The sequence below is a fragment of the Scyliorhinus torazame genome, chromosome 10, assembly GCF_047496885.1.
Source record: "Scyliorhinus torazame isolate Kashiwa2021f chromosome 10, sScyTor2.1, whole genome shotgun sequence".
Taxonomy (NCBI): domain Eukaryota; kingdom Metazoa; phylum Chordata; class Chondrichthyes; order Carcharhiniformes; family Scyliorhinidae; genus Scyliorhinus; species Scyliorhinus torazame.
This window is the reverse complement of record NC_092716.1, coordinates 64,132,030-65,249,468: the sequence shown is the minus strand read 5'-3', so window position 1 is coordinate 65,249,468 and position 1,117,439 is coordinate 64,132,030. Positions and strand designations below refer to the sequence as shown.

Here is a 1,117,439-nt window from a genome sequence, read left to right as displayed (position 1 = left end):
AGATATCTGCAATAATGTTTAAGTTTGGGAGAAATTACTATAGTTCGGGAGACATTAATTGAAATAGTTGTGGAAATCGGTGGCTGCACCTCAGAGTTTGTGTAAAAGCCTTTAAGATAAAGGGAACTTGAAGGGGGAGGTGTTAAATTTCAAAGCAGAACCTTGATGGAAGCAGAGGGGGGGGAAAGCATAATTTAAAAGAAGATTTGAAGGTGTGCTTTTTTGAATGTGGAATTTGAAATCACTTGTGTGGAAGCTGGAGTTCAATAAGACAAAGTGGCTCAAGGGATAGGAATTGTCTGGGGGGATTCTGAGGAGAAATCCACAGACACTAACTTGAGTTCAGAGTGTATTTGACCACAGCCAGTTTAAAAGGACTTTGTATTAATGAGACCATTGTATTTAAAATGTACTTTGCAATCTGTGTTTATCTTAAAACCTGTATGTATTTGTTAGCTAAAGGGGGAGTGTAGCGCACAAAAACGCCGTGAGACGAATAGAATGAAGTCGATGAGGCTTTATTAAGCGTGTCTGTTCCCCCGCAGCTCGATAGTAGAATGGCCTGCGGGGGAGGACTCCGGCTTCTTATACTCCACCTTCAGGGCGGAGCTAGAGGTCAACGGCCAACCAGGACCCGGGATCTGTCAGCCAATGACAATAGGGCTTCCAATCCCACATGACCCCTAATACATACTACCACATTCACCCCTTGTCAAAAATGAACCCGGCGGGGTGATGCTTCGCATGGTGGTAAGGGTTTACAGGGCTGGTCCTGGGAGGAAAACATTCATATGGTAATACAGTATGTACAATTTTGTCCTGTTTCAACTATTTACAGAAGGTATCGGGAGAAAAGCAAAATGTTCTTGTGAAAAGTCCATATATTGATTTAGATGGACGCCACGAGTCGGTCGGGCGGTCTGGTCGTCCGTGTCGACCGCCTCGGCCCCGGTGGTGGTGGTGGTGCTTGTACCGGTGTTGTCGTCTCCGGGAGCCTTACGGTTTCAGCTTGGGCTTTATTCTTGGTCGGGCCTGAGGGGAGGGGAACCGATCCTCCTGGGAAGGGGGCGGTCGCGGGGTGCGGCGGTGGCAGGAAGGGGGGGGTTTGGGTGAATGGTGTCGGGGGGGTGTGTGTGTTGCCGGCGGGCGCCAGATCCCGCAGGGAGACCGTGTCCTGTCGGCCGTCGGGGTACTCCACGTAAGCGTACTGCGGGTTCGCATGGAGGAGGTGAACCCTTTCGACCAACGGGTCCGCCTTGTGTGCGCGCACATGCTTTCGGAGCAAGATGGGTCCTGGGGCCGCCAGCCAGGTCGGCAGCGACGTTCCAGAGGAGGACCTCCTAGGGAAGACAAGGAGACGCTCATGAGGCGTTTGATTAGTGCTCGTACATAATAGCGACCGGATGGAGTGGAGAGCGTCCGGGAGGACCTCCTGCCACCGTGAAACTGGGAGGTCCCTGGACCGTAGGGCCAGTAGGACGGTCTTCCAGACCGTGCCGTTCTCCCTCTCTACTTGCCCGTTCCCCCGGGGGTTGTAGCTGGTCGTCCTGCTTGAGGCTATGCCCTTGCTGAGCAGGAACTGGCACAGCTCGTCACTCATGAAAGAGGACCCCCTGTCGCTGTGGACGTATGCGGGGCAACCGAACAGTGTGATGATGGTGTTCAGGGCTTTAATGACTGTGGCCGCGGTCATGTCAGAGCAGGGAATGGCGAATGGGAAGCGGGAGTATTCGTCCACCACATTAAGAAAGTATGTGTTGCGGTCGGTGGAGGGGAGGGGCCCTTTGAAATCCAGACTAAGGCGTTCAAAGGGGCGGGAAGCCTTAATCAGGTGCGCACCATCCGGCCTGAAAAAATGTGGTTTGCATTCCGCGCAGATGTGGCAGTCCCTTGTGACTGTACGGACCTCCTCTAAAGAGTATGGGAGATTGCGGGACTTGATAAAGTGGAAAAACCGAGTGGCCCCCGGGTGGCAGAGGTCCTCGTGGAGGGTTTGGAGGCGGTTAATTTGTGCGTTGGCACATGTGCCGCGGGATAGGGCATCGGACGGCTCGTTCAGCTTTCCGGGACGATACAAAATCTCGTAGTTGAAGGTGGAGAGCTCGATCCTCCACCTTAAGATCTTGTCGTTTTTGATTTTGCCCCGCAGTGCATTATCGAACATGAAGGCTACCGACCGTTGGTCGGTGAGGAGAGTGAATCTCCTGCCGGCCAGGTAATGCCTCCAATGTCGCACAGCTTCCACTATGGCTTGGGCTTCCTTTTCCACTGAGGAGTGGCGGATTTCTGAAGCGTGGAGGGTTTGAGAGAAAAAGGCCACGGGTCTGCCCGCTTGGTTAAGGGTGGCCGCTAGGGCTACGTCGGAGGCGTCACTCTCGACCTGGAAGGGGAGGGACTCGTCGATGGCGCGCATCGTGGCCTTTGCGAAAGCCGCTTTGATGCGGCTGAAGGCCTGGCAAGCCTCTGTCGACAGAGGGAAGGTCGTGGTCTGTATTAGGGGGCGGGCCTTGTCTGCGTACTGGGGGACCCACTGGGCGTAGTATGAAAAAACCCCCTAGGCAGCGTTTCAGGGCTTTTGAGCAGTGCGGGAGGGGAAATTCCATGAGGGCGCGCATACGTTCGGGGTCGGGGCCTATTATCCCATTGCGCACTACGTAGCCCAGAATGGCTAGCCGGTTGGTGCTAAAAACGCACTTGTCCTCGTTGTACGTGAGGTTCAAGGCTTTGGCGGTCTGGAGGAATTTTTGGAGGTTGGCGTCGTGGTCCTGCTGGTCATGGCCGCAGATGGTTACATTGTCGCGATACGGGAACGTGGCCCGCAACCCATGTTGATCAACCATTCGGTCCATCTCCCGTTGGAAGACCGAGACCCCGTTTGTGACGCCAAATGGGACCCTTAGGAAATGGTATAATCGTCCGTCTGCCTCGAAGGCTGTGTACTTGCGGTCACTTGGGCGGATGGGGAGCTGATGGTAGGCGGACTTGAGGTCCACGGTAGAGAAGACTTTATATTGGGCAATCCGATTGACCATGTCGGATATGCGGGGGAGAGGGTACGCGTCTAGTTGTGTGTACCTGTTGATGGTCTGGCTATAGTCTATGACCATCCTTTGTTTCTCCCCTGTCTTCACTACTACCACCTGTGCTCTCCAGGACTATTGCTGGCCTGGATTATGCCTTCCTTTAGTAGCCGCTGGACTTCGGACCGAATGAAGGTCCGGTCCTGGGCGCTGTACCGTCTGCTCCTAGTGGCGACGGGTTTGCAATCCGGGGTGAGGTTCGCAAACAAGGATTAGGGGTTGCACCTTGAGGGTTGCGAGGCCGCAGATAGTGAGTGGGGGTATTGGGCCGCCGAATTTGAACGTAAGGCTCTGTAGATTGCACTGGAAATCTAATCCCAGTAAAGTGGGGGCGCAGAGTTGGGGAAGGACGTGTAGTTTGTAGTTTTTGAACTCCCTCCCCTGCACCGTTAGGGTAACTATGCAGAAACCTTGGATCTGTACGGAGTGGGATCCTGCAGCTAGGGAAATCTTTTGTGCGCTGGGATAGGTGGTCAAGGAACAGCGTCTTACCGTGTCGGGGTGGATAAAGCTCTCCGTGCTCCCGGAGTCGACTAGGCATGGTGTCTCGTGGCCGTTTATTAGCACCGTTGTCGTCGTCGTCTGGAGTGTCCGGGGCCGAGCTTGATCGAGCGTAATTGAAGCGAGACGTGGTTGTAGTAGTGGAGTGGGGTCCGTTGTTGCCGTCCAAGATGGCGTCGGGGATGAACAAAATGGCTGCCCCCATACATCGCACATGGCTGGGGGGTCACAAGATGGCGGCGGGGGTGGACAAAATGGCCGCCCCCACGCGTCGTACAGGTCTGGGGTGGTCCAAGATGGCGGCGCCCTTCCGCCCCTCGTGGTGGCCGGGACCCAAAATGGCGGCATCTGCGGTTCGCACATGGGGCGCTGGGGGGGTTGGGGAGCGTTAGGACTGCGCGGGGCTCCCTCATCTCTGGGGACAGCGGTGGTCGGGACCCAAGTTGGTAGCGCTGGCGGGTCATACATGGGGCGCGGGGGGGGTTGGGGAGCGTAAGCGGCGTGCAGGGCTCCCTGTTCTCCCGGGACCGCGGTGGTCGGGACCCAGAGCGGCTGCGCCTGCGGGTCGTGCATGGGGCGCTGGGGGGTTTGGGGAGCGTAAACGGCTTGCAGGGCTCCCTGTTCTCCCGGGACAGCGGCGACCTCGCGGGACCGGCACACAACCGCGAAATGGCCCTTTTTCCCGCAGCTCTTGCAGATTGCTGCGCGGGCCGGGCAGCGCTGCCGGGGGTGTTTCGCCTGGCCGCAGAAATAGCAGCGGGCGCCCCCGGTGCGACTTGGCGTTTGGACCGCGCAAGCCTGTGGGGTGTCCGGGGGGGGGGTGGGTTTGTCGCGACGGGTACGTACGGAGCCCAATGGGCTGCCGCGCGGTCGGGGCCGTAGGCGCGGGTATTACGCGCGGCCACGTCTAGGGAGGCTGCTAGGGCCCGGGCCTCTGAGAGTCCTAGCGACTCTCTTTCCAGAAGTCTTTGGCGGATTTGGGAGGAATTCATACCTGCCACAAAAGCATCGCGCATTAACATGTCCGTGTGTTCATTTGCGTTCACCGAAGGGCAGCTGCAGGCTCGTCCCAAAATCAGCAGCGCGGCGTAGAATTCGTCCATCGATTCTCCGGGACCTTGCCGTCTCGTCGCGAGTTGGTAGCGAGCGTAGATTTGGTTAACTGGGCGGACATAGAGACTTTTCAGTGCTGCGAACGCTGTCTGGAAATCCTCCGCGTCTTCGATGAGGGAGAAAATCTCCGTGCTTACCCTCGAGTGCAGGACCTGTAGTTTTTGGTCTTCTGTGACCCGGCCGGTGGCCGTTCTGAGGTAGGCCTCGAAACAAGTCTGCCAGTGCTTGAAGGCTGCTGCCGCGTTCACTGCGTGGGGGCTGATCCTCAGGCATTCCGGGATGATCCTGAGCTCCATAGTCCTTTTTAGGCACGCTTAATAAATTGTAGTGCACAAAGACTCCGTGAGACGAATAGAGTGAAGTCGATGAGGCTTTATTAAGCGTGTCTGTTCCCCCGCAGCTCGATAGTAGAATGGCCTGCGGGGGAGGACTCCGGCTTCTTATACTCCGCCTTCAGGGCGGAGCTAGAGGTCAACGGCCAACCAGGACCCGGGATCTGTCAGCCAATGACATTAGGGCTTCCAGTCCCACATGACCCCTAATACATACTACCACAGGGAGTAAAGGAATATTGGATAATAATCCAACTTTTCATCTTTAATAAATGTTTTTTTTCCTTGTTGGTAATCCTTCGCATTTTATAAAAACAAGTAAAAGTGTTTTGAGCCAGTGTTCCATTCTGGGACATCAAGCTGGATCATAACACTACTCACCTCAGCCATTCCCTGTGGTAGTGAGCTCTGCTGTCTCTGAGGAAGGTTCTGAATTCCCTATTTGATTTCTTAGTGACTACAGCTGTTAAGCTTGATCTTCCCCACAAGGAAGCATGGTAACACAATGGTTAGCACAATTGCCTCACAGCACCAGGGACCCGGGTTCAATTCTGTAACTGTCTGTGTGGAGTTTGCACGTTCTCCCCATGTCTGCATGGGTTTCATCCGGGTCCTCCAGTTTCCTCCCATGGTCCAAAGAAGTGCAGGTTAGGTGGATTTGCCATGCTAAATTGTTCTTTGATGTGCAGGTTAGGTTACGGGCATAGGGCAGGGTAATGGACCTGGAGGGGGGGGGAGCTTTTTTTGAAGGTTGTTCACACTCGATGGGCTGAATGGCCTCCTTCTGCACTGTGGGAGTCCTAAGTGGAAATACTTTCACTATGTGTATTCCTTCAAACTTTTCATAATTTATAAACCTCTATCAGGTCCCCCTGCAATAGAAAAAGATTTAACTTGTTCATCCTTTCCTGATAGGTATAGCCTCACATTCTGATATCACCTCTGTTAACCTTTTTTGCATCTTTCCAATGTCTATATGCCCTTTATAATCTGGCAATAAGAATGTGCTCCAGCGTTTGATCCAAGTAAGTTCTCTACTTTTCAATTTGATCCTCCTGGAAATAAAATCTTGTGCCTGGATTTCTTTTCCCATGGCCTTAGTAAGCTGTGTTCCTACTTTCATTGATTTGTGTATTGAGGGAATCCTGCGATAATCGTGATATATGACTCCGGTTATTTGAATCCACAGAGACTATCCTCCAGGAGTGAAAACTCCTTCTTTACCGGGCCTGTAACATATGCTCCTTTCCTAACATGGGACCAAGATATGAACTAAGAACTGTTCCTTTGTTTGTAATTGGCAAAAGTGCACTATGCTCTCTAACTATTTTTTCCCGAATGTATGTTTGTGTGAGTGAAGTGGTGTTAGACGTTTGGGGTAAATGTATGAATGACTAATCCCCTTTATTACAAATGATCCCCTGACCCATCCCTCAATCCCCTCAAAAAACACATCACCTACAGTGAGTAAGGAAAGGGAATTGGGGTTTCAGTTTTCTCCCATCCCTGTCCATAACACAATAGTCAGAACTGTCCTTGAAGCTGTACTTGTTGTTGCCTGAGGAATTTCCCAGACTATGTGGGAGAAAGACTCCAGAGTGAATGGATAAACTGCGGCAGGTAACCTCTTGTGGAGCTCACAGGCATATTTTCTTTTCCACCTTCGCTCACAGATCCATAGTGTACGCCAGGGTATTTGAAGACACTAGGCAATGTGAGTCGAACCATTATGCATTGGAAGAATATTGCATTGCAAAAGGTTTGGATATCTCATGGGGCTTGGGTGTCACAGTGCATCATCTCTCTGGTCAAAATGATGCTCAGTCTTTTAGACTCGGCCAGTCACCGTACTTATTGTACCAGATTGTCATCACTCAGACATCTATAGGTTGGAATTTCTCAGCCTTGCCTCAGTGACCGGACAATGCGGCAAGCCAGCCAAAAGCCCAATGATTTCAGCGGGACTTTCTGGTCCCACCCGTCAGAACTGTATGGAAAGGCCGAAAACCCACTGGCTCAATGTTGAAGAGTAGTCCACTCTCGACAATGTAGGCCCATAACTTCCTCTCCACTCAGCGACTTAAGTGGCTGGTGCGCTGCACATGCACGGTGTTACGACCCGGAAGTGATGGTGTATGGGCATGCGTACTGGAAGCGCCGCATTTAAACTCCCGGTCCTTCTTTTTCCCTGTATGAAGCCATGCGGTGCTGGAGCTGCTGAATGAAAAATGCAGGGACAGCACTAACTTGGACCACTTAGCCCGAAGTTAGGAGAGGTTTTACACCTTTTCATTTGCACTTTTATTTTTCAGTCTAGCAGAGGCAGGAGACATCGGGAAACATTTTCTTGGTAGATTAATGTTTTATATTATTAATGTTTACCATTTAGAAATCTGTTTAAAATGCAAACAAGATGAAAGGAAGATTGAATAAAAAACTTAGGTTTGTCATGAGGCTGTTAATTCCATTAAAGGGATGGAGTTGATCAGCCGCTGCTTGGCTGCCCTTTCTTTCCTGTCCCTCAGGGCCCTATAAGCTATGGTTTTGCCCCTGATCACTGCCTTCAGTGCCTCCCAGAACCTGGGGGGGCGAGACCTCCTTGTTCTGGTTGCAGGATACATAGCTGTTGTGGTTTGGGATATCTTTGTACAGACATCCTTATCGGTGAGGAAAGCTGCATCCAGCCTCCATTGGAGGCGTTGGGCCCGGCCCTTCTCCAACCTCACATCCATGTAATGTGGCGCGTGGTTGGAGATTACAATTGCGGAGTATTCCGCCTTTCCCTATGGCAAAAAAGTTTAGACGCGAATAGGCCCTGTGCACATGGGAGAAGGAGAATTCTTTTCCTCTCAGGTGATTGACCCTCCACGGGTCCACCCCGCCATCTGCTCCACAAAGGCGTTCAATTCTTGTGCCATACCTGACATGGCTTCTGTCCTGCGGTTGGAACTGCACATTGTTGGGTCCTGTGCACAGTTAAAGCTCCCCCCGTTATAAGTTGGTGGGTGTTGAGGTCTGGGATGTCAGCCATTGTTTTTTTTAAACAAATTCTGCATTGTTCCAGTTCGGGGTGTATATATTTATCAAGACTACCAGGGACCCTTCATGATGGATCCAGGATGTGAGTGCCTTTACATTAACCTCCTGGTTCCAGGCGCCTGTTTGAGGAACCCCTTGTGATCAGGTACTCTCCCTTTGAACTTCCACTTGAGGACTCCAGTCCTAAGCACCTACTTCCTTGGCCTCTGATCCATGCCACTCAGACTCCACACCCCCCAGGTATAATTCACGCCAACGCGCCCCTGCCTCTGATCTTCACTCAAGGCCCTCAAACCCACTTCAATTCCTAACCTCCCCCACCGCCAGTCTGTAATCTCCTTGCCAGATCTCTCTACCAGCAACTGCCCGCCTTTCCACTCTCCAATGTCCCCCCCTCCAGACCTCTGATTTCCTCCCTTCAAGGCCACCTATCCCCCTCTCCACCTATGGCTTTGATCAGCCCTCTCACCCGCTGACTACTCCCCGGGCCCCTAATCTCTCTCCAACTTGCTATTGGTTGTCACCCAGGCCCCAGATCGCCCCACTGAAAGCTCCGACCGTCAAATCCGTCGCCCTCTGAGGGCTTCAATATCCCCTCATCCTGGGACCTATTATCTGCAACCCATCCAATTGACTCACTCTCCCATGTCCTGCCAGAGAATCGGACTCCCTAACACACCCTAACCCATAATCGGCCTCCCTCCCTCTCCCTATTAAATCCCTCTGAGATCATCCACTCTGGCCATTTGGCCAGGGAACTAATCAGTGATGTCATATGCATGCTATGAGAGAATTATATTTTCTGGACTCCCCTCACCTGTTGGAGACCCCCTACCCTCCCAACTTTCAGTGGGTCAAAATCAGCCCTAAGAAGCAACTCAGTGAACGACACACAGTTAAAGTTATTAGCCCTGGTTGTAGTGTTGAAGATAAGTGCGACAGGACTAACCATTTCCCTATGGAAAGCTGTTGCAGTACAATGACACCAGTTTGGAAGTATTTGGAATGGGGAGAAGGTTTGCAATGCATCATTTAAAATGTAACCCAATTTGAAGATTTCTTTCCCCATTTGGCTTTATAAACTTCCCCTAAATACATCCAATTTCTCTCTGTGTCAGATGATCAAAAATTGTTTCTACCCAAATAAACACGGAGCGGATAAGACTGATGAAAATTTGGCCCAAATTAATTTATGGCCCCTGCCAGTTTGGAGAATGGATTGAGTTTTGCCTCCTGCTAGATTTTCCCTTCAGTGTCTATTAGTTAAGGTGTCTGTTTAATTCAAAGTATGACCATATTTCTCATTGTAAATGCAGGATATCCAACTATAGCAAATACCAGGCAGGTGATTATTTTAATATTTATAGGAGATGTTATTTACACTTACCGTTCTTTGAACTGAAGCATCTTGCTTCATCTGGTTTGAAATCTTACTTCATGAATTATGAACTACGGAAGCCGAGAAACACCAGCAAGGATTTATCTCCTCCAATAAGTTGTCTGATTTTGTACTTCAGAACAATAGGATCATTTTAAGCACATGAATATTTAAATAATATATGTAGGAGTAGCCATGTTTCTCAACTAGCAAACAGCTCCCACTTGCCAAATAAATTGTGATGCCTTAGGCCGCACTGGTTTTGTGTGAAGAAGAGTTTTTCTACTTACAACAGCTGCAATATTTCTATCTTTTAAAAAGTGACCAAATGATGAGATTTGCTTTACCTGTTCAATGTTTGCAGTGTCGAGTGTGTGTAGCCACTTGTAACTTGGTGAGGAAGGTTAGGGAGGAGTGATAAATAAATTACTACAGGTTATTAGATTTCATTCTAATTGAAGCCACTTTTATATTGGTGTCAGAACTCTAAGACAGCAGTACTTAAACTGTGACTCAAACTTCGGGGCATCACATTCTTCATTATTCTGCAACCGGATGACATCGGCATCTGTGTGAATTGGATCGGATTTGTTTTATTGTCACATATACCCAGGTATAGTGAAAGGTATTGGGCGGGATTCTCCACTCCCGCGCCGAAGTGGCCGCGCCGTCGTGAACGCCGTCGAGGTTCACGACGGTGCCAAACGGCCCCGATCCCGACCGATTCAGGCCCTGACAATGGGCTAGGATCGGGGCCGCGTCATCTACACGCGCCAGGCCTTGTCGCCCGCGTAAAGGCGGCGCCGCATAGATGACGCGACCGGCGCTGCATAACTGATGTCATCCGCGCATGCCCGGGTTGGCCGGCGCCAACCCGCGCATGCGTGGTTTCTGTGCTCTCTAAGTCTGCCCCGCAAGAAGGTGGCGGACGGATCTTGCGGGGCCGCGGAAGGAAGGAGGTCCTCCTTCAGAGAGGACGGCCCGACGATCGGTGGGCACCGATCGCGGGCCACCCCACATTTGAGGTACCCCCCGGTGCAGGATCCCCCCTCGCCCCCCTGCAGGCCGCCCCCCCAGCGTTCACGCACCGGAGAAGGATCTTATTATCATGGAGGGACTCGGAGACCCCGAAATCGGGGCTATGGGTTAGCGACCTGACTGGGTTTCTCAGGCTTGAGAAAATTAAGTTTGCCCTGAGAAGATCAATGCTAGGGTTCATCCGGAGGTGGCAGCCGTTTGTCTTCGGGGAAAACTAAACTGATAGCAGATACAGTAAGGGGGGTGGAGTAGGGGGAGTTAGTTTAGATCAGTTTAGGTGGGATCAGCGGGTGTTATGTACTGAATTATGTTTACATTTGTATTTGTATTTTTGTATTTTTGTGTTGTTATAAAATTATAAATGCCTTAATAAAATGTTTGATAAAAAAAATGAAATTAAAAAATTGGGAATTAGCTTTGACCTACAGGAGACCAAGCCTAATGACTGGTTCAATACCAACACCTGTACAAAGCACTGCCAGTGCATACTGATGCTGGCATAATTTATAGATGAACTAGCTGTTAAATTGTATTTGCAGAAGTTATTGTTTTAGTCTCTGTTAATAAGAATACTGGACTGCAGGACTTCTGGTGGCGGCCATAGATGAGTAGGTTGCACAAGCGCTAGTTCCCGCCTGAAATGGACTTTGGGACCTGTTTTTTCCGGATTTTTGTGGACTTTATGAAATAAATCGGTGGGGTGAGCAATAGTAAGGAGGATTCCCCCCCCCACGATGTATGGATAGCTGGACTAGAAGTGGCCGTGTGAAACGAATTAGTCCGATAGAGGGAAGCGAGGGGAGCTGGCAGTGCGGCGAAGCATGGCAGACGGCACGGATCAGGGAGCGGCGGCTCACTATCCGAAGGAGCAGCAGATGGAGTTCTTCAGGAGTTGCTCTGCCGAGCTATAAAGGGATACGCTGGACCCGATGAAAGTATTGATCGACCAAATGGTCGCGATTCAGGCGGCCCAGGGGAAAGCGATTCAGGAGATCGAATTAAAACTCTCCAACCAAGAGGACGAGATAACTGCACTGGAGCACAAGGTGGAGGTGCTAGATGACCACCACAAGAAGATGCAGGAGAAGCTGGAGGAGCTGGAGGGCAGGACCAGGAGGCAGAATTTAAGAATCGTTGGCCATCCTGAAGGTATTGAGGGACCAGATGCGGGAGCATATGTGGCGGGTATTCTGGAGTCGTTGATGAGAGCGGGGGCTTTCCCTCGATCCCTGGAGCTGGATGGAGCGCACAGAGCCCTCGCAAGGAAGCCCAAGGCGAACGACCTGCCGAGGGCCATGGTGGTTCGTTTTCACCGTTTTTCAGGCAAGGAGCGCGTCTTGCGATGGGCCAAGAAGGAACGGAGCAGCAAGTGGGAGAATAGTGAGTTGCGCATCTATCAGGACCTGGGAGCGGAGCTGGCCAAGAGACGTGCGGGGTTCAACCAGCACAGGAGAGGTATCAGCAGCGACGATCTGGGAAGCCCTGAAGGCAGTTGTTAGAGGGAAACTAATATCGATCCGGTCTCATAGAGAAAAGAGGGAAAGGGTGGAGAGGAAGAGATTGGCGGAGGAGATACTCTGGGTGGATAGGAAATATGCGGAGGCCCCGGACGCGGGACTCCTGAGGGAGCGGCGCAAGTTTCAGGCGGAGTTTGAATTGTTGACCACAGGGAAAGCGGTAGAACAGCTGAGGAAAGCTAAGGGGACGGTGTATGAGTATGGGGAGAAGGCGAGCAGGATGTTGGCGCACCAGCTTAGGAAGAGAGAGGTGGCCAGGGAGATTGGGGGAGTAAAGAATAAGGAGGGTAACTTGGTCTTAGACCTGGAGGGGGTGAATGAAGTTTTTAAGAAATTCTACAGCAAATTGTATGAGTCGGAACCCCCGGCGGGTGCGGAAGGGATGGGACAATTTCTGGAGCAGTTGAGGTTCCAGAGATGGGTTGAAGTGTGTATACTTCAACGCAAGAAGCATCAGGAATAAGGTGGGTGAACTTAAGGCATGGATCGGTACTTGGGACTACGATGTGGTGGCCATCACGGAAACTTGGATAGAAGAGGGGCAGAAATGGTTGTTGGAGGTCCCTGGTTATAGATGTTTCAATAAGATTAGGGAGGGTGGTAAAAGAGGTGGGGGGGTGGCATTATTAATTAGAGATAGTATAACAGCTGCAGAACGGCAGTTCGAGGAGTATCACCCTATTGAGGTAGTATGGGTTGAAGTCAGAAATAGGAAAGGAGCAGTCACCTTGTTAGGAGTTTTCTATAGGCCCCCCAATAGTAACAGAGATGTGGAGGAACAGATTGGGAAACAGATTTTGGAAAGGTGCAGAAGTCATAGGGTAGTAGTCATGGGTGACTTTAACTTCCCAAATATTGAGTGGAAACTCTTTAGATCAAATAGTTTGGATGGGGTGGTGTTTGTGCAGTGTGTCCAGGAAGCTTTTCTAACACAGTATGTAGATTGTCCGACCAGAGGAGGGGCAATATTGGATTTAGTACTGGGTAATGAACCAGGGCAAGTGATAGATTTGTTAGTGGGGGAGCATTTTGGAGATAGTGACCACAATTCTGTGACTTTCACTTTAGTAATGGAGAGGGATAGGTACGTGCAACAGGGCAAGGTTTACAATTGGGGGAAGGGTAAATATGATGTTGTCAGACAAGAATTGAAGTGCATAAGTTGGGAACATAGGCTGGCAGGGAAGGACACAAGTGAAATGTGGAACTTGTTCAAGGAACAGGTGCTACGTGTCCTTGATATGTATGCCCCTGTCAGGCAGGGAAGAGATGGTCGAGTGAGGGAACCATGGTTGACAAGAGAGGTTGAATGTCTTGTTAAGAGGAAAAAGGTGACTTATGTAAGGCTGAGGAAACAAGGTTCAGACAGGGCATTGGAGGGATACAAGATAGCCAGGAGGGAACTGAAGAAAGGGATTAGGAGAGCTAAGAGAGGGCATGAACAATCTTTGGCGGGTAGGATCAAGGAAAACCCCAAGGCCTTTTACACATATGTGAGAAATATGAGAATGACTAGAGCGAGGGTAGGTCCGATCAAGGACAGTAGCGGGAGATTGTGTATTGAGTCTGAAGAGATAGGAGAGGTCTTGAATGAGTATTTTTCTTCTGTATTTACAAATGAGAGGGGCGATATTGTTGGAGAGGACAGTGTGAAACAGATTGGTAAGCTCGAGGAAATACTTGTCAGGAAGGAAGATGTGTTGGGCATTTTGAAAAACTTGATGATAGAGAAGTCCCCCGGGCCTGACGGGATATATCCAAGGATTCTATGGGAAGCAAGAGATGAAATTGCAGAGCCGTTGGCAATGATCTTTTCGTCCTCACTGTCAACAGGGGTGGTACCAGGGGATTGGAGAGTGGCGAATGTCGTGCCCCTGTTCAAAAAAGGAACTAGGGATAACCCTGGGAATTACAGGCCAGTTAGTCTTACTTTGGTGGTAGGCAAAGTAATGGAAAGGGTACTGAAGGATAGGATTTCTGAGCATCTGGAAAGACACTGCTTGATTAGGGATAGTCAGCACGGATTTGTGAGGGGTAGGTCTTGCCTTACAAATCTTATTGAATTCTTTGAGGAGGTGACCAAGCATGTGGATGAAGGTAAAGCAGTGGATGTAGTCTACATGGATTTTAGTAAGGCATTTGATAAAGTTCCCCATGGTAGGCTTATGCAGAAAGTAAGGAGGCATGGGATAGTGGGAAATTTGGCCAGTTGGATAACGAACTGGCTAACCGATAGAAGTCAGAGAGTGGTGGTGGATGGCAAATATTCAGCCTGGATCCCAGTTACCAGTGGCGTACCGCAGGGATCAGTTCTGGGTCCTCTGCTGTTTGTGATTTTCATTAATGACTTGGATGAGGGAGTTGAAAGGTGGGTCAGTAAATTTTCAGACGATACGAAGATTGGTGGAGTTGTGGATAGTAAGGAGGGCTGTTGTCGGCTGCAAAGAGACATAGATAGGATGCAGAGCTGGGCTGAGAAGTGGCAGATGGAGTTTAACCCTGAAAAGTGTGAGGTTGTCCATTTTGGAAGGACAAATATGAATGCGGAATATAGGGTTAACGGTAGAGTTCTTGGCAATGTGGAGGAGCAGAGAGACCTTGGGGTCTATGTTCATACATCTTTGAAAGTTGCCACTCAAGTGGATAGAGCTGTGAAGAAGGCCTATGGTGTGCTCGCGTTCATTAACAGAGGGATTGAATTTAAGAGCCGTGAGGTGATGATGCAGCTGTACAAAACTTTGGTAAGGCCACATTTGGAGTACTGTGTACAGTTCTGGTCGCCTCATTTTAGGAAGGATGTGGAAGCTCTGGAAAAGGTGCAAAGAAGATTTACCAGGATGTTGCCTGGAATGGAGAGTAGGTCTTACGAGGAAAGGTTGAGGGTGCTAGGCCTTTTCTCATTCGAGCGGAGAAGGATGAGGGGCGACTTGATAGAGGTTTATAAGATGATCAGGGGAATAGATAGAGTAGACAGTCAGAGACTTTTTCCCCGGGTGGAACACACCATTACAAGGCGACATAAATTTAAGGTGAAAGGTGGAAGATATAGGAGGGATATCAGAGGTAGGTTCTTTACCCAGAGAGTAGTGGGGGCATGGAATGCACTGCCTGTGGAAGTAGTTGAGTCGGAAACATTAGGGACCTTCAAGTAGCTATTGGATAGGTACATGGATGACGGTAAAATGATATAGTGTAGATTTATTTGTTCTTAAGGGCAGCACGGTAGCATTGTGGATAGCACAATTGCTTCACAGCTCCATGGTCCCAGGTTCGATTCCGGCTTGGGTCATTGTCTGTGCGGAGTCTGCACGTCCTCCCCGTGTCTGCGTGGGTTTCCTCCAGGTGCTCCGGTTTCCTCCCACAGTCCAAAGATGTGCGGGTTAGGTGAATTGGCCAATGATAAATTGCCCTTAATGTCCAAATTGCCCTTGGTGTTGGGTGGAGGTGTTGAGTTTGGGTATGGTGCTCTTTCCAAGAGCCGGTGCAGACTCAAAGGGCCGAATGGCCTCCTTCTGCACTGTAAATTCAATGATAATCTATGATTAATCTAGGACAAAGGTTCGGCACAACATCGTGGGCCGAAGGGCCTGTTCTGTGCTGTATTTTCTATGTTCTATGTTCCCGAGGGTGGAGGAGGGCCTGGTGGAGGGGCTGAGGGCCCCATTCGAGATAGAAGAAATTATTAAGGGGCTAGAGGGCATGCAGTCGGGCAAAGCTCTGGTGCCGGATGGCTTTCCGGTGGAATTTAAAAAAAACATTTCAGACATATTCAGCCCACTGCTGATGAGGACCTTCAATGAGGCTAGAGAGAAGGGAATCCTCCCCCCTACAATGTTGCAGGCCTCGACCTCACTCATTCTTAAACGGGAGAAGGACCCTGAACAGTGTGGGTCTTACAGGCCAATCTCGTTGCTAAATGTGGATGCCAAGCTATTGGCTAAGATCTTGGCCACAAGGATAGGGGATTGTGTCCCGGGGGTGATAGGGGAAGACCAGACTGGATTCGTTAAGGGCAGGCAACTTAATGTCAATGTGCAGAGGCTTTTAAATATTGTTATGATGCCCTCGGAAGGAGAGGAAGCAGAGGCTGTGGCAGCGATGGATGCAGAGGAAGCAGAGGCTGTGGCAGCGATGGATGCAGAGAAAGCTTTCGATCTGGTGGAGTGGGAGTACCTGTGGGAGGCGCTGGGTAGGTTTGGGTTTGGTGAGGACTTTATTCGGTGGGTGCGATTGCTGTACCAGGCGCCGGTGGCAAGCGTGCGTACGAACCAGCTTAGGTCGGGGTATTTTAAATTGCACCGGGGGACGAGGCAAGGGTGTCCCCTCTCCCCGTTATTATTTGCTCCAGCCATTGAGCCGCTGGCCATGGCGTTGAGAGCTTCAAGAAACTGGCAGGGGCTGGTCCGGGGCGGGGGGTGGAGCATCGGGTCTCGCTCTATGCGGATGATCTCCTCCTGAATATTTCGGACCCACTGGAGGGGATGGGTGAGGTCATGCGGATCTTGAGGGAATTTGGCAGTTTTTCGGGGTATAAATTGAACGTGGGGACGAGCGAGTTGTTTGTGATCCAGGCTAAAGGGCAGGAGAAGAGACAGAGTGAGCTGCCGCTGAGGAATACAGGTGGCCTGGAAGTGGGATTTGTTGCATAAGCTTAATTTGACCCGGCTAGTGGAACAAATGGAAGGGGACTTTAAAAGATGGGACATGCTCCCACTGTCACTGGCAGGGAGGGTACAGACCGGGAAAATGGTGGTCCTCCCCAGGTTTCTATTTGTATTCCAGTGCCTTCCCATCTTCATCCCTAAGGCCTTCTTCAAGCGGGTGAATAAGATCATCTCGGGATTTGTGTGGGCGAATAAGACCCCACGAGTAAAGAGAGTGCTGCTGGAACGCAGTCGGGGGGAGGGTGGGCTGGCGCTGCAGAACCTTTGCAACTACTACTGGGCGGCCAACAGAGCCATGAACAGGAAGTGGGTTTTGGGGGAGGGGTCGGCATGGGCGTGGTTGGAGGCGGCGTCATGTAAAGGCGCCAGTTTGGGAGCGCTGGTAACGGCGCCTCTGCCGTTCTCGCCGTCCCGTTACTCCACAAGTCCGGTGGTGGCGGCGCTGAAGATCTGGGGGCAGTGGAGGAGACACAAGAGGGTGGAGGGAGCGTCGGTCTGGACCCCGATATGTAATAACCACAGGTTCCTACCGGGCAGGATGGATGGCGGGTTTCAGAGCTGGCAGAGGGCAGGCATCAAAAGGATGGGTGACCTGTTTATAGATGGGAGCTTTCCCAACCTGCCGTCGCTGGAGGACAAATTTAAACTGCCGCCAGGGAACGGCTTTAGGCATCTACAAGTGCAAACCTTCCTGAGGAAGCAGGTGGTGGCCTTCCCGCTCCTGCCGCCACGGGGGATACAGGATTGAGTAGTTTCCGGTACCTGGGCGGGGGAGGGGAAGGTGTCGGACATCTACCAGGAACTGCTGGAAGCGGAGGAAACCCTGGTGGAGGAGCTTAAGGGCAAATGGGAGGAGGAGTTAGGAGGAGAGTTAGAGCCGGGTCTGTGGGCGGAAGCCCTAAGTAGGGTCAATTCCTCCTCATCATGTGCCAGGCTCAGTTTAATCCAGTTCAAGGTGGCACACTGGGCACACATGACGGCGGCGAGGATGAGCAAGTTTTTTGGGGTGGAAGACAGATGTGCGTGGTGTGCGGGAAGCCCAGCAAACCATGTCCCTATGTTTTGGGCAAGCCCGAAGCTTGGAGGGTTCTGGCCGGAGTTTGCCAAGGCAATGCCCAAGGTGCTAGGTGGTGGAGTCCAGAGGTGGCGATCTTTGGCGTGTCAGAAGACCCGGGAGTTCAGGGAGTGAAAGAGGCCGACGTTCTGGCCTTTGCCTCCCAGGTAGCCCGGAGACGGATCCTTTTAATGTGGGGGGACTCGAAACCCACGAGTGGAGAGACCTGGGTCAGCGACATGGCTGGGTTTCTCAGCCTCGAGAAAATGAAGTTTGCCTTAAGAGGATCAATACTCGGGTTCTCCCGGAGGTGGCAGTCGTTCGTCGACTTTCTTGGGGAAATTTAAAATGCCGGCAGCAGCAGCTTTCCGAGGGGGGGTGGGCGGTTACGTGTTGTTTTATGTTATTTTAGGTGGTCTGCGAAGACAGTTTGGGGAAGTATCTATTTTTTCGCCATGTTAATGTTTACTGTTCTTTTTCTGTTTTTGTTATAAAATTTTACAAATACTTCAATAAAAATATATTTAAAAAAAATAATACTGGACTGCAATAATATTGTATACAATATCCACAAAGTGACATACTGTTTGGCACATTGGACCTTTTGAGACAGCTGCTACATTTTGCACAGAAGAATGCCCATTCAGTGTTTCGTCTCTGGAGATCTTTGTTAAATAGCTACTGCTCCATCACTATAACAGATGGATTTTGACATATTATTTACCTGTTTATTGTGTCCTTTATTTGTTTTGGCTGTGTATCTTAATATACCTGTGGATGCAAAGGCAGGGCTCCCTGCTTTGCAGCAAAATTCAGTTCAGCCTTTGTACCTATCGGTTATCGAATCATAGTTTGTTTCATAGAATTTACAGTGCAGAAGGAGGCCATTCGGCCCACCGAGTCTGCACCGGCTCTTGGAAAGAGCACCCTACCCAAGGTCAACACCTCCACCCTATCCCCACAACCCTGTAACCCCACCCAACACTAAGGGCAAATTTAGACACTAAGGGCAATCAAGTGCTTTGTACAATCCAGCCAATGAATAAACCACTATCTACTTGCACTCTCTTGTCCTTGTTGGTGGCTTTACTGGGAAATTCTAGTAGGCAGACAAACTATTTCAGGGACTGAAATCTGAATAAATGTGACAAAGTTTATAATATTACCTGTGTTTAATGTATGTCTTATCACTCTCCACCACATTGTACATTCCAGCCTGGTGCTTTTAACAAGTTAGCCTTAGATGTGCATATAAAACATTGAATCCCCTCCGCACCCAGCCTCAATGTACATTCTGAAGTTGGCTGCTTTGGACAGGTGGTACTGTGTATCTTTCTGTTTGAAGCATTGTACATCCGTCAGCACTACGCAGAACTGCTTATTTAGGCTTGAAGCCATTATTGCTCACCATTCCTGCCGCGCACTGCAAGATAAATCGAGTTCGTGCTCAACTGGCAATAACAGTACAGTAGCAATAGATACTGAGTTACTGGATGTATTATTGATTCTTGCATTTGTGGCATTTTGTAATTCATGTGTTTACACTGCCTTGTGTGAGTAAAGTGGCAGCAGGGTTTGAGGGATAAGTGAACACCAGAAAGCAGTCTGTAGAATTAATGGATGTTTCTCTGTTTCCTGAGATAGAAATAGTGGTGTGTTTCAAAGATCCGTGTTGGGACATCTCTTTTCCATACACATAACCGGGGCTGATTTAGCACAATGGGCTAAACAGCTGGCTTGTAATGCAGAACAAGGCCAGCAGCGCGGGTTCAATTTCCGTACTGGCCTCCCCGAACAGGCGCCGGAATGTGGCGACTAGGTGTTTTTCACAGTAACTTTATTGAAGCCTACTTGTGACAATAAGCGATTATTATAACCGATTTGAGGAAATCGTCTTAAAATTTGTCATTGATGCCGAATGAGTGGACATGGCAAACAGCGCCATGGAATGTGAGAGGCTGCAGGAGGGCATAGTGTGGTGACCTACCAGGGCCTAGCTTTGAGGCCGATTAAATTGGATATCCTAAATTAAAGAATTGGGCATTTTTAAATCATACTGCTGTCAAACCTCAGGCGGGCTGTTGTAATTCTGACTTGAACAAAGTCAAATACACAACCAATAGACAAGCTATCAGAACATGTCTGGGCCTGTCCCGTCAGTCAACCAATCATTGTACCCTATTGATATGCACAGGTCTATTGTCAGTAGCCCAGCGTTCTGTCACCCAGAGTTTCTGCTGTTACCTTATGTGGGAGCAGGTCATGCGCAGCCCACAGCACCAGAGTTGGGACACATGGGGTGGGCCCAGTTTTCCTGTCAAACGGTCATCAACCGGACCATTCGGTGCTAGGACCCCCCCCCCCCGAGGCATTATTGGCAGAAAGCCAGAGGGAATGGCAAAAGGGCACAAAGGGGGGGGGGGGGGGGATAAAAACAGGCACCCAAGGCACATCAACAGCGAAGATTTGACGTGGGAGGTGACCTCGACCAGACCAGCAAAGGAAGAGGGCAGGAAGGAAGATACTGCCAGTGAGAACCACCTTGGTAATGACAGACCAGAGGAACGCAGTGATCAGATCCACGGCCCCACTAAGCCATCTTTGCGGGTAGTATAAACTGATCTTGGGAACCTCTCGAAATATTTTGTGAGTAATTTATGGGTTAATTGTGTGTTAAATGTTGAACTTGAATTTGTGTTTGTGGTTTGTTCTCCTCGTTATTATAGACACCGAGGTAAAGCCTTTGAGCAAGTGAACTGGTCAAAAGTATCTGAATTGGACAGACACAACAATGGACAGGAAAGAGGAAGTGGGCAGATAGCTGACAAAGTTCAATGCAGATAAAAATGAAGCCACGCACTGCTAGAGAATGGAAATATACCCTTATTGGTAATGAATAGAGAAATAAGGATCAAAGGATGTGTGGTGAACCACTGTAATTGGAGATGTAAGGTAGGACCTGCACTACAGGTTTGCCGGTAGCTCCTGCCGGCTGGCTCCGCCCACGGAGAACTGTATAAATATGCATGACCTCCAGTGCCCTGCCATTTCGCCAGCTGCAGCAGGAGGCCACGCATCTGACTGTAATAAAGCCACAGTTGTACCCAACTTTAGTCTTTGTGCAATTGATCGTGCATCAATTTATTACAGTCAGATTTTCCACAGAATGGATATCCGAATTAAGCCCGATCGCCTGCAGCTGGATCCGCACTCGCCCGACGCCAGGAAAGACTTTGCTCACTAGCTAGCATGTTTTGAGGCCTACATCAACGCGGCGGAACCCGCGCCAACGGAGGCTCAGAAGATAAACATCCTGTACACCAGACTGAGCTTCAGCGTGTTCCCGTTGATCCAGGGAAGTAAAACCATGGCGGCCATTTCTCCAACCTGCCCGATGTCTGCTGGTCTCCCACATCGAACCACAGCTCAATCTTCAACTCTCAGCAAGTCCTGTAAACCCACAAATCCACTTCCTCCTCCCTCCCAAATCTCTCTGTGGTATCACCCACTCTCTCTCCCTGTTACTTCCTACACCCTCCACCCCACCCGGGGATCTCTGCCCATTCTGTCCGTCGTGAGCGTCTCCGAATATAATCATAGGATTTACAGTGCAGAAGGAGACCTTTCGGCCCATCAAGTCCGCCATTCGGCCCTTGGAAAGAGCACCCCGCTTAACCCCACACTTCCAACCTATCTCAGTAACTGTACCTAATCTTTTTGGACACTAAGGGCAATTTAGCATTACCAATTCTACTAACCTGCACATCTTTTGACTGTGGGAGGAAACCCACACAGGCACGGGGAGAACGTGCAGACTCCACACAGACAGTGACTCGAGCTGGGAATCGAACCTGGGACCCTGGAGCGGTGAAGCAACTCTGCTATCCACTGCTCTACCGTGCTGACCCATAATCGCTCCCTCATTGGTGGCCATGTCTTCAGTGGCCTGGGGCGTCCGCTCTTGAATTGCCCTCTCTGCCTGTCCATGTCTCTGAATCCCCTTTCTCTCTCTCGCCCCCATCTTGGTGCATCTTCCTGTTCCCCAGCCCACACTGCGACCATTAAAACATGCCATCGAACAAGCTTCTGGCCATCTCCTGTTTCACCCTACTGTGCCTCATTCTGTTGCTGCTACAGGAGCTGACAAACCATGTTGGATTGGGAGGGAGGCGGCGGTAGTGATTTGAATGGATGGAATTTATCCTAGGATTCTCTGGGAAGCGAGGGTGGAGATTGCTGAGCCTTTGGCTTTGATCTTTATGTCATCATTGTCTGCAGGAACAGTGCCAGAAGACCGGAGGATAGCAAATGTTGTCCCCTTGTTCAAGAAGGGGAGTGGAGACAACACTGGTAACTATAGACCAGTGAGCCTTACTTCTGTTGTGGGCAAAGTCTTGGAAAGGATTATAAGAGATTGGGTGTATAATCATCTGGAAAGGAATAATTTGATTAGAGATAGTCAGCACGGTTTTGTGAAGGGTAGGTCCTGCCTCACAAATCTTACTGAGTTCTTTGAGAAGGTGAATAAACAGGTGGACAAGGGTAAAGCAGTTGATGTGGTGTATATGGATTTCAGTAAAGCGTTTGATAAGGTTCCCCACGGTAGGCTATTGCAGAAAATACGGTGGCATGGGATTGAGGGTGATTTAGCAGTTTGGATCAGAAATTGGCTAGCTGGAAGAAGACAAAGGGTGGTGGTTGATGGGAAATGTTCAGCCTGGAGTCCAGTTACTAGTGATGTACCACAAGGATCTGTTTTGGGGCCACTGCTGTTTGTCATTTTTATAAAAGACCTGGAGGAGGGCGTAGAAGGATGGGTGAGTAAATTTGCAGATAACACTAAAGTCGGTGGAGTTGTGGACAGTGCGGAAGGATGTTACAAGTTACAGCGGGACATAGATACGCTGAGAGGTGGCAAAATGAGTTTATTGCAGAAAAGTGTGAGGTGATTCATTTTGGAAGGAATAACAGGAAGACAGAGTACTGGGCTAATGGTAAGATTCTTGGTAGTGTGGATGAGCAGAGAGATCTTGGTGTCCATGTACATAGATCCCTGAAAGTTGCCACCCAGGTTGAGAGGGTTGTTAAGAAGGCGTATGGTGTGTTAGCTTTTATTGGTAGAGGGATTGAGTTTTGGAGCCATGAGGTCATGTTACAGCTGTACAAAACTCTGGTGCTGCCGCATTTGGAGTATTGCATGCATTTCTGGTTGCCGCATTATAGGAAGGATGTGGAAGCATTGGAAAGGGTGCAGAGGAGATTTACCAGGATGTTGCCTGGTACGGAGGGAAGATCTTATGAGGAAAGGCTGAGGGACTTGAGGCTGTTTTCGTTGGAGAGAAGAAGGTTAAGAGGTGACTTAATTGAGGGATACAAGATGATCAGATGTCTAGCACGAGGGGACATAGCTTTAAATTGAGGGGAGATAGATATAGGGCAGGTGTCAGAGGTAGGTTCTTTACTCAGAGAGTAGTAAGGGCGTGGAATGCCCTTCCAGCAACAATAGTGGACTTACCAACATTAAGGGCATTTAAATGGTCATTGGATAACCATATGGATGATAAGGGAATAGTGTAGATGGGCTTTAGATTGGTTTCACAGGTCGGCGCAACATCGAGGGCCGAAGGGCCTGTACTGCGCTGTAATGTTCTATGTTAAGACGCTACGAATTACACAAAAGCAATGGAACTCCTTAAGGAACACTACGCACAGAAGGTGAACACGCTCTTCGCCAGGCATGTACTCGCCACCTGCTCGCAACTACCTGGTGAGTCCATCGAAGACCTCTGGCAGGCCCTAATTCCACTCATCTGGGATTGTGACTGTCAGGCCGTTACGGGCACTGAACATGCGAATCTCCTCATGCGCGATGCCTTCGTGACGGGGATTGCGTCGGACCGCATCCGAGAACGATTACTGGAAGGGGCCACGCTCGAACTGGCGGAGACGAAAACCTTGGCGCTCTCCATGACGGTCGCATCCCGTAACGTACAATCATACCCCTCCCGCCGTGCTGCCCACCCTTCTACTCCTTCCTACCCCTCCTGGACCCCATCGACGACCTCCTCAGCCGGGCCCTGCCTTCCCAATACGCCTGCACCGCACGCCGATCCGCGCACCCCGAGGGTCCCCGCTGCTACCTCTGTGGTCAGCAGAAGCACCCCCGCCAACACTGCCCGGCCCGCACTGCAGTTTGTAAAGCCTGCAGTAAAAAGGGCCACTTCGCGGCTGTGTGCCAGGCCCACGCAGCCGCTGTGATTGCGCCCGCTATCGCCCCCTCCCCCACGTCAGACGCACAAGGGGAGCCGCCATTGAATCCTCCTGGGTCCATGTGCGACCAATGGGCAGCGCCATCTTATCACCCTTCGGCCACGTGCGCACCATGGGCGCCGCCATCTTGTCCCACACAGGTCTCCGGACATCCCGACATTGGAACAGCACACGCTCGCCACCCGAAGCATCCGATGGCTACCCGCAGCTCACTTCGATGACGCTGGACCTATCTCACCCGCACAACCTGGCCACCGCTTCGACGACGGTTAAAATATACGGCCACGCGACCTCGTGCCTGCTGGACTCCGGGAGTACCGAAAGCTTCGTTCACCCAGATACGGTAAGGCGCTGCTCCCTCACGGTCCACCCTGCCAATCAAAGGATCTCCCTAGCTTCCGGATCCCACTCCGTCCCGATCCGAGACTTTTGTACAGTCACCCTCACGGTCCAGGGTGTAGAATTTAGTAACTGCCGCCTCTATGTCCTTCCTAATCTCTGCGCTGCACTCCTGTTGGGCCTAGACTTCCAGTGCAACCTCCAGAGCCTCACCCTCAAATTCGACGGGCCCTTACCCCCCCTTACCGTTTGCGGCCTCGTGACCCTCAATGTCGATTCCCCCCTCCCTTTTTGCCAATCTAATTGCGGATTGCAAGCCCGTTGCCATTTGGAGCAAACGGTTCAGCACCCGGGACAAGACCTTCATCAGGTCCGAAGTCCAGCGGTTGCTTAAGGAGGGTATTATCGAGGCCAGCAACAGCCCCAGGAGAGCCCAAGTGGTAGTGATTAAAACTGGGGAGAAACACAGGATGGTCGTGGACTCCAGCCAGACCATCAATCGGTACATGCAGCTCGACGCGTACCCCCTCCCACGCATCTCTGATATGGTCAATCAGATTGCGCAGTACCGGGTCTTCTCAACAATTGACCTGAAATCCGCCTATCACCAGCTCCCCATCTGGAAGTCGGACCGGCCATACACTGCCTTCGAGGCGGACGGTCACCTCTACCACTTCCTTGGGGTCCCTTTCGGTGTCACAAATGGGGTCTCGGTCTTCCAAAGAGAGATGGACCGAATGGTCGACCAGTACGGTTTGCGGGCCACCTTTCCATACTTAGATAATGCCATGATCTGCAGCCATGACCAGCAGGACCACGATGCCAACCTCGATAAATTCCTCCGCACTGCCACTGTTCTCAACCTGACCTACAACAAAGAGAAGTGTGTGTTCAGCACGACCCGGTTAGCCATTCTCGGCTATGTAGTCCAAAACGGACTTCTCGGGGCCGACCCTGACCGCATGCGCCTCCTCATGGAACTTCCCCTCCCCCAATGCCCCATGGCCCTCAAACGCTGCCTGGGGTTCTTTTCCTACTACGCTCAGTGCGTCCCAAACTATGCGGACAAGGCCCGCCCGCTCATTCAGTTCACCCAATTCCCCCTCACGGCCGAGGCACAACACACTTTCGCCCACAGCAGAGCAGACATCGCCAAGCCCGGGATGCACTCAGTGGACGAGTCACTGCCTTCCAAGTAAAAAGCGACGCTTCAGACGTCGCCCCTGCCGCCACTCTAAACCAGGCAGGCAGACCCGTGGCATTCTTTTCCCGCACCCTTCATGCCTCTGAAATTCGACACTCATCTGTCGAAAAGGAGGCCCAAGCTATCGTTGAAGCTGTGCGGCATTGGAGGCATTACCTGTCCGGTAAGAGATTCACTCTCCTTACGGACCAACGGTCGGTAACCTTCATGTTCAACAACACACAGCGGGGCAAGATCAAAAACGATAAAATCTTGCGGTGGAGAATCGAGCTCTCCACCTATAATTACGAGATCTTGTATCACCCCGGTAAACTCAACGAGCCCTCAGACGCCCTCTCCCGAGGTACCTGTGCCAGCACACAAGTGGACCAACTCCGGGCCCTACACGACAGCCTTTGTCACCTGGGGGTCACTCGATCAAAGCTCACAATCTGCCCTACTCCGTCGAGGAAGTAAGGACAGTCACCAGGGACTGCCAGGTCTGTGCGGAGTGCAAGCCGCACTTCTACCGGCCAGACCGTGTGCGCCTGGTGAAGGCTTCCCACCCCTTTGAACGCCTCAGCGTGGATTTCAAAGGGCCCCGCCCCTCCACCGACCGTAACACGTTCATTCTCAGTGTGGTCGATGAGTACTCCAGATTCCCCTTCGCCATCCCATGCTCCGATATGATGTCTGCCACCATCATCAAGGCCCTCAGCACCATCTTCGCTCTGTTAGGCTTCCCCGCCTACATCCACAGTGACAGGGAATCCTCATTCATGAGTGATCAGCTGCGTCAGTTCCTGCTCAGCAGGGGTATAGCCTCCAGCAGGACGACCAGCTACAACTCCTGGGGAAACGGGCAAATAGAACGGGAGGCTGGGACGGTTTGGAGGGCCGTCCAGCTGGCCCTACGGTCCAGGAACCTCACAGCCTCTCGCTGGCAGGAGGTCCTTCCTGACGCTCTGCACTCCATCCGGTCACTATTGTGCACCACCACTAATAACACGCCCCATGAACGTGTTTTTACCTTCCCCGGGAAGTCCACATCCGGGGTGTCGCTCCTGATTTGGCTCGCTGCTCTAGGACCGGTCCTTCTCCGTAGGCACGTCCGACTCCACAAGGCGGACCCCTTGGTGGACAGGGTTCACCTGCTCCATGCTACATCCTCAATATGCCTACGTTGAGTTCCCCGACGGCCTCCAAGATACTGTCTCACTCAGGAACCTGGTACCGTCAGGTTCCACCCCAACAGCCCCCCCCCACCAATGCGCCCCCCCCACCTCCCACCGCGCCGCCAATATTGACCCCACCAGACCCCCCCCCCCCCGTCAACACAAGAGGAGGAAGAGGACTTCGGCACGCTCCCGGAGTTCCCCGATGACTGGCCAGCATCAGCACCGCCACCACCGCCATCGTTGCCACCTCCACCACCGCAAGCACCGACTTCGCCGCCACCGTTACGCTGTTAACAACGAAGCACCAAAGCACCGGACTGGCTGAACCTTTGACGGACTCCGGACCGTCAACATGGACTTTTCTTTCCCTACCACTGTACATAATTGCACTAATTGTATATAGTTTCACGTCACCCCCGCCGGACTCATTTTTAACAGGGGGTGAATGTGGTAAACCACTGTAATAGGAGATGTCAGGTAGGACCTGCACTACAGATTCGCCGGTAGATTCTGCCGGCTGCCTCCACACACGGAGAATTGTATAGATATGCATGATCTCCAGTGCCCTGCCATTTCGCCAGCTGCAGCAGGAGGCCACGCATCTGACTGTAATAAAGCCACAGTTGTACCCAACTTTAGTCTTTGTGCAATTGATCATGCATCAGGATGTAAATACATGGGGTTCATTTTTATCTCCCTTAAGCCGAACTGGCTGATTGCAACTTCAAGAAGCAGGTTGAGCTCCGGGGGTGGGTTGACTAATGGGCCTAGTTTTAGACGTACCAGTAAGGGCAAAAGAGAGAAGATGGCGAACAGGGAAAAGGAAGTAATTGTTGGTAGTGAACCAAGAAATGGTCACCTCCCAAAGGGCAAGAAAAGGTAAGGCAGGGTTAAATTGTATGTATGTAAACGCATGGAGTAGAGTGAACAAAATATGGCAACTGGAAACAGAAATTGCTCTAGAGGAATATGACATAGTAGCATTGACAGAAACGCAGCTCAAACCAGACCAGGACTGGATACTTAACACCCCGAGTTTTCAGGCTTTTCGTAGAAACAGGGTGGGTACAAAGGGAGGAGGTGTAGCATTCTTGGTCAAAGATAGAATCATAGTCCTTGAACGAGATGCAGTTCCTGAATTCTAAATCATTGGAGATGAGAAACAGAATACCTTGTTTGGTATTTATTATAGACCACCAAATAGTGGGGAGGAAGTAGAAGAGAGTATTTCATAGAATTTACAGTGCAGAAGGGGGCCATTCGGCCCATCAAGTCTGCACCGGCTCTTGGAAAGAGCACCCTACCCAAGGTCCACACCGCCACCCTACCCCCCTAACTCAGTAACCCCACCCAACACTAAGGGCAATTTTGGACACTAAGGGCAATTTATCATGGCCAATCCACCTATTTGTAGGCAGATTGTGGAAAATGCAGGGCAAGTAGGGTTGTGATAGTTGGGGATTTCAGTTACCCGAAGGTAGACTGGGAGAAGGTATAGTGTGGGTCACGGAAGGGCAGAAGTTCCCGCAGTGTGTGCAGGAGAACTTTCTGGAACAGTACATTTCCAGCCTTACTAGGGAGCAAGCTGGATCTGGTCCTAGGAAATGAAGTAGGGCAGGTAGAGAATGACAGAGAGGGGAACATTTGGGAAATAGTGATCATAATATAATACGATCCAATATTAAATTGGAAAAGGATAAAAATCAGTCACGGAGTAGGATCGCAGACTGGAAAATTTTAGTAGTCCTAAAAGTAGGACTGGAGCAGGTTGATTGGAAATGCATTTTGGTGGATAAAACAGTGGATGAAAAAATGGGAGATTTTCAAAGGAGTGATGAACAGGCTGCAAGCTAGGTATGTACCCATGAGAAATAACTATGGGGGGCTGGATTCTCCTCACCCGATGCTGAAATCGCGTTCGGCGATGGGGTGGAGAATCCATTTTCCCGCACGAAATCGGGACTGGTTCTGGTTTCGCGATTCTCCGCCCCCCGAAAAGCAGTGTACTCGGGAGTATGCCGCGCCGAGTATCCACAACCTCAGGCCATTGTCTGAGGCCCACCCCACTATTCTCCATCTATGGCCGGCCGAATTCCCAACAGCATATTTCTAATATGGTCCTGCCATTCGGGAAACTCGCAAGGCAGCTGCGGACTCAGTCCTCGCCCACCACAGTCGGGGATGGGACGATTGGAGGGCAGGGGGGGGGCCTCATTCGGGACTGGGGGCTATGTGTGCGGGCGGTCCGGGTCGGGTGAGTGGCCAATCGGGGGCACTATTTCGGCGGTCCAGGTCCGCGGGCTGAGTCCACCATGGAGCATGGTACGGCCGCTGGAAGCCGCTGCCGTGCACAGACGCGGCCTCTGACCCGGAGGTGCAGCAGAACCATGTCGGCAGCTGGAGCTGCGAGTTCCACGACAGTTGCCTGCTAGCCCCCTGCAAGGTTGTGAATCTGTGGCCTTTTGACGCCAGTTTTCCTGCCGTAAAAGACCACAGTTTTTTCGCAGCCTTCAACACGTCAGCAATGAAGACGAACATTTTGCCAAGGCCATCCCACCCCCCCACTACTTTTCTTCAAACAACCGCGCAACCTCAAACAGACCATTGTTTGCAGCAAACTACCCAGCCTTCAGGAGAACAGCAACCACAACACCACACAACCCTGACATGGCAACCTCTGCAAGACGTGCCAGGTCATCGACATGGATACCACCATTACACATGACACCCACCAGGTACATGGTACATACTCGTGTGACTCGGCAATGTTGTCTACCTCATACGCTGCAGGAAAGGATGTCCCGAAGTGTGGTACATTGGCGAGACCATGCAGACGCTGCAACAACAGATGAATGGACATCGCGCGACAATCACCAGGCAGGAATGTTCACTTCCAGTCGGAGAACATTTCAGCAGTCAAGGGCATTCAGCCTCTAATCTTCAGGTAAGTGTTCTCCAAGGCGGTCTTTAGGACGTTCGACAACGCAGAATCGCTGAGCAGAAACTGAAATCCAAGTTCCGCACGCATGAGTACGGCCTCACCTAGAACCTTGGATTCATGTCTCATTACATTTACCCCCCACCATCTGGCCTGGTCTTGCAAAATCCTACCAATTGTCCTGGCTGAGACTATTCACACCTCTTTAACCTGGGGTTATCCCTCTCTCCAGTTGCACCATCTGGACCTGTAAAGACTTAATTACCTGCACAAAATCGCATTCAAGGTATTATCTTGCATTATTGATTTTGTCCATATATGTGTTTGCGGAACCCACCTCTTCACTCACCTGACGAAGGAGCTGCACTCCGAAATCTAATGATTCCAAACAAACATGTTGGACTTTAACCTGGTGTTGTAAGACTTCTTACTGTGCCCATCCCAGTCCAACACTGGCATCTCCACATCATGTTTAAGAAAGAGGCAGAGGTTAACGCAGGAACCTATAGACTTGCCAGCTTGACATCAATAATGGGAAAATTGATGGAGGCTATAATACAGGATGAGATAAATATATACATTTTTCTAAGTTAATACTAGACAGTCAACAGGCAGGTCATGTCTGACAAATTTTATTGAGGTCTTTGACGAGGTGACGAGGTGATGAAGGTCGTGCCGTGGATGTTGTATTTTTGGACTTTCAGAAAGCATTTGATACAGTGCCTCATGGCAGCTTGGTTAGCAAATTACAAATGTTTGGGATTGATGGATGCATGGCAGCATTGATTAGAAATTGGCTAAGAGATAGGAAATGGGGTAGGCACAGATGGGCATTTCTCAGGCCTGGAGACAAGTTGAAAGAGGTGGTCCCCAGGGCTCAGTGTTGGGACCCTTGTTCTTTCTGAATTATATAAATGATTTAGAGGTGGGTGTTGAAGGCAAAAGTTCTAAATTTGCAGATGATACTAAGCTCGGAAGAATAGTGAATTATGAGTTTGACACTGAGCGACCTCAGAGGGACATTGACAAGTTGGCCAAATGGACAGACACCCTGGCAAATGAACTTCAATGTAGAGAAATGTGAGGTAATGCATTTTGGTAAAAGAAATATGGGGAGATGCAGTTCACTGGTACAACATTTGAGGGGAGTACAGGAGCAGAGGGACCTCAGGGTTCAAGTGCATAATGCCCTGAAGGTGGCCAGGCAAGCTAAAACAGTTGTTAAGAAGGCTTATAGGATCATTAGAGTTATAAAAAAGGCACAGACTATGAAAGCAAGGAAGGGATGCAACAGCTCTACAAATCATTGGTCAGTCCACATTTGGAATATTGTGTTCGGTTCTGGGCACCTTATTTAAGAAAGGAAGGATAGCCCTAGAGAGAATGCAAAGGAGATTTACTAGAATGATACTAGGAATGAGGAATTTTTGATACAAGGGAAGATTGCAGAAATTGGGCTTGTTCTTCTTCGGGCAGAGACAATGAGGAGGTGACCTTATTGAGGTGCAAAATTATGAACAATTTTGACAGGATAAAGAAGTATATTCTGGGCACGATTCTCCTAAAAAGGAACAAAGTCCCTTATTGAGTGCATTTAGCTGTCTATTTCCCAGCATTCACGGTTGAATAAGGGGCCTGAACGGGGAAAGCGTGGCCGAGGCCACACATAGCCCCGTTTTGTACAGTGTGGAGCTCCTCTCGCCGGAACTCCCCACTGTAGCGAGAGATCAGGACGGCATTTAAAAATGGCGTCCCGATCTCTGAGGCCCCCGAAACAATCCCCGACATTTCCCTCAGCACGATCGCAATATGGGAAGGTTCACCAGTCCCAGGATCGGTGAGGGTTCAGCGTCAATTTTGGCGTCATAAAACGCCACAGTTCCCACTCCGGCGTTGTCATTTAGCCTCAAAATCGGAGAATTCAGTCCATTATCTTGCTTGCTCTTCCAAGGATGTGGAACTTTAATGCCTTTTTGGACTTGATATGTAAATAGTAATAAGCATGGCTCTCATTTCAATAATATGGTTTATCTTCCCAAAACGTATGATATTTTTCAGCGATTTTCTTAAGCTTCGTATTTCCACTTTTACAATTCTGCTAATTAAACACTGCAAACAAGAGCTGTTACCAGCACCTAGCCACGTGTTAAGAAACAAGTTCCTAATGTGCAAGCCTGCAAGTTAATATATTACATCCAAAAACACTAAAGGCTCCTCTGATACCAGTAAGTCGTTTTAACAGAGAAATCATTTCCAGCACTCCATTTCCTGTGCCGTCCTGTTAAGATTTACAGCAAAGTGAGAGTAATAAATACTAATTTTGCATTTCAGTTTTAGGTATGAATTTGCTTTAGACAAATTAGAGCCAATTTCTGTTGCATCCAGAGAATGCTCACTTCTCTGGTACAAAGCAGAGGAAGGCACCACCATCAGCAACCACTATCATGGCTGCAAGGCAAGGCTACTGCAACAGTTGGATTTCCACCCTGGATTTCAGGGTTAAGACACCACCAGAGGATCTGAATCTCCTGTCTGTTCTGGGTGGGTGCAAGTCTCAGGTTAGTCACCTGAACCTGGAAGTTTAGGCTGGGTCATATTGCCTGGGGCAGGATTGTTCATTGAGTGTGTGCAGGCAGACTAGCATGCAAGCAAGGTTGGAGGGGAAAAGGAAATTTGGTCCTAATGATTCTGTCATTCAGTAACAGTTAACATTGTGATATGGTTATCACCATAATTTACAGTAAATTAAAGTTTCATAGTTGGACCTGACTTTATGTAAACTGAAATGTGAGATCTAAAGTGCCCAGGGCTGGGTGAGCATTAATGTGAGTGGCAGAAATAAACCCCCAAGAAACCTCTGCTGCCCAATTGTTCCTTCGAACAGAAATCTTGGCTGAGATTCTCCCTCCTGATGGCTAAGTGCTCCTGCTGGTGGAGAATCAGGACTGGTCTCCGTTGGTGCTAGAATGAGTATCTCCCTTCACCATGCTAATTTATACATGTAGGTCATACATCACAGGATCCCATCAGAATCCCGGTAATGGGTCATCATTTTCCCCGAGCCTGAGGCCTGACAGCAGGCCCTGTTGCTCTTTTTAGCCTTAGTTTATTAGCTCTGATTACGTCACCTTTGCTCACGAGTCGCCAGGTATCTTTCTGATACCGCCACGTGGTTCAAGTTCAAGTTATGATTAATAAGTCAGCACACCGCTTAGTAAGATTGAAATCAATGGTCATTTATTATATACAACAAGTAATGTTTACACAATAATCCTACTATCTATATAATAAACCTATCACTACTGGCCAATACTTAACTTTAGGAAGAGCCCACCAGGTCAGGGAAACGAGTGGCTTATCCAATCGGATCTGGCCCGCGGGATTCAAAAGGCTGCTACAGGTCGATGGCTAGGAGTCTTTACCGGATAGCGATCGCTGGATTCAAAACTTACAGTTGCCGGTTGCTGTTCTTGCGAAGGTCTCGAGCAGGCGAAGAAGGGAGAGAGAGCGATCTGAACTTGGCCCCTCACTTTATAGGGCCCAGGGGCTTCCCGCCTCTCGGGGCGGCCCTTGACCCTGAGTCCCAAGTGATTGGACTTGTTCCCAATCACTGGGTTCGATATGTCAAATTGCGAGGCGATTCCCCGATCGGGGGGTGGTTGTTCACCTGCCTTTGTTTCGGCCACTGCAGGCGCCGACAGGTCTGGCCCGGTATTCAATTGGTAATATGTTGCAACTGTTCCCGGGGATAGCTGATTAAACTGCAGATGTCTGGGTGGATGGGCTGTTAATAGCCCTGAGTATCGATCTGGGCCAACTTCCCCAGAGCCGAATATGCTATTCTGTCTGCAGCTGTCCGTTTCTGTCTTGTTACCTGCTTTTCCCAGCAGCCTTTCCGGTTAGCCATTTTAAATCGGGTTTTGGCCAAATTAATCGGGACGCAGCCATTTTACCCCCATGATGCAAATCTTGCCTCCCTGGCATGGGTGGACCCTAAGGTGGGTCAAAGGGGTCAGTGCATAACTGAGGTGCCCCCAAAGTCCAACAGAAGGCCCCTGTCATCCACAATGCAAATCCTCCACCTCACCGCTGACAATTAGGGCATCCTCCCCGCCACCATGGGATCAATGGGTCATCCCCACCCCAGCACTTATGCATGAGGGTGACTTGATCCCTCCCTATCAGTCACCCCCATAAGGCACACACATCAGAGACCCCAATCAGAGACCCCAATCACTCATCCTTGCCTGACAGAGGAAGAGCAGTCCAGGCAGTGCAGTGAAGGATCACTGCATTTTCACTTACCTTTCCATGGCATCTGCTGTCTCAGATAAAAGTGTTAAAAGCAGCAACTTTTTCCAAGTATGAGAGGCTTCCTTGAAAGCCATTTACACTCAAATGGGCTTCAAATCTCTTGGTAGCCTTTGAAATGCAAATCTTCCATTCAATTTCACACAAAAATACATTTCACTAGCCAGTGATTGGCAGTTTTATTAGTCCAGAGACAGGTGCTTGGTGGATTTTTATCCTTCTTTCCCTTCATGCTTGAATGCATCTGAAGTAGCCTGCTTGAATTCTAACCATAATATTTATAAACACTCTTGCTATGATTGACAGCTCCTAACCACATCAAAAGGAGCTAAGTGCTTTCATTTCCTCTTATTCACAGCAGAAAGCACTTAGCTCCTTTTGATGTGGTCTGATGGGGGTGACTGATGGAGGACTGATGAGGGCGCTCAGGGGTAGGTGGGGGAAGGGCCAGGGTCACACGCAAGCATGTGTGCTGTGGGGCGGGTGACCTGTTATCCCCATGGTGGGGAGGGGGAGGAGGATGCCCCTGCTTGTCAGCAGTGGGGGACGGGTATAGGATTTGCATTTTGTGGGGAAGAGGGGGGCTTTCCAATGGACATTGGGGGACACCTCAGTTATGCACTGACCCATTTGACCCACTTGGGGGTCTACCGCTCCAGGGCCATTCTTGAGAAAACTTGCATCAATGCCCGCCCGGTGGATTTCCCGCTGTGGTGGTTGGTGCATAACGGTGGGGGCATTTGCGTCCTCCCACCAGACGTGGGCGAGTAGTGTGCTGAGGCCACGAGCGGGGGATCGGAGCATGGCAATCCCGATCCCGGCATCGGACAATGGAAAATCCATCCCCTTATCACGAGAGGTTTGTGTGGAGCCTCTTGGGTCAAATGGACTGTTTCTTTTTTGTACTCGTGAAAACTGATCACAATGATTGACAACGCCAATCTGAATCAACTAGGTAGTAGGATGTGAACATAAATGACCTATCAATATTTAAATACAGAGTTAGCAGGATCCTAGTTATTCACAAAGTTGCATTTGTCCCGAATGCGCAGCTCAATGTGGACCAAGGGAGTCAATAGTATCCTATGAGAAACCAACAATGATTGTACTCCTACATGAAGCTGCTCTGTGGTGCAAAGTTTTCCTTCAGGATCTTCCGAGCCATAATGGATAAGATTTTGCAAGGAGTGCTGCATCTTCCTGTGCAGTCAGGATGATGTGCTAATTATGACCACAGCAGAGGAAGAAATTCTTCAAATGTTCGATGAATGAAGTGTCAAGAAAACTCATTGATCACAATATGAAGTTGAACAGGGGGTATGTGTGCTTTCGTACAAGACCAGATAGTGTGCCTTGTTCTGGAAAATCACTAAAAAGCGGTTTCAGCCAGTCAATGTTCCTAAATCGATTCTAAGCACAGTCCAACACTATGCACGGGGGGGGGGGGGGGGGGATTTTCCACCCCAATTTTCAGAGGGCGGGAATAGCTGCGGGACTGGAGAATCAAGGGAGAATCGCAAAACGACTTTCACACCGGCGGGATTTCCGTGCTCGTAAATCTATTTTATTTGTTTTTTTTCAAAGCAGGGCACCTTCTAAAAGCGATGCCACAATCTCTCTGTCAGGAGCCGGGGGAGCCGGTCCCATCAGCGTGACTTTGTGGGTACCACCCCTAGGGCGGGAAAAGCCGGCAAGGCAGCTGGTGGGCTGCCATCAGCTTTTCCCACCCTAGATAACATTTTGAAAAAAACATAAAATTCCGCCCGCAGTTTCTGCCTGAGCTTGCAATGGCAACAGCTCCACTACATGGGTTTCGGAAGAAAGCTGTGAACTGGAAATGATGTCAGCCACAACAAGATGCATGTAAGCGAAGCTTGGCCAGGGATGCACTACTTGTTTGTGACATCACAGATCGCAACTTGAAACTAGTTTGTGACGCTTCAAACTATAGATTTGGAACAGCGATCAGTCATGTCATGGATGGCAGAAATGAGAAGTCCATAGCGTTTGCGTCACATACGCTGTCAAAGATGAGCACAACCATGCTCAGATAGAAAAGGAAGCGTTGGAGTCATCTTTGGAATCAAAACCAGTTGAAGGGTAGAAACTTTACACTCGTAATAGATCATCAAGCACTTGTAGGCATCCCTAGGCCTAAGTCTACAAATCACAATGGCAGAATCGTGGATGCAGTGCTGGGTTGTACTTCTCTCAGAGTTCGACCTCAAGATCACAGCACGTATTTAATGGCACTTTGTGTCAAAAATGAGCTCCCATGTGCATCTCGCCATGACTGGCTGTCTCGCCGTAGGATTCGCCAGACCCGTGCCTCAGCAGCTCACTGCTAACAAGGGGGAGCTGCGTTTAAACGCTCCCTCACCACTCACTCCCAGTCAACACACAATACGGGTGCCGTATTCTCCGCCGCCGGTTTTCGGGCGGGGGTGGGGTTTACGCCACGCCGGTCGGGGGCCATCAGTTCCTGGCCAGTCTCGCCGGCGTGAAATGAACATGGTCCCACACGGCGGGATCTGGCTGGTAGGCTGTCTATTGGAGTCCTCGAGGAGGCGCAGGGGGATCCAGCCCCGGGGGGAGGGTGGGGGGGGCACTGTGGCCTGGCCCGTAATCGGGGCCCACCGATCTGCGGGTGGGCCTGTAACGTGGGGGCACTCCTTCCTTCTGCGCCGGTCTCTGTAGAGCTCCACCGTGGCCGGCGCGGAGAAGCACCCCCCTGCACATGTGCAGGAACGCGGCGGCCGGTCTGCGCATGCGTGGAACCACGCCGACAGGGTTCTGCGCATGCACCACCATGCGCCGGCCTTTCTCTGCCAATTGGCATTGCGCCAATCCCTCCAGCGCCGGCCTAGCACCCGGAAGTGCGGAGGATTCCGCAACTTCCGGCTGGCCCGACGCCGGAGTGGTTTGCGCCGTTCTTGGCACCGGCGTCCAGCCATCCCGCCAATTGCAGGAGAATCCCAGCCATTGTGTTTAGGTCTCTTTTTCTTGCTGTAGAGGGAGTGCAGTGAAGATTTGCCAGGCTGATTCCTGACGTTTGAGAGACTGAGTTGATTAGGATCATATTCGATAGAGTTTAGAAGAATGAGGGGGATCTCACACAATCCTATCAAATTTTAACAAGACTAGACAAGGTAAATGCGAGAAGGATGTTCCCGATGGCGGGGACTCCAGAACCAGGAGTCCCAGTCTGAGGTAAACTACTTAGGTATAAGATAAGGAGAAATTTCCTCACCCAGAGAGTGGTGAGCCTGTGGAATTTTCTACCACAGAAAGCAGTTGAGGCCAAAACATGATTTAATGGAAGAATTTCAAAGCATCATTTTGGGGGCGATTGGCAGAGTGTTTCTCGACAGCTGGGTTGGCGAGATCACGGCGTGTATTTAATAGAACTTTGTGTCAGAAATGAGCTCCCATGAGCATCTCACCATGACTGGCTGTCTTGCCGTCAGATTCGCCAGACTCGCGCCTCAGCAGCTCACCGCCAACAAGGGGGGGCTGTGCTTAAATGCTCCCTCACCACGCACTCCAGTCAACATACAAGCATGGCAGTGCGGAGACCTGTTCCTCTCTTTAGCGATGCTGATCTGGCTAGGCTTCTGGATGCTGCGGGTGAGAGGTGGGACATTCTGTTCTCCAGAGGGTTTAAGAAGACCAGTCGCAGGGTCAGTAATGCTTGGGAGGCAGTGGCAGTGGTTGTCAGTGGGGGCAGCATGACCAGGAGGACTACCGCCCAATGTCGGAAGAAGACCAAGGACCTCCACCGAGCTGCAAGGGTAAGTTACCACCTCTCTCCTGGCATCGGTGGAATAGTGGAAGCTGTGTGACACTGGAGGCATTACCTGGCCGGTAGGAGATTCACTCTCCTCACTGACCAACGGTCGGTTGCCTTCATGTTCGATAATGCACAGCGAGGCAAGATCAAGAACGACAAGGGACGCGATTCTCCACTCCCACGCCAGTTGGGAGAATCGCCTGGGCTAACAAAATTTCCAGGGACACCGGCTGACGCCCTCCCACGATTCTCCCAAGCGGCGGGAACGGCCCGGTCGAGTTTCGCGGGCCGCAGGCCGGAGAATCGCCGGAGACACCGAAAATGACAATTCTCCGGCACCCCAGCGATTCTGAGGCCCGGATGGGCCGAGCGGCCAGGCCAAAACGGCGAGTTCCCCCTGGCGCCGTCCACACCTGGTCGCTGTAGTCGTGGGCGGTGCGTGAACGCTGGGGGGGCGGCCTGTGGGGGGGCGAGGGGGGATCCTGCACCGGGCTTCACCTGGAATGTGGGGTGGCCCGCGATCGGTGCCCACCGATCGTCGGGCCGTCCTCTCTGAAGGAGGACCTCCTTCCTTCCGCGGCCCCGCAGGATCCGTCCCCCATCTTCTTGCGGGGCGGACTTAGAGAGGACGGCAACCACGCATGCGCGGATGACGTCCGTTATGCGGTGCCGGCCGCGTCATCGATGCGGCGTCGCTTTTATGCGGGCGACAAGGCCTGGCGCGTGTAGGTGACGCGGCCCCGATACTGGCCCATTGTCAGGGCCTAAATTGGTCGGGACCGGGGCCGTTCCGCGCCGTCGTGAACCTCGACGGCGTTCATGACCGCGCGGCCACTTCGGTGTGGGAGTGGAGAATCCCGCCCCATATCTTGTGGTGGAGGATCGAACTCTCCACCTTCAATTATGAGATCTTGTACCGTCCCAGAAAGCTGAACGAGCCATCCGATGCCCTATCTCGCGGCACATGTGACAATGTACAAGTGGACCGCCTACAAGCCCTCCACGAGGACCTCTGCCACCCGGGGGTCACTCGTTTCTACCACTTCCTTAAGGCCCACAACCTCCCTTACTCCGTCGAGGACGTCCGAACAGTCACCAGAAACTGCCAGATCTGCGCTGAGTGCAAACCGCACTTTTTCAGGCCAGATAGAGCGCACCTGGTTAAGGCCTCTCGACCCTTTGAACGCCTCAGTTTGGATTTCAAAGGCCCCCTCCCCTCCACCGATCGCAACGCGTACTTCCTGAACGTCGTTGACGAATACTCCCGTTTCCCTTTCGCCATCCCCTGCCCCGACATGACAGCGTCCACGGTTATTAAAGCCCTCGGTATCATTTTTACACTGTTCGGTTTCCCCGACTATATCCATAGCGACAGGGGGTCCTCCTTTATGAGTGACGAACTGCGTCAATTCCTGCTCAGCAAGGGCATAGCCTTGAGCAGGACGACCAGTTACAACCCCCGGGGGAACGGGCAGGTAGAAAAGGAGAATGGAACGGTCTGGAAGGCCGTCCTGCTGGCCCTCCGGTCTAGGAGTCTCCCAATTTCCCGCTGGCAGGAAGTCCTCCCGGATGCCCTTCACTCTATCCGGTCCCTGCTGTGCACCACCACGAATCAAACGCCTCAAGAGCGCCTCCTCCTCTTTCCTAGGAAGTCCTCCTCTGGAACGTCACTTCCGACCTGGCTAGCAGCTCCGGGACCCATTCTGCTCCGGAAACATGTGCGGGCGCACAAGTCAGATCCGTTGGTAGAACGGGTGCATCTCCTTCACGGCAACCCACAATACGCCTATGTGGAGTACCCCGATGGCCGACAGGACATGGTCTCCCTGCGAGACCTGGCACCCGCCGGAGCTACCCACACCCCCCCCAACCAATCACCACCTCCTCACTCCCGCCGGTTCATCCTGCAGCCACCCCCTTCCCGGGGGGTTCGGTTCTCCTCCCAGACCCGCCCAGGAGTAAGGACACAGAGGACAGCGCTACGCTCCCAGAGTCGACGGGACTCGAGCCAGCACCATCACCACCACGCCCGAGACGATCGGAAAGGACGACCAGGGCGCCCATCCGGCTCATCGAATCACTTTAACTCTCAACGTTTTCAGTTATTGTGTCTTGTTATAGTTATGGCATCATGCGGACCCTGTTTGGCCCGTTGGCCCAGTTTTCAGTTGTTGTGTCTTGTTATAGTTATGGCATCATGCCGACCCTGTTTGGCCCGTTGGCCCAGTTTTCAGTTGTTGTGTCTTGTTATAGTTATGGCATCATGCCGACCCGGTTTGGCCCGTTGGCCCAGTTGAAGCGATAATTTTGTGTTTTGTTCAAAGTTACGGCACAGTACCAACTCTGTAAACCCCTACCACCATGCGAACCACCATCCTGCCGGGTTCCTTTTCAACAAGGGGTGAATGTGGTGGTATGTATTAGGGGTAATACAGTACACCACGTGCCGACAGGCTATTGGTGGAGGGATGCCAGGTCCTGATAGGATCTGCCACCTACTGGACTCGACCCACAAACGCCGGTATAAGAACCCAGCTTTTCCCTCCATTTCCCTCAGCAGCTGCATTCTGTAACCACGCTGCTGGGGATAAAGTTCTGCTTAATAAAGCCTTCAATTGACATTACCTCAACCTGCCTCGCGTCATATTGACAGTGCTACACTTGGTGACCATTTTCTCTGCTAGTGCCGCCCGATATATTACAGCGGGAGACTGACCAAAAGTTAACTCGCTCTTTGTGACCACCATTGCTAAATCCTAAAGTCTCAAAGCATTCTGATTTGCCATGCATGTTGCAGAGAACTGGCTGCAGAGCATTGGTTGCATTTCCTTTGAGGTCGCTGGGCTGCACAAAGTGGCTTGTTCAGAACATTTCACTAGCTGCAAACAAATAAAATGTTCTGCTGTTTTTTCGGAGAGATCAGGCACTTGCTGTGGTAATCCCAACTAGATCTGCTTCCTACAAGTAATTGAGCAGCGTGCTAATACATCAGCAAGCTTGCATTGTCTGAGTGAGCAGGTATAGTGGGTGGAATTCTCCGTCCTGCGATGCCAGAATTGCAAAAGGCGATTGGGTGGAGAATCGCGTGTGAAGTGAAAACCGTGGCCGGCGGCGGGCGCCTGACAGAATGCCATGCTCTGGCGTCTCGACAGCGGCATCAACACATTCTACTCCACACATACAGCAGACACCATTGGCATATCGTTAACGGGACTGACATGGTATTCGCCAGAATTACCGGCGGTGAGTTTCTCTTGCGGTTTTAAAAATCGGGAAACAGTTGCCGTGGCTGCTGAGGGAGAGCGAGAGGCATACGAAAAGTGTCTAACATCACTATAGTGTGTTGACAGTTGTGCTGCTGGCTGGGTGGGGGGGGTGTTGCACAGCCAGGAGGTGGGCAGTGGACGGGCACGGAACACCATTGCTGCAGCCGGCAAGGCAGCCATACGCCTGCGCACATCGCCGACTGCTCACTGTGAACTTAGTTCTATGGGTCATATGGTGTCCCCCTAGGCCACCCTCCTAGTCCTCTGGCCCCAGCCGACCCATCAATGGGATGGGCGTGCTCCAGCGCAACCAGTGCCATCTTATGGGTAGCACAGTGGCACAGTGGTTCGCACTGTTGCTTCACAGTGCCAGGGACCCGGGTTTGATTCCCAGTTTGGGTCACTGCCTGTGCGGAGTCTCCACGTTCTCCCCGTGTCTGCGTGGGTTTGCTCCGGGTGCTCCACTTTCCTCCCACAAATCCCGAATGACATGCTTGTTAGATGAACTGGACATTCTGAATTCTCCCTCAGTGTACCCGAACAGGCACTGGAGCGTGATGACAAGGGCATTTTCACAGTAACTTCATGGTAGTGTTGATGTCAGCCTACTGGTGACACTAATAAAGATTATTGTTTGCTGGGATGAGTGTGTGTGGGGAATGGAGTGCTACTATCCGGCTGCAGCTTGTCAGCCTCTCGAGTGCCAATTCCGACCCCATCGAATCTGACACCATTTTCCAATGGAATCTATCATGTTCCACATGGTGCCGGTGCTAGGCCATTAATGGTTGATGGATTTGTCCGGACCAACACCAATATTGTTGCCGTGAAAGTCCACCGATTCACTCCTGAAACGGAGAACCCCGTCCTGTATTCTTCAAAAAGTTTCATGTTTATTTAAAATAGCCTACATTAAATTTTTTGAGGATTAGTATGGCGATGCAGGAATATACTGAAGAAGATACTGTTACATTGAATCACTCATAGCATTGTAATTTTAGCCGTTTGTTAGAAATGGATAATGGTGGTTATCAAAGTATATGTTGTGAGTCGATTATGACAGGCACAAGGGGAATTGATCAATCCCGCTAAGTAATTGTAGCACGGAGGTCAGTGGAGAATTGGGTCTTTGTTAACACTAGCTACTAGTCATTGATGAACAACTGCAGAGTCAGTGATAGCAGTAATTAAAATTACAGTAAAAGTAGAGGAATAAACACGGTCAGAGCTGACATGTGGAAAGGTGAGAGTAATTTGGAAACTGGTTTTATATCTTGTGGCACAGAAGTGCTTCCATCAATTGAATTTATTTTAATCACATTTATACCCAAAAATAATCAGTGAATAATGATCATTGTAAAGGATAAATTCTGATTAGTTAATCATAACAATAGCATCTTTGACATTAACAGAGAGGTTCTGAATAAAATTCCTGAATGGAAATGTTTATGTCATAGAACATTCTGGTTATGATAAATATAATGCAGAGATATTTGATATTCATTTTAAAAATATTTCTGGGATAGTCTTTGTGATGCTCCTTGTAAAGTCCTTCAAGATGGCTTAAAGTCGTAATGCTGACAAAGAACATCAAGCTAATTATTTCAAGCAAAGCTAGTTTATTTACATTATTTTAATGCCATATCAGCACCTTCTTTTGTCCTCAACACTGCCATTGACACTTCCTTTGTCTTGTGCCCTGAACATCTTTTTCCAATCTCTCCTAGCTCACACCTATCCTATCCCAGACCTTCTGCTTTGCTCCACCTGCTCCACCCTCTCTTAGAAAGTATAAAATCCATCACACTTCTCCCGCTCTTTAGCTCTGAAGAAGAGTCATACGGACTCTTTATTTAGCACACCTTACTAAGTAATAGCTAAGAAAAGAACAGTATTAAATCTATGCTACAGAATTCTATAATAACTCAACTACTAATACTCTATCTCAACCTTCTCTCACCATCTCTCTCATTCTCTTTCTCAGACCTCTGGGAGGCACATATATATGACTACTCTATGGTGCCATCTAGTGTTGAGATACATGAACATCATCTTGTTAACTCTACACTCCTTACACTGTACATATCATTACAGTCTTGGCAACATGGGTCAGGGCAGGATTTCAGCCTTTGTTTGATTATGAAGTCAGGAGTGAAAAGGCTGGACTGAAGAAGCAGGCAGCAATGAAAGTAAAGGAGAGGACATTTTAAAATGGATGCATCCTCTCTCCAACTTCTTAAAATTGAAATTAAAATGTGGCTGAAACATTTTGGGACATTTTACTCTGTTAAAGGTGACGTATGAAGGCAAGTGTGGATGATGCGGGTGCTGGAAATCTGAAATATAAATGGAAAATGCTGGAAGAACTCGACAGATATGGCAGCATCTGTGGAGAGAAAAACAGAGTTAATGTTTTGAGTCCGTATGACTCTTCTTCAAAGCTAAAGAGCGGGAGAAGTGTGATGGATTTTATACTTTCTAAGAGAGGGTGGAGCAGGTAGAGCAAAGCAGAAGGTCTGGGATAGGATAGGTGTGAGCTAGGAGAGATTAGAAAAAGATGTTCAGTGCACAAGACAAAGGAAGTGTCAATGGCAGTGTTGAGGACGAAATAAGGTGCTGATATGTCAGAAATGTAAGATGTAAGTTGTTGAGTTAAACATTTTATTCTGAATTATACATCTTTATGTATTTGTTATGTTACAAACCTTAATTCCAGTACTAAATGCGCAAATTAATGATGAAACCAAACCCGTGAGGACATTCAAAGAATATTTAAATCAGTTTGAATGGTTCACTCACTTCTTTCTTTCATTGGGTGATTTTGTCAGCTGCCTCTGCTTGACTTATTTAATGGGCCTGAGCTTCTTTGGAGTGGCAATCAAAGTCAGATTGCCACTCCACTCCCAGTTTTTACCTGAAATATTTTCCCATCCTGTCTCACCTGACCTTCCGACTCAAGCTGGGTGAGATCTGGGCGGTGTAGTGCATCCCCAGGACCCAGGATTGTAGGGAAGGCTCTGCTGAAGGGCAGCACTAGCTGCCATAAACCAGGTAAGTTTGAAAAGGTCCAGTCGAGTTTAAATGTGGTTGACAGGCCGAGGAGAAGATAAGTGTATGAGGTAAGTGGGGATTTGGGGAAGCGGGAGGTGTCGGGTCAGGTTGGGCCACAGGGAGAGGGTGGGGTCAGGTCTTGGGGTTGGGTTTTTAGGCCTCAGAGAAAGGATTGGACCTTGTGGGGGATCAGGCCTGGGCTGGGTGCAGGGCGTCAGGCCTTGTGGGGCGCGGGGGTGGGGTGTGGGATGGGAGTGGTTGGGCCTCAAGGCTCAGAGGAGTAGGGTCAGGAGTCCCCTTGGGTTGCGTGTGGGTGGGGGAGTCCCATGGGAGGATGGGAGTGGTCGGTGTGGGTCTGTGCAATAGCTCCCCCGAAGTTAGAAGTGGTTTTAATTCTTCTAACTTTTTGGGGGTAACTATTGATGTAACACAGTCAGAACCATCCGAGGTTTGTGGTTTAAATTGCAATTACAGATGGTTCGCTGGGCAATTACCCAAGGATTTTTATACCTCAGGAGCCTTGCAAACATATGCCACCAGCTACAGATCCCTGGTAGAACTCACTTCCATGTCTCACCATGTCCTTTATGTGTCCACTAGGCCAAGGCAGCCCATAATAGGCGAGAGCACCAGAAAACTGGATGCGGCATTCCTGAGCTATGTGTCCAGATCCCTGCGTAGCAGAGGGTGATGGGGCTAGCAGCCAAGGCTGAGGAAAGGGCAGTATCAGAAGCAACCAAGTGAAAACCTAATACATAATGATGTCCCTATAGCAAGTGAGTCACCCCTCTCCCACAGACCACTCCTTCCCAATATTTCATGTCTCTTGTCTCGTAGGACCACCATCAGACGAGGCCTGGCTATCCGGGGTCGCTGCCCACCGGCCACATCCCCAGCACACCCCAGAGTATCAGTCTGGGGCCGACATCAACCTCACGTCGCTGCTGTCACTTGCACCCCCCACCATCGCAGAGACTATCATCTTGGTGGGGCATGTTAGTGAAGAGACTCCTGGCTCAACTTCTGGTATGCACTTCACACATACTGCAGCATGCCAGGTGGAGATAGGGACTCCTGAGGGAGTGGGTGGTCAGAGGGCTGCCTGATCTCTTGAAACAGCTATTGGCCAGACAGCTGTCGTGCTTTTGGAAGGTATGATCCCATCATTGGCAGAGATATAGACACAGAGCCAGGATTTACAGGAGGGGGTGTCAGTAACTTTCTCGCACCTGCAGATACAGCGAGAGGATGCCAACCACCTTCAGGCACAGGAGATGTTGCTGGCAATATGTGGTAAGCAGGCCAACACTGAATGGTGGCATGCTCAGTGGATGGTTTGGGGCAAGAAGTCAGAGTCATGTGTGGTCAATGGCTAAGGCTCTGGATAGGGGAGCTTCGTCACAGGCAGGCATGTATCAGACCCATATGGACATTTCTACGGCTCTCCAGAGCTTGGCCCAGTCACAAAGGGCTATGATTGAGGGCATTGAGACCATGGCTCAGACAAGAGCCGGCCTCCAGGACTGGCAGTGCCAAGTTATGGTGGAGCCTCCCGAGCTCACTTCGTACTCACCTCTGTCCCATGGAGTAGCCGGAGGCCATCGAGTGCCCTGAGGGAGGAGCAAATGAAGGGCCCCATCCTGGTGCCTCCCACAGGGAAATTACTAGAGTACCTGAGTGCTTCCTAATCCCCCCTCCCAACTGGAACATCTGGGGGGCAGTGGGCAGAACAGTGTGACACTTCGTCACCTGTGACACTTGAACATTGGCCTGACCAATCCCAGGTCCAAATCCTCTAGAGCACGACGGTCAAAGGATCTCAGGTCAGAGGGCAAAAACGGTGCAGGCCGCCTCCACGCCTGATGTGGTGTCTGGGGTCACACCTAGAAGGTGCATTAGTTGGCAATTTGGAAGGTGTTGAGGATATTCCTTACACGGCGGCCCTGGAGTGCACATTGAGCAGCCTGTCCTGCCAGCCCGGGCTCCACGCCCAGTTCTTGTTGGACACTCTCCTCATCAGATGAGGCCTGCGGTTCTCCCTCCTCCTCCTCCTCGAGCATGTTGCCGCTCTGCTGCGCAGTGTTGTGCCTGACGCAGTAGGCCAGCACAATGCGTGAGACCCTCTTGGGGGTGTATTGGAGAACCCTAACCAGAACAGTCCAGGAATCGGAAACTCATCTTCAGTTAACCGATGCATCGTTCAATGATGCTCCTAGTTGCTGTATGGCCGATGATTTCCACATCAGTTTGGGGCCGCAGGAAAGGTGTCATTAGCCATGACCTCAGCAGGTAACTCTTGTCGTCCAAGTGCCAACCCCTCACCCGAGTGGACGTCTGGAAGGTGCTTGGAACCTCAGAGTGCATTGTGCAAGCTGCCTAGATATCGGGCGCAGACGTGCATGATGTGCAGCTGGTGGCCACACACCAACTGCACATTCAACAAGTAGAAGCCCTTCCTATTGATGAACGGCACCCCCTGATGACTCGGTGCTCGTATGCGGACATGCGTGTCATCGATCACCCCTGGACCTGCAGCAGGCCAGCAAAAGTGGCAAATCCTGCTGCCTAGGCATCCTGCGTGTGCCTGGTCCAGACTGAAGGTTATATAATCCGCTGCCCGGACACGTAGGGCACCTTTGTGTGGGTGGTTGCGAGATCCCACACAGGGCCCTGCTTGACCCCTGGAAAGATCCAGAGGCATAAAAGCTCAGGGCAACCATCACCTTGACGGCCACCAGGAGTGGTTATCCTCCTCCAAGCCCCCGCGGTGCCAGGTGCGTCCCAGTCTGGCATAGGTGGCACACAGTCTCCCTGGTTAGTTGAAGTCTTCGGTGGAACAGGCGATCCAGCAGCTCCTCGAAGGACAGGCGCTGACAGTATACACGTGCCCTGGGGCATCATTCTCCGACCCCCCGCCGGGTCGGAGAATCGGCGGGGGCTGGCATGAGTCCAGCTCCCGCCGGTTGCCGAAGTCTCCGGCACCTGAGATTAGGCGGGGGCGGGAATCGTGCCGCGCCGGTTGGCGGGCCTCCCCGCTCGATTCTCCTGCCCGGATGGGCCGAAGTCCCGCCGATAAATTGCCTGTCCCGCCGGCGTGGATTAAACCACCTTTTGAACGGTGGGACAATGCGGCGCGGGCGGGCTCCGGGGTCCTGGGGGGGGGCGCGGGGCGATCTGACCCCGGGGGTTGGCCCCACGGTGGCCTGGCCCGCGATCGGGGCCCACCGATCCGCGGGCGGGCCTGTCCGCGGGGGGGCACTCTTTCCCTTCCGCCTCCGCCACGGTCTCCACCATGGCGGAGATGGAAGAGACTCCCTTCACTGCGCATGCGTGGGAAACTGTCAGCGGCCGCAGACGCTCCCGCGCATGCGCCGCCCGGGGATGTCATTTCCGCGCCAGCTGGCGGGGCAACAAAGGCCGTTTCCGCCAGCTGGCGGGGCGGAAATTCCTCCGGCGCCGGCCTAGCCCCTCAATGTTGGGGCTCGGCCCCCAAAGATGCGGAGCATTCCGCACCTTTGGGGCGGCGCGATGCCCGTCTGATTGGCGCCGTTTTGGGCGCCAGTCGGAGGACATCGCGCCGTTTCCGGAGAATTTCGCCCCTGATGCTTCGTACCTCCTCCTCAACCTGTTGAATGGCCGGCTGGCCTTTGCTCTTCTGGGGAAGGGTCCTCTTGTGCAGGGTCCTCTCTGAGCTGGCCCTGTAAGTGGCACCAGGCGTGTGATGTGGGTAGCCTCTAACCTCACCACCCGTCTCTGTCAATGGGGGTAGAGGTGGTCGCCACAACCCACATCAGCGATATGCACTGTGGCCCCTGGCCTTTTTCCCTCAGTGGGGTCGACTGTAGGTTTCCTCACTGGGTGGACCATGCGTTACCCCACCAGCAGGGCGGCAACTGGTTGTTTGGTGGAGAAGGTCACCGATCAACTCCATGCTTAGAGGCTTGTGTGTGGGCAGGCCCTACAGATGGGAGTGAGCGAAGGAATTGTGAGTCTGCTGGGAGGGAGCTGCAGTGCGAAGTAGGTGCTGGGTGTGACACACAGGTTGTGACAGCCTCACCGGGGGCAGGATGGATGGAAGCAGGGGCGCGGTGGGCAGGCACGGCTTGGAGACAGCTGGTGGTCCTGAGGGATGGGCGAGCTGATAGTGTGACTGTGAGGCCTCTGCCTTGAGAGGGGCAGTGTGGCAGGGAGGGTGCCAAAGGCCACGGTGCATGTATCCTCAGTTTGGGTTGAGCTCTGCTATTCCCCTGCTTCCTCTGCAGTGGGGCTGTGCTTCTGATGAGTTCACTGAGGTGTGGCAGCAGCTGGTGATTGAGCTTGACCACGCCCATCCCATTGATGGGTCAGCTGGGGTCTGTAGGTGTCCAGAGGGATGGCCTGGGTGGGCTGCCAAATTACCAGGGACTCTCTGAACACTTACAGGATACAGGAAGCACTCAGCACTGTGAGCAGCCAGGAGTCTGTAAGAAGCACCAAAGGGGCGCATTTAAAACACTGACTGCAGCAATGGTGGTCTGGGCCAGGCCACCTGATCCTGAGGGGGACACCCCGAGTCCACGGACTTGGCACTAAGTAGCTCTCAGCTACTGCCCCCAACCCAGGCAGCCAGCCCCAGCAATCCTGAAAATTTTGGAGGGTCTTTAAACGTTTTCTTACCTTCTCGCCCAGCCTCAGCAGCCATGGCGCCCAGGACCCGCTTGTAAATACTTGCACTAATTCACGCCTCTGTGACTTCTGCTTAGAGGGATGGAGCATTGCGGAAGGATGGAGCATACTGTGTCCAACCTGCTCATGATATTAAAAAGTTGCCATAGTCCCACATGACCAAAGGCTACTTTCCCCTTTGAGAGGAGAGCTGACTGGTGGTGATTTAACCTGAGGGTCACCACACCTCAGGCGAGGGGCAAGGTTGAGAAGGCGGGGCCTTCATGAATAATCTCAGCCGGTACGGGAATTGAACCCACGCTGTTGGCCTCGCTCTGCATCACGAACCAGCCGTCAAGCCAACTAAATTAAACCGGCCCCCATTTTCAAATCCATGCAAATTATAGTTTTGCACCGACCCCTATCCCCATTACCCCACCGAACCTGCACATCTTTGGACACCATGGGCAAATTTAGAATGGCCAATCCACCTAACCTGCACATCTTTGGACTGTGGGAGGAAACTGGAGCACCCAGAGGAAACCCACGCAGACACGGGGAGAACGTGCAAACTCCACACAGACGCAGGGATGGAATCGAACCCGGATCCTGGGTGCTGTAGGCAGCAGTGCTAACCACTGTGCCACCATGCCGATCTGTTTGCCTGGTGGTTGAAGAACAAATATCGGCCAGGACACTGGAAGATCCTCGCCTTCTCTCCTTTGAATAGTGCCACAATATCTTTTACGGTCAGCTAAGAGGACGATGGGACCAGGGTTTAACATCTTATCCGAGGCCCCTGACAGTGAGGCTTTCCCTCATTGATGCACTGTCATGTAATCCTTCTGACTCAGAGACTAGAGGGCAATGGGCTGAGCCATCAGTGTCACAGCTGGCAATGTTTATGGGATTTCTTTTCTTGCTTCTAATAACTAACTTGTCAGAAGCTGCAACGCATTTCAGTTTTATCTCCAGAATCCAAATTTGGACATTGTAATAGAGGACAGTAATCAGCTTGCTGGACATCTCCAAGAAAAAACAGGCAAAAGGAATCTGTCATGAGTCCCCGCTGATCCCACGGAAATTAGTTCCTCACTCCAAACATAATAATAAAAATCAAAGAGCTCCCTGGTGTTTCACTGTAATGGAACCAAGATACTACATTTCTATCTGAATGGATTTCCTCCACCATGTCCAGGGATATATTTTATAAAAACTAAAGAATCTGTCACCGTCCTGCACAATATAACAGAGTTGTGACAGATAGACCAGATTCTAATTGTAATTCTGCCTGTGCATCTTGTCTCTTGGCGAAATTCTATTCTGCAATCTTGGTTACCGCTCTCATTCAAAACCTGTGCTTAAATTAATGCTAAGAAAGTGTGAAACTGCAAACATTATACACAAGGAACATTAAATTACATCAGAAGGAATGGTAGGATATGATGTGGTGATGGATTTTTTTTTCATATTTCCTTCTTGAACAGAAAACATCTGCTGAGGTTTATGAAGTAGGATTTTGAATTATGATGCATTCCCCCCATTAGCATTTTCTATTATTTTAATATTCATCTAATTTTTAAAAAGCAATTTAACAAGAACTATTAAAGCCTCAGAAGTTTTGTAAAATGTTTCACATTAGTTTATGGGATTTGATCTTATTAGAAATGATTGATCGTCATCTCTTCTTTCTGTCTATGTTATAAATTCCCTTAAAATATATAAGAATAAGGATCACAGCCAGATAGAAATTTAACCAGGGCCAAAAAGCTAAATTTGCGCTCCATATCTCAATAAAGACAAATTAAAATCACTTTTTCAAAGAACAAAGAACAATACAGCACAGGAACAGGCCCTTTGGCCCTCCAAGCTTGTGCCACTCATGATCCCATCCTTGGCCAATACCCTCAGCACTTCCTAGTGCCGTATCCCTCTATACCCATCCAATCCATGTATTTGTCGAGATACCTTTTGAATGCTGTTAATGTATCTGCTTCCACAACTTCCCCTGGCAGCACCTTCCAGGCACTCACCACCCTCTTGTGTGAAAAACCTACCTCGCAAATCTCCTCTAAACTTTGCCCCACGGACCGTAGACCTATGCCCCCTAGTGACTAACTCCTCTACCCTGGGAAAGAGTGCTTGCCCACCCACTCTATCCATGCCCCTCACAATCTTGTAGACCTCTATCAAGTCACCCCTCAAAATCCGTTGTTCTAATGAAAACAGTCTGAGTCTATTCAGCCTCTCTGCTTGGCTAACACCCTCCAGACCAGGCAACATCCTGGTAAACTTCCTCTGCACCCTCTCCAAAGCCTCCACATCCTTCTGGTAGTGTGGCGACCAGAATTGTGCACAATATTCCAAGTGTGGCCTTACCAAGGTTCTATGTAACTGTTGCATGACTTGCCAGCTTTTATACTCGATGCCCCGTCCAATGAAGACAAGCATTCCGTATCCTTTCTTGACTCCCTTGTCCACTTGTGTTGCTACTTTCAAAGATCTGTGGACCTGCACGCCCAGTTCCCTCTGACTTTCTATATTCCTAAGAGTTTTGCCATTTATTGTATAATTCCCCTCGATGTTAGATGTACCAAAATGCATTACCTCACTTTTGTCCGGATTAAACTACATTTGTAATTTCTCTGCCCAAGTCTTCAACTTATCTATGTCCTGCTGTATCCTCTGACAATCCGCGACACTATCTACCACTCCACCAACCTTGGTGTCATCTGCAAATGTACTAATCAGACCAGCTACATATTCCTCCAAATCATTTATTTATTTTTTATTAACGTGCAAACTCCACATAGACAGTCACCAAAGCCGGAATTGAACCCGGGACCCTGGAGCTGTGAGGCAGCAGGGCTAACCACTGTGCCGACCATTAGATACCCAATGAGCCATTAGACTAATTTAATATGCACGGCCTATTTGTGGCCGCATTCTCCCAGTGCCCAGGAGTCACCTGCTGCACCGCGAGGCCTCAACCAGGCGTCGATTAGTATTGGTCTCCCAAAGCGGACAAGAGTTGATGGCCACTCCAGGGGTCTCAGAGGTCATTAGAGCCGCCCTGGTGATCGGGGACAGGGAAGTAACTTGGCACTCGCCAGGCACATTGGTAGTGCCAATGTGGAACCCTGGCAACACCAACATGGCATCAGGCTGCCTGGTTGGCACTGCCAGGGTGCCAGGGGCACAGCCCAGGTGCCAGGCTGGCAGTGCCAGGGCACCCAGGTACCAGGTTGGCACCGTCAAGGGTCGGGTCCTGAGTGGGGTCATGCCCATGAAAGGGGGGGATGAAGGGGTAGTATGGTGGGGGTTAAAGGTGGTATGTAGGGACTTCATACAAGTTAGTGGGGTGAAGGGCGGGTCCTGAAGGAGGAGTCCCCTCAGCACCCTATAGTGGGGTGTGCTCACTTGGAGGGGAGGAGCGGTACCACTCATGTTTCCGGGATTGGCATTGTCCATGGGTGGGGAATGTGAGGGGACCCACAAGCTCACTTAAAGTATGGGGCACCCTTTCAAAAGGGTGCCCCAATCTATGAGCAGCCGGTTTCGCCGGCGCGTTCAGCTCCCCACTAAAGAAAACATTTCTTAGTGTGGGCTAGGGCTAGACCAGGGAGAAATTCCCAAGGCCCAAAATAATGATGAAGGGACGGATTCTTCGTTCAGTGACGACGGAATCATGGGGCGAAATTCTCCCCCAACGGCGCGATGTCCGCCGACTGGCGCCAAAGACGGCGCCAATCAGACGGGCATCGCGCCGGCCCAAAGGTGCGGAATGCTCCGCATCTTTGGCGGCCTAGCCCCAACATTGAGGGGCTAGGCCGACGCCGGAGGGACTTCCGCCCCGCCAGCTGGCGGAAATGGCGTTTGTTGCCCCGCCAGCTGGCGCGGAAATGCGGCGCATGCGCGGGAGCGTCAGCGGCCGCTGAAAGTTTCCCGCGCATGCGCAGTGGGGAGAGTCTCTTCCGCCTCCGCCATGGTGGAGGCCGTGGCGGAGGCGGAAGGGAAAGAGTGCCCCCACGGCACAGGCCTGCCCGCGGATCGGTGGGCCCTGATCGCGGGCCAGGCCACCGTGGGGGCACCCCCCGGGGTCAGATCGCCCCGCGCCCCCCCCCCCCATGACCCCGAAGCCCGCCCACGCCGCCTGGTCCCGCCGGTAAATACCAGGTTTGATTTACGTCGGCGGGACAGGCAATTTCTGGGCGGGACTTCGGCCCATCCGGGCCGGAGAATTGAACGGGGGGTCCCGCCAACCGGCGCGGCCCCATTCCCGCCCCCGCCCAATCTCCGGTACCGGAGACTTCGGCGGGGGCGGGGGCGGGATTCACGGCGGCCAACGGCCATTCTCCGACCCGGCGGGGGGTCGGAGAATGACGCCCCTGAATTGCAATTGGGCGGAGAATAGAGCGGCAATTGTACATCGAGATCGACCCCAAACGCCCACTGAGCCACCATGCTCCAGTGACTTGCTGGTGATGTGAACGCGTTCCATGCCTCATCTCGGCGTGGGCATGCAAACGCACAGTAGCATGTGTTTACATATCATCAATGGGCTAGACCCAGTATTCTCCGGCCTCCCGCGATGCTCCACCCCCGCCATGCGGAAGTGACACTGGCACGGTTCACTTTCTAAAAGTTAATTTATGGGATGGGGGCATCACTGGTTAGGGCAGCATTATTGCCCATCCCTAGTTGCCCTTCAGAAGGTAGTGGCGAGTTGCCTTCTTGAACCACTGCAGTCCTTGAGGTGTAGGTACACCCACTGTGCTGTTATCATCCAGTTCCAGGATGTTGCCCAGCAACAGTGAAGGAACGGCGATATATTTCCAAGTCAGGGTGGTGAGTGACTTTGAGGGATATTTCCAAGTGGTGGACTTCCAGAAATCTGCTGCTCTTGTCCTTTTAGGTGGTAGTGTTTGTGGGTTTGGAAGGTGCTGTCTAAGGATCGGGGTCTGCACTGGGGGCTTTTGATCTTGGACCACTGTGCCTGGGTGTGGGGGAGCAGAAGGCAACAGGGGTGGGGTGGGCGTGCGCTCTGGCCCGCTGTGAAGATTAATGTGACTTCACATGTATGAGGGTGACATGTTTTAATAGGGAACATTTTACTGTGGTAGATTTCCATTCTCCTAGCTACAGAAAGTGACTCCCACCCCAGTGCCCACTCAGTGCTCCTCACTCTTCATTATCTTCCGTGGTCTAGTGCTATGCCCAGGTGTGTCCCCAGGATGCAGATCAGTGGTGAGGGAGCGTTGAAAAGCAGCTCTCTTTGTTAGTGGCGAACAGCTGAGGCACAAGTCAGGTGAATAAGATGGCGAAGGAGCCAATAATGTCAAGAAGCTCATGGGGGCTCATTTTTCGCACTAAGTGTCGTTGAATACAGGGCCGCGATCTCGCCAACGCAGCCATCGCGAACACCCCGACGAATGCGCCCAAAAAACTTTGGTCCTCAGAATCGTGCCTCGAGTCATGTTTTGGGAGAATTGTTCCATTGTGTATTTAATCTACTTTTCACTTCTCTACTCCACAAATTAAGGTAATTTTCTTTCCTATGGTACAAGTGATCAGTAATTTCTCATAACACTGCCGTAGCTCTACATTCACATATTGGGAAAATGCAGAGTAAATATTTGAAGAACAACCTGAATTAAATCAGGAAAGGAAAGAAAGGTTAAATTAAATTGCATAAATCCCCAGTTTAAAGATCCTAAAACATTTGTAGTTTTATAATGATAGCTTTATTGATATTGTAATTCCTCAACTATAAACTGGATTTAATCAAAAATTGTTCACAGGTATTTTACATTTTCTAAAGTTGTCACATCAACACTAGGTGAAAAGAGTAGTTTTCAGAATGAGGTTCTAGTGAATAGGATTACTGTTTAAAAAAAGATTGACACATGCAGATAAAATAAATGCTCAAATACAATCAGCAGCAACAAAAGTGTGACTTGAATAAATGCAGGAGTTTTCAGTCAAATGGAAACCAAAGGTTAATTTTAATTAAGTGCAGATCAGGTCCTACTGTGGTGTGCAAACCATTTTCAATAATACTTGGGCCAGTGGAGATCAACAATTGATTATTGCTAGGTTTTTATTCCTGCTTGTAGTGGTCATATGGAATTCCAAAAATATGTTCAGAATGTGCATCGAGGAGGTTAAACATTTGGAGGAGAGTCCACTGAAGGGAATATCATTTAATGGATTGGAGATGGGATTTCCATTCGTTAGGAACAGGGGGCGAAATTCTCCGTTATCGGCGGAAACTCCGCCGATCGGCGCAAAAAACGGCGCAAATCCCACTTGCGTCACGTCATAAAAATGGGCCGATAGTCTGCGGCCCGAAATGGGCTAGCAGCGACGTAACGGGATCCGCGCTTGCGCAGTGGTTCACGCCGTGCAGCGTCATACGCGCTGCACGGCGTGACGGCTCATAAGGCCGCGCAGCTCCCCCCCACCCGACCGGAACAGCCGACCGCAACACCCGACTTGATGGCTGGCCGTCGCTCAGCCCCGAGGTTCGAGTCACGCGATGTGGAGGCGCTCCTGGATGCGGTGGAGCAGAGGAGGGACGCCCTGTATCCCGGGCACGGCCGCAGAGTTGCCCCACGCCACAGCCGGCGTCTGTGGAGGGAGGTGGCAGAGGCCGTCACCGCTGTGGCCCTAACACCACGGACAGGCACCCAGTGCCACAAGAAGGTGAACGACCTCGTCAGAGCAGGCAGGGTGAGCGTCCCCCATATCCCCCCTCCCCCATATCCCCCCTCCCCCATATCCCCCATATCCCCCCTCCCCCATATCCCCCATATCCCCCCTCCCCCATATCCCCCCCTCCCCCATATCCCCCATATCCCCCCTCCCCCATATCCCCCATATCCCCCCTCCCCCATATCCCCCCCTCCCCCATATCCCCCATATCCCCCCTCCCCCATATCCCCCCTCCCCCATATCCCCCATATTCCCCCCTCCCCCATATCCCCCCTCCCCCATATCCCCCATATTCCCCCCTCCCCCATATCCCCCCTCCCCCATATCCCCCTCCACCATATCCCCCACATTCCCCCCTCCCCCATATCCCCCATATCCCCCCTCCCCCATATCCCCCATATCCCCAAGTGAATCCAGCCCTAACCTTAACCTCTGCAATGCACGCGCAACCGATGGCGTGCATTCATATACCTGCCTAACACTGTTGCCTTTTACCCCTGCCACCACCCCCCCCCCCCCCCCCCCCAGGAGAAGCGCGCACACAACAATAGGGAGCATGTGAGGACTGGAGGAGGGCCCGCTGATGAGAGGCCACTGACCGTACACGAGGAAAGGGCCCTGGAACTGGCTGGCGGACCTGAGGACCGGGAGGTTGCTGATGCAGAGGTCGGGGCCCCACGAGCAAGTGAGCCACCAACAGCCCGTCCCCATATCCCCCCTCCCCTATATCCCCCTCTCCCGTATCACCTGATCACTGCCTGATGTCTAACCATGCATGCTTCATTGTGTATCGCAGGACCAAACGTCCAGGCACCCATCCCCGCAGATGCAGACCGCCCGCAGGATGCCCCTCGGAGACCACGGGAGACGGAGAGACCCGCACCCTCCAGCATGCGACGCCCGCAGGATGCCCCTCGGAGACCACGGGAGACGGAGAGACCCGCACCCTCCAGCATGCGACGCCCGCAGGATGCCCCTCGGAGACCACGGGAGACGGAGAGACCCGAACCCTCCAGCATGCGACGCCCGCAGGATGCCCCTCGGAGACCACGGGAGACGGAGAGACCCGAACCCTCCAGCATGCGACGCCCGCAGGATGCCCCTCGGAAACCACGGGAGACGGAGAGACCCGAACCCTCCAGCATGCGACGCCCGCAGGATGCCCCTCGGAGACCACGGGAGACGGAGAGACCCGAACCCTTCAGCATGCGACGCCCGCAGGATGCCCCTCGGAGACCACGGGAGACGGAGAGACCCGAACCCTCCAGCATGCGACGCCCGCAGGATGCCCCTCGGAGACCACGGGAGACGGAGAGACCTGGAGCAACAGGGAGACGACACCCCCGTCACGTGCGGGAGCGACCACCCAGCGATGAGGGGGGCAGCCACAGGCCCCCGTCACATCCGAGCCAGGACACCACTACCCAGGACACCACTTTCCAGGACACCACTATCCAGGACACCACTACCCAGGACACCACTATCCAGGACACCCCTACCCGGGACACCACTACCCAGGACACCACTTTCCAGGACACCACTATCCAGGACACCACTACCCAGGACACCACTATCCAGGACACCCCTACCCGGGACACCACTACCCGGGACACCACTACCCGGGACAGCACTACCCAGGACACCCCTACCCGGGAAGACGAAATACCGGACAGTGACTCAGAGTGGATGGGTGGAGACGAACCCCCACCCCAAAGTGCCATGGACTCAGAGTGGGACGAAGAGCACGACACAACGCCACTGCTGTCACCAACACCCTCCACCATCGCAGAAACACTCACCACGGTTGGGCACTTTAGTGATGAGGCGTCTGGTACACTCACTGGTGCGCACAACACAGCCGTCCCGGTACAGCAGGTGGAGGTAGGAGCAGCAGAGGGACCGGGCGGTCGGAGGGCAGCCCAGGCCAAGCGAACATCTGCCGCCCAGATGGATCCCGGGTTCCTGCAGTTACCACACCCACACATAGATCCGATGCAACCACCGACACGGAGACGAGCGAATAGGGTGACGGGTGGCTTGCGGCGGCTGCGGTCGCAGGTGGAGGAGTCCACCCGCGTCCAGGAGCTGGGAGTGGTCCCGGTCATGCGTGCCACCCAGGCTGACACCGCACGGGTGGCGTCCGCGGTGGAGGCAATGGGTGCGACGGTGTCAGACATGGGGAACGGTTTGCGAGGCCTGGGGCCTTCCGTGCAGGCGGCGTCTGTGGCCCAGGAAATGGCTGCCCTCTCACAGGAGGCCATGAGCCAGTGCCAGCGCCAGATGGCAGAGGCGCTCAACGCCATAGCCCAGTCTCAGCAGGCCATGGCCCAGTCTCAGCAGGCCATAGCCCAGTCTCTGCAGGCCATGGCCCAGTCTCTGCAGGCCATGGCCCAGTCTCAGCAGGCCATCGCTGAGGGCATCGGCGCCAGTGGCCATGTGCGAGCTGGCGTCGCACTGTCGCAGACAGGGTTCGACAACCCCCTGGGCTCCATGGCTGCAAACCTGCAGACCCCTGTCGATACCAGCACGGGCCTCCAGGACTGGCAGCGCCAGATGTCGGGGGCGCGTCGGATGGCCAGTCCGTTCGCATCCCCCACCCATGTAGAGGCCTGGGGGCCATCGGGCACCCCGAGGGAGGAGGAGGTGGTGCGGTCCGTCCCGGCTCCCTCTGTAGGGGAGGTCCCGGTACACCGCGACACCTCGGACTCCCCCCCTTCCGTCCCAGGTGCATCGGGTGGGCAACGGGCAGGACAGGCTGGCAGCTCGCCATCCCAGTCGCCCGGGCCGCAGCCTGGCCCATCTAGGCCAGGACGCCCCAGGAAACGGCCGCCAAAGGGATCCAGTGTCAGAGGGCAGGAATCACAGGAGTCCACCTCCAGTTCTGCTGTACCGTCTGGGGAACCACGTAGACGTAGTCAAAGGGCCCGTAAGGCCAAACAATTAGACACTGAGTAAGTTGGCACGGGTGCAGGGCACAGATGAGTTTTAGGCGCTAGGGCACATGCATGAACTCCTTTGGTTATTAAAGTCAATGTTACACCTACCGAAGCTGCCTTTGTGCTCTGTCCAATGTGTGCGGGGGTGTCATGTACGTTGAGCGCAAGTGTGTGTGTGAGGGGTGGTCTTACCTCAGCCCCAGGTGAGTCTGCCCCCTTCCCCCTGGGCCGCCATCAACATCCCCCGGGCAGAGGACGGGACCGTGCGCTGCAGTGTCACAGCCGCATGCAGGGATGGTCCGGGTGGATGGTGGTACTGTGGCCATGGGTCAGACATAGTCCAACGATGTAGAGCCAGGAGCTCATCGGAGGCGGGTTGTCATCATTCTCCATGGCCTGCGATAGACACGCGTCCACCCGCAACTGGGTGAGCCCGGCCCGTTGTGCCGCCGGTGGATCGGCAATTGGGAGTGGGGGGGTGGTGTGCATGCGGGTGGGGTGTGTGGGGTTGGGGAGGGGGGTGAGGGTGCTGGGTGGGTGGATGGGTGGGGGGTGTGGGTGGTCGGCTGTTGTCATGGTGTGCGGTCTGTGGCCATACTACCCGATTCCCACGCCCATCTAGTCAGTGAAGCGGGCGGCTATCAGCCTGTCCCGTGCCCGCTGGGCCAGCCGGTAACGGTGGACAGCCACCCGTCTGTGTCTACCCCGTCTGCCCTGACCATTGCCCCCATCCCCCTCATCTGGGGAGGACTGGGCCTCTTCCTGCTGCTCCTCCACTCCGCCCTCCTCTGCCTGCGGCACATCGCCCCTCTGCTGGGCTATGTTGTGCAGGACGCAGCACACCACAATGATGCGGCCGACCCTATCTGACCGATACTGGAGGGCGCCCCCAGAGAGGTCCAGGCACCTGAAACGCATCTTCAGCATGCCAAAGCACCTCTCGATCACTCCCCTTGTCGCTACATGGGCATCATTGTAGCGGTTCTCCGCCTCATTGCGTGGCCTCCGTATAGGCGTCATCAGCCACGATCGCAATGGGTAGCCCCTGTCGCCCAGCAACCAGCCCCTCAGCCGGGGATGGCGTCCCTCGTACATGCCGGGGATGGATGACCGCGACAACACGAATGAGTCGTGTACATTGCCTGGGTGACGGGCGCAGACGTGCAGGATCATCATGCGGTGGTCGCAGACCACCTGTACGTTCATCGAATAGGTCCCCTTCCTATTAGTGAACACGGCCCTGTTATCTGCAGGTGGCCGCACGGCGACGTGCATCCCATCGATCGCGCCCTGGACCATGGGGAACCCGGCAATGGCAGAGAAGCCCACGGCCCGGGCATCTTGGCTGGCCCGGTCCACGGGGAAGCGGATGTAGCGGTGCGCCATGGCATAAAGGGCATCTGTCACTGCCCGGATGCACCGGTGCACCGATGTCTGCGATATGCCGGACAGGTCCCCACTCGGTGCCTGGAATGACCCCGTTGCATAAAAGTTCAGGGCCACCGTAACCTTGACGGACACGGGGAGAGGGTGTCCCCCGCCAGTGCCACGCGGTGACAGGTGTGCCAGCAGGTGGCAGATGTGTGCCACGGTTTCCCGGCTCATCCGGAGTCTCCTCCTGCATTCCCGGTCCGTGAGGTCCTGGTATGACTGCCGGGGCCGGTACACACGGGGCGCCCTCGGGTGCCTCTGTTGCCGTGGGGCCGCGACGTCCTCCTCCCCCTCCTCGTCCTGTCGGTCAGGTGTCCCTCCAGCCTGGGCGGCTGCCGCCTGCCCCTCTGCGGCAGCCTGCGCCGCCTCTCTGGCACGCTCCTCCTCCTCCTCCTCCTCCTCATCCAGGGCAACATAGACATGAGCGGCTGCCACCACGGCGGCCAACATCGCTGGATGATCTGAAAACATGACGACCTGGTGGGGGGGAGGGGAACGACGACATGTCATCATTGCCCATATCCCCTCCTTCCCCCAGCCAGGTGGCATGGACCGCATGGGTCCAACTGTTGGAGGCTGGCACCTGGCCAGGTGGACCAACTCATTTGCCCTCCCATCACCCACCCCGGCACGGACCCCCCCCCCCCCCCCCCAACCTCCACCCCGGCACGGACCCCCTCCCCAACCCCCAACCTCCACCCCGGCACGGACCCCCTCCCCAACCTCCACCCCGGCACGGACCCCCTCCCCAACCTCCACCCCGGGACGGACCCCCTCCCCAACCTCCACCCCGGCACGGACCCCCTCCCCAACCTCCACCCCGGCACGGACCCCCTCCCCAACCTCCACCCCGGCACGGACCCCCTCCCCAACCTCCACCCCGGCACGGACCCCCTCCCCAACCCCCAACCTCCACCCCGGCACGGACCCCCTCCCCAACCCCCAACCTCCACCCCGGCACGGACCCCCTCCCCAACCTCCACCCCGGCACGGACCCCCTCCCCAACCTCCACCCCGGCACGGACCCCCTCCCCAACCCCCAACCTCCACCCCGGCACGGACCCCCTCCCCAACTCCCAACCTCCACCCCGGCACGGACCCCCTCCCCAACCTCCACCCCAGCACGGACCCCCTCCTCAACCACCAACCTCCACCCCGGCACGGACCCCCCCCCCAACCCCCAACCTCCACCCCGGCACGGACCCCCTCCCCAACCTCCACCCCAGCACGGACCCCCTCCCCAACCCCCAACCTCCACCCCGGCACGGACCCCCTCCCCAACCCCCAACCTCCACCCCGGCACGGACCCCCTCCCCAACCTCCACCCCGGCACGGACCCCCTCCCCAACCTCCACCCCGGCACGGACCCCCTCCCCAACCTCCACCCCGGCACGGACCCCCTCCCCAACCTCCACCCCGGCACGGACCCCCTCCCCAACCCCCAACCTCCACCCCGGCACGGACCCCCTCCCCAACCCCCAACCTCCACCCCGGCACGGACCCCCTCCCCAACCTCCACCCCAGCACCGACCCCCTCCCCAACCCCCAACCTCCACCCCGGCACGGACCCCCCCCCCAACCTCCACCCCGGCACGGACGCCCTCCACAACCCCCAACCTCCACCCCGGCACGGACGCCCTCCACAACCCCCAACCTCCACCCCGGCACGGACCCCCTCCCGGCACTCCCCCGGAGCCCAGCCTACTCTAACCCCCCCCCCCCCCCCCCCGCCGCACACACACACAAGCCGAGACACACCTCTCCTCAGGCAATCAGTCTGCGGCCACGCCATTTCCTGCCCAGAGCCAACCCCCCAGGCCGTCACTCACCTCCTCGCTGGTCGGCGTGAGCCTGGAGCACCGGGTCACGCCGATGAAAAGGAGGTTTGATTCACGTCGACGTGAACGGTCATCACGTCGACGGGACTTCGGCCCATCCGGAAGGGAGAATATCGGCAGGCCGAAAATCGGCTGCCTTGCGCAGACCCGTGACATTCTCCGCGGCAGCGGCGCCATTAACGCCCCGCCGACTTTTCTCCCTTCGGAGACTTCGGCGGGGGCGGGGGCGGGATTCACGGCGGCCAACGGCCATTCTCCGACCCGGCGGGGGGGGTCGGAGAATGACGCCCAGGATGTCCTCCCTCAGAGAGCTGCAGGGCATTCAGAGGCCGACAGTCTCCAGCACTTTGGGACAGAGGCGGGAGGCACTGTATCACGATTTGGCTAAGTATGTGAGGTTTTGCCTTGGGGAGAGCTATAGGAGCCAAGCTAGTAGGCCACAGTGAGGTAGCTGGGTTAGAGAAGCCAATGGGGGGAGGGCAATGTGGGATGGAGGAGGTGGGGGGGGGCACGATAAAACTTTGGAGAGGTGCTCCAACAGGACCAAGGGGCCTATTAAGGATGGACCCTTCCTCTCCCCACCACCATCCTGAATGGGGAAACATGCCAGGCTGGCCACTTGGTATGGGCCTTTCTGCTGCCAGTTGAATCCCTGCAGCAGCAGGGTAATGCTCATATGGAAAAATAATTGCCACTTAAGAGCTTCAATTGGCCTACAAGTGGTGGGCTTTCTGATGCCACCTCATTGGGTGTAATATTAAACCTCTAACAATCTAATAAAGACCTGGGGCGAGATTCTCCGACCCCCCGCCAGGTCGGAGAATCGCCGGGGGCTGCCGTGAATCCCGCCCCCGCAGGTTGCCGAATTCTCCGGCACCGGATATTCGGCGGGGGCAGGAATCGCGCCGCGCCGGTTGGCGGGCCCCCCCCCCTGCGATTCTCCGGCCCGAATGGGCCGAAGTCCCGCTGCTAAAATGCCTGTCCCGCCGGCGTAGATTAAACCACCTACCTTACCGGCGGGACAAGGTGGCGCAGGCGGACTCCGGGGTCCTGGGGGCGGCGTGGGGAGATCTGACCCCGGGGGGTGCCCCCACGGCGGCCTGGCCCGTGATCGGGGCCCACCGATCCACGGGCGGGCCTGTGCCGTGGGGGCACTCTTTTCCTTCCGCCTTCGCCACGGTCTCCACCATGGCGGAGGCGGAAGAGATTCCCTCCACTGCGCATGCGCGGGAATGCCGTCAGCGGCCGCTAACGCTCACGCGCATGCGCCGCCCGGAGATGTCATTCCGGCGCCAGCTGGCGGGGCACCAAAGGCCTTTTCCGCCAGTTGGCGGGGCGGAAATTAGTCCGGCGCGGGCCTAGCCCCTTAAGGTTGGGGCTCGGCCCCCCAAGATGCGGAGCATTCCGCACCTTTGGGGCGGCGCGATGCCCGACTGATTTGCGCCGTTTTGGGCGCCAGTCGACGGACATCGCGCCGATACTGTAGAATTTCGCCCCTGAATTCAAACTCACTATCCTTGATACTAAAAATAATTACTCCAGTGCAAATAATGTAATCCTTTAAATGAATATTTGGCGGGATTCCCTGACCCCGGGCCGGGTCAAAGAATCGCCGAGGGGGGAGGGGGCGCGATTCACGCAACGCTATTCCAACGGCGGTCCGCCGATTCTCCGGTGACCACTGTCATAATGAAAGCTTCCAGCTACATTGCCTGAAACTGACAGAATAGAATGGTGTTACATTTCCATTTCAAAGCAGGGTGCCTGTCAATCAATGGAAGGGAGCAGATGTAAAGGTTTTTTTTAAACTTTCAGAAGCAGTGTTTTTTTTAACAGCCAGAGCTGTCAGTCAATTTAAACTACAGCACAAAACATGACAGCAGAGATTAACATGACATCCGTTTACAGATGGATATATTTCTGATAAAAGAAGGGGTTAAGGGATATGGGGAACAAGTGGGGAGGTGTATTTGAGACCAGGAAGAGATCAGCCATGATTTGATTGAATGGCACAGCAGGTTTGGAGGGCTGAATTCCCTATTTCTGCTCCTAATTCCTGTATTCTTAATGCATTATGGCAATTTTACCAATTGAAAAAGTACAGTAATATATGACAACACTTATGTGATGGTGGTTAATGTAAGAGTCAACTTGCTTTTGTAGGACAGATCCCTATGATGAATCACTGCATTAAAATCACAGCTATGTTACAATACAGCACTTAACAGTGCTATTTGAAGGTGTCAAAACGTGTTATACTGGCGTTTCAGAATGTTTCTGACTCCTTCAGGCTTCTCCCAGTGGTAATGAACTCCCCAAGGAGTTTCTAATTTTTTGGTTTCTAGTACTCTGCATCAGCAGACAAAAGTAGTGTAAGGAAAGAAATGCTATTTGCTTGTAGCCCACACAAAGGAAGAGGTACTTGTGTGTTTTGCACCCAAGGTCACCTGACCTGCCAAAAGGCCACACAAGAATGGGCCTGGAAGGCAGATGAAGATTGCTTTTCAATGTTTCGCGACCCAATGCAAACCTCCATTTGTAGACAAAAATTCAGCCCCATGTCTAAATCTTTGAAAAAGCAATCACCAACAGTTGCAATTTACTGTCATATGAAAAAAATAATAAAAAGCTGCAGGTGAATCTGGAAGAGGATTATATTGATGTTGAAGTGTTTGTATACCCAATACACACAGCCTGGCAGAACACTCAACTTGAGGCTAAGGAGCCCTGAATCAATAAACAGGAGATATCAATTACTGTCTCTTCCACCTCTCTCACCCCCAGAACCACCTAACCAAGGGAACACAGCAAACATCAGCACACACCAGGCTCACCTTCATGCCATCTAAAGTTATATACCAGGTAGTGAACTGTGTCATATAATGCACATCAGAAGTAAGACATGAGCTACATGTGATGTTCCAAACATGCTACGTGATGTATTTCCATTCCATTACAATACACGCAGCCATTTTTGGGGAGATACTAAAATTAAAAAGTGCAGAGGGTAGAGGGGAGCGCTTGAAAAATGTCCCATCGTATTTTGCAGAGACGCACTATGAAGCTGGCATAAATTGAAAGGGAAACTCTGTTCAGTGTGTCCGTTCTGAAGCACTGAGGTCTCAGGTTAAAAGTCTTAGGGCTGAGTTTCGTGTTTACAACACTTCACATAATATTGATTAAAGATCGAAGAAACCGAAAGGGAAAGTGTAGCAAAAATCAAAGAACAATACAGCACAGGAACAGGCCCTTCGACCCTCCAAGCCTGCGCCGACCATGGTACCTGCCTAAACTAAAACCATCTGCGCTTACGGAGTCCGTATCCTTCCATTCCCACGCTATTCATATATTTACCAGTCACAGCACATATGTCTAGGGACACCTTACCCATATAACTGGTCACTTATAATCCCGTACCATTTCTCATTGGAATTGATTGTGTTCCATGTGACGCCAGTGCTAGCCCCTTAACAGTAATGGAATCGGTCCAGGTGTGGCGGTAGTTTTGCTGTCGTGGAACTCCATGAATCCTGCGTCGGTGCCATCCCTTCATCTCAGAAACAGAGAATCCCGCCCATGGCATTTAGTTGAAGAATCTTCCTGCTCATCCAGTACTGGATTGAGTCATGGTCGAGATGGGCGTTGTTAGTGTCCATGTGAGTTGTACCCTCAATAACGACACAAGAGTGTAGAATGGTAAATAAAGGCTTTAATAAGCAGAGAACTAGTCAGTGACCGAGACGTGTGCTTACTGAGTGCCACCTACAGGGCGTCACCTTATATACGGCTCCCTGGTGGGCGGAGCCAGAGGCGGAGTCCCCCAGGGTTCCAAACCCGGTCTTGAAGGGGCATCACCTACATGGTGTTTTTAAAAATATATATATTTATTCAAATTTTTCAACAAATTTTCAACAAACCCCCCCCCCCCAACAAAAAGAAAGAAACAAGAACACAACAATCAGAAATTATACATTGGATTTCCCCCATATACAATAACCCCCCCAATAACATTTAACAACACAAAGAGGGAAATCCCCCCCCCCCCACATTCACCCAAATGCCACCCCAAAAGAACCCCCCCTCCCTCGCCCACTCCCCCACCCGCCCCTGGGCTGCTGCTGCTGCTGACCTCCTCCTAACGCTCCGCGAGATAGTCTAGGAACGGTTGCCACCGCCCGAGGAACCCTTGCACAGACCCTCGCAAGGCAAACTTTATCCTCTCCAGCTTGATGAACCCTGCCATGTCATTGATCCAAGCTTCCACACTAGGGGGCTTCGCATCTTTCCACAGTCGCAAAATCCTTCGCCGGGCTACCAGGGACGCAAAGGCCAGAATACCGGCCTCTTTCGCCTCCTGTACTCCCGGCTCGTCCGATACCCCAAATAATGCCAATCCCCAGCTTGGCTTGACCCGGGCGTTCACTACCTTGGACATAGTCCTCGCAAAACCCCTCCAAAACCCATCCTGCGCCGGGCACGACCAGATCATATGGAAGTGATTTGCCGGGCTCCCCGAGCACCTCCCACATCTGTCCTCCTCCCCAAAGAACCTACTCAACCTCGTCCCTGTCTTATGCGCTCTGTGAGTAACTTTGAACTGTATTAGGCTGAGCCTGGCGCAAGAGGAGGAAGAATTAACCCTACTCAGGGCATCAGCCCACAGGCCCTCATCTATCTCCTCCCCAAGCTCCTCCTCCCACTTGCCCTTTAACTCCTCCACCGAGGCCTCCTCCTCTTCCTTCAACTCCTGGTAAATCGCCGAAACCTTGCCTTCTCCAACCCATACACCCGAAATCACCCTGTCCTGAATCCTACGTGCCGGAAGCAGCGGAAATTCCCTCACCTGCCGCCTCACCTGCCGCCCTCACTTGCATGTACCTGAAAGCGATTCCCGGGGGTAGCCCAAACTTCTCCTCCAGCGCCCCATGGCTCGCAAACGTCCCATCGATGAACAGGTTCCCCATTCTTCAAATCCCTGCCCGATGCCAGCTCCGAAACCCCCATCCATCCTTCTCGGGACGAACCAATGATTCTCCCGAATCGGGGACCAAACCGAGGCTCCCACCTCGTCCCTGTGTCGCCTCCACTGCCCCCAGATCTTCAGCGTCGCCGCCACCACCGGACTCATGGTGTACCTTGTTGGCGAGAGCGGCAGTGGTGTCGTCACCAGCGCCCTCAGGCTCGTGCCCACACAGGACGCCATCTCTAGCCTCTTCCACACCGCCCCCTCTCCCTCCATTACCCACTTACGGATCATCGCCACATTGGCTTCACCCTCGGGGTCTTATTCGCCCACACAAATCCCATGATGCTCTTGCTTACCCGTTTGAAAAAGGCCTTGGGGATCATAATGGGAAGGCAAACTGGAACACAAAGAGAATCCTTGGGAGGACCGTCATTTTGACCGACTGCACCCTACCCGCTAGTGAGAGTGGCAGCAGATCGCATCTTTTAAAATCCTCCTCCATCTGCTCCACCAACCGCGTCAAATTGAGCTTGTGCAGGGCCCTCCAACTCCTAGCTACTTGGATCCCTAGGTACCGAAAGCTCCTTTCCGCCCTCTTCAGCGGTAGCTCGTCTATCCTCCTTCCCTGGTCCCCTGAATGCACCACAAAGAGCTCACTCTTCCCTACGTTGAGTTTATACCCCGAAAAATCCCCAAACTCCCTAAGGATCCGCATGACCTCCGCCATCCCCTCCACTGGATCCGCCACATACAACAACAGGTCGTCGGCATACAATGACACCCGGTGTTCCTCTCCCCTCCATTTCCTGAACTCCCTCAGTGCCATGGCCAGCGGCTCAATTGCCAGTGCAAACAATAAGGGGGATAAGGGGCACCCCTGCCTCGTCCCCCGGTACAGCCGAAAGTACTCCGACCTCCGCCGGTTCATAGCCACACTCGCCACTGGGGCTCTATATAGCAGCCTGACCCAACTGATGAACCCCTCCCCGAACCCAAACCTCCGCAACACTTCCCAAAGATACTCCCACTCCACCCGATCAAAGGCCTTCTCCGCGTCCATAGCTGCCACTACCTCCGCTTCCCCCTCCACCGAGGGCATCATAATCACATTGAGGAGCCTCCGCACATTTGTGTTTAGCTGCCTACCCTTCACAAATCCCGTCTGGTCCTCATGAATCACCCCCGGGTCACAGTCCTCAATTCTCGTAGCCAGCACTTTCGCCAGCAACTTAGCGTCAACATTGAGGAGCGAGATCGGCCTATATGACCCACGTTGCAATGGATCCATGTCCCGCTTCAAGATCAAAGAACTCAGCGCCCTGGACATGGCCAGCGGCTCAATTGCCAGTGCAAACAACAAGGGGGACAAGGGGCAAGGCCCCCCCCCCCCCTCCCTCGCCTTATTAAAAGTCCTCACTAGCAACGGGCCCAGCAGGTCCATGTATTTCCTGTAGAAATCAATCGGGAACCCATCCGGCCCCGGGGCCTTCCCCACCCGCATGCTCCCCAATCCTTTAACCAGCTCCTCCAGCCCAATCGGCACCCCCAAACCAGCCACCTCCTCCTCCTCCACCTTCGGGAACCTCAGCTGATCTTGGAATCGGTGCATCCCCTCCTCCCCCGCTGGGGACTCAGACCTGTACAGATCCCCATAGAAGTCCCTAAATACCTTGTTTATTCTCACCGCACTCCGCACTGTGTTCCCCCCTCTATCCTTAACTCCACCAATCTCCCTCACTGCCTCCCTCTTCCGAAGCTGATGTGCCAGCATCCGACTCGCCTTCTCCCCATACTCATACGTCGCCCCCTGCGCTTTCCTCCACTGTGCCTCTGCTTTCCCCCTGGTCATCAGATCGAATTCCATCTGGAGGCTCCGTCGCTCCCTAAGTAGCCTCTCCTCGGGTCCTTTGCATACCTCCTGTCTACCCTTAAAATCTCCCCCACCAACCTCTCCCTCTCCCTCCCCTCTCTCTTCTCCCTGTGGGTCCTAATAGAGATTAGCTCTCCCCTGACCACCGCCTTCAAGCCTCCCAGACTACCCCCACCTGCACCTCGTTGGCCTCCAAATATCTCTCAATGCACCCCCTCGCCCGTCCGCACCCCCCCTCATCTGCCAACAGTCCCACATCGAGGCGCCACAGCGGGCGCTGGTCCCTCTCCTCCCCCAACTCCAGCTCCACCCAATGTGGGGCGTGGTCCGAGATGGCTATGGCCGAATATTCCATTCCCTCCACTTTGGGGATTAGCGCCCTACTCAAAATGAAAAAATCTATCCGGGAGAAGGCTCTATGGACGTGGGAAAAGAAGGAAAATTCCCTGGCCAGCGGCCTGGCAAACCTCCATGGATCCACTCCCCCCAACTGGTCCATAAACCCCCTGAGCACCTTGGCCGCAGCCGGCCACTTACCCGTCTGGACCTAGAGCGGTCCAGTGACTTCACACCGTGTTGAAGCCCCCTCCCCTTTAAGTGCGCGAACACCCGGGCCCTCTTGACCGGCCCGTTCAGGCCCCTCACATTCCAAGTTACCAGCCGGATCAGGGGGCTACTCGCCCCTCCCCGCCAACTAGCCAGCCCCATTTCTAGGCCAGCCACGTGCCCGCGCCTCCCGCACCCTCCAGTCCCCCAGGCGGCGGACCCCCGCCCTGACTACCTCTCCTGCTTCCAGCTCCCTTTTGGCCAATGCAGCAGCAACCCAGGCCCCCCCCCCACCCCCCCACCCCCCGCCGTCCCCGCCGCTAGATCCTGATCTAGCCATTTTGCTCCCCCCATGACACTCCCGTAAGTCAGTTGCCTCCTGCTGACCCTGGCCTCTCCCGCCATTCCATCGACCCCCCAGTGTGAGAATCCCCCCTCCCCTTGGCAGTCAGTGTGCACTCCTCTCCAGCACCGCCCTTCCCCCCCGGCCCTGCCTCCATCCTTCCCTAACGCGGGAAAAAGCCCGCGCTTTCCTGAGCCGGCCCCGCCCCCTCTGGCGCAGCTCCTTTTTGCGGCCTTACCCCAACTCCCCATCCCTGGGACTCCACCCCCCCTCTTCCTCCGTGGGGCCCTGCCCCTCCAACACCGATGCCCACACTCTCCCACAGCCCCCACATCAAATCCATTCACCCATCCCCACCCAGCACTCAAACAAAAAGAACATTCCCCAAACGCGGTAAACACAGTGGACATCCCCCCACGACAAACCCTCAATTTGAGTCCAACTTTTCAGTCTGTATAAAGTTCCATGCCTCATCATGCGTTTCAAAATAGTGGTGCCGATCTTGGAACGTGACCAACAATCGCGCTGGCTGCAGCATCCCGAACTTCACCCCCTTCCGATGGAGCACCGCTTTAGCCCGGTTGAAACCAGCCCTCTTCTTAGCCACCTCCGCACTCCAGTCCTGATAAATTCGGATCTCCGTGTTCTCCCACTTGCTGCTCCGCTCTGTTTTGGTCCATCTCAGGACACACTCTCTGTCCATAAAGCGGTGGAACCTCACCACTACAGCCCTTGGCGGCTCGTTGGCTTTGGGTCCCCTTGCCAGGACCCGATGAGCCCCATCCAGCTCCAGGGGCCTCGGGAAAGCTCCCGCGCCCATCAGCGAATTGAGCATTCTGCTCATATATGCCCCGGCATCGGGCCCCTCAATTCCTTCAGGGTGACCCAGAATCCGAAGATTCTTCCTCCTCAACCTATTCTCCAGGTCCTCAAATTTCTCCGCCCACCTCTTGTGCAGTGCCTCGTGCGCCTCCACCTTCACCTCCAGGCCCAAGATCTCGTCCTCGTTCTCGAAGCTTTTTGCTGCACCTCCCGGATCGCCGCCCCTTGGGCCTTCTGGATCTCCACAAGCTTCTCAATCGCCGCCTTCATTCGCGCCAGCATTTCTGTCCTCAGCTCCTCAAAGCAGCATTTAAGGAACTCCTGCTGCTCCAGCGACCACTGCGCCCATGCTGCTATGTCTCCAACTGCCGCCATCTTGCTTTTCCTCCCTTGTACATTTCGCTGCGCCAGGATCACTTTTTTAACCGCTCCACTCCTGGTCCAATCCATATAATGTCAGGGGGGCCTTGCTGTCACCTTCCCACACTGGAAGCCGTTGAACAATTGCCGTTGGAGCCCCTCTGAAGAGCCCAAAAGTCCGTTCCCGGCGGGAGCTGCCGAACGTGTGACCTACCTAGATACAGCCGCAACCGAAAGTCACCTACATGGTGTTAAGGGTACAGTAACCATTCATCACATTCGCCCCCGTTTCAAAAAAAAGGCAAAGTCCGTCGGGGGTGAAGTGGAATCACATGTCTAGTCTTTGCGGTGGCCGGATCGTCCTCGTTGACCTTCTCAGCTCGGGCGGTGGTGCGGTGGACACGGACGTCTTTGGTGAGGGTTCAGCCGGGAGCATGGTGGTCGGAGCTTTGGTCCGGGTCGGGGTAAGGGGTCGGGGGGCAGGGGGAGTAGCTGGGCGAATAGCTGGGGCTGGGGGTAGCGGCGCCGGCGGGGAGTGTGGGGGGGGGGGGGGGCTCTGGGGGGGGGAGGGGGGTGCGGTCGGTGTCTACCGATGGGGCGGGTGTCCTGGGGAGGCATCAGTGGGGGAACCAGCGGGTGCCAGTCCTGCGCGAGGGGGGGGGCGTCAGTAGTGGGGAAACCAGCGGGTGCCAGATCCCTGGAGGGATACTGTGTCTTGCCTGCCGTCGGGGTGCTCGACGTAGGCGTATCAGGGGTTCGCATGTAGCAGTCAGATCCTCTCGACCAGGGGGTCCGGTTTATGGCTCCTCGCGTGCCTCCGGAGTAGAACAGATCCGGGGTCGTCAGCCAAGGTGGAAGCGAGACCCCGGAGGTGGACTTTCTGGGGAAGACAAACAAGCGGCTGTGAGGGGTCTAATTCGTGGCCGTGCAGAGGAGCGACCTAATGGAGTGGAGGGCATCGGGTAGGACCTCCTGCCAGCGGGTGGTTGGGAGACTTCTCGACCGTAGGGCCAGGAGGACAGCCTTCCAAACTGTCGCGTTCGCCCTCTCCACCTGCCCGTTTCCCCACGGGATATAACTGGTCGTTCTGCTCGAGGCGATGCCCTTGCTGAGCAGATACTGACGCAGCTCATCGCTCATGAACGATGTACCCGGTTGCTGTGGATATAAGCGGGGAAACCAAACAGGGTGAAGATGCTATGCAGTGCCTTTATCACGGTGGCCGAGGTCATGTCGGGACAGGGAACGGCGAATAGGAAGCGGGAGAACTCGTCGATGACGGTTAGGAAGTAGATATTGCTGTTGATGGACGGGAGCGAGCCTTTGAAATCCACGCTTAGTCGCTCAAAGGGCCCCAAGACCTTTACAAGGCAAGCCTTGTCTGGCCGGTAGATGTGCGGTTTACACTCCGCGCAGATCTGGCAAGCCCTGGTCATGGCCTTGACCTCCTTAGTGGAGGGACTTGATCAAGTGGGTGAGCCGGGTAACCCCCGGGTGGCAGAGGTCATCGTGGATAGCCCGCATGCGATCCTCCTGTGCGTTGGCGCATGTGCCGCGGGACAGGGCATCTGGGGGCTCATTGAGCAAACCAGGACGATACATGATATCGTACGTGTAGGTGGAGAGTTCGATCCTCCACCTCACGATTTTATCATTTTTAATTTTGCCCCGTTGTGCATTATCAAACATGAAGGCTACCAAAGGTAACAAGGGTGAACCTCCTACCAGCTAGGTAGTGCCTCCAGTGCCGCTCAGCCTCCACAATGGCTTGTGCCTCCTTTTCGACTGCAGAGTGTCGAATCTCGGAGGCGGTGAGTGTCTGGGAGAAGAATGCTACTGGCCTGCCTGCCTGGTTGAGGGTAGCAGCCAGGGCGATGTCTGATGCATCGCTCTCTACCTGGAAAGGGAATGGTTTCGTCCACCGCGTGCATAGCGGCCTTGATGATGTCGGCCTTGATGCGACTGAAGGCCGACCGGGCCTCAGCCGTCAGGGGAAATGTCATGGTCTTTATGAGTGGGCGGGCTTTATCCGCATATCTGGGGACCCACTGGGTGTAATAGGAGAAAAGCCCCAAGCACCGTTTGAGGGCCTTGAGGCTACGGGGAAGGGGAAGTTCTTTAAGGGGGTACATGCGGTCGGGGTCGGGATCTAGGACCCCGTTTTCCACAAGATAACCGAGGATGGCTAGTCGGGTTGTGTGGAAAACGCATTTTTCCTCGTTGGAGGTCAGGGCCCCGGCGGTCTGGAGGATCTTTGCACGGTTGGCGTCGTGATCCTGCTGATCATGGCTGCAGATGGTAACATTGTCCAAGTACGGGTAAGTAGCCCGCAGGCCGTACTGGTCCACCATTTGGTCCATCGCCCTTTGGAAGACGGAGACCCCATTTGTGATGCCGAAGGGGAACCTGAGGAAGTGGTAGAGCCGGTCAGCTGGTTCGAAAGCAGTATAGGGGCGGTCTTTCGGTCGGATAGGGAGCTGGTGGTTGGCGGATTTGAGGTCGACAGTGGAGAATACACGATATTGAGCGATCTGATTGACCATCTCTGCTATGCGGGGAAGGGGGTACTCATCGAGCTGCGTGAAGCAGTTTATGGTCTGGCTGTAGTCTACGACCATCCGTTTCTTTTCCCCGGACCGTACTACCACCACTTGTGCTCTCCAGGGGCTGTTGCTATCTCTGCCAGTAAACACTGGACCTCTGACTTGATAAAAGTCATGTCTTGGGCACTGTACCGCCGGCTCCTGGTGGCGACAGGCTTACAGTCGGGGGTGAGGTTCGCAAATAGTGAGGGGGGTGCAACTTTCAGTGTTGCAAGGCTGCATACCGTGAGGGGGGGGCAAGGGTCCACCGAACTTCAGGGTCAGGCTTCGGTGGCTGCATTGGAAATCCAGACCGAGCAGCAGGGGGGCGCAGAGGTGAGGGAAGATATAGAGCTTGAAACAATCGTATTCGGCGCCCTGAATCGCAAGATCCGCAATACAATACCCCTTGATTTGGACCGAGTGGGACCCGGAGGCGAGGGCTATGGTTTGGGAGGTGGGAATAGGTGCACAAGGGGCAGCGCCTTACTGTTTCTGGGTGGATAAAGCTCTCCGTGCTCCCGGAGTCGAAGAGGCAGGGAGTGTTGCACCCGTTGATCTGGGCCTGCATCATGGAATTCTGCAGGTGCTTTGGCCGCGATTGGTCGAGGGTGATCGCTCCCAGTTGCGGGTAGTCTGAGTCCTCAGCCGAGTCGGATTCACAAAATGGCCACCGCCGTAAGTCGCACGTGTCGGGTCTAGAAGATGACCGCCGCCAAAATGGCCGCCCTATGACTCGCACGAGGCAGATGACGCGTCAGAAAGGGGTGTGACCGGCCAGTGCGCAGCCGCGTTGCGGGGCCTGCGGGCCTGTGAGCTCGACTTTCGGGCCTGGTGAGCTTTTTGTTTCTGGGCCTTGGGCCTGGCCAGGCAGACCCTCGCGAAATGCCCCTTCTTCCCGCAGTCGCTGCAGATGGCGGAGCGGGCTGGGCAGCGTGGACGTGGTTGCTGGCCCTGCCCACAGAAATAGCATGGTGTGCCCCCGGTCTGGGCGGGTCGTCGCGCAGCGCAGACCCGTAGCGTGGCCGAGACTGGGGAAGACCGAGGGAGGCTCGCAGGGTCCGCGGGGTACGTGCCTAGGTTGTGGCAGGCCACTTCCAGTGAGGTGGCCAGCGTTACCGTGTCCTGAAGGTCTTTTGCTCCATTTTCGAAGAGTTGCTGCCTGATATAGGTGGAACAGATGCCGGACACGAACGCATCTCAGATGTGCAGGTTCATGTGGATTTCCGCCATCATGTCCTGATGATTACAGTTCCTGGCAAGCGTGGTAAGCTTTTCCACGTACTCGTCTAGCGTTTCCCCTGAGCGCTGCCGGCAGGTAGAGAGCAGGTGCCATGCGTGTACCTCGTTTATGGGTTTGATTAAGTGCTTTCGCAGGATCTCGATTGCCTCGTCGTATGTGGTCGCTTTCTCGATCATGGCGGAGATTCTATGGCTGACCCGGGCGTGGAGTAGGCGCAGCTTGTGAGGCCTTAGAACGTGAGTTTCCGAGGATTCCAGGTAGGCCTCGAAGCAGTACTTAAAAATTTCTTTGGCCTCCGGTGTCCGTGCTTCCAGGTTGAGCTTTTCGGGCTTGAGACCGACGTCTATCCTAACGTAATCTGCTTATTAAATTGTAGTACCCTCAATAGCGACACGAGAGTGTAGAATGGTAAATGAAGGCTTTAATAAGCAGAGAACGAGTCAGTGACCGAGACGTGTGCTTACTGAGTGCCACCAACAGGGCGTCACCTTATATATGACTCCTTGGTGGGTGGAGCCGGAGGCGGAGTCTCACAGGGTTCCAAAACCGGTCTTAAAGGGGCATCACCTACATGGTGTTAAGAGTACAGTAACCATTCATCACAATGTGGAAACTGATACTGTGTTTTCAGATGATGACACTGAGGGGCAACATGTAGCTGACAAATAGGAGGGAGTCAAGGATAGACCCTTGGGGGGCACCAGAGGCAATGGGGCAGGAGTGTGAGGAGAAGCCATTCTGGCTGATGCTCTGCTAATTACACCTATACTGAAGACTGGCCATTCAATTTGACAGAGTTGGTCTGTGTTGTATGATTACAAGATTACTTAGACGCATCTTATTTGAGTTTCATCTGTATGCAAACAGAGAATAATTTTAACTTCTGCCTCAAAGGTTACCCGGAAAAGAACAACTGTGACAACACTCTCAACTTTTGAGCTCTTCTTGACTTTCACCTTGAGTTCTAACAGCCTTGGTGGGTGGCATTTATACACCTGTCTCTGATGTTATTCCTTTCACACGGAACATTCCTTCTTTCATACTGTGCTTTACATCTGCCCAACATTTATTTAACTCAGACATCTCACGATTTTTTTGAGAGCAGACATTTATTTGCCTGTTTTCGATTTATTTCCCAAAATTAAAAGCCTCAGGTTTTAAAACCAGCTCTGCTGAGAGACACAAAGTAAAACAAAGCTAAAAAATTTAAATAAACGTTGTGGACGTGACAGGATTCTCACCTGCCAGTTGGAGGGCGGGCGAGACTCCTGCACTCCTTCCTTTGGGGAAGGCCCACCAATCAGACAATGAAGAGGCCAGTGGTGAGCCTTTCTCACGAACCAGGGCCCCAGGGGCAGAGGTCCCTCGATCTGGAACCGAGTGCCTTTCAAAGGAGAAGAAAGCCACCCCCACCCACCTCCCACTTCACCCAGCGACAGGGATGACAAGCAGCCGACACAGGTTTACTTGACATGGATGCCATATGGTGACAGGCCTGTCAGCAGCTGGGTTAATACCAGAAGTGGCAGGAAAAGACTCTCAAGTTGCAATTAATTAACAATTTAAGGACTTCAATTCCCACCTGTTCTTAATCGGGATGGAGGCGGGAAGGTGGGAGAGTATTCATCCTCAACCCTCCTGCGCAATTAAATTCACTGCCTGCCTCGAAACACACAATTATAATAATAATCTTTATTGTCACAAGTAGGCTTACATTAACACTGCAATGAAGTTACTGTGAAAAGCCCCGAGTCGCCACATTCTGGCGCCTGATGCCAACTCATTTAAGTATATTCAAACAGAGGTCAAATTATTTATGGGCACGGAGACAATTAAATAATATGGAGACAGTTCAGGAAAGTGTAGTTATGGACTTCCGGTGACGGGGATATGCTGAATGGATGCACATCAGGGGCGTCATTCTCCGACCCCCCAGAGGGTCGGAGAATGGCCGTTGGCCGCCGTGAATCCCGCCCCCGCCAGTTGCCGAAGTCTCCGAAGGGAGAAAAGTCGGCGGGGCGCTAATGTCGCTGCTGCCGTCGGAGAATGTCACGGGTCTGCGCAAGGCAGCCGATTTTCGGCCTGCCGATATTCTCCCTTCCGGATGGGCCGAAGTCCCGACGACGTGATGACCGTTCACGTCGACGTAAATTAAACCTCCTTTTCATTGGCGTGACCCTGTGCTCCAGGTTCACGCCGACCAGCATGGAGGTGAGTGACGGCCTGGGGGGTTGGCTCTGGGCAGGCGATGGCGTGGCCGCAGTCTGAATGCGTGAGGAGAGGTGTGTCTCGGGTTGTGTGTGTGTGCGGCGGGGGGGGGGAGGGGGTGGTTAGAGTAGGCTGGGCTCCGGGGAAGTGCCGGGAGGGGGTCCGTGCCGGGGAGGGGGATGGGGGGGGTCCGTGCCGGGGAGGGGGATGGGGGGGGGGGCCCGTGCCGGGGAGGAGGATGGGGGGTCCGTGCCGGGTTGGAGGTTGGGGGGGGTCCGTGCCGGGGTGGAGGTTGGGGGGGGGGGGTCCGTGCCGGGGAGGGGGTTGGGGGGTCCGTGCCGGGGTGGAGGTTGGGGGGGGGGTCCGTGCCGGGGAGGGGGATGGGGGGTCCGTGCCGGGGTGGAGGTTGGGGGGGGTCCGTGCCGGGGTGGAGGTTGGGGGGATCCGTGCCGGGGAGGGGGATGGGGGGTCTGTGCCGGGGAGGGGGATGGGGAGTCCGTGCCGGGGTGGAGGTTGGGGAGGGGTCCGTGCCGGGGAGGGGGATGGGGGGTCCATGCCGGGGTGGAGGTTGGGGGGGGCTCCGTGCCGGGGTGGAGGTTGGGGGGGGTCCGTGTCGGGGAGGGGGATGGGGGGTCCGTGCCGGGGACGGGGATGGGGAGTCCGTGCCGGGGTGGAGGTTGGGGGGGGGGTCCGTGCCGCGGAGGGGGATGGGGGGTCCGTGCCGGGGTGGAGGTTGGGGGGGGGTCCGTGCCGGGGAGGGGGATGGGGGTCCGTGCCGGGGTGGAGGTTGGGGGGGGGTCCGTGCCGGCGAGGGGGATGGGGGGTCCGTGCCGGGGTGGAGGCTGGGGGGGGGGGGGGGGGTCCGTGCCGGGGAGGGGGATGGGGGGTCCGTGCCGGGGAAGGGGATGCAAGGGCAAGTGAGTTGGTCCACCTGGCCAGGTGCCAGCCTCCAACAGTTGGACCCATGCGGTCCATGCCACCTGGCTGGGGGGAGGAGGGGATATGGGCAATGATGACATGTCGTCGTTCCCCTCCCCCCCACCAGGCCATCATGTTTTCCGATCATCCAGCGATGTTGGCCGCCGTGGTGGCAGCCGCTCATGTCTATGTTGCCCTGGATGAGGAGGAGGAGGAGGAGGAGGAGCATGCCAGAGAGGCGGCGCAGGCTGCCGCAGAGGGACAGGCGGCAGCCGCACAGCCTGGAGGGACACCTGACCGACAGGACGAGGAGGGGGAGGAGGACGTCGCGGCCCCACGGCAACGGAGGCACCCGAGGGCGCCCCGTGTGTACCGGCCCCGGCAGTCATACCAGGACCTCACGGACCGGGAATGCAGGAGGAGACTCCGGATGAGGCGGGAAACCGTGGCACACATCTGCCACCTGCTGGCACACCTGTCACCGCGTGGCACTGGCGGGGGACACCCTCTACCCATGTCCGTCAAGGTTACGGTGGACCTGAACTTTTAAGCAACGGGGTAATTCCAGGCACCGAGTGGGGACCTGTCCGGCATATCGCAGACATCGGTGCATCGGTGCATCCGGGCAGTGACAGATGCCCTATATGCCATGGCGCACCGCTACATCCGCTTCCCCGTGGACCGGGCCAGCCAAGATGCCCGGGCCGTGGGCTTCTCTGCCGTGGCCGGGTTCCCCATGGTCCAGGGCGCGATCGATGGGATGCACGTCACCGTGCGGCCACCTGCAGATAACAGGGCCGTGTTCACCAATAGGAAGGGGACCTATTCGATGAACATACAGGTGGTCTGCGACCACCGCATGATGATACTGCACGTCTGCGCCCGTTACCCAGGCAGTGTACACGACTCATACGTGTTGTCGTGGTCATCCATCCCCGGCATGTACGAGGGACGCCATCCCCGGCTGAGGGGCTGGTTGCTGGGCGACAGGGGCTACCCATTGCGATCGTGGCTGATAACGCCTATACGGAGGCCACGCAATGAGGCGGAGAACCGCTACAATGATGCCCATGTAGCGACAAGGGGAGTGATAGAGAGGTGCTTTGGCGTGCTGAAGATGCGTTTCAGGTGCCTGGACCTCTCTGGGGGAGCCCTCCAGTATCGGTCAGATAGGGACGGCCGCATCATTGTGGTGTGCTGCGTCCTGCACAACATAGCCCAGCAGAGGGGCGATGTGCCGCAGGCAGAGGAGGGCGGAGTGGAGGAGCAGCAGGAAGAGGCGCAGTCCTCCCCAGATGAGGGGGATGGGGGTAATGGTCAGGGCAGACGGGGTAGACACAGGCGGGTGGCTGTCCACCGTTACCGGCTGGCCCAGCGGGCACGGGACAGACTGATAGACGCCCGCTTCACTGACTATATGGGCGTGGGAATCGGGTAGTATGGCCACAGACCGCACACCATGGCAACAGCCGACCACCCACACCCCCCACCCATCCACCCACCCAGCACCCTCACCCCCCTCCCCAACCCCACCCACCCCACCCGCATGCACACCACCCCCCCCATTGCCGATCCACCTGCGGCACAACGGGCCGGGCTCACACAGTTGCGGGTGGACGCGTGTCTATTGCAGGCCATGGAGGATGATGACAACCCGCCCTGCGGTGAGCTCCTGGCTCTACATCGTTGGACTATGTCTGACCCATGGCCACAGTACCACCATCCACCCGGACCATCCCTGCATGCGGCTGTGACACTGCAGCGCACGGTCCCGTCCTCTGCCCGGGGGATGTTGATGGCGGCCCAGGGGGAAGGGGGCAGACTCACCTGGGGCTGAGGTATGACCACCCCTCACACACACACTTGTGCTCAACGTACATGACACTCCCGCACACTTTGGACAGAGCACAAAGGCAGCTTCTGTAGGTGTAACATTGACTTTAATAACCAAAGGAGTTCATGCACGTGCCCTAGCCCCTAAAACTCATCTGTGCCCTGCACCCGTGCCAACTTACTCAGTGTCTAATTGTTTGGCCTTACGGGCCCTTTGACTAAGTCTACGTGGTTCCCCAGACGGTACAGCAGAACTGGAGGTGGACTCCTGTGATTCCTGCCCTCTGACACTGGATCCCTTTGGCGGCCGTTTCCTGGGGCGTCCTGGCCTAGTTGGGCCAGGCTGTGGCCCGGGCGACTGGGATGGCGAGCTGCCAGCCTGTCCTGCCCGTTGCCCACCCGATGCACCTGGGACGGAAGGGGGGGGAGTCCAAGGTGTTGCGGTGTACCGGGACCTCCCCTACAGGGGGAGCCGGGACGGACCACACCACCTCCTCCTCCCTCGGGGTGCCCGATGGCCCCCAGGCCTCTACATGGGTGGGGGATGCGAACGGACTGGCCATCCAACGCCCCCCCGACATCTGGCGCTGCCAGTCCTGGAGGCCCGTGCTGGTATCGACAGGGGTCTGCAGGTTTGCAGCCATGGAGCCCAGGGGGTTGGCAAACCCTGTCTGTGACAGTGCGACGCCGGCTCGCACATGGCCACTGGCGCCGATGCCCTCAGCGATGGCCTGCAGAGACTGGGCCATGGCCTGCTGAGACTGGGCCATGGACTGCAGAGACTGGGCTATGGCGTTGAGCGCCTCTGCCATCTGGCGCTGGCACTGGCTCATGGCCTCCTGTGAGAGGGCAGCCATTTCCTGGGCCACAGACGCCGCCTGCACGGAAAGCCCCAGGCCTCGCAAACCGTTCCCCATGTCTGACACCGTCGCACCCATTGCCTCCACTGCGGACGCCACCCGTGCGGTGTCAGCTTGGGTGGCACGCATGACCGGCACCACTCCCAGCTCCTGGACGCGGGTGGACTCCTCCACCAGCGACTGCAGCCGCCGCAAGCCGCCCGTCACCCTCTTCGCTCATCTCCGGGTCGGTGGTTGCATCGGATCTATGTGTGGGTGTGGTAACTCCAGGAACCCGGGATCCATCTGGGCGGCAGATGTTCGCTTGGGCTGGGCTGCCCTCCGACCGCCCGGCCCCTCTGCTGCTCCTACCTCCACCTGCTGTACCGGGACGGCTGTGTTGTGCGCACCAGTGAGTGTACCAGACGCCTCATCACTAAAGTGCCCAACCGAGGAGAGTGTTTCTGCGATGGTGGAGGGTGTTGGTGACAGCAGTGGCGTTGTGTCGTGCTCTTCGTCCCACTCTGAGTCCATGGCACTTTGGGGTGGGGGTTCATCTCCACCCATCCACTCTGAGTCACTGTCCGGTATTTTGTCTTCCTGGGTAGTGCTGTCCCGCGTAGGGGTGTCCTGGGTAGTGCTGTCCCGGGTAGGGGTGTCCTGGGCAGTGCTGTCCCGGGTAGTGGTGTCCCGGGTAGTGGTGTCCCGGGTAGTAGTGTCCTGGGTAGTGGTGTCCTGGGTAGTGGTGTCCTGGGTACTGGTGTCCTGGGTAGTGGTGTCCTGGGTAGTGGTGTCCTGGGTAGTGGTGTCCTGGGTAGTGGTGTCCTGGGTAGTGGTGTCCTGGCTCGGATGTGACGGGGGCCTGTGGCTGCCCCCCTCGTCGCTGGGTGGTCGCTCCCGCACGTGATGGGGGTGTCGTCTCCCTGTTGCTCCAGGTCTCTCCGTCTCCCGTGGCCTCCGAGGGGCATCCTGCGGGAGTCGCATGCTGGAGGGTGTGGGTCTCTCCGTCTCCCGTGGTGTGCGAGGGGCATCCTGCGGGAGTCGCATGCTGGAGGGTGTGGGTCTCTCCGTCTCCCGTGGTGTGCGAGGGGCATCCTGCGGGCGTCGCATGCTTGAGGGTGCGGGTCTCTCCGTCTCCCGTGGTGTGCGAGGGGCATCCTGCAGGCGTCGCATGCTGGAGGGTCCGGGTCTCTCCGTCTCCCGTGGCCTCCGAGGGGCATCCTGCGGGCGTCGCATGCTGGAGGGTTCATGTCTCTCCGTCTCCCGTGGCCTCCGAGGGGCATCCTGCGGGCGTCGCATGCTGGAGGGTCCGGGTCTCTCCGTCTCCCGTGGTCTCCGAGGGGCATCCTGCAGGCGTCGCATGCTGGAGGGTCCGGGTCTCTCCGTCTCCCGTGGCCTCCGAGGGGCATCCTGCGGGCGTCGCATGCTGGAGGGTCCGGGTCTCTCCGTCTCCCGTGGTCTCCGAGGGGCATCCTGCGGGCGGTCTGCATCTGCGGGGATGGGTGCCTGGACGTTTGGTCCTGCGATACACAATGAAGCATGCATGGTTAGACATCAGTCAGTGATCAGGTGATACGGGGGAGGGGGATATAGGGGAGGGGGGATATGGGGACGGGCTGTCGGTGGCTCACTTGCTACTACGCCCCCGACCTCTGCATCAGCAACCTCCCGGTCGTCAGGTCCGCCATCCAGTTCCAGGGCCCTTTCCTCGTGTTCGGTCAGTGGCCTCTCATCAGCGGGGCCTCCTCCAGTCCTCACATGCTCCCTATTGTTGTGTGCGCGCTTATCTTGTGGGGGGGGGGGGGTGGCAGGGGTAAAAGGCAACACTGTTAGGCAGGTATATGAATGCACGCCATCGGTTGGGCGTGCATTGCAGAGGTTAAGGTTAGGGCTGGATTCACTTGGGGATATGGGGGAGGGGGGATATAGGGGAGGGGGATATGGGGGAGGGGGGGTAGGGGGATATTGGGGAGGGGGGATATGGGGGATATGGGGGAGGGGGGATATGGGGGAGGGGGGATATGGGGGAGGGGGATATGGGGGAGGGGGTATATGGGGAGGGGGTATATGGGGAGGGGAGATATGGGCGAGGGGAGATATGGGGGAGGGGGGATATGGGGGAGGGGGATATGGGGGAGGGGGGGATATGGGGGATATTGTGGAAGGGGGATATGGGAGAGGGGGGATATTGTGGAGGGGGGATATGGGAGAGGGGGGGTATGGGGGAGGGGGGATATGGGGGAGGGGGGATATGGGGAGGGGGGATATGGGGGAGGGGGGATATGGGGGATATTGTGGAGGGGGGTATGGGAGAGGGGGGATATGGGGGAGGGGGGATGTGGGGGAGGGGGGATATGGGGAGGGGGGATATGGGGGAGGGGGGATATGGGGGAGGGGGGATATGGGGTATATGGGGGAGGGGGGATTATGGGGGATATTGGGGAGGGGGGATATGGGGAGGCTCACCCTGCCTGCTCTGACGAGGTCGTTCACCTTCTTGTGGCACTGGGTGCCTGTCCGTGGTGTCAGGGCCGCAGCGGTGACAGCCTCTGCCACTTCCCTCCACAGACGCCGGCTGTGGCGTGGGGCAACTCTGCGGCCGTGCCCGGGATACAGGGCGTCCCTCCCCTGCTCCACCGCGTCCAGGAGCGCCTCCACATCCCGTGACTCGAACCTCGGGGCTGAGCGGCGGCCAGCCATCAAGTCGGGTGTTGCGGTCGGGTGTTCCGGTCGGGTGGGGGGGAGCAGCGCGGCCTTATGAGCCGTCACGCCGTGCGGCGCGTATGAAGCTGCACGGCATGAACCACTGCGCAAGCGCGGATCCCGTCACGTCGCTGCTAGCCCATTTCGGGCCGGAGACCTTCGACCCATTGTTCCGACGTGACGCAAGTCGGATTTGCGCCGATCGGCGGACTTTCCGCCGATAACGGAGAATTTCGCCCCAGGTGGCTCTCCTGCAGACCAGGACCAAATCGGCGCATTTAGGCGAATTGTGGCTGAAAATTCAAAGGTAAATTAACCTCAACAGTGAGAAGGATCAACACCAACATGCCAGCAAACGGGAGCTCGAGGGGTCAAACGGACGGCAGAAGTGGCGGAAAGGGCCACAAGCAGCAAGCGAATGAGCCGGTGGACACACGAGGCGAGGGAGCCCCGGCCACCCGAGAGAGGGGGAGACCGACGGCCCGAGCACCAACATCCCCCCACCACCTGGAGATGGATAGAGGACTTTCCTCATGAAGGAGCTGATCGCCATGAAAGAGGCGATCAGGATCGAAATCCATGTGGCGGTCAAGGTGGTGGTGACAGAGGCGGTAGTCATCATACAAAAGATGATCGAGAGGTTGGGGAAGAAGGTGGAAACACAGGCAAGGACAATCCATGACCTAGAGAAAGTCTCGACAGGCCACTTAAACAACTAAAACCGCAACAGAAAGGAGTGTAGCACAGTGTGTGACACCCAGGCCGAAGTCGGTACGAGGGAAGGGAGGGGGTATGGCAGAAGGAGGGGACACTTGTACAAAATCTCTGTAAATAAGAAGTTATAGTGATATTCAGATATCAATATACATGATCAATGTATGTGAATGTAGTACAGCCATTTCAACACTAGATGGCTCACAGTCCGATACTATAAGAACTGGGTCAGATGACATGATAATGTGATTCAGAACAGTGAACAAGCAAGACATAGAATAGCTAGAGTGAGAGAAGTTAGAACTAGTTTGTTCTAATAGTGTATAATTATATAGTTATCTGTATTGTACTTTAATTCTTTATTGTTAGTTTAGTATTGAGGAAACGGACTCACAGGTTATTATTTTATTACTCATTAAATAGTTCATCTTTCAACAAGAAGACTATTGGTCATTTTATCATCCTGGTGGATTCAAGAGTAATATATATATTTTAGATAAGTCATTATTTAAAATATAACAGAAATGACTTTATATGTAAATACCAGGTGCACCATAAATTGAGTTGTTACTCTGTAAAAACAGAAAAATGCCAATCAAAATATTTTTTTAAAAAAGGAAAGTGTAGCTGTGTTAGAAGATTGACCATGAATTATAGAGTGAGCTTGAAGGAAAAAAATGACTTCCTCTAGCTTTTATTTCTTATGTTAATTTGTTGAACATCCATCAGCAGGCTTGGAACTCAGGAAGCAACACACAAACGTCCTGTTTTGAATGGTTATCTTATCTTCCTGTTTTGCTTATCTTCCTGTTTCTTTAACTGCTGGGTCTGGAAGGGATGACATTCATTGAAGCCAGCATCCTTTATCTGATCCCCAGAAGACCATTCCAAACATCAGACACCCACAAAAACATCTCAACCCTCACCACAACTTCAACACACATCTACTGCATCATGCAATGAACTCTGGGAACGTGTTAATTATGCTAATGGGCTGCTTCTGAAGTCCATTTAGACATTGAGGCTGCCTTATTGATTCCTTTGTTTTGTGTGGGTTGGTTTTATAAGGCCCAACAACGAAATAGAAGAACGAAAATTAACTGATGGACAAATTAAAGGGGGGCGCTTCCCAAGAACAATCGGAGCACATCCCAAAAGGAATAAAGAGGAAACGGAAACTAAAAACCCATCAAACCAAAATGTGAAAATCAGGGTCTAAAATACAGTCCAACACATGCAGTGCCTATCGAGCACGGAAGACCTCGGGTGTGCCCATGGACACCACATGCCCGCACTCCAGGGACACCCGGCTGCGAATGAGGCCATGGAAGAGGGGCAGACAAGTCGGATGTCCCCCTCAATCGCCCGCTGTCTGGACTTATTAATGGCAAGTTTGGCCAGGCCCAGGAGCAGTTTCACGAGGAGGCCCTCCGCCTTCCCCGTCCCTCTCCGCACCGCATGCCCATAGATCAGGAGCGTGGGGCTGAACTGCAAACAAAACCTCAACAGCAATGTGGTCAATAAACCAAAAAGGGAGTGCAACCTAGGACATACAACATATACATGCTGCACAGTCTCCCCCAGGCCGCAAAAGGGGCTGGTTTAGCACAGGGCTAAATCGCAGACTTTTAAAGCAGACCAAGGCATTCCAGCAGCACGGTTCAATTCCCTTACCAGCCTCCCCGAACAGGCACCGGAATGTGGCGACTAGAGGCTTTCCCCAGTAAATTTGAAGCCGACTTGTGACAATAAGTGATTTTCATTTCATTTCATTTCAAAGAGGTCACAGGGGAGGCTGTTTTGTGTGGGTTAAAAATCACCAGAAAATGCTTTACTAATTGCCGCATCAATGTCCTCCAATTGTATGTTACTAGCTCACACCCTCTGCTCCTACAAATTTGACCAATATGTTTGCCGCTCTCCACTCCAGCAGCTGCTCTTTCCCTCTATGCTCAGAGCACCTGCTGTGCAACCTCATACCCTTCTCTTTGACTGTGCCTTCATTTGTTCCCGGCTCCACTTCCTTGATTCTTGTCTCAGTTCCCAAGACTCCTCAGTGATGTGTCATCTCAAGGTTTTCTTCCAAGAAAAATTTAAATGAAATTTTCCTGCGTTGCTCAATGAAATAAACTCAACAGAATGAAGATTACTTTTTCTGTGGATATTTTATTTCGAAAGAAAGTTCCAAGGGGGAAGGAAATAGTTTGTCTGGATGGTGTTTTCTTTTGGTATTGTAATATTAAAATGTCTGGTTTCAAGATGGATTAGAAAGTTGATCTTTCGTGAACTCTTTCAGTAAATAACTACAATCATTTTAAAATGTGATCACATCAGCAATTCTATACATTCCTTTGATGAATCAGTCCCTGGCTTACTTTGGAGGTGGAACATTACTGTGGTGCTTACAACTAACATCGGAGAAAATGCACTCTCAAAGTACTGGAACTGATGGGGTTAGTTTCATACTGATGAGGTTATTCCTGTGTTCACACAAGGGAGAAATGGCAGTGCTCAGAATTGAACTCCAGCCATGAACTGTCACTTAACTGTGTACATGGATAGTTGTCACAGTCTTTCACCCTGTCCTTGGGGCGGATGAGTGGTTGAATTAGCGGGATAAAACTTACCACTGTGTTTCCAACACATTCCTTACTGTCACAACCTAACCATACACCTTTCAGAGTCAACCACTGGCAGGCAGGGACTTTAGAATGCATGTTAATTAGGATCTATGACACAATTAGGGCACAACGCCATTCACCTGCAAATGGTGAAATCCCACTCCAGTGCCCAAGCTGCAGACCCTTGAAGGATTTGTCTCTCATAATATTATAGTCACAGGAGCCCCGAGAAGGATTTAAACTCAGTGGTTTATTTAGTAAATATATCCAAGGCGGCAAAGTGGTGGGTAGTACATCCAGTCCCATCCGGGACCATCCGAAGCTGCCTGACCAGTTCTTATCGGTCTGATTTAATGAGCCCCGCTAGTGGGCCTCCACCCCTCAGCGGCGGGGGGCGTGTAACACCATGGGGAGTGTCGCTTCTGCGTTGATCGTCTGGAGGTGCCATCGGCGATCGAACCTTGGTCAAACTGTCCTCCGAGACTGTGGATGCTTCTATTTCCATGTCTGACCTGAGTCTTCCACCTCGCGCATTTCTACTTCCTGGCCCTTGGTGAGTGTTTCCCATTGGCCCCTAGTTGATGGGCAGAAGTAATAGAGAGATGACTCATCTGGCAGGGCCAGTCTGTTACGGGCTCCCTGACTTTGAGCTGGTCCATGTGCTTTTTCACCGTTCGCTCCTTGGTTTTCACCGTATACGATACTTGTCCAGTCCTCTCCACTATGGTCTCTTGCACCCACCGGGCACCATCTCCGAAGTTCCGGGCATATACTGTGTCCCCGGCCAGAAACCACTGCCCTGTGTCCGTCTGCTATGGTATTGTTTTTTGAGACCCTGTCTTCTCTCCACTCTCCTGCCAATATTAGGGAATGTCAGGCGAAGGCAGGTCCTTAGCCTTTTGCGCATCAGCCATTCCGCTGGCGCGACCCCAGTGGTGGACGGCATCCGGTGGACATCCAACCATTTTGAGCGGGTGTCAATGATGAGCAGGAACATTGACCCTTGAAAAGATCCGGCAAAGACAGCGTGCAACCGTACCCAGGGTCAGCCTGGCGACTCCCAGGGGTGGAGAGATGCTGCTGCGGGAGATTTTTTTTTTTTTTAATTTAGAGTATCCAATCAATTTTTTCCAATTAAGGGGCAATTTAGCGTGGCCAATCCACCGAGCCTGCACATCTTTGGGTTGTGGGGGCGAAACCCACGCAAACACGGGGAGAATGTGCAAACTCCACACGGACAGTGACCCAGAGCCGCGATTGAACGCAGTATGTCGACAAAGGGACATTCGCCTGTGTGATTTGTGTGCCTGGGTGGTACTCGAATGCATACCAATTATGCCACCAATAATAGCACCCAACGCTGTATCTGGGCTGATGCTATCAGTGGAGTTACCTTGTCCTCCTGGAATGGGCGAGCAATGGTTTGTGGTCTGTTTTTCGATTTGAGCATATCGATGCTCTGAATTGACCAAAGTCCTTGATACATAGGCTATTGGCCTCTCTGTCCCGTTGTCCATCCAGTGGGACAACACCACCCAGTGCCATATGAGGAGGCATCACATGTGATCAAGTGTGGCCTGGATGGGTCGTTATGTATTAGCAGCCCAGAGGGTGGCAGCTGTTGCTTTACTTTGGCAAACGCCTCTTCTTGCAGCACCCTCCATGTCCAATCCTGATGTTTTTTTCGGAGTGCATGTAGCAGTGGCAGAATGGTTGCCAAGTTCAGGATGAATTTGCCGCAATAATTCATGACCATAGTTCAGTTGTATTCTCAGGCGTGGGGGCCTGTTTGATGGCTCACAACTTCCCCTCCATTGGGTGCAAGCCGTCCTTGTGAACCTTGAACCCCAGGTATGTGACCTCTTTTGCATGAAAAGCACACTTGCCCCTCTTGTGGTGGACGCCTGCCTCAGAGAACCGGCGGAGGACTTTCTCTAAATTGTTCAGCTGTTGCTTTTTGGTGACTCCGGTGTTCAGGACAGCATCCAAATAAACTGCCACCCTTGGGAACCCTTGGAGGATGCTTTCCATGAGTCTCTGAAAAATCGCACAGGCAGACGATCCCCCGAATGGAAGTCTGGTGTATTCGTAAAGGCCCCTATGGGCACGGGTGGTCACATACATCCTGGATGTTGTGCCCAGCTCCAACTGGAGGCATGCATGGCTCATGTCGAATTTTGAGAGGAGTGCCCCCTAGCCACCGTCGCATAGAGATCCTCCATGTGCGGCATCGGGTAACTATCCAACCGGGTGGCCTTGTTTAGCTCAGTGGGCTAAACAGCTGGTTTGTAATGCAAAACAAGGCCAGCAGCGTGGGTTCAATTCCCGTAAAGGCTGAGAATTCTAAATTCTCCCTCAGGTGCCGGAATATGGTGACTAGTGGATTTTCACAGTAACTTCATTGCAGTATTAATGTAAGCCTACTTGTGACAATATAAAAAAAAAAGGTTGTTCACCATCAACTTGTAATCGCCACGCAGGTGGACGGTTATCCGGCTTCAGCACTGGGACTACAGGCGCTGCCCACTCCATGAACTGCACAGGACAAATAATTCCCAGACTTTCCAGCCGGCTGAGCTCGTCATCCACCTTCGACAACAGGGCGTGGAGAACTGGCTGGGCTCAAAATACTTCGGTTGGGTTTTGGGGTCTACGTATATTTTGGCTCCCTTTATTTTTCCCAGGCCATCCTGGAAAACCTCCAGATATTTCCCTAGGGCCTCGTACAATCCTTCAGTGCCCGTCTTGAAAGATTGTTGCCAATCCAGGTGGACGCTGCCAGTTATGGCCTAACAGACTGAGTCCGGATCCTTGTCCTACTATCAGTAGCAAATGGACAGTTTACTGCATGGAGGCAACTACAGTCGTGCCTGCCAACGTTCTCCAGGCTGCTAAAGTAGACATCTTCCATATCTTCCATATCTATCAGTCTGTACAGCGTTAAGCAAGTTGCTTCCATTTTTCGGGGCTGACTAGTGCATCAACTGTCCATTCATTTCACTAGTCAACAGGAGACAGCGTGAAGGATTTACAACGTGACCAGTTTCCCTTGCAGTTAGGGAGATATTGCCAGGTTGCCAACAGGAGAGTGGAACACTCGCCAGCAGCCTTTGTGAATTGGGAGGGCGGCTGTTCAAATCTCATCCCGTTCAACTCCAGTCACAGAAATAGGCACTCAAGCAACTGTCACAATTCATTCTTCCTGTGACAGTCCGCCATCCATCCAATACTCAACTCTCCCAAGAATGTGACAGAGTGACTACGGGGGGTGGGGGGGTAACTCCTACAGATGTGGCCCATGACACCATTACAAAAGCAACCACGCCTGAGAAACACAGATGTAATTAAAGCTAGTGGATCACCAACATCACTATCGAGCACATCAGAGGGGTGCTGAAGTACAGGCTTAAGTCATAGAGGCATAGAATCATGACAGCCGTGAATGCTGCCATTCGGCCCGACAAGTTCATATCAGCTCTTTGTAGAGTAATTCAGTCAGTCCCATTCCCCCACAGCCTTGAAAGTGCCCTTTAGAAATCATTGATCATCTCTGCTTCCTCCACCCTGGAGGGCAGCACATTTCAGGTTATTATCATTACCTGGGGCTGGTTTAGCACAGTGGGCTAAACAGCTGGCTTGTAATGGATGATAATGGCATAGTGTAGGTTAGATGGCTTTTGTTTCGGTGCAACATCGTGGGCCGAAGGGCCTGTACTGCGCTGTATTGTTCTATGTTCTATGTAATGCAGAACATTGCCAGCAGCGCGGGTTCAATTCCCGTACCGGCCTCCCCCAACAGGCACCGGAATGTGGCGACTCGGGGCTCTTCACAGTAACTTCATTGTGGCAATAACCGATTATTATTATTATTATTATTACCATTCACTGGGCCGGTTTAGATCAGTTGGTTGGACAGCTGGTTCATGATGCAGGGCGAGGCCAATAGCACACGGGTTGCCAATTAACAGTGGGCAATTAATGTTGATTCTTTGGATGGTGGGGCACGAAATCTTGCCGCCCAAAATATCCTGCCTTTATTTCAATAGCCAAGTCATTTAAATAGATCAAAAAAAGCAGTGTCCTTGCACTGCACCTAAACCTAAAGGCAGTGTCCTTGCACCGTTCTCCCTTCTGAAAACTAAACTTTTTGATGAAGCTCTGTTTTCAGCCAATATTTTTACCCAAACGGAACTCTGACCCGCTTATTTGATGTCTCAACAGGTCCAGGCACTCTCCCTAACGTGTGCCACAAAAACTCTCATAGAGCTTGCTGCACACTGCACAACCTACCCCTACAGTGAGGAGTGCAATTTTAGGAGCTAAGGTCATTGGACATGAAAGACCAGGGTGAATTAAAGGAAGCAGAAAAATAATGACGGACATCTCAGCTACTGGTTTCTATGATCAGTTGTCTCCATGTTTAAAGTGCGACCTGACCCCATTCCTGCCAATCCTGAAAATGTAGGTGCCGTCTTCGGGGGGTGCAGCAAGAGATTTTTTCTTCATTAAGGCAAAGACTATTCGTTGATAATCCCGTGAGAATTATTAAATAACCTTATGTTTATTAATTCTAGTTTGATGGGGTTTAAATATAATCAAACCACGTCACTAACAATCTTGCTTACATTTTGAAATTGCAATTTACCATGAAGCTGGAACGGTATGAAGTCCTTTAAGTCTTAAGTATATGCTGTATTAGATGCATTTATAACTAAGATAAAGTGCTCCTGTATGAATATTCTACTAACACAATTCAATGGGAAATTCATCAATGCCAAAGACCTTCTCTACTCACTATACATTGTTGAGTAATAGGCAGTTACTTCCTTCTGAATTTATCTCAGTTCAAGGAAGGATTTGTCACTCTTATTAAGTTACAAGGTAACTCAACATGTGTGAAAAGCAATTTCCTTCAATGTTGATCTTCACTGTGACGTACACGGGCAGCTCACAAGGCCTCAGTAACCTCCTGAGGATTCAGAAACAACATTTTTAAAAGTACCTTATTTAACTTTATCAATTCATCTAACAAAGTAGTAGAATCATTTCTCAAAAGGACCCCGCATTTCACTGGTGTTGCTTGTCACTTTTAAAATGTATTTGTTATGGGAGAAAATATGAAAAAGGAGGAGAATAAAAAAATATTTTTTAAAAAATGTATTTGTTAATTGTTACAAGTTCTGAAGTTTCAGCTTTGAAGATTGTGGGCTGAATTTTCGCAATGATGGAGAGCATCTTTGTCTTTGCAAAAATAGCAGAAGTGGCCAAAAGTTTGGCGCCCCCCCCCCCCCAAAAAAAAACACGGCACCTACATTTTCATGATTGGTTGGAATGGGGTCAGGTTGCATTTTAAACACGGAGACAACTGATCATAGAAACCAGTAGCTGCCTCCACTCATCTGTGGTTTTGATGTGAGAGACGTCTGAAACCGACACATACAGATTAGATGTGCCAGGAGCAGGTCTAAACTTTGTGGGTTCATTTGGATAGCCAAGATATTCTTTTGGAGATGTAACGTACCCCTTTGGATATAGTCCAAGGGAAGTCAGGAGCCCTTTGGCAGAGGTAAGGTACACTTTGGATTTCTCAATGCAGGCATGAATATGCTTAAAAAGAGCATGGACTCATTTGAGTGTGAAGTTCATTGGAATAGTCCAAACCTACTGTAAAAAGTGTCAAGGTGAACTGTTGAGAGGAGCCGTCAAAAGTGTCAAATGAACTGTCAAAGGGAAGAACAACTAAAATGGCAGCAAATGGATCAGTCAAGCTGCCAAGACATTTAAAATCCTGCCCTTTAAATCTTTGAAAATACTGTCTGGAAAGTTTTTTTAAATGTTGACGACTACTAAAATTGTTATAATTTTTAGTCAGACCCCAAATTGTTGGTGAGAGCCGGTTAGGGACCAACAGGCTACGATTCTCTGGGGCTGCTAGTCACAGCTGGGATTCACGATGGCCCATTAAATTGGGTAAGAGGGTGAAATCAGGATTTTCTCCAGGTCCGATCAGATTCCCGTCCACCCTACAGCTGATCTACATGCATTTAAACATAATTAACGGGTTTGAGGTCAGATGCTTCTGGTATGCCCCCCGCTGAAGCTGGATGTCCTGTGGGCACAATCTCTCCTGGTCGTGACCAGGGAGACCAGGCACAGTGGACTCTGAGGGGGAGGGGAAGGGGGTGGTGGTACCCTCTCTACACTTACCTCCAGGGTGCCAAGGGAAGTCCTTCAGAAGAGGTGGGTCAGGGGTGTTCGGGCTGGGCTGTAGGAGATCATGTCCAGTGTCTTTCCCAGGATGGAGGTCATGTGACAGGTCTTCCCTCTGTGGCATGTCAAAATGTAGTTAAAAATCTTTCCCCCTTTGTACTGGAACCCTTTGATGGCTCTCCCATCATGTCAATATCAATATTCTGTCAGATGAATGTGACAATTGTCATGTGAGAGTACCTTTAAGAAATGGGTGTTTATAAATGGGTGTGTATATAAATATCTGTAGTAAGAGTACCTTTAAGAAAAGGGTGTTTACTACTGCAGTGATGTCAGAGAGTGGGTGGAGCTGGGCTATCTGTCAGCTTTTTACTTTTGTTTTAGGCTGTTTGCTGCAGGGTGTGTTTTAGTTTCGTGTTCAGTGTTGGAGCTGAAGCCAGACCAAGCATGTGTACTGCTGTTCTCTCTGCCATCAAAAGATTATCTCTTGATCATTTGGTGAATTCAGAATTATAAATGTTTTCAGAAGTGAATGTGAACCTAATGTGCTTCTGGTAAAAGGTGTATTAAGTCTTATGGATGTTAAAAGGAAAGCTTAAAGGATTACTTAGTGTTGTATTCTTTGGGGGTTGTATTTGAATTAATGGTTGCTAAGATGTTCACTGCATGTTTCAAAAAGGTTAACTTGAGTTCATAGAATAAACATTGTTTTGCTTTAAAAAATACTTTTCCATTTCTGCAGTACCACACCTGTAGGGGGGGGGGGCATGTGCTCCCCATACCACAATCTATTAAAAGTTGTGGGTCAGGTGAACTCCATGATACACTTTGGGGTTCTCTAAATCCTGGCCCATAACAAATTGGGGGCTCGTCCAGGGGGAACGTCTACCTATTGGATTGGCTTATTGAACTTAAAGACAGCGAGGGGTGAGCATCTTGTGGGCGCTTTTCAGGTGTGGTATTTTAGTTTAAGTGGGGAGTGTGTTGTGGACAATGGCTCTTTCAGAGGCTCGGAAGTTTTTGGGGCTGGAGACGGTCACACACAGTACCTTACGGACAGAGACTAAAAGCAGACTGTTAGATTTGGCAAAAACATTGCAGTTAACATTACTTGACAAAATGCAAAAAGAAAAGGTAATTATGTCAGGGGCTAAGCATTTAAAGTTGCCTGAGATACAGTTTGACTCATTGGAAATGGCAAAAGTTCAGTTACAAATTAAACAAATGGAACATGAGAAAGAATTAAAGCAGCTTGAATACGAAAGAGAGAGAGCGAGGAAAAAGAAAGAGAGAGACAAAGAGAGGGAGAGGAAAAAGAAAGAGAGAGAGAGGAAAAAGAAAGAGAGAGAGAGGAAAAAGAAAAGGGGAGGGAAGAAAGGAGAAAAGAAAGAATAGCCCTAGTAGAACAAAAAGAAAGAGAAAGGGAGATACAGATCAGGGAAAAAGATAAAGAGAGAGAGAGTTTGATCTTCAGAAAATGGCCATGAAACATGACAGTCAGTTAAAATTGGCAGACGTAAAGGGAAACGTACAGTTGGATGACAATGATGAGGATAGTGAGAAAGAGCGTCAAAGTTGAAGGCTTAGTGGGAATCTATTTAAATATGTCCAAGCATTGCCGAGGTTTGACGAGAAGGAAGTGGAAGCCTTTTTCATTTCATTTGAGAAGGTGGCTTAACAAATGAAATGGCCACAGGACATGTGGGTATTACTGATTCAAACAAAGCTGGTAGGTCGGGCTAGTGAAATGTTGCATCACTACCAGAGGAGGTATCTGGGACGTATGAGGAGGTGAAAAAAACCATCTAAGGTGCATATGAACTGGTGCCTGAAGCCTACAGACAAAGATTTAGAAATTTAAAGAAAGAATTTGGTCAAACATACATGGAGTTTGAAAGGATCAAACAGAGTAATTTTGATAGGTGGATAAGGGCTTTGAAAATAGACAAAACGTATGAAGCTCTCAGAGAAATTATACTTTTGAGGAGTTTAAAAATTCAATTCCTGATGTAGTGTGAACTCATGTGGTAGAGCAGAGGGTTAAAACTGTGAAGTCAGCAGCAGAAATGGCAGATGATTATGAATTAGTTCATAAATCAAAGCTTGGTTTCCGACATCGGTTTCAGGCTGTGGGGGATAGAAACTGGGGACATGAGAAATGCTCGTGGTAAAGGTAAAGGTGATCTGATGGGAGATAATAAGGAGAGTGTACCTAGACTAAAAAGGAAATCAGGAGAGTGGAAGAGATATGAACAGTTTCAAATGTTTTCACTGTAATAAACTAGGCCATGTAAAGTCACAGTGTTGGTGGTTGAAGAAAAGCACTGGGAAGGCTGATGTGGTAAAACAGGAAAAGACAGTAGGGTTTGTTAAAGTGGTAAAGGAAACCCCAAATGAAGCGAAGGAGGTGCAAACGATTGTACAGCCTGACCAAGAGGTGATTGATAAGAAGGTGCCAGATCTCTTTAAAGAATTTACTTGTGTGGATAAAGTTTACTCATGTGTATCAGGTGGAGCTGGTAAAGAAGTCACAATTTTAAGAAATATGGGAGCTAGTCAATCTTTAATGGTAAGAGATGAGGAGTTATGTAGTTTGGGAAGAATGTTGCCAGAAAAGATGGTAATATGTGCAATTCCAGGTGAGAGGAGTAGCGTTCCATTATATAAGGTAAGGTTGGAAAGTCCAGTGAAGAGTGGTGAAGTGGTAGTAGGAGTAATAGAGAAAGTATCTTGTCCAGGAATACAGGTTATCTTGGGTAATGATACAGCTGGATCGCAGGTGGGAGTGATGCCTACTGTGGTTGATAAGCCAGTGGAAAAACAGACAACTGAAGTGTTTGAGGACGAATATCCTGGGATTTTTCCGGATTGTGTAGTGACAAGGTCGCAAAGTCACAGGTTAAGACAAGAGGAGAAATGAAAGAGTGAAGATGACGTTGAAGTGCAATTGTCAGAAACGATTTTTGATCAAATGGTTGAAAAAGAACAAGAACAGGTGGAGGATGAGGTGGATATTTTTAGTTCAGGAAAATTGGCGGAGTTACAACAAAAAGATGTAGAAATAAAACGGATGTATCAGAATGCATACACGGAAGAGGAATCTGAGTGTATACCAGAGTGTTATTACTGTAAAAGTGATGTCTTGATGAGAAAATGGAGACCTTTACATATGCAGGCGGATGAAAAGTGGGCAGAGGTTCATCAGGGAGTTCTCCCAGTGAGCCAGAGAGGACACAGCCAGAGTGAGACAGCAAAGAGTGAGTTTGGGAATTTTAGTCTAGGTGGGAATTGAATCCAATCAAATCGGTAAGGCAACTCCTTTTAAATTTCAGGAGTTTAACTTAATTTAAATTAATCTAGAATTGTGCAGTGTAGGTTAACAAGGGCTGCCCCACCCACTCACATAACTGGTTGGCAGTTAAGTGTCAGTCTACTTTGATCTAAAAGCAGGTGGGGGAGGGGAGTCAACTCAGGCCAATTTAAAACGTACAGCTTGTAACTCACTCCCAGTGAGTTCTCCCAGTGAGCCAGGGAAGACACAGCCAGAGTGAGACAGCAAAGAGTGAGATAGGGAATTTTAATCTAGGTGGGAATTCGAAGCTGGGTGGGGAGGAGGTGCTTTTTATTCCTGGTAAGTGTCTGGTAAGTAATTTTTCTTTTCATTGTCTCATTTATTTATTTTTTCTTTCGTTTTTGGGAATTGTAGTTGTATAAGTTAACCTAAGGTTTAAGACATGGCAGGAGATCTCAGACCTGTGTTATGCTCCTCGTGTGTGATGTGGGAGCTCAGGGACACGTCCACTGTCCCTGGCTCCTTCACGTGCAAGACGTGTGTCCAGTTGCAACTCATGTTAGACCACTTGACGGCTCTGGAGCTGCGGCTGGACTCATTTTGGAGAATCCGGATGCTGAGGACGTCGTGGATAGCACGTTTAGCGAGTTGGTCAGACCGCAGGTGAAAGGTACTGAAGGAGATAGAAAATGGGTGACCAAAAGACAGAGCAAAAATAGGAAGGCAGTGCAGGTGTCCCCTGCGGTCATCTCCCTGCAAAACAGATATACCACTTTGGATACTGTTGAGGGAGATGGCTCACCAGGGGAAGGCAGCAGCAGCCGGGTTCATGGCACCGTGGCTGGCTCTGCTGCGCAGCTGGGCAGGAAGAAGAATGGCAGGGCAAAAGTGACAGGGGACTCAATCGTAAGGGGAATAGACAGGCGGTTCTGCGGACGCAATCGAGACTCCAGGCTGGTATGTTGCCTCCCTGGTGCAAGGGTCAAGGATGTCTCGGAGTGGCTGCAGGACATTCTGGGGGTGGGGGGAGGGTGAACAGCCAGCTGTCGTGGTGCACATAGGCACCAACGATATAGATAAAAAATGGGACGAGGTCCTACAAGCTGAATTCAGGGAGTTAGGAGTTAAACTAAAAAGTAGGACCTCAAAGGTAGTAATCTCAGGATTTCTACCAGTGCCAAGAGCTAGTCAGAGTAGGAATGTCAGGATAGATAGGATGAATGCGTGGCTCGAGAGATGGTGCAAGAGGGAGGGATTCAAATTCCTGGGGCATTGGAACCAGTTCTGGGGGAGGTGGGACCAGTACAAACCGGACGGTCTGCACCTGGGCAGGACTGGAACAGATGTCCGAGGGAGGGTGTTTGCTAGAGCGGTTGGGGAGGGTTTAAACTAATGTGGAGGGGGATGGGAACCGATGCAGGAGGTTGGAAGGTAGTAAAACAGGGACAGAAACAAAAGGCAGTAAGGGGGAAAGTGTAACGCAGAGAGCCACAGTCAAAAATCAAAAAGGGTGACAGTACAAGGTACAGTGACTGAGGGAGCTCAGTGAATAGGACCAGGAATACTGAAAGGAATAAAACGGGAAGTGAAAACATAAATGGTAAGCGACGTGGCAAGTTGTTACATGAAGATATGGGTTCAACGACAAGGAAAATTATGAGAAAGGTTAAGAGGATATATAACTTAGAGAGGTTACTGATCGAGATGTTAAGATTCAGAACAGAGATAAAAAAGCCAACATAAGTGTATTTTACCTGAATGCTCGTAGTATTCAGAATAAGGCAAATGAGTTGATGGCGCAAATCATCGTGAATGACTATGATTTAGTGGCTATTACTGAAACATGGTTAAAGGATGGTCACGACTGGGAGTTAAATATTCGAGGGTATCAAACTATTCGGAAGGACAGAGTGGATGGTAAGGGAGGTGGTGTAGCTCTGTTATTTAAGGATGACATCCGGGCAATAGCAAGGGATGACATTGGTGCCAAGGAGGATAAGGTTGAATCCATTTGGGTGGAAATCAGGAATAGTAAGGTGGAAAAGTCACTGATAGGAATAGTCAATATGCCACCAAATAGTAACATTATAGTGGGGCAGGCAATAAATAAAGAAATAACTGATGCATGTAGAAATGGTACATCAGTTATCATGGGGGATTTTAATCTACATGTCGATTGGTTTAACCAGGTCGGTCAAGGCAGCCTTGAGGAGGAGTTTATAGAATGTATCCACGATAGTTTCCTAGAACAGTATGTAATGGAACCTACGAGGGAACAAGTGGTCCTAGATCTGGTCCTGTGTAATGAGACAGGATTAATTCATGCTCTCATAGTTAGGGATCCTCTCGGAAGGAGCGATCACAATATGGTGGAATTTAAAATACAGATGGAGGGTGAGAAGGTAAAATCAAACACTAGTGTTTTGTGCTTAAACAAAGGAGATTACAATGGGATGAGAGAAGAACTAGCTAAGGTTGACTGGGAGCAAAGACTTTATGGTGAAACAGTTGAGGAACAGTGGAGGACCTTCCAAGCGATTTTTCACAGTGCTCAGCAAAGGTTCATACCAACAAAAAGGAAGGATGGTAGAAAGAGGCAAAATCGACCGTGGATATCTAAGGAAATAAGGGAGAGTATCAAATTGAAGGAAAAAGCATACAAAGTGGCAAAGTTTAGTGGGAGACTAGAGGACTGGGAAATCTTTAGGGGGCAACAGAAATCTACTAAAAAAGCTATAAAGAAGAGTAAGATAGATTATGAGAGTAAACTTGCTCAGAATATAAAAACAGATAGTAAAGTTTCTACAAATATATAAAACAAAAAAGAGTGGCTAAGGTCAATATTGGTCCTTTCGAGGATGAGAAGGGAGATTTAATAATGGGAGATGAGGAAATGGCTGAGGAACTGAACAGGCTTTTTGGGTCGGTCTTCACAGTGGAAGACACAAATAACATGCCAGTGACTGATAGAAATGAGGCTCTGACAGGTGGGGACCTTGAGAGGATTGTTATCACTAAGGAGGTAGTGATGGGCAAGCTAATGGGGCTAAAGGTAGACAAGTCTCCTGGCCCTGATGGAATGCAACCCAGAGTGCTAAAAGAGATGGCTAGGGAAATTGCAAATGCACTAGTGATAATTTACTAAAGTTCACTAGACTCTGGGGTGGTCCCGGCGGATTGGAAATTAGCAAATGTGACACCACTGTTTAAAAAAGGAGGTAGGCAGAAAGCGGGTAATTATAGGCCAGTGAGCTTAACTTTGGTAGTAGGGAAGATGCTGGAATCTATCATCAAGGAAGAAGTAGCGAGGCATCTGGATGGAAATTGTCCCATTGGGCAGACGCAGCATGGATTCATAAAGGGCAGGTCGTGCCTAACTAATTTAGTGGAATTTTTTGAGGACATTACCAGTGCGGTAGATGATGGGATCCAATGGATGTGGTATATCTGGATTTCCAGAAAGCCTTTGACAAGGTGCCACACAAAAGGTTGCTGCATAAGATAAAGATGCATAGCATTAAGGGGAAAGTAGTAGCATGGATAGAGCATTGGTTAATTTATAGAAAGCAGAGTGGGGATTAATGGTTGTTTCTCTGGTTCGCAATCAGTAACTAGTGGTGTCCCTCAGGGATCAGTGTTGGGCCCACAATTGTTCACAATTTACATAGATGATTTGGAGTTGGGGACCGAGGGCAATGTGTCCAAGTTTGCAGACGACAATAAGATGAGTGGTAAAGCAAAAAGTGCAGAGGATACTGGAAGTCTGCAGAGGGATTTGGATAGGCTAAGTGAATGGGCTAGGGTCTGGCAGATGGAATACAATGTTGACAAATGTGAGGTTATCCATTTTGGTAGGAATAGCAGCAAAAGGGATTATTATTTAAATGATAAAATATTAAAACATGCTGCTGTGCAGAGAGACCTGGGTGTGCTAGTGCATGAGTCGCAAAAAGTTGGTTTACAGGTGCAGCAGGTGATTAAAGCAAATGAAACGTTGTCCTTCATTGCTGGAGGGATGGAGTTTAAGACTAGGGAGGTTATGCTGCAATTGTATAAGATGCCAGTGAGGCCGCACCTGGAGTATTGTGTTCAGTTTTGGTCTCCTTACTTGAGAAAGGACGTACTGGCACTGGAGGGTGTGCGGAGGAGATTCACTAGGTTAATCCCAAAGCTGAAGGGGTTGGATTATGAGGAGAGGTTGAGTAGACTGGGACTGTACTTGTTAGAATTTAGAAGGATGAGGGGGGATCTTATAGAAGCATATAACATTATGAAGGGAATAGATACGATTGATGCGGGCCGGATGTTTCCACTGGCAGGTGAAAGCAGAACTAGGGGGCATAGCCTCAAAATAAGGGGAAGTAGATTTAGGACTGAGTTTAGGAGGAACTTCTTCACCCAAAGGGTTGTGAATCTATGGAATTCCTTGCCCAGTGAAGCAGTAGATCTTATTCAAGACCTGATCTTATTCAAAACATAACAACAAAATAAGCTGGAAGGTATACAATTTTGTTCACTGGCAACTGCTTTTAAAGTACGAAAGAAAATTCAGCATTCCGATTATAGGCATACATTTTCAATCAAATTGATTCCTTACATGTAGATTATTTTAATTTTTTTGTGAACTATGCACAAATGCATTTTGTAGCACAAGTCATTATATCATCTGTTTGTCTGAACTACTGCGAGAGAAATTCTTAACAACGTACTCACTTTCGCGATCCCAAAGAAAAAGTATCAATAGTCTGATGCTCTATAATGTGTTTGGCCCTAGCAGTTCTAATTCTTTGTTTTAAAGTTATATTGTGGGAAGCACAAATTGGTACTAACTTTGCACAAAACAACAAGGCAAGGCAGAGGATATAGCTGTAGTATTCCAGTAAGACTTTGTAATGAGCCTATATTAATATTGAATTGCATTCCTATTTTGCAATGCTGTCCTGTATGTTGCACAAAATTATCATATTTTCTACACTCTTTACTCTTTTTGAATGCACAGTGGTGCACATTGCACTGCATTTAATTAGCTTGTCATTCATATTCATGAGGCATACACTCTATTTTACACCATGAAATATTGAAAAGCTGTTACAGCAGGTTGGTGGTGGCCTGCGTTAAAGGTGATGTAACAGGAGTATCAAAATATTAATTGGTCAATTGTAACTGCCAGTGCATCTTACTGATTGAAGAAAAAGGGAAGATCAAGTTAAAACGTGCCGTGAGGAAACAATAAGCTATCAATGAGGACTTTGTTAGAGATTAAGATGGAGGAACAAGTAAGAGAATCCATTTTACATGAAAGAATCACTCACATTGCATCCGTTTTACATTCGTCCCAAAGCTAAAAACTTTGATTTTTTTTTTCTATCAGAATATGTCTGTGCAAAGGTTAACTACCGTCTTCTTTGATGCCAGCTGGTTTCTGGTTACATTTAGATTCAATTTACTCCAAACTGCAGTTATCACAGTTCTCCTTTTATATCTTGGTAACCTTGAACAGTGATATTTTCTGAGCAATTTCAGGACCAAGACTTTAGAATAGAGACATTTATTTAACTGGTTCACAGTGTGGTGATATGCATCACTGTAAATACACAAGGAGTGAATGTAGATACACTAGGACTGAGTAAACACTAGAGGGAGCACCAGAGACATCATGACATGCAGACATACAGCTAATGAACACATAGAATAGGACACGACCAATGGGCAGTCAAGACACCCAGAGGTGACACTACCACAAGGGGGCAACCCACATAAAAGGACAGCGCACACATGCTCTTTCTCTTTTCCCCAGGCGACACTTAATGAGAAGCACAGGGGCAGATCAGAAGCATCACACCCACTGCATGGATTAGAGCAGACTGGTTAGTTCGATTGAGTTACTATAGCAAGATCAGCAGGAGAGTCGAACTCAAGTAGGAGAATTGTTAACTGTTCAATAAATGTGTTAAACCTATCTCCAAGTCTGAAACTTCCTTTGTCAGAGCATACATCAAGTAAGCAGCTTATGTTACATGAAGAAGCATAACACATCACACAGCACCTTGATAGTGAAAAGTTAGTACCATGGAATATGTGTGGACGATCATGGATGCAGAAGGCTTTGGATTAGTACAGCTAGGAACAGTATAAATGAGCATAGACATGGGTGAGAAGAATGCAGAAGGAGAAAGTTGAGCTCAAGTGCCTGTACCATGCTGTTTTCAATGGCAGCATTTAATGTAATCCCAGTTTCGCCATAAAAATGCTGGTTAGTTTAACTCATAAATACACCTCCAATTGCTTCAAATTCAATATTGAGACATGGAGGGAATGACGAAGTTGCACGACACATTGAAATAAATGTACATTCCTAACAACTTCATGGGTCAATTTTTGTCGATATTAAATTAAATGTGCACAGATTTCTGGGACGTAACAGTGAGGAAGGAAAGGGAAACGTGTTTTGTGTCTGGCCTCCACTCTGTTCTACATATACACTGGCAGTAGTGCAATACATCGGGGTTGAGTCATAGCAATACGAAACAGGAGTTCCAATGTTGATACATTTTGAAAAAACTCTTAGGTTACAAAAGCAAGTCTGCACCACGAATTCCTCCATTTCGAATGTTCACTGGTCACCCGTATAAACTAAGCCATTGGCAGTAGTCTGAATGGCACCAACTTCAATAGAAAATTGAAGTATCGATTTTGGCCAATTAGGTGAGAAACTTTCAAAATTTACTATTCCAGTCTGGCTGGACCATGGGCAGAATTGCTAAAAAAAAAGAACAGGGCAAGTTCTATTTTTAATTATGCATTGTAGAGTCACAGGATGATATAGCACAGAAGAAAGCCATTCAGCCCAGACCTGGTCTTGAAAAGAGCTATCCAATTAGTCCCACATCTCTGCCCTTTCTCCATAGCCCTGTAGTTTTCTCCCTTCATTTATTCAATTCCCTTTTCAAAGTTACTGTTGAAGTTACTTGCTTCAGATTATAACTTGCTGTGCCAATTTTGTTTTTCCTATGTCACCTCTGGCGCTTTTGCAAATCTCCAGCGCCCTCTGTTTACCAACCCTTCTGGCATTGGAAACAGTTTTCTCCTTATTTGCTCCAGCAAAGCTGTTCCCAGTTTCACAAAATGGAATTAAATCTGAAAGGTAGGCTCAGGTGGTAGCAGGCCGACCTCTAAGTTGGATGTGTTTGTGTGATACTTCAGGACTTTGAGACGTGTGGGCTGGATTTTTGATCCATGATTTTTGATCCAAGGTTAGGAACCTGGCAGCTGGGATGCAACCTGGATCATTTCCAGGTTGCAACCCCATCTCGTGCCAGCACCAGTGACACAACATGATTTTTAAACGTTAAGGGCCTAATTGGCCAGAAGACAAGTTCAGTGTAAAATTAGGGAAGCCAGAAGTGGTCTGAAGGCAGAACCTTGGCGCAAGGGCAATTTTAATCATACAGCAGCCATGAATTGGTCTGCCATTGTCTGGAGGATTGGAGCAGCAGGATGTTCAGAAGGCCAGCGCTGGGCAGGTGTCAACATGCTGCCTTATATTTCTCTGATCCTTCCCTTGAGGCACTGATGGGTGCTGTCTTGTAAAGGAGAACTCTGCCTTGCTCTCCTTCTTGAAAAAGAAATCCTCCCAGTCGGGCCAAGAGGGGATGGATGGATAGAGGTGGCCATGGAGGCCAGCAACCAGGAAGTCATTCAGATGTCATGGATGGAGTGCTTTAATGATCTGGGGTCTGGATGGTGAGTGGAAAGAGACACCCGGGTGACAGGTCTCTAACTCGCTATACAGCAGCTCACACGTGAGCTGAGTGGACTGAGTACGCATTGTTCTCCTTAACAGATCAAGTGACTGGTTCCATCACTGAGGTGTCAGCAACACTCACATGGGGCACAATTGAATCTCATGTCAATGTTGTGTTGGAATAGGTGAGAGAGGCCAGGCTACTCATAAATATCTACTCATCCTGCACAAGATTATGCCATCTCCAAGGGTGGAGTCAGTGCATGGTCCATCTTTACCTGCCCTTAAGGCCCCAGCATCACAGATACCAATCTTCAGCCAATTGGATTCAATTCACATGATATCAAGAAATGGCTGAAGCCACTGAATACTGCAAGGTTTATGGGCCCTGGAAATATTTCATCATTAGTATTGAAGACTTGTACTCCAGAACTAGCTACCTTCCTAGCCAAGCTGTTTCAATACCGCTACCACAGTGGCATCCACCTGGCAATGTTCAAGGTGCCACCTTTCCGAAGGTATGTTAAATCTGGATGCCCTTTTTGCCTGTTTATGGGCAAGCGAATGATTTCAAAGCACTAGTCAAAGAAGAATCTCAAGAATGCCTCTTTGTTCTAGATATTGCTGACTGTATTATATAAATTACTCGCCTTACCTTTGTAAAGCAGGGACATTTGGAAAGATTGCAGTCATTCTAATTCCCTCCACAAACTTCGTGTTAAATAAAGGACCTTTCGCGAAAACTCGAAGTGCTGACTATTTTTTTTATTCAACAATTGGCGTAGTCGTTGCAGTTTTCCTAATTTAACGGGAAGCGAACCCTGAAAACGAATCTCTAAACAGGACTCTCTCAGTTGAAAGGGAGAGAGCCATAGCGTGACCCCAGCTGAAAGGGGGGTCTGCGGCTCGGCAGCCTTAATTACTGGTCAGTGACTCATGCTAGGAGAGTTATCTTAATTAATAAATTAATGATAGCTGCATGAGAAGAAAAAAGGTGCCTTAGAGAAAACAAAAATAAACTGAACAATCAGCAGGCTTCGAGATTCCCACAAGGACTAACACTGGTGAGAGCTCCTTGTAGTTTTTGTTAATAATTTACCGCGGCCCTCGTTATTATATGTGTATGCTCTAAAGTATTTTTCAGAAGCCACGATGGGCCAAAGACTCAGATGCCCCCTTACAGGTCACCCCGAGGCCACGGTACAGACGTCCGGGGCGATAAAGAAGGCGGACTCTGCAAACCAGACGGATAAGGGAGTGAAAATGAGTAAGATAACGGAACAGCGGATAAAAACAATCGTAAGGCAACGGAGAAAGGTAGGAGATCCCCTTGTCCTGCCGGGATCATCAGCTGACACCATGAAAAGAAAAACCAGAGAACTTCGATATGTGGTAACATATTCAGTAGCGATTTGTATGGGTGGTTCCACGGGGCTTGGCCGTACGGGAGTAGTTTTAAAATACCGCTGATTGAAACGTGGGAAGCTTTGACAAGAAATGGGAGTGGAGATCCTAATTGGGATTTTAATTATATGCTGTGGTGCTTTCAGACATGGAAGGAAGTGGCTAGAAGGCACCAGCCCCCAAAGATCAAATGTAAGAATGAGAACCCATAAATCGAATGTAAGAATAGCGGAGAGAGTAAAGATACAGAAAAGAATGAAAATGACAATAAACAGACAGAGACGGCAGCAGCAGGGTTATATCCGAAAGTTTTAACTGAGGCATCTGCACCGTCAGAAGAATCCAACGACCGTTTACTGATGTAAGCTGCAATAAGAGCACAGCAGCCAGTGGGGGTGCAGGCCCGGTAGCCGGTGATAAGGAGCAATGCACAGAGCTGTTTGCTACATAATCAGCTTGAGGTAGCCGCCGCACCTGCAGGGGAGGTAGAACCGGCGGCCGCCGAACCATCCTCTGATAGGGGTATGACTTTGCCGACAGTACAATGCCCAACAGACAGCTTTGGTCAGCAGGACCTGTTAGTCAGCACCCCAAGATAATGATAGGAGATGTACCTGTCCTAAAACCTTGGATCCCTGCTGAAGTAAGGGCTATGGTTCATGAGGCTCCGGACCCAATAAAGAAACCTCTTGCATTTCACAACTGGTTACAGCAAATGTGTGCTATTTATAGCCCCCTCCCAGGGGATGTTTTGCTGCTTTTAAAATACTCTTATGGTGCATCTTGGCCAGCTTTAAAAGATGGGATCGCAGTCCAACCTGGTATAAACAATGATGATCATTTAAATGAAGCAAATGAGTCCCTTGAACACTGGTTAGCAAATAGGGGGAAAGAGGCTATCATGCAAAAGGCCAAGAAGCATAGTGACATAGGCAAGGTGACACGGTGTTTGTAGAAGAAGGGTGAGAGGCTGCCCAAATTTGTGGCCAGATTTAACAACTGTTGGGAAGAACATGCTGGTGTTACATTAAAAGACAATGGCCCTTTAGCTGTGCAGACATTGCTGAATTGCATGCTACCAGACATGCATAAAGTTACAAATTGATTAATCTCACCTGGCAAACACAGCCATGGATGGCAGTGGTTACTTCCTTGGTAAACATGGACCGAGAAGGACTGTTCATGGCCCCCAAGGATCAAAAGCCTAGAATCACAGGGCACTTCTACCAAGGAAAGAAAGGGCAGGGTCGGGGTCAGCAGGCCAGCAGAGGGCAGAGAGGTAGGGGTAGAGGCAGAGGACATTGGCAAGGGAGGGATAAATCCCAGGATCAATGTAGAAGATGCGGGGGAAAGGGACATTGGGTTTGTGAATGTAACTTTAACCTACAGGAAGGATGCGCCCCACCTGGAGACATGCCCCCTCCCCCACCTCCCTTTACGTACTCTAACCCGAACCCTAATCAAAACCAATAGGGGTGTCACGGAGAAAAGGTGATACAGGTGGCCATGATCAGACTGTCCAACTCAGTGAGAGAAGAACCCATGACAGCGGTAAAAGTAGGAGATCATTATGAGGACCTTCTGGTCGATATCAGCGCTACTATGCCATCCGTGCCCCCTCCGTGGAAATAGCCCCCGATGAGTCCTCTATTGCCTCTGTGGGAGTAGCCGGTATTCCCAAGACGGAGCCAGTATCACACCCGACTAACCTGGAAATTGATGATATCCCCCTGGTCGATACTATGATTACTTCAAAAACTACGCCCCTCCCTCTGCTTGGCAGACAGACACTGCAAATTGGGGCAATAATACATTGCACTAACAGTGGCATGTTTATGGAACTACCTCAGATATGAGCTCATCAGTTGTTGAATTTAATAGCATCTGACCAAGAGCCAAATCGCTCTGTGTCTGTGTTATATTGCTGGCAGCTGGGCATTAACCCTTACAGCACCATTGTTAAACAACTGCAGGAAGTCTTACAAATGATTAATGAACCTTGGGCGAAGCTATTAAAACACCTGATAGATACCAGCCGAGAGAACATAGTGACCCACTGCGCGGCTTGGTATGCTCGTGAGGATGAGCCCGCATACAATTTACAAGCACAATGTCACCTAGGAAAGCAGACAACATTGCATGTCACCCCATTTGTATTTTTCGGTGTTGTGGGATTAGGAATGTTGGTACAGTTGACCCATAGTCAGAGGGACCTCTTTAGGATGGGTTTAACTTCAGAACCCCATTTAACATTGGCCGTAAGACACCCCGCTAAGGCAAAGCAAATGGGAGAACTGATGAAAGAGGCCAGAAAGAAAAAAGTAATACATCAGATTGATGTTGAATAGACGCACAAAATTGCCTGATAGAATTTTATGGCAAACAGGAGGGCAGAGTGACTTGGAAGGATGAACAATGGCCCGCTACATTTGAAAGACAACAACCGCCTTGAGACAGCCATCATTTACTCCCTTCAGTCCTGGCCCAGGTACCGGCACATCTATGGGCCCAGCATAAAAATCATGTTGGAAAGGTACATTCTGCCCTAGCACATAGGGTGCAGTTACAAAAGAATGCAGTTACTAACATGTGTTGATCATTGATGCTTGATCAATAACTCCAGAAGCGAGATTGGATGACAATTGAAGGCTTTATTGGACTAGATGTTTCCCCCAGCAGCGCAGGTACAGAATGCGGCTGCTAGGGAGACACAGCCTCTTATACTCCGCCTTACTGGGCGGAACCACCAGGCAGGCTTCACCAATGATCTTCATGCTTCAGGTACCTCCCACACCAATGGTCTTACAGCCTCAACCTAAGTACCGTAATACCCCTAATACAGACTACCACATTCACCCCCTGTTAAAAAAAAGAGTCCGGCAGGGGTGGTGGTCACGCTTCATACAGTGGTAGAGGTTATGGTGATACCCGTCGGTGGTACAGTGTTTTGTCTTATTACATTTCACAACTATTTGCAGTATTCATTTTACATGTACATGTCAGAATGAAGCAATTAGTCGATCGGGGGCCCTGGTCGTCCTCTGTGATCGTCGCAATTTCGGCGGTGATGCAGGCGCCGGCTCGGGCACCCGTGACTCCGGGAGCGTGACTTTGGCTTCTTCGGTAGCTTCATCACCCATGGATGGGACCAGTGGAAGAACCGATCCACCTGGAAAGGGGGCAGCCGTGGGGTGCACCGGTGGGAGGGAAGGTGGGGGTGGTGGGTCGGGATCCAGCGGGTGCCAGGTCCCGTAGGGAGACCATATCCTGCCGGCCATCGGGGTACGCCACGTAGGCGTATTGAGGGTTAGCGTGAAGGAAGTGGATCCTCTTTACCAATGGGTCCGACTTGTGCGCCGGCACGTGTTTGCGGAGCAGAATGGGTCCAGGAGCTGCCAGCCGTGTTGGGAGCGAGGTCCTGGAGGAGAACATCCTAGCGAAGACAAGGAAACGTTCATGAGGTGTTTCGTTTGTCGTGGTACACAGCAGTGATCGGATGGAGTGGAATACATCGGGAAGGACCTCCTTCCAGCGGGAGACTGGGAGATTCCTGGACTGTAGGGTCAGTAGGACGGTCTTCCAGACCGTTCCGTTCTCCCTCTCTATCTGTTCGTTTCCCCGGGGATTATAACTGGTCGTCCTGCTCGAGGCGATGCCATTGCTGAGCAGGAATTGACGCAGATCGTCGCTCATGAAGGAGGACCCCCTATCGCTGTGTATATAGGCGGGGAAACCGAACAGGGTAAAGATACTGTGGAGGGCTTTTTAAAAAAAAAATTTTTTATTAAGGTTTTTATAAAATATCAATAACAAAATGAAAAAAGAACCCAACAGGGTTAAGTATAAAACACAGTCTAGAAAAACAACCCTCCATACCCCCCTCCCCCTGTACATAAATAATAAATTAACATTAACACCCCGACTTAACACATCAGGTATACACACCCCCTCAGGCCCTTCAGTGTAAATAACAATAACAAAAATAATTATAAAGTAAACCCCCCCCCCGCCCCCCTCCCCCAAGTTGCTGCTGCCATTGACCAATGTCTACTGTTCTGCCAGGAAGTCTAAGAACGGTTGCTAACCCTCTCCAATTTAATGAACCCCGCCATATCGCTGATCCAGGATTCCACGCTTGGGGGCCTCGCATCCTTCCACTGAAGAAGAATCCTTCGCCGGGCTACCTGGGACGCAAAGGCCGGAATACCGGCCTCTTTCGCCTCCTGCACTCCCGGCTCCTCTGCCACCCCAAATATTGCAAGCCTCCAGCCCGGGTTTGATAGTGGATCCTACCACCCTCGACACTGACCTCACTATGCCCTTCCAAAATTCCTCCAGCGCTGGGCATGCCCAGAACATATGGGTGTGATTTGCTGGGCTCCCTGAGCACCTAACACACCTGTCCTCACCCCCAAAAAAACGGCTCATCCTTGTCCCGGTCATGTGTGCCCTGTGCAGCACCTTAAACTGTATGAGGCTGAGCCTCGCGCACGATGAGGAAGAGTTCACCCTCCCTAGGGCATCTGCCCACGTCCCTTCCTCAATCTCCTCTCCCAACTCCTCCTCCCACTTACCTTTCACCTCCACCACTGAGGCCTCCTCCTCCTCCTGCATCACCTGGTAAGTTTCCGAGATGTTCCCCACTCCCCCCCCCCCCCCCCCCCCCCCCCCCCCCGAGAGCACCCTGTCCTGTACTGTGTGTGGCAGTAGCCACGGGAATTCCACCACCTGCCGTCTGGCAAACGCCCTTACCTGGAAGTACCTGAAGGTGTTCCCCGGGGGGGAGCCCGTACTTCTCCTCCAGCTCACCCAGGCTCGCAAACTTCCCGTCCACAAACAGGTCTCCCAACTTTCGTATCCCTGCCCTGTGCCACCCCGAAAACCCTCCATCTGTTCTCCCTGGGGTGAACCGGTGGTTTCCCCATATTGGAGTCCACGCCGAGGCCCCAACTTCCCCCCTATGCCGCCTCCACTGCACCCAAATTTTGAGGGCAGCCGCCACCACCGGGCTCGTGTTATACCTCCTTGGAGGGAGCGGCAGTGGCACCGTTGCCAGCGCCCCCAGCCTCGTACCCACACAAGACGCCGTCTCCAGCCTCTTCCATGCAGCCCCCTCCCCCTCCATCACCCACTTGCGCACCATCGTCGCATTGGCGGCCCAGTAGTACCCACAGAGGTTGGGCAGCACCAGTCCCCCCCTATCTCTACTCCGCACCAGGAACACCCTTCTCACCCTCGGAGTCCCTCGCGCCCACACAAACCCCATTATACTCCTGTTAACCCGCCTAAAAAAAGCCTTCGGGATAAACACGGGGAGGCACTGGAACAGGAATAAAAACCTTGGGAGCACCGTCATTTTGATTGACTGCACCCTACCCGCCAAGGACAGCGGCAACGCGTCCCACCTCTTGAACTCCTCCTCCATTTGCTCCACAGCCTTGTAAAGTTAAGCCTCTGCAGGGCCCACCAGCTCCTGGCCACCTGGACCCCCAAATACCTGAAGCTCCTCTCCGCCCTTTTTAGTGGGAGTTCGCCAATCCCCTCTCCTGGTCCCCTGGGTGAACCACGAACAGCTCGCTCTTCCCCATGTTGAGCTTGTACCCCAAAAAGTCCCCGAATTCCCTCAGAATCCTCATTACCTCCGGCATTCCCCCCACCAGGTCCGCCACATACAGCAGCAAGTCGTCCGCATAGAGCGACACCCTATGCTCCTCCCCACCCCGCACCAACCCCCTCCAGTTCCTTGACTCCCTCAGTGCCATAGCCAGGGGTTCAATCGCCAGTGCGAAGAGCAGGGGGGACAGAGGACACCCATGCCTCGTCCCTCGGTGCAACCGAAAGTATTGGGACCTCCTCCTGTTTGTGGCCACACTCGCCATCGGGACCTCATACAACAGCCCAACCCATCTGACAAACCCCTCCCCAAACCCAAACCTCTTCAGCACCTCCCACAGGTACCCCCACTCTACCCTATCGAAGGCTTTCTCAGCGTCCAACGCCACCACTATCTCCGCCTCCTCCTCCCGCCCCGGCATCATGATAACGTTCAAAAGCCTCCGCACATTCGCGTTCAACTGTCTCCCCTTCACAAACCCCGTCTGGTCTTCATGGATGATCTGCGGCACACAATCCTCAATCCTCGTGGCTAAGACCTTCGCCAGCACCTTGGCATCTACATTTAGCAAGGAAATCGGTCTGTAAGTCCCACACTGCAGGGGATCCTTGTCCCGCTCCAGGATCAAGAAGATCAGTGCCCGGGACATCGTCGGGGGCAAAGCCCCCCCTCCCTTGCCTCATTGAAGGTCCTGACTAGCAACGGGCCCAACAGGTCCATATATTTTTGATAGAATTCGACCGGGAAACCGTCCGGCCCCGGTGCCTTCCCCACCTGCATGCTTCCTATACCTTTGATGAGCTCTTCCAGCCCAATCGGGGCCCCCAATCCCGCCACCGGTCCCTCGTCCACCTTTGGAAACTTCAATTGGTCCAGGAAACAGCCCATCCCTCCCTCCTCCCGTAGGTGCTCGGATCGGTACAATTCCTCGTAAAAGTCCCTGAAGACCCCATTGATACCAACCCCACTCCGCACCACACTCCCTCCCCTGTCCTTAACTCCCCTGATCTCCCTAGCTGCGTCCCGCTTCCGAAGCTGATGCGCAGCATCCGGCTTGCCTTTTCCCCATACTCGTAAATCGCCCCCTGGGCCTTCCTCCACTGCACCTCCACCTTCCTGGTGGTCACCAGGTCGAATTCGGCCTGGAGGCTGCGCCTCTTCCTCAACAATCCTTCCTCGGGCACCTCCGCATACCTCCTGGCTGATTTACTCCCCCCATTGCACTTTCGCAAGTCAGCTGACTCCTGCTGACCCCGGCCACTCCCGCCTCCTCCCACTGTGTGACACACCCTCCTCTCCCGTTCCCCATCCATAGGCTCTCCCCCTCCCCCTTCCATTCTAAGCGTGGGAAACAACCCTCGCTTCCCTGCCCCGGCCCTGTACCCTCTAGTCTTCAACGCGGGAAAAAGCCCGCGCTTTCCACCTACCCGTCCCCGCCACCTCTGATGCAGCTCCTTTTACAAGCCCAGTCCCCTCACCCCTGACTCGGGCCTCCCCCGCGGGGCCCCATCTCACCGCTATCCACCACCCCTGTTCCGTTTACCTACCCCCCTCCAAGAGCCCCCCTGACCAACCCAACCAAAACAGTGCCCAACCCGCCCCAACCACCCTCACTGACCCGAAAGAGAAAAACACAGAGAAAAAGAAACCAGGAGCAAAGCAAAGGCCCCCCCTCAAAAAAATTAATAAAAATAACATATCAACCGCAGTCCCCAATCGCCCATCCCGACCCTCAATCTGTGTCCAACTTCTCGGCCTGAACAAAGGCCCATGCCTCCTCCGGAGACTCAAAATAATGGTGCCGGTCCTTGTAGGTGACCCACAGTCACGCCGGCTGCAACATGCCAAACTTCACCCCCTTCCTATGCAGCAGCGCCTTCACTCAATTGTACCCGGCCCTCCTCTTCGCCACCTCCGCACTCCAGTCCTGGTATATTCGAACCTCCGCGTTCTCCCACCTGCTGCTCCTCTCCTTCTTGGCCCACCTGAGCACACACTCCCGATCAACGAACCGATGGAAGGTTGGGAGGCTCGTTAGCCTTGGGCCTCCTCGCCAGCACTCTATGGGCCCCTTTCAGCTCCAGGGGCCCCTGGAAGGACCCTGCTCCCATCAGCGAGTTCAACATGGTGACCATATAGGCCCCCACGTCCGGCCCCTCCAGCCCCTCCGGGAGCCCCAGAACCCGCAGATTCTTCCGCCTCGACCGATTCTCCATCTCCTCGAACCGCTCCTGCCATTTCTTGTGGAACGGCTTGTGCGCCTCCACCTTTACCGCCAGGCCTAAGATCTCATCCTCGTTGTCGGAGATCTTTTGTCGAGCCTCGCGGATCGCCACCCCCTGGGCCGTCTGTGCCTCCAGCAACTTATCAATAGAAGCCTTCATCGGCTCTAGCAGGTCCGCTTTAATTTCTCTGAAGCAGCGCTGGATACCCTCATCCATGCTGCATCCATGCACCCTGGTCTGCGCCCGCCGCCATTTTGTTCTTCTTCCTTCGCACCTTCTTCGGGTCCACCACCACCTTTTTAGTCGCCCCGCTCCTAGTAGAAGCCATATACTATTGGGAGCTGTTATAATCTCCTTCCCACACCGGGAAACGTCGAAAAAGTGCCGTTGGAGGCCCTAAAAAGACCCCAAAAGTCTGTTTTTGTGGGAGTCGCCGAATGTGCGACTTAGCTCCGCATAGCCGTAACCGGAAGTTCTGTGGAGGGCTTTTATGATGGTGGCTGCGGTCATGTCGGGGCAGGGGATGGCGAATGGGAACCAGGAGTATTCGTCAATCACGTTCAGGAAGCACGTGTTGTGGTCAGTGGAGGGGAGGGGCCCTTTGAAGTCCATACTGAGGCGTTCAAAGGGATGGGAAGTCTTTATCAGGTGCGCTTTCTCTGGCCTGTAGAAGTGCGACTTGCACTCCGCGCAGATTTGGCAGTTCCTGGTGGCGGTCCTGACCTCCTCGAGGGAGTAGGGCAGATTGTGGGTCTTGATAAAATGGAAGAATCGAGTGACCCCCGGGTGGCTGAGGTCCTGATGGAGAGCCCGGAGTCAGTCCACTTGTGCGTTGGCACATGTGCCGCGCGATAGGGCGTCAGGAGGCTCGTTTAGCTTCCTGGGACGATACAGGATCTCATAGTTGTAGGTGGAGAGCTCGATTCTCCGCCGTAAGATCTTATCATTCTTTATCTTACCCCGCTGTGCATTATCGAACATGAAATCTACCGACCGTTGGTCAGTGAGGAGCGTGCATCTCCTGCCAGCGAGGTAATGCCTCCAGTGCCGCACAGCTTCTACTATGGCCTGGGCCTCCTTTTCCATGGAGGAATGACGGATTTCTAAAGCTTGGAGGGTGCGTGAGAAGAAGGCCAGGGGCTTGCCCGCTTGGTTGAGGGTGGCCTCCAGAGCTACGTTGGGCGCATCGCTCTCGACTTGGAAGGGAAGGGATTCATCGATTGCGTGCATCGTGGCCTTTGCGATGTCCGCCTTTAAGCGGCTGAAGGCCTGGCAGGCCTTTGCCGACAGGGGGAAAACTAATGATTGGATTAGTGGGCGGGCCTTGTCTGCATAATTGGGGACCCACTGGGCGTAATATGAAAAGAATCCCAGGCAGCGTTTCAGGACCTTGGAACAGTGGGGGAGGGGAAACTCCATGAGGGGGCGCATGCGTTCAGGATCTGGGCCTGTGACTCCATCATGCACTACACATGCCGAGGATGGCTAGACGGTCGGTGCTGAACACGCATTTGTCCTTTTTGTAGGTCAAGTTAAGGGTTTTGCGGTATGGAGGAATTTGTGGAGGTTGGTGTCATGGTCCTGCTGGTCGTGGCCGTAGATGGTGACATTGTCGAGGTACGGAAACATGGCCCACAAACTGTACCGGTCAACCATTCGGTCCATCTCCTGTTGGAAGACCGAGTCTCCATTTGTGACACCGAAGGGAACACTTAGGAAGTGGTAGAGTCGCCCATCTGCTTCGAATGAAGTGTAATTGCGGTCGTCCGGGCGGATGGGGAGCTGGTGGTAGGTGGATTTGAGGTCCACTGTGGAAAAGACCTTGTATTGTGCAATCTGATTGACCAAATCAGATATGCGGGGGAGAGGGTACGCGTCGAGCTGCGTATACCTGTTGATGGTCTGACTATAATCGATGACCATCCTGCGCTTCTCCCCGGTCTTTACAACCACTACTTGAGCTCTCTAGGGGCTGTTGCTAGCCTCGATAGCACCTTCCTTCAGTAGCCGCTGGACTTCCAACCTAATGAAGGTCCGGTCCTGGGCACTGTACCGTCTGCTCCCGGTGGCGATGGTTTTGCAATCCGGGGTGAGGTTCGCAAACAGGGAAGGTGGGTCGACCTTGAGGGTCGCAAGGCTGCAGACAGTGAGGGGGGCGGGTATAGGGCCGCCGAATTTAAAAGTTAAGCTCTGGAGGTTGCATTGGAAGTCCAACCCCAGGAGCGTGGCAGCGCAGAGGTGAGGGAGGATGTAAAGTCGGAAATTTTTTAATTTTCTTCCCTGGACCGTGAGGTTCGCTACGCAGAACCCCTTGATCTCTACAGAGTGAGACCCAGAGGCCAGGGAGATTTTTTGGTTAATTGGGTGTATGGGAAGAGAACAGCGCCTTACTGTGTTGGGGCGTATGAAGCTCTCTGTGCTCCCGGAGTTGATCAGGCAGGATATTTTGCGCCCGTTGATGAGTACGGTTGTCATCGCGGTCGAGAGTGTTCGGGGCCGAGACTGGTCCAGGGTCACTGAGGCGGGTCGTGGTACAAATTGGAGATTTTCCTCGGGCGGTGTGTGGTGAGCCGAATCAGGGTCCTGAGACTCCAGCCAAGATGGCGGCGCCCACGGGTCGCACATGGCTGGGGATGGGCAAGATGTCAGCGCCCACGCATCGCACGTGGTCCCTGGTGTTGCTAACTTTTGGTTGGCTCTTAATTTGGCTCTATTTAATCACATTTGCTCAAGAGTCGCCAGGTATCTTTCGACACCGCCACAAGGTTCAGAACCGGATACTGATCAATGACTCGAGACACCAGTTAGTATGTTCAAAAGCAATGCTCATTTATTTACACAGTCAAATCTACTCATGCATAAACTCTACAAACTAAACTACCACTATTACTAAGGTCTATACTTAGCTTCGGGCGCCCACTCAGTCAGTTGCTTGGTTCTGGGGCTGCTGGGTTGTGCTGTTTACAGGGTAGCAACTAGGAGCGTCTATCTCGTAGCGTGCGTTGACTTGGAACCTACTTGGTCTGCTGCAGCTGCTAGGCAGGTCTCTCTCTTTGGTGAGAGCCAAAGCCAAAGGAGGACGATTCTCCCTTGGGGGATACCTTTTATACTCAAAAGGGCTTCGCGCTCTTTTGGACGGGCCTTGAACTTGGCCTCAACTAACTGGGTCTTTCCCAATCATCGGTATCGATTTTCCTACAATAGAGGGGTGGTTCCCTGATAGCTGGGCGTGTCCAGGTGACTGTCAGTCAGCTTTGTCTTAGCTTCTTCTGGCACCGGGGAGTCTGTCCTAACATTGTGTATCTAAATGTTTCCCTTTTGTCCCCGGAGATGGCTCATTAGTATGTAAATCATTTGGTAGTTTCTGTCCTGTCTGAGCGTTTAAGGTTCAAATCAACAGACAGAGCTTGCACCTGCTTGTTTCTTAGCATTGTCCAATTTTCCCTGCAGTCTTTGCAAGTGTCCATTTTGTAATCGGGACGTGGCCATCCCAGATGGCTACACTGGGGAAAAAGATGGCGGCGCCCGGGGTCCGCATGTGGCCCGTGGCGAGAGTTGTGGTGGCGGCCCTGGTTCGCCCCCAGAGACAGCGGCGACCGCTCAGGCCTGGCATACCGCCACAAAATGGCCCTTTTTGCCACAACCTTTGCAGGTGGAGCAGCGGGGGTGCTTGGCTTGCCCGCAAAAATAACAGTGGGGCTGCCCGGGATTGACTGGTAGTTGCACGGCACAAGCTTGTGGGGGGATGGGGGATGCATCGGGGTCAGCCGCGGGTGAGTTCCATGCTGCCCAAGGGGCTGCCGCGCGGTTGGGAACGTCCACGCGGGCGTTTCGGGAGGCCACATCAGGGAGCTAGCAAGGGCCCGTGCCTCCTTGAGGCCTAGTGTCTCTTTCTCCAGTAGCCGCTGACGGATTTGGGAGGGCGGCATACCTGCAACGAATGCGTCCCGGATTAAAAGTTCTGTGTGGTCGCTGGCTGAAACTTGCGGGCAGTCACAGTTCCTACCCAGTACCAGGAGCACACGGTAGAATTCATCCAGCAATTCCCCCGGGATTTGTCGCCTTGTTGCTAGCAGATGCCGGGTGTAAACCTGGTTTACAGGGCGAATGTAGTGTCCTGTCAATAGGGGCATCGCGGCCTCGAAATCGTCCACATCCTCGATGAGGGTGTAGATCTCAGGGCTCACCCTCGAGTGGAGAACTTGCAGTTTCTGGTCCTCTCTAGGTGCAGTCGTGACCGTCCTGAGGTATCCTCTGAAGCACACCAGCCAGTGTTTGAAGGTTGCCGCTGAGTTTGCCATGTGGGGGCTGAGTTGCAGACACTCCGGATGGATTCGGAGCTCCATTCTTTCAAATCTAGTCCAATAAATTGATGCTCAATCAATAACTCCAGAAGCGAGATTGGATGACAATTGAAGGCTTTATTGGACTAGATGTTTCCCCCAGCAGCACAGGTATAGAATGTGGCTGCTAGGGAGACACAGACTCTTATACTCTGCCTTACTGGGTGGAACCAGCAGGCAGGCTTCACCAATGGTCTTACAGCCTCAACCTAAGTACCGTAATACCCCTAATATAGACTACCACAATCATAAAATCAACAAGGAGGGAATTGTAGAAGGGACTTTAGTTGGCGGATTAGCTGCCTTAAATACCCTGTATTATTTTAATCATCTGCTTGGCTATATTTCATGGAAATCGGCACTTGGCAAAGCATGATGGATATATAGCCTTATTTTTAGTCAAAAAGTTCGAAGTTCTGTATGAAACAGTCAGAAGGTCATACCATGTAAACAGGCGTAGAGCTGCACATTGTTTTGCTGACAGCAGACAATTATTATTTTTCTTAGGCGAGGAACTCAAGGCCTGTTATTAAACTTTGCTCGCTTTTCTGTCTTCTTGGCTGATCTCAAGAATGCCTCTTTGTTCTAGATATTGCTTACTGTATTATATAAATTACTTGCCTTACCTTGTAAAGCAGAGACATTTGGAAAGACTGCGGTCATTCTAATTCCCTCCACGAACTTAGTGTTAAATAAAGGACCTTTCACGAAAACTCGAAGTGCTGACTATTTTTTTTCTTCAACAGGATTCAATTGTGTCGTTTCTGTGGCGGCATATGAGACTCCAGGATGGTATGTTGCTTCCTTGGTGCTCAGGTCAAGGGTGTCTCAGAGCAGCTACAGGACATTTTGGAGGGGGAGAGTGAAAAGCCAGCAGTCATGGTACACATCGATACCAATGACATAGAGGAAAAAAAAGGATGAGGTCCTAAAAGCTGAATATACGGAGTTAGGAAATTAGTTGAAAAGTAGGACCTCAAAGGTCGTAATCTCAGGATTACTACTAGTTCCACGTGCTAATCAGAGTAGAAAGAGCAGGATATAGCGGATGAATACGTGGCTGGAAAGATGGTGCAAGGGGAAGGGTTTCTGATTCCTGGGACATTGGGACCAGTCTGGGGGAGCTGAGACCAGTACAAACTGGGCGGGTTACACGGGCAGTACGGGGACTGATGTTCCAGGGTGATCATTTGCTAGTGTGGTTGGGAGGGTTTAAACTAGAATGGCAGGGGGATGGTAGCCTAAGCGGGGAGACAAGGGAAATAAGGACGTAATGAAAGAAAGAACAGTAAAATACAAAACAATAATCAGGGTAATCAAGGACAAGAGGCAAATAGGGCCACAGTACAAAGAAAAGTTAGGATGATTAAAAATAGCAAAAATGCAAGCCAAAAGGTTTTGTATCTTAATGTACAGAGCATACGGTATAAGGTAAATGCACTAACGTCACAAATTGAGGTAAATGGATATGATCTCATAGCTATTGCGGAAACTATATAGGTACATAACTTCCGTTCCTTTTTTGCGTTTACGGAGATTCTTCGCCGCACATGCACATCGGGATGATGCGGAAGTCTGACGCACGGATATGCGCGCTGAAAGCGCACCATGCTTAAACTTTTTTGAAACTGTTATTCTTCAAGCGCTGCGCTGTATCAGCTGAATGAAAATTAAAAGGACAGTGCTAACTTGGTCAGCTTACCCAGATGTTAGGTAAGTTTTTACACCATTTTATTTGCACTTTTCTTTTCTGTCCAGAATCATCAAGCAGAAGCAGAAGACATTTCTTTTTGGTGGGTTAATGTTTTATAATATTAGTGTTTATGCATAATCTTAAAATGCAAATAAAGTGAAAGAAAGATATATTTTTATTTTGTTTTAAGCTTCTTTGTCATGAGGCTGTTAGTTCCACTAAAACGTGCTTTAATGTGAGTCACAGAAAAATACAGATATTTAAAAGAAATTGTTTTGCCATGTTTGTCACAAGGTTATGGGTCAAGTGTGTTGGAAAATGGGATTAAAATACTTTGGTGTTTGTTCTTGAAGTCGCAGATAAGATGGGCTGAAGGGCATTTTCTGCGCTATGACTCTATGGCCACGATTCTCCAGCCTCGATACGCTCTCGCTCAAGCGTACTGAGGCTGGTGAATAGCAGAAGAGGCCAAAAACGACCTCTGCGCTAGGCGCCAAAGAGTTTGGGATGCAACTGGCCCGCTCCCGTAGGTGAAATCGGGATCTCGCCGTAGCATAGCAAGAAAACAATTATCACCACTTAAACCCGATTTCCATACAATTACTGAAAGCCATCCCATATCCAATGGCCTCCCGTCATCCAGCAGGTGCTCATGCTGGGGCCAATTAGTACTCTTTTTGAATAATGTGAACATGGTGGAAGGGCTTCTGTGGGGAGCCGAGGAGGTGAGTAGCCATCTTTGCTCACAGGCAACCAGCCCGAGGGTGCTGAGTTTGCCACACCAGTACTCCTTGGGGGTTGGGACCCCTCAGCTGGGGGCGGAGACCCTCCGCAGGGGTGGCCTGCCATGGGGGATGCACTGGAAGGGCAACCGGGGGGCAACCGCTCGCGGCACCACCATGCCAATACCTGGATCATGTGTACCCGTTCTGGGGTCAACTTCTGCCCCTGCCCGTCTGCCCCAACGACCACTCGTAACCCCCTCCGACTGCTGAGGCCTCGCTGCACGGCTGAAGGCGATTGCATTTGCGCCCTTCAAGACTATGGCGAATAAGGAATTAGAAATCACTGTTAAGTGAGTTCTTCACAGATCCCAAGTGGATTCCCGTGGGTGGACGGGCCATGTTACATGTGGGAGTCATTGCCTAGCATCTCAATCACACCTTGATCCTTGATGCCTGGACACTGTGCTTGAACACTGCGGGAGGCAACATCACACATGCAACATCCGAACACCCAGGGGATGGGACACAACTCTGGGGACATGTCTGTAGCTGGAGAGTGGGTGAGACCCCGGGGTGGCGGGGGGGGGGGGGGGGGGGGGGGTGGATACCTAGAGAAATGGGCAAAGGTTCCGGAGGTCAGCCCACATTGCGAAATGAAGTGACAGAGGCATCATAATGATTGTGCGGAAAGGTGTTTAATGTGTTGTACAATGAGTCTTCCGGTGGGTCAGATCATATCCAGGAATGTTGATAGTGATAACTGGGATCTTATCTGTAAGGTACAATTCTTTCAGTATAACTATGTCAGGCTGTTGCTTGACTAGTCTGTGAGACAGCTCTCCCAATTTTGGCACAAGCATTCAGATGTTAGAAGGAGGACTTTGCATGGTCAACAGGGCTTGGTTTGCCATTGATGTTTCTGGTACCTAGATCGATGCTGGGTGGTCAGTCTGGTTTCTACCCTTTTTATGTCAGAGGAGATGTGTACCGGAGACTTTTGCTTCAGCAAGGAAGCCTTTGTGAAATGCTGAAGGAAAAACCTGCAGCCGAACTCCACTTGCCACACTTCCTTAACAGAGAGGATGAAACTCAAGACAGTTATAGTGTGTTGGGCAGTGCATAATTTTGCCCTTCAACATGATCTTTGCATTCACCTGGAAGATGACTTGATACCAGAAGTGGTGAAGCTGGAGGAGGGCAACATGGAGCCTGATGCACTCATTCCTCCTGGTGCAATTTTGCAAATCCAGGCTCCAGGTGATGCAAGGGCAGTGCTGAAGTTAGCAGTGTGGCTTAGTTATAATACAGAATCAAAGGATCTACATTTACAGCTGTATGAGGTTTCGCTTCTGTTCGTGGATGATTAGTTTTGGAACTATCCAAACCTTTTAACTTTGATCACTGTGACTGGACCAACCAAAAATGAACGTGCAAGAATATTTTACCCAGCCCACCTTTTAAATCTTTATGATTGTAATCCACTTACGTTGCACGCATTTCGTACAGATTGTTAAATGTTACCCACTGTTTAATCCTCTGTATTAGGTTGATATTGTTTTGTTTACAATTGTAAATAGTTTTGCAATCTGTCCCAAAAGTAAAATAGCCACTTTAAACACAACAACCACAGTAAAATATATCACCCAACAAGAGACCGTCCAGAAAGCAGACAGACATTTAAAAACCGATTTAAGCAACAACACTTACTGACACTAATGTCTTATTAAATTACACAAAGTCTGAGAAAATTAGCTAATCATGCTTCCCATCCTGGAAGAATTGTCATCAGGAGATGACAGCACGGTAGCACAAGTGGCTAGCACTGTGGCTTCACAGTACCAGGGTCCCAGGTTCGATTCCCAGCTGGGTCACTGTGTGTGCGGAGTCTGCACATTCTCCCCGTGTGTGCATGGGTTTCCTCCAGGTGCTCCGGTTTCTGCCCACAGTCCAAAGATGTGCAGGTTAGGTGGATTGGCCATAATAAATTGCCCTTAGTGACCAAAAAGGTTAGGAGGGGTTATTGGGTTAAGGGGATAGGGTGGAAGTGAAGTCTTAAGTGGATCGGTGCAGACTCGATGGGCCGAACGGCCTCCTTCTGCACTGGAGGTTCTGTGAGATGACCGTGCCTCTCCTAGCCAACCAGTACTAATAATGATAATAATAATAATAGTCTTTATTGCCACAAGTAGGCTTACATTAACACTGCAATGAAGTTACTGTGAAAAGCCCCTAATTGCCATATTCTGGCGCCTGTCTAGACGCCACATTCCGCGCCTGTTCGGGTACACAGAGCGGAAATTCAGAATGTCCAATTCACCTAACAGCACGTCTTTCGGGACACGTGGGAGGAACCCGGAGCACCCGGCGAAAACCCAAGCAGACACAGGGCGAACGTGCAGACTCCGCACAGACAGTGACCCAAGCCGGAATCGAACCTGGGACCCTGGCGCTGAGAAGCTACAATGCTAACCACTGCGCTACCAAGGGGTGGCTCTCATTAATTGTACGGAAATAGGGCTTAAGTGGTGATAATTGGTTTCTCGGCACGCTGCGGCGAGATCCCGATTTCGCCTTCGGGAGTGGGCCGATTGCATCGCAGACTGTTTGCCGCCTGGCGCAGTTCTCGTTTTCAGTCTCTCCCGCTATTCACCGACCTCGTTTGGCTCCAGCGAGAGCGCAACGAGGCTGGACAATCGAGCCCAATTTCTCCTCCTGGAAGAGAATTGCAATTGATTTACCGTCCCCCTGGGAGTGCAGACAATGGTTGACTCATGCTAGGTGGGTGTTTTTAGAGAGCCCAAGAGAAATCTCCTGGATGCTGAGAGGAGAGGTTGTGTGTTGCTACAGGGACCAATCATCGTGCAGAAATATCACTGGTCAGATATGGCTGTGATTTGAAAAGGGTTAATAAGGACTAATTGTCAGTGAAACCAGAAGCAGAAAGTAGATAGAGGTTCGAAGAATTTTGGAGAGAGAGCACCTCAGATGACTGAGATTCAATATTCCACTGTGAAGCAGCTGCATCCACTATCTGGTTAAGTGTAATTTCTGCTGTCATTTTGATAACTCAATAAGTTGGTGAATCTTGTTTGAACACACTTTCACCCGGAGTTGTCTCGTAGCTTAAATTGGATTTCAGAATCCTACAGCAGTTTGGGTTCACCTGGCAGCTGCTACATTTGGACATTGAACCCTCCCATCTTCAGCCCCCGCCCCCCTCCCCTCCCTCCCCTATTTATAGAAATGCAACAGAATTGCTGTGTTCAGGTAAAATATTATTGCTCATTGTGTTAAAGTGGAAAGATACATATCATTGCAAAGAATTTGGAAATGTTGAGGTTATTATTAAATGAAATGTCATACAGCAGCTGCTAATGTTAAATGTTAAATCCAATGTTAACATGGTGTCAAAGTTTTGTATTTATAACATTATTTTTGGTAACAATTGTTTTCTATTAAACTTTACAAACTTCTACAAATGTCTTATTGAAACATCAAAACACAACATTTATTTCTGAGATAACTAGATATGATTAAGTTAATTGAAGTAAACAAGGCAGAAATAAAATAAGATGAACATAAATCAAAAAAAAATCAGATGTTACAAGGACAGTGACAGCTAAAAGCAAAATCGCTGGGGGGCACTTTTTAAATCTCATGACCGGATCAGAACCATCTTGGAACAGTCTTTTGTGACCCCTTCTGCAGGTCTGTAAGGAGATGGTGTTATTTACATTTTGCCCTGCTTCAAGAATGCACCATAGCCAAATTTGCAAAAGACACAAAAATAGGTGGAAAGCCAATTTGCGAGAAGGATACAAACAGTTTTCATAGAGATCATGGGCGAGATTCTCCGACCCCCCCGCCGGGTCGGAGAATCGCCGGGGGCTGGCGTGAATCCCGCCCCCGCCGGTTGCCAAAGTCTCCGGCACCTGAGATTCGGCGGGGGCGGGAACCGCGCCGCGCCGGTCGGCGGGCCCCCCCGCTCGATTCTCCGGCCCGGATGGGCCGAAGTCCCGCCGCTAAAATGCCTGTCCCACCAGCGTAAATTAAACCACCTATCTTACCGGCGGGACAAGGCGGCGCGGGCGGGCTCCAGGGTCCTGGGGGGGGGCGCGGGGCGATCTGGCTCCGGGGGGTGCCCCCAAGGTGGCCTGGCCCGCGATCGGGGCCCACCGATCCGCGGGCGGGCCTGTGCTGTGGGGCACTCTTTCCCTTCCGCCTTCGCCACGGTCTCCACCATGGCGGAGGCGGAAGAGACTCCCTCCACTGCGCATGCATGGGAAGCTGTCAGCGGCCGCACACGCTCCTGCGCATGCGCCGCCCGGAGATGTCATTTCCGCGCTTGCTGGCGGGGCACCAAAGGCCTTTTCCGCCAGCTGGCGGGGCGGAAATTCGTCCGGCGCCGACCTAGCCCCTCAAGGTTGGGGCTCGGCCCCCAAAGATGCGGAGCATTCCGTACCTTTGGAGCGGCGCGATGCCCGTCTGATTTGCGCCGTTTTGGGCGCCAGTCGGTGGACATTGCGCCGTTTCCGGAGAATTTCGCCCCTTGATAGATTAAGCAAGTGGGCAAACAGTTGGCAAATGGAGTATCATGTGGGAAAATGTGAAGTTGTTTATTTTGGAAGGGAAAACAAAAGAACAGAGCATTATTTAAACAGTGAAAACAGAAAGCTGCAATACAAAGGGATTTGGGGACACAGTTGCTCAAAACACAGAAATCTAGCACACAGGTGCAACAGGTAATGAAGTAGGCTAATGGAATCTTGGCCCTTACTTCAAAGGATACATGTATTGGTGACACCACATCTGGAGTACTGTGATGAGTTTGGTCGCCTTATTTAAGGAAAGTTTTGAAGGCCACAAATTAGTTTGACTCACGGGGAATCTGATTGCTCCAGGTAAGGGGCAGGAGGTTTACAGGCGGTTTTGTGAGGAAAAGGTTTTTACCCAGAGGGTGGTGGGAGTTTGGAATTCATTGCCTGAAAAAATGGTGGAGGCGGAGACCCTCATAACATTTAAGAAGTATTTAGATATTTATCCCAGTGCATACAAGGCTGTGGGTCAAGTGCTGGAAAATGGGATTAGAATGGTTATTAGCTGGTTGTTTTTGACCGGCACAGATGTATGGGCTGAAGGGCCTTTTCTGTGCTGTATGATACTAAGACTCAATGAACCCCATAGGTCTCATGTGGGTTGTAACAGAATGATATTATTCCATTGGAGGCAGTTCAGAGAAGGTTCACTAAGATGATCCTTGGCATGGGGGGATTGTCTTATGAGCAAAGGTTAAACAGGTTAGGACTCTACCCATTGGAATTTCGAAGAATGAGAGATGATCTCATTGAAACATATAGGATTCTTAAGGTTCTTGACAGGGTAAATGTTGAGAGGATGATTCCTGAATGGGAGAGCATAACACCAGGGGGGCTTAGAGTCAGAATAAAGGGGTGGCAATTTAAGACTGAGATGATGAGGAATTTTTTCTCACAGAGGGTTATGATTTTTTGGAACTCCTTGCCACAGAGAGCATGGATAGGCCATGATCCCATTGAATGGTGGAGCAGGCCAAACGGTCTACTCCTGTTCCTGATCCAACATTTGTCTCCTTAATATTCACAATTAAAACTTTCCAAGATATCCATCGGTTATATTTTGGAACAAATTGAAGACATAAAAGTTGTCATATAAATGAGACTTTCTTATTACTGTTTACACTAAATATTAGGCATTCTAATAACCCCATCTTCCCTTATCCAAGTATTTATATTTTTAACATTCAATTTGCACTGAGAAAATTCTTATCGCACCTTACAAAAATTTCCGGCATTTCCTCATGCCTCCAGACACGTTTTAAAATAACATTTTTACACCTTTATTCTTCAATTTAGGAAATCATTCCAAATGTTTTAAACCTCAGAATATGCATTTCTTGCTAGAAGAATACAATTTTTAGTCCAGGGAAACTATTACATCACTATCATAATAAAATACCATTTCAATATTGGAGATTATGAAACATAAATAAAACGTTACAATATTTAAAATGTAATTCTTTATATTGAATGACTTGAAGATAAAGTATGAGTGACTTACTGTACATTCATGAAAGCTTAATACCAGTGAAGTCACCCTGTACAGCACTGTGCCTGTCATAGCAACATATACCAGCAGGACAAATCCAATCCAGCCAATTACCACACAGTTTATTCTCAATCATCAGCTGAGTGGTGGAAGTGCCATCGCCTGTGGCAGCAGGTGCCACTTGCTCACTGAGCGGCCAGCGTTAGAGAGAGTCTCACTCTTTCTGTGTACTTCAGTGTGCAGTTTCTGCTGTCATTCAGAGTGTGCTGCACATGGCTCTCCAAGAGGGTGGTCACTCTTTCAACGGAGGAGCTCATACACTCAAAATCCTGTAACATTACAGGGTAGCCGTGCTACATGGACTCTTCTATTGTCTGCTGGTGGTGTGGACACTAAACAGGTCGAGGCTGCAGTGCTTTGTGAAAGTCACTGTTGCCCGTAGTCCTCTTTGGAAATGGGAACTATGTCAAGGTTACCGTTTAAGTTCTGCCGATGGGAGACAAGAGACACTGTGCAGACGTTCCTGCTGTGAAATGAAAATGAGTTGTCGGCAGTCCAGGGGCTCTATGGACCTCAGAGTGAAGTCAGAGAAAGGAGACAGTGCAGAAGAGCAGCGACCATGCAACAGGAGCAATCATTGGAAGCACGGTTTACCCCGGCTGCAGGAAGGGGCAAGGGCTGTCTGCTTCAAGAGGAAAATGCACAACTTGGTGTTTGGGCTGTCCTACAGTTGATGTTCTTTGGTGTTGTGGTCTCTGAATTGGGCTGCATAGGCAATGATGATGGTCATAGGAGACATCTGCAGTTTGTAGATAGGGAACACAATACAGGAAGGGTATGTGAATCTCTCATGGGGGGGGGGGAGAGTGAAGTGAGACTCTGCAAGTGACAATGCACACAGCCTCCAAATGGGGTAGGTACAGGTCCACCTGAGGCACGTGCGCCTCGCAGGTGATGGTCTCGGTGGGGGGAGGGGAGGGGGGTGGGTGTCAGTGTCCACCACCACAATGGCAGGATCCAGTATTAGTGCAGGAAGCTAAAGAATAACATGCAACATCTCTACCTGCAAACCTTGAGGCTCCAGGTAAATTGGAAACATGCGGATAATGAGGGAGGGAGGGTTGAACTCCATCCTGTAATAAAGGTACAGCACCACCATCTCGACACTCAAGTAAGTGGAATGTTCCAAAATGAAAAATAAAATTGGGTCTGTGTGGGAGGGGTATGGTGAAGTGTGGGAAGGATGTTAACCTGGGTTCTGGGGCTCCTCCATTCAATGTTTACTCGCTTGTTGGTGCGGTTACAGTGGACAGTGTCCAGGTCAATTACACAGAACTCCGGACCCGTAGCCCAGGAAGTGAGAGCAAGCCAGATTTCTAATTTTGCGATTTGAAAGGGATCGACACAATTCAAAGGCTCACATCAAATTTTGAAAAGCCACATCATGGCAGACAAGTAATGGAGCCTTGGGGAGTGAAGGCTAAAGTCAAGGCGGCATGGCTGCATCAATTCTGCCATCCCATCAGTGAAGGGGAGTCGCGGCTGACAATTGATTCCATTCATCAGTGGCCAAATGGATCCCATTCATTCGAACAAACGCTCATCGTTATACAAAGTCAATGAATGGAGGTCAGAGCCACATTGGTTCAATTAGGTTCTCACTCCCCATAGTGCTCCAGATGTAACACCTTTGGAATGGAATGCTGCTAGTGTTCCAGGGGTAAGGCAGCATGAAGAATAATGCGAATAATGTGATCTAAGTGCAAAAGCTTAGATGCCCAACTTCTCCCATAGCTCTCTCATTCACACCTCGTACTTCGTACCTTTCCCTAGTCTATCTTCAATATCTCTTTTCAGAGAGAAGGCAAAAGTGAGAATGGATCCAGAGGTCCAGGGAGCTTTTTTACAAATCCTCATTCAAGGCAGGAGGCAATGGAGGGAAAGGCGTCTGCGGGCACGGCACAGTAGGAGGCACTGTATGTGGGACGAGGCCAGGGGGAGCATGAGGATTAACAGGAGGCTGAGGAGCAGAGACACAAGCTGTGGAGATGGAGATGATTGACAACACCAAGAGTCTGTTGTCCACGAGTTTTCTTTCGACAAATTAGTGAGAGGCGGTGCAGGGCAAAGCTGTGATTGTCCTGAGATCTGGTCCATCTCTCTGGATGGCCACTTGCTCTGAGAAGACATGACATCACTGGGTTCAGAGGCTTCCGCCAGCCAATGACTCTTAACGTGACAGCAGCTCTCAATTTCTTTGCTGATGAGTCTTTCAATGGAGCAGTTGGGGACCTGTGGGCATTTCACTCAGCAACACATTGATGCATTCAGGAGATGACCAATGCCTTTTACAGGAGGGCCCATCATTATGTGAACTTTGCTGTAGATGAGGATAGCAAGGCTGAGATTCAGGGTTTTGCAACTATCTCTGGGTTCTCTAGGGTGCAGGGAGCAATAGACTGCACCCATGTGCCTATATGGGCTCTCTGGCAGCAGCCCTTGAGGTCCATCAACTGGAAGGGCTTACATTATGTCGATGTGTAGTCGGTTTGCGAACATTGAAAGCACATTCTGCACGTTTATGAATGATTCCCTGGGAGTTACTATGACTCCTATATCCTCAAATGCTCACAGGTGCCTGGGATCTTCGAGAGACCAGAACGTCTGCAGGTATGATTGCTGGAGGATAAGGGATACCCACTTAGACGAAGACTGATGAATCCAGTGCATCTCCCTCAGATCTGAGCCGAGGAAAGGTACAACTCTGCTCACGTTAGCATATGCTCCCTCACAGAGCAACCTATTGGACAGCTGAAAATGCGATTCAGCTGTCTGGACCGCTCAGGTGACTCTCTGCAATATGCACCGGAGAGTGTTTGCTGCATCATTGCAGTTTGCTGTTCTCTTTCCAATCTGGCATGCAGAGAGGTGAGGCCCTGCCAGAGAGTGAACCGGAACAGGAGGAGTACTTCTCGGAAGATGAGAAGGTGCATGGAGCCAAGGGGAATTCTGAGGAGCAACTTAACATCGCTGAAAGGACGGGTCCTGCATTCACAGTTGGGTCTTAAGAGCTCACGACTCACTAAGGTCAGATCTTAGCTGTGGTCAACAGTGACTGTGTAATGCATTCACTCTGTCAATTTAAAATCCAGCAAGGAAGAACAGCAATGTGAGTGGAGGCTGGACATTTCCCACGGCATGCAAGAATGAAAACACCACCGCAAAGGGCTCGCATCCTAAAGTTCATTATTAAAAATTGGAGAAAATTAAGATTAAAAAAATTAAATTGGGATAAAATAAAATAATTTTTGTTTTTAAAGGGGAATTGATAAGGGCAGCAGTCTGAAGGGGGGTTTGATATGTGAATTAGCATACCAGTGAGTAAAGCAAGTCTTTACCTATGTGATGAGGGGAAAACAATGGCATGTGGAAGCGGTAACTTCAAAGTTTTAAAGTGGAGAGATAAGGGAATTGGCACATATATGTTAAAAGCTGGGTCCGCAGAGTGGGTAACATCAAAGGGAAAGAAGATATATCCATAGCACAGTAACAGCAGCTACTATCACAGCCACACCCTGCTGCAGAAAACAGTCTCCCCTGAAAACAAGTTATTGCTAAAAGACCAGCCGGTTAAAATCCAAAACTCAAACCAAAAAAGTATGCCTTTGCTGAAACTGAGACAGTTTTCCCACATGTGGACAAATAACATGTGCATGGTAATTAACTGCTGGATTTAGCCTATAGAGTTATAGTACATGTGGATGTTGTATGGGAGCAAAGGGAATCTCAGAGTTCAGGAAAGATAGGTAGTTGGGAACAAAAGGGTAACTTCGGTGTGTGTGTGTGTGTGTGTGTGTGTTTGTGGCCATCAGTTCAGTTATAGTAAAGTGTACAGTTGTAGTGTATTATAGTCCTTCTTATTGTATGTTTTTCATTTAAGTTGATAAATATTCTTCATTAATTGAGCACAAAACGGCTTGATTGTTGCTCCCTGGAACAATCCCACAAGTTACTAAATTGAAAACTTGCATCACTAAGAACCTGTGCTCCACATTACCCTTCTGGGTTTTAGCACAGCCTGCATTTAACATCAGTGGGTTCTTAACAAAATTGGGGGCTTTTTGGCGGGATTTTGAAAAGCATAATTACTTAGGTGTGGGGTAATTTGTGACTTTTAAATGTAACTTGAGTGTCGAAAGTGTGGAACCAAGTGAGGTGGCGCGTAATTTAAAGGTGACTGCAATATGACTCTTGCAATGGTGAAGACTTTCCTAAAAATGGAAGAAGTAACTCTGACTGGTTTACAAAAAGAAACCAAAAGACAGTTAACTGAATTGGCAGATGAATTGGAACCAGGATGACCTGGAGAGGTAAGGAATGTTAACACCTGGTAGGCTTCTGATTGAGCTTGGCCCTTGATGATACAGCTGGGGTATGATGGTGTCCAGAGGGGTGGCCTGGGTGGGATCCCAGTTGACGTGAGACCTTCTGGGCATTCAAAGGACTCAGGCAGCACTCAACAGTCTGAGCAGCCAGCGGCCTGTAAGTCACACCAAAGGGCTGAGTTTAAAAGACAGACTACAGCAATGGCGGTCTCCAGGCCACCCCAATCCCGAGGAAGACTCCCCGGGTACACGCACCTGGCACCATATTGTGCCCCGCTACTGCCCCCTGCCTGGGCAGACACCCCCCAGCAAGTCCGACAATGTTTGAGGGGCTGTGAGTGTTTTTTTAGCCTCCCATCTCCCCCTCCACAGCCGAGGCCCCACTTGTCACTAACCCGTGCCTGTGAGGCTTCTGCCTAAGATGGGTGGAGCATAGTAGAAGGGTGGTGCATACTGTGTCCAAGCCGCTGATGATATTGAAATCCATGCAAATTACGGTTTTACATGATTTGCCAGTGCGGGGCACGAACATCGATATTGCCACCAGTGAGGGACACCACCATGGCATCGGAATCAGTGCCGGGCATAAAGCTTAATTTTTGATTGCCTGTGTTTCTCCACCCGATCGTGATTTGCGTTTCGGACATCTGTTGGCAGGTTACTGTGCATCACTTCAACAGGGTTGGGTTATGACTAGTTTACCTGTTTGCCTTCGCAGCAGATGGATGTCACAGGGGAATCCAAGATACTAATGCAGAAAGCGGTCATATGATCAAATGACCACTTTATCCACAGGAATTTATGTGCTGCACAAACAGATGTGAAGTACCAGGAATAATCTGTAAATTGTTCCTTGTGATGTTATTAAATAAGACTTCTTCCCTTTCAATTGTTTTAAAAATCAGATGTAGACAGAGCAACAAATAGACTTGAACTGTGCTTTGACAGACTCAATAACATAACACGTGAGAAACAGCAACACATTCATGTGAACATATGGTGCAGCATTTGAACAAACTTAACAATGTCAAATTATTTTACTGAAAATGTCAACACTCTACTCGGAGTAAACGGGAATAATCCTAACATACCAGTTTCAAATATCTCAATGTTTATATTGAGACTCATGCAAAACTTCACACTGACTGAATAAAATGTGAAGAATTTAAATGGGCTGAGAAAATCTGAAACATTAAGAATGTAAATGGCTGACAACATTTTGATATGCTCAGAATTTGGCTTTCCTGTATTTTGGTTGGACAGCTGTGGTACAAGAGTTTCCAATTTATTTAGTGCCTTGCCTGATGGACTTCACAAAAAATCGGTGTAACAGTGAGAAGCAGCCGTACGTTCACGATTCTCCTGATATTAGCAACCCTCACCTTCATGAGGAACTTGATGAATGTATTGTCTTAGTCAGTGGCCTAGCTTAGTTCAGTTGGCCCCCATGTTGTATCTTTACCTACAGGATGTGTCCTCTTTGATTGGTGGATCTCCTGCAGCAAGACTACCAATAACTTAGCATTCATGGAGTTATGTTGCTCGTTTATAAACTATCAATCTGCTTTTCTGCCTGCACTTTGTCTTTCATAACAAACTACTGCCTTTGGAGAGCAGCAGCTTCACTAGATTTTTACACCCAGTCAAATTTCATTTCATGCTGCAGGCAAGCTTTCTGATTCCCAATTACGGTCACTACTCTTGTTATAACCCACACGAGACCTACGGGGTTGGAGCAATCAAGCTCCCAGTGAGTCTCGCCGAATACAAGTTCCCCCGCAAAAGGGGTGGGGAACCCTAAATCATCCATAGTTAAAGTTTGTCTAAGGTCGGCTGGGTATGCTACCAACAGTTCAGACCTGGTTGGGATCTGTTGTATATTGTAAATACTCGTGTGTGTTAATGAACCAGGTTTTCTAAAACCTATTCGGGCCGGACTCGTTTGTGGTTTACAAAAACCCTGCACTACCTGCACTGTGCGGACTATCTATAAATCGGGTTCTCACTGCAATGGCTAACTGTAATCTGTGCTCCCGGGTGCAAATCTGACAATTGTACACATCAACTATACATTTGGATTTGTTTGTCACGTGTACCAAGGTGCAGTGAAAAGCATTGTTCTGCATACAGTCCAGACAGATCATTCCAATCATGAAAAAAACATAGGGCATACGTAAATACATAATGTAAATACATAGACACAGGCATCGGGTGAAGTATATGGAGTGCAGTACTACTAAGTTGAGAAGATGTGTGAAGAGATCAGTTCAGTCCATAAGAGGGTCATTTAGGAGTCTGGTAACAGCAGGGAATAAACTGTTTTTGTACCTGTTGTGTGTGTTCTTAGACTTCTGTATTTCCTGCCCGCTCTTGTGCTTTCTTGATCGTAGCGTCGACGAGGGTGGACCCGGCCAGATTGTTGGTGGTGTGCACACCTAGGAATTTGAAGCTGTCAATCATCTCCACCTCGTCACCATTGGGGTGTGTACAATACTTCATTTCCTGAAGTCAATGACCAGCTCCTTAGTTTTGCTGGCGTTGAGGGAAAGATTGTTGTCGTTACATCACGCCACTAAGTTCTTTATCTCCTTCCTGTACTCTGAATCATTGTTCTTTGAGATCCAATTCACTACATTCGTATCATCAGCAAACTTGTAGATGGAGTTGGATCCAAATTTTGCCACAGTCGTGTGTGTATAGGGAGTATAGTACTGGGTTAAGTACGCGGCCTTGCGGGGCCCTGGTACTGAGGATTATCATGGAGGAGGTGTTGTTGTTTATCCTTACTGATTGTGGTCCATGGGTCAGGAAGTTGAGGATCCAGTTGTAGAGGGAGGAGATAAGTCCTAGGTTTTGGAGTTTTGATATGAGTTGGCTGGGATTATAATGTTGAAGGCAGAGCTGTAGTCAGTGAATAGGAGTCTAATGTAGGAGTCCTTGTTGTCAAGCTGCTCCAGGGATGAGTGTAGGGTCAGGGAGACGGCATCTGCTGTGGACAGGTTGTGGCGGTATGCGAATTGCAGTGGATCAAGGCACCCTGGGAGTATGGAGTTGATGTAGCCCATGATCAACCTCTCGAAGCACTTCATTAGGATCGATGTCAAAGCCACCGAACAGTAGTCATTGAGGTCCTTTGCCTGGTTCTTCTTTGGCACCGGTATGATAGTGGTCTTCTTGAGCAGGTGGGAACCTTGAAATGGAGTAGGAAGAGGGTGAAGATGCCCACGAATATATTCGCCAGTTGGTCCACGCAGGATCTGAGTGCATGACCAGGGCCTCTGTCAGGACCCGTTGCTTTCCGAGGGTTCATTTTCAAGAAGACCGATCTGACTTTGGAAACTGACGGTAGGTATAGGTGTGTCTGAGGCTGTTGGGGCAGTTGCCCACGGTTTGATGGTTTCCTGCTCGAAACGAGCATAGAATGCATTGGGTTCATCATGGAGGGGTGCATTTCTGCCGAAAATTCTTGGTTTGGCCTCATTTGGAATATTGTGTACATTTCTGGTCGCCACACTACCAGAAGGATGTGGCTGCTTTGGAGAGGGTACAGAAGCGGTTTACTCGGATATTGCCTGGTATAGAGGGCATTAGAGGAGAGGATAGATAAACTCGGTCTGTTCTCACTGGAACGATGGAGGTTGAACATAGAATATAGAACATACAGTGCAGAAGGAGGCCATTCGGCCCATCAGGTCTGCACAGACCCACTTAAGCCCTCATTTCCACCTTATCCCCAGAATCCAATAACCCCTCCTAACCTGTTTGGTCATTAAGGGCAATTTATCATGGCCAATCCACCTAACCTGCACATCTTTGGATTGTGGGAGGAAACCGGAGCACCTGGAGGAAACCCACGCAGACACGGGGAGAACGTGCAGACTCTGCACAGACAGTGACCCAGCGGGGAATTGAACCTGGGACGCTGGTGCTGTGAAGCTGCAGTGCTATCTACCTGTGCTACCATGCTGCCCAAACGGTTGCGAGGCGACCTCATAGAGGTCTACAAGATTATGAGTGGCATGGACAGAGTGGATAGTCAGATGTTCTTTCCTAGGGTAGGAGATTCAAGTACTAGGGGACATAGGTTTAAAGTGCGAGGGGGAAAATTTAGAACTGATGTACAAGGCAAGTGTTTTACACAGAGGGTGGTAAATATATGGAATACGCTGCCTGGGGAGGTGGCGGGAGCAGGTACGATATCGGCATTTAAGGGACAGCTAGACAAATATATGAATAGGGTGAGAATGGAAGGATACGGACTCCGTAAGTGCATACGGTTTTTGTTTAGGCAGGTACCATGATCGGCACAAGCTTGGAAGGCCAAAAGGCCTGTTCCTGTGCTGTATTCTTTGTTCTTTGTTCGACTTTGCTTTGTAGCCCATTGTATTGTTTAAAACTTACCACAACTGCTGAGATTACGTGTCATTAGTCTGTGACTCTAGTTTAGTCTCTTGGCATCCCTGATGGCTTTGTGGAGGTAGTACCTAGATTTCTTGAATAGGTCAGGGTCGTCTGTCTTGAACACCTCAGACCTCAGGTGGGCGGCACAGTAGCACAGTGGTTAGCACTGTGGCTTCACAGCTCCAAGGTCCCAGGTTCGATTCCCGGCTTGGGTCACTGTCTGTGCAGAGTCTGAACGTTCTCCCCGTGGCTGCGTGGGATCCTCTGGGTGTTCCGGTTTCCTCCCACAGTCCAAAGATGTGCAGGGCAGGTGGATTGGCCATGCTAAATTGTCCTTAGTGTCCAAAAAGGTTAGGTGGGGTTACTGGGTTACGGGAATAGCGTGGAGTTTTGGGCTTGAGTAGGATGCTCTTTCCAAGGGCCGGTGCAGACTCGATGGACCAAATGGCCTCCTTCTGCACTGTAAATTCTATGATTCTATGACCGGGCCGTCAGTAGGAAGTTAATCTCCCAATTAAACCATGGTTTCCGGTTGGGGGCAATACATACTACCTTCTTTGGCATGCAATCTTCTATACACTTGCTGATGAAGTCTGTGATGGTGGTCACTGGTTTAGTTTTGCCGCTGAGTTCTTGAATATGGACCAGTCCACTGCCTCCAAGCAGTCTCGGAAGAGCTCTTCTGTTGCCTCGGGCCAGCATTGCATGACCTTCTTAACATGTGCCACTCACCTTCAAAGAATATGACCCAACTGATTATTTCTCAAGAAAATGTAGGTGATCTGATCATGCACCAATAAAGAACATAACATAAGAACTAGGAGCAGGAGTAGGCCGTCTAGCCCCTTGAACCTGCTCTGTCATTCAATAAGATCATGGCTGATCTTTTTGTGTACTCAGCTCCACTTACCCACCCACTCACCATAACCCTTAATCCTTTACTGTTCAAAAACCTATCTACGTTTGCCTTAAAAACATCCAAAGGAGGTAGCCTCAACTGCTTCACTGGGCAGGGAATTCCACAGACTTACAACCCTTTGGTTCCTCCTCAGCTCAATCCTAAATCTGCTCCCCTTTATTTTGAGGCTCTGCCCCCCCCCAGTTCTAGTTTTCTATATTCTTATGTTCTAAGGTTGTCTGCATCCTGAAAACAAGTTTATAAAACTCCTGCTAATCTGGATCATACTTGTTGGCCACATATGGCAAACTTTGCAGAGTCTTCTAATGTAGTGTTTTGCCTTCTAAATGAAAGAGAAGACAGATGTTTGATTTTATTTGTCATCACTGAAGTCACTGTTTTTTTATACAGTGGCATGGTAATTAATGCATCTTATGGGCAACGGTATTAATTGCAGGTGTTAGTTTATTTTTAGAAATAAATTTGTGTGTGAGCTAAACAATTATTTTTAACAAGATCTGCAAAAATAATTACATGCAACATTTCAGAATGAAAAGAAATCTTCAGGGCTAAATTATTTTAAATGAATGATTAGTCGCTTTTTTTGAAATATAATATATTTCCCACAGCAATACTCACAGAACATGAGAGGATATATTGGGCTGGATTCTCCACTGCCCGCCGCCAGTAACAGAGGTCCTGATGTGGCGGAGAATCCAGCGTCGGGGAAAAAAACGGATCGGCGCTCATTTCTGATGCTCCAGTCCCCCGCCAGTGGCAGCATCGAGGTTTGTGCCCTGCATCAGTGGGTGGATGCAAATGGGTCAAATCGATCCAGATTGGTTCCAGGGATGGCGAGACTGTCATATGAGGAGAAATTGACTAGGTTGGGATTGTTCTCATTGGAGTTCAGAAGAATATGGGGGGATCTCATAGAGAATTATACAATTCTAGCAGGACTAGACAGGGTAGATGCAGGGAAGATGTTACCAATGATGGGTGTGTCCAGGCCAGGGATCACAGCCTGAGGATTCAGGGTAAACCATTTCGGACAGAGATAAGGAGACACCACCTAAAGAGTGGTGAGCCTGTGGAATTCATTACCACAGGAAGTAGTTGATGCTAAAACTTTGAATATATTCAAGAGGCGGCTAGATATAGCACTTGGGGAGAATGGCATCAAAGGCTATGGGGAGAAAGCAGGATTAGGCTTTTGAGTTGGATGATCAGCCATGATCGTGATGAATGGCGGAGCAGGCTCGAAGGGCCAAAAGTCCGCCTCCTGCTCCTGTCTTCTATGTATCTATGTAATAGGCTGGACACCGGATTATCCACACTTCCATGATGCTCTGGCACTCTGGGCCGGGATTCACGCGGGCATGGATTGGTACAAGTATTTCCCAGCATGGCCTTGATGTGATGGACCTCACAGTGTGCCAAGGGCGTAGGTATTTAAGGTACGTGTCCCCCAAGACCATCGAAGGGCCCCCCTCCCCTCACAAAGCAGACCCAGAGACCCTCCCACTAAGACCCTCCCATGTCAGAGACCCCCCCCCACCCCCAATCCTGTCACCTCTGCTTGGAAGCTAAAGAGCAGTCCAGAGAGAGACAGTGAAAAAAGATCACTGTTTTAAAACAAATCTGTTCCCTACAGCAGAGAAAGCAGCAGCGGTAATTTCACAGACTGCAAACACCACATCACCAGCGTTTAAACCACGGCAGATGCTTTGATATGCAAGGATTCTATGCATTTCAAAGGGAAAGAGGCTGTAATTGACAGCTACCAGGCAGCTAGATGTCTGGATTGTTTAATTTCATTTCCCTTCGCGCTTGAATGGATCGAAAGTACCTGGCTTGGAACATAAGAACATGAGAACTAGGAGCAGGAGTAGGCCATCTGGCCCCTCGAGCCAGCTCCACCATTCAATTAGACCATGGCTGATCTTTTGTGGACTCAGCTCCACTTTCCGGCCCGAACACCATAACCCTTAATCCCTTTATTCTTCAAAAAACTATCTATCTTTATCTTAAAAACATTTACTGAAGGAGCCTCTACTGCTTCACTGGGCAAGGAATTCCATAGATTCACAACCCTTTGGGTGAAGAAGTTCCTCCTAAACTCAGTCCTAAATCTACTTCCCCTTATTTTGAGGCAATGCCCCCTAGTTCTGCTTTTCACCCGCCAGTGGAAACAACCTGCCCACATCCATCCTATCTATTCCCTTCATAATGTTATATGTTTCTCCAAGATCCCCCCTCATCCTTCTAAATTCCAACGAGTACAGTCCCAGTCTACTCAACCTCTCCTCGTAATCCAACCCCTTCAGCTCTGGGATTAACCTAGTGAATCTCCTCTGCACACACTCCAGTGCCAGTACGTCCTTTCTCAAGTAAGGAGACCAAAACTGAACACAATACTCCAGGTGTGGCCTCACTAACACCTTATACAATTGCAGCATAACCTCCCTAGTCTTAAACTCCATCCCTCTAGCAATGAAGGACAAAATTCCATTTGCCTTCTTAATCACCTGTTGCACCTGTAAACCAACTTTTTGCGACTCATGCACGAGCGCACCAAGGTCTCTCTGCACAGCAGCATGTTTTAATGTTTTATCATTTAAATAATAATCCCTTTTGCTGTTATTCCTACCAAAATGGATAACCTCACATTTGTCAACATTGTATTCCATCTGCCAGACCCTAGCCCATTCACTTAGCCTATCCAAATCCCTCTGCAGACTTCCAGTATCCTCTGCACTTTTTGCTTTACCACTCATCTTAGTGTCGTCTGCAAACTTGGACACATTGCCCTTGGTCCCCAACTCCAAATCATCTATGTAAATTGTGAACAATTGTGGGCCCAACACTGATCCCTGAGGGACACCACTAGCTACTGATTGCCAAGCAGAGAAACACCCATTAATCCCCACTCTTTGCTTTCTATTAATTAACCAATCCTCTATCCATGCTACTACATTCCCCTTAATGCCATGCATCTGTATCTTATGCAGCAACCTTTTGTGTGGCACCTTGTCAAAGGCTTTCTGGAAATCCAGATATACCACATCCATTGGCTCCCCGTTATCTACCGCACTGGTAATGTCCTCAAATAATTCCACTAAATTAGTTAGGCACGACCTGCCCTTTATGAACCCATGCTGCGTCTGCCCAATGGGACAATTTCCATCCAGATGCCTCGCTATTTTTTCCTTGATGATAGATTCCAGCATCTTCCCTACTACCGAAGTTAAGCTCACTGGCCTATAATTACCCGCTTTCTGCCTACTTCCTTTTTTAAACAGTGGTGTCACATTTGCTAATTTCCAATCCGCCGGGACCACCCCAGAGTCTAGGTAAATTATCACTAGTGCATTAGCAATTTCCCTAGCCATCTCTTTTAGCACTCTGGGATGCATTCCATCAAGGCCAGGAGACTTGTCTACCTTTAGCCCCATGAGCTTGCCCATCACTACCTCCTTAGTGATAACAATCCTCTCAAGGTCCTCACCTGTCATAGCCTCATTTCCATCAGTCACTGGCATGTTATTTGTGTCTTCCACTGTGAAGACCGACCCAAAAAACCTGTTCAGTTCCTCAGCCATTTCCTCATCTCCCATTATTAAATCTCCCTTCTCATCCTCTAAAGGACCAATATTGACCTTAGCCACTCTTTTTCATTTTATATATTTGTAGAAACTTTTACTATTTGTTTTTATATTCTGAGCAAGTTTACTCTCATAATCTATCTTACTCTTCTTTAAAGCTTTTTTAGTAGCTTTCTGTTGCCCCCTAAAGATTTCCCTGTCCTCTAATCTCCCACTAAACTTTGCTACTTTGTATGCTTTTTCCTTCAATTTGATACTCTCCCTTATTTCCTTAGATATCCACAGTCGATTTTCCCTCCTTCTGCCGTCCTTCCTTTTTGCTGGTATAAACCTTTGCTGAGCACTGTGAAAAATCGCTTGGAAGATTCTCCACTGTTCCTCAACTGTTTCACCATAAAGTCTTTGCTCCCAGTCTACCTTAGCTAGTTCTTCTCTCATCCCATTGTAATCTCCTTTGTTTAAGCACAAAACACTAGTGTTTGATTTTACCTTCTCACCCTCCATCTGTATTTTAAATTCCACCATATTGTGATTGCTCCTTCCGAGAGGATCCCTAACTATGAGATCCTGAATCAACCCTGTCTCATTGCACAGGACCAGATCTAGGACCGCTTGTTCCCTCGCAGGTTCCATTACATACTGTTCTAGGAGACTATCGTGGATACATTCTATAAACCCCTCCTCAAGGCTGCCTTGGCCGACCTGGTTAAACCAATCGACATGTAGATTAAAATCCTCCATTATAACTGCTGTACCATTTCTACATGCATCAGTTATTTCTTTGTTTATTGCCTGCCCCACCATTATGTTACTATTTGGTGGCCTTTAGACTACTCCTATCAGTGACTTTTTCGCCATACTATTCCTGATTTCCACCCAAATGGATTCAACCTTATCTTCCATAGCACCGATGTCATCCCTTACTATTGCCCGGATGTCATCCTTAATTAACAGAGCTACACCACCTCCCTTACCATCCACTCTGTCCTTCCGAATAGTTTGATACCCTCGGATATTTAACTCCCAGTCGTGACCATCCTTTAACCATGTTTCAGTAATGGCCACTAAATCATAGTCATTCACGATGATTTGCGCCATCAACTCATTTACCTTATTCCGAATACTACGAGCATTCAGGTAAAGTACACTTATGTTTTTTTTTTTACCTCTGTTCTGAATCTTAACACCTCGATCAGTAACCTCTCCTAAGTTACATTGCCTCTTAACTTTTCTCCTAATTTTCCTTGTCGTTGAACCCATATCTTCATGTACCTGCTGCATCGCCTACCATTAATGTTTTTACTTCCCGTTTTATTCCTTTTAGTATTACTGGTCCTATTCACTGAGCTCCCCTCAGTCTCTGTACCTTGTATTGTTGCCCTTTTTGATTTTTGACTATGGCTTCTCTGCCTGCCACTTTCCCCCTCACTGCCTTTTGTTTCTGTCCCTGTTTTACTCCCTTCCAACTTCCTGCATCGGTTCCCATCCCCCTGCCACATTAGTTTAAACTCTCCCCAACAGCTCTAGCAACCCCCCCCCCCCCAGGACATCGGTTCCAGTCCTGCCCAGGTGCAGACCGTCCGGTTTGTACTCGTCCCACCTCCCCCAGAACCGGTTCCAATGCCCCAGGAATTTGAATCCCTCCCTCTTGCACCATCTCTCGAGCCACGCATTCATCCTATCTATCCTGACATTCCTACTCTGACTAGCTCGTGGCACTGGTAGCAATCCTGAGATTACTTTTTAGTTTAAGTCCTAACTCCTACATTTTAATTTAACTCCTAACTCCCTGAATTCAGCTTGTAGGACCTCGTCCCGTTTTTTTACCTATATCATTGGTGCCCCTGTGCACCACGACAGCTGGCCGTTCACGCTCCCCCCCCCCCAAAACAAAATGTCCTGCAGCTGCTCTGAGACATCCTTGACCCTTGCACCAGGGAGGCAACATACCATCCTGGAGTCTCGATTGCGTCCGCAGAACCGCCTGTCTATTCCCCTTACGATTGAGTCCCCTATCACTATAGCCCTGCCATTCTTCTTCCTGCCCAGCTGCGCAGCAGAGCCAGCCACGGTGCCACTAAACTGGCTGCTGCTGCCTTCCCCTGGTGAGCCATCTCCCTCAACAGTATCCAAAGCGGTATATCTGTTTTGCAGGGAGATGACCGCAGGGGACACCTGCATGGCCTTCCTACTCTTGTTCTGTCTTTTGGTCACCCATTTTCTATCTCCCTCAGTAGCTTTCACCTGCGGTGTGACCAACTCGCTAAGCGTGCTATCCACGACGTCCTCAGCATCGCGGATGCTCCAAAGTGACTCCATCCGCAGCTCCAGAGCCGTCAAGCAGTCTAACAGGCGCTGCAACTGGACACACTTCTTGCACGTGAAGGAGCCAGGGACAGTGAACGTGTCCCTGAGCTCCCACATCGCACACGAGGAGCATGACACGGGTCTGAGATCTCCTGCCATGTCTTAAACCTTCGGTTAACTTCAACAACTACAATTTCCCCCCCCCAAAAAACAACGAAGAAAATATAAATAAATATACCAATGAAAAGAAAAAGAAAAGAGAAAAACTACTTACCAGTCACTTACCAGGGATAAAAAGCACTTCCTCCCCGCCCAGCTTCGAATTCCCACCTAGATACAAATTCCCAAACTCACTCTTTGCTGTCTCACTCTGGCTCTGTCTTCTCTGGCTCACTGGGAGAACTCACTGGGAGTGAGTTACAAGTTGCTCTTTTTAAATTGGCCTGAGTTGAGTCCCTTCCCCCACCTGCTTTAAGATCAACATAGGTCTAAAGTGACTGACACTTAACTGCCAACCAGTTATGTGAGTGGATGGGGCAGTCCTTGTTAACCTACACTGCACAATTCTAGATTAATTTAAATTAATTTAAACTCCTGAAATTTAAAAGGAACTGACTTACTGATTTGATTTGATTCAATTCCCACCTAGATTCAAATTCCCAAACTCTCTCTTTGCTGTCTCACTCTGGCTGTGTCTTCTCTGGCTCACTGGGAGAACTCACTGGGAGTGAGTTACAAGTTGCTCCCTGACTGTAATGTTTATAAACATCTCGAAGTTACGTGCTTTCACTTCTTCTTTTTCTCAGCAGAAAGCACTGAACTGTTTTTGATAAGGGTATGAGCTGTCAATCATAACTAGATGTTTATAAACATTGCAGTTAGATTCACAGCAGGGTACTGGAGCCATTTTGAGGGGGCAGCCCGATAGCGGGAATCGCAACGGAATCCATCCCGATCCCCACCATATATAAATTCACATGGCAAGTGACATTGAATCACCTCTGGGCACCTCTGCCAGCGCCAGCGCAAACCAGAGGCAATTCAGCTCCAGTGGGATTTGTGCCAGGTAAATTGGAATCAAAGATCGGCAAGTAAAATTGAAAAATTAAACTCTCCTCCAGATCCAGACCGGAGCAGGCAGACATCCTACACCTTTGAGATGGCAAAATGACAAAGACAAAGATAGGACCAGGCTTAACCAAACCTTAATACTCAGCTTAGGCTCTACTAGAAAAGTAGTAAAGAGAGCGCAAGAATAGAGCCAAGAGCAAGAATCCAGAGTTCCATAAGCCATCTCGCAGACCCAGATCAAAGGACAAAACAGATCACCGGACCACCAACACCAGTAAACCTCTCAGGGGAAAACAAGATATCGTGTGGCAAAGAACCAAAATGGTCGATCAAACAGGGCAAAACCCACTCCACCAATACTGGACTGTCAGAGTGACCACCAGACTGGAGAGTGCCCTGGGAGGGAGGGCAGACATGCCCCCACCCCCACCAGCTACCTGGAACCGCGGGTTGCCCACCACCCCGAACAACCAGGACCACTCGAGAAAAGGATTAGGCCATGCAAAAGCCAATGTAGATCCGTATCGGAGTGTCCCTGACATCAAGGCTCACCATCCAACACCTCCGCAATCAGTCCTCGCAGGCACCAATACTAAGAGAGAAGTTGAAGCAACACCTCAAAAACCTCTCAAAGTCAGAAAAAGAGTGAAGAAGAAAAATAACTAACCCCTTGGACTCACAAACCACCTACTAAAATTTTACAACTAGACGGGAACCAGCCAATCGACTGCCACGTGGGACCCGCCAACTATCAAAATGAAAAGAATAAGGATAACTACTGGAAACAACCTTTTAGGGTAAGGGGCACGGGATTAGGGTAATGTATTGAAATGGATAGAAAACTGGTTGGCAGACAGGAACAAACAGGTCTTTTTCCAAGTGGCAGGCAGTGACTAGTGGGGTACCCCAGATATCGGTGCTGGGACCCCAGCTATTCAAAATATATATTAATGACTTAGATGAGGGAACTAAATGTAATATCTCCAAATTTGAAGATGTCTTAAGGCTGGGTGGAAGGGTGAGCTGTGAGGAGGATGCAGAGATGCTTCAGTGTGATTTGGACAAGTCGGGTATGTCATAATATCCACTCATGTATATAATGAGATACAGACAGGCAGTGACTGACACACAGAATAACCAATAAACACACAGGACACAGAACAACCAATCACCAGACAGGACACTGCAGGGGACACCACCACTATAAAACACACGAGGCATCAAGACTCTGCCTCTTCTCACTGGATACAGCGACAGAGATAGTCAGAGTGCACAGTGCAGTGAGCACCGTCTCCAAATGACAGAGAGCCAGTCTGGTCAAGCCAGACAGAGGTTATCAGTTTCGATTAACAGAGTGTCAACCCACAGCAGATTATGTACAGCAATCAGCAGGTTCAATAAAACAGTGTTGAACCATCTACTGTGTTAGAAACAACAATGACTTTAGAAACACAATTCACAATCACTTGGATATGTATGGATTCATTAAGGAAGGTCGGCATAATTTGTTAAAGGCACGTTGTGTTCAACTTACTTGCTTGGGCTTTCTGATGAGGGGAATGCAGTTGATGCGGTGTACCTGGACTTCCAAAAGGCACTTGATAAATTACTACAGAAAAAGGCTTGCCAGGAAACAAAGAACAAAGAACAAAACAAAGAAATGTACAGCACAGGAACAGGCCCTTCGGCCCTCCAAGCCCGTGCCAACCATACTGCCCGACTAAACTACAATCTTCTACACTTCCTGGGTCCGTATCCTTCTATTCCCATCCTATTCATATATTTGTCAAGATGCCCCTTAAATGTCCCTATCGTCCCTGCTTCCACTACCTCCTCCGGTAGTGAGTTCCAGGCACCCACTACCCTCTGCGTAAAAAACTTGCCTCGTACATCTACTCTAAACCTTGCCCCTCTCACCTTAAACCTATGCCCCCTAGTAATTGACCCCTCTACCCTGGGGAAAAGCCTCTGACTATCCACTCTGTCTATGCCCCTCATAATTTTGTATACCTCTATCAGGTCGCCCCTCAACCTCCTTCGTTCCAGTGAGAACAAACCGAGTTTATTCAACCTCTCCTCATAGCTAATGCCCTCCATACCAGGCAACATTCTGGTAAATCTCTTCTGCACCCTCTCTAAAGCCTCCACATCCTTCTGGTAGTGTGGCGACCAGAATTGAACACTATACTCCAAGTGTGGCCTAACTAAGGTTCTATACAGCTGCAACATGACTTGCCAATTCTTATACTCAATGCCCCGGCCAATGAAGGCAAGCATGCCGTATGCCTTCTTGACTACCTTCTCCACCTGTGTTGCCCCTTTCAATGACCTGTGGACCTGTACTCCTAGATCTCTTTGACTTTCAATACTCTTGAGGGTTCTACCATTCACTGTATATTCCCTACCTGCATTAGCCCTTCCAAAATGCATTACCTCACATTTGTCCAGATTAAACTCCATCTGCCATCTCTCCGCCCAAGTCTCCAGACAATCTAAATCCTGCTGTATCCTCAGACAGTCCTCATCGCTATCCGCAATTCCACCAACCTTTGTGTCGTCTGCAAACTTACTAATCAGACCAGTTACATTTTCCTCCAAATCATTTATATATACTACAAAGAGCAAAGGTCCCAGCACTGATCCCTGTGGAACACCACTGCTCACAGCCCTCCAATTAGAAAAGCATCCCTCCATTGCTACCCTCTGCCTTCTATGGCCTAGCCAGTTCTGTATCCACCTTGCCAGTTCACCCCTGATCCCGTGTGACTTCACCTTTTGTACTAGTCTACCTGAAGCCCATGGAAGAACAGGAACAGTGGCTGCATGTATACAAACTTGGCAGTGACAGGAAACAGAGGTTAGTGGTGAACAGTTGTTTTTCAGAATGGAGGGAAGGCGTTGCTCCACAAGGGCCAGTGCAAGGACCATTGCTTTTCTAATCCAATGTTAATGACCTAGGCTCAAGTATACAAGGTACAATTTCAAAATTTACAGATGACACAACGTTTTGCAGAACTATGAGTATGGTGAGGAGGGCCTCTCTGATAGTGGTTCCCTCATGTCTACTTCACCTCCAGCTATCAATTTCTTGCTCTTTCATTTCATAAAGAGCACTTTGCTGACCTTTATCCTGTCTACTAAAATCTACAGATTTTGATTTGTAAATCTTGAACTTTCTTGAATTATACACACACCACAGCAAGATGGACGCACAATTTTTTATTTATATTGCTTTGACAAAGAGCCATCCAGACTCAAAATGTTCACTCCCTTCTCTCTCCACTGACACTGTCAGACCTGCTGAGATTGTCCAGTATTTTCTGTTTTTATTTCAGATTCCAGCATCCGCAGTAATTTGCTTTTATATATTATTTACGACAGTCAACTTGCAGTTGTTTTCTGATTCACCACAATGTTGCACATTACTTTTAGGGTATATTACGTGTTTCTTGGGTTCCAGAAAGTACACTGAGTAAAATTGTGTTTCTCTGAGCGTATACGGACAAAAATGTGAACTTGTATTGATGCAATGTCTGATATTTCACCCGTTCGCTGAGCCTGAGTGAAGCTATGTCCTGCACATCATATACAGTAAAATCATACACGTCTTCATAGAGAAATACAGAGAAATGTTCCCTCATTATGGATTTGCGCTCTATCATAAGCCAGTTAAAAGTAAGTCTTCAACTGAAGTATCCGGTTGCAGTTTTGGAAAATGTGGTGGAGAGTTATTGAAATATCCAGATTGAAATAATTCATGACTTAATCCATTACAATTTCTAGTTGTTTACAGTGGAAATGAGAGACCATCAAGCAAATATTGTACTGGTTAAGAAATAAAATTCATGCAAAACAAACATTCAGATTACAATGCCACAAGTTTCCCATGAGCTCGGGTACACTTCAGAATACAAATTAGGACTCAATTATTTCCAATGTGGTGCAAATATAAATGCTTGAGTTTTTTTCCATGATGCACTCATGTATTTCTCCATGCCTCCATTTTTTAAAGTGGTTTTGGTATACAGATGCCACAGTTCATTTCCTGTCAAAATAAGCCCCAAAAAAGCACTTGGCTGTCCATTAATGATGGTGAATGATAGAGGAGGCTTCAGCAGGTAGACGTACTCTGCATTTTACTCTGCAAATGGGCAGGAGATTCTGGTGAAAGTCAGTGTTCTGGCAGTGCAATGTCTATCATTCAAGCATATCAATAATTAACATCCCCTTCTTACAGAACATCATCAGTAGAAATAGAAACAGATTAATTTCTCATTTTTGATTAATCAGAAAAAGAAATGCAACTGGAGTTGTTTAAACCATCTAAATAAAGAATAGGAAAATCTATTTGTTAAAATTATTGCCATATGTAGCAATACTTCTTGCATTATTTTCCACATTATCAATGGTGTCCATATGCCAGAACACTATATTCAATTTTACACATTTCCAAACACAAGTAATATTCATGTCACACAAGTGCCAGGCAATGACCATCTCTCACAAAAGAGAATCTAATCATCGCCCATGACATTCAATGGCGTTACCAATGCTGAATCTCCCACTATCCACATCCTGGCGATTAGAAACTCCACTGGAATAGCCGTATAAATACTGTGGCTACAAGAGCTTATCAGAGGCTAGGAATCCTGCAGTGAGTAACTAATTCCCCAAAGACTGCCCAACATCTACAAACACAAGTCAGGAGTGTGGTGGAATACTCGACCCTTGCCTGGATGAGTGCAGCTCCAACACTCAAGAAGCTTGGCACCATCCAAGACAAAGCAGCCCACTTGATTGGCACTCTCATCTGCAAACATTCACTCCCTCCACCACAAGTGCACAGCAGCAGCAGTGTGTACCATCTACAAGATGCACTGCAGAAATACACCATGGTTCCTTGGACTGCGCCTTCCAATGCCATGGTGACTACCATCTAGAAGGACAAGGGCAGCAAATACATGGGAACATCGCTGTCATGTTGGGTGTTCCGATGCACAATTGATCCAACACAGCTGTAGATGGTACAACTCTGTTTTATTGTCTTAAACAATGACAACTACTAACTGCTGGCCTAGGTTCGTGCTTCACCAGCTAACCTGTGGACCCAGCCCTATCACTATCTTGGTGAGGCACTCAGCACATGGTCTATGTCTGAGTGGCACGCTGTGAGCTCTGTGCTCTGAGCTATCTCCTGGTAGAATGAGCGGGAACTGTGGTGTTCCCTGCTTTATAGTGCGTGTGCTCTCACTGGTGATTGGCTGCGATGTTGTGTGTGTGTTGGTTGGTCCATCTACCTGTCCATCAGTGTGTGTGTGATTGCACCATGATGTGCTGATGTGGATATCATGACATCCCCCCTTTTCACAAGGATATGTGCCTACATGCTAATAAATAGAAATGTGTACTGAGTGCATCTGAGTATGTGTGTGCAATATTTACAACATGTACATCAGGCTAAACTATATACAGAGGAAGGTGTCAGGTGCAACAGAGCAACGAGGTTGTACCAATAACAGAAGAAATGCAATCAGCAAACGACGAGAGAGAACTTCTGGAACGACAAGAAAGAAACACGTGAACAGTACTGTAAAACAATTCAGTGAGTCCAATGTGCTAACAGGCTCATCAGTCAAGTCTATCAGGTGGGCGGCGAATTCGGGTTGACCGCTAGGGTGGAACACCACTCATCGCCCGGAGCAATGCTGTGCACTGGCAGCGGCTGGTGCTTCCTACTTGGGGACATCCGGTTCTTGTGGATTACCGCAACGCGGAAGGGTTCCCTGTCTTCGGTATCATTGGTCTGCATGCTGTCAGGATATGACTCAGTGTATGGGGGCTGAATTGCCCGCACGTCCCTGCAAGGCTGGCGGAATTGTTGAGAATTGGCAGGTTGAGCTGCTCGACAGCAGGCAGCGTAGTGGCCCATCCTGCCACAGCGGAGGCATTGTCACGCTTTGGCCGGACATTGCCGCTTTAAGTGGGCAGAGCCACAGTTGCCGCATGTCATGACGTCATGGCGTTCGTTGCGCCACCGCGCATACGCGGTGCGGTCCTGCGTAGAGTGCGCCTGCGCATCACGTCCCTCTGCGTCAACATCGCCTCTTTTGGCGCGTACAAGCGTGGGAGGCCTCGGAAAGCGCGCGAAATGGCCGCCCTCCTCCGGGTCGTGGGCCGGGAGGAACTCGATCGACTGGACCCGCTCCGCCTCGTAGGACCCCTGCCGTGCCGTTTTGGCCGCCTGGATTTGGGAGTATCGGCTGGTCGCGTTCTCGTGGAGGACGCAGGTCTCGATGGCAGTAGCAAGGGTGAGGCGCTTAATTTTGAGGAGCTGCTGGCGCAGGGTGGCCGAGATAACCCCAAAAACGATCTGATCCCGTATCATGGAGTCGGAGGTGGCGTCATAGCCACAGGACTGCGCGAGGATACGGAGGTGTGTCAAATTAGATTGAAAAGGCTCATCCTTACCCTGCAGGCGCTGCTGGAAGAGGTACCTCGCGAAGCTCTCATTGACTTCCACGCTGAAGTGTTCCTCGAACTTTAGAAGCACCGTCTTGTATTTTGTCTTGTCCTCGCCTTCCGCGAATGCCAGGGAGTTGTAGATGTGGATGGCGTGTTGCCCCGCCGTGGACAGGAGGAGGGCAATCTTCCTGGTGTCCGATGCATTCTCCCTGTCTCTGGCTTCGAGGAAGAGTTGGAAGCGCTGTTTAAACAGCTTCCAGTTGACGCCAAGATTTCCAGCGATTCGGAGCGGCTGCGGCGGGCTGATGGTTTCCATGGCGCAGGATGGCGGATTTCTGAAAGAGTGCAGGTAGGTCTCACAGTCGCTGGTTAGCTTCCACTCTGATATCATGTCGTGTTGGGTGTTCCGATGCACAAATGATCCAACACAGCTGTAGATGGTACAACTCTTATTGTCTTAAACAATGACAACTACTAACTGCTGGCTTAGGTTTGTGCTTCACCAGCTAACCTGTGGACCCAGCCCTATCACTATCTTGGTGAGGGACTCAGCACATGGTCTATGTCTGAGTGGCACGCTGTGAGCTCTGTGCTCTGAGCTATCTCCTGGTAGAATGAGAGGGAACTGTGGCGTTCCCTGTTTTATAGTGCATGTGCTCTCACTGGTGACTGGCTACGATGTTCTGTGTGTGTTGGCTGGTCCAACTACCTGTCCATCAGTGTGTGTGTGATTGCACCATGATATGCTGATGTGGATATCATGACTATCACCACCTGGAAGATCCCCTCCAAGCCACCCAGCTGCCTAGCTGGAAATATATCGCCATTCCTTCTGGACTGTTTATAGCCTTTGTAACATGCATTTTTATCAATATAACTGAACTTCTCTCAATCCTCAGACTTGCTACTTTTTCTAGCAACTTTAAAAGACTCCTCTTTTGGATCCAACGGATCTAATATGAAACTTAAGTTCCTTTGTAAGCCATGGTTGGGCTGCTTTTTTTGTTTTGTTTTTGCTGCAGAAAGGAATGTATAACTGTTGCAATGCATACGTTTGTTCCTTAAATATTTACTATTGCCTACCCACCATCATGCCTTTGATGTTCCCCAATCTATCTTAGCCATCTCTCGCCTCATATCTTCATAGTTTTCTTTGTTTAGATTTAGCACCCTAGTTTCAGATTGGACTTTTTCACTTTCCAAACCCTCCCTGCATAAGACTTACCTTGCCTGGAAGGACTCTTATTTCATCTTCTAATAAGAATCGGTAGTCCGGTTGGTGGGAGGTGTCAAAAATACGACTTATTAGTGTTAATTACTCACTGGTATACACTTGAATAAGAACTGAATGAAAACTTAGAAACAAAATATCAAACAATACATAAAAAAGTCAAGCACATGGCAAAAGCATTAAGTACAAAAAGAAATCACTTTAAACACAAACAAACAGATAGATGATTCAGTAATTCAGGAACAAAGACCTCAACCACGAGGTCCTAGTTTTAATGTAATTCTTATCTCTCGTTTAACCTCTCATTTACTTTCATTGGCTTATAAATCTCAGCTGAGACCTCCTGGTTTGTTCAAATGAATGTCTGTTACTCAGAGGATGATTTGTTAATCAAACATTGGACATTACTTAAGATTAACTGGTGCCTATCAAAACTAGCTTAGCTCTGCATACGCAGTCTTAGGAGAAGGACTGCATTTGTTTTCCCACACTGTGCTCTGTGTTACAGCTTGGTGGAGACCTTACGAATTGATTAATTGATTAGACAGAGAACAATATGTTCTCAATGCTGAATACACTGGGATACAATGGATAATTCATTATATGAGACACTAACTGAGTTCCCAGAGTCAAGAAACTTTTAATATTTAGCACTCTTTAGCTATATTCATTCAACTAGCCCCTATATGAATAAAACTATGAATAGCACTAGACTCTACCATTTCCCTAGGATCCATGGGCCTTCATCCTGTGTCTGCTCACAGTCCTGGTAGCACCCACTAATGGTTGGCATGGAGCAGGTTGGCTTCTGGAAGAGGGTGCCACCCTGTAATATGCTGCCCATCAACTGGAAAACAATCCAACCCTCTTGGGGGTGGGTGACAGGTATAGTGGATGGCATGAATGCGATGGATGTGTATGTGGACCTTCACAAAGTCTCTGACTAGGTACCACACAGAAGACAATTGAAGTAGATTAAAGGAAATGAAATTTGAGGTAAATAGCAAATTAGATTTTAAATTACTCATAGGGAAGGAAATAGAAAGTAGGAGTTAAGGATAGCTATGATCCATGTATTTATGTTCTCGTTCTGCATCCATTCACTATGATTGTTGATAATTTTGATATGGGTGAGAGGGACTGGTCCAAACTTGCAGATATTTTTTTTAAATTCTGAGGATGACAGAAAGCTGCAAGGCATCATTGACAAGATGGTGTGTTATGGAACAGGGTTTAGAAAACTCCAAAGTATATTATGGAGTTCATCTGACCCACGACTTTTAATAGATTTTGGTTATGGGGAGCATAAGGGTCCACTCTCCAGGTGTTATGCAACAGAGAACTTAAGTATTTTTAAAACAAAACAATGTTTATTCTTTGAACCCAGTTAACATTTTATAAACACACAGTAAGCATCTTATCAACTACCAACACATGTAACCCCACAGATACAATACTCTACAGGTAACCCTTAATAACTTTCCTAGCAACATCCATAAATTAAACCCTTTTTACAAAGACAGCAGATATAAATTGTTGCTAATTTGCGTTCTCTTTATTTGGCTCTGAATATGGCGGCTAATATGGTCGCCTTCCTTAATTCTAATTACGTTTTGCTCTAGAGTCGCTAGGTACCTTTCGATGCTGCCACAAGGTTCAAACCGAACACTGATCAAAGACTCGATACACCAGTTAGTTAGTTCAAAGTCAGATGCTTATTTATGTACACACACAGTTAAATATACTCATGCACAAACACTCCAGACTAAACTATCACTACTGCTAAAGCCTATACTTAGCTTCGGGTGCCCACTCAGTCAGAGGAACAATGGCCGTTGTTCGGTTCTGAGGCTGCTGGGGTGGAACTGGTATGGGATAACAGCAAAGGTCGTCTGTCTGGTAGCGTGCGTTGACTTTGGACTTACTTGTTCTGGTGCAGCTGTTGGGCAGGTCTCTCCTCGGTGAGAGCCGGAGCCAAGAGAACGATTCTCTCTTGGGGGATCCTTCTTATACCTAAAGGCGTGCTTTTGGGTGGGCCTTGAACTTTGCCCCAATTGGGCCGTTTCTCAATCGTTCCTATCGATCTCCTCCAATAAAGGGGTGGGTGCCCTGATGGCTGGGCATGACCTAGGTGGCCGTTGGCCTACTTTGTTCTGGTCTCCTCTGGCGCCAGGGTGTCTGCCTTAGTATCGGTTACTCAAATGTTACTCTTTTGGCCCCGGAGATGGCCCATTAGTATGCTAATGGGTTTGCAGTTTTGGTCTTGTCTGGGAGCTACGTCTCTAATATGCAGACACACCCTGAACCTGCCTGTTTTCTCAGTAGTGTCCATTTTCCCTGCAACCTTTGCAAAATGTCCTTTTTGTAATTGGGATGTGGCCATCCCAGATGGCTACACTCCCTCTTGTGATCCTCAACGCGAAGCATGAAGGATCACATTACAGCGTCATCTTCGTCTCTCTGACCAAGCGGGGCACCCATAAGCACTTCATGGACTCTACACTGCCCTATCCTATGAGATGCAACTTTTACCGAAAATCATTTTACATACATACATCAGTGTAAAACTCTACGGGGTGCTATGACATTCAGGCATGCATTACAAAATAAAAAAACTGGAACCTCTAACTATCCTCAATAAACTATCCTCACTCAAACAATCAAAAATAATCTACAACACTTTAAACTGTACAAATAGCAGCAACACAAGTTTCTCTGGCTTGGCAGTCAAGCACAGAGGTTTACATTTCTTTATTGAACAAAACACGCATAAAGAAAAACGGATGCACTTTAATTCACTCAAGGGGTTGGGGGGGGTTGGGTGAAGTCCGAAAATAGGGGACGTAAACGTGTATACCGGGGTACGAGAGAGGTAGGCTCTCCTTTGCCATTTTCTGAGTCTAAGTGTCTGCACAACACTGCAGAGTATCGCCAGTACTAAGAGTGATTCTACTGTGTAGGATAGTGAATACCAGGTTATAAACTTGTCACACCAGGTCGGGGTGTCGGTAACTGTCTAAGGGTTAACTATCTCGGGGTACAATGTATGGTAGGGGTGGGAATCATTCACAGCCTGTGTGGTAGGGGTCAGGGGGGGTAGCGTCCAACTGAAGGGATCCCGCTAAGATCCAGGTGAAAAACATGAAGGTTGTCTTCATCTTTCCTTTCGGCGGTCTTATTTGTCTTCCTCTGGGGTTCCTGAGGTTCCGGAGTTCTATGGACACAAGAATAATATCTGTTATTATCTTGCTTAAGATCTCGTATGTCTGTCTGTCTGTCCTTTGTTGCCAATTACCCATTATAATTGGTCACCATCTGTGACACCCACAATTTTTTAAAAAACCGAATCTTTGGACAAGACATCCGAGAAAAATACTGACATATTGCGAGCCGTCTCGCAGCCTGTGCGATCTACCATCCTAGTGTTTGAGGATGTAAATAGCATACGGAAGGAACCTAAGGGTCGGCAGAAACAAACAAAATAATTTTGAACGTAACAAGCCAAAATGGGGTGCGTATGGGCGCGGCGGGTAAGAAATGGGTTGAATCCCCGGGTAGGATTGTGACCAGTGTTGTTTGTGCTCTCCCTGAGCATAGCTGACCAGAGGGGGGTCCTCAGGCAGGACGGGGACCAGTGCCATTTCTCCACTGCCTGAGCGACTGGCAAGAACGGGTAAGAATGTGACCGTCCTGGGGGCTGCCTCTCATGATCGAATCAGGAGAGTCGCTATGAGTGGTGTCTGCCGACAAACTAGTTCCTCTGAATGGTTGTCTGTTGTCAAACTTGTTCCATTAACAGCTATTGGGCGTCAAAAGGGTGATGGTGTGGGGCCATGAAAAACTTTCAAATTCACAAACAACATTTAACATGTGCATTAAACGAACAAACATACAACAAAGATGGTGCAGGTTCCATCAGATAGGACACCGTATCTCTTGTCATGGGAGAGGCGTTTTCAGAACCCCAAAATGTGTCATGGAGCTCAACCAACTTCCCCCTTTAATGCTATTGTTGCTTTTCCGAGCACACGGCTTATTCTCCAGGTGTGATACAACAATTATGGACAAATGGTTTTTAAACACAAAACAATGTTTATTACATGAACTCAACTTAGCCTCTTAAATACACATTGGATCTCTTAACACCCTTTACTTCAAAGATAACCCTGAAAATATTACAACACTAAATAATCCTTCAGTTATTCCTTTCAACATTCATGAGACTTAACACCTTTAAACAGAAACACATCAGGTTAAAGGCTTTACTATTATGAGTTTAAATCACCCAAATGATCCAGAGATAGTCTTTCATGGCAGAGATCACAGCAGATTCAGCTCACTGCAAACACAGACAAACACCCAAGCTCTTTTCAAACTGAAACTAAAGAACTTCAAAATGGCTGAGCTAAAAGCCCAGCTCCACCCACACTCTGACATCATTGCATTTCTTAAAGGTACATTGCTTAAACATCCATTTCTTCAAGGCACTCTCACATGACACTCTCCATCGGTTCCTTTTTGCCATCATGTGGACACCTCATTCCTCAGTAGCGAACAGGGTCACAAAGGGATTCATTTGGTGGGAGTCAGACTCTATGTCATCACCTTCTCCCGGCTTCCATACTTTTGACTGGAGAAGTTTGGCTAAAGCTGCTTGCGGTGAATTGGGGTCCATCTCATCATTCCGGATGAGCCTTAACAAATTGTCTCGGTGCCAGAATCGTGTGTCGAGGTTGGAGCTACTAGGTTGTAATCCGTAATCGTCAGGAGTTGGGTCTGGGTCAGGGGTTTTGATGTATGTGAGTTCGAAGGGGTCACTGGAATCATGCTCGGATTCGCTGGGAGTGGAGCCTGGTGCAGGGGTATAATCATAACGTGGTGTGCTGTGGCTGTCGTCATTGCTGTCGCTATCACTGTCGCTGTCGCTGCTGGTTGAAGGAAGGGAGAGGCGGAGTCGTGCCTCTGGAGGTGGAGTTGAAGATGTGTCTGAGGACGGGCTGGACTGGCTGGGGGAGGGTAGGAATGCGTCATCTGTGGGTGGGGTGTGCTCGTCTGCTGCTGCGAGCGAGATGTGGTGTGCATGGTTGTTCTGCGAGCCATAAGCCTCAAGCTGGTTTATGTGAAACCACGCAGACTTGCCATTGGGATATGTGATCTTGTATACAGAGGGGCTGACTTTGTCCAAAATGGAGTACGGTCTGGAAAATTTGGGGGAAAGGAATGAACTGGGGTTGTATAGGGAAAGCATCACTTGCTGCCCTACTACAAACTCGGTGGCGTGTACCGTTTTATCAAAACAAGCTTTGCTTTGTTTCCTCCTGATCCCAATTCTCACAGCTGCTGCGAGCTGGGCTGCCTTTATGTTCTCAATTAGCTGCTGTACAGCATTTTCATGCGTGAGGGCGGTGACTGCGGGGCTGGTTAAATCCAGTCCTAATAAATACTCTGTCCCTTTCATGGGGCATCCGGTCATGAGTGTGTGGGGGGTGTATCCTGTGGACGTGGATACCGTGTTTCTTAGGAACATTAAAGCAAATGGGAGAACTGAATCCCAGATGCTGTTGTTCTGTTGCACCATTTTCCTGAGAGTGGCTTTTAGAGTTCTGTTCATCCCCTCTACAATGCCGCTTGACTGGGGGTGGTAGGCTATGTGAAACTTCTGCCTAATTCCGAAAATTGTGAGGACGTTTTTCTTTACTCGTCCTGAAAAATGGGAGCCTTGATCGGACTCTATACTGCGTGGGAGGCCCCATCTTGTAAAGATGTGCTGTGTTAGGATTTTAGCTGTTGTTTTGGCCATGTTCGTTCTGGATGGGAAAGCTTCCACCCATTTTGTGAAGGTGTTGATGACCACCAACACATACTTATAACCATTTCTGCAGGGGGGTAGGGGTCCTATGAAGTCTATCTGCAAATTCATCCAGGGGCCATTAACGGGGCGGGTGTGACTAAGCTGAGCCTTTCGTGCATATCAGTCCGGATTGTTCTGGGCACAGATCAAGCAATTTTCAATGTAGTGAGTAACATCAGCTTTTAAACCAGGCCACCAGCAGAGAGGTCTGAGGTGGGTTAGGGTGGGTCCAATGCCTTGGTGTCCATGATTGTCATGGAACTGACAAATAATCTGGTTCCTGTCCTGGCTGGGAACTACATAAATACCTTCTTTCAAAATCACACCGTCATGTGTAGTGATTGTGTTCTTGAACTTATCGTACGGGGCTGGGAAGGTTCCTTTTAAAACTTCCCTGAGTTTTTCATCTTCCTTTGGCTTTCGCTAGATCCTGAATGTTGGTCTGTGAGACCTGAACCGCGTGTACTGGGGTGCTCTCGGTGGGGGGGTTCCAAAAGTAACCACGCCTGGAACCTGCCTTCACTCGGGAGTCTGCTTTAACGTTACCAGGCGGGAAGAACGGTGATGACTGCGCACCTTAATTATGCTGTATTTCCTATCTTTAGCTGCTCGAGGATATGTGGAGTAATGGGGCTGAGGGTTGGGGCTTTCTGTCTGCGGAAACAAATTCTCCAGGGGTAGGAATTCCGTTAAACTATTACAGACATATAAACTCTCCGTATAGATGTCTGCTGGGGTCGGAAACGAGTCAGGGTGGTCTACAATGTACGCTATGGCTGCCAGTTCTGCTGCCTGCGAGCCTAGATGGCCTGGCAACTTTAGTGAAATCTCATGCGTCCTCTACATAAATGCCGCAACCGGTGATTCTCTTTCCATTCAAAACTGTGGAGGAGCCATCCACATAAATTTTCAGGGGTTCGCACGTGTCTGTGGGCTGGGGTCTCTGGGGTGTATTACCTGCTTTCCAGGGAGCTGACTTAGGTATAAATGGGCCTGTGTTGTGTTTTGTGGTGATGATCTCACACTCATGTGGGGTACCTGCATATTGCAAATTGTCGGCTAGGAAAGTGTGGGTCTTGGTTCTTTTAACCGTAATGTCCCGTCCCTGTAAAAGAAGGGTCCAAAGGGCTGCGCGGATTTGGCTGACTGTGCCATCTTTAATTTGACCATCTAATAATAGCTGTGTTGGGGTGTGTTCAGTGAGAATGGTGATGGGGTTGAGTCCTGTAATGTAGGCGAAGTACTGTACTGCCCAAAAAGCTGCGAGCAGGTGCCTTTCACAGGCAGAAAATCCTTGCTCAACAGGATCTAACACGTGTGAGGCATATGCTACGGGGCGTAATTTGTCATGGCGTTCCTGGAGTAGTACGGCCGAAAGGGTTTGGTCGGTGCTTCCAACTTCGATTGCGTACGGGGAAAGTGGATCTGGGACGTGTAATGCGGGGGCTGTGCTGAGGGCTCTTTTTAAAGCATCCACAGTATCCGTGTGCTGTGGAAGCCATTCCCAAGGTGCCTGTTTCTTGAGAAGGTCGGATAGGGGCGCTGCTTTTGTGGCGAAACCGTCCATATGGTTTCGGCAGTAGCCAACCAGTTCTAAAAATGACCGGAGGGCTGAGACATTATGGGGAAGGGGCAATTTGACGATCGAGTCAATTCTCTTTTGCTCGATCTCGCGTTTACCATGAGTGATTACTGTACCCAAGTAAATCACTTTTTCCTGTAAAATCTGAGCCTTCTTGGGGTTGACTTTACATCCAATCTGTTTTAGGAGTCCTAGGAGTTCGGCGAGAAGCAAAATGTGCTCTCCCTTTGTGTCTGTCTGTAATAGCAAGTCATCTACATACTGGACCAGACAATCGGGTCGGGAAAACTTTGCTAGTCCATTTGCCAGCTGTCGGTAGAACATGGAGGGGGAGTTGTGGAAGCCTTGTGGAAGGCACGTCCACGTATATTGTTGTCCCTGGAATGGAAAGGCGAATTTGTACTGGCACGCTTTATCCAATGGAATGGACCAAAAGCCGTTGCGAATGTCCAAAACCGAAAAACAATTTGACTGGGGTCCCTGTTTGAGCATGGTCTCGGTACTCGTGGCTATGGTGGGGTGCTACTGGGATTACTTTGTTCAGTTCCCGGTAATCAATGGTCAGTCGCCATGATCCATCGGGTTTCCTGACAGGCCAAATTGGTGCATTGTTTGTGGAGGCTACTGATCTGAGTACGCCTTGATCAAGCAAACTCTCTATTACCTTTGAGATTTCTCCCTCTGCTTCTTGGGGAAAACTGTACTGCTTTTGGGGTCTGGGGTCGGGACCTGTAATGTTCACCAAGCCAGCTATCTTGTCACAGTCGTGCTTGTGCAGTGCAAATGTTGCTTTGTGTTGCTGCAGGACTTCCCTAACCTGTTTGTCCTGACTAATGGCTCGAGGGTCGAACTAGAAGTCTCCTACTGAGCTAATCCTGTTTTCATAGTCTCCAACTATGAGCGTGGCGGGGGCTCATGCTGCTTTTGCCATTCTCCATACACATTTATTAACTGGATCAAAAGAGAGGTTGTGGGAGCTCATAAAATCGATTTCTAGGATGTGTTCAGCTGTCTGGGGTAGATTGACCAAAACTACGGGGCGTTTACTCGTAATGTTCCCTATTTGTAACTCTACAGGGGCTGTGATGTGTCCTTGTTGTAAATGACCTGTAAAGCTGCTGAGGGTGATGGTGTCTGTTGTGGGCCACGTGTCACGCTGGAACATCGTGGAGGAATTGAGTGTGGTGCGGGACCCTCCTGTGTCCCAAAGAAATTCTACGGGGTGTCCCCGGACTTTGCCTGCTATGACCAGTCTACCGGACTTGTCCCAAAACGTGCTGCAGACCCAAGTTGGGGAGCCCGAACACCGTCAGTCGGTGCCGTTCATGCCTGCATTCTCTGAAGGGGCTAACGCTATGGATTGGCTTTGCCCTGTTATTATTTATGCTGCCTGTCTGTTGGTTTCTCTGCTGCTTTTGGGGCGCGTTGCACTCTCATGCGTAGTGTCCTTCATATCCACAATTGTAACATTCCTTGGATTTGGGTTGCGGTGGGCTGTTCCTGCCCTCATTTACCCATGCGGGGTTCTGGTGCGCTTTAACTGGATTAATGTCTGCCTGCTCTTCCTCCGGTTTTGCAAATGTGGTTTTGCCTTGGACGGATTGTTCCCAAGCACGGGACAATCCCTTCAAAACCCATTTCGCGTTGTGGGCCTTGTCTGAGGAGTCGTAACTTGCGCAAGCTCTCTGTCCTGCCTCTGTCGCATGAGAGACTAGGATTCAAGTCCATTTGACCATAATATCCGCGGACAAATGGGCGCGGGCTAACTTTCCGAAAACTGCTGTGAAATGTATCCACAAGCGTCCAGCAAACGCTGTGGGGTGCTCTGTCTTCTTTTGCCTACACTTGTTTAGGCCTTCTACGGGGTCTCCTCTGTTATAGCCGATCGCATCTGGGATCACTGTGTGCATCTCTTGGAGTGTGCCTCCTCCTACATTCTGTGGGTCGGGAAGGGCTGCCACGACTGAAGGGTCGAGGCTTAAAACTGTGAGCTTCACTTGCTCCTTTTCGTCCAGGCCGTACATGGTAGCCTGCTGTTTAACTCTAGAGAAAAACTGGTGGGGGTCTGATGTGGGAAGGAACGGTGTAATTTTTCCACACGCGTCCCGTAATTGGGTCACGGTTAACGGGGTTGAATATAGGAAATCTGTGTTTCCTTCTGCTGTGGCCCTGCGGTGTGTGGTTACAGGGTTCATGGGGGTGAGTTCTGCCTGTTCAGTCGGAGGTTGGGGTTCTTTTCTCTTTTGGGGTTTTTCTTGCGTACATGTCCCATGTTCGTATCTGTGGGCAGTTTCATTTAACTCCTGCCAATCGGGGCCGTTTTCCTGATCTAACTGGGGTCCAAACGTACTTTGAAACCCATTCTGGACAGAAAGTAGAGATTGTAATTCTGCAATTTGCTTCAGGCACTTTGTGTGATCTACGGAGCTCTGCCTTTGTTCCGTCGTGGATGTGTGGAGCGCTCATAGGGCTGCTTTTAAATCATTGCACTGTTTCTGCAATTGCTCTACCTGTTGCTCGGTTTCTTGTCTTACCCAGACCGCACGTTGCGGTGGGGGGTTGGGGGGATCAGACTCCGGGGCGCCTCCGTGATCAGGAGCTACCGATCGGCAGGCACGCGCGATCTGGGGGTGGCCCTACCTTCTTCCGCATGGGCCCGCTGTATGGCTCCGCCATGTTGCGTGGGCCCGGCGCTGAAGTGGCTGCCACACGAATGCACCGGCGCAGAGACAGCCACCACGTGCATGCGCCAGTGCGGAAACGGCCACCACGTGCATGCGCCAGTGCGGAAACGGCCACCACGCGCATGCGCCAGTGCGGAAACGGCCACCACGCACATGCGCCAGTGTGGAAACAGCTACCACGTGCATGTGCGGACCCGCGCCGGCAGTGCAGGGCCGCGTATCGGCGCCGGAGTTCCGTGCTGGCCCCCTGTGGGCCACTGAATCGCTGGACCAAGAGGCCCGGTATTTACACCGGTGTCTTCACTTAGCCGGGATTTTGGAGAATCTCGGCCAAGAGATCAGATAATGAATAGAATATAGAACCATAGAATAGAATGTTGATGACAGTGCGGAGGATAACAGGAATGAAAAGACAGATGCTCTTCTGTAGGTTAAGAGAAAGGATGTTATGAAGGATAAGTATGATTCAAGGGGACCAATGTGTAATTTTATCACTGGAGAGGGCATCTTGAGGCAAGGTTTGAAATTAGAAGGTAGAACTGTAGCATTTGTGTGCCTGTGTATCGTAACTGCAGGAAATGTGCCTGTAAATGGCTATGACAAATGAAATGAAATGAAAATGAAAATCGCTTATTGTCACAAGTAGGCTTCAAATGAAGTTACCGTGAAAAGCCCCTAGTCACCACATTCCGGCGCCTGTTCGGGGAGGCTGATACGGGAATTGAACCATGCTGCTGGCCTGCCTTGGTCTGCTTTCAAAGCCAGCGAATTAGATACCTTTGAATATATTTACTATCGCTGAAGATCAGTGGTTTGAGGATTGTGAGAGTTTTGTGTTCAAGGGGTGCTCTCTACATTTTTGTCTGGTAAAGCAGACAAATAAACTAACATTCAGAGAGATATGGGCTCAGCTTAACTGCTGATGGTGGCAGGTGAAAGGAAACTCCCTCTGATAGGTACACTATTTCAGAAAGTATTGATTAAGAGTATTAATGTAGCACAGTGGTTAGCACTGTTGCTTCAGAGTGCCAGGGTCCCATGTTCGATTCCCGGCTTGGGTCACTGTCTTGTGCGGAGTCTTCACATTCTCCCCCTGTCTGCATGGGTTTCCTCTGGGTGCTCCGGTTTCCTCCCACAAGCCCTGAAAGGCATTCTGAATTCTCCTTCTATGTACCTGAACAGGCTCCGGAATGTGGCGACTGGGGGATTTTCACAGTAACTTCATTGCAGTGTTAATGTAAGCCTACTTGTGACACTAATAAAGATTATTATTATTAGCTGTTTAACCATTCTTGCCTGAAGTCAATTTAAAATGTGGTTTAATTTCCGGTATTGTTGTTGCGGGAATCACTTCAAAGTTGCCTATTCACAGTGTAGATATCATGTTGGAAAATATTTCCAGAAAAGTGAAACTGAAAACAGACAAAAGTAATCAAATTATGCACAGAAGTCAGTGACTATCTGTAACCACTGCTGTGGAAATCACTGCTTCAACTAAAGACGTGTCCAAATAGACAAAAGCTCAAAATTCAGAGGTTAAAGAGGCACTGGAACATTAGAATGACAACAACGAGTTAATAGCGGCTGGAAAGTAATTAAAGCTGTTTGAATTAGACCTGCAGGCGGACCCTGGGTAAGAAGTGTCAAAGCAGAAAACAGCAGCACTCAAAACTGAAGGGGGAGAAAAAGAAGGCAGTGCCTTAAATCCGAATGACTCTGCTGCAACTAACACTGATACCACAGAGATTGAGGAAGGATTTGTGTTCTGGAGCATGAATTAAACCATTCCGAGTGATTAATCTGTAGGTCTAGCGAGAGAAGAATTGGAGCAAGTTTGTGCTGAGTGGGAAAACAAAAACAAAAGGAATTTAAAAGAATTTGTGAACTGACTGAAGAAAAAGACAGGGGATTTTCCGCAGTAATGGCGGAGGGGCCAAGAATTGAGCGGGAGACCCAAAAAGGCTTTCACGCTGACGGGATTTCCCCCTCCCCCCCCATTGTCCCTGCCCCCATCAATGACATAATAGGGACCCCAACTTGTGGTACATATCATTGACTACGCCTGATTGCCCTCCACATTAGATTGTCCTTTTAATTCAGCATGAGGACAAATATACATGAATCACGACAGGTCCCCGAAGACGTGCACTGGTGAATAGAACCCCCTGAAGATGCACAGGCGAGCAAGTCCACAGATAAGAGAGGGCCATGCTCGGCAGCACCCTAGCATTGCCTGGACACTTTCCTGGGGTAGTGCCAAGGTGCAGTGCTAGGGGGCCGTGTTTAGGGGGTTGGGAAAGGAGTTCCAGAGGGTGACGGGTGCTCCTGTTTTTTATTTCTGAAATAAGAACGGAGCCCCAATCTTTCAAAAACTGAAATTGTTTCTGGGGCGGGCTCGCCAGAATGACAAAGAGGGAACCGTCCCTTCCATTTTTTTGCCTCAAAGTGTTTAAAAATACGACAGGAAAAGCAGACAAGGCAGCGGGCGGGGCTGCCCTCTGCTTTTCCCACCTGAGACAACGCTTTTGAAAAACAAAATTGGAAATTTCACCCAATATCAGGATTTTTCGACTGATTATCTATGTGACCTGAACAAAGTTCTTAAAGCAACAATGGAGGCAATGCTGGAGACGAAAGAATGGGCTTCTGAATGACCAATTTCTGTGTTGTAGGGACATTACAGTCACTGAAATCTCACATTTCAGAGTCTTTGGGAAGAAAGGCCACATGTATAAATGAAGAAACGTGGCTATTTTTGGTGAAGTGAAACATATCTACTGTTTCTTCATAGATTTTTTTCATTACTCCAATCATTCAGAAAATATCCCTCATTTGTGTGCTTAAACCTGTATTCTCGAAACAGCCAGCAGATGTCGTCTGTGTATCTGACTGCTAATTGTGCTCAATTTAACTATTCACATGGCGTCACAGATGAACAGTAAAAATTATATTCTGACCTATTAACTGTAATTGATGATCAATATGTTTTGAGCCAGTAGACAAATAAATATTGCCTCGAGCCAAGTGGATCATATGTGAAACATTACATTTTGTAAGCTGATTTCCTTCCATCCAAGCATTTAATGCTGCAAAGGTTCTGAGGAAGCATTGAACATTAGCTCATGATGGGCTACTAAAACAGAAAAAGAACAAAAGATTTGAGACGATCAGAAGTATTAACTAACAAAAACAGTTAAACATCCATGCCTTGATGAGAGTAAAGGTCAGATCAAGAGTAACATTAAAAGATCAGGGAAACACTACAGTTATAAAATAGGAGTAGAAAAGAACTGTTAAAATAAACCGTATGATGAACAAAGATGATTAAACTGCCTGGCCAGCAATGTACACGGCATCCATTATAAAATAGAGGTACTGGAGGCAATGACCATAGGTTGTTTTCCCCTTTGATTTAACCTGAGGATCACCACACCTCAGGTGAGGGACAAGGTGAGAAGACAAGGCCGTCACAAATAACCTCAGCCAGTACAGGAATTGAACCTATGCTGCTCGCCCCGTTCTGCATCACGAACCAGCTGGTCAGCCAACTGAGCTAAACCGGCCCCCACAACAGACCAGCTAACAGCAGAAAGGAACCATAGAATCACTACAGTGCAGAAGAAGGCCATTCGGCCCATCGGGTCTGCACCGATCCTCTGAAATAGCATTTCACCCAAGCTCACTCCCCAGCCCTACCCCATTAACCCCTTAATCTAACCTACACAACTTGTAGGACACTAAGGGGCAATTTAACATCGCCACTCCACCTAACCTGTACATCTTTGGACTGTGGGAGGAAATCAGAGCACTCGGAGGAAACACACGCAGACACAGGGAGAATGTGCTCATTCCACACAGACTGTCACCCGAGGCTGGAATTGAAGCCGGGTACCTGACGCTGTGAGGCAGCAGTGCTAACCACTGTGTCGCCCAGGAGTTGGAGGAAGAAATAGACAAGCAAATTGAAACATGAAATTCTAACAGGGTTGTACAACTAGATGCAGGGAGGATGCTTTCCCTGGTTGGGGCACATAGTCTCAGGATATGGGGTAAACCATTTAGGACTGAGATGAGGAAAGATTTCTTCACTCAAAGGGTAGTGAACCTGTCGAGTTCTCTACCACTCAGAAGGAAGGCTGTGGAGGCCAAGTCACTGAGTGTATTCAAGAAAGAGATGGTTTCCTTTAGATTTTAATGGCATCAATGGGTAGGTGTGGGGAGAGAGCTTGAAAATGGCATTGAGATAGAGGATCAGCCATGATCATACTTAATGGCAGAACAAGCTCAAAGGGCTAAAATGCCTACATCTTCCTAGTTCCTATAGTCACGATTTACCGGTCGGGTCCTGCCAGAATCGGGATGGGGCACGGCTGGTAGATTCCGGTAGAGGCCTCTCCCAGGATTCCCAACGGTCGTTACATCTCATTAGATCGCATGAGACGTCAGGATCTGAATCCTGTCCACAATTGGCAAGACTCAGACTGGCACAGTTAAAAAAGCCTAAAATCTCACTTAGCTATGCTGCTACCAGATCTAACCGGCACCCAGCATCTATCGGCTTTGCCGAGGACAGCACAAGCAGGCGCCATTTAGCACTGGTCCCCACAAATGGAGGCCAGGCCAAAATGCACTTGTGGAGGCCCCTGGCTGGTCGGCCTCTGGCCAGGTTGGAACCCTGGCACTGCTGATGCCACCTGGGCAGCTTGACATGCCAGCCTGGCACCCTGGCTGTAGCCAGCCTCGCAATGCCAGGGTGCCCAGGTGGCACTGTCATGCTGGCAGGGCACTTCCAGTTTTGCCAGTATGGCAGTGTCAAATGCCAAGCTTGTATTTTGCCTGCACCGGGTATTGGGCCCAGGGGTTCCCTGCCAGCATGTGGTGGGGTGCTGGGGGTGGAGGTGGTCTCGAGGAATGGGGGTGTCCAGAGACTGCGTTTAAAAATGGTGCCCTGTTCTCTTCCTGCACTGAGGAATTCTGCTTGCTGGACCTCCTCAGTGTAAAAGTATTGCCTCGATAGCTGTTCGATAGCAGGGTCGTTCCCAGCGCTGATCCCACCCAGAAAATAATTTTTTTTTAGTTAAATCGTGCCCTATGTTTGTATATTTTTATGTGAAATTAGTGAAGGGCATAGAAATATAAGAATTATGGGAGATTTTAATTAACAAATAAACTAGCAGGAAGAGATCGTAAAAGAGTTACAGGAATGGGATTTTACATTGTGTGCAGGGCAACTTCCTTATGCAGTATGTAAAAAGACTAACAAGAGAGAACACAGCTACATGTAGTAATGGGAAATAAAACAGAATAGGCGATGCCAGTGTAGGGAACACTGAGGTAATAGTGATCATGATATAATAAGATTTAAGTTAAAGATTGAGGACTGAAGTAAGACAAAGCCCAAAATAATAAATTGCGGGGTGGTGGGGTCGGTGTGGGGGAGGGGGGGATGGGACTGATTTTACGGGATAAGAATGGAACTAGGGAAGTTAAACAAAACAAATTACTGGCAAGCAAAGAAAAAAACAGCAGTGAAAATATTTTAACATAGATATCAGCAGCAGGAAATATATATTCCATTAACCAGCAAGAACAACTAACTACTAATGACACATTATGGATGAAAAAAGAAATAAGGACAACATTGAAATTAAGGAAGAAGGCATACACAATGTTCATAGATAACAAGGGAAGGAAAATATGAAAAGATTAATAAAGAAATATACAAGAAACAATTAGGAAGGCAAGGAGAAACTACAGAACTTAATTGTCATGGAATATTTTTTTAAATGGTGAAACGTTCTACAGTCACATAATAACAAAGAAAAATCAGGATTAGGGATAGGACCAAGAAGGAAAATGTATGATATGTTTACAGCTATGGTCAGTGAAACACATCTATATATATTAAAAGAAGTTAAGGAAGACATGTAGAAAAACTCATTCGCAAAGGGTAAGTGTCAGAGAACTGGCAGACAGTTAATAGAATTTCTGTGTTTACAAAGGAAGATGGAATAAGTCCTGGGAACTGTAGGCCAATTAGCTTAACGTTGGTAGTGGGAAAAATAATGGAATACTTATTCAGAGATATTATAGGAAAACAACTGTCAAGTGAAAATCCAACAGCGAACAGTGATCAGGAATTTCAAACGGTAGGGCAATGCTTCACTAATCTTACTGAATTATTTGAAGATATAATGGAAAGGGTAGACAAGGTAACACGTAATACACCTAAACAGATTCATGACTAAGGTCAGAGCATACGGAGTCATGGGGCAAGAAGAATGAGTAACAAGCTGGCTACGAATGAGGGAAGTGGCTAGAGGTTAAGGATAGTTCCTCAGACTGACAAAAAGTAGAAAGTGATGTTCCATAAAGATCAGTGCTTGGACATCTTTTCTTCACCATTTACCGTATATACTCATGTAAAAGGCAATCTCAGGTAAAAATTGACCCTGTGATTTTTGGCCTGAAAAGCTGTACTTTTTCATATACCTCATGTAAAAGCAGACACTAGTTTTTCAGGGATCAAAGCCCAAAAGATTCAGAATCATAGGATAATCCTGGAGATTAGAGATGGATTATCCACTGCCCGCTGCTGATGTCTCCCGATCTGGAAAGAATGGAGTGTCAGCTGGAAAACGGGATGGATGGTTCTGATGTCCCGGTACCCTGTTGGTTGTGATCTCCAGGCCCCTGCTGGCAGCAGCATGCAAATCATTGCTTTGCACCTATTTGCATCCGGTAGACGGGCTGTAAACCCGACTCTCTAGCTCCGCTTGATGCTCCAACCCTCTCAGCCGGGATTCATGTGGACGTGAATTGGTTCAAGTATTTTTAATGTGATCCTGATGCGGTGGACCCAGTGTTGGGCCAAGGGGGTCAGTATATGATGGAGGTGCCCCCCCAAAGTCTATTAGAAGACCCCCAATAACTCAAATTGTGCCCCTCCCTCCTTGGCTGCCCCCCAAGACCCTCCCCAATAGACCCAAGCCCTATCGACCCTCCCACCAACAGAGACGCTATGCATGTCAGTGCAAAAGACAAGGCTGAAGCATTTGCAGCCATCTTCAGCCAGAAGAACCAAGAGGATTTATTTATCTTTATTGCCATACAGTGCAAAGCACATAGGGCACAGTATTAAAAACAAGAGCATCAACAACATTAGACAATGCATAGATAAAAATCACACTATGGGCGGGATTCTCCCATCCCCCAGCCGCATGTTTCTCGGCGACGGGCCAGTCGCTGGTGGTGGGATTCTTTATTCCCGCCGCTTGTCAATGGGATTTCCCATTGAAGCCACCCCATGCCACCAGGAAAGCCACAGGTGGGATGCACTGCCAGCGGGAAAAGAGAATCGCAACAGCCGGAAATTTTGGTCTATGTTTCTAACACGTCTTTGATATGTTTCTAACACATCTTCTAAAAGTCACTACATTTTCAGCATTCACAGCAAAATCAGGCAAAGCATTCCAAGTGTCAACAATTCTGTGTGAATTTTAAAAAAATGAATATCAAGACATGAACAAGAGGCAGATCCACCTGGACCTCTTGCTGAGTTCCTCAGCATTACAGATGGCAGCCTTCAGCCAATTTGATTCATTCCTCATGATATCAAGAAATGGCTCAAGGCACTGGATGCTGCAAAGGGTATGGGCCCTGACAACATTCTGGCAAACAAAGTGGAGATTTATGCTCCAGAACCAGTTGCACCCCTAGCCAAGTTCTTTAAGTACAGCTGCAACACTGGCATCTACCCAGCAATGTGGAAAATCTCCCAGGTATGTCCTGTCCACAAAAGGCAGAACAAATCCAACCCGCCAATTGCTGCCCCATCAGTCAACTCTCGGTCATCAGGAAAGTGATGAACTTGTCACCAAAGTGCTATCAAGCAGCATTTACCCAGCAACAACCTGCTCACTGATTCTCCTGTGGGTTCCACCCAGGACTACTCAGGTCCTGACCTCATTACAGCCTTTTGGCAATCATGGACAAAAGAGCTGAACTCCAGAGGTGACATGAGAGTGACTGCCCTTGACACCAAGGCAGCATTTGATCAAGCATGGCATTAAGGATCCCTAGAAAAACTGAAGTCAATGGGATTAGTGGGAAAATTCCCCACTGCTGGAGTCACACCTGGCACAAAGGAAGATGGTTGTGGTGATTAGAACCATAGAATCCTAACATGCAGAAAAAGGCCATTCAGCCCATCGGGTCTGCACAGGCCCTCTCAAAGAGCACCCTATCTAGGCCCATTCCATCCCTGTAATCCCACATAACCTACACATTTTTGGTCTGTGGGAGGAAACCGGAGCACCCGGAGGAAACCCATGCAGACACAGGGAGAACGTGCAAATTCCACGCAGTCACCCAAGCTAGAATTAAACCTTGGTCCCTGGCGCTGTGAGGCAACAGTGCTAGCCACTGTGCCACCATGCTGCCATTGAAGGTCAATATCTGATTGAGACATCACTGCAGGATTGAGTCCTGAGACATCACTACAGGAGTTCCTCAGGGTAGTGTACTCGGCCCAACCATATTCAGTTGCTTCATCAATGACCTTCGCTCCATTATAAGATCAGAATGGGGATGTTTGCTGATGATTTCACAATGTTCAGCACCATTCACAACTTCTCAAGTGCTGAAGCAGTCTGTGTCCAACAACACCTGTAAAATATTCAGAGTTGGGCTGATAAGTAGAAAATAACACCACACAATGGCCAGGCAATGACCATCTCCTATAAGAGAGAATCTAACCATTGCCCCATGAGATTCAATTACATTACCATCACTGAATCCCCCACTAACAAAATTCTGGAGGTTGCCATTGAGCAGAAACTGAACTGGATCTGCTATATAAATGCTGTGACTACAAGAGCAGGTCAAAGGTTGGGAATTCTGCAGAGAGCAACTCACCTGCTGACTCACCAAAACCTGTCCACTATCTACAAGGCACAAGTCAGGAGAGCAATGGAATAGTCCCCACTTGCCTGGATGAGTGCAGCTCCAACCACACTCAAGAAGCTGGACACCATGCAGGACAAAGCAGCCCACTTGATTGGCACCCCATCCACCACAATAAACATACAATCCCCATGATGCTTTGCAGTAACTCACAATGGCTCCTTCAACAGCACCTTTCAAACCTGTGACCTTGGCCACCTAGAAGGGCAAGAGCAGCTGACACATAGGAACCCCCACAAATTCCCCTTCAAGTCACCCACCCACCCTGACTTGGAGCTTATCATCGTTCCTTCACAGTTGCAGGATCAAAATCCTGGAACCCCTTTCTTAACAGTACTGTGGGTGTCCATACAACACACGGTTCAAGAAAGTGGCTCACCACCACCTCCTCAAGGGAAAATAAGCATGGGCAATAAACACTGGCCTAACCAGGGAGGCCCACATCACGTGAACAATTAAAAAAAAACTAAAAGCAGCAAAGCACATCAGTTAGGCCATAGGAAAGTAAACAAAGCATTTGGCTTTATTTCTAGAATTGAAAGTCAGAGAAGTTATGTTAAACTTATTTGGAACCTTTATTAGATCACACAGAGTACTGTGAATAGTTCTGGTCTCCGTATTGTAAAAAGGTTATAGAGATACTAGAGAAGGTGCAAAAATGATTTACTTGGAGGATAACAGAACTGAGAGATTATATCCATCAGGAAAGAGTGCACAGGATGGATCTCTTTTCTCTGGAAAAGAGAAGGTCAAGGAGTGATCCCGTGGAGGAATTTTAAAATTACAAATTTGTTTGATCGGGTAGGCATTGAGATGATGGCTCCAGTGGTGAGGGAGGTAAAAACTAAGAGTTAAAAATAGAAGACAGTCACCAATAAATATGATGCGGAATTCAAAAGAAACCTCTTTACCCAGCGTGTGATCTGAACGTGAAACTCATTACCACAAGGTGTAGTTGAGGCACAGGTGTATTTAAGAGGAAGCTAGATAAAGACGAGGGCGAAAGGGATGGCAGGATTTGCTGATATCTCCTGCAGCCCTACAACTTGTCGAGTAACCAGCACTCCTCTAATTCTGGTCTCCGACACATCTGATTTTAACCACTTCACAATTGGCATCTGTGCCCTCAGCTGCTAAGGCTTTAATCTCTGAAATTCCACTCCTTAAAACCTTCAACCGCTCTCCCTCCATTTCCTCCGTTAGTGCGCTCCTGCCATGATATCTCCTTCCGTGGTTTGATGTCAAATTCTGTTTGATAATGCTCCTACAAAGTAGTTTGAGATATTTGGGGTGGGATTCTCCGACCCTGCTGCGCCGGTCGGGCGCTGTTGGCAGCGGCCCGCCCGGCAATTCTCCAGGCCCCGATAGGCCGAGCGGCTGCCCGTTTTCGGCCGGTCCATGAAATACACAAGGTCCATACCGGCGGGACCTGGCTCTGAGGGCAGCCTGCGGAGTCCTCGGGGAGGGTGCGGGGGGCATCAGTCCCGGGTGGGGCCCCCACGGTGGCCTGACCCATCATCGGGGCCCACCGATCTGCGGGCGGGCCTGTCTCTTAGGGGCACTCTTTCCCTCTGCGCCGGCCTCTGTAAAGCTCCGCCATGGCTGGCGCGGAGAAGAACCCCCTGCGCATGCGCAGGGATCCTGCTAGCGGTTCTGTGCATGCGCCAGAACAAGCTGCTGCTCCCGCGGCGCCAACGACTCCAGCGCTGGCCTGGCCCCCGGAAGTGCGAGGATTCCGCAACTTCCGGGCGGCCCGATGCCGGAGTGTTTCACGCCACTCTTTCGCGACGATATGGCCCACCCGCTGGTTGAGGGAGAATCCCGGCCTTGTACTTTAAAAGTGCTATGTAAAGACAAGTTGCTGTTGAAGAGTTTTATAATAATCGAATAATAATCTTTATTAGTATCACAAGCAGGCTTACATTAACACTGCAATGAAGTTACTGTGAGAAGCCCCTAGTTACCAGGTTCCGACAAATGTTCGGGGAGACAGAGGGAGAATTCAGAATGTCAAAATTACCAAACCGCACTTCTTTTGGGACTTGTGGGAAGAAACCGAAGCACCCAGAGGAAACCCACGCAGATACAGGGAGAACGTGCAGACTCCGCACAGATAATGACCCAAGCCGGAAATCGAACCTGGGACCCTGGCACTGTGGAGCAACAGTGTTGTACGGAGTTAAACATTGGCATGGATCTGTTGGGCTGAATGGCCTCTTTCTCTGTGATAAATACTATGTGACAATTTGTAATATGTGACAATTAATGATATAATTAATGTGTATTTTATAGTAGTGTAAAATTCAAACAGTAATACAATTCTCCTGACAAGGGGCAAATTGGATCAGTAACTGCTATTCTCCTCATCGGGACTCAGCATTTGTATGAACAGTCAACTAAGATTCAGAAAACTAACATAAAACCCAGTCTTAAAGTGAACAGCAAAGAAGGACTTTGCAAGCTGATAACCTGAAATAATAAGATGAATAATGTTCCTTGGCAAAAAGAGGGCAAGTGGCAAGATTGAAATGGGCAGAGTCCATAAAATGAATAGTGTGGAAAAAACAAGTACAAGGATACAAAATAGTCCCGATCAGAGTAGAAAACCCACAGGTTAAAAGCAAAGGAAATTATTGTCACCTAGCTCCGCAGGCACAGACAGGAGATTGTAAGACACGTTGAAACATCCAGACTCTCAAACCAAGAACCAAATGAAAATCTCTCAAACATAAGTGTGTTCCAACAACTCAGTTTATAAATGGCAAATGCTGTCTAACTGCATTTGAACTTCTGTACAATAACAAGTGAGTTTAATAATAGTAATAAAAATAATCTTTATTAGTGTCACAAGTAGGCTTACATTAACACTGCAATGAAGTTACTGTGAAAATCCCCTAGTTGCCACACTCCGGCGCCTTTTCGGGAGAATTCAGAATGTCCAATTCACCTATCAAGCACATCTTTCGGGACTTGTGGGAGCACCCGGAGGAAACACGCGCAGACACAGGGAGAACGTGCAGACGCCACACAGACAGTGACCCAAGCCGGGAATTGAACCTAGGACCCTGGAGCTGTGAAGCAACAGTGCTAACCACTGTGCTACCCAACAGGCAATAATACCAACTTGGTAATATCCCACACATAGGAGAATAAATGTGTGACGGTTTTACTTCGATAATCGCTGACACAAATGTAGAAAATCTCAAATTTAGTTTTGACAGTGCAAACACAAAAGTTATATGTTCCACTGTTGCCTTTTTGAAAAAAATAATTCTTCCATATAAAGCTAATTAAATTCATCTGATCATCTTGTCTCCTTCCTTTCATCTTCTGAAGTGGATGTAAATAGCAGCAACTGTGCAAGTATTTTAATCCACAATTGTTTTACTGTTTGAATTTTACACTACTATAAAATACACATTAATTATATCATTCAGCTAATCTTACATACTTTTGGAGCATTTGACTGGTAGCAATGGATTTACATAATACATCTTGTGCAGAAGGAAAGGCAAATTGGAAAACAGCTCATTTATTATTTTCATTAGAAAGTAATTTTTAAATTAATACGTCCCTTATTTATAGTGTATGCATAATCACATTATATGTGATTATGAACATTAATTGGGGTATGGCATTTGTACCAGGGCTTGATGCAATTGTCTTTTCTCTATTTGTCATCTCAGTTTATGAGCAATAGGAAACTTTATGATTGGAGAAAAACTAATGGTCAGACTCAGTGGAATATATATTCCCGCTACTCCCACTAACAAGAGGTTTACAGAAGATAATTTGTATAATAAACTCGGTTTATTAGGCCAGACCAAAATCTACATACCGACTTTTCATTTTTAATTTCTAATCAATGTTACCAATGTATAATTTTATACTTGTTAACTGCACTTATTGTACTTTGATTATTCTATTATTGTGCTGTAATTACACCTCCAATACACACTTTCTAAATCTCTCTCATATTAATGTTTCTGCAACATTGAATATTAAACATCTAGCCTTTTATTTATTAGACATTTTAATTCTATATTATATGATTCAAAATATAATTTGAACTCATTTTATATGCCTTTCTAGTGTATAGCTAAAATATTGAATACCTCTGGTAAAAATAACTTAAAACTGCCATTATCCTACATGAGGCACATGAAAACCCACAATTCAGTGTGTGTAATTGTTGAAAAGACAAGTAGAATGGAGGTGATGATTTTCACAGAAGGCTTCAGTTGCGAAACAGCCCCTGAGGTGGCCAAGATGGGTCTCCAGATGAAATGCTGGCTTAACCCATGCTCAGTGCAGGGTGCTATCTTGGTCACGTTGTTGAAGTCAGAGCTATGAACGGCCACCCTGGCGACTTGTTATCAAGCCGATTTTCACTTCAAATGCCTGCTCGCATTTATTAAAGAGGCTGCCGGGCACTTAGATGGAAGCACTCGAACATAACCCCTCTCCTAACAGTGACCTCTCCCCACACTGCAAAACAGTCCCGACCCCCTCCCATCCCCGGATTGTCTGGGTGCCCCCCTACCCTGAGGTACGGGGGTGCCCCCCCCCCCACCCCCCCCCCCCCCCACAGGTTCCCTTCAAGGTTCAGTGGCCTAAGTGTGAAAGCCCCCCCCCCCCTCCCCCCCCACAGGTTCCCTTCAAGGTTCAGTGGCCTAAGTGTGAAAGCCCAATGTTTGTAAACATTGAGCAAATCAGAGAGTTAAGTGCAGTGCAATCACAAGCTTGAGTGTCACAGCAGGCCACAGCTGCTCTCCTTCAAGAGATAGACACGTGGAGCTGCAAGGTAAGTGTTACAGCTGTAGGGGGTCCCCCTATCACAGGGGTCCCTGTGGGGGCATCCCCCCATTACAGGGGTCCCTGTGGGGGTGGTCCCCTTATTACAGGAGTCCCTCTGGGGGAGTCCCCTTATTACAGGCGCCCCTTTGGGGGGGCGGGTCATCTGATAGAGGAGCCATGGACAGGCAACGTATTTTGGGTGGGTGACCCTCGGATGGGCTCGGATGGTCTCCACCACCATGGCCCTGGGGTTGGCCCACCGTGAGGTCCACCTGCCAGGGCCACACTGGCTGAGGCCTCAAGTGATCCGTGCCCACATGATTCCCGGACGCGGGGACTGGAGAATCATGGAAGGCCGGAGCATAGGGTGTCGGGCCCGCTAAATGGATGCAAATGGCTCATTAAGACTCATTTGCATTTATTTACATGTTCCCGCTAGCACGCAGCATGGACCTCCTTCCCACTGCCCGGAAGGGCTTCGGAGCGTCGCGCTGTGGTCAGTGCCCAGTGTTGATTCTGATTTTGCCCCAACGACCAATTCTCCTTCCCATCAGGGAACATGATCCGGGCATCCCAGGGCGGAGAATCCCACCGGATGATATTGTCATACCTAACCCAACTTCTTACATCCCACTATCTCTTCTGATTTACATGCTGCAGGTGTTATAATCTTGCAAGTTTTACTTAAACCCCTATTCCTCACCACAACCCTGTCACCACAACCCTGTCACTGTATCTTTCTCCTTTCAAATGCCCAATAACTCCAAATTGGCCAATCAATGCTGGAGGAACAACTACTTGAAAAGCAAGAAGGTGGTGTAAAGAAGAAACACCATCATTCAATCTCACACCAACAGCCATCAGCTCATATATTGCCACTGAAGGGCAGCACGGTGGTGCAGTGGTTAGCACTGCTGCCTCATGGCGCCGAGGTCCCAGGCTCGATCCCGGCTCTGGGTCACTGTCCGTGTGGAGATTGCACATTCTCCCTGTGTTTGCGTTGGTTTCGCCCCCACAACCCAAAGAAGTGCAGAGTAGGTGGATTGGCCACGCTAAACTGCCCCTTAATTGGAAAAAATGAATTGGGCACTCTACATTTATTTTTTTTTAAGTTTAAAAATATATTGTCAGTGAATATTTTTTCAGATAGGTTAAAGCATATGAGAAATTGGGCACAGTGACTGTAGGGTATCACAGGGCAATATCCTGGAAAATGTGCCAGAGGGAGAAACAATGGGCTTTCGTGAAGGGGGGGGGGGGGGGGGGGGGTCCTGAGATGAGACCCCTTAAAACCGGATAGCTAGGATAACAATAGAATAGCTCTATATAAGTTAGTTTATTGAGGATTGAAACTAATCATAGAAAGTATACCTATTAAATATATTAACCATTAAACATGTTTTCTTAGAACATAGCAGTAATGAGCATTTAAACTCTTGCTAATTGTAGTGGCTGCAATGTATGGTGATATTTAAGCTAGCTAACTTGACCACATTCTTAAGACAGTTTGAATCGGACAGAAATAGTACGGTCAACAAGAACACAGCCAGCTCAATAAGCAGTTCTCATCAGTAGCTCCAGCATCCTGCACCCAGACAGACAATGGTACAGGCAGGAACCAACTGAGATAAGAGAACTGGGAGTAGGGGAAAGCAAGAGATAGCAGATGCAAGGGTTTTGAAAAACAACAGATGGCCACGTAACAGGATGAAGCTAAATCATGAGCTGATCACGCAGTCACCATCCTGCCGAAAGTAAAATTCATTGATCAAGGTAAAATCAACAGCTACAAGGATTGGACCGAGTCCAATTGGGGTGGGCTACTGATTTTGGGAAATTATATAACTGTTGAATCTAAAGCAATGTAAAGCAGGGTGGTTTGGCGTTTATCCAAATCACTGTTGGCAGAGTTTGGAAAATAAAGCCATCTTAACCAGAGTTGATGTCTCCACGGGTCTTTTTGTTTAGCTGAGCCGTAACTAAGAGGGAGGATCCCCACGTAAAAGCCAGCTCAATATTCAGTCCCTGAAAATGCTCCTACACCTCGTATGTCTGCTGTTTCCAGGCCCCATATTCTCACTCCAACTCTTTCACCCTCTACAGCTCCTGTCAGGAGCCTCTATGATGTGTTTGAGTCCAGTGGATTGAATATTGCAGCAGAGAATGAGTCCATTCAGTCAATCAAATCAGTGCCAATTGTTTTGAAGAGAAAGCCAGTCAACCCGACCACACCATCTCCTCTGCCACCCACTCTTCCCTATTTATCCAATTTTGGTTCTGTATCCACACAATATCAAGGAGGGAGTGCATTCTAAATGCTAAGCACTCTTCGTGCAAAGGTTTTTCCCCTGCTTCTTTTACCAACCTCTGTTCACCTCTTCAGGCGCGTACCCTGAACTTACCTCAGCAGAGTTCATATGAAAGTGCAGGTTGGAAGCAGGTTGCCTTTCAGCCTGGATTTTCTTCCTCTCCTGGCAGAGATGATGGCACAGTGGTATTGTCACTGGACTGGTGATCCAGAGACCCAAGGCAATAGTAGGGGATCCGGGTTCCAGTCCTGCCATGGCAGATGATGGAAATTGAATCCAATAAATATCTGGAATAAATGGCCAATGATGACCATGAAAACCATTGTTGATTGTCGTAAAAGCTGGTTCACTAATGTCTTTAGAGAAGGAAATCTGCACTCCTCACCTGCATGTGACTCCAGATCCACAGCAATGTAGTTGACTCTGAAATGCCCTCAGAAATGGCCCAGCAAGCCACTCAATTGTATCAAAAGCGCGACAAAGCTGAAAGGGAAAGAAACCGTACAGACCATCCGCATCGGCTGAGGCACTGGAAATTACAACGGTAAACCCAGCCCTGCCGAGCCCGCGAAGTCCTCCTTACTAACATCTGCGAGCTTATGCCAAAATTGGGAGAGCAGTCTCACAGACTAGTTGAGCAACAGCCTGACATCATCATACTCACGGAATCATACCTTGTAGACAACATCCCAGACATCAGTATCACCATCTCTGGGTATGTCCTATCTCTCCGGCAGGACAGACCCAGTTGATGTGGCAGCACAGTGGTATACAGTTGGGAGGAAGTTGCACTGGGAATCCTCACCATTGACTCTGCACCCCATGAAGCCTCATGGCTCCAGGTCAAATGTGGTTAAGCCTCCTGCTGATTACCATCCACCATCAGCTAATGAATCAACACTCCTCCATGTTGAACCGCACTTGGAAGAAGCACTAAGGGTGGCAACGGCACAGAATATACTCTGGGTAGGGCCTTTAATGTCTATCACCAAGAGTGGCTCGGTAGCACCATTACTGACTGAGCTGGCTGAGTCCTAAAGGACGTAACCATTTGACTGGGTCTGCAACAGGTGGTGAGGGGACCAGCAAGAGGTAAAAACATCCTCACCAATTTGCCTACTACAGATGCATCTGTCCATGACTACATCGGTCGGAGTCACCGTCGCGTAGTCCTGGTGGAGACAAAGTCCCGTCTTCACATTGAGGATACCGTCCATTGTGTTGTGTGGCACAACCACCATGGGGTTAGATTCAGAGTAAATATAGCAACTCCATGAGATGCTGTGAGCCATCAGCGGCAGCAGAATTATACTCAGCCACAATCTGTAACCTCATGGTCCGGCATATCCCCCACTCTACTATTACCACCAAACCAAGGGATAAATCCTGATTCATTGAAGAGCGCAGGAGGCCATGCCAGGAGCAGCACCGGGCATATCGAAAAATGAGGTGTCAACCTGGTGAAGCTACAACACAAGACTACTTGCATGACAAACAACATAAGCAGCAAGTGATAGACAGAGCTAAGCGATCACACAACCAATGGATCAAATCTAAGCTCTGCAGTGCAGCCGCATCCAGTTGTGAATGGTGGTGGACAACTAAAGAATTCACTGTATGAGGAGGCTCTACAAATATTCCCATCCTCAATGATGGAGGGGCACAGCTCACCTGGGCAAAAGACAAGGCTGAAGCATTCGCAATAATCTTCAGCCAAAAGTGCAGAGTGGATGATCCATCTCGGTCTCCTCCGGAGGTCTCAAACATCACAGATCTCAATGTCCAGCCAATATGATTCACTCCACGTGATATCAAGAAACGGCTGAAGGCTGTGCGTCATGAAAATATTCCGGCAATAGTACCGCAGGCTTGTGCTCCAGAATTTTCCACGCCCCTAGCTAAACTGTTCCAATAAAGCTACAAGACTAGCATTTACCCGGCAATGTGGAAAATGGTCCATGTATGTCCTGTACAGAAAATGCAGGACAAATCCAATCCAACCAATTACTGCCCCCAGTTTCCTCTCAATTATCAGTAAAGTAATAGGAGGGATCATCAACAGTGCTATCATGTCACACTTACTTAGCAATAACCTACTCACTGACACTCAGTTTGAACTCTGCAAGGGTCCCTCAGCTTCTGACCTCATTACAGCCTTGATTCAAACATGGACAAAAGAGCTAAATTCCAAAGTGAGGTGAGAGAAACTGCCCTTGACATCAACGCAGCACTTGATTGAGTATGGCATCACGGAGCCCCAGGTAAACTGGATTAAATGGGAATCAGGGGAAGAACTCTCCACTGGTTGGAGTCATACCTGGCACAAAGGAAAATTGTTGTGGTTGTTGGAAGTCAGTCATCTCAGTCCTGGGACATCACTGCAAGAGATCTTTATGGTAGTGTCCTCGGCTCAACCATTTTCAGCTGCTTCATCAATGACCTCCCTTCTAACATAAAGTCAGATGTGGGTGTGTTCGCTAATGTTCAGCACCATTCGTAACCCCTCAGACACTGAAGCAGTTCACATTTAAATGCAGCAAGACCTGGTGCCAGGCAATGACCATCGCCAATAAGAGAGAATCAAACCATCAACCCTTGACATTCAATGGCATCACTAACATTGATTCCTCTACTTTCAATATCCTGGGGATACTGTTGACCAGAAACTAAACTGGACTAGTCATATAAATACTATGGCTACAAAGAGCAGGTGAGAGGCAAGGAATCCTGCAGTGAATAACTCACCTCCTGACTCCCCAAAGCTTGGCTATCACCTACAAATCAGAGTGTAATGGAATACTCCCCAGTAGCCTGGATGAGTCCAGTTCCAGCAACATCTCAAGAAGCTCAACGCCATCCAGGACAAAGCTGCCCGCTTGATTTGGCACCCCTTCCACAAACATTCATTCTCTCGATCTCCGATGCATAGTAACAGCAGTGTGCACCATCTACAAGATACACTTCAGGAACTCACCAAGGCTCCTTCGGCAACACCTTCCAAACCCACAACCATACCGGCTAGATCAGCCATTTTCAAACCCAGGATTGCGACCTGTGGGTGGACCGCGGGCGGGTGTCAGGGGGTCATGGTGCAATGCGTTGCGGTGTTCCCAATTGCCCAAGTAGCGCCCAACGGCTCAACGAACTTTCAGAATGCTGGCTGTTCCATGCATGCATGCTCCCTCAGCAGTGCGCAGGCCTGGAGCCCAACGGGGCAAAACTCCTCCTACTGACGTCAGTGCACTGACCCAGGAGCAGATTTTTTTTTTTCTGAATCGTTGGAGTCTTCCTGCCTAGAGCGGCAGCAGAGAGCGGATCACGCGCATCGTACGCTGACGTCACGTGTTCTGGGTGCTAGAGAAATTCCTCCATTTCAAAGCTGCCAGCAGTGCTGATATGAACTCTTGGGCCTCTGGTGAACAACCCATGAAGGAGAATCTGAAAACAAGCACAAAGCAGCATAAAGATGCTTACTTGAGGTGTGGGTTTATTAATTGTACCACTGCAAATCACGATTCAAAGTTCATGGGCGAAATTCTCCCGAAACGGCGCGATGTCCGCCGACTGGCGCCCAAAACAGCGCCAATCAGATGGGCATCGCGCCGCATCTTTGGGGGCCGAGCCCCAACATTGAGGGACTAGGCCGACGCCGGAGGAATTTCCGCCCCGCCAGCTGGCGGAAACGGCCTTTGTTGCCCCGCCAGCTGGCGCGGAAATGACATCCCCGGGCGGCGCATGCGCAGGAGAGTCAGCGGCCACTGACAGTTTCCCACGCATGCGCAGTGGAGGGAGTCTCTTCCGCCTCCGCCATGGTGGAGACCGTGGCGGAGGCGGAAGGGAAAGAGTGCCCCCACGGCACAGGCCCGCCCGCGGATCGGTGGGCCCCGATCGCGGGCCAGGCCACCGTGGGGGCACCCCCCGGGGGCCAGATCGCCCCGCGCCCCCCCCAGGACCCCAGAGCCCGCCCACGCCGCCTTGTCCCGCCGTTCAAACGGTGGTTTAATCCACGCCGGCGGGACAGGCAATTTATCGGCGGGACTTCGGCCCATTCGGGCCGGAGAATCCAGCGGGGGGGCCCGCCAACTGGCGCGGCCCGATTCCCGCCCCCGCCGAATATCCGGTACCGGAGACTTCGGCAACCGGCGGGGGCGGGATTCATGGCAGCCCCTGGCGATTCTCCAACCCGGCGGGGGGTCGGACAATGACGCCCATGTATGTTGTATGCAAAGAACCACTGGCAAACGAACGTTTAAATCCCTCAAAACTTCAAAAACATTTGAAGAGTAAGCATGGCGAGTTCAAGGAGAAACCTCTTGATGTTTTTCAAGAGATACAGTGAAAATGGTGGGTCGCGAAGGTCGGCCGGCATGGGCCGTGAAGGTCAGCCTGTGTGGGTTCCAAAGGATGGCCGGTTGATAAAAATTGTTCCCAGGCTATAAGGTTTGAAAAACGGTGAATAAGGGCAGAAGATACATGGTAAAACCACCACCTTAAAGTTCATATCCAAATCACTCACCAGCCTGACTTGGAAATACATCACTGTTCCTTCACAGTCACTGGGTCAAAATCCTAGAATTCCCTCCCTAACAGCTCTGTGAGTTTTCAAGAAGGCAATTTCTCAAGCGCAATTAGAAATGGGCAACAAATGCTGGCCTAACCAGCGAAGCCCACATTCCGTAAAAAATAGTTTTTGAAAAGCGAGCCTGGACAATTTCTGTGGCCTGATTCTGTTCAAGTCACTGGTAACTTGTAAACTATTCTACCTGAACTGTAACATTGAAAAGCTTTGAGAAGAATGTAGCTGATGTTTCTACCCCTCCTGTGGTTTGTGCAGTAACCTGCTCATGTTTTTTTATGTTTCCTAGTCTCAAGACACTTCCTTTCCCAGTACTTTGTCAATACTACTTACACAGGTATCAACTCTCAGAACTTTACAGCCGTATCACATATTAATATAATTACAATGTAATAAAAAATCATCCACTTTAAGAACTAAGTTAAATAATGAATAACATTTGTTGAAGCAATTCTTTACTTTCAATTTTTTCTCAACATTGGAGCCTAATTAATCTACACTTTTTTGGAAATTGGAGCTGATGTTTCTCCCTTTCAGCATTTTCAAACTAATCAATTATTTTCAATTTTGTTCCAGCAAATTGGGCTACAAATGTGTTCTTGCTTTTGTTTCCTTAGGTGGGGGGTGTGGCAGTGTAGGGGGCTATTTATGACTTACCTGCACCAATGTAGATCGAGGTGGCAGCCCTACAGTTTTCACGTACATACCCATTTAATCTGCATCATTGTGGAGTTGACCCAATGCAGCTCCTGTGCTGCATTCTCTTTATCTGAGCTGTCTGTGAGTCCTGTGTTCTGCTGCAGAGGACTCAAGCTCCCGGACATTCTTATTGAAGCACGCACATCTCACATTCAGCTCTGTGTGGAGGTTCAGGTTGAGAGAATTGCTCTATTAGAATCTTGGGTGGATGTAGTCTCCTGTGGAGCACCTCCTCGCCCTCTTTCTACTCACAATCTCCTTCTTATGATTTACTCGAAGGATAATATTACCTAATCTAAGGTTGTCTGGGAGGGAGCAACTGGTTGTGCAGAAGCCTTGAAGAGTGGACCAAGTCCTCGATCCATATTACTCCCTGCAGACTTTAACAACTTTAAAAAAAAACTCTTTGAAAGCACCATTGCCTTGCATAATTGTAGTGACAGCCCAGCAGAAATCAATCAACTATATTGAAAGTACTTGATCAACGCTTTTCATAGCGATGACGGGTGGTGCTTCTGAATGTAATGTGCATGATTAAGAAGCAGTGTTAGCTGGAGAGTTGGTTCCTAAATAACACTGATGTGACAAATCAGTGTGATTATTGATTGATGCCAGGATCTGCCTATTCTGGCTGATGCTCGCTTTGGGTCAGAGGACCTCCTTACGAACCTGCTCCTGGGCCAAGCGAAACTCGGTCATCCAGCCGATCTCTCTGTCCCTCTTCCGTGGCTATGTTCACAGCCGGGTGTCCCTGGAGAGGGAGCATGCGGTGTCCATGGGCACCATCGAGGCCTTCTGTGCCCGGTGGGCATCGGCAGAGGGTTAGATTGCTTTATAGACCCCCTTAATCACATTTTAATTTGATGTTTGGCAAGTTTTCATTGCTCTTTGGTTTGTTTGGGCATGCCCCTACCAGGAGCGGCCCCTTTTAATTTGTCCCCGAGTTTGTTTCTTTTTGTATAATTAGTTGATTGACCTTAAAAGACCTGCTCGCCATGGGTGCTAACACCCTCACCAAGATCGGCCTTTTAGCTAAGATGAGCGTGAGGTCAGGTGTAGTGCCTGGATCTGGTATGTGTCTCTTGTGGGGCCACAAATTGGTTTCAATTTGAATTGTTTTTTGGAGCAGGCAAGGACTTGGATTTGCCCCTGTCCACACTCTGAATTCTGGCTTTGTAACTTTGATAAAGTAATAAAAAAGATAATGCCTGGCACCACTCACACCTGAGATGTGCACACATCCCACCATTTTGGATATCTAAGGTCGCTTGTCAGTGCCAAGATGCAACACCTTACATCCGACTTCCAAACACATCAGCACTGCTCCAATCTTCACCTTTGGTTAAAGCTGGCCCCTGCCCCGTCCTGTCTGCTGACTGGGTGGGTATGAAAGCTGCCTCTGTTATGGGCCAGGGTTTAGAGAACCCCAAAGTGTATCATGGAGTTCACCTGACCCACAACTTTTAATAGATTGTGGTATGGGGAGCACATGGCCCACTCTACAGGTGTGGTACAGCAGAAATGGAAAAGTATTTTTTAAAGCAAAACAATGTTTATTCTATGAACTCATGTTAACCTTTTTAAAACATACAGTGAACATCTTAGCAACCATTAATTCAAATACAACCCCCAAAGAATACAACACTAAGTAATCCTTAATAACTTTCCAAACAACAACCAGAAGACAAAAGAAACACCTTTTAACAGAAGCACATTAGGTTTACATTCACTACTGAAAACATTTATAATTCTGACTTCACCAAATGATCAAGAGATAGTCTTTTCATGGCAGAGAGATCAACATTACACCGGCTCTGTCTGGCTTCAGCTCCAACACTGAAAACGAAACTAAAACACACCCTGCAGCAAACAGCCTGGAACGAAAGTAAAAAAGCTAACAGACAGCCCAGCTCAACCCACACTCTGACATCACTGATAAACACCCATTTCTTAAAGGTACATTTCTTTAGCACCCATTTCTTAAAGGTATTCTCACATGGCACCTCACAGTTTTTATTGGACTATAATTGAGGCCCCTCTCCCTCATTAAGTGTTAAAACTGCTAACATATTAAGTTAGCAATCCTATTGTTGAATTGTTTTGGCGATGCGGTCTTGTTTGTAAACATGTTACAATTATCGAGGGGGGACGGGACGTCTTTGAAATATGAAAACCTGTTGAGTTTTACCCGCAAGGGCATTGCTACACTGGCACGAAACAGGACCACAAATAAATAAACAAATAAACAATGCGCCCTTTGTTGTGTTTGTCGCAGGTTTGCCGAGTTCAGAAAACAAACAGAAACTGAAGAGTGCGGGCGGCCGGGAGAGGCTGGAGCTGCTGCGCTCAGAGCCCAATGGAAGTGGCGCGGGCTCCAACAGCAGAGAAAGGAGTTAAACTAGGCCGGGAGGCGGGGGGCAGTGCTGCTGGGGGGGGGGGGGGGGGAGGGATGGGGATGTGCTGCGGGGGGGATGTGCTGCGGGCGGGGGTAGAGAATTAGCGGGGGGAGAGAGACAAAGGTGTGTGTGTGTGGGGGTGAGGGGGGGGGGAGGGGGATGTGCTGCGTGGGTGAGTGGGGATGTGCTGCGAGGGGGAGGGATGTGCTGCGGGGGAGATGTGCTGCGGGGGGCGGGGGGCGGAGGTGCTATAGTTGAGACAAGGGGCGAGGAAGAGAGACAAAAAAGGAGTGGAGACAAGGGTTGGAAGGCAGAAAGGGGGGTTGAGAAAAGGGGGGAAGACACAAAGGGGGAGTGAGACAAGGGGGGTGAGACAAGAGGGGTGGAAGACACAAAGGGGGGAGTGAGACAAGGGGGGTGAGACAAGGGGGGGGCGGGACAAAGGGGGTGAGACAAGGGGGTGAGAAAAGGGGGGCGGAACAAAGGGGGTGAGACAAGGGGGGTGAGACAAGGGGGGTGGAAGACACAAAGGGGGGAGTGAGACAAGGGGGGGTGAGACAAAGGGGGTGAGACAAGGTGGGTGAGACAAGGGGGGTGGACGACACAAAGGGGGGTGAGACAAGGGGGGGTGAGACAAGGGGGGGTGAGACAAGGGGGGGCGAGACAAAGGGGGTGAGACAAGGGGGGTGAGACAAGGGGGTGAGACAAGGGGGGTGGAAGACACAAAGGGGGGTGAGACAAGGGGGGGGGTGAGACAAGGGGGGGTGAGACAAGGGGGGGCGAGACAAAGGGGGTGAGACAAGGGGGGTGAGACAAGAGGGGTGGAAGACACAAAGGGGGGTGAGACAAGGGGGGTGGAAAGCATAAAGGGGAGAGTGGGACAAGGCACCCCCTTGTCTCCCCCAAGGGAGTGAGACTAGGGGGGCTGAGACAAGGGGGGGGTGAGACAATGGGGGTGAGACAAGGGGGGTAAGACAAGGGGGGTGAGGCAAGGGGGGGTTGAGACAAGTGGGGGTGAGAGAAGGGGGGTGAGACAAGGGGGGGTGAGACAAGGGGGGGTGAGGCAAGGGGGGCTGGACTGGGGGTGGTGGAGACAAGGGGGACTGGAGACTAGGGGGAGACAAGGTGGGGTGAGACAAGGTGGTGTGAGACAAGGGGGGTGAGACAAGGGGGGGGGGTGAGACATGGGGGGTGAGGCAAGGGGGGGGTTGAGACAAGTGGGGGTGAGACAAGTGGGGGTGAGACAAGGGGGGGTTGAGACAAGTGGGGGTGAGACAAATGGGGGTGAGACAAGTGGGGGTGAGACAAGGGGGGTGAGACAAGGGGGGGTGAGGCAAGGGGGGGTTGAGACAAGTGGGGGTGAGACAAGGGGGGGTGGGGCAAGGGGGGCTGGACTGGGGGTGGTGGAGACAAGGGGGACTGGAGACTAGGGGGAGACAAGGTGGGGTGAGACAAGGTGGGTGAGACAAGGGGGGTTGAGACAAGGGGGGGTGGAGACACGGTGGGGTGGAGACAAGGGCGGCTGGAGACTAGGGGGGGAGACCGGGGAGGAGACGAAGGGGGTTGGTTCTGAGACAAGGCGGGTGGGGGGGGGGGGTTGGGGGCGGAGGGTTGCTGTAGTTGATGAAGGCGGGGGTGGGGGGCGGAGGGTTACTGTAGTTGATGAAGGCGGGGGGGCGGGCGGAGGGTTACTGTAGTTGATGAAGGCGGGGGGGGGGCGGAGGGTTACTGTAGTTGATGAAGGCGGGGGTGGGGGGGGCGGAGGGTTATTGTAGTTGATGAAGGCGGGGGGGGGGGGGCGGAGGGTTACTGTAGTTGATGAAGGCGGGGGGGGGGTGAATGGGCTCTAGCTGGTTGACTACAGCAGGCGAGTACATGCAGTTGCCACCTCCCCGGGAGTGAGGAGAGGCCACCGCTGATTGGTGCAGAGCGAGTTGATTGACAGGAGGGAGAGGTGCTGGAGCCAGTGAGGAGGGCGGCAGCGGCCGGGCTGGGCTGCACTCGCCTGTAATCTCCCCGCTCTCAATAATTTACACAGGCACTGGGCGCCGCGCTATGTATTCATTTGTGCGTCTTCTTGTCAGGGGCCCTTCTTACACTTCAGGGGTCATTTAATTCCTGCTATAAACGAAGAAAGGGAGCGGGAGAAGCCCGCACAGAGCCGGGGGGAAGAAGGTGAGCTTTCAGAGAGAAAAAATAATAATAATAAAGCAACGTTTTAAAAAAAAGACAGACAAAAAGGAGACGATAATTTAACCAAAAAAAAAACTCCCACGGAGAAGAGTGAAAAACTGGATTCGATCAGGAGATAAAGAGCAAAGCAGCACCTCAGACAGTGTGGAAGTCGGCGGTCGCTCGTCATGTTAGAGTTGCTGTTCGCTCTGGTTTGGTTTGCGGGACTCGTGTGCGGCCAGAATGAGACAGAGCCCATCGTACTGGAGGGCAAGTGCCTGGTGGTGTGTGACTCGAATCCCACCTCGGATCCTACGGGGACTGCGCTCGGGATTTCTGTGCGATCTGGCAGCGCCAAAGTGGCTTTCTCAGTGATCAGGAGCACGAACCACGAGCCCTCAGAGATGAGCAACAGGACCATGATCATATATTTTGACAATGTAAGTGCAGGGGGAAGGTGGGGAGGTGTGGGGAGCTGCTGCTGCTGCCTTTTGAGGGACTTTCTGATGTTTCCATTTAAGGGGGGGGGGGAGAGTGGAAAAGGGGACATGTTTGACAATGTCCAGTGCGAACTGCAGCAGTATCCCCAGGGTGGGTTATTAGATCATGTTTACATGCCTGCTCTCCGTCCAATGTAGGAGCCAGCATGGTTCACGCCAGGTGCGATGTTGCGGGCGCCCAGGTGAGGGGAATAAAGTGGGGGAGTGAGAACTCAAGAGTTGGAGGAAAGTTACGGAACACGTTTTCATTGGGGGGGAGGGGGGGAGACTGTGTCAAGAGGAAGGGAGGTGCGAGCGAAATGACTCATCAGAAAATATAGTAATTTAAGAAATGGTCGTGCAGAGGCGGCCAAATAGTGGAAGATGAAGCGGGTTAAGGGCCAGTGGCTAGAGCGAATACACAGAGCGACATAAGGGCAATGGAGGGAAGATGGGGAAGCAGCTCCTTTAAATTAGGGGCGGGGCGGGGTATAAATGTCAAAATGCTTTTGTGAATATAAAGTTGTTCAGGTAGATGGAATTAACTAACCGATGTCTCAGGGAATCGAAGACGCTGTTGATTTAGGATTCTGGCAACTCAGATGTCTGTCACCTGCTCTATTCTCCCCGTCTTCCTGTTCCTCTCGCCTTCGGCTCTCTAAATGGCCCCAGGTTGATGACATTGGCTCTGTCTGCTTTCAGATACTAGTGAATGTCGGCTCGAATTTTGACTCGGAGAGAAGCACCTTCATCGCGCCCAGGAAAGGGATTTACAGTTTTAACTTTCACGTGGTAAAAGTGTATAACCGGCAAACTATCCAGGTTAGTGGATTTTTTTGGATCGAATGCTTTGCGCTTTCGGTCTTGTACTCGGTAGAATGCGGCGTTTGCGTTTAAAATTACCCAGCACTTCCCTTCCCCATCTCATAATGACATTCTTCAGGCGCTCAGTCCCTTTCCGTAACTGGCCTAACGGCCCAACTACACAAAATCAGGAATTGAACTGAAGCCTTATAATCCACAGAACCACAGAATTCCTACAGTGGTCATTCGGCCCATCGTGTCTGCACCGACCGACCCTCCGAAAGAGCACCCTACCTAGACCCACTCCCCTGCCCTAGCCCAGTAACCCCACCTAACCTGCATATCCTTGGGAACCAAGGGGCAATTTAGCATGGCTAATTCACCTAACCTGATCGCCAAAGAAGGCCTGGCGATTCACGGGTTTCAGGAATCTGCAGTTGATACATAGGAAATTCTAGCGTTCATTGTTTTTCAACACTGTGACCCAAAAGATAAACCGACTTCACATGACTTGCAACGGACCATAGAAAATGCTGGTGAGCGAAAGGTTAATTAAAGGTCATAGACAGTTGTTAGTGATATAAAGGACGGGCATCAAATAATAGCTGACAACCAGAGGCTGTCCAAGTGATTATTTATTTATTAATTAGTGGGAGGTATGTTTTATTCTGAGGGTAGAGCGAAAAAACAAATATCAGTGAACATCCCCAGTGTCTGTAAGTCTGGATGATACTGGGCGGGTACGGGTAGTGGGAGGGGAGTTGGGGGGAGGGGGGGGGGGGCGGGGCGGTTACCCTACCCTCCACAACTCCATAAAACAGGGCTCCGCCTCCTGTTCACCCTCACTATTCCATATGTTATTATCAATCATTTACAGCATTACACTCTGCATGAGCTATTGGCAAAGGCACCCTCACACTAACACAGCGAAACACGGCCAATGTTGCAATAATTAAAGCGTTAATAAGAACATTGCACATACAAATTCCATCAGATCCAAATGTTACTTATGTCTAAACATTGGAGCTGCGCGGTAACGTATTGGAGTGACCTGCTGCACGGCCCCATCGCTCACCACAGCATAGTGGTGGCTCAACATCGGCTGTACAATCCCATCTTTACATGAAGCATCGCTCACAGCATTACAGAGCAGCCGGCGGCATCGAAAGCATAAGATGGAAACACCGTTTTCTTTTCTCATTCAAAGACAATGCACAAATACACCAATGCTGCATGCAAAACATTCGAGTTATTTTACAAATAGGCGAAGCCGGATCTCCTTTTAAATTATGTGTAATTGACACTAGCTTCCAGGTAAATAGGTATGTAACACCCCTATGGTCGGTAATTGGGGGATGTGGTCACCGTATTTGATAAATAATGCACAGGAAAATTAGAGAGCTAGATGCTGCACTTATTCGCTCCGTATTAAGGTATGTTTTCATGTTTATTATTTAGCTTCAAATGCGGAGTTGTGTCAGTAAACCATAACTTGCCATACGCTGAATGTGCTGTGTTTAAAATGTTGGAGTAAAATAAAATGTACAACAAGGGAGCCAGTCCATGACAAGTAAGGACTTCCATTTGCCTTGGTTCTTATTAAACAAATAGTATGGAACCGAGGAGAATGTCATTGGTACCTCGAACAAGTCGTGTTTTTAAAAAAAAGAACATCGCAGTTAAAATGCTCTGCTGGATATTTTATTCAATGGCGCAAGTTTATTTTGAGTAATGATAGAGAGAAGAACTGGCTATGTGAAATAGACACGGGACATGCTGGCGGTACACAGGTGGTCCAGCCACATCTCCAAGAGGCGAACCGTTCGTGGTGGCTTTTCCGATCTGAGAAAGGGGACACCGGAATAGTTCAGCTCTGATGCTCTTTCCGATGAACGAGGACCTGCTTGTGGGGTTCCTTCTTTTTCTGTTTAATTTCAGGTTTCCGGCACTGAGCTTTCCATATATATAGATATTAAACTATTATTGCCCGCAAACTGGTTATATGAGCAAACCATCTAGCACACTTTATTTAGAGGTTTCTTATTACTTTCCAGTATATTGCTTATTACCTGTACTTTCGTGTCGCTTTTAGAGCTCAGTTTGCTGGTGCCGTGGTCTATAGAGATACCGATGACAGAAAATGATGGCATGACTTTAAACATTACTATTTGGCTGCAGGTGAGTCTGATGCTGAATGGCTGGCCATTGATCTCAGCCTTTGCAGGAGATCAGGATGTGACAAGAGAGGCTGCCAGCAATGGAGTGCTGACTCAGATGGAGAAGGGAGACCGGGCCTATCTGAAACTGGAACGTGGGAACCTAATGGGAGGATGGAAATACTCAACTTTCTCCGGATTCCTGGTGTTTCCACTTTAAGTGAAAACCACGTTGTTGTTGTTTTCTCCCTGAACCCTATACTGTCACAAAGAGGGTTGATAACTTTTTGTTTCCCCCAACACGCGCAAGTGCGTCCCGGAGCTAGACAGAAAACTTATATTAAAAGGGACAGTATCCTATTTGGTAGCCTGCATTTGTGAGCACTAATTAAGTGTAACTTCAACCTTGACACACATTCATGATCTCTCATAGATTTAGTCTAAGAACTGGATCGACCGCCACTTCGGTTTTTAAATCAACATGTGAAAAAATATCTCTGCTACGTTAAATTGACTGCTGTCATTTTTAAAACGGAATAAAAATAAAGTTCTGGAAATGTTACTTTTTGCTGCTTTGAAATTACTGTTCGGATCGGCTGCCAAATCGGGAATATTGCCCGAAGCTGTTTGTTAGGGACAGTTCTGTCGGGTCTGGTTGCCAAAATGATACTGTCTCTTCAACAATGTAAGAACGCAGGAAACATGCTTCCCTATGCCTGTCTATGTCTGCTATGCGGAATTTTAGAGATGACTGCAGCTCAAATGCAGCACATATTACCTTTATTTTATTCGCCTTTGTATTTCTATACCCTATAGATACAGTATTGTCAATTCCGAGACAGAAGGTTAACGGTCTATATAACCAAGCATAAGCCTTCATTTAAAAAAAACGGAATTATGGTAAATTTTGACCTAGCCAAATGAGAACGGTTAGTTGTGTTTCAGTATTTCAGTGTATTCTGGGTTTATTCTGTAAGGCTGCTAAACGTTCTGATGCATATCTGTCGTTTTTGTTCCAGTATAATGTGGCCATATTGAACGGCAGAAATATTATGAAAAGTTTATCACTGTAATATATGTGTGAATATTTATAAAATTGAATTTTGCTTTATTTCAATAAATTTTAAATGTAACTTTTATTTTTGTTAACCAGAAATCATGGTTGGTATGCATACTTTCTTATCCCTATATGACTGGCAGTTCACACTGAAATGAGGCACAGAGGTCGGTGGGGTCGCTAACAGGTTGTTTCTAAGCTAACAGGTGAAGGGTTGGCCATTGCAACAACAACAAAATCGGTTTAGAATGACGTGTGGAGCGAAGCAGATATTAGCCGAGCCAAATTAGTCCTACAAAGGCTGCAGTTGAGGCTTTGTTGCAAAGTTGCATCTACATCAATATTCGTGTCCCACTATTCAGTAATTAATATGTTTGTTGAGTGACTGCATAATTCAAGTCACTGGCTCTGTGTATGCATCAGGAAAGTGGTTAGAGAATGACTGTTCCGTGTGCTCGCTAATCACCAACACAATTCTGCTCGGCGTAGTGATTGGAATATTTCAAAGCAAGATTTTTTATGGCATGGTTGGGAGAGGGATGTGGCCTGTTCTTCTGGTGAATAGGAACAGTTAGGTACAATGGTTGCTATTTAAATTTGCTATTTTGTCAGAATCTGGTGGAATGAACGCCTGTGTGGTTTAAACTGTCTCTTAATTTGTTTTTTGGTTCCACTCGTGAGATATTTTTTAAGAGCCCTCACCCCCTTCAGCTCATTTGTGCCTCATTCGACGACTCCCGTCTTTATTATTATTAACGTTTTTTAATTTTACAAGGACAGTGACTGCCCTGCACTCGACTGTGTAGAGGTATGTGGAACTGATTTCAATTTACAGAATATAACCCGCCCTTTGCTCTCGAGTCTATTCAGTTCCAACTTGATTTGATTTAGTTCCAACTTGATTTTATTTGAAAGAGGACAGAAATTTAACCACGCGTTTTGATTCAGCAATAATTTAGATTGTTTATTTTCTGCGCTGAGATCTTGTATTATTCGCGTACAAAAAACATCCCAGAATATGCCAAATAAAACAATCAGACACAATGGAACATTGTCATAAGACGCAGGATGTATTCATGCATCAACGAAACAAGGCTGTTTTTTAATGTTCTTTAAGATGAAAAGTCTGAGAGTCACATTATAATACTCAAAAAATACACAGAGATGGGGCTGGGAGCATCAGGCCCGATTTGCTGTTAATCTAACTAAGTCCCAACTTACTCTGCAGAGAACGGTTTAATTAGTTCCCGTGGGGAAAATTAACACTTACATAATCAAAGATGCACTATTTGCAGCTGTATTGTAGGAAATGGCCTGGTCTCCGCATAATCATCCACTCAAAGCACAGTTAATTTATTTTAGATTAACAGGATTGTGCTTTGATGGATTACATTATTCGGTTAAAAAAAATGGGTGACCTTTTCCCTATAAAGTTTTGATTCACTGGATTTGAGAGACATCTGTATTTGCCCAGAATACCAACTAATTAGTCTAGTGTCACGAGCAAGAGTGCATTGTGTGGGTCTCCACTTTGTACATTCCTCCATCTGGATTCTGCTACCAATTTGACAAAATCATTGGTGGGAGGGTGGTACTGTTTGTCAGACCCTCCTCAAGCTATGACTGGCCGATACAACGGTATCCATGTCCATTTCAACCCAGTACATGGCCTTGGAAAGGGTCCAGAGGAGGTTCACAAGAATGATCCCTGGAATGAACAGCTTGTCGTATGAGGAACGGTTGAGGACTCTGGGTCTGTACTCGTTGGAGTTTAGAAGAATGAGGGGGGATCTTATTGAAACTTACAGGATACTGCGAGGCCTGGATAGAGTGGACGTGGAGAGGATGTTTCCACTTGTAGGAAAAACTAGAACCAGAGGACACCATCTCAGACTAAAGGGACGATCCTTTAAAACAGAGATTAGGAGGAATTTCTTCAGCCAGAGGGTGGTGAATCTGTGGAAATCTTTGCCGCAGATGGCTGTGGAGGCCAAATCACTGAGTGTCTTTAAGACAGTGATAGATAGGTTTTTGATTAATCAGGGGATCAGGGATTATGGTGAGAAAGCAAGAGAATGGAGGATGAGAAAAATATCAGCCATAATTGAATGGCGGAGCAGACTCGACGGGCCGAGTGGCCTAATTCTGCTCCTATGTCTTATAGTCTAACATCCTCCTGAGAATAATACGCTGCGATTGAACCCGTCTAACAATCCAATGCAAGCTTCAGCAAGACTGCGAGAGCCAGGTTCTGTTTGTCCTTCACATTGCCTTGTCCCTGCTCATCAGCACTGGGCTGGATTAGCTGCTGCAGATATTCCACACTTACTTTATTTTAAACCATCAACAGCAGCAGGTGAATACCGTTCTATCAGCGCACCTTGCCCTGAAGTTAGGAATTTGACACAGACACTGACTCTATTTAGTTTAAACCACCGGCTTTCATTTCACACTGTGCGATGTGACTCCAGTGAACAACAGGCAGTTGCGCCGAATGTTAACATGCAATGCAAGGAAAACATTTCACTAAAAAAAAAAATCACATGTGGCTGTCTTCAGAAGTACTCGAGTATCGACTCTGTGTTTGAAAAGGGGAGCCACACTTTATTTTAATAACAGCAGATTCAGCCTTTTTTCTGAAATTTAATTGGCCGGATTGTATCCAGGCACATTCCAGTTTTTTTTACTGCGCTATTTAACCACGGTCTTTCGCTAATAGAGGTTATCACATTTCTGTGTTCACTTTCGAGGAGCTGGCAATCCCGGCTGAAATCACTTGGCTCCGGACTTTTACCTCAAACGGGTAAACATTGCGTTCATTTAGATCAAATGTACAACGTAATCGCAAACAGATTTTTCAAACTCACTGAAGAAACCCCACGCCATTAATCATCTAAATATTGCTTTTGCCGGAAATGTGACGAAATAACTTTTATGGTGCATTGAGAATGAGTAACATGCAATTTCAAAGATACAACGCAAATCGATTTATGTCCAGCAGTCACTTCAACCAAAATTACAGAGTTTGGTAAACCTTCCCGACCTTAATTAAACGCTGTACTGGTTAATGCCAGTATCCAGGGCTCGAAAGGTAAAAGTTTGAGGGACTCTGTGCAACTGAATTAATTTACTCTCACTATGTCAACGGATTTAATTCCATTAAGAATGCAGACTGGACTGGGCGGAATGTTTGTTTACGAATGTCCACAAACCCAACACACCTACGGGACATTACAAATATTCAAAGGTCAAACATAATTATTCTGTATCATTAAATAAAGTAAGCGAGAGTTTGATTCTATGTTCTTGGGCAAGTTATTTTGGAATGTTTATCTATCCCAAATAAAGCTGTAGTAACAACTAATTACTTTACCCGAATATAAACTGCCTCCTACGGTGCTCTTGAGATCCGGCATTGAAATTACTTCAGTAATTATTGTTTTTTATTGGTTTTCCTAGACAGAAACAATTTACTGATTGAACAGCGCACATTAGAGACATTTTGGGGATCTTAACAATTATTTCAGTGAATCACGAGCAAATACACTTTGGGTTCTGCAATTAGGCGATGTTTTTTTTCAATCCTGCATTGTGCAGTGTAAAACATGTCTTTGCCTTCAACACTGCTGCGTGTTTCGTGAGCGCACAAATACAAACATTGAATGGAAATCTATTTACCAACCAGTTTTCACATTGTGGCAAGCAGTTACTAGTTGCCAGCGCAACCTTATACCAGGTCCACCTGATTCATTCAGTTTGATAATACGGTGCTGGGGACAATGGGACAAATAATGAAGTTAGTTCTGGATTATTGAAGAATAATATAGGTGCTGGCAAAATGGGCGATGGGTGTGCGACAAGTTGGATTCCTAAAAGCCAGAGAGCATGGAGCAAGCCTTTCAGAAACTGGGGGGTGGCAATCAAAAGCATACCACTTTGTTAATTACACTAAATGGGAGTTAGCAGGTCCCCGAAACACAGTTATTGGTAGTTGTGAAATAATCGGTTCGTTACCAGTTACCAAACTCGCAATCTTCACATTCTTAAGAACTTCACTTTAGGAGTTTATCGTAGGATAGTGTGATTTCGCTGCCTCTCGATGGAAAAGTCGCGACTATATTCAAAAGTTGGATGCCAAACCTTGCAATTTGAAACAGTTTCACAAAATATCTAAATGATATAACACTTTTCACTTCAAATACACACGTCAAGCTCGTTCTGATAGTTTGGAACAACACTCTCGAAATGCTGTCTCCAGCTATTGAGGGACTAGAGAACACAAGGGAAACAGATCCAGGACTTTCCAGACTTAGTGAGTGTGGCAAGCAGGAATATGCCAACGTGCATGATTTGACTGGTTTGGCCAAACCCACGGCGTTTCCCGACCGTCACTAAATTACAATCAGCTCCGTACAACACGCCGCCAATATCAAAACGAAATGTGTCCATTCAAACCTAAAGCTGAACGCAAACGACAAAAGAGAAGCACAACCAAACTTCCCAGCTAAATTCTGATGTTAGCAAGACACTCAAAACCCAGTCTACATAGACTCCCGCAAGAGAACTGTAAAGGTAAAGTGATCAGGTACTCGTGTAGAGGAGGGTACACTATATGGACTGGTCCCAGCATCCGCAGTAATTTGATTTTAACCATATGGGCCGGTCTATTTCAGTATTATAACTTTTATGGACTTCCATGTAGTCTGCAGATAGATACCTAGAGGGAACAGGTCTGACGTGGCCACAGTGTCCTCACAACACACAGTGTATTAAGGGCCAATGCAAATACTTGGGTTATTTGGGTGGTGGGTTTCTGAGGTAGGTTATTGAGGTGAGATTTAACAAGGAGCTAAATTGAAGATAGAAAACACCAGCAGTAACAACAAACCAATAACTTCATCATCCACCCCCAAAGAATGGCAGTTTAATACACATTTCGAACACACAAGGTTGATTTATGTAACAGGAGGCTGACACTGAATTGAAATTGACCTGGAGATTGACACCATGGCGACCGCAGCGTCCCTGACAACAGCGGGCGGAGGCACACGCAAGCGCCAAGTTCCCATCGCAGGCCCTCAGATATAAAATGATGGGCTTTGAATTAGACTGAATTATTCTCAGGCGTGGAGAGGGGAGCGATCACCCGTCACAGGGTGAGGTGCAGAACGACAACAGAATAGCAGCAGGAGAGTGACATCCCTCCGGGAGCTGGAACTTTAGTGAATGTGCCCGCCTGGGAGGGGTGAGTAAAGTTTGCTCTGTCGACCTTGCTGGACTCGGGTTGCTGACACGTTTTGCTGCCCTTCGCGGCTTTCACCTTGTGTCAGTTCCGGGAGTCACCTCTCTCTCTCATCTCCACCAGACTGACTCGATCTGCCCGGCTTTGTTATTGTTGTTGTTCAGTCCTGAGGTGTGGGCGGCGCTGGCTGGCTCAGCATTTGTTGCCCATACCCAATTGCCCTTGAACCGAGTGCCTTGGGTCAATTTCAACGATGAAGTTGAATCTCCGGGTCAATTTCAATGATGACGTTATTGGTTTGTTGTTAATGCTGGTGTTTTCTGCCTTCAATTTAGCTCCTTGTTAAATCTAACCTCAATCATGTTTTGAACCAGTTTTAGTGACTTGAATTCCGCCACTTTTGGCAGAAGCGGCGCTTGGTTACGGCGCCTGTTTTGTGTGTTTTCTGATGTGGTGTGGCCAATGTTTACATCGCTCTCTCTCTGGTCATTGAAGGCTGTTGAAGTTTCTAGATGGCACGCCCTGTGATGCTCTCGGCTTGGAGTTGCTACACTCCTGTCTCTCACGATCTGAATGAATGAAACATGCATTAGACTGAATCCACGATCGACCATGTCGAAAACAGAAAATAGATACACTTACAAATCTAAAAACCCTCCCAGATTTGTTTTGCCTCTCAAGAAGTCTAAAGCAACTTATCCCAGGAAAGGTATTTTAATATTGTCTTGTGAGAGTACCTTTACGAAATGTGTGTTTGCTACTGCAGTGATGTCAGAGAGTGGGTGGGGCTGGACTGTCTGTCAGCTTTTTACTTTCGTTTTAGGCTGTTTGCTGCAGGTTGTGTTTTAGTTTCGTTTTCAGAGCTGGATAGCTGCAGGCACAGCCAGAAGGTGTATGAATCTCTCTCTGTAATCTAAAGACTGTAAATCGATCCTGGTGATTTAAAACTAATAACAGTAGTAACTTTAACCTGATGTGCTTCTGGTAAAAGGTGTTTGAAGTCGTATGGATGTTAAAAGGAAAGCTTAAAGGATTACTTAGTGTTGTATTCATTGGGGGTTGTATTGGAATTAATGGTCGCTAAGATGTTCACTATGTTTTAAAAAGGTTAACTTGAGTTCAGAGAATAAACATTGTTTTGCTTTAAAAAATACTTTTCCATTTCTGCTGTACCACACCTGTAGAGTGGGCCGTGTGCTCCCCATACCATAATCTATTAAAAGTTGTGGGACAGGTGAACTCCATGATACATTTTGGGGTTCTCTAAACTCTGGCCCATAACAAATTGAGGGCTCGAGGGGGATAAAAGTCTATCTATTGGATTGGCTTAGTGAACATAAAGACAGTGAGGGGTGAGCATATTGTGGTTGCTTTCAGGTGTGGCATTTTAGTTTAAGTGGGGAGTGTGTTGTGGACAATGGCTCTTTCAGAGGCTCAGCAGTTTCTGGGGGCGGAGACGGTCACACGCAGTACCTTACGGACAGAGACTAAAAGCAGACTGTTAGATTTGGCAAAAACATTGCAGTTAACATTACCTGACAAAATGCAAAAAGATGAGGTAATTATGGCGGTGGCTAAGCATTTAAAGTTGCGTGAGATACAGTCTGACTCATTGAAAATGGCAAAAATTCAGTTACAAATTTAAAAAATGGAGCATGCGAAAGAATGAAAGCAGCTTGAATACGAAAGGGATAGAGAGGAAAAAGAAAGAGTGAAGAAAGAAGTAAAGAAAGAATAGCCCTAGCAGAACAAAAAGAAAGAGAAAGGGAGATACAGATCAGGGAAAAAGATAAAGAAAGAGAGTTTGAACTTCAGAAAATGGCCACGAAACACGACAGTCAGTTAAAATTGGTAGATGTGAAGGGAAACGTACAGTTGGATGATTGTGATGAGGATAATGAGAAAAAGCGTCATCATTGAAGGCTTGGTGGGGATCTATTTAAATATGTCGAAGCATTGCCAATGTTTGATGAGAAGGAGGTAGAAGCCTTTTTCATTTCATTTGAGAAGGTGGCTAAACAAATGAAATGGCCACAGGACATGTGGGCATTACTGATTCAAACAAAGCTGGTAGGTCGGGCTAGTGAAGTGTTTGCATCACTACCGGAGGAGGTATCTGAGACGTATGAGGAGGTGAAAAAATCCATCTTAGGTGCATATGAACTAGTGCCTGAAGCCGACAGACAAAGGTTTAGAAATTTAAGGAAAGAGTTTGGTCAAACATACATGAGTTTGAAAGGCTCAAACAGAGTAATTTTGAAAGGTGACTAAGGGCTTTGTAAATAGACCAAACGTTTGAAGCTCTCAGAGAAATTATACTTTTCGAGGAGTTTAAAAAGTCAATTCCTGATGTAGTGAGAACTCATGTGGAAGAGCAGACGGTTAAAACTGTGAGATTAGCAGCAGAAATAGCAGATGATTATGAATTAGTTCATAAGCTTGGTTTCCGACTTCAGTTTCAGCCTGTGAGGGATAGAAACTGGGGACATGTGAAATACACAAGTGGTAAAGGTAAAGGTGATCTGATGTGAGATAATAAGGACAGTTACCTCAGATTAAAAAAGAATTCCAGGAGGGTGGAAAAGAAATGAAACGTTTCAAATGTTTTCACTGTAATAAACTAGGCCATATAAAGTCACAGTGTTGGTGGTTGAAGAAAAGCACTGGGAAGGCTGATGTGGTAAAACAGGATAAGACAGTGGGGTTTGTTAAAGTGGTAGAGGAAAGCCCACGTGAAGCGAAGGAGGTATTGTACAGCCTGATCAAGAGGTGATTGATAAGAAGGTGCCAGATCTCTTTAAAGAATTTTCTTGTGTGGATAAAGTTTACTCATGTGTATCTGGAGGAGCAGGTAAAGAAATCACAATTTTAAGAGATACGGGAGCTAGTCAATCTTTAATGGTAAGAGATGAGGAGTTATGTAGTTTGGGAAGAATGTTGCCAGAAAAGGTGGTAATATGTGGAATTCAGGGTGAGAGGAGTAGTGTTCAATTATATAAGGTAAGGTTGGAAAGTCCAGTGAAGAGTGGTGAAGTGGTAGTAGGAGTAATAGAGAAAGTATCTTGTCCAGGAATACAGTTTATCTTGGGTAATGATACAGCTGGATCGCAGGTGGGAGTGATGCCTACTGTGGTTGATGAGCCAGTGGAAAATCAGACAACTGAAGTGTTTGAGGACGAATATCCTGGGATTTCTCCGGATTGTGTAGTAACAAGGTAGCAAAGTCACAGGTTAAGACAAGAGGAGAAATCAAAGAGTGAAGACGAATTTGAAGTGCAATTATTAGAAACGATTTTTGATCAGATGGTGGAGGATGAGGCGGATATTTTTAGTTCAGAAAAATTGGCTGAGTTCCAACAGAAAGATTTAGAAATAAAACGGATGTATCAGAAAGCATATACAGAAGAGGAATCTGAGTGTATACCAGAGTGTTATTTCCGTAAAAGTGATGTCTTGCTGAGAAAATAGAGACCTTTACATCTGCAGGCGAATGAAAAGTGGGCAGAAGTTCATCAAGCAGTATTGCCGGTAGGGTATAGAAAAGAGGTGTTGCGAGTTGCACAATAGGTACCAGTGGGAGGTCATTTGGGAATAAGGAAAACTCAAGCTAAAATACAAAAACATTTTTATTGGACTGGACTACATAAAGATGTGGTTAAATTTTGTCAATCATGTCACACATGTCAAGTGATGGGGGAACCTCAAGCGGTGATAAAACCAGCACCCTTAATACCCATTCCAGCATTTGAGGAACCTTTTACAAGGGTCCTAATTGATTGCGTAGGACCGCTTCCTAAAACGAAAAGTGGGAATCAATAACTTTTGACGATAATGGATGTGTCTACTAGGTTTCTAGAGGCCATCCCAGTATGTAATATTACATCTAAAAAGATTGTGGAGGAGTTACTTAAATTCTGTACTAGATATGGACTACCCACAGAAATACAATCGGATCAAGGATTAAATTTAACCTCAAGGTTATTCAAATAAGTTATGGATAGCTTATTCAAAGAAGTTATGGATACCTTCGGAATAAAATAATTTAAATGAACTGCGTACCATCCAGAATCACAGGGAGCATTAGAAAGGTGGCATTAGAGATTAAAGACAATGTTGAGGGCTTTTTATCCAGATTATTGGGATAAAGGAATTCCATTTGTACTGTTTGCAATTAGGGATGCATCTAATGAGTCAACCAAATTCAGTCCTTTTGAACTAATTTTTAGTCATGAGGTAAGAGGACCGCTTAAATTGTTTAAGGAAAAATTGGTGACTGAGAAACCGGAAATTACATTATTGGATTACGTGTCAAATTTTAGGGAACGATTAAATAGAGCAGGTGAATTGGCTGGGCAACATTTAAAAGTTGCACAAAATGTGATGAAACGGGTAGCGGACAAGAAATCCAAAGTTCGTAGTTTTGCCAGTGGAGATAAAGTTTTAGTATTGTTACCAGTGGTAGGTGAACCTTTAAAAGCAAGGTTTTGTGGACCTTATCAGATTGAAAGGAAATTAAGTGAGGTGAATTATGTGGTAAAAACACCGGATAGAAGGAAGACTCACCGAGTGTGTCATGTGAATATGCTTAAAAGGCACTTTGAAAGGGAAGGAGAGAACAAGGAGGGGGGTTTAATGATTCAAAGTGACAAATCAAATCCAGATGACTGTGAATTTGACATACCTCAAATTAAATTGGAAAATGAGGATGTTCTTAGAAATTGGGATAAATTGTTGAGTTACCTTCCAGAGGAAAAATGGACTGACCTGAAAGAGTTATTGATATCACATGGGCAAGTTTGTAGAGATGAATTGGGAAGTACTAAAATGGCTATCGATGATGTAGATATGGGAAATGCTGTTCCAATCAAACAACATCCATAGAGACTTTACCCTTTAAAATTGGCACAAGTTAACAGAGATTGAGAGTATGCTTAAAAATGGCATAATTGAAGTGGGTTGCAGCCAATGGAGCTCACCCATAGTGATGGTACCTAAACCAGACGGTACCCAACGGTTGTTTGTGGACTATAGAAATGTTAATGCAATTCCAAGAACGGACTCTTATCCTATCCCACGTTTGGAGGATTGCATTGAGAAAGTGGCACAATCAGCTTTTATTTCCAAACTGGATTTACTTAAAGGTTACTGGCAGGTAACTTTATCCGAAAGGGCGAAGGGGATTTCAGCTTTTGTGACTCCAGATGGTATGTACCAATTCAAAGTTATGCCATTTGGCATGATAAACGCCCCAGCCACATTTCAACAGTTAACTAACACAGTCGTTTCAGAATTACCCAATTGTGCGGTATACATCGAAGATCTGGTAATTTTCAGCCAGACATGGAAAGAACATTTAAAACATCTGATGGAGTTATTTGATCGACTTAAGGAGGCGGGTTTGGTGATAAACTTAGTCAAAAGTGAATTTGGAAAAAGCCCAAGTCACTTTCCTTGGCCATACAATTGGACAGGGTCGAATGGTCATACGGGATGTGAAACTAACAGTTATTGAGGAGTTTTCAATACCCTCGAGACAAAGGGAAATAATGTGATTTCTTGGCATGAGTAGATTTGTTCGAACATTTGTGCAAAAGCTTTGTAGCGTGATTGCTCGACTGATGGACTTGCTGAAGAAACGTCAAATATTTCAGTGGACAGCGGACTTTCAACAGGAATTTGATGGGCTGAAAGCTGTGATAACCAGGTTTCCTGTGTTGGAGAATTACAAGGGACTCCGCGATCAGATTGAACTCAAATATCTGACGTTAAAGAGAAATGCCGAGGCATAGAGAGATGGACGGATCGTGCAGAGACCTTCTTGTTCAATGAGACTGTCAATCGAGACAAATTTCAGTTGGAGGAAGAAGAACAAAAATGGACTATATTATTGTACCTGTTTGCGTGTGTTCTTTTGAAACAAAAAAGTATATTTACTGTGTGCATTTCTTGAAGGATAGTGAAAAGGTGAAAATGAAACCCTCTTTAAGTTGATGGTTTATTTTTCTCTTCTGGGGGAGGTGTCATGTGAGAGTTCCTTTAAGAAATGGATGTTGATAAATGGGTGTGTATATAATTATCTGTAGTGAGAGTACCTTTTAAGAAATGGGTGTTTACTACTCCGAGAATGGGTGGATCTGGGCTGTCTGTCAGCTTTTTACTTTCGTTTTAGGCTGTTTGCTGCAGGGTGTGTTTTAGTTTTATTTTCAGAGCTGGATAGCTGCAGTCACAGCCAGAAGGTGTATGAATCTCTCTCTGTAATCTAAAGACTGTAAATGGATCCTGGTGATTTAAAACTAATAACAGTAGTGACTTTAACCTGATGTATTTAAGTCATATGGATGTTAAAAGGTAAGCTTAAAGGATTATTTAGTGTTGTATTCATTGGGGGTTGTATTGGAATTAATGGTTGTTAAGATGTTCAATGTATGTTTTAAAAAGGTTAACTTGAGTTCATAGAATAAACATTGTTTTGCTTTAAAAAATGCTTTTCCATTTCTGCTGTACCACACCTGTAGAGTGGACCGTGTGCTCCCCATACCACAAACTATTAAAAGTTGTGGGTCAGGTGAACTCCATGATACACTTTGGGGTTCTCTAAACTCTGGCCCATAACAATATTGAACAGCAATAAAGTAGAATTTAAATTAGTTCTAAACATTGGTCAAAGCAGTGAAACATATATTGTTGGGTTTCAAGGAGAGACATCTGCTCTGACCGTTCAACCTACTGATGTTTCATTCGATTTTTATCCCCCTGTAAAATGTCTGGACTTTATAAATTCTACTTTTTGTCAACTGGATGCAGTGACGTATGTAGAAATGAAAAAGGCTGTGTAATTTATCTCGCCATTTTCAGTACTGGGAGCTAAATGATATTTTAAAAAGTGGAGCACCTAAGTTTGCATCATTGCCTATTGGTTAAAGGCGTAAATGAGCATGTAGACCTCAGCTGCATCGAGCTTAGTCATTGGCAGGAGGCAACGTGCCTGACCTTGGCAAAGTGTGTTGCTAATGGGTGAAGACACAATCATGGAATCGTTACAGCACGGAAAGTAGCAATTTGAGTCATCATCTGGGTGTCTGCTCATTAAGAGCAACTTATCTACTTCTACCCTTTCCTCTCGCTGTTGTAAGGTGTTGGGCGAAGTTTTGTACGTCTTATTAAGGTAAGGTATTCGTAGTCTTGGGTCGTTCAGCAATAAGTATACAATAATGAAGATAAACTATATACATTAATACAGTGAAGGTCCAAGCTGGTAGATCTCCATGCTTGCTTCTACACAGGGCTTTGTGATAGGGTTGTTAAGAAGGTGCATTGTGTGTTGGCTTTCATTAACAGGGGGAATGAGTTTAAGAGCTGCGAGGTTTTGCTGCAGCTTTATAAAACACTAGTTAGACCACATTTGGAATATTGCATCCAGTTCTGGTCGCCTCATTATAGGAAGGATGTGGATGCTTTGGAGAGGGTACAGAGGAGATTTACCAGGATGCTGCCTGGACTGGAGGGCATGTCTTATGAAGAAAGGTTGAGGGAGCTAGGGCTTTTCTCACTGGAGCGAAGAAGGCAGAGAGTTGACTTGATAGAGGTGTAAAAGGTGATGAGATGCATGGATAGAGTGGATAACCAGAGATTTTTCCTAGGGTGGAAATGGCTGTCACGAGGGGACATCATTTTAAGGTGATTGGAGGAAGGTATAGTGGAGATGTCAGAGGTAGGTTCTTTACACAGAGAGTGGTGGGTGTGTGGAATGCACTGCCGGCAGAGCTGGTGGAGTCAGAGTCATTAGGGATATTTAAGTGACTCTTAGACAGGCACACGGGATAAATTGAAGGGGTGTAGGTTAGGTTGACCTTAGATTAGGATAAATGGTCGGCACAACATCGTGGGCTGAAGGGCCTGTACTGTGCTGTACTGTTCTATGTTCTATGTCTATTACACTGACCCCCTAGCTGTGGGTCTTACATCAGAGTGTAGGCAATACTGAGCTTAGTCTCATAGCGACCCTTTATGTGCCATACCTTTATACTACACCAGCTCTGCATTGGTGCCTTCTGAATTGGTGCCTTCCGGATCCTAATCACTCCCTACAAAAATAATAATAGTCATCTTTATTGTCACAAGTAGGTTTTCCTCATGTCGCCATTGCTTCTTGAGGCAATTACCTTACATCTGTGTGTTCTGGTTCTCGATCCTTCCACCAATGGGAACACTTTTTTGTCTACCTGCTCTGTCCAGACTCCCTGTGATTTTGAATATCTCAACCAAATCTCACCCTAGAGACATTCTCACGAATCTGCACTCTCTCTAATGCCCTCACATACTTTCTAAAGTGTGTTGTCCAGAACTGAACGCAATACTGCATTTCAGGTCAAATCAGTGTTTTCTGCAAGTTTATCACAACATCCTTGTACTCTGTACCCCTATTTATAAAGCTCAGGATCCCATATGTTTCTTAACCACACTTCCCGCCTACCCGGCAACCTTCAATAATTTGTGCACATATATACCTCAGGTCCCTCTGCATCTGCAACGCGCCCCCCTTAGAATTGCACCCTCTATTTTGTCTCTCCCTGTTTTTCCTACTAAAATGAATCACCTTACGATTCCCTGAATTAAATTTCATCTGCCACTTATCCACCCATTCCACCAACCTATTTCCTTTTTTAAACTTCACACTATCTTCCTCATGTATCACAATATGTCCAAGTTTTTGTGTCATCTGCAAATTTTGAAATTGTGTATAGGACATAAATGGAGAGAGATTGCAGAACCTTGTGGTACAGAGGGATCTGGTACATCAAATACAAAAGGTCAATTGTCAATATGCAGGTACAGCAAGTGATTAGGAAGACAAATGGAATGTAAGCATTTATTGCAAGGGGAATGGAATATAAAAGTGGGAGAGTTTTACTGCAGCTGTACAGGGCATTTGTGAGACCACATCTGGAATATTATAGACAGTTTACGTCTCCTTATTTGAAATATATATATAACTGCTGAGAAGCAGTTCAGAGAAGGTTCAATTGACTCATTCCTGGGGTGAGGGATTTCTCTTGTGGAGAAATATTGGACAGCTTGGGCCTTTACCCATTGGAGTTTAGAAGAACGAGAGGTGATCTTATTGAAACATAGGAGCTGGATTGGGAGGATACCGGGAGATGGCTGCTCTTGTGGGTGAGTCTAGAGCTAGCAGACATAGTTTAAAAATAAGAGATCTCCTGTTTAAGATGATGAGTGGAATTTTATTTTCCTCAAGCGGTATGTAGAATTAATTTGTATGTGGAAATCTCTTCCCCAGAAAGCAGTGGAGTCTGGATAATTAAATTTATGCAAGGCAGAGATGGACAGATTTTCCATAGACAAGGGAGTCATGGGTTATGGGGAGGTAAAGTGAAATTGAGACACAACCAGATAAACCATGATCTTTTTGACTGGTGGTACCAGTGCAAAGGGTTAAATAGCCTTCTCCTGCTCTTTGTCCTAAGTCATTAAGAACAGTGGTCTTAACACTGACCCCTGTGGAACCCACTATAAGCTTTCTTCCAGTCCAAAAAACAACCATTGACCACTATTCACTGTTTCCTGTCACTTGACCAATTTTATATCCATGTTACAATAATCCCTTTTATTCCCTGAGCTCTAACCTTGCTCAAGTAGGTAGTGAGACACTTTATCAAATATCTTTTGGAAGTCCATATACTCCATATTAATTACCCTCATTTACCCTCTCTGTCTCTCCATCAAAAAACTGCAACAAGTTAGTTAAAAGGTGGTTTGTCCTTAACAATTGATTATAATGAACATCAGAATGTGTATATTCGCAGGGTGCTTTAGATCCATGAAACAATACCCACCATGAGTCAATACTAGAGGATAGGAAGGGAAACAAACTGAAATTAAAAGATAGGTCGAAACCGAATTAATTGGCTAATCTAATGTATGGCGAGGAGGGCTAAAAGAAACACAGTGACATAGAAAATAGGAGCAGGGGTAGGCAATTTGGCCCGTTCGGACCTTCTCCTCCATTCATTACGATCATGACTGACCATCCAAATCAGCAACCTGTTCCTACTTTCCTCCCATAGAAGACCAACTGCTTCATTTGAATTTGGCATGGTATAATGCACATTCTCGACATTTGAGGCAATCAAAACTGGACACTATTCCAGATGTGGCCTGCTCAATTCTTTGCACAATAAAGGATAGCACTTGATAAAAGCAAATTACTGCAGATGCTGGAATCTGAAACCAAAAGAGAAAATGCTGGAAAATCTCAGCAGGTCTGGCAGCATCTGTAGGGAGAGAAAAGAGCTAACGCTTTGAGTCCAGATGACCCTTTGCAAAGCTAAAAGACATAGAAAGTGGGAGATATTTATACTGTCGTGTGGGGGAATGAATAGCCACAGAAACCAAGGGAAAAAATACTAATGGCAGTCCCCAGAGAGAACAAAAGGTGTGAAAGGCCAGACAGCAGAGAAACTAAGATCAGAGGGTAAGCTGTGACAGATGTAGATGTGGAGGGAAGGGGAAAGCAAAGGGGAGAAAGGACAGACAAAAACTGCTCCCATTCGCTGCTCCCAATGTGGTCTCCAAAAGATCGGAAAGACCAAATTCAGACTGGGTGATTGCTTTGTTGAGCACCTTCGGTCTGTATGCATTCAGGACCCTGACCTTCCCATTGCTTACCATTCTAACACAAGACCCTGCTCCCATTCCCACATGTCTGTCCTTGGCCTGCTGCAATGTTCCAGTGAAGCTCAATGCAAACTGGAGGAACAGCATCTCATCTTCCGGTTAGGCATGCTACAGCCTTCCGGTCTCAATATCGAATTCAACAACTTCAGATGATTAGCTCTACCCCACCTCGACCCCTTTGATTTCATTCCACTTCACTTTAACTGTCTTTTGCCATTTATTTCTATTTTGTCTTTCTTCATATATATATTTCCCCCCCTATCTTATCGCTTTCCCTTTCCCCTCTCTCCCACCCATGTCCCCCCTCCTCCACATCTAAATCTGTCGCAGTTTACCCTCTGATCTTAGTTTCTCTCATGCCTGGCCTTTCACACCTTTTGTTCTCTCTGGAGACTGCCTTTCGCACTATGTTCTGTTGGTTTCTATGGCTATTACCACTCTTTTCCATTGGTTTCTGTGGCTATGACTCATCTTTCATTCCCCACGCTACAGTATAAATATCTCCCACTTACTCTGTCTTTTAGCTTTGACAAAGGGACAGTCAAGCAGGCAAGTCTCAAGTATACCTCAGGCAGATCGGGTAACAAATCCACACAATTCAAAACCACATGCTAGTCATCTAGCCAACTAAGCTAACTGGCCCCAACATGCTGGTAACAAACATTTTAATAACTCATTCACTATGGCCCGTCTCTTATTCATTGCCCTTGAACATGCAATCTTGATTGTTATGTACACTTTTGAAGTTGCCGCTGCCTATATTCAGAAACATCCACCAAATGTGAACTCATTCTCACCCCCCTCACCCCACCCCATTCTCTTACAATTGAATCTGGATCCATCTGCAATTTTTTTAAATCCAAGGGATTTATCTTCATATAACGCCTACAGTAAGTGAATTTTGAAACTAAATACTGACAATTAAATTTGACTAATCACTGAGCAATTATTATGATTCAAGATCTATTTGGACGATCTCATTGCAGAACTGAATCAAATGTTGTCCATGGTGCTTATTTCAGTGATATAAGTACTCCATACCAGGTTACAATTATTCTTTGATTGGGACTATCACTGTCGGAGCCGATTAAGTGTTTAGGACTGATTGGAATGGCTATAATCTTATTTCAGATTAATTGAGATTTTTAAATGATAGATTGTATATGAATCCACCAGATAGACATTTTGTTTTTATCGTTATTGTCAGCGGACTAAAACCACACTCTTGCGGAATTATAAATTTAAAAAAATGACAAAGGTTTTTAAATAACTGAAGCCATGACTCAAACAAAAGGAATGTTCTGGCATTCAGAGAAGCTGACATCTCATTATCTTTAAAGAGACACGAATGATCCCATGCCTGCAGAGATCAAATCCAAGCCACCCTGGGTAAGTCTGTGGTCAATTCCAGATCTATGTGCCCTGGAGTCACAATGCAAGCGAATTAACCAATAATTCTACTAAACATTCCCAAAGACTTTGGCCCTTAGCAGCCCAATAATTACAGTCACCAGGTTTGTAAGTAGAAACACAGTTACCATTTATTTCTAACAAGAATAATGATGAAATATTCAGCAAATATAACTGGATAACAACAAACTAACCTACTACCCCCTTTTAACTGCCCCACCCTCTACCCACACATAAGACGTACAAACACAGAAGAGTGGAAATGGGTAAAAACAATAAGGGTGAAAGTCAAAAGATAAGATGCTTTGCTTCAAATAGTGGTTCTGTAGAACACTTGCTGATTATAATCTCTAGCTTATAGCTAGTAATAATCTTTTTTGCAAAGTCATTCATTTGGGCCCCCCGCAGGCCAGTAAAATCAGAACTCACAGGCTGCAGGCCTTCTAGGGAGTCACTTTAGTTCTTATCAAACTGGGCCTTCAGCTCCAGGCTCACATTCAGGCCTATATCTTTCTGTATAGACACTTTATTGCACATCAAACCTTTAAGCTCATTCTTTGACTTAAAGCCTTTGCAGTTTCAAAAGAATGGCACACAGACATAAGCGGAGAGATGGCCAGCCCTTATAGTGGCCTTCTGAAAAGAGTTTAGCTGGATCTTTTGGAAGAGAGTTAGCAACAGCTTTCTGGAGAGGATTTGGCTGGAACTCTTACCTCCCTACTTCCCAAAATGAAACTTAAAACTCCTTAAGCCTCTGAACCATTTCAATGGGATAAGATCCAATCACCACCCATTACCAGGCAGAGCACAGCATTTCAGGCCCATTCATTGGCCACCAGCCAAATCGATCAAACCGCGTCATCATTAAAACAGCTCAGCCTTCTGGATCCTTCTGTTTGAATTAAAGGCACAGACTGCCTTAAAGACACATGTCCACAAATCATCCATGGAACAAAAATGTAAAAGCAAAAATAAAAGTAAGGGGAATAAACAGGGAATAAACAGGAAGGACCCTTGCACAAGGTGATCGTACAAAGGCCTACACTTAAATGCCAGGCTCAGCCAATGGAGATGACCAGTCTGATAGGACAAATGACCCTGAGACCTATTGTAGTCAATGAGCAGTCATGAAAAGGAGAGTCAAAAATTAATTTAGTTCTTACTCTACTTGGAAATACAATAACAAAGCAACAGTCCAAGTCCCAGCTGGGACCATCCTGAGCTGCTGATTCCTTCCCTGGCGGGCTTTTATCTCTGGGAAATAACAAGCCCGTTACTGGGCCCCTGCCCCTCAGCGGGGGAGCTCGTACTCCATGAGCCCAACGGGAAGATCTATCGGGTCATTCTTGTGGGGGTTATACCAAACCTCTTTAAAAAAATTTCATGTTTGAAATAATGCCAATCTCAAGAATTAAAATTAAAGAATATAGACTCCAAAGGGATATAGATCCCTTGTCAAAACCAAAGGAAGAGGCAGGAGTCACATGATCCCCCCCCCACCCCCCCGCAACCCACCAACCTCATGCGCACACACGCACGTGCACAAGCTACTGGAAGCTGTAAGACGATTACCTTGTGGAACTGCAAAGCTCAGACTGCCATTTTCCATCTAACAAGCTGCAGCACAGAAAACAGGCTCTGCCCAGGTTCAATAACAAGGGGCGAAATTCTCCCGAAACGGTGCGATGTCCGCCGACTGGCGCCCAAAACGGCGCCAATCAGACGGGCATCGCGCCGCCCCAAAGGTGCTGAATGCTCCACATCTTTGGGGGCCGAGCCCCAACATTGAGGGGTTAGGCCGACGGCGGAGGAATTTCCGCCACGCCAGCTGGCGGAAATGGCCTTTGTTGCCCCGCCAGCTGGCGTGGAAATGACATGTCGGGGCGGCGCATGCGCGGGAGCGTCAGTGGCCGCTGACAGTTTCCCGCGCATGCGCAGTGGAGGGAGTTTCTTCCGCCTCCGCCATGGTGGAGACCGTGGCGGAGGTGGAAGGGAAAGAGTACCCCCACGGCACAGGCCCGCCCGCGGATCGGTGGGCCCCGATCGCGGTCCAGGCCACTGTGGGGGCACCCCCCGGGGTCAGATCACCCGCGCCCCCCCCAGGACCTCGGAGCCCGCCCGTGCCGCCTTGTCCCGCCGGTAAATAGGTGCTTTAATTTACGCCGGCGGGACAGGCAATTTATCGGCGGGACTTTGGCCCATCCGGGCCGGAGAATCGAACGGGGGGGGGGGGGCCCGCCAACCGGCGCGGCGCGATTCCCGTCCCCGCCGAATCTCCGGTGCCGGAGACTTCGGCAACCGGCGGGGGCGGGATTCACGGCAGCCCCCGGCGATTCTCCGACCTGGCAGGGGGTCGGAGAATGACGCCCCTGGTTCCCCATCTACACTATTTCTAGTGGAACCTCTGCACCAGCACCTACAAGAATAATTCACCTCGATGTGCCTATCCCATCGTGTAAGTAATCTCTTCTGGAAGAGTGAATTATTCGGCATTAGTCTTCAGCCTTCCGATTCTGTGAAGGAGTACACCATTGGATTTTGACTCTGGACTCACTTTGTCTGTGGTCTTTTCCCTGTACCTCTTTATTTTCTCTATCCCCACCTTTATCATATGAATGAAGAGGAATCCATATTGCTACCCTCCTTTCATGTTTGAGTGTGTGCAAATAAACAAACTCACTAATTTCATCCGAACCCAAGTTTGCTGTGGGTTATTAATAGAGAATTAGATCACTTGTTTAGTTTATTGCCTTACTTCAAAAACTCAATCATCCCCATTTTGATGGCTGCAGTTAAGACTTTTCTTTCTCTTTACTTCTGGCACAGAGGTGAGCTATAAAGGTTTTAACTGGTCATATAACTGAAAAGAAGCCAGGTTGCAAATGGATGCATCGGCCAAATTCACAAGTGAAATAATAGTGCTTTCATCCTTTGTTGTTTATTAAGCATTTCTAATGAATTAACTTGTTCATGGATGTGAGCATTACGAACAAGCATTTACTGCCCATCCATGATTGTCTTTGAGAAGGTGGTGGTGAGCCACCTTCTGGAACTGCTGCAGTTTGTTAAAGGTATACCCTCAGTACTGTTCAGTAGAGGGTTCCAGGATTTTGGGTGACGATGAAGGAATGATAATATTTCCTGATGGTGCACAATTTGGAAGGGAACTTGGAGGTGGTAGTGTTCCCATGCACATGTTACCATTGTTCCAGGCCAGTGTTCTTCAAACTTTTTTACCGGGGACCCATTTTTACCAACCGGCCAACCTTCGGGACCCAACCCGGCCGACCTTCGCGACCCAAGCCGGCCGACCTTCCCGACTCCCGCCGGCCGATCTACGCGACCCACCATTTTCTCTTACCTTGTTTGCTGCTGACAAAAATGGAGGAAATGGTTTTGGGTCCCTTTGGCCCTTGTACACACTCCTCCAATGGGACCTGTTGGATGAAGGTGAAGCCTTCCGGTGTCAGAAAGTATGGAGTCTCCAACTGTCCAAAGTTCTGCATTTTTTTCCTGTAAAATTTTATCAAATAAAACCCCCCCCAGAACTTGTAAAAATAAAGAAAAATAAAATGAATAAAATAAATGAAAAAAATAAATGAATAAAATGACTTAACTCCCCTGAACTTGTAAAACAAAAAGCTGCGACTGTTTAAAAAAAGTGGCCGCACTGCGCATGTGTGCCCGACCATCAGTGCGCACGTGCGTAGTTTTGTGCATGCGCGCCGATGATCTGGCACACATGCGCAGTGTGGGCGCATTTTTTTAACATGTTCGCAGACATTTTGAAGGCCGCTTGCAGCCGCGTTCTTAACAGCCGGCTGCTGCGGCTGTTGCGCGCAGATTTGCGCGATCGGGATCACCGTGACGGACGGCTCCGCGACCCTCCCGACACCCGCCAGCGACCCACCCATGGGTCGCACCCCCGAGTTTGACAATGTATGCCATAGCATGCTGATTCATGAGTTTCAGACAACTTGAATCATTTGTTAACAGTGTGGACAGCAATTGATTGGAATATAAAATATCTGACCATACACCATCTTTTTAATTGGTATAACTGATATAAAAACAATAATTAAAGGTTTCCCTTGATAGCAAAGGAACAAGACCGAAAGTTCAAGCTAACAGAAAAAAAACTAATTAAGGAAAGTTAAAGTTATTAACAGACATTGTCGTTTAAGTTTCACTTTTATGGAGTTGTGTTAAGTTTTTAAAAAATAATTTATGTAATGTAGAATTATCACAGAGTAAGGGTAATGTATAAAAACTGGTGGTTTGTAATGAGTATTTGATATCACAAAGGACTAGGATACTGAGCTCAGAATTGTAACATGTTTGAATTCATAACCAACCATAATTAAGTGTAGTTGCAAATATTTGGGAGAGGGTATGGAGGAGGGGTTCTGGGTATTATTTGCAACTGGTCCACGATCGGGGCACACCGATCGGCTGGCCGGACTCTCCCCCCCACCCGGGCCTACTTTCTGGCGCGGCCGACCCCATGTTGAGTCGGGGCCGGTGCGCGTAAGATGTCCCCCACGCATGCACAGTTTGGCACCGCGTAAGGAGGCTGGAGCAGCATGAAACACTCCAGCGCCGTGCTGGCCCCAGAATCTGTCGTGCCCGGGCCCGGTTCGCGCCGTCGCGAAACGCGACGGCGTTCACGACCGCGCAAACATTTGGGCCCAATATTGGAGAATCGCCCCCTATGTTCGTACGTATCCGACTCAAAATGTCAGTTTTATGAATTTTATTAATCCCTGATTGTCCACTCACTTTTGGAAAATAATACCAAACTTTGTTTAAAATTCTGCTCATTTTGTGCATGTATTTCTCTCGCTATGTAACCTGATTTTGTTTGCAATGCTACCCACTTTCATACTTGGGTCTATCAGAAAGATATATTGAGGAAGGGGACCAGATTCATGGATGTAGGCAACATTTTGTGTGATACTGCCTCAAAGTTAGCACAGAAGAGGTGATAAATCTGGATCATTTGCACAGATGGACATCAAATCCCATCTTATTCTCAGAGCACACTACATTTCCAAGGGGAATTGTAACAGGGAGATTTTTCACATTTTTATGTGATTGATCCGGGCTCTAAGCCTGAAATAACAGTAGCATATGAATGGAATAAAGCAAGAAAAATCTAGCTGTGAGTTGGTACAGACATCAAACTGATTAATAAATAACAGTAGTAGTATTATTGTAGAGTTAGTCTGAAACCACAGGGATGCAAAACAAATTTACTTCCATGTTCCAATCCTTTGTATGTACCGCAAGCAGCTGTTGCCAAAAAGATCATGGAGTTTTGATTGAAGCTTTATTTACAAATGAATCACCAGTCCTGAAAATAACCCATTCCAAATAGAGTACAAGAACACATTGCACCATAGTTCTTGGAGCCAAAGGTTGACCCCCCTGTTATGGAGGAGCAATGCAAGTGGTCACTAACTACAAACAATTGTCCGGTAGTGAGTAATTATGCTTCATTACAACATCAGAGAAGACTGCTGAATTCCGTCTTTGTTTTCATTCTCCTATTTTATAAGTTCTTCTATCCCAATATGCGATCGATCCCCGAACAGGCGCTGGAATGTGGCGACGAGGGGCTTTTCACAGTAATTTCATTGAAGCCTACTTGTGACAATAAGCAATTATTATTATTATTATTATCTATTCTTGCCTAAAACGTTGTTCTCTCCTCTTTCTGCTGCTTTGGCTCTTGAACCAGCCACTAGTAAATGTTGAAGAATGTTCCTAATGATGATTGAAATCAGGAAGTTGTTATATAGAGAATTGCAAACCAGAATCCATTGTATTGGAAGACAAAATGCTGTGTCTTCATGTGACCATTTTGGATTGGTAGTATATGAATATCAGGGGAGTAGTGTCACAATTATTGAAGCATATCAGAATTTTTTTTAAGAATGAGATAATTATTCAGAACTTATGTCACACATCACTGAATAAAATACTTTTATTAATGCTGGTACTGAGATGAATCATAGAATCCCTAAAGTACAGAAACAGCCCATCGAGTCTGCCTGACCCTTTGAAAGACGACCCTACCTAGGCCTTATCCCCCGCCCTGTAATCTCACCAGAAGGGGCAATTTAGCATGTCCAATTCACCTAACCTGCACATCTTTGGACTGTGGGATGAAACCGGAGCACCCAGAGGAAACCCATGCAGACACGGGGAGAACATGCAAACTCCACACAGTCACCCAACCTGCAATTAATAAAATCTCTGTGAAATATATAATGGATAGCATATTGTCATCTACTATTCTTAATTTACATTTGCATAATGGCTTGATTGAAAAAAATATCTTTCTATAATTTGTACTACTGTGCCTTACAACACAAACAAGTTAGCATCTTATCTTAATTTTACCAAAAAATCCCAGCTCTGAAATGAGGTTGGCATGGAAACTCTGTTCCAACAAATAAATCATTCTTCTGAAAATTATACTTTTGAAACATGCAAATTAAAACAAAACCAGAAGTGGATCTCTGTCCACTGTTAGAGAACAGGAATGTGTGTGAAACACATCAGACTACAGCTTGGATTTTCAGCCTTATTTCTGGGCACCGGGGGTCCCTCATGTATAGCAATTAATGTCATGACTATCTGGTTTAACAGCGCCGTATTGGCAAATGTATGAAAGTACAGCGATATGGGCAGTAAGCTAAATTTTACATTTATACCAATCTTCCTCCTTCTAATTGAAGTCTTCCACCAATCGATATTGTCCGTTCCATTGGGACAAACTTGGCCAATGTCATGATGACTACTGAGTGGCTCTGTGGGATATTTATTATAAACAGCAAAACCAAAATACTCAAAGATGCTGAAAGTATGAACTTCAAATAGAAAATGCTAGATATACTCAGCAGGTCAGGCTGTATCATGGGGCGAGAAACAGAAGTTAATGTTTAAAGTTGATAAATTATGTCAGTTCTGGAAAAAATGTCATCGACCTGAAATATTAATTCCGTTTCTCTCTCCACTGATGTTGCCGAACTTGTGTTTAAATGAAGTATTTTGTGTTTAAATTTCACTGTAATGGCATCCTCTCTAATGCTGAATACTTACCCGGAGAAGATAGTACTTAAAAGATTTGTTCCATGTTTTGTGCTGCAGACATAAATTTATGAAGTCAGTGTATATATTTTTTAGTTAAATTTACAAAAAGGGCAGCAAATTGGGGTTTCATTTAAGCAGGAAATTAAAAAAAACCTTCCTTCTATTCACTCTAGCCTGGATCCATTTAATTGTAATATCTATAAAAGAAAATGGAAAAGGTTGTTTCTAATTGACATCTCCATGACTAATCTAATCCATACTTTATGCTTTTCTCTGTACCTAATACCAATCTGACCACTATGTTTTCTGCGGCTGTGGCTCATATAGTCATAATTTACTTGAGCAAAGTATCTCATCGCTGTTATGACACAATAATGGTGATTGTGCATATTAATTCAAACTATGCTTAACAATCAAAAATGTTAATTTCTTACTGATCCTACAACAAGAGTTTTTGAAAATCACAGCAATGTGTTGGTGATTCAGTGTTTCGAATTAAACATATTTGTTAAGTAGGTTGGGCATTTTATTAATCCTTGTACAATTAATTATTACTTGACCTAGAGATAGACATTGATTTCAATAAAAGTGCAGCAAACTGGATGGAATTGGTGGCTGGCAGCTGCAATACATTTAATTGTAATTAAAGGTAAATTATGTCCCTAATTCTATGGGAAATGTTACTTGCCTGCTGGGTAGATACCTTCAGAATTATTGCACAAATGAACATAGAAATATTTGAGAAAAGGTTATTTTTTTCTGAACCTTATTTTCTGTCCATCAATATGAAAATTTCCTTTTTAACACTATTCTCTTCAAATTAAAAAGCACTCAACAAATATGGAAGTAGAATTCTAAAATGTTCACATGATTGGGACAGTTTGAAAGGGAAGTTATTATGAATTAAAAAATAAGTTACCAATGTTCATTACTGAATCACCAAATCTTGGGGATCGATTATTTTTAAATGGAAATAACACATTAATCTGCAAAATACATTTCAGATTGGTACATATTTATTTTTATAACCTTTATCAATCAAATGGGAATCACACCCGTGATTTTGACCAGAGAGAGAATTTTCCAAAAAATCAGCAACATATAATGCATTATGCAGTAAAACTTCAGAAAGCTATTCTGTAACCTGGGCGAAGTAAATGGAGCACAATGTTAGCGACATACATTATGATTTAGATGCACAAGGGCACTGCCGTAAATCATTTCCTGCTGGAAGAACGAAGTGACCAATAATAAATCCCTGAGGAACTCCTAACCTTCATGGGAGGGATTTTCGATCCAACAATTATTTGGCACTGTCCCATAAAGTATGGAAGATGTCAATTAATATTTAGTGAAAGATTATTACTAAGGAATTTATAAGAAACTGAAACATGGTTAAGTGGTTTTGACCAAGTTTGAAATAATAATATGCTTATCGATTTTTGCTCACACTATATACACCATATGCACCATTGCAATTTCATTTGTATGGTTTTACAGAAGGCAGACAGACAGTGTGAGATCAATGAACAGTCCTTTAGTTTTGAAGGAATGTATCCATTGGGCCAATTGAAAATTTCCTTTGCACTACAGAAGTTATGAGAAGGGTAGATATTGGACAGTAGTCAGTGACTTCTGTTGTGCCTCCCGAGTGTCTCGATATACTGCCCAAGTTAATTTTGTTTTTGTGTCATGACATGCTAGTCTGGACATTGTAGTTAATTTGATATTTTGAACACTAGGTTCAGTTGCTGAAATACAAAAAACAAGCCTTTCTTTGCCTTTTCACTTCTTTCCTCTTTGGTGTGTTCATTATGTCCAGCTAGGGTGCATGGCCTTCCAGTAGGCCTCCACTAATACATTTTTGTTTGAATCATCTGTTGTTTTGAGAATAGCTGAGAGGGTGACACCCTTTTGATATTTTGTTTGTTCCAATGTATTTTGAAATTTCATAACAGTTCATGGCTGAGATTTGAACTCATTATATACCAGAAATTGAGACATGGATTTGTGTCTTTTATTACTAAGGTGGAGGCCTCAGTAAAAGTGGCAAACCAGTGATTGTTGTGTGTATGAGATAAGAATTTAATCAATGTGCACTGTATGTTAAGGGTTAAATAGCAGTCACTAGTTCATTGCTGTCCCTAAGGGAAGGATGCTTGCTACTCTATCTAATTTGGTCTGTATATGACCCCAGTGTCATGTTATGTATTTTTCTCCTAATACCCACGAAATTCCTCAAAGAGTCAGTCATTTGTGAACAATTTCTACCAAGCATTTAAAAAAAACCGGATGGCGCTATGAGCCACAGGATAAACTAGGGCAGAGAGGGCTTGACAACAAAGACCTCCACAAGTCAGCAAAGGTCCTAGCTCCGAGCACTTGCCGTTTCCAAGCTCCTATATTGCAGTGAGACCTGGATTGTCAATCAAAGAAACATAAGAGGGCTGGAGAAATTCCATCAGCAATGCCTCTGCTGCATCCTCCAAATTTAATGGGAGGGAGCACCATTGAGCAAATGCCAGTGTCATTCTTGAAGCCAGCTCCACATGCATTCAGAGAAAATTCCTGCAAAATCAACTTGGTTAGGGTAGACACTATGACTGGATGACCGAAAACCATCTCCCCAGCCAGGTCCTGTTTTCTGAACTCAAATTGCCATTGTTCCAGGGAAGGATGAGGAAAACGCTGAAGCTCTCCATGAAGTGCAGCAGAATTGACATTGGAGACTGGGAGGAGCTTGCTACCAATTGTTCAGAATGGTGGTAGTTTGTCCACCTAGCTGCATTATGCTTTAGGTCACAATGTCTTAATAATGAGGCAGAGTGCAGTAGAGATGGAAAGAAAATAAAGCACATCCTGTGTTTTGGATCCCACTACCCAGTGGGATAACCTTCCCCATGTGACCAAAGCTCTGCAGGTCGCGAATCAGCTTTTGCAGGCACATCAAGATCCATGGTAGAAACTGGTGACCTCGAGTAGATGTTACCCTCGAATTGAGGGACAGATGACAACCATGACAACGATGCTTGGGTTAAAACTTGGGCGATCTCGATCTGGTCAATCTTGCAAAGTCCTCCTCACTGGAACTTGGGCTCCAGTGTCCAAGTTGGGAAATATGCCCCGCAGACTAATCAGAAAGAGCCTGACATAATTGTACTCCTCAGAAACTGAAGCAGTCTGTGTCTATATACAGCAAGACCTGGACAATACTCAGGCTTGGGCTGATAAATTGCAAGTAACGGTCATGCCACACAAGTGCCAGGCAATGGTCATCTCCAACAAGAGACAATATAACCAACTTCCCTTGAGATTCAATTGTATTACGTCTACTACCCTCTACTATCAACATCCTGGCATTATCTTGACTGAACTAGATCAGCCATATAAGTATTATGGCTAGAAAAGATCATCAGAGGCTTGGTATTCTTTAACGAGTATCTCATCTCCTGACTCCCCAAAACCTGTCTATTATCTACAAGGTACAAGTCAGGAGAACGATGGAATACTCCCATCAGCCTCGGGTTACTGTCTGTGTGGAGTATGTACATTCTCCCTGTGTCTGCGTGGGTTTCCTCCGTGTGCTCTGGTTTCCTCCCACAGTCCAAAGATGTGTGGGTTAGGTGGATTGGCCATGCTAAATTACCCTTAGTTCCAGGGATGGGCAGGTTAGGTTATGGGATTACAGTGATAGGTACGGGTGGACACTTGCAAATGGGCAAAATGCTCATTCGAAGGGTCGGTACAGACTCGATGGGCCGAATGGCTTCCTTCTGCATTGTAGGGATTCTGTGATTCTGAGTGCAGCTCCAACAACACACAAGAAGCTTGACACCATCCAGAACAAAGCAACCCATTTGATCGACACCCTAGCCACTATCTTAAACATTCATCCCCTCCACCACTGACGCACAGTAGCAGTAATGTTACTATCTACAAGATTCACTGTAGCATCTCACCAAGGCTATTTTGACAATACCTTCCAAACCCGCAATCTCTACCACCTGGAAGGACAAGGGCAGCGGATACATGGGAAAACCACCACCTGCAAGTTCTCCTCCAAGCCACACACCAACCTGACTTGGAAATATATAGCCATTCCTTCACTGTCACTAGATCAAAATCCTGGTACTCTCTCCTCAACAGCACCTACAACACATGGACTGCAGCAGCTCAAGAAGGCAGCTCACCTCTACCTTCTCAAGGAGCAATTATGGATGGGCAAAACAGCGCAGACCCCATGCGAGGACCCGGATGCGCCGAAAGGTAGACCCGTACTTGCGGATCCCCGGGATTGCAAACAAGCCCCCCCCACCCCCCCCGGCAACCCCAAAATCGAAACCAATGCCCGGGACCCTGCCAGACCGGACCCTGAAATCGAAACCAGCGCCCCAGCCCCCACCAGATGCAACCACTTACCTTCCACAAGGTCAGACTTCTCCCATCGGATCCTGGGACCATCCAGAAGCCGCCGCTGACCAAGGAAGTGAGGGAAACGCAGCCTGCAGGTGAGACTAAAACAACGCAAATTCAAGACTCCTGTTCCCAGCAAACTCCTGGCAAATGTCGAAGCAATTGAAAATAAGCTGGACAAGCTTACACTAGACTTGCCTCTCAGAAGGAAGTAAAAGACTGCGGTGTGCTCTGTTTCATGGAGACATGGCTCACCCCTGCCTCACCGTACTGTACCATACAACTTGAAGGCTTCTCAATACACCGGATAGACTGCACGGCACCATTGGGCAATGCAAATGGTGGAGAGGTTTGCCTCCTTATCACATCCTCCTGGTGCTCGGACATGGCGACCCTGGTGACCTACTGCTCCCTGGACCTCGAATACCTGACCGTGAAGTGCCGCCCGTACTACCTTCCATGTGAGTTCACTTCTGCCATTATCACAGTGGTCCACATCCCACCCCAAGCAGAAGTGGATGAATTGTACACCGCTATAAATAACAATGAAACAAAACACCCGGAGGCCTTGTTCATCATGGCCGGGGACTTCAACAAGGCCAATCTCAAGAGTGTACTGCCAAAATTCCACCAGCACATCTCCTGTCCCACCAGGGATGCCAACACTCTCGACTACTGCTGCACAAAAATCAAGGGCGCCTACCGAACCATCCCCCGACCGCACTTCAGAAAATCGGACCATATGACGGTGCTCCTTTTCCTGGCATAAAAACAGAAACTTAAGCGGGAGAATTCGGTTAAGAAGGTTGTGCAATGCTGGTGTGAGGCAACAGAAGAGCTCCTACGTGACTGCTTTGAGTCAATGAACTGGTCTATATTTAAGAACTCAGTGACCAACCAAAACGAGTATGTCACTACCGTCACAGACTTCATCAGCATGTGTGTAGAAGATTGCGTGCCAAAGAAGGTAGTGCGTACGTTCCCGAACGGGAAACCACGGTTTAATCGGGAGATTGACTCCCTATTGAAGGCCAGATCTGAGGCGTTCAAGACAGGCGACCCTGACCTACACAAGAAATCCGCAAAGTCATGAGGGATGCCAAGAGCTAATATCAGACTAAGTTAGAGTCAGAGCTTAACATCATGGACTCTCGTCCATTGTGGCAAGGCTTAAACAACATAACGGGCTACATAGCAAAGCCGAGTAGAATCTCTGGCAGCAGCGCATCCCTCCTCAATGAACTCAAAGCATTCTATGCTTGGTTCGAGCAGGAAACCTTCAAATTGCTGTCAACTGCCCCAGCAGCCTCGGACATACTCATACCCACTGTCACAGCTTCCAAAGTCAGATAAGCTTTCTTGAAAGTTAAACCTCGGAAAGCGATGGGTCCTGATGGGGTCCCTGGTCATGTACTCAGATCCTCGCAGACCAGCTGGCAGATGTGTTCGCGGACATCTTCAACCTGTCCCTACTCCGTTCCGAGATTCCCACATGCTTCAAGAAGCCAACTGCCAAAGAAGTTTCCGGCAACGTGGCCTTGACATCGATTATTATGAAGTGCTTTGAGAGGTTGGTCATGATATACATCAACTCCATACTCCCAGAATGCCTTGATCCACTGCAATTCACATACACCACAACCGACCCACAGCAGATGCCACCTCCCTGGCCCTACACTCATCTCCAAAGCAACTGAACAAGGACTCCTAATGTCAGACTCCTATTAATTGACCACAGCTCCATCTTCAACACCATAATCCGAGCCAAGATCATATCAGAGCTCCAAAACCCAGGACTTGACTCCTCCCTCTGCACTGGATCCTTGACTTCCAGATCTATAGACCATAATCAGTGAGGATAAACAACCTCACCTCATCCATGATCGTCCTCAATACCGGGGCCCCACAAGGCTGTGCACTTAGTCCCCTATACACACACGACTGCGTGGCAAAATCTGGCTCCAAATCCATCCACAAGTGTGCTGATGACACGGCCATAGTGTGTTGGATCTCAAAGAATGATGAGTCAGAGTACAGGAAGGAGATAGAGACACTAGTGGAGTGGTGTAATGGCAGCAATCTCTCCCTCAATGTCAGCAAAACTAAAGAGCTGGTCATTGACTTCAGGAAGCAAGGTATCATACACACCTCTGTCTGCATTAATGGTTCCGAGGTGGAGATGGTTGACAGCTTCAACTTCCTAGGTATGCATATCACCAACAATCTGTCCTGGTCCACCCACGTTGATGCTACGGCCAAGAAAGCATAACGGAGCCTATACTTTCTCAGGAAACTAAAGGAATTCGGCATGTTCACATTGACTCTTACCAATTTTTACAGATGCACCATGGAAAGTATCCTATCTGGCTGCATCACAGCCTGGTATGGCAACTGCTTGGCCCAAGACTGTAAGAAACCACAGAGCGTCGGGAACACTGCCCAGTCCATCACGCGAACCCGCCTCCCATCCATTGACTCTGTCTACACTTCCCGCTGCCTTGGGAAAGTGGGCAGCATATTCAAAGGCCCCTCCCACCCCGGTTATTCTCTCTTCCAACCTCTTCCATCGGGCAGGAGATACAAAAGTCTGAGAACACGCCCGAGCAGACTCAAAAACAACTTCTTCCCCGCTGTTACCAGACTGCTGAATGTCCCTCTTATGGTCTGATCTGATCTCTTCACACATCTTCTCCACTGAGTAGTACTGTTCTCCCAATGCCTGTGTCTATGTATTTACATTGTGTATCTATGTATGCTCTATGCCTTTTTATGCATGGAATGATTTGTCTGGACTGTACAAGAACAGTACTTTTCACTGTACCTCGGTACACATGACAATAAACAAATCCAATCCAATAAATAGTGGCCTAGCCACCCACATCCCATGAATGAATTAAAAAAAAAATGCAGAGTAATACTTATCAGCTGCTATTACAGACTTTTCCATCAGCCTTCCTGGGTATGTCATCCTCTGGTAAATAGATGCACAAGAGTTAATCTAAAGATGAGGGAAGCAATCTGAGTAGCGTCATAAAGGTCTACAGCACAGAAAAGTCCCTTCAGCCCATCACATCTACACCGGTCAAAAAAACCACCTATGTAATCCAATCCTACTTCCAGCACTTGGCCCACAGCCTTGTATGCCTTGTAATTACAAGTGCACATATAAACACTACCTAAACGTCATGAGGATCTCTGCCTCCACCACCCTTTCAGGCAGTGAGTTCCAGACTCCCAACACCATCTTAGTGAAAAAGCTTTTCCTCACATCCCCTCTAAACCTCCTGCCCCTTATCTAAATCTCTGCCCCCTGGTCAGTGATCCCTGCACCAAGAGGAAATGTTTCTTTCTGTCTCCCCTATCTGTGCCCCTCCTAATTTTATACATCTCAATCATGTCTCCCCACAGTCTCCTCTGCTCCAAGGAAAACAACCCAAGTCTACCAATCTCCCTTCATAACTAAAACTCTCCAAACCAGGCAAAATCCTGGTAAATCTTCTCTGCACCCTCTCCAGTGCTATCACGTTCTTCCTATCATGTGGATTCCAGAACTGCACACAGTTCTGTGGCCTAACCAATGTTTTATACAGTTCCAGCATAACCTCCCTGCTCTTAAACTCTATGCCTCAGCTAATAAAGGCAAGTATACCATATGCTGCCTCAACCACTTTATCCACCTGTTCTGCTACCTTAAGGGACAGCTGTACATGCACACCATAAAACCATAGAAAGGTTACAGCACAGAAGTAGGCAATTCAGCCCATCTTGTCCATGCCAGCTCGATGACACCCAGGTGTCCTTTCTAATCCCACCTTCCTGCACCCAGTCCATAGCCCTGTAGCTTACAGCTCTTAAGAGTTTAGGATCTCTGCCTCCACCACCAACTCAGATAATGAATTCCAGACACCCACCACCCTCTGCATTAAAAAGCCCTTCCTCATGTCCCCTCCACACCTTCTGCCACTTCATCTTGAATCTATGTCCCCTGGTTCTAGAATTCTCCAACAAGGGAAACAATTTTATTCTGTCCACTCTATCACCTCCCCTCATAATTTTGTACAGCTCAATCAAGTCACTCCTCAGCCTTCTTTGTTCCAAGGAAAATAACCCCGACCTATCCAATCTCTCCTCATAGCTACACTTTTCTTACCCTGGCAACATTCTTGTAAACCTCTTCTGCACTCTCTCCAAAACAATTACGTCCCTTCCAGTAATGTGGTGATCAGAATTGCACACAATACTTGTGGCCTCACCAATGTTTCCAACATTATATCTTTACTTTTATATTCTACACCCCTACCAACGAAGGAGAGCATTTCATATGCTTCCTTTACAACCTTGTCTACTTGAACTGCTGCCTTTAGGCACCTCTGTACTTGTACACCAAGATCTCTTCCTTCATCTACCCCTCTTACTATATTCCAATTTATTGTGTACTCCCTATAACTGCTTGACCTCCCTAAATGCATGACCTTGCACCCCTGTGTTAAAATCCATTTGCCACTTTATCGGCCACTCCAAGAACCCATCTGTATCATTTTAGAGATTATTCCTATCCTCTAGCCTATCCACCACTCAGCCAATCTTTGTGTCGTTTGCAAATTTCCCACTCGTGCCCCCCATGTTCACATTCAAATCATTAATATATAACACAAAATGTCAGGGCCCCAACACCCTGTTGAACATCACTTGAAACAACTTTCCATTTGCAAGGGCAGTGATCATCCATTACCCTTTGTTTCCTGTTACTAAGCCAAATGTTTTATCTAGTTTGCCACATTGCCTTGTATCCCATGGTATTGATGCACGATCAATTGCACAAAGACTAAAGTTGGGTACAACTGTGGCTTTATTACAGTCAGATGTGTGGCCTCCTGCTGCAGCTGGTGAAATGGCAGGGCACTGGAGGTCATACATATTTATACAGTTCTCCGTGGACGGAGCCAGCCGGCAGGAGCTACTGGCGAACCTGTAGTGCAGGTCCTACCTTACATCTCCTATTACAGTGGCTCACCACATTCACCCCCTGTTAAAAATAAGTCCGGTGGGGGTGACGTGAAACTATATACAATTAGTGCAATTATGTACAGTGGTAGGAAAAGAAAAGTCCATGTTGACGGCCCGGAGTCCGTCAAAGGTTCAGCCGGTCCGGTGCTTTGGTGCTTCGTTGGGAACGGCGTAACGGTGGCGGCGAAGTCGGTGCTGGCGGTGGTGGAGGTGGCACCGATGGCGGTGGTGGCAGTGCTGATACTGGCCAGTCATCGGGGAACTCCGGGAGCGTGCCGAAGTCCTCTTCGTCCTCTTGTGCGGAAAAGGGGAGGGGGGGGTGGTCTGGTGGGGTCAATATTGGTGGCACGGTGGGGGGGACGCGCATTGGTGTGGGGGTGTGTTGGGGCAGAACCTGACGGTGCCAGGTCCCTGAGTGAGACAGTATCTTGGCGGCCGTCGGGGAAGTCAACGTAGGCATATTGAGGGTCGGCGTGGAGCAGGTGAACCCTGTCCATCAAGGGGTCCGCCTTGTGGAGTCGGACGTGCCTATGGAGATCTTTTGATTGGCAGTGTGGACCACGAGGGAGCAGCGCCTTACCGTATCTGGGTGAACCAAGCTTCCGGTGCTCCCAGAGTCCAGCAGGCACGAGGTCACGTGGCCGTTGATTTTAACCATCGTCGACGCGGTGGCCAGGTTGTGCAGGCGAGATTGGCCCAGCGTCATTGAAGTGAGCTGCAGGTAGCCATTGGATGCTTCGGGTGGTGAGCGTGTGCGGTTCCGATGTCGGGATGTCCGGAGACCCTGTGGGGGACAAGATGGTGGCGCCCATGGTGCACACATTGCGGGGTCGGGACAAGATGGCGGCGCCCATGGTGCACACATTGCGGGGTCGGGACAAGATGGCGGCGCCCATTGGTCGCACATGGACCCGGGAGGAGGAGATGGCGGCTCCCATTGTGCGTCTGGCATGGGGGAGGGGACGATAGAGGGCGCGATCGCAGCGACTGCGCGGGCCTGGCACACAGCCGCGAAGTGGCCCCTATTACTGCAGGCTTTACAAACGGCAGTGCGGGCCGGGCAGTGTTGGCGGGGGTGCTTCTGCTGACCACAGAAGTAGCAGCGGAGACCCCCGGGGTGCGTGGATCGGTGTGCGGCGCAGGCGTATTTCGAAGGCAAGGCCCCGGCTGAGGAGGTCGTCCGCAGAGTCCAGGAGGGGTAGGAAGGAGTAGAAGGGTGGGCAGCGTGGCGGGAGAGGTACGATTGTATGTTACGGGATGCGACTGTCATGGAGTGCGCCAAGGTTTTCGTCTCCGCCAGTTCGAGCGTGGCCCCTTCCAGCAATCGTTATCGGATGCGGTCCGACGCAATTCCCGTCACGAAGGCATCGCGCATGAGGAGATTCGAGTGTTCGGCGGCCGTGACGGCCTGACAGTCACAGTCCCGGACGAGTGGAATTAGGGCACGCCAGAAGTCTTCGATGGACTCACCAGGTAGTTGCGAGCGGGTGGCAAGTACATGCCTGGCGAAGAGCGTGTTCGTCTTCTGCGCGTAGTGTTCTTTGAGGAGTTCCATTGCTTTTGTGTAATTCGTGGCGTCTTGGATCAATGGGAACACGCTGGAGCTCAGTCTGGAGTACAGGACATTTATCTTCTGAGCCTCCATTGGTGCGGGGTCCGCCGCGTTGATGTATGCCTCGAAACATGCTAGCCAGTGAGTAAAGTCTTTCCTGGCGTCGGGCGCCTGTGGATCCAGCTGCAGGCGATCGGGCTTAATTCGGATATCCATTCTGTGGAAAATCTGACTGTAATAAATTGATGCACGATTAATTGCACAAAGACTAAAGTTGGATACAACTGTGGCTTTATATTACAGTCAGATGTGTGGCCTCCTGCTGCAGCTGGCGAAATGGCAGGGCACTGGAGGTCATGCATATTTATACAGTTCTCCGTGGGTGGAGCCAGCCGGCAGTAGGTACCGGCGAACCTGTAGTGCAGGTCCTACCTTACATCTCCTATTACAGTGGTTCACCACAGGTATTTTACTTTTTTTTTTAACCAATCTGCCATGTGGGACCTTGCCAAACACCTTGCTAAAATCCATGTCCACAACATCCACTGAACAACTCTTCTTGTCATTTCCTCAAAGAATTCAATCAAATTTGTGATGCAAGACCTTCCTTTAACAAATCCCTGCTGACCATCACTGACTAGTCCATGACTTTCTACATGATAGTTAATCTTATCTCTCAGGATTGATTCTACTAATTTGATCACCGCCGTAAGACTAACTGTTTGGCATTTCCTTTGATTCCTTTTTAAACAATGGAACCATTTTTGCATTTTTCCAGTCCTCCGGTACCTCCCTTTTATCTCGTGAGAATTAAACAATCATTCTTTGAGCATCTGCTATCTCCTCCCTGATATCCTTCAGTAGCCTCGGAAACAATCCATCTGGCCCTGGTGACATATCAATTTTCATGGTTTCTCAACCCGTAGAGTACTTTCTCTCTCTTTATGATTATCCTGTCCAATGTCTCAATTTTTCTCCTGGATAGCTATGCTGGATGATAGATTTCCTTTAATAAACACAGAGACAAAATATTCATTTAAAACCCTTCCCATAGCTACACACAAGTTCCCTTATTCATCTCTGATAGGTTTTACTTTTTCCTTAACTAATCTTTTGCCATTAATATATTGGTAAAACTTCTTTGGGTGTCTTTATTAACATTTCAATTTGGCTATAAATACATCTCATGGAATAGAAGGGTAAAAGGCTGCATAGATACAAAGTTGGTTGAGTGACAAGAAACAGAGGGTAGTGGTGAACAGTTATTTATCAGACAGGCAGCAGTGGCACAGTGGGGTTTGCCAGAAGTTGGTGCCATGACCATTGCTTCACTTGATATGTATTGGTGACCCAGACGGGTGTTCAGGGCACAATTTCAAAATTTGCTGGTGACTGAAAACAGAAGTGTTGTGAACTGACTGGAAAGTACTGATAACCCTCTGGAGGGCATTGGCTGATGCAATGGATGAACACATGACAAAGAACAAAACAGCGCAGGAACAGGCCCTTTGGCCCTCCAAGCCTGTACTGATCATGATCCCATCCTTGGCCAAAATCCTCAGCACTTCCTAGTGCTGTATCCCTCTATACCAATCCTATTCATGTATTTGTCAAAATGCTTTTTGAACGCCGTCAATGTATCTGCTTCCACAAACTTCCCTGGCAATGAGTTCCAGGCACTCACCACCCTCGTGTAAAAAAAAAACTGCCTCGCACATCTTCTCTAAACCTTGCCCCACGGACTTCAAACCTATGCCCCCTAGTGACTGACCCCTCTACCCTCGGAAAGAGTGCCTGCCCATCCACACTATCCATGCCTCTCATAATCTTGCCATTTACTGTATATTTTGCCTACCAAATACATTACCTCACATTTGTCCGGATTAAACTTCATTTGCCATTTCTCTGCCCAAGTCTCCAACCTATGTCCTGCTGTATTCTCTGACAATCCTGAACACTATCTGCCACTTCACCAACCTTGGTGTCATCCGTGAACTTACTAATCAAACCAACTACATTTTCCTCCAAATCGTTTATGTATACTCCAAACAACAGAGGCCCCAGCACCGATCCCTGTGGAACACCACTAGCGATAACCTTCCATTCAGAACAACACCCTTCTACTGCCACCCTCTGCCTTCTGTGACTGAGCAGTTCTGTATTCATCTTGCCACCTCGGCTCTGATCCCGTGTGACTTCACCAGTCTGCCATGAGGCACCTTGTCAAAGGCTTTCCTGAAATCCGTGTAAACAACATATACTCCCCCCCCATCAATCGTCTTTGTCAACTCCTCAAAAAACTTGATCAGGTTAGTGAGGCATGACCTCTCCTTCACAAAACCATGCTGTCTATCGCTGATGAGTCAATTTATTTCCAAATGGGTATAAATCCTGTCCCTGAGAATTCTCTCCAATAATTTACCTACTACCGATGTGAGGCTCACTGGCCTATAATTTCTTGGATCATCCCTGCTATCTTTCTTAAACAGCGGCACCACATTAGCCATTCTCCAGTCCTCACCTGTAACCAATTTACTATTCCAGTGGCATTTGCACAACGCCACATAAGACCTGACACTGGTCAGAAGAGCTGAATCTTTTCTTTTGTTCTGTTACATTTTAGAATTCTATGACACAAGGGTAAATTGTTCCCCCTGTGGTAGGCTGTCTCCTATACATTGTGCATAAAGCTGCTTAGATATTGCAGTATAATTTGAACATTTGGAGCCTCACAATTTCTCCAAAAATGGGAGTTGACAGATGCGGCAAGTATAAAAGTGAAATGTCGGTGTGGGTGGCCACCATTTTGAAATGTCACCTGCTTCTGACTCAAACATTGGGTATGTCTTAAACTCCTGCGCACCTTCACAGCTCAACCTGTTTGATCTTTTAGGTCCAGTTATGAGGGACTGGTAAATTGAGGCTGGCTACTAATGAGAGTATAGCATGTTGTGGGAGAAAAGGGGGTTATTTATTTATTGCAATTCATGGTACTTTTTAGTTCATATGAATTGCAGGTCCATGTACAGAAGCTGACTTTGGTATTGAGTGTGAGCATTAGCAAGAAATCATATTAACTTACAAATAGGATTTTTTAAAAATGGCAGTTTTAAGTTTAAGGTGCAACTTAATACAAGTTATTTTTCTTGTGGAGGGAATTTGTCATGCAGGTGTCAACGTGGTACCTTTTTGTGAAGGAAATGGATTTTCAAAATGTTGCCTGGGTGTAAAAAAAAGGCCATGCGGATTACTCTGCCATTACAGGCAGTGTACAGTTTGCACTTCTATTGATTTATTTTTCCAATGGATAAAATGGGGTGGTTTCTATGTGAATGGCTGATCAGCAAGACTAGTTTAACACCCAGGCAGAAAGTTGAAAATCTATCACATCACGTTATCTCAATGAATTACTTCATAAGCACACGGTGCAGTTCCTGGCTGTAGAGTGATATAACGTCAATTATTATTTTAGCTTGTGACAAGTGTGGTATCTAAACCCTATGAACAGTTGAGCCCGTAAAATTTAAAAAAAAATCAAAGTTGTTGCTGTAAAATCCTGACTGCATTAGATGTGTTTAATGCACTAAGGCTAAAAATTGCTTTTGGATTTGGAGGACAGCATGTTAATGGGCACTTCAACTGCCATGCTTGAATGAGCTAAAATAACGTTTAATATGTTTGCAGCTTAAATGGGTGTTTGCATGGTGGATGTTCTGAAAGTGAAAAGGAAGAGTGGATGTCGTTCTTTCAGTCAAGGCTGATAGATGACTGTTCACAGAAGGACCACTAACAGGTTGTCAGAGATATTTTGTGGCATCATGCATTATTCATCACTCCTCCAGCTTTTGGTACTTTTTGTGCTTCAAGGATCTTTTTAAAAAAAACTAAAATGTCCTGATGGTGCAGCTTAGCAGAACAAGAAGAATGCTGAGATATCTGAAATGCACTTTCTACTGATTATCTAATGTAAAGAATCCATTTTCTTTTCTTTTAACTGTGAGGCGCTGTCTTTATTGGTCCCTTTTTAAAAAAAAAAGTCTTGAATTAAATTCAAGTTTTTCTAAGAGTCTGTCTCAGCAAGGTTGGCCAAATGTGCTTGGGAATCATTTTGTTTATTTTGAGTTAAATGATTTATTAAAAAAAATTACGTGATTACTGGTGTAACTGTAGAATATCACAGATGGCACCATAACATTATTATTCCGCAGGGATTACTTTCCATCACACATAGTAATGTTTTAATTGTGCTGAGACTAGTAAGGCAGTTAATTCTACGTTTCAAGACATTTAATACCATTACAAATGGGTTGTTGCCCAAAAATAATTTTGCAACATGAAATTGATTACCTGGATTTGAAACTCATAAGAACTACTTTTTGCATAAAGATGAGACATCTATCATACAATAATTGAATGCATTAAAAAAAAAGCAGCACTCTGGGCGAATGATTTGAGTCTGTTGTGACTGATGGCCTTTGGAGGTGTTACCGCTTGAAAGTAGTTCAGAAATTGTGCCCGATAACTTATTAATAGTACAATCATTCCAAAATTTATTAATGCAGCATCCCACATTATTTTTGAGTACTCCGATCTGATGATGTTAATCTTTGTTGAAAGCAGAAAAGCTTCATTCTGGTCTTTTAAAATATTGAGCAATTTAGATTTCTTGGTCGGGGTTTTAGCTCCAGCTCTTACCAATCCATGATTGTCCTGTCCATTAAAATTAACGGGGGGAGTTATGGGATGTTGAATGCTCAAGAAGCTTGCACATAATTTAATCGACAAACGGTGGCGACTGTGTTTGATTCTGAATGAGAATACTTTCACTTTGGGACTTTGATTCTCATCCAGCCCAAACCGATGGGATCGAAGTTTCCTTTTCTGCAATGGCCATAATGTTGGGTGTTTGTTTGGTGCCCTCTTTCTTTGTTTTTAGCTTTGCTCCAAAATGACTGTCATGGTTGGGAATGCCAACTCTGAGCATGTTCTTGGAGGTTCCATAAAATAATCTCCTCCCTTTTTGAATGTCCTTGCTGTGACTTACTTGGTAGAGCTCGTGCTTTGAGTGAGAATGTTGTGGGTTTGAGTCCCAATCCAGGACTTGAGCACAGTGCTGGAATGATGGAGTGCTGCACTGCTGAAAGTACAGTCTTTTAGATGAGATATCACATTGAGGGCCTATCTGTGTTTTCAGGTGATTGTAAAACATCCCATGGAACTATTTTAAAGATGACCAAGGGAGATGTGCCTGGTGTGCATATCTCTCAACGGTCTGGTTATTGTCACACTGCTGTTTGTGGGAGCTTAGTGTACAAATTGATGACCATGTTTCCTACATTGGTACAGTGACTACACTTAATTGACTGTAAATTACTTTGAGATGTCCTGTAGTTGTGAAAAGCGGTATGTAAATGCCAATTATTTTGTCCAAATGCCTTCTGTCAAACAACTTTTTCTTCATCTTCTGTAATTTTATAAATGATAAATGATGAAAGAGATTGTTGACAGTGCTATCAAGCAGTACTTTGCAATAATCTGCTTACTGATGCTCAGTTTGGGTTCCTCCAGGGCCATTCAGCTCCTGATCTCATTAAAGCCGTAGTACAAACATGAGCTTGAGATGAGGTGAGAGAGCCTACCACTGACATAAAAGCAGCATTTGGGCAAGTATGGCACCAAGGTGTCCTACCAAAAGTCAATGGAAACCGGTGGGGGGAGGGAGGGGGGGGGGTGAGTTCTCTACTGTTGAGTTAAGCACAGCACTAAGGAAGATTGTAGGGGTGCCCCTACACCACTTCCAACATCCACTCCCTCCACTACCAAAGTAAAGTGGCAGCAGAGTGCACCCTCTACAAACTGCACAGCAGCAACTCTTCAAGGCTTCTTCGACAGCACCTTCCAAACCCATGCCCACTGCCATCTAGAGGGAAAAGTGCAGCAGATACAGGGCAAAGCCATCATCTTCACGTTTCCCTGGAAGCCACTCACCATCCAGACTTGGAAATGTTTTGCCGTTCCTTCACTGTAACTGGGTCAAAGTCCTGGACACCCCACACCACATGGAGGTTCAAGAAGGCAGTTCACTACTATCTTTTCAAGGGTAATTAGGGATGGGCAATAAATACTGACCTAGCCAATGTTACCCACATCCAACAATATAATAAAACTATCTTTCTTTATAAATGCCCCTATCAACTTTCTGTCTGATTTACTTTCAGCAATGTCAGGGAGCTTCGAGGACAACCCTGGAGAACTGACAACCCTAGTCACACTTGCTGTAATCAGTAGGGATCAAATGGATCTCCAGAGTAAACTGCCCAAATCTGACACCTGGTGGTTTGAGGCCCATACTACAGATCATAAAGAGCAGTGTAACATTTTGCCATTTGGGAAAGCAAGATAAAAAAAATAACTTCAAAAGTATTTCTTCTTTTTTCTCATTTTGTCTGCTAGCTTTGCTAACTGAAGTTCAGCTTCCTTCGATTTGCACGTCTTCAATCTTTATAAACTTAGACTGAGTAAAAAAAGTTGATAAGACAAGGCCAGATGGAAATTATTAAGCTCCTTTATTTCACAGTAAGTGAACACACAGAACAACAGTTACCACAGACTCAGTTAGTTAAATCAGCACCATATGTCTTCATATGGCAATGCAATAATAATACATAAATCTTTGCAGCACCAGCGCACCCCCCCCCCCCCCCCCCGGCCACTGCTACAACCACCTCCTGCCTTTAATGGAATGTCTTTTTTGCCTGAAAAGTAACACCTAGCTACTCTCCTACAGAGCCTGATGAAAGCTTGCCCTTGTGACCGTCTCTATCCAAGACATGATTTGATTTCTCTGTTTTTATCACACTTTGATTGCAACCAGAAGGGAAGGCCTGTCATTCCACCCTTGCTCAGCGTCTGACTCCATCCCAATGGATCAGAATTATTTTTCAGTGTTGAGGTAAGCTGATGAATTGACTGCTTTTCCCAAGTTACTGCTTTCTTTGGAAAAGTTTTTATTTTTTCCTCTGTGAATTCTTTACCACTGAGAAACATACTGGAAATGAAATTGATCCCCTCCATGATTTCCTGATTTCTCTGACTGATGGTGGAATACAAATGAACACACCTTGGCTACAGACTCAAATCCGGATTTATTAAGACATATGTTTATACAGAAATAGGAGAACACAGTCGATAGCTCTAGATTACAGACTTCCTTCAAAAACTAGAAGTCGAGCAGCCTTTTCTGGTTCTTCACACAACATTAAATAACTTGCATTGTCGCTTCCATAAAAAAGACAAAATTTAAAAGACATTTTGTTTATTCCAAATTAAGTTGGTAACATAGTGGATAGGGACTGGAGAACAGGACTAAGGCTCCAGTGGTTACATTTCTATCAGGACCACAGGATTTTCAACATTAACACCAGAGCTGACTGAATATCTATTGCTTCAGATTAATTTCTTTTTTCTTACAGGCCAAAAAATCTAATAATTTGATGATATCCTTCCGATGATAACTATTTTGGATGCTAGACTACATCCTCTTAATGCTGAATTACACAGAGGGAGCTTCCAATATTCAATTAAAAAAATATATAGTTTTTATTAGGTATTTTCCCATTTTGTTTAAACAATAAATGCAACAGGTGCAGACCGAACAAGAGTTATTGCCAGCATAAATACAACAAAAACGGTACAGAATTCTGAACAGGTCAGTTGAGGAACCAGAGCCCTAGATAATATGCCAGACCAATCCAACAATGAGATATCACAGTGCACGGGAAAAAGAGAACCAGATCATAACAATACAGAAAGATAACAATACAGGTCGCACACCCCAAAGTATTGTGATGTGATTCAGACTAACAACTTGATGAATTAAATTGAGTTGAAATAAGATGAATTCGCTCATGGAAAGCTCAGCAGAAGCAAGTCAGCCAAGATTGAGCCTATAAATTTGAGATAGGTTAGAACAGATAACAGTGCCGGGATTCTCCCGCAATCGGCGGGGCGGGCTGTACCGGCGCCAAAGAGTGGCGTGAACCACTCCGGTGTCGGGCCGCCCAGATGGTGCGGAATCCTCCGCACTTCCGGGGGCTGGGCCGGTGCTGGAGGGGTTGGCACCGCGCCAACCGGCGCCGAAGGGCCTCCGCCGGCCGGCGTGAGTTGGCGCATGCGCAGGACCGCCAGCGTGTTCTGGCGCATGCGCAGAACCGCTGCCGTGGTTCCTGCGCATGCGCAGGGTGTTTCTTCTCCGCGCCAGCCATCGCGGAGCCTTACAGAGGCCGGCGCGGAGGGAAAGACTGGCCCCACGGCACAGGCCGGCCGCAGATCGGTGGGCCCCAATCACGGGCCAGGCCACCGTGGGGGCCCCCGCACCCCCCCCCCCACCCCCCACCCCCCGAGGACTCTGCAAGCCGCCCTCCAAGCCAGGTCCCGCCGGTATGGACCTTGTCTAATCCACGCCGGCGTGACTGGTCGAAAAAGGACGGCCACTCGGCCCATCAGGGCCCGGAGAATCGCCGGGGGGGGGGGGGGGGCTGCCATCGGCCCCCGACTGGCATGGCGCGATCCCCGCCCCCGCCCAAAAAACGGCGCCGGAGAATTCGGCAGCCAGCGTCGGAGTGCCGTGGCGGCATTCACGCCGCCCCCCGGCGATTTTCCGACTCGGCGGGTGTTGAAGAATCCCGCCCCAGATGCCAAAACTTCCATGGGGATGGCATTCCATGATCAGCCTATGCCAGTTTTGGATAGAAGGATTTTTGTCCCTAATCCAGGGGCATAGATATTCTTACGAATGGCAAATGTCAGAATGTCAAATAGCCTTTTTTCATTAGAATCCACGATGCTTCTGTCCGGGAGACCCAGAATCAGATAAACAGGATTCGACTCGAAGGCTCTCCAGTTCCTTGACCAATAGGATTGAATCTTGACACAGGCCACAGAGAAGTATATAGTCACCCTCGCCGATCTGGGGTTTTAGTCACATCAGGGATAAGACAGGATCAAACTTGTGTCTCAGAGTAGGCGTAATATGAATATGGTGCAGTATCTTGAACTGCGTCTCCTTCATCTCATTGCAGACTGAAATTTTACTGGCATTGTCTCATATGTTACCCCATGTTTCCTCATCAATCTTGATAGCTAAGTCTTTTCTCCATGTCTGCAGGGCTCTCAGCATGGTAATGCAGGCCCTGGAGTTCAAAACATCATAGAACTTACTAATCAATTGTTGAGGCACCACAGAACTCAGGATTCCTTCCACCGGGGAAATTGAGAAGTCAAGGCGCAAAGAAATCTTGTCAAGAAATTTCTGAGCTGTAAATACTTGAAAAAAAATAGTCTTGGGATGCCAAATTGTTGATATTGCTGCATAAAGAATGATAAGAGATATCTCTGAACATGTCTCCCAGCCTACAAATGCCTCTATCTCTCCAGGTATCGAATCCAAAGCTGATTAGACCGAGTGGAAAGTCCAGACTGCCCAGGATAGGAGAGAGAGTGGAAGTCAGTTTAGACCTCCCTTCGAGTTGGTGGATCAACCTTTTTGCTCTAAGATTATTAATAATAATGGGATTATCACACTTAGCAGAGCCCACCTTAGTATTACCATTTAAAAAACAACAAGACCTGTAGAGGAAAAATTGACTGCTCTGTTCCAATGTAGAGCCAAATGTATGCCGGATCCATCCTAACCCCAGTCTCTGTGACTCTTAGATGAGAGGCCAACTGATATAGCCTAATATTCAAGAGATCCAAACCCCCAACTCCAGGTACCTTGGGCTTAGCCAACAAAGGAGAGGTTTATATTTGTTCCAAATAAAAGTACTGATCATTCCATTAATTTCTTTAACGACTCTAGCCAACAACAGAATAGTCAGCATTTGTGAAGGATATAACAATCTGGACGATACATTCATTTTAGTTTGGGTTGTAGTGATCTCTGTATGTGTTAATACATGTTTAGTTAATGTGAAGTCAGTACAGACAGATTCTCACTTGATGGCAACACTAACAAGAGCTATATAAGGAGTTTCCCGCTCTTTCTTTAGTGAGTGTGTGTATAGGACAGCAAGAGTAAAGATGCGGCCAGATCAGAGTGTAGTGTATTATCATAATTGTTAGTTTAATCTAATCTTACTTATTTGTTTTACGAGTCAAAGTATTAAAATGAAAGAACTCACAAGTATATTATTTTATTACTCAATAAATAATTTGTCATCTCGAAGACTTCAACTATTTATCATCAGAATTCAATACAACTCGGCAAGACAAATGAGTAATATTTATATTACAATTCAGTAATATAACATGGTACCAGGTAAAAACAAGCTTTAAGAACAACTAGTAATAAGATTAGGAAAGAAAATAAAAGGTTCCGATACTGACTTTTGACTGTGGAAGTCATCGCAGCAATGGATCTGTTTTGTTATACTCTTGTCGTAGCGTAAGCTGCTTCCTTGATGTGCACTCTGACAAAAGAAGGTTCAGACTTGGCGATAGCTTTAACACGTTTATTAAACTATTAACAATTCTCCTACTTGGATTCAACGCTACTGTTAATCCTTCGATAGCTACTCAGACTAACTAACCAGTTTGCTACAATCCACATGGTGGGAGTGATGTTCAATTAACCCTGTGTCTGTACTCACTGAGAGTCTCCACTGGAAAGAGACTGAGCATGTGTGATGTGTACTTTTATATGGGTTGGTGTAATGCCCTCCTGTGGTAGTGTCACATCTGTGTGTATCGTGAATGCCCATTGGTCGTGTCCTATCTTACTGGCCTATTGGTTGACTATCTGTGTGTCATGTCTCTGGTGTTCCCTCTAGTGTCTAGCTAGGTGTAGTGTATGTACATTAACCCTTTGTGTACTTACAGTGATGTATATCACCACAGGATCCTTAACAGCAAATCAATTCGATGGACCAAGTGCAGGCTCCAAGACATCCAAAGACTACCAGTAACTTAAATCTTAATTGGAAGTTATTTAAACAGCAATTCCAGCTCTATTCAGAAGCTCATGACTTAAATACAGCCTCTGATGCCAGACGCATAGCTTTGCTACTGTCCACGGCAGGTCAGCAAGCTACCGAAATTTATAATTTGTTCATATATGCCGAAGGTGAAGATAAAAGTAAATTAGGAGTGATTGTCGCAAAATTTGATGATCATCGCAAAATGCAAACCAATGGAATTCTGGGGCGATTCAGGTTTCACAAGCGTTTACAGAGAAACGGAGAATCCATCACTAGCTTTGTCACTAATCTTAAACTTCTAGCTTAGACTTGTAATTTTGCTGATTTACACAACTCTTTAATCAGAGATCAGGTCGTTTATGGAATAAAGGAGAAAAATATAAGAGAAGATCTATTACGACAAAATGATTTAACTCTAAAAATTGCTATAGAAAAGTGTATTTCACAAGAGCAGAGTAAAAACCAGTACTTGGAATTTTAACCACGAGAAAAAGGTGGGAAAGTGCACCACGAGGTTGAGAATGTTAAAATTGTGTCGCAGGCAGCAATGAAGCATCTTCGAGACGGCAGCTATCTTGTGCATGCACATTCCAACTCGGGACATGCGCAGTTCGTTTAGAAATGCGAGACTCAACAGAAGAAGTCTGCGCATGTGCGAACATCACTCATGATTCATAGAGACGACGTCATGACGTGCTACAGATGTGATAACGCCCACTTAAAGGGGAATTGTCCTGTTCAGGGAAAATGTTGTTTATAGTGCTCAAAATTAAACCACTTCGCTTCTCAATGTAAATCAATAGCAATTTGTCTCACTACTACACAGAAAAAGCATTTCAATGTTATAACCATCGAGAAAATTGAAAATAAAAATTCACAAAAGAAGTTTTCAGATGAAGATGACATTTTTTTCTCTGTAAAACACATTATTTGTTGGAATCATTGAAACACCAACAGATCTTCAAGCAACAACAAAAGATCTCCATGCAACAAAGAAGGTTCCTCATCAAATAAACATCACTAGTAATGACAATGAATGGACAACGACAGTACATGTGAAGAAAAGCACAATATTATTCAAGGTTGACACTGGTGCTTCCGCCAATTTGCTCAACTGCCAGGATTTATCATCTATCCAAGGAGATTACAAGATTTTACCTGCGGCATGCAAATTAAAAGATTATAATGGTAATCAGATTGTGTCACATGGCTCGGGCAATATAAAAGTTGTCAATCGAGAAGTACAGAAGACACTGCGTTTTGAGATTGTGGATGATCACAGATCTTCTTCATTAGGTGCTCAGTCATGGAAGGAGTTGCAGTTAATTCAAAGAATCTTCATGCACACAAATGAGACATCAAGAATAGAAGGTGGCATTCAACAGTTACTCAGTGAATACTCTGATGTATTTCATGTTATGGGCACATTGCCATATCAGTATAAAATTCTGTTAAAAAGGGATGCAAAGCCTGGCATCCATCCACCCAGAGGAGTTCCAGCCCTCGAAGAGAGAGATTGAAAGCTGAACGACTGAGATTACAATCTCAAGGTATCATATCCAAGATCACGCAACGTTTAGTTAATGTGAAGTCAGTAGACAGACGCTCACTAGATGGCAACACTAACAAGAGCTATATAATGAGTTTCCCGCTCTTTCTTTAGTGAGTGTGTGTATAGGACAGCTAGAGTGAAGACGTGGCCAGATCAGAGTGTAGTGTATTATCATAATTGTTAGTTTAATCTAATCTTACTTATTTGTTTTAGTAGTCAAAGTATTAAAGTGAAAGAACTCACAAGTATATTATTTTATTACTCAATAAATAATTTGTCATCTGGAAGACTTGACTATTTATCATCAGAATTCAATACAACTCGGCAAGACAAATGAGTAATATTTATGTTACAATTCAGTAATATAACAAGGGTGACCCTCCTAAGCCATGAAATCAGGAGCGCTGAATACTGAGTGAGGTCTCATCTATTAGCTGCAGTCAATTGGAGGAAGTTGCCCCATATAGCTGCGTAAATGAAGGGGTGGTGGAAACTTCACAATATTTAAATCCACAGGGGATCATCTAAAGTGGAAATTAGCAAGGGGCAGTGGTTTATCCCTCAACCCCCTCCTCAGCATAGCCTCAGTTAATATTCAATTTAATTACATTCAGTTATTTTTGTCCTTTCATCTTCTTCATTGGTCCCGTGTTATTTATGGCATAGCTAACATTTCGACTTCACATATAAGAAGCATGGGATAAAGAAGTTGGATAATGATGCAAAAATTGATGATATGGTTGATAGTGAAGAAGAAAGCTGTAGACTGTAAGATGATATCTGTAGTATAATAACTATTATGCTAATAGCTAATATACATCATGCAGTGATGTCACATCACATCTGACCAGAACCCAGAGAGAGATGCTTCTGGCAAGAGTCTCATACTCATCTATTCCTGTAAATAGTGAACAAATGTTTATAGGTACCTGGAGGTCTTCTTTCCAGCAACCAATGTTTAACACACCCTGGGACTGTTTGTGATTACAATTTGGTGTCAGCGGACTGGTCAGGTGACTACACATACCCCCTTTTAATGGCACTAGCTGCTGTAAGGCAGGTTTAAAAGGTCAATGTGAATTTTAGTAGGCTGATGATGTGAGTCGGGGGATAGTCAAATCGATTAATAATAATAATCTTTATTGTCACAAGTCGGCTGACATTAACACTGCAATGAAGTTACTGTGAAAAGCTCCTAGTCGCCACATTCCGGTGCCTGTTCGGCTACACAGAGGGAGAATTCAGAATGTCCAAATTACCTAATAGCACGTTTTTCGGGACTTGTGGGAGGAAACCGGAGCACCCGGAGAAAACCCACGCAAATGATGATTTGATTTATTGTCACATGTACCGAAGAACAGTGAAAAGTATTTTTCTGCAGCCAAGGAAACATATACAGTACGTACATAGTAGACAAAAAAGAATAATCGACAAGAGTACATTAACAAATGGTACATTGACAAAACAGTGATTGGTTACAGTGCGGAACAAGGGGCCAAACAAAGCAAATACATGAGACACGGGGAGAATGTGCAGACTCCGCACAGACAGTGACCCAGGCCGGGAATCGAATCTGGGGCCCTGGCACTGTAAGCCATAGTGCTAACCACTATGCTACCATGCTGCCCAGATGGTCGGGGGGGGGGGGGGGGGCAGCAGTCACACCAGGTTGGGCGATGGGGATAACAGAGCCATGACATTGGACTGAATGTGGAATAATCCTCCATCCTTTGTTGCAGTCTTGTGATGGCCTCTGACAACTCTGCATGATATTCCGCTGCCTGTCTTTGCATCTCCATCATTTCTCTCAGGGCTGATTGCAGAGGTTCATCACTGGACTCTGACTTTGCAGGGGCCTGCTCTCCAGCAATCTCCCAAATGTCAGGGACCGTTGTGGACACGTGTCTGTGAGGTGATCACCAGATTGTAAACCAAGACCTAGTCTTGGCCTAGGACCCACGGGTGTGGATGTATCGGTGTTGGTAGCGGTTGCAGGTGAACACAGTGATGGGTCTTCATTGGATGTCTCCTCTGCCACCTCAATGGAGGTGCTCTGGGGCTGTGGATGAAATGTTTGCTGGTGGTGTTCCTCTGCCTTTTCTTGCTGACAGGTGGAATTAAGAGAAGAGAGCATTAGTGATTGACCAGGCAGGCTCCAGCATTATAGGTCACTCACAGTCATTATCCACATGTTGTTGATGTTCACTGGATGAACCCTCTTAAACTAGCTCCTTGTGGGAGGAGAGTGTCCTCAGCTCAGGGGCCTCCTCCAGTTTTCACTGTGGTCCCGTTTGTTTTGGAGACCTTGTCCTGTATAAAGACAGATGGATAGTCTGTGAGCACAATGGATGAGCTAACCTACTGGATAAGCAGGAAACTGTTCAAACTCTGATGCCTCCAGGCCAAAACCAAAACCACCCCAATCCTCGTCGAGGGGATAATGGCTGAGGCCGAGCTACAAACCATCATCGATGCATTCACTGAGGCATATGAGAGAATGGGCCTCAGACTAAACATGCGGAAAACAAAAGCTCTCTAAAAGCCTGCTCCTGCGACACAAAACTGCCCCCAACCATCAAGAACACGGTGAGCCCTTGAACAATGTGATTCGTTTCCCATACCTTGGGAGCATCCTCTCGGTGTGAGCAGACATTGATGATGAAATCCAACATCGACCTCAATACACCAGTACAGTCTTTGGACGCTTGATGGATAGATTCAAAGACCGAGATCTCAAACGCAGAACCAAGCTCATGGTTTACAGAGCTGCCGTGGTCCCTGCCCTCTTGTATGCATCAGAAACATGGACAATGTACAGCAGACACCTCAAATCCCTGGAGAGATATCACCAATGTTGCTTCCACAAAATCCTGCAAATCCAGTGGCAGGATAGGCGTACCAATGTGAGCGACCTCTCCCAGGCCAATACCCCAGTATCGAGGCACTGCTGATGCCCGACCAACTGTGCTGGGTGGGCCACATTGCCCGGCACAAGACTCCTGAAACAAGTGCTCTACTCCAGGCTCCTCAATGACAAGCGATCACTAGGAAGGCAGAGGAAATGCTGCAAGAACACTCTGAAAGTCTCCCGAAATAAATGCATCATCCCCACCGACACGTGGGAATTGCTTAGAATGTGCAAACTGGAGACAAAGCATTCACAAAGACACCAATCACCTTGAGCGTCACAGGGTGGAGCATGTGGAAGCCAAGTGTAAACAGCAGAAGGAAAGCGCAGAATCCATGAGCCTCCCAACCACACAGCCACCTCATCAAACCTATGGCAGAGTCTGCGGATGCAGGATTGGATCATTCAGCTACGGAAAGCAAGTTATCCACAATGCTGAGGGACTGTCCAAGAAAGAGGATGAAAGGGCATTTCAGAAGCATGCACGCCTGCTGTGTCGTGCTGATGAGTCCACCTTGATAAGGATTAAGATACTGGTGGCGATTTCCACACACATTTTCAGGGATCGCAATGGGCAGCAGGAATGGGAGTCCAAATACACTGTATGCTGGCTGGATTTTCCAAGCTTATGTTAATGATGGCCGGTCTCCCAGGGCATGCAACCGGTGAGCAGAACCTGCCGGCGGAGTTCAGGTGAGCGCACCACTCCGCGTGGGGAGCTGTGGGGGGCGGGGGGGGGGGGGGGGGGTTGCAGCGGGGAGCTGTTCAGAGGAATCCCAAGGAATGAGGACCACCTGCCTTTTCTGGACAACTTGAGGAGAATCTTTAGTTAGTCTCGCTGACCGTGGACCCAAAGATTTATTTCACTTGGTCGCCATGGTAACACAGAAGCTTACACCACACCTGGCCTGCTGTGAGTGAATGTCTGTCTGGTTGTTGTTTAGATATGGTACCTGGATCATCAGCCCTATGAGGTAACGGCAGGAAGACAAATTTGTGTCTGCCCCACCATGAGATTCTATGAGCTCCGAATTGAGTATAATTAACTTACTGAAAAGCGGAGGGGCGGGCAGATAAATTCAACTTGCCACCCAATGGGAATCGTGTTGAATCCCCCCCCCCCCCCCCCCCCAACGGTCATTGCACTTAGTTTTCAGAATGGGAAATTTCGGCCAAAGAAGAGTGCATAAAATTGAGGGATCCAGATGAAATGGATAAGAAACGCCTATTTTTCTTAGCAAAAAGGTCAGTAACCAGGGGACAATAGATGTAATGGGCTGGATTTTGTTGAGGTGGGATTGGTGAGAGGAGGGAGGTTGATGCTGTGGGTGACCACCGGGTCCCTTGAGTGGATCAGAGTGCCTGATCAGGAGGTTGCCCTGAACCTGCAGAGAGGTTGCCAGGGTACACATGGCAGTCCAACCACATGGTGGAGGGCCACCTGCTGGTCAAGTGCCAGCAACTGTGGGAAGAGGCCGTTGATTGGCTATTTAAATGGCACACAGTCTCTGGGGGTGGGGGGCAGTGCCCCCTTCCACTTTCCCCATCACTGGCAGAATGTAATGGCAATGTGTGGGGTGAAATGGACACACTACCCGGCTCATCCATCTCCTATTGTACGCTTGAAGTCCCTATTAAAAGCAGTCTGATGTAATTGATAGGAGGTTAAGAGGGGAGTTGAGAATTTTCAATTTCACTCTTTCTGGAGCGGTGGAGCTGGAACTAACTACATGAAAAGGTGGTAGAGGCAGAAACCCCCTTTGTAAAGTACTTGACATGCACTTGAAGTGCTGTAACCTACAAGACTATGGACCAAGAGCTGGAAAATGGGATTAGGCTGGATGGTTCTTTTTTGGTTAGAACTGATAAATTGGGCTGAATGGCCTCCTTCTGTAAATTTCAATTAAAAGCTGGTTTGGATATCTACTCTGAATCTAACATTTATAAGATGCCAATTGAGCTATCAGCAAACAGTCTCGCACACCTGAAGCAGAGTAATTTGACTGAGCCAATATATGCAAAAATCTATATAAAATAAAGTAATGCCATGTTGTCAGAAGGATCAAAACATTGTGACTTTTATTAACTTCCGTTGTAACCCACGGGGACGTCCCGATTAATCTCCCGTGAGCCTCGTGGAATATTGAGGGGCAGAGGCTCCCCTTAGTGGGCTGTTTAATTTATAACCATAAAAGCCGGCCCAGGGAGGAGCCAAGTTGCAGAGCAGTCCCGTTTGGGACTGGGACTTGTAAACACTTCCCTTTTTGAAATAAACCATTTTTTGACTCTTCTTTCCGGACTCTCTTGTGACTACTAAACTTAATCAAATTTCCAAGGTAATACAATTACATTTCTCATAAGATCAACCTTTATTATGGCACTAATTTCAGCTAGCCATTGCTTGCATCCTCTAACCTTTTATTATTTATTTCTTATGGAGACCAATTTACCTAGAACTCTAAAGCTAACTCTTCGTGTTTATTTTGAATTCACTAATATGGTTCAATACAGTTAGCTAGCCCAACACACTACAGCACAGAGCATGAAAGGTTGACCTTTTTCTCTAACTGGTTCTGTTGGATCGGTCTGGTTTGCAATGACCCCCGACCTCCCAAACCTTCCTGCCTCTCCCTCTCTCTCTCTCCTTTAAAATGCCGAAGAAGCTCTTCAAAGCCCACCACCTTGAAATGGCTGTATTGAATTTTATTTCCCTTCCTGTGATGGGCCTTAGGGCTTTTCACTACGTTAAAGGTGCTATATAAATGCAATTTGTTGTTGTTCGGGTACAATGTGACTGATGGCAATTTATGAACATAGTTGAGAAAGCTTCTACCACCCATATAGTGTCTCTGGCCTTGGAGCATTCTCGCAAAGATAATCAAAGACACTGGTGAAGAAAGTAATTTTATTTACCTAGCAGTCTGATAGCAGTCTTGGTCAAGATTGCGAGATTATCACTGGGGTGAAGATAGACTCGTAGGGCTTCTCCTGTCCATCATTTCTTGGACGTTTCTTCTAGCTATAGAATAAACAATTGACAGTAATTAACAAGCTTGAATTGAGAACTATGATATAAAGGATCTAGAGTTGCGTATGATTTAAAACATAACCAAGCTCTGATCTGTCTCAGTGCCAAATTTGGAGGTTGTAAATGAGCAAATTTGATTGAATAAAAAAAGCTGACTAGAAGCAAAGAAATAGCATAGGAGTTGAGGGTAATTTGAGTGGTTGAAACTGGGTATCGGGTGCCCCGCAATTTCTCTGATGATGGCCCGCCTGTGGAGGCAGCTTGCCATTGGCTGTCAAAGTCAGTGGCCATTTGCGTTGCTCTCTGGCCCCGCCGCCCAGGAACCCGCCGCAGGGGGGGAGCGGGGGAGGGGAGTGGGGGAGGGGAGTGGGGGGGGGGGGGGTGGGGGGGTTGGGGTGGGGGGGGGGGTTGCCTTGCCTTGCCTTGCCTTGCCTTCGGCGGCACTGGAAGATCCCACCTGTGAGAAGGGCACCCCATGTCTGTTCAATGTTTCTAATAGTGCTGGAGCGACTGGAGTCCAAATGCTCAGACAATTCTAAAATAGGCATATAATAAATAATCCTGTTCACCGAAGAAAGATGCAAGTTCATTGATTCGAAACAGTGGTATTTGGAATTCTGTGTCTGTGAAAGGATTGGATTTTACAAAACTGTGCAAATTATGCTCTGGCGAAAGGCTGTATGATGTAGAAGAGCAGAAGCATTTGGGGGTTCTGGTTCAATAAACAGCATCAAATGAAAATGGTCATGACAAAAAGAATGAATGCAATATTGAGTGTACCACTGTTTAAAAAATAAGTTAAGAAACAATGGTAAAATCAGAAAGCACTGTACTGTTCCAAGATCTGTGAACTTACTATATTTCAGTTTTGTCATGGGGAGGATATTGACAGGGGTGTTGGAAAGGTTAAGAGCAGATTTATTAGGATGCTGCCTGGTATGAAGAAATACAAATATGAAGACAGAAATAGAAAATTGGGGCTGTTTTCCTCAGAAAAAATGAGATAAAGCAGTAATTTGATAAGAGGTTTTAAAATGATGAAGTGCTGTTGCAGTACATATAGAAATGGACTCAATTTCCATTGATCTCCGGGGTTTAGGACGAAGCACATCAAAATAAGATTAATTGAAATAGATTTAGGTAGGATAAATGTTTTTATATTTGAGATTTGTGAAGCTATATAATGCATTACTGGAGTTAATGATTGAAGCAGAGACCACATTGATGTTTAAGAATACGTTAGAGGAGCGATTGATGAAAGGGGCTTTAAGGGATATGAAAAAAGGCAGTCATATGGCGTGAGGATAACTCTTGTGTGGAGTTAAACACCAATGTGGACATGATGGACTGAATGGCCTGTTTCTATTTGATAACTTCTATGTAATTGTTTGCTAGAATTATATACCTGCAAAGCCAATACCTTCTGGGCACATGTTCAGAGGCAGTAGCCTCTTGTGCCAATATGCTTTACCAATGAGAAAAGGTGTTATTTGCATATTTATATTCTTTACACATCCAAGTTAGTGTAAAAGTTGAATCAGGTTTTCTGGTAATGTGCAGTGGACTTAGGCCCTGCTCCGTAAATGTTACTTGAAGCTGCAGCGTTTGTGTGATTTTATTAGCTGCATATATTTGGAGTTCATCATGTGCTGCTAAGTGAAACATGTGGAATTGTTCGAACTGCAGAGACCAAAAGTGGAATCCATTCGCAGATGTCTTTAATAACCATGTTGTTCGATATATGCTTTGTGCATTGCTGAGATGCTTAAAATCTGTCATCACTGCACCATATTACATTGTACATCTGTGATTTATGGATAATAGACTTTAGCTTGTAATGATGGCAATACATGCACATGTGTCTATATATAAATTACATTTATGCTGACTTTCATGTGTAATATGCACTTAAATGACCATTTTCAATGTGCTGTTGGTACTGAAAACAAAATAATAATTTTACTACCAGATAAACACCATTCTTGACTGACTGAAGTGTGAATCTTAATATATAAACTTGCGTTTTGCAAGGATAAAAACCACAGTTACTAATTTTGATACAGACCTTTGTAGGATATGTTCTCTTTTATGGAACAAATAGTGTATTATTTTACAATTTACATTTCAATTTAATTATATTTAATCAAAGCCTATTGTACTTCCAGTGAAATCCTGTTGTTGCCAAATAGTTTATCATATCAAATGTAATCATTAGATTAGAGTGGTTAAAATGGTTTGACTCTAGTTCTTTTTCACCTTGTTCAATAAAGATGTATTGGTTAATTTGAAGTCCTGCGCTTTTGACTCGGGTGACTCTCCTGATGAAAGGAATCCAATTGCCTTAGGGAAAATGCCATCATAATTCAATAATTGTCCTTGTAATTTGAGTTAATCAATTCAAAAGCATTTAAGAGGCCAAATTAAATAATATTGTTGAAACAGAAACCATTAATCATTGTAGGATGGAACATTAGATTTGCTATTTTTGCTAACTTAATTAATTTAATAAGGTTGTTTTTATTGCACAGAAATCTTTGGTGCAGTGTACAGTTCTCTAATTGAAATGTAGGAGTACCAAAGTTAACAGAATTATCCTTGTACTTCCTCTATATTAATCATTAATGCAATTGTAACACCAATATTCAAAAATACATGAGGCCAAGTTCTGTTGTCGCAGGCTATCTCATCGTTCAAGTTCATGATAATTTTTGCGAACTTTGCTTATTGCAAAGTATCTGGTGGTATTCTGGAGCCTTGTAGATGGTGCACAGGGTTTGGGGAGTTAGGCAGTGAGTTACGCACTGCAGAATTCCCAGCCGCTGACATAATATTTCAGCCAAAGTACTCAAATGTCTAATCCAGTTAAGGTTTTGATCAATCGCAATCCCTGGAATATTAATTCTGGGGTATTCAGTGATCATAATACCATTAAATGTCAAGGGGGGATGGTTTGATTTTCTCATTGGGATGGTCATTGCCTGACACCTATATGGCAAAAATGTTATGGGGAGGCGGTGGCGTAGTAGTGGTATTGTCACTAGACTAGTAAACCGGAAACCCAGAGTAATGCTCTGGGGATGCAGGTTCAAATCCCACCACTGCAGATGGTGAAATGTGAATTCAATGAAAAAATCTTGAATTAAAAGTCTAATGATGACCATGAAGCCACTGTCGATTGTTGTAAAAACTCATCTGGTACACTAATGTCTTTTAGGGAAGGAAATCTGCTGTCCTTACCTGGTCTGGCCTACATGTGATTCCAGAGCCACAGTAATGTGATTGACTCTTGACTGCCCTTTCAAGGGAAATTAGGGATAGGCAATAAATGCTGGTACAGCTGGCAATGCCCACATCATGTAAACAAATAAAAACAAAATGACCAATGTCTTGTTATCTTTCAAAATACATGAAAAGTCCTTTATTTCTCTCAAAGAACTCATCAAAAAGAATGAAGACCCATATCTGAATATAAATTATCCCAGTCTGAACTATTGATAAACTGATAATTAGCCTTGCGTTTAACCTAAAAGCAAATATTCTCTACAACAGATAACAGGAAACCTTCTGGAAGATTTAACAAGGGAGCATAATGTGTGAACATTCATCATTTACTTGAAAAATATAGTTCTGTAAGACTATTATTTGGGATGCACTTTGCAAGATAATAGAGCATCATATAAATAAAAATGTGTTTAATGTAATCTGTTTTTACCTATGACTGGTTTAGTGTACATCAATGGAAGTATCATCCAAAACCTTTTAAATAATCTACCCTTTCATCTACAATCTTTTGCACAATACTTCTCGTCAGTGTCATTATCCTGCTACAGCTTTTATGACATTACACTGGCTGTAGAAATTCATTTATAGCTTCAAACACAAAAGTGTAACTCATACTAAAAAATATAGTTCCATTATATATGTTTGGTGTCTCCTGCTTACTGCACCCAGCTATGTTCTCTGGTATAGAGTGTAGGAGATCGCTATGAACCTAAGTATTAATAGTGCTTTTGAGCATTTTAACAAATTTTGGAATGTAGCAAAAAGTTCCAAACCATGAACAATATTTGGAGAGGGAGAAATATTTTATGGATTTTGTTTTCAGTTTATCCTACAGCATCAATTAATAACACTTGTTGTTAACCATTAGTTCTGATAAACAGATTGACCTATTGTAATTGTTTATCCTGATACTCTGAAATCCCTTATGTCTTGGGCAAGCTGTAATTGCATAATAAAACTCCTCAGGGTGACTTGCTCTTTTAAATAAATTGCTCTTCAGTGGAGGATTCTACATCTCCGATTTTAGCTTGCAAATGATTTATTAATAAACTATTTGTTGCTTAGCTATCATTTAAATGTTCATTTGGAATAATGGAATGTTTTTCTATGCACGATATACGTGCCTGCAGTTTGAAACCTAAGACTGCGCCTTCAACAGACATTGTATAATAGTGAGGATTCTGTATTGACTTTGATGAAAGTGAATATTAAATAAAGATTCCTCTGGTATCATTTAGTGGCACACAATTAGATAGTTCTGCATTTGTCCAACCTTCATGAGGAAGGAACGACTTAACCTTCATTTATTATGTCAAATGTGACCAATCGGATTGTTAATAATTTGTTCAGACAGACCCACATTAACTCGATTCAGTTTGTTATGGGCTAGGGTTTAGAAAACTCCAAAGTATATCATGGAGTTCACCTGACCTACAACTGTTTATTGAATGTGACTGGAATGAGCACAAGAGCCTGCCTTTCAGGTGTTATTCAACAGAGCTCTTAGGCACTTTTAATCAAAAAAACAAACTTTATTCTACGAATTTATAAACACACACATGCAAGAGTTTTATCAACTACAAACATAAATACCCCACACAGCTATAGTAATCTATGTATAACCCTTAATTAATCCCCCCTTTACTGTTCCAATTTAATAACAAGATCCAAATAAAAACAGAACCCCTTTTCAAAGGTCTGGCCCAGCACACACCACTCTTACTGGTATACGACTTGGTATTGATACTCTAGTTTTCTTTCCAAACAGCAGGTTTGAATTCCTTCTAGAAAGCAGTTATCTCTTTTAAGTTATCAAGCAGTCTGGAAACAGCTTTTAAAATGAAGAAAGAGAAACCCTTCTTTCAACTTGTGCAGTCCAAGCCAGTCCAAACTCAAAAGCGAAAGTAAAACTCAGAGCCACAGCCAGCTACAAACTCAAAGTGAAAGTAAAAACTCACAGAGCCACAGCGCAGCTCCACCCACACAATGACATCACTGAAGCCATGTGATAAGACAAAAACATTTCTTAAAGGGACACTCGCATGACAGGTTGAATATTGAATCCAAATAGCGGTTGGATGTTTGTATGTTGACAAACCAGTCTAACAAAATGCATATAAAAGCAGCTAAAAGATACCAAGGACATTTTCTTTGTACAATCCTGGTCTTCTTTCATAGTTAGAAGGTTAAGTATATAATGATTATCGTACTGACATAGTAACTCAATTCTTTTTGGAAGTCCAAATTCCACCATTGCAATGAATGAGACTAAACCCAATCAAACCACTAATTGTCTGGGTTAGCAACAGAGAAATTGATGATGAAAGTTGCTGTTCTGCTATGAAAATCTAATTAGTTAACTATTTTCCTGCACCAAAGAAACATTATAATCCCAGTTCAGTCTAACACAACATGTGACTCTAGTACACACCAGAGGGGTGAACCTTATGTAGGGACCATGGTCCGGCACCTTGTTAAAAGCTGGAAGTGAGCCCACCTCTACTTGGTCAGGTCACCCTACAGCAATTTAACCCCTGTTTAGGCTCAGGTTGAGACTTCTGCTTCCCATTTGGGGAGAAGTCTCACCTCTGCTCCAATGAAATGGCTGACAGCTCTCCAGCCTCAGCAACATCACCAGGAGATGCTACTGCTGAGACGGCAACACCGAGGAGCCATGGAGCCAAACAACTAGTTAAGTCTAGAGTTTTGCTGGAGCCAGTCTGGCAGGCCATGGTGAGTGACATGGGAGGGCTGAATTCTGTAGAGCAGGGCAGACACTAGTGTCCACGGGCTGCTCAAACCTGCCACCAGGGGGCCTGATTCCAAACACCACCTCCATCAGCTTATTCCTGGTAGTGAGGGTGGGGTAAACTTCCACACATGACATGGTTAACTTTTAAGTTGTTTGATCTAACTTAGCTAACCATAGGTTTGCTCAGTTGATCAAACAAGCACTATGCATGGAGGTAGCCCACCAACACTTTTGACAACAAGGGACCCCAAAAATTATGGTGTGCCGTATTATTTGGGACTTGGATATTTCTTCCTTATAATAATATTAAATTAATATTGAGCTTGGGAGTAATTTAAGTACAAAATCAGGATCTCGAATCTGAGCAAATCACATTATGTCGGCTCAAGGCAAAAATTAACAGATAGATTTGGAAACTACATTAAATGAGGTAATGTGATAAAAATGTAAAGAAATAATTCGCAATGACTATACATTTCTTTTTAAGAAATTAAAGCCCAACAGGAAACTTGATCCAATTTTGGCTATCACGAGAAACTAAAGATAATGGGCAGTATTCACCGCCCCCCCCCCCCCCCGCTGGGTGGGAGTATCTCCAGGGCGCCGCGCAAATTGCGCCACTCCACCCCGACCCCGCACGCGATTCTCCCACCCCCCCAAAATCAGCGCCGCGCGAATCACGGTGGGCCGCTCGGAGAATCGCCGCAAACGGCGGGCGGCAATTCTCCGGCCCGCATGGGCCCAGCAGCCGCGCGTAAATGGCCTAGTCCCGCCGGCGCCGTCCACACCTGGTCGCTGCCGGCAGGTGCTCATCGCGAAGGCTTGGGGGGGCGACCTTTGGAGGGGGGCTCCGTTCCCGGGGATGGGCCTCCGGAGTGGCCTAGTACACGATCGGGACCAACCAATCGGCGGGCCGGCCTCTCTGTCGGCGGGCCTCCTTTCTTCCGCCGGCGAGCCTGGATCCATCTGCCATGTTTATGCGGGGCGGCCTGGGGGAGGACGGCCGCCGCGCATGCGCTAGTTGGCTCCGGCCCAACTGCGCATGCGTGGGACCCAAGGTGCGCCGCGCCGGGTCTCTGACGCCGCGCTGAGGCCCCTCCCCATAAATCGCGCGACACCCCTGCTAGCCCCACGGAGGGGGGAGAATAGGGGTCTGGGAACGGGCGCTGATGCCGGAGTAAAACACTCCGGTTTTTAGTCCGGCGCCGGCACTTAGACTCCTGTTGGGAGAATCCCGCCCAATATTAGATTACTATAAAAGAGTTAGTTAAAGATTGTGAGAACTCAACATAGGATACTCAAGAAATTAATACAGGAGACTAAACTTGAAGAGGCAAAAATAAAGATTGCAAAAACTTCCACAGCCAAACAAAACAGAATTGCTTAGGGCGGCATGGTGGATTAGTGGTTAGCACTACTGCCTCACAGCGCCAGGGTCCAGGGTTCGATTCCAAACTCGGGTGAGTGGAGTTTGCACATTCTCCCCTTGCTCACGTAGCTTTCCTCTGGGTGCTTCTGTTTCGTCCCACAGTCTAAAGACATGAAGGTTAGGTGGATTGGCCAAGCTAAATTGCCCCTTAGGGTGGGGTTGGACAAATAGGGCGAGGGATTGGATCTAGATATGGTGGTCTTTTGAAGAGTCGGTGCAGACTCGATGGGCTAAATGGCCTTCTTCTGCACTGTCGGGATTCTAGGATTCTATTCTATGATTCTCTGAAAGTAAATGTGGTTCCTCACCAGCAAGGTAAGGAGAAATTATCACGATGATTAAGGAAATAGCAGAGACACTTTTTGCTAAATTATCCCATCTTAGCTATCTTTGGACTGGGACAATTATCATGTCAGGAACTTGATCTCGACCGCAGCAAGTCTCCTGGTTTCTCTTTCCCAGAACAAGCTGATTAAGAGCCCCTCTCCAGTTTCCTCGACCAATTAGACGGGTGGAATGACACAGCCATTTTGTCAGTGGAAAGGTGTTTAATTAAAGGTGCCATGGTATGTTTGAGAGAAGCTGACCAGCATTTTGATTTTTCAGGCCGCAGCAACCACAGGAAGGAGGAGGAGACCTAGAAAAGCTTGCTCCCTGGTTTTTCACTCTACCCTGGAGATGTAGCTGTGGTGTGGTGAGCTCTTCTAAGGGCAGGAGATGAAGATAGTTTCCTCAGTCAGGGAGGCATTGATGGAAGTGGTTGAGGAAGGAAGCAGCAGAAGTGTATCCCCTCGAGCATGGGGACCATGAGGATGTAGGACCTGAGAAAGTCATGACAGGTGAATGGAGAAACACAGACAGGTGTCGAACCCCACACTCTGACTTTCCCACTAAATACAAATGTTATCCTTCATACCTCTGAATAAAATCCATTCTTAAAACTCCCGCCCCGAGGTGAAGTACCTTCCAGGTAGTTGGCATTCAGCTATTGGACACTGCTAGAACTCCCTGGCAAAATGAGTGCTGTGTGAGGTAGCGGGCACGATTCTCCCAGAAAATGACTAAGTGTAATTTTGGGCGGGTTTTGTGGGGTGTTTCCTGCCAGCTTGTTGGATGAGGTCCACCCCTGTATTTACTCACACTTCATAATTTTTGGGGGGTGTTTGGGGAGTTTCTCACCGGTCTAGCCAACAGTGGGGAATGAAACTGACCAGTCAGACCCACTCTTCCGGGATTGGGCACCATTTTCGTTGGGCACTGACGGGCTTCGTGGCAGGCAGGACAGGAAAACTTGGAAAGCAGTTAAAAGTCAATGCCAGGAAGGAAGAACAGGAAGACAGAGTACTGGGCTAATGGTAAGATTCTTGGTAGTGTGGATGAGCAGAGAGATCTCGGTGTCCATGTACATCGATCCCTGAAAGTTGCCACCCAGGTTGAGAGGGTTATTAAGAAGGCGTACGGTGTGTTAGCTTTTATTGGTAGAGGGATTGAGTTTCGGAGCCATGAGGTCATGTTGCAGCTGTACAAAACTCTGTTGCGGCCGCATTTGGAGTATTGTGTGCAATTCTGGTCGCCGCATTAGAGGAAGGATGTGGAAGCATTGGAAAGGGTGCAGAGGAGATTTACCGGCATGTTGCCTGGTATGGAGGGAAGATCTTATGAGGGAAGGCTGAGGGACTTGAGACTTTTTTTGTTAGAGAGAAGAAGGTTAAGAGGTGACTTAATTGAGGCATACAAAATGATCAGAGGATTAGATAGGGTGGACAGTGAGAGCCTTTTTCCTCGGATGGTGATGTCGAGCACGAGGGGACAAAGCTTTAAATTGAGGATAGATAGATATAAGACAGATGTCAGAGGTAGGTTCTTTACTTAGAGAGTAGTAAGGGCGTGGAATGCCCTGCCTGCAACAGTAGTGGACTCGCCAACACTAAGAGCATTCAAATGGTCATTGGATAGACATATGGTTGATAAGGGAATAGTGTAGATGGGCTTTAGAGTGGTTTCACAGGTTGGCGCAACATCGAGGGCCTAAGGGCCTGTACTGCGCTGTAATGTTCTATGTTCTATGTTCAATGGCTCTCCAAATTTTCCTGCCCCGCCGACAATGTTGTCCACCAGTGTCAGTGCATGAAAATCCCCACAAGTAATAACACGCTGGTAAGAAATTTGCAACATGATTAGGCAGGGTGGACATGGATTTACAATAGGGAAATTGCGCTTGTCGAGCAGGGTAACTAAGACAGAACCAGTGGATGTACTGTATTTGAGTTTTCAAAAAAGCATTTGATCAGGTGTGACATGAGGCTATTGTTCAAAATTAGGGCCACAAGCGATTGGGGGTAATAGCATAGACTGAGGGTTGGTTAACAAAGGAAAAACAGAACCCAGGAATAAATAGGATGTTTGTGGCTTGGCAGCCTAAGGAGTGGAGTGCTACAAGGACTAGAGCTTGGGCCTCAGCTACTTACAATCTACATCAGTGACATAAATGAGGGGATTGAGTGTAGTGTCTGAAAGTCTGTTGGAGGGAAGTAAGCTATAAGGAGGATACATTGAGGCTGCCGTCAGGTTAAGTGAGTGGCAATGGCGTGGCTGATAGTATAATGTAGACAAGTGTAAAATTGTCCACTTCAGCAGGAAAAATAGAGAAGCAGAATAGTTTCTAAATGGTGGGAGACTGGGAAATGTTGCATTCCGAGGAACCTAGGCAACCTTGTACACAAATCAGAAAAGTTATCATGGAAGCATGTATCAATTAAGAACATGAATTGTAGGTTAGCCTTTATTACAAAGGGATTGACGTATAAGAAGTAAATGTCTTAACGCAATCATATGGACCTTGGTGAGACCACACCTGAGTTCTGTGTACAGCTTTCTTCTCAAGGAAGGAAATACTTCCTTGGAGGAGATGCAAGACATGTTCACTGGAATGATTCTGAGATAAAGGGATTGTCTGATGAGTAGAGATCAAGGAGACATTTAAAATAATAAAAAAATATTGAAATATATTTTGAAAATTTTCAGGAGTTTGACATGGTATATATATCGGGAACATGTTTCCTCTACCCGAAGAGTCACAGTATCAGAATAAAGGATCAACTTTAGAGAAGTAGGAGCAGGAGTAGGCAACTCAGCCCATCGAGCATGCTCAGCAATTCAATACGATCACACCTGATCTGATTGTGGTCTTATCCATTTAGGACTTTGAGGACTATCTAAGATCTGGCCTGCTTTTTGAATAATCAGAGGTGAAGGAAATGAGTTGGGTGGGATGGTGGTGAAGGGATTTCCAATCCCTAAAACCTTGTTTAGTTTCTGGTAAAATTTAGTTTCAAAGAAGGAAATTATGCTTCTCATGATAGAATGAATGTCACCATTAGTACTCTTCCAAATATTTAGAATTTATTTCTTTTTAAGAAGAAAAGTAGTTATTTCATCTTAAAACCCATCCCCACCTTCAACCCCACCAAATCTTCTTTCGAGAGGAAAGAGGAAATAATTTGCCTCCTTTCAGTCAAGCAATTTTGTTTTACCAATTTCCCTGAAGAACTGTCATTTAAGACTCAAACATATTCAGCTGACCTTGCATTCGGCAATGAACAGCTACTTGAGTTGCTATTCTTAGTACCTCTCTTGGATGTGAATGGCCAGAGGTGTCAGTGCCTTAAAAATTATTCCTGCTTCTTACTCATCTGGTCCTGAATAATTAACTGGCATCTCCATTGGCTTCAGAGACAATGAAGATGCTGATTAATTGCGACTGTTGAACCAATTCACTGCATACAAGCCGGCGTTGCTATTCCACTCAAGCCTTCGAACCCCTGATTATTTTCTCCCTCATATGATTGTCTAACGTATGCTTAAATGCTATTTCTTCACTTCAACCACTCCCTGTGGTAGCAGGTTCCACATTCTCATCACTCTTGCGTCATCCCCTTGACCAACTTTTTTCAAGAGAAAAGAGACCTAGCCTGTTCATCCTTTTCTGATGTGTATCTAATTTACAATTGATCTGACATCAACTTCTGTTTGCAAAAGAGAATTCCAAACTTTTTTATTCTTTTCCAGGATGTGGGTGTCATTGGCTATAGGCCCGCACTTATATTACCCATCCCTAATTGCCTTTGGGAATCTGGTGACAGGCCACCTGGTTGAACCACTGCATTCCATGTGATGTAGGCACAAGTACAATGCTGTTAGAGAGGGTGTTCCAGGATTGTGACCCAGTGACAGTGAAGGAACGCTGATATAGTTCCAAGTTAGGATGATGAGTGACTTAGAACGGAATTTCCAGGCATGGTGTTCCCATGTGTCTGCTGCCCTTGGCCGTCTGGTAGTAGAACTTGCAGGTTTGGAAGTTACTGTTGAAGGAGCCTTTCGAGAGTGGCTGCAGTGCATCTTGTAGGAGTGAGGGGTCACTCGCAGGCCTTACCTTCCATTCATGTCAGGGCACCCCAGGCTTTAAGGGTCCCTGAAGGCCGGTGTACGGGTATCGCTTCCTGTGTTCTCATTGCTGGTCCTGTGCCCAAATTGCCACGGGGGCGAGTGCCCTTCCTAAGTGGATGGGAAGAGGACGTTACAGACCACTGGGCGAATGTAAGGTTCTTGATTGCGGTTTCATGAGAGGCCAGGCAATAGCAGAGTGGATGACTCTGGAATGGGTTGCATTCCTGCCTCATGACATTTGAAGACCTTCTCACTTGGGGGAGGACGACTGCAGTGTGAGTAGAACCCGACACTCAGGCAGGACTAAGGGGTTAAGATATATGGAAGTTAAAATCCACTTGTCAGGGAAGTTTTCCTGATATGCTGCCTCACCCTTCTTTGTGCCATTGAAATCTGCAGTGCTAAAAATCAGTGCCACTAATTGGAGCCAAGTTCTTAACCCTTTGGCAGCGTTGGTTCCAAGCATTGCACTCCAATGCTCATACAATCGTTAACATTGGTGTGTACCCCTATGTAAGGCATGACGGCAATGTCTATCATTACTCACCCTGTTCAAGGTCCCCCAAGAAGACTCAGACGCTTGTCCTAAGCATCAACTCAACTGCTTTTACACCTAACGCCAGGGTTGGGGTGAGGGAGTCGGTAATGTTTGGAGGTAAGGTGCTACTGAGACTCTTGTGCCTCATCCTGGTGGGGTTGAGAGGTACAACTGTGGGGAAGTGGCTATAGTGTGAGAGGGGATGATGTGAGGCTCAGTAGAGAGGAACTTTTTAAGGGGGAAGCATATGGGTGGAAGTCCCAAGAGGTGTGGAAGACTGAGGGTAAGGGCTCTCTCGGGATACCTCATTGCTCACATTGATGTTCTCTTCTTTTCAATGTCTGATTCTGGAAAACTGGAGTCAGTCGAGTTGGTTTTTCTGCTCATCAAGCAGAGATAGTGACATTGACGTGCCACCGCACGTAGCCAGGACCAGCGCCCTGGAGAGGAGGGGAAGGCTGGGCCAGTAGCTGTTCCGGAAGCAGCACATCAGAGGGTGAAGCCCCGTTGGAGACCCTACCGGCAGATGTCGGAGCCTCAGTATAGGAGAAGATTGCATCTGTCCCGGGGGATGGTGGATCACCTTTGTCATATCCTGCAAGAGCTGGCACCACATGGAATGGGAGGACACCCACTGCTCATGGCCCAGTTACTGCCACTCTGAACCTCTATGTGAGCGGGTCATTTTAGGGCAGCACCAATGATATGTGTGGCATCTCCCCGTCAGCCACACACAAATGCATTAAGAAGGTTACAGATGTCCTTTATGCGAAGGCCCACATTTATATCAAATTGAACTGGGACCAGCAGGGCCAAGACTCCAGTGCCATGGGCTTCCCTCGTTTAGCTGGCATGCTCCAGGTGCAGGGTGTGATAGACTGCACCCGAGAAACCCTACAGTTTCCATAGAATCGTGCAGCACCATTCAGAACCGCAAGGGAGTTCACTCTCTCCCACATGATGCGCATAATGCTGGTTTAGCACACTGGGCTAAATCGCTGGCTTTTAAAGCAGACCAAGGCAGGCCAGCAGCATGGTTCAATTCCCATACCAGCTTCCCCGAACAGGTGCCGGAATGTGGCGACTAGGGGCTTTTCACAGTAACTTCATTGAAGCCTACTTGTGACAATAAGCGATTTTAATTTCATTTCATTAAAGCAACCGTGTGACTGTCTCCCAGGGAGCGTCCATGACAGTTATATCTTGGGATGCTCGCTGATTCCTGATGTTTTTGAGGGAGAGCAGCAGCTGGAGGATTGGCTCCTCGGGGACAGGAGGTACCCACTCAGGAGGTGGCTGATGATATCAGTGCGGAGGCCACAAACACATGCAGAGACCTTGAAGCAGACTCATGCTTCAGCGCGCACGCCAGCGATAGGACTGCTCAAGATGCAGTTCCATTGCCTGGACCAGTCAGGGGAGGGGGGGGCTACAATACAGCCCTAATGACGGTGACTGCTGCGCTCTCCACAACCTGGCACTGCAGAGGGGAGACCACTGGACCAGGTGGTGATGGGGGAGCATCACATCTCCTTGGATGAGGGGCAGGTCGAGGAGGGTGGTGAAGGGCACTCACGGAGGAGGAGGAAGAACCTCTGGCCGTGACCAGGGTTCGCATGGGCCAAAGTTCTAGGGACGCTCTCATAGCCTCTCATGTTTGGCACTAGGGAGTGAGGAGCTCTCCCACTGTGGGGTGTGACATCCCATCATGACTGTGGTGCCAGTGGTAGATTCTCGTGATGGTGCCCAAGCTCATGATCAGGACACTAAAGCCATTAACTAGACTTTCTGGGAGAATGATGATGACTTGCATTGAGGACCGAGTGATGCTCCTCTCTTCATCGGCGATACGTCTGAATCCTGTCTGATAGAGAGATGAGCGCATCCTGCCAATGAACGGGCTTATCATGGGGTTCAGAGACACTGGATGACTTCTCATCTACTACAGCCCCTACAAGGTGAGGGGTCCTATTGCTTTCCTCTAACAACATCCCAGGGCGGTTCAGCTTCTCTACACTTTGGCAGCCCATGGCCTCCCCATCACTAGAGAAGAGGGTCAGAAATGAGAGGCCTAATAGTTGATGCTGGGGACAGGGCCTGTGCCTGCTGCAGCATGTCTTTACTGAATTATCAGTGAGTGCAACGGCAGAGACATAGAGCTGCCATTTTCACACTCCAGAGGGATGAAATGTTGCGTGTACGTGGGGGTTTACAAAGCATGGTACCATGAAATAGCAGTGTGGAGGCTATGATGTTTATTACAAGTGCTAGATTCCAGTGGTCACCTATCTCAACTAATGCCTATGGTCTCCCGTGTCCAATAGGTGCCTACAGTTTCTTACTCCTCCTTACCCTCCCCTACGTATAGGTGTATCCCCAGTATCCAAGCTGAGGTTGAGGTGGCCTGCTGACTTCCACGCCCTGTTGCTTGAGATGACCCTGGCAGGCATTCCATGGGGGGACTGGGACTTTGAGGGTCCGGGCCTACTTTCGGGAGGCGTGGTGTTGCAGTGCTACCTGCCTCAGAGTGCTGGGTTGGAAGTGTGTCACTTTCAGGGAGGGCAGTGTCAGATGAGCTGGATACCTCCAGGATTATCTGGGTGAAGGACCCTGGGCTGAGCTCCTGACGATCCTCTTCCCTTCAGGTGCCCGGGGGCTCATGCGGTCCTCTATGGGATAGAGGGGATGCTGGAGTGAGTTCCAGAAGCCCCACCATCCTCTGGTGATCTCAACATCGTGAATTCCCAGCAGCACCTGAATCGTGCAGTTTAAGCCCTCAGCCATGGAGTTTATGCTCTCAGCCATGGAGATCATGAACTGAGCCATGGAATGCACCTCCTGCATCAAGGTCTCCACTGCAGCAGCTACGCTCGCAGTGTTGGCCTCGTTGCATTATAGTGATTACACCATCTCTTCGGCAGAAGGCGATGGGGCTTCTCCAATCGACTCTTTCTGATGCTTGTGACTTTGCCTTTGCAGTTTCATCAGCTCTGGGATGATCGGGTCCAGGGGCACTTCATCAGCCTGGGACTCAGCAGTGTCCTGGGCTCCAGTGTTGGATCCCTGGGATGCCCCTGCCTCCAGTTGCTGCGAGGTACTAACCACTGAGTGACACACAAGCCTGTCTACTAATTATTCCCACCAAGGTGTGAGTATCTGCACTGGTGGAGGATGAGGGTGACAACTGTGACATCTCATCAATGCTGGTATCCGCGAAATATCTCTTGGAGCTGCTGGGGATTATGATTTCCAAGAGGATTGTCTGGCCTGCTCGTCTGATTCCTCCGCAAGAGAAGGGAGATGACATTAGTACATCACTGGGGATAATTGGTGTGAGATGTTTACTCACATGAGGCTTGAGGAATGACTGAGTGTCCTGAGAGTTCTCACTTTTGTTTGCAGCCAGCAATGCGCCCTCCACACAGTCTTGCTCCTCCCTGACCAGCTCAAAGGCTCTTTCCTCAAATCGGGTGAGGCATTGGAGCTTGTGCATCACTTGTGCCCGCTCAAGTCTGCTTTGTTTGGGTTTTTCCTGCGGAGAGACAGAGGGGGAGAATGTACGTGGGGATCCTGCCAGTACAGATGGTTGAGGAGCGGCGTACATGGGAGTTGAATGGGAGCACAGTATCTACTGAGGAAGACCATAGGGATTGGCAGGGTGGAAAGAGGGCCTTGTGACAGGTCTTGACAACCCATGAGGTGGCTGGGTGAGCGACCTCCGTGGAGCTGAGAGGGATATGTGAAGGGGTGCAGCCAGAGACTGACGGTGACAGATTTACTCTGGCCATGCAAAGAAGGTCATTCATCTTCTTGCAGTGCTGCTGCCCTGACCTCTTCTGCAGGGAGCTGCCACTGCTTCCCAGGCGGGGGGGGGGGGGGGGGGGGGGGGGGGGGGGGGGGGGCGGGGGGCATCTTCCTGGATGGACGCTGGCGGGAACGCGGGTATAGGAGGTCCCACCTCTGCAGTACTCCTTCCAGGAGTCTGGTCAGGCTCCCTCTGAGAATTGTGGCGCAGGTTTCCTGGCTGCCATCCCCTTGATTGGACCTGAACCTGGAACAGGTGCTGGGGCGGGGGTAGGGGCGCGATAATATGGAGCTCCCCACTGATTGCAGAGATTAAGTTGCCTCGGGCGAGCGAATCAGCGGGAGGCCGCACAAGTGTGGCGTGATTCATGTGGTGAAAAGAACTTTTGTTTAAGAGGCTCGATGTTCCGTGAGCTTTCCCGCCATTGACGCCAGTGGAATTTGCACAGTGTTTGTCACCTGATCTGACACTTTGCCATTTTCTGGTAAGATTCCGCTCGTGGTAAATAGACTGAAGCTATCAATTCCCATGAATACCTTGAAAACTTGAATGCAAACTTGACTTTTCCATTCTACTCCTCACTCAGTCTCGAGGTCACTTTCGGAAAGGTAGGGATGATGTTTTACTTGTGATCAGTAGTATCTATAATCCGACATTTCTTTTTTTTTGTAAAACATTTTATTAAGGTATTTATAATTTTATAATAATAACAGTACAAATACAAATATAAACATAGTGCATGAACCATCTCTATCGCTAACAAATCCCACCTACCCTAAACAGAAAATATATTAACTCCACCCGCCCCCCCCTTTTCTTCCTGCCTCTGCTGACAGTTTTCCCTGAAGAAGTCGACAAACGGCTGCCACCTCCGGATGAACCCTAGCAATGACCCTCTTAAGGCAAACTTAATTTTTCCAGTCTCAGAAACCCGGCCATGTCGCTAACCCAGATCTCTGATTTTGGGGGCTTTGAGTCCCTCTATGCTAGCAATATCCGTCTCCAGGCTACCAAGGAGGCAAAGGTAAAGACGTCGGCCTCTCTCGGCCCCTGGACTACCAGATCTTCCGACGCTCCAAAAATTGCCACCTCTAGACTCGGCACCACCCTTGTTTTTAGCACCGTAGTCATGATTCTACAAATCCCTGCCCGAATCCCCTAAGCTTCGAACATGTCCAAGACATATGGACATGGTTTGCTGGCCCTCCCGCATACCTTGCACACCTGTCCTCTATCCCAAAAAAACGTTCTCATCCGAGCCACCGTCACGTGTGCCCGGTGTACCATCTTGAATTGTATCAGGCTGAGCCTGGCACATGATGAGGACCTGTTGACTCTGCTCAAAGCATCCGCCCACAGACCCGCCTCTATCCCCCCCTTAGTTCATCTTCCCATTTGGACTTTAGCTCCTCTATCTGAGTTACCTCCGACTCCATGAGTTTAATCCGACATTTCTTGTACATAAACAAAATGGTATTCCTGTTGTAAGTGAGAATTTACCTTGTTGTAACCCTCATGAGGATCACTGGATGTGGACCATCAGGTTCCCCCGTGATCTTGGAAGAATACGAACTGCCCTGGTAAAGGGGCAGATCTTTCCTTAACAAGGGAAGCCGATCGGACATAAAAACCCCAACCTGGATGTGGGTCAGGGCGGGAGATCCTTCGGGGAGCGGAGTTGTATATTGGAGTTTCGTGTGATTGAACCTTTTGTTAACCTTTACCATCGCTTCTGTGCGGTTGCTCTATTGGGATCTAACATTCCTGCACCGTTGGAGATGTTTCATTGTGTTTTAATGCAATTACTAATTTTGCTGCTTTTAGGCCTGCACTGGTAATGTGGGTAAAACTAACAGACTGGAATCCCAATCTTTTTGGTTTACCAGTGTGTTAATAAAGACACAACATGCTGTTTGTTTGATGATTATTATTATTTTGTTGCCTTTATGCTACCTGTTTACTAAGCAGTCCAACTCCAAACAGCAGCTATCAGCATGTGGAATAAGATCCATTAATAAACAGAAGATTGATGAGATTTTGTTCGATGTACGGAAGCATAAAGCTCAGAGAGGTGCTTTGCTCTATCTTGCATTGCTAATGTGATGATATATTGTACACCAGGGTATCCTCGAGCTTTTTCTTTCCCTTTACCACCCATTGTTACTAATTTTATTTTTGTTGTTGAATTCCAGATTCATGTCCCACAACCCAGGCAGCAGTTCCCGTTAAGCAGCACCGCCTCTTGTGTTTGGCATCAGTTCAGAATGTAGATCTTAAGATTTTGTTTTTTGCTTTTTGGGTATGTGACAAGAATTCTCAACTTAATAAACACGGAGAAAGTGAAAGAAAGTGGGGAGGGAACTTTTGCTGATGAACATGCATTTACTGACTACAGTACCAACACATTGAAAGGAACATAGAACATACAGAACATAGAACATACAGTGCAGAAGGAGGCCATTCGGCCCATCAAGTCTGCACCGACCCAATTAAGCCCTTACTTCCACCCTATCTCCCTAACCCAATAACCCCTCCTAACCTTTTTGGACACTAAGGGCAATTTAGGAAGAATCAGCTTTAAAACAGACAAACACATGGTAGAATATTTGTGAATGATAATATAACTGAATGCACTAGGACGGCTTAATCAGTACAAAAGGCAGCTAGTCATTTCATCCTGTTCACCCCATTCATCACATTCTTCCCCTTGCATTGTCTTGCTTGATTGCAGAAGCCTCTGTAATCCCAAGTACCCTACAAGGCTCCAATTACATCATTTGCAAAGTAAGAAGTCTTACAACACCAGGTTAAAGTCCAACAGATTTTTTTCGAATCACTAGCTTTCGGAGCACTGCTCCTTCCTCAGGTGAATGAAGCGGTGGGTTCCAGAAACATAAATATAGACAAAGTCAATGATGCAAGACGATACTTTGAATGCGAGTCTTTGCAGGTAATTAAGTCTACAGGTCCAGACGGAGCAACTGGAGAGAGGGATAATCACAGGTTAAAGAGGTGAGAATTGTCTGAAGCCAGGACAGTTGATAGGATTTCACAAGCCCAGGCCAGATTGGGGGGAGTGAATGTAATGCGACATGAATCCAAGGTCCCGGTTGAGGCCGTACTCACGTGTGCGGAACTTGGCTATAAGTTTCTGCTCGGCGATTCTGCGTTGTCACGCATCCTGAAGGTCACCTTGGAGAACAGCACTTCGCTTTACCGCAAGCCCACGGATAGTACCCTGCTCAAATTCCAGTTCCTGTTTTCCTTTTTACTTCAATCTTCCCGGGAACTACTCTTCATTCTCTTGTTTCGAGAACCAACTGTCCTTTAGTTTATGGGATTTTCTGTCTTGCCCATTACTCCATTGTTCAATTTCTGGCAGAGCTGAGAGAGCTGTTCTCTCTCTAGCTGCTAAGCTCTTTCTGCTATATCATCAGCTAAAACTAAACTCAAAAAGCCTTCCTACCCTGAAGGTGTCCCTGGTTGATAAGCAACAGCTCATTCTTTCTTCAGGCTCTTGTTTACCTTTCCCACTGTAAACTCTCTAAGCACAATGCAGGCGCAGATTAAAATAAAACCAAAACCCCGATAGTACCTTTGTTCAACATGGATCTTATCCAGACAGTAAATTAAACTCACTTCAATCTATACCTTATTTCTAATATCTGTTATGGGCCTTCCTGTTTATTCCCTTTTATTTTTATGTTGCATTTTTGATCTATAGATGATTAATGGACATGCCACTTTAAGACAAGAAGCCTGCACCTTTAATTCAAACAGAAGTAACCAGAAGGCTGTGCTGATTTAAACTGGTAACTGCTGACTGGCCGTATTGGTGAGGACTCAGTTTGATAGATTGGTCGGGGGACAATTGGCACAAAAGGCTGTGCTCTGCCCAGTAACAGGTGGTGATTGGACCCAATCCCACTGATAAGTTTTTCAGAGTCCCGAGGCTTGAGTTTGGTTTCAGTTTTTATTCTGGCAGCCTGATGAAGATATCTAACTAACTCGCTCCAAAAAAAGATCCAGCTAATTCTCTTCAGAAGGCCACTGTGAGGGCCGACTCTCTCTCCAGCATGTCTGTGGGTGCCATTCTCTCAGGACTGCAGAGACCTGCGGCGAAATTCTCCGGAAATGGCGTGATGTCCGCCGACTGGCACCCAAAACGGCGCAAATCAGTCCGGCATCGCGCCGCCCCAAAGGTGCGGAATGCTCCGCATCTTTGGGGGCTGAGCCCCAACCTTAAGGGACTAGGCCGGCGCCGGACGAATTTCCGCCCCGCCAGCTCGCGGAAAATGCCTTTGGTGCCCCGCCAGCTGGCGCGGAAATGACATCTCCGGGCGGCGCATGCGCGGGAGCGTCAGCGGCCGCTGATGGCATTCCCGCGCATGCGCAGTGGAGGGAGTCTCTTCCGCCTCCGCCATGGTGGAGACCGTGGCGAAGGCGGAAGGAAAAGAGCGCCCCCACGGCACAGGCCCGCCCGCCGATCGGTGGGCCCCGATTGTGGGCCAGGCCACCGTGGGGGCACCTCCCAGGGCCAGATCGCCCCGCGCCCCCCCCCCCAGGACCCCGGAGCCCGCCCGCGCCGCCTTGTCCCGCCGGTAAGGTAGGTGGTTTAATCTACGCCGGCGGGACAGGCATTTTAGCGGCGGGACTTCGGCCCATTCGGGCCGGAGAATCGCGGGGGGGGTGCCCGCCAACCGGGAAATATCCGGTGGTGGAGAATTCGGCAACCGGCGGGGGCGGGATTCACGCCAGCCCCCCGCGATTCTCCGACCCGGCGGGGGGTCGGAAATCTCGCCCCTGAAGTCAAACCGCGAGCTGGAAGCAAGGTTTGATGTGAAATGAAGTGTTTCTCTAGAAAGATGGAGGCCTGAATGTGAACAGAGAGCTGAAGGCCCAATTTGCTGAGACCCTGAAAGAATGACTCTACAAAGAAAACCATTGCTGGCTGTAAACCAGAGACTTTAATCAGCAAGCTTTCTGTAAAGAAAGTGTGCTAAAGAACCAACATCTGAGGCAAAGACACCTTTTGAAATTATCCTTCTTCTTATTTTTCACCCTTTTCCTCCCTCTCTGTTTGTCTGTGTTGTGTGTGTGGGTTAAGGGTGGGACAGGTAAAATGAGTAGTAGGTATTAGCTTGTCGTTACTCAGTTATATTTAATGCATTTTGCATGATAGTCCTTATTAAAAATAAACAGTAATTGATTTTAAGCTTACAAACCTGGTGACTGCAGCCAAGGGCCAAAGACCATGGGTGGGATTCTCCATTGCCCAACACTGAAATCGTGATCGGCGATCGGGCAGACGGCGCCATGCGCAGTCGAAAGAATGTTGGTGCCTCATTGGCTGGCCCACCCGTAATGCTCCACCCACAATGGGCCGAGTTCCCGACGGCACGGGACATGTGTGGTCTGAGTCAGCGTGCCGGCTGCGGACTGTGTCCAGCACCGCCACACTCAGCCGGGATCAATGCCGCTGGCCGGTAGGGCGTCTGCTAGAGCTGGGGAGACTGGTGGGGGGAGGCCAGTGGGTGGGCTGTGGGGTCGCGGTTTGGGGGTTAGGTTACGTGCATGGCCAGCACCATGTTGTATGGCGCAACCAGTGCAGGTCATCAGCCGTGCCCATGTGTGGCCCAGGACCCAGCCATTTTCCGGCCATTTTTGGCATGATCCGCGACGTTTCATGCGGCGCCAGTGCTAGCTCTTCATCAGTACCAGAATCGGTGAGGGATTTGCACCGGTTTTCCGGCCATGGAACATCATAAGTCCTATGCCAGCATTGGCATTTAGCAGTAGAAATGGAGGATTCCGCCTTTTGTGTATTTTTATAGCAATTATTGGTTAATTTACTTGGGTGTTGTGATTCAGGGGCATGTGGGGCTGGAATTGATTGTGCACTAACCCAGGGTGTCATAGCACATCCAACAATACAAATATAGATCGCAAAGTATCTTTGCTTTCTGACAGCAGGGACAGGAGAGCTTCCTGACAACAGAGATAGGAAAACTTATTATGGGGAATGAAGAAATGGCAGAGACGATGAGCAAATATTTTGTGTTTGTCTTCACAGTAGGAGATACAAATTACTTACCAGAAATAAAAGGAAACCAAGGGAATAATACAAGTGTGGACATAGCAGAGAAGAATTATTGGAGAAACTCAAGAGACTAAAATATGACAAATCCCCAAGATCTGATGACTTATATCATCGGGTTCTGGAGCTGGTAGCTGCAGAAATAATGGATGTGCTGCATTTGATTTTCCCAAATTCTCTTGCTTCAACGGATTGAAAGTTAGCAAATTGAGCTCCATTGCTCAGCAAAGGAGGGAGAGAGAAAACGTGGAACGACAGACCAATTAACCGGACATCAGTCTTCGGGGAAAATGCTGGAATTTGGCGAGCATGTGGGAAAGTGTAGTTGAGATAGAAGACCAACCATAATCACATTGAATGGTGGAGCAGGCTCAAGGAGCTGTAAGGTCTAATACTACTCTCATTTCCTCTGTTCAAATGTAACAATAAAATAAAATGTAATGAAAACGTATGCAATACTGATGGAAAGTGACAATGATATTTTCAGTTGTGTTTAGCACTGCTTTAAGCATTATTCCTGTCTAAAATTAGATTTGGAGAAAATCGATTGCATCTATAAAATTAAAAAAATAAGACTGCTTTTTGGTCTTTTAGATTTTATCAAATGGAGAGTGACCCTTGCAGAATTACATAAATGAGAATGGGGTGGGGGAGGGGAATATAAATAGTTAAACCTGGTTTTAACCATTTGAGTGAAGGTTAACATTTTGGTGCATCATCATTGAAGGTGTTCTTGACCAGTTAGTAATCCGCCACCCCTGTGATGAGTCTCCAAACCAACCAGCGAGAAATCTATATGCAAGATGAATATCCATGTTGATGATTAAGAATGTACAAAAATTCTCCATTGGTATACAATTCATTTGCTGAAGATAACTGACCTTGGCTGCCGAACAGCAAACTGTTCAAATAGAACTGAGAGAAGTGAATAATACAGAGGAGCTTTCAACCCACAGCATGCATATCAAGGTCCTTTCCTGTTTCCTTTCAATGCAGAGGGGATGAAACCTAAGGAAATCAGTGGGCACTGTAGCACATAAGTAAAGAAACTATTAACAGTGGAAGATCAACTAAATAAACTATTATTGATGGCAGATCAAACACAAAGAAAGCTATTTATCTGAAGGTGATGGAGAAATGGTGTATGACGTCGTTCAGGGTCAACCGAGAGTCTCGTGGCTGACGTGTAAACTGGTACATTAAGACCTGTAGAGAGTCAATCATTTGCTCCACACTCTTATTCACCAGGAAGGTCACCACCGCTCGCCTGCTATGCCACAAAATGCTTCTGGATGGATATCTTGAGTCACCTTTTTTAAAATCCATCCATCCATCCAGTGTGAAGTACATAGGCGCAATATTAAGAACAAGAACAACATCAGACAATAAAAATTACATTAAAATTGCACTGTTTCTAAAAGTCACCATATATTCAGCATTCACAAGAAAATCAGGCAAAAGCATTCTAAATATCAACAACTCTATGTGGAAATTGTTTTTTTTACGAATATCAACCAAATATCTGTTGTTTATGCTGATGACCACGCAAAATATTGTAAACGCAGGTAAAGAACTTTTCAGGCATAGAGATAGTAAGGTCATGCATCAATTTATAAACATCAAATAAATGGTAGAACATAGAACATTACAGCGCAGTACTGGCCCTTCAGCCCTCGATGTTGCGCCGACCTGTGTAACCACTCTGAAGCCCATCCACACTATTCCCTTATTATCCATATGTTTATCCAATGACCATTTAAATGCCCTTAATGTTGGCGAGTCCATTACTGTTGCAGGCAGGGCATTCCACGCCCTTACTATTCTCTGAGTAAAGAACCTACCTCTGACATCTGTCCTATAACTGTCTCTCCTCAATTTAAAGCTATGTCCCCTCGTGCTAGACATCACCATCCGAGGAAACAGGCTCTCACTGTCCACCCCATCTAATCCTCTGATCATCTTGTATGCCTCAATTAAGTCACCTCTTAACCTTCTTCTCTCTAACGAAAACAGCCTCAAGCCCCTCAGCCTTCCCTCATAAGATCTTCCCTCCATACCAGGCAACATCCTGGTAAATCTCCCCTGCACCCTTTCCAATGCTTCCACATCTGTTTAGCACGCTAGGCTAAATCGCTGGCTTTGAAAACAGACCAAGGCAGGCCAGCAGCACGGTTCAATTCCCGTAACAGCCTCCCCGAACAGGCACCGGAATGTGGCGACTAGGGGCTTTTCACAGTAACTTCATTGAAGCCTACTTGTGACAATAAGCGATTTTCATTTCATTAATTTCATCTTTCCTATAATGCGGCGACCAGAATTGCACGTAATACTCCAAATGCGGCTGCACCAGAGTTTTGTACAGCTGCAACATGACCTCATGGCTCCGAAACTCAATCCCTCTACCAATAAAAGCTAACACACCGTACGCCTTCTTAACAACCCTCTCAACCTGGGTGGCAACTTTGAGGGATCTATGTACATGTACCGAGATCTCTCTGCTCATCCACACTACCAAGAATCTTACCATTAGCCCAGTACTCTGTCTTCCTGTTATTCCTTCCAAAATGAATCACCTCACACTTTTCTGCATTAAACGCCATTTGCCACCTCTCAGCCCAGCTCTGCAACTTATCTATGTCCCTCTGTAACTTGTAACATCCTTCCGCATTGTCCACAACTCCACCGACTTTAGTGTCATCTGCACATTTACTCACCCATCCTTCTATGCCCTCCTCCAGGTCATTTATAAAAATGACAAACAGCAGTGGCCCCAAAACAGATCCTTGTGGTACACCACTAGTAACTGGACTCCAGGCTGAACATTTCCCATCAACCACCACCCTTTGACTTCTTCCAGCTAGCCAATTTCTGATCCAAACTGCTAAATCACCCTGAATCCCATGCCTCCGTATTTTGTGCAATAGCCTACCGTGGGGAACATTATCAAACGCTTTACTGAAATCCATGTACACCACATCAACTGCTTTACCCTCGTCCACCTGTTTGGTCACCTTCTCAAAGAATTCAATAAGGTTTGTGAGGCACGACCTACCCTTCACAAAACAGTGTTGACTATCTCTAATCAAATTATTCCTTTCCAGATGATTATACATCCTATCTCAGATAAACCTTACCAAGACTTTGCCCACAACAGAAGTAAGGCCCCCAGGTCTATAGTTACCGGGGTTGTCTCTACTCCCATTCTTGAACAAGGGGACAACATTTGCTATCCTCCAGTCTTCTGGCACTATTCCTGTAGACAATGATGACATAAAGATCAAAGCCAAAGGCTCAGCAATCTCCTCCCTAGCTTCCAAGAGAATCCTAGGATAAATCCCATCTGGCCCAGGGGACTTATCTATTTTCACACTTTCCAGAATTGCTAACACCTCCTCCTTATGAATCTCCAGCCCTTCTAGTCTAGTAGCTTGTATCTCTGTATTCTCCTCGACAACATTGTCTTTTGCCTGTGTGAATACTGATGAAAAATATGCATTTAGCACCTCTCCTATCTCCTCGGACTCCAAGCACAACTTCCCACTACTGTCCTTGACTGGCCCTACTCTTACCCTAGTCATTATTTTATTCCTGACATATCTATAGAAAGCTTTAGGGTTATCCTTGATCCTACCTGCCAAAGACTTCACATGTCCCCTCCTGGCCCTTCTTAGCTCTCTGTTTAGGTCCTTCCTAGCTAACTTGTAACTCTCGAGCGTCCTAACTGAACGTCTCATCTTTACATAAGCCTCCTTCTTCCTCTTGATTCAACTACTTTAGTAAACCACGATTTCCTCGCTCGACCACTTCCTCCCTGCCTGACAGATACATACTTATCAAGGACACGCAGTAGCTGTTCCTTGAACAAGCTCCACATTTCAATTGTGCCCATCCCCTGCAGTTTCCCTCCCCATCCGATGCATCCTAAGTCTTGCCTCATCGCATTGTAATTGCCTTTCCCACAGATATAACTCTTGCCCTGCGGTATATGCCTATCCCTTTCCATCGCTAAAGTAAACGTAATCGAATTGTGGTCACTATCACCGAAGTGCTCACCTACCTCCAAATCTAACACCTGTCCTGGTTCATTACCCAGTACCAAATCCAATATGGCCTCGCCTCTTGTTGGCCTATCTACATACTGTGTCAGGAAACCCTCCTGCACACATTGGACAAAAATGAACCCTTCTAAAGTACTCGAACTGTAGTGTTTCCAGTCAATATTTGGAAAGTTAAAGTCCCCCATAACAACTACCCTGTTACTTTCACTCCTATCCAGAATCATCTTTGCAATCCTTTCCTCTACATCTCTGGAACTTTTCGGAGGCCAATAGAAAACTCCTAACAGGGTGACCTCTCCTTTCCTGTTTCTAACCTCAGCCCATACTACCTCAGTAGATGAGTCCTTATCAAATGTCCTTTCTGCCACCGTAATACTGTCCTTGACTAACAATGCTACCCCTCCCTCTCTTTTACCACCTTCCCTGAGCTCACTGAAATATCTAATCCCCGGCACCTGTAACAACCATTCCTGTCCCTGCTCTATCCATGTCTCCAAAATGGCCACAACATCTCAGTCCCAGGTACCAACCCATGCCGCAAGTTCACCCACCTTATTCCGGATGCTCCTATCATTGAAGTACACCCATTTTAAACCACCTTCCTGCCTGCCCGTACACTCCTGCAACTTTGAAACCTTACTCATGACCTCACTACTCTCAACCTCCTGTATACTGGAGCTGCAATTCAGGTTCCCAACCCCCTGCTGAACTGGTTTAAACCTTCCCGAAGAGCATTAGCAAATTTACCCCTCCAGGATATTGGTATCCCTCTGGTCCAGGTGTTGACCATCCCATTTGTATAGGTCCCACCTACCCCAGAATGTGCCCCAATTATCCAGGTATCTGAAACCCTCCCTCCTGCACCAACCCTGTAGCCACGTGTTCGACTGCTCTCTCCCTATTCCTTGTCTTGCTAGCACATGGCACGGGTAACAACCCAGAGATAATAACTCTGTTCTAGATCTGAGTTTCCACCCTAGCTCCCTGAATTCCTGCCTGACATCCCTATCCCTTTTCCTACCAATGACGTTGGTGCCTATGTGGACCACGACTTGGGGCTGCTCCCCCTCCCACTTAAGGATCCCGCAAACACGATCCGAGACATCGCGGACCCTGGCACCTGGGAGGCAACACACCAATTGCGAGTCTCTCTCCTCCCCACAGAATCTCCTATCTATCCCCTAACTATGGAGTCTCCAATGACTAATGCTCTACTCCTCTCCCCCTTCCCTTCTGAGCAACAGGGACAGACTCTGTGCCAGAGACATGTACCCCATGGCTTACCCCTGATAAGCCCCCCCCCCTCCCCAACAGTATCCAAAGCGGTATACTTGTTACTAAGGGGAATGACCACAGGGGATCCCTGTACTGACTGCTTCCTCCCAGCCCCTCTCACCGTCACCCATCTATCTTTAGTCTTCGGAGTAACTACATCCCTGAAGCTTCTATCTATGACCACCTCTGCCTCCCGAATGATCCGAAGTTCATCCAGCTCCAGCTCCAGTTCCCTAACATGGTTTCTGAGGAGCTGGAGATGGGTGCACTTCCCACAGGTGAAATCAGCAGGGACACTGACAGTGTCCTTCACCTCAAACATCCTGCAGGAGGAACATTGCACTGCCTTCCCTGCCATCCCCTCTAGATAAATCAAGAAAAAGAAAGGAAGAGTTTACCTGATATTCACTCAACCCCTTAGGTTAGAGGAGGTGGAAGGGTGGGGACACTACAAGTGTAGTGTCTCGGGTTTAGCAACCGCCCAACTTATAATCAGATATTAACAAATCTTCCCAGAATCTTCCCAGAAATCCCCACGGCCGACTTCCTGCAGCTCTGAAGGTAAGTTTTTAACATCAATCTTCTCTTCTCTAAGGATTGTAATCCAAGAATTCTTAAATGCTCCTCATAAGATCTTCCCTTCATGCCTTCCATTTTCCTGGCAACACGTCTTTGCACTCTCCCTATAAGGTGTATATTTCTCTGAAAGTGTGGCTTGCTAACTATGAATTCCTACTCCAGATGTGGGCATACCAGCTGCTTATAGAGTTTAAGACGATGTCTAACATCCTGAATCAAAAAGAATGCGTTCAGCGCTCGTAGAACATTTTGTTCCCGCTATACACCTTGAGCCACATGATTTGTAATTACTTGTAACAATCACACCCAAATCCTTTTCAATGGTTGAATGTGTTAAAGGCCAATATGATACGGTGAATTAGGATTATTGTGGCCAAAATGGAAAATTGAACACTTGCCACATTAAAGGTAAGTTGCCACTCATTGGACCACTGCACCATAGTAGAGAGTCCACTCTGGAGAAGTGCGTTTGAGAACCCTGGATTATTTTTCCTAACTTTCAAATACATTTTGATGTCATCCGCATATTTCGACTATACTACTCTACTATACTGAACCTGGCCATCAATGTCATTATTATAAGCAAAAAATAAAAGAGCCCTTAGACACCACCTTGAGGGACTCCAGAAATCATGAGCGGGATTCTCCGTCCCGCTGCACCAGATTTCTGGTGCGGCACGCCTCCTGGATCCTCTGTCTCACCAGCCAGCCAATGGCGTTTCCCATTGTGGTTAGCCCCACGCCATCGGGAAATCCCTGGGTTGATGGTGCAACAGAGAATCCCGACAGCAGAGAATCCAGCCCCATATGTGTTGGATTTGATAATTGCCTATTAACATTGGCCATTTCCACTCAGTCCAACAAAAATGATTTTATCCAAGGGTAAAATTTGCCTTTAAGCCCCAATGCAGATAATTTGTTCAATAGCCACATATGTGGCAGTGAATTAAATGTTTTTGAAAAATCCAAATAGCTTACAATACGCCATTGGCCTATGTCAACGGTGGCAGTCACATCTTCTAAAAATGCAAGTAACTGTGAGGCACACAAACACCCAGGGGTGAAGCCAAAGTGGTTGCTCCCAGTAAGGCCACGCTTCTTCCAAAATGTCCAGATGGTCTCGAAAACATAAGATCCCATAAGATTTCCAATGTGGCAAGTCAAACTGACCAGTGCACTTTCTGCTCCCTTTTTAAAAAATAGGTACAACAAGACTAGTTTTCCATTCTTTAGATGTTTCTCCATTTTCCAAATTATGTTTAAAGAGCAGACCAAGCTGTGCTGTATGATTCTATAACTCTATAACGCTATGACTAAATATCTGAGCACATTGTTGGTGACTTTCAATGACTCTCCCAGTTACTGGATTAAATAGTCGACTAGTAAATGCTATGTTCTTGTACAGAGTCAATTACTGAGTCTGCGTACTAAAGAACATCTAGTTCAAGACTAGTAAATTTTATTATAGTATAATAAACTGGGTAGGAAACTCATGCGATAAAACTGGAACTAATACAAACCCAACGGGCCACAATGGTTTCTCCTCAAGACTCTCCCAGGCTACAGTGTCCCGTGCTACAACTTGCCTGACACCTACTGGTCGGAGCCTATACATATTTACACATACACTTGTTAATGCATATCATTACAGTCAGGTTTTTCACTTATTGCTTGGACTTCATATGGTTCCAGAATGATTTACTGTCCCCACTTTCTGTAACTGTACGTTCAAAATTCAGCATCGCTTATCACACTACACGGCTCCAGTAAAGAAATAACTAAAGCCCTGATTCAGCACATATCTACTTACCGGCACTGCAGCTACCAGCAGTAGCTGCAGGCAAAGCTTTTCTAAAGTGCTAATTTTCACTAAGATTTCACTAACTTTGGTACTTCAGAATTTGTGTGTGTAATCAATAATTTCTAGTATAGCCAATGGGAGGGGCTGTTACTTCCTCCAGAATGGAGGTGATACCCCTTGAGGAAATGACCGTCATCCAATGTGGCTCTGGAGCACATTTTCTCTAACCCTGGCATGAGTGTACCAAAAAGATGCATTTGGGTCATTGCCTCAAAGAATGTCACTTCTGCACTTTTGAGGTGAAATTGCCATGGATAGTCACTTAAAAATCAGTGCTCCCATTAAATCTCTATCTTTTGCAAGCACCTGTGTCATCATCGTTTTAACGATACAGTTTCAATGCACAAATGACCAACAGCATCCGCCAAAAAATAACCCAGATCAGCATACGTTTCCTGGACAATGCTTTCATTCTGAGAGATTGGAAGCCATGTTGTCCATGTTGTCTTGTAAGAGTAAAGGAAGAATGGATGTTTGGGCTGTGTACAATTATCTCTCCCATTTTACCCGTAAGTATCTGGTTGACTGATAGAGAACTCTGTAAATGTTTACACCTCATTTGCTTTCAGCTGCCAGGAGTTGCAAAGGTATGCACAGTTGTCACAGAGTTTACAATTGGCCTTAATTTGCTAAGCTTGCCAGCAGTAGCAGCAGTACCCTTTAATCAATATACAGTATTGGTACAAAAATATCTTCCAGGAAATGGATCAATAAAAGAAATGGATTGAGAATGAAACAGTATGAGGCATTCTTCCCTGCTTTCTAAGCCAATAATGATCTTGGAATGAAATTGGTAAGATGCTGGATGGAAGTCAATAAAGTAAGATGCAGAGGGATAATCATACTGCATCACTGAACAGTAAACATGCGGACATTGGATGAGGATGTGTAGGTTCATATCGTTTTTTGTAGAACGATGGGCGGGTTTCTCCGTCCCGCCACACCAGCAGCGGGATTCTCCCTTCCGGGGACTAAGTCCGCACTCCGGCGGAAAACTGGCACCAACGACTCCGGCGTCAACAGGCCCCCAAGGTGAGGAATTCTCACCTGTCTCGGTGGCTAGTCTGACGGCGGAGGGGTTGGCGCCGCTCCAGCCGGCGCCGAAGGGATGGTGCAAGTTCGCGCATACGCCGAAGGGCCGGCGTGATCTCGCACATGTGCAGAACCGCCGGCGTGGGTCTGACCGGCTGGCGTATTTTGGCGCATGTGCAGGGGTTCTCTTCTCCGTGCCACAGCGGAGACGTACAGGGGCCGGCGCGGAAGGAAGAAGTGCCCCCATGGAACAGGCCCGCCCGCAGTTCGGTGGGTCCCGATCATGGACCAGGCCGGCCCCCTCAACCCCCCCCCCCTGGGGTTGGATCCCCTCGTGCCCCCACGCGGACCGCCCCCGCTGACTTACCTGCCAGTCCCGCTGGGTGGGACCATACGTAACCCACGCCAGCGGGACCGGCCAAAAACGGCTGGCCGCCTGGCCCATCAGGGCCCAGAGAATTGCAGGGGGGGCCGTTGCGGGCGACGGGAGAATACGGCAGCCGGCATCGGGGTGGAATTCGCACCGCCCCCGGGAATTCTCCGACCTGGCGGGGTGTCGGCGAATCCCGCCCCAGATTTCTGGTGCGGCACGCCGTCGGGATTCTCTGTTTCGCCGTCTGGTCAATGGTAGCCGTCTGGGCTGCCGGCAAAACGGAGAATCCCGATGGGGGAGAATGCAGCCCCATGTCTCACAAACCGGTTTGAATAAGAGTAGGGTGGAGGAATGTCGTCTGGGCTGGACAAGACTTCTATTAAGTAACCCAAAACAGGCCTTAAAAATACCAGGACTCCTGTCACTCCCTGTCTGCACTTGTACAAACAACCAGGTGTTGAAAATGAGAGAATGACATTAAAAAAAGCAAAATAAAGAAAAGTAGTAAGCAAGTAGGGAGGTGAGAAAGGAGGAGAGACAGTGGGCACAATTCTCTGGAAAAGTTTCTAAGTGTGGTAGCGAGTCGGAATTGCCGCGAGTTTCCCGGCGCTCAGCTCACCAAGGCCGGGTTGTAATTCGTCCTCTTAATGATGCCTCACAGGCTTCTCGCCGCAAACGATGGCTCACCAGCTGATTCGCCAGTCCCCTGCTAACAAGATCAAGCAGCACTTAAGATGCACTTGCTCAGTCAACCCCAGCCAGCTCGCAACACAGGCACCCAGGAGACGGGCCCCAAGATTCGAAGGTGCTGACCTGGTGAGGCAGCGGAGGTGAGGTGGGTTGTCCTGTTCCCCTGAGGGTCCTGAAGGGCGAGCCGCAAAGTAGCCAGTGCCGCCTGGGCTCAGGTGGCTGCAGCTGTCAGCTCGAGGCGTGTGACCAGGAAGACTGGCCTTCAGTGCCGAAAAAGTCAACAACCTACACCGGGCAGCACGAGTGAGTAGACACCAACACCACCCGCCCCCCGCCCTCCCCCAGCCCCCCATCCGCTGCCAAGGAAGCATCCAGCCCCAACTCCTCAGGCACCCCCCAGCCCTGCCTCCACTCCCCCCTCAAATCTCCTTCACATCTCCTTTCCCACTATTGTGAATCACACGTGTGGCTAACGATGCCCTCTCTGTGTCTCCTCAGGAAATGCTCTCCCATAACCGTCGGGAGAGGGCGCAGACTGGTCGAGGGGTGCCGGACATAAGAATCCTCACCTCCTTCGAGGTGCGAGCCCTCGAGGTAACAGGTGTGGCCGAGGACAGATCGGTCACCCACCCGGAGGCTGGCTGATGCCGCAGAGATGAGGAACCACCGGGCTCCACCTGGAAGCCCTGTCAAACGTGAGTAGTGATTGCCTTACTGACTGACCCATCCCTCCCACTGACCACATGTCCATTTTCCTGCTGGTCTTCCAGCCGACAGCACCGGCCCACCCTGCTGACCCCGAGGAGAACACCTCGGAGGAGAGCCTCAAGGATGCAACTGCGACATGGCACAGCTGTCATCCCCCCCCCCCCCACCCCCCACCAGCGCAGATACATACACCTCGGTGGGAGATGTTAGTGGACAGGTTTCTGGGGCAGAATCTGGTGAGCACCACACTGCTGATGATGCACATCAGGTGGAGGTAGGAATCCCCAGGCAAGACAGCAGTCGGAGGGCTGCTGGATCCCAGGACCCAGCTGGGTCTCAGCCTGATGCTGAGCCTGTGGAACTGAGTTACCAGGAGCTGATGGAGATGTTAGGGACCAACCTGGGCAATCAGAGGGCGATGTCAGCATCACTCCAGCAGATTCATAGCCACTTGGAGGAGTCCCAGAGGCTAGGAGCTCAGGAGATGTTGCGGGCAATGCGTGGCACCAAGGTCAACATTGCTAGGTTGGCGACTGCAGTGGAGAGCCTGGTGCACGACGGTGGCACCATGAGTGAAGGTGTCCAAGGCATTGAGCAGTCGGTGCCGGCCATGACCGAGGGTCTCGGCAGAATGTCCAACACGCTGGAGGATGTCACCCAGAACCAGGACAACCTTGAGGTTCTGCGGGACAAGTCCGCTCTCAGATGGACATGGCTGAGCCGCTGCTGAGCATGGCCCAGTCATTGAGGAGCATCGCTGAGGGCATTGACACTATGGTACAGACCATGGGGAGATGCCAGGGCTGGCAGAGCCAGATGATGCAGGGGCAGCAGTGGCTCGAACCAGCTGCCCCTCCATCCCAAGGTGAACCCCAGGGCTCTAAGGACACCAATTGGGAGGAGGGGGTGCTAGGAGCCAAGCCGGACCCATCCTATGGAGTGGCGACGGTGGGCACCAGCTCTCCTGAGTTCCACCCCTCTGATGAAGGGTTGGGGGGTGTGACACCATCGGCAGTGGGGCTTGTACAACACATTAAACACCTTTTTGAAAACCATTATGATGCCTCTGTCACTTTCTTCCGCAATGCTCGCTGACTCCCTTTTCTCAGCTCTCCAGGAATTACCCCCCCCCCCCCCCTCCCCCCCAGCCCTCCCTGTGTTGCTCACCCACCCTTCAGCCATGGACATGTCCACAGAGCTGTGCCCATCCCCTGGGTGTTCGGATGTTGTGTGTGTGGTGTTACCTCCCACAGCATTCAAGCACAGTGTCCAGGCATCAAGGTGTGATTGGGATGCTAGGCAATGACTCCCACATGCTACATGGCCCGCCCACCCACGGGAATCCACTTGGCATCTGTGAAAAGCTCACTAAACCATGATTGGTAATTCTCTATTAGCAATAGCCTTCAGCCGTGCAACCAGAGGCCTTAGCAGTCGGTGGCGGTTATGGGTGGTCATTGGGGTAGCCGGGCAGGGACAAGGGTTGCCCCTGGAACGGGTAAACGATTAAATGGTTGGCATGGTGTAGCCGCAAGAAATTGTCTCTCCAGCACATCCCCACATAGCAACCCACCCCCGCGGTGGATCCCCCAGCCCCCACTGAGCACTGGGGTGGAAAGCCCAGCACACTCGGGCTCTTTGCCTGTGAACAAAGATGGCTACTCACCTCCCCACAGGAGCCCTTCTGCCAGGTTCAGGTTTTTCAGAAGGAGTACTAATCGGCGCCAGCATGACCACTTGCTGGGGAGGCCGCTGAATGACAGGAGGCTGTTGGATATGGAGTGGCTCCCGTTAATTGTATGGAAATGGGGCTTAAGTGGTTATAATTGGTTTCTCACCATGCTACAGCCAGATTTTGATTTTGTTTAGGGATTGAGTTGGTTGTATCACAAACTGTTTGGCACCTGGCGCGGTTCCCGTTTTTGGCCTCTCCCGCTATTCACCTGCCTTGTTACACTTGAGCTAGAGCGTATCGAGCTCAGAGAATCGCGCCCAGTGAGACTGGAAAAAGCTGAGGAGTTGGAAATTGCATGGATTAATGACTCCAGACAGATTGGGGAGTTTGGCATTGGGGGACTATTCCCAGGCACGGGGGGATAAGTTTATGTGCATGCAGGCAATTAAATCCCCTGAAATTGATGTTGGCTTAGGATCCCACCCACTTCTGGATTTCAGTGGGGAGGGATTGAAGACAAGCCGGAAATACTTCTGGGATATGTTCAGAAACGTAGGTAAATCAACTTCCTGAATTTTGGATTTCACAGCCACCTGTTTCCCAAGCTGTCAGCAACTCCCCAGGGTGAACGAGGCGAGGGCACACACAGGGAGGGGATCTTCAATGTGACTGACAAGCTGTTCAAAGTGCTTTTTCTCTCAGGAAGTGCTGTCACAGTTTTACAGGTGATTGCCAATTTCTGGGAAGGTACTTCATTTGTTTAGCATTCACTCACCTTCAGCTACACTTCCCTGTTGTTTGCCTTCACCACAGTTTGGGAGCTGCTTAAGTAGCTGCACCTTCCATTGCTGATGAAGGACAAGAGCAGGAGCAGCACCATCACTAAATCCATCAGCAGCAGTGGGCACAACACCATCAGCAGCACCAGCTGCTTTTTCCTCAGCCACATGCCCCACCACAGGGCACAGAGATCCAGCTGGAATGAGGTGAGATTCCCAACACAGTGTCTATGGGCAAAGGATGAGCTCTCTTGCCGTGACTGAACACCAGTGCCTCAGGAGGCTCATTCACTCGTTGCTGATATCTGCAGCACCCTGTAACAAGATGACTTTCCTAGGGGAGCATTGCTGGTAGCCATCAAGGTGGCCTGTTGCTAGAGAGCTACCCAGCAAACCCCTCCAAACCCACACCCACCCCTCCACTGGCTGGTCTGTCTCTTGGCATGTTGTGTCCCCTTTCCTGTAAAGAGAGCAAGTGGAGAGAAGAATATATTTATGATAGTTTGCCTGGATGGAGGGGGAGGGTGATTGTGAGGCCTGTCAGCAAGAGGGCAATAGGATGTGATAGATATGTATGAGTGCTGGCTATCCAGATGTGAGGTGCCTGCAGAGGTGGGAATGTATGGTGCTCTGGCTGTCCAAGGGGACCTCTGGGACGGTGACTGTGGGTTTTGACACCCAAAACTGTTAACTCAAATTTCCCACCCTCTTGAGGCCCTGGATCCTCTTGGCATGTCTAGGTTAGAAGAAGTTCACTCCTGCTGCTAAGTTCTGTCGTGTTGGGTGTTCCGATACACAAATGGCGGGTTTCTGATGAGGTGCAGGTAGGTCTCACAGTCACTTGCGAGTTTCCAGTCCTGGTATCATGTCGTGTTGGGTGTTCCGATACACAAACGAACCGACACGGTTGTAGATGGTACAACTCTGTTTTATTATTCTGTACAATAATAACTATTAACTTCTGGCCGTGGTTCGTACTTCACCAGTTAACCTGTGGATCCAGCCCTAGCACTATCTTAGTGGGGTACTCAGCACATGGTGTATGTCTGAGTGACACGCTGTGAGCTCTGTGCTCTGAGCTATCTCCTGGTAGAATGAGCGGGAACTGTGCTGTTCCCTGTTTTATGGTGCGTGTGCTCTCACTGGTGATTGGTTGCGATGTTGTGTGTGTGTTGGTTGGTCCATCTACCTGTCCATCAGTGTGTGTGTGATTGCACCATGATATGTTAATATGGATATCATGACAAGTTCCTCGACCACTTCCATCCATTTCTGCTTGGTTATGAGGCTGTTGTCTTCCCCCTATCCTTGGGCTGCAATGAGGTGAGCTCTCCCTTCAGTAGACCTCTAGGTGACTGTGAGGGACCTGCAATCCAGCCTCCTCAACCCCCCCCCCCCACCACCATTCCAGAGATCCAGTAATTTCTGCAGCCTCAAATCCCAATTTGGTGAGCCATTGTAACCCATGGGGCAGTCCCTTTGATTAGAAACCATTGCATTTACAGAATAAACTCACCATGTCACCTGTTCTCTTCGAGTGTTCAGGAAACTAGAGATGGGGTGGTAATGCCACGACTCTGAAAAATCCCATTCTTTTGCCACTCGGTTTCCCACCCCGCAAATACGTCCCGCCGTTCTGGCAGGTACTAAAGTCAGAAGATTCTGCCCATTGTGATGAATCAAAATTCTTTGTGACTCAAAAGCAAAGAAACATGTGCCCATTCTCTAATGGTTGCCCACAGATCCAGCCCATTTCTGCAATAGGTTGGAGGGCAATGGAAGCCTCCCCTTCTCATGGTCTTAAACTTAGTTCTTCTCATTCTTTACAACTTCCAGACATTCCTTGGGTTGTCTGTTTGGTCGACCTCAAGGTTTGTTTGTGTGGAGGGTGATTGCCACACATAGGATATTGTTTTCTCTGTACATGTGTGTGAGTTGTCAACATCATCCCACATGTGCAACCTGAGGCTAAGCTTCCCAGCTGCATTTAGGCCCCGTGCATGCAACCAAAGCATTCTTGGTTTGCACTCTTCTGGCTCCACTTCTACAAATGTGTGTAACCTGATGAGGTGGAGTTTTCCACTCCTACCTGTAATGATATGTATAGTGCCAGTATAGTAAAGGGTTAACATCTGAAACTATGTGTAAATCAAACACTGGATGGCGTTATTAATTCACTGTATATAAGACAGCATCTCTAGGAATTCTGGGAGAAGCTGAAGAGAACATGATGAGAGCAGAGTGAGAAATGAATGTAGAAATATAGCATGAGGTCAAGTCAGAGTGTAGTTTAATAATTAGATAGAATATTGATTGCTGTACTATAGATTCAGTATCATTAGTTTCTTATCTGTAACTCAGTAGAGTGTGCGACCTTCATTTAGTTTAGTAGTGTAAAATAAATTTGTTTTGATTCAAACTTCTTATTTTTATATTCTTTGTTAACATCTGGCTATCTTGGAGGAAAAGGCAAGGGGTATAACACTACCCAGGGTGCATTTTCTGGTGGCAGAGGTGGCCCACCATTGGCCGACAAGGGATCTTCCAGTTCCGCCGTTGTCCATGGACTTTGCATGCCCCATATCCTCCACTGCTGGGGAACACACTGTGAAGGATGGGGGAAAGAGGGACCGTGGAGAGGGGGGAGGGGGGAGGGGGGGGGGGGGGGCCCATCAGCGGGACCAGAGGATCCCTCCAGGAGGAAGGGCTGGATAATATCGGCCCTGGTGTGACTATCGTAAAGGGGGATGGAGAAGCACTAAGCCCCAAGGTGGAGAGGCCAAAGTCTCCCGCTGCTGATCACAAAGAAACAATTTCTTAATAACTCAGTATTGGCTTTCCTTCTTGGGCCTCTTAGATGACGTGCATCTTAATTTGATGTTGGCAGAGTGAGTTTAATTGGCATGCTGTAATTGCTCAACTGACATGTCTAATGTTTGAACTATACTTTGACAAACAGACACACCACTGCTGATTGGTAGCAATCTGACTTGCCGTGGCAACATGTATCTTTCTGCAAGGTTAGAAAATATGGATCACAAAATACCTGGGTGCAAAACATGCAACATTTTGTGATATATCTGCACAATTACTGATGTACTTGGGGGGAGGGGGGGGTGGAAATGTGTTTTATATTCATAGTGATAAGAGCAAAAAATCTATGCTGAACGGTGAGACAAGAGGTTTGTTATAGTTAAATCCTTTGGTCATAAAATCATTTGAACAATGTTGAACAAAGTTATACTGTATTGAGTGTAATATTAAAATGTCAAAATTTTTTATGCATGAACACATACATATAAATATACAGACAAATACACAAAAATATCCATGAAGCGTTCACTTTCAGCCTCTAAACATTAAATCTACTACATTTTTGAAATTAAGGACAGGCTTCTCCGTTTGGGAGACTAAGGGCTCGATTCAGCAGACAGATGTCAAAGTTTGCTGACGAGCGTCTTTAGTAGGGTGATCTCGGCAGCTGAGGCACTAAGAAACATCCCACTATCCAATGGCACTTGGTTGTTTTTTTGGCCTCGGGGACAATTCTCTCCGCTGAGGCCACACTTGGAGGGATTTCACCAGCAGGAAGGCCTTGTCGCAGATCAGGGTGCCATTTTGTCCAGCAGCCCCAATATTTCCCTCCACACCCCCCTTTTCAGGACCCCCCTTGCTTTTTTGACCCCCATCAACCTTCCAACCTTGGGGAGGACTTCAGGAATACCCCCTCACACCTTCTGCAAGTGACAAGGCCACCCCCAGGCCTGACCCCTGGCAGTGCCAACATGGCACCTGGATACCCTGGCATTGCCAGACTGGCACTACCAGGGTGCCAGGCTGGTGGTGTGCAGGTGTCAGGGGTGTACCAGGGTGCCATCCTACCCTGTCTCCGACCACCTGGGGTCTCCAATGGCCTGGGAGACCCCCCCCCCACAAAGTGCCATTATGCCTGGTCCACATTTGTGTGGGCCAGTACTAAATGGCATCCTGGCGAGGTCTCCCAGGTACGACCATTAAGTCTTGGGCGCCGGGTGAATCTGGTGTTGGGGTATTTAAATGAACTGGTAGACTCAATTAAATATTCAGATCTGGATCTCACCTTGCGAGGGCAAGATCCAGATCCCACCAGGTAGAGCGTGTCGGGTGACTGACGACCGGACTGGCACCCGGCACGGAGCCCGATTTGTGGCTCATAAGGAGTTTACCCATTGTGCCCGGATCCGCACCAGGCGCAATGAATGGGGTCAGTGAATTATGCCCTAAGTGCTGCCACCGGGACTGAATTGCATACAGTTTGTGTTCCCATTGCGGTGGCTATTTGGTAAGCGGGTCAGGACATGTAAATAGACCAGCACTCTGCCAACACGAATTCAGAGAAATTCCTGGTCCAGCGGGCGTTCTCACCGCTGGGGCCGGAGATAGCGCCAAAGACCCCGACAGCTGGAGCTGTTTTTAAGCGCTCCAGTAACCACACACTCATTGCAGCCACCAAGATGGCTCAGAGAACATCTGCCCCTCAAGTAGGGAGTTTGAGGTAGACCCACAGCTCCATGCCAGTGAGGAATGGATGGACACCCTCTTTCCCAGTGTGGGCCGCAGACTCAAGCCTGCCCTCCTGAACACCACCTGGGAGATGGTGGCAGAGGCAGTCAGCACTTCCGGCCTCACCAGGAGGACACAGCTGGTAATCCGGAGAAGTGGGCCCACTGTTGAGGCCTCTTCACTGAGAGGGGCAGAGAATCAGAGAGGGCTCCAAAGGCCACAGTGAGGTGCCCTCTGATTGGGGTGAACTCCCCTTATTCCTTTGCAGTGGGGCAGTGTTTCTGAGGAGTGCCAACACCTGGTGGGCCCCTGATTGAGTCTGGCCGCGCCCATCCCTTGATGATACAGCTGGGGTATGAGGGTGTCCAGAGGGGTGGCCTTGGTGAGCTCTCAGATGACTCAAAGTCTTCTGAGCATTCAAAAGACACAGACAGCATTCGGCAGTGTGCAGCCAAGATCCGACAAGTGGCACCAAAGGGGTGCATTTAAAAGACAGACTGCAGCAATGGTGGTCTGAGTCAGGCCACCCTGATTCCCAGGGGGACTGCCCAAGTCTACGGACTTGGGACCGAGTCACTGCCGGCTACTTCCTTCCTGGCCTGGGCAGCCACCCCCCAGCAAACACAATGGATGTAGGTGTTTTTTCAGCCTCTTGCTTCCCCTCAGCGTCCATGGTGCCCAGTCCCCAAGTGTAAACACTTAAAAGACATAGAAACCTAGGGCGGGATTCTCCACCGGCGGGATTCTCCCTTTTGCCGGAGCCCAGGGCTTTCCCGACAGCGTGGGGCAGCCCCACTATGGGAAACCCCATTGACCAGCTGGCGTGACGGAGAATCCCGCCAGCGGGTCGGGGCAGGAATGTGGCGCAGCGGGGCGGAGAATCCAGCCCCTTAATTATATTAGATTAGCTTTAAAAAAACAAGGTGACAGAAATGTTGTTGAAAAGTTGTGCTGCGATGGAGGTCAAAACATTTCATGGAGGACTTGTTGCAGGTTTAAACTTGGAAAGGTTTTTGAAGTAGGTATGAAAGCCAGTCAACATCTGAATGGTGTTTCTTGTAAATCAAGAAAAATGGGAAATTAGGGGCTGTATTCTCTGTTTTTGGGACTATGTCCCCACGCCGTCATAAAAACTGGACTTTCACGTCAGAAACACTGGCATGAAAGGGCCACATATTCATAGCTCTGCAGGGGGCCTAGCAGTGAACCACCGTAAAACTAGCAGCTTTTGCTGCAGATACGGGCCCCCGCACTTCCGGGTCAGAGGCCGCGCATGCGCAATGCGGCAGCCTTCAGTGGCCGCGCCGTGCTCCATGGCGGACTCAGACCACAGAGCTGGATCTTAAACATACTGCCCGACCCGGACTGCCCGCCCAAAAATTGCCCGGTCCCGTATAAGCTCCCCCTGCCCTCCGATCGCCCCGCCCCCGACCAGGGCGGTGGACAAAGTCCGCAGCCACCACACCAGTATCCCGACCAGCAGGGCCATGTTAGATCCACGCCATTGGAATTTTGGCTGTTGGGGGCAGAGAATGGTGGGCCAGGCCTTCAGCAATGGCTGCAGGTAGGCGATATGTGGCGCTCTTTTTGGGGATCCCGGAGAATCGAGGGACCAGCGCCGGTCCTCATTCCATACTGGGAAATGGATTCTCCGCCCCAGTGCCGGCCGCGATCTTGGCGTGGGGGTGCGGAGTATCCAGCCCATGGACACCAATTAAGGATAGCATTCGGTTTAGTTGTTATTTCTCCATAATTAAATTGCTTGTTAATAATGTCTTGAAGAAGAATGATTTCTTGAGCTGGTTACTGGAGGGAAGGATCAGTGTTTGGAGCTACACCTCAACAGAAACACTCAGGACAGCAGTAAGGAAAGTTACAGAGCGATAATTGTCAAGATGCGGCCACTATAAAAGTTAGAGTTCAAACTGATTGGGAGGAATAGAGCTGCATTTATTAGTGCCAACATGGGTGGAAAATGGGTTTGTTTAGTTTTGTGAGCATCTACTGAGCATTATTGAAAATAATGAAACATTACAAGTCTATGAGCTGACATTCATGTGCACTGCTGTGCTAACTCCAATCTTTCAGGGTAGTACTAGAGTGCCTAAATTATTGATGCAATTTTGACTGTCATTTTTGTAAAGATTATGGTTATAACCACAGTAGGGTCGATGTCAGTGTCATGGAGAGAGTTTGTGACTCATGTCAACAATGTTGACTCTTCTTGCTTCAGCTGTGATGTGATTTGAATAATTTGCAGCTTTGTTTTTTTGTCTGGTTCACTTCAGGGGCAGTCATAAAAATCTGCTCCACCCTTATTGGTGAACCATTTGGTCAGTAAAATTGCATTTTTACTGCTCCTAAATCCCTTCGTATCTAGAGCAAGCAGGAGCTCTGTTTTGAAGAAAAAGATCTGATTTTGTTGATGGAAAATTTAATTGTTGCCTTTGTTATTGCCTGCATTTCCCCAGCCTTTTAATTAATTCTGGAACATATCATCACAATTAAGTATGCCACAGGCTTCTTACTACACTATGGAAAGAAAATAACAAGAGATTTTCTTGAGGGTTACTACTTTTGACGTCCTTTATCAGGCTGTGACTAATTGCTTTGCTGAAATTAAGTGGCCCTGTGTGGGCTGAGGTAGTAAAACCTGTTGCTACAGTATTTCAAGGCAGAATATTTCCTGGTGAAACTTAAAAATTAAATTCTCAGTGGCACCTATACAGTCTTTCCAGAGTCGAGCTAATTTAAGGTTACTGCCACAGTAACTTCTGTCGACAAGGACTGTACAGGGTCATGGCATCAAGGTTTGAAAGCCACTTACTTCCTTTACGAATGCTTTGGGGCTAATAAATGATGCCAAAGACTGTGGACAATAATTAATGAGCATAATTGCTGGTACAAACTGAAGCAAGTGTAGTTTTTAGCAATACAGTGTACTGTAATCTCAACAATCCCAAGTTTCATTACAACCTAACTTATTTTTAAGCACAGCATTCCTGGACCGTTAGAAACATATTTGTACTGAAATGAGGAATGACAGGAACCATGCATAAATGACTCACAGGGAGTCTCGCTTGTCTTATGTGCTTTGCTGCATTGTCAGTATAATGCATTAGCTTCGTTTGCAGAGTGCAGAGGTCATTTGGCAAGCTGTATAGATGCAAGGCTACTGTCTAATGTATTATTGACAAAGTCAGCTTGCAGTTTATGTCAATGTGTTTCCACATCTGAATAGGGGTATTGTACGACTGGCTTAGACATTTGGATATAGCCTTGAGTTGCCTGGCAACTGATGCACCTTATGGTATGGTATGCATATATTTAAAGGTTATTGGTATTTTTATTCTTCAAAATGTGATTTTTCTTTGCAGGATCATTACATCCACAAAATTGAATATTGTAATATTCAGACTCACTTTTATTTTTTTCCTTTTTTGTGCTACGAATTTTGGTGACAAAAAGTAAACTGTTCAAATATTCTGTGTGTGTATATACAAAATAGTGTGGATTTTGGAAATGTGTCATACACTAGAAGGTCTTAACTATGCTCATGATATGCTATTATTTTGTAAATATCTATAAATTATGTTGATATACAATTCTAAACTGCAGTGATGTTTAATCAGATTTTAAAGTCACAGTTAAATTGCTGTAAATAGGTACATCATAAGGTTAATTGATATTCCTGAGGCAAGTTTGCAATTTGACAGCTGCTGGAAGTTTCTCGCTTCAGGTATGAAGAAACCAGCAGGAAATAACTTCCAACATTTTTCATTTAAAATAATATTTTTGACACTTGAAGCTTAATTTCTGAAGTGTGAGGGAGGCAAAATGTGTGTGTGTGCGCGTGGGTACATCTTTTGCACATGTGAAGTCAAGACCAAATGTAATCTTCAAGTAAAGGAGTGTTAGAGGGCAGCATTAAGTGAACTATGCTATACAGATGTAGTTTAGTTTCCATTTTAAATTCAGACCATTATTGTTATTTTATACTTAAATTGGTATTTAGAACTGAATAGAAAACTGATTGGAAGTTTGGAAAGCAGAAAGGTTGAATTGATCGGAGCATAATACCAGCAGTACCAGCTGAGAAGGTGGGGCAGTGAAAAGATGAGGTCCTAGAGCACCACCAGAGGAGTGGAGGTGTAATTATAATTATTATTAATACTTTAGTCTAAAGTGGAAACTACTCATAGTGTTCAAGTTGACAATTCCTTAAATGTTAAAACGTTAAAATTTATATTGTATACCTATTTGCGTGGCTCACGAGCAGTTAGTTATACTATTCAAACTGATTCTTTTCCTTCTCAAGTTATCTTACAGTGTGGCTAATCCTGCTTTGGACACCATGAAGTAGACTTTGTAGTCTCGAGTATGTTGACAGTAAGCCTTTGATAACTCATAACTATGTACATATTTACAATAGGGGTACAGGTATGGAGCTGACTACAGTCAAGGTCTTCATCCATCTCTAGGCTGACCCTGGCTCTGGGTCATGAGTCTTCTTGCATCACTATGTGGGTGGGACTTGTAGACATCTGGGATGGTCACTTACACAGGAAACATGGACACTTGCAAAGACTCAAGGGAAATATGGCCAATACAGGATTCAGGCAAACTCAGAGCCTAAATGTATATTTGCTAACAGAGAACCAGACAGTATCGAAACCCCTAGCCGATTTGCATTCTAATGGCCCATTTCCCCAGGACAAAAGACTGGTACTCAGGTATCAGATACAATTCCAGACACATCGGCGCCACTCCCTTCACCCAGGAAGCCCAAACAGCCAAGGTCAATGACCGCTCAGGACACGCTGAGCCATCAAGGCTCCCGCCCCTTTATTGGCTCAAATCAAATGCAGTAATCAAAGCCTGTTGAATTATTGGGTCCAAAGCTAAGGATAGCAAAACCCCCAAAGGATAACGAGAGACACTGCCATGTGTTCAATCTCTTTTGGCCCTGGCACACGGGCACTCTTCGGCCCAGCCTATACCTGAAGCCAACTGCAGCACCACGACCAGAAGCAAGTTCAAGATCAACGATCGCTACCAGACGAATGAGCCCAGCAGAACTGAAGTGACTTCTCCAGACCCAGCCGCTCCAGGTCCGAACAAGGCCTTGCTCCTCTGCCAAAGCCGGGTGCCTGAAGTTAAGTACAGGTTGTTGTGGTGTTAGGTATAATTTAGCTTGTCGTGTTTTAATGTTGCATGTGTGAGTTAATCTTGTGTGTAAATAAACTATTATTGAACTTGAGCTAACTGGCTGGTTGTTGGGTCTTTGATCGCTATCCGGTTGAACCTTGTGGTGGTATCATTTGATATCTGGCGACTCTGAAAGCAATATCCTCATTAATAACGGCCAGATTAATATCTGACTAAAGTAGATACCCCAGACTTGGCAACATTATTGGTGATGCTGGTGAGATAGTATTCCACTCATTAAAAGAGCAACATTATTGGCGTCTCCGGTGCGAATTGGCGAACTGTCCTACATAAACCTTGTATGATCCAGACCCTATGATCCAGATCCTACTACTGCACAGTACACTTTTTTAAAATCAGAAACCATCTTCACTGCATCTTTGCCTGCATTACTGCATCAGCAATGAAGACACACTTGATATTATTTTTGCATTTGACAAGAGTGGCTATACACAGAGCAAACCACGGGTTTTGATTTGTAAACTCTGTCTGTTATAGACTTAAAGAAAGAAATAAGTTATCATATCAGCAGAAGGCATATTGACCTTGCATTCTGAAATTTGCCACTTGGCATGGTCCTCTTCATTTCATAGATTATCATAGAATTTACAGTGCAGCAGGAGGCCATTCGGCCCATCGAGTCTGCACCGGCTCTTGGAAAGAGCACCCTACCCAAGGTTAACACCTCCACCCTATCCCCATAACCCAGTAACCCCACCCAACACTAAGGGCAATTTTGGACACTAAGGGCAATTTATCATGGCCAATCCACCTAACCTGCACATCTTTGGGCTGTGGGAGGAAACCGGAGCACCCTGAGGAAACCCACGCACACACGGGGAGGATGTGCAGACTCCACACAGACAGTGAACCAAGTCGGGATCGAACTTTGAGACCCTGGAGCTGTGAAGCAATTGTGCTATCCACAATGCTACCGTGCTAGAGAGCTAGAAATTAGAAATAAACCTAGTCTTCAAACACAACAGCGTGCCTTCAAATCGAAATATCTACAAAGACATTCAAACGCCGTAACAGATGCACAGGTAGGATTATTAATGTTTATGTAGGATTAATAATTTTTTTCATGCATTTTCTTGATTAGAAACTTTGACTATTAGACAGTGATTAACAAAACCCGAGCTATTTTTAAATAATTTGGCACAACTTCACTGGTTTCCCCTCTTGCTCCTTACTATTGGCAGCTACTTGTTCATTTTGATTTTGTACTTTTTGAACTTTAAAATTTTTAATTTCCTTTCCTACAAATATATGTGTTGCATGAGTGACTGTGTTTGCTTACCCCAAAACATTGAGTTGTGATTTGTTGGTAGTTTCTGCAATTGGCGTGGGATTTAAGGAGGCCAATTTGTCTGGAGCCTTTGCTAACAATGGTGTAAAAGGAGTGGGGAATGGGGTTTCCAGAAGGTCAGAGAGCATCAGAGGAATTGTTAGGCCAGAGAAGGTTGCAGCGATGGGGTAAGATGGGTCAATCCATCGACTTGTAAACACAGATTTAAATGTGATGTGCTGGAGATGAGAGATCTGTGCAGGGTCGCGATGTAGGATGGAATGGATGTGAGCGGCAAAGATTTGAACAAGTTGGAGTTTGGGGAGGTTAGGAAACCAGCAAGTAGGATGCTGCAGAACTAGAGGCCAGAAATGATGAAGCATGGCAGGAGTAACAAGTAATGTAAGTTATGTTGTGAAAATGGATGTTATAATTTTTGATGATGGATAGCCTATGGGCATTTGAGCATCAAGTCTTGGCCAGTCAGGATATAGGGAATGTGAACATGGGGCGTGATTCTCCTTTCCGGGGACTAAGTCTCCACGCCGGCGGGAGAACCGGCGCTAACCACTCAAAATTCTCTGCACTTCCAAGGGCTAGGTGGACGCCACTCTAGACAGGTATGTCCACTCTAACAGGCGCCGAAGGGACTGCGCGAGTTCGTGCATGCGCCGATGGGCCGGCGTGATCTCGCGCATGCGCGGAACAGCCGGCGTATTCTGGCGCACGCGCAGGGGGTTGTCTTCTGCACGCCGGCCATGGCAGAGTCCTACAGGGGCCGGCGCGGAAGAAAGGAGTGCCCCCACGGCACAGGCCCGCCCGCAGATCAGTGGGCCCTGATCGCGGGCCAGGCCACCGTGGGGGCCCCGTGGGGGCACCCCCCCGTGTCGGATCCCCCCGTGCCCTCCCAAGGACCGCTCCAGCCAACATACCTGCCAGGTCCCGCTATGTGAGGGATAGAAATGGCAAGATTAGGGAACCATGGATGACGGGTGGAATTGTGAGACTAACTAAGATGAAAAAGGAAGCATACAAAGGATCTAGGCGATTTAAATCTGATGAAGCTTTGGAGGAATATTGGGAAAGTAGGACAAATCTCAAACGCGCAATAAAGTGGGCTGAAAGGAATCATGAAATATCTTTGGCTAACAGGGTTAAGGAAAATCCCAAAGCCTTTTATCCTTTTTAAGGAGCAAGAGGGTAACTCGAGAAAGGATTGGCCCACTCAAAGACAAAAAGGGAATTTATGCATGGGGTTAGAGGAAATGGGTGAGATTCTTAATGAGTACTTTGCATCGGTATTCACCAAGGAGAGGGACATGACGGATGTTGAGGCTAGGGATGGATGTTTAAATACTCTAGGTCAAGTCGGCATAAGGAAGGGGGAAGTTTTGGGTATTCTAAAAGGCATTAAGGTGGACAAGTCCCCAGGTCCGGATGGGATCTATCCCAGGTTACTGAGGGAAGCGAGGGAAGAAATAGCTGGGGCCTTAACAGATATCTTTGCAGCATCCTTGAGCACGGGTGAGGTCTCGGAGGACTGGAGAATTGCTAATGTTGTCCCTTTGTTTAAGAAGGGTAGCAGAGATACTCCAGGGAATTATAGACCTGTGAGCTTGACGTCAGTGGTAGGCAAACGGTTGGAGAAGATACTGAGGGATAGGATCTACTCACATTTGGAAGAAAATAGACTTATCAGTGATAGGCAGCATGGTTTTGTGCAGGGAAGGTCATGTCTTACAAACCTAATAGAATTATTTAAGGAAGGGACAACATTAATTGATGAGGGAAGGGCTGTAGGTGTCATATACATGGACTTCAGTAAGGCGTTTGATAAAGTTTCCCATGGCAGGTTGATGGAAAAAGTGAAGTTGTATGGGGTTCAGGGTGTACTAGCTAGATGGATAAAGAACTGGCTGGGCAACAGGAGACAGAGAGTAGTGGTGGAAGGGAGTGTCTCAAAATGGAGAAAGGTGACGAGTGGTGTTCCACAGGGATCCGTGCTCGGACCACTGTTGTTTGTGATATACATAAATGATCTGGAGGACGGTATAGGTGGCCTGATTAGCAAGTTTGCAGATGATACTAAGATTGGTGGAGTTGCAGATAGCGAGGAGGACTGTCAGAGAATACAGCAAAATATAAATAGATTGGAGAGTTGGGCAGAGAAATGGCAGATGGAGTTCAATCCAAGCAAATGCGAGGTGATGCATTTTGGAAGATCTAATTCAAGAGCGGACTATATGGTCAATGGGAGAGTCCTGGGGAAAATTGATGTACAGAGAGATCTGGGAGTTCAGGTGCATTGAACCCAGAAAGTGGCAACGCAGGTCGATAGAGTGGTCAAGAAGGCAGACAGCATGCTTGCCTTCATCGGACGGGGTATTGAGTACAAGAGTCGGCAGGTCATGTTACAGTTGTATAGGACTTTGGTTAGGCCACATTTGGAATACTGCGTGCAGTTCTGGTCGCCACATTACCAGAAGGATGTGGATGCTCTGGAGAGGGTGCAGAGGAGGTTCACCAGGATGTTGCCTGGTATGGAGGGTGCTAGCTATGAAGAAAGGTTGAGTAGATTAGGATTGTTTTTGTTGGAAAGACGGAGGTTGAGTGGGGACCTGATTGCGGTCTACAAAATTATGAGAGGTATGGACAGGGTGGATAGCAACAAGCCTTTTCCAAGAGTGAGGGTGTCAATTACAAGGGGGTCACGATTTCAAGGTGAGAGGGGGAAAGTTTAAGGGAGATGTGCATGGCAAGTTTTTTACGCAGAGTGTGGTGGGTGCCTGGACCGCTTTGCCAGCGGAGGTGGTAGAGGCGGGCACAATAGCATCATTTAAGATGTATCTAGACAGATATATGAACGGGCAGGGAACAGAGGGAAGTAGATCCTTGGAAAATAGGTGACAGGTTTCGATAAAAGATCTGGATCGGCACAGGCTGGGAGGGCCGAAGGGCCTGTTCCTGTGCTGTAATTTTCTTCGTTCTTTGTTCTTTGTGTGGGCTCATGCTTAACCCACGCCGGCAGGACTGGCCAAAAATGGACGGCCGCTCGGTTCATCGGGGTCTGGAGAATTGCTGGGGGGGGGGGCCGCTGCCAATGGCCCCCGAAAACCGGCGGCGGAGAATACAGCAGCCGGCTCATGGGCGGGATTTGCGCTGCCCCCCCGGGGATTCTCTGACCTGGCGGGGGGTCGGAGAATCCTGCTGCAGAACTATAAAAAAATGGAAACTGGCATATCAGGTTTCCCATCCATACTGCATTGCACTTAACTACTTTCCTTTGAAGTTATTGCCTTAACATTTGAGGCCATGAGCCAAGTGCTGGCAAATGGGATTGGCAGATCAGGTGCCTTTCATGCGGCAGTGCAGACTCGATGTGTTGAAGGGCCTTTTCTGCACTGTATTTTTTCTGTGAATCTGTGATATTGAAGTTAGGCAGGGTATAAAATGTACAGCTAGTACAATCCATCAGTTTCCTGCCGGCCGCGCTAAGGTTATAATTACTCTCAGCAGATCATCCAAGTGAAACAAAAAAATTGTATAGGTGTGAGGAAACTATTTCTATTGGAATTACTCCTATAAGCAATATTGACTGTCCTTTGAAAAATAATTCTTAACTTTCGAAGTAAAGTGTAGAAGGGCTCGAGACTGGCCATGCTACTAATGTATATGATGAGGACAGCATTGATGATTTTGAACAGGTATTTATTTACCTGAAGATTACATTTGGTCTTGTCTGCATATGTGATGCTTTGCACAATTAACTAATCAGTATACGCACACATGTTTTGTCTCTCACACACTTCGGAAATTAAGCTTTATGGTAGCAAAAATATTTGTTTTAAATGATAAATATCGGAAGTCTTTTCCTGTTGGTTTCTTCAAAGCTGAAGTGAGAAATTGCCTTCTGCTGTCAAACTGCAAACTTTACCTTTGTACAGCATGTCGAACTGAATGTCGAATTTGGTACCCCTTGCAATTTTAACAGTGCTTGTATCATAGGCAGCTTGCGAGAAGATTTTAATCGTTGCTTCCTACAGTAATGGCAACTGCTGGAAGAAGATTTTGCAACTACGCTTAAGTTTTCTTAGGATAGGCCCAGAGCTGGAAATTGAGGACTTGGGCGGTTCAAATGGAAAGGTGGCAGGTTGCGGATGTGCGGTGCGGGTGCGGGATGGCAATAATGGTCCATTGAATCTGGAAACAACCGTATTCTTCTGTCACTCATCTTGAATTGCTTTGTGACATACCACAGATTCTCTCGTGTTTAAAAAACCACTTGATCAATTTATACCAATCTGCTTCGGGGTACTCCTCACTCAGTTCCTGGAAAGGAGAAACTGTTTTCATGTCGCTAAAATTCAAATTACTGGAGGGCACAATTGTGATGCTGCTCAAGATTTCACTCAATCTGGAAAAAACTTTCTTTACCAGTCGGCGAACAAAAATAAAGCAGCCGATTTGATACACCTGCTGCAGAATTGAAGACCTTGCATGCAGTCGGAAATTATGTAGAACTGCTAAAGAATATCAACTGGACAGGTTAACCTGTGAGAAGCAAAATTTGAATAGTTTTCAACAAGGAATAATTTCTGTGACAGGGATGAAGCCAAGAACCCTTCAGCTTATCAAAAATCCTGCTCATTACATGTTTCGGCACAATGAGGGGAAAGGTGAATGCTGAATATAAGGCATGTTTGATTAGACAAACACATGTATGTCTGAGGTAAGAAGACTTCAACTCTTCTCTCACAGGCATCCTCTCAAGTCATTTGTGGAAGGGTACAGTAAATTATGAGAGCATCCAATAAGTTTGGAAGAGGAAGGAAAAGCTATTACTTTATTTTGTAGCTGCCCTTCACCATCAGGGAAAGTCAGTACAAGGACACATGGGGGGAAAGTACAAATACTTTAATGTTTACCAAACCATCTCAAGTTAGAATACAATTAAGTGTATTCTACCCATTCGTCCATAAACATTTGTATTTTCTCAGCGATCTTTTTTATGATAATGAGAACTGGCCTACCCACTCATTTTTTACCATGCAAATTACTTGTCACAATTCCTCTACCTATTATCTAATTATTAGTAACAGGAAGAACAAAATTCAACTTTATTTTCCAGCAGGTTCCATACGAATTTATGGAAGAGAAACAGGAGTAGGCAAATTTTCATACACTATCATGTGTAACTATGAGTTACCCATTATACCACAACTGTTCATTGTTCTCACCAGTTGCTGCACATGCATTGCACACATTGTTATTAAATACTGTAGCTCTCTTAATGGTACATGGGCACATTGTCTTTTGCTGTTCATCTGGATGATGTTCCCTCCCCAGGGAGTGCCGTTCCCATGGCATTTGTCATTGCCATTAGTAACTGTGGCTATTGTTTCATTTCCATTGTTGGGGACTGGTGGACCTCTGGGAGTGATGGTCATTGCCTTGTATACCTCTGGCTGGATTTGTCCAATTTCTTGATGAACCCTTTGGCGATATTCACTGCCACCTCAGCCTTTCAAATGGGAATAGTGCGGAGGTGATGTGTGGTGTTGAAATTCCCAATCCTTTGGCTGAATCAGCTGAATTCTTCACTCGTGGGCCATTGTCACTCAGCACAATGCTTGAAATGCCATAATGAATGAAATGTTCAATAAAGCATTCAACTATCTCTCCTGTCATCGTTGAAGTCAGTTGGTCTAATTCCCAGGAATCAGAATAATAGTCTACAGTGACAAGACAATCAGTTCCTGCTTTAGTGAAGAGGTTTACTTCCAGTTTCATCCATGATCTGTCTCGGATGTCATTTGTCATCATCTGCTCTTAAGCTTTTTTGGCTTAGTACTAAGTACAAACAACGCACTGGCCAATATGGTCTTTAATTTCATTGCTCATTGGCAAGTCAACACCTATTTTGCCTTTCTCAGATTCTAGTCAGTTAGTTGATGGCTTGCATGGATGCACTTCAGCATCTCTCCTCTCATCTCCTGAGGGGTGATGACTGTATTTCCTTTGTTCAAGGTTCCTCATTGGTTGTCAATTCATCTTAATATGCCCAATATGGTCTTGTGACTACAGGTCCATCCTTGATGCTCTTAGGTTATCTTTTTGCTATACTCCTTGCAGCACTTGGAGAGTTGCATCATGTTGGGTTGTTTGCTTGATTTAAGCAGGGTGCTGGTCTGTCAGATTCTGTCTCTGCTGGGTTGATGACTTCCAGATCACGCCTAGCTGCTGCTTCACATTGAATCTGAAAGATTTCACTTTCTGCTGCATTATCCTCAGCTTTCTTCATGGAGGGAGTTGCTCTCGACAGCATGTCTCTAATGTACACCTGTTTCCCTGGCTTGATTGTCACATCCAGACGATATCTCTGTAAACAAAGTAACGTTCATTGCAGGGGCTTTGGAGCAGAGCGTAGTGGTTTGAGAAAAATGCTTTTGAGTGACTTGTAGTCGGACTCAAATATTACTATGCAAGGGATTACAGCCACCCCCCCTCCTCCTCCTCACCCCTCGGTGGCAGAGGCAGCTTGCCATTAACTGGTGGTGGCACCTTCTGGTCCTGCGGATGTCTACCTAGTTTGGTGTGCTCTGCACCCTCTATCGCCAGGTAACACACTGCAGGCATCGCCATCGATACGGCCGAAGATCGTGTCGGAGAGAAGGGCTGGAAAATTTTGGCCTTTGTCTCTCCCAAGCAGGTATTGATGAAGATGTTCAGAAGCAAAAACAACAGCCATGCACTCTTTCTCAATCTGAACATAGCATTGTTTAGTTTGCATTAATGCCTTGGATACAAATGCGACTGGTTGTATTGCTGCGTTAGGGTTGCTCTCAGAACTGTCATCCTGCAAGGTGACCTCATCATTGATGCCATTGTAGTTCAGCACTGGCATTGTCGTCATTAGTTGTTTGATTTCAGTGAATGCTGCTTCTTGTTCTGTGCCCCATTATCCACATCAACTCTTTGGCAGTGAGCTTGGATAATGGTTCACACTCCGATGACAAATTAGGCAAAAGTTTGCTTAATAGCTAATGAATCCAATAAATTGTTGCAGCGGTTTCACATCTGTTGGTTGTACATCACTGCTACAGCTCTCACCTTGTCAGGTTTGTAGCCATCTGGAATGGCCACGTCCAACTAGGTGCAGAGGAACTCGCAAAGACTGGCGGGTAAAATGGGCAAGCCAAGAATCAGGCAGGCTCAGAGCCTGAAATGCATATCTGTCAGCAAAAGTCCAGACAGTATCGAAACTCTGTCCCATTAGCGTGTTAACCAGGCCGGTTAGCATTTGATGGCCCATCTTCCCCAAAACAAAGGACTGGTACTCAAGCAACCGGGACAGTCCCAGACATTTTGGCACCACTCCCTGTTCAAGGGAAACGCAAACAACGGGGTCAGTGACTGCTTGGGTCACGCCCAGCCATCCAGATCCCCGCCCACTTATTGGCTAAGGAATCGAACGGAGTGATCAGGGATCACCCAATTAGTAAGGCCCAAATCGAAGGACCGCCCAAAAGAGCACGAAAACCCCTTGAGTGTAAGAAGAAGAGTTCGCCATATGTTCGTTCTCTCTTGGCCTTGGTACCCCGGTCACGGCCATCGCCAATTGCAGCAACACCAGAAGCGAGTCCAAGTTCAACGCCCGCTACCAGACGGATGAGCCCAGCTGAGCAGCAGTTACTCCTTCGAACCCGAGAGATCCAGAATTGAAAAGCGGCCACTGTTTCCTGACCTAAGCTGGGTGCCCGAAGTTAAGTACAGGTTGTCTCAGTTGATAGGTGTAGTTAACTAGTAGTGTTTATGTTGCATGACTAATTGTGTGTAAATAAAGTACCCTTGACCTTGAACTAACTAACTGGTGATCTTTGATCGATAGCCGGTTGAAACTTGTGGTGGTATTATTCGATACCTGGCGACTCTAAGCATTTGGACGTAGATAGCATAGAAAGAAAGACAAATTCACTGATTGCCCTAATTGGAACAGAGCCACAGAAAAGACCAAGTAGAAAAAGAATCGGCAATAGGATCAGGCGAAGACCTTCTTCTAACAGTGAATGACCTATGTACTTGACTTCAGGCATCTTCAATTGCAATTTTCTCTTGGTCAGCTTCAGGTTCATCAGGCTTTCTATCTCAAGCAGTCATATTAAATTCTGATCATGGTCAGCTATGGCTTCTTCCATTGTATTGTCTCATCCATAATCTAGTAGGCTATCCACTATGCTTCCATTTCAGGAAGATCATTGACTATCTCATGCTGTGTCTGTTGATACTCTTCTGGAGCCATGGAAATGTCAAATGGCGTGCGCAACCATCTATATCCCACAAACAGTATCCAGAATGTATTTAGAAAGCTGCTGTTCTCATTCATCTTTGCTGGCTAGTAACCATCCTTCACATCAAGGGTAGTAAAGATGTTTGCATTTGTAAGTTGTGGCAACATTTCTTCGATGGTTGGCATGGGGTAGTGAGATCTCTTTTATACTTTATTTAGACCCACTGGGTCTAAGCACACTCACAGCTTTCCAGATTGTTTCAGTGCTACCATGCTACGATTCCAGTCTGTAGGAGTTGTCACTTGATTACTCTTCTATTCCAGCTCTTCTATCTTGTTTTTTGGCTTGACTTGAGGGCAGCTGAAACTCAGCAGATGCTGAAATAGCCTTACTCTCTCATCTACTTCCAGATGATATTCTCCTGCTACATGTCCCAACCCTGTAAACACGCCTTTGAACTCCTCAAGGATCTGTTCAGCAATCAATGGTTTTGTGTGTGGCGACACGTTGTAAATCTCTGTTGGCACATCCAGGGTTACCAGTCCAAGCTTTAGACCTGCTCCAGCCGCCATTGCTTCCTATCAATGATCTGGAACTCCAAATCTTCATTCTTGCCATTGTGTTGGGCTCGCAGACTAATTTGTCCTCTCCATATGAGTATTGTGCCATCTTATTGTCTCAACCTTACTTTTGATGCTTTCATTTCTGGATCGCCACATTGAACAGGGTTGTAAAGGTCATGATGTTGCATGATGAACAGTATCTATCTGATTCTTTCCCTTCACTTCATGCTCTCCTTCTGCGGCCATTATTCATCCAGTCACAAACCATTTCTCATCCCTTGACTTGATGGAACCAATGGGTTGTATGATGGATAGTACTTCAAACTCTGTCTGATATTTCTCCAGTGGCCATCTGAATAAGCTTATTTTACTTCTTTCTAGCAAACAGTTGTGTGCAAAACGATTCAGCTTCTTGAAGTTAAAACATTGCTTTCTTCGTGCTGGTCAAGCCTTATTTTCTTTTTGTGTGATGTCGCCTGCAGTATTTGCATCGTATACTTCATCTGCGCTTGTTCTGCCCTTTCGACCTGGAATGTGTTTCAGTATAATGTATCTCCTAGTCTACTCTGCCATACATGTGCTCTAGTTGATGTTTTATAACCTCTACATTTCTGCATATGCCTGTCACTTTCTTGTAAGTTTCGACTCGCTCAGTAGATATGTTCTCATTGTCAGACCTCTTATGCCTAAGGCAATTCTATATTTCATGAGATAATCTTTTAGTTGCCCACATATACATGCTTCTGCAAGGTGTGTTACTATCATCGCAGACTGATAAATTGACTCTTTCACCTTGAGTCCTCGGTTTGAACACATACCGTTCATAAGCTACATTCACTTGTGGTTCAAAGTGTGTCTTCAAAGCTTTCAAAAACCTTGTTGTTTTTAATGTTCTTCAGATAGATTTAAGGTGGAATACAATTTGTAGCAGTCCCTCCCCAGCAGTGTTAAAAGTGTTGTTTATTGTGACAGCTCCAGCTTGTTAATTAAATCTGTTGCAATCTCATAATTTTGCTATTGCAAGTGGTAAAATTGCCAGTTCTTCTGCATATCACCTTTTATTTCAATAGGAGCTGGGAAATGAAAATTTTACAGCCATTCTTGCCTCACCCAGTTCTTTATTTGCAGCCTTTAACTAGTCTTAGCTTTTCTTTGTCTGTGTTTTCTTTTCAGCAACTTTCAGCAGGTTAGAAGTTTCAGTGTTCCTCTTTCAGTAGCTGTGACTTATCTTCCAGCTTATTTGAGGAAGGATGTTCTTGCTATCGAGGGACTGAAGTGAATGTTTATCAGGCTGATCCTGGGGTGACGGAACTATGGTATGAGGTGTCATGTGAGAGTACATTTAAGAAACGGGTCTTTAAGAAATGGGTGTTTATCAGTGATGTCAGAGTGCGGGTGGAGCTGGGCTGTCTGTCTGCTTTACTTTTGTTTTTGAGCAGGCTGCTACAGAGTGAGGTTTTAGTTTCCTTTTCAGAGAGAAGAGCTGCAGTGAAAGCCAGCAGATGTGCATGGATCTCTCTACAAGCTAAAGAGTGTTCATTTGGGTGATTTCAAAGGAATGATTGCTCTCATTAGAGAATTTGAACCTGATCTCTGTGTTAAAAAGGGTATTTTGTCTTCCGGATGTTGTTTGGGAATTTATTAAGGGTTATCTGTAGAGTACTGTATTCTTTGGGGATTTATTGGTGTTGATAGTTGTTAAGATGTTTACTGTGGGTTTATAAAGTGTTAAATAACCATTGTTTTAATTTAAAAGTACTGTTACTCTCTGTTGAATAACACCTGTAAGGCAGGCCCGTGTGTTCCCCATAACCATAAAAAATTCAAAGTTAAAGGTCAGGTGAACTCCATGATACACTTTGGGGTTCGCTAAACCCTGAACCTTAACAGAGAAGAAATTGAGTTGGTTAGGGTTATATTCACTGGAGTTTAGAAGAATGAGGAGGGATCTCACAGAAAATTAGAAAATTCTAACAAGACTAGACAGGGTAGATGCAGGAAGGATGTTCCTGATGGTGGGAAGTCAAGAACCAGGGTCACAGACTGAGGTAGATCAGTTAGGACTGAGATTAGGAAACATTTCTTCACCCAGAGAGTGGTAAACCTGTGGAATTATCTACCACAGAAAGTAGTTAAGGCCAAAACATTGTGGGCAGGATTTACCGGCTGTTCTTGCCGACGGGAAATTCCGGTCCCATGCCGGTGCTCGGGTTTCCCGGTGAAGAGGGGTGCTGTCAACGGGAAATCCCAATGGCGGGACCGGTAGATCCTACAGGCAGGCCGCCTTCACCACTAAAAAAAACATGCGGTGGCGGGCTGGCGGGATAAATCCTGTATGTTTTCAAGAGGGAGTTAGATATAGCACTTGGGGCTAAAGGGATCAAAGTATAAAAATGGGAACAGGTTACTGAGTTGGAGGATTAACCACGATCATAATAAGTGGCAGAGCAGGTTCGAAGGGCTAAGTGGCCTACTCCAGCTCCAATTTTCTATGTTTCTATGATTTTTCAAAACTTAACCTCAGCTCTACTTCTTACACCATGTTATGAGTTTGCAGACTAATGAGCGTTTAGCGTAGTGTCTTTATTGAGCTGAATATATCAAGGATTCCCCCAGATATCCCTTCATGGTAGATGTCACATGGCTATGGCAAGCCATATAGGACGCTCGGTAATGATTGCATTTCAAAATCCAAATTGCATTGTGGGTGTACCGACACCACATGGACTGAAGTGGTTCAAGGAGATGGCTCGCCAACACCTTCTCGATGGGCAATAAATGTTGGCCTAGCTCGCAGCCCCACATTCTGTGGAAGAATAAAAAATAGCAAGATCATGGCTGACCTGATATGGCCTCAACTCTGCTTTTCTCCCTTCTCCCATAACCCTTGACTCCCTTGTCTGTCAAACTCAGCCTCCACTGCTCACTGGGGACAGAATTCCAAACAATAACAACACTCTGAGAGAAGAAATTCCTCCTCATTTAATAACTTGACACTTTAAAGAACGGCAAATACCTATAGTCTGAGTATGCAATTTAGCTATTTTACAGAGCGTACTGGGTGTGTCAGATTTTGGAAGGCTGGGGACTGGAAATCTGGCAAAAACATGTCAAATGAAAGAACAGAAGAATCAATTAATTGGATGCCATTTAAAGGTTCACTTAGTTGGGTTTGAAATACCCAAAGCTACTGAATTTCTAGCATAAACTGGAACCATCTCAAGGCTACTGAATTTATAACATTAATTGCAATCTCTCCATGGTTCTCTTTCTTTCTCCTCCCCCTCTCTCTTATTGTAACCTACCCACTCTCTCATTGTAAAATACCTGCCTTTTAGACACTTAACTCAAACTGTACTGTATGTGACACATTGAATTATCTGAAGTACACTGCCGCTTCTCCATTAGCAGAGTTGTCAATCAGTGCAGCTCCTGAGGTTCAGCTTCTTTCAGTTATAAGGAACAATTTTTCATCACCCCTGAATCAAGTCATGTCAGTGCCAGGCAATGCAGAAGCATGCAAACGTAAAAAAAAAGGTGAGAGTCATTACTGCACGGGTATCTTTTGATCTAAATGTGCTTGCTGACAAATATATCACTCATTTATCTGCTGACTTTCATAATTTAGAAATCTGGAGGAGACTTGATTTTTACTAATGGATGCATTAGTGATTCATTCTGATAAAATACAACTTTATTGACATATTTGTTATTTGCCATTTAATTAAATTAACTGCTCTCAATAACAGTGTTTTCAAATTTGAAACCTTTGAGAGCAGCATAGTTAATAACGTTAAAAGTATTACAAATGACAGTACTTTAATATTGAATATGCAGCAGAATAATTGCAACAAATCTGGAACTGAACGTTTTTGCACTAAATATTTCATTATTTGCATATTCATACATTCAGTGATCAATTAAAAGCACAGTATATGATAGCGTGATAATTTTGCCTAAGTAAATATTAATGCCAAAATAACTACCCTATTATAAAGGCGATAATTGTCCAGACTTAAAGCAAAGACAAAAATGCAGCATGTCTTGATCAGAGAATTTATTTGCGCTGATGAAACCCTGCTAGTCACTCAGCTGTAAAGACTCATTATTGTCTCTCCCTTGCTGAAAACTTATTCTCCCGACTATAACTGTCAAGAAAACCATGATTATGGGACAGGGTGTCACATCTCCTCCGTTGATCACACTAAACAACACCCCCCCCACTGGAAATGCTGAGCAAATTCTGCTACCTTGGGTCCACAGTGACAGACCATTTGTCTCTCGTGTACAGGAAATAGAGAAAGCAGATACCACATTTGGTTGACTCTCAAAGCCTACAAGGAAAAGCATGAAGCTGACTATTGGAACAAGGGTGCACCTTGTTGTACAGCTGAGAAGCAGCCATCAAGTTAGGAATTTATAAATCTTTGTTAGCAGCACATTCTTGGGATTTCATGGAAGGACAAAGTCACAAATGTGACAGCCCTGTTGTAGCCACCTAAAATGGCTGATTCCCGATTAATTTGGCCAAAACCTGATGTAAAATGGCTAACCAAAAAGGCTGATGGGAAAAGCAGCCAACAGGGCACAAACGGACAGCTGCAGACAGAATAGCGTATTCGGCTCTGGGGAAGTCGGCCCAGATCGATACCTGCGACCATTAGCAGCACATCAACATAGACATCTGTAGTTTAATCGGCTATCCCCGGGAACAATTGCAACATATTAGCAATTGAATGCCGATCCAGACCTCTCGGCGCCAGCAGTGGCCGAGACAAAGAAAGGTGAACGACCACCCCCCCGATCAAGGAATCGCCCCATTATTGGAGCATATTGAACCCAGTGATTGGGAACAAGTCCAATCACTTGGGACCAGGGTCAAGGTCTGCCCCGAGAGGCGGGAAGCCCCCGGGAACTATAAGAATAGGGGCCAAGTTCAGATTGACCCTTCTCTCCCTTCTTCTCCTGCTCGCAACCTTCGCAAGAACCATCGACCAGAAACCGTAAGTTTGACTCCAGCGATCGCTACCCGATAGAGACTCCTAGCCATCGACCTGTATCAGCCTTTGAATCCCGCAGGCCAGACCCAATTCAATAAGCCATTCGTTTCCCTGACCTGGTGGTCCATTCCTAAAAGTTATGTATTGGCCAGTAGTGGTAGGTAGTAGTCTAGAAAGTAGGATTATTGTATAAGCATTTATTGCTGTACATAATAAATGACCGTTGATTTTAATCTTACTAAGCGGTGTGCTGTCTTATTAATCATAACTAGAGCTTGAACCACGTGGCGGTATCAGAAAGATACCTGGCGACTCGTGAGCAAAGGTGACAGAATTAGAGCTAATAAAACTAAGGCTAATAAGAGCAACAAATTGGCGACTCCGCCGGGACCCGACATATAAGTGGAAAACCACTCCAGGAGAACCCAAGAAATTTGAATAGAATCCAATTGGAAACAAAAAAACCCCCACAAGTGTTCAAGCGGTTCTGGTTAATAATTCACAATTCAGAAGTGTGTGTATGCATGCGTAACTAACAGGGCTATAATGTAAAATTGATAGATTTTGTTGCGTCAAAACTGTCGGAAGTCGGTATTTTCGGAAATTAGCGCAAGCCGTACCAGCGTCTACGACACCACCTTAGCCCCCTGTTCCAAATTCGACCAAAGCAAGCAGATAGGAGAGACGGCCATGCAGGCAATGCAACGCCTCATGAATCCTGGAGAATTTGTGGTCGCAGCAACCAGCAGCAGTAGAGTGGGACAGTGTCTCATTTGGGAGGAGGAGATTCGGAAATGTCTCAAGGGCAAAGGATGGCCCATGTGGGATGATTTCTGCAGTAATGACGACTCAGGTCCCGGAAGTATAGGGCATACTTGGTGGGAGAACATGAGTGAAATCCATAAGAAGAGCTTAGCAAAAGCGCGCAAGCCGATGGCAATTATGTCCTGTCTGGCACAATTGCGAGGCACAGAGGAGGTCGTCAGGACGCTCCGCAAAGAGGTAGAGGGCATACATCGTATGAGTAAAGTCGATGTATGCGAGGTGGAGAAAGAGAATCTGGAGTTAAGGTGGAAATTAGTGGCAAAGGACGAAGAGGTGGCTGACGCCAAACGGGGTCACCAGTCTTGTCTGGCGCATTTGAGTAGTTTCCAGTCCCAGTATGAGAAGGCTTATCAGGATACGCAGCGTGCAGTCCTGGTGAAGAAAGAGACAGAGAAGCAGGTGGAGACGCTACAGAAGCAATGTAGTGATCTCAAGGCAGCTTGAGAGCACGGAACAAAGGCAGAGCACCATAGACCACGCGAAGTGCCGAAAGCAAAAGCGAAATCACTGCTTTCTGTCCAAAAGGGATTCCAAGAAACCTTTGGGGAAAGTTTAGAACAGGAAGACGGCCCTGATTGGGAAGAGTTGCAGGAGACAGCACAGAGATATGTTCAGGGAACATGTGCGCAGGGAAAGCCCCAAAGGAGGAAGGCACCCCCACCCAGCAGGTAGTTCAGGCTCCGATGAACCCTGTAACAACCCACCGCACAGCCACATCTGACGAGGCGGAATTCCTATATTCCACCCCCTCACAGTGACCCAATTACGGGACGCGTGTGCGAAAATCACACCGTTTCTCCCCGCTTCAGACCCACACCATTTCTTTGCCACCGTCAAACACCAGGCGACCTTGTACGGCCTGGATGAGAAAGAGCAGGTAAAGCTCATGGTCCTAAGCTTAGACCCATCGGTAGCAGCAGCCCTTCCCGACCCACAGAACGTAGGACGAGGCACCCTTGCAGAAATGCATACCGCGATCCTGGATGCGATCGGGTATAATCGAGGTGACCCCATAGATGGCCTAAATAAGTGCAGACAGAAGAAGTCTGAACACCCCACAGCGTTCGCAGGACGCTTGTGGATTCACTTTGAAGCCGTTTTCGGAAACGTAGACCATGCCCATTTGTCCCCAGATAATATGGCCAAATGGACCCGCACCCTTATCTCCCATGCCACAGAGGCAGGACAGAATGCCTGTAGTAATTATGACCCCTCGGAGGAGGCTCATAATGAGAAGTGGGTGGTAAAAAGATTGTCCCGTGTTTGGGAACTGTCTGCTCACAATAAACCTGCCGCTAAAACCCCCGAGGAAAAGCAAGCCGCCGCAGACGTGCAGGCAGTAAGAACCACTCTTCACAACCCCGCCTGGGTAAACGAGGGAAAGAGCAGCCCCCCAGCAAAACCGCAAGAATGTTACAACTGCGGACAGTTGGGACATTTTGCCAAAGAGTGCAATGCCCCGAAAAAGCCACAGAGAGCCCAACAGACAGGCACTCTCAGTAAGAAAAAGGCAGAGCCCATACATAGCGTTAGCGCCCGGTCGGATCAGACAGACTTGACCGGAACGGACTGACGGTGTACAGGCTCCCCCAGTTGGGTCTGCGATACCATTTGGGATATGTCTGGACGACCCGTAGTCGCAGCAAAAATTCGGGGACAGCCTATCGAGCTTCTCTGGGACACAGGAGGGTCCCGCACCACCTTAAATTCCTCCACCCTTGGTCAGGATACGTGGCCCACTACAGCCACTATCACCCTCAGCGACTTCACAGGCCACTCACAGCAGGGACACATCACAGCCCCTGTACCCATCCAAATCGGAACCATTAGCACAAAACACCCCGTAGTTTTAGTCGACCTGCCCCAAACAGCAGAACACATTTTGGGAATCGACTTCATGAATTCCCACCACCTATCTTTCGATCCAGTCAACCAATGTGCCTGGAAGATGGCGAAATCCGCTAGAGCCCCCGCAACGCTCACCATAGGGGACTACATGAACAAAATTAGTGCAGTAGGCGAGTTTTGGTTCAACCCCACCACACTCAGTACGGACCGACAGGTTAGGGCAGTCCTGCAAAAAAACAGGGCAGCATTCGCGACCCACAAGCAGGACTGTGGATGGATGACTGGCTCCGTACAAATAACAGGACCGGACCCTAGACCCCAAAAGCAGTACGGATTCCCCCTAGAAGCAGAGGGAGAAATCCTAAAGGTTATAGAGAGCTTATTAGAGCAGGGCGTCCTAAGATCGGTCGCCTCAACTAATAACGCCCCGATTTGACCAGTAAGAAAGCCCGACGGATCATGGCGCTTGACCATTGATTATCGGGAACTCAATAAAGTCACCCCCGCAGCAGCCCCCACCGTAGCAACAAGTCCCGAGGCCATGCTCAAACAGGGACTCCATGCCCGATATTTCACGATTTTGGACGTCAGTAATGGATTCTGGTCCATTCCATTGGCAAAGGCGTGCCAGTATAAATTTGCCTTCACTTTCAGAGCGCAGCAGTACACGTGGACGTGCCTGCCACAAGGCTTCCACAACTCCCCCTCCATTTTCCACCGACAGCTGGCAAATGGACTAGCAAAATTTTCTCGCCCCGAATGTCTGGTACAGTATGTAGACGACCTACTACTGCAGACAGACACTAAGGAAGAGCACATTGAGCTTCTGTCCGAACTCCTGGAATTGTTACATTCCATTGGATGTAAAGTCAACCCCAAAAATGCCCAGAAATTGGAAGAGAAAGTGGTATATTTGGGTACTATTATCACACACGGCAAACGCGAGATCGAGCACAAAAGAATTGACTCAATCGCTAAATTGCCCCTTCCCCAGAACGTTTCAGCCCTCCGGTCGTTTTTAGGACTGGTTGGCTACTGCCGAAACCACATTGACGGTTTCGCCAGCAAGGCAGCGCCCCTCTCAGACCTCCTAAAGAAAGGAGCCCCCTGGGAGTGGCTTCCGCAGCATACGGATGCTGTGGAATCATTAAAACAGGCACTCATAGCCGCCCCCGCACTACAGGTTCCAGACCTGCTTTCCCCTTACGCCATAGAGGTAGCAACCACAGACCGCACCCTTTCAGCCATTCTCCTGCAGGAACGGCACGACCAGTTAAGACCCGTGGCTTATGCCTCCCGAATTTTAGATGCTGTGGAGCAGGGATTTTCAGCCTGTGAGAGGCACCTGCTCGCAGTTTTCTGGGCAGTCCAGTACTTTTCATACATTACCGGACTGAACCCCATCACCATTTTGACCGAGCACACCCCCACCCAACGTTTACTAGACGGACGACTTAAAGACGGTACCGTCAGCCAAATCCGCGCTGCTAGGTGGACCCTTCTCTTGCAGGGACGGGACATCACAGTAAAACGGACAAAGACCCACACATACTTAGCGGACAATTTACAGTACCCCGGAACCCCCCATGAGTGTGAAATCATCTCTCCACAGCATAATACAGGCCCCTTTATAGCTAAAACACCCCCCAGAAAACTAGCCATTCCATCTCAGAGCCCCCCTCACCCGGACACGTGTGATCCCATTAGGATCTATGTGGATGGATCTTCCACAGTCCTGGATGGGCAACGCATAACAGGTTGTGGGATTTATGTTGAGGACGCGCAGGGACGCGCCCTCGAGGAAATCACATTAAAATTACCCGGACACTTAGGCGCGCAGGCGGCAGAGCTTGCGGCCATCGCCTACATTGTAGAGCACCCAGATTCCTTCCCCAGCCCAGCAGACATATATTCAGACAGCCTATATGTCTGCAACAGCCTCACAGAATTTCTGCCCCTCTGGGAAACAAGAGGATTTGTTTCCGCGGATGGGAAACCCCTCCCCTCAGCCCCATTACTCCGCCATATTTTGCAAAAAGCCAAGGACAGGACTTTTGGCATTATAAATGTCCGCAGCCACCATCGTTCCTCCCCCCCTGGAAATGTAAAAGCCGACCACTGGCTAAGGCAGGATCCAGACATGGGTACTTTTGGAAGCCCCCCGAAAGTGCGCCAGTGAGTGCAGTTCGGGTCACGCAGATTAGGATCGAGGATCTAGTAGAGGCCCAGAAGCAGGATAGCGCTCTTACTGAGATCGTGAAAGGGAAGTTTCCAGCCTCATACGAGAGGTACAGAAATACGATAACCACACATGACGGTGTGGTGTTAAAGGACACCCTTTATGTAGTTCCTGCGCAGGATAGGAACCAATTAATCTGTTTATTCCATGATGGCCATGGACACCAGGGAATCGATCCCACCACAGCCCACCTCAAACAGCTTTGCTGGTGGCCAAATCTCAAGGAAGATGTATCCCATTACATTGAGAATTGCCTCATCTGCGCACAGAACAACCCAGATAGATATGCCAAAAAGGCACAACTCAGCCACACCCGACCCGTTAACGGCCCCTGGACTAACCTCCAGATCGATTTTATAGGTCCATTGCCCCCTTGCAGGAATGGCTAGAAATATGTACTGGTCGTCATAGACACTTTTACAAAGTGGGTGGAAGCATTTCCAGCCCGCACCAACACCGCGAAAACCACAGCCAAGATCCTAACCCACCACATATTTACAAGATGGGGACGCCCCCGCAGTATTGAATCGGACCAAGGTTCTCACTTTACGGGACGGGTCATGCAGAATGTCCTCACGATATTTGGCATAACCCAAAAATTTCACATTGCGTACCATCCACAGTCGAGTGGTATAGTGGAGCGCATGAATCGGACCCTAAAAACTACCCTCAGAAAAATGGTCCAGCAGAACAACACCACTTGGGATTCAGTCCTCCCCTTTGCGCTGATGTTTTTGCGTAACACTGTTTCCACCTCCACAGGTTACACCCCACACACCCTCATGACCGGACGCCCCATGAAAGGGACAGAATACTTGTTAGGTTTAGACCTGACCAGCCCTGAAGTTACGGCCCTCACACACAAGAAAACCGTTGATCAATTAGTTGCGAATGTAAAAACGGCTCAGTTAGCAGCTGCAGTTAAATTGGGCACCAAAATGAAACAGAGCAACGCCTGTGTTGATAAGGCAGTACATGCAACGGAGTATGATATAGGACAACAAGTGATGTTGTCTGTACATAACCCCAGCACATTCCTGTCTCCAAAATACTCGGGTCCGTACTCCATTACGGATAAAGTAAGCCCATCGGTATATAAAATCAAATACCCAAATGGTAAGACTGCATGGTTTCACATAAACCAGTTAAAGGCTTATGGAGCCCAGTCAAACCACGCCCACCACGTCATGCTTGACGCAGCAGACCACAACCTGCCCACAGCTAACGTAACCAGACCAACCCCCACCACGTCCAGCCCAGACTCGGACTCGCCCTCGACTCCACCCCCAAAATCTACACTCCGCCCCGGAACGCCCACAGACTGCAGCAGCAGAGACAGCGACTGTGACTCGGACGATAGCCACAGCACGCCTCCCTACTATCCCCATACAACCGGACCCACACCCAGCGACTCCGATTTTGACTCCAGTGATCCCTTCATGATCACTTTTCTAAACAAACCCCACCACCGACCACCGAACCACATGGACGACCCCGACTTTGTCCCCACACAACTCAACGAAACTCATTGGCACCGTGACAACTCCTGCAGACTCGTCCGAAACGACGAGAGCAACCCCAACTCACACCACGCAGCCCTCTCAGCATTAATTCACTCCAGAGTTTGGCACCCGGGAGAAGGGGATGACCTCGAGTCGGACCCCCAATCTGCCAACACCTTTGCGACCCTGTTCGCAACAGAGAACTGAGGTGTCCACATCATGATTTAAAGGAGACACTTGGGAGAAGTGTTGTCCTTCCTGATGGAACCTGCAGGATGTTTTATGTTGTTCGTACGTTTGTTTAAGTGTTGTTCGCCCAATAGGAGAATTTTTTTCCACCAGCTTGTTCAGCAGTACCAACTTGTCAACAGATCAGACACTTGTTCAGCAGAACTAGCTTATCTGCAGATACCTGGTCAGCAGACCACACGCTCGTTCAGAGGAACTAGCCTTTCAGCTGATACTGTTTCGGGTATCAGACGCCCGTTCTGATTCGAGGGTAGAATCACAGCAGCAACCCCACAACGATGACTACATTTTTGCTCATTCTTGTCGGTTGCTCAGGCAGTGGAGAAACGGCGTGAGACCCGCCCTGCCTGGGGACCTTCCCCATTGGTCAAACACGCTCGGTAGGGGAGATACGGCATTGGTAGCCGTCCTACCTGGGGACTCCATCCAAATCTTACCCGTCGCGGCCCATACGCACCTTATTTTATTTTTTTTGGCGACCTTTAGGTTGCTGCCATATGCCATTTACATCCTGGAACATTGGGATGGTAAACCAGCACTGGCCCTCACTGGAAAGTGTGCCGTGATCGCAAAATTTATGTGATCCTTCACGCTTCGCGTTAGGATCACAAGTAGGGAATGTAGCCACCTAAAATGGCTGATTCCCGATTAATTTGGCCAAAACCTGATGTAAAATGGCTAACCGAAAAGGCTGATGGGAAAAGCAGCCAACAGGGCACAAACGGACAGCTGCAGACAGAACAACGTATTCGGCTCTGGGGAAGTCGGCCCAGATCGATACCTGTGACAATTAGCAGCACATCAACACAGACATCTGCAGTTTAATCGGCTATCCCCGGGAACAATTGCAACATATTAGCAATTGAATGCCGATCCAGACCTCTTGGCGCCAGCAGTGGCCGAGACAAAGAAAGGTGAACGACCACCCCCCGATCAAGGAATCGCCCCATTATTGGAGCATATCGAACCCAGTGATTGGGAACAAGTCCAGTCACTTGGGACAAGGGTCAAGGTCCGCCCCGAGAGGCGGGAAGCCCCCGGGAACTATAAAAATAGGGGCCAAGTTCAGATCGACCCTTCTCTCCCTTCTTCTCCTGCTCACAACCTTCGCAAGAACCATCAACCAGAAACCGTAAGTTTGACTCCAGCGATTGCTACCCGATAGAGACTCCTAGCCATCGACCTGTATCAGCCTTTGAATCCCGCAGGCCAGACCCAATTCAATAAGCTATTTGTTTCCCTGACCTGGTGGTCCATTCCTAAAAGTTAAGTATTGGCTGGTAATGGTCGGTAGTAGTCTAGAAAGTAGGATTATTGTATAAGTATTTATTGCTGTATATAATAAATGACCGTTGATTTTACTCTTACTAAGCGGTGTGCTGTCTTATTAATCATAACTAGAGCTTGAACCACGTGGCGGTATCAGAAAGATACCTGGCGACTCGTGAGCAAAGGTGACAGAATTAGAGCTAATAAAACTAAGGCTAATAAGAGCAACACTGTCAAAGGTAAATCTCCAGGCGTGTTAACACTCATCTATCTGTGGTGACTTCACTGGCTTTGGCACGTTCACAAGTTGGAAGACGGATGCATTACCAAGGATTTTCCGTGTGGCGAGATAATCGGAGCTAGACCAGTAGGATACCAAAGCTCCTCTTCAAGGACGCTTGCATGTGTAGTTGGAAGGCTGTGTACATTGATTTCTGTACATGGGTGACATGAGTCAACACAAGATGGGAATGGCCTGTGGGTTGGATGCACCACTGTGACAATCAATGATTACACGGGGTGTGTGAACATGTATCAATAGCGAAAACATCAACCCACACATCTGGTAATCGTCTCATTTGTGGCAGAACCTGCCTCTCCTGGATTGGTCTCATCAGCCATCAGCAAATGTACACCCATCTGCAACAGGTTTGCTGCCTGTCCACCATCTTATGTAGATGGAAGGGTGCCAAGGATGATTGTAAAAGCTAAATTTCCATTAAAAGTCATTGCATTCCATGCAGGCAAAATCCAAACAGGAAACAATTCAACTTGCATCAGTTTGCTTCAGTGGTAACCTTCCTGGCCTGAGCCACAAGGCCATGTCACACTCCAGGAATATAATCTCAACTGGCATTTCAGTACACAAAGTGCTGCATTGCCAGAATTGCAGTTTATTGGATGGGAGATTAACCTAAAACTGTTTCTGCTTTCGCAAGTGGATATAAAAGATCCCATGGCGCTACTTAGAGAAAAGCTAAATGTTTTTTGGAGTTTCGGTCAGCATTTATCCCTCAGCTGACATCGCCAAAAAACAAATTGACTAGTCACACATCTTGTTTTTGTTTATGGAATCCTGTCTGTAAATTGGCTGACATGTATACCTATAAAACAGCAGGGACAATACTTCAAAAATAATTAATTGGTTGCTAAGCGCTTTAGAATGTCTTGAGGATGTGAAGTATATGGTCTAAGTGCAAGTTTTTGCATTCAGTTATTGTGATTACGGAAGATAATTACTATAACAACATTCCTTGATTGCACTCAAGTAAAACATCTGAAACAAATACTTAAATGCATGGGCTGCTGACATCCAGAGAAACCATTTCCCTAATACCATGAGCCTATCGCTTGCAGCAGCCAAACTACATCACCAGGTCAATCTTGAGATTTTGTAAGATTCCGACTTTTTAAACTGTATGGAATTTTTGGAATTTATAAAAATAGAAACAAAAAAAATTGAAAATAGGAGCAGATGTAGGCCATTCAGCCCTTCACGTCTGCTCCGCCTTTCAACATGATCTTCTATCTCAACACCACACTCCAGTGCTCTCCCCATACCCTTTGACACCTTTAGAACCTTAATGAGTTGCACAAGGTATGTAAGTGGGCACAATAATAGCAGATGAAGTTTGATGCAGACAAATGTAAAACACCTTGGAAGACATTCCACGAAAGATGGTGAACAGTTAATGATAATATTCAGAGACCTAGGGCGGGATTCTCCAGCCATGTTCACCCGGCGCCCGGGTAATCCCACCCGAGGTCAATGGAGTTTTCCATTGTTGGTGTCTCGTCCATGGCGTTCTTGTGGCGGGTGGGAGAATCCAGCCCCTAGGCATGTACCTAGACTCAACGTTAAAAATATCCAACCAAGGAAGACTAGTAATAAATATACATAGCCAGAATAGTATGAGTAAGACTTTATACAGTGAACAGCCGCAAGTTGGAGATCTTATAGTTTTGTTTGCAGCTAATATTTAACTAAAAATTACCGTTTAAGTTTAAGTTTGCATTTCTTCCAATCTTAAGCAGGGATAAACAAACTCTCTACTCAAGGGTGGCTATGTTTAGTTAATGAGGTAGCCAGCTTAATCTGGTTTCTAGTAGAGCTGACTCATCTGAATCTCAGCGAGTGTGATACAGGGCTCTCGGTGCGACTAGTACTAAGTGTGACTTTGCAGTGAGCAACGGGGATTTTGGTGAGTGAGGGAGTTCAGTGAAGAAGGCAAGAAGGTGCTGTTTTCTTTTTCCACATTTTTCAACTTCTAATATTTGGTTCTTTCTTCAGTACAGAGGAAGAAGCTGATTGGGGAGTAACTGGTGAGTTAGCTTGTAAATGTTAAAGTATGACTTGGTTGAGTGGAATGTGCATCCAGTGGAATGTAGGAAATTATGGATGCATCTTGTGTCCTAGATGAACACACCTTCAACAAGTGTCACCGGTTGCAGAAGCCTTAGCTCTGGGTTTCAGAACTCAAATGGAACTGGTGTCAGTGTGCTGCATCTGCCAGTCAGAGAACTACATGTAGCACGCTTAGGGAGGTGGTCAAACCACAGGTTAGGAGCATGCAGGCAGGGAAGGAATGAGTCACCACCAGACAGTCTAAAGAGAACCAGTGAGGTAGAGCTGGAGTTCGGTCCGTCAATCCTGCTCACGAATTGGGTTTCCATTTTGGATACTGTTTAGGGCGATGGTTCCTCAGAGAGCCTGTGCAGCAAGAGCCAAGCCCATGGTACCACCAGTGGCTCAGCTGCACAGGAGGGACAAAAGGATAGTGGAAGGGCAATAGTGACAGGGCATTTGTTAGGGGAACAGACACGGGTTTCTTTTTAATTCGTTTGTGGGGTGTGGAGCATCTCTGACTAGGCTAGGATTTGTTGCCCATCTCTAGTTGCCCTTGAGAAGGTGGTGGTGAGCTGTCTTTTTGAACTGTCTCAGTTCCTGAGGTGTAGTAGACCCACAGTACTGTTCGGGAGGGACTTCCAAGATCTTGATCCAGTGGCAGTGAAGGAACGGTAGCATACTTCCAAGACAAGATGATGAATGACTTGGAGGGAAACCTCCACCTGATGGTGTTCCCAGGTATCTCCTTCCCTTGTCCTTCTAGTTGGTAATGATTGTGGATTTGGAAGGTACTGGCTAAGGAACCCTATGGCCACAGACGTGACTCAAGGATAGTATGTTGCCTCCCAGGTGCCAAGGTCAAGGATGTCACATAGCGATGGCTGGACATTCTTTTGGGGGAGAGTGAACAACCAAAGGTCGTGATCCACATTGATACCAACGACATTGGTAGGAAGAAGGATGAGGTCCTGAAAGCAGAGTTTAGGGAGTTAGGAAAGAAATGAAAAAGCAGGAACTCAAAAGCAGTCATCTCAAATTACTCCCAGTGCCACGTGTTAGTGAGCATAGGAATGGGAGGATTGAGCGGTTGAACATGTGGTTGGAGAATTGATGTAGGAGGGAGGGCGTCAGATTTTTGGGGTTCGGCATTCAGTTCTGGGGCAGGTGGGACATGTACAAGCTGGATGGGTTGCACCTTAGCAAGACGGAGACCAACATCATCGCAGTGAGATGTTCTGGTGCTGTTGTCGAGTGTTTAAAATACATTGTCAGGGAGAAGGGAACCAGAGAGCAGCTCAGATTGGAGAGAAGAAAAACTGATAACGGGAAAATAGTAAGTGAAATTAGAAGGCAGATGAAGTGAAGACAAGCAACAACTAGGATCAGGGGCGGGAGTCTCCGATATTGGCGTGATGTCCGCTGACCGGCGCCAAAAACGGCGCGAATCAGTCTGGCATCGCGCCACCCCAAGGTGCGGAAGTCTCCGCATCTTGAGCGGCCGAGCCCTCACCTTGAGGGGCTAGGCCTGAGCCGGACTGATTTCTGCACCGCCAGCTGGCGGGAAAGGCCTTTGGTGCCCGGCCAGCTAGCGCAAAACTCACTTTGCCGGGCTGCGCATGCGCGGGAGCGTCAGCGGCCGCTCACGGCATCCATGCGCATGCAGTGGAGGGGGTCTCTTCCGCCTCCGCCATGGTGGAGACCATGGCGAAGGTGGAAGGAGAAGAGTGCCCCCACGGTGGGACCCGATCGCGGGCCAGGCCACTGTGGGGGCACCCCCGGGGCCAGATCTCCCCGCGCCCCCCCCCCAGGACCCCGGAGCCCGCCCGCGCTGCCGTGTCCCGCTGTCCCAAAGGTGGTTCAATCCACGCCGGCTGCCGTGGGTTGACAGTGGCGGGACTTCGGCCCATCGCGGACCGGAGAATCGCCGGGGGATTCCCGCCGACCGGCGCGGCGTGGCGCGATTCCCGCCCCCACCGAATCCCCGGTGGCGGAGAATTTGCGACACGGCGGGGGCGGGATTCACGCCGGCCCCCGGCGATTCTCCGACCCGGTGGGGGGTCGGAGAATCACGTCCCTGATGTGCAATAATGTTAAAAAGACGAAGTTAAGAGCGCTCGATTTGAATGCACGCAGAATTCTTAACATAATAGATGATTTGAAGGGACAAATGGAGAAAATTGAATATGACTTAGTTGCCATTATGGAGATGTGGTGACCAAAATTGGGATCTGAATTTTCAAAGATATTCATCATTCAGAAGGATAGGCAAAAAGGGAAAAAGAGGTGGGTTTCAGGCGTCAAATCGGGATGAGATCAGTACACAAAAGACAGAGGATCTTTAGATTGAAGGATCAGAATGTAAATATGGGTGGCAGTAGTTTATAGGCCACCAAGCTGTAATGTTAACATTGGGTACAATATACATCAGGAAATTGGAACTGCTCGTAACATGGTAATACAGTAATCATGGGTGACTTCAATTTCCATACAGGCTGAGTAAACCTAATTAGCACTGATGCTGTGGAGGATGAATTCCTGTAGTGTGAGATGGGGGGTGGGATTCTCTGATCCTGAGGCTAAGTGTTGACACCGTCGAGAAACTCCGCCGCGTTTCTTAATGGCGTCAACACGGCCCCAGGATCAGCAATTCTGGCCCCCACAGGGGGCCAGCACGGTGCTGGAGTGGTTCACACCACTCATGCTGCTGATCCGGCCGTGGAATGGGCACCGGGGGATGTGCGCATGCGCAGTGGGTCCGACCAGTCCCACCGGCGAGATTTCCGCACATGCGCGGTGTCTCCCTTGTCCATGCTGGCTCCGACGCAACATGCCGCAGGAATACAGGGGCCGGCGTAGAAGAAAGGAGGCCGGGAGACAGAGAGGCCCGCCCGCCAATCGGTGAGCCCCCGATCGCGGGCCATGCGATTTAGTATTATATAATCAGAAAGGGAAAATTAATAACCTTTCTGTGAAGGAACATTTAGGAAATAGTGATCACAATATGCTGGAATTTTATGTTAGGTTTGAAAGTAATATGTGAATTATGAAACTAGTGCCTTGGATCCGAACAAAGCAAACTATGAATATATGACGGGCAAGTTGGCCATGATGGTTTGGGGAAATGTACAAAAACATTTGACGGTAGACTGGCACTGACTAGTACTTAAAGAAGTATTACATGGTCGACAACAAATATTCATTCCTCTAAGAGACAAAAACTCAATAGAATAAATGAATCAACCATGGCTAACAAAAGAAGTTAATGATTGTATTAGATCAAAGGAAATGGCATGCAAGGTTGCCAGAAAAAGTGGTTAGCACGAGGATTTTGAATCCAACAGACGAGGATCAAGAAACTTATAAACAAAGAGTAAAGGAAATGTGAATGCAAGATCGTGAAAAGAATAAGGCGGAATCTGACCAAAAAATAGCAAAGTGTCAGGTCTGGTGAGAAACTTGGCATGAATCCCTAATCATTTTGAGTCTCTTAAAGAAAAGTTTTTTTCTCCACCTGAACCACGCTGTGCTCTTGGCAGCCTCCAATTGATTCATTCACCCTGGGGAAACATAATCACTGCAATCACTGCAATGCTCCATATAAACACCTCCCCAGCATTCACTGCAGGTACATTGGAGGGATGGCAGACAAGAAGCCTGCAGCAAGATTCTCAGAGGGAGCCCTGACCATACTTTTGGATTGAGTGCAGTAGAGGCGGGATGTCCTGTACCTGTGTAGCAGGAAGCGGTCCACCAACAAGGTGACCAACCCCACCTGGGAAGCTATATCTGCATTAGTGAGTGTCAGCTCGCTCCAGAAGAGGAAGGGGCATCAATGCTGGAAGAAGTTGAATGACCTTCTATGCGTGGCCAGGGTAAGTCTGCCACCTCCAGTCTCTCACTACAACCCCTCACCCACCCCTTGCACCTCCAAGGTGATCACTCACCCAGCCACCTCGCGGGTTGCCCAACTGTCAAAAGACCCTCTTTTACCCCCTCCCTTGCCCCAAATTCTTGTGTTAGGTGACAATGCAGTTGATTGGGAACCACCTCTGCATTTTCACGTGGCGCCCCTGTCATGGGGTGAGTGATGAGAGACTTTATCATGAAGCCTTGCATTGGGGTTCACATCAGTGTATCCTGTGTGATGTGAACACTAGTATAAGCATTGGAGTTCAATGCTTGAGGCAGTTAACTTTAGCACTTTTGATTTCATAGGCACAATTGACTTGTCAATGAAGGGTGAGGTAGCATATCACACAAACGACTGCCTCTTGTGACATGTGAGGCACAGCTGATCAGAGTGAAGTCTGCAATTAGCATGACAAGTACTGATCTGGAGGCCACCCTCTTTCTCCCACTTCACAGCCCTACATACGAATTACTCACAGTCAAACATTTCACAGAAGTGGAATTGAAATTCCATAGAGCTAAATCCCTTGGTTCTCAGAGTGCTGCCTGAGTGTGGGATTCTATTCAGTTGTGCTTTCCCAAGTGAGAGGGTCTTCAATCCTTATGAGGCTGAGATACAACCCATTCCTGAGTCACCCAGTCTGCCCTTGCAGTCTGGCCTCTCATTGGACCACACCCAGGAACCTCGCAGTTGCCCCAGTGCTGACCCTTTGTATTCACCTCTTCCCACCTACTGTCCACCTCCCACTAAGGACGGGCACTTCCTCAAGGGTGATTTGAGCACAAGCCTAGCAAGGAGGACACAGGAAGCGATGCTTGCCACCAGCACCCTGACCCCCTGAAAGCACGGGTGCCCTGAAATTAATGGAAGGTAAGACCAACTAGTGACCCCGCGCCACGAGATAAACTTATCAGTGTCCCCCCTGATTCCTCTCTGGTGCACCCTGGAGATTCATTGCTGCCTGAACGCTCACTTACGATATTCCCCTTGGAGGTGAGGTCACCAGGTTCACGTTTATGTAGAGCCTCTGTAAATTATGCTGGATGGTGTGATTTTACACCAATGCCCGATGAATATTCCATGAGGGGGAAGGTCTGGAGTGAGTGTTCACTAATGACATGCAAGTGCATTAAAATGAGGCTCCCGGACTCCTGCTGCATCGTTTGCACTACTCCACCGGTGAAAATTGTAAATCCTAATCACGCCTGAGAGAATCACGTTTTTCAAAACTCTCCGGATTCTGAGCCCCGGCTGTGTTTCTCACGGACGGAGAGTGTGGGCTCAAAATCGCCCCCATTGAGGCAGACTTTAAAAGTTTCTTAAGCTTTGTGAAAAGGAAAAGATTCACAAGGACAAGTGTGGGTCCATTACAGGCAGAGACAGGAGAATTTATAATGGCGAATAGGGAAATGGTGGAGAAACTAAAAAATTATTTGTCCGTCTTCACGGAGAGAGGCACAGAAAATTTTCCAGAAATACGAGGGAACCACGGGACTTGTGAAAATGAGGGACCTGAAAGAAATCAGCATTAATACTAGTAGCGCTCAAAAAGAATTAATTGGATTGAAAGTTGATAAATCCCCTGGACCTAATGAGCTACATTCCAGAGTATTGAAGGAGGCGACTAGAGAGACAATGGATGCATTGGTGGCGATCTTTCAAATTTTATAGACTGAAAAGCAGCAAATATAATGCCATTATATAAGAAGGAAGGGAGAAAGAAACCTGAGAACTACAGATCTGTTAGTTAGCCAACAATAATACAGAAAATGTCAGAATCTATTATAAAGTATGTGATAACTGGACATTTGGGAAAATAATAAAATGATTGGTCAAGTCACCATGGAATGATGAAAGGATATCTTTGACAAACCTTTTGGGGAGTTTTTGACAACGTTGCTTGTAGCATAGATCATGGAAAACCAGTGAACATGTTGTATTTGGATTCTCAGAAGTCTTTAGTTAAGGTCCCACACAGGAGGTTAGTAAGCAGAATTAGAGCACATGGTATTGGGGGTAATATATTGGTATGGATTGCGAATTGGTTAACGGACAGAAAACGAAGAATCGGAATAAATGGCTCATTCTCAGGATGGCAGGCTGAGACTAGTCGAGTACCGGCAGGGTCAGTGTTAGCACCTCCCAGTTCACAATCTATATCAATGATTTGGATGTGGGGACCATATGTAATATTTCTAATTATGCTGATGTCATAAAACTCGGTGGGGATTTGGACAGATTAAGTGAATGGGCAAGAGCAAGAACATGGCAAATGGAATATGATGTGAGTTTGTGTGAGGTTATCCACTTTGGTAGAAAAAAAAGAAAGGCAGAGTGTATCTTAAATGGTGTGAGGATGTCCAAAGGGACCTGGGTGTCCTTGTTCATGAGTCACGTCAGGATTGCCTGCAAGTGCAGCAAGCAATTAGGCAGGCAAATGGTATGTTGGCCTTCATTGCAAGGGGATTTGAGTACAGGAGTAAATGGGTGCAATCTAACGGAAAGGTTTCTAGGTGTCATTTGTGGCTGGTTTTGTTGGGAGTTTCCCGCTGGCTCCACCGGCAGGTTCCCAACTGCTATCTATTGACACTTAGAGCGGGATTCTCCGGCCACGCCCGCCCGGAGACTGCAGAATCCCACCCGAGGTCAGTGGACTTTTCCATGGTCCGCGTCCCGCCCATGGCAATCTTGCGGCGGGCGGAGCATAATCCAGCCCTCAGTCACTCTTTTGGGTCCTGAGGAGCTTCTCACCAGTTTAACCCGGAGCTGAATTCAGGGGTTGGGCTGCCATTTTGAAAGGCTGCCCTGATCGCTAAGTGAGCTTGTGGATCCCCCGCACATCCCACCCATGGGCAATGTCACCCTCCACACACATGGACATTAGCACCCCCTCTCCCCCAAGTGAAGACCTTCCGCTATGGGTTCCCTGAGGGCCTCCCTCTACATGTTGCCTGTCCAGAACCCCACCTGTCACCCCCTCACCTCCCAGAGACCCATTCTTACCTGCCTTGCACATCCTCACATCTTCATAACCCCCTACACCCTCCTTTCATGGGCATGGTCTCCCTCGGGCTCTGCCCCTTGGCAGTGCCATCCTGGCACCTGGGTACCCTTGCACTGCTATCCTATAGTGCTCCTGCCAGATTGGCAGTGCCAACTGGGCACCTTCATGCCAGCTGGACAGTGCCAGCTGGGCAGTGCCAACGTGCCTACTTTCCAGGGGAACGGCCACCCTGCACTGTCCATGACCATCCAAGGGCCTCCAATGACCTGGGAGACCCCAGGTGCTTTTCCATCTGGTCCATGTTTGTGTGGACCAGTGCTGAACGCTGTCTGGCTGAGGACTCCCTGGGAAGGTTGTTAAATGCCGTGAGGCCGGTAGATCCTCGGTGAGTAGGCATTAGTAGGTTTGAGGCTTACATAAGCGAGTGGGCCTGGCCCCCCCCCCAGATTGTGGATGAAATTCTGGTCACGCCCTCTCATGGGAATTGGGTAGATCCCGTGAGGCGTAGTGGCTGCCGAGAAGCCCCAGGGTAGGTTTCATCCGGCATGTACCGGCCATGCCGTGCTCCTGGTTGGGTGTGCCGTGACTGGTAGATCGTTACCTCGGAGTGCCATTTGTGACGGGTTTTGCTGGGAGTTTCCCGCTCTGTCAGCGAGTTCCCCATTGCTATCGAACAATACTTAGGGCGGAATTGTCCGGCTGTTCACGTCGGCAGGATAATCCGGTCCCACCGGCGCATCCCACTTTGGGTTTCCTGTTGACGAGGGGTGCATTCAACGTGAAATCCAGTTGCCTATGGCGGGACCAGAAGATCCTGCTGCTGTGCTGCCTCCGCCGCCGAAAAACAAGCGGCCAGTTACGCCGAAAATCACTCTTTTGGGTCCTGGGGAGTTTCTCAGCGGTTTAGCCCACATTGTATTCATCACTGGGGAGCTGACCTCACTGGCCAGACCGGCTCCTCAGAGGTTGGGCCACCATTTTGAGCTTGTGGGTCCCCCTGAGGATTCTTTTTCAGCCAGTCCGGATGAAATGATCAGTCGAACACCTCGTTACTATAACATATGTTTATTTCTCGGCCGGGGCTAAGACCACTGTATCTCTTGAGAGTTACAACAGCAAGCCAAAGTCAATACATCTAACAGCAGTTTTTATACAGTTTTTGGTTCATTTCTGAGGGCAGCTCCCTCGCATTCCATTTGTGCCTTTTATCTTAATTATGATTATTTTCAAGCACAGCGCAACCCTTCCCAAGGCCGCTACTGCAATTTGTCTGGTACAAAAACAAGTGATACAGCTTGCTACCAAAAGCCTGTAAAAGCCTGTCTTGACATTTCTTCACACAAAGCTTTATCTAACATTTTGTTTTTCCCATAAATTTCCAATCCATCTTGAGCCAAACGCTCATTTCCCCCGTTTTTATCATTTCATGATAACTTCTAATCCATAGTCAATCGTCTCAATCTCTCCCATTCTATTTGCATTTCTAGAATTTCCTCATATTCCTCTGCACTTTCTTTCACATCCATTAACTCTTCAAGGCGCACTTCATGGTGCTGCATTAACTGCTGAGAAATTACTGCTGCACTGACACTTTTACACAAGCATTTCATTAGGAAGCTAAGCATAATTATTACAAGTATTACAACTACCAGGATTATCAATCCATGCACCAGGTAAGACCCCCATGATCCGGCAAATAACCAATCTAACCACCCATCCCTTGATATTTCATGCAGTTTCTTAACCTCTTTACGGATATGATCCACGAGGTGGGTGATGTTCTCCGAACTATCGGGGATGTAGGTGCAACATTCCGAACCGATCATGGCACAAGTCCCACCTTTGTTTGCAAGGAGGTAATCGAGGGCCATTCGGTTTTGTAGGGCTACGGTTCTTATTGCCACCATTTCATTATTTATCTCAGTCAATACTTCAGTGGTGTCATTTGCTACCTCTTCCAGGATTTTTGCTGTCTTCCTTATTTCCTTCATTGCAAGAGCTACCCCGATAGGGGGAAGCAGGATCCCAAAGAATCGCTGCGTTTTGGTTATTTCTCTCTTTTGTCGCTTCATCATTTGGTAATGGTCGCCTAAATTGGCGAGGTGGTGTATAAAGGGTACTACATACCCCAGATAACAGGATCCCGTCCAATTCTCTGGCAGCCAGGGATATGCCTTGTGGCCACAAATAAAGTACATCCCATTGTATGAAGTGAGTTTGTCCACATCAAACCCTTCAGCCATCAAGGAGTACTTGAAGGTACCTGTCCCGTTAGCGTAGGGGACGTCCAGTGTACACCCATAAAACTGAGGAGACGTATATACGGGATAGACCTCGGATATGTTGGCCACCACAAATCTGTGCTCGCATTGACTAGCACCTACAAATATCCCTTTAACCACATTCCTTACTAAACATATTATTCCCAGTGGTCTTCCCATGTTGGTGGTATTAGTGAGGGTAAGAAACGGAGACTGGTGGGATTTGTTATAACTTGGTTGGTACCACATCTCAAAGGTGTTCATTGGATAGCCCCGCTCTTTCCAAGGTCTTGGGGATATGGGGAGAAACGATAAACTAGAAGCTGCCCCGCCGTCTGGGTGTTTTACCATAGATGCAATTCTTATAGTCCTGGGGGATTGACGAGTACCATTCTGGTAAATATACCATTCTACTGTTTCTGACAGGTTAAGGGGAACAGGTCTGAGGGGGATCCCTCCCTTAGCATGGGTCGGGATATGTGTACATACCCAGCAACCAGAAACATTCATATCCTTTGCGTACACATATGACATAAACAGATATGTGTTTACATGTAATTCCCTTTTTTCCCGCAGCCTTACCCTCCCTTGGTCAACGCATCCCAAGGGTAAAGTCTTTTTTTCTTTTTTTTTTCTGCAGCTATAGTCCCATTTACAGTTGACCTGATGACAGGGTAGGTTACCCTTTGTCACTCCACTGATGAGTATGATCCGATTGCATCGTTGTACGTAGGCCGAACATCCGTCCGCAGGGGTCGCGTTCCAAGGTCCTTCTCCTGGGCCTTGACTGGTGCATTGTAAGGTGTCTCCTCGACAGAGGTGATGAGTCCGTCTTCCCTTGGGGCCACAAGTTCTTCGCTTGGCCTCTCCTCCAGTTTCCAAAAGTCCCAGCAGGGTTACGATAATAAGGCTGTCCTTCATCCTGTGAATGATGCTGAAGTTATTACCTAGGGCTCGAAACAGAGGGTTATTCTCTATTGCATTTTCACAACCTTACAATGGTGGATGTGGATCCAGGCATTTCTGCCTTCCACTTATACAGCAGTGGGAGTAGTGAGTAGGACCTGGTGTGGTCCTTCCCATCGGGGTTCTAATCCTTTCCTAACCCAATTACGAATCAGAACATACTCCCCCGGATTAATAGTGACAGAACTGGACAAGGGAGGTATCTCCTCATAAGCAGCTCATACCAGTGAATGGAGGCCTTTTAGTACTTTAGTCAAGGCTATCACATAGTTGGCCATTTCAGTGGTCATATGGTGAAACTGTACTTCCTTATGTTTCCCTTGATCCCAAGGAGTACGCAATGGTCTTCCGTATAAAATTTCGGTGGGACTCAGTCGTGTCTTTCCAGCTGGGGTTGCATGTATTTGGAAGAGGGCAATAGGCAATAATTTGAGCCAAGTGGGTCCAGTCTCTGCCTGTAGTTTTGCCAGTTTTGTTTTTAATGTCTGATTAGCCCTTCCTACCATTCCCGCTGCTTGGGGTCGGTATGCGCAATGTAATTGTTGTTTTATTCCCAGCGGAGTACAAAATTCCTCATTGATCTGTCCCACAAAATGAGGTCCATTATCAGAGCTTAATCGATATGGAATCCCAAATCTAGGAACAATTTCTCGCATCAAAACTTTTACTACCGTGGAAGCTTTGTTATCTACAGTGGGGTAAGCTTCTATCCATTTGCTAAATACATCAACAATGACCAATACATGTTTATAACATTGGCATCTTTCCAACTCAATGTAATCCATCTGGAGTGTCTCAAAGGGACCTTCCGGTAGCGGGGTTTTACCCTTTTCTCAGGGTATTGCTTTACTAGGATTATACTGCTGACAGACGAGGCAACGACTGCAAATGTTTTGCGCTATATCTTGCAGTCTTGGGTGCCACCAAGTTTTGAGCAATTCATCACCCGTAGCTCGCGCACCACAATGAGTTGCAAAGTGAACACATTCAGTGACCCAGGCTGCTAATGCATCGGGCATACAAGTTTGCCCTGCCGGGGTGACCCACAATTTATTTACAGGATCATAACAACATCCCAATTCTTTCCATAGTCTTTTTACACAGGCAGGAGCATCCTCCTGTAACTGAATGACGTCAGTGATGGTCGGCATTGGCTTTTCAGAGGGAGACTGACCCTGAGAGCTTTTAGCCTGGCTCATCATTTTTGGTACCACCATGTCTTTTAAGCGAGAAGCCTCTTTGGCTTGGTGATCCGCTTGCCGATTACCCGCGTCCACCAGTGTTTTGCCTGTCGTATGGGCAGCGCACTTTATTACGGCTATTTGTTTAGGGAGCATTAAAGCCTGTAGTAATTGTGTAACTAACTGTTTGTGGGATATCTGAGTGCCTGCAGATGTAAGAAATACCCTGTTCTTACATAATTGGCCAAAATCGTGTGTGACCCCAAAGGCATATCGGGAATCAGTGTAGATATTTACAATTTTATCTTTCCCTAATACACAGGCTCGAATAAGTGCAAAAAGTTCAGCCTGTTGGGCGGAAAAGGGAGTTTTGAATGCTGCTGCTTCAAGTGTTTCTCCTTGTTGGTTAACAATTGCCTACCCTGATAATCTATCCCCCCTTTCACCGATGGATGAACTACCATCGGTGAATAGGTTCAGATCAGCATTTGGTATTGGAGAATCAGTGAGATCATCGCGTAATGGCGCATCGTCTTGTAAGAGAGAAAGACAGTCATGAGTCGGGGACTCAGTGGCGTTAGGCGGGTCGGAAAGGAAACTAGCGGGGTTAATAGTAGTGCAGTGCCGGAACTGAAGTTTCGGGTTATTGAGGAGATAAATCTCATATTTATTTTGACGCGCCATAGTTAGGTGCTGAGTCTGAAGTTGACCGAGCAGGGCCGTGACTGAACAAAGAACAAAGAACAAAGAAATGTACAGCACCGGAACAGGCCCTTCGGCCCTCCAAGCCTGTGCCGACCATACTGCCCGACTAAACTACAATCACTACTCACAATGAATGTGAACGAGAAATAACAATATCCTGCTGAAGAGTGAGATTAGCCGCTGACTGGAGACTGTTGTAAATAGAGGCTAAAATCTGAGTACATCCAGGATAGCCGAGTGCAACTGGATCAAGTTTAGACGCGTAATAAGCGATAGGACGGTGGCGATCCCCATGTTTCTGGGTAAGTACCGCGGTGGCACAACCGGCTAAAAGAGTACAATAAAGTTGGAAAGGTCGATCATAAAGGGGGCGTCCTAGTGCTGGCGCCCTCATTAAGGCGTCTTTTAGCCGATGGAAGGCCTCTTGGGCTTCCGTACTTAACTGGAACTCTCCAGCGTTATTGGTGTATGGGGTCAATAGCCGGGTATCTAGGGCGATATTCGGAATCCATTGCTGACAATAATTAACCATTCCGAGCCATTTACGGACATCCTTAGCCGTTGTGGGTTCAGGGTACTGACAAATGGGCTGAACCCGACTTGGTGATAGCGCCCGTGCATCGGCGGATAAAAGGATACCCAGAAACCGGACTGTTGGTTGGGCTACTACTGCTTTGGCGGGTGACACAACGTATCCTAAAATTGAAAGGTAATTTAATAATTGAGCCGTATCTTCTTTACAACTTTGTTCTGACGGGCTTGCGATCAGTAAATCGTCAACATACTGTACGAGGGTGGATCCCCCTTTTAATTACAGGGGCTGTAATTGTTGTTGGAGACAGCGGGAGAAAAGAGTAGGCAAATGTCTAAATCCTTGAGGCAACCTAGTCCATGTGTATTGTTGATTTTGATATGTAAAGGCAAAGAGATACTGTGAATCCGGGTGCAAGGGGAGGGCGAAAAAGGCATGCTGGAGATCCACCAGGGAAAATGTTGTCGCGTCTGCTGGGACTTGGGCTAAAATGTGGGCTGGATTTGGGACCAATGCGTGAAGGGGTTGCACAATGGCATTAATTGAGCGCAGATCTTGGACAAGGCGATATTGATCTGGCTTGCCGGGCTTCGGGACTGCTAGTATTGGAGTGTTACAAGGAGAGTGACACGGAACCAAAACTTGTTGCCGAATAAGATTCTGTATAAGTGCCTCTAGTGAATTCTACAGGGATAGTCAAGGGGCAAAATTCTCCCGAAACTGCGCGATGTCCGCCGACTGGCGCCCAAAACAGCGCCAATCAGACAGGCATCGCGCCACCCCAAAGGTGCGGAATGCTCCGCATCTTTGGGGGCCAAGCCCCAACATTGAGGGGCTAGGCCGACGCCGGAGGAATTTCCGCCCCGCCAGCTGGTGGAAACGGCCTTTGTTGCCCCGCCAGCTGGCGCGGAAATGACATCCCCGGGCGGCGCATGCGCGGGAGCGTCAGTGGCCGCTGATAGTTTCCCATGCATGCGCAGTGGAGGGAGTCTCTTCCGCCTCCGCCATGGTGGAGACCGTGGCGGAGGCGGAAGGGAAAGAGTGCCCCCACGGCACAGGCCCGCTCGCGGATCGGTGGGCCCCAATCACGGGCCAGGCCTCCGTGGGGGCACCCCCCGGGGCCAGACGCCCCGCGCCCCCCCCCCCCAGGACCCCGGAGCCCGACCACGCCGCCTTTTGCCGCCGTTCAAAAGGTGTTTCATCCACGCCGGCGGGACAGGCAATTTATTGGCGGGACTTCGGCCCATTCGGGCCGGAGAATCGAGCGGGGGGGCCCGCCAACCGGCGCGGCCCGATTCCCGCCCCCGCCGAATATCCGGTACCGGAGACTTCGGCAACCAGCGGGGTCGGGATTCACGGCAGCCCCCGGCGATTCTCCGACCCGGCGGGGGGTTGGAGAATGACTCCCAAGAACTGTCAACTTAAGAGAACTGTCATTATTCTGAATATTGCTTTATTAATTTTAAGAAACCAACATATCTTGCTAGTAGTGCCTTCTTTAATAGAATCGACGAATTAATCTACAGAAAACCTATATGTTTAATAAGTTATTGTGTTTGATATTTTAAAATACATGTTTAGAATTAGCCTGGAAATTAAAACTTCAAACAATGTGGAAGCTGGTTTTAAAAAAAACAAAACAACTCTAATTAAAAAGAACAGATCGTTCAAGGACATTTGATAACGGGAATTTGGCAGCAATCCAACTTTTACTCCCAGTCCATTTGAGTGACAAATATAAATTTTTAAAAAAAGTTTGGAGATGCGAATGGCATCATTCCAAGCTATATGCCTCTTTTTGTCTCTGCAAGAAAATTAACCCTTTCAACAAGCTTAAGGGTATAATCCAGAAGATGTCAAAGTGCAGAATGTTGTACTTTCATTCCCAATAACTCTAAAGAAGTTAAAGATTTGGCATTACATATCCAAAAAGAAATCAAAAACTTGATCCACCCCAATTTACCTTCCAACTGTACACCCAATCGATGAATTTGAGCTGAAATACTATTATTGAAATGTTACTGATCAATCAACTGTTTGACTGTATTATATTGTAAAATTTATTAATACTGAATCAGTCGTATCAAATTTGATTAATTTATTAATTATAATAATTATTTTGAAATGCCTGGTTGTTGGGCCCCGGGGGTTGGCAGGGTTGTATGCTATATTGGGAACTTGCCGGACGGGAAACTGACACTGCGGTTGATAATCCTCTGGGTAATCAGGGAAATCCACCTCTAGTGCCCCCTCTTTTCCCAGGACTAACTCATGATTCATCTGTGGGAATTGATTAGCATGGGTTTTAGAACGATTGCGAGTCACCGGACCTCCTTGCGACGGTGGAGGTGGTGATAGTGGCGTTGGGAGCGGTGGATAAAGGGCTTGAATGTACACATCTTTAATGTAATTTCTAACATGGTCACACCAGAGGAATAAAGAGTTTTTTTTTTCTGAAACATCATTTGTTTTAGAACAGTTTAAACTACACCAGAACCCTGGGAATGTAAGGTGGAGGCGGTCGTAGTGGCGGTGTAACGGTCGGTTGTCCCCTATATAGCCAATTTTCAGGGTCATCCTCATCGTCTCCCTCGGTCAAGGCAAGGCCGGCCATTTGACCGTACGGTCCTGATTTAGAAATGGGGGGTTTTACAGACTTGGGTCTTTTTCTATGGTGGGCACATTCCTTTTTCAAAACCCCCACAGTCTTAACAATTCCCCCTTCTGTTAATTCAATACCCAATTTTAAAGCGTTAGCCTGCAAATTAGCCAATAAAGATGTATTTTTAAAAAATTTTGGTAGTACTCCCGCCATAACTCAATTTCTTAGCCGTGGAGCTACGGTTATGTTGCCAAATAATCTGCTGTGCCTCTATAACCGTAGGCAAATCTTTTGATCCTCCCAGGGGCCATTTCCCCTTTCCCAATTTCTTATGCAATTCTCCCGATAACTGCCGCAGCTGCTGAGAATGTTCCGAATACTGTTCACAAAGAGTCTGAAGCGTGCTTCCACTATCAGAGGTGCTATCCAGAGTATTACCCATTGTCTCCTATCCTCGGATGATCCTTGTGGTTTCCTATTTAATTTTGGTAGCGATCCTAAATCGCCTATTCAATCAAGAATTTAAACGGGGTTATCCTGCCCCGTTGCCCAATCAAAAGGCTAAATCAAATTGTTCGAAAGTGACTTTTAGAAGGTCAAAGTCTGGAAATGAAACATGAAAAGAGAGATAGAGGACTGATTTAAACAGACTGACAGACTCAGGGAATCAAAGACAGAACAACAGATTTAAGAAATTGTTCGAGTGTTCCGACAGGGCACGCAACGGTCAAGCCCTGTTTATTATGTTTCCTTTAGGTGTTATCCGCACCACCATTTAAATTTTATAATATATAATTTGGACAGAGTTATCCGTTCTCCGTAATATTCAACCTGATCAACCCGAAGTGTCGAACAAGTCTAGACACCGGTTGATATACTTATTTATCGAAAACCACCTTTTATCGCGAAGGTATTAGGCAACCCTAAGGATCATCATCACTCATCTACCCAGAGATTTAAGGAGGACTCTAACCTCCCAAGGTTTCCAACCCGGGACTTTAGGAAGGTCCAACCTTCCTGGGACTCCAACCCTTTCAACCGTTATTCGTAACGGGTTCGCCGGACTGCTTTGATTTCGTCAGAGTCTCCACCGAAACTGAACAGCAGGGCGTGGCCACACTCGGGACAGCAGAGGGGGAAACCAACGTGGTAACAAGGGTACTCACGTTTGGTGGCCAATTCCCTCCTCAGCGTCCGAATGCGATCAGTCTGTTACGCCGTCAGGTTCCAGGGAGGCTCCTTGAAATCCCACTTCTGACACCAAATGAGGATTCTTTTGCAGCCAGTCCAGATGAAATGATCAGTTGAACACCTCGTTACTTTAACATATGTTTATTTCTCGGCCGGGGCTAAGACCACTGTATCTCTTGAGAGTTACAACAGTAAGCCAAAATCAATACATCTAACAGCAGTTCTTATACAGTTTTTGGTTCATTTCTGAGGGCAGCTCCCTCGCATTCCATTTGTGCCTTTTATCTTAATTATGATTATTTTCAAGCACAGCGCAACCCTTCCCAAGGCCGCTACTGCAATTTGTCTGGTACAAAAACAAGTGATACAGTTTGCTACCAAAAGCCTGTAAAAGCCTGTCTTGACATTTCTTCACACAAAGCTTTATCTAACATTTTGTTTTTCCCATAAAGTTCCAATCCACCTTGAGCCAAACTCTCACCCCCACCCGTGGGTAGTGTCACCCCTCATGTGCATGGGCAATGCCTCATCCCCCCCCTCCCGCACAATGAGGACACCCCGCTATGGGGTCACTGAGTGCCCCCCCCCTTTTCAGGTCTTCTCACGCACCCTTTTTGGGGCACCCCCCTTCCAAGACACCGCTCCTGTTCGGGTGTAATGCAGCTGGTACATCGCACCAATCGGTTAAACTTCACGATGCTGTACTCCGATAACGCCTTAAACACTGCATCCGGTTCTAGTCACCAAAACAATGAGAAACATTCAAATGCTGCAGGCAGTGGCGAGATGAGCTGTAAGGTTGATCGAGTGTCAAGCTGTGATGATAAGGAAAGACCTGGAGAAATTAGGGCTTTTCAGCTTGCAAAGGTGACTGCCAAATTGTCTTCATGATTAAGGATCTAAAAATGTGATTCTACAGTATTACTTTAACTTAAATTGTAGGAGTAGAACTAGAGGACAGAGATTTTAACTAGAGAATGATACATACCATGGATTTTTCTGTTTGTTAGGTCTTGCTGAGTGTAAATTGGCTGTCATGTGTACCTACAAAACCGGGACTGCAGCATTAAAGCATTTTTTTGGCTTTGGGATTTCCTGAGATTATTGAACACAATATATTCATGCAAGTCTTTTAAGATGTTCTTGGTGTGCACTGCAATAATTTTCCAGGGTTCCACTGGATCATTATCATATGACAGCTTTGATGTCCCCTATATCACATATTATTGTTATCAAGATGCACAAATCTAGTTCACAAAGCCATAAAAGCATCTGTGTTGACTTTTAAAGTAGAGTAGTTGATATTTTCAAGTGCAGCTGTTGGTGGGGATACAGCCTTTTTGCTGTCACCTGCAATCTTGAATTGTGCACATTCTTGTGGGGCATTTTCCAGACACGAACATTAATGGAATATGCAGGATGATTTTCATTGCTTGCCTTATCCTTTCCCCTGCATACTCTCTTCACCACGTAGCATTTGACAGAATGCAAAAGAACCGTGCTGCTTATTGCCAATTGGAAATTAGTCTGGGAATTAAGCCCAGTGCCAGCAATAATAATGTGGGGAGCCGCTAACACTGGGAGTGCTGGCGAACATGCACTCGGATCCCATTCTTTACACTGTAGGACATTTTTAATGACTGATTTCATTCTGAATTATAGTGCATTGAACATTTATTGAAGTAATTTGTGATCTTCCGGCAGACAAAAATAGTCATGTTAACTTGAGACATATGCTATGATTCTATATTCAAATCAAGGTAATTCGTCATGAAGACATTGCTAACCCTATATAGAACTGGTGTTTCTGCAGGCTATGATCTGGAGCACCTTTGTTAATGCTGAATAGCTGTATATTTTACTAGACACTTCCAATAATTACACACTATAGAGATTGCTATCAATGCTCCAATAACTCTAAATTTGACAAGAGGACTAGCAAAAAGGCTTGCTAGGTGGCAAGCTCTGAAATTCCATTGAACACAGTCCAAGTGATTATACTGTGGTGATATCAAATGGTGCTTTCCAATGCTGACAGTGCTAGAGTTACTGAAGAATACTTACTTAGCATGGGGAAGGCAGCAACAAGCACCGTTACAATTGCATCTCCGGTGTCTGTATCCCAATACGGCAGGATGTTTTCATAGAGAAAGAAGGCAGCGACACAGACTGTTCCCACCCCTGGTTTGGTCCATGGCTTCTTAGCCCACTAATTTAGGAATCAAATGATATTTTTAAAAATTGTTTCTTTCTGTGGAGATCAAGTACAGTTCAGTAGTCTGGACCACACTGGCAGAACTTACATTTGTTAATCTGGAGGCCCTTGGATTCAACTTCCTCAACATCCTCCACTGATATGCCAAATCTCTATTTGGCTATTGTTATTTATTCTGTGTTCAGAATCTAGGGCGAAATTCTCCATAATCGGCGCGATGTCCGCCGACCAGCGCCAACAACGGCGCAAATCAGTCCGGCATCGCGCCGCCCCAAAGGTGCGGAATCCTCTGCATCTTAAGCGGCCGAGCCCTAACTTTGAGGGGCTAGGCCTGCGCCGGACTGATTTCCGGCCCGCCAGCTGGCGGGAAAGGCCTTTGGTGCCCCACCAGCTGGCGCGGAAATGACATCCCCGGGCGGCGCATGCGCGGGAGCGTCAGCGGCCGCTCACAGCACCACCGCACATGCGCAGTGGTGGGGGTCTCTTCCGCTTCCGCCGTGGTGGAGACCATGGTGAAGGCGGAAGGAAAAGAGTGCCCCCACGGCACAGGCCCGCCTGCGGATCGGTGGGCCCCGATCGCGGGCCAGGCGACCGTGGGGGCTACCCCCGGGGCCAGATCGGCCCGCGACCCCCCCAGGACCCCGGAGCCCGCCCGCGCCGCCTTGTCCCACCGGTAAGAGAGGTGGGACTTCGGCCCATTCGGGCCGGAGAATCGCCGGGGATGGAGGCCCACCAACCGGCGTGGCGCGAGTCCCGCCACCGCCGAATCTCCGGTGCCGGAGAATTCGGCAACCGGCGGTTGCGGGATTCACGCCAGCCCCCGGCGATTCTCCGACCCGGCGGGGGGTCGGAGAATCCCGCCCCTCGATAGAGCCCTTTGCAGCTTATCTATTCTCCCAAAGTGAGCTGCTTGAGATGGTAGTTTGTTACTACCATTAGTCTGTATTAACAGCTATGAGGTTATTCATGAAGGCCCACCTTCTCAACCTTGCCTGAGGTGTGGTGATCCTCAGGTTAAATCACCACCAGTCAGCTCTCCCCATCAAAGGGGAAAGCAGCCTGTGGTCATCTGGGACTATGGCGACTTTACCTTTACCTATTAACAGCTATTTTACATATTGGGACTTCTGCATGTGCTTGGAACTTCTTCTCCCTCCAGATCTCAGTTACCCAATCACATGGTGTTCTGTCATCATTACATCAGCATCATGAGCTTCTGATAACCCGTTACTCCACAATCATTGAGGCAGGTAATGTGTTGAGATTCTTTGTGATTGGGTGACATTTTCCCTGTGAGGAATGGGTAATATTTCTGACCCTTAAGGCAAAACAGAACCGTACTCTCCTTGCTGGAATTTGTGGGATCCTTAGGGTAGCAGATAATTTGAATGGGATGCTTAATAGGCATAGATTTCCTTCTCGATTGACCGTGTTTTCTTGTTTGTTGTCCATAAACATATCAAGACTATCACAGCTGCTTTATTGATCAAGGCCAATGATTGTCTTAGTTACGCTACCGGTCAACAGCTGCATGAATGTCCAACACAATTCTATGCATCTGAAACCATTCCTGGAGTCTGGTTTGTTGGGATGGAGTCGTGAGGGTGTTGTGGGGTGAGGGGAGGAGAATTCGGTCATCGCTCAAGGCGATATTGTCATCCATCCAGTTTGCACAATCTCATGTTGTATTTGAGCTGAAAAGGATATTTTAAATATTTCAACATAAGTATAACATGCAACCATCAAAACAGAATAATGCATAGGCTTCACGGGCAAAATTCTCCCCCAATGGCGCGATGTCCGGCGACTGGCGCCAAAAACGGCGCCAATCAGACGGGCATTGCGCCAGCCCAAAGGTGCGGCCGAGCCCCAACATTGAGGGGCTAGGCCGGCGCCGGAGGTATTTCCGCCCCGCCAGCTGGCGGAAATGGCGTTTGTTGCCCCGCCAGCTGGCGGAAATGGCGTTTGTTGCCCCGCCAGCTGGCGCGGAAATGCGGCGCATGCGCGGGAGCGTCAGCGGCAGCCGACAGTTTCCCGCGCATGCGCAGTGGGGAGAGTCTCTTCCGCCTCCGCCATGGTGGAGACCGTTGCGGAGGCGGAAGGGAAAGAGTGCCCCCACGGCACAGGCCCGCCCGCGGATCGGTGGGCCCCGATCGCGGGCCAGGCCACCGTGGGGGCACCCCCCGGGGTCAGATCGCCCCGCGCCCCCCCCAGGACCCCGGAGCCCGTCCACGCCGCCTGGTCCCGCCGGTAAATACCAGCTTTGATTTACGCCGGCGGGACAGGCAATTTCTGGGCGGGACTTCGGCTCATCCGGGCCGGAGAATTGAGCGGGGGGTCCCGCCAACCGGCGCGGCCCGATTCCCGCCCCCGCCCAATCTCCGGTACGGGACACTTCGGCGGGGGCGGGATTCACGGCGGCCAACGGCCATTCTCCGACCCGGCGGGGGGTCGGAGAATGATGCCCCACATGTCTGGACCATCCAGGAACAGCTTTATAATGCAGGTCCTGGGACTTAAGAATAGTTGCCAAGTTACATGCTCAAGAATTTTGTCCTGGAGGACACAGCATTCATCTCAATGATCAAAATGGCAATGCTATAATAGAGCAAATAGTAAAACTACCAATGTGAAAGTACTGGTTGCTGGGATGGGGTACTAGTTCTGGATGCCTTCTAAGAATTGCTGCATTTATGCCAACCAAACGACTGATCTGGGGCGAAATTCTCCGTTATCGGCGGAAAGTCCGCCGATCGGTGCAAAAAACAGCGCCACGTCGGAAAAATGGGTCGATAGTCTCCGGCCCGAAATGGGCTAGCAGCGACGTAACGGGATCCGCGCTTGCGCAGTGGTTCACGCCGTGCAGTGTCATACGCGCCGCACGGCGTGACGGCACATAAGGCCGCGCTGCTCCCCCCCACCCGACCGGAACACCCGACCGCAACACCCGACAGGACACCACTACCCAGGACACCACTACCCGGGACACCACTACCCGGGACACCACTACCCGGGACACCACTACCCGGGACACCACTACCCGGGACAGCACTACCCAGGAAGACGAAATACCGGACAGTGACTCAGAGTGGATGGGTGGAGACGAACCCCCACCCCAAAGTGCCATGGAGTCAGAGTGGGACGAAGAGCACGACACAACGCCACTGCTGTCACCAACACCCTCCACCATCGCAGAAACACTCACCTCGGTTGGGCACTTTAGTGATGAGGCGTCTGGTACACTCACTGGTGCGCACAACACAGCCGTCCCGGTACAGCAGGTGGAGGTAGGAGCAGCAGAGGGGCCGGGCGGTCGGAGGGCAGCCCAGCCCAAGCGAACATCTGCCGCCCAGATGGATCCCGGGTTCCTGGAGTTACCACACCCACACATAGATCCGATGCAACCACCGACCTGGAGATAAGCGAAGAGGGTGACGGGCGGCTTGCGGCGGCTGCGGTCGCAGGTGGAGGAGTCCACCTGCGTCCAGGAGCTGGAAGTGGTGCCGGTCATGCGTGCCACCCAAGCCGACACCGCACGGGTGGCGTCCGCGGTGGAGGCAATGGGTGCGACAGTGTCAGACATGGGGAACGGTTTGCGAGGCCTGGGGCTTTCCGTGCAGGCGGCGTCTGTGGCCCAGGAAATGGCTGCCCTCTCACAGGAGGCCATGAGCCAGTGCCAGCGCCAGATGGCAGAGGCGCTCAACGCCATAGCCCAGTCTCAGCAGGCCATGGCCCAGTCTCTGCAGGCCATGGCCCAGTCTCAGCAGCCCATGGCCCAGTCTCTGCAGGCCATCGCTGAGGGCATCGGCGCCAGTGGCCATGTGCGAGCCGGCGTCGCATTGTCACAGACAGGGTTTGACAACCCCCTGGGCTCCATGGCTGCAAACCTGCAGACCCCTGTTGATACCAGCACGGGCCTCCAGGACTGGCAGCGCCAGATGTCGGGGGGGCGTCGGATGGCCAGTCCGTTCGCATCCCCCACCCATGTAGAGGCCTGGGGGCCATCGGGCACCCCGAGGGAGGAGGAGGTGGTGTGGTCCATCCCAGCTCCCTCTGTAGGGGAGGTCCCGGTACACCGCGACACCTCGGACTCCCCCCCCCCCCTTCCGTCCCAGGTGCATCGGGTGGGCAACGGGCAGGACAGGCTGGCAGCTCGCCATCCCAGTCGCCCGGGCCGCAGCCTGGCCCATCTAGGCCAGGACGCCCCAGGAAACGGCCGCCAAAGGGATCCAGTGTCAGGGGGCAGGATTCACAGGAGTCCACCTCCAGTTCTGCTGTACCGTCTGGGGAACCACGTAGACGTAGTCAAAGGGCCCGTAAGGCCAAACAATTAGACACTGAGTAAGTTGGCACGGTTGCAGGGCACAGATGTGTTTTAGGGGCTAGGGCACGTGCATGAACTCCTTTGGTTATTAAAGTCAATGTTACACCTACCGAAGCTGCCTTTGTGCTCTGTCCAAAGTGTGCGGGGGTGTCATGTACGTTGAGCGCAAGTGTGTGTGTGAGGGGTGGTCTTACTTCAGCCCCAGGTGAGTCTGCCCCCTTCCCCCTGGGCCGCCATCAACATCCCCCGGGCAGAGGACGGGACCGTGCGCTGCAGTGTCACAGCCGCATGCAGGGATGGTCCGGGTGGATGGTGGTACTGTGGCCATGGGGCAGACATAGTCCAACAATGTAGAGCCAGGAGCTCACCGCAGGGCGGGTTGTCATCATCCTCCATGGCCTGCGATAGACACGCGTCCACCCACAACTGTGTGAGCCCGGCCCATTGTGCCGCAGGTGGATCGGCAATGGGAGGGGGGGGGGTGGTGTGCATGCGGGTGGGGTGGGTGGGTTTGGGGAGGGGGGTGAGGGTGCTGGGTGGGTGGATGGGTGGGGGTGTGGGTGGTCGGCTGTTGCCATGGTGTGCGGTCTGTGGCCACCATACTACCCGATTCCCACGCCCATCTAGTCAGTGAAGCGGGCGTCTATCAGTCTGTCCCGTGCCCGCTGGGCCAGCCGGTAACGGTGGACAGCCACCTGCCTGTGTCTACCCCGTCTGCCCTGACCATTACCCCCATCCCCCTCATCTGGGGAGGACTGGGCCTCTTCCTGCTGCTCCTCCACTCCGCCCTCCTCTGCGTGCGGCACATCGCCCCTCTGTTGGGCTATGTTGTGCAGGACGCAGCACACCACAATGATGCGGCCGACCCTATCTGACCGATACTGGAGGGCGCCCCCAGAGAGGTCCAGGCACCTGAAACGCATCTTCAGCACGCCAAAGCACCTCTCTATCACTCCCCTTGTCGCTACATGGGCATCATTGTAGCGGTTCTCCGCCTCATTGCGTGGCCTCCGTACAGGCGTCATCAGCCACGATCGCAATGGGTAGCCCCTGTCGCCCAGCAACAAGCCCCTCAGCCGGGGATGGCGTCCCTCGTACATGCCGGGGATGGATGACCGCGACGACACGAATGAGTCGTGTACACTGCCTGGGTGACGGGCGCAGACGTGCAGGATCATCATGCGGTGGTCGCAGACCACCTGTACGTTCATTGAATAGGTCCCCTTCCTATTAGTGAACACGGCCCTGTTATCTGCAGGTGGCCGCACGGCGACGTGCATCCCATCGATCGCGCCCTGGACCATGGGGAACCCGGCAACGGCAGAGAAGCCCACGGCCCGGGCATCTTGGCTGGCCCGGTCCACAGGGAAGCGGATGTAGCGGTGCGCCATGGCATATAGGGCATCTGTCACTGCCCGGATGCACCGGTGCACCGATGTCTGCGATATGCCGGACAGGTCCCCACTCGGTGCCTGGAATGACCCCGTTGCATAAAAGTTCAGGGCCACCGTAACCTTGACGGACACGGGGAGAGGGTGTCCCCCGCCAGTGCCACGCGGTGACAGGTGTGCCAGCAGGTGGCAGATGTGTGCCACGGTTTCCCGGCTCATCCGGAGTCTCCTTCTGCATTCCCGGTCCGTGAGGTCCTGGTATGACTGCCTGGGCCGGTACACACGGGCGCCCTCGGGTGCCTCCGTTGCCGTGGGGCCGCGACGTCCTCCTCCCCCTCCTCGTCCTGTCGGTCAGGTGTCCCTCCAGCCTGGGCGGCTGCCGCCTGCCCCTCTGCAGCAGCCTGCGCCGCCTCTCTGGCACGCTCCTCCTCCTCCTCCTCCTCCTCCTCATCCAGGGCAACATAGACATGAGCGGCTGCCGCCACGGCGGCCAACATCGCTGGATGATCTGAAAGCATGACGGCCTGGTGGGCGGAGGGGAACGACGACATGTCATCATTGCCCATATCCCCTCCTCCCCCCAGCCAGGTGGCATGGACCGCATGGGTCCAACTGTTGGAGGCTGGCACCTGGCCAGGTGGACCAACTCACTTGCCCTCCCATCCCCCTCCCCAGCAGGGACCCCCCCCCCCCAACCTCCACCCCGGCACGGACACCCCCCCCAACCTCCACCCCGGCACGGACACCCCCATCCCCCTCCCCGGCACGGACCCCCCCCCCCCCCCCCCCCCAACCTCCACCCCGGCACGGACACCCCCATCCCCCTCCCCGGCACGGACCGCCCCCCCCACAACCTCCACCCCGGCACGGACCCCCCCCAACCTCCACCCCGGCACGGACACCCCCATCCCCGTCCCCGGCACGGACCCCCCCCCCAACCTCCACCCCGGCACGGACATCCCCATCCCCCTCCCCGGCACGGACCCCCTCCCGGCACTCCCCCGGAGCCCAGCCTACTCTAACCACCCCCCCCCCCGCCGCACACACACACACACAACCCGAGACACACCTCTCCTCACGCATTCAGATTGCGGCCACGCCATTGCCTGCCCAGAGCCAACCCCCCAGGCCGTCACTCACCTCCACGCTGGTCGGCGTGAACCTGGAGCACAGGGTCACGCCGATGAAAAGGAGGTTTAATTTACGTCGACGTGAACGGTCATCACGTCGACGGGACTTCGGCCCTTCCGGAAGGGAGAATATCGGCAGGCCGAAAATCGGCTGCCTTGCGCAGACCCGTGACATTCTCCGCGGCAGCGGCGCCATTAACGCCCCGCCGACTTTTCTCCCTTCGGAGACTTCGGCAACCGGCGGGGGCGGGATTCACGGCGGCCAACGGCCATTCTCCGACCCTCTGGGGGGTCGGAGAATGACCCCCCTGATCTCTTCACACATCTTGTCTACTGAGTAGTACTACTCTCCTGTATGCTTCACCCGATGTCTGTGTCTATGTATTTACATTGTGTATTTTATGTTTGCCCTATGTATTTTCTGTTCATGTGTGGAATAATCTATCTGAGCTTTATGCAGAACAATACTTTTGTCGGTACACGTGACAATAAACAAATCCAATCCACTGCCATTTCTTTGGAGAAAAGTCACAGCAGCACTATAACCATATCCAAAGTATATTATCATACGCATTTACGCTCAACCTTTTAAATACCATGACCTGCCATAGACTGTTGTAAAGTAACTGACAATTATCAGAGAAGCAGACTCAATGACTTGGAAGAACATCTCCACACCCCTATCCCACTAACACTACTGAAGGGGATAATCAACTACTTTCAGATTTGTTGCTGATTAATTTTTATTGCGTGTTACAATTCTTTAATTGTTTGATGGTTTATATTGCCACGTAAAGTTGGTGAAGTCTACAGGGAGTGGCGTGGAATGTGGTTCTAATTTTAGAAATTCTGCTCGACCATTTGCTCCAAGTCATGAGTACTGTAGATTCTAACTCCCTTGGCCCATAACACAACAGGGAGAAGGTGCAGAAGAAGACAAGCTGCTTCAAAAGGGAGAAGGAAGAGGAGGGGAAGAAGAGCTCTCTGCTGGGCACCATGTCAACCCAAGGTGTTCAGAGAGCTTTATCCCTATCCCAACATCAGTGAGAAATAGTGTGTGAGACATCACTGCTTCACCAGGTGAGGGTGCTCACTGAAATATGCCATCTCTCTGCTCCTTGACAATGACAACAGACTCTCTGCTGGTTCTTTACTGCATCAAACATGCCCATCCTCCTTTGTAAAAAATCTACTGTCTCATTAAAGTCCTCGCCTGAGTCTTCTGCATTAGAACTCATTTGCAACCTTGCCGTCCAGGATGCTGGCAGCTTTGCAAAGCTCTCTCCAAACCTGGCTGCAGACAACACATTCGCAGTATTTCACCACAAGTAGATCCCACTTCTAAACTATAGTATCAACGTGTGAGCAGATGGCTGCCAGACGAGATCAAGTGGCAGCACGGTAGCATTGTGGATAGCACAATTGCTTCACAGCTCCAGGGTCCCAGGTTCGATTCCGGCTTGGGTCACTGTCTGTGTGGAGTCTGCACATCCTCTCCGTGTGTGCGTGGATTGCCTCCGGGTGCTCCGGTTTCCTCCCACAGTCCAAAGACGTGCAGGTTAGGTGGATTGGCCATGATAAAATTGCCCTTCGTGTCCAAAATTGCCCTTAGTGTTGTATTGTGTGGGGTTACTGGGTTATGGGGATCGGGTGGAGGTGTTGACCTTGGGTAGGGTGCTCTTTCCAAGAGCCGGTGCAGACTCAATGGGCAGAATGGCCTCCTTCTGCACTGTAAATTCTATGATATCTATGATGAAGTGACGGCATTACTTGATCTTTGGTTTCTAGCTCCACTTCCTGTCCCTGCACTACTGCTGGTCAGGTTGAAGTTCTTTGGTCTTTGAAAGGAAAAAGACATAAGGGTACAGTTCTGATGAGGGGAGTGGATGGATTGCATGCTAAGCGAAAGCTAGAGGTGCAAGTCTAGATCATCTGCAGCCCCTAAATCAGAAAATATAGTGAGATAACTAGACAGTGGGATATGGGAAGAGTGGGGTATGAAGATACTCTCATCTGCAATGGCTTCATTCTCACCATTGGCTATAACCTCAGTCATGACTACCCCAATGATGGCAAACACTGTCTCCTCCATCAAGGTAAGGAGATACAATTATGTTTATCCTTTTCATTTACGTGTTGCTACTGTCATACACCACCTTTCTCTGCAAGATAGATGGAAATTTGTCAGTGAGTTTTGTACAATATGTTTGGGTAATATAGTTGTCATTAGTTAATTTGATTGTAGTTGGAGATCGGTAATGGGAGAGAAGGCAGCTTTCACAGCTCGGCTTGAAGCAATTAGTTTTGGAAGGCTAAAGATGGAATATCTCTCTCCACCCTGCTGGAAGAAAAGCCTTACTATGCATTAATGGTTACGAAAACAATTGCTGGAAATCTAAAGTCTAGCTAGTTAAGGCAGCTAGAGAAATTAAGAGAAGTTTCCAAGAAGCCTGGAGTTAAGGGAACAGAGGAATCTGGGAACCAGAACAGATTACCGTTCAGTAAAGTCACAAGAGTTGAAAAAGCATTGGATTGTGAGAGGCCAGAAATATATCTGCACTAGTGCTTGGTTTTGTGAGGAATTACAACAGTTTGGGAGACATTATTTGAAATAATTGTGGAAATCGGTGTCTGGAATTTGTGTAATAGCGTTTAAAACAAAAGGGGGATGTAAAACTTTGATGGAAACAGTGAAAGGAAAGCATAATTTTAAAAAAAGATTCAAATGTGTGACTTTTGAAAGCAGAATTTGAAATCATTTGTGTGGAAGCTAGCGTTCAGTGAAACAAGGTGGCTCAAGGTATAGGGGTCATCTGGGAGGATTTTGAGCAGAAATCCACAGACATTCACTTGTGTTCAGAGAGGAGTGTGTCTTCCCATAGTCATCTTGTGTGCTTAAAAGGGATCTTATGTGTTAATGAGACCATTGCAGCTTAAGATGTACATTGTAATCCATGTTAATCTTAAAACCTGTATGTAATTGTTAAGGTAAGAGTAAAGGAGTATTGCATCATAATCTAATTTTTTCATGTTTAATGTTAAAAAAATTGTTAAAACTAATTAGTTGTCCTATAACTCGGTTTCTCTACATTTAGTTAAAAAAAAGTTAAAGTATCTTTTGAACCAGGGTTCCATTCTGGGATTTCCCCAACCAGTTATAACACCAACAGAGATTGCCACAGCTAGACACTATACCAACCTCTTCACTTTAAAAAAATTTGTTCATGGGACGTGGCATCGCCGTCTGGGACAGCTTTTATTGCCCATCCCTAATTGCCCTTGAGGGGGCAGTTAAGAGTCAACCACACTGCTGTGGGTCCGGAGTCACATGTAGGCCAGGCCAGATAAGGATTGCAGATTTCCTTCCCTAAAGGATATTAGTGAACATGATGGGTTTTTACAACAATTCCACATTTTTATTGAATTCAAATTTCACCATCTGCAGTGGCGGGATTCGATGCTGGTCATGGAGTTGAAAGGAGCTTTTGAAGGAGGCAATTGAGAGCCTTAAAATATTTAATAGATTAAAAGCTTCCTAGTGGGCATTGATTTTATACATTAGCTGAGGCCAGAAGCATCATGGTGATAGGTGACTGTGTAAACTTTCTTATCATGACACGGATCCGTTTGGACATTTCTTTTTCCACGCTTTTCTCAAGTTACAATGCACATCTGTTTAATAGAGTGAAACTCAAATTGCCCTTGGGCTTAGGCAGTGAACTTTGGGCATTCAAACTTCAGTATGAGAGAAAATCTCATGCAAGTAGATAGCTGGTAAACTTTGTCAAGGAGCTTGCCCTTTTCAATTCGACAAACAATTGGTGGCCGCAGATTTGCAATTTACTTGCCCTTTGTTTCTCAGTATAATTTTTTTTTTCCCTGAATGCTTTCCTCCCTTTCATTCTTTATCTTGAAGATGTTGACTCCTCGCAGGAATACAGTTTCATAGGGATGGTCAACCTCCAGAACTTTGTAAGCACAGGCCATATCAATAGCTCATTGTAGCTGAGTTAAATGTGATCATCCACATGGGTGCACATGCATCACCAGAAAGCAATGGGGATTGGTGGCAGTGACCACTGTTCCTCCCCCCCTAACCCATGATCAATTAATGAGGGTCAATTGAAAATCCCTTACCATCATCCAGTTTGAGACAAGTTACTTACCTCCATAACCAACTGAACAATATAAACTTTCTTTGTAGGAAAGCTTGCCTAAGAGGATTGCATGTTTAGAAACCATACCAAAATAACTTTGCTGTAAAATCAGCTGTGGATATACTCTATATCTTGTAAATTTCTCTCATTTCCTTTATGGAATGAATTTGTTGAAAGCAACATTGTAAACTCTGATTGCAACCAATGTTGGTAGACTCAACGTGAGGCTGAGGTGAGACATGAGCCACTTCAATTTCCAGGCCTCATTAATGTAGATCAGGTCAAACCCCTGCCTGAGCCCAACATCAATGATGCAAGTCTGGTAGGTGGGACAGAGGCGGAAGTGGCAGTAGACTGTAGTCAGTGATCCACTTTGTAGCTCCCGTGGGTGTGGCAGGAGGGTTAAAACTAAATCGTAGTGTGGAGGGCTTCATCAGGCAGTACCTTTTTAATGATACTTTCACATTCCTGCATATTGGCCAAAACACGTCCGTTAAAATGGCACAGAGGGATAGTAAGCTAGGGACAATATGTCTGCCACACTGCCTGATTTGAACCCCTTGCACACGCTGTTCTCACTGGCATGAGGGTGTGGGGGAAAACTGTGGCTAACGTCTCCTTGACCTGATTGATTGTTTCACAATTTTGGTTCTGAATTTCTATCCGCCCTATTAACATGCAGTAAAGTGTAAATGAAACAGAAGACACGGTCTGGAAAGCATTTGTGACGGATTCTGGTTATGAAGTTTATTTTTTAAAACCAGAAATTCAGGTGTTCCAGTATAACTGCCTCGTGAGCTGCTGTTCAAATATATTTTTCTCTAAAGTCAGCATTATTTTAGCCCAATACGTCTGGCCGAAAGAATTTGATTAAAATAATTCCTTATTGAGATATTTCTGTGTTTTCTGACACTAATGCAGAGAAATATTTAAGAGCAAAATATTTCTGATATCTCTTCGTTCAACTGTATGTTGATAGTTGCAACTGATATTTTGTTTTTTGGTCACGAGGCAAGCACCAAGACATATTTTTTAAAATCCATTGCAATGTACAATTAAATCCGAATACGCAGCAAGTGATTAAAGTGATAAATAATTTAACTCAAGTTCTGTTGTAAATGCAGCCAGTGTAACCTTTTTGAAACACATTTAGGGATCACATCCAATGATGTTATACCTCAATCATTCAGCTCACTTAGAGGATAGAAAAATGTGTTGCATCTTTAGGGACCAGGCAGCAGATAAGACACAGTTTATCGTGGGAAGCCTCAAGAATTTGTATCACGAGGCTATAAGTAAATGAAGACCTATTGCCTCAGTCCGATAAAACAGTGTGATTTTTCTTTTTAGGCATTAGCTCTTTAGTGAATCTTCATCTTAGTTCTTTTTTGAAAAGGAACCATACGTTTGATGTGAAAGTTGTTTGTCAAATGGATATTTATAAATTTGCAATATTGTGCTGGTATTAAAGTTAAATCTCACTCATTAGACTGCACAGCACATTTTTTTATTCATGGTGCTTGACTTAACTGAAAATGTCAACCTTGTCAAAATTAATAACTTGAAGACTAAATGTAACTTTTGGCCTTCTTGGGCGTTTATAGTATTCCATGTTTAATGTATTCCATGCAGATTGGGAAATAATAGATAAACTGAATAAGAATAAATATGAGAACAATTAATACAAATACATGAACATCTAATAGTGGTCCTCATTTAAACTGTGTAACCTTTGAACTGAAGTCAGTAAGTAACATAGTTTGAAGTTAGTCTGAATTTAATATCAAATTTGCATGCTTTCTCATGGGGGCTAAGCCATATAAATTTGCATATAAAATAGCAAAATCACAACTCTTCAGGTATCCACTTGTTTAATGTCAGATATATTCTTTTGCCATTTTAGAAACACGGCTTGCATATATCCATAAGATGTCTTTCTTTGCCATGTTATTGCACATATAAAATTACAACGGTCAATTCTGGAATCTTTTTTCTGTAGATTTTGCTCTCCTTTATTTGCAACACAATTACTCCCTATCAACTGAAGTAGCAATAAATATTAAAAGATGGCAGATACGTTTAATATTTTATACTGGAATATAAGATAATGCATGAGAATGAAAGAGGATCAGCATGTGTCGCAACCATTTTTGAATCTTTTTGTTGATATACCTTAAATGATAGTTTTAGCATGACCATTAGGACATGATAGACTTAGCAACTGCAGTGATATATGTCATTATAATAGCCTTGTTTGACAGCAAGGAACAATTTCTTTGTGAAATAATGTTGGAGCAATAGATATTTATTATAAATGACATTGCAGGAAAGTTGGGTATTAAAGCTATGCTTCTTCTTAAGCAATACAACCTTTTGCCCTGCTCCTGATGTGTCCAGGATAATAAAGAACCATGCACTATTAATGTTGTTCAGCCAAGCTGCTACTGTATGTTACTGAGCTTCAAGGTCTTCTGAAAATGTCTCTTTATAATGTTTCATTTTAGGGCGGTTTGGAAGTGTAAAAACCACATCTCAAGGTGCTGAATGATGTCTTTGTGTAACTCCCATGAATAAAATCTTGAAAGGTTAATGCTAATCCAAGGTTGAACTGAACTTCCATTGTTGCAAATGTTGTCTATTGCTCAACAATTTGTCAAAGGAAGGAAAAATCCCTTTCTGACAATGTTGGCAGAATAAGGTAATTATAAACACTAAATTCTTGTCAGGATAAAGGCAAAGTGCTTGGAGTTTTATGTAAGGGGTCACGTTATGTATTCCATGTAAGGCTACAGGCACAATAGAATGGAAAGGTTTCTAAGTATGATAGTGAGCAGGAATTGCCGGATGCTTCCCGACTGTTGACCCGGTGAGACCGCCACCGATATCGAACAGCAACGAGGGCGGTAATGATGCCCCAGAGGCTTCGCGTCAGAAATGGCTGTCCAGCCAGCTGATTCGCCTTGACCACACCCAGACACTCTCCATTAACGAGAGGGAGCAGCTCTTAAACGGATCCCGCAGTGCAAACCCCAGATAGCACGTAGCCATGCCACCACGCAGAACCACTCTATGATTCGGAGATGCTGACCTGGCCAGACTGTTGGTCGTGGTGGAGTCCAGACTGGATGCCCTGTTCCCCAAGGAGGGGGTTGAAGGGTCAGTCACAGGGCAGCCATTGCTACCTGCGAGGCAGTGGCAGTAGCTGTCAGCATGGGGAGTGTCACCAGGAGGACCGCTGCCAAGTGCCGCAAGAAGCTCAATGAACTCCACTGGGCTGCATGGATGAGTTGGTAGAGGCCCCCTGCCACCAGCCCCGCCTGCAACACCTGGCCGCCCCGTCCCCACAACGACCCTGTACCGCATCCCCTCCCCTCCCCCACCCCAATCACTGTGCCTCAGCACACTCAGGCACCCACCAGAACTATGGGGTGCAGTGTGCCAAAGGAGGGGTAAAGCATATATGACCAGGCTGATGTTTTCTCTTCCTTGGCACAGAAGTACATTTCCCTTTTTGGCAGAAGCTTCCCAAAATGTGACTTTTGGCGCAGAAACTGGAGTGAATCCCATCGGCCCCGTCAGCATGACCTAGACTTGAATTGTTCGACACTTGGAATTTTTTATTTATTGGGAATAACGTGGCGCCCATGGTACGATGTGTTAAAATGGCCACCATTGGGTCAGCTGAGCAGTTCAATCGAGCGGCCATTGCATTTAAGTGGCTCCGCTGCACCTGCTCACAGTCCAGCCGTCAGGATGGCAACGAGAAAGCCAGCTCCAAGATTCACAGAGGGTGCTCTGACACAGATGTTGGATGCTATAGGAGGAGAGGAGGACAACCATTTACCCATAGGCAGGCAGGAGACCCTGGGAGTGTCCAGTTCATCTGACCCACCCCTTGCAGAGTCCAAGGCAACTCCAATTAAGCAGGCAAAACAGCGTGACACCGCAACACCTGTGCCACCCGCAAGTAGGTCGGGGCCCTCCAGGTCCCGGCCCTCCAGAGGACGCCTGCCAAGGTCAGCTCAGGCATTAGGGCTTGACAAACAGCAGGCTGCCTCTGCCTCAACCTCAGATGTGGATTCTGGGGAGACACCTAGATGTAGCGGTGTAGTCGCATAGTATGGGCACAGGTGACATTAGGCATTTTGGGATGTAGAGCACTGACATTTGTATATATCTAATCTCACTATGTATTTAAACTCATTGGTTAACTATTTCTAGGTTGCCTGATCTCCGCTGATTGGTGACACATTGATGGCACATCTAACATTAGGGATGCATTCGGACATACAGCCCCACCTCGATCCCCTCTATGCAATGACGTCATCTCAGTGCATGTGTTTCACTCACTAGGACAGGACTCATCAATGATACGGGGAATCTTGTGACCGAGACCCAGCCCTTCCAGGCAGCATCAGGAGAGAGTACAGAATCTGCGCATCATAGATCTGAAATGAGCCAAGGCACAGGAAGTCTACAAGCTGTCATCAGCCAAAAAGGAGTCAGATATTTGCGGTGTCTCTGAGGATCATCAGGTTAGCATTCGGGACTACCCATCACCAGCTGCCTGAGTGTAAGCCAATGCAAGCCCCCCCTGGGGCACATAGCCATGTCCAGAGGGTCACTCAAATGTCCCCCCCCAATCCAGGAACTGTGTTGCAATAATGGCATCTCCAGCCTTCCTGCCCATGCGCATGGGGCCAATGAAGGCTCTTTCAGGAGGGACTTGGGTTTCCTGTTCGCCCTGGATGCTCACATTGGAATGGTGAGGTGGGCATTGCGAAAAAGGGGGAACCAATGGAATCACTAATGCAGGAGCTAGGGACCCTGGGAAAATGTGAATCACTTCACCTTTATTTCTGAGGCACCAGGTCTGCCAGCCCTCTGACCGAAAGCTGAGGCTCAGCCTTGGATGTAGCGCTGTGGGGAACTGATGGTGCAAAGGGTTAACTCCCGAGGGATAATCAGTGTCACAAGCATAAATCCCCCCCCCCCCCAAGCTGGACAGGCTACATGGCCCAAAACAAGACACCCCTCAACCTTGCAGGCGCCTCGCCCCATCTCACAGCCGCCCCACTGACCTCCAGACCCGCAGCCTCCCCAACCTCACAGGCCTCTGCGAACAGACTTCCAAACCGCCGACTGACCTCCAGCAGCCACCCCCTCCTGATGTCTTAGACCCTCGTGAACAGACTAACCAATCTCTGTGTGGTCAGTCACAGACCCCCAAAAGCTGCCCTCTTCTTGGTTTCACACTGCACTCCCCCACTCCCCCACCGGAGCTGTTCAGTGTCCCCCTCTCCCCTTGGACTCAGTGATGGATAGTGGTGACATGCGTGATCACCTCCAACCTTCCTCTTGGAGGCCAAGTTGTCAGGTTTCCGTTTTTCAAGAGAAGTTGTGATTCACGTCAGCATGACATCATGCCGGCTGGGTAGGAAGATACAGTTAGGGCAGACGATGCATCATGATGCCTGCTAGTGATATGGTGATGCATGCTAATCAGGCGCGCTTGCTTCCTGGCTGTGAACCTGATCCCGTCATTGGGCGAGGCGGGCTGTGAAGATCGCAAACTGAAATCTCGCTGTCGAGATTCGCGTTTTTGCATCTCGTGAGATTTTGTCGCCATTATGGGAATTGCGCCCACGGCTAATGCCGCCGTTAAATTACGGCCCCTGTTTAACTGCTCGAGTAAACATTTAATACGGCTTTGCTTACCATCCTTGATACAATCCACGTCTTCAATCATAACACCTTTGTCGGCCTTGGGAGACCTGTCACATTTCAAATCCTAAAACTGAGATATGTTTATACTCCGAACAGTTGGAAAAAGCGTGAGCAACATTTAGCACAAACCTGCTTGCCAGTTTTACTTCAACAGCCTATTCACTGGCTCTGTTTAAAGTCAGGCTCCCCCAGTTCTGTTTACAAGAATTCTGCTCAGCTGGATTTATACACCTCATCTTTTCCATCTTACCCTTCACTCCCTGTTTATGTGGCAGCTCCAGGAACAGGGACTAATCAGGTGTGCAAAAGAAAGCAAGAGGGGGAAAAGCAAAGCAAATAAATAGTAAATAATTAAAGATTAACAATGAATGGTGCATGTTAAAACATACGAGTATCATGATCTCATCATTGAGACATCTAAAGGTACCAAAATGTAACAGTAGAGATACCAGAGCTGCGGGTGGGATTCTCCTTTCGCGGGACTAAGTCCCCACGACAACCACTCTGGCGTCAACAGCCCCCGAAAGTGAGGAATCATCGTTGATGCCGGAGTGGTTGGCGCCACTCCAGCCGGCGCCGAAGGGCCGGCACGAGTTTGTGCTTGCATGGAACAGCCGGCGTATTTCTACGCATGCGTGGGGTTCTCTTTTCTGCGCCGACCCCCGGGCAATATGGCGGACCCCTACAGGGGCCCAGCATGGAGGAAAGAAGGCCCCCCATGGAACCAGCCTGCCCGCAGATCGGTAAGCCCCGATCGCCGGCCAGGCCAACGCCACCCCCCCCCCCCCCCCCGGGGTCGGATCCCCCCTGCGTCCCCCCCAAGGACCGCCCCCGCACACTTACCTGCCAGGTCCCGCCGTGTGTGAGGTGAGTAATTCACGCCAGCGGGACTGGCCAAAACTTTACGGCCACTCGGCCCATCGGGGCCCGGAGAATCGTCGGGGGGGGGGGGGGGGGGGGGGGGGTGGTGGCGCTGTCAACGGCCCCCGACCGGTGTGTCGGAATCCTGCCGGCCCTCAAAAAACGGCGCCGGAGAATAGGGCAGCCGGCACCGGGACGGCGGGGTGGGAATCGAGCCTCCCCCCGGGGATTCTCCGACCCGGCGCAGGGTCGGAGAATCCCGGCCAATAAATTTGAACTTTACTCTCAGGGCCGATATTTATATCCATTGGGGGCAGGGCCGGAACATACGGTGAACCATTCGAAAGCCTATTGACTTCGATGGGACTGGAAAATCACACTGACGAGAGAGGCCATAAAATCCCACCCTCGGGTGGATTCTCTGTTTTTGGGATTATGGCCCCACGCTGTTTTAAAAACTGTGACCTTTCACGCCAGAAAAACTAGCATGGAAGTGCCACATATTCATATCCCTGCAGGGGGCTAGCAGTGAACCATCGTAAAACTAGCAGGTTTTGCTGCAGATACGGGCCCCCGCACTTCCAGGTCAGAGGCTGCACATGCGCACGGCGGGGGCCTCCAGCGGCTGCGCCGTGCTCCATGGCGGACTCAGATTGCAGAACTGGACCTTAAACATAGTGCCCCCGATCTGCCGCGCACCCGACCCGGACTGCCTGCCCAAAATTAGCGCGGTGCCGTATAAGGCCCCCCTGCCCTCCGATTGGCCCGTGTGGACTGAGTCCTCAGCTGCCATGCTAGTATCCCGACCGGTAGGACCATGTTAGATCCACGCCGTCGGGACTTCGGCCAGTCGGGGACGGAGAATGGCAGGGCGGGCCTCCAGCAATGACCATAGGTAGGGGCCAGAGAATACGCCGCTTTTCGGGCCCAGAGAATCGGGGAACCAGCGCCGGTCCTGATTCCTTGTGGGAAACTGGATTCTCCGCCCCAGCGCCGGCCGCGATTTCGGCGTCGGGGTGCGGAGAATCCAGCCCGGAGTTTCCCTCCAGCTAGGAATGCTGCTAATGGAAAGTCTGCAAATGTCCATTTCTGTTTCTCATTGTGTTCCTTCACTTCTGGTTCTCTCTCACTCTCTTCCTTCATGCTTCGCTTTCGATTCTATTTCCTGTTGTTTGGATCTCTGTTTGACACTTTTCTCTCTCTCTTCCTAATTTTACTTTTCCCTTCCTCTATTTCTCTTCCCCGCCTCCTGTATTTCCCTCCCTCCTTGTTAGTCTCTCTGCTATTCTCCAATTGCATGCACTCTCCTTCACTTTCATTGCTTTTTCCAAACTGGGAGTTTTAGTTCTTTTTGTCTCTATTCTACTTCTGTTTCTTATTTCGCTCAATTAGATCTTTCCTCCCTTGCTTTATTCCTAGCCTTTTCTTGATTTCATCTTTCCATCTCAATCTCCCACCTCTTCTTTTCATACAATTCTTGGTCTTTTTCTGCTCTCTTATTTTGAAATGAAATGAAATGAAAATCGCTTATTGTCACAAGTAGGCTTCAAATGAAGTTACTGCGAAAAGCCCCTAGTCGCCACATTCCGGCGCCTTTTCGGGGAGGCTGGTATGGGAATTGAACCGTGCTGCTGGACTGCTTTGGTCTGCTTTCAAAGCCAGTGATTTAGCTCTGTGCTAAACCTTGCTCCAACAGAGAATTACTATTTTCACTGTGAGACGTGATTTTCGGGAGGTTCAATGGGTGTGCAAATCCCGTTGTGGCTGCTAAATCTTGCGCCAGGCCAGAACGGGATTTGTGCCGTGGAATTCTTGGTTTGAGATGTTCCCCTCCCCCTGCTGATGACGTGAAGAAAATGAGTCAATAGGGGACAGCGCCAGGGGTTAATGCTGGGGCCCTGAGAGGGGGGAAAGCCCTTCTCCATTGGGGGAGGGGTGTTTCCCCTTATGTGTGAGGGGGGAGAAGTGCACATGCCAGGGAATCAAGGGGGGGGTTTGGAAAGGGGGGATACTTTTACGGTGATGGGGGTCACTCCATAGCTTGTGGGGTGGGGGGTCCTCCATGACTGTGGGGCAGCTGGGAGGGCGTTTAGTGTTCTTGCTGATCAGGGTGTCCTTTGAACCTGGCGCCACGATCAGCTGGGCTTGCTGGCTCTACCAGACCCCGTCCCACCAGAATGATGGCACTAAACATGGCCACTGATTTTTTTTCTGACAAAGGGCCGGATACTCCGTTGCCCGACGTTGATATGGTAATTGCCGATCAGGAAGAGAATCCCTTTTTATGATCGAATCGGTGGCGGCGTCTGTTTTTGGATGCTCCGCCTCCTCCAAAACGGCATCTTCAGAGAGTACGCCACACGCCGTTGTGACGGCCTCAGGACGTCACCTGAAGGCCCTCCCCCGATGCTCCACCCCCTATGGGTCGAGTTCACGGCTGAGCTGAACACTTGTGCTTTCAGAATTCATGAACCTGGCGTGGCAGCCGCGGACTGTGTCCAGCGCCGCCAAAGTCGGGGGGCTGGGAACCGTGCCACTGGCGGGTTAAAGTTCAAGAGCAGTCCAGGCAGAAAAAAATCAAAAATCACTGCTTTGTCACTTACCTGCCCCTTACACCTACTGCCTCAGGTCGATCTGTTGAAAGCAGCAACTGTTACTTCATAGAAAGTCAAAACATATCACCAGGCTTTAAACTTCCTCAGATCTTTCGATTTGTGAGGCTTCTATTCACTTTTAAAGAGGTGCGGAAGTGCCTGGAGGCCGCAGCTTTTAGTAAGCTGCAACAGACAGGGCAGTGGCTTCCAGACGGCTAGGTGTCTGGATTGTTTATTTTCATTTTGCGCTTTCATTTCCTCTTTTTCTCAGCAGTAAGCACCTACTGTTTTTGATGTGGTCAAGAGCTTTCAATCATATCTCGGTATTGATAAACATTGTGATTATTTTCACAGCAGGGTGTTTGATGTCCATTCAAATGTGAACAGAAATGAAATTAAACAACCCAGATAGCTGTCTGTGTGGAAATTGTCAATCACAGCCTAGTCCACACAATTTCTCATTGATGAAATTTGAATGAAAGTGTTGCAGATCAAAGATTTGAGAGATGTGGGCCGGGATTCTCTCATCCCGGTTGCCCTGCTGGAGAATCGCCTGGACCGGCACAAATCGCACCACGCCGCCCCGAAGCCGGTCCGCCTATTCTCCGGAGCGCGAGAATCGGCGTCATTGGCGCCGGTCGGGGGCTACTCTACGGGGACCCCCGGCGATTCCCGGCCCGGGATGGGCCAAGTGGCCACGCTGAAAAAGCTGAGTTGAGTCCCGCCGGCGCCGTCCACACCTGCTCTTACCCGGCAGGACCTCGGTGTGGATGCATCTGAGGGCGGCCTGGTGGAGGGGGAGGGGGGGTCCGATCCCGGGGGGGGGAAGCCTCTGCTGTGGCCTGGCCCGCGATTGGGGCCGAACGATCGGTGGGCCGGCCTCTCAGGCTGGGGACCACTTTTGTTTCGCTCCTGCTCCTGTAGTCCTACGCCATGTTGCGTCAGGGCCGGCGCGGAGAAGGGAGCCACTGCGCATGCGTGCGTTGGCGCTGGTGCCACTGCGCATGCGTGGACCCCGCGCCGCCCATCTGACCCCGGGATCGGCAGCTGGAGCGGCCTGGGTCGCTCCAGTGCCGTGCTGGCCCCCTGTAGGGGTCAGAATTTCTGCTCCTGAGGCCATGTTGGCACCATCAAGAAACGCAATGCCTTTACGAAAGCGTCAACACTTAGCCTCAGGATCAGAGAATCACGCCTGTGGTTTTCGCTTTCTAGGAGTGTACAGGTGCTGCTTTCTCTGCCTGAGGCAGCAGATGTAAGGTGCAGGGGAGTTTAAAGCAGTGATTTTCTTCATTGCCTCTGTTTGGACTGCTTTCTGGCATTTAGGGTCTCTGTTATGGGTTTCTTTGTTATAGGAAGGTCTCTGTTATGGGGTAGTTTCTGGTGGGGGACTCTGGGGGCCCTGTTATGGGGGGGCTCTGTTATGGGTGGAGTCTCTGATGGGGGGCTCTGTTATAAGGGGTCCCTGGTGAGGGGTTCTTTTATGGGGGTCTCTAGTGGAGCCTCTGTTATTGGTGAATCTCTGATGGGGGTCTCTGATGGGGAGGTCTGGTGGGAAGGTATGGTTGAACGGGCAGGATTTGCATTGTGCGGGAGGAAGGGGGCTCTCCCATGGTCTTTGAGATCACCCACCTTAAAGAGTGGGTGATCCCTGTACCAGTCTATGCCCGTGTGAATCCTGGCCTCGAGGACCAGAGAATCATTGAGATGTGGAGAATCCAGTATCCAATAATAACAATAATCTTTATTAGTGTCACAAGTAAGCTTACATTGACACTAATGAAGTTGCTGTGAAAAGCCCCTCGTTGCCCCATTCTGGTGCCTGTTCGGGTAGACAGCGGGAGAATTCAGAATGTCCAATGCACCTAACAAGCACATCTTTCGGGACTTGTGGGAGGAAACTGGAGCACCCGGAGGAATCTCACGCAGACACGGTGTGAACATGCAGACTCCGCACAGACAGTGACCCAAGCCGGGAATCGAACCTGGGACCCTGGCGCTGTGAAGCAACAGTGCTAACCACTGTGCTACCATACTGCCCTGCAAGCCCATTAATATGATGCAAATGGGTCAATTTAACATATTTGCATCCTCTCACTGACAAACCTTGGTACGGCCGTCAGCAGGGAATCGAAGCATTGGCGCCAATCCCATTTTTTGGACGACATTGGATTCCCCACCTGTTCATGGATTTCTCTGCTGGCATCAGGCAGTGGAGAATCCAGCCCATGACAATGAATTTAAGGGGAATGGTTCATTAACACATACAAATAGGTTTGATTTTAGGATCTGAATGGAGTTAGTAAACCGTCAATGGTTTAATAAACATTTCTTCAATCTTTTCATTTCAATATAGAACATGAGGGATATTGGGTAGCAGTAAAATAGAACCGAAACACCGAGTTTCATGAATTAAATCTGAACAAGTAGGGTGAGCGTTAGTTTACTCTCGTTCATAAGAATCTGCCCTAAGGCAGTAAACACACACACAGTATAAATCCCATTGGGAAACCCCTCCCCCACTTCTTCCCGGCCCCCACCAAATCTGAAGGTTCTCCCTCTAAAACCACCTGAGGAGGCCTTCCTCGCCGCTTTGCACACAGTGCTGCTTCTGCCAGCAGCGGGTCTGGATCAGGTGGCGTACAGCGATTTGTCAATCACCTTCTTCGAGATGACCTTCAGAGAGATCTTGCCCAGGGTCTGGCTCCGGACACAACATCGTCTGTGAGCGCGGATGCTTCTGTGTTCATCTCCCAATCTCAGTCGTCATCATCTTGATGGTCCAGGCCTGGACCACAGCGGGTTGCCTTCCTCGCCTATGGAGTTGTCCAATAGGTGGCGGAGGTTCCTGGCTGGACGTCCTCTGAGGCGGGCTCTCGTCTTTTGAGGTGGTCAATATGGTTATTGAAGGCCTTTCCTTGGGTCTTGACCTTGTAAGGTACGGGCCCTGTTTTCTCCAACACGATCCATGTGGAGAACTCCTTGCTCATGAACAGGGTCCCGTGATCTGTAACCAGCACCTCTGGTATCTGGTGTACACTAAACGAGCACCTTAATTTTCCAATAGTGGCGCTCGAGGTGGTGGCGTTCATCCTGTGTACATCTACCCACTTCAAATGGGTGTACACAAGGATCAAGAACATGGACCTCATGAAAGGTCCGGAGAAGTCAGTGTGCAACCTCAACCAGCGGTGCCCTGGCCATTCCCAGGGGTGAAGAGAGGTCAAAGGAGGGAGTTTGACAGGCCAGGCATCCTTTCACAACCCGTTCGATGTCACCATCGATCCCTGGCTACCAGACATAACTTCTCGTCAACATCTTCATTTTTTTCCCCGAAAATATTTCATTGAAGCATTTGTAATGTTCACAGTTTAACATATTAACATCTCTTAAACAACCGCGCGGCCAACACACGCAAAGAAAGAAAAAACAACCTATAGAACAACACCCCCTACTCCCCACGCTCTATTCCCTAGCTGCCCATAAACTATATTCTCTGTCCCATTGTAACATTGTCATGCCTCCTGTTTTCCTCCCCCACCCCCCTCCTTTTTACACCCACCCCCCCCCACTGCTGACGTTCAATTTTCCTTGAAGTAATCTATGAACGGCTGCCATCTCTTTCTGGGTGAACCCTTGAATTAATCCTCTCAAAGCGAATTTAAGTTTCTCCAGACAGAAACCCTGCCATATCACTGACCCACACTCCTGACTTCGGGGGCTCGGAGTCCCTCCATCCCAGCAAAACCCGTCTCTGGACCACCAGGGAGGAGAAGGCCAGTACATCGGCCTCCCTCCCCCCCTTGACCTCCGGATCTTCCGATACCCCAAATATTGCCAATTCTGGACTCTGAGTTAGCCTTCCTTCCAGGACCTCTGACATAATGCCTGCAAATCCCTGCCAGAATCCCCTCAATTTCGGACATACCCAAAACATATGTGCATGGTTAGCTGGGCTACCCCCACACCGCTCACATCTGTCCTCCACCTCCTCAAAGAACCTGCTTATCTGGGCTACCGTCACGTGGGCCCTGTGGACCACCTTGAACTGGATCAAGCTAAGTCTGGCACACGACGAGGATGAATTGGCTCTCTTCAGGGCTTTTTCCCACAGCTCGAATTCTATCTCTCCACCCAGCTCCTCTTCCCACTTCCACTTCACCTCCCTAATGGGGGCTCCTTCCGACTCCAGCAGCTCCTTGTATATGTCCGAGACCCTCCCCCCTCAGTCTCCTTTCCTGCCCCCGTGCCTGGATCACGAACATCTCTCTCGTTCCCATATTTAACTTGTAACCTGGAATTCGCCCAAATTTTCCTATTATCTTCATGTTTTCAGACATCCCCCCCCACCGGGACTGTGACATTGTGGTGATACACCACTGTACTTCCCTACCATTGTACATAGTATATAATAGTTGTGCGTAACGTGGCCCTGTAATACTGTGTATTGTACTGTAGCTCTGCTACAGTACAATACACAGTATTACAGGGCCACGTTACGCACAACTATTATATACTATGTACAATGGTGTAACCCGACCTGGCCACGGAGAGCTCCGCCTTAGCCACTCCCCCGGGTGTTAGTATAAGAACCCTCTTCTGGGACCGGCCTCATTCTGTCTGGGGTCGTCTGTGTCGGGTAAGCCTCCTATGTAGTATATTAAAGCTTGAGTTAAAGTCTCACATGTCTTTGTGGTTCTTGACGCTTAGCGCATCAGACATAGAGCAACAAATTGTCTGCATACAGACTCTGTGCTCCACTGCCCCCCCCTCACTATCCCCCGCCAGGCATTTGATGATCTCAGGGCCATTGCCAAGGGCTCTATGCCAGGGCAAACAGTAATGGAGAGAGCCGACATCCCTGCCTTGTCCCCCTACAGAGACTAAAATACTCTAACCGGACTCGGTTGGTTCTTACATTTGCCACTGGAGCCCAAAATGTCCCATAGGTACTTCCACTCCACCCGATCAAAAGCCTTCTCCGCGTCCATGGCTACTACAACCTCAACATCGCGCCCCTCCCCTGGCATCATTATAACATTAAGAAACCGTCTAATATTGGACGTCAGGTGCCTGCCCTCACAAATCCCGTCTGATCTTCCCCACTTACCTCTGGGCCACAATCCTCTATTCGAGTGGCCAAGATCTTTGCCAGCGATTTAGCATCAACGTTCAACAGGGAAATTGGCCTGTTCGATCCACAGTTCTCCGGGCCCTTATTTCGCTTCAGGATGAGGGAAATTGATGCCTGAGATAGCGTTGGGGAATATTCCCTGGTCAGGAAGACGACAGACTTCCAATAGCTTCCTGCCCATGAGCGCGAATGGAGAGAACTCAAAACCAAACTCACCACGGCCCCGGTCTTAGCTTTCTTTGATCCAGCGAAAGAGACAAAAATTTTGACCGACGCCAGCCAATCCGGCATTGGGGCAGTGCTCCTGCAACGTGATGAGGCCTCATCATGGGCCCCCGTTGCATATGCATCACGCGCCATGACCCCCACGGAACAGCGCTACGCGCAGATAGAAAAGGAGTGCCTGGGCCTTCTGACCGGTGTAGTTAAGTTTCACGATTATGTGTACAGACTTCCTCAATTCACCGTCGAGACCGACCATCACCCGCTGGTCAATATAATACAGAGAGACTTGAACGACATGACGCCTCGCCTCCAGCGTATTCTGCTCAAGCTCCGGCGATATGACTTCCAGCTGGTATACACCCCAGGCAAAGATCTCACCATTGCTGACGCTCTCTCCAGGGCAGTCAACACTCCATGTGACCCAGCGGGATTCGTCTGCCCCTTGCTACAGCGTGTCATGTACCACCTGACAGACGGGTGGCTCAAGGTCCAATGCCCTCAGTTCTATAATGTCAGAGATGATCTGGCGGTAGTAGACGGGGTTCTTCTGAAACTGGACCGCATTGTCATCCCGCATAGCATGCGCCAGCTCGTCCTGGAACAGCTATACGAGGGCCATCTTGGCGTGGAAAATTGCCGCTGACGGGCCCGAGAGGCGGTGTACTATCCCGGCATTAACGAGGACATCGCCAACACAGTGCTCAACTGCCCCACTTGTCAGCGCTTCCAGCCGGCCCAACCACGTGAGACCCTGCAGCCCCATGAGTTGGTCACGTCACCTTGGACCAAGGTGGGCATCAACCTGTTCCACACGCTGGGTAGAGACTATGTCCTGATCGTGGACTACTTTTCAAATTACCCGAAGGTGATACGGTTGCACGATATCACATCGTCTGCAGTCATCCGTGCCTGTAAGGACACCTTTTGCTCGACATGGCATCCCACTCACGGTTATGTCGGACAATGGCCCCTGCTTCGCAAGCCAGGAATGGTCCAACTTTGCCAGGTGGTACAATTTTGCACATGTGACATTCAGTCCCCTGTACCCCCAATCCAACGGCAAAGCGGAGAAGAGCGTCCACATAGTCAAACGTCTCCTCTGCAAGGCTGCCGATGCTGGGTCCGATTTCTACCTCATCTTGCTGGCCTATCGCTCCGCCCCACTGTCCACTGGCCTGTCGCCAGCCCAGTTGCTCATGGGTCGCACCCTGAGGACAACGGTGCCGTCCAATCATGTCCCAGACCTCGACCATGTTCCGGTCCTTCGACGGATGCAGCTGTCTCGTGCACAGCACAAGGCGGCTCATGACTCCCGTGCAGCTGATCTCCCTGCTCTGGCTCCAGATGACAACGTCTGTATCCATCTTCCGGATGGTGGCTGGTCTGCAACCGCTGTTGTCCTTCGGCAGGTGGCCCCCCTTTCATTCCTGGTTTGTCTACCGGATGGCTCCATTCTACGCCGCAATCGACGCGCCCTTCGTCTCGTTCCACGCTCGCTACATGATCCTCCACTGTCGCCTCACCCTCCTGCTGACCCTGCCATGGACAATGCAGAGATCCCGGTCACTCTGCATCCTCCTCACTCTGACGCAGTCCAGCCCGCTCCTCAGCCAGAGGTTCCCGACCCACCCTTGAGGCGGTCAACTAGAATTCGTCGCCCACCTCAGAGACTTAATTTGTGAACTTTGTGGACTTATGGACTTTCTGAATTGTTCTGTTCTTCCGTTTAATCGTTCAAGTGGTTTGTATATAGTGTTCATCTCGTTATTCTTGTGACACACTGTTTTTCTGCACCAGGCACCTTCCCATGTAAATAGCTTAGTTCTCGTGTACATAGTCCTGTAAATATTTCTTCGCACCCCACACATGGGGCGAAATTCTCCGGTATCGGCGCGATGTCCGCCGACTGGTGCCCAAAACGGCGCAAATCAGTTGGGCATCGCGCTGCCCCAAAGGTGCGGAATGCTCCGCATCTTGGGGGGCCGAGCCCCAACCTTAAGGGGCTAGTCCCGTGCCCGACTAATTTCCGCCCCGCCAGCTGGCTGAAAAGGCCTTTGGTGCCCTGCCAGCTGGCGCGGAAGTGACATCTCCGGGTGGCGCATGCGCGGGAGCGTTAGTGGCCGCTGACGGCATTCCCGCGCATGCGCAGTGGAGGGAGTCTCTTCCGCCTCTGCCATGGTGGAGATCGTGGCGAAGGCGGAAGAAAAAGAGTGCCCCCACAGCACAGGCCTGCCCGCGGATTGGTGGGCCCCGATCGCGGGCCAGGCCACGGGTCGCGGGTCGGAGAATCGCCGGGGGGGGTCGGAGAATCTCGCCCATGGTTAGGAACATTCTCACCGTACACTATTTATTGCCACGTATGTACATTCTTTTATAAAGGGGGGATATCATAATGTACACCAGTATATCATGGTGCAGACACACACTGATGGACACATAGTGGGACCAATCAACACACACAACACCGTAGCCAATCACCAGTTAGAGCACACGCACTATAAAGACAGAGGGCATCAGAGTTCACGCTCATTCTAACTGCAGCTAGCTAGGAGGACAGAGCTCACAGCCTGCAGCACAGACATTCACCATGTGCTGAGTGCATCGACTGGTTAGGACAAGGCAAAGGTCTTTTGTTAAAGCTAGTATTGTGTTAACCCACAGTCAGAGTATGTTAAACAGTTAATGATTCAATAAAATAGTGTTGCACTATTTCAAGTGTTGGTGACCTGTATGTGTTCCACAGATGCAGAGCACCCAACACAACAGTAGGAGAGAATCCCGGCCCTTGAGTTTCTACATCCAATCACTCGACATGTTTTTTGTAATAACCCCCACCGACAACAGTCTCTCCCTCAATGCCAGCAAAACTAAGGAGCTGGTCAACGACTTCAGGAAGCAAAGTATCATACACACCCCTGCCTGCATCTAAGGTGCTGAGGTGGAGGTGGTTGACAGCTTCAAATTCCTAGGTGTGCACACCACCAACAATCTGGTCCACCCACGTCGCTGTTACGACCAAGAAAGCACAACAGTGCCTATACCTCCTCAGGAAACTAATGAAATTCAGCATGTCCACACTGGCTCTTATCAATTTTTACAGATGCACCATAGAAAGCATCTTATCTGGCTGCATCACAGCCTGGTATGGCAACTGCTCGGCCCAAGACAGTAAGAAAATACAGAGAGTCGTGAACACAGCCCAGTCCATCATGCAAACCCACCTCCTATCCATTGACTCTGTCTACACCTCCTGCTGCCTTGGGAAAGCGGGCAGCATAATCAAATACCCCTCCCACCCGGGTTATTCTCTCTTCCAACCTCTCCCATCGGGCAGAAGATACAAAAGTCTGAAATACAAAAGTACTAACAGATTCAAAAACAGCTTCTTCCCAGCTGTTACCAGCTGAATGATCCTCTTATGGACTGAACTGATCACTCTACCCATCTTCTCTATTGTTGATGCACTATACTCCATATGCTCCACCCGATATCTATGTCCATGTGTTTACATTGTGTATTTATCATCTGTCCTATGTTTTCATGTATGGAATGATCTGCCTGGACTGTACGCAAAGCAATACTTTTCACTGTACCTCAGTACACGTGACAATAAATCTAAATCGAGCTCCCCATTAGCCAGGGAACTTTGTAAAAGAGGTGACAGCTCAGGAGCAGGTAAACTTTGGGCTGCTTGGAGCAGAGATTGCAAGGGCGGGTGAATACAGTGTGGATTGAAGGGACGGAGGTTGATCACAGGGGGTGCAGAAGATTGAACAGAGGCATGGATGGGGTGGTCGGGGAGAGATTGGAAGAGAGGTGGGGGGGGGGGTAGTTGGAGAATGATTGGAGGGAGGAATGGGAGTTAGGGAGATTTGGTGACTGCGGGGATAAGGTGTATAGAAACTCAGTTTAAAAAGAAGGCATGCATTCTCCTTAAAATATTTCAACAACCAATCTGTCTCCTGAGGGCAGGTTGGTCACATACCCCTCATCCTGCACAGGTTTGAGGTGGGTTAGATTCCTGTTTCAGATTTCTAATATTTTAACTTTCCACCTGACCCAAACACACCAGATCTAAGTTCAAATTATATCCTAATAATCACAAGTAAGCACACATTAACACTGCAATGAAGTTACTGTGAAAAGTCCCTAGTCGCCACATTTCGCCGCCTGTTCGGATACACAGAGGGAGAATTCATTCTATCCAATTCACCTAACAGCATGTCTTTCGGGTCTTGTGGGAGGAATCCGGAGCACCCGGAGTAAACCCAAGCAGACAGTCCCAGTTTCAATTCCTGGCTTGGGTCACTGTCTGTGCGGAGTCTGCACGTTCTCCCCGTGTGTGCGTGGGTTTCCTCCAGGTGCTCCGGTTTCCTCCCACAGTCCAAAGATGTGCAGGTTAGGTGGATTGGCCATGCTAAATTGCCCTTAGTGTCCAAAATTGCCCTTAGTGTTGGGTGGGGTTACTGGGTTATGGGGATAGAATAGAGGTGTGGGCTTGGGTAGGGTGCTCTTTCAAAGAGCCGGTGCAGACTCGATGGGCCGAATGGCCTCCTTCTGCACTGTAAATTCTATGATGGTTCTATGATGATTAGCAGTTACTCTCTCATGTTTTAAACAGAATTTATCATTCACCGTTTAAGATAATTTAAGCACAAATTGTATGTTCCCTGATAGCAGGTTTGCAGGCGGAGAGGGCAGCTTGTAAAATTTCTTAGATAGCCAAAGATGTGCAGGTTAGGTTGATTGGCCAAGATCAATGCGTGGAGTTACGGGGATAGGGCAGGGGAATGGGCTTAGGTAGAGTGCTCTTTCGGAGGGCCGAAGCAGACTTGATGGGCTGAATGACCACTGTAGGTATTCTATGGCATTTCTACAGCCTGCTTTGGTTTCTCCACAATTTTGCATTGAGACGGGTAAGCCCTCGGCTTGCCTGGCTGCCCTTGCTCCAATTGAGACCGAGTGAATTGGCCAATCACTTTAGGGTACATTTCCCACCCAGCCTCAATATTCAGTCTGATGAGAAGAGTTCAGCAGCGGGGACAAGCCCAGAAAGCTACAATGCTCAGGCCTTGGGCAGGTTATATGGGTTCGGCGCCTCCATAAACAGCCTCCTTTGAACATCGGCACCCTCCCAAAAGGTCTTCCCCTGGCAGGTGCTCCCTCTCTCACTGGCTTCTCCATGCACCAACTTCCCCACCCTCCCTCTGCTCCTGCTCCAACCTCCTGGGCCTCACTTCCTCTTCCCATCCTGACACCCCCACACTTATCTGGGGCGTCATTCTCCGACCCCCCAGCGGGTCGGAGAATGGCCGTTGGCCGCCGTGAATCCCGCCCCCGCCGGTTGCCGAAGTCTCTGGTACCGGAGATTGGGCAGGGGCGGGAATCGGACCGCGCCGGTTGGCGGGCCCCCCCGCTCAATTCTCCGGCCCGGATGGGCCGAAGTCCCGCTGATAAATTGCCTGTCCCGCCGGCGTAAATTAAAGTAGGTATTTACCGGCGGGACAAGGCGGCGTGGGCGGGCTCAGGGGTCCTGGGGGGGGGGTGCGGGGCGATCTGACCCCGGGGGTGCCCCCACGGTGGCCTGGCCCGCGATCGGGGCCCACCGATCCGCGGGCGGGCCTGTGCCGTGGGGGCACTCTTTCCCTTCTGCCTCCGCAACGGCCTCCACCATGGCGGAGGCGGAAGAGACTCTCCCCACTGCGCATGCGCGGGAAACTGTCAGCGGCCGCTGACACTCCCGCGCATGCGCTGCCCGGGGATGTCATTTCCGCGCCAGCTGGCGGGGCAACAAACGCCGTTTCCGCCAGCTGGCGGGGCGGAAATCCCTCCGGTGCCGGCCTAGTCCCTCAATGTCGGGGCTCGGCCCCAAAGAAGCGGAGCATTCCGCACCTTTGGGCCGGCGCAATGCCCGTCTGATTGGCCACGTTTTGGGCGCCAGTCGGCGGACATCGCGCCGTTGGGGGAGAATTTCGCCCCTGGTCCTGGGGATTAAGATTGGAAACTGCTTGTAGTCCCAGACCTGCCCACTGCAACGCCTGGTGCTGTTGGGACTCGATTAGATTGACCAACAACTCTTAATGAGGCAGGACTTCCTCCCAAGTGAAGGGCTGAATTTGAGCCAATTAAATGGCTAGGGGACAGCCAGTATCAGAGATGAGGCATTCTCTAGTGACACTGGCAACAATGGCGAGAAAACTCTGATATATGAAAAATCTTGGCCCATGTTACTGAATTCAGAGACTCCTTATTTTCTTAGGAAATATTAAGGAGTTTAAATTATGGAAAGCTAAATGTGTTATATCCTGGCTCACAACAGTAAGTTCCAAGTTGAATCTCCAAAGAATTGACAGTGTCAGATCAAATTTCCATCTTGGATATAGAGTGTACAAATGGGATTCAGCCAATCATCAGTTTTAAAGAGAGTAAACAGTCGCTGAGAATAAGACTTAGAGGGCAAGTCGACAACTGTTTGTATTTGAGTGTTGTTCGTACTGTTAAGATGCCAAGTCATGTCCGACTTGTCCAAACCATCACTGCAGCTGCTGGAAACCTTTTGTTTCGATTGACTGATTATTTGGGAGTGTAGTGTGCAGTTCAGAGAGCAGCCTGGAGTGTGCCAAAGGCAGGTAACATTTCATCTTATAATGCCTGCTGTCAACTGAGCTTTGCAGTTCACCAGAGGTATGTTCGCCTCATGTAACTTCCTTCGGGAAATAAAAACTAACCGAGTTTAAGAACACATCATCAAAATGTACAGCTTCTTGCAAAAAGCCCAGACTCTTACACATGTTAATCCATTTTTTTTGTACTGTACGTAATTATTCCACTGGAACTGTTGGCTTCTAGATATGCTGAGGATTCACTAACCTAAAATTGTGTGATGCAATCATTTAATTTTCTCTTCCTTGTGTTAGTGTAGGTCAGTGATGGGCAACCTAGGCTAGTGAGCAAGCTGCATGAGTGGTCCTCCTTCATCTCAGTGGGCTGCAAGTCTGAAATCTGGCGTCTTCACTACCCCTGACCCACGCCAGATAGTTCATAAATTAGCTTGAGAAAATGCTTAATCAATTACACATTACTAGAACTGTCATCAACTTCAAATGATAAAACAAAATAAATATCTACACTTTGGATGCAGTGGGAGCGCAGGGCTCTCACAGTCAATGTTGAGTGTAAACAGCACCCACCTCACTTCACTTGCCTTTGCTTTACGTGCATGTCACTTCAGTCATACCGGTAGGAAAAAAAGCTACCTGGATGGAATCAGTGGAATTTTGTAATCCAGCGCTTGGGCAACAGTCAACAAAATGTCTCCTGGGCCGCACTCAAAACCCGGATGGTTCGCATGTGGCCCTCGGGCTGCACATTGCCTGCACCCCCCCCCCCCCCCCCCCCCTCCACTGCTGATTGTTCTGCTCGATATTTGATTCTACTTCTGTGAGAAATAAAGGTGACAGGTGAATTAACCTCCCAGTCAAACAGACCTTCCCCAGTACAATGGGACCCTGCACTCTCAGCTAGTGATATGAGGCTCCAGTTTGCCAGACGTTTCAAAGAACAGAGATCACCTCACAATAACCATCTTCACACATTTGCCGGACAGACTGATAAAGCTTCCTTGCCGACATCATCAGTTCCCATAACGGTCAGCCCTGCCCCTTGCGACCCCGAAAATGCAGACTCACCAAGGGGCCCTGAAGCTTCTGCTTCATTGATAATAAAGAGCACACAGCAGCTGCGTTACAGCCTAGCTGTTAGCTGATTTCTGCCCTGAGCATTGTCTTTCCATCAAACTAATTATTACGGCATCAACACCATATGTAGCATCACTGAGCTTACTGAGTGTTGAGGGGAGGGGAGGCGAAGTAGTATGAATGGGCCAGCGCTGCATCCCTTTTTGACAATTGTCTTGTAGGCGCTTAGTAGACAATTCCACAATGGAAAATGGTTGAAGTTGAGGCTTTGAGCGCCAGGACAAAATTGTGCCCATGAGGGACAGAGCAGCATCAAATTGAGGTGCACACACTTATTGGTCAGCTTGACAGATGTACACTCACAGGGGCGACAACGAACAACGCTGGCAGGAGCGCACATGCACACAACATCAGAGTTTGGGCTTATAGATTGCAAATCATCACAGATGACAGAGAGTACATGGAATTCAAGGAACGGTTATCCTTCTCCATACACATCTACACCTCTCCTGCCACACAACACCTTCACCGTTCCAGAATGCAGATGAATTGGGGAACTACAGCAGCTACCACCTTGCACAGCCAAGAATGGACATCACGGGAACCTGCAAAGCATGTTGTGTGATGAGTGGAACAAGCACAGAGAGGGTGAGCCATCACTGATGTCAGTAATGAATTGAGAAGGGACACAGTGATGAGATGGCTGCACACAACATTGACCCCAGTCACGTGATGCAAAAATCAGCGATAAGTGGGAAGAGGGAACATGGTGTGACATTTGATCAAGCACAGCACAATTCAGCATACAGAGGAGGCATCCACAAGAGGAGATGTGGAAAGGGTGTCATACATAGAAACATACAGAAAAATAGAAGCAGGAGCAGGCCATTCGGCCCTTTGATCCTGCTCTGCCGTTTATTATCATCAAATTCAATACCCTGATCCTGCTGCCCCCCCGCCCCCCCCACCATATACCTTGGTCCCTTTAGCCCCAAGAGCTGTATCTAATTCCTCCTTGAAATCTCACAACATTTTGACCTCAATGACTTTTTGTGGTAGTGAATTCCACAGATTCACCATTCTATGGGTGAAGAAATTTCTCCTCATCTCAATCCTAAAAGGTTTATCCTGTATCCTAAACTATGACCCCTAATTCTAGACTCTCCCACCCTTGGGACCATTCTTTCTGAATCTACCCTGTCTAATCCTGTTAGAATTCTATACGTTTCTATGAGATCCCCTCTCACTCTTCTAAACTCCAATGAATATAATCCTAACCAATTTAGTCTCTCCTGATATGACAGTCCCTCCATCCCAGGAATCAGCCTGGTAAACCTTTGCTGCACTCCCTCCATAGGAAGAACATCCTTCCACAGATAAGGACACCAAAACTGTACACAATACTCTATACAATTGCAGTAAAACATCCCTAATCCTATCCTCAAATCCTCTCGCTATGAAGGTCAATACACCACTTGCCTTCTTTACTGCCTGCTGTACTTGGTGCTTATTTTCAGTGGCTGATGCATGAGGACACCAAGGTCTCGTTGAGTATCCACCTCTCTCAATTTACACCCATTCAAGTAATAATCTGCCTTCCTTTTTTTGCTACCAAAGTGGATAACCTGACATTTATCTACATTATACTGCATCTGCCATGCATATGCCCACTCACTCAGCCAGCCCATATCCCACTGAAGCATCTCTGCATCCTCCTCACAGCTCACCCTCCCACCCAACTTTGTATCATCTACAAATTTGGAGATAATGGGCGGGATTCTCTGACCCCCCACCGGGTCGGAGAATCACCGAGGGTCGGCGTGAATCCCACCCCCGCCGTCCTCCGAATTCTCAGGTCCCCCAAAAATCGCGCCGCCGTGAATCGCGCCACCTGCCTCGGAGAATGGCGGGGCGACACAATGGGCCCCGGGGCTGCCCGAAATCTCCGGGCCGCGATGGGCCGAAGTCCCGCCCGTTTAACGAAGGTCCCGCAGGCGTAAATCAAGGTTGGTCCCTACCGGCGGGACCCAGCTCCGTGGGCAGCCTCCGGGGACCTCGAGGGGGCGCGGGGCGATCTGGCCCCAGGGCGTGCCCACATGGTGGCCTGGCCCGCGATTGGGGCCCACCGATCCGCAGGCGGGCCTCTGCCGTGGGGGCACTCTATTCCTCTGCGCCAGCCTTGTACTGATCCGAGATGGCTGACGCGGAGATGAACCCCCTGCGTATGCGCGGGGATGACGCCAGCAGACGCTGGTGCTCCCGTGCATGCGGCAACTCGCGCCGGCCGGCGGAGGCCATTCAGCACCAGTTGGCGTGGCGCCAAGCCCCTTCCCGCCGGCTGGCGCGGCGCAAAGCACTCCGGCGCCGTCCTAGCCCCCGAAGGTGTGGAGGATTCCGCACCTTTGGGGCGGCTCGAAGCTGGAGTGGTTCCCGCCAGGGTTTGCGCCGTTCTTTCCTGCCCCGACGATTTGCGCAGAATCCCGCCCAATATATTTAGTTCCCTCGTTCAAATCATTAATATATAATGTGAACTGTTGGGGTTCTAGCACAGATCCATTAGTCACTTAGATCTATCAATCGGAAGAAGACCCATTTATTTTTGTCTGCTAACCAGCTTTCTATCCATCTTTACGCTACCTGCAATCACATGCACTTTAACTTTACATAGTAACCTACTCTGTGAGATCTTGTTGAAAGTTTTCTGAAAGTCTAAATAAACCACATTCACCGGTTCTCCCTGGTCAACTTCACTAATTACATCTTCAAAATCTTCCAGTAGATTTGTCAAGCATGATTTCCCCTTCATAAATTCATGTTGACTTTGTCCGATTATACCACTGCTTTCCAAATGATGTGCTATGAAATCCTTGATAATGGACTTGAGCAACTTTCCTACTACCGACATTAGGCTCACTGGTCTATAGTACCCTGTTTTCGCTCCACCTCTCTTTTTGAATAGCAGACTTACATTAACTAGCCTCCAGTCTGTAGGAGCTATTTCATAGTCCAAAGGATTTTGTAAAATGACCACCAATGGATCTACTATTTTTAGGACCACTTCCTTAAGTACTCTGGGATGAAGATTATCAAGATTTATCCACCTTCAATTCCGTTAATTTTCCTAAAACCATCTCTCTACTAATACTGATTTCCTTCAGTGTTTCTCTGAACGTCCTATACATTATTCCTGTCTTCCTTTGTGAAAACAGAGGCGAAGTACAAATTTATTTCCTCGGCTATTTCTTTGTTATGAATTTCCCCGTTTCAGACTGTAAGGGGCTTACATTCGTTTTTGTCAATCTTTTTCTCTTTACATACCTACAGAAACATTTACGGTCAGTTTTTATGATCCCTGCTAGCTTATTTTCATATTCTATTTACCCCTTCTTAATCAATCCCGTGGTCTGCCTTTGCTGAATTTTAAACTACTCCCAGCCCTCAGGCCTATTGTTTTTTCTTGCCAATAATTATGCTGTCTCTAATTTCCCTTGTAAGCCATGGTTTAGCCACAGTTCCCTTTCCATTTTTGCGCTAAAGATGAATAAACAACTTTTAGAGTTCACCTCTTAGTTCCTTAAATGCCTGCCATTGCCTGTTCATTGTTCTTCCTTTCAGTAATGTTTCCCAGTCCATCATAGCCAACTCGTGCGTTGTTTTAATAACATTGGCGGAAAGTATATACATGTGAAATGAAATGAAATGAAAATCGCTTATTGTCACAAGTAGGCTTCAAATGAAGTTACTGTGAAAAGCCTCTAGTCGCCACATTCCGGCGCCTGTTCGGGGAGGCTGTTACGGGAATTGAACCGTGCTACTGGCCTACCTTGGTCTGCTTTCAAAGCCAGCGATTTAGCCCAGTGCTGAACAGCCCCTGCTGCCATTGTGCTCCTAGAATTTCTCGATTTTCCTAACCCTGCCGCTATGTCTTGGTATATCCTGGCATCCATAATGGAGATGGAGGTAGCCTCCTAACTGCTATTCCCTGTCATCTGTTTCGACTTTGCTGAGCGACCACTGAAGGGCAGAGACTTGGAGAGCCCCGGCCTGCTTTGGCACTCCTGCTGTGGGGCAGGTTCACCCTCTTCAAATTGTGTAGCTGGAGGAGATGGGATCACAGGAATAGGGGATTGGATAGTGTAATTGGGGTCCTCATCTGAGGTGTCAAGGGGACTGGAGAGGAGGGGCTGACTCCTCGTGTCCCTGGTTAGCTTGGCGGAGGTGCCTATGAATGAAAGTAGAGATAAGTAGTGCATGGCAGTAGTCTCAAAAACATATGACAATGCACTCACATTGCCGTTACCTGAAGGATTAGCTGGTGCAGGGTCCGTTGAGTCCGCTCCGCCAACCTCATCATTGCCACAGGCACTGTCCTGGTCCTCTCCAGCTGGTTCAACAGCATGTTCTTCATAGCAAGTGAGGACCTTGAGCTCAGGCATCCTCCATCAGTCTCGGAATTCTTCCTTTTATTATGGGTGAGTTTAGCCTGCATAAAGACAGATGGAGAGAGTGTGAGCAGGATGCATGCCAAGGCAAATGATAAGGCTGGCTGCCTTAAGTGGGTACTGAGTGGAGTGATGCATGAGAGAACGTAAGGTACACAGGATATGAGCTCAGATGGAGATGTGAAGTTGCGAGTGAGATAGTGATATCTTTGAGTTGACAGTGTGTGAGATCCATGTGGATTGTCATCCTGCGAATGTGTCTTGTGAGAGTGAGTTGTGAATGATGAGATGGTTGACTTGTCCTGCTGGAACGGATGAGATCATTCATCCTCTTCCTGCACTGGATGACAAATCTCCCCTGTTTGGAGCTGGTGCGCAGTGCAGTGGCCACCTCTTTCCAAGTGGCAGGTGTGAGGTTTGTGGACCACCTACATTCATGGGGATAGAGCACCACCTGGTGATCCTCGATGGCAGCCAGAAGGTGGCCCAGCAAGGCATCACTAAACTTGGGCGCTACAGATGTCTTTCGTTTGGGGGCCATCGCTTGTGTTGAGCAGTCCGGGATTGGAGACATTGAGAAAACTGTGCATAAGTGCAGTTTAAATATGGCACCCAGAGCGATGATCCTCTGAGACCACTGCGGGGCGGGTGAATCAGAGGTCGCCCATCTGCCTGCCCGCAGTATAACGTGTTTCCTGTCGATGCACATTTAATGAGGTGCAAAACGAAAAGTCGTGTCTGAAAATCCGCCATTGCATCTGGCAGGGGAAACGCCGCATTTCCCACCTGCCATTGCACTTAACCCGCAGAGGGGCTTGGTCCGCAAGAGAGCTAGGAGTGAGATGAGAAGACATTTCTTTCTTCAGAGAGTTGTTGGGATTTGGAATGCACTGCCTGGGAAAATGGTGGAGGAGGATTCCATAGAAGGTTTCAAAAGAGATCCAGATACATATTTGAAAGTTTTGAATTTAGAGTTCTACTGAGATATGGCAGGGGAATGGGGCCAGCCAGGTACTCTTTTGGGAGCCGGTGCAGTAATGATGGACCATGGCCTCTTTCTGTGCTGTAAAATTCTACGATTCTATGATTCTATATAAATACAAGGCAATATTTTAATATTCTACTGAAATGGATATTCTTTAGTGATCATCTCATAATGGATTTTTGCATCTTAGATGAATGTTGTTTAGCATGGGTTTTCTCAGAGATAACCGTTTAAAGGATGCAATCTAACATTAGGGTATGGGTGACTTTGTAGTTTATTTGATGTTGCATTTTGAATTCACTCAATTTATTACTTGATGAAGTGTTGTGCTTGCTTGCTCACTCTCTTAGCTATTTATCTTTATTGACTGTAGATGTCGAGTGTGATGACACCATCTCGGTTTTCCTTTTGATGTCATGTAGCCAAGCATAAAACTACTGCCCTGGAGAGTTTGCAGTTGCCTTGGCATTGTGTGTCCACAACTGTGCCTTCTAAAACAAATTCAAGAATATGACCCAGCCATTATCTGTGCTACTTTTGAACTGTTGACAAGACCTTCTTGTCGTTTAAGCCTTGTGGCTATACTGGCAAAAGGCACATACTTGCAGCAGAAGATGTTTGGCAGCTTTCAATATAAGTTGTGCCAAAAGGTTTTGAATCATTTGCAATCCGTATTGAAGAGTAGCCCGTTGTTACGTGCAGGAGTGAAACTGAGGATGCGAGTATTTTAGCAGGACATTAATACATGAAGTTTTCCAGCAGTATTTAGGGCCTATGCAGTTCTTGCTATAATGTGAGAATTTCAGTTGTCCGTAGTCATAATGGAACATGAGTACTTAAAATGTTCTTTCCTTTAGGAGTGAGGAAATGGTGATATTTTTGCAAATCAGGAGGGTGTGAGACGAAGAAGGAACCTGCAAGTTTTGGTGCTCTCCTGCGACTGTAGTCCCTTATCATAGAATCATAGAATCCCCACAGTGCAGAAGGAGGCCATTCTGCCCAGTAAGTCTGCACCGATCCACTCTGCCCTACCCTGTAACCTACCTGCACATCCCTGAACACTAAGGGGCAATTTAGCATGGCCAATCCACCTAACCTGCACATCTTTGGATTGTGGGAGGAAACTGGAAACCCACGGGGAGAAGGTACAAAATCCGCACAGTCACCCAAGGACCGGAATTGAACCCAGGTCCCTGGCGCTCTGAGGCAGCAGCAGCAACCACTGTACCACCATGCCACCCCTTATAATCCTTTCCCACAGAGGCCATGGGTTTGAAAGCCAGTTTGTTAGAAAATATTGGGAGAATTTTGTTTCTTATTGCTGTAGTATCTTGTATACCACGTGAATGTGCCATTTCACTTCTAATACTATTACTGAGGTCTCACACAATTGTGCTAAATGGAATTTAGCAGCGGTCCCCCCGGCAATTCTCCGCCCTGCGATGGGCCGAGCGACTGCCCGTTTTCGGCCGGTCCCGCCGGCGTAAATCAAACCAGGTCTGTACTGGCGGGACCTTGCTCTATGGGCAGCCTGCAGAGTCCTCGGGGGGGGGGGGGGGGGGGGGCGTCATGGCCGGCGCGGAGAAGAACCCCCCTGGGATAACGCCAGCACACGCTGGTCTTCCACGCATGCGCCAACTCGCGCTGGCCGGCGGAGGCCGTTCGGCGCGACGCCAAGCCCTTCCACACCGGCTCGCGCGGCGCCAACCCAGCCGGCACCGGCCTAGCCCCTGAAGGTGCGGAGGATTCCGCACCTTCCGGGCGGCCTGACGCCGGAGTGCTTCACGCCACTCCTCGGCGCCGGTACAGCCCGCCCCACCGGGTAGAGGAGAATCCCACCCAATATATGGGGGATCACGTGATGTGGATGCGGGAACTGCAGCCTTTCCGCGGGCACTGGCACTGTTCATTTTTTAATCCTTTTTTTATCCTGCTTTTGCAGCACATGCTTGTCTAATCTGGGAGTTAATACTCCCTCGTATGTTCTTATAAAAGTGTCAGGTGAGTCTTGGAGAAAAAAATGCCGAGGAATTCTAAGAAAGCTGGCGATAAAAGGGAGCAGTCGGTTGCAACGGGAGTGGAGCCGCCTTCTCAATATGGCGACCTGATCCTCAAGCAGGCTTTCGGCCTGGCGTTTTCAAAGGCGCTGCAAATGATGACTGCAAACATTATCAACTATATCAGAATAATCGATGACAAACTCGGCTTGTTGACGCAGAATCTAAGTGCTCGTGATACCGAGCTGCAGAATACTAATAAAGGGCTCAATGAAATGGGGGAAAGAATCCTGAATGTTGAAAATGTTGCTTTCTCAGCTGAAGCTCGCATTCAATCCTTGGAAAACCAGCTACGCGGTATGCCAGAAACCTGGAGGAAGAATGTCCGGGTCGTTGGTCTGCCAGAAAAGGTGGAGGGTAAGACCTCTGTTAGCTTTTTGGGAGCCGGCCACCACATTTCCTTAAGCTGGTTGTGAAGGCTCGGCCTTAAACTGGGAAGGGCAAACCGTGTCCTGCCTTTGAGGCCTAGGGACAATCAACATCCTAGGCCAATAATCGTTTGCTTTCATAACTTCAAAGGTCAGCGGAGTGCTCTGGAAGCAGTGAGGCGCAGCAGGACCTGGTTCCATGAGGGGGCAAGGATTTCCTTTTTCCAGGACTTCTTGAAGGTGACACAGCTGAAGTGTGGAAGCTTAGATCAAGTTGGAAAACAGCTCAAGCCAGCTGGAGTGAATTATACCCAGCTTTATCCTGTGACCCTCAGGCTGATTTCTGATGACTCCGTTATGTCTTCCAATAACCTGGCTATTGCCTTGGCCTTCGTAAAGTCCATAGAGGTGAGGATTTGGACTGACTCTCTGCAGCTTCTTGAAATTTGGACTTTCTTCCTGTTATAATGTTTTTGTCTGATTTTATATTGTCACATATCCTGTTTATTGGGAGGTGTTAACATTTGAGCACTAGAGAATGGGCAGGTTTTCTTGGCCTCATTCTCAACTAGCAGTAGGGGAGTAGCAATTTTGGTCAATAAAGATGTTTCCTTCAGGGTGGAGAATTGTGCAAAGAATATCTGATTATTAAGGGGCTTGTATATGGAGAAAATGTTTCAGTAATGAATGAGTATGGCTTTCCAAATCATTCCCTAGAGTTTGTTACTAAAGTCTTTACATCCTTTCCAGAGCTTGGCTTCGGCTAATTCTTTTGTGGGCGGGGACTTTAATTGTCATTTGGATGGGTTTATGGATAAGCCCCCAGTAACTAGAAATCCTCCCCCCCCACTACAGGCAAAACCTTAGTATCCGTACGTGAAGAGGTGGGATACCTAAAAGTGTGGAGAACCTTACATCCTACAATTAAAGTGTTTACATTTTTATGGCTCCTCACCAATGTCATATTAGAATTGACTACTTCTTCATGCCTAGAACAATCCCACATTGGTATCCTCCTGTTTTATGAGTAACATTGTGATTTCTGACCATGCTCCTGTTTTTCTTGAGTTTTTATTCAAGGGATTACCCCTCCCGATCTTGGTCATGGCATTTTGACGCGTCTCTGCTTAGGGATGTATCCTTTACTCCGTATTTTAAGAAGGAGTTGGAGATTTTTTGCCTCAGTCCATTTCTGAGGTGATCCTCTGGGAGACCTGTGTGGCTTATGCTAGGGGCTAGTTATGTACTATACTGTCAACAAAAGGCATCCAATGCTGGAAAGCCTGCACTGTTCGGAGGCGAGATTGGCCGAAGTGAACGATGATTATAGGAGGAATCCAAAGCTGCAGTTGCTAAGAGAAGTTAATGCAGCTCGGCCGGCTCTTGATTTCTTGCTCACTCAGTGGTCCGATTGGAGTCTAAAGTTTACGAAGCAAAAATTGTATGAGTTAGGGAACAAGCCAAGTAAATATTGACATTTTTTACAAAGAAGGGGGCTAATTCTAGGGCTATTCCCTCTGCACGTGATTCTAGGGGTAGTAGACTAATCAAAACCAGGGAAATTAATAGGGCATTTAGGGATTTTAATGCTGAACTATAAGTTGGGCCAGTCTGGAGATGTACTGACACATATGAATGGTTTGACTTTAATGCTCCTACCTCTAAAAGAGAGGTGGCTATGGCAAGGACCTTGGGCCAGATGGTTTTGAGTGTGAGTTTTATGGGTAATTTAAGGACATGCTGACAGATCTTTCCTGGGATGTGCTGTCATTTATTTGAGGCAGGTCTGTTACCTCCGATGCTCCGGGAAGCGAATATATCCCTGATTTTGAAGGCAGGCAAGATCCCAATGGAGTGTGCTTCCTATAGGCCAATCTCACTTCTGAATATTGATTTGAAATTGCTGTCTAAATGTTAGAATCATAGAATCCCTAAAGTGCAGAAGGAGGCCATTTGGCACATTGAGTCTGCAACGACCCCATGAAAGAGCACCCTACCAAGGCCCAATCCCTCACCCTATCCCCGTAACCCCATAACCCCACCTAACTGCTGGACACTTAGGGGCAATTTAGCTGGAGAGGATATTTGGCAGAGCTCTAGGACTTGATCCTTTGTTACGAATTCTGGTAATCCAGATAAGAGAACTATTGATGCCAATGAAGATAGGCTTTATATCATCCCAACTTTTGCAGCTTGGAACAGTATCCTCTTCTCCTGGATCAGTGACAAGTACCCTTCGATTCAACACGGGCATAAAATAGTTATGGAATGTCTGTGCTCCATTCTAAGTGTGATGCCTTCTGTGAAGTGTGGGACTCCCTACCTCAAATTTATAGGCTTCGCTTTGTCTGACCTGCTCCTGCGAGGTTTTCTGTGAGCCGTTTTGCAAGTCTTGACTTCATTATACATAAAGATGTGCACCTTAATATGTAATCCTATCATGTTTGTGTGGCCTCATCCTCTTCTCTCCATTTTATGATTGGTCTGTTGCATAGATGGAGGCACCTGTTCTTAAGGACCGTGGTTCTGTATTTATCCTGTCTTTCTCTGTTCCTATGTTTGCAGAAAAAATTGTTCTGTGCTATACCCGTTTTGCTTTGAAGGTTTGTTGCATTATCTGTAAAAATTTACAAAACTCTAATAAAAATATATATTAAAAAAAGATACAATATGTGCTGGACCCTTGGGGGCTGAATTGTGTCAATGGATGGAAGGCAATACTAATTTAATTACCAATGCTTTAACATCCTCCTAAATCTTGATGATTGCACAATGTTCAGTTCCACCTATATATCCTCACATAGTGAAGCAGTCGAGTAAAACCTGGTTAACACTGGGCTGAGGTGTGATAAGTAGCATTCATACATTACCAGTGTATGACAATGATCGTTTCCAAACAAGAGAGAGGCCAACCAACCTCCCAATGACATTCAGTAGCTTCACCTTTCTCAAATATCCCATCAACATCCTGGGTGTACATTGACTTGGACAGCTGCATAAATGTTGTGGCTTCAAGGGTGACTCCAAGGATTGCTATTCTACAACAAGTGACTCCCCAAAGACTTTCCACTGCCACAAGGCACAAGTCAGGAGTGTGATGGAATAATTTTCACTTGCCTGGATAGGTGCAGCTGCAACAACAGTGCAGAAGCTCAGGACCATCCAGAACAAAGGAACCTGTTAGGTCAGCAGCCAACCCACCTTCTCAAACATCCATTCCACCACTGCTGGCTCTCCATAGCTACAGTGTGTGTGAACTCTAGGCTGCACTGTAGAAACTTGCTCAGTCTTCCAGACGGGAATCTGGAGGGGATGGTTTCCCTGTACCTGCTGCACCTGCACTTCTAGGTGGTGAATATCACTGATTTCTGAGGTGCTCTCAAAGAATCCAGCACTCAGAAACCTGTTATGTCCGCCACCCAAACATACAAGGGCCACATCCACGTTCTCCTCTGAGTCATGCACCATTCAGACTTGAACATCTATCACCTTTCCCTCATTGTTGCTGGGTCAACATTCTGGAACTTTCTCCCTGACATTCCACATCAATGTGATTCATTTTTAACTGCCCTCTGAAGTTGCAGCGATCAAATGCAGAGAGCAATGGGCAAAAAATGCTGGATTTGCAAACAATGCCTATATCCTGAGAATGAATTTAAATGATTCTTTAAAATCTGCTTGTGACTGACAGCTTTCTCCAGTCTCCGTATATTTACATAATCTGCTCTCTGTTCAAATTCAGATGGATGTAATAGTGACAGCATCGGTCAGGAAGGATTGCATGTATAAGCTCTATAAAACTCTCTATAACCTGTTCTAGCCCTGAACTTGCATCTGTATTTAGTTTCTGCCTTAACGCGCATCATATAGTCTCCAGGATCACCTCATCTTTGAGAAGCACTCCCTGTTCCTTTGACCCTATTCCCACCAAACTGCTGGCCACGCAACTTTCCGATAACTATCTCTACTCTGAAGGGAACTGTAGTAAAAGAGTGCGGCACATTGTGGAACTGAGAACAGATCTGCCCACACAATGATGTAAGATGATGGCCCGCACTAGTCCAATGTTGGTCCGAGCTGAGTGCACAAGCAAGCATGGATTCAGTTCTGACATTTAATCCTTTACGTACATGGTTCCTGTCGTTAACAGATACATACAGTTAACTTATTTAAGACTATGAAAGATTCATTAAGAACTACCGAACGGTATCCAACACCCTGCAACATAGTGGCAGAAAAAACAAAAACCTCGTGAAAAATGCAGAGGAAATGTAAAATCCTGCAAGACTTAAGAAAAGTTCGAAGCATCATTCTGATGTGAAGAAAAGGTCAAGAAGCAGGGGCGTCATTCTCTGAACCCCTGCCGGGTCGGAGAATGGCCGTTGGCCGCCGTGAATCCCGCCCCCGCCCCCGCCCCCGCCGAAGTCTCCCCTCCCGGAGATTGGGCGGGGGCGGGAATCCGGCCGCGCCGGTTGGCGGGACCCCCCGCTGGATTCTCCGGCCCGGACGGGCCGAAGTCCCGCCCAGGAATTGCCTGTCCCGCCGACGTAAATCAAACCTGGTATTTACCGGCGGGACCAGGCAGCGTGGGTGGGCTCCGGGGTCCTGGGGGGGGGCGCGGGGCGATCTGACCCCAGGGGGTGCCCCACGGTGGCCTGGCCCGCGATCGGGGCCCACCGATCCGCGGGCGGGCCTGTGCCGTGGGGGCACTCTTTCCCTTCCGCCTCCGCTACGGCCTCCACCATGGCGGAGGCGGAAGAGACTCTCCCCACTGCGCATGCGTGGGAAACTGACAGCGGCCACTGACGCTCCCGCGCATGCGCTGGGAAACTGACAGCGGCCGCTGACGCTCCCGCGCATGCGCCGCATTTCCGCGCCAGCTGGCGGGGCAACAAACGCCATTTCCGCCAGCTGGCGGGGCGGAAATCCCTCCGGCGTCGGCCTAGCCCCTCAATGTTGGGGCTAGGCCGCCAAAGATGCGGAGCCTTCCGCACCTTTGGGCCGGCGCGATGCCCGTCTGATTGGCGCCGGCTTTGGCGCCAGTCGGCGGGCATCCCGCCGTTGGGGGAGAATTTCGCCCCAGATGTGCAGTGGTAAATCGCCAGAGCAAATTTCCAAAGAAAGCCTTGGAAACTGAAGGCAGAAATTTTAAATTCCTCACTCCAGCAGAAGATTCTTTAGGATCCCAAGTTCAGTTTCAATTCCCAGAAAGCAGTCAACAGACCTAGTATGGGGGAGTTAAAGCTTTTAAATTCCAGGATGAAGCAAGTCCTGAGAACCTATTAAATAGCTCAATGGTCAGAAATTGCCGTTTAAAAATTCCATCAGAAAAACAGAGTTGGTGCATGAGCACGTGGCATCCAAAAAAGAAAAATATTATTAATTTAGAAGAATTGTGACTGAAGAATGAGCTTTAAAGGCTAGCGTGGGCTAGGATTTGATGCTTACATGACCCTAAAGCATAGCGCTGAAATGGACAAGTCTGCAGCTAGTTGATCCAAGCAGCCATTGTTTAAAATGGGCGACACGGTAGCACAGTGCGTAGCATTGTTGCTTCACAGTTCCAGGTTCCCCAGGTTTGATTCCCGGCTGGGTCACTGTCTGTGCGGAATCTGCACGTTCTCCCCGTTTGTGCGTGGGTTTCCACCCGGTACTCCGATCCGATTTCCTCCCACAGCCCAAAGATGTGCAGGTTAGGTGGATTGGCCATGCCAAATTGCCCTTAGTGTCCAAAAAATGTTGGGCGGGTTATTGGGTTATGGGGATAGGGTGGAGGTGTGGGCTTAAAGTAGGGTGCCCTTTCCAAGGGCCGGTGCAGACTCGATGGGCCGAATGGCCTCCTTCTGCACTGTAAATTCGATATGTAAAATGTTTTCAAAGCTGAGCATGATTGCAGTGGGAGTCCACCAAAACTGGCAAGAGCAGGAAAACACTTTGTGACGTAATGAATGGTGGCGCCATCTTGAATTTCAGTAGCTTCTTAAAGCTGAAACTACACTTTGAATTTTTTTAACAATGGATCAGAAATCTACTCCCCAGATCAATTTTGACTTATCCAAGGCCCAGATCAATCGTTTAGCTGGTGACTTTGGAGAAAAATATTCTTTATATGCAGGATTGCTTCAGTTTTGGATTAAAAAACCAGAAGCTGAACAAATTAACACACTGTTTTACTCAATGGGTCCAATAGCGGATGACATTATTGCTAGACAAGGAATCAATGAATCATATGTTAAATTTGAAGAAGTACTAAAACCATTCAATATTTATTTTAACCTGAGAAGCAACAGAATCCTCAAAAGGGCTAAATTTAATGAGAGAAACTAAAAGAACATGTCGATTCATTCATTAATGATCTGTACAGGATGGCTGAAAGTTGTGAATATGAAGAGTTAAAATCTGAACTTATCAGGGGTAGAATAGTTGTAGGAGTAGCGGCGACACATTCCCAGACCTGCTGCAAGCAAAGTAAGTTCTAACCCTCGAGAAAGCTATCCAGATTGTTAGCTAATCTGAACTCAGTATGCAACATGGGTCAATTTTTGGAGGAGAAAATAAACTGTGGTACAAAGGAAATTCCACAGTCCAGTTAATGAAACAGCACAGGAACAGGAACACTCCAAGCCAAGGGAAGCAAAATCCCACCTGACCAGTAAAGTGACTTTGCCAGAACTGTGGTGCAATGCACCCCCACAGGCAAGATCAATGTCCTGTAACTTCAGTCCAATGCTATCAGTGTAACATAATTAATCACTTTGACTAACTGAGCAAGTTCAAAACATTGAACTGCACAGAAGATCCAAAGATGATTCATGAGGTCAACCAAGAGGACACACACAGCCAGGCTTCTTGGGTGAAATCAAGATCCAGGACTTTTGTATTGGAAGGCTGACATTGCAGTTAACAGCCATCTCATAAACTTCAAACTGGATATGGGAGCCAGCATTACAGTCCTATTGGACAAAGAACTGTGGATGAGGCTGTGAGCTTCGAACAACAGACACACCACTATATGGGCCCGGAGGAATCCGATTTCCAGACATAGTCATAATTCTGGAACCTTTAAGGTATGGCGGCAAACAAATCTTCGATCCGATGTGTGTCATCAGTAACCAGTCCTTTTCAGTCTCTTGAGCAGAAATGCCTTTGTGGTCTTGAATCGCCTCAAACGATGTCAAGACAAGCACTGTCGTAAATTATACAGAACCGCAAGTTCCCGAGAGCTCAAACAAGAAAGTGTATCCTGACTGGGACTGTAGCTCCGAACTGGCTTCTCTTCTTGCAGAACAAATTTATCCATTTTCGTTACAGATGCCGGAAAGTCCTCACTCAGATGGTTACCATAACGCTCCAGTGGGAGATGGACAAGAGCAACCAACAACCAGAATCGCCTCAATCTCCGGTTCCAATGCCTGTTGATGAGGTCAACACTGCGGGCACAGAGCAAATGCTGCAGCTTTGGCCAGCATGACCGTGCCACAGATGATTCTGGAACCATTGCTGACAGCGCACCGCCACAGCCAAATGCAAAGGCGAGTTTATTTTTTTTAAAACACCGTCATAAGAGGAATCGCCGTCACAGAGGACGTCACAACAATCTGTGCGCCAAAGGAAGAAGAGGAAAAACGACATGGAGACGAGCACAACATATGCCTACCCCACAAGAAACAGGTTGGAAGATCAAACACCAATCACCACAACTGCCGAATCGACAAAGAACAGTTCAATGCTATGGAATGGAAAAAGAGGATGAGGAGACACCCAGACGTCAGAACAATCTCCAGATCAACAGAGTTTACCTGCAATGACAGAGCATATCACTCCTTTGACAGCAGGGTTTATAAGGCCTCTAGACCACCTGAACCAATGATTTCAGAGATTTAAAGAGAGAGATAGGGTATAAATAATGGTGTTAATATGAGGAGTAAACTAGAATAACTTGAAATATATTAGACAAAAACTTGGGATATGTGTAATATAAGGGTCGGGCAAATACAGGAGTAATGTGAGACAAGAGTGCAATACCGTCATGCAGTGATGTAAGAAAACACATTTTGTTTTATAAATTTAGAATAGTCAACTCTTTTTTTTCTAATTAAGGGGCAATTTAGCGTGGCCAATTCACCTACCCTGCACATCTTTGGGATGCGGGGGTGAGACCCACACAGACATGGGGAGTATGTGCAAACTCCACACGGACAGTGACCTGGGGCAGGATTGAACCTGGGTCCTTGGTGTCGTAAGGCAGCAGTGCTAACCACTATGTCACCTAGGGGCTGGGAATGTAAGAGAACACATGACCCACACCTCGGAGTCAGTCACGTGTTGGACAGAACTGTGTGCAAAGGTGAGCATGGAGACAGCTCCTAGCTTGAATCCTTTATTGTATATTAGTACATAGATCCTGTTGTAAATAAAGTAAATACGGTTAACCTACTTAAGACTACGAAGACTTCATTGAGACCTACTGAATGCTAACCAACAACTACAACAGGAACAATGCCAGTTTTTTCCAGTTGCTTCATGTCCAATATGTCTCTCATCCGTGATATCATTCTAGTAAATTTTCACAATTTTGACATGCTTCTTCAAGTGTTGTGTCCTGAATTGGACCCAATGCTCCAGCTGAGGCCTAACCAGTGATTCATAAATGTTTGTCGCGGCTTCTTTGTTTTTATTTTTTATGCCTCTATCTGTAAAGCCCTGGAGCAGTATTCCATTTTAACAGGCTTATCACGCTGTCCTGTCACCTTAAAGTAAATGATAATCTCTCCGAGATGTGATTGCAAGAAGCAACTCAAACTTTGCTTTCATGGTTTATGAGAAGAAATGTTCCTGTCCCTAAGGCTGTGGCGCAGGAGTAGAACAGATGCCGTGGGATTGAAAAATCAAGCTCAAATTCATGTAGTTGTATCCAAGTGATAGCATAACTACCACTAAACTTTCCTTTATGAGGCAGAGGTACCAAAGGGATGTCTTTGGAATGTTTGTGATGGTTGTAGAAACATTCGGCACAAAGTTGCACAATGCATGAAATTTAGTGTCCCCTCAGGAACTGCTCTTCCTCCCCAAAAACCATAAGAGTCCGCAAAGGAGTTGTCATCCTGTAACTTTGGTTGCTGCTGGCAAAATGGTAGCTGCAATCTTGGTTGTTACTTGAGACAGAAATCTTCAGTGCAAAATTAAATGTTTAAATAGCAAAGATAAAAGAATCCACTCATAATAATGTAGGTAAATAATATAATGATGTGGAGATGCCGCGTTGAACTGGGGTGAGCACAGTACGAAGTCTTACAACACCAGGTTAAAGTCCAACAGGTTTGTTTCGATGTCACTAGCTTTCGGAGCACTGCTCCTTCCTCAGGTGAATGAAGAGGTATGTTCCAGAAACACATATATAGCCAGATTCAAAGATGTCAAACAATGCTTGGAATGCGACCATTAGCAGGTGATTAAATCTTTACAGATCCAGAGATGGGGTAACCCCAGGTTAAAGAGGTGTGAATTGTGTCAAGCCAGGACAGTTGGTAGGATTTCGCAGGCCAGATGGTAGGGGATGAATGTAATGTGACATGAATCCCAGGTCCCGGTTGAGGCTGCACTCATGTGTGCGGGCCTGTGCCGTGGGGGCACTCTTTCCCTTCCGCCTCCGCAACGGTCTCCACCATGGCGGAGGCGGAAGAGACTCTCCCCACTGCGCATGCGCGGGAAAATTTCAGCGGCCGCTGACACTCCCGCGCATGCGCCGCCCGTGGTTGTCATTTCCGCGCCAGCTGGCGGGGCAACAAACGCCATTTCCGCCAGCTGGCGGGGCAGAAATCCCTCCGCCGCCGGCCTAGCCCCTCAATGTTGGGGCCCGGCCCCCAAAGATGCGGAGCATTCCGCACCTTTGGGGCGGCGTGATGCCCGTCTGATTGGCGCCGATTTGGGCGCCAGTCGGCGGACATCACGCCGTTGGGGGAGAATTTTGCCCATGATGTGGGGTGCAATTTAACATTAAAAAAAGTAGAGTCCTGCTTTGGGCAAGAATAGTGGGGTGTTCCTCGGCACCTGCAGCACTGAGAAGGACCCCCCTATCAAACGGGATTTTGTTTTTTAGGGGGCCTCCATGGGGAAAGCCCGGCCAGTCGCACCTACCTTACTTCCTGAACTGGCAAACTCAGCTTGTCAATGCAGGAAGAGATCGGGGCACCATTTTTAAATGCCACGTGATCTCACAATCCTTCCTACTGCAGCCTCCAGTTCCCCCCAACTAGGAGGTTCTCGAGCACCCCCTCACCCTACCTCATAAAGACAAGGCACCTCCAGGCCCAATCTGCAGCACAGCCAGCCTGGCATCCTGGAAACATGCATGCCAGAGTGCCCAGGTGGCAGTGCCAAGGTGGCATTAGGGTACCATCCAGCCCAGAGCCTGGCCACCTGAGGGTCTCCGATCACCTGGGAGACACCTCCAAGTGCTGTTACACATGGTTCATATTTGTGGAAACCAGTACTAAACAGCGCAACAGGAAGGTCTCACAGGCACAGACATTCAATCACATGTCTTGGGACACTCTAGTGTAGACATATTTAAGTGAAGGTAACTGCGTATTTAAATATGCAAATCCGGATCCTACCTAGTGAGGGCGAGATCCAGATCGCGAGGTGTCCCAAGCATCGTGATTTAATGGCCTCTTCGCTTCACCGGGTCCGGCGCGACGTGGTCTTACGATCGTGCCCGTGGTTGCAATTAATACATTAACATACCAACAGCAATTCTTTTCATCACAGCTGGTTTGAGTTTCTGGCTGATGCTTGATACTCAACCAAGCTTGCAATTTAAGTAGGAACTATTGAACTGACCAGCCATACATTATGAACAATTAAAAAAGAGACAAATATAATGAAACCCACTGTTCTTCATGGAGGGGTCACATTTTCCAGCCATGCAGCTATCCTGCCAGAAAGTGAGTGTGAATCATGCAGGTAATTCAGATTTAAAAAGATGTGAATATAGTAAGACATGCAAGTTGGAAGATGAGTATGCATGATGAGAAATGAATGAGTTGTGTGATTATCGGCCAGCATTCCCAGTGCCAAGTAGTGTTTTGTGGCACGTATAATTGGTTCAACGACCTGAAAAGTAGTGTTTTGAGGTAACTTATCATGGAAGCTCTCTGCTTCATCTTCTCTGTTCCCACATCATACATACACCACTACATTGACTAGGACTACCACCTCCTCCTGCCAGGAATGTTGCACTGCTGTCCTCTGAAGATGCCTTGAAATGCAAATTAGGGAACCCCCTCTTTGCCTTCACAAAAGTATTTTATTATACTAGCCTCCACCAGGCCACAAAAGGGCTAAAGAGCTGGCTTTGAAAGCAAACCAAGGCAGGCCAGCAGCACGGTTCAATTCCCGTACCAGCCTCCCCGAACAGACACCGGAATGTGGCGACTAGGGACTTTTCACAGTAACTTCATTTGAAGTCTACTTGTGACAATAAGCGATTTTCATTTCATTTAATTTCAATTATGACAAAGCTGTCAGTTCTCAGCTCACTGTCATTAAACTTCACAAAACTGACAGCAACCTCTGGCATCTGCACACGTGCAGTTAAACGCAGAACTCCAGAAGTCACTGTCAGTGATTGTCAACCCTTTTCCATAAGTGCACTGTTGAAGTCTGCTCAGAGGGAAATGAATTAAAATTTACTGAATTTATGTGAACGTTTAGCTTTTTTATGCTCTATACCAGACATCATTAAACCTTGTTGAATGAGGCATGATTGGGAGCATACTAAGTCTAATTACGCCTGAAATACAACGGGTGGGATTCTCCGCAGCCCCGCACCGAAATCTCGGACGGGATTCTCCGACCCCCCGGTGGGTCAGAGAATCGCCGGGGGGCGGCGTAAATCCCGCCCGGCCGCCCCGCGAGGGGAGCGGGGTTGGGGAGGGTGTATGCCGGGGAGGAGAGGGGGGCGGGGTTGGGGAGGGTGTGTGCTGGGAGGAGAGGGGGGTGGAGTTGGGGAGGGTGCGTGCCGGGGAGGAGAGGGGGGCGGGGTTGGCGAGGGTGTGTGCCGGGGAGAGGGGGCGGGGTTGGTTGGCGAGGGTGTGTGCTGGGGAGAGGGGGCGGGGTTGGTTGGCGAGGGTGTGTGCCGGGGAGAGGGGGCGGGGTTGGCTGGGGAGGGTGCGTGCCGGGGATGAGAGGGGGGCGGGGTTGGGGAGGGTGTGTGCTGGGGGCGAGAGGGGGTTGGGGATGGCGAGGGTGTGTGCCGGGGAGGGTGGGGGGGTGGTTGGGGAGGGTGCGTGCCGGGGACGAGAGGGGGGTGGGGTTGGCGAGGGTGTGTGCCGGGGAGGAGGGGGGTGGTTGGGGAGGGTGTGTGCCGGGGAGGAGAGGGTGGGGGGGGGGGGGGTGGGGGTTAGGGAGGGTACGTGCCGGGGTGGAGGGGGGGGGGTTGGGAAGGGTGCGTGCCGGAGAGGAGAGGGGGTGGGGTTGGGAAGGGTGCGTGCCGGGAAGGAGAGAGGGGGGGGTGGGGGGGGGGTTGGGGAGGGTGCGTGCCAGGGAGGACGGTGGTGAGGTTGGGGAGGGTGTGTGCCGGGGACGAGAGGGGGGTGGGGTTGGCGAGGGTGTATGCCGGGGAGGGGGGTGGGGTTGGGGAGGGTGTGTGCCGGGGAGGGGGGGCTGGGGTGGTTGGGGAGGGTGGGTGCCGGGGACGAGAGGGGGGTGGGGTTGGCGAGGGTGTGTGCCGGGGAGGGGGGGCGGGGGTGGTTGGGGAGGGTGCGGCCCGGGGACAAGAGGGGGGTGGGGTTGGCAAGGGTGTGTGCCGGGGAGGGTGGGGTGGGGGGTGGGTGGTTGGGGAGGGTGCGTGCCGGGGAGGAAGGGTGGAGGGGGGGGGTTAGGGAGGGTACGTGCCGGATGGATGGGGGGGGGTTGGGAAGGGTGCGTGCCGGGGAGGAGGGGGGGGGGGTTGGGAAGGGTGTGTGCTGGGGAGGAGAGGGGGTGGGGTTGGGGATGGTGCATGCCACAAGGAGAGGAGGGGGGAGTTGGGGAGGGTGCGTGCCGGGAAGGAAGGGGGGGGAGGGTTGGGGAGGGTGCGTGCCGGGAAGGAGAGGGTGGGGGTGGGGGGGGGGTGTTGGGGAGGGTGCGTGCCGGGGAGGAGGGGGTGAGGTTGGGGATGCTGTGTGCCGGGGAGGAGAGTGGGGGGGTAGGGGTGCGAGCCGGGGAGGAGGGGGTGACGTTGGGGATGGTGTGTGCCGGGGAGGAGAGGGGGGGAGATTTCGGGAGGTTGCGTGCCGGGGAGGAGAGGGGGGGTTGGGGAGGCTGCGTGCCAGGGAGGAGAGAGGGGGTGCTTGAGGACGGTGCGTAGCGGGGAGGGGAAGGGTGTACGTCTGGCCATGTGCCAGCTGGCAACAGTCGCGACCATCCATCCCATGGCACCTGGCTGCGGGCCGTTGTGTGTGGTCATCACCCAGCGATGTTGGCAGCCGTGGCGGGAGCCGCACTTCTACATGTTGCCCTGGGGGAGCTGGGGCAGAGCGTGCCAGGGAGCCGGCGGAGGCTGCCGCAGAGGAGCGTGCCGCAGGGAGGCAAGTGGCAGCCGCCCAAGGTGGAGTGCCGCCCGCACGACAGGACGAGGAGGACGAGGAGATGGTGGTGGTGCCACGGCGACGGAGATGCCCGATGAGGCCCCGTGTGTACCAGCCCCGCTCGTCGTACCAGGACCTTACGGACCGGGCTGCAGGAGGAGACTCCGGATGAGCCGGGAAACCGTGGCACACATCTGCCACCTGATGGCACACCTGGCACCGCATGGCACTGGGGGAGGACACCCTCTCCCCGTGGGCCCATATCCCCCCTTCCCCCATATCCCCCTTCCCCCATCCCCCCATATCCCCCTTCCCCCATGTCCCCCCTTCCCCATATCGCCCTTCCCCATATCGCCCTTCCCCATATCACCCCATAGCCCCCCTTCCCCCATATCCCCCCTTCCCCCACATCCCACCTTCCCACATATCTGCCCTTCCCCATATCTCCCTTCCCCCATATTGCCCTCATTTGGTGTGGAGGCGGAGAATCGATATTCACGTGTGAATCGTGCCCAGCACCACTCCCGCGTGAATTACGCGGTACGGCTAGGGGCCCATTGACAAAGGCCACCCCCCCCCTGACATTTTCCAGATAAAACTAGCCCAGTTCCCGACGGTGTGGTTCTAACCACGTCTAGCCGGTCGGGAACCTTGGGTGGTGGCAGAGGACCATGTCTGGGGCCGCCCTGGTGGGGGGCAGGTGGATCAAGTACCATGGGGGGCCTTGTGGGTGGCCAGGGTGACGATTGATCGTGTTATATGTAGCGGCGCCGGGCCGATCATTGGGACCTTCTTTCCTCGTCCAGGTTGCCGTCTGAGTTTGCCCTCGGGTTCGGCGCGGCTGCTTGAGGCCGCCGCCATGCACATGCATGGACTCGGAACCGGAGGTGCGGGGGCCTGTATCCACAGTTGAAGCTGCGAGAAGCACTTCGGGGCCCTGCCAGCACCCTACAGATAGGCGAATAGCTGCTAATATTTTAAAGGAATCTCCAGAGTAAAACTCCAGCGTTTTTACGCTGGGTGGGGACATTGCCCCATTTATGGAGAATCCCGCCCAACCTCTCTGATCCTGAAAAACAAACTTCTTATTTGCAGAATTTCAAATTTCTCCATTCCATGATTAAACATCCATAGATTTCTAGAAAAAGTATTTGCAATAGTTTGCTTTCTGTTAGATTATAATAAAACCTGCTTATTGCATTCTGTTTTGCAGTCTGTGAGAATTCTTCAATCTGATTGGATGTTTAGCCTGTTTGGCGACATCACTGCTGGATGCCAGGGATCCCTAATTGCTGGCACCAGAACTAAATTAACATTTGGGTAGGTGAAATTCAAACTAGAGGGATTGCTGGATCTCGTGGGCAGCTTCAGCGCCAAGCACTGCCACTTTGTCACTGACCACAAAATCCAAGACAACATTATGTAACTCCATATGGAGAATAAGGATTAAATTACTTCTGATGTTTATTGCCTAATGCTTTCATCTAACATTCCTTTGGGCTCTCTTGTAACACACTGATTAAGCCGTTTAACATTAAATAAAATAGACTACAATTAAATAGCTCACAAAGGAATTTTAGGCAAACATACTAAAGCACTTAGAATGTAGAGATGATATTTGAGCATTAAAATGTGTGACCTCAACTGTACGGGTGAGGTGTCGAAGGTGGTCGTCTGGGAGGCTCTAATGGCGATGTTGAGGGGGGAGGTGATTTTGTTTAAGGCCAGGGTGGACAAAGAGGAGAGGTTGGAGCGGCAGAGGGTAATAGATGAGATGTTGGAGGTAGATAGGAGTTATGAAGAGGATGGGAACCCAGCAAAGCTGGAAAAGAGGAAGGAACTGCAGGCGAGCTTTGACCGACTATCTACCAGGAAGGCGGTGCGCCAACTGAGACGAGCAAGGGGTGCAGTTTACGAACATGGCCCAGGTCAGCTCCGGAGGGAAGCAGCGGCAAGGGAAATTGTGCAGGTGAGGGATAGGGCAGGGAAGTTGGTGGTGGCTCCGGATCTGATTAACAAGGTTTTTGAGGAATTTTATGAGAGGTTGTACAGCTCAGCGCCACCTGGGGTAGACCATGAGATGCGGGAATTTCTAGATGGGTTGGAGTACCCGAGGCTAGGGGAGGGGGACAGGGCTACATTAGAAGGAGCGATAGTGGAGCAGGAGATAAAGGATGCGATTGGGAGGATGCAGTCGGGGAAGGTGGCAGGGCCGGATGGGTTTCCGGTGGAATATTATAAAAAATTCAAGGATAAGCTGGCACCCCTGATGATGGGGTGATAGGGAAGGGGGTGTTGCCACAAACTTTGGGGCAGGCATCGATTTCCCTGTTGCTAAAAAAAGATAAGGATCCGACGGAGTGTGGATTGTATAGGCCCGTATCACTTCTTAATGTGGACGCAAAAGTATTGAACATAAGAACATAAGAACTAGGAGCAGGAGTAGGCCATCTGGCCCCTCGAGCCTGCTCCACCATTCAATGAGATCATGGCTGATCTTTTGTGGACTTAGCTCCACTTTCCGGCCCGAACACCATAACCCTTAATCCCTTTATTCTTCAAAAAACTATCTATCTTTATCTTAAAAACATTTACTGAAGGAGCCTCTACTGCTTCACTGGGCAAGGAATTCATAGATTCACAACCCTTTGGGTGAAGAAGTTCCTCCTAAACTCAGTCCTAAATCTACTTCCCCTTATTTTGAGGCTATGCCCCCTAGTTCTGCTTTCACCCGCCAGTGGAAACAACCTGCCCACATCTATCCTATCTATTCCCTTCATAATCTTATATGTTTCTATAAGATCCCCCCTCATCCTTCTAAATTCCAATGAGTACAGTCCCAGTCTACTCACTCTCTCCTCGTAATCCAACCCCTTCAGCTCTGGGATTAACCTAGTGAATCTCCTCTGCACACCCTCCAGTGCCAGTACGTCCTTTCTCAAGTAAGGAGACCAAAACTGAACACAATACTCCAGGTGTGGCCTCACTAACACCTTATACAATTGCAGCATAACCTCCCTAGTCTTAAACTCCATCCCTCTAGCAATGAAGGACAAAATTCCATTTGCCTTCTTAATCACCTGTTGCACCTGTAAACCAACTTTTTGCGACTCATGCACTAGCACACCCAGGTCTCTCTGCACAGCAGCATGTTTTAATATTTTATCATTTAAATAATAATCCCTTTTGCTGTTATTCCTACCAAAATGGATAGCCTTACATTTGTCAACATTGTATTCCATCTGCCAGACCCTAGCCCATTCACTTAAACTATCCAAATCCCTCTGCAGACTTCCAGTATCCTCTGCACTTTTTGCTTTACCACTTATCTTAGTGTCGTCTGCAAACTTGGACACATTGCCCTTGGTCCCCAACTCCAAATTGGCGAAGGTACTGGCGGGTAGGCTGGAAGAGTGCCTCCCGAATGTGATAGGTGAAGATCAGACAGGGCTCATGAGAGGGAGGCAGCTCTTTTCAAACATTAGAAGGGTATTGAATGTCGTTATGGCACCGCCAGAGGGGAAAGAAACAGAGGTGATTGTGGCATTGGACGCTGAGAAGGCATTCGACTGGGTAGAATGGGGGTACTTGATGGCAGATCTGAAGTGGTTTGGGATTGGACCAAGATTTGTGAACTGGGTAAAGCTATTATATAAGGAGCCGAGGGCGAGTGGCTGCACAAACAACATCAGCTCGAGATACTTTTCTCTCCACCATGGGACCAGGCAGGGATGTCCTATGTCCCCTCTGCTGTTTGCACTCGCGATTGAGCAGTTGGCCATCGCATTAAGAAGTTCGGGGGTATGGAAAGGAATAGTGCGGGGGGGGTGGATAGAGCATAGGGTGTCCTTATATGCCGATGACTTGCTGTTATATGTGTCGGAACCGAGCGTGTCAATAGGGGAAATATTAGAGCTGCTTCGAGTGCTTGGGTCTTTCTCAGGATACAAACTAAATCTAGACAAGGGTGAGTATTTTGTGGTGTCTCGGCCGGGGTTGGGGTCCGGGGTGGGGGTGTCGCCATTCCGTAGGGCAGGTACAACATCTCTAGTTTGGTGGGGAGAGTGAAAGCTGATCTGGCAAGGTGGGATGGTCTCCCTCTCTCACTGGCGGGTTGGGTACAGGCGGTTAAAGTGAACGTGTTGCTGCGATTTCTGTTTATTTTTCAATGCCTGCCGATATTCCTGCCAAAGGCTTTTTTCAGAGAGATTGAGGAAAGGATTACATCGTTCATATGGGGCGGGAAGGTGGCCAGAGTTAGAAAGGTGCTACTACAGAGGGGAAGGCAGGCAGAGGGTTTGGGTCTTCCAAACCTGATGTATTACTACTGGGCGGCGAATATGGAGAAGGTGCGGAGCTGGGTAAGAGGGGTTGATTCCCAGTGGGTCAGAATGGAGGAGAGTTTGTGCAGGGTGTCGGGATAGAAAGCACTAGCAACAGCGCCACTCCCGATAGCCCCGGGGAAGTACTCAGGGAGTCCGGTAACAATAGCTTCATTGAGAATTTGGAGGCAGTTTCACCAACACTTCGGGTTGGGGGCAGGGTCAAGGGAAATGCCGATTCGGGGGAACCACAGATTTGAGCCAGGGAGGTGGGATGGAAATAGGAGGAGAAGGGGATTAAGACACTGAAAGATTTGTTTCTTAGGCGTCGGTTTGCAGGATTGAAGGAGCTGGAAGCGAAGTATGGGCTGGAGCAGGGGGAAATGTTTAGATACATGCAGGTTCGAGATTTTGCCAGAAAGGAGATACAGAACTTCCCGGTGGAGCCGGCCACCACATTGTTGGAGGAGTTGCTGACGACAGGGGGGCTCGAGAAGGGGGTAGTGTTAGCGGTTTATGGAGCTATTTTGGAAGAGGAGAAGGCACCACTGGAAGGGTTCAAAGCAAAGTGGGAGGAAGAGTTGGGAGAGGATATGGAGGAGGGGTTCTGGTGTGAGGAGCTCCGGAGAGTGAATGCCTCCACCTCGTGCGCGAGTTGGGGCTGATACAGCTGAAGATGGGATACAGAGCACACCTCACGAGGGCGAGGATGAGCCGATTCTTTGAAGGAGCAGAAGATGTGTGTGAACGTTGCAGGGGGCCCCCGCTAATCACGTTCATATGTTTTGTTCCTGTCCAAAGCTAGAGGAGTACTGGAAGGAGGTTTTTAGGGTAATTTCTAAAATGGTGCACGTGAAACTGGACTCGGGGCCCCTGGGAGGCCATATTCGGGGTGTCGGACCAGCCAGGGTTGGAAACGGGTGCGGAGGCAGATGTTGTAGCCTTCGCCTCGTTGATCTCCCGAAGGCGGATCCTGATGGGTTGGAGAGCAACCTGTCCACCCTGTGTCCTGGCATGGCGGGGGAATCTGTTGGAATTATTGACTCTTGAGAAGGTTAAGTTTGAACTGAGGGGAAGGATGGAGGGGCTCTACAATTCATGGGCATTATTCATTATGCACTTTCAAGAACTGGTTAACATCGAACATTAGTTAGGGGGGGTGGGTGGGAGGGTTGGGGGGAGGGGGAGGGGTGTGTGTTAATGGTGGCTGTGGGTGATTCCTGATTCCTTTTTGTCAGTTGTTTATGTGAACATGCGGGCGAATGTTTAGGGTTTGGTGGGAGGATGGGATCGTTGTTATTGATATGGGGATTGACATATTTGTTACTGATTATTGTTTATTGTTGGTGGGTGTAAATTTGGGAGAAAATGTGAAAAGGAGGAGAATAAAGAATTAAAAAAAATAAAAATAACTTGAAAAAAAATGTGACCTGTTGGAGAGAATGAGCTAGACGGGCTGAGCAGCCTTTTCTCACTCTGTGTTCCTCTTTTGTTAATTATATTTGTAAACTTAAGCATGTTAGGTGTCTCTTCTATCTATTTAGGATACTTCTATCTCGACATTTGCTATTGGTTTGGGGAAGGATTGTCTTTTGTTTAATGTATATACATTCATAACAATTCACACCACTTCTTATCAAAAGTATAATTCCATACATGCTTGTATCATTTCAGGAACTATTTTTCCTTTTTCATCGATAACATTGCTGCATATGTGAATTAGTGGGATGTTGTTTCTCCTCAAAAATTCACTTGAAAACATGTTCAAATTTATAAATGTTTGAAATGCACATTACACAACCATGGTCTAATTAGTACTCGCATTGCCTCCAGCTGCAAAGGAGACAAATCACAAAGGAATGCAGTGCAACATTAAAAGCAACTTTCACTTTCTTCTTTACTTAATTAAGTTTTAATATGAATATAATACATTACAAAGATTCATGAGATATCATTTATATCCCACAAGTAGCACGGACCATAACTCAGTCAAGACTTTATAGAAATTGGATCCAAAATACACCACAGAGTATTTTTCATGCACACATATATTGTTACTTTATTTAATGTTTCATCCACTTGTTTTTGCATTTTGGACCCTATTTTATTCTCTTTCGCTTGTATCCAGTTGCCACATAACCCAAATGACAGACTTTCCAGATGACCCGAATGTACTTCCTGCATCTCCCAATCCCTCCTCTCCCTCTCCATCTTCCCCCTCCCCCACTCCAACAATGTCTGCCTTCAGCTTTGCACACCAGATGTGATAATAAATAACTGAGTTAGCTATTAGCACTTAATGAGTAGTGATTTGATTCTGTGACCTGCCAATGCCTGTTGCTGCACAATCCACACGTTTAACCCTTACAAAGTGAAGAGGAAAGTTATTTTTGTGGGTATCACTGTGCAGCTTTTGGTGAATACTTAACGTCATAACCATCATATTTATATAACCATGTGAATTTAACTGACATTGGATTTATTTTAGAGTTAAGTGACCAAATGGCCATATGTCGTACTACCATCTTTTAGAGTTAGTACCAGATGTTTTTGAATATTAAAATTGGACATGCATTAACAAGTAGGAACAATTTAAATCCCCTATAATGACAATAACATTGGTCTTAAGACAGGATTATAATAATTTACATAATTTATGGAAATACATACAACATTCTTAGCCATTTTAAAATATTTACTTAACAAGTACAGCTGACTCTAATGGGGAATTATTTTCATCTTTGTGAAATTCTCCCCCCACCATGATTCAGAAATGAATTTGGCATATCTGACAACAAGTTGCTAGCTTTCTAATTTTGTGACATGGAGTAATTGGCAACTGATAAACTCAGGCCATTAAGTGTTTGGATATTTGAAGTTTGGGAGGCTGAGCTTTCTGTTCATTTTGGAGTTGGAGTAGAACTGTATCCTTGGCCACCTGTGTGCCCAGTGGAATATATCCTCATTAACGGTCACAGAACTGCACTGGGATAATGATGGGAGACATCTGGAATTAGGTAGGAAAGCACATTGATTTTTGATCATATTTGTTTCCTCTAAGGAATGAGGAAGAGGTTGTCCCAGCTGATCTGGTCTATAAACACACTAAAGAAGAAGGGATTTTTTAAAATTTAGGAATCACTGACATGCTTTGGTATCATCCAACTGCATTACACACTCTTTTCTCATTTCTTAAGAACAGGAAAATTGTACATGAGCAGCTATACTTTGCTATTTGCTTAAGCATTGATTTGGTTTTGCACAGCTGTTAAAATTTAGCTATGTTTGCACCCAACAAATTCAATAATTAGGGGTATAGTCAGAAAATTGCATTGCCATGTGAAATTTACCAACCCTAAATCCATATGAATGAACCAGACCTTTGTAGGTATAATAGCTAAACCAAGATCTACACCACAGTACAAAAACTGCAGTAATTATCTGTTTTGGAAGTGATTGAATGTCAGAGCTCAAAAAGACGGTGAGAGAACATAAGCTAACTTGGTGTGTGAATGCATTGGCTCCAATTATTTATCCTTTTTGTGACAAATAGGCAATATGCACAGAGGTTTGGATCGTCAAAGGAAACTGTTTATGACCTCAAGCCAGGAGCTGTGAACTGACTTAAAAATTAGGTTGCGTCATTAGCAGAGCCCAGCTGCTTACCCTGTGACAGTTGTTCTCACCTTCTATCTTTCTGATACAGGGGCCTGAGATGTAAGTGATGGTGGTGTTCTTATCCAGGCCGCTGTATTTCATTGTGCAAGCTAGGTCAGAGTTTTTTTGCTTTCAATGACAGATTGCCTTCTATGTTTTCCCAATACAAAGGAGCAGCAACAGAAAGCACAGATGGATGGATTTTCGGATTAAAACTGGCTTCTCCAGGGGCCTCAGAGTAAGAGGCGACATGCATATTGAAATATGTGCAACAGCAAAGTCTGAAACTGTAATGTTGGCCCGGGTGTTCGCAGAGTCGGGGGGACTTTGCAGAAACTCCAAAATGGCTGACAGATCCCAGATCCAGAAGTCCCGACTCCATTTCCATAGATCGCATTTTTTTCCAGTAGGGGGAAGGGGTTATGACATTAAATCCATCTTGCCTGTGCTGGCTCTCTGCAAAAGCAACTCGCCCTGGTCCCACTCCCCTGCCTTTTCCCTGTAACACTGTAAATGTTTTATTTCCAGATAAATATCCAATTCTCTTTTGAAAGTAGTTGAATCAGCCTCCACTATGTTCACAGGCATTGCATTCCAAATTGTAACCACTTGCTGCATTAACAGGTTTTTCCATGTGTCACTATTCCTTCTTTTGCCAATCACCTTAAACCTCTGCCCTCTTTTTCTCGGTCCTTCAGTCAACAGGAACACTTGCCCCGATCTGCGTTGTCCAGACTGATCTCACATGATTTTGAATAGACTATCAGATGTCCTCTTAATCTTGTCTTTTCAAAGGAGAACAGCCCCAGTTTCGCCAATCTATCCACATAGCTGAAGTTCCTCATCCCGGAAAACATTTTTGTGAATCTTTTCTGCATCCTCTCTGATGCCTTTGCATCACATCCTTCCTAAGTGGTGCTTAGAACTGTTTGTAATACTACAGTTGAGGTTGAAGCAGTGTTTTATGCCAGTTTATCATAATGTCCTTGCTCTGTACTCTGTTCTTATTTCTAAAATCTTTGTTTTAAAATTACATTAAGAACTAGCTCTAAGCCTAATAACTCTATCCTCAGCTTTTCAAATTAGCCTTATGCTTTTCAAATTGTTCTCTCAAACTGCCCTGCCAGCTTCAATGATTTGTCACATACCCCCCAGGACCCTCTGCTCAGAATTGTATTCTATATTTTATATTGCCTCTCCTTGTTCTTCCTACCTCTGTGTGAAACTTAATTCCACCAGCCTGTCAATGTCCTCTTGAACTTCATCACTCCTCAGAGCTCACAATACTTCCAAGTTTTATGTCATGCTCAGGTTTTGATATTGTGCCTTGTACATCCAAATCTAGGCCATTAATATCGATCAAAAAAAGCAGCGCTCATAATACTGATCTCTGGGGAAGCCCACTATATACATTCCACCAGTCCAAAAAAACCGTTACTGACCACTCTGTTCCCTGTCACTCAGCCATGTTTGTTTCAATACTGCTACGTTCCTTTTTATTCCATGGACTCCAACTTTTCCGACAAACCTTTCATGTGGTACTTTATTAAATGCCTTTGCAAGTCCGTGCACACAATATTGACCACATTACTCGCATCAAGCAGGTTAACCAAGCATGATTACCCTTAACAAATCAGTGTTAGATTTCCTTAATTGATCCACAATTGTCCAAGTGACTATTAATTTTCTCCTGAATGATCGTTTCTGAAAGCTTTGTCACCACTGAGGTTAAGCTGACTGACCTGTGATTTCTGGGTTTATTCTTTCATCCTTTTTGAACAATAGTGTCACATTTTTAAATCTCTAGTATCTGGCCCCATCCCTGTGTCTAAGGGTGACAGGACGATTCTGGTCAATGCCTTGAAAATTCCACCTATCCCTCATTATTCTTGAATGCATCTGGGTGCAGTATTATATTATGTGCAGAGATGGGCATTTTGTCCCGTGCGTCAGTGCATTCAAATTTCACAAGAAAAATCTGGGTTTTTTCACAGTTGAATTGGAAATTGTCCTTATCAATCAATTTGATCTGTTGGAGCTTGAAGCAGGTGCTGGAGCCCCCTCGATTTGGAGGGCAAGACCAGCGCATGATAGAATCAGTCAGTTAGTTTCATCCTTCTGTTCTTGGTTACGGATAGATTTGTGGTGATAAACTGTAGAATGTGCTAAAGATTCCCCAGATTCACAATTCCAGGTGCTCAAGTGTTTCTCCACAAGAAACAGGTAACAAACTGAAACTTTCCTCAAAAGGACATTTGTTTGTTGTCTGAGGTGAAAATTAATTTTGCTGTCATTTAAAGTGGTAAAATTATTCCTAGGTGTGAATTCATGAACTCTGGGCTGGATTCTCCCAAAATGGGGCTATGTTCCCAACCCGGCGTAAAAACGCTGGCCTTGCACTCCCCAGTTTCCTGAGAAAAATAAAAGTCGATCCGCTTACCTGCAGGGAGCTAGCAAGGACCTGGGGTGCTTCACAAAGCTTCGGCTGCGGATATGGGCCCCTGAACTTCCTGTTCCGCGTCCATGCATGTGCATGGCGGCGGCCTCCAGAAACCACGCCGAGCGCCATGGCGGACTCGGACCGCGGAGGCAGCTCCGTACTACAGTCCCCCCAATTGGCCGTCTGCCCTTGCATCGGACCGATCTGTGCTCCAGCTGCCCAGAAGGCCCCCCGTCCCCACCGGTGTCCAATCCCCCCGCCCCCTTGAGGGTGGCCCCGCGCTAGGTCTCCAGCCGCCATGTGAGAGTCCTGACCGGCCAGACCATGTTAGTTCCACTGCGTCGGGAACTCGGCCGGTCGGGAACGGAGGATCGCTGGGAGGGCCTCTGGCAATGGCCCCCAGCAGTGCGGCGTAATTTGTGGACGTGTGGTTATTCGGGGCCCGGAGAATCGCCGGAGCGGTGCCGGGTCCGATTCCGTCAGGAAAGTTGATTCTCCCTCCCATGTCAAACGCGATTTCGGTGTGGGGCTGCGGAGAATCCATCCCCCTTTCTTTCACTGCATTGCCAGGATTTGAAAACAAAGCAGGGAAGTAAGGTTGGAGTTTTCCTTAAAAAGAAAAGTTACACAGAGGTTCTCCTAATTATGATTTTACGACAATGTGTTAATGATGTGTGATTAGCCTGTTGTGGGTAAGTTGTAGTGACTGAGATTCTGTATCATCGAAAGCTTTCTCCAGTTCTGTTGTGTTCTTGCAGCGGAAGCCCTTTTGTTTCTGTGTGGTAATCGGGGACAGAATCCACACTATCTGAATTGGAGCAGGCAGTGGGAATGGGAAAAATGAGGAGTGATTATTAATAATCAATAATACTGTTATAAATAGGAGAAGCACAGTGGTTACTACTTGTGGTGAACGTATTATGGTAATCATTCGCCTGTAGGCGGCTCTCACTTGCAGAGCAGTCGCAGGCAGGCACTGTTCTAGTTGATTAAAGCCACTGTTCACTTCTATTCTCTGTCTCGAGTGAATTGATGGTCACATCACTACTGCTGCCTCACAGCGCCAGAGACCCGGGTTTGTTTCCGGCCTCGGGTGACCGTATGCAATTTGAACATTCTTCCAGTGTCTGCGTGGGTTTCCTCCGGATGCTCCAGTTTCCTCTCACAGTCCAAAGATGTGCAGGTTAGGTGGATTGGCCTTTCTAAATTGCCCCTAGATGGGGTTATGGGAACAGCTTGGGGGATTAGGCCTAGGTGCGGTGCTCTTTCAGAGGGTCGGTGCAGACCCGATGGGCCAATTGGCCTCCTTCTGCACTGTAGGGATTCTATGATTCCATGGAATGGAAAACTCCAGATTGGAGGCACAGTCACACCACTCAAGAACATACAAATCAGCTGCTTCTGTCTGGTCCTGCAAATCACATTTTGCATGCACTTCAGTTTATTTTTGTTAGCTGGTAATGACTTCTATACTTGTTTAAAACCCTTTTTATGTGGTCAGAAGAACAATGCAGACTAGAAATTGCTGTTGTTAACATCAACAGATGAAAGTCTAATGAATTTCTGACATTGCTCTGTGGTTATTAGGAGTCTTTACATCGTTTACTTTGAATGGTCTAAAACCTCCAATAAAACAGCAGACAGTGCCATTTGAGGAATTGGGAAGGTTCCGTGGAGCTTTAAAAATGGTAAGCTGGACCCATATTTGGCTGTTGCAAGAGTCTTAACCGGCAGTCTAGAGGTCACAAATCAATGGAGTAGACATCAACCCTCTTGAATGGTGGATAATGTCAGCTCTTTAAACATACAAGAAAACAGTCTGAAGCTGTCACCGAGTTTAAAAAGAAATCACTGCTGGATTGTGTTGATTGGCAGGCATAGGTTCGAAATAATAAATAGTAGCATGGTGTCGGGGTAAGAACTTTCTTAGATTTTTGGAAGTTTTTATTTCATCTCTACATGGCTCCTGACATCTGCCTATTTTGGATGCCGTGTGAGTGGCCATGCAGGTGGCATGCAGGGTTTGAGTAGCCATGAGGGTGAGTGGGGGAGGCATGAGTTGGCATGGGGAATATGAGAGGCCATGGAGCATGGGTATGCTGGTGAGGAGTGAGAGCTAAAAGTCCTAGCAACTTCTAAAAGAGCTGGGATGAAGTCCCAGACAAGCAAAGCAAACCTTCCATCCAACATTCCCTATGGCTGCCTACGCTCTGCCTCCAGGGTCAGCTGACCCAACTCAACTTGCCCCAAGTGAAAATTGGGCATTACGGGGTGCTGTTTACTGAAGTGGATCCAGAGAGTAGGGACATTTCCTGACTTGAGCTACCCACTTTGATAGCCATAACCTCACCCACAGAGTCATTCTGACACAGAAAAAAATCTTTCAGCTCATCAAGTCTATGCCAAATCTCTGTAGACTAATCTAGACAATCTCATTCCCCTGTTCTATCCCTGTAACTTTATTTCCCATATGTTCAGAACCAATTTTCTTTTCAAATCATGGATTGTCCCCTCTTCCAGCCCCTTTAAAGGCAGAATGTTCCAGGTCATTGTCACTTGCTGCATAAAATAAATTATTCCTCACATCCCCCTTAAATCTGAGTCGTGAGAACAGATTTACCGTTCTACCTTGTCTAAACCTGTCATAATCTTGTACTCCCCTATCAAATCACCCCTTCGATCTCCTTTGCTCCAAGGAGAACTATCCCAGTTTCTCCAACCTAACCCTGTGGCTGAATTCACTCATCCCTGAAACCATTCTGGTGAATCTCCTCTGTACCCTTCTCAAGGACCTAAATTGTGGCGGCCAGGACTGGACACAACACTTGAGCTGTGGCCGAACCAGAGCTTTGTTGTTGATAATAATTCTGGAATCGATTGTTTCACAGAGGGCAGACTTTTCAAGTGTGTTCTCCCTCCATCAGGATCATGGGCAGGCAAAAATGACATAGGAAGCAGCAAAGTCATGACTGGTGGGATTATGGACAGAAAACATTACCCCACCTCTTTCACTTAAATCCACAGAATGTGACAACGGACAACAAAAGGGTTGGATCCCAGTGTAACTGTCACATTTCAAGTGCCTCTCTATGTGCTCAGATTGTGCAAATCATCTGCCTGCAAATGGTGATGAATTTCAGGATGAGGTTCATTTCAGTAGGGATCTCATCAAACTGTGATTTTGTACAGTGATATTTATTTGGCCTCCACAAAAACAGATATATGTTTATTAAATCAATTAATAAATTAGCTTCAAACCACATTGGACTAGAGGAGAAGGATTGTGTGTGTGTGTATAAGGCACCGACATGAGCGAACAATTTAGCAGATACATGATTGAATCTGAAGTGTGCTAAAGGGCAAGAAATGAAGAAAGCATTGTGCCCAGCTCTTCTGCTGTCTCTAGGCTACTGGAGACCAGGGACTAGAGCAGGTGCAATGTGAGCAATTTTGCCTTGTGAATATAGAGTGTACTGCTGATTGGGTTTCAACCCTGAACTGAGCTCCTGACCACGCATCCTGTTCATTACTAAGACCTTCATAACGTTGCCTGTCTTGGCCTTTTGAAAAACCTTATCCATGCCTTTGCTTTGGCTAGACTCAACTCTCAATTCTCTTTTGCACAACCTTCCACATTCCACCTTTCATAAGTAAGTCCATCCAAAAGTCGGAAGTGGTGTTAAATATAATCTGAAACAATTTTCCCCTAAAACAAAATCATCTGACCCCTGTTGATAACCATCTTGAAGTCTGACATAGTTTATGTTAGAGTCATGCACTTGCATTTTGCGCTTCTTCCTGTCAGTGACAGTATTAAAAAAACTTTGCATGTTTAAATCCTAAATACAACTACAAGATTTGTTCTCTTGTTACACAGAATGGTTTCTATTATGTCACAAACTTTAAAAAACTACTTTGTAAAATGATCATGACAGGTATTATAAAAAAAGATGGGGAAATATAAAAGCACATAAATCTTTTGTTGGTTATTGTCTTTTTGTGAACAAGATGCAGAAATGCCTCAGTAATCTTTAGATTGTTAATCTGATGCTTTGCATGCCCAATACTTTGATAACCCAATTACTGCATCATGAAAATGTGAGATTTATTGCAGAATTTAACAGCTAGATATACAGTTGGGGGGAAAATTGTTTTTTTTTCTGTTAAATTACTTTTCAAAAAGGCTCCAGAATCTGCAAAGCAAGAAGTTTTTTATTTTGACAACGGTGAAATTTAAAGACAAATTGTCCCTCTGTGGAGTTTGATTTATCCCACAATGCTTTATTTGTTGCCCTTTAACCCATTTCAAATTCATTCATGGATCTGCTCCATTTTTCTCTCATGTCAGTGCCTTATACACGCGCACACACATTCCTTCTCACCTATGGGTGTGTTCCCATGCTGGGAAGCAGGATCTGAATGTGCCTGTTCAATTGAGCCAATTTTCTGCCCTGGTAACTGAGATCCGTTTTTTTGCAAATGGAAACATTCAGCCATTTTCAAGCTTCAGGAACTTACCTGGACAAAATGCAATGATAATTTAAAGCAGTTTTGCCTGATTTTCCTAAGCTCTTCTGTAGTATTGCATTGCAGGGTTTTGGAGTTAAAAAAATGTTTTTTTTCCAATTAAGGGGCAATTTAGCGTGGCCAATCCACCTACCCTGCACATCTTTTGGGTTGTGGGGGCGAAACCCACGCAAACACGGGGAAGATGTGCAAACTCCACACGGACAGTGACCCAGGGCCGGGATCGAACCAGGGACCTCGGCGCCGTAAGGCCTCAGTGGTAACCACTGTGCCTCCATGCTGCCCCGGGCTTTGGAGGTTTTAGTGAAAAGTAGCACCTTGCCGAAAAGAAAATGAAGACAATTATTTGTCTTGCACGCTTATGTCGGTTTAAAACTCGCTTTGGCGTGCTGACCTGAGATCCATTGGGCTCGCGGCATCTACCGGCTTCCTCAGTGAGTCCCCAGCCGGGCGCTGTTCGGTATTGGTCAACACGAGCGTGGACCGGGTGGAACAGACCCCAGGGGGTCTCCGGGCCATTGGAGGCCTCTGAGTGGTAAGGGACAGTGCAGGGTGGCCCCCCGGCCCTCACCCTGGAACGTGGGTACCTTGACACTGCCACCCTGGCACTGCCAAGGTGTCCAGGTGGCACTGCAAGCTGGCAGGAGCAGTGGCAATGTGGCACTGCCAGGGTGCCTGGGAGCCAGGGTGGCACAGCAAAGGGTCAGGGGCAGTGGGAGTCCATGTCCATGATAGGAGGGTGGAGGGGGGGTATGAAGGGTGGGGGGTGTAGGGTGGGTATGAAGGGGCCTCCAGAAGGTTGGGAGGGGTGATGTGTGGGGGACCTGGAAGGGAGAGCTGAAAGGGGACATGGGAAGGCCTCAGCGACGCCATAGCAGGGTGCCATCATTTGGGTGAGAGGCGTGGGGTAATGCCCATATGTGTGGGGGTTGACATTGCCCATGGGTGGAGGGTGTGGGGGATCTACAAGCTCACTTAAAGATTGGGGCACCATTTCAAAATGGTGGCTCAAACTCTGAGGAGCCGGTCTGGCCAGTGAGTTCAGCTTCCCAGTTATGAAAATAATTCTAAGTGTGGGCTTGACTGGGAAAAATTCTCCACGGCTCAAAAGGTGACTTAAGTGTGGTTAGGTAGTGGTGGGGAATTCTCTGTCAGAGCTGTGGTGAAACCCCAGGCAAACTGGCCAAAAATGACTCTTAGAAACATTTCCATTAGACCGAGCCCATAATTCCGTTTGGTGGCTCCATTGCCACTTGCTCACCTCAGCAACCATTCCTTGTTTTACCTTTTTCCATGTCATCTTCCAGGTCCCGCAAGATCCTTTCTGCACTAACCTAAACTGGTCATTCATTTCATAGCAATTTGTGGAATGTTGCTATGCAAAACCTCTTCCTGTTTTTCCGATAAAAGTTCATTAGAACATAAGAAATAGAAGTAGGAATGGACCATATGGCCCCTCAAACATTTGATCAGCCCTGAAGATCGGTTTTAACTCTGTGTTCCCTCCCACACTCCACATCCCATGATTCCTCATGAGATCAAAGATCTGTCCAGACTATTTCAGAGGATGGATTAGCTTTATATTTATAGCTCTTCACAGTCCACTAACTCACTAACTATTGAGCAGGTGTCTTTTCTAATTGCAGTTTTTTGAGGCTTTTTCTTTGTTCTGAACAGAGTTTATCCCTCCTTTGAAATAGCCTGGACGTGTCAATCAAGAGTCTTGCAACAGGCAATCAACTGTGAAATTGAATGTAAACAATGCAGTTCAAAGCTTTTAGATTTTAAAGCATACCTAGAGGCTAGAAAAAGTTAAAGCGGAATGTAATTGACTGAAAAAAGCACTTTAAAGGTATCAAACATTTCAAATGGAACACTTTTACCTTCATCTGACAAATATTTGATATTGACATGCTCGGAGGGACATCAAAGTGTTCCAACACATCAGGGGGAAGACCTTTAACTACAACTTGACATGCTGAAAAAGTGTTTCTTGATTTTCAAAGTTACAGATGGAAACCTACCACATGACCCCATACTAGGAAAGACCCCCCTGACCTGCGTCCCTACAGCCCAGCTTGACCTCCCAAACCCCAACTCCCCTGAAGGACCCCTCTCGGCACCCTGGAGGTACATGCAGAGAGGTTACTCACCCTCTCGTCCCCCCCCTCGGAGTCCACAGCGCCAGGTCACCACTCGTCAGGACCTGCACTAATTCACGCTGGTGGGAATCCTGGCTGGAGGAACAGGAGTATCTCAGGAGGCGGGTGAATCAGGCTTTCTGCTCGATAATTACATTACAATGAATGTAAATTAGGAATTAGCATGTTCTCGCCCGCTCTGAGTGAGAACATGATTGAGGTCGGCGAGAACCTGATTGGGGCGGGTGGAGTGGGCCTGGAGACCTGCAAGGGTTCGACACGCAGTGAGTATCCCATTTCGGCCCTCATGCCCAATTCAACGAGCCATCACAATTCCCGCCTGGTGTTTTGCTAGATGCCCCAGTGGATTGCCCCCTATATTCCATCTTCCACTTGCTGCCCACTTAAGTAATCTATTCATACCTGTTTGCAGTCTCTTTGTGTCCTCCTTACAGCTCACATTCCCACTTATTTGTATTGTTGCTAACTTTGGTGTTTTGATCACTATCTCGAAATCATTAATATAGATTGTAAAACGCTGAGGCCCCAGCACTAATCCTTGCAGCAGTCTACTGGTCACAGCCTGACAACTGTCTTAATTGCCTTTATCCCTGCTTTCTTCTTCCTGCCTGTTAGCCAGTCCTTTATCCATATTACCCTTTTCCCAATAGAACGGAATCCAGGCTTGGATGAAATGTCATAGAAAGAGACAGGGGGGTAATTGTCTTTCTTTTTATTGTTATGATTCATTTATATGTTTTTTTTAACCCATGAGAAATGAATTTCTGAATGAACTCAGTATGGATAATAAAGTGGAATTGCAATTGAATTGTTTGATTGAGATGAGAACCCTGCTCGCTCTATCAGCCTGTGCGTTCTCTGCTTAGATCAATATTCCAGCACCCAATATATTTTTTAAAAAATATAAATTTAGAGTACCCAATTCTTTTTTCCAATTAAGGGGCAATTTAACGTGGCCAATCCACCTACCGTGCACATCTTTGGGTTGTGGGGGTAAAACCCACGCAAACATGGGGAGAATGTGCAAATTCCACACGGACAGTGACCCAGAGCCGGGATCGAACCTGGGACCTCGGCGCCGTGAGGCAGCAATGCTACTCCCTGCAGCAGCACCCAATATAAAGTGCAGAATGTTCTGATACTTTTACTAAGCGTCAGTCTCAGCGGAAAAACTGGAGAGAATCCCATTGGCGCTTCGAAAAGAAAACCAACTCGTCGCATATTCAGCCTCTTTAAGGAAAATAAATGCTTCTGCGACTCTCGCACCGTGCCCATGGTAGCCTGTCTCTGGTTTGCCCGCCTTGCCACAACCTAACTGCAGCAATCAGTGTGGCGTACCATTTAAATGCCTCCCCAGCCCCTGTTCCAAGTTCAATCGAGGTAGGAAACTCTCTATCTACAACCGGTCAGGTGTCCTGCCAGCAAAGTGACCAACCCCACTAGGGAGGCTGTGGCCGCGTTTGTGAGCACCAGCTCACTCCATCAGAGGATGATGTTGCATTGCCAGAAGAAGATGAATGATCTTCTTCGTGCAGCTAGGGTAAGTCTGCTTCCTCATGCTCCTTCAGCACCCCTTAACACAGACCTCACCCCCCCACAGTGATCTGACTCCCACCCACCTCACGGTGTCGCAGCACCTGTCATGCATCACCCCATCTCCCAGTAGCTCCTGTGCCCCTCACATAGTCACTCCCACTTAGCTCCCTTGCATGCCACATTTCATTCCCATCTGACGTGGCATGACACCCGCCTGCACTCTCCCCATCTGTCTCATTGCAGGACAAACACGAGCACAACAGTGGTTAGCGGCTGCACTCCCAACATTGAGGAAGTAAAATCCCTTGCAGTTCACAAATGGCGGCCCTTACTTCCATGGGGACCTCCCCATACACTTGTGTGTGGCAGACTGGGAGATGTCACACAGGTTACCTTTGCAGCCCTGAAACAAGCCACTGGCACAAATGTTCAGAGTGGCAGTGACTTTCAGGGCCACGGGCAAAGGGTGACCTTCCAGTCTATGTGGTGCGAACTCTTGCAGCACTTGGCACAAGTGGTCCCCTGGGACAGATGCAGCCATCTCTGGCACTGGTACTCTGACATCTAGAACCATAGAACAGAATTCGTACTGTGCAGAGGAGGCCATTCGGCCCATCAAGTCTGCACCGACCTTCCGATAGAGGACCCCGACGAGGCCCACTCCCCATCCCTATCCCTGTAATCCTGTAACTGCATTTTACCTGCACCTCTTTGGACACTACGGGCAATTTTAGTCTGGTCAATCCAACTAACCTTTGGAGTGAAGTAACCTAGAGATAGAGGTAGGAAGTTCTCCAGCGGTACCGTGGCTGGTATTGTGTCCACCATTTGTGGTCGTGCTCCTGAGTGATCAATGGGCCATGCCCCCTGCCCCCCACCCCAGGTTCGATTCCCGGCTAGATCACTCTCTGTGCAGAGTCTGCCCGTTCTCCCCGTGTCTGCGTGGGTTTCCTCCGGGTGCTCCGGTTTCCTCCCACAGTCCAAAGACGTGCAGGTTAGGTGGATTGGCCATGTTACATTGCCCTTAGGTTAGGTGGGGTTACTGGTTTACGGGGATAGGGTGGAGGTGTGGGCTTAAGCAGGGTGCTCTTTCCAAGGGCCGGTGCAGACCCAATGGGCCAAATGGCCTCCTTCTGCACTGTAAATTCTATGACCTATGATCTATGATATGGGACATCCAGTCCTGCACATCCCCCTATGTGAGCACCTTTCCAATGAGCCTCACTCCCTCCCCTCTCACACAGTCGGCAATCGCCCAGTTGCCCCTCTCAATTTCATCTGACCAAGGCACCTCAACCCTTCAGAGTCTCAGTGGGCCACTTTCCAACTCCCTCCCCTCCCCCACTACCACCCAACCAAGGGGGAGGACTAAGGGCAGTTGACTGTGTTCAATTGACCTGCATTCCAACCTCAAGGGTGAATGAGACACTGCCATCTGACATGTCCATAACAGGTTACTGATGAACACCTCTACTCTCCTGACATGCATTAGGGGCACTATGTGTGACACCTCTCCATCATAGAGAGGTTGGTGTAAGCCTTGGTGTTCAATGCTTGGTGGCTCAGCGCCCAAAGGGTTAACCATTGGGCGCCAATCAGTTGCACACTCAAGCATTGCAGGATTGATTAAATTGGCACAAATGATTCATCAAGGAAGGGTCAAGGGTCAGAGAGTAGATCAGGCAACTGGCTTTCCCATGCGCAGGTGAGGCACACCTGATTCATGTTGAGACAGCAGTTTGCAGTCACCTTCATCCTTCGATGATATCCCCTTTCCCACAGCTCTTATGGGCTGTGGATTAAACATGTCTCCCACCTTGAACAGCCAGCCACCCGGACTTTATTCTCTCATGGCCTGGCCTCCATAACCAGTGGTTTTTCCCTTCCATACAATGCCCTGAGGATGCACTTTAGCAGCCTGAGAAATGGGGTTTTGTTCTGACTACACTCGTTCACCCCATTGTGTGAGGTCTTCTGTCCTCATGTAGCTGCTCAACTTCTTCTCCCTTGTCGTAGAACATAGAACATACAGTGCAGAAGGAGGCCATTCGGCCCATCGAGTCTGCACCGACCCACTTAAGCCTTCACTTCCACTCTATCCCCGTAACCCAGTAACCCTTCCTAACCTTTGTTTTGGTCACTGAGGGCAATTTATCATGGCCAAACTACCTAACCTGCACGTCATTGGACTGTGGGAGGAAACTGGAGCACCTGGAGGAAACCAACGCAGACACTGGAAGAACGTGCAGACTCCGCACGGACAGTGACCCAGCGGGGAATCGAACCTGGGACCCTGGCGCTGTGAAGCCACATTGCTAGCCATGTGTGCTCCCATGCTGCCCTCATGGGTCTCTACTCTGCCCATGCAGCCTGGCACTTCACGGGACCCTACCTAGGGACTTCACAGTCAGCCCCCGTACTGACCCAATGATTATACCTGCTCCCACTCACCTCCAGCAACTACTCTAGAAAAGCAATCTCTCAGTGGAGAAATGGCCACAAGTCCAGTAAGGGAGACCTGAGAAGCTAAACCATGCCCACCATCTGTGAGACTCCTTGAAACCTGGAGGACCAAAACAGTGGAGGGCCGTTAAGGCCGGCGAACAATCTTCCCCCCCCCCCCCCCTAATAAAAATGCTGAGGCGCAATCCCCACCTCTGCTGGCTCTGGATTTGACTTATGTGGGCCCACTGCATCCTCTCTGGTCCCCTTCTCTCTAATTTACACCGTGGAGGGGAATGGCGACCTGAGCGCCCGTCTAAGATATTCCTTTCCGAGCTGAGGGTTCCAGCTTCTTGTTTTTATATAAGCTGCTGTAAATCGTGCCGACATGATGGTGGCACAGTAGCACAATGGTTAGCACTGTTGCCTCACAGCTCCAGGATCCCAGGTTCGATTCCCGGCTTGGTTCACCGCCTGAGCGGAATCTGCACGTTCTCCCCGTATCTGCGGGGGTTTCCTCCAAACGCTCTGGTTTCCTCCCACAAGTCCCGAAAGATGTGCTGTTAGGTGAATTGGACATTCTGAATCCTCCTTCAGTGTACCCGAACACGCGCCGTAATGTGGCGATTAGGGGATTTTCACAGTAACTTCATTGCAGTTTTAATGTAAGCCTACTTGTGACAATAAAGATTATAACATTCAGTAAGGAGGGAAGTCCCGAGAGGAGGACTTGCTAATGACATTTAAATTAGGTTCTCCACCTTGCGGGGTGGGAACCTTGCTACATCATCAATGAGGGGCATGGAAAATCGGGAAACGCCATCTCGCTGGTGAGAATCTCGTTTCCCGGCTCTCGCAGTGTGTTGTGCCCACGTCGCTGTTCTCGCTGTCGGCTAATGCGGGCTGAAAATCCCACCCAAATGGTCTCACAACCTTGCTTCATATCAGTTGGCTAATTAGACCAGCTCATGACTCGCACTGCTTCCCTTCAGCCATTGTTTCATAACTGAGGTGATTTATTATTTTAATGTTCCAGCCATTGACTCCTGAATGATCCATCCTCCATCTTGGCGAGACAGGAAGGAGCAGTTCACACTTTCATGGTGAACAATTAGCTCTGTTGTGAACTCGACAGACTTTACGTTTCCATGGAGTGGAATGGAACTTCACAAGTGTAAATTAGCAGCTACTTCAAGTCTGTGCCCTTCTGTTTAGCAAAAGTATGTATTTTTTCTTTAAAAAGTCTCTCTCTCTTATGATCAGCTGGTGAAATTATATATTAATACTTCACATTTCTCCCAGGATATACTCGCATTGGAAAGAGTTCAGAGGTAGGGGTTGTTTTACAAGGAAAGTATTGTAACCACCCCCCCCCCCCCCCCCCCCCAAGGTTGCAGGATAAACAGAAGGTTTATTGAAGATTTCTTACAGAGCCTTTAGTCAAAGCTACTCCTCCGAGTGAGTGCCGGCCAGTTCTGAGTGGGCCGACCAGCTTTATACCGGAATTCTCAGACGCTCCGCCCCTTCAGCGGGGGCACACGTATACTCCGAGGGCTTCTGGGAAAACCAGATCGCTGACTTCGTAGGCTTCAGTCAGGACCAGGATATGACAGAAAGATTGGGCCTAAACTCATTGGAATTTAGAAGAATGAGAGGTCATCTTGATTTTGAGGGGGCTTGTCAGGATAGATGCTGAGAGGATGGTTCTCCTCATGGGGGAATCTAGAAGTAGGGAGCACAACACAAAATAAGGGGTGTTCTATTTAAGATAGAGACGAAGAAGTTATTTTTTTCTCCGAGGCTCATTAGTCTTTTGAATTCTCTTCCACAGAGAGCAGTGGAGGCTGGGTCATTGAATTTACTCACAGCGGAGCTTGACAGATTTTTGATCTACAAGGAAGTCAAGGGTTATGAGAAGCAGACAGAAAATTGGAGTTAAGGCCACAGTCAGATCAGCCTTGATCTCATTGAATGGCGGAGCTGGCTCGAAAGGCCTATTGCTGCTCCTATTTCTTATGATCTTATATTATATATTGTTTGATCCTTGTTCAAAATGTCTGTGTGTTCTTTCAATGATAAACTGCAGCTGGAAATTTTACTGTGCTACAGGAAGGGTCAACATTGTTAGCATTCAAAGGGCTATAGCTAGTCTGACTGTTTTGCCTGAAGCAAGGTTTGAGGAGCCAGATTTTTATGATATAAATGCTTGAACCGTAAACTTGCCCTTATACTATTGGTTTACCCTTTTGGGCTGATTTTCTTTAGATCCACAAATGTCTTCCTAATTTGCCATTATCAACTTTGGATAATGGAGCTTGTACCTACCTGTTAGGGAGCTGTGGCACCTATAGACAGTTTCTTCGCCAAATCACTTCAAAGAAGATGCACCATAAGATGTTTCAAAAAATGTGACGGACCTTCCATCCTAAAACAGCAAACATTTGGTGATTGACAATTACATGCTGCATGAATAACTCATTAGGACCAAGACAGTTAGTTTGGGTTGGACATCCATTATTTTAGAGAGTATTCTTTGTGGTATTATCATAACTGTAAGAACTGAAAGGGTTAATGAAGTGTCTAGAGTAGCCACTAGAGGGAGCTACAGTTACAACTATATAAGGCAGTGATGCTAAGCCTTGTGGGAGAGTGTGTGCAAGAGTTAGCTAGAGAGAATCAGAAGTACAGGTAGTGTAAGATCATAGTTTATATCAGTATTAAGATTAGCTGTGGATTAGTGTAGTTTAAATGTTAATAATGAACTGTGTATTCTTTAGGAGTACATATCAAATCCAAATTAGTAGTGTTAATAAATTTATAGCTTTGTTTAAGTTCAATCTAGTTTGTGGTATTTATGAACACTACGCTAACCATCCTGAAACAGTAGGAAGTCTTCCAACACCAGGTGAAAGTCCAACAGGTTTGTTCCAAATCACTAGCTTTTGGAGCACAGTTTCTTCATCAGGTGAGTCTCAAATCTTCAATGAGCCAGAACAATTGGCCATTACAGTAGATTTATTTTTTTCTTTATAGCGAGAAGTATTACTAGACGTAATTAGAATTGGTAACCTGGTGTTTCTTTAATACAACTGGAAATGGATTTACCACCAAAATAAGCCTTATTAATAAGAGCTGGGAAGAAACTGATTTAAATCACTGAAAATGGCACAAGAAACTATTTAATAGTTTCATTGGTGTCTGCTAATTAGTTTCTTACTCGTTTTTAATCTGAAAAATCTTTGAAAGGTGTTGACTGGTATCTGTACACCCAAGACAATCGGTACATTTAAAGAGCCTTCGCTAACCAGGGGCGTCATTCTACGACCCCCCGCCGGGTCGGAGAATGGCTGTTGGCCGCCGCGAATCCCGCCCCCGCCCCCGCCGAAGCCTCCGCTCCCGGAGATTGGGCGGGGGTGGAAATCGGGCCGCGCCGGTTGGCGGGACCCCCCGCTGGATTCTCCGGCCCGGATGGGCCGAAGTCCCGCCCAGGAATTGCCTGTCCCGCCGACGTAAATCAAACCTGGTATTTACCGGCGGGACCAGGCGGCGTGGGCGGGCTCCGGGGTCCTGGGGGGGGGGCGCGGGGCGATCTGACCCCGGGGGGTGCCCCCACGGTGGCCTGGCCCGCGATCGGGGCCCACCGATCCGCGGGCGGGCCTGTGTCGTGGGGGCACTCTTTCCCTTCCGCCTCCGCCACGGCCTCCACCATGGCGGAGGCGGAAGAGACTCTCCCCACTGCGCATGCGCGGGAAACTGACAGCGGCCGCTGACGCTTCTGCGCATGCGCTGGGAAACTGACAGCGGCCGCTGACGCTCCCGCGCATGCGCCGCATTTCCGCGCCAGCTGGCGGGGCAACAAACGCCATTTCCGCCAGCTGGCGGGGCGGAAATCCCTCCGGCGTCGGCCTAGCCCCTCAATGTTGGGGCTAGGCCGCCAAAGGTGCGGAGACTTCCGCACCTTTTTGCCGGCGCGATGCCCGTCTGATTGGCGCCGGCTTTGGCGCCAGTCAGCGGGCATCCCGCCGTTGGGGGAGAATTTCGCCCCCTGAGTCTAGCAGATATGACCCATGTTTTGTGGGCGAGGCCCACTTCTTGAATCTTGAACCAGTGGGAAAGATTGCAGAAAATACCAGCACAAGTGAAATTGGCCGTAACTCAGACAATTTAAAATTCCCTCATCTTTTGCGCTAGTTCAGCTGATTCTCCCCATTTGTGCTGATACAACTAGTGTATATAAATTTATGCTTCAGGGAAGCTCTGCAGAAATGTTGTTCGTAAACCTACAAACCTAAAACAAATCATTACTGATTTCTTATAATCTCTAGGCTCACAAAAGGCTTTCTGCAAGTTTTTGTGGTTCAACACTTGTACTGTCCTACATGTGGTTTAGTATCAGTAATGGATTCTTCTATTGATTTATGAATACTGTGCAAATTAATGTTTGTTGATACAGTACTGAATGCTGAGTCTGCACTTGCATTTAAAATGTTCACCCGTTCATCTGAGTTTCCTCTTTCCAGCTGCTGACTCGCCAGCTGTGTATTTGCAGCATTTTGCTATGAAAACAAATATCAGAATTGCAATATTTGCAGTTTTCTCTTTTATTGCGAATATTTTACAGAGATTAGTGGGTTGAAACTTGCATTGCCAAGGCTTTCTGAATGAACGTTTCCCAGGGTAAACCATCAAGTTATAGATCACTCCTGAACAGACGACTGGGTGTAAATAATTAAACTAGTAGCACCTGTTTTGGTGTTTGGTATTTTTGAATTTCCTCGGAAGCAAACTCTTTCAAATGCGCTTTGTTTTTGTTTAGAAATTCGAGCCAGAAGTTATTTAATTGGGCAGTTGGTGAAGTCATCCTGTGGTAAGTAAATAGCATTAATTAAATGTTGTTGTGCTGCTATTATGAAGCTTGTGGTTTGAAATCTTCATCCTTGCATTGGAAACCCTGTCAGTGTAGCCTAGCCATGATTTCCAATTCTTCCAATTTGTTTACTGAATCAACCTGGGTCAGAATTCTCCGTCCATTGGGATTCACTTTTCCTGCTGGCAGCGCACCTCTGCCCCTGGGCTTCCCGGCAGTGGTTACAATGGGAAATCCTATTGACATGCGGTGGAAAAATGGAATCATGCCGCCAGCCAATGGCGCGCCGCCGAGAAACACGGGCGCTGGGGAACCGGAGAATCCCGCCCCTGATTTTTGTCCTGCTTCATGATTAACCTTGTGTGATACACCTCTAACGTTTCCAGAAAAAAAGTGAATATTCTACAGATGCTGCAATGCTCAAATAAAAGTGCTGTTAACACACTGCAGGTAGGGCAGAATCTGTGGTGAGATAATGACAATTAATATTTTGGGCTGATGATCCTTCAGCAGAAATTTAAGATGTTAGAAGTGAACAGTTTTTAAAATTCCTTTCCTTCAACCACCATCCGGTCCTCCTCCCCATCACTTTTCCCTCTCGCTTTGTACTCGCTTAAAAACTATCCAACTCTTTAAAATATCTCCCAGATTTGATGAAAGGTCATGGATTTGAAATGTTAACTTTGCTCTCTCCACAGATACTGCCAGACCTGTTAAGTGTTTCCAGCATTTTCTGTTTTTATTTCTATACATTTTATTAAGGGTTTTGCAAGGTTGGATGCCCTATCTTTTCGGAACTATAGCAATAGAATCACTTGGTTAATAAAGCAATTACATTGAAGGAGCTGGGAGCGAAGTATGGGCTGGAGCAGGGGGAAATGTTTAGATACATGCAGATTCGAGACTTTGCCAGAAAGGAGATACAGACCTTCCCGGTAGAGCCGGCCTTCACATGGCTGGAGGAGGTGCTGACGACAGGGGGACTGGACAAGGGGGTAGTGTCGACAGTTTACGAGGCTATTTTGGAAGATGAGAAGGCACCGCTGGATGGGATCAAGGCAAAGTGGGAGGAAGAGTTGGGAGAAAGTAGAGAGGAGGGGTTCTGGTGTGAGGTGCTTCGGAGGGTGAACGCCTCCACCTCGTGCGCGAGGTTGGGGCTGATACAGCTGAAGGTGGTATACAGAGCACACCTCACAAGGGCTAGGATGAGCCAGCTCTTTGAGGAGGTAGAGGATATGTGTGAACGTTGCGGAGGGGGGTCGGGGGCGGAGCTCGAACCACGTTCATATGTTTTGGTCCTGTCCAAAGCTGGAGGATTACTGGAAGAAGGTTTTTTGGGTAATATCTAAAGTGGTGCACGAGAAACTGGACCCAGGCCCTTGGGAGGCCATGGGCAGGATTCTCTCAACCCAGGGCAGGGCCGGAGAATCCCCGCAACCGGCGCAAATCGCACCACGCCGCACCGACGCCGGCATGCGATTCTCCGCAGAGCGGAGAATTGGCGCCATTGGTGCCGGTGTGGTTGGCGTGGCGCCGGTCGCAGGCTGCTCTACGTGGCCGGCCCGCCAATTCTCGGCCCGGGTGGGCCGAGCGGCCGTCGTGAAAACGCCAAGTCCCGCCGGCGCCTTTCACACCTGCTCTCAACCGGCGGGACCTCGGCTTGGAAGCGTCGGGGGGTGGCCTGTGGGGGGGCAGAGGGGGGGTCCGACCCCGGGGGGGGCCTCCGATGAGGCCTGGCCCGTGATCGGGGCCCACCGATCGGCGGGCCAGCCTCTCTGGCTGGGGGCCTCCTTTCCTACGCGCCGGCCACTGTACTCCTGCGCCATGTCGCGTCGGGGCCGGCGCGTTGATGGAAGCCACTGCGCATGCGCGGATCCTGCGGCGCTGCGTTCGCGCCGGGATCAGCAGCTGGAGCGCCGTTAACCGCTCCAGTGCCGTGCTGGCCCCCTGTAGGGGCCGGAATTAATCATGGGGTCGGCCCGTTCATGCTGTCGTAAAACACAACGGCGTTTACAACGCCGTGGACACTGCCGCGGGATTAGAGAATCCCGCCCCATATTCGGGGTGTCGGACCAGCCGGGGTTGGAACCGGGTGCAGAGGTAGATATTGTTGCCTTTGCCTCATTGATCGCCCAAAGGTGGATCCTGTTGGGATGGAGATCAACCTCTCCACCCTGTGCCCTGGCATGGCGGGGGGACCTGTTGGAATTATTGACTCTTGAGAAGGTCAAATTTGAACTGAGGGGAAGGATGGAGGGGCTCTACAATTCATGGGCGCTATCCATTATGCACTTTTGAGAATTGGATTACATCGAACATTCGGGGGCTGGAGGTTGAGGGGGGACAGTATGTGTTAATGGTGACTATGGGTGATGCCTGATTCCTTTTTGTTGTTTGTTTGTGTCAACATGCGGGCTGATGTTTGGGGCTTTGGTGGGAGGATGGGATTGTTGTTGTTGATATGGGGATTGACATTGCATTCGTTACTGATTATTGTTTAGTTTTGGTGGGTGTAAATTTGGCAGAAAATCTGGCAAAGGAGGAGAATAAAAATATTTTTAAAAAAAAAAAGAAATAAATAAAACAATTACTTTTAATCAGTAAGACTTTAAAGTATCTGCAAAGGACACTCAATCCCTGCTATAGGTCAGTTGAAAGGAACAGATGAGATACAGAGTTTTTGTCTGTCTGTCGGTCTGGTCTGTCAGTCTGTCTCACTAGTAACCAAACACAGTGTCATGTGAGAGTACCTTTAAGACATGGATGTTTAAGCAATGTAACTTTTTAGAAAACAGTGATGTCAGAGAGTGGATGGGGCTGAGCTCAGTTCAGCCATTTTGAAGTTTGGTTTTTGTTTCAACATCGATGTCGTCTCTCACATGACAACAGAAATGAGAAAGTTAAAGTTTGTACAGAACCTGGGGCGAAATTCTCCGTTATCGGCGGAAACTCCGCCGATCGGCGCAAAAAACGGCGCAAATCCCACTTGCGTCACGTCATAAAAATGGGCCGATAGTCTGCGGCCCGAAATGGGCTAGCAGCGACGTAACGGGATCCGCGCTTGCGCAGTGGTTCACGCCGTGCAGCGTCATACGCGCTGCACGGCGTGACGGCTCATAAGGCCGCGCAGCTCCCCCCCACCCGACCGGAACAGCCGACCGCAACACCCGACTTGATGGCTGGCCGTCGCTCAGCCCCGAGGTTCGAGTCACGCGATGTGGAGGCGCTCCTGGATGCGGTGGAGCAGAGGAGGGACGCTCTGTATCCCGGGCACGGCCGCAGAGTTGCCCCACGCCACAGCCGGCGTCTGTGGAGGGAGGTGGCAGAGGCCGTCACCGCTGTGGCCCTAACACCACGGACAGGCACCCAGTGCCACAAGAAGGTGAACGACCTCGTCAGAGCAGGCAGGGTGAGCGTCCCCCATATCCCCCATATCCCCTCTCCCCCAAATCCCCCCTCCCCCATATCCCCCCCTCCCCCATATCCCCCATATCCCACATATCCCCCATATCTCCCCTCCCCCATATCCCCCCCTCCCCCATATCCCCCCTCCCCCATATCCCCCCTCCCCCATATCCCCCATATCCCCCCTCCCCCATATCCCCCATATCTCCCCTCCCCCATATCCCCCCCTCCCCCATATCCCCCCCCTCCCCCATATCCCCCCTCCCCCATATCCCCCCTCCCCCATATCCCCCATATCCCCCCTCCCCATATCCCCCCCTCCCCCATATCCCCCATATCCCCCATATCCCCCCTCCCCCATATCCCCCATATTCCCCCTCCCCCATATCCCCCCTCCCCATATCCCTCATCCCCCATATCCCCCATATCCCCCCTCCCCCATATCCCCCCTCCCCCATATCCCCCATATCCCCCCTCCCCCATATCCCCCATATTCCCCCCTCCCCCATATCCCCCCTCCCCCATATCCCCCATATCCCCCCTCCCCATATCCCCCCCTCCCCCATATCCCCCCTCCCCCATATCCCCCATATTCCCCCCTCCCCCATATCCCCCCTCCCCATATCCCCCATATTCCCCCCTCCCCCATATCCCCCCTCCCCCATATCCCCCCTCCCCCATATCCCCCATATTCCCCCTCCCCCATATCCCCCCTCCCCCATATTCCCCATATCCCCCCCTCCCCATATCCCCCCTCCCACATATCCCCCCTCCCCATATCCCCCATATCCCCCCTCCCCCATATCCCCCCTCCCCCATATCCCCCATATCCCCCCTCCCCCATATCCCCCATATCCCCCCTCCACCATATCCCCCATATTCCCCCCTCCCCCATATCCCCCATATCCCCCCTCCCCCATATCCCCCATATCCCCCCTCCCCCATATCCCCCCTCCCCCATATCCCCCATATCCCCAAGTGAATCCAGCCCTAACCTTAACCTCTGCAATGCACGCGCAACCGATGGCATGCATTCATATACCTGCCTAACACTGTTGCCTTTTACCCCTGCCACCACCCCCCCCCCCCCCCAGGAGAAGCGCGCACACAACAATAGGGAGCATGTGAGGACTGGAGGAGGGCCCGCTGATGAGAGGCCACTGACCGTACACGAGGAAAGGGCCCTGGAACTGGCTGGCGGACCTGAGGACCGGGAGGTTGCTGATGCAGAGGTCGGGGCCCCACGAGCAAGTGAGCCACCAACAGCCCGTCCCCATATCCCCCCTCCCCTATATCCCCCTCTCCCGTATCACCTGATCACTGCCTGATGTCTAACCATGCATGCTTCATTGTGTATCGCAGGACCAAACGTCCAGGCACCCATCCCCGCAGATGCAGACCGCCCGCAGGATGCCCCTCGGAGACCACGGAAGACGGAGAGACCCGCACCCTCCAGCATGCGACGCCCGCAGGATGCCCCTCGGAGACCACGGGAGACGGAGAGACCCGAACCCTCCAGCATGCGACGCCCGCAGGATGCCCCTCGGAGACCACGGGAGACGGAGAGACCCGAATCCTCCAGCATGCGACGCCCGCAGGATGCCCCTCGGAGACCACGGGAGACGGAGAGACCCGAACCCTCCAGCATGCGACGCCCGCAGGATGCCCCTCGGAGACCACGGGAGACGGAGAGACCCGAACCCTCCAGCATGCGACGCCCGCAGGATGCCCCTCGGAGACCACGGGAGACGGAGAGACCCGAACCCTCCAGCATGCGACGCCCGCAGGATGCCCCTCGGAGACCACGGGAGACGGAGAGACCCGAACCCTCCAGCATGCGACGCCCGCAGGATGCCCCTCGGAGACCACGGGAGACTGAGAGACCCGAACCCTCCAGCATGCGACGCCCGCAGGATGCCCCTCGGAGACCACGGGAGACGGAGAGACCCGAACCCTCCAGCATGCGACGCCCGCAGGATGCCCCTCGGAGACCACGGGAGACGGAGAGACCCGAACCCTCCAGCATGCGACGCCCGCAGGATGCCCCTCGGAGACCACGGGAGACGGAGAGACCCGAACCCTCCAGCATGCGACGCCCGCAGGATGCCCCTCGGAGACCACGGGAGACGGAGAGACCCGAACCCTCCAGCATGCGACGCCCGCAGGATGCCCCTCGGAGACCACGGGAGACGGAGAGACCTGGAGCAACAGGGAGACGACACCCCCATCACGTGCGGGAGCGACCACCCAGCGATGAGGGGGGCAGCCACAGGCCCCCGTCACATCCGAGCCAGGACACCACTACCCAGGACACCACTATCTAGGACACCCCTACCCGGGACACCACTACCCAGGACACCCCTACCCGGGAAGACGAAATACCGGACAGTGACTCAGAGTGGATGGGTGGAGACGAACCCCCACCCCAAAGTGCCATGGACTCAGAGTGGGACGAAGAGCACGACACAACGCCACTGCTGTCACCAACCCCCTCCACCATCGCAGAAACACTCACCACGGTTGGGCACTTTAGTGATGAGGCGTCTGGTACACTCACTGGTGCGCACAACACAGCCGTCCCGGTACAGCAGGTGGAGGTAGGAGCAGCAGAGGGACCGGGCGGTCGGAGGGCAGCAAAGGCCAAGCGAACATCTGCCGCCCAGATGGATCCCGGGTTCCTGCAGTTACCACACCCACACATAGATCCGAAGCAACCACCGACACGGAGACGAGCGAATAGGGTGACGGGTGGCTTGCGGCGGCTGCGGTCGCAGGTGGAGGAGTCCACCCGCGTCCAGGAGCTGGGAGTGGTCCCGGTCATGCGTGCCACCCAGGCTGACACCGCACGGGTGGCGTCCGCGGTGGAGGCAATGGGTGCGACGGTGTCAGACATGGGGAACGGTTTGCGAGGCCTGGGGCCTTCCGTGCAGGCGGCGTCTGTGGCCCAGGAAATGGCTGCCCTCTCACAGGAGGCCATGAGCCAGTGCCAGCGCCAGATGGCAGAGGCGCTCAACGCCATAGCCCAGTCTCAGCAGGCCATGGCCCAGTCTCAGCAGGCCATAGCCCAGTCTCTGCAGGCCATGGCCCAGTCTCTGCAGGCCATGGCCCAGTCTCAGCAGGCCATCGCTGAGGGCATCGGCGCCAGTGGCCATGTGCGAGCTGGCGTCGCACTGTCGCAGACAGGGTTCGACAACCCCCTGGGCTCCATGGCTGCAAACCTGCAGACCCCTGTCGATACCCCCACGGGCCTCCAGGACTGGCAGCGCCAGATGTCGGGGGCGCGTCGGATGGCCAGTCCGTTCGCATCCCCCACCCATGTAGAGGCCTGGGGGCCATCGGGCACCCCGAGGGAGGAGGAGGTGGTGTGGTCCGTCCCGGCTCCCTCTGTAGGGGAGGTCCCGGTACACCGCGACACCTCGGACTCCCCCCCTTCCGTCCCAGGTGCATCGGGTGGGCAACGGGCAGGACAGGCTGGCAGCTCGCCATCCCAGTCGCCCGGGCCGCAGCCTGGCCCATCTAGGCCAGGACGCCCCAGGAAACGGCCGCCAAAGGGATCCAGTGTCAGAGGGCAGGAATCACAGGAGTCCACCTCCAGTTCTGCTGTACCGTCTGGGGAACCACGTAGACATAGTCAAAGGGCCCGTAAGGCCAAACAATTAGACACTGAGTAAGTTGGCACGGGTGCAGGGCACAGATGAGTTTTAGGCGCTAGGGCACGTGCATGAACTCCTTTGGTTATTAAAGTCAATGTTACACCTACCGAAGCTGCCTTTGTGCTCTGTCCAAAGTGTGCGGGGGTGTCATGTACGTTGAGCGCAAGTGTGTGTGTGAGGGGTGGTCTTACCTCAGCCCCAGGTGAGTCTGCCCCCTTCCCCCTGGGCCGCCATCAACATCCCCCGGGCAGAGGACGGGACCGTGCGCTGCAGTGTCACAGCCGCATGCAGGGATGGTCCGGGTGGATGGTGGTACTGTGGCCATGGGTCAGACATAGTCCAACGATGTAGAGCCAGGAGCTCATCGGAGGCGGGTTGTCATCATTCTCCATGGCCTGCGATAGACACGCGTCCACCCGCAACTGGGTGAGCCCGGCCCGTTGTGCCGCCGGTGGATCGGCAATTGGGAGTGGGGGGGTGGTGTGCATGCGGGTGGGGTGTGTGGGGTTGGGGAAGGGGGTGAGGGTGCTGGGTGGGTGGATGGGTGGGGGGTGTGGGTGGTCGGCTGTTGTCATGGTGTGCGGTCTGTGGCCATACTACCCGATTCCCACGCCCATCTAGTCAGTGAAGCGGGCGTCTATCAGTCTGTCCCGTGCCCGCTGGGCCAGCCGGTAACGGTGGACAGCCATCCGTCTGTGTCTACCCCGTCTGCCCTGACCATTGCCCCCATCCCCCTCATCTGGGGAGGACTGGGCCTCTTCCTGCTGCTCCTCCACTCCGCCCTCCTCTGCCTGCGGCACATCGCCCCTCTGCTGGGCTATGTTGTGCAGGACGCAGCACACCACAATGATGCGGCCGACCCTATCTGACCGATACTGGAGGGCGCCCCCAGAGAGGTCCAGGCACCTGAAACGCATCTTCAGCACGCCAAAGCACCTCTCGATCACTCCCCTTGTCGCTACATGGGCATCATTGTAGCGGTTCTCCGCCTCATTGCGTGGCCTCCATATAGGCGTCATCAGCCACGATCGCAATGGGTAGCCCCTGTCGCCCAGCAACCAGCCCCTCAGCCGGGGATGGCGTCCCTCGTACATGCCGGGGATGGATGACCGCGACAACACGAATGAGTCGTGTACACTGCCTGGGTGACGGGCGCAGACGTGCAGGATCATCATGCGGTGGTCGCAGACCACCTGTACGTTCATCGAATAGGTCCCCTTCCTATTAGTGAACACGGCCCTGTTATCTGCAGGTGGCCGCACGGCGACGTGCATCCCATCGATCGCGCCCTGGACCATGGGGAACCCGGCAACGGCAGAGAAGCCCACGGCCCGGGCATCTTGGCTGGCCCGGTCCACGGGGAAGCGGATGTAGCGGTGCGCCATGGCATAAAGGGCATCTGTCACTGCCCGGATGCACCGATGCACCGATGTCTGCGATATGCCGGACAGGTCCCCACTCGGTGCCTGGAATGACCCCGTTGCATAAAAGTTCAGGGCCACCGTAACCTTGACGGACACGGGGAGAGGGTGTCCCCCGCCAGTGCCACGCGGTGACAGGTGTGCCAGCAGGTGGCAGATGTGTGCCACGGTTTCCCGGCTCATCCGGAGTCTCCTCCTGCATTCCCGGTCCGTGAGGTCCTGGTATGACTGCCGGGGCCGGTACACACGGGGCGCCCTCGGGTGCCTCCGTTGCCGTGGGGCCGCGACGTCCTCCTCCCCCTCCTCGTCCTGTCGGTCAGGTGTCCCTCCAGCCTGGGCGGCTGCCGCCTGCCCCTCTGCGGCAGCCTGCGCCGCCTCTCTGGCACGCTCCTCCTCCTCCTCCTCATCCAGGGCAACATAGACATGAGCGGCTGCCACCACGGCGGCCAACATCGCTGGATGGTCTGAAAACATGACGGCCTGGTGGGGGGGGAGGGGAACGACGACATGTCATCATTGCCCATATCCCCTCCTCCCCCCAGCCATGTGGCATGTACCGCAGGGGTCCAACTGTTGGAGGCTGGCACCTGGCCAGGTGGACCAACTCCCATCACCCACCCCGGCACGGACCCCCCCCCCCCCCAACCTCCACCCCGGCACGGACCCCCTCCCCAACCTCCACCCCGGCACGGACCCCCTCCCCAACCCCCAACCTCCACCCCAGGACGGACCCCCCCAACCTCCACCCCGGCACGGACCCCCTCCCCAACCCCCAACCTCCACCCCGGCACGGACCCCCTCCACAACCCCCAACCTCCACCCCGGCACGGACCCCCTCCCCAACCTCCACCCCGGCACGGACCCCCTCCCCAACCTCCACCCCGGCACGGACCCCCTCCCCAACCTCCACCCCGGCACGGACCCCCTCCCCAACCCCCAACCTCCACCCCAGCACGGACCCCACCCCCAACCTCCACCCCGGCACGGACCCCCTCCCCAACCCCCAACCTCCACCCCGGCACGGACCCCCTCCCCAACCCCCAACCTCCACCCCGGCACGGACCCCCTCCCCAACCCCCAACCTCCACCCCAGCACGGACCCCCCCCCAACCTCCACCCCGGCACGGACCCCCTCCACAACCCCCAACCTCCACCCCGGCACGGACCCCCTCCCCAACCTCCACCCCGGCACGGACCCCCTCCCCAACCTCCACCCCGGCACGGACCCCCTCCCCAACCTCCACCCCGGCACGGACCCCCTCCCCAACCCCCAACCTCCACCCCAGCACGGACCCCCCCCCCCAACCTCCACCCCGGCACGGACCCCCTCCACAACCCCCAACCTCCACCCCGGCACGGACCCCCTCCCGGCACTCCCCCGGAGCCCAGCCTACTCTAACCAACCCCCCCCGCCGCACACACACACAAGCCGAGACACACCTCTCCTCAGGCAATCAGTCTGCGGCCACGCCATTTCCTGCCCAGAGCCAACCCCCCAGGCCGTCACTCACCTCCTCGCTGGTCGGCGTGAGCCTGGAGCACCGGGTCGCGCCGATGAAAAGGAGGTTTGATTCACGTCGACGTGAACGGTCATCACGTCGACGGGACTTCGGCCCATCCGGAAGGGAGAATATCGGCAGGCTGAAAATCGGCTGCCTTGCGCAGACCCGTGACATTCTCCGCGGCAGCGGCGCCATTAACGCCCCGCCGACTTTTCTCCCTTCGGAGACTTCGGCGGGGGCGGGGGCGGGGGCGGGATTCACGGTGGCCAACGGCCATTCTCCGACCCGGCGGGGGGTCGGAGAATGACGCCCCTGGTTTATTCTGGATGTCATGCGATTGAAACAAACCTGATTCAGAATGAAGAAGAAATTTGGCACAGAACAAAGAAAAAGCCTTTGTTCTCTCAGCCCTAACTCGGTTTATATATAAGACAGAAAAATAAATTATTGGTGAAAATGTATCCCAGTAAGAATGCTGAGAATGTGTCTTTGGAAAACTTGTATTTCTTATTTTCTACATGATCTGTAGACGAAGCAAGAAGATTTTCCAACAGCATTGTTATTTTTACCTTAAATATTTCTTTAACCTTAACATACCTTTCAACAGATTTTTTTTTAAGACAAAAGGCTGCTTCTGTATTTGAAACAGACAATGTCCTGAAAATGTTATACTACCACTCAATTCAGTACGTACTCCCCTAAAGGTCAAGCAGAAACATGTTTAATTTCAGAAATTGAACCGGGAACTGCAGATAAAAGCCAGTGTTATAAAGATACATTATGTGCATCCCTTCCATGCAATTCTGTGTACAATGTATGCAAAAGAGTGCTTTGCTCGGTCCCAGATTGGCAGAATTATCAAAGTTTCCTTAAGTTTTATGATGCTAGGGGTAGATTCTGTTCGCCCAACTGGTTCTTCCTCCTCAGGAATTTTCACAGTAACTTCATTGTACTGTTAATGTAAACCTACTTGTTGTGGTGATCTTTGTGTTGCTAAATTCAGGATGGTTAGCGTCGTGTTCACAAAGACCACAAAAAAGTTTGAACTTGAACAAAGCTATAAATTTATTCACACAACTAATTTGGATTCGCCACGTACTCCTAAGAAATGTACAGTTGATTATTAACATATAAACTACATCATCTATAACTAATCTCTATACTGTTATAAACTATGATCTGCTCTTACTCACACTATCTTTACTTCAGTCTGTCTCTAGCTAACTCCTTCACTACTCTCTCCCACTAGGCATAGCATCAATGTCTTGTGTACTTGTAACTGTAGCTCCCTCGAGTGGCTGTTCTTAGACATTTCATTAACCCTTGCAGTTCTTACATTTATGATAAAACCACACTTGGGAGTCTAATAAAGATTATTATTATTGTTTTTCTTGAGTTCTCTGCCTGGTGGCAGGCCCTTGGAGATTATTTGCTGAAAAAGGGCCATGATTGTTTGCTCTGGGAAGGGTAAACAAAAAGTCAGGGCAGACGTGTGAGGTATTGTAAGGCTTCTGTGATCGTAGCCCAGTACTACCATTCACGACGATCGACTTGTTGGCAACGAAACCAGCAGCACAGTGGAAGCCAATGGCGAACTGCCACTGAAAATAGACATGAAAATGACTCAGGATGCCATCAACACAAATAAACACAAACAATATTGATGGGAGCTCCTGTCAAAGGACAGGCGATGTTGCGCTCAGCAAAGGAAGGAGTCAGTCTTCCCAGGTAGAATACTTATGTACGCAAGCTTGTCAGTATCAAAAGAATGTACAAACAATGAACAGGAAAGGAAAGTTAGGAAACCTAAAGCAAGAAATGGAGAAATTAAACATCCTAGGATTATGTGAAGTACAGTGTATTAGGAGAAAGCGACTTCATGAGTGTTAAAATGAGAATGACATACGCAGAAGGAAATGATCAGGTATGGGGAGCAGCAGTGATGCTAGACAAGGAAGCTGCCGATGAGAATGAAATGAAATGTGTGTCAGACAGATTGATGCTATTGGAATTAAAGGGACAACCAGTGGACTTTACCTTCATGCAGGAATATATGACCACAAGCGAACATGCAGATGAGAAGATTGATTAACTGTATGATGGAAAAGAAAAACGAATCGAACAGGAAAGTGGAAAGAGCTATGTGATTATTACAGGGGAATGGGCAGTTTTGTTAGAGAAGGAGGGCCATATGGTGTTGGCAAAATACATGAGCGAGGCGGCACGGTGGCACAGTGGTTAGCACTGCTGTCTCACAGCGCCAGGGACTCAGGTTCGATTCCGGCCTTGCATGGCTGCCTGTGTGGAGTTTGCACATTCTCCCCATGTCTGCGTGGGTTTCCACCCAGAGTCCAAAGATGTGCAGTTAGGTGGATTGGCCAGGCTAAAATTGCCCCTAAATGTCCAAAGGTTAGCTGGTGTTATGGGGAGAGGGTGAGGGTGAGGTGCTCTTTCGGGGTCTAGTGCAGACTAAATGGGCTGAATGGCCTCCTTCTGCACTGTAGTGATTCTATGATTCTAAAAGCTGGTAAATTTTTGCACAAAAACAAGACTCTTGATCACAAATACATGGGACGGGATTCTCTCCATGGCCGATACCGAAATCGGCAAAGGCGATTGGGCAGAGAATAAGTTCCGACACCAAAACTATGTCAGGCGCCGATTTGACACCAAATCCGCGATTCTCCATCACCTCGACAGCGGCGCCAACGTGTTCTGGAACGCACGTACAGTGAACAATGTTTGCATGTCATTAATGGACCCGACCCAGTATTCTCTGGGGCCGCCGCTATTCTCTGCCTCTGATGGGCCGAGTTCTCAACAGCGCGGTTCACTTGTGCTTTTAAAAATTGTGAAACCGGCCTGGCGGCTGCAGAGGGAGAGAGAGAGGGGGTACGGAAAGTGTCCAACATCGCCGTAGTTTGCTGACATTTGTGCCGCTTGCCAGGGGGCTTCTGTCAGTGCCGGGAGGAGTAGTGGGGGGTGGCCAGGAGGTGGGCTGTGGGGTCGGGGTGGATGAACACAGAACATCATTGCCACCGCGGGCAAGGCAGCCATGCAGCTGCGCACACCGCGAACAGCCCACTTTGAACTTATTGCCACGGGTTATATAGGTGTCCCTCCAGGTGCCCTCTGGTCCCAGCCGACCCATCAGCTGTATGGGCACGCACCAGCACAAAGAGTGCCATCTTGTTGGCTGGGAAGAGTGTGCGTGGGGATTGTAATGTGTATGTGCAGCTGCAGCTTGTCAGCCTCCCGAATGTCAATCATCGACCCGGCGAATCCCGCACCATTTTTCATTGGAATCGATTGTCTTCCATTCAGCACCAGGGCAAGCCCCCCCTTAATAGTTGTGGAATCGATCCAGATGTGACGGCAGTTTTCTGTCGTGAAAGTCCCCAAATTCTGCGTTGGCGTCAACACTATCCCACCCATGGTTTAGGCATCACAGCAGAAGACATTATGCAAGGTACATGTTCGGAGGTCGAGAAAGATTTCAACTGAACTACGTGATGTTGAGACAAAGATACAGGAATAGTGCTAAAACCTCAACAGTTCAGCTGGAAGCCAACGCAGAATCAGTACTCTGGCTGAAGAAGGTCCAAGATGGAATTAGTAGAAAATAGTGGAACCTAGAGAAGCTGAAAGAAGTAAATGGAGCACTAACTAGAAACAATAAGGGTACCATCAATATGTATGAGTAATGGAAACAGGTTAAAGAATTTCTCAAGGAAGGACAAACAGCATAGAGTTTTTACAAGGAAAAATGATCAAGAAACTAGGGGTGTTTTATTTTGCACTATTGCAAAAGATGAAAGAAAGGAGAAAATGGAAGATTATCAATAATGAAGTTAAGCAGAAATATACATGCTTGAATAGTGTGTTCAAAGAAACAAAGAAGGCATGAGAACAATAGTTAAAAGAGCAGTGTGATATCCTCAGAATTGGATTGATTAGGAAGAGTACACTGTATGACCCAGTGCTGAATTACTTGTTTTTTTTCGTTCAAAAGTTCATGCTGAAACAATTTGTTTCCAGACAAGTGTGAACTGGAAATTCTCTTTGGAATTGTACATAACGGGAGTCTGAAGAGAAGTCACACAGCACAGGATAAGCTGCTGGAAGAGGGAGAAGGACTCTCGCTGTGGGAGGCCGTATAAGTGAGGGTCCAACACTGCCAGGAGAAGCTGATCGGCACTGTCTCCTCCACGGGCATGCTTGTCCTCCTGCAATTCCTTCTCACTGTTTGCTGTTATGCGCCAATTTTTCCTGCAAGAAAGAAGGAATTATGTTGTTGAGTGTCTGGCAATACGCTTGGATGGCGTGTCTGCCATGGTTGAATAGCTGAGCGTGTGTAAGCCGTGAATTGTGAGTGTGAGGTTTGTAACAGTAGTAAGTGCGTAAGGTAAAGAAAATGAATCGAAGAGTTGAATTGATAGAGATTGTTTGTAGATGGGAGTGTAGTGAATTGAGCACCGGATCTGGCTAGTGGTATAGTTAGTAGGATACACCATTTGAAGATGAAATGGGCTGAAATTAAGATTGTTCCTGCACTGCATCCAGATTCAAAGAGCAACATTCATAGAATCATCGAATTTACAGTGCAGAAGGAGGCCATTCAGCCCATTGAGTCTGCACTGGCACTTGGAAAGAGCACCCTACTTAAGCCCCACGCCTACACCCTAGCCCTTTTATCTCCGTAACCCAGTAACCCCACCAGTAACTCCCAGCATTGACTTCTGCTGCTACCTGTTCCCACTGCCTCCTGAGAATAAGACTGTAGGACGCCTCGTTCAGTTTTTCACCTCATTCACCAAGTGAATTGTCAGAAAACTTTGGTGTATATTCCTTCATGTTCAGCCATTCTTCAAACTTTCGCAACATTGGTTCAGTTCCCACCACTTCTTTCGACCACAGTGCACTTCTCCTTCAAATACACCCATTCATTGTGAATGTGGCGACTAGGGGCTTTTCACAGTAACTCCATCGAAGCCTACTTGTGACAATAAGCGATTATTATTATTATCTTAATCATGTACAGTGATATCAAGCCTTCTCTTTTCCCGTCCACTCCCCATATCCCTTGATTCCCTTGGAGAATGAAAATTTGCCATTCCTAGCCTTAAAGGTAGTCAACAATGGAGCATCCAGAACCGTCTGGGGTACAGAATTCCAGGAACAGCAATTTCCATCCCCAAAATCATTTAAATAATGATTCAGCGCCATTATAGAACTGGTGCTGCAAACTGTTGACTCCATGACTTAAAACTAGGTTGTCATTCTTGTGAGGATTACTTCTGGTTTTGACATAGAGAACTTGGTCCTTTGGCACAACTGCATTTATTCCTTCAGCTGATTTTCTACTCTTTTTCTGGAAATCGGTATCCTTTGCACTTGCGAAAGTAACATTCTGCATTCATTGTCTCACATGGCTGCGTGCACACTGTAACAAGGAGGTCACTGGGATCTTTGTTTGCCAGACAAATTGTTTTCACTGTGGAAAGGAACCAGCAATCTGAGAAGGCAGTGTTTCTGTTTTCTTCAAGTTCTTTCCTCTTGCCGAGTGTGAGAGATGCAATGTTGCTCCAGTCACTTCAACTGTAAGCTGTCCTCATTGCTTCCTGATAGCTCGTGGTTCCCCATTCCTTCACTTTGATTGTCCAAAACTCTTGATCTCCCTTGGCTCCTATTGATACTGATGTGATCTTCAAACAGGTTCTGTGTATATCCTTGCCCGTTATCAGATCATCAAAATAACTCCATTTTGGGCTTCTTGATCAGGCCTCTTCTGGATGTTATATCACTGGGACATTCTCATTGTTTGCTCTCCCTTTCCGAGACAGTATAACAACTCTTCTGTATGCCCACATCTCATAGGTTTTGAGTCTTTTGGTCATTTGATTACCTCGAGTCAAGGTTTCGCAGCCAGAGGGAAGTGTTGACCAGACATAACATTTGAGCGTTTCTGTTAGATAGCTGTATCCCTAAAAATGCAAGGCCTCAGCATACAGTGTTCATACAGCATGACACCAAATAATAGCCCAATTCCATCTGCTCATTGATAAAGATTCCATTCATCAATATTTTGGTAATTTTGGACAATCACGACAGAGTAATGTAGATGACAGTAAGACATCATGATGGTTGCCTTGACGCTTTAGTCTTATGACAGTCCGAGGCCTGAAGAAGCTGGCATGCTGAATATTACTTAATTAGGCATGGTTTTATGTTTAAAAACTGGTTTTTGTGTGCAGAGTTTAGTCACACAACACTTCATTTTGTTTCAGCATTTGGTTAAAGCAAAAGAAAATCCCTGCAGTTGTGATTCATCATCAAGACATTCCTGGAAGCTGGACTTATTCTGACACAAGTCAATGAAAAGCTTGTTAGCACTTCAAGCTCTCTCTAGGGGCCAAATAAAAAAATCCAGTATTGTTTCCTTTCATAACAAAGATTGCCAAAATGATAATACCAGTTGGTTTTTATTATGGCTGCCTTAAATGAAGTAATCTTGTTTACATAATAATTAATATTGATGCCTAATCTGATAATTACACTTACTTGTTATTGTTTGTGGATATTAATATTGATGCTAGTAATAATACTTTAAAGCATGCACATGTCAAACATCATGGATCTAATCAGGAACACCCGCAACTTGTCTTTGTTTAAGGTCTTCCGAAAATCCATACCTAATGTAATTTTTATCCAATAATAAGTTACAAAGCTTTCCTGTCAAAAATGCTCAATTTTCCTGTTCGATATTCTGTCCATAAAGTAAGTGCCTCTGTTTTTTAATATTTATTTATAAAGATTTTCATTTTCTCCTCTGATTTGCACTGCAGTGATTTCCTGTGGTGAGTGAAGTGGTACCAATGAGATTCGTGATATGTTCACAATCTAACAAATCAGTGCCTTCACTGAGCATCTGGCCCTTTGGAGAGAAAACCAAAATGAAAGTTTTTTTTTCTCTCTCTGTATGGATTGGGCGAAGCTGCTACTCTGCATGGAACTGGATGTCAGTGAAACAGAGCTGCCGACATTGGACTGAGAATTTGCAGGAGAAGAGAGACAATGGTTGCCAATGCAATTCACCCACATTTAAAGCAGACAGACTCCGGTTCAGAGAGAAACTTGCAGAATCACACAGCGTTGTCTGAAGCAAATCTCTCTCCTCAACAGGGACTGGGGATGCACACTTAGGGGACAATTTTGGGCCCATGCTAGCCATCTTTGGGAATGGTGATGCAGGTGCAAAATATTGTGAGAGCCAGGAAACACAATTTCCGCTGCCGAGATCACATTTCCCGATTATCCATGCCCCTCGCCGATGACGTAACAAAGTTCTTGTCCGCAAAGGGTGAGAACCTCACTTGAATACATTTTAAATAAGTAAAGAGCCCTCCACACATGATTGCCCCCACTTAATATTTCTACCTCGTCGAAGTGACGTCATGTCGGCGAGATTTACACCAGGGGCGAAATTCTCCCGAAACGGCGCGATGTCCGCCGACTGGCACCCAAAACGGCGCCAATCAGACGGGTATCGCGCCACCCCAAAGGTGCGGAATGCTCCGCATCTTTGGGGGCCGAGCCCCAACATTGAGGGGCTAGGCCAGCGCCGGAGGAATTTCCGCCCCGCCAGCTGGCGGAAACGGCCTTTGTTGCCCCGCCAGCTGGCGCGGAAATGACATCCCCGGGCGGCGCATGCGCTGGAGCGTCAGCGGCCGCTGACAGTTTCCCACGCATGCGCAGTGGAGGGAGTCTCTTCCGCCTCCGCCATGGTGGAGGCCGTGGCGGAGGCGGAAGGGAAAGAGTGCCCCCACGGCACAGGCCCGCCCGCGGATCGGTGGGCCTCGATCGCGGGCCAGGCCACCGTGGGGGCACCCCCCGGGGCCAGATCGCCCCGCGCCCCCCCCCAGGACCCCGGAGCCCGCCCACGCCGCCTTGTCCCGCTGTTCAAAAGGTGGTTTAATCCACGCCGGCGAGACAAGCAATTTATCGGCGGGACTTCGGCCCATCCGGGCCGGAGAATCGAGCGGGGGGGCCAGCCAGCGTGGCGCGATTCCCGCCCCCGCCGAATCTCCGGTGCCGGAGACTTCGGCAACCGGCGGGGGGCGGGATTCACGCCAGCCCCCGGCGATTCTCCGACCCGGCGGGGGGGGGGTCGGAGAATGACGCCCCAGGTTTATGAAAATGGGGAGCAGTCGAGGTGATCCCGCCAGGGGTGCCAAGTTAAGTATAGCCTGGGGGGGGGGGGGGGGTGGCATGTACTGTCAGGTTAACACATGTTTGCACTGTCTCATGGCATAGATTGGCAGCACCAGGTTAGCACAAACGGGCACTGCCCTCTGGTGGAGGTTGGCGCTGCCCTGACACAGATTGGCACTGCTAGTCTGGCAGTCCCAATCTGTGCCAGAGGTCCGTGCCAGTGGTTGGCCCTCTGGGGTGTCCCATGGGACTGGTTCCCCTTATTTGTGTTGGGGTGGGTTGATGTCTGTGAGGAGGAGAGTTCCTCCAAGAGCATGGTGGGGAATGGGGGGGGGGGGGAGTGCCCCTGAGACTGCGGAAAGGAGGGGTCGCCCTGATGCCTGCAAAGGTGGGGGCGTAATGCTTGTGAGGGATCCTCTGTACCCATGGAACGCCTGTTGGGGGTGGTGGCGTTTGTTTTCTATGCTGATCGGGGTGCTCTTTAAAGTTGGCGCCCCGATGTCTGTGGAGCCAGCCTTGCCGGCTCAATCAGGCCCCAGCCTGCCAGACTGATGGTGAAAACTCCGCCCACTCATTTTTTTTCGGAGAGACAGAAAATCTGGTCCAAAAACTGTTCAGCTGGACAGCTACACTCCAGTTTTCAGTCAGAGTCTGCCAGTCTGGAAAAATGTGGGAAAATGCTACCCTTATTGTGAGGGAATAAGATGAATCATTGCTGGTGAGACTGGGAAAGCTATACTTTTGAGGAAGGAATACTGTCTGCAAGGGACCAGAAAGCAATCTATATTTTCCATAAGCACAATCTGACTAAGTTTGGATGAGAACTGTCATATCTCACATTGTTTGGTATTAGGATCTTGTTGACAACATGGTTTTCATTTTACTAACTGCAAACTTAAATAGGATTGTGATTTATTTTTAAAAATTTGTTCATGGATGTGGGCATTTTCGGCAAAGCCAGAATTTATTGCCCATCCCAAATTGCTCTTGAGAAGTTGGTGATGAGCTGCCTTCTCGGCAGCAGGCGGTATAGTGCTGGTAGGGGGGGAGCTCTAGGACTTTGGTTCAGCAACATGAATGGTGATATAGTTCCAAGTCAAAATGGTGTGTGGCTTGGAGGGGATCTTGCAGGTGGTACTATTCCTTGTGTCTGTTGCCTGTATCCTAGGAGGTTGAGGTTTGGGAGATGCTTTCAAAGGAGCCTTGGCAGCATATCTTGTAAATGGTGCACACAGCTGCTACTGTGTCCTAGTGATAGAGAAAGTGAATGTTTATAATGGTGCATGGAGTGCTAGTCAAATTGGCACCTTTTTCCTGAGTGGTGCCGAGCTTCGAGTGTGGTTGGAGCTGGACTCATTCAGGCAAGTGGATAATATTCCATCAATTTCCTGACTTATACCTTGGAAATGATGAAAAAGCACTTGAAAAGGAGTCAAAAGGTGAGTTACTAATTGCAGAATATCTAGCCTCTAACCTGCTCCAATAGATACGGCATTTATGTGGTTAGCACATTTACGTTACTGCTCAATGGTAATCACCCCGATGATGGTGATTCAATTATGGTAATGCCATTGATTACTAAGGAGAGGTGTTTAGATTCTCTCTTTATGAAGATGGCAATTGTCTGACACTTTGATCACGCCGGGTTGAGAAAGCTGGGTTATTCGCGATGAATAAAACAAATTCGAGTCTCAGAACCATGTCTACACAAATATATTGCACATTTTTAAAACAATGGGCGTGATTCAGTGTTGTGTCTGGTGCAGACCTGGGCACAATTGGTGAATCGCACAAGAGCCCCAAAACGTGTTCTGCACTGGGATCATCGCGAATAACCCAGCTTTCTTCACCCGCCATGATCTAGATCTCGCCCTCGCTGGGTGATCCAGATCAGCATGCTTAAATGAACCATGAGGCTAATGTAAATACCCGGACACCATATACACGTGGCATCTAGGAGTCAACGGCCACGCTTGTGACACCTCGAAAGGGCGCCGTTTCACATTAGTTTCCACAAACTGGCTAAATACTGGTGAATCGCGGGGTGAATCTCAGTGCTGCAGCAGCTAAGAAACACCGTGCCAAATACGCCCAAAAGCAGACTTTAACTTTTTCTGCTGAATCACGTCCAAGTTCTGTGCACGGTAGCACAGTAGTTAGCACTGTTGCTTCACAGTACCAGGATCCCAGGTTCAATTCCCGGCTTGGGTCATTGCCTGTGTGGAGTCTGCACGTTCTCCCTGTGCCGGCGTGGGTTTCTTCCGGGTGCTCCGGTTTCTTCCCACAAGTCCTGAAAGACATGCAGTTAGGTAATTTGGATATTCTGAATTCTCCCTCTGTGTACCCGAACAGGCGCCGGAGTGTGGCGACTAGGGACTTTTCACAGTAACTTCATTGCAGTGTTAATGTAAGCCTACTTGTGATAATAAAGATTATTATTATAAGATATCAATTATTAGCTGACCAGCTGTCCTAGGTCCTAGAGCCTTCAGAATTCATTGTCCATTTCATGAAAGTTATTCAACGGGTAATATGAATTGTATGGGTCACTCAATTAACATTAACTTGGTGTTGTAAAATGCCTTTCCAGGACCTGGATCACATGACAACTTTCCCTTAAAGTGATGACATGCTGTTTTCCCTTCTAGGCATATTACTACAGTGCCCAGATCCTCTCATGGTAACCAGAGGTGTCTTTAATTACTCACAGTGATTTGTGGGATTGTCATTCTTGGATGTTGTTGCATTTGGGATCTTGTCCTTGATGGAGTAGGACTGCATAGTGGTTGAGAAGCTGGAATGGATCTTATTTGTCCTCAGTTATGCCTCACCATTGCTCATTTGTGTGTAATGACTTCATAGAAATATTGGGCGAAATTCTCCGGTATCGGCGTGATGTCCGCCGACCGGCGCCCAAAACGGCGCAAATCAGTCGGGCATCGCGCCGCCCCAAAGGTGCGGAATCTTGGCAGAGAAGGCCTTTGTTGCCCCGCCAGCTGGCGCGGAAATGGCATCTCCGGGTGGCGCATACGCGGGAGCGTTAGCGGCCGCTCACAGCATCCCTGCGCATGCGCTGTGGAGGGAGTCTCTTCCGCCTCTGCCATGGTGGAGACCGTGGCGAAGGCGGAAGGAAAAGAGTGCCCCCACGGCACAGGCCCGCCCGCGGATCGGTGGGCCCCGATCGCGGGCCAGGCCACCGTGGGGGCACCCCCAGGGGCCAGATCGCCCTGCGTCCCCCCCAGGACCCCGGACCCCACCCGTGCCGCCTTGTCCCGCCGGTAAGGTAGGTGGTTTAATCTACGCCGGTGGGACAGGCATTCTAGCAGCGGGACTTCGGCCCATCCCGGCCGGAGAATCGCGGGGGGGGGCCCGCCAACCGGCGCGGCGCTATTCCCGCCCCCGCAGAATATCCGGTGCCGGAGAATTCGGCAACCGGCAGGGGCGGGATTCACGCCAGCCCCCGGCGATTCTCCGACCCGGCGGGGGGTCGGAGAATCTCGCCCATGGTTCTGAACAAATATTTGTCACCTTGGCTGGTTGTCATATACCTTCTGTGGGATTCTGGATGCAAATTGTTGTCCCAACTGTAAATGTGGCAATTCTCTAACTGTATTTTTATTGTGCTAGTTGGATGACTTCTCTTGCAGTTTAACAAGTTGCTCTCATTTTCTGAAACAGTAGAATGCGTAAGAATGGGTAGATTGGCATGCACATGTCTGCCAAATATGAGCTCTGTTGGCAATGGAATAGTTGTCCTTAACGGTGTCACTCCCAGATGTAACATTGCAATGCATAGATTTTGCTTGATCTGTCTACAATTGAGAATTAGTGATTTCACCTTGTGAATCATTCATTCAGCTAGGCTTTTAGATGAGAAGAAGAAGTAGTGTGATCAATATTCCAGTCTTCAGACATTTCCTGAAATGGCTTAATAATAAATTGCAGCCCATTATCTGTAATGTTCTCTCTAGACACATAAAATAAACTGGAAATAACTTTTGTGCATGCTCTAAATGCTATGTATTATGCAATCGATGATGTATTATACAATCGTTGAAAAATGGGGTACTTGATAAAGTAGTTGATGATGAAGATGAAGTCAGTGCCATGGACATGGCGAGATGCAATTTTGGACCAAGAATGGATAGAGGCATCATATGGAATCAAGAATTCTTTGTTCAGACCTGGCTTATGCTCCTGACATGCCTCGCACTTTTTGACGTTGACTTCAATGGCATTGTTCATACCCAGCCAATAGACTGCCTCTCTTGTGAGTCTTTCTTTATGATCTATGCTCATTTGTGCATGGTGATGTTATTTTAAAAAGTCAGGTCACAACAATTGTGTTTTGATTGCCTGCCAGCCATTAAAAATTACTCACCGGATGATGCACAACTTATCTCAGTAAGGCCAAAATGTTCTCACCAGTGTGAGGTCACAGCATGCTGGTAGATCTGCGATTGCTGGGCGTTGACTCTCCACAATGTAAAACAGGGCAGCATGGTAGCACAGTAGTTAGCACAGTTGCTTCACAGCTCCACTGTCCCAGGTTCGATTCCCGGCTTGGGTCACTGTCTGCATGTTCTCCCCATGTCTAGGTGGGTTTCCTCCGAGTGCTCCGGTTTTCTCCCACAGTCCAAAGATGTGCAGGTTAGGTGGATTGGCCATGCTAAATTGCCCTTAGTGTCCAAAAAACGTCAGATGGGGTTACAGGGATAGGGTGGAGGTGTGGGCTTAGGTATGGTGCTATTTCCAAGGGCTGGCGCAGACTCGATAGGCCGAATGGTCTCCTTCAGCACTGTAAATTCTATGATATTATGATTCTATGATCAGTTGCACCCAGGAGGATTGATTGTCCTTGCAATCCAGGACTACGGGTCCTGCACATAACATTAGTGAATTGTCGTACATTGAAAGTTTCATCATAGTACGTTTAGCCATGGCATTGCATGTCTGTGGATACATATCTTTTAGAATTCGTAGAGGTAGTATGTTTAATTATGATCCCAGACCAGACCCCAACTGTACTAGGATACTGGATTTGGTATTTTAAAACAAAACTTTATTATTAACTCAATATTAAACTGAAATGAAATGAAAATCGCTTATTGTCACAAGTAGGCTTCAAATTAAGTTACTGTGAAAAGTCCCGAGTCGCCACATTCCGGCACCTGTTCAGGGAGGCTGGTACGGGAATTGAACCGTGCTGCTGGCCTGCCTTGGTCTGCTTTAAAAGCCAGCTCATTAGCCATGTGCTAAATCAGCCCCTTACCATCACATCCGAAAATAGCTTATAATTACCCTTCAAACAATACTAAATAGAGTAAATATAATACCCTTAATTACTATCTTTATTCCCAATTAAACAACAAGAAAAAAACATACAACTCCATCCCACATCCCAAATAGCAAAGAGTAATACTTGCTTTCCAGAACAGATTTGGTTCCTGTTAGAACCCCTGCAGACTCTTGCTAGATGTCTTCAAAAAGCTGTTTCAACTGGTTTGTTTCAGCTTCCCCCTTGTCCTCAGACATGTCCACACTGCTTTAAATGCCAGTACTATTTTTTTAACCATCCTATTGTGAGAACAAAATACCTTACTTGTGGTCCAATGGGTAGCCAGATTAGAACTTCACTCAACGCTTTCTCAAAAGTCTGAATGCCTTAGCTCCACCCAGCAATGACATCATCTCCCCAGGCTGAAATTAAATTAACTCCCCAGAGACTCCCCCTTGTCAAACAACAGGGCATTAGCCCAGGCTTTTTACTCAGTTTAATTTAATCTCTGGCTCCTAAAACAAGATTCTTTTAAAAACATAACTACTGCAGTGAAACACGCTCTAACTTAAGCTTTTAACCCTTAAATTGACAAATGTTTAGAATCCAATTTATCTAAAATATTGCCACTTGCCCGTGTCAATCCTAGCCAATAACAAGTACTTACCAACTTTCTTATAGTAGATCATTTTAATCTTGGCGAACACTTCAGGTGGAGTGACCATCAATGTCTTCCATGAGATTTACAGTGTAAAACCTGTGTTCACCACTCGCCTCATCGTGCATATCAGTGTCATTTTCTTGTTCATCAGTCACCTCATGTTTACGTTTCTGATGGGATACTGGATGGTAATTCTTATTGTTTGAATGTACCCTTTGTGTATGGTCTGTTTGGATCAGTACATGGCTCTTTGTAGCTGTTTCAGACTTTTCTCTATAGCACTGCCACTGCCCCTTTCTGCTACATGCCTTGCGGAATTGATGAGCATTTTCTTGGTGATTGCAGAAGGCCATACTTTCCATATGGCTTGCTAGTTTTAGGTGTCTTGTGAGTTCTTCAATAATTGGGATTGTGCTTATTTGAGGAGTTAATAAAATATTTTTGTGATAGCACGTTAAAATAGCACATTCTGGAGCAAACAAGTGACCAAGGTACAAGGTATATGGAGCCTGATATTGTGCAATGAGATAGTATTAATTGATAACCCCAAGGCAACCCAAGGTAGCAGTGATCATAATATAATTGAATTTTGTATTTGGTTTGAAGGAGAGAAGAATGGATCTAAGACCAGTATTTTAAACTTAAATAACTACAATTATGAGGGCATGAAAGTAGAGCCAGCTAAAGTGAACTGACAAATTAGCTTAAGAGACAGGTCAGTAGAAATGCAGTGGCAGGCATTTAATTGGATATTTCAGAACACACAGAATAAATGCATTCCAACGAGAAAGAAAAATTCTAAGGGGAAGACCCACCATTCATGGATAACAAAAAGTTAAAGATAGTATCAAACTTAAAGAAAAGGTATATAATTAGACAAGGATGGGTGGCAGGTCAGGAGATCGGAGAGAATATAAAAAACAGGAAAGAATCACGAGAAGATTGACAAGGAGAGAAACATAGTACGAGAGAAAACTAGCTAGAAATATAAAGATGGATGTTCAGAGTTTCTGTCGATATTTAAAAAATAGAAGAGTTAACAAAGTGAGTGTTGGTCCTATAGAAAGTGAGTCTGGGCAATTAATAATGTAAAATAAGAATATGGCACATGAACTTGGCTATAAGTTTCTGCTCGGCGATTCTGCGTTGACAATGCAGAATCGCCGAGCAGAAATTTATAGCCAAGTTCCGCACACATGAATACGGCCTCAACAGGGACCTTGGGTTCATGTCACATTCCATTCACTCCCCACCATCTGGCCTGGGCTTGCGAAATCCTACCAACTGTCCTGGCTTGAGACAATTCACACCTCTTTAACCTGTGATTATCCCTCTCTCCAGTTGTTCCGTCTGGACCTGTAGACTTAATTACCTGCAAAGACTTGCATTCAAAGTATCGTATTGCATCTTTGACTTTATCTATATATATGTTTCTGGAACCAACCTCTTCATTCACCTGAGGAAGGAGCAGTGCTCTGAAAGCTAGTGATTCGAAACAAACCTGTTGGACTTTAACCTGGTCTTGTAAGACTTCTTACTGTGCTAACCCCAATCTAACGCCGGCATCTCCACATCATGAATATTTTTAAGACAGAGGTCGATAGATTCTTGAAAGGCAAGGGAATGAGAGGTTATCGAGGGTGGGTGAGGATGTGGATTGAGGTTACAATCAGATCAGCCATGATCTTATTGGATGGCAGAGCAGGCTCTTGGGGCCAAATGGCCTACTCCTGTTCCTAAGTTACATGTTTGTAACCGTTGCTGCACAATGTGTCATGTATGTTATAGTGATATAAGGGCACCAATTATTCAAAGGATTGTGCAAACACCTAAGGTGGAATTTTCCACCGGCGAGATTTTCCATTCTATCCAAGTCAATGGGCTTTTGAATGGTTCGCTACATTTTCCAGTCCCACCCCCTCCATGACACAACCATAAAATGCAGCCCCTTGGGTGTTCATTTATTAATTCTAGGCACATGTAAAGAGATATTCATGGGCAGAAAGCTTGAAGACCTCAGAACTGCAAAGCTGCAGGTCTGCTGTGTTCTGCTCCAAGCTCAGTTAAAATTGAGGCTGGATCACATGGCACACTTCCCTTAAAGTGATGGTGTGCTGCAATCCCGTCAAGGCATATTGCAACACTTGGCTGTCTCAAAAGATCTCAATGTGTGGAAGGCTAAAACATGGGATGGGCAGAAAAACAATCACCTACCCTTTTTTGGAAGAAGGACTTTGGACTCATAGGTTGACCTAACAGGACCGTTTGGAGATAGGCCATATGTCTTCAGCTTATTTCTGAAACGCAATAATGAATAGAGGTCATGATGAAAAGAACATTCATGCTTATGATTACCGAGAACACAACTGCTTTGCTTGATAGATCATTGGTTATTTGATTTAAGGCAGGCATGTTTGTTGCCTGTTTTAAAAGAAAGTAGCAGCAGAAGTTATTCAAATCAGAAACATCATCTGAAAAGTCATTGAACAAGCTGCAAGGCAATATAGCCATGGTAAAATAACTGTGCCTTTAAAGAGGGAGAAGGAATCTCCCCGTACCTTATCCAACTTCACGTTCATCTGAGAATCAGTCCCCTGGAAATTCAACTATAAGTAGCATCACAACGTACTGAGTTTCCTCTGCTTTTCAAAACCTGCACTCCATCTAGAATGTCAATTAACTGATAAACTATAACCCATACTATGAAATAGACTGAAACCATTCGAACTTGCAATTGTGCTGTTTTCTTCTTTATCTGTATTTCATCTTTGTTTGTGTGTGTGTCTTCCTGTGTGTCTGTGCGCGCGTGCATATGTGATGCTGCATTTAAACCACCAGGGCAAGTTTGTGACAATAAATAATCATCGTTACTTTTCAAAATTCACAAAAGCTTGCTGCTGGAAATTGTTTAAATTGGGAGAGACATTCTGCAGGGAAATAAATATATACTAACCACACACATTAAAATACTTTGGCCATAGGCAATAATAAAACACACAAATGCTGTGCGTGACAATCAAATTGAAATCAATTTTACTGTTGTACAATGAAGTTGACATTTCAGTTATCTGACTTGATACTGAGACAGAAATATAGCAACGCTCTTTAAAAAATGAAGCAATGTTACAGCGTAGATATAAATGCACTGTTATTAATTTTATTCCATTGATGGCAGCTAAGCACCTTAACTGTGTGCAACATTGACTGTGAATTTTGAATAAAGCTCATGGGTGTTTATGCCCAAATATTCTTGCTCTACGAGTTAGTGTGGTATTATACTACATTATGCGATGAGATGGCTCCGTGAATTTAATTCTTAATGCACACCATAGCAATTTTCATAATGGCACACTCACTCACTTTTGGAGAGTGAGAAAAATCAAAGTTAATAACAGTTAGTAGGCCTGCATTGTAAGCAGAGAGATAGGCTTTTAAACATTTTTCCAATTAAGGGGCAATTTAGCGTGGTCAATCCACCTACCCTGCACATCTTTGGCTTGTGGGGGCGAAACCCACGCAAACACGGGGAGAATGTGCAAACTCGACATGGACAGTGAGTGGGGAGATAGTTAACTTCTTAATTCATTGTGTGGAATACAAGTAGATAATCTCAGTTTAAATTTCATGGAAAGAATCTAGAAGATTTTCTCGTGTGAACCCAGTGGATGGATCTGTAATGGTCCTCAAGAGTTTTGTGGCAAAGGAAAGCAATCAGCAGAATTAGTTTGGAAGTATTGAGAAGGCAACCAGAACAAGGGACTGAGATGTCCACAGACAAAGGGTATGATTCAGTGGCCTTGTCGCGCCCAACTTGATGTCGGGGCGAGGCCGTTGAATCTCGGATTTGCGACACTCAAAATGTCTCGTGAGATTTAACAGAGTCATTAGGTTCATTTAAATATGCGTTTGCTGGAATCCCCCGGCATCCGGGCCTTAACGCTGTGCCTGGGAGCCCTCACCAGGGCACCGTTTAATATTGGTCCACACAAACGTGGACTAGTGGTAATGGCACCTGGGGGTGGTCACCCAGGCCCTGAAAGACCCCGGGTGGTCGGGGACAGGGCATGGTGGCACCTTGGCACTCCCTCTGACACCCGGGTACCTTGGCACTGCCAGGGTGCCAGGATAGCAGTGCCAGGGTGCCCGGGTGCCTGCTTGGAACAGCCAAGGATCGGGCCTGGGCTGCCGTTACCAGATGTGGGGGGGGGGGGGGGGGGCGGTGAGGGGGTGTACTGGGGTCTCCCCAAGATTGGGGGGGAGGGGTGGTCGGGAATGGAGGGGGCCTGAAAATGGGAGGGTGGGTGGAAGATAAGAGAAACCTTCCAAAATGGCGCCCCAATCTGTGAGGAGCCTTTCCTGTTGGTGAGCCTCAGCTCGAGTGTGACCAAGTACAACCTCGGCGCAGAGAAACCTCCCGGGACCACAAAACAACGGAAAATACCGTTGAATAAAGGGGTATATCGTGGTGCTGCAGCCACCGGTAAACACCCCGCTAAACTTCCCCAAAACTGGACATAGTTTTTTTTCCGGTTGAATCGCTCCCAAGAAGCAGTAAATCTTGGCCGGGATTCTCCACAATCGCGTCAAGTGTTGACGCCGGCGTAAACACCGGAGTATTTCACGCCGGCGTCAACGGGCCTCTTGGCCCAGCGATTCTGCAACCAGCATGGCGCTGGAGTGCTTCACGCAGCTCCAGCTGCCGATACAGACCCCAGCACGTCCAGCTGCGGGTCCGCACATGCGCGCGGCGGCCGTTTACGCGCCAGGCCCCACGCAACATGGCTGTGATGAACAGTTACTGCCTTGTCATCATGTAAGGTGATGCCCCCTTTAAGACCGGGCTTGGAAGCCATATATAAGGGGCTGCCTTGTGGGCTGTGCAGCAGTTAGCACATGTCTCAGCTCTAGCATAGTTCTTAGTCTATTAAAGCCTTCTTTACCGTTTCCACTCTCAGCATCGTTATTGAGGGTACCTCAATTGAATAGACTAAACTAGATCAGGATGGACGCAGGCCTAAAACCAGAGAAGCTCAATCTGGAAGCACGGACACCGGAGGCAAAGGAAAATTTTTAATACTGTCTCCGATGCTTCGAGGCTTACCTGGACTCCACGGAGATTCCCATCATGGGGCCACGCAAGCTCAGCCTACTCCACGCCCGGGTGAGTCACAGAATCTCCGCCACGCTCGAAAAGTCGACGACTTATGAAGAGGCGGTCGAGTTACTCTGCAAGCGGTTTGTCAAACCCATCAATGAGGTACACTCCAGGCATCTTCTCTCTACCTGCCGGCAGCGCTCAGGGCAATCACTAGACGAATTCGTCGAGAAACTCACCGCGCTTGTCAGGGACTGTGACCATCAGGATGTGACAGGGGAGGTCCATATGAACCTGCACATCAGAGACGCTTTCGTGTCCGGCATCCGCTCGACCTACATCCGGCAGCGGCTGCTCGAAAACGGGGCAAAAGACCTCCAGGACATGCTAACGCTCACCTCCTCGCTGGAGGTGGCCCGACATAACTTGGGTACGTACCCCGCGGACTCTGTGAGCCCCCCCCCCAGACTTCCTCAGAGTCAGCCGTATTACAGGCCAGCGCCACGCGCGACCCGCTCGCCATGGGGGCACACCGTGCTACTTCTGCGGACAGGGCCAGCATCCACGCCCACGCTGCCCATCCCGCTCCGCGATCTGCAGCAACTGCGGGAAGAAGGGGCATTTTGCGAGGGTCTGCCTGGCCAGACCCAGAGGCCAGAAAAACAAAGAACAGCCGGCCCGAAAATCAGGCTCTCGGGCCCGCAGGCCTCGCAATGCAGCTGCGCACCGACCCGCCACGCCCCCTTCTGACACATCATCAGCCTCGTGCGAATCATGGGAGTGGCCATCTTGTCGGCGGCCATCTTCTCAACCCGACACGTGTGACTGACGGCGGCCGCCATTTTACGAGTCCGACTCGGCTGAGGACTCGGACTACCCGCGAGTGGGTGCGATCACCCTCGACCAAACTCGGCCAAAACACCTGCAGAACTCTATGATGCAGGTCCAGGTCAACGGGCGTGACACTGCATGCCTCTTCGACTCCGGGAGCACGGAGAGCTTTATCCATCCTGAAACGGTAAGGCGCTGCTCCCTACGCACCCATCCCGCATCCCAAACCATAGACCTCGCATCTGGGTCCCACTCGGTACAAATCAAGGGGTACTGTATTGCGGATCTCTCGATCCAGGGCGCCAAATACACACGTTTCAAATTTTATCTCCTCCCTCACCTCTGTGCCCCCCTGCTGCTCGGACTGGATTTCCAATGCAGCCACCGAAGCCTGACACTGAAGTTCGGCGGACCCTTGCCCCCCCTCACGGTATGCAGCCTTGCGACACTGAAAGTCGCACCCCCCTCGCTATTTGCGAACCTCACTCCCGACTGTAAGCCAGTCGCCACCAGGAGCCGGCGCGACAGTGCCCAAGATATGACTTTTATCAAGTCAGAGGTCCAGCGTTTACTGGGAGAGGGGGTCATCGAGGCTAGCAACAGCCCTTGGAGAGCGCAAGTGGTGGTAGTCCGGTCCGGGGAGAAGAAACGGATGGTCGTGGATTATAGCCAGACCATAAACCGATTCACGCAGCTTGATGCGTACCCCCTTCCTCGCATCGCGGAAATGGTAAAACGGATCGCCCATTACCGAGTCTTTTCCATGGTCGACCTCAAATCCGCCTACCACCAGCTCCCCATCCGACCAAAAGACCACCCCTATACTGCCTTCGAAGCAGCCGGCCGGCTCTTCCACTTCCTCAGGGTCCCCTTCGGCGTCACAAATGGGGTCTCCACCTTTCAAAGGGCGATGGACCAAATGGTGGACCAGTACGGTTTGCGGGCTATATACCCGTACTTGGACAATGTCACCATCTGCGGCCATGACCAGTAGGACCATGACGCTAACCTTGAAAAGTTCCTCCAGACCGCCCGAGCCCTTAACCTGACGTATAACGAGGAAAAATGCGTTTCCCACACCACCCGGCTAGCCATCCTCGGCTATGTCGTGGAAGACGGGGTCCTACGTCCCGATCCCGACCGCATGCGCCCCCTTAAGGAACTCCCTCTCCCCCGCAGCCTCAAGGCCCTGAAACGGTGCTTGGGGCTTTTCTCTTATTACGCCCAGTGGGTCCCCAAGTATGCGGACAAAGCCCACCCACTCATAAAGACCACCATTTTTCCCCTCTCGGCTGAGGCTCAATTGGCCTTGAACCGCATCAAGGCCGACATCATCAAGGCCGCCATGCGCACGGTGGACAAAGCCATTCCTTTCCAGGTAGAGAGCGATGCATCAGACATCGCCCTGGCTGCTACCCTCAATCAGGCAGGCAGACCAGTAGCGTTCTTCTCCCGAACCCTCACCGCCTCCGAGGTTCGACACTCTGCAGTCGAAAAGGAGGCACAAGCCATTGTGGAGGCTGTGCGGCGCTGGAGACACTACCTCGCCGGTAGGAGGTTTACCCTCGTCACCGGCCAACGGTCGGTCGCCTATATGTTCGATAACATGCAACGGGGCAAAATAAAAAATGATAAAATTTTGAGGTGGAGGATCAAACTCTCCACCTACACATACGATATCAAGTATCGTCCAGGGGAGCTCAATGAGCCCCCAGATGCCCTGTCCCGCAGCACATGTGTCAACGCGCAGGACGACCGCCTGCATGCCATCCACAATGACCTCTGACACCCGGGGGTTACTCGGCTCGTCCATTTTATCAAGTCCCGCAACCTACCTTACTCAACCAAGGAGGTCAAGGCCTTGGTCAGGGCCTGCCAGATCTGTGCGGAGTGCAAACCGCACTTCTACCGGCCAGACAAGGTTCGGCTCGTGAAGGCCTCGGGTCCCTTTGAGCGACTGAGCGTGGACTTCAAGGGGCCCCTCCCATCCTCCAATCGTTATGCCTATTTCCTCACCGTTATTGATGAATTCTCCCGTTTCCCATTCACCATTCCCTGCCCCGACATGACCTCAGCCACTGTGATTAAGGCACTGCACAGCATCTTCACTCTGTTCAGTTTCCCCGCTTATATCCACAGCGACCGGGGTACATCGTTCATGAGCGATGAACTGCGTCAGTATCTGCTCAGCAAAGGCATCGCCTCGAGCAGAACGACCAGTTATAACCCGCGGGGAAACGGGCAAGTGGAGAGGGAGAACGCGACAGCGTGGAAGGCTGCCCTTCTGGTCCTGCGGTCGAGAAGTCTCCCAACCACCCGCTGGCAGGAGGTCCTACCCGATGCCCTACACTCCATTAGGTCACTCCTCTGCATGGCCACGAATGTGACCCCTCACAACCGATTGTTTGTCTTCCCCAGGAAGTCTACCTCCGGGGTCTCGCTTCCACCTTAGCTGATGGCTCCGGGACCTGTTCTTCTCTGGAGGCACACGAGGAGCCATAAAACGGACCCCCTGGTTGAAAAGGTCCGACTGCTCCACGCCAACCCCAGTTACGCCTACGTTGAGTACCCCGATGGCAGACAAGATACGGTTTCCCGCCGGGATCTGGCACCCGCTGGATCCCCCACTACAGACGCCCCTTCCCGCGCCGCTCCCCTGCAGGACCCGGCGCCCCCTACAACACACCCCCTTCCAGCCCTACCCCCCGTTGGTGAGCACCTACCGCACACCCCCCCTTGCGCCCCCCCCTTTACACACCCCGCCGGCGCCGGCACCGCTACCCCCGGCCCTGCCTCGTCCCCCTGCCCCGACCCGGACCGAAGCTCCGACCGCTGTGCTCCCGGATGTACCCTCAACCGGGACGTCCGTGCCCGCCGCACCACCGCCCGAACTGAGGAGGTCGATGAGGACGAATCGGCCACCGAGATGGATGGACCTATGATGGCACTTCACCCCCGCCGGACTCTATTTTAAACAGGGGGTGAATGTGATGAACGGTTACTGTCTTGTCATCATGTAAGGTGATGTCCCCTTTAAGACCGGGCTTGGAACCCTGGGGACTCCGCCTCTGGCTCCGCCCACCTGTGAGCCATATATAAGGGGCTGCCTTGTGGGCTGTGCAGCAGTTAGCACATGTCTCAACTCTAGCATAGTTCTTAGTCTATTAAAGCCTTCTTTACCGTTTACACTCTAAGTGTCATTATTGAGGGTACCTCAATAGCAGAGCCATACTGCGGCCCGATGCGGAAGAAGATAGGCCAACTCCGGAATGTACGCGCCCGCCGATCAGTTGTCCCCGATCGCGAGCCTGGCCATCATGGATCCCCCCACCCCCCACCAGGACGGCTCCCGCAGCCGTGACACCAAGCACCCGCTGGGTGAAACCATACGGGAACCATGCCGGCAGGAATCGGCGGAACTCAGCAGGAACTCGGCCGGTCGACAGTGGAGAATCACTGCGGGGGCCTCTTTCAACTGCCCCCGACCGGCGCCCCATCAACTGCGCGGGCGCGAATGCCGCCGATTCTCCGGTCGCCAGAGAATTGCGTCTCGGCGTGGGACCCGATCACGGGCATTCTCTGCTCCTGCGCTGATCGCGATTTTGGCACGGATGCTTGGAGAATCCCGCCCCTTACCTCTGAGAATAGTTGGAACTGAGGAGAATTAAAGTATTTTCAAGAGGAACGTGGGGCGGGATTCTCCGACCCCGCACCAGTCAGAGATTTGCCAGGCGGGGCGTGAATCACACGACACTGCTCCGATGCTGGTCCGCCAATTCTTCGGCGACTGGAGAATCAGCGCCATTGATGCCGGCGATTCTCCCCGCGCGATGGGCCGAGTGCCCACCGAGTTAGGCCGAGTCCCGCCGGCGTCGTTGTCATGTGGTCATACCCGGCGGGACTTCGGCGTTCATGTTGCAGGGGTCGGCTTGGTGGGAGGGAGGGGGGATCTGACCCCGGTGGGGGGAGGGGCCTCCACGGTGGCCTGGCCCGCGATCGGGGCCTACCGATCGGTGGGCGGGCTTATCCCGGTCGGGGCCTATGTTCCTCCGCGCTGAGCCCCTGTAGCTCTCAGCCATGTTGCGTCGGGGCCGGCGCTGAGAAGGCAACCCACACGCATGCGTGAATTCACGGCGCCCATTCTGACACCCCTATCGGCAGCATGAGTCGCTCCAGTGCCGTGCTGGCCCCATGTGCGGCGCAGGATCGCTGATCCTAGGTGCCTGTTGTCGCCATCGTAAAATGCTCCAGCATTTATGATGGCGTCAATACCTACCCCAGGATTGGAGAATCCCGCCCGTGGTATTCCTTCAGGTGGACCCGATAGAAGTAAAGAACTGCTACTTATGATAAAGTGTAAGAGAAGTCTTGGGGAACGATTAAGTAAATCTGGGTGCATAACATACATAGTTGTCATTATAGAAACCAGGGAAGTGCTTTGTAATTTACTTGAATGATGTAACATTGAGAGGGAGGAGGGATTAACAGTTTAAACGGGCCGCAAAATTGTTAAATCCTTGGGGCCAGATGAGATGTATCCCAGGTTGCTGTGGGAGGCAAGAGAGGAGACTTCAGTGGCCCTGACAAAAAATTTCAAATCATCTCTGGCCATAAGAGAGGTGCCAGAGGATTGGCGGACAGCTAATTCTCCGGCACCTCTCTTATGGTCAGAGAAGATTTGCCAGAGGGTGGTTGGAATCTGGAACTCACTGCCTGATAGGACGGTAGAGGCGGGAATCCTTACAACATTTTAAAATATTTAAATGAGCACTTGAAATGCCATTGCATATAAGGACATGGACCAAGTGCTGCAAAATGGGATTAGAATAGTTTGGTGCTTGATGGTCAGCATGGGGGCGACGGGTCGAAGGGCCTTGTTTTGTGCTCTAAATCTCTTGGCTCAGTTATAAATCAGATTGGTTAAATTAATCGTGCTTGTTTTGTCGAAGCCGTTTATATACAATAAAGTCTGTTTTTGTTTCAAATCTTGTGGTACAGTTCTATTGGTTAAAACCAGGGGCGGGATTCTCTCAGCCCGCGCCGGTTCGGAGAATCGCTGGACCGGGCGCAATTCACGCACGCCGCCATGTTGCATCGGGGCTGGTGTGGGGAAGGAAGCTACCGCACATGCGCGAGTTTGCGCTGGTCGTAGCGCGCATGCGCAGACCCGCGGCACACGTTTAACGCTGGTATCGGCAGCTGGAGCAGCGTAAGTCATTCCAGTGCCGTGCAGGCCTCCTGTAGGGCAGAGGATCGCTACACTTAGCGGTCCGATGACGCCGTCGTTAAAACTCTCCGGTTTTTACGACAGCGTCAACACTCTGCCGTCAGAAGGGAGAATCCCGCCCAAGGTGTTTAGATTTTAAAAATTATATTAACTGTCCCGAATCGAGACTGTCATTATTCCATAAGTTTAATTATTAATCTACTGGTAGTTCAATCTGTTACAGGTATTTGACTTAAATTTACCAGAGAGCATTGTACTAGAAGAACTATTACTCTTTAGTTGAGCTTGCTAGAGTGGTTAAAATGAAAACAGCAAATGTGCACTTTAGGATGTCAGCACATTAAGAGGCAAATGGCCTGAGGTCTAGCTGTGGGGTATGTATCATGGCCTCTGCTGAAAGTTTCCATTTTCAAAAGGGAGCACCATCTCCATTCGACCATTCTCTAATTTTCCCAACCTGCTTTGAGCAAAACAAAAAAATGTTGCAAAGAAGCCAACAATGTAAAATGTTGCTTGCTTTGAATACTTATACCCCTTGCATTTATTCATAGTTTCAGATTTTACAGACTTGGGGGGGGAAAAAAAAGATTATTTCCTAATGCATGGCTTTCTGAAGGCAGACACACAGTCAGCTTTGTCAAGTAACATAATTGTCATAATATACATCAGTACATTATTGTGCAATCACATACACACACTGATGGACATGCAGTAGGACCAACCAGCATACATAACACCACAGCCAATTACCAGTGAGAGCACAAGCACTATCAAGACAGGGGACAGGAGAGTTCCCGCTCATTCTAGCAGCAGCCAGCTCAGAGCACAGAGCTCACAGCCTGCATCACAGACATTCACCATGTGCTGAGTGCCTCACCATAGCTAGTGATAGGAAAGGGTCCACAGTTAAGCTGGTATTGCTTATACCTACATTTACAGTATGTTAGCATAGTTGAACAGTTAATAAAATAGTGTTACACCACTTCCAGCATTGTTGGCTTGTTGGTGAACCAGAACACCCAACACGACATGGTACAAGGAGTGGCCGCAATCTAGCACTTGTGAGACCTACCTGCAACTTCTCAGCATTCCGGCATCCTGCAGCATGGAGAACATCAACCCGCCGCCGCCGCTCCGCATCGCTGGCAATCTCGGGGTAAATTGGAAGATATTTAAACAGCGCTTCCAGCTGTTCCTCGAGGCCACGGACAGGGAGAATGCATCGGACACCAGGAACATAGCCCTTCTTCTCTCCACGGCTGGGCAACATGCCAGCCACATCTTTAACTCCCTGACATTCGCGGACGACGAGGACAAGACCAAGTACAAGACGGTGCTCCTCAAATTCGACACACACTTCAGTGTTGAAGTCAACAAAAGTTTCAAAAGGTACCTGTTCCAGCAGCATTTGCAGGGTAAGGACGAGCCTTTCCAATCCTATTTAACACACCTCCGCATCCTCGCGCAATCCTGCGGTTATGGGCCCACCTCTGACTCCATGATACGCGACCAGATTGTTTTTGGGGTCATGTCGAACACCCTGCATCAGCAGCTCCTTAAAGTTAAGCAACTAACCCTAGCGACTGCCATCGAGACCTTTGTCCTGCATGAGAATGCCACCAGCCAGTATTCCTACATACAGGCAGCTGAAACGGCACAGCAAGGGCCCCATGAGGCGGAAAGGGTCCAAACGATCGAATACCTCCCGGGCCGCAGTCTGGAGGAGGGCAGCCATTTCGCGCGCTTTCCGAGGCCTCCCGCTCTTGTACGCGCCAAACGAGGGGACGGTGACGTGGAGGAACGCGATGTGCAAGCCCGCACCAAGCAAGACCGTACCGCGCATGCGCGGTGGCGCAACGAACGCACTGATGTCACGACGTGCGGCAACTGTGGCTCTGCCTACTTAAAGCGGCAATGCCCTGCAAAATCGCGACTGTGCCTACGCTGTGGCAGGCTTGGCCACTATGCTGCCTGCTGTCGAGCAGCCCAGCCTGCCAACTCGCAACGATTTAACCAGCCTCACGGGAATGTTCGGGCAATCCAACCCACCTTCACCGAGTCCGATCCTGACTTCATGCAGACCAGTGACACCGAGGACAGGGAGCCTTTTCGTGTTGCTGTCATAACCAAGAACAGGCTGTCCCCGAATCGAAAACACCAGCCGCTGTTGGTGCACAGCATTGATCCGGACGACGAGTGGTGTGCCACCCTGACGGTCAACCCAAATTCGTCGCCCACCTCAGAGACTTGATTTATGAGCCTTACAATGTTGGACTCAATGCTTTGTTCTTTCATCCTGTTTCAGCATTTCACTAGTTTGTTTATAGCATTCGTTATTAGTTTTGTTGTTGGTGTAACACCTTGTTTTTCTTTTCTCTATACCAGGCACTTTCCCGTCTATATAGACTAGCCTCAGGTACATAGTTATATAAATACTGCACACACATGGTCAAATACACTCATTACACGTTATTTATTCTCACATAGGCACATGTTCTTTGTAAAAAAGGGGGATGTCATAATATACATCAGCACATTATGGTGCAATCACATACACACACTGATGGACATGCAGTAGGACCAACCAGCATACATAACACCACAGCCAATCATTAGTGAGAGCACAAGCACTATAAAGATAGGGGACAGGAGAGTTCCCGTTCATTCTAGCAGCAGCCAACTCAGAGCACAGAGCTCACAGCCTGCATCACAGACATTCACCATGTGCTGAGTGCCTCACCATAGCTAGTGATAGGAAAGGGTCCACAGTTAAGCTGGTATTGCTTATGCCCACGTTTACAGTATGTTAGCATAGTTGAACAGTTAATAAAATAGCGTTACACCACTTCCAGCACTGTTGGCTTGTTTGTGAACCAGAACACCCAACACGACAATAATCACAAGGAAGTAACGCATTGGTAACTTCAAGTTGCAATAAATATAGGTCAAAGCAGTAAAAATGCAGTGACTAGCTGGTGTATACAGGGCGAAGAGATTAAGATGAATTTCTGAAGAAGGCAGCTGGAACACAGAAGTTCATTACTGATTCCTTTGTTTACAGCCATAATAATTGAAATGCAGAATGTATCATTTGAAGACCCTTTCAGGGATTGAATGTAGTGCAGCGCTCTGTCTAAAAGGCTCCCTTTAATCTGATGTGCAATTTGATGCGGCAGGTGATGAAAAGGAAGATGTACAATAAGTCACCTGCCCGTGTTTCTTTTGGATTCAAACGAGCATCAGTTTCATTATTCAGTAAGATTTGAGAAGAAGGAAGTTTCCCCAAGGGCTGAACGATTTACAAAGCATCACCTTTTACTCCTTTCAATGTGGATAAAAGATGGTCTAAAATGAGTAATTTAAAACAAATTAACGGATCGAGACATTACCTGCAGGCTTTGATTGCTGGCTTCATCACCATATTCCTGACCAGGAATTTTGATGAAATTTGTTTTCAGTTGTTATATTCACTGGAGCGCTAATTAGTCGCCCATTAGCAAAGCTGTAGATGCGCTTTGGTTTGCTGAATTAGTAGAAAGATGTAGGTGAAAGCTGTGATATCCTCCACTTGTTAAATCAATGCTGTGTTAAAACAACTCCAGTGCTGTTTGTGTGCAAGTGAAATAATTGCTCCCTATGTACTTGTCCTTTTTGGAAATGTATAGTCGGTACATAGTTGAGCATGACAAGAGAGAATACATAACAGGATGTTCTAAAAGCACCTGTGGGAACCACAGAGTTCTCTGATGTTCTGAATTCAAAAGACTAATGGCATCTGCATTATGCAGATAGCATCGGGATTTGCATAAACTGTCAAGCCTGCATTTTTCGTATTTTTATCCTAATGCAGACAATTGCCATAATTCAAAACAAAAAACACTGCTTGCTGTGATTCATAATAACAGAAACAAATAAATTGACTCGAGATGATCTCATTTTAAGATTTCTTCAGCTTTTAATGCGTTTATTGTAATGGATTAAAAACAAAAGATTCTTAACAACCATTGATAAATTGTTTTTTGATCTTCCAAGTATGATTTTGAGCACTTTAGTTTGTTGCCACGTGGTTATGAAAGTTGATTGCGATATAGAATTGGAGATGTTAACTCACACAGTGTGGCCTATAACTGAGTCACTGGGTTAAATTTCAGTTTTGCACATTCTTCTGCCCCCTCTACTGGTGCCTCTACTTTGTGATTTGTTCGTGGGAGTGGCGTATGCATGGGGCAGTATAGCACCCCCTGCTCACCATTTCACCCTTTCAATCTTCCCACTTTGATCAATAGTAGATACCTGGTAAAACAATTTCACATACATTCTTTTAGAGGTTTTCGCCTCTGGCCCAGAAAATATGCTGTCGCTTAGTGCTATCCCATCAATTCTGGTGAAATTATCAGCTTGTTATCTTTTGATAGCTTGTTGTAAACCCATGTGAGGCTCCATTAGGGGTTTCTGGATCTGTATCCTCCAGGTATTAATTCTCCACTCTCGGACATTGAGGCAAGAGGACCATTTTGAACATGGCCATTAAAATGGATCAGACGTCTTTTTCTCCCATTGATTTCAGGGTGCTGTGACGTTAAGAAAAATGGTTATGAGGATGTATTGAAAATGAGAGATGAGAGAATTGAATAGCGAACTCGAGAGGGCAGGAGCTTCGTGGTTGAATGAACCATCACCAATGGTGGAATGCATAGATTCGGATACAAGTACACAGAATTCTTTTGTGAATAACCTCAGTATGATTTGCACAAAATGCAGGTGGCAGTATAGCTTCTGTTGGTTGTGCGATGGCATTCTCCCACTGTTCAGCTGACTGCAATTTGGGGACCAACTGAATCCCAATCCGTTCGGTGTTTTAAAAAAATTTTTGCGGACAAAATATGTGAGGGTGTTGAATGATGCCATTAATTTTCAATTAGATTTAACGCTACTCAAACTGTGATAGATTTTTCATTCATCTTGGATGCTAACCATGTCCAAGAGGTTTGAGATAAAGTGTAGCTGAGGCAGAAGTTGCTTCAAAAGAAAATATCTGCTCAGACAACGTTTTGCAATAAATCGATCTAAAAATGTACAAGGTCGTGCACCAGACCAACCTGACAGAACTGTTTGGGGCTAGGCCATTTGACTTTGGCTTGTTTTTGAAACGCAATAATAGAGATCAAGATGAAAAGGACATTCCTAATCATGTTTATTGTACTGTAAACACACCATTGGGTGAAGGATCATTGAGAATGTTATGCTTTTGTTATATTTTGCTTCTGGTGGTAGCTGCAGAGTGGCAAGTATAGTCACATCTATGCTATGTAGTGAGGACTGTGATTTGCAAAGTGCTTATCAGAAACGTGTTCTGTTCCTGGATACTCATTTCCTCTCTGGTTAAATTTTAATATTTTGAGACTTTGAGACTGAGCTCCCATTTCCAAAGACATTTTCTCTTGAAGACTCAGTAAGTTTATGAAGTGCCCCAGAGGATGAGGGTTTAGCACAGGGCTAAATAGCTGGCTTTTTAAGCAGACCAAGGCAGGCCAGCAGCACGGTTCAATTCACGTACCAGCCACCCCGAACAGGCGCCGGAATGTGGCGACTAGGGGCTTTTCACAGTAACTTCATTTGAAGCCTACTTGTGACAATAAGCGATTTTCATTTCATTTCATTTCACAGTTCATGAACCTGCCTTCACACTGCACTGAAATGGTCAACTGTGAAACCCAAGGAGTGTGAAATGCGGTGGGATTCTCCCGCAATTGGCGCAATGGCCCGACGCCGGCGCCAAGAGCAGCGCGAACCACTCCGGCGTCGGGCCACCCGGAAGTTGCAGAATCCTCCGCACTTCCGGGGGCTAGGCCGGTGCCGGAGGGGATGGCGCCGCGCCAACCGGCGACGAAGGGTCTCCGTGGTCCCATGCATGCAAAGAACCGGCGGCGTGGTCTGGCACATGCGCAGAACTGTCGCGTGTTTCCTGCGCATGCGCAGGGGGCTCTTCTCCGCGCCGGCCATGGCGGAGCCCTACAGAGGCCGGCGTGGAGGGAAGGAGTGCCCCCACGGCACAGGCCCGGCCGCAGATCGGTCGGCCCCGGTCGCGAGCCAGGCCACCGTGGGGGGGTGGGGGCCGCGCCCCACCGAGGACCCCGCTAGACGGCCGACAAGCCACGTCCCGCCATGATGGACCATGTCCATTTCACGCCGGCGGGACTAGCCAGGAAACGCCGGCCGCTCGGCCCTTTGGGGCCCAGAGAATTGCGGGGGGGACCGCTGCCAATGGCCCACGACCGGCGCGGTGTAAACCCCGCCCCTGCCCGGAAACCGGTACCGGCAACCAGGGCGGAGCGGCGGGGCGGAATTCACGCTGCCCCCCCCGGGGATTCTCCGACCCGGCCTGGGGGGGGGGGGGGGGGGGGGGGTCGGAGAATCCCGCCCTGTATGTTTCAGGCTCTGAGAATTAAATCTAGATTTTGACTACAGTCTTAGCATTTATCTGCAAATCATCCTGCACAGGTGTAAAAATGAAGTGTCAATATTCTTGTTCCACTGATTCTGCTAAAGTATCATGGATGTGGCATTTCTTAACCACCTTCCTGCAGACACATTTGGGATGAGCTATGTTTCAGTGACCTTTTTTAACTGAAATAAAGTGCAATGAATTTGGACTGATTTTAACAAGCCCCCTGCTGCAGCACTAAGACAGAAGAGAAAAGTTAATGAGCCAGGTATTTGCAAAGGCCCTGATTCTCCGGCCTTGTTGGGCTCTCGCTCAAGTCCAACGAGGCGAGTGACTAGCGGGAGAGGCTGAAAATGAGAACCGGGAAGGAGGCAAACAGTTTACGCTGCAACCGGCCCACTCCTTTGGCGAAATCGGGATCTGCCATAGCATGGCGAGAAACCAATTATAACCACCTAAGCCCTATTTCTATACAATTAACAAATGGCGTCCCGTCATTCAGCGGCCTCCCCAGCAAGTGGTCACGTTGGCTGGCGCCGATTAGTACTCCTTCTGACAACCATGAACCTGGCGGAAGGGCTTCTGTGGGGAGCCGAGGAGGGTGTAGCCATCTTTGTTCACAGGCAAAGAGCCCGTGGGCGCAGGAGTTGCCGCCGCAGTGCTCGGCGGGGGTGGGGGACCCTCGGCTGGGGCTGGGAGACCCTCCGCAGGGGTGGGCTGCCATGGAAGGGTGGGGGTGCGGCACTCGAGGAGCAACCGTGCGCGACACCACCATTCCAAGCCCTGGATTGTGTGTACCCATTCTGGGGGCAACCCTTGTCCCTGCCCGTCTGCCTCAATGACCATCCATAACCCCCACCGACTGCTGAGGCCTCTGGCCGTGCAGCTGAAGGCCATTGCTCATAGGGAATTGGCAATCATAGTTAAGTGAGCACTTTACAACAACACGAGTGGATTCCCGTGGACGGGCGAGCCATGTAGCATGTGGGAGTCATTGTCTAGCATCCCAATCACACCTTGATGCCTGAACACCGCGGGAGGCAACAGCACACAGGCAGCAGCCGACATCTGAATACGCAGGGGCTGGGACACAGCTCCGAGGACATGACCAAGGACGGAAGGTGGGTAGGTAGCGGGAGGGGGAGATGCCCGGAGAGATGAGCCAAGGGTTCGGAAGTGGCCCGGATTGTGGAAGGAAGTGACAGAGGCATCATACCGGTGGAACACAACGGTGTTCATTGTGGGTAACAATTCCCCACTCTCCCGATGGTGCCGCCATCCCCCTTCACCCACCCTCCCTCACCGCCTACCTACAACCCCTCCCCCGGCGCCTTCAGTGATCCTCGTTGTGCTTGGCCCTCCTAACTCTACCGCTGCGTCTATGCGTGTCCCCAGGATGCACATCAGAGGTGGAGGCAGCCAGCTGCTTACCACGTCCCATGACGTTCAATGCCCCTGGCTCTTGTCCTCTCGGCGTTTTGGGGCCGGGGGCCCAGCTCACTTGCCAGCGGCACATGCACAACTGTGCCGCCCTGTCCCATGTGCTGGCTGTGAGCCGCAGCCTCATCAAAGGGATGGTACTCACGCGACCTTGTGGCCATCATCGCCACTCCATGGGACAGGTCCGTGAAGCCACTAGCGCCCCCTCTTCCTGCTCAGTGCCCATAGGGCCCTGGGGTTCACCTTGGGACAGAGGGGCAGCTGGTTTGAGCCCCGGCTGCTCCTGCAACATCTGGCTCCTTCTGCCCTGGCCGTTCCCCATGGCCCTCACCATCGCCCTCGGCGATGCTCCTCAGTGACTGGGACATAATAATACTAATAATCTTTCTCATTATCACAAGCAGGCTTACATCAACGCAGCAATGAACTTACTGTGAAAATCCCCTAGTCGCCACATTCCGGTGCCTGTTCGGGTACAGAGAGGGAGAATTCTGGATGTCCAGTTCACCTAACAGCAAGTCTTTCGGAACTTGTGGGAGGAAACTGGAGCACCCTGAGGAAACCCACGGGAAGAACATGCAGACTCCGCACAGATAGTGACCAAAGCAGCAATCGAATCTGGCGCTGTGAAACAACGGTGCTAAGCACTGAGCTAGCGTGCCGCCCATCCTGCAGCCCCTCAGCAATGCCCACTGCGACTGGGACAAGCCCCACAGCACTTCGGCCATTCCAATCCGAGAGCGGGTCATCATCAAGGTCACCTTGATACCGGGTCACATCCTCCAGCGAGTCGGACATTCTGTCGAGACCCTCAGCCCTCAGACATGGCCGTCACTGACTGCGCGACGCCTTGGATACCTTCACTAATGGTGCCAATGTCGTGCACCAGGCTCTCCTCTGCGGCCTCCACTTGAGCAGTGTTGGCCTCGGTGCCACACATTGCTGCCGCCCTCTCCTGTGCCCGTACCTTCTGGGACTCCTCCAAGTGGCTACGGACCTGTTGGACTGCCGCTGACCTCTCCCTCTGACTGTCCCGTCCACTCCCTAACATCTCCATCAGCTCTGGGATGACCTCTACCACAGGCTCAGCTTCCTACCCCCATTTGGTGTACATTAACAGCAGTGTGGTGCTCACCAGATTGTGTCCCAGAAGCAAGACCATTAACATTTTCCACCGAGATGTGTGTATCTGTGCTGGTGGATTCATAGAACATACAGTGCAGAAGGAGGCCATTCGGCCCATCGAGTCTGCACCGGCCCGTGGAAAGTGTACCTTAATTAAGCCCATGCCTCCACCCTATCCCCGAAACCCAGTAACCCCACCTAACCTTTTTGGACAGTAAGGACAATTTAGCATGGCCAATCCAACTAACCTGCACATCTTTGGACTGTGGGAGGAAACCGGAGGAAATCCACATAAACAGGGGGAGAATGTGCAGACCCCGCACAGCCAGTGACCCAAGCCAGGAATCGAAACTGGGACCCTGGAGCTGTGAAGCAACAGTGCTAACCACTGTGCTACCCGGCTGCTGGGGATGACAGGTGTGATGCGGCTATTATGATGGAATCCTCGGAGCTGTCCTCCAAGGTGTTTTCCTGAGAGACTGGAGAAGGTGGTGTCAGCTGGTGGACCTGCGGGAGAATGGACATGTGGGCCGGGATTCTACCCTACCCAGCGGGGCGGGGGGTCCCGGCGGGATGGAGTGGTGGCAACCACTCTGGCGTCGGTCCACCCCAAAGATGCGGAGAGGGCTAGCCCCCGCCAGAGTGGTTGGCACGCCGCTGACTGGCGGGAAAGGCCTTTGGCACCACGCCAGCTGGGGCCGAAAGGACTTTGTTGGGCGGCGGAAGTCGGCGCATGCGCGGGTGCATCAGCAGCTGCTGACGTCATCCCCGCACATGTGCAGCGCGGGGGGGTCTCTTCCGCGTCGGCCATGGTGAAGGCTGTGACCCAGGCGGAGGGAAAAGAGTGTCCGCATGACACAGGCCCGCCCGCGGATCAGTGGGCCCAGATGCCCAGATTACCCCCCCCCCCCCCCCCCCCCCCCCCGAAGGACCCCGGAGCCCGCCCGCGCTGCCAGTCCCGCCGGGAAGGTTTTGATTCACGCCGGCGGGACTGGCATGACAGCAGCGGGACTTCGGCCGATCGCGGGCCGGAGTATCGCCGGGCGGCACCCGCCGACCGGTGCGGCGCGATTCCCGCTCCCGCCGAATATCCGGTGCTGGAGGATTCGGCGACCGGCGGGGGCGAGATTCACGCCAGCCCCCGGCGATTCTCCGACCCGGTGGAGGTCGGAGAATCCCGCCCGTGGTCAGTGGGAGGGATGGGTCAGTCAGTAAGGCAATAACTACTCACGTTTGACATGTCCTTTGGCTGAGGCCAATTGCTCCCTCACCTCTGTGGTCGGCCGCCAGCCTCCACGTTGGTGACCGCTCTATCCTCGGCCATACTAGTCACATTCAGGGCACGCTCCTTGAAGGTGGTGGGGTTCATATGTCCGGCACACCACTGCCAGTCTGGGCCCTCTCCTGGCGATTGCAGGCGAGCTTCTTCTGTGGAGACACAGAGCACCATTAGCCGTGCGTGTGGTTCACAGTGATGGGAGGGGTGGTTGTGAAGGGAGGGTTGGGGGGGTTGTGGTGAACCACTGTAATAGGAGATGTGAGATAGGACCTGCACTACAGATTCACCGGTAGCTCCTGCCGGCTGGCTCCGCCCACGGAGAACCGTATAAATATGCACGACCTCCAGTGCCCTGCCATTTCACCAGCTGCAGCAGGAGGCCACGCATCTGACTGTAATAAAGCCACACTCCTCATGCGCAATGCCTTCGTGACGGGGATTGCGTCGGACCGCATCCGAGAATGATTACTGGAAGGGGTCATGCTCGAATTGGCGGAGACGGAAACCTTGGCACTCTCCATAACGGTCGCATCCCGTAACGTACAATTGTACCCCTCCTGCCGCGCTGCCCTCCGTTCTACTCCTTCCTACCCCTTCGGGACCCTGCCGACAACCTCCTCAGCCGGGTCCCTGCCTTCCCAATACGCCTGCGCCACATGCCGATCCGTGCACCCCGGGGGTCAACGCTGCTACTTCTGCGGTCAGCAGAAGCACCCCCGCCAACACTGCCCGGCCCGCACTGCAGTTTGTAAAGACTGCAGTAAAAAGGGCCACTTCGCAGCGGTGTGCCAGGCCCACGCAGTCGCTGCGATCGCGCTCGCTATCGCCCCCTCCCCCACGCCAGACGCACAATGGTAGCTGCCATCTTCTCCTCCCGGGTCCATGTGCGACCAATGGGCACCGCCATCTTGTCCCCCTTCGGCCACGTGTCCCCCATGGGCGCCGCCATCTTGTCCCAACGCCGCAATGTGCGCACCATGGGGGCGACCATCTTGTCCCGACCCCGCAATGTGCGCACCATGGGCACCGCCATCTTGTCCCCCACAGGGTCTCCGGACATCCCGACATGGGAACCGCACACGCTCGCCACCCGAAGCATCCGATGGCGACCCGCAGCTCACTTCGATGACGCTGGACCAATCTCGCCCGCACAACCTGGCCACCGTGTCGACGACGGACGACGGTTAAAATCAACGGCCACGCGACCTCGTACCTGCTGGACTCCGGGAGCGCCGAAAGCTTTGTTCACCCAGATACGGTAAGGCGCTGCTCCCTCGAGGTCCACCCTGCCAATCAAAGGATTTCCCTAGCCTCCGGATCCCACTCCGTCCCGATCCGAGGCTTTTGTACAGTCGCCCTCACCGTCCAGGGCATAGAATTTAGTAACTTCCGCCTCTATGTCCTTCCTAATCTCTGCGCTGCTCTCCTGTTGGGCCTGGACTTCCAGTGCAACCTCCAGAGCCTCACCCTCAAATTCGGCAGGCTCTTATCCCCCCCTTACCGTTTGCGGCCTCGCGACCCTCAAGGTCGATCCCCCCCTCCCTTTTTGCAAATCTAACTGCGGATTGCAAGCCCGTTGCCACTAGGAGCAGACGGTACAGCACCCAGGACAAGACCTTCATCGGGTCCGAAGGCCAGTGGCTGCTTAAGGAGGGTATTATCGAGGCCAGCAACAGCCCCTGGCGAGCCCAAGTGGTAGTGGTTAAAATTGGGGAGAAACACAGGATGGTCGTGGACTACAGCCAGACCATCAATCGGTACACGCAGCTCGACGTGTGCCCCCTCCCACGCATATCTGATATGGTCAATCAGATTGCGCAGTACCGGGTCTTCTCAACAATTGACCTGAAATCCGCCTACCACCAGCTCCCCATCCGGAATTCGGACCGGCCATACACTGCCTTTGAGGCGGACGGTCGCCTCTGCCACTTCCTTAGGGTCCCTTTCGGTGTCACAAAGTGGGTCTCGGTCTTGCAAAGAGAGATGGACCGAATGGTCGAGCAGTACGGTTTGCGGGCCACCTTTCCGTACTTAGATAATGTTACCATCTGCGGCCATGACCAGCAGGACCACGATGCCAACCTCGATAAATTCCTCCGCACTGCCACTCTTCTCAACCTGACCTACAACAAAGAGAAGTGTGTGTTCAGCACGACCCGGTTAGCTATTCTTGGCTATATAGTCCAAAACGGACTTCTCGGGCCCGACCCCAATCGCATGCGCCCCCTCATGGAACTTCCCCTCCCCCACTGCCCCAAGGCCCTCAAACGCTGCCTGGGGTTCTATTCCTACTACGCTCAGTGGGTCCCAAACTATGTGGACAAGGCCCGCCCACTCATTCAGTTCACCCAATTCCCCCTTGAGGCCGAGGCACAACATGCTTTCGCCCGCATCAGAGCAGACATCGCCAAGGTCGGGATGTGCGCAGTGGACGAGTCACTGCCTTTCCAAGTAGAAAGCGACGCTTCAGACGTCGCCCTTGCCGCCACTCTAAACCAGGCAGGCACACCCGTGGCATTCTTTTCCCGCACCCTTCATGCCTCGGAAATTCGACTCTCATCCATCGAAAAGGAGGCCCAAGCTATCGTTGAAGCTGTGTGGCATTGGAGGCATTACCTGTCCGGTAAGAGATTCACTCTCCTTATGGACCAACGGTCGGTAGCCTTCATGTTCAATAACACACAGTGGGGCAAGATCAAAAATGATAAAATCTTGCGGTGGAGAATCGAGCTCGCCACCTATAATTACGAGATCTTGTATCACCCCGGTAAACTCAACGAACTACCAGACGCCCTCTCCCGAGGTACATGTGCCAGCGCACAAGTGGACCAACTCCGGGCCCTACACGACAGCCTTTTTCACCCGGGAGTCACTCGATTGTACCATCTGGTCAAAGCTCGCAATCTGCCCTACTCTGTTGAGGAAGTAAGGACAGTCACCAGGGACTGCCAGGTCTGTGCGGAGTACAAGCCGCACTTCTACCGGCTGGAGCGTGTGCGCCTGGTGAAGGCTTCCCACCCCTTTGAACATCTCAGTGTGGATTTCAAAGGGCCCCTCCCCTCCACGGACCGTAACACGTACATTCTCAGTGTGGTCGATGAGTACTCCAGATTCCCCTTTGCCACCCCATGCCCCGATGTGACGTCTGCCACCATCATCAAGGCCCTCAACACCATCTTCGCTCTGTTCGGTTTCCCCGCCTACATGCACAGTGACAGGGGATCCTCATTCATGAGCGATGAGCTGCGTCAGTTCCTGCTCAGCAGGGGTATAGCCTCCAGCAGGACAACCAGCTACAACCCCCGGGGAAACGGGCAAGTAGAACGGGAGAATGGGACGGTTTAGAGGGCCGTCCAGCTGGCCCTACGGTCCAGGAATCTCCCAGCCTCTCGCTGGCAGGAGGTCCTTCCTGACGCTCTGCACTCCGTCCGGTCACTATTGAGCACCGCCACTAATCACACACCCCACAAACGTGTTTTTACCTTCCCCAGGAAGTCCACACCTGGGGTGTCGCTCCCGACTTGGCCCACTGCTCCAGGACCGGTCCTTCTCCGTACGCATGTCCGACTCCACAAGGCGGACCCCTTGGTGGACAGCGTTCACCTGCTCCACGCCAACCCTCAATATGCCTACGTTGAGTTCCCCGACGGCCGCCAAGATACTGTTTCACTCAGCGACCTGGCACCGTCAGGTCCCACCCAAACACCACCCCCCCACCAATGCGCCCCCCCCCCCCGCCGCCAATATTGACCCCACCAGACCACCCCCCCTCCCCTTTTCCACACAAGAGGACGAAGAGGACTTTTGCACGCTCCCGGAGTTCACAGATGACTGCCAGCATCAGCACCGCCACCACCGCCATCGGTGCCACCTCCACAACTGCCAGCACCGACTTCGCCGCCACCGTTATGCCGCTCCCAACGAAGCACCAAAGCACCGGACCGGCTGAACCTTTGACGGACTCCGGACCGTCAACATGGACTTTTCTTTTCCTACCACTGTACATAATTGCACTAATTGTATATAGTTTCACGTCACCCCCACCGGACTCATTTTTAGCAGGGGGTGAATGTGGTGAACACTGTAATAGGAGATGTAAGGTAGGACCTGCACTATAGGTTCTCCGGCAGCTCCTGCCAGCTGGCTCCGCCCGCGGAGAACTGTATAAATATGCATGACCTCCAGTGCCCTGCCATTTCGCCAGCTGCAGCAGGAGGCCACACATCTGACTGTAATGAAGCCACAGTTGTACCCAACTTTAGTCTTTGTGCAATTGATCGTGCATCAGGGGTGAAGGGAGATGGAGGGAGGGTTGGGGTCGCACAGAGAGTTGGGGGTGGATGCTCGTGTGGGGGCAGAAAAATCCTGGGTATCAAAGCAGGTGGCACAGCCAGGGTGCCAGGCTGGCACTACAGGGGTGCCCAGGTGGCACCAGCAGTACCAGGGCACCACTCTGCCCAAAGGGCATGCAACTGTGGGCCTCCGATCCCCTGAGAGATCCCCACATATGACATTCCAGCTGGTCCCTATTTGAACGGTGCTTGCCCGACATCTCCAAGGCAAAGTGGATGAATCCGAAAGCCTCAGGTACCTCTGGAGTCTGCACATTAGAGTGAGACTAGCTGCCTCACTCTAATATGCAGATTTGTCAAAAATTGATCCCGCCCGCAATGTGCAGGATTTACATCGCACCCTGTTGCGAGATGGTGTTGGATCTTGCAAGGCATTGCAAGCTGGGTAGATCCCAGGAGCAGGGTCTCCCTGCTTTTATCGGCCATGCTGCGCTTTGACGAGCTGCTTTTTAGGAGCAGCGTGGCCATTGAATCCTACCCCTAGTCATTTTGGGGGAGTATTTTGGCCGTCACATATTATTATTTTTAAATTTATTTTTCATGTGAAAAAAGCATCAGCTGCTTTATTTAAATAAACCAGATCCTTTCATATGGAAAGAGCTATTACAAATCACATATTTGAAAGGATAAACAATAGGTACTGAACTGTAAACCAGAGGCCAGCACTCCCAACCAGTTCAAGCCTCATTAATAAATAACTCCTCAGTGTACACAACATATCCACTGTCTGTCCTTTCAAATATCAAATCAACACGAAAAAAACCAGGAACGATAAGGCCAAAAGACTAATATGCACGTTTCTGGTTATAAACAAACAAAAATTGATCATGGTAAATGTCTATAAAGTAACTCTTTCAGAGCTTCTAACACTTATTGGAGTTTTTAATTGTTTTTATTTTATAATGTACAGTGAGTGTCTCAATTAACGAGAGTTATTTGCAGGCAGAGATGGTAGTTTCCAATTTGAGATGTTATCAGAGTCCAGTTTCCGAGATTCAAGGAAGATATTCCCTCAAGTAGCCTGCATTTTACTGTTAAATCCTTTGTAATGCACGCATTCAGCATGATTTTAATTGATGTAGGTTCGCTTTCAACATTGTCTTTAACTGGTATGCCCCTATTGTGGTGCTAAATGAACATCTTCCCTTTGTCAGTTGAATGAGATTTTATTTTGTTTTCCAAGAAATTTGTTCGGCCTGAGATGAAGAAGTGTATCATAGTTGATGCTTTTTATGTTTCTTACGAGAATAATCAAATTCATATCAAACTTGTTATGCGATGGGGGGGAGGGGCAGAGACACTTTTACGTCCTCTATGCTCTCCTGGTGTGTTTTTGAGTATATATCTTGCGAATGTTCTGATTCCCCGCCCTATATCCTTTTATATAATTTTGTCATATATTATTTTGTTCCCATTTTTAGAGGGGAGAAGTGAAATTCAGTTAAGCAAATTGAATCCACTTCACCTGTATCCATCCATTTGGCTGGAAACAAAACAGCTTAATAACGGATATCTGGGGCTGGATTCTCCCGATCCCCGGCAGCATGTTTCTGGGTGGTGCGGCGTTCGTTGGCAGCCGGATTATAGAATCCCATCAGTTGTCAATGAGATTTCCCATTGATGACACTTGCAGGGGTGCACGTCCTACGGGAAAACTGAATTTTCACGCCTGGTGAATTCCGGCCCTGATCAAGTATTCTTGAATCCACCCTCAAAAAGCGTAACTTGTATAAAGTAGGAATGGTGGAATTGATTGATATATCTCACACAATTAGTTACTGAATACAAACATAAATAGTTAGAAATCAAATATAATGTAGAATCTCTTTAACAATAAAATATTTATACCAAAGTCCAAATATTTTTCCTGCTGATGCATGACTTTCAAATACTTCTCTGCTGTGATAATGATTAGCGTTTGCTCTGAATGTTATCCTCCACTAAATAGAGAAGCATTACAAAGTTATAAATTGATTATCGCAGCTGACATCACACAAAGAAATCTATACTATGGAACTGAATGTATTATTGTGGCGGTCTTGGTGACAAGCTGCGAGTGTAGCAATATTAAAGGGCAGGTTATCTGTTGCCAGCAGCTCTCAGAGGGTTGCTAGCCATCCTTAAAGCTCACTTGCCCATTTAAATATGCTGATCTGGCTCACGCCCAGTGAGGGCGAGGTCTAGATCGTGACATCTCGTGAGGTTCCATTGAACCCCGCAAGACGTTTCGAGCATTGCAAAGCTCGCAAGAGGCTTCTTGTGAGATTCAACGTCCTCGTCCCGACACCAAGTCGGGCGCGCCAAGGCCGCTGAATTGCACCATATATTATTGTTCACTACTTAAACAGAGTGAGAATTTGGTGAAAGATTGGCTGCATTTCAAAGGGGGAAGGAAGAGCTTTTTGTTGCCCTTAGCGCACAGTATTTTGTGCATTAGCTTGAGGCAGTAAATAGCAAAGATTATTTTGTATCTTAGCATTTAGAGCAAGTCAATGCATTTTTAAAAACCTTAAAACAAACTAAGCAGTAACTACTCAGAAATGACTACAAACTATGGTGAGGTAATGACCGAAGAAAATGAACTAGAACAATTGAACAAGGTTTAAAAACTGTCAGGTTTTCCAGTCAAGACCATATGGTAGAATAATCAACTCATCGACTCGATGATCTCACACAAGAGCAGGTTGTGATGGTTTGGTGAATTATATGATTTTTTCTTTTGCACTCAGAGTTAGGGGAGCAATGCTTCACAGAATCACCAGAATGGTTACAGCACAGAAGGGATGTCAGGCTCTCCGAAGGACAATTCCACTCGGTGTCATTATTCAACCTTTTCCCTCTAGCTCTGCACATTCTTCCTCTACAGATAATAGTCCAATTCCCATTTGAATGCCTCAAACGAACCTTCCTCCACCTCACTCTCAGAAAATGCATTCCATATCCCAATCACTCACTGAGTGTAAAAGGTTTTCCCTCCTGGTTGCTATCTCTGATTTTGCCAATCGCCACCAATCCGTGCCCTCTTATTTTTGATCCTTCCATCAATGGGAACAATTTTTCATCAGCTACTCTGTCCACTTGTGGTTTTGCATACCTCTATTAAATTTCTAAACCAGAACCTTGGAACCTCCAGCAAATATTTTATAAAATTAATCATTTAAACTAGTTCATTTATGTTTCTTGAAAGGAATTGAAATTAAAACAAGTAGATTATTTATATAAAACACCAATTAATTAATGATGTAAAACAAGGCTCGATAGAGATGGCGATGCAGCTGTATGTCTCATGTACAGTATGTGAAAGTTTACAGAGAGCATTGTGATCTAAAGCAACCAAACCTGCTGCAAGTGTCTGCAACTTGACCAGTCTTCAAAAGCACTGTGGGCAAAACAATTGGCCCCTGCTTAACATCTCTCACCCACAAATTCTTCACCCACCCCAGTTCAACAACTCTTCCCTCCCACTCAACAACTTTTTCCCATTAATAATTCTAACGTATTGACAACTCTCTGCAAAATGGCAGAGATGTTAAACAAATGTTTCATAACCATCTTCACAATAGAAGCCACAAAGAATATACCAAAACTGTGGGGAACCAAGGATCCAAAGAGATCGAGGCTTTAAGTAGGATTAGAAAGAAAGCAATCAATGGGAATGAAAACCGACAAATTCACTGACTTGTGGGTTTTTAAGAGGTGGCTGAGAGGTTATGGATGCATTGATTTCGATCTTGCAAAATGCAAGAATGCTCCCTATGGATTGGAAGGTAGGATTGCCATGTACGGATTTAATTTCCTTCGAGAGTATGCAACAAAAGTACACTCGATTTGTTAATTCCTGGGATGAAAGCATGGTCCTATAAGGAGGGTACAGTGCTCTTAAGAGAAATTTAATTGAGTGGACCTCTGTTCCATAAGAAAATGGTTAACCGAATGGCTACATGATCAGAGCAGTGTTTATCATGTAGAAACCGGATGGGTACAATATTTGCTAACTTTATCGATTCTTGTTAATTTCTGTGAAACTGCTGAATTGAATAGAACAATTTGAATTCAATAGAAATATTAGTTGCAGCAAGCTGGCTGAAATCAATGAAGACTGATTGGAATGAGACTGGCAGGAAGAGGTTTTTGTATGGCTAAGTCAATGGAAGACAACTTGGGAATACATGAACCAGCCAACAGCCAATCATACACCCGGCGAACCAGTTTGCATCCGGAAGCGGATTGTTTATTAACTCTTTCACTCTATGTGGAATCCCCTGAAAAAGTCCCATGCAACAATCTTTATTATTGTCACAGGGATCGATGCTGGGACCCCAGCTATTCACAATATATATTAATGATTTGGATGAGGAACAAAATATAACATCACAAAGTTTGCAGACGATACCTAGTTGTGTGGGAGGGTGAACTGTGACGAGGATGCAGAGATCCTGTAGTATGATCTGGACAGGGTGGGGGAGTGGGCAAATCAATGGCAGATGCAGTATAATTTGTATAAGTGTGAGGTTATTCACTTTGGAAGCAAAACAGGAAGGCAGATTACTACCTGAACAGTTGTAAATTGGGAGATGGGAGTGTGCAGCGGGACCTGGGTGTCCTTGTGCACCAGTCGCTGAAGGTAAGCATGCAGGTGCAGCAGGTGGTAAAGAAGGCTAATGGTATGTTGGCCTTCATTGCGCGAGGTTTTGAGTACAGGAGCAGGGATGTGTCATTGCAATTATACAGGGCCTTGGTGAGGCCACACCTAGAATATTGTGTGCAATTTCTGTCTCCTTTTCTGAGGAAGGATGTTCTTGTTCTCGAGGGAGTGCAGCGAGGTTTACCAGACTGATTCCAGGGATGGCAGGACTGTCATACGAGGAGAGATTGACTCGGTTAGGATTGTTCTCGTTGGAGTTCAGAAGAATGAGGGGGGATCTCATAGAGACTTATAAAATTCGAACAGGACTAGACAGGGTAGATGCAGGGAAGATGTTCCTGATGGTGGGTGAGTCAAGAACCAGGGGTCACAGTCTGACAAAGATGAGGAGACATTTCTTCACCTAAAGAGTGGTGAGCCTGTGGAATTCATTACCACAGGACGTGGTTGATGCTAAAACATTGAATATATTCAAGAGGCGGCTAGATATAGCACTTGTGGCAAATGGGATCTAAGGTTATGGGGAGAAAGCAGCATTAGGCTATTGAGTTGGATGATCAGCCATGATCGTGATAAATGGCGAAGCAGGCTCGAAGGGCCAAAAGGCCTCCTCCTACTCCTATCTTCTATGTATCTACAAGTAGGCTTACATTAACACTGCAATGAAGTTACTGTGAAAATCCCCCAGTCGCTACACTCCGGCACCTGTTCTACAGTGAGGGAGAATTCAGAGTGTCCAATTCACCGAACAGGCACGCCTTTCAGGACTTGTGGGAGGAAACCGGAGCACCCGGAGGAAACCCACGCAGATACAGGGAGAACGTGCAGACTCCGCACAGACAGTGACCCAAGCCAGGAATCGAACTCGGGACCCTGGTGCTGTGAAGCAACAATGCTAGCCACTGTGTTATTGTGCCACCCATTAAGGTACTTAAGGTAAGTACCAAAGGGGAGAGAATGAAGAAAGAACACAGAAGATATGTCCTGACAATAAGAGTCCTGGTGAACCAAGCAGGAATATTTCAGTCAAAGATCATTCCTAATTGACCTAGAGATAATTGGGGGATTTAATTCAAACTGTTTTTGTTAAAAATTCCCAAAGGTATTGAATTTAGTGTGAGTACAATCATAATTATCTGTACTAAGAGAGGAAAAATTGCTTTCTGTTCTCCAGAGTTTGGAAGAATGAAAGGAACTATCACTAAAACATTGAATATTTTTGGAGGGTTTGTCAGGGTAGGTGATGAGAGGGGGACCTCCTCCTGTTAGGAGGTCCACCATTTAGGACTATGAGGAGAAATGTCTTCACTCAAAGGTTGTGAATCTTTGGAATCCTGTACCGCAGATGGATGTAAATGCTCGGCCGATAAGTATATTTAGGATCGAGATCAATAAATCTTTGAACACTAAAGGAATCAAGGGATAGGGAGCAGGACAGGAAAGTTAAGCTCACCCAGGATCTTACTGAATGATGAACTGGCTCAATGGGGTCATATGGCGAACTATCGGCTGTGTTTATACCTCGGGGATATGCAGAGATGATGCACTCCAGGTTCTATGTCTTGAACAGGCGTTTTATTCAATGCTTAAAATTTCTGCTCTCTCATGCTTCAGTGGCTTGCCTACGATTTAGCCAAGAATTTCTGGCTCCGTCCTTAGTTTATTATTTTCAGTAACCAAACCCTGGCTTAACCAGTTATACTCCGCGAACAGATGCCAGTCACAAATAGGGTGAGACTCTCCGGCCCCACCTCCAGCTGCATATTTCTCAGCAGCGGGAGGCAGCATGCCATTCGCTGGTGCAGGATTCTCCTTTCCCCCCACTGGTGATGGGAATTCTCATTTATGCCAACCCATATCCTCCTGACCCCCCAAAGCCTGAACACCATCTACAAAGCACAGGTCAGGAGTGTAATGGAATACTCTCCACTTGCCTGGATGAGTGCAGCTCCAATAACACCCAAGAAGCTCGACACCATCCAGGACAAACAGCCTGCCTGATTGCTATCCCTCCCACAAATGTTCCACCACCGACGGACAGTGCCAGCCGTGTGTACCATCTGCAAGATGCACTGCAGTTAGTCACCAAGGTTCCTTAAGCTGCACCTTCCAGACCAATGACCTTACCATCTAGAAGGGCAAAAGCAGCAACTGCCTGGGAACCCCACCACCTGGAGGTTCCCTTCCAAGTCACTCACCGCCCTGACTTGGAAATATATCGCCGTTCCTTCACTGTCGCTGGGACAACATCCTGGAACTCCCTCCCTAACAGCACAGTACCGACACCTCCATTACTGCAGCGGTTCAAGAAGGCAACTCACCACCACCTTCTGAAGGCCAACTAGGGATGGGCAATAACCAGGAACGCCCACATCCCATAAATAAAATTTTAAAAATACCACCAGGATGCGCTGCTGACAGGACCAGAGAATCCTGTCGCCATTGAACAGCCGGAACATTCCGGCCAAAATCAAGCACTGAACAATTGAACACAAAACCATTCCATTCATAAAACAGGAAAATATAAAGCAGAGCAGAGATGACAGGAAAGAACTTGACATTGTTCTGTTAATTAAAAATAGAACTGACAAAATCTGTGTTATTATATCTGAACAGATATAATGGGCAGGACTTAGCAGCAATCTTCCCGGGCCCTCCTGATGAAGCGATAAGGTACATGCCCAGGAAGGGCACAAACCTCATTTGCACCAATTTGAAAACATTACTTAGCGATGTTAACGTCACATCTTCAGCCCTCATTGAATCATACCACCCACCAGACATGAGGTCATGCCAGCAGAAATTACTACTGCATTTTAAAAATGGGAACCAGGTGCCATGACCTCTGAGAGGGAGGAAAGGGGTGAGCACCACTGTCTCCATCTAGCATTAGGGAGTCCAAGGGGCCAGAGCCTGCAGGCCAGCTCCGGAGAGGAGGGAAGGTTCGGGGGTGTCCTTGAGGGGGCAGGGGTTTGGGGATCAGGATGTGAGAGAAAGAGAAGGTTAGCTATCGGGGTCATTGGCTGCACAGTGGGGTGGGGGCTGTGGTCGTGTGGGTGATCCTGGAGTTGGTGGTCTGTGTTGCTTAAGTGTCTGAGTTATCGGAGAATGGGGCGGGGTGACAGCAGGGTACATGGGGTGGTGTGTGGGATGTGATGAAATTCAAGGAGACCAGGCTAATGGGCTGGATGAATGAGACCCCGAAACAGAAGGCAACATGATGCTCATCTGGATGGGGAGGGGCTCTCAACCTCTGGTGTAGCAGTCCAGGAGGCTTAAGTGCTGAGGCATGACAGCAATGAGATCTCAAAATTATGCAGCCTGAGGAAGAAAAGTATCTATTTGCCCTGCCTCTCCCTGAAGGAGAAAGCAATTGTGCCCATTAACATTTCTGAGACTCATGCTCATCATGATGTGTTATGTACTCTGGGATAACACAGGCTGCAACTGGATGCAGCTTTAACCAAAAGATACTCCAGACCTTGAAGTTAGTTCAATCTGATTTATTGAACCAGCCGCACAGTTCTCTATGATTTTGACTCTCTGCTAACCTAAGTGTGGTTACTCTGTCTGACTGAACCAGATTAGCTCTTAGCCACGTGCTGGAGGTGTGATACTGTACATACACCCTGACTCACTCTGTAGATGTTCATCAGTGGAAAGAGGCGGAATGTGAGTGCCTCGTGCCTTTTATAGTAAGATAGCACTCCTGAGTGTCCTGCCTGCTCATTGGTCATGTCCTGTTCTCTGTGTTCATTAGCTGCCTCTCTGTGCCTGTCTGTATATCATTATCTGCATGTCTGCATATCATGACACATCACACTAATTGGTTAACCCTAAGCAATGTCAGCTCCCCATAGTCTCAAAGTCAAGGAGACACCCGGTGCAGAGAAGGGCGGGGAAGGAGGTCGACCGCCTCATGAACCTGCCCCTTGTCCTGGCGAAACTTGCCATTAACCAGCCCAGGCAACGTGTGCTCGAGAGGGTTGTCCAGTCCGACTGTCTGCTCTCTTCCATGGCTTCATTTGTGGCTGGGTGTACCTGGAGAGGGAGCATGCAGGGTCCATAGCACAATCGAGGCTTTCCGTGCCCAGTGGGCACCACAAGGTCTGGTGTGCTTTATAGACCCCTTTAATCACCTCTTAATTTAGTATTTTTAAGTTTCCGTTGCTCTTTGTTTTTGTTTGAGGCCGTGACCTTTAAGCAGCGGCCCCTTTAGATTTGTGGAAAAAAAAATTCCCCATCGCATTGCCGGGGCTGGGGGAAATCACACCGATTTTCGAACCAAAAATTACACAAGTCATTTATTTCTCTACTATAATTGTGGCTGCTAAGCACAGATTAATCTTTTTCCAATTGGAGTGACAATTCCGTGTAAATCAATAGAGCTTACTTTTTATTCACTTAAAGATATGACTCCCTAAGTGAATATCACTTTAAGTGCGGCATGGTGGCACAGCGGTTAGCACTGCTGCCTCACAGAGCCAGGGACCCAGGTTCAATTCCCACATTCTCACATTGTCTGTGTTGGTTTCCTCCGGATGATCCGGTTTCCTCCCACAGTCCACAAATGTGCACGTTAGGTGGGTTGGCATTCTAAATTGCCCTTGAGCTTTCCAGTGTCAGGTGAGAATTACGGAGAAAGGGTGGGGGAGTGGGCCTGGGTAAGATGCTCTTTCACAGGGTCGGTGCAGACTCGATGGGCCGAATGGCCTCCTTCTGCACTGTAGGGATTCTATGACTCATTCGAGGTATCCAATAACAAAAATTTACATGTTCTTTTAAACATAGATTATCAGTAGAAATCTGTCGCTACGAAAAGCATTGCACATTCAAATGGTTAGCATGCCTTGGATCATGTCTGTGGGGAGTCTGCACATTCTCCCTGCGTCTGAGTGGGCTTCCTCCGGGTGCTCCAGTTTCCTCCCACAAGCCCCAAAAGACGTGCTGTTAGGTAATTTGGACATTCAGAATTCTCCCTCTGTGTACCCGAACAGGCATCGGAATGTGGGTACTAGGGGCTTTTCACAGTAACTTCATTGCAGTGTTAATGTAAGCCTACTTGTGACAATAAAAATTATTATTATTATAATGAATGAAAATTCTAATGATGACCATGAAACCATTGTTGATGGGGCAGCATGGTAGCACAATGGTCAGCACTGTTGCTTCACAGCTCCAGGGTCCCAGGCTCGATTCCCGACTTGGGGCACTGACTGTACGGAGTTTGCACATTCTACCTGTCTTCCACAGTCCAAAGATGTACAGGTTAGGTGGATTGGCCATGCTAAAATGCCCTTTGTGTCCAAAAAAGATTTGGTGGAGTTACTGGGTTACACGGATAGGGTGGAGGTGTGGGCTTAGTTGGGGTGCTCTTTTCAAGAGCCAGTGCAGACTCGATGCCTCCTTCTGCACTGTAAATTCTATGATTCTATGCTTCTGTGATGTTTATAAAAACCCATCTGGTTCACTAATGTCCTTAGGGGAAGGAAATCCACCGCCCTTACATGGTCTGGTCTACACGTGACTCCAGACCACAGAAATGTGTTTGACTTTAAATACCCCCTGACATGGCCAAATAAGCCACTCAATTCGAGGGCAATTAGGGATGGGCAAAAATTCTGGTCCAGCCAATGGCATCCACATCCCATGTAAGAATTTGGAAAAAAAAAAATCAACTGTGGCATTTTGCGTTGAATGTTCGTAGGTTTATCATGTAACGATGCTATGTTAGAGTTCTGGGCCTGGATTCTCTGTTTTGGAGACTAAGGCCCCATTCCGTCGTGAAAACTCTGGTCTTTTATGCCAGGAAAACTAGCGTCAAAAGGCCACCAATTCCCCATTTTGCTGGGGCTATCAGGGAGCCGGCTTAGAGCTCGCAGCACTAGCTGCCGATACGGCCCCCAGCACTTCTGGATCAGAGGACGCGCATGCGCATGGCGATGGCCTGCAGCGGCCGTGCCGTGCTTCATGGTGGACTCAGCCTGCGGACCTGGACCGCCAAAGTAGTGCCCCGCATTGGCCGTCTGCATACCCAGGACCGCCCGCTCACATTTTCCCCAGCCCCGAATGAAGCCCCCCTTGCGCGCCGATCGGCCCTTCCCCGACTGTGGCAGCCCCAGACTGAGTCTGCAGCCGCCACGCAGGGATCCCAGACGGTGTGAGCACATGTAACCAACACAGTCGGAAATTCGGCTGGTTGACAACGGAGCATCATGGGGCGGGCCTCAGTTAATGGCCTGAGGCAGTGGATACTCGGCGCGCCGTACGAGTACGCCGATTTTCAGGGGGTGGAGAATTGAAAAACTGGCGCCACTCCCGGGGCGAAATTCTCCGTTATCGGCGGAAACTCCGCCGATCGGCGCAAAAAACGGCGCAAATCCCACTTGCGTCACGTCATAAAAATGGGCCGATAGTCTGCGGCCCGAAATGGGCTAGCAGCGACGTAACGGGATCCGCGCTTGCGCAGTGGTTCACGCCGTGCAGCGTCATACGCGCTGCACGGCGTGACGGCTCATAAGGCCGCGCAGCTCCCCCCCACCCGACCGGAACAGCCGACCGCAACACCCGACTTGATGGCTGGCCGTCGCTCAGCCCCGAGGTTCGAGTCACGCGATGTGGAGGCGCTCCTGGATGCGGTGGAGCAGAGGAGGGACACCCTGTATCCCGGGCACGGCCGCAGAGTTGCCCCACGCCACAGCCGGCGTCTGTGGAGGGAGGTGGCAGAGGCCGTCACCGCTGTGGCCCTAACACCACGGACAGGCACCCAGTGCCACAAGAAGGTGAACGACCTCGTCAGAGCAGGCAGGGTGAGCGTCCCCCATATCCCCCATATCCCCCCTCCCCCATATCCCCCCTCCCCCATATCCCCCCCTCCCCCATATCCCCCCTCCCCCATATCCCCCCTCCCCCATATCCCCCCTCCCCCATATCCCCCCTCCCCCATATCCCACATATCCCCCTCCCCCATATCCCCCCCTCCCCCATATCCCCCATATCCCCCATATCCCCCCTCCCCCATATCCCCCCCTCCCCCATATCCCCCCTCCCCCATATCCCCCCTCCCCCATATCCCCCATATCCCCCTCCCCCATATCCCCCCTCCCCCATATCCCCCATATCCCCCCTCCCCCATATCCCCCATATTCCCCCCTCCCCATATCCCCCATATCCCCCCTCCCCCATATCCCCCCCTCCCCCATATCCCCCCTCCCCCATATCCCCCATATCCCCCCTCCCCCATATCCCCCCTCCCCCATATCCCCCATATCCCCCATATCCCCCCTCCCCCATATCCCCCCCTCCCCCATATCCCCCCTCCCCCATATCCCCCATATCCCCCTCCCCATATCCCCCCTCCCCCATATCCCCCATATCCCCCCTCCCCCATATCCCCCATATTCCCCCCTCCCCCATATCCCCCATATCCCCCCTCCCCCATATCCCCCCTCCCCATATCCCCCCCTCCCCCATATCCCCCATATCCCCCCTCCCCCATATCCCCCCTCCCCCATATCCCCCCTCCCCCATATCCCCCATATCCCCCTCCCCCATATCCCCCCTCCCCCATATCCCCCCTCCCCCATATCCCCCCTCCCCCATATCCCCCATATCCCCCCTCCCCCATATCCCCCCTCCCCCATATCCCCCATCCCCCATATCCCCCATATCCCCCCTCCCCATATCCCCATATCCCCCCTCCCCCATATCCCCCCTCCCCCATATCCCCCCTCCCCCATATCCCCCATATCCCCCCTCCCCCATATCCCCCCTCCCCCATATCCCCCCTCCCCCATATCCCCCATATCCCCCCTCCCCCATATCCCCATATCCCCCCTCCCCCATATTCCCCATATCCCCCCTCCCCCATATCCCCCATATCCCCCCTCCCCCATATCCCCCATATCCCCCCTCCCCCATATCCCCCCTCCCCCATATTCCCCATATCCCCCCCTCCCCCATATCCCCCATATCCCCCCTCCCCCATATCCCCCATATCCCCCCTCCCCCATATCCCCCATATCCCCCCTCCCCCATATCCCCCATATCCCCCCTCCCCCATATCCCCCCTCCCCCATATCCCCCATATCCCCAAGTGAATCCAGCCCTAACCTTAACCTCTGCAATGCACGCGCAACCGATGGCGTCCATTCATATACCTGCCTAACACTGTTGCCTTTTACCCCTGCCACCACACCCCCCCCCCCCCCAGGAGAAGCGCGCACACAACAATAGGGAGCATGTGAGGACTGGAGGAGGGCCCGCTGATGAGAGGCCACTGACCGTACACGAGGAAAGGGCCCTGGAACTGGCTGGCGGACCTGAGGACCGGGAGGTTGCTGATGCAGAGGTCGGGGCCCCACGAGCAAGTGAGCCACCAACAGCCCGTCCCCATATCCCCCCTCCCCTATATCCCCCTCTCCCGTATCACCTGATCACTGCCTGATGTCTAACCATGCATGCTTCATTGTGTATCGCAGGACCAAACGTCCAGGCACCCATCCCCGCAGATGCAGACCGCCCGCAGGATGCCCCTCGGAGACCACGGGAGACGGAGAGACCCGCACCCTCCAGCATGCGACGCCCGCAGGATGCCCCTCGGAGACCACGGGAGACGGAGAGACCCGAACCCTCCAGCATGCGACGCCCGCAGGATGCCCCTCGGAGACCACGGGAGACGGAGAGACCTGGAGCAACAGGGAGACGACACCCCCGTCACGTGCGGGAGCGACCACCCAGCGATGAGGGGGGCAGCCACAGGCCCCCGTCACATCCGAGCCAGGACACCACTACCCAGGACACCACTATCCAGGACACCCCTACCCGGGACACCACTACCCAGGACACCCCTACCCGGGACAGCACTACCCGGGACAGCACTACCCGGGACAGCACTACCCAGGACACCCCTACCCGGGAAGACGAAATACCGGACAGTGACTCAGAGTGGATGGGTGGAGACGAACCCCCACCCCAAAGTGCCATGGACTCAGAGTGGGACGAAGAGCACGACACAACGCCACTGCTGTCACCAACACCCTCCACCATCGCAGAAACACTCACCACGGTTGGGCACTTTAGTGATGAGGCGTCTGGTACACTCACTGGTGCGCACAACACAGCCGTCCCGGTACAGCAGGTGGAGGTAGGAGCAGCAGAGCGACCGGGCGGTCGGAGGGCAGCCCAGGCTAAGCGAACATCTGCCGCCCAGATGGATCCCGGGTTCCTGCAGTTACCACACCCACACATAGATCCGATGCAACCACCGACACGGAGACGAGCGAATAGGGTGACGGGTGGCTTGCGGCGGCTGCGGTCGCAGGTGGAGGAGTCCACCCGCGTCCAGGAGCTGGGAGTGGTCCCGGTCATGCGTGCCACCCAGGCTGACACCGCACGGGTGGCGTCCGCGGTGGAGGCAATGGGTGCGACGGTGTCAGACATGGGGAACGGTTTGCGAGGCCTGGGGCCTTCCGTGCAGGCGGCGTCTGTGGCCCAGGAAATGGCTGCCCTCTCACAGGAGGCCATGAGCCAGTGCCAGCGCCAGATGGCAGAGGCGCTCAACGCCATAGCCCAGTCTCAGCAGGCCATGGCCCAGTCTCAGCAGGCCATAGCCCAGTCTCTGCAGGCCATGGCCCAGTCTCTGCAGGCCATGGCCCAGTCTCAGCAGGCCATCGCTGAGGGCATCGGCGCCAGTGGCCATGTGCGAGCTGGCGTCGCACTGTCGCAGACAGGGTTCGACAACCCCCTGGGCTCCATGGCTGCAAACCTGCAGACCCCTGTCGATACCAGCACGGGCCTCCAGGACTGGCAGCGCCAGATGTCGGGGGCGCGTCGGATGGCCAGTCCGTTCGCATCCCCCACCCATGTAGAGGCCTGGGGGCCATCGGGCACCCCGAGGGAGGAGGAGGTGGTGTGGTCCGTCCCGGCTCCCTCTGTAGGGGAGGTCCTGGTACACCGCGACACCTCGGACTCCCCCCCTTCCGTCCCAGGTGCATCGGGTGGGCAACGGGCAGGACAGGCTGGCAGCTCGCCATCCCAGTCGCCCGGGCCGCAGCCTGGCCCATCTAGGCCAGGACGCCCCAGGAAACGGCCGCCAAAGGGATCCAGTGTCAGAGGGCAGGAATCACAGGAGTCCACCTCCAGTTCTGCTGTACCGTCTGGGGAACCATGTAGACGTAGTCAAAGGGCCCGTAAGGCCAAACAATTAGACACTGAGTAAGTTGGCACGGGTGCAGGGCACAGATGAGTTTTAGGCGCTAGGGCACGTGCATGAACTCCTTTGGTTATTAAAGTCAATGTTACACCTACCGAAGCTGCCTTTGTGCTCTGTCCAAAGTGTGCGGGGGTGTCATGTACGTTGAGCGCAAGTGTGTGTGTGAGGGGTGGTCTTACCTCAGCCCCAGGTGAGTCTGCCCCCTTCCCCCTGGGCCGCCATCAACATCCCCCGGGCAGAGGACGGGACCGTGCGCTGCAGTGTCACAGCCGCATGCAGGGATGGTCCGGGTGGATGGTGGTACTGTGGCCATGGGTCAGACATAGTCCAACGATGTAGAGCCAGGAGCTCATCGGAGGCGGGTTGTCATCATTCTCCATGGCCTGCGATAGACACGCGTCCACCCGCAACTGGGTGAGCCCGGCCCGTTGTGCCGCCGGTGGATCGGCAATTGGGAGTGGGGGGGTGGTGTGCATGCGGGTGGGGTGTGTGGGGTTGGGGAGGGGGGTGATGGTGCTGGGTGGATGGATGGGTGGGGGGTGTGGGTGGTCGGCTGTTGTCATGGTGTGCGGTCTGTGGCCATACTACCCGATTCCCACGCCCATCTAGTCAGTGAAGCGGGCGTCTATCAGTCTGTCCCGTGCCCGCTGGGCCAGCCGGTAACGGTGGACAGCCACCCGTCTGTGTCTACCCCGTCTGCCCTGACCATTGCCCCCATCCCCCTCATCTGGGGAGGACTGGGCCTCTTCCTGCTGCTCCTCCACTCCGCCCTCCTCTGCCTGCGGCACATCGCCCCTCTGCTGGGCTATGTTGTGCAGGACGCAGCACACCACAATGATGCGGCCGACCCTATCTGACCGATACTGGAGGGCGCCCCCAGAGAGGTCCAGGCACCTGAAACGCATCTTCAGCACGCCAAAGCACCTCTCGATCACTCCCCTTGTCGCTACATGGGCATCATTGTAGCGGTTCTCCGCCTCATTGCGTGGCCTCCGTATAGGCGTCATCAGCCACGATCGCAATGGGTAGCCCCTGTCGCCCAGCAACCAGCCCCTCAGCCGGGGATGGCGTCCCTCGTACATGCCGGGGATGGATGACCGCGACAACACGAATGAGTCGTGTACACTGCCTGGGTAACGGGCGCAGACGTGCAGGATCATCATGCGGTGGTCGCAGACCACCTGTACGTTCATCGAATAGGTCCCCTTCCTATTAGTGAACACGGCCCTGTTATCTGCAGGTGGCCGCACGGCGACGTGCATCCCATCGATCGCGCCCTGGACCATGGGGAACCCGGCAATGGCAGAGAAGCCCACGGCCCGGGCATCTTGGCTGGCCCGGTCCACGGGGAAGCGGATGTAGCGGTGCGCCATGGCATAAAGGGCATCTGTCACTGCCCGGATGCGCCGATGCACCGATGTCTGCGATATGCCGGACAGGTCCCCACTCGGTGCCTGGAATGACCCCGTTGCATAAAAGTTCAGGGCCACCGTAACCTTGACGGACACGGGGAGAGGGTGTCCCCCGCCAGTGCCACGCGGTGACAGGTGTGCCAGCAGGTGGCAGATGTGTGCCACGGTTTCCCGGCTCATCCGGAGTCTCCTCCTGCATTCCCGGTCCGTGAGGTCCTGGTATGACTGCCGGGGCCGGTACACACGGGGCGCCCTCGGGTGCCTCCGTTGCCGTGGGGCCGCGACGTCCTCCTCCCCCTCCTCGTCCTGTCGGTTAGGTGTCCCTCCAGCCTGGGCGGCTGCCGCCTGCCCCTCTGCGGCAGCCTGCGCCGCCTCTCTGGCACGCTCCTCCTCCTCCTCCTCCTCCTCCTCATCATCATCCAGGGCAACATAGACATGAGCGGCTGCCACCACGGCGGCCAACATCGCTGGATGATCTGAAAACATGACGACCTGGTGGGGGGGAGGGGAACGACGACATGTCATCATTGCCCATATCCCCTCCTCCCCCCAGCCAGGTGGCATGGACCGCATGGGTCCAACTGTTGGAGGCTGGCACCTGGCCAGGTGGACCAACTCATTTGCCCTCCCATCACCCACCCCGGCACGGACCCCCTCCCCAACCCCCAACCTCCACCCCGGCACGGACCCCCCCCCAACCTCCACCCCGGCACGGAACCCCTCCCCAACCCCCAACCTCCACCCCAGCACGGACCACCCCCCAACCTCCACCCCGGCACGGAACCCCTCCCCAACCCCCAACCTCCACCCCGGCACGGACCCCCCCCCCCAACCTCAACCCCGGCACGGACCCCCTCCACAACCCCCAACCTCCACCCCGGCACGGACCCCCTCCCCAACCTCCACCCCGGCACGGACCCCCTCCCCAACCTCCACCCCGGCACGGACCCCCTCCCCAACCTCCACCCCGGCACGGACCCCCCCCCAACCTCCACCCCGGCATGGACCCCCTCCCCAACCCCCAACCTCCACCCCGGCACGGACCCCCTCCCCAACCCCCAACCTCCACCCCGGCACGGACCCCCTCCCGGCACTCCCCCGGAGCCCAGCCTACTCTAACCACCCCCCCCCCCCCCGCCGCACACACACACAAGCCGAGACACACCTCTCCTCAGGCAATCAGTCTGCGGCCACGCCATTTCCTGCCCAGAGCCAACCCCCCAGGCCGTCACTCACCTCCTCGCTGGTCGGCGTGAGCCTGGAGCACCGGGTCACGCCGATGAAAAGGAGGTTTGATTGACGTCGACGTGAACGGTCATCACGTCGACGGGACTTCGGCCCATCCGGAAGGGAGAATATCGGCAGGCCGAAAATCGGCTGCCTTGCGCAGACCCGTGACATTCTCCGCGGCAGCGGCGCCATTAACGCCCCGCCGACTTTTCTCCCTTCGGAGACTTCGGCGGGGGCGGGGGCGGGATTCACGGCGGCCAACGGCCATTCTCCGACCCGGCGGGGGGTCGGAGAATGACGCCCCCGATTTTGGCACCAAAGCGAATTCTCTGCCCTGTCACTGAACACGATTTCGGCGTCGGGGAGTGTTGAATCCAGCCCATGATATTTTTCTGAGGATGCATTTGAGCACTGCATTGCAATAAAAAAAAAATTAATAATAATAATCTTCATTGTCACAAGTAGGCTTACATTAACACTGCAAAGAAGTTACTGTGAAAAGCCCCTAGTCACCACATTCCGGCGCCTGTTCGGGTACACTGAGGGAGAATTCAGAATGTCCAATTCACCTAACTTTCAAAATAGTAAAACAAGGTTAAAATGAGGTTATTGTGACACAATACATTGGTGCTTTTGACACAGTGTTAAATTTAAAGATTGAAGGAAGATCCTATACTATTACTCTATAACGCTATTATCCTAATTCCTGATTTTTGTCTTTGTTAATTGGGGGAAGCTTTTGATTATCTCCTTGCAGGGAAGGAGGGAACTTTTCAGGCAGGAAACACAGGTGGTGGTAGCAGTGGGAGGCCATATAGGGAAGAATATCTGTAGATACTATTGTAGCCGCCTACAACTTTCTTAGTTTACTTCAGAAAATGATCTAGATTTAAGGATAAAAATATTTTCTCCGAGATGTCTGACATCTGTCAAGCTGAGTTCATCTATCTCTTCTGCTTGGTGCAGCTTAGACGTCAATGAAGCTGCATGCTGGAAATTAGATGTGGTTCAAAGCAAGCAGGTTGGGTGTAAAATCCAGGCATGTGCATCTTGTTTTTGCGAGTATGTAATTGCGGGTTCCTGGAGATTTTCCCTTTTCGCAGAATCTGGGGAATACATGTGTCTGCGGGCGCCCACATCATGATTTTACACCAGATTGGTTTTGCTTGGTTTCAGTTTGCTTGCATCCTGACAAAAAAAAAATCAACGGAGATAGAGATTTGAACCCTTTAGGCATCTGTAGTGCACTGAATGTCAGTTTGATTTGCTTTGACCAGGGAGCCACTCATCCCTAATGCAGGCACTATTGAATAGAGTGCAATTGACTTGGCAATTATAGATACCAGTGAAAAAATGTGTTTGGATGTTGAACCAGATAGGATGCTGCCACAAAGAAATTAAACATTCAGTTAACGGTCAATGAAGACTATCAATGCCATGTTATTGAGAAAAACAAAGGAGCCAAAAAAGTACGATTTTGTGATGACTGTTATGTTCTGAATAAATCGTTTACAGTATTTCTTCTGCAGTGAGTTAGATTGAATAATATGCGTTGCATCAGTAAATGTGCTGCACACTGTTCATTCTTCACACCCTACTGCCTCCCTCCGAATAAAGTTGATGATCTGAGGTAATTTACTGATAAATGGCAATGCAATCCTTGTATTCCATTGGTAAGCGAGGACTCACAGCATATGAGACCAGTCAATGAGTTAATTTTAACTAATTAGGTTTGCTTCAATAACTATCTGATTTAACATCGTAAAAAGAGCATTAATACCTGTCTTTCTCTGTCTGTTAATGAGCATAAATGTGTCATGTGCATAGTTTTTCCATATAATTGGTTTTTATATTGTTAGTGAATAATAGCCAGATTGTCAATTTTGAATGGAGTCTTGCTATTAAACCTGTCAGCAAAGAGGGTTTAGTAATGAGCTGAACAACAATCCACTAACTCGCCAGTACTTTGCTTTTCTGTGCCAACGTTGGATGTTTGCAATGTGCCAGTTTAATAGTCTAAACCGTCTCTCTATCAAAAGTTTTTGAGATGTAGAAAATTCTAGTCTTGCTACAATGAGAAGCTGAACATCAATACTTGAATCGTAACACTCATTCTTCATAAAGTTTAATAAGGAACTAAAATCCAGCCTTTTTTCCCTTTTTATGTTTAGAGTACCCTCTATTCAATTGCTGATAAACCTTGTCAGATATTTTATTTTCCTGTTCTTGTGCTGTACCATTTGTGATCTCATTTGCAAGTATTCTAAAATAGCACAGTTGAGACCATTTTAGTCACTGTGCTGGTGTGAGGAACAGTCACTTTGAAACTTTGCAGACAGGGACTGTGCGTGTTGATTTTTATTTTGGTAGCATAACATGATAAGAATTAAATTATATTAAATAAAACACTTTATATATAATGTAGAATCAGGATGCATCTCTGTTATTCGTAATTCATTTGTAGGGCCACTGGTATAGGGCTATGTATCTTCTACATTGTATGACAATATGGGTGTGTTTCAGAGGTAGTCCCTTCTGCAAGAGTCCGCCTCATCCTACGTCTTAGTTGGATGGATAACTGCACCTGTTCCTTGACCCTCACCTTACTCTCATCTGTGACTCCACATAGCTGCCTGTGTAGGGCAGCGGCCACACTCCACCTATATGAATTTGAGTGGAAATGTTGATGGAATATGCATCCAATTCAGAACAGATGGCAATCTCTTCAGCCTTAAATGACTGAAATCCATCAGAGATGATAGTATGAGAATTGCTGTGGATCGATGACTGGGCCGTCATGTCACACTCTGAGCATAGCTTTCAACAGATCATGGACTGTTTTCAAAAGAGGCTGACGACTATGGACTGACCGTTAGCGTAAGGAGGACAGAGATGCTCTATTAACCGCCGCTGAATTCTGACTGTCCTTCACCTACTCTAACTATCAGTGATACACAACCTTGAATGCAGCAGATAGCTTTACCTATCTCAGGAACACAATCTCCAGAAATGTCTGTGATGTTCGAAACATCTTGCGAGATTGAGTTGAATCTTGCAAGGCATCGTGATCTGGATCTTGCCCTCATTGGGCGTGATCCAGATCAGCTTATTTAAATGAGCCATTAGGCTGCATCTGGAAGAACTCACCAGGGCACCATTTAGCACTGACCCACACAAACGTGGACCAGATGTAACAGCACCAGGGATGATCTCCCAAGCCATTGGAGAGGCCCAAGTGGTTGTGGACAGGGTAGGTTGGCATCCTGGCACTCCTCTTACCATGTGGGCACCTTGGCGCTGCCAGCCTGGCATCTGGCAGTGTCACTGAGCAGTGTAGCAGTGTCCCTAGCTCTGCCAGGGTGCCCAGGTAACACTGCAAGGGGAATTTCCAGGGGCACAGCCAAGGTGCCAAGTTGGCAATGCCAGTGTGCCCAAGTGTCAGGATGGCCCTGTCAGCAATCGGGATCGCCAGGTGAGGGGGTCAGAAAAATGGGGGGGGGGCTGGCTTGAAGTCGTGGGGGGGGGGGGGGATCGCGGCTGCCCAACAAAACGACCTGTGAGAGCCTTTAAGAAAATCACTCCCTGAGGCCAGATAAAACAGCGCTGGGAAAAACCCTGCTAAATATGTCGTTCCGCGGACTTTAACTTAAGTCCGCTGAATCACGTTCCGTAAAAATAACATTGAACATAGAACATAGAACATTACAGCACAGTACAGGCCCTTCAGCCTTCGATGTTGCACCGACCAGTGATGGGCACTCTAAAGCCCATTTACACTATTCCCTTATCGTCCATATGTCTATCCAATGACCATTTGAATACCCTTAGTGTTGGCGAGTCCACTACTGTTGCAGGCAGGGCATTCCACACCCTCACTACTCTCTGAGTAAAGAACCTACCTCTGATGTGTGTCTTATATCTATCTCCCCTCAATTTAAAGCTATGTCCCCTCGTGCTAGACATCACCATCCGAGGAAAAAGGCTCTCACTGTCCACCCTATCCAATCCTCTGATCATCTTGTATGCCTCAATTAAGTCATCTCTTAACCTTCTTCTCTCTAACGAAAACAGCCTCAAGTCCCTCAGCCTTTCCTCATAAGATCTTCCCTCCATACCAGGCAACATTCTGGGTAAATCTGCACCCTTTTCAATGCTTCCACATCCTTCCAGAATTGCACGCAATACTCTAAATGCGGCCGCACCAGAGTTTTGTACATGACCTCATGGCTCCGAAACTCAATCCCTCTACCAATAAAAGCTAACACACTGTACGCCTTCTTAACAACCCTCTCAACCTGAGTGGCAACTTTCAGGGATCTATGTACATGGACACCGAGATCTCTCAGCTCATCCACACTGCCAAGAATCTTACCATTAGCCCAGTATTCTGTCTTCCTGTTCTTCCTTCCAAAATGAATCACCTCACACTTTTCTGCATTAAACTCCATTTGCCACCTCTCAGCCCAGCACTGCAGTTTATCTATGTCCCTCTCTAACTTGTAACATCCTTCCGCACTGTCCACAACTCCACCGACTTTAGTGTCATCTGCAAATTTACTCACCCATCCTTCTACGCCCTCCTCCAGGTCATTTATAAAAATGACAAACAGCAGTGGCCCCAAAACAGACTCTTGTGGTACACCACTAGTAACTGGACGCCAGTCTGAACACTTCCCATCAACCACCACCCTGTGTCTTCTCCCAGCTAGCCAATTTCTGATCCAAACTGCTAAATCTCCCTGAATTCCATGCTTCCATATTTTCTGCAGCAGCCTACCATGGGGAACCTTATCAAACGCTTGACTGAAATCCATATACACCACATCAACTGCTTTACCCTCATCCACCTGTTTGGTCACCTTCTCAAAGAACTCAATAAGGTTTGTGAGGCACGACTACCCTTCACGAAACCGTGTTGACTATGTCTAATCAAATTGTTCCTTTCCAGATGTTTATACACCCTATCTCTTATAAACCTTTCCAAGATTTTGCCCACAACAGAAGTAAGGCACACTGGTCTATAGTTACCGGGGTTGTCTCTACTCCCCTTCTTGAACAAGGGGACAACATTTGCTATCCTCCAGTCTTCTGGCACTATTCCTGTTGACAAAGATGACTTAAAGATCAAAGCCAAAGGCTCAGCAATCTCCTCCCTAGCTTCCCAAAGAATCCTAGGATAAATCCCATCCGGCCCAGGGGACTTATCTATTTTCACCCTTTCCAGAATTGTTTAAAAAAATATATATATTTATTAAAGTTTTTTAACAAAACAAAACAAATTTTTCCCCTTACAAACAATAAACCGCCCCCCCCCCCCCACCCCGGTACAAAATAACACAAACTCGCCCTAAGCAAGATATATACATGGTAAGATGATATATTTACAGAGCTTTATACACTGGCTCTCGCCCATTCGTGCCAGTTTCCCCCACCCTCCATGTTATCCCCCGCTCGTCCGTCCCATCAAGCAATCTCTCGTTTCCCCCCCCCCCCCAGGGTTGCTGCTGCTGCTGACCGACCTTCCTCTAACGCTCCGCGAGGTAGTCTAGGAACGGTTGCCACCGCCTGAAGAACCCCTGCGCAGACCCCCTTAAGGCAAACTTAATCCTTTCCAACTTTATGAACCCAGCCATGTCGTTTGTCCAGGCCTCCACGCTAGGGGGGGCTTCGCCTCCTTCCACATTAGCAAGATCCTTCGCCGGGCTACCAGGGTCGCAAAGGCCAGAATGCCGGCCTCTTTTGCCTTCTGCACTCCCGGCTCGTCCACTACTCCAAATATTGCTAGCCCCCAGCTTGGCTTGACCTAGACTTTCACCACCTGAGATATTGCTCTCGCCACTCCTCTCCAGAACCCCTCCAGTGCCAGGCATGACAAAAACATATGGACATGGTTCGCCGGTCTCCCTGAACACCTTCCACATCTTTTCCCCATACTCGTAGGTCGCCCCCTGCGTCTTCCTCCACTGTACCTCCGCCTGCCCCGTGGTCAACAGGTCAAACTCCATCTGGAGCCGTCGCCTTTCCCCAAGTAATCTTTCCTCTGGGGCCTCTGCGTATCTCCTGTCCACTCGTAAAATCTCCCCCACTAACCTCTCCCTTTCCCTGCCCTCTGTCTTCTCCCTATGAGCCCTGATGGAGATTAGCTCTCCCCTGATTACCACCTTCAACGCCTCCCATACCACCCCCACTCGCACCTCCCCGTTGTCGTTGGCCTCCAAGTACCTTTCAATACATCCCCTTACCTTACCACACACCACCTCATCTGCCAACAGTCCCACATCCAACCGCCACAGCGGGCATTGGTCCCTCTCCTCTCCCAGCCCCACTTCCACCCAGTGCGGAGCATGGTCCGAAACGGCTATGGCCGAATACTCCGTCCCCTCCACCCTTGAGATGAGCGCCCTGCCCAGCACAAAGAAGTCTATCTGGGAGTATGCCTTGTGCACGTGGGAGAAGAAAGAAAATTCCCTGGCCTGCGGTCTTGCAAACCTCCATGGGTCCACTCCCACCACCTGGTCCATAAACCCCCTGAGCACCCTGGCCGCCGGCGGCCTCTTTCCCATCCTTGATCTGGAGCGGTCTAGTGCTGGGTCCAGCACTTGTGTTAAAGTCCCCTCCCATTATCAGTCCTCCTACCTCCAGGTCCGGGATGCGCTTAATAAATCCAGCATCATCCCAGTTCAGGGCGTTTACATTTACCAACACCACCCATGTCCCTTGCAACCTACCACTCACCATCACTTATCTCCCTCCATTGTCCGCTATGATAGTCTTGGCCTCAAATGACACATGTTTTCCCACCAGAATTGCCACCTCTCTGTTTTTCGCGTCCAATCCCGAGTGAAATACTTGTCCTACCCATCCCCCTCTTAACCTAACCTGGTCCGCCACCTTCAGGTGTGTCTCTTGGAGCATAGCCACGTCTACCTTCAGTCCCTTCAAGTGCGCGAACACTCGAGCCCTCTTCACCGGTCCGTTCAGGCCCTTCACGTTCCACGTTATCAGCCGGATTGGAGGGGGTCTCACCCCCACCCCCCGCCGACTAGCCATCTCCTTTTCTGGGCCAGTCCCGTGTCCGCGTCTCCCTCACCTCCGTCCCGGCCACCTCTTCTGTGTCCCATTCCCTTTCGGCCAGTGCAGCAGCAACCCTGTTTCCCCCCCTCCCCCCCATTCCCTCCCTCCCGCTAGACCCCTGTCTAACTTTTTTGCTCCCCCCTATATCACTCCCGTAAGTCAGCTGACGCCTGCTGACCCCGGCTTCCCCCGCCATCCCTTTGACCCCCCGTGTGGGAATCTCCCCATCAGTAGACGTTCCTACGCTCCCCCCCGCCTTTTCTTCCCGCGCGCGGGACAAAAACCCCGCGCTTTCCAGAGCCTGCCCTGTTGCGGCCTTGTCTCTCGTCCCCAGCCCATATAACATTCCCTGCGCGTGCTTGCCCCCCTATATACAACCGCCATCATACTTCAACCCTCAAATACCCCCCCACCCTCGCAAACTCTCAATTAGAGTCCAATTTTTCAGTTAATATAAAGGTCCACGCCTCTTTGGGCGTTTCGAAGTAGTGGTGTTGGCCGTTATATGTGACCCACAGTCGCGCTGGCTGCAACATTCCAAATTTCACTCCTTTCCGATGCAGCTCCGCTTTGGCCCGGTTGAAACCCGCTCTCCGCTTAGCAACCTCCGTGCTCCAGTCCGGGTATATTCTAATCTCCGCATTGTCCCACTTGCTGCTCCGCTCCTTCTTGGCCCATTTCAGGACACTGGCGAAATTCTCCGGAAACGGCGCAAATCAGTCGGGCATCGTGCTGCCCCAAAGGTGCGGAATGCTCCGCATCTTTGGGGGCCGAGCCCCAACCTTAAGGGGCTAGGTCGGCGCCGGACAAATTTCCGCCCCGCCAGCTGGTGGAAAAGGCCTTTGGTGCCCCGCCAGCTGGCGCGGAAATGACATCTCCAGGCGGCGCATGCGCGGGAGCGTTAGCAGCCGCTGACGGCATTCCCGCGCATGCGCAGTGGAAGGAGTCTCTTCCGCCTCCGCCATGGTGGAGATCGTGGCGAAGGCGGAAGGAAAAGAGTTCCCCCACGGCACAGGCCCGCCCGCGGATCGGTGGGCCCCGATCGGGGGCCAGGCCACCGTGGGGGCACCCCCCCGGGGTCAGATCGCCCCGTGCCCCCCCCCAGGACCCCGGAGCCCGCCCGCACCGCCTTGTCCCGCCGGTACGAGAGGTGGTTTAATCCACGCCGGCGGGACAGGCATTTTAGCGGCGGGACTTCGGCCCATCCAGGCCGGAGAATCGCGCGGGGGGGCCCGCCAACCGGCGCAGCGCGATTCCCGCCCCCGCCGAATATCCGGTGCCGGAGACTTCGGCAACCGGCGGGGGCGGGATTCACGCCAGCCCCCGGCGATTCTCCGACCCGGCGGGGGGTTGGAGAATCTCGCCCCCTCTTTCTATCTGTGAACCGTTGAAATCTCACCACCATCGCCCTTGGCGGCTCGTTTGCTTTGGGCTTCCTCGCCAGCACCTGGTGCGCCCCTTCCAGCTCCAGCAACCCTGGGGGGGCCTCCGCGCCCATCAGCGCCCCGATCATTGTGCCCGCATATGCCGCGGCGTCGGCCCCCTCCACTCCTTCTGGGAGACCCAGGATCCTCAAATTGTTTCTCCTCGACCTGTTCTCCAGGTCTTCGAGTCTTCCCGCCCACGTCTTGTGTAGCGCCTCATGCCACTCCACTTTCACCGCCAGGCCCAAGAGCTCGTCCTCATTCTCACTCACTTTGTCCTGGATCTCCTGGATCTTCACCTCGTGGGCTTTCTGGGTTGCCCCAAGTCCTTCAATTATTGCCAGCATCGGCGCCACCATCTCCTTGCGCCGCTCCTCGAAGCAGCGCTTGATGAATTCTTGCATCTGTTCTTTGTCCCCGGCCGCCGCCATTTTGTTTTTTTTACCCTTCTTCTCCCGCTGCTCCAGTGCCGTTTTTTTTGCCGTTTCGCTGCGGGTCCGGTCCATACAGGTTAGTGGGGGACCTCTCTCCTCTCTTCCCCACGGGTTGGCTGTGTGAAAAGTCCCGTTGGGGCTCTTCTATCGAGCCCGAAAGTCCGTCTTCGCGGGAGCTGCCGACTCGTGCGGCTTAGCTCCGCATAGCCGCAACCGGAAGTCTTCCAGAATTGCTAACACCTCCTCCTTATGAACCTCAAGCCCTTCTAGTCTAGTAGCCTGAATCTCAGTATTCTCCTCGACAACATTGTCTTTTTCCTGTGTGAATACTGATGACAAATATTCATTTAGCACCTCTCCTATCTCCTCGGACTCCAAGCACAACTTCCCACTATTGTCCTTGACTGGCCCTACTCTTACCCTAGTCATTGAAGTGGACTTTATTAACATTTTTGGGTTTTTTGTTCTTTGCTTATAAATTCTGTTCTTCACCTCATTATAAAACATATAATGGGCAGCATGGTAGCACAAGTGGATAGCACTGTGGCTTCACAGTGCCAGGGTACCAGGTTCGATTCCCCGCTGGGTCACTATCTGTGCGGAGTCTGCACGTTCTCCCCGTGTGTGCGTGGGTTTCCTCTGGGTGCTCCGGTTTCCTCCCACAGTCCAAAGACGTGCAGGTTAGGTGGATTGGCCATGATTAATTGCCTTTAGTGACCAAAAAGTTTAGAAGGGGTTATTGAGTTACGGGGATAGGGTGGAAGTGAGGGCTTAAGTGGATCGGTGCAGGCTCAATACCTCCTTCTGCACTGTATGTTCTATGTTCATAGGGCGGAATTCCCCATCCCGCCCACGGGGGGTTTGGTGGTGGGAGCCAAAACGTCAAAAACCCATCAGTATGAAATTACGTTGAAATTCTGCGAATGGCGGATCAATTTTCCCACTGGCTGGTGGCGCAAATGCTAATTACATTCATTTTCATCCCATGAATGCTCATTTAAACAGCTTCCAATCGCATTTTCCAATCTTACTGTATGTCAACGTGAAATTACATTGATTTAAAATCAGATTATTAAAGAGTGGCGTGCACAAGGCAGCCGTCAATTTGACAGAGATTTCAAGGTGAGTGCAACACTGCCATGGTGCTGCATTGCTCCAGATGCATTGTTCACCACTTGCCAGGATGTGTGGGTTAGGTGGATGTACAGGTTAGGTGGATTGGCCATGCTAAAATTGCCCCTTCGTGTCCAAAGATGTGCAGGTTAGGTGAGGTTCGAGAGAGGACGCGGGAGTGGGTCTAGGTAGGGTGCTTTTTTAGAGGGTTGGTGCAGACTCAGTGGGTTGAATGGTCTCCTTCTGCACTGTAGAAATTCTATGATTCTAAGCTGGATATGTGTGCCTCGCAGGTCATGTGTTCGAAGGGGAGGGTGGGCAAAACAAGGAACAGACTTCTTCTTGAGGCTACTAGCCTTTTGCTTCTGTGTTGTTGACATCCTGCACAGTATGGTGAAGACAGGTGGGTTGGAGGGAGTGATGTGAGCGTGCTGGACTGGTGTTTAAAGCTGACGCCGTGACCTTTGAACCTGTCAGCCGAGAGCAGGCAGATGAATCAGCGGCTGACCTGCCAGGAGAGTCGGAGGGGAACTCACCTGTGTATAATTAATGAGATTCCAAGCGAAGAATCCAGGACAGACACCATTGGACATGCCCGCCGCCATACTTAGTCTCAAAATGGGAGAATTCCACCCAAAATGCCAAATATCTGGGCTGGATTCTCTGTTTCAGCAGCTAAGTGCCGGCTTGAATGGAGAATTCGCGGGCATTTTACGACGCAAAATCAGTGCCGAACCCACAACGATTCCAGGACCGATGAGGAGCGAGCAGCGGTGCCGGGTGAAATTCCTGGCTCCCGTGCCGAAAATGGCCGAAGAATGGTCAGGTCCCTGGCTGTGCATGCGCACGCCGCCGACCTGCAGCGGTTACGGTGCACAAGATGGCGCCGACCGTGCACGGACCCGACCCGCCATCCGTGAACCCCACACCCCTGACCAGCTTCCATCAGTCCCCTCAGCTCTCGCGGAAGCCTCCCCCCCCCAGCCAGTAGCACGCAACCTGGCCAAGTGTGGCGGTGCTGGACACAGTCCGCAGCCGTGTTCCCAACCGTTGAGACCACATGTGTCCCGCGCAGTCGGGAACTCGGCCCATCAGGGGCAGAGCATCGTGGGTGGGTGGGTGGGTTGCAGTGGTGATGCCATTTCGGAGGGGGCGGAGCATGGCTTACTGGTGTCAGACTGTGCCGGCCCCGATATAGGCGTTGGAGCCCATTCTCCACCCGATTGCCGATTACGATACCCACGTTGGGCGAATCCCACCCCATATTTGGGGCTTGGTGATAATGAGACATTTGACCAAGGTAAGCAATAACATTAGCAAAGAGCCAACCAAAGGCTGGTTTAGCTCAGTGGGCTAGACAGCTAGTTTGTGATGCAAAACAAGGCCAGCCGCGCGGGTTCAATTCCCGTACCAGCTGAGAATTCTGAATTCTCCATCTGTGTACCCGAACAGGCGCCGGAATGTGGCGACTAGTGGCTTTTCACAGTGACTTCATTGCAGTGTTAATGTAAGCCTATTTGTGACAGTAAAGATTATCATTAAGATTATTAAATGTCATGTGATCAAATTTAAAGTGATTGAACACTGTAAGTCATGTCATGTGATTGAATGTGATTATTTTCCAAATTTCAAGGCATTTTCCAAATCATTGTTAGAAACTCTAATGAGAATGGATGGACAGGAAAAAATTCCAAAAAATTTCAAATCAGTGATTAATGGGACAGATGTTTCAAACAATTCTGCTCTCGCGATTCCAGTAGAAAATTGTTAACTCTGTATTTTAACAGGTAGCAGCAGAGAATATGCTTGTAATATTGCTGACAGATGACTTAATGAACCACTGATGTGACACTTGAATAGTATATATGCTCATAAGTACCCATGACTGTTGTTACAATCTTTTAAACAAAATTTCAGACAAGTTTTTAAAATTATATATAAAATATAATGGCTTGCATTGTATAGCACTTTACCACATCTCTCACTAACACCTCAAAAAGATCAATATAAAATAAACTAGTAAGTGATTTCATCTCATGGGACATTAACTATAGTTCCAGGAAGTTCCTACTACTGCAAGTCAAGTAAGTGATCATAACTGTGCAGCGCTCGTAATAAGCTCCAGTCCGCTATAATGTTTTCCTTAGGAAAACATTTATGATAAATCGTAAAAGTAAGTTTGTTGCTGTTTTCAAATGACTGTTGTTGCCGTTTGCAGAAGGTTATGACAGTTTTGGTCATTTATTACAGAAAGTTCGGAAAGTTTCAGCAGCTTGACAAGGAAAAGACAGTGATGTCCACAGACGAATAAAGAGCTTTGTAAAATTAAATAAAAATATGAAGGTCAACCTGTAAAATTAACAGATGCTGACTAACGGGTTTGAATATTAAGCTGATGGCTACAAAACAGCCTGAGTATAGGTCGATGGGTAAATGCAAGAGGCATTGGTTCATCATAATGTTAACTGCTGCTGTGCACAACAGGTTATCATTTGCAACTATAGCAAAGATTGCAAGGGTTGTCCCTCACTCCTTGCAAGGAAATTACAGCTTTAATGAATATTTACTACGACTACTAATTGTTAAATCTGAGAAATTGTTTTCCAATTCTTTATCTGGCTGTCATAATGATTGTAGGTACTCTTCTCCTCGCTTCCTCTTGCACAGAATGTTGCTCCTCACTTCCAACTGATATTGAAATTCTTTGTTCTCTTCCACATCATTCACAATAGACATTCCTTCATCTCTCCTTCCGTTCTTGCTGCCAAACTTTTCCTTTTTCCCTCCCCAATTCAAAGTGGTACTCCTCCCACTCTACCCATAATTCAAACTGATGCTGTTCTCCCATTCCTTTGGCACTCCCCCTCCCCCCCCCCCCCCCACCCCCCCACCCCACCCCCACCACCTGCCGACCTTCCCTCCCCCTTGCAAAGCTAACATTCTTCTCCTCCCTCCTGCTGAAGAATCTGGAGCTCTTCACTATCCCTGCCTCCTGCCCCACCAAGTTCAATTTTAATTTTTCTTTCCCGTCCACCTCCAGTTCACACCAGAAGATTACTCCTGCAAACACAGCAGCCGCTCACTCTTACCACTTGCACCTGGAGGACACGGGCAGTTTCTAATCCTCTCAGCACCACCCCAAGCTCCTATTGCGACGTCCTGTAGGCAGCCAGCCATGTGGCATTCCCACTTACATAGTGCAGTAATGTTTAATTCTTTGGAACAGCAGCAAGAAGCAGGAAGTGTGGGAGGTGTTCATTTTAACCTGCAAAGCTGTACTGCATTTAGAAGTGATTAAAGAAGGATGTGAAAATTTAAAGCGTAACATTTGTTTTATAAGAGAGTGAGAGGGTGCTGGTGTGTGATATCCTTTTTAATGCCTGAATTGACAACTTTTCCTGAATTTTGGAGCCTGCAGCAATTGAGTGTAAGGCTCTGTGATTTTGAAAAAAAGAAATTAAGTGAAACCAATCACAGACCCATTCCTATTGTGATTCGGCAGAGACCAGTAATTTTTTAAAAAGCAATCCAAACATCTAGTTCTTAACTGAACAAATTCATAAGATTTCTTGTTTTAAACAAAAATCTTTTACTGTGCAAAAGTTAAATAAAGCAAACGGCATCAACAGTCATTTGAAAGCAGCAACAAACTTACTTTTACGATTTATCATAAATGTTTTCCGAAAACATCATCATAGTGGACTGGAGCCTATTCAGCAAGTACGTCTGACTTAACATTATATTTTGTAAACAGATAGTTTAAACCTGAAACTCTCAACACATCACTCACACTTCCACTTCTGTTTCAAACCAAGGGTTCCCCTAAATCCATAGGAGGGTTCCTTCATTTCTCCTGGGAACAAATCAAGATGTGCCACAACTCTCAGGAATTCACTTTGATTCTCCTCTCTATTGTCCAATGTATGAGATTTCTTGGGATCTTCCCACAAGTATCCAGCTAGGAAACTTACTAACACTCCTTCAACACCTCACGATTGTGGACTCCCCAGCCTGAGCATTGTCCTCGCTGTATTAAAACATCCTTGGTTCCTGATAGCCCTGTGTTCCTGGTCTACAGTTAGGCAGATTCTCTCTCTGCCTGCCTCAAAGCTATTCCCAAGCTGACAGGATCTGTGAGAAATCTCAGATAAATAAACAAACCTCCCCCCAAAAGAAAATTTCATACCAATCTATTCTCAGGTCAACCTGACATACCTGGGATGTTGCAGATAGATATTTACTGAATTAACTTTAGCATTAAAATTTCCCTTTTATTCCGGGGCCCACATGAATAATTTGTATCTCGAATGTGGGCAACTGCAATTTCACATGTCTCATAGGTTCAACTATGAAGTTAAAAGAGGACCAGTTATTTTTTTTATTGTTTTCACACCTCAAACTCTAACCCCTTTACGTAATACAGACCATCTTTGAATTGAAATTATCTCAGGGGTATTTACCAATTTCTCAAAGCCAGGTTTGTTCCATTTATATTGGCTGGAATTCTCTGGCTGTTCGCTGGTGATGGGATTCTCTGGTCCCACCAGCAGAGCGGCCCCGACCATGGGTATCCGGCGACAGGGGGTGGAAATCCCATTGAAAAGAGGCAGGAGTAGAGAATCCCGGTGCCAGCAAACGATGTGCCAAATCCTCCAGCCTTGTTAGCAGGGTAGCAGAGCAGACAGGCATGCGAGACTACCAGCCATTATGTTTAAAAATTAAATTCCCCAAAATGAAAGTTTAACTTTTAAAACATACGAATCTTAAAATTAGATATTTTTACACTATTTTCGAATCCGGGTAATTTTGTAAGCGCGGTGACTAAAATGCTCAAATAAAATTGGGTCATGCATTTATGCAAACAAATATCTTCTTTATCTTAAAAAAAACTGGAACTCGACATAAAGAGAATACCGTTTTGCATAACTGCTGACTATTTCAGAAATTTTTAATAGTAAACAAGAAATAAATTAAAAGCTATATTTTAGCAATTTATTTAAGCCTATGCACTAAATAAACAAACCTTCAGTTGCACCTCAACAAAACCAATAATTTCAATTCTTTGAGCCTCCAATTTCTGTGCAGCACATAGGAGGAGAAGGGAATATCTGATTGGTTCTGACAGCTGGCACTGACTAGCAGACACATGGATTGAAATGCTTACATATTATCTTCACATGTACGTGGTTGTTGCATATGTTATATGATTAGATGACTCCACTAAAATGGGGTATCTGCAGTTTATAGTCCTGTCAGTGATTAAAATCCAGAACTGGTTTGTTGAACTTCAATAACTCATAGAATCATAACATTCCTACAGTGCAGAAAGAGGTTATTCGGCCCACTGAGTCAGCACCGACCCTCTGAAAGAGTACCCACCTCTGCCCACTTCCTCCCTAACCCCACCGAGCCTGCACATCTTTGGACACTAAGGGTGAATTTTGCATGGCCAATTTACCTAACCTGCACATCATTGGATTGTGGGAGGAAAGCGGAACACCCGGAGGAAACCCACGCATGGTACACGGGAGAATCTGCAAATTCCACACATTCACCCAAGGCTGTAATTGAACCCAAGTCCCTGGTGCTGTGAGTCAGCAGTGCTAATCACTGCTTGTTACCTGCTATGCAATGAATTCGCCTTGAAGGAAGTCCACATTCCTTTCTGAACAATGGAGGTTTTGGGGTAATGTAAGTCCTCTCTGCATTGGAGCTATTGGAACTTTGTCATGAGCAGTGCTCTGTCTGCTACATCTCAAAGACCTCTGTCTCTGTCTGTTACTCGTCATATTGTGCTACAAAGTTTGGAATGACAAGTTCTGCGTTGGGTTTAGTAAGACCAAGAAGGCGATGCTGAACTTTACATGCTTTGTTAACAAACACATCCAGCAAATTGGGAGAGGTGAAGGAAGTGAAATTGGATCTCCCTTCATTCCCCATCACTTCTCACTTTGGTGCTGCCTGTTTCAATTGTGATGGATCGTGTATGGTAACAACTCAATACTTCCTGCTTTTAGAAACAAACCCTTAATCCATTTTTATCTGGTACTGTGATGAATTTTGTCCTGTTATCATTTTGTCTATACCTGACATCTTTTTATGTCCCTTTCTTTGAGGGAACAAATAAGGTCCTGAAAAGGAAATAAGTCATTCAACAAATAGAATTGAGAGTGCATCAAAAGAACTCACTTAGAGACCCACATTATATACAGCAGTATCCTTGGGGCATGCTGTTGCATTATATTTTCCTGAAACTGTTGGGTTTCATTGATCTATATTACAGTGGAGATTTTACTGCTGATTATTATGAATAAGTTGCTATATTCCACCTTTTAAACAATCTTTTTAAAACTCCGTTAGTTTATTCAATACCAAAAGTAGAATGAGAATACTGAAATGAGTACTTACACTGGTTGCCACTGTAGAGACAACTTTCACAGTGAAGAGCACACAAAAGAGCATTAATAATTGGTATAAAGCTGTGATTTGCCAGGGCATGCTGGAAAAATTATTTACCCAAACATAAATTCTCATTAGTGTAGCATGCTGCTGACCCAGAGTGTGCGAAAATGAAGCATTATTAAATGGTGAATTCTAGGTTAATAAGTTGTGCTGGCACTAATTCTGTGATTCATGAATAATTTAAGCAGCAGCTAAATAAACTTCATTGGCTTTGTTTAGGTCATGCACAGTTTTGAAAAGGTTCTGAATAATTAAATTTTAGAATTCAGGGAGAAAACTGTTAAATGTTAAATGTGCCTTTCGATTGTCCGAATTGATATTGGAGTTTAATATTGCTATGCTAAACAGAATTGCCCCAGTTGCTTCAGAACTGGAAAACATCACCACCTCTGAAATATTTCAGAACTGTTGCTCTCTGCATGCAACTCATACGAAACCTAACGGTTCGAGTCATTTTATTTCCCCGTGAGTCGTGTGGGAGCCCCCATCAGTGGAGCAATGACCATTATGTATAAAAGCTCGGCCTAAGTGGGAGCGAAGCAGTAGTATCCCGAAGGGCAGCACGGTATCATGGTGGTTGGCACAGTTGTTTCACAGCTCCAGGGTCCCAGATTCTATTAGTGCTTGGGTCACTGTCTGTGCGGAGTCTGCACGTTCTCCCCGTGTCTGCGTGGGTTTCCTCCGGGTGCTCCGGTTTTCTCCCACAGTCCAAAGATGTGCAGGTTAGGTGGTTTGAAAATGCTAAATTGCCCTTAGTGTCCAAAAAGGTTAGGTTAGGTGGGGTTACTGGGTTACGGGGATAGGGATGCGTGGGCTTAAGTGGGGTACTCTTTCCAAGGGCCGGTGCAGACATGATGGGCCAGATGGCCTCCTTCTGCACTGTAAATTATATATGATTGGGACCACAGTACATCATGTAAATAATTATTTCAATAATAAATAACAAGTTTCTTTACGCCTCTCGTGTGAACTCTTCTGTGGGCGACAATTTTGGCGACAAGGATAAAGTGGAGCTGCAGTCCGCGCCGCTGATCGTTGGAAGCCAGACCATCTCGACTTATACCAGCGGGGAAAGGTTTGCACTACTTTCAAAATGCAACTCTTCGGCAGATTGGACATGTTTGATGCAAGCATAGTAGATTGGACGCAATACGCAGATGCAGAACGTAGGTGCTACTTCTTCAGCGCCAACACTATAACTGGTGACGCGCCCCAAAACCGATGAATGCATAGCCACATTGAGCTTCATGGATATGTTGCCAGTTACTGCGGCCCAAATTTGTGAGTGGACACAAAAAAATCCTTATTGTCCAAAGTTCACCATATAGTACTATACTGGAGTCAACATCGGGTACTGCTCAGCGAGTTAAAGGTTTTTACCACCAAAATAGCAGAGTTCAGTGTAGAAGACTGCATCCTCTTCTGGGGGACTCATGTAGTGGTCCCGTATAAGAGTAAGGCTTCATACTGAGGGACCTGCACATTGGACACCCGGATGTGTCCAAAATGAAAAGGCCCTCCCGCAACTATGTCTGGTGGCTGGGCCTGGAGAAGGAGATAGAGCGACTGACCCAACCATGTAGTGTGTGCCAGGAACTGCAGAGGCTCCCACCAGCTGCCCTTCTTCATTCCTGGGGGTGGTCGGGAAGGCCTTGGGTACGGCTTCACGTCGATTTTTGCTGACTCTTTTCAAGGCTCCATGTTTCTGATTGCATTCAAAATGTGCATTCAAAATGGCTGGAGGTCCACAGGATGTTATCCATGACTTCAAAGGCGATGATAGAGAAACTGCGACTCTCATTCAGCACACACGATATCCCGGAAGTGTTAGTCACTGACAATGGCACGTCATTTATTAGCAAAGAGTTCAGGGGTTTTATGAAGACTAACGGGATGCGACACATCTGCACGGCCCCGTATCACAGACTTGTCCCGGTTCACATGAAATTTGGGCAACATAAATTCTTCTCGAAGATTCCTTCTGAGGAAACAGTGAATTCTGCTTTGTATTCAGGTACACAAAGCTCCTTAGTAATGAAGTCCAATGACTTGGTAGGTATTTAGCATGTTCTCATTCTACAATATTCAGGCCATCCATCAGTATATTAACCATACATTCAGCATTTCCATATTTCCTAAAATACATAAATGGTTCACAGCAAGTTTCACCTATTTTGTTTTCAAATTTTTGTACAATTTCACTCTCCAATAATTTGACCTATTGAACTGAGGACAACAATTTGTGCTTGAGTGTGGATTTCATAAGCACTAGCTCCTTCCGAGACTTCTATCAAGTGATGATCTTCATGTGTTTGATCTTCAGGTTTGATTGTAAATGATGGTGATGAATAAACTATTGAGGTTGTAGCGTATTGAAAATTACGTGGGCAGCACGGTAGCACAAGTGGATAGCACTGTGGCTTCACAGCACCAGGGCCCCAGGTTCGATTCCCTGCTGGGTCACTGTCTGTGCGGAGTCTGCATGTTCTCCCCGTGTCTGTGTGGGTTTCCTCCGGATGCTCCGGTTTCCTCCCACAGTCCAAAGACATGCAGGTTAGGTGGATTGACCATGATAAATTGCCTTCAGTGACCAAAAAGGTTAGGAGCGGTTCTTGGGTTACGGGGATAGGGTGGAAATGAGGGCTTAAATGGGTAGGTGCAGATTTGATGGGCCAAATGGCCTCCTTCTGCACTGTATGTTCTATGTTCTATGTACATTGTATATCTTATGTCCACTTCAGACAGCCGACAAGGGAGTCTGGAAGGAGAATGAAGGAATCCATAACAGCAGCTCTGCTTCTTACTGAATCGCACTGTTTCTTCCCAAGAACTTCTTGAAGCATGAAAAATTGGAAATATTGCTTTCAGGTGTTAAACTTTTGGAAGGTGTTTTTCTACTTTCTGCAGACAGCATTTGGAAGTTGGAAATTTAAGCATTGAGGCATCATCATCATCCATCATCTTCTACACTCTCTGGTCTTGCCCTGAAAAATTTGCACTCGTCCATTTCTATTGTTGCCGGGATCTAATGCTCAAATAGTCAAGGTTCAAAACTTTGTGGGCTGTGACACTGGCCCAGCATTGTTGCTGAGCAGATGATCTGGGCCAATGGGCTCCAAGTTGAGCAACGGTGAAAAATGCCATTTGATATCAGAAATCAGATGGTGCCTATTTTACCTTGATGTGATTTAGAAAGTTGGGGATGAGCCTACCCATTGGGTCTCATGCTTAAAAACCCAAGAGCAAGAAGCAGATTGGAATCTGTGTGTTGATATGCAGTCACCACACTTGGCCTTACAACAAGAACACTTGGCAGCGACAATCGATGATATCACAGAGAAGGTAATTGTGCTGAATACTTTGCTAAATCTGATCTCAACACAGGCTACCATCCCGTTGAACTTGTAGAAAAATCAAGGTATCACACATTGTTCTCCACTCGCATAAGACTACTTGGATACAAGAGATTCAACTTTGGAGTTAGCTCAGCTCTTGAGGTATATCAAATACATGATTCAGTCTGCAGTTCAAGGACTTGAAGCCACGCTGAACATCTGTGATGACATTCTCACCTACTGAAAGTGAACTCGTAACACACCTTTAATACATATTTACAACAACTTAGTGAATATAATCCCACCATGAATAAAGATAAGTGTTTGTTCATGAAAGAAAAAATTAACTCTTCATTTATGTGCTCAGCAGCGAAGGAATGTCACCCAATCCACCAAAAGCTGAAACCATTGAAAATGCTGCAGATTCTACAAATGTGCAGAAAGTCCGGAATCTTCTTTAATCATCACATACTATAGTCACTTAATTCTTGACCTATGTGATCTGACAAAGAGACCACTACATAGGAGTGGGCTACATCACACAAATAGATTGTACACCAGGGCAGAAAGTTGCAAAGATTCGTATTTCAACTATCAGAAGACTACCTAGCTACTCGTGGTCATCAGCCAGCTTTGGTTTATGTGCAGGTCTCGTGCATAAAGACAAGTACACAAGTACCCCATCAAACATTGCAATGTCAAGCAGATCACTAACACCCATAGAGGAACATTATTCGCGGAGAGAGAGGTGCCCTCAATCATGTGGGGTATCTTACACTTTTGTCTCTACTTGTGTAGAAGTGAATTTGAAGTAAGAACCGAGCACAGAAAAGGTTGACAGACAGCATCTTAACCACATAGCTAAAATATGGTGCTCAAGTTGGTAAAGTCTAGCTGATGTTTAAGTGGCATTGTCACCATGTATGTTCACTATGGGATTACAAAACTGGAAAGTCATGATTGTGAGAGTGGCTATAAACAAACTCGCTCACACATTACAAGGTCATCACAGTGGTTGAAATTACAACCATTACAACCACATCTGATCTTATGTTATAACTGTAGTTACTCCTTGAGAGAGCATTGTCAATGTAGCACATGAAGGTCATCAGACAGTTGTGTTGACCAAGACCCGGCTTGATCAGCGTAGACAGACACAATAATGACACTTGAATTTAGTATAACTCTACTTCATTCAGAACAGCTAGCTTAATCGTGATTTCTGAGAATATAGTACAGAGATGACCCAGACTCATGACTATTACCTGCACTAGTGAAGAAGGCTGACCAGACTACGATCATTCTGTGTGGATATCTTCTTCTCTGAGCTCCGAGCTCAGGCCCCCTCTGCGATGGTTGCACTGGGGTTCCCGGGTTCTCGCTGACTACGTGTTCCGAGGTCCCTTCTTTTATCCACGTTCAGCTAGAGCTGAGACATGATACACATGCACACCAGGCCTGTGTTCTATCGTCTCATCAAGACTTAAACTCATTAATAGACATAAACAGGATATTTATGTTTATAAGTGTTACAAATAGGCTTACATTAACTCTACAATGAAATTACTGTGAAAAACCAGGATGATTTTAATCAAGATCAATTGGCCTCTGAAACACTCATGTCTGACCAGCTATTCACCAATTATGGTGTCTATGACATCTTTATTTCTTGTTCTTCCTGTTGCAAAGTTGATCTCTACTGTCTCAGTTAGCTTCAAATTCATGGCATGGTCTTTTATTCCTTTTGTGTTAATGTGATAAATATTCCATTTAATGATAATGAATGGCTAGAGTGGTCTGGCAGATGGCCAATATCGATTACTGACAGGACCTTATTTGATAGTTCCTGTTTTCAGCCTACGCATCTTTTTCTTTTCGTCAGCCTGTCCCCAGCACCACAATTGTCAAAACCAAACAGCCCCTCAAGGAAAAGGTATAGTTAACTGCTAGGTAGAGCATAAAATGAATCCACATTTGCCATGTCAGGCACCCACAATATCAAATGTTTGTGATCCTCTTGAGATGACTACCTCAAGAACTATGGATAGAAGTTAGCATTGATTTCTTAGGTTTGCACACTGGCCAACATATGCTTGTTGTCACTGATGACTACAGCACATTCCCAGTCATGGAAATAGTTACATCAACTTCAATGAACACAGTCATCCTAAAGCTCAACTAGACCTTTGCTATATTTAGAATCATTCAAACAGCACAAATTGACTATTCAACAGCAATTAGTTCAGTAAATTTGTGAACTATCTGGGCTTCACTCATAGAAATATCACACCCTGTTGGCCAAGAGCTGAAGAAAAATGAGAGATATTTATGTGGACTTTGAAAGGATTAATGACATTACTCAGCATGTTCACAAATCATCACACAAAACTTGTCAATCTTCAAATCATTGAAATTGCCATTCAGAATCATCAAATTCAATCCCAACATCAATATCTCAGATGAAGCACATGAGTTAAGTGAGACCACAATATCCTACTCCTGACAGAAAACGTCCACCATACTTAAGTTAGTATGTTACAGTGAGCTATATTCAGTTGGCAAACAAATCATTCATCTCATTGTATATGACTGAGTGCCTTGCTAAATTAATACAAAAGTTCAAATATAAATTGTGTTTTTGGTGAAGTTGAATGTTTAAGTTATGTTTAAGTTGATTGCTTAAACTTCTGGAAGCAAATGCCTCTCATTTACTAAGAAGGTGAGGGTTGTAGTGTATTGAAAATTGCATTGCCCCTTTTTTCCATTTATGGATACCATGCCTACTTACCAGCAGAAGGAGTCCAGAAGGAGAATAAGGAATCAATATTTTAATAGCATCTGCAGTGGTTCTGATTCTTATCAAATCTTACTGTTTCTTCCCAAGAACTTCGCAGAGGTATCGCTTTGAGTGAACTGGTTCTCACCCATTATCCATGTACACAGTTGCTTTCAGGAGCCACACCATCTTCCTTTCTTACCCAAGAATGTGGAGGCCAAATAAAAATTATGCAACTGCTCAGGCTCAGGCCTGGCTCAGGCCAGTTAACTTGGTGCAGATGAAGGTTGGAAGCTGAGATCTTTGTGGGCGGAAGGCTGGGTCCTATGTTCGGAAGGGTAATTGTCAATTCTAGCACTGGGAATACCAACTTGTCTTACTTTTAAGCTTTTGGAATGTCACCAGTTCAGGTGATACTTCTTTAAAACAAATACCACACTGTTAAACATATTATTTACTTCATCCACAATTTGTCTGTTTCCTTGTTGATTACACTTTGATAAGATCCAGAAAAAAATAAGCATTTACAAATTATCTTCTGGGTTCAGTCTGTAGAGAGCAAAAAGAATCAGCCTCAGGTATGTTCTCGTGCTAGGCTCAACAAGTTAATTATGTTAACAACCCTTTTTCCTCTTTTATCAATCTTTATAGCTGTTATGTTCTGTGTTGTGGCCGTTGTAATGATGCCCCCAGAACATCTAATTCTTTGACTAGTAAGATAGTTTATTAACACAATGAATACGTGGAAAGATAATTGGCGAACTATAGTACAAATGGTAACAAATAATTAAATTCTCCTGGAACTACTTCTAATGCTCAAGTACGACTTACTACCAACTGCCGGATCTGTGGAGTCACATGGTGGATCACTATCGCCACCTGCTAGTCGGAGGTCATATAAATGTATAAGAGATGACTATACACATTAATGTGTATGTGCATATCACCACAGTAGCTGTGGTAAACCACGGTAGTGTATAATATGTGTATTTTGGTAAATGGCCACTATATTATATGTAACCTGGTAAACCACTGCCCGATGGCTCCGCCTCCCCTCGGGCCTGGTATAAAGGTGTCTGGTCTCCGCCTCTGATCCAGTTCTGGATCAGAGGCCAGGAGCCTTTCTGTTTAGTCTATTAAAGCCTCAGTTACGTTCACCACTCGTCGTGTGTTCATTGATGGCATATCAGTAGCTATCTCCGGTACAAGAGTGGACAGTTGTAAACTGATTATCATGACAAAAAGCCTGCCAATGTTAGCATGTTTTAACTTGCTGTGCACAGGAAGTATCAGGAGATCAATACATATGATATTGTTGAAATAGATGGGAGAAGCTTTCAAGGGAAATAGCTTTTAAAAATTACAGACAGAGAGGAAATATAGTGAAGTTTTTCTTCTGTTTATTGAACAACAATGGAAAGCTCCCAGGGAATTGACTAATGGGGATAGGTGAGGATATGGACCATGAATGGGATTTCCTACTTCTACACTTGAAGAAGTCATTGTATTTCATCCTCCTCTGCAACCAATTGCTGTAGTACATGAAGTTGGCATTGATTTGTTTGGCCATCTCTTGCAGACCGTCTTTGCTAACTTTCCACAAGACACTGTAACACTGCAAAACATACAGGATGTTCCCTCTTATTCTGAAAGTGTTCCAATAACATGGTCCAATAATATTTCCAGGGCCCTGTATCTACTAAGATGCATTCATTCTCCTGGGGATATAAAATGTGTATTTGTTTTTTAAGTTTTTGCAGGTGGTTAGGACAAGCATCTGCACATCTCTCTCTCTCATCAGAGAACTGCCTACTCTGAATATTTTTTGTAACTGTAGCTTCTTCCACTATGCTTTAATGGGAAATAGCAATTAATTGTGAACACATTCTGGCATAAGCAAACATTTGGGGGTGGTTATCCAAACTGAGTTGGTGAATTTCAGTCAGTTCCTTGTATTGTTGAAACAGCAAGTCCCGTCCAACTATGAAATGCATTGACAATCATCATGCTGCATTGCCAAATAGAGTAAAGGAGAAGCCGCGCATGCGCACTTGCGCAAAGAGCGCACAGTAAAGGAAACACTATACTCTACGTCACAAGCGTCATGATGTCAGAGGCCCCGGACCACGCCCACTTATAGGGAAATGTCCCAAAAAAGTGAAAAACAGTTTTAAAGCCACAAAACACAATTCTTTCACCTGGAAAGACAGCACAATGCCTGAACCTCGACCAGTAGCTGAAAGTAACCACCGCAGAACCCTGCAAAAAGCAGTTAACACCGCCCTAAGAGATGATTTAGTCCTTGACGACTATGACCCAGACATTGATTTCTTCCTTGGACATAGCGAGCACAATGACAGCTCCGACACAAGAAGCGATGATATGGTCCTTGAAGACTATGACTCGGAAGATGATTTCATCATTGGACGTGGCGACCTCAGTACCAAATCCGAACCGCAACGAGATGATGTGTACATTACAGAATCCGACACAGACATGGATAAGTTCTTCGGATTTGAGGATCCTCAGCCCAGCATAGACGATATCCCAATCCGTGAGCACAGGATTCTGCTGCGACCTGAAGCCAAGAGACAGAGAGCGGTACAATCCCACAGAGAGCGGCCTGACGCCAAGAGACAGAGAGAGGTACAATCCCACAGAGAGCGGCCTGACGCCAAGAGACAGAGAGAGGTACTAGCCCACAGAGAGCGGCCTGACGCCAAGAGACAGAGAGAGGTACTAGCCCACAGAGAGCGGCCTGACGCCAAGAGACAGAGAGAGGTACAAGCCCACAGAGAGCGGCCTGACGCCAAACCAGTGGTCCACACACCAAGAAGAGTCCCCGACTCCACATAGAGAGTGGTCCACGCATCACGAAGAGTCCCCGACTCCACACAGAAAGCGTGGTCAGACTCCACAGCGAGACCACTGCACATCTCCACACAGAGAACACAGAAAGACCCCACAGTCAGGCCACTGCACGACTCCGTTGAGAGCGCACAGATCGACTCCACAGCAAGATCACGACATGACTCCACACTAGGAACGATGCCAGACTCCACAGGGAGAGCAGTACTAGCCTCAACAGCCAGCTCGTTGACAGACTCCACGATGGAAACAACACAAGACTCCAGAGTGCAGTCCTTGCATGAACAAGACCATGAAGGTCTAGCAACCTTATCTGAGCAACCAGCAGCAGACGATACAAGTCTGCCACGCTCAAGTACACAGCAAGACGACTATGACAGTCTACCCAGCTCATCTAACCAACAAGAAGCACTGAAGGTCTACCCACTGTATGTGCGACAAGTGACAAAGGCTTCACAATTCCCATACAAGATGTGCGACATCCCAGCGAGACTGACAGACCTCAGCTAGTATGTGCAGAGGAACTCGACAATCAACATGAGGCTACTAGTGACTCCAGTGACACCACGTTAATTCAAACCTCATCCACTTGAGCCTCTCCACAAGAAAATGCATTCCTGAACGTTTTGACTCTGGACGGGGAGCATCAAGACACCTCAGAAGATTCAAGTGACACCTCAGATGATTCAAGTGACACCTCAGATGATTCAAGTAAACCTGAATTGACTCCGGATGGGGAGTGTTAGGAAACCAAAGCTGATTCAGGTGAACCAGAAAGGACTCCAGATGGGGAGCATCGACAAGTCGAAGATGATTCCAGTGAACCGGACATGACTCCAGACGGGGAGCGCCGAGGAATCAGAGACGGCATGCTGAATGAAACAGCAGATGTCATAAAGGACACTGACACAAGTAACTTTGTGAAGAACTCAAATTCTCCGCTCGATGTGGTCATTGAGCACAACAAACACAACAACAAAACCTACAAAAACAACAACAAAGACAACAACAAGAAGCGTACAAAAGGCACCAACGTCAACAACAAGCATGACAAAAACAACAACAATGGGACAACGACTGGTACGACATGGTACAACTCTGCCAATGCAGGACACTGTCACAACACAGCTCAAAACAATGGCAAGTGTACAGCCATACCATGGCACGACAGCAAATCTCATTGATTCAAGTTTGCTCCACTACAAACAAGCAAACCAGTTTTCAAGGCAGATGAGTTTGTTCCACTATGAACAAGCAAATCAGCTTTCAAGGCAGATGACATACTGCATCAATATCGCAATCACAAGAAACAGTCCAGGTTGGACAACACAGATGACATACTTCATCGCTACCACAAGCATAGTAAAAAAGAGTCCAAATCAGATAACAAAGTGATTTGACCACTTCTTGGTTCCTTAAGCACAGGGACACTGATGGCATTCACAAGGAAATGTCAACATCAACATCGACACTTCAATAACAAAGCAAGAAAGCCACTCGACCGTATAAATTCATGAACTTTGGACTCATACATATTATTTGGTATTGTATAATCATCACTGTCATCATGATTTGTACATGTCATCACTTATCTACCTATTTTGTTCAATTTTCTTTAACACTGTACAGAAAATATGTAACACGAAAAAGGGGGAATGTGGTGATATGCATCATTGTAAATACACAAGGGGTAAATGTAAATACACTAAGGCTAAGTAAACACTAGAGGGAGCACCAGAGACATCATGACAAGCAGACATACAGCGAATGAACACAAAGAATAGGACACGATCAATGGGCAGTCAAGACACCCAGAGGTGACACTACCATAAGGGGGCAACCCATATAAAAGGACAGGGCACACATGCTCTTTCTCTTTCCACGGGCGACACTCAGACAGAAGGACAGGGGCAGTTCAGAAGCATCACACCCACCGCACGGCTTAGAGCAGACTAGTTAGTTGGACTGAGTTACTAAAGCAAGATCAGCAGGAGAGTCGAACTCAAGTAGGAGAATTGTTAGCTGTTCAATAAATGTGTTAAACCTATCTCCAAGTCTGAACCTTCCTTTGTCAGAGCATATATCAAGGAAGCAGCTTACGCTACATGAAGAAGCATAACACAACACCTCTCAGACTGTCATTCAATCTTTTCCCACTAATAGGTGAACAGAAACATTGTGGGATTTATTTCAGGTCTGGCCAAGAAAGATGAAAAGGCTAAGAGTGAGCCACACACATACACATACATGTGCATTTGGAATTCTTTGTGATAAATGCTGTTTTACATTCGGATAGTTCAACGTGATGGTACCAAACTCCCCGGCAGTTGCTATGGTTGCACTTGGGGTATCTGCTTTTATAAAGTATAAAGGTCCTTTAATGTTGAGGATTGTATTTTTGAAGACCTTAATTATGCTCCATCAGCTTCCTAAGTAAAAAGGTGCCTATCATTGTTCAGTTGTTATGAAATCTTAATATGTGAAGCCAGGTTTCCTGCAGGCACCAACCCACTTTTGTACGAAAATTACAGATTACAAGTGTGAAGTTCTGAGTACCTCAATATAATTATACTTTATTGCTTTCAGGAACTCTTATGAAACCCTTGCTCTGCTTCCTATTTGACACGCATTTCTTTAGCTTTCTACTCCCAATCATTCATTAACCTAGTTTGCATTATGCTGAAATATCACAAATAATTACTTATTAAAAACTGCTTGTAATAGTCACATTTCACAGTATTTTAAACAGATTATAATAAATTCAATACTGCATTGGTTCATTATTGTATCGAAATAACTGATCACATTTTTGAGAAAATTTAAATTTTCTAGTTTCTTGATTTGAATTTGAAATGAATTGCATATGTTAGTGGGACATGATGCCTGTATTGGAATTTTCCCACAGGGTTTATGCTTATTGAACAAATAGTGTTAAATAATAATCCGTCTGGAACCAGTAGGACAAAGAAAAAAAACTGTAGTTCTAATGAAAGATGATGGGCAGAATTTTCCCATAATATGTCAGAGTGTCGGGGTCTGACTGAAAACTGGTGTGTAGCTCTCCAGATGCACAACCGAGTTTTCACACCGGGTCTTCAGGCAAAGAAAAAATAGGGGGCATGGTTTACGCCATCAGTCTGGTGGGGCGGGGCCTGAAAGAGTTGGCAAGGCCGGTTCCAAAGACATCGGGGCACTATCTTTAAAGGGCGCTCCATGATCAGCACTGAACTTTAACACTCTCCACCCTCTCCTCCCATGGACATAAAGGACCTCCCCACCACAAAGATATCAGGGGCTCTCCCCCACCTCTGCACAAGGTATCGCTTGATCTCTGCCTCCCCTCAACAATATTGTGGATACGCTACCCCTCACTGGAAATTCCCCCCCTTCAATGGCATCAGCACTTTCCCCTCCCCGCAGCACACATAATGAGAATGCCTTCCCACTGGGGTTCCCCAGAGGGTCTGCCCCTGGCAGTGTCTGGCACAGGTTGTCACTGTCAGGTTTGCACTGCCAGGTTGGCAGTGCCAAGGGCCAGAGCTGCCCAGGCATGTCTCTCTCTCCCGGGGGCTATAAGTCCCACCTTCCCTGGAGGATAACCTCACGATGCTCCACTTCTCCAGCTTCCACCCTAAACACGTTAAAGAAGCCATCCCCTGTGGACAAGCTCTCCGTATACACAGGAACTTCACAGACGAGGAGGAGCGAACAGACATCTACAGACGTTGAAAGATGCCCTCGTATGAACGGGATATGGCGCTCGACTCATCGATCGACTGTTCCAACGAGCCACAGCAAAAAGCCGCACCGACCTCCTCAGAAGACAAACATGGAACACAACCGACAGAATACCCTTCGTCGTCCAGTACTTTCCCGGAGCGGAAAAACTACGACATCTTCTTCACAGCCTTCAACACGTCATCGATGAAGATGAACATCTTGCCAAGGTCATCCCCACACCCCCACTACTTGCCTTCAAACAACCGCGCAACCTCAAACAAACCATTGTTCGCAGTAAACTACCCAGCCTTCAGAACAGTGACCACGACACCATACAACTCTGCCATGGCAATCTCTGCAAGACGTGCCAGATCATCGACATTGATACCTCCATTGCATGTGAGAACACCACCCACCAGGTACGCGGTACATACTCGTGCGACTCGGCCAACATTGTCTACCGCATACGCTCCAGGAAAGGATGTCCCGAAGCGCGGTACATTGGCGAGACCATGCAGACGCTGCGACAGCGAATGAACAGACATCGCAGGAAAATCACCAGGCAGGAATGTTCCCTTCCAGTCGGGGAACACTTCAGCAGTCAAGGGCATTCAGCCTCTGATCTCCGGGTAAGCGTTCTCCAAGGCAGCCTTCAGGACGCGCAACAACGCAGAATCGCTGAGCAGACACATATAGCCAAGTTCCACACACATGAGTGTGGCCTCAACCGGGACCTGGGATTCATGTTGCATTACATTCATCCCCCACCATCTGGCCTGCGAAATCCTACAAACTGTCCTGGCTTGACGCAATTCACACCTCTTTAACCTGGGGTTACCCCATCTCTGGATCTGTAAAGATTTAATCACCTGCTAATGCTCGCATTCCAAGCATTGTCTGGTATCTTTGAATTTGTCTTTTTATATGTTTCTGGAACCTACCTCTTCATTCACCTGAGGAAGGAGCAGCTCTCCGAAAGCTAGTGATATCGAAACAAACCTGTTGGACTTTAACCTGGTGTTGTAAGAATTCTTACTGTGCTCACCCCAGTCCAACACCGGCATCTCCACATCATTCTTAAATCCACTCTCAGAAGGGTGTCTCTCGCAGGTCTGGTGCTCTCCTAAAGTAGTGTCTCACTCCCCTTTTTTTTGGTCTGAGGAGGAAGGAGGGTTGGAAACACGACAGCAATGTCTCTCGTGAGACTTTGTGCCCACGTCGCCGTTTACACTCGCGGACTATCAGTGTGCAATGTTAACTCTGCCTCTGTCTCCACAAATGCTATCTGACCTGTCAAGTCTTTCTAGCATCTTCTGGTTGTATTTTAGATTTCCAGCAGCCACTCAGCTTTTCTCTGGTGGAAAACGTTACTTCCAGGTGATCAGTTACAAATTTTGATTAAGTGTTGTGGAGAAAGAATGAAGCTAAGAGACTAATTGGATAGCTAGCATAGGCATGATGGGCTGATGTTTGTCCCCTTATGTCTGAGCCTGACTTTGAATTTTGTCCAGAATGGTAGACCCTTCGTGCCACCACAATGTGGATTTTATGGGATGAGAATGTGTAGTCTCAGTCCAGTTCCTGGTGAACATAACTCACAAAGCAACATTGTCTGTTGACGGGGTTCTGCCATCATTGAAGCCGGCAGCTCCCATTAGTTCCTAAACTGCCCATCAACTTTCAAGGTTAGATGAAGCAGAGCTTTGACCTAATCAAATGGTTGTAGGGTGCATTTGCTTTGTCTTTGGCCTACTGTTTTACATACAAAAGTCTATTATTGATTCATACCCACTGATGAAATTTTATTTTCTATTATCTTGGAAGGTTTGGCACGTTTTCTTACACCTTTTTCAGCCACGCAGTACTGTTTTATAAGGTCTCTACAAGGTCACACAGCCAACCTTTTAAGCTTTCAGGTATTGGGAATTGAAAGATATTTTCATTGCACATGTTAGTTGAATTCTCATAAAATGAGAGCGAAGCATTGTAAAGCACCATTGCACGATGAAGGCAATAAATCAAATGTGGAAGTTGGAACTTTCAGAAAAGACATTCTCCCTGAATTACCAGTGGGAATGATGAGTTTACACCCTAAAATGTTCCATCTTTTTGCTTCGCAAATAATGGATCTGCTATATATTTCCTGCATTCTTTTTTATTTTGGCATTTGTGATCTTTTTTTAGATCACCAGAACTCCCACTGATTGTCTCCTAACATCCTCCCTCAGCTGATGAAATAGCACTCTTCCATGTTTAAGAACGGTTGGAAAAAACAGTGAGAATAGCAAGAGTACAAAATGGACTCTGGGGGCAGGATTTTCTGTGACCCCCCTGCGATATGTTTCACGGCGGCAAAGGTAGCCTGCCATTGGCCAGCAGCGGGATCACTGTCAACGGGATTCCTCGTTATCTGTACCCCCCTCCACCGGATACCCATGGTGGAAATTCGCCATCGATGGGACTGGAACATCCCGCCAGAGGGAACAGATGGAAAATTCAGGCAGGGTGGAGGAATTCCGGGTCCATCACCAAGGGTGCTTTTGTAGCATCATTGCCAACCAAGTTAACCATGTCCTCACCATCTTACCTGTGTCGATCAGTCTATCAGGACAGTTTTGGCAGGAATGATCAGCACAGTCCTTGTGGAGATGGAATCCTGTCTTTCACATGAAGGAAACTGCCCAACATGTTGGCTGGCATAATGGAGAACACCATAATACCACATGCAGCACTTCTCTTTATTGCTTGCGGATGGGAGTGTTGTAAAATCATGCTTGATATCAAAAGTGCTTTTTGAAATTACTGGCTGGAAAGCCCGAAATATATAGGCAGGATTCTCGTTCCTGAGATTATGTGAGATGTATGTCAACCCCACCCCAACACCACCCTCACCCCCACACCTCCCTCACCCCCACACCACCCTCGCACCACCCTCAACCCCATGCCACACTCACTCCATTACTCCCATTCCCCGGCCCGCGGCATGTGTCTTGTCTTGTGTCTTGCAGGAGCTGCTGGTCATGCGGGCGGGTCCATCTTGTGCCCCCCCCCCGCCCCCAGCCGCAGCCAGTGCCACAATCAGAACCCCCGTGTGCCAAGCAGTGATGATGATACAACACGGAGTTGATTCATCTGCCTGAAACCCAGGACACCTCGGAGCTCGATTCCGATGATGACACAGATTTCCCGTCACAGCTGTCTCCAAAACCCTCCACCACCCCAGAGGCGCATACCTTGGTTGGACACTTTAGTGAAGAGGCTCCTGGGACACCCTCTCACGTGCACCACACAGCTGCTCCGGCACATCAGGGGCGAAATTCTCCGGAAACGGCGCGATGTCCGCCGACTGGCGCCCAAATGGGCGCAAATCAGACGGGCATCGCGCCGCCCCAAAGGTGCGGAATGCTCCGCATCTTTGGGGGCCGAGCCCCAACATTGAGGGGCTAGGTCGGCGCCGGACGAATTTCCGCCCTGCCAGCTGGCGGAAAAGGCCTTTGGTGCCCCGCCAGCTGGCGCGGAAATGACATCTCCGGGCGGCGCATGCGCAGGAGCGTCAGCGGCCGCTGACGGCATTCCCGCGCATGCGCAGTGGAGGGAGTCTCTTCCGCCTCCGCCATGGTGGAGACCGTGGCGGAGGCGGAAGGGAAAGAGTGCCCCCACGGCACAGGCCCGCCCGTGGATCTGTGGGCCCTGATCGTGGGCCAGGCCACCGTGGGGGCACCCCCGGGGCCAGTTCGCCCTGCGCCCCCCCAGGACCCCGGAGCCTGACCGCGCCGCCTTGTCCCGTCGGTAAGGTAGGTGGTTTAATTTACGCCGGCGGGACAGGCATTTTAGCGGCGGGACTTCGGCCCATCCGGGCCGGAGAATTGCGCGGGGGGGGCCCGCCAAACGGCGCGATTCCCGCCCCCGCCGAATATCCGGTGCCGGAGACTTCGGCAACCGGCGGGGGCGGGATTCACGCCAGCCCCCGGCGATTCTCCGACCCGGCGGGGGGTCGGAGAATTTCGCCCCAGGTTCTATATCTCCCTGGCGCACGCCAATCATCCATTAATGAGGAAGAGAAGAAGATGCTCTTTCAACTAAGAAAGCATGCCACCCCACGGTGGGAGGGGGGGAACCCTGACACCCAACCCAAGCCAGACCTGCACCTCTCCAAACACATTCAGAAGTGTTCTCCACCCCCATTTATACTGAAAGGAAAAAAGAATAATTACCCCAGTCCCAATCGGGAGGATTCCATCATCAAAGAGAAGAAGAATCATCAAGACACCCAACAATTGAGCGCCCTGAGTGGGGGAGGCTATTCCTTCCTCCTCGGTAAAACCAGGGGACCCTCTCTTGAACCCACCGGACTGGACAAGGATTAGTAACAACACCCTGCTCACCCGCATGAAGAAGGAAGGAGAGGAGAAAGAAAAAAACCCGCAGGGAAGAATACCCAGACTGATATAAAAATATCAACCATCATGCAGCACTGTCCACTATCACAGAAAGGAAACTAAGAACAATCTCTCTCTTTAACGCACCAGCCAAGGATGAACCAAACCCACTTCAGTGTGCACCGCCTCTCGTATCCTCCCATTCTAATAGCTCCAAAATTAAGGATCCAGAGGAAAAACTCCATCCTCAAGAAAGAGTCAGAAGGAACCCAATCCTCTCCAGCATACATAATCTGCCTGGGCCATCAAATGAGAAAGGCAAGGCTTCTTAAATTCAAAATAACCAGAAAAACAAAATCAAAACCCGAAACGTTTCGCTCTAACTGGGGGTGGGCATGGGCTATACTCCGTCTCATCAAGCTTTCATCAAACTTCACCCCCACCATCCACCCATCGCCCCGCCCCACTCATCCTCATTATGAATGAGATAAGGGGTGTTAAGGAAACACTCCTCTCACATAACCGCAAGGATTATAATACAAAATGACAAACAGGAGTAAAACTGTACAGACCACATTTCACATAGTCGACTCAACATGATTTTTGCTAGAATGGGATAATAGACGGCATTCTCCCTCAAACTAACACTTTGTACATCCTTTCTGGGGAACAGACAACAATAAATAATCAACAACATAATCACAAGGGAGTAACGTCAAGGATTATGGAAGAATTGCAGGATAATGACACCATTTATGTTGCTCGAGAAGGCCGATGCTAAAACAGGATCGACAAACACACCTCAGGATTTCTCAAAGTTTCCAACAAAGCATTTGATAAGGTTCCCCATGGTAGGCTACTGCAGAAAATACGGAGGCATGGGATTCAGGGTGATTTAGCAGTTTGGGTCAGAAATTGGCTAGCTGGAAGAAGACAAAGGGTGGTGGTTGATGGGAAATGTTCAGACTGGAGTCCAGTTACTAGTGGTGTACCACAAGGATCTGTTTTGGGGCCACTGCTGTTTGTCATTTTTATAAATGACCTGGAGAAGGGCGTAGAAGGATGGGTGAGTAAATTTGCAGATGGCACTAAAGTCGGTGGAGTTGTGGACAGTGTGGAAGGATGTTACAAGTTACAGAGGGACATAGATAAGCTGCAGAGCTGGGCTGAGAGGTGGCAAATGGAGTTTAATGCAGAAAAGTGTGAGGTGATTAATTTTGGAAGGAATAACAGGAAGACAGAGTACTGGGCTAATGGTAAGATTCTTGGTAGTGTGGATGAGCAGAGAGACCTCGGTGTCCATGTACATAGATCCCTGAAAGTTGCCACCCAGGTTGAGAGGGTTGTTAAGAAGGCGTACGATGTGTTAGCTTTTATTGGTAGAGGGATTGAGTTTCGGAGCCATGAGGTCATGTTGCAGCTGTACAAAAATCTGGTGCGGCTGCATTTGGAGTATTGCAATTCTGGTCGCCACATTATAGGAAGGATGTGGAAGCATTGGAAAGGGTGCAGAGGAGATTTACCAGAATGTTGCCAGGTATGGAGGGAAGATCTTATGAGGGAAGGCTGAGGGACTTCAGGCTGTTTTCGTTAGAGAGAAGAAGGTTAAGAGGTGACTTAATTGAGGCATACAAGATGATCAGAGGATTAGATGGGGTGGACAGTTAGAGCTTTTTCCTCGGATGCTGATGTCTAGCACAAGGGGACATAACTTTAAATTGAGGGGAGATAGATATAGGACAGATTTCAGAGGTAGGTTCTTTACTCAGAGTGTAGTAAGGGCGTGATATGCCCTGCCTGCAACAGTAGTGCAACAGTAGTGGCCAACACTAAGGGCATTCAAATAGTCATTGGATAGACATACGGACGATAAGGGAATAGTGTAGATGGGCTTTAGAGTGGTTTCACAGGTCGGGGCAACATCGAGGGCTGAAGGGCCTGTACTGCGCTGTAATGTTCTATGTTCTATGTTCAAACGAATCACCTTCACTTCCACCATGCCACAGATACGGCGCCCAAGCAACCCACAGCCTAGGCCCCGGCTGAGGGAGGTGACTCGATCTCAAGCATAGAGCATTAGAGAGTTAGGACTCCCGTACTAGAATCCCAACAATTTGTAATTTGTGTGACTGTAAGGGAAGACTATTAAACCACAGGAGTGGTAACACAGACCAATAAGTATCTTTTATGTGAAAATAAACTTTAATTTAATTTAAACATAGAATCACATTAGCAACACAGTAATAGCTTTCCAATTAACAGTTAAAACAGTTCTTAAATAAAAGGGGAAAAAACTCACTATCCAAACCTATCACTACATATCCCAATTAAGCAACCCATTACAGTTCAAATGCCACTTATAAATAAAGTTGACAATCAGGGCTGCTTGCTTACCTGTTCAGACCTTTGGAGACAGACCCTTTCAGGAACAACCTGAAAATTCTCATTGTTAGACTCAAACCCTATGGCAAACTGTTGTTCAACTTAAAATCTTATAGCAGACTGCAAAACTACAGATAGACCTGGCTCCTGCCACGAAGATGTCCATGACCTGCTTAGCTAGGACTAAATATAACCCCTCATAAATTATCCAAACCCAGGGAAATTCCTAAATGTAATATTCCATTAGCCATCCATATGTAAACTAGTAAATGATTAAAATCAATGATTCCCTCATTTTTCTGATCCCTTAATCACAGCTTTAGCAGACATACTGGGTGGGATTCTCTGATCCTGAGGCTAAGTGTTGATGCTATCGTAAACGGCGTCGCGTTTTACGACGGCGTCACCAGGCCCCCAGGAGCAGCGATCCTGAGCCCTACAGGGGGCCAGCATGGCACTGGAGTGACTCACGCAGCTCCAGCTGATGATACCGGCATCAAACAGGCGCCACGGGTCTGCGCATGTGCGCTGCGACCGGCGCGAATTCGCGCATGCACGCGATGACCACCGCGATCTCGCGCATGCGCGTTAGGTTCCTTCCCCGTGCCGGCCCCGACGCAAAATGGCGTAGAGCTCCAGGGGCCGGCGCGGAGTAAAAGAGGCCCCCACCAGGAGAAGCCGGCCTGCCGATCAGTAGGCTCCGATTGTGGGCCAGGCCACGGTGGAGGCCGCCCCCCTGGGGTCGGAACCCCCCCTCCCCCCACCAGGCCGCCCCCCGCAGGATGGACGCTGAGGTCGCGCCAGGTAAGACCACATGTAAACGGCGCCGGCGAGACTCGGCCTAGCTCGGCGGCCACTCGGACCATCCCGCGTGGAGAATCGCCGGGGTGGGCCGCATAGAGAAGCCCCCGACCAGAGCTGCGCTGACCCGCCGGCGCCAGTGGCGCCGGTTCTCCGGTTATCGGAGAATCGGCAGACCGGCGTTGGGGCGGCGTCGCGTGAATCGCGTCTGGAGATTTTCCGACTCGACCTGGCCCGGGGTCAGAGAATTCCAGCCAGGGTTTTTAATAAAATTACTACAACAAAATGTAAAATGTTCTACATTGATCACAAGGGCCAGTGGTCAGGGGACCCAGCTGACCACAGTCCTTGAAGATTGGATACTCTGTGCTCCATTGAACCTGAAGCACCCAGCCTCCAAATCAAGATTAATAAAGTTTGGCAGCCAATCCTCAGACTCAATCGGGAACTCGCCTCCCACTTCTCACCAGGGAATGGGCTCATGAAGACTCATTGCCAAATTCCTACTTCTTGGACCCAACAGGATCAATGAAATGTCATGTAGCAGTATTTCAACGTCTCGAAGGCAGGCCCTTACCAGGGAAAGTGCTCTTCCAAATGCAAGGACTCGCTCATATGCCTCTACCATTCTCCCAAGGATACCTCGCCAATCTTCAAAGTGAGTTCTAAAGATCTGCACCACAAGTTGAAATCTTCATCCACAACAACATTCTCAATGGTGGCCATCATCCAGATGCTCAGAACACCACCGAGGCGAAGGCCCGTTCACCAGTAACAATGCAAGCTGGGTCCCGAATCCAGCCCACTCTGACTGACATGTGCAAACAATTTATCTGGGCTCCTCTTCGCAAAACACTAGTCAGGATCCTCCAGGGACATAGCGCAAGACATGTATCCCATGAAAAGACCAAAATGAAATGTACATGAAGATAAAGGATTACAAAATAGTTTGCGAAAATGCACCCACTCCCATACTCATATCATGTGACCCCCCCGATCTCAGCATTTTACACATGCTCCAGTTTCAGGTGAGCATGTCGCACATCAACAACCTCCTGAAACCCCAAATCAAGACCCCTCACTGCCTCCAAATATCCCTATGTTTGAGACTCTCTTGGTTATTACTTCATGGTTTGCCCTCTATGAGATGTCACATGCAGGATGGCATCTCTGCCTGTTTACTTTAGACACTCAGTCCCTGCATTTCCCCAACACAAGCCGAGGCCCAGGTTTGCCCCTGAACCAAACGTCGCAACCCATCTGATGTAGGAGACCAACCTCAGCGGGTTCCGCCCATCCAGTATCATAGCAACTGACTGGAGTAGTTGTCCAATGAGCTGGAGTCACCAAGGTGAACCTCAGAATCATATGGTACAGAAAATATTTTCTTGAGCCCGAGCCTCCCTAAGGCATGGGCTCTGGTGTTTTGCACCTTGTACAACTCACTCCCCCGAGTCCTGGGCACGGCCACTGTCCTAATTGGCTTTAGTGCAGGTCCAGCAGCTCAAACTGAGGCATCAACAAGATGCTCTGGGCTGTTGGCAAACATCAAAATCATTCCAGCAAATTTTTGTAACCTAGTATATCCCTCCCTCTGCCATTACTATATTTTTTACAAAAATCTTTATTCCACCAGTAATTAGCTCACTGACTAAGAGTTCCAATATCTTCACAACACTCCTGAGAGCATGCTTTACAAATTTAACATTTACAATAGATGAAATTTAAGCTTGCTAACTTCAAGTGCTTGTTTTTCAGAAGCACTTAGATATTTTTTGAATGTTGTTTCATACTTACTTGGAGAAGACAGAATTTGGAAGGAAAGACTGCAGTCTCCGCATGTGACTGCAGTGGATTCAGCCACTTGCTTTCCTTCAATTTTAGATGAGAATAGAAGTATCTATCTTACTTTAACAAAATATTGCAATGTAGTTTCAGCGTTTTGTTTCACTTGCAGTGTCATTGATCTATAGACCAAATGCCAGAGTTTCATCAAAGCAACAAACTTTGATTGCACAAGCTGTTTCAGCCCGTTGGAGTTAATCTGTTATATCACAGGCTTCTAAAATGTCACAACAGAAAAAAAAGTACAAACAAGCATATGTCAGCCTTCCTGTCAGATGAACAGTGGCTCTGATTCAGGGTCACACTGGCAGTCTTCATCCATCATGCTTGACTGGTGCACAAGGCCTGTTTGAGGGCAAAAATAGGATGAAAGCCCCTTTAAGCCATTGCTAACAACGGCATCAGCTGGTGGCATTCTTGAACGGATTAATATGGTCCAGTTGATGTGCAACCGCTCTTTACGCTGCCTGTGGAACCTATTTGCTACGCAGATAGGACAGTGGTCCAAAATTAGATTCACAGAAAGGCAAGCTTTGCCAGATACAGTAATCACATTCCCTCCTTTTTCATAAGTAAACATTAATTAAAGTCGGAGTGTTTTGAGGAAGAAACAATATTCTGTATTGAAAAGTCCTGCCATTCATCATCTCCATAATATTGAAGGTGTGTGTGTGTTAGTGTGTGTGTGTGTGTGTGTGTGGGGGGGGGGGGGGGTGATATAGTTTGATCCCAATAATAAACTGCTGCAGAAAACAATCAATTTACCACCAGTTAGATTCTGTAACATGTGGGATAAAGGTAGCTGGGAGTCATAAGGTTGTAATCTAATCAAGATATTCAGATGACGCATAAATTGTGGAATGAAGCTCAAGCAGTTCATAAATGTCATCTGACATGTTTAGATTAAAGCCTTGAACAAACTCCCTGCCGGTTTGTAGACCTTAGTAATACTATTTAAGCTGGATTTTTTTTAGTTATCTTTTAGTTACTGATACCTGATCGTGATGATCACTAAAGTGCAGAATATCTTCTGTCACAAAGAATAGGATATGAGTGCTACTGAATCGATTGTTCCTAAGCTAACTTTATGCTAATCTGTATGTATCATATTCAGGCAAATTAATTGGGTGAAAATATGTTTATTGCATAACTCCACTAAGGGTGCAGTGATAAATTCTCGAGCAATGTTTTATAAGCATTCCAGATTCCAATAAGCATTGCTACAAAGAATTAAGTTGCAAACTGATTACTATTATGATTGTTTAAAACCCGTTAGCCTCTTTAATTACAATACAGGCCAATGATATCGGCAAATGAACAAAAACATTAAGCACTGGTATGCTCTTCTCGAGGGCAAAACCTTCCTTCCCAGCGGGTGCCTCACCCGTTGACTAAAAAAGTGGTGAGACACCCGTGCTGCCTCTGAGGAGGAAGGCCCGCCGTACCTTCTGCCCATCAGGCAGTTAGCTGGGCAGTGGTGGGCCTTCCACCAGACTGCGACCCTGGAAATTACTTTCTGCAGGCCAATCAGAGGCTGGCTGCTCTTGCACTCATTAGTGCCACAGAGGAGGCCGTGGTGGCTGCTGGAACAGCCCCCCAGAGTCAGGCCCATTTGGAGCTGGGAAAATTGCAGCGGAGATGAGAAGAGGCCCTTAAATGGTTACTAATCAGCCAATTGAGGGACTCAAGTAGAGGTGGGGCAGGAAGGTCAACCATGGGCCTTGCTGATTTGCAATAGAGGCAGAATGACTTTGGGGTGTGATCGAATGGCTTCGCCACGCCCGACTTAGTGACGCAACGAGGCCGTTAAATCTCACGCGAGACTTGAGACTTGGGACACTCGGAATGCCCCACGACATCTCGTTAGATCATGATCTGGATCTTGCCTCCAGCGGGTGAAATCCAGATTAACATATTTAAGTGAGCCGTTAGGCTCATTTAATTATGACTACGCCAGATTCTCCAAAGGCCCAGGAACTAGCCGCGCCTGGGAGACCTCACCATGGTGTTATTGAGCATTGGTCCAAAGAAATGTGGACCAAGCGTAATGGCACCTGAGTGGGTCCCCCAGGCCATTAGTGGCCCCTGGGTGGTTGAGCTCTGGGCAGGGTGGTACTCTGGCACTCCCACTGGCACCCAGGCACCTTGGCACTGCCAGCCTACCACATTGGTACTGCCACACCAGAACCCTGAGTGCCACTCTGGAAGTGCCAGCATGCCTGGCTGGCACTGCTAAGCTGGCAGGGGCACCACCATGGTGCCAGGCTGGCGGTGCCAAGGTATCCAGGTGTCAGGTTGCTTGTGCCAGGGACCGGGCCCGAGTCTGCCCTGTCCTTATAAGGTGGGGTGAGGGAGGCTCGAAAACCCCCTAAGAGATAAGTTGGGGCAGTGGGGGGGTCCAGAGGCTATGGTGGAGTAGCAGGAGGGTGTCAAAAGATCAAGATGGTATTTAAAAATGGCACTTCAATCCTCGAGTCATCTTCCTGCACTGATGAGCTGAGTCAGTACAGAAAATGAGGTAAGTGCAGCCTCGGTTGGGCAAGGACCAAGGCCAAAAAAAAGTCCTGTTAGATAGCGGGGTGATTCTCGGCGCTGTAGGCCGAAAAACACCTCTCTATATGCGCCCAAAACCGGACTCTGTTTTTTGCATGTTAAATCATGCCCTGGGTATCGGCCCTGATGCCAAGCCGGCAAATTATCAAGCCCGCCTACTTCCTTCTCCCCCTCATGTTAGCCATAATCCTATAGGGTCAATATGGTTAACCACTCTCTGTTCCCTATCTCTGCACCATCTCCAAACGCACCTCATCCATGAAACCTATGTCGCCCACCCTCATCTGCATTAAGAGGAACCTCCCTTGTTGTCCCCATGTTATGTTTTCCAATATTGGAAATGCTTCCTGCTCCTCAGGTGCTGACCATCACCTACCCCCACACTCCCTCCCACCACCACATTCCCTTTCCAAATATCCATCTTTGATCCTTGTTAACTGCAATCACTTCTTGGATTACTTTTTCTTCTTCCAGTACCCCAGGAAGTTATCCCCCCACACAACTCCCTTCCTATTTAGCTCCAGTTCTTCCTGAGCAACAAAACAGTCATCACTGAGCCATGAACTATACTCTCTCTCCTCAGCTGCTTTGCAACCCTCATTATAGCCAACCATACCATCCAACACCTGTATTCCATTGCCCGAGCTCCATGGGACTGCACCCATGCTGTTCCATTTTTATGTATCCGATCATGGCCACAAAGCTGATCGAGAATTGTCCACTATTCTTAGCCCACATTCTGACCTCCTGAATCCCACACCATTTTCAGTTCCATTCTCTTCCATATTTATGTGTCATCCAGAGATTATGGGTGGGATTCTCCATTTCCCGACGCCGATATTGTAATCGGCGATCGGGCAGAGAATCCCATTGCATGCGAAAATTGGGGGCGGCGCATGTTTTCAGATGCTCCACCCCCTCCAAGATGGCATCATCGGGGAGTACGATGCACGCCGTTGGGGCAGCCTCAGGACATCACCTGAAGGGCCTCCCCCCATGCTCCGCCCTGATGGGCCGACTTCCTGATGGAAGTGTGCTCTGAACATTCGTCTACCTCGCGTGGCAGCTGCAGACTGTGTCTAACGCCGCCACAGTCGGGGGCAGGGCCGTCCCTCTGGCTGGAGGGGCTTCGGCGGGAGCTGGGGAGACTGGAGGGGGGTGGTCCAGGCGGTTGCGAGGCGGGGGGGGGGGGGGGGGGGAAACAGGGAGGGCACTATCTGGTAGGCCGGGTCTGCGCGCGATCAGTGCCATGTTGTACGGCAGGACCACTGCAGGCCATCGCATACACATGCGTGGCCATGGACGCAGCAATTCTCTGGCTGTTTATGTCGAGAATGCTGGGAGTTTTACGTAGCGCGGCTGCTAGCCCCCCACCGGGCAGAGTATTGGTGCGCGGGCGACGCCGACCTTTTCATCGCAAAACTAGACACTTCCTCCGGACATAGCCTCAAAATCGGAGAATCCAGCCCTATGTCATCCACGAGTGTGAGTGAGTTCAGCTGTGAGAGGTATGTGCTATCACTCCACCATCTTAATTTCGTCACTCTCACCCTGCCATCAGTTTGATTGCAATATGACTGCTTCCAGCAAAATGTGGAAAAGCCAAAGTTAGTGGGCTGTATTCTCCGTCCAGCGATGCGGGAATGGGGAAACCCAATCGGCTGGAGTATCGCATGGCAGCCGAAAATCGCGGCCGTCGTCGGGCGCCCAATGGATCCGGTGCCTCTACAGTGGCATGAAGGCATTCCACACTGCACGCCAGCATGGGCATGCAAATTGTACGGTAAACCCTGTTGGCATATCATTAACTGGTGTCACCTGGCATTTTTCAGGCCCCCACCACGAAGCTCCACCTCCGCCAGGAGGAAGTACTGATGATGAAAAAAAAAAATGAAAATGACATGAAAATCGCTTATTGTCACAAGTAGGCTTCAAATGAAGTTACTGTGAAAAGCCCCAAGTCGCCACATTCCGGCGCCTGTTCGGGGAGGCTGGTACGGGAATTGAATCGTGCTGCTGGCCTGCCTTGGTCTGCTTTCAAAGCCAGCTATTTAGCCCTGCGCTAAACCAGTCCCTGATGGGCTGATGAGGTTCACTTTTCATAGAATTTACAGTGTAGAAGGAGGTCATTCGGCCCATCGAGTCTGCACTGGCTCTTGGAAAGAGCACCCTACCCAAGGTCAACACCTCCACCCTATCCCCATAATCCAGTAACCCCACCCAACACTAAGGGCAATTTTGGACACTAAGGGCAATTTATCATGGCCAATCCACCTAACCTGCACATCTTTGGACTGTGGGAGGAAACCGGAGCACCCGGAGGAAACCTACGCACACACGGGGAGGATGTGCAAACTCCGCACAGACAGTGACCCAAGCTGGAATCGAACCTGGGACCCTGGAGCTGTGAAGCAATTGTGCTATCCACAAGGCTACCGTGCTGCCCCACTTGAGGTATTTCAAATCGGGAAACAGGTGCCGTGGCTGCTGAGGGAGTGATAGGGGGTACGAAAAGAGTCCAACGTCGCTATTATGTGCTGACCGTTGTTACGCTGGCCGGGGGGCTTCTGCCAGGGCCGGGGGCAATAGTGCAGGGGGTGGCCAGGAAGTGGGCCGTGGGGTCGGGGTGGATGGGCATGGACCACCATTTCCGTAGCCTGCAAGGCAGCCATGCGGTTGCGCACGCCGTTGACTGCCCACTGTGAGCATAGCGCAAAGGGTTGTCTGGTGCCGCCGCAGGCACCCCCATAGGTATCCTCTGGCCCCAGCTGACCTATCAACTGGAAGGGAATGCTCCAATGCAACCAGTGCCAGCTTCTTGGCTGGGATGGGGGTGTATGGGGAATGGAGTGCCTACATGCAGCTCCTGCTTGTCAGCCTCTCCAGTGCCAATTCTGACCAGCGATTGTTGGAATTGCACGAGCTCCATGTGGTGCCATCCATTAGAATGACCTAAATTGCTCCAGGACCATGCCAGTTTCAGGGCCGTAGAACTCACATGGTTCAGTCCCAGCATCAGCATTTAGATTCTGAAATGGAGAATCCCATTCTCCTCCCACAAACACCCCAGCCTTGCCACAGACCCTGGCCCCGGGATTCTCCTATCCCGCGGCCAAGTTCTGATGCCGGCGTCAAAAGCGGCGCGAGCGATTCCGGCGTCAACCGGCCTCCAGGCCCAGGCATTCACTCCTTCCCAGGGAGCAGTACGCCGCCGAAGTGCTGTCCGCTGCTCGAAAGCTGGTGTGCCACGGCCGGCGCGGAGGAACATAGGCGCCCCCCTCCTGGAATTAGCCCGTATGCCGATCGGTAGGCCATGATCGTGGGCCTGGCCACCGTGAAGGCCCCTCCCGGATGCAGATCCCCCCGTCCCCCCACCAGGACGGCCCCCGGAGCCAGAACTCCGAGGTCCCGCCGGGTAGGACCAGTAGGACCATACGTAACCCATGCCTGCGGGACTCGGCTGAACTCGGCGGGCACTTGGCCAGTCGAGGTGCGGAGAATCGGCAGGTGGGCCGCTTTCAACGCTCCCCGACTGGCCCGACGTCGGAGCGGCGCGATTCTCGCGCACCCCCCCCCCCCCCCGGCGATTCTCCGACCCGCCGCAAGATTGGATAATCCCGGCCCCTATCCCCTTCACAGCCGCTGTCCCAGGCTGAGTAATATTGCTCACAACGGCAATAACCAATTCAACTTCGAGTTGACTTTCCATTTCCACATACTCCCATCAAATATTGTCTAATTCCACCTCTGTTAATATCACACAACCAACTTCAAACTGACATAAGAAATATAAGAGCATTAGAAATAGGAGAGGGAGAAGATCCCATAGCCCACTGAGTCTGCTCCACCATTCAGTATGATTATGGCTATCATTGGGCTTCAACTTCATTTTCCTGCCCACTCACCAGTCCCATGAGAGGTGGGCATGCCTGAGGTAGGTTGGGAAGCATGACGGTACCCCCACATTTGAGGCATGAATTTAATTAAAACATGCTGAGGCTCAAAGACAGTCGGTCACTTGGAATGGAGAGATACCGTCTGGAGGAATTGTTTAGGCGAGAGATGCAACCTTTACTGCCTGTGGCCTGTTGTTAGAGCGCGGAGCCTCTGATTCTGAAGGACCCCATCCGGCCTATTTTGTGTGAGTGGAGTGGCCTCTTCTTGTGGCGAGGGAGCGAGACCAAAGATGGCAAAATGGTGCAAGGCTCTGCGATAAAGCTTGCTGCATCAGGAATTTGCCAGCTGTCCATAATAGGAAGGGGAGCAGAGAGGTGGTCAATTAGGAAAAGTTCTGAGCAGGCCTCACTACCACCACGTGTGGGTTTTGGACCTTCACTGTGTCCTGAAGCCCACAAGAAAATCCTGCCCATAAAACATGGAAACATTTGAGGCACTGAAGGAGGTTATTTGGCCTTTCATATCCATACAGGCAATACACTGACTGCAGTCAGTCTGCAAAATGGACCTTGCACGCTGCCAGTGAGTTGTTGAACATCGCTCTGTGTAAGGCTGTTTTCAAACCATCGCAAATTAGATTGTTCACTGGATTATTTGTCGTCCTAACAAGAATATATTGAGCCGGTAGCACAAATACTAACGCTGACACAGAACAGCTATGCATCTCTTTGCCAATCAAAGAAAAATTGACTCTATTTGCTCCACTTGTCGACTTTAATGTGGTGGCTTTCTGGACGGGGAAAGTAATAGAATGGGGTTGCATTGGAGGGAGATGTGTAATAGATTGGAAGAGCAGAGATATAGGGGGCGATTCTCCGAGCCCCGCGCTGGGCCGGAGAATTGGCGCAACCGCGCCACGACGCCCCGACGCCGGTGCGCGATTCTCTTGAGGTGTGGAGAATCAGCGCCATTTGCACCCACGCGTTTGGCGCGGCGCCGGCTGTGGGCCGCTGGAATTGGCGGGGCTTCTCCGGCCCTAATGGGCCGAGCGCCCGTGCCGATACGACAGAGTCCCGCCGGCGCTGTTCACCCCTGGTCGCTGCCGGCGGGATCTCTGCGCGAACGGTCGGGGTGCGGAGGGGGGCTTCTTCACCAGGGGGGCCTCCGATGGGGTCTGGCCCGCGATCGGGGCCCACCAATCGGCGGGCCGGCCTCTCCCCCCCCGGGCCTACATTATGGCGCGGCCAGCCCCTGAACACCGACGCCATGTTGAGTCGGGGCCGGCGCGCTAAAGAAGTCCCCGCGCATGCGTAGGTTGGCGCGGCCCAACTGCGCATGCGCGGGTTGGTGTGGTGCCCATTTGGCACCGGGAAAGGAGGCTGGAGTGGCGTGAACCGTTCTAGCGCCGTGCTGGCCCCCAGTGGGGGCCAGAATCGGTCGTACCCGGGCCCGGTTCGCGCCGTCGTGAAACGCGACGGTGTTCACGACGGCGCGAACACTTGGGCTCCATACTGGAGAATCGCCCTCATAATTTTAATTGATTACTCACCTGGAATCAAGCCTCTTCCATAGCTGACAGTGCACAGGTAACTCAATACTGTTATACAATCTCAATCCAACTATCCCCTGGCCAGGTTCTGGTATTATTCCTTCATCTGCTACACGCTTATCGGTGACATAGCAATGGTTAATTATTAGATTGTAGAATTGTGCCACAATCGAGTCCCAGCTTTCAAACTTTCCTGTTCAGTTTCTCCCAGCATCAATTTGGAGCCAAAGCTGGCTTCCTGTGGCCTTGGCAGAATGGTGTTTTAAAGCAGAATACACGACGTACAGTTGATTCACAATAGAAATTACCTTCTTAACACCTTCTCTGCCTTGGATGCTGAAGAAGGAAGCCAAATCTGGTGGAATTGTCTTTTTTCTCACTCCATATAAATCCTTGGGTGCTTTCTATGAGGCAGGATAAATCAATACCTTATTAATAATAATAATCTTTATTGTCACGAGTAGGCTTACATTAACACTGCAATGAAGTTATTGTGAAAAGCCCCTCATCGCCACATTGCGGCCACCTGCTCGGGACACAGAGGGAGAATTCAGAGTGTCCAAATGACCGAACAGCACGTCTTTCGGGACTTGTGGGAGGAAACCGGAGCACCTGCAGGAAACTCACGCAGACACGGGGAGAACGTGCAGACTCCACACAGACAGTGACCCAAGCTGGGAATTAAACCTGGGACCCTGGTGCTGTGAGACAACAGTGCTAACCACTGTGCTACTGTGCCACCATCAGAATGCCCTGAGAAGTGGCAAATAAAAGTGCATGAATTTAAGCAAGTTGGGATCTGTGCTGCTTTGTATCATTAGAGTGGAAGGCGACACTTGTTTGCATAAAACAGGACAAATTAAATGATGCTCTTAGGTAAAATTGTGTGGATCTGAACTCGACAGTTTCTAAGTTGACCTTTCTGGGTCAAGTTGACATATTTATGTGGTGCTGGCCTGCATAATAGCAGTTCTTCTGCTTATTTCTCTATGCCTTGTACTTTTCTCTATAATTGCTCATAAGAGCCTCTCCCTTTTCAATTTCAATATGCAGTGTGACTCAAGAAAAGAATAGGTTTCCTCATTTGTGTTTAAAGGAAAGACATGCCCTTCCAGAAGGATCCTCAGCCTGTAATCAGTCGTGGTCCCTCAAGGGTCTTAGATTCTCCGTCATCATTGATGGAAATTCTCTGGTTCCGCCTGAGCCTTACCTGGGCCTGGGATGACTCCCAAAAGAACTGGGATGACCAACCACCAAGATCTCAAATGATCGCAATTTTATGCACCATAAACCAAATTATGGACTGTTCAGACTTATTTCTACCTTGCAAATTTAGGCTTGCTCCTCATAAATAATTGCACGTGTGAAAGATTTTTCTGTGGGTTGGCACTGGGAGGGGGCTCATATGAAGTTGAATTTTGGTGGGTGTTTTCTCTTGCCTCCTAAAAGCTCCTCCTGGTCATACTTACTTACGTCTGAAACATAAGCACACCTGAAATGGGTGGGAGGTCTGGCCCAACAGCGAAATACAAACCAGATGTTGGGAAAATAAATTAAAGTGAATTTTCATAATGGTTAATCGAGACAAGATGAAACTTAATTACATGACGCAGGAATCCCTAGGCCTTAAAACGATGAATATTCAACGCTTAAGCTGCAAGGCCATCCTATCAGTAACACTCTCGTGGAACGACTTAGTTTCTCAAAATTTCACACTATGTGCCTCAGTTCGCAATGATAGGTTATGGGTCAGTAATGTCAACAGATCTACTTGGACTCGGGGCACAGGGCAGGTTGTTGGAGATCCTTGAACTGTGACTAGTCAATGCCCAGTTTAATGAGGCAGACCACATACAGAAGTCTGGGACTATGACAAGATTTATAATATGCATTCACTAATGAAGAATGTCCCTAATTAAAACACTCAATTTTATGAATTAGAACTCCCACATGGGAATTGAGACATTCAGCTCAGTGTGGCCTGTGCAGTTTACTATATATTCTTCGTCTGCATACAAATTAATGAAGTTATTCCATCTGCGGAAAATGGCCAGTGTTAATCTACAATCAGCAGCTTGTTGAAATTCAAATTTGAGAATTGAGAACTTTTTGTCTGATCAAAATATGATTTTCAATATTGGAAGAATAACAAATGTTAGCAGCAAGGTGCTGGGGCGTCATTCTCCGACCCCCCGCCGGGTCGGAGAATGGCCGTTGGCCGCCGTGAATCCCGCCCCCGCCCCTGCCGAAGTCTCCGAAGGGAGAAAAGTCGGCGGGGCGTTAATGGCGCCGCTGCCGCGGAGAATGTCACGGGTCTGCGCAAGGCAGCCAATTTTCGGCCTGCCGATATTCTCCCTTCCGGATGGGCCGAAGTCCCGTCGACGTGATGACCGTTCACGTCGACGTGAATCAAACCTCCTTTTCATCGGCGTGACCCGGTGCTCCAGGCTCACGCCGACCAGCGAGGAGGTGAGTGACGGCCTGGGGAGTTGGCTCTGGGCAGGAAATGGCGTGGCCGCAGACTGATTGCCTGAGGAGAGGTGTGTCTCGGCTTGTGTGTGTGTGTGCGGCGGGGGGGGGGGGGGGGGGGGGGGGGTGGTTAGAGTAGGCTGGGCTCCGGGGGAGTGCCGGGAGGGGGTCCGTGCCGGGGAGGGGGATGGGGGTGTCCGTGCCGGGGTGGAGGTTGGGGGGGGTCCATGCCGGGGTGGAGGTTGGGGGGGGGGTCCGTGCCGGGGTGGAGGTTGGGGGGGGTCCATGCCGGGGAGGGGGATGGGGGTGTCCGTGCCAGGGTGGAGGTTGGGGGGGGGTCCGTGCCGGGGAGGGGGATGGGGGTGTCCGTGCCGGGGTGGAGGTTGGGGGGGGTCCGTGCCGGGGAGGGGGATGGGGGTGTCCGTGCCGGGGTGGAGGTTGGGGGGGGGTCCGTGCCGGGGAGGGGGATGGGGGTGTCCGTGCCGGGGTGGAGGTTGGGGGGGGTCCGTGCCGGGGAGGGGGATGGGGGGGGGTCCGTGCCGGGGTGGAGGTTGGGGGGGGGGTCCGTGCCGGGGTGGAGGTTGGGGGGGGGTCCGTGCCGGGGAAGGGGATGGGGGTGTCCGTGCCGGGGTGGAGGTTGGGGGGGGTCCGTGCCGGGGAGGGGGAAGGGGGGGGGGTCCGTGCCGGGGTGGAGGTTGGGGGGGGGGGGTCCGTGCCAGGGTGGAGGTTGGGGGGGGGTCCGTGCCGGGGAGGGGGATGGGGGTAATGGTCAGGGCAGACGGGGTAGACACAGGTGGATGGCTGTCCACCGTTACCGGCTGGCCCAGCGGGCACGGGACAGACTGATAGACGCCCGCTTCACTGACTAGATGGGCGTGGGAATCGGGTAGTATGGCCACAGACCGCACACCATGGCAACAGCCGACCACCCACACCCCACACCCATCCACCCACCCAGCACCCTCACCCCCCTCCCCAACCCCACCCACCCCACCCGCATGCTCACCACCACCCCCCCCCCCCCCCCCCCGATTGCCGATCCACCTGCGGCACAACGGGCCGGGCTCACACAGTTGCGGGTGGACGCGTGTCTATCGCAGGCCATGGAGGATGATGACAACCCGCCCTGCGGTGAGCTCCTGGCTCTACATCGTTGGACTATGTCTGACCCATGGCCACAGTACCACCATCCACCCGGACCATCCCTGCATGCGGCTGTGACACTGCAGCGCACGGTCCCGTCCTCTGCCCGGGGGATGTTGATGGCGGCCCAGGGGGAAGGGGGCAGACTCACCTGGGGCTGAGGTAAGACCACCCGTCACACACACACTTGCGCTCAACGTACATGACACCCCCGCACACTTTGGACAGAGCACAAAGGCAGCTTCTGTAGGTGTAACATTGACTTTAATAACCAAAGGAGTTCATGCACGTGCCCTAGCCCCTAAAACTCATCTGTGCCCTGCAACCGTGCCAACTTACTCAGTGTCTAATTGTTTGGCCTTACGGGCCCTTTGACTACGTCTACGTGGTTCCCCAGACGGTACAGCAGAACTGGAGGTGGACTCCTGTGATTCCTGCCCTCTGACACTGGATCCCTTTGGCGGCCGTTTCCAGGGGCGTCCTGGCCTAGATGGGCCAGGCTGCGGCCCGGGCGACTGGGATGGCGAGCTGCCAGCCTGTCCTGCCCGTTGCCCACCCGATGCACCTGGGACGGAAGGGGGGGGAGTCCGAGGTGTCGCGGTGTACCGGGACCTCCCCTCAGAGGGAACCGGGACGGACCACACCACCTCCTCCTCCCTCGGGGTGCCCGATGGCCCCCAGGCCTCTACATGGGTGGGGGATGCGAACGGAAAGACCATCCGACGCCCCCCCCGACATCTGCCGCTGCCAGTCCTGGAGGCCCGTGCTGGTATCGACAGGGGTCTGCAGGTTTGCAGCCATGGAGCCCAGGGGGTTGGCAAACCCTGTCTGTGACAGTGCGACGCCGGCTCGCACATGGCCACTGGCGCCGATGCCCTCAGCGATGGCCTGCAGAGACTGGGCCATGGCCTGCTGAGACTGGGCCATGGCCTGCAGAGACTGGGCCATGGCCTGCTGAGACTGGGCTATGGCGTTGAGCGCCTCTGCCATCTGGCGCTGGCACTGGCTCATGGCCTCCTGTGAGAGGGCAGCCATTTCCTGGGCCACAGACGCCGCCTGCACGGAAAGCCCCAGGCCTCGCAAACCGTTCCCCATGTCTGACACCGTCGCACCATTGCCTCCACCGCGGACGCCACCCGTGCGGTGTCGGCCTGGGTGGCACGCATGACCGGCACCACTTCCAGCTCCTGGACGCGGGTGGACTCCTCCACCTGCGACCGCAGCCGCCGCAAGCCGCCCGTCACCCTCTTCGCTTGTCTCCGGGTCGGTGGTTGCATCGGATCTATGTGTGGGTGTGGTAACTGCAGGAACCCGGGATCCATCTGGGCGGCAGGTGTTCGCTTGGACTGGGCTGCCCTCCGACCGGCCGGCCCCTCTGCTGCTCCTACCTCCACCTGCTGTACCGGGACGGCTGTGTTGTGCGCACCAGTGAGTGTACCAGACGCCTCATCACTAAAGTGCCCAACCGAGGTGAGTGTTTCTGCGATGGTGGAGGGTGTTGGTGACAGCAGTGGCGTTGTGTCGTGCTCTTCGTTCCACTCTGAGTCCATGGCACTTTGGGGTGAGGGTTCGTCTCCACCCATCCACTCTGAGTCACTGTCCGGTATTTCGTCTTCCTGGGTAGTGGTGTCCCGGGTAGTGGTGTCCCGGGTAGTGGTGTCCCGGGTAGTGGTGTCCTGGGTAGTGGTGTCCTGGGTAGTGGTGTCCTGGGTAGTGGTGTCCTGGGTAGTGGTGTCCTGGCTCGGATGTGACGGGGGCCTGTGGCTGCCCCCCTCATCGCTGGGTAGTCGCTCCCGCACGTGACGGGGGTGTCGTCTCCCTGTTGCTCCAGGTCTCTCCATCTCCCGTGGTGTGCGAGGGGCATCCTGCGGGCGTCGCATGCTGGAGGGTGCGGGTCTCTCCGTCCCCCGTGGTCTCCGAGGGGCATCCTGCGGGCGTCGCATGCCGGAGGGTGCGGGTCTCTCTGTCTCCCGTGGCCTCCGAGGGGCATCCTGCGGGCGTCGCATGCCGGAGGGTCCGGGTCTCTCCGTTTCCCATGGCCTCCGAGGGGCATCCTGCGGGCGGTCTGCATCTGCGGGGATGGGTGCCTGGACGTTTGGTCCTGCGATACACAATGAAGCATGCATGGTTAGACATCAGGCAGTGATCAGGTGATACGGGGGAGGGGGATATAGGGGAGGGGGGATATGGGGACGGGCTGTCGGTGGCTCACTTGCTACTATGCCCCCGACCTCTGCATCAGCAACCTCCCGGTCCTCAGGTCCACCAGCCAGTTCCAGGGCCCTTTCCTGGTGTTCGGTCAGTGGCCTCTCATCAACGGGGCCTCCTCCAGTCCTCACATGCTCCCTATTGTTGTGTGCGCGCTTCTCCTGTGGGGGGGGGGGGGGTGGCAGGGGTAAAAGGCAACACTGTTAGGCAGGTATATGAATGCACGCCATTGGTTGCGCGTGCATTGCAGAGGTTAAGGTTAGGGCTGGATTCACTTGGGGATATGGGGGAGGGGGGGATATGGGGGAGGGGGGGATATGGGGGAGGGGGGATATGGGGGAGGGGGGATATTGGGGAGGGGGGATATGGGGGAGGGGGGATATGGGGGGGATATGGGGGAGGGGGGATATGGGGGAGGGGGGATATGGGGGAGGGGGGATATGGGGGAGGGGGGATATGGGGGAGGGGGGATATGGGGGAGGGGGGCTATGGGGAGGGGGATATGGTGGAGGGGGGATATGGGGGAGGGGGGATATGGGGGAGGCTCACCCTGCCTGCTCTGACGAGGTCGTTCACCTTCTTGTGGCACTGGGTGCCTGTCCGTGGTGTCAGGGCCACAGCGATGACAGCCTCTGCCACTTCCCTTCACAGACGCCGGCTGTGGCGTGGGGCAACTCTGCGGCCGTGCCCGGGATACAGGGCGTCCCTCCTCTGCTCCACCGCGTCCAGGAGCGCCTCCACATCGCGTGACTTGAACCTCGGGGCTGAGCGGCGGCCAGCCATCCAGTCGGGTGTTGCGATCGGGTGTTCCGGTCGGGTGGGGGGGGAGCAGCGCGGCCTTATGAGCCGTCACGCCGTGCTCTTTACGCTGCCTGTGGAACCTATTTGCTACGCAGATAGGACAGTGTTCCAAAATTAGTAATCACATTCCCTCCTTTTTCATAAGTAAACATTAATTAAAGTCGGAGTGTTTTGAGGAAGAAACAATATTCTGTATTGAAAAGTCCTGCCATTCATCATCTCCACTTTCCGCCGATAACGGAGAATTTCGCCCCAGGTGCCCCCCCCTGACTTTCTGAGTTTTTCCAGCAATTTTCTTTGGGGACAATTCTCCAGCTTTATTGCGACGGCACAAATCCCACTTTGTCGGGAGAGTTCTGGGAGAGGCCCGAAATAGGATTTGAGCCTGGCGTTGAACAGTTTTGATGGTCCGTGATCTCACCCAGAAATGGCGAGAACCTGATCAAAGCTCATTTGCAATTATTTTAATCTCATTAGTTAGATTAAAATCAAATGTAGCGGCCTCCCTGTATATTCTCACCGCCCCAATGGAACGTCAGCCAGGTGCAAATCACTACTGGTCCTTAAACGCATGGAACAAATGCCATGGACTCTAAGGGGGAGCAAGGAGGTGAGTGTTATCTGCCTCTTACCTCCAGGGTGCCCTTGGGCAAAATAACCACTTCCAGGATGCACAGCGGGGTCCTTCAAGGGAGGTGAAGTTTTGGGAGACTCGGGCTGGGCTGGAGAGTGTCAGGTCGGGGTCTCCCCCAGGAAGGGGATCACTTTGGGTCTGTGAAGCCTAGAAGTCTGCCTTTTTCACGTTTAACTCCCCATAACAGGGAAAAGAACAGCTGCACTTGCCTGTCCTAAATTCCGCTCACAGACAGAGCCATTCTGCAGCCTGTCTGAACTAAAATCCGCTCACAGGACAGAGCCATTCTGCAGCCTGTCTGAACTAAAATCCGCTCACAGGACAGAGCCATTCTGCAGCCTGTCTGAACTAAAATCCGCTCACAGGACAGAGCCATTCTGCAGCCTGTCTGAACTAAAATCCACTCACAGGACAGAGCCATTCTGCAGTCTGTCTGAACTAAAATCCACTCACAGACAGAGCCATTCTGCAGTTTGTTTCTTGGAGAAGCGTTTCACCCCCTTTGCAGTTTCATTAGGTTCTGTGGTTTCACTGTTGCTATGTGCCTGCTTTTATCTCTTTGTACTTGTTTATTTCTGTTCCATTTCACAGCCCTTTGACTTTCAATAGTCTCTGCTGTATCACGGTTGCAGTATGCCTGCTCTTATCCCTTTATACTTGCTTGCTTATGTTCCGTTCACATTCTGGGCTGGATTCTCCGCCCCGTCGCGCCACATTTCTGGTGCGGCACACCGGCGGGATGCTTTGTTACGCCGGCTGGTCAATGGGGTTTCCCAAAGTGGGACAGCCCACGGCGTCTGGATACCCCCAGGCTGCCGACAAAACAGAACATCTCGCCAGCAGAGAATCCAGACCCCTATTTCACATCCTAATGACTTTTACATGCTTCTTGATTGATTGCTGAAGGCTCTTTCAAAGGAGGGATTCGCTTTGATTGTTTTTATGGAGCGTCATGGTCCATTAGCACTCAAGGGGCTCCTTTTTTGAGCAGGCATTCTGTCTGGCTGCATTTGTTTCATGGAGGGTTTTATTCAAGTCTGCAGTGCTTCCTAGGAAGAGTAGGTGCTCTGTCTGACTCAATTTTTATCATAGTGTGTCCGTTTCAACTTCTAATGCCTGAACAGCATGCCTGTACTGGAGGTAGCTTCCTGCTATAGAAGCAGCTGGCACAACCCAGACATTAAAGTCCAAGGGTTCCTCAATGAAGACCTTCTCGCAGCCACTGTAGAATTCTCTGGATAGACACGATGACCAAACCAGGGGGCTCAGAGCCTACATAGTGCCCGGCTGGTCAGGGATATGGATGGAGCACTACCCCCTGGCACCCTGGCAAGTCCATAGTGAAGTGTCGCTCACTTGAGGGCGGCCTGATGCTGGTGTTTGTGAGAGATAGGGGGTGGAAACTGATGCTGGCAAGGATGGGGTGGGGTGGGGGTTGGTTGGGGGGTGATGTGTCATCCTGATGCCTGCATGGTGTTGAGGGGGGGGCAGGCGGGTGACCAAAATATTTAATGGTGGGAGAGATATTGCAGGTTTCCTTGTGGTCAAGTGTTGGGGGCATTCCCCTTGTCTGTGGAAGGTTTGCGATGCCTGTGCAAGGGGAAGGTGGGTGGGGGGGAGAGAGCCTGTCATTTAACTTTGAGATGGGCGCCCTGATCTCTGAGGGGTTGGACCTGCTGGTATCTTTATGCCCACCTCTCACAATGCTGATGTGAAACATGCCTCTCTCCGAAAAAATGACTAAGTGGGGGTGGATTGTGTTCAGAATCACACCAACTCACCGGGCAGGAAGCGCACCAGGGATGACACTTAGTCATTTTTTGAGGAGAATGGCGCCGATTGTTTCTTTATTGCAGGTTTCCTATTGGCTTTTTCATTACTGCTTTTCAAATCAGAACCACCATTTTCCAGGACCAACACTTGCCGTGAGAGCCCAGACATCTCTCTGTCCTGGGACTCCAGCACTTTGACTCAGGGGACTGCTTGTATTCCCAAAGTTTGTCATTGCTCCTGAAAGCTTCCGGTCAAACAGATTGGTCGGCAGTTCGCTCAGAGCTACTTCTACCTGTGGGAGGGATGGCAGGCCCGTCTCCAGCTAATTAATGGTCCCATGAGAACTAAGTAACTGCAGAGCAGCCAACATCAGCGAGGGTGCGCTCACACCCGCTGACTTCGCTGGTGACTGGGCAGAAATCTTCTGATCCTTATTATGAAAATGTTCCTCTTAGTTTGAAATTTTCCGAGGAGGAGAAACATCCTCTCAGTATCTATCCTGTTGAGACGTCTCAGAATCTAATATATTTCAACAATATAACTCTCATTCTTCTAAATACCAGTGAGTATTAGCCCAAACTGCTCAAACCTTTCTTCATAAGACAAAACCCTCATTCCAAGAATCAGTGAACCTCACTGAATTGCTTCCAGTGTAATTACATTCTTCCTGAAGGTGACCAAAACTGTACGCAGTACTTTAGGTGCAGTCTCACCAATGCCCTTTATAGTTGTAGCGAGAATTCCCTACTTTTATATTCCATTCATTCTGCAATAAAAAAACTAATTCCATGTGCTTCCCCAATTACTTGCTATACCTGCACGCTACCAGCTGAGGTTATTCTTGGCCTTGCCCTCGCCTGAGGTGTGGTGATCCTCAGGTTAAATCACCACCAGTCAGCTCTCCCCCTCAAAAGGGGAAAGCAGCCTACGGACAGTGGCAACTGTACTTTTACTTTATTTTGTGAAGACACCCAAATCACTCTGTACTGCAGTATTCTGTAATATCTTTCCATTTAAATAATATTTTATCTTCCCATTATTTCCTGTCTGTGCGGAGTCTGCACGTTCTCCCCGTGTCTGCATGGGTTTCCTTCGGGTGCTCCGGTTTCCTCCCAGAGTCCAAAGATGTGCAGATTAGGTGGATTGGCCATGCTAAATTGCCCTTAGTGTCCAAAAATGTTATGTGGGGTTACTGGGTTACGGGGGATAGGGTGGAGGCATGGGCTTAAGTAGGGTGCTCTTGCAAAGGGCTGGTGCAGACTCGATGGGCCGAATGGCCTCCTTCTGCACTGTAAATTCTATGATCTATGATCTTTCCAAGTGGATAACCTTATATTTTCCCAAATTATTCTTGATCAGCCACATTTGTGCCCACTCACTTAATGTATCTCTATTGCCTTGAGGTTATGTCCCTTTATTTTTGAAAACAATTTTCAACCGACTGGTAATTTTGCAATCTGTAGTGACCGAACAAACTAATTAAAAATGCAAGGCCATCTTCAAAGAGGAAGTTGAAAAGCAAGCAAATCACCCTGCAGGGAGTGTGAAGAATGAGACAATTCCTATAATTCAGAGACCCATTGAAACCAGTCACTATCTAAAGAAGAGAGGAAAATGTTAAGTGTTGGATATTGAAAAAATGGCTGCAACAAACGGACCCACCCCAAACCCCTTGGAAATACAAGTTGAGTGAAGTATTTCAGGCCAGGCTGCAGTCACTGTAGAGAGTTTACAATAAATGTTTCAGCAGGGGGAATAGGCTGAAAACCTGTCTCTCTTTGGGACAAGTGTATTACTTGGTTTGGAAGTCAACCAACCAGCAAACCGAGATCTTGTAATAATTGCAACATCTTCTACATCTGACCACATCTATAAAATCAGCTAATCCAAACCAGCCAAACATTTTAAAAACCTACATTTCAACGACAATCAAGGGACACTTAACTGTATATTATTTGAACTTTTTTTTATTGAACTCTAACTTCCCTTATCTCTGATACCTGTGTGTGTGAGCCAGGATGACTGTATGAGGGCTAAATGCTTGATGTCCACATTTTTATTATGTCTATCAGGTATAGTGGTTAATAAATTTACTCTCATCTTTGCAACAAGAAAACCTTGTTTGATTGGCTCCATATTGCTCACAGTCTAAGTAAGGATTCAGAAAAGCGACATGCTCTTGAAAAAAATGTTTAAATCTTTATTGTGACCAACTGAGGACGTAAACTAGAGGGAAGCCAGTTCACCCCCTTCTCACTAATCATAACAATATTCCTTTGCAGACTCATTGTAGTCATTCTCACAATTAGCTTTCCTGCTATCTTTACATCATCAGAAAATTTGACAATAACACATTCTTTCCCTTTATCCAAGTGATTAATATTTGATGCCACAGTACTGATCCCTGTGGCACTCGACTAGTCACATTTTTGCAATCTTAAAATGATCCATTTATCTGTTTCCTGTTCGTTAGCTAATCTCCAATACCATGAGCTCTTATCTCGTATTTATACTTCATGTGACATGTTATCAAATGCCTTTCGGAAATACAAATACATTACATCTACAGGTTCCCCTTTGTCAACAATAAAATTATAATAATTTTGTGAAAAACCATTTCCCTTTTATTAAACTTTATTGAGTCTGCTTGATTGTATGGCGACTTTCGAAATGTCCTGCCGCTACTTCCTTAATAATGGACCTCAGCATTTTCCCAATGACAGATAGTAGGCTAACTGGCCGAGAATTCATGGGTGGGGTTCTCCGACCCCCCACCGGGTCAGAGAATCACCGGGGGGGCGGCGTGAATCCCGCCCCCGCTGGCCACCGAATTCTCCGGCGCCGGGGATTTGCCGGGGGCGGGAATCGCGCCACGCCGGTCGGCAGGCCCCCCCCAGCTATTCTCCGGCCCACGATGGGCTGAGTGGCTGCCCATTTTCAGCCGGTCCCGCCAGCGTAAATTAGAGTAGGTACTTACCGGTGGGACCTGGCTGCGTAGGCGGCCTCTGGGGTCCTCGGGGGGTGGGTGGGGGGGGGGGGGGTGCGGGGGGATCTGGCCCCAGGCGGTGCCCCCACGGTGGCCTGGCCCGCGATTGGGGCCCACTGATCTGCGGGCGGGCCTGTGCCGTGGGGGCACTCTATTCCTCCGCGTCGGCTGCTGTGGTCCTCTGCGATGGCCGACATGGAGAAGATCCCTCCCTATGTCTTGGGATGACGCCAGCACACACTGGCGGTCCCACGCATGCTCCAACTTGCGCTGGCCGGCGGAGGCCCTTCGGCGCCAGTTGGCGTGGCGCCAAGCCCCTTCCCCGCCGGCCGGCGCGGCGCAAACCATTCCAGGGCCAGCTTAGCCCCTGAAGATGCGGAGAATTGCGCACCTTTGGGGCGACCCGATGCCGGAGTGGTTCACGCCACTCCTCGGCACCGGGACCCCCCGCCCCGCTGGGTAGGGGAGAATCCCGCCCCATGTTCTCTGCCTTTCTTTTTCTTGAACACTGGTGGTTTACTTGCAGTTTTCCAACCTGCTAGGACCTTTCCAGAACCTAGAAGATTCCAACAAAGGAGCCCACTACCTCTTCAGCTCCTTCTTCAAGACTCTGGGATTCAGTCCATTCTATCCAGGGGACCTATCAGCCTAAAGTCCCATTACTTTCCGAGTATTTTCTCTCTAATGATTGTGATTGGTTTAAGTTTCTCCCTTCATTTGTCCCCTTGATTTTCAGCTATTTTTCAGATGCTTTTAGTGTTTCCTATCTTTTCCACGGAAGTAAAATGTTTGTTCAAAGATCTGTCATTTCCTAACTCTCCAATATTAATTCCCCAATCCCATCCTCTAAGGGACCAGTATTTATTTGAGCCACTCTCTTCCTTTTATATGCGTACAGAAGCTCTTGCTGTCTGTTTTTACATTTCCTCTTTCTAATTTTGCAGCTACCTTTAATCATCCTGGCTTCTAAAACTTTCCATTTCCTGGCCAATCACTAATTACAGAATTCCTCCAGTGCACAAGGAGTCCATTTGGCCAATCCTGTCCGCACCAACCCTCCGACGGAGTACCCTACCCAGGCCTACGCCCCCACCTAACCTTTTTTGCACACTAAGTGGCTATACAGCAGGGCCAAACCACCTAACCTGCACAACTGTGGGAGGAAACCGGAGCAGCTGGAGGAAACCCACTCAGGCACGGGGAGAAACTTCACACAGTGACCCAAGGCTGGAATTGAACCCAGGTCCTTTGCACTGGGAGGCAGCAGTGCTAACCACTGTGCCACCTCACAGCATGGTGTGTTTTTTCTTTCAATGCAACATATTTCTTAACTCCTTAGTTAGCCACAGACGGTTCATCCTCCTTTTAGAGTCTTTCTTTCTCAATAGAATATATCTTTGTTATGAGTTATGAAATATCTTCTTAAATGTCTGCCACTGCTTATCTAGCATTTTACGTTCTACCTTATTTTACCAGTCCATTTCAGCCAACATTGCCGAAATCTTCCATCCTCATTCGTAACTGGGATTTTCCGGTTCCAATGAGAAAGTGAATGGAGTTCTGGCTGGAATGCCAAATTTTCCATTCCCGCTCGCAATTGGTACCGCCATAGTCGGAACCGGAGAATCCCACCCCACATAACAAAACTTGAAAAAAAGCTGCAAGCCTAAACATTTTTAAATAAGATTTTCATTGAACCCCCTGCAGTTATAACATATATTGTATTATTTAATTGTAAGCAGTACAGGAGGCTGCAATTAGTTGACCTGACAATCGTAGCTACAACCAGCTTTCAGCTGTCCAGTTCTAGTGTGACGGACCTACTTCCAATGGGAGGTGGGGGAAATGTTGTGCAAGTCTGCAGAACATTTTAATCATCGTGTGGCTGTCAATGATCAGGGTAAATGTCACTGGAGGTTGGCTTCACCTGCTTTTTAAATTAACTTCTATTAACTCTCCTTTTGGAAATGTTCGGAATATTGCACTTAATTGAGTTCAAATGAAACTTGAATAATTGATGCTAATCCCCCTCTTACCACAGGGACTGACTTCGTACCCACCACCGTGCTGATGATAGCTGAATTAATCACCATGTAAGCTGTAGTGTTAGTTCTATATTCACAGCATGATTAGGTGAGATAAGGGGTTAAGAGGTGGGTGGTGGGGAGAGGCACAACTATTGAGTTCAGCTATTGCTACCTGTTGAACAAGATTTGGAGAAATGTTCTTTTTCCATTCTTTGCTACATGTTTGCTCGGATGAATAAACTGTAAGAAATATCACACCAAAGGAACTCTTATGGGATTGCCCTGCTCCAAGATGGCAATGCCAAAAGCAGTGAGAATGCGGATAATTTGAATATACAAACTTCATGGGCAGAGAAAGACTAGCTGGTCTATCAAGTCTGCCCTACACCCTGATGGCTTGAGCTTCATGACAAAATATTTATTCCCACCTCCCCTTTCCCTTCACCCCTGCAGGCTTGATATCTCCAAGGAGAGGCAATTATTTGCCGCGAAAAAACCCGGAGCCAGTAATGCAAGAAATACTCTGGAAAATTTCTCTCTGGCCTCCTTAAAAGGATTTCACCTTTCCTGTGGCATGAAGGCCACCTCTTCAAAGCACCGAAACAGTCATTATCAGAAGCATCAGCATTGCAATTTTATGATCCTAGGGAGACAACCACCCTGGAGATAGATGCCTCACAGAAATGTCTGGGTGCATGCATAGGACAAAAAGGCAAACTGAATGCATTTGCTTTAAAATCTCTGTCCGTAACACAATCCAACTACTCAAACATCAAGCAGGAAATAATAGCTTCAGTGTTTGGAATCATCTTTTAATACCTATGTATTTGGCAAAAGATTTATGGTAGAGACTGACCACAAGTCACCGGAGATGATTTGGCAAAAACCATTGACCGGTGCACTGGCAAGATTGCAATGTCTCTTGATGAAGATTCAGGGGTGCGACTGTGAGATTAAGTACAAGGGCACATATCGGATTCACATAGATTTTCTAACCCAGCGAGAACAGAATACATATCCTTAGATCTACAACTTGACTTAATTGACATTGAACTTGAAAATGTTCTCCAAACTGATCTAGTACATTTTACGCAATGAAAATTCCATTAGCTACAAGAAAAAATGGCGAAAGTTTCTGCACTACAAAAACTGAGGAAACTATTATTGAAGGGTAGCCTGATTCAATCCAGCATGTCCATGAACATAAGACTATTTTGGCCTTATTGGGAGAAGGTCCGCATCTCGCAGTGAGTCACTTTTAAAGGCAGGCGGGTCATCAAGAATCTTAGCAACCTTATATTCTTCAACATCTTCACTCAGATGGACACAGATTGGACAAAAAAGCTTGCAGGAAAGACAGTCGCTTAGCTGGGTATGAACAATAGCAGTGCAGTCATTGTCAAGAATTGTGAGGCATGCCAAGAGCCTATGTCTAGTGTCAGCACTAACCACCGTTGATTCCACATAAAGTTCCTACCATCCTTTGTCCAAAATCACATTTTATGAAATCGCAAAATCAACCTCTTTCATGTCCATGACACTGCCTTCTTGGTCATTCTTGACTACTTTACCGAGTACCCCATTATTTCACAATTATACATATGTCAAGCACAACTGTCACACACACTCTGAAGTCAATGTTCAGTTTATTTGGTGTGTCCAGAGAGATCATTAGGAGTGATGGTCCACACCTATTGTGACGGATTTAGGTTATTCCGGACCTGATAATATTTTATTAATAACCTATGCTCTAGGTTAACCCACCAAAAGAGGGAAATCCGTTTCTCTGCGAAGACTCAGAATAGATCTCACGAAGGGAGAATGCTTTTCCAGGTCTCAGACAGTTAAACAGGATCTCAATTACTTTTTATGGGAAAAGTTCAGATACGTCACTCATAACTAAATCGCTACCTCTGTCGTCGTGGGTCCTAGTCATTTAAGACTTCCTAAATGAGTGTCTAGGATTTTAAACTTTGGGAGTAAGTCTACACAGTATAATTTTAATCAAAGTATTTTTATTGTAAAATACTCCCAATAGATACATACAGAATTGCAAAGTTAAAAATATAAATTGATTAACAGTCTTTAGTTATCTGTTAATAATATAAAAACCCGTTAACAGTCCTTTGTTATCTGTTAATAATATAAAACCCATTAACAGTCCTTTGTTGTCTGCTAACACATTAACTTCTCTTAAGAGAATGTGATATCTAAAACATGGAAAATCCTAAAGTATCTCCTATCAAATTCTAATACATTTCTAAGAAGCTTAACAGAAACATACTTACAAAACCATGGTGGTCTTTATTTGACGAGGCAAACTTGAAGAACAGAGCTTTGACCCACACTCCCCCAGGGGAGTGAGAAGGTACCTCTCTGCCAAAATACCCCTCTTTTTATACATAAAATCTTCTAATCGGTCAAGGACTGCTTCTGTTATCTTATCACTTATTGTTGGTTAATTGCCTATAGCCAAATGGCTAATTTGATGTATTATCATCAATATATGTTTTAATGATCTTCGTGTCTGCGTGAATGTCAGGTGTCTTAAGATATATTGGCAAAGAGGGACTCGTATAGAGATCTGTCTTTTTTCAGTGTTGTCATGCTTCTTAGATATCAAAACAGACACTTCTTTGAGGATGTTATTCTAAGTGTCAAGTGTTATATAGTTAAGGAAGGATTTGTGTATTTATTTATCTGAAGAATTTCCTGTCCTCATGGTTTGAATACTTACAGGTGCAGAGGAGTGATCCCAAAGAATTTTTGGTGTGTCAAAGGAAGGTCTTTCTTACCCTGTATTTGATTGTATTAATGATCCTTTGAAACCAGCTCGGAGTTTCTCCCAGCAGGTGGTAACCTCTACATGACCTTTAGCTGAAGTGGTTTTATTCCACTTTGAATTAAAATGCTGATTGTATTAATTTCTGTTGCCTTATTTCAAACCGAATTCTGCGGCAAACGTGATATTCATCACACTATTAGTAAACCATTCCCAGTTAGAAATGGAAAATCGATCACACTGCTTCTTCTCTCGATTACCCTAGATCTTATGGCCTAGCTGAATGAATGAATGATTTGCATGGTGAAATCCCTGATGCGCAAATGTATATAGACCAGGCAAGATTTACACATTGTAATGCAACATCTGACAGTGACACCTTTAAATGCAACTATTTCATCACTGGCAGAGCTCATTTTTGGCAGAACAATATGTATCAATTTACTTATTCTTACCCATTCTTTACTCTCAGAAACTAGAGAGCAACTTTTAAAACCACAAGAGGAGATGATCAATGTACATGATAAAAATGCAGACATGAAATTGTCACGTTTACACTTGGGACAACAAGTTCACATCCAGGATTCCACAGCCGAGATGATAAGATTTGTTTGGAACCAATGTTCTATGAAGTCACTATGCACAACAGTGCAATGGTGAGGTGTAACGGGACAAATCAGATCCATTCCGGCCCCTCAACCATTGTAAAATCTTACTGCATCTAGAACAAGATCCCAAACGCAACCAGGAACAACATCCAAGAATGATAATCCCACAGATCACCCTGAACAATTAGGGAAACCTCCGGACAGGATACAATCACAAGATCTGGGCATACCAGCAGATTATCGTTAAGCTTTAGAGACTCCTAGATTAATCAGTTCTATGTACCTATGCAATGGTAATTAAACATCAACATGCAATAGTTATACTTCTTTGGAGGGGAGGGTTATCTTTAAAAAGAAAGGGGGATGCTGTAATATGCCTTTAAGAGATATAACCATGGCGTCACTAAACGGAAAATGTGTCATGTGATCCGGTCTCAGTTTCACTTTTGCTTTGAGAAGAGCACATACACAGCTCTGATGCGTTCAAGCTTTCTAGCTATGTTTAACAGCTCTCATGTGCCTAGTATTAATAAATGAGTCCACAACATGTTTACCTATCCCTTGTGAGTGATTGGTGCCTTGCATCTTGTAAAATAAATAAGCCAAGATATCATTATAATATCATGGCACCCCACAGGTTATTGAAACCAGTCCAGGAGATCACATTGGTCATTGGTTATGGTGCATTCCCTGCCTCAGTCAGGGACCAGGCCAACTCCCTTTGATGGCATGCAGAGAGTCAACACCCACCACACTAGTTGACAAATGTATTGCAGAAGCTCACTGCTGTCTGAGAAAAGAAGAACCAGTTAATATTATCCAGTCTTTCTGTTTAACCATTAATTTGATCATTGGATGTAAATGATCTGATATGATTTGGCAGGTCGTTTTACAGCTTGTCTGATTTCTCTTCCATTGTCAGCCACAAAAAGTAAAATGGCCGCCCCTTCACCCCACAATTGTTCTTTTTCCAACTAAGCAAGATAAATTTGAACTAGAAGAACAGCCCAGTTTCTTAGTTACTTTGACAAAAGATTCTGTCTTTCCAATAGCTTGCTTCCATTATGTTTTAAATTTGCATCTGTCTCAGACTCACAAAGAATAATTAATACAGACTCATAATTGCTTCTATCATATCTTGCACTTAAAAAAAGTTTGAAAAAGTGCAGCTTTATCTAGAATCCTGTCCAACACAGGAAATAAAGTTAGGGAAAGGAGTTTCAAGTAGATGATACCTTAGAGACACAATGGAATGTTGAATAATGTAATACGGTGTTAACTTTTCAAGTTAGCTAAGAAATAATATATGAGATGAGAAATACCTGGTGAAAGATGGTTGAAGGGTACATTTTTTCTGAAATGATTAATGAAAACTGACCTTTGAATAACTTGGTGATTTGTGTCAGAATAAGCAGGAAAATTCTTATTATGATTAAATAACAAAACTCATGCAATAAAACTGTCAGTGATTCCCTCTGCTATGAAGTCATCTCTCAAAATAATGGTCAGACTCCATCTGGATACGTGGCCAATGCTTTATTTTTTACTGCTAATGTCTCCCCATTCATTTGTTCTTCTATTCTTGTCAGGGCTAGACACAGGGTACATACTGAGTAAAAGGCATGATTGTAGGTATCCAGGGAGCTGTGGCAGCAATAAGATCATCTCCATGTGGGAAAATCTCTACTAAATGGGAAATAGTGGAAACTGTCATCCCATTTGGGGGAGCTGCTGGTGTAGTGGTAATGTCACTGTACTAATTTAAATTCAGTTAATAATTCAGGAACTAGTTTCAGAAATGGAACTATTATCAATTGTCATAAACACCTAACTAGTTCACTCCTGCCCTTTGGAGAAGGAAGTATGCCCATCTCACCTGGTCTGACCTACATGTGACTCCAGACTGACAGCAATGTGGTTGACTCTTAACTACCCTCTGAAGTGGACCATCAAGCCACTCAATTCAAGGGCTGATAGGGATGGCCAACAAATGCTGGCCTTGCCTGCAACACACAGATTCCAGAATAAAAACTTGGTTTTGTGACATCAAGTCCGGCTCTCACAGATGATATGACCATTTTAAAAATAAAAATCACAGATCAAGTTCTATGTTCTATTGAAATGTTACTTTCAATTTAAATTACAGTAACTTCATGAGGGCGATTCTCCCAAAAGGGAACAAAGTCCCCTAGTGGGCGTGTTTAGCCATGTGTTTCCCGGCGCTCGCAGTGCCGAGAAACACATGGCTATTCAATATGACTCGTGTTGTATAAGGGGCTTGAACGGGGAACGCGTGGCCAAGGCTGCACATAGACCCGTTTTATACAGTGGGGACCTCCGCTTGCCAGAACTCCCCAGGGTAACAAGAAATCAGGACACCGTTTAAAAGTGGCGTCCTGATTTCTGAGGCCCCCGAAACAGTCCAAGACCTGCCCCCCAGCCCGAATGCACTATGGGAGGGTCCATGGCCCACTGCCCCCAACACCCAGGCAGGGCACCCCAGCCCGATCGTGGGTATGCAAAAAGTACCAACCTGGGCACTGCCACCTGGGCACTTTGGCAGCACCAGGCTGGCACTGCAAGGTGGCACTGCCAAGGTGCCAGGGTGGAAGTGCCAGGGTGCCCAGGTGTCACCAGCAGTGCCTGGGCACCACCCTTCCCAAAAGGCGTGTAGCTGGAGGCTTCCGCTTCCCTGAGAGACCCTCATGAGTGCCGTTCCATCTGGTCTCCGTTTGTGGGGACCAGTAGTGAATGGTGCTCGCGCAAGGTCTCTGAGGCTAAAGGGATGATTCCGAAAGCTCAGGTACCTCGGGAATCTGCACATTAGAATGAGACTACCTGTCTTGCTGTAATAAGCAGATTTGCCAAAAGGTGATCTTGTCCACAATAGGTGTGATTTACATCTCACCGTCTGTAGAGATCGTGTTGAATCTCGCGAGGCGTTGCAAGCTAGGTAGATCCTGGGAGCGGAGTTCCTCAAGCTTTTATCGGTCACGCTGCGTGTGGCAAGCTGCTTTTCTGGCGCAGCATGGCCATTAGATCACGGCCCAAATTTAGTCTTTTAAACTCCATGTTGGACTTTCTTAATTTGTATACCCATTTTGAATGATTCTTCAGTGATAATGCCAGCAAAATTGGATAGGTACAACACGCTGCAATAGAGCCGCCAAACATTGCATGACAATTGTCCTGATCAATCATATCCTCCTGCTGAGATCCAGTTGGCTACACGGAAATACAAATGAGCTCAGAACTGTAACAATTGCCCAATGTCTTCCCAAACCTTAACAATGAGAATACCAGCAATATAGAGATGACATTAGGAACAATGTGTTTGTATTGTTGAGGATGCGACATGGAAGGGGAACTGGCTTGAGTTCTACTGATGACAGAAGCATAGACAGTAGGAGAAGGAGCAGGCCATTTAGCCCTTCAAGCCTAATCCACTATTCACCATGTTCATGGCTAATTCTCTATCTCAACACAATTCTCCACCACTCTCCCCATACCTATTGACACCAAGAGAGTCTAGAAAGTTATCTTTATCCTTATTAAATATATTCGGCTATTTAGCTTCCACAGCTTTCTGAGGTAGAGAATTCCACAGGTTCACCACCCTCTGAATGAAGAAGTTTCTCCTCGGTCCTAAATGGCCTCCACTATATCCTGAGACTGTGAACTCTTGATCGAGATTCCCCAGCCAGAGGAAACAACATCCCTGCATCAAGTCTGCCCAGCCCTGTCAAAAAATTATACCTTCAATGAGATTCCCTCTCATCCTTCTGAATTCCAGTGAAAACAGGCCTAGTCGATCCAATCTCTCCTCATATGGCAAACCTGCCATCCCATGAGTTATACTACTATCTATTTCCTTTTACATTTAATAATGTTAACCTTTATTCACATTGTTCAAGGAAACGTTCCAGTGGTGCTTGGGTGATCTTGGTTAAGGAAGATTAAACTAAACTGGGCCAGTGTGAACCAACTTGTTGATTCTACAAACAATCTTCAATCACTTCTGAGAAAGTATGCAAAGGTATTCAAGGAGTCACCTGGATCCATGACTGGGATCGAAGGAAACTCAAGATAGAGGCAGACAGTGTGCCTAAGTGTTTGAAAGTGTGTACTGTATCCTATGCTGTTTGACCTAAAGTGGAAGAAGAGCATGTGAAGACAGGAGTTATTGAGTCTGTTACCACCAGCGATTGGGCAACCCCAATCGTCCCAGTCTTAAAGAAGGATGGTTCAGTACGAATATGCGGGGATTTCAAAACAACTATCAACCCTGTATTATCTGCTGATCAGTCCCCTCTACCACTGATCAAAGATCTTTTTGCAGGTATTTCAGGAGGCGAATAATTTAGCAAAATTGATATCTCCCAAGTCAATCTGCAAATGAACGTAGCTATTGAGTCACAACTGTTACTGACCATAGTAACACACAATGATCTGTTTCGGTGTCGTAGACTTTCTTTCAGGATAACGTCAGCACCTGCTCGCTTTCAACAACCTAAGGATCAACTTGAGTGGGTGTGCAATTCTACCTGGTCGACATTTTGATTACAGGTCCGAACGATGTAGAGCATGTAAGGAACCTCGAAACTACACTACACTTGCAAGCCTGCAACTCCAAATCACAGAGTCAAGAAAGAGAAGAGCAAAGTTTTAAAATCCTCTATTCACTAACTTTGACACATCGTCGACCAAGATGATCTTCACAAAGAATATAAGACGATTTCGGAGATCCTGGATGCTCCACAACCACAGAATGTAACTCAGTTAAGGTCGTTGCTAGGATTATTGAATTACTATGGAAAGTCTGCACTGCATTTAGCAACAAGGCTGAGCATTTACCCACATTGCTTTGTAACAAACAAGCTTGGCTCTGGATGAAAGATTGTGAGGATGCTTAGGGAATGTCAAAATCTTTACAGGAATTGGAGTTATTGGTCCATTGTAACCCAAAACTGAAGCTGCAGCTTGTTTGCGATGCTTCACCCTATGGGGTTGGAGCAGTTGTCTCGCATATAATGCCTTCAGGCAAAGAACAACAAATAGCATTTGCTGCCAGGACATTGACCAGCACTGAGTCCAACTATGCTCAAGTTGCGAAAGAAGATCTCCACATTATTTATGGTATTTGAAGGTTCCACCATTATTTATTTCAATTCACCTTATTGATGACCATAGTCCCTCAACAACAATTCATGGGCTAATGTAGCCATGTAAAATGTCTAACTCCCGATTAGAATGGCCAAACCCCGATTTAAAATGGCGAACGGAAGAGGCTGATGGGAAAATCAGCCAACAGGACTCAAACAGGCAGCTTCAGGCAAAACTGTGGATTCGCCTCTGGGGAGGCCAGACAGAATCGATACCTGCAGCCATCAACATAACAACACACCAGTCATCTGCATATAAATTAGGAATCCCCGGGAACAATATGCTACAAATTAGACACACAAAGCCAACCCAGACTTTTCGGCGCCAGCAGGAGCTTACACAAAGAGAGGTGATGACCACCTCGAAACCGCCCATCGATCAAGGAATCGCTCCAGCATTGGAGAATATCGAACCAAGTGATTGGGACCAAGTCCAATCACTTGGAACCAGGTACAAGTTCCACCCCGAGAGGCGGGAAGCCCCTGGGGACAATAAGAATAGGGGCCAAGTTCAAATCGACCCTTCTTCTCCTCTCCGCACCCTTCGAGACCCTTCTGCTGACCCTCTACAACAGCCGCAAGAAACAGTAAGTCTTACTCCAACGCTCACTACGAGATAGGCACTCCTGACTATCGACCTGTACCAACTTTGAATCCCACAGGCTCAGAACCCATACGAAAGGCCATTTGTTTCCCTGACCTGGTGGGCCATTTCCAAAGTTAAGTATTGGCCTGTTAGTTGTCGGAAGTAGCTTAGAAGTAGAATTAATGTATAAGTATTGACTGCTGTATATAATAAATGTGCGTTGATTTAACTCTTACTAAGCAGTGTGTTTGATTATTGATCATTACTCGGACTTGAACCACGTGGCGGTATCAGAAATATACCTGGCGACTCAAGAGCAAAGGTGATAGAACAAGAGCAATTAAACTAAGGCTAAAACTAGCAACACTGTGTAAGGGGATCCTTCACTCGTTGCTAGTCGATTACAATATTGAGCATTGATCTTGATGGCGCATGATCATGTCATCGAATATTGTAGGTCCGAACAGCCCGTGAACATAGGCGCTTTGTCCAGACTGCCGGTGAAAAATCAACAATGCCAAAAATATAAGCATGAATTCGATGAACACTTCAACGACATATTCTATCTTATGTGGAAAACATTCCGGTAATGTCTTTTCAGGTGTACAAATTTTGCCAAACAGATCCAGTGATGGGCTAGGTGCTGGACATGATTTAAAAAGGCACTCTAACACAAGAACACAGAAAGAATCCAGACCTTAAACCCTATCTAACCAGGCACCTTGAGCTAACAGTACAAAATGGAATATTAGAGTAATCATTCTGCCATGTCTACGAAGTAGAACCCTGGAACAGCAGCCCAAGGGTGATCCTGGTGTAGCTGGAATGAAGAATGTAGATGGCGAGAAGCTACTTCTGGTGGCCAGGTTTGATGCCCAAACAGCAGAAGGTGGGTTTTGCTAATCCTGCGCTGCATTGAGAAATGTACCTCCACTGTAACCCTTGCATCCATGGGAATGGCCTACCAGGACATGGCAAAGATCCATGTCACTTATGCAGGACAGTCGAAGGACATATGTTTTTGGTCATGGTTGACACACATTCGAAGAGGCCGGAGATTGCAATCATGAAATGGACAACTACGGAACAGACCATGGAAAGGCTTATAGAATCATAGAATCATAGAAATTACAGTGCAGAAGGAGGCCATCCAGCCCATCGAGTCTGCACCAGCTCTTGGAAAGAGCACCCTACTTAAGCCCACACCGCTGCCCTATCCAGGAACTCAGCAACACCATCTAACCTAAGGGCAATTTACCATGGCCAATCCACCTAACCTGCACATCTTTGGACTGTGGGAGGAAACCGGAGCACCCAGAGGAAACCCACGCAGACACGGGGAGAACATGCAGACTCCGCACAGACAGTAACCCAAGCCGTGAATCCAACCTGGGACCCTGGAGCTGTGAAGCAACTGTGCTAACCACTGTGCTAGCGTGCCACTTGACGAGGTATTTGCAAGAGTTAGGAGACCTGAACAACTCTTGGGTGATAACAGTATTCAGCTCACATCAGCTGAATTCGAGGACTAACTGAAGGGGTGTAGCATTGGCCATATCCAGTCTGCCTGCTGTCATGTGAGAGTACATTTAAGAAATGGGTGTTTATAAATGGGTATGTATATAAATATCTGTAGTGAGAGTACCTTTAAGAAATGGGTGTTTATTACTGCAGTGATGTCAGAGAGTGGGTAGAGCTGGGCTGTCTGTCAGCTTTTTAGTTTCGTTTTAGGCTGTTTGCTGCACGGTGTGTTTTAGTTTAGTTTTTAATATTGGAGCTGAAGCCAGACAGAGCAGGTGTACTGTTGATCTCTCTGCCATGAGACTGTCTCTTGATCATTTGGTGAATTCAGAAGTTTAAATGTTTTCAGTAGTGAATGTAAACCTGATGTGCTTCTGTTAAAAGGTGTCTCTTTTGTTTTCTGGATGTTGTTTGGGAAGTTATTAAGGATTACTTAGTGTTGTATTCTTTGGGAGTTGTATTTGAATTGATGGTTGCTGAGATGTTCACTGTATGTTTTAAAAAGGTTAACTTGAGTTCATAGTATAAACATTGTTTTGCTTTAAAAAATACTTTTCCATTTCTGCTGTGCCACACCTGTAGAGTGGGCCGTGTGCTCCCCATACCACAATCTATTAAAAGTTGTGGGTCAGGTGAACTCCATGATACACTTTGGGGTTCTCTAAACCCTGGCCCATAACACTGCTACCGTCCAGCTGCCAATGAGTTAGTTGAATGTATCGCACAATTGCACAAGCATGTTGTGAAGGTTTTGGGGGATAAAGGCTCGCTACGTGTGTCAATAGCTTTCTAATGACGAACAGAAACATTGCACATTCAACAAGACAAAGCTCACCGGCTATACTGGTGTTAAAAAGGAAACTACATGCACAGCTTAACCTTTTCACTCCCCCTTCAATTTCAGAGATAGTCAGACAACAACATCAGACGCAAATGGCTGGAAGGGAACAACATTCCAAAAGCAGAGTCTTTGACCGTGGGGAATCTGTTCTTGCGAGAAACTACATCTCAGGTGAAACATGGAGTCCAGCAATTGTACTAGCCAAAACGGGTCCAATATCATATACTGTACAATCTGACCATGAACCAATTTGGCATGACCAATTATTTTCTGTATGTAATGAGAGTACAGAATCTGTACCAGATGTTTGCGCTGCAGAGAGTATGGACAGTGACATGTCAGACCTGAGGACTACAACTATCAAAATTAGTGAATCTGTTACAACAGAATCATCCACACAACCAGAGACAGTTCCTGAGTTGGTTTTGCCAGATGTAATACTGACCTGTGTACAGTAAGATACTCCGAGTGCCCCCAAGAGCTAAGTTCCTGCAGATGGTGTCTGCCAAAACAAGACAGATGTCACCCAAGAGACTGACTTACTAATGTACATATGTATCCAAACATAACTATGTTAGTTCTGGCATAATGAGTTGGATCTGTGTTAAAGTGTTTGATTAAGTAAAAATGCCAGGGACACAAAAGGAGTGAAAAGGGAGGGTTTTAATGCATCAGAGTAACACCATTGGTTGGTGTAATGTCACATGTTACTGAATAATGTCATCAAAGCATTTTGAGGGCTTTTGTGGAGTTCACCATTGTACCCTGTTTGAGCAGCACCTTGTCAAATAAATTATGTTATACAAACTCGATGTGTGACACCTCTGATTCTCTTTGCCGCTGCAACATGGAACACAACAATGGCTCTTTGTCAGATCGTAATGGTCCTGTAAAGCACCTTGATGTTTTATTTTGTCAGATAAATGTAAGTAGTTGTTGGAATGCAAAACTGTGTAGATTGTCACATAAGCAGAGCAAGTAAAATGTAAAAAAAAAATGGTAATTTGCAGTGAGTATTTGGACCCATAAAGACCTAAGATATTGAGCTCAGAAGTGCAACAAGTTTGAATCCACAACCATCATTAGGGATGATTGTAATGACTACCTTGTAAGAATGTGTTTGAGTGTGTACTGTATGCTTAATAAACATATGACATCTCAATGTTTAAGAACCTGATTGATTTGAAAGGTAAATTATAGTTTAGAATACCTCTACAAAGAGGCCACAGATTTCCTAACTGAAGCATGTTGAAGGTCTGTCTAAAGAGACATTTTTGGTTGGCGCAAATTTTATGATTACGAGAAAAATAATGATCTAGAATAGGAAAGCTCTAATGTTCCTGTTGAATGAAGAAATCAAAGATGCAGGTGTAGAAATGGATAAATTGGAGACTCTTGGAAGCATCATCTAAGACTGGTAAAAGCCATGATGGTGGGCAGTACAAACCCTTACAATAGTTTCAGGTAATATGGTGCATTATTATTTTCAGAAGATCCCAGTGTATAGGTCAGTTTTCCTATCACCCAAACAATGAGACAACGGGGACACAAAATATAATGTGTGCCATGCTGTACCTTTCCTACAAGGATGTGTCTTGGAAATGTTATCATCACTTATTTTGACCAACATCATGAAGTCACGAAGCATCTTGCATTATTTAGCATTTGAGGGGTTGACAGAAGCTGCACTAATTGCCTTTGCCCCCTTCTTCCCTAAAATTTGGACACCCCTCTATTGTGGCCCACCTCGCCTCCGCGGCATCTAGTAATTGAGTGAGGGCCCCCTCCGAGAATCTGGGACAAAGGGGTGTGGCCCCTAACTCTCACCCGCTTGTGAGTCAGATAGTCAGTGTGCTGGCAACAGGCAGACAGGAGTCAGACTGAAGCAATAGATGAGGAATATCAGAGCTTTCCCCACCGCGAGTCATTCTGCATTGACAGGCCAAGCATGCACAAGAGCTCCCCGGCCCAGCAGCCTGTTGAGATATTTCTGTTGTGGACCTCCTCCCTTGGTCGTGGAGGGGTTGTTGTAGAGCTATCGGACAGCATGATGCCCTAGTATGCGAATCAGGAAGTGATGAGGGAATGTCTAGTCCTCCTGCCTATGCGACCTTCCAACCCCGCCTAGCCTCCATTCTTCAGCTCCTCTTCGGCCTCTCCCTCAGTAAAGGTTGAGGGCTGCCTTGACCTGCATGGCCACCTGGAACGGGTGCCCTCCTCCTCCATGTAGCACCAGGTTTTAAGGAATGTCACACAGGTGCCGCACTGTCTCCCTTGTGAGGCAGAGTCTCCGGCAGCACGTGTCGTCCAACCGCTCCATGATGGACACTCTAGTGCTGTATTTCTTCGGTCTCCTTCATCTTCGCCTTCACGTCCCCTCTTCGGTCTGAACTGTGGGTGGTCCTTGAGCCTGGTCTGCACCCACCTGGCCTCATGGTGCTTGGATCTCCCTGGGTGCTGCCTCTCATAGCTGCTGGAGTCTGTGCTTGGCCGTACAGTTTTTAGTAGAATTGCCAGCTCCATCCAGAGACCTCTCGGGATTCTGAGAGGGATGAGAGACAGAGACAATCAGGGTTGGTGTACCAGCCGGTTGACTTCAGACCCTCCCAAAGACACTTGTCCTCTGTGTCATTCCTTCACCTTCTCTGGCTCATTCACATGTCTGTTGCCCTTCCAACTTCCTCGCTTGATCGGCCCTGGTCAATGCGCTCGCACCTTCAGAGTTGCTTGTGGCCCCCCGTGTAGTTGTTTTCTCCCTTAATATTTACATCACAGGGGGTTCTGCCAGCCTGTTTCAATGGTCGTCTATCCCTCATGGGCAGGGTCAACTTGTATACAGCTATGTATACATTGAGGGCTATTGTTTGCTCTATGGCAGGAGCAGGGTTCCGGCTATTAGGCACACACATTCTCTCTCGATCCCTTGCACACACCCTTTAATCTTTGATACATTAGTTTTCACCCCTCTCCTTGACTTTTAACTCATTCTGCATCTCCTTGGGCTGGATTCACCGCACCCCGATGCCGAAATCGGGGCCGCCGCCGGTTTGGCGATTCTCCGAGTACCGAAATCGCCGTCACCGGGGAGTAAGTCACGCCGGAAGGGGGGCCATTGCCAGAGCCCCGCTCAGAAATCCTCCGCCCCCGAACGGCTGAGTTCCCGACAGCGTGGAACTAACCTGCTATTGCTGGTCGCGATGCTCGCGCGGTGGCTGCAGACTCAGTCCGCGGCTGCCCTGGTCGGGGGAAGGTGGATCGGATTCCAGGGGCCTTGTAGGCGGCTGGGGAATTAATGTGCAGGATTTGAGGGTCAGACACACGGCCGATCGGGGGGTCTCCTTTGTGGGTCTGGCTTCCCGGTCCCAGTCCGCCATGGAGCACGGCGTGGCTGCTGGAGGCCGCCACCGTGCGCATACGCGGCCTCTGACCCGGAAGCGTCTGCAGCAAAAGTTGCGAGATTCACTCCGGGTCCCTGCTAGCCCCCTGCAGGGCTATGAATTAGTTTCACTTTTTTGCAGGAATTTCGGGAATTAAACTCCACTGCTTTGATGCCGGTGTGAGGTAAATAGTCTCAATAATGGAGAATCCAGCCCCTTGACTTTGAACTCTTTCGGGTTCCTCTCATTGACTTTGAGAATGTGGGCAGTTGACATTGTTAAGGCTCAACACATGGTGGCTAATTAGCTTGATGAGGATGACTCAGCAATGTTAGAGGGCACAATTACTCTCTCTAGCTGAGAAAGGCAACACTCATAGGCACTGTTCATAATCATGCTGTGTCATGCTGAGATCTCTTTGCTGTCATGTCTTTGCACTTGAGACTTCTGGGTAAACACTGCATAATCTCTAAATCCTTCCTCCAAGGCTGGTTACAGTCCATTTTTCTCTTTTGTGGTCGCATCCAACCAGCCCCTCAGTCTGGCCTCCTTCAGTCTCATCACACATCTTCCCCCCACCTCATGGACCCCACACCTACAGAGACCCTATAACCCCATGGGTAACAACAACAGCTATAAATTTAGTGCTCATTTTCACCTCCTGACCGCACAGGCAGAAGTCTCATTCAGGGCTGTGAACACTTTCCAAAACAGACAGGCTGAAGGGTTCAGGACAATGCACTCCAGCCGCCACCCCCGTCCTTTTACTCCCTCATCCTCAACCCCCCCGCCCGGCACCCTTGAACCAGCACCCCCTCTACATCTGCCCAGCAGATTCTGTCCCCTTCTACACTCTGGTACAAGGGAGAGAGGGATTCCTGTTTTTAAAAAGGAGTAGTTATTCACGCCTGCATGACATCACGCTGATGGGCGGGGAGGTACAAAGAGGTCTGAAGATTCCACTATAACTTCACTAATGATATTGAAATGTAATCAGATTCATTCAAATCTGGGGCGAAATTCTCCTACCCGCCCCGCCACATTTCTGCCCCGACCGGCCGGCCGGCGGGAGTCTCCGTAACACCGGCCGGTCAATGGGGTTTCCCATTGTGGGGCAGCCCCACGCCGTCGGGAAACCCCCGGGCGCCGGCAAAACGGAGACTCCCGCCGGCGGAGAATGACGCCCCAGGTTCTTGTCCTTTGTGGGCATAAACCTGATCACATCATTGGAGAGGGCCAGAGAACATCACGTTTCAAAATCCCATCGGCGCAAATCAGGGGCGGGATTCTCCAAACCCCCGCCGGGTCGGAGAATCGCCAGGGGCTGGCATGTCCCGAAGTCTCCGCCACCAGAGATTCGGCGGGGGCGGGATTCGCGCTGCGCCGGTTGGCGGGCCCACCCCCGCCGAATCTCAGGCCCGCGATGGGCCGAAGTCCCGCTGCTGGAATGCGTGTCCCGCCAGCGTGGATTAAACCACTTTTTGAACGGCGGGACAAGGCGGCGCGGGCGGGCTCCAGGGTCCTGGGGTGGGGGGGGTGCGGGGTGATCTGGCCCCGGGGGGTGCCCCCACAGTGGCCTGGCCCATGATCGGGACCCACCGATCTGCGGGCGAGCCTGTGCCGTGGGGGCACTCTTTTTCTTCCGCCTTCGCCATGGTCTTCACTATGGCGGAGGCGGAAGAGACCCCCTCCCCTGCGCATGTGCGGGGATGACATCAGCAGCCGCTGACGGTCCCGCGCATGCGTCGCCCGGCGAAGACCTTTCAGCCCGGCTGGCGTGGCGCTAAAGGCCTTTCCCGCCAACTGGTGGAGCGGAAACCGCTCCGGCGCGGGCCTAGCCCCTCAAGGTGAGGGCTTGGCCCCTAAAGGTACGGACGTCTCCGCACATTTGGGGCGGCTCGACGCCGGAGTGGTTTCCGCCACTCCATCACGCAGGGACCCGCCGCCCCGCCGGTTAGGGGAGAATCCCGCCCCACGTTTTTGGCCTTTCATGGTACTTCGCGGTCATTACGGGATTTGACCCCGAAGCTAATGGGCTTGCAGAAGTGCACCCATTGACATCTTAGATACACAAGCCTTTTGGTGCTGGCTGTTCCATGAAATTAATCATCCCATGTTGATGCCCTTTAAAGAGCTGATCATGAACTTGATATTTTCCATCACAGCACATTATACTGTGCTCGGGAATGATGGTTTTAAGCAGGATTTAATTGCACAAATTTGAATTGTCACAGTACAAATATTGGCCGGGGTTATCCAAAATCCCGGCTAAGTGTTGACGCCGACGTAAACACCGGACTGTTTCACGCCGGCGTCAACGGGCCTCTTGGCCCAGCGATTCAGTGGCCCACAGGGGGCCAGCATGGCGCCGGAGTGCTGCACGCAGCTCCGGTGCCGATTCGTGGCCCTGCACTGTCGGCGCGGGTCCACGTATGCGCGCACCGGCCGTTTCTGCACCGGCGGATGCGCGAGGTGGCCATTTCCGCGCATGGAACGGCCACCACGCGCATGCGCCGGCGCGGAAATGACCGCCGCGCGCATATGCGGACCCGCGTCAGCAGTGCAGGGCCAAGATTCCTACCCTGTAGACTTGCTGTGCTTGTGAAAGGAGGTTTTCTGCTTAATAATCGAGACACATCATGAAGAAAATAGCTGGTAGCTGTGTAATGTTCTCAATACACCCTGTGCATTTGGGTTGATGTTTGATTGTTGCTTTCTTTCATTTTAAATGAATGCCTTTGCATTTCTTCAGGCTCTTCATAGCCAGTGAAAAGAAAACCTTAAATCCAACATAAAGTCTGCAAAAAAGCAACCAAAGCAATGTATGATGCAGTTTTGTTTTGCTGCAAATCTGGCTAAATAGTGTCCAGTACTTTTTCTGTCTGTTGGAAGGCTGTAATTGAATTTTCAAGAACTCAACAATATATTAAATTGTGTCTTATGAAAGATTTAGAGTTGTGTTTGAATTTCAAAGGTACAGATTTTGGTTAGACTGAGATATACAGATCTACTCTGGATTTTTCTTACCCAGGACAGAAAAAACAGAGACAATGTTAAGGATCTCTGTGAATTAAAAGTAGTGTATTCAGGGTATTTAGTGATTATATGGATTCGTATTTAACGTACACAATATACTCAAAACAAGAAGCGCAATCCAACGGCCATGCTGCGCCCGCAAAGCAGCTTACTGCTGCGCAGCGTGGCCGTTGAAAGCTGGGAGACCCTGGGCGAAATTCTCCTACCCGCCCCGCCACATTTCTGCGCCGACCGGCCGGCGGGAGTCTCCGTAACACCGGCCGGTCAATGGGGTTTCCCATTGTGGGGCACCCCCACGCCGTCGGGAAACCCCCGGGCGCCGGCAGAACGGAGACTCCCGCCGGCGGAGAATGACGCCCCCTGTTCCTGAGATCTACCTGGCTCGTAGTGCCTCGCGAGATTCATCGCGATCTTGCAATGTGAATCCAACCCACAATGGGCGGGATCACATTTTGGCAAATCTGCATAATACAGTGAGGCAATAAAGCTCTTTCTGATGTGCAGATTCCCAAGGTACCAGAGACTTTGGGGTTCAACCGCTTCGCCTCAGATACCTTGGGCAGCGCCATTAAGCAGTGGTCCCATATATGGGGACCAGATGGAATGGCACTTGTGGGGGTCTCCCAGGGGATTAGAGGCCCCCAGCTGCATACTCTTTGGGCAGGGTGGTGCCCTGGCACTGCTGGTGCCACTTGGGTACCCTGGCAGTGCCAACCTGGCACCTTGGCAGTGCCATCTGCATGCCATCCTAGCACTGCCAAGGTGCCCAGCTGGCACTGCCAGCTGTCATGGGCACTGCCAGAGTGCCAGGTTGGTATCTTTTGCACGCGCGCACTTGGGCCGGGGTTGCACATTGTGCGTGTTGGAGGTGTGTGGAGACTCTCGCATAGTGCGTTCGAGCTGGTGGGGAGGTCGGGGATCATTTTGGGGGCCTCGGAGATTTAAAAATGGTGTCCCGATCTCTCACTATAATGGGGAGTTCCGGCGAGCAGCGCTCCCCAATGTACAAAAGCAAGGTTATTATGCGGCCTCGGCCGCGCATTCCTTGTTCAATAGCCATGTGTTTCTCGACACTTGGAGCGCCGGGAAACATGCAACTAAATGTGCTCGCCAGGGGACTTTGTTCCCTATTGGGAGAATCGAGCCCAAGATCCTGATATTTTCTCGGAACTATTTGTGGTTATTTAAAATTTGTATGTTGCTCAGAGCGAGGAACTGGCTGGACTCTGAAAATTCCATTATACAAATTGTTATGTTCATCAAGTACAACATATTATTATGAAAAATATAATGCCATCGAGTTCATGCGCTCCTGAATAATTTCTACATTTTAATTTCTGTACTGCTCAGAACAGGTGCGGAGTTTGCCTTGTGGGGCGACCCATGCAATTGTTTAGTTGGGGCACTTGGTAATGGGAGTAAATTCTACCAATTTAATCTGGTGTCAATTTTGCACATGTGTAATTGCGAAAAGGTATGTTTGCTATGGGTAATATAAAAATGGTCAACCAAAGCATCCAAGAGCAACTATTTCCACCCTTGGCCCGCACACTAAGACTGCCTTAGTCTAAATCATTGATTATATCCTCTGCTGCTGTGGCCGTTATCTCTCGTCAGCCTCCCTGAGCCCTCTGATGTTTCTGACATTGTAGACCATCCTATCCACTACCACCAACTACGCTCCGCAATCCACGTCAGGGTGCCTGGCTTCACTCCTACTTGTCCGAATGAAACCATCTCATTTTCAACAATTAATTTTCCTATTGTCACCTCTGGCATAGCTTAAGATTCAACAATTGGCCTCCATATTTTACTGTGTTTCATTCTTCCCCGGGAGCTATTATTATCTGCAGACATGGAATCAGTTAATGACACCCACAGTACCTCTTCACCGCAGCTCACAATTTGATGATCATGTGTTCCCTGAGGCTGCCTGACACCAAGTTATGCATTGAACAGAATTTTCTCCATTGAACATAAGACTAAATCATCTTATTCACATCCCACCAAAAAATCCACACCCTTACCCAGACCCCCTCCTTTGCTCATTCTTGTTCAATTCTATTGCACAACCTTGGTGCCTAAGCTTTAAATCCTATTCATTTGTCATTACTTCACCCCTTTCCACCATCGAAGCCCTTATTCATGTTTTGTTACCTTACACTTGATTTCTCAAATGCCCTCCACACAGGTACTCGAAGGTTTGCATCAAATCCTGAAGGAAATATTTCTTGTAAACCGCCCCACCTTTTCCTGACTTCTGCTCGTTATCAAAATAACAGTTGTTGCTGTCCACGAGGCAATGCCATGTCGATCCATTCTGTCGATCCATTCTTGTGGTTCTTCTAATTGCAGCCTGAGTGCCAGACGTGTGGGTGGTGGTTAATTTGCCATGTTGTACAAATGGAGCATGGAACACATCCCAAGTTAGCTTGAGAAAGCTCAATATAGGACACTGGTGAATTTGGAGTTGCTTCTGGGCATCCAAATGTAGCCACCCATGATGGACCACAGTGGTGGGTTGCCTGGCTGGAGAAGGCCAGAGATCTATAACATACTGCTTGTCCTAAGTGAAGGCGGTATAGGGCAAGTGAACTCTAGCCTTCACCAGTTCTAATGAGCCCGACATCCTGATGCACATGATGGCAAGTCTAATTGCAGCTATCAGATCCTGAAAATCCAGCATTACATCATTCACCTGTCTGTTCTCGAGGCTACCGCGGAGGGAGAATGGTACATTCTCCTCTACTGCATCAGAGCTGTGCGAGCTGCACAAGGTGTGCAATTACATGATGCCACAAAGCTGAGGTTTTTATGAGTTTTATTCGCTGGAGAGCAAGTGTCTCATTTAATGCTTTGGCCATTGTTTCCTTCAGCATGTTCTATTCGAGTATAAAACAGATGTAGATTCCCTTCCTCATAAATGGGTATAGCACCTAGTGATAGAAGTTAACCCTGCAGTTACTGAATCTTTGAGTCAATACACTGATTTAAAATAGAAGGAAGGATAGAATGAATAATGGCTGATCTTGTGAAATTCCGTAATCCCTTTGTATGGAAGGAGATTCTGATTTGGAAGAGCAGAGGGATTTGATGAAACAGATCCACAGGACCTAAACGGCACCTCGGGTTGATAAAACAGTAAAAAAAGAAATTCCAGGTTTTATCACAAGCTGTATATGGAATATGAGCCCCAAGAGATAATGATGTGTTCATATAAAACCTTAAAACTTCGGTTAGAGTATTACACTTCACACTATAGGCAGAATATTGGGTCTTTAGAGATGGTGGATTACAGATTTATTGGGATTCCCAAAGCTACGAAAAAATAAAAATATAAAGGAAGAATTGAAAAAGATGGAATCTAAGGCCCAGATTTTTATGGAACTTTGAAGACTTCACTCCTTATCCAAAAAGGAGCTGGGACCCCGCATCTGGAAGTCGCACTCGATTTCCACCAGATCCTATTGTTACCAATAGGGGAAAGGGAGCAGGATATGAGTCAAACATGGGGGAAACCTGAACCCAGCAGGACCATTTAAACTCAGTGCTGAGTTCAAACAGGCCCAATTTTCACTGGAGTGGGGTTGATTTCCTTACAGTGTGTCACTGATTTACAATTTTTAAGAGTAAAATTATTCATTCTATCCTTTCTTATTTTTTAATCAAAGTGTATGGACTAGAAGGTTCAGTAACTGTTAAAGGTGGATAGGATCGAGGAACCTGTCAAGTCATTTAAACCCCTGTCCTTTACATTTGGGGGGAGAAAACAGCTCACTGTAAAAATGGTGCTTTCAGTTGCAGTGGCTGTTTGTTGACACAACTCTAAGTGTTTTTATTATAGTGTTATTACTGCATGGCTACTTCCACAACCTATCATTATCCCCACAATGTGAGGCTGTAAATTCACAGTTTGATTGACAGCTCCAAAAGGTCATTAAGGAATCAGTAGTCTTTGAAATGCGGCCAGGAATACAAATGTTTGTTTTTATAAGTGATTAAATACTTGAGAGGATTCAGTGACACTGAATCCTCTTTATTGCTTCACAGTGTCAGGGTCCCAGGTTCAATCCCCGGCTTGGGTCACTGTCTGTGTGGAGTCTGCACGTTCTCCCTGTATCTGCGTGGGTTTGCTCCGGGTGCTCCAGTTTCCTCCCACAAGTCTCATAGGACGTGCTGTTAGGTAATTTGGACATTCTGAATTCTCCCTCAGTGTATCCGAACAGGCGCCACAATGTGGCGACTGGGAGCTTTTCACAGTCGCTCCATTGCAGTGTCAATGTAAGCCTACTTGTGACAATAAAGATTATTGTTGTTATTATTCTTATTATTATTAAGTATTGAATGGGCTTTTATCAATTAGATTTAGTTTGGAAACAGTAAAGCCCATAATTGATACTTTATTTCATCTCAACAATTCTGCAGAGCTCTGCCCACAGTGGATATTGGGTGATTTGACATGGGGAGTGTAAGGTTGGTGGGTGGGGGAATGGATTGGCATGAGTTGGCATAAGGTCTATAGCGAGCCATGGGGATCAGTGAGGAGTCGTATGTTGGCATCACTTGGTACTAAATTGACATAAGGGTGATAAGGGGCCATTGCTATGAGTGGGCGAGTAATGTGTTGGCATGAGATGGCACTAAGTTGACATAGAAGCTATAGGGGTTCATGAGGATGGGTGGGGACATAGGTTGATATTGCAAGGTATGAGGGCTCATGACAAGGCAGGTGGGGGCATGGATTGGCATGGGTTGGCATAGGTGGCACATGACGAGTGGGTGGGGATGTGAGGGGTGATGGCTAATGTAGTATAAGCTTGCTCAGGCAGAGGAAGTGTAGGACTGGACAACAGCACCACCCATGGTATGATGTAGAGAGTCACCTGATAGACTGAGTACAGTTGAGTTTAACAGAATCCAACATGGAGACAGAATACAGTGCTGTACCTTGGAGATGTATATAGTTATGAGTTGTTAATAAACACCTACTAATCAACCACAGAATCCTCCAGATCTATTAGTGAGACACCAAAGAATCTTACAACAGTTTGAGGGCCTAACCACACCAGTGGGACGAAGCCCCCGTGCATCGAGGTGGGCCGTTGAACCAGGCCATTGCAGCAGTTCCTGTGGCCGCCTCTGAATTATTTCCAGGGCCGGTCGGCTTGAACCCAACATGCTCCTTCCTCCCAGAATGAAGATCCCATTATTCAGGGCATGAAATTTGCAAAACGATCTCAGAAGCGAAAATCTGGGCCTTATTTCCTGTGAATAATGCAGAGTATGGATTCTATAATTGGTGTGTTGAAATACTGAAAGATGGCATGTAATAGGAGCAAACCTGTTTCCACGAGTTGAGGGGGCCAAGAAGTCAAGCCATAGATACAAGAATAAACGCAAGAGAATTGGAATTGAGGGCAGCTAGAATAGAGCACAGATGTGGAATTTTTTCAGAATTAGTGGTTGAGACAGAAACCATGGGCTGAATGTTCCCATTGTCTTTGAGAACCCAGCATCCGGATACGAGAATCAAATGGGAATCCTGAGCCTGCCGTTGCTGACAGTGAGACCAACACAGGTATAGAACTGGAGATGGCCTTCTATTTGGCTGGTTGTAAGATCACCGTCCAATTAAGAATGCTGGGCAGGCTTCTGCTGCTGCTGGCTGAATCAAAGGGTCAGCCGTCCTGAAGCCTTGGCAAGTCCACTGAAAGAGGTGAGTGCCGCTAAGAAAGCGTTGGAGATCGAGATGGCACCTCAACATGGAGGCACACATGGAGGAGTAACTTTAAAATGAAAAACACGAAGGGACCAAGTGGGCAGGCTCCTCAAATCGAAGGGTTAACCCCTTTGGATGGCTAGTTGGGACAACAGCTGCTGCCTTTCCTACCTGCGACTCCTTCATTGGAGCAATGGCATGGTAAGGGCAGGACGGTAGCACAGTGGTTAGCACAGTTGTTTCACAGCTCTAGGGTCCCAGGTTCGATTGCCGGCTTGGGTCACTGGCTGTGCGGAGTCTGCACGTTCTCCCCGTGTCTGCGTGGGTTTCCTCCGGGCGCTCCGGTTTCTTCCCACAGTCCAAAGATGTGCAGATTAGGTAGATTGGCCATGCTAAATTGCCCTTAGTGTCCAAAAAAAATGGTTAGTTGGAGTTACTGGGTTACTGGGATAGAGTGGAGGCATGGGCTTAGGTAGGGTGCTCTTTCCAAGGGCCAGTGCAGACTCGATGGGCCGAATGGCCTCCTTCTGCACTGTAAATTCTATGATTCTATGGTTCTATGGAGCCTTTGGCTCTGATGGACTCTTAGACTGTGACAGAATTGGTAAATGTAATTTGCTATACTTCATTACATGGAGGGTAACCAGTGGCATTGCGGGTTGGGTCGAATGGCCCTTTTCTCGTTTGTAACGTCCGTGTATTTCCCTAGGCATCTTTCTGTTCAGCTTCATCACTGTTAAATATTACAATGCCGCCAAACATTCCTCACCGTATTATTATTTGTTGGGTGTTCCACCAAGGTTTTTCTAAAATTTTTAATATTTTGTGCTTGATTGAGACAAGGAATTCCAAAAGGTGAAAAAAACGATGCATTACTTTGCCTCGATGCATCAAGTTTTAACCTAGAGAGAGAAGCAGTAAGCTCCCAAAATCTGGCATTTGATGAGTAAGCATTGCTTTTTGTTTATGTTTGCCAGCCTTTTTTTATAAATTAGTTTAATTTACAGTACACAGTGGTGCACTTCCTGTCTCCTGACCCCTCAGCAATCATTCATGATTCCCCTTGATAGTAAGCCTTTATCCTGAAGCAGCCTTTGCAGGCAGTAATTTATTCAACTCATTTTGTTGTATTCTTTATTCTCCTTTTTATGCTGACATTCAGAACACATCTTACGTATTTATATTTTATATTATATTGTTATTTAGATGTTTGGCAGTGAAGGTGACTCCATAGTATTGGGTTATAGCTGGCGGTGGGGGAATATTCAAGTAAACAACTCGTTGCTCTTTTATCTTATTGATTTGATGGTAGATTTCTGGTGCTGTTCTAATAATTATTTCACAAAAAATCCTTTTCTGATTTATGATTTGCAAGTTTTTTTTAACTGGTATACAATACAGTATCTTACAAAATAGATGCTTGCCTTTTGGATAGGGAGAACTTACTTTTCTATGTGACAGGGAAGGTGAGAGTGGCAGAATTACAATCCCCATATTTGTTCCCAATGATTGATGAAGTCATAAGTTTGTGGCCACAATGGAGCTAAAATTTATAAATCTATAACCACCTCAATAACCTAAAAATATACACCTGTTAAAATTCAGGGTCACACGCACTGCCGTGATTGCCCTGTTTCACGTAAGTATATCTGTAATCGATCTCAGGAGAAAAAAGTAACATTATATTAGATAACACAAGTATTTTCAGCCATGACCTGTGCAATAATGTAACTTCAAATGCAATTATATGTATTGTATTTTGTATCTATGTATAAAGATATAAAAGATGTATAAAAGATGGGCTGCTTTGCCAAATGTAGGGTGGAATTCTCTGAAAATGGGGCTATGTCCCCACGCCCGCGAGAAAATGGGCGTGCATCACTCTGGACTTTCTCCAAGAAAGTCCAGATTGGTCCTTCGTTTTGAAGGGGGCTTGCAGGGCCTCGGAGTGCTCCACGCAGCTCTGGCTGCCAATACGGGGCCCTGCACTTCCCACCGTGGGTCCGCGCACGCGCACGGCGGCTGCCTGCGGCGGCAGCCCTGTGCAACATGGCGGTCCCACGGCAAGAAGGCCCCCACAATATAGGCCCCCACCCCCCAGATCGCGTGTGTGACTGGCGGTGATTCTCCGGTCTGCAGATCGGGTCCGACGCCCTATTCTCCGCCCCAGTGCCGAGCGAGCTTCGGCGCGAAGGCTCGGAGAATCCCATCCAAATTCTTTGATGGGATGTCCATGTGCGCATGGTCAGCATTTGTTGCCCATCTCTACTTGCCCTTGAACTGAATGGGTTACTACGCCATTTCAGAGGGCAACCACATTGCTGTGGACCCGGAGTCACATGTAGGTCAGACCCGGTAAGCAGGGCAAATTTCCTTTCCTAAAGACCATTAGTGAACCAGATGGGTACTTACAACAATCAATGATAGTTTCCTGGTCACCATTACTCAGACAAGCTTTCAGTTCCAGGTTTTTCAAATTAATTAATTGAATTTAAATTCCGCCAACTGCCATGTTTGGATTTAGACCCATATCCCCAAGCATTAGCACGAGCCTCTGGATTACTATTCAGCGACAATACTATTATCCCATCACCCCCTGTGATGGGTAGATTTTAATGGTTGGCTCCTTATGAATGTTTGGGTCCTTTATTTGTTAATCATTATGTGAAGAATTTGCCAAGTATCCTTTCCATATGGAGGTCTGAGGTTACACGCATTCCAGTTCACATAATGGTGCCTCATTGTCCATTCTCCCCACCTCACACTCCTCCTGTCACACTGGGAAATACACCCAGAGGAACAAGGGACGTCATTCGCCGGGTTGGAGAATCGCCGGGGGCTGCCGTGAATCCCGCCCCCGCCGGTTGCCGAAGTCTCCGGTACCGGATATTCGGCGGGGGCGGGAATCGGGCCCCGCCGGTTGGCGGGCCCCCCCGCTGGATTCTCCGGCCCGGATGGGCCGAAGTCCCGCCGATAAATTGCCTGCCCCGCCGGCGTGGATTAAACCACCTTTTGAACGGCGGGACAAGGCGGCGTGGGCGGGCTCCGGGGTCCTGGGGGGGGGGCGCGGGGCGATCTGACCCCGGGGGTGCCCCCACGGTGGCCTGGCCCGTGATCGGGGCCCACCGATCCGCGGGCGGGCCTGTGCCGTGGGGGCACTCTTTCCCTTCCGCCTCCGCCACGGTCTCCACCATGGCGGAGGCGGAAGAGACTCCCTCCACTGCGCATGCGCGGGAAACTGGCGCATGCGCCGCCCCGACATGTCATTTCCGCGCCAGCTGGCGGGGCAACAAAGGCCGTTTCCGCCAGCTGGCGGGGCGGAAATTCCTCCGGCGTCAGCCTAGCCCCTCAATGTTGGGGCTCGGCCCCCAAAGATGCGGAGCATTCCGCACCTTTGGGGCGGCGCGATGCCTGTCTGATTGGCGCCGTTTTGGGCGCCAGTTGGCGGACATCGCGCCGTTTCGTGAGAATTTCGCCCCAGATATGTAGCAAATGGGTTGACTTTGCTTTTTCTGACAAGGTCTGCATTTGTGCACAGGAAGATGTAGGACTGAATTTTTCCATCTGGAACAAAGTCCCGTGGCGGGGCCAGGGACGAGGAGTATTTCCCGCGGCAGAAGCTGACAGGAAATCCCGCAGTATCTTGCATCCCTGGCCTCATTAATTATGTCGACAGGGATTTCGCGAAGTATTCCGTGGTGGGGTGGGCTGGATGGCATGGGTTCATCACCAGGCACCATTTGTAAAAAATGTCTGGATTTGATGGGCCAAATGGCCTCCTTTTGCTCTGTAAAGATTCTGAGATGTGTGCAGGCCTCACCCCACGTTGGCAGCCATGGATGAGTTCTTGCAGTCGCAATACGTGAGGGTGACTGGTACCTTGATCTCCCTCTCCTTTACCTCCAGGAGTCAGGCCTCGCCAAAGGGAGGAGGGGAGTAGCTGGATATCCCTGGGTCATCCACTCAGCAATCTTAGTAGTCATCTATTCCCTCCCAACCCCATTTGTCTCTGATCCCTTCACCCGTGGCAGCACGGTGACACAGTGGTTAGCACTCTGCCTCACAGAGGCAGGACTCGCGTTTGATTCTGACCTCAGGTGGGTGTCTGAGTGGAGTATTCACATTCTCCCCATGTCTGCATGGGTTTCCTCTGGGTGCTCCAGTTTCCTCCCACTGTCCAAAGATGAGCAGGTTAGGTGGATTTACAATGCTAAATTGCCTCTTAGGGTAGGGTTGCAGGAATAGGATGGGGATTGGGCCGAGGCAGTGTTGTTGTTTAAACGGTTGGTGCAGATTCAATGGGCCGAATGGCCTCCTTCTGCACTGTGAGGATCATATTATTGTATTACTATAACCTAGTCCTCTGTCACCGCAGAGGGAGCAACTGACTCACAGCAAAGCCAAAGGAAGTTCAGGTCTTACAGGTCTCGGCCCTCCAGAGCTGAAGTCAGTTTCTCCTACATGGAGCCAACCACAAGTCAATCTGCAGGGAGAGGAGTGTGTGGCAGGATAAATTTCAGAGCCTCGTTCAAGCACTCTCCCGCGCTGTTGAGCCTCCATCCATCAAACTCATCTCCCTGTCCCCCACTGCCTGCTGCACATCCAGGGGCTTTTCACAGTAACTTCATTGAAGACTACTTGTGGCAATAAGTGATTATTATTATTATTTCTCCACCAACCCACTGACTCAGCTCCTATGCAGCACCTGTGCCGATCCACAACAAGGCTCTGCCCATTTTCTACATCAGTTCTCCCAACACTTCCCCTCCAGTAACTATGTCCTTTCCGCCATTACCACTGACAACGGTATCACCTTTGACCTCCCCACTGTCACCCCCTGGCCCAAATTCTTTTCCTTCCAGAATGTGCAGGTGAACCTGCATGTTCCCTTCTTTCCCGAGCATCCCGCCTCCATCCACATTGACCTCCCCAACCACCACCTGCCCAAACACCGTGCCCACTAACTACCCTTACCACCCCTTCAGCCAATACAGTCAAACCCTCATCCTCCCCCTCTACTGGCTCCCTCTGCTCCTGGAACCTTGATGATACCCTCATATAACTCACACTCCTCAGGAGTCAAGTATTGACTCCACCGACCCCCCCCAGTGAGCACATTGACCTAGACATTCCCAACCTTTTAGATGTGGATGTTCGCCCACCTTCAGACTTGGACATTCCCTCCCTCCCATCCACCCCCCCCCCCCCAATTCACACCTGACCATTCCCTTTCCCTCCCCATTCAAACCTGGACATCCTCTCCCCATTTTGACCTGTACATTAATCCTCCCCCCCAATTCAGATCTGTACATGCACCCTCCATCGCCAACACCCCCCCCCCCACCCACCCACCCACATTCAGACCAAGACGTTTCCCCCTCCCCATTCAGACCAGGGCAGTCCCCGTAATGTGTTCACGGGTTTTGCTTTTACTTCACAGTGTATACAAAGGATAACCAGGTTGCCATATGGTAGGCTACTGAGCCAGTTTTCAGTGTTTTTTCAAGGTATTGCTTGCTCACAGTCTAAGATGGAAGAGAGGAAATACCTTCTGTGACTCTGATAATGTCACTACGTAATGACAGACTGTATAGAGGGCATTTGTTAAAATGCATTACACCCTTCCCCCTTTGCTCCTGTGGTGTGACAAGAAATATTACCAAATATTAACTTAAACTTTTACTCATGGTGAACAGTGATGATTTAACCAAGTATTATTAATATACATATTATATATATATATGCACATCAGTAAGAGAGTCTTTTCGGACATTGGTTCTGCTTTGGCAGAATCTATCGTTCAGGAATTTTTGTTTTCACACTCCTGGTAGTCTGTTCCACGTTTGGTTCAGGTAGATCATCTAATAAAGATGGTTCTCCTTCAGATTCTCCAGATGCTGTTGGTCCAACTATTGTAAAATCAGAATTCGACTCAATTGTGATCACAGGGATTTCCAAACCTTGACTGTCAAATGTTGGCCTTTCAGATACTGACTATGCAAATTTTCTTTTTGAAGCGAGGATTTGATCTGTGTGTCTCCTCCAAACCTTCGCTCAATTGGTTTGCACCGTAAAAGAAACATTGTGGGAGAATTGAGAGGCAGGTACCCACTTTTCACTTGAAGAATAGTTTCTTGTTAACTCTTGTAGCCATCTCAGATGGCCACCTGCAAAGGACCATGGGAATTATGGCCAACCCAGGACTCAGACAGACTCAGGGCTTGTGTGTGTATTTGCAACCCAGATAGCTAGACGCGATCGAAACCCCCGCTCATTTGCATTCTAATGGCCCATTTCCCCAGAACAATAGGATTGCATTCAAGAAACCGATACAGCCACAGACTGATCGGCGCCACTCCCTTTACTCAGGGAGCCCAACCAGCCAAGGTCAATGACCGCTAAGGACATGCCCAGCCATCAAGGCACCCTCCCCTTTATTGGCCAAAATCAAAGGCAGTGATCGAAGCCTGTCGAATTATTGGGTCCAAGTTAAGGACCGCCCCAAAGAGCGTGAAATCCCAGAGGGATAAGAAGAGACACAGCCATGTTCTCGGTCTCTCTTGGATCCGGCCTATGCCAACCCAAGTGCAGCATAATGACCAGACAGACAAGTTCAAGACCAATGATTGCTACCAGACGGATGAGCCCAGCAGAAACATAGCCACTTCTTCCACCCAACCACGCAAGATCCGGACAAAGGCCTTGTAATCTTCATAGAGCCGGTTGCCCTGAAGTTAAGTACAGGTTATTGTAGTTGTTAGGTGTAGTTTAACTTGTAGTGTTTTGTGTTGCATGTCGAAGTAATCCTTGTGTGTAAATGAACCATCTTTGAACTTGAACTGACTAACTGGTTGTGTGGTCCTTTGATCGATATCCGGTAAAGCTTTGTGGTGGTATCATTTGATACCTGGCGACTCTAAAGAGCATCCTTATTAATTGGCAACATTACTTCGGTGCCGATTGGCAACATTATTGGCGACATCTGACGGAATTCGAATTAGAAGTGATTTTGTCACTCCAAGAGAACCCACAAAACTTTGAAATCCAATTGTGAGAGAAAGAAAGAACCACAGGTGCAAGCCCCATATCGACCAAATCACTGAATTTCAGAAGTGTGTACTAACCTGCATGCGTACTAACAGGGATATAAGGTAAACTCGTTAGATTGTGTCAAAACTATCAAGGGAATTGTGAACCGCAAAATAGCTTCAGCCACACCCGCAGTTCAAATCGCCGCCTTATCCCCTGTCCCAAATTAACGATAGGAAACAGAGATTAGCGGTAGGCAAAGAGATATTAAAAGCAATGGCCACAAAAGCGATGGAACGTTTAATGAACCCACAGGAACCCGAGGTTGCAGCGACCAACAGAGCAGAGCAGTGCCCCATATTGGAAGAAGAGTTGAGGAAGTATTTAAAGAGTAAAGGATGGCCCCTTTGGTCCAATTTTTGTTCAAGTGAAGAGTCAGGTCCAGGAAGCATAGGACAAACTTGGTGGGACAACCTAACCGAGGTGCATAAGAAAAATGCAGCGAAAGTACGAAAGCCGATGGCAATAGTGTCCTGTTTGGCACAGTTGCGAGGCACAGAGGAGGTCGTGCGAATGCTCCACAGGCAGCTAGTTGAGAAAGAAGAGAAGAATGAGGGAAACAATAGTGAAAGTGAAAAGATTAATGAGCAACTCCGGGATCAGTTGGCAGCTAAAGATAAAGAGATGGCTGATGTCAGACGGGCACACCAATCTTGTTTAGTTCACCTTAGCAGCTTTCAGACCCAGTACGATAAAGCCTACCGAGATACACAGCGTGCAGTCTTGGTACGAGAAGAGACAGAACAGCAGGTAGCACAGTTAACGAGTCAATGCGTGGATTTAAAGGCAGCTTTACGAGCGCTCCATAGCTCCACTACAGAACAAAGACAGAGCACAGTAGACCACGCAAAATGTAGACAACAAATAGAGAAGTTGCAGTCACTGCTGTCAGTCAGTGCAAAATGGATTTAGGTATACCTTTGGACAAAATTTAGATGACGAAGGGGCCCCCAATTGGCAAGAACTAAATGAAACCGCCCAGAGATATGTGGAGGACACAGAAAATCACAATAGAGCCCCACATGCCCTGAAAAGGAAACCCCGCACCACCGACGGCACAGGCAGCACACCCCCCCCATGAATCCGGTCACCACACAGCGCAAGTCATCGGATCGGGAGGAGCCCGATTGCGTTTACACCACCCCATTATCCATCACCCAATTGAAAGATGCCTGCGCTAAAATTGATCCATTCGAACCCACCCGCAGACCCGCATAATTTCTTTGAGAGAGTACGCCAGCAAAAGGTTATGTACGGTCTAGACGAAAGGGAGGAAGTTAAACTTATAGTAATGAGCCTTGACCAGTCCGTCAGCTCAGCTTTACCAGAACCCCAGAATGTAGGAAGAGGAACCCTACAGGAGATGAAAACGGCCATTTTAGATGCAATCGGGTACAACAAGGGAGACCCAGTAGAAGGTTTAACTGCTGTGGCAAAAGAAGGGAGAGAATCCGACCGCATTTGCAGGTCGCCTTTGGATCCATTTTAAGGCAATATTTGGGGATTTGAACCGCACACACGTAAATGAGGATGGCACCACTAAATGGTCCCGCACTTTAGTCTCCCACGCCACAGAAGAAGGTGAAAAGGCTTGTGTGAATTACGACCCTGCAGACCACACACACAATGAAGTGTGGGAATTAAAGCAACTCTCCAGAGCTTGCGAACAATCCCTACACAGGAAGGCAGATCAGGAACAGAGAGAAGCAAATATGCACCCAGTTAGACTAACTAGGACCCAGCATGGATAAATGAGTGTAGACATGAAGGACAGAACCCCAGAGCACAGGCACCACAAGGTTTCTATAATTGTGGATACATGGGACATGACGCCCGCGAATGCTGACAAAACCCCCCGAACCAGCAACGCCACCCACAACCAGGCCCCCCACTTAGGAGCAATGTTAGAACATAGAACATAGAACATTACAGCGCAGTACAGGCCCTTCGGCCCTCGATGTTGCGCCGACCTGTGAAACCAATCTAAAGCCCATCTACACTATTCCCTAGTCATCCCTATGTTTATCCAATGACCATTTAAATGCCCTTAATGTTGTTGAGTCCACTACTGTTGCAGGCAGGGCATTCCACGCCCTTACTACACTCTGAGTAAAGAACCTACCTCTGACATCTGTCCTATATCTATCTCCCCTCAATTTAAAGCTATGTCCCCTCGTGCTAGCCATCACCATCCGAGGAAAAAGGCTCTCACTGTCCACCCTATCTAATCCTCTGATCATCTTGTATGCCTCAATTAAGTCACCTCTTAACTTTCTTCTCTCTAACGAAAACAGCCTCAAGTCCCTCAGCCTTCCCTCATAAAATCTTCCCTCCATACCAGGCAACATCCTGGTAAATCTCCTCTGCAACCTTTCCAATGCTTCCACATCCTTCCTATAATGTGGCGACCAGAACTCCAAATACGGCCACACTAGACTTTTGTACAGCTGCAACATGACCTTATGGCTCTGAAACCCAATCCCTCTACCAATAACAGCTAACACACCATATGGCTTCTTAACAACCCTCTCAACCTGGGTGGCAACCTTCAGGGATCTATGTACATGGACACCGAGATCTCTCTGCTCAGCCACACTGCCAAGAATCTTACCATTAGCCCAGTACTCTGTCTTCCTGTTATTCCTTCCAAAATGAATCACCTCACACTTTTCTGCATTAAACTCCATTTGCCACCTCTCAGCCCAGCTTTGCAGCTTATCTATGTCCCTCTGTAACCTGCAACATCCTTCCGCATGTCCACAACTCCACCGACTTGAGAGTCATCTGCAAATTTACTCACCCATCCTTCTACGCCCTCCTCCACGTCATTCATAAAAATGACAAACAGCAGTGGCCCCAAAACAGATCCTTGTGGTATACCACTAGTAACTGGACTCCAGTCTGAACATTTCCCATCAACCACCACCCTTTGTCTTCTTCCAGCTAGCCAATTTCTGATCCAAACTGCTAAATCACCCGGAATCCCATGCCTCCGTATTTTCTGCAGTAGTCTACCGTGGGGAACCTTATCAAATGCTTTACTGAAATCCATATACACCACATCAACTGCTTTACCCTCATCCACCTGTTTGGTCACCTTCTCAAAGAACTCAATAAGGTTTGTGAGGCTCGACCTACCCTTTACAAAAGCGCGTTGACTATCCCTAATCAAATTATTCCTTTCTAGATGATTATAAATCCTATCTCTTATGAACCTTTCCAAGACTTTGCCCACAACAGAAGTAAGGCTCACTGGTATATAGTTACCGGGGTTGTCTCTACTCCCCTTCTTGAACAAGGGGACAACATTTGTTATCCTCCAGTCTTCTGGCACCATTCCTGTAGACAATGATGACATAAAGATCAAAGCCAAAGGCTCAGCAATCTCCTCCCTAGCTTCCCAGAGAATCCTAGGTTAAATCCCATCCGGCCCAGGGGACTTATCTATTTTCACACTTTCCAGAATTGCTAACACCTCCTCCTTATGAACCTCAAGCCCGTCTAGTCTCGTAGCCTGTATCTCAGTATTCTCCTTGACAACATTGTCTTTTTCCTGTGTGAATACTGACGAAAAATATTCATTTAGCACCTCTCCTATTTCCTCGAATTCCACGCACAACTTCCCACTACTGTCCTTGACTGGCCCTACTCTTACTCTAGTCATTCTTTTATTCCTGACAGACCTATCGAAAGCTTTAGGGTTATCCTTGATCCTACCTGCCAAAGACTTTTCATGTTCCCTCCTGGCTCTTCTTAGCTCTCTCTTTCGGTCGTTCCTAGCTAACTTGTAACTCTCGAGAGCCCTAACTGAACCTTCACGTCTCACCTTTACATAAGCCTCCTTCTTCCTCTTGACATGTCATTCAACTACTTTAGTAAACCACGGTTCCCTCGCTTGACCACTTCCTCCCTGCCTGACACGTACATACGTATCAAGGACACGCATAATAGCCCATTATTAGCCCATACATAGTGTTAGCGCCCATTCAGATAATTCAGCAATCAACACCTCAGATTGACGATGTTTGGACTCCCCAATTTGGGTCTGCAACACACTCTGGGACAAATCAGGCAGACCAATAGTCACAGGCACAGTCCGGGGACATCCAGTAGAATTTCTTTGGGACACAGGAGGGTCCCGCACCATTTTAAACTCATCCACAATGTTCCAGCGTGACAAATGGCCCACCACAGATACCATCACTCTTAGTGGATTTACCGGACACGTACAGCAGAGATACATCACAGTCCCCGTAGATATTCAGATAGGAACCATAAGCACCAGATACCCCGTTGTTTTAGTCGGCTTGCCCCAAACAGCCGAACACATTCTAGGAATCGATTTTATGAGCTCCCACAACCTTTCCTTTGATCCCGTGAATAGATGTGTCTGGAAAATGGCCAAAGCAGCTAGAGTCCCCGCTACGCTCACAGTAGGGGATGATGAACATAGGATTTGCTCAGTAGGAGACTATTGGTTTGATCCGCAAACAATTAGTACAGACCAGACAATTAGAGAGGTCCTCAGAAAACATAAAGCTTCCTTCGCCCAACACAAAGACGATTGTGGGAAGATCTCAGGCATGGTCACAATTTCAGGTCCCGACCCTAAGCCACAGAAGCAATACACAGAAGCAAGCTGAGGGTGAGATTTCAAAAGTCATCAATAGTTTATTAGATCAAGGATTAATTTGGCCGGTAGCCTCAACAAATAATGCCCGAATTTGGCCTGTGAAAAAACCCGATGGTTCTTGGTGACTGACAATCGACTACCGAGGACTTAACAAGGTCACCCCCATCGTTGCCACAAACCGCGAGACCATGCTCAAGCAGGGAGTACAGGCAAAGTACTTCACAATGTTGGCCATCAGCAATGGCTTTTGGGCCATCCCGCTGGACAAGACCTGTCAGTATAAGTTTGCGTTCACATTTCAAGTGCAGCAATATACGTGGACATGCCTCCCGCAAGGATTCCACAACTCCCCCTCCATTTTCCACCGACAATTGGCCAACGGACTTTCCAAATTTTCCTGCCCCGAATGCCTTATACAGTATGTGGACAATGTACTCCTACAGACGTACACAAAGGAAGAGCATGTAAAGCTTATTTCAGAATTAATAGGTCTTTTGCAATCCATTGGATGCAAGGTCAACCCCCAAAATGCCCAGATCTTAAAAGAAAAGGTCCGTTATTTAGGCACCATTATCACCCACGGGAAGAGAGAGATCGAACAGAAGCAAATTGAGTCAATAGTTAAATTGCCCCTGCTCCACAATATCACTGCACTCCGGTCATTCTTAGGATTAGTTGGATACTGTAGGAACCATATAGATGGTTTTGCCACAAAAGCAGCCCCACTCTCAGAGCTCCTTAAAAAGAACGTCCCATGGGAATGGCTTCCTCAGCACCCAGACGCCATCAATGAATTAAAACGCATCCTAGGCACAGCCCCCGCTTTACAAGTTCCAGACCCACACTCTCCCTATGCCATAGAAGTAGCAACCACCGACCGAACCCTATCAGCAGTACTCCTGCAGGAAAGACATGACCGCTTAGGACCCGTAGCCTATGCCTCACGACTTTTGGATCCCGTAAAACAAGGATTTACAGCCTGCGAACGGCACTTGCTGGTCTTAGTTTTCCCTTCTCTGCTCTTTATTGCGGTTTAAAGAATGCCCTTTGCCACAGTCTGTACACTCATCCCTTTACCTTCCGCGACCCTCTGGTCGTTCCCCACCTGCTATTTACACGTTTGACGCACTTGTTTGCCACATATGCTGTTACACGTGAACTACCTATGGACCCTGAGATGACGAAACTCTGTAAAACTGGCCGCCCTAAAATTTGGCTAGTTAAGATGAGCCTCAGCCATCACTGGTTGCAGTAAAGGAAAGACTGAATGGAGAAATTGTCCTCCCACTCCCCGCATCGACCACAAGCTGCGAGAATCTCTGTACTTTAAAAATTGGTATTTCTTGTCTCTCAAAACGTTACGAAAAAAAAAAATGAGGGAGTCACACATGGTGGCGATTCTAATGGGTAAATGAAGTTAAGGAGAGAAAGACAAATAAACGAGACATTAACCAAAGATAATAACATATTATGCTTGCACCCCCAGGAATATACGGAAAACGGAAGACAGAAGACAAGATGAAGAGAGGACTGATGACCTACATTGTGATCATCGCTGGATTCCTACAACTGCGCGCGTTACAAGCCTCTGTACCACACGCCACACCAGCCCCGAACACCACCACACAGCATAACACCCCTAGCCCGGACACCACACCCCACATAGAGATAGACACTGAAACCCCCACTTGGTGCGAAAACATTGCCAAATGGTACCCCCTTTCAAAACAGTAGAGGCCCTTCTGGTAATTGCAGAGGAGGTGTTGTTGTTCATTCTTACTGATTGTGGTCTGTTGGTCAGAAAATCGAGGATCTAGTTGCAGAGTGGGGAGCCAAGTCCTAGGTTTTGGAGCTTTGATATGAGCTTGGCTGGGATTATGGTGTTGAAGGCGGAGCTGTAGTCAATAAATAGGAGTCTAATGTAGGAGTCCTTGTTTTCGAGATGCTCTAGGGATGAGTGTAGGGCCAGGGAAATGGCGTCTGATGTGGACCGGTTGCAGCGGTATGCGAATTGCAGTGGATCAAGGCATTCTGGGAGTATGGAGGTGATGCGCTCCATGATCAACCTCTTGAAGTACTTCATTACGACTGAAGTCAGGGCCACTGGTTGGTAGTCATTGAGGCACGTTGCCTGGTTCTTCTTTGGTACCGGTATGATGGTGGTCTTCTTGAAGCAGGTGGGGACCTCGGAGTGGAGTAGGGACAGGTTAAAGATGTCCGTGAATACCTCTGCCAGCTGGTCTGCGCAGGCTCTGAGTGCACGACCAGGGATCCCGTCTGGGCCCGTCGCCTTCCGAGGGTTCACTTTCAGGAAGGCCAATCTGACTTCGGAAGCTGTGATGGTGGGTATGGGTGAATTATGGGCTGCTGGGGCACTCGCCAGTGGATTGTTGGTTACCTGCTAGAACCGAGCATAGAATGCATTGAGTTCACCAGGGAGGGGTGCGCTGCTGCTGGAGATACTGCTCGGCTTCGCTTTGTAGCCGTTATGTTGTTTAGTTCTTGCCACAACCGCCGAGAGTCTGTCCATGATTCTCGCTTGGTTTGATATTCTCTCTTGGCATTCCGGATGGCTTTGCGGAGGTCGTACCTTGATTTCTTGTGTAGGTCAGGGTCGTCTGCCTTGAACGCCTCAGATCTGTCCTTCAGTAGGGAGTCAATCTCGCGATTGAGCCATGGTTTCCGGTTGGGGAACGCACGTACTGCTTTCTTTGGCACGCAGTCGTCCACACATTTGCTGATGAAGTCTGTGACAGTGGTGGCATACTCATTTAAGTTGGTCGCTGAGTTCTTAAATATGGACCAGTCCACTGTCTCTAAGCAGTCACGTAAGAGCTCTTCTGTCTCCTCGGACCAGCACTGCACAACCTTCTTAGCTGGATTCTCCCGCTTGAGTTTCTGCTTGTATGCCGGGAGAAGGAGCACCGTCTTATGGTCTGATTTCCCAAAGTGCGGTTGGGGGATGGAACGGTAGGCGCCCTTGATTTTTGAGTAGCAGTGGTCAAGAGTGTTGTCGCCCCTGGTGGGACAGGAGATGTGCTGGTGGAATTTTGGCAGTACACTCTTGAGGTTGGCCTTGTTGAAGTCTCCGGCCACGATGAACAAGGCCTCCGGGTGTTCTGTTTCGTAATTGTTTATTACTGTGTATAGTTCGTCCAGCGCCTTCCTCACTACTACCTGGGGTGGGATGTAGACCGCTGTGATAATGGCTGGAGTGAACTCACGTGGAAGATAATATGGGCGGCACTTCACGGTCAGGTATTCCAGGTCTGGGGAGCAGTAGGTCGCCAGAGTCGCCACATCCAAGCACCAGGAGGAGCTGATGAGGAAGCAAACCCCTCCACCCTTCGCTTTGCCTGATGATGCCGTGCGGTCCGCCCGGTGAATTGAGAAACCTTCAGGTTGTATGGCACAGTCCGGTGAGGCAGGGGTGAGCCATGTCTCTGTGAAACAGAGCACACAGCAGTCTCTTACTTCCCACTGAGAGGTAAGTCTGGCGTTAAGTTCATCCAGCTTGTTTTCGATCGCTTGGACGTTTGCCAGGAGTATGCTGGGGAGAGGGGTCTTGAAACCGCGTTGCTTCAGTCTAACCTGCAGACCGCCGCGTTTCCCTCACTTCCTCGGTCGGCAGCTCCTGCTGGATGATCCTGGGATCCGATGGCAGATGTCAGCACTTGTGGAAGGTAGGTGGTTGCGTCTGGCGGGGTCCAGGGCGCTGGCGGGGACCAGCGTGCTGTTTATGTATCTGGGGTCGCGTCTGGCAGGGTCCCGGGCACTGGTTGAGGTAGAGGGATTGCTAGGGGGGCATGTTTGCGATCTGGATGGGTCCTGGCGTTCTGCGGGCGCGGGAATACCTTGCAGCACGTTTGGGTCCTCGTGCGCGGTCTCTGCCGTTTCGGGGGTCCTGGGTCGTGGGCAGGGGCTTCCTGAGGCAGGTTGGGCTGGGTCCCGTGGTTTGTTCCTTCCCTGGGCGCTCCTCGGGTCGGATCTTGAAGTAGGCCTGGTCGAGCCTCCACGTGGATTTTTCTTTCTTCTATCACCAGGTAAGTCGGGTCGCTGGGCGGGCCTCTCCGGGTCGGGTCGCTGGGCGGGTCTCTGGGGGTTGCGTTGGGCTGGGTCTTGCCGGCGGGGGTCGGGTCGGGTCGGGAGCTCCGGGCACTGGGCAAGGCGATCTGGGGGCTGCCGTCGATAGTTAGGCCAGGTTTGGAGCTCCGAGGTCCGGGTCGGCTCCAAATCGAGGTTGGGGCTTCACTTCTGGTTTGGGCCCGATCTTCTTCCAGGTCGCGGAGGTCAGGTCGGGTCAGGTCGAAAGGTCTCCAAGGGCCTCGGAGGATGTTCAAGCCTGCAAGAGAAGATAAAAGAGAGAGGTTAGTAATAATGTTAGTTTTAGAATTAATTTTTAAAAGATTAGAACGAGTATAAGTTAAGTAAAAAATGGATCTGTTTGGGAGAGCTCGCAGAGAGTCGCCTCGCTCCGGCGCCATCTTGGACAATGTTTTTGTGAACAATGGTGCAGGACATCATACCAAACAAATTTACATCCCTGCAAACAGATAAATTGATAACATTAACAAACAACAACGTGATTATCAGGAAGTAAAGTCCAGGATAACTGAGGAATGAGACAGTCATCAGGATAAAGACTACTCCACTGGCACACAAAGAAAGTAGACATCCAGGGTGAAGCAGGATCTGAAACGGAGAGCACTCTTCAGGATCTTCCAAGGATTCCAATGATCAGAACACGAACCCCATTACTTCCAACATGCCGACTTGACTGATCCCAGGTAGCCAACTACTTATGTTCCAGCAGGGGGGGGGGAACAACCCACCGTGTTGCTAATTTGTGTTCTCTTTATTTGGCTCTGAATATGGCGGTCAATTTGCTCGCCTTCCTTAACTCTAATTACGTTTTGCTCTAGAGTCGCCAGGTATCTTTCGATACCGCCACAAGGATCAAACCGAATACTGATCAAAGACTCGATACACCAGTTAATTAGTTCAAAGTCAAATGCTTATTTATTTACACACACAGTTAAATATACTCATGCACAAATACTACAGACTAAACTATCACTACTGCTAAAGCCTATACTTAGCTTCGGGCGCCCACTCAGTCAGAGGAACAATGGCCGTTGTTCGGTTCTGAGGCTGCTGGGGTCGAAGTGGTGAAGGGGAACAGCTAAGGACGTCTATCTGGTAGCGTGCGTTGACTTTGGACTTACTTGTTCTGGTGCAGCTGTTGGCCAGGTCTCTCCTCGGTGAAAGCCGGAGCCAAGAGAACGATTCTCTCTTGGGGGATCCTTCTTATACCCAAAGGGGCTTTGCGCGGTTTTGGGAGGGCTTTGAACTTGGCCCCAATTAATTGGGCCATTTCTCGATCGTTCCTATCGATTTCCTCCAATAAAGGGTTGGGTGCCCTGATGGCTGGCCGTGTCCTAGGTGTCCATTGGCCTGCTTTGTTCTGGTCTCCTCTGGCGCCGGGGTGTCTGCCTTAGTATCGGTTACTCAAATGTTACTCTTTTGTTCCCGGAAATGGGCCATTAGTATGCTAATGGGTTTGCAGTTTTGGTCTTGTCTGGGAGCTGGGGCTCCAATATGCAGACAAACCCTGAACCTGCTTGTTTTCTCAGTATTGTCCATTTTCCCTGCAATCTTTGCAAAGTGTCCATTTTGTAATCGGGAAGTGGCCATCCCAGATGGCTACACACCCTCCTTGTGATCCTCAACGCGAAGCGTGAAGGATCACATTACCGCGTTGTCTTCATTCTCTGACCAAACGGGGCACCCATAAGCACTTCACTGGCTCTACACTGCCCTATCCTATGAATTGCAATTTTTACCTAAAATCATTTTACATACATACATCATTATGGAACTCTACGGGGCCCGATGACATTCAGGCATGCATTAAAAAATAAAAAAACAGGAACCTCTAACTATCCTCAATAAACTATCCTCACTCAACCAATCAAAAACAATCTCCAACACTTTAAAATGTACAAATAGCAGCAACACCGGTTTCTCTGGCTTGGCAGTCAGCACAGAGGTTTACATTTCTTTATTGAACAAAACACACACAAAGAAAAATGGATGCACTTTAATTCACTCAAGGGATTGGGGGGTTTGGTGAAGTCCGAAAATAGGGGACCTAAACATGTATACCGGGGTGCGAGAGCGGTAGGCTCTCCTTCGCCAGTTTCTGAGTCTAAGTGTCTGCACGACACTGCAGAGTATCGCCAGTACTAAGAGTGATTCTACTGTGTAGGATAGTGAATACCAGGTTATAAACTTGTCACACCGGTAAAGGTGTCGGTAACTGTCTCAGGGGTAACTATCTCGGCGTTAACTATCTCGGGGTTAACTATCTCAGGGTTCAGTGTATGGCAGGGGTGGGAATCATTCACGGCCTGTGTGGTAGGGGTCAGGGGGGTAGTGTCCGCGGGCAACTGAAGGGATCCCACTAAGATCCAGGTGAAAAGCATGAAGGTCGTCTTCATCTTTCCTTTTGTCGGTCTTCTTTTTCTTCCTCTGGGGTTCCTGAGGTTCCGGAGTTCTATGGACACAAGCAAAATACCTGTTATTATCTTGCTTAAGATCTCTATGCCTGTCTGTCTGTCCTTTGTTGCCAATTACCCATTATAATTGGTCACCATCTGTGAGTCCCTCATTTTTAAAAATTAAACCAAATATTTGGGACAAGACATCCGAGAAAAATACTGAGACAGTGCGAGCCGTCTCGTAGCCTGTGCGATCTACCATCCTAGTGTTTGAGGATGTAAATAGCATACGGAAGCAACCTAAGGGTCGCCAAAAACAAACAAAAGAATTTCGAACGGAAAGTGCCAAAATGGGGTGCGTATGGGCGCGGCGGGTAAGAAATGGGTGGAATCCTCGGGTAGGATGGTGATCAATGCCGTTTGTGCTCTACCCGAGCGTAGCTAACCAGAGGGGGGTCCTCAGGCAGGGCAGGGACCAGTGCCGTTTCTCCACTGCCTGAGCAACCGGCAAGAACGGGTAAGAATGTGGTCGTCCTGGGGGCTGCCTCTCGTGATCGAATCAGGAGAGCAGCTATTAGTGGTGTCTGTCGACAAACTAGTTCCTCTGAACGGTTGTCTGTGGACAAACTTGTTCCATTGGGCATCAAAAGGGTGGTGGCCTGGGGCCATGAAAACTTTCAAATTCACAAACAACATTTAACATGTACATTAAACGAACAAACATACACGGTGCAGGTTCCATCAGAAAGGACACCGTATCTCTCCATCGGTTCCTTTTTTCCATCATGTGGACACCTCATTGGTCAGTAGCGAACAGGGTCGCAAAGGGATTCGTTTGGTGGGAGTCAAACTCTATGTCATCATCTTCTCCCGGCTGCCATACTCCCGACTGGAGTAGTTTGGCTAAAGCTGCTTGGGGCGAATTGGGGTCTATCTCATCATTCCGGATGAGCCTGAACGAATTGTCTCGGTGCCAGGATCGTGTGTCGAGGTTGGAGCTACTAGATTTTAATCCGTAATCGTCGGGCGGTGGGTCTGGGTCAGGGGCTTTGATGTACGTGATTTTGAAGGGGTCACTGGAATCATGCTCGGATTCGCTTTGAGTGGGGCCTGGTGCAGGGGTGTAATCATAACGTGGTGTGCTGTGTCTGTCGTCATTGTGATCGCTGTCACTGTCGCTGTCGCTGCTGGTTGACAGAAGGGAGAGGCGGAGTCGTGCCTCTGGGGGTGGAGTTTAAGATGTGTCTGAGGACGGGCTGGACTGGCTGGGGGAGGGTAGGAATACGTCATCTGTGGGCGGGGCGTGCTCTTCTGCTGCTGCGAGCGAGATGTGGTGTGAATGGTTGTTCTGCGAGCCATAAGCCTTAAGCTGGTTTATGTGAAACCACGCAGACTTGCCATTGGGATATGTGATTTTGTATACAGAGGGGCTGACTTTGTCCGAAATGGAGTACGGTCTGGAAAATTTGGGGGAAAGGAATGAGCTGGGGTTGTATCGGGAAAGCATCACTTGCTGCCCTACTACAAACTTGGCGGCGTCTATCGTTTTATCAAAACAAGCTTTGCTTTGTTTCCTCCTGGTCCCAAGTCTCACAGCTGCTGCGAGCTGGGCTGCCTTTATGTTCTCAATTAGCTGCTGTACAGCATTTTCATGCGTGAGGGCGGTGACTGCGGGGCTGGCCAAATCCAGTCCTAATAAATACTCTGTCCCTTTCATGGGGCATCCGGTCATGAGTGTGTGGGGGGTGTATCCTGTGGACATGGATACCGTGTGTCATAAGAACATCAGTGCAAATGGGAGAACTGAGTCACAGGTGCTGTTCTGTTGTACCATTTTCCTGAGAGCGGCTTTTAGAGTTCTGTTCATCCTCTCTACAATGCCGCTTGACTGGGGGTGGTAGGCTACGTGAAACTTCTGCCTAATTCCGAAAATTGTGAGGACGTTTTTCTTTACTCGTCCTGAAAAATAGGAGCCTTGATCGGACTCTATACTGCGTGGGAGGCCCCATCTTCAAAAGATGTGCTGTGTTAGTATTTTAGCTATTGTTTTGGCCATATTCGTTCTTGATGGAAAAGCTTCCACCCATTTTGTGAAGGTGTCGATGACCACCAACACATAGTAAAAACCATTTCTGCAGGGGGTAGGGGTCCTATGTAATCTATCTGCAAATTCGTCCAGGGGCCATTAACGGGGCGGATGTGAGTAAGCTGAGCCTTTCTTGCATGTCTGTCCGGATTGTTCTGGGCACAGATCAAGCAATTCTCAATGTAATGGGTTACATCGGCTTTTAAATCAGGCTACCAGCAGAGAGATCTGAGGTGCGTTAGGGTGGGTCAATGCCTTGGTGTCCATGATTGTAATGGAACTGACAAATAATCTGGTTCCTGTCCTGGCTGGGAACTACATAAATGCCCTCTTTCAAAATCACACCGTCATGTGTGGTGATTGTGTTCTTCAACTTATCGTACGGGGCTGGGAAGGTTCCTTTTAAAACTTCCCTGAGTTTTTCATCTTCCTTCTGGGCTTTTGCTAGATCCTGAATGTTGGTCTGTGAAACCTGAACCGCGTGTACTGGGGTGCTCTCGGGGGGGTTCCAGAAGTAACCATGTCGGGAACCTGCCTTCGCTAGGGCGTCTGCTTTAACATTACCGGGGGGGAAGAACGTTACCGGGTGATGACTGCGAACCTTAATTATACCGTATTTCTTATCTTTAGCTGTCTCTTGGATATGCCGGAGTAATTGGGCTGAGGGTAGGGGCTTTCCGTCTGCGGAAACAAATCCTCTAGTTTCCCACAGGGGTAGGAATTCCGTTAAGCTATTACAGACATATAAACTGTCCGAATATATGTCTGCTGGGGTCGGAAACAAATCAGGGCGGTCTGCAATATATGCTATGGCTGACAGTTCTGCTGCCTGCGAGCCTAAGTGTCCTGGCAACTTCAATGAAATCTCATCTAGGGTGCGTCCCTGCGCATCCTCTACATAAATGCCGCAACCGGTGATTCTCTTTCCATTCAAAACTGTGCAGGAGCCATCCACATAGATTTTCAGCGGTGCGCACGTGTCTGTGGGCTGGGGTCTCTGGGGTGTACTGCCTGCTTTCCTGGGAGCTGACTTAGGTATAAATGGGCCTGTGTTGTGTTTTGTGGTGATGATCTCACACTCATATGGGGTGCCTGCATACTGCAAATTATCGGCTAGGAAAGTATGGGTCTTGGTTCTTTTGACTGTAATGTCCCGTCCCTGTAAAAGAAGGGTCCAACGGGCTGCGCGGATTTGGCTGACTGTGCCATCTTTAAGTCGATGGTCTAATAATAACTGTGTTGGGGTGTGTTCTGTGAGAATGGTGATGGGGTTGAGTCCTGTAATGTAGGTGAAGTATTGTACAGCCCAAAAAACTGCGAGCAGGTGCCTTTCGCAGGCAGAAAATCCTTGCTCGACACGATCTAACACGCGAGAGGCGTATACCACGGGGCGTAATTGGTCATGGCGTTCCTGGAGGAGTACGGCCGAAAGGGTTCAGTCGGTGCTTCCTACTTCAATTGTGTATGGGGAAAGTGAATCTGGGACCTGTAATGCTGAGGACCTGTGCTGAGGGCTCTTTTTAAAGCATCCACAGTATCCGTGTGCTGTGGAAGCCATTCCCAAGGTGCCTGCTTCTTGAGAAGGTCGGATAGGGGCGCTGCTTTTGTGGCGAAACCATCGATATGGTTTCGGCAGTAGCCAACCAGTCCTAGAAATGCCCGGAGGGATGAGACATTATGGGGAAGGGGCAATTTGACGATCGAGTCAATTCTCTTTTGCTCAATCTCGCGTTTCCCATGAGTGGTTACTGTACCCAAGTAAATCACTTTTTCCTGAAAACTCTGGACGTTCTTGGGGTTGACTTTACATCCAATCTGTTTTAGGAGTCCTAGGAGTTCGATGAGAAGCGAAATGTGCTCTCCCTTTGTGTCTGTCTGTTCAAGCAAGTCATCTACATACTGGACCAGACAATCGGGTCGGGAAAATTTGCTAGTCCATTTGCCAGCTGTCGGTGGAAAATGGAGGGGGAGTTGTGGAAGCCTTGTGGAAGGCATGTCCACGTATATTGTTGTCCCTGGAATGTAAAGGCGAATTTGTACTGGCACGCTTTATCCAATGGAATGGACCAAAAGCTGTTGCTAATGTCCAAAACCAAAAAAAAATTTGACTGGAGTCCCTGTTTGAGCATAGTCTCGGGACCCGTGGCTATGGTGGGGGCTGCTACTGGGGTTACTTTGTTCAGTTCCCGGTAATCAATGGTCAGTCGCCATGATCCATCGGGTTTCCTGACGGGCCAAATCGGTACGTTGTTCGTGGAGGCTACTGATCGGAGTACGCCTTGATCAAGCAAACTCTCTATTACTTTGGAGATTTCTCCCTCTGCTTCTTGGGGAAAACCTTACTGATTTTGGGGTCTGGGGTCGGGACCTGTAATGTTCACCAAGCCAGCTATTTTGCCACAAGTGTGCTTGTGCTGTGCAAATGTTGCTTTGTGTTGCTGCAGGACTTCCCTAACTTCTTTATTCTGACTAATGGCTCGAGGGTCAAACCAGAAGTCTCCTACTGAGCTAATTCTGTTTTCATAGTCTCCAACTGTGAGCGTGGCGGGGCTCGTGCTGCCTTTGCCATTCTCCATACACATTTATTAACTGGATCAAAAGAGAGGTTGTGGGAGCTCATAAAATCGATTCCTAGGATGTGTTAAGCTGTCTGGGGTAGATCGACCAAAACTATGGGGTGTTTAGTCGTAATGTTCCCTATTTGTATCGATACAGGGGCTGTGATGTGTCCTTGTTGTAAATGACCTGTAAAACCACTGAGTGTGATGGTGCCTGTTGTGGGCCACGTGTCTCGCTGAAACATCGTGGAGGAATTGAGCGTGGTGCGGGACCCTCCTGTACCCCAAAGAAATTCTACGGGGTGTCCCCGGACTTTGCCTGCTACGACCGGTCTACCGGACTTGTCCCAAAGGGTGTTACAGACCCAAGTTGGGGAGCCCGAACATCGTCAGTCGGTGCCGTTCATGTCTATGTTCTCTGAACAGGCGCTAACGCTATCGATCAGCTTTGCCGTATTCTTATTTAGGCCTGTCTGTTGGTTTCTCTGCTGCTTTTGGGGCGCGTTGCACTCTCGTGCAAAGCGTCCTAACTGTCGACAGTTGTAACATTCCTGGGATTTAGGCTGTGGTGGGCTGTTCCTGCCCTCATTTACCCATGCGGGGTTCTGGTGTGCTTTAACTGGATGCATGTCTGCCTGCTCTTCCTCTGGTTTTGCAAATGTGGTTTTGCCTTGGACGGGTTTTTCCCAAGTGCGGGACAATCTTTTCAAAACCCATTTCTCGTTGTGGGCCTCGTCTGAGGGGTCGTAATTTGCGCAAGCTCTCTGTCCTGCCTCTGTCGCGTGAGAGACTAGGATTTGAGTCCATTTGGCCATATTATTCGCAGACAAATGGGCACGGGCTAACTCTCCAAATACTGCTGTGAAATGTATCCGCAAGCGTCCAGCAAACGCTGTGGGGGGCTCTGCTTTCTTTTGACTACACTTGTTTAGGCCTTCTACGGGGTCTCCTTTGTTATAGCCGATCGCATCTAGGATCGCTGTGTGCATTTCTTGGAGTGTGCCTCCTCCTACATTCTGTGGGTCGGGAATGGCTGTCATGACTGAAGGGTCGAGGCTTAAAACTGTGAGCTTCACTTGCTCCTTTTCGTCCAGGCCGTATATGGTAGCCTGCTGTTTAACTCTAGCGAAAAACTGGAGGGGGTCTGATGTGGGAAGGAACGGTGTAGTTTTTCCACACGCGTCCCGTAATTGGGTCACGGTTAACGGGGTTGTATATAGGAAATCTGCATCTCCTTCTGCTGCAGCCCTGCAGTGTGTGGTTACAAGATTCATGGGGGAGTGTTCTGCCTGTTCAGTCGGGGGTTGGAGTGCTTTTCTCTTTTGCGGTTTTTCTTGCGTACGTGTCCCATGTACGTATCTGTGGGCGGTTTCATTTAACTCCTGCCAATCGGGGCCGTTTTCCTGGTCTAACTGGGGTCCAAACGTACTTTGAAACCCATTCTGGACAGAAAGCAGAGATTGCAATTCTGCAATTTGCTTCCGGCACTTTGCGTGATCTACTGAGCTCTGCCTTTGTTCCGTCGTGGAAGTGTGGAGGGCTCGTAGGGCTGCTTTTAAATCATTGCACTGTTTCTGCAACTTCTCTACCTGTTCCCCGGTTTCTTGTCTTACCAAGACCGCGCGTTGCGTGTCCTGGTAGGCCTTATCGTACTGGGTCTGAAAACTACTCAAATGGGCGCGACAAGACTGGTGTGCCCTCATGGCATCATTCACCTATCTGTCCCTCGCTGCTAACTGTTCTCTGAAATCCTTATTCTCCTTCTCAAACTCACTCACATCTCCCTCACTATTTCTGTCTCTCTCCTCAATCTCTCTACGGAGCGTCCTAACGACCTCCTCCGTGCCTCGCAATTGTGCCAAGCAGGACACGATTGCCATCAGCTTGCGAGCTTTCCCTAAGTTCTCCTTGGGGATCTCTGACAGGTTCTCCCACCAAGTATGTCCTATACTCCCGGGACCTGTTTCGTCATTTGCGCAGAATTCGCTCCAAAGGGGCCATCCTTTCCCTTTGAGGTACTTTCTGATTTCCTCTTCCCATACGGGACACTGTCCTACTCTACTGGTCGCTGCGACCTCGAATTCCTGGGGTTTCATAAGGCGTTCCATTTTCTTCATTGCCATTTTCTCTCTCTGGGTTCTCTACTGAATTTGGAACAAGGGGTGATAAAGTGGTGATGTAAACACGGGTACCGCTTACGCTACTTTCCGGCCTACAAAACTCCCGACAGTTTTACGCAACAAAATCCCTCAGGTTTACCTTATATCCCTGTTAGTACACATGCATTAACACACTTCCGAATCTCGGAGGTTTGATCAGTATCGTTCTCACACTTGTGGTTTTCCTGTTTCCAATTGGATTCCAATTCAAATTTGGGTTCTCTCGGAGTGACTAGGCCACTTCTAGGTTGAGGTACATCAGAGGTCGTAAGTAAATGTTGCTAATTTGTGTTCTCTTTATTTGGCTCTGAAAATGGCGTCAATATGGTCACCTTCCTTTATTCTAATTACGTTTTGCTCTGGAGTTGCCAGGTACCTTTCGATACCGCCACAAGGTTCAAACCGAATACTGATCAAAGACTCGATACACCAGTTAGTTAGTTCAAAGTCAAATGCTTATTTATTTACACACACAGTTAAATATACTCATGCACAAATACTACAGACTAAACTATCACTACTGCTAAAGCCTATACTTAGCTTCGGGCGCCCACTCAGTCAGAGGAACAATAGCCGTTGTTCGGTTCTGAGGCTGCTGGGGTCGAAGTGGTGAAGGGGAACAGCTGAGGTCGCCTGCCTGGTAGCGTGCGTTGACTTTGGACTTACTTGTTCTGGTGCAGCTGTTGGCCAGGTCTCTCCTCGGTGAGAGCCGGAGCCAAGAGAACAATTCTCTCTTGGGGGATCCTTCTTGTACCCAAAGGAGCTTCGCGCTCTTTTGGGTGGGCCTTGAACTTGGCCCCAAATAATTGGGCCATTTCTCGATTGTTCCTATCGATTTCCTCCAATAAAGGGGTGGGTACCCTGATGGCTGGGCGTGTCCTAGGTGGCCGCGGGCCTGCTTTGTTCTGGTCTCCTCTAGCGCCGGGGTGTCTGCCTTAGTATCGGTTACTCAAATGTTACTCTTTTGTTCCCGGAAATGGGCCGCTAGTATGCTAATGGGTTTGCAGTTTTGGTCTTGTCTGGGAGCTGCGGCTCCAATATACAGACGAACCCTGAACCTGCTTGTTTTCTCAGTATTGTCCATTTTCCCTGCAATCTTTGCAAAGTGTCCATTTTGTAATCGGGAAGTGGCCAACCGAGATGGCTACAGCCGGCTCAAGCAATCCTGAGCCCTCTCGACCGACAGCAGAAATAATTAAATGTGCTCCATCAAATTCGAGCTGCCCGGCCTCCAGATCGAGATTTCTGAAACATGACAACCAGTTCTCAAACTCAGCTGTGAACTTCTACACCACCTCACCAAGGACACTATGCTTGACTGGGGTCCTCATCGGTTCTCCTTCATCCTCACCTGAAGCCCTCAAGGTGGATGACAGGTCTTGCAACAGGAACTCAACCGTGTTGTGGCGGGCTTACACCAGAGACCGTGCTCTCTCTGCTACATGGCCGTCCTCGTGTGTCAACACAGCCTCCATTAAGATGCTTCACAACTCTTCAAATTGGCTTTAACGCTCTGCACCGCAGACCAAGACTATCAGGCGGGATCACCTTCATCGCTAGCAGCTATCATCCGTCGCTGTACACTTTTTGTCAAGATCGGAAACCTTTCAAAGGCAGTTGAGGCACCAAAGTCAAGGCCCCACCCCAACTCTCTCCAGCCTCCACAAATCAATGAGGATTAAAGCATATTGCCTCGACTTAAAAGTGCTGAAACATTGACCAACAAATACCGCGGCATCGTTAAAGCCATGTAAACTGAAAAAAGACACATGGCCGAATTCTCCTGCCATTTGCTGGTGGCGGGAACTCTCGTCCCGCCGGCAGCACACTCCCCGCCTGTGGGATTCCCAGTGGCGTGCGTTGGCTTCAGTAAGAATTTCCATTGGCAGCAACGGGAACAGAGAACCCCGTCGCCAGCAAACAGCGGCCGCCTCACGCCACCGAGAAACACGCGGCTGGGCGGTCGGAGAATCCAGTCCATAAATCACAGTGCACAAGGATGAAAACAAAGATTGAAAAATCAGCAGAGCCAGAGTTTGCGAAACCACTGCTGCTCCTGTGCTCACATCACATGATTCCCGAGTTATACGTTTGATGGGATTATTATCTAAGAACTTAGGGAGGGGAGAATGCAGAAAATATCAGTTGTGGGGAAATTATTGAAATATATCATCACCGGCTGAGTAATTGAGCACTGGGCAAGTGTGAACGGAGAGAAGAGTTAAACAGGGATCTTGGAAGGGCAGGTCAAGTCTGATCATTTTTTTGAGGACACTTGACATGGTGCCTGTAGATGTTATCCAAATGGATTTAGGAAGGCTTTTGATAAGGTTCTGCACAAGACATTAGCAAAAATAAAATTGTATGGATTTGAAGGCAATCCTGTGACATGCTTTGGCAATTGGTTGTGAGTAGGAGACAAAGTTTATGGTAAAGAGAATGAACTCAGATTGGCATGATGTGACAAACAATCATATCCCAGTCCGACACTCGGCTTCCACAATTACACTAAAGAAGAAGCTGCAGATGCTGTTATGAATAAGGGCAATACTTCTGGTGGCGGCCATGGAGGGGGAGGTCGCATATTTGATGGTTCCCGCCTGTAACGGCCTTTTGGACCTTTTCCCCCCCGGTTTTGTTCGGATTGTATGGGACAAATCAGTGAAGAGTGAGACAGTAAGGAGAATTGGACCAGAAGTGGCCGGGTGAGATGACAAAGTCCTATAAGGGAGAAGCAAGCAAAGCTGGTAACACGGGACAGCATGGCGGAGGGCAAGGGCCGCAGGGAGACGGCGCAGTCGTCGACGGAGCAGCTGGTGAAGTTTTTCGAGGATTGCTTCGCCAAGCTGAAAAAGGACACGCTGGACCCGATTAAGGCTTCGATTGATTAAGTGGTTCAGAATCAGGAAACCCACGGGAGAGCGATCCAGGAGGTCGAACAAAAGTTGTCCGAGCATGAGGAGTATATAACCGTGCTGGAAAGCAAGGTGGGGATGATGAATGACCACCAGAAAAGAATGCAGTAGAAGCTGGAGGACCTGGAGAATGGGTCCAGGAGGCCGAATCTCAGAATTGTTGGCCTCCCTGAAGGCAGTGAGGGATCGGATGCGAGGGCCTATGTGACGGACATGTCGGAGAAGTTGATGGGGGCTGGGGCGTTCCCCCGGCCCCTGGAAGTGGACAGAGCGCACAGAGCCCTTGCGAGGAAGCCCAGAGCGAATGAACCGCCGAGGGCCATGGTGGTACGTTTTCACCGTTTTATGGACAAGGAACACGTTTTGCGGTGAGCCAAGAAAGAACGGAGCAGCAAGTGGGAGAACTGTAAGTTGCGTATTTATCAGGACCTGGGAGCGGATTTGGCCAAGAGGCGAGCTGGGTTCAATAGAGCAAAAACAACCCTCTTTAAGAAGGTGGTGAAGTCCGGGATGCTGTACCCAGCCCGTCTGTGGGTCACACATGAGGAAAGGGACTTCTACTTCGAAACACCAGATAAAGTATGGACCTTTATTAAAGAGAAGAAGCTGGAGGCGAATTAAAAGACATTTAAGCCTCGGAGAAGTTCTGTGGCGGCGATTTGTGGTGTTGGGTTGTACAAATTTAAGTAGTTCTGTGTGAAATAATGGGCTGTGTGGATGGTTAAAGGTTGTTTTGTCTTGCAGAGACCTTGTTTGAAGGGGGAATGGGCTTTGAATTTAGTTCTGATTTTTGGGTGACTATTTTTCTAAAGTGTTTGTTTCTTCACAGTTTTTTTGTGTTGTTTGTTTACTGGGGAATGTGATGCTGTTAAAATGTTTATTCATGTGGGGGGCAGAGAGGGGTGAACAATAGGGAGACAGACTGCTTGGTGCCAGGGGTGGGAGCTATCGAGTCAGCATGGGTCAGCTGACTCTCGGAAGCGCAGTGGGGGGTGGCAAGGTGGTAAGCTGGAGCTTGACTTGGGGGATTGAGGTTTTAGTGTTGTTGCTAGGAGGGGAGGGGGGAAAGCTGCTTTGCTGACAGGGGAGGAACTGTTTTTAGGGGACAAATGAGAGGTTGGGAACGTGACAGCCCGAGGGGGGCTCAAGGAAGCGAGGCTGGCCTAAAAAGGGTGATAGGTATTCGGCGGGTGGGGGGGAGACCATGTCCAGGCTGATCACATGGAACGTGAGAGGACTGAATGGGCCACAGTCAAGAGGACTCGCATGTTCGCACATTTGAGGGAACTGAAGGCAGACGTGGCAATGATACAAGAGACACACCTAAAGGTTACAGACCAGACGAGATTGAGGAAGGGGTGGGTTAGCCAAGTGTTCCACTCAGGACTGGACTCAAAGATCAGGGAGGGTAGCGATCTTGATCAGCAAACGAGTGGCATTCGAGGCTGGGAGAATCGTGTCAGACAAGGGGGGTAGGTGCATAATGGTGAGTGGGAAGCTGGAGGGGGTGCGAGTGGTACTTATGAACATATATGCTCCAAATTGGGACGATGTGGAATTTATGAGGCGGGTGTTAGGTAAGATCCCAGACTTAGAGTCACATAACCTGATCATGGGAGGGGACTTCAACACAATCATTGATCCGGAATTGGACCGGTCAATATCCAGGACAGGGAGGAGGCCGGCTGCGGCAAAGGAATTGAAGGGTTTTATGGAACAGATGGGGGGTGTAGACACATGGAGGTTTGCAGGGTCGAGGACAAAGGAGTTTTCCTTTTTTTCTCATGTGCACAAAATATACTCTCGCATCGACTTTTTTGTTCTGAGCAGGGCGTTAACACCGAAGGTGGTGGATACTGAGTATTCGGCTATTGCAGTGTCGGATCATGCCCCGCACTCGGTGGATCTACGGGTTAGTGTGGAGAGAGGGCAACGCCCGCTGTGGAGACTGGATGTGGGGTTGCTAGTGGAGAGGCGGTTTGTGGGTGGGTTAACAAGTCCATCCAGAACTACCTGGAAACAAACGATACGGGGGGAGTCTCTGCAGGGACGGTCTGGGAAGCTTTGAAGGCAGTTGTCAGAGGGGAATTAATCTCGATACGGGCCCACAGAGAAAAGGTGGAACGGGCTGAGAGGGATAGATTAGTGGAGGAGATACTCCAGGTGAACAGAAGATACTCAGAGGCCCCGGACGCGGGGCTCCTGAGGGGGCAGCGGAGGTTACAGGTGGAGTTTGGGCTGTTGACCACAGGGAAAGCGGTGGAACAGTTGAGGAAGGCAAGGGGGGGCGATCTATGAGTACGGGGGAAAGGCAAGCAGAATGTTGGCGCACCAGTTCAGGAAAAGAGAGGCGGCCAGGGAGATAGGTAGAGTAAAGGGTAGAGATGGTAATACGGTCCTGAACCCAGTAGAGGTGAACGAGGTGTTTGAAGAATTTTATAGTAAATTGTATGAGTCGGAACCCCCGGCTGAAGTGGAGGGGATGAGGCAATTTCTGGATCAGTTGAGGTTCCCGAGGGTGGAGGAGGACCTGGTGGAGGGGCTGGGGGCCCCAATTGAAATTCAGGAAATATTCAAGGGGCTGGAGGGCATGCAGTCGGGCAAGGCCCCGGGGCCTGATGGCTATCCAGTGGAATTCCATAAGAGGTTTTCAGAGATATTGAGCCCACTGCTGTTGAGGACATTTAATGAAGTAAGAGAGCAGGGAGTCCTCCCCCCAACAATATCGCAGGCCCCGATTTCATTGATCTTGAAATGGGAGAAGGATCCAGAGCAATGCGGGTCATACAGGCCGATTTCTCTACTGAATGTGGATGCCAAACTGCTGGCTAAGATACTGGCCACAAGGATAGAGGACTGTGTCCCGGGGGTGATAGGCGAAGACCAGACGGGATTTGTTAAGGGCAGGCAACTTAAGGCCAATGTTCTAAGGTTTCTAAATGCCCTCAGAAGGAGGGGAGGCGGAGGTAGTGGTAGCAATGGATGCGGAGAAGGCTTTTGATCGGGTGGAGTGGAATTACCTGTGGGAGGAGCTGGGAAGGTTTGGGTTTGGTGAGGGCTTTAGCGATTGGATGCGGTTGCTCTATCAGGCATCAATAGCGAGTGTGCGTACGAACCGGATGAGGTCGGGGTATTTTAAACCACACTGAGGGACGAGGCAAGAGTGCCCCCTCTCCTCATTACTGTTTGCTCTGGCCATAGAGCTTTTGGCCATGGCGTTAAGAGCCTCTAGGAACTGGAAAGGGCCGGTTCGGGGGGTGGGGGGGGGGGGGGGGGGGGGGGGGGCGGTGGAGCACCGGGTCTGGCTCTATGCAGGTGACCTGCTCTTGTACATTTCGGACCCGTCGGAGGGGACGGGGGAAGTAATGCGAATCTTGAGGGAATTTGGCAGTTTTTCAGGGTATAAATTGAACATGGGGAAGAGTGAGATGTTTGTGATCCAGGCAAGAGGGCAGGAAAAGATACTGGGAGAGCTGCCGCTTAGCTTGGTAGGGAATAGCTTTTGATATCTGGGAATCCAGGTGGCCCGGAAATGGGAGGTACTACACAAGTTAAACCTATCCCAGTTGGTAGATCAAATGGAAGAGGACTTTAAGAGATGGGACATGCTCCTGCTATCACTGGCGGGGAGGGTACAGACGGTGAAAATGACGGTCCTCCCCAGATTTCTGTTTGTCTTTCAGTGCCTCCCCATCTTCATCCCAAAGGCCTTTTTCAAGCGGGTGAATAAGATTATTTCGGGCTTTGTGTGGGTGGGTAAAACCCCGCAAGTGAAGAAAGTGTTGCTGGAGCTCAGTCGGGGTGGAGGGCAGGTTGGCGCTGCCAAACTTCTGCAATCACTACTGGACAGCTAATATAGCCATGATTAGGAAGTGGGTAGTGGGGGAGGGGTCGGTATGGGAGCGGATGGAGGCGGCGTCATGTAAAGACACCAGTCTGGGAACATTGGTAACAGCACCTCTGCCATTCTTGCTGGCCCGATACTCCACAAGTCCGGTTGTAGTGGCGGCTCTGAGGATCTGGGGGCAATGGAGGAGATACAAGAGAGTGGAGGGAGCATCGATTTGGACCCCAATTTATAACAGCCACAGGTTTGTACCAGGTAGGCTAGATGGCAGAGGTGGCAGGGTGCAGGAATCAGAAGGAAGGGGGATCTATTTATAGATGGGAGCTTTCCCAGTTTGAAAGCTTTGGAGGATAAATTTAAATTGCCACTAGGGAATGGTTTTAGGTATTTTCAGGTGCGAGACTTCCTTAGAAAGCAGGTGCCGGCCTTTCCGCTGCTGCCGCCACGGGGGATACAGGATAGAGTAGTTTCCAGTACCTGGGTGGGGGACAGGAAGGATTCGGATATTTACCAGGAGCTTTTGGAGGTGGGGGAGCCTCCATTGGAGGAGCTTAAGGGCAAGTGGGAGGACGAGCTAGGTGGAGAGATAGAGGCGGGTCTATGGGCGGATGCCCTAAGCAGGGTTAATACCTCCTCATCGTGCACCAGGCTTAGCCTGATACAATTTAAGGTAGTCCACTGGGCACACATGACAGTGGCTGGGATGAGCACGTTTTCCGGGGTAGAGGATAGGTGTGCGAAGTGCGCGGGAAGCCCAGCAAATCATGTCTGTCATAATATACATCTATGTATATAATGGAGTGCAGACAGGCAGTGATTGACACACAGGATGACCAGTAAGCACACAGAACAGAGCAGCCAATCACCAGACAGGACACGACCACTATAAGGCCTGAGGGCACCAGTTTTCCCGCTCTTGGGACCCAGCCTCTGGGACAGTCAGAGTTAGTGAGCTGGCCAGTGCAAACACCATGTGGTAGCTAATAAGTCTGGTTAGGCTAGTATCAGGTCTCCAGTCAAGTCAGCATAGTGTCAACCCACAGTTGAACATGTATAATAGTTTAGATGTTAAATAAAATCGTGTTGCATCTTATCAAGTGTTGGAGGTCTGTCTCTCGCTACACTGCATCAAGCGCAGTCCACATCGACTCAGCCTACCAAACACATCAATGTCCACATGTTTTCGGCATGCCCGAAGCTTAGGGTTGGCAGGGTTTTGCTAAGGCAATGTCCACTGTGCTAAAAACACGGGTGGTGCCAAGTCCGGAGGTAGCGATCTTTGGAGTGTCGAAAGAACCGGGAGTTCAGGGGGCGAAAGAGGCCGATGTTCTGGCCTTTGCCTCCCTGGTAGCCCGAAGATGGATCTTATTAATGCGGAGGGACTCAAAGCCCCCGAGTGTAGAGACCTGGGTTAGTGACACGGCTGGGTTTCACAGTCTCGAGAAAATAAAGTTTGCTTTAATATGGTCAACGTTAGGGTTCTCCTGGAGGTGGCAGCCGTTCGTCGACTTTCTCGGCGAAAATTAAAATGTCAGCAGATGCAGTATTCCAACGATGCGGGGGTGGGGGGCGGGGGAGGGGCGGATTGTTGTTGCTTGGTTGAAGTGTGTGAAGATTGGGCTGGGGGGGAAATGTTCATTTTGCCATGTGGATGTTATTGTTTTTGTTAATGTTATAAAAATTTTCAAATACCTCAATAAAAATATTATTTTTAAAAAATGAATAAGGGCAATAGATCCATTTTACTTACATTAATCTACACATTAAAAATTAGCATTGGCAAGGATTAGCTAATGTAGCATTTACGTCTCTAGATTGATGATATATGTATCAATGATTGGATCGATGAATAGAGTTGTATGTTCAAGTTTTCAGTTGGCGCCAACTGAAAAGTTGCAATAAGTTGTGAAGTTCAGAGCAAGAAGCTGCAAAGAGATGTGAACAGGTTAAGTCATGAGGTAAAACTGCCAGTCAGAGATCTCCCATCTCTCACCTTGCAAGGGCCTCTAGTCTTGGGTGCTCAATAGAGGCCTGCTGGAACTATTTCCCATTCCCACCACCTTGGGAACTGCTTAGAAAAATTAACAGGAGGCAATTGGGAGTTAAAATGGCAGAGCTTTGCACCATTTGGCTTCCCAAATGCTTCCCTTGGCCCTGCGGCAGTCACACCTCACGTTAAAGATTGAGGAGGCGTTCAGAGCTCTCAGTGTAAAGTCTGGGGATCTCTGCCTTTAGAATGAATATAATTTTATTGTTCACGTTTTGTGAGGGCCACGAAGAACCCAGTACGAGTTTGTAGAGTCAGTAGGGTCTAACATCCCTCCCCACCAGAGTCCGAGGAACCCGCCGAACATTCTGGCCAAGGAGGGCATTGGACTCTTTTGACATTAGGCTGGGTGTCATGCGCACGAATAGCCAGATCGGGCGGCGAACGGCGCTTCTGAGATGAACGCCATGTCGGCTGCAAGTCTGGAGGCTGGGGAACTGAGGGCTCCCCCTCAGAGGCATCCTTTGTTTCCCATCCTCATCGCTAGTTTTGTGAGTGCCACGAAGAATCCAGCACAAGTTTGTAGAATCAAACAGAAGGTAACTTTATTGACAACAATATGGACACAGTACCAGTAGTTCACTACTGGCTCCCTCTCACTGGCCAGCTCCATTTATACAGCTGCACTGCTCATGATTGCTCCCCCCCCCCCCCCCCCTCACTGGGGGAGCTCATATTCCCCAAGGAATGTGGGGTAACTAATTGTCCCCAGCCAATATGATCTGGGCAGGTTATAAGATCATGCAAAAATGGAAATTTGTCTTTGGTTTCACCTCGATTATGACATATTATCATTTAGTCATTAGTTAAAAACAGTGAATATTTCATGCATTTGGTACATTTGTGCAAATTTATACCTTCATTTCTTTCAGTTGAAATAGAAATATGACCCTTCCCCTTTACTTATGCAAGAGGCAGCTAACATAAAAAGCAGCGCTGACAGTGAATGTCTACTATTGTGTGCTGTGTTATCTTAACCTTGGGAATCACGTTTGGGGTACGTGTGGTTTTCATGTACTTTAACGCAAATGCAAAATGTACCTCTCCATAACATCCGTTTATCACATTCCCTGTTTCAAACTTTTAGAATAAATTAAATCCCTTAATGCTTTCATGACCAGCCAATAGTGCTTTTTGATAACATGAGATATTTGTAAATACCCTGTCCATCCTTATATGGTGATCTATGCAGAATTGATCTGACTGTAGTTTATCCGCAGCGCAGAAATAATCCCCCAGCTATATTGAGAGCAATGCCGTTTAATGTGAACCAATAATTTTCATTGAACTTGCTAGATAAGAGCTATATAAAATTTAATTTAGATCTGTGGTTATTAGTACATTTTGAACAAGCAGCAAAATATGAGACCAACCCATGTTTGCTTTGGTCTTTTTTATTTGGTCAGTATTGTAAGCCCTTTTGAAGCAAGAAATCCAATTGGTTTGCCTACAGCCAAGTGGGCCGGTGGGCATCATTCTGCAGTGATTGCTGTTTGCTTAAAATAAATCTCCCTGACCCACTGTTCTGACCCAGTATTCCGCTTTCTGTAATGTTAAAGCATTGCTGACAGAAATGATTTTTAAAAATTTTGTTTTGGTTTCATTCATCTCATTTGATCAGCTCTGAGCAAAACTGACATCTCATCAAACTGAAAGGCATGTTTCTGCACCAGATTCATCAGCTTGTGGCATTTAAAAGGCCAGGGTTTCTGTAATACAAACATATTCACCCACCCCTACCCGTAGATATAGTTGTGACCTTTATTCCCTTGAATTGCCAATGTTGTGTCAATTTTATATCATATTTCATCAGGCAGAGCAGAAAACTTGCAGGTCCGAGTGATTCCAAGGTGCTGTTATTGTAATGATGTGCAATAGAATTTGTATTCCTAACAGAAGAAAGATAGAGCCCTTATACAAGCTTTTACTGGTAGATTTTTAGCATTAACTTGTACTTATTTTTGTGGATATCTGTTTCTTTAGTTTGAGGCCAGCAGTTATGAGGAAAGGCAGCATTTTTCACATCCCATAAACCATTACGTACTCCCAATACCAGCTTAGCAAAGAAAGGTGCAATTCAGAGCTTCTCCAACTTGGCTTTAGAAAACAAATCACGCTCTGTGACATTTCTGTTTCCTGCACTTTCTCACCTTACATTCTGCCTTTCTTACTGAGATCATCCAATTTGACAATTGCTGTCACATTATGGATAAACTTGTGTCGCATACTGTTCTTCACTGGGAGCTGTCTTGAGAAACAGTCCACCCAGACCTTCATCAACCTTGAAGAGAAAACATATCCCTCCTTAGTCTCTGGCCTGAGTTGAAAGACATTTAAGATTGTCACCCAGTAAAGAATGAACCAGAGGTGTTTGGATAATGTGCATATGAAGCTTAAATTAGGGTGTATTTTTTGAGAAAAGTATGTTGATTTTAATCTTACACCTTCAGTGAACAGTACAGTTAAGCAAATCTAAGCAAATGACCGTGTAATATAGTTAGTGTTTAGGTCCTGAATTTAAATACCACGTCCCTGAATGTATCAGCATCAGTTCTAATATCTTGTGTCCTTTTTCTCAATTGTATCATTGAATTATTAAAAAGTAATTTATAACTACTGTGCAATGCTAATGGGAGGCTTGGTTGCACAGTGCTTCACAGCGCCAGGGACCCGGGTTCGATTACCTAGCTTGGGTCACTGTTTGTGCGGTGTGTGAACGTTCTCCTCGTGTCCCCGTGTCCAAGTTGGCGAAGCTCTGAATTGCACCTTTCTTTGCTAGGCCTCCGGTTTCCTCCCACAGGCCAAAAATGTGCTGGCTAGGTGGATTGGCCACGGTAAATTGCCCCGTAGTGTCCAAATGTTAGGTGGGGTTGCTGGGTTACTGGGATAAGGTGGAGATATGGGCTTAGGTAAGGTGCTCTTTGAGGGGCCGGTTTGGTGTGATGGGCCGAATGGTCTCCTCCACTGTAAAAGATTCTATGATGAAGCACAGATCAGCCTAACCAGCTGAAGTAAAATTGGATAGAAATTAATGTTAAGGGATCATGTTACCAAATTAACAAGAACTTGTTTTTAACAGACAAGTATCCAGGCTTCAGTTTTTACTATAATTATGCATAAAGGACTGAAGTATTTCCATGACTGGCTAAATAGAACAGTAAATATATTCAAAAACGATGGTTGCTTTCCAAGTAAGTAACAAGAAATAATCACTTTAGTCATAATCATAACTGTAACATTATCAATGAAAAGTTTAAAAAAACAAATGAGCCTTCCTTTTTCCTCTGGGTGCGATTATGTTATTGTAATATTGCAAATTACTTGAAGACCAATGGCAGCTTTCATGTTTCTGTGACTTCTGCTGTGAGGCTCCTTTGTTGGTACCTTATAGGTTTACAGGTATTTACGTGCTGGACACCTCCAGAAGTGTTTTGTGCAACTGTGTGAACCCACTGTATGCTGTCAGGAGTTTTAAAAAGCTGTGTAAAATTGTTAATAGTGCATGCCTCACAATACCTAATTAGCTGTCCTTTAACTCAATGAAACATTCTAAAAGAACATCTATGAATACATTGAATTACATGAACAGCACATTTACAGGAACGAAAGCATCACTGAAAATGTTACCAACAAATTTAACAGAGTTGCTGATGGTGACGATAATATACTTCTGTTGTTGAGTTCATATGCAGCAACTTGATGTGTAGCATAAGCTAAATTTCCTCTCTGCATGACCTTTAGCAAACGTGAAGATGCCTAAGCATTCTTAAAATGTTACTGCTCTCTACTTATGCTGCAGCTATTGTGCCTTAAGTAAAATGATAGGAATCTGCTCCTCTGTTTCTGCAAGTGAATTCTCAGTTTAAACTTGATTCATTGTTGTTAACCAATGAGCAGATAGAATAATCTGCCTTGTACAATGTGTTGTTGGAGAGCATTCAGTGTTGAGTTGCAACGACAAAAGTGTTTATTGTTTGCAATTTTATTTTCCTTTGCAGGATTAAATATTGATTTTTCCTCATGGTTATTACCTTTTGCTGACACAGATCCATTGTTAATGAGCGCCAGGAATTTGTGTTAATGTTTCTATAACAAATCAATTGTAACACAAAATAATTTATTTGAACTAATACTACTGGCCAGGGCCAGTGGGAAAAATATATGGCTCAGCTTTCTACTGGAGGATTTTTCATTTAGTCCATTGATTTCTAGCACTGCTACACCACCTATAATCATTAATTTATGTGAGAAATGTCACGGATGTATGCTACCACTTGTATTTCTCCCTTTGATTGCAGTGATAAGTGACCACTGGGAACACCAGTGAGTGCTTTGTTGCTGAATTTATATTTGAATGAGACATTAAACCAAAGCCCTATCTATCACTTGAGAATGAATACATACATGACCCGTCCTGCAAACCACTGACACATTTTGAAAAGGGACCCTTCCGCAAGCATACAGGCCCCTGATTGACATATTCAAATAGGCTAAGGTCTGTTTTGGCAACGGGGCCTCATGATTTTAGCAGATTCAGGGTAGACTATCCGACTGCTGAATTGATGTACAAACAAAAAAAATGGGAGTAATGCTCTGAGCAGCGCAGCTATCAATAGCCACAAACCCTAAAGCAATGCATGAGCTGGTGGAGATGTGTAATTCATGCCAAATGGACTGAGAAAGCTGTGGTAGAGGGATCTGGGCTTCCTGGTACATGAACCACAAAAGCTAGCGTGCAGGTAGAGCAAGTTATTGGGAAGGCAAATGGAACGTTGCAATGTTTATTGTAAGAGGGATGGAGTATAAAAGTAGGAAAGTCTTGAGACTGCAGTACAAGGCCTCAGTGAGACTGCATCTGGAGTACTGTGCACAGTTTTGACCTCCTTATTTAGGAAGTGTCATGATATTCAAACACACACATCATGATGGACACACCAACAGACAAATCAGAGCACACAACACCACAACCAATCACACACAAAGACAGGAACCACATAAAAGCACGAACACGACACCTAGTGGACAGTAGGTCTGGGGACAAGGACACAGACACGACCTGTTTCAACATCACAAACAGGGAATCCCCACGTGCAGAGTATCAAGACAAAACTGTACATAGAAAGTTTAAATAAAATAGCGTTGTACCATATACAACCGTGTTGGCTCATCTGTGTGTCAGAACGCCCAACACCACATGGTACAGGAGTGGATCGATACCTGCCAACTAACCTGCCATTCTGGACATGGACCGCACCGACAAACCGCAGCCGTTGCAAGTCGCGGGGAACCTAGGTACCAATTGGAAGCTCTTCAGGCTGCGATTTGACCTGTACATACGAGCCAACGAGAAACAGAGTGCCTCGGATGAAACGAAGATTGCACTGCTCCTCTTCTACGCAGGGCAGCACGCCCTCGACATCTTCAACTCACTGGTGTTCGAAGAAGGGAAAAACCAATCCAAGTATGACACGGTCATCCTCAAACTGGACCAGCACTTTAATGTTGAAGTGAATGAAAGTTTTGAAAGATACCTCTTTCAGCAACGCCTGCAAGGTAAGGAGGAGCTTTTTCAACCCTTTTTGACGCACCTCCGAATTCTAGCGCAGTCCTGCGGTTACGGCAGCACCACAGAGTCCATGATCAGGGACCAGATTGTTTTTGGCGTTGCCTCCAGTGGCCTACGCCAGCAGCTTCTTAAAATAAAAAGCCTCACCTTAGCGTCTGCAGTGGAAGCCTGTGTCCTCCACGAAAATGCAACCTGCCGTTTTGCCCGATTTCAGGCGTCCGAGTTGGCACGGAGGGGGTCCCCAGCCGTCGAATCGGCAAGCCAGGCCGCCCACGACGCCGAACGCATCCAGGCCGTCGATTACTTCCCGACCCGCGGCCCCGGCGACAGCGGCCGCTTCCCGTGCTTTTCGTGGTCTCCCGCGCTGGTGCGCGCCAAAAATAATGGCCACATCGAGGGACGCACTGCGCAGGCGCGCCCACCGCAAGATCGCACTGCGCATGCGCAGTGGCGCAACGAACGCCGTGACATCATGACGTGCGGCAATTGTGGAGCTGTACACTTAATAGGGCAATGTCCTGCTAAAAACCGACAGTGCCTCAGATGTGACAAGATGGGCCACTATGCTGCCCACTGTCGTGCTGCTCAACCCATGGATCCTGCACATCCCCGACAATCTCGCAGACAAGTCAGGACCGTCCAGCCCACGCATCAAGACTTCCAGTTAAGTGATGCAGATGACCAGGATGCCTTCCGCGTTTCCGTCATCGATGTCAACAAGGTCAATGCCATCAATCCAGCCGATGAGTGGTGTGCCACCCTGACGGTCAACCCGAACTCGTCGCAAGCCCATTAGACTGGACTTATAACACCGTTCATATGTCTAACAAGTTACACAATTCTGTATGATAACCTGTTGTTGTTTATCTTTCCAGATATCGTCTGACTGGACCACTGTTCAAGTTTTTTTTTTCTCGTTTCCATTCATGTTCTGTTATGGTACAACCTTATTCATGTGACGCACCCGACATCGCCCCATGTAAATAGTTATGTCATATGCACATGCTGTACACAACACACACACACTCTTAGATGCACTCACGACACGATTATATTTATTACCACGTAGGCACATATCTTTGCAAAAAGGGGGGATGTCATGATATTCAAACACACACATCATGATGGACACACCAACAGACAAATCAGAGCACACAACACCACAACCAATCACACACAAAGACAGGAACCACATAAAAGCACGAACACGACACCTAGTGGACAGTAGGTCTGGGGACAAGGACACGGACACGACCTGTTTCAACATCACAAACAGGGAATCCCCACGTGCAGAGTATCAAGACAAAACTGTACATAGAAAGTTTAAATAAAATAGCGTTGTACCATATACAACCGTGTTGGCTCATCTGTGTGTCAGAACGCCCAACACCACAGGAAGGACACAAGAGAAGGTTCTCTCAGCTGCTTCCTGGGATGGACAATTTATCTATGAGGAAAAGTTAAACAGGTTAAGCTGGAGTTTGGAAGAATGAGAGGTGACCTTATTGAAACACATCAGATTCTGAGGAGACGTCGCAGGGTGGATGCTGGGAGGATGTTTTCCCCTGTGGGGGAATCTAGAACTTGAGGGCATAGTTTAGAAATAAAGGGTCTCCCATTTAAGATGGAAATTAGCAGAAATTTCTTCTCTCAGAGGGTGATTAGATTTTCTGCCTCTGTTTTTGGGGGGGGGGGCAGGGACTGCGGAGGGGGCAGAGAATCGAGCGGCAGACCCAAAACGACTTTTACGCCAGCGGGACTTCCTTGCTCGACTATCCCTGACTCTGCCAATGATGTCACGGGAATCCGTTACATTGTCCACTCACGCCGGCGTGAATTAAGAGACACCCCACCCGGGCGAATAGAATGGAAGTACGCAAGTGAGTGCAGTCCCCAGAGGGGAAAGAGTTATGATTGGGCAGTACCCTGGCAATGCCTGGGCACTGCCCATGGCCCAGCCTCCGGCAATGTCTCCGGCCCTGCCCCCTGGCACTGCTCTCTGGCACGGCCCCTTGCATTTTTTCACAAAGTGTTTGAAAATTCTGAAGGTCGTGCAATGTCGGTCCGAGTCAACGGGCGAGCTCCTACACGACTGCTGGGGGTCAGAGGATTGGTCCATATTCAAGATTCAGTAGCCAACCTGACCGTGTATGCCACCAACATCACAGACTTTATCAGTAAGTGTGAGAAGATTGTGTGCCAAAGTAGGTAGTAGCAACATCCCCCTACTAGAAACCATGGTTTAATCGGGAAATTCACTCCCTTCTGAAGGTCTGAGGCATTCAAGACAGGCGACCCTGACCTATACAAGAAATCCAGGTACGACCTCCGTAAAGCCATCAGGGAGTCCAAGAGACAATACCAGACTAAGCTAGAGTCACAGACTAATGACATGGATTCGCCCTGGTCGTTGCAAGTCTTAAACAGTATAACGGGCTACAAAGCAAAGCCGAGTAGAATCTCTGGCAACAGAGCACCCCTCCCCGATGAACTCAATGCATTCTATGCTCGTTTCCAGCAGGAAGCCAACAAACCATTTTCAACTGCCCCAACAGCCTCAGGCATACCCATACCTCCCATCACAGCCTCTGAAGTCAGATGGGCCTTCTTGAAAGTGAACCTTTGGAAAGCAACATGTCCTGAAGGAGTCCCTAATCATGCACTCAGATTCTGCACGGACCAACTGGTGGGTGTGATTGCGGACATCTTCAACATTTCCCTACTCCGTTCCGAGGTTTCCACCTGCTTCAAGAAGACCACCATCACACTAGTGCCAAATAAGAACCAGGCAACATGCCTCAATGATTACTGTCCGGTGGCCTTGACATCGATCATTATAAAGTGCTTAAAGAGACTGATCATGAGACACATCAACTCCATATTCCCAGGATACCTTAATCCACTGCGATTTGCACACCACCACAATAGGTCCACACCAGAAACTATCTCCCTGGCCCTACAATCATCCCTGGAGCATTTCGACAACAAGGACTCCTACGTCAATACTCCTATTCATGACTACAGCTCCGCCTTCAACACCATAATCCCAGCCAAGCTCATATCAAAACTCCAAAACTGAGGACTTGTCTCCTCCCTCTTCAACTGGATCCTCAATTTCCAGATCCACAGACCACAATCAGTAAGGATAACAATAACACCTCCTCCACGATATTCCTCAATACCGGGGCCCCGCAAGGCTGCGTCCTTAACCCCCTACTATACTCCCTATACACACACGACTATGAGGCAGAATTTCGCTCCAACTCATCTACAAGTTTGCTGATGACACGACTGCAGTGGGTCAGATCTCAAACAATGATGAGTCAGAGTACATGAAGGAGATGGAGAACCTAGTGGCGTGGTGTAACGACAACAATCTCTCCCTCAATATCAGCAAAACTAAGGAGCTGGTCATTGACTTCAGGAAGCAAAGTGTCATACACACCCCTGTCTGCATCAATGGTGCTGAGGTGGAGATGATTGACAGCTTCAAATTCCTAGGTATGCACATCACCAACAATCTGTCCTTGTCCACCCACGTCGATGCTAGGACCAAGAAAGCACACGGCACCTATACTTCCCCAGGAAGCTAAGGAAATTCGGCATATCCACATTGAGTCTTACCAATTTTTACAAATACACCATACATAGCATCCTATCTGGCTGCATCACAGCCTGGTATGGCAACTGCTCGGCCCAAGACCGTAAGAAACTACAGAGAGTCTCAAACACAGCCCAGTCCATCGTGCGAACCTACCTCCCATCCATTGACTCTGTCTACACCCCCCGCTGCCTTGGGATCGCGGGCAGCATCATCAAAGTCCCCTCCCACCCGGGTTATTCTCTCTTCCAACCTCTTTCATCGGGCAGAAGATACAAAGTCTGAGAACACGCACTGACAGAGTCAAAAACCTCTTCTTCACCGCCATTATCAGACTCCAGAATGACCCTCTTATGGACTGAATTGAGCACTCCATGCACCTTCTCTACTGTGTAGTACTGCACTCTGTATGCTTCACCCAACGTCTATGTATTTACATTGTGTATTTATCATATGTCTTATGTTTTTCTTGTATGGAACGATCTGCCTGGACTGCATGCAGAACAATACTTTTCACTGTACCTCGGTACACATGACAATAAATTTAAATCTAAATATGGTGGGGCCACTTGACAAGGCAGCCTCCACTATTCCTGCCCGAAACAACACTCTTCCGCAGAGACCAGTGGTGGCCAGGTCATTGAATATTGTCCTGGGAATGTCCCTTTAAGAAATGTGTGTTTATCAAATAGCTTCAGTGATGTCATTGTGTGAGTGGAGCTGGGCTGTTCTGGCTTTTACTTTCGTTTTGAGCTGGGAGCTGTTTGTGGCTGTGTTTTACTTTCGAATTAGACAGTTGGCAGCTGCATTCAGACAAAAAAGGTTTCTTTTGGTCTCTCTCTCTATATATGTTAAAAGGTGTCCAGATCACTTGATAATTTAAAAGTGATACCTGTTTTCTGTAAAGAATTCAAATCTACTGTTTTGTGGAAAAAGGGATCATCTGATTTATGGATGTTGTTACTTGAGTGAATCAGTAAAAGGGAAGTTATTAAAGGTTAAATATAGAGTACTGTAGCTGTGTGGGGATGTATGTTTGTCGTTGTTAAAAATGCTTATTGTTTTTGTTTATAAAATGTTCACTGAATTTGTAGAATAAACTTTTTTTTATAATTTAAAGAGCTTTAGGCCTCTGTTGCATAACACTTGAAGAGTAGGCCCTTGTGCTCCTCATAACCAAAATCTATAAACAGTTGTAGGTCAGGTGAACTTCATGATATACTTTGGTGTTCGCTAAACCCTGGCCCATAACAATATATTCAAGAAGAAGATAGAGAGATATTTGATCAAGGAGTCATGGGTTATATGCATAGGAAGGAAAGTTAAAGCCAGGTTCAATCAGCCATGATCTTATTGAAGGGTCAAACGGCCTACTTCTGCTTCTATTTCTTATGATATCGGATATTGCCGTAAACATAGCAAACTTCAAGATTTAAAAATACAATTTACTTCAATAGATTCACTTCAGGTGGCAGTCCATTTAGAATTTTTCTGAATACCCAGCTTTTACATAATGTGTTATTGTTGAACATATAGAATCCCTACAGTGCAGTAGGAGGCCAATCAGCCCATCGGGTTAGCACCAACCCTCTGAAAGAGCTCTCTAGGCCCACTCTCCTGTCCTATCCTCATAACCCCGTCTAACCTTTGAACACTAAGGGTAATTTACCATGGCAAATCCACCTAACCTGCAAATCTTTGGACTGTGGAAGGAAACCAGAGCACCCAGAGGAAACCCACGCAGACACGTGGAGAAAGTGCAAACTTCACACAAGCAGTCACCCAAGGCCGGAATTAAACTTGTGACCCTGGCTGTGAGGCAGCAGTGCTAACCACTGTGTCACCATGCTGCCCATTCACTATTATCATAAACCTGCGCTTTTATCTTTTAAATGCTGGCAGACAGCTAACATTGATATCTCTATCTCTTTCCCAGTAAGAACAACATCAGCTTCTCAGTTTCTTCATAATTCAATAACCCACAGCTTGAAACCATTCCCCCAATTTATAGTCTGTTTACAAATACACCGAACAAAATCAAATACTGTATTGTTTATTATATGGCGAGCATGCTGCGGAGATTATCAGTGCCAGTTCCTTGATCTTAGGTTGCATGAATGTTTTTATGTACCCCGAAGTTTTATTTAATCTTGAAACTGTGGCCATATACTGTGAAGATATATGTTCAGTGCTTGGTAATTAACTATTGCCAGATTTTATTCCACATTCAATTTACAACTTGTACAACTGGTGAATACTTCGATCAGATCACCCTTTAACCTTCTAAATTCTAATGAAAACAGGTTTAACTTGTGTAATCTCTCCTCGTAATTTAACTGCCTGAAATCCAGGCACCATTTTTGTAAAACTAGGTTGCGCTCCCTCCAAGGCCAAAATATCCTTCCGAAGGTATGGTGCCCAGAACTGCTCACAGTTCTCCAAGTGGGATCTAACCAGCGTTTTGTACAGCTGCAGCATAATTTCTATATACTCCAATCCTCTAGATGTAAAAGCTAGCAGTCCATTAGCCTGTTTGATTATTTTCTGCCTTGTTCGTGGCATTTAAAGGATCTATGCACCTGAACCCCGAAATCTCTTTGGATATTCACTGTACCTAACCTCTTTCCCTTTAGAAAGTACTCTGCTGTACCTTATTTTGGTCCAAAATGGATAATCTCACACTTGCTTAGTCATAGGTTTTAGTCGTAAGTTAATTGGGGAACCTTATTGGTGCTTTCTGAAAACATGAGTAGACCTGCAGCTATCAGTGGAAAATTAATCTATGTTGGATGTGAATGCCAATCACCAGATTGAGTTATCGCGTAAAACCTTATGCAGCAGGAAGCTTATTGAAAATATAGAGCCTTTTGCTCAATGTCGAGAGGGAAAAATGGTAGGCTGTGCAGCCATGATGTTTTGGTTATCTTCTCGCTACCTACAAGGTCCCACCATTGATATGATTGGAGAAGGAATAGGTACAGTGTGCAGTGAGCCCAGAAACAAACAGTGAACCTGAGGAGTCAGCAACTATGAAGGTCCAGCCAATCTTAACAGCCAGCTCTCATTTCATAACAAAACAAACATTTTTCAATGATCTGCCTCAACCAAAATCTCACTGGCGGCAGCAATCCGGCAGTGGGGGGCCATAACCGGTTTGAACATGGGACTGGCAGTCATTTAAGTGGCGACTCTAGACACAATGAGGTGAGATGGGGAGAAAAGTGCAAGGGAGACTCAAGGCTCCTGGTCCACAAGGATACTTGAACTAACATATTAAAACTTAACTCTCTGGACCTCTCTTGCTCCAAGATACTCCACTCAGCAGTTCTGATCTATGGGGAAACCATCACCACTCCCCTAATTGGATCTCCAGCCAAAACTGCAAATCGGGTCAAAATGATATCTGACCTAGTCTACAAATTGAAGAAAGGACTCCGTTGCCTTTTGATGATATCCTGCTCACCTGCTCAAAAGAACAAGTTAACATTGGGGCATTGTGGGGAGGGCACATGATGTGAGTGCGGGTGTAACTGCTTTTCCGTAGACTCTGGTACCATTCACTTATAATCCATCATTTATCCTGATTGCCCAACGTTTATCTACCCAATCCTTGAATTAATATTTGCTGTTATCTCCCTGGAATATTTCAGGATTAGTATTGGTAAGAAGAAGCCAAAAAAAGACGAGAAATCCGTTGATAAAAGGAGACAGCCAGATTCAGTGGGGGTGGAGCCGCCCTTTCAATATGGTGGCCTGATCCTCGGGTGGTTTCTCAATGCCACGCTCTCCGGGGTTCTTTTGGAAGTGGTGAAAATGATGACTGGCGACATTGTCCGAGTGATTGATCAAAGGCCAAAATCTATGTGCTCATGAGGTCGAGCTGCAAAACACCATTAAGAGGTTTGATTATACGGAGGAGAGAATCCTGCATGTGGAACATGATGCTTCCTCTGCAGAGGCAAGAATTCAATCCCTGGAAAACTGGCTGAGTGGAATGGTGGAGGTCCTGGAGGACTTGGAGAACCGAGGTCGGAGGAAGAATATCCGAATCGTCGGTCTGCCGATTGGGTGTGGAGGGTAAGACCCCTGTTAAGTTCTTTGAGGACTGGCTGCCACGTTTTCTCAAGCTGGATGCTAAGGCTGGGCATTTCGAACTAGGAAGGACACATCGTACCCTATCTTTGAGGCCCAGGGGTGATATTCATCCCAGGCCCCTAATCATTTGCTTCCACAGCCTTAAAGACTGCCTGTAGGTCCTGGAAATGGCACGTGAGGTGGGACCTGGCTCCATGAGGGAGTGAGGATTTCTTCTTCAAGGACTTCTAGACGGCGCCATATGCCAAGTGGTGGAGCTTCAATGAAGTCCGAAGGCAACTCGAGGCAGTTGGAATGAACTACGCTGTGTTTTATCCTGTTGCCCTGAAAATTGTATCTGACAACTCAAGTGGTTCGATAATCCGCCAACTTACTGCTTTAGCCTTCATTCAATCCATGAGGGGGTACGGAAATGGGGTGATGGTTTGTTGCTTGGACTAAATCAAGCTCCAACGATTGTATTATCTCATTTCAGTCATGGTAGATATGCCAGCTGCTTATTCGCTGTTGTTTTTCTTCTATTATCTGAGTGCTCAGAATTGAGTGCCGCCATTGCGGAAGGGTGGATGATGGTGGATACAGCTCTCCATGGGTGGGTCTAAAACATGGGAGGGGCATTTGATTCCCATTCCCTTATTGGTCTTTCTTTTCTCCTCCTCTTCCTGGAGAAGGTTGGGCACTTCTCCTGTGTACTCTTGACACCCACCCCCGACACCCGTGAAAAACCCTGATGTAGAGTGTGCAACCATAATCATGAAGAACATGGAACTCTCCAGTGGACCGACATAATTGATCTGTATTCTCTACCATGGCTGAGTCGGCCCCTTCCCACGGATGTAATGGTTGTAATGGTGGAGTGTTCTTTAGTTTTGTACAACATTGGCATTGCCCAACTTGCTCTTTAACTTGAGCACCTAATCCTGACCACCAAACATAACTGTGTGCCAATTCCTACATCCTCACCACACCAGGATGTCCCCCATGCAGTAGGCCAAGGACTTTACTATGCAAGATTGAGAAATAATCAGACAGATTCCCCATAATAGAACTCCATTCTGAACTGTTAACTCAAGTGTTTGAGAGATGTAGGGCTTGAGGTCTGGATTTTTCCAATGAACGTCTGACAGTGTTCCTTTTTGGACCAAGTCCATCACCTTCCCCTTCACTGGATCAGTCCTTGTGACCGTTTGAACTTGAGATGAAGTCACAGGTACATTACCCCGAGGGAGAAATACAGGATGTTGACAAAATGTTCTTCAGGTTCATGCTTGAAGTTACTGTGAAAATCCCCTAGTCGCCACATTCCGGCACCTGTTCGGGTACACTGAGGGAGAATTAGAATGTCCAATTCACCTAACAAGCACGTCTTTCGGGACTTGTGGGAGGAAACCGGAGTGTCCAGAGCTAACCCCGCAGACACGGGGAGAATGTGCAGACTCTGCACAGACAGTGACCCAAGCCGGGAATCGAACCTTGGTCTCTGGTGCTGTGAAGCAACAGTGCTAAGTTGGGCTGCTGCCACTGACTTTACGTGAGGCTAATATTTATTTGATTCTGAAGGCAGGCAATGACCCAGAGGAGTGTGCCTCCTATAGGCCAATGTCTCTTCTGAATGTTGACTTGAAACTGTTATCTAAGGTTCTGGCCAAAAGGCTGGAAGACATCCTTCTGACAATCATGTGGGATGAGACCAGACCGGGTTTATTAAGAGAATACGTTTGAGTGATAACATCAGAAGGCTTCAAAATGTAATGCAGGCTTTTCAGAAGCATGCACTAGATGGGCTGGTTATTTCTATAGGTACAGAGAAAGCGTTTGACCAAGTTGAGTGGAATTATCTGATTTATACGTTGTGAGGCTTTGGGTTGGGAAAGAATTATATTAAGTGGATCAATTATTATATCATGGACCCGTGGCAGCGGTGCTAATAAACGGATTCAAGTTGTCAAACTTTGGGCTCCAGAGAGGGACTAGGTAGGATTGCCCTCTGTCCCCCTTGTTGTTTGCATTGGCCATTAAGCCACTGGCGGAAGCCGTTCGGTCGGACCCCTTGATTGTGGGTTGGAATGTTGAATGACATTCGAATGAAGTAGCATAAGCTTACGCTTTATACGGATCATGTGCTGATCATGTTGAAACTGGCATTTCGGTCCCAGCTATTACTGGACTGGTGGACAGTTCTAGTGCATTTTCTGGTTACAAGATTAACTTTATTAAGTCAGAGGCCATTCCGGTGAGGGGCTTGAGGGGTAAACCACTGCCTCTTTAGATGACCCTCCCCCCATGAGATTTAAGTATCTTGGGGTTTCCATTACCTCTTTCTTTAGACAACTCTCTGGGGCCAACTTCCTCCAATTGATTGCAGCTATCAGATGGGACCTCACTGAGTTTTGGGCACTTCCGATTTCATGGCTTGGGAGGGTCACCCTAATTAAAATGAACGCATCGCCCAGATTGTTATATCCTTTACAAATGCTGCCTATTCTGTTGTCGGCTGGAGTTTTAAAGAAATTAATGGAATAGTCACTTTATTATTGGGAACAACAATAAACCTCTCCTTTGTTGGCTCAGCTCCAGGTTCCTGGAGCTGCGGGTTTGGATCTCTTGAATATTAGACTATATCAGTTGGCCTCTCATTTAAGATTCATTCACAGAGATTTGGTTAGGATGGATCCGGCATACATTTGGCTCGACATTGAAACAGAGCAGTCAATTTTTCCTCTACAGGTCTCGTTGTTTTATGGTGATATTAAGGTGGGCTCTGCTAAGTGTGATAATCCCATTATTATTAATACTCTTAGAGCATACAGGTTGATCCACTGACTACAAGGGAGATCAAAACTGACTTCCACTCTCTCTCCTATCCAGGGCAGTCCAGACTTTCCACTTGGTCTAATCAGCTATGGATTCGATACCTGGAGAGATAGAGGCATTTGTAGGCTGGGAGACATGTTCAGAGATATCTCTTTGTCATCCTGTGAGCAACTATCTCAGCAATTTGGCATCCCATGACAATCCTTTTTAAAGTATTTACAACTTAGACTTTATCCTTAATAAGACTTCACTGCGTGGAAAAAATTCTGAATTCTGTGGAGCATAAACAATTGATTAGTAAGTTCTATGATGTTTTAAACTCCAGGGCCTGCATTACCATGCTGAGTGCCCTGCAGACATGGGGTGTTGACTTGGCTATCAATGTTGATGAGGAAGCATTGGCTAACATATGGGATTATGCCAATAAAGTTTGGTTTGCAGTAAGATGAACGAGACCCAGTTCAAAATATTACACTATACTCATATTACACTTAGTCTTGGACACAGGTTTGATCCTGCCGGATCCCCTGAATGCCTAAAGTGGCAGCTAGTCGAAGGTGACTATATACATTGGGCTGGATTCTCCGATCCTGCGGCCAAGTCCGCAGGGTCCGCCTGGTCTTACAACCAGAAAGTCAGCACCGCCCCCGCACTGATCTTCTGTTTGTGAGAGGCCAGCAGCATGGTGACGTACTGCGGCGGCTGCACAATGCAATATGGCGGCAGCCGTGCACGGACCCGGCCTGCCAAAAACTGCCCCCTGGAAGCCAGCCTTGCCACCCCCGGACCACCCCTCACCAGTGCCTCCAGCCCCCGCCGAAGTCTCCCTGCCAACGGAACAGCTCCCCACCTCCTGTGGCGATTCTGGAATCAGTCCTCAGCCGCGACAGGAGGTTCTTGAACGGTGCGAGCACAGGCGAGCGACGCCGTCGGGGGCTCAGCGCATCGGGGGCGGAGCATCGGGAGAGGGCCTCAGGTGACGTCCTAAGGCCATCCCATGACATGCGGCGTACTCCTCGGGTACGCCGTTTTTGAAGGGGGGTGCATCGCAAAAACAGCGCCACCCCCGAGTCCAGCATAAATGGGTATTCTCCGGCCGATCGCCAAATGCGTGTCCGTGATCGGAAAATCCCACCCCTTGTCTACGGCCTGTGTCATGATCCACATTTGTGTGGACCAGTCCCGATCGGCGCCCGACTGCAGCATCCTTGGGGAGGCTGAAGAATCAAGAGAAGCTGGTGGATCCCGGGCAGGTAGGTTGTAAGTAGGTTTATGCGAGCATCATTTGGTCCTGTCCATTTGGGGCGGGGTTCCGACTCCGGCTTCTCAGGGGACTTCGGTGAGTCCAGGAGCCTGTCGGAAGGCTCTCTGCAAAGCTTTGACAAAGAGTCATCTGACTCAAAACTTTAGCTCTTTTCTCTCCCTACAGATGCTGCCAGACCTGCTGAGATTTTCCAGCATTTTCTCTTTGGTCGAATTGCTTTGGGGTGTGTGACCTGTATTGTTATCCTTCTGTATTAATACGATCTTTCCCTCTTTTCCCCACTCATTGTGGTATCTCGTCATTGGATTAAGCTTGGGCTCTGTTTCCTCAACTGAGCTGTCCCAAATGTATTCTGTCATGTTTTGCTTGTATTTCTGTTGGCAATAACTTTTGTTCTGCCTGTACCCATTTTGCATCAATTCTTAGTTATTTGTTGTGTTTATTGTTTGCGCCCATAATGTCCAGTCTAATGATAACGGTCCAATCTTTCAACATATCCAGTTCAATCTTAACACTAAATATATTATAAATTACATTTAATTGGATGTTTCTCCCAACTTTCATTCTCCCATCTCCTTAGATAATTCCACAAATCCCTCTTATTTTCTAAGGTCCTGAACAAGTTCTAGGGAGGAATCTTCCCAAAAGGGAACAAAGTCCCCGAGCGAGCGCGTTTAGCCACGTGTTTCCCGGCACTCGCAGTGCCAAGAAACATGTGGCTATTCAACGCTACTCATGTTGAATGAGGGTCCTAAATGGGAAATGCATGGCTGAGGCCACGTTTTTTCCAATGGGAACTCTGCATGCCAGAACTCCATGTTGTAGAGAGAGATCGGGATGCCATTTTTCAATGGCATCCCGATCTCCGAGGCCCCCCCCCCCAAAACCCGACCTCCTCCCAGCCCGAACACAACATGGGAGGGTCCCCTGCTCACACACCCCAACAGCAACGGTGGACAACCCCAGCCCAATCGCGCATGTGCAAAAAATGCCATCTTGGCAGTGCCAACCTGGCAGTGTCCCTGTCAGCTGGCAGTGCCACCTGGACACCATGGCAGTGCCAGGATGGCACCCAGACGACACTGCTAGGGTGCCAGACTGACACTGCTAAGATACCCAGTGTGGGGATGGTGGTGGGGGGGGGAGTGATCATTTCCAAGTAAATGCTGGTGGAAAAGAGCTGGGAAATTCATGACTGCGAATAGGCCAGAGATCTGCATTTTTTTGCATCCATTTTATTGCCTGATCCTTTCTTAGAACCATGCAAACACCGAACTGTTTCCATGTCCCATCAGTATCACGGTCTCCTCTACGGCATTATTAATTTTGTAATCTGGTTAACAAGAAGATTTGCATCAGGAATAATCTATTGAGATGCTTCAATAATAGAGCAGGGAACACCTCCAGCATTTTACAGTCCACCGTCAACTTTGTATGTTGGAGGTGACCGGTGCATTGTCGGCAAAATGAGGGGACGACCCTTAGTTCTGTTTTTTTTGAGAGGGAAGCACATGGCGTCACATTGGAATGTGCTGTTGTCCTCACACATGGTCCTTTGCAGGTGTTTCATGTAAGTTCTGAGTTTTACCACAACTTCAAAAGGTTTGCACTTCCTAAATATCCAGCTTGTGTGCCCATACTGAGTGCAACGTGCCTATCATCCTGGCACCAGTCACGATGATTATATTCTGTGCCAGTCTGCTGCACCATCAGCATTTGAGCCACCATAGCAAATCAGATGATAGCTGGTGGCACAATCCTGAGCATCCCGCTGAGGCATGCAGTCACTCAACAATTCCTGTACCACTGGGTTGTACACTACTCTCATTTTGCTGTCAGGCAGCATGAAGCTTGTGTGCTGCCAACATCTCAAGAAACAGGAGTGGGTTAATCCTGAATCTCAATTCCCGTTCCTGCTTTCGAGGCAGTCAAATTTTGCTCTCTCAATCTATTTAACACTTCTCTTGCCCTAAATAATTCTGCATCATCACTATTTTAATCCATTATTTATTTCTTTGTTTATTTTAGTTTCTCCTTTAACAATCTCCCCAAACTGTCTGCCCACTCTGTGGTTAATGATTCCTCACCTGTGTTTCAGGAACTTCAACTATCATGCCTAAAAATGGTTTTATTTCTTTTATATTTTGTAGCATTTCTGGAGTTCTGCTCTATCTTATGTTATTTTCCCCCAACAGTATAAATGCTTTTAATGCATATAAAAAGACAGTTTTACCTTTGAATTATTCCTTTTAGATGCACAATTGTGCAGTTTAATGCCAATATTCACACTTGCTACTATTTCTCCATTAAAAATTATACTTCCAGCCCTGGGTGGACTAATGCAAGAATAACAATTTCCAGAGGAAAGCAAAAACCAGATATGAGCCAATTTATGCTAATTTAGAGAAGTAACACAAATAATTTCTTTCCCCAAAGGCATGCTCCAGGACAATGCCTTTTACCAATATTCACTGAGCTTTCTTACATCGTCTGAATATTTCAGTTACTCTTCACATGTTAAACTGGCCAGTCGATTGAACTCTATATCCATTCGCTAATTTAGGGAAATATTACATTGAAACATTGCAATATTACATTGCTCCTTCTGTACAAATTCCATAGTACATAGTACATCCTCAACATGCTTCACCTTCCTAGCTCTACCACTACGTCTAGATGTGCGTCCCCAGGATGCACAACTGAGGTGGAGACAGCCAGCTGCTTACCTCATCCCATAGCCTCCGATGTCCCGGCGGGTGTCCTCTGGAGGCTCTGGAGCTGGGGGCCCCCGGTGCACTTGTCAACAGCACATAGGCAGCCGTGCCACCCTGCTCCATGTGTTGACCTCTAGAAGTGGCCTCATCAGAGATGTGGAACTCGGGGGAGCTGGTGGCCATCATCCTCACGCCATGGGACAGATCCAGATTGGCTCCAGCACCCTCCTCCGCCCGCTCAGTGCACATAGGGCCCTGGGGTTCACCTTGGGATGGAAGGGCAGCTGGTTCAAGCTCATGCTGCCCTGCATCATCTGGCTCTGCCAGCCCTGGCGACTCCCTGATGTCTGCACCATTGTGTTGACGCCCTCGTCAACCACAGTCAGCTCGCAACAATGGCGCAAAGAAGACCAGCCCAAAGATGCAGTAATGCACACCGGGCCATGCTCCTAGACCCAGCGGAGACCAGAAGGGATGTTCTGTTCCCCCGAGGGTCCCGGAAGGTGCTGTGAATCACACGTGTGGCTAACGATGCCCTCTGTGTCTCCTCAGGAGAAGTTCTCACACAACCGCCGGGAGAGGGCGCAGATTGGCGACGGGTTGCCTCTGTATGGCACTGGAGGCAAGTTCTCCTGGTACAGCCGATGCCACCTCACCCCAGGCAGCACTGGCTGCCTTGTGGCTCACCTTCCGGAACCCTCGGGGGAACAAAACATCTCTTCTGGTCTCCGCTGGGTCTAGGTGCCTGGCCCGGTCTGCATTGCTGAATCTTGGGGCTGGTCATCTTGGCGCCATTGTTGTGAGCTGACGGTGGTTGGGTGAGCAAGTGCTGCTTGACCTTGTTAGTGGCGGGTTGGTGAGCGCGGTGCCGGCGAATCAGCTGGCGAGCCTTCATTTGTGGTGAGAAGCCCATGGGGCCTCGTTAAGTGGACCAATTAATGGTGAATAATGTTGTCAGCCTCGCTGGGCTGAGCACCCGGGAGCCCGCTGCAATTCCCAATCGCTACCACAGTGAGACATCTTTCTGGAGAATCGCGCCCGAAATCTTCAATACACCAGTGGATGAATTGTCACTTTGAGCACAGCTTTGGAACAAGTCAGTTGGAAGAGAAAATAAATGGCAATTAATCTTGTTAACACTCGCTGCTCATCAAGTTGTACAGCATTCTGGAGCTGGATCATAGTATTGAAAAGGAACCATTTTACATCAACTCAGCTATCATATTGGCTTAATGAAGGGAGGGATAATGAAGTCCCGTCTCCGTAACAATGATTATACAGAGAAGCCATTGAGGATTATTTCACAGAGAAACAGGAGTGGGAGATGTCCGGAACCAGACAGGGTGAAAAACTGTCTTGTATTTTACGGGATTATCCCATATTTTTACTGTTTGTCCTGCGCCTGGTCCAGCCTCTCCCTTCCTTTAGTCCCTTATTTCCAGGACTGAACGTGGGAGATGCCTAAGGGGTCCTCCTGCTGTTACCTTTGGTTTTTTTTTGAACGTGTGCACTGGGCTGCCACTGTTAGACACCTGGGGGAGAAGGAATGCATGGCATGGGACTGTAAGCAATGGCAGATAAGTGGGGCTGAAACATTTGGGGGAAGGCCCTTGTTGCCATGCAGCAGATCCATGCGGATGACATGACTACCTGAGGTATTATCACCCTGCTTCCCCAATTCCCTTTTCCCATTCCCTCAAACCCCCGCCTCTGCCCCCACATCTCCCCTCCCCTTCTCCAATACCTTTCTCACTCCCATATTCCCCATATTCCAACATCACCCCCCGGGTGCTCTCACATTTCCCCTGCCCTCCCCAATCTCATGCATGTATGGTCTAAGTGCCCCTTATTTTTTTTTCTCAACAGTTGGTCACTGTGGACATGCACAGAAAACATACGAGTGGGTTTTCCTCGAAATCCCCTTTGCTGTGCGAACAAATATTTTGCACTGTATGAACCCTTTATGGGGGCGATGCATAGCATATTTGTGATTGTTGTGCAACTGTGCACCCTCACAGGTTAGAGACAACCATGCTTATTAAGTGTATAATTAAAAGTACCATCTCAGACATTGGGTGTACTGTAACAAGTGTTGTCTTCCTGGGCATGGCAGAGGAGCTGTGCTTGAAAAGGTTCAAGATCCTTGGGACCGAGGTTTCCAATTTAATCCATGAAGAATCCTTGAAACACATATCATCTGCATTGTACTACCAGAGGCCTATTCTATCGACTGAGCAGTGTCTCCTGATGATTGCTGTGATGCGATTGTCAACCAATTTGCCCCCCACACTTATCTTCCTGATGCCCTCTGATGTGTGCGAGCACAGGGCAGTGGAGTTAATTATGGAGTTTTTGAATTCCTGCGTGAAAGCTGATCACGACTGCATTTCTCATGAGAGATGGCCCTACTGTCGGTACATCGCATTAAAGTGATCACAGCTGCCGCACACAAAGGTGTTGCCGCCTGTTCAATGACAAACAGTAACACAGAGAATATTACATTGCAATGGACATAAAAAACATGGACCTGAGCCTTGGCAACTTCTAGTCGGCCCACTAATGTTGGAGCTCAGTTGCAACATTGAAGCTGCTGTGCCTTTTCACACTCTAACAATCAGTGACTACCATCACCTTCTTTCTGGCACAGTGACTCACCCTATGTTTCCTCAATGCCATTAATGTCTACTTTCTCTATTGTGTATCTGTGCCTGTGTCTGCTTCAATTAGAGGCAGTGATGGTTGGGGGGGGGGGGGGGGAGGAATTTGGACACAATTAGTGCTCTATATGGGAGTGGGCATGCCAGGGGCACAGGAGCTACTGGGGTACATGGTGGCGCAGTGGTTAGCACTACTATCTCACAGCGCAGGAACCCAGGTTCAATTCTGACCTTGGGTGACTGTCTCCCCCTGCCTGCGTGGGTTTACCCCCCCCCCCCGGTACTCTGGTTCCCTCCCACAGTCCCAAAATGTGCAGGTTAGGTAGATTGGCCCTCCGACATTGCCCCTTAATGCCCAAAGGTTAGGTGGGGTTATGGACATTAACACGTGCAACCGACGGGGTCAGCCATTTTGGGACCACCCCAGCACCTCCGACCACACCAGCTACCCGCAACTCAGCGCGGTCACCCTGGACCAGCCGCGACCCAAACACCTCCGGAGCTCCATGGTGATCGTCCGGTTAAATGGACACGAAACACCTTGCCTGTTCGACTCCGGGAGCACAGAGAGCTTTATTCACCCAGACATGGTAAGACGCTGCTCGCTCCCAATCGTCCTGGCACACCAAACCATCGCCCTCGCTGTGGGTCGCACTCGGTGCAGATCCGGGGGTGCACTACCGCAACCCTAGCAATACAGGGCGACGAGTCCGCCGATTTTAAGCTATATGTACTCACTGACCTCTGCGCTCCTCTCCTGTTGGGACTGGATTTCCAGTGTAACCTCAAGACGCTGATCCTGAAATTCGGTGGGCCCCTACCCCCACTCACCATATGCAGCCTTGCGACACTAAAAGTCAACCCTCCCCCGCTCTTCGCAAACCTCACCACCGACTGTAAGCCAGTCGCCACCAGAAGCAGGCGGTATAGCATTCAGGACAGGACTTTTATCAGGTCCGAGGTCCAACGACTCTTGTGGGAGGGGATCATTGAGGCCAGCAATAGTCCCTGGAGAGCTCAGGTGGTGGTCGTCAGGACCGGGGAAATGAACCGGATGGTTGTAGATTACAGCCAAACCATAAACCGGTACACACACCTTGATGCGTACCCCCTTCCCCGGATCGCAGACATGGTTAACCAGATCGCGCACTACCAGGTGTTCTCCACGGTGGATCTGAAGTCTGCGTATCACCAGCTCCCAATCCGCCCGGGAGACCACCACTACATGGCCTTTGAGGCAGACGGCCGCTCTTCCACTTCCTCCGGGTCCCCTTCGGCGTCACAAATGGGGTCTCGGTCTTTCAAAGAACCATGGACCGAATGGTGGACCAGTACGGGCTGGGGGCCACTTTTCCATACTTGGACAACGTCACCATCTGCGGCCATGATCAGCAGGACCACGATGCCAACCTCCAGAGATTTCTCCAGACCGCCCAAGCCCTCAACCTCACTTACAACAAGGAGAAATGCGTTTTCCGCACAACCAGGCTAGCCATCCTCGGCTACGTCGTGGAAAACAGGGTTCTAGGACCCAAACCTGACCGTATGCGCCCCCTCCTGCAACTTCCCCTTCCCCACTGCCCCAAGGCCCTGAAACGGTGCCTCGGGTTCTTTTCCTATTACGCCCAGTGGGTCCCCAACTATGCGGACAAAGCCCGCCCACTAATCAAGGCCACCACCTTCCTACTGGCGGCTGAGGCCCGCCAGGCCTTCAGCTGCATCAAGGTGGACATCGCCAAAGCTGCAATGCGCGTGGTGGACGGGTCCTTCCAGGTGGAGAGCAATGCGTCAGAGGTTGCCCTCGCCGCTACCCTCAAACAGGCAGGCAGGCTTCCAGAGTCCACGTCTGTGCCCGCACCGGCGACTTCACTACCCATGCCCGCACGGATGAGTTTGACCCCAGGGCCATCTGCGATGCCAGAGCTTCGGCGATCACAGGCACAATCTGTGCGCCGGACAGGCTGAACCTATGAACCCTTCACCCCCGCCGGACTTCATTTTTTTAACAGGGGGTGAATGTGGTGAATGTATTGAAGTAACCATTCACCATGTATATAACTGTATCACGCTGTTGCCCATGTGGGCTCTACCTATGGACTATTGTAAGGTATTACCTTTAATGTATCATGTTGATGCCTTGTGGGCTCCGCCCCTGGCTCCACCCCTTGAGGGGAGGTATAAAGAGCAGTAGCCCTGTAGGCGGCTCTCACTCGCAGACCAGTCTCAGGCAGGCACTGTTCTAGTTGATTAAAGCCACAGTTTACTTCTACTCTTGGTTTCGAGTTAATTGATTGTCGCATCAATGGGGAGCTCACGGCCCACTCTACAGGTGTGGTACAGCAGAAATGGGAAAGTATTTTTTAAAGCAAAACAATGTTTATTCTATGAACTCAAGTTAACCTTTTTAAAACATACAGTGAACATCTTAGCAACCATCAATTCAAATACAACCCCCAAAGAATACAACACTAAGTAATCCTGAATAACTTCCCAAACAACATCCAGAAGAAAAAAGAAACACCTTTCAGCAGAAGCACATAAGGTTTACATTCACTACTGAGAACATTTATAAATCTGAATTCACCAAATGATCAAGAGATAGTCTTCTCATGGCAGAGAGAACAACAGTACACCTGCTCTGTCTGGCTTCAGCTCCAACACTGAAAACGAAACTAAAACACACCCTGCAGCAAACAGCCTAAAACAAAAGTAAAAAGCTGGCAGACAGCTCAGCTCCACCCACACTCTGACGTCACTAATAAACACCCATTTCTTAAAGGTACATTTCTTAAACATCCATTTCTTAAAGGTACACTCACATGACAATTCCTTAATGTCTGATGTTCCACCATCTGGTACATGCTGTGCCCTCCACTAACTGGCTTTATGCATGACAATAGTTGGGATTGAGATCCAGTGATTTGGGTTACTTTCTGCTTTATATTTTCTCTCTGCAATTAGCATACTGTTTTTATGGGCACTTCTTTCTTACTCCCTATATCCTTGCTAAATTTGTTTTTTTCGCATCCGAGATGAATTATGTGGTTTTTTTCGCATCCGAGATGAATTATGTGGTTTTTTTCGCATCCGAGATGAATAATGCCTTCTTTGTTAGAGCCCTACACTCACAGTATGGGATGCTGAGGCCCACATAGTGCCCAGTATCACAAATTGAAGCATGAGGTCTTTATGCTATTGAAAGCTTCGGTGTGCTGTGCTCCCCATTTTTATTTGAATTTGGGGTGGGCTCAGAATGCTTGACTAGCTCGTGACACTTACTATCTATATTAAACAGCTGCTGCATGGTGCCTTCCTATATGTTGGATTCTTTATCATAAAACAAGCTGACTTTTTTTGTTCTTGAGCTGCTCAAAGTTGTAACCAAATAACCTATTACAGTCCCAAGCCAGTTGTAGACCCCCAATGCAATTTTGTAGTGCCAGGCACCACTCGGAGTGCAGAAACACTAAGAAACAATGGCACTGATTTCTGTGGGATCTGGGTGAAGGTTGAGGGGAGGCCAAAAGAAAATCCAGGCCTGGTACCAGCCCAGGTGTGCTGTTCTCTCCACCGTGGCTGCCCCAACCCCATTTTAAGTTGCAGGTTCTGGCTTAGCATGGTTTAGAAGCTGCCAGAGTTCCAGCACTCTCCCTTTCGGTGAGATGCTTATAAACACTGGCTCAGTCCTCACAGTTCACTGGCATCATGCGCCAGCGCAGCCTTCAAATGACTGCAGCCTCCCGCCAATTACTGTGAACAGATGAACCAGTTTTTCCACCTACGGCTCAAACATTTTCAATCATAATACAACTGACTGTCAAGACTGCGTATAACAGGCAGCCAGTCCAATACTGAGATGGATTTTGTACCATTTTATGATTTTGAGCATCTCTAATGCATTCATTTTCAACCATTAATGTTCTCGTGACTATAGAGTTCAAGCTTCTCTAGTCTCTTACATTGGATGCTTTCGACCTGGAAATATTTGATGTGAATCTTTGTTGAATTTCTCCATGGTGTTATCAACTTTCCTCAAAGCAGGACACTCAAAAATGGACACTTTTGAATGGAAAAGTTGTTTTTTTTCATTTTCAGCAGGCATACATGCATAGAATCATAAAACCATGCCTGTTCAGCTTGTCATCCATTGACACTAAAGGACCAAAAACCATAGGGAGGTAGGAACAGGAAACGGCCATTTAGCTCCTCGAGCTTTTTGCATCTTGACTGATTGATGACTCAATGCTCTATTCTTGCCTTTACCCCTTATCGTGTAATAGCTTTGGCAGTGGGGAAAAAAACAGTAAAACCTGGGAGTACTGGTCTGAACTGGCATGCCATTTTAAGGTATACAATACCAGTTTGGACCAGTATCACTATTTTCTAGTTTTTACTGTGTTTTCCTTCTGGGAATGAATCTATCTCTGTTTTAAAATTAACAATTTAACTAACATCAAGTGCTATTTGGAGAAGAATGTTCCAAACTTCTATCACCCTTTGTATGTAGCAGTGTTTCCTAATTTTACCCCTGAAAAATCTGACTCTGTAACGTTTAGACTACTGCTCTTAATTCTTGACTTCTCAAAATGGAGGAAATATCAACACATTTACCGACATTATGTGTTCATCTTAATATCTTGGAAAAATTGGTGAAATCATAGCATCCCGAAAGTACAAAAGGAGGTATTTCGGCCCATGAGTCTGCACCAACCCTACAAAAGAGTATCCAACCTAGGCCCACTCTCCCGCCCTATCACGGTAAGCCCACCTAACCTTTGGATGCTAAGGGGGAATTTAGGGTGGCCACCTAAACTGCATATCTTTGAAACTGGAGCACCCGGAGAAAACCCATACAGACAGGGGAGAAAGTGCAAACTCCACAGACAGTCACCCAAGGTCAGAATGGAACCGTGTACCTGGCGCTGTGAGGCAGCAGTGCTAACCACTGTGCCACCGTGCCACCCTTAAATGTTCTAAATTTCAGGGACTACAACCCTGACTCATGTAATCTCTCCTTGTAATTGAATCCTTGTCGTCTATGTACCATTTTGGTAAATCTACCCTGCACCCCCTTAAACCATGACTTTTACTCCATTGGTTTCTTGTTTTCTAGACATAAAGACCAATATTTCATTAGCCTTTTTGTTATTTTCTGTACCTATAATAATTTATGTACCTGGAACCCCGGGCGTCATTCTCCGACCCCCCAGAGGGTCGGAGAATGGCCGTTGGCCGCCGTGAATCCCGCCCCCGCCGGTTGCCGAAGTCTCCGAAGGGAGAAAAGTCGGCGGGGCGTTAATGTCGCCGCTGCCGCGGAGAATGTCACGGGTCTGCGCAAGGCAGCCGATTTTCGGCCTGCTGATATTCTCCCTTCCGGATGGGCCGAAGCCCCATCGACGTGATGACCGTTCACGTCGACGTAAATTAAACCTCCTTTTCATTGGCGTGACCCGGTGCTCCAGGCTCACGCCGACCAGCGTGGAGGTGAGTGACGGCCTGGGGGGTTGGCTCTGGGCAGGCGATGGCGTGGCCGCAGTCTGAATGCGTGAGGAGAGGTGTGTCTCGGGTTGTGTGTGTGTGTGTGCGGCGGGGGGGGGGGGGTGGTTAGAGTAGGCTGGGCTCCGGGGGAGTGCCGGGAGGGGGTCCGTGCCGGGGAGGTGGATGGGGGGTCCGTGCCGGGGTGGAGGTTGGGGGGGGGTCCGTGCTGGGGTGGAGGTTGGGGGGGGGGGGGTCCGTGCTGGGGTGGAGGTTGGGGGGGGGGTCCGTGCCGGGGTGAGGTTGGGGGGGGGTCCGTGCCGGGGTGGAGGTTGGGGGGGGGATCCGTGCTGGGGTGGAGGTTGGGGGGGTCCGTGCCGAGCCGGGGTGGAGGTTGGGGGGGGGGTCCGTGCTGGCGTGGAGGTTGGGGGGGGGGTCCGTGCCGGGGTGAGGTTGGGGGGGGTCCGTGCCGGGGTGGAGGTTGGGGGGGGTCCGTGCTGGGGTGGAGGTTGGGGGGGGTCTGTGCTGGGGTGGAGGTTGGGGGGGGGTCCGTGCCGGGGTGAGGTTGGGGGGGGGGTCCGTGCCGGGGTGGAGGTTGGGGGGGGTCCGTGCTGGGGTGGAGGTTGGGTGGGGGTCCGTGCTGGGGTGGAGGTTGGGGGGGGGGTCCGTGCCGGGGTGAGGTTGGAGGGGGTCCGTGCCGGGGTGGAGGTTGGGGGGGGTCCGTGCTGGGGTGGAGGTTGGGGGGGGGGGGGTCCGGGCCAGGGTGAGGTTGGGGGGGGGGGGTCCGTGCCGTGCCGGGGTGGAGGTTGGGGGGGGGTCCGTGCTGGGGTGGAGGTTTGGGGGGGGGGGGTCCATGCCGGGGTGGAGGTTGGGGGGGGGTCCGTGCCGAGGAGGGGATGGGAGGGCAAGTGAGTTGGTCCAACTGACCAGGTGCCAGCCTCCAACAGTTGGACCCATGCGGTCCATGCCACCTGGCTGGGGGGAGGAGGGGATATGGGCAATGATGACATGTCGTCGTTCCCCTCCCCCCCACCAGACCGTCATGTTTTCAGATCATCCAGCGATGTTGGCCGCCGTGGTGGCAGCCGCTCATGTCTATGTTGCCCTGGATGAGGAGGAGGAGGAGGAGGAGGGGGAGGAGCATGCCAGAGAGGCGGCGCAGGCTGCCGCAGAGGGGCAGGCGGCAGCCGCCCAGGCTGGAGGGACACCTGACCGACAGGGCGAGGAGGGGGAGGAGGACGTCGCGGCCCCACGGCAACGGAGGCACCCGAGGGCGCCCCATGTGTACCGGCCCCGGCAGTCATACCAGGACCTCACGGACCGGTGCACCGGTGCATCCGGGCAGTGACAGATGCCCTATATGCCATGGCGCACCGCTACATCCGCTTCCCCGTGGACCGGGCCAGCCAAGATGCCCGGGCCGTGGGCTTCTCTGCCGTTGCCGGGTTCCCCATGGTCCAGGGCACGATCGATGGGATGCACGTCGCCGTGCGGCCACCTGCAGATAACAGGGCCGTGTTCACTAATAGGAAGGGGACCTATTCGATGAACGTACAGGTGGTCTGCGACCACCGCATGATGATCCTGCACGTCTGCGCCCGTTACCCAGGCAGTGTACACGACTCATTTGTGTTGTCGCGGTCATCCATCCCCGGCATGTACGAGGGACGCCATCCCCGGCTGAGGGGCTGGTTGCGACAGGGGCTACCCATTGCGATCGTGGCTGATAACGCCTATACGGAGGCCACGCAATGAGGCGGAGAACCGCTACAATGATGCCCATGTAGCGACAAGGGGAGTGATCGAGATGTGCTTTGGCGTGCTGAAGATGCGTTTCAGGTGCCTGGACCTCTCTGGGGGCGCCCTCCAGTATCGGTCAGATAGGGTCGGCCGCATCATTGTGGTGTGCTGCGTCCTGCACAACATAGCCCAGCAGAGGGGCAATGTGCTGCAGGCAGAGGAGGGCGGAGTGGAGGAGCAGCAGGAAAAGGCCCAGTCCTCCCCAGATGAGGGGGATGGGGGCAATGGTCAGGGCAGACGGGGTAGACACAGGCGGGTGGCTGTCCACCGTTACCGGCTGGCCCAGCGGGCACGGGACAGACTGATAGACGCCCGCTTCACTGACTAGTTGGGCGTGGGAATCGGGTAGTATGGCCACAGACCGCACACCATGGCAACAGCCGACCACCCACACCCCCCACCCATCCACCCACCCAGCACCCTCACCCCCCTCCCCAACCCCACCCACCCCACCCGCATGCACACCACCCCCCCCCCCCCCATTGCCGATCCACCTGCGGCACAACGGGCCGGGCTCACACAGTTGCGGGTGGACGCGTGTCTATCGCAGGCCATGGAGGATGATGACAACCCGCCCTGCGATGAGCTCCTGGCTCTACATCGTTGGACTATGTCTGACCCATGGCCATAGTACCACCATCCACCCGGACAATCCCTGCATGCGGCTGTGACACTGCAGCGCACGGTCCCGTCCTCTGCCCGGGGGATGTTGATGGCGGCCCAGGGGGAAGGGGGCAGACTCACCTGGGGCTGAGGTAAGACCACCCCTCACACACACACTTGCGCTCAACGTACATGACACCCCCGCACACTTTGGACAGAGCACAAAGGCAGCTTTGGTAGGTGTAACATTGACTTTAATAACCAAAGGAGTTCATGCACGTGCCCTAGACCCTAAAACTCATCTGTGCCCTGCACCCGTGCCAACTTACTCAGTGTCTAATTGTTTGGCCTTACGGGCCCTTTGACTACGTCTACGTGGTTCCCCAGACGGTACAGCAGAACTGGAGGTGGACTCCTGCGATTCCTGCCCTCTGACACTGGATCCCTTTGGTGGCCGTTTCCTGGGGGGTCCTGGCCTAGATGGGCCAGGCTGTGGCCCGGGCGACTGGGATGGCGAGCTGCCAGCCTGTCCTGCCCGTTGCCCACCCGATGCACCTGGGACGGAAGGGGGGGAGTCCGAGGTGTCACGGTGTACCGGGACCTCCCCTACAGAGGGAGCCGGGACGGACCACACCACCTCCTCCTCCCTCGGGGTGCCCGATGGCCCCCAGGCCTCTACATGGGTGGGGGATGCGAACGGACTGGCCATCCGACGCCCCCCCCGACATCTGGCGCTGCCAGTCCTGGAGGCCCGTGCTGGTATCGACAGGGGTCTGCAGGTTTGCAGCCATGGAGCCCAGGGGGTTGGCAAACCCTGTCTGTGACAGTGCGACGCCGGCTCGCACATGGCCACTGGCGCCGATGCCCTCAGCGATGGCCTGCAGAGACTGGGCCATGGCCTGCTGAGACTGGGCCATGGCCTGCAGAGAGTGGGCCATGGCCTGCTGAGACTGGGCTATGGCGTTGAGCGCCTCTGCCATCTGGCGCTGGCACTGGCTCATGGCCTCCTGTGAGAGGGCAGCCATTTCCTGGGCCACAGACGCCGCCTGCACGGAAGACCCCAGGCCTCGCAAACCGTTCCCCATGTCTGACAACGTCGCACCCATTGCCTCCACCGCGGACGCCACCCGTGCGGTGTCGGCCTGGGTGGCACGCATGACCGGCACCACTCCCAGCTCCTGGACGCGGGTGGACTCCTCCACCTGCGACCGCGGCCGCTGCAAGCCGCCCGTCACCCTCTTCGCTCGTCTCCGGGTCGGTGGTTGCATCAGATCTATGTGTGGGTGTGGTAACTGCAGGAACCCGGGATCCATCTGGGCGGCAGATGTTCGCTTGGGCTGGGCTGCCCCCTGACTGCGCGGTCCCTCTGCTGCTCCTACCTCCACCTGCTGTACCGGGACGGCTGTGTTGTGCGCACCAGTGAATGTACCAGACGCCTCATCACTAAAGTGCCCAACCATGGTGAGTGTTTCTGCGATGGTGGAGGGTGTTGGTGACAGCAGTGGTGTTGTGTCGTGCTCTTCGTCCCACTCTGAGTCCATGGCACTTTGGGGTGGGGGTTCGTCTCCACCCATCCACTCTGAGTCACTGTCCGGTATTTTGTCTTCCTGGGTAGTGCTGTCCCGGGTAGGGGTGTCCTGGGTAGTGGTGACCTGGGTAGTGGTGTCCTGGGTAGGGGTGTCCTGGGTAGGGGTGTCCTGGGTAGTGGTGTCCTGGGTAGTGGTGTCCTGGGTAGTGGTGTCCTGGCTCGGATGTGACGGGGGCCTGTGGCTGCCCCCCTCGTCGCTGGGTGGTCGCTCCCGCACGTGACGGGGGTGTTGTCTCCCTGTTGCTCCAGGTCTCTCCGTCTCCCGTCGTGTGCGAGGGGCATCCTGCGGGCGTCGCATGCTGGAGGGTCCGGGTCTCTCCGTCTCCCGTGGTCTCCGAGGGGCATCCTGCGGGCGTCGCATGCTGGAGCGTGCGGGTCTCTCCGTCTCCTGTGGTCTCCAAGGGGCATCCTGCGGGCGTCGCATGCTGGAGGGTGCGGGTCTCTCCGTCTCCTGTGGTCTCCGAGGGGCATCCTGCGGGCGGTCTGCATCTGCGGGGATGGGTGCCTGAACGTTTGGTCCTGCGATACACAATGAAGCATGCATGGTTAGACATCAGGCAGTGATCAGGTGATACGGGGGAGGGGGATATAGGGGAGGGGGGATATGGGGACGGGCTGTCGGTGGCTCACTTGCTAGTACGCCCCCGACCTCTGCATCAGCAACCTCCCGGCCCTCAGGTCCGCCAGCCAGTTCCAGGGCCCTTTCCTCGTGTACGGTCAGTGGCCTCTCATCAGCGGGCCCTCCTCCAGTCCTCACATGCTCCCTATTAGAACATAGAACATAGAACATAGAACAATACAGCGCAGTACAGGCCCTTCGGCCCACGATGTTGCACCGAAACAAAAGCCATCTAACCTACACTGTGCCATTATCATCCATATGTTTATCCAATAAACTTTTAAATGCCCTCAATGTTGGCGAGTTCACTACTGTAGCAGGTAGGGCATTCCACGGCCTCACTGCTCTTTGCGTAAAGAACCTACCTCTGACCTCTGTCCTATATCTATTACCCCTCAGTTTAAAGTTATGTCCCCTCGTGCCAGCCATATCCATCCGCGGGAGAAAGCTCTCACTGTCCACCCTATCCAACCCCCTGATCATTTTGTATGCCTCTATTAAGTCTCCTCTTAACCTTCTTCTCTCCAACGAAAACAACCTCAAGTCCATCAGCCTTTCCTCATAAGATTTTCCCTCCATAACAGGCAACATCCTGGTAAATCTCCTCTGCACCCGCTCCAAAGCCTCCACGTCCTTCCTATAATGCGGTGACCAGAACTGTACGCAATACTCCAAATGCGGCCGTACCAGAGTTCTGTACAGCTGCAACATGACCTCCCGACTCCGGAACTCAATCCCTCTACCAATAAAGCCAACACTCCATAGGCCTTCTTCACAACCCTATCAACCTGGGTGGCAACTTTCAGGGATCTATGTACATGGACACCTAGATCCCTCTGCTCATCCACACTTTCAAGAACTTTACCATTAGCCAAATATTCCGCATTCCTGTTATTCCTTCCAAAGTGAATCACCTCACACTTCTCTACATTAAACTCCATTTGCCACCTCTCAGCCCAGCTCTGCAGCTTATCTATATCCCTCTGTAACCTGCTACATCCTTCCACACTATCGACAACACCACCGACTTTATTATCGTCTGCAAATTTACTCACCCACCCTTCTGCGCCTTCCTCTAGGTCATTGATAAAAATGACAAACAGCAACGGCCCCAGAACAGATCCTTGTGGTACTCCACTTGTGACTGTACTCCATTCTGAACATTTCCCATCAACCACCACCCTCTGTCTTCTTTCAGCTAGCCAATTTCTGATCCACATCTCTAAATCACCCTCAATCCCCAGCCTCCGTATTTTTTGCAATAGCCTACCGTGGGGAACCTTATCAAACGCTTTGCTGAAATCCATATACACCACATCAACTGCTCTACCCTCGTCTACCAGTTCAGTCACCTTCTCAAAGAACTCAATAAGGTTTGTGAGGCATGACCTACCCTTCACAAAGCCATGCTGACTATCCCTGATCATATTATTCCTATCTAGATGATTATAAATCTTGTCTCTTATAATCCCCTCCAAGACTTTACCCACTACAGACGTGAGGCTCATCGGTCTATAGTTGCCCGGGTTGTCTCTGCTCCCCTTTTTGAACAAAGGGACCACATTTGCTGTCCTCCAGTCCTCTGGCACTATTCCTGTAGCCAATGATGACATAAAAATCAAAGCCAAAGGTCCAGCAATCTCTTCCCTGGCCTCCCAGAGAATCCTAGGATAAATCCCATCAGGTCCCGGGGACTTATCTATTTTCAGCCTGTCCAGAATTGCCAACACCTCTTCCCTACGTACCTAAATTCCATCTATTCTATTAGCCTGGGGCTCAGCATTCTCCTCCACAACATTATCTTTTTCCTGAGTGAATACTGACGAAAAATATTCATTTAGTATCTCGCCTATCTCTTCAGACTCCACACACAATTTCCCATCCCTGTCCTTGACTGGTCCTACTCTTTCCCTAGTCATTCGCTTATTCCTGACATACCTATAGAAAGCTTTTGGGTTTTCCTTGATCCTTCCTGCCAAATACTTCTCATGTCCCCTCCTTGCTCATCTTAGCTCTCTCTTTAGATCCTTCCTCGCTACCTTGTAACTATCCATCGCCCCAACCGAAACTTCACACCTCATCTTCACATAGGCCTCCTTCTTCCTCTTAACAAGAGATTCCACTTCCTTGGTAAACCACGGTTCCCTCGCTCGACGCCTTCCTCCCTGTCTGACCGGTACATACTTATCAAGAACTCGCAGTAGCTGATCCTTGAACAAGCCCCACTTATCCAGTGTGCCCAACACTTGCAGCCTACTTCTCCACCTTATCCCCCCCAAGTCACGTCTAATGGCATCATAATTGCCCTTCCCCCAGCTATAACTCTTGCCCTGCGGTGTATACTTATCCCTTTCCATCATTAACGTAAAAGTCACCGAATTGTGGTCACTGTCCCCAAAGTGCTCTCCTACCTCCAAATCCAACACCTGGCCTGGTTCATTACCCAAAACCAAATCCAACGTGGCCTCGCCTCTTGTTGGCCTGTCAACATATTGTTTCAGGAAACCCTCCTGCACACACTGTACAAAAAACGACCCATCTATTGTACTCAAACTATATCTTTTCCAGTCAATATTTGGAAAGTTAAAGTCTCCCATAATAACTACCCTGTTACTTTCGCTCTTATCCAGAATCATCTTCGCCATCCTTTCCTCTACATCCCTAGAACTATTAGGAGGCCTATAAAAAACTCCCAACAGGGTGACCTCTCCTTTCCTGTTTCTAACTTCAGCCCATACTACCTCGGAAGAAGAGTCCCCATCTAGCATCCTCTCCGCCACCGTAATACTGCTCTTGACTAGCAGCGCCACACCTCCCCCTCTTTTGCCTCCTTCTCTGAGCTTACTAAAACACCTAAAACCCGGAACCTGCAACATCCATTCCTGTCCCTGCTCTATCCATGTCTCCGAAATGGCCACAACATCGAAGTCCCAGGTACCAACCCATGCTGCCAGTTCCCCTACCTTGTTTCGTATACTCCTGGCATTGAAGTAGACACACTTCAAACCACCTACCTGAACACTGGCCCCCTCCTGCGACGTCAAATCTGTGCTCCTGACCTCTATACTCTCATTCTCCCTTACCCTAAAACTACAATCCAGGTTCCCATGCCCCTGCTGCATTAGTTTAAACCCCCCCAAAGAGCACTAACAAATCTCCCCCCCCAGGATATTTGTGCCCCTCAGGTTCAGATGTAGACCATCCTGTCTGTAGAGGTCCCACCTTCCCCAGAAAGAGCCCCAGTTATCCAGAAATCTGAATCCCTCCCGCCTGCACCATCCCTGTAGCCACGTGTTTAAATGCTCTCTCTCCCTATTCCTCATCTCACTATCACGTGGCACGGGCAACAACCCAGAGATAACAACTCTGTTTGTTCTAGTTCTGAGCTTCCATCCTAGCTCCCTGAAAGCCTGCCTGACATCCTTGTCCCCTTTCCTACCTATGTCGTTAGTGCCAATGTGGACCACGACTTGGGGCTTCTACCCCTCCCCCTAAGGACCCGGAAAACACGATCCGAGACATCACGTACCCTTGCACCTGGGAGGCAACATACCAAACGTGAGTCTCTCACGCTCCCACAAAATCTCCTATCTGTGCCCCTGACTATAGAGTCCCCAATTACTAATGCTCTGCTCCTCTCCCCCCTTCCCTTCTGAGCAACAGGGACAGACTCCGTGCCAGAGGCCCGTACCCCATGGCTTACCCCTGGTAAGTCCCCCCCCCCCACATGTATCCAAAGCGGTATACTTGTTTCTCAGGGGAACGACCGCAGGGGATCCCTGCACTGACTGCTTTTTCCCCGTCCCTCTTACAGTTACCCACCTATCTCCAATCTTTGGTGTAACTAATTCCCTGAAGCTGCTATCTATGACCCCTTCTGCCTCCCGAATGATCCGAAGTTCTTCCAACTCCAGCTCCAGTTCCCTAACTCGGTCTTGGAGGAGCTGGAGATGGCAGCACTTCCTGCAGGTAAAATCAGCAGGGACACTAACTGCATCCCTCACCTCAAACATCCTGCAGGAGGAACATTGCACTCCCTTCCCTGCCATTCCTCTAACTTTCTACCAAGATCTGGCTAACAACTAAATTAAATTTTTTATAAAAAATAATAATAATATAATAAAATATGGTACTTACCTCAGACCAATGGGTTTTATTATTAGGTTAGAGGAGGAGGGCGGGTGGGAGACACTACACGTGTAGTGTCTCGGGTTTCCTCTCCACCAGAATTTATTGGTGAGGGTCTTCCCAGACGTCCGCGGGTCGACTTCCTGTTCCCGCCTAAAACACTAATTTAAAAAAAAAAAAAAAAAATGTCTCAGCTCCTGCTGAAATTGACTAACCAGCCAGCTCCACTCCCGCCAAAATCGACTGGCCTGCCCCTGCAAAGGCAAGTGCTTTTAAAGGACAGACTTACCTCCCAGCAACCACTTCCACACTGCTCCCGCTGAAACTGACTCACCAGCTGTTCTCACGCCGGAATCGACTGGCCTGCCCCTGCAAAGACAAGTGCTTTTAAAGGACAGACTTACCTCCCAGCAACCACTTCCGCACTGCTCCCGCTGAAACTGACTCACCAGCTGATTCTCCCGCCGAAATCGACTGGCCTGCCCCTGCAAAGACAAGTGCTTTTGAAGGACAGACTTACCTCCCAGCAACCACTTCCGCACTGCTCCCGCTGAAACTGACTCACCAGCTGTTCTCACGCCGAAATCGACTGGCCTGCCCCTGCAAAGACAAGTGCTTTTAAAGGACAGACCTACCTCCCAGCAACCACTTCCGCACTGCTCCCGCTGAAAGTGACTCACCAGCTGTTCTCTCTATTGTTGTGTGCGCGCTTCTCCTGTGGGGGGGGGGCAGGGGTAAAAGGCAACAGTGTTAGGCAGGTATATGAATGCACGCCATCGGTTGCGCGTGCATTGCAGAGGTTAAGGTTAGGGCTGGATTCACTTGGGGATATGGGGGAGGGGGGATATGGGGGAGGGGAGATATGGGGGAGGGGGGATATGGGGGAGGGGGGTATGGGGGAGGGGGGATATGGGGGATATGGGGGAGGGGGGATATGGGGAGGGGGGAATATGGGGGAGGGGGAATATGGGGGAGGGGGGATATTGGGGAGGGGGGATATGGGGGAGGGGGGGATATGGGGGAGGGGGGATATGGGGGAGGGGGGGATATGTGGGAGGGGGGGATATGGATATTGGGCAGGGGGGGAGGCTCACCCTGCCTGCTCTGACGAGGTCGTTCACCTTCTTGTGGCACTGGGTGCCTGTCCGTGGTGTCAGGGCCACAGCGGTGACGGCCTCTGCCACTTCCCTCCACAGACGCCTGCTGTGGCGTGGGGCAACTCTGCGGCCGTGCCCGGGATACAGGGCATCCCTCCTCTGCTCCACCGCGTCCAGGAGCGCCTCCACATCGCGTGACTCGAACCTCGGGGCTGAGCGACGGCCAGCCATCCAGTCGGGTGTTGCGGTCGGGTGTTCCGGGTGGGTGGGGGGGAGCAGCGCGGCCTTATGAGCCGTCACGCCGTGCAGCGCGTATGACACTGCACAGCGTGAACCACTGCGCAAGCGCGGATCCCGTTACGTCGCTGCTAGCCCATTTCGGGCCGGAGACTATCGACCCATTTTTCCGACGTGACGCAAGTCGGATTTGCGCCGTTTTTTGCGCCGATCGGCGGACTTTCCGCCGATAACGGAGAATTTCCCCCCCCAAGTCTATTAAACTTGCATTATTCACCATTTAGACAGTGTTCTGTTCCATCCTTTTGAGGTTCAAAGTGGATGACTCACTAATCTATCGAAAGCTCTTTTACATTTTATGTTACCATCTATACTGCTATCTTTGTTTCATAACCAAATCTGGACATGTAACTTCCTGTCCCAGCATCTAAGTTGTGATAAATATGGTGAATAATTGAAGTCCCATCACCGATCATTGCTGTGCACATTCTGCCATGAACAGTACCTGCTCTAAAATTGTGGGTTTTTAATGTGTGGTTTTGAAATACGCACCACATGCATATATCAGGAGGGCAGGTGCAGAATTTAAACCTGGGGCGCAATTCTCCCATTGGGAGTCTAAGTGCCGACACCAGAGTGAAAACCGGAGTGTTTCACTCCGGCGCCGGAGCCCGCTCCCAGCCGCCTATTCTCCCGCCCCCGGGGGGGGCTAGGAGCGGCGTCGCGTCATTTACGCACGCCAGGCCTTGGCACCGCGTAAAAGCAGAGCCGTGTAAATGATGTCACCCGCGCATGCGTGGTATCCGTCCTCCCAAGGCCGCCTTGCAAGAAGATGTCGGATGGATCTTGCGGGGCGGTGGAGGAAAGGAGGTCCTCCTTCAGAAAGGCTGGCCCACCGATCGGTGGGCACCGATCGTGGGCCAGACCCCATTTGAGGCCCCCCCCCCCGGTGCAGGAACCCCTCTCCTCTCCCCACAGGCCGCCCCCCCCAGCGTTCCCGCGCTGTTTCCGCCGGCAGCAACCGGTGTGGATGGCGCCGGCGGGTACCCATTGTATTGGGCAGGCCGCTCGGCTCATCTGGGCCGGAGAATCGCCGCTCACCCGTTGTAAATGGCGAGCGGCGATTCTCCCAGCGGCCAGCTGTGATTCTCGCCGCGCCGGTTTGGGGGAGGGGTGGGAGAATCGCGTGCGGGTGTCGGGGCAGCGTGGCGGGACACGCGCGGCGCCCCGGCGATTCTCCCACCCGCCGTGGGGAGGGGAGAATTCCGCCCCTGATCTTTTAATTATGCCCTATTACAGACAGGGGAGAGATGGCAAATTGGTGTGTGCCCTGCGACCCTCTTCCACACCGTTTTCTACCTCTTGAATGACGACAACAAGGTGTGTTTTTAAATAAGTATTTTAACCCCTTAAGTGCTGTCATTTTCAAGAAGGCACAAGATAGATATTTTTGTAGGTTTAAAATAAGAGAAAGAATAATCATGTATTATCTGGGGACCTGAAATGTAACACAACAACATCCACTTCCTCATTCACACAAGGCACAGACTTATTGGAAAAGATATACATAGCATGCAATTAAAGTTTCCTACAGAGTCCAAAAAAGAGTCCAATTAGTCAATCTTGCTTTTATTACCCGAGATGGTAGCTGGAAACATTGCAAGCCTAAGGACCTTATTTGATCCACTGGAGACAATGAAGTTTGGAAACTTCTGGCAATGAACTCACAGCGGCTTACTACTTACAACAGTCTGTTCCTGACTTTGCTGAAGTTGAAGTTTTAGTTGAATCTCTGTAGGGAAGATATCTGCAGGTAAAAGAAAAGCCCCACTTCTCTGGCTGTGGTGAATCTCTAGACAGGGTTCTTCATTTCTGGGTGCGATGTCTTCCCTCTGTGGTCGTTGTCACCCCAACTGACTGACCTGGCCTGTACTTATTAATTATTAAGATGTTTCCTTTCACAAGCCAGTTTCTGACATTTCATCATGGTATTGATGTTCCTTTTCTCCACGCAATTCTAGTCATGTCATATAAACAATTGTCATACAATGTGGAACAAATGTCAGTGATTTGAGCATTTTTGTGATGGAACAGTTCTCCTCACACCCATCTTTGTGAACAACTATTGAATTTCAATTTCTGTATGTTAACTCCATAAGTGATATGTTGTTTGCATTCTGTTGTCTCTGAATGGAATGCCCTATACAAGTTCCTTATATTTTAATGATTTCCCAGAGGCATGACCAGACAGAAGTAATTCCGTGTCAGTACACAAATTGTAAAAGAAGGTCACTTGATCCCCGGAGTCTATCTCGTTCAGGTAAATTGTCCATATTCCTTGTTGCATTTTAAACGTAAAATTTCCACCTTCAGAAGCATATGACACAGGCATTACAGGCCTAATTGTAATCTACACTATCATTTCCTGCACTCCTTTCCTTTGGGGATATGTTTGTACCCTGAGCTTATACTTTTTGAATGATTTCCATTGTTAGTCCACTGTTAGATCTGCCAATATTTATTTCCTATTTATTTAGTCAGTCTTTTTTAACTTGACTTTATCTTGAATTGTTTCTTCTCCTTCTCAAGTTTTAAATGAAGATTAATTATGATGCAGCCTATATTCCTTAGGTATTCCCTTATCCTTGGAATAAACTAATGCAGTATATAGTTTCTTTGCCCATTATAATCTTCAAGGCTTGGATTTTGCAGGGATTTTTGAAGACGGACTGTCAGCTATGGGCTGTCCCATCAACCCAACACTAAGGTTGAACAACCAATAAGACCCTGAAAATGTAATAATATATTTGTGAAGTGTTACTAAATACAAGTTGAGCATCCCTTATCTGAAATGCTTGGGGCTGAAATTTTTGGATTTCGGAATATAATGTGCACCTGCGGCACATTGGGAATTGCGCATGTACGACGCGCGTTGGGAACTGTACATGTATGGCACGCCTTGGGAACTGCACATATGTGGCAAGTTGGGAACTACGCATGTGTGGAGTGTTGGGAACTGCGCATGTGTGGCGTGTTGGGACCTGCGCATCATCTGGGATCCTTCCCAGCGCCTTGTGGGATTTCCCACTCTTTACATCATGTCAGCACTCGAAATGAAGTGCAGATTTCGGAATTTTTCAATAAGGTATGTTCAACCTTTATCTTCATTATGATTAATTACAAGATTTTAAAAATGTTTAAAAAAGATTTTTCATTATCTTTCAGTTTCTATCTTCACCTCACTTGTATGTCCCAAACATTATTTTGCTTTAGGTAAAACATTTTTAAAAATAATTTGATTTTTAAAATTTTCAATTTCTTAGCACACAACCTGTGGGAATTCTTCAATGTGATTGGCTGCTTGGACAGCTTGATGACATCACTCTACCTCCATGCTGGGAATCCCCACAATCCAATGCTACAATCAATTTCATGGTGAGAGAGTTGAGGCTCTCACTATGGAGATCGCTATATCTCTCATCGAGGCATTCTTCGAGGTCAGCTGCAAAAAAACCGAGGAAAACCTTGCTTCGCCACGAACTGCAAATTCTAGGCCATGTTCTTTAAGCCCAAGTTTTTAAAAATTTGTTCTTGGAATGTAGACTTCGCTGGTTAGGCCAACATTTGTTGCCTATCCCTAATTGCCCTTGAACTGAGCGGCTTGCTGTGCCATTTCAATGTGGGGCAGATAAGAGTCAACTACATCGCTGTGTGGGTCTGGAGTCACATGGAGGCCAGACCAGCTGAGGATGGCAGATTTCCTTCCCTGAAGGACATTAGTGAACCAATCGGCAATGCTTTCATGGTCATCAATCGACCTAATACCAGATTTTTCTATTGAATTCAAATTTCACTATCTGTCACTCCCGTGATCCCAGAGCTTAACCTGGGTCTCTGGATTAATAATCCAGTGACAATGACTATGTCACCGCCTCCCCGAGATGTATTAACCGATGAACACTTCAATTTTGATGGAGAGGGCAAAACTGACTCAAGGATTAGGGCAGGGGTGACTAAGAGGGGGTACAGAAAAAGACAGAAAAATGTCATGGGAAAATTTATTTCTGAGTTGTGAAGGTCCCCACCAAAACTGGGATAAAGGCTATGAATCATCCACCTAGATTACAAAGCGAAGCACAATTGGCAAACTTGGGTAGATTATCTGTCGGGCATTCTCGTAAAGTTAATTCAAATGAAGAGGAAATACTGGTGGTGCACACTATGGTATTAGGTATAAGCTTCAGTCCTTAAAAATTGCAGGTTCAATAGATGTAACTAAATACATGGAAGATTTTGTAATTTACTGTAACTTATTAGTAGGTCCTGTGTAATTAAATTTGAAATATCATGTTGGAGTCCACAGTTAATGAATAATAACTCCTGTATTCATTCCAGAATTTATTTAGTATCTAAGGTAACACTATGTATTTCTTTGGGTGGATTGTCTTGAGTATACATAATGAGAAACTGTGGGCTGCGATTTGTAACTGATAAGCAATCTAATCTGATAATTGGGAATGAGTTATGATCAGCAAAGCAAGGGGAATATACATCACATTCTTGTGTCCTCTGTTTATAACAACTCAGTTTTTTGCAATTAAAAAGTTAAATGGAAAATATTAATTTGAAATGGAAACTACATTGCCATCTGTAAACTAAATCTGTCCATCTGTAACATGTTGAACTTGAAAAGAAATTGGAGTGGGTGCTTGGGAGAATGTGGTTTTCGACAGGAAAGGGAATCGGCTGACTGCTTCCTTACAGGGCATGTACAACACGAGAAAACAAGAAATAGGAGCAGGAGTAGACCATATGGCCCATCGAGCCTGCACCGCCATATGATATAGTAATGACAGATCATATGTCTCAACTGCATTTTCCCGCCCACTCCTCATATTCTCTTGATTCCCCAAAAGACCAAAAGTTTGTCTAATTCAGCCATAAATATGCTTAATCGCAGTGCATCCACAGCCTTCTGGAGCAGATAATTCCAAAGATTCACAGCACATTGAAATGAGGAGAAATTTCCCCACTCAAAGGGGTTACTAATCTGGATTTTACACCCATTGCATGGTCTCACCAATGTACCACACCTCGGGACATCCTTTTCTGCAGCGTATGAGGTAGATAACGTTGGCCGAGTCGCAGAGTATGCACCGCATACCGAGACCATGCAGACGCTGCGACAATGGATGAACGGACAATGCGCAACAATCAGCAGGCATGAACGGACGGGATTCTCTGATCCTGAGGCTAAGTGTTGACGCCATCGTAAACGCCGTCGCGTCTCTCGACGGCGTCAACATGGCCTCAGGATCAGCGATTCTGGCCCCTACAGGGGGCCAGCACGGCACTGGAGCGACCCTCGCTGCTCCAGCTGCTGATCCCAGCATCAACTGGGCGGCGCGGGTTCCGCGCATCAGCGCCAACGCGCACATGCGCAGTGGCTCACTTCTCCGCGCCGGCCCTGACGCAACATGGCGTAGGGCTAAAGGGGCTGGCGCGGAAGAAAGGAGGCCCCCACCCGAGAGGCCGGCCTGCCGATCGGTGGGGCCCGATCGCGGGCCAGGCCACAACGGAGGCCCCCCCCCCCCTCCCCCACAGGCTGCCCCGGACCCTTCCACGGTGAGGTCCCGCCGGCTAAGAGCAGGTTAGAACGGCGCCTGCGGGACTCGGGTTTTCTGTTACGGCTGCTCAGCCCATCCCGGGCAGAGAGTCGCCGGGGGGGCCCCGGTAAGCGGCCCCCGGCCGGCACCGTGTGGACCGCGTCGGCGCCTATGTCGCCGATTCTCTGCTCTGCGGAGAATTGTGTCCCGGCATCGGGGCAGCGTGGCTCGATTCGCGCCGGTCGCGCCGATTCTCTGGCCCGGCCCCGGGCTGAGAGAATTCCGCCCGAATGTTCCCTTCCAGTCGGGGAACATTTCAGCAGTCAAGGGCATTCAGCCTCTGATCTTCGGGTCAGTGTTCTCCAAGGCAACTTTCAGGACACACGATAATGCAGAATCGGCGAGGAGAAACTGATAGCCAAGTTGTACAAGCGTGAGTACGGCCTCAACTTCGACCTTGGATTCATGTCGCACTACATTCACTCCCCACCATGTGGCCTGGGCTTGCGAAATCCTACCAACTGTCCTAGCTTGAGACAATTCACACCTCTTTAACCTGTGATTATCCTTCTCTCCAATCACACCGCCTGGACCTGTAAAGACTCGCATTCAAAGTATAATATTGCATTATTGGCTTTGTTTATATAGGTGTTTGTGGAACCCACCTCTTCACACATCTGATGAAGGAGCTGTGCTCCGAAAGCTAGTGATTCCAAACAAACCTGTTGGACTTTAACCTGGTGTTGTAAGACTTCTCACTGTACTTCATATATAGCTGCATTGAAATACATTTGCCAATTTTGTGCCCATTGTTCAAGTTTATTATTTTGTTATAGACCTCACTGTCTTAACTGTACTCTTCACTTTTGGCGCCAGGTATAAACTATGAAATTGTATTCCTGATTCCAGGTCTAATGTCCAATTCCTAATGATTCTTTCTCAGAGCTGAAGAGAGGGAGAGATATGCTGGATTATATACTTAGTAAAAGGGGTGGAGCAAAGTAGAAAGTCGGTGACAAATGGGAGCTAGGAGAGATTTCAACATGCATAGCGCACAAGGCAAAGGAAGTGTCAATGGCACTGTGAAGACTACAGAAGGTGCTGATAGTGGCAAAAGGTAAGGTAGCAGAGTGTGATAAAAGGAGAACAAAGCTCATTGCTCAGTGAAGGCAAAACTTAATAACAAATAACATAGCCCAGTGGTAGAGGGGGGGATGGAATTTTGAAATGGCCAATCTGATCAGATGTTGACAAGGCCTCCTCTCAACTGTCCTCTGCACTCTACCCCACCAGTCACACTAAGTGTAGAAACATTTACTTATCTTATTTCATTCCTCTTCCTGCTCCTCCCAAAGGTGCTTTTAAAGGGGTTCACCAAATTCAGCAGCCTTTACTTGCTCTTCACAAAGTCTGACACCAAAGACTATTTAGGAAACAAATCGGAGCAAGTTGCGCAAATACAGAATAATTCCTGGGTTAAATGCATTTACATTGTGAGCTTATCTTAAATTAACATTTTAAAATTACACGTAATTTTTTTTAATATAGTTGGGTATTTTGGAAATCCACAAAGAGATTTAGTGCTTCTTGGTTGCAGTTTTTAAAGGAACGGCTTGCTGAACTGGTTTATCGTAATGCAAATTAACCAACACTATCCCCAGGAAAAGCGAGTCATTATTTCTCTTCAAGCACAGGGCAGCTACTTTCTAATAAAGTAAAAGATGGAATCATTTGTGGTCAACAGCAGCTGAGAAAAATGCTACTGTTTACAGGTCAACTCAGAGATTCATCTGTAATTCTTTAAGTCTCATTCTTTATCCATAGCCAGCATGGGAAAGCCTGTGAATAATTGTTTTATTTGTACATTACAAATTCAGGCTTTCTCCATTCATAACATTACTACACAAAACTCACTTAATCTATGCTGCATTTATTAGGGATTAGATATTTTAAAATCTATGTTCAGAAATAATGTTGTGAGGTTTAGATAGCAAATACACAATTGTACGCAATTTTAAAACATAATTTAAAGGTATCTCTGTGAATATTTTTTGTGTCTCATTGTTGTAAACGTCACATTCGTAACAGAAGAAATTCAAGAAACAAAACAATTTGAAACACCTGTATGGTTATAATCATGCCAGCATAAAATCTATACCTAAAGAAGGATATACTTACCTTGGAGGCGATACAGTGAAAGTTCACTAGATTGGTTCCTGGGATCAGAAGGAAATTGAAATACAGAAAATTTAGCAGGGGCTTTATAGGGTAGACACTGAGGGCTGGATTTTCGGAAATGAGAATTGAGAGATGGGACTATTCCCATGTCCCGTTTCCACCTGTGTCTAGAGACTACCAGGAAGAAGGATTCTCTGGGGGGTCCAGGCCCTAAGTCTTCTGGAACTGAGCTTGCTGCCTCCAGTATTAGGTCCAAGGTGGAAATGCGGCTGAGCTGAGTCCAGTGTGGACAAGTTAAAAGGCTCACTTCTATTCTCAAAAGAAACCTTGGCCTGGTGCTTCTAATGCAATCAGAAGTTCAACTGTATACAGTTGAACTTTCTGACAACTTCAAAGCCCCCTTCCCCCCTCACCATACCCCCTGAACCATTATGCACTTTATGAACATAACTCATATGACCGATCAGAACAGTTGGAAGCTATTGAATAGCCCATAAACCACCCAAGTAAACAAATAGGTTTTTCCAAGAAACTGAAACTGTAAACAAAGTCAAGTATTTGTCAAACATTGAGGCAATTGGTTGGAGTCAAGATCCCATAAAACTCTCCAAGTAAACAGACTTCAGAACTGCAATGTCAACAAATGGCTAGGCTGAGGTATTGAGAGTAATAGACTATCCTTTTGATAGTGTGAAACGTACAATACCTTTTTATCTATTGGATAAACTTGTCTTTAACTCATCTGAAGACTTTTCCACATTTACAATGTTGAGCTTTTACTTGACAGTTTGCCAATTGGAAGAAGTAGTAAACTGGCAAACACATTTTTAATGGGTAGTTACATCTTCCAATCACAGCATTATCACAAATCACTTTAATGAACATATATATATATATATATATAACTCAGGCTGACCAGTAAAAGAAGCAAAGCCATTTTATTTATTTTTTAAACCCTTCCCATCTCCAATCCATGGTGCCCACCCCAGTCCAATGCCGTATCTCCACAAGCAGTGGGGGGGCAGTTAACCGTTTTGTGCCTCACCGGGCATCCAAGAAAATGGTCACAGGTCAGCTAAATAATGGCCAGGATGTGCACCTGTCATCCATTTGAGGATGGCAGGTAGCTCTAACTCTGGTGGAGCAATAGGAGGCCTTCCAGCACAGACCCATCAGCAAACCCACAATCAAAGGTCTGCTGCTGAGAAGTCACCTCCATCTCTGAGGCATATTTAAGTCTGATGCATCCGGAAATTTCAGCCTGCAACAGCAGAGTGGCCTCACTAGATTCACTAATTGGCCTAATAAGCTGCCAGAAGCTTGCATAAGGGCAGTCATCACCCTCCCCAGATCCTGCTGAACGACAATATCCCGGAGGTGGGACAATGCGGGATACCAGCATGCAGGCCGCCTGCAGGACATTGCGGGACGGAGAATCCTGCTGCCGGCGGGGGGGGGGGTGCCGCACTGCGGGATGGAGAATCCTGGGCGTCATTCTCCGACCCCCCGCCGGGTCGGAGAATGGCCGTTGGCCGCCGTGAATCCCGCCCCCGCCCCCGCCGAAGTCTCCGCTCCCGGAGATTGGGCGGGGGCGGGAATCCGGCCGCGCCGGTTGGCGGGACCCCCCGCTGGATTCTCCGGCCCGGATGGGCCGAAGTCCCGCCCAGGAATTGCCTGTCCCGCCGGCGTAAATCAAACCTGGTATTTACCGGCGGGACCAGGCGGCGTGGGCGGGCTCCGGGGTCCTGGGGGGGGGCGCGGGGCGATCTGGCCCCAGGGGGTGCCCCCACGGTGGCCTGGCCCGCGATCGGGGCCCCACCGATCCGCGGGCGGGCCTGTGCCGTGAGGGCACTCTTTCCCTTCCGCCTCCGCCACGGCCTCCACCATGGCGGAGGCGGAAGTAACTCTCCCCACTGCGCATGCGCGGGAAACTGACAGCGGCCGCTGACGCTCCCGCGCATGCGCCGCATTTCCGCGCCAGCTGGCGGGGCAACAAACGCCATTTCCGCCAGCTGGCGGGGCGGAAATCCCTCCGGCGTCGGCCTAGCCCCTCAATGTTGGGGCTAGGCCGCCAAAGATGCGGAGACTTCCGCACCTTTTTGCCGGCGCGATGCCCGTCTGATTTGCGCCGGCTTTGGCGCCAGTCGGCGGGCATCCCGCCGTTGGGGGAGAATTTCGCCCCCTGTTGCCGGCGGGGGTGTGCCGCACTGCCAGACGGAGAATCCTGCTGCCGGCGGGGGAGGGGGGGGTGCCGCACTGCGGGACGGAGAATCCTGCTGCCGGGGGGGGTGGGGGGGGGGGGGTGCCGCGCCGCACTGCGGGACGGAGAATCCTGATCCGGCGGTGGGGGTGCCGCACTGCGGGATGGAGAATCCTGCTGCCGGCGGGGGGGTGCCGCACTGCGGGATTGAGAATCCTGCTGCCGGCGGGGGGGTGCCGCACTGCGGGACGGAGAATCCTGCTGCCGGCGGGGGGGGTGCCGCACTGCGGGACGGAGAATCCTGCTGCCGGCGAGGGCAAGCCGCACTGCGGGATGGATAATCCTGTTGCCGGCGGGGGTGTGCCGCACTGCGGGACGGAGAATCCTGCTCCCGGCGGGGGGGGGGGGGGTTGCCGCACTGCGGGACAGAGAAACCTGATCCGGCGGTGGGGGTGACGCACTGCGGGACGGAGAATCCTGCTGCCGGCGGGGGGGGGGGGGTGCACTACGGGACGGAGAATCCTGCTGCCGCCGGGGGGGTGCCGCACTGCGGGATGGAGAATCCTGTTGCCGGCGGGGGTGTGCCGCACTGCGGAACAGAGAATCCTGCTGCCGGCGGGGGGGGGGGGGGGGGGGGGGGGGGGGGGGGGCCGCACTGCGGGACGGAGAATCCTGATCCGGCGGGGGGGGGGGGGGGTGCCGCACTGCGGGACGGAGAATCCTGCTGCCGGCGGGGGCATGGCGCACTGCGGGACGGAGAATCCTGTTGCCGGCGGGGGCATGGCGCACTGCGGGACGGAGAATCCTGCTGCCGGCGGGGGGGGGGGGTGCCGCACTGCGGGACGGAGAATCCTGTTGCCGGCGGGGGCATGGCGCACTGCGGGACGGAGAATCCTGTTGCCGGCGGGGGCATGGCGCACTGCGGGACGGAGAATCCTGTTGCCGGCGGGGGGGGGGGCGTGCCGCACTGCGGGACGGAGAATCCTGTTGCCGGCGGGGGCATGGCGCACTGCGGGACGGAGAATCCTGTTGCCGGCGGGGGGCATGGCGCACTGCGGGACGGAGAATCCTGTTGCCGGCGGGGGCGTGCCGCACTGCGGGACGGAGAATCCTGCTGCCGGCGGGGGGCATGGCGCACTGCGGGACGGAGAATCCTGTTGCCGGCGGGGGGCATGGCGCACTGCGGGACGGAGAATCCTGCTGCCGGCGGGGGGCATGGCGCACTGCGGGACGGAGAATCCTGTTGCCGGCGTGGGCATGGCGCACTGCGGGACGGAGAATCGTGTTGCCGGCGGGGGCGTGCCGCACTGCGGGACGGAGAATCCTGTTGCTGGCGGGGGCATGGCGCACTGCGGGACGGAGAATCCTGTTGCCGGCGGGGGCGTGCCGCACTGCGGGACGGAGAATCCTGTTGCCTGCGGGGGCATGCCGCACTGCGGGACGGAGAATCCTGTTGCCGGCGGGGGCATGCCGCACTGCGGGACGGAGAATCCTGTTGCCTGCGGGGGCATGGTGCACTGCGGGACGGAGTATCCTGTTGCCGGCGGGGGGGTGCCGCACTGCGGGACGGAGAATCCTGTTGCCGGCGGGGGCATGCCGCACTGCGGGACGGTGAATCCTGTTGCCGGCGGGGGGGTGCCGCACTGCGGGACAGAGAATCCTGTTGCCGGCGGGGGGGTGCCGCACTGCGGGACGGAGAATCCTGTTGCCGGCGGGGGCATGGCGCACTGCGGGACGGAGAATCCTGTTGCCGGCGCGTGCGTGCCGCACTGCGGGACGGAGAATCCTGTTGCCGGCGGGGGCATGGCGCACTGCGGGACGGAGAATCCTGTTGCCGGCGCGTGCGTGCCGCACTGCGGGACGGAGAATCCTGTTGCCGGCGGGGGCGTGCCGCACTGCGGGACGGAGAATCCTGCTGCCTGCGGGGGCATGGCGCACTGCGGGACGGAGAATCCTGTTGCCGGCGGGGGGGTGCCGCACTGCGGGACGGAGAATCCTGTTGCCGGCGGGGGCATGGCGCACTGCGGGACGGAGAATCCTGTTGCCGGCGCGTGCGTGCCGCACTGCGGGATGGAGAATCCTGTTGCCGGCGGGGGCATGGCGCACTGCGGGACGGAGAATCCTGTTGCCGGCGCGTGCGTGCCGCACTGCGGGACGGAGAATCCTGTTGCCGGCGGGGGCGTGCCGCACTGCGGGACGGAGAATACTGCTGCCGGCGGGGGCATGGCGCACTGCGGGATGGAGAATCCTGCTGCTGGCGGGGGGGTGCCGCACTGCGGGACGGAGAATCCTGTTGCCGGCGGGGGCGTGCCGCACTGCGGGACAGAGAATCCTGTTGCCGGCGGGGGCATGGCGCACTGCGGGACGGAGAATCCTGCTGCCGGCGGGGGCATGGCGCACTGCGGGACGGAGAATCCTGTTGCCGGCGGGGGCAAGGCGCACTGCGGGACGGAGAATCCTGTTGCCGGAGGGGGCATGGCGCACTGCGGGACGGAGAATCCCGTTGCCGGCGGGGGCATGGCGCACCGCGGGACGGAGAATCCTGTTGCCGGCGGGGGGGGGGGGGGTGGGGGGGTGCCGCACCGCGGGACGGAGAATCCTGTTGCCGGCGGGGGCATGGCGCACTGCGGGACGGAGAATCCTGTTGCCGGCGGGGGCATGCCGCACTGCGGGACGGAGAATCCTGCTGCCGGCGGGGGCATGGCGCACTGCGGGACGGAGGATCCTGCTGCCGGCGGGGGGGGGGGGTGCCGCACTGCGGGACGGAGAATCCTGCTGCCGGCGGGGGCATGGCGCACTGCGGGACGGAGAATCCTGTTGCCGGCGGGGGCATGGCGCACTGCGGGACGGAGAATCCTGTTGCCGGCGGGGGCATGCCGCACTGCGGGACGGAGAATCCTGTTGCCGGCGGGGGCATGGCGCACTGCGGGACGGAGAATCCTGTTGCCGGCGGGGGCATGGCGCACTGCGGGACGGAGAATCCTGTTGCCGGCGGGGGCATGGTGCACTGCGGGACGGAGACTCCTGCTGCTGGCGAGCGCATGGTGCACTGCGGGACGGAGACTCCTGTTGCCGGCGGGGGCATGGCGCACTGCGGGACGGAGAATCCTGCTGCCGGCGGGGGGGGGGGTGGGGGGTGCCGCACTGCGGGACGGAGAATCCTGTTGCCGGCGGGGGCATGGCGCACTGCGGGACGGAGAATCCTGTTGCCGGCGGGGGCATGGCGCACTGCGGGACGGAGAATCCTGTTGCCGGCGGGGGGGGGGGGGCGTGCCGCACTGCGGGACGGAGAATCCTGTTGCCGGCGGGGGCGTGCCGCACTGCGGGACGGAGAATCCTGTTGCCGGCGGGGGGCATGGCGCACTGCGGGACGGAGAATCCTGTTGCCGGCGGGGGCGTGCCGCACTGCGGGACGGAGAATCCTGCTGCCGGCGGGGGGCATGGCGCACTGCGGGACGGAGAATCCTGCTGCCGGCGGGTGGGCATGGCGCACTGCGGGACGGAGAATCCTGTTGCCGGCGTGGGCATGGCGCACTGCGGGACGGAGAATCCTGTTGCCGGCGGGGGCGTGCCGCACTGCGGGACGGAGAATCCTGTTGCTGGCGGGGGCATGGCGCACTGCGGGACGGAGAATCCTGTTGCCGGCAGGGGCGTGCCGCACTGCGGGACGGAGAATCCTGTTGCCTGCGGGGGCATGCCGCACTGCGGGACGGAGAATCCTGTTGCCGGCGGGGGCATGCCGCACTGCGGGACGGAGAATCCTGTTGCCTGCGGGGGCATGGTGCACTGCGGGACGGAGTATCCTGTTGCCGGCGGGGGGGTGCCGCACTGCGGGACGGAGAATCCTGTTGCCGGCGGGGGCATGCCGCACTGCGGGACGGTTAATCCTGTTGCCGGCGGGGGGTGCCGCACTGCGGGACGGAGAATCCTGTTGCCGGCGGGGGGGTGCCGCACTGCGGGACGGAGAATCCTGTTGCCGGCGGGGGCATGGCGCACTGCGGGACGGAGAATCCTGTTGCCGGCGCGTGCGTGCCGCACTGCGGGACGGAGAATCCTGTTGCCGGCGGGGGCATGGCGCACTGCGGGACGGAGAATCCTGTTGCCGGCGCGTGCGTGCCGCACTGCGGGACGGAGAATCCTGTTGCCGGCGGGGGCGTGCCGCACTGCGGGACGGAGAATCCTGCTGCCTGCGGGGGCATGGCGCACTGCGGGACGGAGAATCCTGTTGCCGGCGGGGGGGTGCCGCACTGCGGGACGGAGAATCCTGTTGCCGGCGGGGGCATGGCGCACTGCGGGACGGAGAATCCTGTTGCCGGCGCGTGCGTGCCGCACTGCGGGACGGAGAATCCTGTTGCCGGCGGGGGCATGGCGCACTGCGGGACGGAGAAGCCTGTTGCCGGCGCGTGCGTGCCGCACTGCGGGACGGAGAATCCTGTTGCCGGCGGGGGCGTGCCGCACTGCGGGACGGAGAATCCTGCTGCCGGCGGGGGCATGGCGCACTGCGGGATGGAGAATCCTGTTGCTGGCAGGGGGCGTGCCGCACTGCGGGATGGAGAATCCTGTTGCCGGCGGGGGGGTGCCGCACTGCGCGCAGCACCAGAAAACTGGTGCAACAGGACGGAGAATCCCACCCACTCGTTCTCCCACACACACACAGAATACACACTTTTGCACAAACACACATGCCCTCACACACACACAGAACACACACTTTCTCACAAGCACATACACACTCTCTCTCATTCCCAAACATACAAAACACACACACACTCTCTCTCTCACACACAAAAAACACACACACATTTTCACAAACACACGACAAATAGACACTGAGAAAAACTCTTTCACCCCTCCTCTAACGCACACTCAAGCAGAGATGATTCTCGGGTGCAAAGCATGTTGCTAAATTAACAGAATAACATGAAATAAATCACATGGTTAAATAGGACATTGAGATGCGCACATTACAGGCCTGGGTCGGTTCGTTCTTGTTCTTCATAGATTAATGAAATTTCAAGGTCTCTGGATTTCAAGATGAGGGGCGAAATTCTCCCCCAACGGCGCGATGTCCGCCGACTGGCACCAAAAACGGCGCCAATCAGACGGGCATTGCGCCGGCACAAAGGTGCGGAATGCTCCGCACCTTTGGGGGCCGAGCCCCAACATTGAGGGGCTAGGCCGGCGCCGGAGGGATTTCTGCCCCGTCAGCTGGCGGAAATGGCGTTTGTTGCCCCGCCAGCTGGCGCGGAAATGGCGTTTGGTGCCCCGCCAGCTGGCGCGGAAATGCGGCACATGCGCGGGAGCGTCAGCGGCCGCCGACAGTTTCCCGTGCATGCGCAGTGGGGAGAGTCTCTTCTGCCTCCGCCATGGTTTTCTTCAGAATCTCATGCCTCCAGCCTGGCTTTGGCTTCATATGTTCTATTAGGAACCACCTTTCCTGTGCATATCCATCATGAGTTAAAACCCATTATCCCCAATATGGGACTTCCGTGTATACCCCAAATTCTTTCCAACTTTGCAGTTCTTGCTGTTTTGCATCTTTTATTAGTTTATTAATTAATTTGTTGGGAGTCACTAAGACCTTTCAACAACATGGGCTTCTGCTTCTTGGAGCATTCCTAGTCTGCACCATATTTCTTTACCTTGTTAAGCTGCATCGTCTATCCTGCCTTATAACTCATTACGGACTGCTACTGCGTGATCTTCCCTTCCTAGGGCAGCATGGTAGCACAGTGGTTAGCATAGTTGCTTCACAGCTCCAGAGTCCCAGGTTCGATTCCCGGCTTGGGTCACTGTCTGTGCGGAGTCTGCACATCCTCCCAGTGTGTGCGTGGGTTTCCTCCGGGTGCTCCGGTTTCCTCCCACAGTCCAAAGCTGTGCAGGTTAGGTGGATTGGCCATGATAAATTGTCCTTCGTGTCGTAAAAGGTTCGGTGGGGTTATTGGGTTACAGGGATGGGGTGGTCTAAAGTGGGGTGCTCTTTCCAAGGGCCGGTGGAGACTCGATGGGCCGAATGGCCTCCTTCTGCACTGTAAATTCTATGATTCTAATATGAGGTGTCCTTTCAACAGTCCTTGATTTCTTCCCAAGGAGATGTTTATTGCCAGACCTATTGTCCGAACTGACACTACATTTCTGCATGCTCCATTTTTGTATTTCATATTCCCAATCAACGTGTTTAAACTCTTTCCCTTTATCTTGTACATTCAACCATTTTTGATATTTTCAGGCGGCCTTAGCTGTTGTACGAACAATAGTTGAGACTGCCACTGATTGTCCCCTTCTGGTAAGTATGTCACTTTAGTGCAAACTTTTAGCAGCTGTTTTTTTGGATAAATAGTCTCATCCGGTTTGTCATAATTACTACAGCCCTCTTCAACTATCCTGGCAATTTCCATGATCTAGTCCTCATAATTCTATAGCATCTGTGTATGAGAAATACCTGGTTCCTTAGCACATTCAATAACCCTTTTTGAATCTGCAGCTTGTAATATGTGCCCACTAATTGTGACGAATGGACACAAACTGTCTGATTTCCATGCTGTATTGATTGCATTATCATTTGCAGCTATAACCTTTCCTGGACCTTTCCACTTATTAAATCCATCCCTTTTTTAGCATGCCATGTCTCCCTGTTTGACAATAGTTTCCAGTGGCTGCACAATGTGCCTCAAAGCTTTCCTAATTCTTTGATATTTCTGCTTTAAGGAATGCTTTTCGGTCCACGTGCAGTGTATTCATTCCGAAAAGGTAGAGCTAATCAAAGGCCCCTCCCAAGCTGGGGGCTGATCATTCGTAACTGAAGGAACTTTGGATTTTGTACCAAAAATCAATGGACATGGGCTGTAGATGGCCCTTACCATTTATAGTGAAGTATTTACATGACGGCCCATGCTAAAGCCGAAGTTAATTTACAATCTGGCCTATCTCCCTAAATTTTACAAAAATTTAATTTATCACAGCATAATTTCTCTCACACATTCCATTAATGTATGTATTTTCTGCAGCTGTGTTGATAACGAATGTGCTCATGTTCTCACACATATGCCGAAATTCATTGATAGCAAATTTCCCCCCATTATCAGTGAGGAACTTTGCAGGTTGCCCCAGTCCGGTCCCTTTCCATTGTTCCATCATCTGATCCACAATTATTTTCTATTCTTTACTACATATAATTGTCGACTGACTAAACCTAGTTGCCAAGCCTACAAAGTGTTAAATGAAAATTCTCTTTTCTTTATCCCACAGCTTAAGATTAATAGCCACAGCACATTAAAACCTGTTGCCAAGGGCATATTGATGGTGTTCTTCTATATTTCTCACATATATCACATCTATCGCTTATTTGTTCTAGAAATTTGGTGTTGTCATGTGAGAGTACCTTTAAGACATGGATGTTTAAGCAGTGTACCTTTAAGGAAACAGTGATGTCAGAGAGTGGGTGGGGCTGAGCTCAGGTCAGCCATTTTGCAGGTTTTTAGTTTCAGTTTCAAAACAGCTTGTGCGTGTGTCTGTGTTTTGCAGTGAGCTGGATCTCTTCCATGAAAGACTATCTCTGAATCATTTGGGTGATTTAAACTTATAATAGTGAAGCCTTTAACCTGGACATGTTTAAAGGTGTTAAGTCTCTTGGAAGTTTGAAGGAACATTTTAAGGAGGCTTTTAAAGAGAGGCTGATTAGAGTGCAGGACAGACATGTCCCTGTGAAAATGAGGGATAGAAACGGAAAGATTAGGGAACCATGGACGATAGGTGAAATTGTGAGACTAGCTAAGCGGTAAAAGGAAGCATACATAAGGTCTAGGCGACTGAAGATAGGCGAAGCTTTGGAAGAATATCGGGAATGTAGGACCAATCTGAAACGAGGAATCAAGAGGGCAAGAGGGCTAAAAGGGGTCATGAAATATCTTTAGCAAGCAGAGTTAAGGAAAATCCCAAAGACTTTTATTCATATATAAGGAGCAAGAGGGTAACTAGAGAAAGTGTTGGCCCACTCAAGGACAAAGGAGGAAAGTTATGCGTGGAGTACTTTGCATCGGTATTCACCAAGGAGAGGGACATGACGGATGTTGAGGTTAGGGATAGATGTTTGATTACTCTAGGTCAAGTCGGCATAAGGAGGGAGGATGTGTTGGATATTCTAAAAGGCATTAAGGTGGACAAGTCCCCAGGTCAGGATGGGATCTACCCCAGGTTACTGAGGGAAGTGAGAGAGGAAATAGCTGAGGCCTTAACAGATATCTTTGCAGCATCCTTGAACATGGGTGAGGTACCGGAGGGCTGGAGAATTGCTAATGTTGCCCCCTTGTTTAAGAAGGGTAGCAGGGATAATCCAGGTAATTATAGACCGGTGAGCCTGATGTCAGTGGTAGGGAAGCTGCTGGAGAAGATACTGAGGGATAGGATCTATTCCCATTTGGAAGAAAATGGGCTTATCAGTGATAGGCAACATGGTTTTGGGCAGGGAAGGTCATGTCTTACCAACTTATTAGAATTCTTTCAGGAAGTGACAAAGTTGATTGATGAGGGAAGGGCTGTGGATGTCATATACATGGACTTCAGTAAGGCATTTGATAAGGTTCCCCATGGTAGGCTGTTGGAGAAAGTGAAGTCTCAGGGGTCCAGGGTGTATTAGCTAGATGGATAAAGAACTGGCTGGGCAACAGGAGACAGAGTAGTAGTTGAAGGGAGTTTCTCAAAATGGAGAACTGTGACCAGTGGTGTTCCACAGGGATCCGTGCTGGGACCACTGTTGTTTGTGATATACATAAATGATCTGGAGGAAGGTATATTTTGTAAGGGCCCCGAAGAATCCAGCACGAGTTTTAAGGATACAAAATAATAAAGTTTATTTACTATAACAATATATACATAGCAGTAACTTCCCTTGCTACCTTCTCCTTCCTCCTGGTTCCTGGACTGGCCAGCTTATTTATAGTAGGAGTTTCTCCGCCCCCCTCATTGGGGAAGTTCATACTCCCATAGGATTGTGGGATAATCATTAGTCCCCAGCCAATCGTCAGTAGGCAGGTTATAACATCCCTCCCCCCCAAAGTCCAAGGAATCCACCGTAGGCCCTGGCGAAGGGAGGCGTCAAACTCGTTTGGCCGCAGGCCGGACGCCATTTGCACGCGGCACTGGATCAGGCGGCGTATAACGAGACGGAGACCAGCGCTTCCGTGATGAACGGCGCGGTTGTACATCCACGGCCTGTGGACCCGAGGATTCCCCCTCTGATTCATCCTGTGTCTCCATCTCGGAGTCAGAGTCTGCTGCCTCCGTCATGTCAGCGTCTCTGTCCCCATTCGGTCCCGTCATGACCTGCGCAGGCTTTGAGTGAGGCACCAGTGGAAGATTTGGAGGACTACCTTCCCTTGTTTCTGGTCTTTGCCGCTGTTGAACTGAGCTCCGGGGGCGGGGAATCTTTTGCGGGGATGATCTTCTGGACCGGACGTGGTCTACATGTTTTCGCTGGAGACGACCCTGGGCTTGCACTTGGTACGATATAGGGCCCGTTTGGCGAAAGATTACCCCAGGAACCCATTGGGCACCACCAGCAAAGTTCCGCACGAATACTGGGTCACCGGGCGCAAACTGCCGAATCGGACGATGCTGAGACAATCCCGGTCCCTGCCGTTCTTGTGTGCGGCGTACTTTTGCGCCAATGTCCGGGAAGACCATACTAAGGCGGGTGTGAAGTCTCCGGCCCATTAGGAGTTCTGCGGGAGCTACCCCAGTCACTGTATGGGGGGTGGTCCTGTACGTAAACAAAAACCGAGCCAGTCTCGTGTCCATTGATCCGGAAGACTGCTTCTTTAGGCCTCTTTTGAATGTTTGCACTGCACGCTCTGCCAACCCATTTGAAGCCGGGTGGTAAGGGGCAGTGCGGATATGGCGGATGCCGTTCGTCTTTGTAAACCTAGCAAACTCCTCACTCGTGAATGGAGTGCCATTATCCGTGACCAGCACCTCGGGGAGGCCATGCGTGCTAAATGATAAACGCATTTTTTCAATTGTTGCGCAGGACGTTGTCCCCTGCATCTTATGCACCTCCAGCCATTTGGACTGGGCGTCAATTAGTAGAAGGAACATGGATCCCTGAAAAGGGCCTGCGAAATCTGCATGTAAGCGTGCCCAAGGCCGCCCTGGCCATTCCCAGTGATGTAGGGGCGCGGCCGGCGGAAGCTTCTGATGCTCCTGGCAAATGGAGCAGTTTTGGGCCACCTTCTCAATGTCGGTGTCGAGGCCTGGCCACCAGACATAACTCCGGGCCAACATTTTCATCTTGGTCACGCCCGGATGCCCATTGTGCAAGTCTGATAATATCAGCTCCTGGCCTTTTTCCGGGACAACCACACGTGTCCCCCACAAGAGGATGCCGTCTTCCACGCTGAACTCTGACAGCTTGGAGGAAAATGCCCGTAACTCGCCTGGGGGCTGTCTATGCTGCCCACCATACAGGACTATGTGCCGAACCTTTGACAGGACTGGCTCCGTCTGGGTCCACTCACGGATCTGTGATGCCGTGACAGGCAAGGTGTCCATAAAATTTAGGGTTGCGACCACCTCACCGGTCGTGGGGGTCGACATGGGGCCGGTCGATAAAGGCAATCGGCTCAGTGCGTCGGCATTTGCTATCTGCGTACCTGGTTTGTGCTCCAGAGAATACTCATATGCAGCAAGCAACAAAGCCCAGCGCTGGATCCGTGCAGAAGCAATGGGCGGTATCGGCTTATCCTCTCTGAAGAGTCCCAGCAGGGGCTTATGATCAGTCACGATAGTGAAATGGCGGCCGTACACATACTGGTGGAAGCGTTTCACCGCGAAAACCACTGCCAGGCCCTCCTTCTCGATCTGCGCGTACTTCTTCTCCGCTGCAGTCAATGTGCGGGAGGCGAAAGCTATCGGTCGCTCGGCCCCGTTCTCCATCTTGTGGGACAGGACAGCCCCAATACCATACGGGGATGCATCACATGTGACGAGCAAAGGCTTTCCCGGATCATAGTGGGTTAGTAACCCAGACGACGACAATTGTTGCTTTACCCGCCGGAAAGTGGTTTCTTGCGGCTGACCCCAAACCCAGGTGTGATTTTTCTTTAGCAGCAGATGTAAGGGGGCCAGCATAGTTGCCAGATTGGGGAGGAACTTCCCGTAATAGTTTACGAGACTGAGAAAAGAACGAAGATGCGAAGTGTCAGTCGGGGTGGGGGCATGTTGAATTGCACGCACCTTCTCTGCGACGGGGTGCAGACCCTCGCGGTCCACCCGATAACCTAGGTAGACTACTTCTTTTGCCTGAAATACGCACTTTGTGTGACGTAAACGGACTCCAGCCTCCGAAAGGCGTTTAAGGACAGCCTCCAGATTTTCCAAATGCTCTTGCTCCGACGTCCCTGTAATCAACACGTCATCTAGGTAGACAGCCACACGTGGTAAACCTCTCAAAATGCCCTCCATAACACGTTGAAAAATTGTGCAGGCAGAGGATACTCCAAAGGGCAACCGTGTATATTCATACAGGCCCCGGTGTGTGTTAATTGTTACATATGGTCGGGAGGCAGGGTCCAGCTCCAACTGCAGGTAGGCGTGACTCATATCTAATTTTGTGAATGGGAGTCCGCCTGCAAGTTTCGCGTAGAGATCCTCTATGTGAGGCATTGGGTATCGGTCGAGTCGGGAAACTGTATTCACTGTAAGTTTATAGTCGCCACACAAGCGAACTGTGGCATCTGGCTTCATTACTGGCACAATTGGTGCTGCCCAGTCAGCAAAACGGACAGGCCTGATAATACCCAAACTCTCCAAACGAGTGAGCTCCCCTTCTACCTTCTCGAGCAAAGCGTAAGGCACTGGGCGCGCCCGGAAATAGCGCGGTGTGGCTCCTGGTTCAACTTGGATACGGGCTACGGCCCCTTTTATTTTCCCCAGACCAGGCTGGAATACCTCTGGGTATCGTCCTAGCACCTCAGTCAACCCTCCAGAAACTGTTTGGAGGATGTGCTGCCATTGCAACCGCAAATGGCGCAACCAGTCCCGACCCAACAGGCTGGGCCCATGGCCACGCACTATGATAAGTGGGAAACGCCCCTCCTGGCGTCCATAGACAACAGGGGTCATTGTAGTTCCTGCAATGTCCAGTGGTTCCCCCGTGTAGTGGCCAACCTGGCCTGTGAGTCAGTTAGTGTAAGGGTCTGTATACCCTGCTTGATGCGGTCGAATGTCCTCTGGGCGATCACGGAGACCGCTGCGCCAGTATCCAACTCCATCTCCAGCGGGTGGCCATTGACCCGTACTGTCACCTTAATGGGGGCCACACGGGGAGCTGCCACACAATGCAGCTGCAGGCAGTCGTCCTCCGTCTCCACGTCCTCAGGAGTGGTCGCCGCAGGTTCATCCACATGGAAGGTACGGCCTCTGGGCTGGTCCCAGTTATGGCCCCTGGGCTGGTCCCAGTTTCGGTCGGAACAACGGCGCCTCTGGCGTCCCCAGGACCGCCGTCCGCGACGGGGTCGGCGCCTACAAGTCTGACACGGACATGGCTCCTCATCCATTGGCTCTGGAGAAGGCTCTCTTCGGGGAGGAATGTCCGATGGCCACTGGCGTCGGTCTGGTCGTTGCCTCGCCCAAGGTACCGCAGGAGTGCGGGGGGACGTTTTTGGGCGGAAAGGGTTTCGCCCCAAGGCATGCACTTCCATTCCCTGTAGCTCCTGTACTCCTCGCTCTGCGCTCTCTCGAGACAAGACTATTTGTATTGCCTGTTGAAAAGTCAATGTTGGCTCCGCTAACAACTTTCTCTGGGTGGCCGCATTGTTAATACCGCAAACCAAACGGTCGCGTAACATTTCTGACAAGGTCTCACCATAGTCACAGTATTCCGCAATCCCGCGTAGCCTGGATAAAAAATCGGCAAGGGATTCTCCAGGGGTCCTCTCAGCGGTATTAAACCGGTAACGCTGGACTATCGTGGACGGGGTTGGGTTAAAGTGTTGCCCCACTATATTCACAAGTTCGTCAAACGTTTTGGTGTCTGGCGCAGCTGGGTACGTAAGGCTCCTAATCACCCCAAACGTATGCGGCCCGCAGGCGGTGAGCAATATGACCACCTGGCGCTCGTTTTCAGTGATATTGTTTGCCCGGAAATAGTAACGCATCCGTTGCGTGTACTGGTTCCAGCTTTCCAGCGCAGCATCAAAAACATCCAAACGTCCGTACAGAGGCATGGTATAATAGAAAACAACTTCCAACCTGTATCCAACAAAAGTCCAGGGAGGTGGCTTCAGCAGTGTAGACAGCTATTCACTTTTACCTTCGTCGCCAGTTTTGTAAGGGCCCCGAAGAATCCAGCACGAGTTTTAAGGATACAAAATAATAAAGTTTATTTACTATAACAATATATACATAGCAGTAACTTCCCTTGCTACCTTCTCCTTCCTCCTGGTTCCTGGACTGGCCAGCTTATTTATAGTAGGAGTTTCTCCGCCCCCCTCATTGGGGAAGTTCATACTCCCATAGGATTGTGGGATAATCATTAGTCCCCAGCCAATCGTCAGTAGGCAGGTTATAACAGTATAGGTGGTCTGATTAACAAGTTTGCAGATGACACTAAGATTGGTGGAATAGCAGATAGCGAAGGGGACTGTCAGAGAATACAGCAGAATATAGGTAGATTGGAGAGTTGGGAGAAAAAATGGCAGATGGAGTTCAATCCGGGCAAATGCGAGGTGATGCATTTTGGAAGATCCAATTCAAGAGCGAACTATACGGTAAATGAAAAAGCCCTGGGGAAAATTGATGTACAGAGAGATCTGGGTGTTCAGGTCCATTGTACCCTGAAGGTGGCTGCGCAGGTCAATAGAGTGGTCAAAAAGGCATACGGCATGCTTTCCTTCATCGGAAGGGATATTGAGTACAAGAGTTGGCAGGTCATGTTACAGTTGTATAAGACTTTGGTTCGGCCACATTTGGAATACTGCGTACAGTTCTGGTCGCCACATTACCAATAGGATGTGGATGCTTTGGCGAAGGTGCAGAGGAGGTTCACCAGGATGTTGCCTGGTATGGAGGGTGCTAGCTATGAAGGGAGGTTGAGTAGATTAGGATCATTTTCATTAGAATGACGGAGGTTGAGGGGGGACCTCATTGAGGTCTACAAAATCATGAGAGATACAGACAGGGTGGATAGCAAGAAGCTTTTTCCTAGAGTGGGGGACTCAATTACTAGGAGTCAGGAGTTCAAGGTGAGAGGGGAAAAGTTTAAGGGAGATATGCATGGAAAGTTCTTTACGCAGAGGGTGGTGGGTGCCTGGAACGCATTGCCGGCGGAGGTGGTAGAGGCGGGCACGATAGCGTCATTTAAGATGTATCTGATGCACGATCAATGACCATCAAAGCGAGGTTGTAGTCCAACTGAAGGCTTTAATAAGCTAAATGTTTCCTCCAGCAGCTCAGGTACAGAATGAAGGCTGCTGGGGCAGCATGGGCTCTTATACCCCGCCTTGCAGGGCGGAGCTACCATACAGCTTGACCAATAGGAAACATACAATATCTACTGTTGCTGCTAACTTTAGGCTTCGTTTAATTGCACTGTTCTATCACCTTTGCTCTTGAGTCGCCAGGTATCTTTCTGATACCGCCACGTGGTTCAAGTCCGAGTAATGATCAATAATCCAACACACCGCTTGGTAAGAGTTAAATCAACGCACATTTATTGTATACAGTAATCAATACTCATGCATAAATTCTACGTCTAAGCTACTTCCTACAACTAACAGGCCGATACTTAACTTGGAAATGGCCCACCAGGTCAGGGAAACGAATGGCCTTTCGTTTGGGTTCTGAGCCTGCGGGATTCGAAGCTGGTACAGATCGATAACTAGGAGCGCCTATCTCGTAGCGAGCGTTGAAGTAAGACTAATGATTTGAGCGGCTGTTGCAGAAGGTCAGCAGAGGGGTTGCAGAAGGGTGGCAGAGAGGAGAAGGGTCGATTTGAACTTGGACTCTATACTTATAGTCCCCAGGGGCTTCCCGCCTTTCGGGGCGGACCCTGTACCTGGTTCCAAGTGATTGGACTTTGTCCCAATCACTTGGTTCGATATTCTCCAATGCTGGAGCGATTCCTTGATCGATGGGCGGTCTTGGGGTGATCGTTCACCTCCCTTTGTGTAGGCTCCTGTTGGCGCCGAAAAGTCTGGGTTGGCTTTGTGTCTAAAATATTGCACATTGTTCCTGGGGATTGCTCATTAGTATTCAGATGGCTGGTGTTTTGTTGTGCTGATGGCTGCAGGTATCGATCTTGTCTGGCCTTCCCAAAGGTGAATACACAGTTTACCTGCAGCTGCATGTTTTAGTCCTGTTGGCTGATTTTCCCATCAGCCTTTTCCGTTCGCCATTTTAAATCGGGGTTAGCCATTCTAAATCGGGAGTTAGCCATTTTAACTGGCTACACTACCAATGGTGTTCCAGCATTACCAGGTACCATAATACCTCTACACAGACTACCACAGCATCTAGACAGATACATGAATGGGCAGGGAGCAGAGGGATACAGATCCTTAGAAAATAGGCGACAGTTTTAGATAGAGGATCTGGATCGGCGCAGGCTTGGAGGGCTGAAGGGCCTGTTCCTGTGCTGTAATTTTTCTTTGTTCTTTGTTCTTTGTATTTCCTTCATTCCACTACAAGGCTGCTAGTGAGGAAACACTAGAAATATCATGAATGCACAACAGGCCGGGAAAGGAGCCTGAGAAAGGAATACCAGCGACCTTGAGTCCAAGGAACAATTCCACCTCCCGGAAACACCTGCCAGGTGTACAGTCGGAGGTGCGGTTCTAAGATGCGGGCTTATCTGCCACACAAGGACCCACAGAAACCATCCCTGGTGACCCAGAGTTTCTTAGGTGGACAATCATACTCGTTATCAAATGAACACTGGAGAAGGAAAAGCTTCAAGCCCTTCGATGCTGAATCTACTGCTTTAGTCCATTGACATCCAGTCTGCACCTGGAAACTAAACTACTAAATCGCTTATTGTCACAAGTAGGCTTCAAATGAAGTTACTGTGAAAAGCCCCTAGTCGCCACATTCCGGCGCCTGTTCGGGGAGGCTGGTACGGGAATTGAACCGTGCTGCTGGCCTGCCTTGGTCTGCTTTCAAAGCCAGATCTTTAGCCCTGTGCAAAACCAGCCCCAGCAGCAGCGCAGTTGTAAAGTTCAATCACTTTTATGTTAGTTCCGTGTTTTCTGGGATGATTTAGAATTAATTGCGGAGTGATTTAACAGGCTGTAGCAATAAGATTTGCAAATTTGTCTTTTTTTTTAAAGTAGTTTATTTCCTGATCCAACCACAAATTTTCACAGTGACCTAGTTGTAGTTTTAATAATAGGGACTAAATAGTTTGTAACTGTGGATCTGTATGGACACCTATTTCCGAACAGTCAATGTATTGCACAGCACGTTTTGTGATGCACTACGTATGCTTAGTAAACAGGTGCTTTATCTGGTCATGTAAATTGATTAATGTATATGCCAAAATTCCCTAGGAGTGGTAATCACTTCCAATTCACTCCTTTTGCACCTGAGCTCTGCATTTCTGGCCTAAACATCCAAACCAGGCTCCTTCAAGAATACTAGGCAGACCACTTCCGGGAATTGACCATCGTGAAGAGACCAAGCCACATCCCCTTCTTACAGTATCAGCTGCTGTATTTTGGTAAGTCTTTATTCATTAACACAGTGAAAAGCTTTGGGGCATTGAAATAGTTTTACACAGCTTTATTGAATGAATGTGAGTGTGCTACATGGATAGGGTGGCAGGGTGGGTAGGATGCCAGCTGGATTAGGTATCAGGGTGGGTGGGTGGCAAGGTGGATAGAGTAGCCGAGTGGGCTGGATGGCAGGGTGGTAAGAGGCCAGCTCAGTGTAATGATATGTAGAATATCATTTGTGTATAATTTAATAACCAAACTGCGAGCAAAGATAGGTGCTGTTTGCATAGACTGAGATTCTAGCACCTGACCACAGGTGGCGTGGTGACAGGAGTAGGCCATTGGAAGACAGGCCTCATGGAGGTAATCTCCTGGAAAGTACAGAGAGACAGAATCTGGACAAGAAGCACAGAGTACAATCACATATCGAGCAGCTCCTGAGTCAACAGTTATTAATAAGAGTTAACCATAATTGGTTGTATTTAGCCGTAATATCCAATTGTGATCTTGCATCATAGAAACCCTTTAGTGATTTAGTTAATTAATAAACCGCTTTGTTCATTTACAAAGCTGTATGTTCTCTGATCACTTAAACTGCAAAGACCTCGCCATCCGTGCATACAGAGAACATTACACTCAGTAGGGTGGAAAGACAGGTAGGGTGGTGAGGTCAGGTTAGATTGGCAGGGGCGCGTTGGAAGTTTTGGGTGAACTAAAAGGTCAGGGGGGAAGTCAGGGAGTCAGAAGGTCAGGAGGGTAGTCAAGGTGGGGGTCGGGTCTGCTGGGGAGAAGGGGTGGTTTGAGGATTGGGGGTGGGGGGAAGAGTCAGTGGATGGCAGGGTTGTTCAATCTGAGTGGTTATGTACAGTTACCCAGGAGTTAGAACTGTTTTATTTCTGTCGAACATTTCCTGGGTAACCATCAAAGTAAATAAGTCGGAATTCTCCAAAATTCTCGAGCTCAGAGTCGGAAGACCTTTTCGGAGGGGTGCAGGGGACTTGCCCATCGGAAGTTCAAACATCCTGCGCCACTCCCATGTAGTCAAGGCATGGGGACTTCTGAGAGGCCCCAGCAGAACACTTTGTGGGATACCTCTGGTGTGAGATTGGAAGCTGTGGGCCAGTGTTTTATTGTGCAAATTTCAGTTCCATGCTGTTCAGGAATGGTGTGAAGAACTGCCCCAATATAATTGGCTACTCTTTTCAATCAAAAACCAAATTGACAGGTATTGATGGTACTGTTGTGTTACTGTTGCAGAAAGTGAATCATTTCTGATGAGTTTTAGGGGCTAGTGAGAATTTATAGACTTGGTCTTAGGTTTATGGGGGTTTAAAATTAAAAGAAATGTTTCATCTATGTGCCACACAAAAAAGAAATGAACAGCATTTATAGTCCCAAGAACAATGAACTGCTGGTGCCAATCAGGATGATGTTTGCATTCGTCCTGCCTGCTGATCCTGAAGTTAGACAGATAGCAATCTCCATGTCATTTGTCAAGTTGCGACCACACAATAATAATCTTTTATTGTCACAAGTATGAAGTTACTGTGAAAAGCCCCTAGTCACCACATTCCGGCACCTGTTCGGGTAAGCTGGTACGGGAATTGAACCTGCACTGCTGGCCTTGTTTTGTATTACAAATCAGCTGTCTAGCCCACTGAGCTAAATGCACCAACAGCAAATTTATAACATCCCTTCAAAATATCAGGCAATCTCTTAGCCAGTGCTGTATTGGTCACTGTGTTGTGGACTTTTGATTGTATCTTCAGGACCGGGTATCCACCCGCTGAGAATGGATAATTAGATTTTCACAATTTTCTATTCTCTTTCCAGAAAAATTTAGGAAAAGTTATGAAAATTATCAAAGATTTGTTGACCAATTTTCAGCCTCAGCTTCTGCCAATTGAGGACTATTGAACAGATAGAAGCTCACTGCTAGGTAGCATTTCCTTGAATAACGTTTACTTAATATCATTCTTTCTGCCTCTGCTGACAAAGTCCACAGTGTGATAGTTCCTGTGCTGGATTCTCCATTTCAGAGACTAAGGGCGAAATTCTCCATTGGCTGACGGCGAAATCGGGAAACGGGATCGGGTGGATAATAGGCTCTGTCACCAAAATCGCGGCAGGCGCGGATTTGAAACCAAATCGTAAACCTCTGTCATCTCGAAAGCGGCGTCAATGCGGTCCGGAACGCACGTATAATAAACACCGTTTGCATATCATTAGCGGGCCCGACTTGGTATTCTCCGGGGCCTCCGCGATGCTCCGCCTCCGATGGGCCGAGGTCCCGACGGTGCGGTTCACTTGTGCTTTTAAAAATCGTGAAACTGCCATCATGGCTGCTGAGGGAGAGAGGATACAGAAAGTTTCCAACATCGCCAAAGTATGCTGACAGCTGCGCCGCTGGCCGGGGGCTTCTGCCAGGGCTGGTGGGAGTAGCGGGGGGTGACCAGGAGGTGGGTTGTGGGGTTGGGGTGGAGGGGCACGGAACACCATTGCCACAGACGGGAAGGCAGCCATGCAGCTGTGCATGCCGCTGACAGCTCACTGTGAACACAGGTCATAGAGGTGTCCTCCCCGGGCCACCCCCCAAGGTGCCCTCTGGCCCGGGTCGACCTATCAGCTGTATGGGCGCGCTCCAGCACAACCAGTGCCATCTTGTTGGCTGAGATCAGTGTGTGTGGGGATTGTATGTGTATATGTGACTGTGGCTTGTCAGCCTCCCGAGTGTTAGTCAAGGATATGGCAAATCCCACCCGTTTTTCATTGGAATCGATTGGCATATCTTATTACTGTTTCATACCTTGTGCCCAACACTCTGCTTCTTAAACTAGTGAATCTATCCGTTGCTTCACTGGGATAGGGTAGTAAGCATTGGAGGTGGTTGGCAGTTGTTATATCAAAGGTTCATGAGATGATGGTGAGCCTCAATCTCATGAGAGTGGGGATCTATGATCACTTTATAAGTGGTGGTCTAAACACTATTTCCTGCTCAAGGAAGAAAACAGAGTAAATCTCAGGACCTGCATTGATAAAAGAAACTACAAGGTCTTTCTAGGCTTCGGAAATAAAGGGCAGGATTCTCCGAACTGTCAGCCTCGTTTTCCGGCAAAGCGTGCCCCCGTCAGCAGCAGGATTCTCCATTCCCACAGCCGACTGGCAAATGGGGTTTCCCACTGTGGGCCACCCCACTCCGTCAGGAAACACGCGGGCGTGGGTGCACTGCTGGTGGGGCGGAGGATCCCGTCAATGGAGAAAGTCGCTTGTCGTGTTATTCACCCTGGGGTAGCACGGACTGCAACTGGATGCAGTTGTACTGTAAAGTAGAAACCAAACTTAGACGTCAGTTCAATACGTTTTATTGAACTTCTGGAGCGGTGCACACAAGCTTGCTGTGGGTTGACACTCTACTAATCTAAGTGTGCTAACTATAACTAACTAGACCAGACTAGCTCTGAGCCACGTGTAGACTGATACATACACCCTGACTGTCACTACAGTTGTCACCTCGTGTGTTTTATAGTGGGAAACTCCCCTCTCGTGTTCTGCCTGGTGATTGGTTGTGTTGAGTTCTGTCCTGTGTGTTGATTAGCTGTACTGGGTGTCTGTCATTGCCTGTCTGTATCTCATTATGTGCAATTTTTAAAAAAAATTGTCGGTTGCTTAGAGCATATGTGACTGTATGTACATGCATAACTATTTACATTAAATGGCGAGTGAATGAATATGTACATGAAAGGTGTCTAGCGTGCAGATACAGAACAATATTTACAAGATAAATGTCTATAAGTCCAATCTTTGGGGCTTGTGTCTGATCCTTGTCGACCGCCTGAGAGGTGGAGGTGGGGACGACGGTGCCTTGACAGGCGGGATTGCTGCCAGATTGGTGGCCTCATGGTGCGAGGTATCCGGAGGAGGCATAACAACATCTGGAAAGATGAGATTTGGTGGTGGGCAGGCAAGTTTGCGTAGTGCCCTTCTGTTGAGCCTGACAATGGGGCCATCAGCCATACAAACCACAAACGATCTGGGAGCAGCCTGTCGAACAACAACAGCTGGAGCTGACCAACCTCCATCAGGTAGCTTGATCCGAACAACATCTTCCGGAGATAGCATAGGCAAATCGGTAGCATGAACATGGTACGTCAGCTTTTGACGGTTCCTATGTCACTGTACCTTTTGCAGCACTGGGAGGTGATCCAGGTCTGGTAAGTGTATGGCCGGAACCGTCGTCCGCAGGTCTCTATTCATGAGGAGTTGAGCCGGGGACATACCGGTGGACCGAGGGGTTGCCCTGTATGCCAACAGTGCAAGGTTGAAGTCAGAAGCAGAGTCCGCAGCCTTGCAGAGCAGTTGCTTCACTATATGGACCCCTTTCTCAACCTTCCCGTTGGACTGCGGTGAGTGTGGGCTTGAGGTGATGTGGTTGAATTGGTACGACTTGGCGATATTGGACCACTCTTGGCTGTGGAAGCACGGACCATTGTCACTCATGACAGTGAGTGGAATACCATGCCTGGCAAATGTCTTCTTGCAGGCCTTGATGACTGTCCTTGATGTGAGGTCTGACAGCTTCACAACTTCCGGGTAACTTGAGAAGTAATCTCTGATGAGCACATAGTCATGCCCATTGGCATGAAAAAGGTCGATTCCCACAGTGGACCACGGAGAGGTCACGATCTTGTGTTGCTGGAGTGTTTCTGTCGCCTGAGCAGGCTGGAAACGCTGGCAGGTCGCACAATTGAGGACCATGTTGGATATGTCCTGGCTGATTCAGGCCAATAGACAGCCTGCCGGGCTCTGCGCCTACACTTTTCAACACCGAGGTGTCCTTCTTGGATTTGTTTGAGCACTAAGCTCTGCAGGCTGCGAGGAATAACAATATGATCTAGCTTGAGGAGGATCCCCTCGACGACTGTCAGGTCGTCCTTGACATTAAAGAACTGAGGGCATTGCCCTTTTTGCCAACCATTTGCGAGGTGGTGCATTACACGCTGCAGAAGAGGGTCCTTGGCAGTCTCTTCACAAATGTTGATCACTCTTTCATCGGAGGCCGGGAGGTTGCTGGCACACAGCTGCACCGTGCCTCAATCTGGCGGATGAAGTCAACCTGTTCACAGGGCGAGGTGATGGAGCTGGACAGGGCATCTGCAATTATCAACTCCTTGCCTGGTGTGTATACTAACTCAAAATCGTACATTTGGAGTCGAAGGAGAATGCGCTGAAGCCTGGGTGTCATGTCATTCAAGTCCTTGTGAATGTTATGGACCAAGGGTCTGTGGTCAGTCTCCACTGTGAAGGTTGGTAGACCGTCGACGTAGTCATGGAACTTTACAATGCCGGTTAGGAGGCCCAGCACTCTTTTTCTATCTGGGCATACCTCTGTTCAGTAGGAGTCATGGCCCTTGACGCATAAGCCACTGGAGCCCAGGACGAGGAGTCATCCTTCTGGAGGAGCACTGCACGAATGCCGTCCTGGCTTGTGTCCGTGGAGATTTTTGTCTCCCTGTCCGGGTCAAAAAACGCGAGTACCGGAGCAGTGGTGAGCTTTGCTTTGAGCTCGAGCCACTCTGCTTGATGTGTGGGTAGCCACTGGAATGCAGTGGACTTCTTCACCAGATGCCTGAGAGCCATGGTGTGTGATGCCAGTTTGGGAATAAACGTTCTCAAGATGTTTACCATACCGAGGAAGCGTGGTACGGCCTTTTTGTCTTCCGGGGTCTTCATGGCGTTAATGGCCTTGACTTTGTCCGAATCTGGTCGCACACCCTGCTGGGATATCTGGTCGCCCAAGAACTTGATGGATGACATGCCAAAGGAGCACTTGGCCTTGTTCAACTTGAGTCCGTTTGCATGGACACGTCGAAAGACTTGTTTGAGACGAGATATGTGTTCCTCGGGGGTCGTGGACAATATGATTATATCATCTACGTAGACCCGCACACCCTTAATGCCCTCCATCATCTGCTCCATGATCCTGTGGAAGATTTCAGAGGCTGAAACAATGCCGAACGGCATCCAGTTATAACAGTACCTTCCGAAAGGTGTATTGAACGTGCAGAGCTTCCTGCTGGACTCGTCCAGTTGTATCTGCCAGGAGCCACGCGATGCACCTAGCTTCGTGAAGAATTTGGCGTGTGCTATCTCACTGGTCAGTTCCTCCCGCTTCGGGATCGGGTAGTGTTCCCGTATTATGTTCCGGTTAAGATCTTTGGGATCTATGCATATCCGCAACTCTCCTGAGGGCTTCTTCACACAGACCATCGAGCTGACCCAGTCAGTCGGTTCCGTCACTTTGGAGATGATGCCCTGGTCTTGGAGCATCTGTAGCTGTGCCTTTAAACGTTCCTTCAGAGGAGCCGGCACCCGACGTTGTGCATGGATTACAGGCGTGGCATCAGGCCGGAGTAGGATCTTGTAGCAGTATGGCAGTGTACCTATTCCACTAAACACATCCGGGTATTGCGCCAGGATGTCATCAATGTCAGCCTGAAGATCCACATTGGAAGAAGACTTGGCATGGACTCGCTGTACGAGGTTGAGTAGCTTGTATGCATGGGCACCAAGCAGGGATGCCTTGTCAGGCTTGACGATTTCGAATCACAGTGTGGCATTGATGGTCTTGTTGGAGACAAACAGATGACAAGATCGATTGCAGTTATGGCATTGCCATTATAATCGAGGAGCTGGCAGGCTGGCGGAAGAATTTTGGGTCGCTTTTTAATGCGGTCAAAATCAGCTTGAGAGATGAGATTGGCAGAAGCACCAGTGTCCAGCTTGAACTGGATGCTGCATTGGTTAGCGTGTATGACAGCACGCCATTCGTCTGCGGAATCCACATTGAGGAAAGATAGGCGTCTTGCTGGATTTGAAGTGGCATATTCACATGTAGTGATGATGCCCACACGATATGGGGACTCCAGGCAGTCGTCCTCTGGATCCATAGTGCTGCCAGGATCAGAATCCAGTAGACCTTGCTGTGCACATCGAACGCGTTTGTGTTGGAAATGGGATCGCTGGCCCTTGACTGGTGGTGCAGACCTGCACAAGGCTGCACAATGTCCAGGCTTCCCTCAATTTAAACATTGCCTGCCTTTTGCCGCTTCAAGTGGGTGGTGCCGCAGTTCAGGCGTGTCATGACGTTGATGTCGTTACGCTCCGTGCGTCGTCGCACATGTGCAGTGCGGTCAGCCGACGTACGCATTTGCATAGTTTGGTCTTCGGCCGCTTCATTCTCCCGTTCGTGGTGCGCATGCGTGGGGCCCCAGGTAAAGCACGCAAAATGGCCGCCTTCATCGATACTGAGGCGCCGCATCCGGGCGATGGCCTGTACACTCTCTGCCTCGTGGGAGGCAAGTTGTTCCTGTTCTGCCGATTTGAAACGGGAGTACCGATTTCTCGCCTGTTCATGCACTTTGCACGTCTCGATTGCGACTGGCAGGGTCATGTTTTTAATTTTGTGGAGTTGCTCCCACAAAGAGTCGGAGTGCACCCCAAACACGATCTGATCCCTGATGATGGAATCAGCGGTGTCACCATAGTCGCAGGACTGTGCTAATATACAGAACTGAGTTAGAAAGGATTGGAAGGGTTCGTCCTTACCCTGAAGGCGTTGCTGGAAGACATAGCACTCAAAGCTCTCGTTCATTTCGACTTCACAGTGACTGTCGAATTTAGCTAAAACGGTCTTGAAGTTGGTCTTGTCCTCGCTGTCGGCAAAAGTGAGCGAGTTGAAAATTTGGATGGCTTGGTCCCCCGCAGTTGATAGGAGCAGCGCGATCTTTCTGGCATCGGATGCATCCTCGAGGCTCGAGGCCTCAATGTAGAGAAGGAACCTCTGCTTGAAGACCCGTCAGTTGGCGTTGAGATTGCCGGAGATCCATAGCTGTGGAGGGGCCTGGATCTTCTCCATGCCGCTGGAAGGCACTCACTGGTTGTCACTGACTCATTTGAGGTAAACCACTTAGAGTTAGTAGACTACTGGTACCATGTCGTGTTATTCACCCTGGGGTAACACGGACTGCAACTGGATGCAGTTGTACTGTAAAGTAGACACCAAACCTTAGAAGTTAGTTCAATACGTTTTATTGAACTTCTGGAGCAGTGCACACAGCTTGCTGTGGGTTGACACTCTACTAATCTAAGTTTGCTAACTATAACTAACTAGACCAGACTAGCTCTGAGCCACAGGTAGAAGGTGCTAACTGATACATACACCCTGACTGTCACTACAGTTGTCACCAGTGGAAAGAGGTAGAGTGCTGATGCCTCGTGTGCTTTATAGTGGGAAACCCCCCTCTAGTGTTCTGCCTGGTGATTGGTTGTGCTCTGTCCTGTGTGTTGATTGGCTGTACTGGGTGTCTGTCACTGCCTGTCTGTATCTCATTATGTGCATGAGTGCATATCATGACACTACTGAAGGACTCCGGAGTTGTCAATTGTTTCTTGGTGGACCGATGAGTTTCTGTCACATGCACTCAAAACCCCAGAGCTGTGCAGGTTGTGCAATCCTCTATACTGTCAGCCATGTGCTTGAAACTGCTCAATATACTCTGTTGCAACTGTTGCAATATTTTCTGCTTAGAAAGCAGCTTTTTATCAAAACAGGGACCCCAAAGTTTGTCCCAATCTAAGCAGAAAATGGATGTGTGCTCAGTTTCTGGGCAGTTAGTTTATTTTCGTGTTAAGCCACCGCTACCTGCTCTGTGAATCACTCTGTGCACTCTCCACAAAATCATGGACAAACAGCAGGCAACTTAGATGCTCCCAAGCTGCTTCTGAATAATTGGTGTCTGCAAAGATAGTTCCCTGGAAGCCAACTCTGTTTGGTGTGACAAATACAGAGAAAGATTAAAGCAATAAGCGTTATGATGCTGCCTAAATAATAACACGGAATACATGTTCCATTCTGCATGATCCATGATAAAGAATTTCCATGTCTGCTTTGGTTCCACTGAGCAATTCAATGGAAAGGATGATAAAGAAAGAAAGAACGGAAAAAGTAGGATCCAATCTTTGAGCTGGGACCAGTCCACCTGCTGCCCTCTTCTTCCATATTCACTGTGCCCATCCACCAATTGCTGCCTATTGTGGATATGGTTACTTGTGTACAGGAAACACAACTCAAAATTTACTGATAACAAGTAGGTGATTTGGCAAGGAGCGGGAACAGTCCGCACCCTGCACATATGTTCTGCTGTTTTGTTTTCAGATTTTTTGGCTCCCAGTCCTGAGTGACAGACTGGTCACAATGCCCACAGCAAGAATCATCACATGTTGTAAACATCCCCCTCCAGCTCTGGCACAAACACAGCAGCTCGCTTCAGCAACACAATAAAAAACGATATCCAATGATACCATTAATATATGTGCTTAATGGTTAAGTAATGGTTAAAGCTGAAAGGGTTGGTTCTCTAGCATCCAATGTACCTCAGTGCTGCCTCGCTGCACCCACCTTCTCGAACCTCATCTGGCCAGACTAGAAACCATCTGAATTTCCAAGCACTGATTATTTAGAAACGCCAGTTATTCCCGCTGCAGAAGCTCTTTTTCTGGGAGTACCTAAAACTTACAGAAGTGTTGATAATAGTCAGGCCTCTGCAATAATGTTGGCCAGAAGTCCTTCGGGTGCAATAGCCAATCCAGCGATCATGTCAATAAAATAAAATGATTATCTGTGTGTTTGCATCCTCTGATCTGATCAGAGGATCAGAGACAGCCTGGGCACAGGGCCTAAGGCCAACTTCTTTTGGGTTCTATTAATATGGGCACCCCACCAATTACACAAAGAAATATGAAGGGGGCAGGCTTACTTAAATCACTGACTTTTAACTGTGACCTTTTGCACTGCTTTGAGAGAAACAGAAAAGTTTTGTTCAAGTAAGTCAGAGCCTTGAGGGCAAGGTATAGTTCAATGCATTATTTTGTCTTTATGATGCAGGATGTTCATCACAACTATTGTGAACTAACTTTATTGCTAAGACATTTTAAAAACATCAACACACAACTGCAAGGCATCTGCAGCCTGGTTACAAACTACTCTAACATATGACCTCCATGTATTTCAGAGTGTACCATATTGTATTGAATTCTGGAGTCCAGTACCACAGTCAATCATTATCATGACATGCACAGTACAACAAAAGAGGTTGTTTTCTTTGCAGAATGAATGAACTGGGCTTGATAACCACAATGGCTCAGAACGTCCTGCTAGCGGCGAGAAGCCACGGGTTGCTGATTTTAAAAGAGAATTGTGTGCAATTACCTACGCTCCGATGATGCGATGAACCTTCCTTCCTCTGCAGCAACCTCGGGCCTACAGCACCCCGGTCTGCGCAGGCTCCAGCGCAGGTTGAGTGCAGCCCCGACCCTTATGAAGTGGGGAGGAAACCAAAGCACCCGGAGGAAACTGGCACGGTGGCACAGTCGTTAGGACTGCTGCCTCACAGCGCCAGGGACCTGGGTTCAATTCAGGTCTTGGGTGACTATGTGTGGACTTTGTACGTTCTCACCATGTCTGCATGGGTTTCCTCTGGGAGCTCTGGTTTCCTCCCATAGTCCAAAAATGCGCAGGTTAGGTGGATTGGCCATGCTCAATTGCCCCTCAGTATCCAGGGATGTACAGGTTAGGTTCCCGAGATAGGGTCAGTGCAGACTTGATGGGCTGAATGGCCTCCTTCTGCACTGTAGGAATTCTATAGTTCTATTCCATGATTCTAGGAAACCCATGCAGACACGGGGAGAATGTACAAACGCCACACAGTCACCCAAGGTCTGAATTGAACAGGGGTCCCTGGTGTTGTGAGGCAGCAGTGCTAACCAGTGTGCCACCGTGTTACCATGTTAAATATGTTTCTGCCTTGTTTACTTCAATTATTTTATTCATTTATAATTATGTCAATTAAATGTTGTGTTTTGGTGTTTCAGTAAGACATTTGTAGAAGCTTGTAAAGTTTAATGTGAACCTATATTGACAAAAAAAATTCAATAAATACAAGCATTGAAACCAGTTAACATTTGACTTAACGTTTAACTTTGTAAGCTGAACAATGACATAAAAAACCTCAACTTTTACAAATTTCTTGCAATACAATATATTTTCTCACGTAAGCACATGGGGCATGATTTAATTAAACAAAGTTCCATAGCGAACGCGTTTAGCCATGTGTTTCCCGGCGCTTGCAGCACCGAGAAACACATGATTATATAACGCCACCCACGTTAAATAGGGGGCCTCAGCGGGGAATGCGCAGCCGAGGCCGCATATAGCACTGAGGAGCTCCGCCCGCCGGAACTCCTCAGTGCAGCGAGAGACCGGGACGTCATTTCTAAATAGCGCCCCAGTCTCAGAGGACTCCCCCACTATGCCCGACACCCCCAAGCCTCAACTCACCATGGGAGGGTTCACGACCCCCCACCCCCGCCGCACACCCAACACCCGCACAGGGCACCTCTGGCCTGATTGCCAGCACACACAAAATGCCAGCTTGGCACAGTTGCAGTGCCAACCTGGCACACAGTTGTGGCACCTTAGCCATGCTAGGCTGGCATCCAGGTGGCACTGTCACAATGCCAGGCTAGCACAGCCAGGGTACCAGGATGGCAGTGCTAGGATGGCACCAGCAGTACCAGGGTACCACCCTGCCTAAAGGGCATGTACCTGGGGGCCTCTAATCTCCTGGGAGACACACATGAGTGCCGTCCCGCCTGGTCCCCATTTGTCAAGATCAATGCTTTATCGCACTCGCCCAAGGTCTCTGAGGCGAGGGAGATAGATCCCATGCCTGGGTTAACTCAGGTATTTGCACATTAAAGTGAGACGAGCTAATATGCAGTTTTGCTAAAAAGTGTTCCCACCCACAATGGTGATCCTACTCAATGTCTGAAAGCAGTAGCTGCTGAAAAGTAGTGTCCTGGCACACATCTCCTCTGACATCATTTCGAGATGCCCTTTGGCAGTACTCTCTTAAGGGTGGGTGATGGATTCGCTGCAATACCTGTCAGACAGAAAGTTCACATGAACTTACTGGAGGCTGACATATATCAAGTAAGGCATTAAACTTTGTTGAACCATTTGACTTAATCACTGAGGTTTCTAAGAATAAACATTGCATTAGGGAGACTTGTAAACAACTCAGCTTAAAATACATTTCTAAATTAATTTACAAGATGTGAGCATCGCTGTTTAGGCCAGCATTTATTGCCCATCCCTAGTAGTCCTTCAGAAGGTGCTGGTGAGTTGCCTTCTTGAACCGCTGCAGTCATGGAGGTGTAGGTACATCCACTGTGCTGTTAGGGAGGGGCTTCCAGGATGTTGCCCCAGCGACAGTGAAGGAACGGCGATATATTTCCAAGTCAGGGTGGTGAGTTACTTGGAGGGGAACCTCCAGGTGGTGGGCTCCCAGGTATCTGCTGCTCTCGTCCTTCTAGATGATAGTGGTTGTGGGTTTGGAAGGTGCTGTCTAAGAAACCTTGGTGAGTTACTGCAGTGCATCTTGTAGATGGTACATGCGGCTGGCACTGTTCATTGGTGGTGGAGGGCTTGAATGTTGTGGAAGGAGGAACAATCAGGTGGGAAACTTTGTCCTGGATGGTGTTGAGCTTCTTGAGTGTTGGTGGAGCTGCACTCATCCAGGCAAGTGGAGAGTATTCTATTACACTCCTGAGTTGTGCCTTGTAGATGGTGGACAGGCTTTGGGGGGTCAGGAGGTGAGTTATTCTCCGTAGGTTTCCTGGCCTTTGACCTGCCCAGTTCAGTTTCTGATCAATGGTAGCCCCCTGTATGTTGATAGTGGGGGATTCAACGATGGTAATGCTATTGAATGTCAAGGGGCGATTGTTCGATACTCTCTTGCAGGAGATGGTCATTGCCTAGCATTTGTGTGGCGCGAACGTAACTTGCCACATGCCAGCCCAAGCCCGGATATTGTCCAGGTCTTGCTGCATTTGGACATGGACTGCTTCATTATCTGAGTAGTCACGAATTGTGCTGAACATTGTGCGGTTATTCGCAAACATTCCCACTTCTGACCTTATGATGGAAGGAAGGTCATTGATGAAGCAGCTGAAGATGGTTGGACCAAGGACATTGCAAAATCCAAATGTATTTCAGCTCTGAATCACTGAGAGGACAGGCGTGCTAACATTCATGTCCTTGAAGGCGTAATAGCACCAGTATTGAAGCCATGATCATCCAAAACCGGAGTGTGGCGACGATGGGCTTATCACAGTAACTTCTTTGCTGTATTAATGTAAGCCTACTTCTGACAATAATAAAGATTATTACTATTATTATTATCTGTGGAGGTTGACGAAGCAAGGGCCATGACCAGTCTTGAACCTATTAATTGTGGACCACTCTTTCCTTGGAAGGTTAAAACCAGGCAGCTGTTGGGCTGGTTTTGAGACCACATACTTATTTCTCATTTCTAATAATTTCCATTAATTCCAGGTGGTGGAATCTTCCAACACAGACAATAACTGCTTTCAAAGAACAAAGAAAAGTACAGCAGAGGAACAGGCCCTTCGGCCCTCCAAGCTCGTGCCAACCATGCTGCCCGACTAAACTACAATCTTCTACACTTCCTGGGTCCGTATCCCTATTCCCATCCTATTCATGTATTTGTCAAGATGCCCCTTAAACGTAGCTATTGTCCCTGCTTCCACCACCTCCTCTGGCAGCGAGTTCCAGGCACCCACTACTCTCTGTGTAAAAAACGTGCCTCGTACATCTCCTCTAAACCTTGCCCCTCGCATCTCAAACCTATGCCCCCTAGTAATTGACCCCTCTACCCTGTGGAACAGCCTCTGACTATCCACTCTGTCTACGCCCCTCATAATTTTGTAGACCTCTGTCAGGTTGCCCCTCAACCTCCATCGTTCCAGTGAGAACAAACCAAGTTTATTCAACCGCTCCTCATAGCTAATGCCCTCCATACCAGGCAACATTCTGGTAAATCTCTTCTGCACCCTCTCTAAAGCCTCCACATCCTTCTGGTAGTGTGGCAACCAGAATTGAACACTATACTCCAAGTGTGGAACACTATACATTTCAAAATGCAGCTATACAAAGTGCTCAGCAGATTGTCAGAGCTTCACATTGAGGTGGGGATATCAGTTTTAGACTTAAAAGTTTACCCACGACTACTGACACATGAGGCAGGCAAAGCGTGTACTTATTTCTGTTTCCATAGCTAGCTTTTTCTCCTGGAAGCGGCTGCTAGCCTTTTACCCTAGCTTGAGGGGCTCCACTCCACATGCTTGATGACCAGGAGATCCTCCCACTGTTGCCGTGTGCCTATCAGAAGGATTTACAGGTTGATAATGACACTTGGTTCCAAAAATGAGCCCCCGCAAGATTCTCAACATTACTGGCTCCCATACCGTCTGATTCGCCCGACTCGCGCCTCAGCTGCTCGCCACCAACAAGGGGGAGCTGCTTTTAAACGCTCCCTCACCATTCACTCCCAGTCAACACACAGTTGCCCTGGCCAGGCTTCTCAACGCTGTGCATGAGGCAGGACACCCTGTCTCGCCAGGGGGTGAGCGGACCAGAGGCAGGGTTGGCAATGTCGCTTGGGAAGCAATGGCAGCTGCTGCCAGTGAGGGAAGCATGACAAGGAGGACTGCCGTCCAACGTCGGAAGAAGATCAACGACCCCCCCCCCCAATCGACTGGCTGGCACCTCACACCCTTCCCACATCCGATCTTCGTGCTTGTTGCTCAGCGCCCCTTGGCATCCACCGGCCAACCCCTTCATGTCCAGGTGCGGTGCTCACAATGCCACCTGCTATAGCCCTCCCCCTGTCCACTAACGTGTGCGGCTTAAAATGCCCCCTCTTTGTCCTGCAGAAGGTAGCCCATAATAAACAGGGAAGGGCAAAGATGGGGGGAAGAATCCCAGAGATTCGAGTCCTCACCACCTATGAGGAATGGGCCGTGGAAATCACAGGGTTGCCCGAGGAGTGAACATTTACCGACAGCAAGGTTGGCCTGCGCCAGAGAGGTGAGGATCCACTGCCCCTTCATCCAGATAATCTGTCTCAAGTGAGTTGTTCCCTCTCAGGAGAATTTGAAGATGATGAGGGCCTCCCTAGTCTACCTGTCATGTCGTCACCTATCCTTCTTTCTCCGCCTCCTCCTCGAGCTCTGCCTTCAGCCCCTCCTGGTCATCCTCTTCATCTTTCTCCACAGACAAGGCCGCATGTCCCTGTGTCTCCTCCTGCTTCTCCTCCTTCGACATGTCACACCACTGCGATGCCAGATTGTGTAGGGCTCAGAAGACCACAGCAAGTTGGGAGACCCTCTGGGGAATGTACTGCAAGGTATCGCCAGAGCAGTCAAGGCATTGGAATCACATCTTGAGCAGCCTGATGCACCGCTAAACGACAGCACGGGTGGCGGCATGGTCCTCATTGTATAGGGTCCCGCCTCGGTCTCAGGTCTCCACACCGGCATCATCAGCCATGACCTCAGTGGATATCCCTTAACCCCAACAACTCAACACGTCAACCTGGGGTGGTCCTGGAAGACACCTGGGATCTCGAGTGCTCCAGGATGTAGCTGTCATGCACATTCCCAGGGTAGCGGGCACACACATGCAGGTTTCTGAGGTGGTGGTCGCACACAATGTGAACATTTAGGGAGTGGAACCCCTTCCTGTTAATATAGGGCACTCCTTGATGCCTCAGTTCTTGCAGAGCGAATGTGATATCATCTGATGCCCGGGCATACAGAGCATCTGCCACCCCCTGGATGCACCTGTGGACTAATGACTGTGAGATGCCACACAATCCCCACTAAATCACTGGAATGACCCAGTGGCATAGAAGATGAGGGCTGCGGTGAATTTCATGGCCATCAGGAGCAGGCGTTCCCCTCCTCCAAAGGGTGTGAGGACATGGCACAGGTGCCGCATTATCTCTCTGCTGAGATGCAGTCCTCAGTGGCATATGCTGTCCGTCAGCTCTTGGAATGACCAACAATGCCTGTACACCTTGGGCCAGCGCTGGCCTCTCCTTTTGGGGCCCACCTCAGCCTGATGGGTGGCCAGTTCTTCATACACTGTGGCGGACTCCAGAACATGGGGCGCTGCCTCCAGCTTGTGTTGTTGACGTTGTTGCCTTCTACAGCATCTGCCCACCACAGCCGCCACAAGCACAGCGAGGCCAGCCTCCGCGGTATCCACACCAGTCAACATTGTTTTATTTGAAGGATTTGGAGAAGGAGAAAGACTGACAAACAGTTAGAGCTTCCATCCCGCGATCCTCAAATTTCCCAAGCCTCCCCATCCTTACCATGACTGCCCCATATTTCCTCAAAGTGGTATCTAGCCAGCCAGTTGTGCTGGCAAACTTTGCTTTGCACACTCACCCCAATCACAACAGCAGCCCCTTTACTCCAGACCTCTGCTCAGCTACTCTCAGCTCATCCACACGCTTACCCTTTGGCCGCGAGAGGAATCTCAGTGGTGAAGCCCAGCTCTTTTCTGTTTGATTGTTGCCAGCTGCCTCTATGGTGCTGACACTCTTAGAGGTCAGGCAAATTGTTCAGGTATCAGCGTTTGTTGGACATGAAGTGCGCTAATCATCCTGAGGAAAGACTCGTGTGCACTTGAGGAGGCACTTGCAAGTTGGGAGCGTGAAGTGCTATCACTTCAGCTGTGAAGCCAGAAACTGCTCACAGTCAAAGGGAGTGAAATTGACTTTTCGGAGCGGAGCTCTGTCCAGGGAGTTTGGTGGGACAGAAGGGCTGCAGCTGTCATTGCCCCTGTTAATGGCCTCCACAATATTTAAAGATGGCTTGAAAGCTTCACAGCTGCAAAGCCCGTCAACCCCCCGGCCCAGGGCCGACCCCCGACCGAGAACGCTTCAGCCCCCCAACCAAGCCCAACCCCCATGAAGACCCCCCCTCGCCATAGCACTGGGTCATCAGCTCCAGTGCCCCTGGACGGCATGCCGGAAAATGGAAATGGTTACTCACCTCCCCAGTTCCCCTCGGAAACCATTGCGCCAGCTTCACATTTTGAAAAGGAGTAACAAACGACACCCATGTGACTTCCTGCTGGGGAGTCAGGTAACCCCCAGAAGGCCACTGCATTTGACTTTAATCTAGTTAATGAGATTGAAATGAATGCAAATTAGGGTTCATGATATTCTCGCCATTTTTGGACGAGATCTGGAATTTGCCATCGGGAGTGGGCCGGATGGATTGCAAAATGTCTGAATCGCGCCGTCTATCTCAGAAGCAGGGAGGCTACCATCATGCCACAAGATCACAAGATCTCCCAGGGTAGCAGCGGAACTCCAAGCTTCAGCATTTGAGCCTTGCTGGCTTTAAAATAATCATAAATATGTGTCTGAGAACATTTTATTAGCAATGTATTCAGGTCCCTGGGACTGCCATTTATTTACTGGCACCATGGTGATGATTTCTATTTATAGGAAATGAGCTTGAAGATTTTCTGCCTCATGCAGCAACATCACGTTGACAATCAGCTGTTGAAGCGTGAAGATGGAAAGCTTTGCAATCACTGTGTTAGGCGTCATCACCATTATGTCACCCAATTAATTAGAGGTGCCATGGTCTCTGTTAATAATGCTTTTCAAGTTCATTTTTAGAAGCTTGGCTGAAACTTTTTATCAAAGACACCAAGGTAGCAAAAAAGGCTGGTTATGTCGGAGAGCTCTTTCCAGCTCATCCCTTCTCATATAATATTGTGTGTTTGGTGCACTTATTGTTGACAGCAAACATGTTTGTTACAAAATCTGAAAAGGATCCATTGACCAGAGTTTTACACCCCCCCCCCCCCCTCCCCCATGACAGGTTCTGAGGCAGGGGGAAAGCGGAGTGAAGTTGCACAAATGGTATTTCCTCTGGATTCCTGGCCACCGAGACCTTGGAGCAATTTTATGCTGGGGCAGGCAGGTTCTTGGACAGGAAGCCCGCACTTGTCCCAATTAAGACCCTTGAGTGGCCATTCAATTTTTAGACTGGCTGGCGGATGATATCTTACATGGCTGGGGAGGGGAGGTGGTGGGAGGCAAGAAATGAAGCGAGTTAGATCTTGGGCAAGAAGGGTGGTGGGGTGGGGGGGGGCAACTCTTGCAGAAGCTCCCTTCTGACTGGGGTGCACCCTCCCCTTCAGGCTCGGTGACCTCCAGACCTCCTCCAGGAGTCAAATTAATTTTTATTAAATGTAATTCTGGGATTATTTTACTCTGAGAAAACCATTCCGATCAAAAGTCCTCTTCCCAACGCAAAGATGGTCGAATAGAACACTGATGCTGCTTCAGGATTATTGTCCCCATTTGAGTGATTTCTTCAGAGTTTGAGTCATAGTCGGAGACAAAGGGGGTCAGCATTGCATGGAAAGCTTTCATAGGAGCAGATAATTGGCAGCGCTATGTACAGCTACTTGCCTGCTGCCTTTAGGCAAGGAAAGAAAAAATGGCAAGTTTAAATCCACAGCTTCCAACTTCCCCAGTGCAATCCTCAAGTATCACTAAGGTTGCTTTTTCACATGGTTGAGGACTAACACTCACCTGGTTTGTTTCTTCTCTGGGTTATTGGGAGCCAACTTATCCCATTAGAGGAATGGTAGTGAGGAAACCTCTGTGTCTTGTGAAATGTTGGGCATTTGTGTGAGGCGCTCAATATAGATTTTACCTGAACAAGACTTGAAATTTGTTCTCTAACTTCTTTTCTCTAATGTTGAAAACCTTCAAGTAGAAAATGAAAGGAGCTAAAAAAAAAAAGGACATTCCATGAAGGAAGCTGGCTGAACAGTACTGATGCATCTTGGAAAAGTAGTTACTCCGTACATGCTTATATTGCACAATTCTACTCAGAGTCACAGATGTGGCTGAAAATATCAGGTGCAAGCGTAAACTTTTGGAAAGGTTGAGACTGTCAAGTAGAACTGTATTAAAGATTACTATAAGACACACAGACAAGTTGCTGGACAAATTTAAGCATGAAGTGTGTTTTAATGTGCTTAAGTTACTATGTGGAGTGTGGTGGGGGGGGGCGGGTTGGGAGTGGGGGGGAATTGAATAGCCCCCAAAAGCAGGCATGGGGATTACAATGTGCAGTTAACCTCTTATTGTTAATCCTCCTCCTCTGCATGTAATACACCTGATGGCAGGCTGTGGCCCCCATGATACTGAGGTGGTCACGATGCAGCAGAATATGACGAATCTTGAGACATGCTCTGGAAAGAATTGCAAAGTACGTTCACTACAGGAAGCAAAAGCGTGGTTTAAGCACCATGGTGGTCTGCTCAATGCACTTGTGTGGGGCTTCATTGTATTCATACTGAAATGCATGTGTGATTTGCGCAGCAGATCCACCAGCCAGTTGGGCAGCAGGTAAACCTCGTCGCTCAGTAGCTACCTTCAGATTTACTGTGGCGCTCGAATGTTGATGGTACAGTACACTGGCACAGATTAAAGACATCATGACTGCTGCCAGATTACTGGGCATTGACCTGCATGATTTGCTGCTTATGATCATATCTCATTTGGGTGTAGAGAGAGTAGATTGCATTTTTGTTCCAGAGTTGGCAGGCAGCATTTACATAGTGCTATGCCCCTAGTCAGTGGCACCCTGAACCATGAGGAAATGCGCTGTCCGAGTGAAGCCCTGTGTGTTCATTTTGTCTGCTTGTCTCTGGCAAGAGAGAATTAAATGTAATTATCTCTCTCCCTTACGCAACAATGGGGAGCAATGTATCTCCTGCTGCATCCTGGAAGGAGACAGAACACAAAGATTTCATTGCCATAGTCACCTTCAACAATGCTACCTTGTCCTGTTCTGAGATTGAGTTGTAGCAGGTGACAGATTTCAGTCTGCCCTTAGTGAAGTTGAAACATTGCTTCCTGAACACCTGGGGCAGACTGGGCCTCCTGCTGACTCTCTTCCCACTCCTCTCTCTTACAGTAACTTGTTTTCCTCTACATTCCCTCGCTTCATTCTCCAAGTCGTGCTCTATTCCATGACTGAGAGCAATGGATTAATGCAAAGAATTCATCAGCACTTACCACAGCACTCCCTGGAGACTTTTGTAACTTGAAACAACTATAGCGAGCACTTGTAAAATTGTAACTTGAAACAACTATGGCGAGCACTTGTCAAATTGTAACTTGAAACAACCATGTAAAATTATCGTAACAGCCAGAAGAAATCACATGTACGTAGTTGATGATCTCCTTAAATAGCGCTGGCCAAGATCCTTGATACTGCTGAATGTTGTTTCTTTTTTTCCTGCTTCCTCTATTCCTGCTCCCATTTGATAGCACACCAGGGGCGTCATTCTCCCACCCCCCGCCGGGTCGGAGAATGGCCGTTGGCCGCCGTGAATCCCGCCCCCGCCGAAGTCTCCGGTACCAGAGATTGGGCGGGGGCGGGAATCGGGCCGCGCCGGTTGGCGGGACCCCCCGCTCAATTCTCCGGCCCGGATGGGCCGAAGTCCCGCCCAGAAATTGCCTGTCCCGCCGGCGTAAATTAAACCTGGTATTTACCGGCGGGACCAGGTGGCGTGGGCGGGCTCCGGGGTCCTGGGGGGGGCGCGGGGCGATCTGACCCCGGGGGGTGCCTCCACGGTGGCCTGGCCCGCGATCGGGGCCCACCGATCCGCGGGCGGGCCTGTGCCGTGGGGGCACTCTTTCCCTTCCGCCTCCGCCACGGCCTCCACCATGGCGGAGGCGGAAGTGATTCTCCCCACTGCGCGTGCGCGGGAAACTGTCAGGGGCCGCTGACGCTCCCGCACATGCGCCGGGAAACTGTCAGCGGCCGCTGACGCTCCCGCGCATGCGCCACATTTCCGCGCCAGCTGGTGGGGCAACAAACGCCATTTCCGCCAGCTGGCGGGGCGGAAATCCCTCCAGCGTCGGCCTAGCCCCTCAATGTTGGGGCTCGGCCCCCAAAGATGCGGAGCATTCCGCACCTTTGAGGCGGCGCGATGCCCGTCTGATTGGCGCCGATTTGGGCGCCAGTCGGCGGACATCGCGCCGTTGGGGGAGAATTTCGCCCATTATTCCTTGAGATGATAGACAGTTATGCGAGGGTTTAGAGCTGATGTACACTGAAGCATTGAGCTTCACTGTTGGCCTCAAATCAACATTGCACAATGATTGACATCTTGAACTTTCTGTTCTGTTTACGCCTGACAGATGTTCACAGGAAATGTACAGCAATATGGCATCTGGCAGGAATCACTCCATAAGTGTACACGGGCCACAAAAACTATTTTCAAGCTTTTGGACACTTGCAATTTCTCACCCAGGATCTTTTATGTCCAACTAAGAAGGCTTTGTTTTAACATCGCATCCAAAAGACAGCACCGATGACAAGGTCACACTCCCTTCGCACTGTACTGAATTGGTCAAGTTTCAGGATTGTGATTTTAACTTCCTGCCATCTGCTTCGCATGGGAGAGCACTGAGCCAAGATTCATACCTGAGAGTTACCTTTGGATCAAGGACAGTTACAAGTTTGAATAATTAAAACTCATAGTTTCTGCCTCGAATCTTTTCCAATAGTCATTCAATATTGTATTTTACCTCAATCATCCTTAATGTTGACATTGAGGAGTGGATCTTTACTTTGTGCCATTGTGTGAATCGGCTGAAAGCTACTCAACGGCTCCTTTTACTTCCCACCTGGTTTCTATTCCCATAGAATGAGCTGTCAGTTCACTGTCATCATTTGACATTATCACACAGTCAAAATGCCCCCAGGAAGCCGAGACCAATTGCCTTCTTCTGTTTACGTGTACATAATTCTGTCCACATTTTGCATTCTTTCCTAGATTTCAACATCTCAATTATAAATTCTTATGTCCACAAAAGGGAAGCTGCCCATCGAAAGCTATCGCTCTGTAATTGTAACCTTTGGCTTGTGATCTGGTTCAGTGTCAATGTGATACCTGCAATAGAGGGAAATGGTCATAAAAATGTGACAAGTTTGTATTATAAATGGGGACATTATAATTTCTGATGTAAACTGTTGACAGGGACATTTCCAAACATGTTGATTTATACATAATTGTATGTGTATAAAATGTGTGTCCTACCACATATCAGGTAATCATTACACATGAAACTTTCTAATGGCTCAAAAATGTAATGAAATTAGGCTGCTACTAATTTGTGACAATTTATTACAATTATATTTTCCCTTTATTGGATGTTTCCATTTTTTCCCTGCTCTCATTTGATAGCATACACGACTGAGAAGCTAGATGTTATTCTGGTCCTCAGAACTCTTGCCAATTCCACTGTGAACCACTCAGCAGAAACTACGGGGGCGATTCTCAGAGTCCCGCGGCGGGCCGGAGAATCGCCACAACCGCGCCACGACGCCCCGGTGCCGGCGTGCGATTCTCTGAGGTGTGGAGAATCGGCGTCATTTGCGCCGGCGTTTGGCGCGGCGCCGGCTGTGGGCTGAATCGGTGGGGCCGCCGATTCATCCGGCCTGGATGGGCCGAACGGCCGCACCGATACGACAGAATCCCGCCGGCGCTGTTCACCCTTGGTCGCTGCTGGCGGGAACTCTGCGCGAGGGCCGGGGTGCGGCCTGCAGGGGGGGGGAGGGAGGCTCCTTCACTGGGGGGGGCCTCCGATGGGGTCTGGCCCGCGATCGGGGCACACCGACCGGCGGCCAGCCTCTCCTCCCCCGGGCCTACTTTCTGGCGCGGCCGGCCCCTGAACACCGACGCCATGTTGTGTCGGGGCCGGCGCGCTAAAGAAGTCCCCCGCGCATTCGCAGGTTGCGCGGCCCAACTGCGCATGCGCGGGTTGGTGCGGCGCCCATTTGGCTGGAACTCCGTGAACTGCTCCAGCACCGTGCTGGCCCCCTATGGGGGCCAGAATCAGTTGTACCCGGGCCCGGTTCGCACCGTCGTAAAACGCGATGGCATTCACGACGGCGCGAACACTTGGGCTCCATATTGGAGAATCGCCCCCTACATGCGAGCAAGCCATATTGAGGATCCCTCCCGTTTTCCTTTCATCTCTGGATGATCCTGGCACTCACTCAATCAATGAACTTTGGAGTGTCGAGGACTGTGGCCCGTCTGGCCAATCCTGACATCCAGGAGCTATTGTATACCAACAGTATGTTTCATACGTCAGTATGAAACTTTTATCCAGCTTTATCTTGAATTTTCTCACTCTCTTAGCAGTCCATTCACGCTCGATATAAAGCATTTAAATCTGAACCGTCCATAATAGGGGAACTGGCTGAAGGTGCTGGGAATCATTCAAATACTGTATCTGTCAATGAAAAAAATCACTTGGTGCCAAATGCAAGTATACAGCTGCATTGTCCCACTTGGCAGTCCAGTCACTTACAGGACCATTGTGAAATATCAAAGGCACCCTCAGTAAATCTACCCAGCTGATAAATGTCTTACTTTTAGAATTTTGTGCAGTTCAGCAAACTTTATTCCAATATAAAGCATTCTAATATCCAAGCACAAATTTTGATTTTTAAAATAAATAATCAAAAATAAAGACAGTTAGTTATTTCTGCTGTGCCTAACACAGAGCAATAAAAACGATTACAGTTCAAATGAAAGGGCACTGATACTTAATGAAAAGGTTCGATATTAAAGTATTGATTGAGATGTCAAACATTGTTATCTAGGTTCACTTTTGCAAGTGTGCGCATGTCAAAAATCATCATATCTTTCATAATAGCAGTAGATGCATTTTGACATTGTTGTTATTGATTGAAGATTTTTAGCAGCAACAGACTAGTCAATCAACTTGGAAAAAAATCATGGGTGGCATCTCAGCATACCATGTTTCATATTGATTCTGTTTTTGCTACCCGTGGTATTCTGACTTTGTTGCTGATGATGCATATTATGGTTCAAAAGCCCAAATGTGGCGATAGTTGTTACCCTTCTATGAATGTATATGTGTAGCCATTCTCTGAAACTTCAAACCATCTTTGAAAGTCACCATGTCCTAGAGGGCCATAGGCAGCTTTGCCCTCTGAGAGAGAGCTGACTTGCGGTGATTTCGCCACGGGTCATCACATCTCAGGTGAGGGGCAAGATTGAGAAGGCGGGCCTTCACAGATAACCTCAGCTGGTACAGGAATTGAACCCGTGTTGTTGGCATCTCTCAGCATCACAAACCAAACACCCAGCCAACTGAGCTAACTGACCCCCCTCTCTGGTAGATAGTGCATAAGTCAATAACATTAGATTCCATTATTTCTTGTGTCCTTACCCTGCTCTAGAGCCTCACTTCCCTCTTCTGAGCCGCACCTAAAAAGAGTGCTTTGACCTGACAAAGCAACCTGGATTACATGAAAGCTGCTTATGAGTAGTTATGAATGATTTGGACCAGCAGCATATCATTCAGAGAGTGAGAGAGTCAGGCTGGGATAGCAAATGGTACTTGTTGGCCATGAACAGTAGTTGGTGCTTAAAGAGCTAGACAACTAAACAATCTAAAAGTAAGATGTTGGGTAAGCAGACTGAAAAAAGTAACACATTTTGCATGTCAAAGATTAAAATGAATAACGAGGAAGATTAGAACTCGCACTTGCAACTCTATTTCGACCTGGATGATGTTGGCTCAGGATTTAGCATCACTGGAGTGAGTTGGTACAAATATCTGTAGTTATGGTGCAGTTATTTGAAAGGAAGAAGAGAGTAGTAATCTTCAAACACAATTCAACAGGAGATGTTTGGGACTGAGGTAGAAATTGAAGATTGTATGGGAATTAATGCTCAATTAAAAAAAGGATGAAATAGAAAACACTGCAGTGAGGTCTGACAAGAATTGGTTATTGAAATAAACCTCTTTAAAATAAATGGGTTTACTCCTCTGCTAAGATAGAAGAGGAAGGAATTCAGATGAATACATTAAATGGTCAGACCTATTATCCCACATCATCATCTCAAGAACATTTTCTACTCTTTTGTGGCAAGGTAACCTGTGTAATGATGTGAAAGCACCAGTATAGTGTTGTCAAATTGTTGTTTCCTCAAAGCATAAATTGTTTGTCTGACCTTCACCATGACATTAGGAAAATAATTAAATTTCTAAATCTAATTTTCTTGGGGGAGGGGAAGCTGAAGAAATATAGAAATAAAAACATTGTAATTGTGTTTCAAAATTACAAACTGTGATACTTAATCTTATAATACATTTGAACTCTCTGCTCAGCACTTGTCACTCAGCATGTTTGTTGAACAATTACTTTCTACTGCTATGTTTAATAAAATATATCTTGACATGTTGCCGATTGGCATTTGATGACTATCTAACATTTTGAAATCAATTTGAATCCATGGGAGACCAAATAATTTTTTTTTTTTTAATTTTAAGGGTGAGTATGGTCCCTATTATTTTATTACACAGTAATCAAAGAATAATGAATATTAGGCAAGCGTTTTTCGTGATGTGGGTGAAAATTGTCCTCAAAATGGCATTAGTTTTTAGAAGTGTTCCTCTTGCTCCAATTTCCATTCAAACTTATTTGCATAACACCAAATGTAAAATATTCCATCAACCAGCATAATGAAGTAGCATTTTAGAACATGGCAGATGGAATATAATGTAGGAAATTGAAAAGTTATGCCCTTTGGTAGGAAGAATAAAGGAGCTGAATGATATTTAAATGGAGAAAGACTGCAGAAAACTTCAGAACAGTGGGATGTGGGGGTCCTCATGCATAAGTCACAAAAAACTAGCATGCAAGTTCAGCCAGTAATAGGGAAGGCAAATGGAACGTTGGCCTTTATTTCAAAGGGAATGAAATGTAAAAATAGGAAAGTCTTGCTAAATCTGTACAAGGCACCATTTAGACCACACCTGGAAAACATTTTTTTTCTTTATTCGTTTTATGCAGAGTGGGCATCGCTGGCTGGGCCAGCATTTATTGCCCATCCCTGAGGGAATTAAGAGTCAACCGCATTACTGTGGATCTGGAGTCACATGTAGGCCAAACCAGGCAAGGATGACAGATTTCCTTCCCTAAAGGACATTATTGAACCACAATTGACAATGGTTTCATGTCACCATTAGACTTTTAATTACAATTTAAAAAAAAAAAATTAATTCAAAATCCACCATCTGCTGTGGCAGGATTCAATCCCAGGTCCCCAGAGCATTACCCTGGGTCTCTGGATTATTAATCCAGTGACAATACCACTACATCACTGCTTCCCAATGCCTCCCCCAAAATGCCAGCAGTTTTGCCCCCCTTATCTGAGGAAATTTATACTGGCATTGGAGGCAGTCCAAAGAAGGTTTACTTGGTTGACCCTGGATATGGAAGGATTTTCTGATGAGGAGAGGTTGAGTAGGTTGGGCCTGTACTCATTGGTGTTTAGAAGAATGTGAGGTGACCTTATTGAGACATATAAGATTCTCAGGGGGCTTGACAGGATAGATGCTGATAGGGGGTTTACCCTTGTTTAATGGTCTAAGACTGGAGGGCATAATCTCAGAGTAACGGGGCACCCATTTAAGACAGAAATGCAGAGGACTTTCTTCTCCCAGAGGTTAATGAATCTGGAATTCATCACAGAAGGTTATAGAGGCTGGGTCATTAAGTATGTTCAAGGCTGAGATAGATAGATATTTAATCAGTAAGGGAATAAAGGGTTATGAGAATAAGGTGGTAAAGTGCAGTTGAGGATTACCACATTAGATCAGTCATGATCTCATTGAATGGCGGAGCAGACTCAATGGGTCGAATGACCTACTTCTGCTCTGACATCTTCTAGCCTTCTAACTTCCAAACAAATTTGAAAAATGCATGAACTAAAACTACCTTGATATATTTAAGAATGGCAATCTGGTGTAGTTTTAATATAATTGAAAATGGCTTTGTCACAAAAAATATGCATTTGGAATCACTAATTGTATGTAAACTGATTTTGATTACTGAAAATGACTCTAAAATTAACTCTAAAGAACCATTTATTGTTCCATAAGTACAGTCAATTTTGTATTAATTATTTGGAAAAGCTTTTGAAAGGTTCCCATTAGTACTGTTGTACCTCATAGGCCGGATCAACTGCCAGCTCAATGTATTTTAAATTGGTGCAAAAGATCATGGAAAGTTGATTTGCGCTGAACATACTTTGTGCTTGAAATTCCTCGGTGTTGTGCACTGGTGTGGCGAAATTATACTGAAAATGCAGCACAACCTAATGAAACCTCCAGACTATTATCTCTACACAAGAACAAAACTTTGTAACATGGGGAACGTCAATTTTTGCTATTTTGAGCATAGTACAAATTCCAAACATGGTTTATTACTAAAACTAAAAAGAAGGAAAAAACCTGCACTGTTTGTTAATTTGTCTGTGGAATGTAGATGCCACTGGCAAAGTCAACATTTATTGTCCATCTCTAATCATTCTTGAGAGGGTGAACCACCATCTTGAACTTCTGCAGTCCATGTGGTGCCATTAGGGAGGGTGTTTTCGGATTTTGATCCAACGGCAATGAAGGAATGGCAATAAAGTACCAAGTCAGGGTGATGTGTGGCTTGCAGGGGGAATTGTAGGTGTCCTTACTCCTGTGCATCTACTGCCCGTATTCTTCTAGATGGCAGAGGTCAAGGGTTTGGAACGTGCAGATAGAAGGAGTCTTCAAAATCCTCAGGATATCTCAAAGCCGCCCAATTGTAGCTGGCAGCGCCAGCAGCAGCCCCCCCCCCACTCCCCCCCACGACTGCGCTCCAGGTACAGTCTCTTCACGCGCGGGGTCTTATTTGCCCATACGAATCCCGAGATGATCTTGTTCACCCGCTTAAAGAAGGACTTAGGGATGAAAATGGGAAGGCACTGGAAGACGAAAGAAACCTGGGGAGGACCGTCATCTTAACGGTCTGCACCCTCCCCGCTAGAGATAGCGGGAGTATGTCCCAACTTTTGAAGTCCCCCTCCATCTGCTCTCCCAGCCGAAGATAGATTAAGCTTGTGGAGGGCATCCCACTTTCGAGCCACCTGTATCCCTAGGTACCGAAAGCTCTTCTCGACCAATTTCAGCAGAAGCTCTCCCGGTCCCTTTTCCTGCCCCTTAGCTTGGACCATGAATATCTTGCTTTTCTTCTTGTTTAGTTGTACCCCAAGAAATTTCCAAAGTCCCTCAGAATCTGCATGACCTCCCCCATCCCCTCTAGTGGGTCCGAAATATACAGGAGCAGATCAACCGCATAAAGCGAGACACGATGCTCCTCCCCCCCACCCCACCCCCCCCCCCCGAACCAACCCCCGCCACACTTGTAGTTTTTCTGTATTGCCACATCATACCTGTTCATGATTATTTAAATGGGTTCCATATGAAACAAGAATGATGGAATCGTTTTTTTTAAAGCAAAATTATAACACAATTATCAGTTAATCAAACACAATTGTAGGCTGTGATTCTGAAAAACATCTGCAATTGTTACTTCACTATAATTAATCCATTCAACTCATTAACATGGATCATTATTGCTTCAAAGCTATTCTGAATGATGTTCTTTTCATTGCAATGTGACTTTTTTCCTCTTGTAGTTAGGTGGCATCATTATTATTAATGAATAAGGATGAGGCCATCAAGTCACCATTATGTTGCTCATAAACGAGGAAGAATTGAGCAATCAGAACATCATGAAATATGATCGCTAAGATCAGAGCCCATTAAATTTATGACTAATTTATTTACCTTTCACCACCAAAAACTTTTGAAAATATTTCAGTCAGAAGAATAACTTAAGGAAAAGGAAAATCATGAAGGAAGCTCCCAAGGTGAGTTAGTCATGTCATAATATCCACTCATGTATCATATCAGCTTCCGAAGTATTTCATCGCATAATGGAGCAAATGATGGAGGGCATCGAGGAGGTGCGAGTCTATGTGGACGACGTGATCATCTGGTCCACGACGCTCGAGGATCACATCGCTCGCCTCAAACAGGTTTTCCAGAGGATTCATGAAAATGGCCTCCAGCTCAACAGGGCCAAATGCTCGTTTGGGCGGTCTGCTATGAAGTTTTTAGGTGACCACATTTCGCAGCAGGGTGTGCAACCTGACGCCGAGCTGGTGCTGGCAATAAATGCCATGAAGACACCAAAGGACAAAAAGGCGGTCCTCCGCTTCCTCGGGATGGTAAATTTTCTCGGAAAATTCATTCCCAACATAGCATCCCACACCACGGCCCTCCGGCATCTCGTTATAAAGTCGACAGTGTTCCAGTGGCTTCCCACACATCAAGCGGAATGGCTTGAGCTGAAGGCAAAGCTTACCACAGCTCCAGTATTGCCGTTCTTTGACCCAACCAAGGATACCAAGATATCCACAGACGCAAGCCAGGATGGCATTGGGGCGGTGCTCCTCCAGCGAGACGATTCCTCGTCCTGGGCTCCAGTGGCATACGCCTCCAGGGCCATGACTCCGACCGAACAACGGTATTCCCAGATTGAAAAGGAGTGTCAGGGTCTCCTGACAGGAATAGTCAAGTTTCATGACTACGTATACGGTCCACCGAAGTTCACGGGGGAAACAGACCACAGACCTTTAGTCCACATAATCCAGAAGGATTTAAATGACATGACACCTCGGCTGCAGCGAATTCCTCTTTGTCTCCGCCGATATGACTTCAAACTCGTCTACACACCCGGCAAGGAGCTGATCGTCGCGGATGCCCTATCCCAATCCATCACCATGCCGTGTGAACCGGGCGACTTCATTCGCCACATCGAGGCACAGGTGCAGTTGTGTGCCAGCAGCCTCCCAGCCACTGATGAACGAGTTGTCCAGATACGCGAAGAAACTGCCAAAGATCCTCGACTGCAGCGCGTGATGCAACACCATGCCCATGGCTGGCAAAAGGGGCAGTGCCCCCAGTTTTTCAACGTTAAGGATGAGTTAACAGTTGTCGAGGGGGTCCTTCTTAAATGAGATAGAATTGTCATTCCCCAAAGCATGCAAGCCATGGTGCTCAGACAGATCCATGAGGGTCACCTTGGGGTCGCAAAATGTCGACGCAGAGCTCGGCAGGAAGTCTACTGGCCTGGCATCAGCCAGGACATTGGCAACACGGTCCTCAACTGCACAACATGCCAAAAGTTTCAACCAGCTCCGCCCAAGGAAACACTGCAACAGCACGAGATCGTGACTTCTCCGTGGTCCAAGGTGGGGATAGACCTCTTTCACGCAAATGGGCGTGATTACGTGCTCTTGGTCGACTACTTCTCCAGCAACCCGGAAATGGTGAAACTGTCGGACCTCACGTCCAAGTCAGTGATTAAAGCCTGCAAAGAGACGTTTGCCAGGCACGGGATACCACTCACAGTAATGAGTGACAACGGCCCATGCTTCTACAGCCAAGAGTGGCCCGACTTTGCACAATCCTACCACTTCAGTCACATCTCATCCAATCCCCATTACCCGCAATCAAACGGAAAGGCCGAAAAAGGGGTCCATATTGTCAAGCGGTTGCTGTGCAAGGCTGCAGACTCAGCCTCGGACTTCAACCTGGCGCTGTTGGCATACAGGGCAACCCCTCTGTCGAATCCGGCGCAGCTGCTCATGAACCGCAACCTGAGGTACCAAGCCTTGACCGCCTCACGGTGCTGCAGAAAGTGCAGCAATCCGGGGACCAGCAGAAGATTACGTATGATGTTCATGCCAAGGATCTACCTGCGCTGGCTCCAGACGATGTTGTTCGCGTCCAGTTGCCTGAGGGAGGTTGGTCAGCCCCAGCTGTTGTCGTCAGGCAGGCTGCTCCCAGGTCCTTCGTTGTCCAAATGGCTGATGACTCCATTCTACGGCGCAACAGGAGGGTGCTACGAAAAGTTCCCTGCCCACCGCCTGGCCGCACTTCTCCGCATGTCATCATGCCTCCTCCGGACATCTCGCAACACGAGGCCACCGATCTGGCAGCGATCCCGCCTCTCCATGAGGCCACCGACATGGCAGCAATCTCGCCTGTCCAAGTGCCGGCATACCCCCCCCTCCACCTCTGAGGCGATCGACAAGAATTTGTCTCCCGCCACAAAGACTGAATCTATAGACTTAAATCTTGTAAATTTTGTTCAGTTTGCTCTGTGTCTGCATGATAGACACCTTCCCATGTACATATGTTCATTCACTCACCACTTGTATAAAATCATGCATGTATATATATCACCACGTTCCAAAATTTACTTCAAAAAGGGGGGGATTTCATAATATCCACTCATGTATATAATGAGATGCAGACAGGCAGCGATTGACACACAGGATAACAAATGAACACACACGATACATAACAACCAATTACCAGACAGGACACCACCACTATAAAGCACACAGGGCATTAAGACTCTCCCTCTCTCTACAGGACACAGCTACTGAGATAGTAAGGGTGCACAAGCCAGTGAGCACTATCACCATGAGGTAGAGAGTTAGTCTGGTCAAGCCAGTAGCAGGTTATCAGTTAGATTGATAGAGTGTCAACTCACAGCAGACTATGTACAGCAATCAGGAAGTTCAATAAAACAGTGTTGGACCATCTCCTGTGTCAGAAGCCTGTTTCTAGTTTCACTGCATCCAGTTGCAGTCAATGTTGAACCAACTTACTTAACACATCAAGTCACAGATGTCGGTAAGGCCTCAATAGATCAGTTTTGTTGATCTCTATCTTCTCTTCACTCTTATTTCTGACTTTCTTTCATTGAATCGCATAATATCATTCTCTTAAACTTGGGAGCAGCGCTGCACTGCCGAGTTCATGTTGTGTGTTATAAAATGTTGCTAATCTTCATTAATATGCATGCCTAATATACCGATTTCTCACTGTGCCTTCATATCTAAAACCTCCTCCTTGCCACTGAATCTTAAATGATGTAACTTTTCTAATCAAGCACACTTAAAAAGGAATCTCACCAGTTTCAATTCTGTTTACTTCCACTTATTAAAGCAGCTGCTTGTTTGTCACCTGGCAAGCTAACAGTTCATTCAACACAATCTGATAGGTGGGCAGTTTTCTTGTATCATTTTCAGTGTGTGAGTGTGCCTCTGTACAAGTCTAATGAAAACAAACAAAAAGCACAATCCAAACAAGCAACGCATAAGAGACAGGCCTCACCCTGAGTATCAGGATCCACGTAGATATGGGCCTTGGCCCTGTTGCTCTTTTTGATAATGATGCTCTTTAGAGTCACCAGGTATCAAATGATACCACCACAAGGCTTTACCGGATATCGATCAAAGGACCACACAACCAGTTAGTCAAGTTCAAGTTCGACATGCAACACAAAACACTACAAGTTAAACTACACCTAACAATTACAATCACCTATACTTAACTTGAGGGCAACCGGCTCTCTGCAGACAGACAAGGCCTTTGTCTGGATCTTGCGTGACTGGGTGGAAGAAGTGGCTCTGTTTCTGCTGAGCTCATCCATCTGGTAGCGATCGTTGGTCTTGAACTTGTCTGTCTGGTCATTATGATGCACTTGGGTTAGCATAGGCCGGATCCAAGAGAGACCGAGCACATGGCTGTGTCTCTTCTTATCCCTCTGGGATTTCATGCTCTTTGGGGCGGTCCTTAACTTGGACCCAATAATTCGACAGGCTTCGATCACTGCCTTCGATTTTGGCCAATAAAGGGGTGGGTGCCCTGATGGCTGGGCGTGTCCTTAGCGGTCATTGACCTTGGCTGTTTGGGCTCCCTGAGTAAAGGGAGTGGCGTCGATTAGTCTGTATCTGTATCGGTCTCTTGAGTACAGTTCTTTTGTTCTGGGGAAATGGGCCATTAGAATGCAAACGACCGAGGGTTTCGATCACGTCTAGCTAAATGGGTTGCAAATACACACACAAGCTCTGAGTCTGTCTGAGCCCTGGGTTAGCCATAATTCCCATGGTCCTTTGCAGGTGGCCATCTGAGGTGTCTACACCCCGTCCTCTTGATCCTGAATGTGAAGCGTGGTGGATCACACTATTGATCCCTTAGCCATCTCTGGTGTGCCGGTTACCCTTGGTCAAGGATAGGTTCTACACTGCTCTGTCCTATGTTTTTGGAGCATTTACCTAACATTTTTATTAACACATCATACATTAATAATTTCTAACGGGTCACTATAAAACATTTCACTATTACACATTGAACTTAATCGCACAAGGGGACATCTAACTGTCACTATCTAAGCTACTCTCATGCTGCTGGCAAATATCAAAATGAACTTATGTACAATACAAAATTTCAAAACAGCAGCATCACAATTTTACTTAATCTATCAAAGTTACAGAGGTATGCGGTCTTTATTGTTATCGGCGATTACAGTGTTCGTTGAATTGGGTGAATTCCAAAGAAGGGGGTTGGGAGTGTATATATCGGAGAACGGGAGGCTCTTTTTCACCATTTGCGGAGTCTAAGTGTCTGGATGACACTGCAGATTATTGCAATTACCAGAAGGGCCTCTACTGTTTACTCATTTGGCAATGTTTTCGCACCAAGTGGGGGTTTCAGTGTCTATCTCTATGTGGGGTGTGGTGTTTGGGCTAGGGGTGTCGTGTTGTGTGGTGGTGTTCGGGGCTGGTGTGGTGTGTAGTAAGAGGCTTGTAACGCGCGCATTTGTAGGAGTCCAGCGATGATCACAATGTAGGTCATCAGTCCTCTCTTCATCTTGTCTTCTGTCTTCCATTTTCCATATATTCCTGGGGGTGCAAGCATAATATCTGTTATTATCTTTGGTTACTATCTCGTGTATTTGTCTTTCTCTCCTTAGCTTCAATTACCCAATAGAATCGTCACCATGTGTGACTCTCATTTCTTATTTAAATAACATTTTGAGAGACAAGCCATTGCCAAAAAAAAAATTTCTTTGTAAGTGCAGAGATTCTCTCAGCTGGTGGTCAATGCGGGGAGTGGGCGGACAATTTCGCCGTCCAGTCTTTCCTTTACTGCAACCAGTGATGGCTGAGGTCTATCTTAACTAGCCAAATTTTAGGGCGACCAGTTTTATAGAGTTTCGTCGTCACAGGGTCCAGAGGTAGTTCACGTGTAGCAGCATATGTGGCAACCAAGTGTGTCAAATGTGAAAATAGCAGGTGGGGAACGACCAGAGGGTCGCGGAAGGTAAATGGATGAGTGTACAGACTGTGGCAAAGGGCATTCTTTAAACCGCAATGAAAGAGCAGAGAAGGGAAAACTAAGACCTGCCAAAGACAGTGAAAAGTGTAAAGATCCATTCCAGAGTACTCAAAGTGATGGGAACATGAGGTGCATGTGGGCCGCGGCAGGTCAAGAATGGGTTGAATCCCCGGGTAGGGCGGTGATCAGTGCCATTGCTCCACTATCCGAGCTTAGCTGCCCGGATGCATTTGGGGTCCTCAGGCAGGGCGGGGAAGAGTGCCATTATTCCCTACCTGGGTGACATAAACGAGCGGAAAGAATTTGTAACACATGTGAGATCCGACAATTGTTCCTTTAATGGCCACTGGTCAGTAAATGGCGTCGGAATAGTAACTATGAGAGTATCATGAAATTGGGTGTCAGGCCGTCATTAATTAAAACCATGTAACAAGAAGAAAGAAAACAGGAAAATGAAAAGGCGGGCAGGCTCCATCAGGAAGTAGGACACCGTAATTCTTATGTGGCTCCTTTTTCTCAACACCTGGACATCTCGGTTCTGTACCAAAAAGCATTGTAAAAGGATTACCATAACGGGAGTCAGAATCTAAATCATCACCATCTCCCGGTTGCCAGACTCGTGTCTGCCATTTTTGTGCCATGACCGCGTGGGCCGTCGTGGAATCCGAATTGTCATGTCTAACCAGTCCACAAGAGTTGCCGCGGTGACAAAAAGGGGTTCGTTTGTCATGAGGCGTAGGGGCGGTGGCAGTGAAGGGCACGTTATTGTTGTCGGGCGGTGGCGGTGGCGGTGGCTCTGGCTGTGGCTGTGGAAGGGGGTATAGGGGGCCAAACACGTCTTGGTCGTGGTACCGGGGGCTGGAGTGACTGGGGCCGGGGAGGTTGTACCAGTGGTCAGTGTCCGTGGTCAATTCGGGGAGGCTGCCACTGTCGTCGGAGTCAAGCTCTAGGTGGAAGGTTGTACCTGTGGGCAGAGACAAGGTCGTGTCTGTGGGCGTGGATGTGCTGTCAGAGCTGGGGAGGGTTGGACTAGGTTGTCGATGGGCGGGCCGGAATCGTCTGCTCTTGCTAGGGATATGTGGTGGGAGTGGCTACATTGGATTCTTGGAAAGAGCACCCTATCCAAGCCCATACCTCCACCCTATCCCCATAACCCAGTAACCCCACCCAACACTAAGGGCAATTTTGGACACTAAGGGCAATTTATCATGGCCAATCCACCTAACCTGCACATCTTTGGACTGTGGGAGGAAACCGGAGCACCCGGAGGAAACCCACGCACACACGGGGAGAACGTGCAGACTCCGCACAGACAGTGACCCAAGCCGGGAATCGAACCTGGGAGCTGTGAAGCAATTGTGCTAACCACTATGCTACCGAGAGTGGGGCTGCTTTTGTGGCAAAACCATCAATATGGTTCCTACAATATCCAACTAATCCTAAGAATGACCGGAGTGCAGTGATATTGTGGGGCAGGGGCAATTTAACTATTGACTCAATTCACTTCTGTTTGATCTCCCTCTTCCCAGGGGTGATAATGGTGCCTAAATAAAGGACCTTTTCTTTTAAGATCTGGGCTTTTTTGGGGTTGACCTTGCATCCAATGGATTGCAAAAGAACTAGTAATTCCAAAAGAAGCTTTACATGCTCTTCCTTTGTGTCCGTCTGTAGGAGTAAGTCATCTACATACTGTATAAGGCATTCGGGGAGGGAAAATTTGGAATGGCCATTAGCCAATTGTCGGTGGAAAATGGAAGGGGAGTTGTGGAATCCTTGCGGGAGGCATGTCCACGTACACTGCTGCCCTTGAAATGTGAACGCAAACTTATATTGACAGGTCTTGTCGAGCGGGGTGGACCAAAAGCCATTGCTGATGTCCAACATTGTGAAGTACTTTGCCTGTACTCCCTGCTTGAGCATAGTCTCGCGACTCGTGGCAAGGGTGGGGGCTGATAAAGGGGTGACCTTGTTAAGTTCTCGGTAGTCGATTGTCAGTCGCCAAGAACCATCGGGTCTTTTCACGGCCAAATTGGGGCATTATTTGTTGAGGCAACCGGCTGAATTACTCCTTGATCTAATAAGCTATTGATGACTTTTGAAATCTCACCCTCGGCTTGCTGTGGGAAACCGTATTGCTTCATGTGGCTTAGGATCGGGACCTGAAATTGTGACCATTCCTGGGTTCTTCCCACAATCGCGTTTGTGTTGGGTGAAGGAAGCTTTATGTTTTCTGAGGACCTCTCTAATTGTCTGGACTGTACTAATTGTTTGCAGATGAAACCAATAGTCTCCTACTGAGCAAATCCTATGTTCATGGTCCCCTACTGTGAGCGTAGCGGGGGCTCTAGCTGCTTTGGTCATTTTCCGTACACATCTATTCACGGGATCAAAGGAAAGGTTGTGGGAGCTCATAAAATCGATTCCTAGAATGTGCTCGGCTGTTTGGGGCAAGTTGACTAAAACAATGGGGTGTCTGGTGGTTATGGTTCCTATCTGAATATCTACGGGGGCTGTGATGCATTCCTGTCCGGTAAATCCACTAAGAGTGATGGTGTCTGTGGTGGGCCATTTGTCATGCTGGAACATTGTGGAGGAGTTTGAAGTGATGCGGGACCCTCCTGTGTCCCAAAGAAATTCTACTGGATGTCCCCGGACTGTGCCTGTAACTACTGGTCTGCCTGATTTGTCCCAGAGTGTGTCACAGACCCAGGTTGGGGAGTCCGAACACCGTCAATCTGTGGTGTTGATTGCTTAATTATCTGAACGGGCGCTAATACTATGTATGGGCCTAACATTGTTCCTTGGTGGGGGGCCTGGTTGTTGGTGGCGTTGCTGGTTTGGGGGGTTTTGTCGGCATTCACGGGCGTAATGTCCCATATGTCCACAATTATAGCAACCTCGTGATGCCTGTGCTCTGGGGTGCTGTCCTTCATGTCTACCCTCATTTATCCATGCTGGGTCATCGTTAGTTCTAACTGGGTGCATATTTGCTTCTCTCTGTTCCTGATCTGCCTTCCTGTGTAGTAATTGTTCCCAAGTTCTGGAGAGTCACTTTAAAACCCAAATTCATTGTGTGTGGCATCTGCGGGGTCATAATTCACACAAGCCTTCTGACCTGCTTCTGTGGTGTGGGAGACTAAAGTACGGGCCCATTTAGTTGTGTCGTCGTTATCTAAGTGTGCGTGGTTCAAATCCCCAAATGCTGTAAAATGGATCCAAAGGCGATCTGCAAATGCGGTCGGATGCTCTCCCTTCTTTTCCCTACAACGGTTCAAACCTTCTACGGGGCCTCCCTTGTTGTACCCAATCCCATCTAAAATGGCCGTTTTCATCTCCTATAGGGTTCCTCTTCCTACATTCTGGGGTTCTGGTAAAGCTGAGTAGACGGACTGGTCAAGGCTCATTACTATAAGTTTAACTTCCTCCCTCTCGTCTAGACCGTACATAACCTTTTGCTGGCGTACTCTCAAAGAAATTATGCGGGTCTGCGGTGGGTTCGAATGGATCAATTTTCGCGCAGGCAATTGGGTGATGGATAATGGGGTGGTGTAAACGCAATTGGGCACCTCCCGATCCGATGACTTGCGCTGTTTGGTGACCGGATTCATGGAGGTGTGTGCTGCCTGTGCAGTCGGTGGTGCAGGTGCTTTCCGTTTCGGGCATGGAGGGCGCTATTGTGATTTTCTGTGTCCTCCACATATCTCTGGGCGGTTTCATTTAGTTCTTGCCAATTGGGGGCACCTTCCTAATCTAAATTTTGTCCGAAGGTATATCTAAATCCATTTTGCACTGAAAGCAGTGACTGCAACTTCTCTACTTGTTGTCTACATTTCCCGTGGTCTACTGTGCTCTGTCTTTGTTCTGTAGTGGAGCTATGGAGCGCTCGTAAAGCTGCCTTTAAATCCGCGCATTGTCTCGTTAACTGTGCTACCTGCTGTTCTGTCTCTTCTCGTACCAGAATTGCGCGCTGTGTATCTTGGTAGGCTTTATCGCACTGGGTCTGAAAGCTGCTAAGGTGAACTGAACAAGATTGGTGTGCCCGTTTGACATCAGCCAACTTTAGCTGCCAACTGTTCCCGGAGTTGATCATTAATCTTTTCACTTTCACTGTAGTTTCCCTCATTCTTCTCCTCTTTCTCAACTAGCTGTCTGCGGAGCATCCTCACGACCTCCTCTGTGCCTCGCAACTGTGCCAAACAGGACACTATTGCCATCGGCTTTCAAACTTTCGCTGCGTTTTTCTTATGTACCTCGGTTAGGTTGTCCCACCAAGTTTGTCCTATACTTCCTGGACCTGACTCATCATTTGAACAAAACTCGGACCAAAGGGGCCATCCTTTCCCCTTCAAATACTTTCTCAAATCCTCTTCCCATATGGGGCACTGCTCTGCTCTGTTGGTCGCTGCGACCTCGGGTTCCTGCGGGTTCATCAAACGTTCCATCGCTTTTGTGGCCATTGCTACTATTATCTCAATTTTCCTACTGTTAATCTCTGTTTTCCTACCGTTAATCTCTGTTTTCCTACCGTTAATCTCTGTTTTTCCTACCGTTAATTTGGGACAGGGGGAATAAGGCGGTGATTCGAACAGTGGGTATGGCCTAGGCTATTTTCTGGTTCACAATACTCCCGACAGTTTTACGCAAAATCTAACAAGTTTACCTTATATCCCTGTTAGTACGCATGCAAGTTAATACACACTTCCGAATCTTGGTGATTTGATCGATACGGGCCTTACACTTGTGGTTCTTTAACTTTTTTCTCACAATTGGATTTCAAAGTTTTGTGGGTTCTCTCAGAGTGACGAAATCACTTCTAATCGAGTCCTGGCGGGGTCGCCAATAATGTTGCACTTCTTAATAATAATGCTCTTTGGAGTCGCCAGGTATCAAATGATACCACCACAAGGCTTTACCGGATATCGATCAAAGGACCACACAACCAGTTAGTCAGTTCAAGTTCAACGATGGTTTATTTACACACAAGCATTAATTCGACACGCAACACAAAACACTGCAAGTTAAACTACACCTAACAACTACAATAACCTATACTTAACTTCAGGGCAACTGGCTGTATGCAGATGGACAAGGCCTTTGTCCGGATCTTGTGTGGCTGGGTGGAAGAATGGCTCTGTTCATCTGCCAGGTAGCAATCTTGGTCTTGAACTTGGCTGTCTGGTCGTTATGCTGCACTTGGGTTGGCATAGGCTGGATCCAAGAGAGACCAAGCACATGGCTGTGTCTCTTCTTATCCCTCTGGGATTTCGCGCTCTTTGGGGCGATCCTTAACTTCGACCCAATAATTCGACAGCGTTCGATCACTGCCTTCTATTTTGGCCAATAAAGGGGTGGGTGCCTTGATGGCTGGGCATGTCCTTAGCGGTCATTGACCTTGGCTGTATGGGCTCACTGAGTAAAGGGAGTGGTGCCGACTAGTCTGTATCTGTATCGGTTTCTTGAGTACAGTTCTTATGTTCTGGGGAAATGGGCCATTGGAATGCAAACGAGCGTCGAGCTACCTGGGTTGCAAATGCACACACAAGCTCTGAGTCTGTCTGAGTCCTGGGTTGGCCATAATTCCCATGGTCCTTTGCAGGTGGCCATCTGAGATGGCTACAGCCCCCTTTATCCTACCCAGACCATCCTGGAAAAACTCAGGGTATTTGCCCAGTATGTCATACAGATTCCCAGTGACCCCCCAAAAACCTATTGCCATGGAGGCCTCGCAACCAGTCTCGTTCCAACAATGTGACCCTGGTCCTACAACCAAAGGAAGACGGACCAATTGCTGTCCGTGCGTTACCGGAGTCATGGTGGCCCCCACAATATTTAAAGGCTCACTGGTACAGGTTGCCAACCTCACTTTGATATCGCGCAATGTAAGCGGTATGATCCCTGCACCGATCCCGGTGCGATGGTCCACGATGGAGACAGCAGCTCGAGTGTCCATTTCCATTATCACTGGGTGACCATTGACCTGTAACGTGACCCAGATCAGTGCTACCTTTGGGGCGTGATGCAGATCAGTTGCATTAAAAAGACCTCCTCATCCGAGGGGGGATCCATGTGTAAGACCCTGGGTCACAGTGATCTCAGCAGCTGCCGTGGACACCGTTCTCTGCACCAAAATTGGAAGCTCTAACCATCACATGTCCTCCGACCACACATTTGGCAATGTTGCCAGCTCTCCCCTTTATCCTCGAGGGCGGTATCCCACCAGTCAGCGGTAGCTCCCGAGAGCCTGACCCGACTGCGGAATTGCCTCTGGGTTGCCCTTTCGGAGGAGTTTTGGTCAGATAGGAACTGTCCCGTGATGTAGTGGGAGTTTGAAATGAAGGGCGGACCAAAGTATGGATGTCATTGTTCATGGATCTCTGCAGCTCCTACATTCCTTTCTCCGCTTGTTCACGGGACAGCAAAAGTCTGTTTCAAATCCCAGGTGGACTCTGCGAACAGCTTTCTCTAAGTGGCCATGTTGTTTATGCCGCACACATTTCAGAAAGAATGGCCCAAACTTTCAAGCAACGTGTAACGGACAAGTGGGACATCTTAAGTGGGTCAAAGTATCAGTGACCAATTCACCTGGCGACCTTCACCATATTAAAACGATACCGCTGCATAAATACAAAAGGCTTGGGGTCATAGTGTTCAGAAACCAAAGCAACCAGCTCATCAAATGATTGGACTCTGGTGCAGCCAGGTAAGTTAGACTTTTTATGATCGCAAAAGTCTGGGCCCCGCAGGTGATCAGGAGGCTGACTTGCTGATGGTCTTCCCACAAAATCCCGTTCGCCTGGGAGAAATCCCTCATGCACTCTGCATACTGGTACCAATCTTCCAGGCCTGGATCAAAATCTTCCAATTTCCTGAATAGTGGCATCCTGAACTGTTACGTCCCTTTGTTCCGGGATAGCAAATTACAGGGCGGCTAGGTAATTCCACAAGCGAGCCTGGAGTTTTGTTTTTACCCTTGTCGGCAGTTTAGTGACTTGAGAAAGCCAGTGGTAAGAGAACAGGGGTTTTGTTAACTATGTGCAATACTTTGCTCAAGGCAGCAACTCACTCCCAGTACAGTCCTTGCTGGGAGAACTAACGACAGCAGGCCCTGCTTTGGGATGGCTTTTGAGTTCATTTGTAATGAGCTCCAGCTAGGTGGCATCTGCATGAGTCCTACGGGGAGATCAACAATGGTCCTCGTGGGAGTTATAGCACAAACCTTGACATTTTTTTCTCCAGATTTGTGGGCGACACGGTGGTGCAGTGGTTAGCACTGCTGTCTCACAGCTCCAGGGTCCTAGGTTCAATTCCAGCTTCGGGTGACTGTCTGTGTGGAGTTTGCACTTTCTCCCCGTGTCTGCGTGGGTTTCCTCCAGGTGCTCTGGTTTCCTCCCACAGTCCAAAGATGTGCAGGTTAGGTGGACTGGCCATGCTAAATTGCCCCTTAGTGACCAAAAGGTTAGGTTGTGTTACAGGGATGGTGTAGAGGTGTGGGCTTCAGTAGGGTGCTCTGTCCAAGGTGCAGAATGGGCTCAATGGTACCACTCTAGGGATTCTATGAAAATGATGCATATATGCTGGAGAAAGCTGCCATCGCTGGCTTCAACACCATTTTTCCCACCTTTCATCAGCCTTTGCTGATTTCTGGGAAATTCACGGCCATTATATTACCTTCATACTTGGAAAATAATTCCAGTGACTCAGTGAGCAGCTCAATTGTACAGACATGGCAACTGTCAGGTTTGATCCACGCCATCTGAGGATGTTACAGTGAGGGGTGGGGTATATCAGAGAGTGTTACAGTGAGGGGTATGGGGTATATCAGAGAGTATATCAGCTGAGATATACGTTTTGTCCCTGATTTCAAATAATTTAAGTCAGGGTACTTAATCCTAGCCAATGACAGATTGCAAATTATTTTGCTGTTAGTAATATGAAAAAATACAATAATAATGGATGAATCACGGGCGGGATTCTCCGTCCCGGGTCGCCCGGATTGCATTTCCCAATGGGGCGGGGAATTGGGTGTTGGGGCAAAATCGGGATTGATGCTGGGCGCCAACCCAATCACGTGCTCCAAGACCCCAGTGGTAGCAGGAACGAGGCCCACGACCGTGTGCTGGCAGGGGGATGTAAATAAATGCCAGTGGGTCTTAATGACCCATTTGCATCATTTAGAGGGTCCAGTGCCCCATGCTCCGGCCCTCCGTGATTCTCTGCTCTCCGCAGCTGGGAATCACCTGGGTTCGAATCACTTGTGGTCTCTACCAGCGCACACCTGATGTGGTGGACCTCGCGGTGGATTGAGGGGGGGGGTGGCAACACCCCCAAGGAGTTACCCCCTTGGCCCTTCGCGAGGCCCACCATGCCAGGGCCACACTGGGAGAGACCATTTGATCCCAACCGAGGGCCACCACCCCGACAAACCACTGCCCTCCCACCCCATTCTATCAGACCCCACCCCACGACCGCCCCATAGGGACCCCTGTAATAGGGAGACCCCCCTCGGGACCCCTGTAATATAGGGCCCCCCACAGGGACCCCTGTAATGGGAGATCCTTCCAGGGATCCCTTGACCAAAATGACACCCCCACAGGGACCCCCACCAGAAAAGAGACCTCTCTCTGTCTGGACTGCTCTCTAGCTTCCAGACAGATACAGTGTGAAGAATTACAGTTGTAATGCTTACCTTGAAGTTCCACTCGTCCATTCCTGGAACAAGACCAACTGTGGCCTGCTTTCCCACAGATCCATTAGCTGCAAGCCATTCACAGCTTTCTCCTGGTGGCCTGTGATTGACAGCTTCAACAAACCATCTGCAACTTTGATTCATTCGCCTCCCTTCAGGGTTCAGTGGCCGAAGTAGTGAAACCCCAATTTTTACAAACATTGACCACTTTAAAGAGAGGAAAGTATCATGCAATCATACGTTTGAGTGATTGGAATGCACTTAGTGCTTGGAATGCACTTACCTCTCTTTGTAAACATTGGGGTTTTACCACTTATGCCACTGATTGCGAAGGAAGGTGAATGAATCATTCAAAGCTGCAGATGGTTTGAAGAAGCTGTCAATCACAGACCACTACTTGGAGCTAATGGATCTGTGGGAAGCAGGCACAGCTCACAGCTGTTCTCCTCACAGGAATGGACAAGTGGAACTGCAAAGTAAGTATTATTGCTGTAATTCTTCTCACTTCCCCTTTCTGGACTGCTCTCTTGCTTCCAGATAGGGGTCTGTTTTCTTGGAGGGGTGGTCTGTGGGGGTGGGGGGTCCCTTTAGGCAGGGGTCCCTGTGGGGAGTCCCACTATTACACTTTTGATAGAGGGTCCCTGTGGGGGGACATTTTGGTCAGGAGATCCCTGGGGGGAGGGTCCCCTATTATGAGGGGGTCTCCCTATTACAGAGGTCCCTGTGGGGCTTCTTCCTACTACAGGGATCCCTGTGGGGGGTCTCCCTACTACAGGGATCCCTGTGACGGGTCTCCATATTGCAGGGGACCTTGAGGAAGGTCTCCCTATTGCAGGGGTCCCTGGTGGAGGCAGGTCACCGCCATACTTGGCACTCTAGCGGTGGGTGACTGTTTTGTGGCACGGGGGGGGGGGGATTGGGGCTGATTTGTGGTGCGGGGGTGGGTGAACGGCAGCAGAACCTCATTATCAGGCCGCCTGCTCAACATGACGGCCCGATAGCAGGATTCCCTTGGGAATCCCTCGTATTCCACGCCATGCATGAATTTGCATGACAAGGAATACAGAATTTCTTGCCGGTTTGTGCTCCTGGGGGGGAACGTAAACCGGTTGCAATTCCGCTCTGGTGGGAGAACTTGGGGGGGGGGGGGGGGATTCTTTGTCCGACCGCACCAGTTTTCCAGTGCGACGCACCCCCGCCGGCAGCTGGGTTCTTGTCCCAGTAGCCAGCCAATGGGGTTTCCCATTGTGGGCATCCCCACGCCGTCAGAAATTGAGTGCGCTGCTGGCGAAACCGGAAGACCTCGGAGACGGAGAATCCAACCCCATATCTCCCAAATGGAGAATCCCGCCCCACAACTTTGAGTTGACATCTGACTGTGTTACATTCAATGAATAATTCTGATGATCAGAACAGAATTCTCAAACTTTTACAGCCATTAACTAAATTGAAGAGTCATTCTGAAGAGTAGCCAGTACATTATTGAAAACCTATTTAACATCATTTAATCTACACCAAACGTGGAACCTCTCTGCTAAGATGAACATGTTCGTCAATGCTGTTTTCAAAATGTGAGTGAGAAAGGTTTCTCCTGAGGGAATACTGATAGTATAGGGAGTAGTCTTATGAAATTAAATATCAAATAATTTGATTTGGTCTTCAGAGAGATTTGAATTGGCATCCATCTATGCAGAGGCACAGAAGCACAGAAAGAGTTCCGCACAAGAAAAAGTGCTGTGTATCCTCATGCAATAGGTTTTTCCAAACTGCTTCACTGCATCTTCCCCATCATGCTTACATGTTGCCTCTTATTTGAACACAAAGATTAATTTGTGTGTTGTACAACAATTATAACAATGTCGCTATTGCAATTTTAGAAAGAAAAACATGTTCTGCATTTTTTTCGTTGCATTTTAACCAGAACATGGAAGAAACCTCCCATGAAAAATCAAACAGCTGTGTTTTTAAAACCAAAAAATTCCAACATAGATCTTTAATTAAATTCTGCGGGGGTGGGGGAGGGGAGCGAGACATCTGGGTTTGATGTCAGCTCAGACTGATAGATGAATCCCTTCACTCTTAACAGCTGCATTTGGTCCCATATGAAATAATTTTACACCATCGCAGCTCACTTCCTACGAGATGAAAGTCTACAGTATAAAAACAGTACATAATTCAGCATTAATTGGCATGGGAAGGATTGCAGACATTTACTGGATCCTTCATTGGTCTGGTCTTCTAATTTGTCCCTGGAGTCATTTCGATTACTGGAAGCATACTATATTCACTCTTGCACAGTGAATGCATTACTGATTCATATTAACATCACCCAGCAAGAGAGAGGGTACCAATTTACAGTGACAAAGTGTTGCTGCTGGATTGAATATCACCAGTTTACTTTCAGCAGAGAATTTCTGAACCGGGCACTTTAATTGCTCTAATTGGGTGAAGCAAAATGTGATGCATATCTGCGAAGACCCAGTGACCGCAGTTATGCAAACTATTCTCCTTCATTCTGGTATTAACTGTCAGTTACTATTATTTAATACCGGCCAAGATGTCCTTTTCTTGCAGCATACTGTTCTGAAAATCTATTTTGAAAATAATCCTTCATTATTTTTTAATTCACCATAATTTCAGTTTACCCTTCACACTGAGTTGACCAGCTGACCTGTGACCACTTTGCAGAACACAAGAGCTCTCTATCACAAAGGATGCATGCACTGCTGCCCAGTTGAAGGTTCACAGAACAAACAGCACCATGCTGGGAAAATAACAACGAGCTCAATTCATAAACATTTGTGCATAAATAACCCAGCAATTTGGGGTGAGCAGGAGATGCGCCATGCATTGTAAATCACCGCAAATTGTTGGTGTTCTACTGTTAACCTTAAAAAACCTGCATCTCACTGTCAACCACCCCGTTAGCATTATGAAGGACGCCAGAAGTATGAATTAAATCTGCCACAGGAAGTTAGGACTGGTATTTAACAACATAAGAACCCTTTTAGTATTGAGAACGAATGGCCTGGGGATTGCAGGGTGTTTGTTGGCAAGCTATCCATTATTGCTATCATTACTGTCAGGCCCGAGGGGCCGAATGGAGAGATTCATGATTTACAAGGGAGTCACAGGTTATGGGGGGGGGGGGGGGTGCAGACAGTAAAGTGGTGTTAGTTCACATTAAGATTCACCATGATCTAACTGAATGCACTTCCTGCTTGTGTTTGTTATATTTTCATGTTCTTAAATCAGTTGATATGATGAAAGTGTCACCTTTTCCACTCTCTCACAGCTTTTTAAAATCCATTAAAAAATGACACTTTATTCAATTGTTATGGGCCAGGGTTCAGAGAACGTCAAAGTGTATCATGGAGTTCACCTGACCCACAACTTTTAATACGTTGTGGTATGGGGAGCACACAGCCTACTCAACAGGTGTGGTACAGCAGAAATGGAAAAGTATTTTTTAAAGCAAAACAATGTTTATTCTATGATCTCAAGTTAACCTTTTTAAAACATACAGTGAACATCTTAGCAACCATTAATTCAAATACAACCCCCAAAGGATACAACACTACGTCATCCTTAAGCTGTCCTTTTAACATCCAGAAGACTTAAAAAACCTTTAAACAGAAGCACATCAGGTTAAAGTCACTACTAAGAGCAGTTATTAGTTTTAAATCACCAAAGGATCAATTTGCAGTCTTTAGAATACAGAGAGAGATTCATACACCTTCTGGATGTGACTGCAGCTATACAGCTCTGAAAACGAAACTAAAACACACTCTGCAGCAAACAGCCTAAAACGAAAGTAAAAAGCTGACAGGCAGCCCAGCTCCACCCACTGTCTGACATCACTGCAGTAATAAACACCCATTTCTCTAAGGTACTCTCACTACAGATATTTATATACACACCCATTTATAAACACCCATTTCTTAAAGGAACTCTCACATGACACAATACAGTGCAGCTTGGTGTATTTGAGAAATAACTACTGCTGAATACTACATAGGAACAGGAGTAGGTCATTCAGCCCCTTGAGCCTGTCCCAACATTTAGTAAGATCATGGCCTATCTGTGACCTTAGTCCATATATCTGCCTTTGGCCCATATCCCTTAATATCTTAGCTTAACAAAAATCTATCTAGCTCAGATTTAAATTTAAATTTAAAAACTGCTGCTGAATACTGATCTGGGCCTATGTAAAGGTATACTTTACACACTTCAGTATTCATTAATAAGAATTGTCCAACAACTTAATTGCTGCAGCCAGTTCCCAAAATATCTCTTTGCCTTGGACACTCTCCCACCATGGGGTGATTCCACACTCTGAGTCCCGATTAGTCACACAGGCCAGGTGTCCCTTACTTTGCTGTGTTGTCCTTAAAAGGACAATCACCACACCCCTCTTCCTTTAAGTTCTTTATACAATCTTCAATAACTAATTCACTCAGTCCTAAATACTAAACTTAACATTCTGTACATGAGTTAGACAATTATAAATTGAGTCTTTGAGGAATTATGGGGCGGCACGATACCACAGTGGTTAGTACTGTTGCTTCACAGCTCCAGGGTCCCAGGTTTAATTCCCGGCTTGTGTCACTGTCTGTGCTGAGTCTGCACATTCTCCCAGTGTCTGCGTGGGTTTCCTCCAAATTCCCCACCAACTCGATTTTCAAATTTGCTGATGACACCACAGTAGTGGGTCGGATTTCAAACAATGACGAGACAGAATACAGGAATGAGATAGAGAATCTGGTGAACTGGTGCGACGACAATAATCTCCCCTTCAATGTCAACAAAATGAAGCAGATTGTCATCGACTTCAGGAAGCGCAGTGGAGAACGTGCCCCTGTCTACATCAATGGGAACGAAGTAGAAAGGGTCGAGAGCTTCAGGTTTTTAGGTGTCCAGATCACCAACAACCTGTCCTGGTCCCCCCATGCCGACACTATAGTCACGAAAGCCCACCAACGACTCTACTTTCTCAGAAGACTAAGGAAATTTGGCATGTCACCTACGACTCTCACCAACTTCTACAGATGCACCATAGAAAGCATTCTTTCTTGTTAAATCACAGCTTGGTTTGGAGCCTGCTCTGCCCAAGACCGCAGGAAATTACAAAAGGTTGTGAACGTAGCCCAATCCATCACGCAAACCGGCCTCCCATCCATCAAATCTGTCTACAATTCCCGCTGCCTCGGAAAGGCAGCCAGCATAATTAAGGACCCCACGCACCCCGGACATACTCTCTTCCTCCTTCTTCCATCAGGAAAAAGATACCAAAGTTTGAGGTCACGTACCAACCGACTCAAGAACAGCTTCTTCCCTACTGCCATCAGACTTTTGAATGGACCTACCTCGTATTAAGTTGATCTTTTCTCTACACCTTGCTATAACTGTAACCTTATATTCTGCAGTCTCTCCTTCCTTCCCTATGTATGGTATGCATTGTTTGTACAGCATGCAAGAAACAATACATTTCACTGTATACTAATACATGTGACAATAATAAATCAAATCAAATCAAATCCATGTGCTCCGGTTCCCTCCCACAGTCCAAATATGTGCGGTCACATGGACTGACTATGAAAAATTGCCCTTAGTGTCGAAAAAAGGTTAGGTAGGGTTACTGGGTTACGGGGATAGGGTGGAAGTGTGGGCTTAAGTAGGGTGCCCTTTCCAAGGACCGGTGCAGACTCAATGGGCCGAATGGCCTCCTTCTCCACTGTAAATTCTATGAACGGGATTCTCCGACCCCCCGCCGGGCCGGAGAATCGGCAGGGGGCGGCGTGAATTCCACATCGACGCCGGCTGCCGAATTCTACGGCGCCGTTTTTTTTGGCGGGAATCGTGCCGCGCCGGTCGGGGGCCGTTGGCAGTGGCCCCCCTGGCGATTCTCCGCTCCGTGATGGGCCGAGCGGCCACCCGTTTTTGGCCAGTGCTGCTGGTGTAAATTACACAAGGTTTATACTGGCAGGGCCTGGCTCTGCAGGTGGCCTGCGGAGTCCTCGGGGGGGTGCAGGGGGATCTGGCCCTAGGGTGGGGGGGAGGGCTCCCACGGTGGCCTGGCGCACGATCGGAGCCCACCAATCTGCGGGCAGGTCTGTGCCGTGGGGGCACTCTTTCCCTCTGCGCCGGCCGCTGTAAAGCTCCGTCATGGCTGGCGCGGAGAAGGATCCCACTGCGCATGCGCAGGAATCACGCCAGCGGTTCTGGGAACACACTGGCATTCCTGCACATGCGCCAACTCGCACTGGCCGGCGAAGGCCCTTTGGCGCCGGTTGGCGAGGCGCTAACCACTCCAGCGCCGGCCTAGACCCCGAAGGTGTGGAGGATTCCACACCTTCCGGGCGGCCCGATGCCGGAGTGGTTCACGCCACTCTTTGGCGCCGGTACAGCCAGTCCGTCGGATACTGGAGAATCCCGCCCGATGATTTTGTTTCTTGTAGGGCGGTGTGATTTTGTAGTCTGAGATGCTTCCAAATGATCTACGTTAACAGGAACTGCAATAATGACTCTTAATTGCACAGGCAATTCATCTCTATTTGCTTGCACAGAGGTATCAGTTATGTCGAGATCAGGTCTATCAGGTACTTCAGTGCTTACAGATTTGAAACCATTTCTTGATGGCAACACTGACTGCTGGATCATATCTCTACTCCTCAAATGATCCACATGTTTTCGAACCAGCTGTACCTCTTCGTACACGTGGTAGTAAAGGGGTCCGGCCTTCGAGACAATAATTTTCAGGATCCAAAATGATCCACTACTGAGATTTCTCACCATTTACCATGAATGATCGTGCTGCACAATGTGAATCATGGCTTGCTTTCTGATTACTTTAGCTGGTTTCTACCCTCCCTGGCACATTTGGAAGCACGTTTGATGTCATTTTAGTGCCACCTGGGAATCGAAAGTTGAAGCAATTGTCAACATTTTGCTCAGCAGTCAAGACGATGGAATCGTAAAGGGATTGGTGTGAAATCCTTGACTGGATTTGCTGTTAAAAGTGGAGTGGAAGCTCTGTTTGAAAGGGTAATCTGGATTTTGGAATGCAAACATCCAAGGGAAAAAAAATTATTATGAGAGAAGAATTCAATATTCAGGATAGGTAGAAGGAAAGAAAAGGGAGGTGGGCGAGCATTGCTGGTTAAAGAGAAGATTAATGCAATAGGAAGGAAGGACATTAGCCTGGACAATGTGGAATCTGTTTTGGGTAGAGCTGCGCAACACCAAAGGGCAAAAAACATTTGTGGGAGTTGCGTACAGACCACCAAACAATAGTTGTGAGGTTGGGAATGGCATCAAACAAGAAATTAGAGATGCGTGCAGTAAGGATGCAGCAGTTGTTATGGGTGCTTCTATCTGCATACTGATAGAGTTAATCAAACTGGTAGCAATTCGATGGCGGAGGATTTCCTGGAATGTATAAGGGATGGTTTTCTCAACCAATATGTCGAGGAACCAACAAGAGAGCAGGCCTCCTAGACTGGGTATTGTGCAATGAGAAAGGATTAATTAGCAATGTTGTGGTGCGAGATCCTTTAGGGAAGAGTGACCATAATATGGTCGACAAGAGTGATACAGTTAAGTCTGGGATCTTGAACTTAAAATAAGCTAACTTTGATGGTATGAGATGTGCATTGGCTAGGATAAGCTGGCAAAGGATACATAAGGGGTTGACGATGGATTGGCAATGGAAGGCATTTAAAGAACACATGAACGTCAACAATTGTACATCTCTGTATTGCGCAAGAGCAAGATGGGAAAGGTGGCTCACCATGGCTTACAAGGGAAATCAGGAATAGTGTTAAAGCCAAAGAGGAGGCATAAATTGACCAGAAAAAGCAGAAAGCCTGAAGAGGGAGAAATTTAAAATTCAGCAGAGGAGGCCAAAGGGTTTGATGTGGAAGGGGAAAATAGAATACGAGAGTAAGCTTGCAGAAAGCATAAAAACTGACTGCAAAAACTTCTATAGATATGTGAAGAGCAAAAGGCTGGTGAAGACAAATGTAGGTCCCTTACAGTTAGAATCAGGTGAATTCATAATCGGCACAAAGAGATGGCAGACCAGTTGAACAAATACTTTGGATCTGTCTTCACTAAGGAGAACACAAATAACCTTCCAGAAATACTAGGAAACAGAGGGTCTAGCATGAAGGAAGAACAGAAGAAAATCCTTATCAGTCGGGAAATTCTAATGAGGAAATTGATGGGGTTAAAACCTGATAATTCCCCAGGCCCTGATGCTCGCATCCCAGACTATTTAAGGAAGTGGCCCTAGAAATAGTGAGCACATTGGTGATCATTTTCCAGCATTCTATAGACTGGAAGATTCACTAAAGGGAAATCATGCTTGACAAATCTTCTGGAATTTTTTGAGGATGTGACCAGTAGAGTGGACAAGGGTGTTGTGTATCTGGATTTTCAAAAGGCCTTTAACAAGGTCCCACACAATAGATTAGTGAGCAAAATGCAAGCTCATTGTATTGGGGGTAATGTATTGACGTGGATAGAGAACTGGTTGGCAGACAGGAAACCGAGAGTGGGAATAAATGGGTCCTTTTCAGAGTGGCAGACAGTGATTAGTGGGATACCGCAGGTTTCAGTGCTGGGACCCAGCTGTTCACAATATACAGTAATGATTTGGACAAAGGAATTGCATGCAATATCTCCAGATTTGCGGACGACACGATCAGAATCTTCCCAGATGATTGGCATGTGAGAGTTTCCAAGCTCCACTCCCCAAAACAGCACACACTGCGGGTGGCAGTGTGTGCTGTGAGGAGGATGCAAAGAGGCTCTAGGGTGACTTGGACTAAGGGTGACAGGCTGGCTAAGTCGGCAAATACTTGGTAAATGCAATATATTGCGGGTAAATGTGATATTATCAACTTTGGTGACAAAAACAGGAAGGCAGATTATTATCTGAATGGTGGCAGTTTAGGAAAAGGGGAAGTACATCGAGACCTGGCTGTCATGGTGGACAGTTGCTGAAGGTTGGCATGCAGGTACAGCAGACGGCCAGGAAAGCAAATGGCCATGGTGGCCTTCATAGCGAGAGGATTTGATTTCAGGAGTAGGGATGTCTTGCTGCAGTCACACGGGGCCTTGGTGAGGCCACACCTTGAGTATTGTGTGCAGTTTTGATCTCCTAGTTTGAGGAAGGACATTCTTGCTATGGAGGGTGTCCAGCGAAGGTTCACCAGACTAATTCCCGGGATGGCAGGACTGGCATATGAAGAAAGACTAGATCGAATGGGTTTGTACTCACAGGAAGAATGAGAGGGGATCTCATAGAAACATATAAATTCCTGATGGGACTGGACAGGCTAGATGGGGGAAGAATGTTTCCAACGTTGGGGATGTCCAGAACTAGAGTTCACTAAGAATAAGGGATAAGCCATTCAGGACTGAGATGAGGAAACATTTCTTCTCTCAGAGAGTTGTGAACGTGTGGAATTCTCTCCCACAGGAAGCTGTTGGGACTAATTTGTTGGATATATTCAAGAGGGAGCTGGACATGGCCCTTGTGGCTAAAGAGTTCAAGGGGTATGGAGAGAAAGCGGGAGCGGGATACTGAATTTGCATGATCTGCCACGATCATATTGAATTGTGTTGCAGGCTCGAAGGCCAAACGGCCTACGCCTGCACCTATTTTCTACGTTTCTATGTTTCTCAGAATTTAAAGCCTGTTTTTGGGATTGGAGTTTGGAAAAGCTCACATGACAATCATCTGGGAGGAGTCTGAGGAGAAAACCACAGACACTTAACTGGGTTCGGAGTAGTGTGTACTTTTGACCACAGTCATCTTGTGTGTTTAAAAGCAACTTTTTGTGTTGGAGACCATTGCACCTTAAGATGTACTTTGTTATCCATGTTAATCTTTAAATCTGTGTGTTTTTGTTAAACTAAGTATTTTGTTGCAATCCAAATTTTTATGTTTAATAAGTGTTTGTATTTATTGTTAAAGCTAACTAGCGGCCCTGTGACTCTGTTCCTCCACATTTTATAAAAAAAAGTAAAAGTTGCTGGGCGGTTTTCTCGGTTGGCATGATTCTCCGCTTCGCCGGCATCACACTCACACCCGCAGATTTCCTCACGGCGTAGGGGTGGCCACAATGGGAAACTCCATTGGTCGGCTGCCGGGACATAGGATCCTGCTGCCAGTGGAGGCGCGCGCTGTGTCAGAAAACAGGGGCTGCATTCTCTGATCCCCAACGCCGAAATTACGTTCGGCGATGAGGCAGAGAATTCCCGATGACGCCGAAATCGGGGGAGATGCTCCGCCCACTGAAAAACGGCACACTCGCAGAGTACGCTACACAAACTATCCATGGCCTACATACGATGGCTGAGGCCTGCCCCGCGATGCTCCGTGACCGGCCGAGTTCCCGATGGCGGGGGTCTCTCATGGTCTCACCCGTCGGGAACTCAGCATGGCGGATGCGGACTCAGTTCAGCACCGCCACAATCCGGGGAGGGCCGATCTGTGGGCAGAGTGGACATATTCGGGGCTGGGGGCATTATGGTGGGGCAGTCCGGGGCCCGTGAGCCGGTCAAAGTGGGGGACTATTTCACGGGCCGTGTCCATGAGCGGCATTCGCCATGAATCACGGCGCAGCCGCTGCAGGCCGCCGCCGTTAGCATGCGTGGCCACAGACCCGGCAATTCTCCAGGCCGTATCGGCAGCTAGAGCCGGGTACTCTATGCTGCCTCCCTGCTAGCCCCCAGCAAAACGGGGAATTGGTGGCCATTTTGCAGCAGTTTTCCCACCGTTCCCACGCCGGTGTGGGGACATAGTCTCCAAATCGGAGAATCCAGCCGACCCTACCCCATCTGCTGGGTTCAGGGCCTGGGTTCCATTCCAGGATCTTCCCATTCCGTTATAAACATCAACTAGGGTCGTAACGCAGGTCAATATCAGATCTTTAGATGGATCAAAAAGTACTAGCAGTTTTGAAGAATGCAACAATTGTTTTATTCTGTTGAAAGTTTCCTCCTGTGGACCCTTCCAAGACCAACACTGTTGTTTCTTTAGCAGAATATGCAAGGGGGCCAATTCTACAATTACGTTTGGTACAAAATGTCCATAATAATTTACCATCCCCCAAAATGATTTGAGTTCAGTTGTATATCTGGGGACAGGTTCCTCCTTTATCACCTATACCTTGTTTTTCACAGGGTGTAATCCTTGTGCATCTACTTGGTGCTCCAGGTAGGTCACCTCAGTGGTTTGAAAGGTGCACTTCTCAGTCTTGAGCTGAACTACAGCCTCCGGACATCTCTTTAATACCTCCTCTAAGTTAGCTAGATGCTCGGTTTCTGTCCATCCAGTCATAAGGACGTCATCAAGGTACACTACAACCCACGTAGCCCATGTAGCAGACTCTCCATTATCCTTTGAAATATTGCACATGCCGAAGACATGCCAAAATGCCTGTACTTGAACAGCCCTTTGTGTGTGTTTATCGTGACATACCCTTGGAAAGCGTCATCTAATTCAAGTTGCTGGCATGAGTGACTCATATCCAGCTTTGTGTAAGATTGACTGCTAGCCAGCTTTACATACAGGTCTTCAATTTTCGTGATTGAATATCCATCCAAGTTGGAAGCCTGAATAACTATTAATTATAATCACAAGAAATGTGGATGGTCTTGTCCGGTTTCAATACAGGGGCTACAGGTGCTGCCAATTTTGAAAGCTGAACTGCCTGGGTATGCCAATTTTTCCAACCTGTTTAACTCAGTATCGATTTCCTCTCATAAAGCACAGGGGCGGGATTCTTGCAGCCCGGGGCTGGGCCGGAGAATCGCCGCTATTTGCGCGAATCGCGTCACGCCGCCCTGACGCCGGGACGCGATTCTCTGCAGAGCAGAGAATCTGTGCCATTGGCGCCAGCGTGGTCGGCGTGGAACTGGCTGGGGGCCGCTCTACGGGGCCCCCCCCCCAGCGATTCTCCGCCCGGGATGGGCCGAGCGGCCGTCCCACAAAATCCGAGCCCCACCGGCGCCATTCTAACCTGCTCTTAGGCCGGCGGAACCTCGGCATGGAAGGATCCGGGGGTGGCATGTGGGGTGGGGGGGGTGGGGGGGGGGTGGGGGGTCTGACCCCGGGGGGGGCTTCCGCTGTGGCCTGGCCCGCGATCGGAGCCCACCGATCGGCGGGCCAGCCTCTTGGGCTGGGGGCCTCCTTTCTTCCGCGCCAGCCCCTGTAGCGCTAGGCCATGTTGTGTCGGGGCCGGCGCGGAGAAGGGAGCCCCTGCGCATGCGCACGTTGGCGCCGGTGCCACTGCGCATGTTGCCGCTGGTGCCACAGTGCATGCACGGACCCCTTGGCGCCCAGTTGACGCTGGGATCTGCAGCTGGAGCGGCGTGGGTCGCTCCAGTGCCGTGCTGGCCCCCTGTAAGGGACAGAATTGCTGATCCTGAGGCCACGTTGATGCTGTCGGGAAACGGTACGGCGTTTACGACAGTGTCAACACTTAGACTCAGCATCAGAGAATCCCGCCCATGATACCAGGCTTATGTTTAAGCTTCTGGGTTGCTGTAGAGTAAGGGAGACAAGAGTCCTGCTTCTCCACGAAACACCTTTATTTCCTTGATCCAACTTCACACACAAATCTCCACCTGCAAGTAGTGCCACCTGTAACCCCTTTATGTGCCCGAGACGTCTATTGGATAATTGACATCAAATTAGTATTTAATTGGAAGGTCTGTTAACCCATTCCTAACACTTGTCCTAAAGAATCAGGAAGTTGCTTCTGGATCCACATAAATCTTAGCTTGTAGCCCTTTGATTTTTTCCAATTCATCAAAGAAGACACTCTTGGAATTTCTTATCTGTTCGGGCAGTGCCTCTCCCCACACTTGAAAAATCTAGGCACAATTCAACTTAATTTCTTAAAGCCAATCATGACCGAGAAGGCTTGGTTCTTCATCCGTCACTTTTATATTGGGGAGCTGGGTAGATAGTTACCTATAGCTTATAGGTACCATTATAATGCCTTTTAGTTTTATTGCTTCTCCAGTATAAGTCTTCAACTTGGCAGAAGTGCTCCTCAGAACAAAGAACAAAGAAATGTACAGCACAGGAACAGGCCCTTCGGCCCTCCACGCCTGTGCTGACCATGCTGCCCGACTAAACTACAATCTTCTACACTTCCTGGGTCCGTATCCCTCTATTCCCATCCTATTCATGTATTTGTCAAGATGCCACTTAAATGTCACTATCGTCCCTGCTTCCACCACCTCCTCCGGTAGCGAGTTCCAGGCAACCACTACCCTCTGTGTAAAAAACTTGCCTCGTACATCTACTCTAAACCTTGCCCCGCTCACCTTAAACCTATGCCCCCTAGTAATTGACCCCTCTACCCTGGGGAAAAGCCTCTGACTATCCACTCTGTCTATGCCCCTCATAATTTTGTATACCTCTATCAGGTCTCCCCTCAACCTCCTTCGTTCCAGTGAGAACAAACCGAGTTTATTCAACCTCTCCTCATAGCTAATGCCCTCCATACCAGGCAACATTCTGGTAAATTTCTTCTGCAACCTCACTAAAGCCTCCACATCCTTCTGGTAGTGTGGCGACCAGAATTGAACACTGTACTCCAAGTGTGGCCTAACTAAGGTTCTGTACAGCTGCAACATGACTTGCTAATTCTTATACTCAATGCCCCGGCTGATGAAGGCAAGCATGCAGTATGCCTTGTTGACTACCTTCTCCACGTGTGTTGCCCCTTTCAGTGACCTGTGGACCTGTACACCTAGATCTCTCTGACTTTCAATACTCTTGAGGATTCTACCATTCACTGTATATTCCCTACCTGCATTAGACCTTCCAAAATGCATTACCTCACATTTGTCCGGATTAAACTCCATCTGCCATCTCTCCGCCCAAGTCTCCAAACAATCTAAATCCTGCTGTATCCTCTGACAGTCCTCATCGTTATCCGCAATTCCACTAACCTTTGTGTCGTCTGCAAACTTACTAATCAGACCAGTTACATTTTCCTCCAAATCATTTATATATACTACAAACAGCAAAGGTCCCAGCACTGATCCCTGCGGAACACCACTGGTCACAGCCCTCCAATTAGAAAAGCATCCTTTCATTGCTACTCTCTGCCTTCTATGACCTAGCCAGTTCTGTATCCACCTTGCCAGCTCACCCCTGATCCCGTGTGACTTCACCTTTTGTACTAGTCTACCATGAGGGACCTTGTCAAAGGCCTTACTGAAGTCCATATAGACACCATCCACTGCCCTACCTGCATCAATCATCTTTGTGACCTCCTCGAAAAATCAAGTTAGTGAGACACGACCTCCCCTTCACAAAAGCATGCTGCCTCTCACTAATACGTCCATTTGCTTCCAAATGGGAGTAGATCCTGTCTCGAAGAATTCTCTCCAGTAATTTCCCTACCACTGAAGTAAGGCTCACCGGCCTGTAGTTCCCTGGATTATCCTTGCTACCCTTCTTAAACAGAGGAACAACTATTCTCCAGTCCTCCGGGACATCACCTGAAGACAGTGAGGATCCAAAGATTTCTGTCAAGGACTCAGCAATTTCCTCTCTAGCCTCCTTCAGTATTCTGGGGTAGATCCCATCAGGCCCTGGGGACTCATCTACCTTAATATTTTTCAAGACGCCCAACACCTCGTCTTTTTGGATCTCAATGTGGCCCAGGCTATCTACACACCCTTCTCCAGACTCAACATCTACCAATTCCTTCTCTTTGGTGAATACTGATGCAAAGTAGTACCTCACCCATTTCCTCTGGCTCCACACATAGATTCCTTGCCTATCCTTCAGTGGGCCAACCCTTTCCCTGGCTACCCTCTTGCTTTTTATGTACATGTAAAAAGCCTTGGGATTTTCCTTAACTCTATTTGCCAATTACTTTTCGTGACACCTTCTAGCCTTCCTGACTCCTTGCTTAAGTTCCTTCCTACTTTCCTTATATTCCACGCAGGCTTCGTCTGTTCCCAGCCTTTTAGCCCTGACAAATGCCTCCTTTTTCTTTTTGACGAGGCCTACAATATCTCTCGTTATCCAAGGTTCCCGAAAATTGCTGTATTTATCCTTCTTCCTCACAGGAACATGCCGGTCCTGAATTTCTTTCAACTGACACTTGAAAGCCTCCTACATGTCAGATGTTGATTTGCCCTCAAACATCGGCCCCCAATCTAGGTTCTTCATTTCCCGCCTAATATTCTTATAATTAGCCTTCCCCCAATTTAGCACATTCACCCTAGGACCACTCTTATCCTTGTCCACCAGCACTTTAAAACTTACTGAATTGTGGTCACTGTTCCCGAAATGCTCCCCTACTGAAACTTCTACCACCTTGCCGGGCTCATTCCCCAATACCAGGTCCAGTACCGCCCCTTCCCTAGTTGGACTGTCTACATATTGTTTTAAGAAGCCCTCCTGGATGCTCCTTACAAACTCTGCCCCATCTAAGCCCCTGGCACTAAGTGAGTCCCAGTCAATATTGGGGAAGTTGAAGTCTCCCATCACCACAACCCTGTTGTTTTTACTCTTTTCCAAAGTCGGTCTATCCATCTGCTCCTCTATCTCCCGCTGGCTGTTGGGAAGCCTGTAGTAAACCCCCAACATTGTGACTGCACCCGTGTTATTCCTGATCTCTACCCATATAGCCTCACTGCCCTCTGAGGTGTCCTCCCGTAGTACACCTGTGATATCCTCCCTAACCAGTAGCGCAACTCCGCCACCCCTTTTACATCCCCCTCTATCCCGCCTGAAACATCTAAATCCTGGAACATTTAGCTGCCAATCCTGGCCTTCCCCCAACCAGGTCTCTGTAATGGCAACAACATCATAGTTACAAGTACTAATCCAAGCTCTAAGTTCATCTGCCTTACCCGTAATACGTCTTGCATTAAAACATATGCACTTCAGGCCACCAGACCCGCTGTGTTCAGCAACTTCTCCCTGTCTGCTCTGCCTCAGAGCCACACTGTCCCTATTCCCTAGTTCTCCCTCAATGCTCTCACCTTCTGACCTATTGCTCCTGTGCCCACACCCCTGCCATACTAGTTTAAACCCTCCCGTGTGACACTAGCAAACCTCGCGGCCAGGATATTTATGCCTCTCCAGTTTATATGCAAACCGTCCTTCGTATATAGGTCACACCTGCCCCGGAAGAGCTCCCAGTGGTCCAGATAACGGAAACCCTCCCTCCTACACCAGCTGTTTAGCCACGTGTTTAGCTGCTCTATCTTCCTATTTCTAGCCTCACTGGCACGTGGCACAGGGAGTAATCCCGAGATTACAACCCTAGAGGTCCTGTCTTTTAACTTTCTGTCTAGCTCCCTGAACTCCTGATGCAGGACCTCATGCTCCTTCCTGCCTATGTCGTTAGTACCAATATGTACAACAACCTCTGCTTGTTTGCCCTCCCCCTTCAGGATGCCCTCTACCCATTCAGAGACATCCTGGACCCTGGCACCAGGGAGGCAACATACCATCCTGGAGTCTCTTTCACGTCCACAGAAGCACCTATCTGTGCCCCTGACTATAGAGTTCCCTATTACTATTGCTCTTCTGCGCTTTGACCCTCCCTTCTGAACATCAGAGCCAGCCGTGGTGCCACTGCTCTGGCTGCTGCTGTTTTCCCCTGTTAGGCTATTCCCCCCCCCCTCCCCGACAGTATCCAAAGGGGTATACCTGTTCGAGAGGGGGACAACCACAGGGGATTCCTGCACTGACTGCCTGCCCTTTCTGGTGGTCACCCATTTCTCTGCCTGCACCTTGGGTGTGACCACATTTATATAACTGCTATCTATGATGCTTTCTGTCACCTGCATGCTCCTAAGTGAATCCAATTGCTGCTCCAACCGAACCATGCGGTCTGTGAGGAGCTCCAGTTGGGTGCACTTTCTGCAGATGAAGCCACCCGGGACGCTGGAAGCCTCCCGGACCTGCCACATCTCACAGTCAGAGCACTGCACCCCTCTAACTGACATTGTGTCAATTAATTAGTAAATTAAAGTTAAAAGGTTAAAAAAAATTCAAAAAGTTACTGTTAACTATCTGTTTCCTAGCACTAGATTTCTACTATAAATGTGAAAGCTAAATATAGCACTTTCCAATCTCTGACTTCGATACCCCTCTAAATTATAATTTAGTAATTATGTTTAATTAGTTACCAATGCTTATTTTTTTTAATTTAGTGTAGATTCCCGACCAGCCACTCAGGTCACAGCTTTTCTGTGATGTCACTTCAGTTTCCCCCCCCCACACACACACACAATTTGAAACGGTAATAAAAGTAAAAATGAGTAAAAATCACTTACTTACCTTCTGAGGGTCTCAGATGTTCTCAGGTTCTCTCCCTGCTGATTTAAAGTTACAGGCCAGAAGAAAGAGAGAGAACAAAACAGTAGGGAAAAAGCACCTTCTCCCACTCTTCACTGAATTACCTCACTGCACCAAATTACCAAGTTTCAAATTCTCACTCTGTCTGTGTCTCACTCACTCAGGCTGTGTCCCTTGACCTGCCCAACGATTGGACTCAGGTTGGACTCCCTGTCTTAAGTATTGAAATCCATGTCGCCCATCACAGTGGCTGATAGCCCTGTATCCACTTTCATCTTTAGAGGCTTCCAATTTACCTGGATCATTACAGTAATATCTTTTAAAATATATTTTAGATGAAACAAAGTGAATCCCAGAATGACGGGTGCTCAGCTGTTCCATATTGTATACTTGTAACATCTTAGTTGATCGATTACTCGGCGATCTTGACTTATTCTCTGCACTGCTTTATCAAATATCCTCTTTGTGACAGTAAAAGCACTCAGCCTCCTTAAACTGATATGAATCAGGAACGTGGTTACCTCAACATCGGTAACATTCCATTTTGAGCATTACTAACTGATTGTCTATTCTGTACTATTTTGTTTTATTGGTGGCTGGAGTAGTTTCCTGCTTCACGGCTGCTGTGATGGTTTTGGAGCCACGACTGGCTGCAGGTTCCTGCCCTAACTGGTATGCTCTGCAGCTCTTATGCACCTTTTTCAGCATTTTCCATGACCACCACTATCTCCATTGCTCATTCAAAATTTATGTCGACCTCTGTAAGCAATCTGCGTTGACTATCTTGGTTGTTCATGCCACAGACTAACCTACCCCATAACATGACATTTAGGGTGACTCCAAAATCACAATACTCCAATAATTGCTTTAACAATGTAAGTCATGATCGATTCACCTGTGGCTCTCACCCTCAAAATAAATTTGAATCTCAGGAATGTTAGTTGAGGATGCAATTGAGCCTTCACTAAATCCACAATCTCACTAAATGATTTGGAGTTTGGCACGCTTGGGGCATTAAGACTGCGAATAAGATTACAGGTCTGAGTTCCGCAAACATTTAGGAGAATTGCTTTGCATTTCGCCTCCTCCTATTTTGTTTGCTTGGAAATAATACCCAAGGCTCGACGTATTGTGTCCAATCCTCCGTGGAGGAGTCAAATGGCTCTATTTTCCCATAGAGAGGTATTTTTTTAGACTTCAATTATAACAGGATACTAACTCACTGGTGTCGGGTCAGAGGCAGTGTCAGGAGAATTTATCCTTGTCGCCAGATGTAAAGATACACTTTCACAGACTTCATTACTGAACACAAAAGGTATTTATTAAGAAGAATTGTACAGCTACTTTATGGCTGTAGCTAGCTCCCAAAATGTCTCTGCCTAGGAGCCTCTCTCACCATGGGGTGATTCCATACTCAGTTCCGATTGGCCATACAGACCATGTGAACCTTACTCTGTTGTGTTGCCCTTAGAGGGACAATCACCACCGCCTGAAAAATATAGGAGAGGGATTCTCCATTCCCCCAGTCACGTATTTCTTGGTGGTATCCTGTTTGTTAGTGCCGGGATTCTCTACAGTGAATCTTCTAGCCACAGATATTGCTAAATATCTCGTGCACTTTTCTTCAAGCACAGCAGTGAGCTCCCTCACTTCACCACTGACTGCAAAATCTGAGCCAGTGTTCTACAGTGATACCCACAGAAGTCTAAAATGGGAGCAGTTGTAACTGCGGAGTCTCACAGTTGCAAGCAGTAAATTGTACCTAGCAGATTGAAACTTCAAATATTTACTATCTCCGTACTTTTCCTTTTTCTTTCTTGGGAGGCCCAAGTGATTGCCTTTGACATCAACGCAGAATTTGATTGTGTATGGCATCAGGAAATCCTTGCAAAACTTAAGTGAATGGGAATCAGGGGGAAAACTCTCCACTGCTCACAATCATACCGAGCACAAAGGAAGATGGTTGTGGTTGTTAGAGACCAATGACTTTAGTTCCAGCATTTTATCACAGGAGTTCCTCAATGTAATGACCCAGGCCCAACCATCTTCAGCTGTTTCTGAATGACCTGTTCTCCAATATAAATCAGAAGTGGGGATGTTCATTGTTGATTGCATAATGTTCAGCACAATTCACGACTCCTCTGATAATTAAGTGGTCCGTGCCTGCAACCAGCAGGACCTGAGCAACATTTAGACTTTGGCTGATAAGTGCTATGTCACATTGATGTCACACAGGGTCCGGGCAATGATCACCTCCAACAAGACACCCACACCCCAACATTCAATGGCATTGCCATTGCTGAATTCCCTGCCATAAACATCCTGGGAATTACTATTAACCAGAAAGTAACCGGACCAACTATGTAACTACTGTGGTTATAAAGGCAGGTCAGAGAGTGGAGAGTAACTCACCTCCTGATTTCCCAAAGCCTGTTCACCACATACAAGGCACAAGCGGTCCCAGACAGCTCACTAGACTAGTTTCCCACATGACACTTAATCAATTCCTCAATGTCTTGCGTCACATATGGAAAATTATAGAATGGTGGCAGCACAGAAGGAGGGCATTCAACCTATCCGTCTGGGCCATCTCTCTGAAAGAAGGGAGCTTGGGGGAGATTGCGACAAAATGGTAATATCACAGGACAGGTAATACAGAGGCAAAGGCATTCAAATCCCAGCACGGTAGCTGGTGCACTTAAACTCAGTTAATTTTTTAAAATCTGGAATGTGTTAGTCTCAGTAGTGGCGACCACGACAGTTGTTATGGGGGAGGCGTTTTCGGAACCCCACAATGTATCATGGAGTTCAACCAACCTCTTCCTTTAATGGATTTGTTGCTTTTCCTAGCACACGGCTTTTTTCCTAGCTGTGCGATTACAATTATGGACACGTGGATTTTTAAACACAAAACACTGTTTATTCCATGAACTCAACTTCATTTCTTAAATAAACATTTGATCTCTTAACACCCCTTACTTCAAAGATAACTCAGAAAATATTGCAACAGTAAATAATTCCTTAAAATGTTCCTTCAAACTTCCAAGAGACTTAACAACTTTAAACAAAATCACATCAGGTTAAAGGTTTTACTATTATGAGTTTAAATCACACAAATGATCCAGAGATGGTCTTTTATGGCAGACATCACAGCTCACTGCAAACACAGACACAGACAAGCTGTTTTTAAAACTGCAAAACTAAACTGCAAAATCTGCAGCTCTCTGGAAACCCACAGACAAGCTGTTTTTCCAAAACTGAAACTAAAAACCTGCAAAATGGCTGACCTAAAGTCCAGCTCCACCCACTCTCTGACATCACTGTTTTCTTAAAGGTACATTGCTTAAACATTCATGTCTGAAAGGTACCCTCACATGACACAGTCATCACTGATTGTTGTAAACACCCGTCTGGCTGGCTAATGTCCTTTAGGGAAGAAAATCTGTCATCTTTACCCAGTCTGGCTTAGATATGAGTACAGATCCATCGCAATATGGTTGATTCTTAGCTGCCCTCTGAAATGTCTCAGCAAATTGTTTCAAAGGCAACTAGGGATGGGCAACAAATGCTGGCCTCACCAGCAATGCCCACAGCTCAGGAAAGAATTAATAAAAATAATTCAAACAGTCCCACTCCCTGCCTTTTACCAGTAGCCCAGCAAATTCTTTCATTTAAAATCATTATCCAGTTCTCTTTTGATGGCCTGGATAGACTCTGCTTCCACTATGCTGTCGGGCAGTAAATACCAGATCCTAACCATTCGCTGCACAAGAAAGGTTTTTCCTCATCTCATCGATGCCTCTTTTGACAATCACCTTACATTGGTGACCTCATGTTCACACTCTTTACGTCAACAGGAACAGTTTCTCCCTATCCGATCTGTCCAGACCCCTCATTTGAATACCTCCATCAAATCTCCTCTTACTCTTCTCTTCGGAAAGCAGCACCAGGTTCTCAAATCTACCCACACAAGTGAAGTTCTCTCTAATGCCCTCACATCCTTTTGAAAGTGTAGTGCACCGGACTGGAATCAATACTTGCTTGCTTTATGATGCAGTGCCCCTATTAATAAAGTCCAGGGCCAGGATTCTCTGCTATCCGGCGGGGCGGGCCGTACTGGCGCCGAGGAGTGGTGTGAACCACTCCGGCATCGACCGCCCGGAAGGTGTGGAATCCTCCGCACCTTCAGGGGCTAGTCTGGCGCCAGCGGGGTTGGCGCTGCGCCAGCTGGCGCCGAAGGGCCTCCGCCGGATGGCGCGAGTTGGCGCATGCGCGGGAGCGCCAGTGTGTTCTGGCGTGATCCCAGCGCATGCGCAGGGGGGTTATTCTCCACTCGGCCCATCGAGGGGCGGAGAATCGCCGGGGGGGGCACTGCCAACGGCCCCCGACCGGCGCGACGCGATTCCCGCCCCCACCAAAAAACCGCCGCCAGAGAACCCGGCAGCCGGCGATGGGGCGGCGGGGCAGGATTAACGCCGCCCCCCCCCCCCCCCCGGCGATTCTCCAGCCCGGCGGGGGGTCGGAGAATCCCACCCCAGGATCCTGTATGCTTTATTAATTACTTTCTCAACCTGCCCTGCCACTTTCAATAAATCCTGTTATGGGCCAGGGTTTAGAGAACCCCAAAGTGTATCATGGAGTTCACCTGACCCACAACTTTTAATAGATTGTGGTATGGGGATCACACGGCCCACTCTACAGGTGTGGTACAGCAGAAATGGAAAAGTGTTTTTTAAAGCAAAACAATGTTTATTCTATGAACTCAAGTTAACCTTTTTAAAATATACAGTGAACATCTTAGGAACCATTAATTCAAATACAACCCCCGAAGAATACAACACTAAGTAATGCTTAATAACTTCCCAAACAACATCCAGAAGACAAAAGAAACACCTTTTAACAGAAGCACATTAGGTTTACATTCACTACTGAGAACATTTATAATTCTGAATTCACCAAATGATCAAGAGATAATCTTTTGATGGCAGAGAGAACAGCAGTACACCTGCTTTGTCTGGCTTCAGCTCCAACACTGAAAATGAAACTAAAACACACCCTGCAGCAAACAGCCTTAAACGAAAGTAAAAAGCTAACAGACAGCCCAGCTCCACCCACACTCTGACATCACTGATAAACACCCATTTCTTAAAGGTACATTTCTGACGCACCCATTTCTTAAAGGTACTCTCACATGACAATCTCTAGATCGTCGGCTTGCATTCCTTTTACAATTGTACCTGTTATCTTATATTGTCTCTTGTAATTCTTCCTACAAAACTGAATCATATCACACTTCTCTGCATTAACATTCATCTGCCACTTATTTGTTCATTTCTCTAGCTTGTCTTAAGTTTATCACCTCTCTTCCTTGAGGTTCATAATACTCCAAGTTTTGCATCATCTGCAAATTTAAAAATTATGCCCTGTACACCGAAGTCTAGGGCATTAATATATATCAAGAAAAGCAGCAGTACTAACACTGTTACCTGGGAAACCCCACTGAATAACTTACTCCAGTCTGGGAAAAAACGTTCAACATTATTCTCTGTTTAATGCGACCCAGTCAACTTTGTACCCATACTGTCATTGTCCCTTTTATTGCATGGGCTTCAGCTTTGCTGATAAGGCTGTTATGTGGCACTTTATCAAATGCCTTTTGGACGCTCACATACATCACATCAACCTTCTGTTAACGCATCAAAAATCTTAAGTAAGTTAAACCCTGTTTACCCTAAATAAATCCAGGCGAGCTTTCCTTAACTAATCCAGATTTGTTCAAGCAACTGTCAAGTTTGTCCCTGATTATAATTTCTCAAAGAATTATCATCACCAAGATTAAACTCACTGGCCTGTGTTTTTGTTTAAACAAGAATGTTGCATTAGAAATTCTCCAGTCCACTGCCATAACCTCAAAAGGAGGATCATACATTTATGGGCAACACCTTTGTAATGTCCACACTTTAATGCATACTTGGATGTATCTCATCTGGCTCTGGTGATTTATCAACATTTAATACAACCAGCTTATTTAATGCCTCTTCTTTATTAGTACATGCACTGTCTCAATTTTCACTATGACTTGGACAGTATCTTCCTGATTGCTAAAGACAGATGCAAGGGGAGGTGGTGGCATGGTGGTATTGTCACTGGACTAGTAAACCAGAGACCCAGAGTAATGCTCTGGGTTGCCATGTTCAAATCCCACCTCAGATTTTCTGGAATTAAAAGTCTAATGATGACCATGAAACAATTGTCAGAAAAACCTATCTGGTTCACTCATGTCCTTTAGGGAAGGAAATCTGTTGTCCTTACCTGGTCTGGCCTCCATCTGACTCCAGACACATAGCAATGTGGTTGACACTTAATGGCCCCCTTCAAGGGCAATTAGGGATGCTGGCACAGCCTGCGAATAAAAAAAAATAGTATCTCATAGTACATATTGCCTCATGTACCACAGGCATAAATTCCCATTTGCTTCCCATTTCTCCTTTTACCACCATTTCATCATTTATATGCCCAGCTGCCAGTCTTTTCTCATATTCTCCCTTTGCTTCTCTTAATTCAAATTTCACTTCCACTCTGAACATTATACATTCAGCCTGGTTCCCAGTTGTATTTTTCACCTGACATCTGTCATATAAACCCTTTTCTCTGTTTAATCTTACTCTCTACCACTGCTACTATCCAGGGAGCACTGGATTTGTTTGTCCTATGCTTCCTCCTGTGGAAAGGCCTCTACTGTATCCTGAACTATCTCCTCTTTAAAGGCCGTCCATTTTTCTGGTACAGTTTTGCCGGAAGGCTACCTGGTGAGATCCTTGGGAGGACTCCCTTAGCCCCTTTATAAGTGGACGCAGAGCTTCAGAAAGCCCTTCAAGCTGTTGTACAAGCTAAAGGTGATTTTTGATTCAGGGAAAATAAATTACCAGTGAATCAGATTTGCATAACTCACTCTTTGGTCTCAGGAATTATGTGTCTGTTGCCGCTTTGTGATTTAATTTCTTTTGTGTAATTTTTTGAATCCTGCTGCGTATCCCATACATAATGTATTAGCATGAAGAGAGCAATATGAACCACTTTGAAATTGTTGAATAAAGAGTGTCGATGAGAAAGAAAAAGGAGCCAGTTAGGTGTTTTCAAGCTTACTCTGCTCTGGCGGGCTGACAGCTCAAAGCTGACTGACTCTGCTCAGCCACAGTGCAGCTGCTGTTTATTTTCACACCCCACAGGAGCCTAAACCAGTCCCAAGCAGAGAGCAATGACATTGCGCACCCAGAATGCCAGTCCAGAGACTGACAACTCAACTTAAACATGTCCACTCCATCCTTCAGCACCATAAAATGCAACTCAACGAAATCCAACTACTAAAAGAATAGAGAATTGTTAATATTTATGCCACAAGAGTATCCTCAGTACCTTCAGGAATTAAGTGCTGCAGTTCTGAACCAGTTAATTCTAAATCAATTTGACCAGCTATTTGATTGGACTAGCATGCCCTTATTCTTTGCGGTTCCCTAGTGAGAAGATGCTCGTACTGCTGCTTATTGTTATTACAGGTGTTACATTTCAAATGCATGCTTAATAGATCTCCTGGCACCTGTAACCTGGTGTGAAAATGTCTCTTTGAGAATAGTTTCTGCTGCCTGACTGTTGCTTTTGATGGGTACTTTGATTTACAGTCAATGCTGTCTCCATTTGATGTTCAGCCCAAATGTTTTTCCCTTTCTCCTTAGAAATAGATCAAATTCAACTTTGATGGAGTTGAAGATGGTAGATTGGTTGTCCAATCTACCAGGGACGGGACGGTGGCAGAGTGGTTAGCACTGCTGCCTCACAGCTTCAGGGACCTGGGCTCAATTACGGCCTCGGGTGACTGTCTGTGTGGAGTTTGCATTTTCTCCTCGTGTCTGCGTGGGTTTCCTCCCGGTGCTCCGGTTTCCTCCCACAGTCCAAAGACGTGGGGTTTAGGTGGATTGGCCATTATAAATTGCCCTTAGTGACCAAAAGGGTAGGTAGAGTTACTGGATTACAGGGAGAGGATGAAGGTATGGGCTTAAGTAGGGTGTTCTTTCCAAGCTCAGGTGCAGACTCAATGGGCCAAATGTCCTCCTTGTGCACTGTAGGTATTCTATGGATTCTATGCCTATTGTACACACCAATTTTCCATTTTACTACGAGGATAATAAAATGATGGGCGATCGATTTGCAACTGCCTGTTCTGCATTGATGCTAAAGCTGAATTTCATTTTGGTTGTATTCTCCAGATTGCAGTACTTAATGAAATGCTGGCAAGATAAACATCAAAACTTGAGCCAGAACAAATGTTTAGTGTTCTGATCACTGCTGCATGATATTTTTTCAGAAGCTGCCACCCCCTCCTGAAGAAAAATCAGAAAGTGCTGGAACTGCATTGTAGGTTAATCAGCATTTGTAGAAAAGGTACCTCCACATCTTGGCTGTGAACCTCTCAAGATTTGAGCTGTAGTGAAGAATTATACCAGAACCGTTTGCTTATTTTTACTGCTTTGTAAAATTCACCTGCCCTCCGTTTCCATTTTTTTCTGGTTTTATTTCATTCCCAGCGTTCTATTTAGTTCAGTTATTTCTGACCTTACTGATGTGTTGGGGGTTTTGAATCACATACAGATCAGCAACACTTGAAGTAGTGCAACACAATTTTATTAAAAGGTAAACTATTTAAACATACTTGAACTGTGGGTAAATACGATACCAGCTTTAACTAAAGACCGTTACCTTGTCCCAAGCAGTTGACGCACTCAGCACTTGGCGAATGTCGGTGTTGCAGGTTGTGAGCTCTGTCCTCCTAGCTAGCTGCTACTCGAATGAGCGGGAACTTGATGTCCCCTGTCTTTATAGTGCATGTGCTCTCACTGGTGATTGGCTGCGGTGTTGTGTATGTTGATTGGTCCCACTGTGTGTCCATCAGTGTGTGTCTGCACCATGATGTACTGGTGTATATTATGACATCCCCCCTTTTATATAAAAAAATGTGCCTGAGTGACAATAAATAGTCTGTGGTGAATGTTCCTGACTACGTGTGTGCGAAATATTTACAGGACTATGTACATAAAACTAAGCTATTTACATGGGAAGGTGCCTGGTGCAGAAAAAGACAGTGTGTCACACAAATAACGAGATGAACACTATATACAAACCACTTGAACGATTAAACGGAAGAACAGAACAGACCAGAGAGTCTATTAGTGCAAAGTTCACAAATTAAGTCTCTGAGGTGGGCGACAAATTCTGGTTGACCGCCTCAAGGGTGGGTCAGGAGTCACCGGCTGAGAAGCGGGCTGGACTGCGTCAGAGTGAGGAGGATGCAGAGTAACTGGAATCTCTGCATAGTCCAGGTCAGGGACAACAGGAGGGCGTGGCACTGGCGGAGGATCACGTAGCGAGCGCGGAACGAGACGAAGGGCACGCCGATCACGGCGCAGAATGGAACCATCCGATAGACGAACCAGGAACGAGCGGGGAGCCACCTGCCGAAGACCCACAGCAGTTGCAGACCAGCCGCCATCCGGAAGGTGAATGCGGACGTTGTCATCTGGAGCCAGAGCAGGGAGATCAGCTGCATGGGCGTCATGAGCCGCCTTGTGCTGTGCACGAGACAGTTGCATTCGTTGAATGACCGGAACGTGGTCAAGGTCTGGGACATGAATGGACGGCACCATCGTCCTCAGGTTGCGACCCATGAGCAGCTGGGCTGGCGACAGGCCAGTGGACAGTAGGGCCGAGCGATAGGCCGGCAGGGAGAGGTCGAAGTCGGATCCCACATCGGCAGCCCTGCAGAGGAGCCATTTAACGATGTGGACGCCCTTCTCTGCTTTGCCATTGGATTGGGGGTACAGGGGACTGGATGTCACATGCACAAAGTTATACCTCCTGGCAAAGTTGGACCATTCCTGGCTTGCGAAGCAGGGGCCATTGTCCGACATCACAGTGAGTGGGATGCCGTGACGAGCAAAGGTGTCCTTGCAGGCACGGATGACTGCAGACGATGTGATGTCGTACAAACGTACCACCTCTGGGTAGTTTGAAAAATAGTCTACAATCAGGACATAGTCCCTGCCCAGTGCGTGGAACAGTTCGATGCCGACCTTGGACCAAGGGGACGTGACCAACTCATGGGGCTGTAGGGTCTCACGTGGTTGGGCCGGCTGGAACCACTGACAGGTGGGGCAGTTGAGCACTGTGTTGCCGATGTCGTCATTTATGCCGGGCCAGTACACTGCCTCTCGGGCCCGTCGGCGGCACTTCTCCATGCCAAGATGGCCCTCATGTAGCTGTTCCAAGACGAGCTGGCACATGCTGTGCGGGATAACAATGCGGTCCAGCTTCAGGAGGACACCATCGACTACCGCCAGATCGTCTCTGATGTTGTAGAACTGCGGGCATTGGCCTTGAGCCACCCGTCTGTCAGGTGGCGCATGTCACGCTGTAGCACGGTGTCAGCTGCAGTTTCGTGGCGAATTTGGACGAGGCGTTCGTCCGTGGCCAGTAGATTGGAGGCCACGAAGGCCACATGGGCGTCAACCTGGCAGACGAATCCCGCTGGGTCACACGGGGTGTTGACTGCCCTGGACAGAGCGTCGGCTATGATCAGGTCTTTGCCCGGGGTGTATACGAGCTGAAAGTCGTATCGCCGGAGTTTGAGCAGAATGCGCTGGAGGCGAGGCGTCATGTCGTTCAGGTATTTTTGTATTATATTGACCAGCGGGCGATGGTCGGTCTCGACGGTGAATTGGGGAAGGCGGTACACATAATCATGAAATTTGACGACACCGGTCAACAGGCCCAGGCACTCCTTTTCTATCTGCGCGTAGCGCTGTTCCGTGGGGGTCATGGCGCGTGACGCATATGCAACGGGGGCTCATGATGAGGCCTCATCGTGTTGCAGGAGCACTGCCCCAATGCCAGATTGGCTGGCATCGGTCGAAATTTTTGTCTCTTTCACTGGATCAAAAAAGGTCAATACCGGGCCCGTGGTACGTTTGGTTTTAAGTTCTCTCCATTCCCGCTCGTGGGCAGGAAGCCATTGGAAGTCTGTTGTCTTCCTGACCAGGTTCCTGAGAGCTGTGGTATGAGAGGCGAGGTTAGGGATGAACTTCCCTTGGAAGTTGACCATGCCCAGAAATCGGAGGACCGCCTTCTTGTCCTCTGGCTTTTTCATGACTGTGATGGCAGCCACCTTGTCCGCATCCGGCCGCACACCCAACTGGGAGATGTGGTCCCCTAGGAACTTGAGTTCCGTCTGGCCGAAGGAGCGTTTGGCTCTGTTGAGGCGTAGGCCCTGCTCCCGTATGCGTTTGAACATGCGCTGGAGGCGACTGATATGGGGGTGGATCAAATGATTATGTCGTCAACATAGACGCGAACACCTTCAATGCCTTCCATCATTTATTCCATGATCCTGTGGAATATTTCTGACGTCGATGTGACCCCAAACGGCATCCTGTTGTAACAATATCTGCCAAAAGGGGTGTTAAAGGTACACAGTTTCCTGCTGGACCTGTCTAGTTGAATTTGCCAGAATCCTTTTGAGGCGTCAAGTTTGGTGAAGAGCTTGGCCCGAGCCATCTCGCATGTGATCTCTTCGCGCGGTTGGGGATTGGGTAATGGTCCCTCATTATGTTGCGATTCAGATTCTTTGCATCAATGCAGATTCTGAGCTCGCCGGAAGGCTTCTTTACGCACACCATGGAACTGACCCTGTCGGTTGGTTCCGTAACTCTGGAGATCACTCTTTGGTCTTGGAGATCCTGCAGCTGCTGCTTGAGGCGGTCCTTGAGGGGTGCTGGGACTCTGCGAGGTGCATGCACCACAGTTGTGGCGTTCTGTTTGAGTAGGATCTTGTAAATATATGGGAGCATGCCCATGTCTTCGAAGACGTCGCGGTGCTGGCGTTCAGTTGCGCCCTGAAGTCATCATCCTGGAAGGCAGACGTGTCATCAGGAGCGAGAGAGTGAACTCTTTGAACGAGGTTTAGCAATTTGCACGCCTGTGCGCCAAGCAGAGAGTCCTTCGAGGAGCCCACGATCTCGAAAGGAAGGATGGCTTTTCGTGACTTGTGCGTCACTTCGAGTTGGCACGAGCCGGTAGCAGGAATGATGTTGCCATTGTAGTCCAATAGGTGGCAGGCCGATGGGAGAATGGTTGGTTTGACATGAAGGCTTTGGAAAGCAGACCACGCCATGAGATGGGCGGAGGCACCAGTGTCCAGGCGGAATCATACTTGTGACCGGTTGACCGTCAGGGTGGCACATCACTCACCGTCTGGATCGATGCTGTATACCGACAGCGGCTGGTGTCTTTGCTTCGGGGACAGCCTGTTTTTCGTTACGACACCGACTCGAAAAGGCGCCTTCGGGTCCTCGGTGTCACTGCTGTGTGGGAGGTCGGAATCGGACTTGGTGACCGTGGGTTGAATTGCCCGAACATTACTGCGAGGCTGGCTGAAGCGATATGAATTGGAAGGCTGAGCTGCTCGACAGCAGGCAGCATAGTGGCCAAGTCTTCCACATCGTAGGCATTGTCGAGATTTTGCGGGGCATTGCCACTTTAAATGGGCGGAGCCACAGGTGCCACACGTTGTGATGTCAGCACATTCGCTGCACCATCACGCATGCGCAGTGCGGTCCTGCGTAGTGCGCACTTGCGCATTACGTTCCTCCATGTCGCCGTCCCCTCGTTTGGTGCGTACAAGCGCGGGAGTCCGCGAAAAGCGCGCGAAATGGCCACTCTCATCCAGGTTGAGACCCTGGAGGTGTTCAATCACTTGGACCCGTTCCGCCTCATGGGGACCTTGCCGCGCCGTTTCAGCCGCTTGTATATGGGAGTACCGACTGGTGGCATTTTCATGTCGGACACAGGTCTCGATGGCGGTCGCTAGGGTGAGTTGCTTTACTTTGAGCAGCTGCTGATGTAGGGGGTCCAACTGAACACCGAAAATGATCTGGTCGCGTATCATGGAGCCGGAGGTGGGCCCGTAGCTATAAGATTGCGCAAGGATGCGGAGGTGCATTAAAGAGGATTGGAAAGGTTCGTCCTTATCCTGCAAACACTGCTGGAACACGTAGCATTCGAAAGTTTCATTCACTTTTACGCTGCAGTGAGTGTCAAATTTGAGGAAAGCCGTCTTGAACTTTGTCTTGTCTTCGTCATCTGCAAAGGTGAGAGAGTTGAAAATATGGATGGCATGGTCCCCGGCCGTGGAGAGGAGAAGAGCAATCTTTCTGGTGTCCGAGGCGCCCTCCCTGCCCGTGGCTTCGAGGTAGAGCTGGAAGCGCTGTTTGAAAATCTTCCATTTGGCCCCGAGGTTGCCGGCGATGCGGAGCGGCGGCGGCGGGCTGATGTTGTCCATGTTGCAGAATGACGGAATGCTGGTGGAAGGCAGATCACTTGCAGGTATGTCTAAGAAGTGCTAGTATGCAACCACCCCTGGTATCATGATGTGTTGGGTGTTCTGGATCACATAAAAGGTCACCAACACTTGAAGTAGTGCAACACTATTTTATTAAAAGGTAAACTATTTAAACATGCTTGAACTGTGGGTAAATACGATACCAGCTTTAACTAAAGACCTTTGCCTTGTCCTAACCAGTTGATGCACTCAGCACATGGTGAATGTCTGTGTTGCAGGTTGTGAGCTCTGTGCTCCTAGCTAGCTGCTACTCGAATGAGCGGGAACTCTGATGTCCCCTGTCTTTATATTGCGTGTGCTCTCACTGGTGATTGGCTGCGGTGTTGTGTATGTTGATTGGTCCCACTGTGTGTCCATCAGTGTGTGTCTGCACCATGATATATTATGACACTTACTGTTGAGATTTCCTTTCACTGCTACCTGAATGTAACCAGCTGCTTTTGTGGTCGTTCAGATACATGGTTTCGTGTGTGCATTAAATTTCTCTTGGGCAAGAAATTGTGCTTATGAAAAATGTTACAATGGCTGGGAAGTAAAGATCCTTTATTGTGCCAAAGAAAGTCCAGAAAATCCTTCTTTTTCAGACACAATGTAAGAATATGCTAGTGTCCTTCCTTTGCTGCTTTTTGAATTTTACAGTTCTTTCCTCAGCTTCAAACCATTTAGCATTTTACTGGGTACATTGTGATGACAAATACTGTATCTCTAAACCATGCAATTTTGCAGTAAAATATTCAATACAATACTGTATGTACAGTCAGGTGTTATGCAGAATGCAGACAATGTCAGTTCATGTTAGTCTACACATTAATCTGGCAACTCAGTAAGTTGCTTGAAAAATGACAAGCATTCAGCAGGCGGCTGAAACATATGTTTTCACAGAAAGCAACTCCTCTGGGCTACAACTGAGAGAGTGGGCACAAAAACAGACTATTCTATGCGTTCAACTTTACATTAAAGGGATCCATCACAGTTACCTTCGGTTTGGCCCAAATAATTTGTGAAATGCTGATGCTGTACATACAGATTTGAGTGAAATCCTGCACGTTGTGCATTACCATCCTGTAAACAACATGGTAAATAATAAACAAGAACAGGGGCGCTGTAAAAACTCAGCAGGTCTGCCAGCATGTATTAGGAGAGAAACAGAGTTAACGTTTCGAATCCTTAGACTCTTTGTCAGAACTGAAGGGAGGGAGAATGTGTTAGAACTGTAGAAACTGCAACAAAATGTCGCAACTTTAAGAACAAAAGGGTGTGAGGTACGGTGGGGTGTTTTGCATTAAAGCCATACATATCTGGAATATTTTTGAAAAGGGACATTTAAGATGGAGGAGCAAGAACAAAGTCTAAAATTGCCGAACTCAATGGTGAGTCCCTAGGGCTGCAAAGTACCCAACGGAAAACAAGATTCTGCTCCTCCAGCTTGCGCCAGGCTTCACGAGAACATTTCAGCAGACTGGCGATGGATAGGTGGGCATGAGAGCAAGATGCTGAGTTATGGTAAATCATAAACCAGCTAAAAACTCAGGAATTGTTGCAGCTACTTTTAGGAAATGTAATTGTCATTGCTGATAATGGGATAACATCAACAATGTGTCTTTTCTCTCGTTCCTCAAATTATGTTTGTAAATTCCTTACTCCCTGATCTGTTGTTGCTTTCTATATTTCCCGTCCCGTTCTCAGTCTTTTACCTTCGCCTCTTTTTGTGTTTCTCACCAAATACCACTGGAACTCCAGTGACATCCGTTTCTGGCAAGTCAGGTTGTACACTGCTCTTCAAGGTCAGGAGTTTTGCACCAAATGTGTAATGGCTGTGAGGAACTGATGACCAACAAGGCAGGTAAATGAACAGGGGTTTATTTTGGCAAAAACAATTACATACAGGACAGCGATAAGAAGACCTCCCGGACTCCATCTATCAACAGTGTATCCCTGCTTCATTAATGCTGACAATCCCCAGCCAATTTAATCGGGTCTATCAGAGCCAATCTTGCTGCATGAGTCTTGGTCCTTGGCCCTTGACCACGTTGATTGGTAACTGGGCTGACTGATGTTGGCAGGTTACTGGTGCTGCTGTGGTACCAAGTATCTCCAAGGCTTCTCCAGTGTACATGGCCAGCCTGAGGCAGCACGGTAGCACAGTGGGTAGCATTGTTGCTTCACAGCTCCAGGGTCCCAGGTTCGATTCCCGGCTTGGGTCACTGTCTGTACGGAGCCTGCATGTTCTCCCCTTGTCTGCGTGGGTTTCCTCCGGGTGCTCTGGTTTCCTCCCTCAAGTCCCGAAAGATGTGCTGTTAAGTGAATTTGATATTCTGAAATCTTTCTCGGTGTACCCGAACAGGTGCCGGAGTGTGGCGACTAGGGGCTTTCACAATAACTTCATTGCAATGTTAATGTAAGCTTACTTGTGCTTATTATTATTAATGTAAGGGGTTGGACCCCACCTTGCAGATACCAGTATGTCTGCTCTATGATTTTGGCAGCAGCTCCTGTATCCACCTCTATTCGTAGTGGTTGTCCGTTCACTACTAACGCAATTGCATCTGGGGCTGACTTGCTCATTTTAATATTGTTTCCTTTGTAAAATTCCAATTCCTCTTCAGGGTCATTTTCTAAACTATGCACCAGAGTAGTAGGCGTTTTGTTGACTCGTGGTAGTTTTTTTTGGCTCTGCATTTAATTCTAAAATGCCCCCTTCTGTTACAGGCAAAACACGTTGCATATTTAAATTTACAACTCCCCATTAGGTGCACTCCACCACACCAGTAGAAGTCTTGTAAGTTCTTGATCTGCAGGCTGGACTTTCTGTATCTCTGTACCCTGCCTTGTTCGCTGCTTTTCGACTCGTGGCTTTCAGCGCCCTCATCCCTGGCACCTTGACTCCCCGAGGTTTCCTGATGAAACACTTGGTTGACCTCGCCCATTGGCATGCTGTGCATTTTGGCATTCCCAAGTTGGTGAGTAGTGTTGCCCGAAAGGGTTACAATTCACAGACTGCTCTCCCGACTTCCAGCAGATGACAGAAAAAGTTTTGCGTTACCTCATCCACAAATGTAATGGCTGCGAGGAACTGACAATCAACAAGGCAGGTAAATGAACAGCGGTTTGTTTTGGGGAAAAACAATTATATACAGGACAGCGATGAGGAGGCTTCTAAACTCAATGGCTCCGAGACACCAACTGTCAACAACTGCTCTTGGTGCACGTGCCTCCCTGCGATTGGCCTGATGGGTCATGTGACCCCCAGAACTACACGCCACCCCCCCCCCCCACCCCCCACCCCTCGCAAAGGGACAATGCCACCACAAAGTAATTCATAATGTATTGTTCTGCCACTAAAATGGAATTGTACCCCTTTTCAGAAAACAACATCTTGTTGCTAAGCAAGCACAGGCTAAGATCAACCAGAGTGAATTTTGTGAGGGCCACGAAGAATCCAGCACGAGTTGAAGGATAGAAAGAAATAACATTTATTTACAATAACACATATATACACAACAGCAGCAGCCCTTGCTGCTCACTCCTCTCTAGCTGGTTCCATACTGGCCAGCTCTATTTATGCAGGGAATCTGCTAATGATTTCTCCGCCCCCCTCATTGGGGAAGCTCATACTCCCTAAGGATTGTGGGATTGCCATTAGTCCCCAGCCAGTGGTAAGCAGGCAGGTTACAACATCCCTCACCCCCAAAGTCCAAGGAATCCACTGAAGACCCTGGCGAAGGAGGGTGTCAGACTCGTTTTGCCGCAGGCCGGACACCATTTGCACGAGGCGCTGGATCGGGCGGTGGAGACAGAGAACAGCATTTCCGTGATGAACGGCGCAACGGTTGTACATCCACGGCCCGTGGGCCCAAGGACTACCCCTCTGAGGTGTCCTGTGCCTCCATCTCGGAGTCGGAGTCCGCTGCCTCCATCATCTTGGCGTCTTTATCTCCACGCGGTTCTGCAACGACCTGCGCAGGCTTTGAGTGTGGCACCAGAGGAAGATTGTGAGGAATACTCCCCACTGTGTCTGGTCTCTGTGGCTGTAGAATTGAGCTCCAGGAGCGGGGATTCTTTCGAAGAAATGGTCTTCTGAACCGAACGTGGTCTACATGTTTGCGCTGAAGACGACCCTGGGCTTGCACTTGGTAAGAGATAGGGCCCGTTCAGCGAAAGATAATGCCACGGACCCACTGGGCACCACCAGCAAAATTTTGAACGAACATTGGGTCACCGGGCGCAAACTGCCGAATCGGCTGATGCCGAGAAAAGTTATGTCCCTGCCGTTCTTGAGTGCGGCGTACTTTTGCGCCAATTTCCGCGAAAACCATGCTAAGGTGGGTGCAAAATCTCCGGCCCATTAGGAGTTTGGCGGGAGCTACCCCAGTGACCGCATGTGGAGTGGTCCTGTATGAAAACAAAAACCGAGCTAGTCTCGTGTCCATAGACCCGGAAGACTGCTTCTTTAGACCCGTTTGAATGTCTGCACTGCGCGTTCCGCCTTCCCATTGGAAGCCGGGTGGTATGGAGCAGTGCGGATGTGGCGTGTGCCGTTCATCTTCATGAACCTCGCAAAATCCTCACTTGTGAACAGGGTGCCGTTGTCCGTGACCTGCACCTCAGGGAGGCCATGCGTACTGAAAGACAAATGCATCTTCTCGATTGTTGCGCAGGATGTTGTGCCTACCATCTTATGCACCTCCAACCATTTAGACTGGGCATCGATTAATAGAAGGAACATGGATCCCTGAAAAGGGCCGGCGAAATCCGCATTTAAGCACGCCCAAGGCCGTCCCGGCCATTCACAGTGATGTTAGGGCGCGGCCGGCGGAAGCTTCTGATGCTCCTAACAAATGGAGCATTTTGGGCCACTCTCTCAATGTCGGTGTCGAGGCCTGGCCAACAGACATAATTCCGGGCCAGCATTTTCATTTTGGTCACACACGGATGCGCATTGTGCAAGTCCCTTAGTATCAGCACCTGTCCTTTTTCCAGGACAATCACATGAGACCCCAATAAGAGGATACCGTCTTCCATGCTAAATTCTGACAACTTGGAGGAAATGTCCGCAACTCACTTGGGAGCTGTCTATGCTGCCCACCATACAGGACTGTGTGCCGAACCTTTGACAGGTCTGGCTCCGTCTGGGTCCACTCACGGATCTGTGATGCCATGACAGGCAAGGAGTCCATAAAATTTAGGGTGGCAACCACCTCACCAGTCATGGGGGTCGACATGAGGCCGGTCGATAAAGGCAATCGGCTCAGTGCTTCAGCATTTGCTATCTGCGTACCTGGTTTGTGCTCCAGAGAATACTCGTATGCGGCGAGCAACAAAGCCCAGCGCTGGATTCGTGCAGAAGCAATGGGCGGTATTGGCTTATCCTCTCGGAAAAGTCCCAGCAGAGGCTTATGATCAGTCACGATAGTGAAGTGGCGGCCATACACATACTGGTGGAAGCGTTTCACCGCAAAAAACACTGCCAGGTCCTCCTTCTCGATCTGCACGTACTTCTTTTCCACTGCAGTCAATGTGAGGGAGGCGAAAGCTATCAGTAGCTCGGCCCCGTTCTCCTCCTTGTGGGACAGGACGGCCCCAACACCATATGGGGATACATCACACGTGATGAGGAAAGGCTTTCCAGGATCATAGTGGGTTAGTAACCCAGACGACGGCGATTGTTCTTTTACCCATCGGAAAGCGGTTTCTTGCGGCTGACACCAAACCCGGATGTGATTCTTCTTTAGCAGAAGGTGCAACGAGGCCAGCGTAGTTGCCAGATTGGGGAGGAACTTCCCGTAATAGTTTACGAGGCCGAGAAAAGAACGAAGATGTGAAGTGTCAGTCGGGGCGGGGGCCTATTGAATTGCGCGCACCTTCTCTGCGACGGGTACAAACCTTCGCGGGCCACCTGATAACCCAAGTAGACTACTTCGACTACTTCCTTCGCCTGAAAGACGCACTTTGTACGACATAAATGGACTCCAGCCGCTGAAAAGCGTCAATGGACAGCCTCCAAATTTTGCAAATGTTTCTGCTCCCTTATTCACTGTAAGTTTATAGTTGCCGCACAAGCGAACTGTGGCATCTGGCTTCATTACAGGTATAATTGGTGCTGCCCAGTCAGCGAAACGGACGGGCCTGATAATACTCAAGGACTCCAAACGAGTGTCCTCCCCTTCTACCTTCTCCAGCAAGGGGTAAGTCACCGGGCGCGCCCGGAAATAGTGCGGCGATGCTCCTGGTTCAACTTGGATATGGGCTACGGCCCCTTTTATTTTCCCCAAACCAGGCTGGAATACATCTAGGTACCGTCCTAGCACCTCCGTCAACCCTCCAGAACCTGTTGGGAGGATGTGCTGCCATTACAGCCGCAAATGGCGGCTTTTCACAGTAACTTCATTTGAAGCCTACTTGTGACAATAAGCGATTTTCATTTTTCATTTTTCAAATGGCGCAACCAGTCCCAACCCAACAGGCTGGGCCAATGGCCACGCACCACCATAAGTGGGAAACGCCCCTCCTGGCATCCATAAGCAACAGGGGTCATCGTAGTTCCTGCAATGTCCAATGGTTCCCCCGTGTAGGTGGCCAACCTGGCCTGTGTGTCGGTTCATGTAAGGGTCTGTATACCCTGCTTGATGCGAACAAAGAACAAAGAAATGTACAGCACAGGAACAGGCCCTTCGGCCCTCCAAGCCCGTGCCGACCATGCTGCCTGACTAAACTACAATCTTCTACACTTCCTGAGTCCGTATCCCTCTATTCCCATCCTATTCATGTATTTGTCAAGATGCCACTATCGTCCCTGCTTCCACCACCTCCTCCGGTAGCGAGTTCCAGGCACCCACTACCCTATGCGTAAAAAACTTGCCTCGTACATCTACTCTAAACCTTGCCCCTCTCACCTTAAACCTATGCCCCCTAGTAATTGACCCCTCTACCCTGTGGACTATCCACTCTGTCTATGCCCCTCATAATTTTGTATACCTCTATCAGGTCTCCCCTCAACCTCCTTCGTTCCAGTGAGAACAAACCGAATTTATTCAACCGCTCCTCATAGCTAATGCCCTTTATACCAGGCAACATTCTGGTAAATCTCTTCTGCACCCTCTCTAAAGCCTCCACATCCTTCTGGTAGTGTGGCGACCAGAATTGAACACTATACTTCAAGTGTGGCCTAACTAAGGTTCTATACAGCTGCAACATGACTTGCCAATTCTTATACTCAATGCCCCGGCCAATGAAGGCAAGCATATTCCCTACCTGCATTAGACCTTCCAAAATGCTTTACCTCACATTTGTCCGGATTAAACTCCATCTGCCATCTCTCCGCCCAAGTCTCCAAACAATCTAAATCCTGCTGTATCCTCCGACAGTCCTCATCGCTATCCGCAATTCCACCAACCTTTGTGTCGTCTGCAAACTTACTAATCAGACCAGTTACATTTTCCTCCAAATCATTTATATATACTACAAAGAGCAAAGGTCCCAACACTGATCCCTGTGGAACACCACTGGTCACAGCCCTCCAATTAGAAAAGCATCCTTCCATTGCTACTCTCTGCCTTCTATGGCCTAGCCAGTTCTGTATCCACCTTGCCAGCTCATCCCTGATCCCGTGTGACTTCACCTTTTGTACTAGTCTACCATGAGGGACCTTGTCAAAGGTCTTACTGAAGTCCATATAGACAACATCCACTGCCCTACCTGCATCAATCATCTTAGTGACCTCCTCGAAAAACTCTATCAAGTTAGTGAGACACGACCTTCCCTTCACAAAACCGTGCTGCCTCTCACTAATATGTCCATTTGCTTCCAAATGGGAGTAGATCCTGTCTCGAAGAATTCTCTCCAGTAATTTCCCTACCACTGAAGTAAGGCTCACCGGCCTGTAGTTCCCGGGATTATCCTTGCTACCCTTCTTAAACAGAGGAACAACATTGGCTATTCTCCAGTCCTCCGGGACATCCCCTGAAGACAGCGAGGATCCAAAGATTTCTGTCAAGGCCTCAGCAATTTCCTCTCCAGCCTCCTTCAGTATTCTGGGGTAGATCCCATCAGGCCCTGGGGACTTATCTACCTTAATATTTTTTAAGACACCCAACACCTCGTCTTTTTGGATCTCAATGTGACCCAGGCTATCTACACACCCTTCTCCAGACTCAACATCTACCAATTTCTTCTCTTTGGTGAATACTGATGCAAAGTATTCATTTAGTACCTCGCCCATTTCCTCTGGCTCCACACATAGATTCCCTTGCCTATCCTTCAATGGGCCAACCCTTTCCCTGGCTATCCTCTTGCTTTTTATGTACGTGTAAAAAGCCTTGGGATTTTCCTTAACCCTATTTGCCAATGACTTTTCGTGACCCCTTCTAGCCCTCCTGACTCCTTGCTTAAGTTCCTTCCTACTTTCCTTATATTCCACGCAGGCTTCGTCTGTTCCCAGCCTTTTAGCCCTGACAAATGCCTCCTTTTTTCTTTTTGACGAGGCCTATAATATCTCTCGTCATCCAAGGTTCCCGAAAATTGCCGTATTTATCCTTCTTCCTCACAGGAACATGCCGGTCCTGAATTCCTTTCAACTGCCACTTGAAAGCCTCCCACATGTCAGATGTTGATTTGCCCTCAAACATTCGCCCCCAATCTATGTTCTTCAGTTCCTGCCTAATATTGTTATAATTAGCCTTCCCCCAATTTAGCACATTCATCCTAGGACCACTCTTATCCTTGTCCACCAGTACTTTAAAACTTACTGAATTGTGGTCACTGTTACCGAAATGCTCCCCTACTGAAACATCTACCACCTGGCTGGGCTCATTCCCCAATGCCAGGTCCAGTACCGCCCCTTCCCTAGTTGGACTGTCTACATATTGTGTTAAGAAGCCCTCCTGGATGCTCCTTACAAACTCCGCCCCGTCTAGGCCCCTGGCACTAAGTGAGTCCCAGTCAATATTGGGGAAGTTGAAGTCTCCCATCACCACAACCCTGTTGTTTTTACTCTTTTCCAAAATCTGTCTACCTATCTGCTCCTCTATCTCCCGCTGGCTGTTGGGAGGTCTGTAGTAAACCCCCAACATTGTGACTGCACCCTTCATATTCCTGATCTCTACCCATATAGCCTCACTGCCCTCTGAGGTGTCCTCCCGCAGTACAGCTGTGATATTCTCCCGAACCAGTAGCGCAACTCCGCCTCCCCTTTTACATCCCCCTCTATCCCGCCCGAAACATCTAAATCCTGGAACGTTTAGCTGCCAATCCTGCCCTTCCCTCAACCAGGTCTCTGTAATGGCAACAACATCATAGCTCCAAGTACTAATCCAAGCTCTAAGTTCATCTGCCTTACCCGTAATACTTCTTGCATTAAAACATATGCACTTCAGGCCACCAGACCCGCTGTGTTCAGCAACTTCTCCCTGTCTGCTCTGCCTCAGAGCCACACTTTCCCTATTCCCTAGTTCTCCCTCAATGCTCTCACCTTCTGACCTATTGCTCCCGTGCCCACCCCCCTGCCATACTAGTTTAAACCCTCCCGTGTGACACTAGCAAACCTCGCGGCCAGGATATTTATGCCTCTCCGGTTTAGATGCAACCCGTCCTTCTTATACAAGTCACACCTGCCCCGGAAGAGCTCCCAGTGGTCCAGATAATGGAAACCCTCCCTCCTACACCAGCTGTTTAGCCACGTGTTTATCTGCTCTATCTTCCTATTTCTAGCCTCACTGGCACGTGGCACAGGGAGTAATCCCAAGATTACAACCCTCGAGGTCCTGTCTTTTAACTTTCTGCCTGGCTCCCTGAACTCCTGCTGCAGGATCTCATGACCCTTCCTGCCTATGTCGTTAGTACCAATATGTACAACGACCTCTGCCTGTTTGCCCTCCCCCTTCAGGATGCCCTCTACCCGTTCGGAGACATCCTGGACCCTGGCACCAGGGAGGCAACATACCATCCTGGAGTCTCTTTCACGTCCACAGAAGCGCCTATTTGTGCCCCTGTCTATAGAGTCCCCTATTACTATTACTCTTCTGCGCTTTGACCCTCCCTTCTGAACATCAGAGCCAGCCGTGGTGCCACTGCTCTGGCTGCTGCTGTTTTCCCCTGATAGGCTATCCCCCCCGACAGTATCCAAAGGGGTATACCTGTTCGAGAGGGGGACAACCACAGGGGATTCCTGCACTGACTGCCTGCCCTTTCTGGTGGTCACCCATTTCTCTGCCTGCACCTTGGGTGTGACCACATTTACATAACTGCGATCTATGACGCTTTCCGCCACCTGCATGCTCCTAAGTGCATCCAATTGCTGCTCCAACCGAACCATGCGGTCTGTGAGGAGCTCCAGTTGGGTGCACTTTCTGCAGATGAAGCCATCCGGGACGCTGGAAGCCTCCCGGACCTGCCACGTCTCACAGTCAGAGCACTGCACCCCTCTAACTGACATTGCGTCAATTAATTAAAATTAAAAATTTTTTAAAAATTCTTTTTTTTAAATATTTGTTTAAAAATTTCAAAGTTAACTATCTGTTTCCTAGCACTAGATTTCTAATAGAAATGCGAAAGCTAAATATAGTACTCTCCGATCTCTGGCTTAGATATCCCTCTAAATTATAATTAAGTAATTATGTTTAATTAGTTACCAATGCTTAATTTTTTTAATTTAGTATAGATTCCCAACCAGCCACTCAGGCCACAGCTTTTCTGTGATGTCACTTCAGTTTCCCCCCGACACACACAATTTGAAAAAGGTATAAAAGTAAAAATGAGTAAAAATCACTTACTTACCTTCTTACCTTCTGAGTGTCTTAGATGTTCTCAGGTTCTCTCCCTGACAGAGACTGCTCCTCCTCCTCCGATGTGGTCGAATGTCCTCTGGGCGATCACGGAGACCGCTGCGCCAGTGTCCAACTCCATCTCAAGCGGGTGACCATTGACCCATACTGTCACCTTAATGGGGGCCACACGGGGAGCTGCCACACAATGCAGCTGCAGGCAGTCGTCCTCCGTCTCCACGTCCTCGGGAGTAGTCGCCGCAGGTTCATCCAAATGGAAGGTACGGCCCCTGGGCTGGCCCCAGTTTCTGTCGGAATGACGGCACCTCTGGCGCCCCCAGGACCGACATCCGCGACGGGGTCGGCGCCCACAAGTCCGACACTGACATGGCTCCTCATCCATTGGTTCTGGAGAAGGCTCCCTTCGGGGAAAAACGTCCGACAGCCACTGGCGTCGATCCGGATGCCGCCCCGCCCAAGGTACCGTAGGGGTGAGGGGAAGATGCTATTGAACGGAAGGGTTTGCGCCCCAAGGCGTGCACCTCCATTCCCTGTAGCTCCTGCACTCCCCATTCTGCGTTCTCTTGGGACAATACTATTTGGATGGCTGTTGAAAAGTCATGTTGGCTCAGCTAACAACTTTCTCTGGGTGGCCGCATTGTTAATACCGCAAACCAAACGGTTGCGCAACATTTCTGACAAGGCCTCACCATAGTCACAGTACTCCGCAATCCTGCGTAGCCTGGACAGACATTCTGCAAGGGATTCTCCTGGGGTCCTCGCAGCGGTATTAAACTGGTAACGCTGGACTATCGTGAATGGGTTTGGGTTAAAATGTTACCCCATTAAGTTCACAAGTTCATCAAACGTTTTGGTGTCCGGCGCAGCTGGGTATCTAAGGCTCCTAATCACGCCAAACGTATGCGGGCCACAGGCGGTGAACAAAATGACCACCTGGCGCTCGTTTTCGGTGATGTTGTTTGCCCAGAAATAGTAACGCATCCATTGTGCGTACTGGTTCCAACTTTCCAGCGCAGCATCAAAGACATCCAAACGTCCGTACAGAGGCATGGTGTAACAGAAAAAAAACTTCCAACCTGTATCCGACAATAATCCAGGGAGGTGGCTTCAGCACCATAGACAGCTATCCACTTTAACCCTCGTTGCCAGTTTTGTGAGGGCCACGAAGAATCCAGCACGAGTTGAAGGATAGAAAGAAATAACATTTATTTACAATAACATATATATACAACAGCAGCAGTAAGTCCCTTGCTGCTCACTCCTCTCTAGCTGGTTCCAAACTGGCCAGCTCTATTTATGCAGGCAATCTGCTATTGATTTCTCCACCCCTCCCCCCCCCCCCCCCCCTCCTCTCATTGGGGAAGCTCATACTCCCTTAGGATTGTGGGATTGCCATTAGTCCCCAGCCAGTGGTAAGCAGGCAGGTTATAACAGTGCATTTATTGTTTGATTAGGCAATTTTGCAGGTTCAAAAACTCATTCAGAGTTTCAGGTTCTGTCAATATGTGGCTTTGTTTATCCTTTGCGGATTGTTAAGTATGGTTCTGGTATTTGAAGGAGTTAGACCAAGGCACAGCAAATGGAATTTTGAGGACACAGCTATCGCAGGGTCGGTATTCAGCAATGTCAGGGTCTGGCACTCAGCAGGCAACTTAGCCTGTTTCATGACTGTGGTGGAAGGAAAAACAAATGCAATGTACTACGTTTTCTGATAAGTTACCTACTGAGTGTAATACAGTGAAATTGTGATGAATCAAACTCGGTTGACACGAAATTCAGATTATGTCGAAGTCGTCAACCATTCCCACCAGCAGAATTGCAAATCCCTTAGACGATGCCTTTGATAAGCTGAAATTCTGCACTGGTAACTCCGGATTAGCCAAAATTGTTTGAGCTTATCATGTGGCCTCACCGACCAAACAGGACAGAGAGCGCAAGAAGGCCGATGACCCTGAAAACTCTGATGGATACCCATCTGCTTGCCCACCCATCTCCCTAGTTGATGCCATAAAGGCCATAGAGATGCTTGACAATTTCACACTGCAGCAGGAGAAAACATGTTGGACTGTATTGCCGACAAGGCGGACTGCATTCTGCACATCCGGAGATAGCATGCTAAACAGAAAAAGATTATGGAGATTTTCCAGAGCTAACTCCCCAAATTTTCCAATGCAAAGTTCTGGCCTTTTATGAGATCATGCCATTGTATGGTGTAAACAAAATGAATAAAGGATTTTTTGCACATTTATAGCTCAACTGTGTTTTCATTTCACATTTGAATTCAACATTGGCAGACACGAAGAATTCATACAGCATCACTTGTTATATACAATCTGTGAGAAACACATCCCACAAACTGCCGAAAGGGCAGTTTCCTTATCAGTGATTCCTTATTTGGACTTGTTATGTTCATTTTGTCTTCCCCCTTGCTTAGTGGTTTCTGTTAGCTTTTGGTATATCCTTGGACCGTCAATTAAAAGATAAGAATGAGGCCCCCTGCTTGCACCTGCGTCCTGTTATTGTACATCCCGTTCCTTCCCAAAGGTCAGTCCTGTACATAGTTACAACAACTTGCTCACTGTAGCTTACACAGAACTCCACTTGACATCTTATTTTCCCATCAGGCCCTATTGTTGACATCTTAATTGTGAACCAGAGTTATACATGTAAAAACAACATAAAATGCTCATTTCTCATACATAGAGATGCATTCATGTGGGAACTGGGCATCTTCAGCTTTCACAAAGTTCCACTTAACACAACATGGTGAGAGCATCCCCTGGGATTCAGCAATGTAAAGGATAATGCATTTTCTTAAAGTATAGGTATTGATCTAGTTACACCTACATGGTCTAATTGCTTCATATTCCTGGAACATATATTAAGCTGTAGACTACACCCATGGTTTTGTTCATGTGGAAGTTAATTTAGAAACTGCAGATCACCTGTCTCTGGTATTAGGTGTGATCCAGAAATTTGTATTAGACAATGTTGACACACTCCAGATTCTATTTAATGTGAGGTACATGTACTTATGTTTGTCGGTCCCAGTAAAAATGCTCAATATCTATTAACGCTCATGACTAAATGTGACACAATGATTTGTCCTGTCTATATTTATTTTCTTCATCCTGAAATCATAACAGGAGAGGCAGCTGCAGCTGTTAGTCTTCTAATTTACAGTGAGTTTTAAGGTCGTATATGGTTAACGTAAGACACCAAATATTTGGCAGCATAATCCATCAGGCTTTACAGTTCCACAAATGCACAAACATTTCTTAAAATGAAATTCTTTCCAGTATTGCAGACTCCGTATATTTATTACTTTTTTTTTTTGCAAGCTGCTGAAAGATGGCAGCCATGTTGTTGGATCATTGATTCAACTGGGTGAATCTTTTAGCTTCATAATAATGCGAACAATTCAGAGGAACCTGGAGGAATTAGTGTTTCCGTTTATTCAATCTAAAATGTAAGTCAACCAGAGATTGATTAGTCATGTTTGAATTGACGTCATTTTAGTTTGTGGAGTCCATAGGGTCGCCTTACTGAACAGATGGTGAAGAGCTATTGGTGTTAATATGCACATGGTTCAGTAGCTAATGTTTAAGTTTTCCTTCCCTGCCTGGAGAGTGGAGAAAGCTACCCACCTGCATCATCTGCTGCTCCTGGTGCTTTTCATTTCCTCCACTGTTTGTGTTTTTACACACGGCCTAGTGGTCAGATTGTCTGCGTCCTTGCTTCAATTAGTGCATAAGCCTGCATAGACCGTACTTCATAAACCTTTCGTCCTTTATCTATGCTGACAGCATTAACAGAGAATAATAAAAACTATCTTGATCCTGGATTTATTTTTAATTCTGGTGCCCATTTTTGATGATGTGTTCACTCTCTGGCGATTAATTGATTAAAAATTTGAAACCAATGTGAATTTAAATAATTAATAGGCTTGCCATTGTGTCAGCAAGTGCTGTCATACATCTGAACATTCAATCCATTCGCAGAAGACTGATGACATTCTCTGATAATGAAACCCAAATGGAAATGCAGCTTGCTCTTTAATTGGATAATTGAGGAATTGACATATGTCCCATCTGGAAAATAGTTAATAGACAGGCTGGGTTTAATTTTGTGATATTATGCATTTTTGGGCCTTTTACTGAATGCATAGATAACCATGAAACTTTACAGAATTTTCACAATTGCCTTACATGCCCGGATGTTTCATGTTGTTACTGTGGGTGCAATTTGCAGCCCGCATTGGCCGTCAGCAAGAATGGCGATGCGGGTGGAAAATACGGCGAGAATCAGGAAACGGAATTCTTTCCGGTGAGATCGCGTTTCCTGATTTTCCAGGCCCCTTGCTGGTGGCACAGTGAGAAATCTGCCACAGAAGGTCGGGAATCTAATTTAAATGCATTAGCGTATCACTAGCGAACCTTCCACCTGGACTCCCCCTCGCTGAATCTTCATCTGGTGATGCCAACAGCGTATAAAAACGGGAACTTGTCGACCTCACCTCCGAAGGGGTGATCAGACGTGAATGCTCAGGTCTCCATCACTCTCCAGGGTACCAGTTGCAGAGGGGGCACCAGACAGGACCCGGGGGACCCACATAAGTGCAACCTGGGGCCGGGGCTTTAGTCCCATCATCTCAGGGGGTGAGATTGGTCGAAGGCATCAGCCGCTCTTCATGTCTGTGAGCCTTTAGCTTTAAAGGGGTCTGGTGGCTGGTATGCAGCCAGCACTTCCCATGTCCTCCTTGCTGGCTGACGCTGATGTAACTGCTGAGTGATTTCCCTTCCAGAGTGGCAGCTGGAAAGTCGACGGGAGGAGGTGAATCCATTTGCTCAGCGGGGGAGGGGCGAATGAGAGGTCTCTGGGTAGGTCCTATTAGATGCCAGGCTGCATGGGCAGAGGGGAGAACTCTGATAAGGTGTGTTTTCCGCCTCATGTGGCCTGATGATCCTCACACAGGGGGAGGATAACTGCAGTGAAGATTAACCCCCATCTCAGACAGCAATGTGAAGTCAGAAGGCATGAACTGCCGTAAGTTCAAGGCTGCTGGTTATGGAGACCAGACTGGGAGGGATTAGAGTATGGGTGGCTGGCTATTCAAGTTGGAAGACTGATTTAATTTGCAGTCCTTGAGCGCTGGGGGAATGAGGGTGCCCGCTAAGAATAAAGTGGACATGCTAAATGCAGTCTTTACAGGCATCAGTGCTTAGCACTGTTGCTTCACAGCGCCAGGTTTCCAGGTTCGATTCCCGGATTGGGTCACTGTCTGTACAAAGTATGCACCTTCTCCCTGTGTCTGTGTGGGTTTCCTCCGGGTGCTCCGGTTTCCTCCCACATGTTCCGAAAGACGTGCTGTTAGGTAATTTGAACATTCTGAATTCTCCCTCCGTGTACCCGAACAGGCGCCGGAATGTGGCGACTAGGGTCTTTTCACAGTAACTTCATTGTAGTGTTAACGTAAGCGTACTTGTGACAATAAAGATTATTATTATTATTATCGGGGCTGGATTTTCCATTCCTGAGACTAAGTGTTGACATCGCGGCCGGATTTGTGGACTTTCACGACAGCAAAACTGATGCTGAACCTGGGCCGATTCAGCCACCATGGAGGGACCAGCACCGGTGCCACGTGGAATGTGACCGATTCCAACGAATAATGATGCGGGATTCGCCGGGTCCGTGAAAGATACTCAGGAGGCTGCATGGCTGCCTTTTAGCTGTGGCAATGGTGTTCTGTGCCCATCCACCCCAATCCCACAGCCCACCTTCTGGTCACCCCCCGCTATTCACCATCCGCCGGCCCTGGCAGAAGCCCCCCGGTCAGCGGCACAACTGTCAGCACCCTAGGATGATGTTGGACACTTTCTGTACCCACTCTCTCCCCCTCAGTAGCCACAACATCGCTTTCACAATTTTTAAAAGCGCAAGTGAATCGCGCCGTCGAGAACTTGGCCCATCGGAGGTTGAGGGGGAGGCCCCGGAGAATACCGGGTCGGGCCCGCTGATGATATGCAAGCAGTGTTTACTGCATTTGTGCTCTGGACAGCATTGATGCCGCTTTCGAGATGACAGAGAATTGCGTGAAAGCGGGTTTCCCGATTTTGGGTGTCAGCCAATGGAGAATCCCGCTCTAGGTGTGCATCACCTGCCACAAGGGGAATTTAGTTGCTACTCAGGTCGCTGACCTTCCTTGATGAGTGAATTGTGCCAAGTTAGTCAGCATTGCAATACATGAGTGTGCCACTGGTTGGTGCCCAATTTCTGACCAGGGGTATGCTGGGTGACGGGGATGGGCTGAATGACACCCCACAAATTGGCGCACCATGAGGCGGTGAGTTTCCTGATCATGACCAATGTCATTCATGATCTCAAAATAGTTGTGCTATGACCCAACGGCACTCACTGCCTTGAGGTGGCACAGGTATGCGGTCGATCCCCATCTGAGCATAACCCTGTCGGACGGAATTTCATGGTGGCTCCAAGCCCGAACCCCTGTCGGGATCTGAAGCCCCACTGCCTGAGCCAGTTCGCAGAAATGCCCTCCGTGACCTTTTGCACAGCACAGAGGGGTTACCTGTATGGGCTGCTGCTGCACACCATTCATTTCCTTGCTCTCGCCTGTCACCCGGACTAGCCTTGGCGAGCCTTGTTACTGTCTGGTGGTGGACAGAGGAGGTCTCTCTACAAAGGAGTCCTCCCCCTTAACATCAGGAAACTGGGGTGGAGTGTGTTACATGCAGCAGTACCATAAAACCATAGGATGCATTGGTTCACAGACTCCGAAGGTACTTACTCTTTTTGTGGCCTTGTGGAGTCCGCAGACCACCTCCATATAGGTTGCTGTAGACTACACAGCCTTATCATTTATTTTAAAAACCTTATGTTCCAGTTTTCTTTGCACTTCAGCCCCTCGTTTCATCCCTTCCTGATGCTCGCGACTCTGTCTTGTAGCTCCAGCAGCTCTGGGCTGATTGGACTCAGGTTATATCATAGCTCTGGGGCTCAGCAAAGTCCTGGGCTCTGGCAACCCTCGAGTGCAGGATCCCTGGGACATTCCTTCCTCCTCCTGCTGTGGATCATCAGGATGTCCCGGAGCGAGGCACATTGGCGAGACCATGCAGACGCTGCAACAACAGTTGAACCGACATCGCGCCACAATCGCCAGGCAGGAATGTTCCCTTACAGTCGGGAAACACTTCAGCAGTCAAGAGCATTCAGCCTCTGATCTTCGGGAAGCGTTCTCCAAGACGGCCTTCAGGATGCGCGACAACGCAGAATCGCCAAGCAGAAACTTATAGCCAAGTTCCGTACATATGAGTACGGCCTCAACCGGGACCTTGGATTCATGTCGCATTACATTCACCCCCCCCCACCATCTGGCCTGGGCTTACGAAATCCTACCAACTGTCCTGGCTTGAGTCAATTCACACCTCTTTAACCTGTGATTATCCGTCTCTCCAGTTGCTCTGTCTGGACCTGTAGACTTAATTAACTGCAAAGACTCGCATTCAAAGTACTGTATTGCATCTTTGACTTTGTCTTTATATGTTTCTGGAACCCACCTCTTTGTTCACCTGAGGAAGGAGCAGTGCTCCGAAAGCTAGTGATTCGAAGCAAACCTGTTGGAATTTAACCTGGTGGTGTAAGACTTCTTACTGTGGATCATCAGCTGTGAGGTTCTCCCCAATGAGTGACCCAGAAGCCTGCCTACTACTAGGAGTGAGATCTCCGTGAAGGTGTGATGGGTGTGTTAAGGGGTTCTGAGCGGAAGTTGAGGAGGCAGACTTACCCTGGCTGTACGAAGAAGGTCATTCATCTTCTTATGACTGCAAGCCCGTCCCTTTTGGAGTGAACTGGCGCTCACAGTTGCGGCCATAGGCTCCCAGGCGGGGGTTGGTGACTTTGCTGGCCCGACGTCTGCCTGAGCTTGAGTAGATGGTTTCCTACCTCTGCCCAACCCCATTGAGAAGTTTGCTGAGGTCTCCCTCTGTAAAACATGCTGCTGTCACCATGGCAGCCATCCCTGCGATTGGACTTGGAACAAGTGCAGGGGGGGCGTTTAAAAGGAGCGCCTCACTGATTACAGAGATTGCTGGGGCGAGTGTATCACAGGCAAGCCTCCTCGAACGTGCCATGAGTCATGTGGAAAATAAATTGTTAAAGAGGCTAAATATACGGTGAGTTTTCCCACTGTCGCCGCTGGCAGGACTCTCCCCGATTTTCTGACCAAAACCAACACTCTTAAAAAAAATGGGAAAATTCCGCCATGTAGGCCTGGAAATTTGATTATACTTTAGCTGTTTTACAGACATATACAGTGGGCAATGTGAATGTGCTCCATCCACATTGGCAATTCACTGCCTGCCATATTGTATTAGCTCCTCCATATGTGTCCAGAGTGCATGTAGAATCATTAAAAATGCTCCTTATAAATTGAAATCAAGGGTTCTTGTTGTTGGACCTCATATGGGAATGATCTGCTCCACCATCTGATTTGCCACATGATAAATGTGCACAGCGACCTGTGGCACTAACAGGCAGGGAAAAGCTTTCAGCAAGGTTATTTAAAGGACTCATTCACTTCATGAAGGTCAGATACTGATTTGCCATTTTATGCTGCTGGCTAACTTGGACAGTTTCCGCCTTTTTTGATTTAATTGATTTCCGACATCTAACTACCACTTGCCAGTGGTGAAGTTCTTTGGTCTGTCTTCAAAACCATCCTGGGTGGTCTGATAGGTCTCCCTTTGCAACTGAAGGATCAAAAGGAGCAACAAAGAAGATAGGAGCAGCTGGGCGAAGAGGTAGGGGGAGGACAGTGCAATGTAGACCATACCATTCTACTTCTTCCGGCACCTCTGTTTCATAGAACATAGAACATAGAACATACAGTGCAGAAAGAGGCCATTCGACCCATCGAGTCTGCACTGACCCACTTAGGCCCTCACTTCCACCCTATCCCCGTAACCCAATAACCCCTCTTAACCTTTTTTTGGTCACTAAAGGCAATTTATCATGGCCAATCCACCTAACGTGCACGTCTTTGGACTGTGGGAGGAAACCGGAGCACCCGGAGGAAACCCACGCCGTCACAGGAGAACATGCAGACTCTGTACAGACAGTGACCCAGCGGGGAATCGAACCTGGGACCCTGCCGCTGTGAAGCCACAGTGCTATCTACTTGTGCTACCGTGCTGCCCTAAGTGAACATGCTATCACCAAGATCCATCACCTGTCGCAACTACAACTCAAAATCTGGTCATGGGCAGCGTTATTTGTGCCTGTCAAGATCATTGTGGCCTTTCCCTTTTCTGCCTTGCTTTCGTCCAGGCAGCAGTAGGTGACACTTGTGACATATATCAGTTTACCATTCACATTTGTGTCAGGAAGGTGACAGACTCTCTGTGCCACGAGGAAGATATTCATTACTTTCATAGTGCACAGAACTAAGCAGGACGAGGGAGTATTAGGCTTTACCTACATTACAGATCTTCCCAGGGCACAAGGCACCATAGACTGCACCAACATTCTCATGTGTTTCCACCACCATCCAGTGTTTTGTTTGATAAAATGTGATTCTGCTCCCTCAACATCAAGCTTGTTTATGGCTGATCATCAAGTTCAATATCCTGATCCCGCCTTCCCCCCATATCCCTTGATTCCTTTAGCCCCAAGAGCTATATCTAATTCCTTCTTGAAATTACACAACGTTTTGGCCTCAACTACTTTCTGTGGTAATGAATTCCACAGATTCACCACTCTGGGTGAAGAAATTTCTCTTCACCTCAGTCCAAAAAGATTTACCCCTTATCCTCAAACTATGACCCCTAGTTCTGGACTCCCCCCACCATCGGGAACATTCTTTCTGAATTTACCCTGTCTAATCCTTTTAGAATTTTGTAAATTTCTTTAAGATCCCCCCTCACTCTTCTGAACTCCAATGAATATAATCCTAACTGATTTAGTCTCTCCTCATGTGACTGCCCTGCCATCCTCGGAATCGGCCTGGAAAAACCTTTGCTGCACTCTCTCAATGGCAAGAACATCCTTCCTCAGATAAGGGGACTAAAACTGCACACAATACTCCAGGTGTGGCCTCACCAATGCCCTATACAAGTGTAGTAAAACATCCCTATTCCTATACTCAAATGACCTTGGCGAGCATCCACTGGAGGGCCCGAGCTGGCTTTGGGTCTTCTGCTGTGGGCAAGTGCACCCTCCTTGGCCTGTGGAGCTGCAGCTGATGAGGTCAACCCAGAGTCACTATAGCAAAAACTATGTGAGCATAGGCAGCGCATAGCGTAGGTCTATCCCTGACATCCCAGCAACAGATAAGATTCATTCATCCTGCACAAGACCCCTTTGCTTTCTTTATTCCAAGCAGGCCATCAGGTAATTATTCTGGTTACTGTGCAACTAATGGTGCCTCCTTCAGACATGGCTCATGCTTGCTGTCAGGAATGCAGGCATGACAGAACTGGCATACAAGAGCCATTGCCACCACCAGAAACATCATTGAGGAGCCAGTCAGTGTGCTAAACCAATAATTCCACTGTCTAAATTGCTCAGGAAGAGATTTGCAATACAGCTGCATCGGCACTGGTCCTCAGAACCAAGAAGGCAACTCTCTGAGATTCCTTGTAGCAGCTGAAACTATCAGAGCTATCAACAGCGGTTACTTCATGCTGCGTCCTGTTATCGAGTTCACGGAGCTTGCTGCATGCTCGGTGTAGGACACAAGGATTTCAATGCCCTGCAAGAAGTTACAACACCAGCTGGAGCTGGACTACTCCATGCTCTCAGTCAATGCACTCAAGCTCACTGGCAGACTTCCTAGTATGCATAGTATTTGTAGGTGTATGCCCATCATTCATCTTCAGTAGCCTGAATCCTTGAGGTCTATTTTTGAGTCTTCAGTAGTCGAGCTAGTTTGTGATCTTGTCCTCCAGTGAGCTGCCAGTTATGATCTCCAGTCATGGTCTTCAGTTCATGTTGTACATAGCTTTCACTTAAGAGAAACAAGTATGTTAGCGATTTCATTTAGAGAATGTGCCTGTCAAAGCAGAACCATTTGTCTGTTGTGTGTAGATATGAGGGGCTGGATTCTCCATTTTTAGGACAATGTCCCCACGCCGTCAGGAAAACTGTGGTCTTTTACGCCAGGAAAAGTGGTGTCAAAGGGTCACAGATTCCCCGTTTTGCTGGGGGTTAGCAGGTAGTTGTCGTAGAGCTCGCAGCTCTACCTGCCGATACGGCCCCCCGCACTTCCGGATCAGAGGCCGCGCATACGTACAGACCCCAGAGGCTGCGCCGTGCTACATGGCGGACTCAGCCCGCAGACCTGGACCGTCGAAATAGTGCTCCGCATTGGACGCTCGCGTGCCCCAGACCGCCCGCACACATTGCCCCAGCCCTGAATGAAGTCCCCACCTTCCCTCTGATCGGCCCTCTCCCAATTGTGGCAGCCTCGGACTGAGTCCGCAGCCGCCACGCGACGATCATGGGTGGTGGGACCATGTTAGAACCATGCCATCGGGAATTTGGCCAGTCGGGGATGGAGCATCGCGGCGTACTCCATGAGTACGCCGATTTTCGGGGGGACGGAGCATTGCGAAACCGGCGCCGGTCCCGATTTTGTGCGCACAAACAGATTCTCCGCCCCGTCGCCAAATGCGATTTTGGCGTTGGGGTGCAGAGCGTGCAGCCCGAGATGTCTGGGAATGAACTTTGCCATTGTGATGAGAGACGGATATGAATAATGTGAGTTTAAGAGGAGATGGAGTGTGATGCATTGATTGTAAATGATTGAAGGGAATCAGCGAAGAGATTATTGTGAGTGGTGAAACATTAGGTGGTGGATATGTAAACAGAGTAAGGGAACTAAAAGTTAGGAGTTTTACCTTGCTAATTTTGGTAAGGTTATTGAATTTTTTCTTGCATTAAAGCATTTTCTATATTGCAGTCATGTCCTGGGAGCTAGCCTTATCTGCAACCTCTTTCTGCTAGCAAAAAGTCTGGAGCCTTTAGGGTTTTCTCCAGGGACAACAACATCTCCCTCCTCCTGTACTCCACCTGGACCAGGCCTCTTCTGTCCTTCTTGCAGATGCTGCCTATATGTGGCATTAGTGAAGTCTGAATTCCCCGCTGTTTACTTCCTTCCCCACACGGGTATGCAGCCAATGAATAGTGCAGGTAGCATGGCTGGACACCCGATTTATTATATTGACCTGGTGATAACAAAAGCTATGCTCCTGGTTTCTGACACAATTTAATTTCTAGGTTGCAATATTCGAACACCAGAATCAGTCAATGCAACCTAAATTAATGCTTCTGTCATATGAGAAACCTTTGCTGAAGCAATGTTGTTCTTCCCACCTGCATAGCCCAGTTCTATCAAATGGCCCACATGCAATGTCTGCATTCTGAAACAGTCAGCAGAGATCCCACCACATTAAGTTTTAAACACTAGAAGAGTAACTGGGAGAAAGGATTATTTTGTGTGTCAAACACTGAAGAAAAATTTAGCTTTTCTTCATTGCTGGACTGTGCATTATCCATTGAATGTAATTTGTCGTATACAACAGTAGGTCTCAATGTAGATTTCCATTTGTGGGGCAGATGTTGGAACTACTCACAACTTTCCCACGTGGTTTGATTATTTTTGATGACGCCTGAATATTCTTTTACATATAACAACCGGACAACCTGGACGGAGAAGTACGCTGTCTGTGAAATCTATAGATTGTGGAATTGTCTTTTGTCTTGCTCATCTCGAGGGACAATATTGGTATGACCATTGTCCATGCCATTCCTTTTTATTTAATTTTTCCAATTGAGGGGCAATTCTGCTTGGCCAATCCACCTACCCTGCACATCTTTTTGGGTTGTGGGGCTGAGACCCTCACAGACACGGGGAGATTGTGCAAACTCCACATGGACGGTGACCCGGGATCGAACCTGCGTCCTCGGCGCTGTGAGGCAGCAGTGCTAATCACTGCACCACATGTCCATGCCATTCCTGATTGTTTTGATTGCATTTGTGAACTTAATTTGGATTTTGGCTCTAAGATGGTCTAAGGGGGTCATGTTCCTACATTGAAATTCATCCTCCCAATCTGGTTCTTGGTTAGATTTAAGATCTTACTGAACATTCACACATCTCAACACACTTATTTCAGCATAACTTGCCTGATAGCAATAAAATCTTCACTTGGTTGCTATTAACTGTTTTGATAGCTTTAATGGTCTTCCTTTCCACTCTCTTGCAACCCTAAAGCAAATGATTCATTTCTAACAGAATGCACACTGCCAAAGCAGGGCTGAGTAATACATTAATATCACAATGAATTAAACTCAGATTGCTCAGCTGATACTTTCAGCTGGTATATGTCAATTGTTTTGCTGTTAAACTGAAGATCAAGTTACCTTTCAGTTTTTGCTTTGTTGTCAGGGCAGTGTCATCAATCTTCTGTGAATGGTTTGAATATTTCAAATATTTCAACAGCACTTGCTGACTCAGTGACAAGCTGATTAATTATTCAACTTTATGTTGGTTTCAAATTGTAATCAATTAATTGGTGCTGAGTTTAAAAAGATTAGTCAAAGGTGGGCAACAAAATTAAAATCAAATCTCACCTTAGCGTGTCTCATTATTCTTGGTTATTGGGTTTTCTATAAGGTCAGGAGGCTGGAGATGAATAGTAGGGTTTTCTATTCGGCGATGGATAAATATTTTAAAGTTTGGCTTGATTGCCTTTGGGGATAGGGAGTGTTAATTTTGCCTCAGAACATTAAATGGATGGGGGATAGTCTACAATAAAGACTGAATGGCACATGTGGACAGAATTGTTTTAATGGATCATGTAACTTTTCCTTTTTGGTTACTTTGGGATTAGGGAAGCATTTTGGCTCCCCAGAATCTTCACTGTACCCATGGCTTCTTTTTCCCTTTTGCAGAGGGGGAACGGCCAGCGGGAAATGTGCACTTGCGATCCTGGATGGTGCACATCATTCACCTCAGTGACCTCTAATGTTACAGGAGATGGACTGAGTTCACCTGCTAATTGTAGCATAGCATAGCCGTCACAGTGATGACTGGCTTCAACTGTAGGATGGAGCAGATTCTAGATTGATGCCCCACCAGGATTTCTCTTCTCCAATCCCACTACACACTCAAGTCATCTCTCCGGTTGAAGGATACCGAAATTCCAATGAGCAAAGTTCAGAACATTTAAAATCCCTAAGTTACAAATATATGAAGGAATGTCCAAATTAGGTGCAGGAGTAGATCATTTGGTCCCTTCAGGCAGCTCTGCCATTTCATAAGATCATGACAGATCAGATTGTGCCCTTAACCCTAATCTTTTTGTCCGTTCTTATACCCTTTGACTCCCTTGTCAATCAAGAATCTATCAAGCTCAGCATTAAAAATATTCAATGACCCATCCTCTACTACTCTGGAGAAGACAATTCCACAGACTAATGATCCTCCGAAAGGAAAATAAATCCTCCTCATCTCCGTCTTAAATGGAGATCCCTTATTATTAGCTGTATTCCCTTGTAATAGGCTGTCCCACAGGGGGAAACATCCTTTTAGCATCCATCCTGTCAAGTTTCTTCAGTATTCAGAAACAGCGAGAACCTGATCAGAACTTATTAGCTTCCATATTATTAGTGAGATTGAAGTGGAATGCTGTGGCTTCTTGGGATGCTACAGACACCATAGCTGGCAGTCCCGTCGGCCCAAATCACTACTGGTCCCAAGAAGAGGGGAACAGGTGCCAGGGATACCGGTGTTAATGTAAGCCTACTTGTGACAATAATAAAGATTATTATTATTATTCTGGAGGCAAGTACCCTCTCTACACATTCCTCCAGGGCGGATGAGGGAGTCCTTCAAGAGGGATGCGGGTCGGGGGCTTGGGCTGGATGGCCTCAGGTTGGGGTCTTTCCCAGGATGGGGGATGTGTGGCAAGTCTTCCCTATGTGGCCTTGAAAACCTTTAAACTCTCTCCCGACATGTCAATTTCAATGATCTGTCAGGTGAAGGTAAAAGCCTTCCCTTTGATGTGTGGAAACCTTGGAAGTTCTTTTTCACATACAATTTCATTCTCCTTTAGCCTTTGCAAGGCTCTCAGCTTGCTGAGAAGGCTAAAAATTTGAACTGCATTGTTTACATTCAATTTCCCGTTCCATTACCTTTTCCGAGCCTTTTGATTGACAGGTGCAGGACATTTTAAAGGATGGTTTAGCTTTGTTTGTTTGACAGCTCTTCTTGGTCCATTAACTCTGATGTGTTTCCTCTTTTGAGCAGGTTTTGTTTCTAACCCCAGTTTTTTTCATAGAGATTTTTGCTTTGTTCTGAATTACTTCCTAGCAAGTCCAGGTGCTCTGTCTGAGTGCTGCCCCCTGGCATCCTGGCAGTGCAAACATGAAGAGGCGATTGAGGGGGGGGCCTAAAGGGGGAGGGGTCTGAAGGATGAAGGATTGATGAATCCATAGCAGGGTGACACTCGCTTGGGAGACACTTCCCAATGATTGGGGGTCTTGCCAGCAATTGGGGGGGGGGACGGGACTTTACAGCAATGGGAGTAGGGGGCCTTGCCAGTTATTTGGGGCCTGGGGGCTCTTGCTAGCGATTGGAGCTGGGGAGGTTATTATGAGGTCAGGGTGCACTTTAAAAATGGCACCCCAATCTCTGAAGATCCAACTTTGCCAGCTTATTCGGCTCCCAAGGCGCGAATCACACTGGCTTAAAAAAAAATTCTAAGTGTGGGTGGATTGTGAGCTGGATTGTGCTGATTCACTTGACGGGAATTGCACCTCATATTCTGCCGGAGACTACACGTCGAAATTTTTTGGGAGAATTCGACTCCTTACTTTCTTTTCAGAACTTACTCCCCTGCCGATCTTTGAGTCATCCTCACATTTAACAACTCTGCATTTGATCTCTCATCCAGTTCATTGATCCCAAAACTGATCCCTGTGGAACTCTACTTATTACGTCTTGTCAACCCGGAAATAACCCAATTATGCCTACATTCTTTTTCCTATTAACTAACCAATCATCTATCCATGTTAATGTTACCCCCTACATCAGGAGCTTTTATCTTGTGTAGTAAGCTTTGATGTGGCACTTTGTGAAATACCTTCTGGAAATCCAAGTACACCACCTCTGAAGGTTTTTCTTTATCCACATTTTTTGTTACAATCTCAAAGATCTTGAATAGAATTTCCAAACATGGAGCGAAATTCTCCATCCCGCCCCGCCACATTTCTGCCCCGACCCGCCGGCGGGATGCTCCGTAACACCGGCCGGTCAATGGGGTTTCCCATTGTGGGGCAGCCCCACGCCGTCGGGAAACCCCCGGGCGCCGGCAAAACGGAGACTCCCACCGGCGGAGAATGACACCCATGATTTCTCTTTCAGAAAACGACGTTGTCTCTGCCTGATTGCATTAAGATTTTCCACGTGCCCTGCTATAACCTCCTTTGTAATAGATTCCATCATTTTCTCCATAATGGATTTTAGACTAACTGATCTGAAATTTCCGGCTTTCTGTCTCAATCCTTTATTGAATAGAAGAGTTATATTCACAAATTTTAAATCTAATGGGATGCTACAAAAATGAAGGGAATTTTGGAAAATTAATACCAATACATCTACTATCTCAGCAGCTACTTCTTTTACGAACCCTAGGCTCATTAGGGCCAGGGGACTTGTCAGCCTTTAGTTATAATTATTTTCTCAGTACCTTTTCCCTGGTGATTATCATTGTTTGAAATTCCTCCCTCCCATTTTACACTTGATTTACAATTATTTCTGGGATGTTATTTAGGTCTTCTACAGTGAAGACAAATACAAAGGGAGGGAATATCCCGTCCGCCAGCCGCCGGCAGCAGGATTCTCCATTCCGCAGCCGGTCAATGGGGTTTCCCATTGTGGTCACCTCACGCCATCGGGAAACACCCGGGTGTGAGTGCACTGCCGGCGGACGGGAAGATACCGCTGATGGAGAATTTCGCTGAAGAAATCTGTTCAAAACGTCTGCAAATAGCTTGGGCGGGATTCTCCCGCAATTGGTGAAATGGCCTGAGGCCGTCGCCAAGAATGGCGCGAACCACTCCGGGGGCTGGGCTAGCGGCGAAGGGGTTGGCACCACGCCAACCGGTGCCGAGGGCCAGCACGAGTTGGCGCATGCGCAGAACCACCACCGTGGTTCTGCCGGCCGACGTGTTCCAGCGCATGCGCAGGGGGGTCTTCCCCGCGCCGGCCATGGTGGAGTCCTACAAAGGCCAGCGCGGAAGGAAGGAGTGCCCCCACGGCACAGGCCCGCCCGCAGATCGGTGGGTCCCAATCGCGGGCCAGGCCACCGTGGGGGGCCCCCCAGGGCCGGATCCCCCCGCGCCCACCCCGAGGATTTCAGTAGCCGGCCTATAAGCCAAGTCCCGCCATGACGGACCATGTCCATTTCACGCCGGCGGGACTGGCCAGGAACTGATAGCCGCTCGGCCCATCGGGGCCCGGAGAATTGCAGGGAGGGCCGCTGCCAATGGCCCCCGACCGGCACGGCGTGATCCCTGCCCCCGCCCGAAAACCAAGGTTGGATAATACGGCAGCCGGCATCGGAGCGGCGGGGCGGGATTCATGCCGTCCCCCCCCGGGGATTCTCCGACCTGGCCGGAGAATCCCGCCCCTTATTTTCTGTTATTACATTAGGGGTCCAACACTCATTTTAATTACTCTTTTCCTTTTCAACACCTGTAGAATCTCTTGCTATCTGCTCTTATATTTCTATCTGGCCTTATCTCATATGTTGATTTCTTCCTCATTATTTTTGTATATTTCTTTTCTGTTTCTTACATTCAGCCCAATCTTCTGACTTGCCACTATCTTCATGGAATTGTACACTTTTTCTTTTAGTTTCATATTATCGTTAACTTCCTTACTTAGCCACGTTAGGTGCATCCTTCCTCCAGAACCTTTAATTGTTACTGGAATTGATCTTTGCTGAGTGTAACAAAATATCGCCTTAATTTTCTGCCACTGACTCTCTACTGACCTGTCCCTTGATCTAATTTTCCAATTCTCTTTAGCCAGCTTAGATGCCATACCTTTATAATTGTCTTTATTTCACTTTGAAACACGAGTCATACAGACGGCTCGCTCCCTCAAACTGAATGCAAAGTTCAATCATGCGATGATCACTGCTACCAAGGGCTACATTTACGATGAGGTCATTAGTTAATCCTGTCTAATTGCACATTAGCAGGCCTAGAATAGAATAGTTAATTAGATGATAGACTAATTAGGGATGTGGAGATCATTTTTATCCCACTCCTTACAGCCAACTCGGTACAAGTTGTGTGGAGGTTACTCACAATGGGTTCCACCAGATGGTAGGTAAAACTTCCCCATATTTGCAGCTTCAAAGCATTCTCATGGTGCTTGATATGCCAATGCATGGGATACCATTTAGGAAGAAAATCTGTCAAGGAAAGCTCTTCTTCCAGAAATACAACTTCATATATTTTTTCAAAGCATGGCAATGCCTTGAACTCAATTGCTATTTCATTAAGGGAAAATGTTTCTGTGTGCATTGCCAAACAAGCTCTTCAGACTATTGGGGAGGAAGAGGCCAGCCAATCCAATAACTGCCAGATCCAAATGTCCTTCCACCAACTCTGTCATGGTATCACACCAACTCCAGCACCAGCCCAAGTATACTACTCAGGACTAAATAGTTGGCACCTGGAATATTTTAACTTGGGCGACTTGGGATTTTCACAGTAACCTCATTGCAGTGTTAATGTAAGCCTACTTGTGACACTAATAAATATTATTATTAACCAATTAAAGATGTCATTCAAGCAAAGTTAACAATTCATTCCATTTGTCAAAATAAAAATCCCTGCTGAGCTAATGTTTTTATTGGTCTGGGCTCACAGGCAAGCTCATTAAGCAATTAAGGAACCTGGCTAGTGAAAGGAAATGGCTTCCCAATGGGACAGCAAGGGACCAGTGCTCTGGGTGGACTTTAAACACCCTCCTCCACACTCCCCACTGCTGGGCAAGCAAAACATAGTCACGAGGAACACGGAAATGATTCCGTTCTTAGCCCTGAACAAAAAGTTCTGTCCTCCTTTCATCACTGGAGGCTCCAACATCACTTCTGAAAATCCCGGCAAGGCTCCCGATGGCCTGTTTCTCGGTTTGTTGTCTTTTACCTTCTGGCCAAGGCTTCTGTTCATCAAACTCATGTTTCATGAATGTACATCCCCTTTAAGAGAGGCAAGCTGCCTTCCAAAGATCCAATGCTAGTTGTGTGTGTGTGTGTGTGTGTATTATGCCTGCCATACACACAGCTTCACACCCTGTTGAACATACAGCTGAACTACATGTCACAAGCATTGAAATGAACAGGCAACACAACCGTCTCTGCGCTGTCCATCTCAGCAGGTCCACCATTAACTAATCATGCACCTCAATCCCTGCCCCTGTGATGCACGATCAATTGCACAAAGACTAAAGTTGGGTACAACTGTGGCTTTATTACAGTCAGATGTGTGGCCTCCTGCTGCAGCTGGCGAAATGGCAGGGTACTGGAGATCATGCATATCTATACAGTTCTCCGTGGGCGGAGCCAGCCAGCAAGAGCTACCGGCGAACCTATAGTGCAGGTCCTACCTTACATCTCCTATTACAGTGGTTCACCACATTCACCCCCTGTTAAAAACGAGTCCGGTGGGGGTGACGTGAAACTATATACAATTAGTGCATTTATGTACAGTGGTAGGGAAAGAAAAGTCCATGTTGACGGTCCGGCGTCCGTCAAAGGTTCAGCCGGTCCAGTGCTTTGGTGCTTTGTTGGGAGCGGCGTAACGGTGGCGGCGAAGTTGGTTCTGGCGGTGGTGGAGGTGGCATCGATGGCGGTGCTGATGCTGGCCAGTCATCGGGGAACTCTGGGAGCATGCTGAAGTCCTCTTCGTCCTCTTGTGTGGAAAAGGGGGTCTGGTGGGGTCAATATTGGCGACGCGGTGGGAGGTGTGGGGGGGGGGGGGGTGTTAGTGTGGAATCTGACGGTGCCAGGTCCCTGAGTGAGACAGTATCTTGGCGGCCGTCGGGGAACTCAACGTAGGCATATTGAGGGTTGGCGTGGAGCAGGTGAACCCTGTCCACCAAGGCTCCGCCTTGTGAAGTCGGACGTGCCTACGGAGAAGGACCGGAACTGGAGCAGCGAGCCAAGTTGGGAGCGACACCCCGGATGTGGACTTCCTGGGGAAGGTAAAAACTTGTTTGTGGGGTATGTTATTAGTGGCGGTGCACAATAGTGACCGGATGGAACGCAGAGCGTCAGGGAGGACCTCCTGCCAGCGAGAGGCTGGGAGGTCCTGGACCGTTGGGCCAGCTGGACGACCCTCCAAACCATCCCATTATCCTGTTCTACTTGCCCGTTTCCCCAGGGATTGTAGCTGGTCGTCCTGCTGGAGGCTAAAACCCTGCTGAGCAGGAACTGACGCAGCTCATCGCTCATGAATGAGGATCCCCTGTCACTGTGGATATAGGCGAGGAAACCGAACAGAGCGAAGATGGTGCTGAGGGCCTTGATGACGGTGGCAGACGTCATATCGGGGCATGGGATGGCGAAGGGGAATCTGGAATACTCATCGACCACACTGAGAATGTACGTGTTATGGTCGATGGAGGGGAGGGGCCTTTTGAAATTCACGCTGAGGCGTTCAAAGGGGCGGGAAGCCTTCACCAGGCGCGCACGGTCCGGCCGGTAGAAGTGTGGCTTGCATTTCGCACAGACCTGGCAGTCCCTGGTGATTGTCCTTACTTCCTCGATTGCGGAATTGCGAGCTTTGACCAGATGGTACAATCCAGTGACCCCCGGGTGACAAAGGCTGTCGTGTAGGGCCCAGAGTTTGTCCACTTGTGCGCTGGCACATGTACTTCGGGAGAGGGCGTCTTGGGGCTCGTTGAGTTTACTGGGGCGATACAAGATCTCGTAATTATAGTTGGAGAGCTCGATTCTCCACCGCAAGATTTTATCATTTTTGATCTTGCCCCGCTGTGTGTTATTGAACATGAAGGTTACCGACCATTGGTCCATAAGGAGAGTGAATCTCTTACCGGCCATGCAATGCCTCCAATGCTGCACAGCTTCAACGATAGCTTGGGCCTCCTTCTCGACGGATGAGTGTCGAATTTCAGAGGCATGAAGGGTGCGGGAAAAGAATGCCACGGGTCTGCCTGCCTGGTTTAGAGTGGCGGCAAGGGTGACGTCTGAAGCGTCGCTTTCTACTTGGAAAGGCAGTGACTCGTCCACTGCGCGCATCCCGGCCTTGGCGATGTCTGCTCTGATGCGGGCGAAAGCATGTTGTGCCTCGGCCGCAAGGGGGAATTGGGTGGACTGAATGAGTGGGCGGGCCTTGTCCGCATAGTTTGGGACCCACTGAGCGTAGTAGGAAAAGAACCCCAGGCAGCGTTTGAGGGCCTTGGGGCAGTGGGGGAGGGGAAGTTCCATGAGGGGGCGCATGCGGTCGTGGTCGGGCCCGAGAAGTCCGTTTTGGACTATATAGCCGAGAATGGCTAACCGGGTCGTGCTGAACACACACTTCTCTTTGTTGTAGGTCAGGTTGAGAAGAGCGGCAGTGCGGAGGAATTTATCGAGGTTGGCATCGTGGTCCTGCTGGTCATGGCCGCTGATGGTGACATTATCTAAGTACGGAAAGGTGGCCCGCAAACCGTACTGGTCGACCATTCGGTACATCTCTCTTTGGAAGACCGAGACCCCATTTGTGACACCGAAAGGGACCCCAAGGAAGTGGTAGAGGCGACCGTCTGCCTCGAAGGCAGTGTATGGCTGGTCCGACTTCCGGATGGGGAGCTGCTGGTAGGCGGATTTCAAGTCAATTGTTGAGAAGACCCGGTACTGCGCAATCTGATTGACCATATCAGATATGCGTGGGAGGGGGTACGCGTCGAGCTGCATGTACCGATTGATGGTCTGGCTGTAGTCCACGGCAATCGTGTGTTGCTCCCCAGTTTTAACCACTACCACTTGGGCTCTCCAGGGGCTGTTGCTGGCCTCGATAATACCCTCCTTAAGCAGCCGCTGGACTTCGGACCTGATGAGGGTCTTGTCCTGGGTGCTGTACCGTCTGCTCCTAGTGGCAACGGGCTTGCAATCCACAGTTAGATTGGCAAAAAGGGAGGGGGGATCGACCTTGAGGGTCGCGAGGCCACAAACGGTAAGGGGGGGTAAGGGGCCGCTGAATTTGAGGGTGAGGCTCTGGAGGTTGCACTGGAAGTCCAGGCCCCAGAGGAGTGCAGCGCAGAGATTAGGAAGGACATAGAGGCGGAAGTTACTAAATTCTACGCCCTGGACCGTGAGGGTGACTGTACAAAAGCCTCGGATCGGGACGGAGTGGGATCCGGAGGCTGGGGAGATCCTTTGATTGGCAGGGTGGACCGCGAGGGAGCAACGCCTTACCGTATCTGGGTGAACGAAGCTTTCGGTGCTCCCGGAGTCCAGCAGGCACAAGGTCGCGTGGCCGTTGATTTTAACCGTCGCCGATGCGGTGGGCCGGTTGTGCGGGCGAGATTGGTCCAGCGTCATCGAAGCGAGCTGTGGGTAGCCATCGGATGCTTTGGGTGGCGAGCGTGTGCAGTTCCGATGTCGGGATGGCCGGAGATCCTCTGGGGGACAAGATGGCGGCGACCCATGGCGCGCACATTGCGGGGTCGGTATAAGATGGCGGCGCCCATGGTGCACACATTGCAGGGTCGGGACAAGATGGCGGCACCCATGGGGCGCACGTGGCCGAAGGGGAACAAGATGGTGGCGACCATTGGTCGCACATGGACCCGGGAGGAGATGTTGGCGGCTCCCATTGTGCGTCTGGCATCGGGGAGGGGGCGATAGCGGGCGCGATCGCAGCGACTGCATGGGCCTGGCACACAGCCACGAAGTGGCCGTTTTTACTGCAGGCTTTACAAATGGCAGTGCAGGCCGGGCAGTGTTGGCAGGGATGCTTCTGCTGACTGCAGAAGTAGCAGTGGGGACCCCCGGGGTGCGCGGATCGGTGTGCGGTGCAGGCGTATTGCGAAGGCAGGGCCCCGGCTGAGGAGGTCGTCGGCGGGTTCCGGGAGGGGTAGGAAGGAGTAGAAGGGTGGGCAGCGTGGCGGGAGAGGTACGATTGTACGTTACGGGATGCAACCGTCATGGAGAGCGCCACAGTTTTCGTCTCCGCCAGTTCGAGCATGGCCCCTTCCAGTAATCGTTCTCGGATGCGGTCCGACGCAATCCCCATCACGAAGGCATCGCGCATGAGGAGATTCGAGTGTTCGGCGGCCGTGACGGCCTGACAGTCACAGTCCCGGACGAGTGGAATTAGGGCCCTCCAGAAGTCTTCGATGGACTCACCAGGTAGTTGCAAGCGGGTGGCAAGTACATGCCTGGCGAAGAGCGTGTTCGCCTTCTGCACGTAGTGTTCTTTGAGGAGTTACATTGCTTTTGTGTAATTCGTGGCGTCTTGGATTAACGGGAACACGCTGGAGCTCAGTCTGGAGTACAGGACGTTTATCTTCTGAGCCTCCGTTGGCGCGGGGTCCGCCGCGTTGATGTAAGCCTCGAAACATGCTCGCCAGTGAGTAAAGTCTTTCCTGGCGTCGGGCGAGTCCGGATCCAGCTGCAGGCGATCGGGCTTAATTCGGATATCCATTCTGTGGAAAATCTGACTATAATAAATTGATGCACGATCAATTGCACAAAGACTAAAGTTGGGTACAACTGTGGCTTTATTACAGTCAGATGCGTGGCCTCCTGCTGCAGCTGGTGAAATGGCAGGGCACTGGAGGTCATGCATATTTATACAGTTCTCCGTGGGCGGAGCCAGCCGGCAGGAGCTACCGGCGAACCTGTAGTGCAGGTCCTACCTTACATCTCCTATTACAGTGGTTCACCACACCCTGAAAATGGGACAATTGAATTTTTTTCCCCCACACTCTCGCTAACCCTCATCATTTCTCTGGTATTTCCCTTCGTCTTTGCTCCCTTAAGTTCGAGGGATGCAGATTTGATCACCGACAACAAAATTCTGGTTTAACCATCCATTGCCAGGCATAAATGGATTGTGTAAAGCAATATGGGTTTCTGCTTTACAATGCTAAAACTATTGGCTATTCAGAGATCATTCTGGGATGCAATTAAATACTTTGGTTTCACTTAAATTACCATCCTGTGCCTCCTTCAATAATAAACACAAGGAGCTCATGAATGTTCTGGTCACAAAGGACAAGACCAGCTGTTCAGCTGCCTCTCTGCTTGCTCCACTTCCCCTATCCCACTGGGCCAAACGTCCTCTCGTAGTCCGCATTCTCCTAACCTTGAACTTTCATCTTTCTCTGGTTTCAGTCCCATCTCCTGCTCTATGTACTCTGAGCTCATAAGACCCATGTCCTGCTGCCTCGATACAATTCCCATCAAACTGTTGACCACCCAACTTCCCTTCCTGGACTCCATGTCAGCTAATGCTTTTAAAATGTCACTCTTTGCAGGTGCTGGCTCCTTTACCTTCAAATGTATTATTATCACCCCCTGTGAAAAACTCCCCTTTGACTCCACTGTCCTTGCAAACTATCTTGCCCCCGTCTCTAACCTCCATTTTCCCTCCAAAGATCTTGAATATATCAAGACTTCTCAAACATTTCCCCATTTTCCCCATGTACAAAATCATCCCAATTAGCTTTCTGACCCTTCCAGAATAGTACAGCAGGTTTTATTAAAGTCACAAATAAAATACATAGAAACATACATTGAAATAGAAACAGGAGGAGGCCATTCAGCCCTTCATTCATTATGATCATAGCTGATCATCAATTTCAATACCCTCATCCCGACTTCCCCCCCATATCCTTGATCCCTTTTACCCTCAGAGCTATATTGAATTCCTTCTTGAAATTACACAATGTTTTTGCCTCAACTACTTTTTGTGGTAGCAAATTCCACAGATTCACCACTCTCTGGCTGAAGAAATTTCTCCTCACCTCAGTCCTAAACTCCAATGAATATAATCAGAACTGATTTCTTCTCTCCTCATTTTACAGTCCCACCATCCCAGGAATCAGCCTGGTAAACCTTTGTTGTACTCCCTCCAAAGCAAGAATATCCTTCCACAGATAAGGACACCAAAACTGCACACAATACCCCAGGTGTGGCCTCACCGATGCCCTATACAATTGTAGTAAAACATCCCTATTCCTATACTCAACCATCTCGCTATTAAGGCCAACGTACCATTTGGCTTCTTTACTGCCTGTTGTGCCCGTGCTCTTACTTTCAGCAACTCATGCACGAGGTCTCGCTGAGTATCCACGTCTCTCAATTTACACCCAGTCAAATAATAATCTGCCTTCCTATTTTTGCTACCAGAGTGGATAACCTCACATGCTATACTGCACCTGCCATATATATGCCTATCATTCAGCATGTCCAAATCCCACTGAAGCATCTGCATCCTCCTCACAGTTCACCCTCCCACAGTCACAAATGTGACCATGATAAAATATCCCTCTTGATTTTTCCAACCCATCTGTAGTCTTCAACACAGTTGACTACTCTTTGGCGATCACTCATTAACGAGTATGATTATCCACCTAAGAAACTCCATATCACTGGTTGTGTGTTCAGTGGGTCCTTGCAAGGCTGATAAGACCGATCCTAGAGCCACATCTTCAACCGCACATTGGAGCCTTCTTTGGACTTGTCATAAGCATCAACGGTTGGGGCCTAGGTACCCCATGAATGTTGCCTGCTAGTTACTGACAGGTTGTAGATGGAGAGTCCTGAGGTGTTTGCTGCTGCCGACGGGGAGCTCCGAAAGTCGGTTGACGGGTTTGTTCTTGATGGCGAGTCCGATTCCATGCGTCCTGGGCTGAACATCAGATTTTCCTCTCCAGAAGAAGATGTAATCACTGCCTTCTTCCCTCAGCTGCCCTTTGCCTGCTCTCCAGGTTTACTGCAGGGCAGTAACGTCAAGGTTAAAGTAGCTCAGTTCATGGGCGGCAAGAGAAGTTCTCCATTCCGCTCAATTGTTCTGCACATTACCCATGAAGGTTATGAAGGTCCGTACATTCCAGGTTCCGGGATTGTGTTTGACTTTGTTTGTCTGACTGCAGGAAGCCCACGAGATGCAGCTTTCCAGCCAAATTGGAGTTGGAAAATGCCATTTTTAGGGCATCTTTTCTAGCACCTTCCCCATTATCCTGTTCTTATTCCAAGAGCAAAATGACTGAATCAACTCTGCTGCTTATGTGCCAGTCTGAAACTAGGGACTTCACGGTTTTGTCCCAATCACCTCTCACTAATCATCGCAGGATTTATTTGTGGGGCAGCGGCGGCGGGGGGTGGGTATTGTTGTTGGTTTCCCCCTACATAGACATCTTGTGCAGGGCTTCTTTTAACATGGGAATGCTGTTGCACATCAGTGGACACAAGATACTTGACAAAGGTAAGTCTAGTTCCAGTGGCAAGGTAACCTCAATGACTGACGGTCTTACAACTGCTGCAGCCCTTCATCCACCACTGCAGCCCTTCATCCACCACTGCAGCCCTTCATCCACCACTGCAGCCCTTCATCCACCACTGCAGCCATTTATATCACATGAGTTTCTTCCGCTTTATCTGCCATTGAAGATTTGTTTTGGATTGCGCTTTAGTTTGTTCCTCCCCTCCGACCTTACCATCATGGGTGACCTTGCCAGGAGTTAAAACTCTGACAGCACCACTCTCGAGATTAACAGAGCCTCTCCACAATGTCAAGGTGGCAATCCACGGTGAGGGACACTGCACCATCCAATATTTTCCTCTCTCACCTGGCTGGATGGAAATACTTTTATCTCAATCCATTCTTATCAATTGAATCATTGCCAGAGAATCACCTGCAAAGGCTTTTCTTTAATTTGGTGCCTTTCTCCAAGTCATTAATATAAATTGCAAACAGTTGAGGTCCCAGCATTGATCCCTGTGGAACACCATTGGTTACAGTTCGTCAACCTCAAAAAGAACTTAACCTTTTGTAAAGTACTTTGTGGAAGTCCAAATACAACACACCTACTGGTTTTCCCTGTATCCACTCTGGCTGAGACCTCCTCAAAAAACTCTAATTGATTAGTCAGATGTGATTTCCCATCAATTTATATTTTAAGCACAGAGCATGGTGCCATTTAAAGATGGTGCCGCGATCTCTGTGGAGCTGGAGTGATGGTACAAACCGTGCCTCAGATATTTTGTGCACCGAGTGCCAGGAAGTCTGGTCGGAAAACCTGGCTGTGTTTCTGGAGCGATACATGTCGGTTTTCAGTCAGAGCTTGATAGTCTGACGAATGTTGGGGAAATTCTGCCCAAAGGGTGGAATTTTCCGCCGGTGGGATTTCCTACTCCCACTGCAGTTAATGGACTTTTGAATGTCTTGTCCCACTGTCCAGCCCCCACTGCCCAATGACGGAGCCATAACATTCATTGTGAGTGAGCCGCTTGCATTGCTTGTATATCAAACACAGGTTGGAAAGTTACCATAGATGTCGGCATATAATTCAATTCTTGAAGCCTCACAGAATCACCCCCAAAACAACGGCTGATATATATGCTGAGTATAAGAGTGAACGGCCAGTGTGGGTGGTCATCTTTTGGAATGTCACCTGCACCTGACACAGGATGGAATTCTCCCAAGCCCTCGCTGCTGAGTTCAAGGGTGAGCATGAGGGAACAATATGGTGGGAGGCCCAGAAATCGGTTTCATACCAACATGAATTTACAGTGGGATCTTCCGCTGGTGCACACCATGGTAGGTTGGAAAACCCACCGGAGGCTGGCATGAAACTAATTTGCTTCCCATTAATGGGATGCAGATGGAGGCCTGAACTCCCATGCTGGATTCTCCACGATGCCAGAGACTAACACACTGGTGTGAAACATGTTTGGAACAATGCCTGGGGCTGTCTGTGGAGTTCAGGATGGAGGCCGCTCACAACCCTGGAACACCACAACAGTGGATCAGAGAACAATCTACAGATGCACCTTATAGATTTGGTGTCCTGGCGGGGATCCATCTTCCAGCCTCAGCATGCTCCTGGACATCCATCTTGTCTTTCAGATGATCCATCTTCTTTCTTCAATAATGGGTCAGTGATGTTGGGCACCTTTTCAATATGGCACCCAGATACGAAGGTGGAATGCATATCATCAGGCCTGCCCCACCATGGAACACGGTGCAAAAATACCTACCTAGGCACATAATTAATTAGGTCAGCGCAGGAAGATCTGCGTGTTTTCCTGCCAGCCTCCGCAGCGGGAAACATTCCATGTCCCTGCCCCCCCCCCACCACAGTACTTACTCCCAAAATAGGAGAATCCCGCCTACAGAGTGGGCATGTCTTTCATGCTGCGCATCTTCACAACACAGCCCATATCGTCTTCTTGATCTGTTATGGACATTTGTAAAGTAAGGCTAAGGAAATAATGCATTTTGTGGGGTGAAATATTGAAGCTGACTATTAATTCAAGTACAGCATGCCGTGGCTGAAACAGGGCGATTGAATCATATGCTGAGTTTATGCAAAAAACTGGCTTTTGGGGCTGGAAAAATGGGGCTGTCTTTTCCGCCATGATTTATGGTATTTTTGATGCTGATTGCCAGCAATTACTCATGGTAAACTGAGCATTACATTTTCGTTTTGGCAAACGTGATGTAAAAGGAAAATTCAGTGCAGTTAGATCTGTCAAAATGCCATACAAATAAGGTGTCGATCCAAACAATAGCTTCTCTCATGCCTTCCTGGGGTTTTAGCTTCCTACGAAGTGCTTTATTCAGAGTTAGCCTGTGCTCTGTTATATTGACAGCTGTGTGATTATTCAATACATTTTGGCTGCTTGGACTTGCAGTTGACCTTTGTTGTCATGGCCCTTTTCCCCACCTGTGTGTCTTTTCTTCCTTGAGTTGTATACATAGATACATATAACATACAATGCAGAAGGAGGCCATTCGGCCCATCGAATCTGCACCAACCCACTTAAGCCCTCACTTTCACCCTATCCCCATAACCCAATGACCCAATCTAACCATTTTGGACACTAAGGGCAATTTATCATGGCCAATCCACCTAACATGCATGACTTTGGACTGTGGGAGGAAACCGGAGCACCCGGAGGACACCCACGTAGACACGGGGAGAACGTGCAGACTCTGCACAGACAGTGACCCAGCGGGGAATCGAACCTGGGACCCAGGCGCTGTGACGTCACAGTACTAGACACGTGCTGCCGTGTTTGTTCTTAGGATCAAGCACAGAGAAAAAATTGCAGGGTGGGGAAATTCATTGTTGGTTGTAAGAAACATTTATGCTGCAAAAAGATAAATAGTTCACTGTTGTAACTCCTTGAGAATTGAGTGTCGACGTAAATATTTTGTCCATTTGTGTTCTCAAAACATGACTGAAGAAAAGGGAAAACCCTGCATGTAAAGCATCTTTCACAATCATGGAACATCCCAAAATACTTCAGAGCCCATAAAGCACTTCAGAAGTGCAGTCGTTGTTGCAATGGCCCCAATCAACAGTGAGATTAAAAAACAACAATAAATATTTTTTAGTGATTTTTGATTGAGGGATAAATGTTGGCCAGCAGGCCAGGGAGAATTTCTATGCTCTTTAAAAAATGCTTTCATGCTCACGTAAAATTGTTGTGGGTGGAGGCATAAAATTTGGCGTAATGGAAAAAGCCTGGGCGGGACTTTCCGCTCAACCCACCACATGTTTCACAGCGGCAGAGGCGGCCTGCTATTGGCCGGCAGCAGGATCAAGTCCCGTCGTCGTCCATGGGATTTCCCATTGAATGCCCCCTCCCCCCTCGCCACTGTGAATCCCACAGCGGCGGTGCGCCAGAAGATTCCACCGCTGCAAACGGCCAGAAAGCTCCGATGCCTGTTTCCCGCCAATGGGAAATTAGCTTAGAGTTTTGTCCTCCTGACTTTGATGGCAGTTTAATTGTGTCTCAAATTTTCTGCTGAACTAGATTGGGATCCACATTTGCATTCATCCGTATCTCATGAATGCTCCTTAACAGGCCAACTCGCTGGAATCACGTTCCCCCTCCAGATTAAGTAACCCGCCAGCAGATTATTTGAACAGTCTGTTTCCCAACTGTATATAAATTTCATGCACCTGGCGAGCATCACTCCACCTCGAGGTATGTAGGTACTGCCGCCACCTAGCGTTAAGAGTGGTGCTTCAGCTTGATGCACGATCAATTACAATCAAAGACGAGGTTGTATCATAACTGAAGGCTGTAATCGACTAGAACTGTTCCCCAGCAGCTTTGGTGAGACTGTATCTTGCCGGCCATCAGGGAACGCCATGTAGGCGTACTGGGGGTTAGCATGCAGCAGGTGGACCCTCTCGACCAACGGGTCCAACTTGTGCGCCCGCACGTGCTTCCGAAGCAGGATGGGTCCGGGTGTTGCTAGCCGGGTTGGGAGTGAGGTCCCGGAGGAGGACTTCCTGGGAAGACAAGGAGACGTTCATGAGGTGTCTGGTTGGTAGTTGTACACAGCAGAGACCAGATGGCGTGGAGGGCCTCCGGGAGGACTTCTTGCCAGCGGGAGACTGGGAGATTCCTGGACCATAGGGCCAGCAGGACGGTCTTCCAGACCGTTCCGTTCTCCCTCTCTACCTGCCCGTTTCCCCGGGGGTTGTAACTGGTCGTCCGGCTTGAGGCAATGCCTCTGTTGAGCAGGAATTGACGCAGTTCGTCGCTCATAAAGGAGGACCCCCTATCACTGTGTATGTACGCGGGGAACCCGAACAGTGTAAAGATACCCTGGAGGGCCTTGATGACGGTGTTTGTGGTCATGTCGGGGCAGGGGATGGCAAATGGGAACCGGGAGTACTCGTCAGTCACATTCAGGAAATACGTGTTGCGGTCGGTGGAGGGGAGGGGGCCTTTGAAGTTCATGCTGAGGCGTTCAAAGGGACAGGAAGCCTTTATCAGGTGCACCCTCTCTGGCCGGTAGAAGTGCGGTTTGCACTCCGCGCAGATTTGGCAGTCCCTGGTGACTGTCCTAACCTCCTCGATGGAGTAGGGCAGGTTGCGGGTCTTAATGAAGTGGAAAAAACGGGTGACCCCCGGGTGGCAGAGGACTTTGTGGAGGGCTCGGAGGCGGTTCACTTGTGCAGTGGCACATGTGCCGCGGGACGGGGCATCAGGAGGCTCGTTTAGCTTCCCAGGATGATACAAAATCTCATAGTTGTAGGTGGAGAGTTCTGTCCTCCACCGTAAGATCTTGTCATTTTTTATCTTGCCCCGCTGTGCATTATCGAACATGAACGCCACCGCCCGTTGGTCAGTGAGGAGAGTGAATCTCCTGCCGGCCAGGTAATGCCTCCAATGTCGCACAGCTTCTACTATGGCTTGTGCATCTTTCTCGACCGAGCAATGGTGAATTTCGGAAGCATGGAGGGTACGGGAGAAGAAGGCCACGGGTCTGCCCGCTTGGTTGAGGGTGGTGGGCAGAGCTACGTCGGACGCATCGCTCTCGACCTGGAAGGGGAGGGACTCGTCGATGGCGAGCATCGTGGCCTTTGCAATGTCTGCTTTGATGCGGCAGAAGGCCTGGCGGGCCTCCGTCGACAGGGGGAAGTTTGTGGACTGGATTAGGGGTCGGGCTTTGTCTGCGTAGTTAGGGGCCCACTGGGCGCAGTAACTGAAAAACCCGAGGCAGCGCTTCAGGGCCTTGGGGCAGTGAGGGAGGGGGAATTCCATAAAGGGGCGCATGCGCTCAGGGACGGGCCTATAACTCCATTTTGCACCACGTAGCCGAGGATGGCTAGGCGGTCTGTGCTAAATACGCATTTATCCTTATTGTACGTTAAGTTAAGGATTTTCGCGGTCTGGAGGAATTTGCGGTGGTTGGTGTCGTGGTCCTGCAGGTCATGGCTGCAGATGGTGACGTTATCCAGATACGGGAACGTTGCGTGTAAGCCATACCGGTCAACCATTCGGTCCAACTCGCGTTGGAAGACCGAGACCCCATTAGTGACACCAAAGAGAACCCTTAAAAACTGATAGAGCCGCCCATCTGCTTCGAAGGCAGTGTATTTGCGGTCACTCGTGCGGAAGGGTAGCTGATGGTAAGCGGACTTGAGATCCACCATGGAGAAGACCTTGTATTGCGCGATCCTGTTTACCAGGTCGGATATGCGGGGGAGAGGGTACGCATCCAGCTGCGTAAACCTGTTGATGGTCTGACTGTAGTCGATGACCATCCTATGCTTCTCCCCGGTCTTTACCACCACTACTTGAGCTCTCCAGGGACTGTTGCTAGCTTCAATGACCCCTTCCCTCAGTAGCCTTTGGACCTCTGACCCGATGAAGGTCCGGTCCTGGGCACTGTACCGTCTGCTCCTGGTGGCGATGGGTTTGCAATCCGGGGTGAGGTTCACAAACAGGGAAGGCGGGTCGACCTTAAGGGTTGCGAGGCCGCAGACAGTAAGCGGGGGGGGGGGGGGGGGGGGGGTATAGGGCCACCGAATATGAAGGTCGGGCTTTGCAAGTTGCATTGGAAGTCCAGGAGTATAGCCGCACAGAGGTGCGGCAGGACATCAAGGCGGAACTTGTTGAATTTCCTGCCCTGGACAGTGAGGTCTGCTAGGCAGAACCCCTTTATCTCCACCGAGTGTGACCCGGAGGCCAGGGAGTTTCTTTGGTTTACAGGGTAGGTAACAAGTGAACAACGCCTTACCGTATCGGGGTGTATAAAGCTCCCCGTGCTCCCAGAGTCGATCAGGCAAAACATCTCGTGGCAGTTGATGAACACCATCGTCGTTGCAGTCGCGAGTGTCCGAGGTCGATTTTGCTCCAGCGTCACAGAGGCCAGATGGAGCAGTTGTGTGTTGTGATCGGGCAGCGTGTCGTCGGCCGTGCTGGGGGCCTGGGACCCCATCCAAGATGGCGTCTCCCATGGGTCGCACATGGTGGTCGGGGATGGGCAAAATGGCGGTGGGAATGGACAAAATGGCGGCGCCCATCCGTCCAGCGTGATGTCCGAGGAGCAAGATGGTCGCGCTCGTGAGTCAGACGTGGCCCGAGGATAGGGGGTGGCGGTGAGTGCTGGCCGCCTGGGGCCCGAAGGGGAGGTTGCCGCGGCGGTCCGGAGTCGCTGGAGACCACGGCCACGGCTCGTGCCTGGCAGACCCCCACAAAATGGCCCTTCTTGCCGCACCCTTTGCAGGTGGATGTGCGGGCCGGGCAGCGCGGGCAGGGATGCTTCGCCTGCCCGCAGAAGTAACAGCGGGGCCCGACGGAGTTAGCGGGCCGTCTTACAGCGCAGGCCTGCGGGGACACGGGGAAGGTCTGTGGGGCTGCCGCTGCGGGATGCCACGCAGCCCAGGAGACCGCCACACGGTCGGGCGGATAGGACTGCGCGTTTCTGGAGGCAACATCCATGGACCCTGCCAGGGCCCGTGCCTCTCTAAGTCCCAGGGTGTCCTTTTCTAAGAGTCTTTGGCGGATCTCTGAGGAGCTCATACCTGCTACGAAGGCATCCCGGATTAGAAGTTCCGTGTGCTTGCTCCCCGAAACTTGCGGGCAGCCACAGTTTCTGCCCAGCACCAGTAGCGCACGGTAGAACTCCTCCAAGGATTCCGCGAGGCTTTGCCGCCTAGTTGCAAGCAGGTGACGTGCGTAGACCTGGTTTACAGGGCGGATATAATGTCCTTTTAACAGTTCGATCGCAGCATCGAAGTCCTCCGCATCCTCGATGAAGGTGAAGATCCCAGGGCTTACCCTCGAGTGCAGGAGATGCAGTTTCTGTTCTCCTGAGGGGGTGCCTCCAGCCGTCTCGAGGTAGCCTTTAATGCACGCCAGCCAGTGCTTTAATATCGCCGCTGAGTTCTCCGCGTGGGGGCTGAGTTGTAGACACTCCGGCTTGATTCGGAGATCCATCCTTTCAGCTTAAGGTAGTCAATTAAATTGATGCACAATCAATTACAATCAAAGACGAGGTTGTATCATAACTGAAGGCTGTAATCGACTAGAACTGTTCCCCAGCAGCTTCGGTACAGAAAATGAGGGCTGCTGGGACGGCACCGGTTCTTATACCCCGCCTGTCAAGGCGGAGCTACATATCAACAGCCAATGGTAAACTCCTCGGTATAACCAATGGTCTTCAGCCTCTTGGGTACCACACAGCTGTAAGAGAATTTGGGACTGTATCACATTCTGCACCAAGACTGGACAGGGGAGGCAGATTTACGGGGACAGGAATGTGGGGAGAGTTTTCGGGGAAGGGGGAAAGAGTGTCTGGGGTTGGGGGGTGTCCGGGGAATGAGAGGGTCTGTCCAGGAAAGGGAATTGGGGAGTTGCTCAGAAGGTGGGGCCGGTAGTGTTGATAGGCGGGGTGGGCATGGTGGGAGAACTCAGGGCCCTGATGGTAGGATAGAACAGTCACAGTCAGAGGGGGAAGTGGTATGCAGTGGGTTGGGATGTCCAGAGTGAGAGTCTAGTAGGCGATGGTCACATCGGGTGGGTCATGGAGACAGATGGATTGGATAGCGGGCGTGGGCAGGGTGGGCATGGGTATGATAATGAACATCAACTCTGAATAGTGGGAAGGCTTGTGGAGGTGGTTGGTGACTGTGAGATGAAGGGAAACTTGAAAAGGACATGCCCACTTAATGTATCACTTCAATTCAGTCACCCAGATGAGGAGGTGGAGGGCCTGCCACTGGTTGCCACAGGGCCATGAGGAGCAAGGGCCTGAGCAGCAAGAGGCAGTGAGGCCTCTAAAAGGTTAAGGGGCTGGTGATCATGAACCACTGCAACAGTGAGTATTAACCCAACCATGGGTATACTGCCGGCAGTTTCCTTATCTATAGATGAGCGATAGACAATGCTGGAGGTGCCCTCTTATGCGCTGGAATCTGGCTGCTCACATCTACCAGCTTCTCCGGTATGAGCTGCGGCCGCAAGCACCCTGGAGAAGTAGAGTGAAGAGCTCCTGGTCTATAACGAGTGACTGAGATGCCAGTACCTTCCACTCCATGAGGTAAATGTGGGCCAGCCAACTTCCTGCCCACCCCAACACAAAATTTGCCGAGTTCCTCACAGCTGTGTAATTAGTGAATTGAAAAGCGGGCATCACATGTATTCACCCACCTCACTGCCCAGCGGGAACTACACCGAGTTTCCAGCCTGCCAATGACCCCCCCACCATGGCCGCTGGACCCCCCCCCCATGCCCTAACTTACCGGTTAAGGGGTCCTCAAGGCCCCCTCTCACCCCACCTCAAAAGGGCAGGGCACCCCAGGGCCTGATCCCTGGCACAGGAGATCTGGCATTGTGGCACTGCAGCCTGGCACCCTGGAAGTGCCCCTGCCAGCTTGGCAGTGCCACCCAGATACCCTGGAAGTGCAAGGGTGGCACTGCCAGGATGCCCAGGTGACACTGTCAGGGTATCTGCATGGCAGTACCAAGGTGCCAGGCTGGCAATGCCAAGGTACTAGGCTGGCAGTGGGAGTGTCGGGATACCATGTCCAGAGCCTGACCACCTGAGAAACCCCCCCATTCAGGTGTCGTTATGCCTGGTCCTCGTTTGTGTGGACCAGTGCTAAAGGGCACCATGACAAGATCTCCCAGGCACGGGTGTTCGATCCCGTGCCTTGGGATAATCCTGTGCCTAACTGCTCACTTAAATATGTAAATCTATATCAGGCCCGGTGAGGGAGTCTCGCTAGATCTCGCAAAACGATCCAAGTGTCGGAAGTATCACGACAGACATCTCGCAAGATTTAACAGCCTCAACGTGTCACAAAGTCAGGTGCGTCGAGGCTGTTCGATCGCGCCCAAAATACATGTAGTTGTTAACCACAGTGTTATGTTCAGAATGTGTACTTTGTTTAATTTGTTGAACAGGTATTTTGAATCAGCCTTCACTATAGAGGATTCAAAAATGTCCCAGAGGCAGCTATCAACCAGGAAATAGAAGGAAGGGAGGGAGGAACTCAGGAAAATGAAGTCACCAGAGAAGTGAAAATTGTTGGAGCTGCAAGCTGACAAGAGCTCTGGTCCTGATGGACTTCATCCTTGAGTTTTAAAAGAAGTGTCCAGTGAGATCTTTGATGCGTTGATTTTAATTTGGGAAAGTCCCATTAGTTTGGAAGTCGGCAAAGGTCGCTCCATTATTCATAAAGGGAGGGAGACAGAAAGCGGGAAGCTACAGGCCAGTGACTTAACATCTGTCATTGGGAAAATGTTAGAAGCTATTATTAAAGAAGGCAGTTGGATAGGATCAAAGCAATCGGGCAAAGTCAGCATGGTTTTTTGAAAGAGAAATCATGTTTAACTAACTCATTGAAGTTCTTTGAGGAGGTAACTTGTGCTGTGGATAAGGGGGTGGTGGATGCACTGGTACTTAGACTTCCACAAGGCATTTGATAAAGTGCAACATTAAAGGCTAAAGAAAATAAAAGCTCATGTTGTAGGGGGTAACATTTTGGTATGGATCGAAGATTGGCTGGCTAACAGGAAGCAGAGAGTAGGTATAAATGGGTCTTTTTCAGGTAAGCAATATGTAATGAGTGGTCACGGGGATCAGTGCTTGGGACCTCAGTAGTTTACAATTGATATAAATGACTTAGGTGAAGGGATTGAAGGGTTGGTTGCTAAATTGTCTGTTGACACAAAGATAGGTAAGTTGTGAAGAGGACAGAAGGAGGTTACAAAAAGATATAGATAGGTTACGTGAGTAGGCAAGGATCTGGGGTGCGATTTAATGAGACCCGTTTTGGGCACATTTAGTTTGGTTTTCCCGGTGCCTGCAGAGCTCCTCTCTCTGCCTCGGAGAGGAATGCCCAAACAAAGTCGCACTTACCTTAATTTTTAAATGCAGCCTTGACCACTGGACCACCCATTGTGGCCTCCGGACACCCAATGCCCCAACCTACCTGTTAGGGGATCCTCATACCCCTTCTCACCCCACCTCATAAGGGCAGAGCACCCCAATGCCCGATCCATTGCCGTGCCAACCAGGCACCTTGGCATTTCCAGTCTGGCACATTGGCAGTGCCCCTGCCAGCCTGGTCATGACACTAGGACACCCTGGCAATGCCAGGGTGCTGGGTGGCAGTTCTAAGGTGTCAGGCTGGCAGTTCTAAGATGCCCTGGTGGCAGTGGGAGGGGCATGGTACCACCCTGCTCAGAGCTTGACCATCCGGGGACCTCCTGTAGCCTAGGAGGCCTCCCCAGATACCATTACACCTGGTCCACTTTTGTGTGGGCCAGTGCTAAATGACGCCATGGTGAGGTTTCTCACGCATGGGCGTTCGATCCCAGGCCTTGAAAGAATCTGGCGTAGACATATTTAAGTGAACCTATCTGCTAACTCAAGAATGCAAATCTGAATCCCGCCCAGTGCGGGCGAGATCCAGATCGCGGCTTCTTGCGAGATCATATTATATCTTGTGAGGTGTCTCAAGCTTCGCAAATCTCATAAGAAGCCTCGCCTGAGTAGGGTGAGAAGGCCGTTCTATCGGGCCCTTGATAAATGGAGGAATATGGGAAAATGTGAAATTGTCCATTTTGGCAGGAAGAATAAAAAAGAAGCATAGGGCAGGATTCTCTGATCCTGAGGCTAAGTGTTGACGCTGTGCATTTTACGACGGAGCGAACTCACGCATGCGCGTTACGGCCGGCACGAACTCGCTATGCGCACTAGTTGCCTTTTCCCCGCCGGCCCCGACGCAACATGGAGAGCTACAGGGGCCTGCCGCGGAGTAAAATAGGCCCCCCCCCCAGGAGAAGCTGGCCAGCCAATCGGTAGGCCCCGATCGGGGGCCAGGCCACGGTGGAGGCCCCCCTGGGGTCGGATCTCCCCCCCCCCCCCCCCCCCCCCCCCCCAAACCAGGCCGCATCCCGTAGGATGAACGCCAAGGTCCTGCCGGGTCGGACCACACGTGAACGGCGCCGGCGGGCCTTGGCCTCACTTGGCGGCCACTCGGCCCAACTGGCGTGGAGAATCACTGGGCGGGGCCACGCCCGCGCCGGCGCCAGTGGTGCTGATTCTCCGGTGACCAGAGAATCGGCGGACCGGCGTCGGAGCGGCGTCGCGTGAATCGCGCCCCCGGCGATTCTCCAACCCGGCCCGGGGTTGGAGAATCCCGCCCATATTATTTCAATGATGAGAGATTACAGAGCTCTGAGATGCAGAGGCATTGGGGTGCCCTAGTGCAAGAATCACAAAAGGCTGTATGCAGGTACAGCAAGTAATTTGGAAAGACAATAGAATGTTATCATTAATTGTGAGGGGAATTGAATACAGAAGTAGGAAGGTTATGCTTCAGTTGTACAGGGCACTAGTGAGACCACATTTGGTGTGCTGTGTACAGTATTGATCACCTTATTTAGAAATGCATTGGAAGCTGTTCAGAGAAGCTTTACGAGACTAATATCTGAAACTGGTGGTTGTCTTGGAGGGAAAGTTAGGACAGGCTAGGCTTGTATCCACGAGAGTTTAGAAGAGTGGGAGGAGACTTGATTGAAACTTCTGAGATCCTGAGTGAACTTGACCGGGTGGGTGTGGAGACGGTGTTTCTTCTTGTGGGAGAATCTAGAACTAGAGGTCACTGTTTAAAAATAATGGGTCACCCATTTAAAGTGGAGATGAGGCAAAATGTTTTCACTCAGGGATCATGAGACTTTGGAATTCTCTACCTGAAAAGGAAGTGGAAACAGAGGCCAGAATTCTCCGGTCATTGCCACTCAATTTTCTTGCCGGCAGTGCACGCCCACCAGCCAAGAAACACGCGGCTGGCGGATTGCAGACTCCCGCCCATAATCTTTGAGTATATTTAAGGCAGAGGTGGATTGATTCATGGTAAGCAAGGGGATAATAGGTTTTCAAGGGTAGGTGGGATGCAGATTTGAGGTGACTAACAGATCAGCCATGATGGTGTTAAACAGAGGAACTGGCTCAAGGGGCTGAACAGCCTACTCCTGCTCATTGTTTGTGCGTCTTTATTCTTTTCATACCTCTTCATTCACCTGAGGAAGGTGCAGTGCTCCGAAAGCCAGTGTTTGAAACAAATTTGTTGGACTTTAACCTGGTGTTGTAAGACTTCTGACTGTGCTCACCCCAGTCCAACGCCGGCATCTCCACATCATGTATTCTTTTTGATATACAATAAAGTTTCTTTTTGTTTAAAGCCGTGAAATTTTGTCACTGTTAATTGCTGAGTGTTCAGATTTCTTTCTTTAAGTGATAAGAATCCCGAATAGGATTCTGAACTGGAGCCCTGTGAAATATTATTTCTGACTAAAATAATAATAGGGCAAGACATTTTTCTATGCTTGGAATGGACCGGATGGATTGCAATAGTTTCTTCAAGTGCTGTAATTCCTATTGACTGATTGACTGGCAAAATGAGTTCCAAGCCTTGTAGTCTTAGAACGTAATTTAGTTAAAATAAAAGACGCCATGCATTCTCTCAAAGAATTGACAGCTCAACCATTTTGTAAGATTGGAATGTGATATCTGTGGTATTATGTTGGAATGAAAAGTTGTAAATCACTCAAATTGTGAAGTGATAGTCAATAGCGTTCATAGTTTAATTAGCTTGAGGTTCCCTGTTCTAGCATGAACATTTATGTTGGCTCTTTCCTTCGTACACTGGAAGCATGTGAGGTGTTTGTGTCGGTGTTTAAGTGGTGAATTCTTAGATTTAACAGGGAGTATTGTGGCATCATCACAGGGATGGCAAAGATTTGGTGACCTGTCCTCACAAAGGCTGCCTCAAGCAGGGAGAGCTGCAGTTGCTGTGCCTCTGGATCAGCACCGTGACAAGGAGATGGAGCAGAGGATGTGTAGCAGGAAGAGATGTGCGATCCCCTCTGTCAGGTTAGAGCTGGAGTCTTCCAGCTCCTTGAGAGTGGCAGGAGCTGTCCGGCAGAGCAACCATTGAACAGACAAGCCCCGTGTGAATGTCCGTCAGCCTTGCCTGCATGCTGCACTATCAACGCCCTCGACTGACCTTACTGCAACAGAATTTGTACGCTCTCTTGCCCTCTGCTGGTTTGGCACACAAATGATCCAATCCTACAGGCCAGGCTGCAGCCCATTAATGCCTGGTGACTCACCACATGCAGATCCAAACTCAGTACTAGCTTCTAAGCTATGTGTAGTACCAATATACTCTCTGGTCGTTTTGAGTGTCAGATTTAGTGGTGAGGCCTCTTCATCAGTGCCATGTTGTTGCTCTCTCCCTGCCCTTTGAGGCTTCAGTGGCTGAAAGCGAAAAAATAAGAAAGGGGGAGGTTGCTGTTAGTGACGGGGGTTGGAGTAAAAAGCAAGAGATCCATAGTCATACCATCAGCAACTTTCTCATCACAGCAAGAGAACAGAGCAAGAGTGAGCTTGAGGTTGAGAAGGAGCATAAAACAGGAACTTATCATCTGTATCAATATTCTCAGCAATGTCAGATGCCAAAGGCTCTGTTGCAGTCAGCCCTTTGATGTTGAGAGCCGCCTCCTCTGTAGGGCGCAGGTGATGTGAGTGATCCTTGACCTCTACTACTTCTGCTCCGCTTTTGTTAGTTATGGGCTGTGATGATCTGTGCCTGCATGCATTATAATGTAAGCTGCTCAGCAGAGCAATGATACACTTGGACTGGAGAGTGTCACAGCCCATAGTGTGATGTATGTAAGTCACATAGTCAGAGAACAGTATGGAAAGAACTCTGTACGCAGCAAGCCTGCATGGTGAAAGCTACACCATGCAAGACCATACTTGGAACTGTAAATAGTTAAAGCATAACAATAAAGATGTCTATGCTTAAACACACAAACCACAAGATCTCATCAATGAGTCAGTAACATCAAGAAGCCATATTAAGTGCATAATATGATATGGCTGTCCTTTCGTTTTTGCAATACTCCGCCCCCTCAAATATGGCGTACTCGGGGAGTACACCGCACGCCATATGGACAGCCTCAGGTCATCACCTGAGGCCCTCCCCAGCCCTCGGGGGCTGAGTCTCCAGCGACATCGCTCGCGTGTGCTCACACCGTTCGGGGACCTCGCATGGCAGCTGTGGACTAAGTCCAGCACCGCCACAGTCAGGGGCAGCCGTTCCACGGGCAGGGGGGGGCTTTGACAGGTGCTGGGAGCACTGGTGGGGGGTGGTTCGGGGGTGGCGAGAGGGGTTACAGGGGGGTCATCGTTTGGCAGGCCGAGTCAAAACACGGCCGACGTCATGTTGCACTGCGCAGCTGCCGCAGGCCCCCGCTGTGCGCATGAGCGGCCACGGACCGGGCCATTCTTCGACTGTATCCATAGGGAGCTTTGCTAGCCCCCCACCGGACGGAGGATCGGTGCGGGACCGGCACCGACCTTCTGGTCGTAAGACCAGATGGATCCTGCAGTCATAGCCGCAGGATTGGAGTGTTCAGCCCAAGAACTCTCTCCTTCTGTGTACCTCCCTGACTAAGACCTCCAATGCCACATCCGGAAGCCTAAGAGTCCTCTTTCTTCACTTAATTGGCTCAATTTGTGCGGATCCTACACACAGCCAGGGTCGGTACACTCAGTAGCAGCAACCTTCCACTAAGCGCAGCTTCCCTTTAAGAGGAGAGGGCTGGATGAGTTCAATACATGCTGCTTGGTCTCCTGCTGAATACTCAGACAACCTGCAATGTAGGCCCCAAAATCAAGTCAATGGGGAGGCAGCACCAAGACATTGTGCTGCCTCCCTCAATGGCAATGGGTGCGGGTAGATTGCAAACTGTGATCCCTGTGCCCCAAAATGGGTCAGAACAAATTTTCAACCCTCAGTCTTTTTTTAAAATATAGGGACACTACTGGCATCCTAAAAAGATTATGTTAATTCTTACAGGATTTTCTGGCCCCTCTCTGACGTGTTTTCCCGTGGCGGAGGATGTTTGCCATTGAACACAGGTGGAGGCCTTCAGTCCCGTCGATGTCTATAGCGTTTTGTGTGGCTCGCCATCCCACGCCGGACAACCCACTGCTATAGGGTACCCTTTGGCGGGACCAGAAGCTCCGCCGTTGGGAAGGGCTGGAAAATCCCACTCATGGATTTTCGGAGAGGTTTCATATTAATATCCGGATATACTAAGGAAAGGATGATCCACCTCTTAAGTTATGAAATATTGGACTTTACTTATCCACTATTTAAAAATGATATACAGATAACATACCTTAATATTAAACCTGATTTGTTCTGCGGTTCTCTTACCGATATGAAAATGTATATACAGAAAAGTAGTACAATCAAATTTTAAATACGTCAGCCAAGCTGTGCAATGAAAGAATAAAAGCCATTGAAGTATGCAAGACTTAAAACCAGTCCTGTTTAATTTCTTTACGTTTAGACAAACTGTATACATTTAATTATCTCATGTATGCACCTTGAATTTAGACAGTGATATCATTCAGTTCCAATTACATGCAAGCGGTTAAAAATAACACATTGAAGTTTACCCTAACAGTGCAATATCATTGTTACAGGAAACAAAATGTTCATGAACTAAATGGTGAACAGTGTTGAATAGATGAATATCCATTTACTGAATGAAGTAGCAGAAGGCACTGTGATGATTCACAACAGTCTTATTGTGATACTTTAGTTCAGCGCACACACACTGTTTTTCACTCTACCCTTCTGGTTCCTCTCCCTGTCCAGAATCAGCGCTCCCACTGGCAGAAAATCCAAGTCTTAAATACAAGCTTCAGTGAACATCACCTGCTCTGAATTCACTGTGAAACTCAGCCTTGTGTACTTCTTAAAGGGGCCTGCATTTCTAACAGTGACAAACAGCATCATGTGTAGTATTTTCAGCATGTGCAATGGCACACATGATCATTGGAGTAAATGTCTGGTCACATTCATATCACTTTGATGGGTGATTTAAAAACTAGGAAAGTAAATCTTATGAAGTATTTTTGAAAATGTTAACTTCCATTTTGTGGTGTCAGTGAACAGAATTCAAAAGCTTTATTGCAATAAAGAAATATCTATTTAACTGAAAGAAGCCATCTGCTTTTATAAATAAATGTTATCTCAGGAGCAGATAAATCATTATATAGATAACATATACTTCTGCATAAAATTTCCTTTCCTCTCCACCCTTGAGCATTTTAAAACTTATGAAATTGTTTCTTTATTCACCTTGTCCTCTCTCTTTTCAGCCAGTCCTGCAATATGGCACTTTTCATGTTTCTCAGTCATATTAACAGAATTTCTAACCCACACTCTGCAGTTTGCATTTTTCATTGTAAGTGCCAATGTTTTATTGTACCTCAATAACTGCTCTGTATTTCAATTCTTGCTCATGAGATAAAGCAGATTGACTGCTTTAAAACATAAATAGAAAACACACATCGTGCGTGATGTGAACATTGACTGGACTCAGTGATGATAAACTACTGACTTGAAGGCTGCAGAAATGCCTGAGAGTAGGTTGCAACACAAAAAACAGGCCATTGCACTCCAATAAAATGTATCATTTTTACTATAAAGCTTAGAATAAATGCTAACAGTTAGAGTTGCCATATGTAAGGAAAATAACTTTCACATTTTGTTCATTTTGATGTCAGTGTGCAATAATGCTTAATTATGTGATACCAGTGGGAGCTATAGGATAGAAATCACTATCCACTCATAGAACAAATCATGGACTACAATTGATGAGAAATTTGGTGGAAAGATTTCCCTTTGCACGCTATTGACCGCAGTGAATTTGGGCCTCTATGGAATGGATGTAGCATACTTTAATTTTGCAACGCAACCCTGCCATTGATTATTGAGAAGCTGGGATGTGCAGGTCCTGCTGTCTTCACAGTTTTTGTCCTTGTCAATATTTGTTCTTTGCTGAGAATTTAAAATGTAATTTTGAGTCCCAGCGTGTAATAAGATAAAGGAATATTGGAAGTTAGGAGCTGGAAGACAAACCATCATCTCCTCCAAATTGGAAGGGTGCACAAGACAGTTGACGGACATGCCAACTCTTGGGAATTGTTTACAGGATTTGTGATTTCTCAGTCACAATCAGTCTTACTCATGATCTCGCAGGAGGGCGCTGAAAACTCAGACTTTATAACAGTTGTTATGTGTGTGCTGTCCAGTCAGCCACAACCACACATACGCAGAGCTGACTGCAGAGGAAAGCGGAAGGGGGGCTTGCTAAAGCACATTGCTTTGTTAAACCTGGAATCTGTGTGAAGCTGCCACTCACAGGAATTTCCATCTTGCGCTGTTACTCATTGTACCCAATCACACAAACTCTTACTGAAGATTTCAATAAATAGGGGTTGTTATGATCCGGTTAGGGACCATTTAAAAATAAAATGGATTACCTCATGTCAAAACCAGGTGAGCAGTGATCAATGACGCCACACTTTTGTCGCTCCTCATTTGATTGTAACAAGATTTTTAGATAGAAACGGATGTACTTGCTAATGCTGTAAGTATTTAACTCTTCACGTCTTGCAATCATAAAATAACAATTGGACAGGTTTTTTTGAGTTTAAGAAAGAAAGAGGTTTTATATTGTAATTTTCTTTTCTTTTTTTCTTTCATGGGATGTAGCATAACTGGCAAGGCCAGCATTTGTTATCCATCCGTAATTGCCCTTGAATTGAGTGGCTTGCTTGGCTATTTCAGAGGGCAGTTAATAGTGAACCGCTAGGTAGGCCAGGCCAGGTAAGGATTTCCTTCCCAACAGGACATTGGTGAACCAGATGGTTTTTGCAGCAATCAACGATAGTTTCACGGTCACCATTACTGAACTAGCTTTATATGCCAGATGTATTAACTGAAGTTAAATTCTGCCAGCTGCCATGGTGAAATTTGAACCTATGTCCCCAGAACATTAACCTTGGTCTCTGGATTGCTAGTCCATAGACTTACACTGACTTGGATAAAATAATACAATACACACCAACTTTCAGTTGAATACACACTCTCAGGGGACACAAATTCAGGGGACTCGCACGCACGCCTGCATGGACGCACACACACGCGCACGCACAACACACCACACCCAAACACTTCTCGATTTATATTTCTGGACAGTTAATCATTCCTCTGGAGAATGTGGTGTTGAGTAGAAGTTCTGTTTTAAGGTCTTGGTTCGATTAGGCATGCCTCTGGTTGGTCTCAATCAGCAAGCAAGTTTCGAAGCATGCTAGGAAGGGTGGAGAGAGAGCAAGGATCAATAGTTTCAGCTGCCTGTCCTCAATTTATCAGTATCTCAGCTTCAACTCTCTGCAAAATGATTCTTTTAATATTCAAAAGGAGTTTGTTGGTCATGTGCTCATTTCCCAAGTGATTAGATTTACTGTTCCATCTCTAACAGTTGAATCTCAGGTGCTTGTCTTAATCCTGCACCTCTGGTCACACCTTCCCCGAATGGATAACCTGGTTCACTCCTCCATCACCCCAACCTCTCACCCTCTTCTCATGGCACCTTCCCATGCAATTGCAGAAGATGCAACACCTGCCCCTTTACCTCCTCCCTGCTCACCACCCAAGGGCCTAAACACTCTTTTCAGATAAGGCAGCGCTTCACGTGCACCTCCTTCAATCTTGTCTATTGCATATGCTGCTCCCAGTGCGATCTACTTACATTGGAGAGACTAAATGCAGTATGGGTGACCACTTTGCAGAACACCTCCGGCCGTCCGCAAACAGAAAACTCGCTTTCCATTTCAAATCGCCGCCCTGCTCTCATGTCCGCCTATCCATCATTGGCCTGCTGAAATATTCCAGTGAAGCTCAATGCAAACTGGAGGAACAGCACCTCATCTTCCGATTAGGCACGTTACAGCCTTCCGGACTTAACATTGAGTTCAACAACTTCAGACTGTGAACTTTCTCTTCCATCTTCACCCCGTTTTTATGCTTATCAATTTATTTTCATTTCTTCCGTCAATCCATTTTTCCCTCACCATTGTCTCCCCTCTCCTGACTTATTAGGGGCATCTGTTCCTTGTTCCAAGTTGTCCTTTGACGCACTGTTTACCTCTGTTCTGCCATTAACACATTCTCATCTCTTATACTACTGTCAGCACTCTTCTTCATCATTATCACCACCATTTGTCTTTTTGTCCATGACAGCTTTGTCAATCTCCATCCATCTCTGGCCCTCTAAATAGATATTTGCAACAAGGTTCATGCTGGGTGATTGGTTTGTACGAAGATGTCGACTCTTACCCTATGATTGAGTCCTTCCCTTCCTCTGTTCAGCTCTCAGGATGTGAGATGTTAGCTCCGACTGCAGTAGCTCACCAAAGGCAGCAAAAATCAACAACATCCTATCACCATGAAACAATGCGTCCTTTCCCCTCCTCCATGTCTCCTTCCTCTGACACTATGTTAAATTTACTTTGAAGCTTTAAATCAGAATCACCAACACCAGAATTCCCCAGCTTCATGTACTCCATCGAAGCTCCTATTTTGCCCCATCCTAGTTCTGCACGCATTGTGGGTGTTGTTACTTCTCCAAGGTGTGTCTCAATGTTGTGTGTAAAGTAACCACTCACTCTCTGTATCAACACTGATGGGGGGAGAAGAATTAGTACAGGGATAGGTAGGGGTGGACACTTGTAAATGGCCAGAGTGCTCATTTGAAGGGTCAGTGCACACTCGATGGGTTGAATGGTCTCCTTCTGCACTGTAGGGATTCTATGATCATTATATATATTGTGAATAGCTGGAGTTCTAACATCGATCCCTACGCTACCCCACTAGTCACTGTCTGCCAATTTGAAGAAGACCCATTAATTCCTACTCTTTTTTTTCCTGTCTGCCAACCAGTTTTCTAACCATCTCAATATACTACCACTAATCCCATGCGCTTTAATTTTACATGCTAATCTATTTTGCAAGACTTTGTCAAAAGCCTTCTGAAAGTCCAAATATACCACATCCACTGGCTTCCCCATGTCAACTCTACTAGTTACATCCTCAAAGAATTCCAGTAGATTTTACAAGCATGATTTCCCCTTCATAATCCATGCTGACTCTGTCCGATCTTGCCATTGTTTTCTAAGTGCTCATCTATAAAATCTTTGATAATGGATTCCTGAGCACCTCCCACATCTGTCCTCCACCCCAAAAAACCTACTCAGCCTCGCCCCCGTCATATGCGCTCTGTGACTAACCTTAAACTGTATCAGGCTAAGCCTGGCACATGAGGAAGAAGAATTAACCTATTTTTCCCTTCTTAATCAATCCCTTGGTCCTTCTTTGCTGAATTCTAAACTGCTTCCAATCCTCAGACCCCTGTTGTTTTTCTTGGATTGAACTCTGGCCTGTATGAGAACCTGTACTGGTGACCTGACTATCGCTGTTTTTTACCGTGTTGAGTTTTCCCTGGGAAACGGATTAGCCGTCCAGGTTCAATTAGGGAAATACTGTGTGTAAAGTTAAGCCCAAAGAAGAGATATGGGTGGGATCTAACAGTCGCGTTGCACCCTGCATGGATCCATGTGAGCTAGTTATATTGCGGGAGAGGCTGACATCAGGATCCGCGCTGAGAGCTGGCCTATTTCTGATCTAACCGGCCCAATCCCGTTAATTCCAAATTCTGCCCGGACGTGGCGAGGTACCAATTAATACCAATTCAGCGCAATCTCCATTTCATTAACGAGATGGACGCACTATCTAATGGCCTCCCGAGATCTAACCAGTTCCCCAGTGGGACGTCACGTGGGCGCCCTTTAGCACACCTATTTATAGACGGGAACCTAGCACAATGGCCGTCATGGAAATCGGAGGAGATGAGTAGCCATTTTCGGAATCGGGCATGCTCGGGCGAAAAGAAGGGGGGCGATGGGTCTGTTCGGGGGGCTGGGAGCCATCAGTGGGGTCAGCAGGGTGATGGGCCCAGACCCGCGGTCATACGGGCCATCCCCCAGATTGTGTGTACCCATAACAGGGGCAGCTACAGCTGCTGCCCATGTCCCACTGAGCACTTCCAGGGCAGAGCACTGTCAATGGCAATATGGTGCAGGTCACTTTAACTCCCTCTGACTGTGAGCAGCCTCTGGCTGCACAGCTGAAGGCTATCGTGAATAGGGAATTGGCAATGTTAGTTACGTGAGCACTTGGGAGGGCTTGCACAGCTGCGGCTCGTGGATGGAGAATGGCATTGATATTGGAGCAACTAGCAAGTTACATATTGATGGACAACCAAAGGTCTGGACATGATTAAACATTCTCAAGCTTGTCCTCTGTTTCTGTTGAGGGACCTGTGAGGGGTGATACCGTGTGTTTGTTTCCTTTTGTGAAAATGAGCTGTTATAGCTTTGTATTGATACCAATCGGGAACAGTGATGTTTCCTTGTTGTTTACTGGTCAGTGTGATATATGGAATGTTACATAGTTGATTTTCAAATCTTTATTAATGTTGACTGTTTTTGCCAATAAAATATTCTCCAGTACATTCCCATGGGTACATGTGCCATGTCTCAGACAAGTGTTCTTGCCGAACATTCCATTCAAACTGAGTCCTGGACAATGCCTGAACCTTGGAGGTGCCAATACCACAGAGACAGCAGCCAACAATCAAACACTCTTGAGCTGGGCTTCAGCACTGGAGATATCCTCACGACCAGGGGAGGGTACCTGAGATCGGTCCCCGAAAGTTCCTGATGTCAGCCTCTCCCGCGATCTAACCGGCTCGCACAGATCCACGCCGGGCGCAATGCGACTGTTAGATTGCGCCCCTATCTATAGTCTGGGTTCCTGTGTCATCGGTCCCCTGCAGGGACTGGGGGTGCATATGCAGGGCGGGGTCCCCCATCATAACCGGCTCGCTGGATGGCACTCTGAGAGAAGGCGGAACGTGTAAGGGTGGGGAAGACTTGGGGGACGCCACACACCCTGCAGACCCAGTCACCCATCAGGCCGGGCAGTGACCCAGAGCGGGAGGCCAGCGACGGCCCAAGGTGTACAGGCGTCGTTGGTCGTTTTAGGAGATGACGGACAGTGTGAGCCCAGGAGGCTCCTTGCGGACCTGGTACCATGTGGAGGAGTATATCTGCTCCTGGTGGACATGAAGTTAACTGCAGCCCTGAACGTTTATGCTGCCATTTCATTCCAGGGCTCAAGTGGGGACATGTGCGGCATTTCATAACCTACAGCCCACGTGCATCCATGAAGTCATGGCTGTCCTATATTGCCGGGCAGCTGACTATGTAAACTTCGAGATGGACCAAGCCCATCAAGATACCCGGACAGCAGGATTCTCTGCCATCGCCGGGATGGCCCAGATCTAGAAGGTGATGACATGCAGATCACCTTGGCCACTGGGACATCAGGGAGTGCCCTTCATTAACAGGAAGATGTTCCACTCCCTGCATGTTCAATTCGTGTGCGACCTCCGCCTCCGGATCATACACGTGTGTGCATGCTTCCCAGGGTGAGTGCATGACAGCTGCATCTTGGGACACTCGGAGATTCCTCATGTCTTCGAAGACAACCCCAGAATGACGGGATAGTTCTTGAGAGATAAGGGGTAACCGCTGAGGTTCTGGCTGATAACACCAGTATGGAGACTGGAGACCGATGCGGAGACCTGATAAAACGAGGTCCATGCTGCTATCTGTGCTGTTATTCAGCATTGCATCGGGCTGCTCAAAATGCGGTTCCGATGCCTGAACCGCTCTGATGGTGCAAGGCAGTACATCTCCCGGAGGGATTCCCGCTTTTTGATGGTCTGACGTTCCCTCCACAACTTGGCACAGCAGCGGGGCGACATGCTAGAGGTGGAGGAGGAGGGACTCGTGGCCTTGTCTGGGGAGGAGGAAGAGAAGGAGGGGTTGGACCAGAAGGGGATGGAGGACGAGCCCGGGGAGGACCCGCAGGAACATCCAGAGGAAAGAGGACAGGCGGAAGCAATAGTCCGGAGGACAAGGGAGGCCCTCATCCTCACCCACTTCTCAGAAGCCGAGGCTTTGAGCAGTACCTCAACAACCGCGCCCCTCCCCCCGATTACCCTGTTTCACCCTCCCGGGGTCTGTGTAACATCACTCCAAGGTGATGTCGGCACTGTCAGCTGTGAGGTAAGTTCTGGTGCTCCTCAATCTATGCCATAGTTGGACTCCTGTCTCTCTGCTGACAGCGCGCTCACACCCATCACCTGCACGTGGTACGCTTCAGAGGCTCCTGATCTAGAATCACTGTGCCAGGGCAGGGGGTGGGGGGAGCAGGGGGCAAAAGGGGTGGGGGTGTAGGCTTACCCGCTATGCGGAATAACTTGACAGAGGTTCCAAGTCTATCCGGTGTAGAATTTTAATTGTGAACTTGTGAACCCTAACTGCCCCTAGCTAACTAGCCCCCCACTGAAGGGGCTTACCAGTGACAAGGCAACAGCTCACCATGTCACCCTGTTCTGCTCACTGTCCTTGACAGGTGCTGAGGTAAGGAGGGGGGAACTCGGGAGTGAAGGAGTCGGCCATCGTCTCCCTGGTGGGAATCTCCTGGTTGGCCTCCGGTGCTCCCTCCTCCCGGACGGTGCCTGCATGGCCCTGGAGATTCCATGGGATGGAGTGGCAGCTGGAGTGAGCTCCAGAAGCCCCTGCGTCATCCGTCCCTGGAAGCTCCCCATTGTCTGCACCGTGGTGTTGGCGCCGTCAGCGATGCTCCTCAGTGACTGGGACATTCTCTGTTGTGCTTCGGCAATGCCCACCTGCGTCGGAGACCCGTGCCCCAGTGACTGGGGCATGCTGTCGAGACCCTCAGCCATGGCAGTCACTGACTGAGCCAGGCCTTGGACACCAACACTCATGGTGCAGAGGAGTGCTCCAAACTTTCCACTGTGGACAGCAATCTAGCAGTGTTGGCCTCGGTGCCATACATTGCCGACATCATCTCCTGCACCCATAGTATTTGGGGCTCCTCCAATCGCCTGTACACCTGCCGGAGTGTTGCTGACATCCTCCCTGACGGCAGCACCCTTGCACTTACATTAGCTCCGCGGCATCGGACTGGGACCCCGCTGAACCTTGGGATTCAACAGAACTCCAACTGCTGACTCGCTCAGATGATCCTGCCTCCACCCGATGTGCATCAGCAACTGTGTGGTGCTCACCAGACTGTGCCCCAGAAGCCTGTCCACTAATGTTACCCACCTAAGTGCATGTCTCTGCACTGGTGGGGGAGACAGCCATAACACATCAGTGGTGGCGTTCTCAGAGCTCTCCTCCAAGGTGTACCCTTGGAAGGCAGAAGGGTAGCGGGGGCGACTCCGGATGGCCCAGCCCTATCCGTTGTAGATCCTGTGATAGAAAGGCCATGTGGTCAGTGAGAAGGAAGGATCATTTTGTCTGACATGCACAACTCACTGGTGACAGATCATCTTGGTGAAGGGGCAATGGATCTTCACCTCTGCGATGAAGGCCAGCCTCGCTGTTGGTGACTGCTCTCTCCTCGGTCACCCCTGTGTTTTCCAGAGCGCATTCCGTCTAAGGAGTGAGGGCTCTGTTATCTGGCACTCCGCCTCCCATCTGGACCCTTTCTCGCCTATTATGTCCCAACTCTGCTACGGGAACAAAGAGGGCATTATGAGCTGCATGCCTTATGCACTGTGGGGGTATGGTGGGCAACATGTGTGGGCACCGCTGCTGGGAAAGGGTGGGTTGTGCTGGTAGGTGCCAAGGTGTGCTTGTGGGTGTGGTGTGGGGTGCCAGCCATCGATCGTGGTGGGAGGGGTTCAGGAGGGTTAGCAACTGGGACTGATGCCGTGCAGCCCGGAGGAAGTAGTTGCTGTCGTCTTGTACTGGATTGAGGTCCTCTTTGTTAGATGTTTAGCTGCTGTTGTATAAAGAGTCAAAGGTTCTGCTCCTTTTCCACAAACACCTTTAATTTACTTCAATAGACTCTGCACAAAACTCTAACATCACATCACCTGACACAAAGGCCACCTGAAGCCCCTTTACATATCAGTGTCAATTATTGGATACTTAACATAAACGAGACAACTAATTGTAATGTCTCTTAGTCCATTACTTAACAGTCTCCCCTTCCTTGGAGAAAAAAAATAATTAAGTGAAAACAAAATACAAGAAACTCAAAAACACACACGCAATTTCCCCCTTCATTTTTAAAAACTATTTTTGGAAGAAAAAAAACAGTCACAGAAACAGGCGCCCTTCATTAACAATATCCAAAGGTTTCTGTGAGCTAGCTCCTCTTTTTGTAAAGCAGTCTGACAATTGACAGCTATTGTCAACCCATTTAATTTTTGCCAATTCCCCTCTGTCCAACATCTGCTTCAAACTTGCGATGTCTATCTTTAACCTTTTTTCATTGACACTTTTTGTAGAGTGCACATTTTCCCACAGGGATTTATTGTCAATGTGACATTCAATAGGTATATTACCCAAATCCCCTAATCTCCAAATTTCTGTCAATATCTGAGATATATAAAAGGCCATATCCACCGCCTCTACAAGGCTTAATGTCTCAGCGGTCAAAGTGCTTTTGACCACTCTCCTTATTTTCTTTGTTTCCCACACAAGAGGGCAACATTTACCATTGTTCCCCAAAAGGAAAATTATAAAACCTCCTGCGCTTGAAACCCCATCACATAAATTTGCAAAGGACGCATCACTATAAACTATGAGTTTCAAGTGCCTAAGGTCACCTAAAACCGGGAACCTCAAAACACACTCCTGCATTTTTAGTTTGACCAATGCTTTATTTTCTCTTATTATGTCTTCCGCTTTGGGATCATTCATTTTTGTACTCAACTCTAAGACATCAAAATTCACGTCCGGTCTAGTCTGTCTACCTAACCAATTCAGTTGCCCAATTAAACTTCGCAGTTGCTCTTTTTCCATCTTTGAAACCATTGCGTCCTTTCGTGAAACCTGGCAATGGCTAATTGCTAGTGGGCTGATGCTTTCCAAATAAGATTGCTGACGTAAAGTTGCCCCTAACGTAGTGTGTCCGATTTCCAGTCCAATATATTTAAATGCACCAGAAGCCTGACTTCCAACCCTGAATTCTTTCCTCAAACCAGAGATTACAATAGCTTCAAAATCACTAGTCCCACCCCACAAAAAATCATCGACATGCATCATAAAGATGCGAGAAAGATTTTCTTTATAGTGCCAGTAAAACATTGCCGGATCTGCTTTCAACTGGCAACAGCCTAACTTTAACAAAACTGACCTTACCGAAAAATACCAGACTCCAGATGCATCATTTAATCCATATACACATTTGTTCAACTTCCAGAGTACCCCTTATGTGTTAGCTGCCTCTTTAGGAGGATGGAGAAAAATGTCTCTCTGGAGCTGATGCCCCTGCAGGAAGGCAGCTGTTATATTTATAGATTTGCATTCCCATGCCTTTGTGGCTAATAGAGCCAAGAAGATCTTTAAAATAACCTTTCCTGCTGTAGGTGAATCTACCCTTAAATCCTGATCTTCTAAGTTTTCTTCAAATCCACTTGCCACAAGCCTGGCCTTTGCCTTATAAGTTCCATCTGGAAGAACCTTTTCCGTGCAAATCCATCTGTTCCCATTTGTTAGACGTTCAGCTGCTGTTGTATAAAGAGTCAAAGGTTCTGTTCCTTTTCTACAAACAACTTTAATTTACTTCAACAGACTCTGCACAAAACTCTAACATCACATCACCCGACACAAAGGCCACCTGAAGCCCCTTTACATATCAGTGTCAATTATTGGATACTTAACATAAATGAGACAACTAATTGGAATGTCTCTTAACCCATTATTTAACACTCTTAGTCACGCTGCCCGCACTGACGGCGGCTGTCACTTCCTCCCAGGCAGCATTGCAGCCCTGTGTCTGGTCCTCCCACTCCCTCGGGCATACAGGGTGTCCTGTCTCGCATCCAAGGCATCCAGCAGCCTGGCCAGGTTGGCATCCTCGGTGCGTGGAGCAGGACCCCGTGGTGCCATGGCTGTGTGCTGCCTGGAGTGTGTTCGGAGGGAGTAGTTTATGGGCTACTCCCTTGTTGGCGGGGAGTTGCCAGGCGCGGTCCAGGCGAATCAGGTAGTGGGACGCCAATTCTGCTGTGAAGCCCATGGGGTGACTATTTCCACCTTAATTGCTGTTAGATACCAGCTGCGATCTTGCCAGGTCAGCCGTCGGGAAGCACCCTGGAACTTGCGCCCGCTACTGCACTTAGTGCTTCTCCCATTAGATCACGCCTTAGGTGTTTATTTCCTTTATTTTCTTTTTTGCTGAGTATGTGAAGACCTTTAAACAACTGTTCAGTTTTTGGTATTTAGACAACTGGTGTGAGCTATTGAACGGATTGAACTCCATCCTGTCTGTCACAATCCACAGTCCTTTGTGACATCACAGTGTGATAACAATAAGGGAATTAAAGTGATCTTGGTAGCCAAACTGGCATTAGTAAGGACATCAGTTTATTAATCGTAGATATTGATGATGTCATGTGAGAGCACCCTTTAAGAAATGGGTGTTTAAGAAATGTACCTTTAAGAAATGGAGCTGCTCATGTTACTGGAGTGATGTCAGAGTGTGGGTGGAGCTGAGCTCCACTTCTACTTTTTTAGCTTCAGTTTGAGAAGAGCTGGGAAGTGTCTGTGTTTTTCAGTGAGCTGAATCTGAAGTTAAAAGTGAGCTGCACTGCTGTTGATCTCTGCCATGCAAAGACTATCTATGGATCATTTGGAGAACTCAGAATTGTAAAAAGGTTTCAGTATTAAATGTAAACCGAATGTGCTCCTGTTTGAAGGTTTGGTAAGTCTTTTGGATGATAAAAGGACAGCATACAGGTTACTTAGTGTTTTATTCTTTGGGGGGTGTATTTGATTTAATGGTTGCAAAGAAAATGAAATGAAATGAAAATTGCTTATTGTCACAAGTAGGCTTCAAATGAAGTTACTGTGAAAAGCCCCTAGTCGCCACATTCTGGCGCCTGTTCAGGGAGGCTGGTACGGGAATTGAACCGTGCTGCTGGCCTGCCTTGGTCTGCTTTAAAAGCCAGCGATTTAGCCCAGTGTGCTAAACCAGCCCCTGCTGATGTTCACTGTTTGTTTTAGAAAGGTTAACTTGAGTTCATAGAATAAACATTGTTTTGTTTTAAAAACCACTGGTCCATTTTCTGCTGTACCACACCTGTGTGGTGGGCCGTGTGCTCCCCATACCATAATCTATTAAAAGGTGTGGGTCAGGTGAACTCCATGATACACTTTGGGATTCTCTAAACCCTGACCCATAAGAATGAGGCATGGGTCAAATTTGACATTCTATACATGGACCTGTACTCCTGAGGAAGTGCAAAGGAAGGTAGTGACACATTCACCCATATTGCTTGATGGAAGTGTTGTAAATTTCCCATTAGTTGCTCCTCTGCTATTTAACAATGTATTGTATGCTATGAATATGAACAAGACACAATGTTATCTGCGTGGCTTTCCAGACATGAACATTTTATTAAGGAATTAATATTGTTCAGAAATGAATGGTGAGAAATGGCAGTCTATAATGAGATTTGGATAGAGCTGTGAACTAGAGCATGTTTGAATCCAAATCCATTGACCATGATTATACTATGCTCTTTTGAGTGTAGGCTGGAGCAATAATACATGTGTTGAATGCTTCATAAAACTAGGAATGCCTTGGGTTTGGGAAAATTTTGAAGAATAGTTGATTTTGAAGAATAGTTGGAACATGGGTGGCACAGTAGCACAGTGGTTAGCACAGTTGCTTCACAGCTCCAGGGTCCCAGGTTCGATTCTCCCCGTGTCTGCATGGGTTTCCTCCGGGTGCTCCGGTTTCCTCCCACAAGTCCCGCAAGACGTGCTGTTAGGTAATTTGGACAATCTGAATTCTCCCTGTGTACCCGAACAGGCACCAGAATGTGATAACTAGGGGCTTTTCGCAGTAACTTCATTGCAGTGTTAATGTAAGCCTACTTGTGACACTAGTAAAGATTATTAATTATTATTATTATCAATAAATACTGCCCTCTGACACAATGAATGGCACTAACTTTTTTTTTAAATCACATGTTACACTCATCTAGCATTGTATTATGTATTGTTTACCCGAGAGAAAAGCCTAGATCGGGATTTTTAAGAGGTGACGCTCTGAGGGTACAGACCAGACTCAGGACTTTTACTTGAATAAATGTTTACATTTCCTTAAAGTGTACATTTATTTTGTGAGAAGGCAGCAGATGACCATATAGATACTTTTGAAATTGTATAATAATTATGCAGTCTGCCAAAAAGACACCAATCTTAGTTTAACATCAGTTTAAAAATGGGTGCATTTTTTACCTCGATCAAATCCTTCAGTAAGTTTACAGCATTATCATTACTTTATACTTGGTGCATACCAGTATAATGCCACGTGGCGAACAAAAATCTACAACGTACAGCTAGATCATATTAATTCCTCTCTTAAAGGGTTCATCAGAGAGGATTGCGTAAATGTTCCTGGTGTCTGTAAGAGATATTTCTTTGAATGTCACTGTTCTAAGGTTCATATTGATTGCTTTTGGTCCCTTCTTCCTTCAAGGACACACATTCCTCCTCAAAAATGCCTTTCTTTTCCAAAGGTGGCATACCAGACTGAACATGTCTTCAACTCTTGAAATGTACTTGTACAAGATAACATGACTGATTCCTGTCTGATACAAATTGGTACACCTTCCTAATTCATTGCAGAGTTAGTTCTTATTGACAATATGATGAAGAAAAATAAAATGTTATCTCCACATATGCAGGTACAAATCTAATATGCACTTTGGCCCAGGTGCAAAAAGATCGAACTTCAGCTCTAGAGCACTAATATTTGGACTGCTATCTTTTCATAGTTCATACGCATCTTTTTGTTTCTGTTCTTCTTTTTCTGTTTTATTTTGTTATATATATTTTTTTATATAAGGCGGGAACCGGAAGTTCGCCCCACGGACTTCTGGGAAGGCCCCCCCCCCAACCAATAAATTCTGGTGGAGAGGAAACCCGAGACACTACACGTGTAGTGTCTCCCACCCACCCTCCTCCTCTAACCTGATAATAAGACCCATTGGTGTGAGGTAAGTGCCATATTATTATTATATATATATATTTTTTTAAATTTATTTATTAACTAGATCTTGGTTGGAGGTTAGAGGGATGGCAGGGAAGGGAGTGCAATGTTCCTCCTGCAGGATGTTTGAGGTGAGGGATGCCGTTAGTGTCCCTGCTGATTTTACCTGCAGGAAGTGCAGCCATCTCCAGCTCCTCCAAGACCGAGTTAGGGAACTGGAGCTGGAGTTGGATGAACTTCGGATCATTCGGGAGGCAGAGGGGATCATAGATAGCAGCTTCAGGGAATTAGTTACACCAAAGATTGGAGATAGATGGGTAACTGTAAGAGGGACTGGGAAGAAGCAGTCAGTGCAGGGATCCCCTGCGGTCGTTCCCCTGAGTAACAAGTATACCGCTTTGGATACTTGTGGGGGGGGGACTTACCAGGGGTAAGCCATGGGGTATGGGCCTCTGGCACGGAGTCTGTCCCTGTTGCTCAGAAGGGAAGGGGGGAGAGGAGCAGAGCATTAGTAATTGGGGACTCGATAGTCAGGGGCACAGATAGGAGATTTTGTGGGAGCGAGAGAGACTCACGTTTGGTATGTTGCCTCCCAGGTGCAAGGGTACGTGATGTCTCGGATCGTGTTTTCCGGGTCCTTAAGGGGTAGGGGGAGCAGCCCCAAGTCGTGGTCCACATTGGCACTAACGACATAGGTAGGAAAGGGGACAAGGATGTCAGGCAGGCTTTCAGGGAGCTAGGATGGAAGCTCAGAACGAGAACAAACAGAGTTGTTATCTCTGGGTTGTTGCCCGTGCCACGTGATAATGAGAGGAGGAATAGGGAGAGAGAGTAATTAAACACGTGGCTACAGGGATGGTGCAGGCGGGAGGGATTCAGATTTCTGGATAACTGGGGCTCTTTCTGGGGAAGGTGGGACCTCTACAGACAGGATGGTCTACATCTGAAACTGAGGGGTACAAATATCCTGGGGGGAGATTTGTTAGTGCTCTTTGGGGAGGTTTAAACTAATACAGCAGGGGCATGGGAACCTGGATTGTAGTTTTAGGGTACGAGAGATTGAGAGTATAGAGGTCAGGAGCACAGAATTGACTTCGCAGGAGGGGGCCAGTGTTCAGGTAGGTGGATAGAAGTATGTCTACTTCAATGCCAGGAGTACACGAAATAAGGTAGGAAACTGGCAGCATGGGTTGGTACCTGGGACTTCGATGTTGTGGCCATTTCGGAGACATGGATAGAGCAGGGAGAGGAATGGTTGTTGCAGGTTCCGGGGTTTAGGTGTTTTAGTAAGCTCAGAGAAGGAGGCAAAAGAGGGGGAGGTGTGGCACTGCTAGTCAAAAACAGTATTACGGTGGCGGAGAGGATGCTAGATGGGGACTCATCTTCCGAGGTAGTATGGGCTGAGGTTAGAAACAGGAAAGGAGAGGTCACCCTGTTGGGAGTTTTCTATAGGCCTCCAAATAGTTCCAGGGATGTAGAGGAAAGGATGGCGAAGATGATTCTGGATAAGAGCGAAAGTAACAGGGTAGTTATTATGGGAGACTTTAACTTTCCAAATATTGACTGGAAAATATATAGTTTGAGTACATTAGATGGGTCGTTTTTTGTACAATGTGTGCAGGAGGGTTTCCTGACACAATATGTTGACAGGCCAACAAGAGGAGAGATTTGGATTTGGTTTTGGGTAATGAACCAGGCCAGGTGTTAGATTTGGAGGTAGGTGAGCACTTTGGGGACAGTGACCACAATTCGGTGACGTTTACCCAAAGGCTTTCTATAGGTATGTCAGGAATAAAAGAATGACTAGGGTAAGAGTAGGGCCAGTCAAGGACAGGGATGGGAAGTTGTGTGTGGAGTCTGAAGAGATAGGCGAGATACTAAATGGATATTTTTCGTCAGTATTCACTCAGGAAAAAGAGAATGTTGTGGAGGAGAATGCTGAGACCCAGGCTATTAGAATAGATGGCATTGAGGTATGTAGGGAAGAGGTGTTGGCAATTCTGGACAGGCTGAAAATAGATAAGTCCCCAGGGCCTGATGGGATTTATCCTAGGATTCTCTGGGAAGCCAGGGAAGAGATAGCTGGGCCTTTGGCTTTGATTTTTATGTCATCAGTGGCTACAGGAATAGTGCCAGAGGACTGGAGGATAGCAAATGTGGTCCCTTTGTTCAAGAAGGGGAGTAGAGACAACCCCGGCAACTATAGACCGGTGAGCCTCACGTCTGTTGTGGATAAAGTCTTGGAGGGGATTATAAGAGACAAGATTTATAATCATCTAGACAGGAATAATATGATTAGGGATAGTCAGCATGGCTTTGTGAAGGGTAGGTCATGCCTCACAAACCTCATCGAGTTCTTTGAGAAGGTGACTGAACAGGTAGACGAGGGTAGAGCAGTTGATGTGGTGTATATGGATTTCAGTAAAGCGTTTGATAAGGTTCCCCACGGTAGGCTATTGCAGAAAATACGGAGGCTGGGGATTGAGGGTGATTTAGAGATGTGGATCAGAAATTGGCTAGCTGAAAGAAGACAGAGGGTGGTGGTTGATGGGAAATGTTCAGAATGGAGTTCAGTTACAAGTGGCGTACCACAAGGATCTGTTCTGGGGGCGGTTGCTGTTTGTCATTTTTATCAATGACCTAGAGGAGGGCGCAGAAGGGTGGGTGAGTACATTTGCAGACGACACTAAAGTTGGTGGTGTTGTCGACAGTGCGGAAGGATGTAGCAGGTTACAGAGGGACATAGATAAGCTGCAGAGCTGGGCTGAGAGGTGGCAAATGGAGTTTAATGTAGAGAAGTGTGAGGTGATTCACTTTGGAAGGAATAACAGGAATGCGGAATATTTGGCTAATGGTAAAGTTCTTGGAAGTGTGGATGAGCAGAGGGATCTAGGTGTCCATGTACATAGATCCCTGAAAGTTGCCACCCAGGCTGATAGGGTTGTGAAGAAGGCCTATGGAGTGTTGGCCTTTATTGGTAGAGGGATTGAGTTCCGGAGTCATGAGGTCATGTTGCAGCTGTACAAAACTCTGGTACGGCCGCATTTGGAGTATTGCGTACAGTTCTGGTCACCGCATTATAGGAAGGACGTGGAAGCTTTGGAGCGGGTGTAGAGGAGATTTAAAGAACAACAAAGAAATGTACAGCACAGGAACAGGCCCTTCGGCCCTCCAAGCCCGTGCCGACCATGCTGCCCGACTAAACTACAATCTTCTACACTTCCTGGGCGTGAAATTGGATTCTCCGTTGTTGGAATCTGCAATTGATAGGATCTTAACCTGCCGAACTACGCCAAGTTTGGATTTTGCAACTTGCAAATCTGTTTTAATTTCATCATAATGCTCAAGTTTGGATTTTGCATCTCGCAAGTCTTCAACAACTGCAATTAGCTGGTCTTTAGTGGACTGAAGCTGATGATCACTTTTATTTTTAATAATGATCTCTTGCTGACTGTGTATCTGTCCCGTAATTACCAGGAACCATTTTACACGTTCTGCACCGTGTAATCGTGTGCATTTTCCCCATGCTCTCTTGATATTATTGAAGGACCACTGTCCTCTGGGGATATCATACTTTGATTCAATTTTTTTTTAGGTTTCACATAGGTCAAATTGTCTACGAGTGAAAGATCTACAATCCCCCAACATATCTTCAACAGAATCATCTGGTATTCCAGCACCCCCCTTGGATGTAGTGGGGAGTAATTTTCTGCCTGCTAAAGGCTCTGAATCTACACTTTGATTTGGATCAGCCATAAATTTTCTTGATCGCTGGCTGCCGTGACTATTTTTTTCAGTCCCGTTTTACTTTAGTTACTGCAGTGACTAATCTTCCAGCCACGTCTATGTTAGTCTCAACGACTGGTACTTGATTTATTTAACACAGTCTATAAAAAATGTTCTTTTCAAGGGTCGAAGTACTGATTGATGCGGCTTTAAGACTTTTAATGGGTGAAAAAGATATTTCTTACCTCAGTCTAGTCGTGGGTTCCGGCTGTCTTCTGGGCCTCCTCCGATTATCTCTGAAGCTTTACGAAGGTTCCGGACCTCCTCCGATTATCTTTGAAGCTTTCCGTCGTCACCTGGGCCTCCGAAGGTCGTTCAGCACTGCTCCCATCCTGCCGACTACGCCAATGTTAGAATCTTGTATTTAAAAGAATGTTAACTCCTGCCTGACTCGCCAATTGTTGGAATCTGGAATTGATAGGATCTTATCCTGCCGACTACACCAATTGCTAGAATCTGTAATTGATAGGATCTTATCCTGCCGACTACACCAATTGTTAGAATCTGTAATTGATAGGATCTTAACCTGCCGAACTACGCCAAGTTTGGGGGAAGCTTAGTTGATGAATCAAAGTCCTGGCACAATATGACAAGTTGTAAGATTTGTAATATTTCTGGACTCTGCCAAGTTGTTGGATTCCTAGTATTATTCGACTGTGTAAAGTTGAAGGAATTTATATTATTTCTGCTATTCGGTTACCAGTAGCACTTTGCGAATACTGGGACTCAGCAGAAACTTCAGTTAAAACTTCTCAGGTGCCAAAAAGAATTGTTTTATTTGTAGTTGCTTGATTATAATTTGAAAGTCATTTAAAAGGCAATTCGTAGACAATCCGAAGCTTTCAGAGAATTACAGACATTATCTTTTTTGCTTAGGCAGACAGCTCGAAAGTAACTTATAAAAGGTCAAAGTCTGGCAATGAAACATGAAGAGAGAGAGAGAGCTAACCTTCAGCTGAACTCAAACTCAAAGTCAAAAGTACACTACATCACTGACACAGACTAACACAAAGACAGAACCCCCCAAAAGACAAAACTAAAATGGCGGGCGGAAACCTTTCAGTTGTACACTTTCATATCTGTCTTAAGTCATCGAATCACACCCCAATATAATCCTAATTGGTTTGGGTTAGACTCAAACACATTTGATTTGATGGCAAGCCGTCCATCTTCAATGTGCAACATCAGCTTTTAATTGTTTCATGACTACATGTTATGGAATGTGATATTCTGCTAATCTTTACCAGCAATAGACTGGTTTTAAGCTGGCTTGGCTAATGTAACAATGGAGACTTCATATCGAGAAAGATTGAGTAAAATATATATGCTTCAATGCTCTTACAAACTGCATTGGACTCCTGCCACCTCGTTGCCATGGAACTCAGTCCTTGTCCTTGACAATTAGCACAAGCAGTGTCAAATTGTCTTGCAACTGTGCTGTTATAATCTATGATGGAATTTTATGCTGTTTCATGTATCTATTGAAGACCTGAATTTATATGTGCTAAAATTCTCATTTTTAAATGAGTATTTAAAACTAGGGCTTAATATTTATGCTTAAACAGCTATCTTTTACCTATACTAGTTGTATTCGAAATACCTGGCTTCTACATCCGTCCCCGCATCAAACATGATTTTGCCGCGGGGCTGTGGAGAATCCAGCCCAGTATCTGCATTTCTACACTACTGTGTTATAAAAAATTGCTTAATGGTTACTTAATGCCGAATAAGTTGAATGAGAAATCTAGGGCACGATTTAACCACTGGATTGTGTCCAGCGTGGATCTGAGTACATCGGTTAAATAGCAGGAAAGGGCAAAATCAAGATTTGCCATCTAAGAGGCCCGCTCCCAATGGCAAATTTTGGGTGTCCCCCAGATATGGTAAGCATATCATTAACTCCAATTTGCATTCATTTTAATCTCATTAGCAAGATTGACATCGAGTGTAACGGCCTCCCGGGAATTAACTGGCTCCTCAGCGATAAATTGCACGGGCATTGTTTAGTACTCCTTAGGGGAACTGAGGAGGTGAGTAGCCATTTCCATTTTTGGGATGCTGAAGGTCATTTTAACTCCCTTTGACTGAGAGCAGCTTCTAGCTTTACAGCTGCTATTGCAAATAAGGAATTGGCCTTATTAGTTGTGAGAGCACCTCACAGTTGCAGGTTGTGTTTGCTGCTTGCTCCTGCTGGTGGCTGCAGGTGCCTGGAGGCTGCTGTTGCTGTTTCCTTCCTTTTCTGTAGCCGGAAAGAAAGACAATTTTTTCTAAGACACCTGGGTCCTAGAACACCGGGATCAAGGGGATGTATGTGTCCAGAAGGCAATCCGGATTGAAACAAGAAGACGCTGCGGGAACTCATGCATGACATTGATCCAAATGAGTAATCAGATGAGTAATTGAAGAAATGCTTTCACCGATTGTGTGCGGTTTTGTTGTTGATGTGGTGAGCACTGCATGTAACTAGCACGTCACTGCGGGTCAAACATGCTGGAAATCAAGGATGGTCAACTGCACCTTGAGCGCCAGTGGAATATGTGGATGCCAGGATTTGGTTCCGATGAGATTGCGAGCAATGAGAAACTATCACAAAACTGCAGGCAAATTATTCAAAGTGTTTTGCCAACATTCTTGGGCAGCCATATTGGTTTTCAAGTCACTGATGAATATATTCCCACAAAGATTAAATCTGGGCAATATTACAAACATTTAAACGTTTTCTAAAAATATCACTAAACTTGTCCGTAAACATAATTATTTTGTTTTCGAGAATACAACAATTTTTCTCCACACAAACTTTCTCTGTGGCTTGGGTTCTACTTCACTTCTGGAGCTTACAGCATTTCCTGGCCTTTCCTTCTGATGTCTTATCAATTCACCTCTGTAAAACCTCAAGTTCTTGTCCTGAGGTTGCAGCCTATTAAAGTTGGGAAACCCCAATATCGATTTACCTCTGCTGAAATAAATACAGCAACACAATTTATTTCTTCACTTCCGAAGAAAGGACGGAAGTCGGGTTGTAAAATTCCCTGCTGTTCATTCCCTGCTTCCTCCATCCCACCCGGCATTTTCTTTCTTACATTTGCTTTCCCGGGCTTCCACCCAGACATGACCGGAAAGAAAATCCAAGTGTCATCCTCCCTTGTGTTGCCATTTCTCAAAGTACTTCCAGGCTCCAGATTCGCACTCTAATTTTGCTCCCCCATGTGATTCCAAGTTTCAGATCAAAGATTTCAAAAACTATTGCTTGTGCTGATATTAATTTACTGTAAATTATCCTCCTCTTCAATGCATGAACATGCAGGCCATTTTTGGCCACAGTTGTGTCATTACATAGGACCGAACATTATTCGGGGAGATTGAATTGTACAGAATAGAATTAGAAACTGGAATTTTATAGGATAGTGGTGAACCAATCCAGAATTTGGGGAAAACCTTTCTCAACTGTTTCTAGGAGCCTCTACCAGATCTGATGTGCATCTGGCAGCTAATGGCATGCAGACGGCGATCCTGTCCTTTTTAAGGAATGAAATTCCACCTCCCAAGAACTACCGGCCAATCAGAGGGTGAGCAGCTCTTCAGTTTCAGCAGCGCCACCTGGAGTGCTGACCATTGGAACTGCACCTTTTCCAAAGAAGGAGCATGGACATTGCCCTCAGACACAGTTAATTGGGGTCAGGGTCGTCAGTCAGGCAAGCCCCAGAGGAGAACAGGGGTGAGGAGGGTGGGTGTTGCTGAGGAAGTGGTTATTGCCAATGGAAAGTCCCTCCCATGATCGAAAAATTGACTAAAATGCTGACAACAGGGGGAAGAGGCCCTTGACTCGTCCTTAATTCATTACTTAAGGGGCTTAAATGGCTCCTGAGTGGAAGGACCATCTTCCACCTTTCCCATGCTGGTAAAATGCCTGTCACCTTCCTGCTAACACACCCCTACCCACCAAATGTAACCAATTCCACTCAGACTTTTTTTTTAGAAATCACAAAAGGTATTTATTAATAAAAACTGTACAGAGACCAGCAGCCACATGACTGCCCTAGAGCAGCCCACCAATCTGTCCTGGTCCCTACATGCCTTCTATATGTCTTATAGATATCTTAAATTCCCAGGTAGCCTGGTCAGACCGACATCAGAGGTTCTTGCAATGAAACGCAGTATAACGTTATCAAAGTCGATAAGTTAGATGTTTCGGAGGACATTGATTCCTCTATGGTTGTTGACAAGCCTTGGTCATCTGCTTTTTCGTGTTGACTGCAACCTCTGGTGTTTTTGATTGAGTCTGGACATTGTCCATAGTTTTCTCAACCAGAATCAATATAGGATTTGGAGCTTGACTCAATGTTGAAATGTTCTCAACCCGAAGTACTGTCTTCCACAATTGTTTCTGGTATTTTCAGGTTCTCAGGTACGTCTAGGTCTTCACTTGGCATAATTTCTGGCAGATCTGGGTTGACTCTGTCTCTGGCAAACTTGTTCTCACTGCTTAAAGTTGGTGAGCGTATCTTCTCCACACAACGTTGCCCTGAGTTTGAACAGTGTAGGAGATCAGTTGAGTCTGTGCCAAGATGATGGCAGGTACCCATTTGCCACTGGTGCTATAGTTCCTTGCCAATACTTTTTGACCTTTATGAAAAATATGGGGCGGGATACTATGTCCCGCCAGACCTGTTTTCTGCTATGGCACACCCTCACCGGCTGTGGGATCCTCCTTCCTGGCAGGTGGGCAATGGGGTTTTCCATTGTGGCCACGCCCATGCCGTTGGGAAATCCGTTAATGCGCTGCCGGTGAAGCGGAGGATCCCACCGATGGAGAAACCCGCCCATGGTGTTTAGTCCTGTTTTCACATCACAAAACCTGACTCAGCTGTTTTTTTCAGTGTTTTCACTTCAGAGGCTTCAAACCTTCATTCGCACTGCTGAACGTGATACATGTGAGGTATACCTTAGCAGGAGAAAGATGGAGCTGGCGTTCTGCGGGTTTTGGAGTTCTCTGACTTTAGTCAAGCTCCATTTCCAGCCTTGCCACAGTCTATCGATCAGTTTTTTTAAATTGCCCATCACTGCCCCTCCAGCCTGCATACCAAGGCCTCCTTTAGCTGAATTTCATGGCACCGACTCTGCGGCCGGTGCCTTCACCAGATTGTGGCGTGCCTCCCGTCAGACCCTGCATCTCTCCCCTCGAGGTTTCACCCTTGCTGCATTCACCCTCACGTTTTAGGTCTTGTTTCTGGAATGCATCTTCTAACTACCCTGGTTTAAGCTGTTGCTCCTGAGGATTTCCAAAAGGGTTCTTGACCTTTAAGAACATATCAGATTTAGCCTTTACAGTCGATCTGTTCAGCAAAGTCAGGTTAGAGTCATTCTTTTTCCTGTTGGTATGTTCATTAGACTTCAGATGCTGTTGTACAGCGTGAAACAGGAAAGGCATATTGGTGTTGCAGGCTGCACTCTGAGCAGATCCAACTCTTCATTTGGTCACCTGGTGCAACTCCAATCCAAACAGTTTCTGTGTTGGCTCCTTTTGCCATTGTTTACGATCAGCAATCTTTTAATTCTTGTTGACACTTGATGCATGAAGGGAGTCAGCAGCTCTTTTCCTGAACTGAATGCTCTTTCCAATGAACTTTAGAGTTTCCTTAAGGTAAGGCGTTCATTGTTGGTTCGGAATTTACAAAGTGTGCACATATATGTATTCCAGATATCATGGCCAAATTTTTCAGTGTACTTTTGACCTTCATTTTTATCAATGTATTCATATGCAACTTCTGTAAGTTCTTCATTCATTTGTTTCTCCATTCTGAATTCCATTTATTCCAGTATGCTGAGCCTCTGTCGTCTTGGTCCCAGCACTGCTACCCTGAGCCTTGGCCACAGCTGCTTTTAGAGCTTTTTGAGAAGCTGCTACTTTCTCTTACTTAAGGCAGTGTTTTTCAAACTTTTTTTCCCAGGACCCACTTTTACCGCTCGGCCAAACTTTACCAGGCGACCTTCGCGACCAACAGCAGCTGACATTCGTGGCTCACGCCTCCCGAACTTCGTGACACACCATTTCGCTTACCTTTAATGCAACAGGTGAGCCTGCTTGGTCCTCACAATCTCATTGCTTTGTCATTCAATGTACATTTCTACTAAGGGCTTCAGCAGATTATTTAAATTCTCGCTAAATTCTTTGAAAAATGTCAAGAGGTTTGTCCTCAAACTCACCATATTTAATTTTCAAATGCCTTTGAAGTTCAGAAGGTTTTAAACTTTCATTGGCCAGTACTTCCCTGCATCTAACACACATGCTGCAGGATTCTCTGTCGGCGGGATCCGCTGCTCCGCGGCAGCACTTCCACGCTTGTGCGTTTCTCGATGCCGTGGGGTGGCCCACAATGGGAAACTAAGGGGCCGGACGGTCGGAGGGCAGGCCAGCCCTGGAAACCAGCTGCCTTCCAGACGGGCTCCTGGAACATCCAGCCCCAGCCACAGCGCAGGCACAGGCAGAGAGCCAGGAACTACAAGAGAGGATGACGGCAGGCATCCAGCACCTGAAAATGTAGGTGGAGGAGTCCATCGACATTCAGGAGCAGGAGTGGTGCCGGTCATGCTGCCACCCAGACCACCACAGCACGGGTGGCACCTGCGGTGAAGGCATTGGGGGCTATGGATCAGTGTGTCCAAGGCTTGGGGCATTCTGTACATGCGGAGCCCAAGACAGGGCTGCCCTCTCACAGGCAGCCATGTGCCAGAGCCACCTGGACATTGCAGTGGCGCTCCTCAGCATGGCCCAGTCACAGCAGCCCATGGCTGGGAACGTCGGCGGCATTGCCCAGGCGCTGGCCAGCATGGCACAGACACTGGGCAGGGTGGCCCAGTCCCAGAGGTAAGTGGCTCAGACCCAGAAGGAGATGGCCCAGACCCAGAGGGAGGTGGCCCAGTCACTGACTGATGCGGCACAGACCCACAGGGTGGGGGCACAGTCACAGCGTGATGTGGTGCAGTCCCGGACGGAGATGGTCCACTCCCTGTGCTCCATGGCTGCAAGCATGCAGACCCTGGCGTCGAGACCAGCGGGCCTCCAGGACTGGCAGCGTCAGGTGGCGGGGAGGCCTCAAGAGATAGCTACGCCCGCACCCCCATCCAATGGAGTAGCCCGGGGGCCATCGGGCACCCCGAGGGAGGAGGACGTGATGGGGCCCATGCCGGTGACTCCCACAGGGGAAGTGCCGGAACAGTGCAGCACTTCGGACTCCCCCCCCCCCCCCCCCCCCCTCCTGTCCCTGGTGCATCTACCGGGCACAGAGGTGAATGATGCACAGCTGATGATCACAGACCAGCCGGATGTTCATCGAGTGGTACCCCTTTCGGTTAGTGTACAGCGGCCTGTTAACCGCAGGGCCCCGGAGGGCGACATGCACCCGTCTATTGCCCCCTCTATCTGGAGTATCCCGACGATGGCAGCCAACCCCGCTACCCAGGCATCCTGGTGAGCTCAGTCCACATGCAACTGGATGTATTGAGGCGCCTGGGCACAAAGGGTGTCCGTGATGATGCGGATACACCTGTGCGCTGAGGTCTGTGAGATCCCAGACAGACCCCCACTCGGGGACTGGAAGGACCCCGTCGCATAGACGTTCAGGCTGTCTGTCACCTTGATGGTCACCGGGAGCGGGTATCCTCCCCCATGCCCCTGCAGTGCCAGATGTGTTGCACTGTCTCTCTGTTCAGGCGAATTCTCCGACAATATGCCCGTTCCGGCAGGTCTTTGAATGACAGGCGATGCCGGTACATATCAGGCCTCACAGGCGCCTCCTTGGCACCTCCTCCTCCTCGGCCTTTTGGGCAGCTGGCCCTCCAACCTTTGCGGCTGCCACCTACCCCCCTGTAGCCCGGTCCTCTGCTGCCCACTCTGTTGCTGCCCGCTCCGCCACTGCAGCTGCCCCCTCCTCTCCGAGCAGTCCCCGCTCATGCGGCTGCAGGGCATCTCGCAGAGCTGGGATCATCGCCATGACAGGCAGCTTTGTTGGTTGAACGGCAAACGCCATTTTCTGCAGGAGGAGAGAGGCCAACATGTTAGCATGGTGCATACTTCCGTGCCCAGCCAGGTTCCATGGGCTACATGGTGGCCCCGGTTGGCAGTGCAGACTCCGCCTATGCATTTCCCTCACCCCGTCGGTATCTGGCACCCTGGGGACCCCTGGTCCTGGCACCCATCCCAGCTACCAGAGGTACCATTGGCTGGCACTGCCCTCACTGGAGACTGCCGTGGGTGTTGCCCTGGGTGATCACCCATTGGGTGGCAGCCAGTTGGGCGGGGCATTTCGGGTCGGGGGGAGGCGTTGTGGCAGGAGGGTGGGATGCGGAAGTGGGCACACCCATGCGGCCGGTGTCACTGTGTAGAACCAGGGGCCAAGGTGGGTGGTCAGTGCGTGCATAGCAAATGGCCGTCGTAATGGCAGTCAATGCCCGGGCACTGCCCCAATCCTGTGGGGGGGACACCTCGGCTGCTTGGCCTGTCCTCCCCCTCCCCCTCCCCTCCCAGTCCTGGCAGGGCCCCTCCGCCCCCCCCCCCCCCCCCCCCACAGTCAGCACGGCCGATGTCCGAGCCGGCAGCCCGCAGTCACTCCACGCCATTTTCTACCTCCTCTCTCTCGCTCAGCAGCCACAATGCCAGGTTCGCGACTTTTGAGAGCACAAGTGAACCACGCCGTCGGGAACTCGGCCCATTGGAGGCGATAAATCCCGCCTACTGTACTTTTATCATGCGTGGCGAGCGAGCATTTATGCCATTTTCGGTGTGTCGGAGCATCCCGATTTGACATCAAACCGGCACCTACCGCAATTTTGCTATCGGAATCTATTCTCCAATCGCGTTTCACGATTTTGGCGTCGGAAAACAGACTGCAAAAGCACATTAACTCCCCAGGGACCTCCCAGTCAATCCACTGTACATTAGCCCAGAGTGATAAACACATTCCTGTGTCAATATCACTTGCTGGCTGCTAAAACCACCCAGGCTCTGGAAACAGAACTCTTTTTTTCAAAAAACATGACAACTGCAGTCAAACACACGCTGACCCCAAGCTTTTCACTCTTAACATGTCCCAATAGTTAGAAGTCAATATTCCTAAAATCTTCCAATCGTCACAATTGACTTGCCATTACACCTTTGCTTTTATACTCCAGTCCCTATCTATAAAAACTGAGCCCCCAAATCCTACTTTTATTGCAACTTTGTCAACTTTGCTCTCACTTGTAAAAGATTTGTATATGGCGGCTGCGTTGTTTGAATTTCCCAAAGGAATGAATTGGTGACTTCTGTGAGTCCAGATCTAATCTGAGGCTAGCGGCATTGCCAAGGAATCAATTCCTTACATCGAGTGTGCCCATGACCATTTGTGTGGAATATCAATTGTGAGAAAAAAGGCAGGCATCACTGGCAGATTTCGCATCTGAATTTCAGATCAGCAGGACCTTCCAAGAAGAGAAACCAAGCAATAGTTAAAGATCCAACACAGTGGACTTATGGCTGACGGCTGTTTTCATGAGCATATATTTGACTTCAGGATGTGACTATTTAAACCATTTGGAGTACATAATAATAATAATCTTTATTGTCACAAGTAGGCTTGCATTAACACTGCAATGAAGTTACTGTGAAAATCCCCTAGTCGCCACACTCCGGCGCCTGTTCGGGGACACGCAGGGAGAATTCAGAATGTCCAAATTGCCTAACAGCACGTCTTTCGGGACTTGTGGGAGGAAACCGGAGCACCCGGAGGAAATCCACGCAGACACAGGGAGAACGTGCAGACTCCGCGCAGACAGTGACCAAGCCGGGAATTGAACCTGGGACCCTGGTGCTGTGAAACCATAGTGCTAAACGCTGTGCTACCATGCTGCCCATACTTGAACATTGGGTGGATGGAGACAGGCCAAAATTGCAGCTAAACATCATCACGGCAAAAATGTATATTTTAAATGGATAGTCATGGGGGAAATAAAGGTTTTCGAGAAGAATAAAATCTCCCCATTTTTGTTTTTCTTTTCAATTGTAAATTAATATCAGGACATATAATTGATTAACTCTCCCCTTTAACCATGTATCATGCTAGTTCTTTTATTATTTTAGCTGGAACAATTTCTCAAAGGATGGACCCACCAACAGCTTGTGTGCCTTGGCATAGCCCACCTCCCATACCGAGCCGACAGAACATGCCTAGTAGCATCGATCTGGAGCAAAGTGTCATCTACTCGGTGAGTGCAATTAGTTTTTCAGTTGTAGTCTCTGGGAGACTGACAGTGCCACTGACATGGTGGCTGTGTCTGTGCAGATCAGCATACAATAGCTGACAGGTCTTTCCAGTGAAACCTTCTCCCACATCTCTTCAGCAGGTAAATCCTTCCAATCTACTGGCTGGCTGACGGTATTTTCATAAACTGACACTGGTGAAGAGTCCCATAGTATGCAGCTAATAAATCTCATTAAGCAAGTCATTCACATTCTGTTATTCTGGTGTTACATATTATAATGAGTCATTGTGATGAAGTACAAAAACACTTCTTAATGAGCAGGATAAATTTTATGTTACTGTGGGCTTTGATTAAAGAACCAAAATCACTGATGGAGTCGCATGTCAAGTCTGATCAGTGATCTTTCAATATAAAACACATTTTGGATGTAAGCAACTATGGATCAAATAACCTTCTTTGCAGAGTTGCCAATGTGTAATTGAGACTTAAGTCAGTATTCTAATAAGTCTGATTATAACTGGCGAGTTTTATAAATCAGTCTCTACAGAATAATTAAAAGCACAGCAATCGTGCTATGGGTAACAGTTTGAGATGATTACTTGATTAAGGCAATGCAAAACAATCAGACCCAAGTTATATTATCGTCTCTACACTGTACTCTGGTCATTAAAATCAAAGCAAAGCCAGTTAATGTTTTCATATTAGCAAAGAGCCTATAGAATTGTTTCATGAATAACCAGGGAGTATTTTAAACATCCCATTGCATAAATACTTCAGTCAGTGGGAAGGGGAATGTGATGTGACAATACAAAAAGCATTTGCAGTTCTTGTTAGGGTGGAATCGAGTTGATGCCACTTGAGTAACGTTGCACAATTAGCATTGATGGTCAAGGTATTTTTGTTACGCTGCTTTTTTTTAAAGAAAGGAATTGATAATTTATCATATTATAATGTTTGAGATGAACACGCTAAACATAAACAGCTGTCTAGTGATTAGTACCATTGGGCAAGAGACATTAATCAGCTAGGTTGAAAGATGAGTAATCATTGATATCGCCCAGGAACCACTCAAAAGCACAAATGTTTCCTAAAACAATTAGAAATTTCAATTAAAGTACTAATCAAAGATGTAATCAAACTATAACATAATGTATCAGTTGAAAAGTTAACTGGTCACAAGAATAATTAAGATAATACTCCAGTTTTGAACTTGGAAGATGATAACATAGACTTGGTCATCCTGTGAACGTAAGGACAATAGTTTGCTACTATAGGCCTGAGTTGCGTTGAGTCCTTTACTTGACATTATTGTAATGCAGCTCATTAATGGCATTAAAAATAAATTTAGCTCTGCTATTTCCCATGTAGTTTAATATATTACATACATATTTAAGACCACCTTTTAAAACTCCTACACTCAGGTCTCATCAGTGTTTCATTATTATATAGGCCTGTTTAATGTACAGAATAATGCCTGTCAAATAATGGCAGCTTTCTAATGAATCTTTTCAGGATTTAATTGAAGTAACTATTTTGGTAATGCTAAATTCTGGCTCAATCAGCAATTTTTCCCGTATCACTGCATGAGACCAAAAAACTCTAAATAGAAAAATAACATGTTTTTTTCGAATGTACCTAAATTACTTAAAAGAATATTGTATCCTGATTACATAAAAATGCTTTTTATGAGAGTATAATACTTACTGTAATATTGAACTTAAATTACTCATATTTTAAAGGACCTCTATACCCTGGATGAGCATAATATCAGAAAGTCAGTAAAAGGAAAAGCGTTTGGGACACGCATCCAGATAAAAGAAGTCCCAATACCACAAGTGTACCAGAAAGCACTACACAAGGTTCCGAGCAGCCCAGTTGCCAAGGGAATGAGGGCTGTGGTGGTTTCCTCTGCTAGATGGGATGTGAGTACAGTAACAAACAGTTTCACTTGTAATGTGACATATATTTCTGATGATCAAGGGGGCAGGTTTAGCTCAGTTGGCTGGCAGCTGGTTCATGATGCAGAGCGAGGCCAACAGTGTGGATTCATATCCCGTACTGACTGAGGTTATTCACAAAGGTCCACCTTCTCAACTTTACCCCTCGCCGAAGGTGTGGTGATCCTCAGGTTAAATCACCACCAGTCAGCTCTCCCCCTCAAAGGGGAAAGCAGCCTTTGGTCATGTGGGACTATATTGACTCTACTTTATCTGATGATCAGTTGCTGTGCCAAGTGACATTTTGCAGATTATTACAGTTTGCAAATCAAAAGTACAAATTTGTGCTCTTCCTGGAATTATTTCAGATGCATTGCTGGGGAGAGGAATGTTCAGATATATAAGTGAGAGGTATTTGAAATGGGAAAAGAGCAGCAAGCTCAGACTCACCGAGAAAAACTTAAATATATGGGCGAAATTCTCCCGAAACGGCGCGATGTCCGCCGACTGGCGCCCAAAACGGCACAATCAGACGGGCATCGCGCCGCCCCAAAGGTGCGGAATGCTCCGCATCTTTGGGGGCCGAGCCCCAACATTGAGGGGCTAGGCCGACGCCGGAGGAATTTCCGCCCCGCCAGCGGAAACGGCCTTTGTTGCCCCACCAGCTGGCGCGGAAATGACATCTCCGGGCGGCGCATGCGCGGGAGCGTCAGCGGCCGCTGACAGTTTCCCACGCATGCGCAGTGGAGGGAGGATGGCGGAGGCGGAAGGGAAAGAGTGCCCCCACGGCACAGGCCCGCCCGCGGATCGGTGGACCCCGATCGCAGGCCAGGCCACCGTGGGGGCACCCCCGGGGCCAGATCACCCCCCCAGGACCCCGGAGCCCGCCACGCCGCCTTGTCCCGCCGTTCAAAAGTTGGTTTAATCCACGCCGGCGGGACAGGCAATTTATCGGCGCGACTTCGGCCCATCCGGGCCGGAGAATCGAGCGGGGGGGACTGCCAACCGGCACTGCCCGATTCCTGCCCCCGCCGAATATCCGGTACCGGAGACTTCGGCAACCGGCAGGGGCGGGATTCACGGCAGCCCCTGGCGATTCTCCGACCTGGTGGGGGTTCGGAGAATGACGCCCCTAATCTTTATAATTGTTACAAGTAGGCTTACATTAACACTGCAATGAAGTTACTGTGAAAAGCCCATTTGAGGTGATAAAGAATATCAGGCACAAGAAAAGAAGTTTAGACATAGTGATTGAGAATTGCAGATACACAGAGCACTGCGGCACAGTGGTTAGCACTTCTGCTTCGCAGAGCCAGAGACCCGGGTTCAATTCTGGCCTTGGATCACTGCCTGTGCGGAGTCCGCACGTTCTCCCCGTGTCTGCATGGGGTTCCTCCGGATGCTCCGGTTTCCTCCCACAGTCCAAAGAAGTGCAGGTTAGGTGGATTGGCCATGATAAATTGTTCCCTAATATCCAGGGATGTGAAGTTAGTGTGGTTACAGGATTAGGCCGGGAGAGTGGGACTGAGTAGGATGCTCTTTCAGATAGTCGGTGCAGACTCGATGGGCCGAAGGCCTCATTCTGCACTGTAGCAATTCCATGATTCCCCACGTTAAAAACTCCCCATCTGAAGCATTAAGTGTCTGATTCACCCACCCCAGGGGTCATCGGAGCACTTCAACGAAGGAGCCGCTGCATTTAAACGGCTCCACAGCACTAGATTCAATTCAAGCCAGGAAGGTGGCAGCAAGGAAACCAGCTCCTAGATTTACGGATATGTCTACGGAGGGAGCCCTCGGCCATTTGCTGGATGCTGTGGAGGAGAGGCGGGCTGTAATATGCCCTTGGGCCGGAAGGCGACCCTCCAGCAAGGCCACAAATCCCACCTGGGTGACGGTGGCAGCACTGGTTGTGCCAGCTGCCTGGCCAAGAGGGTGGATGTGCAATGTGTTACGATGCCCTAGTCTAGTGCGTGGTCAATTCCAGCCCCTCAGCCCTGAGTCCCAACATAAGTGAATTTACTGATAGTTTGTGTTTTTCCTGAGGTCTTTGACCCTCGACTGCTCCGATGACTTACAGGCACCAGATTTGTATGTAAAACATTAAAACTGTTTATTTACAACAAGTAAAGAGATAAACATGAAACGGTATTTAATAGAACAACGGTGCTAATCTAATTTCGCTAACGCCGTCCCATCCTCTACTCAGACTCATACAAGACAGACACACGGTGAGGGGGGTGAGTGGGGTAGGTAAGGTTCACAATAACAGGGATTAAACTGGGGATGAGAGATGCACATCTTCGCTGCTGAGTTTGTGGTCTTTGTAGGCGATGGTCTTCGAACGAGAGGTATTGCAAACCATCGGTTGGTTTCGATCTTCTCGTACCTGCCTCCAATTTGACCCAACGGGCTGCGGGAATTACTCTGGAGAGTCACCGTCACCTGTGCAGGTCTCCATCAGATTGACGCTCAGTCTCACTGAGTCAAACTGAAGTTCTCACCATGAGAATTTTCGTGAGAATTTTCCATCCACTCTGCCTCTGGAATGTTTGTCTGCTCTTTCTGCAGATCAAGATTAACTGTAGTGAAGTGAAAGTAAAAGGCCCTTTCTTCCAGGCCTATAGAGATCTCAGGGGAGAGCTATCAGCCCTGCCTTCCCCAGCCTTCCAAACAGAGGTTAGGCTTTCACAGACCTGGCTGGAGACTGCATGCAGCCTTTCGAGCATAGGTTACACTTCACAGGCCTGGCTGGATAGAGGGAGTATCTTAAACCTGCTTCTGGTTCCTCTCGATATCTAAACAGAACGGATATTTAGCTTTGCCAAATAGATCCTGCCTGTGTTTTCAGAACATTCCTGAACCAGGCCCCCAATCAGAATTGCGAGCCTGGCATAGAACCGTATTTCAAAGGCGCTGATAAACTGCTAACCAAGTCCATCAAAATGACATCACGGGACCCTGCCACCTAGCACACTGGATCGAGGGGTGTGCCTAAGCCAGTTCATATTGCAGCTTTTAGCAGGGGGGATAGGTTCAAAAATTGGGGCGGGATTCTCCATTGGCTGATGCCGAAATCGTGAAACGCAATTGGGCAGAGAATAGGTTCCAACGCTAAAATCGCGATGGGCGCCGATTTGACTAAATTGCTATTCTCCGTCACGCCGACGGCGGCTTCAATGCAGTCCGGAACGCACGTACAGTAAACACCGATTGCATGTAATTAGCGGCCCAACCCGGTATTCTCCGGGGCCTCCGCAATGCTCTACCTCCAATGGGCAGAGTACCCGCGGCATGGTTCACTTGTGCTTTCGAAAATCGCGAAGCCAGAATCATGGCTGCAGAGGGAGAGAGAGGGGGTAGTAAAAGTGGCAACATCGCCATAGTTTGCTGACAATCGTGCCGCTGGCCGGGGGCTTCTGCCAGGGCCGGGGGGAATAATGTGAGCTGGTCAAGGTGTGGGGTCGGGGTGGACGGGCACAGAGCACCATTGCCGCAGCTGGCAAGGCAGCCATACAGCTGTGAACATGGGTCGAATAGGTGTCACCCAAGGCCACCCCCTCACCACCCCGGTGCCCTCTGGCTCCAGCCGACCCATCAGCTGTATGGGGCTCACTCCAGCACAAGTGGTGCCATCTTGTTGGCTGGAATGAGTATATGTGGGGATTGTAATGTGCATATACGGCTGCAGCTTGTCAGCCTCCTGAGTGTCAATCACAGACCCGGCGAATCACACTGCGTTTTTAATTGGAATCGATTGTGTTCCACGTAGTCCCGGTGCTAGCCCTACCACAGTTGTTGAATTGATCTAGGTTCGGCACCAATTTTGCTGTCTTGAAAATCCACAAGTTCTGCATCGGCGTCTACACTCAGTCTCAGAAACTGAGCATCCAGCAGTTAAAAGGAGCCAGCAACACAGGAATTAAAAAGGAAACCAGGATCAGGCAAGGATTTGAAAGAGGCTCCTTACAAATGTAGGAAAAAGATGAATGGCCTACTATGGCCAGCAAGGGTAAGCGCTCTCAATCTCCCCTTGGCACTCAATCCTTCTAACACCTCCCCGGAATGTTACCTGAAGCCCACAAGTTGCCACCTCGCAGATCTCCAGCACCCGACCTCCCAGTAGCATCCTCAACCACCCCCCCCACCCCTCCAGCATCCTTCATTAGACCTTCCCCCTGCTTGGACACAATGCCCACACATGCCAGTTGCCATCGACTCTGACCCGCCAGGCATCCCGCTCACATGCTCATTTGAGTTCCTGCAGAAGAAGATCTCCACAACCACCAAGAGAAAGAGAAAACATGGGGTGGGATGCCCAAGCTAAGAATCCTGACTCTGTATAAGGAGAGGGACATTGAGCTCATAATGGAGGAGCTGGAGCAGCCGTGAGCTGAGAGCGAGGTTGGCCTGCGAGAGAAAAGTGAGGAGCCACTGAACCTTCATCCAGATGGCCAGTCTCAAGTGTATTCTTTGCAGTCCAAACCCTTGACCAAGCCATGGACTAAAACCATGTCCCTTGCCTTGCAGGAATATCAGCTGAAGAGCCTGACCTGTCTACCCACCGCCCACCCTCGACACCACGTCGGAGGAGGAAACAGATGAGATGTCACAGCTATCACCCGCACCATTCACCATCACAAAAGCATCTGCTCATTACTGGCTATTTAGAGATTTGAGTTTGGTGAATCTGGAATGGGGACAGAGGGCAGAAAGCCTTGTATCTAATATTGTCACAGTTATGAAACTAGTGAGAATAGAATGGTTAAAATACTAAACTGTCTATGTTGAGCCATGATTCAGTTAAGAGACCAGGGAAACCAGCACAATACTGCACTAAAGGAAGCTAGGGATATCAAACCATTTATTCTAGTGATGAATGAATAATTGAGAAGGGCATAGTGTTGCATTGCATCTTTAGACAGAACCGAGCACACCACCTCAACATTATGAGCTAACTAAGGGGGATTATATATATTTTTTAATAAACATTTTATTGAATTATCAAATCCAAACAGTATTATGCATATAGACAAAGATATATACATAATATAAATTTCATAAACACAAAAAACAACCAATCAAAAGTAGGAAGGTAATTAATAAGTGTAATGGAACAAGGAACACCTATTACTGAACTAACCCTCACTAACTCAACCTCCCTAACCCTCTAATGTGCCCAGATTTTTAAAGAAAGAAATGAACGGTCACCACGTCTGGTAGAACCTGTTTTGTTATGCTCTTGATGTAACATAAGCTGCTTCCTTGATGTGCACTCTGACAATGGAAGGTTCAGACTTGGAGATAGCTTTAACACGTTGATTACTGTTAACGATTCTCCTACTTGGATTCAACTCTACTGTTAATCCTGCTATAGCTACTCCGACTGACGAACCAGTCTGCTACAATCCACATGGTGGGCGTGATGTTCAATCAACCCCGTGTCTGTACTCACTGAGTGTCTCCACTGGAAAGAGGAAGATCGTGTGTGCTGTGTCCTTTTATATATCAGTTGGTGTAATGCCCTCCTGTGGTAGTGTCACCTCTGTGTGTATCTTGAATGCCCATTGGTCATGTCCTATCTTACTGATCTATTGGTTGACTGTCTGTGTGTCATGTCTCTGGTGCTCCCTCTAGGTATAGTGTATGTACATTAACCCTTTGTGTACTTACAGTGATGTATATCACCACACTCCCCACCGAGCCTCTGATGGTTTACTTGACCTTATTCAGATGCAAGACAGATATCATGGCCGGGATTCTCCGCTGGCGTGATTCTCCGTTATGCCAGCGCCTGGGGGTTTCCTGACGGCGTGGGGCTGCCCCACAATGGGAAACCCCATTGACCGGCCAGCGTAACGGAGAATCCCGCCGGCAGGTCGGGGCAGAAATGTGGCGCGGCGGGCGGAGAATCCTGGCCAATATCTTCCACCCATGCAGAAGCCTTGGGTGGTGAGGATGATTTCCAGTTGAGTAATTTTCACCCCCTGGCTATTAAGGAAGCGAAGGCAAGAACATCAGCCTCCACTTCTGAGTAGAAAGATGTGGGCCCAAAACCCCAAATATTGCAGCGGGCAAGGTTCTAGGGTTATCTGAAAAATCTTGGATATTGCATCGAAAAAGGAAACCCAGTAGCCAGCAAGCTTAGGACAAGACCAAAACGCATGTGTGTAGTTAGCCGGTGTAAGTGAACATCGGTCACACTTTTTCTCCACATCTTGAAAGAATCCACTCATCCGAATGGCCACGTGGTAGGCTGGGCGGAGAAGACGCTTGCCACCGCCATTTTATCCCCTGCCCATTCCAGGGAAGCTTCTGAGTCTGAGGAGCACACTCAGCTCCAAACTCTCCTATTCTTGTTGTTTTTAGTAAGAAGTCTTACAACACCAGGTTAAAGTCCAACGGGTTTAGTTTGAATCACTAGCTTTCGGAGCACTGCTCCTTCTTCAGGTGAATTTGGTTGTTTTTAGGCATTCTTCCTTGCTGTACTGTTCACCAACGATTTTAAAACAGAATTTTGGTAGCACTGCCGTTTCGGCGTTATATCAAATGGGTTTGGGTCAGAGGGTCTCCCGGTGCATTCTTTCCGTTTACATCCGCCGCTGGAAGAGTGTGTTATATAAATTAAGGACAAGAATTAATGACTGAGAGAGCAGCACGGTGGCGCAGTGGGAAGCACTGTTGCCTCACGGTGCCGAGGTCCCAGGTTCGATCCCGGCTCTGGGTCACTGTCCGTGTGGAGTTTGCACATTCTCCCCGTGTCTGCGTGGGTTTCGCCCCCACAACCCAAAGATGTGCAGGGTAGGTGGATTGGCCACGCTAAATTGCCCCTTAATTGGAAAAAATGAATTGGGTACTCTAAATTTATTTTTTTTAAAGAATTAATGACTGATTTGCCCAAAATGCCTCAAGGATCTTCGTATTTGTTGGCTCCTCGAAAAATCGTCTTCCTTACTTCACTAAATACATGCCGATCCTCATCTCTTTGTATGGTTGATATGGATGCCAGCAGCATCCAAGAGTGAGAATTTCCACTGAGCTGCTGCCACTATAATGGGATGGAAACCCCAGTAAAGCAGATTGTGACAACACCCAGGAAATTCTCCACGCAAGAATATTTATTGCCAGGAACATTTAAAACTAGTTAACTGTCCCTAAAAGCAACCAAAGCATGGTGAAAAATGCGACATAAGATTATTAAGTGATCAAAAATAAACTTTACCCAGAGCAAAAAGCACTTTCTACCTTTAAGAGGCGTATTAGAGTAAGATTTTTTTTTTTCTGCCTTTTAATGGACAAGGAGAGCACAGTCAGTGGATCCTCTCCCAAAACCAAAAGTTCTTTTCAATAAGACTGACATGTTAAATTGAGGCTGTGCATGTCGGTTGCACCATTCCTATTGTTTACTCCCAATTCACTCACTGTGTGCCTGATTTCTACCACTGTCTTTGGGCTTTGTGCTGCCTCTGGCCTCGTGAGATCCAAGTTATACTACATCAACAATATACCAATGAACAATTATACTCTAACTGAGACATGTTTCTGCATCCTCATTCTTATAGCTATATTTGACGAGTGTGACTATTTCACAAATGTTACCATTTAAAATACATACCCTTTATGTGGACCATTAGACTATACAGAATGAAGTATAAATGGTGCACTAAGTGTTGTGGGAACTAGGTTGATGGTGCAAGGCAGGGACTTTTTCTGGTTGTGTTTATCTGTGTTTGAGAATTGGACTTTAGGGTTTCTCATAAGAGATTTGAAGGAGGGTTTGAGTTAAACATGGTTTTGGATCTCGAGGCCGGGGTTGGTGTGCAAAACGTTACTTCCACTTAAAATATCAACTGATGCCAACATATTCAGCAAGTCCCAGGCAAGGAAGGTGTCCGTCAGACAGCTAATGGCAGCTTTATGTATTTGCAGTCCATTATTGTAATCTGGTGGGTGAGTGAGTCAGCAAAGTTCTGGATGTTTTACATTGGTAAATGTGTATTAAATTGGCGTGTATTTTAATTCTCTGAATTTGGGGTCAGACATTGTGGAGTGAATGCTAGGAAGGAATAAATCGCTGCAGTGAAATTTTGTTTTTAATTTCTGCTCGGAGTTATCACATCACTAAGTAATGAAATAATCCCCAATGCCCACAGAATAATAATAAGGCAATCAGTCTTAGCTATCTCCTGTGGAGATTATTTTAATATTTCAAATAATGTGCATTTCCAGCCATATATGAGAACAGATACTGCTGTAATTTCACAGCTTCTTCAAGTATTTGTTGTTACTGATCTGACACTGCGATATTATATCATTTGCAACATGCTGGTAGAGGCAGGTAATACAACTGATTCCTATTAGTGACCACATTTCTTTAAGAGGACTATTATAATAGGCAGTAGTAAATTCCCAATGGATTTAAATCACAATCCGTGGAAGTTGTTTAATGTTTTCATAAAACTTTGGTAAAAGGAAAATTGAAACAATTACCATTTGAGTCTTGGCTCAGTCTAAGTATCTTCGGAATTAACTGGTATTCTATGGGCCTCTACATTTCTCTAGTTCTGCTTTATAACATTTACACCACTTTACTTTTACAGAGGTTATGTAGCAGTCAAAATGTCTGTTCAGGAAGCTGAAAAGGTCTTTGAGTTTTCAAGATGAATTAATGAGGAAAATCATTTTCACCAGCAATCCCTCCAATTATCACATTTTAACTACTGGTGGTAGAGTTTAAATTAAAGTAGTGTCAATTATTTGGAGTTAATGATTGAGAGCATTAATATTTAATAATTATCAAGATAATTGGATCTGGCTTGTAAAGGGGGATGTTGAGGTGGAGAAGTGGATTTCTGTGCATGTGGTCTGTGTCTGATGCCACAGCCATCAATGGTAGCCCATGAGAGTGAACGTTTGTGGATGGGGTGCCAATCAAGCAGACTACTTTGCCTTAGATGGTATCCAGCTTCTTGAGTGTTGTTGGAGCTGCACTCATCCAGAAAACTGGAGAGTATTCCATCACACTCCTGCCTCGTGCCTTGTAGATTGTAGACAGGCTCAGGGGAGTAAGGAGGCAAGTTACTCAGCACAAGATTCTTAGCTTCTGACCTGTTCTTGTAGTCACAGTTTTTATATGACTGGTCAATTAAGTTTCTGGTAAATGGTAACCCCCAGGATGTTGATAGTGGGAGATTCAGTGATAGTAATGTCATTTAATATCAAGAGGCAATGGTTAGATGAAATGAAAATCGCCTATTGTCACAAGTAGGCTTCAAATGAAGTTACTGTGAAAAGCCCCTAGTCACCACATTCCGGCGCCTGTTCGGGGAGTCTGGTACGGGAATCGAACCGTGCTGCTGGCCTGCCTGGGTCTGCTTTAAAAGCCAGCGATTTAGCCCAGTGTGCTAAACCAGCCCTCTCTAAACCAGATTCTCTCTTGTTGGAATTTAGATAATGAAGCTGGGCAATTGGCCGAAGTATCAGTGGAGAACATTTTGCAGACAGCGATCATAACTCCATTAGATTCAAGATTGTTATGGAAAAGAACAAGAATGGGCCTGAAATCAAAGTTGTAAACTGGGGGAAGGCCAATTTTAATAAGGTCAGGTATGATTTGTCCAGAGTGGACTGGGAGCAGATATTTTTAGGTAAATCTGTGACAGACTGTGGGATGCCTTCAAGAAGGAAATAGGGAGAACGTAGGACCAACATGTTCCAATCAAGAAAAAGGGAAAGAGTAGGGTTCATTAAGGACCCCAGTGGTAATTTGTGTGCGGAGCAGGAGGATGTAGGCAGGGTTCGAAATTAATGCTTTGTGTCGGTGTTCATTAGTGAGTGGGCTGAAGGGCGATGTGGATATAGAAATCAGGAAGAAGGACTGTGATAAAATTAAAGAAATTAACATCGACAGAGAGCAAGTTCTGAGTGGTCAGGCAGGCTTAAAAGTAGATAAAGCTTCAGGGCCGGAGGAAATGTATCCCAGGCTGTCAGTGAGACAAGGGAGGAAATAACATGGGTGTTGCAGTCATTTTCAATTCCTCTCTTGCCACAGGAGAGAAGAATAGATATTTAAAATCTGTTTTTCTAAATTGCTGTGGTAATATTTAAGATTGTATTTTTGAATAGATGAGGGGAGACAATACCATCCTAAAAGCTTTTGTACCTCTCCCCAGCCTCTATTCTTGGGTGCCAGAGTTGGGTCATGAGCAGCCTTTTCAGGGGACTGCTCTTGTCACCCAGGAGCCATCCATCCAAACGAGCAGGAGCAATGAACAGCCTTTCCACCTGTAAGTGTCGCAGGTATAAAGAATATGTGTGTGTATGTGTGTGTGTGTGTGTGTGTGCGTGCACGCACATTTCGCAAAAGGGCTACATGTCAAATCAGGCATTTGAAGTGGAGGTGCCCAGTTAAGATGGGTTACAAGTAAACATAACATAACAAAATTTGCATTAGGAGATAAATGAGGATCTGGACTTTTAGCTGTTGAATTACAGAGAGAACTAAAAGGAGACTTACAACTAGTAAAGAGTATTAATGAATAAAGCAAAGTTATTCAGTTTATTTTACCCGAAAGTAGTAAAGGTTTTTATATTCTGGGAAAGGTAACTTCCAAAGAAGGTTAGGAACAATGGATTTAAAAATGAAAGTGAGAAAAATTAAAGAAAGAATGAAATCTCTGTTAGAGGGGTGGCCATCTAAAAACCTGCAGTGTGTTGTGCTGCGAGAGATCTATGAAAGACACAATGCGAGCTGTCTCCAGAAATCCCAGAGAAGTGTCTGTTCGTTTCAGAAAGCTGGGTTTTGTTTAAAGCCATGGATTATCATTGCTGACTGAGAGTGAAAAATAAGCCCTGTGAAATACCTCCCCTGCATCAACAGTGGGTCGGTGTGTTGCGGTTATGCTATTGCAATTTCTAAGTATCTATCGGGACTGTTGTTGAAAAGGCAATTTACTTGTGAGTCTTACTAAGTAGAAATCTTTGGGGGAAATATTTGTAAGAGTAATTTTAACTGTGTAAATGTAATCTTGAGTGTTCACGTTTTCTTTTCTTTTGTTAATAAATGTTTTAATTTTCTATTTAAAATCTCCCAAAATTGTTATTGGAGCACCAATACCTTCTCATAATAAAATATGAATTGTAAATTGTTGTGATAGCTTTTTCAAGTCTCCCCTTGGGATTTAGTCAGCCCGGCAGTTACCACATGCCTTCATACCAGTTATGCACAATTCCCCACTCTCCCGATGGTGCCCCCCCCCCCCCCCCCCCACCCCAGCGCCCGCCCCACCAAGGGAGTTGGTGGCCACTGACGCCACTCCATGGGACTGGTCCAGGTTGGCATCTGGCGCCCCCTCCACCCACTCGGTACCCATAGGGGCCCTTGGAATGGAGGGTCAGCTGGTTCGAGCCCCGGCTGCCCCTGCATCATCTGGCTCTGCCAGCCCTGGTGTTTCCCCATGGTCTGCACCATCGTGTCGATGCCCTCAGCGATGCTCCTCAGTGACTGGGACATGCTCTGCAGTGCCTCGGCAATGCCCACCTGTGACTGGGACAAGCTCCACAGCGCCTTGGCCATGCCCATCTGAGAACAGGACATGTCCCGCAGAATCTCATCAAGGTCGGCCGGGTACTGGCTGACAGCCCCCGGTGAGCCGAACATTCTGCCGAGACCCTCAACCATGGCGGTCACTGATTGCGCGACGCCTTGGGCACCTTCACTAATGGTACCGCTGTTGTGCACCAGGCTTTCCACTGTGGGCGCCAACCCAGCAGTGTTGGCCTCAGTGCCACACATTGCCGGTAACATCTCCTGTGCCCGTAGTCTCTGGGACACCTCCAATCAGCAGTGGATCTGCTGGAGTGATGCTGACCTCACACTCTGAATGTCTCGGCTGCTCCCTATCATATCAATCAGCTCCGGGTAACTCTGTACCACAGGCTTAGCATCAGGCTGGGACCCAGCTGGGTCCTGAGATCTAGCAGCCCTCCAACTACTGTCTCACCTGAGGGTTCCTGCCTCCACCTGATGTGCATGATCAGCAGTGTGGTGCTCACCAGATTATGTCCTTGATCATTGTCCACTAACATGTCCCACTGAGGTGTGTGTATCTGCACTGGGGGTGGGTGGGGATGACAGCTGTGCCCCGACTATAATGGTTGCATCCTCGGAGCTCTCCTCCAAGGTGTTCTCCTGGTAGGCTGGAGGGGGAGCCACCCGGGATGGGCCGTCGCCGTCAGCTGGAGGACCTGTGGGAGAATGGACATGTGGTCAGTGGGAGGTATGGGTCAGTCAGTAAGGCAATAACTACTCACATTTGACAGGTCCACCAGGTGGAGCCTGGTGGTTCCTCACCTCTGCGGCATCCACCAGCCTCCGCGTGGATGACCAATCTGTCCTTGGCCACCCCAGTCACCCCCAGAGCATGCAGCTCGAAGGAGCTTATGTCCAGCAACCCACTGTCAGTCTGGGCCTTCTCCCGACGACTATAGGAGAGCTTTTCCTCAGGAGATCTAGAGTGGGCATAGTTAGCCACACGCGTGGTTCACAGTGGTGTATACCTTTAACCCCAAGAGCTATATCTAACAATTTCTTGAAATTACACTCACCTACCTTTTGTGGTCGTGAATACGTGCAAACTCCACACAGACAGTGACCCAGTGCCGGAATCGAACCTGGGACCTCGGCACCGTGAGGAAACCGTGCTAACCACTTGCACCACCGTGCTGCCCTACTCACCTCAGTCCTAAAAGATTTACTCCTTATCCTCAAACTATGACCCCTTGTTCTGGACTCCCTCACCATCAGGAATATTCTTTCTGAATCTACCGTCTAATCCTGTTAGAATTTTGTAAGTCTCTATGAGATCCCCGCTCACTCTTCTAAACTCCAATGAATATAATCCTAACCAATTTACTGTCTCCTCATATGACAGTCCCACCATCCCAGGAAACAGCCTGCTAAACCTTCGCTATACTCCCTCCATAGTAAGTACATCCTTCCTCAGGTAAGGACACCAGTACTGCACACAATACTCCAGGTGTGGCCTCACCAATGGCCTATACAATTGCAGTAAAATATCTCTATTCCTATACTCAAATCCTCTCACTATGAAGGCCAACATAACATTTGCCTTCTTTACTGCCTGCTGTATCTTCGCGCTTACTTTCAGCGACCGGTGCACGAGGACACCAAGGTCTCGCTGAGTAGCCACCTCTCTCAATTTACATCAATTCAAACAACAATCTGCCTTCCTATTTTTGCTACTGAAACGGATAACTTCACATTGATCCATATTATATTGCATCTGCCATGCATATGCATATTCATTCAGCCTGTCCAAATCCTGCTGAAGCATCTCTGCATCCTCCTCACAGCTCACCCTCCCACCCAACTTTGTATCATCTACAATTGTGGAGATAATACATTTAGTTCCCTTGTTCAAATCATAATATATAGTGGGAACCGTGGTGGTCCCAGCACCGATCCCTGCGGTACCCCATTAGTCACTGCTTGCCAATTGGAAAAAGACTCATTTATCGCAATGTTTTGCTTTCTGTCTGCTAACCAGTTTTCTATCCATCTCAAGAGACCACCCGCAATCCCTTGCACTTTGGCTTTAGATCGTAACCTGCTATATGAGACCTTGATTTTCCTTTTGTAAATCCATGCTGACTTTGTCTGATTACACCACTGCTTTCCAAATGCTGTGCTGAGAAATCCTTGATAATGGACTCCAGCAACTTCCCTACTACCGATGTTAGACTCACTGGTCTATAGTTCCCTGTTTTCTCTTTGTCTCCCATTTTGAATAGCGGGGTTACATTCGCTACCCTCCAATCTGTAGGAACTATTCCAGAGTCCAAAGAATTTTGGAAAATGACCACCAATGGATTTCTAGGGCCACTTCCTTAAGTAATCTGGAATGAAGATTATCAAGCGCTGAAGATTGATCCACCTTAAATCCCCTTAATTTCCCCCAAACCATTTCTCTACTAATACTAATTTCCTTCAGCTCCTTACTAAAACTTGTGTTACTCAGAACTTCTGGTACATTGCTTCTGTCTTCACTGAATTCTAAACTGTTCACATCTTCAGGTTTATTGTTTTTTCTTGCTAATTTGTATGCTTCTTCTCTGAATGTAATACTATCCCTAATTTCCCTTGTAAGCCATGGTTTGGCCACAGTTCCCTTTCTACTCTTCTACAAATACCAGCTTCAGCTTGCTGACCCTACCTAAACTGAAGCTCCTCCATAAGAGTTTCTGGACTCTGGCAGTCACATGAACTGATATTCATATCCATAGTTATGGGATAGGTGTACAAAGTCCTCTTTCTTATCTTCTTATTGTGGGTTTGTGTGTGTGAGAATGAAGTTGCAACCATTCCTTGTGTTTGAATGTGTGAATAAGCTTTAACCCGAATGAGAGTTTGCTGTGAATCATTTTAAAATTTGACTTCACAAACAGAGGTTTTGGGGGAGTAGCCCACCACTTATTTCATAAATTAAAATACCTCAAGGGCTGCATGTGGTGCAATGGATAGGACTGGAACTGCGGTGCTGAGGACCCGGGTTTGAATCCCGGCCCTGGGTCACTGTCCGTGTGGAGTTTGCACATTCTCCCCATGTCTGCATGGGTTTCACCCCCACAACCCAAAGATGTGCCGGTTAGGTCAATTGGCTACGCTAAATTGACCTTGAATTGGAAAAAAATAATAATTGGGTACTCTAAATTTATATATTTTTAAAAAGTAAAACACCTCAGGTGGCGTGAAAATAAAGAAGTTCAGTTTTGGCGCCCTCCTTTCACCGTAACAATGATGGAGAAAATAGAAGGTCAGAAGCTCAGCTTGGGCCTGAATATAAGCAGAAAGGTTAGAGCAAATCATAGGTGTACATATTATTGGATACCAGTGTTCCAAATGTTGTGCAGACCAGAGACATTACAGTTATAACACTGTCTGACAATTTAAATAAAATTTGAATGTGACTGCCCATATTTGATGTTCCTAGCCATCACCATCATTCCAATGCAAAATAATACCAATTCTTTCTCTGCTATTATTTATCTGCTAAAAAGTAGGACCTCAAAGGTAGTAATCTCAGGATTGCTACCAGTGCCACGAGCTAGTCAGAGTAGGAATGTCAGGATAGATAGGATGAATGCGTGGCTCGAGAGATGGTGCAAGAGGGAGGAATTCAAATTCCTGGGACATTGGAACCGGTTCAGGGGAGGTGGGACCAGTACAAACTGGACGGTCTGCACCTGGGCAGGACTGGAACCAATGTATTTGCTAGAGCTGTTGGGGAGAGTTTAAACTAATGTGGCAGGGGGATGGGAACCGATGCAAGAAGTTGGAAGGTAGTAAAACAGGGACAGAAACAAAAGGCAGTAAGGGGGAAAGTGTAAGGCAGAGAAGCCATAGTCAAAAATCAAAAAGGGCGACAGTACAACGTACAGTGACTGAGGGGAGCTCAGTGAATAGGACCAGGAATACTAAAAGGAATAAAACGGGAAGTGAAAACATTAATGGTAAGCGACGCGGCAGGTTGTTACATGAAGATATGGGTTCAACGACAAGGAAAATTAGGAGAAAGGTTTAGAGGAAATATAACTTAGGAGAGGTTACTGATCGAGGTGTTAAGATTCAGAACAGAGGTAAAAAAGCCAACATAAGTGTACTTTACCTGAATGCTCGTAGTATTCGGAATACGGTAAATGCGTTGATGGCGCAAATCATCGTGAATGACTATGATTTAGTGGCCATTACTGAAACATGGTTAAAGGATGGTCACGACTGGGAGTTAAACATCCGAGGGTATCAAACTATTCGGAAGGACAGAGTGGATGGTAAGGGTGGTGGTGTAGCTCTGTTATTTAAGGATGACATCCGGGCAACAGTAAGGGATGACATCGGTGCTATGGAGGATAAGGTTGAATCCATTTGGGTGGAAATCAGGAATAGTAAGGCGAAAAAGTCACTGATAGGAGTAGTCTATAGGCCACCAAATAGTAACATTATGGTGGGGCAGGCAATAAACAAAGAAATAACTGATGCATGTAGAAATGGTACAGCAGTTATCATGGGGGATTTTAATCTACATGTCGATTGGTTTAACCAGGTCGGTCAAGGTAGCCTTGAGGAGGAGTTTATAGAATGTATCCGCGATAGTTTCCTAGAACAGTATGTAATGGAACCTACGAGGGAACAAGCGGTCCTAGATCTTGTTCTGTGTAATGAGACAGGATTGATTCAGGATCTCATAGTTAGGGATCCTCTCGGAAGGAGCGATCCCAATATGGTGGAATTTAAAATACAGATGGAGGGTGAGAAGGTAAAATCACGCACTAGTGTTTTGTGCTTAAACAAAGGAGATTACAATGGGATGAGAGAAGAACTAGCTAATGTCGACTGGGAGCAAAGACTTTATGGTGAAACAGTTGAGGACCAGTGGAGACCTTCCAAGTGATTTTTCACAGTGCTCAGCAAAGGTTTATACCAACAAAAAGGAAGGACGGTAAAAAGAGGGAAAATCGACCGTGGATATCTAAGGAAATAAGGGAGAGTATCAAATTGAAGGAAAAAACATACAAAGTAGCAAAGATCAGTGGGAGACTAGAGGACTGGGAAATCTTTAGGGGGCAACAGAAAGCTACTAAAAAAGCTATAAAGAAGAATAAGATAGATTATGAGAGTCAACTTGCTCAGAATATAAAAACAGATAGTAAAAGTTTCTACAAATATATAAAACAAAAAAGAGTAGCTAAGGTAAATATTGGCCCTTTAGAGGATGAGAAGGGAGATTTAATAATGGGAGATGAGGAAATGGCTGAGGAACTGAACAGGTTTTTTGGGTCGGTCTTCACAGTGGAAGACACAAATAACATGCCAGTGACTGATGGAAATGAGGCTATGACAGGTGAGGACCTTGAGAGGATTGTTATCACCAAGGAGGTAGTGATGGGCAAGCTAATGGGGCTAAAGGTAGACAAGTCTCCTGGACCTGATGGAATGCATCCCAGAGTGCTAAACGAGATGGCTAGGGAAATTGCAAATGCACTAGTGATAATTTACCAAAATTCACTAGACTCTGGGGTGGTCCCAGCGGTTTGGAAATTAGCAAACGTGACACCACTGTTTAAAAAAGGAGGTAGGCAGAAAGCGGGTAATTATAGGCCAGTGAGCTTAACTTCGGTAGTAGGGAAGATGCTGGAATCTATCATCAAGAAAGAAATAGCAAGGCATCTGGATGGAAATTGTCCCATTGGGCAGACGCAGCATGGGTTCATAAAGGGCAGGTCGTGCCTAACTAATTTAGTGGAATTTTTTGAGGACATTAACAGTGCGGTAGATAACGGGGAGCCAATGGATGTGGTATATCTGGATTTCCAGAAAGCCTTTGACAAGGTGCCACACAAAAGGTTACTGCATAAGATAAAGATACATGGCATCAAGGGGAAAGTAGTAGCATGGATAGAGGATTGGTTAATTAATAGAAAGCAAAGAGTGGGTATTAATGGGTGTTTCTCTGGTTGGCAATCAGTAGCTAGTGGTGTCCCTCAGGGATCAGTGTTGGGCCCATAACTGTTCACAATTTACATAGATGATTTGGAGTTGGGGACCAAGGGCAATGTGTCCAAGTTTGCAGACGACACTGAGATAAGTGGTAAAGCAAAAATTGCAGAGGGTACTGGAAGTCTGCAGAGGGAGTAGGATAGGCTAAGTGAATGGGATAGGGTCTGGCAGATGGAATACAATGTTGACAAATGCAAGATTATCCATTTTGGTAGGAATAACAGCAAAAGGGATTATTATTTAAATGATAAAATATTAAAACATGCTGCTGTGCAGAGAGACCTGGGTGTGCTAGTGCATGAGTCGCAAAAAGTTGGTTTACAGGTGCAACAGGTGATTAAGAAGGCAAATGGAATGTTGTCCTTCATTGCTAGAGGGATGGAGTTTAAGACTTGGGAGGTTATGCTGCAATTGTATAATGTGTTAGTGAGGCCACACCTGGAGTATTGTGTTCAGTTTTGGTCTCCTTACTTGAGAAAGGACGTACTGGCACTGGAGGGTGTGCAGAGGAGAGTCACTAGGTTAATCCCAGAGCTGAGGGGGTTGGATTACGAGGCGAGGTTGAGTAGACTGGGATTGTACTCGTTGGAATTTAGAAGGATGAGGGGGGATCTTATAGAAACATATAAGATTATGAAGAGAATAGATAGGATAGATGCGGACAGGTTGTTTCCACTGGCGGGTGAAAGCAGAACTAGGGGGCATAGCCTCAAAATAAGAGGAAGTAGATTTAGGACTGAGTTTAGGAGGAACTTCTTCAACCAAAGGGTTGTGAATCTATGGGATTCCTTGCCCAGTGAAGCAGTAGAGGCTCCTTCATTGAATGTTTTTAAGATAAAGATAGATAGTTTTTTGAAGAATAAAGGGATTAAGGGTTATGGTGTTCGGGCCGGAAAGTCCACAAAAGATCAGCCATGATCTCATTGAATGGTGGAGCAGGCTCGAGGGGCCAGATGGCCTACTCCTGCTCCTAGTTCTTATGTTCTTATTATGCAACCTTTATCAATTTTGCAGTTTTCCTTCCTCAGATTGGTCAAAACATTTGATGGAAAATATCAAGGAATCCATGGGCGGGATTCTCCAGCTGAAATTGCATTCGCCAATTGACCGGAGAATCCCTGCTTGCGACAAAACGGGGGCGGCACCGCTTTTGTAATGCGCTGCCCCCTCCAAAGCAGCATACTCTAGGAGTATGCCACACGCCGTATCGACGGCCTCAGGACGTTACCTAAGGCCCCCCCCCCCGATGCTCCGCCCCCAACCGGCGAGTTCCCGACGGCGTGGGTCTCATGCTATTTTCTCGTCGGGAATGCGACGTGGCGGCTGCAGACTCAGTCCAGACCCGCCACAGTCAGGGGAGAGCCGATCCATGGGCAGGACGGACTTTGGCAGGGGCTGGGGGCACTGTTGGGAGTGGTCCAGGGGTCGCGCACTGGCCAAAGGAAGGCACTATTTGGCAGGCCGTGTCCGTGCACGGCTGGCGCCACGTTGCACGGAGGCCGCCGCCATGCGCATGAGCGACCACGGACCCGGCAATTCTCCGGCCATATCAGCAGCTAGAGCTGGGTGCTCTAAGCTGCCTGCCTGCTAGACCCCCACCAAATGGAGGATCGGTGGCCGTTTTGCGCCAATCTTTCAGTCGTAATGCGCCACCATTCTAACGCGCCATGAGGACATAGCCTGAAAATCGGAGAATCCAGGCACATATATTGGCCTCCATCGAGGAACACTTCTGTAAAATTCAGATAGAATTTGAAATGACTGTAGTTTATCAGGACTCCCAACATCAAACTGATCTGAGAATGTCACAGTTACTATTCATTGTGGAGCAGCAACAACACAGATGACATGTTTCCTAGATCAATGTTGCAACTACAACAACACTAAATACATATTGTGCATTAACTCTGCTGATTCTAATTTTGCATAAAAAATTTATGTGGCTCATCGTGAATTCATATGTTGCAGGTATTCGGGGGAAAAAAATTGGATTCTTTCATTGATTTTTGTTTCTTGTTTAGTATTTCAGAAGAACATTGAATTTATATGCTGATGTGCTGATAGTAATGGCCTTTCAGAATAATAAACTAGCTAAACTCTTCTGGTTACCTACTATTCTTTAATGATCTGGCTGATAGACATCATTATCAAATGTGAATTGAATGCAAACCTGGGTTTCAACACTGTGAAAATGATAGCTGGCACTCCATCCTACATCTTTCTTTTCCTGGGGTTAGTTCACATTTTTTGAATTTACTTTTAGCCATGTACAACCATGGGTGGCACGATAGCACAGTGGTTAGCACTGTTGCTTCATAAGGACCAGGGTTCAAATCCCGGCTTAGGTTACTGTCTGTGCTGAGTCTGCACTTTCCACCCATGTCCGCATAGAATTTCTCTGGGTGCTCTGGTTTCCTCCAGATGTGCAGGTTAGGTGGATTGGCCATGCTAGATTTCCCTTAGTGTCCAAAACGTTTAGGTGGGGTTACTGGGTTACAGGAATAGGGTGGAGGTGTGGGCTTAAGTAGGGTGCTCGTTCCAAGGGCTGGTGCAGACTCGATGGGCCGAATGGCCTCCTTCTGCACTGTAAATTCCATGATTCTATAACCAGAGCAAATAACATTTCAAAGCAAACAACCTGAGGTTGCAATGGTTTCTTCCTGTAACACTGACATACATTGGACTCAGCTCCTCATATTATGGGATGCTGGCGTTTGAGGATTGCATATTGCAATCTGTAAATAACATCCTACAAAGCTCCCATAAGCATTTGTGGTATTTAAAGCCAACACGCCTACTACCCGTCGATTAAACAGTTTGGTTTACTTTGTTGATTGGTCCAATCATTTATGTGGGGCCTGCCTTCCTACCTTCCTTCCATTTCTCTTTGGCCGGGATTTTCCACTCCCATTTCCATTGGGCAGATTCGGGAACGGGAGCAGAAAATCTCATGAGAAGTCCAAATTGCATTTCACACCGATGTAAATACGATTGTCCCCTCCTCCCAATTTCCTGATGCTGAATATTGGGAACATGATTTCCACACATAATCATATGATTTTCAGGCCTCTACGCCTGAATCAACCCTCACCACCTCTAAGAACGTCCATTCACATCAGTGTGAGGACAGAATGGTGTGAAATCCAACAAGGTAGATAAATCCCCGGGACCTGATGAAATGTATCCCAGGATGTTGTGGGAGGCTAGGGAGGAAATTGCGGGTCCCCTAACAGAGATATTTGAATCATCGGCAGCCACAGGTGAGGTGCCTGAAGATTGGAGAGTGGCGAATGTTGTGCCCTTGTTTAAGAAGGGCAGCAGGGAAAAGCCTGGGTACTACAGACCGGTGAGCCTAACGTCTGTAGTAGGTAAATTGCTAGAAGGTATTCTGAGAGACAGGATCTACATGCATTTAGAGAGGCAAGGACTGATTCGGGGCAGTCAGCATGGCTTTGTGCGTGGAAAATCATGTCTCACAAATTTGATTGAGTTTTTTGAGGGGGTGACCAAGAAGGTAGATGAGGGCAGTGCAGTAGACGATGTCTACATGGACTTTAGCAAAGCCTTTGACAAGGTACCGCATGGTAGGTTGTTGCAGAAGGTTAAAGCTCACGGGATCCATGGTGAGGTTGCCAATTGGATTCAAAATTGGCTGGACGACAGAAGACAGAGGGTGGTTGTAGAGGGTTGGTTTTCAAACTGGAGGCCTGTGACCAGTGTTGTGCCTCAGGGATCGGTGCTGGGTCCACTGTTATTTGTGATTTATATTAATGATTTGGATGAGAATTTAGGAGGCATGGTTAGTAAGTTTGCAGATGACACCAAGATTGGTGGCACAGTGGATAGTGAAGAAGGTTATCTAGGATTGCAACGGGATCTTGATCAATTAGGCCAGTGGGCCGACGAATGGCAGATGGAGTTTAATTTAGATAAATGTGAGGTGATGCATTTTGGCAGATCGAATCAGGCCAGGACCTACTCAGTTAATGGTATGGCGTTGGGGAGAGTTATAGAACAAAGAGATCTGGGAGTACAGGTTCATAGCTCCTTGAAGGTGGAGTCGCAGGTGGACAGGGTGGTGAAGAAGGCATTCGGCATGCTTGGTTTCATTGGTCAGAACATTGAATACAGGAGTTGGGACGTCTTGTTGAAGCTGTACAAGACATTGGTACGGCCACACTTGGAATACTGTGTGCAGTTCTGGTCACCCTATTATAGAAAAGGATATTATTAAACTAGAAAGAGTGCAGAAAAGATTTACTAGGATGTTGCCGGGACTTGATGGTTTGAGTTATAAGGAGAGGCTGGATAGACTGGGACTTTTTTCCCTGGACCGTAGGAGGCTTAGGGGTGATCTTATAGAGGTCCATAAAATAATGAGGGGCATAGATAAGGTAGATAGTCAACATCTTTTCCCAAAGGTAGGGGAGTCTAAAACTAGAGGGCATAGGTTTAAGGTGAGAGGGGAGAGATTCAGAAGGGCCCAGAGGGGAAATTTCTTCACTCAGAGGGTAGTGAGTGTCTGGAATGGGCTGCCAGAGGTAGTAGTAGACGCGGGTACAATTGTGTCTTTTAAAAAGCATTTAGATAGTTACATGGGTAAGATGGGTATAGAGGGTTATGGGCCAAGTGCGGGCAACTGGGACTAGCTTAATGGTAAAAACTGGGCAGCATGGACTGGTTGGGCCGAAGGGCCTGTTTCCATGCTGTAAACTTCTATGATTCTATGATTCTATTCTATGGTCTCCCATGGCATGTACATGGTGAGCAAACGTCCCAAGGGAGCTCAGGTGAGTGCATCGCTCAGGTGAAGAGGGTTATGCCCGGGCATTGCCCCTTTGCACTGCCTGGGCATTGTGCCCCAATGTCTTGGCAGTGCCATGGGGAGGTGCCCGGGCAGTGGCAAGGGGGAGGAGGATCTTGGTGAAATATTGTGCACAGGGGCGGCCTTTAAAAATGGCACCCCAACCTTCGGGGGACTAATTTTCTGGCGAGGTGGACTCCAGAGATATTCTGTGGGATGCTGCAATTTATGTTTTCCTGCCTAGGTCCCGAATGACACGGCGGAGAAAGTGGCCATTTCTGCCGGCGTCCTTCAACGCTGCTTTTCCCGCCCGTTATAGGCCTTTACCGGTTTCCGGGAAAATCTTGCCCTTTGTATGTATTTTTAATTCCCATCCCACAGAACTACTTTTTCAAAGAGTTAAGGTTATCTGCCTCCACCACCAACTCGGGCAATGAATTCCAGACTCCCACTGCCCACTGCATAAAAACATTCTCACTCATGTCCCCTCTACACCTTCTGCCACTTATCTTGAATCTACGTCCCCTGGTTCTAGAATTCTCTGCCAAGGGAAACAATTTCATCCTGTCCACTCTATCTCTTCCCCTCATAATTTTGTCCTTTCCATCCCGTTCCATTGCATTCCCTTAAATAAAACCTCGTCATTTCAGCCTATCCCATTTTCTGGCAATTATTTATGGATAGCGGAAGATGGAAGATGAAGAACCAGCAGATGTTGGCTCACAAAATGTTGCAGAAAGCACAAATATTCTCCCCTTTCAAAAAAAAACTCCAATTGCCCCTCAAGCTGAAATGATGCCAAGAGAATTTTGGGATGTTTTCAGTGCTGCTAACTTTGAAATAGTTTCAATGCATTTTAATCTAATTGTTTTGCAATCTATGAGTTCTCCCAAGTGTGCTCGATCCTTCAGCAGACTAAAGCAAAGTTCCCTCCTGGGCTCTTTGTCAATTACCAATATCACTCCGTACTAATTTCTCCAGTGGAATTGATTTTCACTGGTTGTGGATGAGCATCTTTTTTATCTTTTGTATTTTTGTGCAGATTTTTTTAATGCCGCTGACTGCAATAATTTGTTTCTACTAACACGCTCTATCCCCTTTTGATCTGAAAAGTGAAATTATGCACATTTTCTAAGATATGTTGTGTCCAGGGCAAACAACCATTAATATGTACACTGGAAAGGGTATAGTTTGCTCTCGTTAGCTTTCTGAACTCTCTGAAATCATTGGAAGTTAGACATTTGAATGGATCAGGTTAGTCAGGTGAATAATCACTCATTAGTTTCTATTAATAGACCAAAATAACACAGAAGAAAATTGGATTAATTTGCAGAATATCTACTGTAAAAAGATCCTGGGGGGGGGGGGGTAGAATTCATATGTGGGTTACAGTACAACCATTTATCTGTTGTTTCTGCTGAAGTTACAGCTGGAGATTGGAAGAACCCTGTAGAAATTCCCCACTCTGATTTATCGCCGAAACAACTTCAAAACTACAGAGGTTTAAAAAATATTTTAACATTGCTCTTTAGCGCACATGATTAAAAAGCTTCACATGGGAAACATGTTGCAGCCTTTTTAGCAAAGGGGGAAACTGCAAGCAAGCTTTTAAGATAGAGTTATATATCTCTCTCCCCTTTGAACCAGGCTGGAACAGAAGATGATAAAATGTACCTCCAGAATTAATTAAAGCTATCCATCAAAAATAGAATCCAAGACACAAAGGTTTCCTGTGTGGTTTCCTAATTCAATCTTCATATATTTAGAAAAATGCAACACTCCTCCAGTGGGCGAACCTTCCCCAGGTAGCTGGCAATACAAATAATGGCCTATTTGCAATTCAATAGCAGCTAATAGGTAGTCCAATCACCGCCCCCCCCCCCCCCCCCCCCAAACCCCCACCCCCACCCCCAGCATGACAATTCCCTACTGCAAGTGCTCCGGAACAGGGTAGAATACATATTGGTAGTCATTTTGGAAGATGCTGTATTTTTGTGAAAAAGTTGAGTTTACATCCAATTGCCACTAACTGCACTTAGAGCACAGATGTTAGTGACCACCAGGTAGTTGTCTCCAGCATTATGTAAGCATTTTTGCTCATCTCTAGTCAAGAGGCCAATCTGCTTTGAGGTCTTTGTCTTACGGTACTCTGTAACTTGCCAATAGGGATTTGCCCTTCCATTGGCTTTCACTCTTTGCCTCTCCTGGCAGTCTAAACAGGGTAATAAATTGTTCTGTGTGGATAGTTTCCAGTACAAAATCTTGACTAAAGACTGAGTAGTAAAATGTATTTATATACTAGCCTTCAAAAAATAAACTTGTGTGTCACCATAACCCTCAAATCGTGTTGTTAAGCCACCTAAAAATGATGATTAGACAGGGTAGATACAGAAAGAATTTTCCCGATGGTGGGGGAGTCCACAACTGGGCGCCATAGTTTGAGGATAAGGGGTAAACCTTTTAGGACTGAGGTGAGGAGAAATTTCTTCACCCAGAGAGTGGTGAATCTGTGACATTCACTACCACAGAAAGTAGTTGAGGCCAAAACGTTGTGTAATTTCAAGAAGGAATTAGATATAGCTCTTGGGGCTGAAGGAATCAAGGGATATGGGGGGAAGGCGGGATCAGGATATTGAACTTGATGATCAGCCATTATCATAATGAATGGTGGAGCAGACTCAAAGGGCCAAATGGCCTCCTCCTGTTGCTATGTATGTTTCTATGAGTAAAATACAGATTCCAGTTCTGTCACATAGCCCGTGTCCTTTTAATCATGGAAAAGAACTTTAAAGTCCACCCACCCTTACCTGTCATCTACAACACGACACCTGACATTTTATCTTATTCTAAACATACTTCATAATTACTTTCACAATTTGTTGTACAATTGTTGATACTCAAGCAATCTATCAGGCATTATTAACTAATTTCAGACAATCATTTTGCTGTCAATGCTGTTGGCATTTTATTGGATAATTATCAAGAAAATGGGTTTTAAAGTGCCTGTAACGAGAAGGACTGATATTCTATATTTTTGAAGCTGTCACAGATAATCATGGTACATGACTGTTTGTACAGAGGATTATAATTGATTTTGGAATTTATTTTAATTATGATGCCTTTCTAATGTGATGTATTTTAATACTGTAATTATATGCCGATCTTCAGGTTTCAATAAAGATCACCATAATGGCCTACAATTAGGATTTGTCAGTTGAATGAACAAGCTGGACATTTTCTGCAGCCAACCCTCATAGCCTAACATTTTAATGCAACGCTGGTAAACTAATGGGTTACTCTTTGTAGCTAGGAAGTTAAGTGATAGCAAGGGAGCTCAAATTAATAGGAAATCCGACAGAGTAATGTTTGAAATACATTTGAGTCCAATTTCAGCAAAACAAAAAAAGTACTTGATAGGCAAAGCCATAGCTGAATACAGACATGATCAAATCATATTTAAATGTACTTTCAGACATTAAAGGTACCTTATGCTGACGTAACTATCATTTGAAAACAATCGGTCACAGCATGCATAATTGCCAAAGAAGACGTCTTTCCGCAGAATGAAACATGCCTATTTCCACATCTTCAAAGTTATTTTTCAAATAATTTAAGAAACATTAATAAAGAATTTGTTCCATTTCCAGAATTCAATGTTCAAAACGTGTACAGGTTCCCAAAAGACACATTACTCTAGACAGAACAGGCCTACAACACCAATTGACTGTTGTGGGAATACACACGTGCAAAGTTAGGGGGAACAGATGGAAAGGCTCACACGTGCTATCATTTTATTTGAGAAGTCAATTAAATCAATCCCAATTACCCTGGCTTTCGACCTTCAGCATGCCAAAACAAATATAGATCTGGGGTATCCAGTTGTCTCCAAAATTAATGTGCTGTACACCATCAAAGGGGGAGTCAAGTGCAGAAGGTGCAAGAGATGGATTAGAGATGATACCAAAACTAAAACGCTACTAGCTGCACTGGAATACCAATCCAATATAATGTGGAGAACCATTCAGTTAAACTATTAACCCCACGCCACCATCCTACCATCCTCCACTGGCCCACCACTGCCTCCTCTCCCTGCAGCCCCCCCCCCCCCCCCCACCACCCCCCCCCCCCGCCCCATCCCTCACCGGTCCCCTACCCCAACTCGCCACAATACAGGCATTCCTGTATGATGTTCTCAATGAACTGAAATGTCAAAACTATGGTCAGCACGAACTGGCCCTCACCTCACACACCATGCATCAACAACCATTCTCCCGCAAATAGAATTGGCTGGCCTGTGGGTTGCTACAGGGGTATCCTGTCCACCCTGTATCTAATCCACAATCCGATCTCTGCTGGAGACATCTCACAATTATTTAAATGTCAAGGAATACTGAGAGTTCCCCTTTATGCCTGAGCGACAAGATGGATGACTCCATTCCAGGTGAGGTCCAATAGTGGTCTCAATATATATTGATGCATCATTGCATTTTCCTCAACAATACATCTTTACTGTGTTTAATTACCTTGTTACATTGGTAGGGTAATATATATACAGTGGTGACAATGCTCTGCAAGCAGCATTGAATCACTATGGTCAATAAAACCAGTCGTGTAAAGGCACTTTGACTTCAACATAAAGTTGATTGATCCATTTATTCCTAAAGATGGTAAAGCTATTGTCTTCTTCGAATTCTAATAGCATATCTTTAGTTGGAAGAACTATGATTATCTGTTTCAGTTTGGCAGAACTGAAGTTTAGATGCATTTCATTTTCTGGCCTATCTTGAGCTTGTGTCCCTCGACCTCGAGGTATTTGCCACTTAAATTTAGGAGTCTCATTTGTCATGCTACATCTGTACTTTCCATTGGCCGAAGACATTAATGGTTTTTATTTTTGTGTGATTGCTCGTCCTCTGTGGCATTCTCAGTCCCAGGTTTATAGCTAAAGCAGGATGTATGGAAACAATGGGTCTAGTGGGAGAATAATTAGGGGAGTAATTTCTAAAAGGCCATAATAATTGGTTAAATGTTACAATAAAAATACAGAAGCATTAGGCTAGGTGCTATATTTTAAATACAGGCCTGAAAAGACTGTGCAAATTAGAAAAGGAACAGTTAATTATCCAGGTTAGACCACATGTAGTGTGCTAAGAGCTGAACGCAGTAAATGTGAAAATAATTGATCTTTAACTGAGGATTTACTGCAGGCATAGATTCAATATGCTCTGCTTTATCAAATTTGTCCAGAGGGTGAGGTGGAATAGTTACAGAAAAATTACAACTGTCAATCTGCTGCAAACTATACCACTCCATTATCTTCACAAATGTAAAGTGTAACCAATGTCCTTGTAAACTTTAGTCTTCATCCAATTACTTTTGTAAGCTTCTTTGATCAATTTAATAGCAGCCGCTTTAACTGAAGCAAAATCTGATGACTACAATTATTAACTAACACTGTACAAGTGCCTTAATGGGATGATTCATCTAATCTATTATATTTCTATGGTGTGTTGAACTCAAGTAAAATAATTCAAAGAACTGATTTGCAGATACATGCCGTTTAGTGGACAGTTCCCTGACTTCAATATCCACACAGGCAGTACAATAATACAAGGTTCATTTTATACCTAGTTGCAAAAATCAAACTTTGCTCAACACAAATGGTTGCATTAGTTGGCAACTGAAAATGAATTTCTTGACAAATTCCTATTTTGCAGGTATATGTATCAAGGACATTCACAGATTCTGCTTGGTGCTGTGAATGGTGATGACTTCATGCCATCTTGTTTTCAAGGTCGTTAGATGTTAATAATCCTCTTTATCAAGTGGTATACTGCTCGTGGTAAATTTTGTGATTAATGCTAAATCAAACAAGTATTTCTACTAGACTTTTCTGCTCACCAAAATTTGTGCTAATGCATCTAACTCATCTAAACAAGTAGAAAAGCAACTTTTGTGATTGAAACCACTTTAGCTGACTGCTTAGGCATTTTTCTTCTGCTAATTTCCCTCTGCATACCCTCCCTTTTGTTGAATGCATTGATTTCTTGCTAGAGTACAAATCGTTCTGTAGAAAACCTCACTGTGTCAGTCAATAGTTAGTAGAAACCATACAGGCCAGCATTGCGTAATGTCTCTTCGCTATGTAGGTCTTATTAGCTTGTTGTCATTTGCCAAATGTTGGCCATTATGTAGAGAGCAGTTAACGATTAATTTCATTATTACTGGCACATTTTTTTAACTAGCATTAGATATTGCTTTGTTCCTGGATGTTTCCAATTGCAAGTAGATTTTCCTTACGAATCAGTAATAAGCTGTCCTGTCCCTTTTGTTTATTTGTCTTTCCATCTGTAAGAAAGAAAAGATACTAATTCTTTGGAACAATTGAATTGATCACCATCCTTTCGACGAATGAAGCAACTGACAAGTACAAGTTGACAAAAACAAAACCCAAATAACTCAGTCTCTCACAAGCAGCGGCTGAGATTTTTCTTATTACAAGCAGGGATCTGACGGAGAAAGTGTGCAGTGTAAGTGCAGTTTAAATCAAACAGATGATGTTGCATCATTTGAATTAGTACAGACAGGATCTTCTGGCCCTTCCCACCAGTGGGATCTTCTGGTCCCGTCGAAGGTGACCTCCCGGCAGCAGGACAGGTGAGGCATGCAAAACGCCGTAGACATTAGCAGTACTGGAAGATCCCGCCAGTGACAAGCCACCTCCATCACTGGAAACACACACCTGGGAAGAGCCAGATAATCCCACACTATTTAACTGTAAATGAGCTGGTTAGGAGTTAGAATTGAAATACTAAGGCTGGGATTTTCCTGGATATCAGCAGTAAAAGCGGCGTGTGGCGGCTTTCTCCACGCTATAATCTAGGACTTCTAAAAAACTTCACGTGATTGATCCCACAATGTATCACTGGCCGGGTGGCCTCTGATTCGCTCTCCCCACCATCAACGTAGCCAATTGAGGAACCAGGATGCTATTTTTAAAGGTCACCCCAGAGAAGAGCGAGCAAACCAGTTCACTTGGCGCCCCCTGGCATTTCCCAGGCATCAAGCAAGCACTACCTTTGTATCCCCGGCACTACATGGGCACGACCTGGGCATTACCTGGGCATGAGCCTCTCCCCACATTTGAACTCCCCTAGGAGGTGATGTCTTGTGAGACCAGTTGTTCTTCACATCGTTCTGCCATCAAGCTGCTGTGGATGGAGTTTATGATGGGGGGATAGGTGGGTGCAGGGGGGGGGGGCGGATGCGATGTATCCGGTATACAGAGCTGATAAGGAGATGTAAGTTTATTAAAATGATGTTCCTGACATTGAACATTTGGAAACATGCCCCTTCACTGACAGGCGGAGGGCACAATCGCGACATACTTTCACACCAACACAAATGCGACGTTGTACTTATCGCGATATTTTCCGATCCCAGCGCCGAAACCACCCGACGCAAATGGGAGAACATCCTGGCACACAAATGTAACGTGTTCCTGGGAAGATGTTATCAAACACATCACAAATCATCCAAGCATGCCCACCATCCTCCAACCAGCTTTCTCTGTCCATCACCCTATTCATTCGCTCTCTTCTGTCATTTTCCTCCTCACCACTTCTGCAACTCGCCTTTCTCTATTCCGTCCCTCTTCTGTCCTGTCCCCTTCCTTCTCAGCCTCCCTTCTTCACACTCTCGCATTTCTCTATCACTTCCCTCCTCACAGTAAGAAGTCTTACAACACCAGGTTAAAGTCCAACAGGTTTGTTTCAATGTCACTAGCTTTCGGAGCGTTGCTCCTTCCTCAGGTGACTGAAGAGGTATGTTCCAGAAACATATATATAGACAAATTCAAAGATGCCAGACAAGGCTTGGAATGCGAGCAGTAGCAGGTGATTAAATCTTTACAGATCCAGAGATGGGGTAAACCCAGGTTAAGAGGTGTGAATTGTGTCAAGCCAGGACAGTTGGTAGGATTTCGCAGGCCAGATGGTGGGAGATGAATGTAATGCGACATGAATCCCGGTCCCGGTTGAGGCCGCACTCATGTGTGCGGAACTTGGCTATAGGTTTCTGCTCGGCGATTCTGAGTTGTCGCGCGTCATGAAGGCCGCCTTGGAGAACGCTTACCCGTGGATCAGAGGCTGAATGCCCTTGACTGCTGAAGTGTTCCCCGACTGGAAGGGAACATTCCTGCCTGGTGATTGGCGCGCGATGTCCGTTCATTCGTTGTCGCAGCGTCTGCATGGTCTCGCCAATGTACCATGCTTCGGGACATCCTTTCCTGCAGCGTATGAGGTAGACAACGTTGGCCGAGTCGCACGAGTATGTACCGCGTACCTGGTGGGTGGTGTTCTCACGTGTAATGGTGGTATCCATGTCGATGATCTGGCACGTCTTGCAGAGATTGCCATGGCAGGGTTGTGTGGTGTCGTGGTCACTGTTCTGAAGACTGGGTAGTTTGCTGCAAACAATGTTTTTTTTGAGGTTGCGCGGTTGTTTGAAGGCAAGTAGTGGAGGTGTGGGGATGACCTTGGCAAGATGTTCATCTTCATTGATGACGTGTTGAAGGCTGTGAAGAAGATGTTGTAGTTTCTCCGCTCCGGGAAAGTACTGGACGACGAAGAGTATTCTGTCGGTTGTGTCCCATGTTTTTCTTCTGAGGTGGTCGGTGCGGTTTTTTGCTGTGGCGCCTTGGAACTGTCGATCGATGAGTCGAGCGCCATATCCCATTCGTACAAGGGCATCTTTCAACGTCTGTAGATGTTTGTTACACTCCTCCTCGTCTGAGCAGATCCTCTGTATATGGAGAGCTTGTCCACAGGGGATGGCTTCTTTAATGTGTTTAGGGTGAAAGCTGGAGAAGTGGAGCATCGTGAGGTTATCGGTGGTCTTGCAGTAAAGCGAAGTGCTGAGGTGACCGTCCTTGATGGAGACAAGTGTGTCCAAGAATGCAACTGATTGTGGAGAGTAGTCCATGGTGATCTGATGGTTGGATGGAATTTATTGATGCCATCGTGTAGTCGTTTCAGGCAATCTCTGCAAGACGTGCCAGATCATCGACATGGATACCACCATTACACGTGAGAACACCACCCGCCAGGTAAGCGGTACATACTCGTGCGACTCGGCCAACGTTGTCTACCTCATACGCTGCAGGAAAGGATGTCCCGAAGTGTGGTACATTGGCGAGACCATGCAGACGCTGCGACAATGAATGAACGGACATCGCGCGCCAATCACCAGGCAGGAATGTTCCCTTCCAGTCGGGGAACACTTCAGCAGTCAAGGGCATTCAGCCTCTGATCTACGGGTAAGCGTTCTCCAAGGCGGCCTTCAGGATCCGCGACAACACAGAATCGCCGAGCAGAAACTTATAGCCAAGTTCCGCACACATGAGTGCGGCCTCAACCGGGACCTGGGATTCATGTCACATTACATCATTCCCCGCCATCTGGCCTGCAAAATCCTACCAACTGTCCTGGCTTGACACAATTCACACCTCTTTAACCTGGGGTTACCCCATCTCAGGATCTGTAAAGATTTAATCGCCTGCTAATGCTCGCATTCCAAGCATTGTCTGGCATCTTTGAATTTGTCTATATATATATTTCTGGAACATACCTCTTCATTCACCTGAGGAAGGAACAGTGCTCTGAAAGCTAATGATATCGAAACAAACCTGTTGGACTTTAACCTTGTGTTGTAAGACTTCTTACTGTACTCATCCCAGTCCAACGCCGTCATCTCCACATCATTCCCTCCTCACAGCAGCCCTAGATCTATGAGAGTATGCTAAGTCTGAAGGCTGTTGGCTTATCACCTACCTCAAGGACAGGGGGCGAAATTCTCCGGAAACGGCGTGATGTCCGCCGACTGGCTCCCAAAACGACGCAAATCAGACGGGCATCGCGCCGCCGCAAAGGTGCGGAATACTCCGTATCTTTGGGGGCTGAACCCCAACCTTAAGGGGCTAGGTCGGCGCCGGACGAATTTCCGCCCCGCCAGCTGGCGGAAAAGGCCTTTGTTGCCCCGCCAGCTGACGTGGAAATGACATCTCCGGGCGGCGCATGCGCGGGAGCGTCAGCGGCCGCTGACGGCATTCCCGGGCATGCGCAGTGGAGGGAGTCTCTTCTGCCTCCGCCATGGTGGAGACCGTGGCGGTGGCGGAAGGGAAAGAGTGCCCCCACGGCACAGGCCCGCCCGCGGATCGGTGGGCCCCGATCGTGGGCTAGGCCACCGTGGGGGCACCCCCGGGGCCAGATCGCCCCGCGCCCCCCCCAGGCCCCCGGAGCCCGCCCGCGCCGCCTTGTCCCGCCGGTAAGGTAGGTGGTTTAATTTACGCCGGCGGGACAGGCATTTTAGCGGCGGGACTTCGGCCCATCCGGGTCGGAGAATCGTGCGGGGGGGCCTGCCAACCGGCGCGGCGCGATTCCCGCCCCCGCCGAATCTCCTGTGCCGGAGACTTCGGCAACTGGCGGGGGCGGGATTCACGCCAGCCCCCGGCGATTCTCCGACCCAGCGGGGGGTCGGAGAATCTCGCCCCGAATCTTTATTTAAGTTGCTTGAGGGTGGGATGGACTACCAGAGGTGCCACCTTTCAGGTGAGATGTTAAACTCATCTTTTAGGTGACGATAAAATATTTGAAGAACAAGTTCTCCAGGTATATAGACCAACATTTATTGCTCAGCTAACATTGCAACAAAAATAAAGTACCTGGTTATTTATTTCATTGCTGTTTGTGGAATCTTACTGCTTGCAAATTGACGGCTGCTTTTGCTTATGTTATGATAATGGCAACATTTCAGAAGTCTTTGTTTAGCTGCAAAGTTCCTCAAGGTGGCCTAGAGCATAAACGCTGCCATATAAATACAATTGTTTTCTTTCTTCTTTTTCTTTCTCTCTTTCTTTCACTTTCCTTCTTTCTGTTTGTAACTGAGATGGTAAGTATAGTTTATCAGAAAACATAGCAAGGACATTTATATCTATTATATATAAATTCCTCACAGGCGATCAGCTCAATGTTATAAATTGTAATTCATTAATGTGTAGGTGGCTCTCTTCCGCTATTAACAGTCACAGTTCTTGGATTACCACTGCTGGGTATTTATTTTACAGCTCGCTGAAGATAGATTTTCGAGCAGTAAAATGTTTTGCTGTAAAATATGAACTTTGGAGGGGAGAGAGCACTGAAAAATTGGTTAAAGAAAAAGGAGCTTTTGTGATTTACTGCATTTTAAAATGGGAATAGTTGATGAAAAGATAAAGAGCCAGAGACAGATAAACAGATTCTCTCTTCCTCAGGAGTCAAGCTGGTTAAACGATAGTCAGATCTTTCTGAATGTATCAGTAAAAGCGATAAAATACTACATGAAATTACAAACGTGCATGCATTATAATGAATTATTTGATAACCTTAACACTTGAAGTAGGATGCATGGCACGCAGCTCCCCTCCTCCCTGTTCGCGCCTGAAAAATGTGCATGACGCACAAGGAAGCTAAAGAGGACAGGCGCTAAAAGAACAGTGTGTGGGGAGAGTAATCTTAATGTGCCATATTCAGCATGTAAACGTAATGCGAGACACTCAGAATAAATTATAAAGAGAGAAGAGGTGAAACATACTTTGCAAAAGTGTACCATCTGTGGCATCAATTTCAACTGCAAATCTGCTCAGATTTTCTGAAGCAAAGGAAAATAATACAGGATTCCTCTGAAAACTCAGATGACTCCTGACATCCCCTGCCTACTACCCCCAAAGGGACTCTGCCCCCTCTGTGGTAAACCACGGTTAATGTATTATATGTATAGTGGTAAACTGTTACTGTATTACATGTATTGTGGTAACCCACTGCCTGATGGCTCCGCCTCCCCTCGGGCTCGGTATAAAGGTGGCTGACCTCCAGCCTTGGATCAGTGGCCAGGAGGCTTTCTGTTTAGCTTATTAATGCCTCAGTTTCGTTCACTACTCGTCTTGTGTTAATTGATGGCACATCAATTTAATAAGCTAAACTTTTAAGATGAATTCATCACCCAAGCCTGATCGCCTGGAGCTGGACCCACAAGCAGCCGACGCCGCTGCAACATTCGAGCACTGGCTAAGCTGCTTCGAAGCTGACCTCGGATCCTCCACCGAAGACGTCTTCGACCTCCAAAAGCAGCAAATACTCAACGCACAGGTGAGCCCACAAGTTTTCCTTCTTATCAGAGACCTCGTATACGGAGGCGATAATGCTACTGAAGGGACAGTAAGTAAAGGCAGTAAATGAGGTGTATGCTAGGAACCTCCTTGCCAGGAGGCGACAACGCCCCGGAGAATCACAAGCCGAATTCCTGTGTGCCGTGCGGGTATTCAGCCGGAACTGTGCTTGCCAGGCGGTATCGGCTGTCCAACACACGGAGCTGCTGATCAGCGACGCCGATGTCACGGGCATTAAATCCAATTACATAACGCCAGCGCTTGCTAGAAGGGGGTACACTCGGCTTCACAGAGACAGTGCAGCTCTCACACTCGCTGGAAGTGGCTTTCCAAAATATGGAGGCCTATACCTCCGACCACGCGGCGCCCTCATGGACCTCGTGGGCGCCGCCATCATCCGACTCGAGTCCTGCGCAAGCCTGTGCCGCGCAGGAGCCCACCACCGCCGGAAGCCCGAAATGCTACTTTTGCGGCCAGGGTAAGCATCCCAGACAACGCTGTCCTGCACGGAACGCAATTTGCAACGGGTGTGGGAGGAAGGGAAACTTCGCCAAAGTCTGCCAGGCCCGACCTGTCCCTAAAGTTCCTAGGCCCAGCAGCACTGCCTGTTGCCTGTCGGGGCCGCCCAAGCTGCCGCACCACCCGCCATGTGTGACCCATGGGCGCCGCCATCTTCGCTGCCACCCGCCATGTGCGACCCGTGGGGGCCGCCATCTTCACCGCCACCTTTGATTTCACCAGCCACACGCGACCCATGGGGGTTGCCATCTTTGACGCCGCCTTCGATGCCACCCGGAACGTGCGATCCATGCCATCTTGGGCCGCTCCGCAGCCTCCCGGGAGCCCTGCTCACGTGATCGTACGCTGGCCACCGCGACCTCCGACTGGCCCACCCATCACCTTCCGAAGCTCGCCTCCATCACACTCGACCAGACCCGACCTCATCACCTCACGAAATCCACGATGACCGTCCGGATCAACCAGCATGAGACGGCCTGCCTCTTCGACTCCGGGAGCACAGACAGCTTTATCCACCCAGATACTGTAAGGCACTGCTCCCTCCCATTTTTACCCGCGACCCAGAAAATCTCCCTGGCTTCTGGATCACATTCCGTAGAAACCTGGGGGTACTGTGTCGCGACTCTTTCGGTACAAGGCGTAGAGTACACTAACTTTAAGCTCCACATCCTCCCCCATCTCTGCGCTGCCCTATTACTGGGGCTCAACTTCCAATGCCACCTCCAAAGCCTTACCTTAAAGTTCGGTGGACCCCTGCCCCCCCTCACCGTCTGTAGCATCGCAACCCTTAAGATCGCCCCACCCTCGCTCTCCGCTAACCTCACCCTGGACTGTAAGCCTGTCGCCACTAGGAGCAGACGATACAGTGCCCGGGACATGGCCTTTATCAGGCCAGAGGTCCAGCGGCTCCTACGAGAGGTGATCATTGAGGCTAGTACCAGCCCCTGGAGAGCCCAAGTGGTGGTCATCAAGACTGGGGAGAAGCACCTGATGGTCATCGACTACAGTCAGACGATCAACCGGTACATGCAGTTCGATGCGTACCCCCTCCCCCGCATATCTGACATGGTCAACCAGATTGCGCAGTATCGAGTCTTCTCCACAGTTGACTTGAATTCCGCATACCACCGGCTCCCTATCCACCCGGAAGACCGTCAATACACTGCCTTTGAGGAAGATGGCCGCCTCTACCACTTCCAGAGGGTCCCCTTTCGCGTCACCAATGGGGTCTCGGACTTCCAGCGAGAAATGGACCGAATGGTTGACCAGTATGGGCTGCGGGCCACCTTCCCCTACCTAGATAATGTCACCATCTGCGGCCATGACCAGCAGGACCATGATGCAAACCTCTGGCATTTCCTCCACACTGCTAAGCTCCTTAACCTCACCTACAATAAGGAGAAATGCATCTTCCGCACAACCCGCCTAGCCATCCTTGGCTACATTGTAGAAAACGGAACCCCGACCGCATCCGTCCCCTTCTGGAACTTCCCCTCCCCCACTGCCCCAAGGCCCTGAAGAGATGCCTGGGGTTCTTCTCTTATTATGCCCAGTGGGGCCCCAATTATACGGACAAGGCCCGTCCACTCATTAAATCCACCATTTTTCCCCTGATGGCTGATGCCCGCCTGGCCTTCAACCGCATCAAGGCAGATATTGCCAAAGCCGCGATGCACGCTATGGGCGAGTCCATTCCGTTCCAGGTGGAGAGCAATGCCTCGGACTTTGCCCTGGCCGCTACCTGCAACCAGGCGGGCAGGCCCGTGGCTTTCTTCTCCCGTACCCTCCATGCCTCTAAAATTCAACATTCCTCCGTTGAAAAAGAAGCCCAAGCCATTGTAGAAGCTGTGCGACATTGGAGGCATTACCTGGCCGGCAGGCGATTCACTCTCCTCACTGACCAACGGTCGGTTGCCTTTATGTTCAATAATACACAGCGGGGCAAAATCAAGAACAACAAGGTTCTGAGGTGGAGGATCGAACTCTCCACCTACAACTACGAGATCTTGTTCCGACCTGGGAAGCTCAATGAGCCCCCAGATGCCCTATCCCGCGGTACATGTGCCAGCGCACAAGTAGACCGACTTCGGGCCCTCCACAATGACCTCTGTCACCCGGGGGTCACCCGTTTTTTTCATTTTATCAAGGCTCGCAACCTGCCTTACTCCATCGAGTACGTCAGGACCATGACCAGGCACTGCCAGGTCTGCGCGGAGTGCAAACCGCACTTCTATCGGCCAGACAGAGCACACCTGGTAAAGGCCTCCCGCCACTTTGAGCGCCTCAGCATCAGCTTCAAAGAGCCCCTACCCTCCACTGATTGTAACGTGTACTTCCTCAACATTGTAGACAAGTATTCACGATTCCCCTTTGCCATCCCATGCCCTGACATGACCTCTGCTACCGTCATCAAGGCCCTGCACTTTCTCTTCACCTTGTTCGGTTTCCCCACCTACATCCATAGCGATCGGGGTTCCTCCTTCATGAGCGACGAGTTGCGTCAGTTCCTGCTTAGCAAGGGCATCGCCTCAAGCAGGACGACTAGTTACAACCCCCGGGGAAACGGACAGGTAGAGAGGAAGAACGCAACGTTCTGGAAGGCCGTCCTTCTGGCCCTACGGTCTGGACGTCTCCCAGTCTCCCGCTGGCAGGAGGTCCTTCCCGATGCGCTCCACTCCATTTGGTCGCTCCTGTGCACTGCCACCAATGAGACCCCTCACGAACGTATGTTTGCCTTCCCTAGGAAGTCCACCTTAGGGGTCTCGCTCCCTGGCTGACAGTCCCAGGGCCCGTCCTCCTCCAGAAACATGCGAGGAGTCATAAATCAGATCCCCTCGTCGAGAAGGTCCTGCTCCTCCATGCCAACCCACAATATGCCTACGTGGCACATCAGGACGGGCGGCAGGACACAGTCTCCCTTTGGGATTTGGCACCTACAGGTTCCCCAGTGACCATCACCCCCACCCCCAACCCTGCACCATCACCCTCCACCACTACCCGGCTACTTCAAGATTTGGCACCCGCAGGCTCACCGGCGACCAGCACCACCACCCCTACACCGCACCCCCAACCACCGACTCAACTACTGGACGACAAAGAAAACAACACGCTCCCGGACATGCAGGTCTCGACACCAGTGCACACACCACAGCCGGAACTGAGGCGATCACGGCGGAAGGTCAAAGCCCCCGACAGACTCGACCTTTAAGTCCACTTCAACCCCGTTGGACTCTTTTTTTTAACAGGGGGTGAATGTTGTAAACTACGGTTAATGTATTATATGTATTGCGGTAAACTGTTACTGTATTACATGTATTGTGGTAAACCACTGCCTGATGGCTCCGCCTCCCCTCGGGCTCGGTATAAAGGTGGCTGACCTCCGGCCCTGCCCCAGTTCGGGATCAGTGGCCAGGAGGCTTTCTGTTTAGCTTATTAAAGCCTCAGTTTCGTTCACTACACATCTTGTGTTAATTGATGGCACATCAACCCCCTCACCCCCCACCCCCACTCCATGGGACTCCTCCAATCCCCCGACCACTACCCCCACGTGGATTCTCCGCCCGCTCGGGATTCCCCCACTCCCTGATTACTCCTCGATGGAACTCTTCCTCCCCCTCCCCACCCCACCCCCCCCCCCCCATGCCCCCCAAACAGGACACTGCATTCCCATGGGACTCTTTACCTTCCTCCAAGGGGTGTGCCCCATGGGGACTCCCAAACCTCTAAGGCATGACTTTCACCCGCCAGAATGCTTCCACCCCCCCCCCCTCTCCCCCCCCCCCCCCCCCCTGCAAGAGACGTGACTCCCAACTCTCTACCCCACCCTAGACACCCATCAGGGCCCAATTGGACACGATGGTTCTCCTCACTATCAAGGCCCAATCTGACCCCAACTGACCTGCCAAATCTTGACCCAAGCAACCCTCCACCAAGGCCCCACCTGGCTTCCCCCTCCCCCAACTTGCCCCCCCCCAATCAAGGCCTGATCTAAATCAACCCACCATCAAAGCCCAACCCAAACCGATCCCCCAAATCCTACCCATTTACCTTATACACTTTCTTTCTCCCTGGTGTGTCAAACACCTTTAAACATGGCTGGACCTTTAAATGTACCTGCTTTATGGCAGCTAATGTTGAAAAAAAAAGGGGCGTGGCCTCCTTACCTCCAAGTGAGCAGCACTTGGCTGAAGGCCTCAGGAGTTTGCTGCCCTGTACAGTTCTTTCCTGGCCTGAGTCAGAATGTCGGATGAGACAGGATCGATAACATTCAAAAGTAAAAAAGTAGGAGCAGATTGGCAAGCTGATTCAGATTGCCAGTCCCCAGAAGTTCAGACCCATTTAAAAAAATTATCACATTGATTTAGTGTTCTCAGGTTGCCTTTAAACATATTTCTTTCAAATTGTGATTATGAGCCTGTAGTATAAACAAGCTCAAATTTAAGTCTGAAGCTCCAGTTGATGATGGGGTTTCCATTGCTCTGGTTTATTTGGCTGCGTTGCAGTGCCCAGTGGCAGAGTAGCTGCTGCCACCATCTGGAAGTACCTCTCAGGGCCATTCTGATGGGGGCAGCACCTCGTCCATCCATCTACCATCAACACAGTCCTTGTCCAGTGTCGTGGCAACAGAAGTTCCTCCTGCCACTCATCAGGAGTCTCATAACATGGCGGCCATAACCACACAGCGGATAACCGCGACATTCATCCAGGGCAAGGGAAGAAGCAGATCAGCAGCCTCTCTCCAGTGCAGCTGGAAGCAAGGGGGGAGCATTGCACCGAAGCACCAGGAAACACTACAACAAAATCCCACAGGTCAGCCATAGCCATAGAACATACAGTGCAGAAGGAGGCCATTCGGCCCATCGAGTCTGCACCGACCCACTTAAGCCCTCACTTCCACCCCATCCCTGGGGCTGTTTAGCACAGGGCTAAATTGCTGGCTTTGAAAGCAGAACAAGGCAGGCCAGCAGCACGGTTCAATTCCCGTACCAGCCTCCCCGAACAGGCGCCGGAATGTGGCGACTAGGGGCTTTTCACAGTAACTTCATTTGAAGCCTACTTGTGACAATAAGCGATTTTCATTTCATCCCCGTAACCCAATAACCCCTCCTAACCTTTTTGGTCACTAAGGGCAATTTATCATGACCAATCCAGCTAACCTGCACATCTTTGGACTGTGGGTGGAAACCGGAGTACCCGGAGGAAACCCACGCTGACACGGGGAGAACGTGCAGACGCCACACAGACAGTGACCCAGCCGGGAATTGAACCTGGGACCCTGGTGCTGTGAAATCACAGTGCTATTCACTTGTGCTACCATACTGCCCAAGTGGGTCACATAAGTGACATTTAGTCACATTTAGGGCGGCACGGTAGCACAAGTGGATAGCACTGTGGCTTCACAGCGCCAGGGTCCCAGGTTCGATTCCCCGCTGGGTCACTCTCTGTGCGGAGTCTGCACGTTCTCCCCATGTCTGCGTGGGTTTCCTCCGGTTTCCTCCCACAGTCCAAAAGACGTGCTGGTTAGGTGGATTGGCCATGATAAATTGCCCATAGTGACCAAAACGTTAGGAGGTGTTATTGGGTTACGGGGATAGGGTGGAAGTGAGGGCTTAAGTGGGTGCAGTCTCGATGGGCCGAATGGCCTCCTTCTGCACTGTATGTTCTATGTCTATGTCTTATTGGTAATAAAATGTCTCATCTTTACAAGATCTGGATGGGTACATGAATAGGGAGGAAATAGAGGGATATGGACCTAGTAAGGGCTTGGAGGGCTGAAGGACCTGTTCCCATGCTGTACCTTTCTTTGTTGTTTGTCAATAAATCTGATGTCATTATCCCTAATACAGAGGTTCTTTTAATATGTTATCACTCTTGAACTATTTTTGGAGATAGATATTCTGCGGGATTCTCCATCGGCAGGATCCTCCGCTTCCCGCCAGCACACCCTCGCCTGCGGCCTTTCCGATGGCGTGGAGTGGCCACAATGGGAAACCCCATTGGCTGGCTGCGGGAATGAAGAATCCCGCTGATGGCAGGGCACGCCGCGATGGAAATCACAGCTGGTGGGATGGAGAGTCCCGTCCCTGACCTTTAATATTTTGAGGCAGGGCAGGGGACATCAAATGTCAATAACTGGACAGGGTAAGTGTGGTGACAGGATGGTGACATGAGTTTCACATTCCACATGGAATAATCTTTGGGCACAAGCCACGCACACATTTATGATGCTGGGTCTTCATAACCTATTGGAACCTCAGCCTTATCAAGGTATCCCTTGCATATGGTCATCCATTCAATCATGTCCAGGGCCTTTTACCTGAGCCTTACCGTGTTCCCTCACCTTATCTTTGCCCTCATCGTCAGGTAAATGGCCCCTATCTGGCATCCCCTCATCCTCTTGAGCATCCTCTTTCTCTGAATATCAAGGTTATGGAGGGTGCAGTACACCAGAACATGAGGAACTCAAGTGATGGAGTACATTGCAATGAACCTCTTGTTCTGCCAAACCATCTGAACCTCATTTTCAGTAGCCCGATTGTCTGTTCGCTGATGGCCCTGGTTCTTCGATGGCTATCATTGTAGCTCCTCTCCACATCACTCCTGGGCTCCCTCACTGGAGTCAGGAACCATCTCTTGGGTGACACTTGTCACTCAGAAGCCATTTATCAGGACCACTGAATAGGTCTGGCACCTGTGAGTTATGCAGAATGAACAAGTCGTGACTGATCGTGAATGATCACTGACCAGGTGGACATTCAGCAGGAAGTCCTTCTGTTGATTATAGTGCTCAGCTGTCCAGCGTGAACCTTTATGGCATCAGGTGTGCAGCTAAGGTCTTCCTGGACCTTGGGTAAACCAGCAATCACCACAAACCCTCTGGTTCTATGCAGTTGACTCTGGTTGTCCATTCTGAAAGAGATGTAATTTCCTGCCCTTCTGAACATAACATCAATGATACAGCGGTGTGCAGGTGGTTGCACTATCCCACAGACACCTCTACATGCTGCCAGAACTCTGTTGCAAAGAAGTTGACCGGAACAGTAACCTCGGCAGCTACAGGCATTGGGCGATCACCAACACAGTTAGACGAAATCTCCCCATCAGCATGTCTCAAAGTGATGTGACTGTGGCTCTTGAGAGCCCAAGCTTCCTCATGCATTGTGTCTCGGATGTCTGAAGATAGCTCACTCTCTGACTGTTTATTTGAGGGGCTGCATATGTCCTCTGTGTCTTCGTTGAGGATTCATGATGGCATCATGTCCTTCTGTGTCTGGTGCAGCCCTGTCGTCTGCATGCACCACCAGTGCATCCTGGACCTCCTGATATTCCCTTATTCCTCTCACTCTCCTCCGCATCAGTGGAGGTTGTATTCCCCACAGAGACCACAATCCCAATGTTTGGTCTAGTTAAAAAGCTAAGCAGGAATAAGACTAGCAGTTACAGAACTCTGAACTGTGAAGATGAAATTCAGGGCCCTGCTGAACACTTTAAATCTGCCCTAACAAACTGCCTCATAAAACACAAGAAAGCCACTTGGCATGAACCACTCTGCAAGTGGTTTATTGCTCACATGACATATCATTCCAATCAGTGACAGGATTAATGAGTTTAAATACCTAATTTTATGTATAGTACTGTAATTTCTTTAACCTTTCTCGAATAACTGAGTTTATACTTTGGGTTATTTGGCAAGGTGGGAAGAGATGCAGTGGGGAGCTTTCTCTCTTCCATGCTGTTCTGTGTGCCACTAGGTAGGTCTGTGGGTTAAAACAATAGCTAAAGCATTTGCACATCTAATGATATTCTTTTTGTCATCCAATGGTATTCTTTGCATTAGGTAAGAGTTACAATAACTGTTGCCGCTCATTTGATCAGCATCTCTTACATAAACGTGTGCAAAACATAAATGCATATCCATAATACTATTAGAGTTGAATTGCCTTGACATGGGCTCTGAAAGACACACTGAATTTGATGTGCAAAGTGCTGTTTTGTACCAACAGGTAAATGCTACCAAGTTTACAACACTATTCTAGATAGGTGTGAAGAATGCAAGGACATGCGGTGGAATCGAACAAACGTTTGTCATGATATTCAAACACACACATCATGATAGACACACCAACAGACAAATCAGAACACACACCACAACCAATGACAGAAAGATATAAAAGCACAGACACGACCCCCGGTGGTCAGTATTAGCTGCAGAGGAGGACCAGGACAGACCTACTACACGACACACTCAGGGAGACAGCACGTGCAGAGTATCCAGAACGAACTGTATTATAAGAGTTAAAATAAAATAGAGTTGTACCACATACAACTGTGTTGGCTCATCTGTGCACCAGAGCACCCAACACCACATGGTACAGGAGTGGATCGATACCTGCCGGCATACCTCAGTGTACACAGACAACCAGCAGTGCCCAGGCAAAATGATAGAGCTCCCGGTTCCGCAGCCGCTCCAGTGCTACGGCGATCTCCGCGAAAACTGGCGGCGATTCCGGCAAGTGTTCGAATTGTTCCTGGTGGCAGCTGAACTCCAAGACCTGGATGATAGCGAAAAAATTGAATTTCTCCTCACCATCGCCGGTGCAAGGGCAAGAGAAATATTCACAAGGTTCAGGTTCTTCAGGAGGCAGCAAAGGTACGATTACCAGGCAGTCCTAGACAAATTCTCCAAGTACTGTGAAGAAAACGCAATCCAATCGGCAAGTAAAGGTAAGAAAAGCTGCAGTACTCACCTCGTGGCCGGGATCCCGGAGCCCGAATTCCCAGAGGCCGAAATCCCGGGCCTGAGAGAGGGCTGGGTCGAGGTCGGCGGCCAACTTGCTAAAGGTATCATGCTAGCACAGTTGCGCGAGCAGTGCGCAGAACCGGAAGTATCGTTTGCGCATGCGCGAGATGCTGCGCATGCGCAGTCAAGAAAACGGCCATCGGTAAAGGAACAGCGATCTGAGCATGCGCAGTCGCTTCCTACGTGCTACATACCGAGCGTCAGGATGTCAGAGGCCCCAGACTGCACCAATTTAAAGGGGAAACGTCCCAAATCCAATTTAAAAGGGAAACGTATCAAATCAAAAAAACAAAAATCTGTTAAAGCTGTAAAACAACCTTCCCTCACCTGGAATGACAGCACATTGCCGCAAATTGACCCAGGAGATGAATTTGACCTCCGAAGAACCCTCCGACAAGCAGTTACCTACGCACAAGCCGATGATTCCGACCTCGAATACTTCGATGACGATCTTTACAGTGTTTCCGGACCTCGCGAGCCCAATGATAGCTCCATGGTCCTATACGACTATGACTCGGACGAACCTTTCGTGTTGCACATTGGCGGCCCCCACATTGAATCCGACGCAGATGCGGATTCATTTTTCGGATTTGAGGATCTTCAATCCAGCAGATATGACGTCCCAACTTATCAGTACCGGATGATGCTGCAGCCTGACATTAACAGACAGGGAGCGCTGCAAGCACACGGAGAGCGCCCTGCTGCCACACAGAGTGTGGTCCACGTCCCGCTCAACGTTCCCGACTCTATGAAAGAAGACATGCAAGACTCCAGAGCGCAGTCCTCGCATGAACCAGAAGTGACTCCAGTGTCACAAGCCTCCACAGAGAGCTCGTGGACAGCCTCCACGATAGAAGCAACGCAAGACTCCAATGTGCAGTCCTTGCAGGAACAAGACCATGAGGGTCTAGCAACCTCTCCTGACCAACCAGCGGCAGACGATGCAAGTCTGCCATGCTCACGTGAACAGCAAGAAGGCTATAACAGCCTACCATGCTCCACTACACAGCAGCATGACCATGACGGTCTCTCATGCTACAATGAAGGGCACAGCGCTGAAGACTGTTCAAGCCCAACTGAAGACAAGCCAAAGGAATCGCCTCGTCCAAGCCCGAAGAAAAAAGGTTTATGCGCTGACCTTCAGGATCATTATAGCCGAACAGAGATTACTAATGCTGCACGGCCACAGAAGGATGCTGAGGATTTGCTAAAGAAATTAATTGAATGTTTAACTTGCAAGGAGCAGACTGAGAATTGCCAGTGTTTTAGTACGGATCGAAAAAATGGACAAGACATTGATCCTCAGGTAATGGAAATAACACAACCTGAATCATATCTACAGCAGGGACAAATGTCTCCCTTCAACACAACGCCGCAAAGTCCCAATTTCGGAGACCAGCAGTTAGTCAGTAATGACTCTTCAAACCTTGAGGGGAACATTAATTGCATTGAACCTATACACACTCCACTGATAAATGAGCAAAACATTGGAGCAAGAATCCTGAGGACACCGACATCGAGTAGCCAGATAACGAATTTAAAACCCACAGCAGTTTCAAGTGAACCAAGTGTGCTTTCCACTAATGGTGAAGATGCAGATAAGGTCGACCCGATCATCCATTGTACCACACTAACCCCAGTGAGTAAGCAGTTATGTGTGGGGAGTATAATGTGGGCAATTGAGAACAGTAAAAGAGAGACTGTGACCATGCCAGTCCCAGCAAAATCAGACCCAGAGACCATGAAGGCATGTACATTAGACAAAGATACATATGAGGTACCTGAGAAGAAAAGTGAAACGGAATGTTCTTTGGAAAATAGTACAATGTCGATAGAAACATTGGATCCTATATTCGAGACCATACATATGGGAGAATTTGGGGGTAATAGACAAGGTTCTGCAATGTCTGGGGGAAGATTTAAAATTCCAAAGAAGAAAAGCCCAAATGAAGGACAACGGCAAGACAATGACAGTCCACCGACATGGTGTGCACCACCAGATGAAAACTCTGACAATTTACCTAACCCTAGTGAACAGCAAGCTGCTAATGAGGATCTATCCACAGGATGTGAGACGAGTGACGACAGCATCCCACTTCCCATGCAAAAGGTGCAAGGTGACAGACCTCGCCTAGTGCGTACCGAGGCACTCGACGATCACGGTGGGACCACTGAAGACTGCGGTGGCGGCGCACCGCTTCCACCCTCGATGGCTCGAGCCTCTCCACTGGTTGGTGCATTCCTGCATGTTCCGACTCCAGAAGTGCAGCTTCAGGGAATCTCGGCTGCCTCCAGTGAACCTGTTGGGACTCCGGACGGGGGGCATCGACGGAAGGCAGACCAGACTCCAGATGGGGAGCAGCCAAGCGCCGACTCTGATTCGCGCACGCCAGACCTTGCTCCGGACGGGCGGTGTCGCGGCCTCGGTGATGGCACGCTCAGGGTGACGGCGGATGCCACGGCGACAGGGAATGGATCGCGTGGCAGTCCCACTGGGTCGGCAGTGGCAACCAGCACCGGCGGTCCAAGATGGACACACCAATTCGCGCCATCGCCAGACGTTGATGCGAGCAACAATTCTCGCTCCAAGGCGACATGCTTCGACGTTTCTCTGCGGAGTCGCCCTTCCGGCACAGCAGGTGGCCGGAACCAGCGTGCACGGTCTCGGCCAACTTCCACATCTGGCACAGTCATCGCCTTGCATGATATTAGTGATGGTGCTACTTCGATGGCAACGACCCATCGGCTACAAGATGCCGTCCACCACAAACATAAAAAGAAAAAGGACTCCACCTTGTTCCTGGCATGCAGGGCGGATGGATTGGTGCGTAGGCGCAATCAGCGAGCTTTGCGACGCCTTCCACGCTCGCAACTGAACCGTACGCACACGCCGGATCCTCCACTGGTTCCCAAGGATGACTTCATGGAGATGCCATGGATCATGCCCCTTCCATCGCCACCAGAACCAAACCACAGCCAAGGCAACACTAACAAAGATGTTGAATGTTATATTTGCACGAATGAAAAACCAAGCACTGCACGAAGTACAACAAATGGTAAAGTAGAGACTTCGGCAACAGCATCACCTCCAACAGTCCAAGGTGAACCAGTGTGAACCCAAATCTCCACAGCTGAACCGGCTTGAGGACCAGCCCATTCTTGAGGCGGTCACCCATTAGACTGGACTTATAACGCTGTTCATACGTTCAAAAAGTCAAACACTTCTGTATTATAACCTGTTGTTGTTTATTGTTCCAGATATCGTCTGACCAGACCACTGTTCAAGTTTTTTTTTTCTCTCGCATCCATGTTTTGTTATGGTACAACCTTGTTAGTGTGACGCACCCGACATCGCCCCATGTAAATAGTTACGTCATATACACACGCTGTACACAACACACACACACACTCTTAGATGCACTCACGACACAATTATATTTATAACCACGTAGGCACATATCCTTGTAAAAAGGGGGGATGTCATGATATTCAAACACACACATCATGATAGACACACCAACAGACAAATCAGAACACACAACACCACAACCAATGACAGAAAGATATAAAAGCACAGACACGACCCCCGGTGGTCAGTATTAGCTGCAGAGGAGGACCAGGACAGACCTACTACACGACACACTCAGGGAGACAGCACGTGCAGAGTATCCAGAACGAACTGTATTATAAGAGTTAAAATAAAATAGAGTTGTACCACATACAACTGTGTTGGCTCATCTGTGCACCAGAGCACCCAACACCACAACGTTGTGGCCATTTTCTTTATCAATAGCATACTGCGTGATAAATTGATGTTTTAAAAATTCGTATTTTTTGATTAACATTTATACAACCAATGCTCTGTGGAGAATTATGCAGTTTGATTGTTACTACAGATGCAAAATAATCTATTTTGTGTTACCTGGATACCTTATTAATGTACATTCTATCCCATCCATTGTAATGCACTGAGCAAGAAATGCATGACAAATATGGGAAGGCTCCTATTATTTGCTTCACATTATTTTGTCTACATATATTGTGAAATGCAGTACAAATATATTCCCATAATACAAGAAAAATTGGACTTTACTGATTTCTTGCCGAGTTGCAAGTGTAAAAACTTCAGTAAAGTGTCCTGTTTGCATAATGTTCTATTAGCGTTACATTCATTACATTTTGAATAGTTAAGCAGTCCGCTGGGAGAAAACAACATTGGAGGGGATTTCACCCCCCTCCCCCTCCTATTTTTGGTGGGCAATAAAGCCAATGGGACAGAAAATCCAACGGGAATCCCCAAACGGCTTTCACATCAGCGGGATTTCCCATTGCCATTGTCCCCCCCCCCCCCCCAAACATAATGGGGTTCCGGCCATGAAAGGTCGGGAACCCCATTACTATACATTTCATGAAATCCCCAACCTGAAAGTGGTTGATGACCCTTTAAATAGCGCAGAATTAAAGCACTGTGAATGAAAACAGGATAACGAGCACTTAACCTCATGTTACACTGCTTGTGCAGTGTAACTCCTTCCCCCATTGTATTAGCCCCCCACGTAAGGAATTTTCCTCCCTCTGGTGTGACATCACATCAAAGGAGTTTACAACAGTCCCCGCTGGGCTCGCAGGTAAGTACCCCCCGGGGGTGAGGCTCGTGCCAAGGCAATATCCTGGCACTGCCAGTGAGCACTGCCTGGGGGAGGGGGGCATCAGTTGGAGAGGCTTGGGTGAAGGGGGATAATACAGGGTGTTAAAAAGACAGCACACATTTGGAAATGCAGGCAGCTCACAACAACCAGGTGTATTTGGGAACCACAATGACCACCCCTTCATGTGTATGCCACAAAAAATTGTTTATGCAGGTGTGCTAGCAGGATCATCTTTTTCGACTTGGAAACAGACTTGAAGGGTGACTATCAAGTGACAAGGGATATGCACAGCAAACTTGTTCCATGACACCTCTCAGCAACGCATCCACTGAGGTCCAACAGGACTGCAGTGAATGTCACACAACTAACAGATGTGTGATTGGCTTATTGCAGATGCGATTAAAAGATGCCTTGATGGATCTAAAGGCATCCTTTAGTAAGCAGCAACCAGGGTCATCAGAATGGCAATGATGTATTGCACTCTGCATTATATTGCACAACAGCAAGGCTTGGACCTGGAGCAGGCAAAGAGATCTGATTGTCCTTGGATGATTTGGAGGGAGGACGATGATGAAGGTGATAAATCCCTGATTTCTCACATTAGTGCCAGTAATTCATGTATGATTCACTTGGGTTCTTGCCATGGTCCTATGCCATCAGAAAATTCAATGGCAACACTTTCCCCCTTGTCGTTCAATGTCACTGACACAAAAGGTCAGATTCTGGCACCTGAGGGTAGCTTGATTTGGGAAATGTCCAGGCTTGGTGCACTTGCCTCAGAAAACATTTCTCCAAATGGTGTGATTCTCATTATGGGGGTGCAGGATGGAGCCCAGAAACAGATCAGAGGCAGCTACTGGGGCTGCTGATTGCTGAGGCGGTTGTTCAAAACGCCAGCCTGTGTTCTAGAACAAAGAACAAAGAAATGTACAGCACAGGAACAGGCCCTTCGGCCCTCCAAGCCCGTGCCGACCATGCTGCCCGACTAAACTACAATCTTCTACACTTCCTGGGTCCGTATCCCTCAATTCCCATCCTATTCATGTATTTGTCAAGATGCTCCTTAAATGGCACTATCGTCCCTGCTTCCACCACCTCCTCCAATAGCGAGTTCCAGGCACCCACTATCCTCTGCGTAAAAAACTTGCCTCGTACATCTACTCGAAACCTTGCCCCTCTCACCTTAAACCTATGCCCCCTAGTAATTGACCCCTCTACCCCAGGGAAAAGCCTCTGACTATCCACTCTGTCTATGCCCCTCATAATCTCTGGGACTTTATCCCAGATGTTTCCTTATACATTCGGCCCACTAGCCCTCGTCCCTCACACCCCCTCAACCCTGACCCACTGTGCCACATATGTCAACGCATACGTGCCAAATATGTCAACTCATGCCATCCACCCCAAATGGCCCACTTCCCCTCCATGCCAATACATGAGGCCCCTTAGGCCCTCAAAGTCAGCCCATGCCCTCCACCCACCCCCAATGACCTCTTATACTCCTTGTCAAATCATACCGCCACTCACTCACATGGTCTCATATGGCCCTTCTGCCAACTTAGTGCCAACTCATGACCCCACCCACCACCTTTTGCCTCTACACCTTTCCTGCCAACTCACCAGTGAGGCAAAGCTCAGCAACCAAACCAAGATGAAATAAAGTTCTCAATCTCTATTACAGATTTTACTATATAAAGCGTGCAATTGTCCCAAAAGGGAACAAAGTCCCCTCGCGAGCGCGTTTAGCCGAGTGTTTTGCGGCGTTCGTAGTGCCGAGAAACGCAGGCTATTCCACGTGACTCGCGTTGTGTAAGGGGTCTGAATGGGGATCCAATGTGTAACTGAGGCTGCACATAGCCCCAATTTTTACAGTGGGGAGCTCCGCTTGGCTGAACTCCCCAGTGTAGCGAGAGATCGGGACGTGATTTTTAAAAATGATCCCTGACCTTCCTCCAGCCCAAGTGCATTCTGGGAGAATCCCAATTCCCCTCCGCCCTGCACCCCAGGCACCACCGGCCCGCTGATGAGTGCAAACAAATGCCAGCTTGGCAGTGCCATCCTGGAAGTTTGGCAGTGCCACCTGGGCACCTTGGCAATGCAATGCTGCACTGCCATGGTATCCAGATGGCACTAGCAGTGCCAGGGCATCACCTACCCAAAAGGCATGTAGCTGGGGGCCTCCAGCCCCTAGGAGACTCCCACAGGTGCTGTTCCATTGGTTCCCATTTGTGGGGAGCAGTGCTGTACGGTGCTCGCCCAAGGTCTCTGAGGTGAATGGGATGAATCCCAAAGCCTCACGTACCTTTAGAATCTGCACATTAGAATGAGGCTAATTGCCCCACTCCAATATGTATATTTGCCAAACAATGATCCCACCCACAATGGGCAGGATTTACATCGCAATGTCTCACGAGGCATGGCAAGCTGGGTAGATCCCGGGAATGAGGTCTCCTGGCTTTCATCCACCATGTTGCGCCACGTTGAGCTGCTTTTCTGGTATTGCGTGACCATTGGATTGCGCCCAAAATGTCCCATCCATGAAAGCCCATAGAAAACATTTAAAATCCCTCACATACTTAATCCCTTGCAAAAGCAAATATTTGTATTCATAACTCCACGTTACGGACGTATAATAATTTAATCTTCGAATTGTCAGTCAGACTGTGAATCTACAACACACCCACTATCATAACGATTGGCGTTTAAAACAGCCCGCATCAGCGCTCAGCAGCACCAGTATCTACTTCCACTGTGTGCAGAGGGGCGATGGACCTGACTCCATTCCGCACCCACTTCTTGGAATGAAGACCCCGTCATTTGGGTACTTTTACCTGAGGTGTGCGCAGTGAGCTAGGAGATTTCCCAGCACTGCGCACCCGCCTCAAGAGCGAGAACCCAGGCCCAGAAATGTAGGACCACGTTCCTCCTGCTGCCAGATTCGTCCACAACCTCTCCAACATCTTCTTTCTCTCAGCCGCAGGCTTCCTCCTGTCATCAGTAGAAAAGAGTATGTTTTTCCACTCCTTCCAGCCCCCGTGATCATATCCAGGGCGGTGTTGCTGAAACTGAATAGAGCCTTTCCCCAATCGGACTCCATTCTGATAGTTCCAGTTTTCTGAAAGCCAACTCCTTCAAACTGTATGTTTGGAGTTTCCCTTAAATACTGGAGTTGAGATTGTGTCATGTGGGTGCAGGTCATGCCCCTTGCTGTTAATTGGATGAGAAAGTAAAATGAGATGGCTGTGTTGGAAAGCCACTGACAGACGCTCTGCACTTAATTTTTGAGTTTCTCACATGCAATCGGGACACCACTTTGTCCCACTGGCTTGCAGCATGTCGCAAACTTAAAATTGGGGCCTCAGAGCGTGGCTTAGCGCTTGTCTCCAGTTGCACTCCATAATAAGAATACATCCATCATTTATGACTGCCTAATTGTCGCAGTGAACTCCACTCTGGCAACTGTATTGTGAAGATGTCCTGAAAATTGACAAGAGTATCAATGGATACAAATAACACACTGATAGTTTATTTGAACCATATGACAAAAATGCTTTTGTTGACAGTTGTGATAAATGTTCTTTTGTCAGAGAGGTCTCAAATGTGCCATAGAGCTCAATGTGTGACTTGATTCAAGAACATTCAGACCATCAACCTTTTCTGGCATTATTACTTCTAAAGATCTGCTGGAGTAAAAAAAGCCAAATATTAAATCAACAAAACCCACATGAGAATTGAATCAGCTGGACTAATATTTGACTGGGGAGATCTGAAACTTACTTCTTTATATTTTTGGTTTTGATTTCTAGTTTCTTTAAAAGGCAAGTTTTTAGATATTGAATAGAAACTAGTAGATTTCTTGTGGTATTGTTCACAGATTGTCCAGAACCTGGGGCGAGATTCTCCGACCCCCCGCCGGGTCGGAGAATCGTTGGGGGCTGGCGTGAATCTCGCCCCCGCCGGTTGGCAAATTCTCCGGCACCGGATATTCGGCGGGGGCGGGAATAGCGCCGCGCCGGTTGGCGGGCCACCCCCCGCGATTCTCCGGCCCGGATGGGCCGAAGTCCCGCCGCTAAAATGCCTTTCCTGCCGGCGTAGATTAAACTACCTACCTTACCGGCGGGACAAGGCAGCGCGGGCGGGCTCCGGGGTCCTGGGGGCGATCTGGCCCTGGGGCGTGCCCCCACGGTGGCCTGGCCTGCGATCGGGGCCCACCGATCCGCGGGCGGGCCTGTGCCGTGGGGCACTCTTTCCCTTCCGCCTTCGCCACGGTCTCCACCATGGTGGAGGCGGAAGAGACTCCCTCCACTGCGCATGCGCAGGAATGCCGTCAGCGACCGCTAATGCTCCCGCGCATGCGCCGCCCGGAGATGCCATTTCCGCGCCAGCTGGCGTGGCACCAAAGGCCTTTTTCGCCAGCTGGCGGGGCGGAAATTCGTCCGGCGCGGGCCTAGCCCCTTAAGTTTGGGGCTCGGCCCCCCAAGGTGCGGGGCATTCCGCACCTTTGGGGCGGCGCGATGCCCGACTGATTTACGCCGTTTTGGGCGCCAGTCGGCGGACATCGCGCCGATACCGGAGAACTTCGCCCCTGGAATGTGACCTCTGCAGTTTACATGCAGCAGTAATAGCCTAAAAACTACTTAGCCTCACGGATTGCTACACCACTGCTAATATACAGAAATAATCTTATCACAGTAATGTACAATACAACATCACCTAGAAACAGAAGTGTAGCAGGTGATTCACCCGCTTGAGCCTGTACAAACCATTTAATTAGATCATGGCGGATCTGCATTTTAACACTGTTTACCTGGCTGGGCTCTACATCCCTTAATATATTTATCAAACAAAAACCTATCATTCTTAGTTCTGAAATTTTCAATTAACCTTACTAATACTGAAGGATACTGAACACAAAAGGAGGAATTCTCCCATTATGCATGCAATGGGTTTGGTGCTGGGTGGGAGTGGAGAATCTGGCAGGAGCCAGAGCCAGATTCTGGCGGCATGGAACATTGGTTAGCACTGCTACCGGTACAATACCGGCGATTGCTTATGTGGAGTTTGCACTTTCTCCCCGTGTGTGCGTGGGTTTCCTCCGGGTGCTCCTGTTTCCTCCCACAGTCCAAAGATGTGCTGGTCAGGTGGATTGGCCATGCTAAATTGGCCCATAGTATCCAAAGGTTCATAGAATTTACAGTGCAGAAGGAGGTTATTCGGCCCATCGAGTCTGCATCGGCCCTTGGAAAGAGCACCCTACTTGCACCCTATCCCGGTAACCCAGTAACCCCGCCTAATCTTTTTTGGACACTAAGGGTAATTTAGCATGGCCAAGCCACCTAAGCTGCACATCTTTGGACTGTGGGAGGAAACCAGAGCACCCGGAGGAAACCCACGCTGACACGGGGAGGACGTGCAAACTCCGCACAGACAGTGACCCAGCCGGGAATCGAACCTGGGACCCTGAAGCTGTGAAACAACTGTGCTAACTACTGTGCTATCATGCTGCCCTTCAGGTGGGGTTAACGGGTTACAGGCAATAGGGTGGGAGCGTGGGCCTAGGTGGAGTGCTCTTTCCAAGGGTTGGTGCAGACTCGATGGGCCGAATGGCCTCCTTCTGCACTTTAGGGATTCTATGAAAATGTCAGAAACCACTAACATAAAACCCTGTTGCAATTCTCCCAATGGCAGATTAATAGTGGGCCTCTTTCCCTACTGGCTGGTGGCATGAATGGCATTTACATTCATTTGAATCTCATGAACGCTGGTTGAAACAGCTGGCTGCCGCTATCCCATCAGGCTTTCCAATCTGGACATGCCAGCGGGAATTTACTTTGGTCTAAAACCCAATTGGTAAAGATTGGCATGCCCAAGACACCAGAGACTTCAAGCTGAGTGGAACAAAGCCTTTCTGCAAATAGTACTGCTCCTGATGCACTGTACACTTCTCTGCCAGGGTAGATTGGTTCCCACCCTCCATCTCCATTCTGAGCTACTTTTCATGAACAGCACCCTGCTGCTAGGCCCATGGGCTCTCCTGTGTCATCAATTTGGATCATTACAGCGCGGGGTTTGACAGGTACAAGGGTCTTCTTTCCCCCTTACCACACATCAGTGTCTATCTGTGCAGCACTGTGCTGTGGGACACATGCAGCCACCGTAACAAAGGTCCAACGTTCAACCGGGGGGTGGCGTGTAAGGTGGGGCACGTGGGGTGGAGGGGCGGGGATGTGATGGCTTAAACCTGACAAAGACAATGGAGCAAGGGTGCAGTGTGGAAAGAGGGCTGTGCAAGAAAGGGTGGGGAGGGTGAGGGCTCACAATGGCAGACAGAGGTGCAAGGAGGTGGATGGGGAAGACGTACAATGGCAGGCAGAAGAAAGACTGAGGGGAGGGAATCTGGGCCCCGACAAAGCGACATGGAAAGCTCACCAACAAGGGGGTCAAAATGATGCCACATCGTTTACTGGCAGGGGATGGAGGAAGATGCCAGATGCAGTGGGTAGAAGTCCAAATGGGGCATGGCTACCTTGCAGGTCATGGGCTCAGGGCTCAGGTGGGAACCGAGGAACAGACTTCTTCTTGAGGCTGCTAGCCTTTTCCACTGGCGGTCATACTGCATGGTCTGGTGAAGACAGGCGGGCTAGAGAGAATGATATAGTGTGCTGGACTGGTCTTTAAATATGGTGCTGGGACTCTTAAATCCATTAGTTGAGGCTGGCAGATGAATCAGCTTTCAGCCGGCCAGTTGATTTGGCAGGAACCTGTCTGTGCATCATTACTGGGGTTTCAAGCACAGAAACTGGCATGGGATCCCATCATTCTGACCAGCAGTAAAGACACCACTGGAGCCGCCCATCACCACACTTAGTCTCAAAAGTGGGCAGGGGCTCGTTTAGTACAGGGATAAATAGCTGGCTTAAAGCAGACCAAGCATGCCAAGCAGCACGGGTTCAATTCCCATACCAGCCTCCCCGAACAGGTGCCGGAATGTGGCAACTAGGGGCTTTTCACAGTAACATCATTTTAAGCCTACTTGTGACAATAAGCGATTTTCATTTCATTTCAAAAACACATAATTCTGCCCAACATTACTGGTCACAATGCTTATGCCAGGATTATGTCTGTGGATGCTCTCATCCCCTGCAGGAGTTTGCTGGGTAACAGATTGTGCACCAGGACTGGTTGGGAAATGTGGGTGTAAATGTTGCTTGTGGCACCATGTGGCATATGACCTGGCTCCATGCCCAGGGCCTGTTTGACAGATTCATAATCAAGGGTGTCAAAGTATATGGGGGTAGTCAGGAAAGTGCAATCAAGGCCAGGGCAAGGTCAGAAACAGTGGTGTAATGATATTGTCACAGGACTAGTAATCCAGTAGTAACTCAGGATAATGCTCTGGGGACCCAGGTTTGGACCCCACCTTGGCAAATAGTGAAATTTTAATTCAACAAAAGTCTGGAATTAAAAGTCTAATGATGACCGTGCGACCATTGTCGGTTGTTCTGCTCCTATTTATACGTTCTTATGGCGGTAAAAGTGGCAGGTTCAGTCTGCCTAAACCTGCCACAATAGGGGCCAATCCAGCAAATAACCTGTCGCCATAGTGGACTTCATGTTATTTGGCACGTTGGCACAGCACCATTGTGGAGGCTGGTTGTCCTAATTTTTCTTGGGATATGGATTGTTATTTCTCTCAGGTCCCCATACACACACAAATTCTCACCCGCACATTTCCCTGCGGTTTCCCAGTGGCAAGCCCTGGACAAGATAGGAATGACCATCTCATTGTCAACAATGGAGTGTTAAATCATTTCCCACCAGACCTGGAGCACTACCGCATCTCACCTATTGGGCAGGAAGCCTCAAATCACTCCCAAGGCTGTAAATCATATAATTTAATATATATTGCTATATTGCATTTTCTGTAATCAGTGCATGGCATTTACCCTCTTCCTTCTTGAAGATGAAAGAACAACATCTGGGGTTGAGGAAGATTAAAGCATCAAGTCTCCTATAACTTATTCTGCACTCTTTGTCAGTAACAAAATCATATGCCAGTAAATCACACATTGTGAGATCCCTCAGGTGAGTACAAGGAAAGGTTAATTTAGAAAAATAGCCACTTGTCTAGCTTTATGCACATATCAGCAGAAATGAATTGGAAATTAAATTACTCGGTGTACCAGTGTAGCAAAACATGTTATCTGCCAACATTTTAATTGAATTTTATGATGCTATTTTCCTATGACTCTTGCAGAAATAGAATCACAATGGAGATAGAGTTTGGTGCAGGGATTTAAAACTAATGCTCCCAAATTACAGCTATCCAGGGATTTTCTTTTGGTTTTCCTTTGTTATGTAAGTAGTTTATAGCCATCATGTCAAAATTAAACTTATTTCTAATTAATAAGCCAGACATGCACTGTGAAGTGGCTGACTCTATAGAAGGCTGAATGAATTCTTTCCATTGCTATCATGTACTAATCTATAAAAGTGTGGACAAATAGAACTACATTTAGGACTTTTATCCTGGAAAAGCATATTTGCCTTAATGGCAGTTGTTGGACTGGATTCACCGTTTTGGAGGCTAAGTGCATATGCCAGCGTGGGAACTGTGGCGTTTTACAAAGGAAAAGTTGGCGCTGATCCCTCACCGATCCTGCGACTGGTGAGGGGCTAGCAGCCGCGCCGAGTAAATCTCCCGGCTCCCACGATATAAACACTTGGAGAATGGCCGGGTCTGTGGCCGCATGTGTGCACGCCGACGACCTGCAGCGGTCGCGCCATAAAACATGGCACCAGCCATGTGCGGATCTGACCTGCCAAACACTGCACCCCTGACAACCCCCTGGCCAACCCCCCACCAGTCCCCCCAGCCCTCGTGGAAGCCCCCCCCCCCCACGGTCAGCAGCACTGCTCCCAGCCGACTGTGGCGGCTCTCGACTGGAGACCACAAGTGAATTCGGCCTATCGGTGGCAATGAATCGCGGAGGCCCCGGAGAATAGAGGGTCAGGCTCATTAATGATATGCCAACGGTACTTAAATTGCGCGCGGCAAGCAACGCATTTATGCCATTTTTAGGGTGCCGGAGGATACCAAATTGGCGTCAAACCAGAGCCTACCACGATTTTGGCATCGGAGGCTATTCTCCACCCATTCGTGTTCTGCAATTTCAGCCAACGGTGAATCCCGCCTATTGTGTCCATAGATTAAAGAATGTGGGGTGGGATTCTCCGCTACCCAGCGGGGTGAGCCGTACCGGCGCCGAGGAGTGGCATGTACCACTCCGGCATCGGGCTGCCCGGAAGGTGCGGAATCCTCCGCATCTTCAGGGGCTACGCCAGCGGGGTTGGCGCCGCACTAACCGGCGCCAAAGGGCCTGGCGCCACGCCAACCGTCGCAGAAGGGCCTCCGCTGGCGGGCGCGAGTTGGCGCATGTACGGGAGCGCAAGCGTGATCTGGCGTCATCCCAGCGCATGCGCAAGGGGGTTCTTCTCCGCGCCAGCCATGGCGGACTGTTATACCGGCCGGCGGGGAGGGAAAGAGTGCCCGCACGGCACAGGCCCGCCCGCGGATCGGTGGATCCCGATCACGGGTCAGGCCACCGTGGGGGCCCCCCTCCCGGGGCCAAATCCCCCCGTGCCCCCGCGAGGACTCTGCAGGCCGCCCTCTGAGCCAGTACGGGCCTGGTGTATTTTGCGCTGGCGGGACCCGCCGAAAACGGGTGGCCACTCGGCCCATCGCGGGCCTGAGAATCGCCGGGGGGGGGGGGCTGCTACCAACGGCCCCTGACCGGCGTGGCGCGATTCCCGCCCCCGCCGAGAAACCGCCGCCGGAGAATCCGGCAGCTGGCGTAGGGGCGGGATTCATGCCACCTCCTGGCGATTCTCCGGCCTGGCTGGGGGGGTCGGAGAATCCCGCCCGTGGAAGTATTATGGAGTAACAGATTGTTGATTTCAAAAAACTGCAGTTGGCATCGTAGAAAATTCAGAAAAGGAGAGCAGCCACTCAGCCCATCTCCATGTACAATTCCCCTTCGCAGTTAACTACTCTGACTGCATTTTCCTACTCTTGCTTCATGCATTTAATATTATTCATCTAATTACCTTTTGAAATTATTTATTGAGCAACAATTCACTTCTGCTATTGGATTTCTTATTCTAACGTGAAAATGGCCCGAATCTTCGAATATCAGATCCTGATCAGACAAACAAAAATACACATGTACCTTCGTCCAATTTTGCAGGAAAATCTTCCAGTGGAGGATCCTGCAGAACTGCGTCAGTGCAGCAATCCTCAGAAAGAGCAGCGGGGAGAATCCACGCAGGAAGCATGCCCCTTTTTTGCAGCAAAAGCTGTTCTATTCTGGAAGTAGAGAGTTTAAGAGTCGCAAAGCTCCTTTGAAAATGCTATGGAGGGACTGCAGCAGTTCAAGAAGACAGCTCATCATAACCTTATCAGGGGCAATTAGGGATAGTCAATATATGCTGACCTCACCAGTGATGGCCACATCCTATAAATTAATTTCTTTTAAAAGATCGAGTGGGTGAGGTAAGTGGGTAAGGGGGTTGGGTAGGTGGGTTGGCTGGTAGGGCGGCAGGTGGATAGGTTAGCGTCTGGGTGAGTGGGTATGGGGCTAGCCAGGTTGGGCTAGGGAGGGGAGTCTCGTGGTGAGGGCTTGTCAGGTTGAGTTGGGGGAGAGTTGGGGACGGAATCGGACAGTAAGGAAGGGCCGGTTAGTTGTTGGGTGATAGGGACTAGTCAGGTCGGGTCGGAGAGGGGGGTTGGGGGGTGGGGTTGTCAGTTTAATTACCCAAGAATTAGACTAGGAGCATGATCTCCTGCCGCATCGCGTCCGGAGGGTGCGTGACACGGCCAGGAGAAGTCTCCTGCAGGCTTCCCGGCAGCCAGTACGCCTCATGAGATCTATCCAGACCTCCCAAGGTGTCGCGATCAGGATCCCGCTCACAATGGGCATGACCAAGCTGCACGCGCCTAAGTCGGTTTTAAACCCACTTTGGCGTGCTCATCCTGGTTCTACTGGGCTCCCAGCATCTAACGGCTGTCCCAGGGAGACCACAGCTGGGCACCATTCAGGACTGGTCCACACAAACGTGGACCAGACGGACCGGCACTCGGGGTGGTCTCCTGGGCCATCGGAAGCTCCTGGGTAGTCAGGGAAAGGCAGGGCAGGGTGGCCCCTTGTCCTTCCCCAGGGACACAAGTACCTTGGTAGTGCCAGATTGGCACCTTGGCACTGCCACCCTGGCACTGCCAAGGTGCCCGGTAGCACTGCAAAGCTGGTAGGAGCGCTTCCAGGGTGCCTGGGAGCTCGGGTGGCACTGCCAAGGGTTAGGGCCTGGCTGAGCCATGTCCATGAAAGGAGATGGAGGGGGATATGATGGGTGGGGTGGTGCATGGCTGGTAGAAAGGGGCTTCTGGAAAGTTAGGGAGGGTGAAAAGTGGGTGTCTTGGAAGGGGGTCCTTAAAGGGACATGGGAAGGCCTGAAAAAGGGAGGCACTCAGCAACCCCATCGCAGGGTGTCATCACTTCGGGGGGGTGGGGTAATGCCCATGTGTATGGGGTGACATTGCCCACGATTGAGGGTTGTGGGGGACCCACAAGTGCTCTTAGAGATCGGGGCACCCTTCAAAATGGTGGCCCGATCTCTGAGGCGCTGATATAGCTGGTGAGTTCAGCTCTCCAATGATGAACATTTCACCCCAGTGAGGGTGGAAATTCCACTTGACCTTTGTTTAGTGGTCCTCAGCCCACAGTGGGTGTGGGGCACATCGACGTGGAGCATGTTGGCTCTACATTGACATTATTTTGGGTGGGGGTGAGGAAATAGTAAGCTGACCATCACCACCATATTATTCCACCTTATGTTTCTTTTGTTTTTCTCCTATCTTTTTCTTTTTTACATTTGGGTAGATGGTATGGCATAGAAAGGAGCCATGACTGCCACATTGTCAATTATGTTTTCGACACTTACTAAGACATATTCTTCATTATTACAGAAACAAATGATAAATGGTTGGTTTCAAAAGCCTGTGTAAATGATCATACTTTAACCTCAGTTGATAAACTAATTCCTCGGATTCTATTGCGGAGTTGAATACTTTGCATCAAGCATTTTTGTTTACTTTGTTAATGGAAAACCTAGAAACAGTTAGGGTCCCAACATTGATACCCTCTTCAGTACTCTCCAACCACACCTCCCCTTACCCTGCCTGTTGACATAACTCCTCCAACGTGGAAAATTGGTAACAAGAAGGCCTACATTTCAGATTAGTGATAGAAGCACAAAAAGGTAAGTTAGAAGAACTATGGGTTTCTGGATAGCAGGAGACCGACATATACTCCAAGATGGGCTGTGGACTATGAGACTTTCTCCTTGCTTGCTCAAAAAGCCATTCAAATTCAAATTGAATCTAATTAATGGTCCCAACAAAAGAGACATATTAAATCCACACAGACAAGAGCAGGCATTACACCTTGGGCGGCACGGTGGCACAGTGGTTAGCAGAGACCTGGGTTCAATTACGGCCTTTCTCTCCGTGTCTGCGTGAGTTTCATCCGGGTGTTCTGGTTTCCTCCCACAGTCCAAAGATGTGCAGGTTAGGTGGATTGGCTGTGCTAAATTGCCCCTTAGTGTCCAAAGATGTGCAGGTTAGCTGGGTTGTGGTGTAACGGGGATGGGGTGGGGAGAGTGGGCCTGGATAGGATGCTCTTTTGGAGGGTCGGTGCGGATTCGATGAGCTAAATGGCTTCCTTCTGCACTTTAGGAATTCTATGATTCTACACCTAGGACATTCTCTGTCCCGCCGCTCCAGCTTTCTGGTGCGGCACACCCCCGCCGGCTGCGGGATTCTCCGTCCTGGAAGCCGGCCAATGGGGTTTCTCATTGTGGGCACTTCCACCCCATTGGGAAATCTGCGGGTGTGACTGCATTGCCAGCAAAATGGAGGATCCCACTGACAGAGAATCCAACCCCGAATATCATACTTGATCTTAGCCTAAAGGCCAAGAAACAGATCAATTGTTTTTTGGGGAAAATATATTTTAGCCGTAATATTTCAAATTGTCCATCACACAAAGTGCATTAATATTCAGTTTCTCTACATACATCATGTTACATTCTGAGATGCTTCAATACAGCCAAAGAAATACTACAGACATTTCAAAATGTTCATTACAAATAGTGCAAAGGTATTTAAGTTATCTACATTGATCAAGTTGCACTATGAAATGCTTCAATACAAAAGTAGATGAATTGTTTTTTTTGCAAAGATATAGGTCACAATCCAACCTGAAAAGCAGTTCACCGCAGCACAGCGTGGCTAATGAAAGCTGGGAAATCCCGCTCCCGGAATCTACCCGGCTCGCCACGCTTTGCGAGATCCAACACAACCTCACAAGACGTTGCAATGTAAATCCTGCCCACAATGGGCAGGATCACTCTTTGGCAAATCTGTATAATTAGAGGGAGACAGTAAGCCTCACTCTAATGTGCAGATTCCCGAGGTATCTGAGGCTTTGCCATGCATCCCCTTCGCCTCGGAGACCTCGAGTGAGCGCAGTTCAGCACTGGTCCGCACAAACGGGGACGAGTCGGAATAACATTTGTGGGGGGCCTCCCAGGTATGGGCAGCACGGTAGCACCAGTGGATAGCACTGTGGCTTCACAGCGCCAGGGTCCCAGGTTCGATTGCCGGCTGGATCACTGTCTGTGTGGAGTTTGCACGTTCTCCCCGTGTCTGCGTGGGTCTCCTCTGGGTGCTCCGGTTTCCTCCCGCAGTCCAAAGATGTATAGGTTAGGTAGATTGACCAAAAAAAAAAGGTTAGGAGGACTTATTGGGTTATGGGGGTAGGGTGGAAGTGAGGGCTTAAATGGGTGGGTGCAGACTCGATGGGCCAAATGGCCTCCTTCTGCACTGTATGTTCTATGTTCTCTGTATAGGAGGCCGCCAGCTGTATACCGTTTGGGCAGGGTGGTGCCCTAGCACTGCTGGTGTCACCTGGATACCCTGGCAGTGCTAGCCTGGCACCCTGGCAGTGCCACCTGACTGCCAGCATGTCACTGCCAAGGTGCCCAGATGGCACTGTCAGCTGTCATGAGTACTGTCAAGGTGTCAAGCTGGCGTTGTTTGCATGCACGCGATCGAGCTGAGGTTGCCTGGCATGGGTATTGGGGGGTGTTGCAGGGGGTGGTGGGGCGAGGGTCGGGGACCCTCCCAGAGTACCTTCAGGCTGGGAGGAAGTCAGGGGTCATTTTGGGGGCCTCGGATATTGGGTCGCCATTTACAAATGACTTCAGGGGCGAGATTCTCCGACCCCCCGCCGGGTCGGAGAATCGCGGGGGGCTGGTGTGAATCCCGCCCCCGCTGGTTGCCGAAGTCTCCGGCACCGGATATTTGAAGGGGCGGGAATCGCGCTGCGCCGGGTTGGCGGGCCCCCCCGCGCGATTCTCCGGCCCGGATAGGCCGAAGTCCCGCCGCTAAAATGCCTGTCCCGCTGGCGTAGATTAAACCACCTACCTTACCGGCGGGACAAGGCGGCGCGGGCGGGCTCCGGGGTCCTGGGGGGGCGCGGAGCGATGTGGCCCCGGGGGGTGCCTCCACGGTGGCCTGGCCCGCGATCGGGGCCCACCGATCGCGGGCGGGCCTGTGCCATGGGGCACTCTTTCCCTTCCGCCTTCGCCACGGTTTCCACCATGGCGGAGGCAGAAGAGACTCCCTCCAATGCGCATGCGCGGGAATGCCGTCAGCGGCCGCTAACGCTCCCGCGCATGCGCCGCCCGGAGATGTCATTTCCGCGCCAGCTGGCGGGGCACCAAAGGCCTTTTCCGCCAGCTGGCTGGCGGGACGGAAATTTGTCCGGCGCCGACCTAGCCCCTTAAGGTTGGGGCTCGGCCCCCAAAGATGCGGAGCATTCCGCACCTTTGGGGTGGCGCGATGCCCGACTGATTTGCGCCGTTTTGGGCGCCAGTCGGCGGACATTGCGCCGTTTCCGGAGAATTTCGCCCCTGATCTCTCACTACAGTGGGGCGTTCCAGCAAGCGGAGCTCCCCACTGTTCAAAACGTGGCTATCTGCGGCCTCAGCCATGCGTTCCCCATTCAGGCACATTCCACAAGTAGGTGGACAACGGTCTCTTCCCGCCACAGTCACGTGAGGACAACGTGCAGGTGGGGTGGGACTCCAGGCATGTAGGAAGGGTTTTTAATGAAATAATTTTTATCCTGTTCGAAAAATGATAAAGCCAATGGGCAGAGTGGAAAGAGCAAACATTTTACCCATCTCATTGTTTACTCCGAAAACCAATTCAAATTCAAACTCAATCCAATTCATTGGTCTCGACAAAAGGGACAGACAGGAGGTGGCACGGTAGCACAGTGGTTAGCACTGTTGCTTCACAGCATCAGGGACCCCTGTTCGATTCCCAGCTTGGGTCCCTGTGTGTGCGGAGTTTGCATGTTCTACCTGTGTCTGCGTGGGTTTCCTCCGGGCGCTCCGGTTTCCTCCCACAAGTCCCGAAAGACGGTTGCTAGGTGAACTGGACATTCTGAATTCTCCCTCCGTGTACCCGAACAAGCGCCGGAGTGTGGCGACTAGGGGATTTTCACAGTAGCCTCATTGCAGTGTTAATATATCTTGTGACAATAACAATTACGATTATTATTATCAAGCTGACAAGAAAAGGCATTTCACCTCACCTTTAGCTTGATTTCACACTGGTGGATCATCTGAAAGCTTTGAGGCTTGAATTACACCCTAATCAGTTCTGTGGCTGGCTGCAGAGGCAGCCACAAGCACGGCTTCTCCACCCAGCCTACTGCAACACATATTCTCATAGGTGTATGAGGGGGTCTTGCATGGCATAATTTGCTGAACTGCTTTAAGGCTATGTATCTACCAATGGGCAATGCCGCATGGGATCTGCCAGTCTAAAGTAAGGATGGGATTTTTCTTCTTTGGTCAGTTCAATTTCTTTATGCTATTGAATCTGTACATATCTGCATTTGTCCCATTCCCATTATACCTTAGGTCAGCAAAATTCTATTTATAATTAACAATGAATCCAATTTCAATTGTCATTTATGGAATAGAATTCTAAACTTCTACCCTTTTATGTGGATATTTGGAATTTCTGTTCCTGACATTTGTTGGAAAATTGTGAATATCTGATAATGTCAGGTGCATTGTTAAGGCTCTTGTGCATCATGTTGTGTTCGGTGTAGTTCTTGGTCCCACCCAGTGTCCTCTTCCTCTTCCTCTGCTCCAGCTTTCTTACACACTTTAAAGTTTAAAGTTGTTGAGTTCTCAAGGCTGTAACATGCCTAACCGGAAGGTGAGGTGCTGGTCCTCCAGTTTGCACTGGGCTTCACTGGAGCACTGCAACAAGCCAAGGACAGACATGTGGGCATGAGAGCAAGCTGCTGAGTTGAAATGACAAGCGACAAGATGATTGGCTTCGTGCTTTCAGACAAATCAGCACGGTAGCATAGTGGTTAGCACAGTTGCTTCACAGCTCCAGGGTCCCAGGTTCAATTCCCGGCTTGGGTCACTGTCTGTGCGGGTCTGCACGTTCTCCCGGTGTCTGCATGGGTTTCATCCGGGTGCTCCGGTTTCCTCCCACAGTCCAAAGATGTGCGGGCTAGGTGGATTGGCCATGCTAAATTGCCCTTAGTGTCCAAAAAGTTAAGTGGGGTTACTGGGATAGGGTAAAGAAGTGGCCTTGAGTAGGGTGCTCTTTGGACGGGCTGGTGCAGACTCAGTGAGCTGAATGGCCTCCTTCTGCACTGTAAATTCTATGATTCTATGAAGCAGAGGTGTTCCGCAAAGCAGTCACCCAGTCTGCGTTTAGTTTCCCCAATATAGAGGAGATCGCAATGGGAGCAGCGAGTACAATAAACTAAATTGAAGATGGTGCAAGTTCAATTCTACTTATCCTGTAAGAAATGTTTGGGACCCTGAATGGTGAGGAGGGAGGGGTGGTGTTGCACCTTCTGTGATTGCAAGGGAAGGTGCCATGGGGAGGGAATGAGGAGTTAGGGGTGTCACAGAATGCAGAATACGACGGGAGTGGGTAAAGGGGAGACGTGTTCCTTGGTAGCATCATGCTGTACTGTAGTTGGTGGTAATGGCGGAGGTCGATTATTTGAATGCAGAGGTTCGTGGGATGGAAAATGAGGGCAAGGGGGACCCTATCATAGTTCTGGGAGGGAGGGGAAGAGATGAGGATAGAGGTGCGGGAAATGGGTCGAACCCGGTTGAGTGCCTTGTAAATCACAGGGGGGCCCCGGTTAAGGGAAAATACAGACTGTCAGAAGCACCATTTTCATTGGTGGCATCATCGGACCACATTTGATAGTGGCGGAGAAACTGGGAGAATGGGATGGATTTCTTACCAGAAGTGGGGTGTGAGGAGCTATGGTCAAGGTAGCTGTGGGAGTCGGTGGGTTTGTAATGAATATTAGAATAATGAATAAATCAAATGGAATAGTTGTGCATTTTCATTGGGTCCTGATCTTTTGCAGGCCTCCAATCAGGGACCTAGGAGCCAAAAGAGTGGGGCTACATCAGACCAGCAATCTGCTTTCAGTCAACAAGTAAATCATTTACAAGAAAACCGGAAGGCCTTTGAACAGTGTAAGGCCCTCAAAGAAATAGCACGGGTAAGTAATTTGCTTAATTTCCCTCAACACATCGCAGTGGGATTCAACTTATTTGCATTTACCCACTGAAATCTCAAAGAATTGTCTCTTTGAGGTATTTGAAAGTGTTAGTACATTCAGTGCTGAGAACATTCACCTCCAATTCCTGATTGTATTTGTGTTTTGAAACCTTGTGAAATATATTGTTAAATCGACATTTCTTTTTTCTCTACACTGTTTACATTTGCAAAAGTGTTGGGCTGATTTGAAGCAAACTAGAGGTTTGGCAATATTTTAACCTTGTATTTTTCTGTTTTTGTGGTGATAATAAGCTTTTAACTTGCACTCTGTTGATAGAATGGGATGAACCAAGGTGAGAGGATGCTTGTGTGGAGCATAGACACTAACAAGACTTGTTGGGCCAAATAGTTTGTTTCTGTGCTGTAAAAACTTGTGGATTCAAAACCTGACGATATTTGGACCTGTTGCCTTGTACCTCTACTCACTGTAATCAGATTAACTTTAATATAAACCGAGCATTCACCATTCTTATCCTCAAAGCAGCCACCTTGCGCTATACACTAAGGAGACTGGAAACTACTGATAACAGAGATCCAAACTAAAATACATACAACCAAAAATGAAGTTTGATGAATTGAGGACTTCCTGAACTGCACTTCACAAACACTGCAGAACTGCAGCTGATAATTTTATATTGCGACATTAATGGAGTAAACACTTCACCCAGGCATAATGGGTGCTGAATCAGGGAAGGAAACATGAGGAGGGGCTGACAAAAATATATGATCAAAGGGATGGATTGAAAGTGGGCTCTAAAGTGGGAAAGGCAGAGGTGTTTAGGAATCCAGAGCATGGCACCGCCACAATCAGCCATGATCACATTGGCTGGTGGAGCAGGCTAGCACAGGCTGAATGATCTACCCCTATTACTAGGTCCTATGTTCGTATGCCTAGCAAGGTGAAAATATAGACTCCGATTGGGGATAGCAGGAAGGGGGCAGGTGTTGCACAGCCCGAATTGATAAAAGCTTAAAGTTGGAAAGACCGAGAACTCGGGGAGAATTGAATTGGGAAGCTAACAGAAATAGAAAGGGGAAGAATTAGTTCACAAATTGTGATGAGTAGCAGCACTTTATTGGGTTTGATATAAGCACTTCTCTGTGAACAATTCCTTATAAATGCTCTGAGTATGTAGCACCAAGTTTCTTATGGTTTCTAATTTACACTTGATCAATTAGCATTTTTATATAAATAGATGGAAAGTTTTAATATTGTTAAACTAATTTACATAAACTCAATGGACGGAATTGAATGGCACCCCCCGTTCCCCCAAGGTGAGTTTGGGAGGGGGGGGGCTGTCATGTGATCAGGTGGAACAGTGGGAATGGAGATCTTGCCACCTGCTGACCTCCCTCCGATCAATTATGGGGTAGGAGTGCTAGAAGGCCACTTAAGGGCCTCATCCTTCTGCCATTGATAGTCAACCAGTGACAGGCGAGGGACACGCCATCTGGAAAGGTCGCCTGTAAACTGGGGAGCGGATTTAGGGGTTCCCGATTGAGGGACCCACCCGATATTGGGAAGGGGAAGGCCCGGCAGGAAGCCATCCTCCTGTCCTTGCTTCCAAACCCATCTCCCCAACAAACCACACCTTGTAACCCCCATCCCTTCAATGCTTTTCTCTTTATGTGGCGTCTTTGGCGATCTTCGTGGTGGGTCCCACTATAGTGGCACTCAATGACTCTGCTGGTACTGGAGAACTGCCAACCTCAGATTGACTGGCACTTCTTAGGGGTAGGGTTTCTACTCTACTGGGGGCTTAATCTGATGGATGGCCCGCGCTGCCCTGCTAAGTGCCTGATTACCTCAGAAAACTGTTGTACCTTCAAGAGAAAAGTGACAAGCGGCTTCTATCTGTTCTTCAGCTTGTAGGTAAGACCTTGGTCATCCACAATAAATCACGGCCAATATGTTAAAACACCTGTGAAATTTACACTTGCAACCAAAATGTTACTAAACGTAAAATATACCATGACTGTTCAAATTAATCTTATAGATGTTTTAAAAGATATTTTGTGTAACTGCCCAAAGTCATATACAGTAAATGTCAAAATGGATTATGCATTTAAACTCAAGAAGGTACACTGTGGTACAAAAATAATTTTAAAACTTCAATATAATACATCATGTTGACACAATAAGAAAACTTAGTGATACTCAAGGAACAACAAAGAACAGCACAGCACAGGAACAGGCCTTCGGCCTTCCAACCCTGCACTAATCATGATGCCTGTCTAAACTAAAACCTTCTGCACTTCTGGGGTCTGTGTCCCTCTATTCCCAACCTATTCATGTATTCGTCAAGATGCTTCTTAGACGTCGTTATTATATCTGCTTCCACCACCTCCCCGGCAGTGCGTTCCAGGCATTCACCAGGCTCTGTGTAAAAAAACATGCCTCGCACATCTCCTCTAAACTTTCCCTTTCGCATCTTAAATCTACGTCCCGAGTAATTGACTTTTCAACCCTGGGAAAAGCATCTGACTACCCACTTTGTCCATGCTAGTCATAATTTTGTAAACCTCTATCAGATTGCCCCTCAACCTCCATCGTTCTAGTGAAAACAATCTGAGTTTATCCAACCTCTCCTTATAGCTAACGCTCTCCAGACCAGGTAACATCCTGGTAAACCTCTTCTGTGCCCTTTCCAAAGCATCCACATCTTCTGGTAGTGTGGTGAGCAGAATTGTACGCAATATTCCAAATGTGGCCTAACTAAGGTTCTGTACAGCTGCAGCATGACTTGCCAATTTTTATTCTCAATGTCCCGACCGATGAGGGCAAGCATGCTGTACGCCTTCTTGACCTTATCCATCTGCGTTGCCACTTTCAGCGATCTGTGGACCTGTACGCCCAAACTTCTCTGCATGTCAATGCTCCGAAGGGTTCTGCCATTTACTGTATAATTCCTACCTTAGTATTAGACCTTCCAAAATACATTACCTCACATTTGTTTGGATTAAACTCCATCTGCCATTTCTCCTCCCAAGTCTCCAACCAAGCTATATCCTGCTGTATCCTCTGACAATCCTCTTCACTGTCGCCAATTCCACTAATCTCTGTGTTGTCCACAATCAGACCAGCTATATTTTCCTCCAAATTATTTATATATGCTATGAATAACAAAGGTCCCAGCACTGGTCCCTACGGAACACCACTAGTCACAGCCCTCCATTAAGAAAAGTACCCTTCCACCACTACCCTCTCCCTTCTGTGACTGAGACAGTTCTGTATCCATCTAGCCAGTTCACCCCTGATTCCGTGTGACTTCATCTTTTCACACTGCCATGAGGCACCTTGTCAAAGGCTTTGCTGAAGTCCATGCAGATAACATCCACTGCCCTTCCTTCATCAATCATCTTTGTCACTTCCTCAAAAAACTTGATAAGTTCATAAGACACGACCTCCCGCTCACAAAACCATGTTGCCTATTGCTAAGTCTATTTGTTTCCAAATATGAATGAATCCTGTTCCTAAGACATACAATAATTTCCCTACCGCTAATGTAAGGCTCACCAGCCTATAATTTCCTGGATTACCCTGCTACCCTTCTTAAACAAAGGGACAACATTGGCTATTCTCCAGTCCTCTGGGACCTCACCTGTAGCGAATGAGGATACAGAGACTTCTGTCAAGGCCCCAGCAAATTCATCCCTTGCCTCGCTCAGTATTCTGAGGTAGATCCCATCAGGTCCTGTGGACTTGTCTACCTTTTTAAGATACCAAAACCTCCTCCTTTTTGATATCGACATGACCCAGAATATCTACACGCCCTTCCCTAGACTCATGATTCGCAACATCCTTCTCTTTGGTGAATATTGAAGCAAAGTACTAATTTAGTATCTCATCTATTTCCTCTGGCTCCAAGCATAGGTTCCCTCCTCTGTCCTTCAGTGGGCCAACCGTTTCTCTGGCTACCCTCTTGCTCTTTACATATGTATAAAATGCCTTGGGATTCTCCTTAATCCTGTTTGCCAAGGACGTTTCATGATCGTTTTTAACCCTCCTAACTCTTTGCTTAAGTTCCTTCCTACTTTCTTTATATTCTTCAAGGGCTTCGTCTGTTCTCAGCCTTCTAGACCTTATGAATGCTTCCTTTTTCTTTTTGACCAGTCTTACAATATCCTGCATTATCCAAGGTTCCCAAAACCTGCCGTGCTTATCCTTCAACTTCACAAGAATTTCCTGAGAACTGCTTCTGTTCCACTGAGATCACTTCACTGGAAACATGGAGACCTCATTTACATATATAATTATATTAGGAATGTATTGAATGTACAATGCATAAACGTAATTATAAAATAATAAAAAGATTAAAATATCATTAAAGCTATGGTAACTGTAAGATTAAGAAGCTCTTCAAATTAATCTTAAGGAATGAGAAATACTAAATGCATTAGCAAATGTGACTAGGGAATGAACACTTCCTGGTTGCTTCATCTGGTAGCCACTGGAGATTCCAGTGAAAACACAACATCCATAGTAAACTCGGCGAATGAATAAGTTTAAATGATTCTGCTGCTAATATCGTATTTTGTATTTATCAGAGAGTCTGACTGACTGCATTTCATATTGTCCCCATTGCTGCAGAAGTTGCAAACACTCAGATAAAAGCACCAGCAGTTGGCTTTCTATTAGTGCATTGTTAGCAGATGTTTAAATCTACCTGTTCAAATGCAATGGGAATGGAGGAAATTGTGCAGTGTGGTGTAATGAGAATCAAAGAAACGACAAGCTAATAACTGACTGGTGATAGTCAAAATAGCTCTGGCTGAGTAATTCTTAAGAGCTTGATAAAATCTCTCTTATTGATGTGAATAAAACTCTGGCAGCTCTGTATTTACTCTGATGCTGCCAGGAATTATAATTGTTATGGGGGAATCACTAATTATCTAATTCTTTGAAAGATTGTGCCGCACAGAGTGGATCGATTGTACTACATCTGTGGGAGCCACATACCAATTCGACCCAAGTATGAAGTGGACATGACTGCATTGAAAAGGTACCAAGACTTTGACGGGGATTTTCCAGCCCTTCCCACCCGCGAGATCTTCCGGTCCTGCCAAGGCCGACACCCTGCAGTGTATTCCCCCACGGCGCAGTCAGCAGCTAATGGCCAGCCATCTCCGCCACAGGAAACCCCGCCAGGGTGGGCGGGGGGGGGGATCCTATCCTTTGCAAAAGACTTTCGAAAAGAGGTTACAAAGCAAGGGATCTACTGAGTATGGTGCTGTTAAATCATGAAAATGTTACCATATAAATATTTTGATGTCATATAAAAGAAAGAACAACTGCACATGCTGCATTGGGTGGCACGGTGGCACAGGGGTTAGCACTGCTGCCTCACAGCACCAGGGACCTGGGTTCGATTCCGAACTCATGTGACTGTCTGTATGGAGTTTGCACTTTCTCCCCGTGTCTGTGTGAGTTTCCTCCGGCTGCTCCGGTTTCCTCCCACAGTCCAAAGATGTGCAGGTTGTAGGTGGATTGGCCATGATCAATTGCCTCTTAGTGTTCAAAACATTAGGTGGAGTTGCAGGGATAGGGGTGAGATGTGGGCCTAGGTAGGGTGCTCTTTAGAAAGGCCAGTGTAGACTCAATGGGCTGAATGGCAGCCTTGTGTACTGTAGGGATTCTTTGAGTCTATGACCGCAGTCGGTCAACATTGTAAAATAAACTATAGGATACGTTTTAGGTGTGTATTTTTGATCAGATCAGTTTCTGTTTTTATTTCAGAGACAGTTTTGTCAAAATGGATTGTTCAAAAACAAGTTGATGATGGATAATGCAACGTTCATTACCATCTCAGAACTTTGCTTGAGTAGTTGCCAGATGATAGAGGAGGCCAGGGTAGCAAAGGCTTTTCCAGAGAATGAAACCAGAGGTTTCCTTACAGACCCTAGAGGACAGTCCTGCTCCTTTTGGCCCCAGATGAAAACTTAAAACCTCCCTGGGCCTGTCTGATGTTTTGCCTTGCTACCATTTCAGGCCTCAGGTGAAAATGGAAGGCCGGGCCCCAATCATTAAAGCCCGATCTGAAGAGATCTGTATGATCTAAAGTAGATCATAGTGGCTTGGGGAAGTTGACCTTTCCACATACAATTTAAAATGACATTTGTAAGTTGGCCAAAGCAGGGTGCAAGTGAATGGGTAAGACCCCATTCCATTTGGGCTGCACCTCATTCCCCTGGCCTGTATTATACAAGTCAGGAAAAGTTGAAATCTTCAATGTGAGGGGTCATCACAGGTAGGAATTATCCAATCCAGAAATAAAGACGTATAACAGGGATTATTGAAGAAACAGTATTTAAAAACCTCCTCTTTACTAATTCAGTGTTTCTGAGGCTATTGGATCACGGGACACCACTACTCCAGGTGAGATCATCTTATTCCACACAGAGTGACAATCAATCGTGGCCCTTCTTCTAACATCTGGCTCAGTCACTCTCTGGCTAAAATTCCTGACCTGTTAGGAGAGATGACTGAAAAATATATATTTAAAATTGATTGTTACAGCACACAAAGCCTTTTACTTCATCAAGAATGACTTCCAAGATGGCAAATGATTGAAATTTGTACATTATTAAAGAATATAGTGCCCAATATAAACAGTGGATGAATGGTACCTAATAGATTTTTTAAATTTGGGAAATAAAGGGAATCATTTTCCCTTGTTAAAAATAAACATCGAGCATTTCAGCCCATTATGGCAAAGGTCTTTAGTGTGTCACATGTCCAAAAGTGAGTGCATTATTAAATGAATTTTTGCACTAGGTATAACCTTGCTTAATTAATACACTGCATTGAAGTTTATTTAACTTTCTTCAATACAATTTCCTGACAGGGTTACTATACCATGCACTCAGGGCTGCCAAGCCCTCATTTATTTGTTTACACTTTGGGGGTTTGCAAAGTGAAGGGTAGCTGAGTTGTCTGTTGTTTGGAACTTGATGACTGGATGACTTCCGATGTAATTATACTGATTTGCACACTTTATTTATAGACAACTACATCTGATTTTTTTAAAAAAATACAGCTGGATGGACAACTTTGCCAGACTTTGCTGGAGTAAACAGAATGATTAATCTAATTATGTGCTAAAATGCAATTATTGTGAAGTTTGCAGACTGAGACTTTGCTTCCAGTACATATTTCAGTACAAGCCTCATCCACTGTGAAAATGGTTTGATGTTCAGAAGGCAGTAATGGCAGCACATGTATTTTGTAATGTCTGACCATACATTAGCAATGTGCAGATTTAGTCATCTGTTTGGTGCTTATTCCATGCTTATTTGAGAAAACTATTATACATATTTTATTTGGTACCATGGGCCTCTGCATTCCATGGTCATTATCACTCACAGCTCGACGCAAAGAAAAGCCTTGACTTTAGGTCTGACTGTTGATACACTTATTAAGTGAGGACCAGTGTTCTCAAGTACAGTTTTTATTATTTGGAACAATGCACAATTATGAAACATGGGCATGTAATAGCATGGCATACTCCTCACAGTTTACCAAATATTCCCTAAACCTCAATGGCTAGTAAATCAACTAAGGGTTTTTTAATGTGGATTTGACTTTAATTGCTACATCATTACAACCTGACATCTTTCCCCGTGAATAAAAGTCACGGTTATTCGCTCTAACAGGCAGTCAGATTGCGAACTCATATAAACTGAGGTAATCCAGATTCAACCACGATAATATTTGCCCCACGCAACAACGCAACGACATTACATGCAGTCGTGAAACAATCTAAATTGAGGCCACGGGGTTAAGGTCCCGAGGTGACATGCATCATGCACAATTGAAGGAAACTCAACCGGTGTTGGAGCAATGTAAAAACCGCTGGAGAAGAGGATGCTGGACAATTGTAGGCGGAATGGTGAAAGTCTCTTTTGGCCACAAACAAAAGCAAAGTTCAGTGGATATTGGACACCTAAAATAAAAACCCAGAACATACTAAGCAAGTCAAGCAACATCTGTGGAGAGAGAAACAGAGCTAAGGTTCTGGTCGATAACCTTTCATCAAAACTGGGAGGTATTCAAGACAAACAGGTTCTTTCCCTGGCTCTGTACTTGCTCAGAAGTTCTTCTACTCCAACATGGCCTTTATCATGTTGGTTACATGGTTTCCACTACCAAAATAATTTAAACTACTTTTTTATGCAAGCAAACCTGTAAACAGTAAGCTGCAGTATAAAGTTTAACTTTCCATAATCATTTTACATATGGCAGGGAAAGAACAACATTTGTGCAGTGATTGTATGGGTGGGTGGTCAACAAATAGGGTTCCCCACGCATCCCAAAAACAGGCAGAATTTGGAGGAAAATTACAGGCCTTCATGTTTTGAACAAATGACTGGAGTTTAGTAGCTGATTCTTAATTTCTTTTTACCAATCTCATGTCCTTTACAATTTTAACTGACTATCTGGTGAGACATTTCCTGATCATGCAGTTTTCCCTTGCAGGGACTTGGGGGGAGGGGTGGGATGCTTGGGTGGGTGATGAGAGAAGGAGGAGGTCAGCTGTCGGGGATAGAAGACTTTACTTGTGTGAGCGGGTCAGGGTTGGTGTCAGTGGTCTTGAATTCTGCTGTCTGGGCTGTGTAACTCTGTTTTCAATGCTCAGCAAGTCTGCTTTAAATGCTGTGTAAGTATGCAGTTTGTGGCATGGGAGGTAGCAGTCTGCGGCATGGGAATCTGGGGCAGTGGTGTCTGGCACCGGGGTGTCTGTGGGGCACATGGGGTGAGGGTTAGGATGTGATGAGAGCCATGGAGCCGGGCCAGATGGGCTGAGTGGATGAGACCCCGAAAGATAAAGCAACACTGTGCCCATGTGGAGAACAGGTTGGGGTGGAACATCAACCTTTGCACCAGCTGTCCAGGAGCCTTAAATTGGAGGGATGACAGTAATGAGCCTGACTAAGTAGGGTGCCAATTAGCTCTGCCTCACCCTGAAGGAAATAACAATTGTGCCCTGTTGCATTCCTGAGACTCATGCTCATGACACTAATCGGCCATCAAGAGTGAATCCTTAGCAACATCAGCTCCCACAGTCTGAAAGTCAAGGAATGGCATCAATCCTCAGGTTTAAGCCTCTAAGCTTGGTGGCACGGGATCAAGAGGCAAGGGGACGCCTTCTCTGCTGGGTCCCCAATGTGTGCCAGTCAGGGTGCAGGTCCACTGACTTGTCAGGTCCAGCGGGGCCCTTCAATTCAGACCCAGGCGGTCTCCTGCATTGTTGTGGTGGCTGTGCCTTCCACAACCTGGCCCTGCTATGGGTGAGGAGCTTCCTGAGGATGGCCTTGACGTGCGGCATGTGTCCTCAGGATGAGGACATGGCCGAGGACACCGAGGAAGAGCCCACTGAGGACCCTTATTATGGAGGCCATGTGGGGCAAGGTTGTACTTGGGCCGGAGGGTTAGAAACATCCTCATCACCTCTTACTTCATGGATGAAGACTAGCTCGCTGGCCTCCAGCGTGACCACCCCAGGACTTCATGACCCCTCCGTTTCCAGGGGATGAAGGTGGCCGAGTTTTCAATCACTAGGGCGTTCAGGCTGGAGACGTCTTGAGTGCCAGCTGACCAGTCAATGCAGGAGGGTGATGATAACTCTCTGTGATGCTCCTCAGCTGTTGCTTATCTATGACTCCTGTCTGTCTGCTGCCAGCACACTGACTCTCCGACTCATGTCTGATCGAGGTTCTGCCCTACATTCCTCTGTCCTTTTTCTCTTTAGGGGGATTGGGGGCGAGTGTCTAGGGTTCACTGAATCATGCCTGAGTCCTATCACTGCGAATGAAACCATACTGCCCACGCTGTATCCCTGCAATTCCTCAGCATTCCGTACTCTCCCACTATGACCTGGCATATTCCCAAGATGCACATTAGGGGTGGAGGCCGCCTGCTGCCTTCCACGCCCTGTTGCCTGAGATACCTTTGGTAGGCATCCTCTTGAGGGCTGAGACGTAGAGGGCCCCAGCCTACTTTCAGGTGGCACTGGTGTTGTTGGATCACCCTTCTCTGCCCACTGTGCCTGAGTTCTGCTGGTCTCAGAAAGGGTAGATTCAGATTGGCTGGGATCTCCCAGTGTCTGCTGGGTGTAAGGCCCCTGGCTGTGCTCCAGTGACACCTCTTCCTTCTGGGTGCCTGTGGGCCCTTGAGTTACTCCATGGGATTGAGGGAAGGTGAAGTGAGCTCCAGATGCCTCACTGTCATCTGACACTGCCAGTCCTGGAGGTCCACCATTGACTGCACCATGTCGTTCAAGCCCACATCCATGGTCCTGAGGGACTGAGCTTCAAACATCTTCCGCCATGGATCTGACTTCAAGCCCATGACTTTCCACTGTGGATGCCACCCTTGCAGTGTTGGTCTAGGTGCCAAGCATTGCCGGCACCATTTTCTGCAACAGAAGGCTTTGGGACTTCTCCATTCAGCCTTGCAGTTACAGGAATCTCACTGACACCACCTCCTGGTATTCCTGGCTCTGTCTTTGCATCTGAAGGAGCTGAGGGACAAACATGTCCCAAGGCACGGTACCTGGCTGGGGCACAGCTGAGTTCTGGGATCCAGTAGGCCTCCGACTGTCCGATCCCTGAGACATTCCTACCTTCACCTGATGTGCTTTGATGCTCACCAAGTAGTGACCCAGAGGCCTGCCTGCTAAGATCATCCACTGAGACGTGTGTCTCTGCACAGGTGGAGAGTGGGAGTGATAGCCTTGACGCTTCTTTGCTGTCCATCTCAGATATCTCCTCTGGGGCAGTGTTGAGGATGGGCGGTGGGATCCTGCTGGTAGGTGGGCCAGGCTGATTGGGTGATATTCCTGCAGGGAAAAGTACATGGCAGTAGGACATGGCCAAATGTGAGACTTAGCCAAATTTTGGGGAAACACCGCCCATGGTAATTGGATAGGATTTTGTATGCCAGTGCCTGTACTCCAGAGTTTAATTACTGGAGAAGGAGTGCATAGGGTTTGGACTTCTGTTAATTTACATTATGTTGAAGGTGACATCTCTTTTTTTAAGAATTCAGACTAGCAATATTGCCCCTATACAATCTTGCCGAGGTGGGTTAAATCAATGGAAACTGTCTCCCCAAGTCTTAACCATTTTATCATTTTGTTGAGTCAATTTATAAGAGCCTTTCCTTAAATGGATAAATCAATTTTTAGTTAAATCAAATTGCCAGACATAAAATATGTGGTTGACATTTTAATCTCTCTCTCCTAACCTCTTGATGCTACATGATTATCATCATTTAACTAATTTATTTGATATTACAATCCAAATTTAATCTGAGAATTTCCAGATTTTCCTGACCTAATGTTTTTTTTTACTTAAAAATGATGAAGCATGTTTGCATCATTGTTGTTAAATGTATTAGATTGTTCCTTCCCTCTGCATCTCCCACACTCAGCACAATGCCACAACTGCTGGAGCGATGAAGCAGTGAGTCCTTTGTGCAGCTCTGTGACCCACAAGATAGTCAGTGTGACACCTTCTCCAATTTTTCACCCTCTCTTTAACGAAGAGAGTGAACCTAATGTGCCTATTTCCACCCTAGCACTGCTGGGATTAGGAATCAACTGTGTGGGGAATCACATCACATCACTGCACACATGATCCATTATACTAGAAGATGTAAATGGTGGGGGGAGGGCGATGGAGGAGAGAGCTGGGGGATTTCCGGGGTGGGGGAGGGGATTAGAGTACTGACGGTGACTGGAAGTTGTTCTTTGTCCCATCAGGACGGTGGGACTGGCTGCCATCTTGGGTGGGCTCCGGCTTTAGAATTATGGGGGATGGAGGAGAAATTCCTTCGCGGTGGAAACCCTGGTCCCTCTGTGCTGCAGAATTCTGCAGTCTCTATATTATGCTTTTTTATTCTTTCTGCCAAAAGTGGCAACTTCACATCTATTCCATCTGCCCATCTTTTTGCCCATTCATCGGACGCATCGATGGCATGCTTGGAGCTCTCCTCTGAGGTGTTCTCTTGGAATGTTGGGGGGCCCACAGATGGTCCGGCGCCATGAGATGGAGATCCGAGGGAGAATGGACATGTGGTCTGTGAGAGGCAGGTGGGACCGGTACTGGGGGCCAATGCCAACTCACCCATGCGGCCAGGTGAGGTCATTGAGCTTCTTATGGCACTGGGTGACAGCCCTCCTCGCGCTGATGGCCACAGCCTCCCACCCGGCACTGACCTTTGGCTGATCATATGACCCCTTCGGGGTAACAGGGTGTCCCGTCGCAACTCCACCGGGGCCAACAGCCGGGCCAGGTTAGCATCTCTAAATCTAGGGCTGGTCTGCACGGTGGCATGGCTGTGTGCTGTCTGGGGTTTTGTCAGAGGGAAAGGTTTAAGGGCTGCTCCCCTGGTTAGTGGGGAGCTGCCGGGCCCGATCCAGGCGAATCAGCTGGCGGGAAAACCATTTCTTTCATGAAGCCCGTGGGGCAGCGTTACCAGCTCTAAATATCTGGGGTGATGAGGGTCAATTTTTGTAGCAATACACAAGTGTAATGGATCCCAGGAGTGGACTCACCTAGCCATTGTGTGTGGTGAGATTGACAGTGGTTGTTTGAATCATCGCTTGCCACTTCTGTGGGTCCATATGTTTCAGTGTCCGAAGTGATAGGATGTTACACCTGCACTGATACTCACTATGCTGAATGTCAGCTAATGTTGTGTAGCGAATGACTGGTCATCCTCATCATCTGACCATACAGTGTGGCTGGACATTTTGTGGATCTTGACTGGACAGTGTTTGATATGAGCTCTTGGATGTTGGGGACGTTGTACCTGTCTGGCTTTTGGTCGCATCTTCTCGTGACATCAAGTCACTTGTTTTGGCCTTTTGCTTACTTCCACTGTCCTCTGGTACCACATGTCTCACATATAGTGTTACAAGCTGGGGGGTTTCTGGGTGAATGTATGAGTATGCCGTTTATGCCAATGGTGAGGAATTACGCATGGCCCGTGGACTCTGTCTACCCAGTAGCATAGCTTGGTGCTTGCATCCATTTTGTCGTCATGATTCCACAGTGTAACCTTTGTGTCAGTCCAAGAGGTCTTCTTGGAATGTTTTTATTAAAAGAGGTGCTATTAAGGGGTTGATTATTCAGTTGGCTAGCTCTGTCATCATAAAATCGCAGTCACACCCCTTGTCTATGCATCTATTTACGATTTGGCCATTGGCCTCAATCGATCATGGAGCCAGAGAGTGAAAACCTGTTTAGTGACTCTACGTCCGTTAATAGTTCACCCTTGCTTGTTACTGTTAACCCTTGTTCCATTATCCTGGAAGTGTCCTGGTATTGCCTCCAGCCACCACTGGTGCACTTTTGTGTTTCGCTTCGTGGTTGCACCTGAATACTAGTTCCCGAAGATTATTTTAAAACATGGTTGCTCTATTTAGCAATTGCAGTTCTTTTTGGCATGAAATATATTAGCTGCTGTATTTTGAACACTGATCTTTCTCGAGATGCTGACAAAGAAATTTGGTGACAAAAGGTGCACTTAAATGTGAAGCACTTAAATGCAAGGATTTCTGATGGAAAATATTAGCCTGTGTAATTCTAATGTAATCCAAATGAGTGCCAAGGGACTTAAATTCATCATAAAACATTGCTATTAACTAGTAACAGCCAATTGAAATCAATAACTGCAAACTAAACTCTCAAAAGATACGTATCACTTGAGAAGTGAGCACTGCTACAAAAAACAGCATACGCGAGGTATGCTACTTTCAGCCATAGGCCCCTTCCAACACAAATGAATACAATAACATTGTAACATCTGTATTATTTATTTATTTATTTTTAAATAAATTTAGCGTTCCCAATTCATTTTTTCCAATTAAGGGGCAATTTAGCGTGGCCAATCTACCTAGCCTGCACATCTTTGGGTTGTGGGGGCGAAACCCACGCAAACACGGGGAGAATGTGCAAACTCCACACGGACAGTGACCCAGAGCCGGGATCGAACCTGGGACCTCGGCGCCGTGAGACAACAGGGCTAACCCACTGCACAACCATGCTGCCCACATCTGTATTATTAATGTTAACTACCTAGACTAAATGTTGAGGGATTTTTGTAATGAAGGAATGAAGAATTGCATGGAGACCTATGTCTGGTGCAGGAAAGCACAATAATTTACAGTGTAGAATCGCTCTTTTAAATCATTAAAAATAGCATTCCTGTTTTACTTCCTTCTCTCGTTAATAAAGTTTTAAGAATAGAATTGAAGGTTTGGAGATAAAAGATAAATACAGATAATTAAATAGCAAAAATGCTATCATTCTCGGGTTAATGAAACCATAAACATGATTAAAACATTGCTCAGTAATCCATTATAAACGGCTAAATAAGGACAAAAATAGTTTGTAACCAAAGCTGCTCAAGATGCAACACAGGATTTAATTAGCCTTATTGGCAAAGGTCTCAAATTGATTGATCATTTTCAGTGAATCGTTGATAAATCACATCCAATTCTTTTTTTTCCAACCATTGTCAGTAGACACTGCTTATTGTGTTCCTTTGCATTGCTTAACCAATATAAGTGGCCTTATTTTCTTGACATTGTCCTTTGTTAGTCCATGTATTTAATTTGTGCAGGACCTTTCAAATGTGTCTTTCCAATTCTGGTCACAGCCACAGTGCTCAGAATCATGGGCAAATTTCATAATATTTAGAAGTGTTTGAATCACATGTGTATCATGTAAACCGAACACTCATGGAGCGTTTCATTAGTTACTATTCCTGGGAAAAAATTATGACCATTTGCCATCATCTACTATCTTTTGCCAGGTCTTTTTTTCAATCCAACCATAGTAAAAATGTTATCATGTACAACCTGAATTTTTCTTTTACAAACATGTCCCTAATTTCTGAACAAGAAAAGAGGGGGAAGCGGGGTGTTTATTCTCCTCTGCAAGCCCAGGAGTGGACTGGAGGCAAGAACCCGACTCCTAGGTAAATGGAGGGGTGGCAGCCCTGAGAATTAGGGATAACTATGCAGAATGTGGCAGTCGGTCATTTCACTGAGAACATTCAGTTCTATTTCTCCATCTCCCCCGTCTTGAGCCCTCGTGTGTCTGTGTTGTCACACTATCTTTGGCCTTGTCACCGGCCGATATCCAATAGTTGAGCCGGACAGTTTGCAATCTCACCATTCTGTCTCTGATCCCGTATCTTCTTCATTGCAAAGAACACCTGCATCCCTCTCCATTATATTGCTGACCCTTGATCCTTTCTCAGCCATTGATGACTATAACTAACTTCTACGACTTTACCACCTGCGCGCTTGCCTATTCCGATGCTCTCCTGTTACTAAGGCACCACTCGATCGTCAATCAAATGAGAGAAAACAAAAGTCTGCAAATGTTAATTAGTCAATCATCATTAAACGTTTGATCACAAGACATCATTTGATTTCTTTTCACTTATAAATACAAGCAGTTCAAAGATGTGTGATAGTACAGATTAACATTGCTTCTGACCTACTCTTCCAGTGCAGCTAAATGAATAAGAATCAGGGGAATCAGGGGCGAAATTCTCTGGTATCGGCGCGATGTCCGCCGACTGGCGCCCAAAATGGCGCAAATCAGTGGGGCATCGTGCCGCCCCAAAGGTGCGGAATGCTCCGCATCTTTGGGGGCGGAGCCCCAACCTTAAGGGGCTAGGCCGCGCCCGACGAATTTCCGCCCCGCCAGCTGGCGGAAAAGGCCTTTGGTGCCCCACCAGCTGGCGCGGAAATGACATCTCCGGGCGGCGCATGTGCGGGAGCGTTAGCGGCCGCTGACGGTATTCCCGCGCATGCGCAGTGGAGGGAGTCTCTTCCGCCTCCGCCATGGTGGAGACCGTGGCGAAGGCGGAAGGGAAAGAGTGCCCCCACGGCACAGGCCCGCCCGCGGATCGGTGGGCCCCGATCGCGGGCCAGGCCACCGTGGAGGCACCCCCCGGGGCCAGATCGCCCCGCGCCCCCCCCAGGACCCCAGAGCCCTCCCGCGCCGCCTTTTCCCGCCGGTAAGGTAGGTGGTTTAATCTACGCCGGCGGGACAGGCATTTTAGCGGCGGGACTTCGGCCCATCCGGGCTGGAGAATCGCGGGGGAGGGGGGATGGCCTGCCAACCGGCCCGGCGCGATTTGCCCCACCCCCGCCAAATATCCGGTGCCGGAGAATTCTGCAACCGGCGGGGGCGGGATTCACGCCAGCCCCCGGCGATTCTCCGACCTGGCGGGCGGTCGGAGAATCTCGCCCCAGGTTTTAAACCATATTCCATTCTGTGTTCAGGTGGGTTAGCGGGGAGTGGGAGCTGCTTCAATTGGCTGTCACATGCTGGGGTTTCACCAACCAAGTCTATTTGCATTCAATGTGTGACAAAACTAACGAGGAACACTTTGATCAACTAATGGTGCAGAGGGTTAAGGTCCTTTCACCTTTTTAAAATTCTTTATAGTTACAATCTATATCAAATGAATACATGTTATTCTAATTTGCAGCAAGTATTCATGCTAAATCATTGCTTCCTACAATCAATCAATTTTTAAAGAAAAATTTAGCTTTTTGAGTAGAAATACATTTAAATCAATTTTGCTAGCCTGCAGAGGTAAACTGTTGGTAAAACATTGCTCTATTTCTATTTTACCAGTACGATATCAGATAATTGAGAGATTCTTCATCTCAAATCTGCAATGATTTGATTTGATTTTGATGAACTGCACACAAATTATTAGGAACACATTAATATTCACAATCTAATTTGAATACATTTGTAGCTCATCAGAAATCTAAGTGTCTAGTGCAAACTAAACAATATGTCCTCCAACATTATGGGAATGCAGAGAAAGGATATCTTGATAAAATACTGCTAAGTCCTTGAGAAATCCCTTGCACATCAGCAGATGTCAGTTTATTTAAATGTTGATAATTTATTAATTATGACAGTGTAACATCACTGCTGCCACTTCCAACGTGGTGGTAATAATTATAAAAATTGAAGGTTAATACAATAACACTAACACAAAGTGCTTGAAATAACATTCTGAGATGTTTATATATGGTTCAGACAATTTGGGGGTTAGACTTGACTTGAAGTGCAACTTAAAATGGCTGTGAATATTCCATTTAAATCAAACTTTATCTACCCAGGTTTTAAAATGTTGTTGTCAAATGTGAACCTCAAGTTCAAACAAAATCAAGGGCGGGATTCTCCGTTAGCTGACTCCAAAATCGGGAAACGCGATTGGGCGGAGGATAGGTTCCGACGCCATAATCGCGGCGGGCACCGATTTGACGCCAAATCGCAATTCTCCTTCACCTCGACAGTGGCATCAATGCGGTCCGGAACGGATGTACAATTTGCATATCATTAACGGGCCTGACCCGGTATTCTCTGGGGCCTCCGCGACGCTCCGCCTCCGATGGGCCGAGTTCCCAACGGTTCACTTGTGCTTTTAAAAATCGTGAAACCGGCATCATGGCTGGTGAGGGAGAGAGAAGGGGTACAGACAGCGTCCAACATCGCCGCTGTTTGGGGACAGTTGTGCCACTGGCCCGAGTGCTTCAGCCAGGGCTTCTGGGAATAGCCGGAATGGCCAGGAGGTGGGCTGCGGGGTCAGGATGGACGGGCACAGAACCCCATTGCCACAGCCAGAAAGGCAGCCATGCAGCTGCGCATGCCGCTGACTGCCCACTGTGAACATAGGGCCACAGGTCCTATAGGTGTCCCCTCAGGCCACCCCCCCTTGGGTGCCCTCTGGCCACAGCAGACCCATCAGCTGTATGGGCGTGCTCCAGCACAACCAGTGACATCTTGTTGGGATGAGTGTGTGTGGGGAGTGTAATGGGTATATACGGCTGCAGCTTGTCAGCCTTCTGAGTGTCAATCACGGACCTGGCAGCCGAGCAGCCCGAACACCAGCCCTCCGCCCGAGACTCAGGCTACCCCGGAGCCCGGGTCGGAGGATGACACTGACTTTCCGTCACAGCTGTGTCCAACACCCTCCACCATCCCAAAGACATTCACCTCAGTTGGGCACATTAGTGTATTAGAGTATGGTTCCATACCTCTTCATTCACCTGAGGAAGGAGCAGCGGTCCGAAAGCTAGTGATATTGAAACAAACCTGTTGGACTTTAACATGGTGTTGTAAGACTTCTTACTGTGCTCACCCTAGTCCTACGCCGGCATCTCCACATCATGGCTTAATCAAACAGGGTAACGAAACAATCAGTTCATGAGTTCAAAGAGTCCATGAATTCAGGCAGTTCATAAATTCAGTCTCTGAGGTGGGCGATGAATTCCGATTGACCGCCTCAAGGGTGGGTCAGGGGCCGCCTGTTCTGGAATGGGCGGGACTGTGTCAAACTCAGAGGGTGGCAGAGCGAAAGGGAGATTTGCAGAGTCCATGGCGGGTTCGTCGTGACGGCGGGGCAGGACATGATGATCTGGTGGCGAGCGAGGAAGGGGTCGTAGTGCCCGCCTATTTCGGCGAAGAAGAGAGCCATCTTGTAGACGAACCAAAATGACCTGGGGGCCACTTGTCTGAGCACCACAGCGGTGGTGGACCAACCACCATCGGGAAGGTGGACACGGACCTTGTCATCTGGAGCCAGAGCAGGGAGATCCATGGCGTGGGCGTCGTACTCTGATTTGTGTTGGGCCCGAGACAATTGCATTCGACGAAGGACCGGAAGGTTGTCCAAGTCCGGGACATGAATGGCCGGCACCGTCGTCCGCAGCGTGCGATTCATCAATAATTGAGCCGGTGACAGGCCGGTTGACAATGGAGCTGACCCGTAAGCAAGCAGGGCGAGGTAAAAATTGGATCCTGCATCGGCCGCCTTGCACAGAAGTCGTTTGACAATGTACACCCCCTTTTCAGCTTTGCCATTGGATTGGGGGTAATAGGGACTGGACGTGACATGTGTGAAGTTGTATCGTTTGGCAAAATTGGACCACTCCTGACTGGCAAAACACGGGCCATTGTCGGACATGACCGTGAGCGGGATGCCATGGCGAGCGGAGGTTTCCTTGCACGCCCAAATGACCGCAGTTGAGGTGAGGTCGTGTAGCCTAACGACCTCCGGGTAGTTTGAGAAATAGTCCACTATGAGGACGTAGTCCCGGCCAAGTGCATGGAACAGGTCGATGCCCACTTTTGTCCAGGGGGACGTGACCAACTCATGGGGTTGCAAGGTCTCCCTTGGCTGAGCAGGCTGGAAACGCTGGTATGTTGGGCAGTTAAGAACGCCGTTGGTTCCAGGCCAGTCCACTGCCTCCCGGGCCCGTCGGCGGCATTTCTCCACTCCCAGGTGGCCCCCATGGAGCTGCTCAAGGACGAGGTTCCGCATGCTGTGCGGAATGACGATCCTGTCCAGCTTTAGTAGAATTCCATCTACCACCGCCAGGTCATCTTTAATGTTATAGAATTGAGGGCATTGGCCCTTGAGCCACCCGTCTGTCAGGTGGTGCATGACACGTTGGAGCAGGGGATCGTTGGCCGTCTCACGGCGAATATGGATGCGTCATTCGTTCGTGGCGGGCAGATTGGATGCGGTGAATGCCACTTGAGCATCAATTTGGCACACAAAGCCCGCTGGGTCGCAGGGTGCGGTGACAGATCGGGAGAGTGCATCGGCGATGATGAGCTCCTTACCCGGGGTGCAGACGAGTTCGAAGTCGTACCGCCTGAGTTTAAGGAGAATGCGCTGCAGGCGTGGCGTCATGTCGTTAAGGACTTTTTGAATGATATTGACCAGTGGCCTGTGGTCTGTCACGACTGTGAACTTTGGGAGTCCATAGATATAGTCTTGGAATTTGACGACTCCGGTAAGAAGTCCCAGGCACTCCTTTTCAATTTGTGCCTAGCGCTGTTCAGTGGGCGTCATTGCACGTGACGCGTATGCAACAGGAGCCCATGAGGAGGCGTTGTCATGTTGAAGGAGCATTGCTCCAATGCCGGACTGACTGGCATCCGTGGAGATCTTTGTTTCTTTGGCCGGATCGAAAAATGCCAACACCGGGGCCTTGGCCAGCTTCGCCCTGAGTTCCCGCCATTCTTGTTTGTGGGCGGGGAGCCATTGGAACTCGGTCGTCTTCTTAACCAGGTTCCAGAGAGCCGTGGTGTGGGAGGCGAGGTTAGGGATGAATTTCCCCAGGAAATTGACCATGTCCAGGAAGCGGAGGACCGCCTTCTTGTCCTCCGGTATCTTAATGGCCTTAATGGCAGATACCTTGTCAGCATCCGGCTGCACGCCAAACTGTGAAATGTGGTCTCCGAGGAATTTAAGTTCTGTTTGGCCAAAGGAGCATTTGGCCCTGTTGAGGCAGAGGCCATGCTCATGGATTCGTCGGAAGACGCGTTGGAGGCGATCAATGTGCTCCTGCGGGGTGGTAGACCAGACGATGATGTCGTCCATATATACGCGAACCCCTTCGATACCTTCCATCATCAGCTCCATTATTCTGTGGAACACTTCCGATGCAGAGATGATGCCAAACGGCATCCGGTTGTAGCAATACCGGCCAAATGGGGTGGTAAAGGTGCAGAGATTCCGACTGGATGCATCGAGTTGGATCTGCCAGAACCCCTTGGATGCGTCTAGCTTGGTGAAAAATTTGGAGCGAGCCATCTCGCAGGTGAGTTCTTCGCGCTTTGGAATGGGATAGTGTTCTCTCATAATATTGCGGTTGAGGTCCTTGGGATCAATACATAAGCGTAATTCGCCGGATGGTTTTTTCACGCACACCACAGAGCTGACCCAGTCAGTCAGTTCTGTAACTTTCAAAATTACGCCCTGGTCCTGGAGGTCCTGGAGCTGCTGCTTGAGGTGGTCCTTGAGGGGTGCTGGTACCCTGCGAGGTGCGTGCACCACAGGCGTGGCATTTGGTTTTAACAAGATTTTATAAGTGTATGCGAGTGTGCCCATGCCCTCGAATACACAGTGGTATCGGGTGATGATGGCGTTCAGCTGTGTCGGAAAGTCAGCGTCCTGAGATGCGGAAGCGTCAGCGGGTGACAGGGAGTGAACCCTTTGGACAAGGTTTAGAAGTTTGCACGCCTGAGCACCAAGCAGGGAGGCTTTCGTGGATCCCACTATTTCGAATGGCAGGCTAGCCTTTAATGACCGGTGCGACACTTCAAGCTGGCAAGAGCCACTGGCAGCAATGGGATTACCATTATAGTCCAGAAGCTGGCAGGCGGATGGCAGGATGGTAGGCTTGACATGGAGGCTTTCGCGGTCAGACCGCGGAATGAGGTTGGCTGAAGCGCCGGTGTCCAGGCGGAATCGGATGCGGGATCGGTTGACCGTGAGGATGGCACACCACTCGTCGTCCGGATCAATGCTGAATATTGGGAGAGACTTGTCTTCTGGAGCATCTTGTGTTTGGTGATGATGCCCACCCGAAATGGTGCTTTAGGGTCCTCGGTGTCAACGTCCGGAATCAAGTCGGAGTCGGAATCGGTGACTGGTGGCTGGATGGTTCGGACATCCCTGCATGGCAGGTTGGAGCGACGAGAGGTAGTAGATTGAGCAAATCTGCATAGGGCTGCATAGTGGCCAAGCTTGCCACATGGAGACAGCGTCGGGATTTTGCAGGACATTGCCGCTTTAAGTGGGCGGAGCCACAGTTGCCGCACGTCGTGACGTCAGAACGTTCGGTACGCCAGTGCGCATGCGCGATGCGGTCTTCGGCCTCGCCGTCCCCTCGGTCAGTGCGCGCATGCGCGGGAGCCCGTGAAAAGCGCGCAAAATGGCCGCCCTCATCCAGGCTTAGGCCCTGGGGTTGTTTAATGGCTTGCACCCGCTCTGCCTCGTGGGGACCTTACCACGCCGTTTCAGCCGCTTGAATGTGCGAGTATCGGTTAGTGGCGTGTTCATGCAGAACGCAGGTCTCGATGGCTATCGCAATGGTGAGGAATGGGCTGCAGCCCGGTCCTCTGCAGCCTGTTCCCCTGCAGCACGGTCCCCTGCAGCCCGTTCCCCCCTGCAGCCCATTCCCCTGCAGCCCGGTCCCCTGCAGCCCGGTCCCCTGCAGCCCGTTCCCCCCCTGCAGCCGTTCCCCTGCAGCCCGTTCCCCCCTTGCAGCCCGTTCCTCTGCAGCCCATTCCCCTGCAGCCCGTTCCCCTGCAGCCCGTTGCCCTGCAGCCCGTTCCCCTCTTGCAGCCCGTTCCCCTGCAGCCCGTTCCCCCCCTGCAGCCTGTTCCTCTGCAGCCCATTCCCCTGCAGCCTGTACCCCTGCAGCCCGTTGCCCTGCAGCCCGTTCCCTGCAGCCCATTCCTCTGCAGCCCGTTCCCCTGCAGCCCATTCCCCTGCAGCCCATTCCCCTGCAGCCCATTCCTCTGCAGCCCGTTCCCCTGCAGCCCATTCCTCTGCAGCCCGTTCCCCTGCAGCCCGTTCCTCTGCAGCCCGTTCCCCTGCAGCCCGTTCCTCTGCAGCCCGTTCCCCTGCAGCCCGGTCCTCTGCAGCCCGTTCCCCTGCAGCCTGTTCCCTTGCAGCCCGTTCCCCTGCAGCCCGGTCCTCTGCAGCCCGTTCCCCTGCAACCTGTTCCCTTGCAGCCCGTTCCTCTGCAGCCCGTTCCTCTGCAGCCCGTTCCGCTTCTGGCCTTGCGTCAGCAGCCCGTTCTCTGCAGCCCGTTCCCCTGCAGCCCATTCCCCTGCAGCCCGTTCCTCTGCACCTGCTCCCCTGCAGCCCGTTCCCCTGCAGCCCGGTCCTCTGCAGCCAGTTCCCCTGCAACCTGTTCCCTTGCAGCCCGTTCCTCTGCAGCCCGTTCTCTGCAGCCCGTTCCCCTGCAGCCCATTCCCCTGCAGCCCGTTCCTCTGCACCTGCTCCCCTGCAGCCCGTTCCCCTGCAGCCCGGTCCTCTGCAGCCCGTTCCTCTGCAGCCCGTTCCTCTGCAGCCCGTTCCTCTTCTGGCCTTGCGTCAGAAGCCCGTTCCTCTGCAGCCCGTTCCTCTTCTGGCCTTGCGTCAGAAGCCCGTTCCTCTGCAGCCCGTTCCCCTGCAGCCTGTTCCTCTGCAGCCCGTTCCATTGCAGCCCGTTCCTCTGCAGCCCGTTCCTCTGCAGCCCGTTCCTCTGCAGCCCGTTCCCCTGCAGCCCGTTCCCCTGCAGCCCGTTCTCTGCAGCCCGTTCCTCTGCTATCCGGTCCTCTGCTATCCGGTCCTCTGCTGCCCGCTCTGCTCCTGCCCGCTCTGTTGCTGCCCACTCTGCGGCCTCAGGGCATCTCACAGAGCTGCAACCATCACCACGACTGCCAGCATTGCTGGTTGAATGCCAAACACCATTGCCTTCAGGGGTGGAATGCCAACATGTTAGCATGGCGCATACTCCCATGCTCAACCAGGTTCCATGGGCTACATGGTGGCACTAGTTGGCACTGCAGTCTCCGCCCACGCATGTCCCTTCCCCGCACCCCTGCCCCGTTGGTATCCGGCACCGTCGGTGCCCCGGTCCTTCCTCCTGGCCGGGGATGGGGTGCGGGGTCGGTGCACCCATATGGCCAGCGTCGCTGTGTAGAACCAGGGGCCGAGGTTGGTGGTCAGTGGGTGTTCAGCAAGATGGCCGCCGTATTGCAGTCGAAGCCTGGGCACCGCCCCAGCTCTTTGTCTGGACCGGCAGTCCGCAGTCATCCAAACCATTTCCTACCTCCTCTCTCTCGCTCAGCAGCCACTACGCCAGGTTCATGATTTTTGAGATCACAAGTGAACCACGCCATCGGGAACTTGGTCCATCGGAGGCGGTGAATCTCAGAGGCCCCGGAGAATAGGGTATCAGGCCCGCTAATGATATGCCTACTGTACGTTAACCCCGCGCGGCGAGCGATGCATTTACGCCATTTTCGGGGTGCCGGAGCATCCCGATTTGGCATCAAATCAGCGCCCGCCCTGATTTGGCATCAGAAGCTATTCTCTGCCCATTCACATTTGGCGATTTCGGCATCGGCAGGCAGAGAATCCTGCCCTTAGTCTCAGGACCGGAGACTCCAGCCCCACATCTTTAACAATGGTGCCAGCCTTTTATTACCATCTGTGGTAGTATGTATTGGGGGTCATGTGGGACTGGAAGCCCTAATGTCATTGGCTGACAGATCCCGGGTCCTGGTTGGCCGTTGACCTCAAGCTCCGCCCTGAAGGCGGAGTATAAGAAGCCGGAGTCTTCCCCCGCAGGCCAGTTTACTATCGAGCTGCGGGGGAACAGACACGCTTAATAAAGCCTCATCGACTTCACTCTATTCGTCTCATGGAGTCTTTGTGCACTACAATTTATTAAGCGTGCCTAAAAAGGACTATGGAGCTCAGGATCATTCCAGAATGCCTGAGGATCAGCCCCCACGCAGTGAACGCGGCAGCAGCCTTCAAACACTGGCAGACTTGCTTCGAGGCCTACATCAGAACGACCACCGGCCGAGTCTCAGACGAACAAAAACTGCAGGTCCTGCACTCGAGGGTGAGCACGGAGATTTTCACCCTCATTGAAGACACCGACGATTTCCAGACGGCGTTCACAGCACTCAGAAGTCTCTACGTTCGCCCAGTTAACCAAATCTACGCTCGCTACCAGCTCGCGACGAGACGGCAAGCTCCCGGAGAATCGATGGACGAGTTCTACGCCGCGCTGCTGATTTTGGGACGAGCTCGCAGCTGCCCGTCGGTGAACGCAAACGAACACACGGACATGTTAATGCACGATGCTTTTGTGGCAGGTATGCAATCCTCCCAAATCCGCCAAAGACTTCTAGAAAAAGAGTCGCTAGGACTCTCAGAGGCACGGGCCCTAGCAGCCTCCCTAGACGTGGCCGCGCGTAATACCCGCGCCTACGGCCCCGACCGCGCGGCAGGCCATTGGGCCCCGTACGTACCCGTCACGGCAAACCCCCTACCCCCCCCCGGACACCCCACAGGCTTGCGCAGTCCAAACGCCGAATCGCACCGGGGGCGCCCGCTGTTATTTCTGCGGCCAGGCGAAACACCCCCGACAGCGCTGCCCGGCCCGCGCAGCCATCTGCAAAAGCTGCGGGAAAAAGGGCCATTATGCGGTTGTGTGCCAGTCCCGCGAGGTCGCCGCCGTCCCGGGAGCACAGGGACTGCAAGCAGTCTATGCGCCCCAACCCCCCCCCCAGCACGCCATGTACGACCCGCAGGCGCAGCCGCTCTGGGTCCCGACCACCGCGGTCCCGGGAGAACTGGGAGCCCTGCACGCCGCCTACGCTCCCCAACCCCCCTCCCCGCAGCCCATGTATGACCCGCCGCCGGCGCTACTGCTTTGGGTCCCGGCCAACACTCTCCACGGAGAGGAGGGAGTTTTTCGCGTCCCTAACGCCACCCGAACCCCCGTCCCGCGCCCCACGCCTGACCCGCCGGCGCCACCAACTTGGACCCCGACCACCGCTGTCCCCGGTGAGGGAGCTCCTCGCGGTCCTTGCGCTCGCAGCCCCACGCCTGACCCGCCGGCGCCGCCGACTTGGGCCCCGACCACCGCTGTCCCCGGTGAGGGAGCTCCGCGCGGTCCTAGCGCTCGCGGTCCTAGCGCTCGCGGTGAGGGAGCTCCGCGCGGTCCTAGCGCTCGCGATCCTAGCGCTCCCAGCCCCCCCCCCCAGCACACCATGTGCGACCCGCAGACACCGCCATTTTGGGTCCCGACCACCATGAGGGGAGGAGGGGCGCCGATGTGCGACCCGCAGACGCCGCCATTTTGGGTCCCGACCACCACAAGGGGAGGAGAGGCGCCGCCATCTTGGACCGCCCCAGACCTGTACGATGCATGGGGCGGCCATTTTGTCCACCCCGCCGCCATCTTGTGAACCCCCAGCCACGTGCGATGTATGGGGCGGCCATTTTGTCCATCCCCGACGCCATCTTGGACGGCAACAACGGACCCCACTCCACTACTACAACCACGCCTCGCTTCGATTACGCTCGATCAGGCTCGGCCCCGGACACTCCAGACGACGACGACAACGGTCCTAATTAACGGCCACGAGACGCCATGCCTAGTCGACTCTGGGAGCACGGAAAGCTTTATACACCCTGACACGATAAGACGCTGTTCCTTGACCACCTATCCCAGCGCACAAAAGATTTGCCTAGCTGCAGGATCCCACTCCGTACAGATCCAGGGATTCTGCATAGTTACCCTTACAGTGCAGGGGAGGGAGTTCAAAAACTACAAACTTAACGTCCTTCCCCAACTCTGTGCCCCCACCTTGCTGGGATTAGATTTCCAATGTAATATACAGAGCCTTACGTTCAAATTCGGCGGCCCCATACCCCCACTCACTATCTGCGGCCTCGCAACCCTCAAAGTGCAACCCCCGTCCTTGTTTGCGAACCTCACCCCGGATTGCAAACCCGTCGCCACTAGGAGCAGACGGTACAGCGCCCAGGACCGGACCTTCATTCGGTCCGAAGTCCAGCGGCTACTAAAGGAGGGCATAATCCAGGCCAGCAATAGTCCCTGGAGAGCGCAGGTGGTAGTAGTGAAGACAGGGGAGAAACAAAGGATGGTCATTGACCATAGCCAGACCATCAACAGGTACACACAACTAGACGCGTACCCTCTCCCCCGCATATCCGACATGGTCAATCGGATTGCCCAATATAAAGTCTTCTCCACCGTGGACCTCAAGTCCGCCTACCATCAGCTCCCCATCCGCCCAAGTGACCGCAAGTACACAGCCTTCGAGGCAGACGAACGATTATACCATTTCCTACGGGTCCCTTTTGGCGTCACAAACGGGGTCTCGGTCTTCCAACGGGAGATGGACCGAATGGTTGATCAACTAGGGTTGCGGGCCACGTTCCCGTATCTCAACAATGTAACCATCTGCGGCCACGATCAGCAGGACCACGACGCCAACTTCCAAAATTTCCTCCAGACCGCCAAAGCCTTGAACCTCACGTACAACGATGACAAGTGCGTTTTTAGCACCGACCGGCTAGCTATTCTGGGCTACATAGTACGCAATGGGATAATAGGCCCCGACCCCGAACGTATGCGCGCACTCATGGAATTTCCCCTCCCGCACTGCCCAAAAGCCCTGAAACGCTGCTTGGGGTTCTTTTCGTACTACGCCCAGTGGGTCTCCCAGTACGCAGACATGGCCCGCCCCCTAATGCAGACCACGACCTTCCCTCTGTCGACAGAGGCTTGCCAGGCCTTCAGCCGCATCAAAGCGGATATCGCAAAGGCCACGATGCCGCCATCGACGAGTCCCTCCCCTTCCAGGTCGAGAGCGACGCCTCCGACGTAGCTCTAGCGGCCACCCTTAACCAAGCGGGCAGACCCGTGGCCTTTTTCTCCCGAACCCTCCATGCCTCAGAAATCCGCCACTCCTCAGTGGAAAAGGAAGCCCAAGCCATAGTGGAAGCTGTGCGACATTGGAGGCATTACCTGGCCGGCAGGAGATTCACTCTCCTCACTGACCAACGGTCGGTAGCTTTCTTGTTCGATAATGCACAGCGGGGCAAAATTTAAAATGACAAGATCTTAAGGTGGAGGATCGAGCTCTCCACCTTCAACTATGAGATCTTGTACCGTCCCGGAAAGCTGAACGAGCCGTCCGATGCCCTATCCCGTGGCACATGTGCCAACGCACAAATTAACCGCCTCCAAACCCTCCACGTGGACCTCTGCCACCCGGGGGTCACTCGGTTTTACCACTTCATCAAGTCCCGCAATCTCCCATACTCTTTAGAGGAGGTCCGTACAGTCACAAGGGACTGCCACATCTGCGCGGAATGCAAGCCGCATTTTTTCAGGCCAGATGGAGTGCACCTGATTAAGGCTTCCCGCCCCTTTGAACGGCTCAGTCTCGATTTCAAAGGGCCCCTCCCCTCCACCGACCGCAACGCATATTTTCTTAATGTAGTGGACGAATACTCCCGCTTCCCTTTTGCCATTCCCTGCTCTGACATGACCGCGGCCACAGTCATTAAAGCCCTGAACAGCATCTTCACACTGTTCGGTTACCCCGCATACGTCCACAGCGACAGGGGGTCCTCTTTCATGAGTGACGAGCTGCGCCAGTTCCTGCTCAGCAAGGGCATAGCCTCAAGCAGGACGACCAGCTACAACCCCCCGGGGGAACGGGCAAATAGAAAGGGAGAATGGCACGGTCTGGAAGGCCGTCCTACTGGCCCTACGGTCCAGGGATCTCCCAGTTTCACGGTGGCAGGAGGTCCTCCCGGACGCTCTCCATTCCATCCGGTCGTTATTATGTACGAGCACTAATCAAACGCCTCACGAGCGTCTCCTTGTCTTCCCTAGGAGGTCCTCCTCTGGAACGTCGCTGCCGACCTGGCTGGCGGCCCCAGGACCCATCCTGCTCCGAAAGCATGTGCGGGCACATAAGGCGGACCCGTTGGTCGAAAGGGTTCACCTCCTCCATGCAAACCCCCAGTACGCCTACGTGGAGTACCCCGACGGCCGACAGGACACGGTCTCCCTGCGGGATCTGGCGCCCGCCGGCACCACGCACACCCCCCCGACACCATCAACCCAACCGCCCCCTTCCTGCCACCGCCGCACACAGCGACCGCCCCCTTCCCAGGAGGATCGGTCCCCCTCCCCTTTGCACCGACAGCTGAAACCGTACGGCTCCTGGAGGCGACAACACTGGTACAAGCACCACCACCACCGCCGGGGCCGAGGCGATCGACACGGATGACCAGACCGCCCGACCGACTCGTGGCGTCTAGCCGAAGTCCATCAATTTAGTTGAGGGATCGTGGTATTTTATGCTACCAAGGATAAAACATTAGGCATCCCAAGAACTAGTGTTTTTCTGAACCTTAAAATAAAATATTGTTGTTGGCAGGTGCTGAGGCAAGACTGATAGAATATAGAGCTGAAAATGAAAAAGAGGAAATATAAATACTGCTTCTGTCATCAAACTCAGTTTTTCAATGCTAAAATTGCACCTATTTTTGGTGGATCTTAGTTTGCCATAGCAGACTGTGAATTAGCATCAAGCTGTCCTCTGGGTTTCCCGAGTTTTCCATTCATATAATTTCCAGTCACCGGTTTGGCACAATTCCCCAGCAGCAGCCACAAATCTCAAGGAGCCTTACCTGCAGCTGAGCATCAATTCCCTCTCCTGCTTTCCAGCACAAGATCCGAGCTGCAAGAGGCTGGTCAAAGATAGGGGGAGCTGCGAGGAAGGGGGCGTTGTTAGGATGCGGGTGGCATGCGGGGAGGCGGACAGGTGGGTGGTCGTTGTCATGATATGCAGACACACACATAATGATATACAGACAAGCAGCTAATGGACACAGATAACAGGACATGACCAATAAGCAGGCAGGACACTCAGGTGTGGGATCTGACTATAAAAGACACGAGGCACTCACACTCCACCTCTTTCCACTAATGAACATCTAGAGAGTCAGTCAAGGGTGTTGTTACAATCTCACACCTCCACCACGTGGCTAAGAGCTAGTCTGGTTCAGTCAGACAGAGTAACCACACTTAAGTTAGCAGAGAGTCGAACTAACACAGAACTGTGCTAACTGTACGATTAGTGCAATAAACCTGATTGAACTAACTTCAAGGTCTGGAGTATCTTTCTGATCTGAGCTGCATCCAGTTGCAGCCAGTGTTAGACCAGTGTACCTAACACGACAGCCGTTACGAGGGAGAAATGAACTAACTCCTGGAAACAGGTGTGGGATTGCGCTCCAAAATTAACCCACCCTCGTTCGTTACATTGTGGACAGTGGGTTAAATCAGTGGTGATGTGTTGGGTGTTCTGGATCACATACAGGTCACCAACACTTTAAATAGTACAACATTATTTTATTGAACCATTAACTGTTTAAACATACTCTGACTGTGGGTTAATACGATACTAGCTTAACTAAAGACCTTTGCCTTGTCCTAACCAGTTGATGCACTTAGCACATGGTGAATGTCTGTGTTACAGGCTGTGAGCTCTGTCCTCCTAGCTAGCTGCAACTCGAATGAGTGGGAGCTCTGATGCCCCCTGTCTTTATAGTGCGTGTGCTCTCACTGGTGATTGGCTGCGGTGTTGATTGGTCCCACTGTGTGTCCACCAGTGTGTGTCTGCACCATGATATACTGGTGTATATTATGACATCCCCCTTTTATAAAAAATTTACCTGCATGGCAATAAATAGTGTATGGTGAATGTTCTTGACTACGTGTGTGCGAAATATGTACAGGACTATGTACACGAAAACTAAGCTATTTACATGGGTAAATAGTGTGTCACAAGAATAACGAGATGAACACTATATACAAACCAATTGAACGATTAAATGGAAGAACAGAACAAATCAGAAAGTTCATAAGTCCACAAAGTTCACAAATTAAGTCCCTGAGGTGGGCGACGAATTCTGGTTGACCGCCTCAAAGGTGTGTCGGGAGCCGCTGGCTGAGGAGCGGGCTGGACTGCGTCAGAGTGAGGAGGATGCAGAGTGACCGGAATCTCTGCATAGTCCGGGTCAGGGTCAACAGGAGGACGTGGCACTGGCGGAGGATCACGTAGCGAGCACGGAACGAGACGAAGGGCACGTCGATTACGGCGCAGAATGGAGCCGTCCTGCAGATGAACCAGGAACGAGCGGGGAGCCACCTGCCGAAGAACCACAGCGGTTGCAGACGAGCCACCATCCGGAAGATGGATACGGACGTTGTCATCTGGAGCCAGAGCAGGGAGATCAGCTGCACAGGAGTCATGAGCCGCCTTGTGCTGTGCCCGAGACAGCTGCATTCGTTGAAGGACCGGAACGTGTTCGAGGTCTGGGACATGAATAGATGGCACCATCGTCCTCAGGGTGTGACCCATGAGCAGCTGGGCTGGCGGCAGGCCAATGGACAGTGGGGCCGAGCGATAGGCCAGCAGGGCGAAGTAGAAATTGGACCCAGCATCGGCAGCCTTGCAGAGGAGCCGTTTGACTATGTGGACGCCCTTCTCCGCTTTGCCGTTGGATTGAGGGTACAGGGGACTGGATGTCACATGCACAAAGTTGTACCTCCTGGCAAAGTTGGACCATTCCTGGCTTGCGAAGCAGGGGCCATTGTCCAACATCACAGTGAGTGGGATGCCGTGTCGAGCAAAGGTGTCCTTACAGGCACGGATGACTGCAGACGATGTGATGTCATGTAGACGTGCCACCTCCTGGTGTTTGAAAAGTAGTCTACAATCAGGACATAGTCCCTGCCCAGCGCGTGGAACAGATCGATGCCCACCTTGGTCCAAGGGGACGTGACCAACTCATTGGGCTGTAGGGTCTCACGTGGTTGGGCCGGCTGGAAGCGCTGACAAGTTGGGCAGTTGAGCACTGTGTTGGCGATGTCGTCATTGATGCCGGGCCAGTACACTGCCTCTCGGGCCCGTCGGTGGCACTTCTCCACGCCAAGATGGCCCTCGTGTAGCTGTTCCAAGACGAGCTGGCGCATGCCATGCGGGATGACAATGCGGTCCAGTTTCAGGAGAAACTGACATTATAGAACTGCGGGCATTGGCCCTTGAGCCACCCGTCTGTTAGGTGGCGCATGACACGCTGTAGCGTCTCACGGCGAATTTGGACGAGGTGTTCATCCGTGGCAGGAAGGTTGGAGGCCACAAAGGCCACATGGGCGTCAACGTGGCAGACGAATCCTGCTGGGTCACAGGGAGTGTTGACTGCCCTGGAGAGAGCGTCAGCAATGATGAGGTCTTTGCCTGGGGTGTATACCAGCTGGAACTCGTATCGTCGGAGCTTGAGCAGAATACGCTGGAGGCGAGGTGTCATCTCATTCAAGTCTTTCTGTATTATATTGACCAGCGGGCGATGGTTGGTCTCGACGGTGAATTGGGGAAGGCCGTACACATAATCGTGAAACTTGACGACACTGGTCAACAGGCCCAGCCACTCCTTTTCTATCTGCGCGTAGCGCTGTTCCGTGGGTGTCATGGCGCGTGACACATATGCAACGCGGGCCCATGATGAGGCCACATCGCGTTGCAGGAGCACTGCCCCAATGCCGGATTGGCTGGCATCGGTCAAACTTTTTGTCTCATTCGCTGGATCAAAGAAAGCTAAGACCGGGGCCGTGGTGAGTTTGGTTTTGAGTTCTCTCCATTCGCGCTCATGGGCAGGAAGCTATTGGAAGTCTGTCGTCTTCCTGACCAGGTTCCTGAGAGCCGTGGTATGAGAGGCGAGGTTAGGGATGAACTTCCCTAAAAAGTTGACCATGCCCAGAAATCGGAGGACCACCTTCTTGTCCTCTGGCGTTTTCATGGCTGTGATAGCAGCCACTTTCTCCGCATCCGGCCGCACACCCAACTGGGGGATTTGGTCCCCTAGGAACTTAAGTTCCGTCTGATCAAACGAGCATTTGGCTCTGTTGAGGTGTAGGCCCTGCTCACGAATGCGTTTGAACACGCGCTGGAGGCGACTGACATGCTCCTGCTGGGTGGTGGACCAAATGATTATGTCGTCGACATAGACGCGAACACCTTCAATTCCTTCCATCATTTGTTCCATGATCCTGTGGAACACTTCTGACGCCGATATGATCCCAAACGGCATCCTGCTGTAACAATATCTGCCAAAAGGGGTATTAAAGGTACACAATTTCCTGCTGGATTTGTCGAGCTGGATTTGGAGAATCCTTTCGAGGCATCGGGTTTGGTGAAGAGCTTGGCACGAGCCATCTCGCATGTGATCTCTTCGCGCTTGGGAATTGGATAATGCTCCCTCATGATATTGCGATTCAGATCCTTTGGATCAATGCAGATTCTCAGCTCGCCGGAAGGCTTCTTTACTCACACCATGGAACTGACCCAGTCGGTTGGTTCCGTAACTCTGGAGATCACTCCTTGGTCCTGGAGGTCCTGCAGCTGCTGCTTGAGGCGGTCCTTAAGGGGTGCTGGGACTCTGCGAAGTGCATGCACCACAGGCATGGCGTTCTGTTTGAGTAGGATCTTGTAAGTATATGGGAGCGTGCCCATGCCTTCGAAGCCGTCGCGGTGCTGGTCGATGATGGCGTTGAGTTGCGCCCTGAAGTCAGCGTCCTGGAAGGCAGACGTGTCATCAGGAGAGAGAGAGTGAACACTTTGAACGACGTTCAACAGCTTGCATGCCTGCGCGCCAAGCAGGGAGTCCTTTGAGGAGTCCACGATCTCGAAAGGAAGGATGGCTTTGCGTGACCTGTGCGTCACTTCAAGTTGGCATGAGCCGCTAGCAGGAATGACGTTGCCATTATAATCCAATAGCTGGCAGGCTGATGGAAGGATGGCTTGACACGAAGGTTTTGGAAATCAGGCTACGCAATGAGATTGACGGAGGCACCAGTGTCCAGGCGGAATCGTATTTGGGACAGGTTGACCGTCAGGGTGGCACACCACTCATCGTCTGGATCGATGCTGTATACCGACAGCGGCTGGTATCTTTGCTTTGTGGACAGCCTGTTTTTCGTTATGACACCGACTCGAAAAGGTGCCTTCGGGTCCTTGGTGTCACTGCTGTGTGGGAGGTCCGCATCGGACTCGGTGACCGTGGGTTGAATTGCCCGAACATTCCTGCGAGGCTGACTGAAGTGATATGAATTGGAAGGCTGAGCTGCTCGACAGAAGGCAGCATAGTGGCCAAGTCTGCCACATCGTAGGCATTGTCGAGATTTTGCGGGGCATTGCTGCTTTAAATTGGTGGAGCCACAGTTGCCGCACGTCGTGACGTCAGCACGTTCGCTGCGCCACCGTGCATGCACGGTGCGGTCGTGCGTGGTGCGCGCCTGCGCATTAGGTTCCTCAACGTCGCCGTCCCCTCGTTTGGTGCGTACAAGTGCGGGTGACCACGAAAAGCGCGAGAAATGGCCGCCCTCATCCAAGCTGAGACCCTGGAGGTGCTCAATCACTTGGACCCGTTCTGCCTCGTGGGGACCTTGCCGCGCAGTTTCAGCCACTTGTATATGGGAATACTGACTTGTGGCGTTTTCATGTAATTCGCTAGGGTGAGTTGCTTTACTTTGAGCAGCTGCTGACGTAGGGGGTCCGACTGAACACCAAAAATGATCTGGTCGCGTATCATGGAGTCGGAGGTGGGCCCGTAGCTGCAGGACTGCGCAAGGATGCGGAGGTGCATGAGAAAGGATTGGAAAGGTTCATCCTTACCCTGCAAACGCTGCTGGAACACGTAGCGTTCGAAACTTTCATTCACCGCTACGCTGCAGTGAGTGTCAAACTTGAGGAGGACCGTCTTGAACTTCGTTTTATCTTCATCATCCGCAAAGGTGAGAGAGTTGAAAATGTGGATGGCATGGTCCCCGGCCGTGGAGAGGAGAAGAGCAATCTTTCTGGTATCCGAGGCGCCCTCCCTCTCTGTGACTTCGAGGAAGCGCTGGAAGCGCTGTTTGTAAATCTTCCAGTTGGCTCCGAGGTTGCCGGCGATGCGGAGCAGCGGCGGCGGACTGATGTTGTCCATGTTGCAGGATGAGGAATGCTGCAGGAAGGCAGATCACTTGCAGGTAGGTCTAAGAAGTGCTAATATCCCACCACCCCTGGTATCATGATGTGTTAGGTGTTCTGGATCACATACAGGTCACCAACACTTTAAATAGTGCAACACTATTTTATTGAATCATTAACTGTTTAAACATACTCAGACTGTGGGTTAATACGATACTAGCTTTAACTAACCTTGTCCTAACCAGTTGATGCACTCAGCACCTGTGTGTCCATCAGTGTGTTTCTGCACCAAGGACATCTACATCTACATTCTACATTTACAGACGTTGAAAGATGCCCTCGTACGAATGGGATATGGCACTCGACTCATCGATCGACAGTTCCAACGCGCCACAGCGAAAAACCGGACCGACCTCCTCAGAAGACAAACATGGGACACAACCGACAGAATACCCTTCGTCGTCCAGTACTTCCCCGGAGCGGAGAAACTACATCATCTTCTTCACAGCCTTCAACACGTCATTGATGACGATGAACATCTTGCCAAGGTCATCCCCATACCCCCACTACTTGCCTTCAAACAACCGCGCAACCTCAAACGAACCATTGTTTGCAGCAAACTACCCAGTCTTCAGAACAGTGACCACGACACCACACAACCCTGTCATGGCAATCTCTGCAAGACGTGCCAGATCATCGACATGGATACCACTATTACACGTGAGAACACCACCCACCAGGTACGCGGTACATACTCGTGCGACTCAGCCAACGTTGTCTACCTCATACGCTGCAGGAAAGGATGTCCCGAAGCGTGGTACATTGGCGAGACCATGCAGACGCTGCGACAACGAATGAACGGACATCGCGCAACAATCACCAGGCAGGAATGTTCCCTTCCAGTCGGGGAACACTTCAGCAGTCAAGGGCATTCAGCCTCTGATCTCCGGGTAAGCGTTCTCCAAGGCGGCCTTCAGGACCCGCGACAACGCAGAATCGCCGAGCAGAAACTTATAGCCAAGTTCCGCACACATGAGTGCGGCCTCAACCGGGACCTGGGATTCATGTCGCATTACATTCATCCCCCACCATCTGGCCTGCGAAATCCTACCAACTGTCCTGGCTTGTACAATTCACACCTCTTTAACCTGGGGTTACCCCATCTCTGGATCTGTAAAGATTTAATCACCTGCTAATGCTCGCATTCCAAGCATTGTTTGGCATCTTTGAATTTGTCTATATATGTGTTTCTGGAACAGACCTCTTCATTCACCTGAGGAAGGAGCAGCGCTCCGAAAGCTAGTGACATCGAAACAAACCTGTTGGACTTTAACCTGGTGTTGTAAGACTTCGTACTATTTCTGCACCATGATATACTGGTGTATATTATGACAAGTGGGACCTGCTGCTTTACATGATAACACTATTTATTGGCTAGACATTTCAGCTGGGAGTCTGATATACTGAACGGCTTCTTTGCAGCTCCAAGGGGGATGCAAGTCGATTGAAAACTAAATCTAGTGGGACCAATCAACACACACAACACCGCAGCCAATCACCAGTGAGAGCACACGCACTATAAAGACAGAGGGCATCAGAGCTCCCGCTCATTCGAGTTGCAGCTAGCTAGGAGAACAGAGCTCACAGCCTGTAACATAGACATTCACCATGAGGAATGGCTGAACGTAGTGAAGATTCGGGTTTTCAGACACCGTGCTAGCGGTCTTGGTGGAATTAGTGGAAAGGACGAGAGATCTCCACCGTACCCAGGGGAAGGCAGGAGTTTCTCTACACAGAGGCTCACAATCCAGTGAGACATAAGTAGTGATGGTCAAATGTCACAAGTGTGGCCTCAAGAATATTAATGTAGTGCAGGAAACGGTTTCGCAATTTCAAATGGGTTGTTAAAGTGAGTGAGTTCATATTTGCAATAGCATATCCTACCAATTGCAGCACTAGCCTCATCCAATGTTAAATTTACTACTCCCCCATTACCCATATACCAACAATCCCTATCAATCAATACTCAACTCTTCAAATCATATGCTTTACCTCGCTCTCACATACTTAGCACTGTTGCAAGCGAATCCCAGAGCCACGGTCCAAACATCTTGCAGGACTTCCCTTTTCCCAGCAGAGAAAGGTGATACATAAGAGCAGACAGCAGGATAAAAAAAAAACATGCTGCTATTAATGGGGAAGAGCCTTGTCGGAGCACCAGAAGAGGAAACAATACATGGAAAAGAGGCACTAAAAGAAAGGGCAAGGGGTAATACAATTCCAAAGAGAGTGCAGGAGTAGAGGGTCCTGGGTGTAGGAACATAGGACATAAGAGCTGGAGTCGGCCATTCGACCCTGTGAGCCTGCACCACCATTTGATGAGGTCATGACTGATTAGGCTGTGGTCTCAACTCCACTTTCTTATCTGCTTCCCATAATCCTTAACTCCCTTGTCTATCAAAAGTCTATCTAATTCAGCGTTGAATGAATTGTATATATGCAGAGATCAATGAGGGTGGCAGGATAGGTTGAGAGAGTGGTTCATAAAGCACAGCATCCTGAACTCTATCAATAGAGATATAGATTACAAAAGCAATGAAGTTATGTTAAGCCTGTGAAAAACACTGGTTTGTTTTTAACTGGAGTATCGTGTGCAGTTCTGGGCACCACACTTTAGGAACATAGCACATACAGTGCAGAAGGAGGCCATTTGGCCCATCGAGTCTGCACCAACCCACTTAAGCCCTCATTTCCACCCTATCCACGTAACCCAATAACCCCTCCGAACCTTTTTGGTCACTAAGGGCAATTTATCATGGCCAAACCACCTAACCTGCACATCATTGGATTGTGGAAGGAAACCGGAGCACCCCGAGGAAACCCACGCAGACAGGGGGAGAGCATGCAGACTCCGCTCAGACAGTGACCCAGCAGGGAATCGAACCTGGGACCCTGGCGCTGTGAAGCCATAGTGCTATCCGCTTGTGCTACCGTGCTGCCCAAAAGATGTGAAGGTGTTAGAGAGGATTCAGAAGGATGATTCCAGATAAGAGGAACTTTAGTTACATACAAAGATTGGAGAAGTTGGGGCTGGAAAAGAGTTCTGGACAGAGAAGATAGGGAAAAACCATTGGTGGAAGGATTGAAAACCAGTGGTCAGAGATTTAAGGTAATTGCAAAAGGAGCAGTGACTATATTTGGAAAAGCTTTTACATGCAGTAAGTGGTCAGGATCTGGAATGCACTGCCTAAGAGTGTTTTTGGGGTAGCGTCAATCAAGGCATTCAAGAGCGAATTAAGTGTTTTGTTACCTGTGTGGTAGGTAACATCTGCTACTCAAACCTTGGTTAGTGATGAGGTCTTCTGAATTTCGATGAAGAAGACTCAAATTCATCCAATAGTAACAAAAGGTTTATTGAGTAACTATAATAATAATTGCATGAGTTCTTTACTTTAACTTTGATACTAGTGATAAGGTTAACAAGATCTAACTACGGTAACTATACGTAACTCCACTAGCCATCTGAACTAGTCTGCTATTGCCCTGGTCACAGTGCACCCAAGAGACAGCGAGAGACCCAATGTGGTTGCCTTTTATACCCCTGTTGGTCCGGCCCTCTAGTGATTATGTGGTGCCACTGATTACACATTAACCCCTTGTATACATGCACATATAGAGATCACTACATCCCCCTTTTTTGTGTTACATATTTTCTGTATGTTGTAAAGAAAATTGAACAAAAATAATGGATGCAGTTTGCAAATGCATTACATAAAATCAATGAGTTAGTCTGTCAAATGTTAATACATTTAGCCTCTTAGGTTTTTTCGCTTGTGTGAAATAGGGTAGACAAATAATGTTATGTACAAGTTATGATGATCTTGATGATTATACAAAGCCAATTAATATTTATGAGTCCAATCTTAATTTTTAAAAAAAATTTGTGAGTCCATACTTTATGAGTTTGTTCGGTTGTGTTGCTTTCTTCTTCTGTTGTTGAAGTGGTGATGTTGATGTTGTTATTTCTTTGTGTACGTTATCAGTGTTCCTGTGTTTAAGTAACCAAGAAGTCATCAATGAGGTATTTGAATGGTCGAATCAGTTTGTTGTCTGATTTATGCTTTTCTTTTCTATGCTTGCGGTAGCGATTCTGTGTTACATCTTTGTTGTCTGACCTGGACTTTTTCTTGTGTTTGTGGTATTGATTCTGTATGTCATCTTTGTTGTCTGACCTGGACTTTTTCCTGTGCTTGTGGTATTGATTCTGCATGTCATCTTTGTTGTCTGACCTGGACTTTTCCCTGTGTTTGTGGTATTAATTCTGTATGTCACCTTTCTTGAAAGCTGGTTTGCTTGTTTGTTGTGGAGCAAATGTGAATTTGTGAGATGTGTTGCCATGCCATGGCATGTTTGCACTCTTGCCATTGTTTTGCAGTGTGCTGTGGCATTGTCCTTCATGTGCAGAGTTGTACCATGTTGTACAGGTCGTTGTTTCATTGTTGTCGTTTCTGTCTTGGTCGTTTTTGTTGTCGTTCTTGTTGTTGTTGTTCTTTTTGTTGTTTTTGTCATGCTTGTTGTTTCTGTTTTTGTTGTTTTCGCTGTTGTTCTTGTCATGCTTGTTGTTTCTGTTATGCTTCTTGTTGTTTTTGTTGCGCTGCATGTTGTCTTTGTTGTTGCTGTTGTTGTTCTTGTTTCTGCTGTGCTTCTTGCGGTTTTTGTTGTTCTTGTTGCGCTCAATGAGTGTTCCGTGTGGATGATTTGAATCATTGTCACAGTTATTGGTGTCAGTGTCCTTTGTGGGTATATGTTACATTGAGCGTTTCTTCATGAGAATTGTGAGAATGATCTGATGTTGCATTGATGTTGGTGACATCAGTCATTTGTGATGGATTTGATTCCTCTTCTATGCTTCCTTGGTACTCCTCTTCCAGAGTCATTTCTGGTTCACTTGAAGCATCATTGATTTCTTGGTGCTCTTCTTTTGGAGTCATTTCAGGTTCATTTGAATCATCTTTGGTTTCTTGGTGCTTCTCTTCTGGAGTCAAAATCTTCAAGGTTTCTATGACGTGGTCTCTCTGGACTCTTGGTGTTCCTCTTCGGGAATCATAATCTTCAAGATTTCAATTGACGTGGTCTCTCTGGACTCTTGATGCTCCTCTTCTGGATTCAAAATCTTCAGGATTTTTATTGACAAGGTCTCTCTGGACTCTTGGTGCTCCTCTTCCGGAGTCGAAATCTTCAAGGTTTCAATTGACATGGTCTCGCTGGACTAATGAGTAGTCCTCTTCTGATTGTTGAGTGCTTCTGTACAGACGAGCTGAGATCTGTCAGTTTCGCTGTGACCCTGCACATCCTATATGTCGATTGTGATCACATTCTCACTATTCTCACATACAACGGGTAGACATTCAGTGTCTTCTTATTGGTTAAATGAGCTGGGTAGACTTTCATAGTCTTCTCCTAGTGGCTCAAATAAGCTGGGCAGACTTTCATACTCTGCTGCTGGTTGCGCAGATAAGGTGGATAGATCTTCATAGTCTTGTTCATGCATTGCGTTCACTATGGAGTGTTTGCTTGCTTCCATTTTTGAGTCTGTCACCGGGTGTCTGTGGAGGCTTGCATCGCTCTCTCTGTGGAGTCTTTCATCATTCTCTCTGTGGAGTCTTTCATCGCTCTCTCTGTGGAGCCTTTCATCGCTCTCTCTGTGGAGTCTTTCATTGCTCTCTCTGTGGAGTCTGTCATCGCTCTCTCTGTGGAGTCTTTCATCATTCTCTCTGCGGAGTCTTTCATTAGTCTCTCTGTGGAGTCTTTCATCGCTCTCTCTGTGGAGCCTTTCATCCCTCTCTCTGTGAAGTCTTTCATCGCTCTCTCTGTGGAGTCTGTCATCGCTCTCTCTGTGGAATCATGCAGTGTTCTCGCTGTAGAGTCGGTCTGTGCTCTCTCAACGGAGTTGTTCTGTGCTCTCTGTGTGGCGTCATCTTCTTCTTGGGTATTTGACAGGTTGCTGTCATCCAATGTATCGACGATCTGTCATGGTATCATGGTATTGGAATCATCTACCATGAGTAGAGTCGTGTTGAGCTTTGCAACTGTGTTGCTGATGCTGTGATCAGCATATCTGAATAACTCAGCCATGTCTAAGTAGTATTGTGTGTATTGTTCGGTAGACAAATCATCACGTTTTGTTTCAGAGTTGTTATCATTCTCTTCATGTTCAATGAACAAATCATCTTCTGAGTTTCGGATTTGTCATTGTGCTCTTCATTTTGGGTGGTGCTGACTGCTTATTCCAGGCTGTTGTGAAAGTTATTTTCAACTGCTGGTGTAAGTTCGGGCATTGTTCTGTCTTTTGAGGTAAGAAAATTGGGTTTTGCAGCTTTACATTTCTTTTTGTTCATTTCCATGCATTTCCCTTTGAAGTGGGTGTGGTCCAGGTCCTCTGATGTCATGACGCTCGTGACATCATGCGTAGGAATCGATTGTGCATGCGCAATTCGAGTTTCCTTTACTGTGCGCTCTTTTCGCAACTATGCATGCACGGCTTCTCGAGTGTATTTTGCCGTTTTCCTTATTTTGGAGAAGTGCGCATGTGCGTACTGGCTGGAATGCTCTCGCTCAAGATGGCTGCCAATCAAAAAGTGCTGTTGCATCGAGTGAGATCCTGCCTCTGCCTCGTGGTGAGTGTTCGTCCCATTTTGACCAATTTTGTTTTCTAGATGCTGATTCTGTGTTTGCAGAGACTCACAGTTTTGTTTTTTTTCATAAGCAAGACATTTTTGTATAGCAGTTTCTAGAGTTAGATACCTATCTTGTGAAAGTTCTTCCTTCAAATTTTTGTCAGATAGTCCATAAATTAATTGATCCATTATCATAGTGTCTCTGAAATCAGCATAATCACAGCCTTGTGGTATTAACTTGAGATTTGTAATAAAATCAGTGATGGGCCCTCCGCTTCTCTGGCATTTATGACAAGAGTTAAATCTTTCCAACATCTCACCAGACTGACTCTTACAATGTTCAACAAATTTTTGGAGTATTACTTCTAATTTGGTGTTGTCTTCACTTTCTAAGTAATTAAAGTAATTATAGATTTCTCTAGTTTCATGCCCTCCTATTCAGAGTAGTAGTGCTATTTTTGTTGCGTCAGAGACCGTGCTTAAATCATTAGCTGCGATAAATATTTAGAATATCTGTTCAAATCTTTTCCAGTCATAACTTAAATTACCGGTTGTTTCCAGCTGCCCTAGAGGTCCAATGAGTCACAATGAGATTTTCTCCACCACCTTTGCAGAGATGGGTCCATGAACCAAAAACCTCAACAGCCTTTCTCCAAGTACAAATATCCCAATGGACATTCTTTTCAAATTGTTTTACTCCATAAGTTCCAGATAAATGACTGGGAAGCATCATTTTTAATGATGCTTTTTAAAGGCAAACCATTGTTGGTTCTAGTAAAACTGAGCTTTGTTTATTAACTTCTACCTGCAAACTTGATTCACTATTACAAATGAAGATCTATTATAATACTCAATGTATTTAATGAATGAGCTACATTCATCAAAAGAAATGCTCACCCAATTTAAGCTAAATAAACTTTTCAGCTGAATGTACGCAAGTTGTCCTTCAGTAAAATAGCAAAGTGCATTTATATTTCATTGAGCATCAGTTTCTATGCGATTAATGCCTGTAAAGACTGCTGACACTGAGGGAATTACCCTTTCCATAATTTGGCTTTGTTTTGATGTTTGGAAAGTCAATCACTCATCATGTTGAACGATAAGCAACGTTCTTTTGCTCAATTTGGTTACCTGGCATCATTCACTTAATTTGACAGCTTTAGATTCTGCTCTATTCACGCTGATTTTGTTTTACTCTGAAAGTATTGCCACATTTTTCCAGTTCTATTTCTAGCAGAGTGTTTTAAACATAAAGAACTAACACTCAATGTTAGTGATGGTGTTTCAGTGCACTCTGTTTTCAATTCACTCTCAATGGCCTGAAGCTTGCATTGGAGGTTTTTGTGGGAACACTGTTCATTTTTCCTGTTGTGAGTGGTGCTCCACTATTGCTGATGGGAGCCAGCAGAAAATGAGGATGCATCAATTGTATCTCTAAATGTGAAAACATGAGTTTTCTTTGTTCCCATGCAAAAAAGATTCGATGCGATAGATGTAGTGAAACTATTTCTTCAATTCTATTCAAATTACACGGGTGTGATTTAACACGTACGAAACAGAGTCCCGTTTTGGGCCCGAGTTCAGCGGCGAGAACGACCCTACTACGGGACATTTTTTTGGGCCTTGGTCGAGAAACCACTGTTTTGTTACCTGTGAGGTAGGTAACATGTGTTACTCAATCCAGTTACAGCAGAGGCTTCCGGAAGGAGGCACAAAGTCATCCAGAAGTTAATGTAAGGTTTATTGAGTAACAGAACTTAACAACTGCGTGAGTTCTTACTTTAAGAATTATACTAGTAGAAAGGTTACAACTTTTACATACAACAACTAGGCCTGACCACACTAGCAGCCCTGAGCTGAATCTCTGCTTCTGCTCTCCTCACAGTCTAATCAGCCAAAGAGCCCGGAGGGCTGCTTGCTTCTCCTTTTATACCCGCCAGTGCTACCCCCTAGTGATCTTTCCATTTACCATCAGCCCCTTTTGTACATACCCATGTAAAGATCACTACATCCCCCTTTTTCTCTTTTTTTTACATAGTTGTAACTAAATAGAACAAACACAGTTGGTGGCATGCACAAATACATTACAGAAAGCAATGCTTGCATCAGTTCAATGTTCACAAGTTCAGACGGTTGGGTGCTCATCTGATTCGAGTCGATCTTCTAAGTGGGCATGGAGATCCTGAGGTTTTAATGTCCATCTGGTCACTGGCTGATGGTATCATGGGAGTCGAATGATGGTGTCCTGCAGATCTAACGTCGGAAAGACAGGTTGATGAGGTGGAACCTTCAGCAGGTCTCGTCGATTGCGTCTGAACAGCACACCCTCGTCGGACTTTACAATGTACGATCGTGGCGAGACTCGTCGTAGCACCATTGCCGTGTTGGACCATCCTCCACCAGGGTGTCGCAGGCGAACCATGTCATTGATCGCTAACAGATGCAACAATTTTGCATGTCGGTCATAGTGCTGCTTTTGTGTGTGACGTTGGTGGCGCATCTTGTCCAGCACTTGCGAGTGATCCGGATTGCTGAAGTGTAACGCTGGTACCATTGTCCTCACATCTCGATTGAAGAGCATTTGAGCTGGTGATAGCCCTGAGTTCAACGGTGATGACCGATACGATAATAGAGCCAAGTGTAAGTCGGAATTCGAGTCAGTGGCCTTGCTTATGAGTTGCTTAATAATGTGTACACCTTTCTCTACCCTGCTGTTGGATTGAGGAAAGTGTGGACTCGATGTCACATGCTTAAAGTTGTATTTCTTGGAGAACTCCGTCCACTCCCAGCTCGCAAAGCAAGGACTATTGTCGGATATGACTGTTTGTGGGATGCCATGCCTAGAGAAGGTTTCCTAGAAGGCTTTGATAACTGTTTTATCATAGAATTTACAGTGCAGAAGGAGGCCATTCGGCCCATCGAGTCTTCACCGGCTCTTGGAAAGAGCACCCTACCCAAGGTCAACACCTCCACCCTATCCCCATAACCCAGTAACCCCACCCAACACTAAGGGCAATTTTGGACACTAAGGGCAATTTATCATGGCCAATCCATCTAACCTGCATATCTTTGGACTGTGGGAGGAAACCAGAGCACCCGGAGGAAACCCACGCACACACGGGGAGGATGTGCAGACTCCGCACAGACAGTGACCCAAGCCGAAATCGAACCTGGGACCCTGGAGCTGTGAAGCAATTGTGCTATCCACAATGCTACCGTGCTGACCTGTTGCAGATGTGAGATCCGGGAGTTTCATTACTTCCGGAAAGTTGGAGTAATAATCAATGATAAGAACATAGGTTCGACCCATGGAGTGAAACAAGTCTCTGCCAACTTTGTCCCACGGTAACGTAGCCATCTCATACTGCTGGAGTGGCTCCTTGCCTTGTGCCGGTTGATGTTTTTGACATGTGTCACATGTGAGTACCATGTTTGTTATGTCCTCATTTATCCCAAGCCAGTACACGGATTGCCATGCTCTTCTTTTGCACTTCTCGATTCCAAGATGTCCCTCATGAATCCTGCGGAGCATGTCCGCCGGAGCGCCAGAGGAATGACGATTCTGTCATTTTGCAGTATTACGCCATCCACTATTGACATTTTGGAACAGTGGGCACCGCCCTCTTGGCCAGCCATGCTGAAGGTTGTGCATGACCTGGAGCAAGGTCGCATCTTCTCGTGTAGCCAGACAAGTTGGCTGCAGCCTCTCGTCTGATGCCAGGAGTGTCTCTCTGCACAACTGTGCGTGAGCTTCTACATCGTTAATGGATGCCAGAGGGGAACTGTCAGCGTCAATGGCTTGAGAAAGGGTGTCAGCTATGATTAGGTCCTTCCCAGGAGTGTAGACCAGTGTGAAGTCATACCTCCTCAACTTCATCATCAATGGTTGTAGGCGTGGCGTCATGTCATTGAGATTCTTGTCAATTATGTTGACCAGTGGTCTATGATCAGTCTCCACTCGGAACGTGGGAAGGCCGTGCACATAGTGGTGGAATTTTGTTGTGCCTGTGATCAGTCCCAGGCACTCCTTCTCCATCTGTGCATACCTGCAATCTGTGGCGGTCATCACTCTAGATGCGTATGCCACTGGGACCCAGTCCGATTGGTCATTCTGTTGAGGAAGTACCACACCAATTCCATGTTGACTGGCGTCGGTGGGTTTTGTTGAGTAGAAGAATGCCAGCGTTGGAGCTGCCATCAATTGGTGCTTTAGATCCACCCACTCTTCTTGGTGGCGTGGAGTCCAGTCACACTCCATGTCCTTACTTATCACATTTCGTAATGCTGCCATCCGTGCTGATAAGTTTGGGATGAACTTGCCTAGGAAGTTGATGAATCCAAGAAACCTGAGCACCGCTTTCTTGTCACGTGGCCGCTGCATGTTCTGGATTGCCGCGATCTTCTCAGCGCCCGGCTTCACCCCGTGCTCTGATATTGTGTCACCCAGGCAGGTCAGAGATGAGCTTGCGAAGGTGCACTTGGATCGGTTGAGTTTCAACCCAAATTGGTGAATTCATTTGAAGATTTGACTTAATCAAGCAATGTGGTCTTCCTCTGTCGTTGACCATATTATGATGTCATCAACATATACTCGGACGCCGTCAATGCCATCCGTCATCTACTCCATAATTCTGTGAAATATTTTGGATGCGGAGATGATCCTGAAAGGCATGCGATTATAGCAGTATCGTCCAAATGGTGTGTTGAAGGTACAAAACAGTCGGCTGGAAGCATCGAGCTGCATCTGCCAGAAGCCTTGTGAGGCATCAGGTTTGGTGAAGATGCAAGCGTTTTCCATTTCACTTGTTATCTCTCTCACTTAGGGATGGGGTAGTGTTCCCTGCAAATGTTTTTGTTCAACTCTTTGGGATCTTAACAGGTTCTGAGGTCACCTGATGGCTTCTTGACACACACCAGAGAGCTGACCCAGTCAGTCGGCTGTGTGACCTGTGATATGTTGCCTTGAGATTGTAGGCGTAGGAGTTCTGATTTTAGCCTGTCCCGCAAGAACGCTGGTACCCTCCTAGGTGGGTGAATGACAGGTTTTGCATCTACCTTGAGCAGTATTTTGTATGTGTAGGGCAACGTAGCCATGCAACGAAAGAGGTCAGGATACTCGCTGAGAAGCCGCTGGATGGCATCGTCCAGTCGGGATGAAAATTCTCTGTACCAGGTGCAAATTCTTGCAGGTTTGAGCACCTAACAGCAATGTTCGTTTGTCGTCCACGATCTCAAAGCTTAGTTCTTTCATGACCTTCTTATTGACTACTTGTAGGTGGCATGATCCCCCTGAGGTGATCTGGTTGCCATTGTAGTCTTTTAACTTGCAAGCAGCAGGTATCATCTCGTGTATCCCTGGGATGGATGCGAGATCTTTGCTTGACATCAAGTTTGCGGACGCTCCCGTGTCGAGCTTAAATGTAATTGGGGAGCTGTTCACTTGCACCATGGCACTCCATTCCCTTGCGGAGTCAATGGCATTCACGTATTGAGGAGTCGCGGTCAGCTCGTGCGGTTCCTCCGCCGAACGTATTATGCCGCCCCATATGTGTCCTTCCAGGAGTGGAAATTTTTGTGGTCGGAAATTTTTTTTTTAGGTGTTTGGTAGTCCACTGCATCCACTGTGCAAACCTTGAAGTTTCCATGTCTTTGTGTTGGAGAGTGATATTTTGCTGTTGACTGACACTGGGAGGCAAAATGATTCATTTTGGAGCACTTTAAACATCTTTTCCCTTGTGGATATTTCCCTTTTAAGTGGGCGTTGCCACAGCGGTAACACGTCATGACATTCGTGATGTCATGCGGATGCAGCGATCGCGCATGCGCGAATCGCTCCTCTGGCTGTGTTTGGTACTTTGCATACTGTGCATGCGGAGCTTCTTGCGCATGCGCATACCGGGATCTCGCCGGGTCGCGTCTCTCTTGACTGTGCGCATGCGCATATATGTTTGAATGGGAGCCTGCGGCCTCAGAAGAGGATGCCTGTGAGGAGTGGCCAACGTTTTAACGTCTTCCACCTCGTGGAGGATTTTCTCCATGTTTTTTTTCTCTAGAAACTCTAGGTACTGCTGTTTCTTTTGTTCTTGCTGAATGCACATTGCTATGGTGGTTTTTAGAGTTAGATCATTTTGCTGCATTAGTGATTCCCTTAACTTTTCATCAGAGAGGCCATAGATTAATTGGTCTCTGATGATGGAATCTGTTACATCAGCATAGTTACAACCTTGTGCTAGTAATCGGAGATCTGTGACAAAATTAGAGATTGTGTCCCCGTTTTTTTGGAATCTGTTACGTAGGTTAAATCTTTCCATGATTTCATGCAATTATCACTTGAAAGGTAGTTTTGTCTTCATTGTCACCGTAAGTGAAAGGGTTATAAATGTCTACAGCTTGCTAGCCTGCCATTGCTAGTAACAGCCCAATCTTTCTCCCATTGGAGGCTGCGTTTAAGTCATTCGCTGCCATGTATATTTGAAGCTGCAGTTTAAACATTTTCCAGTTACTATTTAAATTACCGGTTGTTTTCAGCGGCCGTGGAAGTGGTATGTGTTCCATGGTGTTGGTTGGTTGTCTGGGATCCAAATGCTGCGAAGTCTTCCACAGTCGAGTGGTCGGCCCTTTAATTTTTGTTTCCTTTCTTGTCTCTAATCTATCTAGTACTGTTCGATTAAAGCCAACCTGGTACCATGTTTTGTTACCTGTGTGGTAGGTAACATGTGCTACTCAATCCAGTTACAGCAGAGGCTTCCGGAAGAAGGCTTGAAGTCGTCCAGACATTTATGTAAGGTTTATTGAGTAATAGAACTTAACAATTGCGTGAGTTCTTACTTTAAGAACTATACTAGTAGAAAGGTTACAACTTTTACATACCACACTATCAGCCCTGAGCTAAATCTCTGATTCTGCTCTCCTCATAGTCTAATCAGCCAAAGAGCCCAGAGGGCTACTTGCTTCTACTTTTATACCCGCCCGTGCTGCACCCCAGTGATCTCTCCATTTCCCATGAACCCCTTCTGTACATACCTATGTAAAGATCACTACAACCGCCTCACCCCACCTCTTCAGGGCAGGGCACCCCTGGGCCTGACCCCTGACATGGGCAACCTGGCACCTGGCCACTGGCACTGACAGCCTGGTAACCTGGCAGTGCCATGTCAGTCTGACAGTGGCACCAGGGCACCCTGATGGTACCAGGGTGGCACTGCAAGTGTGCGCAGGTGGCATGCCAATGTGCCAGGCTGGCAGTGCCAATGTGCCTGGGTGCCAGCAGGAGTACCAGGTTACCACACTGCCCAGATGGCCTAGGAGACCCCCGGGTGCCATTATGCCTGGTCCACGTTTGTCTGGACCAGTGCAAGACCTCCCGTGGGGCCGTTAGTTCTCGGGCCTCGAGAGAATTGGGTGCAGACACGTTTGAATGAGCCTAATGGCTCAATTAAATATGTCAATCTGGACCTTGCCCAGTGAGGGTGAGATCCAGAACGTGATATCTTGCGAGATCTCGTTAGATCTCGCAAGGCTTTCCAAGCGTTGCAAATCTCGTGACAGGTCTCTTGCGAGATTTAATAACCTTGGGTGCGATGAGGCCATTAGATCGTGCTCCATGTCTGAATCCCTCCAATCAGGTTTCACTCCTGCCACACTACTGAAATAGCTCTTACCAAGGTTACACATGACATCTAAATGACTATGACAAACCCCTCTTTGACCTGTCTGCAGCCTTTGACATGGTTGATCACACAATCCTCCTCCAATGCCTGTCTCAGATCACCTACTGCTGAAACCTTCATTGTTGCCTGTTATTGCTGGACTTGGCTATTCCAATGCACACCTGGTCAGCCTCCCAATTGCCACTGTCTGTAAACTTGATGGCATCCAAAACTCAACAGCCAGTGTCGTAGCTTATAACAAATCCAGCTTAGCTGTGCTCCCTAACTTATAAATGATGGCTCCCAGTTAAGCAAAGCCTGCATTCTAAAATTCTCATTCTCTTTTTCAAATTCCTCCATCACCATACCCCTCCCGTGTCTCCATTGGGCTGGTTTAGCATGGTGGGCTAAACAGCTGGCTTGTAATACAGAACAATGCCAGCAGCGCATGTTCAATTCCTGTACCGGCCTCCCCGAACAGGCGCCGGAATGTGGCGACTAGGGGCTTTTCACAGTAACTTCATTGAACCCTACTTATGCCAATAGGCGATTATTATTATTAAAACCTACTCCAGCTTCACAACCCTCTGAGAAATTTGCACTCCCCCAATTCTGATTTATTGTGCACCCCTGATTTTAATCGCACCATCATTGGAAACAATGCCTTCAGCTGCAGAATTCCTGAGCTCTGGAATTCCCTACTTAAATCTCTCCCCCTCTCTGCCTCTTTTCTATCTTTTATGATTCTCCTTAAAATGTGCCCGTTTGCTTAAGTGACCCATATCAAACTGACTTTGACAACTCTCCTGTGAAGCACCTTGGGATGTTTTCCTGTGTTGAAAGTGCTTTATGTATTAACACAAGTTGTTACTCTTGTTGTTATTGTTGGCAGTGGATTCTGAAATAGGGGGGACTACATGTTGGCCCAGATTTTGCAGTTGTAATGATGCTGAAATTGTTAGCGTTCACTGTCATTACAACTATGAAACTGACAGCAACCTCTGGCATCCGCACATATGCAGTTAAATGTGGAAATCCAGAAGTTACTGCCAGTGATTTCCCCAGTCCTCCAAAAGCTGAGCTGTTAAAGTAATTTCAACTTCTTCCATCGGGCAGGAGATACAGAAGTCTGAAAACACGCACGAACAGACTCAAAAACAGCTTCTTCCCCACTGTCACCAGACTCTTAAACGACCCTCTTATGGACTGACCTCATTAACACTACACCCTGTATGCTTCATACGATGCCAGTGCTTATGTAGTTACATTGTATATGTTGTGTTGCCCTATTATGTATTTTCTTTTATTCCCTTTTCTTCTCATGTACTTAATGATCTGTTGAGCTGCTCGCAGAAAAATACTTTTCACTGTACCTTGGTACACGTGACAATAAACAAATCCAATCCAATCCAAAGGGCGTGCCGTTCGCTGGTGGCAGCATTCCTATGAAAACACCCCTTGTTGCCGGGAAACCCGTGGGCGGGGGTGTCTGCCGGTGGGAACAAAGAATCCCAGCGGTCGCAGACTTCCGGCCTAGAACTAGGCAAAACCAGGAAGCACTTTTCTACCCGACTGATAATGAAAATCTGAAATTCTCTTCCATATCTGCATGCTGGACCAGTTGCAGCTTTCCAGACCGAGAGCAATAGATTTTTATTCTGTAAGGTTATCAAAGGATATGGAGCTAAGCCGGCTAAATTGAGTTAAAGTACATATCAGCTGTTATCTAATTGAATGGGAAAGCAAGTTCGAGGGTCTGAATAGCTTACTCCTGTTCCTATAGTCCCAAAGCTTCCAACTTGGATAAAGTGAATAGGAATTAACATTTTAATTTCTCAATGCAGTTCTTGTGCTGGAGCCTTAAGTTAAACTGTAATACTCATAACTTCAAAAACCTGCTGCACATTCAGTCTAATTTTAAAGCAGTATTGTATATTAATGCTGCTTGGCCTGACTGCATTAAAACAGCAGCACCCAAATTTCATCTGGGACCGCAGTGGGGTTACCAGCTCTGGGAAATAAAATTAAATCCTGACGGCTATAACTAAGTTCCGCTTTCAACCTCCCATCGTCCAAATCAAGAGAAGAACATGGGGGACTTATTGCTCATATTTATTCAAATCCTATTCAGAATATTCTGTGAAAGGAGATAAGCTAATCAGTGACAAAGCATCCATCAAATAAATCAGTGACACATGACCCTACCTCACCCCCGTTTTATGACTTTCATGTCTCTGAAGGTAAAAAGGGAAGATGAGATATGACAGGTGCTGTGTTTTGAAAAATCTCTCATTTTAATTTTGGTCTCGTGTGTGACACAGTATCTCAAAGAGCTGTGGTTAAATTTCATAAAATAATGGGATCTACTGTTTCAAACTGATGCTTTATGGTTATTTCTGAAAAGGAATTGGACAATCAAAATAGCACCAATAATTTGCTTCTAGAACATGTGTTTTATATCAATTCTTCCAAGCCCATCAAGGAAGTAAATTTGAATTTTTGCCCATTGCAAGGGGGTGGGGGGAGGAGGAGGGGGAAGGAGGGTGGCCGGGGGGGTGGGGGGGGGAAGAAACTCAGGCTGAATGAAATTTCTAAACAGTGAATACTTTTTAATGCATATTTTTACGCTGGGGCAGAAAGCCGAATGAAAAGCAAAGGTTTTCAGCTGAGGTGTTTAATCACAGCAAGGACGACCGCCACTCACTCATACCGAAAACATTTCTTCACAATTTTAATAAACAGCTGACCCAAATTCAAAGTTGACTTAATAAGGCACTCATTATTCAGTGCCGCCGACTTCACTGTTTCTGTATGTTATAGCTGAGAGCATGCCTGTCTCGGTGACAATGGTTTTGGACTTGAATGCTTGAGGTTTTATGAAAGGTTTATTGGATTTTGCAGTCCCTAAAGGGGCAACCCTTAAAAATGTCTCTGCAATTAGAAGTCTAATAACACTTTCAGCTCTTGGACAAAGCCTTGAGTTGACAAAGATAAGGAACTGGAAGTTGCACAGTCAATACAAAGCTATTAATCTTTGTCACCTGGCTGTCAGTATGGTTCAGCAAAACAATGTTGTATCTTGACCTACGTGCAGACATGTAGTGATTTTATTCAGTATGTCAGCATTCATCAGTGCAAATTTTGTCACCTTGCAGCTCACTTGAAGAACTCTCAAATTCTTTATCTTGCCTCCAGTGACACTCATCGGTTTACAGCAGTTTGTTTTGTCTCACTCTATCAAATAGTGCTCAATAATGTGTAGGAGCACTTTAAAACTTTCTTTTGTGTAATAAAGAATTGACACACACTGTTACAATTAACATTTTTCAAAAGCTAAATCCACCATTGTCCACCCAGTGAGGTGGAATGAGGTTTGTGTACCACACTTTATGCCATGGACTTACAAACCTCTCCATGTCACGAATGTCAACTTTGGGGAAGTAGGTGGGTTTGGGGGAGGGGAGGGAGAGGCGGTTGCCGAGGCCAAAGGGAATTAAGCAGACAAGATCATTGTCGCCTTTGATACACCCTGTCCAATTTTCCTTACTTGATCGTTTTGCCCTCCCCCGAAAGTTGAAAGTTTTTGGTGTAAATGTCTCAATGATCTGTTGCCATGATATCCCAATTAAGGTGCACATCCTATCTTTTTGGGAAGGAAATTTGGGCTAAATAGTTGTGTTTGGATGTGATATAGCTTCTTTAGAGGTTGATTTGAGAGCTTTATCATTTTTATTTATGTCTTTCCATCAAATCTACTTTACATCTTCTATGCATTATTTACACTGTGTATAATCACTTTTTGTCAAGTTGCAAAGGTGCCATATACATTTGTGAATTCACTTGGAAATCATGGGCGAGATTCTCCAATAATGAGGCTATGTCCCCACGCCAGCGTCAAAACACGGGCGTTTCACTCTGGACTTTCCTCAAGAAAGTCCAGAGTGATTCTCCAACCTGCAGGGGGCTTGCAGGACCCCAGAGTGCTTCTCGCAGCTCTGGCTGTGGATACGGGGCGCTGCACTTCTGGTCAGGAGTCTGCGCATGTGCACGGTGGCGGCCTGCGGCAGCTGCGCCGTGCGCGATGGAGGACTCCAACCTCAAAAATGTAGGCCCCTCCCCCCAAGATCGCGCACGCCCGCAAAAACTGCCACAGTGGAAAGGAGTGCAGAATCAGAACATTTAAGTTGCTCATAGCTGGTGAGATGTTCGCCTGCTGTAAAAGCTGTACATTTCCCAATCTTGGCCGAGCAATCATAAAGGGAAGCATAGAGTAGAGGTAATCTGATCAGTGGGAAATGAAGAATATCAAAAGTTAAGGCTCCTCTGCTGAATCCAGTCCCCAGTTTAAGAGCAACAATGGAAGGGATCTGCGAAGAATTTACCAAACTGGGTAATAAGGACTCAGAAAAAGAGATACTAAATTAATGATTGAAAGTATTTCCATCAGTGACATTGCACATCAAGTAGCTTTTTCAGTGATGTATTTACCATGCATATGCCTCCTGATTCACTTGAAGCTATTATTATTTGTGTTATTAAAATCGGCAGGAAAATATCCAACACTTTATTTTAGTTTAAAAATATGACATTTGTTGAGTTTTGGATTTTTTTTTGAGAAACTTGTGAAATAACTGTCAAACATAATGGGCTGGATTGTCTCTTCGAGATGTCGGAGTCGCAAACGGAGATTGGGCCGAGGCGCTCCGTCCGCATGCAAAACCATCATTTACGATAGCATGTCATTTCTGGTTTGGCCCAGTATTCTCTGGGTCTCCGCGCTGCTCTGCCACCACCAGGTGGAAGTGACGCAGGCGTGGTTCACTTTTGGTATTTAAAAATGGGGACAGGGCACCGTGGCTGCTGAGTGAGAGAGGAGGTAATAAAAGTTCCAAACTCACAATTATGGGCAGCACGGTAGCACGGTGGTTAGCCCTGTTGCTTCACAGCGCCAGGGAACCGGGTTCGATTTCCGGCTTGGGTCGCTGTCTGTGCGGAGTCCGCACGTTCTCCCCGTGTCTGCGTGGGTTTCCTCCGGGTGCTCCGGTTTCCTCCCATGAGTCCCGAAAGACATGCTTGTGAGGTGAATTGGACATTCTGAATTCTCCCTCTCGAACAGGTGCCAGAATATGGCGACTAGGAGATTTTCACAGTAACTTCATTGTAGCGTTAATGTAAGCTTACTTGTGACACTAATAAAGATTATCATTAGTGAGCTGGGCAGCCTGGTGCTACAGTGGGTTAGCCCTGCTGCTTCACGGCACCGAGTTCCCAGGTTCGGTCCCGGCTCTGGGTCACTGTCTGTGTGGAGTTTGCACATTCTCCCCGTGTTTACGTGGGTTTCGCCCCACAACCCAAAAGATGTGCAAGGTACATAAGAGCTAGGAGCAGGAGTAGGCCACCTGGCCCCACGAGCCTGCTCCGCCATTCAATGAGATCATGGCTGATCTTTTGTGGACTCAGCTCCACTTTCCGGCCCGAACACCATAACCCTTAATCCCTTTATTCTTCAAAAAACTATCTTTATCTTAAAAACATTTAATGATGGAGCCTCTACTACTTCACTGGGCAAGGAATTCCATAGATTCACAACCCTTTGGGTGAAGAAGTTCCTCCTAAACTCAGTCCTACATTTACTTCCTCTTATTTTGAGGCTATGCCCCCTAGTTCTGCTTTCACCCGCCAGTGGAAACAACCTGCCCGCATCTATCCTAGTACAGCCCCAGTCTACTCAATCTCTCCTTGTAATCCAACCCCTTCAGCTCTGGGATTAACCTAGTGAATCTCCTCTGCACACCCCCCAGTGCCAGTACGTCCTTTCTCAAGTAAGGAGACCAAAACTGAACACAATACTCCAGGTGTGGCCTCACTAACACCTTATACAATTGCAGCAGAACCTCCCTAGTCTTAAACTCCATCCCTCTAGCAATGAAGAACAAAATTCCATTCACCTTCTTGATCACCTGTTGCACCTGTAAACCAACTTTTTACGACTCACGCACTAGCACACCCAGGTCTCTCTGCACAGCAGCATGTTTTAATATTTTATCATTTGAATAATAATCCCTTTTGCTGTTATTCCTACCAAAATGGATAACCTCACATTTCTCAACATTGTATTCCATCTGCCAGACCCTAGCCCATTCACTTAGCCTATCCAAATCCCTCTGCAGACTTCCAGTATCCTCTGCACTTTTTGCTTTACCACTCATCTTAGTGTCGTCTGCAAACTTGGACACATTGCCCTTGGTCCCCAACTCCAAATCATCTATGTAAATTGTGGACAATTGTGGGCCCAACACTGATCCCTGAGGGACACCACGAGCTACTGATTGCCAACCAGAGAAACACCCATTAATCCCCACTCTTTGCTTTCTATTAATTAACCAATCCTCTATCCATGCTACTACTTTCCCCTTAATGCCATCCATCTTTGTCTTATGCAGCAACCTTTTGTGTGGCACCTTGTCAAAGGCTTTCTGGAAATCCAGAAGGTAGGTGGATTGACCATGCTAAATTGCCCCTTAATTGGAAAAAATAAATTGGGTACTCTAAATTTATTTTTTTTTAGAAAGAAAAAAATATTATTAGTGGCCCGCTGGTTGTGGGCCCCCTGCATGGGCGGGAGGGAGTAGCAGGGACTGACTCAGGGACAGGTCGTGGGTTCGACGTGTACCCCCCGGCTCAAGGTGGTATGGGTCGGACCGCCATTGCCGTGGCAGCCATCTGGCTGTGCACTCTGCTGACTGCCCACTGTGTCCTGTAAATGTGCAGAGCACCACCAGTCATATGGATGCCCCCCAGGTAGGGGGGAACCCTCAGACCCCAGCTGGTCCATCAACAGGACAGGCGAGGCCATGCACACCCAGTGGCCCACCAGGTGCTGGCACTCAATTCACTCATCAGAAGTGCAGCTCCATTGCAGGGGAAGCAGGGGAAGAGAAGAGTGCACCCGGGACAGCGGGCACATGCACTGCGGCCATTGGCATCCTCCCTGGCACACACCCCATAGCCACCCACCCCCTCCCCTGCGCCCCTCTTCCTGCACTCCATCACCATCTCCCCAGCACCTCCACCATCTCTGTTCTTTCCACTGGCTTCATAGAACATACAGTGCAGAAGGAGGCCATTCGGCCCATCGAGTCTGCACCGACCCACTTAAGCCCTCATTTCCACCCTATCCCCGTAACCCAATAACTAATCCTATCCTTTTTGGTCACTCAGGGCAATTTAACATGGCCAATCCCCTAACCTGCACATCTTTGGACTGTGGGGGGAAACGCAGTTGGGAATCGAATCTAGGACCCTGGTGCTGTGAAGCCACAGTACTAGCCACTTGTGCTACCGTACTGCAGAGGTGGAACACTAGGCCATATCCGACAAGGAGGATACGGAGGATGTGGCCACTCTACAGAGTGACCCTGGGCAGGCAGAATCAGCGAGTCTGGTCCATGGGACGGACCCCCCCCCACCCCCCCACCCCCCCACCCCCACCCACGGCAGATCCTCTCCACCCAGCCCGAGACAGTTTGGAACATCGGTGAACAGGGGCGAAATTCTCCTACCCGCCCCGCCACATTTCTGCTCCGACCGGCCGGCGGGAGTATCCGTAACACCGGCCGGTCAATGGGGTTTCCCATTGTGGGGCAGCCCCACGCCATCGGGAAACCCCCGGGCGCCGGCAAAACGGAGACTCCCGCCGGCAGAGAATGACGCCCCAGGAGTTTATTGTGCTGCCTACAAGAATTGTGCCCTGGACATCGGCAGGTCAGGTACACATTGGCAGGCCGGGTACAGGCGGTTAAAATGAATGTGCTGCTGCGATTCCTGTTTATTTTTCAATGCCTGCCGACTTTCCTGCCAAAGGCATTTTTTTAGAGAGATTGAAGGGACGATTACTCCATTCATATGGGGAGAGAAGGTGGCCAGAATTTAAAAGGTGCAACTACAGAGAGGAAGGCAGGCAGGGGGTTTGGGTCTTCTGAACCTGATGTATTATTACTGGGCGGCCAATGTGGAGAAGGTATGGAGCTGGGTCTGAGGGGTTTCACATCATAGAATTTACAGTGCAGAAGGAGGCCATTCGACCCATCGAGTCTGCACCAGCTCTTGGAAAGAGCACCCTACCCAAGGTCAACACCTCCACCCTATCCCCATAACCCAGTAACCCCACCCAACACTAAGGGCAGTTTTGGACACTAAGGGCAATTTATCATGGCGAATCCACCTAACCTGCACATCTTTGGACTGTGGGAGGAACCCATTGGGTTAGAACATAGAACATAGAACATAGAACAATACAGCGCAGTACAGGCCTTTCGGCCCACGATGTTGCACCGAAACAAAAGCCATCTAACCTACACTATGCCATTATCATCCATATGTTTATCCAATAAACTTTTAAATGCCCTCAATGTTGGCGAGTTCACTACTGTAGCAGGTAGGGCATTCCACGGCCTCACTACTCTTTGCGTAAAGAACCTACCTCTGACCTCTGTCCTATATCTATTACCCCTCAGTTTGAAGTTATGTCCCCTCGTGCCAGCCATTTCCATCCGCGGGAGAAGGCTCTCACTGTCCACCCTATCCAACCCCCTGATCATTTTGTATGCCTCTATTAAGTCTCCTCTTAACCTTCTTCTCTCCAACGAAAACAACCTCAAGTCCATCAGCCTTTCCTCATAAGATTTTCCCTCCATACCAGGCAACATCCTGGTAAATCTCCTCTGCACCCGCTCCAAAGCCTCCACGTCCTTCCTATAATGCGGTGACCAGAACTGTACGCAATACTCCAAATGCGGCCGTACCAGAGTTCTGTACAGCTGCAACATGACCTCCCGACTCCGGAACTCAATCCCTCTACCAATAAAGGCCAACACTCCATAGGCCTTCTTCACAACCCTATCAACCTGGGTGGCAACTTTCAGGGATCTATGTACATGGACATCTAGATCCCTCTGCTCATCCACACTTTCAAGAACTTTACCATTAGCCAAATATTCCGCATTCCTGTTATTCCTTCCAAAGTGAATCACCTCACACTTCTCTACATTAAACTCCATTTGTCACCTCTCAGCCCAGCTCTGCAACTTACCTATATCCCTCTGTAACCTGCTACATCCTTCCACACTATCGACAACACCACCGACTTTAGTATCGTCTGCAAATTTACTCACCCACCCTTCTGCGCCTTCCTCTAGGTCATTGATAAAAATGACAAACAGCAACGGCCCCAGAACAGATCCTTGTGGTACTCCACTTGTGACTGTACTCCATTCTGAAAATTTCCCATCAACCACCACCCTCTGTCTTCTTTCAGCTAGCCAATTTCTGATCAACATCTCTAAATTACCCTCAATCCCCAGCCTCCATATTTTCTGCAATAGCCTACCGTGGGGAACCTTATCAAACGCTTTGCTGAAATCCATATACACCACATCAACTGCTCTACCCTCATCTACCTGTTCAGTCACCTTCTCAAAGAACTCAATAAGGTTTGTGAGGCATGACCTACCCTTCACAAAGCCATGCTGACTATCCCTGATCATATTATTCCTATCTAGATGATTATAAATCTTGTCTCTTATAATCCCCTCCAAGACTTTACCCACTACAGACGTGAGGCTCACCGGTCTACAGTTGCCGGGGTTGTCTCTGCTCCCCTTTTTGAACAAAGGGACCACATTTGCTGTCCTCCAGTCCTCTGGTACTATTCCTGTAGCCAATGATGACATAAAAATCAAAGCCAAAGGTCCAGCAATCTCTTCCCTGGCCTCCCAGAGAATCCTAGGATAAATCCCATCAGGTCCCGGGGACTTATCTATTTTCAGCCTGTCCAGAATTGCCAACACCTCTTCCCTACGTACCTCAATGCCATCTATTCTATTAGCCTGGGGCTCAGCATTCTCCTCCACAACATTATCTTTTTCCTGAGTGAATACTGACGAAAAATATTCATTTAGTATCTCGCCTATCTCTTCAGACTCCACACACAATTTCTCATCCCTGTCCTTGACTGGTCCTACTCTTTCCCTAGTCATTCGCTTATTCCTGACATACCTATAGAAAGCTTTTGGGTTTTCCTTGATCCTTCCTGCCAAATACTTCTCATGTCCCCTCCTTGCTCGTCTTAGCTCTCTCTTTAGATCCTTCCTCGCTACCTTGTAACTATCCATCGCCCCAACTGAAACTTCACACCTCATCTTCACATAGGCCTCCTTCTTCCTCTTAACAAGAGATTCCACTTCCTTGGTAAACCACGGTTCCCTCGCTCGACGCCTTCCTCCCTGCCTGACCGGCACATACTTATCAAGAACACGCAGTAGCTGATCCTTGAACAAGCCCCACTTATCCAGTGTGCCCAACACTTGCAGCCTACTTCTCCACCTTATCCCCCCCAAGTCACGTCTAATGGCATCATAATTGCCCTTCCCCCAGCTATAACTCTTGCCCTGCGGTGTATACTTATCCCATTCCATCATTAACGTAAACGTCACCGAATTGTGGTCACTGTCCCCAAAGTGCTCTCCTACCTCCAAATCCAACACCTGGCCTGGTTCATTACCCAAAACCAAATCCAACGTGGCCTCGCCTCTTGTTGGCCTGTCAACATATTGTTTCAGGAAACCCTCCTGCACACACTGTACAAAAAATGACCCATCTATTGTACTCAAACTATATCTTTTCCAGTCAATATTTGGAAAGTTAAAGTCTCCCATAATAACTACCCTGTTACTTTCGCTCTTATCCAGGATCATCTTCGCCATCCATTGGGTTGACTCCCAATGGGTCAGAATGGAGGAGAGTTTGGGTAGGAGGTCAGGATTGAAGGCGCTAGCGACAGCGCTGCTCCCGATGGCCCCGGAGAGATACTCAGGGAGTCCGGTAGTAATAGCTTCGTTGAGAATTTGAGAAGAGTTTCGACAGCACTTTGGGTTGGGGGCAGGGTCAAGGTGAATGCCGATTCTGGGGAACCATAGATTTGAGCCAGGGAAGTGGGATGGAAATTTTCGGAGATGGGAGGAGAAAGGAATTAGGACACTAAAAGATTTATTTCTTGGGGGTTGGTTTGCAGGATTGAAGGAGCTGGGAGCGAAGTATGGGCTGGAGCAGGGGGAAATGTTTAGATACATGCAGGTTCGAGACTTTGCCAGAAAGGAGATACAGAGTTTCCCAGTCGAGCCGGCTTCCACATTGCTGGAGAAGGTGCTGACGACAGGGGGACTGGAGAAGGGGGTAGTATCCGCGGTTTACGGGGCTATTTTGGAGAAGGAGAAGGCGCCACTAGAAGGGATCAAGTCAAAGTGGGAGGAAGAGTTGGGCGAGGGTATGGAGGAGGGGTTCTGGTGTGAGGTGCTCCGGAGGGTGAACGCCTCCACCTCGTGTGCGAGGTTGGGGCTGATACAGCTGAAGGTGGTGTATAGAGCGCACCTTACATGGGCGAGGATGAGCCGGCTCTTTGAGGGGGTAGAAGGTGTGTGTGAACGTTGCGGGGGAGGCCCTGCAAACCACGTTCATATGTTTTGGTCCTGTCCAAAGCTGGAAGATTACTGGAATGAGGTGTTTAGGGTAATCTCAAAAGTGATGCACGTGAAACTGGACCCGTGCCCTCGGGAGGCCATATTTGGGGTGTCGGACCAGCTGGGGTTGGAAACGGGCACGGAAGCAGATGTTGTCGCCTTCGCCTCGTTGATCGCCCGAAGACAGATCCTGTTAGGGTGGAGATCAACCTCCCCACCCTGTGCCCTGGCGAGGCGGGGGGACCTGCTGGAATTCTTAACGCTTGAAAAGGTCAAATTTGAACTGAGGGGAAGGATGGTGGGGTTCTACAATTCATGGGCGTTATTCATTTTGCACTTTCGAGAATTGGATCACATCGACCATTGGTGGGGGTGCTGGGAGGGTTGGGGGGAGGGGGACTGTGTGTGTTAATGGTGACCATGGATGATTCTTGATTCCTTTTTGTCATTTGTTTATGTTAACATGCGGGCCAATGTGTGGGGTTTGGTGGGAGGATGGGATTGTTGTTACTGATATGGGGATTGATATCACATCCGTTACTGATTATTGTTTATTGTTGGGTGTACAATTGGGAGAAAATGTGGAAAAGGAGGAGAATAAAACATTTTTTTAAAAAGAATTGTGCCCTGGGCCCTAACACTAACCTGTGTGCTGCACGTGTGCCAACTTAACTGGTATCTCACCTTCTAATCCTACATGATCTAATGCTCTTTCCAGGTGGGTCCCCAGGTGGTACATCAGATGTGGACTCAGTCTGCTGCATATCCCACCTTGTGACCTGGGTCCCCTTTGCTGGCCGATCTCTGGAGCGGCCGGGCTTGTTTAGGTCCGATGGACCTCCAGGTGTTCATGCACGTCCACTACTGGAGGTGCCGGCATGGGCCCCATCACCTCCTCACCCTCAGGGTGCCGATGGCCCCCGGGCTACTTCTTGGGACGGGAGTGAGCTCTGGGGACTCCGCCATCACCTGCTGCTGCCGTTTCTGGAGGCCTGCTCTTGTCTCAACCAGGATCGCAGTGCGAACGGCTCTGAAGCACATGACTGGGCCACATCCCTCTGGGACTGTGCTATGTCCCTCTGTGACTGGCTCAGGTCAGCCAGCACTCAGTCAATGCTCTCGGCACCCACAACCATGATCCATTGAGACTGGGCCACGCTTTGGAGCATCGCAGCATTGTCCATGTGGCCCTGGTACATGGCAGCCTGTGACATGACAGTTCTGTCCTGTGACTCAGCCCCACCCGCACAGTATGCCCCAGGCCTTAGACATCCTGACACATGGCTGTGACCCTCGTGTCAAAGTGAGGGCTGACTCACGTGCCACAGGGATATCACAATTCATTGGGGTCTCACTAGGTTCCATGTCAACCAATGCCTGAGCGACTGCCTGCTCCCTCATCCCACCGACCAGCTCCATTGCCTTGTCTCTCCACCAGTCAGGGCCCAAATGTCCAGCGGGCCCCCTACATTTTCTTTCCTGCTTCCGGTGGTTGTGGGTCACCTTCTCATGGGCGGACAAATAATTCACAGTGTGAGACACGGGCTGCACAGGGGGTCGGCAGTTGGTGGTCTGTGTGTGCAGGGCACCCGGTTGTGGCAGGCAGTACAGATGTTGATGTGTGATGCAGGGCCGGGTGCAAGGGTGCTGCCAGGATCTGGAATTCGATCGCCCTCCAGGGAGCAGGGCGGGGTGCGTGCAGCATGCGGGACGGGGTGGTGCCAGGGGCACAGAGGCGGTGGCTCATCCTGGCTGGGCTGGAGGGTAGCCCATCCTCACATAGCGCTGCCTAGCCAACCGCCTGGTGGGGGCTGCATGGGGGTCGGAGGGGGTAAGGGGTGGGGGCAGTAGATGGGGGAGATGCCGGGGCACAGAGGTGGTGTCTTAGCTGGCCTAGGGGGGTTGCCCATCCTCACGCAACACTACCTACCTGTCCACCTAGTGGGGGCCTCATGAGGGGTGGGGTTGAGAGGGTGAGGTGGGGGGGGGCATGGGTTGAGGTGGTGCCAGGGGCAAAGAGGTGGTGACTCACCCGGGTCATGCTGCGGAGTTTGTGCAGCTTCTTGTGGCATTGCAGGCTGGTCCTCACGGTGGAACCCGCAGCGCTCACCACCTGTGTCATCTTCACCCAGGCCCGGTCGGCAACGGAGGGTAGCAGCCTCCTTCCCACACCAGGGAATAGGGTGTCCTGCCTCTCTTTCACAGCTTCCAGCAACATCTTGAGCTCTGCTTCCGTGGAGCGTAGTGCTGTTCTCCCCAGTGTCATCTTCTGGGTCGGAATGACAATGTGTGGGGAGTGCAGTGTTTATAAGCAGCTCCAGCTTGTCAAGCTCTCCAATGCCAATCCCGACCCAGCAAATCCGATGCCGACGTCAGTCGGAATTGCACTAGTTTCACGGAGGGAGAGTGCTGGACCATTAGCATGTCCTGAATGGCTCCAGCACTGGCGCCCCCAACAGGACCGGGGAACACTCCCAATTCAACAATTCGTCTCTCAAATGGAGAATCGTTCCTAACGGATTGGATTTTTTATTTATAACCTGCTGTTCCGGATGAAATCTGGGTGTATTGGCAGAGTGACTGAAGCTTCTTGACCACTTCAAGTTCCTTATCTACAGTCAATCTTGAAACTGATAATTTCTTACTTCAAGACATTTTAATTTAAATCTTCTGCGCAGCGACATTGATGAGAGGATTGCCACTGTGCTCGAAAATCCCTCCGGCTCGACGCTGCTGGGCATTTCTTCCAGGGTCTTCCGATCCCAGCTTTCACAGAAATGCACAGTACAGAGTCCCTTGGGGAACTCCATCAGGCAGCATAAAGTCTGGGGAAGAGAGGACACGCAACTGCTCTCTGCTCCCTGTCCGTTCTCTGACAATCTGGAGACTGGAAGATTTGACCTTTAAAAATAACGCTGCTTCTTATTCTTGTCTTTTCCATGTGAATATATGAAATGAAATGCCGAGCTATGATTTATACTCTTTTAATAACACATTTAGGTATTTCCCTTCTTGGAATTTCTGACAAAATGACTGCTGGCATTAGAGGACTTCTTGTCATGTACTTGCCATTGCCTTTCATCTTTTTCCTGTAGTCATGTCAAATTTAATTTCAGCATTATGTATTCATGGGGGTAAATGCTATTTGTTGCTGTATTAAATACCTAAATATCCTTGTAGTGATCAAATGTAATACTGGCTGACCAGCATCTTGTTGAACTTCTTGTTTTCCGGTCAATATTTTAGCTACATGTGAAACCTTGCCAATCAGGGTAAATGATGTAGTGATAATTGTTCAGAGAAATGCAAGAATGGATAAAGGTAAATCTGATGATATAGTTTGTAAGTACAGAAACATAGTGCCATCTCATGCAATACAACATCTGAACTGAACAATCTTGCTGTGATTAGCAAGCTGTCTCTTGGGGTGTGAAAGAAGCCCACCGCTCACTGGTAATATCCTTATCATTCGGCCTGGATTTTGGAACAGGCCAGTTTCTAGGCCACCATGTCTAGTCACAGTTAGTAAACCACTGAGCGCAAAAGAATCATAAGGTGATGCAATGCAGCAAACGGCCAATCACCCCGTCATACCCCTTTGATAATGTTTCCAATTAATCCCTGTTCCCTGGGTTTAGTTCAAGTATGAACTGTAAGAGCAAGCAGGAATTCTGAGGAGCTGAGAGTGGCTAAATTGCAGTGAGAAAAAGCAGGAATTCCCAAGGAGCCGAGTGTGGCTAAAAAGCAATGAGGGCAAGCGGGAATTCTGAGGAGCTGAATATGGCTAAAAAGCTACAATAGCAAACGGGAATTCCAGGAAGCTGAGTGTGGCTAAAAAGCTGCAATAGCAAGCGGGAATTCCGGGAAGCTGAGTGTGGCTAAAGAGCGACGAGAGCAAGCGGGAATTCCGAGGAGCTGAGTGTGGCGAAAGAGCGACGAGAGCAAGTGGGAATTCCGAGGAGCTGAGTGTGGCTAAAGAGCGACGAGAGCAAGCGGGAATTGTGAGGAGCTGCGTGTGGTTAAATAGCAGTGCGAGCACATGGGAATTCTGAGGAGATGAATATGGCTATTTCTAATACACAACCTGTGGGTTCAAAGCTGCATTCGGAAGCAAGATCAAGGTGTGGCGCCATCACAGGAAAGTCAGAAGTTGATAGGCTGGTGAGTATTGCTACTTAGGGGTGGAGTTTAAAATAACTGGCATCTTAAAAATTAGAAAAATATAGCAAGTGAATAACTGTTGAGTCATATATTTTATTTTTATATAAGTTTTTTTACTAGTAGTTAGGTATGTTAAGTATTAGTTGGGTTTATCATTATTAATAATGTTTATTAATAGTGGTGAGGTGTTTAGTGTTTGTAAGTTTTTTTGGCAGTAACAGGGTTAACTAACAAAAGGGGAAATGGCTGCTCTGACCTCTAGAGTGCGCATCATGTGCTATGTGGGAACTCCAGAACTCCTCTCCTGTCCTGGGAAATCTGGATGACAAATAAGTTAGAAATCAAGGTAAAGAAGGAAAAATGTGTTTACCAGAGATTGCGAACCAGGGTGAATATAAAAGGTTCAGAGGGGAGGTGCAAAAGCAAATATGAGAAGGAAAGACGGAGTATGAAAATAGACTAGAAGCTAACATAAAAGTGAATCCAAATGTCTTTGTAGGCAGGTAAACAGTAAAAGGGTGCTCAACGGAGGAGTATCAATGATGAGTGACTAAAAAGGGGAATTTCACATGGAAACAGAGGGCAGAGCTGAGGTATTAAATTAATATTTTGGCCGCGATCTAACGGCCTTGTCGCGCCCAACTCAGGACATGATGAGGCTGGGAAATCTCGCGAGAGTCCACTCGCGACATTTACACCGCTCATTACACCTCGGAAGATCTACCGAGATCTTCCAAGGCGTCGTGATCTGGATCTCACCCTCACTGGGCATGAATCAGATTTTCATATTCAAGTGTGCAGTTAGGCTCATTTGAAGATGTCTGCGCCAAATTTACCCAAGGTGTGGGATCGAACGGCATCGCCTCGGAGACCTAAACTGGGAACCATTTAGCACTGATCTCCACAAATGTGGACCAGGTGTGACGGCACTTGGGAGGGCCTCCCAGGCGATCGGGGGTCCTGGGTGGTCGGGCTCTGATAGGAATGGTACCCTGGCATCTCCGATGCCACCCAGGCACCCTGGCAGTGCCACCTGGGCACCCTGGCACTGCCAAGGTGCCTGGGTTGCATCCTGCCTATGCCAGGGATTGGACCGTGGAGTGCCTTGCCCTTAAGGGGGGTGGGAGACTCGGAGATCACTTGATTGATAAGTTGGGGTGTTGGGGGGATCTGGAGGCAGTGGTGGAGGGTTGAATAGCGGCCCAAAGTCTTTCCACATTGGCGAGCTAAGCTCTTTAGTGCAGGAAATGGGTCTAACTGCGGCCTTGGTGGGGCAATCCTCGCCGAGGCCCGAAAACGAAGCCGAGTTTTGTTTAATAGCGGGGTGATTTTCGGTGCTGCAAGTGTTGGGAAGCACCCTGATAAAAGCTCCCAAAATGAGGCTGTGGTTTGTTTTGCATTAAATCATGCCCTTTGAACCTGTCTTTGCCAAGGAACAAGATGTTACCCAAACTATTTTGACAGAGGAGATCTTTCAGAAACTAGAAGAGTTTTAAATTGGTAAGGAGGAGATATTCAAAAGGCTGTCTGTACTTCAAGTTGATAAGACACAAGGACCAGGCGGGATACACCCAATGACACTGAGGGAGGTGGGAGTGGAAATTGTGGAGGCATTACCCATAAAACCTCAGGAGAGGTGCCAGAGGACTGGAGAGTGGCAAATGTTAGACCCTTGTTCAAAAAAAGGTGTAAGGATAAGCCCAGCAACTACAGATCAATCAGTTTAACTTTGGGGGGATGGGGTGGGGTGGGGGGGAGCTACTAGAAACAATAAATCAGCACACAATAGTCACTTCGACAAATGTGGGTTCATTAAGAAAATCCAGCATGGATTTCCCAAGCAAAATTCATGTTTAACTAACTTGCTGGAGATTTTTGAAAGGTCACAGAGAAGGTCAATGAGGGCAATGCTATTGATGTGGTGCATATGGACTTCCAAAAGGTATTGTAGACAGTGCCACACAACAAACCTAGAAGCAAAATTATTGTTTGTGCAATAAAAAGAACAGTAGCAACGTGGATACAGAATTTGCTGAGTGACAAGAAACAGAGAGTAGTGGTTAATGGATGTTTTCCAGCTGGAGGAAGGTTTGTAATGGAGTTCCCCAGGGGTGGGTGTTGGGTCCCTTGCTTTTGCTGATATATATTAATGATCTGAATATTGGTGTACAGGGCAAAATTTCAAAATTTGCAGGTGAGACATGACTTAGAGACATTGTGAACTGTGAGGAGGATAATTTAGAACTTCAAAAGGGCAGACAATTTGGTGGAATGGGCAGGCAGGTGACAGAAGAAGTTCAATGTGGAGGAATGTGAAGTGATTAAGTTTGGTCTGAAGAACACAGAGAAACAGTGAGTGGCATTCTCCATCCGGCAATGCTGACATCGCGATCAGGTGGAGAATTGAGCATCGGCAGAAAAGGGAGGTCGGTGCCAGGCACTCAATTGAATGCCATGCTCCGGCGCCTTGATGGTGGTGTGAATGCATTCCACAAAATGTACAGTAGCACTCATTAACATATCATTAACAGGCCTGACCTGGTAGTCGTCGGCCTCCCGCAATGCTCCACCAGGCGGAAGTGACGATGGCGCGGTTCACTTGTGGTATTTAAAAATGGGGACCGGGCACCGTGGCTACTGAGGGAGAGAGAGGAGGTAAGAAACGTTTCCAAAGGTGTAACGGTGGGCTGACAGTTGTGTCACTGCTGGGAACGTCAGCCAGGGCCGGGAGAGTAGCGTTGGGCAGCCAGATAATGGGCCGTGGGGCTGGGTGTCCCCACCGGGACCAAGGTGTCCGAGTATGGAGCACCATTGCTGTGGCCTGCAAGGCAGTCATCTTCCTGCGCACACCTCTGACTGCCCACTTTGATCGGTAAATATGCAGAATGTCATCAGCCAAACCCTCAGACCTCAGCTGACCCATCAAATGGATGGGTGGGTCAAGCGCAGCCTATGGCCCACCAGGTGCTGGCACACAGTACACCCATCTGAGGCATTGACCACTGCAGGGGGCGAGCACAGCGCGCCCCATCCAGCAGGCACATGCATTGTGGCCTTTGGCACCCACCTTTGCACACTGCCCCTCTCAGGGCGGATGCCCCACCAGTGGCACTATCAGCTATGCCACCACCGGCCGTCACCAAGCCCCGCCTTCCCACAGCATCCCTGTTCCCATCCATCTTGCACACAGACAGGTAGGCACAACCTGTGCATCGAACACAGGACCCAAGGCACACTACAGCTGTGGTCCCAACCGGTGCCCACCACTCTCGCCCAGCCCCATCTGTGGGACCTGGCTGCATTCATGCCACTTGGCATGGCACCGTTCAGTGGCACATGGTAGCTCCCCACCCCACAACCAGGAGCCACCCTGTTGTCGGGGTATCAGATAGCCCATCCAAGGAGAATGCCCACGGTAGACCCCAAAGGGACAAGGGCCGCACAGCGTATTGTTGGCATGGGTAGCACCAGCCACTGGTACCCCTGCTGACTGGAACAGGTGGTTGGGTTAGAGGTCCCCTGGTGCCAGGCACTGATGGGGCCAGGGGTGCAATGCTGAAGGCAGAGTGTCGGGGAAAACAGCTGGGGGTGAGGCTGGGATTGGGAGGGAGGAGGGGGTACAGGCAAGTGCAGGGGCTGCAATGCAGGCCACCGGGCTACCCTGTAGCCCGTTGGACCTGGATGGGCACGGGAGTACTTACCATGTTGACATGTCTGCCCTTTACCCGCTGCAGACAATGGGTTTTGAAGACTACCAGATCGATGCGGAGAACCAGTATAACGACACCCGTGCAGCAACCAGGGACATCATCAAGCAGTGCATTGGTGCCCTGAAGGTGTGGTTCAGGTGCCTAGACGCTCAGATGGGGCCCTCCAGTATTCTCCTAGGAGGATCTCTCACATCGTGGTGGCCTGCTGCGTCCCCCACAACGTCGTGTAGCAGAGGGGCGACGTGCTGGAGGACGAGGTAGAGGAATGCCATGCCTCACCTGACGAGGAGAGGCCAGGATGATCAGGACATGGGACCCAGGCACAGGCGGCCGTCCGCACGACCTGTGCACCGGGGCCACGGCGCAGCAGACAATCTAATTGTCTCTAGGTCCACTAACTAGGCAGCCTGGCCACCTGCAGACCAGCCAGCCTGCATTACCTCACATATCCACACCACTCCATGGCCACTCTCTCCCTCCCCCTCCCCCCTACCCCAGCACCTCCAACCCCTCCAAACTTCCCACCAGCTTCACCACAGAGTGGGTCTGGTCCATGGGGCGGAGTGTAATGACGACCCGCTCCGCAATGAGCTCTGGTGCTCTGCATCGTTTGACAGAGTCTGACTCTCCCCGATGTCACATTCCATTGTACGCCTGGGTGTCACACCGCCTGCGTGATAGCCAGCCCATCACCATCGGGCCCACAGACCTTCAAGGGAGTGGGGATGGGGCGGTGGGACCTGGGGATGGTGAGCGGAAATGGGGCACTCACCAGGTAAGCCATATCACATGGTGCCCCACATTTCAGGTCCAGCCCCCTGCCACACCCCCGAGGGTGACCCCGACTGTCCTGGGGGTGCTGGCCCATGCCACCTCCAACACCCACAGCCCACATCACCAGGCTCCCACACCTCTACCCCACACCCCCTGGCCCACCCCACCCGGCACACCCTCAGCACCCAGCCTATTCCTCACAGCATTCGGATAGAGGGCTGAGGCAGTTTGGTACATCGGTGAACATGTGTTTATTTGTGACAGTGCTCCCTACAATAACTGTGCCCTAACGCTATCCTATGTGCTGCACCCGTGCCAACTTAACTGGTGTCTACCTCTTTAATCTTACGTGTCCCAATGCTCCTGTTTTGCCTGCTGCCCATCGTATATGCCAGGGACAGGTGGAGATGTGGGGATTCAGAGGTGCTGGAGTATTCCTCACCTCCCCTGAGAAAGTCACCGGCATGGGCCCCATCATCCTCTCCTCCCTCAGGGTGCCCGATGACCCCGGGATACTCCTTGGGACAGGGGTGCAGCCGGAGTGAGCTCTGGGGGCTCTGCTGTCACCTGATGCTGTCAGCCCTGGAGGCCCGCTCTCAACTCGAGCAGGGTCTCAATGTTTGTGCACATGGAGTACAGAGACTGTGCCATGTCCCTCTGGGGCTGGCTCAGGTCAGCCAGTGTTAGGCCAATGCTCTTGTCGCCCGTAGCCATGGCCTGTTGTACTGAGCGATGCTCTGGAGTGCCATAGCAATGTCCGTGTGTCCCTGGTACATAGCTGCCTGTGACATGGCTGCCCTGTATTGCGCATTAGCCACCGCCTGCACATTGTGCCCCAGGCCTTGGACATCTTGACCCATGGCTGTGACCATCGCACCCAAGGTTTCCACCACAGACACCGCCCTGTCACCGCGTGCTGTGTTAGCCTAGGTGGCACGCATTGTCAGCACCGCCTCCTGCTCCTGCAGGCGATTGGACTCCTCCAACTGCATCTCCAGGCGCTGGATGCTCGCCGACAACCCCACATGTAGTTCCCAGCTCTGCGACTGCATCTCCAACATTGATGGACCGCCCTTTCCAGAAGCTCTGGACCCATCGGAATGGCAGCCAGTCCCTGGGGTTGGGCCGCCCAGGACTGTCCACCTCCTCGAAGGTTCCTGCCTCCAGTTGATGTACCACTGCATGTGTGTCGTGTGCACCAGATAGTGCCCCAGGAGACTCTTCACTAAAGTGCCTGACTGAGGTGAGTGTCTCTGGGATGGGGGAGGGTGCAGGTGCGAGCAGTGATGAGAAATCAGTGTCATCCCTGGACAGGCGCGCCAGGGTGTTGTGGGGTTGTGGCTGATGGTGAGGGACCCCGGATTGCCCCACCTCGTAAGCCAGGTGAATCGCGGGATTGTGGCTCTGCCATCTCTGCCATGCCCGGTTGACATTGGCAGATGGCAGCCTCCTTCCCACCCCGACGAACAGGGTGTCCTGCCTCTCCTCCACGGCATCCAGCAACATCTCGAGTTCTGCATCCACGAACTTCGGGGCCGCTTTCCATGGTGCCATGTTCTTGGCTGGAATGAGAGTGTGTGGCGAGTGGAGTGCTGATATGCAACTGCAGCTTGTCAGGCTCCCCAGTGTCAAACCGAACTGCATCGAATCCGACACCGGCTTGAATTGGAATTGCACTTGTTCCACATGGCGTGAGTGCTGGCGCATTAGCATGTCCTGAATGGCTCCGATAGTCATACCCCTATCAGAACCATGGAACATCCCCCATTCAGTCCCGGCATCACGCAGTTTCTCACACAGAGAATTCCATCCATTATAAAATAGATGGCACAATTCTAAAAGGGATGCAGGACCAGAGGGACCTAGGTGTATGATGCATTATCAGTGATTGAAGATGGCAGGACAGGTTGGGAGAACGATTAATACATCATATAATATCCTAGGTTTTATTAATAGGTGCAGAGAATACAAGAGCAGGGCGGTTACATTGAACAAACACAAAATACTGGTACAACCTCAATTGGAGCACAACGCCCAGTTCTTTTTAAAAAAAATTTAGAATATCCAATTATGTTTTCCAATTAAGGGGAATTTAGCGTGGCCAATCCACCTAACCTGCATATCTTTGGGTTGTGGGGGTGAAACCCACGCAGACACGGGGAGAATGTGCAAACTCCACACGGACTGTGACCCAGGGCTGGGATTCACACCCGGGTCCTCAGCGCCATAGGCAGCAGCGCTAACCACTGTGCCACCGTTCTGCCCCCAATGCCCAGTTAGAAGCGCTGCACCAGGATGTGAAGACAATGGAGCGGGTGCACCAAAGATTCACAAGAATGATTCTGCAGATGAGGAATTCAATTATGAAGGCAGATTGGAGAAGTTAAGACTTTTTCTTGACACAAAAAAAAGCTCAGAGGAGATGTGCTCGATGTATTTAAAATCACGAAGGGTCTGGACAGAGTAGCCAGGAAGAAACTGTTCCCAATTGTGAATGGATCGAGAATGAGAGGGCACAAATTTAAAGTTATTCGTAAAAGAAACAAAAGTGATGTGAGAACATTTGTTTGTCACGCAGTGAGTGCTTAAGGTCTGAATACACTGCCCAAGAGTGTGGTGGAGGCAGGCTCAATCGCAGCGTTCAAAAGGGAATTAAATTTATCTGAAAAGGAAGAATGTGCAGGGTTATGGGAAGAAGTTGCGAGAATGGCACCACGTGAATTGCTCACTTAGAGAGAGGGTGCAGAGAGGATAGGTCAAATGCCTTCCTTCTATGCTACAACAATTCTGTGTTTCTGTGAGGGCAGAACCCAGGCTTTATTTGTCTTTTTCAAATGCATTTTGTAAAGCTGGTTAAGAACACGTGCAGTCTGGCTCTGCCATTTTTAGTTCCCTGGAGTTCATCGATTTGTACATCATTCCATATAGTTGCTTTCACTTCTTCATGCTTCTTACTCCATCAGATTGTAACCATGCCTTATAGGTAAAGGACTCAGAACCCAACCCTCCTCGCTCTCGCCCTTGCCCATTTCCTATGTGCAAGAGCAAATATTTTGATCCAGGTTGATGTAAAGATGTTGGGGATTCACAACAATTGGAGCAGTACAAAATCAGCAATTTTGCATTCATATATTCACAATATTCATAACAAACGAACTTGTTGACAGCTAATCCATTAGCCCTGATGCCTGAGGACAAGGCTGCTTTCTTGTTTAGAATTCCAGTTCCTTGCAAAACAGAATAGTGAACTGTAAGGATACTTCCACAGTCATAAATATTTAAACATTTAACTTAAAATCCTCGGTAATATTTGTACTAAATGTTAACTGTAGAATTCGGTCGCACTTCAGTAAATGAATCTCTTTGTTTGCTTCACTCTGTTTTGTCACCTAGAATTTTTTCCCTGAAACTCTGTTTTTATCCCCCTTGTAGGCTGCAGATGAAGAGATCCAGCCAGGAGGTATGACAGACTCATCTCTATCTGTCTTTATTTTCTCTCACCTAATCCTACCCTCTGACATCTCTGTCAGGGTTCTTCAAAATTGGATTTGAGTTTAAATTACATATTTGCTGGGTTTTCAGTTTTGCTATCCCCTGAACAAACAGGAAATCAATATGTTCAAGCACCTGCGCATGTGAGGAGGGAGCGATCGGTTGTTTCAGCTTCCTTATTTAATTCATTTTCCAGATTTATTCTGCTAATGCTACAGTAACGGAAATTTGATTTCAATTGCTGAAAATTCGAATTGTGTCCCCAAGAGTAAAAGTTGAATCCTCACCTTTTTATTCATAATGTCTAATTTTTTACATAGAATTATGTAAAATATACAAAAACAGGCCATTTGGTCCAACCACTCCATGTTAGTTTTTATGCTCCACTTGAACTTCCTTCCTTTCTTCATCATCCTTCCTTTCTTTCTCTGTTCCCTTCTCGCTCATGTTCTTATCTAGCTTCCCCTCAAATTATCCATGCTGTTCACTTCAATCACTCCTTCTGGTTCTGAGTTCGACATTCTTACCACTTTAGGTAACTCATTATACATACTACAAAAATTTCAATTCCAGATTCAACGTGCAACCAAACAAACAAACACAGATTTGTTGTTTAAATTTTCGTACTGCTGACACAATAGGAAAAGGTCTTCCATCGCATGTTATTAAAAATCGCATGCACAACAGCAACATGTATGCAAAAAACAGATGGGAGAAACCCAGATATAATGGTTCAGATTATGCAGTCAATGGCGAAGAAGCAGTGCTTGCAATGTATTACACTTAGAGCTGCCCACGAACCTTACATGGGCTTTTGGGCCGAACTTACAATTTCCAGAGATTTTTTTCAGTACGTTCCCTCTACAGGGGATCTGTGCTGTGTGTGAGCAGGACAAGTAACAGTGTGTCTCTTCAGCCAATCAGATTGAAGGATCCTCATTGAGGCACAGAAAATCTAAAGCAGGAAGTACGAATTATGATCATTATATAAAATCTTGTACAGAAAGTGAAAGGGGCGGCACAATGGCACAGTGGTTAGCACTGCTACCTCACAGCGCCCGGAACCCAGGTTCAATTTCGACCTTGGTTCATTATCTGTTTGGAGTTTGCACTTTCTCCCCGTGTCGGTGTGGGTTTCCTCCGGGTGCTCCGGTTTCCTCCCACAGTCCAAAGATGTGCAGGTTAGGTGGATTGGCATTGCTCAATTGCCCCTTAGTGTCCAAGAAGATGTGTAGGTTAGATTAAGGGGTTAATGGGATAGGGCGGGGGAGTGAGCTTGGGTAAAGTACTCTTTCAGAGGGTCCATGCAGACTCGATGGGCTGAATGGTCTCCTTCTGCACTGTAGGGATTCTATGAAATACAGTGAGGAAAAGATAGGTGGAGACATTTTGAGAGAGAGGTTTAAAGGGACAGAAAGTAAAGTTGAAAACTATTTTCTAAAACAATGATTACAATCTGAAGGAATGATACCCCACATTCATAAAATTTAATTTTCAGTGCCAGAGAGATTGTGTGACTGTGCTTATGCCTTATCACACTATTAAAAATTCACTTGAACCTGAATGCATAAGCCCTAACTTGCTGGGCATGTTGAGTGGTTAAGGATTGCAACTTCACACCCTTCATGTGTTTTAATGCTAAATGTCTTGGTGAACTACTAGTGCACTGAAGTTTATGAGGACAAATCAAACTTAACTTGCTAATTTTAAAATTTGACTATGTATACGCGTGGCCTTCAGAAGTGCTCAAAGATTTACTGCTTGATAATAATGGTGCCATCTATTGATATTGTTATTAATTTTATTGCAAACTGCAAGACATTTTATGTGCAAATAACCACTTGCACCTTAGACAAGCAAGCAAGGGTGATAAATTGCAATGAATCTGAGTAAATAGTAATTTGATAAAAAATGTGCAATAGTTTTTCCATTTCTAATTGGACATCAAACTATAAAAGGAAATCTTGTGGAATTTTAACATTTTAGAGTGAGGACTTGCTCTCATGGCTGGTTTAGCACACTGGGCTAAATAGCTGGCTTTTAAAGCAGACCAAGGCAGGCCAGCAGCACGGTTCAATTCCCATACCAGCCTCCCCGAACAGGCGCCGGAATGTGGCGACTGGGGGCTTATCACAGTAACTACTAGAACTTGACTGTGGCGGAAAAAAGAGACATCTTTGTCAAAGCTTTTCGTCTTGCACAAATGTAGATATTTTTGTGAACTGTCCAGATGAGTTAAAGATGAAAAGCTTCGACAAAAACATTTATTTTTTTCCCCAGAAATGATTGCATTGGTCTAACTGATTGAGTAATTGCACCCAATCTTTCTCATTAAGGCTACCACAGCTCAAGAAGGCCGCAAAGGGTGGGTGTATGAGGAGACTGAGGAAAATGAGTCGATCAGCAGCTTTGAGGCCCAAGTTGTCGATCCTGAGACGCAAGACAACCCGAACAATAAATGTTGTCCTCGTGTCACCCCGGTTTTTATGACTGAAAATATGGAAGAAAGTCAAGAGGCTGTACAAGGTCAGTTCAAAGCAGTGTTTAAACAAAATTCATTGTTGGAGCTCAGGCAGTATCAGTTCAAATTGAAGGTTTCTGGAAACCTTTCGCAACAAAGGTGAAATTTCTCTGCATTACAATATGGATTTTCCCTTTTTCCCATCCCTATGAGTTCACACACTTGAATATGCATGAAACCTGCCTACATGGCAAGGAATGCAAACCTTTGTCGGGTACACAAGCTGAATAAAATCTTGTTTACAACATTGCCCTCTTGAGTACTGAAATTAATTTACAGTTTTCAAAACTGCAAAGTCATTCCTCCTGTTATCAAGGGAAAGATAAAATCACAGGAGAGTCATTGGAAGTTGTAGTATTCAATTCTACTAGATCTTGTCATGATATGCAAACATGCAACCAATGAACACTCAGAATAGGACACAACCAATGGGCAGTCAGGACACTCAGAGGTGGCATCACCACAAGGGGGCATTACATAAACACTATAAAAGGGATGAGGCACTCACACCCTGCCTCTTTCCACAGACAGACATCTAGAGAGTTAGACAGGGTTGATCAGCAGCATCACACCCCAGCATGTGACTTAGAGCAAGCTGGTACAGTTAGACTGAGTTACTGCAGTTAGATTAGCAGAGAGTCAAACTCATTTGAGAACTGTGTTAATAGTTCAATAAACACGTTGAACTCATTTCAGAGTCTGGAGCATCCTTTAGTTAAGACTGCATCAAGTAGCAGCCTGTGTTATCCAAAGCAGCATAATACAACATGATACCAGGAGTGACTGTTCAATCTATTTAGTTCAACTCAGCAAGATCCGTGACAACCAGCTACTGCATAAAGGCACAATGGACAAGATACAGGCTCCTCATCAGCTCAGGACCACCGGCAATCTTAGTGCCAACTGACGATCATTCAAGCAGAAATTTCAACTGTAAGTGGAAGCATCTGACCTCAATGGTGCAACCGATGCGCAGAAGATAGTTCTTCTACTCACCACTGCGGGTGACCATGCGATAGAGATCTTCAACTCCTTTCACTTTTCCGAAGGGCAGGTAAAAACAAAGTACCAAACCATCCTGGACAAATTCGACAGCCACTGCGAGGTGGACACCAACAAAATCTTCGAGCGCTACATCTTCAAGCAGAGGTTGCAAGGTAAAGAGAAATCCTTCACCTCCTATCTAACAAATTTTAGACTGATAGCGCAATCCTGCAACTTCGGTGATATCATTGACTCCATGATCAGAGACCAAATCGTTTTTGGAGTCCACTCTGATCCTCTGCGAGAGCAATTGTTGAAAATCAAGCACATGACCCTGCCAGTCACGATTGAAACGTGTACTGTGCATGAGCACTCTAAAAATCGCTATTCACAGTACAAAACGGCAGAAAGTGAAAAACAAGCCTCCCACGAGGTGGAGAGTGTTCAGGCAATCTCCCAGATGCAACGCCTCCACATTGATGAAAGCGGCCATTTTGCGCACTCTTTCCAGGGCCCGATGCATGCACAATGCGATCGGGAACACAAAACGACCGACAACCGCACTGTGCAGGTGCAGACGTCCGAGAACCGCACCGCGCATGCGCAACGACGCACTGAGCGTCATGATGACGTGTGTGAACTGCGGCACCGCCCATTTTTAAAAAAACTTCCCTGCAAGAGGCAAACGCTGTTTAAACTGTGGGAAACCAAACCACTATGCAGCCCAGTGCAGATCTGCACCACCACTCAGGAGCCAGCGCTCCCAATTCCGACAGTGGTGCATCAGAAGTGTGCAACACCGAATGCATGACTCTGATCCAGGCAGTGCGACGGATCCAGATGATGAATACCTGGACAACACTTACCGATTGGGCATTATTACGAAGTGCGAATACGCCACACCGGACACATCGCGAGTCCGATCAATCCTGGCGTGGATTCCGAGGACGAATGGCATGCAGTGATGAAGGTCAACCACTGCCCCATCCAGTTCAAACTGGACACAGGTGCCTCCGCCAACCTGATTTCGCAGGTGGACTTCAAGAGAATCAAGAAGCCCCCCACAATCCTTCCAGCTGCCTGCAAACTCCTGGACTACAATGGAAACGCAATCAAGGCACTGGGGTCCTGCCATCTGCAGGTGTCCAGCTCACACACACAAGCAAGCTTACGCTTCCAGACGGGGCGGCCCTGCTAGGTAGGTGCGCACGCCTGCAAGCAACCGAACCTGATTCAAAGGGTCTACACCACGACGCTGTCCCATTCAGATCTTCAGGCCAGCATTGACGACATCCTAACCCAGTATTTAGCAGGATGGGCATACTGCCATATGAGTACAAGATTCTACTGCGGCCTGATGCCAAGCCAGTGGTCCATGCACCACGACGAGTCCCTGCTTCACTGAGAGAGCGCCTGAAGGCAGAGCTCACGAGTCTACAACAAAAAGGCATCGTCTCCAAGGTCACTGAACAAACTGACTGGGTCAGCTCGATGGTGTGCGTAAAGAAGCCTTCGGGGGACCTACGCATCTGCATTGACCCCAAGGATCTAAACAAAATCATTATGCGGGAACATTACCCCATCCTGAAGAGGGAAGAAATCACGAGTGAGATGGCACACACGCACTTCTTCACAAAATTGGACACATCCCAAGGATTTCGGCAAATCCAACTTGAAGAATCCAGCAGAAGGCTTTGTACCTTCAACACGCCTTTTGGCAGATTCTGCTACAACTGAATGCCATTTGGCATCATCTTGGCATCAGAGATTTTCCATCGCATCATGGATCAGATGATGGAGGGAATAGAAGGGGTTCGTGTCTACGTTGACGATATCATAATCTTGTCCACAACCCCAGATGAACATGTGTCGCGACTCAAGAAAGTATTCCGACGCATACATGAACATGGCCTCAAGCGAAACAGGTCCAAGTGCTGTTTTGGAACATCCACGCTGAAGTTCCTGGGCGATCAGATTTTGCGACAAGGTGTGCGCCCGGACTGAGACAAAATTAAAGCCATCGAGGCAATGAAAGTCCCCGAGGACAAGAAGGCAGTACTGCGCTTCCTGGGATGATCAATTTCCTTGGCAAGTTCATCCCGAGTTTGGCCACACACCCCCCGGCCCTACGCAACCTGGTGAAAAAAATCAACTGCCTTTGAGTGGAAGGCGGAGCACGAACAGAGTGGCTGGAGCTGAAAGCCAAGCTCACCACTGCACCCGTCCTTGCATTCTTTGACCCAGACTGAGAGACCAAGATATCCACAGATGCAAGTCAGGATGGCATTGGGGCAGTGTTGCTTCAAAGAGATGACACGTCATCCTGGGTACCAGTAGCATACGCTTCACGGGCAATGATACCCACTGAGACTAGATATGCGCAGATTGAGAAGAAGTGTTTAGGTCTTCTCACCGGCATCCTCAAATTTCATGATTATGTCTATGGCTTGCCAACATTTACTGTTGAGACGGATCATAGGCCTATGGTCCACATCATCCACAAGGACCTGAACGACATGACGCCTCGTTTGCAGAGAATTCTGCTCAACCTCCGGAGGTATGATTTCAATTTGGTGTACACACCTGGCAAGGAGCTCATCATCGCTGATGCATTGTCCCGCTCCGTCAACTCACCCAGTGAATCACTGGAGATCATCCAGCACATTGAATTGCAGGTACAACTGTGTGCAAGCACTCTCCCGGCAACCGATGAGAAGATCGTTCTCATCCGAGAAGAGACGGCCAAAGACCCCCTGTTGCAGCAAGTCATCCGCAACCTCAGCAATGGCTGGCAGAAAGGGCAATGCCCTCAATTCTACAACGTCAAGTACGACCTGATGCTGATCGACGACATCCTACTCAAACTGGACAGGATAGTCATCCCGCTACGTCTCCAGAGCATGGTGCTGCGGCAGATTCATGAGGGACACCTGGGCGTAGAAAAGTGCAGACGCAGGACCCAGCAAGCTGTCTACTGGCCCGGCATCAACCAGGACATCACGGACATGGTCCTGAACTGCGAAACCTGCGCAGGGCAAGGAGACGCTCCAACCACATGACCTAGAGACCTCTTCCTGATCCAAGGTTGGCATTGACCTATTCCACGTGAATGGTCGCGACTATATCTTAATCATCGATTACTTTTCAAACTATCCTGAGGTGCTGAAGCTGCCAGACCTCACCTCACGGACCGTCATCAAAGCGTGTAAAGAGACATTCTCACGGCATGGCATCCCGAACACCGTCATGAGCGACAATGGCCCGTGCTCCCACAGTCGAGAATGGTCCACGTTTGCCAAGAGCTACAATTTCAGGCGTGTCACCTCCAGTCCGCACTATCCGCAGTCCAATGGCAAAGTCGAAAAAGGGGTGCACATCGTTAAGCAGCTCATCTGCAAGGCCTCGGACTCCGCTTCCGACATACACCTTGCACTACTTGCGTACCGGGCGACTCCCTTGTCCACTGGCATGTCGCCAGCTCAACTGCTGATGAACAGGGACCTGCGGAGGATGCTTCCAGCCAGACACCTGCCCAAACTTGATCACCTCCCGGTGCTGCAGACGATGCAGCAGCTTCGCGACAGCCAGAAGCAGGACTATGACGCACATGCCACCGATCTGGACGTGCTATCCCCAGCAGACACGGTCAGGATCAAGATACCGGATGGTGGGTGGTCTGCTCCGGCTGTCGTTGTTCGACAGGCCGTGCCCAGATCCTATGTCATACATATGGCTGATGGCTCTATTGTGCAAAGGAATCGAAGGGCACTGCGAAAAGCTGCTTGCCCACAACCACTTTCCCCTCCATTTCCACATGTCGAATTGCCACCTCCAGACACCTCGAACCACGAAGCCACCGGTCGTGCCTCCCACTCGCCTGTCAAGACACCGTCATCCCCTCCACCAACTCTCTGGTGGTCGACGAGGATCAGACGCAAGCCTCAGAGACTGGACTTATTAGCATTTGTTTTGTTTGTTCTGTTCTGTATTCCTCAGTCAGTCACATCAGAGAGACACATTCACATGTATATACATCTAAAAAAAAAGGGGAGATGTCATGATATGCAAACATGCAACCAATGAACACTCAGAATAGGACACAACCAATGGGCAGTCAGGACACTCAGAGGTGGCATCACCACAAGGGGGCATAACATAAACGCCATAAAAGGGATGAGACACTCACACCCTGCCTCTTTCCAGACAGACATCTAGAGAGTTAGACAGGGTTGATCAGCAGCATCACACCCCAGCACGTGGCTTAGAGCAAGCTGGTACAGTTAGACTGAGTTACTACAGTTAGATTAGCAGAGAGACAAACTCATTTGAGAACTGTGTTAATAGTTCAATAAACACGGGGCAAAGATTATAGTGATCGGCTGTTTCAAGATTTGCTTTCTGAGTTGCATTTGCATGAATAGAAGTTGTAATGTCATTCCAGTGTTGCTTGGTTCTGCACCTTTCAGTTCGGTAGCAATGTAGTCTTACAAAAGTAGTCACTGCCAGAATGAGACCTGTGTTGGTGGAGCTGAAGTGTTCGAGCACAGTCCTTATATTACTGACATCTGAATTTGAATCTGACTTGGGCAAATGAAAGAAAAAATGCCATTTGGTCTTCAGTGAAACATGGTTGGATAGTCTTAACTCAGATCTTCTGAATCTGCAGCACAGAACTGACCTTGATTTGACACTAGAAGATGTTGATCAAACGATTATCAGATATGGGAAATTAAATGACAAGTTGCTCCAGTTGGGGGACTATTCGGAGTTCTGTGTTGCAACATTGTATTAAGCTAGTCCAGATAGACCTGTGAACATAACTCATATTCGTGTTTTGTTTTTATATTTTCCTACCTGGTAAATGGGCCCAATGAATTCCAATTTCACCCCCTCATACAGTCAACCCCAAATCTGCACCATTCACACGTTATAACATCTGGTGTAATAGCCTGTTCCCCCCCCCCCGCCCCCCCACCCCCCCACCCCCCCCACCCCCGCCCCCCCCCACCCCCCCCACCCCCACCCCTACCCCCCCCCCCCCCCCCCCACCGCCATTGATATTGCCAATACAGCGTCCAAATCACTGTCACACAATTAGCCTATCATGTTTTTTTATAAATGTAGAGTACCCAATCATTTTTTTCCCAATTAAGGGGAAAGGTAGCGTGGCCAAGCCACCTAACCTGCACATCTTTAGGTTGTGGGGGTGGAACCTGATGTGTTAAGTAAGTTGTTTCAACGTTGACTGCAACTGGATGCTGTGAAACTAGAAACAGGCTTCTGACACAGGAGATGGTCCAACACTGTTTTATTGAACTTCCTGATTGCTGTACATAGTCTGCTGTGAGTTGACACTCTATCAGTCTAACTGATAACCTCCTACTGGCTTGACCAGACTAACTCTCTACCTCATGGTGATAGTGCTCACTGGCTTGTGCACCCTAACTATCTCAGTAGCTGTGTCCTGTAGAGAGAGGGAGAGTCTTAATGCCCTGTGTGCTTTATAGTGGTGGTGTCCTGTCTGGTGATTAGTTGTTCTGTGTCGTGTGTGTTCATTGGTTATCCTGTGTGTCAATCACTGCCTGTCTGCATCTCATTATATACATGAGTGGATATCAAGACATCTCCCCTTTTTGAAGTAAATTTTGGAACGTGGCGATATATATACATGCATGATTATATACAAGTGGTGAGTGAATGGACATATGTACATGGGAAGGTGTCTATCATGCAGATACAGAGCAAACTGAACAAAATTTACAAGATTTAAGTCTATAGATTCAGTCGTTGTGGCGGGCGACAAATTCTTGTCGATCGCCTCAGAGGTGGAGGGGGGGTATGCCGGCACTTGGACAGGCGAGATTGCTGCCATGTCGGTGGCCTCATGGAGAGGCGGGATCGCTGCCAGATCGGTGGCCTTGTGGTGCGAGATGTCCGGAGGAGGCATGATGACATGCGGAGAGGTGCGGCCAGGCGGTGGGCAGGGAACTTTTCGTAGTTGTTGCGCCGTAGAATGGAGCCATCAGCCATTTGGACAACAAAGGACCTGGGGGCAGCCTGCCTGACGACAATAGCTGGGGCTGACCAACCTCCCTCAGGCAACTGGACGCGAACAACATCGTCTGGAGCCAGCGCAGGTAGATCCTTAGCATGAGCATCATACGTGATCTTCTGCTGGTCCCTGGATCGCTGCACTTTCTGCAGCACCGTGAGGTGGTCAAGGTCTGGAACATGGATGGCTGGAACAGTCGTCCTCAGGTTGCCGTTCATGAGCAGCTGCACCGGAGACAAACCAGTCGACAGAGGGGTTGCCCTGTAAGCCAACAGCGCCAGGTTGAAGTCCAAGGCTGAGCCTGCAGCCTTGCACAGCAACCGCTTGACAATATGGACCCCTTTTTCGGACTTCCCGTTTGATTGCGGGCAATGGGGACTGGATGTGATGTGACTGAAGTGGTAGGATCGTGCAAAGTCGGACCACTCTTGGCTGTAGAAACATGGGCCGTTGTCACTCATTACTGTGAGTGGTATCCCGTGCCTGGCAAACGTCTCTTTGCAGGCTTTAATCACTGACTTGGACGTGAGGTCTGACAGTTTCACCAAAGAACAAAGAACAAAGAAATGTACAGCACAGGAACAGGCCCTTCGGCCCTCCAAGCCCGTGCCGACCATGCTGCCCGACTAAACTACAATCTTCTACACTTCCTGGGTCCGTATCCCTCTATTCCCATCCTATTCATGTATTTGTCAAGATGCCCCTTAAATGTCACTATCATCCGTGCTTCCACTACCTCCTCCGGTAGCGAGTTCCAGGTACCCACTACCCTCTGCGTAAAAAACTTGCCTCGTACATCTACTCTAAACCTTGCCCCTCTCACCTTAAACCTATGCCCCCTAGTAATTGACCCCTCTACCCTGGGGAAAAGCCTCTGACTATCCACTCTGTCTATGCCCCTCATAATTTTGTAGACCTCTATCAGGTCTCCCCTCAACCTCCTTCGTTCCAGTGAGAACAAATCGAGTTTATTCAACCGCTGCTCATAGCTAATGCCCTCCATACCAGGCAACATTCTGGTAAATCTCTTCTGCACCCTCTCTAAAGCCTCCACATCCTTCTGGTAGTGTGGCGACCAGAATTGAACACTATACTCCAAGTGTGGCCTAACTAAGGTTCTATACAGCTGCAACATGACTTGCCAATTCTTATATTCAATGCCCCGGCCAATGAAGGCAAGCATGCCGTATGCCTTCTTGACTACCTTCTCCACCTGTGTTGCCCCTTTCAGTGACCTGTGGACCTGTACTCCTAGATCTCTTTGACTTTCAATACTCTTGAGGGTTCTACCATTCACTGTATAAAACTTCCGGGTAGCTGGAGAAGTAGTTGACCAAGAGCACGGAATCACACCCATTTGCATGAAAGAGGTCTATCTCCACCTTGGACCACGGAGAAGTCACGATCTCGAGCTGTTGCAGTGTTTCCTTGGGCTGAGCTGGTTGAAACTTCTGGCATGTTGTGCAGTTGAGGACCATGTTGGCAATGTCCTGGCTGATGCAAGGCCAGTAGTCTGCCTGCCGAGCTCTGCGTCGACATTTTTCGACCCCAAGGTGACCCTCATGGATCTGCCTGAGCACCATGGCTTGCATGCTTTGGGGAATGACGATTCTATCTAGTTTAAGAAAGATTCCCTCGACAACAGTTAACTCATCCTTAATGTTGAAGAACTGGGGGCACTGCCCTTTTGCCAGCCATGGGCAAGGTGTTGCAGTAGAGGATCTTTGGCAATTTCTTCGCGTATCTGGACAACTCCTTCATCAGTGGCTGGGAGGTTGCTGGCACACAACTGCACCTGTGCCTCGATGTGGCGAATGAAGTCGCCCGGTTCACACGGCATGGTGATGGATCGGGATAGGGCATCCGCGACAATCAGCTCATTGTAGACGAGTTTGAAGTCATATCGGCGAAGACAAAGAAGAATTCGCTGCAGCCGAGGTGTCATGTCATTTAAATCCTTCTGGATTATGTGGACTAAAGGCCTGTGGTCTGTTTCCACCGTGAACTTCGGCGGACCGTCTACGTAGTCATGAAACTTGACTATCCCTGTCAGGAGACCCAGACACTCCTTTTCGATCTGTCCATACCGTTGTTCGGTCGGAGTCATGGCCCCGGAGGCATATGCCACTGGAGCCCAGAACGAGGAATCATCTCGCTGGAGGAGCACCGCCCCAATGCCGTCCTGGCTTGCATCTGTGGATATCTTGGTATCCTTGGTTGGGTCAAAGAACACCAGTACTGGGGCTGTGGTGAGCTTCGCCTTCAGTTCAAGTCACTCTGCTTGATGTGCGGGAAGCCACTGGAACACTGTCGACTTTTTAACGAGGTGCCGGAGAGCCGTGGTGTGGGATGCCATGTTGGGAATGAATTTTCCGAGAAAATTTACCATCCCGAGGAAGCGGAGGACCGTCTTTTTGTCCTCGGGTGTCTTCATGGCATTGATTGCCAGCACCTTGTCAGGTGCACACCCTGCTGTGAAATGTGGTCACCTAAAAACTTGATAGCTGACCGCCCAAACGAGCATTTGGCCCTGTTGAGCTGGAGGCAATTTTCATGAACCCTCTGGAAAACCTGTTTGAGGCGAGCAATGTGATCCTCGGGCGTCAGATGATCACGTCGTCCACATAGACTCGCACCCCCTCGATGCCCTCCATCATTTGCTCCATTATGCGATGAAATACTTTGGAAGCTTATATGATACCAAAAGGCATGCGGTTGTAGCAAAACCTGCCGAACGGAGTGTTAAAAGTGCACTCGTCCAGCTGAATTCACCAGAAGCCACGGGAGGCATCCAGCTTGGTAAAGAATTTGGCGTGAGCCATCTCACAGGTCAATTCTTCACGCTTCGGGATCAGGTAATGCTCTCGTATGATGTTGCGATTCAGGTCTTTGGGATCAATGCAAATGCGGAGTTCACCAGAGGGTTTCTTGATGCATGGAGCTGACCCAGTCTGTGGGTTCAGTGACCTTTGAGATGATGCCCTGGTCTTGGAGCTCTCGTAGCTGCGTTTTCGGACGATCCTTGAGAGGAGCCGGCACCCGGCGTGGTGCGTGGATGACTGGAGTGGCATTCGGCTTGAGCAATATCTTGTATCGATATGGGAGCGTGCCCATCTCATCAAACACACTGTGGTATTGTGTGAGAATATCGTATATCTCAGCCTGGAGATTCGCATTGGGCGAGGACGTCGCCGGTGTCAAGGACATGGCATGAACTCGCTGAACCAGATTTAAGACTTTGCATGCGCGAGCACCGAGCAGGGATGCCTTGTCAGGCCGGACGATCTCGAATCTCAACGTCGCCTTGATTGCCTTGTGAGAGACACCTAGCTGACACGACCCACTGGCAACTGTGGCATTACCATTGTAGTCAAGGAGCTGGCAGGCTGGTGGAAGAATGCTAGGTTGGTGTCGGATGCAGTCGAGGTCCGACTGTGAGATGAGGTTCTCAGACGCGCCAGTGTCCAATTTAAATTGGATGCGAGACTGATTGACCGTGATGACGGCACACGACTCGTCGTCAGGATCCACACTGAGGATCGAAAGGCGGTTGGCAGGCACGGGAGAGACCAACTCGCATGTGATGATGATGCCCACCCGATATGGAGACTCGAGGCAGTCAGCATCGGAGTCCGTCGGGCTGCCTGGATCAGATCCTGCATGGCTTGTTGTACGCAGCGGACACGTCTGCGCTGCAGCTGGGATCGCTAGCTGTTGTTCGGTGGAGCGGACCAGCAGAAGGCCGTGTAGTGGCCAGGCTTTCCACACTGTAGACATCGCCTGCCTTTGGCTGGACATTTCCGCTTTAAATGGGCAGAGCCACAATTCGACACGTCATGACGCTGACGTCAGCACGTTTTGTGCACCATCGCGCATGCACAGTGAGGTCGGCCGACGTTCGCGCAGGCGCCTCATGCGCCTCAGGGTCTTCAGCCCCATCGTCCACCCGGTCGTGGCACACATGCGTGGGGACTCGAGAAAAGCGTGCGAAACGGCCACTCTCCTTAATGCTCAGGCCTTGCATTTTCGCTATGGCCTGCACCCTTTCTGCCTCGTGGGAGGCCAGTTTTGCAGTTTCTGCCGCCCTGATGCGGGAGTAGCGATTTCTGGCATGCTCATGGACAACGCACGTTTCGATGGCGGCAGAGAGGGTCAACTGTTTGATTTTGAGGAGCTGCTCCCGCAGGGAGTCGGACTGGACCCCGAAAACGATCTGATCCCGGATCATGGAATCAGTCGTCAAGTCATAATTACATGACTGCGCTAGGCTGCGGAGATGGGTCACGAAGGACTGAAAAGGTTTATCCTTACCCTGAAGCCTCTGTTGGAAGATGTACCATTCAAAGCTCTCATTCACCTCAATGTCGCAGTGGCTGTCGCATTTCAGCAGAACTGTCTTGAACTTTGTCTTGTCTTCGCCATCGGCAAACGTAAGCAAGTTATAGATGTGGATGACGTAATCCCCCGCAGTCGACAGGAACAGCGCGATCTTTCTGGCATCCGATGCTGCCTCGAGGTCGGAGACCTCAATGTACAGGAGGAACGTCTGTTTGAAGACTTTCCAGTTGGCGCCGAGGTTGCCGGAGATCCGGAGTTGCGAAGGAGGCTGGATCCTTTCCATGCCGCTGGATGGCTGCTTGCTGGTCGTTGCAGATGCACTCGAGGTAGGTTCGTTAGGATTAATAGCACTCTGGTGCCATGATGTGTTAAGTAAGTTGGTTCAACGTTGACTGCAACTGGATGCAGTGAAACTAGAAACAGGCTTCTGACACAGGAGATGGTCCAACACTGTTTTATTGAACTTCCTGATTGCTGTACATAGTCTGCTGTGAGTTGACACTCTATCAATCTAACTGATAACCTCCTACTGGCTTGACCAGACTAACTCTCTACCTCATGGTGATAGTGCTCACTGGCTTGTGCACTCTTACTATCTCAGTAGCTGTGCCCTGTGGAGAGAGGGAGAGTCTTAATGCCCTGTGTGCTTTATAGTGGTGGTGTCCTGTCTGGTGATTGGTTGTTATGTGTCGTGTGTGTTCATTGGTTATCCTGTGTGTCAATCACTGCCTGTCTGCATCTCATTATCTACATGAGTGATATTATGACAGAACCCACACAGACACAGGGAGAATGTGCAAACTCCACACAGACAGTGACCCAGGGTCACGATCGAACCTGGGACCTCGGCAGCGTAGGCAGCAGTGCCGCCCAACTAGCATGTCATAACATTGTGCCTGTTTCTAATATTCTAATACCTTACAGGCAATGCACTCATTGAGTTAAATGGGTTTCTCTGAACCCAGCCATTAGGAAAGTGACCCATAAGGCACAAATAGATTACGGTGGTAACTTTTTTTTCTGCCAGTCACATAATCTTTTTGTGGTGGCACAGCTCCAGCTTTATCTATTCTTATCAAATCTTTATTAAATCCATCTTCTCGCTTCCCATCCATTCCACACTATTTAGGTGCAGGATCCGATAGTCCCTTCGCAGAAAATCTTGACCCAGAGATTTTAATTTTTTTCCTGGAATTGCTAACTTATGTCTATACATACCAATCTCATACATTCAAATGCACCTCATTTCATTTCCGGTGCCTTAACTGAAGATTATTGTCAAATTTCCATGGGGGGGTATCCCAATCACTTGTGTAACTTCCATAGGAGTTTGATAAGAAGGTCTATTTCCACTGATCTGCATTGAAGTCATGGCAGTCAAATGGAAGAACCTGGAGGAAATGCCCAGTGGATATCTGACTTGCTACGAAACGTCATAGCTCGTTTCCCATTAGAAAATTGGTTAATCTGCCTAACCTGCATGATTACATTTTTAAAAATTCATTTACGGGATTGGGCATCGCTGGCTAGGCCAGCATTTGTTGCCCATCTCTAGATGTCCTTCAATAGAGTGCGGTGAGCTGCCTTCTTGAACCGCTCCAGTCCCTGAGGCGCGGGTACATCCATAATGCTGTTAGGTAGGGAATTCCAGGGTTTTGACCCAGCGACAGTGAAGGAACACTGCATAGCGGTGGTTAGCACTGCTGCCTCACAGTGCCAGGGACCCAGGTTTGATTCTGACCTCGGGTGACTGTCTGTGTGGAGTTTTCACTTTCTCTCCGTGTCTGCGTGGGTTTCCCCTGGTTATTCCGGTTTCCTCCCACAGTCCAAAGACGTGCAAGTTAGGTGGATTGGCCATGCTAATATAGCCCAAATGTTAGGTGGAATTACGGCGATAGGGGTGGGTGATTGATCCTATGTCAGGGCCAAAGCAGACCCAATGAGCCCAAATAGCCTCCTTCTGAACTGTAGGGATTCTATGATATTGGCAAGTCAGGATGGTGAGTGACTTGGAGGGGGACCTTCAGGTGGTGTGTGTGCCCAAATATCTGCTGTTGTTGTCCTTCCAGTTGTTAGCGGTCGTGGGTTTGAAAGGTGCTGCCTGAGGAACCTTGGTGAGTTTCTGCAGAGCATCTTGCAGGTGGTACACACAGCTGCTACTGTGCGTCCGTGGTGGAAAGAACGAATGTTTGTGGAAGGGGAAGCAATCAAGCGGGCGTCTTTGTCCTGGATAGCATCGAGCTTCTTGAGTGTTGTTGGAGCTGCACTCATCCAGGCAAGTGGAGAATATTTGTTATATTCTCAATGTGCCACAAAGAGAAAATGTATGGAGGTGCCACACACTTGGGTTTCTTCCAAACATGTTGCAAGATATTGCTCATACAATACCATGATGGAGAACTAAAGCCCAGGCAAACATTCTGCTGACATTACTAACGATCACGTGAAGGGATGTATTACTTAAATACATAACACCCCTGTCCCTTTACTTCTTTAGTACAAACAAATTTTCTTAACGTTTAAACATCAGACCCAATTAAACATTAGATATATTACTTTCCACTATCATCTTTTTACATATATACAACTTAAAAAGGTGGTTGTCTAGTTTTTTTAAGTTCTGGAATCTGACTACTTGAGACCTTTGAAATGTCTACTTTTTCTTCTGTTGGTAGTGCTTCCTGTGATGTTACTTCAGTGTCCGTCTCCAATGGTGTTGAAGATTCCTCAGAAACAAAATCTGAATTTGTCTCTATGTTTGGTCTCTGCTCAGAAGTATCACTGCTTAGAGTTTCCAATGGAAATACTTCCCGGGAAGTTTCAGCGATATCACTTTGTGAAACTAGTAGTTGTTCAGTATGAAATCACCAAATTCTCTCATCATCCATCTGTACAGTGTATGATATTGGACCTGATTTTGCCAGAATAACCCATTTCTCATGCGTAGTGTAGCTTCTTGCTAGTACTCGCTCTCCTCGTGTAAATACTCTCTTTTTAGTGTTTTGTTCCCTCCTAAAAATCTGTGCTTGCGGTTGGCGTTTGACAATCTCTGAAGTATCAGGTGGTATCAAAAGATCAAATTTTGTTCTTAGCTTTCGTTTTAAAAGCAGCATTGCTGGCGAACTTTATTGTTGCGTGTGTGGTGTTTTGGTATGATATCAATAAGTTATCCACTCATCTTAACAATGTACCTTCATCATTTGATGCCTTGATTGAGTGTTTAAGTGACTGTGAATCGCTCGGCCAATCCATTTGTGGAAGGATGATGTGGAGCCGACTTGATGTGCTGTCCTTTTAAGTTGTCTTCGATCTCCTTGGAAGTGAACTGAGTTCCATTGTCACTCACGGCCTGCTCTAGTCTACCAAATCTTCTGAAAATTTCATCCATCTTCTCAATAGTTGGTTCTGTTGTCATGGATTTCATAATCACTACTTCTATTTAGAATGTGCGTCTACAAGTACTCGGAACATGTGTGCCTCAACTGGACCAGCGTAGTCTATGTGTATTCTCTGCCATGGCTGCATCGGCCATTCCCACGGATGTAATGGTTGCAGTGGTGGAGTGTTTCTTAGTTTTTTCCAGGACTGACATTGCTCCACTTTCTCTTATATTTGAGCATCTAATCCTGGCCACCAAAAATATCTGCGTGCCAGTTCCTTCATCTTCAACATACCAGGACGTTCCTCATGCAGTTAATGAAGGATTTTATTACACAATCTCGGCCGAATAATCACTCGGATTCCCCATAATAAATCTCCAGTGGGGACTGTCAACTCAAGTCTTCTTGTGGTGTAGGGCTTGAGATCTGGGGCGTCATTCTCCGACCCCCCGCCGGGTCGGTGAATGGCCGTTGGCCGCCGTGAATCCCGCCCCCACCCCCGCCGAAGTCTCCGGTACCGGAGATTGGGCGGGGGCGGGAATAGGGCCGCGCCGGTTGGCGGGACCCCCCGTTCAATTCTCCGGCCCGGATGGCCGAAGTCCCGCCCAGAAATTGCCTGTCCCGCCGACGTAAATCAAACCTGGTATTTACCGGCGGGACCAGGCGGCGTGGGCGGGCTCCGGGGTCCTGGGGGGGGGGCGCGGGGCGATCTGACCCCGGGGGGTGCCCCCACGGTGGCCTGGCCCACGATCGGGGCCCACCGATCCGCGGGCGGGCCTGTGCCGTGGGGGCACTCTTTCCCTTCCGCCTCTGCCACGGCCTCCACCATGGCGGAGGCAGAAAAGACTCTCCCCACTGCGCATGCGCGGGAAACTTTCAGCGGCCGCTGACGCTCCCGCGCATGCGCCGGGAAACTGTCAGCGGCCGCTGACGCTCCCGCGCATGCGCCGCATTTCCGCGCCAGCTGGCGGGGCAACAAACGCCATTTCCGCCAGCTGGCGGGGCGGAATTCCCTCCGGCGTCGGCCTAGCCCCTCAATGTTGGGGCTAGGCCGCCAAAGATGCGGAGCATTCCGCACCTTTGGGCCGGCGCGATGCCCGTCTGATTGGCGCCGTCTTTGGCGCCAGTCGGCGGACATCGCGCCGTTAGGGGAGAATTTCGCCCCAGGTTTCTTACAATGTACATCTGTCATCGTTCCTTTTTGGACCATGTCCATGACCTCCTATGGCCTTCCCCATCAATGAATCAGTTCTTGTATAGCTATGAACTTGAGATTACGTCACAGGTATGCTATCCACATGTGGAGATTATAGGATCCTGACAATATTTTCTTCAGGTTTCTGCTTGAGTTGTAATGGCAATCTTGACAAAGCATCAGCATTTTCATGTTGTTCCAATTTATGATATTCAATATTGTAAATGTGTATCGATAATATCAAAGACCATCTCTGTAAGCTATTAGCTGCTAAAGGAGGAATATCTTTATACGGACCCAAGATTGTCGTCAAGGTTTGGCGATCTGTCAAGAGAGGAAAATGACGTCTATGAAGATAGTGGTGGAACATTCTTACTTTGAATATGATGCTCAAAGTTTCTTTGCCTGACTGAGCGTAATTCACTTCTGCACTAGTAAGAGGTCATGAAGTGAATGCTATCGATCATTTCTCTCCTAAAGGCATTGGGCGGGATTCTCCGGTCTCCGACGGCAAAATTGCGTTCGCCGATTGGCCAGAGAATCCCGTTTCCGACAAAATCAGGGGTGGTGACGCTTTTGTGATGCTCCACCCCCTCCAAAGCGGCGTACTCTTGGACGTTGCCTGAGGCCCACCCCCCGATGCTCCGTCCCTGACCGGCCGAGTTCCCGACGGTGTCGGCCGCGTGTGCTATTTTGTTTCTGGAACTCGGCATGGCGGCTGTGGACTCAGTCTAACGCCGCCACGGTCGGGGAAGAGCTGATCCGCGGGTAAGAGGGACTTTGGCAGGGGTTGGGGGCACTGTTGGGGGGTGGTCCTAGGCCAAAGGGGGGCATTATGTTGCAGGCTGGGTTTGCGCACGGCCGGCGTGTGTTGCATGTTACGGCCGCTGCACACGGCCGCCATGCGTATGCGCGGCCATGGACCCGGCAATTCTCCAGCCGTATCGCCAGCTAGAGACGGGCGCTCTACACTGCCTTCCTGCTAGCCCCAGCCAAATGGAGGGTCGGTGGCCATTATGCGCCGATTTTTCAGCACTTAGTCTCAGAATTGGAGAATCCAACCCATTGTGTGTGAAACCATGGGCGGGATTCTCCGACCCCCCACCGGGTCGGAGACTTGCCGGGGGTCGGCGTGAATCCCGCCCCTGCCGTCCTCCGAATTCTCCGGCCCCCCCCATGAACCGGCCCGGCGTGAGTCGCGCCGCCTGCCTCGGAGAATGGCGGGGTCCGACGCGACTCAGTGGGCCCCAGGGCGATGGGCCAAAGTCCCGCCCGTATTTTGCCAGTCCCACCAGCATAAACTGGAGTAGGTCCTTACCGGCGGGACGTGGCGGCGCGGGCGTCCTCCGGGGTTCTTGGGAGGGCGCGGGGGGATCTGGCCCCGGGAGGTGTCCCCATGGTGGCCTGGACCACGATCGGGGCCCACTGATCCGCGGATGGGCCTGTGCCGTGTGGGCACTCTATCCTTCCGCACCGGAGGCTGTACCGGTCCGCCATTCCCGGTGCGGAAACGAAGCCCTCGGCGCATGCACGGGGATGACGCCAGCACACGCTGGTGCTCCCATGCATGCATCAACTCACGCCGGCCGGTAGAGGCCCTTCGGCGCCGGTTGCCATGGCGCCAAGCCCCTTTCCCGCTGGCCGGCGGGGCGCAAACCACTCTGGGGCGGGCATGGCCCCTGAAGGTGCGGAGGATTCCGCACCTTCTGGGGCGGCCTGACGCCAGAGTGGTTCACGCCACACCGTCCCGCCGTCGTCGCCTGCCCTGCCCATTACGGAAGAATCCTGTCCCATTTCACCAACCCTATAAGGTGACTTGTCGTAAGCAAGTTGCAGCTTCAGCTTGTGATTGTAGTGAACCAAAAGCTCTGATTTCTTTAAGGCATTTTTTTACCCATGTCCAGTGCCATACCTGTTTGGCGCATAACAAAGTGAATAATTTATTAATTTATTAATAAATTAATAAATACTTTATTAATCCCCGAAACAACGCCAGTTGTGTCTCATTCTGAGGACATAGTGCTTCTAAGATTTCTTTCATCTTTGTTCACTCCTTATGCAAGCCATCCTTATCAATGATGTGACCCAGGTAGTTTATGGATGTCTTGAAAAAGTCACACTTTTCCTTTTTAACTCGGAGATTATGGGTTATTTAGACGTTTCAGTGTAGCTTCCAAGTTCTTCAAATGTTCTTGTTCACTTGAGCCGGTGATGAGGATGTAATCTAGATAACATTACAACCTATTTAGCCCACTCAGAATTTAATCCATGGATCTTGTCGTGTTGGGTGTTCCGATACACAAACGAACCAACACGGTTGTAGATGGTACAACTCTGTTTTATTATTCTGTACAATAATAACTATTAACTTCTGGCTGTGGTTCGTACTTCACCAGCTAACCTGTGGACCCAGACCTAGCACTATCTTAGTGAGGCACTCAGCACATGGTGTATGTCTGAGTGGCACGCTGTGAGCTCTGTGCTCTGAGCTATCTCCTGTTAGAATGAGCGGGAACTGTGGTGTGCCCTGTTTTATAGTGCGTGTGCTCTCACTGGTGATTGGTTGCGATGTTGTGTGTGTGTTGGTTGGTCCATCTACCTGTCCATCAGTGTGTGTGTGATTGCACCATGATATGTTAATATGGATATCATGACATCCCCCTTTTCACAAGGATATGTGCCTACATGGTAATAAATATTGGTGTGTACTGAGTGCATCTGAGTATGTGTGTGCAATATTTACAACATGTATATGAGGCTAAACTATATACATAGGAAGGTGTCAGGTGCAACAGAGCAACGAGGTTTTACCACAAACAAAACAAGTGCAATCATCAAATATCGAAAGAGAACTCCTGGAACGGCAAGAAAGAAACACGTTAACATTGTTGCACAACAATTCAGTGAGTCCAATGAGTAAACAGGCTCATAAGTCCAGTCTATTAGGTCGGCGACGAATTCGGGTTGACCGCCTCAAGGGTGGGCCAGGATTCACCGGCTGAGAAATGGGCCTGGCCACGGGCGAGAGCGGGATAGGCAGAGTGGCAGGAAGCTCCACGAAGTCGACATCAGGGAAAACAGGAGGGCGTGGCACCGGTGCATGATCACGTAGCAAGCGCGGAAGCAGCCGAAGGGCCCGCCGATTACGTCGGCGAATAGAGCCATCAGGCATGCGAACCAGGAATGAGCGGGGAGCCACGTGGTGGAGAACCTCGGCGGTTGCCGACCAGCCACCCTCCAGTAGGTGTATGCGGACGTTGTCTCCAGGCGCCAGGGCAGGAAGATCAGTTGCCCGAGCGTCATGTGCCACCTTCTGCTGAGCACGCTGCTGTCGCATCCTTTGCAGTACTGGAGCATGGTCGGGTTTAGGAACATGAATGGACGGCACAGTGGTCCTGAGGGTGCGACCCCTCAACAGCTGGGCTGGCGAGAGGCCTGTGGACAGTGGGGCCGAGCGATAGGCCAGCAGGGCTAAACAGAAGTCAGATCCGGCATCAGCAGCCTTGCAGGGGAGCTGCTTCACGATATGGACGCCCTTTTCCGCCTTGCCATTTGACTGGGGATGCAAAGGGCTGGATGTCACGTGTGTGAAGCCGTATGAAGTGGCAAAAGAAGACCATTCTTGGTTCGCAAAACAAGGCCCGTTGTCAGACATGACGGTGAGCGGAATTCCATGGCGAGCGAAGGTTTCTTTGCATGCTCTGATGACAGCTGATGATGTCAAGTCGTGCAGGCGTATGACCTGGAAAAATAGTCAATTATAATGACATACTCCCTGCCGAGCGCATGAAAGAGGTCCACACCCACCTTTGCCCAGGGGGACGTTACCAACTCATGGGGCTGAAGCATCTCAGGGGGTTGCGCCGGCTGAAACCTTTGGCAGGTGGGGCAGTTGAGCACCATGTTGGCGATGTCGTCGCTGATGCCCGGCCAGTACACAGCTTCTCGGGCCCTCCGCCTGCACTTTTCAACCCCGAGATGGCCTTCGTGCAATTGTTCGAGGACAAGCCGGTGCATGCTGTGTGGGATCACAATCCGGTCCAACTTTAGGAGGACACCATCAATGACGGCCAAGTCGTCCCGGACATTGCAGAATTGTGGGCACTGCCCCTTGAGCCACCCTTCCGTCATGTGGCGCATCACACGTTGTAGAAGGGGGTCAGCGCAGTCTCACGGCGAATGTGGGCCAGACATGCATCAGTAGCCAGCAGATTGGCCGATGTGAAGGCTACTTGTGCGACGACCTGACAAACGAACCCCTCCGATTCAGATGGTGTGCTCACTGCTCTTGTCAGGGCATCCACGATGATGAGGTCCTTTCCCGGGGTGTAGACAAGTTGGAAGACATACCTCCGGAGCTTGAGCAGAATGCACTGGAGGCGAGGGGCCATCTCGTTGAGGTCCTTCTGAATGATGCCGACCAGGGGATGATGGTCGGTCTCCACAGTGAACTGCGGAAGACCATACACATAGTCGTGGAATTTGTCGATGCCGGTCAACAAACCCAGGCACTCCTTTTCAATTTGCACATAGCGCTGTTCTGTGGGGGTCATGGCCCGCGAGGCATAGGCAACCGGGGCCCATGATGCAGTGTCGTCCCATTGCAGGAGTACCGCCCCAATGCTGGACTGGCTGGCATCAGTCGAGGTCTTTGTGTCCCGAGTAGTGTCGAAGAACGCCAATACAGGGGCGGTGGTGAGCTTGATGTTGAGCTCCTCCCATTCATTCTGGTGTGCGGGCAGCCACTGGAATTCCGTAGTCTTCTTTACCAGGTGGCGAAGAGCCGTTGTGTGCGAGGCAAGGTTGGGAATCAACCTCCCCAGGAAGTTGACCATCCCGAGAAAGCGTAGCACTGCCTTCTTGTCTGCCAGCTGCGGCATGGCTGCAATAGCTGCCACTTTGTCGGCATCCGGCCGCAGCCCTGACCTGGATATGTGGTCCGCCAGAAACTTTAGCTCAGTTTGGCCAAAAGAACACTTGGCTCGGTTGAGGCGCAGGCCGTGATCTCGTATCCGTGCAAAGACACGCTGGAGACGACTGATGTGCTCCTGTGGTGTGGTGGACCAGATGATGACGTCGTCAACATAGACGCGCACCCCTTCGATGCCCTCCATCATCTGTTCCATGATGCGATGAAACACCTCGGATGCTGAGATGATGCCAAATGGCATCCTATTGTAGCAGTATCTGCCAAAGGGAGTGTTGAAGGTGCACAGCTTCCTGCTGGACTGATCCAGTTGAATCTGCCAAAAACCCTTTGAGGCATCAAGCTTGGTGAAAATTTTAGCCCGGGCCATTTTGCTCGTGATTTCTTCCCGTTTGGGTATGGGGTAGTGTTCCCTCATGATGTTATTGTTCAGGTCTTTCGGGTCGATGCAGATCCGGAGCTCGCCAGAGGGCTTTTTTACGCACACCATGGAGCTGACCCATGGCTTTGGCTCCGTGACCTGGGAAAGCACTCCTTGGTCCTGCAGATCCTGCAGCTGCTGCTTGAGGCGGTCCTTGAGTGGTGCTGGGACCCTACGAGGTGCGTGAATGACCGGGGTGGCGTCCGGTTTGAGCCGTATTCTGTAAGTGTAGGGCAGTGTGCCCATGCCCTTGAAAACCTCCTGGTTGTGGGCGAGGAGTGAGTGGAGCTGCGCCCTAAAGTCTGCATCCGGGAAATCGGACGTGCCTTCTGGAGACAGAGTGTGTACCCGCTGAACGAGGTGGAGGATCTTGCACGCCTGTGCGCCTAGCAGAGAGTCCTTCGAGGATCCAACTATCTCCAAAAGACAGTGCGGCTGTATGTGAATTATGTGCAACCTCGAGCTGGCAGGACCCCATGGCCGGGATAACATTCCCGTTGTAATCAACCAGCTGACAGTGGGATGGCAGAATCGGTGGTTTAACCTTCAAGGCGTAGAAGGCTGACCATGCAATGAGATTGGCGGAGGCACCAGTGTCTAAGCGGAATATGATTGGTGATCGATTGACCGTTAGGGTGGCACACCATTCATCGCCCGGATTAATGCTGTGCACTGGCATCGGCTGGCGGGTCCTACTTGAGGACATTCGGTTCCTGTCTATTACCGCAACGCGGAAGGGTTCCTGGCCGTCAGTATCACCGGTCTGCACGTCGTCGGTGTATGGGGGCTGAATGGCCCGCACGTCCCTGTGAGGCTGGCGGAATCGCAGAGAGTTGGCAGGTTGAGCTGCTCGACAGCAGGCAGCATAGTGGCCCATCCTGCCACAGCGGAGGCATTGTCGCGTTTTGGCTGGACATTGCCGCTTTAAGTGTGCAGATCCACAGTTGCCGCATGTCGTGACGTCATGGCATTCGTTGCGCCACCGTGCATGCGCGGTGCGGTCCTGCGTAGAGCATGCCTGCGCGTCACGTCCCTCTGCGTCGCGCCCCCTCTTTTGGCGCATACAAGCACGGGAGGCCTCGAAAAGCGCGCGAAATGGCCACCCTCCTCCGGGCCGCGGGCCGGGAGGAACTCGATCGACTGGACCCGCTCGGCCTCGTAGGACCCCTGCCTTGCCGATTCGGCCGCCTGGAATTGGGAGTACCGGCTGGTCGCGTTTTCATGGAGGACACAGGTTTTGATGGCAGTGGCTAGGGTGAGGCGCTTTATTTTGAGGAGCTGCTGGCGTAGGGTGTCCGAGGTGACCCCAAAAACTATCTGATCCCGAATCATGGAGTCGGAGGTGGCCTCATAGCCACAGGACTGCGCGAGGATACGGAGGTGTGTCAAATAAGATTGAAAAGGCTCATCCTTACCCTGCAGGCGCTGCTGGAAGAGGTACCTCTTGAAGCTCTCATTAACTTCCACACTGAAGTGTTCCTCAAATTTTAGAAGGACCGTCTTGTACTTCGTCTTGTCCTCGCCTTCCCCGAATGCCAGGGAGTTGTAGATGTGGATGGCGTGTTGCCCCGCCGTGGAGAGGAGGAGGGCGATCTTCCTGGTGTCCAATGCATTGTCCCTGTCTGTGGCTTCTAGGAAGAGCTGGAAGCGCTGTTTAAACAGCTTATCATAGAATTTACAGTGCAGAAGGAGGCCATTCAGCCCATCGAGTCTGCACCGGCTCTTGGAAAGAACACCCTACCCAAGGTCAACACCGCCACCCTATCCCCATAACCCAGTAACCCCACCCAACACTAAGGGCAATTTTGGACACTAAGGGCAATTTATCATGGCCAATCCACCTAACCCGAACATCTTTGGACTGTGGGAGGAAACCGGAGCACCCGGAGGAAACCCACGCACACACGGGGAGGATGTGCAGACTCCGCACAGACAGTGACCCAAGCCAGAATCAAACCTGGGACCCTGGAGCTGTGAAGCAATTGTGCTATCCACAAGGCTACCGCGCTGCCCCAGCTTCCAGTTGACGCCGAGATTTCCAGAGATTTGGAGCGGCTGCGGCGGGCTGATGGTGTCCATGGCGCAGGATGGCGGAGCTCTGAAGAGGTGCAGGTAGGTCTCACAGTCGCTGGCGAATTTCCAGTCCTGGTATCATGTCGTGTTGGGTGTTCCGATACACAAACGAACCAACACGGTTGTAGATGGTACAACTCTGTTTTATTATTCTGTACAGTAATAACTATTAACCTCTGGCTGTGGTTCGTACTTCACCACCTAACCTGTGGACCCAGCCCTAGCACTATCTTAGTGAGGCACTCAGCACATGGTGTATGTCTGAGTGGCACGCTGTGAGCTCTGTGCTCTGAGCTATCTCCTGGTAGAATGAGCGGGAACTGTGGTGTTCCCTGTTTTATAGTGCGTGTGCTCTCACTGGTGATTGGTTGCGATGTTGTGTGTGTGTTGGTTGGTCCATCTACCTGTCCATCAGTGTGTGTGTGTGATTGCACCATGATATGTTAATATGGATATCATGACAGACCTCTTAAAAAAAAGCAGGAGCTGATGTTGTTCCAAAAGAAAGTCTTCTGTAACAAAACATACCTTTGTGCGTCATGATAGTGAGTAGCGGCTGTGAGTTTGCAGCCACATTCATTTGTAAATATGCCTGTGATATATCAATTTTATTGAATTTCGGTCCTCCAGAAAGTCCAACAAGTAAGCCTACAATCAGCGGCAAAGGATAAGAAAGTGCTCAATGCCGGGTTTATAATTGTCTTAAAATCTCCACATACCCTTACTGAGACACCTTGCTTTAGTACAGGAACTATTGGTGTTACCAAATCAATTGTAGTAGCTAGTTTAATGATTCCTGTTTGGACCAGTCTTTCTAGTTCTTCTTCGACTTTTGGCGGTTCTGGCTTTGAGACATTTTGGCACACTGTTTAGTTAATTTTTGGTTGGACGTCAATGCCCAGTGAGTCTTCAAACATCTTTTTGTACTTTTCCGGAAGTTGCTGTGGGTCACACAGTTGATTTACTGCTCCCCAGTTGACTTTAATTTTTCTCAACCATGCTCTACCAAATAAAGCAGGAAAGATCCCATGGACAATGTGGAGAGGCAACTCTGCATTTATCCATTCACTTCTACTTATACCATAATGTATCCCTTTAGTGGTACGACCTATTCTGTGTACGTCCATAGGATAATATTTGATGGTTTTGATGGCAGATGCTTTAACTTTTGATGATAGATTGTTTCCGATATCACTGATACTGCAACACCCGTTAGCATTAGCTCTTAAAGTTGTTCGGGTACATTGTCTCCTGAGGGGTGTTGAACTTTGTCTATTATCTTGGTAAGCTTAGATGTTTTCTTCCTCTTAAACTTCTCAGATGATGATGAAGTTTGCTGTGACCAGCGTGCTTTGGTAATATGGTCCTTTTTGCCACAGTTCTTGTACTTATTTCTCTACTCCAGCATTCCCCCACTGAGTGTCCAACTTGTGCACATCAAAGACATGGTTGTACCCTTGGAGACTTATTTTTGGCAGTCTCCACCTTGTGGATGGATCTTTGCTCCAGCTCCTATCTACAAAACCTCTTTTGCTGCTAGCTCCATTGACGTGGCAATTTCTGCAGCTGATTTCAGAATTAAGTCACTTACAATAAGCAGCTTCCTCTAAATAGTTTTGTCGATACCAGCCTATCACGAAGGGTGTCGTCTAGTGTTGTACCAAGCTCGCAGTATTTTGCCAACGTTCTTTAAGTCACATGAATTATACGATGCTTTCATCTTCTTCCTGACTAGGGCAGTGGAACCAAACCCTTTCTTCAATTGTAGGTGGTCTTGGTGAGAAATCCCTTCTAGAATTTTCACCAATTTATTGAAGGACATAACTCATATCTTTGCTGGATGAACTAAGTTTTACAGTGGCATAAAAGTTTTCTGCCCTACTGAACTGAGAAAAGTTGCAACCTTTATGTCCTCAGGTATTTGATTAGCTATGAGATAAGTTGTTCATACTAAGTGAGTAAAGTTGCCATGGTCCCAGATGACCAAAGGCTGCTTTCCCCTTTGAGGGGGAGAGCTGACTGGTGGTGATTTATACAGACCACGTGACATTCCACCAGCAGGGACGTATTACTTAACAGTATTCCATTGCACGTCTGACTCATGCCTTGTGGATGGTGGACGGGCTTTGTAATGATGAGGTGAGTTACATGACGGAGGATTCCTAGTTTTTGACTTGCTCTGGTAGCCACAGTATTTCTATGGCTAGCCCAGTTCAGTTACTGGTCAATGTTAACCCCCTGGATGTTTTTCTTGGTTTATCATTTATACTCCTGTTGAGTAAGTCCCGAGGATTTTCACCATCCAGCTTTGCAGGGGCAGCTGCCTATTTTGAGAAAGTTTTGCTAACCATGGGAGGCCAAGAGGACATCCATAAATACACAATGTAAATACATAGGCACAGGCACGGGTGCAACATGCGGAGTGCAGTACTACTCAGTAGAGAAGATGTGTGAAGAGATCAGATCAGTCCATAAGTGAGTCATTCAGGAGCCTGGTAATAGTGGGGAAAAAATTGTTTTTGAACTTGTTAGTGCGTGTTCTCAGACTTTTGTATCTCCTGCCCAATGGAAGAGGTTGGAAGTGAGAATAACCTGGTGGGAGGGTCTTTGATTATGCTGCCCGCTTTCCCAAGGCAACAGGAGGTATAGACAGACTCAATGGATGGGAGGTGGGTTCGCATGGTGGACTGGGCTGTGTTCACGACTCTCTGTAGTTTCTTTTTTTAAAAAAGTATTTTTATTAAGGTTTTGCAGAATTTTTCATAATAAAACTGTAGTAACAATAATAACAAAACAAACTAGAGTGAACATTAACATAGTGCAAAAAAAGAATATACAATAACAATTAATAGACATTACCGCATGCAACTCAGTCTTCCCACACCATCCTAATGAAGCACTCACCTACCCACCCCTACGGATTGCTGCTGCTGCTGAAATTTTAATTTTCCCCGAGAAAGTCGACGAACGGCTGCCACCTCCGAGAGAACCCTGGCGTAGACCCTCTTAAGGCAAACTTTATTTTCTCGAGGCTGACAAACCCAGCCATGTTGTTAACCCAAGTCTCTACATTCGGGGGCTTCGAGTCCCTCCACATTAACAAAATCAGTCTCCGAGCTACTAGGGAGGCAAAGGCCAAGACGTCGGCCTCTTTCACCCCCTGAACTCCCGGGTCTTCTGACACTCCAAAGATCGCTTTCTCTGGACTCCGCACCACCCATGTGTTAAGCACCTTGGACATTGCCCTCGCGGACTCTCTGTAGTTTCTGATGGTCTTGGGCCGAGCAGCTGCCATACCAGGCTGTGATGCAGCCAAATAGGATGCTTTCTGTGGCACATCTGTAAAAAGTGGTAAGAGTCAATGTGGGCATGCCGAATTTCATTAGGTTCCGAAGGAAGTGTAGGCACGGTTGTGCTTTCTTGGCCGTAGTGTTGACATAGGTGGACCAGGACAGATTGTTGGTGATGTGCACACTTAGGAATTTGAAGCTGTCAACCATCCCCAGCTCGGCACCATTGATGCAGCCATGGGTGTGTACAGTATTCTGTGTGCACAATACTTTGCTTCCTGAAGACAATGACCAGTTCTTTAGTTTAGCTGACGTTGAGGGAGAGGTTGTTGTCGTTACACCACTCCACTAGGTTTCCTATCTCCCTCCTGTACTCTGACTCATCGTTGTTCGAGATCCGACCCACTATGGTCGTGTCATCAGCAAACTTGTAGATGGAGTTGGAGCCATATTTTGCCATGCAGGTGTGTGTGTATAGTACAGTAAGGGGCTAAATGCGCAGCCTTATGGGGCCCCAGTATTGAGGACCATAGTGAAGGAGGTGTTGTTGTTTTTCCTTACTGATTATGGTCTATGGATCAAGAGATTGAGGATCCAGTTGCAGTGGGAGGAGCCAAGTCCTAGGTTTTGGAGCTTTGATATGAGCTTGGCTGGGATTATGGTGTTGAAGGCAAAGTTGTAGTCAATGAATAGGAGTCTGATGTAGGAGTCTTTGTTGTTGAGATGCTCCAGGGATGAGTGGAGGGCCAGGGAGATGACATCTGTTGTGGACCGGTTTTGGCAGTATGCGAATTGCAGTGGATCAAAGCATTCTGGGAGTTTGGAGTTGATGTGTCTCATGACCAACCTTTTGAAGCACTTCATAACGGTCGATGTCAAGGCCACCGGACAGTAGTCGTTGAGGCACGTTGCCTGGCTGGTTGTTCTTTGGCACCGGCATGATGGTCATCTTCTTGAAGCAGGTGAGAACCTCGGAATGGAGTAGGGAAAGGTTGAAGATGTCAGCGAACACATCCACCAGTGGGTCATGGCAGGATCTGAATGCATAGCCAGGGACCCTGTCAGGACCCGTCACTTTCTGAGGGTTCACTTTCAAGAAGGCCGATCTGACTTCGGAAGCTGTGGCGGTAGGTATGGGTGTGTACGAGGCTGCTGGGGCAGTTGACAGTGGTTTATTGGTTTCCTGTTTGAACCTAGCAAAGAATGTATCGAGTTCATCGGGGAGGGGTGCGCTTCTGCCGGAGATTCTACTCGGTCTTGCTTTGTAGCCCATTATGTTGTTTAAGCCTTGTCACAGCCGACGAGAGTCCATGACTTTAGTCTGTGACTCTAACCTAGTCTGATAAACCTTTTAGGACTGAGGTGAGGAGAAATTCCTTCACCCAGAGAGTGGTTAATCTGTGGAATTGAGGCCAAAATGTTGTATAATTTCAAGAAGGAATTGGATATAGCTCTTGGGGCTAATGGAATCAAGGGATATGGGGGGAAGGGGGGATCAGGGTATTGAGCTTGATGATCACCCATCATCATAATGAATAGCAGAGCATGCTCGAAGGGCCGAATGGCCTCCTCCTGCTTCAGTGTTCTATGTTTCTGTGGCTGATCTCTTTCTGTTTCAAGTTCTACATTCTCATCTTCCCTTGCCTAACAAGAATGACCCCGTCTCCACCACCTTCTGAGGTAAAGTTGCAAAGTCGCAAAACCCTCTGAATGAAAAATTTCTCCTGATCTCTGTCCTAAATGAGCAACCACTAATTTTAAAACAACGCCTTCTAGTTCTGGACTCACTCAAAAGAGGAAACATTCTTTCCACGTTCACCTTGTCAAGAGCATTCAGGATTTTATATACTTTAATCAAATCACCCTTCACTCTTCTAAACTCTGGTGGAAACAAGCCCAGTTTATCTAAACTTTCCTCATAAGACAATCTGCTCATTCCGGATATCAATCTAGTTGAACCTCCTCTGAACCACCTCCAGTGCATTTACATCCTTGTTTAGACAAGGAAACAAAAGCTGCATACATTATTCAATATGTGGGGCATATCTACCTATTGCACCAATGTCATCCTTGATTAACAATGCTAGCCCTCCACCTTTACCTAGTTTCCTATTCTTCTTGAATGATATACACGCCTCAATATTCAGGACCCAATCATGTCATCCTGCAACCACGTCTATATAACGGTTATTAGATCACATCATTTACTTTGTTATGAATGCTATGGGCATTATATCTGTATGAGTATTGCTGAAAAAAGAGAAATTTTGTCAAACCTTTTCATCTTGCACCCATCAAGCTAATTGCAAGAATAGCAATGTCAGGGAAAACAGAAATTGAGAAGAGAGTGTTAATTGGTTGGCAAGTGGACTCTGATTGGCAGAGATGTGTCCTTTCCACTGTTTGCAACAGGCAAGGTACATACTGTACCCAGCCAGTCAGCGTTTGCAAAACTAAAAGCACAGTACCCAACAATTCTGTGATTGGACAACATTTGTTAAATAATCTTCAGTATGCTAAGAATTACGCTGACAGCCAGTTTAAGATTGTCAGTCGGGCTCACAGTGTCGCACATTTATGTGTACTGTAAGTTACATTTATTAATACAGAGGGCCCTGTTCTTTTCAACAGAAATAATATGTACACACAATGCGCCTGTTTCAACTAAACAAAATAAGTGACAGCCATTTGGTTCATTCTTGAAGGCACTGCTTTGGCCAATCAGAGTAAAGCTGCTTGGTTTAAATTTGAAATAATGCTTGACAGTTAAAAAGTGCAATCGCCATGGCAAAGCCTCAACCAATCAGATTCCACTTTCCAACCAATCTGCACTCTCTTCTCATACAGCATAAATGTGTCATTTTCCTTCAATTGGTATTCTTGCGACTGTCCTGATGGGTGCAAGATGAAAAACTTCTACAAAATGTCTCTTTTTCAGTAATACTGATGTTCCGTAATACCAAACAACCAGTTAAAGTAGAATACTTGCATTGATGGAAAACATTATCACATGGAAATTTTCAAAGTGCTGCGCACAATTAATTACTTTATACGAAACCAGTGGCTGGTGTCATGTGAGGAAATATGTCCGCCATTTTGCCTTAAGTATTGCAACAAAGGGAATGATCAGTTAATCTGACTTTCGAGACATTGACTGAGGGAAGAGGTTCGGTCAGTGCAGCAATAAAACTACCTGTTCTTTTTCAAACGTTGCCCTTCGACCTTTACCATCCACCTGAACGTTGATACAGGCAGCAGGGCCTCAGTTTAGCATCTCATCACAAATAGGGGTCCCTGAAAATTACAGCCCTCCCACTTCTGACAAAAGTAATAATATGTTGTCCCAAGGCAAATCCCAAAACGGTTGTCCCTAGCTTTAAAATAAAAGAATGTAATGATTAAATTTAACACTTGCCATATCCGGCTTCAATGATTATTTTCCAACTGACAGTATAGCAATTCCCTGTGGAGCACAACACTTTTTATGATCCAGATGAGGGTGTTTTGTGACAGATCGTTACTGCATGTGGGCTATTGCTGGTACATTTATTTGCTCAGTGTTTGATGCATCAGTTGTGGAATAGCATTCATTGTCTGGACCCTTCAGCAGATCTTATTCACATCTACAATCAACTTGTCAATGTTATGTAATGTGACCTTTTTAATGTTAAATCCTTTCACCCATATGGATTGATGGTAATTCCAGGGCTGTATTGATGAGACCCTTAGTATGTTTGGCGAGCATATCATTTCTTACTGTTGGTATAAAGCAAAGTAAAACACATCATGCATATTTGACCAAGGGTGTTAGATAATATTATGTGTTGTGCAAACAAGGCAAGAATAATGTATAAATCTCTGCGAACATAAAGATTATAGCTTATGACTTTGAAATCACTCCCTTGCATCTGCTCCTATTTGGAATTTAAACTGTTGCAGTTTTATATGGAAAATCATTCATTTCGTATTTTATGCTCAGAATGCCTAGTATTAGAAATGCTGACTGTTGTGTCACTGTCCGTGTGGAGTTTGCACATTCTCCCTGTGTTTGTGTGGGTTTCGCCCCCATAACCTAAAGATGTGCAGGGTAGGTGAATTGGCCACACTAAATTGCCCCTTAATTGGAAAAAATTAATTGGGTACTCTAAATTTCTATCAAACAAAAGAAATGCTGACTGTCTGTGCGTCCATTGCTCTAGATGCAAGTTAGCATTCATGTGTGACATTCTATTATTGAGAAATAATCTGCGTGCAATAATTAAATATAACTCCCAGTGCTTATCAAAAGGAAAATCTAATGTATTTTTATGATCATTGACAGAATCTGTCAGCCATTTTGTAAAGCATGGTCTTTATAACGTAGTGATAAATGCAATTTTGACTGTGGAAATGCAGATAAAAATTACTCGGTTTAACATTTGATTAACTAGTTTAAGCTCATAATACTATTTACAAATATTGAATTTTTTAATAAAAGCATTATCTGGTTTTCTTTTTTAAAATTAATTTCTTTAAAATTCTTTTTTTTTCTAATTAAGGGGTAATTTAATGTGGCCAATCCACCTACCCTGCAAATCTTTGGGTTGTGGGGGTGAGACCCATGCAGACACGGGGAGAATGTGCAAACTCCACACGAACAGTGACCCAAGGCCGGGAACTAACCCGGGACCTCAGTGCTGTGAGGCAGCAATGCTAACCACCGCGCCACCATGCAGCCCCATTATCTGGTTTTCTGAATGTATGGCAATTTGTAATTGTTTTTACTGCATTCAGTTTGCCTCTTATCATTAATGAGATTCATGCATGTCCAGAAAATGTCAAGAAACATGATATTGATATCATGCAGATCAATTTGAATCAATGTTTCAAAAGGTCCCGAGTATAATTATTCTCAAATAATCTGACAGACCAGAGAGCTGTGAGACTCTGAACTGATGGTCATTGCTTTATGACTGATTTTCCTGCCAAAATCATGGACTTAAAAGAGATTTGACCTTGCAGTGTGAGTGATCAGTCTTCATGAAAATTGATTGTCATGTGCACACATCTCAATTTTTGCAGGAAAAATCCAACTATCTGACGGAGGGAGTCTCGGGAGTGTTCAGGAAGATGAGAAGACTGTGGAGCATCTGTCATCTCTGGGAGAAGAGTCACCAGCAGCTGCAATGAGCCCAGAATGTCTGAATCAGGTGTCCATTCAATAGATGGTAAACATCACATCCAAAATAGAGGAAATTCTCTTGGTTTATAATGACACATAACCAATAAACAAAAATTTCCCCTGTGAGTATTACAGGACAAAATAAAACAATATTTTTGTTACATGGCTTGAAGGCATTGCCAATCTTAAAAAAAAATGATCAAGTCTTTTCCCCCCTTGGCTGCATCCAGTAATGATAAGTTATTGCACAATACAGGTATTGCAAGGACAGATGACACACAAAACATAAGTAAGATGGTTCCACTGGGTAACCAAAGTCAGGTTTATGTTATGCGTTAGCCTTGTTATTAGAAACCTTCTTATTACATTTCTGGGTTTCAGTTTCAAAACAGATAAGAGTTATTATAATATTAACCAGCACTTTTTGATAGTTACTTCAAAAACTTAGCAGGTTCACTTTGCGCTTTCTTGTGCTGACATTGTATTTATCTTTTTGCGAGTGGAACTTTAAAAGTCATTAGTGTATGAACTCGACGATTCATGTTTATTGCTGCTCAGTATTATATCATGTTAATGGGTTTGTCAGTCACTCAGCCTGCAGCTCAATGATTGTATTAGGTGACAGCAGTCATGTTTTGTTGTCGGGCACCAATTATTCCATCAAATATAACATAGTGGTGTAGGTACAATAATGGAGCCATCTCATTTAAAATCATTGTTGTTTGAGATGTTAGAATGAAAAGTAGTAGTACAGTACAGAATGTCACTCGCGTGTTATGAGTCCTGCAAACCCGCATGTTTAATTGCAAGAGTATTTCTAGATTATCCATTTCAAGTAATTTATATCATTTTAACCTTCTGCTGGAATTTTCAATACGACAAATTATTTTTCAAACAAGACTAATTTCGGCTGTGCAGATAAGTGGATTAAAATGGAGCATTTAAACTTAATCTTGCCAACTTTTCTTACAAGGCAACCTCTCCACAGGGAGGGTAAATTAGACAGCTTGTGTCCCTTGCCTGCTTTCTGCTCCTCCGCGTAGCTTTGCCAAGAGTGACATTGGTAGGATGTAGAAGCAGCTAGCACGTAATTTACGGCAAAGAAAAAATTTTCTAAGCAGAAAAAAGTAATGCTCTTTGTCACATGCAATTTATCTGTATATTGTAGCAATGCATCACTGTTCCTGATGCTTATATTAGCCAATAATGCCTGACATTAGCTTCAGCATGATCACAATAAGGCAAATACCACAAATTCAATAGACGTTTGCACTAGTAGCAATATAGTTAACAAGATTAACAACATATTCAATTGTTCTGCAATTGATGATTTTAAAAGCATATCCAAACAAATACATTTTAATTGCAATTCGTGAAAGATCACTTCTTCATTTCATCATTGTTTGATGCAGACAAATTGGCTACTGTGGTCCCCGAAGTTACAATGGTGGACTATTTCCAAAGCACTCCACTGGTTGTGAATCACTTTGGGATTTTTTAAGATCATGAAAGGATCTATATAAAATTGTAAAAGGTTAAAGTGCCGACTCACATATCATAAAGTATGTGAACTTTGCTGTGATTTTAATCATGATTGAACTAATTACAAAGGACCAGAATTTACTGCTGAAATAATGACAAGAGCAAATGTCATTTATGGATGAATGGAATAACAACTTCACAAAATACATTATTCTATATCAGAAATAGACAGTAGCCTAGGGGCTAAAAAGAGTGAGAAAATCACAGGAAATTAATATAATCAGAGATAAAGCTCTGGAAAAATTTGAGGGACTAAAATCCAGCAAATCCCTAGAACCTGAAGGCCTATACTCTTCTGCAGAGATAGTGGGTGTGCTACCTCTGATTTTCCAAAATTCCTTACATTAAGGAACCTTAGAATGTTGGCAAATGGTACACTGCCTTTCAAGAAAGGAGGGAGAGAAAAACAGTGAACCGCAGGCCAGTTCGCCTAGCATCAGTTGTTGGGAAATACTGGCATCTATTATTAAGGAAGGTTTAATAATGCACACAGAAAAAGCATAGTATGATTCGAACAACTCAATATGGTTTTGCTAAAGGTGAACCATGTTTGACAAATTTATTTGAGTATTTTGAAGATGTAAGTCACAGGGTAGATAAAGGGGGAGGGGGAGAATCCACGGTGGCCTGGCCCGCGATCGGGATCTATCGATCGGCGGGCAAATTCCGTGGGGGCCTATGTTCCTCCGTGCCGGGCCCCTGTAAGGCTCCGCCATATTGCCCGGGGGGCGGTACGGACACGGGAACCCACGCACATGTGCAGAGTCACGCCGGCCGTGGCGCACATGCGCGGAATCACGCCGGCCGTGGCGCACATGCGCGAACTCACGCCGGCTGGAGCTGCGGGTACCACTCCAGCACCGACCCAGCCCTCTAGGAAGGGGAGCATAGCAGACAATTGAGGACCATTGACGCCGGAGTGATTCATGCCGCTTTTCACGCCGGCATTAGAACTTGGCCGCGGGATTGAAGAATCCCGCCCAGTATATCTGAATTTCCAAAAGGCATTCAATAACGTGCAGCATAAAGGGTTAATAGGAACATGATTATATTGAATAGCGGAACAGGCGCGATGGGGCCATGTGGTCTACTGTGTTCCTATTTCTTATGTTCTAGAAGAGATGCGGGTGTGCAGTTAAATGGGAATATCCAAATCGTGATGTCTGAGTTGCACTGCATTGACATTAGCTTTGCAAAAATGGCATCTAATCAGTGACGTCTCAGTTTTTTTGGAGCATGTTGTATTTGCCCATTAATTACCCATTGAACCTATTATAGAAAATAAAGCCTTGTCTTTAAAAGACTAAGTATACTTTTAAATGTGTACTAAACATTAGTTACTGTTGATCAATGTCTCTGACACAAATAATTAACTATTACAAGTGTAGAATCTCATTCCTTAAGGTTTTAGTTCATCAGGGGGAAATTAAAAATTCAAATTTTAAAAACGTGATTTTCTTTCTTCTTTCACTCTCTTTTGTTTTTTTTTTACTTTCCACTCTTTAATTTATCCCTATGTGTTTGATTTGACTATGAATTCATCTCCTTTAAAAATCCTTCCTGGTGCTACAATACCCTGGGCTAGGGTGCGGTCAATTCCAGCCCCATTTTATCCAGAATCACAACACAAGTGAATTGACCAATAATTCTTAGAATGATACGCAAAGTCTTTGTCGTTTGGCTGACCAATAATTACAGTCACCAAGTATGTAAATTTAAACACAATTACTGTTTATTTATAACAAGAACTATAATTAAACATGCAGCAAATACAGCTGGTTAACTGTTATCTGGGGCGAAATTCTCCCCAAATGGCGCGATGTCCGCCGACTGGCGCCCAAAACGGCGCCAATCAGACGGGCATCGTGCTGCCCCAAAGGTGCAGAATGCTCCGCATCTTTGGGGGCCGAGCCCCAACATTGAGGGGCTAGGCCGACGCCGGAGGAATTTCCGCCCCGCCAGCTGGCGGAAACGGCCTTTGTTGCCCCGCCAGCTGGCGCGGAAATGACATGTCGGGGCGGCGCATGCGCGGGAGCGTCAGCGGCCGCTGAAAGTTTCCCGCGCATACGCAGTGGAGGGAGTCTCTTCCGCCTCCGCCATGGTGGAGACAGTGGCGGAGGCGGAAGGGAAAGAGTGCCCCCACGGCACAGGCCCACCCGTGGATTGGTGGGTCCCGATCGCGGGCCAGGCCACCGTGGGGGCACCCCCCGGGGTCAGATCGCCCCGTGGAGTACGCCCCCACCAGGACCCCGGAGCCCGCCCATGCCGCCTTGTCCCGCCGGTAAATAGGTACTTTAATTTACGCCGGCGGGACAGGCAATGTATCGGCGGGACTTCGGCCCATCCGGGCCGGAGAATCGAGTGGGGGGCCCGCCAACCGGCGCGGCCCGATTCCCGCCCCCGCCGAATCTCTGGTGCCGGAGACTTCGGCAACCAGCGGGGGCGGGATTCACGGCAGGCCCTGGCGATTCTCCAACCCGGCGGGGGGTCGGAGAATGACGCCCCTAGTTCCTAATCCCCCACTTTCATTTCCCCCTCACCCACCACACACACACAGAAGACAGACAAACACAACACGGCCGGCGTGATTTAAAAATAAACATAGGTAAAGGAGAAAAAGAGTCTTTGTTTCAGGTGGACATTTCCAGCATCTTACTCCTGTTAAAGCTTAGCTTTCAGCTGGAGGTTTGTACTGTGGATTAATTCAGGCCCCTGTAGTTTCAGGTATACAGCACTCACAGTCTTTCTGAAGAGAGAGAAAGCAGGTCCTTGCCTTTCTGCATCCAGGAGTCAAATTGTAGCTCCTTGGGACTCTGAAAACCATTCCACTGGGATGGGCTCCAATCACCACCTGCTACCGGGCAGGTCTTTTGGACTAATTGCCCCCCCCCCCCCCCAGCCAATCACTCAAACCGAGTCCCAACCCATCTCTCTCTCTGTTGTCGACAAGTCTGACGCTGCTGGTCACACTAGCAAAAACTAGCAAAATATTCTCTCTGGTGACTTCTGAATTCATCATTCTCTCTGCTGCTTCACTTAAAGATGCATGTACATTAATCGTCCATGGATCAAAAATGATAACGGCAAAACAAAAGAAAGGGGAAATAAGGGAACAAACAGGCAGAACACTGACACTGCGTTTATTTACTAATCCTTAAATTTAATGCTTAAGGCGAAACTCTGTAGCTTTCCCGTTAATTTAGATCTCAGACGAAACAAGAACAAAGGATGCTGGGAAAACTCAGCAGCCCTGCTGTCATGATATGTGGACACACACATAATGATATACAGACAAGCAGCTAATGGACACAGAGAACAGGACATGACCAATAAGCAGGCAGGACACTCAGGGGTGGGATCTGACTATAAAAGACACGAGGCACTCACACTCTGCCTCTTTCCACAGATGAACATCTAGAGAGTCAGTCAAGGGTGTTGTTACAATCTCACACCTCCACCACGTGGCTAAGAGCTAGTCTGGTTCAGTCAGACAGAGTAACCACACTTATGTTAGCAGAGAGTCGAACTCACAGAGAACTGTGCTAACTGTGCTATTAGTTCAATAAACCTGATTGAACTAACTTCAAGATCTGGAGTATCTTTCTGATCTAAGCTGCATCCAGTTGCAGCCAGTGTTAGACCAGTGTACCTAACACGACAGGATACCAGGAGACTACTAATTTAAGGTGGCTTACCTCAGTCCGTTCCGTGACGACCAGCAAATGTATCCCAGCACCATGGCGAAGATTCAGGCTCCTCACCAGCTCAGGACCTCCGGCAATCTCAGTGCCAACTGGCGGATATTCAAGCAAAAGTTTCTGCTGTACATCGAAGCCTCAGACCTCGAGTGTGCATCTGATGCAAGGAAGATCGCGCTTCTCCTCTCAACAGCGGGTGATCAAGCCATCGAACTCTTCAACTCGTTTAACTTCACCGAAGGCCAGGACAAGACAAAGTTTCAGACCATCCTGGACAAGTTCGATAGTCACTGTGAAGTGGACACCAATGAAATCTTTGAGCGCTACATATTCAAACAACGTCTTCAAGATAAAGATGAATCTTTCAATGCCTTCTTAACTAGTCTCTGCCTGCCAGCGCTGTCCTGCAACTTTGATGATATTGCTGACTCCATGATCAGAGACCATATCGTGTTTGGAGTTCACTCTGATCCTCTGAGAGAGCAGCTCTTAAAAATCAAGCATATGACCCTGCCAGTCGCGATTGAAACATATACAATGCATGAGCACGCAAAAAATCGGTATTCCCAATACAAATCGGCTGAAAATGAGAAACTTGCCTTCCACGAGGCAGTGAGTGTGCAGGCCATCTCCCGGATGCAGCGCCTCAGCATTGAAGACAGCGGCCATCTTGCGCGCTTTTCCCGGAGCCCCACACATGCGCGATGTGGACGGGATAACGAAGCGGCCGACGCCCACACTGCGCAGGTGCAGACGTCTGCCGACCGCACTGCGCATGTGCGGCGATGTACACCGCGTCATGACGCCGACGTCATGACGTGCCCGAACTGTGGCAATGCCCACTTAAAGGGACGCTGCCCTGCAAGGGGCAGGCGATGGTTAAACTGCGGGAAGCCTGGACACTATGCAGCCTTGTCCTGGTCTGCACCACCAGTCAGAGGCCAACGCTTCAAATTCAGACAACGGCACGTCCAGAATGTGCAACGATGATTACAGGATTCTGATCTTGGCAGTACAACGGATCCAGAGGCCGAGTGCCTGGAGTACGCCTACCAAGTGGGCATCATTACCACACGTGAACATGCCACACCTAACTCATCTCGCATTCAGTTCATCCTCACTGTGGATTCGGAGGACGTATGGCGTGCGGTGATGCAGGTCAACCGCTGCTCCATCCAGTTCAAGCTGGACACAGGTGCTTCTGCCAACTTCCTCACACAGACAGACTTCAAATGCATCAAGAAGCCCACAAGGTCCTTCCAGCAGCCTGCCAGCTCCAGGACTATAACGGTAATACCATCACGGCACTGGGGTCCTGCCATCTACTCGTCTCCAACCGGAGTACCCATGCATGGCTAAGATTTGAAATTGTCAAGCCGGACAGGCATCCCTACTGGGCGCGCATACCTGTAAAAAGCTAAACCTGGTGCAGCGGGTTTATTCAACGACATCCTCCAACGTGGATCTTCAAGCTGGCATTGACGACATCCTCGCTCAGTATCCAGATGTGTTTGACGGGATAGGCACTTTGTCATATCAGTACAAGATCCTACTGCGACCTGATGCCAAGCTAGTGGTCCATGCACCACGCCGGGTCCCGGCTCCGCTGAAGGAGCGCCTGAAGGAACAGCTCAAGGAGCTGCAGCAGCAGGGGATCATTTCCAGGGTAACTGAACCGACTGACTGGGTCAGCTCGATAGTGGTGGTTAAAAAACCCTCTGGAGACCTGCGCATCTGCATTGATCCCAAGGATCTCAACCAGAATATAATGCGTGAACACTACCCCATCCCGAAGCGGGAGGAACTCACCAGTGAGATCGCACATGCACAGTTTTTCACGAAGTTAGATGCGTCACATGGATTCTGGCAAATCCAGCTGGATGAGTCCAGCAGAAGGCTCTGCACCTTCAACACACCGTTTGGCAGGTACTGCTATAACCGTATGCCGTTTGGCATCGTCTTGGCATCGGAGATATTTCATCGCATCATGGAGCAGATGATGGAGGGCATCGAAGGGGTTCGTGTGTACGGGGACGACGTCATCATATGGTCCACGACCCCTGAGGAGCATGTTTCCCGTCTCCAGCAGGTATTCCGCCGTGTCCACGCCAATGACCTGAAGCTGAACAGGGCCAAATGTTGCTTTGGCATGTCGACACTCAAGTTCCTAGGAGACCAGATCTCTCAGCAGGGCGTGTGCCCTGACACAGACAAGGTCAAGGCCATCGCAGTCATGAAGGTCCCGGAAGACAAGAAGGTGGTATTGCGCTTCCTGGGCATGGTCAGTTTTCTGGGCAAGTTCATCCCAAACATGGCCTCACACACCCCGGCCCTACGAAACCTAGTGAAGAAGTCCACTGCCTTCGAGTGGAAGGCGGCCCATCAGGCAGAGTGGTTGGAGCTGAAAGCCAAGCTCACCACTGCACCCGTATTGGCATTTTTCGACCCAGACAGGGAAACGAAAATCTCGACAGATGCGAGCCAGGGTGGCATCGGTGCGGTCCTGCTGCAACGCGATGACACTTCATCCTGGGCACCGGTTGCCTACGCATCAAGGGCAACGACGCCCACCGAACAAAGGTATGCACAAATCGAGAAGGAATGCCTGGGCCTTCTCACTGGCATTCTCAAGTTTCACGACCATGTCTACGGCCTGCCAACATTCGCAGTCGAGACGGATCACAGGCCCCTGGTCCACATTATCCACAAGGACCTTAATGACATGACGCCTCGGTTGCAGCGCATCCTCCTCAAACTCAGAAGGTACGACTTTGACCTGGTCTATAAAGCATTAGTTAGGCCCCATTTAGAATACTGTGAGCAATTTTGGGCCCCACACCTCAGGAAGGACATACTGGCACTGGAGCGGGTCCAGCGGAGATTCACACGGATGATCCCAGGAATGGTAGGCCTAACATACGATGAACGTCTGAGGATCCTGGGATTATATTCATTGGAGTTTAGGAGGTTGAGGGGAGATCTAATAGAAATTTACAAGATAATGAATGGCTTAGATAGGGTGGATGTAGGGAAGTTGTTTCCATTAGCAGGGGAGACTAGGACCCGGGGGCACAGCCTTAGAATAAAAGGGAGTCACTTTAGAACAGAGATGAGGAGAAATTTCTTCAGCCAGAGAGTGGTGGGTCTGTGGAATTCATTGCCACAGAGGGCGGTGGAGGCCGGGACGTTGAGTGTCTTTAAGACAGAAGTTGATAAATTCTTGATTTCTCGAGGAATTAAGGGCTATGGAGAGAGAGCGGGTAAATGGAGTTGAAATCAGCCATGATTGAATGGTGGAGTGGACTCGATGGGCCGAATGGCCTTACTTCCGCTCCTATGTCTTATGGTCTTATGCTTCAATAATTCGAAAGTTGCCGTGTGCTGTTTGTGCAATATAATTAAAGTGAAGCATATGCTGACATTATATTAATCGCGAGGCCCTTGATAAAATTAGCTGGAAGAGAAGCTTATGACTACAGTCTCTAGCATATACTAGTGAATCAATAAACATTTCTTCAACATATTTTTGCTGAATTTTTGATATGACTAATTTGGTTTCAGTTAATCTCTAAACTAGACATCACTACGGAGAGAGAGGTCAGAGATCCACTATGTGGAGATACTCCACGTGGAGTTAGACTCATGTCCACTGGTGGCCATATTTGCGATTCAGTCTGGGATAATTGTGGACATTGTTGCCTTTTCCTCGCTGATAGTCCAGAGCCGAATATTGCTTGGGTAGAGGTCGCCCGCTCTGCTCAGTGTCGTTGCTTACTTGGACGACTTAATGTCATTCTTGCATTTAGAGAAGGTCAAGTTTGCCATTAGGGAATCAGTGGAGAGGATCTATCTAAGACGGCAACTATTATTTTCCTTTTTTAAGGAGTTAGTCACAGTCAGTTGTTAGGGGGTTTGGGTTAGTTTTCGTATTTAATGTTGATTAGGTGTTTGTGTTTTTCTTCTTCTTTACTTTTATCTTTGATTGTGAAGGTTTGCATTTTTCTCTTGTTCTGATTGGTATAGATTGTTATGAAAACATTTTTTATAAATATAATTTTTAAAAACACTTTCAGCATTCCTCCCACAGCCCAAAGATGTGCAGGTTAGGTGGAATGGCCATGATAAATTTTCCCTAGTGTCCAAAAAGATTAGGCAGGGTGACTAGGAGTATGGGGATAGGGTGGAGGTAGGGTGCTCTTTCCAAGGGCCGGTACAGACTCGATGGGCCGAATGGCCTCCTTCTGCACTTTAAATTCTATGAAAATTCTACACACCTGGCAAGGAGCTCATCATTGCCGATACACTGTCCCGCTCCATCACCGTGCTTAGTGAACCACTGAACGTCATCCAGCAAATTGAGTCACAGGTTGAGTCACAGGTGCAGCTGTGTGCTAGCACCCTCCCGGCATTTGATGAGAAGGTGATTCGTATCTGTGACGAGGCAGCGTGTTATGCAACACCTAGCCAATGGCTGGCAAAAAGGGCAGTGCCCTCAATTTTTCAATGTAAAGGACGACCTGACGGTGGTTGATGGTATCTTCTTCAAACTGGACCGGATTGTAATTCCACACAGTCTCCAGAACTTGGTGCACCGTCAAATCCATGAGGGCCACCTGGGTGTGGAAAAGTGCAGACGCAGAGCCAGGCAGGCTGTCTACTGGCCCGGGATCAGCCAGTACATCGCGAACATGGTCCTTAACTGTGCGACCTGTCAATGCTTCCAGCCAGCGCAGAGCAAAGAGACACTTCAGCAGCATGAAATCGAAACCTCTCCGTGGTCCAAGGTTGGCATCAACCTCTTTCATGCAAATGGGCGTGATTACGTGTTAATCATTGATTACTTTTCCAAATACCCTGAAGTCGTGAAGCTCTCAGACCTCACATCTCGGACAATCATCAAGGCCTGTAAGGAGATGTTCTCCAGGCATGGTATCTCACTCACTGTCATGGGTGACAATGGCCCGTGCAAGCCACAGAGACTGGACTTATGAACATTTGTTCTGTTTGCTATGTTCTGTGTTCTCGCATTAGACAGCTGTTTTCACATGTACATATGTTCACATTCACTGCATGCATATATGTTATTATTGGCCTATTCTTGTAAATCGTTCACATATGTCATCCAAACATTAAAAAAGGGGAGATGTCATGATATGCGGACACACACATAATGATATACAGATAAGCAGCTAATGGACACAGAGAACAGGACATGACCAATAAGTAGGCAGGACACTCAGGGGTGGGATCTGACTATAAAAGACATGAGGCACCCACACTCCGCCTCTTTCCACAGGTGAACATCTGTAGAGTCAGTCAAGGGTGTTGTTACAATCTCACACCTCCACCATGTGGCTAAGAGCTAGTCTGGTTCAGTCAGACAGAGTAACCACACTTAAGTTAGAAGAGAGTCAAACTCACAGGGAACTGTGCTAACTGTGCTATTAGTTCAATAAACCTGATTGAACTAACTTCAAGGTCTGGAGTATCTTTCTGATCTAAGCTGCATCCAGTTGCAGCCAGTGTTAGACCAGTGTACCTAACACGACACCTGCCAGCATCTATCAGGAGAGAAACAGAATTAATGTTTCAAGCCATGAACACTTTGTCGGTCTATGACTCAAAACATTAACTCTGTTTCTCTCCTGATAGATGCTGGTAGACTTGATGACTTTTTCCAGTGTCCTCTGTTCTTGTTTCAGATTGCAGCATCCACAATATTTTTGCTTCTTTCAGGTCCCAGATTGCTTTCTTCACTACAATATTATCAGCCCATATTGTCCATAGTTTTGTTGGCAAAAATGTTTTGAGCTAAACATTGCAGGGGCAGGTGCCATTCGATGCCCTGGTAACACAAATGCCAGTGTTCGGCTTGCCATTCATTTGAAATTCTGCATTTCAGGACCTATCTTGATTCAGCTTGTGCTGTTCTGCTGAATTCCAGTAAATGTTTTTCATAAATTCGAAGACATTGCTTCCATTAAAAAATGTACTTCCTTATTTACGAGGTTAAAGAAAACTCAAAATGAGAATACATAGGGAGCACCTTTAAAGATGCACCCAAAAAATGCACGATATTATCATGATATAGAGGTATCAAATCCCTCATAAGGAATTCTGTAAATGTGTTGTAGGTTCATTGATTAATTCTAGGCACATGTGAAAATGTGGATTGAAAGCTTGAAGACATCGGCAACAGAGCTGTATGCCGTTCATCTCCAGGATGAAGTGAAACTGAGGTTTGATCACATGACACACTTACCATAAAGTGATGGAATACTGCTCATCCTAAAAGGCAGCTCACGTTTTAAAAAATATATAATTTCCCCCTTTCCGATGCTGTACAACTACTTGCAATACATGTTCATTAGTTACCATTACATAAACATTTAGGACTGGTGAATCTATTGGTCTCTAAAGTATAAAGGTAAAGGCTGGTACACCCAGACCTTGTAAAGGCCACATTGGCTGGAGGTTTCTTTGATAGCTCACTGTGATCTGTGAGATGGTCATTCTTGGATTTTGTTCCTGGTTGCATGGGGATCTTGTTCTAGATGCAATAGGGTTGTATGGTGGTTGATGAGCAGGAATGGATTTGATTTGTCCTTGGGTATGCCTCACCATTGTGCCGGTGTGTATAATGACTTCATAGGACCTTGATTCAGAACAAATCCTTGTAACCTTGGCTGTGAGATTTTGGATGCAAAATTTTTTTTTTGTAAATTTAAAGTACCCAATTCTTTTTTTTCTAATTAAGGGGCAATTTAGCATGGTCAATCCACTACCCTGCACATCTTTGGTTGTGGGGGTGAGACCCAGGCAAACAAGGGGAGACTGTGCAAACTCCACCCTGACAGTGACCTGGGTTAGAACACTGGGGCTGGAATCGAACCCGGGTCCTTGCCATTGTGAGGCAGCGGCGCTAACCACTGCACCATCACGCCGCCATAAGATTTTGGATGCAAACTTGTTGTCCCAACTGCAAACTTGGCAATTGGGTACCTGCATTTTTATTGTGCATGTTGGGTATCTTCTCTTGCAGTTTTAAAAGTTGCTCTCTAGTTTCTGAAAGAGTAGAATGGGTAAGGGTAGATAGATAGGTGCACATTGATCTGCCAAACGTGAGCTGTGTTAGTAATGGGATACATGATGTGGAGATGCTGGCGTTGGACTGGGGTGAGCACAGTAAGAAGTCTTACAACACCAGGTTAAGGTCCAGCAGGTTTGTTTCGATTTCACTAGCTTTCGGAGCGCTGCTCCTTCCTCAGGTGAATGAAGAGGTATGTTCCAGAAACATATATATAGACAGATTCAAAGATGCCAGACAATGCTTGGAATGGGAGCATTAGCAGGTGATCAAATCTTTACAGATCCAGAGATGGGGTAACCCCAGGTTAAAGAGGTGTGAATTGTGTCAAGCCAGGACAGTTGGTAGGATTCCGCAGGCCAGATGGTGGGGGATGAATGTAATGCGACATGAATCCCAGGTCCCGGTTGAGGCCGCACTCATGTGTGCGGAACTTGGCTAACTTGTCAGACTACACCCTTCAACCTGACGAAATCGAAGTCCTCAGCAGAGGGCTCAATTTCTGCACCACCACCAAAATGGACTCCATCAGTCTCGCGGCAGACACGGAGGAATTCATCAGGCGAATGAGGCTCCGGGAATTCTTCCACAGACCCCAAGAGGCCAACAGCGAACCCAAGCAGACTATCAATGAACCGGAACAGCAGACTGAGAGATCTGCGGTACGGCAACCGAAGAGGAAAGAGTCGAATAGGACCCCTCAGGAAGGCCGCTGCCCTAGACACGACATGTATGCTCAAGCCGTCAGACCTACTCACCGCACAGGACCTTCAACCGACGTTATACAACAGATACATCGATGACATTTTTCTCCTTTGGACCCACGGTGAAGAATCACTGAAACGACTACACGATGACATCAATAATCCAACCATCAAACTCACCATGGACTACTCTCCAAAATCAGTTGCATTCTTGGACACACTCGTCTCCATCAAGGACGGTCACCTCAGCACTTTGCTTTACCGCAAACCCACGGATAACCTCACGATGCTCCACTTCTCCAGCTTCCACCCTAAACTCATTAAAGAAGCCATCCCCTATGGACAAGCTCTCCGTATACACAGGATCTGCTCAGACGAGGAGGAGTGTAACAGATATCTACAGACGTTGAAAGATGCCCTCGTACGAACGGGATATGGCGCTCGACTCATCGATCGACAGTTCCAATGCGCCACAGCAAAAAACCGCACCGACCTCCTCAGAAGACAAACATGGGACACAACCGACAGAATACCCTTCGTCGTCCAGTACTTTCCCGGAGCGGAGAAACTACGACATCTTCTTCACAGCCTTCAACGCGTCATCGATGAAGATGAACATCTTGCCAAGGTCATCCCCACACCCCCACTACTTGCCTTCAAACAACTGCACAATCTCAAACAAACCATTGTTTGCAGCAAACTACCCAGCCTTCAGAACAGTGACCACGACACCACACAACCCTGCCATGGCAATCTCTGCAAGACGTGCCAGATCATCGACATGGATACCACCGTTACACGTGAGAACACCGCCCACCAGGTACGCGGTACATACTCGTGCAACTCGGCCAATGTTGCCTACCTCATACGCTGCAGGAAAGGATGTCCCGAAGCGTGGTACATTGGCGAGACCATGCAGACGCTGCGACAACGAATGAACGGACATCGCGCGACAATCACCAGGCAGGAATGTTCCCTTCCAGTCGGGGAACACTTCAGCAGTCAAGGGCATTCAGCCTCTGATCTCCGGTCAAGCGTTCTTCTCCGGGATTCATGTCGCATTACATTCATCCCCCACCATCTAGCCTGCGAAATCCTATCAACTGTCCTGGCTTGACACAATTCACACCTCTTTAACCTGGGGTTACCCCATCTCTGGATCTGTAAAGATTTAATCACCTGCTAATGCTCGCATTCCAAGCATTGTCTGGCATCTTTGAATCTGTCTATATATATGTTTCTGGAACATACCTCTTCATTCACCTGAGGAAGGAGCAGCGTTCCAAAAGCTAGTGATATCGAAACAAACCTGCTGGACTTTAACCTGGTGTTGTAAGACTTCTTACAGTAATGGAATAGTTGCACTTAAATGTGTTACTTTCAGATATTGCAATGTGTAGATCTTATTTGGTCTATCTTCATTTGAGAATTAGGAACTTCACCTTGTAAATCATTCATTCAGCTAGGCTATGAGATCTAGGGTAATGAAGAGAAGGATTAGTGTGATTGATATTACATTTCTCCTGAAGCGTCATATCCTGAAGCCTCTTACCAATAAATTGTGGACCAATATCCGTAATGATCTCTCTAGGCATACCAAATAAACAGAAATTAGCACTTAGAATGTGTGCAACAGTTGCTTTTAACATACTATTCAATTGTCAAACAATGGTAAATTAGGTGACAATAATGATGAGGTCAGTACCATGGACATGAAATAGGTCGAATGCAATTTTAGGCCAAGGATGGCTAGGAACTTAATGTGAAATCAATGGTGTTTTGTGCCGACATGACGCATACTCTTGGCATACCTTTCACTTCCTGACAATGACTTCAATGTCATTGTTCATACCTGGCCAATAGAGTGTCTCTCTTGTGGGTCTTCTCCTCCGACTTGTGCCCAGTGGTGAGTGATAAAGTTGTTGGCGAGTATCAGGTCACAAAGATTCTAGTACATGCCTGCCTTTAAAAATAACTTCCCGGGACATGCCGATCTTGTCCTGTTAAGGGCCAAAATGGTCTCATGTGTTCGTGGACATGCTGAATTGAATCAAACCATCCTTTAGTAATGGTTTTCCACAGTTGCTATAGTGTGGAATCTTTCAACGTTTCATCATGTAGCTGCTGATATTTGAATTGCGTAAAATTTACCAGATCAATTTTGAGAACATCTTCAAGTTTGATTTCAATTAAATTAACTTGTCGATCCAAAGATACGTATTCTGTTTTCGCTGGGTTAGGAATTATACTAAGTGTATCTGATGTGGCCATCAATTTACCTGACTGGTACCCAATCTCACAGTCATAACCTTTCATCTTTATCAAGAGACATTGCAATCTTGCCAGTGCACTGGCCAATAGTTTTCGCCAAATCATCTCCAGTGGCTTGTAGTCAGCCTCAGTAACAAACCTTTTGCCAAATGGATGTGTATGAAAATGTTTAAGTTAACCTTTCCCACTAGTATTGGAGTAGTCGGATTGCGTTAGAGACAGAGGGCGAGATCTATCAGCCATGTTGCTCCTGAAAAGCAATGCAGCGTGACTGGTAGATCACCCTTCTGGCAAATGAGGAGAAAAATTAGTGTGATTGTTATTTAAGTTAACCTTTTCCCCTAGTAATTGCGTTAGAGACAGAGGGCGAGATCTAACACGATTTTGCGAGACATCGCGCTGTGAATCCTGCTCACGGGATCACTTTCTGGCAAATCTGTGTATTAGAACGAGACAGCTAGTCTCACTCTAGTATGCATTCCCGAGATCTAACCAAGGCATGGGATCGATTCCCCCCGCCTGGAGACCTCGGGCGAGAACCAATCAGTGCTGGCATCCACAAAGTGGGACCACATGGACAGGCACTCGTGGGGATCTACTTGGGGATCGGAGGCTAATCTCGCTTTTGGGACTTTGTTCCCATTTGGGTAGATTGCACCCAGAAATTTGGAGCAAAAGAAATTGGTTTGCCTTTTTATCCTGTGTACGCTCCCAGACATTTCTGTGAGACATCTATCTCCAGGGCAGTTGTCTCCCTAGGATTTCAATGTTGATGCTTCGAATATTGACTCTTTCACTGCTTCAAAACGGTATTTTTGGTCTTAATGCTAGGGCCCTATCTTAGCAATTTCCTTAACGGGTGAAATTGGGAAGGTATGGAGACAGGAAATTTGAAAGGCTTTGAAGATCATCCTTATTTTGAGGAGTTGATATGTCTTTAATATCCTCTATTTTACTTGAATTGGGATGTATGCCCACACTGGAATAAGTAGAACCAAAGAAACTGATCTGTTGCACATTAATGGCACACTTCACACTGTTGAACACCAATCCTTCATTTTATGTGCCTGCATCAATAAGTCCAAATTATGGTCCTGTGCCTGCTTTGTTATTCCCACAACGGCAGTATAATTGGTGATACAGATGCATCTTGGCACAGTGCATGTAATGCAGTCCATTTCAGCTTGAAAGAATTCCTGGTTAACAGCCTGAAAGGAAGTCATTGAAAACAGTACTGTCCGAATAGGGTACGAAATGTTGTGGATTGAGGCATGCTCTCAATGAGCCATCTTTCTTTATGACAAACGCAATTGAGCTGCGCCAGTCTGTGTGCTCTTGCACTCTTCTATTGATTCTGTCTTTTTCCATTTTGCCTAATTCAACCTTCAAAGGTTATTGCGGAAAATAAAAGCTTACGGCATAGGGGGTAACATATTAGCTGGGTAGAAGATTGGCTGGCTGGCAAAAAACAGAGTATGCATAAATGAGACTTTATCTGATTGGCAGGTTGTGATGAGCGGAATCCTGCAGGGGCCTGTGCTGGGGTTTTACAATTTCCACCAAAGACTAAGATTAGGGGAGCAAAGGCATGGTAGCCAAATCCGCAAACAACACAAAGATAGATAGAAAATTATGTTGTGAAGAAGACATAAGGCTTTTTCAGACAGCTAAAGATAGGTTGAGTGAGTGGGCAACATTAGGCAGCTCGAGTATAATGTTTGAAAATGTGCAGTTGTTCACTTTGGCAGGGAGAATAAAAAAGCAGAGTATTACTTAAACAGAGAATGACTGCAGAATTCTGAGCTATATAGGAATCTGGGTGTTCCAGTGCATGAGTCACAAAAAATTAGGATGTAGGTACAGCATGTAACTGAGAAGGCTCATGGAATGTTATCCTTTTTTGCAAGACAAATTGAAAATAAAAGAAAGAATCTTATGCTTCAGTTATACAGGGTGTTGGTGAGACCACTGTGCAGTTTTGTTCTCTTGATTTAAGGAAGGATGTAAATGCATTGGAGGCGATTCAGAGGAGGTTTACTAGATTGATACCTGAAATGCGTGGGTTGTCTTATAAGGAAAGGTTGGGCATATTGGGCTTGATTCCACTGAGGGATGAATTGATGCTGAATAGTCTCAGCAAGCTGGACATAGAAACTCTATTTCCTCTTTCGGGTGAGTCCAGAACTAGAAGGCACTGTTTTTTAAAATTAGGGGTTGCACTTACAAGACAGGAATAAGGAGAAAAGTCTTCTCTCAGGGGATTGTGAGGCTTTGGAACTCTTTGCCGCAGAACGTGGTGGAAGTGGGGTCATTGAATATTTTTAAGGCTGAGGGAGGTAGATTCTTGTTAGGCGAGGGAATCAAAGCTTATCAGCAGTAGTTGGAAATGTGGAACTTCAAACACAAACAGATCAGGCATGATCTTATTGAATGGTGGAGCAGAATCGATGGGCCCTCTTATTCTCCTATTTTGTATGTTTGTATGTTCAATTATTAGTCTTGTAAGTGGATGCTGCACGTACATGCTGGATCAATGCACAGACTTGTCTTCGCCTGCAAGTGAAATTTTGCAATTCCCTTGAAACTGCCAGTTTTGTTAAAACCTTCTGGCTATTTCAATATTATGTCACGATCCAAAGGGGTAGGAGTCATTCCTGAGGTGGATCTGCCTTGTAAGGTCAGAATAATTCTGTGGTTTGTCACTAGTGCGAGGTTATAGCATGTTGGCAGACCTGCGATTGTTGGACCTTTAGTCTCCACAATGTAAAACATTAATGGCACCCAGGAGAATTGAACTATGGAATCTGTAAACAGAGCAAGTGAACAATTGTACATTGAGAGTCTCACAGTAGTAGGTTTTGATGTGACCTTTCTGTCTGTGGATACATGACTCTTAGAATTTGTAGGGGTTCAGCTAGGGGACCAGGAGAGGGGAATTGGCGAGCTCCCACTAAAAATGGCAGAGAGGAGCTTCCGATATTTGGGGGTCCAGGTGGCCAGGAGCTGGGGGGCCCTGCATAGGCTTAACTTTACAAGGCTGGTGGAGCAAATGGAGGAGGAGTTCAAGAGGTGGGGTGCGTTGCCGCTGTCCTTGGCGGGTAGGGTGCAGTCAATCAAAATGACGGTGCTCCCAAGGTTTTGGTTCCTGTTCCAGTGCCTCCCCGTGTTTATCCCGAAGGCTTTTTTCAGGCGGGTTAACACGAGTATAATGGGGTTTGTGTGGGCGCGAGGGACTCTAAGGGTGAGAAGGATGTTCCTGGAGCGGAGTAGAGATAGGGAGGGGCTGGCGCTGCCCAACCTCTGTGGGTACTACTGGGCTGCCAATGCGACGATGGTGCGCAAATGGGTGATGGAGGGGGAGGGGGCTGCATGGAAGAGGCTGGAGACGGCGTCCTGTGTGGGTACGAATCTGGGGGCGCTAGCAACGGCGTCGCTGCCGCTCCCTCCAAGGAGATATACCACGAGCCCGGTGGTGGTGGCGGCCCTCAAAATTTGGGGGCAGTGGAGGCGGCATAGGGGGGAAGTTGGGGCCTCGGCATGAACCCCATTACAGGGGAACCACCGGTTCACCCCAGGAAGAACAGGTGGAGGGTTTTCGGGGTGGCACAGGGCAGGGATACGAAAGTTGGAGGACCTGTTTGTGGACGGGAAGTTCGCGAGCTTGGGTGAGCTGGAGGAGAATACGGGCTCCCCCCGGGGAACACCTTTAGGTACTTACAGGTAAGGGCGTTTGCCAGGCGGCAGGTGGTGGAATTCCCGCGGCTTCTGCCACACACATTACAGGACAGGGTGCTCTCGGGGCGGTGGGTGGGAGTGGGCAAGATCTCGGAAACTTACCAGGTGATGTAGGAGGAGGAGGAGGCCTCGGTGGTGGAGTTGAAAGGTAAGTGGGAGGAGGAGTTGGGAGAGGAGATCGAAGAGGGGACGTGGGCAGATGCCCTCGGGAGGGTGAATTCTTCCTCTTCGTGCGTGAGGCTCAGCCTCATACAGTTTAAGGTGCTGCACAGGGCACACATGACTGGGACAAGGACGAGCCGGTTCTTTGGGGGTGCGGGCAGGTGTGTTAGGTGCTCAGGGAGCCCAGCAAATCACACCCACATGTTCTGGGCATGCCCAGCACTGGAGGAATTTTGGAATGGCGTAGCGAGGACGGTGTCGAGGGTGGTAGGATCCAGGGTCAGACCGGGCTGGGGGCTCGCAATATTTTGGGTGACAGAGGAGCCGGGAGTACAGGAGGTGAAAGAGGCTGGAATTCTGGCCTTTGCGTCCCTGGTAGCCCGACGAAGGATTCTCCTTCAGTGGAAAGATACGAGGCCCCCAAGCGTGGAATCCTGGACCAGCGACATGGCAGGGTTCATTAAATTGGAGAGGGTGAAATTTGCCTTGAGAGGGTCGGTACAAGGGTTCTTTAGGCGGTGGCAACCGTTGTTAGACTTTCTGGCAGAACGATAGACATTGGTCAATGGCAGCAGCAGCTCGGGGGGGGGGGGGGGGGGGTTACTTTATTTTTGTTTATGTTATTTACATTGGAGGGTTTGAGGGGGTGTATACACCTGTTGTGTTAAGTCGGGGTGTTAATGTTCATTTATTATTTATGTACGGTGGGGAGGGGTTTGGGGGGTTGATTTTTTAGATTGTGTTTTGTACTTAACCCTGTTGGGTTCTTTTTTCTTTCTCATTTTGTTATTGATATTTTATGAAAACCTTTAATAAAATTATTTTTTTTTAAGAAGAATTTGTAGGGGTAGTATGTTAGCACTTGCTCCTGTGTCAATCTTGGTCAATGATAAATTGTTACCAATTTTCATAGGGCAAATAATTTAAATCTTGGCAAAGACTTCAGATGGTGTGATGGCATCTATGTTTCCCACGAGGTTGATGGTTTGAAACATGCACTCACCGCTCTTCGTCTTGTTGTACATCGTCATCACTTTCTAGTTTGGCACTCATTTCATGTACATATTTTTGATGGATTACCGGGTGGTCGTTCTTATTACAGAATCATGGAATCATACAGTGTAAAGGAGGCCATTTGGCCCATCGAGTCTGCACCAGCCCCTGGAAAGAGCACCCAACTCAAGCCCATGTCTCCACCCCTATCCCCGTAACCCAGTAACCCCACCTAACCTTTTTGGACACGAAGGGCGATTTTAGCATGGCCAATCCACCTAACCTGCACACCTTTGGACTGTGGGAGGAAATCGGAGCACCCGGAGGAAACCCAGGCACACACGGGGAGAACGTGCAGACTCCGCACAGACAGTGACCCAAGCCGGGAATCGAACCTGGGACCCTGGAGCTGTGAAGCAACTGTGCTAACCACTGTGCTACTGTGCTGCCCAGGTACCCATTGTGTACAGTCTTTTTGGATCAATGCATGGCTCTGTGGTTGCATCAGCCTTTGTTCTAGTGCACTGCCACTGCCAAAGACCTTTTCAGCCACATGCATTGCAGAATTGATGGAAAGCGCTGCGTTCGAAATGTATGTACATTTTTCTCTGTATCTGCTGACCAGTGGTTTATAGATTCTGTAGGCTGCTGTCGAAATGACTTGAACTCTAATAGAAGAATACAGAAATTTAACCTGGGGTGAAATTCTCCAGAAACGACGTGATGTCCGCCGACTGGCGCCCAAAACGGCACAAATCAGGCGGGCATCGCGCCGCCCCAAAGGTGCGGAATGCTCCGCATCTTTGGGGGCCGAGCCCCAACCTTAAGGGGCTAGGTCGGCGCCGGACAAATTTCCGCCCTGCCAGCTGGCGAGAAAGGCCTTTGGTGCCCCGCCAGCTGGCGCGGAAATGACCTTGCCGGGCGGCGCATGCGCAGGAGCGTCAGCGGCCGCTGACAGTTTCCCACGCATACGCAGTGGGGCAAGTCACTTCCGCCTCCGCCATGGCGGAGGCTGTTGCGGAGGCGGAAGGGAAAGAGTGCCCCCACGGCACAGGCCCGCCCGCGGATCGGTGGGCCCCGATCACAGGCCACGCCACCGTGGGGGCACCCCCCCCGGGGCCAGATCGCCCCGCGCCCCCCCCCAGGACCCCGGAGCCCACCCGCACCGCCTTGTCCCGCCGGTAAGGTAGGTGGTTTAATTTACGCCGGCGGGACAGGCATTTTAGCGGCGGGACTTCGGCCCATCCGGACCGGAGAATCGCGCGGGGGGAGGGGCCACCAAACGGCGCGATTCCCGCCCCCGCCGAATCTCCGGTGCCGGAGACTTCGGCAACCGGCGGGGGCGGGATTCACGCCAGCCCCCGGCGATTCTCCGACCCGGCGGGGGGGTCGGAGAATCTCGCCCCAGATTCTGAACCAGACTTCAAGTGCAGTCCATATCATTTGGGGGTCCTTTAGCTCTCCTGCTGTTAATCCTGACATATTTAGCCTGTGCAGACCCTCATCCACAATTGGTAGGTGAATTTTATGGCTTGCATTTCTGGTTCAGACGCTCATGAATCAAGAAGACATAACTCCGTACACTGCTTCAACATTCTGAATTCTGATGGTAGGTCAGCTGCATCCCAATTTAAACTGGGAAATTTAGCAGATATTTTGACAATATTCTTTTGACCTTCCTTATCTTCTCATACCTAGGATGAGTGTCATTGTAGCCGCTTTGGTGCACTTTCCCAAAGCCCCACCTGTTTTTCATTACTTTGTTTGTTCGTTTTTTGCTTGATTGTCCCTCGCTCGCTGTCAATTTAGCCCACATCCTAGTCACTTGCCTTTTCTGACTAAGCTAACCCAGGCTGGTCCACTCAATGCTCTGTCCTACTCAAAACAAGAGATCCATCTGCTTACCAGCTTTTTATCTGAGCACTATCCTGGCTCTGTGTCTTTGAAGCCTTTCTGTACAGTCACCATGGTGTAGTTTCAACACTCCCTGACGCTGCGGTCTGACCAAATTGTCAAGTGCTGTCTCATGGCATGTAGGACAACCTAAGAATTTTCACCATGTCTTACCTGTACTTAATCTTGCTGTCAGGCTGAGCACTATGTCATTCAGAAGGAACCATTTCTGCATACCATCCTGTGTGTGTTATAATGATAAAAGGCACCAATCACGCATACGGGATTGTGCAAACACTGTCGATTTGTTTATTAATTATAGGCACAGGTGAACAGATAAGCGTGGATAGAAAGCTTGACAGCATTAGAGCTGTCAAGCTGTGTGCCTGTGTTCTGCTTCAGGCTGCAGTGAAACTGAGGCTGGATCATATGACACACTTCCCTCAGAGTGATGGCATGCTGTTACTTGAAGGCATATTGCAACCTGCGGCAAAAGCTTGTGCAACACCAGTGGTGCCTCTTCTGTACCTGTTCAAACGCTTCACTAGGTGGCCCAAACAATTTTCAGAGAATTAGTTTTTAAGTAAACCAATTACTTCAATACAACTGCTTTATTTTAAGCTGTTAATCCCTTGACAGCAGGTATAGTTAATATTTTGCAAGTTATAAAATCACTTTACATTTTAAAAACAAGTAGTAGTTTTAATGCATGCAAACTGGAAATTATGTAAAACCAGTAGCCCCTACGGGGGCGCCGGATGGGTGCCGCGGAGCATACCGTGGGCAAGGGCAGTGCCAGCCGACGGTACCCCTGGCAGCAGGGATATGCACCAGGACCAGAGGCTCCCAGGGTGCCGTGCACGGACGGAGACAGGGGTGCAAGGATGTGGGGGGACATGCAGGGACAGGGTCCGCAGTGCCAACTAGGGGCACTATATAACCCATTGTACTTGGTTGGGCAAGGGGATATGCATCCTGCTAACATGTCGGCCTTTAACACCCTGCAGACAATGGATTTTGGAATTCAACCTTCTTGCTAGTCGCCGCAGACCTGGGAGATGCCCTGAGGCTGTACTAGCTGGAGCTGCTCGAGGAGAAGGAGGAAGCTGCAACAGTGAAGCTTGCCCCAGAGGAACAGGTGGAAGCCATCCAGGATGGAGAGCCAGCCGCTCAACAGGCTGAGGAGGAGGAGATGCAAAGGAGGTGCTGCACGAGACCTTGCGAGTACCGGCAGCACCTCTCATTCGAGGACCTGCCCGGACCGGACATGGATAGAAGACTCGGGCTGAGCTGTCATGGTATCTGCCTTGGTGCACCTGGTACCACGGGAGACTGGGGGGAGGACACCCAATCCCGGTGACCGTCAAAGTGGCGGTTGCCCTGAACTTTTGCCACGGGATCCTTTCAGACACCAAGTGACCTGTCTGAGATCTCATGGAGCTAGGTGCACAGATGCATCCGCGCCGTCACGGATGTCCTGTATGCCCAGTCGACACAATACATCCATTTCAATGTGGACCGAGCCCATCAGGATGCCCGGGCAGCGGAGTTTGCCTGGGTGGCACACATGGTCGACACCACCTGAACGCGGTTGGACTCCCCCAACTGCACCTGCAAGTACCAGAAGCCCGAAACCCGTTTGGACGGCAGCTAATCCCTTGGGTCGGCCCGCCGTCCGACAGTCCGTCCCCTTGGATGTTCGTAACTCCACCTGATGTACCAGAGCTGCTGTGTGATCTGCACCAGAGGGTGTCCCAGGTGCCTCTACACTAAAGTGCCCAACTAAGGTGAATGTCTCTGGGATTGTGGAGGGTGATGAGACAGCTGTGATGGGAAATCTGTGTCATCCCCAGACTCGAGCTCCGGGGTGTCCTGGGTCTCGAATCGAAGGCACCCGTCCACGCTGCTGTCCTCATAGTTGGTCGGCACATGGGGAGCTCAGGCTGTGGCACTGGCTGGGGGAAGAGGAACAAGATGGACCAGCCCCATAACCAGCAGGTCCTGTAAGACACAAGACAAATGCATGATTAGACCGTGGGCCAGAGGGAGTGGGGGAGGTGGGGGTGAGGGTGGTGTGGGCGCAAGGGTGGCGGTGAAGGTGAGTGTGGTAGGGGGGTGAAGATGGCATGGGGTGATGATGGTGTGGGAGTGAGGATAGTGTGGGGGTGGAGTTGGGGGGGTTGACACATGTGGCATGGGAACTGCAATTCAGCAGGGTCTTACTTCCTCACCCACGGCCGACATCCACCCCGGTGACTGTCCTTTCCTCTGGACTGCCGATCTGCCCCACAGTCCAGGGCCCTTTGCTCAGCCACGGTGAGGGGCAGCAGGGCCAGCGGTCCCCCTCCAGCTTTCTCCTGTTCCCGGCGGTTATGGGCGACCTTCTCCTGGTGGTGGGGCGGAGGGGAGGAACAGAAAATGCAGTGTTACACAGTCCGTCGCATGCAGCCCAGGGGGTGATTAGCTGGTGGCCTCAGTGACCAGGGTACCCGGCTTAGTGGCTGGTATGGGTGCCGACATGTGGTACAGGGTGGGGGTTCCACCGCCCTTTGGGTGCGGGGGGGTTATGGGTATGTGGGGCAGAGGTTGGTGCCAGGGGCACAGTGCTGCCTACTCACCCTGGCCACCCTCAGGTGGTCGTGCAGTTTCTTCCTGCACTGCAGGCCGGTCCGGATGGTGTTGTTGGTGGCACTGACTGCCTCTGGCACCTGTGTCAGGCATGGCGAATGGCGGTGGCTGGCAGCTTCCTTCCCGGGCTGGTGTAGAGGGTGGCCTGCTTTTCCTCCTCTGCATCCAGGAGAGTCGTGAGCACGGCGTCTGTGAACCTTGGCGTCGTGCCTTGCTGCCATCCTGTTGGCTGGGATGGTGTTTGTGGGGCGCCCAATGTGTATAGGCAGCTGCAGCTTGTCAGCCTGCTGAATGTCAATCGCGAAAGGCGAATCCGGCACAATTTCTCATTGGAATCGATCCTTCCACGTGGTGCTTAACAGTCGATGAATCGATCCAGGTGCGGTGGCAGTTTTGCTGTCATGGAAGTCCAGGAATCCTGCCCCGGCATCAACACAAAGTCTCAGGAACAGAGAATCCAGCCGCCTATATTTATATCATATATCTCAGGACATGTGAAAGTCCAGCTGCTTATAACTGCTGTCAATATTTCTATGTAACAAATTGTGGCAGCTAGTTTGCACTTCGTAATTTTTCACAAACTGGAGTGGAATTAATTGCCAGTTAATCTAGTTTTGGTGATGAGGGCAGCTGGAAAACTTTGTACTCTGCTTCAAATAGTGCCAAGCAGAGGCGGCAATGCAGAGGTGAACTTACACTTTTAAGGGCCCCACGCTCTCCCTCTTTGCAGGGACCCCATGTCACACACCACCCCTGGTGGCGTGGCCCATCCCAATGACCTTAAAACCCGCCCACAATGACATCAAGCCCCATCTGGAATGATATCAATGCCCTCTTGACCCCACTCACCCTCAGCTCACATAATGCAAGGCACAGAAACCTCAAATCACTGCTTTGCAGACAGCTGTAGTCAGTGCCCTTTATTGTATGACAAACAACCCTGTACTGTTGCTAAATTATTTGAAAGGCACAATATGCAAGGCACAGAAACCCCAAATCACCGAAATCCAAGCCTACCTGTTGTCAGCATGACAGTAGAGATGGTAAATATTGCGATCTCTGTGTCTTGAGGCAAGAAAACATGAACTGGCTGATGAGCAACAGGATGGAGATATCAGCCGATGATACGACTGCAGCACAGCAGGCCAGTGCTGGACAGAATGAGCCAGAAAAAGCCCAGTGCAGGAGTGAATACTCTGGTGAAGTGGAGTGCCCAGTCCAATTCTAAGAGCAGGGACCTTGCTGACAAGTGTCTGGAAGGATTCTGTTCTTTGTCCAGAAGAATAAGTAGAAACATTCTGAAGGCCAGTAAAGAACAAAGGGAGATGGCGGTTTCTCACCGGTTATAACTGTCTGTATGTGACCACCAGCCATTATATCACAGCAGCATATGTTCTCTTTCGATTAACATAATTTAGACTGGAGAACACGGTAAAGGGATAGAGTCTTTAGTTGTTTGTAATCCATAGCCACTTAGATGGCTTTCCTTATGCACTTTTTCTTCACAAAATCAGCAATCACACCATCGTAGGTAAAAATTTGTAAGGACACATTTTCAACTGTCAGTATTGCTGAACTTGTCAAATGTTCCTGACTCATCGTATGTCACAGATAATGTTTCACTGTTTTCAATCCAGAGAAAGAATGTTCACCAGAAGTATTTGTGACAGGTATGATTAAAAAGACCTTCAGAATGGTTTCCATATTTGGAAAGATTACCTGCAAACCATCACGTACAAGTCCGTACAAGTCAGCTGGTGATTTCGAAGCACAGGGCTCACCATTTTTGAAGATGAAATGCATGTATTGTTTTACTTCATCTTCATGTCCTCTGGCAGAATTTAATTAATATCTTAATGCAGCAACTCTTAGCATTCTCATCCAAACTTTTGTCGAAAAATACACCAAATTATTTAACAGTCTTCTTCAAAGGTTCACTTCTATTCTGCAATTTCACCATAATTGTTTCACAAATAACATTGACAGTCTCAATAATGATCTTCTCTTTCCATTTTAAAATAATTTTATTGTCTCTAGTTTCATCAAAAAATAACTTCCTGTGTCTTGATGTGGCTATAATCTGATAAACCTTTTATTTCAACAAAATTCTGTATTCTCATCATCAGAGGGACCTATATTCTTTGTTAATATTAGTGTCTCTGCTTCCACCGAGGTATAGTCATTTTGAAATTCCAATGCAAAACCTCTGACTGAAAGTAACAATTGTGAAGCAGTCAATGAAGTTTTGCAGTGATTTGCTGACAGAATTAATTCTTTGGAGTTACACAGTTCCACAAAACAGTAAAAACTGCAATTTCATACTTCTCAAAATCATCTGTTAAGGATATTGCTTCAGCTTTCACAGGTGGTTTCTCTGAATTTGATGTGGCTATGTCTGATAGGCATTCCTTTATTTTGACAAAGTTTAGTCTCAAAACCAGAACAGCATCTGCACATGTGGACTAACTGGTGTCACAACTTCTTAAGACTGTCAAATGTTTTCCATGTGCTTACTGCAAGCATGATTGTAGCACATTCCACTAATTTGTGGAAACCGAAAAGAAGGCACACAAGTTTTGAACAAAGTCAAAAATATGTACAGCTGCCTCACACAATTCAGCTGTTACATCAAGGAGTGACTGGAACATGGGATGAAAAATGCACAGGGCTTGCAATGTTCAGTCTTGCTTGTAGACCTGAATATTTTCCTGCCATATTTGCTGCATTACAAAGGTCTGCCCATGACAATTTTCCATGTGCAAACTTAAATTTGCAATGATTTCCAAAACAGCTGTCTCCAGGCACTCAGAAGTATGGGATTATAGCTGGCCAACACAGAGAAATCACTCAGCAACTTAACCATTGCTGGTCACATACCTTAAAATTTATCCATAGGACACACAACTGGTGTTGAATCAATTATTATGGAATAGTATCTGCCATCTTTGATTTCATTAGTGAATTGGTTTCTGAGCCACTCTGCCATTATAGTGATGGAGTCATTGTAAGTTCCGTGTGTTAAAAAGTCGTACTCCCCTGAGCCACAATATTGATAATATTCCAAATGTTGTTTGAGAAGCTCATCAAATTCAGAGATATTCAAGGCAGGCTAAAAAATTATCTCTTCAACTTAACACTGGTGACTTGTCACGCCCTCTTAGAGATTGTCCCAAAGAAGACAGCAGTTTAACTGCGGCACCAAGACGTCTCAGCACTTTCCTCCAGTACAAACTAAGCGTAGTCTTAATATGACTTTTGGAAGTTTTGTGATCAGCAATATGTCTTCCAACATTTCTCCAGTTAGAGTACTCGTTGACGAATGAACCCTTTACTAAGGTGAGGGAATAATTTGCAAACATAACAGTAGACTGCCTTTGAGGTTTCCGAAAGAAAAAAAAACAATTTCTCCTTTCTCCATTTTCTCATCTTCAGCCTCAGAAAATGGGACTCATGAAGACTTCAAACTTGCTTTCAGCCTTGAACCTCAAACTCTTTTTGCAAATTTTCCATATTACCTATGTTCTCTGGTCTATTTATTATGAAATATTCAATCATACCCAATCGGACAGAGTTTAGCCCCAAGTCAATGTCTTCAGGGTAGGTTTCTTCCCTCACTTCAGGTTAAATCACCACCAGCCAGCTCTCCCCCCTCAAAGGGCAAAACAGCCTGTGGCCATCTGGACCGTGGAGGCTTTAATTTACTTTATATGACATGGGTTTTGGTGTAACATCTGATCCAAAGGATGGTTAAAATAAATTGGCGATGCTTTGTTTAAAATAGCAGACAGCGGGATACAATGCAAATGCTTTAAATGTTTGTCGGCTGATCTCACAAGCAGCAATTTCGAGTTTAGAAGCTGCTGACTGATCAACTATGATACTTTCGGCAGCAAGTTAATTGTATTGCATTTAATTGTACAAAATAGTGAAAATTACTTTACGGTACTAAGAGCAGAGTGCTGAATGACTCTGGATTCCACTCACTTTATTCGCATTCATTCCGGGACACATGTGTGAACTTGATCCCTGTTGACTCATTAAATCACATGACCAAAGTCACTGCTGTATAAGTCATGTCAGTTCCACTACATCATGAAGGCACAGGCCAAACTATTATGTGGTGTGAAATTTTATAGCAAGTATGGAAGATTGCTGCCAGCCCAATCTGAATCAAAAGCAGAAGCTGGTTTACAAAGTGGAAAGAATTTTAAAGTGTCATCCATTGGGTATGAAAGTGTAAGTTGACTTCAGGAAGTGAGAAATGTATTACCACAGAGTTACCGAAGAATGAGCAGACAGAGAAGTTCAGGAACGGCGACTCCGAATGTTGGGATGGGGAGGAGGGCAATTGCACAGATCCCTAATCACCTTGGGGAAAGTCAACAGATGAATGAAATAAATATGAGTGCTGTTCCTAAAAAATGAATGTTGTGGAATGAAAAGTGTACTGCATCATCAAATCTACTCTTTGCTGTTCTATTCAAATTTGATTGGATACACTGGGTGGAATTTTGAGCCCATGTTAGCCATCAGCGAGAATGGCGACGTGGGCAGAAAACAGGAGAATTGAGCAACACGATTCTCACCGGCACGATTGCATTTTCCGATTTTCCAGACTCCATGCTGGTGGCAGACTGAGAAGGCCGGGAACCCCATTTAAATACATTCTAATATCATTTGAGAGCCCGCCCGCCAGGACTTCCGCACTCACTGAATATCCATTGGTCGTCGGCATGACTGCACGCCGGCACGATTGACAACAGCTGTAACAAAACGAGAACCAGGCGACCTCAGCCCTGAAAGGGATATCAGAGGGTGAGGGTTCAGGTCACCATCATCCTCCAGGGTGCCTGTCACAGAATGGAGAGAATCTGGGGGACCAGATAGGATCAACTTGGGGGTGGGGGTGTTTAGTATCGATATCTCAGGGGGGTGGGGTCATCCCACAGACCTTTGCGGCCCTTCATGTCCGTGGGCCTCTAGGCTTAAAGGGGCCTGGCGGCTGCTATACAGGCATTACTCCTGTGTCCTGCTTGCTGGGCTTGTGGCGATATAATCGCTGAGAGATTGCCCTTCCATAGTGGCAACTGGGAAGTGGGTGGGAGTGGGTGAATCCATAGGGTCAGCACTGGGGGCAACTGCAAAGTTCTTGGGACAGGTCCTGTGAAATGCCAGACTGCATGGGCAGAGTGCGGTGTTTTCCTGCCTAATGAGGCCTGAAGACCTCATACAGGGGGGAGGATGATTACATTGAAAATGAACCACCCTAGGCAGCACTATGAAGCCAGAGGGCATGAGCTATGTGGAAGTTCAAGGCCACTGGTAATGAAGGCCAGGCTGTCAGGGATTAGTCTAATGCTGTTCAAAATGAAAGACATGTTGAATCTGCAACTCTTCAGAGCTGAGGATGCCCTCGAACGATGAAACTGACATCTGTGGGATAAAGATACAGCTGGATTGAAATCGAGGTGCCTTGCCGTTCTCTGACGCTGACCCTCATGGATTCCCATGAATGCCTGCACCACTCAGTCGAACCCCTGCTCCATGGAGCTCATGCCCTCAGCCATGGCAGTCATGAGCTGAACCATGGAACGAACATCGCCCGCCATGGAGTGCACGTCCTGCAGCAAGGTCTCCAGTGCAGATGCCACCCTTGCAGTGTTGGCCTTTTTGCATTGGACGAGCGGCACCATTTTCTCCGACAGAAGGGAATGGGACTCCTCCAGTCGGCCTTGTGGACCAAGGAGAGATGCTGTCATCCCTTCCTGATGCTTGTGACACTGCCTTTGCAGTTCCAGCAGCCCAGGGATGTCTGGACCCAGGGCACATCTTCGGCCAGAGGCTCAGGGGAGTGCTGGGTCTGGCAGCGTTATGAATGCTGGGTCCCTGTGACGTCACTACCTCTGCCTGCGGCTGGATCATCTGCTTTGAGGTGCCCACCAGTGAGTGATCCAGAAGCCTGCCTACTACTTAATCCCACCGAGGTGCTCGTATCCGCGCTGGTGGAGGGTACGGGTGATAGCCATAATGCCTCTTCAATGCTCGTCTCCAAGACGCCTGCCTCGGAGCTGCTCAGGTCTGTGGTGTCCAGGGGCCACGAGGATGATCTGTGCTGGAATGAGGATTGACCTGCAATAGGAGGGAGAAGGCATTAGTGTGGGTCAGGGGAACACTGATAGGAGAAAGGGCACTCACGTGAGGCAAGCGCATGGCTGGAAATGTTGCGGGTTCTCACTTGTGTCTTTAGACCCGACATCGCCCTCTGAAAAGGATGGGTCCTGCTCCTTGCCGGTCAGATCAATGGCTTGTTCCTCGAATGGGGTCAAGGTCCTGAGCTCCGGCATCACACTGGCTGGCTGCGCCCAATCTCACCTGTTGTGTTCACATTTGTCCTGCAATGAGACAGATGGGAAGAGTGTAGGCGGGAGGCATGCAGCGTCAGATGCAGATGAAGTGTGGCAGGTGTGGGAGATGAGTGGCAGTGGGCATTTGAGGGGCACCAGAGCCAACTTGGTGATTACGGGGGGAAGGGGTTGGCTCTGAATAGTGCTGTAACCCAACAAAATGGGTGGGAGTGAGATCACCAAGGAGGTAAGTTTGGTGTATTAAGAGGAGGCATGAGGAGGCAGACTTACCCTGGCTGCACGAAGAAGGTCATGCATCTTCTTACGACACTGCAGCTCCATCCTCTTTTGGAGTGAGCTGACACTCAAAATCTCAGCCACAGCCTCCCAGACGGGGCTAGTCACTTTGCTGAATGGATCTCTGACCAGTCGTGGATAGTGTTTCCCACCTCTGTTCAAGCCCATCGAGATGTTTGCTGAGGGCTCGCGAGATCACGTTCGATCTCATGGGACATAACGACTGTTGGAAACCTGGCAGAGTCTTCTCCCGGGATCTACTGGCCACAACTCGTCCCGATTCTGTCAGGAATCAGCGAGTAAATCATGCCCAATATCTCCAAATTTGCAGATGACACAAAGTTGGGTGGGAGGGTGAGCTGTCAGGAGGATACAGAGATCCTTCAGTGTGATTTGAACATGTTGAGTATGTGGACAAATGAATGGCAGATGCAGTAGAATTTGGATACATGTGAGGTTACCCACATTGATAGCAAAAACGGCTATTATCGAAATGGCCATAAATTAAGAGAGGGGAATGTGCAATGAGACCTGGGTGTCCTCGTACACCAGTCACTGAAGGTAAGCATGCAGGTACAACAGGCAGTAAAGAAGGCCCTAGCAAGAGGATTCGAGTACAGGAGCAGAGATGTCTTGGTCTCATTATTTGTGGGAGGATGTACTTGATCTAGAGGGAGTGCAGCAAAGATTTACCAGGCTGATTCGTGGGATGGCAGGACGGACATATGAGGAGAGAGTGAGTCAGTTCAGATTGTATTTGCTGGAGTTCAGAAGAATAAGGGGGAACTCATAGAAACCTCTAAAATTCTAACAGGACTAGACAAGGTAAATGCAGGAAGAATGTGCCCAATGGTGGGTGTGGCCAGAAGCAGTCTGAGAAAACAGGGTGGACCATTTAGGACAGAGATGTGGAGAAATTTCTTCACCCATGGAGTGGTCGGCCTGTGGAATTCGTTACCACAGGAAGTAGTTGAGACCAAAACATTGTATGTTTTCAAGAAGCGGCTAGATACAGCACTTGGGGAGAATGGGATCAAAGTATTTGGGGGGAAGGCAGGATATGGCTATAGAGTTGGATAATCAGCCTTGATCATAATGAATGGCGGAGCAGGCTCGAAGGGCCGAATGGCCTCCTCCTATTTTTTGTGTTTCTATATTTGCAGTAAATCCTATCAGGCGTAAATGTATCATCACGGGGCAGCACGGTAGCCTTGTGGATAGCACAATTGCTTCACAGCTCCAGGGTCCCAGGTTCGATTCCGGCTTGGGTCACTGTCTGTGCGAAGTCTGCACGTCCTCCCCGTGTGTGCGTGGGTTTCCTCCGGGTGCTCCGGTTTCCTCCCACAGTCCAAAGATGTGCAGGTTAGGTGGATTGGCCATGATAAAATTGCCCTTAGTGTCCAAAATTGCCCTTAGTGTTGGGTGGGGTTACTGGGTTATGGGGATAGGGTGGAGGTGTTGTCTTTGGGTAGGGTGCTCTTTCCAAGAGCTGGTGCAGACTCGATGGGCTGAATGGCCCCCTTCTGCACTGTAAATTCTATGATAATCACAACGCTGCAAGAACTAGAGGAACCCAGTTCTGGAGTACTCTGCAAATAATTGAAAATTATAAATACAATTCACTATCTACTAACAGGCTTTGTCCATGATTAAAGATGTTATATTGATGCACATAAATACTCGGGAGAACTGCTAGGTCAGATCTTCAAATATGCCCCACTGAGAAAAAAATCCAATGCTGCCTGGAGTTTGATCAAGTTCAACACTGTTGGCTGACTGAACTCCAAAATAATTGTTGTCAGTTGTTGCAAAGTAAACATGTAAACAATGCAGAATCTATCAGATGCCCTGAAAAATATCTTACCAGTTACAGCCAGGGGATTAATAGCAAAAAGGTTTAAAGATGACGGTTCTCCTGCTCAAAGGTTAACTTCACATTTCTTCTGTAACTATCTTCTCCATGGTTTCACTGTTTTAGCATCGCCCCCGTACTTTGGGCAGTTTTATAGTCATTAGTACTTTCTAATCCATCAGTGTCGTATTGATATGGTTGCTGAACTTAAAGCTTAAATTTAAGCTAGCAGCAAACGTATGGGGCGGGATTCTCTGAGCCCGCGCTGGGTCGGAGAATCGCGGGTGGGGGGGCGCGAATCCCACCACGCCGCCCTGACACTGGGCCGCCGATTCTCCGGTCAATGCGGCGCTGGTCGGGGGCCGTTGAATGTGGCCCCCGCGGCGATTCTCCGCACTCGACGGGCCAAGTCCCGCTGGCATCGTTCGGGTATGGTCCTACCCGGCGGGACCTCGCCATTCTGGCTGCGGGGGCTGTCCTGGTGTGGGGGGCAGGGGTAGCCGACTCCGGGGTGGCCTCCATGGTGGCTAGCCCCGCGAGGCTACCGATCAGCGAGCATGCTCATTCCGTGGGGGGCCTATGTTCCTCCGCGCCGGGCCCCTGTAGGGCTCCGTCTTATTGCCCGGGGGCCGGCGCGGAGATGGCCGTGGTGCGCATGCGCGGACCCACGCCGGCTGTGGCGCACGCATGTGCGGACCCACATGCAGTGCACAGCATTCCGCCGCCGTTCGAGCCCCCAAGTAAGGGGTGAATGACTAGGTCTGGAGGCCCGTTGATGCCGGCGTCGCTCGCGCCGGTTTTGACGTCGGCATCAGCACATGGCCGGGATTTCGGAGAATCCCGGCCATGCCGTTTGTATCTGAAGTCACAGAGTCAGAGTAAATTCTTATGACATCCCAAAAAAATGAATTTTCCTTAAATATATCGGATGGGGAGCTGAGTGGTCTTGTCAGAGGGCTTTGAGGTGCTGGTAGTTTTTGCACATCTACAAGGAGAACCCTGAGTAGTGAACTCATCCATGTGTTTTCAAACATGTGTGCAGTTATATGATGGAAGGATGCAGATACGTTGAGTGGAATTTTCCAGCCCCACCCAATGAACGTTTGGCTGGGCTGCCGCTTCCCCCATGGCGAGTCCTGCTACAGCGGGGCCAGGAAATCCTGGCCATTGTCATCCAGAGACAGTGATATCGGGTGCAATTCAGCGACCCCATTGCACCCTGCGTGGAGCCGATCTGCGAGGAGCCTTTCCTGCTGGCGAGCCTCAGCTCGAAGTGCGGCTTCAGCAAGGAGAAACTCCCTGAGGCCAAAAAGAATGTCAAAGTGCCATTGTATAGTGTTGTGTTCTGTAACCTTGTCTTTGCAACGATTCATACAGAACTGCTGGTGACTTAACTAGAATGATGTTTATTGATGTACACATGGTAAGGTAACAATTAGAATGCTATACAGACTAAGTTACTGATTGAGTTACATAGACTCCCCTGGAACTACCCTTATGTGCGACTGTCCTAGTGTACACCTTACAACCTACTGGCGAGAGCCAGATGTCACATGACTGATGTCTGACGCCAATCTGATAGCGGGAGGCCACATTGCTGAGTATACAATATTATTCCCAGGTATATCAGCACAGATAGCAGGATGTTTCTTGACACTGCAGCGCTGAGAAACACCCCACTAAACGTGTCATTCAATGGACTTTAATTTCCGTCCATAGACCCGCGCCCATCATCCATGCCCATCCCTTGCCTACCCCTTCAATCAGGCTCAATCTTAGCATACTCATTTATCTATGTGTGAACAGACTCTACAAGAATGTTAACATCATTGAAAGCTTTTGCAATAGCTGTCTCAAAAATCCTCGTCAGTCGATGCATGCAGAAAATTGCTGTGACTAGCTTTGTGGTTAGGGTTCCATTGAACTTCAGCGTAGAGAATTGCCTGAGCATAGTCCATGGAGGAGCATTGGGAGGACAGGCTCACATGCCAATAAAGTCTCTCAATATCTTCCTGCCTGGTGTGCCTCTGTGTGTTGTGCTGGATCACAGCACAATAACATGAAAATCTTAAATAAAAACAGAACTTACGGGACATATTCAGCAGGTCAGGCAGCATCTGCTGAGAGAGAGAAAGGGTTGACATTTCAGGTCAATTACCTTTCATCAAAACTGGGAAATGTTAGAAATGTAATCGGTTTTAAGCAAATAAAAGGGAGGGTGGGGAAAAAGGACAACAATGAAGATCCATGATAGGGTGAAGGGAAGAGAAATTAAATGACAAAAGGGTTAATGATATAAGGTCAAAGGGCATGGTAATGGGGCAAGTTTTTTAAAAAATGGCAGAATGATGAACAACTGCCATTCCCAAATCAAATAAAAGAAGTGTGTTAAAGTCAAAACATGCAAAGTAACAGGGAACAAAATGGGGGCAGAGGTTAGCGTCAGAAATTGTTGAAATTAATCTTGAGTTTGGCAGGCTGACAAAATGCCTAATTGAAAGATGAAGTGCTGTACCTCAGGCTTACAGTGAGTGCCATTGAAAAACTGCAGGAGGCTGAGGATAGAGAGGTCAGTGCGAGAGCAAGGTTGACAATTAAAGTGACAGGTCACCGGATGCTCAGCCTCACACTTATAGATTAAATGAAGGTACCCTGCAAAGTCGTCACCAAATTTGTGTTTGGTCTCCTCAGTGTAGAGCAGACTGCATTGTGGTCAGCGAATACATAATACTAAACAGAAAGACAGACATCTAAATTCTTGTTCCATGTGAAAGCAGTGGAAGGTGAGAACAAGGGATGCCCGCTCATTGTTCTGTGAGGAAGGAGAAGGGGCGAAAGCAGAAATGCAGGAAGTGGTGCGCACCCTGTTGTCAACCATTTGGGGGGGAATTATGGGTTGAGGAATAAGGAAGACATATTAGAAGTGTTTCTCTTCACATCGCTCTTCACCTTTAAAATAACTTTTTAAAATGCAACTTTTTAACTCTCCTGCTTACTTTTCCTAACTCACCCCATGACTCGGCAAAGATGCTTTTTATTTCTCCAACTGAAAGCTCCTTGGGATGTCAGAAGTGTAATATAAATCTAACTTTTTGTCTGCCAAAGCTTGAGTGGCCTTTTCGCATTCCATACTGAACTACATTTTTATTTTCCCTGATAATAGCACAACAGGTACTATAAGGACATTTAGGACAATGGTTTGCTGGTTTATGTGCTTAATAAGCACATAGTTTATATAAAATGTCACATTGAATAGTAAAATGCTATACTGTGGCTTTGGTTCCATGTAGTTTCTATCACTGTTTACAATATATCACAGAATTAAACCAAAATGAATTATTCAAACAAATAAATAAAATAGTAGACGGCTGATGTCTAAGAAAACGTAAGGACATTTGTATTTCCCTTTCACGCGAATGCTTTCAGCAAGTATTACACTCAATGCCACAGTAGGCTGCATAGGGCACCCTTATCTGAAGCTTAATGTTAATTGTGGAATAAGCTGGATTTTCTGGAGCATCTCATTAAAATTAATGCAGCATACATCAGCTACCCTCAGTGAATCAGTAATGTTAGTCTATGCAGCACTGAGCCCAAATCATTTGGTGGCAGTCACTGCATAATAGCACAACTCCTGCATCTTCATTAAGGTCAGCCCATGCATTGTTACTTAATGGAAGCAATAGATCATCTTAAACATTGCTTAGTTCTCTCTGTGTGCAATTTTTGCAGCAATTGCCTCAATGGGCACATAATTAGACCATGAATATTGGTGTACAAACACTTAAAGCAGCCATCTAAAATCTCTTTGTCCACTAGTTTAATCCGCTTACCTGAAACTGTTTAATGCCTCCATTTTAATAGCTGCCCAAGGAATTTTATATGAGCACATTAAGCATTTATTTACTAATATTTGTTGAGCTTAATTTCAAGGTGCGACATGTTGACCACATTTTCTGCCACAAAATAGTCCTGTCATTGGGCCAACAACAACTTCACTGGGCTAAAAGAACCTTAACAAAGTACTTAACAGTGCCACTAATCAGAGAGGCCCAGGAGAAATAACTGAAACCGACCTTCTGAAAGGAATCCATGTATTTCTAAATCCCCGTTAAAAACTCAGAAATTCATGTGAGGAATATCAATGTGGGATACCATTTACATAAGGACCAGATATACTGCTGTTTCACTAGCAATGTGCACTCTGCCCCGGTCCCTTTGTTCTATTTAATATCCAGCCTCAGGATCATCTGAGTATTTTCGGTACTAATTTGCTGAAAAAGTAGGATCCAAAAGTTTGGACTCCGAAAATAGCTTGCCTCAGGGAAGAGGACTGACAGTACCATTTTCTGGTCCTCTTATGATAGCCAAATACCAGTTGGAAAGGAAAACCTCGGAGATGCATAAAAAACATTCCCTTGGCATCGGCAGGCATGAAAGGAACATTTTTGTGTTTCTAAATGGACCACGCTTATGCAATTGTGGGTTCATGGCAAGGAATGTAATCCAATGTCACAAAAACTCACACCACATTGGCACAAACCAACCTGCACAATCCAGGTCCCAGCCAGGACTTCTCCTCCCAGGGTCCTCTCTGGGCCGTTTTTTATATACATAGTCAATTACCCCGCTGATGTCCCCCCCTCCCCCCTCAGCACGGTAGCTCTTATTCCACAAAGCTTACAGGGAGGAAAATTGGTCCCTCCAAGTAGCTCTCGTGAAGTTTATAACACACAGGAAATTCTACACATGAATGAACTTCAGATCAGGGAGTGAAGATGAAAACCTTGGAATCATTGAAGAAATAATTGGATGCTGTGCTGGGGGGACTTCCGGATATTTTAAATGAAGAAGTTAAGAAGAGCCAAATCTTTCTCCATCTATCGTGTGACCTTGTACTAAAAGTGATAATGAAAGAAGTTTCTGTACTTTACAACTGTGAGAATTCCTAATTAAAATTATCCCTGAGATATGAGGGTTAACTTATATCAGGTCATATAGGCTAGCTGGAGTGTATGTTCTTCAACAAGATGAAGCAGCTAAACCTTTTACATTGTCACATTCACATGCTTGATCTAGTCTCATAAGCAAAATGAATAACCTCTTTATTTTCCCCCTGTTATGTGTCAACTTATACCAGATGGACAAACATCAGGTTAGTTAACTTTGGAGCTGATCAATATTCTTACTAAACCAGACATTAAGGGCTAAAAATGCAATCGGGCCCTATAACAAGAGGGGAGTTTTGATGCACGATTAACATACGCCCGTGGAAAGTAAAGAGAATTTTGATTTGCCTGCCCATTGCCATGATAGTGACATGTAGCCCAGAACTAAATGTGCTGCTGAATCACTGCATGTTTAGCTGGTTCCCAGGTTTGTGCGGGCTTGCACTATTCAAAGTGAACCTGCATTTCTTAAAAAGAAGGTGCATTTGGGCTGCCACAGCTCGTTCTCTTTTCTATTATTTTATGGGATGTGGGAGTCGCTGGTTCGGCCAGCATTTATTGCCTATCCCTAGTTGCCCTTCAGAAGGTGATGGTGAGTTGCATTCTTGAACCACTGCAGTCCTAGAGGTGTAGGTACACCCACTGTGCTGTTAGGGAGGGGGTTCCTGGATGTTGCCCCAGCAACAGTGAAGGAACGATGAGATATTTCCAAGTCAGGATGGTGAGTAATTTGGAGGGGAACCTCCAGGTGATGGGGTTCCCAGGTACCTGCTGCTCTTGTCCTTTTAGATGGTAGTGGTAATGGTTTGGAAGGTCCTGCCTGAGGAACATTGGTGAGTTATTGCAGTGCATTTTTAGATGGTACACACGGCTGCCACTGCCACTGTTCATTGGTGATGGAGGGTTTGAATGTTTGTGGAAGGGTGAGCAATAAAACGGGCTGCTTTGTCCTGTTGAGCTTCTTAGGTGTTGTTGGAGCTGTACTCATCCAGGCAAATGGTGAATATTCCATTAATCTCCTGACTTGTGCCTTGTAGATGGTGGGCAGGTTCTGGGGGGGGGTCAGGAGGTGAGTTACTCACTGTAGGATTCCTAGCCTTTGACCTGCCCTGTAAGCCACAGTATTAATATGGCTAGTCTATTTCAGTTTCTGATCAATGGTAACCCACAGGATGTTGATTGTGGGGGATTCAGGCCTCCGAAAAGTTCCAGAGATGTAGAGGAAAGGATTGCAAAGATGATTCTGGATAGGAGCGAAAGCAACAGGATAGTTGTTATGGGGGACTTTAACTTTCCAAATATTGACTGGAAATGCTATAGTTTGAGTACTTTAGATGGGTCCGTTTTTGTCCAATGTGTGCAGGAGGGTTTCCTGACACACTATGTAGATAGGCCAAAGAGAGGCGAGGCCGTATTGGATTTTGTACTGGGTAATGAACCAGGACAGGTGTTAGATTTGGAGGTAGGAGAGCACTTTGGTGATAGTGACCACAATTCGATTACGTTTACTTTAGTGATGGAAAGGGATAGGTATATACCACAGGGCAAGAGTTATATCTGGGGGAAAGGCAATTATAATGTGATGAGGCAAGACTTAGGATGCATCGGATGGAGAGGAAGACTGCAGGGGATGGGCACAATGGAAATGTGGAGCTTGTTCAAGGAACAGCTACTGCGTGTCCTTGATAAGTATGTACCTGTCAGGCAGGGAGGAAGTGGTCGAGCAAGGGAACCGTGGTTTACTAAGGCAGTCGAAACACTTGTCAAGAGGAAGAAGGAGGCTTCTGTAAAGATGAGACATGAAGGTTCAGTTAGGGCACTCGAGAGTTACAAGTTAGCTAGGAAGGACCTAAAGAAAGAGCTAAGAAGAGCCAGGAGGGGACATGAGAACTCTTTGGCAGGTAGGATCAAGGATAACCCTAAAGCTTTCTATAGATATGTCAGGAATAAAAGAATGACTAGGGTAAGAGTAGGACCTGTCAGGGACAGTAGTGTGAAGTTGTGCTTGGAGTCCGAGGAGATAGGAGAGGTGCTAAATGAATATTTTTCGTCAGTATTCCCACAGGAAAAAGACAATGTTGTCGAGGAGAATACTGAGATTCAGGCTACTAGACTAGAAGGGCTTGAGGTTCATAAAGAGGAGGTGTTAGCAATTCTGGAAAGTGTGAAAATAGATAAGTCTCCTGAGCCGGATGGGATTTATCAGAGGATTCTCTGGGAAGCTAGGGGGGAGATTGCTGTGCCTTTGGCTTTGACTTTTAAGTCATCTTTGTCTACAGGAATAGTGCCAGAAGACTGGAGGATAGCAAATGTTGTCCCCTTGTTCAAGAAGGGGAGTAGAGACAACCCCGGTAACTATAGACCAGTGAGCCTTACTTATGTTGTGGGCAAAATCTTGGAAAGGTTTATAAGAGATAGGGTGTATAATCATCTGGAAAACAATAATTTGATTAGACATAGTCAACACGGTTCTGTGAAGGGTAGATCGTCCCTCACAAACCTTGAGTTCTTTGAGAAGGTGACCAAACAGGTGGATGAGGGTAAAGCAGTTGATGTGGTGTATATGGATTTCAGTAAAGCGTTTGATCAGGTTCCCCACGGTAGGCTATTGCAGAAAATATGGAAGCATGGGATTCAGGAAGATTTAGCAGTTTGGATCAGAAATTGGTTAGCTGGAAGAAGACAAAGGGTGGTGGTTGATGGGAAGTGTTCAGACTGGAGTCCAGTTACTAGTGGTGTACCACAAGGATCTGTTTCGGGGCCACTGCTGTTTGTCATTTTTATAAATGACCTGGAGGAGGGCATAGAAGGATGGGTGAGTAAATTTGCAGACACTAAAGTTGGTGGAGTTGTGGACAGTGCGGAAGGATGTTATAAGTTACAGAGGGACATAGATAAGCTGCAGCGCTGTGCTGAGAGGTGGCAAATGGAGTTTAATGCAGAAAAGTGTGAGGTGATTCATTTTGGAAGGAATAACAGGAAGACAGAGTACTGGGCTAACGGTAAGATTCTTGGCAGTGTGGATGAGCAGAGAGATCTTGGTGTCCATGTACATAGATTCCTGAAAGTTGCCACTCAGGTTGAGTGGGTTGTTAAGAAGGCGTACGGTGTGTTAGCTTTTATTGGTAGAGGGATTGAGTTTCGGAGCCATGAGGTCATGTTGCAGCTGTACAAAACTCTGGTGCGGCCGCATTTGGAGTATTGCGTGCAATTCTGGTCGCCGCATTATAGTGTCGCTCTTTTTAGCCTTAGTTTTATTACCTCTGATTATGTCACCTTTGCTCACGAGTCGCCAGGTATCTTTCTGATACCGCCACGTGGTTCAAGCTCGAGTTATGATTAATAAGTCAGCACACCGCTTAGTAAGATTGAAATCAACGGTCATTTATTATATACAACAATTAATGCTTACACAATAATCCTACTATCTATATCGAAACCTACCACTACTGGCCAATACTTAACTTTAGGAAGGGCCCACCAGGTCAGGGAAACGAATGGCTTATCGAATCGGATCTGGCCCGCGGGATTCAAAAGGCTGATACGGGTCGATGGCTACAAGTCTTTATCGGGTAGCGATCGCTGGAGTCAAACTTACAGTTTCTGGTCGATGTTCTTGCGAAGGTCGCGAGCAGGAGAAGAAGGGAGAGAGAGAGAGATCTGAACTTGGCCCCTCACTTTATAGGGCCCAGCGGCTTCCCGCCTCTCGGGGCGGCCCTTGACCCTGAGTCCCAAGTGATTGGACTTGTTCCCAATCACTGGGTTCGATATGCTTCAATAATGGGGCGATTCCTCCATCGGGGGGTGGTCGTTCACCTGTCTTTGTTTCGGCCACTGCAGGCGCCGACAGGTCTGGCCCGGCATTCAATTGCTAATATGTTGCAATTGTTCCCGGGGATAGCCGATTAAACTGCAGATGTCTGGGTTGATGTGCTGCTAATAGTCTTGAGTATCGATCTGGGCCGACTTCCCCAGAGCCGAATACGCTATTCTGTCCGCAGCTGTCCGTTTGTGTCCTGTTGGCTGCTTTTCCCATCAGCCTTTTCGGTTAGCCATTTTAAATCGGGTTTTGGCCAAATTAATAGGGAATCAGCCATTTTAGGTGGCTACAATAGGAAGGATGTGGAAGCATTGGAAAGGGTGCAGAGGAGATTTCCCAGAATGTTGCTGGTATGGAGGGACGATCTTATGAGGAAAGGCTGAGGGACTTGAGGCTGTTTTCGTTAGAGAGAAGGTTAAGAGATGACTTAATTGAGGCATACAAGATGATCAGAGGATTGGATAGGGTGGACAGTGAGAGCCTTTTTCCTCGGATGGTGATGTCTAGCACGAGGGGACATAGCTTTAAATTGAGGGGAGATAGATATAGGAAAGATGTCAGAGGTAGGTTCTTTACTCAGAGAGTAGTAAGGGTGTGGTGTGCCCTGCCTGCAACAGTAGTGGACTCGCCAACACTAAGGGCATTCAAATGGTCATTGGATAGACATATGGACGATAAGGGAATAGTGTAGATGGGCTTTAGAGTGGTTTCACAGGTTGGCGCAACATCGAGGGCCGAAGGGCCTGTACTGCGCTGTAATGTTCTATGTTCTATTATCTATGTTCTAATGCCATTGAATGTTAAAGGCCGATGGTTACCTCCTCTCTTCTAGGAGATGGTCATTGCCTGGCACTTGTGTGGCACAAATGTAATTTGCCAGTTGTCAGCCCAAGCCTGGATATTGTCCAGCCTTGTTGCATTTGGACATAGACTGCTTCGTTATCTGAGGAGTCATGAATGGTGCTGAACATTGTACAGTCATACGCAAACATCCCCACTTCTAACCTTATGATAGAAGGGCGGTCATTGATGAAGCAGCTGAAGATGGTTGAGCCTAGGACAGTATTCTGAGGAACTCCTGCAGTGATGTCCTGGAACTAAGATGATTGACCTCCAACTACCACAAATATCTTTCTTTGTGCCAAGTATGACTCCAACCAGCGGAGAGTTCCCCCCCTGATTCCCATTGACTCCAAGCTAGCGCTTCTTGATGCCATACTCGGTTAAATGCTGCCTTGATGTCAAGGGCAGTCATTCACACCTACCTCTGGCATTCCCTCTTTTGTCCATGTTTGAATCAAGGCTGTAATGAGGTCAGGAGCTGAGTGACCCTGGTGGAACCCATACTGAGCGTCTGTGAGCAGGTTATTGCAGAGGAAGTGCCAGCTGATAGCACTGTTGATGACTCCTTCCATCACTTTGCTGATGATGGAGAGTAGACTGAGAGGGTGATAAGTGGTTGGGTTGCATTTGTCCTGTTTATTGTGTACAGGACACACCTGGGCAATTCTCCACATTGCCGGGTAGATGCCAGTGTTGTAGCTGTACTGGAACAGCTTGGCTAGGGATGCAGCAAGTCCTGGGGTATAAGTCTTCACTATTGCCAGAATATTGTCAGGATCCATAGCCTTTGCAGTATCCACTGCCATCAGCCATTTCTTGACATCATGTGGACTGAATCGTATTGCCTGAAGACTGACATCTGTAATGCTGGGGACCTCTGGAGGAGACCGAGATGGATCATCCACTCTGCACTTCTGGCTGACGATTGTTGTGAATGCTTCAGCCTTGTCTTTTGCACCGATGTGCTGGGCTCCTCCATCACTGAGGATGGGGATATTTGTGGAGCCTCCTCTCCAGTGAGTTGTTTAATAGTCCACCACCATTCATGGCTTGATGTGGCCTGACTGCAGAGCTTAAATCTGATGCGTTCATTGTGGAATCGCTTAGCCCTGTCTATTACTTGCTGCTTATGCTGTTTGGCACACAAGTAGTCCGGTGTTGTAGCTTCACCAGGTTGACACCTCATTTTTCGATATGCCTGATGTTGCTACTGGCATGCTCTCTTGCATCCTTCATTGAACCAAGGTTGATCCCCTGGCTTGGTGGTGATGGTCGAGTGGGGGACATGCCGGGCCATGAGGTTGCAGATTGTGGTTGAATACAATTCGGCTGCTGCACTTCATGGATGCCCAGTCTTGAGTTGCTAGATCTGTTCGAAGTTTATCCCATATAGCATGGTGGTAGTGCCACACAACATGATGGATGGTATCCTCAATGTAAATATGGGAGTTTGTCTCCACAAGGACTGTGTGGTGGTCACTTGTGCCAATACTGTCATGGACAGATGGATCTGCAACAGGCAGATTGCTGAGGATGAAGTCAAGTATGTCTTTCCCTCTTGTTGGTTCCCTCATCTCCTGCTGCAGTCCCAGGCTAGTAGCTGTGTACTTTTGGACCCAGCCAGCTCGGTTCAACTGGCTGATAAACTAATTAGGAGCAAGAAGAAACCTGAGCAATGATGCAGCAAGCTAGTGAGAAGACTGCTAGGTTCTTGGATGCAGAAGGTTGAAAGGAACAGTGACATAATCTGTCTCCAGGAGATCAGGAGGCTGTCCAGATAGACAATGAAATCAGTTAGCCATGGAGATCATTGCCAGTTGTCTAGCCCCAAGGACTTGTACGCAGCATTGGAAGAAGCTCAATGACCTTAGATGAATGGTCAAGGTCAGTGACTTCATCCCAGTAATTGTAACATTAGCCTTACACTCTGCTCACTGCAGCACACCTTCATCATACACCCATGCTGGACCTCAACCTCACACACTTACCACCGGTGCAACCATCATATTCATACTTCCAAACCTTTACATACAAACGAGACTTCCAGCTAGCATGGATACATCACCCAGTACATTTCCTTGACTTCTGACTACCGATAGTTAGCAGCAGCAGTAAATCAGCGCAGCTGCATATACTGATCCTCATGGGATACAAAGCTAAGGCAAGCCATGGAACTGCCATCATCGAGGTTATAGCAAGTGGGGTGGCTGAGACCAACCAGGGTGATGGGATGTTTCTGCCTTAATGCACTTTTGAAATCCCACTTCACCCTCATCCTGCAATCTGGTGTAATATACCAGCAGGAGAAGGTATGATCAAGCACATCTTACTTTCCACCACCCCATTTCCTCACCTCAATCCTTCCTTTGTGGGCTTATGCCGTTAGATATCCAAACCTACTGCCTAACCAGCCAATATTGCCTAAGGATCAGGCTCTGGGGAAGGAACGCTGTGCGGTGAGTTTTACCAGTCCTCTGGAGATGGTCTGGGAGGCTGAAGTCTTCCTGCTGCCATAAGACATTACCATCAGAAGGAAGCTCAGGGGTATAGTTGATAGACAACCAGAGGTGGGCAACTAATTCGACAAATTTAAAGGCCAGTTTTTGGCCACTTCCTGCCCCTACTTGCATTTAACCATCGGCAAGAGGGGTCATCACCACATGCAGGACAGCACAGTAGCACAGTGGTTAGCACTGTGGCTTCACAACGCCAGGGCCCCAGGTTCGAATCCCGGCTGGGTCACTGTCTGTGCAGAGTTTGCAAGTCCTCCCTGTGCTTGCGTGGGTTTCCTCCGGGTGCTCCGGTTTCCTCCCACAAGTCCCGAAAGACATGCTGTGAGGTCCTTTGGAAATTTTGAATTCTCCTTCTGTGTACCCGAACACGCAGCGGGATGTGGCGAGACTAGGGGCTTTTCACAGTAACTTCATTGCAATGTAAGCCTACTTGTGACAATAAAGATTATTATTATTATTTATGTGGAGACTGCCAGGTAAACCTGGGTGGCCTCTCAGCTGGCTTCAGGGCATTTTCTCATTTATAGCCACTCCATGACCCATGAAATGGACCCCCAGTGGCTGAGGCTCGCCACTGGATTGTGCAAACCACCACCCCACGCCCTACACCTTCCCACCCTCAAACCCCCGGGCAGGCTTTGGTTTGGTTGAAAAGAAAATTGCCTTTGAGAGACCCCTCAGCATGGATAAACCCTCTTCTTCCTCTGCTGATGTATGCTACCAAGCTGCCAGACCACTGATTTGGGACGCAGTCCCAACATCAGCCTATTACTAATTGACCTTTGCCAATAAAATGCCACCTGGGGTCCTGCAAGCTGCCCATTCAGGCTCCGCTCCCGCTTTCAGTCCGAGCCGCAGGATTACTCCGGTTTTTGATAAATCCCAGCATATTTCTTGGTCTGACACTCACAGTCAATAACTGAGATACTAGCAATGTGTGTACCTTAGACTTGTATGAAGATGGGATCAACAGGTAATGAAACTTCCATCACGAATGGGCTTAGCCAGACTAGGGAGAAAGCATAATATGTGCCAGCTTGCTAGAGGGTGAGGCCACAAGTAAGTCTCTCTACAGAGGATTCAAATGAGGACTTCACTACACAGTGTACACAAGAAGGTTGATGGGCATGTATCCAGATGTTTGGAGCACTGACAGGCCTGCTAGAGAACCTGTTCTCACTGACAAGGAGCATGGAGGCATCTGGCTCTAACTGCAGGAAGCTCAGATTGAGGGCTTGTTGTTATACAGGCTCAGACTCCTGATACCATGGCTTCAGGTACCACTGTTCAAAGGGGCGTGTAGATACCCGCAGCAGTCCCAACAATCTGATCTGACAGTTTGCTAGGATTACTGAGGCAGCAGCCCAGGGGAATAGCCGTGCATGAATCTGACACCTCTCCAGATGACTGCCTTTGTGCCCCTACCCTTGCCACTCTGGCCATGCCCTTGTTGTTGCCCATCAGGCTGCCAGCCCAAACTACTGTCACTCACACCTAGAAGGTGCAGTCCGAAGCTGGGCCCTCCACACCCAAAACACAAGCACAAAGTACTGCAGATGCTAAAATCTGAAATGAAAACAGAAATTGCTGGAAACATTCAGTAGCTCAAGCAGCAGAACAAGAAGAGTGAATGGCCCCACAGTAGCGGATGCAGCAAGCCAATCAAAGGCCCATTGACTCAGCAATGGTAAATTTCACTGGCAAGTGGGACTGGAAGAAACTGCCAAACGTTTCAGGGGTCCTCAGCCACCTGAAAGTCTGCTTTTTTCCACAGATGCTATCAAACCTGATGAGTGTTTCCAGCATTTTCTGTTTCGACGTCAAAGCCTAGAGCTGCCTGAGGGTGCTCTGCAATGTCATCCCCATTGAAAGGCAACAACCTTCCATCAGTCATGCTGCAGTTACTGGGGTAGCAATGCGTAGGAGCACTAAGGCAGGCAAAGGCAACTGAAAGACAGGCACTGAAGGGTAATGGGTTGAGTTTGTATTGAATGTCTTGTTGGATAAAGTTCGTATGGGATGGTTTTCTTTAGTGTCTTTTATTTCAGGATTTTGTCCAAGAGGACACAGTAATGGTCTGTTGTAAAAGAATGGTAAGGTGTGAAGCCTTGAACAAGGGGGACCTGAGGATTCATTCCAGCAAACCAGAAATTGATGAACACTCATGGACAGCCCACAAACATGCTGACTGACTTCTCTTATTTGTTCTCTTCCCCTTCCTTCTCTGGAGGTGGTTGCTGAAGCTCTGGGGTCAAGACCTGCTTCCTCGTGGTAGCCAAGTTGTGGATGATATATCAGGTCACCATGAATCAGAAGAAACATTCTGAGTACTAGAGAAATTCCTATCCCTCACTTCCTGCTTCAAGTGGTCGAGGCAGTGGATCCATTTGGCGGGATTCTCCGGCCCCATGCCGGCTCGGAGAATCGCCGGGGGCTGGCGTGAATCCCGCCCCCGCCATGTCCCGAAGTCTCTGCCATCAGAGATTCGGCGGGGGCGGGAATCGCGCCGTGCCAGTCGACGGGGGCGGGAATCGCGCCGTGCCGGTCGGCGGGGGCGGGAATCGCGCCATGCAGGTCACCGGGCCCACCCCCGCCGATTCTCCGGCCCGTGATGGGCCGAAGTCCCGCTGCTGGAATGCCTGTCCCGCCAGCGGGATTAAACCACCTTTTGAACGGCGGGACAAGGTGGCGTGGGCAGGCTCCGGGGTCCTGGGGGGGGCGGGCGCGGGGCGATCTGGCCCCGGGGGGTGCCCCCACGGTGGCCTGCGCCGAGATCGGGGCCCACCAATCCGCAGGCCTGTGCCGTGAGGGCACTCTTTTTCTTACGCCTTCGCCATGGTTTTCTAGCACAATTGCTTCACAGCTCCAGGGTCCCAGGTTAGATTCCGGCTTGGGTCACTGTCTGTGCGGAGTCTGCACATCCTCCCCGTGTGTGCGTGGGTTTCCTCCGGGTGCTCCGGTTTCCTCCCACAGTCCAAAGATGTGCAGGTTAGGTGGATTGGCCATGATAAATTGCCCTTAGTGTCCAAAATTGCCCTTACTGTTGGGTGGGGTTACTGGGTTATGGGGATAGGGTGGAGGTTTTGACCTTGGGTAGGGTGCTCTTTCCAAGAGCCGGTGCAGACTCGATGGGCCGAATGGCCTCCTTCTGCACTGTAAATTCTATGAAAGACTCCCCTACGCATGTGCGGGGATGACGTCAGCAGCCGCTGCCGCTCCCGCGCATGTGTCACCCGGCGAAGACCTTTCAGCCCCGGCTGTCGTGGCGTCAAAGGCCTTTCCCGCCAGCTGGCGGAGGGCAAACCACTCCGGCGCGGGCCTAGCCCATCAAGGTGAGGGCTTGGCCCCTAAAGGAGCGGAGACCTCCGCACGTTTGGGGCGGCTCGACGCCAGAGTGGTTCCCGCCACTCCATTACGCCGGAACCCCCCGCCCTGCCGGGTAGGGGAGAATCCCTCCCAGGATGTCAGTCATTTTCTCCAAGACGGTCCTCATGGCAACATGGCTCTCACTACAGGAGAGAGGGGCATCATTAGCCACATGTTAATGGGTAGTTGTAACCAGCAGCTGCCCTCTGGTTTATTGCCATGGGTCGAAGATGGCTGCAATTGCGGTCTCAGTGCAGGATGGTGCATCATGACTGCTACCAGGATAAGCAGGCATTCACCAACTTTATCGTATTTGCATAGTTGCACAACAATCACACATTGAGTGAGTTTCAATTTTGGTACATTTCTGCATTGAAATGCGATGTCCCCAATGTTACCTACAAGCAGAATATGTCTCTGCACCATGGACATGCCCACTCTTACTGCTTCTTTGTTGACCGAGAGGTCCCCTCTTCTGCCATACACAGCCTCTCTGATCACCCAGATGAATGATGAACTGTGGCATGTTGGTGATGCCAACTGTTCCAGCCTGGAAAGGTCTGTTGGGATGAATCGAGGACCACGTTCTCCTTGATAGCTACTGCAGTGCTACTCTTACCATGTTCTGTGGCTGCAGGTCCAATCACACAGTTCTATGATCAATTCTTTGATGATGCACAGCAGCCAGACACACTGCTCCTGTCTTAGGTGCAAGTGGACATGTTCTCTGAAGACCCAGCTGGGTAAGATCATCTGCTGAGAGACCTTCATTTGCCTCTGCAAGGCGTTTGCCCTCTCTACTGCCTTTTCTCTGTCTCTAATGCTGCAGATGAAGGGGAATTGTAACTGTAGTCTCCATGTCCAGGAACAAATGCTGTAGTCAGAGGACTTTTAGGAGCACACATTCTCAATGTCTGGCACAACTCCCGTCTGACTAAAACAACGCCTCGCAAATCCTCCAACAGCTCTATGTCCATTAACTCTGTAGCAATAATTAAATGGTCAAAAGCATCTCATATCCAAGTTTGATGGTAATGCCTTTCACTAACACTTGTGAGGGGGGGCATCTTGCAGCTCTGGATGTTGACGAGAGGATGAGAGAAAACGAGTAGCACTGCAGTAGCTATCAAGGTGAACGTGGTTCTTTTGTTCTTTGCTGACACTAACAACAAGGTACAAAATGGCATGTCAGGTGCCAAATCAATGTTAGACACTGACTGACAACTCTGCATACATTTGGTAGACGCACCATGGGCGGGATTCTCCCCTACCCGGCGGGGCGGGGGGTTCCGGCGTAATGGAGTGGCGGGAACTACTCCGGCGTTGAGCCGCCCCAAAGGTGCGGACCTCTGCACCTTTAGGGGCCAAGCCCTCACTTTGAGGGGCTAGGCCCGCGCCAGAGTGGTTTCCGCTCCGCCGGCTGGCGGGAAAGGCCTTTAGCGCCACGCCAGCCGGCGCCGAATGGTCTTCGCCGGGCGACGCATGCGTGGGAGCGTCAGCGGCTGCAGATGTTATCCCCGCGCATGTGCAGGGGAGGGGGTCTCTTCCGCCTCCGCCATAGTGAAGACCATGGCGAAGGCGGAAGAAAAAGAGTGCCCCCACGGCACAGGCCCACCCGCGGATTGGTGGGCCCTGATCGCGGGCCAGGCCGCCGTGGGGGCACCACCCGGGGCCAGATCGCCCGCGCCCCCCCAAAGGACCCCGGAGCCTGCCCGTGCCGCCTTGTCCCGCTGTTCAAAAGGCGGTTTAATCCACGCCACCGGGAGAGGGTTGACAGCAGGACTTCGGCCCATCGCGGTCTGGAGAATCGCCGGGGGTGGGCCCGCCGACCGGCGCGGCGTGATTCCCGCCCCCGACGATCGGCGCGGTGCGATTCCCGCCCCCGCCAAATCTCTGGTGGCGGAGAATTCGGGACACGGCGGGGGCGGGATTCACGCCAGCCCCCAGCGATTCTCCGACCCGGTGGGGGGCGGAGAATCGCGCCCAAGATATCCATACTAACTCTTTCACAACAGTGAATGGTGTGTGGCTGTGCCAGAAGTGGGTGAGAGTGCACCCCCAACATTACTTTGCCTAGAATCAGATCAAATGCCAAATCCACTGGTGCTATGGATCCAGAATTTACCACCTACGCACATGAGTAATGCTTCATACTTAAAAAGAATGTCCTTTTGAGGAACTAAGTTTACCTAGTGGCCTTGTTCTTTTTATATTTGCTACTTACCTGGAAATTAAGTTTGAATATTACCTTATTGACGTTTTATGGTAACAAAGGCAATTTTCAAGATTAATCCATGCATTATAAAGTAGCATGAGCCAAAAGCCTAGTTCATCAATGCATTTTTGCGTGTCAACTAAACGTTTTAATTTAGCATTATCTATAGTGTTGCATCTCAAGATTGGATTATTCAGTAAATGTTCTGTGCGGACATTCGTTTCTACAGCAGCTCAATAAACCTGTTTTAAGATTAAGAGCTAAATCCTAAAGTTGACAGATAAACAAGCTCTTAATGAGTCTTTATGGAATAGCTGCTAATGAAACCAAAGCTGGCTGTGAGCATTTTTTCAAGCTCCTTTCACCATGACTAATGAAGCTCTTGCCTCATAACTCTATTGTGCTTGAATTGTCTTTGGTTAAGCACTGTCGATCACTGGTTCACTTCCAGATTCGTAGTTTTGTGCTGTTCCATCAGTTTTTTTTGTGATTTCCTCAATCAGTTCTCAACGAGTACAGTTAACCATCCTTGTGTTTTTTTAAACTTTCTATCAGTCACAATAAACTTGAAATATTTAGATGGCGACAAAGGCGAGTCTTGTAATTAGCCAATTCACTTTATTCAGCAGGGTGTTTTTTAATGTGGTAAATTTGCTATTTCATGAAATTTAAACCTGCCACTGGTGAGCTTGTTTGGCTGTCGTACATCTTGCTGATTGCTGCCGTCACATTGCTCTTTCATCTAGGCTTGTAATCAGATCTACTTCAGGATAAACCTCTTTATTGCAAAGAATGAAAAGAAACCTTGACCTGGAGCTTGAAATTAATAGCTTTGTAAATGTAAACACTTTACCAGCTAAATCTAAGCAATTCACCTGAAGCAGAGAATTGACAGAAACTAACTCTTGAAACCAGTGTTTGATATGCGTGGTCCCAGACAAGCATGTTGTTTTTGTAGCTACTTGGAGTGCTTAAGGCAATTGTTCAAAAACAGATGTAATTTGCTTTTTTGCCATCCTCCACACTCCATCCACAAGCCTATCCAGAAATAGAAACATGGAATCATAGAAAATAGGTGCAGGATGAGGCCATTCGGCCCTTCAAGCCTGCACCACCATTCAATATGATCATGGCTGATCATGCAAATTCAGTATCCCACTCCAGCTTTCTCTCCATACCAGTTTATCCCTTTAACCCCAAGGGCCACGTCCAGCTCCAGCTTGAATATATCCAATGAACTGGCCCCAACAGCTTTCTGTGGGAGAGAATTCCACACGTTCACAACTCTCTGGGAGAAGAGGTTTTTCCTCATCTCAGTCCTGAATGGCTTACCCCTTATTCTTAGACTGTGACCCCCCTAGTTCTGGACATCCCCAACATTGGGAACGTTCTTCCCGCATCTAGCCTGTCCAGTCCCATCAGGATTTTATATGTTTCTATGAAATCCCCTCGCATTCTTCTAAACTCCAGTGAGTTCAGGCCCAGTCGATCCAGTCTTTCTTCATATGTTAGTCCTGCCATCCCGACAATGTCAGCATTCATGTCAAGAGGGCTAGGATACAAGACCAGGGATGTACTTCTGAGGCTGTGTAAGGCTCTGGTCAGACCCCATTTGGAGTTTTGTGAGCAGTTTTGGGCCCCGTATCTAAGGAAAGATGTGCTGACTTTGGAAAGGGTCCAGAGGAGGTTCACAAGAATGATCCCTGGAATGAAAAGCTTGTCATATAAGGAACGGTTGAGGACTCTGGGTCTGTACTCATTGGAGTTTAGAAGGATGAGGGGGGATCTTATTGAAACTTACAGGATACTACAAGGCCTGGATAGAGTGGATGTGGAGAGGATGATTCCACTTGTAGGAAAAACTAGAAGCAGGGGACACCATCTCAGACTAAAGGGACGATCCTTTAAAACAGAGATGAGGAGGAATTTCTTCAGCCAGAGGGTGGTGAACCTGAGGAACACTTTGCCGCAGAAGGCTGGGGAGGCCAAATCACTTAGTGTCTTTAAGGCGGAGATAGCTAGGTTCTTGATTAATAAGGGGATATGGGGTTATGAGGAGAAGGCAGAGAATGGGTTGAGAAAAATATCAGCCATGATTGAATGGCAGAGAAGACTCGATGGGCCGAGTGGCCTAATTCTGCTTCTTTGTCATATGGTCTTATGGGAAATAGTCTGGTGAACCTTTGCTGGACACCCTCAATAGCAAGAATGTCCTTCCTCAAACTAGGAGACCAAAACTGCACACAATAGGCAAGGGCCTCACAAGGCCCTGTATAACTGCCACTGCCAACTCCAGAAAATAAAGAATTTGCATTTATTGGCATCTTTCACAATCCTTGAGCCATCCTGAGACACTATATAAATGCAATATTTTCTCACATTGGAAAGGATAAAAATCTGATATTTAATATGCAACTATTAGAAGAGGCTATCATACCTTGTGGAGTTGCACAATATGCTCAAAATGCTTAACTGTGCAATATATCTGATCGAGGAAAGCTCAAATGGCACTGAAAGATATGTAGGGTTGAATTCTCCACCTCGCAATGCGGGAAACGCAAATCGCGATCGGGCGGAGAATCAGGCGTACGGCCTAAATCCAGGTCTGTGCCCGGTGCGATTTGGGCACCATGCTCCAGTCCCTCCCTGGCAGCGAAAATTAGCTTTGTGCCCCATAATGGTGGGGACATGCATTTAAATGTGATTAGTGGGTTGGACATACCCTTCCGTGATGCTCCGCTCCTCTCAGATGGAAGTCTCGTGGGCGTGAATTACTACAAGTATTTACAAATATGGACTGGACGCCATGGCTGTGGACGGTGAGCGGGAGGCTGAAAAAACACTGTAAGTCCATTGAAAACTGTCGGGCTTGCTGGGGGGGGTGGCTGCCCGGGTCAGGGGCAGTAGCCGTAGTGACTTGGTGTCAAGCCTGTGGACTTGGGGTGTCCTCCCCGAGATTGGGGTGGCCTGGCTCAGACCGCCATTGCTGCAGTCTGTATTTTAAATGCAGCTCTTTGGGGCTACTTACAGGCTCCTGGCTGCTCACACTGCTGAGTGCTGCCTGTGTTCTTCAAACACACAGAAGGTGTCTGGCCATATGCGAGCCCACCCAAGCCACCCTCTAGACACCCACATAACCCCCCAGCTGTATCATCAAGGGCCAAGCTCAATCAGGGGCCCACCAGGTGTTGGCATTCCTCAGAAGCGCTGCCCCAGTGGAAAGGAAGCAGGGGATCAGCAGAGCTCACCCCAACCAGAGGACACCTGACCCGCAGCCTATTCAAACTGTGGTAGTCACCACTAGTAGTATATTACATGTATTACGTCACTGCCCGTATAGTAGACGTACATGGATAAATCCCTGCCCGCTGGCTCCGCCCAGTAGGTGGCGTATAAATGTGTGTGCTCGCCGGTGCTGCAGCCATTCTGGTTCCAGCTACTGGAGGCACAACATCTTTGCTCAATAAAGCCTTGATTATTCCATTACTCTCGTCTTTGTGCTAATTGATAGTGCATCAATTTATTGAGCAAAGATTTTTTTTTAAACGATGGATCTCCGCATCAAGCCTGATCGCCTGCAGCTGAGCCCTCAAGCAGCCAACGCTACATCCACCTTTGACCACTGGCTGGCCTGCTTCGAAAACTACCTCCGAACATCCACAGAGGAACCCTTGGACTCCCAAAAGCTCCAAGTCCTCTATTCAGGGGTGAGCCCTGACATTTTTCCTCTCATCCGGGATGCGCCCACTTACTCTGAAGCGATGGAGCTCCAGAAGGGACACTACGATCGACCAGCCAATCAAGTATAAGCCAGGAACCTCCTAGCCACGAGACAGCAACTCTCCGGGGAGTCTCTGGACGATTTCTGGCATGCCCTGCACATCCAAGGTAGGAACTGTGACTGCCAGGCAGTTTTGGCAGTCCAGCACACCGAACGTTTAATTCGAGATGCTTATGTTACGGGCATGAAGTCTGCATACGTCCGCCAGCGGCTACTGGAAGGGGCCACGCTCAATCTTGCAGGAACTAGGCAGCTCGCTAATTCGTTAGAAGTGGCCTCCTATAATGTCCAGTCCTATGCCCCCGACCGCGCGGCACCCTCGTGGGCATCGTGGGCCCCACCAACTGCCAACTCCAGCTCACCGCAAGCCTGCGCCGCGCGGCAGCCAGCCAACTCTGGGGGGCCCACGTGCTATTTTTGCAGGCAAAACAAACACCCCAGGCAGCGCTGCCCAGCGCGGAACGCGACCTGCAACGGCTGTGGGAAGAAGGGACACTTTGTTTCTGTTTGCCAGGCCCAGTCGGTCGCCGCTGTTTCCAGGCCCGGCATTCCTACACTCCCCATGGGCGCCGCCATTTTCCCCTTCGCAAGCCACGTGCGGCCCGTGGGCGCCACCATCTTCTTCACCGCAAGCCACGTGCGGCTTGTGGGCGCCGCCATCGTTGATGTCACCCGCCATGTGCGCCCTGTGGGCGCCGCCATCTTCGGCGCCATTTTGGACGCCGTCTCAGGACCCCTGCTCGTCTGGCCGTTCATCGCCTGCCACTACCTCCACCATCGCTGACCAGCCCGGGACCTCCCAGCATCTGCCGCAGCTCACCTCTATTACCCTGGATCAGTCCCGGCCCCGCAACCTCGCGACCGCGACGATGACAGTGAAGGTCGATGGGCACAAGACGACCTGCCGTTTTGATTCCGGGAGCACAGAGTTTCATCCACCCCACTACGGTAAGGCGCTGCTCTCTCCCGGTACACCTCGTCACCCAGAAAATCGCCCTGGCCTCTGGATCCCATTCCCTGGAAATCTGGGGGTACTGCATCGCAACCCTCACCGTCCAGGGCGTAGAGTTCAGCAACTTCCGGCTCTACGTCCTCCCCCACCTCTGCGCTGCCCTGTTACTAGGCCTGAACTTTCAGTGCCATCTCCAAAGCCTAACCTTAAAATTCAGTAGACCCCTACCCCCCTCACCGTATGCGGCCTCACGGCCCTTAAGGTCGATCCACCTTCCCTATTTGCGAACCTCACCCTGGATTGCAAACCCGTCGCCACTAGGAGCAAACGGTACAGTGCCCAGGACAGGACCTTCATCAGGTCGGAGGTTCAACGGCTTCTGCGGGAAGGGGTCATTGAGGCCAGCAACAGCCCCTGGGGACCTCAAGTGGTAGTAGTAAAGACTGGGGAGAAGCACAGGATGGTCATTGACTACAGTCAGACCATCAATTGGTACACGCAGCTCGACGCTTACCACCTCCCACGCATATCTGACATGGTCAATCAGATTGCGCAGTATCGAGTCTTTTCCACAGTGGACCTGAAGTCCGACTACCACCAGCTCCCCATCCGCCCGGAGGACCGCCAATACACTGCGTTCGAAGCAGATGGGCGCCTCTATCACTTCCTTAGGGTTCCCTTCGGCGTCACTAATGGGGTCTCGGTCTTCCAGCGAGAGATGGACCGAATGGTTGACCGGTACAGACTGCGGGCCACCTACCCGTACCTAGATAACGTCACCATCTGCGGCCACAATCAGAAGGACCACGACGCGAACCTCCAAAAATTCCTCCAGACCGCCAAACTCCTTAACCTCACGTACAATAAGGAGAAATGCGTGTTCCGCACCAACTGCTCAGCCATCCTTGGCTATGTCGTGGAAAATGAAGTCCTAGGGCCCGACCCCGACAGCATGCGCCCCCTCATGGAATTCCCTCTCCCCCATTGTCCAAAGGCCCTGAAACGATGCCTGGGGTTTTTCTCCTACTATGCCCAGTGGGTCCCTAATTATGCGGACAAAGCCCGCCCACTCATTCAGTCCATAGTTTTTCGCCTGACGGCTGAGGCCGGCCAGGCCTTCAACCGCATCAAGGCAGACAGCGCCAAGGCCACAATGCGGTTGACGAATCCCTCCCCTTCCAGGTGGAGAACGATGCATCGGACGTAGCTCTGGCCGCCATCCTCAACCAGGCGGGCAGGCCTGTGGCCTTCTTTTGCCGCACCCTCCATGCCTCCTCTGTCGAAAATGAGGCCCAAGCCATAGTGAAAGCTGTGCAACATTGGAGGCATTACCTGGCCGGCAGGAGATTCACTCTCCTCACTGACCAACGGTCGGTTGCCTCTATGTTTAATAATACACAGCGGGGCAAGATCAAAAATGACAAGATCTTGAGGTGGAGGATCAAGCTCTCCACCTACAATTATGAGATCTTGTATCGCCCGGGGAAGCTCAACGAGCCCCCAGATGCCCTATCCCGCGGTACATGTGCCAGCGCACAAGTGGACCGACTCCGGGCTCTCCACTATGATCTCTGCCACGCGGGGGTCACCCGGTTCTTCCATTTCATCAAGGCCCGCAACCTGCCCTGCTCCATTGAGGAGGTCAGGACCGTCACCAGAGACTGCCAGGTCTGCGCAGAGTGGAAGCCACACATCTACCGGCCAGATCGAGCGCACCTGGTGAAGGCCTCCCGCCCCTTTGAGCGCCTCAGCATGGACTTCAAAGGGCCCCTCCACCGACCGCAACATGTACTTTCTGAACGTGATTGATGAGTACTCCCAGTTCCCTTTCGCCATCCCATGCCCCGATATGACTTCTGCCACGGTAATTAAAGCCCTCCACAGCATCTTCACTCTGTTCGGTTTCCCCACCTATATCCACAGCGATCGGGGATCCTCTTTTATGAGCGATGAGCTGCGTCAGTTCCTGCTCAGCAAGGGCATTGCCTCGAGCAGGACGACCAGCTACAACCCCCGGGGAAACGGCAGGTGGAGAGGGAGAACGGGATGGTCTGGAAGGCCGTCCTGCTGGCCCTGCGGTCTAAACATCTCCTGGTCTTCCGCTGGCAGGAGGTCCTCCCCGACGCACTCCACTCCATCCGATCGCTCTTCTGCACCGCGACTAACGAGACCCCTCACGAACGTGTGTTAGCCTTCCCCAGGAAGTCCACCTCCGGGGTCTCACTCCCAACATGGCTGACAGTTCCTGGACCCGTTCTCCTTTGGAAGCATGTGCTGACCCATAAGTTGGACCCCTTGGTTGAAAAAGTCCACCTCCTACATGCGAACCCGCAGTACGCCGACGTGGCCCTCCGGGACCTGGCACCAGCTGGATCCCCACCCACCACCCACGACCTGACACTGCACCCCCCCCACCCGGTTGCCTCATTCACCCCTGCACTACTCACCCTCCCTCCAGCGAACCTCACCGCAGCCCCCACCCCAGTAGGATCCGTCCTCCCACTGGTTCCACTCGGGGTGACGAAGGCGAGGACAACACGCTCCCGGAGTCACAGGTGACCAAGTGGGTGCCCACATCACTACCAGGGCTGAGGCGATCACAGAGGAGGGTCAAGGCCCCCGACAGACTTAACTTGTAATGTTTTATTACTAGCTGTATTATATGTATTATTGTAAGACACGTATACTAGAGGTACATGGGTAAATCCCTGCCCGCTGGCTCCGCCCAGTAGGCGGTGTATAAATGTGTGTGCTCGCCAGTGCTGCAGCCATTCTGGTTCCAGCTACAGGAGGCACAACATCTTTGCTCAATAAAGCCTCGATTATTCCATTACTCTCATCTTTGTGCTAATTGATAGTGCATCACAAACATAGAACATAGAACATAGAACTATACAGCGCAGAACAGGCCCTTCAGCCCACAATGTTGCACCGAAACAAAAGCCATCCAACCTACACTATGCCATTATCATCCATATGTTTATCCAATAAACTTTTAAATGCCCTCAATGTTGGCGAGTTCACTACTGTAGCAGGTAGGGCATTCCACGGCCTCACTACTCTTTGCGTAAAGAACCTACCTCTGACCTCTGTCCTATATCTATTACCCCTCAGTTTAAAGCGATGTCCTCTCGTGCCAGCCATTTCCATCCGCGGGAGAAGGCTCTCACTGTCCACCCTATCCAACCCCCTGATCATTTTGTATGCCTCTATTAAGTCTCCTCTTAACCTTCTTCTCTCCAACGAAAACAACCTCAAGTCCATCAGCCTTTCCTCATAAGATTTTCCCTCCATACCAGGCAACATCCTGGTAAATCTCCTCTGCACCCGCTCCAAAGCCTCCACGTCCTTCCTATAATGCGGTGACCAGAACTGTACGCAATACTCCAAATGCGGCCGTACCAGAGTTCTGTACAGCTGCAACATGACCTCCTGACTCCGGAACTCAATCCCTCTACCAATAAAGGCCAACACTCCATAGGCCTTCTTCACAACCCTATCAACCTGGGTGGCAACTTTCAGGGATCTATGTACATGGACACCTAGATCCCTCTGCTCATCCACACTTTCAAGAACTTTTCCATTAGCCAAATATTCCGCATTCCTGTTATTCCTTCCAAAGTGAATCACCTCACACTTCTCTACATTAAACTCCATTTGCCACCTCTCAGCCCAGCTCTGCAGCTTATCTATATCCCTCTGCAACCTGCTATATCCTTCCACACTATCGACAACACCACCGACTTTAGTATCTTCTGCAAATTTACTCACCCACCCTTCTGTGCCTTCAACTAGGTCATCGATAAAAATGACAAACAGCAACGGCCCCAGAACAGATCCTTGTGGTACTCCACTTGTAACTGAACTCCATTCTGAACATTTCCCATCAACCACCACCCTCTGTCTTCTTTCAGCTAGCCAATTTCTAATCCACATCTCTAAATCACCCTCAATCCCCAGCCTCCGTATTTTCTGCAATAGCCTATCGTGGGGAACCTTATCAAACGCTTTGCTAAAATCCATATACACCACATCAACTGCTCTACCCTGTTCCACCTGTTCAGTCACCTTCTCAAAGAACTCGATAAGGTTTGTGAGGCATGACCTACCCTTCACAAAGCCATGCTGACTATCCCTGATCATATTATTCCTATCTAGATGATTATAAATCTTGTCTCTTATAATCCCCTCCAAGACTTTACCCACTACAGACGTGAGGCTCACCGGACTATAGTTGCCGGGGTTGTCTCTGCTCCCCTTTTTGAACAAAGGGACCACATTTGTTTTGACTGCCTTAGTAAACCACGGTTCCCTCGCTCGGCGCCTTCCTCCCTGCCTGACCGGTACATACTTATCAAGAACACGCAGTAGCTGATCCTTGAACATGCTCCACCTATCCAGTGTGCCCAACACTTGCAGCCTACTTCTCCACCTTATCCCCCCCAAGTCACGTCTAATGGCATCATAATTGCCCTTCCCCCAGCTATAACTCTTGCCCTGCGGTGTATACTTATCCCTTTCCATCATTAACGTAAACGTCACCGAATTGTGGTCACTGTCCCCAAAGTGCTCTCCTACCTCCAAATCCAACACCTGGCCTGGTTCATTACCCAAAACCAAATCCAACGTGGCCTCGCCTCTTGTTGGCCTGTCAACATATTGTGTCAGGAAACCCTCCTGCACACACTGTACAAAAAACGACCCATCTAATGTACTCGAACTATATCTTTTCCAGTCAATATTTGGAAAGTTAAAGTCTCCCATAATAACTACCCTGTTACTTTCGCTCTTATCCAGGATCATCCTCGCCATCCTTTCCTCTACATCCCTAGAACTATTTGGAGGCCTATAGAAGACTCCCAACAGTGTGACCTCTCCTTTCATGTTTCTAACCTCAGCCCATACTACCTCGGAAGATGAGTCCCCATCTAGCATCCTCTCCGCCACCGTAATACTGCTCTTGACTAGCAGCGCCACACCTCCCCCTCTTTTGCCTCCTTCTCTGAGCTTACTAAAACACCTAAACCCCGGAACCTGCAACATCCATTCCTGTCCCTGGTCTATCCATGTCTCCGAAATGGCCACAACATCGAAGTCCCAGGTACCAACCCATGCTGCCAGTTCCCCTACCTTATTTCGTATACTCCTGGCATTGAAGTAGACACACTTCAAACCACCTACCTGAACACTGGCCCCCTCCTGCGACGTTAGATCTGTGCTCCTGACCTCTATACTCTCATTCTCCCTTACCCTAAAACTACAATCCAGGTTCCCATGCCCCTGCTGCATTAGTTTAAACCCCCCCAAAGAGCACTAACAAATCTCCCCCCCAGGATATTTGTGCCCTCAGGTTCAGATGTAGACCATCCTGTCTGTAGAGGTCCCACCTTCCCCAGAAAGAGCCCCAGTTATCCAGAAATCTGAATCCCTCCCGCCTGCACCATCCCTGTAGCCACGTGTTTAATTGCTCTCTCTTCCTATTCCTCATCTCACTATCATGTGGCACGGGCAACAACCCAAAGATAACAACTCTGGTTGTTCTAGTTCTGAGCTTCCATCCTAGCTCCCTGAAAGCCTGCCTGACATCCTTGTCCCCTTTCCTACCTATGTCGTTAGTGCCAATGTGGACCACGACTTGGGGCTGCTCCCCCTCCCCCTTAAGGACCCGGAAAACACGATCCGAGACATCACATACCCTTGCACCTGGGAGGCAACATACCAAACATGAGTCTCTCACGCTCCCACAAAATCTCCTATCTGTGCCCCTGACTATCGAGTCCCCAATTACTAATGCTCTGCTCCTCTCCCCCCTTCCCTTCTGAGCAACAGGGACAGACTCCGTGCCAGAGGCCCGTACCCCATGGCTTACCCCTGGTAAGTCGTCCCCCCCACAAGTATCCAAAGCGGTATACTTGTTTCCTCCCTGGTTCTTTGTCCCACTCAGGGCAGAGGACTCCCCAGTGACACCCATCCCTCCGGATCACCAGCTGTCTCCTCCTGGTAAGACTGGGAGCATTGACTATCTCTTCTACCACCTCCCTGGCTGTGTTAAGGAGGGCAGGCTTGAATCTGCCACCCACACTGGGGAAGAGGTTGTCCCTCCACTCCTCATTGGTATGGAGCTGTGGGTCTACGTCAGACCCCTGACATCTGGGTCTTCTCTGAGCTCTCTTGGTGGCTGCAGTGTGTGCCAGGCTCTTTGGTGCTAACTCCAGCCCCAGCTGTTAGAATGCCCGCTGGGCTGGTAATTGCTCAGAATAAAGTGCTGGCCCTTTTGCATGTCCTGACTCGCTTACTGAATCGCACACCAAACAAGAATGTGCCTTTCACGCAAATCAGTACCGATGTCAACAATTCGTGTCCCAAACGGAGAATTCTATCCAGGGTGTGATATATTCCTGTCATTTGTGCCTAATTTAAATATTCTCACTCATCGTAGGGAAGACATTTCTTAATTCTCTTATTGTGCTGGGTGCTGATGGACCATCTCTGCAGCTAATTTCCTAACCCTGTCCACTGGAATTAGATCAGAGAGCCCAGAGTAACCCCAGCAGAAAATCAGTTCAAAGATTTTCTGTTTATTCCGTTAAATTGAACAGGTGAAGTTCCAGAGGGAGAAAGAGCACCCACTTTAAGGTATGTTCAGAGATACTGGGCTCAAGAAAAATATCAAGAATTAAAAGTTACAACACTTTGACAGACACCAGCCAAATCCGTGCATTCTCTAGCCTTCTTCCTACAGCTGGACACTCAGTCAGAATGAGTACTGATTTGCAAGGGAGCAGCTCTGGGAGGCTCAGTGGCCATTAAGATCCTGTCTGTCCTCTGGCACCATGGCGCACTCCTCCTTACCCATGTACAGTGACATATACCTGGTGCCACCTCCTAATGTTTACTGTTATATATCCTCTGTTAATGTAGCTGCACTGGTACTTAGCAGTGTGAATGACGTAGGCTGCTGGTATGCTTCAGCTCACTTGCTGTGCTAGCAGACTGTTCTTCAAAGCCTAGAAAAGCAGAACAGGAAGATGTGTTATGATGATATTAGTGTTGCCGCTTCAGAGAAAGTTGAACCTTGACATCTCTGGTCTCTCCTTCATTTTGGTCTATTCTTTTCCATTATCTGGCGTCATCCTGCAAACAAAAATGAATTTTTGAAATATTGCAAGTTTAAAACAGCTCATTTGGCACTCAAATGCTGAGACTGCTCTCCTTGTGTGACAGTAAATTAACACATATCTCCACTGTGTTAGATAGATAGAGCCCCACCATTTACACCATTATCATGGGCACTCACTTATATCAGACAAACAACACAGGCCATTTGTCACTTCCACTGAAGTCAACCATCAAGATACACACAAATCACACCAGCCAATTAGGACAATGATTCATACTTGTCAAATTACATGGTTTGTCAAACAGACTTGACCATGAGTCTCAAAATAGTCATTCCATAAAAGGATTTGGATGGCAATTTAATATCTCTGGTACTACTTGATTCTTTGGTGGATTCAAATCTTGCAGTCCTCAGACATGTTGGAGTAGAAATTTATCTTGGACAGTAGCAGTAAGCCAGCAGGATTGTATTTCCTGTCTGTTGTGTGACCTACCCAAAGATCATTTCCAGTGATCCCAAATATCGGGTGGGGCATATTTCAGACAGCCAAGGCAATACCACCCCAAAAGTACTTCCGGCCAACTCCCATTGCCTCATGGGAGCTGTCAACATACCATTCTTGAAAAAGATGTTCTAACATGTACAATTTAATTCTCTTGAAGGCATCACTTTGCATCTAAGAGTCATAAGATTATCAGAAATAGGATCAGCAGTGGGCTGATCTCCCATTTAATAACATCATGGTTGATGTGAATGTTGCCCTAACTTCACTTTCCTGCCTGCCTCCCACAACCCTTGACTACCTTGTAGATCAAAACTCTACAAGTTGTGGTGCTACAAAGCACCATCATGAATATATTCAATGAACCAGACACAGTGGTAGACAATTACAAAGACCAACAACCCATAGAGAGAAGAAATTACTCTTTATCTCTGTCATAATTGGGAGACCCATGTTCTGAAACTGTACCCTTGGTTCTCGATTCCCCAACAAAAGAAAATGGGTGGGTTTCGCCGTTCCTGAGACTAAGTGTTGACACTGCCCCGCGCTGGCCCAGAGAATTCCCGCGAACGGGCCATGCCAGCACGTGATTCTCTGCAGTGCAGAGAATCGGCGCCATTGGCACCGGGGTGGTTGGCGCGGCGCTGGTCGGGGGCCGCTCTATGCGGCCGGCCCGCTGATTCTCCGGCCCGAATGGGCCGGGCGGCCATAGGCAAGGAGCCGAGTCCCGCCGCCGCCGTTCTAACGTGCTCTGGGCCAGCGGGACCTCGGCGTGTAAGGGCCGGGTGGCAGCCTGTGGGGGGGAACGGGGAGTCCAAACCCGGGGGGGGGGGGGGCCCTCCGATGTGGCCTGGCCCGCGATAGGGACCCACCGATCGGCGGGCCGGCCTCTGGGGCTGGGGGCCTCCTTTCCTATGTGCCGGCCCCTGTAGCCCTGCACCATGTTGCGTCGGGGCCGGAGCGTTGAAGGAGGCCACTGCGCATGTGCACGTTGGCGCTGGCGCCACTGTGCATGTCCTCATTGGTGCCGGCGCAACTGCGCATGGGCGGATCCCGCGGCACCCAGTTCGCGCCGGGATCTGCAGCTGAAGCGGCGCAAACCGCTCCAGCACCGTGCTGACCCTCTGTAGGAGCCAGAATTAGACGTGGGAGCGGCCCGTTCATGCCGTTGTAAAACGCGACACCGTTTACGATGGCAAGGACACTCTGCCGCGGGATTGGAGAATGCCGCCCATGGACTTCCATGACAGCAAAAATGGTGCCGAATCTGGACCAATTCAGTGACTGTGGATGAACTGGCACTGGAGCCACGTGGAACACAATCGATTCCAATGAGAAATGATACGGGATTCACTGGATCTGTGATTGAGACTCAGGAGGCTGACAAGCTGCAGCCGCACATACACATTACAATCCCCACACACACTCATCCCAGCAAACAAGATGGCGCTGGTTGCACTAGAGCATGCCCATTCCCCTGATGAGTCGGCTGGGGCCAGAGGGTACCTAGGGAGTGCCCTGGGGGGACATCCTTACGACCTGTAGCCCGAAGTTCACAGTGGGCAGTCAGCAGCTTGCACAGCTGCACGGCCTGCCTTGCAGGACACAGCATTGATGCTCCTTGCATGTCCACCCCGACCCCACAGCTCACCTCCTGGCCACCCTCCGCTACTCCCTCCAGCCCTGGCAGAAGCTCCTTGGTCAGTGGCACAACTGTCAGCAAACTATGGTGGTGTTGGACACTTTCCATACTCCCTCTCTCTCCCTCATCAGCCGGTTTCACAGTTTTTAAAAGCGCAAGTGAACCTTGCCGTCGGGAATTTGGCCCATCGGTGGTGGAGAAACACGGAGAACCTGGAGAATACCGGATCAGGCCCACTAAAGTTATCAAATGTTGTTAACTGGACGTGCATTCTGGAATGCTTTGCAGCCACTGTCGAGGCGACGGAGAATCGTGATTTGACACGAAATCAGCTCCCACCATGATTTCGGTGTCGGAACCGATTTTCTGTCAAATCACGTTTCACGCCGGCCAATGAAGAATCCAGCCCCAGATGTTTTCAGTATTTTTCCTGTCAAGCTCCCTCAGAATCCCAAATGTTTCAGTAAGATCACCTCTCATGGTTCTGAACTCCAATGAGCCCTGTTATGGACTGAACTGATTTCTCTATGCATTATCTCTACTGTGGTAGCACTATACTCCGTATGCTTCACCCGATGTCTATGTCTATGTATTTACATTGTGTATTTATCGTATGTCCTACATTTTTCATGTATGGAACGATCTGCCTGGACTGTATGCGGAACAATACTTTTTACCTCAGTAAATCTAAATCTTAAATCTAAATCTAAATCCCTCTGTCCTGGCACATTCTACAGACTTTCTCCATTTAAATGATATTCTGCTTTTCTTTTCTTCCTGCCCAAGTGGATAACTTCATATTTTCCCACATTATACTTAATCTGTCAGATGTTTACCCACTCACTTTACCTATTTACATTCCTTTACAGATTCTTTGTATACCCTTCACAACTCACATTCTTACCTATTTTTGTATCTTCAACAAATTTAGCAACAAGTGATCTCTTCACCTAAGTTATTTATATAGATCATAAATAGTTGAGGCCCAGCACTAATCCCTGTGGCACTCCACTTGTTAGAGTTCACCAACCTGAAAATGATTCATGCATCCCAACTCTCAGTATAATGTGGATAAATGTGAGATTATCCACCTCGGTAGCAAAAATAGGACAACAGATTATTATTTGAATGGGTGTAAATTGAGAGAGGTGGATACTCAGCGAGACCTTGGTGTCCTTGTGCATCAGTCGCTGAAAGTAAGCATGTACAACAGGCAGTGAAGAAGACAAATGATATGTTGGCTTTCATAGTGAGAGGATTTGAGTATAGGAATAGGGATGTTTTACTGCAATTGTATAGGGCATTGGTGAGGCCACACCTGGAATATTGTGTGCAGTTTTGGTGTCCTTATATGAGGAAGGATGTTCTTGCTTTGGAGGGAGTGCAGCGAAGATTTACCAAGCTGATTCCTGGAATGGCTGGACTGTTAAATGAGGAGAGATTAAGTCGGTTAGGATTATATTCATTGGTATTTAGAAGAATGAGCGGGGATTTCAAAGAAACGGATAAAATTCTAACAGGAATAGACAGGGTAGATCCAGAAAAAATGTTCCCGATGGTGAGGGAATCCAGAACTAAGGATCATAGTTTGAGGGTAAGGGGGTACATCTTTTGGGACTGAGGTGAGAAGAAATTTCTTCACCCAGCGAGTGATGAATCTGTGGAATTTTCTACCAAGAAAGTAGTTGAGGCCAAAACTTTGTGTAATTCCAGGAAGAAATTAGATATAGCTCTTGCTCTTAAAGAGATCAAGAGATATGGGAGGAAAGTGGGATTAGGATATTGAACTTGATGATCAGCCATGATCATAATGAATGGCGGAGTAGGCTCGATGAGCCGAATGGTCTCCTCCTGCTTCTATTATCTATGTTTCGCTGTTTCCTGTCAGTTAACCAATCCTCTATGCTAATATACCATCCCCAACACCATGAACACTTATCTTCAGTAGTAACCTTTTATGTGGCATCTTATCAAATGTCTTTTGGAAATCCAAATACATTTTATCGACTCTTACCCCTTTAACCACCCTGCATGTTACATCCTGAAAGAACTCTAAAACATTTGTCAAAGCTGATTTCCCTTTCACAAAACCATGTTAACTCTTCCTGATTGCATTATGATTTTCTAAATGTCCTGCTACTGCCTTCTTAATAATGGATTCCAGCATTTTTCCAATGACAGATTTTAGACTAATTACCATATCGTTTCCTGCTTTCTCCTTTCTTGAATGGAGTGGCCAGATTTGCAGCTTTTCTATCTACTGGGACCTTTCCAGAACCTAGGAAATTTTGAAAGATTACAACCAATGGATTCACTATCTCTGCAGTCATTGCTTTGTTTTAATTTTTAAAATAAATTTAGAGTACCCAATTATTTCTTTTCCTATTAAGGGGCAATTTAGTGTGGCCAATCCACCTAGCCTGCACATCTTTGGGTTGTACGGGTGAGACCCACACAGACACGGGGGGAATGTGCAAACTCCACACGGACAGTGACCCAGGGCCGGGATCAAACCGAGACCTCAGCTCCGTGAGGCAGCAGTGCTAACCACTGTGCCACCGTGCTGCCCAGCAGTCATTTCTTTAAACACCCTAGTATGCAGCGCATAAGGTCAGGGGGCTTATAGTAAATTTCTAGTAAATGTTCCTAGTAATTTTGATGGTTTTCAGATCCTCCCTTTTGCACCTTAATTGTTTTTTGTCTCTTTCACTGTGAAGACAGATACAATATATTTGTTCAAAGTCTCTGTAATACTAATTTCCTGGTCCCATCCTAAGGGGTCAAAGCTACTCTGATCCTTGTTTTTGTTTGTTGAAGTAAGTTTTGGGATTCGCCGTTTCAGAAACAATGGGCTGGATTCTCCGATTCTGAAACTAAGTGCTGACACCAGCGTGGGAACGGTGGCTTTTTACGACCGAAAAAACGGCGCAATATGGCCACCAATCCCCCGTCTGATGGGGGGCTAGCAGGCACGCAGCGTAGAGCATCCGGTTCTAGCTGCGGATACAGCTGGAGCCAGCCTGCCAAATAGTGATCCCCTTTGGCCAGGCTCGCCACCCCCGGACCACCCCCCACCAGGCCATTCCCTCTAACACTCTGCCCTTCGCACCGCACCCCTGGCCCCGTCGGTGCCTGGCCAGCAGTACGCTCTGCAGCCCCCATCGGGCACCCTCCTTTAGAGGTTACCGTGGCCGTTGCCCTTGTGTGATCCATGTGATGCCCCACCCATGATGGCATCCAGTTGTGGGGGGCAGGGGTATTGGTGGGGTGGAAGTGGGGTGAAGGGAGGAGTTGGAGGTAGAGGGGGAGGTGCACCAGTATGGCCGGTGTCACTCTGCGCAAGCAAGGGTCACGGTGGATGGTCAATGAGGTGCGCAGCGAGGTGGCTGCCTTGCAGGCCGCAGCAATGTTGGTCCGTGCCTGGACACCACCCCGGTAACTGGGGATCACCCAAATCCAAGGCACATCCCCTGGTCATTCCCGCTACACCCCCGCAGCCCTGGCAGACCCATGCAGCCATGCCAGCGCAGAACCTGCAGTCCACGGCCATGCCCCTGGGAACTTGGCCTACCTCCTCTCTCTCCCTCAACAGCCACAGCACCTGTTTCCCAATTTCTAACACCACAAGCGAAACTCACCATCGGTAACTCTTCCTGGTGGAGGGGGTGCATCCCGGGATCCCCAGAGAATAACGGATGTGATAAGATAAGCTAAGATAATCGCTTATTGTCACGAGTAGGCTTCAATGAAGTTACTGTGAAAAGCCCCTAGTCGCCACATTCCGGCGCCTGTCCGGGGAGGCTGGAACGGGAATTGAACCGTGCTGCTGGCCTGCCTTGGTCTGCTTTAAAAGCCAGCGATTTAGCCCAGTGAGCTAAACCAGCCCCTAACGTGTCCGTTAATGATATGCCAGTGTCGTTTACTGTTTGTGTCAGATTACTCTGTCCTTTTTATCATTTTTCCCTCCTTTGATCTCACTTGCTGGTGCATGCTCTGTCCCTTTCTGTCGCATTCTGGTTATTATTGCATGTATTGCAACTCTGCACTATTGCCTTGTCCTTATTCTGTAACATTTCCAAATCTCCCCTCACATACTCCCCCATCCTGACCGCCCTGTCTCCACTATTTAGTATAAAGCCCTCCATACAGCCCTAATTAGACTATTAATCAGGGCAGGCAGTTCAGGTGAAGGACATCTCAGTGGTACAGCTCCCTCTTTCTTCAGTACTGATGCCATCCAGTTTGAAGTACAATTATTCCATACAGATGAAATAATAAACACTTATCATGTAAAGAGTTTTGTAGATAAGTGTTCCCTTTATGAATAGATGTTTGGAGGTTACTTTTAAAACTGATGAAAGTAAATAGATGGCAATTAAGAGAGGAATTTTATGGAGGTGATGGGAGTCTCAGCCACTGCTGGAGAGCCGGTGAGAGACACACATTTCCTCCTTTGGGGAAACCCTGACAAATTATGAGCCAATCTGGCAATTTACAAGCCACCAGCGGGCCTTCCATAGGATCAGCAAGCCATGAGGGGGGTGGGGGGGTGAAGTTCCACTTTCCAAGCGCTGCCAGCCAATCAGAGTCCCATTTGTTCAGCAGGGCCACCAGAGAGGCAGTGGCTGGCATCCACACAAGGCCCAGGATCACAGAGCAGTCCAGGTCAGAGGTAAGCAATAGTGGGAGGGATTTTATGGGATGAGGGTTGGCATTAAGGGAAGGGGGTGGTTCTCAATGAACCACTCCCTTCAGATATCGGGCCTCTTTGAATGAGGGACCCCTTAAGAGACAGCAAGCAACCCACCCTGGTTTGCAGTTCATGCTCCCTGTGTGAAAACAGGGACTGGATTCTCCAATAATGGGGCTATGTCCCCACGCCAACGTCTAAACTTTCCTTTAGAAAGTCCTGAGCGATTCTACCTGCAGGGGCCTTGCAGGTCCCCGCAGTGCATCTCGCAGCTGTGGCTGCGGATACAGGACTGCGGGGCGCACTTCTGGTCGGGAATCAGTGCATGCGCACGGCGGCGGATTGCGGCGGCCGCCCCGTGCAATATGGCAGACTCGCACCGGGGACTCGCACCCCCCTCCAGGAACGCGTGCGCCTGCGGATCAGTGCTGCCCGATCGCTCCCCTGGCCGTCCATGACGTCCCCCTCCCCCGGTGAATGATCCCCCCCGCCCCCCACCAGGGAGGCCGTGGACTGAGTCCGCAGTCGCCACCCAGGTTCCCGACGGCCTATACATGGTTAGAACCACGCCGTCGGGAACTCGGCCAGTTGCGCGCAGAGAATCGCGGGGGGGGAGCCTCTATCAATGGCCCACTAGCCGCGTCGCATAGATCACGCACGCGCGTTCCTGAGCGATTCACCAGGGACAGGCCCGGAGAATCGCTTCAGCGGCGCCAGTCACGATTTCCGTGTGAACGCCCATTCTCAGCTCCCGCACCGAACGCAATTTCGGCGCGGGGGTTCGGAGAATCCAGCCGCTGGTTTTTAATACAAGCAACAGTGAGACGAGGTCCTTAATTGGCATTAATGTTCCCTGAAGAGCTTCAATTGGCAGTTAGATGAGAAAAAGCTGCCTGCTAATTAAAACTTGTGAGAAAACAGTCTAAGAATAAAAGGAACCTTGGGCGTCATTCTCCGCCGGCGGGAGTCTCCGTTTTGCCGCCGCCCGGGGGTTTCCCACGGCGTGGGGGTGCCCCACAATGGGAAACCCCATTGACCGGCCGGTGTTACGGAGACTCCCGCCGGCCGGTTGGGGCAGAAATGTGGCGGGGCGGGGAGGAGAATTTCGCCCCTTAAGTGAATGATTATGAATTAACATTCTACCCAGAGCAACTAATTTTATTTAAGGTGTGCATTTTATTTTTGCAAAGACCTGGATGTAAAGATATATCATATGAAAGAACAGCGCTATTTAAATAGATCTCTATCTTTATGCAATTCTGACTAGTCGATAAAAAATTGGATTGGATACTGAAAGATACAGAACTGAATGGTAGGTACTTCGCACAGTTTGTTCACCATTCCTGTGCAAATGGTGCCACATGAAGCTGTTACTGACATTAAGTTATAGGGATATTTCAAACAGTATGTGAGGAGGTGGTGGCGTAGAGGTATTCTCACTTGGCCTGCTCTGAGGACCTGGGTTCAAATCCCGCCACTGCAGATGTTGAAATTTGAATTCAATAAAATTCTGGAATTAAAAGTCTAATGATGACCATGAAACCGCCGTTGTCAATTGTCCTAAAAACCCATCTGGTTCACTAATGCCCTTTAGGGAAGGAAGTCTGCCATCCTTATCTGGCCTGGCCTACATGTGACTCCAGACCCACAGCAAAGTGGTTAACTCTTAACTACCCCCCCGCAAGGGCAATTAGGGATGGGCAATAAATGCTGGCACAGCCTGCGACGCCCACATTCCATGAATTAATTTTTAAAAAGTAATTTGAACAATAGCAATTACTTTTCAGCTTTAATTTAAAAAAGATAATTTGTCAACACAGATTTTCACAACCTCACCTGGGCCAGAAAAGGCGTCTGTTCCCACTCCCAATCTTGCCACTGCCATTTTTGTTGGGTCCTCCCTATTGGAAAGATGGTTGTCCATTTATCATATTCAAATTGAGGTCCAATGATTACGTAAGACCCCAGTGCGGCGTTGAAGCACCAAAGGGTAGAACATGGATGTGGACTTCCGGGTGCGGCGATGACCAGCTGAGTCGCACGTTTCGGCAGCTCCCTGTGAAACGGACTTTTGGGCTCTTGATAGGAGCCCCAACGGCAATTTTGACGGCTAAAAACACTGTGTGGTAAACCAGAAGGGAATCCCCCCTGGATAAGGATGGAAAAAGGAGGAGAAAGTGGCCAGATTGCAGTGGATCCTTTAGAACAGCGGCAAGGAAGGCAAGCAAAAACCAAGATGGCGTCGGAAGGTGGCAGTTTAACATGGGGCCCTGAACAACAAGAGTTCTTGAAATGCTGTGTGGAAGAGATCAAAAAGGAAATGAAGAAAGAGCTGTTGGCCCCGATACTACAGGCGATCGAAGGGCTAAAGGAGGAACAAAAGACCCAGGAGCGGGAGCTTCGGGTCGTGAAGGCAAAGGCAGCCGAGAATGAGGACGACATACGGGGCCAGGTGGTGAAGACGGAGACGCAGGAGGCACATCAGAAACGATGTGTGGAAAGGTTGGAGGCACTGGAAAACAACGCAAGGAGGAACAGCCTGAGGATTCTTGGTCTTCCTGAAGGTGTGGAGGGAGCGGACATCGGGGCATATGTGAGCACGATGTTGCACTCGTTAATGGGAGCGGAGGCCCCGGCGGGTCCGTTGGAGGTGGAGGGAGCATACCGAGTGATGGCGCGAGGACCGAGAGCAGGAGAAATTCCCAGAGCCATAGTGGTGAGATTCCTCCGTTTTAAGGATAGAGAAATGGTCCTTAGATGGGCGAAGAAAACTCGGAGCAGTAAATGGGAGAACGCGGTGATCCGCGTTTATCAAGACTGGAGTGCGGAGGTGGCGAGAAGGAGGGCGAGCTTTAATCGGGCCAAGGCGGTGCTTCATAAAAAGAAGATAAAATTTGGAATGCTGCAACCGGCAAGACTGTGGGTCACATATCGAGGGAGGCACCACTACTTTGAGACGGCGGATGAAGCGTGGACTTTTATTGTGGAAGAAAAACTGGAATGAGCGGGTTATTAAAAAGAACGTTCGAACAAAGTGGTGGGGCGAATGTGGGGGGCAAAGAGGGGTTTTATGTACTAATCCTGCGATGTGGTAACTTTTCTCTCTCCCACAGGTGGTGATGGGGGGAGGAGGGGAGGTGGAGGAGATGGGGCGTTGGCCATTGGGGGGCGGGGCCAAGGGAGAAGCGCGGGCTTGGTTCCCGCGCTATGATAATCATGGCGGGAATAGAGAAGCAGGAAGGAGGGGGCGTCGCACGGTGCGAGCCGAGGTCACGGGTGGAAGCCGAGGTCAGCCAGAGTTTGCTGACTTCTGGGAGCAACATGGGGGGAGTAATTACGCTAGCGGGGGATCTAGCGGGGGGGGGGGGGGGTGGGAGGGGGGAATTACTGGGTTGCTGCTGCTGGGGAGAGGGGGGAGCTGGTATGGGAGAGGATGGGCGGGGGGGCACCGCCTGGGGGAGATACAGCTGCGTGGGAACCGGGTGAGGAGCTGGAAAAAGGTAATGGCTAATCGACAAGGGGGGGGGTAGGAAGCCCCCCAACTCGGCTGATCACGTGGAACGTGAGAGGGCTGAACGGGCCGATAAAGAGGGCACGGGTACTCGCACACCTTAAGAAACTTAAGGCAGATGTGGTTATGTTACAGGAAACGCACCTGAAACTGATAGACCAGGTTAGGCTACGCAAAGGATGGGTGGGCCAGGTGTTCCATTCGGGGCTAGATGTGAAAAACAGGGGGGTGGCTATATTAGTGGGGAAGCGGGTAATGTTCGAGGCAAAGACTATAGTGGCGGATAACGGGGGCAGATACGTGATGGTGAGTGGCAAACTACAGGGGGAGACGGTGGTTTTGGTAAACGTATATGCCCCGAACTGGGATGATGCCAATTTTATGAGGCGGATGCTAGGACGCATTCCAGACCTAGAGATGGGAAAGCTGATAATGGGGGGAGATTTTAATACGGTGTTGGAACCAGGGCTGGATAGGTCGAAGTCCAGGACTGGAAGGAGGCCGGCAGCAGCCAAGGTACTTAAAGATTTTATGGAGCAGATGGGAGGTGTAGACCCGTGGAGATTTAGCAGACCTAGGAGTAAGGAGTTCCCGTTTTTCTCCTATGTCCATAAAGTCTACTCGCGAATAGACTTTTTTGTGCTGGGTAGGGCATTGATCCCGAAGGTGAGGGGAACGGAGTATACGGCTATAGCCATTTCGGATCACGCTCCACACTGGGTGGACTTGGAGATAGGGGAGGAAACAGGAGGGCGCCCACCCTGGAGAATGGACATGGGACTAATGGCAGATGAGGGGGTGTGTCTAAGGGTGAGGGGGTGCATTGAAAAGTACTTGGAACTCAATGATAATGGGGAGGTCCAGGTGGGAGTGGTCTGGGAGGCGTTGAAGGCGGTGGTTAGAGGGGAGCTGATATCAATAAGGGCACATAAAGGGAAGCAGGAGAGTAAGGAACGGGAGCGGTTGCTGCAAGAACTTTTGAGGGTGGACAGACAATATGCGGAAGCACCGGAGGAGGGACTGTACAGGGAAAGGCAAAGGCTACATGTAGAATTTGACTTGCTGACTACAGGCACTGCAGAGGCACAATGGAGGAAGGCACAGGGTGTACAGTACGAATATGGGGAGAAGGCGAGCAGGTTGCTGGCACACCAATTGAGGAAAAGGGGAGCAGCGAGGGAAATAGGGGGAGTGAGGGATGAGGAAGGAGAGATGGAGCGGGGAGCGGAGAGAGTGAATGGAGTGTTCAAGACATTTTATAAAAAATTATATGAAGCTCAACCCCCGGATGGGAGGGAGAGAATGATGGGCTTCTTGGATCGGCTGGAATTTCCCATGGTGGAAGAGCAGGAAAGGGTGGGACTGGGAGCACAGATCGAGGTAGAAGAAGTGGTGAAAGGAATTAGGAACATGCAGGCGGGAAAGGCCCCGGGACCGGATGGATTCCCAGTCGAATTCTATAGAAAATATGTGGACTTGCTCGCCCCGGTACTGACGAGGACCTTTAATGAGGCAAAGGAAAGGGGACAACTGCCCCCGACTATGTCTGAAGCAACGATATTGCTTCTCTTAAAGAAGGAAAAGGACCCGCTACAATGCGGGTCCTATAGACCTATTTCCCTCCTAAATGTAGATGCCAAGGTCCTGGCCAAGGTAATGGCAATGAGAATAGAGGAATGTGTCCCGGGGGTGGTCCACGAGGACCAAACTGGGTTTGTGAAGGGGAGACAGCTGAACACGAATATACGGAGGTTGTTAGGGGTAATGATGATGGCCCCACCAGAGGGAGAAACGGAGATAGTAGTGGCGATGGATGCCGAGAAAGCATTTGATAGAGTGGAGTGGGATTATTTGTGGGAGGTGTTGAGGAGATTTGGTTTTGGAGAGGGGTATGTTAGATGGGTGCAGCTGTTGTATAGGGCCCCAGTGGCGAGCGTGGTCACGAATGGACGGGGATCTGCATATTTTCGGCTCCATAGAGGGACAAGGCAGGGATGCCCTCTGTCCCCATTATTGTTTGCACTGGCGATTGAGCCCCTGGCGATAGCGTTGAGGGGTTCCAAGAAGTGGAGGGGAGTACTTAGGGGAGGAGAAGAGCACCGGGTATCTTTGTATGCGGACGATTTGCTACTATACGTGGCGGACCCGGCGGAGGGGATGCCAGAAATAATGCGGATACTTGGGGAGTTTGGGGATTTTTCAGGGTATAAATTGAACATGGGGAAAAGTGAGTTGTTTGTGGTGCATCCAGGGGAGCAGAGTAGAGAAATAGAGGACCTACCGTTGAGGAAGGTAACAAGGGACTTTCGTTACCTGGGGATCCAGATAGCTAAGAATTGGGGCACATTGCATAGGTTAAATTTAACGCGGTTGGTGGAACAGATGGAGGAGGATTTCAAGAGATGGGATATGGTATCCCTGTCACTGGCAGGGAGGGTGCAGGCGGTTAAGATGGTGGTCCTCCCGAGATTCCTCTTTGTGTTTCAGTGCCTCCCGGTGGTGATCACGAAGGCTTTTTTTAAAAGGATTGAAAAGAGCATCATGGGTTTTGTGTGGGCCGGGAAGACCCCGAGAGTGAGGAAGGGATTCTTACAGCGTAGCAGGGATAGGGGGGGGCTGGCACTACCGAGCCTAAGTGAGTATTATTGGGCCGCTAATATTTCAATGGTGAGTAAGTGGATGGGAGAGGAGGAGGGAGCGGCGTGGAAGAGATTAGACAGGGCGTCCTGTAGGGGGACTAGCCTACAGGCTATGGTGACAGCCCCATTGCCGTTCTCACCGAGGAACTACACCACAAGCCCGGTGGTGGTGGCTACACTGAAGATTTGGGGACAGTGGAGACGGCATAGGGGAAAGACTGGAGCCTTGGGGGGGGTTCCCGATAAGAAACAATCATAGGTTTGCCCCGGGGGGAATGGATGGGGGATATGGAATGTGGCAAAGAGCAGGAATAACGCAACTGAAAGATCTGTTTGTGGATGGGAAGTTCGCGAGTCTGGGAGCGCTGACCGAGAAATATGGGTTGCCCCAAGGGAATGCATTCAGGTATATGCAACTGAGGGCTTTTGCGAGGCAACAGGTGAGGGAATTCCCGCAGCTCCCGACACAAGAGGTGCAGGACAGAGTGATCTCAAAGACATGGGTGGGGGATGGTAAGGTGTCAGATATATATAGGGAAATGAGGGACGAAGGGGAGACTATGGTAGATGAACTAAAAGGGAAATGGGAAGAAGAGCTGGGGGAGGAGATCGAGGAGGGGCTGTGGGCAGATGCCCTAAGCAGGGTAAACTCGTCGTCCTCGTGTGCCAGGCTAAGCCTGATTCAGTTTAAGGTATTACACAGGGCACATATGACTGGAGCACGGCTCAGTAAATTTTTTGGGGTGGAGGATAGGTGTGCGAGGTGCTCGAGAAGCCCAGCGAATCATACCCATATGTTTTGGTCATGCTCGGCACTACAGGGATTTTGGATGGGGGTGACAAAGGTGCTTTCAAAAGTAGTAGGAGTCCGGGTCGAACCAAGCTGGGGGTTGGCTATATTTGGGGTTGCACAAGAGCCGGGAGTGCAGGAGGCGAGAGAGGCCGATGTTTTGGCCTTTGCGTCCCTAGTAGCCCGGCGCAGGATATTGCTAATGTGGAAAGAAGCCAAGCCCCCGGGGGTGGAGACCTGGATAAATGACATGGCGGGGTTTATAAAGCTAGAGCGGATTAAGTTCGTCCTAAGGGGGTCGGCTCAAGGGTTCACCAGGCGGTGGCAACCGTTCGTCGAATACCTCGCAGAAAGATAGACGGAATGGGAAAAAGAAGGCAGCAGCAGCAGCCCAGGATCGGGGGGGAGGGGGTGGGGGGAGGGGGGGGGGGGGGGAGGAGGAACCAGAAGGACTCTCAGGGTTGTTAATATATACTGTACAGTATGTATAGGTTGTTGCCTCAGATAATTATATATTGGACTGTTAAATTATATTTTTGGAGAGTGTTACTTGTGACAAGGCAGTTGCCAATTAGGGCTAGTTTTCATTTTTGTTATTTATTATTTATTCATTTTTTGTTTATAAAATAGGTCATTGTTATTTGTGTTATTATAATATTGTGTAAAGGATGCACAATGTACTGTGTTGGTTGACCAAAAATGTTCAATAAAATATTTAATTAAAAAAAAGAACATGGATGTTGAACACTTCCCTCATTGGCATTAGATGTAGATTGGTCTAACAGTTGTCTTTAAAGGTAATGCTGCAAGCGACAACAAAACTAAATAACAGATTTTTGCAGGGCCAGAGGAGCATGAAAAACCTTCCGGCCTGCTGGCGGCTTGTGAGAATGTTCCTCCAGCTTTGCATTGAACCCCTCAGCTCCCTCCGGCAAGCTATCTGTGAGTGTTGATTTGGTGCTCACAGATGTTATGCAAATGATGCTCAGCCATCAAATTGGCTCAGGCCCCTTACTGAGGAAATCAGGAAATCTGCCCAACATCTGTCCAAGTTCAAACTCACTCTCTCTCTCTCTTTATACATGGGCAGTGTCGGATGCTATTTAACTAGGCTAGTAGAATTGGGGTGAATAATGAAGGTTTTTAAAATTAGAAATCAAAACATGATTTAAAATCATTAAAATAACATTTACAGAATTATTTCAAAGGGTTGCTTGAAATGTTTTGTTCAGGAAACTGAGTTTAAGCTATTCAGCAGTTTAATGACAAATGCTACCACTGGTCACATGCTGTGTTTGGTTTACAAATCCATGGGCGCGATACACCTGAAACATTTCCAAAACGGTTTCAGGCACGTTTGGCGGGGTGTTTCTCCGCGGCGGCAGTGCTGACATTGACACCGTTATTAAATGGCACTAAGCCATTTTTTCCTCCCTGTCACGACCAGACTTAGAAAGATTTCCTGCACTGGGGAGCTGAGCTCACCATCAGGACTGGCTCCTCACAGATCTCTACACCCCCCCCCCTTTCAGGACCCCCCCACTTTCAGGGATACACCCTTCACCCTCCCCCCAATCTTTCTATGATCCCCTCAATCCCCCAAATCCCCCCCTTTTCATGGGCATGGCTCCCCCCAGGCCTCAACCTCTGGCAGTGACAGATTGGCGGTGCCAGGGGAAGTGCCAGGGTACTACCCTGCCCTCTCCCCAACCACTCTGGGGTTTCTAATGGCCTGCAAGACCCCCCCCCCAATCATGCCTGGTCCACGATTGTGGAAACCTGTGCTAAATGGCATCCCATTGCAGGTGCAACAGTTGAATCCCGGGTGCCGTGTGAATATGGCATCCGGAAATTTAAATGAGCCAAATGGCTTATTTAAATAACACTATCTGTGCTGGCTGTGATCCAGAATGTGCGAGCGTCGTGGGTTGATGACGCGGGTTTCCCGCCCGGTGCGGAGCCTGATTTGGGGTTTTCCTGCGATTCACCTGTCGAGGCAGTGGGAAAATTCAGCTCCATGTGCCATGAGCTTCCCAATGTACATGATGTTCACGTGCATATAGACACTGATACCCAAGAGACTGTGTAAATATGTTGAGTTTATAGGTTGCGTCTTCACTTCTTAGACTTAATTTTGAATCAGGTTTATAAGTGAATGTCTGCAGTGTCTGGCAACCATATGTATCTGACCCAGAGCTATCAACCACATAACCATGCCTTCAGTCAGGCCACCTATTTCCAACTCCATAACATTACCTGTCTCTACCCCTGTCCAGCTGAACTGCTGCCAAAAACCCTCACAATGCTTTTGGTACCTTGCAATTTCAATATCCTAGCCAGCTTAACTAGATGGATTGAGTTGCCACTGACTGTCTCTTCACAGATGGTCTGTACATTTTTTGTCAGAAGATTAGCTCCTTGGGTGCCAAAGAAACTTTGTTTTCTGGCTCTTACTACTGTCATCGTTATTTCCACTGCAGCTTCTGAGAATCTTGGTGCCTTAACCATGACAGACCCCATTGATGTAGCTGCGCTTTCTGCTATCGCTTGTGGCATATCCCCATTTGAATGCTGTGCTATGGGTTGAGGCCATTTCAGCTACTGCAGCCTTTAAACCATTGCAGTCTGCCCCAGTCTGCCTCTTCCTAGTAGCACAGCCCCAGGCAGTGAGAAAACCTCACCCCCCACACTCAATTAAAAGTACACTCAGGATCAGAAGGCCTTTGGGAGTCCCACTTTACGGGAACATGCAGTCCATAGCCTCAGTTCCTTTGGATACTTTTCAGATAGGCCCACGTAAATATATTCTGACCTGGTCAATTTACCAGGAAGGATTAAGGATCGCATTTTCATTTTTTGTTATTGGTCAGTGTTGCATATGCCTATAAGCGATAACAGCATGCCAATGTAGTGTAAAGGTGTTTGGCAGAGCAAGGGTTAATGTGGGACTGGAGAACAGTACTGCCAATGGAATGATCTGGAGAGTCACATGATAGTAGGCAGTAGCGAAGAGCCAGCATGGTGGCAGAAGTCATGATTGGTGGTACCTGGGATGTGTACTTAACCATGGGTTAATGATAAATGGTTTATGTTTAAGCGCACAAGTCTCCACAACTCTTGTTGAGACACTAAACAAGCCTTTACAACAGTCAGGAAGGAGTTGAATTTAATAAAGGACCACTGGTTTGAATCTCTTGTATTTTCCTTTTTATAATGCCGAGCATTAAATGGATGGGGGAAATTAATGGACCTAGTATTGCACAATACTTACTGGTTGTGATTCTCCAGCCTCATCGCGCTCTCGCTTGAACGAAACGAGGCTGGTGAATAGCGGGAGAGGTGGAAAGCGAGAACCCCAGTGGACACCAAACCGTTTGCAATGCAACCGGCCCGCTCCCGTCGGCAAAATCGGGATCCCGCCGTCGCATGGCGAGAAACAAATTATCATCACTTAAGCTCCATTTCCATACGATTAACAGGAGCCACCCCACATCCAACAGCCTCCCATGATCCAGCAGCCTCCCCAACAAGTGGTCACGCCAGTGGCCATTAGTACTCCTTTTGGCGGATGGGCTGCTGCGGGAGCCGAGGAGGTGAGTAGCCATCTTCGCTCGCAGGTAGTGAGCCTGGGGACACTGGGCTAGCTGCCCCTGTGCTCGGAGGGGAAGGGGGGGGGGGATCGGGGGGGTGCAGCTCCAGTTAGGGTGGGCCGCCATGGGGGGCCGGGGTTATCGGGGCTGGGGGGAATCTGTAGGAGGGGAGTGTTGGGGGATGTGAGAGGGTCTGCCATACCAACCCCTGGACCGTGTGCTCCCATACAGGGGGCCGGAAGGACCTGTTCCGGGTGTTGGCAAGCCCAGTGGATACTCACCTTTGCAGCGTGCACCGACCTCCACATTGGTGACTGCTCTGTTCCCGGCCACGCCATAACCTTGAGGGCCTCTTCCTCGATTGCCATGGTGATTCTTATGTCTGGCACCCCTCGCCAGTCTGGGCCCCTCACAATCTGGCAATTGTGGGAGAGCCTCTCCTGCGGAGACTCAGAGAGGGCATCGTTAGACGGTCTGGTTCACATTGGTGGTGGTGAGGTGGGGGGGGGGGGGGGGGGGGGGTGAAGGGAGGATTATGGAGATGGGAGGTTTGGGGTGAAAGGTGGGGGAGGGAGAGTGGTGAAGGGAGGGTTGGAGGTCAAATGGAGGGTTGGGGAGGGGGCTGGCCCGTGGGGAGGTGGGGGGTTTTGGGGGGGGTTTGTCAACTCACCCGTGCTGCAAGGTGTAGGTCGTTGACTTTCTTGCGGCACTAGAGGCCAGTCCTTCTGTTCATGCCCTGGGACTCACTCTCTGGGACCGTTTGGGAACAGGACAACTCTCCTGGCCTCCACTGCATCTAGGAACCTCCCCAGGTCCGTGTCACCAAACCTTGGGGCCGATCATCTTGGCGCCATGGCTGCGAGCTGAATGGAGATAGTTGTGCAAGGGCTGTTTAAGTGCTGCTTGACCTTGTTAGTGGGGGGTGGGGTCAGGGAGGGAGCTGACGAGCTCGGTCCCGACAAATCGGCTGGTGAATCTTCATTTGCGGTATGAAGCCTGTGGATCGTCGTTAAGTGGACCAATTAATGATAAATAGCTTTGCCGGCCTCGCCGGGACGAGCGCCGGGAACCTCGCAGCGGTTCCCGCTCGCTACCACACTTAGAAACCTTTCTGGAGAATCATGCCCAATTAGTATTTTAAAAGCTGCAAAAGGCATCTCAGGCTTGGATTAAATTCAAATGCAATGTGTTTTAGTGTCAGACTTGGCTTTCCAATGTGGTGCAGAATGCTGAAAAAAAAAATCTGAAAATGTGCTAAAGGTGCATTAGCAGTAGAAACAATTCATGGCACCGTCCTGTTTGTAAAACATGGTGGAGTGAGCTGACTATAGTCAAACCAATCCAAACAATGAAGGGACACGCAGACTGCAATGGATAATGTGTATTTATTTTACACTCAAGGCCATCTGCTTTATTTACACTTACCTGCACATTGTTACATCAATATATGTTTTAGAAATAGCTTTTGGAGGTGTGAGATGTCAAGTGATTCACACAAAGCATTTCAAGGCAATCCTTCACAAGCAATTCAGGCAAAGAAGAAGAAGCAATCATTTTAAAATAAATCCATCATTTGCCCAGTCTTATAAACTATTCAGGGCAGGAATTTCCTCGGAGCCGAACCATTCACACACATAAACAGGTTTTGTGTCGCATTTTTGATGAGATTAGAGAGTAGGAATGGGAACAGCTCTGAGAACGTTTCTGGGCTTTTGTGCCGTAGGAATATAGAAAATAGGAGCAACAGTCAGTCATTCGGCCCTTCGAGCCTGGTCTGCCATTCATTATCAGCTTCTGAACGTATAGGGCGAAATTTATATCTTCACCACCTGAATGTTGAGCATCGTCTGGGCAGAGAGCAGAAAGAAAATCAGGGAGTGAGGTACACATCACCCCTGACAGAACTTTGCATTAGCTTCTACAGAAGGAAAATCAGACAGGCCAATCACTAGCCTTTGATCCTGTAAATAACCCCCATGAGACCCACGGGGACGACCCTATGATCTCCCATGGTATTCGTGGAATATGAGCTTCCCCGCTAGGGGAGGAGGCCTAACAGTGGGGCTTGTTGAATCGGATAGATAAAAGCGGGCCAGGATTGGAACCGGCATCTTCGGTTGGTCCCGGCTGGGACTGGATGTACTGTCCGCTGTGTCCCAGCCTTGCATTTCTTTAACTGAACAAAAGTTTGAGTTTAAGCCTTCCCGGGACTCCTGTGAATATTATTGATCTGCTCCTCCAGATTTTCTACCTCCAGTCCAAGCAATGCTCAATATTCAGGCGTTATGATGGAAATCTACTTCATACATAGAATTATACATAGAAAATAGAAGTAGAAGGAGGCCATTCAGCCCTTCGATCCTGCTCTGCAATTCATTATAATTATGACTGATCATCAAGTTCAAGATCCTGATCCTGCCATCCCCCTATATCCCTTGATCCCTTTAACCCCGAGAGCTATATCTTCTTGAAATTACACAATGTTTTGGCCTCAGCTACTTTTTGTGGTAGTCAAGTCCACAGATTCACCACTCTCTGGGTGAAGAAACTTCTCCTCACCTCAGTCCTAAATGGTACCCCTTATCCTCAAACTATGACCCTTAGTTCTGGACTCCCCCAGGGATGCTTTAAGATTCTGTATGCTGCTTTTGTGAAGAAACAGGGAAAGACAACACAATTATAAAAATAGCTTTGAAATACATTGACTGTTCACAGAAAGAGAGCAATATGTTGTTGAATTTCCACACTGCTGAGATTTGGAGCATATATATATATATTTTTGCTTATTCGTTCTTGGGATGTGGGAGTCGCTGACTGGGCCAGCATTTGTTGCCCATCCGAATTGCCCTTGAATTGAATGGCCTTGCTAGGCCATTTCAGCGAGAGCAGTTAAGTGTCAACCGCATCTCTGTGTGGGGTCTGGAGATACATGTTGGCCAGAATGGGTAAGGATAGCAGATTTCCTTCCCTGAAACCAGATGGGTTTTTACGACAATCAGCAATGGTTTCATGGTCCAGATTTTTATTGAATTCAAATTTCACCATCTGCTATGGTAGGATTCAAAGCCAGGACCCCAGGGCACTACCCTGGATCTCTGGATTACTAGTCCAGCGACAATACCACTACGCCATCGCCTCCTCATATATATACCTGGGGCGAGGAGAGTGAGAGTGTGCTGGCTGACTTATTTGGTATTCCGTAATCATTCTTACACAATGTACAAAGCAGAAATTATTTCCAAATGTATGGCCATAATCTGAAGGGGATTGTTCTCATTGTCCTCATCAAGAATGGGTTCGGTTGCTTGCTTTACCCATAGAACATATGCAATAAAAGATCAGCAAATAAAAACAAAGCTGTTCTGTAAAAGGGCCATTTAGACCCAAAACGTTAACTCTGTTTCTCTCCACAGATGCTGTCAGACCTGCTAAGTTTATCCAGCATTTCTGTTTTCATTTCAATAAAAGACAAGCATGTTCTGGCCTCTCAGGAATATATGCATGAAGCTGCATTACTGGACATTTTTGTTGTTGTAAAATAATTTAAGAATATTGGATTAGGCCTGTCTTTCTCCTTACTTTAGAGATGGGAGAGGAGAAGAAAGGCTGAATGTGAGGCAAGTTCACTTGCATTCGAAATGGAATGGCCTTCCCTGACCATCACCTCACCGCTGTTGCATAGAATTTAAGTGCATGTAACTGGGAGCTACTGAGGGCGATTGTCTGTGCAAATTTCACCATGGAGACAGTGGGTGCGATCCAACGGCCATGCTGCGCTGGAAAAGCAGCTCGTCTTGGTGCAGTGTGGCCGATGAAAGCCGAGAGACCCGCTCCTGGCACCTTGTCAGTGCCACCTAGGTGCCAGCCTGATGTTGCCAAGGTGTTCATGTGGCACTGCCAGCAAGCATGGGTACTGCTAGGGTGCCAGGTTGGCACTGCCAGGGGATCAGAGGCCTCCAGCTGCATGCCCATTGGGCAGGACGGTAACAGTGCCACCTGGGCACCCTGGCAGTGCCACCTGGGCATCCTGGCAGTGCCACCTGGGCACCTGGCAGTACCTGCCTGGCACCTTGTCAGTGCCAACTGGGTGGCAGCTGACATAGGCACTGCCAGAGTGCCAGGTTGGCACTGTCAATGGGCCAAACTGGCATTTTTAACATGTGAGCGTGTTGGGCCGGGGTGCCTGGCGTGGGTGTTGGGGGGGGGGGCAGCTGGGGACTCTCCCATAGTAGTGATCATGGTGGGGGGAAGGAAGGAATCGTTTTGGGGGCCTCAGAGATCGGGACACAATTTAAAAATGCCGTCCCAATCTCTCGCTACACTGGGGAGTTCCAGCGAGCGGATCTCCCCAAAGTCCAAAACAGGACTGCACATTCCCCGTTCAGGCACCTTATACAATGCGAATTACGTTGAATAGCCATGTGTTTCTCGGCACTGCGAACGGCAGGAAACACACGGCTAAACACGCTCACTAGGGGACTTTGTTCCCTTTGAGGTGAATTGCGACCAGCAACGTTCTTTTGCCATCTGCAGGAACCTGACCTGCAGACAGTTTGAGGAGCGGGACATTAAAATGTCTGTGGAGCTGACTGTCACATCTCAGGCTCCTTCCAAGGTGAATCACAAATCAATCCCAAAGACACTAATGTATTAAATAGTTGCTGATACATTGTTTACCTTAATCCTTTATCACGTTCCCCATAGAAAACCAGCAGTCGAGGCAGAGCATTGCAATTCTTTCTAAAGAGCAGGACATTATTGATGCTACTCATGTGACCATCAGTGCTTTTACACACACCACCGCATTCAATATTCTCATTGCTATTGATCACAAATATAAAAATTTGCAGGTGAATGCCCATTTCCTGGACAGCAATTATAATGCCTTTATTCTTCAGCAATCCTCTGTGCTTGCATTATTTGAAGGAAATGCCAGATTAGAAAGAAAAGTAAAGGAATTGAGCGATTTTCACATCCACAGATGTCTCAAAGCATTTTACAGCCAATGAAGTACTTCTGAAATGTAGTTACTGTGGCAATGTTGGAAATATGGCAACCAATTTGCACACAGCAAACTTCCTGGGACAGCATCATGATAATAAGCTGGCAATCTATTTTTACCCTGATATTTGCTGAAGGATAAATACTGATTAGGACACCAGGGATAACTCCCCTGTTCTTTTTTGATATTCTGAGCCAGAGGCCGGATTTCTCCAGTTGTTGCAATTCACTTTTCCTGCTGGCAACGTAACCCTGCCCATGGGTTTCCCGGCAGTGTGATGTGGTTACAGTGGAATATCCCACTGATAAGTGGCGGGAAGGTAGAATCCCGCTGCCAGCGAACGGTGTGCGGCCGAGAAACACGCGGCTGGCAGACCAGAGAATCCAGCCTCAAATCTCTTACACCCATCAGTGAGAGCAAACAGCGCTTTGGCTTACCACATCATGCAAAATATGGCACCTTTAGCAGTGCAGGATTACCTCAGTACTGCACTGAAGTGTCAGCCTGAAGTAGGAGTTGAACCCAAAACATTTGACTCTGCAATTGGGCAGATAATGAAAGGAAATAAGCCAAATACATCATAGGATATATTTTCCCAATTTAGAGCTTTAACAACAGGGATGACTGTGGGCCCCATGTATTGAGTATTCCTAACGTCTTTAGGGGGAATCCATTGGCGGGATTCTTCAGTCCCCAGCCACGTGTTTCTCGGTGGCATGTTGTTCGCTGGTGGTAACATTCTCTCTTCCCGCCGCTTGTCAATGGGATTTCCCATTGAAGCCACCCCATGCCTGCCACCTGGAAACTTGCGGATGGGGGTGCACTGCAAGTGGGAAAACAGAATCCCAACAGCTGGAGAATTCCGGCCAAGAAGTCCAAAGACTGGTACAAGAACCAAAGAGAACCTGTAAAATGTTTAAGCAATTATACTGGACCCCTGTGGGTCTGCGTACACTATAATTTTCTTTTCAACCTTGCCACCTCTCTTGTTTCAAAGAACAATACAGCACAGGAACAGGCCCTTCGGCCCTCCAATCCTGTACCGGTCATGATACCAACCTTAGCCAAAACCCTCAGCACTTCTTTGTGCCGTATCCCTCTATACCCATCCTATTCATGTGTTTGTCAAGATGCAAAGAAAGAACAAAGAACAATACAGCACAGGAACAAAGTTTCCTTACTACATATCTTTTTGATTAGACATTTTGATATTTCTCATAAAATAGCTCATGAAGCACTTTAGAACTTTTTTCTACATTAACGTGCAAATTATTTTGTCAAGGCAGGATGGAAGGGGATGGATGGATTGACGACAGGGCAGAGAAGGCTAGAATGATGAAACAAGGTGGGGAAACTGATGTGGAAGAGCAGAGGAGAGAGCCCAGGCCTGGAGTAAGGAGCAATGTGAGACAGGTGTCATGGTAGCACAGTGGTTAGCACAGTTGCTTCGCAGCTCCAGAATCCCAGGTTCGGTTCCCGGCTTGGGTCACTGTCTGTGCGGAGTCTGCACGTTCTCCCTGTGTCTGTGTCAGTTTTCTCCGGATGCTCCGGTTTCCTCCCACAGTCCAAAGATGTGCAGGTTAGGTGGAGTGGCCATGATAAATTGCCCTAAGGTTAAGTGGGGTTACTGGGTTACGGGATAGGGTGGAGGTGTGGGTTTAATTAGGGCGCTCTTTCCAAGGTCTGGTGCAGACTCGATGGGCTGAATGGCCTCCTTCTGCACTGTAAATTCTATGATTCTATGAATGGGAGGCAAGAAGAAGGAAGAGGAAGATGGAAGAGAGGGATGGAGATGATATGTTGGGGAAAGGGCAGCATGGTAGCACAGTGGTTAGCACTGTTGCTTCACAGCTCCAGGGTCCCAGGTTTGATTTCTGGCTTGGGTCACTGTCTGGGCAGTGTCTGCACGTTCTCCCCGTGTCTGCGTGAGTTTCCTCCAGGTGCTCCCACAGTCCAAAGATGTGCAGGTTATGCTAAATTGCCCTTGTTGTCCAAAAAGGTGGGGTTACTGGGTTACGGGGATAGGGTGGAGGCGTGGGCTTGAGTAGGGTGTTCCTTCCAAGGGCCAGTGCAGATTCGATGGGCCGAATGGCCTCCTTTTGCACTGTAAATTCTATGATTTACGATTCTAAGAAAGTGGAAGGAGGAGAAGCGAAGGAATGGGGTCGATGGGAAAGGGGAGAGGCATAAATGATGTGCAGAGGAAAGGGGAAGGACAAAAGAGGAGTAAGTGATGGATGAAAAGATGGAGGGGGGGGATGAAAAGGAAGGGGGAGGAGAGAAATTCAAACCTGGAGGGACGAAACATAAAAACTTAAAAAATATATCTGAATTTTGAAAATTTAAAAATCAACAGCAATTGTACTTAAAAGAAAAATAAACACACAGCGGTGGCAGCCATGCTGGCAAAGACCGCTCAGCACGTCACTGAAGAGGAACTTACAATGCGTCATATTTACTTTGGCATGTCGAATGCAGACATTAGGATCCATAATGATAAAATATTGACACAAAACCTGTGGCAGGAGCATAGCAACAATGAAGTAGTGCATCAGGAGGTGCAATCTAGCATTTCTTGTCATATATCTATGGATAGAATTCTAGTTTATAACATAAACTGTTTTTATTTAGCTGGAACATGTATGGTTTCGTCCAAGATTTCAAAGAGGGAACAGTACTGATGTACAAGATGTTCTCTCTTTTTCTTTACATTGGAATAAGCCAAGGAGAAGTGTGAACACAATGGATTTTCTAACAATCCCTTTATAATACCATCACCTTTTCTGTAAAGGGAGATTTGAACTGTAGGTGCTGCCTTTCAAATATATGATTAAAGAAGCAGTGGCGTAACCTTGAAATTATTTAATTACATTTTTCATGCTGAAAAGGAGATGTAAGCCATAATAGGTTGTTAATTAAAAGACAGTTTTCATGTGGCAATGGGAGCACTTACTCTTTTTTTTTTCTTCCTTCTCTATTGATGATGCAGGGCCCGAGAAATGGAAAAAGAAGAAAACATTGAAGAAATTCCTGCAGAGTCGCAGCTGTTCCATCTTCCAGCCTCCTGATTTGTGGCCTTCTCATTAGGCTACAAAAGGACAGCCACATTCGCAATGCCAGCAGACCTTTAATTGCTCATTCTATCTGTCCCTGTTTAGTGCTTTCACCCTGCAGAGAAAAAGACATTTAAAGATTACTGAGGCAGGATTGTAATGAAGTGGATACCTCTTTTTCTATCCTTTAGCCAACAGCAACAGAAGGGATACTAATTAGAGGATGAATTATTGGCTTCCCATGGTGAACTACAGGGGTATTAAAATGAGAATGGTTTCTCATTTGCCTCTTAGCTGGGCACTATGCAGCAGAGAAATATATTTTTATTAAGGTTTATTACTAAAATCAACACTTTGACTCAATTACAATAATGTGCACTTTCGACTTTTAATAGTGTCGTACTAGCAGTTATATTAATTTTACCCAAAATTCTAACTCTTTACCTTTGGTTTAACTTACCTCAGAGATGCGATGTCATGGTTTTAATTTGATATCTTCTATTTTTTGTGCAGTAGCTGATGGGAATTTATAGTGGATGGGGGAGAAAAACTTATGATTCCAGCTGAACCTTTCAGCAAAAATGCCCAAATCCATCCCCAGACCAACTCTGAGAATTCGGGAACTATAAGGAAATGACCAGCATTTCTTTAATCGGATGTGGTAGTTGTTCACTTTATGGTTCCCATATGTGAATATCATTAAATCAGCCTTTATTTAGATTCCTGGAATAAAACATTTAATTTTATTATATTATGTTAATAGGGTGGATAAAATTGATAGAGGAGCAATTATATAGTTCCCCAAATTTAAATACATCCTTAGAAACAACACAAAATGATTTTCACAAATCAGATTAAAATTATGCTTTGCTAAATGTTTGTTTGTTGCTTTGCAAAATCACCTAAATTTGACGTGATCAGTAATCTGTTTATTTTGCCCAAGTAAGACAACAACATTTTGCAGAGTAACATTAAAACTGAAGTTATTAAATAGATGATTTATTCATTATGAGGATTTAAAGAATTCCGCACCACTCTGTGTCTCTTATGTTTAACTTGAGAGCTTAAGTGGCTTTGAAATATGATTGCAAATGCTGAAAATGTTAAATGAAAATAGAAGATACTATTCATGCAGCAATTAGTCCAGCAATGTCTGAACATAAAAGATGGTGGGCGGGGTGAGTGGCACAAAATCCCACAGCTCTTCTAGCACTTGTTTGGCAGGAGTGTGGTGGAATGGTCAGGAATTAGTCTGGGATATGGTTACACTACGATCTGGTCTCTCCACCAATTTCTACATGGCCTTAGTAGGAAGTGTATCCTAATTCGGTAGGCCATTTCCAGGGTTGTGACCCGAGCGACAGTAGGAAAAGCATCCTGCTGACCTGCGAGTGGACCTCACCTGGGGTCCAGATCTGGAGCATGGCTTAGACCCTCCACAATGATTTGTTTCGACATTTTAGAGCTAATGGTCCAATGCTGGGATAATTTCAGGGAGAAATCTGGCACCACTGGAGGGAAGCTGAATGCCCCCCTCATGTTGCAAACTTTGGAGTACAGCACCTCAGCTCATTGGCAAGTGGATTCCCATTAACCAGGATTGGTAGCCTGTGGACTTTCTATTCCTGGTTAACGTTTCAGATGGAGACCTTTGATAAGGAGATAAAGATCTACTCCGATTCCACAAGGACCAAACAAGACTTAGAGTTTCTTTATTTGTCCGGTTTATTCATCCAAGTATATGTGAGGGAACTCATATCCATCCACGATGGAGCACAGGTTCCCCGAAAATCTACAAAACCACCGTTTTATACTAATACACAGAAAGTGATATTTTTAATTTTCACCAACCTCATCAAATTACACACTGGTATTCTTTTTTTTTAATTTAGAGCAGCCAATTATTTGTTTTCAAATTAAGGGGCAATTTAGCGTGGCCAATCCACCTAACCTTCACATCTTTGGGTTGTGGGGGTGAAATCCATGCAGACATGGGGAGAATGTGCAAACGCCACACGGACAGTGACCCAGGGTCAGGATTCGAACCCAGGTCCTCTGCACCGCAGTCCCAGTGCTAACCACTGTGCTACATGTCGCCCTACACACTGGTATTCTGATATCTCAGCCCAATTATGTCTCATTACCAGGTTGTTTCATTACATTCCAAGTAAGTACATGTGATTATATTATCCAATCACTGTTAATATTACGTTGTCCAATCACTACTAAGGCACACATACATTGTAGCACGTGACTACCTGTGGCTAATCCCACGCACTTCTCTGTCCTGTTTGCTGTTCAAATTTCTTTTAACCCCTACAACCTTTCATAAGAATTGGAAATTCCCTCACTGGGTCTACATTGAAGATATTAGCCGGCTTTTCTTTCCATTCACAGATATTGGTGCACCTGCTGTAGTTCGCCATCTTCAGGCGTTGACTAATGTTGACTCAGTTCAAAGGGTAAATTTTACAGATTATACACATTTGAACACTTCATCCTCCAAAACATGGCACAAAATATATTTTCACTGGCATATATACGCTGGGGTGACCGCACAGGATTAAAGAATATGCGGAAGCAATGGGAAAATAAACATTCTTGTTGTAGATAGCTACATTTTCCCAATATGGCACATGGCCAGCTGTGCATATATCAGATCTGAATTGAACTTGCAATGAGCTATACAATCATTTTGCTGCAGTATGTTGTATGTTGTAGCTACCTACATTTTAAAAACAGATTAATAAAAGCAATACTTCTTTACAAATGGGAATTCTCAACTATCATGGGATAGACATCAAATAGGATATGGAAAGGAATTCCTAAACTCACCCATTTTGAGATTGTTCATATGCCTGTCAAGTTATTTAAAATAATGCATCACGGGGGGAAAAATAGCAGCAATCATGAATTCAAATGCAGAGTTTGCAGGAAGTGGCGTCTTATAAGTAGAAATATCAAAACAGCAGCATTATCAGGCATAAACATTTTACAGTAATAGTTGTAAAAAGAAACGAGATAAAGAAGGTATATATATCATAAAAATGTTTTCACTTACGATCATAACACAACAAAATGTTAGCACATTAAGAAGATTTAAGATCTGAACTTGAAGTATTTTATATTGTCACATAAATCTTGTAAATATGAGCATCTACCCAATAATCTTTGCTGTTATTTTGAGGGAAAGTCTTGTCAAGTAATTTTTGTTGCACAAGCCACAAATCATTCTTTAGTCATATGTTGCATGCTTATATATTCAATGCTATTTTTCCCCCAGGATCTATGTAGTGAGTACAACAGACTCGCATCTTATTGCGGCCCTATCAATTACATCATCCCAGTCATAAACTTTTTCATATATAGCAAAATTGCCTGAGGCTGTCACTTGATCATCCTCCAATATCAGACAAATTACTATAGAAGCACCATATGAACCAAATGGGAATACAATCATGCTTCAAAGCTTAGAGCAATGTGCATGTTAAAGAACACACATTAGAATGGGAGTGAAATCATAGATCATTCATTTTAATTACTCTTCCTGATATTGCTATTGTGCTTCTTGAGCCATTTGAGTAGGAATAGCATTTTTAAACAAGTGATCAATGTAAGTGTTTAAGAGTTGTCCAAGCATATAGAAATAATGGCAATTAAATAATCTATTTTTGTCAATTATTTGGAATAATTTCTCCATCATCAAGGAAATATAGAAACAACAATAGTTATCAAAGTTTTTATTTCAAACTTACATTGCATCACCCTCAGGAAGCAGTAACTGTCACCTGTCAGGTAGGTACGGGAATATGTTCAGCTAAGTAAGGCCTGAGCCCACTGCTAATTAAACCCTTAGAATTGTAGAATCTCTAGTGCAGCAGGAGGCCATTCGGCCCATTAAGTCTGTGCCTACCCTCTGAAAGAGTGCCCACCTAGGCCTATTCGCCCGCTCTGTAATCCCATCTAACCTGTACAGCCCCGGACACTAAGGGGCAATTTTAATATGGCCGATCCACCTGACCTGCACATCTTTGGACTGTAGGAGGAAACCAGAGCTCGAGGAGGAAACCCACACAGACACGGAGAGAACGTGCAAACTCCACACAGACAGTGACCCAAGGCCAGAACTGAAGCCGGTCCCTGGTGTCGTGAGGCAGCAGTGCTAACCACTGTGCCACTGTGCCTTCTTTTGTAGTTTGTCCAAAAGTAACTTGGTTTCCCTCCTCAGTCCTTTTGTTCAAAAACCTGAGCAGTTGCTCCCTCTCTCAGATTGATTTCCATCTGGCTTCTGCATTGCGGGGCCCAATTTCACTCCAAATGGCATTGATCTTGCCCAGAAACTTAGGTAACATTGTGCCTTCAGTGGATGTATCCAATTTCTAGGGAAACTTGAGAAAGCTCAGAAAGATGTCAATAAACTTTCATCAAGGTGGAGGATAACTGACAAAATAAGCACCTTCTCCCCATTAGAATTTGTTGATGCAGCATCAAATAGGTCAGAAGCTCAATGGCGAGAGTGTACATTTTAATTTCTGGTGCCATTTCTGCCATCACTATATTTGAATTATTTTCCTTGAAGGAGCATAATTTCTGGGCTCTTAAGCACTGTAACGAAGTGCAGCTGGACAGCCACTAAGAGGAAACAGTCATAATATACACCAGTATATCATGGTGCAGACACACACTGATGGACACACAGTGGGACCAATCAACATACACAACACCGCAGCCAATCACCAGGGAGAGCACACGCACTAAAAAGACAGGGGACATCAGAGTTCCCGCTCATTCGAGTAGCAGCTAGCTAGGAGCACAGAGCTCACGACCTGCAACACAGACATTCACCATGTGCTGAGTGCATCAACTGGTTAGGACAAGGCAAAGGTCTTTAGTTAAAGCTGGTATCGTATTTACCAACAGTTCAAGTATGTTTAAATAGTTAACCTTTTAATAAAATAGTGTTGCACTACTTCAAGTGTTGGTGACCTGTATGTGATCCAGAACACCCAACACATCATGATACCAGGTGTGGTTGCATACTAGCACTTCTTAGACATACCTGCAAGTGATCTGCCTTCCACCAGCATTCCGTCATTCTGCATCATGGACAACATCAGCCCGCCGCCGCCGCTCCGCATCGCCGGCAACCTCGGGGCCAAATGGAAGATTTTCAAACAGCGCGTCCAGCTCTACCTCGAAGCCACGGACAGGGAGGGCGCCTCGGACACCAGAAAGATTGCTCTTCTCCTCTCCATGGCCGGGGACCATGCCATCCATATTTTCAACTCTCTCACCTTTGCAGGTGACGAAGACAAGACCAAGTTCAAGACGGTTCTCCTCAAATTTGACACTCACTGCAGCGTAGAGGTGAATGAAAGTTTTGAACGCTACGTGTTCCAGCAGCGTTTGCAGGGTAAGGACGAACCTTTCCAATCCTTTCTAACGCACCTCCGCATCCTTGCGCAATCTTGCAGCTACAGGCCCGCCTCCGGCTCCATGATACGCGACCAGATAGTTTTCGGTGTTCAGGCGGACCCCCAACGTCAGCAGCTCCTCAAAGTAAAGCAACTCACCCTAGCGGCCTACATGAAAATGCCACCAGTCGGTACTCCCATATACAAGCGGCTGAAATGGTCCCCATCAAGGTCCCCATGAGGCGGAACGGGTCCAAGTGATTGAACACCGCCAGACGCTCAGCCTGGATGAGCGTGGCCATTTTGCGCGCTTTTCGCGTAACCCCACGCTTGTACGCACCAAACGAGGGGACAGCGACATGGCGGAACGTAATGCGCAGGCACGCACCACGCAGGACCGCACCGCGCATGCGCGGTGGCGCAGCGAATGTGCTGACGTCACAACGTGCAGCAACTGTGGCTTCGCCCATTTAAAGCGGCAATGCCCCGCAAAATCTCGACAATGCCTACGATGTGGAAGACTTGGCCACTATGCTGCCTGCTGTCAAGCAGCTCAGCCTTCCAATTCATATCGCTTCAGCCAGCCTCGCAGGAATGTTCAGGCAATTCAACCCACGGTCACCGAGTCCGAATCCGACCTCCCACACAGCAGTGACACCGAGGACCCGAAGGCGCCTTTTCGAGTCAGTGTCGTAACGGAAAACAGGCTGTCCCCGTAGCAAAGACACCAGCTGCTGTCGGTATACAGCATCGATCCAGACGATGAGTGGTGTGCTACCCTGACGGTCAACCGGTCCCAAATACGATTCCGCCTGGACACTGGTGCCTCCGCCAATCTCATGGCGTGGTCTGCTTTCCAAAGCCTTTGTGTCAAACCAACCATTCTCCCATCGGCCAGCCAGCTATTGGATACAATGGCAACATCATTCCTGGTACCGGCTCATGCCAACTCGAAGTGACGCACAAGTCACGAAAAGCCATCCTTCCTTTCGAGATCGTGGGCTCCTCGAAGGACTCTCTGCTTGGCGCACAGGCATGCAAATTGCTAAACCTCGTTCAAAGTGTTCACTCTCTCTCTCCTGATGACACGTCTGCCTTCCAGGATGCTGACTTCAGGGCACAACTCAACGCCATCATCGACCAGCACCGTGACGTTTTCGAAGGCATGGGCACGCTCCCATATACATACAAGATCATACTCAAACAGAACGCCACAACTGTGGTGCATGCACCTCGCAGAGTCCCAGCACCCCTCAAGGACCGCCTCAAGCAGCAGCTGCAGGACCTCCAAGACCAAGGAGTGATCTTCAGAATTACGGAACCAACCGACTGGGTCAGTTCCATGGTGTGCGTAAAGAAGCCTTCCGGCGAGCTCAGAATCTGCATTGATCCAAAGCATCTGAATCGCAACATAATGAGGGAACATTACCCAATCCCCAAGTGCGAAGAGATCACATGCGAGATGGCTCGGGCCAAGCTCTTCACCAAACTTGACGCCTCGAAAGGATTCTGGCAAATTCAACTAGAAAGATCCAGCAGGAAACTGTGTATCTTTAACACCCCTTTTGGCAGATATTGTTACAACAGGATGCTGTTTGGGATCATATCGGCATCAGAAGTATTCCACAGGATCATGGAACAAATGATGGAAGGCATTGAAGGTGTTCGCGTCTATGTTGACGACATAATCGCCTCCCAGCGCGTGTTCAAACGCATACGGTAGCAGGGCCTACGCCTCAACAGAGCCAAATGCTCCTTCGGCCAGACGGAACTCAAGTTCCTAGGGGACCACATCTCCCAGTTGGGTGTGTGGCCGGATGCGGACAAGGTGGCTGCCTTCACAGCCATGAAAAAGCCAGAGGGCAAGAAGGCGGTCCTCCAATTTCTGGGCATGGTCAACCTCCTAGTGAAGTTCATCCCTAACCTCGCTTCTCATACCACGGCTTTCAGGAACCTGGTCAGGAAGACGACAGACTTCCAATGGCTTCCTGCCCACAAGCGCGAATGGTGAGAACTTCAAACCAAACTTACCATGGCCCCGGTATTGGCCTTTTTTGATCCAGCGAAAGACACAAAAATTTCGACCGATGCCAGCCAATCTGGCATTGGGGCAGTGCTCCTGCAACGCGATGAGGCCTCATCATGGGCCCCCGTTGCATATGCGTCACGCGCCATGACCCTCACGGAACAGCAGTATGCGCAGGTAGAAAAGGAGTGCCTGGGCCTGTTGACCGGTGTCGTCAAATTTCATGATTATGTGTACGGCCTTCCCCAATTCATTGTTGAGACCGACCATCGCCCGCTGGTCAATATAATACAAAAAGACTTGAATGACATGACGTCTCGCCTCCAGCGCATTCTGCTCAATCTCCGGCGATACCACTTTCAGCTCGTAAACACCCCGGGCAAAGACCTGATCATAGCCGATGCTCTGTCCAGGGCAGTAAACACCCCGTGTGACCCAGCGGGATTCATCTGCCAGGTTGACGCCCATGTGGCCTTTGTGGCCTCCAATCTACCGGCCACGGATGAACGCCTTGTCCAAATTCACCGCGAGACTGCTGCTGACCCCCTGCTACAGCGTGTCATGCGCCACCTAACAGACGGGTGGCTCAAGGGCCAATGCCCGCCTTTCTACAACATCAGAGACGATCTGGCAGTAGTCAATGGTGTCCTCCTGAAGCTGGACCGCATTGTTATCCCACACAGCATGCGACAGCTTGTCTTGGAACAGCTACACGAGGGCCATCTTGCCATGGAGAACTGCCACCAACGGGCCCGAGAGGCAGTGTACTGGCCCGGCATCAATGACGACATCGCCAACACAGTGCTCAACTGCCCCACCTGTCAGCGGTTCCAGTCGGCCCAACCACGTGAGACCCTACAGCCCCATGAATTGGTCACATCCCATTGGTCCAAGGTCGGCATCGTCCTGTTCCACGCGCTGGTCAGGGACTATGTTCTGATTGTAGACTATTTTTCAAACTACCCGGAGGTGGTACGTTTGCCCGGTATCACATCGTCTGCAGTCATCCGTGCCTGTAAGGACACCTTTGCTCGACACGGCATCCCACTCACTGTGATGTCGGACAATGGCCCCTGCTTCGCAAGCCAGGAATGGTCCAACTTTGCCAGGAGGTACAACTTTGTGCATGTGACATCCAGTCCCCTGTACCCCCAATCCAATGGCAAAGCGGAGAAGGGCATCCACATAGTCAAACGGCTCCTCTGCAAGGCTGCCGATGCGGGATCCGACTTCTACCTCGCCCAGCTGGCCTATCGCTCGGCCCCACTGTCCACTGGCCTGTCGCCAGCCCAGCTGCTCATGGGTCGCACCCTGAGGATGACGGTGCCGTCCATTCACGTCCCAGACCTCGACCACGTTCCGGTCCTTCAAATAATGCAACTGTCTCGTGCACAGCACAAGGCGGCTCATGACGCCCGTGCAGCTGATCTCCCTGCTCTGGTTCCAGATGACAACGTCCGCATCCATCTTCCGGATGGTGGCTGGTCTGCAACTGCTGTGGTTCTTCGGCAGGTGGCTCCCCGCTCGTTCCTGGTTCGTCTACCGGATGGTTCCATTCTGTGCCGTAATCGCTGTGCCCTTCGTCACGTTCCGCACTCGCTACGTGATCTTTCGCCAGTGCCACGCCCTCCGGTTGTCTCTGACCCGGACTATGCAGAGATTCCGGTCACTCTCCATCCTCCTCACTCTGGCGCAGTCCAGCCCCCTCCTCAGCTGGTGGCTCCTGACTCACCCTTGAGGCGGTCAACCAGAATTCGTCGCCCACCTCAGAGACTTAATTTGTGAACTTTGCACTAATGGACTCTCTGGTCTGTTCTGTTCTTCCGTTTAATCGTTCAAGTGGTTTGTATATAGTGTTCATCTCGTTATTTGTGTGACACACTGTTTTTTCTGCACCAGGCACCTTCCCATGTAAATAGCTTAGTTTTATGTACATAGTCCTGTAAATATTTCACACACACGTAGTCAGGAACATTCACCACACATTATTTATTGTCACGCAGGCACATTTTTTTATATAAAAGGGGGGATGTCATAATATACACCAGTATATCACGGTGCAGACACACACTGATGGACACACAGTGGGACCAATCAACATACACAACACCGCAGCCAATCACCAGGGAGAGCACACGAACTATAAAGACAGGGGACATCAGAGTTCCCGCTCATTCGAGTAGCAGCTAGCTAGGAGCACAGAGCTAAAATAGTGTTGCACTACTTCAAGTGTTGGTGACCTGTATGTGATCCAGAACACCCAACACATCAGCAACTAAACAAATTAAAATACACTTTTGTCAAACTTGAATTGGAGGAGTTAAAACAGCTACACCATAGGAGGCCGCAATCCAGAAGTTCTGCCTCTGGAATTTGCTCCCATAATTTTCACAGGGGTGGAATGGGGGTGAGTTGTACTTTGCATATCAATGATTTGCAGAAGCAGCTGTATATGTTAAAGTGCAGCTTCCTTCAGTCAGATCCAATTTTAGCTTGTGTGCTGTCCGAAACATGACTTGCGCACTTCAGACCTATCAGAAGAAAATCTAAAGTTAGCGGAGCTCTTTTGGTTATGTCCAAGGACACATTTGGGAGAGGTAAGAAGGCCTTTGGGAAAGTTCAATTGCCCTTTGGAGTTGTTAAAAATAGACAAGAATGTGCTTAAACAATGGATACATTCAATGGAACTGTTAAGTTCATTGGAACTGTCAAGCTAGCAGTCAAGGGAAGCAATCAAGGAATTGTCAAGGGTGCTGTCAAGCATTCAACAAAACTGTTAAAGCTCATTGGAACTATTAAGCTGTCAAGAGATTTAAAGTCCCAGTCTTTAACTTTTAAAAAAGCAGCCTGCAGGTTAAAAATTCAGTGCTTGCTATTTCTCTCTCTTCCTTGACTTAAACCTGACGGTTATCATTATAGGATTTCATAGAAACATAGAATTTCTACAGAGCAGAAGGAACCCATTTGGCCCATTGAGTCTGCACCGACCGTCTAAAAGAATACCCTAACCTTAACTCACTCCCCGCAGTATCCCCGTAACCTCCTCTAACCTGTGGGTCAATTATAACATGGTTAATTCACCTAATCTGCACATCTTTGGACTTGGGAAGAAATCGGAGCACCTGAAGTAAACCCATGTCAACATGGGAGAATGCACAAACTCCACACAGTCACCCAAGGCCGGAATTGAACCCTGGTCCCTGGTGTTGTGAGGCAGCAGTGCTAACCACTGTGCCGCCGTTGAGCCACATGACTGATTTCACAACCTATCACTATCATGGTGGGTACTGTTGTAGGGTGTTAGTTACACCTTGGTAGGTTTGATAAAGGCTTCGTAGTCCTTAGCAGGTTAAATATAAATCTGTATTGACTTAAACCTATTTACAAATACACAGAAAAGGGTACAAGCTAGGCACTGCCTCCATGCTTAGATCTGCATGTGGCTTTGTCTGACACCACATTTACCCCTTGGTGCGGGTCATGTATTTTCTTCCATCATTATGTATGCGGTACTATACGCAGTCCCATATTAGCCCTATATGTGCCAGACCCTTATGGTACAGGTGCCTGGACATTTGCAGTTTAATTCACAGCTCTATGTGCTTACAAAGTCTTGGACACAAGGATTTGAATATAAATAAGTGTTGTTATCAGGGATTAAGTAGTTGAAGGAATTCAAATATAGTCTATAGATTTTTTTCAATGTGTTTTTTTAAATAGTGAATTCATCAACAAATAATTAGAACTTTATTTTTTTCCTCTCATCATGGATCCTGAGGACTGTCCTTGTGGATATTGGGTAAGTTAGCATGGAGGGTGTAAGGAAAAGGTATGTGGTTGGGGCCATGTGTTGGCAAAAGTTTACAATGTCGCCCACCTGCCACTTCATGCTCATCTTCCAGCCCACCCAAGGTACGACTTTCATCAAGAAAGCGAACAGGGAAAACCCTCTCACACAGGATCTCAATGCAAATTCTACCTCAAACTCAACCCAACAGCTGCCTGGTTTCAACTCTCCAAGGAAAGAGTTGGCCCCTTCTTGGCCAACTGCTACAGATGGGGAATTAGTGCAAGCTCCCTAAGTGCCTATGGGAGAAGAGAAAACTATGCACCACATCACATAAGAATGTTCAATGCACAGACTCTATGGAGGCCGATCCACACTGAACCCAGCAGGACCAGACGAAACTGCTTGGCTCAGGGACTTTGCATTCTCTAAGTAAATAAATAAATGTGCTCTGTGATAACTCAGGCTTTTGAACACATGAGCTCCTCCATTGAGCTGGCCACATTTTTGGAGGATCATATGCAACACCCCTCTGAGTGGATACAGGAGCAACATGTTTATGTGTAAGTGAGACTCTCCAGTAGCATCATTGTAGCTGACTGCACAAAAGTGCCTGGAATTGATACCAAATGTCACCCAGCCAGAAGCCTTATCCATTATAGAAGGGCTCCATGAAAGGACTGAGGCCATCAAAAAGGCTGATGAGGAAATCACCACTCAGAGGGCATTGGCATCATCCATTATCTCTGCCAACCTCTACTTCCAAAGTGATGCCAGCAGCCTCACATCTCTGTCAGGAGACCCTCTCACTGTTCACTAATGCATGCGCCAGTGGAGGCATCTCTGAGTCACCAGTTGATGGCTGGATGCAGGTTGAGTCAGAAGGCCTTTAAAATTGTAAGGTGGGACTTGTTTCAGGGATTCCCATCTCCATTCCAATTACTGGCAATTTTCACTGACTTCGGCCCACAAGTAGCACACCTACCTTTGCTGGCTCCATTGCAAGGATAGGCATTTCAAATCCCACCACCCCCGCTCACCCCCTGCAATTTTGATAGAACAACGCCTGTTCATTTAGAAGATATAGATCAGAGCCTCTCAGAGGATTCAGAAACAAAGGACAATCCCTAGGTTTGTATCAGGAAATAAAAATAAAACAGCCATTTAACATTCTCTATGAAGTACATTGCCATTTTGCCTTCTCATAAAGCTAACAATCAATCACAGCCATTCAAAAAGTTACTTTCTACTTCACACATCATAATCTTGTGCAAGTAAACACACAGGCATTGAAAAAAGACATCAAACAAGGATCAGGTTATTACAAAGGAATAAATATGTCAGTCAAACAAAGCTTGCACTCCCCTCTACAGCTCTGTAAATATTGTCTGCTGAGAACCAAGTGCATTCTCCATTCTTCATGCTTAGCCAAGCATTCATGTTGAGGCCACCTGACAACTGTATCAGTAGAAGCATTTAAAACAGATGGCCAGGCATGTGCTTTTCCCACAACTTCACCGAGAACTTGAAGTTGACTTGAATCCACAACCTATAGACTTGAAGGCTGAGCCTTGGCTGACAACATATATGTTGGAGAGGGAGCTTGGTAATTTTGAATTTCTCTAGCCAAGATCAAACAGAGACACAATGAGCCATTTGTTTTCTTGTTATAGACTTCTAAGACTTTATTTAGGTTTGAAAGTCACTTACCAATGAAAACAGGCAGTGATATTAGGCAGAATTGCTGATTTCAGGAGCAAGATAAATGTAATTTGAATTATGATTTTTACCAAGATTTCTTATGGGGTATATTAATCATAAATAAGAACTCCGCAAACAGCGGTAAGCACATTGCAATCCCATGCTTGAATGATTGGAATGCACTTAGAGATTGGAATGCACTTATCTCTCTTTGATGCAGTTGATGTTTATAAACATTGGGGTTTCAGCATTTAGAGTCACTCATGCATGAAGGGAGATGAATGAATCAAGGCTGCAGCTGTTTTGTGGAAGCTTTCAATCATAGCTCACTACTATAAATGAATGAATGGCTTGCAGCTAATGGATCTGTGGGGGTAAACACAGGTCACTGCTGTTCTCCTTCCAGGAATGGACATGTGGAGCTTCCAGCTACATGCTACAGCTTAATTCTTGTCACTGCCCCTGTCTGGACTGCTCACTAGCTTCCACACAGGGGTCTCTTTTCTGGAAGGTGGGGTGGGGTGTCAGTGGGGGAAGGTCCCTTTAGTCAGGGGGTCCCTGAGGGGGTTTCCTTTAGTTTTAGGGTCTCTGTGGGGGTCCCTCTAGTTCAAGGGTTCCTTCAGTTAGCGGGTCCCAGGAGGCTTCCCTATTAAAGGGATCCCCGGTGGGGGTGAGGGGGTGGGGGTGGGGCGGGGAGGGGGGGATTCTCTATTAAGGAGGTCCCTGAGTGGGGGGAGCCTTTTAATATTTAAGAGGGGCCCCTTAATAAGGAGACTCCTGCAGAGGAGGTGCCAGAACACCATAGCACCTTGGACTCCCACCCGCCCTCCTGTCCTTGGCACATCTGATGGACAGGGGGCAGAACAGGGCAGCATCATGCCACCTGGGACTCTCAAGCAGCAGCCGGGCCCATCGAAACTCGGTCACAGGGCAGATATCGCAGCATGCCGTCTCCATTCCTGGTGAACCACCTGGGTATCCACCTAGGTGTAGCATTAGGGCCCCTAAGGCCAGAAAGGTAGTTAAACTCCAGCTCGTATAGCCTCAGTGCATCCCCCAGGACTGCGGCGACTAGGGTGAAGGCCACCATTCCTGGTTGAATTCCGAAGTCCATTGTGTGCAGGGAGTGAAAGGCAGACATGTTAGCATGGTGCAAACCCCTGTGTCCAACCAGGTCCACCAGGCTAGACAGTGGGCCCGGTCTGCATTGCAGACACTGCCCCCACTCCTCCCCCTCCCCCCACCATAACCCATGCCAGTGGTACGCTCCACGGCCCCGTCCGGCACCCTCCTGCAGGAGCTACTGTGGTCATTGTCCTTGGGTGGGCGCCAGCTGCCCCATCGGCAGGTGCCGACATGCTGGAAGGGGGTGTTGGTGGGGTGTAGGGCAAGGGGGGGGGTGCGCAGAGTTGTGGAATGGAGGGTGGGGCAGGGGTACGGGGCACCTATATGGCCGGTGTCACTCTGCACAACCACAGGCCACGGTGGGCAGTCAGTGGGGTGCACAGCAAGATGTCTGCCTTGCAGGCTGCGGTAATGTCAGTCCGTGCCTGGATGTCCCAGTCCCTTGATGGGGTCACTCCAACCCCCTGGCCCATCCCGTGGTCAGCCCCTGTCACCCCTCGCTGACCCCCCCGGGCCTTGCAGACGTCCCCACCCCAGCCAGCCCTATGAGTGGCAGGTCGTTCCTCTGCCTGTCCTACCTCCTCCTTCTCCCTAATCGGCCAAGGCGCCTGTGTCCCAATTTTTAAAATCACAAGTGAAACCCACTGTCAGTAATTCCCCCTGGCCGAGGCAGAGCATTGCGAAGGCCCAGGGAATACTGGGTCAGGCCCACTAATGATATGCAAATGGCATTTACTGTATGTGCAGAGTAGAACGCATTGATGTCACTGTCGAGGCACCGGAGCATGGCATTCTGCAGTGCGCCCACTGGCGACCCCACGGTTTTGGCTTCATGACCAATTCGCCGCACAATTGCATTCCACGATTCCAGCGTTGGCCGACGGGGAATCCGCCCATAATCTCCCAAACAGAGAAGCTCTCCCAAGGTATTGTGCTTTTTTGTAGAATAACCACAGATAGCATATAAATAACATACCTGCCACTGGATACCTCCTGAACATTGATGGAATGCTGATCATTTTGTTTCTTTGGACTACTGAGTAGTTTAAACAGTTTCAAAGTCTAGCTGGGTCCACCTGCAATGGTTTAAATTCTGGGGGACTCTGAAGCCAGTGAAAGCTCTGCAAATTCTCCACTTCATGCATTCTTTCTACTGTAAAAATGATGACTATTTAGTCCAAACTAAACATAGGTTCATCGCTTGATTGATACGTGTACACCACAAGGCTGCCTGCTGTGTCAGAGGTTCCTTGTGATGAATTGGAAAGGCCTGCTAACGTGAAAGCTTAACATTCCTATAACCTTCCCTCTGATGGGACGAGCCTTCCTCTTTCAGATGTTGTAATTCTTTGTCAGCCGTTCTTGCAAAGTCGCCGGAGCAACAATTGGCATCTTCTACCATGTCCGACTGGTGGATTCTATCGTTTAGAATCCCAGGATAGGGTGTGGAAAAAAGCCTCAGATGTTGTTCACTCACATTTGTTGCCACTTTATTGACTCATTGTTCTTACTGAATCTTACTGTACCATCGTAACACTCAAATGAATGCCCATCTTCGCTTTATGATGCTGTATAAATAGCAACAGCAATTAAGTGTGAATGAAGGATAGTACAATCCAAAAAAGAAATAAAAGAATAATAAGAAAACAAGAAATTTATTACCCAGGCAAACTAATTAATGCATGGAGCAGCTTTTCCAGAAAAGAAAAAAAAGGCCTCTTGAGAGTGCCCAGACACCTTGGCACTGCCAGCCTGGCAACTTGGCACTGCCAGCCTGGCAACTTGGCACTTCCAGCTGGGCACCTTGGCAGTATCACTCTGGCACTGCCTCAGTGCCCAGGTGGCACTGCCTCCTGGCAGGGGACCAGGCTGGCAATGCCAAAGTGCCCAGGTGCCAGGTTGTCCATGTCAAGGGTCGGGCCCAGGGGTGCCCTGCTCTTAAGAGGCGGGGTGAGGGGGTACTCAAGAACCCCCTAAAAGGAAAGTTAGGACAGTGGGGGGTCCGGAAGCATGGTGGTGATTCCGAGGGGAGTTGAAAGATCGGGGCGGCATTTAAAAATGGCGCCCTATTCACTTCCTGATCAGGCAAGCTGAGTTCATCAATGCAGGAGGTGAAATAAGTGCGACCTCGGTGGGGAGTTCCTGACTGAGGCCAAAAACAACATCAGTGTCCAGTCAGATAGCAAGGTCATCAGTGCTGCTGTGCTCGACCAAAATGGGACTCTGTTTCTGCACAGTAAATCCCACCTCCCATTTCTCAAAGGTGCCGAATGCATGTTTTATGCAGTCACTCCCCTCCATCAGGGAGTTCAGCTGAGAATTAATTTATAATGCACAGAGCAAATATTTATCCAGTGGTCAGTTCACAGAAGAGGCACAATTGATTTTCAACATCCAAATGTTGAGTTAGAAGAAAAGGTTGGAGAAATCACTTTTCAGCTTTGAAAGCAAGTGACTTAAAAGGTGACTCCCGAGAAGCTTAAAATTTAGCAATCAGTCTGGTAAAGGTTAATGAAAGGAACCACTTTAAACCCTGTGAACACAATTTAACGTCAATGCCAGCAAGACTTTCATTTATCTAACATCTTAAACACAGAGGTGGATTTACAGTTTATGGATTTACAGCTCACCATCATTCCTGCCCCTCCCCCAACCTCACGGACCTCCTGACCCCACCCACCCACTGCTCACTCTCCCATTCTCACAATTTTGCTGACCTCGCTTCAAGGCTGCCTCCTGCCTCACCTGTCCTCTCCTCGTGGCTAAGGGCTTGATTGGAGGTGTTGCACCTCATACCTCGTTGTCACGAGCCTGCGCTGGCTTGAGATTCAAATCTGATCGTCTCGCCAGCTCCGTTCTGCGGCTGACCTCATCTTGTGGTGGTTTGGTTTCGGCGCCTCGTGCCTTGCAGTGGCTGGCCTGCCCTCAGCCCTGAGTTGATTCACCAATCAGAATCTGATTTTGTTCCACATTTCCTGCTAATGATGTGGTGATGCCAGCATTGGACTGGGGTGAGCACAGTAAGAAGTCTTCCAACACCAGGTTAAAGTCCAACAGGTTTGTTTGGAATCACTAGCTTTTGGAGCGCAGCTCCTTCATCAGGTGAGTGAAGAGGTGGATTCCACAACCACATATATAGACAAAGCCAATGATGCAAATGATACCTTGAATGAGAGTCTTTGCAGGTAATTAAGTCTTTACAGGTCCAGATGCTGCGACTGGAGAGAGAGGTAAACCCAGGTTAAAGAGGTGTGAATAGTCTCAGCCAGGACAGTTGGTAGGATTTCACAAGCCCAGAATAGATGGTGGGGGGTGAATGTAATGCGACATGAAACCAAGGTCCTGTTTGAGGCCGTACTCATGTGTGCGGAACTTGGCTTTCAGTTTCTGCTCGCCGATTCTGCGTTGTCGCGCATCCTTAAGGCCGCCTTAGAGAATGCTTACCCGAAGATCAGAGGCTGAATGCCCTTGACTGCTGAAGTGTTCCTCGACTGGAAGTGAACATTCCTGCCTGGTGATTGTCACGCGATGTCCGTTCATCCATTGTCGTAGCGTCTGCATGGTCTCGCCAATGTACCACGCCTCAGGACTTCCTTTCCTGCAGCATATGAGGTAGACAATGTTGGCCGAGTCGCACGAGTATGTACCGCGTACATAGTGGGTGGTGTTCACACATGTAATGGTGATCTGGCAAGTATTGCACAGGTTGCCATGGCAGGGTTTTGTGATGTCGTGGTCGCTGTTCTCCTGAAAGCTGGGTAGTTTGCTGCAAACATTGGTCTGTGGTTGCGCGGTTGTTTGAAGGCAAGTACTCTTTTCAGAGCGCAGCTCCTTCATCAGGTGAGTGAAGAGGTGTGTTCCACATCCACATATATATATTCAAATAATTGCGCAATCTCAAACAGACCATCGCCGAGCAGAAACTGATAGGCAAGTTCGGCACGCATGAGTACGGCCTCAACCGGGACCTTGGATTCATGTCACATTACATTCACCCCTTCCACCATCTGGCCTGGGCTTGCGACATTCTACCAACTGTCCTGGCTGAGACAATTCACACCTCTTTAACCTGTGATTATCCCTCTCTCCAGTCGCTCCGTCTGGACCTGTAAAAACTTAATTCCTGCAAAGACTCGCATTCAAAGTATCATCTTGCATCATTGACTTTGTCTATATATGTGGTTGTGAAACCCACCTCTTCACTCGCCTGCTGAAGCTGTGCTCCGAAAGCTAGTGATTCCAAACAAACCTGTTGGCCTTTAACCTGGTGTTGTAAGACTTCTTACTGTTCCTGCTGATAGGCTAGTTTCCATTTGTTGAGCCGATCAGCAAATGCAGAGTAATTAGGAACTGATTGGATGCCAGTGCACCGGCCAGCGCAGATCCCCCCTCCCATTGGCCGCGACCCTGTGCCTAGGCACGGTGTGTTTCAGCAGTGGTGGAGGGCCTACCCACTGCTGGTAGAATGCCACTTAAGGGCCTCAATTGGCCTCTGTGAATGAAGGCCATCCCTGAGGCTGAAGGAATCGCATGGCATCGGGAAGGCCACGTGCTCTCCATCTGGCAGCTTCCCTCCCAATTCTTACACCATTTCCCCTGAGCTCCTGGGTCTGGCACTCCTATCCTGTGGATTCAGATTACATTGCAAAAAAATGCTGGCAGGGAGATTCAGGCCATCATCTGTCCTACTCTCATTTATTGTTTCACAGCATCTAAATTTCCTACTTTCATCAGTCTTTCTGTGTTCCTGCAATATTTAAGGTTTTGACGACTAAATTTGATATCTCCTAGCCACTAGTTCATCTTTTTTTTTCCACATTAGGCAGTGTCCTGAGATAGGCCTTGCTTTCTGAATTAAAGAGACAATCATTCTCATTGTAAAACAGCCCGGCCCAAATTACACAACTGTTATAACCTGCCTACTGACGATTGGCTGGGGACTAATGACTATCCCACAATCCTATGGGAGTATGAACTTCCCCAATGAGGGGGGCGGAGAAACTCCTACTATAAATAAGATGGCCAGTCCAGGAACCAGGAGGAAGGAGAAGGTAGCAAGGGAAGTTACTGCTACTGCTATGTATATATTGTTATAGTAAATAAACTTTATTATTTTGTATCCTTAAAACTCGTGCTGGATTCTTCGGGGCCCTTACAAAACTGGCGACGAAGGTAAAAGTGAATAGCTGTCTACACTGCTGAAGCCACCTCCCTGGATTTTTGTTGGATACAGGTTGGAAGTTGTTTTCTATTATACCATGCCTCTGTACGGACGTTTGGATGTTTTTGATGCTGCGCTGGAAAGCTGGAACCAGTACACACAACGGATACGTTACTATTTCCGGGCAAACAATATCACTGAAAACGAGCGCCAGGTGGTCATATTGCTCACCGCCTGCAGCCCGCATACGTTTGGGGTGATTAGGAGCCTTACGTACCCAGCTGCGCCGGACACCAAAACGTTTGACGAACTTGTGAATATAGTGGGGCAACACTTTAACCCAACCCCGTCCACGATAGTCCAACGTTACCGGTTTAACACCGCTGAGAGGACCCCTGGAGAATCCCTTGCCGATTTTTTATCCAGGCTACGCGGGATTGCGGAATACTGTGACTATGGTGAGACCTTGTCAGAAATGTTACGCGACCATTTGGTTTGCGGTATTAACAATGCGGCCACCCAGAGAAAGTTGTTAGCGGAGCCAACATTGACTTTTCAACAGGCAATACAAATAGTCTTGTCCCGAGAGAGCGAGAAGTACAGGAGCTACAGCGAATGGAAGTGCATGCCTTGGGGCGCAACCCTTTCCGCCCAAAAACGTCCCCCCGCACTCCTGCGGTACCTTGGGCGAGGCAACGACCAGACCGACGCCAGTGGCCATCGGACATTCCTCCTCGAAGGGAGCCTTCTCCAGAGGCAATGGATGAGGAGCCATGTCCGTGTCAGACTTGTAGGCGCCGACCCCGTCGCGGACGGCGGTCCTGGGGACGCCAGAGGCGCCGTCGTTCCGACCGAAACTGGGACCAGCCCAGAGGCCGTACCTTCCATGTGGGTGAACCTGCGGTGACCACTCCCGAGGACGTGGAGACGGAGGACAACTGCCTGCAGCTGCATTGTGTGGCAGCTCCCCGTGTGGCCCCCATTAAGGTGACAGTACGGGTCAATGGCCACCCGCTGGAGATTGAGTTGGATACTGGCGCAGCGGTCTCCGTGATCGCCCAGAGGACATTCGACCGCATCAAGCAGGGTATACAGACCCTTACATTAACTGACTCACAGGCCAGGTTGGCCACCTACACGGGGGAACCACTGGACATTGCAGGAACTACAATGACCCCTGTTGTCTACGGACGCCAGGAGGGGCGTTTCCCACTTATCGTAGTGCGTGGCCATGGGCCCAGCCTGTTGGGTCAGGACTGGTTGCGCCATTTGCGGTTGCAATGGCAGCACATCCTCCAAACAGTTTCTGGAGGGTTGACTGAGGCGCTAGGACGATACCCAGAGGTATTCCAGCCTGGTTTGGGGAAAATAAAAGGGGCCGTAGCCCGTATCCAAGTTGAACCAGGAGCCACGCCGCGCTATTTCCGGGCGCGCCCAGTGCCTTACGCTTTGCTCGAGAAGGTAGAAGGGGAGCACACTCGTTTGGAGAGTTTGGGTATTATCAGGCCCGTCCGTTTTGCTGACTGGGCAGCACCAATTGTACCAGTAATGAAGCCAGATGCCACAGTTCGCTTGTGTGGCGACTATAAACTTACAGTGAATACAGTTTCCCGACTTGACCGATACCCAATGCCTCACATAGAGGATCTCTATGCGAAACTTGCAGGCGGACTCTCATTCACAAAATTAGATATGAGTCACGCCTATCTGCAGTTGGAGCTGGACCCTGCCTCCCGACCATATGTAACAATTAACACACACCGGGGCCTGTATGAATATACACGGTTGCCCTTTGGAGTATCCTCTGCCTGCGCAATTTTTCAACGTGTTATGGAGGGCATTTTGAGAGGTTTACCACGTGTGGCTGTCTACCTAGATGACGTGTTGATTACAGGGACGTCGGAGCAAGAGCATTTGGAAAATCTGGAGGCTGTCCTTAAACGCCTTTCGGAGGCTGGAGTCCGTTTACGTCACACAAAGTGCGTATTTCAGGCAAAAGAAGTTGTCTACCTAGGTTATCGGGTGGACCGCGATGGTCTGCACCCCGTCGCAGAGAAGGTGCGTGCAATTCAACATGCCCCCACCCCGACTGACACTTCGCATCTTCGTTCTTTTCTCGGTCTCGTAAACTATTACGGGAAGTTCCTCCCCAATCTGGCAACTACACTGGCCCCCTTACACCTGCTGCTAAAGAAAAATCACACCTGGGTTTGGGGTCAGCCGCAAGAAACCGCTTTCCGGCGGGTAAAGCAACTATTGTCGTCGTCTGGGTTACTAACCCACTATGATCTGGGAAAGCCTTTGCTCGTCACATGTGATGCATCCCCGTATGGTATTGGGGCTGTCCTGTCCCACAAGATGGAGAACGGGGCCGAGCGACCGATAGCTTTCGCTTCCCGCACATTGACTGCAGCGGAGAAAAAGTACGCGCAGATCGAGAAGGAGGGCCTGGCAGTGGTTTTCGCGGTGAAACGCTTCCACCAGTATGTGTACGGCCGCCATTTCACTATCGTGACTGATCATAAGCCCCTGCTGGGACTCTTCAGAGAGGATAAGCCAATACCGCCCATTGCTTCTGCACGGATACAGCGCTGGGCTTTGTTGCTTGCTGCATATGAGTATTCTCTGGAGCACAAACCAGGTACGCAGATAGCAAATGCCGACGCACTGAGCCGATTGCCTTTATCAACTGGCCCCATGTCGACCCCAACGACCGGTGAGGTGGTCGCAACCCTAAATTTTATGGACACCTTGCCTGTCACGGCATCACAGATCCGTGAGTGGACCCAGACGGAGCCAGTCCTGTCAAAGGTTCGGCACATAGTCCTGTATGGTGGGCAGCATAGACAGCTCCCAGGCGAGTTGCGGGCATTTTCCTCCAAGCTGTCAGAATTCAGCGTGGAAGACGGCATCCTCTTGTGGGGGACGCGTGTGATTGTCCCGGAAAAAGGCCAGGAGCTGATATTATCAGACTTGCACAATGGGCATCCGGGCGTGACCAAGATGAAAATGTTGGCCCGGAGTTATGTCTGGTGGCCAGGCCTCGACACCGACATTGAGAAGGTGGCCCAAAACTGCTCCATTTGCCAGGAGCATCAGAAGCTTCCGCCGGCCGTGCCCCTACATCACTGGGAATGGCCAGGGCGGCCTTGGGCACGCTTACATGCAGATTTCGCAGGCCCTTTTCAGGGATCCATGTTCCTTCTACTAATTGACGCCCAGTCCAAATGGCTGGAGGTGCATAAGATGCAGGGGACAACGTCCTGCGCAACAATTGAAAAAATGCGTTTATCATTTAGCACGCATGGCCTCCCTGAGGTGCTGGTCACGGATAATGGCACTCCATTCACGAGTGAGGAGTTTGCTAGGTTTACAAAGACGAACGGCATCCGCCATATCCGCACTGCCCCTTACCACCCGGCTTCAAATGGGTTGGCAGAGCGTGCAGTGCAAATATTCAAAAGAGGCCTAAAGAAGCAGTCTTCCGGATCAATGGACACGAGACTGGCTTGGTTTTTGTTTACGTACAGGACCACCCCCCATACAGTGACTGGGGTAGCTCCCGCAGAACTTCTAATGGGCCGAAGAATTCGCACCCGCCTTAGTATGGTCTTCCCGGACATTGGCGCAAATGTACGCTGCACACAAGAACGGCAGGGACCGGGATTGTCTCGGCATCGTCCGATTTGGCAGTTTGCGCCCGGTGACCCAGTATTCGTGCGGAATTTTGCTGGTGGTGCCCAATGGGTTCCTGGTGTAATCTTTCGCCAAACGGGCCCTATATCGTACCAAGTGCAAGCCCAGGGTCGTCTCCAGCGAAAACATGTAGACCACGTACGGTCCAGAAGATCATCCCTGCAAAAGATTCCCCGCCCCCGGAGCTCAGTTCAACAGCGGCAAAGACCAGAAACAAGGGAAGGTCGTCCTCCAAATCTTCCACTGGTGCCTCACTCGAAGCCTGCGCAGGTCGTGACGGGACCGAATGGGGATAGAGACGCTGACATGACGGAGGCAGCAGACTCTGACTCCGAGATGGAGACACAGGATGAATCAGAGGGGGAATCCTCGGGTCCACAGGCCGTAGATGTACAACCGCGCCGTTCATCACGGAAGCGCCGGTCTCCGTCTTGTTATACGCCGCCTGATCCAGCGCCGCGTGCAAATGGCGTCCGGCCTGCGGCCAAACGAGTTCGACGCCTTCCTTCGCCAGGGCCTACGGTGGATTCCTTGGACTTTGGGGGGGAGGGATGTTATAACCTGCCTACTGACGATTGGCTGGGGACTAATGACTATCCCACAATCCTATGGGAGTATGAACTTCCCCAATGAGGGGGGGCGGAGAAACTCCTACTATAAATAAGCTGGCCAGTCCAGTAACCAGGAGGAAGGAGAAGGTAGCAAGGGAAGGTACTGCTACTGTTATGTATATATTGTTATAGTAAATAAACGTTATTATTTTGTATCCTTAAAACTCGTGCTGGATTCTTCGGGGCCCTTACAAAAACAACCAAGTGTAGCGAATGATAAATAAGATTTTCTTTTGTTGTTGTTGTTGCTGTTGATCAAAGCGACATTGGAGAAGCCACAGATTGCAAAATTAGGCCTTTTAAATGAAGCTTGTAAAACCACTGCATTCATCATTGGTCATGTGAAAAAAGACTTCTTTAAGAAGCCTCTGTGTAAACATTCTGTTCAGCAACATATAACTGAAAAGTCATAAAAAACATTATTGTTGTGTTACAGCAAGAATCACTTGTTCTAGCTTCGCTTCATAATTTCAAGAAATATGGGCCTATCGTGTTTACAGCTCTATTGCTTGGGCTGAGATGAAACCACTAGCATCACTCACCAGACCACAAATGAAAATGGACCGTAATGATTCCGAGCCCTTCAGCTCAGACACCATTATAACTTAAGTTTTCCTGCCCTTTAGAACCTAATGAAAACAAATTACTCCATCTGCTATGGACTTTATTCGCTCTGTATGTAAGCTGTTGAAGTGTGGGTCTGGTAACCTGGTAGATTTCTATTTCCAATCAATATAAATGTCTTCAGTTGGTTTCTTTCACATTAAAACGATTTACAGTTGGATAGTGATTTAACCTTTCAGCAATTGACATTTCAAGAATGCCATTGAAAACAATGAACATTTGGAATGGGCCACGATTGAAAGGGTTAATTCTAATGAATCAAAACCCTTCCTTTCAAATCAGATCTAAGAAGCTATTCCTTGCTTGATTCCAGCTGATTTCAATGAATCAGTTAAGTATCAGATCAACAAATACAGCTTGACCCATTTATCAATTCAATCAGATGTTACAGGTCATCCTGAGCAAAAGGTGGAATATATGACTTCACGTTTTATTTAATCAGGCCCTCTTGATATGGAAGTTAAGACTCATCATTTAATCTAATTCAGCATTAAGAAGATTGATGACATGGGGCGGGATAGTCCATTGGCCGAGGCCGGAATCGGGAAAAGAGATTGGGCCGAGCATCGCGCATGGGGTGAAAATTGTCAAAGCGGCAGGCACCCGACGGAGAGCCATGCTCCACTGCATCTACAGCGGCATCAATGCATTCTACTACGCACGTACAGTAAACGCCGTTGGCCTATCATTAGCAGCCTGACCCGGTATTCTACGGGGCCTCCGCCATGCTCCACCAACGCCGAGTTTCACTTGCAGTTTAAATAATCGGGAAACAGGCGCGTGGCTGATGAGGGCACGAGAGGAGGTAGGACATGCAGAGGTGCGATTATGGGTTGCCTGTCCTGCTGCTGGCAGGGCTTGCTGAGGGGGAGGGGGGTGGGGGGAGGTCAGGTTGCGTCTCTCAGGTCCAGGAGAGGCAGCAGGGGGGTGATGGGTGGTGACCAAGGGATGTGCTGTGGTGTCGGGGTGACCCTCCATGGGACCGGGATGTCCAGGCATGTACCACCATTGTTGTGGCCTGCAAGGCAGCCATCTTGCTGCACACCCCACTGACCACCCTTCATGGCCCGTGGTTGCACAGAGTGACACTCGGCCGTATGGGTGCCCCAACCCTACCAACTCCAGGACTCCACCCCACTACCCCCGCACTCCATCCTACATCTACTGCCGCACCCCACCCTCCGCCCCACCACCCCTGCACACCAACCCCACCTTGCACCCCACCAACTCCACACCCCAACCTGACACCACCCGCCAGCGTCAGTGACGGGAGAATCCAGCCCCTTACCTCTCAAGGTAACATTGATTTCCCCAAACGTGTCCCAGGACCATATCCAAAGGAGAATCCTACCTCTCCAGAAGTGTACCCTACTTCTCGAAAGGACTCCACAGTGTTCAGACTTGCTCCTACCAGATCAAACTTACTCGTCATGTTTCACACACTTAGGTCACCAAAAGTAGGCATGAATAGAGACAGCTGCTGATTTATTTGGGCACTGAAATTCATATACGACATTACTCATTATTGCTCTTAATTCACAATCACCGTCAACTGGTACACTCTCCGTGGCAACGCCGCTACCAATCAGAGGATGGGCATATTCTTGGATCCTCCTCTTCCTCCTCTTGTTGATTGTGCACCACTATACACAACTGGAAGTGGCAGGATGCAGACCTTATATCTGATTCCTTAGTTGTGGGATCCCTTAGCTCTGTCTGTTTCATGCTGCATCCACGTTTAAAATGTGTGTTGTCCTGTGCTGTAACTTCACCACACCGGCACCTTATTTTCAGGTATGCCGGGTGCTATGGTTAACATGCTCGCCTATGCTCCTCATGGAACCATGCTTGATCCCTGGCTAGATGGTAATGGTACCATGTGGGATATGCCAAGCCATAATATTACAGCTTGTGGTGAAATACAACTCTGCTGCTGTTGATAGCCCAGAGCACCTTATGAATTATCCAGTTTGAACTGCTAGATCTGTCCTACATCTACCCCATTTAGCACTGTCAGTGCTATCCTCAGTATGAAGATGGGACTTCATCTCTTTGACAGATGCTTCTGCAACAAAGAGATAGTAAGAACGAGGTCAAGTAGGTACTCTCAGACCTGACTATCTGGACATATAACTCACTGCTGCATTGTAGGTCCTGGCTGCGTGGAAGTGGGTTGCTCACATTAACAATACTTCAAAAGCAATTTCTTGGCTATGGAGCAGTTTGATGACATGGGGCAGGATTCTCCGAAAACTGGCGCGATGTCCGGGACCTGCCGCCAAAAACATCCCCATATCCCCTCTCCCCCATATCCCCATATCTTCCCCCCCCATATCCCCTATAGCCCCCCTCCCCCATATCCCCCCTTCCCCATATACCCCATATCCCCCCTTCCCCATATACCCCATATCCCCCCCACCCCCATATCCCCCCTCCCCCCCTCCCCATATCCCCTCCCCCATATACCATATCCCCCTCCCCATATCTCCCCATACCCCCCTCCCCATTCACCCCATATCCCCCTCCCCCCATATATCCCCCTCCCCCCATATCCCCCCTCCCCCATATCACCTGATCACCGCCTGCGTGTCTAACCATGCATGCTTCATTGCGTATCGCAGGAGCAGACGTCGAGGCATTCATCCCCGCAGATGCCGACCGCCCGCAGGATACCCCAGGGCGACCACGGGATACGGAGATACCCGGACCCTCTGGCACGCGACGCCCGCAGGATGCCCCAGGGCGACCACGGGAGACGGCGAGACCTGGAGTAATAGGGAGACGACGCCCCCGTCTCGTGCGGGTGCGGCGACGCAAGCGTGTGCCACCCAGCGACGAGGGGGCAGCCACAGGCCCCCGTCGCAGCCGAGCCATGAAACTACTATCCAGGACAGCCCTACCCAGGACATCCCTACCCAGGACACCCTTACCCAGGACACCCTTACCCAGGACACCCCTACCCAGGACACCCCTACCCAGGAGACCCCTACCCAGGACACCCCTACCCAGGACACCCCTACCCAGGAGACCCCTACCCAGGACACCCTTACCCAAGACACCCTTACCCAGGACACCCCTACCCAGGAGACCCCTACCCAGGACACCCCTACCCAGGAGACACCTACCCAGGAGACCCCTACCCAGGAAACCAAAATACAGGACAGTGACACAGAGTGGATGGGTGGAGACGAGCCCCAACCCCAAAGTGCCATGGACTCAGAGTGGGACGATGCGCACTACACAACGCCACTGCTGTCTCCAACACCCTCCACCATCGCAGAGACACTCACCTCGGTTGGACACTTTAGTGATGAGGCATCTGGTACACTCACTGGTGCGCACAACACAGCCGTCCCGGTACAGCAGGTGGAGGTAGGAGCAGCAGAGGGGCCGGGAGGTCAGAGGGCATCCTGGCGCAAGCGAACATCTGCCGCCCAGATGGATCCCGGGTTCCTGGAGTTACCACATCCACCCACAGCCCCGATGCAACCACCGAACCTGATAACGAAGGAAGAGGGTGACGGCCGGCTTGCAGCGGCTGCAGTCACAGGTGGAGGAGTCCACCCGCGTCCAGGAGCTGGGAGTGCTGCCGGTCATGCGTGCCACCCAGGCCGACACCGCACGGGTGGCGTCCGCGGTGGAGGCAATGGGTGCGACGGTGTCAGACATGGGGAGCGGTTTGCGAGGCCTGGGGCTTTCCGTGCAGGCGGCGTCTGTGGCCCAGGACATGGCTGCCCTCTCACAGGAGGCCATGAGCCAGCGCCAGCGGCAGATGGCAGAGGCGCTCAACGCCGTGTACCTGTCTCAGCAGGCAATGGCCCAATCCCTGCAGGCCATGGCCCAGTCTCAGCAGGCCATTGCTGAGGGCATCGGCGCCATTGCCCATGTGGGAGCCGGCATCGCACAGTCACAGACAGGGATGGACAACTCCCTGAGCTCCATGGCTGCAAACCTGCAGACCCTTGTTGATACCAGCACGGGCCTCCAGGATTGGCAGCGCCAGGTGTCGGAAGGGCATCGGATGGCCGGTCCGTTCGCACCCCTGACCCATGTAGAGGCCTGGGGGCCATTGGGCACCCCGAGGGAGGAGGAGTTGCTGGCGCCCGTCCCTGGTCCCCCTGTAGGGGAGGTCCAGGAACACCTCGGACTCCCCCCCTCCTGTCCCAGGTGCATCGGGTGGGCAACGGGCAGGACAGACTGGCAGCTCGCCATCCCAGTCACCCGGGCCGCAACCTGGCCCATCTAGGCCAGGACGCCCCAGGAAACGGCCGCCAAAGGGATCCCGAGTCAGAGGGCAGGAATCGCAGGAGTCCACCTCCAGTTCTGCTGTACCGTCTGGGGAACCACCTAGGCGTAGTCAAAGGGCCCGTAAGGCCAAACAATTGGACACTTGAGGAAGTTGGCACGGGTACAGGGCACAGACGAGTTTTAGGGGCTGGGGCACGTGTATGTGCTGTTTGTTATTAAAATCACTTTCACACCTACAGAAGCTGCCTTTGTGCTCTGTCCGAAGTGTGTGGGGGTGTCATGTACGTTGAGCGTCAGTGTGTGTGTGAGGGGTGGTCTTACGTCAGCCTCAGGCGAGTCTGCCCCCTTCCCCCTGGGCCGCCCTCACCATCCCCCCGGGTAGAGGACGGGACCGTGCGCTGCAGCGTCACAGCCGCATACAGGGATGGTCCGGGTGGATGGTGGTACTGTAGCCATGGGTCAGACATTGTCCAACGATGTGGAGCCAGGAGCTCATCACAGAGCGGGTTGTCATCATCCTCCATGGCCTGCGATAGACACGCGTCCACCCGCAACTGTGTGAGCCCGGCCGTCGTGCTGCAGGTGGATCTGAAATGGAGGGGTGGTGTGCAAACGAGTGGGGTGGGTGTGGTTGGGGGGGAGGTCCAGGCACCTGAAACGCATTTTGAGCACGCCAAAGCACCTCTCTATCACACCCCTTGTCGCTGCATGGGCATCATTGTAGCTGTTCTCCGCATCATTCTGTGGCATCCGTATAGGCGTCATCAGCCACGACCGCAACGGGTAACCCCTGTCGCCCAGCAACCAGCCCCTCAGCCGGGGGTGGCGTCCGTCATACATGCCGGGGCTGTAAGACCGCGACAACACGTATGAGTCATGTACACTTCCCGGGTACCGGGCGCAAACGTGCAGGATAATCATGCGGTGATCTCAGACCACCTGGATGTTCATGGAATAGGTCCCCTTCCTATTGGTGAATACGGCCCTGTTATCTGCAGCTGGCCGCACGGCGACGTGCATCCCATCGATCGCGCCCTGGACCATGGGAAACCCAGCCATGGCAGAGAAGCCCACGGCCCGGGCATCCTGGCTGGCCCGGTCCACAGGGAAGCGGATGTAGCGGTCCGCAATGGCATATAGGACGTCTGTCACTGCCCGGATGCATTGGTGCACCGATGTCTGCGAGATGCCGGACAGGTCCCCACCTGGCGTCTGGAATGACCCCGTGGCATAAAAGTTCAGGGTCACCGTAACCTTGATGGACACGGGGAGAGGGTGCCCCCCATCCCACCCCCCAGTGCCACGCGATGCCAGGTGTGCCAGCAGGTGGCAGATGTGTGCCACGCTTTCCCGGCTCATCCTCCTGCATTCCCGGTCCGTAGGATCCTGGTACAACAACCGGGGCCGGTGCACACGGGGCCTCCTCGGGTGCCTCCGTTGCCGTGGCGCCGCGACGTCCTCCTCCCCCTCCTCTTGTTCCTTCTCCACTACGTGCTCCCCCTGCTCCTCCTCGTCCTGTTGGGCAGGTGTCCCTCCAGCCTGGGCGGCTGCCGTCTGCCCCTCTGCGGCATGCTCCTCTGCGGCAGCCTGCGCCGCCTCTCTAGCATGCTCCTCTTCCTCCTCCGTCAGGGCAACATGGAGAATAGCGGCTGCTGCCATGGGCGGCCAACATCGCTGACTGATCAGAATACATGACGGCCTGCAAGGGGGGGGGGGGGGGGGTGGGGGGGCGGGGGGGGAACGACGACATGTCCATCATTGCCCGTACCCCACCTCCCCCCAGCCAGGTGGCATGGGCTGCATGGACTGTTGGAGGATGGCACCTGGCCAGGTGGACAAACTTGGGGGGGGGGGGGGGGGGGGGGAACGATGACATGTCATCATTGCCCGTACCCCCCTTCCCCCCAGCCAGGTGGCGTGGGCTGCATGGACTGTTGGAGGATGGCACCTGGCCAGGTGGACAAACTCCCTTGCTCTCGCACCCCCCATCCCCGGCACCTATCCCCCCCCCCCGTCCCCCTCGCCGGCAATCACCCCCCAGTCCCCGGCATTCACCCCCCCCCTACCCGACACTCATCCCTCCCTCCCCGACACTCATCCCCTTGGGCGAAATTCTCCGTTATCGGCGCAAAGTCCGCCGATTGGTGCCAAAAAACGGCGCAAATCCGACTTTCATCACGCCGCCCAAAACGTCTCAACGTCTCCGGCCCGGAATGGGCTAGCAGCGACGTGACGGGATCCGCGCTTGCTCACGTGCTTCACGCCGTGCGGCATCATACACGCCGCACGGCGTGACGGCTCATCAGGACGCGTTGCTCCCCCCCTACCCGACCGGAACACCCGACCGGAACACCGACCGGATGGCCGCCCGCCGCTCAGCCCCGAGGTTCCAGTCACGGTGGAGCAGAAGAGGGAGGCCTTGTATCCCGGACACGGCCGCAGAAGTCACCCCACGCCACAACCGGCGTCTGTGGTGGGAGGTGGCAGAGGCCGTCACCGCTGTGACCCCTGACACCACGGACAGGTACCCAGTGCCACAAGAAGGTGAACAACCTCGTCAGAGCAGCCAGGGTGAGCCTCCCCCCATGCCCGATATCCATATACCCCATATCCCCCCTCCCCCATATCCCCCATATTCCCCCATATCCCCACTCCCCCATATCCCCCATATCCCCCCTCCCCATATCCCCATATCACCCCTCCCCATATCCCCCCTCCCCCATATCCTCATATCCCACCCTCCCCCATATCCCCCATATCCCCCTCCCTCATATCCCCCCATATCCCCCCTCCCCATATCCCCCCTCCCCCCATATCCCCCCTCCCCCATTTCCCCCATATCCCCCCTCCTCCATATCCCCCCTCCCCCATATCCCCCCTCCCCCATATCCGCCTTCCCCCATTTCCCCAAGTGAAATGCACCTCTCAAAGCACCTCTCTATCACTCCCCATGTCGCTACATGGGCATCATTGTAGCAGTTCTCCGCCTCATTGCGTGGCCTCCGCATAGGCGTCATCAGCCACGATCGCAATGGGTTAGACCCTGTCGCCCAGCAACCAGCCCCTCAGCCAGGGATGGCATCCCTCGTACATGCCGGTGATGGATGACTGCGACAACACGTCTTGAGTCGTGTACACTGCCCGGGTAACGGGCGCAGACATGCAGGATCATCATGCGGTGGTCGCAGACCACCTGTACGTTCATCGAATAGGTCCCCTTCCTATTGGTGAACACAGCCCTGTTATCTGCAGGTGGCCGCACGGCGACGTGCATCCCATCATTCGCGCCCTGGACCATGGGGAACCCGGCCACGGCAGAGAAGCCCACGGCCCGGGCATCTTGGCTGGGCCCGGTCCACAGGGAAGCGGATGTAGCGGTGCGCCATGGCATATAGGGCGTCTGTCACTGCCCAGATGCACCGGTGCACCGATGTCTGCGATATGCCGGACAGGTCCCCACTCGGTGCCTGGAATGACCCCGTTGCATAAAAGTTCAGGGCCACCGTAACCTTGACGGACACGGGGAGAGGGTGTCCCCCGCCAGTGCCACACGGTGACAGGTGTGCCAGCAGGTGGCAGATGTGTGCCACGGTTTCCCGCCTCATCCGGAGTCTCCTCCTGTATTCCCGGTCCGTGAGGTCCTGGTATGACTGCCGGGGCCGGTACACATGGGGCACCCTCGGGTGCCTCCGTTGCCTTGGGGCCGCGACGTCCTCCTCCCCCTCCTCGTCCTGTCGGTCAGGTGTCCCTCCAGCCTGGGCGGCTGCCGCCTGCCCCTCTGCGGCAGCCTGCGCCGCCTCCCTGGCACGCTCTCCTCCTCCTCCTCCTCATCCAGGGCAACATAGACATTAGCGATATCCATATACCCCATATCCCCCCTCCCCCATATCCCCCATATTCCCCCATATCCCCCCCTCCCCCATATCCCCCATATCCCCCCTCCCCATATCCCCATATCACCCCTCCCCATATCCCCCCTCCCCCATATCCCTCATATCCCACCCTCCCCCATATCCCCCATATCCCCCTCCCTCATATCCCCCATATCCCCCCTCCCCCATATCCCCCCTCCCCCATATCCCCCTCCCCCATTTCCCCCATATCCCCCCTCCTCCATATCCCCCCTCCCCCATATCCCCCCTCCCCCATATCCGCCTTCCCCATTTCCCCAAGTGAAATGCACCTCTCAATGCACCTCTCTATCACCTCCCCATGTCGCTACATGGGCATCATTGTAGCAGTTCTCCGCCTCATTGCGTGGCCTCCGCATAGGCGTCATCAGCCACGATCGCAATGGGTAGACCCTGTCGCCCAGCAACCAGCCCCTCAGCCAGGGATGGCATCCCTCGTACATGCCGGTGATGGATGACTGCGACAACACGTATGAGTCGTGTACACTGCCCGGGTAACGGGCGCAGACATGCAGGATCATCATGCGGTGGTCGCAGACCACCTGTACGTTCATCGAATAGGTCCCCCTTCCTATTGGTGAACACGAGCCCTGTTATCTGCAGGTGGCCGCACGGCGACGTGCATCCCATCATTCGCGCCCTGGACCATGGGGAACCCGGCCACGGCAGAGAAGCCCACGGCCCGGGCATCTTGGCTGGCCCGGTCCACAGGGAAGCGGATGTAGCGGTGCGCCATGGCATATAGGGCGTCTGTCACTGCCCAGATGCACCGGTGCACCGATGTCTGCGATATGCCGGACAGGTCCCCACTCGGTGCCTGGAATGACCCCGTTGCATAAAAGTTCAGGGCCACCGTAACCTTGACGGACACGGGGAGAGGGTGTCCCCCGCCAGTGCCACACGGTGACAGGTGTGCCAGCAGGTGGCAGATGTGTGCCACGGTTTCCCGCCTCATCCGGAGTCTCCTCCTGTATTCCCGGTCCGTGAGGTCCTGGTATGACTGCCGGGGCCGGTACACATGGGGCGCCCTCGGGTGCCTCCGTTGCCTTGGGGCCGCGACGTCCTCCTCCCCCTCCTCGTTCTGTCGGTCAGGTGTCCCTCCAGCCTGGGCGGCTGCCGCCTGCCCCTCTGCGGCAGCCTGCGCCGCCTCCCTGGCAACGCTCCTCCTCCTCCTCATCCAGGGCAACATAGACATTAGCGGCTGCCGCCACGGCGGCCAACATCGCTGGCTGATCGGAAAAACATGACGGCCTGGTTGGGGGGGTGGGGGAACGACGACATTTCATCATTGCCCATACCCCCTCCTCCCCCCAGCCAAGTGGCATGGACCGCATGGGTCCAACTGTTGGAGGCTGGCACCTGGCCAGGTGGACCAACTCACTTGCCCTCGCACCCCCCTCCCCGGCATGGACCCCCCCCCATCCCCCCTCCCCGGCACGGACCCCCCCATCCCCCTCCCCGGCACGGACACCCCCATCCACCTCCCGGCACGGACACCCCCCATCCTCCTCCCCGGCACGGACCCCCCCATCCTCCTCCCCGGCACGGACCCCATCCTCCTCCCTGGCACGACCCCCCATCCCCCTCCCCGGCACGGACCCCCCCCATCCCCCTCCCCGGCACGGACCCCCCCCCATCCCCCTCCCCGGCACGGACCCCTCCATCCCCCTCCCCGGCACGGACCCCCCCATCCTCCTCCCCAGCATGGACCCCCCCCCCATCCTCCTCCCCAGCACGGCCCCACCCCCATCCTCCTCCCCGGCACGGACCCCATCCTCCTCCCCGGCATGGACCCCCCCCATCCCCCCTCCCCGGCACGGACCCCCCATCCCCCTCCCCGGCACGGACCCCCCCCCCATCCCCCTCCCCGGCACGGACCCCCCCCCATCCCCCTACCCGGCACGGACTCCCCCATCCTCCTCCCCGGCACGGACCCCCCCCCATCCTCCTCCCCGGCACGGACCCCCCCATCC

The 1,117,439-nt window shown here is 48.7% G+C and overlaps 2 protein-coding genes across 4 annotated transcripts; both read left to right on the top strand.

The window, feature by feature from the left end:
- Positions 1-185,624: 185,624 nt before the first annotated feature.
- On the top strand, positions 185,625-190,475 carry LOC140430613 (cerebellin-1). Its single transcript, XM_072518211.1, has 3 exons — positions 185,625-186,337; positions 187,079-187,198; positions 189,359-190,475. The coding sequence occupies exons 1-3, from the start codon at positions 186,086-186,088 to the stop codon at positions 189,554-189,556; spliced, it is 570 nt and encodes a 189-aa protein (XP_072374312.1). The 5' UTR covers positions 185,625-186,085; the 3' UTR covers positions 189,557-190,475.
- Positions 190,476-190,627: 152 nt separating this feature from the next.
- LOC140430611 (uncharacterized) lies at positions 190,628-1,086,682 on the top strand. 3 transcript variants are annotated; one of them, XM_072518208.1, is made up of 10 exons: positions 190,628-195,638; positions 413,951-414,001; positions 819,882-820,006; positions 821,743-821,925; positions 888,033-888,170; positions 893,138-893,232; positions 960,577-960,604; positions 962,973-963,162; positions 994,879-995,024; positions 1,083,099-1,086,682. In XM_072518208.1, exons 1-9 carry the CDS (start codon positions 195,620-195,622, stop codon positions 995,019-995,021), a joined length of 972 nt encoding a protein of 323 aa, XP_072374309.1. In that variant the 5' UTR covers positions 190,628-195,619; the 3' UTR covers positions 995,022-995,024; positions 1,083,099-1,086,682. The 3 variants fall into 3 exon arrangements, with proteins under 3 accessions (XP_072374309.1, XP_072374311.1, XP_072374310.1); XM_072518210.1 differs by lacking the exon at positions 821,743-821,925; XM_072518209.1 differs by lacking the exons at positions 190,628-195,638; positions 413,951-414,001 and adding an exon at positions 815,734-815,839.
- Positions 1,086,683-1,117,439: the final 30,757 nt, after the last annotated feature.

Excerpts from the sequence above, each read along its gene's own strand:
- LOC140430613 (XM_072518211.1), top strand. The coding sequence starts at position 186,086 with ATGTTAGAGTTGCTGTTCGCTCTGGTTTGGTTTGCGGGACTCGTGTGC. Across the intron at positions 186,338-187,078 it reads TGATCATATATTTTGACAAT|ATACTAGTGAATGTCGGCTC; the intron begins GTAAGTGCAGGG and ends GTCTGCTTTCAG. Across the intron at positions 187,199-189,358 it reads ATAACCGGCAAACTATCCAG|GTGAGTCTGATGCTGAATGG; the intron begins GTTAGTGGATTT and ends ATTTGGCTGCAG.
- LOC140430611 (XM_072518208.1), top strand. Across the intron at positions 820,007-821,742 it reads AGCAAAGTGTCATCTACTCG|GACCTCTATACCCTGGATGA; the intron begins GTGAGTGCAATT and ends CATATTTTAAAG. Across the intron at positions 893,233-960,576 it reads GACATGACTGCATTGAAAAG|GCTGCAGATGAAGAGATCCA; the intron begins GTACCAAGACTT and ends TCCCCCTTGTAG.